Source organism: Canis lupus, chromosome 1 (genome assembly GCF_048164855.1).
Source record: "Canis lupus baileyi chromosome 1, mCanLup2.hap1, whole genome shotgun sequence".
NCBI classification, from domain to species: domain Eukaryota; kingdom Metazoa; phylum Chordata; class Mammalia; order Carnivora; family Canidae; genus Canis; species Canis lupus.
Genome location: NC_132838.1, coordinates 92,928,574 through 94,023,326, shown reverse-complemented (window position 1 = coordinate 94,023,326; position 1,094,753 = coordinate 92,928,574). Strand labels below are relative to the sequence as shown.

General features: G+C 41.1%; 6 protein-coding genes, 7 long non-coding RNA genes, 1 other non-coding gene and 1 pseudogene across 112 annotated transcripts in view; 6 read left to right on the top strand and 9 right to left on the bottom strand.

The window, feature by feature from the left end:
- The first annotated feature begins 8,991 nt into the window (after positions 1 to 8,991).
- SPATA6L (spermatogenesis associated 6 like) lies at positions 8,992 to 75,736 on the top strand. 15 transcript variants are annotated; one of them, XR_012037497.1, is made up of 15 exons: positions 8,996 to 9,183; positions 13,368 to 13,505; positions 17,054 to 17,102; positions 21,054 to 21,095; positions 32,682 to 32,806; positions 39,460 to 39,537; positions 42,429 to 42,668; positions 45,405 to 45,507; positions 48,414 to 48,448; positions 49,231 to 49,427; positions 51,043 to 51,139; positions 52,138 to 52,240; positions 56,521 to 56,681; positions 72,351 to 72,460; positions 73,419 to 75,736. XR_012037497.1 is itself a non-coding variant. In XM_072840290.1 (13 exons), the coding sequence occupies exons 1-12, from the start codon at positions 9,145 to 9,147 to the stop codon at positions 52,225 to 52,227; spliced, it is 1,230 nt and encodes a 409-aa protein (XP_072696391.1). In that variant the 5' UTR covers positions 8,995 to 9,144; the 3' UTR covers positions 52,228 to 52,240; positions 56,521 to 56,724. The 15 variants fall into 15 exon arrangements, 12 of the variants coding, with proteins under 12 accessions (XP_072696393.1, XP_072696395.1, XP_072696414.1 ...); XR_012037492.1 differs by lacking the exons at positions 72,351 to 72,460; positions 73,419 to 75,736 and adding exons at positions 57,248 to 57,335; positions 57,866 to 58,844; XR_012037488.1 differs by lacking the exons at positions 72,351 to 72,460; positions 73,419 to 75,736 and adding an exon at positions 57,248 to 58,844.
- PLPP6 (phospholipid phosphatase 6) lies at positions 10,130 to 13,027 on the bottom strand. Its single transcript, XM_072840318.1, has 2 exons — positions 11,612 to 13,027; positions 10,130 to 11,347 (listed from the first exon to the last, which is right to left on the bottom strand). Exon 1 carries the CDS (start codon positions 13,010 to 13,012, stop codon positions 12,095 to 12,097), a length of 918 nt encoding a protein of 305 aa, XP_072696419.1. The 5' UTR covers positions 13,013 to 13,027; the 3' UTR covers positions 10,130 to 11,347; positions 11,612 to 12,094.
- SLC1A1 (solute carrier family 1 member 1) lies at positions 73,605 to 153,688 on the bottom strand. The gene is made up of 12 exons (XM_072840279.1): positions 153,526 to 153,688; positions 115,306 to 115,446; positions 96,447 to 96,539; positions 94,697 to 94,811; positions 93,452 to 93,494; positions 91,963 to 92,061; positions 88,705 to 88,889; positions 87,524 to 87,631; positions 85,532 to 85,654; positions 84,925 to 85,119; positions 76,910 to 77,044; positions 73,605 to 75,762 (listed from the first exon to the last, which is right to left on the bottom strand). The coding sequence occupies exons 1-12, from the start codon at positions 153,614 to 153,616 to the stop codon at positions 75,516 to 75,518; spliced, it is 1,575 nt and encodes a 524-aa protein (XP_072696380.1). The 5' UTR covers positions 153,617 to 153,688; the 3' UTR covers positions 73,605 to 75,515.
- A 240-nt stretch (positions 153,689 to 153,928) lies between these two features.
- Positions 153,929 to 203,848, top strand: LOC140640849 (uncharacterized). The gene is made up of 3 exons (XR_012037461.1): positions 153,929 to 154,605; positions 188,947 to 189,078; positions 194,135 to 203,848. It is a non-coding gene; the product is annotated as an uncharacterized lncRNA (long non-coding RNA).
- A 23,827-nt stretch (positions 203,849 to 227,675) lies between these two features.
- GLIS3 (GLIS family zinc finger 3) lies at positions 227,676 to 780,380 on the top strand. Of its 30 annotated transcripts, XM_072840226.1 has the most exons (17): positions 227,683 to 228,913; positions 235,312 to 235,592; positions 258,737 to 258,829; positions 259,061 to 259,163; positions 271,875 to 272,043; positions 317,435 to 317,496; positions 338,108 to 338,277; positions 341,236 to 341,722; positions 472,088 to 472,295; positions 479,341 to 480,463; positions 679,479 to 679,640; positions 683,775 to 683,885; positions 714,779 to 714,923; positions 734,454 to 734,622; positions 751,802 to 751,980; positions 775,352 to 775,534; positions 776,386 to 780,380. In XM_072840226.1, the coding sequence occupies exons 8-17, from the start codon at positions 341,335 to 341,337 to the stop codon at positions 776,520 to 776,522; spliced, it is 2,805 nt and encodes a 934-aa protein (XP_072696327.1). In that variant the 5' UTR covers positions 227,683 to 228,913; positions 235,312 to 235,592; positions 258,737 to 258,829; positions 259,061 to 259,163; positions 271,875 to 272,043; positions 317,435 to 317,496; positions 338,108 to 338,277; positions 341,236 to 341,334; the 3' UTR covers positions 776,523 to 780,380. The 30 variants fall into 30 exon arrangements, with proteins under 30 accessions (XP_072696350.1, XP_072696348.1, XP_072696327.1 ...); XM_072840220.1 differs by lacking the exons at positions 235,312 to 235,592; positions 259,061 to 259,163 and adding an exon at positions 303,377 to 303,435; XM_072840224.1 differs by lacking the exon at positions 235,312 to 235,592.
- Positions 284,620 to 291,058, bottom strand: LOC140640815 (uncharacterized). Of its 2 annotated transcripts, XR_012037444.1 has the most exons (4): positions 290,211 to 291,055; positions 289,595 to 289,694; positions 286,988 to 288,564; positions 284,620 to 285,522 (listed from the first exon to the last, which is right to left on the bottom strand). It is a non-coding gene; the product is annotated as an uncharacterized lncRNA (long non-coding RNA). The 2 variants fall into 2 exon arrangements; XR_012037438.1 differs by lacking the exon at positions 284,620 to 285,522 and having other exon boundaries at positions 286,818 to 288,564; positions 290,211 to 291,058.
- LOC140621890 (uncharacterized) lies at positions 292,848 to 298,161 on the bottom strand. The gene is made up of 3 exons (XR_012021640.1): positions 298,037 to 298,161; positions 293,719 to 293,843; positions 292,848 to 293,367 (listed from the first exon to the last, which is right to left on the bottom strand). It is a non-coding gene; the product is annotated as an uncharacterized lncRNA (long non-coding RNA).
- On the bottom strand, positions 386,417 to 386,785 carry LOC140621804 (prefoldin subunit 1 pseudogene; annotated as a pseudogene).
- On the bottom strand, positions 453,381 to 458,883 carry LOC140640840 (uncharacterized). Its single transcript, XR_012037455.1, has 3 exons — positions 458,773 to 458,883; positions 454,121 to 454,247; positions 453,381 to 453,609 (listed from the first exon to the last, which is right to left on the bottom strand). It is a non-coding gene; the product is annotated as an uncharacterized lncRNA (long non-coding RNA).
- LOC140608902 (U6 spliceosomal RNA) lies at positions 511,839 to 511,944 on the bottom strand. The gene has a single exon (XR_012010904.1). It is a non-coding gene; the product is annotated as a U6 spliceosomal RNA (small nuclear RNA).
- Positions 569,475 to 587,098, top strand: LOC140640831 (uncharacterized). Its single transcript, XR_012037449.1, has 3 exons — positions 569,475 to 569,555; positions 586,221 to 586,356; positions 586,893 to 587,098. It is a non-coding gene; the product is annotated as an uncharacterized lncRNA (long non-coding RNA).
- LOC140621772 (uncharacterized) lies at positions 633,676 to 634,415 on the bottom strand. The gene is made up of 2 exons (XR_012021529.1): positions 634,168 to 634,415; positions 633,676 to 633,953 (listed from the first exon to the last, which is right to left on the bottom strand). It is a non-coding gene; the product is annotated as an uncharacterized lncRNA (long non-coding RNA).
- Positions 780,381 to 940,936: 160,556 nt separating the features above from the next.
- On the bottom strand, positions 940,937 to 997,927 carry LOC140640509 (uncharacterized). 17 transcript variants are annotated; one of them, XM_072840028.1, is made up of 8 exons: positions 995,645 to 996,444; positions 988,072 to 988,168; positions 975,088 to 975,198; positions 973,936 to 974,008; positions 969,334 to 969,449; positions 968,814 to 968,882; positions 967,731 to 967,826; positions 966,373 to 966,566 (listed from the first exon to the last, which is right to left on the bottom strand). In XM_072840028.1, exons 1-8 carry the CDS (start codon positions 995,725 to 995,727, stop codon positions 966,558 to 966,560), a joined length of 654 nt encoding a protein of 217 aa, XP_072696129.1. In that variant the 5' UTR covers positions 995,728 to 996,444; the 3' UTR covers positions 966,373 to 966,557. The 17 variants fall into 17 exon arrangements, 4 of the variants coding, with proteins under 4 accessions (XP_072696129.1, XP_072696143.1, XP_072696124.1 ...); XR_012037290.1 differs by lacking the exons at positions 966,373 to 966,566; positions 967,731 to 967,826; positions 968,814 to 968,882; positions 988,072 to 988,168 and adding exons at positions 940,937 to 941,933; positions 960,846 to 961,011; positions 971,031 to 972,109 and having other exon boundaries at positions 995,645 to 996,286; XR_012037277.1 differs by lacking the exons at positions 967,731 to 967,826; positions 968,814 to 968,882; positions 988,072 to 988,168 and adding exons at positions 971,031 to 972,109; positions 997,780 to 997,927 and having other exon boundaries at positions 995,645 to 995,883.
- On the top strand, positions 945,529 to 950,552 carry LOC140640551 (uncharacterized). The gene is made up of 3 exons (XR_012037311.1): positions 945,529 to 946,013; positions 949,661 to 949,720; positions 950,443 to 950,552. It is a non-coding gene; the product is annotated as an uncharacterized lncRNA (long non-coding RNA).
- RFX3 (regulatory factor X3) overlaps positions 997,529 to 1,094,753 on the top strand; it is a 288,425-nt gene continuing 191,200 nt past the window's right edge. For 7 of the 39 annotated variants that reach the window (XM_072839758.1, XM_072839754.1, XM_072839775.1 and 4 more), the window contains exons 1-3: positions 1,029,652 to 1,029,719; positions 1,031,020 to 1,031,077; positions 1,033,159 to 1,033,188. Coding sequence is in view for 12 of the 39 variants with exons in the window: in XM_072839780.1 (XP_072695881.1) it covers positions 1,033,793 to 1,033,799 (7 nt within the window). In the remaining 27 variants the exon portion in view is untranslated. The other 32 variants (XM_072839975.1, XM_072839876.1, XM_072839901.1 and 29 more) reach the window with 30 other exon arrangements.

Sequence of the window (1,094,753 nt, the reverse complement as noted above, 5' to 3'; positions counted from 1 at the left end):
TATGTCTGTTTGCTTCCTTATGGTGTCATGGACATGTTTCTCTAACCTCCATATTTCCTTTAAGTTAGCTCTAGAGCAATACTTCAGTAGAAGTTTCTGTGGGATGGAAATATTCCACTTGCCCTATGCAGTATGGTAGCCACTAGCCATATGTGGTTATTGAATACTTTAAATGTGACTAGTGCAAGTGAGGAACTGAATTTTATTTTTTTATTTTTATTTTTTTTTTTTATTTATTTATGATAGTCACAGAGAGAGAGAGAGAGGCAGAGACACAGACAGAGGGAGAAGCAGGCTCCATGCACTGGGAGCCTGACGTGGGATTCGATCCCGGGTCTCCAGGATCGCGCCCTGGGCCAAAGGCAGGCGCCAAACCGCTGTGCCACCCAGGGATCCCATGGAACTGAATTTTAGATTTAATTTGGTTTTAGTTAATTTAAATAGTTATATGCAGCTATCTTATTAACCAGTGCCGCTCTAATGGCTTAAATAAATTCAACTTCAACTTTCGTGGCATAAGTGTTTCATAGGTGCTTTCTATGAATCATGTAGGGAGACATGATGCCAATTTTAGTATGTTAAGATTAATCAGTGGGCTCATTAAGTTTTTAAAAAATATAAACTTCATCTTTGGGCAGTTTATGAGAATCAAGGAAAGAGCCCAGCATTGTTCATTGAGCTCTTTTATACATTCATTGTAAAAGTTAGAAAAAGTAAACTTTTCTATATATCAAACTGTGAGAAAACTAAACTGTCAAAGAATATTTCAGAGAAAGATTTTGGAGAAGGCAGATATTCAACAATTATTTCTTGGGTCTCAAGGCTGGGCCTGTGTTTTTTAAAAAATTTTATTTGACAGAATGGGAGACTGATTGAGGGGAGGACAAGCAGACCCTGTGCCAAGTGCAGAACCCAATGGAGGGCTCCACGCAGGGCCTGATCACATGACCCCCAGGTCACAACCCGAGTGGAAACCGAGAGATGCCTAACCCACTGAGCCACCCGGGAGCCCCTGGGTCTGTGCTTTAAAAGAAAAAAACCAGTGATCTGAAAATGCATCATTGCTGAAATAATCCAGATTGTTTCCTGTACTTGGATCTTTTTTTTTTTTTTTCAGGAATTTCTCACAAATGCTAATGAACAACTCATTTTGGAAACTCAATCTGCTGGTGTTATTCACATTTGCTAATGAATAATTCACTGTTTTGAAAGATTGTAGGCCTAACAAATGAGTCTGAGTCCAGGCATAAATTAATGGCCCAGAACAGGACTTCGGAGGTCTTTTTCACTTATTATTGAATATGGCTTCCCCTGGAGAGACCGTTTGCTCTAATAAGTGGGCATGAAAGTGCTGCAGAGAATAGCCCCTCTTTCTTTACCTGCTGCATTGTCAGATAACACAGGAGGCCCTTCTTTGTACTGTAAAAGGAACTGATGTCAGGGTAGAGTATAGAGGGCAGGACAGTGGTTCTAAAACCTGGTTTGACTAACTCTATCCCTTCCAGACTCTGATGGAAACCACAGCTTCTCTTCCCAGAAAAATGCACATATGTACATGCAGAAGCATTGCTTATTATTTTAGGGGCTTTAGGACCCCTGAGACAGCCAGGGGTCACAGGATAGGACACACTGTCCTGGAAGAAGAAGAGCGACCGCACTTGCAGAGGTGTTTGCATGGCAGGCAGTATGTAGAATGACGCTCCCAAAAGCTGAAGAATCCAGTTCCTGGTCTTCCTTATTTAGCCAGATTTAGCCTCTTTAGTGTTGTATGTTTCTACTTATTTTGTTTTCCTTTTTGGACTAGATAATGCAAATACTTGGCAAAAATATTTGAAAAGTACCTAACGACGTTCAATGGAAAGAAGTTTCTGGGCAGCCCCAGTGGCGCAGCGGTTTAGCGCCGCCTGCAGCCTAGGGCGTGATCCTGGAGACCTGGGATCGAGTCCCACATCGGGCTCCCTGCGTGGAGCCTGCTTCTCCCTCTGCCTGTGTCTCTGCCTCTCTCTCTCTCTCTCTCTCTCTCTCTCTCTCTGTGTGTCTCTATGAATAAATAAATAAATAATTTAAAAAAAAAAGAAAGAAAGAAGTTTCTTCTCTCTCTCTACTCTATGGCCCCTCCCCCGAGGCATCCACTATTAGCACTTTCTGGTGTATCCTTTCAGGAATATTCTAAGCATGTACACACATATCATATCCTCTGTCTCTTCCAAATAGCAGCATGCTTCACACATTTTTTTATTCCGTGTGTTTTGCCCCCCCCTTAGTCTTATTTTTTTTGTTATTTTTTTTAAATTTTTTTATTTATTTATGATAGTCACAGAGAGAGAGAGAGAGGCAGAGACACAGGCAGAGGGAGAAGCAGGCTCCATGCACCGGGAGCCCGATGTGGGATTCGATCCCAGGTCTCCAGGATCGCGCCCTGAGCCAAAGGCAGGCGCCAAACCGCTGCGCCACCCAGGGATCCCTTTTTTTGTTTTGTTTTGTTTTGTTATTTTTTAAAAATATTTTTATTTAGTTCTGTATTTCAGGGAGCATTTATTACAAGGATGTACGGCTCTGCTTTATTCTTTTCCCATGCTGCATAATGTTCCATCTTAAGGCTTAAGCATAACTGATTATGTCTGACCCTCCGTAATGAACATTTAGGTGGTTTCCAGTATCTTTTTTTTTTTAATTTTTATTTATTTATGATAGTCACAGAGAGAGAGAGAGAGGCAGAGACATAGGCAGAGGGAGAAGCAGGCTCCATGCAGGGAGCCCGACGTGGGATTCGATCCCGGGTCTCCAGGATCGCACCCTGGGCCAAAGGCAAGCGCTAAACAGCTGCGCCACCCAGGGATCCCTCAGATTTCTTTTTAAAGTAAACTCTATGCCCAATGTGGAGCTTGAACTTACAACCCCAAGATCAAGACTTGCATGCTCTACTGACTGAGCCAGTCAGGTGCTCCTGGTATCTTTTTTTTTTTTTTTTTTAAGATTTATTTATTTATTTTAGAGGTGGGGAGGGGCAGAAGGAGAGGGAGAGATGGTCTTAAGCAGACTCCGAGCTGAGCAGGGAGCCCAATGGTGGGCTCCATCTCACAATCCTAAGATCACAACCTGAGCCAAAACCAGGAGTCAGTGGCTTAACTTACCACATCACCCAGGCGTTCCTCCCCACCCCACTCCCGTGTCTTTTTTAACTACAGATAATACTGCAGCAGGTATTTTTGTGTGTCCGTGAAAGTATATCCACACACACACCCATGCTTAGCAGTGGAATTGCTGAGTCAAATGAAAAATTTTGATAGACATGAACAAATCGCTCTCTAGAGAAGTTATACGTGGTAGGCAGAATAATAGCCCCCAAAGATATCTGTGTCCTAATTCGTGGAACCAGTGAATATGTTACCTTCTATGGCAGAGGGGAATTAACATTACAGATGGAATTCAGGTTGCTAATCAGCTGACCTTAAGATAGGGAAATTATCCTGAGTTATCTGGATGGGCCAGGGTAATCACAAAGGTCCCTGAAAGTGGAAGAGAGAGCCAGAGAGATGGTGGTGTGAAAAGGACTGGCTCGGATTTGCTGGCTTTGAAGATGGAGGAAGGGAGTTTGGAGACAAGGAATGCAGGTAACCCCTAGAAGTCGAAAAAACAAGGAAATGAAAAAGGCAAGGAATGCAGGCCTGCTTCTAGCTTTGCTCTTAGCCTAGGGAGATCTGTGTTGGATTTCTGACCCACAAAACTAGTAATAATAAGTGATACATTTGTCTTGTTTTAAGCCATTAAAGTTTGTGGTAATTTGTTACAATAACTACAGAAAATTAACACATTATATGTATTTACACACTCCTACCAACAAGATGTTTCCCCTCATCCTTGACATTAGAGCCTTCATTTTTTAAAAATAATTTCCTTCATATGAATGCTCCTTCCTACATTATTTGAGGAATGCTTACAATTTAGTGTCCTCTAATTCATATTTTTGATTAAATGGAAAATTTGCAGCCATACTTATCTGACTGTTACACTTTTGTTCTCTGCTAATTAACTCTTTGGAAAAGTCCCCTTTGGGACATGGGCCATTTTCTTTGGCAGGGGCCTGGATGTGAGCAGGATGTGTTGATGCGTCATTTCTGCGGTGCTGATATCACTCTGACCGGCCTGCACCGCAAAAATCCTGTAGGAATAGAAGTTGTCCAGTAGGATTTGTTTCCTGCCACCAAGGTGGCAGCCTCAGTGAAAGTTACTTTGCAAGCTGGACCAGAGGTGTTGTGTGTGTAGAAACCTCAGGTGACCACAATGAGTGATATTAACAGAGCTTAAATAGTCCTAATCACTCATTTGATACTTCCAGGGCAGACAAGCAGTTGTAGTAGCTGTGCCTGGTCATCTCTCATTCCACATATTTAGTCTGCCCTGATGTGCTGTTGGTTTCCAAACTCAGGAGCTTCCCTGGGTGAAACCTGAAACTGGCTCCTAGATGGAGGACAGCAAGAAATAATAGAAGAAACTGGCTCCTAGATGGAGGACAGCAAGAAATAATAACCTGAAACTGGCTCCTAGATGGAGGACAGCAAGAAATAATAGAAGAAAGAGGAAGGCCACTCAAGATTAGTAGGTGGCAGGGTTTTTTGTTTTGTTTTGTTTTTTGAAGATTTTATTTATTTATTTATTTATTTGAGAGAACAAGAGAGTGAGCATGAGAGTGGGGAGAGTGGAGGAGGGAGACTGAAAATCAGGCTCTCTGTTGAGCAGGGATTCTGATGTGGGCTTGATCCCAGAACCCCAGGAACATGACCTGAGCCAAAGGCAGACACTTATCTGACCAAGCCACCCTGGCATCCCTTTAATAAGTAAGGGAACTTCCACTGGAATCTTGTCTTAGATGGCCACAAGATGAGTAGACCTCAGGCAGCGTGGGTGGCTCAGTGATTTAGCGTGATCCTGAAGACCCGGGTTGTACAGGGACACATGGGTGGCTCAGTGGTTGAGGGTCTGCCTCTGGCTCAGGGTGTGATCCCAGGATTCTGGGATTGAATCCTCCATCGAGTTCCCTGCGGGGAGCCTGCTTCTCCCTCTGCCTATGTCTCTGCCTCTCTCTGTGTCTCTCATGAATAAATAAATAAAATCTTAAAGAAAAAAAAAAAAAAAAAAGACGAGGAGACCTCTGCATCCACCCACCAGAAACTTAAAAGTTTATTTGGAGGACTTACCTGAGTTCAGTCACATATAACATCCAGATGGTCTCCACAGCATTTTGCTCTTTTAAGACTTGTGTTCTTCAAACGACTCCCTCTGTGGGAATGGTGGGTAGAATGTACATCCCAAGGACAGTGGAGGGGAGTGAGGGGCTTCTCATTGCCTTGGTCCAGCTTATGGGTCAACCAGTGGTCAAGTCCTCTTGATGACCTCCTCCAACATGTGGGAACCCCCTTACCACATACCTTGAACCATATAGACTGGCTGGACCCTCTCTGTATTTATATCCTTCAAAGATATTTATTGAGCATCTGCTATGCTAGGTGTTTAGAATACAAACTTTTAGCCATGCAGATCCTACAGTTTATGGAGATAATCAACAATCACAGGAGCTAATGTGAAACAGCTTTTGTGGCAGTTGCTACAAAGAAGAGATAGCATATATTTGTAGTCAGGGGGTTCCTCCTTGTCAGGAAGAGCATATAAAAGGCATAGGTGGGGCAGCCCGAGTGGCTCAGTGGTTTAGCGCCGGCTTCAGCCCAGGGCGTGATCCTGGAGACCAAGGATCAAGTCCCGCATCGGGCTCCCTGCATGGAGCCTGCTTCTCCCTCTGCCTGTGTCTCTGCCTCTCTCTCTCTCTCTCTCTCTCCGTGTCTTTCATGAACAAATAAATAAAATCTTTCAAAAAAGGCATAGGTGAAATATGTAGATCTGCATCCATGTTTTGTCCATACCTACACTGTATGCCACTGAAGGTAGAGGGCAAAGAGTAAGTAAAGGAAAGGACCTAGAAACATTGCATAGCTACATAGAGAAGGGTGAATAGAGAGAAAAAATGGCCATAGCATTGAAGAGAAACCAGAACAAGGCCTCTACTCTAGGAACCAAGCAAGGAGAGTGCAGTTAAAACTAGTAAGAGCACAGGATGGGACAGTGTATCTGGATGGATCGATAGGATTTCTATACCGCAGGGGCATGAGCACACCTGGATTCCAGTGTGGCTGCTTCCCTTTAGCTGTGTGGCCTTGGGGAAAAGGTTGTTTGGCCAGGTCCTGCATCTGTAAAATAGAGATGATACCTTCCTCCAAGAGTTATTGTGGAGATGAAATGAATTAGCATATGCAGTGTGTCCAGCACTTTGCATGTTCTTAGTAAAGATTGATTCCTCCCTTCATTATGTCTCTGTCCACTTATTTATTCATCCATTTTGGTTATTACTCTCCTTGATGACTTAGCATTGGTTTTCGTGACTTACCTCTGAGAGTCAACACTGGTACTGTTCCTGTATATCCCTGTGTTAGTCTGGATGCCAGCAAGCTGCTGTGAGCCAACAGATTGGTTCTCTGGATATGGCAGGGAGCCAAGCACACACCTATGTGCCTCTCGGTATGCAGACAGATGGAGCAACAGGGATGGGATAAGGACATAATATACCTTCCGTCATCATACTGAGTTTTTCTGTTCCAGGGAAAGGAACTCCAATTACCAAAGTGAATATCTAATTCTTGTCCCAGGACATCTTTGTGCACTTGCATTTCAGCCATTGCATAAACCTCCAAGAGTTTAGTAATAAATGACTCATCACAATTTAAGATTTTTTTCCAGAGACAGCGTTGGCCCTCCCAGATTTCTCAGATTGGCTAGAAGCAGCCACTCCCCCTCCCCTTTCTTTAGTTTTTGTCTATTGCATACATTGAATGGACAAAATTTTAGACAATATCCCCTACTGGTTAAGAATGTTTGCTCTGGGGATCCCTGGGTGGCGCAGTGGTTTGGCGCCTGCCTTTGGCCCAGGGCGCGATCCTGGAGATCCGGGATCGAATCCCACGTCAGGCTCCCGGTGCATGGAGCCTGCTTCTCCCTCTGCCTGTGTCTCTGCCTCTCTCTCTCTCTCTCTCTATCATAAATAAATAAATTAAAAAAAAAAAAAGAAAGAAAGAAAATGCTTCTAAAAAAAAAATAAAAAAATAAAAAAAGAATGTTTGCTCTGCCTGTCGCTTCTGATGGTTTTCACAGTGTGACCCTGGCTCTGGCAATCATTGTAACTACTCACTGGGTAATAATGTAATTCCCTGCTTGCCTAGATTAACCAAACACCAGAAAAGAGAGATGGACACCTATTTCTATTGTGGGGAAATATGTGTCCGTTCCCATATTTCTAACATGGGAAACCAAACTTTTAAATCTCAGAATTATCTTTGTATTTCTTCTTTTTTTTAATTTTTATTTATTTATGATAGTCACACAGAGAGAGAGAGAGAGAGAGAGGCAGAGACACAGGCAGAGGGAGAAGCAGGCTCCATGCACCGGGAGCCCGACATGGGATTCGATCCCGGGTCTCCAGGATCGCGCCCTGGGCCAAAGGCAGGCGCCAAACCGCTGCGCCACCCAGGGATCCCTATCTTTGTATTTCTAATTAGCACACAGTTCATTTCATATTATTGACAGGGGCCATGTTTTCCAAACCAAACATGAGGATGTAACATTTGATAAGCATGGGTGGCTCGGCGGTTTAGTGCTGGCTTCAGCCCAGAGCATGATCCTGGAGACCCGGGATCGAGTCCCACATCAGGCTCCCTGCATGGAGCCTGCTTTTCCCTCTGCCTGTGTCTCTGCCTCTCTCTCTCTCTCTCTCTCATGAATAAATAAATAAAATATTTAAAAATTTTTTGATAAGCAAGAGAATGCCTTTAGGGACAGGCTACTCTATGAATTAGAATTGTTAAGAAATTCCCGGGCTTGCATCAGAGAAGATGAATACTTGCTGTTTACTTCCACATGGATAGAACTGGAGGGTATTATGCTGAGTGAAGTAAATTAATTGGAGAAAGACAATTATATGGTCTCACTTATATGTGGAATATAATAGTGAAAGGGACCAGAAAGGAAAGGAGGGAAACTGAGTGGGGAAAAATTAGAAAGGAAGACAAACCATGAGAGACTCCTAAGTCTGGGAAACAAACAAAAGGGTTGCTGGAGGGGAGGTGGGTGGGAGGATGGGGTAAATGGATGACAGGCCCTAAGGAGGGCACTTGATGGGATGAGCACTGGGTGTTATCCTATATGTTGGCAAATTGAATTTAATTAAAAAGGTAAAATTAGAAACAAATGTTTCAAGCTTTCAGGAATATGTTAAATATGGCAGGAATATTGTTGAGAATAAAAGAAGCCAAATGTGAAATAAAAAAAAAAAAGGAAGAAAAAAATTGATTCTAGGACTTGGCCGTCACTGAGCTACTAAAAATGGGTAGCTCTTGGGATCCCTGGGTGGCGCAGCGGTTTGGCGCCTGCCTTTGGCCCAGGGCGTGATCCTGGAGACTCGGGATCGAGTCCCACGTCGGGCTCCCGGTGCATGGAGCCTGCTTCTCCCTCTGCCTGTGTCTCTGACTCTCTCTCTCTCTCGGTGTGACTATCATAAATAAATAAAAATTAAAAAAAATTTTAAAGAAATGGGTAGCTCTTAAATGATAAGGAAGCTAATGATCATATTCCCCTTTCAGAGTGGACGCTGTAATCATTTTAGCATAGTGACGGGGGCCATCCGGAGAGGTGACGGGAAAGGAAACTGGGGCCCTGCCAGCACCTGGCGATCCCCGCAGCGGGGCTGCACCGGGTCCCCCTCGCGCCCGCGCCCCGCCGGGGAAGCCCGCTCCGCCCCGACTGCGCCTGCGCCGAGCTTGGCCGGTTCCAGGTGGAAGGTTGCGCGTTTGAGTCGTCATGGCAACGCGATGCTCCCGCCTTCTGGAAGCCTGGGCTCCAGCTCCCGTAGTGTGAGACTCGTCCGGGTGGGAGGGACCAGGGCTGAGTCCCGGGGCCGGATGGGGGAAGGAGGGGGCGCGGGGCTCGGGAAGCTGCTGAGAGCACTTGCCCCAGGGATTGAGCTAAACTAAGAAAAAATCGGTCCCAGGCTCAGCACGAAAGGATCTTTTCATTCCAGTCCTTTCGCCCACGCAGGGAACGATGCCTCTGGAAGTGGTGGTGGAACTACAGATCCGGGCGGTAAGAGAAGTCTCCTCCTGGCCCCCAAATCGGACTCTTTCCCCGGGGTTCCCAAATGGTCTGGGTCGTTTTCACCACCTCCTCCCCACCTCACCGCACACACATCATTATTCTTTGGGACAGATCGTACCTCTGCGTCCCTAAGATCCTCTACATTGGTCTTCCCTGACTTCTTAGCCTTTAAACATTTATCCCCCAAGGGACTTGTTAGCTTTATCCTAAATTTTCCTGTTATTTTAGAATAACCCTGCATTATATCGAAGAAGAATTTTATTATTTTTTTCCCGGATAAAGATTTGTGAAAAAATTAAAAATAAATAAAACCTTCCTTTAAATAGCGAGGGAAAAATTCAATTTCAGCAAGTCCAGTCACTTCCTGATAACTTGCCACCTCTATGAACCAATCGAGTATTTTCTAGGTATTTCCCCTAGAGAGGGCTCTGGCTTGCTAATTCCAAAAGGGAAGTCAATCAGTCAACACCTGTTTTATAATTAACCCACTGAATCCTGTGGCCCAGTGACTGCATTGTTCCTGTTTGGGATCTGTCACTGTTATGAATTCGGCTTCTGTGTTCCAATCCTTCCATCCATAGTTGGTGACAGACTATCATGCAGCTTTGCCTCCCAGCTCTAGGGGCTTCTCTACTGGCCATGATTACCAGCACAATGTTGATAAGTTACAGCCATGGAGAACCTGGCTAGCCTCCATACAAGTGACAAGTGCTGTGGTTTCATCATATACATCGTTCTGAAAAGAAGACAAAAATTTCCTGGATTTGTCCCATTTCACCGACGGCAAGTAGGACCAGACTCTATCAAATTGTGCTACATCAAGTGCCAACTCTCAACCTTTTGTGGTCAAGGGAAGGAATTCTTGAGAAGCTGAGTGTTAAAGCAGGCTTCTTCTTCCTCAAGGCAAAAATTAGACAAGTTTTCATCTCACTCATTCAATGTTACTGGTTATTTTTATTTTAATTTTCAAAAGGCATTCCTCAGTGTACAATTGACAGTAAAATCATTTTCTACTCTATCGTAGTTAGATTGCTTCAGAAACATCAGCTGAATTGATCTGTGCTTTAAAAGCTTGCAAACTTTTAGGAATTCCAGAAGTATAATCAGGAACCAGAAGATAAAACTAATTTTGAGCCCCCAATATTCAGACTTGTGAACATGGCAGAAGGAAACATCACTGCTTTCCAAAAGATCTGGCCTGAATATTGCTGGATTAAAATAAAAGATCTAAGATTAAACAATAAAGCAAATCACTCAAAGCTTTACAGTTTGGCTGATTCAGGGAGAGAAGAGGTAGTCTGTTCAGGATGTTGTGGGAGTACAGATGATTTTGTTTGCCTTTGAGGAGTAGCTGTTCCTCTTTCAATGTGCCTCTCACACTCAGAAAATTCATACTTCTCCCCAGTCAGAGCCTATTCATCACACCATTCTATGTGACACATCCAAGGCCAAAAATCCTTTCTCTTTATAAATGTCAAAATAATTCACCACTATCTGAAAACACCAGTTCCATAGGTAATTCAAAGATTCTTATTTTCAGGCAGAACAGCATTTAAAGCACACACGCTGCTTGGTTTTCCTGCTCAAAGAATAATGAGCAGAGTCCATCTTGCATTTGGTCGTCTTTGGTCTTGTGATTTGGGGAGGTACCGTGGATAAACTGCTTTGAATGTAAAGGTCAATGTAAAGGGACATTTAGGAGTTAGTTATCCCTTGTGCCTGGTGTAACAGTGGGTTCCCCTGGTGAATTTCAAGTTAAAATTGTTATCGAAAGTATGCTATAGATAGGGAAATGGAATTCCATATGAAAAACTATACAGTGTCATCCTTGTGGTACATATGAGAAAGTTTATGCCCTTGCACTGCAAAGAATCAAGTTATTTTCCTATTACCTCAGCAGAGGAGCATTATTCTTTGTTCGGTAGAGATGATGGGCAACAGAGCCCCATCTCCTGCCATACTGGTCCACTGACACAATATGTGGTAGGCCTACCCCCCAGACGATTAGGTCCTGAAGTCCTCAGTTAGCTTTTTTTTTCTTTGTCAACAGAATTAAGCATTCGATCATAGTCCCATCCTTCCTTTTCTGTGGGCATTGTAGACATGCCCACCATTAAGTGTTTCTTCTTCAAGTAAGTTCTTGGCTTGTTCTCTGAATGCAAAAGGATAGTATTAGAGAGTAATGGGAAATAAAGATCTATTTAGAGAGTTTTTGAGGAGGTAGAGGGAAAGGAAACCAAGATATGCACTATAATCTCTTCTCACTACCCATCCCACAAAGATGGAAGAGAATATACTAAGAAAGCTTATCAAGAAAATAAGGATTAAGAAGACACCCGTGGCAGCAGATTTTCAGGAAATACATGAGAAAAAAAAAAAAAAAAACCTATGTCTTAATATACTGTTTAAAATTTACCTCAGGAAAAGAACTAGGATGAGTAGGTGGCTCATCTGCATGTATATTTACAGAATGAAGATCGTGTTGGTTTTTTTTTTCAAAGTTCACTTTACAAGTGATATGTTGACTTACAGGATTACTACAAAACACAAAGTTTACTTTTGTCAACTTTAAAAAAAAAAACAGCAGGATTATCATCACCCCAGCTTGTTTTCTTTGCAGTTGTCCTGGAGATATAAACAGTGGTTGAATGAATATATAATAGAGGGATTTCTTTTTTTTCTTTTCTTTTTTTTTTTCTTCCTGTAATATGGCTGTGGTCACAATGGCCAGGACGTTCTCCAGCCTAGCAACCCCCCAAGATGGAATGACACCTGAAATCCCAAAGGAAGCCTGAAATGTCCTTAGAGGGACAAGCAGGATTGCTGCTGGTTGACGTCGTAGGTGTCATCGCATGCGGAAACCTTCTGATCGCCTGGTGCCATAGAGGATGAGCTGGTGTCATTGTTGGTTCCACAGTAGGAAGAGGACCCGGGCGTTGTGCGGCGAAAGCCAGCAGTAGTCCACGATGCTGTACTGCGCGTAGCCCAGAAAAAAGCCAAACGCCACGTCAGTGACGTTGTGCCGCCCCAGCATCACCCTGGAGAAGCCCACGATGAAGGCCCACAGTACCACAAGCACCCGCAGCGGAATGGCCAGCACCAAGTGGTTCAAGATGAACCGAGACACCAGGGCGGCCCTGGTGGCGTGGCCCGAGGGGAAGGAGTACTTGTCCACCGACAGGGTGACGAACATGTCCATCTGATTGTGAGCGGGGCGGCGCCTGCGCACCAGCCCCTTGATCAGGGCCACCAGCAGCAGGTCCAACAGCAGGGCGAAGAGCAGGTTCGTGAGCACCTCGCGCCCGGCCCAGCTGTCGCTCCTGAGCAGGCAGTAGAGGGTCCCCAGCAGCCAGGGGATGCCGTGTCCCGAGATCTCCAGCAGCTTCATGAGGGGCCGCGCGCTACCCCAGGACGAGCGCTCCCCCGCGCACACGCCCAGCTTCTTGGACAGCCACAGGTCGATGGCCAGCAGGGAGCGCAGGGCGATGCCCAGGAAGGACGGGTTCAGGTCCATGCGGCCCTCCTCGGGCAGCGCGGCCGCGGGCGCCTGCGACGGGCCGGCCCCGGCCAGCGGGAAGGAGCCGCGCCGGTGCACCGGGCTCTCGGGCGCGCGGAGCCGGGCGCAGGCGGGGTCGGCGCCGGGCGCGCGGCTGCCGAGCAGGGACTGGAACTCGAACCTGCCGCCGCCGCCGCCGCCGCCGCCGCCGCCGCCGCCCCCGCCGCCCCCGCGGGCCGGGCTGCCGGGGCTGCTGCTGCTGCTGCTCGAGGCGGCGGCGGCCAGCGGGCGGGCGTCCGCGTTCCTCCGGGGGCTCGGCATGGCGGCGGGGGGCCCGGACCCCGGGAGCCGACCCGCCCGGCGCGCCGCTCCCGGCCCGGCAGCCTCTTCCGCTTCCGCGCTGCCATCCCGGGGGCGGGGACAGGAGCCGGCGAGAGGACGATTGTGACACCTGGCGGAGACGTGGGAGGAAACTGCGGTTGGCTCTTGGGGAAGGAGGGGACGGGGGGAGGGTGGATGGGGAGGTCCAGGGGAAGGGTCGTGGCGGGGGTGAGGGGGATGCGGGTGGGGATGGGGAATATGACGTCGTCGGGGGAGGTTAGGGAAACGGCTCCTGTGCACAAACAACCAAACAAGCCACCAAACCAAACACCTGTTCTCTCTCTTTGTTTTTAAGATTTCTTGTCCCGGGGTGTACCTTCCTGACAAGCAAGATGTATACCTTGGGGTGTACCTCCTGAATCAGTACCTGGAGACTGACTGCTTTCCCTCTGTGTTCCCTATTATGATTCAGCAGAACATGAGGTTTGAAAAGGTGATCTTGACTTTCTCACTGCCAAGTCAAGAAGTTTAAATGTTGTCCGGGGAGCATCTCCCGGTGCTTATAAAGAACACAGCTCTCGTAAAATCAGTTGGTACCTTTTCTTTAAAAATAAAATTTAAAAAAAAAAAAAAAAGGCTTGAAGGCATCTCAGCACAGCACAAAACCTGACTTGGAGGACTTGCTTTTGCATTGCAGGCCTGAGCCAAGTTCTGTCAACCTGCTGCTAAATGTCCTGGTGGATGTTTTCTATTCTTGGAATTCCCATGGCATTTTCTAACTGGAACACAGAGAGCATTTTCTGAATGTTCTTGGAGGTGTTAGAGGCAGTTGCATTACATTTATGACAGGGATTATTAGGAAATTAGTGGCCTTAGAAACAAACTTTTGTGGACTCAGAAAAATAATGAAAAAAAAAAAAAGCTATAATCAAATCAGTAAAATCCTGCATCTCAAATTCTGTAACAAAACAAACCTCTTCAGATTTATTGAATTTTCTTAGGTCATCCCTGGTTTATTTAGCTACAGTGATAAAGGCTACGTTTCATTCCAGTGAATATGAACCTGATTTTTTTTCTTTAAGATTTTATTTCTTTATTCATGAGACATACACAGAGAGAGAGGTAGAGACACAGGCAGAGGGAGAAGCAGGCTCCATGCAGGGAGCCCAACGTGGGACTCGATCCCAGGTCTCCAGGATCAGGCCCTGGGCTGAAGGCAGCGCTAAACTGCTGAGCCACCTGGGTTGCCCTGAACATGATTTTAATAGAACATTACCAACCTTCTTCCTACTTTGATTTAGAATATTAATTTCATTATTATGAATCACAGACAGTTCTTTGAAGTTTGCATCTTGGAATTTGGAGGTGGAATCAGTTTTAACCTTTGTAAGTCTAATGATTTTCCCCCAAACAATATCTCTGAGCTGCTTTTTGGAGGAGGTGTTACTAAGTATGGGAAGTCTAGATAGGGTAGAGTCTGTCACCTTTAAAGGTCTGGTTGGTGGGCAGCCCCGGTGGTGCAGTGGTTTAGTGCCACCTGCACCCCAGGGTGTGATCCTGGAGACCCGGGATCGAGTCCCACATCAGGCTCCTTGAATGGAGCCTGCTTCTCCCTCTGCCTGTGTCTCTGCCTCTCTCTCTCTCTTTCTTTCTCTCTCTCTGTGTCTCTCATGAATAAATAAAATAAAAAAAAAATAAAGGTCTGGTTGGTGTTGCTCAGAAAATGACCTATTTCCAGCTGAGACTGGGAGAGGAGATGAGGATCAATTTTCTGAAAGGCTAAGGCTGTTTGTAATATTTTTTAAAATCATAGCGGCACAGCCTTCAGCCCGGGGTGTGATCCTGGAGACCCAGGATCGAGTCCCATGTCAGGCTACCTGCATGGAGCCTGCTTCTCCCTCTGCCTGTGTCGCTGCCTCTCTCTCTCTCTGTCTCTGTCTCTCATGAATAAATAAATAAGGTCTTAAAAAAAAACAATCTGTAAAATCACAGTGGAAATTTAGATAAAGTCTACCAAACTGGTTGTATAAGAGAGGAGAGGAATAAATAGATAGTACCTTGAGACATATAGTCAGAATCCAGACAAACCTATTTCTCCTCTTTAGATATTGGTAGTGGTAGGAAGTGGGTGGTGAAAATCCAGTCTATTTTCTCCCTTAAGCATATTGTTACTAGTTTATCAGGTTTCCTTCTATAGAAGACTTTAAAAAGACTTCTCTTTTTGTAAGAAGCCCAAAGATACAAAATCATAGAAGCACAGAATGATAATTTTGTAAATGACCCTGGAGGTTATCTAGTGTAACATCTTTGATTCACAGAAAAGGGGGATCAGCCTCAAAGACATTAGACTCCAGATGCCACTTACTGCTCTGTTACAAAGCTGTGCATTTGAGCTTGCTGGTCAAACATATATCACAGACCTTTTTTTTTTTTTTTTAATAAAATGCAGTTCTTTAAAATTTTGAAATATTACCTTCATATGTGGGCTGTTTGGGTTCATAATCCGGCTTTCTCCCACTTGGCTCCAGTTTTCTTCTATTTGTTCCATTCTCTAGCTGCAAATACTTGCAGCAAGTATCAAAAACATTTTCTCCTCCTTGGCCCTTCTGTGTAACCCAGAATTGAATGTTCCGAAACATTTGGATAAATAAGAAATTACTCATCAAGAATGTATGAGACATTGTGTTTGAGCAGTTCATGTTGGTCATTTACTCTCCAGGATCATACTTGAGAAAATCCTTAGACATAGATAACATGAAAGACTGCAAGTACTGGAATGATTCAGGGGGAAAAAAACCCTCACCTACATTTGCTTGATAAATCTAAATCGGTAAGACAAAAGTAGATGACAGGGGACAGCCTCCTTTTTGTACTTAAAGCAGACTTGGCTTTGAATTAAGAGCAGATTTTAGGGCAGCCCGGGTGGCTCAGTGGTTTGGCACCGCCTTCAGCCGAGGGCCTGATCCTGGAGACCCAGGATGGAGTCCCACGTCCGGCTTCCTGCATGGAGCCTGCTTCTCCCTCTTCCTGTGTCACTGCCTCTCTTTCTCTCTGTGTCTCTCATGAATAAATAAACAAAATCTTAAAGAAAAAAGAGCAGATTTTAACCATGCTTAAATTTATTTTATTTATTAAAAGATTTTATTTATCTATTTTTGAGAGACACACAGAAGCAGAGACAAAGGCAGGGGGAGAAGCAGTCTCCCTCTGGGGAGCCTGACGTGGAACTCAGTCCCAGGACCCTGGGCTTACAACCTGAGCCAAAGGCAGAGCCTCAACCACTGAACCACCCAGATGCCCTTACCATGCTTAAATTTAAACACCATTTAAGAGCTTAAATGCCTGAAACTAAACTCTGATGAAAACTTTTGTTTGTTATAGGCTTCCAGAGTTTAGGGAGAAGGTTGTGGTATGCTTTTAATTTTAGTCCTCTCTCAGACCATTAAGCTCAAGGGCAAAATAAGCCAAATTGGCATTGGCTAGATACATATCACAACATTTGTCTTGGGCTTCATGATATACTTTAAACTTATGAGGCCCTCCCGCCCTCTAGTTATTTTGGATTCTGTAGGACTGTCACTACTAGTACATAGGTTTTCTTTTTTGTTACACATAGAATTTTTACTTGTGTTCCTTCTTAGCACAACCATTTGCTAGTCATTTATTCAGTTAACATCAGTTAATGAGTGTCTGTGGTATGCAGGATTTTTTTTTAGAGACTCAAGCAAGACGCTGAGTTTGATACCACATGTGCTTGTAGCAACAAACTTGTAGGGCTAGGTCAAGTTGATGACATTTTGAGAATGTGGTAGATTCAGCTAACTCAGGTTTTCCTTGTACTTGGTATTGTGTTCTCGTTCTATAATTACTTGTTGAATTTTTAACCATATACCTGTTAAAGATACTCCTGTTGAATTTTAAAATATTATATGGCTGGAATTGGCATGTGTTAATTATTTGGAAGAATATAATCTACAGTTTCAATAAGCATATATTAATAAATCTTTGAAAATTTATTTTCACCATTTTTTTTTCCTGCAGGTATTTGAAAATGCAACAGATCCTGGGGCTGTAGCAGACATTTTAGAAAGTAAGTACTCTCAAGACAAAACAAAACAACTATCATGTGTATGTAATTGTGTGTACAAATATAAAATTCTACTATATTCTAAGTTGTGATATTTCCATGTTTAATCCATATTTATATTCAAGAGAGTCTATATCAAATTTGAATCATGTTTTTGATTCTATTATAAACTCTTTTCTAGATAGAGATGGGATTTATTGGATGGTACACTTCTGTTTGTTTATTAATTTCTTCAAATTAAATGGTTTTTGTATTTCACACAGTTGTGTCACTATCACCGTAATTAATTTTAGAACATTTTTATCACTGCAGAATGAAACTCTAAGCCCATTCTTCCTTATCACCCCCAGCCCTAGGTAACTACTAACAAATCTTTCTCTGTAGATTTCCTTATTCTGATATTTGATATAAATGAAATTATGAACATGTGGTCCTTTGTGACTAGCTTCTTTCACTTAGCATAATGTTTTCTTTTTTTTATAATAAATTTATTTTTTATTGGTGTTCAATTTAGCATAATGTTTTCAAGATTGATCTTTGTTACAGCATGTGTCAGTATTTCATTTGTTTATATGGCCAAATAGTATTCCATTGTATGGCTATACCACATTTTGTTTATTCATTCATTGGTTGATGGACCACTGGGTTGTCTTCACATTTGGGCTATGATGAAAAATATTGCTATGAATATTTGTGTACAAGTGTTTTTGTGGACATATGTTTTTATTTCTCTTGGGTATAAACTTAGGAATAGAAGTGCTGGGTCATATGGTAATTCTTCTTACTCTCTGGAGAAACTTTACTAAAGCAGCTGGGTTCATAATCTATAATCATGTAATCATTTTACATTCTACCAGCAACATGTGAGGGTTCCATTTCTCAACATCCTGACCAACACTTATTATTACCTGTCCTTTTGATTGGTAGCCATCTTTGTGGGTTTGAAGTGAAATCTCATTGTAGTTTGATGGTGTTGAGCATTTTTTTCATGTGCTTCTTAACTGTTTTATTTGGAGAAATGTGTTTTCAGAGCTTTTGTTCATATTTTATTTGGATTATTTGGTATTTTGTTATTGAGTTGTAATATATAGTGAACTTGTAATGTATTGAATTCTTTGTGTATTGTAGATATAAGTTCCATGTCAGATGTATGATAGATCAATATTTTCTTTTTTTCTTTTTTTTTTTTTTTTTATGATAGTCACAGAGAGAGAGAGAGAGAGAGAGACAGGCAGAGACACAGGCAGAGGGAGAAGCAGGCTCCATGCACCGGGAGCCCGACGTGGGATTCGATCCCGGGTCTCCAGGATCGCGCTCTGGGCCAAAGGCAGGCGCTAAACCGCTGCGCCACCCAGGGATCCCTAGATCAATATTTTCTTCCATTCTTTGGATTATATATTCACTTTTTAAAAAAGATTTTATTTATTTATTCATGAGAGACAGAGAGAGAAAGAGAGAGAGAGAGGCAGAGACACAGGCAGAGGGAGAAGCAGGCTCCACGCAGGGAGCCCAATGTGGGACTCGATTCTGGGACTCCAGAATCATGCCCTGGGCCGAAGGCAGGCGCTAAACTGCTGAGCCACGCAGGGATCCCCTCTTTTCACTTTCTTGATGGTGTTCTTTGAAACACAAAATTTTAAAATTTCAATGAATTGTATTTTATCTGTTTTTTTTTCTTTTGTTATTTGCACTTTTTGATGTCATAACTAAGAAAGCATTACCTAATTCAAGTCACAAAGATTTATGTCTGTGTTTTCTTCTAAGAGTTTTATAATTTTAACTTTTTTTTTTTTTTTTTAAGATTTTATTTATTCATGAGAGACACAGAGAGAGAGGCAGAGACACAGGCAGAGGGAGAAGCAGGCTCCATGCTGGGAGCCCCATGTGCGACTCAATCCCAGGACTCCAGGATCACACCCTAGGCAGTAGGCAGGCGCCAAGCTGCTGAGCCACCCAGGCATCCCTATAGTTTTAACTTTTATGTTTAGGTCTATGACACATATTAAGTTGATTTTTGTAAATAACATGAAGTAGGGGTCCAACTTCATTCTTTTGTGTCTGGATATCCAGTTGTCCTGGTACCATTTGTTGATAAGAGTATGTGACCCCCATTGAATAGTCTTGGCACGTATGTTGAAAGTCAATTGAGTGTACAAAAGGAAGGGTTTTTTTGGACTCTCAATTCTATTCTCTTGATCCATATATCTATCATTATGCCAGTTCCACACAATTTTCATTACTGTAGCTTTGTAAGTAAGTTTTGAAATCAGGAAATGTGAATCCTTCACCTTAGTTCTTCTTTCCAAGACAGTTTTGCTATTTGGATTTCCTTGGCTTTCCATGTGAATTTTAGGATCAGCATGTCAGTTCTGCAAAGAAGCCAGCTAGGATGTTGATAGGTGTTGCGCTGAACCTGTATATCAACTTGGGGAGTATTTCCATCTGAATAATATTAAATCTTCCAATCCATGAACATGGGATGTGGTGAGAATTAATTGAATGTAAGGAATTTAGAGTTTGAGACAAATGAAGTGCTTAACATTACCATTGGAGTGATGGTTGGCAGAGATATATATTCCTTCTTACTACTTCGAAAACCTAAAATTACAAGCTGTCTTAGCTGTTACGTTTCTTGGCACTTAAAATATTATCTTCATACATTCATATGTTTTTCATAAGCCAACAAAGGAACAATTTTACTTTTCTTGTATATATTTCCAGCTTTTTTGAGACATAATTGTTGTATAACATTGTGAAAATATAGGGTATACAATATGTGGATTTGATACACTTATATATTGCAAAATGATAACCCCCACAGCATTAGCTAACACACTCATCACATCACAAAATACTTTCTTTTTTGTCTTGAGAACATTTAAGACCTATTCTTGGGACACCCGGGTGGCTCAGTGGTTGAGCATCTGGCTTTGGCCCAGGGTGTGATCCTGGAGTCCCCAGATCGAGTCCCACATCAGGCTCCCCGCATGGAGCCTGCTTCTCCCTCTGCCTGTGTCTCTGCCTCTCTCTCTCTCTGTGTCTTTCATGAATTAAAAAAAAAAAAAATCTACTCTCATAGCAAGTTTCAAATATATCATACAGTATTAGTAACAATAAGTGTCTTTAATTGTCACCATTATTGTCTATTTTATAATGTTTTAATTTCTAATATTTTGTTGGAATTATCTCTATTGATTTTTAATTGTTATGCCATATATGTTTGAATTACTTTAAGATTTGAATTTAAAAAAAAAAAAGATTTGAATTTTATTCTTGTCCTTATGGATTTTGTACATGACCTCACTATTTGTAAATGCATTTTGGACTCAGGAAGTATAAAAAATGCATATTTTATGTCTTAATTAATCAGAAGACATACTGTTTTAAGCACTATAACTTGTCTAGGTTAATGGACAACAGTCATATTTTGAATTATTTATTTTTATTTATTTTTTAAAGGTTTTATTTATTTATTCATGAGAGACACACACACACACACAGAGGCAGAAACACAGGCAGAGGGAGAAGCAGGCTCCATGCAGGGAGCCTGACGTGGTACTCGATTCCGGGACTCCAGAATCATGCCCTGGGCCGAAGGCAGGCACCAAATCGCTGAGCCACCCGGGCTGCCCATATTTTTAATTTTTAAAATGAGAAGTTGATTATTATGTCATTGACTTATGAATACCTTTTTAGAAGAGAAGATATTGCATCCATTTCATCAATACTTGTCAGGGCATAAAATGCTGTTTCTAAACTCAATTACTTTCACTGCATGCCCTTGAATGACTGGCTCTTGAAATACCTAAATTATTGTTGGTATGGCACTTATTATTATTATTATTATTATTATTATTATTATAAATGAGATGTTATGGTAGTCTTGAACTTAGCAATTAATGAATAACTCCAGCAATTTTCTAAGGTATTAAAATCTCATTTTTTCCCTTTTAGGCTTCCTAACCAGGTTTGAATTAATACAGCTAGTATCTCCAGGTAATGTAGCAGTAAATGCATTTCTAAATTAGCTTATTTTATTTTGAAAGGACTTTGGCATGACAGAGTGAGATTGGTATTTACAAGTTGTGCTTTCTAGAACACTTTCTTTTTCCCCCATACTGGTCTGTTGAATCCTATCCATTTCCAGAAAAGTAACTTTATGGGTTTGGTGGCAGGCAGTAAATATAACTTAAACAGGCAGTTGACTTTCCATTTTTTCATATCTTTATCTAATTATCATCAAATAATAAAATCTTGGTTCAGTTTCTTTCAAGTTGTTGCCTTTGGCCTTGTTCTCATTTATGGGGCACGTGTGTGTGTAAAACCCAAAGCTATCTTTTGTATTAGATGCTAGAGCAGGGTTGGCAAAATATAGGCCCCAGGCCACATACCACCTGCAGTTTGTTTTGTAGGACTCGTGAACTAAATTTCTACATTTAAAAAAATTGAAATTCATATCCTGTTTAATTCGTGCACTTCACTGTGGTCAAGTGTACAATTCAGTTGTTTTACTATCTTTACAAAGTTATGCAACTGTCACCACTATCTTATTCCATAACATTTTTATTATCCCAAAAAGAAACGCGTAGTCATTAGTAGTCCCTACCATTCCCTTCTCCCAAAGCCCTGGCCACTACTGATCTACGTTCTCTATTGAAGGACCTGTTCCAGACATTTAATGTAAACGGAATCAGACAGTGTGTGGCCTTTTGTTTCTGGCCTCTTTACTTTGCATATTTTCATCCACATTGTGGCAAGTATCATTATTACTTCATTCCTTTTTATTGCTGCATAATATGCTTTTATATGGATATACCATTTGTTTATCCATTTGTTGGTTGATGGACATTTGGGTTATTTTCACTTTTGGAATATTATGAATAACTGCTATCAACATTCATGTACAAGTTGTTGTGCGAGTACATGTTTTCAGTTCTCTTGAGTTTATGCCTATGAGTAGAATTTTTGTATCATATGGTACTTGTGTGTTTAACTTCTAAAAAATAATTTAATTTATTTATTTGAGAGAGAGAGAGAGAGCGAGTGAGCACACATAAGCAGGGGGAGGGAGAAGGACAAGGAGATTCCATGCTGAGACGTGGGGCTTGATCTCGTGACTCTGAGGTCATGACCTGAGCTGAAATCTAGAGTCAGACACTTCACTGACTGAGCCACCCAAGTGCACCTCTGTGTTTAATTTTTTAAGGAACTGCCAAACTGTCTTCAGTGCTTGCAGTTTTGAATGGTTGGAAAAAAAAAATTAAAACATGAGTATTTTGTGATGTGAAAATTATATAAAATTCAGATTTCAGTGTCCATAAAGTTTTATTGGAACACAGCCATACTCATTTGTTTAAATATTATCTTTGGCTGCTTTTGTTTATGCTGGAATTGAGTAGTTATGACCATATGGTTGGCAAAGCCTAAAGTACTTACTAGCTGGCCTTTTACAGAAAAAGTTATTGCTAGAATCATGGGACTTTAGGAGGAAACTTTTCTGTGGTGCCTTTGCTTTGCGTGTGTCTTTTTTTTCTGTATGTGTCTTTTTTATTTTATTTTATTTTATTTTATTTTATTTTATTTTATTTTATTTTATTTATTTATGATAGTCACAGAGAGAGAGAGAGAGAGAGGCAGAGACACAGGCAGAGGGAGAAGCAGGCTCCATGCACCGGGAGCCTGACGTGGGATTCGATCCCAGGTCTCCAGGATCGTGCCCTGGGCCAAAGGCAGGCGCCAAACCACTGCGCCACCCAGGGATCCCCTGTATGTGTCTTAAATGTCAATTTGGCTAGTTTCCTGGTGATTTTTACTCATGTATGTGTGTGTGTGTGTGTGTGTGTGAGAGAGAGAGAGAGAGAGAGAGAGAGACAGAGAATATTTAAAACTCAGAAACATGTCTAATTCTTTTCTGATCTTTGCTGTTATAGGTTTTTCCTTTTCTCTTCCCAAAATGAAAATAGCTTTACAGTTTTTACTTGTTGCAAAAAGCATCCCCAAATGATGAGAAAATCTTTATAATTTGGTGAACATGTTTCCTGATATCTCTGTGGACAGAACACCTAGATACAGAATTTCTACATAGTAGTGTTACATATACTTTCTTCTCTTTTTTGCTTCCCCCATGATATATCATTGTTGTTTTGTCTTCTTTTTTTTAAGATTTTATTTATTTGGGCAGCCCCGGTGGTGCAGCGGTTTAGCGCCGCCTGCAGCCCAGGGCGTGATCCTGGAGACCCTGGATCGAGTCCCACATCAGGCTCTGCATGGAGCCTGCTTCTCCCTCTGCCTGTTTCTCTGCTTCTCTCTCTCTCTGCATCTCTATGAATAAATTTAAAAAAAAATCTTAAAAAAAAAAAGATTTTATTTATTCATGAGAGACACACACAGAGAGGCAGAGACATAGGCAGAGGGAGAAGCAGGCTCCCTGTGGGGAGCCTGATGTGGGATTCAATCCCAGGACCGCGGGATCACGACCTGAGCTATAGGTAGACGCTCAACCACTGAGCCATCTGGGTGTCCATGTTTTGTCATTTCTAAAAGCATAGATGTACATCATTATTTTTAATGGCCATAAAGAATTTTATTAATTTACTTACGTGTTGGGACGCCGGGGTGGCTCAGTGGTTGAGTACCTCCCTTTGGCCCAGGGCGTGATCCTGGAATCCTGGGATCCCACATTGGGCTCCCTGCATGGAGCCTGCTTCTTCCTCTGCCCTGTGTCTCTGCCTCTCTCTGTCTCTTGTTAATAAATAAATAAAATCTTTAAAAAATTTACTTATGTGTTTTTATACGTCCATGAACAGTTGGGACATAATATTTGGAGTTTTGCTTTTTTCATTGTACACTGTTGTCTGTAGTTTGTCATTCCTGAATAGCTATGCATTCTTCCATAGTATTATAATTATCCTTAACTTGACATTGTTAAACATTTAGGTTTTGTTTTTTACATATTTATGAAATTATTTTTTTCTCTTGGTATATTTGTAAAGAATAGATTTACAGTATCTGTAGTTCTGATTCCCGTGATTTCAGTTACCCATGGTCCAAAAGCAGGTGATCCTCCTTCTGACATTGTCAGGAAGTCAGTAGTAGCCTAACACTGAGTCACAATTACTGACATTCATCTCACTTCATCTCACCATGTAGGCATTTTAGCAAATCACATCCTCACAAGAAGGGTCAGTATAGTACAATAAGATATTTTGCAAGAGACCACATTCCCATGACTTTTTTTTTTAAACCCAGGCTCCAGGATGGGATTTTTCTTTTTTTTTCTTTTTAGTTTTATTTATTTATTCATGAGAGACACAGAGGAAGAGAGAGAGAGGCAGAGATACAGGCAGAGGGAGAAGAAGCAGGCTCCACACAGGGAGCCCGACATGGGACATGATCCGAGGTCTCCAGGATCACGCCCTAGGCTGAAGGCGGCGCTAAACCACTGAGCCACCCAGGCTGCCCTCCCATGACTTTTATTATAGTCTGTTGTTATAGTTATTCTGTTTTATTATTAGTTATTGTTCTTAATCTCTTACTAAGCCTAATTTATTTATTTATTTATTTATTTTTTTTTAAAATTTTTTTTTTATTTATTTATGATAGTCACAGAGAGAGAGAGAGAGGCAGAGACACAGGCAGAGGGAGAAGCAAGCTCCATGCACCGGGAGCCTGATGTGGGATTCGATCCCGGGTCTCCAGGATCGCGCCCTGGGCCAAAGGCAGGCACCAAACCGCTGCGCCACCCAGGGATCCCCTAAGCCTAATTTATAAGTTAAACTTTATCATGGGTATGTATGCATAGGAAAAAAATGTAGTGCATTTAGGATTCAGTACAATTTGCTGTTTCAGGCATCCACTGAGGCCTTGGAACATAATTCACTGTGGATAAGGGGAGATGACTGTACTAGACTGAACCATCCATATCTTGTCACCTGGGAGTAAACTGATCGCCAGCAAGTTTCCATTATTGCTGTATTCAGTAGTATATGGCATGCCTCTTGCCCATATCCTAGCTAATGCTGGATATTATATTTTAATTTATTGTTTGCAAAATATATACTTTCTTTAAAATATATTTTCTGTCCCCTTCTCTTTAGATATGTTTTGTGATAACCTAAAATTTAAAATTGACTTCTTAAAAATTTCCATTTTCCCATCATGTTTCTTTCTTTTCTTTTGTATAACATGACTTTAAGTGCCCTTTGATCTATATGTTAACATTGCATTTTGGTATAAATTCTTATACTTTAAAAAAATATTTAGTTATTTGAGAGGGTGAGCAAGCAAGAGAGAGAACACGAGTGGGGAAGGAGGCAGAGGGAGAAACAAGTTCTCCACTGAGCAGGGAGCCCGATGCAGGGCTCATCCTGGGACCCCAGGATCATGACTGGAGCTGAAGGCAGACGCTTAACCAACTGAGCCACCCAGGTGTCCCTACATTAAGTATCTTAAATGATAAGAATACATTTAGTATTCAATGAAACCTAAAACACATACATATATATACATGCACACGTATATATTCATGAATGTATTATGTATATCTAGTATTTAATATATGTATATTTAGTATACAGGTTGGTTGAATATACATGTTCTGCAACTTGCTTTTTAAAATTTAACATATCTTAAATTGCCATATGTTTTTCACATGACTAGAAACCCATCTTTGAGAAGGTTGCAAGAGGAGTTCAAGGTCATGATGGAGAATGTTGAGGCTGGGTGCATACATACTGGTTAATAACTCAGAAGTTACTCAGATATAAGATGGAAGCTGTATTATACTTGTTTTCCTTTTGTCTACAGTCCTTGTATTGGAGATTGTAATTTCTAGTAGCATTAAATTAGAATTGCTCAAAATAATTTCACTCAACTTCAGATGCATTACAAAATGATCCACTAATTTGTTATTCATTTATTTATTTATATATTTATTTATTTATAGATTGTGTCTTTTTTTAAGGTTTTATTTATTTATTTATGAGAGATACAGAGAAAGAGGCAGAGATACAGGCAGAGGAAGAAGCAGGCTCCCTGCAGGAGCCTGATGCGGGACTACCCAGACCTGGGATCACGCCCTGAGCCACCCAGGTGTCCCTCCAACGTATATTTATTGAGGGTGTACTCAGAACATGCCCCACACTGTGTTGCTGGTATCACACTAGTGGTACCAGGCAGGATGGTGATGGTGAGCCATCTTGCTCTGCTGGTTCTTGATACTAGATAATTAAACAAGAATGATTTGTCTCATGTAGGGTCACATGGGCCACAGTTAGGTTTACAGGAACTAATCCTTCACTTGGCTGAAGTCCTTAACTTTTCGTTTTGCTGTAGATATTATTTTATTGTTGGATGTTTATTCACATTGCTTTCAAACACACCTAGAGTCGAAAGACATATTATGACCATTATGTTAATGATCTAAGTGCTTTAGATTTGAAGTTGTCTAATGATTTGGCTTAGAAGTGGTGGAAACTCCTCTGGTTCCTGTTTACAAAGATGGGAAAAAGCGAATGGACACAGGGGGGCAGCAGTGTAATCCTGTTTGGGAGCTTAGCATTCTCTTTTTACTGATCTCTGATAAAAACCTCTCCTTGGGGAGAAATCATGCATGTTCAGTCCAGCTGTAAAATGCTATTTTGGGGGGCACCTGTTCCTTCAATCAGAGTTGGTTTTATACTTTGTAGTGGCGTTTACTAGGCATCAGCAGTGAAAGAACTCTTGCCTCAGATAATAAGATTTTGAATTCCTACTTTGCCATGTGGCATCGTAAGTGTCATCTACTCACAGAGCCAGTTTTCTTATCTGTAAAGAAGGCATCAGATGAGACTCCATCATGGGAAGCAAGCTGTCAATTCTGATATGCTCTGTAAGTGTTAGATATTCTTTTTTTTCTTTTTAGAGATTTTATTTATTTATTCATGAGAGACACACAGAGAGAGGTAGAGACATAGGCAGAAGGAGAAGCAGACTCCTGCAGGGAGCCCGATGCAGGACTCGATCCCAGGACCCCATAATCACAACCTGAGCCGAAGGCAGACGCTCAACCACTGAGCCACCCAGGCATCCCAGAACACTGATTTCTCTCAGACATTTCACTTGGCCTATGAGAACTGCTCAGCCTATGTATATGTTTATTATTTATAACCAAGGCTCTTGCCATAGCATCCCCTAGGCATGCTGACATTTTTACACTGGGTGGCAGTTTGGACTCTAGAATGTGACCAAAGCAGAGAGATAGAATTGAAAAACATCAGCCTTTTATTTCTCTTCTCCAGTTTTAATTTCTTTATTCCTGTGATTCCAAAGATAGTAGATGAGCATGCCTCCAGTTCTCTGACTTTTATTTTTATTTTAATTCTTGCTAAATACATGAATACTGATTTAGTAGTTGACATGTTGGATGCAGTGACAAGAGCTGGCCAAAAGCCCGTGAAAGGAAAAAGGACAGGCCCAGTGTGGAGAGCATCATACCATGCATTCAGGTGTTTGCTTTCATCGGAACATGTGCTTGAAAACACAGGATTTCCAGAACCAGGTGGTGCTGGGACTTCTGCTGGGTTGGTGTCATGGAGCAGTCCTGATAATGGCACTTGCTCTGTACCTTACATATGCCATGTGCCCTCACAATAGCCCCAAGGGATAGGTACTATTATGACTTTTATGTTTTCCTGAAGAGGAAGCTGAAACTAGATTATTTATGTAATTTGCTCCTGGTCACATAGCTGGTAAATGGTGGGGCAGGGATTTGAACCAGCTCCGTCTGAACCTGGAAACAGTTCTTAACAATGGCACTATAGGCCTCAGTAGAAAGCTGTATTCCATTGCTAGTGATGGATGAGGAGATTGTCACATCCCTGCCCATTTTCTGGTTGCACCTGTGAGATCTCTGAGTGGAGGAAGTGTCTCTGGCCAGCAGGGGTGGGAGGTCATGCCTATCACAGGGAGCACTGTCAAAGGAGTACTGATGAAAATGAGGCTGGGATGAAGCAGAAGATGGATCTTAGAGCTGCACCCACCTTCCCACTGCCTCTCCACCTTCCTCTTTATCATCAATGTACATTGTAGATTTATTCATATAATTGTTTACCACTTGTGGACTGTAAGCTCCAGGAGGGCAGGAATTGTACCTATTGTATTCCCTAGAATACATTCGGTGTCTAGAACTCCTAGCACACAGAAGGTTCTCAAGGTGTATTTCTTTACTTGTTGGTTTTTTTAAAGATTTTATTTATTTTATTTTAAAAATATATTTTATTTATTTATTTGAGATAGAGCTAGTGAGAGAGCATGAGCAGGGGGAGAAGCAGGGGGAGAAGCAGGCTCCCCACTGAGCAGGGAGCCCGATGAGGGGCTTGATCCCAGGACCCTAAGATAATGAACTAAAGTGAAGGCAGACACTCAACTGACTGAGGCGCCCCTTAATGTGTATTTCTTGAACATATGAATGAAAAGGGATTGAAAAAATTGAAAGAAAAAAAAAAAAGAAAGAAAAAATTGAAAGGAGGCAGCCTGAGTGGCTCAATGGTTTAGCGCTACCTTCTGCCTGGGGCGTGATCTCGAGGCCCAGGATCGAGTCCCGTGTCAGGCTCTCTGCATGGAGCCTGCTTCTCTTTCTCTCTCTCTCAATCTCTCTCTGTTTCTCATGAGTAAATAAATAAAATCTTAAAAAAAAGAAGAAAAAAGAAAAAATTGAAAAGAAATGATTGAGAAATGAATGAACAGAGGATTTTTCTCGTTACTATTGCAAGAGATTCTGAGTCCACCCACCCCCAGTGTCAACAGGCGATAATAGCATAAAGGACAAAGAATACTGACGAGGTACAAAGACATATTCATGTCTCCCTTCTCTTATGGTGGTGGACACTGAGTCTCAAAGAGAGTAACTGATGCTACCGGAGCACCTGATGTAAGCAGGGCCATAAGTTATCTCACATCATCTGCCTGGAGGCAACTGTAGGATGCTGCACTACGCCTCTCTCCTGACTGCCACTGAAGTGCAGTTTTAAAATGTCCATCTTTGAGGGCACCTGGGTGGCTCTGTCGGTTGAGCTCCTGACTCTTGGTTTCGGCTTGGGTCGTGGTCTTGGGGTCCTGGGATTGAGCCCCACGTTGAGCCTGCGTCTGGCTCTGTGCTTGGCAGGGGGACTGTTTCTCTCCCTCTCCCTCTGCCCCTCCTTCCACTAAATAAACCCAAAAATCTTTACAGTATCCGTCTTTAGCAACATCTCAAGGGGCGTATGAGAGACGCTGGCAGAATGGCCTGTCTCCAGGCAAGGCGGCCTCCCTGGGCCCCGTGCGGCCTGTGCCCTGCACTCACACCACAGCCCGCTGGGGACCACCCTGCCCGGGATACAGTACCCAACGGAGCAGTCACTGCTTTCACCGAGCATTGACAGGAGCGGGTCACAAATCCATGTCCGAATGACAGTCCCGGTTAGTGGTACATGTTGGGTAGAAAGTTAAGTAGGGTGATGGGGTGGGGAGTTCCAGGCTCCTTTAGGTTGTTGGGGTGCCACCTTTCTGAAGAGACGACACATTTCAGCCAAGGCCCATCATTTGGTAGGAGGCAGCCAGCCACGCAGAGACCCGGGGAAGGATCATTACAGGGACAACATGGGGCAAACGTCTAAGGTAGAGGTGAGCTGGGTGTGTTTGAGGGGTAGCAGGAAGGGGAGCTGGGAGGACCACGAGTGATCCAGGAGGAGAGTGTTAACAGATCACTGCAAGGAGGCCCAATTACATGGAATCCTAAAGGCCAGGGTAAGATGCTTAGGTTTTATTCTAGCATGATAGGAAGCCCGTTGGAAGTTTCAAGGAGATGAAAGGCACAATCTGGTGTATTTATAACATCACAGTGTGGGGGATAGGTGTGTGTGCAGGAAGAATGAAAGCAGGGAGGCCAGCTTAGACGCAGTGGCAGTGCTCTGGGAGAGAGGTGACGGGGCTGGGACCAGTGCCTGTGAATGTGGGGAGAGGACACAGATTTTGGATTAATTTTGGAGTTCGAGTCAACAGAACTAGCTAATGGGTTACTATGAGGAGCAAAAGAGTGGAATCAAGGATAAAGCCTAGGGATCCCTGGGTGGCTCAGTGGTTTGGCGCCTGCCTTTGGCCCAGGGCGCGATCCTGGAGTCCCGGGATCGAGTCCCGCGTCGGGCTCCCGGCATGGAGTCTGCTTCTCCCTCTGCCTCTCTCTCTCTCTCTCTCTGTGTCTATCATAAATAAATAAATAAATCTTTAAAAAAAAAAAAAGGATAAAGCCTAGATTTTTGGCTCAAGCACGTGGTACTGGTTTTTCTGATGGGAGGAATAAGGGAGAGCTTATTTGTGGGAACAATTCAAGAGTTCTGTGTTGGACCTGTTATCTTGGTGACATAGGGAGACATCTAAGGAGAAACTGGAAAGATGAATGGGATATCAACTGGAATAGGAAGGAAGAAAGGGCATTCTAGAAGGAACAGCATGGCATGTTGTTGTAAGTATGTGGTGGAAGAGGGAAAGACATCCTCAGTCCTGTAGCTGGAGCAGGTCTGAGATGAGACGAGAGGAAAGACATGATGTAGTGATGAGAAAGAGAGAATGTGTTCTTTTTGAACTTTGATCCTTATAGAACCCAAACACTATGGAGTGGAATAAGGAGGAAGAAATTCATCTGTTGTATCTGATAATGTCAGGTGTTTCCTACCGTTGGTGGGCCAGAAATACACCCTCATCAGAATTCTTCTCCACATAGAATGGCAGTCACCAAACCATAAACCTACTTCGTTGACTACGGTTTCATCTTGGGTGGAACTCTGTGCAGGGGCCATTCTCGGTGTGCACCTCTGTGTAGCACCTGCTGTGTAGACAGGGAGGGCTCTGCTGGTTGCTTCTCCTCCCTTTGACTCTGTGACTCATGCCTCATAGACCCAAGATCTTCTTTTGGTAGTCAGTGTTTTGTAGCATCCCTTTTGCCATATGGAAGTAATATTCATAGTTAATAAAACCAGCTTACACACATCACTGCAAACAGTATATGTCAGCTGTAACAAAGGAGAAATAAAAATAAGATGGTTTTAGGGATCCCTGGGTGGCGCAGCGGTTTAGCGCCTGCCTTTGGCCCAGGGCGTGATCCTGGAGACCCGGGATCGAATCCCACGTCGGGCTCCCGGTGCATGGAGCCTGCTTCTCCCTCTGCCTGTGTCTCTGCCTCTCTCTCTCTCTCTCACTGTGTGCCTATCATAAATAAAAAATAAAAAAAAAAATTAAAAAAAAAAAAAGAAAAAAAAAAAAGATGGTTTTAAATAAAATGATAGGTATAGAATAAGGAAGTTGAGCATAAGGAAGTATTTAGATGCGGCATGATTTTCAAAATGCCAGTAGGGTCTTGGTACAGATCTGAACACAGGCAGGTACAGTTGTTCTGTGATTTACGTGGTAGCTGCATTCCTGAAAATACATTGTATTTTAAGATCATGCAAAGAAAGTGCTTTGTGTTAATTGGTGATAGTAGGTTCTAGGCTCAACCAATTATCAAATGGCTTCTTGTTTTGTAATTATATTGTAATTGTATACGTGATAGAATGTCTGTTAGGACATTAGAATGTAGTGCAGGGGCGTCTTGAGCACTGAGGGACATACTTGCACCTTTGGCTCCTGCCCATGTAATGTCCCCACACAGTTTGGAAATGCCCCTGAGGCTGGTACCAGCCCTGCAGAGAACCACAGCTTCTGTGGGCCATGGGGATGTTGGTATCCCTGCATCAGAGGACACGTTGCCCTCCAGTCTACCGTGTCAGCTCTGCATGAATGGTGCATTGTCTGCCTTGGCCTGTTCTACCCCTAGGACCTGGCTCAAGGCATGTCCTTAGAGACCATTGCTGAAGGAAAGGATAGGTGGAAGCATTGATGGATGGACAGTTAGATGGATGAAAAGAGATTTTTCTCTTTGTTTTGTGGAGAAATCCTTTAGTTTTTTTTCTCTCAGTTATGACTTGGGAAGGCTTTTAAAAATTATTCATGAGAGGGATCCCTGGGTGGCGCAGCGGTTTAGCGCCTGCCTTTGGCCCAGGGCGCGATCCTGGAGACCCGGGATCGAATCCCACATCGGGCTCCCGGTGCATGGAGCCTGCTTCTCCCTCTGCCTGTGTCTCTGCCTCTCTCTCTCTCTGTGACTATCATAAATAAATAAAAAAAATTAAAAAAAAAATTATTCATGAGGGGTGCCTGGGTGGCTCAGTGGTTGAGTGTCTGCCTTCAGCTCAGGTCATGATCCTGGGGTCCTGGGATTGAGTCTCACATCGAGCTCCCTGCTCAGCGAGGAGCTTGCTTCTCCCTGTCCCTTGCCCCTCCCTCTTCTTATGCTGTCTCTCTCACTCTGCCAAATAAATAAAATCTTTAAAAACAATCATCCACGAAGTAAACAGTAGTAGAAATCCCTTGTACTCCACCTCTTGAATAACAGGTGCTTTGATCAAAACGTCTATTTTTATCTGAGTGCCATCTCTGCTGTCACCTGTCTAAGCTTTTATTTTGTTCAACTCGAGTGTGGATTATTTTGAAAATGCAAATCAACTTCTGACTTTTCTCCCTCCCTTCCAGTGTGGGAAGAACTGGCTTGCTATGAAGACAACACACGGGACTTTCTTTTTCCTGAACCCAAGCTGACTCCTTCACTCCCTGGAATGTGCAGGGAGGTGCTCATGAAGACGTTTGCAGGTTTTCCAGTAAGTGATTCGTGCCTGCCTCAACTTCTGTTGGGAGAGGTTCTTGGGACCTGGACATTTTATTTCTTTTTTTTTTTTTTTTAACATTTTTATTTATTTATGACAGTCACAGAGAGAGAGAGAGAGAGGCAGGGACACAGGCAGAGGGAGAAGCAGGCTCCATGCACCGAGAGCCCGACGTGGGACTCGATCCCGGGTCTCCAGGACCGCGCCCTGGGCCAAAGGCAGGCGCCAAACCGCTGCGCCACCCAGGGATCCCGACATTTTATTTCTGATAGAGCTTTCCCTGGGGCCAGTTTTTACCTCATCTCAGTTAGAACCCCTGTTTTTCTGTTTGGTGGCCCCATTTAGATGCCCCATTTGAAATACCAAATTATTCCCACCACTGATAGGAGAGGTGGGGGAGGTCTTCACCTGGTCAGGCCAAATCATTGCTTTACTCACACTGTCACGTACCTATAAGGATGCTTTTCCATTTCTTCTGCATGCCAACTAACTGAAAGGTTTGATTCCAATATATTTAATCGTAGCTATTGTTTGAGAAGTAATGACGAAAGCAAAACAGAGTTGTGATAGTAGTAATACTTCCTTTCATTTATTTTGAGCTTTTGGGTTTTCATATGCTATATTATTTTCCTCATGAGAGCTATCACACCAGCCAAGGCAGGTATCACCGTCTCCACTTAATGGAAGGGAAAGTGACAGAGGTTCACAGTGATACTACTGAAGGGTCTTAAGAGACACAACAGTTATTCAGAGGGCAATCTGTTTTTTTGGGGGGGAAGGGCATTACCTGAATCCAAATTCAAAATATTTGTTTTGAAGATATCTGTAATGGTTTCCAGCTCCACAAGAGCTCTGGCAGTTTTCTTGAGCTTTATGTTACTTGGATGGCCTCTGTTGTAGGGGCACAGATTTATGAATTTACAAAGCCTATTTAGGGGCGCTTGGGTGGCTCAGTGGTTGAGCATCTGCCTTTGGGGTCCTGGGATCGAATCTCACATCGGGCTCCCCGCAGGGAGCCTGCTTCTCTGCCTCTCTCTTTGTGTCTCTCATGAATAAATAGAATCTTAAAAAAAAATAAAAAGCCTATTTAAACTCACCTTTTCTGTTACTCCCCCATGAATCGCTACTGTTATGATTTAATAAAATATTACAGCCTTCCATTTTGCTGAGAGGACTGTGCAGAATATGCCACGCACAGGACCCTTGATTCTGTGACGTTTATGATGACAGAGCTTCTAGTTCAAATACTTCAAACAGCAAACATTCATCCAAAGCTGTGCTCATCAGAATTGCTAATGACCATAACTTAAAAACCCTCTATGATCTTAGAGGGTTTGTTGAATATCACCAACACCTTTTTTTTTTTTTCCCTTGGAGATATTCTTTGTCACTTATATCCATGGTACTCATAAGAATGCTTGCCTTTATTATTTTGAGTTATTGGTATATTACTCTTCAGAAGCTGGAAGGATAAAACTAGTGAGAATCATGTGGGGGATACTCTTTATATTAACTTTGGTTTGCCTGAGTTTGTATTGAGTAAAAGCCATCTGCAAACACTGGCTGGTATCCAGCTGAGTATCAAGAAAAGGAGAAACACATGTTCTTGTCTTTTCCCAAATGTCAACTCTGTTTAACTTTATGCACATAAATAGGAAGAAGAACATATAGGAAGTTGTATTTACAGTTATTTGTAAACACAAGTGATCCTTAGAGAAAGGGCTTTACAATTGCAGAAGGATCCTCCCACATTACAGGTAAAGTATCAATGAAGTTAATGAAACTCTGAACAACTTTTAAAAAGGTAGAGGAGCTCAACATCTCTCCAATGTTCTAGAAAGCAAAATAAAACCAATTGCCACAGTTTTAATGATAACTGATATTCGTTGCATGCTCCCTTGATGCCAGATACTGTGCTGAGTTTCATACATGAATTATCTTGTTCAAGCCTTCTTCACCCTGCAATGTGACTGCTGTTCTTTAGCTTGTTTTATGGATGTAGAAGCTGGTAGAGGGAGTTTAAGAAATGTGCTTAAAGCCACAGAGCTGGTCAGTGATGGAACAGGGATTCTCATGCTGGCCTGTGGAACTTCCAAGTTTGCACCCTTGGTCACTGTGAGAGACTGCTTTGCTCATGTTTATTTCAGCCAATGTCCACTTTGTCTCTATTAATATCATAGAATGTGAGTGTGGATCATGTGTGCCAGACAGGCAAATCATTCACTTCATTTATTTTCTCTTAAGTTATTAAGTCATTAAGAATTAGATTTATTTCTTCCACTAAAATGTGACTTTTTCTTTATATTTCCATATTTCATTTTATTTCACTTGATACTTTAACAGTTTTTTCTCCCCGCCTTTCTTGCCAAGGTCAAGAATTTGTTTTGTTTTGTTTGTCTTTTTAAATTTAAATTTAAATTTTTTAAAAAACTGAGCTTTAGGCCCAACGTAGGGCTTGAACTGACAACCCCGAGATTGAGAGTCACATGCTCTACTTACTGAGCCAGCCAGGTGCCCCAAGAATTTTTTTTCACATAATTTGTTTTCTTGTTAGGTGAAGACTGAATTTGTCAAATAAGCAGAAAGAGGGGATCCTTGGGTTGCTCAGCGGTTTAGCACCTGCCTTTGGCCCAGGGCGTGATCCTGGAGTCCCGGGATCGGGTCCCATGTTGGACTCCCGGCATGGAGCCTACTTCTCCCTCCTCCTGTGTCTTTGCCTCTCTCTCTCTCTGTCTCTCTCTCTCTCTCTATCATCAGTCAATCAATCAATCTTAAAAAAAATAAGCAGAAAGAGTATTATTTCATAATCACTAACGTTTAGTTAATAATTTCACTTTTCCTTTAGTGCTGTTATTCTAGAAAAATTGCACTGTTAAATCCATTTGTTGACCTAACCATCGTCACCCTCGTCCTGTTGCTAAGGAAACTGGACAAGAGAAAGCCTGCAAATTTCAGTTCTGAGCTATTATACTAAAATCAGTATTGCTGTGGAAAAGGGAGTACATTCCTTCTTAGTGTTTGTAAGCCACTATCAGGAGGGGAGTTATTATTATTTTTTTAAGATTTTATTTATTCATGATAGACACACAGAGAGAGGCAGGGACACAGGCAGAAGGAGAAGCAGGCTCCCTGTGGGGAGCCCTATGTGGGACTCGATCCCAGGACGCTAGGATCACGCCCTGAGCCAAAGGCTCAACCACTGAGCCACCCAGGTGTCCCCCCCCCTTTTAAAATATTTTATTTAAGGAGGGGATTTATGGGAGAGGAACAAGAATGTGTTATGGAGTGTGAATTCCTTGCTGGAGAGCACCCTCCTCCTTCTCCTCCTCTTCTCCAGGCAAAGTACAGCAGGACTTTGAAGGCTGGCAAGGCAGTCAGATGTGCAGAGGTCATGTGTGGAGGATTGTCTGGACTCGGTCCCCATTTTGTCTCTCAGTGACTGTGACTTTGGGTGAATTACATAGTCTCTGTATGCCTTAGTTTCCTCAGCTGTAAAATGGACTGGTAATAGTACTCCCCCCATAGGGTCCTTGTGAGGGTTAAATCTACCTGGAATGTTTAGCATCCTACCTGGTATGTAGTCAAGTACACGATGTGAGCGGTTATCGTTTATCATACTGTCATTCAAGGGTTAACACTGCCTCCCCACAAGGTGATGAGACAATGGCACAAATCTGTGGCTCACATCTGACTTGTTCAGGCTCAGGCAGCTAGGCCACGGGGGAACCTGAGGTTTGGTACACATGCGAGGTCTCGTGATTCCACCAGTAACGCTGTGGACCTTGGAACCCACCCACCCTCCTCTTCATGTGGGCAGTCTCTTTCCTAACTGAAGGTGAGGCTGTACCGGTCCCGTCATTGTGCACTGTTTGTCAAATCCTCCCCTGGATTATCTGGCTGTGCACCAACTGGGTTCGTGTGTTTGCAAGCCCAGAATCTTGAGTCACCAGTCCAGGTCTACTGCTTGTATAGGCATACTGCATTCTAAAGGCCGAAAAAAAAAAAAAAAAAAAAGAGCTGAAGATATAGGTTGTGCCTGTAAGGACTTGTTTTGTAGACCAGATGAATGCATGCATAGGAATGAATGTGTGTAAGAAGGAAGAAATATGCAGCTAACTCCTGGCTCTACCAATTCCCAGCTGCATGGCACTGGTCAGACTAACCTCTCCAAGCCTGCTTTCTCCCATGTAAAAATGAGGACAGAATGGTGTGATGCCTGGGTTGTGTGAGGGTTATGTGCATTCACCCATGAGAGCCTCTACTAAAACCTGGCGCGTGTGGTACGGATGCAGCCACATCAGTCTCCTCCCTCTAGAGCTTCAGCGGATGCAAACCCTTCTTGGAAGTACTGGTGATATGTTATATAAGTAAATATGTGCTGGGGGAGCCTGGAGGGCATTAGGGTGAGGGCAGACTCTGAGAGATGGGTGGGGCTTGGGCAGGAAAGGAAGAAAAGGAAGGCACCCCCAGGATAAGGAATTACCTGGCCAGGTGGTGGTATCTGGGGGAGAGCAGAGCGGAGGATCATGCTTGGGGAGGGGACGTGGGGAGGTAGGGGGTGGCTGCGGGTGAGTTGATGAGGTCAGTTGGAGACACTGCAGCTCAATCAGATCCAGGTCCTGTCCCTGTTTTGCCATTTATAAGCCACGTGACCTTGGGAAAATTGCATTGTGTCTCTCTAAGCCTTAGAAAGATAATTGCATTTTTTCAATGACCATACAGTAAAATTGATTTTTTTGATATACAGTTGTATGAATTTTAACACATGTATAAATATGTGAAACCACCACCATGATCAGGGTATGGAGCTCTTCTATCAGCCGCAGATCTCTCTCCTTTTCCCCTTTGTAGGCACATCCTCCCCCTTACCCCACCCACTTGTCTGTTCTCCATCAGGGTAGTTATAGTTTTATCTTTTTCAGATCACATTAATGGAATCATATGGTCTGCAACCTTTTTAGATTTATTTATTTGAGAGAGAGAGAGAGAGACTGAGAGAGAGAAAACAAACTGGAGGCAGGGGCAGAAGCAGAGACCCCATTGAGCAGGCTGCCCAATGCAGGGCTCAATCCCAGGACCCCGGGATCATGACCTGAGCCAAAGGCAGACACTTAATCAACTGAGCCACCCAGGCACCCCAGTATGTAGCCATTTGAGACTGGCTTCTTTCACTTAGAAAAATGCCTTTGAGAGTCATCCATGTGATTGTGTGCATCAGTAGTCTGTTCCTTGTTATTGCTGACTGTAATTTTTGTGTGTGTATATGTGTATTATTCAATATGGTACCCACCAAAAATAGGAGTGTCAGTCAATGAAACAAAAGGGAAAATTTGGAAATAGATCTGGTAAACATAAATATTTGGTATAAGATACAAAGCACATTTTTCAAAGCAAGTAGGCGGGGAAGGAGAACCTCTATCTATCCCTCTTCCTAGATGATCTCACTCAATTCTGTGGTTCAGTGTTTTAAATAGAGTAGTGACTGCATGGATGTGGGAGCCAGAATGCCTGGGTTCAGTGACGAGCCCTGCCATCACTAGAGGACAGGTTACTTAAACTTTCTGTGTCTTAGCTACTTATCTACAAAGTAGAAATACTATTAGGACCCACCTCATGGGGTGGTTGTGAGGATAGGATTGGCCAAATATGCAGAGCACTTAGGTCAGGGCCTGGCACATAATACATGTTACATATTATTATGTTTATATGTTATTTTTCAGCTTTATTGATGTATAATCAACAATAAATATTGTATACATTTAAGATGTTCAACTTGATTTTTTAAAAAATATTATTTATTTATTCATTCATGAGAGACACAGAGAGAGAGAGAGGCAGAGACACAGGCAGAGGAAGAAGGAGGCTCCCTGCAGGGAGCCCGATGTGGGACACAATCCTGGGACCTCGGAATCATACCCTGAGCCAAAGGCAGATGCTCAACCGATGAGCCACCCAGGTGTCCCTCAACTTGATGTTTTGATATACAATGTGAAATAATTGCCAAAATCAAGCTAATTAAGTTATCTATCACTTTTTATTACTCGATTAGCCTTTTTACTCTGCCTTCCTTCCTTCCCTCCCTCTGTCTCTCTCTTTTTTCTTTCTTTTCTTTCTTTTTGTGGTGAGGACACTTAAGATTTACCCCATTAAAATTTTTCAAGTTGACAGTATAAGTATTATTAACTACAGTCACATTGGTGTACATCAGATAGACCTCCAGAACTTAGTCATCTTGTATAACTCACCGAAACTTTGTACCTTTGGCCAACATCTCTGCATTTCCCCCATCCTCCAGCCCCTGGCAAGCAACATTCTACTCTCTGCTTCTATGAATTTGACTATTTTAGATTCCATACATAAGTAAGACACACCATATTTGTCTGTGTCTAGCTTTTTCATTTAGCATAATGTCCTCTAGATTCTTCTGTGTTATAACAAATGGCAGGATTTCCTTCTTTTGTAAGGCTGAATAATATTCCATTGTATATATATATTTGTTAGGTATATATTTTAGGTACTATGTGTGGATTATGCAAACCACACAAAAAAGTAATGAGGCTCTAAACACACTTTCAAGTTAGATGGGATGGGAAAAGAATCTGTTTCCAATAATTTTATTTGCTTCTTCTATGCTGTTTTATTTTTAGGGCATTGCTCCCAAAATAGAATTTTCTACAAGGACAGCCATCAGAGAATGTGTGTTTCTGCAAAGAAACAGATTTCCTGTAAGTATAATCAAGAAGCCAGTGATAGAACTGTCAGAAATTTTCTCCACAGATTTGGAGAATTTCAGCCCAGACTTGGTTACCAAGTTTAGATGCAACTGGATGAATAGAACCTAGAGATTTATTGCTAGGTTTGAATTTCCATATTCAAACTACTTGTTCAGCTACATTAGAGTGTGTGTGTTTGATGTGTATTCATCATGGTATAGTTGGTGCAACAGGTGATATAAAAGCTAAAATCACAAGTTTGACATAAGTAGGTTAGTTAGCTTTCTTCTTATTGTTTCATGACTTACTCTTGATTTTATGAATAATAGTGTTCCTTCTTTCTTTTGCTGAGGTTGCAGTTCAGAGTTGTACTTGAGGGTCCTCTTTAATAATCATGAAGGGTCTTGGGGCATCCTTGAGCACCCCCTACATTTCACCATCATGTTCAGCCCTAATTTTCCCCATCACACCAATTGCTTTTTTTGTTTTACATTATTGTACATAGTGTTTAACCATTTAAAATCCTTTCTAGAACAATATGGAGGATGAATGAAGATAATTTGTAAAGCTTCTTCAGATACTTTGCTTGTCATCTCAAATCCTGCCTGGTGTCTTGGAAAATCCTTGAAAATGTAGGCTCTGGGTTAAGGGTTACTGAATGCAAAGGGTTATTTAGTCGGTGCAAGCCCATTAATCATTTGGGCATCATAACTCATATAATGGGAGGCCAGTGAATAATTTCAAGGAAGGCATTGGTTACTTTTTATTTAAAAAAATATTTTTTTATTTTTTTTATTTTATTTTTTTTTTTTTAAATATTTTTATTTTTTTATTATTTTTTTTTTTAATTTTTATTTATTTATGATAGTCACAGAGAGAGAGAGAGGCAGAGACACAGGCAGAGGGAGAAGCAGGCTCCATGCACCGGGAGCCCGACGTGGGACTCGATCCCGGGTCTCCAGGATCGCGCCCTGGGCCAAAGGCAGGCACCAAACCGCTGCGCCACCCAGGGATCCCTAAAAAAATATTTTTTTAGATTTATTTATTTATTTCACAGATTGAGAGAGAGAAAGAGAGAATGAGAGAGAGAGAGAGAGAGAGAGATTGAGCAGGAGGGGCAGAGGAAGAGGGAGAGAGAACCCATAAGCAGACTCCATGCTGAGCATGGAGCCTGACATGGGGCTCAGTCTCACGACCCTGAGATCATGACCTGAACCGAAATCAAGAGTCAGATGCTCAACAGTCTATACCACCCAGTGCCCCTGCATTGGCTGCTTTTTAGTTTTTCCCTGTTTACTCACTCTTTTCTCCGGTTTGATATGGGTGCACAGTGATTTTTCAGTCTTTCTCTTCCACTCCACCATTTTAACCTTGTTTTGGCCTCTTACCATAGGTCTTCCATTAAGTGTAAACTCTTTTTTTTTTTTTTTTTAAGATTTTATTTATTTATTTGAGAGAAAGAGCCAGAAGATCACAGAGGGAGAGGCAGAGAGAGAAGCAGACCCAGGCTTGCTATGGAGCGGAGCCCAACCTGGGGCTTGATCCCAGGACCCTGAGATCATGACCTGAGCTGAAGGCAGACATTTAATGGACTGACCTCCCCAGTGTGAGCTTTTTTTTTTTTAATTTTTATTTTATTTACTCATGAGAGATACAGAGCGAGCGAGAGAGAGAGAGGCAGAGACACAGGCAGAGGGAGAAGCAGGCTCCATGCAAGGAACCCGATGTGGGACTTGATCCTGATTCTCTAGGATCAGGCCCTGGGCTGCAGGCGGCGCTAAACCACTACGCTACTGGGGCTGCCCCTCAGTGTGAGCTTTTTAAAGTGATTGTTTTTATTGTTTTTTTCTTATAACAAAAGTATTTAGTTTAGAAAATTGGAAAATACAGATAAGCAAACAGGACAAAATAAAAATAAAAATAATCTGTCATTCTTAGTATGTAGAGATGAACATGACTCTTCTTTTGAGTGTATTCTTTGGTACCCCCCTCCAACACACACATTTATTTATTTATTTATTTACACACATTCTTTTAATGTTAAAAGATTGCGATCATGCTATACTGCATGTGGTTTTGTACCCTTCTTTATCACTTAATATGTCACGAACATGTTTTTCAGATCCTTAAGTATTCTTATGCCAGGCAATTTTTCATGGCTTCCTTGTAGGCCGTGGTATAGATATACCATGATTTGGCCCATGGCTTTCCTCTTGTTGGGCTCTTGGTTGATACCGTGGTCAGAGTCAGTCAGGAAAACAAAACAAACCTGTTCTTTTTGTAAAAAAAAAAAAAAAAAAATTAATTAGAGGCACCTGGGTGGCTCAGTGTTTGAGCATCTGCCTTTGGCTCAGGTCGTGATCCAAGGGTCCTGGGATCGAGTCCTGCTTCAGGTTCCCTGTGGGGAGCCTGCTTCTCCCTCTGCCAAGTCTCTGCTTTCTCTCTGTGTCTCTCATGAATAAATAAATAAAATAAAATCTTAAAAAAATGTTTGTAGCTATACACATACATGATCATTTCCTAATAATAAATTTCTTACTGTGAAATTGCCAGACTGGAGTGTGTGCCAGATTCATTCCCCCCGGATCAATCATCTCTTTGTGATGAGGGAGGGGTATCAGATACCTTCCAACTTTCTCCTAAGGCAAATAATTCTCACTGTTTCTGGTTGAAGTATATTATGCTAGCAAGTTATAAATACTAGTGATGTTAAGCTGAACTGTAGGAAAATTAAGGAGAGAATACACTTTGTTAAATCCAAGTTTTGTAAATCTGAGATGTTTAGTCTTCTTCCTTAGTTAAATGAAGTCCAATTAAATACAGTTATATTCTGATCGAATTTTTCTTTTCTTTCTCTGTTTTCCATTTTTAAAAGAACATTGTTTTTTTAAATTTACTTTCAGGAAGACAGACATAAGTCAAGGAGGCCTTTATCTACAACACAGGGCCCAAAACTCCCCTTAAATAATGCGAAGATGAAGCCAAAGGAGAATAATCTCAACAGACTGCCCCAAAACACGCAATCCCGTGCACCTTCTCCCTGTTCCACCAGGCGCATCTTTCAGGACCAGCCAGCTCAACAGAACCCTGGAAATAACCTCAGAATCTCTGGGGGAAGCAAGCCTCCATTTGTAGTTAGACATGTGAGCCTAAAATTATTTTTTAGAGTCTGGAGGGTGAAGGTGCGAATGAGGGTTGGATATAGGAAGGTTGGGCCATAAAAACAAGTGGGTGACATTTAAAAAAATTATTATTAAGATTTTATTTATTTATTTGACAGAGAGAGAGAGTGAGCACAAGTAAGGGCAGAGGGGGAGGGAGAAGCAGGCTGCCTACTGAGCAGGGAGCCCAACACGGGGTTCGATCCTAGGACCCCAGGATGATAACTTGAGCCAGAGGCAGATGCTTAACTGACTGAGCCATTCAGGTGCCCCCAAATGGGTGATTTTAAATAAAGAGGGAATTCAAATTGAATAATAACTATGATTAGACGAAATTTGCTTTGTAGAGTCACTGTCAGAAAAATCATACAGAGATGTCTCATGCAGAGGACTTGCTCAGTAAATGCCAGTCATCCCTATTTTTAATTTTTGAAAATTATTAATAGAGTGTGATGCCTGCCTATGACAACCTGCCGGTTTTTTTTTTTTATTGAGAAGAATCAGGAGCTGACAGGGGTAGAACACACAAAACAAAGGCTGGGGGATCCCTGGGTGGCACAGCGGTTTAGCGCCTGCCTTTGGCCCAGGGCGTGATCCTGGAGACCCGGGATCGAATCCCACGTCGGGCTCCCGGTGCATGGAGCCTGCTTCTCCCTCTGCCTATGTCTCTGCCTCTCTCTCTCTCTCTCTCTGTGACTATCATAAATAAAAAATAAATAAATAAATAAATAAAGTTATCTTAGATTTAGCCCTCAGGAAGTAGCGGGTAAATGTAATCACACTGGCCTCCTTACATTTTTTTGGCTGTGAAAGTATGGGAAGTATAGAAAAAAAATTTAAAAAATTACCTGTAAGCTTACCAGCCTAATAAAATAAATAAAAATTTTATTTAATTTAGTGCATTTTCTTTCACTTTTGACATTATTCATAAGGCTTTTCGCCCTACAAAGTTATAATTATACTGTATGTACAGACTAGTTTCTCTCTCTCTCTCTCTCTCTCTATATATATATATAGTTAATATTACATTGAAAGTATTTCCTGTATCACGTTCTGGTTAATAACCTATTCTCTAAGAGTTCTTATTGTCAAGTTGAGAACTTGGCTTAAAGCCACTGGTGGTGATGTTTGTGCATTAGATGTAAGATATGAAGCCTGGTCAGCCCTGAAGTCAGGTGCTGTTCATTGGGATGACAGTATGCAGAGCTGGTTTGTAGGTAGAACAGATGTTATTTGTCTGGAAACCGCAGAACAGCTGTTTTCCTTGTGGTGACCTGGGTAACAATGGCAAAAGTCTAACAACCAATCTTTATTTATTTTTTTTTAATTTTTATTTATTTATGATAGTCACAGAGAGAGAGAGAGAGAGAGAGAGGCAGAGACACAGGCAGAGGGAGAAGCAGGCTCCATGCACCGGGAGCCCGATGTGGGATTCGATCCTGGGTCTCCAGGATCGCACCCTGGGCCAAAGGCAGGGGCCAAACCGCTGAGCCACCCAGGGATCCCAACAACCAATCTTTAAACATAGCTTTATAAAAATATTGTTGAATCGAATTTATTGGACAGTGTGCTTTATTCCACTTGAGATAAATTTATGTGAAATATGCTGTAGTTAAGGCCCCTTGGGCTAAATAATCTTAAAATCGTGGTGGATTTCTTAGGGAATAAAACTGGCTTGATATTTATTTAACAAATTCTTGTACAGCCTCTACTATGTACCCTGCTCTTCTCTAAATGCTTTATACATATTGACTTATTTATTTAGCCAGGTTTCCTCATAGTATGTGATGTTTCTTTACATAGAAGCATTAAAATTTATTTTAAAGATTTTTATTTATTTATTCATGAGAGACACACACAGAGAGAGGCAGAGTCATAGGCAGAGGGAGAAACAGGCTTCCCACAGGGAGCCTGAAGCAGGACAATCCCAGGACCCCCGGATCGTGACTTGAGCCAAGGGCAGATGCTCAACCACTGAGCCACCCAGAGGCCCCAAAAGCATTAAAATTTAGAGGGCCTAATGTCATAAAGACTGTAAATTCTAATCAATGTATTTCTGAAAGTAGAATGAAGGGTAACATTGTAACTTGCCTTCTTGAAATTAAAAAAAAAAAGGACAGAAATAAATGAGATAAAAAAAATTCAGCAACTTGATGTCATAAATATTCTGGAGGAGTCCCCATTTCAAGTGTTCAGACCTGCTCACAGATCGTGCTGTCCCATTCAGGAAAATAAGGTCACCTTTATTAAAATCGGGCAGTTGCTACTCTTTGTTTTTTTTTAAAGTTATAGACACACAGGTTGGAAGAGAGTGTGGAAAGCTGAAATATCAGCTGGTGATAATCCCTTATCTCTAGGGAGGACCCTACTTCGGCCAGCACTCTTCACTAAGAACACGAAACTCTGTCCTGTTTTGAAGTATTTCGAAATTAACTTCACCTGCTCTTTTCTGGGCAGGATCCTGGACCTGCAGTTAGAATATAATTTGTGTCCGACATTTAGCCCATGACTTCATGTTTAAGCCTCAGTGAAATAGGGACAAAGAGCTTCCCTTATTGGGATAACCTTTAACATCCATGGAGATGGTGATTTAATTTGTTCACAACTCTTCTTCCCTGCATGACCCACCATTGCAAGGGAGGAAGGCATTACAGGTAATGAGGAGAGGGTAACACAAGCTATGGTGGATCCAAATCTTTTTTCTTTCCTTTCTTTCAGGTGGACAGTGCCAAGCCTTTTGGTGAGGATATTTCAGAGTATCACTCCCAGAAGTCTAGAAGAAAACTTAAGTTTTCAGACTTGCCTTTTCCAGGGAGAAGAGGTATTCAAGTTTCTCGTTACCCCTGTACATTCCCTGGTGGGAGCAAGTGCATCCTCCTCCTAAATCGTCTTTCATTCTGGGGCATCCTGAGCTTCTTTGGAAGCTTGAGGCCTAATGCTCCAGTCGCGTTCAGCTGTGGAGTTTGCTGGGCAGGAGGCCCTCTGGAGCAGAGCCAGATGAGAAGCTGTCCTTGTCGTGGGTCCCTTAGCTGCTGAAGGAGAGTGCTCTGAGTGTGCCATCAGGGGTGTGCTCTCTTTGCAAGTGTTTCCTGGCTGGGCTGAAAAAGCAGAGGGCAGCCTTTCCTGGTGTGAACTCCCTCAAAGGCACCACTGATAGCTAATGGAGGAGGCTTGCCATTTCTCTGGAGGGGAAAGTGGGAGATTGGTGGAGATCAGGAGGTGTAACATTTGCTCTACAAGATTCCAGGTCAGGGAGGAGGGGAGCCAATTTTACCCAAAGCGAGGCTCTGTCAGGTGAAGGCAGGGAATCCCAAATGTAGAGGTGTCAGCCCCCTTCTGCATTCTTAAACATTACTGGGGACCCCAGAGAGCTTTTGTTTATGTGGATGAGATCTGTTAATATTTAGCATATTAGAAATTAAAGCTGAGAAATTTGTAAAATGCAGGAATACATAAGTACACATCCCGTTAGCCATTCAGAGCAGTGATGTCATGACACATCATGTAGCTTTTGGAAAATGCCATTGTACAGTCATGAGAGAATGAGAAAAAGACGAGTCGTGTCTTAGTGTTATTAGAACAGTCTTGACCTGGCAGATCTGGAAGTTCTTGGTGACTCCTGGACCGAGAGGTCCCTGGACTGATCATATGTTGAGAATCACCAAGTTAATGCATCCATCCTTTGGTGGCACTGACCTTATGTACCACGTCAGCTCTGAAGATCATGGCAGCTGGCCCTTTCTTGACTCTTGGTGGAACTGGACCTAGGCAGTCCCTGACAATAGGTTCCCTATTTTAGGCTTATAGGCTTATTCTTGTAAGGGGCTACACTGTCTCTTTTGGTGACTCAAGCCATGGTGACTATTAGCCAACTAAGGACAGAGTGCAGGGTTTGAAGCAGAAAGTGCTTTATCACCTCTGACATTTAATTTAAGTCCTTTGGATTGAAAATCACCCACGTAGCCTATAAAAGCAGCACTGTCTTCCCTATTACTGTGAAATCAAGCAACGGCAAATGTCCTTTCCCAGGGAGGACACGTTGGGCTTAATGCTGGCTGGATTACGGTGGGACTCTCATACATCACATTGGTCTCGGCCTCTGTCTTTTCTTAATCCTGGTAGGTGGAGAAATGAGGCTCCAGAGAGGTTACAGAGTGTGCACAGGTCACACTCCCAGTTTTTGGCATTCCTACATTTAGAGAAGACGTTCACACCTCTGGGCTCTCAGATTCCTGGAATCTCTGTAGCTTCCAAGCCAGACCTTTGCTTAGGTCACCTGTCAGCTCATTCATCCAGGCCAAAGGTAGAATAAAGCAGTGCTTCTCGAGCTTGAATGTGCATTTGAATCACCTGAGGATCTTGTTAAACTGTAGATTCTGATTCAGCACGGCTGGGTGGGTCTGGGCTCCTTCTTTTCGTACAAGCTTCCAGGTGATGACGTGGCTGGTCCATGGACTGCACTTTGAGAAGCAAGGGAACAAGGACAAGCCAAGCCGCCTGGGAAAGCGAGTTCTCCAAACACTAGTAAGGGGGTTTCTAGGCAACAGGCAGATTTGTGGCTATAGCTGAAAAGGGCCTTAGCATTGCCAGCTCCCTGCTCAGCTGCGAGTTGGGGAGAAGAGAGCTTCTGGGACAAGACAGACAGACACACATGTGCATGCCCAGAGGATGTAGTGATTGCCAGGCTTTAAAAAGCCCTTTTCTTATCTTCCTGCCCGTGACAGGGGAATCGGCAATCTACGAAGAGCCCCTTGTCACTGCTGAAGCCCCAAGCATAGAGGGGGAGGCCACAGTGGCCTTAGGATAGCCTTGCAAATACTTATTCAAAAAGCATTTTTTTCCCCTGAATTTGGAAAAATCCAATTTAGTCTTGATTTTGCCTGTGTGTATTTAGTACTTCATTTCCTAGTCATTCTTACTGCTCTCTGGCAGTAGGTCTACTTACTTATGATTGTTTAGGATAATCATAATGATTTGCATTTTTCCTGCATTATGTTTTCCCAAGCTCTTGTCTCTTCATTGTCTCCACTTAACATTTGTGTCTACCTTGGACAAGTATGCTCTAGAGTTCCTACATGAGTAGGATTCCATGTAAGCCAAAAAATATAAGGGGAATGTCAGAGGAGGCAGGGTGTATGAAATTTTTTTAAAAGATTTTATTTTATTTAACCGAGAGAGAGAGAGAGAGAGAGAGAGAGAGAGAGAGAGGCACAGGCATAGGCAGAGGGAGAAGCAGGCTCCATTCAGGGAGCCCAACGTGGGACTTGATCCTGAGTCTCCAGGGTCATGACCTGGGCTGAAGGCGGCGCTAAACCGCTGAGCCACCTGGGCTGCCCCCAAGTGTATGAATTTTATATGAGAGCCACACGGCTTTCTATTAGGCTCTGGGCACCTGGGCCAATACACGTTTTGTTTCCAGGCTATGTAAGCATTACTGAATTCATGGCTTCACTTTAGACTCTCCTTTGCCCTTCCCACGTCCCTGTGTGCTATCATTAATAATATAACTTCACTGACCTCAGGAGGACAGAAATACTCATAGATAGGATCACTGTGACTCAAGGGACTCGTAAAAGTTGACAGTGTAACTTAAAAGGGAGCATTTAAATTCTTTAGTAATTCAGCTGTGTGTAATATTTCTGTGCTGCTGTGAAACAAATGTAACAGTAGTTTTAGGGGTAAATGGTAATAATGAGTCACTGAAACACCTCTTCCTCTTTCTTCTAGCTTCTTCTCTTGACAGCCTTGCCGTTAACGTAAAGGTAATTGTAGAAGTAGCATTTGTAAAATGATTTATTTCCAGCTCTAATGTTGGTTATTGTGCATTCCTCAATGAGTGGTGGAAGTGTATTTCTAGCAAGTGCTGCTTACAGAAATGGAATTGCTATAGTTTCACCAGAGTTTGAGAGATGCCCAAGCTCTGCTGTATGCTTTGCATTTGTTGGTTTGTTCCCCTCATGTAAGCTCTTTTCATTTGTAGAATGAATCACCACTGCATATAGCCCCAAAACCTACTTTATTGGTAGGTATTCTTATTGCTTTTTTTTTTTTCCCAGTCAATACTTTTATAATACATAGAGGTGGTACATCACTTGTTCTTTGAAGTTTGACTGGTTTGTCAAGGTGAAGGCTCAAACTTTTATGCTAAACATGAAAACAGATGGAAGCAAAGAAATAGAATATATTGTACTTTTTATGCCATGGCTTTTAAATAGTTTATTTAAAGAAATTGTATCTTTACCAAATCCAATAATCCCTTATCCTCACAAATCGAAGTTCAGGGCATGAATTAATTTGGGCTTGTTAATGTATGACAAGTGTGCAGAATTTTGGTTATCTTTCCTTGACCTTGGACTCCTGAGCATTTTGTCTCTAGCACTGCTCACTCCTGCCTCTCTTTTATTGCAGGAGCTCCCCATGGTGGGCATTTTATCAGCTTGCCCCCTTCATCATCCCATCACTCCTACCCCCGCCGCCCGCCAGCTCTAAATAAAACAAATGAGAACAAAATTACAACTAAAAAATCATACACATTGTCACCTAGGTTATCAAAGAGCCAGATGAACGGATTATTTTAAGGAAAGATTCACCATCATCTTTAGATTCAAGTAAGTTTGGAAAACCCTCGCCCAGTTACAATAACCAAGGGGATGCTGATCTTCACCCGGAAGCTTCATTGGCCACCTTCCAGCACTCCAGATCCCCAAGCCCTCTTCTGGATCAGCCCGTTTTCCGAGAAAGGTCAGCAGCAAACACCCATCTCTAAAAAAAAAAAAAAAAAAAACAAAACAAAAAACACCCATCTCATACTTACCTGGCAGGGGAGATACCATGATCACAAAAAACACCCATCTCTTTGCTTGAAGAGTGTGTTGTGGTCTAGGAGGAGTAGAGCCTGGTCACTTTGCTGCCTTAGGGATATTTAGCTGGCGATATGAAAAATGACTATACCTCTTTAAATCTTCCTGGAAGGAAGAGTTGAGACTTTTCTTTTGCCAGTGGAAAGCATATCTCAGAATGCTTATTAAAAAGAGGACAGAGGAGCACCCGGGTGGCTCAGTGGTTGAGCGTCTGCTTTTGGCTCAGGTCATGATCCCTGGGTCCTGGGATTGAGTCCTGCATCGGGCTCCCTGCAGGGAGTCTGCTTCTCCCTCTGTGTCTCTCATTAATAAATAAATAAAATCTTAAAAAAAAAAGAGGAAGACAGCTAACTTGGCATAGATGCTATTTAATTATCCATTTTTATCTTTCATAAAAAACAAAAGGAGTGAAAAAAATCACCCAAAGTCCTGCCGCCCAAAGACAAAGATTATTAACATGTAGATATGTTTTTTTCTTTTTCTAGACATGTTTTCTTGGTTTATTTATATGATTGTCACAAATAATGCCCGCCCCCCCCCCCCCCCCCCCCCCCCCCCCCGCACCGCTACAATTGCATATATGTGGTAGGCAGGCCAGAAATCAAGAGAGGGACCTTTATTTTCCAAACTATACTATCTGGTAAGATGAGCAGCTATCCACTTGGCTGGGGACTGTTCTGACTTTAGCTTTTAAAGTCCTGCATTCTGGAAAACCCTTTACTCCCAGACAAGTCAGGACAATTTGGCCTCCTTAACTCCAGGAAAATGGAACAGAAGATAATATATTTTTTGTAAGATTTTATTTATTTATTCATGAGAGACACACAGAGAGAGGCAGAGACATAGAGGGAGAAGCAGACTCCCCAGAGGGGAGCGGGACTCAATCCCTAGACCCCACCATCATGCTTTGAGCCAAAGGCAGATGCTCAACCACTGAACCCACGAAGGTACCCATGGATCAAACTTCTAAACATAGAAGCAGGATTATTTATTTATTTATTTATTTATTTATTTATTTATTTATTTACTTACTTACTTACTTACTTACTTAAGATTTTACTTATTTATCCATGAGAGACACAGAAAGAGAGAGACGAGACACAGGCAGAGGGAGGAACAGGGTCCATGCAGGGAGCCCAATGTGGGAGTCGATCTCAGGACTCCAGGATCACACCCTGAGCCGAAGGCAGATGCTTATTCGCTGAGCCATCCAGGCGTTCCCAGCAGGATCTGTTTTTTAGAGAAGTATCTGAAACAGTCAAGTGAAGAATCACTCACAGCCACATACTCAGAAACAAGCCATTCTTAATGTTTTGGCTGCTTTTATTGTTAGTGTGTCTTAGGCATAGGCATGAAGACACTGAAGCCACACTGTGTATACTCTTTTACATGTTACTGCTGCTTCTTGCTATTATAAATATCAACCCATGTGTTCTGTGCTCTAAGTGTCCTTTTTAGCAGCTGCATAATATTCTGACCTGGTTTCATATATCCAGCAGGTTCAACCCTTATTCTCAGAACACGTGGAGGAAGATCCATGAAAGGGTGTGCAGTCTCCTGACATCCCACAGAGCTCAGCAACACCTACACAAGGTAGGGCTTCTGAGAAAATGAAAGCACTGCCAACAAAATAATACGGGAACTGGGACTTACTGGGGCTGCAAGGCGACAGACATCAATCAAGTAACCATAGAGATTAATGTAAGATGGTGATGCTTCCCAGGGACAGGGGGGCACGGTGTCCTGAGGGTGTATGAAAGGGGGTATTTGATTTGGTTGGGAATCAGGGCAGGCTTCCCTGAGGAAGAGACGAGGGAGCTCTGGTCTGAGCAATGAAGTAGCAGCTGGTGCGCGGTGCAGCACGCCCAGGCAGAGGTCCTGCAGCGAGAGGGAGCAGTGTCCTAAAGACAGTCTCCCTGGCCCGAGGTGCATCTCCTTGCACCATGCACAGGAGTCCCAGTCTGGGGAAGTTGTGGCCTGTGTGAAGTCACACAGGCCACACAGGCCACACACAGGGAAGAAGAATTTAAAAGTTAGTAAGGTGTTTTGCTGCTTGATTTGTGAGGTGTAGAGAGTGTTTCTAACCCATGGGTAGATACACCCAGTACTTTGCTGTGGGTATATAGCCATCGGCCAAGTGACCTGTCACCATCTCCAAAGAATTTGAATGCAGGGTTAGCAGTGCCCCCATGTCGTTGTTGTCGTCGTCATCATCGTCAAAGGGGTCGTCTTGACTTTATTTAAACACTGGCATATGCTAGATATATAGGATGCCACTTCTAAATGAGCATTGATTTTTCACAGGCAGGGGTTGTGAATTACTTTGCTTCCTCTTGGCCAAGGCACGGGCTTTGCTTTGTTAATTTCTGAGCTTTTCAAGTCGGAATCCCCTTAAAAGGTGAAAAGAAGGAAAGGAAGGGAGGGGGAAGATCAGAAAAGAAGAGAGTACCTGTGTGCATACGCGTGTAGTAAACTGCACATATATGGCACGTGTGGAGCCTGTGGGCCTCCTAAATGCAAAACCACGCATCTGAGTAGCATTGATTTATATGACAGGAGTAACACAGTTGCTGGATTTGCTTTTGTTACAGGAATATCCTATCTCTGAAGCAAATTATATCTTTGAACAACCAAGCTACCTGCTGAAGAAATACCCAGTGCATGAACAGAGATATTTTTAAGCTGCTGTCTTATGTAAGTAAGCAGTTTAGTGCTGCTTGTTTTGATTTGCTTAAATAATTTCCTGCTGTCAATATGAAGTAACTAGAAAACGTGTTGGACAGGAGACGGGGTGGAGACCCAAGAACCATGTTTTTCTTCCCCACAGGAGAATGACAGCACATGTATCTGTGGTCTCCCAGCCCTGTCTTGGTCTCCCTCTCTCCCCACCCTCCCTTCCCTCTTCTTTGATGGTATCTGCTCTAGCTCCTTGAACACAGGCTCTTTCCTGCCACAGGGCTTTTGCACATGTCATGCTCTCTGTCTGGAATACTGCTTCCTGACCCTGCTTGGGTCACTTCTGTTTAATCGTCTGGTCTCATTCCAGGACACTTCCTTCCCCTCCAAGGCATACCTTTTTTAGTGCCCTGCCCTTTTCTTTCCAAAGCATGATACCATTTGTGGTTATATTTTTGTATGGGTTGGTTGTTTTGTAGGGGGTTGATTGCCCCTTCTATTTGAATGAAACCTTCCCAAGGCCAGGGACTATCTCACCAGTTTGTAGCCAGCTTTGGCACACGACAGTACGTGAAGTCAACTCCATATGATAGGTGTGTGCCCTGAGCAAGAACCTAACTCCCCCTGCTGCCACCCTGCTACCACCCTGGTAGCAGATGATCTTCCACTGTGGTTGGTACTCAGTAAATATATTTTTGTGAGTGAGTGTTGAATGAGGTAATGAGGCAGCTGTAGAATTCAGGTCTGTGGTCAGTAGTTGGCCATACTGTGTGGTGACATCATTCCTTAGATTCTCTCTTCTTGTCCCTTCAATTATGATAGCTCTTCCTTATTAAGTGCTTCCTGAGTTCCAGGAACTGGTGCAAACATTTAACGTGCATTAGATGAGTTAATATCTAATTCTTACAACACTCCTATAAAGTAGATTCTATCATTAGTTCCATTTCCCAGGGAAACTGAGGCATGGAGAGGCTAAGTGCCTTGTTCAAAGTCACATGGCCAGTGAATGACACAGCTAGGGATAGGAACCTGGGTGGTCTGGCTTCAGCAACCATGCTTTTATTATTTAAAATTAAAAAAAAATATTTATCTTTTAAAAAATTTGTTCATTTGAGAGAGAGAGAACAAGCAAGAGTATGAGCAGTAGGGAGAGGCAGACTCTCTGTGGAGCAGGGAGCCCAGTGGAGGATTTGATCCCAGGACCCGAGGATCATGATCTGAGCCAAAGGCAGATGCTTAACCGACTGAGCCACCCAGGTGCCCCAGCAGCCGTGCTTTTAAACCATTATATCCCACTGCCTCCCCAACCCCAGAGTGTGTGATAGGGATGCCCTGGGGAGAAAGCAGAGCCCTTTGGAATCCGAGCAGGGTCTGTGGACAGTGTCCTCGAACATCTCCCATGTGCTGCACTGTTGTATTATGCAACAACACCATCCTAGCAACATCAAAATAATTATGAATCTTTTTAAACCATAAAAGAGTGTGGGATGAAATGCTAAGTGTTCACTGCAGTCAGGCTCCTGAAAGTCTGGCTCCAGGGTCATTCATGCTTTAGGGCACAATCCACCTTGCCCCCAGGCTGGCCAGGACTCCCTGTCATCAGCACTGAGGAATGTGGAGGACGGCTCAGTAATAGCCTGTTCTGCAGGCTTCTACCTCAGAACGTTCTGCTTGGTTGATGAAAGGATGGATTCTGGGCCACTTAATCTCCAGTTGCCAAAACAGTCATCTAGGTATTTATTAGGTGGTTATATGGAACATAGCCCACATAATGACCACCACGGGAACATGGCCCACATCATTACCGAATGCTAAATTGTGTTGACTTTCAGCATGGGTGACATCAGGTTACATAAAACCAGCTGATATGTGGATGCTGATGGGAGGGGATAGAGAGAAAGGAAGAACAAAAAGGGAGTAATTTCTGTCTTTTAGAAAGTGGGTTTCCTTAGGGGTGCCTGGCTGGCTCAGTCAGTGGAGCGTGTGACTCTTGATCTCAGAGTCATGAGTTCAAGCCCCATGTTGGGGGTAGAGTTTACTTTAAAAAAAGAAGAAAATGAGTTTCCTTCATAACACAAATTCCCAACCAGTGGTTTGGAATATGCTCGTAGGCCTTCTCTGGGAAGCTCTCCATACCACCACCCCATATCAGTAATTTTTGGGTCATGCCTTCATAGTGAGGCAGGGGTGCTGGAGGGCTGTGTTAGTGAAAGTGTTCATGGTTGTAAAAAAGAAATGCAGGTGATTTTGGCTTGTCTTAAGCAAGTATGGCATTTATTAGGAGGATGCTGAGTGTCTCAGTGAATCTAGGAAATATCCAAACAAGCAAGATCAGGCCCCTAAGATGGGGTGGCTAGAGTCCCCCCCATGGGTCCGGGAGAGCCCTGGAGGGAACCATCTGCAGGAGACCCAATGGGCTCCCGCTGCTTGTCCCCAGCCTTGCTTTCCTCAAGGACTTTCTCCTGCCTGTCACTCCAGTTCTTATCTCCTTGCCTCTCTACTTCTGCTCTTTCACTGTTGATTAGCTGTTCCTCTCCTGGATCCCTAGTGATCTCCAGGACGGAGGGGAAATGAAACAGTTCACTCTTACCACAGAAGGGCCAGGGATTCTTGAACCAAAAAAAACAGTAAATCCAATTGTCTGACAAGGGAACAGGTAGAAGAATTGGGTAGGAGGGGTTGGAATACATCCATTTCTCCTTATTCGGGATGTTTTGGGACTTGGTACTTTGGTATAAACTAGATTATCCTTTGTATACTTTAAAGTGGTTAAAATCTTATCAACATAAACAAAATTTTGCGTTAAATGTGCATTTTGCCACCAAAAAAAAAAAAAATACTATAAACCACTTCCTGCCCCCTCCCTGATTAATCCTAGTTTTCTTGGAAGGCGTGATTGTCTCTGTGTCATGGCCCATGTCAGGCATGCGCTCACTGAGGCTCCATTTTCAAGGGGCCCTCCTCTGTGACACCTTCTGGTCCCTCAGGCAGACTTGGGAACTCGGCCTTCTCCCAGAGGTGCCTTCTAGCAGCCTTGTATCATAGTTGGTTTTCCTCACGACAACCCTCCCAAGAAGGGGACAGAGACTGACCACCTGGCACCAGCTCTGGCCCACCAAGGGCTCCAGCACCATGGCTGGCAGGAGCCACTTTGGCTAGGGATGCTCCCAGCCGGAGGGTGGGCAAGGAACTCAGGCCTCATGTTCTCAGACCCAGACAAGAATTGTAGCACAAAAACCTCTCTAAAATTAAAGAAGAGCGAAATGGAAAGAAACCAAGAAAGAAGCCGAAAAAGGAGAAAAACTAATTAAAATGCTGGTTTCTGCTCTGTCACAGCTCATTAGGCCTCCAGATCCTAGGACGGTGGCTGGTGTGGCTTCCAACCTCACTTGGCCCTAGGGGGCAAGCAGGAGCCCTTGTACTCCCGCTGACAGGGATCCCTTCCTCTCTGCAAAGGCAAAAGGCAAACCAGCCTCCCGAAGCCCAGCTCCAACCCTGGGGTCCCCCTCTCTCTGACTCAGTTGCCAGCTTCTGAGGGGCTTGTTGTTTGGTGGCTCATGGGGATTGATACAATGGATGATGCCACACCTTCCTTCATCCCAGGGCCTTGTCTGACAGACCACACAGATAGGGACCATGCACCCAAATCATGAGTCACAATCTTGGGTTAGTGTCCTCAATGAGCACTAGAATCACCTGGGGGGGGGGGGCTCTGAAAAATCCTGATCCCTCCCTCTGGACTGATTTAATTGGAATCCTTTTGGATGGTGCCTGGAAAAGGCATTTTTATAAATGTTCTTTGGGAGATTCTGATGCACATATAGGATTGAAAATCTTGCCATTGGCAAACCCCCCCCCCCCCATTGAGATGGGAGACTTGGAACACTCCCCAGTCCTATACTAACTCACTCTGTGCTCAAAACTACGCTCCTGTTCCATAGAATAGGACTGGGGCATGTTTAACAGTTCGGTGCAGTTTCTGTGCAGTCACTACATGCCAAGGACTGTGCTGACTCCTCAGGAGGAGGACTAAAAGGTCGATGCTCAGCTTATCATCATCCTGATGTGATGCAGAGGAGGCTGGTAACTTGCTGAGGGTTGCATAGCTGCTGCATTGAGCTACCAAACGTGGCCTCCCCCTGCCCTGGGGAGGAAGAGGGGGTCCAGACACTGAGGGATCCCAGGGAGAGCTACATGCCAAGATTGGGTTAGAATGACATCCCCTGCTTCTCCTTGGTGCTAATTGTTCGCCTTTTTCTTGGTACCACGTGTAGTGTGTGAAATTTCCAATTTCACAGGGGAATCTGAAGGAAAGCTGGAGGAACATCGTGAAGATCTCTCTCAAGGAGCCAACCCCCACATCCTTAGAGAAATGAACAACCATTTTTGTTATGTGTATCAAATCACCAGGGTCTCACCCCTTTCAAATCAAACCCTGTACTCAGTCTTTTGTGGCCAGGTAAGAGTCATTGATTAAAGTGTTTCCTATGTGGGGCTCATAATTTCTTTTCCAGCCGGAAAATTTGTGTTATTGTTTGTGTACGTGTTTGTTTTGAGCTTCACCTAGAAAATAACCAGAGTTGGGTGGCAGGTGCTTTTTCATTTAGAAAGCACCTTTCAGAATTCTAAGGAAAGTGTCAGGATCCCTTTTCAGGTGCTGCTCATTTGTGGCACTGATTGTTTAAAAAAATATTTTATTTATTTATTTGAGAGAGAGAGAGAGAAGAGAGGGCAAGTACAAGTGGGTGGAGGGGCAGAGGGAGAAGTAGATTCCCTGCTGAGGCAGAGAGCCCAATGCAGGATTTGATTCCAGGAATCTGAGATCATGACCTGAGCCCAAGGCAGATGCTTGACCGACTGAGCCACCCAGGTTCCCCACTGGATGTGTTCTTGGAAAGTTTTAACATTTTTCCTTCCTTCCTCTTCCTCTCCCTCCATCCCCCCTCCTCCTGCCCTCTTTCCCTCCCTACTTCCCTCCCTCCTTCCATCCTTCCTTTCTCAACTTACATTTTACATGAACTACAGGAAGCTGCTATTCAAAGGAATAACCTGATAAATCCTCCAGGAAAAAACTGTCAAGAAAAAAGTCAAGAAAAAATATTTTCTCTTTTTGGTAAATCTGTTTTTTTTTGTTGTTGTTGTTTGTGTTTTAGTGTTAGGCTTGAGTATTGACTCAAAGTCCCCTGAAAAGTTAGGAAGAGGGAGCCTTACATCTGGAGAATTCATATCTTGCTCTAAAGTTTCACTTTCTAGGACACATTTGTAAGAGGAGACTAGTTTCTTTGGATTGTAGTTTAATCCACTCCTGTCATCTACCCCTCCCCGCCCCCACCTTTTCTCCAGTGGTGCTTTAATATATTTATATGAGGAATAAAACCTTCCTCAAATATTTCTCTGAAAGAGGTGCTTTAATTAAATACACTCTGCAGATATGACTGCAAACCAGATTTAAAATGAGCTAGAAGGGTGCCCTGGTGAAATGCTCATGTGGACTGAGGGAGCCCGAGGAGGCTGGGCCCGGGTGATGTGGGGCTGGAGACAGGCTTGGAGCAGAGGGGCCTCAAAACGGGAGCCTTGGTCTTTCCTTCACATTACAACCTGGCTTTCCTCTACTATACCCTAAATCCCTTTTTGTTTTCACAGGATTCAGTGAGAGTCAAATTTCCTTCTTTCATTATGATCACAGGAATTGGTTCGTTAGGTAAATTCAGAAAACAACATTAATAATTAAAGGAGGAAAAAATCCTACAAAAACAATAAAACAAAGTTCATTTATTTTCTCTTCTCAGTCTTTCAGCCAAGTAAACACAACAAGCATTTCATCCACTTCTGGAAAACACAAATGCTCAATTACACTTGCTTATCTGTTCTGGGTGTGTCTGGGACTATAGTTGTCAGTTTGCTATTTTGACGACTAGTAGTCATCAAAAGTAAAAAAATACCGTGTTACATTAAGGCTGTGACACTATTCTCAGAAAAGGACCACTTAAAAAAGGACATAAATAGCTAGAAGAAACCCAGTTTTAGTGGATGGGTATCCCATACGAGTTATTGTTCAAATATATACCATGACTTCACTGTTTATTTTTGTTTTTCAATTTTTAAAAAACATTTTTATTTATTAGAGAGAGAGAGGGAGCATGAGCAGCAGGGTGGGCAGCGACCAGGGAGGAGCAGAGGGAGGAGGGAGAAGTAGCTCCCTCCTGAGCAGGAAGCTGGATATGGGACTCTATCTCAGGACCCTGGGGTGATGACCTGAGCCAAAGACAGACGTTTAACTGACTCAGCCACCCAGATGCCCCAGTTCAATTTTTATGAAATGGTTTGAGCATAACTCCTTGATTCAGTTTAGGGATAAGATCTTAAATGCCCATTCTTTTCTGTTTTTTGTTTGGCAAATCAATCTTTTTCTAACTTTCTGATTAGCTAACTCTGTTGTTTAAATTATCCTTATTTTACCTTTTTATTCCTTAAGGAATTGTTTCCATTTTGAGGAATCATATTGGGACCAAGATTGCAGTTGAGGAATTTTGCTTTTGGGGTATATAATTATGTGAATAATTTTGTGATGAATTGGGATTTCTTTGGGAAGATCTGTGTCATTAAACATGATAAAAATTCCTACCTGTCTTGCTTCAATTTATTATTCCTTTTTTGACTTTCACAGTTGCAGATCTTTCTAAACCTAGACCATATTTTCCAAGCAGGTTTGAGGGGGTCTGCGTTTGCAGAGGCTCCTGGGAAAATCTCATGGGCCCTCCATGTAAAAGTCATTGTACAAAGAGGCCATTTCCCTAAGATCACTTGACTGACCCAAAGTTACCTGAAACCTACAGACTCTGAATTATAAATAAGATTTAAAAAATGAGAGTGTACATGATATGTTTAACGTAAAAGAAGGTGGTTGATTTTAAATGCATAACTGAGAGGATTTATGAGTTATATGTGCACATTCAGCTGAGCTCCTGAATGCCTGGTCGCTCTTAACTTATGATGGCCATAACTCTACTCAATTAGTTCCATTAAAGGAGCCCTCTGGCCTCTCTGAGGGCAGCCCATGTGTGACCAGTGATCCAATGGGCACTGATGTCCTTCTCTGAATAGGTGACCCATCCTAGCACTCCTGGGGACATGCAGGTTTGGAGAGGACCCCCTCCGGGAACCTTGCTGGCAGTGAGAAGAGCTGTACCCCCAGGCTCCCTGGGTCTGCTCCCACTGACCCCTCCACGCTGGGTCTAGGGGCAGCTGGAGCTATTTCGTTCATCAGAACAAAGAGCCTGTGCTTAGTTTTACTTTCAGAGCTAGGAAATTTGGCAAAAACCGAGTCATGTCTAGGACTAGAGCTTTTCCTTGGTGCAAATGGGTCATTTTCAGGATGGGTTGTCGAAGTTTCTTCAGCAGAGTAATGAGCTCCCAGTGTGAAAGTTTCCCCTTGGGATTCTGTATCTTTTAGAGTGATCCTCCAGCATTCCTGTAAGTATGCATTTTTCTTGTCTTTATTTTAGAAGTACCCTGTAGCCCATGGTATAGTATCAATCCTCTGCATCTACCTGTAAGAATCACCTACTGGGGCTCCTTTGTTCTCTATGGTGGCCACAGCTTTGCCTCTGATAGGACAGACAATAAACATAATATATGGCTGGATTTGCTATGTCTGTGTGGGAGGGTCACACGAGGGTGAATGGTGGGGACTCTTTTCATTTCAACACCAGAAACCCCAAGGTGGCAGCACTGAACACCACCATGGCCTGCCCCACATATGGTGAAGGGCATTTGGGGGCTGCTAGACTGCTGAGTCCCCAGAAGTAGGACTTTCTTTTTCTTTTCTTTCTTTTTTTTTGGGGGGGGGGGGTAAAGATTTATTTATTTTAGAAAGAGAGAGCATGAGTGGGAGGGGCAGAGAGAGAGAGAGAGAGAATCTCAAGCAGACTCCATGCTCAGCACGGAGTCCAACTAGGGGCTTGATCTCACAATCTTGAGAACACAGCCTGAGCGCCAAAATCAAGAGTCGGATGGGGCCAGCAAGGTGCCCCCAGAATTAAGATTTTTAAGGGAAGAGGGAGAAGAGAAACCTCTGGCAAGGTAGGGAGTTTGCTCGAAGGGAAGAGAGTTGAAGGGACTCGTGTTGGGTCTGGGGCCTTTGGCTTGTGATTGGTTGGGATGCTTCTGAACCAGCCAGGCTATGTCACTGTGTGTCCTGCATGCCTTGAATGAGTGTGGAGGGCGATTTATTCTAGGTTCTTCCACAGAGGAGGCCAGGACAGGGGCAATGTTGAGGGAGAGCTACAGTCTTGGAAAGTCCAACATTGGGAGACTTGGGATCCTAAAGAAATGGAATAAAGCATTTTTCCCCTCTTCCTGCCTGCTCTCTTTCCATTTTTTCATTCCTTTGTTGACAGCCTCGGTTTACCAGCGCTATATCAAGTGCTCTGCAAGGGCATCGTAGGGAGGGCTCTGGAGTGAGAGCACCTGGATTTGAATCCTGCTTCTGCCATGAAGTGAGTGACGGGCAAAAAGTGACTTAGAATCTCTTTTTTGGGGCAGCCCCGGTGGCGCAGCTGTTTAGCGCCGCCTGCAGCCCAGGGTATGATCCTGGAGACCTGGGATCGAGTCCCGCGTCGGGCTCTCTGCATGGAGCCTGCTTCTCCTTCTGCCTGTGTCTCTGCCTCTCTCTCTCTGTGTCTCTCATGAATAAATAAATAAAATATTAAATAAAAAAGAATCTCTTTTTTGTCTTAGTGTCCAGTCTGTGTGTAATGGAGGCAGTTATAGTATCTGTTTCATAATGTTACAGTTGTGAGCAGATGAGTTAGCATATTGAAAGCCCTTTATATCAGTGCCTGGCACAAAATAAATCTCAGAAGTGCCAGCTGCTATTATTTGCATCTCATTTAATTACTTGAGGAAGGCATTTGTCCTCCCCCCAACTTTTTTTTTTTTTTTTTTTTTACTAAGGATACTGAGGCTCAGAAAAGCTAAGTAGTGTCAAAGCCAATTTCCAAACCCTAGCCTCTTTTGTCTCTAAACCGCATACTTTTTCTACCACTTCCTGCCACCCCCTTTGGTTGTCACCTGATTATCCCCGAGGCTTGTACCTACTGGATAATTCAACCTAAGGGGTTTGAAAAAAGGAACTCAGAACATTCCACTAGAGTGACAGGGCAACTAAGGTCTCTTGACAGAAGTTGGAACAAGGGTAACCACTTCTTGTTTAGGGCAACAAGAGGTGCTTTCTGCTCTGCTTTCCTGTCACTGTAATATTATGTCTGTAAATAGCATTTTTAGAAAGCTAGCTCCTTTCCCCTGCCCCCAATTAAAAATCCCTGTTTCCTTTTCCTCCTCGAACTGACACTTACTTAAATTGGTATCTTGAACTGAGAGAAATATCACACCTGTTTCAGTGGGGTGACTCACAGGGGCAGATCGTGGGTAATAGGTGTCATTGCTGCAAGTACTAGATTCACGGTGAGAAAATTCGCTATCGTGAAGGTTCACATGTCATTGCATAAGGGAATTTCAGCAGGGTGAAGGATACCATCCTTTGTTTCTTTTTTTGTTTGTTTGTTTGTTTTGGATACCATCTTTTGTTCATTGATTTGTTTGGTCTCCCAGTCCTGATGGTTCACTAAATTGATTTCACAGTCTCATATGGAATCACTCAATTTGTATTTATTAAGCTCCTTCTATGTGCTTAGTATTGTATTTTGCCGTGTGGGGCGGGGCAGGAGATAAGCTATGTAAGGAGTAGAAGATACAGCCTGTGCCCTCTCGGAGTCTCTGGACTTTACTACGGCAATGAGATGTGGCAAGTGTGACTCTCAGAGGGTGCTGCAAACTCCGATGCCTTCATGACCAGGCAGGATTCGTGACTGTCAGAAGCAGTGGGGCCTGAAATAACCATGAGTGATGGGAACTGGGTGAAATGGAGAGTACAAGTCCGCTTCCCGCAAGGTGTTCAAATTATTCAAGTTCAAATCTAAAACAACAAAAGGCTCTGTGATCTCATAAAGCTGATCTGAAGCTGAATCTTTCCTGTAGCCATGTGTTTTGACTTCTATTTAAGAATATCGAATAATGAGGGGCACCTGAGTGACTCGGTCGGGTAAACATCTGACTCTTGGTTTCCACTCAGGTGGTGATCTCTTGGGGTCGTGAGATTGAGCCCCACACCGGGCTCTGCACTCTCTCTCTCTCTGCCCTTCCCTCTGCTGTCTCTCTCAAATAAATAAAATCTTTAAAAAATATCGAAAATGATACTGAATTATTATCAATAGTTTGTGGAACTCAATCTTATTATGTTATAATCAAGCCTTAAATTAATAAGGCAAAAAAATTAATAAGGTAGTATCTGATTATGGACCAAGATACTGCTACTTCTCTGGGTTCCGTGACGTTAGAAATAATATTAGAAATGATGAGGTCTTGGGGCTGAGGGCCAAGAATATTTGACAGTAAGGAATAGGAAGACCAGGTGGAGAGGAGGTTTGGGAAAAGTGAGGAAATTGGAATCTAATGGAAGATCTATGTATGGAGAAGGAGGAAATATCCTCTAGGGATATCTTCTGAAGTGTCTTAAATATTAGGCCCCATATTTTAGACTTTGTGCTATAGACAATAAGAAGCCATTAGAGTTTGAGATGGGAAAGCAGGCTATTCATCTGATGATTATTTATTCAGGGTGGTTTGGGAGTGGGTAGAGGCTGGCAAGAGGGAGGCTATGACAAAGCCATTGAAGGAATCTGGAAATAGAATCTGGACTGGGTGGGAGGGTCATAGAGAAGAAAGGGGCCATTAACTGTCAGGGGTGGGAAGAAATAATCAAGCAGCTTATTTTAACGGTGCTTTAATGGTGCGTGGGGTGCAGGGATGGGGAGACTGGCCCCTTTAAGTCAGCTGGACTGGGCTGAGTTGCGAAGTGAAGGTGAATTATTTAATCAACAGGAATGAAGTATTGATTGAGGGAAGAATTACTCTGCCAACATAAGGACACAGTGTCCGGGATCCCTGGGTGGCGCAGCGGTTTGGCGCCTGCCTTTGGCCCAGGGCGCGATCCTGGAGACCCGGGATCGAATCCCACATCGGGCTCCCGGTGCATGGAGCCTGCTTCTCCCTCTGCCTGTGTCTCTGCCTCATTCTCTCTCTCTCTGTGACTATCACAAATAAATAAAAATTAAAAAAAAAAAAAAGGACACAGTGTCCTTTATTTTACAGATTTGCATTCTCCGTGACCTGAGTGAGATGAACCTCAGGACTAAGGATAAAAGAGGAGGCCAAGTCAAACCTTTTGGGGAGGGATTTTTTTTTTTTCATAGTGTGTTTTTGGCTGTAGGGCCAGAGCAGGGAACTTTCAGGATTACCGCAGGGTGGGATGTTCAGAGGCAGTGGATTCTCTTGGATTTAGGTGGGGGTTTTTGTTATTCTTCTGAATTTTCTTCCTACTGTGAAGGTTTCATTGTTGTAAATAGAATTTAGAGGCTTATGAAGATGTATGTTGCTTATTCAAGAAGAACATGGGGAGAGAAGACACAGGGATGCACCATGCCCAGTTCTCATGTCTGAACAGAGGCTCAGTCTTGCCTCACTTCACAAAGAGGCAGCGCTGTACTCAGGGGCTCCCACCTGCCACCAAAGTGGAGGGATTTCAATAAATGAGTAAATCTCTGTAGACCTGCCTTGCAACCTCAAACCTTTTGAGGTTAAAGAGGGAAGACACTGTTATGATATTAGGTTTCTGTGAAAATAAAGGCAATTTTGAAAACACAGTAGCCAATTAAAAAAAAAAAGATTTGATTTACTTATTTGAGAGCATGAGAGGGAGAGCTAGCAAGCAAGCACGAGGAGGGGGAGGGGAAGAGGGAGAGGAAGAAGCAGACTCCTTGCCGAGCAGGGGGCCCGACACGGGTTCGAACCCAGGCCCCCAGGATCCCGACCTGAGCTGAAGGCAGACGCTTAACCACTGAGCCACCCAGGTGCCCCCACAGTAGCCAATTTTGAGAAGAAAAACTCCGAGAGAAATTTACAAGATTGAGTTGGGACAAGTTCAATTTGAAAAGCTGCTGGAGAGGTCCAAGGGAAGTGGCAGTAGAAGTTGGGAATGTGGAGCTGACATTTGGCTGGAGGTCAGGGAAGCCACTAAGAACGGCTATAGATTTGGTGGACTCCCATCTGGGTAATTACCTGCGTAGCCCTGGTGCTTGAAGCCATAATAATGAGTTTCTGGTGGAGAGAGACCAGGAGGAGATAGAATTTGTTTGTTCAAACCACAAATGTTTGAGGGGCCGCTGTGCATTCGGCATAGGCTGAGTGGTGGGCAGGGGGAGCAGCCAGAGGAGGCTGCGGACGTGATTGCGGGATGACAGGAGGGCATCGGGCAGCCCCCCTAATGTCCTGGTACTCAAGGGGGGAGAGCGTGGTGAAAACAAGCCAACGAACAGGGACAAATAGTGCATTAAAGTATAAGCTGGCCGCTGAGAACATGCCCACTGGGTTTTCCTGTATCTGGCAGAGATACAGGCAGAGGTAGAAGCAGGCTACCCAAGCAGGGTGCTGGTTTACCTTGGGGTTCCGGGAGAGCTGTCAGGGTGCAGGCCAGGCCGCAGGGGATTGAGGTGCCAGGGGGTGGGAGGCAGGGGAGGCTGAGCACCAGGACCGCTGTGCAGTGCCCGAACTTCAGCAAGAAAGGGAAGGAGAAATTGGGTGCCCGATTTCATTCTGCTGCCTTCCCTGGTTGGAACAGGCAAGAACCCTTGGGGGGATTAGGTTTTGAACGAAAGATTTGAAAGTGATCCAAAGCAAGGATCTGAAAACACGGTATCAACTACAAGGGAGGTCAGGTGGGGTGGGCAGGGGGTGTGGGAGATCCTACAGACGCACTTTGATCTTTGCTAGATTGGGAGAATGAGGAGGGGACAGTTTGAGTAAAATTGATCCTCACAAGTAAAATGACAGATGCTTTAAAAAAAAAAAAGGAATAACTTTTAAAGAGGTGATGCTTGGGTGCTTTCATGCATTGCCTTTTTCCTTTGTAGGCATTTTTTTCCCAGCTTTATTGAGATATAATGGACAAATAAGATTGTACTATGTGATCATTCAATATGTATATACATCGTGAACAGAGTCGCACCACTGAGTTAATGAACACATCACATCCATCACCTCATATTTCCTTTCCTTTTTTTTTTTTTGTGAGAACTCATAAAGTTCTGCTCTCTTAGTAAATGTCCATTATACAGGACAGTGCTCAAGTAGTCACCATGTTGTACTTTAGATGGAAGTTTGTACCCATGTACCAACCACTGACAAACCATCATTCTACTCTGTTTCAGATTCCACATGTAAATGATACCATGCAGCATATTTTTCTTTCTCTGTCTGGCTTATTTCACAGCATAGAGCCCTCTAGGTTCATCTGTGTTACTGCAAGTGGCAGGGTTTCCTTCTTTTGGTTTTAAGATTGAATAATATTCCATTGTGTGTATATACCACGTTCATTTTACCTGTTCACCCATCCATGGACATTTAGGTGGCATTCACATCTTGGCTATTGTGAATAGTGCTGCAATGAACATGGGAGTGTAGATATCATTGAGGTGGTGATTTAATTTCCTTTGGAAATGTACCCTGAAATGGAATTGCTGGGTTGCAGGATGGTTCTACTTTTAATTTCTTATTTTTTAAAAGATTTTGTTTATTTACTCATGAGAGACACAGGTAGAGGGAAAAACAAGCTCCCTGCAGGGAGCCAGATGCAGGACTTGATCCCAGGACCCTGGGATCATGACCTGAACCGAAGGCAGACGTTCAACCACTGAGCCACCCAAGTGTCCCTTCCCAACAGCATTTATTGAGGACACCATTTTTTTTTCTCATTGTATAATCTTTGCTCCTTTGTCAGAAATTAATTGAATATATACATGGATTTATTTCTGGTCTCCTATTTGGTTTCATTGATCTGTGTGTCTGTTTTTATGCCAATTCCATACTATTTTGATTCCTATAGCTTTGTAATGTTTGAAATCAGGATGAGTGATGACTCCATCTTTATTTTTCTTTTTCAAGATTGCTTTGACTATTTGGGGGTGTTTTGTGGTTCTACACAGAAAGAGAAGATTGTTATTTCTCTCTCTAAAAAATATACCATTGGTATTTTATTGGGAATTGGGTTAAATCTATAAAAAGCTTTGGGTGTATGGATATTTTAAAAAATCTTAATTCCAATTTATCAGCCTAGAATCTTTGCATTTATTTGTGTCTCTTTCAGTTTCTTTCATCAGTGTTTTAGTTTTCAGAATATAGGTCTTATACCTCCTTGGTTAAATTTATTCCTAAGTAATTTATTCTTCTTGATGCTAGTGTAAGTAGAATTGTTTTCTTAATTTCTTTTTCTAATAATTTGCTGTTAGTGTATAGAAACTCAACTGATTTTTGTGGATTGATTTTATGTTCTATCATTTTACTGAATTTGTTTATTTTAGCTTTTTGGTGGTGTCTTTTGGGTTGTCTATGTATATAATATCATCTGTAAACAGTTAATTTTACTTCTTCCTTTCTGATTCTGATGCCTTTTCTTTCTTTTTCTGGCCTACTTGCTCTGACTAGGACTTCCTCTTTTTTTTTTTTTTAAAGACTTTATTTATTTATTCATGAGAGACACACACAGAGAGAGAGGCAGAGATACAGGCAGAGGTAGAAGCAGGCTCCACGCAGGGAGCCCAACGTGGGACTCAATCCTGAGACTCCAGGATCACGCCCTGGGCTGAAGGCGGCACTAAACTGCTGAGCCACCCAGAGATCCTCCTGACTAGGAGTTCTTATACTATGTTGAATAACTGTCTTGTTCCTTATATTAGAGGAAAAGCTTTTCACCATTGAGGATGATGTCAGCTATGGGCTTGTCATATATGGCTGTTATTATGTAGTGCTATGTTCCTTCTATATGTTGAGAGTTTATCATGAAAGGATGTTGAATTTTGTTGAATTTTTTTTTCTGCATAATGAGATGGCCATATGATTGTTATCCTTCATGTTGTTACTGTGTTTCACACTTACTGATTTGTGGATGTTGAACCATCCTTATATCTCAGGAATAAATCTCACTTGATCGTAGTTTATCAACCTTTTTAATAAATGTGCTGTTGAATTCAGTTTGTTAACATTTTGTTGAGGAGTTTTGCATTTATGTTCATCAAGGATATGGGCCTATAATCTTCTTTTCTTGTAATGTCCTTGTCTCCCTCTGATTTCAGGGTAATTCTGGCCTTGGAAAATGAATTTGAAAGTATTACCTCCTCTTCTAGTTTTAAGATTTTATTTAAAAAAAAGATTTTATTTAGTTATTGAGAGAGAGAGAGAGAGAGAGCATGTGTATGAGCAGGGGGAGGGGGAGGGTCAGAGGGAGAAGCAGACTCTCCACTGAGTAGGGAGTCCAAAGCGTGCTCAATCGCAGGACCCTGGGATCACGATCTGAGAAGACACTTAACTGACTGAGCCACCCAGGTGCCCTTCCTCTTTTATTTTTTGTAAGAGTTTGAGAAGGATTGGTATTCTTTATTTTTTTATTTTGTTTCAAGTTTTTATTTAAATTCTAGTTAGTTAACATATAGTGTAATATTAGTTTTAGGAGTGGAATTTAGTTTTAGAGTGGAATTTAGAGATTCATCACTTACTATAATACCCAGTGCTCATCACAAGTGCCCTTCCTAACCCCTATCACCCGTTTAATCCCCTCCCCTCCATCAACCCTCTGTTCTCTATATAGTTGAGTCTGTTACATGGTTTGCCTCTCTCCTTTTCCTTCTATGTTCATCTCTTGTTTCTTAAATTCCACAACGAGTGAAATCATATCGTATTTGTCTTTCTCTGACTGATTTCATTTAGCACAATACACTCTAGTTCCATCCACTTTGTTGCAAATGGCAAGATTTCATTCTTTTTTATTGGCTGAGTAATATTCCATTGTATATACACCACATCTTCTTTATCCATTCATCTGTCAGTGGACAATTAGACTCTTTCCATAGTTTGGCTATCATTGATAATGCTCTGGGATGCCTATGTCCCTTTGATCAGTATTTTTGTCACCCAAGCATCCTTTGGGTAGGACTAGTATTCTTTAAAAATCTGTTAGATTCACTAGCAAAGCTACCTAGACCTGGAATTTTCCTTGATGGGAGGTTTTTGATTATCTTTGCTTTCCATTTTCATGGGATTTTTAGGCATGTTAAAGCACACTTTGGGACGCCTGGGTGGCTCAGCAGTTGAGCATCTGCCTTCGGCCCAGGGCATGATCCTGGAGACCTGGGGTTGAGTCCCACTTCAAGCTCCCTGCATGGAGCCTGCTTCTCCCTCTGCCTGTGTCTCTGCCTCCCTCTCTGTCTCTCTCTGTGTCTCTCATGAATAAATAAATAAAGTCTTAAAAAAATAATAAAGTACCACCTCAATGGTTAGGAACACAGGCTTTAGAATCCAATTTGAGTCCCACTATGTGAACTTGGGCAAGTCACTTCATCTCTCCAAGCCATAGTTCCCTTATCTGGAGAATGGAGGGTAATGATACCTGCCTATTAGGAGTGTTGAGAAGGATAAATGCCATTAAGTATGTAGAATATTTAGGACAGCGTCATGCACACAGTTAGCACTTGGTAGGTGTTAACAATGATTATTATGTGTCTTGAAAATTTTAGGCTTCCCCAAACTTAAAGTTAGCACTCCTGGACTTCTCTGGCTCTCAGTACTTGGTGAAGAATGTTGACACTGGAGCCAAATTGCTGTGTTATCTCTCTTGTGTGATCTGGGGCAGGCGAACCTTTTGTACTAGTTTCCACATCATTAGAAAGGAGGGTAATAACAGTACCGACTTCATGATGTTGAGGTTAAATGAGTTAATATTTGTTTTTGTTTATTTAATGAGGGTTACTATTTGTTAAGTGCTAAGAACAGTGCTTGCCACACAGTCACTGCTACACAAACATTTGTCAAGTAAATAAAAATGAGCTTCCTCTCTGTTGTTGCTGTTTGTTCTTCTGGAGTCATGACATCCCATCCTTCTCTGCACTCATCCTGGCAGGGACAACTCCTCACTTAGTACCTGCAGCAGTTGGTTCAACATCTTAAAAGAAATTGGACCTGGGGGACCTGTGTGGCTCAGTCGGTTAAGCAGCTGACTCTTGGTTTCGGCTCAGGTCATGATCTCAGGGACATGGGATCAAGCCCCACGTGGGTCTGCTTCCTGTCCCTCTGGACCTCCCTCCTCAAATAAATTTAAGAAAAAAATTGGACGTTTATTTGCCTTAGAGGGTCATTTTTTTAAAAGATTTTATTTATTTATTCATTCATGAGAGACCCAAAGAGAGAGAGAGAGAGAGAGAGAGAGAGAGAGACAGAGACACAGGCAGAGAGAGAAGCAGGCTCCATGAGGGAGCCTGATGCGGGACTCGATCCTGAGGCTCCAGGATCACACCCTGGGCTGAAGGCAGGAGCTAAATCACTGAGCCACCCAGGATCCCCAAGAGGGTCATTTTTACAAAAGGTGATGATGCCCAGGAACAGGGTAGGTGGCTGTCTGCTTGGAATGGAATGGGAGCAAACTTCCTCAGTGCCAGTCTGTATCCTTGCAGCCTGAGGCTGTCTTGTTTGCTCTTCTGATTTCTCATCAGCTACAGGTGGCATGTTTTTCTGACTTAACTGGCCCCTCTTGACCCAGCAAAGAGCTTTGAGTTTGTGTGTGCTTAATGTGAAGTTGACACAGTCTTGTCTGTTTTATCCTTTCTGGCTAAATTAGGAAATGGAGGATTAGTGCATAAGCCCTGGGAATTAAAGCCATTTTGGGGTGCTGGGAAGACAAAAGCAAGTGTTGGGGAAGCATCAGCCACTGTTTCTCTTGCTAACTGGTGGTTTTTTTTTTTTTTTTTTTTAATAACAAGTATGAGCTCCACAGCTATTCTCTGAGCCTCATCAGATCCACACAGTTTCCTAAAGACCTGGAAATTTTGTTATCCACAGATTCATTCTGGAGAATCTTATTTTTTTTTCTTTTCTCCAAAGTCCTCAGTTCAGACAAATCATTCTGTGGGTCTCTAATTATTCTTGCCAAGCTAAGCAGATGACCTTGGAAATACAGGGACTCCTTAAATGAAAATTATATTTGAATACTTGGAGGAAGATCAAAATCCTCTTTATTTTATTTTTTTAAAGATTTTATGTGTTTATTCATGAGAGACACACAGAGAGAGAGGCAGAGACACAGGCAGAGGGAGAAGCAGGCTCCCTGAGGGGAAGCCTGATGTCGGACTCGATCCCAGGCCTCGGGATCACGACCTGAGCCAAAGGCAGACGCTCAACCGCTGAACCACCCAGGCGTCCCTCAAAGTTATCTTTAAAATGTACATGCCTTCGGCACTTTCTTAAGGCATGTCCATAAGATGAAGCACCCATGCAATGATGGAGTGGTGCCTTTTCTTCGGCGACTGTCCTCCTGGGACCAACCACTCAATTCATTTCAACCGGGCTTATCCTCATCTTGGAAAACATGTTTTTCTACAGGGTCCCGACAACATAAGGCAGACCTTGGCTAATACCAGATTTTCAAACTCCTCATTTTGGCTCCTGGCAGCCAGACCTTTGACTCTGGAATGCCCAGATGATGCAGGCTTGCTTTGCATTCCCTCAGATGCCCTGAAGTGCAGAAGGAGGATGTGATGTCCTCATAAGGTAGCAAATACCTTTTCTGAGTCACGGAGGCATGGTGATATCAGAGCTGGCTCCAGTCTGTCAGGAAAAGGCATCTTCTTGGAGGGAAAATGGGAGTGAGTAGATGGGAATGGTGCTGGGATTGGGATCCAAACACTACCACTCAGGAGTCTGGTGGATTCTGTATATTAGTTTCAGGATTTCTTTGCCTCCATCTTTTGATAAACGGTACTCTTGTGGGGCAAGCTTCTCTATGGGTAATAGCCTCAGGAAAAAGAAAAAAAAGCAAAATAGCTTTTGCTCTTCTGAGGCCAGAGCTTCCCAGCTCCAGTCTAGCAAGGTGCTCTAGAGATCAGTGAACTCTCTCTAGATGAGGCCTCTGCTTTCCTCCAACAAGAGTAACAAGAATAACAAAACAACAAAAGGGCTATTGATTTTATCTGGGCTCAGGAGGTTTACTAATAACTGTACTGAACCTTGTGATACTTTATAAATGGGCAGGCCAAGTGGAGATTTGTAGAGGAAACCAGAAACATCTCCATAATCCTGGAGAGACAGCCTCCAAATCACACGTGGCATTGGATTTTCCTAGTGAGACAGGAAGTGGGACATTAATTGTGGAATTAGATCTTACTGCTAACTTAGGAGTTTTGTGGTTTACTTAGCCTAGGCCACTGGGAAATGTCCCCAAGGGCCTCCCATCTGTGGTCAATAACTTCGTACACTCAGGTGCAGTCACCTAATTCAATATATACAGATCAATATGTTGTTCCCAAAGCTAATTTAACAACACTGACTTCTGGTTGTTTATCTTCTATGGCTTTCACTTAAAAAGTCTAAGATTTCAGGGGAGGGAGGCATGCTTCCCAGGATAGGGGGTATTAAGAAGCCCCATGTGGGGCCCAGAACAAAGTCTACTTCCAGCAGGTGGAGACAGTTACGTGAGATTTATGGACCAAGATGATAAACGTGAACTTCATGTCTTACCGTGATTTCAGAACATCTCAGCCTCACACATGCAGACTGAGCACTTCAAATCCTGCCATGTGTCTCAGAGCACAGAAAAGATTGTGAACACTTACCGTTGCTTAATCCGCATGTGATCTTTTACAAGACGAAATATTCTAGATCTTATTACTGTTTTTGTGAAAATGTCCCAGTTTCAGAAAGGGCTTTCCCCCTTTATATATATATTTTTGTAAATATTTTATTTACTTATTTGAGAGAGAAATACGGACAGCAGGAGAGGGAGAAGCAGACTCCCCACTGAGCAGGGAGTCTGATGTGGGGCTTGATCCAAGGACCCTGGGATCACTACCCGAGCCAAAGGTAGATGCTTAGCCAACTGAGCCACCCAGGCACCAAGCTTTTCCCTTTATAGAATGGAGTTTGCTTATTAAGTCTCAGTAGGTTGGACTTATTGTTTGCTCTAATAACCCAGGTAAGGCCAAGTGGTAAGAGCTGTAATCCTCAACTGTAATGTCAGTGGCAAGGGCCCTAAAACATCTGAACAGCTGGTAAAGCTGCATGTCTGTGGATTCTCCATGGGAGGTGAGTATATGGCATTTACTAAACATATTATGTGCTAAATGCATCACATCCATTTTCTTATTGAATACTTAAGGAAGTCTCACGAAACAAGATTTGTTATCCTCATTTCACAGGATAAGAACCAAGGCTTAGATTGATTGGCAAGAGTCCCAGAGCTGTGTGCCCACTCACTGGTTTCTATGGGCCCTTGCTGGGCAGTTAAGAGAACACGAAATATCGATCCTGTTGCATAGAATCTTCTTGGCATTCTACCAAGGCTCTGCGTGATCATTTCCTCCTTCTGTTCCAAGAAGGAAGATTCTTAACACCTGCAAAGCCAACACCATTGCTGGCTCACTGCCTGATTATAAGCCAGACACAGTTTTCTCAAGCTATCCTAAGAATGGGGTGTATTTTTAATAAATGGCCTGGTGCCCGGTGGACTCACAAAGATTTGTTGAGAAATAGTCATTTATTAGAGCTGATAACACTTCCTCTGTACATGAGTATACTTTGGGCAAGATCAAAGTCATATGAGGACCCTGCTCAGGTGTACTAACTCTCCCAAACAAATCTCTAAGTAGTTGGGCTGGGTGTTTTATCCCATGTTCCCTAAAGAGGTCACTATCCTCAATTAGTCTGGCCAGGTAGTGATCAGCTCTCTGTGAAACGGTGTCCTCTCTTGGTAGGTTAGGGAGTTGTCTATTTACGTGTTGTCTGTCATAGGCTAGTAAGTCCACCAGCAGAACCGTGTCATGACTCAGGTTCTGGGCAGGGTGTGGAATCCCTGAATATAGCATTTGTGGTTTGTAGGCACATTTCAGAGGGCAGGATTGGTTCTTCAGTGAAACCAGGGCACCATAATATGGAGATAAGACGACTTCCCAGTATAGTAACTTCTAGCCAAATTATACCTTCCCTTCCACCTCAGTGATACAATAGGGATGAACTGTTCATCACTTACGGTTCTGTATTTCAGCCTTATCATCCCCACGGATTCACATGAAGAACCGAGAAGGGTACTTTCCCCCAAGGCCTGCTTTTTCATTCTTGAGCGTAAACAGTTTTGAAAACAATCATCTGTTGACAGTCTGAATCAACTGACCACGTCTCCACCTTCCCACACCCCTTCTGAGTAAAAAGAAGAGATAAAGAACAAGGCTGGGAAGGAGGAAGGGCAGAAGTATTTATTGAGACTGAAATGGAACATCGTTCTCTTTAATGAGTTAACAGCACAGTGTGTTAAGAGGCTCGTTACAAACTCACTCCAAAATAAGGATGACCTGCAGTTCACGAACAGCTCTGCCAACTCCCGTGCCTTAGATCTGAGCAAACTGCCAAGGGGGTAGGACCTTTCAGCCCATGACAAATTATGGATTCAACTGCATCGATATTTAGATTTATTTCCACTGCACAACATCAATATTTCCCTTTGAAGACTAACATTGAATCACTGGTCCACGTTTATGATGTGTACTCGACAATCTAGGATCATTCCCTTATAGCTTTCAGGGTACAGGTAGTCAACATTGAACATTTGTTTACTTTTCCACCATCTTTGGCACAGTTTCTGGTTTTCTTAAATATAAAAAAGCACAGGTTTAAATTGGCTATACTGCAGAAACGTGACTATTTTGGATCTCCGTGTAAATACAAGTTTTTATGTTAAATGTTATTTTTAAGATGAGTGCTGAAGCACAGATTTTAATAAACTATTTCCATAAATTAGCATAAGAAGGGAAATGGATTGTAATGACCAGGGCTGAGATTACTGGACTACTAGTTGGAACCATCCTCCCTTGAGGAGGAGATGAGTTTCATACAATGGAAGAATTTCCCTGAACCACTCATAACCAAGATCTCATGTTGTGGGACTTCCTTTGCAAGAAGACACTGGCCAATGTGACTTGTTCAGTCCATCAGATCCATATTAAAATACAACTTAGCTGGTAGCTTGCCACTGTTGTTTAGGCCCTAATGGGTACAAAAGGGCAAAGTCCTGTCATTTTTAAGTGGGTCTAGTTGATCTTGGAAGAATGAAGCCTTCCAATTGGATAAAAACACATCCAGCCTTGTATGAGTGACACCTTTGTATACAATCGTATATAGAGCTGATATGGATTCCCTCATAGCAGCAGAATCTGGGGGTTGTAGATAAATGGTGATGACACCTTGGAGTATCTCCATAATGCATATCTGCTTTGAGGCTGACACACAGACGTGGAACAATCAGACAACATGATATTTCATTCTTGTGCTCCTGAGAGAGGAGTTTGGATAAGCCCCAAAGCAGATCTGGATTGAGATCATAGTTATTATTCAAGTACAAGGAAAGCTCTTTATTTCACATTGACAGTTCAATTCTGATCTCTGTCTGGCAACTTATATGAAAATAATAAATATATACATATATATATATCTAGCTCTATACTGAACACTGGGGTAGGAGTTACCAGTGTCCCAATACAGTACATTGAAAAAAGAACCTTCCCACAAAACCCCACACCCATCTTAAAACTCTGATTGCAGAATTGTGCTGGTCTGTTTTCTTTCAAAGTTGTTTCTTTGAAATTGGCTGGAGATGAGTTAAAAATGGACAATTTGGCACATTAATGGGGGGGAGGGTGTTTATATGCATTATAATCTATAAAAATGTGAGAAGTCAAAGGAAATCCATGCCAATAGAAAGCGAGTAAAAATTTGTAATCAGAGTATTTTTTTAAAAACTCAAAACACTGGACTGTGTATGAGAAAGCAATTTTTCTTCCATATCCATGTCCTAATCCAACAATTATGACTCTATTTACTTCCAAACTTTAGAATTTTTAAATTGCAGACAATCCAGCTTTCTTTTTCATGTATTTTCTTTCATGTTACCCCACCCCCAAAGCCCAGAACCCCGAGAGTGAAATCTGTGAATCCAAATATAGAAAATAATCTGGAAGTTTCTATATCAAATCCAATGTACAGTTGGCCATTAATGTTTTTCTTTTCCTTATTTAATGTTTGAATTTGCTAAGAGATGACTCTTATGGAGCTGTCCTTCATCATTCCTGGTCCTATGAAGCCAGGGACTCTAGAACTGAGAGGTCTGGGTGAACGAGATAGTGTCAGATTTGTCTACTGCGAAGCCTCCATTGACATAGGACTTCTTGGTATCTGAGTCTTCATTATCCAGTATTGTGGATTCCAAGGCAAACGGGTTCACGATATTGACTTCAGATGAAACATCCATCTGCTCCAGCTCCTTCTTAGAGAGCTTCTCCACAATGCCTGTCCCAAACGCATCACCGAGGACGTTCACCATGGTCCTGAACCGGTCCCTGGGGAAGAGAGAGGGTGAGTCTGACAGGAGGCCTCAAGTTCATTTCCATCTGCCACTGGGGAGAGAAAAGGATCTGAAGAACTCAGTTATGAATTAAGCAAATGGAGAGAATGCCATCCTCATGGTTGGACCAGAGAGGCTCTTCTCACAGGCCTGGGGGAGAAGGTGGCTCAAAGTATAGAATGAGCAAACGCGTTCCCTGGGTCTGTGCTCCCCAGAAGTCACAACGACCCTCCTGAATCCAGCCCGTCTCCCCAAATTCTGTCCTCTCCTCCCAAAGATCTGTGAATAGAGTCTTAGCAGATATTCTGGGGGAGCTGAGGGAGGGTCACAATTGAGCAAGCCTCTTACCCTAACCTCTGTCTTGGTGCATTTCTGGCCTCTCTTGGTGAAGGTGAGGGGATCCTGTGGGTGGCATATATGCCACAGGGAGTGTATGTGTGTACATCCAAGTGTTCCTGTGTGTTTGTGCATCCCTGGTGTTGTCATTTCTCTGCCACATTACATCACTGTACGGGCAAGCCAGCAGAGAGACAGCAGAGCACAGGCCCAGAAGACATGGGTCAGCTGAGGAGTAGCTTCTCTCTGTGGCGCCCTCGGCCAGCCTTAACTCCCACATGGCTTGGAGAAGACGCTGTGGCAGGAAGACATGGAGCAGAGAAGGAATCCTGGCGATACAAACTTAAGCTTGTCTTACCCCCAAGCCTTTACTTGTGCCACCACCCCTGATGATGTAGAAGATCTTGGGAAGATGGGCTGCCTTGGAACCAGGCAGTTCTAAATCTACGAGGCTGACCCAGGGCTGGGATAGGCGAGGGGAGCCTATATGGTTTGGAATGTCTGGGTCCGGCTTCTTCACCTTGCTCTTTTGTGTGTCTCTCCTCCCATACTCGACTGGTATCCTTGAGCATTATCAGGTATAATGAGCTAATGGAGATCACTGGCATTTTAAAAATCACTGCTCAAAGTTAGGAGGAGTTAATTTTTAAGCACATTATCAGATGGCCTGGTCAGAGGGAAATTAAAGCAGCAACAGATGGCTCATTAGACAATCTGAAGACAGAATGATGACAGGCTGCCGATTCTGCAGGGCTGGGAAGCCCGCCTCCTCATCCGGCCAAGGCAGTACATTTATTCCAACTCACAGGAGCCAGTCAACAGCGATGATGAGCGTGACATCCTCCGCCGGCAGACCCACAGCACTCAGCACGATCACCATGGTCACCAGGCCAGCCTGTGGCACACCAGCAGCTCCGATGCTGGCAGCCGTGGCCGTGACACTGCAGCCAAAACACACCAGTGCAAAAGGCGTTAGACACCCGTTTGTCCCTTTGGGGCCCCAGTGGCTGTTACTGGTGTGTCCCCAAATTGGCCGCTTCGAATCTGCTCTCTGCTGAGCATCAGCTCTGCCTCATTAGAGAGCTGTGGGGGACAAAGCAGGAGTCAACCTTCTTCCAGGGGGAGATGCGGCAAATCTCTCTAGTGCACGGATATGAAAAGCTGCCTGAGTGGCATTCAAAGAATAGGTAAGAGGGCTACTCAAGAGGAAGGCAAGAGTTCACCAAGTGGGGTATTCGTGGCAGGCATCAGCTGCCTATGCATGCATCCATCAACTACGATAAGTGCCAATTACCTCTCTGCCGGCTTTCCTTTCTTTCTCCCTGAGGCCATCTACTCACCCAGCCAACCATTAACTGGCATCTAACATGTGCCAGGAATTTATGTTGCCTTGAAGGATAGTCAGAGGGAGGCATACAGGTGGACGGGAAGGGTATTTCAGGTGAAGGTGAAGGAATGGGAAGGCGATCAAGCAGGTCTTATGCACTCTCTTGACATCATAAGACTCTTGGCCTCTGGGGCTGCCCTTTACAGCACAGAAAAAAGAGCAATGCCTCGGGTCTGAGGTACAAGTGTGTACCCCTGACTGCTCCAGTGGATGCACTTTCTGCAAAAGGAAGAGAGTTCTGGAGCTGGAAGAGGCAGTCAAAGGAATGTCCTTACTGTGTATTTAAAAAGATTCCTCTTGGACAGATAAAATGTGGTGCTGGGGATTCTTCTCTTTGGAATGTGGAATTTCTCATCAGCAGTATCATTCTTACTTAAATCTGGTCATTTTGGAGGAAACCCTCACCATGGCCTGAAAAGCCCCCAAATCAGAATAAATTTGAGAGGATGCCCACTCTACGTTTTGGATGCATGTTCTCATCCTGAGTCCAAGGAGGCCTCTGGGTTGAAAGGTGAAGATGTAGCAACTGTCCATTTAAACTAGAAGAATGCCTGATCCTGTCCACAAATCCATATTCTTGTGGACTCAAAGAGCCTCAGAATTCTTACGAAGCTGATTCTATTACTCATTCGTCTGCCTAATGATGTGCTGTAGATGGCGTCTGAGGACATGGTCACACCGAGGCCAGCCTTCTTTGACAAGTGTGTTTTCCTTCAGTGGCTGTGGCCACCAATTTACAGTAAATTACAGATTTCTGGGGTGTCCCGATTCCTCGAAAAGTTTCAGGCCTATGTAATCCTTTAGATCTGTTCTGACTTAAGTAATCTTTGGAAAACCTAAGTTTATTTCAATGCTGGTTGAAACAAGATTTAAACTGACTGCAACAGCAGGTTTTCTTTGCCAGACATGATTTGTGCCCATGCCCACTGATCCCTTTTGGAAGCCGCAACACATCAGGGTTAACCACATCCCTATAGCCTGTGGCTGGGCTTGAAACTCAAACCCCATTTTGTCAAAGAAAATCCTGCCCTTCAGCCTTGACCTTGCTTTCTGAACTTCAGCCATTTGACTGGCTTTGGTCTGAGCCTGGGAACTATAATTCTTCAGGTGGGGGAGAAATATGAAAACCTGTTCCTTCTACTTGAATATATTCTATTTTGTCTTTAGAGGGTTTTCACAGAAGAATACACAACAACCATTGGTAGGGAGTTATTTCTAAGCATTGAGATCTAGTTTTCAGACAGGATACTTGGCTTGGGTCCCATCCAGGCTGGCCTGGGGTGTGAACTGAAGCCAGTAGAGATTTTAGCATCAGAAAGACCTGGCTGTGCTGTTTCCAGTAGCAGCATGTCCTTAGGCAGGCTCCCTCTGAATCTCAGTTCTTCAGGTCGGATGGGGAGAATGTGTCTACTTCACAGGGCGTCACAAAGATGAAGTGAGGCAGTATATGGAGGGCATCCAGTATAGCAGCTGGACACACCAGATCCTTAAAACACTGATGTCACTTTTGCTACATCACCAGGTGCTACTCTCAGAGCTACTGCCCCCAGTATTACTACTCACTGCTACAAAACAACATACTATTGTCACGTCTTTTCCAAGCTTTTTCTAGGCCCTACATCCAGCCATCATCTTTTGTTATAAGAATATGCATCCTATTTTCAATCAGTCCTAACCTTTGATTAGTGAATATTACGATAAAACCACAAAAGGGTTTGGACTGGGTGGATGGCGCCTACGTTTCTTTGATGTCCAGGCCAAACGGACCGCAGAAGGAGATGAACTATGGGTCTCTTTAACCATCAGCCACATGAGCCATCACTGTAACTCGTGAAGGGAAAAGTCATGTTTATTATTTCATTATTCTGTCCCAGGCTGAGCCAGAAAGGATTTTAAATTTTAGGTGAATGATCACTCTGGGCCTCACAGTTGTGGTTGTTGGCTCTGGGCCAGTAGTTATTTATCAGCGAGTCTGATTTAAGGATACAGGGGTGCCTGGCGGGCTCAGTTGGTAGACAGTGCGACTCTTTATCTTTGGGGTTGTGAATTTGAGCCCATGTTGGTTGTTGAGATGACTTAAAAATAAAATCCTAAAAAGAATACACACCAGAGCATGGGGACAGTTTTGATGTGAATTATTTAGCTTCTCCACCCAAAGTTGATTTGTCTAGCAGTCAGGTTAACGACAACAACAAAAAACGGTTAGAAAGATCTAAGAAACTCATGACTAAGGGAGGGGGAGGGATTTGATCACAAAGTGGTAAATACCCAAAAGAACTGGCAGACTGGGTCCCACAGGCCAGGGCAAGGGAGGCAGCAAAGGACACTTGGAAGAACCAAAGTAACAACCGCTGGACCACAGGTGGCTGTGGGGCTTTCTTAGGAATGATTCAAGATTTCACTTTGAACATACTCGTCGCTGTTCAACCTATAGGACTTTACTCAAGCTCTTTTGGCTCAGGCTTCTTAAGCTACAGACACTTTTTATAGACCATGCAGCATAGATATAGTTTCCCAGCTGATGTGCCAATAGTCCAATTGGCACTTGTCTTCAGTTAGCTTCAAGGCAATAGCAATAAATACTTTATGATTTAGGGTTGGGGAAGACTTAAAAATATACTGTATTAGAACATTGTTAGAACTTACTTTCTGCCTGGAGTATATGCCTGTGCCAAGTACTGGGGATGTAAGAGTGAGTTAACTTGGAAAGGCCAGAGTCAACTTTGTATAGGCCTAGGGACTCAATTTAGTCCTAAACTTCCACTCTACACCGAATGAATGGTGAGTTAATCTCCGGATTAACTCTAAACCCAATCCATCCCTTCAAAGCAGCTCTGTCCAGTATAATTTTCCATGACAGAACCTAGTTCTATAATGATGGATCCTCCTATGTCTGCTTGGTCCAACCTGTGTGTGTGGCTAGTGGCTACCATCTTGAACAGTGTTGTTTCAGGGCAACAACTCTGGAAAAATTCATTAATGACGTTTTTAGCATCTACTTGAGCAGACAATCCATATGAGCAGAATTCTTTGCAGTATTGGGCTCTGTTGAGCATTTCATCCTTGGAAATCTCTCTTCTCTGAGTTTCCATGATGTGATGATTCCATAGAACTCTTCCTATGTTTCTGTTCCTTCTTGGGTCTCCCTCTTGGCTCTCTCCTCCTCTGTCTGCCTCCAATATTGGGATTTTCTAGGGCATAGTCCTTAGTCCTTTTCTATTTGCCACAAACCCATTGTCCCAGCCTTCTCATCATCTCCTGGGAACTCACTATGGACACACTGTTCTAAGAATTTTACAAGCGCTGACTTAATTACCACTACTTACATAAAATGTAGGTACTATTATTATCCTCATTTTACAGGTGAGAAAACAGAAGGGTACAGAATTCAAGTACCTTGGCCAAGGTCATGATTAATCATGGTGAAGCTAAGACTCAAACACAGATGATGGACTCCTAACCACATGCTTGATGACTGCCCTCCCGCTGATGCCTCTGACATCATATCTACACATTTTTTACTGCAGAGTTCCACCTGGATGTCCTGAAGGCATTTTAGATTTAATGTGACAAAGAGTATAAGCTCTTTATCCTCCCACCTAGGCTTGCTTTTCTCTTCCACTAGTCTCTGTTCTGATAAGCACCATGTACCAGTCCAGAACCATCCACCAATCCTGGAGGTCATCCTAACCACCCCTGTTCCTCACTCTGAATCCAACTGATGATGCCTCTTGAATTCATTAGCTCTTTTCCATCCTCAGGGACAGTGCCTTGATTGTTAGCCTTTTTTTTTTTTTTTTTAAGGATTTTTATTTATTTGAGAGACAGAGCACAATGGGAGGCAGGGGAGAGGCAGAGGGAGAAGCAGGCTCCCCGTGGAGCAGGGAGTCTGACGCGGGGCTCTATTGCAGGACCTGGGATCATGACCTGAGCCTAAGGCAGATGCTTAACTGACTGAGCCACCCAGGTGCCCCTAATATAGGCCTTTTAATTCTTTACTTGGGACTGCTACAGTAGTCTCCTAAATAGTCTTCTAGCTTACATGCCTGCCCCCATCCAGTCCATCTGCCATATTTATATTTCCATGATACCCTTTGAAAATGCAAATCTGTCCATATTATGAAAGACTGAGTTTTCAAACTCTCCCTCTTTGCCGATGACATGATACTCTACATAGAAAACCCAAAAGTCTCCACCCCAAGATTGCTAGAACTCATACAGCAATTCGGTAGTGTGGCAGGATACAAAATCAATGCCCAGAAATCAGTGGCATTTCTATACACTAACAATGAGACTGAAGAAAGAGAAATTAAGGAGTCAATCCCATTTACAATTGCACTCGGGATCCCTGGGTGGCGCAGCGGTTTGGTGCCTGCCTTTGGCCCAGGGCGCGATCCTGGAGACCCGGGATCGAATCCCACATCGGGCTCCCGGTGCATGGAGCCTGCTTCTCCCTCTGCCTGTGTCTCTGCCTCTCTCTCTCTCTCTCTCTCTGGGACTATCATAAATAAATAAAAATTAAAAAAAAATTGCACCCAAAAGCATAAGATACCTAGGAATAAACCTAACCAAAGAGGTAAAGTATCTATACCCTCAAAACTATAGAACACTTCTGAAAGAAATTAAGGAAGACACAAAGAGATGGAAAAATATTCCATGCTCATGGATTGGCAGAATTAATATTGTGAAAATGTCAATGTTACCCAGGGCAATATACACGTTTAATGCGATCCCTATCAAAATACCATGGACTTTCTTCAGAGAGTTAGAACAAATTATTTTAAGATTTGTGTGGAATCAGAAAAGACCCCGAATAGCTAGGGGAATTTTAAAAAAGAAAACCATAGCTGGGGGCATCACAATGCCAGATTTCAGGTTGTACTACAAAGCTGTGGTCATCAAGACAGTGTGGTACTGGCACAAAAACAGACACATAGATCAATGGAACAGAATAGTGAACCCAGAAGTGGACCCTGAACTTTATGGTCAACTAATATTCGATAAAGGAGGAAAGACTATCCACTGGAAGAAAGACAGTCTCTTCAATAAATGGTGCTGGGAAAATTGGACATCCACATGCAGAAGAATGAAACTAGACCACTCTCGGGATCCCTGGGTGGCGCAGCGGTTTGGCGCCTGCCTTTGGCCCGGGGCGCGATCCTGGAGACCCGGGATCGAATCCCACGTCGGGCGCCCGGTGCATGGAGCCTGCTTCTCCCTCTGCCTGTGTCTCTGCCTCTCTCTCTCTCTCTGTGACTATCATAAATAAATAAAAGTTAAAAAAAAAAAATTAAAAAAAAAAAAAAAAAGAAACTAGACCACTCTCTTGCACCATACACAAAGATAAACTCAAAATGGATGAAAGATCTAAATGTGAGACAAGATTCCATCAAAATCCTAGAGAAGAACACAGGCGACACCCTTTTTGAACTCGGCCACAGTAACTTCTTGCAAGATACATCCATGAAGGCAAAAGAAACAAAAACAAAAATGAACTATTGGGACTTCATCAAGATAAGAAGCTTTTGCACATCAAAGGATACAGTCAACAAAACTAAAAGACAACCTACAGAATGGGAGAAGAGATTTGCAAATGACATATCAGATAAAGGGCTAGTTTCCAAGATCTATACAGAACTTATTAAACTCAACACCAAAGAAACAAACAATCCAATCATGAAATGGGCAAAAGACATGAACAGAAATCTCACAGAGGAAGACATAGACATGGCCAACACGCACATGAGAAAATGCTCTGCATCACTTGCCATCAGGGAAATACACATCAAAACCACAATGAGATACCACCTCACACCAGTGAGAATGGGGAAAATTAACAAGGCAGGAAATAACAAATGTTGGAGAGGATGCGGAAAAAAGGGAACCCTCTTACACTGTTGGTGGGAATGTGAACTGGTGCAGCCACTCTGGAAAACTGTGTGGAGGTTCCTCAAAGAGTTAAAAATAGATCTGCCCTACGACCCAGCAATTGCACTGTTGGGGATTTACCCCGAAGATACAGATGCAATGAAAGGCCAGGACACCTGCACCCCGATGTTTCTAGCAGCAATGGCCACAATAGCCAAACTGTGGAAGGAGCCTCAGTGTCCATCAAAAGATGAGTGATTAAAGAAGATGTGGTTTATGTATACAATGGAATATTACTCAGCTATTAGAAATGACAAATACAGGCAGCCTGGGTGGCTCAGTGGTTTAGCACCACCTTCAGCCCAGGGCATGATCCTGGAGTCCCAGGATCAAATCCCACATCAGGCTCCCTGTGTGGAGCCTGCTTCTCCCTCTGCCTATGTCTCTGCCTCTCTCTCCTCTCTGTTTCTCTCATGAATAAATAAAATCTTTAAAAAAAAAAAAAAAAAAAAAGAAATGACAAATACCCACCATTTGCTTCAACGTGGATGGAACTGGAGGGTATTATGCTGAGTGAAGTAAGTCAGTCGGAGGACAAAAATTATATGTTCTCATTCATGTGGGGAATATAAATAATACTGAAAGGGAATATAAGGGAAGGGAGAAGAAATGTGTGGGAAATATCAGAAAGGGAGACAGAACGTAAAGACTGCTAACTCTGGGAAACGAACTAGGGGTGGTAGAAGGGGAGGAGGGCGGGGGGTGGGAGTGAATGGGTGACGGGCACTGGGGGTTATTCTGTATGTTGGTAAATTGAACACCAATAAAAAATAAATTAAAAAAAAAAAAAAAAGAAAGACTGAGCTCCTTCCATGGGCGCCTCACATGAAGCCTTTCATGAGATGATCCCTGCCTGCTTGTTCCTCTGTGTTCTCCATATTGTACTCTATGCTAGTGTGTCCAATAATGTGTCCTCTCCAACTAGGCCATGATGTTATCACGAGCCCCTGTACATGCTAGTCCTTCTATCCCAAAAGCTCTTAGGTTCCTTCTTTTCTTACTAAATTTTTATTCCTCTTCTAAGACTTAACTAAAACTTCCCCTTCTCTGGGAAGCCTCTAACTCACCTTCCCTTCCTTCTCTGGTGACTCCATATGCCCTTGAACCTCCATAATAGTTCTTATCACACTCCCCAGCATTTATTTAGTTATCTGTATCCCCCTATATCCTGGGGGCCCCCTGAAAGCAGGGGCTGGCCCTTATCTAACCCCGAGTTCTTGGCATCTGTTGTGTGCCTAGCACCCAGTGGGTGTACTGACTCAAGAATGGTGATGCCTTTGGCTATCCAGACCCTGAAGGAGAAATCCTGCATGCCATGATTCTACTTCCTGTAATAAAGTTGTGTTTAATCCTGGGAAGGGACTTTATAGACGAAGAAAATCAATCTACCAATGGACCATTCCTGATCTCCTTTCACAGGAGATCAATCTCTTACCCCCACAGGCGATTTTTAGTTGAGACAATTCCAGTAACAGAAACGAACATGAGTGTGACCCCGTGCCCTACCTGATGGTGATGATCTGCCCAATGCCCAAGTCCAGGCCATTCAACTGCGCAATGAACACAGCTGCCACAGCCTCATAGAGTGCAGTCCCGTCCATGTTGATAGTAGCTCCCACGGGCAGCACAAACCTAGTGATCCTCTTGTCCACTTGGTTCTTTTCTTCTGCACAGCGGAAAGTGACAGGCAGTGTGGCTGAACTGTGTGATAAAAAGAGAAAGGAATCCATGGTCTAGGAATGCTAGAGCTCAATCCCGGCCTGAAGAGATGCTTCTATACCAAAAACTAAACCAAGAGCCCAAAGCAGGGATTTTCTGCAGGCCCAGGAATGAGAATGTGCCGTGTCTACTGCTGCTCCAAGTTACATGGTAACCCCTACCTGGGCTGCAGGCCATGCCATGAGGGCAAGAAATACCCAGTAGGTGCAGAAATGTTTAAGGACACGGGCAGAGAATGTAGAGGTCATTCCTTGAGTTAACGGCATCTACAAACGCACAAGCTATAGCTGGGGTGTCATCAGCTGCATGTGGCTGGGACAGCTCTCGACTGCGGCCAGTGAGAGCAGACTAGGTGTGGCCCAGAGATCCTCCCAGACACCACTCTTCTATTTACCTGGAAGAGATCATGAGAGCCGTCAAGAGAGCCTGAGCCATTCCCATGGCGAATCGGAAAGGGTTCTTCCGTACAACTATGAAGTAGATCAGTGGGAGAATGATAATGGAGTGGATCGCGAGGCTGTGAATGAGAGAGAAGCAGGTTCATAGATGATACCCTCTCCTCATATTAATCCTTTTTTTTCCAAAAAGCTTTTTTTTTTTTAATTCATGATATATCACTTGATTTTCATAATGACCCAAGAGAAAATGAAAAGCAGGACAGGGACATATGTCTCCTTCATTCAACCACTGAGGATTAGGAGACTGACTCAGCAAACGAAGTATTTTGTCAAAGCAGTGAAGCCAGTAGCTGCATCCACATTTCAGAGCTCACAGAACAGGTATGTCATGCTGCCAAGCCCCTTATGTGCTATTCTTGCAATAGGTACTAACATCACTTCCTCTTGCTGCTGAATTCTTATCCCTCTTCTAAGGCTCAGCACAAGGGCCCCCTACTCCAGGAAGGCTTCCCTCACTTTCCCAGGTCAAGTGGACCCTTTCATCCATGGTAGCTCCATGGCTCCACATAAACCTCTACCATAAATTCTTACCATACACCCAGGCCCTCTGTTCCCTGGGCCACACTGCTGTCCTGCTGGATGGTGCCCATCTAAGGGCAGGCAGGATGCAGTAAGGAGGAAGTCCCTGCCCTCCTACAATCATTCTTCAGGACTGACCCTCTTTTCTTTATTATTCCTGCCTTCTGAAACGATTCCTTGTTTCATGTAGAAATACACAGGTTATGCAAAACAGGGGACTTAAAAAATGAGACCAAGCCAGCAGATGCCTCTAGGGGGCAACTTAGAGTTTACAGATCAGTTATGCAAAGCTGAAATAAGAAGAAATGGCCATTGAAAATACAGATCCTAGAGGTCCATCGTGAGGGTCTTCTAGATCCCCAGCTTGTGGCTAAGAACTATGAGAAATTTAGTTTTCTTTTAGAAACCATGGTAGGGGTCATTGAACAGAAACAAGCAGAAATGTGTTTTAGCATGATATGCCTCAGCCAAATCACTGCCTGTACACAGGTCCTGGCCTCTAGAAGGGTGGAAAGCCCTGCTTCCGTACCCTGGGGCCCTGGGATTGGACATTGGCCCTCCCATTGTAGACATCCAGGCTTCTCCTTGGCTGACAGGGCTGTGCTCTTGGTAAACACAGATTAACTCCCCAGGACACTTGGGTTCCAACAGGTGAGCTCACTGCTCAAGGTGGGTGTTTGGGGGCACTGACCTGTGGGAGTGTTGGATGTTGTTTATTCATTCCCTTGGTCCATATTTCTTAGCACATGTGATGTATCCTGCCCCTGCTGGATATCCAGGGGCACCATTCCTAACTTTTCCCACCCTGTCTCCCCTCAAGGAACCAGTAACTGGGCTTAGATAAATAGTAAATGACCTGTCCCCAGGCTGCCTCCCTGTTTTTCATAATTCCTCCCAGCCTGAAGATTTTCCCAACATCCTCTCTGACCCTCTGATGGTGCAGAGTGTGGTAGTGGTTACCAGTCCCATCAACAGGGTTGGAACCAACTGGCCACCTGCTCCTACTTGCCCAAGTCTCATTTCATTTAGGCTCTGCCTGATTTCTTTCTTGGGGTTGGGGTACTTGTGGGCTATTCTTACTAGTCTGGTGAGTTTCCATCCTTGGAGAAGTGAATGCCAAGAGAGGCCACCAGTAGGTTTTGCTCGTTTCAAAAATGATTTTAACACAACTAATAAAGGCAGCAATAAACCATGGTCCAGGCTGTTCTGCCAAGATCTGGCAATTAGCACAGTATGATCCTCCCCCAGTACAGCTGTTAAAGGGCAGCCCTCCACCCTGCTCTCTTATCTCTGAACCCCCTCTTTCTCCACACATGGGAGAAGCCGATTATAACTGAAATGCAGCTTCTCAGCAGCGATCCATTGGCTCAAACACAGTTCCTGCTTCCCCTCTCTCAAGTCTGACATACCCACTCAGGACGGTAGCCATGTAAAGGCCTAGCTTGCGGAATATTTCCCAGTCTTCAACTTCTATGATCTTCCCAGCAATCAGGAACAAAATGCCAAGTGGCATGTAACTAGAAAGCAAGCAGAGCAAAGACACTCCCATTATCAGGTGTCTTCTTGAGGTGGGACTGCTGTGCAAAAAACAAGCCAGGACATGCCCCCTGGCTCAGTATGTGCGCTCAGCTGGGAGGAGCACCTGGTACACAATAAAGCTAAGGTGCCAGCCTCAGGCCCTGGTGGACCACACTTGGCGCTTGAGGCGCCAGGGTTCAGTACCTGTGCATGTACACACATGGTTAAACAGGTGCATATCCCATGCCTTGCTCCCGGTACACATATGTCCAGTGGATGGTCCCATCTGCAGATCTCAACTTTTGCTTGACCCTCCATACATGGCCACCATGTTCTTTCTATCTCCGGTCATCTTGTTTCCCAGGTGGTAGATTCAGCAACCGAGCAATACAATTAGTAGCGGAAGTGGTCATAACAGCTCTGTTTCTGGAGTCCTAATTACATGCCTGGTATTGGGTTAAGTATTTGACATACATCATGTCCCTTAATGTACTTCTCCCAGCTCAAGGGGGAGACATTTATTATCCCCCCCCCTTTTTTTTAACAGATGATGAAGCTGAGGTTCAGCGGGAGTAAGTGGCTGAAATAATTAAACCTTTTGCGTCATTGTCATTGTCTACATTTTGGGGTAAATAATGTTGAGTCAACTCAGTATGAGATAAATGGGGGCAGAGATCACCTAGAAAAGATAGACTTTTTGATACTTCCAGGGATGGGGCAGATGTGTAGGTGGCACCGCTGGTATGCTCATCTAAGGAGAGCACTTTGTGTTCTGATGTGTAAAGAGCCCCTTTAAATCACTATTTTAAGAGTTATTTCTTAGATAAATGCTGGTTGGGGACAAGCCGATCAAGGGCTTTGGTAGAAAAGACAATGGCTGATATGCAGATTCTTGTTATTCTTGAACTAACTCCTAAGTAATATGTAGAATTACTGACTATTCTAGTGTCTCAGCATTCCATGTTTATCCTTCCTGGGGTGAGGTCAGTGGAGAAACACAGGCCTCTGTATTCTAATTTTGAGGAGACAATTGTCAGGAGAAGCAAGATGGCATTCACTGGCATCTACTCACCACATAATGATCTGAACAATTTTCATGGTTGCATCACTTAGAGCATTGAAGAAATCCACCAGAACCTGTCCTTTTTCTCCCATTTTTCCAATGACAAGTCCAAAGACGAGGCAAAAGACAATCAGGCCCAGGACATTTATGCCATCTGAATACATGCCTACGACTTTGTATTCCTTTGTTTTGTTCTGTGGATCAAAACCAAGAGAATATATTGATGCACAATTATAACTTTGTTGGAATGCAGAGGCCCTGAAATGAGAAGATTCAATAGCCAAAATAATAAACTAGTAATCTACCCATCAGAGTCAACAATACTTGGGGAGAAGAAAAAAAAAACACAACAAACAACAAACCACCTACGCATGTATCAAGTTTGTACTGCCCCCACCCTCTGCCACTGAAGTGATTTTTTTTTTCCTTTTTCTCAAAAAATCCAAACTTGAAGATGTCTTTTGAACATTTCTTATTCTGGGATATCTTGCATTTTTAACAAGAACTTTAGAATGAAGGCACTTTTCAGGGTTATTTTAACAACTTCGCTACATTTGGAGTGTGTGAAAAAGATGGGAATTAATAATGAAGGAAGAGCAAAATATTTACCATGGTGAACATTTTTAGGATATCTTACTATCTGTTTTATCCTGGTGGTGAAGAAAAGGAACATTGTTTACTGACTCTAATCTTGGATGATCAATGGGACTTTAGAGATATAAATATATTTTTTAAAGATGTTATTTATTTATTCATGAGAGACAGAGAGAGAGAGAGGCAGAGACACAGGCAGAGGGAGAAGCAGGCTCCATGCAGGGAGCCCGATGTGGGACTTGATCCCAGGACTCCAGGATCACGCCCTAAGCCAAAGGCAGGCGCTAAACAGCTGAGCCACCCAGGGATCCCCTAGAGATATAAATATTAACCAAATGCCTGCTACTATAAACCATTCCTTCACCGGATCCCGGGTAAGAACAGCAATGAAAAAAAAAAAAAAAAAAAAAAAAAAAAAAAAAAAAAAAAAAAGAACAGCAATGAGATGCTGAGAAAACTTAATCCGAGTGGGGGCAGCATGAGATTTACTGCGAGATTTCACAGGGAGATAACATAATCTCAGTGGTACAAGCCAGGTTTATAAAGTATTATAAATGGTTGATAAACTCCTGGTATGCCAGCCATTTTTTACTTATAATCTGATATGCTCAAATTCGTATTGATCAAACAGCTAGAGTGTGCTTGGTGCACTGGCTACAGTGTTAAGTCTTCAACTACAGCGAGATAGATAAGATTAACTGTAAGAAAAACAAACCAGTGATGGCGAGGTGGTGCGTAATTAACTGCGTGGCCAAGCTACAAGATGCAGGCATCAGACAGAGATGGAATTGATGGCCGTGGGGTGAGGGAGAGTTCAGCCTGAGTGGCAGGCAGCCAGGAGATGAAAGCACACTTCAGAAAAACGGTGTAAGCAGGCCAGTCATCATGCACTGGGCAGCCCCACCCTGCCTGGAGAGTCCCTACTCCCTACTCCTCCTTTATGGCCTCCAAAGGCTTAGTTTGTTTCTGTTAAATGCCCCCAGAGAATCCTGTTCCTCCCAATTGCAATGCTCACTGCTGGTCATCTGAGGGCAGAGGGCAGATCTGTCTGCACCAGTGGCATCTTGATGCCTAGCAAGCCTAGCTCATGCAGGGTGCTCACAAAAGTCTTCCCATGTGAAGGCGGGTAGAAGGAGGAACTGAGGGTCTGGATGGGATGGAGAGGGCCACTGGGAGGGGACCTGGGAAACCAGGGAAGAGCCCAGTGGCAGAGGGTCCTGAGCCAGCTTGAGGACTTACGACTTTCTGCAGTAGAAAGCAGGAGCAAACCGTGGCCTATCTCATTTGAATTTCTAAGTCTCCCAAACATTTATTATTATTTTTTCCTTAAATCTTCTCTTTCTATTTGGAGGCAGAGAATGTTCAGCATAAACCTACTATAGGACTATAAGAGGTACTATGTCAGGCCCATACGTTCTAACCTCTAATGCTGAAATTCCAATACCTCTCAAAACCCATGGATTTTAATGATGGGTATACAGCAAATTCTTGGTGGCAGGACCTATTCTGAACTGAGACCAGGCTACTTAGGGTTTATTTCTTTCATCTGGCAGGATATCCACAAGTTTGCCGCAGGACTGTCGCTGTCCTTGATCATAGAGAGTTGTTGCCAATTCCCCTTAAGTGTGTTTGCGTAACATACAGTGCCTATACCATGTGGCCCATAGAGAGTAAAAAACTCTGGACTCTGAATCACATCTGGGAAGAGAGTTTCCGATAAGGAATGTGGCCCTGCATCTCCACATTTCCATGGTCATGCAAATCTAAAGTAGTTCCCAACTCAACTCAAGGAGTGACAGAGATAATAGAGATAACAGGACTCATTCTTTTCTCTGTGTGGTTCAGTTCCTTCTCAGAATGCGTGGGAGTCAAGTTCTACAAAGTGGTCACCCACTAACACTGAGTTAGCAAATCTTGAATCCTTGTTCTCAGGGGAACTATAAGATCAGGTTCCTGGGAACTAATGTTTGCAACATTTTCATCAAATAGTTGGTATATAACTTGCTTTATGTGTGTTTCTGTTCAAAAACACATAAATATTTAATATATATTGTTGAATGATGAACAATGAACTCCCAACCAACACTTAGGCCTGAATGAAGCTTGATCTAATGCACATGTATTTTCCATCTGGCACATCACAGCCTTCCTGCCCTGAGAATAGAAGTCAGCACTGTAGCACTGTGCCTGGGTGACATTTTAAACAGTGAAATTATCACGAAAAAACACAAAAATATGAAAAATGTGGCATAAACACACCACTAAAAGGACACTTGTTTGTAACAAGAGAGCTGAAGCAAGAAGGCAGAGCCTGGGGTACCTGGCTGGCTCTGTCAGTAGAGCATGCAACTCTTGATCTCAGGATCATGAGTTCAAGCCCTATGTTGGGCATGGAGCCTACTTAAAAAAAGAAAAAAGAAAAAAGAAAAAAGAAAAAGAAAAGAAAAGAAAAGAAAAAGCAGAGCTCGGCCCTGTTCATCCTCAGCTGGGAGTGTGTGTCCTGGGTGACTTAAATTTCTCACCACTCCCTGTGTGTCTGAGAGTGATATGAGAGCATCGTGTTGACTTTGGGGTTACAAATACATTTTAGCAAGTAGTGACTGTATTTCCATCTCCTGCTTGCTCACAACTCTGCCCCTGCCTATTGGGGAAGGGGCGCAGGTGACAAGGTACCTTGGAAATGGCAGTAGTCATGATAGCGGTGACAGATGCTTCCGTCATGTTCATCCCTGGCTCACTGGGAGAACTTACTTCTTCACGCTTGGTTTTATACTGCATGTTGGAGGAAAAAAAAAAAAGACCAGAGAAATCAACAAAATAAGAGTTTTTCCAGCCTCAGAGCCTATACCACAGGGATATGTTACTTCAGCTAAAGGAGCACCACTGAAAGCTTCTGCTTCTGTCGCCTTCTCTTGGCTCTGGGTTTTCATAGTACCTCCCAAGAGACTTTAGAGGCAAAAGTGGGGCCGAGAAGTCTAAACCCTGATTCCCACAGCTGCCATTCAATGATGTCAGAATGTTTTCTTTCATAATAAGGGACAAATTAACAGAGTGATAATGGGAAAGAAAGAACAGGTTTTATTTGGAGATGCTTTAAGAGACCGTGCAGGATCCTGTCAATCGTTGTGTTTCTATCTGTCTAGTCATTTGTTAATTTTACTCTGAGAGAAACACCTCATCACTTTGATAAAGGTAGTCACCATGATTTTCGGAAACATCAAGAACTACACAGCTGTTCCAAAGTCAACAGTCCCTTTAGGGCGGGGCCATGAGTAAGATTTCTGTTGAATTCCCTTCCTTCACCTTTGTTTGGTTCTGTCCAGCTTCAGCAGAGAGCTTTAAGAAAAAGCTAGTATACCATTACAGCAGGCAAAAATATCACCCCTCAGAGGCTCTGCCAACCTCGAGAACCTGACAAATGACCACTGTGGCAGAACCGTGAAGGCATCCTTGAAATAGAAGCAGTTGTGTGCCTCCTGGAGTTTGGCAGGGAGCAACTTCATGGCATCTCTGTTGGTATACACAGAGGTCTCTGTTCACACAATTTATGTAAATGAATTCAGCAGTTTGTGATAGACTCAGCTGTCTTCAAGTGCACATATAAACAAGAGAGAAGGGCAGCAAGGAAGTGGAGTGACGAGACCATGAAGCTTTCCTAGAGGAAAAATCATGGCTTTGTTACATGGCCGGGGCTGGGTGGGTGGCGTGCCAGGAATGGGCACACACAAGGATTAAGGAAACTGGTCAGTTAATTTTCAGAATGTAAGATAAAAAGACTGAACCCCAGGACTGCTAAGCCCTCATGTGGGTTAGATATTGCTGTCCCAACATGAGCGAGGAAGGAAGGAGGAGATGGGGTTATTCCTGCAGGGTGCTGCTTCTGCAGACAGTCTAAGCTTCTTCACAAATACCATGTGGTCCTCCAAAAACAAGGAAAGGGAGCCAGCATCATATCTAATGGGGGACTTCTCCAGGGCCCAAAAGACCCAGAGACATGAAGCAGAGAAGTCACCTGAGATTGCTCTGCAGACACATTCAGAGGTACCTTTCCTGCCAGTTCGGATGGGCTCATGCCAGTTCTTGGGTCATAGCAGGACATAAAAAATCTTAATTGGTAAAGCAAAGAAGGGAGCAGCCTGAAGGCAAAAAGTCTTATTCTTACCTGCTGAAAACAGGCTTGTACAAGATTCTCAGGGAACATATTCCTGTTGGAGACATGAAAAGCAGTGTCACGTTAAGGCAAATTCTTTTTCTTTTTGGTCATACTCAATACCTTGGTGAACATGAGTAGAACATAGAACCAGTACTCTGGTTTCTCCTCTGGCCTCTCCTTTGCAAATACTTCCTTGGATTAAGATGTTTTTCCCCTGCCGACCTTCAGCCAAGTCTAGAAAGCTCTCTTAAACAGCCATGGCTTAGCTGATTCACTGAGGAACTGAAACGCTTGCTGTCCTTGGCAGGTGGACACTCACAGTCAAGGCACCTCCTTAATACCCTGTATGCTTCTGTTTTCACCGATGAGAACACAGGCCTACTGAGAGCCCACTGCATAGGTTCCCAATTTCTTTATGCCAATTATGAATATAAGCATAATTATTGAATTAAAAATTATGTGAATCAATGAAACAGGAGTATGAAACAGAAGGCGTGTTTTTTTATAAACACTAAATGCAACGCCTAGAAACTCAACCAAGACAGGTGACTAAAATTTCTGTGGTTAAATCAGGTTCAGAGGGCCCCTAAATGGGAAGAAAAACTGGCATTCAGCTTTCTTTGCAGGTCTAAGGGTTCTGTTGTTCTACTTCAAGGAAATGGAACCTGGAAACTATACAAGATGCCTTTGTAAGGGTAGCAGGTGCAAGAGAAATGCTATGAAATTATAATCGACTGACACCCTGGAAGGAAAGACCTTGGCCCTATGTCAGAAACTGGCAAAAAAAAAAAAATGCATTTAAATTTTAAATGTCAAGGTAATATAATGCATGTCTGTCATTTTTTTTTTTTTTTTACAATTCTCTATCTTAAAATTAACTGATTTTTAGCCCTGATTGCTTCCAATAAGAGGGTTTCTCCTGTACAATAAAAAAAATGTATTTCTTCAAGTGTGCTTCAGAACTGACCCCCAACCCAGCCTAGTATCTCAATGCAGTAAGTATACTTTCTGCATTTCTGTCCATTCAAAATCCAGATAGAGGAGCCTGTTCCTTCCCATCCCCTCTTGGCACCACGGTCTGGCAAGCAGGCCTGGCCATGTGATTTCAGGGTACGGGGCTAATTGAAAACACACAATGATTAAAAAACTATTAGAAGTTTCAAGATAGTGACAGCAGAGCAAGCATGGATCCCATGCGATCACAGTATTGCAGGTGGCATGCCTATGGAGCTGCCCCGCTGGCCAGACACTCACCTGATCAGATCTAACATGGCATCCACTGTACTGACTTCGGGGCTGCTGCCTGTCCTGTCAATTTCATCCACTTTCTGGGACACACCAGGCTTGATGCTCACCACCAGCACGATGCCTGCGGCCAAGGAGAGTACCACAGAGCATTAGGAACCTTCCAGAACACCCACCCCCCCAGAGCATCCTTAGAACCAGTAGACATGGTGGTACCAAGCAATACTGGAATGAGGACTCCGAGATCCAGCCAAAATGCTGAGCCTCAGCTGGGACCTCAGCAGTGGCCTTAATTATTTTTCCATTTAAATGAACCAGAAGGAACTTTTCCCATTTTTCTTTCTTTTTTTTTTTTTTTTTTAAACTAAGTTGCATTCCAGAATTGCTTCTGGAGAGATGTGCTAATGAGAATTTTCTATTTTCTTTTCCTTAGCTTATGAGATCAGCCTAGGCAGGGGTTGGCATGAGGGTGATTCCTTTTCCAACTCAGGGCACTCATTCAATATCTTTATGTAACTCTTACCCACAGATGCTGGTTATTTTCCTGAGGTGTTTCCAAAACAAGCCCTACCTTCCTTCCATACCAGAAGCCTTCAAATATCTGGAAAGCTATTATATAATCCAAAAAAGGGCTAGGTTTAAGAAAAGTAGTATTCCCTGTGACACTCAGGGGATGGAATGAGAACAAATAGACTTTAGAGGGAGAGATGGCTCTTGTATTCCTGCTGTGATGAACCGTCTCAAGGGGGAGTATCTGCGAGTGCCATTTTGGAACTTGGAACCATGGGTTCCTGTCCTTCGGGGTGTCCAAGCAGAGGTGGGAGGCTGGAGATCAAGGCATAAGAGACTCCTTGACTGGAAGGGGAATGCCAGTCCACAGGGGCAGGATGTCCAGATGCTGAGCAGGTCAGTTTTGCCAGTGAGATGAGTCAGGGGGTGATACAAGGACCATGGTGGGTGTGGTCCCCTCTTCCCTCTCAGGCTTGCAGGAGAGACACACACTGGCTTTTTCTTTCATGCCTCCCTCCCCTCAGGAACCTCATGGGGAGATGGGGCTTTGGTTTAAGACAGGGTTCAGGCCCTCCCAGGTGCCCTAACACCTGGTGCCTAACACCACTCCAACCTCACCACATCCTAACAATCCATTAAAGCAGAAGCAGCAGGATCACGCTGGCTGATTCTTCCCAGCCTCTCTGCCCACTCGGGGCATCCTTTTTAAAATGTTAGGTCACAAAGGACGGACCACACTTTCTTCACAAAAGAATGCCAAACATACAAGAGCAGCTACATTCCTTTATTAGAACTTTCTCCCCTTTTCAAGTGGAATTTATATTTGGCAAGTGCTGTGAGCTCTCAGTACCATGTGGAATTTGAAATGCACCGAAATGCTATCTTTTTGGAAATATTTCACAATTAGACTCAACTCCACTATTACAGACTAATTATTCAGTTTACAGATTATATAAGCTCTTGACTTCACTTCCTTCTACTCAGTGAGCCTGATAAAGCACAGAACTGGCAACCTCTTTCTGTGCCTTTACTAGGGACATTCATCAGCAGTGCCACAGCTGAACTTCAGTCAGTATTATATTTTCTTCATGTAAAAGGTGCCGTGTAGACTTTAAGCCCAAAAGCTTCATGTTAGTTTGACAAAACTACTTTTTGAATGGAAAAAAAAGTGCATTTAAAAAAGTCCAACTACTTTGAAAGAAAAATTCACCATTATACAGAGGAATAAGGAATCAGAAATAGATCTTACCTAGAACTACAGCAATGACAGTGGTACAGAAATAATATATGACAGCACGTAGACCAATTTTCCCGGATACACTGGAATCCAGTGCAGCAACACCTGCAAGAAGGGAGGGGGAGATGTCAAGTTACATTAATTTTTTTAAAAGATTTTATTTATTCATGAGAGACATAGAGAGAGAGGCAGAGACACAGGCAGAGGGAGAAGCAGGCTCCCTGCGGGGAGCCCAATGTGGGACTCGATCCCAGGACCTTAGGATCATGACCTGAGCCAAAGGCAGATCCTCAACCACTGAGCCACCCAGTCATCCCAAGTCACATTAATTTTTAAAAGAAGCGATTTCTAGGACTGGAGGTCATTCAATCTTCAAGATGTGAAATAAAGTGCTAAGCGCTGTCCTCTGCACCTGCTGGGCCTCACACATTTCCTCTGGATAAGATGCAACGGGCAAAGGAAGGTCTTCAAAATTGCCAACAAAGAATGCAGTCAGAAGAGAGGCAAGAGGTAATCTCTCCTCTCCGCTCACCCCACTGCCAGCCAGTGCTCTTGGGGCTGATTATGAGACAGGAGCAGCTCCCCTCCTGCATCTGCTCTAAGAACTTCGTTAAAATTTGTATGTCACATCCCCCCACAGCCTTCAAGTCAGTATCCAGAAAAACCCTTCTGGAATTCAATACCCAGAAAGTTTATCTTGAAGCATGGAGACCATTCTTTCCTCAAATAATGAACATTGTAAAACTCACCCTTGTCTCCCTTTTGCCTTTTCTGTCAGGAAGCTCAGAGTCAACCAAAAAGATAACTTTTGTGTGTGATTATGAAAGTTAATATATGTTCGTTGTAACAATTTGAAAACAGGAAAATGAAAATCACTCCATCTCATCAACTGTCATTGATATGCTGGAGAATCTTCTGTCAATATTTTTTCTTGATTTTTTTCATAAACATAGTTGAGATAATTCCATAGTTTTTAATCCTCTCTTCCTCATACTGTATCATAAGAATTTTCTTGTTACAAATTCCCCTCCCAAGGGTAATTTTAATGGCTGCATGATCTTGTCATGGGACCATACCATAATGCATTTAATCATCCACTTATTGCCAGAGCTTTGGAGATACTCAGAGCCAACTTTAATAATAAATCACAGTAATTTCATTATTTATCCTGGCTGGCACATTTTCTTCTTCTTTCCATGATTTTCAAATTGCTTCTACCTTAACAACCTTATTGTGTACGGCTCTGTGAGACAAAATATCCATTTTCAAGCGGTATGATATAAATAAAGATTTCCAATTTAAAAGACTTACAACCACACTGTTAGCAGTAGTCTCAAAAGGTCTATGGTGGTCTCTAACATGACTGAACGTCACCTGAAAAATGGAAGGGCTATCCAGAATGCCAAGGATAATTATGGAGGTGGGAGGCACACATCCCTTCTTGCTAGAAATCCTTGGCCTCCAGTAAAGATGCTTCTATAAAGGGAGCCAAATGATGCGGCTACCTGGATAGCTTCTGTGTTGGAAGACAGGGAAAGTGGAGAAGCAACCAAACCACCTTTTAGCTAACTGACATTTGAAGGTTTCAGACTGTACCCTGCCCGTTTTCCAAATGAGAACCACATATTGAGTCAAATTATCATCACAGAAAATTACTTGAAACTTCAGCACATGTGAGCTGTCCCATAACCACTGGCAAAGCCTGAAGTACCAGGCGGCAGGAAAAATGAAGAGGCTGGCATGAGGCAGCCCCAAGGAGAGGTAGTAAACCTGTAGGCTACTGGCATACACAGGTAGCTTGTGTGTTCATTCCTGACACCATAAAAGATCTATCCTTTTTTTAAAAAAGTGACTGGGGGATTATGCTTCTCACGTATCATTGTACATACTCCGTAAATCAGAGAAATCTGTAAGCAAGCTATCATCATCATGATGACAGAACAAATCATCTCTCACTGTAAACATGTCATTCATCCCAGCTGTTGATTGTTCCTCTGGAAGCTAATATTTTGACAGAAGGGGTTCTGGCCTCTTTAGCGACCACCCCACGATGCTGTAAGATCCCATTCGCCAAGGCTCGGGACAAGACTGTGCCATTACCATATGATGGGCATATTGCAACAGACACATCCTAGAATAACCCTGATGACAGATTCCATTATCTCTCTCTGGGAAAAATGCACTTTGCTGTGGTTGAGAAGACTTTCTTCTCATGGTAAGACAATTAAAAATAACAACTCTGCAAGAAACAACAATAGCAACAACAAAACATCAAGAGACAATGAAGGCCCCAACTCAGAATCTCCTATTTAGCTTTTGTCTCTTAAATGAAGAGGGGCACCGGGGTGGCTCAGTTGGTGAAGCATCTGTCTTCAACTCAGGTCATGATCCTGGGGTCCTGGGATCCAGCCCTGCACTGGGCTCCCCGCTCAGCAGGGATCTGCTTCTCCCCCTCCCTCTGCCTGCCACTCCCCCCTGTTCATGCTCTTTCTCTAATAAATAAGTAAAATCTTACAAGAGCAAACAATGCAAATATGTATGTTTGCTAACTACATATGAATATAAAATGTGGTCTAATATCCTATTTTAGAGCTCTGGCATGATTTCATGAACAATCCAAATAATTATTTATTTCACTCAAAATGAGTGATTAAAAAAAATTTCCAATTCAACAAAACTCCAGGTAACCTGTATCAGCACATGTAATCCTGGTCCAAGAGAGGATGTATATTTTCAGACATAGTGTCCTTGGGTAGATGTCTAATTTCAGTGGCTAACAGCCCTGAAGGTGCTGGCAAGTGACAGGCTTCCAGGGTAGCTGGAGACCTGTTCTCGGGTATGTGTTTTGTGCCCTCTCGGGGTTTTCTTCCAGCAGTGAAACAAATTAAATATATGTAGGTAATTGTTTCCAGCATATGTTAATATGTCTTAATTTGTCTTAATGATTTGGCCATGGGCTGATGCCTCTGCTTCTATTGCAGGACCCAGCTGGCAATAAAAGGCTTCATAATAATGAGATTCTTGGTGGAAACATCTTAAGCAAATGCATCCCCCAAAGCAGCCAGCCAGCTCCTCTCTGCTGGAGTACAGCAATTGTCTTGCAATTACTTTTGGGAAAGGCTTTATTTCCCGTTTCTCAAAACTACTTTAGTCCTACAATTCTCCTGGATAGATCAGGAATGTGTTCGAACCAATGATCGTCCTTCTCTACACTTTACCTCTAGAGTTACCCTTCTACCTCTCTAGTCATCACTGATTGGGGGGCAGAGCTGGCCCCCAAGTCCAGGTCTCAGATTAAAATGTGCTGCTGAGGACAGAGCCTCCATAGATAACAGGAACATTACTGAATTTAACTTGAAGATAAAATGCCTGTCTGGCCCTACACACCCCATCTGCCAAAAATAGCAATAATGTTGATGGTAATTATAATAAAAACAATGATGACAATAAACACTGGGTAGTGGGCAATGACTGCAGGTTATGTGTGTCACCTTCTTCCATGCTCAATGGTGAAGCTGGGATCCCAACCCAGATTCGACCCCAAAGACCAAATTCTTTTTCTTTTTTTGAGATTTTTATTTATTTATTCATGAGAGACACACAGAGAGGCAGAGACACAGGCAGAGGGAGAAGCTGGCTCCCCATGGGGAGCCCGATGTGGGACAGGACCCCAGGATCATGACCTGAGCCAAAGGCAGATGCTCAACTGCTGAGCCACCCAGGTGTCTCCAAAGGCCAAATTCTTAACCACTATATGTCCTGCTGGCTCTATCCATAAGCTACCAAATTCTAGACCAGCACTGCCTCAGAGAACTTCTGCAATGGTGGAAATGCTCTGTTTGTATTGCCTGATGTAGTAGCTACGAGCTATGTGTAGCTAATGAGCACTTGAAATGTGGCCAGTGTGACTAAGGAATTTTCATCTTGCTTAACTGTGATTGATTGCACACGTGGATAATGGCTGCCATGCTGGACAGCACACTCTTTAGACCTTACCAGGGGATCCAGCATTTAGCAGGTGCTGAGTAATTTTGAACGAACAAACTTAAGCTTAACTCCAAAGTTAGTTACTAAAGTCAGTACAACCTCTTTACCTTGCCGGCTTGGGGCCAGGGGAGACACAAGGAAGAACCATCATCTCCTAGGATGCATTTCCATCACTGCACTGACCCTAAAGCCTGAGGCTTATTCTTCTCTGTGTCCCCAGGGCATGAAATAAGGTGCTTTATGAATTTTGTACTTGATGCTTTCCCTGTGACAGAAAAAGCTGCATTTAAAAAAATAGGTAATCCCCTCCTTACAATGTGAGCCCATTTCAAAGATCCACTCATGTGTCAGTGATTAGGAACTTAGCAGGTAGTCTCCTGAGAAACCACCTGCACAGGGCAGTTTGGTTCAGTCCCCAGAGTGACCAACAATAATGCTTTTCATACATGATGTGAGAACATATTTAGCATTTTAATGTTTCTCTACCTACCTTTTTTTTCATCATTCTTTGCTCTCCCTGACCCTCCCCTAGCCTTTTAAATAAAATTTATGTACTAGACGTACACAGGTATTTTTTTACCTAAAAAGAGTACATTTCTCCTCCTTCACCCCAAATAGCCGGGATTTGCTGCCTTGGGGGGTGATATTGCTCCTGTTGAGAATGTGTGGTCTGGCTCAGTGGATGTCATGCAAATGGTACCTTAATCCAGATGCTGGACTCTGGAGACAGCACCTCTCCATCACTTCCTTAGTTACATGTAGCTCGTGGCTACTACAACGGGCAGCACAAAAAGACAACATGTCTACCAGCACCAGAAGTTCGATGAGGCAGCGCTGGTCTAGATTTGGTAGCACATGGATAGAGTCAGCAGGACATAATGGTTAAGAATATGGCCTCCATCACTTACTGGGGGGCATGGTCAAACAGCACGCTCACCTTCATTCCAAAAGGTGGGGCATCACTGTGCTTTATCCTGGGGTCTTACTCTCCATAGCTACCTGGATCCTCTGCTTTCAGGCCATGCCTCATGCCTGCTGAAGCCTGGTCACTCTCTTTGTGATCCACTCCCAGAACCCATTTCCTCTGGGTTCCTCCCTTTTTTTTTTTTTTTTTTTTTGATCCTCGAAATCAGTTTATTTATAATTTCCTTCAATTGTGGGCATCTACAAACATTTTCCATCTTAAGAAAAGTCAGAAAAAGCAACTAACAGAAAAATAAAATTGCTGAACTATAGATCTTAGAGTCATCCAAGGTACATGAACTTTTTTAAGAGACTGTGGGACACGGAATGTTAATGATCTTCATTGTCAGGGAACTTCCTAAACTTTTGTCTGAATGCCTCATGCATCACTTGAAGCTCATTTCTTCTCATTGAACATTGACAGATGAGAGGGGAATGCACACTAACCCATCATAAGGCAGGGGTGACAGGGTCTGTACAGAAACCAGAGAAAGGGGCTTAAAACCATTTATGGGGGGCACCTGGGTGGCTCAGGTCATGATCTTGGGGTCCTGGGATCCAGTCTCTCATCAGGCTCACCACAGGGAGCCGGCTTCTCCCTCTTCCTATGTCTCTGCCTCTCTCTCTCTCTGTCTCTCATGAATAAATAAAATCTTAAAAAAAAAAACATTTATAGCAATTGGACAGGGATTTTCCGTTTGTTCAATATAACCACAAAAAGTAGGGCTAACATTTTGTAGGTTTTTGTTTTTTTACATCCTTACCTTGTAATTCATTTTTACTATAGTTTACAAAGATGACTGATCTGTGACAGACTGGAAATTTAAAAAAACTAGATCTCTCCCATCCATCTAAAAAACCAGATGCTTTGCAAAGCCCTGGAGCAGAGGATGGGTACTGGGGGTTTCGGAGGTGCCAGGGGTGCCACCAGGCTGAGATGATATGGCAGACAGACAGCATGTGAACTGGGCAGAAAAAGATGAGCAGGATTCTGACAAAGAGTGTTTGCTTGACCACAGGCTCCTGAACCTTCTCCTGGGCCTGTCTATGTACTTCCTGCAAAATCCAGGTTTACCAAGAACTCTGCTAGGCTAGTTTGACCAGAACCCCCACCCTCGATATCTGGTCAGTCTCCTTGTCCTCCAGCATCCCCCCAGGTGATGTCTGGCTACCCTGGCCTGCCTCCAGAAAGAATCCTGTGGGTTCAGTTTGGTCCGAATCCCCCAGTACCCCTGATGTTCTGTTTTAGTGACTCTCCACCCACTGACCTCCACCCTGCTCCTTGAAGATCAAATCCCATGTACGATGCTGTTTTCAGAGTTGAGCCCCACCTCTCTCCCCCCGACTGGCAAATCCCACTGCAGTGGCCCCCACGCCTATCACGATGGTCCGGAATAGTCTGTCCTACCACCTTTGACAGGTGTCACTGAGTTTTTGTTTTCTTAACAAGTCCAGTTTCCCAGTGAGCCCACAATTATCCTTCAAAACCAGGGACAGTCTGGAGGCTGGGCTGTGGCCTAGAAACAGGGACACCATCCAAGATTGCCCTTGGAAGTTAGGGGCACCTGCTTGGTCTTTATTTTAAGACCACACACTTACTTTTTTACCCTGGGAAGAAGCTCTGATGAGCTGGGGTGCTGGCTCCTGGCTAGAGTAGTAATAATCTATTAGAACTTTCTATAAAAACACCACAAAGGATGTAGTTGCCATGGGCTAAACAATAGCATGTTTTAAAAATAAACACCCGAGGGCAAAAGACTCCTCCGAGAACTCTGATTAAGCTACCACCCACTGGAGAACAAAGTTTTTGTGAAAGTCTCTCTCCACCTTGTCATTAAGGTGTCAAAATTAACTCCATTATTGGAAGGTTTTTTTTTTTTTTTTCCAGTCTGACATTTGATGGTATGTCACGACTGGGAATGGACACAACATCCAAGAAACTCATTGTTGCACAGGAGTTAAAACCCTCTTATCCAGATGGTCCCTCTATCACCGTCATGGAGAAAAACAAGCATGGACTCAAATCCCAGGCTTCTCTTCTCAGACTCAGTTTCTCCATCTATACAAACACAAAGTTTCAATGCCTCTGTCTCCTACAGGGTAATTGTAAGGAGCAAAGCAAGTAATCTCGCACAGCTGCTGTGAAGATTAGAACCAGTATCTGTAACACACCGAGTACAGTGCCTAGAACTTAACTATACCAGTAAATAGCCTCATTACTGAATGAAATGATCAAATGGAAGGTACTCAGCAAATATTAATTAGCTCATTCATCCCCTCTGAATCCTTCTGTATTCCTTCATCAGATAGGTGCTAAAGAGATCCTTCTTTTTTTTTTTTTTTAAGGTTTTGTTTATTTATTTATGAGAGACACACAAAGAGAGGCAGAGACACAGGCAGAGGGAGAAGCAGGCTCCCTGTGGGGAGCCCGATGTGCGGGATTCAATTCCAGGACTCTGGATCACGACCTGAGCCAAAGGCAGATGCTCAACCACTAAGCCGCTCAGGTGCCCCTAAAGAGATCCTTTAAGAGCATCCGTCAGACCATTTCACACCCTGGTATGACCTCCAATGGCACGGATGATAAACTAGAAAATCCTCATGCTGGCTGAGGAGACCCTGATGGAAAGGTGCCTGCCTGCCCTCTTAGCCCAGGCTGTGCCACCTTCCCGCCTGGTCATCCCCCAGCCCTCACCTGAAGCAGACCCAGCTCCCTCCCAATTTGCAGGGACTCCTCTCTCTGCCCCATTGCCTTCCCTCTACTCTTCACTTGTCTACTTTCAAGACTTTTCTTGGGGCTCCTTCCCTGAGTCACCAGGCTAAACCAGGCTCCTCTGTTTCCTCACCTGGCACCCTGCTCATACATGTTTCACAAGTTGTATTAATAGGCTCATTATTTATCTCCATCTTTTGCACTAGACTGTAGCAAGCAGCATGGAGGGCAGGAGACCCAGATGTCTGCGTGTTCAGCAATGCATAGCTAGTGCCCAGCATGTAGAAGGAGCTTGATTAACATGTGTTGGTTGAATGGTTGAACACCTAGTTATTTATGGTTGCTGCCCCAGACCTGAGGGAGGCCTCAGTTTCTGGTGCCTGGACAGCAGAATGTTCCAGAACAGAACTCAAGACTGCACCAGTCCCAGGTCCTACTCTTATGATCTGTGTGATCTTGGAACAGGCCTTGGAACTGTCTCTGAGGATGGAGACTGTGTCCCACTCACCTTACTACTTCATTGGGTTGCTACAAGGATTAAATGAACAAGTTCATTCCCCAGGGAAAATAAGGCTAGATATGACCTCACCTTGTTTTCCAGGACACGAGAACATCTCTGCTTCTTGGATTAATACCCCTGGGATGTGACAGGGGAAGAAAAGAGGCAGAAGGGAGCATGCACTGTGCACTCCTCGCCCATGACATCTATTTTTCTTAGAGGCATCTATACAAAGGACTCCCTGAAAATAGGTTATATCAGCACCTTAGACTCTTCTGTGAAGTTAACAAAATACACTGGTCCTTGGGCAGAACCAACTAAAGGTCACTTTGCAGCCTCTGTCAGCAGGTCTACATTTGAAGTTCAAACATGTGTCAAGAAGCAGTGGGCCAGTCTTCTGGTCCTCAGCCATTCAGGGAGCTGTTTTCAACTTTTTTTTTTTTTTATTACCATGGATCTTGGTGGTATTTGTAGTGGGGACCAATTTTTTAGAAGACCCCATGAGCTTCTGAAGGATGCTTATGGTTCAGTAAGAGCATTAAACACATCTCAGAGGATCTAAGGAACTCAGCCATCCTCTTCAAAGTCCATACAAATGCTTTGACATCAGGACAGCTAACAGCTCAGTGAAACTTCCTTTTTTTTTTTTTTTTTTTTAAACCACAACCTAATTATTATTGGGCTTTTTGCTTCTCCTTATTCTATAAAATCAGTAGCTCAGGATTCTGGGTAGAAGCCACTTGTATGCCGGTGAACTTCACAGTTTATTACAAAGAGTAAGTCTTTTTTAATGTTTTCCTTTCTGGAATGAATGCATTGCATGTACCTGCATCTGTAGGGCTCAATTCTAATACTGGCTCTGTAGCTTCTAATGCCAAGGCAGGGACTTTTTAGAAACTTCTGACAGTATCAGGCGTACCACGACACAGTACTACTATTTTCCTATTTTACAATTGAGGACAAGTTAAGTAACTTGTCAAGGTTTCACAGCTAGCAAATGGCAGAGCCAGGATTTGAACCAGGCAGTCTGGCTCCTTGGTCTGCACACTTAACCACTTGACTCTCCTGCCTCTCTGTGACTGGTACTGACAAGGTTCTTTGCCTGACTACAACTTTGTCAGGCTCCTGGATCTTCTCCCAGGCCCATCTGTTTATTTTCCTGCAAAACCTAGTTTTCGTAAGAACTCTGCTAAGTCAGTTTAATCAGAACCTGGTATCTGATCACTCTGCATACCTAATCAGGCTCCCCATCCTCCACCTTCCCCCAGGTGATGTGTAGCCACCCTGGCCAGCCCTCAGCAAGAATCTTATAGGTTGGTTTAGCCAGAATCCCTCTCATGGTTTCTCTTATGATTTTCCATCCACTGACTCCCCTCCCCTGGCTCCTTGGCTATCAGTTCTCACTTGCTGAAGCTGTATTCAGAGTTGAGCCCCATCTCTCTCCCCCACTGCAAAATCCCATCACAACGGTCCCCATACCTATTGTGATGGTCCTGAATAAAGTCTGCGTTACCACCTTAACATGTGGCATTAAATTTTTTAACAATCCTTTCCCACCTGAAGCTCGTTCAGGGTGTTCCTTTGCAGAGAAGGGTGACCACCTGGTAGTCACTGCTGTGACTTGCTCCCCATGCCTAGACATGTCCCTGATGAAGGCACGTGCTGGCCTTTCTGTCCCCACCCCTCTCCCCTGTGTTTCTAGTACTGTGCTCAAAGTCTCACTGTCCTTGAGAGGCCATGTTATCTGCTGTTTTCTTCTGCCTAGAGTCCCTGCTTCCTTCATCTGATTCTTAGGTTTCTTTCAAGACTCCACTCCAGCGTCCCCTCTACCAGCCTCATTCCTACAAAGCACTTATCACCGCATTTTTTTTTTTTTTTGCTGGGACAGGACCTCTATATTGTATGTGCCTAGCATAGAGCCTGCGACAATGAAGATGGAATGAATGAATGAATGAGTGAGTGAGTTGTATCCCAGGTCCATGCATTTAACACACAGGAAGTTTCTTAGAGTCTCTGCATGGCATTTCATTCCTTTTTTTTTTTTTTAAATATTTATTTATTTATTATTCATGATAGAGAGAGAGAGAGAGAGAGGCAGAGACACAGGAGGAGGGAGAAGCAGGCTCCATGCCAGAAGCCCGACGCGGGACTCGATCCCAGGACTCCAGGATCGCACCCTGGGCCAAAGGCAGGCGCTAAACCACTGAGCCACCCAGGGATCCCTCCTTTTTTTTTTTTTTTTTTTTTAAGAAAAAAAATCAGGTTAACTTCTAGTTGAACAGAGCTGTGAGCCAGTGTAGTCACAGTATAGGCAGAAGAGAAAGCTTATTCATGGCTGATTCTCGGGGCCTTCCTATCTCAGTGAGACTTGGTTGCACCTCTTGCCACTTTTCATTTGATTACTGTGGCAAGTGGCATTTTCATTGTAGGAGTTCCACTCCTTACACGTTATGTGCCAGTTTCCTCTTTGGAGAAAAGGCATTGTAGATGTCGAATTATTGCATTAAGTCCTCTGGCTTCCATAACTGTGTTCTAACTCCATGCAAATTTCCTGATGACCTTAGGGAAATGTTTAATTCATGTGTGCAAAGCTGCTTAATTCATCTTATTTTCTCACTTCCCCAACAAGGCTTGGGAAGGTTAAAAGAAAAAAAGGCACTTAAATTCAGGCAGAACCCAGTGGTTACAGATGTTGTAAAGGAAGCAAGAAGCTCCTTTGTCTATATGGTTTTAGGCTACAACCCTGCTTTCCTCAGCATGGAGCTTGACGTTTATAGGCCACCTTGAAATAACAATTTTCTAGCGATTAAAGTACAAAAAAAGCACCAATCTTTCCAGAAAGCATGCATACTCCCCTGCCCCCACCAGCTGACATTGACACTAAACACTCTTTGCTCCCTAATGGCAAGGGGTATAACCAAGTGAAGTGATACATGAGTCTTCCACTCTTGTACCTTCTTGCCCACACGGGGATTCATGAATCCAACCGGCTCCCTGCGATCCATGAACAGGTGAGTGGCAGGCATCTCATCCTCTCACAAGTGCTTTTCTCTTTGTTTTCACACAGTTGGGTTAACAAATGTTGAATTCAACTGAACCGTGTTAAAAGTGGGCACATGCATGGTTCTTCCCACTGGAGGAAGGTACACAGGTACACAGCTGCTTATGAGTAAATGAATACACAGCTTAAAAAACAATGGAGCCCACACCACCAGCCCACACTATCCAAGCGTGTCATCACCTGCAAAGCCTGAATTTAAAAAACAGGCTTAGTGGTTGAGCATCTGCCTTTGGCTCAGGTCATGATCCCAGGGTCCTGGGTCATTCTCCCTCTGCCTATGTCTCTGCCTCTCTCTCTGTGTCATTCAAGAATAAATAGGTAAACTTAAAAAATGAAAAACAGGCATCTCCAAATACCTTGACTGACTTCACATATCCTGTTCCACCCTCCATCCCTCTTCCCTCTGTGCCTCTTTGGAGGCATTTACACTCATTACTTGATATGAGTAGTGATTGCTTCCTGTGATTTATTTTGCCACATGGATTCCACCTCAATGACACTGTATCTTGAGAGTTTGACTCTAGCCTTGTTCTTCATCTTGACCAGCTGCTGGCTGGCCTCCTGTTATCAAAAATAAATGCTTTATTGACACACAGCTATGCCCATCACTTACATATGGTTTATGGCTGCTTTTCTGTGACAGCCAGTTTGGAAGTCGGAAACCACTTGGTTTGAAAAGCTAAAATATTCACTATCTGGTCCTTTACAAAAATGTCTCCAGCCCCTTGCTTGTTAGAAAACCAACTTACAGGCATATTCTACAGCTGGCTGTTGTTTAATAAATACTGTTTATATCTAAGCCTCTGTAAGACTTAATTTTTTTTTTCTTGGTTAAAAAGTAGTAGAAAAATCTCTGGCCTTAGAGCTGAGATCAAGCCCTCCAAAATTGGAAATCCTAATGTAGAGGCTGGAGTGACAACCATCTAAATTTTGTAACAAGTTTGTTTGTTTCTTTGTTTTTTAAATCATTGAAAGGTAGAGTCTGACATTTATCCTTGAAGGAACTCCCCACGATTGTAAATCCAATATCCAACCAGTGCTCTTGTCAAAATAGGAAGGTCATCAATAAGCAGAATGCAAGTGTTTTCTACCAAAGTCTGTTTTTTTTTTTTTTTTTAAGATTTTATTTATTCATTCATGAGAGACACACACAGAGAGAGGCAGAGACACAGGCAGAGGGAGAAGCAGGCTCCATGCAGGGAGCCCGATGCGGGACTCAATCCTGGGACCCCAGGATCATGCCCTGGGCTGAAGGCGGTGCTAAACCATTGAGCCATCTGAGCTGCCCTTCTACCAAACTCTTATGTTTGGTACGTGACTTGCTCAGGAGGTGAAAACGGTACTAGGACCCAGGGACGCAATGGCTTGGTCTTTTTCTACCAAAGTCTTTTTTTTTTGGTTTGGTATGAATTTGGAATGTACTGCCCTGCAAACTGATGTGGCTTCTTGAGGAGCTGACATCTGCAGGAAATCCAGATTGAAGTGCCACACGAATGAGTAGGAATAAGCGTCTTGCTCCCAAGAGAGACGGTGCACATAAGAACTGGCATGGATTCAGCATAGTCCAAACTCCCAAATCCTGCAAGTTGGGTGGGAATGCCCTAATCTGTCAGGTGCTAATGGTACCTATTCTAGTGTGAGTCTCCTGATGGGGCCCCCAAGGTAAACCATCCCTTTGTGGCTGTGAGGAGGGTTGCCTCTCAAGTGGATATTCCTTGATGGCGGTCATCCCAGGAAGAGGTTGCTCTTGGGTCAGGACAGGAAGACCTGTGTGATGTGAAATTTTTTCTTTTCAAAACCTAGTGTCAGGTGGTGGGGTCTGGGATGTGGTAAGGCCTAGAATATCTTCAGGAGGAAGAATAGGCTGGAAGCTAAGCAAAAGGGGAGCCCTCTTAAGAGACCCTGGGACTCTCAGAAGACCTCATCGAGGAGCAGCTGGGTGTCACTATTGGTATTTCCCCTAATTTCACTTTCCAATCTTTCATAAAGCTTTATCCCAAGGAACAGCCTGGTCTTGGCCATGCTATAAAGAATTAGGTTCTCATTCCTATGTTAGGATAGAGGAGCAAAGGGGGAGCTCTTCAGCATCAGAGGGGTGGCGGAAGGCACAGGAGACACCAGGAAGGGGGCAGCTGTGTTTGGCAGAGCACTTCTGGCCCAGGTGGTGGGGGCAAAGAGGCTGGAGTACAGGAGTTAAGGACCTCTTCCTGCCTACAGCTGAGGTGCCATCTTGGAAAGACGGTCAGGGAAACTCTGGGAGTGGCTGTGGAGGGGCTGTTCCCTTTCCTGTGCTGGTCATAGGAGGCTCAAATCATCATCATCATTTGCGTATTAAAGAAAACGTGCTCTGAATTTAAACTCACTGGCTGGTGAAATGTGGACCAGGATTTTCCAGAGCCGCAGTTCTCATGTACCGAAGCCATTTCCCCTGCTATTCCCCTGGTGGTTTGGTACAAATACAGCTTAGAAACAAATCCAAACGTTAATAGGGCCCAAACAGTCTGCACATCATACGAGTGTGTCTCTCAGGATGTAAGTTATGGGAAGGATTCTGTTAGTGCCTACACTGCCTGTCTCTGAAAGTGCCTTGAGATTTTGTCTACCATGCCTTTGTTTTTTTTTTTAAGATTTTATTTATTTGTAGAGAGAGAGAAAGAGAGAAAAAGAGAGAGAGAGAGGCAGAGACACAGGCAGAAGGAGAAGCAGGTTTCATGCAGGGAGCCCGATGTGGGACTCGATATTGGGTCTCCAGGATCACACCCTGGGCCGAAGGCAGGAGCTAAGCCGCTGAGCCACCCAGGCATCCCTTTTTTTTCTGTTTTAACTAAATTCTAGACATTCTGTTATCTTATTCCTACATAATTCCGTATGCATTAAAAAGGACATTTTCTTACATAACTAAAAGCCATTATCACTAATAAAATTATCAACAAATTCAAATTTCCTCAATTAATGGGACATCTTACCCTCATCATCATATGAAGGTGGTTCTTTTTTTTTAAAAAAAAAAAGGGACGCCGGGGTGGCTCAGCAGTTGAGCATCTGCCTTTGGCCCAGGGCGTGATCCTGGGGTCCTGGGATCGAGTCCCACATCGGGCTTCCTGCATGGAGCCTGCTTCTCCTTTCGCCCGTGTCTCTGCCTCTCTCTCTTCTTGTCTCTCTCATGAATGAATAAATAAAACCTTAAAACAAACAAACAAACAAACCCCCAAAACACAGCTATAAATTAAGTATTTTTATGTCAGCAAAGGCTTTGATGGCAGAGGGTTCTTTTTTTTTTTTTCCCTACTTGTTAATTCACTAAGAGTTTCCTTTACGCAGAAGTACAGGCTACTAGTCATAGATCTCAATTTTTGTTTCTACCTCTAATTTATGTATCACAAGGGAATTCATTTAATTCTCCCCAGCTTTCAACATGCATCTTCCTTTGTCCTAATAAGTGTATAAGTTATTGATCTGCTGGATTTATAAAGGCTCTTGAAAAGTGAAAAATGCTCTTCTTGTGTATTTCCACAGCCACTCTGTGCTTTACCCTGCTGGCTCCGTGCTGGGTGAGGAGGCTGAGGACTACTGGGGGTTTGGGAGAGGACCACACACCAGGGAAAAGGTGATGCAGAGGTGCAGGGGCCGGGAGCAGAGCCGAGGAGGAGAGAGGCAGGGAAGCTGCCAGAGGCAGCGATGGAGGATCATAGAGCAGAATCCACCCCAGTCTCTCTCTCTCTCTCTCTCTTTTTTCTTAAAATACAGGGACCTGCCCTACAACCCAGCAATTGCACTGTTGGGGATTTACCCCAAAGATTCAGATGCAATGAAACGCCGGGACACCTGCACCCCGATGTTTCTAGCAGCAATGTCCACAATAGCCAAACTGTGGAAGGAGCCTTGGTGTCCATCGAAAGATGAATGGATAAAGAAGATGTGGTCTATGTATACAACGGAATATTACTCAGCCATTAGAAACAACAAATACCCACCATTTGCTTCAACGTGGATGGAACTGGAGGGTATTATGCTGAGTGAAGTAAGTCAATCCGAGAAGGACAGTGTATGTTCTCATTCATTTGGGGAATATAAATAATAGTGAAAGGGAATAGAAGGGAAGGGAGGAGAAATGTGTGGGAAATATCAGAAAGGGAGACAGAACATAAAGACTCCTAACTCTGGGAAATGAATTAGGGGTGGTGGAAGGGGAGGAGGGCAGGGGTGGGGGTGAATGGGTGACGGGCACTGAGGGGGCACTTGACGGCATGAGCACTGGGTGTTATTCTGTATGTTGGCAAATTGAACACCAATAAAAAATTAATCTATTAAAAAAATAATAAAATAAAATAAAATTCTAAAAAAAAAAAAAATACAGGGAGCCAGCTTCTCCGTCTGCTGTTTCTCTGCCTCTCTGTGTCTCTCATGAATAAATAAAATCTTTTAAAAAAAGAGAGAAAGGAGGGAGGAGAAAGAATTTGAAAGAGAGGAAGAGCAAGAGAGAGGAGAGAGAGAGAGAAAGAAAATACAAAACCAACAAAACAAAAATAACAAACACCTGTTTGCCTTGAAAATGTAAAGAAAGCATGGTGAGTCATGTTTTCTTACTATCTCAATCTCACATCATTAAGCAGTTTTCATCCCAACTTTTTAAAAATCCACATACATTTTGATAAATTTTGGATTGTACACAACACTGTTTTATCTTCCTATTTGATACCATGTGAGGAACATATCCATATGTCATTTAATGTTTTCAAAACAAGGTTTTTAATAGTTGCAGAGAATCATAACTTAGGGGTATAACTTACATTTAGATTGCTTATAATTTGCCACCATGATTTAAAAAAAAAATGTTACCATGAACATTCTTGTACCTAAATCTTTGAACAGATTGCTGATTATTTACGAGAAATTCTGAGAAACAGAATTACAAAGTGGAGAGACCAGGACATGTTCCAAGCTGCACCCCCCAGAAGTTTGTTCCAATTAATACAATAATCAAAAATGTATGAATGAGCCAGTTTCCCCACAATCTTGCTAATACTAGTAATATTGTTTCCCCTTTAATCTGACAATTTAAATCATGAACATGGCATCACTGTTCCCAGGCTGCTCTGTTCACGTTCCCTTAATCTTTGACTATTTTATCACTCCAGGGCAACAGTATGGATAGGGGTTCTGGTCGGTCTGTCTCTCTCTCTCTGTCTCTCTCCTGTTTAACTGCTGGGGGTTTGCTAAAGGAAAAATGTAGAAATGTCCAGACCCGTGCTACAGCCTCAGAAAGCAGCTGGGCTATGTGAGCAGAGTGCTGAGGGTTGCAAATTATTTTCCTAGATTATCTACAAGACTGAGCTAGCACGCAAAACAGCCAGACTGCAAAAATACCACTAATTATTGACTGCCAAGAGTGGTACATATTTCAATATCTGATATTATACTCGCATATCCAAACATGTATTTTTACCTTTTCTTCTAAAACCCAGTTTTGTGTACGAGTTTTGGATCTGTTGCCTAATTTGGATCAACTTTCCATACATCCCTCCCATAGAGCCAAATTCTATTTTTAGGTTTTTGAAAAGATTTTACTCATTTGAGAGAGAGAGAGAGAGAAGATGAGAGAGAGCATGCATGAGTGGAGGGAGTAGCAGGGGGAGAGGGAAAAGCAGACTCCCTGTTGAGCAGGGAAGCCTGCTGACCTGGGAATCATGACCTGAGCTGAAGGTAGATGCTTAACTGAGTGAACCACCCAGTTATCCTATCTATTTGTTTTTAAGAGAGAGAGAGGTGGGGGTAAGAGAGAGAGAGAGAGAGAGATAATCCCAAGCAGGCTCCACACTCAGCAGCACAGAGCCTGATGTAGGGCTTGATCCCTTAATCCTGAGATCAAGAGCTGAGCCAAAATCAAGAGCTGGATGTTCAACCAACTGAGTCACCCAAACACTCCCTCCACAGACTCAAGTTTTAAATGGTATTGATCAAGTGATTTATGTATCTCATGCAATTGCATGCAAATACAGAATGGTATGCAGAACTATAAACATTTGTCTTGGGAGAGAGTCTAAAGCGTTTGTTGTGTTCTCAAAGGAGCCTAAGAAAAGATTTAGTCTTGATGAGGAGAAACTTCTCAGAGGTTAAAAAGGCAACACGTATGGGGGCTAGCAGGTAATGGAAATGAGAGCAGTGGACGAGGTGTCAGGTGATAGGGAGTGGTGGGGACTGTGGTGTCCTCAAATGTATTTGCTTCAACTAAATGGAGTAGCTGTCTCTTAGCTCCAGATCACTGTTGGTCTGTGGGGACATGCGTTCAGTATTTCCTGATCTTAATTATTCTCAGAGGTACCCAGAAATCCATATGCTTACATGAAATCTTCCAAATTTCAAGTGTGTATGATGATTTAAAGTTGAATAGACTTATCTATTCAAGTAAATAATATATAGTACAAACCACTGGGCTACTGATCTGGTCCCCAGGGTCCAGGGCCTAAAAGAAGCCAGGCATTTCAAAACATAATTAAGTATGTACATAAAAATAATTAAATGCTCTTTTTAGGCTTGTAATAAGCCAAGAACACCAAGACCATTTAAGGACAAGGCTCCTAGGGGATTCTAATCTTTCTGGAGTTTGGCATTTGGAAAGTTCAATAGCCAACTCTATAGCTCCTCAAGCAATGCAGCTGCTGAGTACAGCAGAGCCTGATATCTACCTTCCCTCTCCACCGAGCCAACATCCAGTACTCTACATAGATCAGTCCCAGGTCTTTGTCATGGCAGTGGGGAAAAATGTTTAGAAAAGGACATGTCAAGAATCCTAATTGCATGATTACAGAAAACCCTGATTTTTCAAGCTGCCAACACTAGTGACTGTCAGGCCATGTTTTACTTAACACCAGAATTAAGATAGTACAAGAAAGTATGGAATGCACTGAGCAGCTTACCACACCCAGACTAATGACATTTTTGTAAGCCAAATTAATCTGTACCCCTAGAGGGGAGCTTGCTCTTTAAAGCAACAGAATGACCAAGGAGGAAAAAAGCATTTCCAAATCCAACTGGGTCACAAGTTCGGATTTTAAAATACCAGGCTTTTAAAATATGGTGCCAACCCATCATAAAATGTTTCCCACAGCGTGTGGCTCTGAGTTTCCAGGGCAGGTATGCGGAGGTGTGGATATGCAGTGGGGAAGGCAGAGAGACTCAGAGGGTGGCCGCGTAGAGAGTGGGGGGTAGCACGGCTGCAGTTGGGAAACAGATGAGTGAACTGCTCAAAACAACATCGAAACTGACAACCACATTTTGCCTGGGGACACTGGTTGACATTTCAGTGACCAAATATGTGGGCATTTCTTTTTTTTAAACGTCTGTGCCCTGGATAGAGTTTTATTTATAATATGTTTGAAAATGGCATCTTCCTCTCAAGACATCACATGGCTGGCCAAACGAAGATTCGAGCGAGAAGCGGTGGACAATGCCCTTGGCAGAGCAATGCCACTTTGTGAATAATGTAATATTTCCACTCAAGCAAAATATACACTTTCCAAGGAGTGTGTATGAGTGTGTGTGTATGTGACGCATCAAATGCATTTCAATTTTTTCCATAATTAGAAAAGAACAACTTAACAGACAACTCCTTAAATAATCACAGAGAACATCCGTTTTCTCAAGGTACCTGTAATCATGCTGGATATAATTAATGGCAAAATGATGAGTTTCAGCATCCTCATTAGGATTTCACCGGGAAAAGCAAAGTAGAATTTCTCCAGACTAGACAGCTTGCTGTATTCTCGAACCAAGACTCCTATGGCAATCCCTAAGAACGACAAAGATTGGAAAGGAGAAAAGAAAACCAGCATTGAGTTCTTCTGTATATATTTCAAAAAAATACCTCCCAATACCCCCATATTTTAATGGCAAGAAAAACAGTTTAGATGATCTTCCGTGAGTGAAAATTTTAGACTTAAAAAACAAATCACATTTTAATGAATGCAAAGTGCACATTATTCAGTTAATCTGTAAAAAGTACTCCTCATGTGAAAGGTTGTGTTTTCATTTCTTTTCTCCTTCAATTATATTTATTATAATGACAAAACATCAAAAACACTGTGAGAAGGAAAAGAAATTCATCACCCAATATAATTATTTTGTTTTACACTCCCCTTAATCTTTGTCTACCTTAGGTATTTTACATTCTATTTTTGTTTGTTTTTTAAAGTAATCTGTAACCCCAACATGGGGCTTGAACCCACCACTCTGAGATCAAGACTCTCATGCTCTTCTGACTCAGACAGCCAGGCATCTCAGGTGTTTTACATTTTATAGCTTCCATATCCATGTTCATTTTTGTCATTTTCTCATACTCTTTGCATGATAGTTTTTATTAGTACTCTGTGTTTATGCAACTTTTGTGATTTTAATAGCAACATATGTTCTCCTGGTTTGATATGTTTACATGTTGTTAAACAACTGTGTTGTCCAATGCTCTCCATCCTGCTCTGGTTGTTTCTAGATGATGATGTGTCCAAATTGGTTTGACCAAGAGGCTTTTTAAGAAGCTACTGAACCCGAGTACCTTGGACACTGAGGCTTATATTTATGTGAGTATAGGGAAATGTTCAAAATCAAGAAATGTTACACAATGGAAGCCTGAACAATGATGGAGCTCGGGGCATCAATCCCTGCATTGTCGAAAATCTGAATATAACTTTTGTCTCCCCCCAAAAATAGTGACAGCCTGCTGTTGACTGGAAGCCTTATCCATAACATAGTCAATTAACATGTATTTTGTATGTTATATGTACTGTGTACTGGATTTTTACAATAAACTAAGCTAGAGGGAAAAAATTTTTTATTTTATTTTATTTTATTTTATTTTTTATTTATGATAGGCACACAGTGAGAGAGACAGGCAGAGACACAGGCAGAGGAAGAAGCAGGCTCCGTGCACCGGGAGCCTGATGTGGGATTCGATCCTGGGTCTCCAGGATCACACCCTGGGCCAAAGGCAGGCGCTAAACCGCTGCGCCACCCAGGGATCCCGGAAAAAATGTTATTAAGAAAGTCACAGGAAGAGAAAATATATTTACAGGGCTGGATTGCATTTACTGAAAAAAATCCACGTGTACATGGACCCACGCAGTCAAATCCACGTTGTTCAAGAGTCAACTGCACGTTCTCTGAACACTTGCCTTCACAAGACATCTATATGAATTCCTTCCTTGCGCTGGCTTTGGTAACTACAAATCACAAACTTTAAATATTTCTTACTTATCCTCTTCTGAAAGGTCCCAACATTTAATTGCCTTACTCTTTCCAACTCTCACACATTGCCCCTTTGTAATACTTCTTTTTATAAATTTTTAAAAAGGTTTTATGTATTTATTTATTTATGAGAGAGAGAGAGACAGACAGACAGACAGTGCACATGAACAGGGGGAGGGGGAGAGGGAGAATCCTAAGCAGACTCTGTGCTGAGCCTCACCATCCTGAGATCATGACCTGTGCCGAAATCAAGAGTCAGATGCTTAACTGACTGAGCCACCTGGGCGCCCCTCTCTTCTTTTTTTTCTTATTTAAGTTTATTTATTTCTTTTAAGCAATCTCTCCACCCTACCTGGGGCTCGAACTCACAAGCCCGAGATCAAGAGTCACATGCTCTTCCAACTGAGCCAGCCAGGAGCCTCACTATACCTCCATGTTTTTTAAACCAAGACATAAAATGGGCTGGGATGAACCTGTACATCTTTTTTCCCCTCATCAACCTCTGAGGATGATATGTTAATTGGAGATAAAATGGCTAAACAGCAGAAACACTCAAGGAGGATATCCCTGGATCTGCTCCTTTACAAACTCAGATAATTAGTCCGTGAAAATTTACAGTTGCTTCGGCACAATTAAGAAATCTAGGGCAACAAAGAGATGTGAATTATAATCAAAACTAGAGTTTTCATTTAAATTCAGGTATACTTCCCATGTGTGTTAGTAGGCCAAATAAAGGAACCCCACAAGATACATCTGTGTAGTGACCTCATCCTTGGTTTATTTTTATTTTCCTACATGTTCTACCTTTGTCTTAATCTCTTTATTTTGGGCATGCATTTCTAAATGTATTTCTGATCAGTCATTTAAAATTACTTTTGGGAGACACCCAGGTGGCTCAGTGATTGGTTGTCTACCTTCAGCTCAGGTCGTGATCCCAGGGTCCTGGGATCGAGTCCTGCATTGTGCTCCCTGCTGGGAGCCTGCTTCTCCTTCTGCCTGTGTCTCTGTTTCTGTGTCTCTCATTACTAAATAAATAAAAACCTTAAAAAAATTAAATTACTTTTGTAACAAACATATGCACAACCATTTCTCAAATTGTAGCTAAGACAAAAGGAAAAAAAAGAGCTCTAATACCAATCCCACTTGGTTCATATTTCAAAACCTAGGGTTAGAGATTCCTGAATGGTTCAGAACGCCAAGGATTCAAAATATTTTAGGTGAATTTAAAAAGCAAGTTGTGCTTACTTCCTACTTAATAAATGCCTCTGTTCAGCTGTTCTATATGGAACATACCTACTTTATGCTGTAAGGAAACTCTGTAGTGTTCAGTGTTTTAAAAAACCAAACAAACATTCTCTCTCATACTCTTTAGGTTGCCTCAAATAAATTTTTGGCTTGTATGTCAAAGAAAGCTCTGTGTTTAAAAAGAAAGGAGATGTGTCTGTGCTCAAAAACCCACCACAAAAGCACTCTGTTGAGTAGCAAAAGAACCCCATGTGCTCCAATTTTAAGGTTTATATTACTAACAGTTAACTGTGACTCTAATCATCTCCACCCCAAATAAATGCAGGGAAATTAGAGAGAAGTGTACTTGCTATTTTTTAGTCTTTATCCAGATCATGGGTTTTTACAGGAGAAATAAAAGAGTCACCACAAAGAGTCATTTCAAAGCTATCAGAGGTGACAAGCATCATGAATAGGTTACTGTTTTTAAACTTTTTATCAAATGTGTTCTTGAAGTAACACGAATTATAATTTTTTTCTTTCCCCTCCCTTCCTTCCTTCCTTCCTTCCTTCCTTCCTTCCTTCCTTCCTTCCTGAAAGGAAAGAGAATATAAATACCAACCAAGACCTGGAGAAGCAGTTGAGAGATTTGCCCTGGGCCAGAGATGTCATCCCAGGACCTTCAAGTAAGATGTGGCTGGTGAAGAAGCACAGCCAGGAGTTATACCTTGTAAATGGGTGTGTTTTATATTGGTCTCAGAGCAGTTTGGAAAAATTGGATGCCTGATAAGAAAAATCCTTGGAAGATTTTCCAGGTCCCAAGATGAGGTCAAGATTTCACAGGGCACAATCCTTCTCTACATTTCTCCAGAGCCAGAATCTTGGACTGGAGCGGTCTCCAAAGACAAAGGCTGTTGGGAATAAGAGCCTGCCTGGAGGTACACAGTTCAGACCCATTTGGCAGGATAACTCCCAGAAGTAAGGAAGGTGAAGATCAAGAACTTCCCTGAATGGTACAGCTCTCTGGAGGCCTTTGGCAGGGCTAACAAGGAAGCCCAAAGGTAGAATTATGTAGATCTCTGTAGCCCCAGAAATCATCAGAAACTTATTCTAGGGCAGCTTTCTCTCACTCAGGCAAGAAGATCCCAAGCAGGTAATGAGGCTGGAAGAGCTCTGTGTCAGAACCACCCGCTTGAGTTCTTACTCTGCCATTTACAAGGTTTGTCACTTGGGCCGTAATTTTAACCTCTCCCATCATGGAGTGGTGGGATGGAAGGTATGGGGCAAAGGGCTTGGATGAGATGCCCTCAGGGTCCATACTAATGCCTGAGATACTATGATCATCTCTGACAGTTAATGTCCTCAGCTTTAAAATGGGCTCATAGGACCAGTTCATTGGCTCCCTAAAGAGCTGGCTGGACCTTCCCCAGTATTTATGCTAAGTATAAGTGTATCAGTAAAACAGGGAAGAAAAAACTGGGGCAGAAAACGAGATCTCAGCTGGAGATTTCAAGTTCATATTGTTTCAAACCACTGCCAGTCCAGTAGCCCTATCTTGGAAGAAATACAGTGATTTTTTTTTCACTCTAAGCTTATAAAAAATTATTGTTCAAGAAATAATTCTGGAGGGGTGCCTGGCTGGCTCAGTCAGTGGAGCATGTGACTCTTGATCTCAGGGTTTTGAGTTCAAGCCCCATAATAGGTGTAGAGATTACTTAAAAATAAAAATCTTGAGAGAATGAATTCTGGAAATCAAAATAAAAGAAAAAAGTCACGTATAATAATTTATACTGACCTATCCTCCCTCTCTGCCTCCGGTTCTATCCAGCCTGTTCTTATGTACACTTTTTTTTTTATAGTTATAAAAATTAATCCGGGGACAGTAACTGAATTGCATTTCAGAAAACAGATTTATGAAAACAGCATTGTTCCTGTTTTAGGGTATTTTCAGAAAAGAGATTAAAATCTTCTGTGTATTTTTTTTTTTTTTAATCAAAGCCCCAGAATGGTTCTCTGGTACACTGACTGATTTTGGCTTGATTGAATAAGAACTATTGGCAAAGGAAAAAATATTTTTAATTATCACTGAAATAGTTATCTAGCCATGCCATCTTGCAAGGCACCATATTAGGGAAATTAACAATATGCCTCCTGCCCTCTGGGAGCTAATCTAAGATGAACATTGATAACCAGAAAATAAAAAGTGTAGAATGAATAGTTATTAACAAATGACCATATGCATATACTGAATAGATGGGAGGATGGTTTTTCTAGCCTGTTCCTCCACTGAAATAGACCTGTTCCCCTCGTTCACGATTTTCCTCGGAGCTGAATGGCTCTAGCATTGAGAGCTCTTTGCCGGCATTTTGGCTCCAAAAAGATGCCTCTGTAAAGCTTTATTTTTAAATCCTTAAGAAATGTATTTACTGCACAAGCAGTATTATCACAGTTCTACTGGAAACAAGAAGTTCAAAAATTCACTCACAATCTCAAAGAGAAATTGTTTTCATTCTTTCCCCATATACTATTGTGGTTCATCATAATTTAAATAAAAAATTGAGAAAAATAACATAATGGTTAACAATTACTGAGTACATACTGTATGTCAGGCTCTGGGCTAAGCACTTCAGATGAAGTGTCTCTTGATATTATCTCTTGTCATTTTTAATGGCTGTTATCACTATGGGATTAGGGCAATTTTTCATTGAGATAAAATTCACAGAAGATAAAATTTATCATTTTTAAAATGTACAAACAACTCAGGGGTTTTTAGAATATTTACAACATTGTGCAACCATCACCACTATTGAATTCCAGCATATTCCCATCACAGAAAAAGAAACCCATACCCACCAGCAGCCACCCCCCAAACCTCCCTTGCCTCAGCCCCTGGCAACCACTAATCTGCTTTCTGCAGATCTGCCAATCCTAGACATTTCATCTAGATGGAGTCATACAACACGGGGCTATGATGGTTAATTAGTTGTAGGTGTTAACTGGGAGGGGCCATAGTGTCAGTTATTCAATAAAACACCAATCTGGGTGTGGCTGTGAAGGTATTCTGTAGATGTGACTAACATCTACAATAAGTTCACTTTACATTACCCTTGACAATCTAAGTGGTCTCATCCCATCAGCCTTTGAAGGCCAAGGTTTCATGCAAAAGAAGGAATTCTCCTCAGGATGGGCAGCTCCAACTTCCTGCCCAAGTTGCTGGCCTGCCCTATGGATTTCGGACTTAAATGGGACCCTCAATTGTGTGAGCCAATTCCTTAAAATAAATCTCATGTAAATTTACAGAAGAGATTCTGTTCCTCAGGAGAATCCTGACTGATACCATGGCATGTGTGTCTGGATTCCTTCACTTAGTAGGTTTTCAAAGTTAATCTGTGAAATTTGAATGGGTTTTGTCTTGTTTTGGGTATTTCTCATTTAATATATTACAGGCATGTCCTCTCATGCTACACACCTTCATCTTTTTTAAGTGCTGCATAATACTGCTTTGGATGGACACATTTCTTGACTACCACTCAACTGTTAAACATTTCAATTCTTGACAATTTTGTTGAATGTTATGGACTTTTCCTCATGACCAAAGGGGACGAGCATCAAATATGATATAAAGGCTTGAGTTATTGTGCAGTTTCAGGCTCAAGGGAAGAAAGTCCATTAAAGGCATTCTTTGTAGTATCTAAATTCAAGGAAAAGCAAAAATAAGTGCACATTTATTAAAATCCAATTATATGCCAAGTCTGGTATTGAATGCTGGAGGATCTGAGGAAGAGGAGTCGAAAAAATACAATTTTGTTCTTACTGCAATAATAAACATTTTCCTTCATGGACTGATCTGTCCCCTGTCAACAGGAAATGTGGTCTGTACTGCTTTGTCTATAGAGATGACTGTTTACACTGAATTTTTTCAGCCTAATGCCCTTTCAGCCCTTAATGCCCACCCCCTCATTTGCCCATCACCTACAATTAAGAATTCAGTCTGGCTCAGAAAGTTTTTTTTGTTTTTTTTTTAAAGATTTTATTTATTTATTCATGAGCGACACACAGAGAGAGGCAGAGACACAGGCAGAGGGAGAAGCAAGCTCCCTGCAGAGGTTGATGTGGGACTCAATCCCAAGACTTTGGGATCCCGACCTGAGCCGAAGGCAGATGCTCAAACAACCACTCAGGCATCCCAAGAAAGTTCTTTTGATGAGGATCTAACAGGTTTCTCTATATGTCCCTAGCCATTAAAATGTATAATGTTGTTATGTGTTTGAAAATTGGACTTCCGCAGTATCAGTCTGGATACAGTGTTTTGTAGCCTATCTTTTCCTTTTGAGATTTTTTTTTTCACCCTATGTTTAAGACTTACTCATATTAATATAGGTAGATCCATTATAAGTGGTGTCCAGTATTCCATACCACACTCCCTATTTTGTTTTTGTTTTCTGTATCATTAAACTCTGCTCTTACAAATGATCAAATGATCGTTCCTTCCATTTTTTTCTAGGTTTGCCCTCTTCTTTCTCTAACTGTGGGTTGATTGCTTAGCCCATTAACTTGTTTCAATATATGCATGTAAAAGTATACCTTTCCTTCTAGATTTTGTATTTGTGTTCCCTAAATTATTACATAGTATTCTCATTGTCGTTTAGTTCTAAAGGTCTTCCAACTGCTATTGTGATTTCTTCTTCAACTGCAAATTCTCTAAACCTATGCTTGTAAGTATCCAGCTACATGAGGATTTGGGGGCTTTTAACATTACTTCTTTTTATCTCTGTGATGTATTCTCACTGATTTTCTTGTACCTACTTCAGTTTACCCATGTTTCCTTCAGCTGTACTTAGAGGATGTTTCATTCATCTGCTGAGTTTCTAATTCCACTGTCTCTTAGTTTCATCTCTGGAAGTTTTATTGTATCCTTTTCAGAGTGTCCTTCTTCTATTTCCTAGTTTCTACTCACCTGTTTCACTTTGATCATTTTCCTTAAAGATTTATTTATTTATTTTAGAGACGGAGAGCACGCACGTGTGGGGTAGAGAGGTAGAGAGGGAGAGGGAGAGGGAGAGAGAGAATCCCCACCAGACTCCACACAGAGCACAGAGCCAGATACCGGGCTTGATCTCACCACCCTGAGGTCATGACCTGAGCCGAAACCAAGAGTTGGATGCTTTACTGCCTGAGCTACCCAGGCGCCCCTTTCTTTAATCATTTTAAACATACTTAGCATTCTTTTAGATTGTTGTATCATCTCCAGTTTTGGAATATGCATTGTCTTGCTTGTGGTGTATATATATTAACTGGTATCATTTCCTCGTGTGGTTTGTAATTTTTGACTGTAGATTTCTCTTTTGGAGAGGGGAGTGGCTTTCATAGAGTAGGACACCTGTTTTTCCCTGGGATTTAGGTGTTTCAAGATCACTAGGACTGTTTTTCTATTAGTTTTTCAGTGTAGGAAGTCAGCATCCCCCCCGCCCACCTCAAGTTTTTATTTAAATTCAAGTTAGTTAACATATAGTGTTGGTTTTAGGAGTAGAATTTAGTGATTCATCACTTACATATAATACCTAGTGCTCATCACAAGTGCCCTCTTTAATGCCCACCCCCCACCTCCCCTCCAGCAAACTTCAGATTGTTCTGTATGGTGGAATTCAGCATTCTGTGGTGGTGTAAATTTAGATCAAATACCCAGTTAAGTCTGCATTTTAATTTTTTATAGATGCCCCTCTTCCTTGTTACTTGTAGCCATGGGTAGATGGCAAGCTTTCTTGAGGTTTTCCTGAGTCACTGGGTAGAATTTTTCTGGTATTCTTTTCAAGGATAGGACTAAATTTTGAGAGTCTAGCTTTATGCAGAGGTCTGATTCTAGCTTCTTCACTCACACAGTCCAAACTCACATCTCTTCTCCATGTGAATATTAAAACCCGTTTCCCATCATTAAGGCCTATAATTGGGTCTAGACCTTAGCATCACTTTTTTCTTTTTTTAACACTTCTCATTTTGAGTCCCCTTTTTATTTCTGGCACATGAGGACAGACCTTCCCAAACTACTTTCCTTCCTTCCTTTTTTTCTTCTCTCCCTCTTTTATTTTTAGGTTTTTAAGTAATCTCTACATCCAATAGCGGGCTTATACTCACAACACCACGATCAAGAATCACACATGTAACCGACTGAGCCAGCCAGATGCCCCAGGACTTTCCTTGGAGTCTAGGTTTAGTGATTTAAAGAGCGGTGTTATATTTCCATGTTTGAGATGGTAGGGATCAATCCACTTGAGCTCAGCCATCAAACTACTAGATGTTACAACATCTCCAATTATTTCTTCATTTTCTTTCCAATATGTAAACTTTAGGATGGATAAGGAAGTCCATGATGATTAAAGCTAAGAGTTCCACAGTATATAGGAAAGATCTTGTTATATTAAAACATCTGCTGCTGTTCCAGGTACTCCCATGTAACCTCTTGGGATCAATTAAGCCAACAATCATTTACAGACCACCTAATTCCTACAACACATTGCCCAACAGGGAAATAGAGATGAGAGTAATGCATAATCAAGGGGCCTTTAATCTACATGATGAAATGAGGCATATTAAATCATGTGAGACACTGTAAGGGAAGAAACTAATTCAGCACCAACTTTTTAGGAGGCAGGCTCTATAGTCAGATGATCTGTGTTCAAACACTGGCCTCATCATTTTATTAGCTGTACTCTTGGGGCAAAGCATTTATCTTGATGCCTGTGCGTCCGTTTTCTCTTCTGTAACAACAGGCATAATAAAATATCAACCTCCTAGATCACTGGTAGGTTTAAAAATGAGACTATATATAAAGTGCTTAGAATCAACAGTACCTGCCTCTCATAGTAAGTACTCAGTCAATGTGAGCTATTATTATAGGCTATATCCTCTTCGTAGGTTTTCTTGGGAAATCTTTAAAACAGTTATGCTCTCAAGTGAGCCATGGTTACTGAGCTCATATCAGTAGAGTCAGAGGTTTATGGGAGAAATTCATGTAAAATATTTTCATTGTGATAAATTTACAAGCTATTCCCTTAGTCTATTACATGTATTTTGGTAGAAAAATATTTCATTTTATCCTATAAATGAAAAAAAATCCAGGGTTAAAGCAATGACACACAAAGCACCCATGAGATGTGCCAAATGTAATCTATGTCCATTTGATACCACTTGATGTCCCTGAAATAAAAGTCTCAGGATCTTGGCACCATAAGAAAAGCATTTTTAATTTCTTTCTTTTTTTTTTTTTTAAGACTTTATTTATTTATTCATGAGAGACACACACACACACACACACACACACAGAGAGGTAGAGACACAGGCAGAGGGAGAAGCAGGCTCCATGCAGGGAGCCCGACGTGGGATTCGATCCGGGTTCCCAGGATCACGCCCCGGGCTGCACCCGGCACTAAACTGCTGCGCCACCAGGGCTGCCCCATTTTTAATTTCTTTAGGTGTCTTCTGAAATATTTTTCATGGTGATTCAACAATCTAATTAAATTCTGCAAATATTTACTGTCTAAGAGATGCAGTAGTGGGAATAAAGATATAAAAATGGACAGCATAAGATCCCTCTCTCAAGAAGCTCCTAGTCTAATGAGGGCTTGTCATGGAATGCAACCTCCCTCCTTGAGAAGACTAGGAAGTGGAGAAAGCTGAGGAAGGCCCAACAGTGAATACAAATAGATAGTTATTTCTAGATTTCTATGGAATTGTTTCCAAGCCTGAGAGCACCTCAGGAAAATGCCAACCGGTTTTCATCAACCAGCAGTGAAGAGAAGCTGCAGCCAGTCCTAGGATGGCACCAACATCACATCAGGCTAAATCCAAGGAAGTCACAAGAAGAAAGAGGAAGACTGCTGAGGCAGACACAGACCGAATAACCATTTGAGGAGTGCAGCAACAGGGAGGCTGACATGAACAACAACAGGCTTCCCAAACTTCAATGTGCATATCAATCACCTAGGGATTTTGGTTTTGTTTGTTTTATTTTATTTTTATTTAAAAAAAATTTTAAGACAATTTTTTTTTTTTAGGATTTTATTTATCCATTCATTAGAGACACAGAGAGAGGCAGAGACATAGGCAGAGGGAGAAGCAGGCTCCATGCAGGGAGCCTGATGTGGGACTTGATACCAAGACTCCAGGATCACGCCCTGAGCCAAAGGCAGACGCTCAACCGCTGAGCCACCCAGGCGTCCCTGTTTGTTTGTTTTAAAATAGGCTCCATACTGGGCTTGAACTCATGACCCTGAGATCAAGACCTGAGCTGAGGTCAAGAGCTGGACTCCTTACTTGAGCCATCCAGGTGCCCTACCTGGGGATTTTGTTAAAAGACAGATTCAGCCAGTGGGATCATGTTTTGAGTAGCAAGGAGATAAGTGAGCCTGGCAAGGGCACCCTAAGATCTTGCCAGTCATGGTGACATTCACCTCGACACATCAGAAAGATATGCTGCCAGCCTCAAGCCCCAGCACAGTGAGGGGAAATGGCACAGTCAGCACGCGACCTAAGCAGAACTGCTCCCACTGCAAAGACCTTGAACACACACCTACACCTGTCCCTGCTGACTCTTAGACTGTCGCACAGAGCCACCTTCTTCAGCTGTGTTTCCCCCCTATTCCCTATTCTGCCTCAGTTCTGGGGCGCTATGTCTTCTACAAGGTGTGCAGCAATAAAGTCACAGTTGAGCCCAAAAGAGAAAGAATGGGCCTTCACCCGGCCATTATGAAATTTCCAACCAAGTCGCCTCAAATAGGCAAACTCCTCCTGACCAGAAGAAAAGTGTTGGAGTGATGGGTGACTGGAGGTGGGGACAGCTCATCCACCTCAGAATTTTTCTTTAAGAGCAAAAGACAAAAATCTTACTTTGAGGCAAAATCAAAGTTTCCATCCCACCATGGATAAAAATGCCATAAACCTTCAAGCTTCTACCACCACACATACCCTCAGGCTTCATGGCTTCTACCAGCGAAGGAGATGGGGACCTTGGCTTTCTCAAGGTGAGAAATCCCAGGCCAACAAAACGTTTCCTTTTCACTCCAAACCCCACTTTTGAATGTAAGTTCTGGTGACCTTCCAGACACTAATAATTAAATACAAATACACTAATAATTAAATACAGAATGTAAGTTCTGGTGACCTTCCAGACACTAATAATTAAATACATTTTACGGGCCTGGTAAAGACCACAATATGGCAGCAAAATACAAATCTTTCAAAGTTTTGCTTTGCAATTGATTCAAGAAAAGTAGATACACAATTCATATATTGGTAAGTGTCGAGGATCCAGAATATATACACAACTCCCACAATTCAACAATTAAATGGGCAAAGGATTTGAAGAGACATTTCTCCAAAGAAGATACATAAATGCAAAGAAGGATGTTCAATATCATTAGTCATCAGACAAATGTGAAGTGGAAGTCACACACACTCATTAGGGTGGTTCTTTAAAGAGCAAACAGAAAATGACAGGTTGGTGAAGATGTGGAGAAATTGGAATGTGAACATTCCTATGATGTTGGTGGCCATCTAACAGTGTGAACCCTGTGGAAAACCACAGTTCCTTGAGAAGTCAAACATATGTACCTTAGGACCGAACAATTCTACTCCAAAGCATATAGTCAAATTTAAAACATGCCTTCACATGAACGCTTGTACCTAAATGCTCACAGCAACATTACCCATAATAGTCAAAAAGTGAAAAATAATAAATGTCTATCAACTTATTACTGGATAGAGAAACTGTGATATATTCATATAATGGGACATTATTCAGCCATGGAGAGGAATGAAACACTGACATGGTATGGTGCGGATGAGCTTTGAAGAGTTTATGCTGAGTAAATGAAGACAGACACAAGAGGCCATATGTTACATTTATAGGATTCCCATCTATAAGAAATGCCCAGAATAAGCAAATCTATAGAGACAGGAAGCTGATTAGTGGTTAACATAAGATGAGGGTAAGAGATATAGGTATGGGGTTTCTTTTGGGTGCGTGTGTGTGATTAGAAATGCCCTGAAATTAGTTTGTGGTGATGGTTGCACAATTCAGTGAATATGTGGATTACATCTCAATTTAAAAAGAAGACAAAAACATATACACACATTCAGAAAGCTAAATTGTTTAAAAAAAAGAGAGAGAGAAAGGCGGATAATAATATTAAATGTGATTCTTTTCCACTGTGATTGGTTGACAATTTAAGGGCTTTTTCATGGGGTGGGACACAAGACAAAAATACAGGGAAATTTCTTTTTTTTTTCTTTTAATTATCATACTAACAGCATATAGACTGCCAAAAACGTGGCATTTTGTTCAAACTTCCACTTAGTAGGATATGCACGAGCTTATCAAATCTGAAGGCCTCACCATCTGGAAACAACAATTTGAAAACTCCAATGAAGCCAGACATGTTTATTAACAGCTCAAAAGAAGATGATCAATTTAAAGAAAAGTTGTGATTACAGATTGCAGCTCATAGCCCACAAAGGAGATGTTTGGGAGCTTAATTTTCAATTACAAGGTAGAAAAATCAATCAAAACAACCAACAAAAAACCAAGATTATTCTGAGAACAGTACAACCTGAAAGTCCCTGCAGGAAAAGCAAAATCAAGCCAATGGCAAAAATAAAAAAATAAAAAAATCAGCTGTCATTAATTAATGACTTGTAACCTGGCTGGATCCAACCACTTCACTAAGCTCTGTGGAGGATACACTCAGGGTCCCGATCCTCATGTGGTTTAGAGTCTAGGTAAAGACACAGGCCATATCAGATCTGGAGTTGAGTCTACTCTAAGAGTTACTAGCTGTGGGACCTGAGGAAGCTACCTCCGTAAGCCCCTTTTGACACAGCATCCTTATCAAAGAGGGATAACGGACCCTAGGATTTTCCAGGACCGTGGTGAGGGTGGAGACGGATAAGGAATGCGGAGGACTTAGCCTCGCCCCTGGCAGAAGGCCCCAGAAGTGTGATGATGAACAACAGAAGCAGCAAAAGTGGACAGAACAGAGCTTTCAAAATTAACTTCTACCCTGGTGCAAGTGAAAACCAAGCAGGAGAATGTAATAGAACAAAGAGTCAGGAATCTGGAATTTACTTCCCTTTCTACCACATACGCAGCTGTCAGGCCTTTTGTGGGGTTGCTTCATCTAAAAACTTCAAGGAAGGTACCTCAGAAATGTTGTGAGGATCAAATGAGAAAATATACATGTGAAGCACATTGATCTGAAATCGAAGACATTATTATTTTACAATGAAGTTATTTTATTGACTTGGTCCTATTTCCTTGAAGACCATCCGCTTACAGAGAGATTTAGGTGGGAGGCCTAAAGACTCAATCCCAGTGCAGGGCTGAACAGAAACTTCTGTTTAGGGCAGCCCAGGTGGCTTAGCGGTTTGGCGCCGCCTTTAGCCCAGGGCATGATCCTGGAGATCCAAGATCGAGTCCCACGTCAGGCTCCCTGCATGGAGCCTGCTTCTCCCTCTGCCTGTGTCTCTGCCTCTGTCTCTCATGAATGAATAAATAAAATCTTAAAAAAAAAAAAAAAAAGAAAATTCTGTTTAGAGCTGGCTGGGGCTCAAGTTTGATTTATTTTAGCTTTGCTCTTAATTGCCTTCAAACTAGTAAATCCTTCCACAAACACTGGTCCTAGAAACACGGTGGGATGGGGCTGAAGACCCTAAATCAGACAGATTAGGGGGACATGCCTTAAGTTGGATATTAAATCACCCAAGCTCTGCTCACTATTTATGTCCTTGCTGTGGGACAGAGGGTAAACAATGGTCTCTTATTGCCGTAGTTCTGTCATCAGTCCAGAAGGAATGATACCTGACCCAGAGTGTGGTGTAGGGATTAAATGTGATGAAGTGGAGAATGAAGAAAATCCTCTTCCTCTTCTTCCTTCTCCCTTCAGGAAGGGTGGGCCTTCCCATCACTTTGACCTCTCCCCTTGTGGGGCAAGGGGCCAACTGCTGAAAGGTGACTGGGGAAGCAGTGATCTGACATTTGTCCCTTTACCATGATGCACTTTTTTTTCTTCAAGTAGTGTTCTTATTTTCTGGCTCAGCAAGATTTCCCAAGACTCTCTTATACATTTCTTGCCCTGGAATCAACCATTTCTCCAAAGGCTCTAGATTCCTTTTCAAGGAAAAGCGTATTTAGAAACTACAGTCTTGGCATGGGGGTGCCCATTGCTAACAGGTTGTTAATGTTTCTAGGCATTTTAGTGGACAGCTCTCAGAAATACATAGTTCATAGAAAGGGAAAAATAATGAGTCCACACTGATATTTTCTATTCAAATTTTCTTATGGTAAAATATTCATAATAAATTTTATCGGTTTTAAACGATTTTTAAATGTACAGTTTTGTGGCAGTAAGTGGATCCACATTGTTCTGCAACCATTACCACCATCCATTTTCAGGGCTTTTTCATCTTCCTAAACTGAAACTCTCCCCATTAAATACTAACTCCCCACTCCTTTTTCCTCCAGCTCCTGGCAATCCCCTTTCTATATTCTGTATCTATGGATATTTATGCTTTTGTGACTGGTTTGTTTCACTTAGCATAATGTTCTCAAGGGTCATCTGTGTTGACATGAGTCAGAATTGGGTGGATGGCTCTTCCATGTCAAAGAAGCCACAGCCACTGCACTGACAAATGCACTAGAACAGGACTGGGAGCCATAGATTCTAAACAACTGAATGATGTCTACAGATGAAGAGCACAAAGACATTGAATAAAACACATATAATAGAAGAAGAACCTTTCTATCATCTGGGGAAATAACAGCATCTTGGTCACCTATCCTAAATTGAAAATGAAGAACCACTCTGCTCTTAAATACAGAGTTTAAATACACGTTAATGATTTTTCAGTTTCATCAAAGATTGCAAATGTCCAAAACTAGGGGGTCAGAGAGGTAGTGAGAGAAGCACACTTCGGGTGTGGTGACCATTACAGCTCCAGCCAAGCGCTGTCACATCAAAATGAGGGTCTAAGGTGGCCTCATCTCCTGAATTTTTAATTTATTTTTTATTTTTAAAAGATATTTATTTATTCATGATAGACACAGAGAGAGAGGCAGAAACATAGGCAGAGGGAGAAGCAGGCTCCCCCTGGGGAGCTTGATGAGGGGCTCAATCTCAGGCCCAAAGGCAGATACTCAACCACACTGAGCTACCCAGGTGCCCTTCTTCTGAATTTCTTTTTTTTTTTTTAATTATTTATTTATTTATGATAGTCACACACACACACACACACACACACACACACACACACACAGAGAGAGAGAGAGAGAGAGAGAGAGAGAGAGAGACATAGACAGAGGGAGAAGCTGGCTCCATGCACCGGGAGCCCGACGTGGGATTTGATCCTGGGTCTCCAGGATCGCGCCCTGGGCCAAAGGCAGGCGCTAAACCGCTGCGCCACCGAGGGATCCCTTCTTCTGAATTTCTTAAAGAGAAACTAAAAATCTGAGTCTTGGTGTGAAACCACTCAATTTTTAAATGTGAAGCTTAAAAACAATTGTTAAAAATCTCCCTAAAGTCACACCAAATGCCTGCACAAGCCAATTTCTTCTTGAGCTGTCATCTCTCATTCCAGTTTTCCCATTGAAAACGATATAGGGGCAGGACAGATCAGATGAGGGAGAGTCACCACGCCCAGAGGACAGCAAATATCACAGCGATGGGGACATGATCACTATGACCTCTTGAAGCCTCCTGTGGCCCTGAGTGAGTCCTACGAGCGCTCTCTGGGTGATGTCTTTGAGCAGCATCACAGGCAGTGTGGTGGGGTGAAGCCAAAAAGAGGGTGTCAGTCCTGCCCAAGAATGTCCATCCCAGTAGACAGGATAGAATGTGCACAGTGATCATAGATATGAGACTGCTATTCTGTAGGAGAGCCACCCCAAAGTTGTAGGAATTCAAGGCTACCTTGAGATAACCATTAGGCAGCATTAAGAAAAGCAGAAGTTCATCTTTGAGAATAGGAATGCAGCTGTGAGGTGCATCTTTGGGAATAGGAATTCAACAGGTAAGGATTGCTTCTGGGGACAAAGGAGAGTGAGGGAAACACCCCAAAACCAAGGGGTCAGAAGAAGAAACATTCAAGTGCCTCTGTCTGAAGCACTTTTATAATTCATTGTTTTATTTAATCTCTGACTCTAATAAGCTTTTAATTTACAGATAGAGTAAGATGAGAAAGGTCAAGAAACTTGGCCAAGGTCACATGGCTAGCCAGGAGACCCAGATATGTCTGACCCCACATTGCTGCCCCTTCACAAAGAGTTGTGTTCAGCCCACCGTCTGGCTGGTGCTCAAGGGGTGGTTTAGAGAACCCTAGAAAAAAAAATGGGACATATCATGAAATGCCCAGATTGCCCAGGAGGAGAGTGTAAAATCTTTTGGCCCTTAAGTCCCTTCCCTATCACCAAAGTCATTGTCAGGATTACATGAGCTAACCCATCTTCAACCATAAAGTAATATACATAGATTAGCTATTGAGAGAGATAACGGGCAGACACTGCACATGTTTGCATACAGGTGGCCCCAGACTGAAGATAAACCTGAGGTGTGCAGGGTGGATTAGAACCGGGAGATAAAGCAGTTGGGAGGCTGCTCCTGGGCAGGGAACAAGATGGGAGGATGGAGAAGGAGCTCCGTCAAGGAGAGGGAGGTAGCAAAGACAGGAGAGCGAGCGTCCCACATACCCGGTTTGGGCAGGGGAAGATTTGGCAAGATGGTAAGGGTGGTTCATTTCAGAGCTCGGGCTGAGGGGGAGTGTGAATCACTTTGTTAATTCATTTGTTTCCCACAGAGAAGAGGTCAAGGGAAGCCACTCTGACTCTGCCATGTACCCACTGTGAGCCTTCTCTTATTTTAACCTGCTCACTCAAATTGAACCCACCAGTCTCAGAGCTCAATCTGGGGGGAGTCAGCTGGTGTGTACTGTATTCAACTGTCTGGATGTTGAGGCCATTGAGGGAAAATTCATGCTGGTGTCTTCTGAAGGCATGCAGGGGGTGAAGCGCTCAGTTCTGAAGTCACACAGACCTGATTTGGAGCCTAGCCCTTTCACAGAACTGCAGGTCACTTCCTCTGTCCTGGTGGCAACTCACAAGAGAGGAACCAGCCTAGCCCTTGCACCAGTGTGCTTCTCTGAAAGGGTCTGGATCTGAAGGCGAATTATAGGGACATGGCTTAAATTCAGAAGGACACTCTGAGGGAAGGATGTTACTTAAGGACTTGCCAAGTACTATTTTACTTGAGGGAAGACATGTGACTGGGAGGAACATGGAGGGTCTAATTCCTTGTGCCACTCTGGAAATACACAGGACAGAAGCAACCAGAACCCCGTGCTCCCTGCGTGACTGCTTGGCCTCATGGGGAGGATGGGGGCTGTGACAATGAGCAATCTGGCTAGAGAGGATGCTTGATGTGGCCAAACAAGGGTCCAGTCTGGCTGGAAAGGCAACTCTTTGCCAAGAGGATGCTGGGGTGCTGGACCCTGGGATCATGACCTGAGCTGAAGTAGATAGATGCTTAACCACCTTACCCACCCAGGTGCCCCCATTTCAGAAATTTCAAAACACAGCTCAAGGGTGTTTGCCAAGCCTTCCCAAACTCCTCCACGATCCATGTGACATGTATGTCCTCAGGCCAGATAAACAGCACGCCCTGGCTTGCCCCAAAGATGCAGAGTTAAGAAGTTCCCTTTCTGTCCATGTCCAACAGTGCTTGGAATGATGAGATCAGATCTACTTAGTGGGAGTGAGGGCAGCATCAGGTCATAGGAAGCTTTGCTCTTCACAGGAATCACACACCATAAAGCAGAGATTCCTCATCATTAAACACAGACCTCCTTTTGCCAACATTTGACTTGTCTGCACCAATCTGACTTGAGGTTTGTGTGTGTACATAGTGTATGTATCATATGATAAAACTGACTTTTTTAGTGTCTAATCCTATTTTTTTAAGATTTTATTTATTTACTCAAGAGAGATACAGAGAGAGAGAGAGAGAGGCAGAGACACAGGCTGAGGGAGAAGCAGGCTCCATGCAGGGAGCCCGACGTGGGACTTGATCCCAGGTCTCCAGGATCAGGCCCTGGGCTGCAGGCGGCGCTAAACTGCTGAGCCACCCGGGCTGCCCTAGTCCTATGATTTTGAACATGTGTTAAGATTCTTACCACCATAATCAAAATTAGGATGTGGTTTATAGAACAGTTCTATCACCCCAAAGAACTCCCTCACACTATACTTTTACGGACACCCCCCCCCCCCAACATTTGGCAGGTACTAATCTGTTCTATATCGCTATGGTTTTGTCTTATGTTTCAGGTGGCCTTCTGAGACTGGCTTTTTCACTGAGCATAATGCCTTTGAGATTCATCTCAGTTTTGTGCATATCAATAGTATGTTCCTTTTTCTTGTGGAATACATCACACTAGTGTGCTCATCCATTTACTCATCGAAGGATATCTGAGTTGTTTTCCTGTTTTGAGGGACTATGATTAGAGCTGCTATTTATGTACCAGTCTTCGTGTGAATGTAAGCTTTTCCTTTAGGTATATACTCAGAAGTGGGATTGTTGGGTCATATGATTTGGTAAGAGTATGTTTAACTTTTTATAAGAGACCGCCATATTGTTTTTCATATCATTTCACACTCCCACCAGTCACATATGAATACCAGTGGCTCCCTATGCTCCTCAGCACTGGTTGTGGTATTTTGTATTTTAGCCATTCTAACATGTATGGAGTGACATCTTATAATTTGCATTGCCCTAATAGCTAATAATGCTGAGTATCTCTTTGTGTGATGATTTGCCATCAGTGTACCCTCTCTGGTGAAGTTCTGTTCAAATCTTTTACCCATTTTAAAAGTTGAGCTGTTTTCTTACTATTTTGAGTTTTGAAAATTCTTTATATATTCTGGATACAAGTTCAGATCTGTTGGATAGGTGATATGTAATTATTTCCTCGTAGCCTGTAGACAGTTCATTATCTTTTATTTTCCAGCTTTGCCTAGGTATAACTGACAATTAAAAACTGCGTATACTGAAGATGTACGACTTGATGATTTAAAAAAAAAATCTTCATTTATTCATGAGAGACACAGAGAGAAGGCAGAGACACAGGCAGAGGGAGAAGCAGGCTCCCCAGAGGGAGCCCGATGTGGGACTTGATCCCAGTATTCCAAGATCATGCCCTGAGGTGAAGACAGATGCTCAACCACTGAGCCACCCAGGTGTCCCACAACTTGATAATTTGATATATGTTCATTTTTATAATGGTATCTTCCATGAAACAAAAGTTTTTATTTTTTATAGAATTCAACCTAACAATTTTTTAAAAAGATTTTATTTATTTATTTATTCATAAGAGACACAGAGAGAGGCAGAGACACAGGCAGAGGGAGAAGCAGGCTCCATGCAGGGAGCCTGATGTGGGACTCGATCCCAGGACTCTGGGATCACGCCCTGGGCTGAAGGCGGCGCCAAACTGCTGAGCCACCCGGGCTGCCCAATTTTTTTTTTTTTTTTTAATTTAATGATCTGTGCTTTGGATGTCTGAGAACTCTCATCTAACTAGGTCACCAAGATTTTTCTTTTTCTAAAAATTGTACATTTTATCCTTTTTCTTTTAGATCATCCACTCTGAGTTAATCTTTGTATGAAATGTGATGTTTAGATCAAACATCAGATGCTTAAACAACTGGGTGCCTCAGTTGTTTAAGCATCTGCCTTCAGTTCAGGTCATGATCTCAGGATCTTGGAATCTAGCCCCGCCTCTGACTCCCTGCTCAGTGGGGAGTCTACTTCTCCTTCTGATCCCTCTCCCCCACCCCCCACCCCCCCACCCCGCTTGCGTTCTCTCTCTCTCTCAAAAATAAATAAAATCTTAAAAAAAAATGTGATGTTTAGATTGAGGTTCCTTTTTAATTTTGGCATATGGGTGTCCAGTTGCTCCAATACCATTTGCAGAAAAGACTATCACTTCTTCTTGGAATAGCTTTTGCACTTCTGTCAAAAACCAATCGGACATTCTTTCATGGGTCTATTTCTGGGATCTCTCTTCTGTTTCATTGATCTATGTGTCTGTCCCTTCACCAATACTACAGTGTCTTGATCACTGTTTTAAAATAGGATAGTGTGACTCTTCCAGCTTCCTTCTTCTTTTCAAAACTGTGTTAGTAGTTCCTAGTTCTCTGCTTTTCCACCTAAAGTTTAGAATTATCTTGTCTGAAGTATCTACAAAAAATACTGCTGGGATTTTGATCAGAATTACATTAAGTCTATAAAACAATCTAAGAGAATGCACATGATTACTGTGATGCATCTTCTAATCCATGAACAGGTGTGTCTCTCCGTGTACTTTAGGTCTATAATTTCTTTTGTCAGTGTTTTATAATTTTTGGCCTACAGATTCTACATGTTTTGTCAGATATACATTTAATCTTTTATTTTTTGGAGCTATTATAGATAATAGTTTTATAATTTCTATTTCCAGCTGTACATTATTAGTACATAGAAAAAATGATTTTGTTGTGTTAACTTTGTATCTTGCAAAGGTCCAAATCACTTATCAGTTTTAGGAGTTATTTCATAGATTCCTTGGTATTTCCTAAGTAGAAAATCATGTCATCTGTGAATGGGAGTTTTCCTTCTTTCTTTTCAATCTATGCCTTTTATTTCTTTTTCTTGCTCCCTGGGACTGGTTCAGCACCCAGTGAGATACTGAATACAAGTAGTGAGAGTGAACATTCTTGCCTTATTCCCGATTTTAGGGAGAAAGCGTCAGATTTTCAACATTAACTATGATATTAGCTGTAGGCTCTTTTTTTTTTAAATAATCTGAATTTTATTTATTTTTTAAAGAACTTTTTTATGATAGTCACAAACAAGAGAGAGAGGCAGAGACATAGGCAGAGGGAGAAGCAGGCTCCATGCACTGGGAGCCTGACGTGGGATTTGATCCTGGGTTTCCAGGATCGCGCCCTGGGCCAAAGGCAGGTGCCAAACCTCTGCGCCACCCAGGGATCCCAGCTGTAGGCTCTTAAAAAAAAAAAAAGAATTCTTAAGAGTTTAAAGCAAAAATTCAATTGTCACCCTCGCTTAATTATTCTTCTCCTCTCTCAGATTTTAATGTGGTTTCTGTCTAAAAGTAATCAATTTCAAGGCAGATGGTGAATATCCAAACAACTTCAAACGTTTCTATCCCATGAATTCAATAAAACTTGGCCTATGATTATGTACTAATTGCATTCAGGAAATAGCATAAGGACACAAAAGATAAAAGGCAGGGCATCTGTTGTAACTGCCACCCAATATCCATTATCCCTGCTGTCGTCAGCACACCTCCCAGGTTTTGATCCGTCTGATGTACAGTGGCACCTGTTGCTAGCTCAGAGTTGGGGACATGGTGTAAGGTGAGGGAGTGATTCTGGCCCCAATTAGGGCTGCCTGAGGTACAGGCCAAGGCACGGGAGTCTTGTTTGAACCATAGGATCAGAAAATTTTTCTCTTCTGCTGGGCATGGAACAGGGAAATGGAAACCCTTAGCTGTGCTCACAACTATCTCACCACCAATGGGAGTCTTGCCTGAGGGTGAAAACAATACAGGCATGCAGAAATTGTATGTAAACAAAGAACAGGCCAGAGGGTACTGTCTAAATCCCTGGATCCAGCTGTACCTGAAGCCATTAGGATTTCTGAGCTCTTAAATTATCTGAGCCATAAATTCTACACCTCACCCCTCACTCTTTTGGTGTAAGCCTATTTGACCTGGATTTTCTGTCACTTCCAATTAAAAGAGTCCTTAATTATAAGGTGGGGAGAGAGGGTGTCACTGGTATTCTGGGTACCTCCACCATCAATCACATTTGCCCTCTTTGCATGGACAAAAGGCTGGTGATGTGGGGGCAAGGCAGGGGAATGGTCATGCTGGTAATATAGTTACAGAGGCTCATTTCTCATAATGCCCATAAGCAGCAGTATCACTAGACATCATCAAACTTTCTTCTCTGCCATCACTCATAGACCTTGTATCTTTTCAACAGTTTTTGTGGTATAATGGTGTCCTGAGAAAAACCTCTTAGCACTCAAAGCCACATGGCTCTGTGCTGGTTATTTCCTATTTGCCTTTCAGATTTAACTTCTGTCATTTCTTGCCTGCTTTATGTTCCAGGAGGCTGGGCTCTACAAAATGTGTAACTCAGGGTTCCTTGTCCTCTGGCTTCGGCTAAGTTTAGCCAAGGAGAGGCACTAGCTACAAATCTCAAAGATGGAAAGAAAGGTTGGGGTATTTATCACCTGTGCTCCCTCCCGGCCTTGCCATGGTTCTAGGAGTGGCTGCAGTCCTGTGGCCACACAGGTCCTATCACATGGTCCCTCTGCCACAGCCCCAACCCTCACTGGACTGTCGTAATATTGCCCCCTCCCCTTGCCTGTTCAGGTATAGGGGAGCTAACAGCTTCCCACAGTTATCAGCTCTGGGTGTCTCACCATCTTTTTCTGGTTTTCTTAACCCTGCTTACCCTGGTACATGTCCCCTGATTAAATTCTGTCCAGGTAAACACTTATGAGTGAGTGGGTCCTGTGTTTTCTGATAGGTCCCTAAGCTGATATAAGCCTTCATGTCCTCACCACCCTGTGTCCTCATTTATAGTGACAACAAACTCCTTGCTATCTCTTAAAGATGCTCTTTGCTTTTGTGCCCCCCCCCCTTTTTTTGTGCATAGATTCCCCTCTAAAAAAAGAAAAAGAAAAAATAACCTTCTGCCATTCTCTTTGTCTAGTGAACTCCTACTCACCCCTCAAAATCTAGTTAAAATGTCACCTCCTGCAGAAAGCCTTTTGTGGGCTCCCTCCCCAGGTGGAATGAATCTATTCTCTGGCCCGCTTACCTTCATTTGCATCTGTTACTGCCTCTAACAGACCTCTAGTTCAGCCCCTTGCCTCATCTCGAGCTCCTGAATCATAACGACTGTATGCTCACTTCTGTACTCCCACCACCCCAGGCACTGAGCCTGATTCTCCACAGCTATTTGATCACTATGTGCTGCACTGAACTGAACCCGAATGCATAAGTGCCATACAACACATGGGCCCAGGAGGCCACCACATTTTCTACTCTTTACTCAACACTAATTACAAGACAGGAGGGAACAGCTGAGAGAGGATGCCACTGGCTGAGTGTGAAAATTGGGCCACAGGAATGTGGGTGTGAATTCAGCCACACTGTTCCAGAGCCATCCAACTCAGAGGTGCATCATACATATGGCCTCTCAGGTAACTCCTAACTTGTGGGGTTGTCTTCCTTCGACAATGGCTGTGGTAATGCACCCATGAGAATTTGGGCGTCTGGTTCCTATACCTCTGGACCTCTCCCAGGCTTCTGGGGCTCCTGGAGTCCCAAGAGCCCCATGGGTTCAAATGAGGATGAGGTCGGTTATAGGACCACCGCCCCCCCCTCCCCCCCCGCCCAGGACTCTAGTCTCTACAGGAAGCATCTGCTGGCTTGGAGGCCAGTTTATGAGTGAACCTTCAATCTAGAAACAAGCAGACACTCTCTCTCTCTCTCTCTCCCTCAAAGGTATGTCAGTCCCCAACTTGTGTGGTTGGGTTATTTCTGAGATACATATCTGTGACTTGACTTGTGGGTTCTAAAATCTCCCATTTTCAAAAAAAAAAAAAATCTCCCATTTTCTACTGTATCTAATAATCTCATGGATGATGCCACCTCTCAGCCTACTTTATGCATGCCTCTGAAATATCTTCATCTACCTTGTGGTTACATTTTATTCTCTCCCCCTCCTTGGCACCTGGGAAAATATTTGGCCTCCAAGTCACTGAAGGATCTGTGAGTCCCCTCACTTAGACTCATGGTTTGGGGAGGTCCTGGGTTCTCTGGTTGGGAGGGTCCTCTGGTTGGAACACACCTTTTCCTCAGGTTTAACACTAGATGTCTGGAAACACTACCTACCATAACCAGTTTTACAACTCTCATAAACTTTTCTTGGTTCATTACACAATTTCAGGAAGCCTTCTCCCTCTGAGTAAATGAAACCCGACCATCTTCCCTACAGCTGGTTGTAGTCAGGAGCAATTTGAGGGCAGAGAAAGAGACCTCTGGCAGAGAAAAGGCAGCCAGCTATCCTGAATTTTCTAAACCTGTCCCAAGCCTGGAATTCTCAGTCTGAGGGACCTTGCACCCAGAAGGCTAAGTCTAAGGAAGTGGATTCCCTGATTTCCCTCAGCCATTCCTCACTTCTGCTTGGAAAACTTTTGTCACCTTGAACTCTGGTCTCTAATGATTCCCAACAATGCCGCCTGGCTGCTGTTTACCTGTCTGCTCTAACTTCTGCGGAGCTGTAACCGTGAACTATCCTTCCCCACTCCCAGAAGGACCACAGAAATATTTAGTTATCTTCAAGTAAGTTAAGATGTATTTGAAGAATTTTATGGTATTTCTTAAATTAAAATGAAAGTGGTCTCCAGTGCTGAAAGGTTGGGTCAGGAATCTGTCTGTAAATACCTTGGATACTTCTTTTAATCCTCACCGGAAGAAAAAAAAAACCCACAAAGATAGCCAACTTGTTAATTACTTGTGAAAGGAAAGAATAGTCCTGTTTAGAATGTTAACCATGCTATACAGCCACTAAAAGACCAAATGCCTTTTCATAGGATGAGAGTAGGGCCCCAGGAAAACACACAAAGATGACACTGTATATACCAGTATCTCCAAGGAATAACATTGTACCCAGGACCCAGATTTCCCCATTTGCACACCCCCTTAACAATAAGAAACATTTATAAGGCACTTCACAGGTTTATAAAGTACCTGCTTATGCATTAGCCCGTTTGAGAACAATAATGGATTAGATAGAAGGTCTGGAAATAACTATAAATGCATTTAAGATGACCACCAGAGACCCAAGAAATCAAACACAATGAGTGTAATTTTTTCATAGTACTACTTAAGGGTTCTGTTTACTTTTGGAATCTGGGAATGTTTAACACTTGTGAGGCTTTTCAGCCCCCTTTGTTGGGGTTGCCCACATGGACAACAGATGTTGCCTGGGGAGTGGGAGAAGAGGCGGTAGAGGAGGAGGAAGAAAATCTAAGCAAAAACCCCACTGCTCCAAACCCACCTGCTGTGATCCACTAACCCTTTACCCTAGAGCCCAGAGCAGGATTTGCAAAGCCTCTGGAAGCCCCACGGTTCTAGATTTTAGATGCCTTAAATTCTGTTTTTCTATGGCTATCTATTTGAAATTTTAAAAAGCACCCCAACTTTACTCGAGCATTCCCACTTAAACAATAGTAGATGTGAACTTTGTTTCTCAGGGTCTGTGGCTTCTGAACTGGCAATATTTCCAACTCCTTTCCTCTTTGGAACTCAGAAACTCCTCCAAGTGACAAAACTTCAGGAGGTGTGAGAAAGGAATCAATGGAGTGGAAGCAGAAATGGAGCAGACGTGTTCCATCTCCTGGTAGACGATTAACTTTTGCCAATAAAAAAGTAAAAACCCATCTTCAGACTCTTTAATGACCAAATCTAGTGTTTATCCAAGCAGTTCAAGCTCAAGGTCTACTGGAACAGGCAGCACAGACAGGTTAATTAATTCCTTATCATAGAAATAATCTCCAGACAGGGAGAGAAATGGGCAGAATTTGAACAAGGATGTAAAAAGATTTTGGGGGGTGGCGGGGAGGAAAACCTAGAAATAAATTCACAAGCGGACATAGGTATTGCTAAATATCACATTGAAAAAAGCCCTATCATTCAAGGCTGATTTAGCTTTATGCCATGGCCCAAATCTGGGAGACCACATGGCCCAAATCTCTAATCACTCCAAAGAATTCTCTGGAGATCAGGCCCGTGCTGGTGTCGCCTTCCTGAGAAGGTCACAGGTCTTCCTCAGGGTGGAGAAACTCCCTCCAGCCTGGGAGCTTTGAGGCCATGTGGAGCTCACACTAAAATGGCTTCAGAACTGTTGTTGGCCATGCTTGCTCTTCTTCTGGGATCCCCAATGTAGAAGTAAAGTATATTTAGGATGGCTCCAGCTTGAGAAGAGCTCCCCAGGGTCTTTACTCAAAAACCCATACAACTGGGCTACCTGGGTGGCTCGGTTAGTTGGTTAAGCATCTGCCTACAGCTCAGGTCATGATCTCAGGGTCCTGGGATCGAGCCCTGCATTGGGCTCTCTACTCAGTGGGGAGTCTGCTTCTCCTTTTCCCTCTGTGCTCTCTCTCTCAAATAGATAAATGAAATCTAATTTTAAAAAATTAAAAAACAAAAAACTAAATGGCTAGTTGTAACCAAGTGAAAAATGATTTGGGGTGTCATGTACAAAGGAGGTGCAGTACTAGATGCCATGAGTACAACAGACCCATATGAGGACGCTTTTTTTTTTTTCCCATCCTCAGGAAATTAAGGTGAGATAGAGAAGTTGTGAAAACACAGCAACACATTTATTACATAGTAGTTGCACATGATACTGAAACTAGACATAAGACAGGATATGGGCCTTTGTCCTATCATTATCTTGACCTGGGCTTATGTCCCATCTTCCAGCCCAGGAATCCTACCACACCTGCTCAAGGCCATTCCTGGACACTTCCAGGAACTCTTTCTCAATTCCATCTCTCTTCTTTGAAGGCCCAATACAAGATGTAGCTTTCTTGCAGCATTTACCGCACTTGGGCTACTGTTGGGTGGCATCTGACACTCTGAGACAAAACAGATTTTCACTCTGCATCTTTTGCCAGTAACATTAATAGTTGCTCCATTTGAACTGAGCTCCTAATTGATTGCTAAATGAAAAGATGTTCCCAATCATAAACAACACTTTCCCTCTTACATGTCAGTTCCCTTTGATTGACAGTGGTTCCCTGGAGGATAGTTTTGGGGATTTTGAGGCCATAACTGAGCTCTGTGGTTAAGAGTGCAGTAATCAATCAGTGATGTCTGCTACAGGGCAGGGTCTGGGGAGGTGGTGCACATGCAGTGTAATGTGGGGATGTTAAGGTATAAATGAAAGGTGACAAGAGCACAGAGAGGGCAGATCACCTCTGGTTGCGCAGCCAGAGAAGTCTATTCAATAAAAGTGGGAATCAGGTGATCCATCTTCAAGGACGGGTAGGGTCACAGTGGGTGAAACAATGAGCAAAAGCATTCAGGCAGCAAAGTGCAACACACCAAGGGGAAGCAACCACAAGACAAGCTTGGCCAGAATATACGTTCAAATAGGAGGCTTCTGAGGGGAGAGAGGGGGAAGGCTGACCACTGGGGATGCCCCAAGGACAGGATGAAGAGGAGCCAAGAGATGGGCAAGGGATAGAGCAAGAAGGGGGAGAATAGGCTTCATTTAATCATTGTACAAGAGTGAAATCTACACGAATAATTTGAACTACCCATTAGTTGTAGCAAGGTCTGCTAGGAAGAAAGGAGCCCTGCTTAATGTTTAAGAACCTCAGTTTTATTTTTTTTTATTTTTTATTTTTTTTTTATTTATGATAGTCAGAGAGAGAGAGAGAGAGAGAGAGAGAGGCAGAGACACAGGCAGAGGGAGAAGCAGGCTCCATGCACCGGGAGCCCGACGTGGGATTCGATCCTGGGTCTCCAGGATCGCGCCCTGGGCCAAAGGCAGGCGCCAAACCGCTGCGCCACCCAGGGATCCCGAACCTCAGTTTTAGAATCAGATAGTCCTAGGTGCAAATCCCAGCTTTGACTGGGACCGCAGCCACGGGACTTAAGCCTTTTATTTTTCCTTCTCTCATCTGCAAAAGGGCAAACTTCCTACTTCATTGTACGCAGGGTCAAATGGGAAATTAAAGTGCATAAAACTCATAGTAAGCCCTCAATGAACATTAGCAAATTGTAGCTTTGGTGAATCTCAAGGAAAGTAACTTTTCAAAGGAGAAAATGTGTCTCTCTTATTGTCTCATAATTTGGGGAATCTTGCATGAAACCTGTAACGTGGTTAAGGGACTCAGAAGGCAATGAAGTATATGAAATACCCATTCTAAACAAAACCAGTTCATCTTCCAGAAGTGAGAAGAGGCTTAGAGATTAGGCTTTCTGTGATTAGGTATTTCTGGTGTTGATGCATTTCTTTTTTGTTGTTGACTTAATTCTTTATTGAATTCTAAGTAACCAGATAACTCTTGAGCAATAGAACAGTGGTAGAAAGATAATTTGATTTTACAATCTCGCTTAAGCTCTCTTCCCAAAGGGTTTCCTTCTTCGTTGAGTAAGTAAATGTAGTTTTAAAAACCTGAGAGCACTGAATCCAGTCCAGTTATAAGAATAAACATATAGCGTGGACCCTCTCTGAAGTCATTTCTGAATGGAAGTTCCAGGCCCAAAGGCCACCACCCTGCATTGACATACAAACCTCACAGAGTCACATGATGCTGGTGTAGGGACCCTTCCTGGACAACACGTGAAGATGTACTATGACAACTGTCCCATATGTGGGCACAGTTAGGGACCCTGAAACCAAGAAGGGCCAAGGGAACAAGGATCTCAGGCTGCAGGTGCAGGACCTGGTTGAAGGGTCTCACCTCAGTGCTGGCTCTGGTTCTTGTGCCTGAGAACAAGGTGCAACGTCCTCCTTGTCCTAGCTGAGTGGGGGCTGCTGCCCAGAACTCACACAACACATGGCATGAAGCATCTGCGGGCTGGGCCAAGGTCCACCCATCCCGGAAAGTGCAGGAGTATTTGCTGGAAAGGAAATATTCTACCACTGGTAATGGAACAGGCAGTTGGCAGATACTTTCTGAACGTAGGGTAGTAACATTTCTGGAAACCGAGTGAGTCACCAAAACACTTTCTTTCCATCAACAGAGGTGTTACTGTGGAGTGTACTAATTACAACAGAGCGTTCTTTGTTGCAGTTTGGACTGTTTCCACTGCAAGTGTAATGAATTACCTCCTTCTAAATCTATCCACTGAGCCAAACTATAGCTCCAAAGTGAATTATTGGCATAATAGTCACTGTCTCCAATATTCTGTGCTATTAGATGTTTAACATTCTAAATAGGAAAGGTCACTGAAAACACTTGCTACTTTAACACACTGCTGCAGGGGTGTTTAAAATGGGCCACTTGATGTCACCGAAAATGAATTCATTTTCTTCGAGAGTGCTCCAGTCCTCACAGCATACGTGACTCGAGATCTCCAGCCCCGACACAGGGGAAATCTGCACTTCTGCAGGCGAACAGAGCTTCCCTGGCACGGGGCCAGCCTGTTGCTGACTCCCCGCAGGACAGTTACTTTGAGGCTCAGCTCTGCTAAAGGTAATCACAATTCCTCACAAGTAATTAATGTGGAAAGCTTTCTCTCTCAACAAGCAAATGCTCACATAAGCACTCTAATAGCGAATTCCTAATCCCATGTATGTACACCTGGTCTGACCTGCCCAGGGTTTCTACCACCTGAGCTATCTGAGAGCTTTACCATATCCTGATCTGGCACATAGTGATTTTCAACATCATGTGTCTTCACTTGTCCTTTATCTCTTATGCTTGCTGCTCAGATTTTTGACAGGTAGATGACTTTGATTTTACGGGTTTTTTTTGTACTAAAAAACCCAACTGTCTCACATTAAGTGACATCTAACAAGATGTTGAATATCTATGAACAATCTTCTCTCTTTTTAAGAAAGATTTATTTATTTATTTGAGAGAAGAGAGTGCGTGCATGCCAATGTGGGGGAAGGGCAGAGGGAGAAGGAGAGAGAGAATCTCAAGCAGACTCCTTGCTGAGCGTGGAGCCCCATGTGGGGCTCAATCACAGGAATTCTAACCTAAGTTGAATTCAAGTTGGACACTTAACCAACAGAGCCACCCAAGTGTCTCTGATCTTGTTTTCTGACTATCAAACTAAATAGACAGACACAGACACATACCCATGCACACATACCATCTTTTCTCCTTCTCTGTACTTTAGCAATTTACCTTCAAAGTCCTCCCAATAGGGCAGCCCCGGTGGCTCAGCGGTTTAGTGCCTGCCTTCAGCCCAGGGCATGATCCTGGAGATGCGGCATCGAATCCCATGTCAGGCTCCCTGCATGGAGCCTGCTTCTCCCTCTGCCTGTGTCTCTGCCTCTCTCTCTCTGTGTCTGTCATGAATAAATAGACAAAATCTTAAAAAAAAAAAAAAAAGTCCTCCCAACAGATGGCATTAAGAACGTATATCCAACATAAGGTGTTGGGCTAACACCTTTAAAAATTTTTGAAAGATGCATTTTATACATTTGGATTCTTCTAGCTTTGTGCGGGATTTTGGTTTGATAGACTTGAGGTATATACCATGCAGAAAACAACAAAAAAATCAGAATCTTTTTAGTGAGTTCCCAAATCTGCTTGGTTCCAATTTGGTTTCAAAAATGAAAGGCATCAGGCATGGACATTCAAAGCAGAAAATTCTTTTTTCTAATTCTTTCATATGTGGATCTTGGGTCAAGCCAGCCAAAGGACCTCTTATCTAAGGTATCTAATTAAGCAGTTATGTTCAAGATATACATACACATATACAGCAAGAACACAAGTTATTAGACCTCATATTCCTGAATAATCTTGTGCTGACATGAAATACTGCCCTGGTAACAGTCCAATATACCAAATACGTTATTTACTTATTTTTCAATTTATATTGTGAAACTCAAGTTGCAGAGGTTTACAATGGACTCAACAGCATGATCATTTTGTCTTTCCCATAACGACCTTTAACACTAAGTGTCCCATGGAAGATTTCCTCTGGTTCCTGGCAATAAACTGAGGAACGAGGATGATATAATCACTGGGCAAAAGGATTAAAGCTAGAAGGAATGCAGAAATCTTCAAATCCAGGGTCAACAAGTAAGCTGCACACATGCCCCTACTCTCTGCTCCTAAGCCCTTGGCAGACATCAGTAATCAATTTCAGAACTTGTTTCCAATTCTTTCTCAACAAACATATCCCACCAGACAGTCCACTATCTCTAAAGGGAGCTGGCACGTGAATGAAATCCTTGCTCTTCTAGGTCATCCAAACCCCTCTTCTTTCTGATAAGGAAATAAAGGCCCAGAGAGTTTAAATATCAGATACGCTTTCTTAAAGAGCTCTTAAGAATAAGGCTCATTACTTTAAGGTCTCATTTCAGGTTCCAGAGTCTTCTGGGGGTAATAGGGGTGCTTTTGCCCTCAAGGGGTCTATAATCTAGTTTGAGGAAGAAAGGATGACCATGCTTAATATATATGTAGACTAAGTGTTGACCAGAGTTACTGATGCATATGGGAGAATGCTGAAGTAGGCAGAAGAGGATTTGTGGAAGACATGGAATTCAAACTAAGCCTTGGCCTCATTTATTCACTCAATAAACAACGACAATGTCTTACTCTCTGGGTCATAGATGGCTCAACAAATTAACACATGTATTGAGCCCACCACGCACTGTGACAGGTGCTGTGGGTTCAGGGGGGCCTATGGATTGGTGTTGGAGGCAAAAAAAAAAAAAGAGGGTGTATTCTAACTGCACAGTAACACATACAAGAAGATGTTCCTGCTGCACAGTGGGAGAGCACAATTGTTCTTTTCCAAGAGTGTGCCACTTCTGGGGCTCCCTCTTCTGCTAGAGATTGCCACCTCCATTCCCTACAGGAACAAACCCAGCCCATCAGCTTAACCTGCTGAGCAGCTCGAGTTAACTGTACTGTCATTTCTTTTCTACTTCTACTGAGGCTGTACAGCCGAGGCCCCTAGCTCTCCCTGCCGGACACAGACATTAAACCGCCTCGGCAGTCTGTCCACCTGCAAAACTGCCCTACCAGGATCCATTAAGCTATACACATTTGCTTCAATGATTTTTACCAAGCATAGCACTGTGTCATTGCCAACCTGACCCTCTGACCATTTCCGAACTCGTCAGCATGGCATTCTAGGCCCTTCAGGATCTGGCTCTGCCTCTTCAGCAGCCTTGCTCCTTTTGACTTTCCACGTCCCTCAATCATACCCTCTGCTGCAATCACGCCAAGCCTCTCTGATAGAAGGTAGGAAAGGCAGACTTTGAAGGTGGAAGGAAGAAATGGGCAGCTTCATGAACTAGAGTTGCATAAGGACAGGTCTCAGCCCACGGTGGAGACCAGCCTGGCTCGTGTGTCTGGCAGGTTCTGCTGGAGCAGTCTTCTTCCAACGGCGCACACTATGATTCCTGGAGTCCCAGAGGCATGCTTTTGCCCCTTCCCAGTCACAGGGGAGAAAAAGACGATACAGACCAGAGTGTAGAGGGAGAATCCTCATTCTCCACCCCAGTATGGCACTTGGCCACACTGCCGTGGTTCCCAGGAGGGTTAGCAAGGATCAGCTATGACAGGGAGCTAGGGAGCAAGATAGAGAGAAGTGGCCCAGAGGAGGCAAAGGAAAGGAACAGGAGGACCTGGTGTAGCCAGTTTTCATCTGAGTGACTGTGAGCGTTGAGTCTCAGTTCCCTTATCCACGGGCGGGCAACTTTATAGTTTCCTATATATATACACATATACACACATTCACACACATATGTATATATGTGTATATATATACATATATATGCGCCTGGGATTTCTATGGTGCTGGCTGATATATATATATGCAACATTTTATAGCTGCAAAAAGTTTTCATTGACTTTTTTCGTAAGTATTTCCTAATATTTCCTAAGGCGTGATGGAAATGAGATTTGAGAAGTATAAGAAGTCAGATGTATAGTAGGTCAAATCCACCAGCCTCCTGAACCCGGCTCTGCTTCCACCCCTGCCTCTGCCAGTCTATGTTCAAAACAGCAGCCAGGGCAAGCTGGTTAAAATACATCCAGACCACATCTGTGCTCTGCTAAGAAACTTTCAATCATTTCCCACCTCCCAGTAAAAGTCAAAGTCCTTAGGGGAGCCTCTACTCTCCCACTGCTCTGCCCCTGTGAGCTCCTGCCTCCCCTCCCTCACTCCATCCCTTGTTCTTTCTCAAACAAGCCAGGATGCTCCCCAGTCATCGGTGTGGTGCTCAGTGTTCCTCCACCTCTTTCTAGTCTCGATTCAGTGGTCACCTTCTCAGCAGGGCCTTTCCTATAGCCCTATTTAAAAGCAGACCCCTCCCTCCCAGGCCCCTCTGCTTTTTGTTGCTCTAGAACACTCTCACCATCTGACATACTCTACATTGCAGTTGACCTATTCATTCTGTTTACCTCTCTCCACTTGAACATTACATTCCATGAGGAAAGGGGTTTTGATTGTTTTGTTTACTGCCTTGTGCCCAGGCTCAGAACAGTCTCCAGTGAATGAACAAATGATTTAAATGTTGGTTACTGCAGATATATTCTAAGACTGAGCTGATTAGAGGCCCAGCAGTACCAGGCAAGGAAGTTGCCAGATCAAGCAAGCTTTATCAGTAATGATAGACATTCTGGAATGCTGCCACATACAAGTCTCTGCACAGGTGAGGGGCAGCCTGAGCTGTGGCCAGCCCCTGTCCTCAGAGGCTTCAAAGACATAAAAACAGAGGAAGAGGGCAGCCCGGGTGGCTCGGCGGTTTAGCGCCGCCTTCAGCCCAGGGCCTGATCCTGGAGTCCCGGGATGGGTCCCACAATCAGACTCCCTGCATGGAGCCTGCTTCTCCCTCTGCCTGTGTCTCTGCCTGCCTCTCTCTCTCGCTCTGTCTCTCATGAATAGATAGAAACTTAAAAAACAAAACAAAACAAAAAACGCAGAGGAAGAGAGCATATACCATGACTCTACGTAGCACTGCCAAATATATGCTGCAAGAGCTACCAGTAGGAGACACAAGGCTTGGGCAAGGGGATTACTAATATAGCGTGAAATAACTGTTCTCCATGTCAAACGATGGAATCTGAATTTATAAATGCTTGCTTCCTTACTGCTCTGAAAAAAATTATTCAGAATGAACAAGCTTGCCAGCTCTGTAACGTAAATAACATCTACTTCCTGTCCTGAAAATCCATAAGGTGGAAATCAGGCTTTTCAGATGGCTAAAATAAAGCACGTCCTGGACAGAAAGATTGAGCTCCATGCTGTGCATGGGGTGAGGATTGCATGAGCGCCTTAGCAACGTGACACACACAGTTCGTGACGTTCTTCAACTTCACAATGGTGCAAAAGTGTTACTTGTTTAGTAGAAATCAGACCTGAAATTTTGAAGTTTGATCTTTTCCTCAGCTAGTGAGACCTGGTACAATCCTCTCTTGTGACGCTGGGCATGGGAGCCACGCCACGGTTCAGTCAGCCACGCAATCACGGAGGTCAACCACCAATATACACACTCACAACCATTCTGTACCCAACAACCACTGTTCTTCACTTTCAGTACAGTGTTCAACAAATCACGTGAGATGTGCAACGCTTTATTACAAAATTGGCTTTGTGTGAAATGATTTTTGCCTGACCGCAGGCTGATGGAAACGTTCTGAGCACATCTGAGGTAGACCAGGCTAAGCCATGGTGTTCAGCAGGTCAGGTGTATTAAATGCACTTTTGAATTATGATATTTGGTATTTTCAACTTAGCACAGGCTTACTGGGACCTAATCCCATCATAAGTCAAAGGAGATGTGTACACATGATCATAATTGGGTCATTTGAATCAGAATGCTGTGACACAGGGGTTTTTTTATACATAGTGATTCTGTTTGGACAGAATTCTTGGTTGGAGTACAGAAATTCTACCCTCAGAATTTCTGCCTGTTAAATGAATTGAAAATCAGGCCATGGGGCACGAAACAAAATGCCGTATCTTTGTAAAAAAAAAAAATGAACGCTCCTTAGCTGCACTTCCCCTGACATCCTAGGTCTTGAAAAATCAGAGGCTTTAAGCTGGCTCATAAGAACCTTTGCCCCTCATTTCAATAATCAAAATATTTTAAAGTGTCAGGGCTGTTGAATTCCAGAGGGGACCGAACATTTTGATGGCTATCATCAGAAGATGATACTCTGTCAAGGTAGGTAATAAATTTAACAGTTTCTTCTTTTAAAAGGTCTAGAAAAGAAGCTGCATGAGAGTGCTTGTGATTTTCTGTATTAATAAAGACTTTTAAAATAAACTTACTATGACTTTACATATGGACTCAGCCTCACTGTTTTAAGTTAGCAGAAATTTCATTCCGGTTAAACAATTGAGCTAGCGCAGACCACACAAACCGAGGCATGTTTTCCACTCAGACCCAGTGCTCAAGAAAAAAACAAACAAACAAACAAACCGGAAGACCCCAGGGGGTGCCTGTGATGGGCACACTGGAGGTGGCTTAGGGTTGACATTTCTCAGACCAGGAATGGGAAGCCTCAGGACAGCCCTGTGTTGCTCCTGGAGGAGCAAATGTCCAGAAAGACTTCAGTGAGGCACTTGAAACTTTTATATGGTGGTTTCTTTTCTTGAGAAAAGTGTCTGAATCAAGCTCCTGTGGTTCACCCAGATTAAAACTGTTGGGAAGAGATCCCTGGGTGGCGCAGAGGTTTGGCGCCTGCCTTTGGCCCAGGGCGCGATCCTGAAGACCCAGGATCGAGTCCCACGTCAGGCTCCCGGTGCATGGAGCCTGCTTCTCCCTCTGCCTGTGTCTCTGCCTCTCTCTCTCTCTCTCTCTGTGTGTGACTATCATAAATAAATAAAAATTAAAAAAAAAAGATCACTTATTAAAAAAAAAAAAAAAACTGTTGGGAAGTGCTCTGATGCCAAAGGCCAGATTTGCAAAATGGGCATGTGATCCCTCTAGACAATGAAGCTGTATTTATGCAATAGGCTCCTAAGGCCACAGATCAACTGCCCCAAATCCTTTCCAAACCTGCCTCCCGTGAATGGGTACGCTGAACAGTGGTATTCAACACTTGATTAACAGGTGAGCATCTCTGGAGACCCCTAAGGCTAAAAAGGCAGGATTATTCCACTTTCACAAGGAATTAGGAGGGAAATGCCAGCCTTGAGTTACCCAGTAACCATCCTTAAATAGGGCTTAACAATTAATTCTGGACTCTTACCACTTGGGAAAACAAACAAGGCCATCTCATCTGTTTGGATGCAGAGACATCAAATCACTCTCTCCGTGGTGTATTATTTAAATGTAGTGGGGGCAGGATAAACTTTCCCTAAAACCCCCTAAGCCATTTGGCCCTTGGGGGAAATAGAGTTAAGCAGATAAGATAAGAAACACTTGCTTCTCTACCTCTCTCCTTTCCTCCCGCAAATGGCCTCTGCTAGAGCAATTCCAAGATGTTATTTCTTTACTAGAAACCTGACTTTATTTTAGCACAAGGTTCTGAAGGTGCAAATCTGACTCTGAGGATTCCGTTAACTTCCACAGGGTTTTTTTTTGGGGGGGGGGAGCATCAAGAGTGGGAGTAGGCAATGCCAAATATTCTGAAATTCAGAAGCATCCCTGGAGAAGAAGGAGCATGAGGTCGGGAGGCTACCAGTCCACCCCCTTTTCCACAAATCCAGCTCCTGTTTCCAAAGGGAAGATGGGGATCTCAAAGGCCTCTCACCTGCTGAGTGTCCCCACCTGTGTGAGCTCCCAGTGGAAAGGAGACCGACTCCAACCCCAAAGGGGTGCGTCTCAGAACCCAAATTGTAAGACAGGCAAATAGAAATTCATGATCTAAGTAGGAACAACTCATACCTCTGAGCAATGGCTCAGACCACCACTTAGTCCAGTAATCTGTCAGGTGTGAATCATTTAAATACACCCTTGTTTAAAAACAAGCAAATAGGACTTAAAAAAATTGTTTTCAGTAGAAAAACAACGTGGAGAGCAAGGAAGCTCAAGGAGGCTATTCTGGGAGATTACCAGGGTGGGGAAGCAAGACATCTGAGTTATGTTAGCTCTTTCCCCAATGACCTCCTGTGGGCCATTCAGTGCACACCTCCGAGTCTGGGCAAGAATTTGGCCCAGGGTGAGCGGCCAACACCCTCTTCCTCGCTCCCCTTGGGGACCTCCGGCCATCCCCGAGGCTAAGGTCCTCCTTCCAGGCCAACGGAGGACCCTAATCCACGCTGGATCCCTGTCCCGGCAGCACGGTGCTGGTGCTGGTGCTGGTGCTGCTGGTGCTGCTGGCGCTGGTGGTGCTGGTGGGAATGGGGGTAAAGCACATAGGACTGAAAACGTGATAATGAACCACGTTTGCTTCCCAAACGGGAAGAACCGAGGGCTTCCTCCCCCCTTCCAAGCCCCTCTGATCATTCGGGGGTCCCCGAGGAGCTCTGCTCCCCGCACGCACACCCCGCCGGCCGAGGGGGGCGCCCGGGTGCCCCCGCCGCGCCTCGCCCACCCGCGCACCCGCCGGCCCCGCACGCGGCCTGGGCGCCGGGAGCGCGTGAGGGCGCGCGCCGCCCCCCGCCCCCGCCCCCGCCCCCGCCCCGCGCTCACCTAGCACCACGGCGGCCACGGTGGACAGCAGCAGCCAGTTGTTCCTCAGGAAGCGCCTGCAGTCGCATCCCTTCCTCGCCGGCTTGCCCATGGCGGGCGCTGGCGCCGGGAGCCGCCGCTATTGTGCGCTGGGCTCGGCCGTGCGCGCGGGGACCGGCGGGGGCTCCGCGGCGCGGCGGGGCGGGATGCGGGCGCGCGGGGAGAGGGTGCGCGCCGGCCGCCGCGGTCGCTGTCACCGCCGCGGTCCCCGCCGCCACCTGAGACCGCGCGCCGCGCCCGCCGCCCCTCGCAGGCAGTGGCGTCGGGCGCGCCCGGCTCCTCCTGCCGCCGCCGCGCTCTGCGGAGCCGGGGCCAACCAGCGCGGACGGAGGGCGGGGCGGGGCGGGGCGGGGGGGCCGGGAGCCCGCTGCCCCGCGCCCGCCCAGTCCTCACCCGGACTCTCTCGCCTTCCTCTTCTTCTTCTTCTTCTTTTTTTTTTTTCTTTAAATCCTGCCAGACCAGCTTTTCAGATGTCGGCTTTCCTCCTCTCCGAGCCCAGGTGGGCGGAGCCACGGTGGTTTGGGCCTCTCCCCGCACACCCCCGCCCTCCCCTCCCGCACACCCCCTCCCCTCCTCGAGCCAACCCCTGGCACCGCGAAGCCCTTGCCGGTGGGGAGAGGTGAGGGACCCTGGGCTCTGTCGTGGGTGCTCTCTGCTCCCCGCAGCAGCCTCGGATTTGCCAGGCGTCTGGAGAGCTTGAAGCCCCTGGCGGGAGGGGAAGAGTGCGGGGCGGCGGGGGGACAACAGGACTCCGTGAGCTCTCGCCTGCTGCCCCCTCCCTGCCCCCACCCGGACTACTAACTCTTCTCTCTGAGTAGCGGGAGGCGAGGCACCAGTGGGATGGTCCGTGGACACAGGGCTTGCAGCGGGCCCCCTTAGAGCTTGACTGGCTCTGTGGCCGCCGAAGGCCCCCCCCCCCCCCCCAACTGTGAGATTTGGCAGAGCAATTAGGTCTGAGCACCCGGCCCAGCTGGGAGAAGGTGGGCCCGCCCCTAAGGCCAAAGGCACTGGAAAGGCAAACAGGGGAGTTGGAGAAACTGGGTAAGTGGTGCCAAATATATTCCGCGAGGCTAAGTGAATTTTCGAGTTCTCTTCTATTCTTCTACCCCATTATTTCACCGTCACTTATGCAAACTCTTTCCTTTCCTTCCCCACCTCACCACCTCTGCAGCTCCAGGCTGCCTTGCTGTCAGCTTTCCTAACATTAGGTAAGCTCTGCACCTTTTCTTTGCTATTGTGGAGGCTACTCTCTGAATGGGGAGGGTGGGGGAGCTTCCCAACTGGATTGTCTAGTGACTAAACCCCCACAATTAGAGCTTCATTCCTTTGGCTGAAATTGATGCAAGCCTTCTTCAAGAGATAATCATTCAGCTTTATGAACCACGTACACGTTAGTATGAATGACTTTGGCAGCTCCCTTCCAGAAACTAAATTTTGAGAGAGGAAGGATAGAAAGGTACCAAGGTCACTGTGTGCCTGAGCAGGAGCTGAGGAAATGTCAGAAGGAGAGAAACTATCAAGAAAGAGAGGCCAGAAATAGCCATCCCACAGTAGAAAAGCTGGAAATACTCAGGTGTCCATCATGAAAGGAATGGCAAGTATGTCATGGAACTGTCATGCAGTAGCACACTATGTAGCCTATAGAAAGGAAGTTTATGAACTTTCTAATTGCATGAGATAGCAGATGTTAATAATATTAGGAGGAAAAAAGGAAGATTGAATTGTGTATATAATTGGTCACAGGTATGTAAAGCAAACATAGACAACAAAATCATATACTTCGGAAAGAAGTCTCGGAGGACATATGCTAAAATTTTAACAATGGTGGTCTTTGGGTGATATAATAGCACGTTCAATTCTTTCTGCATTCTATCATCTTTCTGCATTTTCCTGAGTGTTTACCATAAGCATATTCATGTTCCTTACAGTTGTGGGCAGGGCTGTATTTAAGAGATAAACAGGCCCTAAAGAGAGAAAAAAAAGTGGAAGACCTAAGATGAATTTTGTACATGACAACTTTTTGAGGTAGAGTAGAATAACTACACCTGGGTTTTGTGGGTAGGATATTTAGGTTTAAATCCCAGTACCATCACTTACCAGCTAGGTAACTTTGGGCAAGTTGCTTACATTTCTTTGTGACTCAGTTTCTATATCTGTAACATGGAGGCATTAATATTATTTCTCTCATGAGGGTATTGTAAGAGTTGAATACAATATTTGTAAGAGGCTTACTGACTGGCTCACAATCAGCACCAGTACTGGTTTTACTTGGAGTCAACCTGAGCTGACATCTTTTACTCCCTCTCTCCTGTGGCCTGCCTGTCAGGAACGTACCCTGAGCTACATCAGACCCACGAGAACCCTTGCATATTTATCAACAGTAATTGCTCATATATAGCACATACTTGCTTTATGCTTATTTAAATTATGCAATTTTAAAATAGCACAATATGAAAAGACGAATAAAGCCAAAATGCATACACTCATTTTGAAATGATAAAAATCTTCTAAATTAGATATAAAAGTCAAGAATCTCAAAAGTTCAAAGCAGGTGGGCCAAGTGAATAATAAACTGCATTTATGCCATTGCTCCATGGCGGTTCCACTTTAGGCGGCCATAAAAAATAATTAATAAGCAGACACAATGCACTTACCATGTGCCAGCACCTCTCTAACCACTTTGCACATATTAACTCCTTTGATCCTCCCAACAACTGAATGTGGTAGGGATGGTGGTTACCTCAAGGGACTGTTGGAAGAATCAGATAAGATATTGTGTGTCATCATCATCTTCATCTTACAGCTGAGGAGTCTAAGGCAAACAGAAGGTCAGTAACTTCCTTCAGTTCCCTCTGTTAGTAGGAAGACAATTAAGGTGAACTAGGCGGTCTGGCTCAAGGTAAATGCACCAACTCTGTGCATGAAGCCACCACCATAGGAGGTAACAAATACAGATTTGTTACAGGGAAATTACTTGAGTTGCTTTATACAAGATCTTCAGGAGTCCATTCGTCCAAAAACAGGAGACATTAGGGTGTCCTGAAGTGCTGTGCTCAGGTGGAAGCTGCCTACATTTTATAGGGCAGTGGCTGAACTCTTGAATTCACTCTCCTTTGCTGCTACTGGCACCTAATTCTATGATTTCTTTGCCTAAGATAAGCATCACTTTGGGGAGGGACCAAAGGATGCTTAGGGAGACCCCTAGGGCTTCAGTTTTATTATTTTATTTTCATTGACTATGATAGTCATGGATGCAAGTGATCTCAAATTGGACAAAAGTTAAGAGGCATTTCCCTTGTAAAGCATTTCTTAATATATTACATTTTGCCAGTGTGGGTTCTTTTTTGTATTTTTTATTTATTTATTTTAGCATTTAAATAACCCTGGCATTCATTTCTTTTAGTGTTACTGTTCTTCTCTCCCCACTCCCACCCCCCGCCACTGCCCTTAATTGTTGACTCATGAACTCTCTTGTTAGTTATTAAAGAAAGGAGACTTTGACTTTACCATACAAGGTTACATCATCAGGTGACAGTGTGGGCTTATATATTACTTGGGACAGAAATGAAAGCATTCAGAGACAAAAAGTAAAGCATCAGCTTCTGATCAACTCCAGAAATAGTATGCTGGTTGCATCCTACCATCATAAAACATACACAGTTGGTTGCTTTGTTCTCGTGCTGTGGTGATGGGGAGAAGGAGGTCATGGGGTACCAGAGTCTCCTTCAGCATCTATAGTTGTGCAGCCATTCATGACCGATGGGTGGTAAGAAGAATGGTGTCAGCATATTCAGACATTCTTTTAGCAGTCTCTTCCTTATTTAATTCTTCTCGTGACTATACGTTAAGATGTAAAAGAACTGTAAGTAATTAAATCTTCACAATAATCCTCCAAGCAATATTTTATAAAGATGATCTGGCCCAAAGAGGCTTATTTATTGTTTAGATGTCTTTGAACTCTGAATTCAACAGAACTTTGCCCACGGGCTTTATTGCTTACTTTGACAAACTGAAGAACAATTTCATTTTATTTTAGAATATATATAACTATATATAGTTATTTGCTTCATAGAAGCTGTGTGTCCTTGAACAAGTCATTTAACCTCTCTCAACCTCATTTCCTCATCTGAAGATACCATTTGAAGTAATGAATACAAATGGCTGATGTGTATTTGAAGAATAAACAAGTTTTCAGACTCACAAGGACTCAAGGAAAGGAAAACTTAAACCATATTCGTTTGCTAGTTAAGCAAAAGTATTTTAGGATAAAACATTTTAAAATGCATAATTCTAACATTATAAGTTGTAAACTTAGAGAAAGCATGCAGAAATGGGCAGCGTCACATACTACTGGTAGACCTAAAAATGTGCTATGACTTTTCTGAGGATAATTAGCCAATTTGTAACATCTTTCAACAAAAGTGTATTCCTTAACTCCATCATTCTACCTCTACAAATTTATTCCAAAAAAGTGAGGGGAGGGGGCAGTCCATTCCAGTTCAGTTGGGAACAGTTTCACTATCTCATAAAGTGGATTGGCTAAAGATTGGTTACATGTGTAAAGATACACTGGACAATGGAACACCGTTCAGGTATTGAAGAACGTATTTCAGCAGAATGTTGAATTAGATGGGAAAATAGTAAGACATACAACTATGGTTTGAAATGATGGAAGTAAGTTATAAAACAGTGAGTCAGTTGTTTTTTATGATGAGGCTGTTGTCATTTATTATTTGTATACTGAAAATATAAAACTTAAAATATGCATATTATAATTCCAATTAAGTCTCTCTGTGTGTATAAGATAGTAATCTGAATGTTACTCTTGTGCAAACACATGTCTTTGCCCTGCTAGGCCAAGGTATTCATATGCTTGGGAGATTAGGATTTGTCACAGAAGGAATTTAAAGAAAAAAATGTACTAACATTCCACTTCTACATGAAATGCAGGATTATGTAGCAGGAAAGACTATTATCATGAGAAAGAATGTTTCATATTCCTTCATCTCCTCATTATAATATCAAATCCCAGCATGGAAGATCCATCTCTTAGGATTCTCTGTAGTGGAGGGAAGACACCCCATTACCTATAGCAGCTGTCACTCTGTTGCAGCAAGAGGTGAAGACACAGGGAAATTAGATGAAAGACTCACCACTTTCTGGTCAAGGGAATGGTGGGAAGATGAAAGAGAGATGCTGGTCCTGTTTTCTCTCTCCAGGCTTTGTCCAGGAAGGGAGTCTATGCTAGAGAATAGGAGGCGACAGCTCTGTCCCCACTGCCCATTAGGGGGCTGCCTCCCCAGCTGTCCCTTACCAACCTAGGTTACAGCCACATCAACACAAATGTGGCAGGAAGTGTAGTCAGGCAAGGAGAGGATCTGAGATTTTACTTCCCAGCCACCCTTGGCTCCTGGTGGCAGGGATGCTGAAGAGAGCCATGGGATGGTCATCACAGGATAAGGCAACTCTCAGAGTTCTGACGGTGTGTGTGTGTGTGTGTGTGTGTGTGTGTGTGTGTGAGAGAGAGAGAGAGAGAGAGAGAGAGAGACGACTCAATGCAGAGACTAACCTATTTATTACTACCAGTGGTGGAGGTGAGAGTAAGGCCGTGGTAGATGTGCCTCAGCTCAAACGAAGCCAAGAGAAAGAACAGAATATATCTTCCCAACTGCAGATTTCAACCATGAAGGGCAAATGGGACCAGGGAAAATGTTCTGGACACTAGGAGCTAAGCAAGTCCACATGTTACATTGGGTTGTTCATGTTTTAAAGTCTCTTTTATTCTGCAACAGATTCCCCCCCAACCCCCAGCCCATCATCTTATTTGTTTGTTGAAGGGACTAGGTAATTTGTCCTACAAAATTGTCCACACACTGGATTTGACTGATTGTTTTTTCATGGTGGCAATTAATTTGTGCCCCCCCCCCCACTATTCCCCCTAAGCTGGTGGTTAAATCTAGAGATTTGATAGTTAGCAATGCTAAGATTGAACGAACAGTGGATTCTGATGTCAGCCTGATTCATCTGTGATAAATTCACCATCAACCTTTTGAATATGGTTTTGGCATCTGTTAGTGATGGTTGCTTAAGATCATTTTATTTAATTTGTTCTAATTCTATCATTCCTCTGAATATATTTGCTGGAATTCTTCTATAAAAAGAATTTTTATCGCATAATTATTTGGTTACCCTGAAATAAGAGTTTGTACAGAAAAGGCAGGATCCATGATTAGCTTTTTCCCTTTATTGGTTTTCTAAATAATGAATCGGTACACTAGCAACCTCCATTGGTGACTAATGATGTTTTGTTTCCTTGTTTTTATTAGTGTTATTTTTTTATTAGTGTTATTATGAATACTACTGTTGAACACTGATGAACACTGTATTAGTGTTATTATGAATACTAGTGTTATTATGAATACTTTTATTACTGTTATTATGAAACACCACTCCATCCAAAGTGTGTAAATCCATGTGCACATAGATTTATATTTGTTGGGTAGATTTATGTGTTTCAGTCAATTATAATTATTCTTTTTCTTGCTCAAATTGTCCCATCCTTGGCTAATGGGAGTCCCTTAATTTTGGCTCCCATGTCTTTTGGCAAAACCATTTGTCTTCAAGTAGTGTTCTTATTTTCTGGCTCAGAAAGATGTCCCAAGACCCTCTTGTACATTTCTTGCTCTGGAATCAACCATTTCTCCAAAGGCTCTAGATTCCTTTTCATGGAAAATCGTATTTAGAAGCTACAGTCTTGGCATGGGGGTGCTCATTGCTACCAGGTTGTCAATGTTTCTAAACATTTAGTGGACGGCTCTCAAAAATACATAGTTCATAGAAAGGGAAAAATAATGAGTCCACACTGATATTTTCTATTCAAATTTTCTTATTGTGGTAAAATATTCATAATAAATGTTACCAGTTTTAAACAATTTTTAAATGTACAGTTTTGTGGCAGTAAGTGGATCCACATTGTTCTGCAACCATTACCACCATCTATTTTCAGGGCTTTTTCATCTTCCTAAACTGAAACTCTCCCCATTAAATACTAACTCCCCACTCCTTTTTCTCAGCTCCTGGCAATCCCCTTTCTATATTCTGTATCTATGGATATTTATGCTTTTGCGATTGGTTTGTTTCACTTAGCATAATGTTCTCAAGGGTCATCTGTGTTGACATGAGTCAGGATTCCTTCCTTTTTATAGCTGAATAGTATCCCATTGTGTGTGTGCGTGTGTGCGTGCGTATACCACATTTGTTTATCCATTCATTGATGAACACTTGGGTTGTGAATAATGCTGCTATGAAAATGGGTGTATCAATATCTGTTTGAGTCCCTGCTTTCAGTTCTTCGATGTATATACCAGAAGTAGAATTCCATGTGGAAATTCTATGTAATATTTTGAGGACCTTCCATACTGTTTTCCACTTTGGCTGCACCATTATACATTCCTACCAGCAGTGCACGACGGTTCCAGTTTCTCCACATCCTCATCAATACTTGTTCTTTTCTCTTTCTTTTAATAGTAGCCATCCTAATGTGTATGAGTCAATTCAAATTTAACACTAGAGTTTGATTAAACTTCTTTGATTTTACTCTTATATCACTTTTTTCTTTACTTTGAAAATCTTGGTTCTTAAAGACATTAAGTATTTATTTCCTAATTCTATAATGTACACATAGTAGTAAAAAATATATATATACATATCAACAGGGGCACCTGGGTGTCTCACTTGGTTAAGTGTTCGACTCTTGATTTGAGCTCAGGTCATGATCTCAGGGTCATGAGATTGAGCCCTGCATTGGGCTCCATGCTGTATGGAGTCTGCTTGAGATTCTCTCTCTCTGAAAACAAAATATGTATATGGGATGGCTGGGTGGCTTAGTGGTTGGGCGCCTGCCTTCAGCTCAGGTTGTGATCCTGGAATCTGGGATCAAGTCCCACATTGGGCTTTCTGCAAGGAACCTGCTTCTCCCTCTGCCTATGTCTCTGCCTCTCTTTCTGTGTCTCTCATGAGTAAATAAATAAATCTTAAAAAATGTATACATCAACATTACTTCTAATGGTAAGACAATTGAATGCAGCTTAATTGTTTCTTTGTGGTTCTTTTCACCCCAGAATATATCTCTCAAGTCATATATAGTCAAATTACTATGTTCAGTGGTCTCTTGAAGTAATTATTTTCCCTCTGTGGTTATGCCATCAATTTGATTTAAAGAATGTAAAACATTTACTTAGTTCAGTCAAATCTATAAAACAGCACAATCAGAGAATTCTTATTTTGCTCTTCATCTCCTCTCCCTCTCACCGTATGTGACACTTTGTAGATTTCTATTGGGTTCGTCCTTCAGTTGGTTCTTTTTAGAAAACATAAACAAAATATTTATACTTCTATTCTCTCGCCCTTTATTACACAGAGGTAACATCTTCTAAGCCCTGTTCTATGCCTCCCTTTTTTTCATTTATCCTGGTGCTCATTCAATATTATGATACAGAGATCTTGCTCATTCCTTTTAATGTTCAATATTCCTTTGTGTAGCTATTGGTATAAAGAAGTCTTCCTCATTCCTTTGAACTGCTACAGAATACTATATTGTGTGGATAGACCCATAGTTGTTTTTTTTTTTTAACAAGCTTCCCACTGATAGACATTTGGTTTGTTTCCAGTTTTTGCTATTATTAATAATATCACATTGACCTCACTCAGAAGTATGCTGGCAAGTGACCAACAAACTCTCCAGGAAAAAAAAAAAAAAAAAAAAAAAAGAAAGAAAGAAAGAAAGAAAGAAAGAAAGAAAGAAAGAAAGAAAGAAAAAGAAAAAAAGAATTCCTGAATTTTAACATTTATTGATTTACATGGTGAAAGACTCCCATCCTGGCCAATTTCAAGCTACCAACATGAAATCACGTCATGTGGAGTTAGAAAGACATGTCTAGTAACAGCATTATGAAGTACTTCTTCCATACTAGTGGAACAGATGTACAGGACCTCAAGGGCATAGATAATAATAAAAGGCTATAAAAATAATTAGGAAATAGTGAGTTTTGAGTATTTATTACCTTTCTTTTTTATATAGTTTATTTAGCTTTACATTTATATAATTTTACTTCTTTATTTTCAGAGAAAGAGAGAGAGTGCAAGTGGGGGGAGGGGCAGAAGGATTGAGAGAGAATCTTAAGCAGACCCATGTTAAGCACAGAGCCACACTCAGGGCTGGATCTCATGACCTGAGATCATGACCTGAGTCACAACCAAGAGTTGGATGCTTAACTGACTGAGCCACCAGGTACCCCTAATTTTATTTTTTAAAATGGAATTGTTTAGGGATGCTTGGGTGGCTCAGTCAAGCATCTCCACTTGACTCAAGTCAGAATCTAGGGTCCATGTTGGGCTCTCTACTCAGCTGAGAGTCTGCTGCTCCTTCTCCCTCTCCCTCTGCACCACCATCGGCTCTTCTGAGCCAGTATGAGCCATCACATTGTTAAATCCACACCTCATTTTTATACTTGAATAGAAAGTTCTGTCTGCCTAAGCTAGAGACCATCTGTTTTTCTCTCAGGAAGAGAAGTTCAAAGGTAGGCAGCCCAGTGCTTATGTTGGAGCTCCATCGTCAGTGGTATCCCATGCTCTTTCCTCTCTGCTCTGCTATCTTAGCCTTATCATCCAAAGTAGTTGATGGAGCGCCAGGTATCATGTCCATATGCCAGATAGCAGGAGAAAGGAAGTGGGGAAAGGCAGAGGGTTTACACTGCTCTATTGAATCAGTTACTTTTTAGGATATTCCTGGAGGCCCCATCTAGCACTCTGTTTACCATTTACGATATAGTACTTGGCTACCTGGTCATATCTAGCTGTAAGAAAAGCTGGGAAATGGGGACAATTGTGCAGATTGCTGCCTCAAATAAAATCAGGTTTTTCTCTCTTAATTTACTAAGTAAGAGATGAAAAGTGAATATTAGCTAGGCAACTAGCAATCTGCACTTCTATTGTAATTCTGGATTTTTCTCTTAATGTTATCAGTTTTTGCTCTCCATATATCAGAGTTGTATTATTAGATACATAAAACTTTAGATAATTTTGTGATATATTGACACTTATTTTTATGAAATATCACTCTTAATCCTTAGTAATGCTTACTCTTTAAAAGGTATCTTCTTTTCTAAAGGTTATGCTACCTTTATTTTAATTAGTATTTTCATGATATATAATTTTCTATACTTTTTTTTTGGAAGGAAGCACATTTTATTTATAAATCACTTTTACCATAACTGATATAACTGACCCATCTGATTGCCCATTGCTAGTTGGGTTCCTTCTGGAATATTGAGGTATTCCCCAGGGTTTGTGATAGCCGATAGATCCATGGTCACTGGGCAGATCAATACTGTGGAGGGGCTACTATGATGCTCTGTAGAGCTTGGCTTTGGGCTGATCCCTGGGAAGCTGGGTGAGGTGGTGGTGGAGCTGCTACTCAGTGACCTGAGCCTGCAATTCACTTTCCACAGCCTCCAGTGAGAGGTGTGTGTGTCCACAGTGGTGTGTCCACTTGCAATCTGATATTGGTGAGTTTCTTATTTATAATTAGACTTGTTCAATCTGTTAGAAGTCAACTTTATGTAAGACATGATTTTAAAGCAGCTCACAGAAAAACTGGCTGCCCAGATTTAGGAATAAATCTGGATAGTTGACAAGTTTAGCATTGTTAAAAGGAGTATGGAGGGATTGAGAAATTTTCAGAGGATGCCAGGCTATAGTCATTAAATATGCTCAGCCTTACAGATTCTTACAGAAATATGAAGAGAATATTTTTCTTTTATGAAATATTACTCTTGATCTTTAGTAATGGTTTATGTCTAAAAGTCTTCTAAAAAATAAATGTCTTCTAATACTAGTCTTCTAATAACTTTATTTTAATTAGTGTCTTCATGACAAATAATTTTCTGTATTTTTAAAACTTCTATATCCTTATTATTTAGAGTGTATCTTTTGAAAGTAGGAAACAGTTGGCTTTGATTTTCTTTTCAGTCTGCAAAGCTTAGTTCTTACATTGAGTATTTATTTATGCTTAATTCAGTTACTAATATAGTTTGAATTCTATCAAAAATATTTGTTGTACTTGTTTTATGTTTTTTTTTCTTTTATTACTTGCTTCTTTTGGGCTTAAATATTTTTTTATCATTCCAATCAACATGTTGGTTATACATTCTTTATTTGTGGAGATTACTACTACATTCATTTTTGAATTATTAGTGTCTGATATAAATTGGTACTTCTACATAATGACAGGATCTTGGAACATATGAACTCTACCTTTGATGCTTATATTGTTATACATTTTATTCTACTTACTTAATTTTTTAAAAAAGATTTTATTTTTTTATTCATGAGAGATGGAGAGAGATGCAGAGACACAGGCAGAGGGAGAAGCAGGCTTCCTGTGGGGAGGCTGATGAGAGACTCAATCCCAGGACCCCAGGATCACAACTTCGCCCAAAGGCAGATGCTCAACCACTGAGCCACCCATGTGCCCCAGAATGCATTTGTTCCTACCTCAGTCCCTATCCTGGTGCTGTGCAGACACTTCATGCGCCAGACTTGGTGCTGCTCTGCTCCTGACTGGGCTCCTGGTCCTGACTTGCTCTTCATGCCCACACACTAGCTTTGGCCCACCCGGACCTTGGAAGAGTGTTTCTTGCTTGTCTGGTAACTGTGGACAACTTATTACTTGGGCAAGCCAGAGAACTTTTTCAGCATCCAATAGACTATCACCACATCTTTTCCAACTAGGTCTGCATCCCAGCTTTGTCATGAGGGTCCTCTTCTAAGTTTGTTCATCCTTGGGCATTTTCTTCAGGGCTAGTATATTCTGTAGCATAGTCTTTATGTCTCTATAGTTACTCCTCTGTTGGAATTAGTAGTTCTTTTTTTAAAGACTTTATTTATTTATTTGTTTGTTTATTTATTTATTTTAGAGAGAGTGCGCCTTTGCATGGGTGGGGGAGGGGAAGGGTAGAGGGAGAGAGAGAATTAGATAATTTCAAGCAGACTCCATGCTGAACATGCTACAGGGCTTGATCTCACGACCCTGAGATCATGACCTGAGTCAAAACCAAGAGTCCAATGCTTAACCAACTGAGTCATCCAGGTGCCCCTGGAGTCAGTAGTTCTTTATATCAAACTTTCTCTGTTTTAGTTACTGTGTCATTTCTCTCTACTGATTGGGACTTGAATGATATAAAAATCTGCATCCACAGGATACACCCCATTCATCATGATACATTATCCTTATTGGATATTTATTATATATTATTGGTTTAAATTTGCTAACGTTTTGTTAAATTTTACATCTATGTTATGAGAGTTAATGTTCTATTATTCTAATATTCTGTTATTGGATTAAACTTGCTAATATTTTGTTAAGTTTAATATCTATGCTATGAGGGAAGCCTGGGTGGCTCAGTGGTTGAGGATCTGCCTTTGGCTTAGGTTGTGATCCTGGGGTCCTGGGATTGAGCCCCTGTCGGACCCCTGCAGGGAGCCTGCTTTTCTGTCTGCCTATGTCCCTGCCTGTCTTTGTGTATCTCTCATGAATAAATAAGATCTTTTTAAAAAATCTATGTTATGAGAGATAATGTTCTGTAATTCTGTGTAGTTTTAATGTCTTTGTCTAGTTTTAGAATCAGAATAATACCTTATAAAATGGTTTGGTGTTTCTTCTTTTTCTATTTTCTGAAAAAGTATGTGTTGGTTTGGTACTATTTCTTCCTTAGATGTCAGATGGAATTTACCAGTGAAGTGTTCTGGGCCTGGAGTTTCTTTTTGGAAGTTGTTAACTGTGAATTAAGTTTCTTTGATTGATACTGGGTTACTCAAGTTTTCTATTTCTTGTGCCAATTTTTTATAATTTGTGTCTTTCAGTGAATGTGCCCATCTCATCTAAATTGTTGGATTAGTTGGCATAAAGTTGTTCATCATAGACCCTTATATCCTTACTATTTTTTGGGTCTTAGTGATGTCCTCTCTTTCATTCCTGATTCTGGTAATTTGTCTTCATATTCTTCTGGATCAGTCTGGGTCGGAGCTTGTGAATTTTAACATTCCCCAACCCCCTGGAATCAGCTTTTGGGTTCGTTGAAAAACAGCATTGTTTTTCTGTTGAGTGGGCCTCATTTTTTGAGGTTCCTCACCTTTGTCATCTTGTACTATAAAATCCTGGCTGCTAAGGCAATTTTCTAATGATGTCACGTAGGTTTCATTTTTGTATTTTTTTTCTGGCTTTTCAAGTTATTCTCAGCAGAAGCACATGTTACTTCATTATAGCCAGAAAGAGAAGTCTGAGAGGAATAATTTTGGGTGGTTGGTATTGCAGGAAAAGCACTGATTTGGAGGCAGGATTCCTGGGTTGAAGACTTTCCCCTGTTGCTTACTAATGTTGCTAACAATGACCTTGGGCAAGTCAACTTGACTAAGCAAAGGTTTTCTTGTGTATAAAATGGAGATAGCAAGAATATCTCATGTCAAAACATTTCTGTAAGTATTAAGTAAAGTAATCAAAGTAATACTGTTTATATGAACTATGACAAATTTTGTAATATGGTGTGGCTCATAATTATTTGTACAACTGTAGATGCCTTGAAGGCAGGGACTAAATCTTTTTGCTCATGATTCTTGAACACACAGCACAATTCTTGGAATATGTTTCAGTGTTTAATAAATACTTGTTGAGCTCAACCAAAGCTATTTCACATGAATGGTTAAAATTCTCACATACCAACTCAAAGGAAATGCATACTGTATGCTCATAGTTATTGACGACATCTGAATTAATCCAGATTATGCTGAATTGTTGTTTATTATCATTACTTAGGCTAAAAATATTTACAATGCTGTATGTAAATTTCCTGTAATATTTTTATAGGATTATCCTTGTTCTGGCCACAAATGAAAAGATGTACTGAGAGATCTATGATTGGTGGGAAATCTCCAAGAATTGTCTCATAGGAGGAAGAGGTAGAAAATGCCCTGTTTCTGAGTCTGCAGATTTAAACAGAGGTTCCTAAGATATGTGTCACTGAAGCTTGTAAACTCTAATCTTGTGGCCACATTCCTTTATGGTTTATGCCAATGGGTCTGTTCAGAGGAATTAACTACCTATACTACCTACAGGTGACAGGTTTGTGCTTTACCTTAACACCGTTTCTAGGGGAGAGGAGTTTCTCTCCCCTATATGTATGCGTATCTCTCTCGTCAGTTTTAAATTCAAGTACCGAGTTCATTAGATCAGATCAGTGTTTTCCCAGCTCCTTTGTTCTATATACTGCCTTCATAATTCCTTTTCACATCTATGTACACTTACACTATTTACCTAAGATTTTCTTTGAACTCATTTTCTTTTTCCTAAATGAATGTATTTTAAAAGAAACTTAATATCAATAATTTGAAAATTGAAAATCAATACTTAAAAAGATCTTGGTAGAAAATAAAAGATAGTGAAAACCGAACAATTTTATTGAATGCTTCAGAGAGACCATTGAACCCTAGATCTCATTGAAGACTCTGAGCCCTAGGCCTCCTCTCCTTATTAAAATAAGCAATAGTGAGAGGGCTGTTAAGACCCACCTCAGCTGAGTTTTTTTCCTTGTTATAATAAAACACCTGAAAAATAATTTTTAAAAAATGAGTGATCTCTTCATTATGTGATTCCATTTCATTTAATGATTTGCAAGTCTACCACCTAAAGCCACTCCATGTCTCGCACTAAGGAATGCCTGGGTTAGATCATCTGCAAGGTGTTTTTCCGCTTTCAATATCTATGGTGTTGCAAATATTTTCTCTTCCAAATACTTGTGTATTTCCTCCCTCAATTCTCATTCATGCAGACTGTCCCTGACTTCTACATCATGTGCAAATGATTCCTTTCTACCAACGACTACCCCTGTTCTTAGTGTTGAGGATCACTGGAAAAAAAAAAAAAACTTGATAATTTTTATATAAAAGAGTGAAAATCAGGAAGTGATTGGGACAAGGTGACTCAGACAGAAGCCATTTGCCTCCTTGACCTCGTATAATTTTACCTGTTTTTCCAAGCATTTCCTTTTCACTTCTTTGCACTTCCGCTCTGAAGTTTATCTGAATTAAAAATAAGGAAAATAAGCATATTTAAAGTTAAAATAAATTAAAAAGACAGATGCCTCCAGGAGGATTAAGAGGTCATTAGTCATCTATATCTGAGTATAAATTAATCCAATCAGTTTATTTCCTTAATACCTGAGATTACCTATAATGAAGAAGAGGGAATAAAATAATCACAATGAGTAGTTTATTTTGGGAGACTAGGGGAGAATAAAAGGAAAGAGGGTTGGCTGAGATGGCATGCAGAGTGAGAAGGGAAAGAAAGGAAGATCAGAGCATCTCGAAGAAAAGTTAAGCATAATTTAAAATTTTTTCTCTCATTCCTCTCCTTATTCTATCTTAGTTTCTGTTTTAGAGACCCAGAAGTCAGATTAATATAGAATATTGTATATTTCACTTCTTAGATTAAGTCAACTTCCAAAGGTTAAGTAAGACTTCCTCCACTATAACTAAAATTGCTCCTAAGGGAAGATGTCTTCTGTTTGGTGACACATATTTGATAACCTGAGAACTGTATGTATAGTGCTCCACACACAGTGGGTGATTAAGAAATGTTATTACTTCCATCTGCCTTTGTAAATCTCCAGTAGGACAGAAAATATTAGGAAGACTGTTAGTGTGGACTTGGATTTTCCCAAGAGAACGGTTCAATTTTATATATAATATTCCTGTGCTTTTCAGGTCCTCCATTAGGTATCCCATCACTTTAAGTGATGATTTCTAAGCAGGTTCTAGGTCAGCACTTTTCAAACTATCTGTGGTGAAGACCAGGATATTATTATTATTGTTGTTGTTGTTGTTGCTATTATTCTCTGATCTGTGGCAGACCCATCTTTGTGTGTAGCTCATGCCATATGTGACTCACTACACTAGTCTGACAACATATATTAGCCTGTTACCTCACTCAACAAGACAATTTGACCAGCTTTGAGCTTCAATGTCCTAGCCATGTCAAATTGCTATAAGAGCTTCTAAATACTTATTCCTAATACTGATATATCTCACTGAAGCCTGGTGAGAAAAAATTCACAGGCTATACTTTGAGTAGACTGATCTATTAGATGTTCTCTGAGAGTTCCTTTTATGAAATGACAAGACTCTTCTAGTCCTGGGGAGTCATTTTATTGATCTAAAATAAATGCAATCTGACAGTGTGGTTCATAGACAAAAATAATCTGAGAATTACTGCTTTGTAACATGAATTTTCCAACTCTCCTGGAATACTCTTGTTGCTGTTTTCTTTTGAACTCTACCAGAAAATTAGGAGCCCAGAAAATTTGGAGGTCTTATTATATAATTCTTAAACAATTATTATATTTATAGTATATAACATAATATATAAAATAATTTATGAAGTACTTTCTGTCGGTATAAGTTATGCTGTAGTAACAAATGATCTCTGGAACCCTCGAGTTTCATACCAGTGAACTCATACCATTTATTTCTTGTTTGTGCTATCTGTCCATCACATCATAGGCAAGTTCAGCTTGGCTCCGGCTTATTAATTTTAGGACTTGTGCTGAGAGGGTAGTCCGAATCTTGACACTGCTGATCATGTTGGGAAAAGAAAAGATGGAGGCCGTGTGATGGTTCCTAAAGCCCTACCCAAAGATGGACACATTACTTTCTCTGACATTTCAATGGCTAAATTAAGTCACATGACCAAACCTGACTTCAGTGAATCAGGTGGAGGTAACCTCCCAGTAACCCTGGAAGGAGGAGCAGCAAAGAATTCAAATACTAATAACTCCTACAACATTCACTGTTAAGATTTGGGTCAGAGGTAGAAAAAGAGTATAGAGGCCTTTCAAAGTGTGGGGAATCTATTTTATAAATGAAAAACATAAAATTATTTGTTCTAGTTTCAACACCAATTTGAACACATTTTTCTCTTTTTTCCCTGGCCTTATTTGAGATGTAGCTGACGTATCACATTGTATATGTTTAAGGTGTATAACATGATGATTTGATATATGTATATATTTCAAAATGATTACTACAATAAGATTAATTAACACATCCATTACCTTACATAGTTACAATTTGTGTGTGTGTGTGTGTGTATGTGTGTGGTAAGAACTTTTCAGATTTACTCTCTGAGGGACATTCAAATATACAATATCATATTGTTAACCACCATCATCATGCTGTACATTACATCCCCTGAACACGTTCATCTTAAAACTGGAAATCTGTACCCTTTCACCACCTTCTTCCACATCCCCATCCCATCACCCCTGGCCATCACCTATCAGCTTCTGCACTGTTTCTATGTTCAGCTTTTTGTTTTTGTTTTAGATTCCACTTATAAATGAGGTTGTATAGTATTTGTCTTTCTCTGTTTGACTTAATTTTTAGCACAATGCCCTCAAGGTTCATCCATGTTGTTGCAAATGGGAGCATTTTCTTCTTCCTCATGGCTGAATAATATTCCATTATACACACGCACACTATCTCTATATATATTATATATATCACCTTTTCTTTATTTGTTCATCTGTCAGTGGACAGTTAGGTTGTTTCCATGTTTGGGCTATTGTGAATGATGCTGCAATGAACATTAGAGTATCCATTATCTCTTTCAGATAGTGATTTCTTTTTCTTTACATATTTACCCAGAAGTGGAATTGCTGGATCATAGGGTAGTTCTGTATTTAACTTTTTGGGGAATCTCCATAATCTCCATATGGTTTTCCAGAGTGGCTGCGCTAATTTACACTCCCACTCAGTGCACAAGGGTTCCCTTTCCTCCACATCTTCACCAGCATTTACCACCTCTAGTCTTTTAGATAATACTCATTCAACGGGAGTGAGGTGATACCTCATTGAGGTTTTGATTTTTATTTCTCCGATTCATGATATTGAGTACTTTTTTCATGTACCCATTGGCCATTGGAGTATCTTCTTTGGAAAAATGTCTATTCAACATCTTAGCCCATTTTAAATTGGATTATTTGTGGGGGTTTTTTTGCCACTGAGTTATATGAGTTTCTTTTTTTAAAAAAATTATTTAGCTCTAATCTTTATTATTTCCTTCCTTCTACCAGTTTTAAGTTTTGTTTGTTATTCTTTTCTAGCTCCCTTAGATGTAAGGTCGGGTTGTTTACTTGAGATTTTTCTTGCTTCTTGAGGTAATTCTGTACTGCTCTAATCTTCCCTCTTTGAAGGGCTTTTGCTGTATCCCCAAAATTTTGGACCATTGTGTTTTCATATGTGTATTTTTTAAATTTCCTCTTTGATTTCTTGGGTGACACATTCATTGTTTAGTAGCATGTTATTTAACCTCTATGTATTTGTGCTCTTTCTAGATTTTTTCTTGTGGTTGATTTCTAGTTTCATAGCATTGGAAAAGAAGCATGCTATGACTTCAGTCTTTTTTAATTTTTGAGACTGGTTTTGTGAACTAATATATGATTTATGTGATCTATTCTGGAGAATGTTCTATTTGTACTTGAGAAGAATGTGCATTTTGCTGTTTTAGGATGGAATGTTCTGAATATATCTGTTGGATCCATCTGGCCCAATGTGTCATTCAAAGCCACTCTTTCTTTGTTTGAAAAGATGATCTATCCATTGATGTGAGTGGGGTGTTAAAATCCCCTACTATTATATTACTACTGATTTCTTTCTTTATATTTGTTATTAGCTGCTTTATGTATATGAGTGATCCCACATTGGGTGCATAAATATTTATAGTTGTTATATCTTCTTGTTGGATTGTCCCTTTTTATGATTATGTATTGTCCTTCTTTGTCTCTTGGTACAGTCTTTGTTTTAAAATCCATTTTGTCTGATGTAAGTATTGCTACCCAGGCTTTCTTTTTACTTCTATTTGTGTGATAAATTCTTTTTCATCCCTTTACTTTCAATCTGCGTGTGTCTAGGTCTGAAATGAGTCTCTTCTGGGCATTGTATAGATGGGTCTTATTTTTTTTTTCATTCTGTCATTCTATGTCTTTGATTGGAGTGTTTAGTCTATTTATATTCAAAGTAATTATTGATAAGTACATACTTATTGCCATTTTGTAACTTGTTTTATGGTTGTTTTCGTAGTTCTCTGCTCCTTCTCTTGTTCTCTCATAGTTTGTTGGCTTTCTTTGGTGATAGACGTGGATTCCTTTCTCTATTTTTTGCATATATATTACCAGGTTTTGATTTGTGGTTGACATTAGATTTATATGTAACATCTTATGCATATAGCAGTCTATATTAAGTTCATGGTCACTTAAATTTGAACCCATCGTAAAAGCACTAAATTTTTACTTTGCCCTACCCTGACAGTTTAGGTATATGGTATCATACTTTATATCCTTTTATTTCATGGATCCCTTGGCTGATTTTTTTGTGTGTGTGGATATACTTACTTTTATTGCTTTTGTGCTTCCTAATTTTCTTACTACTGCTTATGATCTTTTCTTTCCACTTAAAACTCCCTTCAGCATTTCTTGTAGGGCTGACTTGGTGGTGATGAATTCCTTTAACTTTTGTTTGTCTGAGAAACTCTTCATCTCTCCTTCTATTCTGAATGATAGCCTTGCTGGATAGTGTTCTTGATTGCATTTTTTTTTTCAGCACTTTGAATATATCATGCCACTTTCTTCTGGCCTCGAGAGTTTCTGCTGAAAAATCCTCTGATAGCCTTATGGGATTTTCCTTGTAGGTAAATGTTTTCTTTTCTCTTGCTGCTTTAAAAATTCTTTATTACCACTTTTTTTTTTCCATTTTAATTACTAGTTGTGGATCTTGGTGTGGATCTTCTTGGGTTGATTTTGCTAGGGAATCTCTGTTTCCGGGATCTGGATTTCTGTTTCCTTCCCTGGATTCAGGAAGTTTTCAGCTTATTCAAATAAATTTTCTGTCCCCTTTCCATTCTTTTCTCCTTCTAGGATCCCTATAGTGCAAGTGTTATGCTTGGTGGTGTCTCTGAGTTCCCTCAATATGTTTTCATTTCTTCTTCTTCCTTTTTTTAGGTATTTTTAAAAAATATTTTGTTTATTTATTCATGAGATATATATAGAGAGGCAGAGGCATAGGCAGAGGGAGAAGCAGGGATGTAGGACTTGGTCCCAGGACCTCGGGATCACGACCTGAGCCAAAGGGAGATGCTCAACCACTGAGCCACCCAAGTGTCCCTTTTATTTTTCTTTTTCTCTCTCCTGTTCTATTTGATTCCTTTCCATTACTCTCTTTTCCAGGTTGCTGATCCGTTCTTCTGTCTCCTCAAGTCTACTATTTGTTTCCCCTAATGTTTATTTAATTTCAGTTGTTGAGTTCTTCATCCCTGACTGGTTCTATTTTATGTTTTCTATCTCTTTGTTGAGGGCCTCACTGAGCTCCCCTACTCTTCTCAACTCCAGTGAGTATTTTTATGACCATTTTTTTACATTCTCTTATCAGGCATATTACTTATCTCTGTTTTGTTTAGGTTCCTTGCTGTGATTTTTCCTGTTCTTTCATTTGGGATATAGTCCTCTGTCTCCTGTTTTGTATAACTATCTGTGTCTCTTTCTCTGTGTTAGGAAAGTTAACTATGTCTCCTGCTCTTGAAAGTTGTGGCCACTAGGGTGTGGAGTGGGAAAAAAATTTTTTTTTTTAATTTAAAGAGAAAGAAAAGAAAGCTGTGGCTTTAGGAAGAAGAGGTCCTGCAGTGCCCTATAGTGCCCTGCAGTGTAGTGTCTTCTGTTCACCAGAACCCGGCCCTTCAGAAATGTTGCATATGTGTGTTGTGTGTGCCCTCCTGTTGTGGTTGAGCTGCTTTTGCTTTCAGTCAAGTCATCTGCAATAGTTCTTTTTGCCTGTTGTGGGCAGGATTTGGTCCCTGTGTTGTTAGTGAGCCAGTCTGGGACTGCCCTGAACTTGAGTTGAGTCAGACTACGTGTTTGGTAGAGCTGTGTAGCACCAAACTTCAGGGTACTCTCCTCACTTTGCCCCCTAGGAAACTTTCATTAATGGGGCCTGCTATCAGACCAGGTATATGCCCCAGCCTGCTGCTGGGGCTCAGCTGGAGTGGTATGTGTGGTTATCTTCCCCTCTCCCTGGGGCAGGACTCACTTTGGCAGGAATCACTCTTGGGGCTGCTCACACACTGCCAGGCTTGTGACACAACTTTGGATGGCCTCTGGCCAAGGGCATGTTGGAGGGCAGGGTCCACAGGAAAACATGGGGTGGGTCACATAATGCCAACAAGGTCTGCATGGTCAGCTGCAGGAGGAGACCCATAGCTCCCAGGAAGACTCCCGTTGAGATTGGTTGAGTTAGAGGGAGCCTAGCTGTATGAGCTTCTTATATATTTGGACATTAACTTCTTATCACATATGTGATTTGTAAATATTTTCTCCCATTCTATAGGTTGCCTTTTCATTTTGTGGTTGTTTCTTTTGGTTTGTGGTCATCCTGCTTGTTTATTTTTGCTTTTGTAGTTGTGCTTTTGGTGTCATATCTATAAAATCGTTGCCAAGACCAATGTTAAGGAATTTCTGCCCCCTCCCCCCCATATTCTAATAGGAGTTTTATGGCTTCAGGTCTTACACTTAAGTCTTTAATGTATTTCAAGTTAATTTCTGTGAATGGCATAAGACAGGAGTGCATTTCCATTCTTTTGCATATAAATATCTAGTTTTCTCAACACCATTTATTGAAGAAACTGTCTTTTCTCCATTCAATATTTGGCTATTTTGTTAAATATTAGGTACTGTATACAGGTGGGTTTATTTATGGGCTCTCAATTCTGTTTCACTGATCTATCTTTGTGTTTTCTGCCAGTGCCTTACAGTTTTGGTTATTATGGTTTTGTAATATAGTTTGAAGTCAGGAAGTGTGATGTCTCCAGCTTCATTCTTCTCAGGATAGCTTTGACTATTCAGAGTCTTTTGTGGTTTCATATCAATTTTAGGATAATTTTTTCTACTTCTGTAAGAAATTTGCCTTTGAAATCTCAATAGGAATTGCATTGAATCTATAAATGGCTTTGCGAAGAATAGACATTTTAATAATATTCTTCATTTTACTCTATCTTTTAAAAAAGATTTTATTTATTTATTTGACAGGGAGAAAGCGTGAGCACACAGAAGGGGAAGCAGTAGGCAGAGGGAGAAGGAGAAGCAGGCTCCCTGCTGAGCAACAGGCCCCAGATGGGGCTGGATCCCAGGACCCCTGAGATCATGACCTGAGCCAAAGGCAGACGCTTAGCTAGCTAAGCCACCCAGGTGCCTCCATTCCACTCTGTCTTAAAGGCTCTGTGAGATTATTTCTTTAAGTGTCACAAGTGGAAAATGCATCCCCTATGTAAAAATTATAGATGTTTTATATTAAACACAGAACATCATAGCAATTTATCCATCTCTCTGGAGTATATATGGAACATATAAGTACGTATGATTATAAAGTAAACACAGAAGAAGATGAAATTTGATAGGAAACTCACTCAGCTAATTTCTGAGGTTTCAAAACTTCAGTGTCTTTTATCTTGATTTTTGTGGTTCATTTTAGAAGATGAGGTTATCACAGAAAAAGAGTCACATATTCATGTCCTGAGCCCTGTGAGAAAATTCCTTGCTTGTTAAAATAAGTTAGGACATCTACAATTCCCAGAGAAGAAGTCTGACAGGACTTAGCATTTCTTAAAAATTCTTAATTCTCTGAGGATAGGAAAGAACTTCTTCAAATCTTTCTTCAAATAGGGCTCATTTCATATCAAAGAATTAACAAGCCTCCTTAAGCACCTAACATACAGCCATGGAGTAATTAGGCTCATTTGGGGTTAGGGCTCAAGATCTCTTTTATTTTTAAAACACTTCAGATTTGAAATGCCTTGTCAGAACTAGAAAGAACAAAGACAAATCCCTGCTGCATGCAGATATGTAGAGAAAAAGATTAAAAAAAAAAAAAACTTCTTTATTTGCCTCTTTCCTTTCCTTCTTGCTAATGGTTCCTTATTTTTATTATGCTATTCCTTTAAGTTCCTCTTTGGGATTTTTTTTTCTACTTTCTGTTTTCAGAGATATTAAGAATACATCTTCCTAAGAGCTCCTGATGTTTAAACTTGGGGAAAAGAATTGTGTTCTTTTAGCCCAAATATCCACTTGTTTTAAATATATATGCCTGCAGCTTCTTCAGGGGACTAGGTGGCCAGGGAGTGTGGCCTGGAGAAGTGCCATAGCAGTGTGCACTTTCATTTGGCAACATGATGGCCATCCATCAAGTTTATAAAGAAGTTGCAGTCTGTGCATGCAGAATTCAGTCACCACATTCTCTTATTTGATCTGATTTTAACACCAGTTCTGTGAAACTGAGACTTCCAATGCCACTTTATACTTGAGGATTAAATTGCAGACTCCCATGTTTGGGAGATTCATGGTGATCTTATCCTTCTCCTCCTCCTTCCTGCATCTTTCGCCCTGTCTCCATACATACATACGTCTCAGAATGCCCGTGTTCTTATGTGACAGCCTGAGATCCCCCACTGTTGACTGGTCCACTGCTGATCCATGAAATTACTTTCCCCCATGTCATAGTTTATTGGCCTAAGAATCAGTCTTTTACCTGAACAGGTTAATCAGGGTGTATCTCTAGGTTTTTAAACACTAGAGGTGAGGCTTCAGCATCTCTCCAATGGCATAGGTTTTAGAGCATTTGTCTCTACCATTTCACTAAAAACATGCTTGTCAAGGTTACCTGTGAACCTTCTGTGGTCATAACCACTGGCACCCTTGTTTATCTTTGAACATATCAAGAGCATGTTCTCACTTCAGAGTCTTTGTGTGCACTGTTCTACCAAATATTCTTATTACTCTCTCCTTTGTTTGTTCAAATAATACCAAACATTAGAAGACTTTCCCTGGCCACGTTTATAAAATAACACACAGCACCACCATCACTACCACTTGGCACTCTCTAAGTCCTTATGCTGGTTATTTTTCTCCATAGCAGTAATGACTACCTGGTATATCATTTGTACATTTGTATAGTGTGCAACTTTCTCCGTTCCACTAGAGTATAAGATCCCTGAGGGCAGACACTTTCCTTGTCACTACTAGGCCTCTAGTACCAGAATAGTGCCAGTCGGGCTCTAGAGCGTAGCTGATTGAGGAATAAATAAACATAAGTCTAGAGCTGTAGGAGACTGCATTTCCTTGCAAGTAGAGAAAGCCAGCATAAGATAAGAGAGAACAAAGCCAGCATGCTGGGGGGAACAGAGGCCAGGTGAAGGATGAGTCCTTGTTGAGCTCAATTTCCTGATTGTTTCTGATGCTCAGGTGCATTTCTGATCTGCTGCAGCTTGATGGTCCAATCCTTCCAAAGAGTCCATGGACCTTTGCGTTTAAATAGCCTTGAGTTGGGTTTCTGCATCTACCAGGGTCCTAACGAATAGACCAAAGTCATAGATACAGAAGGAGCTATCGGCAGGGCTAGAACTCAGGTTTTGGATTTTTAATCTAGCATCATACCAGGTGTTTCTGCAGCTTAAAACTCTTATGTAATTACAGGACCCAAAAATATTCGTGTCCAAATCCACTTGAAACAAGGCCCCAGAGAGTGTCAGAGATGATGAGATCCTGCTAAACTTGCTAAATATCTGTTTTCCTCCTGCCAGAGGGTGCAATCAATATTTTCAGGATCTGGAAAGACACAACATATCATCACTGAGTGTTCCATTATCAATCATTTCATGATGATATTAAGAATAGCATTTAAAAAAATTAATTGCATAAGTGACAGGAGAAGCCCTATGGCATGATGTTGGAAGGAATGTTAGAGGCCACTTCATCCATCTAGAGAAATGATATGATTGACTTAAGATAACTTGGTTAGTGCCAAAGCTAGTTCTAGAACCCCAAAATCCTAGGCTGTTTCACTTTAAACTCAGGCTCCTTTTGCTATACAAGATGCCCAATTTTTCCTTTTCCCCTTGTCCTTTCACTCCCACTCTGGTCTCTGAGGTTATATACAGCTATGTAAACTCTATTAATAATCTCTTCATCAATAAATTGTGGATCATGCTATTTAGTTGTCTCCAGAGAGTGTGATGACACATTTTAAATGAACTCAGGGTAACCAAAGATTGTATGTTGGAAGACAATCTCACACAAGCTGTGAATGAAATATAAATCAATCCAAACTCAGCAATTTATGGACTCACCCTTGTAAAAGAATAATAACTTTCGGGATCCCTGGGTGGCACAGCGGTTTGGCGCCTGCCTTTGGCCCAGGGCACGATCCTGGAGACCCGGGATCGAATCCCACGTCGGGCTCCCGGTGCATGGAGCCTGCTTCTCCCTCTGCCTGTGTCTCTGCCTCTCTCTCTCTCTGTTACTATCATAAATAAATAAAAATTAAAAAAAAAGAATAATAACTTTAGAATATGTCCCAACATATTAAGGGTCATAATGAGTAGACAATTTTTTTATAATTCTGTTTTAGAAAGAGAAATTATCTCAGAACTAAATTCTATTTTGTATTATCTGTCTAGCAGATAAAACAGTCTGGAAAAAGGTATAAATTACCTAATGAAGTAGAAAAACACTAAATGCTTCTTAATTATTGATAGTTTTAGAAAGGTGGATGGTATAAGAATAAGGAAGAGCTATAGCAAACACTTGGGAGAAATAAAAAAATATGTATCTAAATATATGCATGGCTCTAGGTTATATGAAATCAAAATTTCTTCAAATTTGAAAATCCCACTTTAGGAGGCCAGCAAAGGAATGTATCACCTTCAACTGTATGACCTTTTTGAGTAACTCTACTCATATTGAAATCATGAGAGAGAGAATCTAAATTGGCCCAGTCTGGAATCCACTGACCACACCATCACATCCACTGATCAGAGGAGAGCAGGATATATTCCCTGCAATAGCAGAGTTGTAGTTCCCCAAAACAGAAGTAGGAAGAGCTGCATGCTGAAAAATGAGAAATAATAGGTGTCCCCTAAAGTCCTCTGGATTTGTCCCTTTGTCATTTACCCCATATTGTCATAATGTTTTGGGAAACAGCAGAGTGTAGGGCAAAATGACCTGGACTTGGATTCTGAGACTTAAATTTGACCTTCATCTCTCTATAACATTAGACAAGTCATCTCTGTATAACATTAGTCAGGTTTATAACCCTTTGGGGCCTTAGTTTTCTCATCTGTAAAATTAGAGAGCTTTAATGTGTTGTTACAAAGATTTCTTCCTGCTTCATATGGTAAGAATTTATGGCCCAAACTTGGGCGCTGTCCATGGTTCTGCCAAGTTAAAGTGAAATCTTTATAACTGTACTTCAAGGTTTTATTATGATAAATAACCCCAATTAGAGTTTATTCTGATTAAACATCAAGATTCTGATGGTGTGGATTCAAGTAGATACCCAAACTGGAGTGGGAGGGAGCTGTAGAAGAAGTCTTGGATTGGGAGTTAAGAGATGTAGTGCAATGCTCATCTCTGGCATTCATTTACTTTTCTTCAGTGAATGCACCATGATTTCCCTTTGGTTAGTCGGTCTTCTGCCATCCAATCATACAATTCTGATAGAGCCAACTTTACCCTCTATGTCCCCCCTTCATTTAGCGCACTTTGTCACAGTAAGGAATTATACAAGATCACAAGTAGGGCTGAATCAGGTGGGATCTGTAAAGAATTGGCTTTAGAGACCAGTACCAGTAAGGGAAAGTCTGCCTCCTTTTGGAGCATGAATAGGACAGAAACAAACTAAAAAATAACATAAGAGACAAATAAAGAAGGACCATGACATTGTATAGGTTTTTCTTAGGTGCTGAACAGAGGGCTGTGTTCAGGAGATTGACTGCATCCCATAATCTCCCATCAAAAGAAGAGGTAGAGGAAGATGTCCTCTATGAAGTTATCCACTGTTGAGAAAATTTCAATCTCTTCCAGCAGCTCAATAGTACTTAGGGTCAATGACTAGGATAGAAGGAGAGTAAGGTTGAGGAAGGGAGATCACTGCCCACTTTTGAGTAAGAATGAAGAGTCCAATTTAAATTCAATATTCGCCAAGATTCTGGTTGGAACAACAGACATAAAACAAGTACTTACAGTACTATGAGGTAAATACAATCAGATGTGCAAAATATTGTAAGAACATAATGGATGAACATTTTGGTAGTGTTGTGGGGAAACTGCTCAGGGATAATTTCCTGGTGGAAATAAGAGTGGAGACATTGTAAAATAAATATATGAGTTAGGAGAGTGATGCATTGCAGGCATAAGGGGCAAGGGGCAAGGGGCAGGAGCAGCAGAGTGACAATCAGTGGGTATGTTTGAAGAGTCAGTAGGTGTGTTATTGCAGTAAGCAAACTGTTTACTGCAGCTGGAACCCAAGTACAGGCAAGGACAGATAGGAGAGTGAGCTGGAGAAGGAAGCAGGGGACAGATCATGCAGGGCCTTTGATACCGTGAGAAAGAACTTGAACATTTCCCTGCAGACCAGTGGTCACACATTGGTAAACCATAGGCTAATTTTTACTCTCCAGTGTGTTGTTTGGCCTATACAACATTATTTTAAAAATTGAAATGTTTAAAGTTTAAAAAATTTTCACTTTGGTGGTGTTTTCTTTTGCTGTGCAGTAGCATTTTAGTTTCATATAGTCCCACTTGTTTATTTTTTATTTTGCTGCTTGCAGATTTAAAAATTGGGAGTCTTCACGTATCAAAAATCTGTATTTCTGGTCTCTCTAAAAAAAAAAAAAGGAAGAGAGAAGATCTAGCAATCCTGGGCCCATACTCTGATATGGTGAAAATTGCCTGGAGATAAATAATAGGTATTCTTCCTGGACAGGGCATATGCATTTCCAGCTCATCACAGTTCCCAATACTCTCCCCTGATTCCTCATTTGGCACCTAGTTCCCCTCTCTCTTTGTCTGTGTGGCCCTTGTATTAAGGAGAGTATCTGCAAAAGGACTCAGTTACCTGCATCCAGAATTTAAGTTGCCACTAGTGTGGTGTATGCTGATCAGTAGGTCATTTAGTTCTGGTGCTCAGTTTCTTCATTTCTTAAATCCAGACTAGTTAATTTCCTGCTCCATCATGCTATGATGCTTTTTTCATTAAAACAATGATAAAAATGCTCTGGTCTTATACAGTTTTCACAGATTTCATGTGCTTTCTTAATGGCCTCTATGAGATAAATACTGTGTTCTCAATTAAAGAGATGAGTAAACTGAGGTCCCGAGAGGCCAAGAAAGAAATCCTGTGCCCTTCCTTCCTTTGCTATGCAGCAATGTTATGCTTGGATTTCTCTTTTCTGATATTTCCCAGGGTTGGTGCAGCATGAGTAAAATAATGAAATGCAACCAATTAGCATATATGAGATAAAATATATAAGGTGTAATTCCAAGGCAGTGGGGCAGTTCCCATATGATAAACAAAAAATTGTACCTTTATCTTTTTTTTTTTTTAACTTCATGTGTTTTATATTTTTGCGTCTTGGGGAAAAAGGAACTGAAACTGAGCTCATAAGATTTTTACTCCCTTTTTAAAGATAATTTATTCAAGCATAAAATCTTTGAAACAATTTTGTAATCAAGTCTGAAAACAGAAAAAAAAAAGATTTTTTATAAAAAAAAGTCTGAAAACAGTTTACAATCCTCAGAGGCAGGAAATCCAGGACTAGTTAAAGTGAAAGGGTATATCTGCAGGGAATGCAGATATCACTGGTTCCATATACACCAGGGGCTTTGGCTCTTCTTACATGGTCCTCTGAAGGGAAAGGAAGCTGGACTTCTAGTGAGGCATTGACCTGCTGTCTTCACAATAACCAGCAAGATAATGGGAATACCACACTTGTGAAGTCATGTCCAGCAACCAGATGTTTTGTTTCATACAGGTGAATGTGAAGTTACTGGAAATGAGACTGCTATACGATGGAATCACTAGAAGTCTGGCTTAATGATTCACATACAACAGAAAGACCAGAGCTCAGAGCTTATCATTCCTATGCTTTCAAGAAAAGTGTGTGAACTGGAAGACAATTAAGATCATGATGCTAATCCAGATTGAAAGGATACAGGGGAAGATTAGAACATGATTCCATATCACTTCTGATGGGAGAACATTGCTTAGGTTTCTTTATTATTGTGTATGTGAAACAGAATAATTATGCTTTTGTGAATTAAACAGTCTATATTATTTTGCAGAAAAGCTTTTGTAGGCTTCAGATGCTGATTGAGGAAACGGCAAATGAGCTGAATGAAAAACCCAAGATTGCATCTCAAATAATCAGCTCCCATCGCTTCTCCTCCTCATTGCTCTAGGGATCAACCATCAGATCAAATTTCTCTTGGCCATAGTCCTATTCTTTAATCCTTCCCAACCCTCCTCCTCTGTGGCAAATCACTAGTGCCTCACACAGCTATAGGAAGTCAAGTCTCCTTGATTGTGTTGTGGAGAAGTTTGGTATAGAACCGCTCTGCAGCGAGACACTAGGCAGGGACACACAGTGGAATTGTAATGTCTATCTCAGAAGAAGTAACATAATTCTGTCTTCTTTGAGCCTAGTTCTTTGAATCTAGACTCGCTAAGCTAGTTCCTTTTCCTTGGGAAAACCAAGACCTTTCTGACAGAATTCCCAGGGCAATCCAGAGTTTAGGTCAAATCTGCTTTCTTTGCAATCACTTGACACGTAAGTATATTATTCCTTTCCCTGGACCTCACATTCACTTCCTGAACTGGCCTCCAGAAACATGTTTCACAAGTGTTTTCTCTAAGAATGTCCTCTTGATTCCCTTAATCCCAGCTTATCCTCCTTTTCAATCCTGGTTATTTTCTTCTCTGTCATTGATACCTCCAATTTTAGTGTCTTTAATAGGGTGCCACTTGTTTTTTTATTTTTATATTTATTTTTTTTGAAAAGTAGGCTCCATGCCCAAAGTGGGGCTCGAACTCAAGACCCTGAAATCAAGAGTTACATGCTTTACTGACTGAGCCAGCCAGATGCTGCCCTCCCCCTCCCCATCCCCCTCTTCTCCCCTTCCTCCTCCCCTTCCTTCTCCTCCTCCTCCTCCTTCTTCTTTTTCTTCTTTCTTCTTCTTCCTTATTCCTGGCAAGAACCTTAAGATTCCTTAAGAACACTGCATTTTCATTGTGTCTTTGTTGTTGCTTTTAACTCATGAATGGGAAATTCATTTTATGAGAGAGGAGACTTCTGGTCAAATTGGAAGAGTAAATTCATATTTTGACACACCTCTTCTGCTCCAAAATGCTGATGCAACAGATAAAATATAAAAAAAAGAAATAAAGAATATTAAATTGAGCCTTCTGTGATTACAGTTCTTATAGATTAAAATCATCAAATTTTAGAAATTTTAAATGTTCATCTTAAAATAGAAATGGACTGAAAACACAAGATAAATATCTCTGTGTATCAGAAATGGACAAACAATGTATGTGGTGAGTGAGGCTGGAGTTACAACTTTGCTGGGTCTGGAAGCAGGCAGTAGTAGCAGGATTTTGACTCTCTTGGGTAACAGCGACTTGAAAATACCTCACAGGAGTTGAAGGACTGGACACAGGATTGTTACTTGAAACCAGGTCTTGGAATGGGACTTAATATCTCATAAAAGAAGATTGGAGGAAAAATTGCTACCAATGAATGCTTAGATCCCATGCATCCTGGAACACACATGATTTGGGAGGAAAGAGGACATGGGCCTAATGCTTTGACCAGCAATGGAACCAAACTTCTGCTGACTCAGCAGCTTGATTGGCCATATCCCAGTTGTCACCCCAGGGCTTCTCCAACCTGTCCTTATGAGGCTGTGCTCTGGATTGGAGTCTGGGGCACCAAATGGAGGCAGCTTCCAAACTCCTGGAATGAGGGGTGGACAGCAAAGAGGGATAAAAGGAAAATGAAAAAACAATCTTTTCAATTTAAAACAAACCTACAGGGGTGCTTGTCTGGCTCAGTCAGTAAAGCATGTGACTCCAGATCTTGGGATTGTGAGTTCAAGCCCCATGTTGGCTGTAGAGATTACTTGAAAATAAAATCTTAAAACAAGCCTGTAATGTAATGACTACAAACGTATGAAAGAATCTAATAGTAAGAAAGACATGAATTCATTAGGGAATGAAACTAATTTATTAATTTGTTTAATGTGTTTATCTGACAAAGACTATAAACTATGCATGTTTAAGGCATTCAAGGAGAAGAAGGAAGGCATAAATTTTATTGAAAAAATAAATTACAGAACAAATGTAACAATGAAACAAATGAAATCTGAAATGAAAAAGTATGCATTAGATAGAAATCCTGGAAAACAGACACAATGAAAGTCTTTGGAATATAAAATTTCATACTTGTAGGGAGAATTAATGAATTAGAAGACAGTGTGAGAAATTCACTTGGAATGCAGCACAGTGAGACAGAGGGATAAAAAAATCAAAGTGTGTGGAAGGGCTGATACATTGAAGTTGAGAGGACTGGCATTGACCATTGTGTTACATTTTGATGGTGTGTTATGACCCCATGTATATAATTCTTAAAAGCAGGCCAGACAATGCTACATGTTTAATGAAGATCTATATATGCAGTAGGATTCTATAAAACTTGAAATGATAAACACCAAATTTCAGGTAAACTGTTGCTTCTGAAATAGGACAGGAGTCAGCATAAAAAATGTTTCACGTTGCCACCATCTCACAATCTCTTTGGCTCATTCCCCCCTCCTTAGGAAAATGAATATCCATCTTCATATTCTCAGATTTTTCTCTTGTTGATTATGGGGAGAGGGACTTTTCTGCGACATGGACAAATACAGTCTGTTATCCAGCCTTTCGTTGCTTTTAGTGATGCAGTCTTCATTACTAAAGAAGCATATTGGGGATGCCTGGGTGGCTTAGTTGGTTGAGTGACTCTTGGTTTTGTCTCAGGTCATGATCTCAGGGTCATGAGATCAAGCCCAATGTGGGTTCAAAACTCAGCAGGACCATCTGCTTGATGCTCTCCCTTATCCTCTGCCACTCCCAGCCCCACCCCTGTGTGTGTAAAAAATGAGTTCTTCTTTCTTCTTTCTTCTTTCTTCTTCTTTCTTATTCCTTGCAAGAACCTTAAGATTCTTTAAGAACACTGCATTTTCATTGTGTCTTTGTTGTTGCTTCTAACTCATGAATGGGAAATTCATTTTATGAGAGAGGAGACTTCTCTCAAATAAATAAATAATCCCCCCCAAAACCATACTAGTTGTATCTATAATTTTTTCTCTTTAAACATTATCTAAAGAAAATATGGCAAAATATTAATATTTAGTAGGGTGGTGTGCTGGGTACCTGAGCATCGGTTATTTTTGTTTCATTATTATACTTCATAATAGAATGAAAATATTTCATTTGAAAATAAATTTATAAAATAAAGAAGAATAAGAAGCCATTTAGTTAGTGTCAGTGTTTGGGGCCCTGATTCTGGAATCAGATTGCAGTCCCTGGAATCAGGGACTCAGAGGAGTCCCTCACTCCTTAAATACTAGTTATATGACTGGTCTTTCTCTCTGCTCCAGCTTCCTCATTTGTAAACTAGTTGTCATCACGAAATCTACTTCATGGAGGTACTTGAGGATTAAATGAAAAAGATTACATGCATACCCCCAGAGCTAGAAGATTTGGGCAATATAGATATGTGGAAAGAATAAAACAGCCTCATCCAAATCATACTAACGTCTTCATGGGTATACACCTGTGGTCTTTTTCCTGGATATGCATATAAATATAACCCTAATAAATCTAAGCCCCTCATGCAGCTTTGGTCTAGCTAGCAAAACCTGTATTCACAGAACTCAAATTTTTTATTGCTGCTTCTGCAAAACCATGAAAGGGTTGAAATACATTTCTCTAGTGCGGTCTCACAGCTCTGTTTCTTCCATCCCATTTCCTCGGACCCTGTGCTATTCCATATCCCCTAGAAAACTCTTCTTCTTCCTCACCTTTTCTCTTTATTGTAGCACTTTATTATGTAGATGTGTTGTCCTTCTAGATGGCCCTCCTTCTCCTTAACTCCCTCTTCAGTTCATCTCTCTGCATTATTCTGATTACACATTACAAAACTCAAAGAATTTATCTGAGAAAAACAGAACTCTTTGCTTGAGGTAAGATGTCATTGATGGAGACCATAAAGGTAGCTTGGGTATCATGGCAGCAGTGGTGTTGGGAACCTGAGCAGACAAAGACTGAATTTGCTCTGGAGGTGTACGGAGGAAGAATGTGAACATTATGATGTTATAATTTTGATTATATTTCCTATTAACATGACATCAGACTGTTTATATTAATTTGAAACCAACTTCTAAATATATACAAAAATGTCCCTTTGATATTTTTCAATAACACCATTTTCCTTGCATAGTTTCCTGTAATATAGAGTAAACAATGTTCTATGGTTATTTCCAAATTTTTAAACAATGCTTTGATGACCTCCTCATAGCTGTATGTATATTTATACCTTAATTCCTAGAAGGAGCATTGTTGAGTTCAAGAATATATCAAATACCTAAGGCTTTTTCTATAGTAGAAAAAAATATTGGGGCGCCTGTGTGGCTCAGTGAAACATCTGCCTTCAGCTCAGGTCATGATCTTGGCATTCGGGGATGGAGTCCCCGTGTCAGGCTCCCTGCTTAGCTGAGAGCCTGCTTCTCTCTGCCTGCTACTCCCCTTGCTTGTACTTTCTCTCTCTCTCTCTCTCTCTCCTTCTCACTGTCTCTGTCAAATAAATAAATAAAATCTTTAAGAAAAATTCAGCACGAGTGTTGTGAGTCACAAATAGATTTTTTTATAGTTTTTTTTTTCTTCCAAATATTCACATTTGCACTGAATATCCTTAAAATAGCTACAATCCACAGAAAGTCTGGGGGGAGATTTTTGTTACAGGCTATTGTGTCAGCCTTCTTTGCTGAGATTTAAAAATAAAAGAGCCTTTTCAGTGGCATGGCAAATCTGTCTTTAAATACTAGGTGGATGCAGGATCATATAAAACTAATATTGAAGGACTTTTTTAGGGGTATTTGGGTGGTGCTCAGTTGGTTAAGCATTTGCCTTGGCTCACGTCATGATCACAGTGTCCTGGGATCAGCCCAGCATCAAGCTTCCTGCTCAGAGAGGAGCCTGCTTCTGCCTCTCCTCCTGCCTTTTCCACCCCCCACTGCTTGTGCTCTCTCCCCGCATCTTTTATAAATAAATAAATAAATAATTTTTTTTTTTTATATAAAGAGGATGCTTTTTGAGGCTCTTGTGACAAGGGTCAGGAGACCCAGAGAAGGGAAAGGGACGTTGCCTTTACTATGTTAGAAAATATAGTCTGTGTTTCAAACAATAAATTTACAAACAGATTTTTGGAACACAAGACTTATGTGTATACTTCCTAATAATTTTCAGTGGCTTTCGATTGCCACCAAACATTCGATCTTTACATGGTATTCAAAGCCTATTTACTTCCCAGATTTATGTCTTACAGGTCCTCTTCATGACCCTGTATTACAGCCAACTGAGCCATATGCACTCACTAACCCTACATTGCTTTCCAACTGCTAATACATTTGGTCAAGTTGCTCCCCCACTTCTGTTTGTTAGAATCCTATCCTACCTTTGAGAATCAACTGTAATATTTCCTGAGTCCCCTCAATTAAATATGACCACTTACTCCTGTAAATATCAAAGGTACTTTATTCTTTATTTTTAAAATGATGGCATTTATTGAGCAACTCCTAAATAGTGACCTTTACTAAGCATTTTGCAGACACTGTAATGTAATCCTCATGACAGTTATATGGGGAGAGACATTAATTTTACATGTGGTTCTTTGCTGGAACTTGCTCTTTCTCTATCCATCTCTGAATGTAGAGAGAGAGACAGACAGACAGACAGACAAGGTCCTAGAGTAACACTAGCAAACATCACTGATAGTTACATTTATGTAAGTCATGTAAATTCTTTTTATAAATACAGAGTGAAATGTGGACATAAAATGGTTCTGCCGTTTGGATGGTGGCAGTAGGTGGTATTTATGTAAGAACTAATGACAAAAATTCATGGCTAGCAATATGTAAAATAAATTTTCTTTGCAGTAAAAAAAAAAAACAAACAAAAACAGCCTACTGCCTATTTTTGTACATGGAGTTTTATGGTGACATAGCCATGCCCATTGATGTACATTGTATGTATGTATATTGCCCATAGCTGCTTTTGTGCCACAATGGTAGAGTTGAATAGTTGTGACACAGACCATATGGCCAACCAAGCCTAAAATATTTGCTATATGGCCCTTTGCAGAAAAATATTGCCATCCCTTGGGCTAAGAGGATGGTGGGACCACATGATGGAAAGATCCTAAGTCCCTGATTGACTACTTGGAGCAGAACAGTTTGGCCCGACACCACCAATCTGAACTGACCTGTGATGGAAGTAAGAAACAATTTTTTATTCTGTTAATGCATCAAGACTTCTGGGTTGTTTGTTCCAGTAGTTGGCCTAGTCTCACTAACGTGAGAGCGACATAAACACTCTAACTATCCCAGAGAGCAGTCAAATGGTTCCTCTTCCCATGACCCAGGAATGTGGGGAGATTGTTGCTGAGTTCTTTTACTGGCTTCTGATGCCTTTTAAAAATTACAGGTGAGTATGAGAGACATTCTAGGATCTCAACTCAGCAACATGCTCCACAAACTAACTATCATGACGGCAGCTGAGAAGCTACTGATTTAATCTAGTAAATAAACAGCTTAGGAAAAAATATCCCAGGGATTGCTGAGGCATGTACTTGGCTGGTGGTCAAGCGAGAGAGGTCAAACTGGGAAAATCTGGGAAGCCCTTCTATGTGCCTGGCTTCTCCTGAGTTAGAGGAACTGGAACTAAGGAATATCCTGGCTTGATCACTGCTTCTTTTCTTGGAAGAGCAGTGTGTGACATGCTTTTATTTCTTCAGGGAAAACGCTAGGGGAAAAAGGAACTCTGAGATAAAGATAAACTTTCCTAGGAACTCTGGGATATTGAAAGTGACTACAATGTCTCAACGGAAATTTGAATTAAGTTGAGGGCCATTGACAGCTTATCTTTGGCCTGTATTTTGTTTGGAAGTCGAACAACCTAGTTGGTAATCTATACATTCTCCCACAACGGCCATTTGGGTTTCTTGCCCCATTGCCTTCCTGGGGGAGAATGAAGATGTTAATCTCCTGCAGGCTTTGTTTCTTTGCTTTAACAGAACATAGTGCTCTTGGAACAATAAAGCCAGTTACAGATTAACTGATCCTGACGTCTTAGTTTCATGGAACCATCAAAGTCCAAGTTGGATAACTATTGCTAAGATTATTTATGAGGGCCCTACCCCGTTTTCCATGCAACAGAAGTCTGTAGTGATAACCCTGCATCTTTCCTCCTGCTCCCCCCTCCATCTAGGCTGAGGATTGCAAACTGGCATCAGCAGCCCACATTCTTCCTACAGATATGTTCTGTTTGATCTGCATAGTGTCTTAAAATTAGAGTGACTTCATACAAAAGTCCAGGTCTAAATTTCTCTTAAAAGTTAGGACAGCCGAAAAATATTGAGGGCCCATGTTCCCATCCACCAACAATAATTCAGAGCTGGAATTAAATCGGATGTCCCTTCTAACTGGATGTGGTTACCAACACTCTTTCTTTCCTTTTTAAAAAGATTTTATTTATTCATGAGAGACACAGAGAGAGAGGCAGACACAGGCAGAGGGAGAAGCAGGCTCCCTGTGGGGAGCCCAATGCAGGACTTGATCCCAGGACTCTGGGATCATGCCCTGAGCCGAAGGCAGACATTCAACAGCTGAACCACCCAGGCATCCCCCAACCCTCTTTCTTATCTTAACTCTGTTGTACCTCAGTCTTTGCCTGCCTGGTTCCTGTAGACATTAGAGTTCCTGGTTCTCACTCCAGGTCTCCTTACTGTCTCTGCTTATTTCAATTTTGTTAAATAAAAAAGAAGAGTGGATGAGGATAACCTAGATAGACATCATAGATCTACCATTATGTGACTTCAGGCAAGTCATTTGATATATCTAGCTTCCTTGTTTATAAAATGCCTAAAGCAAAAAGTGGACTGTTCAGAAAATTAGCCAAGGAGATGCATGAAGAATGGGTCTTAGTTTTAGGTTTTCACTTTCTTCTGCAGGACCATTACATCTCTTTCTACCTTGGTCACCCTGCATCTAGTCTTTTCACTCTTCCATTCCATAGCTTTAAATGTTTTATGTACCCTCCAAACCCACTAAACACCTACCCTATGCCTGGTATTGGGTTGGAGACTTAGTGGTCAGTGATAATAGACTCTGTCCCTATTCTCATCAGACTTAAAGTTCTAATGGGGGAGATAGACATATCAAATAATCCACACAGATAAATGTAAAATTTTCACTGGTACAACTGCTATGAAGATGACCTTCACATTAAAAGACCATGTGATGAAGCCTTTGATGAAAGTGGAAAGGTCAGACAAGGCTCTCGAGATCTGCAGGATAAGGAGTTGTATGATTGGAGAGAGGTTTGAAGAATATTCTAGGCTGTGGAAATAACATGTGTAAAAGTTCCGTGGGGACAAGAAACAAGGAAAGGACAGGGAAGAAGAAATCCAGTGGGTCAGGTACAGAGGGAATAAAGAAGAGTGGGGGGTATGTGGCTGGAGAGGAAGGTGGATCAAATAGCACTGTGTGCTGTGCTTAGGAGCTTTATCTTTATCTTAAAAGCACTGGTAAAGCCTTGGAAAATTTTAGCAGGGGGTTTTATGGAAAGGTAAATCACTCTGTAGTGTGGAAATCAGATGGGAAGAAATAGCAGGTCAAATCCTATGAAATTTTCACTTCCAGACTTATTTTTGTCCTAGAAGATGGCTGATAGAGTTGGTGCAGGGTAAACCAGTTAGGGGACTGGGGAGAGATGGCCATGGTTTGGACTAGGATGGAGTATTGGAAATGGAGAGGTGGACAGATCTGATAGATATTTACAGAGTAAAGTCAATGAGCCTTAGTGACAGATTGGTGTAGGACATCAAGGATGACTTCCGGACATGTGTGCCCCAATGGGAAGTGATATTATATGTAAATAATTTGGTGAGCAGTCAGATTTGGTGAGCAGGGATGATCCACATGGAATTCAAAGTGCCTTTGCAACAACCAGGAGGAGATGGCCTTTGAGAGCGTTTTTACAGGTATATCTTGCCTTGGCTTTAGCTGGATTCTAGGAGGCATTGAGTAACCCTAGACTATGTTAAATTACCAGCTAGAGGTTCTACATCACAGAAGTTTTATAAGTTAAAGCCCTAAACCTATGTGTGGTGTAGACTCGAAGTTTTGATTTTCTTTTTTCTTTTTTTAAAATTTTATTTATTTATGATAGTCACAGAGAGAGAGAGAGAGAGGCAGAGACATAGGCAGAGGGAGAAGTAGGCTCCATGCACCGGGAGCCCGACATGGGATTCGATCCCGGGTCTCCAGGATCACGCCCTGGGCCAAAGGCAGGCGCCAAACCGCTGCGCCACCCAGGGATCCTGAAGTTTTGACTTTCTTAGGTGACTTTTCATACCCCCCTTAGAACCTCAGGCAGATGATGTGTTTATGAAGGAGTTCAGTTTCATTCTTTTCCTCTCTTAGGGTTAAACCTACAATTTATTTTAATTTATTATTATTTTTTTTGTAGGCTTTAGATATCTATCTCCCTTGCCCTAGAGGGCCTACAACTCTATCTGAAACTCCTCTGACCTCTTCCTGGAATAAGCTCATATTTATTTCTCTGACTTGATTTTGTGCCATTCTTGGCACCGGAGGATTTTTTCTTATCAAACTTGGCTATGTGAAAAATAAATTTGTTACATCATGTCTAGCATTTCTGTGTACAAGGAGCCTATTTGGATCAGCTCAGTGGGCTGGGTGGTCAGAAGTGATATAGTAAATATTCTATACATATTATTAGAATGGTTATATAATGAAGTATGGTGTGCTATTCTGTAATTTGACTTAAGAATGCATCTCTTGTCACAAGACAGGTAAATCCTGCAGGCCGGTTGCCATTTGACCTTGCTATTAGGCTTCAAACTCACAGAATATAAAAATGTGAGCATGACCTGAATCCTGGGCTTGAGTTTCAGTGCCAGGGCAGCTGGTTCATAGGTGCTCCAGAAAGACATTTTGATCTCCAGCCCTCATCACAAAACCTGACACCCAATGGTTGCTAAATGAATATCTGTCCAATTAAACAGGAGTTGAAAAAAAAAGTCATAATTGGAGAAGATGGGAATTCTTGGCCTATCTTTCATGATGGAATAAAATTTCTGGGGTTAGGACAGAGTTGTAATCAGAATGTTTTTTCAAGACCCAGAATGATGTGTCATCTCAAATTAGCATCCATCTCACTGTCTGTCCCCCACCCATCTATTCCTGAAATACAGATGACAATGATGCTGTTTGAAGTTCTTAGATAAAATCTTTATGGATGATTCATTTTCATTCATATAGCATCTATTGATTATTTACTATGTCCAAAGTTTTTCTTGGTAAGGTTCTATGAGGTATAAAGTGATGACTAAGACCCAGGCTCTCCCTTCAACTACTTAACAGCTTAATGATAGGGGATGGGGACAGAAGTGTACAATCCACTAGAATAAAAATACTCCTTATCAAATGCTTTCCATGTGCCAGGCACCATGCTAAGAATTTTAAATTTCATTTAAGCCTGTGAAGTGGAAACTGTTATTATGTCCATTTTGTCAACAAGGAAACAAGCATGGAAAGATTAGGAAGTGTACACAGGCTACACAGCAAGAACGAGCCAGAGCCAGAATTGAAACCTAATCATTCTGATCATAGACCTCAAGAATTCAGATATTTGGGTGTACAGAAGCCCAAATAATCCACTATGGAAGGTGATATAGGCTGTAATAGATATTCAATCTCAGGCTGACTGCACAAAGGTGGGGTTCAAGAAAAGCTTTATGGAGAAGTTATGGCATTCTGACAGATAGTGATCAGCGAAGAGCTAGGGGTAGGAAATGATCTGAACAAGGGCAGAGTTCAGAAGAAGGCACCTCAGCATGTTTGGGAAACTGTACATAGTCCAATCTGGCTGTGTGTGGGTTCCTTGTGTAAGTCAGGAAAGAAGAGTTACTTGGGAGTTAAATTTCAGTTACAGGACCTTGGAGCTGGGAGCAGGGAGGGAGTGTGCCATGTTTTTCTCACTATTGGTCATAAGTAATAGTAAAGCCAGTAGACAATTGAAGCCTCTAGAATGAATTTGGGCTACTCTGTTTCAGAGTGGTAGTGAGGACTCTATCTCAAAGAAGAAACTAGATGACTTAAGATATTTCTAAATCTTCTCTGGAGTTCAACATAAGCCTTCTTAACCTGGGGACTCCAGACTCATGGATGGGTGTGAGGGATCCGAGAGCCTTAGGGAGTTATGGGCGAAGTTGTGCATTGCATGAACATGTGTGCTTCTTTTCTAGGAGGAGGTGGTTCACAAGATTCATCTCTTGGTCTAAGGGTTCATGGTCAAAGAAATATTGCAAACCATGGTTCCAAGGAGAAAAAGCCAGCATCGATCTCAGTGGGACCTTCCTTGGAGCCAGGAACTGGAAGCAATGCCCCAGTGTGTGTCCTAAATCTTTGGGATTCAAAACTGATTTTGAGTTCCTCACTGACAAACAGAGCTTTCCACAGAAATATCAACACTGTGCCTCAGCAGAAGCCCTGCCTCAGGCAGCTTCTGCCCCAGGACTACAGGTTATCTGGGTTAGCAGGCCCAGTCCTTAGCAGAAGGATTAGGGAAGGCAGATCTCACTGTAAAAGTGTCAGTAGGAAGTGGATCACTTTTGAACTTCTGTCCCTGGAGGTTTACAAGGGTAACAGGAAGCTACAATTTCCAGGAAGATGACAGCTGTTTGGAAGCATTTCTGCCATTGCACTTTTAACCCAACCCACCAGAGTCACTCAGCATAAAACAGGCTTGACAGCAAGGCAACTTGTGGGCAAGGCCTGTGAGAAAACCCTTCATTTACTCCTGTTTGTCAAGTCTTGCCTAGCAGGCCCTGCCATCACAGACACCAGCTGAGGTGAGGTAGGAAGGCAGAAATGCCAGTGATGAAAGTGAGGTTTCCAGGCAGATCCTTTGATGCATAGAAATAGTTGTGGTGGAGGCTGGTGTGGTGGTCAGTGGCGTGTTTTGCATAATGATACTCTTTGATAAAGAGAGACGGAGTCCTGTGTGCATTAGTCAGGATTAGGACTGTCTGTGAGTAACAGAAAAATGGAAGACAACAGTGGCTTCAACATGACAGAAGTTTCTCTCTCTCACATAAACCCAATCTGGAGTCCAGCAGCCCAAGACTGGTTGGGTAACCCCGTGCTCGGCAGGGAACCAGCTTTACCCTCACTTGTTTCTCCACCAAACCCAAGGAACTACTTCGTGATCCAGGATGGCTCCCCAATCTCCAGCCTGGAGGAAGAGAAAAAGAGGAAGAAAGGAGCCCCTTTATATTAATGACACTCCCGCAGAGGCCTCATGTCACGGTTCTGTTTGCATGCTGTTTTTCAGAACATACTGATTACAGCTAATGTTGACATGGTTGGAATCTTCTAGTCTTCGGTCATCTAAGTGTCTGGTGAAACACTGGGGATCCTGTTCTATCTACATGTGGACAGCTAGAGGTCTCTCAACACTGTCCTTAGGAAAGATGGAATGTTTTGATGTTGTTTTGATAATTCCAGAGACCTTAGCAAACCTGATCTGCCTTTATTGTTTAGGTGATTTAGTTGTTCCTCCCCTGCCACGGAGAGCAGCTTCATAGAGAGAGTATCCTTAATTTTTGTTAGGAGGACATGAGAAGCAAGATGTCTTCATTTACTCATTTACTCATTCATGTAGTCACTCACTCATTCATGTGTCAGTACTGTCATGTTGGATATGGTTTGCTGTTCATCACATTTATGCTTCCTGTCCAAAGTGTAGAGTTATTTCTGGAAAGTAGTTGTCCTACTAGAGGCAAGGTTTCTCTGCCTCTACCATCGAGGTGGGCTCGTATGACCAGCTTCTGCCAATGGGATGTGAATAGAGGAGATGCGTCCCTTCTGGGAGGAGGTGCTTAAAAAATAGGCAAACTGTCTTTAACACTTATTTTCCTGTCTGCCTCTGGGGGCAGGAGACCCTGAGATCTAGCAGTTGGCAGAGACACAGGTAGAAGTTGCTTGGGCTCCAGAATCACACCAGGAAAGACTGCCCACCAAATATCCATACTGGACTATTGCATTGATGAAGGATCAACTATCAGCTAAGGCTTGGTACGAGGGTATGCAGCAGGTCACCTGCTTTCCTGTGACGGTGGTTAGCTCAGCTCCCACATCAGAACTAGATTCAAATGCCATGTGCAACACTTACTAGCTGTGAGATTGAGAGTTCAGGTAATTTCTCTTAATCTCTAATAACCTCTCTTTTCTCATTTATAAAATGTGACTTACATACTACATACAATGTGTGTGTGTGTGTGTGTGTGTGTGTGTGTGTGTGTGTGTGTGATGCTGGCACCAAGTAAATGCTTCAAATATTAATTCTTATTCTTATAATCACATACTATTGGGCTACTCCTTTTCTGTTTATTAGGGTAGCTTTTGCTCATTTGGAATAATCAAAAAGTTTCAGCTTATTTACTTAGTTCTTCTCTTGTGCCCTCAACTTGTGGGTCTCTTTCTCTCTGCTAAATGGTCATCAATGATTCTGTAGAGCAGATGTCTCCTTCCCCACCACTTTGTGGTAGGCAGAAGGCCCCTGAAGATGTCCCTGTCCTAATCTCTGGAGACTGTCAATATGCTACTTTACATGGCAGAAGGAATTTTGCAGCTGTGATTAGATTAAGGCCCTCTAGTTGGGGAGATAATCCTAGATTACCTAAGTGGGCCCAATGTAATCAGGAGTGTCTTTAAAGATGGGAGAGGGGGCAGCCCTGGTGGCACAGCGGTTTAGTGCCACCTGCAGCCCGGGGTGTGATCCTGGAGACCTGGGATGGAGTTCCACATCAGGTTCCCTGCATGGAGCCTGCTTCTCTCTCTTGCCTGTGTCTCTGCCTCTCTCTCTCTCTCTCTCTCTCTCTCTCTCTCTCTCTCTCTCTCTCTCCGTGTGTGTCTCTATGAGTAAATAAATAAAATCTTAAAAAAAAAATAAATAAAGATGGGAGAGGGAGACAGAGAACCAGAAACGGAGATAGGATGATAGATGGGTGTTGGAGTGGCTTGATTGCTGACTTGGAAGGTGAAGAGCGCAAGCCAAAGGGTGTAAGCTGCCTCTAAAGCTAGAAAAGGCAAGGAATGGGCCCTGCCCTAGAGCCTTTGGAGGGAGCACAGCCCTGCCAAAGCCCTGGTTCTAGCCTAGTGAGACACACATCAGACTTTTCTCCTACAGAACTATAAATAATAAATTTATATTGTTTGTCATTAAGTTTGTGGTAATTTGCTACAGCAGTGATTAAGTCAAATCATGGGAAGCTTGACTGGCTCAGCTCTACCTTTGGCTCAGGTTGTGATCGTGGGGTCCCAGGATAAAGTCCCACATTGGGCTGCCAGCATGGAACCTGCTTCTCCCTCTGCCTCTGTCTCTGCCTCTGTCTCCCTCTATGTGTCTCATGAATAAATAAATAAAATCTTAAAAAAAAAATCCAAATCATGTCCTTCCCCTAACATGCTGTTGCAATGTGCATGCAAAACTCTTTACTGAGGTGGGAGGAGAGATCTCAGAAATGAAGCACAGTGCCGGGATAAGAAGGGTGGAGTCACTGGCTACCACGAGCTCTCCCTGCCCCACACTCGGAAAGCTACTTCAAGGTCTGGGGCCTTGTGTGTGACCCCACCCTCCATGGATCCTCTTTAACTCCTGGCCAGACTTTCTATCTTTGTTTTGTGTCACGGATACTTCATGGTCCGCCCCTGCCCCCTCCCTGCACCACAAGCTATGAGCCTCCCAAATCCTATAGTGGGTGACCTTTAAGTAAGAGCCTGTCTCCTATTTCCCTGTTGGCAAGGCTCTGGCTTTGAACTTGAGCAATCATGGATTTCACACTTGTGATGTGAGCCCTGAGATGTTCCTGCCCCTCCCACCCCTTCCAGATAGCAACATATAAGAGCCACACTGGCACCGTTTGTTTTTTTTTAGGTGAAATTCACACATAAAATTAACCATTTTTTTTTAAGATTTTATTTATTTATTTGATAGAGTGAGCACAAGCAGGATTAGTGAAGAGGGAGAAGCTGGCTCTTTGCTGAACAGGGAGCCCGATGTGGGGGCTCTATCCCAGGACCCCTGACATCATGACCTGAGCCAAAGGCAGACGCTTAACTGACTGAGCCACCCAGGTGCCCCAAATTAACCATTTTAAAGTATATCATTTAGTGGCATTTAGTACATTTGTAATGTGTGCAACCATCACCTCTACCTACTTCTAAAACATTTTCTTCATCACCAAGATGACAAGGGATAACATGCTTGATAATAGCAAGGTGGTGGTGGAATCAGCACCTCCCACACACTTTTTCCACCTGGAGAAGATCCTAAATATGAATAATTTAGTGACACTGGGAGAATGTATTAATTCTTCAATTCCTTGGCTGAATAATATTTTATGATATGGCTAATCACATTTTGTTTATCCATTCATCTGTCCATGGATACTTGGGTCGCTTCCCCCTTTTGGCTATTGTAAATAATGCTGCTATGAACATTTGCATGTGAGTTTTGTTTAAAGACTTCTTTTCAGTTCTGCATGGACCTGTATTTTCATATCTCTTGGGTATCTTCCTAGCAGTGGAGTTACTGGGTCATCTTGATGTTTGATACCTGCTTATTTTGTTATCAAAGATAAATATCTCCAGTGTCATCTTTGTGGCAGAAACTATCAGGTACATGAAATTAGTGGTGACCTGAAATTAAGGGATATAGGCTGTGTCAGAAGCCAAGATACCTCCTGTCACCCTCTGAAATAGTAAATGGGTTAACCTGTGTGTTCATGTTCTAACTCCCTCAATGACTATGTGAGTTCTACAAGGGCAAGGATTTGCTATATTTTGTTCACTTCTGTTATCTCTAATGCCTATGACAGGGCCTGGATCAGTATATATTGAATGAACACATGAACATTTGAAGGAATAACCATCAGTGCTCTGTGATTTCATGTCCTATCTCTCCTGGAAGTCCTAACCCTTGCACTGCGTTCACATCCATGAACTATTTAAAGGGCATCTTTGTGTCCATTTTTTCTTTCAAGATTCAAGAATACCTTAGATTACAGAGTAGGTATTCTTTCCTCACTTAGATTAAGAAAATGATGATCAGAAGTATCAATTTGTGCTAACTGACTTAGCTAGGAGGTTGTGACAGAGGAAGGTAAGGGTGATGTATTATTTTCCCCGGACTATAACAAATCACCATGAATTAGGGGAGTTAACAGAGCAGAAATTTACACTCTTTTTTTTTTTTTTTTTAGGATTTTATTTATTTAAGAGAGAATGAGTTGCGGGGAGAAGCAGAGGGAGAGGGAGAAGCGGACTCCCTGCACAGCAGGGAGTCTCAATCCCAGGACCCAGGATCATATTCTGAGCTGAAGGCAGAGGCCTAACTGACTGAGCCACCCAGGAGCTCCAGAATCTTATACTCTAATCATCCTGGAGGCCAGAAGTCTGAATTGAGGTGTCAACAGAACCAAGGCTCTAGGGAGAATTCCTGCCTGCCTCTTCTATCTCCTGGTGGCCGTAGGCTTCCTTGGCCATTGCAGCATGGCTCTGATCACTGCCTATTTTTCATGTGGCCTTCTCCGTGTGTCTCTGCCTGTCCTTTTCTATCTCTTACAAGGACAGTCTTCAGTGGATTTAGTGGCTGAACTAATCTCGGATGATCTCATCTCAAGATCCTAAACTTAATTCATCTACAATGACCCTTTTTCCAAATAAGGTCACATTCTGAGGTTTGGGTAGACACATCTTTTGTAGGCCACAGGTTAGGCCATTACATATGGGCATCCCCGTTTCCTAATTGAGCTCTTTCTCCCTGGGTCTCTGATCTGTATTCCAGCCTAATTTCTAATGTGTCCATGTAACACTGGTACATGTTATGGAAAAGAGAGTTGCAGGTAAAATGAATTTGGAAAACTCTGAGTTGAACAAAGGTAGGCAGGAATTTTTTACCGCAGGACTTCTCAGACTTTTTAATATGCTAATATACATTGTAAATCTTCAGGAGAGGAAAAATATGGAGCACTGCCCAAATTCCTTTGATCTGGAAATGCTTTAAAAAGAATTAATGAAGAACAATTAATGAATTAATGAAGAACAACCAGCTTTCACAGGTTGAGGCTACCTAGAATATAGGTGGAAAGTATTGCTTCTTTCTTTGTTTTCCTCAGGGTCAGCAGGGACTCCATTCTTAAGACATGTTCCATCAGAAATGGTACAAATCACCCCAAAGAGGCTGAGGTCAAATGGCATGGAAAAGATAAAAATATATAATGTTTGGCATATTCTTTTCATTGATAAATCTCTAATTAAAAAAAGAAAAACTCAGCAAATGTCTAAATATCCCATACAATTGCTATGGTGATGGTGCCTCCCCTAATAGACCATGTTGGAAATTTGAAGATACTTGCTAGGATCATGTGCCCATTAGAAATTGACTGCCTAGTGTATGTGGACCTATTCAGTTAGAGGGCAGAGATTTATAGAGTTTTAGAGCTGCAAGAGGTCTTAGAAATATCTTTTCTAACCCAGGAATTTTACAGATATGGAAACAGAGGCCCAGAAAGACAAAATAGTACGTGGTCACACCTGCTCAGGTTCACATAGAGAACCAGTGGTAGAGCCTTCACTAACGGAGTTCAAGTTCAGGGCTTTGCTACCCCAGGCTTCTTTCTAAATAGAAGGAAAAACTCTTCTATGGATGATTGACTAGAAATCCGGGGATATTGTGCATTTTCTTATTACTGAACATTCTCCCAAAACCTTTTTGCCTCAACTATTTATTGATTTTGTCAAATATGTCAAACATTTGCTAATCCACTTATCTGTCTTCATTTAAGTGGAGTGCAAGAGACAGAATTTAATTTTTCTTTAATTATGCACCATTTTGCAGTGGGAGAGGTCTGTTGTCTGATCATTAGCCCTGTCTCACATCTGACCATGGACCAAGTGTAGATGGATATAGACTGCACAGGAAAGTGATAAGTAACATTTTATAAGAGATGTTAAACCTTCAGTGATTTCCTTCTGACATGTTAAGTGTGTGTGGTAGGATGCTGTGAACAAGAATAAGGCAACTGAAAGTTTAGAAGTGTCAGCAAAGATCGTCTGATAGAAGCAATTAGTCCACTTGTCCATAAAAGTGGTTCTATGTGCCTTTATGGCATTAATGCAATAATTCAGCCAAACTCGCATTATAGGGCACTGAGCTGAATGTTTGGTAATTTGTGATATGCTGTAGAAATTATTGTTTTTTTTTTTTAAGTAAATTCATCATATGATCTTGTTTAATAGCCACCGGGTAGGATTTTTGTTGATTTTAAGAAGCTAGTAAGTGATGTCTTAGATCAGAGCTTTGGTGTCATTTTTTCTTAGGAAAGAGTGATTCTCCTCAAGATCAAAGGCATGGGGTGGATGAGTACTTTCCCTGGGTCTACCTGGGAAAAGGTGGTTTGACTAGAACTCTTGCACTCATGAGGGAACTTTGGAAGACAAGAATGAGATGCAGCTTCAAGGCAAATCGCTTCCATTCCCTCATCCCTCCGGTGGAGAGGTCATTTCACTGCTGTCGGTCTCTGAAATCAGGGGTCTGTGGTCCGTGATATCAGCTGTTAAATATTTATGGATCCTCTCTAGGAATGAGGAGGGACCTCTGATAATAGCAGCTTATTGTCTGAAAGGCAAATAGTGATGAGCTGGTCTAGGAAAGGCTCAGGATTGCCCTGAAATTGCCTATTTCAGGATGCAGCACACATGGAGGGTCTGTACATGGCAGATACTAGGGCCCTTGATTCATATCCTGGCGGCTGCCTCTGGCCACTTGTGGCCACCTGATCCTTAGACAGCCTCCAATTTCCTCTCCTGATGCCCATGATTAGTTTCACAAGTCTCAAAGTTCGGGCATAGAGGGGAAACAATTACATTAAGAGGACTGGATCTTTGGATTCAAGGGAACTGAAAGTTTGTCTGTGTCTGTCTCCGGGCCTTTGTCTTATCTATCAGTCAGACTCTTCCTCCAAGTCTCAGTATGAATGGCACCTCCTCAGAAAGAGCCCCCCTGACCCCCTAGGTGTCCCACAATACCTCCTAGCAGTCATTCATTCTTTGACTCTTTACCCTGGGTTATCTTCTTCAGGCTCTGATCTCTAACTGAAGTCATCTTGGTTACGTATTTCCTTATGTGTGGTTGGCTCTGACTTCTCCCACTAGATTGGTAGGCATAGCCACTCTATCCCCAGTGCCCACCAAGGCCTGGCACAGGAGAGATGGGAGCAGAATCTTGGTAGATCCCATTAGACTAGATACTGGGGGATTATGTCTTCTTTTTGGAATCTCACATACCTAGACTTTTTTCTTTTTTTTAGCACTCTTAACACTTTGTAACTACATATTGGTGGGATTATTTCCTTAAGGCCTGTCTCTCTCTTGGTAGGGCAAGGATTCGTGACCATTTTGTACCTTTGTGTCAAGGTTGCTTTGGTGTCTGGTGAAGCCTTTGGATCCCTTCTCAAATAATATGTTTGATTGCATAAAGTAAACTACATAGAATTGCAAAGGAAATTGACTATACTGAAGTAAAATCATCAAAATGTTAAAATGTAAATTTGTAATATAGTTACATGTGCATCTTCATTAACACATGTAATAACAAAACTGACCAAACTTTTCTAAGTAGTGACAAGCATAATTGGTTTTTTGAGCTGTCTCTGAAAACTGTAATGTGAGATAAAAATGTCTGTCATTTTGTTGATGATAGAGGCATGGGTACTTTTAGTACTGCTCTGGTTTGTTGCCTACATGCATGATGAATCAAACAGTAAATTTCAGTTAGAGATTATGAAAATCAAAATGTAATTTTTTTCCCATCTGAGTTCACTGTCTCCCTGAAGTCTATCTATAGATTCTAGGACAGTCCATGGACCCCAGGTTAGGAATTCCTGAGCCACAATCTATCACTTAAATTTAGTTCACCATTTTTACCCTAACACTTAAGACATAGTAAGTACTTCTTACTATTTGTGGAAGGAATGAAGGAAGAATGAAGGAAGGGAGGAAGGATGAAGGAAGAAAAAACATTCTTCTTAGGGTTTAACACTGTTCTCAGAACAAGGCTGCTGAATGAATGAATGAATTCTGCATGCAAGATAGTGAGCTCGTCATTAATAAGTGAGAGTACCCTTTTCCTCCACCAGTTCTAGTGATGATTGCATCTTAGGTGAGGACCTTGTATACGACTGAAACCCATTGAGTGCCTTATCCATAGCCAACACAAAACATGTGCTTGAGTGATGCCTCTGGCTGAAGGAGACAACCCCCACACTGTAATTTATCAGGTATAATGGGTCAGTGCTTTGCCACTTCTATCAGACCAATCAGCTGACCCCTTGGGCTATCTTAGACTCTCAAGAACGCAGCTTTTGTGGGGCTCTGCCTTTTACCATGACAGCACCTCTCAGTTTCAACCAGCCCCATCATTGCACCTGCCCTTGGTGAGTTGTTTTGGACTGACCCCCTTTTCCTGCTCCACGGGAAGAGAAGGCCCCTGGGACAGCAGGCTCCCTAGGAATTTGGCTCTATCATCTGACAGATTATTTCAGGCTTTCATGAATATCAACTGGAAGGATCAGCGCTATGTGAATTTTTTTGCTCTCATGGTGCCTTACAAGTCAGCAGTTACTGACAGGACTTACATGAGAACTCAGGGCTAGCAGAGGAAAAGTTGAATTCATTATTCAGTGCCTTAGAAAAATTCCTAATATATCAGCAGTACAGATGCCAACATGCCTCTCTTGGTAGCAGACACTTCTTAAAAATGTTGGAATGCTTTCTAAGACAGTTAAGGATAAATGAATATTCATGAAGGTGCTATAAAAATGAAAGATATATTTCTTAATAGGGGAAAGACAAGTAGCTTGGGGAAATAAACAGCAACTTTGTGGCTGTAAAAACTAGATTTTCTTCCTGGGCCTGCATTATTGTAATTGCTCGGTGGAATCCATCTTTTCTTTTCTTTTCTTTCTTTTCTTTTCTTTTCTTTTCTTTTTTTTTCTTTTCTTTTCTTTTCTTTTTTCTTTTCTTTTCTTCTTTCTTCTTCTTTCTTTCTTTCTTTCTTTCTTTCTTTCTTTCTTTCTTTCTTTCTTTCTTTCTTAATTTCTTTCTTCCTTTCCTTTCCTTTCCTTTCCTTTCCTTTCCTTTCCTTTCCTTTCCTTTCCTTTCCTTTCCTTTCCTTTCCTTTCCTTTCTTTCTTTTCCATCTTTCTGTGTTATCATGGAGATCAAACAGTAAACATTCTCCACTGGTCCCCACCCACCTTACCCCCATGTTGATTGACTTGTTTCACTTGATATGAAGTGGTGACTAATTGCACCTTTCTGATCACAACACCTTACAAGTAATAGTTTGGGGCTAGAGGTGCTTGTCCAAGTATATAATCATCTAATTATCTTTCCTCTGTTGAGGTTTGTAGGGTCTGTGCTTTATCAGATAAGATAGTCATGGTAATGAAACATGAATGAAGCAATGGAAGAAAATGATGTCTCCTCTTCTTGAATTCCATAACATTCCTGGCCTACTCTGCAGATGTATTCAGTGGACCTGTGGATGCAGAATTCTCACATTGCTTCTTACCCTCCACGTGAGGTCCATGGCTTCGTATTCCATGACTTCCATGACTTCCCTAAATCTGTGATTTTCTATCTTGGTTGCCCATTAGAATCCTCAGGACCGTTTTTATTTATTTTTTTTAACCACACACACGCCTGGGCCTCCCTCCAGGAGTTTATAAAAGCTCCCCAGGTGATTGCATTGAGCAATCAGGGTTTGGGACCACTGATCTAAATTCCCACCAACTACTCTGGATGACTTCTGTTCAGATCCCCATAAATGTTCTCAGCCTCCTCTCCTTGTTCAAAAGAGATTAGCAGCTGTTCAAACCAGATTAGTACCAAACAGAGTCCTTCTGATGTAATCAGAAAGATTAAACTTTTGGGAGAGTGAGCATAAGTCTCTCATATTTGAGGCCAGAAAGCAATACTCATGAACTAATTCTTTCCAAGAAATTAAAAAATCTGGCTCAGCGGTTTAGCGCCGCCTTCAGCCCGCCTTCTTGGAAACCTGGGATCAAGTCCCACATCAGGCTCCCTGCATGGAGCCTGTTTCTCCCTCTGCCTGTGTCTCTGCCTCTCTCTCTCTCTCTCTCTCTCTCTGTGTCTCTCATAAATAAATAAATAAAATTTTAAAAAATCTTAGCCCTCAGCAATTGTGAGGATATTTTGCAACTTCCTGGGAAATTAATGACAGATTGCAAGGCCTAGGTCCTATTCCCTCCAAATTTCAGCAATTTGACCAATTTGTTCTCCACCTTCCTCCCTAACTTTGTCTTGAGTTGACTGTACTCCACACCCTGATTTCCACCACATGGGACTGCGACCTTTTCCCTGAAGAAGTCCTGAATGTTTCCACCTCTTGCCCTGGCTCACATTTCTATGTGCAGAGTCTTCCTCCTCTCTATCATTTGAAATCCTACTCATCCTTAAAGATCCAACTCAAGTTAATCCTGCTCATCCTTAAAGATCCAACTCAAATACTACCATGAAGGTCTTTCTCCTCCTAATGCCTGAATCAGTACCTTTTGCCATTTTGTTTTTATGTCACTTTGTATTTCTATTTTAGTCTTTTCCAAATTCTTATATAGTCCTTTTCAATAATTAGTTCAGAAGATATTGCAGATAGAGCAAACCCTATAACTTCCTCATTTTAACTCTCTCATTCGGGCAGTATTGTGACTTTCATAAGGTTACAGTCTACATGTCTATTTCTCCTACCTGAGTGCATACAATGAACTCAGTAGTTAAGGCCCAGTTCCCTTCTTGTAATAGCTATTTATGGGATAAAAAAAAATTCCCCGGGTGTGCTATAGCACAGTGTAAGGTTCAGTGTGGCTTATTCAAAGGACATGTGGATGTATCCAGTCCATTTGTTCAGGATGGCTCATGAGTGACTGTTCAGTCTTGGTAAAAAGATTGAGATACATAAGCCAGTGGTTTTCAGGTAGTCCATTCGTAAGGAGGCTTTGATTATCACAAAGACTAGAGGTGTTACTGGCATTTAGTGGGCATGAGGCAGGAATGCCAGATGCTTTGCCATGTATAGGAAATCCCCTACAAAAAGAGTTGTCCCTTTCAAAATACCAATTGTTCCCCACCTCCCACACCCATCCTGGCAAATTCTAACAAATCTAAATCATAAAATACTTAAACAGAAAACCAAAAAACTTTTTTTTTTTTGAAGAAAAGAGAGAAGCTCCCAAAACTCACTCTGAAATCATGTGCAAAATGTCCTGGGTGTGTTATCAGATAGGCAGAGATAACAAAATTGGATGATACCTGGCTGGTGAAACAGGAATTTTTACATTATGTAGGTGAGAATGTTACATGATGCAACCTTCTTAAAAAAATATTTTTTATTTATTTATTTTAGAGAGAATGAGAATGTGAGCCAGGGGAGGAACAAAGGGACAGAGACAATCAGACTCTGTGCTGAGCGAAGAGCCTGATCTCAAGACCCTGAGATTATGACCTGAGCCAAAATCAAGAGTCAGATACTTAACCAACTGAGCCCCCAGGCACCCCAGACACAACCTTTTTGAGGAAAACAATACTTACAGTATTTACAATGCATATTCCTTTTGACCTAGTAGTTTCACTGCCAGAAATTTATCCTGTGGTGTATATTTTTAAAGACTTTATTATTTTGAGAAAAAGAGAGAGTACAAGTTAGAGCAAGCATGGGTTGGGGGGGGGGAGACACACAGGGAGAGGGAGAAGCAGACTCCCCACTGAGCAGGGAGCCCGATGTAGGGCTCCATCCCAGGACTGAGCTGAAGGCAGACACTTAACTGACTGAGCCACCCAAGCATCCCTATCCTGTGATGTATCCACACAAAACTTCAAAGTTGCATGACCAGGAATGTTCATTACAAGATTGGTTGCCATCACAGAAAAGTGAGAACAATTTATATGTCCATCAATTGGAGCATGGTTACATAAACACTGATACATCCATATGATGGTATGTGACCAAGTGGAATGAGTGCCACAATATATTGAATAGAAAAGAGTGAAGCATGTTATGCGTGATGATCCATTTTTCTTTAGAGTGTATGACATACATTTATATGTCCATAAACACACAGGCAATCCTCCCTTTGCATGGTTCTCATATAAACAGATTTCAATTGCCATGGGTTGGCTAAATAACACATCTCAACAATGTAGTTCTAATTTTCAGTTACCAGGTATATTACCTGTGAGTCATTGAATAAAGCACAAACTTTGCTGCTACATCTTCAGCCCACAAATCACTACGTAAGTAACAGAGGCATCACCATACTCCATAAATATTCACTAAGACTTCCTTCCATGCCTATTGAGAGTCACTGCATTGTTATTCTCAAGATTGTGAATCTGAGAAACCACCAAGGAGCCGATACCAATGCAAGCACACGAAGATTTATTTGCAAACTCGAGCTTGGGTCCAAGTATACCCGACACAGCGGAGCAGGGACTTGGACCCCAAAGTGGGTTACAGCTGGGTTTTTTATAGGCTGGTCTAGGGGATTTTCAGAAGGGGTGGAGGAATTTCTCAAGTTCTGTTTACATTCTGATATGGGGCTTTCAAGGGCATTGAGCTCTGTTCTCATTCTAATATGGGACTTTCTACCACCGTCGAGGGCTCTGTTGTCTTTCTGATATGGGATTCCCTGCCGAGGACATTCTGCAGTTTTTCCTATAAAGTTCAGCTCTTATTCACAGGGGCCTAAGATGGTTGTACTTGTGCTAATGCTAAACTTGAGGTGGAATGGCCTTGATTTTTCTTGGCCTCCACATGCATATTTGTTATTCAGTTCACAAACCCATGGTGAAGCAAGTTTAGAGACTCAGGTGACATTTTACAAAAGCGAATGATCAAAAGAGGGAACCTACAACAGGGGATCCCTGGGTGGCTCAGCTGTTCAGCCCCTGCCTTTGGCCCAAGGCGTGATCCTGGAGTCCCCGGATCGAGTCCCATGTCAGGCTCCTGGCATGGAGCCTGTTTCTCCCTCTGCCTGTGTCTCTGTCTCTGTCTCTGTCTCTCTCTCTCTCTCTATGTCTATCATGAATAAATGAATAAAATCTTAAAAAAAAAAGACTAATGATAATAATGGAAGATAAAGTCGAATCTCATGAAACGGAAGCATAGAAGAAAAAGCTGACCACAGAGATGTTGACACTGCCACCACTTGAGTGACTTGGGGTAGGCAGCAGGGGGACTTTGGGAAGGCCCCTACTCACCAGGATACACAACGGACGAGGTTGTGGGAAGAAACATGAAGGTATCCTTGGGCAGTGAGACCAGCAAAGAATTTCACACGAGAGCAATTCTCAGAATTATTTCATGATGTTGAAATCACAAAGGACAAGCGTTGGAAGTGGACCCAAATTTGGAAAGGTATATGACAGTTTGACAAGGTATGGAGAAGACACTCTCTCAACATCATCAAGTTATATGACAAATAGAAGACAAACATTCTTGCCAAAGATTTTACAAAGAAATATGATACTTTAATTCTCAGTGCTTTCAATGTCTCTAAATAAAGAGCAGTTTTACTACGTTTTTTCTTCTACATTTATGATCAACAGAGAATGTCTAATGTTCTGACAAAAACCTTCAAAGATAATGAAACAGCTGGAATTTTTCTCATTATTGCTAACATCACCCTGTATGGTTTCCATGTGCGCAGTTATTTTTATGGTTCAAGACTACTGTGCAAAGCAAAGAGCACCTGTACATATATATTTTTAAATGGAAGTATATACAAAGAATTATTATAGTTATTACTTCTCAGGAGTGAGGCTGAGGGAGGGTGGTAGCAAAGGGAAATTTTTTTTAAAGGATTTTCTTTATTTATTCATGAGAGACACAGAGAGAGAGGCAGAGACATAGGCAGAGGGAGAGGCAGGCTCCCCGCGGGGACCCCAATGTGGGACTCAATCCCAGGACCCCGGATCATGCCCTGAGCTGAAAGCAGATGCTCAACCACTCAGCTACCCAGGAATCCCACAAAGGGAAATTTTATGTTCATTTTCTCCCCTTCTGAACTGTTTTTCCTTTAGAATGTATTACTTTTTGATATAAAACCTAATTAGTAAAAATAAAGATAAAGATAATTTGATAAAATATTAAAGATGTTTTGTGTATATGATTTCTGCTTCTGTTTTTTTTTTTTTTTTCCCTTGCTGAAGATCGTCTGAAGTTTCATGTGGAATTTCAAAAGAATTCATAACAACAAAAAAGGTTTAAATCCATTGGTATAGGCACCCTGGTCCCAAGCAGAAAGATTGCCAAATATGCAGTTTCTTCAGACATGGATATGATGTGAGTTATTGATTTCATTTTTCTGTGGAGAGAATTGGCCTGGAAATGAGTCCAGCTGATGGTGATGTGTAAGCACAATTTTCAGACAGATGCCCAAAACAAAATGCTTCCACCGAGTCTGGTGACTAAACACGCATCTGTTTAGAAGGCAGCAAAGTGTGACCTTGTGCACAACCTTCAAAGTTTACTGGCTAGCAAACAAAATGTGAAATACATGGGAAGGAGCCTTTGGAGAAATAATGTTGAGGTGATTTAGCCTGCCAGGACCTGTACTCAGAGAATAAAGAGTCCCACCATGACTGGGTTGAGGACTTGACCCCTGATGCAGGATGCAAACCTAAGATTTGGTTTGAATGAGTCTATGGGGGAAGGATCCTGACAGAGTCCTAAATCTACTTAAACAATAGATTTCCATCTTCTGTCACATTCCCTGAGGCCTCCTGGATAGATGGGGAGTTCCCCTAGAGGATGTAAGCTTATGTTAATCAGAAAAAGGCTCTTGGGTGAATCTTGGCATTTGCAAGAGGTGGATGGAACTAGAGGGTATTATGCTAAGTGAGATAAGTCCATCAGAGAAAGACAAATACTATATGATTTTACTTATATGTGGAATTTAAGAAACAAAACAGGTAAACATGGGGAAGAAAGGGAAAAATAAAATAAGAGGAAAACAGGGAGGCAAACCATAAGAGACTCTTAATTCTAGGAAGTAAACTGAGGATTCCCTGGAGGGGAGGGGAGGGGGTTGGAGGATGGGGTAACTGGGTGATGGGTATTAAGGAGGGCATGTGATATAATGAACACTGGGTTTTGTACGCAGTTCATGAATCACTAAATTCTACCTCTGAAACTAATAATATAGTATATGTTAATTTAACTGAATTTAAATAAAACGATTAAAAGAAATAGAAAAGGCTCTTGGACGTCTAGGGAGCGGGCAGGAATGACCAGGTAATCCTGCAGCACACAGGATACAAGCCATCAATCAGCATTTCACATGCATTATCTTATTTAACCATTAAAACCATCCTATGATTGTTTTACCACCCCTATATCCCTCATGAGAACATTAAGGTTCAACTGGGTTCAAGGGAATTAAATAAATAATTTTCCCATTACCACATCAGGGTAGGTAGGAGACTAGGAGTAGAATTCTATTTTCTGAAGCTGTGTGTATACCCACTAAGCTATGTGTTCTGAATTACTTGGAAACACCTATGAGTTGTTTTGTTGCATCTTCGTTTTATCAGAAATCTTGCTAATGCTTAGATTATCTAATCTAAAACCTGCCCAGCCCTGTTCTAGTGTTCTGAACCCTACTGACCTGGTGCTCATTATTGTGGGCATTCAAGCCTTTTGATCCTGGTTTTTACCCTGTTGTATTTTTCACATATGGCTTTGGTGGCCAGGGATCATCTTGCTTTTGCCGACTACGTTCCAACCAGTTCAGAAGAAATGTACATGAGCATTAGCCATTAGTGATTCCCCTTAAAGGATGGTATGGTTCTGGCTTTTACCGACTTGGCAAAGGCTTCTATGACTACAAGTAAGAAACGTCTGACCACAGGTCTATAAATTAAAGTGATGGCAAGTCGGGCAAAGTGGAATTCTATAACCTGGCAATACTGAGCCCAATTTGGAAAGCCAGAACCTTCATTTAGCAAAATCCAAGTTTTCAGTTGGATTAAACCTTATGGAGTCTCAATCATTGGAAAAATGAAATAATATTCTTTTGGGGTATTTAAGTAGAGGTTAAAGTGGCAGTGGAAAACATCCTAACATGTTAGAAGACTCAGGGAACATGGAGTCTCTCCTCCCTCACTTAAGGTCATGCTAGATCTGGGTGGCAATGTCCAGTATGCTATTGGTATCCTTTCCTAAAAAAGAGAGTCCTATCTTGGCCCTTTACAGAACTTTGCTTGTCAGAGGATTGAAGAGTTTGACAATATCGAGTATTCACAAACAGGGCATGTTGAAAGGGTGATTCTTTAGGGGCAGATATTGGGACTTACATAGCCTTTGAGGTAATACATACCTGGAAAATAGCCAGAGCATAAAATATGCAGGCTCAAAATGCAAGTCCAAGTCTGGTGGAAACTCCTTCACTGATAGGAATAGGGATTAAGAATGAGACCATGAGGGGCGCCTGGATAGCTCAGTGGTTGAGCATCTGTCTTTGGCTCACAGAGTGATCCTGGGGTCCTGGGATCGAGTTCCACATCAGGCTCCTCCGCCTGCAGGGAGCCTTCTTCTCCTTCTGCCTATGTCTCTGCCTCTCTCTCTCTGTCTCTCCTGAGTAAATAAATAAAATCTTAAAGAGAGAGAATTAGACCGTGATATTGGAAGAGATCAAGAAGGAGTCCAACAGACAGAATTATATTTCCCATAGTCATGCAGTCATACCAATAGTGTGGTCCAAGGAGCCAAGAACTATGCTAGGGTATAGCCATACTAGATCTCGTTTGGTCCTCACAACAACCCTGATGTGGGGTTGGGGTGTTAAATGTGTTCCAAAGGCCTCTGAGTGAGTGGGCATCAAATCCAGAATTCAAGCCCAGGTCTAATTCTAAATGGCACACTTAACATCATGATACTTTCCCTTTAATAAACCCAATAAAGCATTCTCTTTATAATGTGTTGCATTAGTTTGGGTGGTGCTAGCTGCTAAAACAGATAAACCCTAAATCTCAGTAGCTTGTCAACACAAAATTTTATTTCTTACTCATGTTAAGTCTATTTGGCAGCAAGGGACCAGCAAAGGAGGCTGTGCTCTACAAAGTTATTCAGGGATCCAGGCTTACACAGTCTCTGTCATTTTTGACCTTGCCTTCCAAGGTCACTCTGGGTGCCAAATTCAGAGGCAAATGGGAAAAGAGAGGTAGTGGGAAATCATATGATGAATTCTTACGGGCCAGGTCTGGAAGTGGCACATCCATTTTTGTCCATAATTTAGTGGTTAAGTTTAGTCGTATGGCTACATTTACCTATACGAGAGGCTGCTAGAAATGTAAACTAATCGTAGGCCCTGGAGGAAAGGAAAAGGAATTTGGTGAATAGCTAGCCTGTATCTGCTGCACTTGTGTTTTTCTATAGTTACCAGAATTTTTTAAGAAAGATTTTATTTATTTATTCACGAGAGACACAGAGAGAGGCAGAGACACGGGCAGAGGGAGAAGCAGGCTCCCTGTGGGGAGCCTGATGTAGGACTCAATCCCAGGACCCTGGGGTCATGCCCTAAGCCAAAGGCTCAACCACTGAGCCACCCAGGTGTTCCTAGTTATCAGAATTTAAGTATAAAGAGATGTTGTCACCTACTAAATACCAAATACCATGCTAGATTCTGAGAATTTAAAAATGAAAAAGATTGAATCTATATCCCCAGTCTAGTGGGCGAATAGAGAGAGGTGCACACCCAGAGTGATATGAATGGTATGCTTATGTAGATAACTGTCCTTGGCTATTTGGCTCTTAGGTTGCATTTATGTATATGGGAATATTCTCAAGTTCAGATTTACCTATTTAGCTCCTTTTGAGTTCTAGAAAAGTGCTGCAGGATCTGACCTTAGGTGCCAGTCTAAAGCAGGTTTTCCCTCTTAAAAATCTCTGATGAAAGGAACCCATCTGTAGGTTCCCCCAACACAAAAGCCACATTGTTCACTACCCACAATCCCATCTCACATTATCAAGCTGTCATCAGAATAAGCATTCCACCTCTCCAGGCCTGAAGGAGTGTTTCTTGGAAGAGTGCCACCTAACCTTTAGGCCAGCCACCAGGGTGCGTGGATGGTAGGATGAGCAAGATACTCTCAGAAAGGGTGCTGTTTAGAGACTGAGGCAATTTTGTTAGAGGATTTGACAACCTTATTTCTCGATACCCATATTAAGATTTTGGGCCACCTCTTAAAATAATTATTTTTTCTGTTTAAAGCTAATTTGGTATTAGGCCAGCTTATTTCATATACTCTAGTTAGGACCATAATGAGCCACAATATTAAATGGCATTTTTTAACAGAAAACAATTTTAGAAATCATTTCATTAGCTTTCTATGGCTTTGAGAATGCACATCAAAAGCTGATAGGAGAAAAGGACTGCAGATAAGAGAGCAAAAATCTCAGCATGAAACTGGCTGATGGTGTTTTAAGCCAATTGCCTCCCAATTATTTCTTTGGCAGCATGAGCTGTGGGTTTTTATTCTATTCTGCTTCAGAGTAGTTTAGGTAGTTTACAAAAGAGCATACAGCATCATATATCAAAAATACAGATTTTCTAAAAATGAGGCCAACTAGAAAATAAAAGTAGAATGGAAAGATGGGACCAGAGGGGAAACTGATAGGCCACTAACCCCTAAATCAGTATTGTCAACGGGAATATACCAGATATATTCTTGGGGACTATTAGTTTTCTATGAGCATTTAATACTTCCGCTTTTTGATTTTTATGGTAATTTAGAAAATAATATAAAAATACTCTGGGTCATCTCTATGATCACTCACTACCTCATATTTGGGACTGAGTTCATGTTTATAGTTGGATGGTCATGGAAATAAATGAGAAAAGCACAGAGATAGACCTTAAATGTAAATGATCTGTTTGCACCAAAGCTCTAATGTCACTATAACACATCATACAATTGACAGGTTCACAATAATTTTAACAGAGAAAAGGAGTGAGAGTATTGAGTCAGCATGCCACACACTGGAGTAACAGACACAAGGTACAGGAGAACTCTGTGAGTGAGGATCAGTTTTGACAACATAGCTTCACCTGTCATGTTTACAAATGCCAGTGAAATGAATTGTAGTTTTACTCCATTGTTTGCATTAAACTTTGTACACTTGTTGTGGTTCTTACAATTGTAGAAGGGCTATAAGTATAAATAATTTAGAACTCTTTTTAGGCTCATACACAATTTAATGAAAAACCCATGAGTTTGTGAGGATTCTGTCCCATATAAAGACTAAAGCTGGGCCCCAAATTCTGCATTCTGATCTTCCTGGTGCCTAAAATGAAAAGAAAGAGGAACCTGATAGTGAAAGATTAATCTTAAGATAAAAAATTATTGCATTTGTGCAGGGAGTGGACAAGTTTTGCTGGCAGTTAAACATGAGCAGAATTTCACCAGGAGGTACCTGTTAAAGTCATACTAAGCAGTGGGAGATCAGTATTCTTGACGACTTCCCTAATCACTGAAACAGTGTTTTTAACACTGATACTTCCATAGGATCCTTTGATGCAAGACAAAGGAGGATATATGCCAATTAACATGAATCTGTGATGGACCAAAGCAAGTATACAACTAATCCAAACAATATTACAGGTGATATATGTGCAATCCTTATGAATGTTTTTCAATCCTAGTTTCAAAATATGCATAAATTCCTTATATGAATGTGAAATCCTAATATCTTTATCATTCATTTTTACCTTTTGGTCTATAACTATAACAAAAAAAAAAAAAAAGGTTGCCTTTTCTACATGCCTCTGTGCTAAAGAGAAAAAGCAATGGCTTCTCTGGTGTTCTGCCTTCCTCTTAATATCTGAAAAAAAATTAACTTACATAGAACCCAGTACTTCAGATTTAAAATACATAGGGTTTTCAAGAAATTATTCCTATTTTTAATATGTGTGCTGTCAAAAAAGATACTGAAAATCATTTTATAGGCATATGGAGGTGGAGAAACTTTCAATAGTCATGTCTGAAATTAGAGCTAGTCAGTAATATTTTTCCAAAGAAGACATACAAATGGCTAACAAACACATGAAAAGATGCTCAACAAATACAATTCAAGGGGCAGTCCGAGGGGCTCAGAGGTTTAGCGCCACCTTCAGCCCAGGTTGTGATCCTGGGGACCCGAGATTGAGTCCTACGTCGGGCTCCCTGCAAAGAGCCTGCTTCTCCCTCTGCCTGTGTCTCTGCCTCTCTCTCTCTCTCTCTCTCTGTCTCTCATGAATAAATAAGTAAAATCTTTAAAAAAAAGTACAATTCAAAACCACGATGAGATACCTCACACCTGTCAGAATGGCTAAAATTAACAACACAGGAGACAACCAATGTTGACGAGAATGTGGACAAAGAAAAACCCTCTTACACTGTTGGTGGGAATGCAAACAGAGTGCAGCCACTCTGGAAAACAGTATGGAGTTTCCTCAAAAACCTAAAAATAGAGCTACCCTATGACCCAGCAATTGCACTGCTGGGTATTTACCCAAAGGATACAAAAACACTGATTCGAAGGGGCATGTGCATTCAGATGCTTATAGCAGTATTATCAACAATAGGCAAATCATGGAGAGAGCCCAAATATCCATTGACTGATGAATGGGTAAAGAAGATGTGGTACATACATACTTACATACACACACATGAATATTACTCAGTTATAAAAAGAATGAGATCTTGCCATTTATAGTGACATGGATGGAGCTAGAGTGTATTATGCTAAGTGAAGTAAGTCAGAGAAATACACAAGACACATACTGTATGATTTCACTCGTATGTGGAATTTAAGAAACAAAACAGATAAACATGGAGGAAGAAAGGAAAAAAAAGAGAGGGAGGCAAACCATAAGAGACTCTTAACTATGGAAAACAAACTGAAGGTTGATGGCAGGAGGTGGGCAGGGGATGGACTAAGTGAGTGATGGGTATTAGGGAGGACACTTGTGAGGAGTGCTGGGTGTTGTATGGAAGGGATGAATCACTAAATTCTCCTTCAGAGACCAAATATTACACTGTATGTTAATTAAATAGAATTTAAATAAAGGCTTGAAACAAATTAAAAAATAGAACTAGTCAGTAATAAGCCTGTTCCTTTCTTTCTTTTTTTAAGATTTTATTTATTCATTCTTGAGAGACACACAGAGAGAGAGAAGCAGAGGGAGAAAGAAGCAGGCTCCACGCAGGGAGCCCAATGTCGAACTCGATCCCAGGACTTTAGGATCATGCACTGGACTGAAGGCAGGCGCTAAACCGCTGAGCCACCCAGGGATCCCCCAATAAGCCTGTTTCTTTTTTTTTTTTTCTTTTTTTTTAATAAGCCTGTTTCTTATGTAGGCTTCTAGGTTTGTGTTATCTGTGGCCAATATTTTTTTCCTTGATAATTTTTATATTTTATAACTGATCCCCCTTTTTTCTGTGGTGTGTAGCTTATTATTTCTTCCTCTTTTGTTTTTTTTTTTTTAAAGATTTATTTATCTATTCATGAGAGACAGAAAGAGAGAGAGAGGCAGAAGGAGAAGCAGGCTCCCCAAGGGGAGCCAGATATGGGATGCGATCTCAGATCCCAGGGATCACTCCCTGAGCCCAAGGCAGCCGCTCAACTGCTGAGCTACCCAGGTGTCCCTTCCTCTTTTGTTTTAACCTATGTTTGATAATCCCCCAACGAAATGACTGCAGTGACATGCATAACTTACTGGAAATTACTAGAATCTTCAACATTTCCCCTGTTCAGTGATCTTTGGAAAATTATGCTTTGACAATAATCTTCACTGTGTATGCCCCATAAGGAGCCAGTTACACCAGTAAGTGTATTCATCTGAAAATAAATGATTAAGGGGCTTCTCATAATGAGAGGGGGACATTTAGCTGTAAGTATGTTAGTAGATAAAGTGATATTCATATCTTAATTTAGAGATGATTTGTAGGGATTTTTCAGACCTTGTGAGGTCTGAACCTACAACTCCAAGACCAAGACCTGAGCCGAGATCAAGTTAGATGCCATTGTAGGGATATCTTTGATAACATATCCAAATATATGGCATTATCAGCCATACCCCTGCCTAAGCAAACATACAGGACATCATCACAATGTCCCTATCCCTTGCCAGTCTCATATCAGATCCATCAAGCCCTACTGATGTCCTAAGTAGCTCTATCCTTTGCTTCTCCATCCTTTTTGCTCTTACCTGAGTTCAGGCCACCAGCAGCTATCATCCATATTATTTCAACTGCCTTGTCAGTTTTCTTCATCATCTTTTCAGGCTCTCCCTTCAATCTGTCACCCCATGGAAGAGGAATCTTTGTAAAACAAATGTGGTCACATCCCTTCTGTGCTAAAAAACTTCAATGACACTCCTTGTTCTCAGGATTTGGAGCAAACTCCTTATGCAGCTCCAAAGGCTGTTCATGATAGGATTCCTGCTCACCTCTGGGCCTTTTCTCATCCCATTGTCCATCCTCCCTCCTCCTTACCCAACTCAAGCCTCTCCATTCTGCTCCAGCCATACCGAATTTCCTTTTGTTCATTTGTTGAACTGGCCCCACCATCTCTTGCTTCTGACCTTCACCCTGTTTCCTCTGCTCAAAAATTCTTCTTCCCATCTTTTCCTTCAGGTTTTGGCTAGAGTGTCATGCCTCACAACAAACTGAACTTCATACCTAGTGCTGAGTTATATGCTCCTCCTGCGGGTGCTCATAACATCCTACTTTTAGCACCATAATAGCACATATCACATTGTATTGCCAATTTACTTGTCCAGGACAGCCTTCAAAGGTGGGCTGCTTGAGGAAAGGGATGAAGAAGGGAAATCACTTTATATATCTATATTTGTGTGTGTGTGTGTATATATACATAACATCTGTATAGATCCTGAGTACCAGGTAACTAATTACACCTGACACCATGGTAACAGGGAAAGAACAGACTAGGGCTTGATCCTGCCTCTGCCTCCTGACCAGCTATGAGAACATGGACAAGTTACTTGATCTTCCTGAGCCTTAGTTTCTTCATTTGTAAATGAGGATAAGATTATCTACTTTCAGGGTGGTTGTAAGACATTCAATGAAGTGATGCATACAAAAGAGCTTAGCACAATGCCTGGTACATGTTAGAGTACTTAGAACAGGGCATTGCTATTGTAAAATGTCCTGTTCTCTCCTTTGCATGAGATAAATGGATGAGGAGAGAGAGGACAATCAAAGGAATCTGAGAGCTTGAAGAAACATTTTAAAGTCCAGAGGATGGTAGTGGGTAGAGGGTGGGGCAAAGGTGTGGGTGAGGAGATTCAGATTCAGTAGATTTGGGAAGCAGCCTGAAATTCTGCATTTATAACAAACTGCCAGGTAATACTAATGCTACTCCTTCAGAGAGCATACTTAAAGTAGCAAGGGTATAGAAAATAACCACTTCTGCTAGCTTGTACTGGTGTAATGACATGGAAAAACTATTAGTTTCTTAGCAGGTGGCATGAGAATTCCTTTGGGGAAGAATGTGTATTTGGAAGAAACACTCTGATAAATCACTGGGGTTTGGCGTTGGAGGGCCGGGGGGTGGGCAGAGAGTGACTCACCAAAGCACATGTTGAAGTAATAATTGATGATCTTAAACTGCCTTCTCAGGAGGAGGGGGGGGTCTCATTAACCTCAAGGCCTTTTTGTCTGTGTGCCAGGATGGAGTGGTATCTGGGGTTGAGGGCAGGGTATAATTGCTCTGCATAGGACAAGATAGGAGCCAGGGGGAAGCACAGAGCCAAATGGGAGAATTGGAGAAACGGAGACACACTGGAGAAATGTTTATATAGATATTTGGAAGTTATTTGCTTGACAATGTGCTCATTTTCTTTCATCTCTTGCAAGGAATCATTTGGATTGATTGCCAAAGCTTTTGTGCATGTGATTTCTCTCTTTGTAGAGGAGTGGATGTGAAGAAGTGGATGAGGGGACAGCTCACAGCAGGGTCACACTAGCCTCAAGGGACCTGCTAGGTCCTCTTCAGCAGTTGCTGGGTGATGAGTAGGTAGTAGTGAGGGTGGGACATGTCCCAACTTCTGCTGTTGGGTGATATAGCTTTACTACGGTCAAAATCAGTAATTAGGGCAGCCCCAGTGGCGCAGCGGTTTAGCGCCGCCTGCAGCCAGGGGTGTGATCCTGGAGACTCGGGATCGAGTCCCACATCGGGTTCCCTGCATGGAGCCTGCTTCTCCCTCTGCCTCTGTCTCTGCCTCTCTCTCTCTCTCTGTGTCTCTATGAATAAATAAATAAATAAAAATCTTTAATAAAAAAAACAAAATCAGTAATTAAAGCAAAGAGAATAATAGATTGGCAAACACAGAAGGAACAATGACAGGGTTGAAAAGAAGCAGGATGGTTGGATGCTTTGGAAAAGGTTAACAGTGCCTGGACAGTTTACCTAGAAAAGAAGAGCAAAGCCTTTGTGATAATCAAACTTTATCAGCCATTTTCGGACTTGCTTTATTTTATAACCTCACAAAATCATAACTCAAAGAACTGGCACTAGTTTTAGAACAGAATTTTAACCTAGGGTCCAAGAAAGAGCTTGGAGGGGTGGTAGCCTCAAATCTGTTAAAATTACACACAGATGTGTGTGCACATGCATATCTTTCTAAGGAGTGGCTACCTAGTTTTCATTGACTTGAATAGCGAAGGGTCATATAGAAATGGTTAAGAATCATTGATTTCCAAATGAAAACTAGCTAGAAATCTGTCTTTGATATACTTATGAAATTTTTTTTTAAAAAGTGGGGAAAGAAAAGAGACTAGGAATGTTGTCAATAAGAAATCGAGATAATCGGTTTGATGTTACACTATCATTCACTTAAAAATAGTGAAATCTAGTCAGAGGATGAAATTTTTATATTTGCTTAGAAAAGTAAAAATGGCTTCCCTTGAACTTATTCAATAGGGAATGGTGGCCAGTTATTCTCTATCCCCATAGTAAACAAAAACAGCAACAAAAACGTGACATCGAATTGTAAAAGAACAGATTCAAGTTAGATTGGATGCTTTGTCCCCCAGGGAATATTTGGCAATGCATGGAAATCTTTTTGGTTGTCTCCCCTAGTGGGGGTGCTATTGGCATGTGGTGGGGAGAGGCACGAGAAGCTGCTAAACATTCTGCAATGTACAGGACGGCCCCCACAACTAGGGATTTTGTCCAGTCCAAAATGTCAATAGGGCTGATGTTGAGAAACCAGGAATTAGAATAAATGAAAACGTTCTGGCTATGAAAAGTACAAATAATTGAAATAGGTTAACTCAGGGATTGTAACATGTCTATGAGGCTTTTAATGATTAAGAACTTTGGGACGGGGATCCCTGGGTGGCGCAGCGGTTTGGCGCCTGCCTTTGGCCCAGGGCGCGATCCTGGAGACTCGGGATCGAATCCCACATCGGGCTTCCGGTGCATGGAGCCTGCTTCTCCCTCTGCCTGTGTCTCTGCCTCTCTCTCTGTCGCTCATGAATAAATAAATAAATAAACCTAAAAAAAAAAAAAAAAGAACTTCATCTCTACCTGGCAAAGCACCATCGTTTTCTACAGAGGTGATGGTGCAGTCTGCGGAGATGAAGCTGCTGTGAGAAAGGGGGCTAAATTTTTTTCAATTTCATCCTCACAGCTCTGGGTGTGCAGGCACTTAGTGTTTGCAGAATGAATAAAAATCTCTATGGATCTTCCCATTGCAAATGACCTGCCCCGAATTCAACTGCCTCTAGGGTCAAATGCCTTTCTCCATAGGAAGGATAATAATATTTTATGAAACTGAAATTGTAGGAAATTTTAGATAAGAAGGCAATCACTAGGTGAGGAATATAGCCTGAGTAGTGGCAAAAACCCACGGGAAACTAACAGTAGTCTCTACAAAAGTATCCTCCATCTAAGTCTGTTCAAGAACCTGCCCAAGAGCCAGTTTGCAGTGGGCTCAGCCCCTTTTGGAAGGGGAAAGATCTTCCTAGGCACAGGTCCCAAAGTGACTCATGGATTGTGTAGGAATCCTTTCCTTTTGGCTAGAGCATCTGAGCTGGGCTTGGGAGCAGACACCACCACATATCTCAAGCTGTCCTTCAGATACATAAGAAAGAACATGGATTAGAATCTCTGTAACAGTCACATGTTCACATTGAAGTATTGTAGTGAGTGAGAAAGGGGAAGTAGAAAATCATGTCAGAACCTAACAAAATAATCAGACTATACGTGCAACTCGCCTGTTTTGGAAGTCGTGTAAGTAATGACAAGTCAATGAATACATTTATATTCTACTTGTAAAATTCTGCCTTTTAAGGGAGAGGATGTGACTGGCGTTTAATAAGCTGAATTACTAGAATTTAAATTCATGGGCACAATTTGTAAATTTATGAGCATGGCCTGCATAAAACCCTCAACATTAACCTTTAGTAGGTTGGAGGCATACAATAGATGCCCGTTTTATTCTTAATGAATAATTAGAAAGTGTTTTACACTGTTACAGATATTCTCTAGAGTCATGGGCCTGAATTTTTAAATCAGCAATTAGTCATGTACTGGATATTCAGTGCAAGAATAGGACTCACAGTGTGTTTTCCCAAGCCAGGCTGATGAAGCAGCTAATTATAGTGCTAGCTATTGTGGCTATGGTCCCCAAGCTTAAAGATATTAATAATAGTTAGACATGGCTATATTTGGTAGTGTTTTGCTATCGCTATAAGATAGGAAGAACTATTTGAGTTACAATCTTTTCTCATTAGTGGTGAATGGAATGAAAAGTGTGCTTGCATTAGTCTGTACTCTGTAAAAACAAACGTAGAGTCAGATGTGCAAAATCAGATTCTCTTAGGGAAAATCAAACAAGTGTGGTGGGCTATCTTTCCTGAAGAACTTTGGTATGAGATACAAAGCTGGCCTTTTGAATGGACAGGAATTATTTCTCAGCTATATTTCATCTGAATTAAAGGTAAGTCTTTTTCCTTCCACCCACTCAGTGATTCACACAGTACCATCAAATTAAAGCTTTAAGATTATGGTTTTTCCTTTGCTTCTTGTTCAAGAACTAGAACCATAAAGACTTCTGTATTTGAAACATAGATACTGAAGCCTAACTCCATGTTTCCTGAGAGACCGAAGGCTCAGAATAGCCTCCGATTGCCCATTTAGTCTGAGTTAGGGACTCTGAAATGATAATGATTAAAAAAAATGTAATTTCCCAAAAGATAGGAAAGGGGCAAACTTCATGTTTTATGAATTCCCTGAGAAGAATCCTGAGTCTTAGGGTCAGCAGCCAAGGGCAGTCACAATAAATTCAGAAATAAGTGCAGATAAAAATAAATGCAGAGTATGGAAGAGATTTTTTAAAAATAGGGAACAATTTTCCTTGTTCACCCTCCCTTTAATTTCCACCTGCTGTCAAGTTTCCCTTGATCCTAAAATCAACCCCTCCTTTGCTTCAAAGCCTAAATATTATGTGAGATCTTTCTCTTCCTTTCAACAGTTTCTTACCTCTCATTCACTCTTCCACTCACTAAGATCTGGCTTCTGATTCTACATGAACTGCTTGTCAAGATTACCAATTACCTCCATACTTACCATCAATGAGTCTTTTTAGTCCTATGTTACTTTTCCTCTGTGCTAAATTTAAACATTGGAACATTATCCCTTGAAATTTTCTACTTGACAAATTTTCCTTCTATTTTTTTCCATCTACTTTTCTGCTTTTTACTGCCTTTCAGTCCTCCATTCCCACTTGGTGTTCCCTAGGGTTTCATCTTTGGCCTACTGCTTTTCTTGGGTCCTAACTTTACCTCCTATATATTATTTCCTTAGAGAATGTCCGTGACTCCCTATTGCACACCAGGCACTCTTCTTCCATTGTCTTGTAGTAGCTTCACTTTTCCATTATAGTCCCTAGCGTAAGCACAATTTGCCATGACATTTTTTATGTGACTTTTTTGATGGATGTCTGTCCCCTCCTCTAGATGGTTAACTCTATGAGGACAGGAGCTGTGAATATTTTGTACATCACTATATATCCAGAGTCAAGTGCAGGGCTTGGCCTTTAATGAATGCACCTGTCTCTATTACTTACCTTTATCCATCCAGACAACCAAACCAAAACACTCGTAGTCATCTTAGGAACTCTTTCACATTCATATCCAGTCAATCACATCATCTTACCTATTTACTTCTAATTCTCTCTGGCAGGTGCCCTTCCTCTCCATCCCTGTTATCACTGCCCATAAGCAGTTCTCACCATTTCTCATTGAGGCACTTCCTTTGTCACCTACCTGTACCTGCTTTTGGGCATATGCCTATCTGAGTCTGGAATGATCTATTTGAAATGCAAATCTGACTATATCATTCTCCTATGGAAAATATTTGAGTGGCTCCTCATTGCCTACAATAAAAATATCCCAAATCCCATAGTATACAATGCATAATCTTCTTTGGTCTGTCAAAGGCTAGTCTTCCCAGCTGCATCTACTACCTCTCCTTATCTTGCACTTCTTACCCTGATAACACCAAAAGTCCACCAGGTTACCCATATACCCCTGCCCCGCCTTTATTCCTGGAAGTCCAGTGACCAGTGCTACTCTTTTTCCTTAAAAGTACATTTGCACTGTTGTCATCATTACCATCCTCCTCCTTCTCATGTATGTCTGCCACCAACCCCATCTCCACCCAATTTGACTATTTTGAGAGCTGAGCCTCTCTTATTCATCTTACCTGCACCCTCCCTGACATAATAGTTGCTTAACAAATCTATGCCACCTGAACTGAATATGCTTGTAGCATAAATACACTGGGAGCTGGTAGTATGACAGTTTGATTTTGAGACTGTTTTTCGAGGTTCTGAATTATTGACTGAAGACTTCTTCCTTGTCTAAAGGAAAACAAAGACTTGCATCATGCCAGATATTTCCTGATGCCAGTTCCGGTATATATTAGCCTCTTGTTGAATGGCCAAGTTACACAATAAAATGATAACTAGTTCACTGAGTCATAATGTCATCTTGAAGTTTGTTTTTTTTTCCTGGTCACTCCTGCTATTCTCATTATTAAAACAAATTATGTTCTCTATTAACTTTCCCTTCTAAATCTAGCAAGCAGCAAACTAACGTAAAAGAAAGAAAAATTTACTTTTTGATCCTATAAATAATGCTGCATTAAACAATTTTGACATGCATCCTGATAGTAAGGTGATTTTATTGCTATCAAATTCCCCAAAGTGGGATTGCTGGATTAACAAAAATTGTCTCACCTTAAAAAACAAATTAAGCTGTAATAAAACAGAAGCAGTAATTCAGGAAGAATAGTGACCTAAAATAGTTCTGGGTTTTTTTCAGTTATTCTAGTTATTTCACTCTGGCAGGTGACATCTGTGTCCTCTGGTGTGTTTCCATTTGTCATTTTAAGACCGGTAGTATTGACTCAAGAGAATGGGGCTGCTCTGAGTGCTGCCTCCAATGACAGCAGAAATAAGTGCTTAATTCAGCCAAAACAAGAAGAAATCATAAACAATGTATCCTTCCTGCCTTAGCCTCAGTATTTCCAAGGGATGTTGCATTTGTGTGGTGATCTGCATAGGAGAAGAACACATATTTAAGGCTTGGAGCAGATAGGAAAAAGAAGCTGCAACCATGTTTTCTAGAATCAGTTCAAGGCTGTACTGAGAGAGCACTCAAGTTAGCTTTCCTTCCCCAAGAGGGGCCACAAACTAAGCCTGGGAAGAGGTAGGTTCTACCTAGACCAGCCCATCCTAAAGTCCCCTGTGGAGATTCACTTTTTGTAAGAATGATAATAGTCTCTAAGTATTGGATGTGTCTTTTCTTATGCTGAGTGGTTAACTGAAATCTCTTTTGACAATGCAAGCCTCTCTCTGGTTTTCCAGTTCTCAATGGAGATGGAGAAAAGGTATTATTTATCAAATTTCAAATAAATACTTACATATCTGGTGCAATAAACAATGTCACATTCTACCTATCCCAACACACACACACACACACACACACACACACATTTCTTACACTTTTATCAGGAAGAAACATGGCAATGTGGAACAAACTATTGGCGTACAGTGCCATTGTCTCAGATGATCCAGGCAGAGTGATTTTTCAGTTAATCAAGAAAGGCCTTAATGAAAACCAGGCAAGGAAAGAGATCTAGTGTTACTCACAAGAACAAGGTTAAAGCTATATTAAGAGAACACACTCCCTATGTAGATTAGACAGGTTAACCTTTGGAAGAAACTACTCTCATAAAGTCTGTCTTTAAAGAACATCAGAAAGCAAAGTGGAGGCAGGCCCTTTGGAGGTGAAGCACCCTCTTGGCATGTCTCTTCCACAAAAGAATGCACCCTACAGAACAGGGCTTATGGAAGTGTTGGGGGAGGGGGGGCGTCAGAAAAAGCTCCCACTGGCATCCAGCTAAAACCGGAAGTTGCAAAAGATTCCTTACTTATGAAATGGCTGGAACAAGGGCTCTATCTACATCCTGGTAGGAATAGTAGGGAATGATAGAAAGGGGAAGGAGACAGAGACAGGGAGGAGTAAGGCCCAAAGAGAGGGGAAGGCAGGAAGATAAGGAGACAGAGGAAGAGTTAGGAAGGGAATGAGCCTTCATAGAGATACTTCTTAAAAGCCCCAAACATGGTCTTGTTCTCCTTCTTGAAATATAAAAATGTTAACTTTTTTTTTAAATGCATAATTTCTGTCTCCAACTCCTTACTGCTTTGAGTCATACATGAATCTTTCAGAAAAAGAGTAATCTAAATCTCCCAGTGGAGTTCAGAGCAGGTGGGGAAGTTAGTAAAAGAAGTAGCTATGCTGTTTTATCTGATGGCACTGGTCCCAGCCCTAGGTTGGACTTCTGGGTGGGGAAGAGGCACCAGTTGAGTGTCCTTCAGCCTGAAGGAGAGAAAGGTGATTCACTGACCCCCCTTAACACCTTCCCCCCAACTCCTATCCCTGCAGGAAGCTTGCAGCCTGAGGCCAGAAAGGTTAAGTATTTCTGTGGTATAAGCACGTAAATGCTGCTAGAAGTTTTAACTTTTATCAAGCACTTAATATATACAAACACTGTCTGGGCTTAAGCCTCCACAAAACTTACTTATGCTGTTTCCTGCACTTACTGTGAATTATCAAACCCTATACATATGAATTATTGCATTCAATACATAGTATGAGTTATTGCATACCTCGGCCACATCTGCTGCTTTTTTTCTTTCAAATTTTATTCTCCATGATTTGGAATGTCTTACAGTTCTTCAAAGACACCATAATCTTTCAGACATCTATTTAGGTATGTGATCTTTTCTGCGTGAAACGTCTCTTTTCCTCTCTGCTGGAAAATGTATTTGTCCAGGATTTGGTTCATTGCAGTGCATATGTATCCAGGAAATGCTTTTGGAATGAATGAGAAAGTCTGTCTTGGGGCTACTTGGATGACTCAGTTGGTTAAACCTCTTGCCTTCCACCCAGGTCATGATACTAGGGTCCTAGGATTGAGACCTGGGTGGGGCTCCCTCCTCAACCAGGAGTCTGCTTCTCCCTTGCAACCCCCCCCCCATTGTGCATTCTCTGTTTCAAATAAAAAAAAAAATCTTAAAAAAAAAAGAGAGATACTCTGCCCCAACACCAAGTTAATCACTCCTTCCTCTGTGCTACTTTAGAACCTTCTGTGTCATTTGTGTCACTTACAGGCTATGTTGCCTATTTACCTATCTCATTTCCCTAGACAGATTCGTTTGTCACCACATCTAAAATTTATTATTCCAGTGGCACCAACACAACTGGAGATGCTCATGGGGACATTGTGTAAGTTTTTTTTTTTTTTTTTTTTTTTTCATTGTGTAAGATTTCCTGCCTTCTGGTTTCTGTTCAACGAGAAATGTCTACCTGCTTGTTCCTTCTCTGGAGGTGGGGAACATCCACTGACCCAAATCAACCTGTCAATGTATGTATGTATGTATGTATCTGACATTTGAGTTCCCTCTGACGAAATGGAAAAAAAAAAAGTGTTGGGTGTTGCATCCCTTCTCCTACCCCCATTGGTGAGGGCATTTCTGTCGCCTCTGAAATCCTGAAATCAGTATTGAAGGAAATGTCATCAAGCATTAATGAGGAGCGATGGCAGGGAGGGCGTCCCTGCATCTGCATAGTGCGGGCAGGCGTGCTGGGCGCCACGCTGTGTTCTGCCCACCGCCCTGGGGCTGCCGTGGGGAGCCCGTGGAGTACAAGCTGCTCAGGAAGCTGTTTGGGGCCAGCATGCCTTCCACCAGGCCTGTGCACCTGTGTGTCCCCGCCGCCACCCGCTGGTGCTGTGGGAGGGGTCTTCGGGCGGGATCTGCCTGGCAGTGGTCGGACATGTGGCGGGGGAAGGCATGGCTGCCCTCCCAAGGCCTCGCTAGCGAGCAGGTAGACGCGGGGCCTCCACGAGGCAGACGGGCTCCACCAGCAGGGGCTGCGTCGTCAGCGTGCTGACGTAGAGGCAGCGCGGCGTGAGATGGCCCCGGGAGGCCGTCTGCGTGCCATGTGCAGAGTGCGGCGTGCGGCGTGCGGCGTGCGGCGTGCGGCGTGCCGTCGCCGACGTTGAAGCACCTGCTCCCTCCACTCAGGCCCATTGGGGGCCGCCATTGTGCCGTCGCCAGCGACCCGGATGAGGTGCTGCGTGCGCCTGCCGAGGGAGGTTATCGCGGCCTGGCGTCAGGTCTTGTAGGCCTTGGGCGAAGCCTTCTCGCGCTCTCGGCCTGTAGCGGGCCCACCGCTTGAGCTCCTGGCTGGCAGACACCTCAAGTTTGATGTCCACGACCAGCCGTCGGGGAGGGGTGGCGCCTTCCGCGCAGTCACTTGCTCCTGGTGCGACTGGAGCTGGCCCCACACGTCGGACGCCTTGCTGACTGTCTCGAGGCACAGGACCACCGCGTTGGATTTCTTGATAGAGATGCAGATGTCTGGGCTTCCTCAGGGGTTTTCAAGCGTATCCGGGTGCAGCTCATCGGCACGCGCCAGGGTGTGCCCCGCTGAGTCCGTGATGGTGCTCTTCGTGGGGTTGCGGTGGGGCGCTAGCCGTTGGAGCCCCTTCACCAGCTTGGGCGGGGCGGCCGGGCTCTTGGCCTCCACGGGGACTGTGATGACCCGGCTGACCCTGAACTTCACTACTGGCATGCTTGAAGGAGCTCAGAGGTGGGGATGGTGCCTGTGTTCACCAGGAGCTGGTGCGTGCCCACGGGCCTCGGGGTTCCTGCAAAGGCATGTTCTCGATGGGCTCTTTGTAAGCCCAGACAAGGTTTTTTTTTTTTTTTTTAATTTTTATTTATTTATGATAGTCACAGAGAGAGAGAGAGGCAGAGACACAGGCAGAGGGAGAAGCAGGCTCCATGCACCGGGAGCCTGACGTGGGATTCGATGCCGGGTCTCCGGGATCGCGCCCTGGGCCAAAGGCAGGCGCCAAACCGCTGTGCCACCGAGGGATTCCCCCCAGACAGGTTTTTGATGGCTGGCACCATTTATGTCTATCGTTGCAGGGTCAGCGGAACAGTGCCTGAAATGTAGCAGATGCTCAACAGATTTGAATTGATTTGAACCTTTGTTCACTCATGGGCATCAGTGTGGTGTACAGTTCTCGAGTGCAGACATCTTTGTGGTGTTGGTCTTATGGATTCTCATGATGTCCTTGTCCCGCGTGGGAGTCCGCATATTGTCCGTGCCCAGGACCAAGGAGTACACTCAGCTGCTTATTTTTCATTCAGATTCTTGTCTGGAACCCTAAATTTTTTCACTCGCCCAAGATCCAAAGAGGCTTCGGGAATACAGACTCTAAAGGCCCATATCTCATATTGTTTCAGCAGCCTTTGGAAGCCCTGAACTGGCCCTGTGCACTATGGGATCTCCAGACAGGTAAGTCCTGTTCCCCAACAGCCTGTGGATTCTGGGATATAGGCCATGCGACCCACCAGCCTTTGTATGTGAAGGGAATCTATGGCTTCCTTGAAAAGAAGAGACATCGCCAGAGGAAGGCAGGATAGCACATGCATTAGAATAGATTTTGGGGAAAAAAAAAAGATTTTGGAATCATTGGTTTACTTTTTCTCCCCTCTCTGATCTTAAGTTTTATTGATCTGTCTCCACCTGATTCCTTTGCCATCTTCAATCTGCTCTTAAGACCTGTTCTTCCAGTGAGTTTTTCATTTGTTGTCTTTCTATCTTGTTAGAGAAGATTGGTGGAAAGCCCGGAATGTTTCCCAAGTGCCTTTCCCTTGGGCATGGCTCAATTTATTTATTTTTTAATTTGTTTTTTACTAAGATGTAATTGACGTATAACATTATATTAGTTTAAAAAAATAACATTATATTAATTTCAGATGTTGTACAACATTGTAATTCAATAGGTGTATGTATTGCAAAATGATTACCATAAGTCTGGTTATTATCTGTCACTATACATACTTCAAAATTTTTTTTCTTGTGATGAATGCTCTAAGATTTACTTTCTTAGCAACTTTCAAATATACAATGAAATATTATTGTCATTTTTTACAATACAGTATTTTTAAAATTATTTTTAAAATTTATTTATTCATGAGACAGAGACAGAGACGCAGAGACATAGGCAGAGGGAGAAGCAGGCTTCCTTTGGGGAGCTGGATGTAGAACTCGATCCCAGGACCCCAGGATCATGCCCTGAGCCAAGGCAGATGCTCAACCACTGAGCTACCCTGGTGCCCCACAATACAGTATTATTAACTGTAGTCATCATGCTGTACATTATATTCCCAAGCCTTATTTATTTTATAACTGGAAATTTGTACCTTTTGACCCCTGTTACCCACTTCACTCATGCCCTGGCCACCACCCCTCTGACAATCACCAGTCTGTTCTCAGTATGTATGAACTTGGTTTATTTTGTTTTGTTGTTTATTTTTTAGATTCCACATGCAAGTGAGATCATATGGTATTTGTTTTTTTCTGACTTATTTCATTTAGCATAATGCCCTCAAGATTCATCCATATTGTTGTAAATGGCAAGATTCATTTCTTTTTATGGCTGAATAATATTCCATTGTGTATATATGTATATGCAACAATTTCTTTTTATTTTTTTAATAATAAATTTATTTTTTATTGGTGTTGTTTGCCAACATACAGAATAACACCCAGTGCTCATCCCGTCAAGTGCCCCCCTCACTGCCCGTCACCCATTCACCCCCACCCCCCCCGCCCTCTTCCTCTTCCACCACCTCTAGTTTGTTTCCCAGAGTTAGGAGTCTTCATGTTCTGTTTCCCTTTCTGATATTTCCCACACATTTCTTCTCCCTTCCCTTCTATTCCCTTTCACTATTATTTATATTCCCCAAATGAATGAGACCATATAATGTTTGTCCTTCTCTGATTGACTTATTTCACTCAGCATAATACCCTCCAGTTCCATTCATGTTGAAGCAAATGGTGGGTATTTGTCATTTCTAATAGCTGAGTAATATTCCATTGTATACATAAACCACATCTTCTTTATCCATTCATCTTTTGATGGACATCGAGGCTCCTTCCACAGTTTGGCTATTGTGGGCATTGCTGCTATAAACATTGGGGTGCAGGTGTCCTGGCCTTTCATTGCATCTGTATCTTTGGGGTAAATCCCCAACAGTGCAATTGCTGGGTTGTAGGGCAGGTCTATTTTTTACTCTTTGAGGAACCTCCACACAGTTTTCCAGAGTGGCTGCACCATTTCACATTCCCACCAACAGTGTAAGAGGGTTCCCTTTTCTCCGCATCCTCTCCAACATTTGTTATTTCCTGCCTTGTTAATTTTCCCCATTCTCACTGGTGTGAGGTGGTATCTCATTGTGGTTTTGATGTGTATTTCCCTGATGGCAAGGGATGCAGAGCATTTTCTCATGTGTGTGTTGGCCATGTCTATGTCTTCCTCTGTGAGATTTCTGTTCATGTCTTTTGCCCATTTCATGATTGGATTGTTTGTTTCTTTGGTGTTGAGTTTAATAAGTTCTGTATAGATCTTGGAAACTAGCCCTTTATCTGATATGTCATTTGCAAATATCTTCTCCCATTCTGTAGGTTGTCTTTTAGTTTTGTTGACTGTATCCTTTGCTGTGCAAAAGCTTCTGATCTTGATGAAGTCCCAATAGTTCATTTTTGCTTTTGTTTCTTTTGCCTTCGTGGATGTATCTTGCAAGAAGTTACTGTGGCCGAGTTCAAAAAGGGTGTCGCCTGTGTTCTCCTCTAGGATTTTGATGGAATCTTGTCTCACATTTAGATCTTTCATCCATTTTGAGTTTATCTTTGTGTATGGTGCAAGAGAGTGGTCTAGTTTCATTCTTCTGCATGTGGATGTCCAATTTTCCCAGCACCATTTATTGAAGAGACTGTCTTTCTTCCAGTGGATAGTCTTTCCTCCTTTATCGAATATTAGTTGACCATAAAGTTGAGGGTCCACCTCTGGATTCTCTATTCTGTTCCATTGATCTATGTGTCTGTTTTTGTGCCAGTACCACACTGTCTTGATGACCACAGCTTTGTAGTACAACCTGAAATCTGGCATTGTGATGCCCCCAGCTATGGTTTTCTTTTTTAAAATTCCCCTGGCTATTCGGGGTCTTTTCTGATTCCACACAAATCTTAAAATAATTTGTTCTACCTCTCTGAAGAAAGTCCATGGTATTTTGATAGGGATTGCATTAAACGTGTATATTGCCCTGGGTAACATTGACATTTTCACAATATTAATTCTGCTAATCCATGAGCATGGAATATTTTTCCAACAATTTCTTGATCCATTCATTTATTAGTAGACTTTTGGGTTGCTTCCATATCTAGGCTATGATTAACAATGCAATGAATGTAGGGGTGCATGTATCTTTTGGAAATTGTTTTTTTGTTTTCTTGGGATGAATGCCCAGAAGTAAAATTGTTGGATCACATCATAGTTCTGTTCTTAATTTTTTGGGGAACCTCCACACTGTTTTCCATTGTGGTTGTACCAATTTGCATTTCACTAACAAGGCACAGGGTTCTCTTTTATCCACATTCTCACCAGCACTTGTTATTTCTTGGCTTTGATTCACCATTTTAACAAGTGAGAGGTGATATCTCATAGTGTTTTGATTTGCATTTCCCTAATGATTAGTGATACTGAGCATTTTTCCATATGACTGCCCATTTGGATGCCTTCTTTGCAATAATGTCTATTCAAGTCCTCTGCCCATTTTTACTTGTTTGGTTTTTTTTGTTTGTTTGTTTGTTTTTTTGGTGGTAAAGTTTATGATATTTTGGTGTTGTTTGAATATTAACGGCTTATTACATGTATGATTTGTAAATATTTTCTCCCATTCAGCAGGTTGACTTTCCATTTTGTTGATGTTTTTCCTTGCTGTGCAGAAACGTTTTTTAGTTTGATGTCTCACTTGTTTATTTTTGCTTTTGGAGTCAGATTTAAAAATTGTTACCAAGACCGATGTCAAGGAGATTACTGTCTATGTTTTCTTCTAGGATTCTTATGGCTTCAGGGGCAAGATTCAATTAATTAATTAATTAATTTCCTTCCTCCTTTCTTCCTTTCTTTCTTTCTTGATTATACTTGACAGACAGTATTATATTAGTTTCAGATGTACCACTCAGTGGTTTGACAAGTTTATACATTATGCTGTGTTTACCATAAGTATAGCTACATCTGTCCCATTACGTAGCTATTACAGTATCATTGACTATATTCTTTGTGCTCTGCTTTTTAGTCCCATAGGGCTCAACTTCTAAACTCTATCCTCTGAAGATCTTGCCAGAACTTGGTTTTGGGCATTATTAGGATAGGTCTAGAGTAAGCCTTGCTCTGGATCATGTTCTTTAGTCTCAGGCATGGCCCTTATGGTTTCACAGCTGATGCCTGGCTTTGTTGAAAGATCCACAGCCCTGGAGTATGGTCAGGAGAAGTCTTCCCAGTGGTGAGGAAACTCAGTGGTCTAAGGTAGGAAGAATAGTTAAAGATGTCAGTAGGGCAAGGGGAATAGATGACACATGGGAAGGGCTGTCACATAATAGGGAGAATGGATAATATCTTTGTGGCCTCCTGGTTAAATGTAGCATTGGTGCTTGGTTGCTAAAAGGACACAATTTTCAATTCAGAATAAAAAGTGATTTTTTTTTATTGTTAGAGTAGTATAAAAGTAAAATGTCTAGGAAAAGAGGGAGTTTGTCTTTAAAGATAACTAAATAAAGGTTAAATATAGGAAATGTTGAAGGGGTGACTGGTATCAGATAAGGACTGAGTTTAAGAACTTTTGTGGCTCCTCTCAGTATTGCATTCTATGATTCCCTGAGTTCAAATTGTTTTAGTGAAAACCCTATGTGGCACAGTAAGGGAATGCCCCTTTCTGTGTGTAACGGAAAGAGCATGGCTTATAGAAATACACCTGGGTTTGAATCCCTGATCTGTCATTTTCTAGCACAATTTCTGAGAGATAAATCTCAAGCCTCACTTTCTTCACTTTTTAAAATAAGGATGGTGTGATATTCACCTCCTAAGATCATTGTGAATATAAAGTATAGATAGAGTACCTGATACACAGTATGCTGCAGGAATACTTGTCATTATATATTGATGGTATTGTGGTTTCTATTATTAGCTTGAAATTGGGTTCAATTAGTTCTATTTCTAAGAATTTCTTTGAAAAATATTCATGGATGTACATAAAAATTTAGCCACAAAAATGTTCATTATGGCTCTATGATATATTTTTATATATATAATTTTTTATAATGGGATAATAGTCAACCACTGATAACCAAAGTTCCTTCTTAGTATGGTGATTATGGATAATCAAATTACAGAGATATCTATATATACACATTATAGGTAATAAAATTTAGGGGTTTTTTTCCTCCCTAAACTTTTCTCTGTGGATATGTATTATTATAATTAAGAGATCAATCATAATAAAACCTGTAAGAAAAAGTCGATTCCTCATCCTCAGGGATGGTTTATCATTAGTTGGTTCCTGGATGGGGAGGTAGGAAATTGACAGACAGAAAGAGAGAGAGGCAGAGACACAGGCAGAGGGAGAAGCAGGCTCCATGCAGGGAGCCCGATGTGGGACCTATCCTGGGTCCCCAGGATCACACCCCAAGCCGAAGGTGGCGCTAAACCGCTGAGCCACCGGGACTGCCCTAGGGTGGATAATCTTAAATTTTTTTGTATCCTGAAGCATTTTATATGGTCAGCGAGTGGTACAAATGGTAAGTCCTACAGGAGATTAAAAGATGGTGGAGCTCTCTGGATGGGCTTGGGAAGGAGGTGAGCCTTGAATACCAGGTCTGTAGTCCATAAAGGAATTTAACATCTGTGTGGCTTTGAAGATGCAGCTGTTGAGTAGCAGGTAGCAACTCCTATCTTTGGGCTTTTGGAAATCTCTGAAGTGTTTATTTGCAGAGGGAAGCTTAGGAGAAAATGAGTATGGGAAATGCAAGGGGTTGTAAAAACAGTCCTGCTGTCAAACTGCAACATATGATACTTTTACTGCTCTCAAGTTCACTGGGTACAATCAACTATCCCTGATATGTGCCGGGAGATTTTTATTTCGAAATTTGAAGCACTTCAAAAATATCTTATTCCATTGGTATTTTACAAGCATTTCCTAAAGGCTGAGGCATCTCCCTTTAGTTTCTGACTCTCTGCAGAGCGATATAAAATTGGAGCAGCTGAATGTTGACAGGTGATTTGAAATTGTGATGATGACAGTTATAACCCAGTGTTGTGCAACAGCATTTTAACTGAGGCTCGTTTTCCCAGTCTGGATATCAAGGATTGTAAAGTCTTTTATATGATAAGTTGGACAACAGGGTTGTGTTGGGAGTGGAGGCTGAGTGGGTGTGAGTGAGGGATGAAGGGTGGTAGGAGGAGTGCATACAAGTCTGTAGGTATTAACCAGTTGATATTGTACACTTATCGAAAAGAAGTTTATAAAAACTAGGAAAGAAATTTATAAGACCAGGAAAACAAGGGAGGAAGGAAGGAAGGAACGAAGGAAGGGCAGAGGGGGGAGGGAGGGAGGGAAGGAGGGAAGGAAACAGGATGATGGGAAAAGAGGAATAAATTACAATGTTATTGACAACCACTTGACCATGGGCAATAATAGTCCTTTTTAAAGAACACAAAGCTGATACTGACAGCCTAGAAAATTAACTCTTATCACCATATGGAGTCTTAGAAAGTTCTTTTCCAGGGATATTGAGTCTTGGCTAAATGAAGAATATTGTCTCAAAGCTCCTTTATTTTTGTCTCCTGGCAGCATTGCTGTTAACTTCTAGGAGCCCTCCATTACTAAAACCCAGAAGTCATCAAGGTCCAGCAACCTGAGTTTACCACACGTATAGGTTCCACAAAGTGGGAGGAAAACTTTTAATATCACTGACACAATCTCTGAACATAGTGCTGGGCAATAACTGGTTAACCTAAACAAGAACAGTTTCTTCAGTACTAAGTGGGGAACAGAGGACAAGCTTGATGCCCTGAAGTGAAATGATTGGCAGCCAAGGACACACACACTCCTCCAGCAGATTATTGTAAAATGTGAGTAGAAGCTGGCTGATCATTTGGAAAATGAGGGCATTTTAGGGGACATTTAGGGGATAAGTCTTGAAGGAGAGTGGTTAGGGATCTAGATGATTAGGGATTCAAGGATCACCCAGCTGATGAAGAATAAGTGTTACAGGATTGCAGGGTTCTTGTCTCATAGAGTCAGAAAATGAATCTCGCAGACACAAAAGGGTGAAGCAAAGTGAAAGTTTATTAAGTGAAGATGAGAACAGAAAGGAAAGAAAAAGGCTCTCTAGAGTAAGCAGAGTCCTGAGTGGGTTGCCACTGTGGGCTTTTACTGGCAGTCTTTTTTGAGAACTCACCAGGAAGCTTGAGGCCTTGGAATTATGGTGCTGTCTTGGTTTGAGCAAGGACTATCGATAACATTCTTAATGGTTTACTGCTTTGAGGTCTGGTTAGTTTCTGTGATTACGGTGTAGCTGCCAAAAAAAAAAATATACTCCCTAACATCCAGGGCCAGGTGGTCTGCTTTGTTCCCTTATCTCTGGTTTTGTCCACCTCAATATTTCTCCACATTTGGGATTTCTTTGAGCTTCCTCGGAGGATTTAGGGCCTACTTTCTCTTCCTGCCTATATCTTAACCCTTTCCTTACTTGTAAAGGGGGGCCCATTTCTACTACTGCAGATCTGTTTATCATTCAGTACCTCTCTTTTCATTGAAATTTAAGCCTCTGAACAATTAATATGAAGAAAGAGCTGATTATCCAGGAAATTGACTTTTCCGGAGGTAGATGCTCAAATGGGGAAGATCAGGTATAACCTAAGAAGTTCTAGAGGACATTTCAAGGCTCCTTTGGACCCATAAATCTAGAGTTCATTTCCTTTCAACCAGCTTACTGGATTCTTAATACAATTTGAGAATTAGAATTCAGAAATGTTAAAATATAGCCAGGTCTGAGTTTTATGGAAACTGCTTTCGGAAAACATGCCATTCTCAGCCTGTTAGTAATTAGAAGTAATTATTAAACAGCTTTTGGCATAGGTGAGGGTTCTATATTGCCTTAGAAGTCACATATTAAGTGGCTCATGGTATACCTTGGTTTGCTCACCTAAGAATGAGGAATAATTTAAGTCAATAACATCAAAGTAAAAGATATAAAAGGAAAATTAAATTTTCAAATAATGGCTCCAAATGTCATTAAAAACTAATGGGGTTGCAAGAGGTAAATAAAAATGCAATCTGTTTGGTGTTGAGTGTTTCTTGCAAGCTCATTAAGCATTTGTTTCTTAAGCTTGCTCTCTAGAATGTTAATGCCAGGAAGCTAATGCAGTGAGATCTGAGGTCTTGGGGGGCAAGGAGAGGCTTGCTTCTTCCCAGGAAGTCTGGCATTCTCAGAAGATGCCACTACTTCTTTTCAGAGGACCCGAGTTGTATGCATTGTTTAGATTTTGCTGTCTATTTTCTTGGTGAGGTTTACACAGTTCTTAGGGGAAAAAAACCAAAAACCAAAGAAACCTGATGGAATGTACAGAATCAGTGAGTCCAGGGAAGGTCAGATTTTGCTACGTGAGGTGCTTTTCATTGGGGCAGAAATATTAATTAGGCAGTAGTGACACCACCTGGTCTTCCTGGGAATCTTCACTCAATCAATTCATTGGAAAAATGGACATGTTTTTATTGCATGTATTTAAACTGTGTTAGGCACAGTAAATACTACATAGGAAATGGAAGGGCCCTGATCTTGAGGGGTTTATTACTTAGAAATATACAAAACATATATATGCTTTCTCTACCCAACCTCCTCCAGCCCTCACTCCAGAAATTCTGATTCAGGAGGTTAGGAGTGGGAGTGAGGTCCTGGCATCTGTACTTTTTTTTTCTTCTTCTGAGAATTCCAATGATCACTTGGGTATGGGAAGTGAATCTGGCCAACACTGACTGATAACATACCTGGAGAAATTCTTGAGAACTGAGAAAACCAAAGGACCAGAAGAATTCAGAGTAAATAAGATCAAGGTTAGCTGGGATAATCAGAGAAGCTTCCATGAGGGGGAGGTAATTGCAGATGTTTGTAGAAAAGCAGAGAGATTAAAAAATAACAACATTAATAAGGTAATAAATGCAAGGAGATACTCCAGGAGAATAAGAAGGCATTTTGTCCCCTATATGTGCTGTTTAATAATCTAATTCTCCAATTTAATTTCAGTTTCTATTCCAGGTTCTTAGGGAACCAATGAAATATTCTCTAACCTGTGCTTTCAATACCTAGTGTAATCAGATTTCCCCTGATTTTACCAAATGTCTCAGTCAGAGTATGGTCAGAGAAATAGAAACCAGTTCTGTTTCAAATAGAGGGAATTTATTTTATTTTTTAAAAATATTTTATTTATTCATGAGAGACACAGAGAGAGAGAGAGGAAGAGATACAGGCAGAGGGAGAAGCAGAGAGAGAGAGAGAGAGAGAGAGAGAGGGAGGGAGGCAGAGACACAGGCAGAGGGAGAACCAGGCTGCATGCAGGGAGCCTGATGCCAGACTCGATCCCGGAACCCTGGGATCACGCCCCGGCAGGTGCTAAACGGCTGAGCCACCCCAGCGTCCCAAATAGAGGGAATTTAATGCAAATCTTGGTTGTATGGGTGTTTGAAGAGATGGAAAAGCTAAGGAGAAAAAGCAAGGAGCTTGAGAAGGAAAAAGGAGAAAGAATAATATCTAGAGATAAATGTGTATCTGTAGTAAGCAGCTATCAATGCTAGGGATTGGGGGAATAAAGGGAAAAAAGGGTTGTTATAAAAACTCAAGAGCAAGTTTCTAGGGGTTCTATCTAGCCAATGCTAGGACTGTAGACATTGGTCTCCCTGGCCAGTACAGGGACCACCAGAGAAGAGCAGTTACAGCAGAAGCTTAGATCACTGACAGTCTGCAGCTATTTCCAGAAACACCAGCAGAAGCAATAAAATGTGAGAAAGAAATAATGTTTCTTTCTCTTGCCAGAATTGAACAGAAAACCAGTTACTGGAGGGGGGGCGGATTTTGGGGAATGTAGCTTATAGATATCAAAACCTGCCAATGCAGAATAGATGGAAGAAGGTAAGTATGGGGCTGAGGGGCGACAGATAACTGGCATACCAAGTTAAATGAGTCAAGGTATACTTCCTTCGGGAAGACAGATAAACATGCCTTGGAGGTTATGTATGATTGCCAGCCGATATTAGTATTAAAATAGGTCTAAGTCTTCTCTAACAGTCACTTGGCAGCTCAGTCCAAATAGAGAAGAATTGTGTGATTTGATGAATACTGTATGAACTTGCAGCTCTTCTCTTGGCTTTTTTTGTATTAACCTGATTTCACCCACCCATTCATCTACCCATTTACTTATCGATCAGTCTGGTTAGCGCCTATTATATGCTAGACACTGTAGTAGGTAGGCCCTGGGGATCCTAAGATAATGCCATAAAGCCCTCCATAACTAGCTTCCAAGCCTGACATGAAGTGAATAAATTTGACAGTCAAAAAAAATACTGTAAGTAGTAATCATCTCATTTATTCTTTATGCTTTTCAGAGTACTTTCTCATCTTCTAAAATTCTTTTTTTTTAAATTTTTTAAAATTTATTTATGATAGTCACACAGGGAGAGAGAGAGAGAGGCAGAGACACAGGCAGAGGGAGAAGCAGGCTCCATGCACCAGGAGCCTGACCTGGGACTCGATCCAGGGTCTCCCGGATCGCGCCCTGGGCCAAAGGCAGGCGCCAAACCGCTGTGCCACCCAGGGATCTCTCATCTTCTAAAATTCTTATAGAATATTTTAAAAAATTTCATATTGAACATATTTTTATTTCCCACCCACAAATGTTTCATGAAAATTGTATATCATTTTTAAAAAAGATTTTATTTATTTATTCATGAGAGACACAGATATAGAGGAAGAAGCAGGCTCCCCGTTGGGAGCTTGATGCAGGACTTGATCCCAGGATACGACCTGAGTTAAAGGCAGATGCTCAACCACTGAGCCTCTATATCATTTTTTTTTTTTTGTAAGGACACTGACACTTTTATTGTTAAACTCCTTTTTGACGAATTGGTTTTTTCTTCTGCCAAGGGCTGTCTCTTTTATATTTGTAGGACTCAATAGTACTACCCTTCCAAAGACTGTTCTGTGACAATTTCTATCTTCCTATGTTTTTCTTCCAAATTGTATGGCCTTTTGACTCTTGGGTTTGTCCATTTTCTTCCATCATTTTTACCAACTGGCTCTTGCCAATCAATCAGAGACACATTTTGAGAGATTAGACAGTGCTGTGGGTCCCTCTCTCCAGCTCTACTCTTGGGAAGGTCTTGGCTCTCCTGTCCCAGAAGTTTATATTGGAGCAAGTCTACTATATGCTTTCTACTAGTTTCATTTTATTTCATTGTCTTTAAAAAATCTTAACTAAAAAAAATAAAAAATCTTAACTATGTTTGTATTTTATTGATAATGACCAGTGTTTCTCAGAGTGTTTTAAATGGACCATCTATTTCTGAATCACCAACGGAGCTTATTAAATATGCAGACTCTTTGGCCAATTCTATTCCTACTGATTTATAATCTCTGATGTGTAGCCCAGAAGTACATGTTTAACAAACTCCCTGGATGACTGTGAGAGAAGACAGAAGAAGCACTGTGGATGCTGGGGTGGCTCAGTCAGTTAAGTGTCCACCTTAAGGTCAGGTCATGATCTCAGGGTCCTGGGATTGAGACTCATCATTGGGCTCCCTGCTCAGCGGGGAGTCTGTTTGTCCCTCTCCCTCTGCTTCTCTCACCCTCACCCCCACGCCTGGGCTTTTGCGCTTATCTCTCTATCTCTCTCTCAAATAAATAAATAAACTTTAAGAAAGGAGAAGAAACGACATTTTTCTTCTCACCTTCTTTGGTTCTTTTGAAAATATTATCATCTTTGGTAGAATAGTGTCTTACCAGAGTTCACAGATGGGCAGTAGTGATTTGAAGTTTGCCCCCTAATTCCTGAAATCACTTTGCTTTGAACCAGTTATAACCTTTCTTCTCTCAGTAGCATACAGCCAAGATGCTTTCTAGATACGCAATCTTGTCCCAAAATATTCCTGTGGAACAGAGCAGATATTGATGTCAGGCTTTGTTTTTTTTGTTTTTTGTTTTTTTAAAGATTTTATTTATTTATCCATGAGAGACAGAGAGAGAGAGAGAGAGAGAGAGAGAGAGAGAGGCAGAGACACAGGCAGAGGGAGGAGCAGGCTCCATGCAGGGAGCCTGACACGAGACTCAATCCCAGGTCTCCAGAATCACGCCTTGGGCTGAAGGCGGCGCTAAACCGCTGAGCCACCTGGACTGCCCTGATGTCAGGCTTTGGATGGTGGAAATGGGGCTCAGAAAGAATCAGGGACTAGTTGAAGGTCACCTAGCTAGTTAATTCTATAGCTGAGATTGGAACCCAGGCCTCCTGGGACCCCTTTACCTTGTCTTTCCTCAATTCATTCTTTCTTTCTTTCTTTCTTTCTTTCTTTCTTTCTTTCTTTCTTTCTTTCTTTCTTTCTTTCGATTGGTATTAGTGCTACAAGACATACACGTATACTTGATTCCACCCTTTGCAGTGCACCATGACATATATTTGAATATTGGCCCTTTTTCTCGTGCCTACCTTTTGCAAAAGTAGAGTGACGTCTTTCCTTCAAGAACAAAAAGATGCTTGAACATGTCTCTATTATCACCAAGGCCACTGTGAATTAACATAGTTTATTCTCTGAGTGGTGCTGACTGCAAATGGAGGGGGGGATGGCACACCCTGATGTGAAGCAAACAGTTAGGATAATTTCAAGGTCCACTGAAGTAACAGAAAGCAAGTCAGCTGCCACCATCGAGTAGAAATGAAGCAACCCAAGGTTAGCTCCCAGAACCTGAAATCTCATCAACTCAAAACAGCTTATAAGCATTTACATGTTTATTCTTCCATCTCTAGATAATTTGCACTAAAAGAAGGGATGGATGTTGTCAATCTTCCAAAATGCCTGATAATTCCAAAGTCATTTAGATTTGGCTTTGCACCATGTTTTTATGTTGAGTATTTGAATTTGGGCTTAATGTATTCTGAGAAATTACAATATTTTAAATAACGAGAATACTGCAGGGAGAACCAGGCAATAATTTCTGGCTTTCTCATTCTGCCTCTTGATTTAATACTTCTTCCTCTTTCTGGTCCATAGTAGGAGTGGTGGGTGATATGTCATTGCACCAATTAAAATTGAATCTCTGTTTTTGTTTCTGGCTTGCTCTCACATATATAATTATTATATTTATTTCATAGGATTGATGTGGGTTACTAGATAAAATGTATGATGCCCAGGTAAATTTTAATTTCAGATGAAAAACAAATAAATTTTTAGTATAAGTACATTTTAAATGTTTCAGATAAATAATGAATAACTTTTAGTATAAGTATGTTCCAAATAGTTCAGATAAACACTGAATAATTGCATTTCAGACATGTTTATACTAAAAAATTATTTAACATTTATCTGAAATTCTAATTTAATAGGCATTGTGTACTTTTATTTTCTAAACATGGCGGCTGTTTGGATTAGGAATTACATGAGATAATATGTGCACAATATCTGGCACATAGTAAATGTTCAGTAAAGATGCATTAAAAAATATGTTCATAATTGAGCTTATGTAGACCCCAACAAATAATAATAATTAGTATTTACATAATACCTTACTATTTCCAAAGCTTCCTTGTATTCATGACTATTCTGATCCTTATAATGATTCTATGGTAATGTCCATTTATCTGATGAAGAAATTAAGCCTCATAACATTAGGTTTTAGTGACTGCAGAGTAATCCACACTATGCTATTCAATCTTTTGCTTCATAGACATGTAGTTTTGAACACTGGTGTCATTTTCAGTCATTGCTACTATAAATATTATTGAAATGAACATCTAAGAGTGTAACTTTTTTTTCATCTATGTATAAGCTTTTTAGGTCAGAGACCATAACTGTTGTGTTCACTATCTCACAACCAAAAATATTGCTCAGTACATATTTCCTTAATGAATGCAGTTTCCAGATTGTTGTCAGGTTCTTCCAATGATGAAAATAGCAGTAATATTAATACCATCTTATGATGTACTAGTTGTATTCTGGGTGGCTTAAATTTACTGATATAATCTTCATACTAGTTGGTGAAATAGGTACCATTATTACCCCACTTTATGGTGAGGAATCAAAGCACAGAGAAGTCAGGCATTTTCTTGCCTAGTTGTTTGGCTAAATAAGCAGTAGGACTGGGAGACAGTTTCAGGTGACCTGGTTCACAACCTGCATTCTTGTCCATTGCATGTTCAGCCTCCAGCAGTGGAATCAATGACTCCATGAACATGCACATTTGTAAGCATCTTGATGCACATGGCCAAAATGCTTTCCAGAAAGATTGCACATGTAGACTCTTCTAGCAGGAATTCATGAATGTCTTAACACAGCCTTGAGTATTCTCATTAAAACTTTATTTTCATTATCTGATAGGAAATTTTCATATCTGATTTACTAGTTTTTAAACTGCACTTTGACTACAAAAGATTGAGCTTTCCCCCCCATATGGTTTAAGAAATTGTTTCATTTTTATTTAGGTGTATATTTACATCCATACACTTTTGCATTTTAGTGCTAAACCAATTGCATGAATTATCATTGTTGCACATGGCTTAAAAAATCAAATTTGCTTGTCTTTCAGTTTTGTATTTGGATCTTTGTCTTGTGAAGTTTAACTGTAAAGAGAGGGAAGTGTGTCAGTCTTGTTTTTTTGTGATTTCTTTTGTTGTTTTTGTACTTAGCATATTAAATTGGAAGTACTTAGCATTTTAAATTGGAAGCCATTAAATTCTAAGCCATTGCTTTTTCAAAGGCTTTATTTAAAAAAACTATCTTCAGCCTCTGAAAGTTCTCTTCAAATTCTCCTAACATTTGAGATGCTTAATACCTAAGAGATGGTCAGTTTTTCTTTCTGAAACTTTCCCTGCAGACACCTTTCCCCCCTGACTTCTGAGACAGAACTGTCCTCATTCAGGGACAATCTCTCCAGTAGTATTATGTTTGGAGATATTTTAAAAAAAATCCAGATTACTAATCCAGCTGTTCTGAATAACAGTAATAAGGCTTTATATTCTGTCTGGTACTTTAGCACACTTCAGCACTTCTCCCATATGTGACCTCAGCAACTCTATGAAGCTCCCAGCTCAGGTATTCTCTCCCTTTTTCAGATGAAGGATCAGGGATTAAGGAGTTAAGTGACCCAAGGTCACTGAAACTCATGTAGCTCTGATGGCAACCCAATTATTCTAACACCTACTCTTGAGATCTTTTCACTACTCCAAAGTTTGTTTGTTTTTAAAATGACTTACTCTTAAGCAAGCTAAATAAAATGTCATTTTCCTTTCAAGTATTGGTGTTTAGAAGGTTCTGAAATGTTGGGCTCATATCAGAATGTTATCACTTGAGGACTGGAAACTCTCTAAGCATTTGGTTTATGTGCATTTTTTAAAAAAAGCCAATAAACGGGGTAAGGAGATGGGGTGACCTGGTGATGGATATTAAGATTGGGATGTGATATGACATCACTGACCTCTACCTCTGAAATCAGCACTACACTATATGTTAATTAATTGAATTTAAATTTTAAAAAGCCAATAAACAATGATATGCATATTCTGTTACAATTGAAGCAAACCTTTTCTTAAAGAGGTGCTTGCAGTTGTACTTGATTTTTCTCATACCCTCACACACTAGAAAGCTAAGTGTCTTCTGATTATCTTTTGTATCAGCCACAAGATGGTACCCTTGCACAGCCTAGAGAGAGCCTGGGTCAGACGTGGGAGAATTCAGAGAATCCAATAGAAAGGAGATTCATCTTAGGTTAAAGGTGGCATGAGCATACAAATCTTGCCTTTATATTTTAAAATAGACCAAAAAAAATAGACCAAAGTTGTTCTCCTTCATTAAAGGTAAAAAGGAATTTGTATATCCTGTAAATTGACATGCCCCTTTTCTTTATACCCATGCTCTCACCCTAAAAAAAAGCCAAGGTTTTTTATGTTCTAGAAGAACATTTGGATCTCCTTCAAATGGAAATGTGGAATCAAGAAGGCTTGATTGAAACCCCCCTTCCCTTCAAACCTGGGAGTATTCCTTCTCCTTTAGAGAGTGCTGACTGTAGCGGTCAGAAGGGATTTGAAATTCAATTTTGCAAAATGGTAAATGACTAAGAATAGTGTGTCCTGTCAGGAGAAGATGGGATTTACCTTGGAGATCAAGCAGAGAGAGCAATCAGAATATTATTTATAATAACAAACAGTTAGAGCTATGCAGGTCTATCACACGGGAGAATGCTCAAGACAGAGTAAGTTAAGAAATGGATTTCAAAACAGTATATTCAGTTGTGTTTGCATGTGTGTATATGTTTGTGTCGATAAATAAATAACAGTGGTTCTCTCTGAAAAATGTAGCTAACTTACTTTTTTGACCTTTGAGGGTTCTCTACATTTTCTGCAATAAGCCTTTTTTGTGTATGCGATCACTCATCTAGGAGATGAGAAGGCTCTGTTGCCAACAAAGGTCTCATTTCAATCCTCACATGGGGTAGGTGTGATGCCTGGATTGACAGCCTCATCAGAATGAGGGAGGAAGAGTAAGAAAGGGATGCCATGTGTAAGCTTGGCTTGAACAGGCCCAGCTATCTTAAGGGCTTTAGGCTGGGCCTGTGTGAGATATTTTTTTAGGCACTGGTCAGTAATTGGTTGAAAGGCCTCTGTTAGCCCTAGTATTGGTTCTTTGAAAATGTACTAGGAGGTGGGAGTTTCAGGATTGCCAAAGTTGACTACCAGCACTTTCCATCTTTTTCCTTTGGAGGGATGGATAGAGTAGAAAGTGGATCATAGAGGGTTTTGTTCAAAATAGGTATTGCTTCAGAGAAGGGGAGTTGTTTTAACTCACTTTGTAGCTGTTCTTGGAGCAGAAATACTTGGCAGTTGCAGCATCTCATCAGAAATCAGTATCACTGGGGCAGGTCCTTCTCTGGACATCAGTAGAAAATTAAATAACAGAGGTATATATTTGTTTTTTTTTTTAAAGATTTTATTTATTTATTTATTCATGAGTGACAGAGAGAGAGAGAGAGGCAGAGACATAGGCAGAGGGAGAAGCAGGCTCCATGCAGGAAGCCTGATGTGGGACTTGATCCTGGGACTCTGGGACCACGCCCTGAGCCAAAGGCAGACACTCAACCTCTGAGCCACCCAGGCATCCCAGTAGAGGTATATATTTGGACAGAGATTTCACATATTACCTGAAATCACCCTTACCTGTTCATTCATTGTGAGACATGAAATGTACATGAAGTGTACATACATGATGTAAATTATTCAGTAGTTACAGTTTGGAAATCCATGTTTTTCTCCAGATAAGGAAAAATAATTTCACACTGAGTATTAGGAAGTCTTTTATAGAGGTGCCTGGGTGGTTCAGTTGGTTAAGCATCTGCCTTCAACTCAGGTCATGATCCCTGGCTCCTGGGATCAAGCCACATTGGTCTCCCTGCTCTGCAGGGAGCATGCTTTTTCCTCTCCTGCTCCCCCTACATATGTGTACTCTTTCTCTCTCTCTGTCAAATAAATAAATAAAATCATAAAAAGTCTTTTATAAACCACAGAAAGAGAATTGGTTCAGGGCTTCTACATAACATTTATATGATTCAAACTGATTATTCTTCTGAATTGAGCTGGGCCTCAGAAACCTATGCAGCTTCAACAGTTTTTCATCCTAGAGCAGTGGTTCCTAAAGGCTGATTTGTAGATAACCTGTATCAGAATCACATGGAAGAGCTTTAACCATCCCCTCTCCCCACAGTCCACTTCCAAATTCTGGTTCAGTAGGTCTTCAGTGGGCCCCGAGAATCCCAAACTCTTCAGTGACTCTGAAGTTGGAATGGACTGCTGGCCCAGACCACAGGGCATGGGAGCTGCTAACTACTCCTCTTCTGTGTTTAATGCAGCGGGCAGTCAATGACATCTGAGAATGTTGTCCTGCCTTCCCCAGGTCCCGTCATGCTAGCAAAGTCCAGTTTCATGTAAATAGCTTTTCAAAAACTTGTAAATCACAGGACCCCATGTTTTAATAGGCTTGGAATTTAGGGAACACAGAAACCACTTTTACTGAGGGTTGTGCCTAGTTCTGAGATGTGGCCTTTAATAATCCATTTCTTTCTGGTACATTTTTTGCCTTCTGCAAGCATTTATGAAGTGCTACTATTAGTAGGAGTGACTGCATGAGCTACTGAGGTGGATAGAAATATTAGCCATCATTCCTCGCCCTGAGAATTCACTGCCCATCAAAGCCTGGGGAAGGATGGTGGAGTCCTACACTGCATGGAGTGACATCTGCCAGGGTGGGTGGTGGTGGTGAGGAGTATGTGTGGAATAATGGCATGGGGATCCCTCAGGGCTTAGATGAGCTGTCAGGATTTTAGTGCTTTCCCCAATTATTGACTCAATTTTTAAGGTTCTCTAGGAAAATCATTTATTTTAGCAGGTAACGTCCCCTCCAAGCAAATACTGCTTGTAAAAAGATTTCCTGCTTTCAGTTACCAATCTGCTAAATAAGTTAAAACTAGGTTTCCTTAAAGCAACTTCCTAAAGTCTAGTAATACATGCAAACTCTGTGTGATTTTCCTTTTTTTATTGGAGGGTTACTGTACATGGGTGGCCTAGTCCATGAATGCCCCACTGTATTTCATTGAATCTTGTCTACAACCTCTAACCCTGTCTCTGAGGCAGCCTACAAAAGCAGGATGTGTCTAGTGGCTCTTGCAGTTGGTGATACACCTGCTGGAAGCCACTGGTAGACTTGCTGCCTCTTTCCTAACTAGATGTGGCTGGATCCATCCCCAAGAGGGTCCTCATCCCACCTCCATCAGCATACACTGCCTGGCGTGATGAGGTCTGCAACTCTTATTTCTCCTGGGCTGGGATGTGCCTCTCTCTCTGGATAGTGTTGGTTCATTTCTGTCAACGCTGTGTTCCTTGTGTGAAAGGCTCTGGATTGGAGAGGAAGGATCTTGTTCTGAATTCTACTACTGGAAATAACAATTTAGTCTTCAATCAGACCAAAACACAACTCATAGTAGGCACCCTAGTAAGGCTTCCCTTCTCCTTTGTAAGTGTAATTTGAGGTTAGGTGGTAATCACTATAGGAAGTGGTTCCTTTTTGCCTGTGAAGGGTCAGCTACATAATTTGTGGGGCTCAGTGCAAAGTGAGAGTGCAAGATCCATTGGTTTAAAAAGCAGGAAAATAGTGCCATGAAAGTTACTAAAATATTAACACTTTTTAATTTCTTCTGTAGTTTCTCTGGATTTGTAATGGTGTTTTATTATTTATTTATTTATTTATTTATTTATTTATTTTAACTTTTTTTAATAATAAATTGTTTTTTTATTGGTGTTCAATTTACCAACATACAGACTAACACCCAGTGCTCATCCTGTCAAGTGCCCCCCTCAGTGCCCGTCACCCATTCACCCCCACCCCCGCCCTCCTCCCCTTCCATCACCACCCCTAGTTCGTTTCCCAGGGTTAGAAGTCTTTATGTTCTGTCATGTAATGGTGTTTTAAATTTAAATTAGCTATTTAATGTCATTCTAAGCAATGAAAAATTAAAAGTTTAAATTATTAGCATGAATTTTACCATTTATTATTACATCGTATAATGCCAGTTTTAAATGTAAATATGAGAGTGTTTAACTTGTGTGCAGAATCAGTGTAGTTATATACAGTTTGTGTTTCAAAGCTCGTACATGCAATGTACTTTGTTCTTACCAGAACAGTAGCGTCACTGCACAAAGCTAATGCAGCTTAATTTACTTCTCAGTATGTGCACATTCTGCAGCATTCTCTCCTGATAAGAAAGGAGGAACTTAAAAGGAACTCAGGTTGCCCTACTTTTCCCTTTCCTTCTATAGCATCATTTTCAGCATAAGTGGTTGGCTGATCCTGGGAAGTAACATGGTTAAGAAAGAAGACAATAGAGTCCTTGGTCATTTGTATTTCTCTCTTCTTCCTACATTCAAAGTAGATTCTGGTTCAAGTGGAAAGAGTGGCCTCTCTAAGGTGTCAGTTTATTCAACTGTAGATGTAACATGCTCACCTTATACTCAGTTTGAGTCTTCCTGAACTGCTATGCATCTAGATTTACCAGAATTATGTACTCACAGGACATCACAAATGTCATGTGCAAACCCAACAGCCAGAAACAGCAGCAGACATGCATGTTGTATATGTCTCCTCCACTCATGCTTACACTGCATTGTTCCATCAGATTTCACTTACATAACAAGTTCAAAGATAAAAGTATTCTGGTTCAAAGAACTAAATGTGCGACCTAAAGCATAAAACTAGAAGAAAACATTGGCAGAAGTCTCATTGACATTGGCTTTAGAAGTATATTTATAGATCTGTCTCTGTAGGCAAGGGAAACAAAATCTAAGGTAAATTATTTGTACTTCACCAAAATTAAAAGCTTTTGCACAGTGAAGGAAACCATCAACAAAATGACGAGACAAACTAATGTATGGGAGAAGATTTTTGCAAACAATATATCCAGTAAGGGATTAATATTAATATCTAAAATATGTGAAGAACTTACATAACTCAATACCAAAGAAACAATTAAAAAGTGGGCAGAGGAACTAAATAGACATTTATTCAAAGGAGACATCCAGATGGCCAACAGACACATGAAAAGATGCTCAACTTCACTAATGCTAGGGAAATGGAAGTCAAAATCACAGTGGAGCTATCTCCTTACCCCTGTTAGAATGGCTAGTATCAAAAAGACAAGAAATAATAAGTGTTGACAAGGATATGGAGAAAAAGGACATTGTACATTGTACATTGTTGGTGAAAATGTAACTTGGTGCATCCACTGTGGAAAACAGTATGGAGGTTCCTCAAAAAATTAAGAAGTACTATCAATCTAGGAATTCTACTACTGGATTTTTACCCAAAGAAAATGAAAACACTAATTCAAAAAGATACATGCACTCCTATGTTTATTGCAGCATTATTTACAGTAGTCAAGATATGGAAGCAACCCAAGTGTCCATCTATAATTGAATGTATTCAGAAGATGTAGTATGTGTGTGTGTGTATACACACACACACACACGCACACACACAATGGAATATTACTCATAGAAAAGAATGACATCTTTCCATGATGGACCTAGAGGATATTATGCCAAGTGAAAAAAGTCAGAGAAAGACAAATACCATATGACTTCACTTATATGTGCAATGTAAAAAGCAAAATAAGCGAAAAAGGCAGAAATAGATCCATAAATATAGAAAATAAAATGATGGTTTCCTTAGGGGAGGAGATGAGAAGATGGCCAAAATGGGTGAAGTGAGGTGGGGAGTATAGGCTTCCAGTTTGGGAAGGAGTAAATTGTGGAGACAGAAGGTACAGCATAGGGGGTATAGTCAGTGGTATTGTAATAGCATTGCATGGTGATGAATGGTAGCTACACTTGTAAGTATAGTATTAAGGTATATAATTGTCAAATCACCACCTGAAGCTGATGTAATATTATGTGTCAACTGCACTTCAATAACAAAAAAGAAACTTATAAACAAATTTCAAGGTGGCAACAGCAGAGTATTAAACCAAGGCCAGGCCCTGTGGAGCATAGGCCCTCTGCAGCTGCATAGGTGCTATACTCAAGAAACTTGCGTTTATGAATTCTTTCTAGATTAATTCTTTCTATCTTGGTGGCTGACACTCTAGCCACCCTTCATAGCATAAGCAGGGTAGGTTGAATGGAAGTTCTGTAACTACATGTTCAAAATAACAGGGATCTTGCAGAAGAGGGTGGGAAACAGGCCCCAGCACCAGACCTACCCATGGACGCTGGGCAAAATAGGGACTGAAACAGACCAGGTGCAGATATGTTTGGTCTTTTTTTTAAACTTAAAAAAAAATTTGAGTTCATTTAGCCAACATATAAGTACATAGTTGCAGATGTAGCATAAATCGTTTGTGTATAACACCCAGTGCTCACATCACGTTCCCTCCTTAATGCCCATCACCCAATTACCCCATTCCCCACTCTGCCTCTCCTTCAGCAGATATGATTTTAAAACAGGTGCAGACAGGCAGAGTTGAGCATCCAGAGAAACACAGGTCAGTTCCTTCCATATTTATTGTGTAAGATACTGAAGGAGTCAGAGGCGGCCTGTACCTTCAGAGCAGAGGGTCAGGTCTTCAGGGAGACTTGAGTCAGGCAACAGATTTGAACTTCATTTTGGGAATGGGGAACCACTGAAAAGCATTAAGAGAGGTAACATGGGGTTATTTCTGTTTTTATAAAGATGACTTTGGCCACAGGGTCTTAGTGGGCATGGCAGAGATACAGCAAGGGCGGGGTCCTTTGGAAGGCTGTAACAATAGTCCAATGCAGAGTGGATCCTGATGAGAGGTCAGCAAGAAGGGCTGCATCCCAAGGGTGGCGGGCTGTCCCAACTGCAAGTTTGGGCAGGGAAAAGCATGCCAGGACTGCTCTCACTTTGTGGACTGGACTCCAGCCTTTGGATGGGGGAGTGTCTAGAGCAAACAGGCCACAGATAGCCTCAAAGGAAAGAATTAACTGATGGAGGGAGGAGAGCCCGGGGCTTTGGGCTGAAGTGGTGTTCAGTAGAAGTGGGTTGCAGCTGGGAGGACAGTCTGTGAGAGGGATTCATGAACACTTCCAGACCATGCACTCAGGCTACTTAAATGCCTTCTGTCCCAATCCATCAGGATTTGTCTTGGGCACGCACTGAGTCAGCAGGTGGAAATATTGTATTTCTTCTAATGAGGAACGGAAGAGATGCCAAGCCTGGGAACCAGGCCCGACCAGTTTATGTATGCATCTTTCTAAGAACCAAACAAATTTTATTTTTTCTTATCATAGAAATTAGAATTTTAGACAATACAGATGAATGAAATGAAAAGTCAATGCAAAGTATAATTTCTCCTGTCCTGGGTCACTATTACCATTTGGGGACATGTACTTTCAGTAATTTATCTTTGCAGTTTCTCCCTTTAATTTACAAAAATGTGTGTCTTTTATGCTGAATATACTTTGGAGGACGTAAATATTTTACCTGTTGGAGTTTCACTTATTTGTTACTCCTATATATTCATATGTGTTTATATTAAGTCCCCTTCTCTGGAAGCAGGACCAGGTCTACTTTTATTTTTCGTTTCCCCACAGCATTCTAATTCCTTCTCCAGAGTCTTGGTGAAATAAGAAGTCTTATTGACTTGAGATTAATTACCTTAGGGAATGTACATGGGGGATATGGTTGATCTCTATTTCTTAGTTGATAGAAAGCGCAATAAAGTCCTATATAAGCAACTAAAAATCTAATGAGAACCACAGAAGCACACGACCCTGGAATGGTGATGGTGATGAGATGGTAAGCCATGGCTTAACGGGAAAGGTTGGAAGAACAGGACTGCTCATCATGGAAAAGTCTAAGGAAGTAATGCTGCTTACTTGTCTGAAGACTTGTGGAAAAAAGGACACTTTTTACCGATAAAGAAGCCCATGAGAATACTAACTTTTGAATAACCACTCTGTGCTATGGCTTTGTATTTTACTTCCTATGTCTAATTTTTTTCATACTCTCTCCATTTGTCTTCTGTAACGACATGGTTCCCTTTTAGTTGATGTTTGCTTTTTGGCCATGAACATAGTTCTTTATTAGATAAACTCTCTTTAGATCTAGTTCATGTTGCCAACTTGTCAATCCCAATCTTTTGGGACTTGGATTTGTTCAGTGAGCATCTAAGCCAACTCTTCTAGTTATATGCACACTTGGTCAGCATACCATTTTATTATCCTCTATGTATAGATGAGATATAAGAACCTTAAGAAGGATTACTAGCCAAGTCCTTTTAGCTAAGGTGTATCAGAGCCTGGACTATGTCTGGGTCTTCTGATTCTCAGGCCAGTGCTGTTTTTCATGGCACCATACCCTCTCAAGACAATTTTTTCAATTTTTCTCTCTCTTTTTAAAACAAATTATTTATTTATTTATTTATTTGAGAGAGAGAGTACACAAGCAGGGTGAACAGCAGGCAGAGGGAGAGGGAGAAGCAGACTCACTACTGAGCAGGGTAGGGCTCAATGTAGGGCTCGATCCCAGGACCCTAGGATCATGACCTGAGCCAAAGGCAGACACTTAACTGACTGAGCCACCCAGGCTCCCTCAAGACAATTTTGAATTTATGGTAGAACTTATGGTTAGAAGCCTTAGACACAATGTGAAAGAGATTTTAGCTTTGAGTAATGCTTACAGAAGGAAATTGCAGCCAGTTCTTCTAGTGACTCTAGAGTTGGTGTTGTTGCTCTCATTTTATGGAAGAGAGGCCCAGGAAGGTTATTTTTAAGATCAGAGAGTAAACTGGGTTCTGTGTATCAGTTGTTACAGAGCACAGTTAGGTTTGATAGATGTCTTTTCTTCCTGAGATTCTTAAAGCATCTTTGGGAATACTTCTTTAGAAGACCTAGAAGAGTAGCTGAACAACCCATCAGGAGTTGTTGACATGGGAGGACCTCAAGGTCTGCTTCATGATACTAGAGAAATGTACAAAAACTCAAAGCTGAAACCTAATGTTCTTTCTGTTCTCTGCCTTGTGATGCACTGTTGCCTTCTGGTTGGGAAAGCTCACTAGGCAGGGCTTCTCGGGATGACTTAGTTATTTTCTTTGGAGATACTGAGAACATCAAAAGAAATCCCTTTTAAAATGGAAGAACAAAAGCACTCACCGAAAAGAAATACCACCTAAAACCTGATAGAAATGATTTAAGGATTATTCATTATTTGATAATAGTCATGCTGTATGATGCTGCATTGACATGAATAAACAAGAATTGACTGTGGTTGACTTTGGGCTGCTTAAGAGGAAGCATTACATGGTAGAAAGTTCATTAACTTTGGAATTTCACTTGGGTGTGACTTCTGGATTTGACACATTCTCCCTTGTAGCAATGGCCAAGCCACATAAACCTCTCTGAATTTTACTTTCCTCACTGTAAATTTAAGATAACAATACTTTCCTGGGTATATTAATATGTCACTTCTCTTTTCTCTTTTGGAATTTACTGCTTCAAACATATTCTCAATAAATATCTATAGTCTCTGCATTGGATGTGGAGAGTAAGGGTGTGAACAATAGGCACAGAATCTACCCTCATAGAGAACATCTTTTAATGGGGAAGAAAGATATTAAATAAGCAGTTACAATTGAGTGTAATGGGTGCCTAGGTAAGGAAACTCAGGGTGCAAAGTTCAGACTGAACAGAGAGATAGAGTCTAGGAGCTTAAGAAAGGCCTCCAGGAGGAGGTGATATTTAAGTTAAATCTGAACAGATGGAGAAGATTTAGCCAGATGAGATGGGATGAAGGTGGAGAAGGGAAGTCACAGTTATTCCTAGTAGGAGCAGTGATCAAGGGTGAAAATACTGAAGGGAGAGACTTCAAGAAATGTAAAGTGAGGGGGAGAGTGAGATTTGAGAGGTGGGCAGGAGATAGATCTTTAGGGGTTTATAAGCCATGGGTCATGATTTTGGAAGTTAATTTTAAGGGCAAAGGGGAATCATTGGACACCTTTGAGTTTGTAATTTGCAATGTAATTTTTGTCAGCAAAATTAGAGGGCTGTAAGTATTAGCTCTTTGGAAGGGAGTAAAGGCAGCTACTCAAATAGGCTGATAAGATTGCTCCAGAAAGTGCCTTCATCCTTTGTTCATGGAATTCAGGGATGTCTTTCTGCTGGAAAAGTGGCAGGACTTAGCCATTGTACTCCACCGCAAGAGGGAGCTAGTGATCTTCCATGGTCCTGTAATTTTCTGTTGGCTCATTGTCTAATGACAACATGGTAGCACTGGCAGTTGGTTCAACAGTTGGCCATTTTCCAGACACAGGGCCGTTATGGCAGTTGGTGGTTGGTAAATTCAGTCCCTGCTCTCTGTGCTCAACCATATGTCCAAACCCTACTGGCAGTCCTACTGCTGGAGCCTCCAGCCAGCTCAGAACAAAGACTTAGTCTGAAAAGGCCTCTCCCTGTCACCATCGCAATCACTTGAGCATTTATGCTCAAAACAGCTCTCTGACAGGAAAACGTTTGTGTTCCTTCGGAATGTGAAGGAAGGTTCATGGTTTTTAAAATTCATGAATTGCGTGGAATGGAACGTTCCTTCTCTGAGTACAGGAAAGAAACAGAGGGTCTGTGTCTTCATGACACCCAAACTATGGGTCATCTCAGGCAGGAAAAATCTAGTCAAACCAATTATTTGGCATGGTATAGACCCTTTCCCTGCCATCCCAAGAAAAGGTTGTATATTTTTTTCACTTTTTAGCTTGTTGCATTGGATTCACTTGAGAGTATTCAGGTTTAGGCAACCAGTTGAAGAAATTCAGTATTTCTTTTTTTCTATTTTAAATTATTTGAAGATAATTATTTGGGCTGGGTATATGATCAGAATAATCCAACTAAAAAATTCAAGTGGTTTATTTTCTTTGTTTGGCTAAATACAACATAAGGATAGGATTGAGCCTTGGGAAATTGTGAAGTTTATTTTTAACTACGCTTATCATCCTGTGTTCTCACTGGTCCCTTTGGCCTATTTCTTCATGTCTTCTGGTGCTCAGGACTCTTAGACCTAAGATCAGGCTTCAGTTCCCCACCAGAGCATTTCCTAGGACCTCTCCTGCCTACTCTGCCAGTTTTCTCTCCTACACTTTTGAATGAAACCTTAGAGCTTCTGAGTTTGAAACAAAGAAATTTGATTACATTGGTTTACTATGAGATTGTAATAGACTGTAATGTGTGAATGTAGGAGCACCCAGCACTTTCTAGCTCCTTGACTCTGGTGGAGGGTGTTGGGTGTTGCATCCTAGATGAAAATTTTGATAGCCCAAATGAATACGTGGTGGTGGCATTTTAGATATTAAAAAAAAAAAAGAAGTACAAAGTAATTTCTCCCCTATATTCTGGAAAAAAGATCCCTTAGCAGTTGGTGGAGTGGGGTGAGCTGGAGCAGGACTTCTCAGCACTGCGAGTGGGTTGATGGTCTACATTCAATGCCATTGTTGGAGTCTCAGCTTCTGTCCTTCAACGTGAACATGTCAGGGTGAAGAGATGCATCCTAGATTTTCATTACATGTGATTTGATCTATCTTATCCGCATATGGGCTTCTGCACATGCTTAAGCCATCTCTTAACTGCCTTCCCTGCCTCTACATGACACTTCACAGCATGCCAGTGGAAACCAGAACTACTGTTTAATGGTCGTGTCTGAGAGAGACCTGCACAGAGAGTCTTCCAATGAGGGAAGTTCCTCTTTTATAAAGAAATCATCTAGCAAGGACAGGGACCTTTTTTGTAAGCTAAGAATCTCTCATTTCTTTTCATTCCAAAACTTTATAGTTTTCATATTTTAAAAGCAATACATGATAACATAAAGACATAAAATATATACAGGGTATAATAGAAAATGTAAAGAAGAAGATAGAACATCCCATTTTTAGAGAATAATCAGTGTTAAATTTTAAATTATTAGCATTTTGGAACATTTGGAACTTTTCAGATATTTTTCAATGCATACACATATATTTCAAGCAGAAATGAATGAAGTTGTATTATGGTTACTATTTTGTAACCTGATTTTATTCACTTAATTACATATTTTGAGCATGTTTATACCATCATTTTCATTGGAAGCACACAATTCTTTTGCCTGAAAGTACCATCATTAACTTAAGCAATATAACCACTCTCCTATGAATGGAACTTTACACTTAAAAATGACAAATATCGCACCTGAGGTTTACCCTTTTTGAGGAAGAAATTTCTAATCTTAACTAAAAATACTGTGGTTCTCAGTTTCATTGAGACTTTCAGAATTCACTTCAGAGAGAGACCAAAGGCCGCCAAGGTTTGGAGAGGGATTGACTCCTATTTGGTTCTAGTTCTTCAGTAAACTCAAGGGTATCTTCAGATCAAATGAGAATAATCAAGTGTTTTCATGCTCACAAAGAGAGCCCTGAGACTTCTATATGGTTTTCAGCCAAGGTTCAATCTGGGAGGCAGATTTTATGACTTGACCATGTATTTTGTGTCAATTATATATGTTTTCAGTATTTAATATGCAAGTATCTTTAGGAATTCTGTCGAGCCAGGGTTACTAAAGGGGAATTTAAGCAAAGGTTTGAGGACCATGGAAACCTCTTGTAATACTGGATTGGGAGTCTTGCTCTACTTCTTTGTACCTGCTAACACTGTTGGAGCCTTTTATGCAGAATTGCCACAGGCTGTTGTTACCCAGTTTATTCACTTCACCAGCCATCCTGCTCTTGTGAGATTATTTTAGTTGGTACAGAGGGTTGATCAATGCCAGTAGCATGTTTGTATGTTTGTATTCTTAGAGTAGAAGAATTAAGTGAACTTCCTATTGATAGAGTCAAGATACAGATGAAAAACCAGTATAATTGGAAATGTTGCTGAGTACCTATTTGTCGAGGATGTGATAGAGGTGGAAAGAATCTAGTCTGGATTGACAGTGTTGCAGAAGCTTACTACTAAGGTCCCTTCCAGTATTAACAGCTTACACAGCTCACAGCTAGGAAACAGCCGTTGGACAGGACTGCTTGCTACTGCAGTATGTGGAACTTCTGCTCCAAAATCTGTATTTGACTTCTCTGCTCCCTAAATACGCTTGGGGAAGTTAAATCACTTTATTATTTATTTTATTATTACTTTTTATAAAAAGAATAGCTCCATCATTTATTTTCCAAAGTTGTCACTATTTTTTTTTTGTTTTGTTTTCAGTTGCAAATTTTACCTCATTCTCTTTTTAAGCGTGTATGTATGTGAGGGGGGCATTTGATCACAGGTTAATAAGTAGGTAAGTCTGTGGTTGGGTGGAAGCAGGTTAATTTTGATCATTTGTACTCTAAAGTTCTCTAGTTAGTTGGTGCTTAAAGCAGTCACGTTGTTCAAGACCACCTTTGGTTTATTGGTTCTTCTATTCCTGGTGGTTTTCTAGATCAAGGCTGGGTCCACCTGTCTCCTCTCTTCGCTCCTCTACTTTCCTTTTTCTTCTGCCATCTCTCTGCAGTACAGTAGTTCTCCTTTGCTACCCTCTTCTCTTCCCTCCTTTCTTCCTTTTTTTTTTTTCCTTTCTTCCTTTGACTCCTTGATAGGAGTCTCTGATCCAGTTTCTCAACAATAGATATTTTTTAGGTTTTCCCGTCATTTTCCAGCATAATAGCTCAGTTTTCTGGCAAGCTCTTTAGGTTCCACAGAATTTACTTTTTGTTTAGTGAAGTGATGTATGAAGAGCTGGACCCCTGGTTTTTTTGTGCTTTTGTGCCCATCCACCTCTTTGCTTGAGCATTACCTGAGGGCCTAACAAATGCTTTTCATCACAAGAATAACATTCAGACTTTGCCCCTGTGAAGTAAGATCCTTTTCCCATTGGAGTCCTTGAAGGTGCCAAACACATGACCATGAGCAATTTTAAGGGAAATTCATCATAAAGTGCCTTTTGGAGTGTTGTTTGAAAAATAAGCTGTTGCTATAGGATTTTAATAAAACTGGCCCCATGCCGAGATGGAAAGCGTGTGGTCATCAACTACAAAGGGAGCTTCAGCTGAGAGGGCTCATTTTGGGATGAAAATTGTCTTCCTGTTTTCTTACTACATCAATGAAACAGCAATTTCTTTTATAATTTCCAGTTGTGCACAAGCCAGTCAGCAGAAAAATGAGAGTTTGCTTTCTTTCCTAGCTGAGAGAATATTCTCTTTAAAAGAATGAAAGATAAAAAGAAGGAGGAAAGAAAAAAGGAAAAAATTCATGGCAAAAAGACATTTTAAAAAATCCTTCACAGGTTTCAGGGAAAAGAGATGGGTTTACTATACAACGAGTTGTCTTAGATCTTGTCTTAGCAGTTGCCTCTCCAGGCACATCAGGTTATTAGGGGAGATTGATGAGTACTTTTTAGGGATTCATTGTAAGTCAATGTATCCTCCTTCACTGACCATTCGTCTCTGGCTTACTGTTTTTACCAGCTACAAAGAGAATATCAGTGGATCATTGGAATTTCACCTAGATTTTTCTCATCAAACTGCCCACACATTTTATTCCTGTTGGATGGAGAGGAGGTAGGTAATATTCCTAATTTATAAAAACAAAAACTTGAAAGATTATGTGTTCTTTCCCTTGACCGTCAGGGTAAAGAGTTTCAAAATAGGCTGTAGATTTTCTACTAATACTTAATCAAATTGAGGGTTTTAAGGTATAATAAAAATCATCATGTTACTCTAAGGTCAGGAAATGTGGTTAGGAGCCTTTACTGACTTTGATGCCAAGTCTTCCCATTATGTGTTTGCAAGATCAAATCAGGACTGCTTTCAGAATGGCTTGGAGTGAATGCGGCAATCTGGAAGCTAGAGCTTCCACCAAGGATCCATGCCAGGATTGATCTTGACCCCTTAGGTGAGTCATCTAGCAAGGAATGGTTCACACACTGCAGCACTGCAAATCTCAATCTCCTTGCATATAGACCTTTGCTGCACTCTGCATAGAAGAGAAAGGGTCCAACCATCAGATTGTTTTTTAATAAGAAATGTTGTCTTAGATTGGGCTCCCTAGGAAAGGGAACATCATCTTTAAGGGAGTGAGGGAAGCAGAATTGTGCAGAAGAAGAAGTTGAACTGCCATGCAGTTGCAAGAGAGATTTCAGCCAACCCCTGGGGTTGTCAGAGGATCCTTTCTGGGGACAGGAGGGCCAGGCAGTGACATCTACTAGTCATTACATAAAGGTTAACCATGGGGAGAGAGGGGTATCACCTTGGGTGAAGCAGCTCCCTTCTTTAGAGGCCTGTTGCTGAAGAGGGACATCTGGGGGCTGTCAGTGGTCACCATGGCCAGCAGCATTATTCTCAGGAATGAGGGTTTTCTTTTGTTTTCAGTTCTAAAACAGGGCCAATGATAACGACTTCGTGGGGTTAAAATAAAGAATGAATGAGATAATCCTTGTGAAAGGCCAGAATTGACATGGTAAATGCCAAGTGCTTCATGCATGTTACTTAAATGTTAGCAATTTAATATTACTAGTAATATTTGCAGTAGCATTCTTAACCATTAGCCACATTTCTGTGAGCTATTGTGTATTTTCAGGGTGCAGATGCACATGGACTTGGGGAGAATGACAGTGTCTCTGAGATGAATCATGTTTTGCTTATAACATCCAAATGTGCTCTGTCATGTGCTCTTTCCTTGTTACTCCTCTTCACTTATGGAAGACACATTGAGACACAGGACCCTGTGATGTCACACTGTTTAAAAGCTGTGGGTGGAGGGGTGGGTTGGGCAGTCCTACGCTTAGGTGATGTCTCCAGTGTTTTGAAGCTTGCTGCCTCTTTAGGAGCAAGGCTCCTATTCATGTAAGGCAAATGAGTAAGTGTGGTAAGTTGGCAGAATGACTTTGTCAGGAAATGGAGGAATATCTTAGATGGGCTTTAATTTTTGTAATTTAAGTTTTTGCCAATTCTGGTATTCTTTTAAAATTATATATGTACGTATTTATTTTTCCAACATTTGTCTCCTCATGGAAAAAATAATAACACATCCATTGGTGCTCGCTTTTACTTAACATCAAGATTAATTATTTTTCGAGGTAAATATTGACTGAGGTGGAGACCAGGGCAGCCTGCACTTTTTATTTAGCTCAATGATTCTTGATGTTAACTTCAGCAGAAATCAATGTCTGCTTATTGTACTCCCACGGGCCGAAGCAAGCAACTCTACCTTTTAAAATAAATTTTAGTCCCAAAATTAAATGGATATCTGGGTCTTGGCATCTTATGGGTAGTGTGTACTCCTAAGTTCTTTCTGCAAAGTGTTAAATAAACCATTTATTGAGTCTATCATGTCTGTCACTGGTTAGAAGCTATTATTCTTCTGCAGATGGGAGGGAATCATATAAGGTGACAAAAGGTGAGCAGTAGCTACTCAAAGGAGTCAGCCAGAAAGATTGTAGGGCTAAATCTCAGTACAATAGAAATAACAATCAGGAATCTGTCCTGATCTATGCTGTAAAGGAAGACAAGTAGCTGTTTCTGACTGCCTTAGGCTAGTGGTTCCAAAAGCAGTTCAGGTGAATCTGCAAGGTCAAAGCAGGAAGGAAAATAGAAGCTCTGATGAGTCACATGCCAGTTCCAGCCACTCCACCAGTGGATCCAGCAGGAGGTTGTGAAGAAGCAGGTGTGTGGGGAGATTCATATGTGTGTGTCTGTGGGTGTGCACAGCTGTGGGCATTCCTGGACATTTGGGGTTTGGTAGATATTGGAACAATAGCTACAATAGCACCTGATTTGGTGAGGAGGAGCCAACTTTCAACCCCTAGAGGGCAGTAACTAGGATGACGGTCCAGAATGAGGTCTCCCGTCTCCTCTCTAAGCTGCTGTAGTCTTACCAGATGGAAATATCAAGGTTTGGACTAATGGCAGGTTTAAGGACTTAGGCGCCCAGCCATCTTTTAAACTGCAACCAGCCTGGGATTCAGAACCCTAGCTGTCCCCTGAATTGCAGCTGTCCTGGAGGGGTTTGGAACAGTGAGGGAGAGGCAATAGCAGCAGAGGGAGCTCACATTGAGTTCTGTAAGATGACTCTGGTTGTTAATGAGATTTTACATGTTATAGGGACCTTTTACACACCTTTCTCATCTGCTCTGAATAGAGGCCTTACTGTATAGGTTTGTTTATGTGAATGCCAGCCAGATGTCACCCAGCCACAGATGTATACATGCGCACATCATGTGCACATATACACACACCCATGCCCTCCCTCTGAGAGCATTTCTAGAGTGTTCACGTGTATGATAATACATTATGGCCACATGAATGTTCTGCAGAGACTGCAACATTTTTTATCTCAGTAGGTAGATTGTAAGAACTCTGAAGGCAAAGGTTTTTGTCTTTTGGTCACTAATATATCCTCAGCACCTAGAAAAGTGCTGGCACATAGTAGGTGCCTCAAAAATATTTACTGAATTAAATTCACAACAGCAACTGCAGTAACACCACCAACAACACGTGCGCTAACAAAGTGGAGAATTTCTGTAGACAGTGAGCCCTTCACCTTGGGGACGTACTTAGCACACTGCTCAGTACATAACCCTGATTTTTATTATTTTTTAAAAATATTTATTTATTAGAGAGAGAGTGAGAGCAAGAGAGCACAGAGGGAGAAGCAGACTCACTGCTGAGCAGGGAGCCTGATGTGGGGCTCAATTGCAGGACCCTGGGATCATGATCTGAGCCGTAGGCAGACGGTTAACCAACTGTGCCACTTGGGTGCCCCCAGAATCCTGAATTACTGAGTGAATGGATGGACTTTTGTATTAGTCTAGATTTTTTTAAATTACAAAAGCAATATTTGCCCATGGTAAACACATACACTAAAAAAGGGTATACAACTAAATGTGGAACTCCTTGTCACTATGACTTTCCAGCAGCAACTAGTATTAATAGTTTATATTAATCCAGAAATTTTCTTTGTGTGTATGTGAGGACATAAATGTATATGCACACACGTAGGAACATACTCTATGTTGTTCTGCCCTTGGTTTTCTTGACTTAGACATTGGTCCTTATCAGATCATATATATGGACCTCACTTTTTTTCAACAAAGGCATAATATCCATACTCTCCTATCATATAGATGTAACATAACTTATTTGATCATCCTGCAATGGTAGAAAATTTCATTGTTCTGAGTTACTTGCCATTTAAAAAAACGTAGTGGTGAATGTCTTTTTTTCATGCTTCAGGGGAGCCATTGACATAGCCTCAATGATAATGGTGCCTCTGAACCTGACAATGTACAGCATGGTGCCCCTGATCCTTACACTTAGTTCTTTGCATGCATGTCCAAGTATTTCTGTAGGATAAATTCCTAGAAGGACAAGTGCTGGATCAAAGGCTGTGCTTTTTTATTTATTTATTTATTTTTATTTATTTTATTTTTTTTATTTTTATTTTTTATTGGTGTTCAATTTACTAACATACAGAATAACCCCCAGTGCCCGTCACCCATTCACTCCCACCCCCCACCCTCCTCCCCTTCTACCACCCCTAGTTCGTTTCCCAGAGTTAGCAGTCTTTACGTTCTGTCTCCCTTTCTGATATTTCCCACACATTTCTTCCCCCTTCCCTTATATTCAAAGGCTGTGCTTAATGTAAATTTTGATATCCTGTTCCCAATATGTTGAATGATGTTAACATGAATCAATTGATGACATACTTGAAGGGGTCTATATTATATATCTTCAGAAAAAATCTATCTATATATATATACACACACACACACACATACATATTTCTGGTTCTGTGTATGTATCCATTTATACACACGTATTTGTGAATACATGTGTATATGTGTGTATGTATATACACAATATACACGGATGGAGAGATTTATTATAAGGAATTTGCTTACATGATTGTGGATGGTGAAAATTCCCAGTGCTTATAGTGGTCAAGCTAAAAACCCAGGAGAGCTGATGCTATATTTGGAGTTTGAGTCCAAAGGCCTGACAACTAGAGAACCAGAGGTATGAGTTCTAGTCCATGTCTGAGTCTGAAGGCAGGAGCTATATGTCCCAGCTTGTAGAAAGTCTGGCAGAGAAAGCAAACTCTCTTACTTTAGCCTTTTGTTCTATTCAGGCCTTCAGCAGGTTGGATGGTGCCTACCCACATTGAGGAGGGCAATCTGCTTTACTCAGTCTAGTAGTTTCAATGGTAATCTCATCCAGAAGCATACAGACATACTCAGAATAACATTTTAATCAAACATCTGAATACCCTGTGGTCCAATCTAGTTGACACATAAAACTAACCAGGATTGTTCCCTAAAGATTAAAAATGAGAAACAAATGCTATTCTATTTCTAAATGCAACTTGAGACTAAAATATGACTTTTATTTCTGTCTAATTTGCATAAGTAAATGCACTAATACTCAATGATTCATACACATTGAATTTTGTTTTCAGATTTTTATTCTTTGGGAACCATAAGACTTAATGCCAGTGAATATATTCCACCTTTTAAGGCCCTCATTAATATGTTATATAATGCCAACTGTAGCTACTGGCATAATGCTCTCCCATGAAAGTCCAATTTAACCTTCCTTTTACATATGTAATCTTGAAAACATCAGTGGGCATTTTACATCCAAAGGGCTTTGGCATCAAACCTTTAGAGATTTTCTTACTGATGTTTCTGAGCTTTTAGTTCATCAGCAAATTCCAAATTTATCCTTGATGATTTTTATTGCTGTAATAGTCATTCAATTTCATTTATAAATGAAACAAGTGGCCTTTGATCATATACTCTTTGCAAAGCCTGATGCACTCTGTTGAATCTGCCGTGTTCCCTTTGTATTATAAAAGCAGTAGCTACACTAGAGACAGCTTGACCTTACCGTGAGAAATAGCATTTTATCATGAAACTTGGCAGAGCCTTCAATTTCCTCCCATTTAATATCTGTCAGTCATTCCCATTGTCCAGGAAACATTCTCTCCACTCTCCATGTGAAAGTTGTTATCTCTGGTGGCAGATACAACTTGTCGGGGGCCAGATCATCCTCATCCCAAAGCTCAATCATGTTACATTGCTAGATCCCTGTGGAAAACCAGTCATGTTCTTTAAAGTGTGGCTGGAAAGTTAATGATGCAGTAGAAAGACACTAGATTCCTGCCCATTAGTTACTGCCCACTCCCCCTAAATTGTATGCCATTCTTTCTGAGCCTGCTGCTAGGCCCAGTGGGCATAAAATAGAGGCTGTAATGAAGGGAAGAGGTCTTGTTTATATCAGCGTTGAGCTGGAAGGATGTTAGGTTTTGTCTAATTATAACCCTTCATCATAAAGACAAGAAAACAGGCCCAAAGAAGGGAACTGAGTTGGCCAAGACCACCCAGCTCATTAGTATCTGAGCTGGGACTGGAAAGTATACTTATGTTTTTAAACTAATGTAACTGAGGTATAATTTGCATGCCATAAAATGCATGGAACTGAAGTACCAGCTCGTGCATGTTTTTTTTTTTTTTTTTTTAATTTGAGAGAGAGAGTGAGGGAGAGAGAGCACAGGCCAGGGGAGAAGCAGAGTGAAAAGCAGACTCCCCCCACTAAGCAGGGAGCTATGGCTCCATCCCAGGACCCTGGGATCACGAGCTGAGCCAAAGGCAGACACTTACTGGCTGAACCACCCAGGCGCCCCCAGCTGATGTGTTTCGACAAATGTATGTATCTATGTAACCATAGCCAACACACCAATCAAGATACAGAACATTTCATTGCCCTTAGGAATTTCCCAATACTCCTTTCTTTAAAAGTAAGTTTTTGATTCCTGATCTAGTGTTTTGCTGCCACTGACCCCTTTATCTCCTCATCATCTGAGGAAAAGAGCCCAGGGCTGGAAATAGAGTATATAGGTTCTAATTCTAGTTCTTCCTCAATTAACTGTATGATATTAGGCAAACAGTTTTACTGAGTCAATGTCTCTAGCTCTTTCACTGAGTCAATATCTCTCGTTAGGGTACACATGGAGGGTCAGATTATAAAGGTGGTGGTAAGGCTTATTTTTGGTTCTTCCTACCCTTCTGTTCTGAGAACCTTCTTACAGTTCCTGGGCTATAAAGTATCATTAGTTCTGTCTAGCTCCCACTTGATTCTGTACTTGGTTTTGAGCTAGCCTAGGTACTGTTACAAAGTATCAAGGTATTAATAACTTGGCTCTTGGAAGAGCTTGTATTTGATACTTGTAGTGACATCTGTAGTTTATTAGAATCTATACTGTATCAGGCATTAGTATTCTAGGTACATTGCCTAAATAGATGCTGCCTAATGTGAGCCCTGTAAAATTCTTGGGTTTTTCCTAAGGCCCATCTAAGACTCAAGGAGGCTAAGTATCTGATCCATGATCTTATGGCCGATAAGTAGCAGAGTTTTTATTGGGACTCAGATCTGCCCAACTCCAAAGTCGGGCCACTTTCCCCTCTGCTCCTTTGCTTCCAAGAACTCTTGGAGATGACAGTGCCTTTGCCCAAAGGAATGACTTTTTCGGTGGAATTTTAGCCTGTCTTGCTGGAGGGAGAATGACATCTGACCAGAGAGATCATGGACAACTTCTGCATCATCCCAGTGCCTGCCAGTGAAATTGTTCTGGTTCCAGGATCACAGTGAGAGAGGCCTGAGAAAACCCTGTGAATGGTGCATTGCTTTGCATGAATGCCACTGACTTAACTGTGTAGGGCAACTCTGTGCATTGGGATTTTGGCTTCAATGAGATGGGGCAGATGGGTTCTCGAGGGCAGGCAGTTATTATAGGCAATATTGACTATAAAAAGTAAGATTCCAGGCCAGAGTGTACAGCTATGTGTTAAATACAGCAAAAGGGAAAGGAACCATTACCTACTCATTCAGTAAAGTGACTCTGGCTAGGAACCTCAGGCCCACGAATAGGGTGTACTCTCATTCTTCCCACAGCATAAAGAGAGGTGTCCTGGTTGAAGGGTATTAACTGAATCTTATTCACAAAGAAAATGCTTAGGAAGTTTGGCATTTCAACTGAGGCCCTTGATTTCATTCATATACATTTGCTTGTCATTGTCTGACCTGTGAGTTTAGCAGAATACTCTTTTGGAAAGTGCTCTTAGCCAGTCCGTTTTCCTGAAGTGGCACAGTTGAGACTGTGAGAAATAAAAAAGACTCAACAGCTACAGGCGCCAAACTAAGGACAGCACATATAATTCAGAACATACTTCTCGTGCAGGAGGTAAGCAGGCTCCAGGAGAAACAGTTGAGTACTATTCTGCTGTGATGTTTAGGGGAAGGGTCTAGGTCTGTGTCAGGAACCTCCTAGACTCCATCCTACCCCAAATTAAGATGCGTTTTGGTAACTTCTTGATGTTGGAGAATCTTAGGTGAGGAATCAGAATGTAGTCCCCAGTTTTGCTGGTAACATACACACAGATAATCATGCTGCCCTTGGGCCAATACCCAGAGACAGTTCTGGAAATGCCTTAGTTCTTTCTGAGTGGGGCTGAGTCCAGAGATAAACCCTGGCCCCTGAACTTTGGAATGCTGAGGCTCAGTTAGCTTTGGTGCCAGTGAACTCTCACACCTCCTCCTCATCTTTTAAAGAAGGCTGCCTGAGGTCAGAGGCCTGAGACTTCACAAAAGCAGATCAGATAGCAAGCAGTTTCATGTGCATGAAGACAGTGGAGGCTTTGAGGGGTTGCTTGGCTACAGAAGTCTGCACCCAACCTGTGGTTTTACCTGATTGGTGGGGCACAGAAGTCTGGTCACCTTTGCCTCAACAGTATTAACCTTTAATGGCATAGGGATGTCAGAACAGGATGCTTCTCAGAGTTGGAGGAAACAGAGAGGTTGGGGCAAGTTGTGTTTGTTCATTCAGGGATCAAAGATAAAACCAAGTCTTGGTGGCCACCATACTCAGGCTGACATAACTTTCCAAAGAGCTAACTAACCTCCTGATTGAACTGGTGAAGCAACAAACCATTAAGGACTGGAGCTCTTAAGGAGTGCAGGGACCCCATATTTCAGCTCGAAGGGTTGTTACTTACACCTGCTAAATGTATAAAAAACAGAACTTGTTTTGTGTATCATGTGATATGTTCACAAAATCTAAGATTCACCAAAGAGGATTCACTTTTGACCAGTGCTTGAGAACATTAATTTATGGCCACAATTTATTCTTTCGACCATTCCACCTGAATGTTATTTTCCAGAGTCTCTTGGCATGAAGGCACCAAGGTAAGCTGAATGCCCAACACCACACCTAGCCCTTCAGGCCTGCCTTGGGCCTGGTCATCTCCCCTCTGGGTGCCTCTATCCTGATAATTTCCATATCCATTAAAGCCTGTGAGTGGTCTCCCTACACAGAGACAGCTCAACCCAGGACAGAATTCACTTTAATGGTCATCTATAAGTGGAACAGGCTACTTGGTTACCATCTGTGCTCTTTAGTACTGAGCTTGAGGAAAGGTTCTTGGGTTTACCTAGAATATGCCCCACCATCCCTCAGCCACTCATATTCCCATGCTCTCACAGGACATAAAGGACTCGTGGTGAATTGTGAACTATTTTTAATTTGGAGATTGGTGACCAAGGGATTTCACACAAAGAGCCCAGTATAAGTTTACTAGTCACAGGCAAACCTCAGGTTTTCCCCTTGTTCCTGAGCCATATCCCTGCATGACCTTGAGAAAATCAGTCAGCCACCCCAAAGAGGGCACTTCTGGGTGTTGCCTGAGCTTTACTGATGTTAGCAAAGCTCAATACAATGGCTGCATTTTTTATTTAAAGGAGGAATAGGGTGAAGTGAGACAAGCTTCTTTTATAACTACAAAGATCTCCTGTAGTTGTGAATCTGACTTCATGGACACGATAGTTCAAACTTACACTGAACACTTAACTTTATGAAAAGGAGGATATTTTACAAAATGGTCTCATTTATTTTTTAATCAAGAACAGCTATTAACCCTATGAGGATTAAATCAAACTTCTTAGATCCAAAACATAACTCAAGTAGAAGCAGTATAATTTTAATTTCTTGTCCAGATTCAGAATCCTGACTTTTTTTTTTTAAAGCAAACTGTGCATTCATTTTCTCTGAAAATGACAACTCTGTGCTCCAGATTTCTAGCTCTGAGATAAAAATGGATTCTTTGAAGAGGCTCAGAAACTAATTTTAAAAACCTAAGGCTCATCAATAAATGACAGAAGTCCTTTGGCTACCACTTTCTGCTCCCTAGTTCAAGGAACCATAATATTTTGTTCAAAACAAAATCTTTCATTATCCTTTGATGTCCATCATTAGGCAACCCAGATTACATACTTTTTGCTCTTTTCGCCTGTGAAAACTATACTGATTCTGACCAATTAAGTGGAAAGTTCAAAATCTGAATAATAAAGAATTCTCAGAGTTTCTTAGAGAAATGTATTTTTGTGTTTTTAAATGTGTATCTTAATACTTATATTAAGCACTCAAACACTAAACAATATTTTCGGAGATATGTAAGTGATTTCTCCTCACTCCCTTTCCCCCATCTTGATTTATATTTTGTTAGTTTTTACTTTTGAAATTTAAAAAGTACTGAACAGTATGAAGAATAGTAAACAACTTATATACCCACTGTCCAATAGTATTTTATTATGTTTGCTTTTGGTCTTTTTTTAAAAATTAAAATGTAAAACATTTCAGGTAAAATCGAAGTCCTTTTTGTTCCTTATTCTGTTTTGTCCCATTCCAAAGACAGTTGAGTTTAAGGTGCATTCTTAAAATATATTTCAATACTTTTAATGTGCATTCTTACATATCAAAGGACAGTATGTACTAGCATATGTGTGCGTTTTAAATGTATACGAGGGACATTTTACCCCATGTCTTTCTTTGAATATATCATATTGCATAGGTTACTTTTCTCAATCAACATTGACTTACCTGCGAAGATCTGTTAGTGAATGAGTCTTATTTATTTATGGTATATGACTTATTTGGAATTACTTGTACCATTTTAGTTTGTTTCTGTTTGCTTTTGTTTTTCGATTTTGTTTGCTACCCCCCCATCTGCCTTCAATGGAGTGCTCAAATTTTCTCTCTTTCCCCTTCTCTCCTACTTTGAAAGTTAACACATTCTATTTCTAGCCCCTTAGTACGTACCTTTAACAATATTGTTACACACAACTCATGGTATTGTAAAATAAATATATATTTTTAAAAAGATTTATTTATTTATTTATTTATTTATTTATTTATTTATTTATTTATTTATTCATGAGAGACACAGAGAGAGGCAGAGACACAGGCAGAGGGAGAAGCAGGCTCCCCGCGGGGAGCCCAATGTGGGACATGATCCCAGGACCCCAGGATCACGACCCGGGACGAAAGCCGACGCTCAACTGTTGAGCCTCCCATGTGTCCCTTAAAATAAATATTAAAGTTAATTTCTGTTATTCTAAACAGATGAGAAATTTAGCCTCGTTTTTTTCCTGTTGAAAAGAATGCTCTTTAACCTCCCGTATTACTATTGTCTGGAGTTTTAGTTCTACCTTGTTCTTAAAGAATGGTTGTAATTGTTAGTTAGCATATTCTATACCAGTTTTCTTTTTCTTTTCTTACCATTGCTCTCAAATGTCATCTTTCATTCTGACTTCCTGTTCTTTCTTGCTGGAGTCTATCTTGCATGTTGGGTTTGGGACATATAAAAAATGTACTTATATTACTTTCACTCCTACAGGATTACTTATCTGTAGGTAGGATTCTGTTGTGTCAGTTTTCTCCCTAAACAACTGTGAGGATGGAATTTTTCTCTTTTGGCATCTGTTGCTTCTGCAGCTAGTCTGCAGCCAGGCTGAATGTGGGGGTTTTCAATTTAAGATAATCTGCCTTCTTGGTTTGATTTGCAGATTTTCTTTTAATATTCTGTAGTTTCGCTATAGTGTGTTTGAAATTGTTCTTATTTATCATGCTCATGACTTTTTACTTATTTAATTCTTTTGATTCGGTAAATTCTTATCAATTGTCTTTTGCCTTTTTTCCAGATTTCTCCATTACATTTTTCTGGAATTTCAACTAAGAATATACTGAACTGTCTCCTTTCTTTCCTCCGTGTCTCTTAGCATCTTGTTCATAATATTTTTTTTTTTAAAGAGAGAAATGAGAGAGAGCAAGAGTGGAGTGGGGAGGGCCAGAGGGAAAGGGGGGAAGAGAGAGAATCTTAAGTGGGACTGTGCTGAGTGCAGAGCCCGACATGGGGCGTGATCTCATGGCCCTGAGATCCTGACCTGATCTGAAACCAAGAGTTGGATGCTTTACTGACTGAGTCACCCATGCACCCCAACATCTTATTCTTAATTTTCTTTATTGCTCCAGGCTATGTTTGCTCTTATTTTTTAAGTTCTCATTTCACTAATCCTGCTTTCAGTTTTTTTTTTTAAATGAGCATATTTTCATTTTTGGATTTTTACTCAGTTTTTTTTTTTTTTCAAATCCAGTTGTTGTTTTATAAGCTCCTATTCTTAGGTTTGGGATTTGTATTTCTTTTCTTTGTGACAAGAATACTATTTTAATAATGTTTTCAGATATTTTGTTGTCCTATCCTGAAAATCTTTTACCCTGCGCTGTAGTGTGATTGGCACGGCTTCTAGGAAAGAGGTGGGAAACACCCACTATTTTCTAAAAAAGATATTAATCAGCTTTTAGCATTGGGTTAAATTTTGTTCGATTTCCACAACAAGAAAGTAAGCTTGAAGTCCAGACCTCCTTTACATCTAGAGAAGTTATTCTAATCAGCTATAAGGTCTAAGTGGTAATCCAGAATCAGAAAGGAGGAAGTTATGTAGGGAGAGTGAAAGCCCCAAAGCTACCACTTTAAGGCATTGGGTAGAGGTGGGGCCAGCTATGGGACCAGCTAAATAGACATACAGCTTGTACAGCCGCACGGCACCATGCTTAGAAGGGCTCTGTACTTGGTTTAATGTTCCGCTGTTATCATCTTGAAGTTCCTAATAATTTTTGAACAAGGGGCCCTGATTCATTTTGCACTGGGCTCCAAAAATTATGTAGCTGGTCCTGGTACTAAGGGAAGTCCAGAGAGAGAGGAGGAGGAAGTAAAAGAAAAACTGACCTTTATTGACCCGAGGACACTGTGGGTAGACGAGGCAGGAGAGACAGTGAGGGAGACATATGGACTCCACTTCCTCTGTGGCCCAAGAGGAAGATGCCATTTGACTTAAGAGGAACACCGGAGGTGGGATCCTTATGTCTCACACTTTGGAAGGGAAAATCAGTCCTTTACCTCTAAAACTGAGATGATAAAGCCATCTGAAGGAGACTTTAAAGTTTTTTAAATGTTCAGAGATACCACATAGTAGAACTGTGAATTTACTCTCACTGTACTCAGGTGAACAGAGAAAATGTAGTTTAAAGAAATTTTCTATCATTCAAACGTCATGAGTAGTTCCCATCCATATAGAAGTTGGAAGAAAAATCTTAATTTTAAGTTGAATCCAGTAAACTTGGTCCAGTGCAATGTGTCCCTTAAAGCTTAATATTTGTCCTTGATTTAAACCTGGCTGGTTGCTCAGATTTCCACCTATTTTCCCTTTGCTGTCCCAGGTCGTGAGTGGGTATCTGGAAGGACGTAGCAAACATGGCTGTGCAGTGGGCCTTGAAGGATGGAAACCACTTCCTGAGGATGGTGAACTGGCAAGACAGGAACCTTGGTTACTGAGATGAAGATGCTGTATCAACCCTGGATGGCCTCCTTCCTCTGAACTTATTCCAGGTGAGGGAAAAATATATTTGTTTGGTTAAATGATGATTATTTTAAATGTTCTCTTATATGCAGACACACTTAACTCCAATCATTACAGCTACTTAGGCTGATTCTAAATTTTTGCTTATGTAAGTTATGCTGCACCTAGCACACTGGTCTAAACATCTCTTCATATTAGTCTGAGAAATATTAGAACATCTTAGAAGTTAAATTACCAATTAAGAGATTCATGAACAGCATTTTATTATTTTGTGAAATATCTTGCCTAACTTGGGAAGGTATTCTTTTTGAGGATCCTCCTGGGTAGTGAACAAATGGGGTGGGAATACCCATCCTGCACGTGTGGGACACTGGCTGGAGATCCAGTGCTGGGAAATGGTTGACATAACATGAGAAATGTGGATGGAAGGCAGATGTTCCATGTCAAGCTGAAACTCTATCGTTTCCTTTACTAGAATGTCTAGTGAGTCAAGGTCAATATTATAAAAGATAACCTAGTATAATAGTTGTGTGTCATGCCTGTCAGGTAGTTATTCTTAAGACTTTCATTTTAATTAAACTGTAAAGCAGTAGACCCTCCCCACCCCCCAACAAAAACGGGAGCTACTATGCTAAGTCCATTTCCTTCTGTGATTTTAGTTCACTCTGGATTATTAGGGGATTGATTTTAGTGGATTATGTAAATCAGTAGTTTTCAAAAACAGCAAAAAAGCCTATCAGTAAACTAGATTTTTTAATTTCTCCACATATTCTGATTCAGTTGGGCAGGGGTAAGCCCAGGAACATGCATTTTAACGGATACATAACTTTGAGAAGCACTCATCCAGATACTTTAAAGACGTTTTTTAGCAATTGGATGACTCTTACTGCCTCATTGCTCATCAGTCCTTTCAGAGATGCTGACCAAAGATGCTCATAGAGGTGCAACTGAGATTGGCAATTCTGGTCCTTCCCATCAAGTTGAATGGTATTTTGTGGCTCTGGATTTAAAGTAATGACCACACTAATGAATAATGGAGATGATATTTTAGGAATTATTTAATGTATTTTTTATTCCTCTTAAATCAAGATGCCATATGGCTCCACATCCTTTTAATCAATGAATCTCAGTGCTTCAGGGGCAAGGCAGTCACTAGCTAGAACACCAAAGTCATCGCTGAGCTTTGACTGTCAAATGAAGCTTTTTATGTATTGTGTCCCCAGGGAGAAAGTGCTATTGAAAGTTAGCTCCGTCAAGAGAGAAAAGGAATTTCTGAATTTCTAAAGCTCCTTTTATATATCATTTATTCCTAATCTTACTGGATTTTTAATAGAGAAAGAGATCTGTAAAATCTCTACTTGCCATATTTTCTTGAGATTTTCTTTGCAGTCATGTACATGATTGATTTTTATGTCTTTCATTCAGTGGATGTCAGGTTCTTCAGCAATTAAAACAAGTGAGTTGATTGTACTGTTCAGTCTTTCTGTGTTTATTTCTTGTCTCCTAGATCTCACTGGTTTGAAATATTCTTCTGTTGCTGTATTTTACCTCTTTTAAATTTTTGCAGAATGTACCCCAAAACTTAAAAAACAGAACAAAACAAACCCAACAGCATAATCTCTTATTCCTCCCTATCTCCAAATTCTTATTCCCTGGAGGCAACCACTCAACTCTGCTTTATCTTCTGCCATATTCCAGAATTACACATAACTTTGACTTTTAAATTTTAAATACTATCTATTGATATTTTATCTTGGAAAATGAGTTTGAGAAGTGGAGATAAATTGCTCTATGCAGTTTGCCACACTTAAAGTCTTTAAGGAAGGGGAAAATGAGGAACAGTGGCAAGTGATGAGGTAAGTGGGTGCTGGTTCCTCTTCTGCAGGTCAAAGCCCCAGTTGGTGGGGTGAGGGGTAGTGAGTATTAGAATTAATAAGATATACTCAAAAATACTTACTGAGCACCTACTGTTCCAGCAAAATGACATCATGAGCTTGCATTATTTTGAGAGAACCAGACAATAAATAATATATAAAATACATGTCCACTGGTAAAAAAAAAAAATGTATGGAGCAAAAAAAGTAAGGAGTTAGATGGCATGAAGAGGTGGGCTTGGGGGTGGGTTCATAATTTTTTTTTACTAGAATTATTATAGAGGGCCCTACTTAAAAGGCATTATCTCCATAAATACCTGGAGTGGGTGAGGGAACTGGCTAAGGGTGTTTTAATAAGCAGAATGAAGGAAGGGCAGAGGTAGGAGATGAGGTCAGTGAGGTAACAGTGGGACATGGCAGGAAATGGTGAGAGTAGTTTTTTTTAAGATTTATTTATTTATTTATTCATGAGAGACAGAGAGAGAGAGAGGCAGAGACATAGGCAGAGGGAGAAGCAGGCTCCTCACAGGGAGCCCGAATGTGGGACTTGATTCCGGATCCTGGGATCAGGGCCTGAGCCAAAGGCAGAGACGCTCAACCACTGAGCCACCCAGGCGTTCCGGTGAGAGTAGATTGTACAGGACCTTGTAAGTACTTTGGCTTTTACTCTGAGGTAGAAATTCCTGGACACTTTTGAATGGAGAAGTAACCTAATTTGACTTTGGCTTAAAGGCATCATTCTGGTTGTTGTATTGAGAATAGACTGAAGGGAAGCAAAGTGTGGAAGGAAGAGACCAGCCAGGTGACTAATGCCATGATTCATGTACAGATAAGAATTAGACCAGAGTTGGCAGTAGTGAAGAGACAGTGAGTATGAATTCTGGATATATTCTGAAGGTAGAGCCAACAAGATTGCTAATGGATGAGCTTTGACAACCTAAGAGGAAGAGAAGAGACAAGGAATTCTGGCCTGAGGAACCAGAAGGAGAAATGCTACCTGGTGTGTTGAGGAAGATTGTAGAAGGGGTGGATTTTAGGTGGAAAGATCAGAATTTAGTGTGGACAGATCAGGTTGGAGATGCCTGTTGGTTAAGCAGATGACACTGTGGACTAGCACTTGGTTATTGAAATCTAGAATATGTGGGAGAGGTTGAGACTTACAGCGAAATTTGGAATCGTTAGCAGATTTAAAGCCAGGAGACTAGATGAGGACACCGTGGGAGTGAATTTAAGGGAGAACTGAAGAAGAGGCCTAAGGACTGAGCCCTGGGTTACTTTACATTTAGAAATCAGGGAAGAGTTAATAATGAAGTTAGAAGAAGACCAGGATTTTTAGGAGCCCAAGTAAAGAAGGTAATTCAGGGAGCAAACAGTCAACTCTCCAATCCTGCTAATGTGGGAAATAGGATGAGCACTGAGAATTGGCCTCTAGGTTGGGCAATATGGAGGTCATCAGAGAACTTGAGAAGAGTAGTTTCAGTGGAATGGTGGTGGGGAGGAAGAACAGTAACCATGGAGGAAATCATACTGGTACAGAATATATAGCACGTGCCTATGGCGTCAGAGAAACCAACTGGGAAAATCTGTCCCCTCATAGGAAACACAGAAATGCTCAGGGAACTAATGGACCAGAAAATACAAAAGATCGCAAAGCAAGATTTGCAGCCAGAGGATGCCTTGAGGACAATAGACTCTAGCTGTGGGTGTTAGCACAATTCCAAGAGAATCAGGTAGGATCAGGTACCTACAGTGATCAGCAGGTTCAGGGGTCCAGGGGGTAGATCAGCCCAGTGTCTTCATGAACAATGACAACGGTATGGAGGTTACTACATGGGCCATCATTACATTCCTGTTCTACTGCCACTACAAGTACACAGAAGCTTACCCCCAGGCTCAGGAGCCATATCAGTAAGGAAAATGGGGAAGGAGGATATATTCTGAAAGATGGAGCATTTCTCTCAAAGACACAGGGGTGAGCTAAGACAATAAGAGAGTGTTTCAAAGTGGAATTAGCTAAGTTATATTTAATTGTTATGTTGAACTCTTCCCCCACCCCCCTAACTTCTATCTGTTGGCAGACTCAAAACTCAGAAAATGTCAGTTGTGTGAGCTAAAGGAAAGTGATATACTTTTTTCTCATTTGATTTGTAGTTAATAAGCTTCTACTTGGGTATAGACATTTTGGGTTATTTATGGATTTAAAACTACATGTTATTTCTGTTCCCCTGTAGTAATTAAAAGTTGTCCATATAAGAAAATATGGAAAAGTATGAAGAAGTCTGGAAAAAGAGGGAATAGATCCAGAAATCCCAGGGAAATAATTACCTCACACTAGATCAAGTCATGGAGATCTTGTGAATTCACCACTGAGCAAGAAGCAAAGCCATTTGTCACGGGCATGTATTAAATCTTGATGTCTGCTCAATCTTTGTGTCAATGTCAATGTGAGAAGTCTCCAGTCTACCACCAAAAATATGCTGTGCTGTGCTTTTCTTTCTGCCTGCCTTCCTTCTCTCTCTCTCTTTAAACAAAACTTGTTGTGGAACTTTCAGCATCCCGTGTGGGCAGACAAGGGCAATGGGAAGCTTTCTGCTTGAATTTAAGGTACCAGTGCCTGAGGTAGTGGGTCATTCAGAACCACCTTGGGCCACATTTCCATCTCTACCAAGAGCCCAGCATCTCAGAATGTTCCACCTTAGAATTGGAGCTGTTTCATGTCAGGTGACATGTGGATTTGAACAAATCTGTTACCACTGCTTTCCTCTAAAATTCAGCTCTTGAAGGTTGCTGTAAGGATCAGTGATAATGTATTTAGAGTAGCACCCATGTCTAGATGCTGAAGAACTGCTGTTATTAACAGAAACAGTGAGAATAGCATTCATCTAAGCCAGTAGTTTTCACAGATTTTCTGAAAAGTCCATGATTAAAAAAGGGAAATTTAATTTAGACCAGTGGTTTCAAACCTGGCTATGCTCAGAATATTCTCTGAGGCTTGTTAAAAACACATACCCTGGTGTCACTGCTAAACATTCTGATTCACTAACTCAGGAGTGGGAAGTGGGCACCTGCAGTTTAACAGGTTCCACAGGTGATACTGTTGCACAAACCAGTGCTTCTCAGCCCTGGCTGTGTATTAAAATAGGAAAACAACTGGGGAGCTATGAATGTTTCAGATACAGGGGCCACACTTTGGACCAACTAAATCAGAGTCTCTGGATAGGTGGGCACTAGTGTTTAAAAAACTTTCCATGGGGATGTTCATGTGCTCTTAGAAGTTTTGTACTTGGGGGGCACATGGATGGTTCAGTAGGTTAAGCAGCCAACTCTTGATTTCACCTCAGGTCAGGGTCTCAGGGTCCTGGGATCAAGCCCCATATCTTAGTGGGGAGTCTGCTTGTGAATTCTCTCTCCCTCTTCCTCTACCCCTCCCACCCCCTACTCTCTTTCTCATTAAATAAATACATAAATCTTAAAAAAAAAAAGAGGTTTTGCACTTCACTTTGTGTCAGCAGTATCTGAGCTGCTTGTCAAAAACCCCATTGCATAGGCTCTCCTGGTGCCATTCTGAGTCAGATTTCTGCTGCTTGTCAAAAACCCCATTGCATAGGCTCTCCTGGTGCCATTCTGAGTCACCTTTCGTTGGATGGAGGCCCAGGAATCTTCACCCTAGCAAATTCCACAGGCTCTTATGCATAACACTCTTAAACAGTGTTAAGGACTATAGTTCTACACCAGTAGTTCTCAAATTTGGTTGCATGTTGGAATCACAAGATAGCTTGGTCTCACCCCCCAGATATTCTGATTGAATTGGGATGAGGTTTGGTCTGCTCGTTAAAAAATTTTAAAGCTCTCTTGTTGATTTGAATACCCAACAAAACTTGAGAACCAGTGGTCCCTGGATCAGTAGCATCAACATTATCTTATGGGAACTTGTAAGAAATGCAGATTCTTGGGCCGTCTCCCATACCTGCTGAATTAGAAGCTCTGGGAGTGGAGCCCAGTAATCTGTATTTAGCAGATGCTTCTGGTGATTCTGATGCACACTAAGGTTGGAGAACCAGGGGACTAGACCTTGATTATTAGCACAAATCACTTAGCAAGGACTAATGGATCAGATTAGCTGGTTGACATTGTGATTTAAGGGGCCTGGCCCAAGGCTGGCTCAGTGCATACCTGTCCAGAGTACACATGTGCCTCTAGGTGCATGTGGGAGATGCAAGAGCTCTGAGGTCAGCCCTGCACACACTGGTGCTTCCTCAATTGATAAGCCATGCTCTATCGAAAGAGAGCCCAGCCCATCCAAGGCAACCCAGGGGCTTTTAGCAGCCATTTCAAACTTTGATGAGAGCTACCTCAAGACACTATTTGCAGTAGATTGTTAAAATTTAGATTCCTGGGCCCTACCAACAGATGTTGCTTTGGTGGATCCAGGGTGGCCACTAGGAAACAGCATTTTACGCTGGTATCTACAATGATGCTGATGTAAATGATATGTAACCAACTGAAAAATACTGGCTTAATGGGCTATTGTCCTGAACCTTGGTGAAATCAACTTATGGAACCTTCAGATTTTAGCCCTAGTTTAGATTCAGAAGGTTTGGACTCCTCCATCAATGCACGGATAGCAAAGCCAGGTGTGAAGTCACTGGCCAAGCCCAGTGTCTGGTTCCAGAGCTCAACTTCTGATGTCCGTGAGAACCTTCTTTTGTTCCGGGACTCACCAACCCCACCATTGCATTGGAGACCGGCTTTTAAATTTCTTTCTGGTACTCTCCCCCAATCACTCCTGGGCTTAGGAAATTTTGCAGTATGAAAAATCCAGTTTGCCCCTCCTGACCCTAACTCCTCATGACTGAGGCTTGTCACAAGTGGCTGAAGGCAGCAGGTTGAAGACTCCTTCCCCAGAGAAATCCAAAATGCTGCACGTATTTGGCCTCTAGGCGGTGCCAGCCTTTTGGAAAACAAGGCTGTTTATGTAACAGATTGGCAGTTTGAGCGGCTGTGTAAATGTCATTCTTTAAAAATAAAGATGAAACTCTCTGTTAACTCAAACAGGAGCAAATTAAAAAGTAGAGTGAAACATCTACTTCGTGAATACAATTCATCCGCTGTCTCTGGTACTTCAAAACGATACCTTTTCTTCAAATGATAACTGGCATCCTCCCACTGGCTTTAGCTAGGCAGTGACAAAACAACAGACCACTTCACTCACTTCAGTGAAGAAGAAAAATCCAGTCTGTTAGGATAGGCTTCATGTGACTCATACACTCAGAGACCGGATCCTTTCTATGCAACCAAACTCAGAAGCCGAATAAGCTACTGAAATATGACTGAGCTTTGGAGTTTATTCCCTGAAATGTATTGAGGAAGTATTGTATTGAGAATCTCAATTGTTTCTAGACCCAAAAGATGATTATTTTTTCTTGTGAATCACCAGGAGGGTCCTTGAAATACCAATTTTCAACCATTTTAAGGGTACATCTATAATACATAAAGCCACCTCATTTTGAGGGCTTTGTGTCTTGTTTCCTAATGCAGAATCTCAACCTTAGCTTCAAAATGGAACCACTTAGGAAGCTTTTAAAAATCCCAAGCCTGGGTGGCTCAGTGATTGAGCACTGCCTTTGGCTCTGGTCGTGATCCCTGGGTCCTGGGATCGAGTCCTGCATTGGGCTTCCCATAGGGAGGCTGCTACTCCCTCTATCTATGTCTGCCTCTTTCTTTGTGTCTCATGAATAAATAAATAAGTACAATCTTTTAAAAAAAATCTCAAGGCTCAGGCACATACTCCAAACCAATTAAGTAAGGATCTGGAGGTAGGACCCAGTCAACAGTATTTTTCAAAAGCTTGTTAGGTGATAATGTGAAGTGACCCCTTTGGTTCCTTCACTCTCTGTACCTCTTTCCTAGAATTCAGACCCTTGTCCTTGGGGCTGGCTGCAGGGACCATTGTCCAGGACTCACACTGCTTTCTCCTGATTTGTCTCTCTCTGAGTTCTGCTCATGCAGACTGATCCCCAGTGGACCCATCCTTAGTATTTTATGCCCATCATCTCAGATTTGTCTGAAATCCAATGGTGGCTACGTCTTGATCTCAAGCCTGAGGCTTCAACCATGCAGTAATTGGTGGATAGGAAAGATACCTCCTAGATTATTTAACATGTTGGTTCCAAAATACCAGCCCAGAGATGAACTCTTCTGAATAAGAATAAAATATATGCTAGACTCAACCCCCAAAAGGCCCATTAGGTAGGTCTGGAGAATGACTTAGCAAGCTGTGTTTTAATCAGCTAAACCTTCAATACCTAGGGGTAATAGAATCTCAGACGCGATATGACTTGTTCAGGGTCTCTTGGCTTGTTAGGAAAAGAGACAGGCTTAAAATTGAATGTCTTGACTTCTATGAAAAGAAGTCATGGTATGGATAAATATAATTTTTGTATTTCCAAAAAAAGAAATCCAATGAATTTTCTTTCTAACCCTTACCAGTCAGACATTAGGGAAATGACAAAGCATTCTGGAGAGTCCTATTTGTTTTCTAGCCCCTGCTTAGGCACACATTAACTCTGAGGTTTGGGGCAAGTATTTTCATCTCCCTGAGACTGTCTTCAATCTTTCAGGTAAGGTGCTGCATGTCTCATATGGTTTTGTGAAAATTGAATGATACAGTATAAAGAGCTGAGTGTAGAACCTGGCACTGAGGAAAGACTCAAAACTAGCTGCTACTGTTTCTATTATTACTGCTATTTATGTTGTTCAGCGCCTATCTGGCTTTGTGATATGAAAGAAAGAGAGCCAAAATGATTGCCCAGGAGGGATCCACCATGTTCTTTTAGTTCTGTGTTGCTGGAGACCCTCATCCAACTCAGCATGTTAGAAAAAAAAAAAAAAAAAAAGACGTGCAGGCAACTGAAGTTTTGTTAGCTGTATTTTCCTGGTTATAAATGAAATACACATCATTGCAGAAAACATTTGAAATGTTCAGAATCATTGGCAAATATTGCCTTCAGTCTTTTAAACTCAAAAGTATTACTTAAACTAAAACAATTTAGTATTTTTATTTTCAAATTAATGGTGATATAAGAACTTTTCCCTGTCATTAATCTTTTTGACTATATCACTTTAATAACTGCATGGTATCCAGTCATATGGCTGCATTTAATTAACCATTTTCTGATTTTTAGATAATTTATATTTTTTGATTTTTATAATAACACTTTGATGAATGTCCTTATAGATAAGTCTTTTAAAAAGTTTCTGATTATTTTTTCAGCACTAAATCCTACAATGAGAATTTTTGGTTAAAGGATTTATGCTTTAAAGATAGAGAACAAACCGAGGATGGGTGGGCAATGGGCTAGATGGATGATGGTCATTAATAAGGAGGGCACTTGTGATGAGCACTGGGTGTTCAGTGGAAGTGATGAACCACTGACTTCTACTCCTGGAACCAATATTGTACTGCTTGCTAACTAACTAGAATTTAAATAAAAAATTTGAAAAGAAAAGAAAAGATTTTTGCTAAGTAATTGCGAGATCATTTTTTGGGAAATTGTACCAATTTGTGCCCTGGAAGCCAGTGGCACTACCAACTTTGAGTATTTTTCTTTTCGAATTTCAGAGGTAAAAAAAAACTCATTTTAGTGCATTTGAAGATATTTACTAGTAATGCTGGATTTTTACATAGATATTAACCATTTATAGTTCGTCCCCTGAGAATTATCTGTTAACTTGGTCTGTTTTTCTCTGGGAATTTAATGTATTCCTGATCTGTTTATACAAGTATTTCTATATATAGTTGACAGATAATTTTGTAGACCTTTTTTCACAGATCTTTTAACAAATATATAGTGCAATTTGTATGTTCATCTATCTACTATCATAAGGGCTCACTCACTAAAGGAAATAATGCACACATTGTAAAGGACTTGGGATATTAACTTTGATTAGCTAGAGCTCCACGTTTCCCTTAAGTGGTAGCTTGGTGTAATGGCACATGGACCTGGGTCCAAATCCTGGCTTTGCCACTTACAGGTTTTGTGGTCTTGGTTTTCCCATCTAATCTTTCTGAGCCTCATTTTCCTCTTCCATAAAATGGAAGTTATTATATCTAGTTTGCAGGGTATGTGTGAACATTCAGAGCGGTGGTGCTTCTATAAACACCCTACTGCACATGTCACAGTTAGGCACCAGTAGTGGAAGCAATGATACCAAGGTATTGAGGGCCCTGACCTAGGACTGACACTCTGAGTATTGGTGGCCTGGTGTGGCATGGTGGCTTTGGCTCTGTGGAGCCTTGCCAGTTGCACCAGCAGTAGGGGGCTAGTGGATAACCTTGGCCACAGGGATCTCTGAAGGATACGGGGCCAAAGAGGAGGAAAGCCATGCATGCTACACGTCAATGAAAAGTACTTATTTTGAATTGAGATGATATACTGTTTGGAGGCTCCCAAAATTAGAGCAGGGAGGGGATTTTGCAGTGGGCTAAAGCCAGAGAAGTATTGTTTTCTATTCCTGTTATGACCCCACTTTGATGTCCTGCTGTGGTCTATTGATAACAAACAGATGGGGAAGTGGAGCAATGACTTGTTCAAGATCACATGGCCCATGACTTTCAGACACAGGCCTCCTGACTCACCAATTACTGCTCTTCTACATCTTGTCACCAGGGAAATTTTTCTGAGTCAGCAGATTTTTACATTAGATGTTCACAGTACTGTATTAACTCCTTGGATTTCTTGGAACTAGATACAGACATCAAGGACAGGATGAGGGAAGGATCAGTCAGTCACCTCACCATGTACCCTTACATCTGGTTCAGCGGGGGAAGGGAACTTAGGGCATTTCATCCACAGACAAGGGACCCAGGGAAAGCTTTCATGGCTCCTTCTAGGATAGGTCTAAAGAGATCATGATGTTTCTACGGTCCTGCAGGGTAGATGCCACACACAGGCTGGGTCAACACCATCCCCCAGCCCGTGGGGTACCGGCTGGGGGATGGTGCCATTGGGCCCTAGAATCATTGCATTCTGGCTCTTTGCTCTCCACACCCAAAGGCTTTGTAGATACAGGAAGCACGTGAAGTTGAGGGGACTCTTCAGAGAATTTGAGCAAAAACCTTTTGCTGAGTAGTATTGCCGGTTATTTTTATTTGCTAAATCTGGCAACCCAACGAGCAATTAAGGATTTGCTTTAACTGAATCATTTTGTTTAGCTGCCTACATTAAATTGATCCAATTCACAGGTTAGGGCTTCATTTCACTTTGTGTTATAGACTTTAATCATTGTTGTCATCATCGAGGTATTCCTTATACTTCTCATTTGTTTTAATTATGGCACTGAGATATTCAATAAAAATAGGTGGAGAGGGGTTTTTATTCTGAGAGCTATTCTCATTTTAGTTGGGGGTTGAAGGGAGCAGGCATAACTGCCCACGGCTGGCCAGGCTTTGGAAGGTCAGAAGTAGAAAAGGTCTGTGGACACCCGGTCCCTTAAACAGATGCCTTCTGTAGTGTCTTTGTACATAGGAAGGAATGCCACCTCTTGCAGAGGTGGTGGTATAAATGAGGGAGTAGGGGAATGAAAGGAGAGAGTGGGCAGGGCAGTGTGGGGACAGCATGCCGTGCCTGACCCATAGCTTACTGGGCCAGGCCAGGCTGTTTGGTGTTCACCAGGGTAACCTGTTGCCAGGAGGACGACAGTAACTTCCCCATGACAACCCTGGAGCAAGGTCCCTGGCATTGCAAACAGGGCCATGAAAGTCCGGCCCTCCAGTAGGCCTGCTGCTTAATGAGCATGCATTTGCACTGCATTCATTTCTGAAAAGGTGGAGGGGGCAGAGGGCTCTCACCAGCTTCCCAGCCTCTCCAGCCATCAGCTCCTTGACAACCCCACCTTTCCTGTCCATCTGGATACCCCAGAGCTGCCTGTTCTTATACTTGCTTGTTTTGAGCTGGTTCTGTGCTTGCTTGCTTGCTTTCTCTTTCTTTCCTCTTTTTTCTTTTCTTTTCTTAATTTGTAGAAGGTATGAATATTGTATTCAGAAGGCTCTTTTAGAAATAGAAGATTTAGAGCCTTCCTGGGACTTACCCTATACAGTCTTCAACTGTCTACCTGAATCACCTATAAAAGAATCAGTGCCCATTTCCCAAATTTTTTACTGAACCTGTATGAGATCACATTGTGAAGTTACACATTCAAAACCCCTGAATTATGAGTCATCCTAATGCTTGCCACAGGAAGAAATCACTTTTGTTTCTAACTGTTTAAGCCTGGAACTGTAAATCTAGTCTTTTCCTCTCCCTAAAAGGTCAACAGAGCAAAAATGGTAGCAGCATTCTGGGTAAGATTTAAGGAATTCAGGAAGCTCTCAAAGCAAAATGATATCCTCTGGTGTTGCCTGAAATTCTATCTTTTTTGTTATTTGGAGCTTTATAATCACAATTTCTCTTGGGAGGAAGATATTTCCGATCAGGTGTAACACCTGGAAGTGATGGGGAATCACAACAGATGAAGCAGGGAGGTTCCCCCCATCTCCTTGCATTGCAGTTTTGTCTAGAGCAGCCCTTCCCAAAGTTCTGGGTGGGGGGAAGCTAATAGCCTTTCTTGAAAAAAAAAAAAAAGCTTCCTAGCCAAGTTCATTTGGGAAGAGCAGAATTGAGAGGTCATTGAACAAGATCTTGTTCTATCACTCTCTGAGAATGTTAGAAATTTCTTGCTGTCTCTTAGATTATATATTATTTGCTGATTCTTTTTTTAAAAGAATTGTTTTATTTATTTATTTGAGAGAGTGAGAGAGAGAGAGCGTGCACACACAAGCACAAGCAGGGAGAGGGGCAGAGGGAGGAGATGTGGACTCTCCACTGAGCAGGGAGCACAACGCAGGACTCATTCCCAGGACCCTGGGACTATGACCTGAGCTGAAGGCAGACGCTTGGTTAAGCCACCCAGGCACTCCATACTTGCTGATTCTTAGGGAAATTAAAATCAATTTTTAAAAAAAGTCTTAGTTTTTTAAGTTTGTAAAATGAAAATAACAGTAACTGTTCCATGAAGTTATCCTGGGGATTGAAGGGGGCAGCCTAGGGATGAAGAAGCTGCCATAGAGCAGACAACCAGTGTCCTAAGGCCCAGTATGGAGCTGAAAAGACTTAACATTGAACCCACTTTCCTAGTGTCACAAGAGGGACTGTAAACAAAGAACAATATACTGCCCATTTCAGAAATAACGATACCACCAAATCCGTAGTGTGTGGCATCTAGTAGATGCTTGATATATTTTCTGGATGAGCACATAAACCTGCATCTATACCAGATGTAATATATATCAGTAGGGTCCACATGGGGATGATATATTTTCTGGATGAGCACATAAACCTGCATCTATACCAGATGTAATATATATCAGTAGGGTCCACATGGGGATGATTCCTGGAGTCATTATAGTGGCTCCAAGGTTATAGAAATTTCCATCTACCTCATCTAACAGTCCAGAGATGGGTGGGCTGTTTAGGGTGAGTAGAGTACTCTCTGCCTCAAGAAGTCATCCAGACACCCAGGTGGGTTGTTTTTTTCTGCTCTCTTCAACATGGGACTTCCACATCTGAGCACAAGGATGCTGCTACAGTTGTTTTTCTTTCCAGAGAGAAAGAGAGGAGGGAGGGAGGGAGGAAGACTGGAATAAATGACTTTGCTAAGAAAATCATATGGACCAGAACTTAGTCACATGACTAGGCTATGGAGTCACACAGTCAGGTACAAAGAAGACAAAGTTATTAATCTCTAGTTGAGCAGCCATGTGCTTAGCTAAACCTTGAACGGAGCTTATGTTAGTAAAAAGGAAGACAGTAATGGTGGATATTGAGGTCCAGTTAGCAATCTCTGCCACAAAGACCTGCCTTAGTTGTATTCCTAGGTCTAGGAGGGAAAGCTGCCATCAGTAAACATGGATCTTGTGGTGTTGGGTTGGAGTATTTTCTTCCATTTGGGGATTCTGCCTGGAGAGATTTAGACAAGCTGGAGCGTATTTGCAGGACTTCAACCAGGATAGTTAGGATTGAGATGGGACTCTAAAGTATACAAGAAATCCTTGGAGAAATTAGGTGTATTTAACTTGGAGAAGAGAACATTTAAGGACAACAAGATACCTGTTTTTAAAGGACTAAAAGGACATATGGCTAAAATGAACAAGTTAGGAAACAACAAATGCTGGCGAGGATGCGGAGGAAGGGGAACCCTCGTACACTTCTGGTGTGTACACTTCAGGGAAGGCAAGCTGGTGCAGCCACTCTGGTTCCTCAAGAAGTTAAAAATAGAGCTACCCCAAACCCAGCAATTCCACTACTAGGTATTTACCCAAAGAACACTAATGTTGTGATCCAAAAGGGCACCTGCACCTCAATGTTTATAGCAGCAGTTACAAAAGTCAAACTACAGGAAGAGCCCAGATGTCCATTGACAGATGAATGGACAAAGAAGATGTGGGATATATATATATATCCCGGAACATTACTCAGCCATCAAAAAGATGAAATCTTACCATTTACATCGATGAGAATAGAACTGGAGGGCATTATGCTAAGTAAAATAAGTCAATCAGAGAAGGACAATTATCATATGGTTTCACTCGTATGTGGAATTTAAGAAACAAGAGGATCGTGTGGGAAGGGAGGGAAAAATAAAGTAAGTTAAAATCAGGGAGACAAACCATAATAGACTCTTAACTCTAGGAAACAAACTGAGGGTGGCTGAAGGGGAGGTGGGTGAGGTTTGGGGTAACTGGGTGACAGGTATTAAGGAGGGCACTTGATGTAATGAGCACTGGATGTTATATGCAATGGATGAATCACTAAATTCTACATTAGAAACTAATGATAAGCTACATGTTAACTAATGGAGTTTAAATAACTTTGAAAAAAGGACATAAGGAGTTTTGAGTTGAAGAATGGCTAGGATTATTCTGTGTGACTTGAAGAGTAAAAGCCATGGGCTCACACCTCAGTACCCTAGGTGCTCTCCCTCCCACCCCCATGTACCACTCTACAATCCAGCCATCTTGAGTGTGCTTGAGCTCTGGTAATGAATCGTGTTTTTCTCTTACTTCTGGGTCTTTGTCCAGGTGTCTCCCCCACTGGAACACTCTTCCCTGGTGTCTCTTTTCTCACCCAGATCTTCAGCTGAGTATTTTCTGCTCATTCTTCAGATCTCACCTGAGACCTTTTAACTGTTAGGAAACCATGCCTCACATTCAAGTCTGTGTTCAGGTCCTGCCTTCTGGGTTCCCATTGCATCTTGCCTTCCTCATAATAACCTATCAACATTATCATAATGAGTGAGATTTATTACTGACCACTCCCACCAAAGTGCAGGTTTAGGGGATTTTTCTGCAACTGGATCACTTCTCTGGAGCCTGTCTTCTATTTGTCAAAAATCCCACCTTCTATTTCAAGGGACCAATGAGTGTCCTGAGCTTTTGAAAAGGAGAGGGGGTAAGGGAAGTTCAATGATTGGATTCAGTTCAGTAGTGGATTGAATAGTGTCCCCCCAAATTGATGTATACCTGGAAACTTGGAGTGGGATCCTCTTCGGAAATAATCCTGACAGGTATAATTAATTACATTAATATGAAGTCATACTGGATTAGATGAGTCCTAAATCTAATGGCTGGTGTCCTTACAAGAAGAGGAAAGGACATGCAAAAGATGAAGGCAGAGATTAGGGTCTCTATAGATTAGGGTTTCTCTAGAAAACTAATACAGATGGTCCAGGGAAAAGCAGACTGTCTTAAGGTGTCATGCATGTAGCAGTCAGTAGAGGGTCCTAACTGGGCAGCAATGGGAAGAACAGTTAACGGGATCCTTTGCACAAGTGATGTGCAGTGCTTGCTCAAATGGTAGCAGGTGATCTGCAGACATTGGCTTAGCTCTCTCCTAGCCCCCCTGATGCTTTTGGTGGATGATGATGAAAAGTTTCTCAGTGTTGACTCCACTTTGCCCAAAGTACCCCCTGAGTCCAGTCCCTCTTCTCAGCAAGCCCTGCTATTGCCCAGGTGTGACCCTTCTAGTTCATCCCCACCTTTCTTCCCAGCCCAGGTGGGGGTCACTTAGTTTCTCCTAGACCTGAACCTGGATCATCTTCTTTCCAGTTCACTGTCAAGATGGATTTCAAAGTGTGATCCCTGGAGCAGCAGCAACAATGTCACCCAGGAGGGTCCTAACAGTACAGATACTACTCATCCCGGACCTACGGAATCAGTAACACAGGGTGGTTGCCAGCAACCTGTGTTTTCATAGGTACTCTAGGCGATTCTGATGTGCCCTAGAGTTAGATCATTCTCCACCATACTGTCTTGGGGCCCTGACTCTTAATTTTTAAGGACCTTTTCTCTTGGCAGAATCCAGACATTTTAAGTCAAAATTATTTGTCTTTCAAAATTGCTGTTTCTGCTGTGGGCTTCAGGTGCCTGCATTGGACGTCACAAAAGTGAGTTCTAATCATTTCTATCCATTAGCATTTTTTGTCTTTCAAAATTGCTGTTTCTGCTGTGGGCTTCAGGTGCCTGCATTGGACGTCACAAAAGTGAGTTCTAATCATTTCTATCCATTAGCATTTCTGCTGGAATAGTCATCATTTTCATCAAGGATATGTGAAAACCTTTGGTTGACTTGGGGAAGGATGCTGTTCAAGGAAATTAGGGAAAGAAAAGCATGAAGATTACTATTTCAATATCATATTTCATTGCATTCATTAATTCACCTGTACCTCTGTCTAGACCGTAAACTCTTTGAGAGCAGGGTTCATTGTTGGATTAGTAGCACTTAGCTGTGGGCCTGGCCACTTGATGAAAAGATGAAAAAACTAGTAAGTTCTAGAGATCGTGAGTGGGGGCATTCCTGGAGGTGTTAAGCACAGGGTAGGTGCGGGGATATTGTAGAAGACATTCTTGTATCAGAAGGTGGTCAGATGAGACAAATTTTCAAGTTCTTTTCCACCCTGGGATGCTGTAATTCTTGTGATGGGATGCTGCAGAGAGAGAGAGAGAGAGAGAGAGAGAGAGAGAGAGAGAGAGGCTGTGCAGTACTTGGCACAGTGTTTAGCACATCTGTACTGAGAAATGCTTTCTAGCCTTTTGACTTCTTCAATGAGGGTACAGTAGGTGGGGTTATGGTAGCTCTTAGAAGTTCCCTGACACCACCTAGTTCCAGGACAAATTGTGAGGTGTTAGAAATACTCATTGGGAAGCATTTTATCATTCAGAGGTATCTTTTTTTTTTTTTAGCTGTTATATTTGTAAATTCTCTGACTTTAATATTGAAATGTTGATTACCAGAAGCAAGATGAAAAAGCAAAGACTAAGACCTTCAGTGGGAAAAAGTGGACTTCACACACATGTGCCAAAGTGCCTGGTTGATTTTGTGTGCGCCTGGAGTCAAGGACCCTTCTAGAATGTTACTTTTGGATGGGACTTCAGAGAGCTTTTGGTTTATAGTCAAGGAAACTGAGGCCTATGGAGATGGAAAACTTCTTAACCCCACATGGCTGTTCAAGCAGACAATATATCAGGGAAATGAAAAAGGCTTGGGCCATTTCTTTAAGTGTTAAAACTATAGCTTGGCAATAAGACAGGATTTGAGAATCTTATTCATCATCATAAACCTTTTGTAACAAAACACTGTTGGTGTCTTTCCAGTGTGCCCTCTGCACTCACCTCACAAGCTGTGGTTACTGGAACTGACAAGAAGCAAGCAGGGAACTCATGTTGTCATTCTGCTGCCTACAGCCCGGGAGCACTGTGTCAGACTCCTGTCCTAAAGAGTAATAATAGTGTAATAATAGTGGATGCTTACCACACAGCAGGCACTGATTTAAGGGCAATCTGTGTTTCTAACACTGTCCATTCTCACAGTACCTGTACAATAGAGACAATCATCATCATCCTTATTTCACAGATGAGGAAACCAAGGCATAGAGAGGTGAAGAACCTCATCCAAGCAGACATCACAGTGACTCTCCTGTCAGTCATTTCTTCATATACGTGGTCATATTTGGTTTTAGGAGTCAAGAGACTTCATCTTTCTTGGGGCCCAGGACTTAACTCCTCTAGATTTCCCTACTTTAGAGGCTGACGTGCTAGTGGAGTATGATTTGGGGCAGAGCCATATTTTACTTGTTCATAAACGTGAGCAATTGGGAGGCAGAATGTCAGGTGAGGGTCCCAGATTCCACTCAGTTTCTGTCTGTTTTGCTGTGGTGGTCTGAGGTGTGAACACTTTTACCTGCTGACAGTTGGTGGGTGGGATGGGTTCCTATCTGGCTTTACTCACCTGGAGCCCCAGGTAGAGCTGTGTCCAAGTCATTCTTCAGGGACCATGGTAATATCTGGGCTGCCTTGGAGTCCCTGGGGGAGGCCTGGAGAGATCTTTTGTTTTCTTGCGCTAGACTTCTCAGGCTGTAAGGGGTGAGTCAGTCTCAAGCTTCTGGTGAATTCTGTGGAACATGCCTCACTCGCACTGAAGCCCTAGAGTAGCAGCATCCACAGCTCTTCCCAGCAATGGGCCACATGACCAGAAAACCATATGTGCCCAGCTAAACGAGCATGACGTTGCTAACAGTGATGAGTGGGAAGAGATTAGACAGCCCTCCAACATGCCTCCAACATGAGTCATATGTGCATATAGGCTTTCTTCTTCCTAATTTCCTTTTGCCCAGAATTCTTCTGAAAGCCCAGGTTCATCATGTAATTTCAGTGAACTTAACTTGAACAGCTGAACAAAAACACTTGATTCCATTGGGCTTTTCGTACATTGGTCATTGATGACAGACCTCAGGTACGGTAGGAGGAAAATGATCGATGGGGGAAATTAGGCCCAGGTTAGGGACCACAGCTTGTCACATGACATTATGGTGTAACTGCTTGTGCTCAAGTCCAGGGGGCACCACTGGCATTGACTTCAAAGTGGATGGCATTCCCCCCTGCCACCGCTCCCCTCTGCCCGTAGTTGTGCAGAAAAAACCTTTTTTTTTTAAGGTTTTTAAATTTATTTTATTCATGAGAGAGACAGAGAGTGGCAGAGACACAGGCAGAGGGAGAAGCAGGCTCCATGCAGGGAACCTGACATGGACTCTATCCTGGTTCTCCAGGATCACGTCCTGGGCTGAAGGTGGCGCTAAACTGCTGAGCCACCCAGGCTGCTCCTGATCACGCCTTTAATTAGTGACTTTGAAGGCCCCATCCATCCAGCTTCACAAAATACAAAGCTCAGATATATCCTTGCTTCTCTTTTCATCCCTCATGCCTCCTGATTTGGTACCCAGTTCCAGTGTGGGTGTCTGCCTCTTCCCCCCCCCCCCCCCCCCCCGCCCGACCAATAACAAGCATTTCTCAGGCACCAGCTGGGTGTCTGTCCTTCATTTCAGCTCAATTCTAATACATCTACCAGGAGATAGAGTCAGATCCTAGAGGCTAAGGGCTCAGGCCTACTACAACACTGTCCTTCACACACATTTCAGATGCCGAAGTCCAAAGTCCAGGTTGTTAGAGCACCTGAGTGGCTCAGTCAGTTAAGCGTCTGCCTTTGGCTCAAGTCATGATCCCAGGGTCTTGGGATCAAGTCCCGCATCAGGCTGCCTGCTCAGCGGGGAGCCTGTTCCTTCCTCTCCCACTCCCTCTGCTTGTGCCCCTCAAATAAATAAATAAAATATTAAAAAAAAAAAGTCCAGGCTGTCACCTGTGCTTCTGATGAACTGGCTATAGATTGGAGGTTCCAGTGACCTACTCCTTGGATTCACTTAGCTTGCTAGAGAGGCTCAGAGAACTCAGAGAAACATTTTACTTACTAGATTCTAGGTTTATTATAAAAAGATAGAACTCAGGAACAGTCAGAGGAGATGAAGAGGGCATGGTATGGAGAAGGGGTGAAGAGCTTCCTCGTTCTCTCTGAGCAAGCCACTCTCCCCAAATCTCCACATATTTATAACCCAGAAGCTCTCTGAACCCCATCCTTTCATATTTTTATGAAGATTCATTATATAGAATTTCAGATTAGAGTTGAAAATCTTGATTCATGACCTTGGGAGAGCTATCTACCTCAAGATGCTGTCTACTTCTGGGGAGGAACCTCCCCCACCCCAGTCAATTTTAATTTAAGATCTCCAGCTGGTATGCAGTTCCAAAAGTCTGAAGGAATCCTTTTTATTTATGGGGATGTGGGCCCAAGGTTCAAGTCCCTGAGGTATGGCTGCTGTCTGGGTAGTGAGGAGAGCCTGGTATGGCTCCCTTTAAGGAACCTTAAGGGCATCTGTGTTCTTTTGAGATCCTAAGTCAGAAGGGTGGGAGAAAAGAAGGAATGTTAGTTTGGAGGGTTGTAGCCAGGTATTTGATTGAAACTAGAGGAATTCGATATCCAGTTCAGTTCATATATATATAACAAAACCTCAAAGACCATGAACAGGGGAAGAATTTGATACCTACAGGTTGTGTTACAATTTTCTACTGAAACATAATTTTTCTTCTTTTTTTTTTTTTAAATATATTTTTATTTATTCTTAAGAGACCCAGAAAGAAAGACAGAGACATAGGCAGAGGGAGAAGCAGGCTCCCTGAAGGTAGCCAGATGAGGGACTCGATCTGGGACTGAGATCACGCCCTGAGCCAAAGGCAGACGCTCAACCGCTGAGCCACCCAGGGGTCCTAATTTTTCTTCTACATTACCCATCATTTCTACATCTACTCATTTCTACTATAGATAATTACACTAAAACTAATTTATTTGCAGAATAAATCTAATTTTATTAAAGTTGGCCTGATTATTTATGTAAGTGCTGCAAGAACAGTGATTGACCATATAGGCTTTTTTTTTTAAAAGCCAGATTTAGGGATCTCTGGGTGGCGCAGCGGTTTAGCGCCTGCCTTTGGCCCAGGGCGTGATCCTGGAGACCCGGGATCGAATCCCACGTCAGGCTCCCAGTGCATGGAGCCTGCTTCTCCCTCTGCCTATGTCTCTGCCTCTCTCTCTCTCTCTCTCTCTCTCTCTGTGACTATCATAAATAAATGAAAAAAAATAAAAAAAAAATAAATAAAAAAATAAAAATAAAAAGCCAGATTTAAAAATCTGCTTTGCTGGAACTTTTCATAATGAATCTTAGATTGGACTTTTATAGGCTCTCCAGGCTAAGAAGCCAAGCCAAGAATTCATCAAACTTCACTGGTAATACCTATAGATTTGAATTCTTCTCTTCTTGAGGTCTCCAGGATATCTTGAGGTTTCTGGCCTTGCCAGGAAGTGACCTACCTTCCTCGCCTGCTAAGGCTGCCAGGAACCCCATAAGCACAGTACCCGATTGATTTTTCCAAGGAACTTATATTGGTTCCATAAAGTCAATTGTAGTATCTTAAAATTATCTGGTTACATCTGATTTTATGCATCAAATATGACATTTCAGCACAGTCTTGATCATATAGCCAATGTTTCCAATTGTGTCCTGTTGCAAAAAAAACAGATTCTTATTGAACTTATGCAAATAACTATATTGCCATGAAATAAGTATAGAGTTTCCAAATTCTGGAGGGATTGGCTAGGGAGAAAAAATAAATGTTTCATCTTTGTTTCCAGAGATACATTTTACCAAATTGCTGATAGTTTAAGAGAAAGAAGAAGATTTTCTTAACTCTAGAAAAACAAACTTTAAAGAGCCATAAAGTTTCAAACAAAAGTCATAAACATTATAAAAATTATCCTGTTCAGTCCTATGTAATTAATTCTTGTTGATCTTGATCTTTTGTTCATTTTATGAAGCCATACATTTCTGCCTTAGAGTTCTGCCAGCTCTTACCCAGTTCAGTGTTGTGATCTGAGAGTTACAAGAAACTGAACTTGTTAGAATCCTTTCCATGGGTCTTCTTGAAGATGAAACAGTTTTGCAGGAACACTTGGAAAAGCATCCTAGAATATCAGTAACTGTAAGGGACAAAGGACATAAAAATGGCCATAGTTAAAGAGCTGATGAGAGTTCATTATAATGCCATTGGCAAGAAAATGTGGTTATTTCTGTGATATACAGCATTTTAAGGTAATAACTAGAATTATAAGTGATTAACTTATATCAGAATATATATCAGATTTCTAGGAATTTTATATAATTGCTGAAACACTTATATTAATAATATATCCATACAAATATAATGTAATTATTCCTTCTTATTTGACAGTGCTTCTCATGTAATTTAGCATAGCAAGTAAGGGTAATTATCTAATTAATGTCTGTCTTTTTATGAGACAATAAATCTTTTGAAATGTTCCAGGGACCCTCTAAAAAATTCCAAACTTACAAGTCAGACTTCATTTAGAATTTGATTTTGGAAAGTTTGTCAAAAATATCATAAGGTTTTATATGCTTGGCTAATAGAATCACAGGTCACTGAAACAATACACTTAATTATCTATTTAACTAATGTGACAAAAGATTTCAAAGGCAAATACAGAATGTTACGTGGCTATGAGCAAAGCTTCACTCTTAAAATATTAAGAAGACTCGGTTTTCTTAAGTAATCAAAGACATGATGAAGATAGCACAGAGCACAGGATATTGTTTTAGGAAAACATGAAATATTTGTTTTCTAGGCATATTACTTGAAGGGAAAGGCCTGTCACAGTTTCTTATTGTCAAGAGCGGACCAAAAGTTTAGGAAAACCTTGTCCTTTGAGCAGATGAAAGAAAATTTGTAGTTTTAGATAAGTATATTATTGATGTCAAAGTTTATTTTTTAAAACTCTTGGAATAACAATTCAGTTTTAGCCAGCTTAAATACTCAAGGTAAAATTTCCTCTTGTCTCTTTTCCCCCAACTTTCTGTAATCCATTTAGTTTGTCCTTTGTTCTCCTCTTTCCCATTCTGAAGGAACCAACTTGACTTTAGGACAAAATTATTTTCATTTCTCTTAACAAAAAATGCATCTTCATACCTTGACATTTTCTTAGCCAAAAACACATCTTACTTTCCTTGTATACAGAGTTTTTCCCTTATTATTTCTAGTAGTTTCAATCATATTAATCAGAGTTCTTAACCCTTATAAACCTTAATTTCTAGTGAAAAGTTAGAAGTAAGCAATTGTGTACTGTTACACCAGCATTCTTTAGTTTGGCAAATTCATGACTATGTTCATAATTCCTAGAAGCATATGCTTTTTCATTAATACAATATTTCAGTGAAGCACAGGACATGTTTACTAACAGACCTAAATATCTTTAGTTCCTCTGTAGTAAGAAGCCAAAAGTAGATAAAAATTGCGTTCAGTAATTAATGTCTCATTATTTTATTTCCCTTGGAAATGATCTAGATACTCAGTGAATATGCATCATTTAACTTATTTGGTATAACTTTGTTTCAAGTTACTAAAAAGGTTTTGGATATTTTTAAGTAGACGTTGTGTAAAGTATCATTATTCTTGAAAATTTCCTTTGTAAACTTATATCTATTGATTTACTTGTTCTTAACAATTATGTTTAGGTCACCTATTGACACTTCATGAGACATTAAACAGCTGTCATCTTAAGTTTTCTTTCTTGCTGACAGATTTTATAACAGAGATATCATGAGCTTATTTGACTTTTGGTAAATCTAGGTAAAATAAAAGTATTATATTTAATGCTGATAACTCTAAAGATATACCTGTTTTAATTAAGCCAACAAACTTAAACTAACTTGTATTTACTGAAGATTGTCCTAGATCTTGTGACCTTGGAAAACATTTGAGTTAAGTTTATATTTCTGAGAACAGATTTCATTTATATAGTGACTTTTTTTTGTCCTTAAGCTTGTTTCTCTTTAAGCCAGTAAAATAAGGCTCTTTACAAATTAATTTTGGCAATGCCATATGGAGGTAGGACAATATCACACAATTATAATATACATACATGAATGTATATAAACATACAGATAGATACAAACAGAAAGCTTATAGCTTTTGTTTTAAAGTTCTAGCCATGAAACAGGTATCATAATTTAAAAATCACTAGTTTATAGAAACAGTTGGATCTACAATTGTGTTTCTTGAAGATGGCATGAAGTCAAGTTTGTCTGCTTAGAATGGCTTTAACATGTTTACTAATCTGTGTGGAGATCTTCCAGATTTTTAATTAACCTGTTTTCCCAATAGCCCCTTCCTCCTTTTCTTTTTCTTTCCCTTCTGATAAGTAAGAATCACCTCCCTGAAGTTTGCATTGAAGAGATGGCCCTCAGTTGTGAGAGAAGGCTGGTAGAACATTTACTTCTCAGAAGCACTGGGAAAGAATGTAGGTTCCTCTAAGGAGAACTTCTGATCCTAAATCAAGAATTTTATAATACTTGCAAGGCTTTGGAGGTAAATAGGGAAGGTTTTGGGATTGGTAAAACTGATAGGAAGGCTTTGAATTCTTTCTAGAGTGGCATTTCTGTTTTTGTAAAGACTTAATTTATAAGACAAGTACAGTTGTTTTTACTTCCTCAAAGGATTGGGATGCAACCTGAATAATATCAAGGCTGTTCCACTCATCTACCTACATTATCTTCAGTTTGCTTCTTTATATCAGGGAGAAGATCTTCAACTAAGATGAAAACCAAAGGATTCCTGTGTTCTAGATATAGTGCTATTTATCTTTGTGATGTTTTTCTTTCCCATGGTTAACACAGTTTCATTTAACTTAGGGGAGAAGGTCTTAAAACCCTTCCTATCAGGGTAGCCTGGGTGGCTCAGCGGTTTAGCGCCACCTTCAGCCCAGGGTGTGATCCTGGAGACCGGGTTCGAGTCCTGTGTTGGGCTCCCTGTGTAGAGCCTGCTTTTCCCTCTGCTTGAGTCTGTCTGTCTGTCTGTCTGTCTGTCTCTCTCTCTCTCTGTGTCTCTCACGAATAAATAAATAAAATCTTAAAAAAAACCCACCTTCCTATCAAGCTTCCAGTTTGGCTAACTTCTGATCATAGAGTTACTTTAAATTCTTTATAATCTCTTGTCAAGTTTCCTGGCAGTATTGAACCAACCCAGTGGATGCAAGAGGTATCCTCAAAGAGGTATAGAAGATACAATCCTCCCATGATCCAGAGCCACTCCCAAAAATAGCCAAAGGAAAAAAGATTTAGACAATTCCCTTGAAAGCTGGCAGCAATGAGTAAGACCCTATCCACAAATGGAGTGCAACCCATATTTTTGTATGTCCATGTTTTGGGGGTTCCCAATCTGACAGTTGCCAAGCCAACTATTAGAACACAAGGATAGGGCAGCCCGGGTGGCTCAGCGGTTTAGCGCCGCCTACAGCCCAGGGCTTGACCCTGGGGTTCCGGGATCGAGTCCCGCGTCAGGCTCCCTGCAGGGAGCCTGCTTCTCCCTCTGCCTGTATCTCTGCCTCTCTTTCTCTCTCATGAATAAATAAGTCTTAAAAAAAAACAACACAACGACAAATAAAAAGGCAGTAGCTATCCCTCGGAGAGAAAGGATCTATAACTAATGCATTCCCAAAGGGAAATTCATGAGTCACTATTCAAAGATGTTATTCTTACAAATATTTTTTTGCCTGCCAATCTGAATTCCAGAAGAAAGGAACAATGTGAAATTTTACCTTCCCCTCTTGACCAGACACAACAAACAGAGATCTGGGAGAGCTGGCTTTGGTGGGAATTCTCACCATTTGCTGGCTTTTACCAGTTTTCTCAGGATCCCATGTGCAGGCTCTGAAGCAAGTGGGGTGTCTCAGTGGGTCTCATCCTGGTCACTGGAAACTGTAGAGGAGGATAAATAAATTTCCCTCTACCTTGTATACTGACTCCTTGGCTGAGACCCCTTTTTCTCTAGGGCACCTTCTAAATGAATAGGCTTATCTAGGTTAAAAGTTCTCTACTGTGGTCATTGTAATTCAGAATTATCTTTGGTTAGGGTAACCTTTTGGTTCAGTCTTAAAACACCTGAGTCTTTACACTGGACCCAGGCTGGTTTCCAAGTTGTACCAGTCTGACCCTGGCTCCAGTCCAGTTTCTAAGTCAGGCCTGGTTTGAACTCAGACCCATTCTGACTCTGTACCCAGTCTGACTCTAGCTAGTTTCCAGAACTAGCCCAAGAAAGGAAATGCTCGAAGTCTGGAAGTTTATAGTGCAAAAACTGTGGAGCTGGCATTGAGGTACTTACCCATCACCTGCAGAGGAGCTAGAAAGCCGTGAGCCTAATGCCCAGCAGGTACCTTCCCTTGGTTGCTATTTGCTCCTTGAGGCCATGGGGATTCTCCTTTGGTTCCCTCTTATGACATCAAAACTATCAAAAGATAAACAGAAGCATATTAACAGCACCAAGCCAGAAGTAGTTAAGAGTGCTCCACCAACAGGAGCTTGGGGATGGGCTTTAATAGAGAAAAGATGGAAGAAAACTAAGGAAATTGTTGATTGGATATAGCCTAAATAAAGCCTAGTTGGCTATTTGTGGTTGATAATCCTGAGGATTTTTAATTTTGTGACCTTGAGGCATTTATAGGTTTAGATTTTGGTTTTCTTATGCAGGCAACCATGGCATTAGAGCTGCATCAGTCTAATGACCTCTTTGTTTAACTAATACAACAATCTTATTATAAATTACAATATCATAATCCTTGATTTATCTCAAATTCTAAGTCCCCCTTGGATCTGCCTACTGTCTTCATCTCCTCCAGCACTTCTCTAGGCCCCCCACTTCTATTGCCCCTCACTTAGACCACTGAAGTAGCCTCCTACTTAGTCTCTCCACATCTCTTTTGTGCCTTTTTTCCAGAATGCAGATCAATTGTGACATCCCAACCTCCTCCTACCTCCACTTCCACCTCTAGTACTACTATAATTCCTATTTGTTCTGATTCCTCTTTGCTCTTAGGACAGAGACCACAAGTTTGAACGTGGTCCCTGGCCCTGACATCTGTTCCCTGCCCACCTTTCCAGAAGCACCCTGTTTGTTCCCTTTGCTCCCTCAGCCTCACTGCTCTGTTCAGGTCCTGGAAACCCACTGTTCCTGCCTAGGATACCCTCCCTGCACCCCCATCCCCTGCTTCATAAACCTTATTCATTCCCCACTCTCAGCTCATGCACCACCTCCTCGCTTGACCTCCTTGACATGAATCACATTGTGACCTCCATTTATATAAGTGATTGTTTTCTGTCTGTCTCCTTTGTGTGACTCTAAGGTATACATCTGGCTTAGTGCTGTGCCCCCAGTGTCAGCATGGAGAACTCATTACATATTTGTTGTCGTTGAAGGAATTGCTTTGCCCTCTGGTGGGGAGGAGGGAAAACTTTGTCACTGTAAGAGCACAGGTCAGCCCACAGACACAGATCTCCCATACCCATGTCTGCCCCTACATCTTTCCACATTGAGCCCAACACCTCCCACTTTTGCAGGTGCTTCCAGCCTGAGCATATTTCCCACATCTCTCCCATTCTTTGTCCTCACTGCAATTCTAGACTCCCATTTTTTCAAAATTGTAAAATGTATATAACACAAAAATTACCATTCTAACCATTTTTAGGTGTACAGTTAAGTGGCATCAGGTACATTCACACTGTTGTGCAACCATCACCATGGTCTATCTCTAGAACTTTTTCATCATCCTAGATTGAAACTCTGTACTCATTGAACAAGAACTCCCCACTTCCTGCTCCTGCCTGGTAACCACTGTTCTCTTTACTGTCTCTATGAGTTTGACTGTTCTAGGGACCTCATATAAGTGAACTCATACAGTATGTGTCTTTTTGTGACTGGTTTATTTCACTTAGCATCATGTCTTCAAGATCCATTCCTATTGTAACAAGGGTCAGGATTTCAGAATTTCCTTCCATTCCTTCCATTTAAAGGCTGAATGATATTCTATTTTGTATACCAATGTGCTGTGAACATTGGTATACAAATATCTGTTCAACAGACTCTAGTTTTAATGATGTACTGTAATGTAATTGTAAGATCAAAGAATGCTCTCTTCCTCATCTTGTTATAATGGATTCTTGAGCTATGTGTTTAATTCCTCTTAACAAGTATCTGCTACAAGTATATTTCACTGAGCTGGCTCCAAGTTCAACATCCTTCCTCTGAGAAATTAGACAAGGACAGGGGACATCTGTGCCCGAAAGGGCTTCCACTTGGATGAGGAAACAGGTTCTAGGGACTTTTTTGGATGCTGTGTTGTGTATTCAAACTTAGTCTGAATTCAGAGAGATGGAGAAGATCAGTGTGGACCTGAGTGGCAGAGAAGTTTTAGTAGTTTCCTGTTGCTGCTGCAACAAATTACCAAACACTTACTGACTTAACACAAATTTATACTCTTCTAGTTCTGCAGACCATAGGTCTAAAATCAGTTTCACAGGGCTAAAGTCATGCTGCCAGCAGAGATGGTTCCTTGGAGGCTCTGAGGGGAGAATCGTTGCCTTGCCTTTTTTCAGGTTCTAGAGGCTGTCTGTATCCTTGGCTTGTGGCCCCCAGCTGTTTCTGCAAAGTGCATTAGTCCAGTCTTTGTTTCCATCATTGCATTGCTTTCTGCTCTGAATCTATCTTCCCCCTGCCTTCCTCTTCTAAGGGAACCATTATGACTACATCAGCCCAGCCTGGATGATCTAATGATCTAGGATAATCTCCCCACCTGAGGATCCCTAACTTAATCACACCTGCAGATCCTCTTTTGCCAGGGTAACATATTTGCAGGTTCCAGAAATTAGGACACAGATATATTTGAAAGGGGGACATTATTTAGCCCGCCCCAGAAGGCTTTCTGTGGAAGCATGTGGGCTGGCCTTAACAGGCTTTGCTGAATCTTTCTGTGTATGATTCATCAAACATGGACCCAAGGTCCATGGTGAACGTGGACCCTCCTCATTGTACCTGTTTCAGTATTGTGTATTCTTTAAGTGCCCACTAAGTGTTTCTGACCAGTGAGCAATGCCCTGATTGCTGGATGCATAGCAGCAGTGGACATCATTGGTAGGGAATGTTCCTGGGTCTTTAAAAAATCGACTCATCATCTACATTTATTGAGCACCTCTAAGTGCTAGGTGCTCTGTCAGACTTCATGGACATATAATGGACATTTAGCCCTCACACCCAGCACATATTTTTTTTTCTTTCTTTCTTTTTTTTTTTTTTATTTCTCAAGTTTAATCCCTTGAACAGGATAGGATTACTTCTATAGTTGAAAAAAAAAAAAAGACATGGTAGTTATCTAAAAAAAAAAAAAAAATACAGGAGTTGTTTCTGGTGCCAAGAGTAGGTGAATCTGAATCTCCAGTGTGCTTTGTCTGGTTTCAATGTAGATGAAGATTAGACAAGGCAGGAGAAGCGTCCTTTGTCCTGGAGGTGGTTGCAGAAACATGTGTTTTCCAGGAAAGGGATCAGTGTCAGGGAATGGAGAGCAACCAGAAGGCGAAGTATGGATGAGCTTGGTGGGATTTGGGTTTGGTAAAAATTCCTAGTAGGCACAGAATGTCCGTTGTGAGTGCTGATTTAAAGATGAACTGTATGTTGTTGCTGAAACCTTTCTTTCTTTCATGTTTGCCCAGGTGTTGTTCCCTAGCACATTTCTCAGAGTTCAGGTCACCACATTAGGGGGTTCTCTATCCTTCACTTATCAAGAACACACAAGCAGCCACAGGATAGGTCCTATTCTGGCCTCAAAAGTAAAACAAAAAGGAGAAAAAAATGTGATTGGGTTTGCTGTTTGGAAGCCCCAGACCTATGTAGCCAGAGGGCAGAGTGCACTGAGGAAGATGGGCTTTGCAACCTCACCAGCCCAGTGAAAGGATTTACCTGCTGGGTGGTGGCACACTTTATTTACTTTTTCACTGATGCCACAGTCTCTTCTGTGAAAGGGACACAAACATAGGATGTATAACATCAGGCTGCTGTCAAGGATGAAAGCATTTACCATACTATCTGGCACACAGTAAGTTCTCAATAAATGCCAGTTGCTGTTCAGTGTTATTTAAGGTTGTAGGGGATATCTTTTCACCTTCAGAGCAAGGTAAGAGAAAATGAGCAAAGTCAATCTTTTTTTTAAAGCTTGTAATAAATCACCCAAAGCTAAAACAAATCAAGTGACTTACAGAAAATGGGGTGAAACAAATCAAGAGATTTACAGAAAATGGGACTTACTGAGTCATTGGCAAGCTTCCTACTTCCTTGCATTTTCCTTTAGCAATTCGTCTGAATTCTGGAATATGTGTTCAGATTGACCTCAGTCTCTTTATGAGAAGATCTTTCAGAATCCAAATCTGCTGCCAAACTTATATGTGAAAGGAGGGAGAAAAGTCTGAAACCTCCAAGGAAGAATATTAATCATTAAAAGAATTACCATGATACAACTAACATTTGTATTGCCTCTGTAGTCGACAAAGAGCTTTGTCACCTGTTCTAGCATACAGTGCTCAAAATAATCCTGTGAGGTGTCTGTGGTGGGTGTTGTTATTAATCCTCTTTTACTAATGAAAATATGAGGTTGAAAGAAGTTAAATGAGTTGTCTCAGACAACACAGAAAACAAGTGTGAGGGTCATGCCTCCATATCCGTTAGAAAAAATCAGTGTCTGATGCTGTTAACATCACCGTGAAGTGATATAAATACGAATACACCCCTTCTCATGTAGGTGGACCCTCCTCATTGTACCTGTTTTTCACAGTGGTCACTTTTGGGTGCTGGGTGCTATTTTGGAAATGCGGCCATGCAAGCATTTTTAGGACACTTTACCAATTATGAGAGATACATACCTCTCACTTTAAAATTCCTTTCCATTGTTGATCCTAAATGCCCAGTTATTCACTAACCTTGGTTCCAAATGGCTTTTTGCTATATTCAAGGCTCAAATATACCCTTTTCAGACGTGACTTGAGATCAGTGAAGATATTCATATAAAATCCACAGGCTCTAATGGAACATCTAAAAGATGTTAACCCAGAGTTGCCTTATTGGAATATATTGGAATATGTGTCATTTCCTCTGGGGACTAGTTTGAAAAGCATCCCTTATTTGGGTGTGAAAGTTCTGGTGTGTTCATTTAAATATAAGGGTCATATTACTTCATGGTTGTGGTTTTAAGAAGTCAATAAATAACTCCTTTTCTTCCCCACCCGAGTTCAGTACCAGTTGAGAAATGAGGCAGGGAAAGCAAACAGATGGAGGTCAGAGCTTTATCACTGATAAACTGATGAGAGAACTGGCCAGAGAGGTGTGGCCATAAAGGTTGCCAACAACCCAGCCCCAAGTTAGAGCTTTGCTCACTAGTCGTAGCCACCCCGAGGGTGGAGCTTGTCTCTCTAGGTGCCAAGGGGCAGAGCAGAATGTGGGAGTCCTGCAGACAAGCAGATGAGAGCTGATGAAGGTTGGACAGTACAGAGGAGGGTTCTGAATGGAGAGATGGAGAGAGAAAGTGGAGGAGGTGGAAGGAGGAATAGAGGGGAAGGGAGTTAAGCTAGGATGTTCACATTTTACTCCTAAATTCTCTAATCTGCTAAATCATTCTTTCCCAAGGAAGAAGTGAGTAAGAGGTAGGGGCTGAAGCCAAAAGTGTTACACCGGGAAAACACAGGGTAAGTGGAAAGGGGCTTCCTATCTAGTATTTTCCAGGTATTTGTCTACTTCAATGTGACCAACATTTCCAAGAATTGGATGTGATTCCTCCTGTATAGGTAATATCTTAAGGTCATGCAATAGAAAGGATTTGAAATCAGATTTGAGTATGAAGCCCATGTACACCAAGTACACCAAGAACTTCTGATTGGGCACAGACAAGCACTGTGTAAGGTAGTGGGTAATAATGGCTAGAGACAGAAGAGATCATTCCATCTGGGAAGTCAGGGAAATATTTTGGGGCGATATAGCATTTGCAGTGGCCATTGGGTAGAAATTAAATGCCCAGAAATGAAGGACTCTCTGAGAACAAGGAATAGCATAAGCAAAGATAAGGCGATAGGAAATTATCAGGTACAGTTTAGGGAATTGAAAATAGAACAGGTGGAAGTCGCATCAGGTTGAAATGATATATTGGAGTGGGAACCCTTTTCAACACAGAAGGAGCAGAAATGGGCAAACAATCAAATGTAAGGGTTTAGGGAAAGACCAGAGTCAGATCTAATGTCAAAATCTTTAAGCTAGATAAATGAAAGAATGGTAATGGCATTAAAAATATGTGAAAGTCAGGAAGAGAGACTAGTTTTACATTTATTTATCTCTGTAATGTTTAGTTGGATATACTCTTTAGTAGAGATGAATACTTATGTTCATGATTCATACATTCATTCAGGCAATAGCTTTTATTGAGTCCTTATGATGTCCTAGGAGCTGGGGATTTGATAGCAATCAAACATAGGCATAGTGCCTGTTCCTGAGGAGCTTACAGCCAAGTGGGTGGGAGGACAGATGAAATCAGACAACCCTTGTGTGAAATCATTACTGCAGTATTGGCGACAGAGGAGACATACAGGGTGCTTTGAAGGCCTGTAATAAATCAGGGGTCCAATCTGGTTGTGAAGGTTAGGAAACATTTGATGAAGTGACACCTGAGCTGAAAGCTGAAGGATAAATAAGAATTAACTAGTCCAAGAAGACAAAGAGCAATGCAGGCAGAGGACATTCACATAATGAATATTGTATGGCAATAGCGAACAGCAAGTCTCCCTGCTACCCACAACTGCATGGGTGAATATTGGTAACATAATGGTGGGTGAAAAACAAACAGGCTCTGGAGACTATATTCTGCATGATACCTTTTTACAAAGTTTATAATATATATATATATATATATTTTAATTTTTATTTATTTATGATAGTCACACACAGAGAGAGAGAGAGAGAGAGGCAGAGACACAGGCAGAGGGAGAAGCAGGCTCCATGCACCGGGAGCCCGACGTGGGATTCGATCCCGGGTTTCCAGGATCGCACCCTGGGCCAAAGGCAGGCGCTAAACCGCTGCACCACCCAGGGATCCCTCTTTTTACAAAGTTTAAAAGAAAAACAACCCTAAACAATGGATTGCTCAGATATACAAATATATATGATAAAGCAAACAAAAAGGCAGTGAAAAGTAATCCCAAAATTTAGAGAGTAAAAATTCAGAGGAGGACCAGCAGTGGGGGATGGGGAGGGTCACAAAGGGGCACACAAGTTATTGGTAATGTTCTAGATACTAAGCTCTATAGAGCTCATTGTAATATTTTAAATACATAAATAAAGAGGGCCATGCATCAGCCAATTTAAATAGTGTGATAAACCAATAATTAAGATTAATCCAATTCTAGGCACAGGAATTATTTTTAAAGAGATTATGCTGAGTTTTAGGAGCTTAAAGTATATAAGGAGGCTGGAATAGAAAAGCACAGGGTGAAGGGGAGAGATAAGAAATGAATCGATGGCTGAGCTCCAGACCATGGAGAGCCTTGCAGGCCCTTTTAGGTGGGTTTTCCCTTTATCCAAGAGCTGTGGGAGCCATTGAAGGATTTTTAAACAGGAGACAGGCTTCAAAATTTGCTTTTTGAAAAAGGTAACTTTGCCTTCAGTGTAGTGACCAGATTGAAGAGAGGCCAGAATGAATGTGGATGAACCATTTAAGAAACATAGGCATGGTGCCTGTTTAGATGTAAGATGGTAGGAACTTAAAATAGGGTGGAGGTTTTAGTGGCAGTGGTGGTAACAATGATGGCAGTCATGGTGTTGGTGGTGGTGATGGTGATAGGGATGGTGGTGTTGATGGTAGTAGTAATGATGGTGGTGATGGTTCTGGTGGTGGTGATAGTATTGGTGATGATGATGCCTTTGGTATTGGAAATAGAGCTAAACGGCCAGATTTGAGAATATTTAGGAAGTAAAATCCATTGACTTAGGGATAGATTTGATAGATGTTTTGATGGAGAGGAAGACATCAAGGATGATTCTTAGGTTTTGGCTTGTCAGTAAAGTGGGGATGGAGCAAGAAGGAGAAATCTGTAATTCAGTTCTGGGCATGGTGAGTTAGAGATGCTTTCTTAGGTTCCACCTTTTCCTCAACTCCTTTCCAGAGATGATGTTCTCACTTTCCTCTTTACTGCCTAAATGAGAGCTCACAAACTTAAATTCTTTCTGAAGTCAGGCAGGTAATTGAAGTGAGTGAAGCTGGCAGGGAGATAGATATTCAGAATGGTGAAAACATGGTTGTGACTTGACTCAGTGCACTGAGAGGCTGAGTGTTTTTCAAGAGGAGCAAAAAAAAAATCATAGTTCTTATGTTTATTAGTGAGCAACTGCTTCAGTGCTTGAAAAAAACAAAATAAACCACACACACACACACACACACACACACACACCCAAAAAAAACCCTGTAAGGCCCAGTTCTGTGGATTAAGCAAAACTGATCTTGGGACCTATGAGTAGCCAGATTAAAATTTGGTTCTAAATCTTTCTTTAACACTAATTTATTCATCATATTATTGGTTAAGTACATTTCAATACAATAATTTGGATCAAAATATTCTGATAACATAGCATTATTAAGAGTTGCTTTTGTTTGGATTTTACCAAAATGTACTGTATATTCAGTTATAGAACATCATTTCCAGTTTTTAAAATTTTCATTTTGAAAATTTTTACATCTTCAGGAAGGTTGTACAGATAGAATGATGAAGCCTCATATACCTTCACTCAGATTTACCATTTATAAGGCATTTCTCCATATTGGAGTTCTCTTCACCCAACCAGCTGAGCCCCTCCCCTCCATTTCTGAACCATTCCAGAGTAAGTTGCAGACATCATGATCCCTAATACTTCCATATGTATCCCTGCAGTACAGTGACATTCTTTTAATAACCACAGTCATTGATCAAATTGAGGATTGATGCAATACTTATATATAATACACAGTTTATATTCAGTTTTGCAGTTCTTTTCTGACCCAGAATCCAGTTGGATCACTCATCGTATTTGGTCACCATGTATATTTAGTCTCCTGTAATCTGGAACAGTTCCTCATGTCTTTGATGACATTGACATTTTTGAAGAGCACAGGCCAACTATTTTATTGAATACCCTTTATTTTTAGTTTGCCTGATTGGTTCCTCATGGCTAGACTCAGGTTATGCATTGTTGGCAGCAGTAGTACTGTGTAAGCTTTGTGTTGCCTGTGTGTTACATTGGGAGGCACATATCACTTTGATTGTCGAGGGAAGCATGTATCTGCCAGATTTCCCCACTTACAGGAATTTAGCCCCTTTGTAATCAGCAAGTACTCTGTGGAGAGACACTTTGAGACTCTGTGAATAGTCTGTTCACCAACAGACTCTCACTGAGTAGTTCAGAATCCACTGAAAATTGCCATCTAAATATGTCATTACTATGTAGGTTGCACATCTATGATTTGAGTTATTTACATATGTATGTATGTATGTATTTAGAGAGCACACACACAAGTGAGGGGAGGGGCAGAGAGAGATTGAGAGAGAGAGAGAGAGAGAGAGAAACCTTAAGCAGACTCCTCAGTCAACCCAGAACCTGAAGTGGGGCTCAGTCTCACAACCCTGAGATCATGACCTGAGCTGAAACCAGGAGTCAGATGTTCAATGACTGAGCCACCCAGGTGCCCTACAGATCGTGATTTTTTAAAAAACCGACATTTCTCCTATGTTTATTAGTATTCCACTGTAAGAAAGAGCTTTCTCTTCCCCATTTACTTACTATTTATATCTTTCTTTATTCCAGTGGACACCTGGATTCTTTTTCTGTCCAACATCTTCTAACCTATTATTGTTGTGATGCCCAAACTGCCCACAATTGGCTAGTGGGAGCCCTTCAAGCTGCTCCTGTATTCCTTGTCATGTCCTCATCAGTTTCTGAAGATTTACTTTCTTCCACAAGATGCTTGTAGCTTACTCAGTACTTTCCCTGCCCTAGCCCTAGAATTAGCCATTTACCCAAGGACCCTGCTTCTTTTTAGTGGGGAATGTATTTAGAAACTAAAACTAAAACCATTGGTAAAATGTCATTGATTCTAGGTGCTTCCAGGGGACAGAGCTAGGAGGCATGTATTTTTAAAAATGCAAAGGTTTGGGACACCTGGGTGGCTCAACTGTTGAGCGTCTGCCTTTGGCTCAGGGCATGATCCCAGGATCCTGGGATCGAGTCCCACATTGGGCTTCCCGCAGGAAGTTTGGTTCTTCCTCTGCTTGTGTCTCTGCCTCTCTCTCTTTCGTGAATAAATTTTTTTTTTTAAATGGAAAGATTCATACTGATACTTATAAATCCAGTCAAACACTAGAGGGCCTTTCTTATTTTCCCTCATTGTATCCTTTGGTCTATCTTCCTTCTCTCACAGTGAGTACCTGGCCTGACAATATCAACATATTTGCTCATTTAAAGCATGAATTTTAAAGCAGTTTTTTAAAGAGTGTTCTTCTTTGCCTCCCTTCTCTAGCTGCTGAGCTCGTTTATTTTGATATTCTTCAGTTTCTATAGTTTTTCCTGCTTAACTTTCTCACTTATAAGCATGTTCAGGTTTCTCTAAGTATGTCTTTGCAGAGGTTTCACCTTGTAGAAGTACTATATTAATATTATTTATCATAAATCATACAAAGAACAAGTGAGTCTGGAATGGGGGTTGTTGCTAATAACTTCCATCCTCATGACAGTTTACAGTTTACCAAGGACTTCTTTACGTGTGCTACTTTATTCATCATGCTTTGAATTCCTTAGTCCCAGACAAAATGAACAGTAGATAAGTAAACCCAGGACTTCATGAATGTTTCACATAGTAGGACTTAAGTAACACCTGCTGATTTTTAAAAAGATGCATTTAGAATCTATGACTGATGAAAACATGTATCCTATAAAAGCATGGGATAATCCTCAGCAATAGATAATCTAAAATGTTTTATATTTACGTAGGCATTGTTTGCTATTATTATTTTGTAGGAATTTTCATATATTCCTCAGATTTTTTTTTTTTTTGAGAGAGAGAGAGAGAGAATGAGTGTGTAAGTACAGGGGGAGGAGCAAAGGGAGAGGGAGAGAGAGAACCTTAAACAGACTCCATGCCTAGTGTGGAGCCCCATATGTGGCTTAATCTCATGACTCTGAGATCATGACCTGAGCCTAAATCAAGAGTTGGACGCTCAACTGACTGAGTCACCCAGGCATCCCCAGATTGATATTTTTAAAGGATATCTGCTTCCTAAACATACACTGAATTACAAATGCCTTCAAAGGGGTGATTCTGAAACACAGCTACATGTGGTAGTGCTTGGAGAGATGTGACTGGGGGCTGCACCGCTTACTGATTAAATCAGACTCTTTAGAGTAGGCATCAATTCTTTTTTTTTTTTTAAGATTTTATTTAACAGAGAGGGTGTGCACGCACAAGCAGGGGAAGAAGCAGAGGGAGTGGGAGAAGCAGGCTCCTTGCTGAGCAGGGAGCCCATGCAGGGCTTGATCCCAGGAGCCTGAGATCATGACCTGAGCTGAAGGCAGACACCTAACTGACTGAGCCACCCAGGCACCCCAACATCAGTTTTTTTTAAAGCTGTACAGATTTCAGTGAGCAGCCACTATCTGGCTGAAGAAAGGCTCTGCTATTTTGGAGAGAGAGGCTTCAGTCACAGCTAAACACAAGAGAACTTGATTTGGGCCAGATTTCTGGTTTAAATACTGATACCTAAAAGTAATATAAGGATCTATTTTGAGATTTACCTAGCAGTTAAAGGCACTGAACGTATTCTTTTTTTATTAGCCAGCCATATTCTCTTTATTCTGAGAATTACATGATTTTCACATTTTAATGTTTAATGTTATCTAAAATTGAGGTATGCGTGTGTATGCATGCACACAAATGTGTACATACACATGAACATGGTCATATTCTAAAGCTGTACCTAGAGCAGAGTTCTTAAAAACTCAGTATTCATCAGGAATACCTAGAGTACTTGTTACAAGTATGGAATTGTAGGCCAGTTTGGGCCTTCTGGAAGGATCTGGGTTAGCCAGCCCAGCAAGGGATTCTGATCCACTAGGTCCCTAGACTTTGAGCAGCCATTTTCAAAGAGCCATCCCCCTCACTCCCTCCACAGCAGTGTCAGCATCACCTAGGAACTGCTTAGAAATGCTTGTTCTCAGGACTTTCCCCAGACCCACTGAGTCAGAAACTCTGGAAGTGGGGACCAGCAATCTGTATTTTCACTGGCACCCAGAAATTCTGATGCAGGATAAAGTTTAGGAACCACTGTTTTCAGAAATACTGCCAGTGCTCCCATACTTCCTTGATGATAAGAATCACCCAGCATACTTTTAAAAACACAGAATCTGGGCTCCACCCCAAATCTGTTGAATTACGGTTCCAAGGGGACAATAATTCCATGGCGACAGGTGGATAGTCTGTATTACTAATAAGTATCCAAGGCCATTCTTATCTTCAGACAAATTTGGGAAGTACTGAGAAGGGAAAGCCAAGGATGTACCAGTTCACAGTCACATTCCCTAGTTAGGGGTTGTCTCTGGGTTTTGTGTTCATTATCAGATTTAAATTTTATAACAGCCTTATGAAAGTTGATAATTCAAACTCATTTTACCGATGAAAAAACTGATGTTTGGAGAACTTAAAAAACATATCTAGGGTCAGATCGATAGTAAACCAGAGAGCAGGGACTCAAGTCACGAACTTTCTGACACCAAAGCCTTTATTGTTAAACTGTCCTAAGGTAGTTGCATGCAAATCCTCATCACTGTTATTACAATATAGTGCAGCCTTGGAGATAGATACTTGCCCAGGATCATTCCTTGTTTCAGCAGTTAAGAACCGCCAGCTGTAACCCCAGCCTGCTTTGCGGACTTTCTTCCCCACTGCTTCTCAACATGAATTGTTCCCTCCAACAAGGCCATTTCACTCCTCACCCTTGACCTCCCCTTGCTCACTCCTGCCTCTGCTGTTATACTTAATGCACCTTCACTGATGGAATCTCTTCATCATCTTGTCCCCTAGGCCTCTTACTTTCTCTTCCCTTGCTTCTCCCCCCAGAAGGACTGCTCTTTCTCTTCTGGAACAGTCCAAACCTCAGCTGTGCCTCAAGACTCTTAGTCTAGTGTTCTCTGTGGAGCCTCCCTACCCACACTGGCCTCGGTGAGCGCTCTTGTATGGGACCTACCATGGTGCATGCACACTCTCTTTGTCTGCAGCATGGAGTGCCCTGCACACGGACCTTCATCTTCCATCTACATTAAGTAACTTGAAGATGCTCCTCTGTTTCTGGCTAAGTAGTAGGAATTGCTAAAATATCTCTTGACCTACAATAAAGTCAATGCAGCTAAGATCCACAGAAAATGAAGGTGGATTTTAAAAGTAAATACAAGTTGTGGAGTTTTCTGGGAGAATCTGTGACAGACACACTGATGATCATATGAGCAATCACTAGATTTGCAAGGGTAGATGAATTTAATGACTGTCCCTTAGAGTTCAGTTTGTGGGACTCCTCCCCTCTCTTCCAAACCCAGAAAAAGCCAGGGAAATCTTACTTGGTGGGGATGGAATGACAGTGGCATGGGGGGAGCAGATGGAGGTGTAGTATATGCTTAATAAAGGGGAATACCTTTTGTAAAAAAATTTGCATTGTGGTCATTCCAGGTGATAATGTATTTTCTTTTAAAATGGAATGGATAATGCCTTTTCTGGTTTCCTTACACATGTTAGGGTATCGTAGTATTTTGGGACAACAGTTTCCCAAGAGGTAACATGAAACAAAGTCCAGCGTTCTGGAGCCTAGACCAGGAGGAACATGTCCCTGTGCCTCTGAGCTAGGGTCGGGACCAATGCTGGGGAAAGGTCGCCACCTACTGACCAGCCTTAGTCACACTTTTTCCTCCAGTTTGGTTTGGCTCAGAGGAGATGTCTAAAGAGCCTGGACCCTAGGCTCAGGAAAGTTCTCTGCCAGCACCCACCATATTTCATGGCAAAGTTCATGAGGACATAGCCACACAAAGTATAGTATTCTAAGTTTCTGTCTTCTATAAGAGTCTCTCTCATGAAAAGAGTTCTCCTTTGAGGAAACATATCAGCAGCCTTGGTGCAGAAAATGATAGAACTTGTATTTGGTTGAATGCTGCTTATATAGAAGTTATGGTTCCACCACATAGATTTCAAAGACAGCTCTGTTGTTGAGGGGTGGAGGGGGAAGTTAGGACTTAGTTCTGTTTTGGAAGCGTTAGAAGCTGTTTAAAGGTCTTCATTTCATTTAAAGATAAAACTGTATTCTCTGACACATTTGGGAATGGGGAATTTGCATCAGAAAAGTGTCATTACAGGGCGGGGGTGGGTGTGTGTGTGTGGGGGAAGCCTGGGTGGCTCAGTGGCTTAGCACAGCCTTAAGCTCAGGGAGTGATTCTGGAGGCCTGGGATCAAGTCCCAGGTCAGGCTCACTGCATGGAGTCTGCTTCTCCCTCTGCCTGTGTCTCTGCCCCTGCCCTCTTTCTCTCTCTCTCTATCTCTCATGAATAAATAAAATCTTAAAAAAAAGTGTCATTACGGGATGAGCACTGGGTATTATACTATACGTTGGCAAATTGAACTCCAATAAAAAAATATACAAAATAAAAGTGTCATTACATACATGGTAGAGTTCTGGAATGTTGACTCAAGTGAGGAGAAACTGACAAAACAGCACCAGTATCTTCTGATAAACCATTCAGCTTCCAGTCATACATCCAGGAGACAGTCCTAATCACTTGTCCTCTCAACACTCTGCTGGTTCAGTCTGAAGAGTGCACGAGAGGGGACAATATGGTTGGATAGGATTTGTTTCCTCCACCAGGAAAATGCATCTGGGACACATGATGGTAGGTGTAAGAAAGGCTACTTCCTAAATCAAGTGAGAACCAAAATTAGACTCTTTGATTTCTTTGGTGGAAGCAGTATCTGAAAGAAAAGACACTTTCATGAGTGGGTGTACAAAGGAATGGAAAAGAGTGGAAGGACTGTGAGGGAGGAGAAGTCAGTGTTTCTCCAGTAGCCAGAGAAAGACTTCACAAGCTGTGCTTTGGTGGACGGCTTTTGGGGGCTTCCCACTTTCATCCCAGCAGCACCTAATCCCTGGGGAATTCCAGCCTTCTGGATCCTGATAAAGTCACATGAAACTTAGCTCCCCATTGAGAAGCACTCTCAGGAGGGTTTTACCTAACTTGGAATGAGAGGAGGGGAGTGCTACTTAGCCCAAAGGACTAGTACCCACAGCCAACACAGGGTGCTGGGCACTGGGCTAATTGCCTTGCACAGGTCAGTTCATGGATGCTGCTACAGCCCAGTGCAGGAGGAAGAGCAGAGGCTCAGGGATGGATGATCAAGAACTTGCCTGCTGTCCCAGAGCTGGCAGTGAGAGGGCTGCATTCTGAACCCAGTTCTGCCTGAACCCAGAATCAATTATCCATGTGACATTGTAAACCTGTAATGATGGCATTTCAGAAATTGCTAGTAGGATTATTTTGGAGCTAGAGATGCTACAAAGGACCCCAAGGGCTCACGTCTTTCTTAGATATAAGAGGCTGTCCTGCACTGTGAATGACAGAGGATTCCCTTTCTCTCCTCCCCTCCCCTCTCCTCTCCAACTAAAGATTTTATAGTTTCATTAAAGTTGTAGATGACCTTAAATGGAAAAGCAATGTTTACCTGTCTGCTGACTTGAACGTATGTTTGTGTGTGTGTGTGTGTACACACATAGGCTTGTGCGTGTGTTTCTTTTGCACGGAGCAGGGATATTGAACCAAGAGTAGGGACCCAGTGCTAGAAGATGGATCCTGCATGAAGAACCCTGGACTGGGAGCCAAAGGTCCTCAGTTCTAATTCTGGCTCTGCCATTTATAGCAACAATAGCAGCAGCTAACCGTTGAGTGCTCACCATGTGCTGGGTACCATTCCAAACATTTCCTATATCTTAACTCACTTAATCCTCATGGCCATTCTATGGATGAGTATCATTCTCATTTTACTGATATGATAAGAAAATTGAGGCACACAGTGGTTAATTTTTTCCAGGTCACACCAGCTAATAAATGATAGGAAGTTGGCTTAAACTTGGGCAATCTGGCTTACTACATTAGTAATACTGTCACTCTGCTAACATCTGCAAGTTGTGTCAATTAACCTTTATGGGCTTTAGTTTTCCCTATTTATAAATTCATGTTTTTAACAAATATTGAGTCCCAAGCTTGTGTAAGACAATACAGATCAGAGATGGGAAGGACTGTGTGCACAGACTCCTTTCCACCTCCTGCCACCCCGCACTCTTAGCATGTACACACAGAGTGCAAAATGCAAAGGAGAGGGAGTCTGGGAAAGGCTGCAGGAGAAGCTGGCTTTGGAACTTGATCGAAGGCTGGATACTGGTCCAGAGACAGCATCACAGGCAGAAGTAAAGCTGAAGGCGAGTTTGGGGATGTTTACAGGAACTAGCGTGTTTTGAGTGAAGAACGGACTCTTGGGCAGGGGTCACTGCCAGAGTGAGAGCAGGAGGCTCAAGATTAAGGAGTCAGGACCAGGACCATTTGTATTTGAAGTAGTATGTACTTTACATTTGTGGAGGGCCACAGTAGAGGCAGGGAGACCAGTGAGGAGAACTGAGGGCCTCAAGTGTTTACAGAGACTGAACCATGCCCATTGCCAGAAGCTTTGGGAAGCAGGATGGTGAAGGTGAATAGGGTAGAGGAGGGGTTCAGTAGACAGAAAAACTGAGAGGGTGACAGTGGCCTGCAGTGAAGGACAGTTGAGTTACTGACTTATTCCACCTGACAGCCCTGTGGACTCTGTAGGCAGATGAGTTTGGCCAGAGTTAGAAGGTTTATATGGTTGAAGGTCAGAGTAATGATCTTTAGAGGAAGATGGTAATGATGGCGATGTGCCAGGCTTTTCCCCACCCATGTTATCTCTATAATTAGCAGAAGAGTACTGCTCGACAGGTGAGTGACTTTCATTTTAGAGGATTTTTTCTTTCCCTTGAGGGACAACAGAACAGAGTGCTGACAGGGTAGACTCTGAAGCCAGAAGACCAGGACAAGTAGGGGAGCTTCTTATTGGGCAAAGAATGTAATCTTTCTGTGCCTCAGTGTGTTGTGTGTGTGCATTACATCGGGGTAACATGGCTCCCCTCATAGGGCTGTTGTGGGGATTAAATGTATTAATGCAGATAAAGTGCGTGGCCTCGGTAAGCACATAGGAACTGTTGGCTCTTCCTACTGGTGAGTAAACTGAGCTGCTGGGCCGCAGCTAGGAGAGGCCACCCAGCTCCAAGGCCTCCTTACGTTCCTCTGTGCCATGTCTGAGCGAGAGTGGGGCCCTCCCAGAGGTGCTCAAGAAGGATGGTGGGAATAGCATGTTCAGGTGGAAGGAGGAAGAGGAGGACGAGAAGCAACCAGGAGAAATTTGGAGGAGGAACAACAATAGAGAACTTAAAAAAAAAATCTTTTCTATTTTTTCTGGCTGTTAAATTAAAATGGTCTCACTCTGAAAATTAAAACATCCTAAAACTAAATTTCTATCATCTGTGATCTAGCCATCTGCCCTATTCCATCAGCCAGCCATTGCTAGTGGACTTTGGAAAAACAAAAGCCAACAGGAAATTATAATATCATAGAAAGCGGGAGACATGACTCCAAAGAGCAGAGGTGGTTGATAGGCCAGATGCAGGAGTGTCAGGTCCCTGAGGCTTGGTGTAGGGAGGGCAGGGGGAGCACGTATCAGAGTCAGGGTGGGAGTCCCTCAGTTAGGTTTGGGGTGAATCCGGTGTAGGTCAAGGAATGGACGTACAGCTCCAGAATAAGGGGGGTGGCACAGAGAGTTGTGGGGCCAGGAAACTTTGTTTTGCTCTGGACCTCTTTGGGGGTCTGATGAACTTAAGGACCTCTTCTCAGAATAAGGTACCTAAAATAAAAGACGTGGGATTATAGCAGGTAGACATTTCTGTCCACAAACACTTTGGAATTCAGAACTCCTGTAAAGATAATTCCAGCTTTCGGATATGGCACTTCTTGAAGACTCCCTGCTTAGAAGCTGTCTAAATCCTCTAAACCTTGTGGGTATAGAAAGCTAAAAATATACCCAGAATTCCGAATGAGCCAGATCTCTAGCTTCAGACAGTGATTTTGGATAAGGGCGTATCTTTAGGTGATTTGGAGTCCCTAAAACATAGAGAAGTTATGTAAATATTAGCATCACCACCCCCGTTTACTTATTTCATAAGGGTATTGGCAGAATGAAAAGTACTTTGGAGACTTCATGTGCTGATCAAGTCCCTATAGAGTCCAAAAAAAAAAAAAAAAAAAAATCCACTGCGACCCAAGGGCAAGTAATCCTGGGTTATTGACTCATTACAGTACATTCTTGGTATGCTCCACATGCTTGCAAGGCAGCTGATGCGCTTTCCTGTGGGGCTGGATCCACTCCCCTCACCCCCACATGAGCATATATGGGGTTTAAATTTACAAATACAGTTCAGATAATCACCAGTAACCCATCTTGGACAAGGGGGAAGACAGGAAGAAGGCTGACAGCAGGCATGGCCCAGGGCAGATTTGTTGGGGTACATACACTAGAAAAAAGAGTTTTAGAGATTTTCCTTATCAGCCATTTATCAGAAATTGACTGAGCCTGCCTATGAAGTCATCATTAATATAGCAGAGGGGAAGTTGTACATCCAGTGATCCCATTTACTGTTCAATTGTGATTCTATATTTTTTCCCAGGTCACAGGAGTGCGTCTATAGGACTTTTCTGCTCCTTCCTACTAGGAGCTTTTCTGCTCCTAGATATGAAATCATCATCCCAACTACATCCATTGTTGGAAGTACTATTTTGGATTGGCCCTGTGTAATGTGAAATGAAGAGAAAAAGTGTGTAGCTGAATCCCGATATGGAAATCCAGACTTAAAAACATTCTCTGATGGTTTGGCATCCGTGGGATAAATTGGTCATAGTTTTCAACAACTCAGATCAAAGCCAAATGCTGTTTGCATTCAGACAGTGATTCAGGGACCATGTCTTATTTGGTTTCTTTGAAAATAGAGCACAGACATTTTTTCATACCTTTGAGAGAAATCTTTTGGCTGCCAAATTTGTGCCTAGTAAATGTTATTGTACCCTAATACAAAGTTTTACATCTTGTCTCAAGTGTCTTTTGCAGCCTTGCTCCACCATCCCCAAGCTGAGTGGCTGGTTGCAATGAAGGTCTCCTGATGGTAATGTGAAGAAGAAAAAAACAGGCCAACTGGTAAAGATAAAAAAGAAATGAGAGTAAATAAAACACATATGGAAGGTCTACTTTCAGAGTTAAAATGTATACCAGTGTGTATGCAAATCAGCCCTCCAAATAGAAAATCTAGGCGGGGCCCACCATAGGCATGATCATAAGTAGCCAAGTTTGCTTTCTGTGGCCTTTCATTCCCCTGACCTGGGTATTTCTCCAGCACCTCCATCCCTGTTCTTTCTTAGGCTTCTTTTCCATCCTTCTGAATCTGCTAGAGAACCAGAATTGCTCCTGTTTCAGGGCCCACTTCAGGACTCCTCCTCTTGCCTCACATTTCACTTCTACTCTCCCTACAGACTCCTGTGTCCAGTGTGCCTTTCCTCCTGAGGGCATTGCTCATCAGGGAGGAGCTCCAGGGGTAAGTGAGAATTCTTTATATGACCATTCTTTTTTTTTTTTTTTTTTTTTGAGAGAATGAACACGCACAAGCTGGGAGTAGGGGGTAGGGAGAGAGAGAGAGAATCCCAAGCAGACCTCCCGCTGAGCTCAGAGCCACCAGCGCAGAGCTCCATCTCATGACCTTGAGATCATGACCTGAGTGGAAACCAAGAGTCAGATGCTTAACTGACTGAGCCGTTCGCAGGTGCCCCTAAATGGTCGTTCTTAAATAAAAATTATTAATTCATAGCCAGTTCTTGATTTTTGATGAACAGATTATGTTTTAAAGATTATTTTCTGACTTAATTTTGTTCACTTACCAGACTTTATCAAGTGTCTCTTACATAGAGTGCAGTGGCTTTGGTGTAGTGGGCATCAGAGGAGAGCCCAGTTGTTAGTGGAGGGGGCAGAGGTCCTATACACAAAAGGTTAAAGAGCATGGCAAGATAGAGTAACAATTCAGAGATGAAGCAGGCTGGTTTTAACAAATGCTTATTTCATACACTGAATGTGGCAGACACTATTTTAAAGGCTTCCCAAATATTAACTCATTGAGTCTTCAAAGCTGTGGTCATTCCTGTTCTGCAGATGGAGAGACAGCCACAGAGAGTAACTCCCCCAGGGTTACTTGCCAATTAGTGCGGAGTCAGTACTAAATCCCAGCAGTTTGACTCCAGGGTCTGGGTCCTTAAAGCAGCTCCATGTGGCATCTCCAGCTTTAGGATGAGGACTAAGTGCAGGACACAAACAAGGATTCTGATTTGTGGAAGGGTCCATTCCAGGTGAGCTAAAGAGGGCAGAGAGGGCTATCTGACAGAGGTTCTTTACCCTGGCTACCCATTATAGTCACTGGGAAGTTTGAGAAAGTCCCAAAGACCAGATCTTATCCAGGCTGCTAAATCAGAATCTCAGGGGGGAGGCCTGGCCAGGTGTGTGAAGAGGGCCGCCAGGTAGAAGACAGCCAGCATGAGAAGCCAGTAGGGGGATGAGGCTCCAGAACTAGAGCCTCTGAGTGGACAGGAGCTCAGGAAGACAGGAGGGCGGAGGGCAAGGTGGTCAGGTGTTTCTCTCCCACCACCAGTCTCTGGGTCTTCCTCCAGCCCCGCTGCTCCCTTCTTTCTCCTCTTTTCTGGCCTCATTGTCCTTCCTTATCTTTTGTTTTCTTTTCCTTCTCTATCAACCCTTTACCTTCTTCTTTCCTGCATCCTCCTGCTGTTCTCTTATTTCCTTCTCCTGCCCACTGCTTCCTTCCATTTCCTGGCCTTTTGGCCATTTCACTTGACATTGCCCCTCCTCCCAGCAGAAGGTGGGCAGAGGCAGAGTTGTGACTTGGATGAATCTCGATGCTCATTGGCAATGCTCCTGAGGGAATTGGGGGAAGGCCTGGAACGTGTAGACCTGGCTCCCCAGTAGTGTAATTCGTGTTTGATACTAGTGAGGGCCATATTCCCTGGGGACCTAGGGTATGTGCACCTGGCTTTGAGGTTGAGAAATATGAGTTTGGAAGGTGTGTGAAAAACTGCCCTCAATATAGTGGCTTAAATAACCCAATTCACATCTCACAGTTCTGTAAGATAGAAGTCTGACATGGGTCTCACTAAGACTAAGGTCCAGTGTGAGCAGGACTGCTTCCTTTTTGGAGGTTCTAGAGAAGATTCTATTTCATTGTGTTTTTCAACTTCTAGTGTTTTCCTATGTTCTCTGGCTCCTGGCCCCATCCTCCATCCTCAGAGCCAGTAACCTGGCACCTCTCTGGCCCTACCGTGGTTGCCAAATCACTTTCTCTGAAGCTCTTCTTCTGCCACCCTCTTCCACTTTTAAGGGCTCTTGTGATTGATTCCATTGGACCTATGTGGATAATCCAGAATAATCTCTCTCTCTCTCTCTTTCTTTCAATTTATTTATTATTTATTTATTCATTCATTCATTCATTCATTCATTCATTCATGAGATTCAGAGACAGGCAGAGACATAGGCAGAGGGAGAAGCAGGCTCCCTGCAGAGAGCCTGATGTGGGACTTGATCCCAGGACCCCAGGATCACAACCTAAGCCAAAGGCAGACACTCAACCACTGAACCACCCAGGTGCCCCCAGAATCATCTTTCTATTTTAAGGTCATTTTTTTTTTTTTACCAACTTTAATTCCACCTGCACCTTAATTACCTTTAGCCACTTAACATATTCACAGATTCCAGGGATGAGGATATGGGCATTTGTAGGGGGAAGGAGGACATTATTCTCTCTGTAACAGCCTCACAGAGGAGGAGAAGTAGACAATAAGGATCATTCCATATGGACAGAAGAGCACATGCAGAGGTTTGGGGACTTTGAAGAGTATTCAAGGTAGGTTTGAGGAACCATAGTAGTGTAGTATCACTTGGTGGTGTCCTGCAACTGGTTATGACATATACCATTTATACAATAAATTTTATTCATAAATTTTACATCTAATAGTTTTAATCACATATCTGATCAAAATGTCTTCCAATAAGCAGTACTCTGTGGAGGCAGTAGAGTGTTGTGGCTGAGAGCATGTGCCCTGGAGCCATAGCTAGGTTCTAGTCCTACTTCTATCACTTATTAGATAGATATCTGTAAGGATTGAATGAGATTAAGAATCTCAAGTACCTTGCCTCAGCTGCTGGCACACAATAAATCCCTAATAAATGTGAGCTTTTCTGATTGCCATAACTAAGCTGTATCTTAAGCTTATGGCTTATAACTTGCCACTCACATTTTCTCCTTCATGTCCACTTCTTGCTGGAAGAAAAATGAAAGCAGTGGCAGGAAGAACATTTCTGACCTAGGCAGCCAGCTGAGATAGCATCATTATTATTGAGCTCAGACTGTCTGACTGCTGGTCCCTAAATTCAATCTAGAATCTAAGGACTCTCTGCTCCTGCTGCTTACGCCAATAGCCCCAAATGGTATCTATAGCTGAGTTTTAAATGACATTTGGTTACAAGACAGAAGACAGAAAAGCATGGGGATGGGGGAGGCGGTGTCCAGGCTGAACTGAGACTTTCTCAGGTAGGATTAATAACAGAAGTGAGTGGGCCTGAGCAGTGACTTCTGTACAAATATTTTTTTTTATTTCTGAAAGTCAGTTGGAAAATCTTGACTCTGTTTTATCCAGGAGTGAGATAAATTCCACTTTCAGTAGGAATTTGGGAATGCATATACTTCTATTAGGTGCTGTGTTCCAGGGCTATATTGTTAACCAGTAACTGAGAACATGTATAAATGGCCTGGATTTTCAGGACAGTTGTCTGACAACCAAATGGATAAGCTACTGTATCTGACCCCCAAAGGTTGACCAGCTGGTCTGAAAGGGGGCATTGTGTAATTACTGTGGAAGCAAAATGTCTCTTGTTTAATGTAATACTGATCAGATGATAGGAGGATCTCAAAAAGAATGTGAACCATAAATTTTTTTTTTAAAGTAACCAGGCTAAAATGATGTCACAGAAACTAAGTATCTATATTGGATGGTGAGCCCCTTTAAGTTTTTAAGTATTGCTTTTCTTTGTACCCTCCATGGTATGCTGAATGCCTTAGGTACTTCTATAAGTTGTTGTCAGCTATTTGTTTAAACAAAAATAAAAGAGATCTACTGGCTCCCGCAAATGAAATGGTCCAGAGATTGGATGGCGATCATGTGTGGTTCCGTTAGGACTCTGGGCCTGTTTTCTGCTGCCTTCTCCACCTTGCTTTCCACAAAGTTACACCTTCCTTGGCAGGCTGAGAGGAAGACGGCTTCATTTCTGTCTCTTCATAACACACAGAAGAGGCTCTTTAGAGAGAGGAGAAGACATTTTTAAAAGCTACCAAAACTTTCCTCTTATGAGAACATCTCATTGGACCAAAATGGGTCCTCTACCCATCATCAAACTAGTCCCTGTAGCCAGAGCTCTCCTCTTTACATTATATTGGTCCAAATTGGGTCATATGCCCATCAGTGAACCAATCTCTCTGGTCAGAGGAAGCCCCTGGTTGTGCATATGTGCCGGCCAGTTTTGCAATTCCCAGTCAATCCTTGCAATAACTCAGGTAGCAGCCCTGAGGTCCTCAGTGGTTCAGGAACCAGCCAGACGTCTTCCAGAAAGTGGCAGAGTTAGGATTTCTAGGTTTTCTGATTCTAGAGTCACCCTCCTTCCAATGTACTATCCTGCTTGAATGAATAAACAAATAGATATCTGGTGGAAGCAGGGCTCCCTGCATGGAAAGAAGAGTAGAATAATGGTTAATGTGGGAAATGTTTCTCTTTGAAGCCTGACCATTTCCCCAGGAGCTGGGTAATGCTGGAAAGATAACCTACTTTTCTCTGCCTTTGTTTCCTCATTTATAAAATAGAACTTGTCACCTCATTGGGATGTCGTGGGAATTAAGGGAAGTAATGCAGACAGTGAACTTGGAACACCATTCCAGCCTGAAGGGAGTCAGTGCTTTACCTAGGGCAGGTCTCCTTTGGGGACTGTTGGTCATTTGTCTGATGGACAATAAAATGGTACTCCTCCATTCTCTTACGGGGTCAAAAGGGGGATAGAAATGTTTATGGATCTGAAAACTGCCTGAGTACTTCAGCATCACGGGGCCTAAGGATTTGTAGACAATCTCCAAGTACATTCAAACCCCCTTGCAGGCAGGTCTGTTTAGAACTTGAGGTGAGTAGGGAGGAGTCTGAAGAGCCACTGGATCACTTTTTTTTTTTTTTTCAGAGCTTAATTCTGTCCACAACTTACTCATTGTTCTTGCTTATTCTGGAGCTGTCCTAATGCTGTCTTGCCTCCTTTACTTTCTCTTGTTTTTTATTATTTATTTTTTAAAAAGATTTTTACTTATGTATTTGAGGGAGAGCTCACATATGTTATGTATGTGAGGGAGGGGCAAGCAGACTCCTCACTGAGCATGGGGCTCGATCTCATTACCCCAAGATCATGACCTGACCGGAAATCAAGAGTCTGATGCTCAACCAACTGAGCCACTCAGGCACCCCAGCTTCCTCTTGTTTTGAAGAAATTCATCTTCCTTCCTGTGCCCTTGGTCCATATTTTCCCTCTTTTTTTTCTCCCCATAATTTAGTACATATGTTTTCCTGTTGTTCAGGGTGTGATGCAGATGACCTGGTGTGGTGTGGCACGAGGGAGGACTGGGGTGTCATATGGGGGAGGATCATTGGGGCAGCAGAGGAGGAGGAGGCTCACCCTCCTGATGGTAAGCATTGCTGAGACAGTTTTCTTCCCCAAGAAGGAAGAACTTTCGGTTTACAATGATGAGCCTTGGGGCACAGAAAGAGAGTGACAGGTGTTTAGACCCTTTTGGAGTATTGGAATGATTACATAGATGTGCAAAGACAGTCGTTAGTGCCATTCACCAACTCTCAAAGTGGGAAAAAATGTTCTTTCACTTCTTCATTAATTCATCCACTCATTTAGCATTAAGTACTTACTAGTGCTCAGCTGTATTGCTAGACCATGAAAGGCTCATGAACTGTAAATTCTACCAATGAGAAGGCACTGAGAGAAGGGAACTTAATGGATAGGTAGCATTATGATGAGGTAATTAATTTTATATTAGGTGGCATATAGAAGTAGCCAGTATGGATGTTAAGTGGAAAAAAAATAGTAGGAGACTGGCTGCCTGTGGAATATTGTGTATGTCTATGAACTTTTTTTTTTTTATTTTGGTAAACTCTGTGGATACACATTAATAGTATGTCAAGAAATATCCTGTCACCATTGTAGAACACAAGATGCATCTCAATTGGGTCTGTATAAAATAGGAAGAAAAATTTTACCAATTAAAATAGATGAGGCATTGCATGGAGTAAAATACTTCAGTATTGGTCAGTTGCATATTGAGTGATACATTTTAGACTCTGATTCACAGTTTCAATCTGAGAAAGGAAAATAGGTATGATGCTATGAATGTAATGAGTGTAAATAATACTTTTTAAAAATTGCATCACTGCTGTGGAAGCAGGAGAGTCTGGGCTGACTGCACTTGTGGCAAAATTAATAGAAAGATCAACTTAAATGTTTTATGAGGGTATTAAGCACTGATAACATTCCACTATTTGTACTATTCGCTTAGGAAGGTAAAATGGAAATTTTCCATCTGACACATTTATTTCCCCTCTTTAAGTTGGCAAACACTGACTTTTTCCAGTGCATTTCTCCATAACTGGACTCTTGCCAGCTCCCATGTGGTTGTGTGTGTGTGTGTGTGTGTGTGTGTGTGTGTGAATAGCTAGGCATACTATCCCTGGTGCTGTTAGTTTAACTTGTCTGCCTTTGGGGGTTAAAGCTTGTTTCTCTCTATATACATTTTACAGAAGTAGGAATCTGATCATAGTTCTTTGCAAGTTTGTAAAGGTTTGCTGGTGGATCCCTCAGACTGACACAAACAACAGTTCTCCTGTAGGGTTGCACCTAAGATGTTCCATCCCAGAGTCCGTTGTGTTCTGCTGATGTTGCTGTATGAGACTGTGCATATTCCTATTTTGTACTCTTGCTTGGTGTGAGCAGATACACAGGATCTATGCCTTTTGTGCCTTTCTGACGCTCCTTATTCCACCTGTGATGACTTTCTTGGCTTATCAATTCTATACTCCTTCTTTGAAGTCCAGCTGAAACAGCCAAGCTACTGCATGGGATGTATAGTAGGAAATGATTTTTGCCTCCTCCACACTCACCTGTGCTTATCTGACATTGATCACAAGGTGCTTGGATTTTATACACCTGCAGTGTACTTTGTACAAATTCAGAGAACATGTGGTATTATTTTAGTTTACAAGGACTTGGGGCTTCAAGACTGACAAACCTAGCTCTGCCCCTCACTCTCTATAACTTTTTACTGGGCTTCAGCTTCCTGGCTTCCATGTAGGAGACTACCAATGGCCATTTGGAAATTGCTTGGATAAGGTTCTGTATTGCAGAGCCATCATTTCTTAAGGGTTTGCTGTATCTCTGGCACTGGGCAAATTGCTTTATGTGACATCTTCCCTTGCACAATGCCTGCAAGTGTTAATTCCTTTACTCCCTGTCCTGGGACAGAGTGGGTACTCACTGAATATTTCTCTAGTGAATGAGAACTGGACTTGAGCTGGCAGCAGGGTTTTGTCTGCTGAGTTGGCTGCCCTGAGTCAGAGGCTGAGATACACACAACTGATGGCTCCAGAGAGGGAAGAGAGCAACTAGACTGCAGTTCCCACCTCTGGCTGAAAGGCTGCCAGGGTGTGATTCCTAAGCATGATGGAGAGCTTACAGGGAAGGAAGAGTGTCATTTCTGAACTACACTATTTCCTTTCCCACCATTTCTTACTCTCCCCTCCTCCATCCCTGCTGACCATTTCAGTCTAGAAGAGGTACAGATCTCATTCTGAGTCACTCCAGGATTTTATTAGGAATCCTGCATCTTTACTATATCCCATGGAACATAAGGACATTGCTGATCTACATTCCTGCCCTCCCCCCACCAAAAAAAAGTCAAGTGAAGTACTGTACGTATTTAGTCGTAAAGTATAGGAATGTTAGAGGCTCATGAAAATCCCACCTAAATAAAAAATGACTTTCCTGCTGTAGGTCTCTTCTAAGTGAAGAGAATTTTGGGGATCTCCAGGTTAATGACTCATAGCTTTCCCAGTGTTTTATTTTCCATGAGCCACTGATTAAAGTAGGGTGTAGCACAATATTTTTCTCTTCCAGCTAAGCTGTTCCTATCAAGTAGGAAGCTTAAGAAGCTTCTTCAAGCCCCTAGGATATCGTTTCATGCATGAAAACTATTGTATTTAAGATGATATTCAAGAGATGGTAGATCGGTTTTTTTGCAGCTTCCACCCACGCTTGTCTTGTTCCTGGGGAGCCCTATGTACAGCACAAGAGTCTGGATGAAGAGAATTTCCCAAAGCGCATTAAAGGGTCAGTGTTCCCATCTTGCTCTGTTCCTGAAGGCTGGAGTTAATGAGGAAGACTTTTTCTGTGAATGTCAAGCATGTTGCAATAACTAGCCACAATGGAATAGTCATAGCAACTTCTACCACTTGGTTTCTTTGTTTTTGTGATGTTGCTGCATGCTTCATTTTATGAGCCTTTTCTTGTGTGTGGTTGAGCCCATCTATTGCCATCTTGGGCTTGGATACTTGTATTTAAAAGGAGATGAAGAACAGAGAGAAACTGGAAAATTGACAATGACATATCCTAAGCACTTATAAATTTATTTCCCTCTCTCTACTTCTGCTGACAGATATTCTGATGATTAATATTCTGATGAGTTTGTGTCTTTAGCAGAGGGGAAAAATGCCTTCCTTAAAGGGAGTCTTGAAAAGCAGATCATAACAAGACATAAGGATTGTGAAAATGGGGTTTTTTTTGTATGATGTCAATATCTTGGATACAGACCCACTCTAGTAATATTCTTTCTGAAATAAGATAAATGAAAATTATCAATAATCATTTTGGTTTGGCTTTTTGGGGCAAGTCATTTGTGTACTTGAGGGCTTCTATCTTGCTCATAGGAATGCTCATTTATATTTTAGTGGAAGCCCTAGAATAGAATATAAGGATTGGTGGAATTCATTTTTTTCCTTAGAAGGAGACAGTGAGAGGGAGAGAGAATCTTAAGCAGGCTCCACAACGAGCGTGGAGATGTAGCTGCGCTAGATCTCAAGACCCTGAGATCATGACCTGTGCCAAAATCAAGAGTCAGATGCTTAACCGACTGAGCCACCCAGGCGCACCCAGAATTCTGGATGTCACCACAGAAAGGCCTAACTGGAGGGGATTTGTGTTTTATATACGTTGATTCCCAAGATGCAAGTCTGTACATATGTAGCAGTACATGTGGGGAACCACTAGTAGTTGGCCTTCTGGGGACAGTCTCTTGAGGGCTCTGACCAAGCCAAGTAGAAGGGCTGGGGTCACAGCTTAGGTGAGGATGTTGAAAAAAAATTTAAAGATTTTATTTATTTATTCATGAAACACACAGAGAGAGGCAGAGACATAGGCAGAGGGAGAAGCAGGCTCCCTATGGGGAGCCTGTTGTGGGACTGGGATCAGGGGATCACTCCTTGAGCTGATGAAGGCAGATGCTCAACCACTGTGCCACACAAGCATCCCAGGAGGTTGAATTCTTAAGGAGCAAGTATTACTGAATAGATGCTATACATGCAGAGAGTGTGCCTCCCTTCCTAACAGCCTGTTTTTAGAATTTTATATTCAGGTAACATTTCCATTTCTTCTCTGCTTATACTTAGAAGAGATGCCAGAGGCATCCTCTGTGCTTCACCTAGCCATTTTCAAAGTTATGTTCATCTAATCCTAAGTATCAGAAAGACACTTTTGCCATTTACCACTTTTTAAAAAGTTTTTCTCTCTGTATTTTACTATTGGGTATTTGTTTTCACTTGTTCTCTACTATTTGACATCAGATCCTGTCAAAACTCTGACACTTTTTCACGTTAAAAAGGCCAATTCAACAAATAAGGCCCAAGAAGAAGGCAGTGTCTCTCTGCTGTTACTCTGTTCTGGAGTTCCTAAACTCCCTGGCACACGGGAAGGAGTGCGTGCGTGAACGCGTGGAGAGGGAGACACGAGCGCGGCCATCGAATTGGTCAGCCTGGTGACCGGCGAGCCCGCCCCCACCCTCTTCCCCCTCCCCCTCCGGCGCTCACACTCAGGAAGCAGCTGGCTACAGGCCGGCCCTCGCGGCCGAACACACATCCACACTCCTCGCGGGGCCGCCTTCTCCCTCCCTCCCTCCCTCCCTCCCTCTCCTCTCCCCCTCCCACCTCCCTCCCCTTGCAGCCGCGTCCACACTGCGCCGCCCCAGCAGCCCAGAGCGCGGCGCGCAAGGGCACCAGCGCCAGGGCCGATACCGTTGCCCCTCCCCGCACGCCCGCCCTCCCGCCCGCCCGCAGCCGTCCAGGCTCGCACCAGCGCTCCCCCAACGGAACCCGCCGAAAGCAATTAGCCAGCATCCCGCACCGGCCCCCAGACGCAGGGCGAGGATGAGCGGGACAGGCGAGGCACAAAGTCGAAACTCAACTTTTTAAAAACATTTGCGCGTGTCTGTGTCTGTGTCCGTGTGGGGGGAGAATGAGCTGATGCCGAGGGTCCGGCCACCCCCTCCTGCCGCCTCCTCCCCCTGCCGCCGCTGCCCTCGCACACGCGCGCGCACACACACGGCACTTGGGCCGGGTTTCCGCGCTCCGTCCCCCGGCTTGGATGGGAGTTCTCATTTCCGAAGGAGGCAGAACCCGTGGAGCGCGCTGAAGGGCGGCCGCCGCTGTCACTCGCAGGCTGGCCGAGGAGGGGACCCGCACGCCTGGCTTTGTTGTGGAAATCCGGGTTACCTGGTAAGTGGATACCATAGGAACTTTGCTCGCAGGCGAGAGACGGGAGAAACCGGCGCTTCGGAGTGTGGGGGAGTTAACGCTCAGAGACGCAAACTAGGGGTTAGAAATAGTTTTCCACGCGGAACCCGTGGCGTTCGCGCGGGTTTAAGGATACTCGCACCCCCAGCCCGAGATTTTCTAAAAGATGTGTTTGTTGAGACAGCAACCCTGGATGAGGCATCAAGCCCTGTTGTTGTCAGTTGCCTCAGAGCACCGAGTGTAGAAGACGGAAAGGGAATCAACAAGGTATTAAAGTTTCTTTAATTAGGAAGAGTTTTTGTTTTGGGTTTTTCTTTTGGACAGCAGGGGCCAGAGGGCCACACAATCAAGGCAAGTTACAGGACCCACGGGCTTGGTCCTGCACGCCGCCCCCGAGTCCCCACTGAAGGGAAACTTTGAAGAAGTGGGCACTGATGGGGGGACGTGAGGTCCCGCGCGCGCTCACGGGTCTGTAGTTGCCTTTTCCAGTTCCACGTGTTTGTGGAACTCCGCTGAGGCCGTTTTGCACACTTGGATCTCCCCAAAGACAAGGTCCCCATTGCTCCGAAGGTTCTTGGGGTGGGGGTGGGGGGTCCGTCTCTGGGAGTTGTTCCGTGACCCGCAGCCGCCAGGTCTCTAACTATAACCTCCCACGCGGCAAAAGGCGCAGACATTCTCAGACGCTCACACTCCCCACCGGGTTCGTCACTTTGCGTTTACATTTTTAGGGGCCCGACAAAATGTCAGCACTGTTTGGAAAATGTCTCAGTCTTGGCCACTCTGTCCCGCTCACAGCACCAGTCCCTGTAAATGACGCTGTGTGTATTTTGAAGTCTGTCGGGGCCGCTCTCTGGAAAGCGTGACTGAGCAGCCGGCTCTCTCCTAGACACACACCTTGCCCCAAGCGACACTTCCAAGTTACTCACTGGAGCTGACAAGTCACCTCGGGGACGAGGAAGTTACCCAAGTGTCTGGAAAACTCGGCCCTGAGTGATTTGTCATCCTATGGATGATTCAATTAGGTACCTGGAGGGAGAAGCTTTGGGAAAGGTGGTTTCTGGCTTCGCGGGTCGCGCCCTCCACTTGTTGGGGGTGTTTGGGAGGCAAGAAGCGAAAGCAGACCCGAGGGTTAGGACGCCGGCTCGATGGCAGCTCCGGGCCGCAGCCGCCCCGGAATCCCAGCTCAGCTCGGGCCGCGAAGGGCAGCGCGCTGCTCTCCCCGCTCGGGTTTCCCAGCCGCGGGCCGGCGGCGGCGCCCTTTCGGCCCGACTTACTCGGGGCTGGGTTGCACAACAGGAAACCGGCACGAGTTTGTTTTGTTTTGCTGCGCTAGCTCGCGGACCCGGCGGAGGGTTAGGGTCAGAGGCGGCCGGCGAGTGACGGGGTCGCCCCAGCGCGCCCCAGCCGGGGCCCTGCCGCCTCCGCCCTCAGACCCGCCCCTCGCTCCGCGCGGGGGAGCCTAGTGGCTCGGGCCTCCGACCTCCGCGGGCCACGCCAGGGGGTCGGGATAAGGGCTGCCCTCCTCCCACCCTGCCCCAGTCGCGTCTCCCCGCCCGGCGGGTCCCCAGCACCTCTCGATCTCTCAGGCCCTCCTCCTGCCTGGAGAGCCCCTTCTCCCCCCCCAACCCCCGCCCCTCTGCTCTGTATTCCTCACCTCCTGCTAGGCTTCCTGGGTTTCCGCGAGGCCCTCATCTCTGGAGCATCTAAACCCGGGGCAGGGGCGGGGGGTGGAGGGTACTTCCGGAATGGCAGGGAGCAGCGTCTTTTGGGACTGGACTCTGGCGGTTGTGGCCCCTTTTACGGAGAAAAGGGCTTTGCACCGTCTCCCCATCTACTTCCAGAACCTCAGTATCTCCCCCAGAGTTTGGGCTGGGGTGGGGGGCGGGGTGCTGGAGTTTGAGGAGAGGGATGTACTGCAGCTCCCCCCAGCGGACCGATTCCCCTTAGGATCTGGGATCTGGAATCTGGGAATATCAAGTAGAGACTAAAAGCTAGAAGGACCTTGGCTATGGATCCCCTATGGATGAGGAAACCCAGATTCAGAGACTTGTAGGGTTTTGTCGAAGCCCTCATAGTCAGTTGTCACAGATGCTGGACACACAATGAAGTTCCCCAGTTTCTGGTGCAGAGAGCCTCTCTTGGCATGAAGGTGAACTCAAGACAAATGTGAAGCCTTCTTATGTCCCCACTGAAAGCTTTGATGAGTCATGATTTCTGCATTGGGAGTTAGCCAGACATCCGTTTCCCCCGTGTCACATTCTCTGTTAGACTACCCTTTTACACTAAACTGGGAAGCTTTTTTTTTTGTTGTTTTTTTTTGTGTGTGTGTGTTTTTTTTTTTTTTTTGTATAAAATTGATTTATTTGGTTTTAATCCTCCCATTCCTCCTCTTTGCCTTCCCCTAATTTTGCTTCCTTGGTGAAGTGTTGAATAAGTGCACCGGGCAAAGGTTTGTAGAAAAAGGATCTACCCATATGAAGGTTGGGGGAAAGCTTGCAGCCACGTAGAGACAGGAGTGTGCTATGACATGTTATTGTTGCAGCTGGGAGAGATCACATGTAAAGGCACTGCAGTTTTCCTGTGTTTTCACCAGTTGTCTATGGCAGCCACATCAGACCTGCCACTGCCTTTGAAAGGAAGAGTAGGGGACATTTCTTTTCCAATTCCTTTGAAAAACACTTCTTATTGGTGAATTCTTTTCCTTTGTTGCTCAGAGGAGTCAGCAATTCTTGAGTATGAGTGGTTCAGTCTAAGTGCTGCTGTAATTCCCTCTCTTCCTGGGTCACCTTGGGCCAGTTGTGAGAGGGCATCTTTTCTCTGATCCCTGCTTCTAACCAAGTTCCTTAATATGAGTGGTTTGCTAGAGCTTGAGTACATGGAGTCTGTTAATTTGCTTAGAAGTGATCTTCATTCCAAATAGGAGAAGCAACTTTTTGGGGATGGGTGGGATAAACTCCACGGTTCACCTAGTGGGTGCAGTTCCTACTGGGCCAAAATAGGATAGGGAAGGTGAAAATAGCAAACTAACGTTCTGTTCTGTACCAGCTATGTCTTCAGTCGTATGGTAGAAAGTGGTCTTTCCGTTGTTTCAAAAGAGAGCTGAGTGTTTTCAGTCTTTTTTTTTTTTTTTTTTCCCTCTGAGTGTTCTTTCTTGCTAGTAAATTAAGCCCGAGGACATTCTTTTCACTTTTGTCCCCTCTCATATTGTAGGTATTGATCTTTGGAGTTGTAATGCTAATTTGTAATTCTTCCAAGTAGAGATGAAGTACGATTTGAAGGAGATAATTCAGGAAGTGGCATCTCCTGCACATTCTCTTCCCTGGAGAAGTCATTTTTTTTGTGTTTCTGTAATTATTTTCTGTAGAGGATAATATAAAGACGGTGGAAACACAAGGTTTAACTCTAACTTTTTCACTAAGTTTGGTTGCTTCGTGGACTCAATTAGGATTAAAAATAAAATTAAAAAATAGATAAATGGCATCTAGGAAATTTGTGCAACAAAAATGTGCTGCCTTACTCATTCCTGGAGGATGAGACATACGGCAGAATCTTTAAATGACTCTAACATGTAGTTTGATAAAAAAGATGCCCCCAAGTCAGGTTCTCCATTTACTTAAGGTGGAGTTGAAACAAAACCCATGTTTTTTATTGAGTTGAAATAAAATATCCATACAGAAAAGAACATGTATCTTAAGCTTGGTGAATTTTCACTAGCTAAACCGAACTGAAAAACTGGCATCCAGATCAAGAACATTACCAACATTTCACACACTCATCATTATGTTCCCCCTCAAGAGTAACCACTGCCTTGACTTCTAACAGATACATTATTCTTGCCCGTTTTTAAAAATACCTTATGTGAGTGGAATAATTCAATATGTACTCTTGGATCTGGCTTCTTCTGCTGATGTCACAACCTTCCAGTAGTAGGTCAAATAATTTGGATTTCCCTTTAAAGATGGTGGGAATAATTGAGCTTGAGGAACTTAGTTGGTCAGGCATTACTTAATATGATAGAATTAGAACACTGACAAAACAGAAGGCATGTTTTCTATCCCACTGATGGTCTGATAGGGGACAGCAGACAAGAGTGAAAGACCAGTTCAAAGCCAGTGTGGGATGAGCAAGGAGAATGCTGAGAAGCTGAGTGCTCCAGATGCATTTGACAATCCCCTTTAGGGCCACCAACCCCCATAGCAAAAGAAGAAGTGCCTGGTCTCAGTAACAAAATGACTGTGTTTGTTTTCCAGCTTTTAGCTATGATTTTTCATTGTTCATGAGTATGCCAAGATAAAGGCCAGAATACTGTTTCTGCTTAGAAGACCGGCATAGTGTCTGGCTACTTTTTCCTGTCACAGAAAGGAATAAACGAGGGAGCATGCAACTGTGATTAAACTGGCACAGAGTGTAGGGTTTGTTATCATAGTTATACCTTATTGCACTGTTATTTATTTGGGCAATAAATGATAAATATAGGGTACAAATATGTAATTATATATTTTACTGATATCACGTTTTTCAATATTAATGAGCAGTACAAGTATAAATACAATAATGCATGCGATATATAAATGTTATATATGAATCCATATGTGTGTAATATGTGTAGTATGAAAAATACAGAGGTGTAGGTATTGTCTAAAACCATCTATGAACATATAAGCACTCATGAAAGTTCAAAGGGTAAATTAGACAAGGCCTCTAAACTTAATGTAATTAGAGTTTAGGCAGGGAGATGAACAGACAAGTAACTATAAGGTGATATAGAAAGTTATGGATGTTACAAGAGAGGTATTTTGAGTAAAATAGTTAACATTTACTGGGTCCTTGTGCCAGGCACTGTGCTGAGGAAGTAACATGATTGGTCTCATTTCATATTTTGTGATCCTATGAACTATGTATGATAGTGTAATTCTAACCATTCTGCAAATAGGTACAGATATTAAGAGAGGATCAGGGAAGGCCTACAGATTTGGGATGGACATGGAGGGTAAGTAGGATCTGGATTTGGGGAAAAAGAGGGCCAAAGAAGGGAGGAGGGGAAAGACCACCCATGTGGACTCGAGTACAACATGTAGGATGAGCAGAAACAAGGATCCAATTATGTTCCACTATGGGAACAAAATCAGGGGATTTGTCTGTAAAACTGGAATCACAAGGGCTGAGAGTGGTAGAGAGCAGACTTGAAATGAAGAAAGCTGATGGGACCATTCTCGTCTGATGTGATCTCCTCAAGGCCAAGAATGAGAACAACTGCACATTCCTTCAGGTGCAGGAAGCCCGGCTGAACTGCAGATGGGCAGATAGGGTTACAGCACCAGATCAGACCCTGTTCCAGGGGCCTTGGTAAAGAGATCAGACTTTCTTCCTTTCTTCTTCTTCTTCCAGATCAGATTTTCTGAGTATCATTTCTTCCTGAAGTTCAGAGCCAGATCCAAGAAGTTTCATTTCTAGGCCTGCTGCACACTGTATGCAGAAAACTAACCAGATGCCAGGGCTGTGTATGAATTCTTGTTATTCTTGTGTGTGAAGAAATGGATTAATGTTTTCCCAACCTTTTCAGCATGACCAGTAGTAGATTCCACTTCTTTCTGTAACTTGACTGAGTCATTCGTGTTGGTTTTTTTCTCTATCCCATTTTCTTTCTTTTCTTTTCTTTTCTTTTCTTTTCTTTTCTTTTCTTTTCTTTTCTTTCTTTCTTTCTTTCTTTCTTTCTTTCTTTCTTTCTTTCTTTCTTTCTTTTTTTCTTTTCTTTCTTTCTTCTTTCTTTCTTTTCTTTCTTTCTTCCTTCCTTTCTTTCTTTCTTTCTTTCTTTCTTTCTTTCTTTCTTTCTTTCTTTCTTTCTTTCTTTCTTTCTTTCTTTTTTTCTCTTTCTTTTTCTTTTTCTTTTTCCCTTCCTTCCTCCCTTCCCTTCAATAAATATGTTGTCATATTGGTTAAGGGCCTAGTCATTGTTGTGAATGTTCATACTTCTGCAGTGATGTCAGTGAACATAATTTAACTTGTGTAATACTTTTGTCTATCAACACTAAAAATAGTTTTATTGGTCACTTTTAGGCAATAACTACATTGAAGAAAAGAAATCAGTTTTGCATGTGATGCAGGACACTTTAATATGCTTGAATATTTGGTTTAATCTGTGATAAATTCAATTTTATTTCTAGAACCTCCCATAAATAATTATTTATTACCTGTTTGAAAGGATTGTGACCTTTAGCTTTGTAAATAGTTATTCATATGGACCAACTAGTTATTTTTACACAAAAAAATGACAAAGAATGCACTTTACATTTGCCATATTTTACTACATATGTACCTCCTTGTATGAGTGTGGAGATTTTGTTTTGTTTTTGAAAGAAAAATCTCCAGCTAGTTACTTTTCTTTTATATTTCTGAAGCGGCCTTTGTGTCTCAAACCATGGCCCTGTGGTGTTCACTCTTTGCAATTCAGGTAATTAATTCAGTGGTGACATCATAAGGAATGTGTTCATTTTTCCATTTCAAATTCCTCTTCATAGGATCTGATGGTTAACTCATATTAAGAACATATTTTGGAAAACTCAGTTCTCAAAGGCAGTTAGGCATTAATTTAAACTTGTCCCCCTTTAGCATTGTAAGAAGGAAATTCTGTTTCAGGGTAGGTCCCCCTACCTTCTGCAATGAGAAATCACTACAATTGTGGGTCATTTGGATCCTAATTTTGTTAGTTGGTTGATTTTTGGTGTTTATAGAGCATGACTGATGAAGTGATACTGAGTCAAATGCACAAAGATGGCAGTGGTAGGAGGATAGCCTTGTATTGGTGAATCCTTATGCTTTATAAAGCTAAAAATGTTGAACTTTTAGATTCTTTGCTCATTGCAACTATAATTTGATATTTCTTTTACTTTGGCTGTTCAACTCTGTCTATACCTGCAGCTTTTCTTTTTAGGTGTCTGAGCAGGCAACAATCTAAATGCTTTTTTAAGTTGCTTTTATACCTTTTTGACTGTAACTCACCATAAAGCATATTTTTCATCTTAGGCAAAATACGCTCTAAGCATTACAGATATATACAGACATGTATACCCACAAGTAACAGACACAAAACAGTACTTAACAATTAATACATTAGATGTACTCTGGTAGCTTCTATTTTGGTCTAGTCAGTTCAGTTTCATTAAAATACACTTTTTCCATTGAATAATTGATTTCAGGGCCTACCATCGTATTGCAACCAGTTTGAGAAACACTGCTTTAGAAAGAGCACTTTGTTAAAAATAGATCTAGGAACTTAGGAGCCACAGCATGGTTACTTTTCTGAACATACCTATGTTTGTATTAAAAATATTTTTGGTTCCAAGTTCATTCTTGTTTTGTGTGATTTCTTAGAATCCTAATTATTCCCCTTTCCCTTGCCATTTGTGATAGGGTCACAGATTTCTACAACTTTCTGTACTCATTGATGAGTTAATGATTGAGAACAAAGTAAATAAAACGTTTGTAGGTGATTACTACTAAAAGTAGTGACATTCAGTGAGCTGGGGGAGTATGAGAGTTACATAGATGGACTGAAGTATGGTGAACGGATTCTAATAGAGGTTACTGAATTTTTAGTATATTGCTCTTCTCCTTTGCTCTTGTTTTCTTTCCTTTGTCTATGTTTACTGTCTGCATTTGGCATGTCTTAGCCATTAATTTAAATTTAAAAGGGCACTGCTGGTTGTTTTATTCCCTACTTAGGGAAGATTATTTTCATTGAGAAAATTTTATAAAATATAAAAATAAAAAAATTAAAATGTGTATATCCCTAGATAGCTAAGGGTTTAAATCCACAGATAAGATGGTCAGGGATTCTACTAGATGGAATCCATAATGTTCATTATGTTATCTTTTCTGAGTGGGCTTTGAAAGAATGGTCTTGAATCTCTGGAGGGAATAGTAATTTGTCTTTATGTTTGTAATTGATATAACTCAGCACTAAACCTCTTTGATTTGTAAGGTTTTATCTTACTGGTGATTATATTGCTTGAATAATGTTCATACATCTTAGTGTTCAGAATAAGTATGTTAATATTTGTAGCATTATGGACATCAGACCTTGTCAGTGCTTACCTGACTCTATATTCTATACGTGGTAGCTACCAGGTATAACCTCCATAAGTTTGTTGCTCTACATCTCACTTATGTGGAAATATCCCACCCAGCCCTGTTTCTGTGTAACTTCTGTTGTAAAGTCTGTGAATCTGTCAGTCTCACTGAATAAAGTTGTGAAACCACAGAAATGATCAACTCCACTTTGTTGTGGGTTATTTTATCATAATATTGTACCCTCCCTTTCAATTTAGAGAAATGATATTGTACACATCTAATGCATTTCCTCTATAATATCCTCCAGTTTCACAGGCACATGTTTGCACTTCCCTCTTGTCAGAATTGCAGACAAGAATAATTTTGATTTATTGATTTCATCTAATATAGACATGTTTATATTGTTGCCAATAAAATGCCTTACAAGATTGGTTTTTGTTTATACAATCTTTTCTGAGGAGTCAGTCACCTGTGTTAGGACAAGGTACATTCTGCTTATTAAAATGAACTCCTGGGATCTAAGAACATTCAGCTCTATCTGTCCTTGATTGAATTGCAAAATGTGCTTCACACTGCAGCCGCGCATGAGAATAGCTTATATTATTTGTCAATAGGCTTTTCACTTCTATTATTCTTCTGGCTACAAAAGCTGTAACCAGAGAAGCGCAGGGGAATAGCTTGGGCCTATTAATGATCAAGGCAGCGATGTTGAAAAAGCAGTTAATGAAATTACACAATCATTAACCCGAAGGGGAAAAAAATAAAAAAAATCGATAAAAACCCTATTTTAGATGGCTTAGATGTATATAAAAGAAGCAGTCCAGGAACATTTTGTTTGCTGACCAGTATTTTGTGTCTCATTATCAGGTTTTTTATGCAGAGTAAGAAACACTTGTGGCATAAGGAATGGAAAATGTAACAAAGGCTAAATGTAGCCTAAGGAAATGAAATGATGTATGAAAATTAATAATTAACTGGCTCATCAGATGAATTATGACTCTAGATGAGTTTATTAATGATATTTACTAGGAAAGGGCTTTTGGCTCTAAAAGAGGCATTATGGACTCGTGTTTTTGGAATTTCCTTGAATGGATGAGTTAACGTTGCTTTTCACTTGTTGGATCTTTTAATCTATGAGACACAGTGCCTGGAGCCTTGGGTAGAAGATAGTGTCATGATTTTGTGTTTTGATCAAAGTCATAGCTTTTCCAGAAAACCAGTGAAATTATTAAATGGTTTTGTGCCTTAGTTTCCTTAGAAGTTAAGTAATTTCCTTTCTGACCTGACTTAGAGGAGTGTGTTTTAAGAGTTTGAAAGTGGTCAATGGAAAGATTTATTAACTCATGTTGACTCATTTGACAGAATGAACATTTTCATTGTTTGAATGGACAGAGCGTTAAAACTCTAAATGTATCAATATGTCAGATCCAAAGTACCCTAAATGTGTATTTCCAGATGTCCCTTTTCTTCTTCTTCTTCTTCTTCTTCTTCTTCTTCTTCTTTCTTTCTTTCTTTCTTTCTTTCTTTCTTTCTTTCTTTCTTTTTTTCTGTTGATAGCTTGGGGTAGGCAGTGAGTGGAGGGTGGAGGAGAAAGTAATTCTGGAGAACTTGAATACTTTTTTTAAGAGAGAGTGTGCCAGTGGAGAGGGGGAGGGGCAGAGGGAGAAGGAAGATCTAAAGCATACCCCACAGAACGAGAAGCACAATGTGGGGCTTGATCTCATGACCCTAAGATCATGACCTGAACAGAAATCAAGAGTTGGATGCTGAACCAACCTACCCAGGTGCCCCTTGAATAGATTTTTAAATAGAAGGATGCTCTGCCAATGGAAATCTACCAGTTAGGTTTTGATATATTGATTAGTTGTGATTTTACTTTTTGGCAAAGTGTAGGCAAATTTATTTATTTATTTTTTAAAAGACTTTATTTATTTATTCATAGAGATGCAAAGAGAATGAGAGAGAGAGGCAGAGACACAAGTAGGCTCCATGCAGAGAGCCTGATGTGGGACTCGATCCAGGGTCTCCAGATCACGCCCTGGGCTGTAGGCGGCGCTAAACCGCTGCACCACCGGGGCTGCCCAAGTGTAGGCAAATTTAGTCTTGTTATCCATTTTTCTTTTAATTTTTTTTATTTATTTATGATAGTCACAGAGAGAGAGAGAGAGGCAGAGACACAGGCAGAGGGAGAAGCAGGCTCCATGCACCGGGAACCCGATGTGGGATTCGATCCCGGGTCTCCAGGATTGCGCCCTGGGCCAAAGGCAGGTGCCAAACCGCTGCGCCACCCAGGGATCCCTTGTTATCCATTTTTCAAGGTAAGTGTTGTCTTTTAGCACACTGCTAATGTGAGAACCTCCTATCTGCTCTTGCTTTGATGGAGTGGATGAAGGTTACTATTTTTGCTTTCATGTCTACCCTGTCCTCTTGACTTAAGTGTCATAGGTATAAAATCTACATATTTATCTTTGATCATCTTAAGTGGGTATCTTTGATAATCTTCCTTATCTTAATTATCTGGAAGATTAGAATTTCAAGAGATGGCACTGATTATCATCAGCTGTTTTATAGATGGAAACTGTAAGCCAGAGAAGTTATAAATGATTTGCCAGAGGTAGAACTTAGGTGTCCTGACTTCTAGTTGAGTGCTGTTTTTACTCTGATTAAATAAGGATGTATCTTTCTTAAAAGTTAGCAGTTTATTGCTTTTTTGTTAACACGGGGATTTAGGACTATAAATGATCATATGGCCTTGCTAAAAAGTATATAAAGTACTTTAATACCAGTAGATAAAATTGATTTTTAAATTCTTGTCTCTAATGCTTGAAAGATCCATTGGCATGATTAATGTGCGAACTGGGTTATTAAGCATATTTTCACACAGAGTTTATATTATTTTGTCTTGAGGTTGGTTTTCCTAGCTTGTATGCCATCACCTTACTGGTGTTTCTTTATGGCATTCATCACTTTGCTTTCTGGCTGTTGCTTTTTTAGTAATAAAATTTAAGTGCATTTTTGTTATTGTTGTTACTTTCAATCTAAAGGTATTTAAAACAGGAGTTCAGTTTAAAAATAAAATAAAAGTCCAGCTTGACAGGCAGGTATGAATATCTGATACTTAATTAGCTTCTCAGCACATTATTTTTCTCACAAACCTAATTAATGATCTAACCTAATGCTAAGTACCTACTTATGTGTTTTTATCCAGATTTTTGATGAGAATTCCTGCTTGTATTGATCTTGCTGCCAAAAATGACTCCTTTGTTTTTAAAAACTGGAAGTGGGGCATAGTCTGTAAATCTACAGATGCTTGTCACATGGACTCATGATGGCTCATAATGCCAGTCATGTTGGATGATTCCTCATTTTCAACAAATTGCCAATACAACATATATACTTACTTCTTTTGGTTGGTGCTGAGTAAGTCCTCTCTTTTGCAGGGTTAAGAGTAGTCAGAAAATGCTATTTTATGAATGAGTGAAGAATAGATGGCCAACATCCTCTGGCAAAGCACAGAGATATGAAATGATTCTTGGTCACAGTCAACCCACGACTCAACAGACCAGATGATAATTCACTGGAGTTCTTAAATGGACACAGCTGGAAAGGCATTGGGAATTTTCCCAATGTAAAAAACCAAAATCTTACAACCCGTTTAGTACTAGGGTTTATTTCTTATTGTTCCATGAAATAACTCAAAGTGATAAAGTTTGGGTAGGCTGGCTTTCCTTGTCCGTTCTTGGGGACTGTAATGGAAGGAAGGGCAGGAGCAGGGGCTCAGAGTGTTTCTCAGGATTGAATGGTGTGGCCATATGAAATATGCTGGACTGATAGAATTCTTAATAAAGTAGAAAATTGGTAAAGGCGAGGGAAACATTCCAAATGTTATATTGTTAATAATTTTTGAAGTTTCTCAACATTTGGGCACACACTAAACTTTGCAGAGGGCAGAGTGAGTGCTTGACTTGAAAATCAAATCTTTTGATTTTCCAAAAGGATAAATGAAAAAAAAAATCTTCTTCACAGAGAGTTTTCCCTTCAATATTCTGTCCCTGATGGCTGATGGAGCCATTTATTTGAGAGTTGGTTGGAAATATTTGTCTAAGACATTGAGTGGATCCTAGAGAAAACGTAGGAATCATCCAGTAGAGAATATCTGACTACTACCACCGTGTACTCAGCCATATCTCCTATATTTGTTCAGCTTTGGCTTCTTTGCATGACAATCATATCTGTGTAAAAGAATACAGATTGTGACTATGTTTGTCATTCATTTGGAATAGTGGCACTTAGTCACCTCCTTGACTCTATACACATTTTATGAGCTTTTGGTTAAGGGAGGGAAGGGCCTTTCCTAAAGATTTGTAGCCAGAGAGTACTGACGTTATGATATACAGATGGATAATGGTGTCCTGTGGTGATACTAGTGCTGTTGGTTCTTTCTTTGTCACTTGAGGAAGGTGGCGGTGGGGTGGCAGATGAAACCATGTTTGTGGAACTATGGTTGATTTACTATGTGTGGTGTGTATGGTGAACATAATTGCCTCCTTCTTTCATTATGCTTTCCATGAAGTGTTTTGCAGAGACTTTTCCTTTTCTAGGATCTTAATAGAAGGTGAGAGTATTGTGGTGTTGATTCTTTTTCCATCCCCATAACTCAGAATCATTATGGAACCAAGACTCTGATGCTGCTGTATTTGGATATGTGGTTATATGACGTCTTTGTGAGAATCCCAAGCCCCTATTTTTATCTTACGTGAGTCTAGGGACTGTGAAAATTTTGCTCTTACAATAAAAATCAGAGAGTGGTTTAATATCCCCATAATTTCATTTAGAGGCCATATCTGCCTTTTGCTTGTTTACTGGAAACTTTGGAGCATTGGTCTCACAGCTCGCAAAGGTGATGCTTTGGATTTCCCAAGACTCACTGTAGCAAAAGTGAACTAGTATGGACAGATCTTCTAGGGAGCCAAATAAGTTTCATTTTGCAAGCTGGCACCAGTTGATCGGTTGTAGTTGCCAAGAGCACTGTATTGAGAAGGGCTCAGTGGCAAACAAAACAATACAGTGATCCATAATCCATGTCTACCATGAATGCAGGAGGGGAGAGTGCCTGCCAATGAACCATGTATTTGATGACCCTGCTTTACATAAAAGGCTGTTTTGCTAAGAGTGCTTCTTTTCTTCCTGATATGAATGCTACACAGGTTGAAAACTCACTGTGACTTAGTTTCATTTTTACTTTTAAAAATGCCTGTATTTATTTTTTTAAACAGGCTAATAACCCACACCATGGATAACTTATTGGACTTTGCCTGAAAGGAGTCATTAGTGCCATTGGATATTTGACCATCCTGGCCACAGGTTTTTTCAGAATGAATGGAAGGTCATGCAGCATGAGTCTCCACCGGACATCAGGAACCCCACAGGGGCCTGGGATGGTCAGTGGCCAACACATTCCTCCCATCCGAGCCCACTCTGGGACTCCTGGCCCCACGTCCTGTGGCAGCACAGCAAGCCCTGCCATCGGAAGCCTTGGTAACAGCCTCCATCTCAAGATGCCCTCGGGAGGAGGGATGGCTCCTCAGAGCAACATGGCCGAGAGCCCCCTCCATCTGCCCGCCTTGAGCCCCAGGAGACAAGTGCTCACCAATGGGAAGCCACGATACCAGGTCACCCAGGCTGGAGGCATGTCAGGGCCACACACTTTAAAGCCAAAGCAGCAGGAGTTTGGAAATCCTTTTCCTCCAAATCCTGGGAAAGGTAGGATTGTCTTTCTGGGATCTTTTAAAAGTGGAAACGATTTTTTTTCTCCTCTCCAGATCCTTCTCTGCCAGCAAATCTTATGGAAAAACACATGATTGAATGTAAGGGTCAAAGCTGATAGTCTCTTAATGATATGTAGCTTTCTTGGTACGGGGATGGATGTGTACTTGTGTGAGGGTAAGGAGACCACAGGGGTAAATGTGGTACCTCATGGGGCTGTGGAGCAGAGCAAAAGGTGAGACAGAAAGATCAGACATAGGGAGTGAGGGTGGGTGGTGGTGGTGGAGGGCAGGAGCCAGTTTAGGAAGCCCCTAACCTCAGGATGTACAAAGGGACTGGATTCCTTGGGCCACAGAGCAGAGGGGCGGCCAGAGCCATCATGATGTGGGTTGGGTGCTAGAAGGAAAGTTTGGAAGGAAAAGGATAAGAAGGGGGAAGGTTTAACAGCGAATAGAGTGAGGAATTCATACATAGAAATGATAAAAAATTATTCCAAGAGCAAGACTCATATAAGTTTTATAGTTTAGCTGGTGACAAGAGGGAAGGAAGCCAGAAGAGAATAATGAAACGATGTATTTTGGGGCTTGTGAAGAACTAGAAAACTTGGTTAATTTGAAGTGCAGAGAGAACGTGCTTTTAGTTCAGTAATGTTTGAATAACATGTATTTTAAATTACGGAATTGTTAAAAATATTACGGAATTGTTGGAGAATAACAAATTATTCGAATGACACACTCTGTCTATAGGAACTGATGTTGACGTAATGAGTGATGTTGCACATGAAATGTGTATTTGGGCTAGAAAAAAAGAAAGAATATATATCTCATGTGAAATATAGCTTGGTTACATAAAATAGCACAATTACATATACTGGTAGGTATTTTTAGCATTTGGTTTTAGTTGTTTGTATTAGGTGGGTACACTACCAAATAAAATTGCCAGCAGCTGGAATAGTCATTCACCCAGTTAACTCATAACTCACCCAGTTCAGGTGAATACTCATTTGTAGCAGATGAGTAACCAAAAAGTTGTTTTAGTGTCTTTGTATTCCTCTGTATGGTATAAATGGACAGGTTAAGAAAAAACCCTAAATATGTACGTAGCTTTTTTCTTATTTTGGTTTAGGTTTGACTTTAGATTGTTTTATTTCTCACACCTATTGATATTTAGAACAAGCATAGGAAAAACTTTCCCTGGGGGTGCATCCAAAATCATTCGATCCTTGTCAGGTTGCTGCGTCATAGCATGGTGAGCTACGTTCCTTGATGTCAGGCTCATGTGTTTGCATTTTTAGGTGTGGAGGCCCAGTTTTTGAATCCTGGCTGACAATATTAATGCTGATAGTACTAACAGCTTCTATTTATTATGTCATAAATAAGCCTGTATCAGGCACTGTATTGGGTGCTTCCAACACAGAATCTCAGTTATTCCTCAAAACAGCCCTAGGTTGTATGGTACTGCTGATTAAGGGGCAAGGGAACTAATGTCTAGAAAGAACAAATAACTTCAGCACTGCCATTGGTAAAGAGTTTGGGGATGTTACTTTGATGGTGACCAGAAGTGGGTATAATTATATACATAGTTTAAAAAAATTATGCTTCCAGTAAGTCAGGGATAGTGAACTCTGAGGGTTAATATATCTTGGAACTCTTGTAAAAATCAGTGCTGTCCCCTGATTCTCCTCTTCTCAACTTTCTGCCTCCTTGCTCAGCTTCTGAGCTCACAGTGCCTGTTCTGGATCTGCATGGTTGGGCCACGCATGAGCATGGATTAGGGGTCGAGGGTAACTGTATTGTTATCTCTTCTGGCCTTGTAGCTTGGATACCACTCTGGATGGTGCCAACAGTGGCTGAATGTGTCTCTTTTAGGTCTTGGTTGACAGTTCCTAAATTAAGCCAACAACAGGTTGAGAATGGTGATCTAGGACTCTTTGAACTTCATCCAATCATTTACTGATCAGATAATTATTGAGCATGTATTATAGGTGAGCCACTGTTCTGGGGATACAGTAGCTAATAAAACATAGTCCTGGCCCTCAAGGAGTTAGGAAAATTCGACAAATAAATGGGCAGTTAAGATATAGCACAGTTAGGGCTCTGGTAGGGATACACTGATGGCACTAGGGCAACATTTGGAGGTTTCCAGCCCCTGCTTGATAAGTGGATCTGGGAGGAGAGTAGGCTATCTAGGCAGACACCTGAGAGATGAGGAGCTAGCCTTACAAGCATGCAAATTGTATGTCTTGTGGAAGAGTATGTGCATGTGAGTGTGTGTGTGTGTGTGTGTGTGTGTGTGTGTGTGTGTGAGGGGGTTGTATGGAGCTTATTCTGGATAGAGGGAGAATCACCCTCAAAACCTGCCTGGGTGGCTCAGCCAGTTATATATCTACCTTTGGCTCAGATCATGATCTCAAGGTCCTGGAATCGAGTCCTACATCGGGCTCCCTGCTTGGCAGAGAGCCTGCTTCTCCCTCTCCCTCTGCTGCTCCCCCTTCTTGTGCTCTGTCTCTCTCTCTCTCTCTCTCTCTCTCTCTGCCAAATAAATAAATAAAATCTTAAAAAAAAAACCTGGAGGGGAGACATCATGTGTGTTTCATGAACTTCTGCCTGATTCCACATTGAGGGTATAGGGACTGTGGTAAGAGACAAGACTGGAGAGGACTAAGCAGAGGCCAGATAAAGGTTACAGATGAGATGCTGAGGAGTTGGGATCTATCTTGAGCACACTGGTGAGCTGTGGAGGAGTTTTAAACTTGGGGATCATGTGATAGGATGATGTGATAAACTTGAGGTTGACATCTCTCCCTGGATTTGTCATTGTTTTCTCATGCATTACTGGCCGTGTCAGGACCCAGAGGGACAGGTACCAAAGAACCTGTGACTCTGTGGCTGTATTAGTTAGGGCTCCAGAGAAACAGAACCAATAGGAAATATATCTATGCTGGAATCTATACCTGTACCTGTACCTATATCTGAATAGATTATGGAGGCTGAGAGTTTCCAAGATATGGAAGATGAGTCAGCAAGCTGAAGGCCCAGGAGAGCTTCCGGTTTAGTTCTAGTCTGAGTCTGAAGGCCTGGAACTAGGAGGGGTAATGGTATCCTCCCCCCTTTCTGAAGGATGGCAGGTTTGAGACCCAGGAAGAACCAAGGGTTCAGTTTGAGACCAAAGGCAGAAAAAAAGCCGATATCCCAGTTTGAAGGCAGTCAGGGAAGAATGCTTTCTTACTTAGCGGAAGGTCAGCTTCTTATTCTATTCAGGCCTTCAGTTCATTGGGTAAGGCCTATCTACATTAGGAAGAGCAGTCTGTTTTACTCAGTCTACTGATTTAATGTAAATCTCCTCTGAAAACACTCACAGAAACACCCAGAATGATATTTGGCCAAATGTCTGGACACCTCACGAGCTACTCAAGTTGGCATATAAAACCAACTATCACAGTGGGGTACCATTGCTTTGGGGCAAGCACAGTTTACAGGGTGGCCAAGAAAATACATTTTCTAAGCCTTGAGAGTGATTATACCATCTCTCAGGAATCCAGTGGAAGTGGGTATAGAGAATATGTCATTTAAGGATTGCCACACAGAAAATTTCTGACTTGAAAAATGGGAGAAATCTCCAGTGGGAACTTCATGAGAAATATAAATTTGATTGTAGTGTTTAAGTTACTTAATTAAGGATTGAGTTCTATTCAACTGAAAACTCAAAAAACAGTGAATTCCACATCATTGGAGCATGGTTCTCAAATAGTATACCAAGGGCATTGGAGAACCACAGCAAACTGCGGGGGAACCATGAAATATTTTTAATTTTGAAGGAAACAGAAGGATACATGGCATCCTTTGGACACCAGGCAAAGTACTAGCTTGAGGAGGTTCACAGTTTCAACATTAGACTGCACTCCATCCTTTTAGTGATGTCATATCTTTGCAAAGCTCCACTTTGCAGTAGTTGTGATGGAAAAGCTAGTACTCTGTATGCCAAAAGGTGGAAGCAGCCCAAGTGTAGGCAGATGAATGGGTAAATAATATGTGTCTTTATAGCTACTGTTGAATATTATTCAGCCTTAAAAAGGAAGGAAATTCTGACTCATGCTACAACATGGATGACCTTGAAGACATTGTGCTCAGTGAACTATGCCAGGCTCAGAAGGACAGCTATTGTATGATTCCTCTTATGCAGCATTCCTAGAAGAGTGAAGTTGTAGAGGTGAAAAGTCAAATGGTGGGTGCTGTAGACTGAGGGAGGGGAGAATGAGAAGCTAAAGTTGGGTGGGAATGGAGTTTCAGTTTGGGAAGATGGAATAGTTCTGGGGATGCATGGTGGTGACGGTTGCCGAGCAGTGTGGAGGTACTTCATATACACAGTAAAAATGGTTAAGATAGAGGACGCCTGGCTGGCTGGCAAATTTGGAGTGTGTGACTCTTGATCTCGGGGTCCTGAGTTCGAGCCCCATGTGGAGGGTAGAGATTACTTCAATAAATAAATAAACTTTAAAATAAAAAAATTGGTTAATGTGGTAAATATTATGTTACGTGTATTTTATCACAATGATAAAGACAAGCAAGTACTGAATGAAAATCATTGTGGAATGGGAGCTGAAGGGGTAGCATCCAATCTAATTCCAAGAGCTGAAGTAGTAGAGGGCACAGGTTGGAATGCACCTCCCATCAGTAATAGTGGTTATTCAAGAATGAAATAAGAATACCTTTATTCTTAATTTATGTATACTATTTTTTTTAAAACAGCTAATAGATTGTTAGTACATAAATACTATTAAGTTGTTGGCACCTAACTACTTAATAAAGGGTAGTGTTAGTTGTTCCTTTTGGCCTAGGGGCACCATGAAAAAATTAATGAGATGCTAAGAATGCCATGAACTGAGAACATTCAGAAACCTGTGTCCCAGGAGTTAATTTTTTTTTATACAAAGGGCAGCCCAGGGATGGTGATGCTGCTGATGGTTAGAACCTCAGAGGTGTCAGGTCCACAATCATGGAACTTCCCTTCATCTTTTCCCCACTCCTGCTCCTGCTCTGGAGTCTCTCTTCTGAGAAGAGTGAAGGAGGAAGGCAAGACAAAAGGCCGAAGGACGAAAGGGACAACTCCCTCCAAATTGACCCCTTTTAATCAGCTTTCCCAGGAGCCCCACTCAAGTCTCCCTGCTTAGTCCATCATACACACCTTACTTCGTAAATAAAACTCATTCTTTGTTCCTGAGTTTACCTTTCTAAAAAAGTTAGATTTTATCTTATTTTGTGTTATAGTCTATTATATTTTATTTTACTTTTTAGCATTTGCTACCTTTTTCTCTCTCAAGGAAGCTGAACCACTTACAAGTAAGTTGCAGACATTCTGACATTTCACCCCCAAATTTCTAAGCAGATGTTTTTCATGTTGTACAACCAGGATAACAGGAATCTTAACCAAGGAATGATACAACAGTAGTGCTCAGTCATATCTTAAAATTTAATACATATTTAAATTCATATTCAGATTAATTTTTATATTATTTTATATTTTACATTACTTTATCATATTATTTTCCCCCCTACTTATAACCCATATGTCCTCTGTAACTGTTCTTTTCTTTCAATTCAGGATCCAGTCAAGAATCCTTTATTACGGGGCACCTGGGTGGCTCCGTTGATTTAGTGTCAGACTCTTGATCTCAGCTCAGGTTTTGATCTAATGATTGTGAGTTTGAGCACCATGTTGGGCTCCACACTGGGCATGGGGCCTACTTAAAAGAAAAAAAGAAAAAAGAATCCTGCATTACATTTGGTTGTCATGTCTCTTTAGTCTCCTTTTTTCCTAGGGCGGCCCTCTACCCTGTCTTTTCTTGGTGTTTCATGACAAAATATGTTGATATTTTAGAGTTCAGGTTGATTATCTTGTCTCACAACTTGGTTCACCTAATCATTTCCTTATGATTAGGTTTGGGTGAAATGTTTTTAGCAGGAGTACCACATAGGTTACTTACGGCTTATATACTGGGAGCACTGGATACTCTTTTGTCCCAGTATTTGTGATGCTACTTTTGATCATCTGGCTAAGGTGGTATCAGAATCTCTGCATTGGTGGATACTTTCCCTTTCAAAATTAATACAGATATCTTTGCAAAATTATGCAGATATCTTGCTCTCCATCAATGATGCTTGTGTGAATCAGTTACTGTATTATTAACTACATAATGGTGATTTTTCTGATTCCCGTATTCCTTCTGTATTTATTATTTGGTAATCTTCTGGAAAGAAGAACTTCTGTTTCTCCTTTTTTGAGGATTTCTATAGACCTCATGTATTCTTTTTAAAAAGCCACTGTGCCATAATTCATTACTATCACTGTTCTTTTTTGATACTCACATTGTCCCACATTTGGCAGGTGGGGGTCCCTTCAGGCCAGTTCCTGTATCTTTCTGATAGGTTCCCATCAGGCACTTCCTTGCTTTCACACATAATGAGATGTTCCAGGCCTACTTGCACTTCCCTGCCCCAGACCTGGAATTGGCCTTTTCCCAAAAAGCTTGGATCTCTTTTAGTGGGAAATCTTTGGAAGACTGGAGGAAATCATGATTTTATTGACTCTGGGTGTCATTGCTTCTAGGCCCTGTGTGTGGACAGAATTAGGAAATCACTCAGAGGAAGGTAATGAGTTCTAGTTAAAATACAACGTGATGGCGTTCTTCCTCACACTTCCTCTTTGCACGTGTGTTAGTAGGATCCCTGGTTCTCAGCCAGGCCCGTATATTTGTTTATTGACTCTGTCCTACAATACGGAGTGACTTTAGCTTGACATTTCTAAGGCAGTAGAGATTAGTTATTTTATTTATTTATTTATTTATTTATTTATTTATTTATTTATTTGGAGATGATAAGATATCAGACTCTTCACTTTGTGCCTACCCTTTATCTCATTTTAGAAAAAAGAACCAAAGGGAGCCTTAATCCCCTCCCCCCCCCTTTAAAAAAGATTTTATTTATTTATTCATGAGAACCCACAGAGAGATAGAGAGGCAGAGACATAGGCAGAGGGAGAAGCAGGCTGCATGCAGGGAGCCCGATGTGGGACTTGATCCTGGGACTCCAGGATCAAGCTCTGGGCCAAAGGCAGGCCCTAAACTGCTGAGCCACCCAGGCATCCCAGAAATTAGTTTTAAAAATAATTTCTTACTACGTGTAAATTTTTCATGTACTGAGATGAGAACTTTTGTGTTTACCTGTGCTGCTGAGTGAGTGTGGAGGGCGTTCCACAGTTGGTAACTTCTTAGCCCTGCTAGGATTGGTGAGTACAGAATCTCAGTTATATTGTACTAATAATGGCATTTCTCTCTACTTCCTGTTCCACAGTTATGAATTGTAATTAGACTGGTAGAGATGCATTTTTCAAAGCATCTGGGAAATCAGTTTTATGATCCCCACGTTAAGCACATTTGACACAGCTATTTAAATATTTCAGACAATCCCACATTTGCAGCACCCGTAGGACTATATAACTGGGAAGATTTTCATTGTAAAGGTTTTTTATTTTACTTTAGGGCATCTGACATTTTTTTCTTTGGGCTCTACTGTCCTTGGAGACAAAGGGAATTAGTTATTCATTAGTGCTTGGGGGTTATTCATTATTGTTGGTCAGAAAAAGCAGAATAATATCAACAAAGGACACTAACTAATTGGGATTAAAAACCTCTTTTGTATAACTTAAGGCTGGTGTCTTTTGTAAAGACCTGGTTTAAAAAAAATAACATATTGTGTGAACCTGGGAGGTCTAGAAACTAGTGTACTTTAAATAATACATCAGGTTTTATTTTGATATTTTTTACTCTTTGTGGTTTGCTAATTCAATTGGTTTTAACTTAGAGCTTAGGTTAGAGCTTGATTCCTCAGTGGGTCAGCTAGCTTCATATTTTCCCCTCACTGCCACATTATAAATTTGAAAACCCTGCCTCTGATTTAAAATGTTACTTTCCTGTATCATTCCTTCACTTACGTTTATTTGTAGACAGACAATGAATAAAAATCTGCTAACACCAGCGAGTTAACTGGGTTGAATGTTGTCATGTCAGCACTGCAGTAAGCATAGCAATTGGGGTCTCGCACTTTTGGAGAGATGCAGTTGATAAATTAGCTAATGAAAGTTGGGGCAAAATACTTGGTTACTTTTTTTTCCACTTCTGCTTTTTAATCATTTATATTTCCTTGCACTTCTAATGTGGCTTCCTGCAGAATTAGAGCAAATAAAGTTAATATTCCATAACAGGTTCCAAAAATAACCAAACCAGTCAGAGACCAAAGGCATTATTCCAGTTGAGGTAGCCAGAATTTTCATTTTGTCTCACCAACAAGGCAGGTGAAACACAGTTGTTTACTTTTGTTTACTCTTTGGGCTCCACAGGCTACATTTTGTGTGGTTTATTGATGCAGCATGTAAATCAAATTGATGATGGATTTCCAAGTATTACTGAATGGCAGGAATGGTTTGTTCCAGTTATAAAAGTGATTTGTTAGTCTTCACAACATTCCACCTTTAAAAGAATGTATTCCATTAGGATTCCCCATCCCCTAGACGTATGTCAGATACTGTGGGACAGCATGCTGGAATGTACCATCCACTAATCACCTGTAGCATTTTCTTAAACTGTTAAATAACAGCAGCTTTGGACTCACACCGAGCTTTGTAGTTCACAAAATTGCATGTTGATGGTCTCCTATGATTTGATCAGAGGTTCCATCCCAAGAGGCTGGGCAAATGTGATTGGCCCCATTTTAGGGATTGAGAGACTGAGGCTCAGTTTGCTGGAGGTCTCATTCTCCATGTGCTGTGTGCCTTGTGGGTTGACACTGAGTGAGACTCCACAGTCTGAGAGCTCCTGTTATAGGAGTTCTGAGAAACCTTGTACCTTGTCTCCCTTAGAGTTTACAGTTGCTGCCATTCCGGAATGAGTGTGCCTGTAAAACTATCTACTGTTCAGCTGCTGTCTCTCCATCCACAGACTGAAGAAATGGGCCCTTTGCTCCTGTTTTGGAAAACTGTACTGGACAATTTCCAGTAACAGGCCTTTCTGAGCAGGTGTGGCATGTCTATCTGGGGAGGAATCAGGCTGTCTTTGTGTGAGGGCCACCCGAGTGACATCAGAATGTGCAGGAGTAACTTTGCACGTCTCTGGTCTCTGTTTATGATGTCTTTAGACCCGAGCAGGAGGATAGGATGAATGTGAATAGATTCACTATTTCTGATCCATCAAGTTTTAAGGATACAGTGGATGATGACTTGTATTTAATGCCTGTTTTTATGGCTGCCTTATTTGAATAATGAAGGAAATAGAAGGCCTTTAATTGGCTCTGACATAATAAACAAGTTAAAAAATGAGATTTGTTCTGTAGAAGCTTACTAGTCAAGGCTAGAATGAGGCCAGCAACATTAGGATCCTTGGGGAGCCAGTGAGAAATGCACAGTCTCAGGGCCACCCCAGGCTGACCTATTCAGGTCATGTTGTTTAACAAGATCCCCGGCACAAGGCCAGTTTCATGGCCATGTGAGCAGTGACTATGCTCAGAAGGAGTGCCCTGTGCTTGGGGTTTAATGCTCTGTGATTGTTGTCTTGATCTTCTTACTGATTTTATCTTCAAATCTGTGTATTGTAAGTGAAATCTGATGGGCCGCTGGAGTATGTGTTGGTTGCTTGGGGTCTCAGTTTATCTGTGATCCCCTCATCCTGCTAGGGTAGCTCCTAGCTCCTCTGTCCCAGCCCAGTATCTACTGCTGTCCTCTGCCTCTAGCGGGGACCTGGGCATGAGTGTGAGGAGGTCAGTGTTGGGTGCATGTGCTCTGTGAGTCCAATCTCATGGGAGGCTCTGGGCACCTTTGAGGGTCTGTACTTACCCTGTGAGTATCCCTGTGTGGAAGGAGCCCAGGGGTAAATAGCAAATTAAAACAAAACAAAACAAAAAACCATCATGACCCATCATGAGGGAGACCAGAGAAGAATGGAAAATGATTTTTTCCTGCTTTTTGAACAAGGGACCCAACATTTGCATTTGGATTGATCCCTGCAAATATGTAGCTGACTTTGTAAATGCAGACTGAAATTTGAGAAGCACTGGTGTCTGAGGAAGAGGGTGGACTCTGGATTCAGAAGACCCACACTCCAGTTCAAGTGTTGCTGGTATGTGATCTTCCCTGCCTTGGTTTCTTCGTGTATGAAATGGGGAGGGTGTAATGTTTTATCCCTTTTTCCAAATGGGCAGGGTCCAGGTGAAGGGGAGACCTGGCTACATGTTCTTGAGTAGGAGTGTATACAGGGTGTTTCTCATCTTTGGCTTTGGCTTCATGATGCTGATGAGCAGAGCTGAACATTATTGGTGGAGGTAGGGGGCAGGGCTCCAAATGGAAAAGAAGACTCCAAACTGGTCTTCAAATCCATGTTAGTGGGTAGAAAGTGAGGGTCAAGATGCTGAAGCAGGCAAGTTCTGGGGATCTTGGGTAGAGAGAGGGCAAGCTTCAGAGAACTTGTGAGCTAAGGCAGTGGCTTTCCAGGTGGCCACCCAGTTATGTAGCCGTGGCAGATGATGCACATGACATGGTAGAGCAGAAAATGGTGTTTGTTTTTTAAATTAGATGGCAAATGTGAGAGTACATTTTATACTGTCAAATGCCAGAGGTGTGTCAAGTACTGTTGCTCCCTGATTGTAAGTCAGCACAGTGCGGTGTGGGTCTCCATAAACCTCAGCAACTGCTGCTGAGCAGGATGGTTCTGTCCTGTTACTCCATTCATGACCTGTCCCTTGCAGTGAAGACTTACAGTGAGTCATAACTCCCAAGTCTGGGCAGTATGGAAAGCTACTTGCTCTGTAGATATGGAACCGAATGCTCTCTATTTTCAGTTTGCTTCAAAGGTAAGACAGAAAAAAATTAAATTATAATAAACCGCAGTAAACAGACATGGTTGCGAAATAACAAATTTTAAAAGCTTATCTTTCACTGAGAGATTTTACTTTAGGGTGATTGTATAATGTATTATCCAAACCAGGACACTTTCAAGAGTGAAATGGGGCCCTATTAATAATTATGCCCAGGACTATCCTGGATGAATTGAAATGTAGGGCCACCCTACATTTAGGGAAAAGTTTAATTGCATTTTGATTCAGAATCTTACCCTGCTGTTTTAAGGTAAAGTTGTCTAACTGACTTGACAATATTAGACCCATAGTTAATAGCAAAATTTTTTTCTTGGGGCCGTTGAGTGATTATTAGTATATTATTAAGTAGTATACATTTGTTCCTGGTTATTCCAGGGTTGGAAATAAACAAGCTAGCACTTTCTATTTATTACTGTTCTTAGCTTTACATAACTTATTTTAATCCTTCCAAACCTTATGAAGTATTTCCTTGAAAACGTAAGAAAAGAGAGGCTTAGAAAAAAACAAGAGCCTTGACCAACAACACGTGGGGATTTTAACCTATGTCTCATTGACTTACTTCAGAGCCCAGCATACTTCTGTAGGACATTGTTCTTTAGGACATTGTTTTGTCTTTTGGTATGGGATTTGGTGGAAAAACTAGGTTCTTGGCAGTTGAGAATGATATCCTGAGAGACACAGAGTATGGCTACCGTAATTTTTACTATGTGTGATGATGTTGTGTCTGGTATATATATATATTTTGAAAAGTACAGTGAGTTGAAGCAGAAAAAACACTGACACATTGTTGCAGGTGCTTGTGTCACTTTGTGTTAAAAGTGTCCCTCCTCACTTGCTTAAGACAGTGAGCGGCTGTGGCAGCAATCAGGTAGAGAATGTGATGTAAAAAAGAAAGATACAGTAATGGCTAACTTTGGAGCCCTTCCTCTGGGCCAGCTGCTGCATTAAACAGAGCTACTGGGCTACACAACTAGGATGCTATCTGGAAGGCCTTCCATGATGGCCCTGGAGCTCAGAATTCCCTTAATTCTCCTAACGACCCCATGTGTCTTTAGATCATGAAACTAAGGCTTAGAGAGATGAAGTAACTTGGCAGCAGTCACATGGCTAGTATGTGGTAAAGCTGGAAAGGGAATGCAGTTTCTGTCTGACCCTGGGGTCTCGTGTCTTAACGGTCCTGCTGCTGTGTTCTGTCAGAATGTGGCAGGGAGCCAAGCTAGAGATGGGGACTTTCTGCTGCAGGAGCACTGGTTCACCAAGTACCTTATTCAAGACTCTTTGGGTTGTAGGTAACAGTAACCCACTGTGCTAGTTTATGTAAAACGGAATTTGTTAAAAGGAGTCAAGAGTGTTTCATGGTGCTCCAGGACAGGATGGACAACCAGATCTTTTGAAGGACTGTAAGGACAAGATACTTTCCTATGCTTTTTCTCCATAGGCAATATGATTTTTATTTTAAAATCTTTTATTTTATTTCTGCTTTTCTGGTACACATCACTTCATTTTTCTCCCTACAAATTGCTTTTCTCTTTTTCTTAGTATCTGTATCTGTATTAGGGTTCTGTGGCGAAACAATTGGATATTTATTTATGCGCGCGCACACGTGTGTGTGTGTGTGTGTGTGTGTGTATACATATATACATATGATACTTATATAAGATTTATTATCAAGAGTTGGCTTATTTGTTTATAGGGTGGGAAATCCCAAGACCTGCAGTTGTCAAGCTGGAGACCCAGGACGGCCCATGGTTTAGTTCTATTCTGAGTCCAAAGGCCTGAGTCAGAAGAGCTGATGGTAGAAGTCCAGTGCAAAAACCGACAGGCTTGAGACCCAGAAAGAGCCGATATTTCAGTTTGACTCTGTAGGCCAGAAAAGATTGACATCCTACCTCAAGGCAGCCAGGCAGGAAAATTTCCCCTTTCTTTGAGGGGGGGGGGCGCATTTTCAGGCTTTCAACTGATTGGATGAGGTCCATCCATTCTGGGGAGGACACTCTGCTTAACTGAGTCTACCTGTTCAGAATATTAATGTCATTCAGAAACACCCTCACAGACATACCCAGAGTAATGTTTGACCAAATATCTGGATACCCTGTGGCTCAATCAAGTTGACACACAAAATTAACCATCACAGTATCCATGGCTTCAACATGGTTCTGTTCGCCAGGCCTAAGCATGTAATGTACTCAGAACTTCTGTGCTACAAGTCAACTGGGTGTAGTGTCCCTCTATCCGATTTTCACATTCTTTGGAAAGAGTCTGATTAGTCCAGTGTGTGTCAGATCCAGTTCATCCCATTAAGGTGTGAGGGTGGAACCTCATAGAATAAACATGAGTCTTACCTGCTCAGAAAAGGGCAGTATGGATTGGGTGACACCTGGGACTTAGTGCCCCATATAAAGGTGATTTTGGGGATATGTTTTAAATAACAGTGGCATTTCCAAAGTTATCCCAGAAATCATATTATTTAGCCAGTATTATTTCAAAGTATGGGAGAGAATTTTAGAAGTATGGTCACTAGCAGAAGTTAATTCTAGGAAGTTAATTTTTTAAATTTATTTACCACTGAACCATATAGATTGTGGTGCTTTGCATCAGTGTTTGAGGGGTGGCCACTACATTTTATAAGATAATTCATTTTTTTTAAGGTAATGCAGATTTTCATTTTGGGATGTGGGAATTAAGAGGGAGCATTTAGTGGATAGTCCATTAAATCTTTAGGTTTGTTTTGTATTTAGAGTTTAGTGAAGGGGAGGATTGCCAGGATTCAGGTACACAGAACTATGATTTCTGTTAGAAACCACATTGAACAACAAAGCAGTTAGAAGAGTTTTGGCTGTCAGATTTAAAGATTTTCAGCATAAAAAAAAAACTTCAGCATAGTTGTCTTCTTGTTGGATTATATAATCAAAGAGCATTTTGATTTGTTTTTTGTTTTTGCTTATTTAGAGAGAGACAGTGCGTGATGGGAGGTGGGGACGAGGGGCAGAAGTAGTGGAGAGAGAGAATCCCAAGCAGGCTGCATGCTTAGCACAGAGTCTGAAGTGGGGCTCAATCTCATGACCCTGAGATCATGACCTGAGCCAAAATCAAGAGCCGAATGCTCAACTGCCTGAGCCACCCATACACCTCAAAGAGCATTGTGATTTGAATATTCCCGGCTTTTATACCAGATTTTAATAGGAATGTATAAGACACAAAATACATAAAATTAATCAGTGAGTTATATTTTTAAAAGTTGGGGTTCATGGATTGAGTGTTAAAAACATTTTTTACGTATTTGGCTCAGTTAATTTTCCTATTGATCTAGAAAAAATTATGTACAATTATCTATTTTATTTTATAGCAGGTAGATTCTTATCTCCTAAGGCTCATATTTTCTATAATAACCATCCCTTGAGCGTGTGCTGAATATAGTGACTTGTTCATGACAAAGATGATGAAATGTCACTTCTATTATCAGATTACAAAAGCTATGACTTCTGTCTCTCTGTGAGACTCTGCTGCCTCCTTGGTTTGTGTGCTTTGATAAAGCAGGCTGCCATGTTAGAAAAGGCCCATGTGGCAATAACTAAGGGAGGGATCTGACCAGTCCTGAGCAACCAAAGGCCTTAGTCCAACAGCCTTCCAGAAAATGAATTTTGCCAACAACCACATAAGCATTAAAGCAGATCTTTCCCAGTTGAGCCTTCAGATGAAGCTCTAGCTCTAGCTGACACCTTGATGATGGTCCAGTGAGGGACCCGATCAGATGACCCACTCAGCCATGCTCACTCTTCTGACTCACAGAAACTGAGCTCAAATGGTTGACTCTTGACCAACACAGGTTTGAGTTGTGCAGGTCCATTTAAAGAATTTTTGCAGGGCAGCCCAGGTGGCTCAGCGGTTTAGTGCTGCCTTCAGCCCAGGGCTTGATCCTGGAGACCCGGGATTGAATCTCATGTCAGGCTTCCTGCATGGACCTGCTTCTCCCTCTGCCTGCTTCTCCCTCTGCCTGTGTCTCTGCCTCTCTATCTGTTTCTCGAATAAATAAATAAAATCTTTAAAAAAAATTAAGATTTTTTGCAATACAATGTTGTAAATGTATTTTCTCTTCCTTACATGTTAATGGTATGTTGTTTTCTCTAGCTTATGTTATTATAAGGACACAGTATATAGTATATATATAACATACATATATATATAATCTATCTATCTATCAATATCATACAAATGTGATTTCATCAACTGTTTTGTTATTGGTAAGGCTTTTTTTGGTCCATAGTAGGCTGATTAGTGGTTAAGTTTTGAGGGAGTCAGAAGTTAAATATGCAGATTTTTGACTGTGCAGGGCATTAACATTCCTAACCTTTGCATTGTTCAAGAGTCAACTATACATGTGTTACTTTAAGGCGCAATTTGGTGGTATTTTGTGACGGAGCAATAGATACCTAATACAGTTATAGTCTTGGCTTTTCTCTCTTTCTGGGCATACTATTTCCTAGTATGAGGCAACATCTAGGAGCAGGAGAGTAGGAACTAATCTCTGTCAAAGGCCTATGATATGCCAGACATGGTGATAGACTTTGAGATTCAGGAAAGCCAATTTGTAAAGCCCTCATGTGACTTTCACTTTGCTGATGTGAGCAACACTCAGAGAATTGAAATTATTTGCCCATGTTGACATGACTCATAAGAGGCAGAACTGGGGTTTGAATGCTGGTCTACCTTACTCTGGTGCTTGTATTCCTTCCATGCATCTGACTAACTCCAGTAAGCCATGACAAACACCAATGTGGCATTTCTGCCTAGCAAAAAGGATTACATAAAGCTCATTCATCTTTAAGCATTCATCACATACCTTCTGTGCTTCTTTCCAGGTTTCACTCTTTCTTTCTTCTCTGTAATATGTTTCTACCAGATACCTTTTTGCTGTTCTCATCTTTCTCTCCATCTATACCTGTGCTTCACAGCCCTGTTTTTTTTTTTTTAAGATTTTATTTATTCATGAGAGACACAGAGAGAGGCAGAGGCATAGGCAGAGGGAGAAGCAGACTCCCTGTGGGGACTCAATCCCAGGACCCCAGGATCACACCCTGAGCTGAAGGCAGGCACTCAGTCACTGAGCCACCCAGGTGCCCTCTGTTTTTTTTTTTTTTTTTTTTTTTTTAAGATTTATTTATCTATTTTGGAGATAGAGAAGGAGTATGAAAGGGTGAGTATGGGGAGGGGCAGAGGGAGAGAATCTCAAGCAGATTCCCCACTGAGTGTGGAGCTCAGTCCCAGGATCCTGAATTATGACCTGAGCTAAAATCATGAGTTGAATGCTTAACTGACTGAGTCACCCAGGTGCCCCAACATCCCTGTTTTTTTTTTTATTGTCCTCTTTATTATTCTCAAACAAAATTCATAGACAGTATTATTTATCTATGCATGTGATTTTAAAAAGTCAATATAATTTCATAACTGAAATACAAGGGGAAAAAAGGAACATGATTTATAACAAATATGGTTTTAAATATGAGAGTATTGGAGTATAACTATTCCAGGAGACATAAGGAAAGAGTTAGGTAAGCTTGCACCTACATGTGGATTTAGCTAAAATTCTGATGAATCAGAATTGTACTTGTAGTGATGGCTCAGATGTCTAGTTGCTTTGCTTTCAGTGATACGATTCTATGAAATGGTAGATAATACTTTATGATATTTCTATGAAAATGATCAGTTTTCCTTTGATTTGTACAATTAACTTCATTTTAGATAATTTAGCATAAAGAGGAATCGTGAAAATAAAATGGACTTAGGTTGTAAACTCAGATAATTATAAACAGGTTTTTACCTACATGAATAATCTGGTGAGATACTTGAAAATCATGTAGGATGTGAGTAATTTGTCGTGTGTAGGACTATGTGCCATCCCTGCCTTTCCCACTGAATGCCACTAACAGTGATAACCCCGAATGCCCTGGAATTTCCAAAGGTCTCACTGGGGCAGTGTCCTCCAAACCCACTGATCTAAATCAAAGTGTGCTTTCAGTAAAAGAGCTGGTCAACTGACTAAAGTATTACAACTTCCAGAGGTGTTGGTCTTTTAACTGGCCTGAAACTCTAAGACAAAGAAGGACACAGTAGAATTAGTAGGGGTAGGAAGATGGCAAGGTGAGGGGTGAAGAGGATCCCCTTTCACAACCCTTAAACTACATGGCCTAATGTCCTCTTTATATTTCTGATTCTAGCCTTTCTTTCTATATCCTTTTTCTTTAGGTTCCATATACACTTCATGACAAATTAGATGTCTTTCTAAGTCAAATTCTTTTTTAAAAATTCTGATTTTATTTTAAGTGCTTCTCTGTGTCAATCACTTGATATTTTCTGAGCATTGACTTTAACCAAGCTGTTATTGTGCTTAGCTACTAGGGGATCAAAGGTAACTGAGGTGTAGCCTGAATTCTCAGTAGATTTGTGATTGTAGCTCAATCCAACACACATTTACAGGGCAAGTCACAATTCCAGTCATGTGTACGCACAACCACATACACACACACCTAAGTATATGCTTCCAGGGAGCTCACAATCAAATGAAGAAAGAAAAGAAATTTTAAAAAGCAATAAGTTGTATAAATAACAGTTCACTAAAAATAGTAAGTGAATTTTACAGTAACATACATACATTAAGCCTGTAAAATGATATGTATTATATATGCTACTTGATGCATATTATATATCATGTACATTTATTATTATATACAATATATTGCCATTTATATGTAAAAGCTTTTATTAAATTGATAAGCAAAAGTGCCCAGAGGTAAGTTTTCCTCCACTACTCTTTTTTTTTTTTTTAATTTTTATTTATTTATGATAGTCACAGAGAGAGAGAGAGGGGCAGAGACACAGGCAGAGGGAGAAGCAGACTCCATGCACCGGGAGCCTGATGTGGGATTCAATCCTGGGTCTCCAGGATCGCGCCCTGGGCCAAAGGCAGGCGCCAAACCACTGCGCCACCCAGGGATCCCCTTCCACTACTCTTATACATTAGAAATGTAACTTCAAACATAGACACTTTTATTTTATTTTATTTTATTTTTTATATTTTAAAAGATTTTATTTATTTTATTCATGAGAGACACACACAGAGAGAAAGGGGGGGGGCAGGCAGAGACACAGGCGGAGGGAGAAGCAAGCTCCATGCAGGGAGCCTGACGTGGGACTCGAACCCGGGTCTCCAGGATCATGCCCTGGGCTGAAGGCGGTGCTAAACTGCTGAGCCACCAGAGCTGCCCAAACATAGACACTTTTAGATGGAGTCTTTTAGAGTTGGAAGCTCAGTGGGGCTGGAAGATGAAAAGAAAGAAGTTATCAGAACCCAGAAGCTGGGTGGAGGAGCTTGTGGACCTGGGACCTAGACCTTTGAGGAGGTGTTGCTCAACTGGTGTTGGTACTTTGGAGAGCTAGGATGAACTGCCTTCCAGTGGCTCTTCCAGAATCAAACCAACAAGTATGGGCTCTTACTCTCTGGGAAAGCATCATGGAGGATCCTGGAGTACAGTATACAGATGTCAAATCAATAGCAATTCTCAAAACAGAAGTCATGGATTAGATCTAAATACAGGATCTAAATAAAGGAGGATCTTCCCTGCTTTTGTTCTTGTTCTTAAATTGCCTACAATAATTGCGTGAGTTAGAGCTAGGCAATACATGAAACCATCCTATTGAATTCCTTGCAAAATGCTTGTATCAAATGAAGCTTGTATGTTTGAAACGTGTTTAGAATAAGGCTAGAGAAATAAAACAAAGTGAGACCATGTAACCTCCTTCTCATATTTCTTTATAGTCTTACTCAAATTTGGAAGAATAATGATATCTAGTACTCACATAGCACGTGGTACATATTATTTTATGTACTTGATTTCTCATTTTAAAATATATGTTAATAAGTCATATTATCTCATTTGAATTGCCGTAAAACTCAAGGTGAGTACCATCATGCGAGTTGTTACTATTATTATTCCTCCCATTTTCTGGATGAGGAAACTGAGGTATGGTTGAATAACTTTCTCAAGGTCACAGAGCTGGTAAGTGACAGAGCCAGGATATAAACCAGCCAGTTTGGCTCCAGAGCACATGCTCTTAACCACTAAGGCATATTGGCTTTGTGCCTGTTTTGAAACCTGTGTTCTTTTTTATTTATGGGTGGACGGATGGATGGATAACAAATCAATTTGTTTATTCTAGTGTAGTAGATTGTGGATTAGGAGAAGGAAGCTCAAAACCTCAGTATTTTGCCAGCTTTTCTTAGAGATTTAAGAGTCACCTTAGCAGTCTGGACTGTTTATAAAATGAAGAGGTTGAATGAAATAATTTTGCAGACTCCTTTCTAACTATCATTGTTTCTGGTTTGTAAGGATTCTGATGACCTTCCAGGAACTGGGAGCTAGAGCTGATCCCTGACTTTCAGGATGAGGTAGCAATCAGTTTCCTACCAAAGGTCAAATATAGACTTGGAAGTGGTAGTGCTAGTGATGCTATTGATGGTTAACTAGCCAGTAAGTGTCAAGGACAAAGATTAAGCACTTATTTTCTTCAGACATGTGAACACTGTGGTGTTGGCTGTTGTTTGAATCCCCCACCTTTTAAAAATTTTTTTTGCTTAATTTACATTTTTCTGCATCCAGAAATCAATCTTGCCAGGAACTTGCAAAGCACTACTTAGAAGTCATTTCATCTCTGGGGATTTAGCCAAGAGAGGATGGTCCCTTCTTCTAGCTTTCTTTGCTCCCAGGAGTTGTCTGCTTTCTCAATTTATTGATAGCCCAGTTGTAGGCTCATCTTTGATCTGAAAACTGGAAATCTGGAATCTAGAGACCAGAAAATGCCCAGGAGCTAGAAAAGTCTAGCTGAAATACTGCCAGCTTAGAAGGGTGATGAGCTTAAACACTCTCTCCTGAGGTTAAGAAGGGAACATGGGTATGGGTGGGGTGGGACAGCTTTTCTCTTATTCTCAAAGCAGTGACATTCTCTTTCATGCTCATTCTCCTATTTTCCTTCCCATTCCTCTTCTCTTACCCACATTTTCTGAGCCTTGATTTTTACGAAAGATTTGAGTCCTCAAAGCCATTGCATAAATGGGCCATCTCGTAGCACAGAGCACTTATTAGCAGTTTTATAGAATTTATGGGTTTAGAGTCAAAAGTGATTTTAAATTAGGTGCCGAGTATTGCCAAATGTCTCAATTGATGTTATTTTTGGTAAATTTAGAACAAAAGAGTAATGTTGGCTCATGTTCAGTAGTAAAGTTGAATATATACTTCATTTGTTTTCGGAAAAATTCTTTATAATCTTCAAAATGAGCATGAATTTATTTTAACATTTGTAATATTTGTAGTGAAATAACTGTGCATCATTATCATAATGGGTAATATTCATCCCATAAGCAATCAAGAACCACAGGATTGAATAGGGAAGGGGTGTGTGTGTGCATCTGCATATGCATAGGTGCATGTGTAAACAAGGGCCTGTAGGTGTGTGTGCTAGCTAGCATGAGCAGTGAGAAACAGTGGTATCTTGATAGGGGACACAGATGGGCTAATTCTAATTTCATGGCAGTAGAAGAAAGAAGCAGAGGCACCTTAATGTATCTTTGGGTTTGTGCTGCCTGTTCTTAGGTCTTGTGCTGTTTCAAAATTGAGCTGGAGGGCTCCAGAATTGAGTTGGAGGGTCCCAGAAAATGTTGTTAGAGTTGTATGGAGCCATGAGAGGGGTGCATCTGAGACACTCTATTTTGCACAATCAGTTATAGAGAGTTTAAGACAAGGAGTTGGTGTGGATCTTTCTGCACAAGCCAGGCAGCTAATTTTCCTAGTGACAGATAAAGAACCAGGTGAATGTTTTTTGCTAAAGTCTTCTGAATCCAGCCAAACTTCTGAGCTTATCACCTCTGGCGGTTCTTGTTTAAACGTGTAGTCTTTAGAAGGGGAACATTCATAGTTTGGATAATATGGGTAATGGAGTAGCGTGATGGATGTCTCATCTGATGCCTCACCATATAACACCACACCACCTGGTCTCTGTATGCACATATTTGGCCTTGGTCTGTGGGCAGTTGTTATCACTGAATTGTATTTGTGTAGAAGAGTTCTTGTGATTTAATTTAGAAATTAAGTTTTAAGCAGCACAAGTGAAAACATTTTTCACTTGTAGAATTGAAGCATTAGAGGCCATTGTGGCTCAGCCCATGCCTTTCCAGAAGTCCATATACAGAGGCTGTACATAACATAGTGTAGTGGGTAAGGGTGCAGCTCAGGAGTGCGATGGGTCTCAGATGAATCCAAACCCTCCTTCTGATCACCTCTGGGGTCTTGAACAAGTAGCTTACCTTCTCTGATGGTAAGATATTTTTTCTCACCTCACAGAAATATAAATAAATAAATAAATAAATAAATAAATAAATAAATAAATGGAGTAACATATATCCAGAATTAGGAGAATGATATTTGGTATATACAAAATGCTCATACAGTAAGTAACATAGTAGGAGGTTAAGCAAAGTAAACAACAGACTTTAAACTGGATACCCAGGTCTTTTCCCTGTCATCTCTCACAGTATATAAACTCTTTGAAGGCAGAAGATTGTTATTTCATGAAGTATTCGAGAGCATACCGAGTGCCTGCATGAACAAGACAGAATAACTGCACTCACCTTATGTTCCAGTGGGAGTAGCAGTCAACAGTTCATACCTAAGATGTATTTTCATGGGCTCTTAAGTGCTATAGAGAGAAATAAAGCAGAATAGTGGGGTTCAGAAGGAGGGGAAGAATATTTTAGAAAGACTGTCCAGAGAAGGCTTCTCTGACTTGAGTGAGGAGTAAGTCATCTGAAGATCTAAGGGAAAGTGTTCCTGGAGGAGGTAAAAGCAATAGAAGTCCTAACGTGATTCTAGTACAGCCAGATCACTTGGATCCTCATAGACTGAAGTAGAGAGTTCAGAGATTTCAAGTGTGATGGGACTTCTTAAAGGGTTTTAGGTAAAGGATTGATATTATCTAACTTACATTTTAAAAAGGAAGTTCTGGTTACTTTGTTGAGAATAGAATGAGTGGGAGGGCCAGAGTGGAAACAGGAAAACCCCCTGTTTAGTGTATTGCAGTGATCGAGATAGATGGTATAGAGGTTTAGATTCAGGATAAATTTTGAAGGTAGAGCCAACAGGACTTACTAAAGGATTAGATGTGGTGATAAGAAACAGAGGAATCAAAAGTTGTAGGGTTTGGCCTGCACATGTATTGAATGGCAGTACCATTTCCTGGGGTGGAGAAATCAGGGCTCAGGGGTAGGAGATCAGGATTTTGTTTTGAATATACTATATTTGGGATACCTATTCATCCTCAAAGTGAGGGTGTCAAGTACATAATTGGATATACATATCTGGAGCTCCAGAATGAAGTGGGAGCTGGAGTTAGAAATGTAGGAGTTAACAGTATAGTTTGATGTCAGGGGGCTGCAAGGGAACACCCAGGGAGAGAGTGAGGATGGAGAAATTGACCAAGAACTGAGCCGGAGGGCAATCAGCATTGGAGGCTAAGAAGTCGAAGAAACAGAGAAGCTGTAGCCAGAGAGGCAGGAGGAAAAGTAGGATGGAAGAGATCTGGGAAACCAAGTGAATGAAATGTTTCAGGAAAGAGGAAGTGATCCACTCAGCCACATGTTGCTAGGAGGTCAGGTAAGATGAAGCCTGAAAATTCTCTATTGATTTGGGGAAAACGGAGGTCACTTATTGCCTTTGACAAGAGGACAGAGGCCACACTGTATCTGGCTTGTTCACTGCTCTGCTTCCCATGAAATAGATAGTTCCTGGAATAAGATAGAAGCTTGAAAAACATCTGTAGAATGCTGGATGGATAAATGAATGAATTCACTTTCCTCCTTTATTTTAGTCTCAGTAAAATCTTTGCTTATTTCATTTATTTTTAAAAGTTTATTTATCTGAGAGAGAAAGTGTGAGCAAGTGGGGGGAGGGCAGAGAGAGAGAGGGAGAAGTAGGCTCCCCACCGAGGTGAGCATGGCACTTGACATGGGACTCAATCCTACGATCCTGAGATCATGACCGGATCCAAAATCAAGAGTCAGGTGCTTAACTGACTGAGCCAACCCAGGCACCCCAATCCTTGCTTATTTTAGAGTTTAGTTTTTAGTCTTAGCAGGGACAAAATCACGTGATTGTTACAACACATACACAAGGCACCTGCCTTCTGTCACCAGTCTGTAATATTGACCCAACATTCATCTCTCATGTTAATTAATAAAAATGTACAAACTACCACTTTTCTAGACAATGTCCCACATTTACTGTGGGGTCAAGTAGTTAAAGAAGAGTGATTGATGATCCATTAGCATGGCTCACCCTGCCCTGCATGTCTCTGGGTCTGCAGACTCTGTCTGAGTCACCCAGGGGTTTATCTGTTACCCAAATAGGCTGCTCTGGCTTGAATGTAGAATCCTTTCAATAGAACAGATCAGAGGTTACCACAGACCATTTCAGTCTGGGCCACATAGATCTTTTTGTTTGGTTGCTTTAGATGAAAACCAGCAAGAATGCTCTTGATTGGTTGCAGTGGAAGGGGCCTCACCTAGCAGTTTCCCAAACAGTTCTCTGAGGTACCCTGGGGCGCCACAGTGATTCACAGGGAGGCTGTGGGATGTTTTAAATTTTTTGAGGAAAACAAATAATCAACATTTGTCAGCTACCCAGTGAATTACTGGCTTCAGGTAGTTCATAGTTTCAGGATTAGATCACTGCATTCCTTTCTAATGATGTCATATCTTTGCAAAGCTGGGCTTTGGGGGTTTACTATCCTTAAAAAGCCAGTACTGTATAAAAATTAAGTGGAGCAGGAAATGGGGTGGCCAAGTTCAAACAGATTCCAAAGTTTGAGAAGCTGCGTAGTGCCAGCAGCATACATATCCCAGGAACAGCTGTGGTTAGTTAAGAATGAAATAAAAACATTGCTTTTCTATCAATTTATGTCTGTTTTTTCCAATGGCTACTAAGTTGTTAGGACAAAAACTTAAGTTGTTCCAATCTACCTATTTCACAGACTGAAGTGTTGGGTATTTATTTCCCTTGACCCAGGGGTGAAAATATGAAAATAGTATTAAAACAACAAGGTGTCCCAAACTGAGAAAATGCCGAGAAGCCCTGGGTTAGGCTCTGGCACATCTGGCAGTGGGTGGGGGAGCTGTTCTTCCTTCTCCAGCTGGGCCTGCCTGCTGATCTGCCTGTCACCTCGCTGCACGCCCCTAGTGCTCTCTCAAGCCTTCCTGTGAGTGAGTGGTTGCATTTGTCAGAATAACAGGTATTGAAGAGCATTCTTTTTTTTTTTTTTTTAAGATTTTATTTATTTATTCATGAGAGACACAGAGAGAGAGAGAGAGATGCATACAGCATTCTTATGTTGTACTGAGCTTTTGGCTCCTACTGAGGAAGGGCCCCTTTTACTTCCCACCCATGGGAGAGTGAAATCACCTCTGTTCCCTTTCCCTCTTTTCATCCTTGAACCTTGCCCCAGGGCTCCTAAAGCAGGACTACTCTGTCATGTAGTTCAGATTTAGCCTGGGTCTTTCTCTAGTCATTCGCTTCTGTTCTATTTTCCTTTCCAGGACATTGTGTTCTGAGCACTAGACAACTGGTGAACTTTTAGAATATTTATTTTGGTGGGGGGATTTAAGAGAAGAGGGTGAAAGAGATCCATCTTCTTGGGGTCATGAGTCAGTGCCATGTGCTTTAAGACTCTCTGAAAAGGGAATTATATTTAGCGAAGTTGCACATTTGTGACCATTGACAAAGATGAAAGGCTGGCTGTGAGTTACATGATGTGGCTTTGTCCGTTTTCGTTAGGGGTGTTCCAAGGCTTAGGTGCGTCCAGAGGTGTTTCCTTTATCTTTAGTTTTATGTCTTTCTTTGCTGAGTGGAGGGACCCTCTTGAGTTACTGCCCTGGGCATTGTCACTTCCTTCTTGATCCTGGCCTTCTAGTCTTAGCCTTCAGAGTTGCCCTGAGCAGTGGGAAGGGAGGTATTTTTTTTTTTTTTTTTCCACCACAGAGACATCTTTCCTCCTCTTTTCTCCATCTTCCCATCCCTACTTTCACTGACCCTTTGATTTCTATCCCAATCTGTCCTTTTGCCCTCTCTTCCTCCCCTCACTTCTTTCTTCCACTCTTTGATCCCTTTTCATTGATTTCATCACAGCAGACTCCTCAAGCCATATCTCACTCCAAGTGTCCCGAAGGGAAAGAGGTGCTCACGTTGGATTGTGAGTGTTAGCCTAGATCTAGATGGAGCACCAGAGCTTGTCATATTTTCTGTGTTGAACTTGTGGATCGGACACAGATGATCTCTATGAATGAGTGGTACCTTGGGGTGAGTTACTGAGGTTTCCTTTCCCTTACCAGTTTTCCAAAATTCCATAAAATTCAGGAAGCTTAGCCTGTGCTTGCTGCTTGGTGTACACATCTCTAGTTGTAGGACCACATTATCTCCAGAGTGGTGCAGTCCTATAGATATATTATGGTCACCACAAATATGAGCCATAGACTTCATTTAAGATATTTTTTTGTAGATGTATTTAAAAAATTAAAACATCAAATAGTTAAATTAATCTTAATAACATATTTAATTAAATATGTTAATTAAACCAAATATACTCAAACTATTATTCCAACATGTAATCATCATAAAAAGAGATTATTAATGAGATATTTTCCCTATTGAGTCTTTGAAATCCAGCATGTATTTTATACTTAAAGCACATCTTAATGTGGATAAGTCACATTTCCATTGCTCAAGAGCCACATCTGCTACTGGCTACTGTATTAGACAGTGAGGCTCCAGGTTGTAAGACATGGAGAGAAAGATTTTAGGCAATGAATGAACCAAAAGTGTTTCTTCAGCTGAATGCTGAGTGAATGCAACAAGTACTTGACTAATAAGATGGGCTTGGGAAGGGCCTACATGTTCAATGTTAGTCTTTTAATTACTTTAATCTACCTTGTCTGCTGGGGCCATAGGGGCTTGATCTGAAAGGATAGAAATCTAAGAGTCACCTGCAGTCTTTCTGTGCAACCATCCAGTTCCCCTTTTCCCTTTCTGCTTCCACCTACTGTTTAAATTTCCCTACTTCTTGGGAGTCTAGGACTTAAACAGAGAGAGAGTAGTCTTATTGGTGAAATTAGTTTAGTAGCTAAGAGGTTGGGTAGGTTTAGATTCCAAAATACATTCTCTTCCTTTTCATACCTTGGTTCACCTGGAGAAGGAGGAGATCTACTTTTGCCTTGAAATTACCAAGTGACGTTTTATTCTAGAAAAGCCCAAATCCCAGCACATGTAAGTGATGTATTTTCATGGTTTGCATGTCACAGTTGACAAGATGGTGCTGCCTATCCCCACCCCCCATCTGTGAGTAGAGACAAGTTTGAACAGGCCCTGCTTCTTTTTCCTTGGTTAAGCATTATCTTATGTTCTTTGGGTTGCTCTTGCATAACACCAATACAAGCATAAAGTGAAAGTACCCCCATTTAACTTTGATCTCAGTCTGCCCTGTGGAGGAAGGACTGGAGTGGTGGGGGTGTAGGGAGTGGCTAAGTTGTCAATAACCAGGAAATAAAATGGAAGTATGGCTTTAATGCCTCCCACGTAAATTTCCCCACCCCTAATTTCTATCTATTTTCTTTCCTATGAAGTGGGGAGTTTGGTTAGGTGAGGAATCTCGTGTTCTCCAAAAGAATGTATTCTCTGTTCTTCGTGTGCAGTGGAGAAGGTGGAGGGGGTGCTGATGGTGCTAGTGGTGAATTGAGGAATGTTGGTTCTGTAATTATCTGGCTTCTCTTAGAAATGTGCGGCCAGGGCATACATTAGCCACCCGGTGGCTCAGTGGTTTAGCGCTGCCTTCAGTCCAGGGTGTGATCCCGGAGACCCAGGATTGAGTCCCATGTCAAGCTCCCTTCATGGAGCCTGCTTCTCCCTCAGCCTGTGTCTCTGCCTCTCTCTCTCTCTTTATGAATAAATAAATAAAATCTTAAAAAAAAAAAAGTGCAGCCAGAGACCCTTGGGTCTTATGAAATCTATGGTCCTTCAGTAGTCCTTGTTTCTGGGTTTCTGTGTTTCAGACATTGTTTCAAGTGTTGCTCATCTGTGGTCTTCTAACAGAGAGATGGCAGGGTCTCTGCTGGTGAGAGGCAAAGAAGTACCTAGAATGTTTGGGGAGAGGTTATGTGGCAAAGCAGGGGATGGTTGGGAGATGGCAAACTCACAAGGGTCCATTGGTTTTTGCTGGAGTAAGTTTGTTTGCTGGATGACATCTGGGGCTTTGTGATGGTAAGCTGAAGAACTATGTTTAGTAATAGGATTGGGGAAGTACAGAGGTTGAATTATTACCGCATGTAAGGAATGTTGGAAGGTTGCTTGGATAAAAGAGAAAAGAAAGAAAAGAATCCAAGTAATGTTATACTAGGGTAGCCCAGTATTTTGTCTTCAAGTGGCTTCACATTTTTAGAATATATTTACCATTGTAGAGCGATTTTAAAAATGAACAAATAAAACCTAAAATCACCCCCAAATCCTGCCACTTAAAATCAACAGGCCTGTTTTTCTGTAGTTTCTGTGAGTTCCAAGAGGTGATTTATGAATGAACATGGTCCCCTTGGAAATGAGGTCCTTAGAAGCAAAAGGCCATCTTCTAAAGAAACAAATTCTTGAACCACCATGAATCTTCTTCTTCTTCTTCTTCTTCTTTTTTTTTTTTTTTAAAGTAAACTGTTTATTTTGGAATAATTTTAGATTTATGGAAAAGTTGCAAAGATAGAGATAAGCTCTGAAAATGGGCCTCCATCACCCACCAGCAGGCCAGGTCACTGACTAAGATTAATGGATTAATAATGAACTTTAGGGTATTTCCCAGTTGCTTCATACTGGCCAGTATTACCTAAATTACCTTATATTGCTTTTAACTAAACTCCAGACTTCATTCAGATTTCATGAGTTCATTGTGGATCATTTATTAGTTTATTGAAGTTATTTTTTAAAGTTTAATACTGTCTGTGATACTACTTTATTTATATAAGTAATGCTTATTTTTCTCTGAAAACAAAATAAATATTTTTTTCATTGTTAGAAATTAGGAAAATATTGAAACACATAAAAGATAAAATAAAATTAATTGTAGCCCCATCCCTGATCGAGTTTTGTGTTGTGTATTTATGTATGCATTAGCAAATGAGGTTTATTATGTCCAGAGTATAATTGTAAATTGTGTATTTTTCATATGATATTACCTTAGGAGAAATTTATTTAATTAAAAATTTTGACACCAAATGTGTAATTACTCATTCTTCTATTGGTAAATAGCCCTTAGGCTCTTTCTAATTTTGCCTACTGTAAATTATATTTGATGTGAAATGTGTTATGTAGATCCTTTACTGCTTCTCTGATGATGTTCTCAGGATAATTTCTAGGATTGGAATTACTGGATCAGTAGGCCTCCCTTATGTATGCTAAGTTATCATCCAGAAACATGGTACCCATTTATATTCCCAAAGTATCCACTGAGATACTCACCTTACTTCATTTGTATTAGCATTGAACATCATAATTTTTAGTCTTTCACACTTTGATAGGTAAAAATTTGGATATCTTAAGTATTCTAATTTACATTTCTCTGTTACTCAAGTTTGGCAAGATAAATATTCACCCATATTTTCTTTGCTTATATAAATTAACATCTTTAATTAAAGTTTTGAATCATCATTAATTAAATTTACATTTACTGAACAGTAGGGTATAAAGATCTAAAAAGACTTTTTTACATAGGCCATGTTCCCCAAACCTGTAATTGAATACGGCCTATCTTGCTTTCACTGAACTGTGATGTTCTTTTTTATTTTTTATAATTTTTTTTTAAATTTATTTATGATAGGCACACAGTGAGAGAGAGAGAGGCAGAGACATAGGCAGAGGGAGAAGCAGGCTCCATGCACCGGGAGCCCGATGTGGGATTCGATCCCGAGTCTCCAGGATTGCGCCCTGGGCCAAAGGCAGGCGCCAAACTGCTGCGCCACCCAGGGATCCCTGATGTTCTTTTTTTAAAGGAGTGTCTCTATCTGGGGTCACTTATCTGTTCCAGTGACTTCTCTGTATCTTTGGCCAGTGCCATTATTATTTTACCTTTAGAATTCTTTTATTAAGAGCTTGGAAAAATTCCTTATCTTTTTATTCCAAAATGTTTTAGCTTTTCCGACCATTCCAGATGAACTTTGGAACTTTTTTTTATCAATTTCCAAAGAGGAATAAATACTGTCCAGTTTCACTGTAATTGCTTTATAATTGCTAGTCTTCTCAATCAGTAAAATGGCATGTTTCTATATTTAGTCTTGTAAAAAATTTTATATTTCTCAAGGTGATTTATAATTTTCTTTAGATAGATCCTACACATTTCTTACTAAAATTACTTTATACTTTGTTGTTGTTGATGTTGTTGCTACTGTGAATGGAATTTTCATTTCTGCATATTTTGTGATTGATTTTTATTGGTAGAGCTTTATTACATAGTGCTTGGACTTTATCTTTCTTTGTACCCTTTGTGTCTAGCACATTATGTGACATGCACTAAGTGTTAAATAAATGTTTGGTGAAATGAATAATTGATTTTTATAGATTTACTTTGTTATTCAGTCACTATTGAGTTCTTACTTAATTCAGTTAGCCTTTTAGTTTGTAATCTTGGACTTTCTCAGTATACTATCATGTTCTATAAGTAATGATTACTCTGCTACTTTTGATATTTATTTATTTATAAATTTATTTATTTATGATAGACACACAGAAAGAGAGAGAGAGAGGCAGAGACACAGGCAGAGGGAGAAGCAGGCTCCATACCGGGAGCCTGATGTGGGACTCGATCCAGGGTCTCCCGGATCGAGCCCTGGGCCAAAGGCAGGCACCAAACCGCTGAGCCACCCAGGGATCCCCTACTTTTGATATTTAAATGTTTTGTTTCAGATCTTATTGAGATGTCTATATCCCCCCAGGTAATGCTGTTAGCTCTTAGAATATCCAGGCTGGAAAAAAAAAAAAAGAAAAGAATATCCATGCTGATTTGATGTGATGTGAGAGATTGTGTGTATGAAAGTATTTATATTTATATATTTATTCTTCTGTATTGTTGAATAACATTTTAATATCTTAGATTTATATTTTTAATCATGTAAATAATATATCCCTTTGTTCTTCTATTTTTTTATCATGAGGTTATTTATCCTTTTTTTGAGTTCATCTTTCCATATATTTGTCTTATTTATTTATTTTTATTTTTAATTTTTTCCTTATATTTGTTTTAAAACAGCTGCCTTTAAGTTTTAAAGATACGTCCCTTGAAATAGCTGGTTGAACTGATGATACTCTTATGGAGGGGAAAACAGCCATTGAAAGAATCCAGGCAGTCATGAGGTTTAAACTTTACAAAATGGCGGAAGGAAGCTATTTTCAGCATAGGTTGAAACACTGAATGGAGAATGTCGCCACTTCTCCCAAATGTATTGTTTTATGCTTAGGCCAAACTGTGAGCTGATTTGTTGAGGCTAAAGCTGCATTTACTTTTTTTTTTGGTGTCAGTATGTGAGTAAAGGATGTAAAAAAAACCCTGAGGGAAGGGACAGAGACTGTTTCATTGGACAGAATTCATGAAAACAAATGAAATGTAACTTATGGTTTGTGTCGGGAGCTAAATGGGATGGCACTTGACAGGGCTGCTTAATTAAGAACTCCACGTAGGTTCTACAATGGCTACATGCACTTCTCTTTTAGGAATGACAGGAGGAAAAGGGTGACACCAGGCCTTACCTTTAAGCTTAGCAAATTTAGTATCAGGTAGCTGCCTTTAGCCAGCAGCAGTTAGTGGGGATCCCTAAGTCCAGTCCAGGTTTGGAAAATACATCATTACTACAAGGGTGGCTGTGGTTTCCTCAGCAAGTATTCACAACTGAACTTGTAGCGAGAGCCATTAGAAAATCCCACAACAACCAAAAGTGGCACTTAGAGAAAAATGCATGTAAATTGTAGTCACACAGGATCCCCTGTGGAGTTGTGTGGAATTATTGTACCTTAATCAGGATCTTTTTAAAAAATATTTTTAAAAATTTATTTATTCATGAGAGACACAAAGAAAGAGGCAGAGACACAGGCAGAGGGAGAAGCAGGCTCCATTCAGGGAGCCCGACGTGGGTCCCGGATCTCCAGGATCACACCCTGGGCTGCAGGCGGCGCTAAACCGCTGCGCCACCGGGGCTGCCTAAACAGGATCTTAAGAGGCCCACTTCCTCTCTGCATTCGTGGGAACACAGTGTGGCCTGTTTCTTCCCACAGGCGGTGACTGACTTCGTGTATATTGGTTTATGTGTGCAAAAGCACTTCAAAGACTGATCAGCAAAAGCATTATTAACTATTAAAATGGAGGAAGTATTTGAAGAGAGGTTGTTACTTATTGGACTCCTATATTAAATGGGCCCCTACGTGCAGTGGGGTGTTTCCTTTTCCTATCAGATAGGGGAGGAAGAAACACAGCCAAGAATGACTTTTCCCTGATTATTCTTCATGTAGTTTGCTAATCAAACTGGAAAAAGGAAAAATAAATGCCAGAGTAAGGAATAGAAGATATGCAAATGAACAGAATGTGTGAGCCCTAACTACCTTGATAGTTGGAATTATGCATTCAGACCCACCCTACTTGGGAGTATTTTTCCAGTATTTTCTTGGACAGGTACTCTGAGGTGACTTAGAGATGAAAAGGGAGGTCTCTATCCCAGGGGCAGTCAACAAGCAGGGTACACTTAACTAACCTAAGGCAGAATTTGGTTTATGATAAAAATATCAAGTACTGTGGGAGTCCAGAGGAACTGGAGGAATGTAAGAGGTAGAGGGTTTTTGAGCTTTTCAGTCCAGAGATGTATTTGTGGAAGAAGGCCCTGCCAGGCCTGGACAACAGCAGGGGCACAACCTTGGGGGGGGGGGGGTTGTATATATGGAAATGTTCAGGCTGGGAGGCTAGACCAGGAAGGTCCTTCAGTGCAGTCTTAACTGTTGGCAGAGGTAAGTCATTGAAGGACGTCGAGGAAAGCAATACCACATTTCGAACGGTTTCTACACCACTTTGACAGCAAATGACCATGCATTTGGGGAAAGACTAACAAATGCATTTGGGTGGCATTTAGACATTACATCAATTTCCAAAACATCTCTTTCTCCGTGTCACTTAGAGTCTTACAGAGTTACTCTTTTATTTCCTCCCTTCTTCCCCTATGTATTCATCTGTTTATTCATTCACTTAGGGAAAAAATGCTCAGCATCCACTGTTATATCCTTGCATGTATGTAGCTCCGTGTACTTTTCAAGGTGCCTTTACAAAATTGTATTTACTTCCTGTAAATATACTATGAAGTTAGGGCTAATTTTATGGTTCTTCTTTTATAGATGGAAGAACCTGAAAATTGCTCCCAGTCAAAAGCTGGGAAGTGGTGAATTTAGACCAGAATTTTGGTCTTTTGATTTCTTAAACAAATGTGGCTTCCTGCTTTTGTACAACACTTAATACTGTGTGGAGTGCTAATGTTGTAGACCACATTTATTTGTACTTGAAGAGAGGTGAGGACAGTCTTTGTGGAGTCTGAGGTCACACACCTACCAAGCAGTAGAATTCCCCTCAACCAGTGTGATCTGGACTGGTAATTGTTCAGACAATTAAAAAAATTGGTTCAAGTGGGAAATCCTAAAGTTGCTATATATACCTGCCTTCCACAAATTATAGCAACTTAAAGGATTTAAATGCATATTTATTTGCCAGTCTTTTGATGTAGGACCAAGGTCTTTTTTGTGATTAAGGGTCTTCTTGGGAGTCCACTTCAATCATTTTTCTTGCATAACTCTTCTATAATTTAAAATTATTGATTTCTTTAATGTGTAGTGAGAACTTAAAAACATTTGTGAAGCGATCTTGAGTGTAGAACCATTTTAGAGTTTTCAAGCTCCCACCTAAACTCTTTTGCAGATACTTTTCCCCACACCTAATTCAGTTTTTAGAAAGCTGTCATTTTTTTTTGCTCTTTCCAATGTAGCCACATAGAATAACAACCTGCCTTCTTTTTCTACTCATTTTATGTAATCCTTAAGCAAATTATATAAATATAACAGCATACAAGTCATAAACACGTCTGTCATACATGGGTTTGAGAACAAACATAGTGACTCTAGGTAAATATCCAACTCATATTGGATGAGGTGGGGATGGAAGTAAAATGGCATATTAGAAAGTAGCCTCCTAGCCAGAGCACTTGCTGTCCCATGGGGGACAGTCTGTGTACCCCACAGAGGGAAGGGGGGACAGGAGTTGTGCCAATGAGTTGGTTAAGAGAGACTCAGGGGCAATGTAACCTATGGCAGTTTGTACCACTACAGTTCTGAGCCCAAGTGGGCTCAGGTGATCCAGACAGTCTGATGGATGGCTCAGGATGCTAGTCGGGGCTGGAAAGATGGATGACATTTAGGAAGAGGAGTTCGTGTGTGTGTGTGTGTGTGTGTGTGTGTGTGTGTGTGTGATAGAGACAAAGTAGGAAACAACCAGATGTTCTCAGCAAAGGAAAGAAGCCCACTTCCTTATAATATAAAAAAAGTGGATAATCAGACCAAATCCTCTTCTGAATTCTGCCTCATGTAGGAAATCTCAGATGGGTTTGGTGAGGATTTTGATTTGCTTCCTCATGCAGGTAAAATCGTTGTGGTAGTTAGAAACATAAACAGTTACTCAGTCTCCCACCTTCAGTGTGGACTACATTTAATGCATCCCAGGCAGATCCATCCCTATTTTAACAGAACTGCCAGGGAGGCATTTATGATTTCCCTTAGCGATCCACTCTGATGTTCTGGCCCTCTGTGATAGCCCTTCACACATTTAAAAATGATGACTAAATCTATATTCCAGTGTCTAGGTTGGATTATCCCAAAGTGATAGAATCATCATGTCGTACATTCCATATTCTAAGTTTATGAAATAGAAAGAAACATTACAAAGCATACATTTCTCATCTATAATTTCAAATCATTCATGAAGGGTGTTGGTACTGTACGCATAGATGTATGTTAGTACTGTGTGTGTGTGTGAATGCGCACATGAACATAAATATGGGTCTAAAACACAGTGTGTAAATATAATATAAACACACAAATGCACTCATATACATCCACAGACAACACAGCTTTTGAGAGACATTTGATTGGATAAAGTGCCAAAGTCAGGCTCTCAGGTGTAGCCTGGAAGTCAGAAGGTCAAGGTTCTGTCTGCTGAGATCACCTGACAGAAGGGAAAATTGATTGTTTGATACTCTTTCACCTCAGTCACTTCTGACTGATCCTTTCTGGCCACTTCCTGCTCCTTCCTATGCTTTGTACTCTGTCTTTGTACTCTGTCTTGGTTGAACAAGATCTGACTCTCATATCAGTTTGCTAAACTCCTTCTGATTATTAAATGGGCTTGCTACTAAAAATGGATTCATGTGTTGGTCTCCTTTGGGTTATTTGTTTTTAAGAAAGGACTTGTAGAGTTGGAAGGCCTTGAAGACAGAAGGTCTTGACGACTGAAGGCTGGAGTCTCTAACATTGGGCCAAGTGGCTGCAGGGCCAGTCATGGTAGTTTGTCTGCAATACACTGAAATTTTATTGGTTACATGCAAAGCAGGCTTTTCAGTATGTGTGGCTTAATGAGAGCAGTGCCATCTAATAGAAATATAACATAAGCCACACATAAAAGCTACATATGTAATTAAAATGTTTTAATAGGCTCATTAAAAAAAGTAAAAAGAAACAAGTGAGACTAACTTTAATAATATATTTTATTTAACACATCATATCTAAAATGCTATTTTAAGGATTTATTTATTTATTTATTTATTTATTTATTTATTTATTTATGAGCGATACAGAGAGAGGCAGAGACATAGGTAGAGGGAGAAGCAGGCTCCCTGCAGGAAGCCCAATGCAGAACTCAATCCCAGGACCCCGGGATCACGACCTGAGCCGAAGGCAGATGCTCAACCACTAAGCCATCCAGGCATCCCTAAAAATGCTATTTTAACATATGATCAGTGTACAAAAATTACTGAGATATTTTACTTACTTTGTGTGTTTCATCTTCAGTATTGGTATGTATTTTGTACAGTGCATCTATGGCTGGTGGCTACCCTTTTGGGTGGTACAGGTCTAGAGAGTGCCCCATTGTGAGAACAGGGAGCATGTTATCTCAAAGTGTTGGATCCCACTGGATACAGGAAGCCATTTAGATGACTGCCATTAACTAGGCAGTTCTTTGGTATGTGTTGGTCATGCCTTGTAAGTAACCGGAATCAACATTCTGTCAAGCATGGGGCTTTGGAACTCCACTGTGTGTTTGATTTCACCTCAAGGGGAGCAGATTGATTCCTATAGAGCTCTAAATAAAAAGAATTGTTCTTTAGAAAGAGAGGTGTTGAGCAACAGGTATAGGATTTCCTGGATAATGGCCAAGCCTGAGCAGATTTTCTATAGATTGTCTAGCACACATTTTTTTTTTTTTTCTTCCTGGAGATGCCCTAGAATGAGATGGTAAAAAACAGCATGTGTTTCAGTGGAGGATTAGAAAAGACACCACGTTCCTGAAACTGACCAGGTTAGAAGTTGTTTCCAGGGGTCCAGGATGGATTGGGATGTGTCCAGAGCAGCAAACTGGTTTTCCCCTATTGCTTAGACCCCTAGGGGAGCCTTGTCAGTTCCTTTGCATTACTTAAGGACCCAAAGCTGCAAGATAAATATGGTGTACTTTTACTCTAAGGCTTAGGAAAAGAGCAGAAATATTATTTTTGTATTAAAACAACTGTGGCTGTATTATGAGTATAGTACAAAATTGCATCGCATTTTAAAACATAAAACATAAGTCTTGTAAAAAAAATGACAGCAAATTGCTTCAGGACACACCATCTTTTTCCTTGGGCCTTGGGCTTAGAGCTCATTTCCCTTTGTTTGTTGGGAATACCTGTTAGCAGCTCTGCCTTTCCTGCCTATCCCACCACATATCGTCCAGTCTTGAGTTTAATGCACCGTCAGGTTCTGGAGGATGCACAAAAGGCAAGGACACCCTGATGAGGCCATAGTTACAAAAGGGGATTTTTCCAGTGGTGGAGAAATTCTTTTGAAATCAGTATTTTGAACAAAAAGGATAACAAATGCCTGGGAAGATTAATTTCAGTCAAAATTTAGTTTAAGAAACACATGCACACACACACACATACATACATACACATTCTTCACTTGAGAATAGCCAAAGTTCACGTTCCCTCCATGTCATTTTTTTTATCTTAATATTTCTCGTAGTGAAATTTGATAAGCCAGGGCTATGTTATTTAGACAGTTGTTTTATTCCTTTTAGGATTCCAACTTGTGTTTTAAATCTTTTCAAACATTTTTGCTTTACTTTGATTATAAGACTAATGCATTCTGGTTGTATGAAGAAAAGATAGTTCCCTATTAGTGTTGTGATCTTATAATCTTGTTTATTATTATTGCTATTTTTTAAAAAATTTTATTTTTAAGTTATCTCTACAACCAACATGGGGCTCAAACTCAGAACCCCAAGATCAAGGGTTGCACATTCTACCAACTGAGCCAGCTGGGTGCCCTGATGATTCCTTTTTGAAATTTTTTTTTCTTTCTGGAGGGCAAACAGTAGGAACAGAGGATAAAAGTGATGCTTCAGATGATGAAATAATCCTAAAAAAGATATGTATGTCCACCACTTACATATTATAAGTCTATCAGTTGCAATTGAATGAGCAAAAAAGGTCAAATGATTTAGCATGAAAAAAGCTAAAGTTAAAAAGAGTAATCTAGAGAATATAATGTAGGTAGGTGAGACAGGGGCTATCAGCTATCAGACTTTACTCTGGTAAAGTTCTAACGATTCAGAGTTAGGAGATGCATGATACCCTTTGCTGACACTCACAAAATCTAGTGATCACAGTGGATAATGCTCACGCCATGGTCCTCTTTTTTACTGCACCTAGGCGTAGCCTCACCATACTTTTTATTCAGCTATTGGTATAGTCAAATGGAAACCTATTTAGTATCCTGGGTATAATGTAATAAGAGAGACTGGTAATAGAAAAACCATAAAAAAACCCTTGGATCATTTTTTTGGTAATGCTCTCTGAAAAGGAGAGGATGGAACCTAATGATTATCAGGTCTCCACAGCTCCCAAAGTCCAGACCTTCTGTTCTCCTGAATTTAAGGACAGATAGCACGAGTGTAATGCTTCTCAACTTGGATGCCAGGGTCTCCACGATTGTCATGTGTTGGGATGGTTGTCCCAGATATTTTCTCGTTAATGATGAAAGTACTAGAGCTGGCTCCCAGGTCTCTAGTAATGGCACGGAGCCCATACGTGAGGCCTGCTCATGGGAGTGCAGAAGTATGAGAACTTCATCTTCCCCAGCCATGGAGGAAAAGAAGCTGTGACTCTGTGGTCAGAGAAAGCAACGGTCTAATGATTTGTTTGGGACCAGCTTACTCGTGGCAGAGAATTCACAGCCACGGCAGCTGCGGTAGTTACAGTACTTACCATGTGTCTCTCTGCTGGGCATTTCAAGACTCTGAACCCCAAGGCAAGCCTGACTCATGGAATGCTCTGGGGCACGAGTGCTGAGGGTGGAATTAAAGAAAGCCACCTCTGGAAGAAGGACGTCAAGTGGGCACACAACACGGTGGACAGGAGATGCTGACTCACAAGGAATGGCACGGGGTTAGAGCCCTCATTGAGAAAACTGTTCGTTTTCCTGTTGTCAGGAACTGAGAACACTGGTGGCACTTTTAACTTGCTGTCCATAAATGAATGGTTAAGGTTTCTTTGGTTGCTTCACAGAGGCCTTGTGAGTTTAGGTAGCCACCGTGGTTTTTTAGCACTGCAGGCTGGGGGAAGATTTGGCACTTTTCAACTTTTTTTTTTTAATTGTAAACTGGTAGATGGAGGTGTTTTTCATTTTTTTAAAAAGATATGTATGTATGTATGTATGTATGTATGTATGTATGTATGTATGTATGAGAGACACAGCAAGAAGGCAGAGACATAGGCAGAGGGAGAAGCAGGAAGCCTGATGTGGGACTCAATCCCAGAACTCTGGGATCATGCCCTAAGCCAAAGGCAGAGGCTCAACCACTAAGCCACCCAGGCGTCCCTGGAGGTGTGTTTCAGAAAGGAAGTTCCAGTTCCAGTGTTGGGGGATGATTAACACCTTCTCTCATGTGAGCAGGCTCTCTCATTCTCAAAGCAAAAGGAGGATATTCCCACGCATACTCTTATTCCCAGCAAAGTAACAGCTCTGTAGCCTTCTGCTCCAGCTCTGCTCTGGGCAGAGGCTGGGAATGGGGGAGAGATGAACACCAATTGCCTGTGAAGAGATCACTCCTGTCCTGCGGTTTTCTCAGGTTCACATTTTTTCACGTGGCCTCTTACAAAGCTCTGTGTGGACCAGCTTTGCACCAAACAGGCTGAGAAGTCCCAGTTCCTTTCACAGAAAGCGTGGCCCTGAAGGCCTGGCCCTGACATTGTGCTTGCTGCCCCGGAAGCAGGACAGGATAGCAACAGGACATGTCTGGGGAAAATTTTTCTAGAGCATTCTAAGGTACAAATTCTGAGAAAGGAGATCTGGGCAGTCACTGGTCAAAGGTAGAATAAAGAGAGTGCGTGGGAGACTTGGCCTGCCAGTGTGAAATCTGTGGGGCTGGTCCATTAACTAAAGAAGGCAGAGTTACTCAAAACCACACCATGCTATGTGAAGTGCTGGAGTAGCAGAGGACTAGAAAAGAGGAAATATGCATCCAGTGTTTCCAAAAACAAGAAGAGAGAAATGAACCTGTCACTTATTATTATCTTAATTTAATCTCAAGGGAAGCAGTGGAAAAAAAATGAAAACCAAAAGACATGTCTTCCAAGAGTATTAATCAAGTTGTGAAAATCAAGAGCTTGATAAACCATGTTTAAAAACTTACCTTTATGAAATTGAGGGTAAAAAAAGTAATAGAATTTGATAATGAAAGTACTATATTAAAATAACTGTACTTGTGGTCTAAATAATTAATCCAGGCCAATAAAGAGCCCACTTACAGGTTTTCAGCCCTACTTCAGGGCTCATTAATAGTCTGACATAGAGCTATCTTCTGGCTTTAACTTGAAACTATTTTTGTTTCGTTTTATTTTGCATACTTACTTTTAAAAATATCTGTAGTCATGGTATAGACTTAATGCTATGTTCTGATTTTTTGTCAGTTAATTTAAAGTTGCCATGAGTGGTTAGTCATGCTTCCTGTTGTCATAATTTTTATGGCTGTGTGATATTCCACCTGGAGACTATACTTCACTATGCCTGGTGTTAGATGCTTAGGTTATTACAAAAGGGCATCCTCACTAGTGCAAATAACCTGCTGCAAACCTCTTTGCATTGCACACCTTTTCCCCTTAGTTTGGACTACTTCCTTAAAATTGTTTTTAAGTAGGCTGTGTGAAGGTAATGAATGTCTTGTTGACTCTATCCTTATTGTCAAATTGCTTTCTAAAACATTTCCGCGATTTTCACATGGTGCATTAAGCATGGATGTGGCCACTTGTGCCTAATGGGGTTATACTGCGTGAGAGATTCCCTAGATTTAATGCAACTGGAAATAATTCTCACCAGAGGTGATGGTGAGTCACCTCCCAAGGGAATCCTGGTCCGAAAAAATATCTTTAATGAATTGCTATGAACAAAAGGAAGACAATCAACTGCCAGTCAGAACTTTAGATAGCCTCCAATGGAAGGATTTAATCCTTTAGTTGGCACTGTCTTATGTAAGACCTTAAACTGGGGCCCCAAAACTGAGGAGTAAATAAAATTTTAATAAATTGAATTTTTGCACCTAAAAATGCCTCACACCTCAATAATATTTGTGAGTAAATGAAATGCATGGGAAACTTGTCGTTGAAAGTAAGCCTGAAGTGATTTTTTTTTTTTTTTGATCATGTGGTGGAAATGAGACTGTTCTGCTTGAAATTTTAGATGTTTTTCCACCCAGGTTTTCTTAAAATGAGGTATGCTTCTACAGTTCACTGCTACAGCCAATATTTGCAAATACTGTAACAAAAAACTGTTTAAACACAAAAACAAATATTCAGTCTGTCACATCCCAACCCATGTGGAAAGGGAAACACTTTGTAAAAGTGGGAAATCTTAATATTATAAATTGTTCGGTTGGAGCAGGAACTGTTTAAAAACTCACAACTTTAATAAGTGAAGGAGACATGCTGATGTAAACCACAAACATGTTTAGCACATGAGATCATTCAGCCTCCTTCTCACCTTCAAAACAAAAGGTTTTCCTTTTTCTCTAGTTTTTGCTTGTCCCCCCCCCTTTCTTTTTTTTTTCTCTCTCTCTTTCTTTTATTTTTTTTGACAACCACGTCAAGTTTTCCTGGCTGCGGCCAGGGAGCAGCGCTCCAACTATTAAGCTGTGTGAGAGCGGTGAACTTGCTCAGCAAGGATCATTTGTCTCCAGTTGTCAACAAAGGTTTGTTTTACTAGGAACAATGACGGCGCAGGTTTGTGCAGAGTGTTGTGTGCAAAAGCGTTAATCAGTAAGCAGCTTGAGCCATACTCAAAATCTCTTTTACACAGTTATTTTGCTCTTTAGGGGTGATTGTTGTCTCTGTCAATTGGCACCATCTGAAAAAGAAGTTCATCAGTATGCCGGGATGCTCTCTGCAGAGAAGGCTTGACTCAGTCCTCTGTTCCTTTCTTTGGTTCTCTTTAATCAGTGTTCGCCAGCGCACAGCCCTGCCACTATTGATGTTTAAGTATAGCGAAGTGATTAAGCGATAATGATCTTGGTTTGCATCTTAGATGACAGATCGTGCCAGCTTTGGGGATACCTCAGTGCCCCGGGATGGAGTGCATTTTTCATATACTCACACACGCATTCACACACCCCTCACACTCACAGTGGACCTTGATTCCAAGGAGTACAGAAAGGACGACTGTTGGCCATTAGAAAGGGTGCTAGCCTTGAGCCAGTAGGAGTGACTGGGGGTGAATGAATTCTTCTGCTCTGTTTGGCACTTACCAAAAGGACCGAATCACTACAAGAAACATTCTGAGCTTACTCCCAGCATGGCTAAGCTGAGATCAAGTTGTTAGATACAGAGCTTGATAAAAATTTCGATTTGAGTCCTAAGCAGTGGCACATATGTGAGGCTTCTCCCTGAATGCACATTTTAGGAGACCTTCCCCAGCCCTGCTCACTCAGTGACCCCCCTCATCACATCTTTATTAAGTTCAGTGGGGTGCTACTTTCCACACCTCACTGAGGCAGACCAGGCTGACACCAGGGAGGATCTGGAGTGGCATGGTTTCCAGTCCTTCCAACTCTAGACAGTGTTGTGAGAGGCAGAGTGTAATGCCTAAAAGCTTAGACCAGAAGGTCTAAAGTCAGAGATACCAGTATTCTAATTTTGACACTGTCTCTTTATAGCCATATGACCTTGAGTAAGCCAGTTAACCTCTTAGTATTAAGAATGAGTATATAAGTAATGGGCTAATGTAATAATAACACTCACTGTATCCTGGGTACTATGCTTAAGCATGTTACATATGCTCTTTCATGTACTTGACAACAATGCGTTGGGATACATCTTCTTATATCTTGAATTTACAAATGAAGAAACGGAGACCCGAGAGGTTAAAAATCTTACTATGGGTGACATAGTTGGTATGCAGCAATCAAACAACTATATCTCTTGAGCCATATTTATTCCACTATACCATCCTGCCTCTCCTGAAACTGCATGGTATGATGTCTTGTGTACCAGAATTTCTGCTTTTGAGAGGTTGAATAAGTGAGGTTGAAAAGGTTGACCAAGGAGCTCCCTGGGTTTTAAACTTGTGTTTGCTTTTACCTCTAGTGGTTAGGGAGTGGGGGGAGGATAGAGCTATCAGAAATGGCAGTCTAACTCGTCACTGGTCAAAGTGGTCTCCAGCAGCAAGTGCTTTAGAGGTGTGAGAAATTGAAAGGATTACCAAAGGCTCAGGCATTCCATAGACAGACTTCTCTCCAGGGGGTCTGTGAAGTAATAATAGCAATGATAATGCAGGAAAACCCATGTGAAGGTCTAGGGAGTCACTTTAGTTAAAGGTCTTTGAACTTGGAGGCTGAGGGCATCACAGGATTTGTACACCTGGACTGTAACAGTCACACCAAGTCTTGGGGTGTGAGTGTTTGGAAATGCCCCTTGAAGCATACCATAAGCCCTGTGGGCTTCATTGCCCTTGAGCAGAGCTTCCCTTAGTCAAAGTTGGAGGGAGTTGGAGGTTCTGGTCGCCTCAAGATTGGCAAACCTAGGATAGCACCTGAACAGGAAGGGTCAGTCCCACTACAAAGACAAACCTTTTTGGAAGAGACCTGGCAAGTGCCTAGATCGGAGTTTTCTGTAATAATGGTGGCTAGCTGTGACTTCTGGGAGTTTGGCTGGAGATTGTCACAAAAGAAGCAGTAGTTAACCAAGAGGATCAAGGAATCCATCTCGTCTGCCAGTCTTAAAGATTGAAGGTAATTTGAGAACGCTCTCTTTGAAAAAGGGTGTCACCAATGTATTCATATCATTGGTGTCAAAATGATGTAACTGGTCGTCAGAGCTCATCCTTTTCATTAATATAGGCATTACAGTCATGTGGTGGTCTTGGGAGCAGAGTTTTGATTATTAGAGTAGAAAAGAAATTGTCCCAAACACAGAAACATTTTGCCTGCATACTGATTTCCACTAAGGTATATTAGGATTAACAGTCTTCTCTCTATGGTCACGGTGTCCGGGGTAAAAAAAAAAAATTTATTTATTTATTTATTTATTTATTTATTTATTTATTTATTTATTTATTTATATTTTTAAAAAAGATTTATTTATTTATTCATGAGAGAGAGAGAGAGAGGCAAAGACACAGGCAGAGGGAGAAGCAGGCTCCATGCTGGGAGCCCGACGTGGGACTTGATCCCAGGACTCCAGGACCGCACCCTGAGCCAAAGGCAGACGCCAAACCGGTGAGCCACCCAGGGATCCCCTCCTGGGTAATTTTAAACTGTCATTTACTAACATCTCAGTGCCAGATGTTTAAACATGACTTAGTATTTGGAAATTGTAGAAGGAAAAAAAAGAATAGAAATATAGCATAGATGGATGGTCTTCTAATTTTACATGACCTATCTCTTCCAACTTTTTCAACTTTATTGTGGTTATTTCCAGAATTAATGATGACAATGATGAATAGTAGCTGTCGTTTTATATTTTTTAGTATTTTACCTGTTGTTAGTCCTTAGGTAATGTTTACAAATTTTCTTATATTTTAACTCTTCAACAAACTAAGTTAGAGATTATTATCACTATTTTAGTTAACACATTGAGATCCAGAGAAGTTATCTAATTGTTTACAGTCACACAGCTCATGGCAGAGTGAGGACAGGAACCGTAGAAAATGTAGTGCTTAAAGTTAGACTCCTTTGTTTCATTTTTAAACAATTTTTTTTTGAAATACAAAATAGTGAATTAAAAAACAAATTTATATAAATCTTTTAAAAAAGCTAAAAAATTTAAAGAAATGTTTCTCTTGATTTCTGGTAACTAAAGAAAAAAGTATTGCTTGGGAAAATTAACTTTTGTAGACTGGAGTGAAGGGCTTTCATAGAAACAACTATAAGGCCTTCATCAGCTTTGTCGATGTCAGTGTTTTAAGCCCCATGCCTTCCATTATGTTCATTTGCAGTATATACTTTAATAGTATTTCCCATGATGGTCTGTGAGTTAGAAACACTATTTAATAGTACTTCCTGTGAGTGTCTATGAGTGATAAAATCTTGATCTTTGAATGTCTGAAAATGTCTTATTTTGCGTGATTGAATGATAGTTTAGTTGGGCATAAAATTCTAGGTTGTCAGCAATTTTACTCAATATTTTGAAGATTTTAGCATAGTTGGTCTCAGTTTTGCTTTTCAAGCTTGCTAACTATCTATCTAATTCCCTGAAGAGTTTTGCTTTATTCTGAGATTTTCTGTTTTATAACAGGGTACACAGATGTGGATTTATCTTTTTGTCCTGCTCATGTGTTCACTCTAAGAATTTTTCTCAAATTGTGGGAAATCTCTCCAAATATTCCATCTTTATGATCCTCTCCTTTTTTTTTCTGGTGTTGTTATTAGACATATAGCAGAGCCTCTTAATCTATCTAATGAATCTCCTAATTGAATCTCAATATTTTATTTTATTTTATTTTATTTTATTTTAGTTTAGTTTAGTTTAGTTTAGTTTAGTTTAGTTTTTTTTGGGGAGAACACATGCCTTTTATTGGTCTAAGGAGCATAACTAGTTAATAGGCTTGGGCAGAGCTCCCCTATTTGTCCTGGCTCCCATCTTCCCTCTCCTGGGAGTTTGTGATTCACCCCCAGGGAAGAAGAATATTCTGGACAGGGGTGGCAGACAGAGCCAGGATAAAAAATACAGAACTGGGGCCTGAAAGGGTATCATGGTGAAGTAGAAAACAGGGCTTTCTGGGTTATGGATAAAAAATCCATCAGGGCAGAAGAGAAGTTTCTCCACATTGGCCCCCCACCTGCCCTTGCCAGGAATGGGAAAGGGCAGGAAGCTTCAGCTGGATATTTCCTACTGTGCCCTTCATGCCATAAGCATCTCCCGGATGTTGTCCTCAGCTTCCTTCACACTCTGCTCCAGGTAGGATTTTTTCTGTTCTAGTTCTTTAATTTTTTCTTCTGCTATTTTCTGTTTTTCTAACAGTTGACTGTGAATTACCTCCTTGGACTGAAGAATAAACATTCTTCCTATACCTTCATACATGTTAGTCTCATCTACCAAAGTCATAATCTCTGTATCTGTAAGATGTGCATGCTTTTTCGTTCTGTTTAGCTGTTAAATATGTATATCTGCAAACTTCACCTTCTGTTGAGTATCAATAACTCTGGCTTGAAGTTCTGTGAAGGCCTTCTTCAACTCCAGATCCACAGGAGTCACCATCTTGATTCACCGGATCTCAATATTTTAAAGAAAAATATATTTTCTCCTTGTTCTTCCTTCTAGGTAAAGTAAAATTATACCTCCTAGTATTATCTTCTGATTCACTGTTCTTTTGGGGTATGTCAAGATACAGATTTTATCTTAACTTATTGAATTTTTCTAGATCAGTGAGGATGCTTTTACTATCCAGGACTTTTGTTTTTTAAAATATCTATCTGTTCTGCATTGCCTGGGTGGCTCAGTTGGTTAAATGTCCAACTCTTGGTTTTGGCTCAGGTCATGGTCTCACAGGTCATGGAATCAAGCCCTGTGTCAGGCTCCAGGCTCAGTGTGGAGTCTGCTTCAGGTTCTTTCTCCCTCTTCTTCAGCTCCTCCCTGCTTGTGCTCTCTCTCAAATAAATAAATAAATAAATAAATAAATAAATAAACACATTTATCTGTTCTTACTCTTTTTCCCCCATAAATTTTTGAGTGTTTTTCATGGTTATTGCTTCTTTATTCATCTTAATCATCCCAAGCCTATTTGTTTTAAACTTTATCTAGCTGTTCTATGAAATTAACTTTCATTTGGGTTGAATTAATAACTGGATGGTTGATTAGACTTTCTCAGAATTAGATCTTTTTGTATATTTGTAATTCTAGTTTGTGGATTCCTTTCAAATGTGAGGGATTTTTTGCTTTCTTTTGTATTGTTTCTGCCTCTCATTCTCCTTCCTTGACTAATGCTCTTGTGGTTTTGCAGTTGCCTTCACTTGGTGCTTCAGGCCCTGTCCAAAACTGAGTATTATATGGTGTTTATGCTTGCTCTGTGATGGTTTGGGAAATATCACAGATTCATACAGCAAGCAGACAGTATGACTCAATTTCTCTCCTAAGACTTCTCTCCATGAATACTTGGCTGAGGAGGGCTTCAGACAGTGAGCTGGGCCCCATCTCCCTCTAGCATGTGGTGGCTGGATCTCCCTACTTCTCAGAAGTCTAGTTCTCTCTGCCCTGTCTGCTTCTGTTTTGGGAGTCCTACATTTCTTTGATCCCAGTCTGCCTTCCATTCTTCCTTTCTTTTCTTTCTTTTTTCTCTTCTCTTCTCTTCTCTTCTCTTCTCTTCTCTTCTCTTCTCTTCTCTTCTCTTCTCTCTTTCTTTCTCTCCTACTCTCTTACCTGCACCCCCCCCCCCGTCCTCTTTCTTTTTGTTTCTTTTCCAGTCAGTGGAGATTTATCTGATAATATCTTACTGATCTTCTTGTTTAAAAATTCAATTTCAGAATGTAAACTATGTATTTTGATCAGAGACAATGTTTCATAGCTCGGACCTGCAGGGCTGAGCTGACCTGACCTGTATCATGTTCACTTTGCCAGTCTGCCGATTTTAAAGTAGTTTTCCCAGGAATGCCCAGGTACTATTGTATTGTGATTTGCCTGTCCCTTCTAACCTTTTCTGGCAGAACTGCTTCAGAAATTAAGGGCTTTACTTTCTTCCTGGTATGACTTTGATTGGGCAATATTCAGAATAAATTTCAAGACTCCACCTTCAGTGTAAATGTCAGTATTATCTCGAGTTAAGGAGAGTAGTATTAAGAAATAAGTAAGTTTATAGAAATTATTCTCCAGAACCAATTTTCAGGAGATGCGACATTTGATATGATGTGTACCCAAGTATAAACTTCCACTTAGCTCTCATGTGTTGAAATAGCTGACAAAGCTTCATGAGTTGTTAGGGTTTCCCTTATCTTTGAAATCAGAACTAGTATTGTAGTATAGACTTTATTTATATCAAAGCTTCGACAAAAGCAAATGTTAATAAAACTGCAAAATAATTTATTATTTTCACATCTTAATAAATTCAAAGAACCAGAAACTATCCCTGCTTCAGGGTACTTTTTCAGGGTGCGAAGGTGCTGCTGTACTGTCGACAGCTCCAGCTCCTCTTCCAGAAAGTCTTTTAAAGCTCATAGTAACTTAGCTGTCATGAGAGCAGTTCATGCTCTTCCACTCAGATCCTCAAGTCTGAGGACTGGTCACGGTAATCTCCCTGGGTTAGATCTCTTGAAATGCCCTCTTTACATAAAGTAACTTAATATCAACTGTTGTTTTCAGAATGATCATTTACTTATTTTCAGTTCTTTTAAAAATCTCTTGAAAAGGTAGTTTGTAGATAAAGTAAAATTTCCACATGAAGCATGTTCAGTAAAAGCACGTCTTTATCCCCACCTCTGCCTCACTCGCTCCGGCCTGTCTTAGAGACTGCTGTTCTCCTGTGCACCTGTGCTGGGGTGACCCAGGCACACACATTATGTTCCCTTTCTGTAAAACTAAATGGTCACATGTCACATGCACAGCGTTCTGAGCCTTGTCTTTACACACAACAGCCTGCTTTGGAGCTCATCCTCTATCAGTATATATAAAGCCATCTGATGATTTTTTTTTTTTACATCAAGACTGTTAACTATTACTAAAATCTTCTTGTCTGAACAAAGCATTATGTGGGAGTTGTTAATGTCCACCATGGGTTTGTTTTATTTTTGAGTAGTGTGGACTTTCTTTATTAGTGGCTCTCCCGGCAGGTGGATTTTGAACTTCACACTCGAGTCGATAACAGAGTAGAGCTTCTGTCTCTTGTCATCAGTGTTCAAGGAGCCCTTCAGTTCTGTGTTTTCAACAATAGGTGGCACCAGCAATTTCTGTATTGGGGCTGTATGTAGATGTGAAGCATCATTATTTTGACCATTTTTTATTTCATATCATTGTGTTCACAGATTATTAAGAACAAAGATTGTTTACCTGGAGGCCGAGAGGCATAGGCACATGGGGGGATTAAGAAGCACTTTGCAGAAAGGTACCTAGGGTACTGTGCTGCACTCTGCTCCTTGCCCCTGTTTGTGGCAGGCATCTGCTGAGAGCAGACATTCTGTTAACACATTTGGTCTCACTAATTATGAATGTGAGTTTGTATATGCAAAATACATCTTCATAGGTGAATTTTTTTTTCAGTTTGTTTTGATGGAAATTTGGCCCTACACACGAGAGTTCATCATGACGCTGAGGGAGTCGTGTATGCTCACCATTTCCCCTGTCCCCGTCCGAGTTTTCCTGTCTGTCTCAGGTCCTCCTGTCACTCTGTGTGCCCTGTCAGCCATGCCCAGAATGTCCCATCAGCATTTAAAACACAGCACTTAAAAATTAAATTTCTATCTTAATTCCTCAGGGAGCAGTTCCCTCTTTTTTTTTTTTCTTTTCATTGCTCTCTTAGTCTTCTCTCTACCAATTTTTCATTCAGCCTTTTGTCTTTCTGAAAATGTTCTATATTTTTGTTCCCTGGCAATATAAGGCTTTGGCCACTTAGTGACTGTGTAATCCTCCTGCCCACTCCCCTTCTGTTCTTGTTGAGAATAGGAGGAATAATCCTCCTGGTTTGAGGGTGGAGAATTGTTAGAAGGGTCCTCGATAAGGTTTTTCTAAGTTAAACATGTACTGATCACAACAAGCTCTGTGATCCAGGATGGCTGTGCCATACCTGTTGTGACATCACTGTCCCTTTGCCCATATCCCTGAGGTCCATGGGCAGCCCTGGAGGAAATGAAGGGAGGCTCCAGGATCCCAAACAGCGTGGCTTTCGGTGGGATCCGCATGGACTCTCTGTTTGTTTATTTGTTTTTTTTTTTTTTTCTTTTTCTTTCTGAAGGGAATTCAGAACTGCTTAGCCTTCACCTGGATCAGGCTTCAGTTTCATTCCATAGTGACACCTATAGTGTTCTGTCTTCCTAGAAACTTTTGATCTCGAAGAAGTCCCAGATAGGCTTGCTGTGTGACATTAGGTTAAGACTTTATAAATTCCAGAGTTCCTGAATCTTCCTTTGTCTTCTGCAATTCTTAGAGATGCTGGCTTTTTCAGATATTATTCAGGTTTTTCAGTGGCTTGTTAAAGTTCTTTTTCAGTCCATAGTGTGATATTCACATGGAAATACCAGAGCACACATTAGAATCACAAATGTTTCTGTGCCCAGAGCTTTGGGCTGATCTGCCCCATGTTTTGCCATTGCGTTAGGACAGGGATCATACCAAAGAGGCCGGTACAATCCTCAAGTCGCTGCCTCCTCCACAAATCCTGTTTTAAAATCTTCAGTAGCTCTTCCCGTCTTTCCATTTAAGACTATCATTATGTGGGTCTAACTTACTGCTTTTTTTTCTTTGTAACATAATATGACCCAGAACCATCTTTGGGAGTCCAGCAAACTCAGCCCTGTCTTTTGGGGAGCAGGAAAGATCACCTGCCTCAGAGAGAAATGCCCAAGACAGGGAGGAAGAGAAAAACAGAAGTACTTGGTGAGGTTGCCAGCTGTTGCAGAGCTCACTGCTTCCTTCTCCATCTCTCCCCATCAGCAAAGCAAAGGGACAGACTGCTGGGTTGTCCTTCTGCAGACTGCTTCCCGCACCAGGCTTCCTACTTGTGTGGTAGGACTTTTGTTTTTCTTCCAAGAATGCTCTTATTGCTTATTCTCACCAGATTTGTGTGTGTGTGTGTGTGTGTGTGTGTGTGTATCTAATATTGGCTATGCTCCTCTTAGGGATGAATAATTCTGATTCCCTTTAATATTGGGTGGGTTAATACTCTAGAAATTTACTTTGAACTAATAATAATAGCCACCATGTATTGAGGTCTTGCAATAAGCTGGACACTTTGCACTCATTGTCTTTTTAGTCCTTATCAACAACTCTATGAGATCCATACTGTTACTCCTGCCCCATTTTGTTTTAGAGGAAATCAAGGTTTAGGAAAGCTAAGTAACTTCCCTAAGGTTACACAGATAAGGAGAGGCCAGAAGTTGACTTGGCTCTCTCCTTCACACCTTGCTAACTCCACACTTTGAAGTAATGCTATAAAGTTCTGTTTAAGAAAGAAGCAGGAAGCCATAGAGTTCTCTCTTTGCCTAGCTCTGTCTTACTGTTCACTTGTCCTGAGCCACAGGCTGGTTGTGCTACAGAGTTTGAGCCTTGGCACAATACCCTTTAACCTTCTCTAGAGAAGAGGTATTATTTCTGTTTGAATTTTGTAATTTGTCTCTGTTAGTAATTTTTAAATGTATTCAACAAATATTTAGTCTGTGACTCCATGCAAAGCACTGAGCATGCATTGTTAAAAGCATATACAGGGTCTTATCTCCATAGAACTCTATAAATTAGTTGGGGACAATTCATGCTCTCTGTAAATGAAAAGCAAACAAGTAAGAGACCATCTTACTTTTGCTCCTTCTTACTGTCAAGATGTTGGAAAGCAGAATTAACTTGAGCATCTAATGCATGACCTGTTGAGAAAAGACACATATATGGATATGTTGTCTCAGAGGCAGGAATTAGTAATTTAAACCAGTATATGTTTGAAGTTGATTAAAGGAAAATAGTCAGATTCCTGAATAATGATTTAAATGTGCTGGAACATTACCCATTACCCACACATTATATAAATATATTTTAAGATCCCGGCCAATTGTTAAAACGATAGTATTTCAGGTAGGTGGCGCTAAGAGGTATTCATGCAGTCATAGAATGTTGAGTTAAAAAATATGTGACCTTCCTCATTTCCCCCAAAGAAATTAAAACTCAGAGAAATTGCATATGCAGTGTTCCCTTACTTCCCAAATTGATGACTTGTAGGATGAATAGACTCTGGTTTATTCAAGGTCCCAGGAGTTCAAGCTGTCAACATTTCACCCTCTCATACATTAGCAATGTCAATGACTTGGAAATTAATATGATTTGAACTTCATGATTCTTTCCCTTAGATGTGGTTGAAGTAGTGTGAGCTCATCATCAAGAAGCAGTTAGTTAGCTCTTCTCTCCAGCCTGCCTTGTCTAAATCTCATCTACTACTAAACGGCTCCACTAGTTCTAGTGACTCAAGAGGCAGTTTTACTCGGTGTGACTGCTTTAGCAGACCACATTAAAGCATTCGTGTTCCCTGCTAGGTTGCAGGAATGAGTTTTCTTAATGCCATCACTGAATTCCAATGGAGGAAATAAATGACTCATGCATTTTCTAATGGTTAGGAAATTTTCCAGAGTCTCGGCTGCCTCGTTTTCATCATGCCCAGGTTCCATTACTGAAGGGTAATTGATGTGATTTTGACTAGCAGGCTGATACTGCTTGGAAAACCAACTAAGTAAAATGTCTGAGTCATATATCCCAGGACAAAATTTCACAGTCAACTATGTAAGAGAGAGAATTTTGTAGTTACAGGGAAAAATGCTAGACTTGGAAGAAAAAACCCCTGTGGTCTTCATTACTCGATTAACTTTGTCCAAGTGGGCATGCTGCTTTAAACTCTCTGAGTGTGTCTTCTTTATCTGTAAACATGAAGATTGTCCTAATGGCATCCCCTGTATCCACCTCGTGTGGTTGTTTAGAAAATCACATGAGCTGAATGTGAAGGCTCACTTGAAAATTGCTGTGAAGATTTATGTAAATGTAAGGATTTAAAAATGTTGTAGTAATGATAATGAAACTCAAAGTGACAATTGTGATCCAAATCTTGGCATACAATTATGTGCAAGAGAACATTAAATGGATGCTTGGATGCTTTTATGTGTTGGTATAGTGACACTGTTCAGAGTTTGAAAAATGCAAGTCACCGAAGGAACAATTTTGCTGTTCAACAGTGACATCAGTAAATGAAAATAGCTTGAAATACCTCCTTTGTTTCAAAAATTGTTAAAGGTAGCTTTCACAGATACCAACAATAGAAAAAGAAGAAAAAAAGTTCAGTGAGGAAATGGGGAGACAGGGAAGTAGGGTGAAACAACGGGTTAAGTTAGGACCCAAAATACATCTCATGAGGCTCTGTACTATTTGTTAGAGGTGAGTCAGAGATTTGGATCAGAGTTTTCCTGCAGCCAGTGCGATGAGGGAACTATAACCAGCCATGTGAATCATGGTGCCCATAAGGCGAAAAAGAGAAGCAGGGCTATTTCTAATAACGAGACACAAGACAGTGATTTTCCCAGAGCCCTCATAAAGAGGACAGTGCGTGATGACCAACATCCTACAAAACATCTTGATGATAAACATTCATACCTTTTTTGAAATTATCATTGTGACTGCCAGATGAGAAATTGACAAGTTCATTGTTTGTTAGCAGGCTTTTCGTTACTTGGTAATAATCATGATCAAATATATGTTAGGACTAGAAATAATCTCTGAGATCACCTCCTATTGTCTTACAGGCTAAGGAACTGTGACCTGCAGGGGCTGAGTGTCAGCTAGGGGTTATGTGTGCTTTGTATCAGTACCAGGAGCTCCAAGTGAAAATAGTTTGCTCTGAGCCCATTCTGTGTGATTGTGGGAGCTTTCCTTGTCTCAGTATAAATACCACTTGGCACTTTCAACATGTTTCTAATTGTGAGTTTAGCAGTTTACTGTGGTGGTTTTTTTCTGGCTGTTTGTTGTAGAAATGTAGAAACTATTGGATTTGATGGCTCTCCTATATTGCTTATTTTGTTTTGTTCCGTTTCCACTGTAGAAGTTACCAAAAAGCCTGACAAATTGGATCAGAAATTTATAGAGAACAGGTCCCGATATGTAAAATTTCCAAAATGTGCAGTTTTACTGCCTGGAATGTCCATCCTCATAAAGCCTTCTTAGCACTATTGTCCATAACTGGAAAATATAGAAAGGCATCAATATTTTAAGCAAATTAAAATAAAACCCCAAATCTTAATTTCGGAACATAGATGGAGTTTAAAACTACTGGCTAAAAGCCTAAGGGAATTTAGGTTGGCTTCTTTAGTGAACTTACTTGCTCATGAAATAAGCATGGAAATTCATGGAAAGTTCTAATGTGGGTAGCAGTTGTTCAAGAGGTTCCTGTGGGTGTTTAGAGGCTGATGAAAACAAACTTCTTTCGTGAAGGAACCATGAGATCAACTATGGGAATACAGGGAATACTATGGGAATCTCAGATTCTAGAGAAAATAAAGGGGGCTCTCTAAGAGGATCAGTCAGTGGGCTTGAGGATTTGAGAGAAATATGAGGCAGTTTGCTTATGTTCTTGAGGGAGGTGTACTTATAAACTTTTGACCTGGGGATAGTGACTCATGGGCTATAAACCCTGGAAGCAGTGACAGTAAGAAGTCATCTGTCGTGTCTGTCTCTCCTACAAGGTTGAATGACTTTACCAAAGTCACAAAGTATGAGACTAAGGCTTGTGTTTTCTCCAGCTTTGAGATGTGTGGGTAATGCAAGGGTAGAAAGGAAGAAGAGGCAGTGCAGATGTGAAATCTCTTCTCCATCTGTCTTTTTGTTTCCTAATTGGTAAAATTAAAAATTGGGTCCAGATTATCTCAAAGCAACTTCATAAATCTGAAAAGAATTCATCTTGTGGAGTGTAGGTGTGGGAGATGTAAGTACTTTAAAAGTAATCTTTCTCTGTCTTAAAAAAAAGAAAACCCAGCCTACCTAAAAAGTGTTTCCCCCTAATTTTCTAAGGAACAGCAGTTAAAGGAGTAAAAATCTGAAAGCTCCTGAGATAAACAGAGCAGAGGCACAGTCTATTATTTCCCCTTCTGCATGGTCTAGCCTTGTGAATGAACATGTTGGCCTGAGAAATGGAATGCTACATCTTTTTCATCTTACTGACAGCAATATGAATTTGATGTCTTTTATCTCAAACATATGCACTTGCTAAGCCAATGCGTTGAAATACAAAACACATACTGCTTTTTTTTTTTTTTTTTTTTTAAACTCAAATTGCTAGCACATAGTTAAAGTATAACACATTCCCCCTGGACTTGGTACTGCCCTGACTTGGTTTGGATGATGCCTTTATATATATGTATATATATATATTTAAAGTGCTATTGTTCTTTGACCTTCACATCTTAAAACTTGCCCACTGAATTAGTAATCTGTGCAAGAGACAGTGACACTGTGACTTGAGACATTTGGCAAGCTTCAGTGCTGTGGGGTTAAGCAAAAATCTTGGCCGGGTCTGTTTATTATTGCTGTAGGTGATGAGTGTTAAGTGGTTCACAAAAGAAAAGGTTGAGTACAGGGGGAAACACTGGGCCCATTCTAAGCAACTCATCTCTGTGTGTCCGTTTTCTAGGTTGTAGGGCTTTCCAGAAGAAGTGAGTCATGAGGAGTCTGATGCAGAGAGAGATTGTTTTTTAGATCAGTGGCTCATGGGAGAAGCTGGGTAGATGGGATAGTATTTAGTGTAGGAGTGGCAATAGGAGAGAGAAGGAGGATGCTTTTGCTACAGGATCTAGAGAAGTTGTGGTCCATCACGGTTTACATGGCCAGAAAGCTTGGAACTGGTAAAGTGATATTACACACATCTTCTCACAGGCTCTGGGTGAAGAAAAGGAGGGGAAGGGAGGAGGCCCGAAGGTGGCACTGGCAGCATGCGTTAGAAACATCTGGAGGGTCCTCTGGGCCTGGGATACAGCTCCAATTCTATCCTCCCTAGAGCCAAAGTAGCTTCTTCCTCCTTCCCTGTCCGATTCTGTCCATGGGCAGATTCAATCCATGATCTGGTCCTGATATTTTCCCCAGAGCCGTATGCAAGATAGAGACTGAACTTCTGAATATATAGCATAAAGTCCTCTCCAGCTTGCCATGCAGATGGATCGCCTTTGTCCCAAAAGAGGTTTTGCATAGAAGATGCAGATGTGGTGGTCTGAGAGGCTCTGGGTTTTTGTCTGGTTTTGTCAGACTGAAGACAAGCCACAACCCAGCTCTGGTTATCAGTTCCCTTCTCTTTACAGTGGGAAATTTGCCTGGATGACTTCCGGTCCCCTTTCAAAAGCTCCTAGATGTGATTCCCAGCCTCGAGACTACTTCTTGCTTAAGGATGGATGATATTGCTTTTTCAGATGGTCTGATTGTTATCACCATGTTTGCCTTGGCTTCCTATTTTCCTTCTTTTTCTCAGTTCATGCAGTGCTTTTCTCAACTGTTTCTGCCCCTTGGTATTTCCATGTTATCTTTGCCCCTTCATCTCATGGTATAGTCACGTGTCAGCTGAAGGCAAGAATTAGATTTTCCATTCTGTGCATTGGTAGTTCTTTGTCTTCAGACATTTTTTGATATCAAAGGAGAGTTGTGGGGAAAAATCAGGTCAGGGACCTGAATTAAATCTAGGGAAGTTTCAAAGCCTCTTTCTTACCTCACTAATTGATCTTTATATTTCTATTCATCTGAGGAGAACGGGAGAAAAATTTTTTCTAGCTAATTCAAGGGCCCTGTATTATAACATCTATTTTTACATATGTTTTAGGGTTCCAAGAAAATACCAAATATTTTTTATTTTTTCCATGTTAATTATACAGTTTTGGTTAACTTTAAAAATTTTTAAACACTTTGGAACTCATAGGAAAGTTATAAGATTAATGCAAAGAATTCCCATATGCCCTTGACCCCAGTGCCCCAAATGTTAACATTTTGCTTCATTTTTACTTTATCATTCTTCTTCTTTTCTTCATAAATGTTGACTTTTGATATATATCTGTATCTTTCTATGTAGGTATGTATTTTTTTCTGGATCAATTGAAAGTAGTTATAGACGTGGACATTATTTAAACATCCTATTCTGCATCAAACTTTTACCCTCTGCTTCTAGTTACATTGATTATTTTGTAAGCCCATTGTTTCTTCTAAATTTATTAATTTAACTCATCAGTAAAAAAAGATGTATTTATAGATACAGTATATCATGGATTTTTATTTCTTCCAATATATTATAATGCATTGCTCGCAATATTTATTTTAATGTCGAAAATGTTCCTAATTTGGCCAGTGGGAGCCCTTTTAAATTGCCTCCTGAGTTCTTCTGAAATGTCCCTATTATTCTTTAAGCAATTTTTAGAATTTCAGCTATAATTAGATGTTCCAGTCTCATCTAGTACTTTCTTGTCCTAGCCCATTGTTTCTTCTATCTTCAATTCCAGTCCAACACCACAGGACTTATTCTAGTTTTATCCCTTAGCATATTTGTATCTCCTTTTCTCCAACAGTGAGAACCCTGCTTCTAGTATCTTTAGTATATTGATTTTTTTTGCCTTCAGTTTCCTGGCTTTGTGGGTCATCTCCTGGACCCTAACCTCTCTATATAACAGTCTCATGGGGCAGGTCCCCATCCTTGCCCTGCCTACCATGGGCCTCATGTGCATGCTTACTCTACTGACCAAGGACTCTCCCTTCCCTCAGCTCAGCTGTATGACTTGTGAGTTTTTTTTTTTTTTTTTTTTTTTTAAATAGCGGTGGCAGCCCGGGTGGCTCAGCGGTTTATCACCGCCTTCAGCTCAGGGCCTGATCCTGGAGTCCCTGGATCAAGTCCCATGTCGGGCTCCCTGCTTCTGCCTCTGCCTGTGTCTCTGCCTCTCTCTCTCTGTGTGTGTCTCTCATGAATAAATGGATAAAATCTTTAAAAAAATTAGTGGGGGCACCTGGGTGGCTCAGTCAGTTAAGCATCTTACTCTTGATTTAGGCTCAGGTCATGATCTCAGGATCCCGAGATTGAGCCCTGATCAGGTACTGGGCATCTGCTTAAGATTCTCTTTTCTCATTTTTTCTCTGCCCTCCCCTGCTGGCATTCTCTCTTTCTCTCTCTCGAAAACTAACAAAAAGATTTAAAAGTCAACATTTTTTTTCATTGAAAGATACTTAGATTAGGAATTTCTTGAATTAAAGTGAAATTCATAAGTGGTATTTTTTCATCTTTCTCTCTGTTCAATATGAGCAGGAGAGAAGTAACTGATTTCTAAATATTCAGATGTCATTTTGAGAGTTTTGGATTTGATCTCATTTATTGAGGGGTGGGCTTAGTGAGTTCACAATGCTTTACAATCCTTTGTGTATCTTGAGACACATAGAAAATGGTGATATTTGTACAGCACATAAAGTTAAATAGTTAAATGGATAAGATTCATAGGGAATGCAGTCAACAGATCTGGGGGCTGTGGGTGTTCATGTGCCCCTCATCTTGGTACACCCATCATCTGTGAAGGAAAGGACATATCTTTGAAAGCTCTGGCTTCGAGCATGGCACTCCTAAGCTGCTGTGATACTTATGAGGACCTAATGCTACTGTCTATAGCTTGTATACCTGATGTTGGCTGGTTGTCTGTCAGATTTGCACTAGTGGTCACAGGGGAGCCATGTGAGAGGTGGACATAGTAGATACAGAAGCTCCAAGCACTTGATCATGTTAGAGGAGGATTCATTAATCATGTCCAGTGGTGGAGGATTGCTGGAAAGAAAGAAAAAAAAAGAAATACAAGATTAAATTTAAAAATGTCTATTCCAAATTCATTCATTCAGCAGTTACTTATTGGGCTCTGCTTATGTGCCAAGCACTAAGTTAGTAAGGATACAGTGGTGACCCAATTTGCCTCTCGTGGGGCTTATATTTTAAAGGAGGAAGCAGATAATAAATAATAAGGAAGAATTAAAAAAATAAGGAAGAATTAGTTCAGATAGCTATGAGTTTTATGAAGAAAATAAAGCTATAGGGGTGTTTTAAGATGGTGGGGGGCAGGGCATGGGCTGTGTGGGTATGTTTTGATTTTTTTTTTTAAAGATTAGTTTGGCTGCTAACATGAAGCATGGATTTTAGGGGGCAGGAGTTGGTGTGGGAACCTGGGAGAAAGATGATGATGTCCAATATGTTAGCCATTAGCCATGTGTGGCAGTTTAAATTTAATTCCAAATTAATGACTATATCTGACACGTGTTGCAATGTGGATGAACCTAGGAATTTTTTTCTCACCAAAACAAGCCACACGAAGATAAATAGTGTGTGATCATTTAAATGAGGTCCCTAGAGTAGTCATATTTATAGAGATGGAAAGTAGAATGGTGGTTGCCAGGGGCTGGATGAGAGGGGATTGTTGCTTGGCAGGTAGAGTTTTAGTTTTGTGAGATTAAGATTAAGGTTGACATACAAAGAAGTGAATGTATTTAACCGTTCTCACTTATACACCTAAGAATGATTTATTTTTTATTTTTTTTTTATTTATTTTTTATTTTTTTATTTATTTATGATAGTCACAGAGAGAGAGAGAGAGAGAGGCAGAGACACAGGCAGAGGGAGAGGGAGAAGCAGGCTCCATGCACCGGGAGCCCGATGTGGGATTCGATCCCGGGTCTCCAGGATCGAGCCCTGGGCCAAAGGCAGGCGCCAAACCACTGCGCCACCCAGGGATCCCCCTAAGAATGATTTAAATGAAAATTTCATAAGTGTATTTTAACACAATTAAAAAAAAAGTTTTAAAAAAAGAGCTAGCCAACATTTTCTATGTGAGAACATGAGAGATAAGTTTGTGGGGTAAGAGAAGGATGAGAAGAGAAAAGGGCATGAAAAGAGTAGCAAGAGGGTGTGAGGCCAGGGTTGAAAGAGGGTGAGAGAGATCTAACCCAGCCTGTTCCAAGGAAATAGCATATGGGAAGGCAATTAAAAACATATATTTCTACTTCCCTCCCCCAGTAAATGAACATAGAACTAATTGTTTTCCTCAGTTGCACTGGCCCCACTTCTGGTGCTCCATAGAAAGAAACCTGTGGCTGGTGTCTACCATGTTGGAACCATTCGAGCATCACAGAAAGTTCTGTTGGACAGCTCTGGTGTAGACCATGTAGTTGCTATGGCAGTGGGGAGAAGTGGATGTATTGGGGATGGATTTGGGAAATATCACCAATAGGACTTGTCTGATAAGATATGGTGGTAGAAGGGAAGTGACGAATTAAGGATGATGTGCGGCTTTTATGCTTGAGCAGCTGGGGTAGACTATAGACCAGATTGGCTTGAAGAGAACAGAGTCCAGCACACAGATCGAGAGAGTTCTGCTTTAGGCGTATTGTACCATCTCTTCTAGTGCAGAATCTAAATAAATCTTAATGGAGGTAGAGGGAGAAGAAAAGTCCATTTTGATGAGCTTTTCAATCTCATAAAAGATGCTAAATAAGTGCCATATGTTTGTAAGTCCTCATCTTGCTTTAATTTTAAAAAGGCCATTATTGTCTGTTGGTTGTTTTATTAAATACTATTTCATGCTGCTGCAAAATTTAATTCCACAGAAATCCCTTTGTTTATTTTAATTTTGTTTGAATTGTGATTTGAAATGCCAACTGAAAGTGACCAGAAAATGGGGAGTTTGTTCTTGATTATTTGCTGAAGAGTTACTTATTAAGGGACCATCCGTATAGGACCCTAGCCCAGGCTCATGACAGGTAAATTAAACTGTAGTAGCCTTACAGTTTCTGGAGCTTAACACTTTAAAATCTATAAACAAGGCCTGTCGTCCAAAGGAGGAACCTCTGGGAGATTAGGGTTCTGCAGGTGGCCTCCTTTAGAACCACGTAGCATTTCTTAATCTCTTTCTAGAAGGGTGATACATTCAGATACCAGGAGAGTCCAAACTGTGCACTGTATGTGGGTATGGACACTGCAGATTTTCATTCTTAGGAATCTCTGCCAGTGTTGCCACTTTGTGGGAGGGAGTCATTTGCCTGCCCACATTTAGGGAGAGGGGCCCTATACTGATGGTTGTCGAGCAGGGGGGAGGCTGATCAAAGTTTTTTTTTTTTTGTGTTTGTTTTGTTTTAAATGCTGCAGTGGTTTTATGGCTGATGGCCCATGGTGTCTGGGCCAAGTGACTGAGTCACATCCACAGTCCTTGGACTTCCCTGCACATATTCTTCTGAAGGCCAAAACACTTCTTTGGCTGCTGGGTTTTGGGTTGACCACTTTTGTGCTCATGAACCAGTCACCCTGATGCCTGGTTTCACATTTCCAGACCCTGTTTAATTGTTCCATGGCAGTGGGGTCTATCACAAAGGGACTGACAAAATCAAACTGGAGTTAACTTTTTTTTTTAAGATTTTATTTATTTATTCATAGAGACAGAGAGAGAGAGAGAGAGAGAGAGAGAGGCAGGGACACAGGCGGAGGGAGAAGCAGGCTCCATGCAGGGAGCCTGACTTGGGACTCGATCCTGGGTCTCCAGGATCACGCCCTGGGCTGCAGGCGGCGCTAAACTGCTGTGCCACTGGGGCTGCTCCTGGAGTTAACTTTGGAAGTGTTCCTCTTTGTTCACTTCACTTACACATTTCCCAGTGCCAGGGCTCCTGGCAGCAGCAGCCCCCTTAGCGTGGCTCTGTTCCTCTTAGAATGCTCACTCTTTAATGGATTGAAGTCTCCATTCTCATGCTGTTGGGCAAATCAGATTGATTGCAATTTGCTATTCAGGAGAGGAGGAGTTGTGATTTTTAATAGAATGCATGTGACATTCCTTGTCTGCTTCATCTTTCTGTTGTGACAGCCCCCTCCCCCACACCCTGTTCATCAGATAAAGAATGAATATTTACAGATCCATAGCTGTCGTAAGGATAAACTTACCAGGCAAAGGTGAGGCATTCTGAAACCTGAGTCCTAGGCCACATTAGCCTTTGGGTGGGCTGTAAATCACAGAGGCATTGAGAGAGGACCCTAACCGGAGAGCCAGGTGTGCATCGTGGTGAGCTCACATGTGGCCGCTCAACACTGGCTCTCCTCTGCCTTCCTTCAGAACCTGGTGGGGTTCTCCAGGTCCAACAAGTTTGCCAATTCAATCCACATTCTCTCCCTACATGGAATTAATTTGGAACCGAGAAAGAAAAATTGCCCTGGCATCTGTCTATTCAAATAGAAAGGAAAGTCAAAGACTTAAAAAATTTTTTTTCTTTAAGCATATGTAATAAATTTATATGGACATGATTTTCTCAAACATTAGGAAGGCTGCATCTAGACCATCCCTGCAAAGAACATGGAGTCCAGCATCAAGATGAGAGTTCTCTTTGAATTTAGAATACGTTAGAACCAGATTTTTGATTTTCACTTTCTCCCATATCTATTGCTATACTACAGAACCATTTTAAGAAAAGGATTTTAAAAACGATGAAGTTTGCCTTTCTTTTAAAGGCAAGCAAATACCAACCAAGTATGTGGAACTATTGAAGAAAACAAACATTGAAAGCTGGAACATGACTCTGTAGTAACACAGTGTCACGAAGAAACTTTGAAGTGGTTCAATTATACAGACATGTTTTCAGAGTGTAGAGCTTTCAGTAGGTATTGGAAAGGGAAGCTGATGACGGGAGTATTCACTGCATTGAAACTGAATCATAGAAAGATGATTCCATGGCATAGACCCAGGTGATGGCATTATACTGAAGCTCCAGGGTTTTTGACGCTTGGAAGATAAAAGTGGAGCCTGGGAAAATCCAGGAATCTTCTCAGTAGAGTGGCAATGAGGCCAAACAGATTTTTTCCTCACCATAAGTGATAAGCCATGTGTCATCCTCCATAAAAGCTTGCTGTTGTAATTAACAAGAGAAGTGAACTCCTTACCCACCTGAAAGTGAGTGTATCTTTACCATCTGCACACATGTTTATATGTGCACACACACACACACACATATGCATGCACATATCCATATCTTTTACCTGCCCCTCACAGGCAAACATGTGACCAATGACTGTGCATGCAGTTAAGACTGGTTCTGCTTGGAGACTTTCAAAGGTGAGGTGGGAGAGTTTGCTCACAGATTTATTTGCTTGTGTATTAGTCCTCTCCTCCAAGGAGGAGGCTGGGGCTGAGCTCACTGAAGTTTTGCCTCTATGTTTATGAGGCTAAGTTTTCAATCTCTGCTCTCTTTTCTTGAATATTGGGTCATCTATTCACCAGTCAGTTACTGCTGCTATGAGGGCAGAGTCCCCATTTTTATCCTAATGACCATTTATACAAGGCTTTTCAACTACAGAATGCTGTCCTGCCCAGTTTCCCTTAACTTTCATGATGAGGAGAGGTGGGCAAGTGTTTTTAAAGTCCAGATAATCTTACTGGGGAATCTCCTCTTGGGTAGGTGACTAGTATGCATTATGTGCTGCTAACCAGCCTTATGATTTTTTTCCAGCCTACAAAATGCACTTTATATTCTGACATGTATCCCAGTAACATGATTTGTATCTCAAAGGTGTTAGGTGCTGCGGTAGTGAAGGAAGATTTCATTTTATGCACAATGTGGAATTACAAAATAACCTTGGTCTTAGGAGAGAAAACAGCATCCTTGGAGACTTTATGACCAGGGATAAAGAACTTTTAGGAAGGAGCTTACTTTCTTTCACCAAAAAAAAAAGAAAATGGTGTGATACGCTTTGCCCACATTGCCTTTTAATTTTAATTTTTAATTAATTATGTAATTAATTAAAACTGTGTGATTTCTCTTCTTCCCCTTGTGGGGGGTTTCTTTCCTGAAGCTAAGCATAGCCCCCTCACTTGGGGAGATGCTCAGTAGATGTGGGGTAGATTGAATTGCAAAACAGAAGTACATGCTACAGATGGAGATTTTGATTGGCCACTGGTTTTGACACATGTTGTGACACTAAGTAATTCAGAAGATGTTTTTCTCCACAAGTTTGCAGAAATTCCCTGCCTTCTGGGGCTAACCATTTGACACATTAATAGCTTTGAAACAGAATATGGGTCAATTTTGCCACTGCCTCCTTTCCACAAAAATGCATACTTGAAAGCTTTTATGACAAGATGATCAGAGAGCAGAATTTATTTCTGAGCAATTATCTTACTTTCTGCTAAAGTTTGTTCCATTAACTTTCATCATGAGTTTTGTTTGATATGTGCTGGGGCAGCAGAGGCTCTGCTGAATACTCTGTGAGATAGTGCCATTAAAACCGACACACTCCGGGCATCATCCTCTATCCCCTTCCCTTGGCTTTTTTTTAAAAAAATAGAACCCGTCTCTCTGAAGTTGTTCGTTTTGCTTACATGTTTATTTTTGCCTTTCCCATCGAAATAGAAGTACCACGAAAGCAGAGGATTTGATGTGTGACCCTCCCATCTAGCACAGTACCAAGCACCTTGCAGATGCTTAATAAGTGTGGTTGTTGAATGAGTGAGTTGAATGAATGAATAGAATAATTGGTGCTCTGAGCCTGTGAATATTATTCGTTCTTTCACAAATGTTTATCAAGCTCCTGTTATGTTCCCAGTGTTTCTCTATATGCCAGTTTCAGCAGGGAACAATACACAGTGCCTGTGTTTGCAGATTACAATGCCTAGTGCTGTGCTGTCCAATATGGTAGCCACATGTGGTTGTATAAATCTAAATCTAAATAAAATAGAAACTTTAGCTTCTTAGTCCTATTACCACATTTCATGTAGCTAGCAGGCACCATATTGGACAGTACAGATACAGAATATCTCTGCTTATCATAGAAAATTCTGTTGTGTAGCATGCGCTTAGTGACAAAACAGATCAGTGTATGGGCACTTGTGCTGCAGAAATGTATAATATATGCTATGTAGGGAATAAGCACATGCTTCAAAGGGAACATGTGGAAGAGGCTTGTAACCTAGGATGTGGCTGGGTTGTCAGGGATGGCTTTCTGGAGGAAGGGTTTCTAAACAAGCCATGTGAAATGAACAAGGAGGAGGCAGGCTAAGGGGGCAAAGCAGAACAAATGTCTGAATCAAAGGAAACGACTAGAAGAAAAGGGGCTAGAATAAATGCCTTAACCTGGTTAGTTCCAGGAGGACTCAATACCTTCTTCTGAGGTCTACACAGGAATGGATGGAAGATGCATGAAAATAAGCCACTTCCTGGCAGGCAGATACACTTGTCATGGCAGCTTCTGTCTCTCCTCAGGCCCAGACCACCATCAGTCTGTAACCCCTTCCTCATGAATCTTCCTGCTTCAAGTTGTGACTCCTTTCCATTTTGTTTCCACCAAACTCTGAATTTGATCCTCATCTTTACTTGCTGAAAGCACTTCATCATCTCTCTATATCACTAAACCCACACTTTTTAATATGCCTGTGAGGCCCTTTATAGTATGACCTCTTTGCCTTTCTAGAACTTCTCTTCCTTCTCTTCACCTGTCACAATATCACTGAGCAGTACCACTTCTCCAAGTGTTCCATCTCTCCTGCCCCTGGGACTTTGCACTAGCTCTTTCCTCTGCACAGAAAACTGTTCCCCTTGCCTGCCTCACCTTTGTTTTCATACTTGCTTTTCAGATGCCAGCTGAGAGTTTCTTCTCCTGATATTGTCATCAAGCTAAGGTGCCTCATCTGTGTGCCCTATCACACCTGTACATCCTCTTTTTTTTTTTTTAAGATTTATTTATTTATGATAGACATAGAGAGAGAGAGGCAGAGACACAGGAGGAGGGAGAAGCAGGCTCCATGCCAGGAGCCCAACGTGGGACTCAATCCGGGGACTCCAGGATCATGCCCTAAGCCAAAGGCAGACGCCAAACTGCTGAGCCACCCAGGGATCCCCTGTACATCCTCTTATTGTAGACCGTGTCACACTCTTATTTCGCCTGCTCATATGTCTGTAACTCTTAAGCCCTGAGACTGAGAAATACCCCATTATCTGCCTTGTTTCTGGTTTTGCCCTGAGTACCCCAGCATAGTGCCTCAGTAAACATTTGCTTACTGAATGAATGAATGGATCTGATGACCCATCTCTGTTCCCAAGGTGTGATCAGCCCCAAGTATGGTTTAGAAGTGAAGCTGTGACCCATTAGCAGAAACTCCTAAAACTCAAACGTGGTGGTGGTGGTGGTGGGGGCGGGTAGTGATGGATATCAGTCCATGAAGACAGCAGATCAGTGACCCTTGTTGTTTGTTTTATACTTAATATTTTTTATTGGAGTATAGTTTCATACATAGCTCACCCACTTGAAGCATACAGTCCAGTGATCTCCGGTAAATTTACAGAATTGTACAACCGTAATTCAGTTTGGGACATGTTTGTCATCCTAGTGATAGTCCTCATGTGCCTTTTTAGTTGCTTCTCAGTCCACTCTCAGTTCCACGCAACTGTGAGTCTGCTTTCTGCATCTGTGGATTTGCCTCTTCTGGCCATTTCATATAAATGGGATCATGTAAACTGTGGTCTTTGTGTCTGACTTCTTTCACTTAGCAAATTTTTAAAAATGTTTATTTATTTTAGAGAGAGAGAGCATGAGATAGGGAGGGGTAGAGGGAGAAGGAGAGAGAGAGAATCCCAAGCAGACTCCCTGCTGAGCACAGACCTTGCTGTCGGGCTTGATCTTATAACCCCAAGATCCTGACCTGAGCTGAACTCAAGAATCAGATGCTGAACCAAATGAGCCACCCAGGTACCCTTCACTTAGCAAATGTTTTAAAGAGTCATCCATATTATAGCAAGTACCAATATTTAATTCTTGAACTTTTTGGTGGTATTGCTCTATCTGGATGTACCACAATTTATTTATCTCTCTATCCGTTTGTAGACATTTGGGTTGTTTCTACTTTTTGGCTGTTATGATTAATGCTGCCATGGAGATTTGTGTTCAGATATTTCTGTGCATGTATACTTTAATTTCTCTTAGGAAGATATGTTGGAATGGGATTGCTGGACACAATTTCTTTAAATGTTAATTGTGGTAAAATTCACAGGACATTAAATTTATCATCTTTATTATTATTATTTCTTATTATTTTTATGTTGGCTCCATTCCCAGTGTGGAGCCCAGTGGAGGCTGGGACTCACAGCCCTGAGGTCTAGACCTAAACTGAGGTTAAGAGTTGGACACTCAACCGACTAAGCCACTATTCATGTTAATTATTTTTCAGTGTACGTGTCAAATACTTTCACATATGTTATGCAACCAATATCTAGAACTATTTTTCATCTTATAAACCTAAAACCTAATTCTACTTCCTCCCAGCCTTGGACAACCACCATTCTGTTTTCTGGCTCAGTGAGTTTGACTAATCTTGGTACTCATGTAAGTAAAATCATACAGTGTTTGTCTTTTTGTGACCGATTTACTACACTTAGCATCATGTCCTCAAGCTTTATCCATGTGTCAGAATTTCTTTTTTAAGGGTGAATAATATTTCATTGTATATATAAGAGACACATTTTTATCTATCTGTTCATCTGCAAATGGACATGGGTAACTTCCATGTTTTGTCCATTGTGAATAATGGTGCTGTGAACATGGGTATGCATGTAACTCTTTGAGATCCTCCCTTCAGTTGTGTGATTGAGATATCTATCTATCTATCTATCTATCTATCTATCTATCTATCTATCTATCTATTATCTATCTATCTATCTATCTATCTATCTATCTATCTATCTATCTATCTATCTATCTCCCCAAGTGGAGTTGCTAGATCATAGCCTAGTTCTGTGTTTAATCTTTTGAGGAACCTCCATGCTATTTTTCAGAGTGTCTGTACCAGGGCCCATTTTCTCCACATCCTTGTCAACACTTATTATTTTCTGTTAAAAGAATTTTTTTTTAAATAGAACCATCCTAATGAGGGTGATATTTAACGTTTTAAGAAATTGTCACACTGTTTTCCAAAGTTGTGCCACTATTTTACATTCCTCCAGTTAGTGAACTTTCTTCCTAAGAGCTCATTTTAACCAAGGCTACATACTCTTTTATCCCACTAGCTGGTGTTGTGAGCTGGCAGTTAGTAACATAGTGTCTCTCTCCTTAGAAAACAAGGAGTGAGTGGGATGGTAGCAGGGGTGGTGGATCTCTTTCTGAGATGAGTGCAAATGAAACCTCCTTAGGGAAACTCTGTCTTAGGAGCCTGCTGGAAAACCCACTGCCCACAGCTATCCCAATGAGAATCCACTTCATGGGTTTTATTAAGAGTAGGGCTGAAGTGGACCTTGCATTTATACAAATCACAAGGAATCCAAAAAAAATATACAGAAAGAACAGGGCACAGATTCATACACTTGGGACAATCTGAAATAGCACAGTGAACAAGTTTTTATTGAGCACTGACCACATGACTGGAATTGAGCTAGATGCTGGTGGGGCATGGATGGCATGGATGCTCAGGGAATTTAGTCTTGACTGGGGAGACCAGGTTAGCCTATAGGAAGCCATAGCCAAGCCCTATCAGACGAGGTTTGGCTAAGTAGGGAATGGTGTTTAGTGGCTTTGAAGAGAGGACTCTTTCAGAGAGCTGGAGGTGTCAGAGAAGGCTTCCTCCTGCATGAAGGAATGTAAGTGATGGGATTTACCTTGGAACACGGACTGGAGCACATTCCAGGTTGGGGGGCCAACATAAAAGAAGGCCCAGAGGTGGCCTGTGGCTTGTTGGTGAGACCTCAAGGAGGCTGCCTTGGTGAGAGCCTGGGCAAGTGAGGCCTCATCAGGACGTGCCTACAGGTGCCCTCGTTCTGGGGACTGGCAGGAGAAGGGGTGTATTTCTTTCTGTATTTGGAGGCTGTGTTATTTTCCAGGGAAGCTTGCTTATTTTTAAACTGAAGACTTAGGTTTTCTGGATTATAGAATCCCAACATAAGAAAAAAAAAATCCCCAGGGCAGCTCACTGAAGTTAGCTCTCAAAAAAAAAAAAAAAAAAAAAAAAAAAAATTCCCTGCTTAGCAGTCATAAATAGCTTGCTGGATATGAATTTAAGCAGGCCAAATTTGAAATTCTATTCTAATTCAAAGCATGTTGCACAGCCCTGTTTTCAGATTGGCAATTCAAATGCTTTCCCAGATAATACAGAAGGACGTTAAGATAAACCAAGGCCACTGCAAAATAGGAAAGGCAATTGGATGCCGAACCTCACTGATAACAAGAGGCACGGTAATCTGATGGTTACTTTCTGGTTGGGTTGTTCAAAGATCGAATGATTAACCACACCACAAATCCTTCATATATTACAAAGCTGTCATAATGGGTACTTTCTGATGTTTTCTCAAGAAGGTCTTTGGGGCTTGTGTTACTGGAATTAAGCTCATTTATTAAGGCTTGAGTTAACTAAGGTATGTATTGCTCCAAAGGAGGCTCCTTTCAGCCAGTAAATCCTTAAGGTGTGCCTGCCACCTGCCAGGCATTGTTACTTGGACTGGAGATATGAAGCTGAACAGAGCATCATCCCTATGTTCTGTGAACTACATATTCTGTCTTCATGCCACTCCGTAGACTAATATTGATAGGAAAAATTAAAGACTAAGTGATGAGATGTCTCATCTCTGTTATGCCTGTGTAGATTTCTTATTTGTAGCCTTAGCCTTAGAGCACTGGTTCTCAATCGTGAGTGAGTTTGGCCGTGCCTGGAGATGTGCTGATTGTCATGACTGGAGGGATGCTACTGGATTCTGGTGGAGAGAGGTTGAGGATGCTCTGTAACGTCTGCACTGCATAGGACTGCTCCCCACAACAATGAATTATCCAGCCCCAAATAACAGTAGTACCGAGGTTAAGAAACTCAGGTAGAGCAGAACATAAAATGATAGGAATTATACGAAGGCTTTAGCAAAGAATCTCTCTTTGACAAATGTTGTGATTAATATTGTGAAGAAAACTGAAATGGAATTAATGTGATTTTATAATGATCTAAGAGCATGGCTGGTACAATGAGCATAAAACAGACTTGTTACTGATAGAGTTTCTTTTGTGAAAAGGTCACCCATCTTGAGAGGGTCGCTTCCCACAGGGGCTCCATTGACACTTGGGGTAGGGGATTCCTTGTGTGGGGAACTCTCCTTTTGATTGTGGGATTTTTGGTATCCTTAGCCCACATCATTAATGCCAGGAACATGCCTGGGCATGATGACAAACCCAGACACCTCATGGGCTTATAAATGCCCTGAAGGGAGGGAGCACAAGCTACTGTTGGCAGCCTTCAAGAAAGAGCACTGACCTAGGGTCAGGGCATGTGGGTTGTCAGTGAACTTGGTGACCCCCATTGGAATTAATTTTACCTCTTTGAGTTGAGTGTCATCATCTATAAGATGAGGGTATTGAGTTAGATCAGAGTTTCCTAAATGGAGCCTGGATATCCATTTTAGTGTAGAAGAAAATCTTAGAACTTCTATACTTTTATCTATTTTTCATGTCCTCTTTTAAAGTGGCACTTTGTATCTAGCATGGACTGGTAACAACTATATAAAAATGAATGTACATTTAGGAAGGGCATGCTCAGTAGTATTTTACTTAAAGGGGTGTACCATCAGAGAAGTTGGGGACCCAGACCTCTTCCCATTGTGATGGTCTAAGGTATGGGAAGGAATATCATAGAAGCTAGGGGCTTTCTAATCCTGGATTCACCTCTGCCGAAGGGCACACAAGGTGATGGACATTGGTGTCATCAAGAAGCAACCACCCACAGAGGTCTGTTTCTCAGCATGTGGAGATTGGCATAGGGCTTTGGGTAAAAAAATGACACATTCCCTTGTCACAGAGAGTCAGAATTTTTAAAAACTGGCAAGCAACCAGGTTTTTCAAATTATTCTCTACACAAGTGTGGAAAATACTATTCCCTGACAGAGAATTTGATTCACACTTTACAAAGAGCATGGGGACATGGTTGGATTGCATAATCCCCACTCACAAAAGGGCCATGAGTAGAAACAGCCTCTTCCAATCCTGCCCACTCCAGCACAAGCAGAATAGCATACTTGTTTTCAGACACTCATGCTACACCATGTTGAGCAACTTAGTAGACTTTATATTCTTAAGACCACTCTTTGGGAACTGCTCAGGGGCATGGTTCTCGCGTACTCTCCTTTCCATTGACGTCAGGTTGAGGAGCAGGGAGACGTGCGCACTGAAGACCAGAAGTTGTCCATGGTCACTGCAGTCTCAAGATTTAAAATAGAAATCCTCACCATCTCCCATCTCAAGCCCCTTCATGAGCCTCTCTCCTTTTGTCATTTGTTTCGGGGGAATGTGTGCTGGTAGTCATATAAAGAAGACGTATTTTAGACATCAGCTGGTTTCTTGGATTACTTTTGTGTGGCAAGAATCTGCTTTGACAAATAAAAGCTCTTCTCCCTGGGGACTGAGCTAAAATGAAAACTGTAGGCCTGCTTAGGCCTACACTTGGCAGGCAAAGAGGTAATGTGACGTTGGTAGAATAGAAGTCCCTTTGCTATTGGTGAGCGGGATGGCTGTTGAGTCACACATGCTAACTCTGCTGTTTTAAGTGCCCTGTCATTCCCGCCAGCTTTGTTCAAGGTACATATCATATTTCTGGGGCAGTTGAGGTAGAAGTACTTCACTTTAGCCAAATAAATCAAAGTTAGAGTTCTAGAATCACTGACCTAAAAGTGATCTTAAATTATCATTCCATTTGCTTCCTCGTATCCTACCCTGCTCAGAGGCCTTGCAGCGTGGTGGTTAAGGGCACAGCTGTGGGCCAGGTCCCTCACCTAGAAGTCTGCCTCCACCTCTCAGGAGCCCTGTGGCCTTGGGCAACCTGTTTATCTCTTCTGTGCTGCTGTTTCCTCACCTGCAGTGCAGGCGTGACGAGAAAAAGAATGCTTACTTATATCATTGAATTTGCTGTGCCAATTAAATGAAACAGTATTTGTAAGGACTTTGCTATGTGTAAGGCACATTGTAATATGTTAGTTGTTATTATTAACTTTAAATAGGAAAAAAAAATCGTTAATCTTCCTTGAGTTGTTACCTGTCTCTCAATCACTTGTAAGCACTGCTTTGAGGTAAAGGCATATTGGGGGAAAAAATATACATTTTACTTCTGCAAATGTTTCATTTGCATCCTTAGAGTTTAGGTGAGGCTGGCAGAGGCCACTCCCCTCCTCACAGTGGTGGTGGGGGGCTGGGGGGTATGGCTGCAGCATGTGCTGCTCTGCATAAGGACTGAATTTGGGGTTAGATCATAAACTTAAACTGGGTTCTATCACTATGAATTGGGAAGTGTGACCAGGTGGTAGGGAACCAATGTGATGCCTTTCAGATGCCCTCTGGTCTAAGATTCTGTCATTTTCAAAGGGCAGGTTGTCGTCTTTGGCTTCCAGCTCCTCTGGATCCACAAAAAACTGCATTCTGCTTCCACAGACGTGAATGTCTAAACGAGGGTGTCAAGCAGTTGTTGTTTGTCAGTATCAAGGCTTTAGTCCCTCCCCTGTCCGCCCAGTGCAACATGCCAAGTATCTACATTGAAATGTAGAATGAATCTACACAGTGAAAACTGTGTTAATCTCTCAGTTGTACTCAGATTTGACAGGTCACATTTCAATAGACCGTTCAACTGTTCAGCTTTGTGTAAATTGACCCAGAGTTCATATCTATCAAAGATCTTCAGGCAGTTACCGCAGTTCTGCATTTTTCACAGATAGATCATTTCACTTATGGACGGTTCAAACTTCTCATTAGACCTGAGAATTTGAGGTGTGAGACCCATGGTTCTTGTAGCCCAGCAACATGCTCTGGGGGAGATGATCAGGCACTTTCTTATTCTGTTAGACCTCAAAGGTCTGGGAATATGGTGGTTTCTTTAAATGTTCACTATGTGATCATAACTTTCTTTCAGAAACAGTAATTTTTATTCATAGGAAATAAATCTCTTTTAAGGTTAGGGGATGCTAGCTGGTCTTTGTATAATGAAATTTGGTGAATGAGATCTCATTTTGTCCAGTTTTGTTGTAAATTTTTGGGAGACTCTCATTATAGCCTCCTTAAGCTTTCTTCTTTCCAGAATAAAGACTTCGATTGTTTCGAAAAATGTTTTCAATAAAAGTATAGGAAATAAAACTAATTTTCAGATTTTCTTGCACACTTTTAAGATCAGCTTTCCAGACAATTCTGTTAGAGGTTTCCTTAGGTTTAGTGACCAGAAAGCATGAAGTCTTTCCCTCCATAATTTAAAAGTGGAAGGATCTTGTACCAGTTGTTCATTTTCCCTTCTGTATCTTCAACTTTCTCTATTCTAGATCCTTACTGTTAGTTTTCAAATTAGATTCAGATATCTCACATCTTGAAACAAGCAAGGAAGCAAACAATGAGCAACAATGATAGCAATCAAACTGAAAACAATCCTCTTGTGACCACACCTCATCCTTTTTGGGGTGCTGCCTACAGTTCTCTTTTTGCTCACGTTTCTTCTAGGAGAAATCATTCACATGTAATGTGTTTGGCAGTCCATCGACATTGCTTTCCTGAGGCTGCTAGTGACTGCCTTTTATCACCTGGGCTTCCTTGTCTTGTCTTGTTGAAGCTACTCTGACTTAAAAGTAATGGGGAATTCTTGGCTTGTGTCACTGAAAATCCTGAAGTAAGTAGGACCGTAGGTGAGGCTTAATCTAGTGTCTGAAGTTTGTTTGCCAAGAACTTGGATTCTCTTCACCTCCTTGCTTTGCCTTCCATGGTTTGGCTTCATCTTTAACGTTCCTCAATGCCATTTACTCACCTTTCCACGCCCCAGCTCTTGGACTGTCCCTGGCAGGGTCTGTGAGCTGTTCCAGACCTCACATCCTCATGTTCACCCTTCCAGGAAAGACAGAAACAATACATCATCTTTCCAGGAAAGACAGAGACAATACATTTTTCTCAGCAGCCCCAGTGGATACCATGCTCTGTGTCCCATTGTCTCTGCTGGGGTTCCTGCCCATCTCCAAAACCAGTCAATCAGTCACTCTGGCCAGATGAGGATTGACAGGCCAGTTGTGGCCCATCTTTAGAGCTGTGGGTGGGATTAGTACATTCAGATCAAGTGACTAAGAGTGGGGAAAGAGTTTCTCAAGGTGAAGTTGGGGTGCTATTATAGAAAGAGAGGAGAGGGTCTTAGGCAGAAGCAGTGGTGGCCGCTGTCTTTGCAATGGTCATAACTTATTCCTTCTTTAAACTCGACTCTTTGGCTATCGGCTCCCTTCTGTTGTGGTATCTCTAACTTCCCTGGTTCTCTGTACATCTCCTGCATCTTACTTCACTTTCTTCTGGGGGTTCTTCTTAATCTGGCTTAACAAGTAAGCACTGGTTTCCTCAGGCTGCAACTCTTTCGTCTTGTTCCTTGCTCTTTGGTTAATTTATCATCTAAATATCTCAGCTTTTGCTCCCAGATTAATGGAAGGAGGCTACTACTCTTAGAAAATTGTGTCCTGAAAATGTGTCAGGTGGTTACACATACAAAAGTCAAATATACTCTAGAAGCATTGGGATATGTGTGTAAGAAAATGGTTATAGAGCCCCTAATTACCTCTTTCTTTTTAGATATTATCTTCAACTACTAGATGTTTCCCCAAATGTGTACCTGTTTTCCTTAACTTATGGTTTTTTTTCATAATGGATCATGTGTTCATCAGCATAAATCCAGTGACTATCTGGACATGCTTAATAATTTCTGACTTTAATGATGCTTATACTTATTATTATTATTGTCAGCACCTTGTCTGTCTTTCTTTGCCTTTTTTCTTTTGGTTAATAAAACAGTAAGCCTAAAATGTAATATACCCCAGTAACCAAACAATTACCTAAGCATTGTGAACATATTGCTGCTACAGCCAGAACTGAACATCTGGCTGATAAGCACTGTCACCACATGATTGCTCAGAATATTCATTCATCTGCTGAGGAAACAAAGTCCATATTTGGCATATGAAAAGTGAATTGTGGGTTTTACTGTACAGAGGTGAAATGGGTGAGGGTTTATTGCAGCCTATATTTCCAGCCTCCCGAGTGTATCTAGTTGCCTCTAAGACATCTCCACAGAAATGTCTTCAAGGGCATCTCATCTAGCCATCTGTCCTGTGTCTTCCTCCTCAGGTAGAGATACCATCTCCCTCCCCAGCTGTTCAAACAGCTGAAACCTGAAATTATCCCTGACACGACCTTTGTTTTCATCCATGCACCTTGCTGATTTGATACCCTACTCTCTCCATTCCTGTTGCCCCTTACCCTAGTTCAGCCCTGGGTCATTTTTTTTTAAAGATTTATTTATTTTATTTATGATAGACACAGAGAGAGAGAGAGAGAGAGAGAGAGAGAGAGAGAGAAAGAGGCAGAGACACAGGAGGAGGGAGAAGCAGGCTCCATGCCCGGAGCCCGATACGGGACTTGATCCCGGGACTCCAGGATCGCGCCCTGGGCCAAAGGCAGGCGCCAAACTGCTGAGCCACCCCGGGATCCCCCCAGGTCATTTTTTAACTGATCTGTTCAATCCCGGAAGCCATTGCACAGGTCTTCCTTCTTTCATCCATCTTCTGTATCAGAGGTCAGCAAACTATAACAGGCCAGATAGTAAATACTATAGACTTTGCTGGCCACATGGTCTCCATCATTACTCTGCCTTTGCGATAGCAGTCACTGATACTGTGTAAACTGATGGATATGACTGTGTTCCTACAAAACTTTATGAACACCAAAATTTGAATTTCATATAATTTTCATGTGCTACAAAATATTACTCTTGTTTTGCTTTTTAAAAAGACATTAAAAAATGTAAGAGCTATCCTTAGCTGGAAGGCCACACAGTTCTACAGGCTGTATTTGCTGACCCAAGTTCTGCAGGGTTACCAGAATGAGCTAACCAAAATATAAACCTAAACATTTCATTTGCATGCTTAAACCCATCATCAAAGGTTTGCCTACAGGGGCCAAAAAATAAGGGTTTTCTTCCTTGAAATGGTCTGTTAATTCCTTCATGATCACAGGTCCAGACTCATACTTCACCAGCGCAAGTCTCATACTGCACTCTTCAGAATATTGGTCTCCTTGCAGTTTCAGGCCCACACTGAGCTGTTTCTTTCTGGGCCTTGACCTCTCTTCTTGGACTGTCTTCCCCTTTACATTTCTTCTATTTTCCTTTTTCACAGTGCATTCAAGTTGAGTTGTTGGTTTGCCTGCTCCATTAAGAAGTTTGTTTCCTGCTGGCAGGACCATGTATTATTCTACTCTGTGTCCCCATCATCTCACTTCTAGACTGGTGCCCTACTAAAGGAGGTCCTCAGTAAATATTTGCTGAATGCATGCATGCATGCATGCTTGTATGAATGAATGGACAAATGAATAAGTGGAATGGAATAGTTAAATGAGCCAGTTGAGCTATTTTGCTAACAACCCCTGACCAAAGTGTTGGTGAGTTCACAGGTTGAAACCAGTACAGGCAGTTTTTAATATAGGAATGGGTCAGTTTCCAAAAGTTTGTTTGTAGGTTTGTTCAGAACTTGGAGTACATTTCCCCATATAAATGATGTAAATTATGCTTAAGTGTTCACCCTTGTTCACAAACGATTATTTGATGCATCATGCCTGAAATACTGTGGAATTGCATTTTGTTTTAGAATTGATATTTTTATATATTAGAAAATAAAAACTGAGGGGTCACTTTTTAAATGTCATTAAAATATTATCAGCCCATGGCTCATCTCAAGAAACTTTAAGAGGTGTTTCTTGGCATTATATAATATTTTAAATAAAACAACACTGAATGCTGGGGTACTTGGGTGGCTCAATTGATTGAGCATCAGACTTAACGATTTTAGCTCAGGTCACCATCTCCGGGTTGTGAAATCAAGCCTGAGTTGGGTTCCGGGCTGAGCTCCCAGCTCTGTGGGGAGCCTGTTTGAAGATTCTCTCCCTCTGTCCTTCCCCTTGCACTCTCTCTAAAATAAATAAATAAATCTTTTAAAAAACAACAACACTAAATGCTGGTGAAAGTTTAGTATGGATAAAGAAGGCAGATAGAGAGATTCTGGAATATTCTATGGGAAACCAAATGTTTTGAGGAGCATTATTTCTTGACTCTTTTTGTTATCACTTCAAAACCCACAGTTTTCTTTGTCATCATAAATGTTTGTTATTAGAACTTCTTTTGGGCTCATCAGAAAAGATTATGTCCATTTTTGACTTAGATGTAAATGATACCATTTTGCCATTTAAGAGGCAAAAAAAAAGCAAAAAACCCTTAACCGTTTACTTCTACCTTCTTTAGAAAAATTCATTTTTATCTCATCTTAATATTTTCTTTTGCTTTAGAATTATTGTTCTTTTTTCTTCCCGTTTCCTCCTCATTTTTCTCTGATTCATCACTATTTTTCTTGTGGTATTTAATTTCCTTGTAACTTGACCATGAGATCACCATTGTGATCAATGATTAAATGCCTAGCTTCAAGTCACTTTCATTTATTAATTGAATTGTTTATTAAATCTTTCCTCTTATGACATGTATTTATTAAAAAACATTCTAAATCTAAAGCAGAAGGCCATGTTCTGTATCAGTTAGAGGAAACAGTGTGGACAAAGGGGAGTTAGTAGGCATGAAAGGAAGTTTGAAGAGCACAACAAGGCTTGGTGTTCAGAAACTGTGAAGATGTAATAGGATATACTCACTGTAAAAAAAATCCTAACATTATAGAAAGTGTTAATGTAGAGAACCTTTCCTCCTAAACTCCCCCATTAACATGAGATATATACATCCAGATTTTTTTCATGTGTACATGAACATGTATTATTAATAATTATTCTTACCAAATTGGGATCATATCTCATCAAATCAAATCAAATATTCTTAAATGAAGATGCATCATGCATCACTATTTTATGAATCACTAAAGAAAAGAAGAAAACTTTGCCAATTTAACTTTGACACACTGTACCAGGTATGTATGTTGATTATCTTTCCATGTCTACTCTCCACTATTCTCTATCTGCTCTCTGACCTGGAAGGCTGGTCTATGTGGACTGTGTCAATTTCTGCTTGTTCTCTGTCTTCTGGTTAGGTGTGACCAGTGGAGAACCTCTACATGAGATCCATCAGAGGGAAGTAAAAGAGGGAGGAAGGATGATTTAATCACCTAGCTCTTCCCAGGGTACCTATATGTTCATCTTGATAGAAGGGTGCTTTCTTCACAAACTCTTTTAAAATTTATTAAAATTCCAATGTAATTAACATACAGTGTTATATTAGTCTTGTGTACAATATAGCGATTCAACAATCCTATACATTACTTAGTACTGATCATGGTACTTGTACTCTTAATCCCATTCCCCTACTTCACCCACTCCCCTCACCCGCATCCCCTCTGGTAACCACGACTTTGTTCTCTATAGTCAAGAGTCTGTTTTGTGTTTGTCTCTTCATTATACTCTCTGGATACATCCATTTTGTTGCAAATGGCAAGATTTCATTCTTTATGGCTGAGTAATACTCTATTACAAATATGTGTATGTATATAATATATATGTGTATATACACATATACACACATACATACATACACACCATATCTTCTTTATCCATTTGTATATCGATGGACACTTGGGTTGCTTCCATGTTTTGGCTATGGTAAATAATGCAATAAACATAGGGTGTATATATCTTTTCAAATTAGTGTTTTCATATTTTTTTAGATAAAGACCCAGCAGTGGAATTTTGGATCATACTATAATTTTATTTTTAATTTTCTTGAGGAATGTCCATGCTGTTTTCCATAGGGACTTCACCAGTTTGCATTCAAGGTGGCAAACTTTTATTTACATGATTGAGTCTTTCCTTCTTTGGTTCCATCTTTACCTTTATATTTGATTCCCTTATTAAAGCTTCCTCAAATTACCCTGTTTTGAGTATGTCATCTGTTACCTTTTGGGACTTGGACTCATATATAAGTGGTTGATTGTAAAATGCATCCTAATTTCTGAGCTTAAGCTCTTGGAATTGATGCTATTTGGCCATTTTTTTCCCCCTCACCTTAACATCTGTGTTGGTATGTTAGCATGAAGACTTGCATACAAATGTTCACAGTAGCATTATTCATAATAGCAGAAAAATAGAAACAGCCTAAATGTTCATCAGCTGGAAAATGAACAAGCAAGTATGGTATATCCATATAATGGAATACTATCCAACAATAGAAAGGAATGAATTCTGAAGCATGCTTTATCATAGATAAAACTCAAAGAAAATTATACTAAGTGTAAGAATCCAGGCACAGAAGATCACACAGTGTGATTCCAATTGTATTGAAGTGTTCAAAAAGTCAAATCAGTGGAGACAATTGATTAGTTGCTCAGGGTTGATGAAGAGAACAGGGATTAACTATATGGCACCATGGTTACTATTGGGATGATGGCAATGTTCTAATTCTAGATTATGGAGATTGTTACACAACTTGGTAAATATTTTTTACAGTATGTGAATTATACTTCAATAAAGTTGTTTTTGTACAAGTACATGTTGGATGTCCTTTTATGTCAGTAGCTGTGACTATAACTGTAACCCATATGTTCAATGCTTTTGTACATAATTTTGTTTTTCTACCATGCAATACAATACACAACCTCATTCCCTTTCCACATTCCCTGCCCCAATCCCAAATAATCTATTTGCATAAAAGCACTGAAAGTGCTATAAATCCTATCAAAGATTCTACAGGGAAGAGTTAGTATCCATAGCAGAGAGATCTAATGTCCCGAGTCTCTCCAGGTCTCATCTCCAACAAGCGGCTTCCGCATCCATGGAAAATTTCCCCTCCATGTAGTGCCAACATGGGGTGTCCTGCCCTTCCCTTTACTCCCTTCTCCTCCCCTACTTCATTGCCCTCCCTTCTCTGCCTTTCCTTCCCTCACTGTCTCAGGCAAATGAAATATAGATCATGCTTACTGCAGAATAATTCTCTTTGGGGTTGGAGTATTCTAACTAGTTGCTAAGAAAAATAGGATTATCTTTATATTATTACTTTCCTTATTCTGTTTAATTGCTACATCCATAAGATGAAATAAACTTTTTAAAATTTTTCTTTTGAACGGCTTCCTTGTGTAGTCCTGTATATTCACATGAGAATGTTAGGGATCCCTATTGTTGAATTTAGCTTAGATTTAGATTAGATAATACTTATCCACAGGGTTTACCCTGTGCCCTCCCACATTGCCAAGGATAATCAAGAATTGACTGTAATAATTTATACTTTGATTTGGAACATGTGATTAATGATATATAATATTATCTCCTGTTAATTGGTGTTTTCAATATAAATGGTCTGAGTTAAAAAGTTGTTTCCAGGGCTTATTTTATAACCAGAAGGTAAACTTTTCATTTATCCCATTGATTTCCTATAGCTATAAAAAAAAGGCATTGAAATTTGTCTTATGAATTTGAACTGCAGTTGGATTTAATGTAGCTGTGTAATTTAATTAAAATGCCTACTATGCTGGGTAAAAACAGTATATTAGAAGAATCCTTTATAGTTCTCTGCCCTCAAGGACTTGTAAGGATAATAGAAAGTCAGACATGTAAAAACCTAACCTATAAATGATCCAAAGTAAATGTCAGGAGCCTGACAAGGCAGGAAGAAATAGAAGGAACTCCCTAATCAGTTGGCATGTAAAGCTATTCTAGTTGAAAGTGATTTGGGAAGTATAATTTAAAATAATTTTTAAAGATAAATTAACATAATAAAAAAGTTAGATCTGAAAGAGACCTTTGAAATAAACCTAATCAGTGCCATTATTTTATAAATGGAGAAACTGAGGTGTACAGTGATAGAGGTGACACAGGTTGGAGTAAAGGAGCCAGGACTTGGGATGAAAATGCACAGATTTCTTTAGGACTGCAGCTTCCTCCAGTAATGTGCTAGACCATGTAAAGAAAGCTAAATTAAGTTAATGAAAATGAGGCTAATTAAGTTAATGAGAAAGATATGGAGTCTTTGCTCAGGAAATCTATCAAACCAACAGTGAGTGGCATGGTAGCATCTGGGTGTAGAAATAAGGGTTCCTGGCAGAATTCCTGAGCTATATGGTTTTAGTGTTGCTTTCATGGAACCCTGGACTGTCATCATTGAAGTAACCCCCAACACTCATTGAATTTCTCTTTAAAATTCTATGTTGAATTTAAATTTTTAAAATTTTGGTGCCAATTTGCAACTCTTATCAAAATGAGCAACCATATTAGCAAACCCCAGTCCTTAGTAGAACCCTTTTTTTCCCTCCCTATCTTCCCATTGGCATATGATAGCTCAAAACACTTAAAAGGGTAACATTTGCATCTTCACAAAGCTACACTTGCTTTATCAGTTATCTGTCATGGCATAACAAAACATTCTGATACTTGGTCACTTAATACATGTTTATTATTAATCACAATTCTGTGATTTGGCTGAGAGATTCTTCTAGGCTAGTCTGGTAAGACTTCTAGTCTTACCTATCTGGGTCCTTCACTGGGATAATTGGAATAGAATGCTGCTCACTATGGCCCTTAGACCTCAGCAACGCTAGCCCACATTCTTCATGTGGCAATAAGCCCCAGTTCTTTTTTTTTTAAATTTTTAAATTATTTTTTATTGGTGTTCAATTTGCCAACATATAGAATAACACCCAGTGCTCATCCCATCAAGTGCCCCTCAGTGCCCGTCACCCAGTCACCCTCACCCCCTGCCCACCTCCCTTTCTACCACCCCTTGTTCGTTTCCCAGAGTTAGGAGTCTCTCATGTTCTGTCTCCCTTTCTGATATTTCCCACTCATTTTTTCTCCTTTCCCCTTTATTCCCTTTCACTATTTTTTATATTCCCCAAATGAATGAGACCATATAATGTTTGTCCTTCCCCGATTGACTTATTTCACTCAGCATAATACCCTACAGTTCCATCCATGTCGAAGCAAATGGTGGGTATTTGTCATTTCTAATGGCTGAGTAATATTCCATTGCGTACATAGACCACATCTTTATCCATTCATCTTTCGATGGACACCGAGGCTCCTTCCACAGTTTGAAGCCCCAGTTCTTAACCACTTTTTAAGCCCCTGCTTGTGTCACTTTTGTGAATGTCTCATTGGCCAGAGCAAGTTGCATGGCCAAGCACAGATTCAAGGAGTACATGGACTATACTATGCCTTGGTGGGAAGAATGGCAAGATCACCTGCTTGTGCTTGGGATACCATGTGGTACTTTTTGTTTATAGAGGGAAGGAAGACTACTTGGTGGGAAATTCTCTAAATACTGGAATGAGATTCAGATGGCAGTTGGGCAAAAAGGACAAATGTTCATGACAGTGTTTTCTGGCACAGTATTGCAGTAGCAGCTTAGATGCCATGGAGCACAGTCATACTGGAGTATCTGGGTGTTATCTAAGCTCAGAGAAACTAGGAGGAGCAGGCAGGGTGTCCAGATGGTTGGAGAGAACCTCAAGATGTGGGCCTCATGGACAAAGAAGACCAGAAGAAAAACAAGTGTCCTCATGGCCTGAGTGTTGCCATGGTTAGCCCCAGTGTCTAGGAGACCGATGGAGCCTGAACTATACCCATGACAGAGCATGTTGGAATGATGCCTGTAGAGAAGAGCTATGCCTGAAGTCCTTCTCATTACCATCAGACTTAAGGATCCCCAGGATGGCTCATGGCCAAGCATCTACTCATCTTCCAACAGGACTGCCATCTTATACCTGAAGACTTTACTTGCTCACCTTCTTTACATGGAGTGGACACCCTGTTTCAACAACCAAGGATACTTTAAGTCCCCTTTTTCTCTACCTCAAAAATAGAGTGTGGCATTCTGGACAGCCAGGAAGATGGTAACATTCATGAGGTGGAAGCATCTGCACTTGGGTAAATCTGAACAAATCACTTTGGGATTTTATTCATTGGCTATTTGCTTCCCACCACCCTACCACACTAAGGCCTTGCATTTAGATAGGAGGAATATATGGCTATTGTTTTTAAGTCTACTAATGTGCCTTAGGGAAAGGAGAGTAGGACAAAGTTACCCGAGTGAGGTTTTTTCCTCTGGTAGGGCAGGAAGGGCAGATTTCTCTAATTAAAATTGGAAAGAAAAGTTTCCAGGGAAAAAGAAAGATTTCTGATGATAGGCCTGACATTTATTGAAGGCTAGCTATGCGTAATACTGGACAGTATATAGGAAAGAGTGTTTTGTTTAATCCCAAAATAACACTAAAAATTTATGTAAGGGTGTCCTCATTGTTGGTGAGGAAACTGAGGCCATGAACACCCCAGCTAAACACCCCAAGTGTACCAATTGAACTAGGGTGAAGATGAGCCTTGTGTTTTCCATCGTGACTCTCTGGGCAAGCAGGGAGGAGACATTTGGATGGGGTGGGGTTATTATTGTTGAGCTAGGACTGAGGTAGCTTTGGAGGGGGGGTCTTGCTATTTGCCCATAATTCTCCCCCATCCACACCCTCTCCTTATGTATGGCCCCTGAGGGTCCCCCATCCTGTTCCCTGTCTCCAGATTTCAGTCTCTGTTACCCACTGACCTCTGCAGCTCAGCTTGAACAGGTAACCTTTGGTAACTTAGAGCTGAAGGAATCTCTAAATCAGGTGTCTGTCAAGTGGCAAAGAGAATGTTGTTGCAGGTCCAAGAAGATGACATGGGCTCATGGAGAAATGTCAAGTTTAAATTTCAAGCCTACTTTCTCATAGAAATGCTATGACATGGGTAGTTCATTTCTATTGCTAGAAATTTATTTTAAATGATGTTTTTTAAAAAGGCTTATATTTCTTCTCTATGGGAGTTTGTATCCTAGGTTAAAAACTAGAGAGACATAACAAATAGGGTTTCCAAATAATTTATCATCCAAACTGAGCACTTTTGAGAGTGGAAGAACGTGCTATTACTAATACCCAGGACTATTCCAGATAAACAGGGATGTATAGCTACTCTACATAAAGGAATTAGGACAAAACGCCTTTGAAAGCTGGGGACTACTTGCACATATTTTATAATTTGATGACAAGTTGTTTTAGGTAGTGTCTTAATAATTTTAAAGAAAATACATGCACGTCTCCTGGGCAAACTTCTAAATAGTGAAAGGAAAAGTAACTTTTTGGCTTGCTCGTTATTAATAGCCTCTGTGCTTTCAAATTGCCAGTAAGTTTCTCTTGTCTGGTTCGCACATTTGGATTCTGTCTTTCATACTGAACATTTGCAAACCATCCAAATATAAACATCTTTAATGAAGCAGTAAGATACTGAGGTGAAACAATGTCCAAGGTGTGAATTATTGCACCATCCATAATTCAAACTGAAGTGTGACTTTTTGTGATTGCAAGAATGGCTGTTTGCCAAGTTGTATAACAAAAAACCTTGGTAATTACAGCCTTAAATAATTCATATTTTCTCTAAATGTCTATTTTTAAGTTGGTAGAAACTGTAAAATAAAAATCCAAATAGTAAAACCTCATCTTCAAATTTTTAAGTTTATTTAAATAACTAATGTTTATGCTGGATAGCCGAAAAGATGTTTGTTTCTTTTCTTAGTGACTTTTAAGAAATATTAATGGATAATGGATGGGGGTTATATAACTGAAAAATGTCTTTAGTGAAAGGCTTCTAATAAATAGTTATATGTCAGGAAGAATTCTATATACTAGAAAATGATGTGTCAGAATTTCTTTAGGAAGTTTGAGTTTATATTTTCCTGTTTTTAATCATAGTTAAGCTGTGATTCCTTTGACATGAGTTATTTGCACATACAAGTTTGGAAAACCTAAGGTATATAGAGGACAAGCTCTAGGCAAAACCATGAAATAGGTAAAATTCAACAACACTCGACAGTTATATGTTTGTTTTCAGCAACCTAAGCATTAGATGCTCCTAGCTCCAGATTTTTCTATATATATCCCCTCTGCTCCCCAACTGTTCCTTATCCCAAGTCTTTGTCTCAGGCTTCTGATCTGTACTCCACGTAAAGGCTGATGAGTGATGCTAGTTCACGATGTCTCCTATGCCATTGCCGCCACCTTCTCCTCCTCCTCCTTCTTTTTTACTTTGTAAGATATCCTTTAGAAAAGAGACTCAGTGTGAGTAATTATCTAAGGCACCATGGCAAAATCAGGTATGGGGCAGGAATTTTGGTGTCCAGGGGTGTCTTTATCAGCCACCCCTCAGATCTCCTTTCATGAATGTCTAGGCCACCTACTCACCTCTCATTAGGCAACTGACTAGATTCATTCTAGTTTGCTTGGAAATAAGAACATACCTTTAAGAATAAGAAACAGTCCCATGAAAAGATTTACTGAAATGTGGGGCTTTTGAGAAAAAACATAGTGATTTCTGGCTTCACTCAATAAATCACTGTATTTCCCTGAAGGTAGTGATAATCAATGTGCTTTGACTCTCTGCTTCAGCAGGAAGAATGGAGGAGGAAATATTTCACATTGATTTGTCTCATCCAGGATCCAAGCTGCGATGGGAGTTAGTGAATTCTGAAGAGTGGCTGATATATCTACTGGAAACTTTCAGTATTCAGAATACTCCTGTCTTTCTGTCACATAGTTTATTCAGTACTGCCCTTTTTTTTTTTTCCCTCTGTACCAGCTGCACTTTTAGAGAGAGAGAGAGAGAGAGAGAGAGAGAGAGAAAACATGAGAGGAGAGGGGCAGAGGGAGAGGGAAAAGCAGACTCCCCCCTGAACAGGGAGCCCAATGTGGGGTTCCATCCCAGGACTCTGGGATCATGACCTGAGCCAAAGGCAGATGCTTAACCAACTGAGCCACCCCGGTACCCCTGCTTGTATCTGTTTTATAAATTTAGCTGTGTGTAAAATTTCTCTTGACCATGGTTAACCAAAAATGGTGAGCTTTTGGTCTGTGTGAAGTGATTAGCTCCAAGTGTTCCAACTAGTTAATGGCAGGGATAGGTGTGAAACGTGCCTCCTGATCCTCTGGCTCTCCTGTCTTATTTTGTTAAAACTTATGAAAAGGAAACCAAGACATAAGCTGCCAACCAAGAAATAAATAGAATCATGAAGAGACCATTCATAATGAAGAAATAAGCCTTTAAAATTTTTTTAATTGAAGTGTAGTTGACATATATTAGCTTTAGGTATACAACATAGTGATTCAACAATTTATATACGTTATACATTACGAAATGCTCACCATGAAAAGTGTAGTTACCATCTGTCACCATACAAGGTTATTACAATTTTGTTGACTCTGGTCCCTGTGCTGTACTTTTCATCTCCATTGCTTACTTGATGACCAGAAGTTTGTACCTCTTGATCCCCTTCACCTATTTTTGCCCATCCCCTCAACCCTTCCCTTGGGCAACTACCTGAAAAAAATAAAAACACTAATTCAAAAAGATACATGCCCCCCCCCTCAGTGTTCATTGCAACATTATTTATAGTAGTCAAGATATGGAAACAACCTAAGTGTCCACCAATAGATGAATGGATAAGGAAGATGTGGTGTGTATAAACACAATGGAATGCCATACTGCCTCAAGAAAGAATGAGATCTTGCCATCTGCAGCAGTGTGGTTGGACCTAGAGGGTATTATGCCATGTGCAGTAAGTCAGATAGGGAAAAACAAATACCATATGATTTCATTTATATGTGCAATCTAAAAAACAAATGAACACATGAAAGAAAAACAGAAATAGACTCAAATACAAAGAACACACTTTTTCTAAACATTTTTAGAAAAAGCTCAACTTCATTGAATTTGAGAATATAAATGAGAACACTGGTGATTTTTTTTGTTTAAGTCTGTCAAATTGGCAAAGAAGATTAACAGTGGATAAGCAGAATATATTGAGATTAGAGTTCTCATCATGTGCTTTGGGGGCCATGTTTATGTAGAAAGCTTGCAAAATATTTGAGATAACATTCACCCTATCAACTGGTAAAGTCAGGTGTAGCCTAGCAGATGTGTTTAGAAGTCATATCTCTTCTGACCGGTCCATGTGTGCTTGCTAACTAGGGGATGTTCATGATGTGCAGGATTAAATGTGTTACCTGTCACTCCCCAATATAGCTCAACAGCTTCTCTTCTAGAAATCAGTGCTAAGAAAATAATTTTAAAGGTGGTAAAATAAATGTGAATAGAAATGTCTTTTTTTTTTTTGCAGTATTTTTTAGTGGAAAATCACCTCTACCCTAAATGCACAACAGTAAAGGAAAAGTTAAGCAAAGTGGTAATGTCTGTATGGTGAAGTATTAAAATTAAGTTTACAAATTTTTTTGAGAAGTATTAAAACAATTTTAATATACATTAGGTGAATAGAGCTTCATATAAAATATAGGCTGGAGTGGTTTCAAAGAATGAATAGATATATGGAGTGCCTGGGTGGCACAGTTGGTTGAGCATCTGACTCTTGGTCTCAGCTCAGGTCATGATCTCAGGGTCATGGGATTGAGCCCCACATCCAGTTTCATGCTCAATGCGGAGTCTGCTTAGGACTGTCTCTCCCTCTTCCTCTGTCCCTCCATCCCACGCTTGCATGCTCTCTTTCTCTCTCTCTCAAATAAACAGATCTTAAAAAAATATGAATAGATACAGAGATGTCTGGAGAGAATAACCTAAAATGCTATGATTATCTCTGGGCAGTGAGATCATGAGTGATTATTAATTTCTTCTTTGACTTTTAAAATATTTCCCCAATTTCCCATGTTGTGTATGTGTTACTTTCTTAAGAGGGAGAATGAATTGTTTTTTCTTTTTGATACATCCATCGAAGGTGTCACCCAAATCCAGGTCCTGGGTTATTTTCTGGTATAACCCAGGCATGATGAAAGAGCTGCTGGTCTACCTTCCACTGCGCTGTTTTGATTCTGTGACTAGAGAGATTTCTACACGTCATTTGTTGTTCATCATGCTCCTGGTTGTCTGCTGGCAGCAATTGCTCCCTGAATCTTTCAAGTTAGCGTCAAGGAACTCTGACTTTATGTGAGGGAGAGTATAATGGCAGTGTCAGGTCTCAAAGAGGATACACAAACATAAGGACGGACACTTTCTTCTAGTTCACAAAAAGGAGAAGCCCTGGGTTTCAGTCCTGGCTACCTCATTTCCTATCTATGCAACTGAGATCAAATTTGGAAACTCTCTGCACCTCGGTTTTGTTTTGTTTTGTTTTGTTTTTTTCATCTGCCAAATGAGAATGATGATACCTCCTTTATAGTGTTGTTAAAACAAGAAAAGACAGGTAATACGGATAACATAATGCATGATATTGATGTAAAAGACACTTTCAACCTGTGTTTGTTATATTGCTTCACTTCCTCTGGGCCTCTTCCCTTTATTATGGGAGTTGTTTAAGGGGAGAAGGTACCAGGGTTTTGACAATGTACTCCTTATCCGGTACAGTGGAGAGTTGGGTAGATGAGTAGATCTTTCTGGCAATTCTAAAAGAACAACAAATGGCTGTTGCTGTTTTTCAGGGGCTGTGGGCTGCTGTGGTTAAGAACCTCATGTACGTTTCCGTGTGTGTCTCAAGGAATATATAAAAATTACAGTCATTTGTCTTCAACTTTTTATTATGTTATTTGTGACTCAGAGAAGACGCCCAGCACCAAGTTCCAGAGCTGCCAAGGAGCCATTTCTTTTCTGTCTTCTCACTCCACTGCCCAGTGCCCTAAGTCTGTCTCCATTTTTGCCCTTCTAGAAAACCAGTGTCAAAATCTCATCCTCCATGTCAGAAAGAGTGACACCATTAATAAATTTTGATGTTCCCTTTCTTAGATGCATTTGCCTCTAATTAGAAGGCTTGTAGCTAAGAATATGGGGTTCTGATTGAGGAATTTTAAGGTCCAGTTAGCAAGAGAGACTTCAGATGTAGGGAGGCCATCTAGAAAGGCCTTGAAATAACTTCTGAGGAAGCCTCCTGTTTGGACTATTGACTTTTTTAAAAGAAGGAAGGAATACTGGTCTCAGAAGCCTCAGGTGGTCAGGGAGGACCATTAGTGTCGGTGGGTCATTCTCCAGGTCTCATTCCTCTGTGCTCTTGGCTTAAGTTATTTCACTTCTACAAATGTCACTGGCCATATTTGCTGTGAAGACTATCAGGTCAGGTAGAGATCCTTGCAGGCCCGAGTGCTTATGTTGGAAGAACCTAATATGAAGTCAGGTCAGATGCCAATGTATAAATAAAATTCAAATGACTCATTAAATATTGAAAAATGGAATCAATGTTTACTGCCTCCTGGAACCTAGCCTGGGTACCTGAATGAGAGGTTGGTACACACGTCTAGGGATGAAGGAACCACAGCACGGGATTTAAACACCATTAATTCCAAAGGAACAATTAATTTAAAAGGGTGCTTAATTCATGGTTTACAGACTTCGCAGCATATGCATTAAAAGGAAAGTAGTAGCAGATTTATAAAAATGTCACTTAAATAATTTATAATCTATGTACTAATCTTTTCTTGCATAATCCAATTCTTTTTTCTCTCTCTTGATCCTCACTGAGGTATTGTTTCAGAACAGAATGTGTAGTTATATACCCTATGTCTTTTAGGAATTAAATATTTTAAGTTGAAATAATTATATATATATATTTTTGCATTCCATTTTGTCCTCAGATTTTCTGGAACTCTTTTTTTTTTTTTTTAATTTTAAGTCAGTGAATTGAAAATTGTCTATTTTCCTTGGGATGTCCAAGCAATGTATTTGGGCTGAGGTTCACAGGTTGTATTTTCTAAGTAGATGCAGTACATGAGGGTGTTTCACTTCTTGATAATAAGAACTCAAATGCTTCTTATTGTAATATGAAGTAATTCATATGTTACTCTTTTATACTTTGTGTATTTGTATCTACCTTCATTTTACACGGACAAACTATTAATTGATTTTTGTTCTAGAGAGATGCCCTTGCACGAAAAGTTTTTCATAGTCTTACCTACTTATGTAGAATTTCCCCAGAGATCCAAATATATCAATATAAGTATGAGGGTTATAACTGAGAAAGAGATGTGGAAATCTGAGTGTTTTTTAAATTTATATGAGTGTTTAGGTTATTTTTCTATATGTAAATGGGTACTCAGACTAACATTTTATCTTTTGCTAAAGGCTTAAGAACATAATCATTTGAAATAAGGATCCTTCTGTATTTTCCAGTGGTGAATTTTGGGTATAGAATTTTTCAATAACATTTATTGAACATCTCACCCTTCAGGAATCACTCCTTGTGTTAAAACTGTATAGCTCCTAAATATAGTAATACACTTACCTGTAATTAGAATATCATGAACATCTGAAAGACTTTTTTTTTTTTTGAAATTTACTTATGCCCCACCTCTTTTCAAAAAGACTGTGAAGCTATTTACAAAAATAAAAGAAGACCTATATGGGATGATTCATAAATAAGAGGAGTTAGGGGCATGTTAGTAGGGAGTGGGGCTGTGACAATATAGCAATAAAATAGTAGAAAACTGAGTGCTAAGTGAGGTTTGAGCAGAATTGCTGAGGGCATTAAGGACTTAATATTCCCTGAGCCTTTTCTGGAATTTATCCACTTAAAAGAAATACTTGATTTTCCCATTCTGTTTTGGGTGATTTTTCAGTGACACCGGTTTGCTGCTCCACCTCCCATCCTTTGCCAGACTTGAAGATAAGGTAAAAATAGGAAGTGAGTTCTTGCTGATATGTAGACAGATTTAGATCGAAGGTTAGGAAAGGAGAGTCCGTGGCAGAATGTGGCCCGTGGCAGCTGTGTTCTGTTAGGCCTACGTAGTATTAAGAAAAAATAACTGAGTTAACATTCAGAAATGAGAGGATTGCATGTAAAAATTCAGACTCTCAGCTTCTCTCAGAAAGCTGAAAGAGCAACTGACCATCCAGCCTTCTCTCCTGCATGACAGCAGTCAGCCCCTGCCCTCCAGATGGATTTGTGCTCCTCTCATCTGCCTAGCCTTGGCGGGCATTTGTTAGTAAGACCCCTGACTCAGGCAGCCCTGCTTGCAGAGAGCTTGCAGTCTTTCTAACAGTGAGTGGGGGTAATTATTGCACACCTGAGCGTGTTGAACAGAGGCTTTCATATAGTGTTTGCCTTTCTAGAGATGTCCCTCACCCCTACCTGTGCGCACACAAGGCCCTTTGTACCATAGTTCATCTCAGATGACACATCCTCATTCACTATTCATTCACTCACTCACTCCTTCATTTCTCATTTATTACAAAACCTTTCTATCTTGTTCTACCGAAACTTGGGTACAGATAGTGCTATCATTGATATTTTAGAAAGTGCTTTAGAAATACTGTATTTAAGCGTTTGAGATAATGTTAGATGCTTAGACTCCACTCTGAATTCTCACTGGAAGAAACTGCTTATGTTGATTCCTCGACATGGGCACCTAATGACCTCGGTGGGCTAGAAGATCCTACACTCCTTAATAGTAAGCACCCAGCTTACTCTTAGGGATGGAATAATGAAGAGTCTGTAGATATTGAAGGTTGGAGGTGAGCCATACTCCAGAGAAGAAAGCTCATTGATATAGTAAGAAAGACAGATGCAAATACAAGATTCTTCAAATAAATAAGAAAATTATGTGGATTTATTCCAAGTTTGGATGTGATTCACTTGAGGGACACGATTTTCTTCTCAGTTCCCAGTATTTGGAGGCAGAGCTAAACTTCACTTTTCACAAACACTTAAATACAAGGTACCTAGTCTAAAGGGAGATGTATTACAAAAAAGAAATGGTCAGCAAATCTATTAATTTTTGGAATTAGCAACATTAACAAAAACTCTTTTGATCATTATTACATCAAATACAAGCAAATACACTGATTTCTCAACCTTTGGTTGTGTTTTTTCTTTTTTTCTCTTTCTTTCTTTCTTTCTTTCTTTCTTTCTTTCTTTCTTTCTTTCTTTCTTTCTTTCTTTCTTTCTTTCTTTCTTTCTTTTTTTTTTTTTTATGACATCTACAATTTTATGCCTCAGGAGCCAGCCCTTGTCAGCCAGTTGACACTGGGGCATTTGTTCTATGTGTGGTGGTGTGGTTCCACTTCCACCTGCTAAAAACCTGTGAAGTCCAGACACTGGAGACCAAATTTTAAGCTTAGTCTACATTAAAAGACAAGGAGTTTAAACCATTTTCAGATTCTTTCCATATAGACTGCTTTTGTCATAAAGCTCTGTGTCACATGGTAACTTATCCATCTATGAAAGGTCACATTGGATGATGTAAGCAGTTCTCTCAGATAGCTAAAGATGAATTTTTTAAAGGATTCAACCAGCAAGAATCTTTCCTTATTCCAGATTTTGAAGTCTGCATCTGATTTTCAAATTAAGTGAATGAGGTTTATTCTATCCATTCCCTCCTCCCTCCTTCTTTCTTTTTCTTTCTTTTTCTTTCTTTCTTTTCTTTTCTTTCTTTTCTTTCTTTCTTTCTCTCTCTCTCTCTCTCTCTTTCTTTCTTTCTTTCTTTCTTTCTTTCTTTCTTTCTTTCTTTCTTTCTTTCTTTCTTTCTTCCTCCTTTCCTTTCCTTTCCTTTCCTTTCCTTTCCTTTCCTTTCCTTTCCTTTCCTTTCCTTTCCTTTCCTTTCCTTCTTTTCTTCTTTCTTTTCTTTCTTCTCTCTCTCTCACTAAAAATGGAAGCCTAAAGAGAGAGTTTATCATTTCTTTTAAGGTGAAGAACAGGATGAGATAGACTGAATTGTAACCTAGTTTCTCTCTAAGCAGCTTCTATGGGATCATTATTACGTGGCTTGGGTATAACATATTTCATTTTTGAAGGCTTAACTTAAGCTATTCCCCAGAATCTGTTTTAGTGAATAAAAAATATTATCTCCATACTGTTTCAGTGAATATTGTACTTATATGTATATTGTTATGTCCATCCCTACAGAATTGAATTTAATAAATATCCCTTCCATGATGGAAAGTTATAGCATTTCAGGAGTGAATGCCTGGTATTCTAAATATGACTTACAGGTGATTCTAATAAAAGTGTATTCACCACATACGTGGGTGATGATAAATCTCATCCTTAGATAGAAGCTTGATTGCTCTCATATGGCTCCCTTTGTGTGATCTGTATGTGCTAAGTATCATGAACACAGTTCTAGGTACATGACTTCTTAATTAAATAATTACTAATTAACAATTCATTTTCATTTTTCTATCTCATTGTTTCTATGTGTGATCCTCAATTATGAGATATTCATGGAAGTTTTTTACTTAGTATTTATAGTAGAGGTCTTTGGAATGCTCCTGCTTATGTGAATTTAGGTAGCTATTACTAAAGCACACACCCTGAACACAAGGATTTTGGGCAGAATGCGGATATCTTTTTGAAGACTTTGCAGAGTGGGGAAAGGAGCTCCACTATATGTTTTAGTCCTGAGACTTAACTACTTTGGGTTAAGAGCAATGTGTTGACTCCACCCAATGCTCGATCTTTGGGATGTTGTATTGGGCATATGCTTGGAGAACAAGATGGGTGTGTGCTTTGGATAACTATCTCAGAGACTTTAATTCACGTTCATGGCAGAGTGGGCTAGAGGCTTCCTGTCAGGCCAGTCAGGTAGTCAGCTCATGTGCCTAAGTGGGATCCTCACGTGTGGTTTTGCAAAATGGATCCAAACATTGCAGACCTGTTAATGAATCCTGCTTCACTCATCCTAGCTAGACAAACTTTCTTGGTGCTCCTAGGAAGAGACCACCTCAGGCCTCCCTCCATGCCTCTTCAGAAAAAGAGCATAATATCCCCTCTGATATCTCCCATAATATCTCCTCTAACTTCATTGCCAATTCATATTTTTATTGATTTGAAGGTCCTGTTCAAAACTTGTGTCTTCTAAAAAGTTTTCCCACTTAGCTTTAACTCATCTTGAACACTTACCCCATTTTATCACTTTGGCCTCCTTAAAGGCAGGAATCACGTCTACTCCTGTTACTAGGTTCTCTCTGTGTTACAGGAAAATTACTCTATGTTGTTGAGGGTACTTATTATGGAACCAGAGTCATTGGAGGATAGTCCAGCTCTCTGACATTTTTGTATGAGGATACTATGTCCAAGAGAAGTTAAAGTGCTATTCTGTGAATTTACTGATTGCCAATTATACAGCCAGCATTTTATTTTATTTTATTTTATTTTATTTTATTTTATTTTATTTTATTTTATTTTATTTTATGATTTTATGATTTTATTTATTTATTTATTTATTCATGAGAGACACAGAGAGAGAGAGAGGCAGAGACATAGACAGAGGGAGAAGCAGGCTCCCTGTAGGGAATCCAATGTGGGATCATGCATGACCTGAGCCACAGGCAGATGCTCAACCACTGAGCCACCCAGGCATCCCTAGCCAGTATTTATTTTAAGTTTTATTTTTATTTTATTTTTTAAGATTTTATTTGAGAGAGAAAATGAGAGAGAGAGTGCGCATGAGCAGGAGAAGGGGCAGAGAGAGAGAGGGATAAGCAGAATCCCTGCTGAACACAGAGACTGATGTGAGGCTTGATCTCAGGACTCTGAGATCATAACCTGAGCCAAAGTCAGATGTATAAACCAGTCTGAGCCACCCAGGTACCCCAAATTTTATTTGTACTTATTTAATTTTTTGAGAGAGAGAGAGAGAGCTAGAGAGAGCAAGAGCACACAAATGGAGTGGGGGTAGAGGGAGAGGGAAAGAGAATCTTAAGCAGACTCATGCCCAGGCATGGAGCCCAATGGAGTGCTCAGTTGTACAACCCTGAGATCATGACCTAAGCTGAGATCAGGAGTCAGATGCTTAACACATTGAGCCACCCAGATGCCCCTATTTTAAATTTTATTTTATTTTTTTAAAGATTTTATTTATTTATTCATGAAAGACACACAGAGAGAGAGAGAGAGAGAGAGAGAGAGAGAGGCAGAGACATAGGCAGAGGGAGAAGCAGGCTCCAGGCAGGGAGCCTGATGTGGGACTCAATCCTGAGACTGTGGATCATGCCCTGAGCCAGGGGCAGGTGCTCAACCACTGAGCCACCCAGGCATCCCTTTAAATTTTATTTTGATATAATTTCAGATATAACGAAGATTTCAAGAGCAAAACAAAGAATTCCTTTGTACTTTTTACTTTGATATTCCAGATGTTAACTTTTCTCCATTATTCCCTCTACTTTTTTTCTGAACTATTTAGAGTAAGTTGTGGACATGGTGCCATTTTATTCTTAAATTCTTTAGTGTATAGCTCCTAAAAACAAGAAAATTGTCTATATAACCATAGAACAGTATCAAAATCAGAAAATTAGTATCAATACATACTGTTATCTAATATATAGACCTTAATGATTTCACCAATTGTGCCAGGGTCATTTGGAGCAAAGGAAAATCCTGGATCACATGTAAGTGGGAACTGTGACACTAACACCCAGACCTTTCAGCTTATTCTCTTGGTGCTTTCTGCCTCTCTACACTAAGCAACATCTTCAGATCTCACTTCTGACAACATCACAACATCATGGAGTTATCTCAAAGTCTTAATAGACTCTGATCTTTTAAAGCTGTTTAGTAATCCAGAATCTGGGGCTAGTAATGCTGTTATTTTTTTAAAAATCAGTGAATGCAAAGTAGAAATCTTGATGTCATTCTTCATGCTTTCCTTGTGTGTGCCAAGTGGTAGAAGTCTCATTTATGAGATTAAAATTCAGAGAACTGTAGACAATGTTGACAGCAGTAGAACCTTGGCGAAGAATTAACTAAGGGTTAGAGATGCCTGAAATGTGGAGATGGGACAGTCTGCTCTCTCCATCTTCCTCACTGAACATGGTGGTGATGATCTTTGACTTCAGGGGAAAGAAAATATCCAAGTGCTGAGATTTAGTTTAAATAGTTCATCACTTATAAATTAAATATTTTCCTACCTGACTACTATGATTTTCATTAATTAAATCTTTTGCTTACATACCAGTTAGAGAATCTGTATTAAATATAGTGCTGTTACAGTGATTAGGCCTAGCTGGAGACAAAGGCTTACCTCTATTTCCATGGAGCTTCTTGTTTAATTTACCAGAAGACATCCCAACATGGCCTCTAGCATTAAAGAGAACATAGTAGAGCAGAATATTCAGCTGGAAAAGGGTTTGACATTATTCAAAGGTTTGGAGGACAATCACAATACCCATAAAACCAGAAAATGATACATAAATCTTTTTTTAAAGTAAAAATGTTGGCTTATTTCTCAAAATGTTTCTGTTACTTAATATTATGAGTATCAGAGCCTTTGTTCAGCACATAATGTTCAGGGTAATTTGGTAGACAGGAACTAAAGATCCTTTAAACAACTTGCTTTTATCACAATTTAATTTTATTCCTCTATTCAGGCACAGTGACATTTATTTAGTGACTTTGTTGTGGGAACATTTCTTTGCATATAATATATAGAACTGTTCAAATGTAGTGTGTTTTGGATCACTCATTATTCATTTCTTTGGGCTTCCTTGGATGGAAAAGGAGAGTCCAGCAAACAGCTTCCAATAAAAAGTCTCTGAAAGACCTAACTTCTCTTATATATATAATTGGGAAAAAAATACCCTTAATTTTTGGATATAGAAAGTCATTTACAACAGAGAACTAGTCTGAAGCTTTGGCCAACAAGAGAGGAGACAGAGAGAGAGAGGAAGGAGAAAGACAATTGGTCTGACTTGCTTGCTATAAATTGAAACCTTTGCTATCAAGAAGGGAAGGAAAGAATCCCTCTGACCAGGCTAGTTGTGATGTTTCTACCTCATTGGAACAGATCTCAGGAGACCAGTGACTTCCTCCTATGGTTCTGGACCTCCTCGCTTTAGGCCCTTGAGATCGTGTGTTCTCAGCAGTGCCCTGGAGATCCTGACCACACTCAGTCAGTGGAGGGGAGCAGCCAGACCAAGCATGGTATCTTGAAAGAAACACTTTGAAAACAATCTAGGATTTAAAGAAGAGTATGTGAAGCACGTGGGTAGCTCAGCTGGTTAAGCGTCTGCCTTTGGCTTAGGTTATGATCCCAGGATTCTGGGATGGAGTCCCACATTGGGCTCCCTGCTCAGCAGGAAGCCTGCTTCTCCCTCTGCCTACCATTCCCACTGTTTGTGCTGTCAAATAAATAAAATCTTTAAAAAAAATAAAGAAGAGGATGCAGTAGTCACAAATGTGATATACATCATCCAATCTGTCTGTTAGAAAATAAGTATTTTTGTTGGGGTTGGAGAGAATTATTTGAAGGGCAGCCATGCAGTAAGGGGCACATGAATTTGCCTTGGGGGTCAGATAATCCTGAACCCAAATTCCAGTGCTGTCACATTTTTTGAAAAATTTTTAAAAGTTTTATTTATTTGTTTGACAGAGAGAGAGAAAGAGAGTCAGACAACACGAGTCCGGGGAGTGGCAGAGGGAGAGGGAGAAGCAGGCTTCCCATTGAGCAGTGAGCCCCACTCAGGGCTCAATCCCAGGATCCCAAGATCATGACCTGAGCCAAAGGCAGACGCTTCATCGACTGACCCCTCCACCCCCACCCCAGGCACCCCAGTGCCGCCACTTTTACCAGCAATGTGACCCTCTTGGATGCGCTTTGTTAATCTCATGGAAAATTTTGTGCACCGGGAAAATCTTACACTCATTCTGCAAGCATATGTTGGGCCCCTATTGTGTACCAGCACTCCATCAGGCACTGAGGATTCATGGATGAGTACTATGCCCCTTTCCTGGGGGAGCTCAGGATCTCTAAGACCCACAGAGTGATGAGGCTTATGTGAGAACTTTCATGAGAGCATATGACAGGATTTCCAGCACATAGTAGGGATTAGTATGTTTTCTTTTCTTGGTGTCTTTGCAGCTTTCCATGAAAATGGGGAAATCCAAATTTTCTCAAGAATTTAGCAACTGCAGTCAGTCATTCCTATTACATCCCACACAAAATCTCTTCTGAGAAAATGTCATGATTTGGATTTTGACCAGTGAGTTTCATTCTTCTGTGGAATTGTTGCTGAGCTGAGTCAGTACACAGGAGCTCCTAGTCCAGCCTGGTGTCACTGGCCACTCGTTCCCATGCGAGTCACTGCATAGTCACCTGGGGAGTCATTTCTCTCACTGGCAGGACGAGGCTTCTGGACTGAGTAGGCTGGGGTCTGGCGGTAATCGAGCCCACTTCCCATTATGCATTTAAATCAGCGCTAAATGCATATCTGTTTCTCTCATGTCCACCTTCCCAGCTGGGGCCTGAATTCTGCTGGAGTTCCCAATGAGCAGAAACACCACTTTGGTTTCAGCCTTGATTCAATTGATTTTCTCCTTCTTCTTCTCTGCTCTGGTACTGGGGAAAACAGAGGAGGGAAATGAGGAGGAGGGAGGTCTACACACCTGTCCCCTGTTTCTTGCTAAGACCCCTGATGTCTTCTGCGGGGTCAGTGTTCTCCGTGTAGCTGCTGAGCCTTGGGGTAATGTGTTGAGGCCCGGGAGGAGCCAGGGTGACGTTGTGTACAACTGAGGCTCTGGAAGGAGAAAGAACCTTCCCGAGGGTGAGCAGCAGGTTAGTAGTCATCTCAGAACTGGAACCCTGCTCTCAGAGGCAGCTGTCTTCTACTCCGCTGCTGCCCATTGATGATATGCTGTCCACATCACCTTCTAGGCAGCCAAACGGCTCGCACCTCCTTTCTGGTCAGGTTTACCTATGGATCCCCACTTTCCTCGTCCTGTGGCCTCTCTCTGCCTCATGGAGCTCCCCGCAGTGTCTCCTGAGCTGAGACTTTCCTTTCCACCCTTCAGTGCATTCAGAGCAGTTCCAGGGAAGGATCTGAGACACACTTAGTCACCCCTGACCTTATGTATCTATTCCTCCATGCTTCTTTTTTTTTTTTTTTAATTTTTATTTATTTATGATAGGCACACAGTGAGAGAGAGAGAGGCAGAGACACAGGCAGAGGGAGAAGCAGGCTCCATGCACCGGGAGCCTGACGTGGGATTCGATCCTGGGTCTCCAGGATCGCGCCCTGGGCCAAAGGCAGGCGCCAAACCGCTGCGCCACCCAGGGATCCCCCTCCATGCTTCTTAATAAGCATTAATCATGTCTGACAGTTTTTGATAATTCAGTGAGCAAGACACTGTGTCAGGTACTTGCATCGGAACAACTATGTGACGTACCGTCTTCCCTGTTTTCCTGAGGAGAAAGAGGAGCCGAGGGAAGTTCTGTGCTTTGCGGTTCCACGATTTGAAGCCAAGTGGTCTCATTGCAGAGTCTGTGCCTTTAAATACTGTGGCATATTCCCTTCCCAGCCTCTGCTCCCCTGTTCACCCCACCCCAGCCTAAACATGCTTTCTCTACCCCTTTTGCAAATTCCTTTCTGCCTATGGCCCCAAACATTGGAGACTCTCCGAGTTCCATCCCTGATTGTGTCCCTGATTGTGTCCTGTCTCCCCAGTACGTGTGAACCATGAGCAATCTCATCTGGCACCCCCAGAACCTAGTTGTAGCCTTACTTCCAGACCCTCCCCACCACTGCCTATCTAGATCTACTTGGATGCTTGCACGGGCACCTCACACACAACTTGTTCAAAACCATGGGGTACCTTGTGTGGCTGCAGTGATAGCCTTCAGGCATCAGCCTGGAGGGGGAGATGTTTTGTAGACCTTCCAGGTTCTGCTGCACAAAATTTTAGGGGTAGCTCCATGTCACAAGGTGTGGGTCCAGTGTTACAAGGTGTTTTTGAAGAACATTTACCTGTGAACCAGTAAATGCTCCTATGGAAAACGATGTGATTTTAAAAAGCAGAAGTTGATATAAATATATATATATATATATTTTTATTTTATTTTATTTTATTTTATTTTATTTTATTTTATTTTATTTTATTTTTTGCCTTGGATATTCAATTGGTGTTTATATCAAAAGGAGCTCTGCAGGGGTGATGTTGGAAATAGCTTTGTCACTGGGTTCGAGGGTCCCTCCAGCCTCTCTTACCCTGTGTCCATAGAACTTCTCACTGTGTGGATGAACATGGCCCATGGGGAATCCACGAGTTCCAGTAACCCAGTGTATCAAGCCATAGTGTGACACTGAAAGGGAAGCCAGGAACAAAATTTGGAATTAATCTCTTTCACTCCCCTTCTCCACTCCTAGCCTCCAGCTGCTCTGCTATCTTTGGTTTGAGCAGTGCTATTTTTGCCGAGATTAAGCATCTTTTTATTTCCTTTAGGTCTGGTCTGTGCCTCGCTTGGGAGTGTTCATTTCAGTTTTACTCCCTTCCTTCCCGATCCATGAATTTTTGTTCTCAAACAGCCCTCTTAACTAATACAGTATCTTTTGCTTCCCAATATTGTTTGTTCCGGCTTATAGGATGTTCTTTGCCATCTAATTTTAGATCCAACATAATGACCTCCAAGCAGCCTCTCTTTTAGAGGGATGAAAGCCATGGTTAGGATGTCACTTCCCATAAATCAGGGTTGGTGAAGATGAAGGCAGCTGGGGGAGGGGGGCAGGAACCCACAAAGTCTAACCCTTTCAAAGTCGCCTAATCCTCCCTCTCACCCCTCCTGCTTCATGCTACACTTTGGAGGGTGGATAGACCTCTTTAACAAGATGGAATGAGCTTTCACATTGTTCGCCTTTGTCACAGCAACAAAAGCCCTAGAAAATTCCAATTAATTAGCAAGCCTTGGGCTAATGAAAGAATAAAACTGAAAGAGAAACGCTCTAAGCTTTCAGAGAGGCATACGCATGTGAAGACAACGCTGATTTCAAATATTTGGGGCTGTTTGTATAATTTTCCCAGGGACTGCCTTCCCAAGACTCAAAGAGATAAGACCAGAGAGAGACAAGAGCAAGGATTTGCCGGAGTCAGGATGTAATAACATTGTTGGCTTTTCAGGACTCTAAGTGACCCACCATCATTTGAAGATGGCAGTTAAATGTGGACTCACACAACTAGGGAAATTAAAACCAGGATCAAGATCCTTTGCACATTTTGTGTTACAGTTAAACAGGGCGATTGGATCCTCATACAGTCGATTATGAAATAAGGTTGAAGTTAATTACTAGGAGGGATCAGGAAATCACTGTATCACTGTGTCCTTGAATGAAGACGTGCAACCAGTGTGGCTGCTAGAAATGTATGGTGATGAAAACACTGAAAACACTAACAAATGAGGCACTCATTTGTTAGCTTATCATTGGATGATGATTATGATGGCCATAATATCACAATAATAAGAATTGTGTAGCGATAAAGCCACAAATAGAACTGCTACCAACAACTAACCTGTACTAAACATTTACTGTGCACTCAGCACTATTCTGAGCATGTTTACTCCTCTTAACGGTCCCATTAGATACTGAATATGATATAACCCATGTCTTTATTACCTCCTTTTTACAGTCCAGAATATTGAGGCTAAGATAGGAAGTCACTGGTCCACATATATGTTACAAGCCAAGATCCAAATCCATGCAGTCTAATTCTGGTGTCCATACTTCAAACCACCACCATGCTGACCTGTCTGTGAAATATGGCATTACAGCATAGACTACTGGGCTAGATGTGGCCAGGCTGGACTGGGAGCTGAGAGTCGTCTGAGGCTCTGTTCCCAGTGTGGTCGCTAGTTATTCCTGTGATCTTGGATAAGTCATTCAGTTAGCATTTTTGGTCGTCAGTGTGTTCATCTATAAAATGAAATTATGGTATTGGTGATATATAAGGTGTCTTCCAGTTCTAATATTTTATAGATTAAGAAAATGATATGTTTCAGAAACAAGGTAAATGAAATGGTTGTTTCTGAGGGGTATGTGTGTGAGTGTGTGCAAGTGCATGTGCATGCTCCCGCTCAGATATAAAACAGGAGGCATCAACTTTGGACTCAGGCAGGTTTGTGTTCGGATCCTGACTCTGCAGTGTGATTTGGCTGATTGCTTTATCTCTGTGGACTTTAGTTTCTTCTCTTCTCTGGAGATGATACTGTGTCCAGAGTGCTGAGTGTGATGTTTGAGCATTGCTGATACTTGTTTGTCCTCGTGTAGCTGCTGTGAGAGATAGGTAGAAGATGCAGTCCTTAGGGAGCTGGTTCAGCCAGAAGGGATATTTTCATGAAGAGATGGTAGGTAGGTACTTGTGCATGATGGATCTGTTGGGAATTAACTTCAGAGGTGGGAATGCCTCACTCCTGAGACCACCAAGCTGCTGGCATTTTTCCTGTTAGGCTTCTTCATCAAATTGTGTCAGCTTCCTTTCACTGTTCTTCTATGAGTAATTAATTGTTTTGTCTGTAATGTTCTTCAGATAGCAATGTCCTTCATACTCCATGGGACAAGTGATAACTGAGAGGATGCTGGCTTAGCAATTGTACAGGGTAGTATAGTGTCCCATCTCCTCCCCCAAATTCATATCTACCTAGATCTCAGAATGTGACCTTATTTGGAAATAGGGTTTTGTAGAGGTAATCAAGTTAAAAGCTGTTGCCACATTGGATTAGGCAGGATCTAATTTGGACACGGACATGGAGGTTAGAATGCCACTGAACACAGAAGACACTCAGGGAGAACACTAAGTGATTACAAGTGCAGAGATTGTAGTGATGTGTCTACAAGCCAAGGAATGCCAGGGATTGCTGGCATCCACAGAAGCTAGGAGGAGGTGGGGAAAGATCTTCCTCCAGAGCTTTCAGAGAAAACATGGCCCTACCAACACCTAGGTTTAGGGCTTCCAGCCAAAACTGTGAAAGGATAAATTTTGTTTGTTTAAAGCCACCCAATTTGTGGCACTTTTGTTGTGGCAGCCCTGGGAAACTAATGCAGCAAGAAAGGCACCTGTTTCTAAACCATAATAATCAGAGCTAGACAAGAGGGAGATAGACAAATAGATAAAGACTAAGGGGAAAAAGAAAATACAGTGAATCCGTAAAGATTATTTGGAAGCCACTTACTGCCATCAAGATTCCTCTGCCCAGAGTAAGTAAAGCTCTTTTTACTCTTACAATACAGGTCAGAACAGGTGTCACAGAAGTGACAAAACAACAAACTTAACCCCAAAAAAAAAAAAAAAAAAAAGATTTTTAGTAGGCCATTCAAAAAATTATGGCTTTAAAAAACCAGTATATTATGACTACCCATGGAGATTCTGAGGTGTAGTCCATGCAGTGAATATTAAGAGGGGTGCCACTATGTGGTTTACCAGTGGATTTGAATATTTTTTGAAGTCACGTACATGTTTCCAGAAATTGGAAAAGGGTCATTATGTCTGAAATACTAACTTGACTATAGGATAGATTGGAAAGTACAGAGTTCCTTAGAATGAGGTGATCATTTAATAATCGGTAATGGAATAAATCTTGAAATTGTAATAAGAAAAATAAATCTTGGTTATCTAAAAGGCAAGAACTTTGCAGAAAACAACATGATAATAAGACAAAGCTGTCAAACAGGCTTAGGCTATGTGGACTCAGTTTGTTCCAGAAAAGCTCAGAGTGAAGACAGCTCGTGAATTCTGTCATCAGGCAGTGAGGCCCGTATCACATGTCACTTTGCTTTGTTTTTAACATGTGGCTCAAGCTATGCCAGACCTGCTGCTGTGTGGGAGATGTACTTTCTGACAAAATAAGGCATTTTCCTGGCATCAGGCCCCTTTGGAATTTTTACTGGTGTGCATAAATCCAGCGAGTTTGCATTTCCCACACGTATCCAATGTGGTCACACTTGGCTTTCTGGATTTGTGGTGGTCTCGAAGGCTATCAGTGCCAACATGGTCCATTCCTTATCCCCACTGGGAATTGTTGTGAAGAAATGAAATGAGGCACTCATTCATTCGTTATTCAGAAATTGTCTCCCATCTACCATGCCTGTGATGAGGAAGAAATGGAGGAGACAACATAAAGCAATTTTGGAAGGAATGAAAATGTTTTGTTGGGTAGAAATGAAAGTATTTCTAACAGGCTGTCTCCTTCTCTGTCTTCTCATCCATCATGATAATAAAGTTCACTATGGAAGTTCATTTGTATTATTTTGTGTTCAAAGAGACGATGATGATGACAGTGATGACAATATTAATGTTCACTCTTAGTTGGCTGTTACTGGCTGAAGTGAAACACCATATAAATAAACTGCTCCTAGGATGTGAGTCTGAACTCTTCTGAGCTATTTTTGAAACCCCATTGGGCTGGCCTTTTAACTCCTGGTTCTTCATTCCTGTATATTTCACCCTTGGTTACACGAGCCATCAGTAAAACTTCATGGACCTCTAGGCACAAATTTATTATCTCTGATGGAAAAATAACCAAAAGAACCTTCTCCAGCAGTAAGGGTGCACGGTATGTTATCTTTGCATAAAAAGGACAGAACGTAATCCTCCATGTTGAAAGAGTAGCTGAGAGAAAGCAGAATGTACAAAGTGAGAGAAAAATATCCTCAGTGTTTTTTTCATATGTGACCTTGGGAACTGGCTCATTCAGTTCATTCATTCAACACATGCTTGTTGACCAAGCGTCAGATACGAGACAAAGGCTCAGGTAAGACATGGGCCCTATTTTCTGGGGGCTCATAGTCTCAAGTCAGAAGATTGGTAAATCATCCCCAAATTTATCTGGTACCACACTCACCTTTGCTGAGTATATTCCAGCCAGTCTGGTTTTCGTTTCTTACCTCCAACACACCAGGCTGGACCAGCTTCCCAGTGGCTGCTTTCTTTATATCCTTTGCATCTTGGTTTATGAGCTGTGTCTTCCACAGGCCTTCCTGATGTACGTTGTCCAAAGTCACCACTTGGCCCTCATGATGCCCAGTCCCATTCTACCTGCTTACTTTCTTTCATGGCACTTCTCATTTAAAATTACCTTGTTCATTCATTCATTCATTCACTTGTTTTATTGTGCATCTCCTCACCACTAGAATGTACACTTTACGAAAAAGCAGATCTTACTTGTCTTGTTTACCATTGTATCCTTAGAAGTACATTTTTTTGAATGAATGGATGGATAACTATACTACATGATAATATGTTCTATAATGGGTGCGTTAACAAAGTGCTCTAGGAAAAGGAGGAAGCCAGTGACAACTTCCCTGACTGAGCAGGTTTGAGATACCTCTGCAGTGAAGACATGTGAGCGCGACCTGGCGGGTGGGGGAGGTGTGTTGGCAGGTGCTATTTCTGCTTAGATAGATGGGTCTCTTCCTTCATCATCCTGACCCTCTCCCAGCTGACCTCCTGGCTCTTAGCTTGCAGTGAATAGCCAAGATCGTTCACTGATAGAGCCGACTATAATACTTGACAGGATAAGCCCTCAGTTGTGACCCCTGCCTTCTTTGGATGCATAGATCAGGGAAGTGAAGAACACATGTTTCCTGAAAACTTCTCTTTCATGCATTGAAAAGTTGCTAAAAGCCTGTCTTTCCAATAAGGAGAACTTGGAATTGATGTAATGGATAAAAGGAGCTTATGAAACAGAAGTAGGCATTCTTGACAAAATAAAAATAGAAGCTTAAAAGACGCATCATTTTGGGAAAGTTAAAAAAGATTTTTTTTCCCCTACTGTAAGAAAATATGTGTGGATGAGGCATGTGTTCTAAACTATAGAATAAGATTTGCATATTACTTCAGGGTGCTGCAACCATGGCAATGCAGAGTTTTGCTGGTTCTGATAGACATACTTGCAATATATACATCCATTAACAAGATTATCACTTGAAGAGACAATTGAAAAAACTGAAAAGGTTTTTTGAGGATAAAATTTATTGATATTTAATGAAGCATGAAGCTTCTAAATGAACCATGAAAGCAATAGCTGAACTAATTAAGTGCACATAAAGGCTCCCAGAATACATACGTGATGTGGGCTGCGTGCTTATCCATCGTGCCTGGTTACACTGGCATCCTGGATAGCTCTCTCATCACATACGCTTTGTGGAAGCAACAGTAAATCCTCCTGTAATGCATGCAGTAAAGAAGGAAATAACCATTTAGATTTCCTGCAAACGCGGATGGGATGTTTAAGTCAAGCGTTGCAGGGTTTATAGGTTATAATTTAGCAGAGTAAAGACTAGTAATAACAACATATTATTTCCACACACTTGATTTAAGCCTCTTTCTATGCTGTTTCATTGAATGATAAATCGTCCCCTGGTTCTAAAAATATGCATCTTCCTCCCTCCCTTTTCCCCTCCAAAGAGAGATCAAGGATGCTAAATAACATGAGTTGAACATTTTGTTGTGCAACAGGGATTCTTGTGGGCCTTTTCCACTGCATGTGAAGACATGCCTGGTGGAGAGCAAAAGAAGGCAAAACCACTCCTGCTTTGGAGGCCATTACAGGTTGTACCAGTTGGGGAAGCAGACTACAACGACAAGGCTATTGACATTGACCTTTATCAATGGCTTTATTAGTTTCCTTTGTAGCTACTGGCTCTTCCTTTGTGGCCACAGACACATACTATCTGCCCGTTATCACAGATCTTAGTCTGTGATAATGAGCTTAGTCTGTGACAGAGCTTAGTCTGTCTTAATGAGTAGCTTATAGTTTCCTCATACACCTATCTGAAATTGACATCCTAGACCACTAAAGGAGCCTGACAAACCAGTAAGACCCATGGTAACAGTACATAGTAATGGTGGAAAGGCAGACACTGTAATAGGTGTCAGGCGGTACCTCTCAAACTCGAGCATATGTTGGTAGTTCCCAAAGGGCCTGAGAAAGCGCCAGTGGGTGCGCCCCACTCCCAGAGTTTCTGATTCCATAGGTCTGGGATGTGGCCCGAGAACCTGCATTTCTAACAAGTTCCCAGGTGATGCTGATACTGGTGGCTCAGACAGCACAGCTGGAGAACCATTGCATGGTTCCATCTGACGAGATGCAGACTGGGGTAGGGAAAGGCATTTTAAGGACACCCATCTGAGAAGTCACAACCAGGGAGGGATGTGGTTTGTCTCAGGTACCCTTGAGACTCCCATCCTTACATGTCTTTCTTTCTCTAAGATATCCAGGGCCGTTCTTATCAGATAAGGGCTTGAAACTTCACTCACATGTAGCGTGACCCTTGGCAACTTAAGGAGCTACCCTTAACAAGGACATGTGCATTTTAATGGGGCAAAATCACAGAAATTAAGCTCTGGAGAAGGTATTTCCAGTTTCTGCTAGTGGGTTTTAAGGGACATAACATTCAGGTTTGAACTTCTACCATGCAGGCCAACTACTCTATGTGTCCACGAAGCTTCCTCTGCCCCTGTACCCTCTTGAATGAGCCCACTTTTGCTTGCAGGTTCTCTAATCCCTAACACAAAGCCCTGGCAGACACCTGGCAAAGGGATATTGAATGGATGGAAGGGTATATGTGTAATGGGGACAAAAATGATTAATTGCTGGTGTGATTGATTGAGTGGTTCTCTCTCCTCTTGCTCTTTAAGGAAAATGTAGTGTTGCTTGAAAAGAAAGAAATCCTATGCTTTCCTAGGGTATCCCTACCCCACTCTACTTGAGGTTTTAATCAGCAAATAGTAGGAGAAGACGAATGGCAGTGGGTGTAGGTGAATTTGTGTTGGGAGGGAACAGTGGGAGAAAGGAGAGAAGAGGGAAAAGCCTTATTTTTTAAAAAAAGACATTTGTTTGAGACAGAGAAAGAACACAGAAGGGAGGGGCAGAGGGAGAGAGAGAATCTCAAGCAGACTCCTCACTGAGTGTGTAGCCTGATGCAGGGCTCTGTCCATGACTCTGAGATCATGACCTGAATTGAAGCCAGAAGTTGGACCCTTAACTGACTGCACCACCCAGGTGCCCCAAGAAGAACCTCATTCTTGCAGGAACCCTAGGGAGAGTTTGTTCTGTTCTCTGGGAGAGTACAAGAGTGAAGGAAGGCTTTGGGTTGCTGAAGAGTGTAAGAGTTGCCAGTCAAAGGGGATGGCAGAGAGCTCTGGCAGCAAAGGTGATGTTTACATGCATTGCCCAAGTTTGTTTCTTTGAATGGAGTACCTCATCTGAAACTGGAGTGAGAGGTCCTAGGATTTATTTGGGTTGTGAGTGATTTGGTGTTTCAACAAATACCAAATAATATATATTTTAATGTGAATAATAGAGATAAATGAATAGCACACGGTGGGAAGATGCTTAGTTGGTTGTATGATCTTGATTCATGGTCTCAAAGTGGGGGTCCCCAGACCAGCAGCAGCATCACCTGGGAAGTTACTAGAGCTGCAAGTCATCAGGCTTCCCCCTCCCCAAACTACTGATCTAGAAACTCTGAGGTGGAGCCAGTATTCTGTGTTTTCACAGGCTTTTCAGGGGATTCTGAAAACATACTCAAGTCTGAGCACCAGGGGACTAGGGAGTTGCTATTCTCATGGTCCCTCCAGTTGGGAGGAACAGTAGAGGCTCTACCTGACCAAGATCCTCTGAACTTCAGGAGGGCTTTAGGTAAAGAAGAGCAGAAGCCAGTGTTTTCCTGGTGTGAGTACAATTTTTTCCTAAATATTTCATCATTTTAAAGGCCTGTGAAGACAGAAACATTTTGAGCCTAGCAAAGAAAACAAATGGGCTGAATATTAAAAAGGGAAAGAGAAAGATTTCTAAAGCAGTCACACTGAACAGAATCTACACAATGGCCCGAGAAAGGTCATGAGCCTGAGAAAGTGACTTGCTTGTGGACGAAGTGGACCGTGGTTCAGTGGCTCTAGGTGTAATCACCCCTGATGTCACAGCATGCACAGTCATGTTCATTCTCCTGTTTTGACTTTCTAATCTTCCAGCAATAACTTAGTAACATGTGACCTTTTCAGTTTTTTATCCACCAGTACTGATATTTTTCTTTAAGTAGTATTATTTTGTTTTGTTTTCTGAGTATAAAAATAGCATGTTTATGTAGAAAAATTTTTAAATACTGAAAAAACCCCAAAGAATACAATAAAATTACCTTCCAGTATTCCCCAGACACAGAGATACCCATTGCTAATATTTTAGGAGATAAACATGTGTAACTATTTTGTAATAGATAATAGCAGTGATTAATACCTAAATAAAGTGCTGTGTTTTCTTTCTCCACATTGTTATGAATGTTCCCCCATGTGTTTCAGATTCTTTGAAAATATAATTTTTACGTACAGCAGACTTTTTTTAAATGTGTGTGGGAAGTATACTCTATTTTATCAAGTTTGGTTTCTTTTTTGTTAAAACTGTATGCTCACAAATAAATTTTACAATGTTGGTTGATGATTGGGTCAAATGAACATTTTAAATACTCTTGGTTGTATTACCAAGTTGCTCCCTAAATGGGTTAGATCACACTTTATACTCCACTCAATCTAGTAGCAGAATTTAGAGTGTCTACTTTATGTCTTATCTCCTGGGTTCTTTTGTGAACTGTTTATGTCCTTTGCCTTTCCCCTGCCATACAAATGTTTATCTTTATTATTGATTTGTAAGGCCTCTGCATATGTTAAGCCCTTAACCCTTTGTACATAGAATGCTGGCAAATTATTAGTCTTTTTGCCTTTTCATTTTGTTTTGGTGCTTTTTGAGCTAAAATATTTTTGCAGTTACATCTTTGCCTTCCAGATCCTAATATTTTTTAAAAAACCCATGTATTTTCTTTTAGTGGTTTTATTTTTAATATTCAGCTCTGAATTTCCCTGGAATTTGTTTTGGTATATTGTGGCTGATTGTGTTTTCCACTAATGGCTGAAGACATCTCTCCCATTCCATGTGTTCTTTTGTGGTGTGACTTTGCCCTGCTGCTTTCTCACAAAGTAGAGTTAATTCCTTTGCCCCATTTGAATTTGGATGAACCCAAGATTAGTTTGGCCAATAGTATATGGCAGAAGTGATGCTGTGCCTGTGCAGGAATGGTCTTTAAACAGCCTGGGAACAGCCTCTTCCACGGCAGCTGTCATGCTGTTAGGAGCCCAAGTCCTATGCCCTGGCCATGTTGAGGTGTTCCCATGGACAGTCAGCATGTGAGAAGTCTATACAGAGCCCCCTTCAGCCCTAGATGACATCTGGCCACAGGGCATGAGAGAAGCATATGCTGCTGAGCCCAGTCCACCCTAGGTAAATCATACAAGGTAATAATAAATTGTTGCTTAGAGACCATAAATTTGGGAGTGGTTTGTTATGTAGCAATACATAACCAGAAAATAGTGTGATAAGGATTTAGCTTTGATTTCCACCCCCACCCCCCAAACAGTAAATAGTTGCTCCACTACAGTTTACTGAGTACCCTCCTATCCTCCACTCCTTTGTCATACCATTGTGTGCTGATTGTCATTGTGTTTGAGGTCATGACCTTTTGCTTCTATTCTGTCTTCCGTTTTGTAGCCTTCCTTTAGTGTTCCACAATTTTCACTTTCCTAGCTCTATCATGTATTTTCTTCTTTAAAGCCTTTTGGACAGTTAGTAGAGTTTATTCTTCCAAAAGAACTTCAGAATCTGTTGTCAAGGTAGTGAATAAGGAAGGGTACATGAGCACTTCACAATCAATCATGGCTCCTGACCTGAATGATGTTGTCCACCACGGTTATTTGGAAGTGTCTGGACAGACTTTAGTTTTGGATGTCACAACTGGGGGGAGTGCTACTGGTATCTAGTGGGTGGAGGCTAGAGATGCTGCTCAGCAACCTGCAATGTCCAGCGTAGCCTCTCTGCATTGTGCATGCACACACACGCACATGCACGCACACATACAAATTATCTGGCACGAAGTGTCAGTAATGAGAGTCTGAGAAACCATGCATTAAGGTTATGAAATAGTTTAGAAGAGGCAATATACTATATTAGTATTTACACCTCGGAACATGTATATGTCTGTATTTATTCATGTCTTCAGGAAAAAAGAAGTAGTTTTCTTCATATTACATCCTATTCCTAGGTATTTTTAACCTAAAAAATTTCCCTTTACACTTTAAAACTCATAATGGAGAATATATAAGAAATCTATTGCTTTTGCCCTATTTACATTGTAACTTGTCACCGATTCTGTTGCATTGTATAGGTAGATGGAATTTCTGGAATTTAATTGGTAGAAAGTGAGGAGAGTAAACTCATCGTTTATTCAGAAAATGTTTGAGCTAGAAGGGACGTGAGAGGTTCCTTAATCCCTTGTCTTCCTTTGAGTGATGATAAATCTGAGACCTAGAAAAGTTAATTTACCTGCCTCATGTCAGAGAGTATAGGGGCCTAGAGAGAAGAGAGGCACAGAAAGCCTTTGGATGAGAGTATTGAAAATTCTCGTAGTTTACATAAAAATTGAGAACTCCACACTGGGTTTTAAAGCCTTTGGGGATGTCACAGTGTTGGCAAGGAGTTTAGGAACCTTGCCTTGTGGCCTCTTCACCCTGCCTCGTCTACAGTGTCCTGGCAACCCTTCCGTGTATTCCTCTGGGGGCAAGAGCTGTGTCTTACAGAGTGTTTCCAAGTCACTTCTGCTTGCTAGAAAGTTTTTCCTTTGGGTGAGCTATGCTCTGCCTTCTTGAGGCTAGCACACTATGGTTGAATGGTGTTGGAAGAAGTGTAGTTTTCACAGCTGCTGAGGTGGCACCTATCAGGCTTGATGGGCAGTGGGAAAAAAACTGTTACTGGTTGGCTGACTAGTTGAGATATGGGATTGGGAGAGTTTGTAGCTTCAATTTCCAGGCAGACGAGACCTGTATGAATGGGTCATCCCCTAAATACTTGTCAAATAGAGTTTTATAGAATTTTATATGATGTTTTTCAGATTTTTTTTTTTTTTTTTTTAGAGAGGCCTTAGGGGAGGAGTTTGACCCAAGGAGGACTGAGGGTCCTAACCCCAGATGCCCCTGGTCCTATCACCTTCCAGTGGTTCTCCTTGGGGATTTCAACTAGGCCTCTCCCAGCTATGGGAGGGGTATGAGCAGGTTTAACTAGGAACAGATGATTCTTGTGTTTCATTACCAGGCAAGGTTCCTGTGCCATGGGGACTCCATCCAAACTCATTGACATAATGAAGAGCCCTTTCATTATTTCAGACTCCTGAAGGCAGAATTTTTCCTCAGAACAGAGACAAAGACAGTAAGGCCACAATGCAAAGGAACTCCCTCAGTGCATGATTGCTAATTGGACAATTGTTCTGCAATTATTACTATGCTAGGACATAATCATTACCTTATAGCCTCGTTCATTGCTTGTAAACTTTCTTTGAGATGGGAATCTTAAAAAGTTACACTGTCAAGTTTGATATGTTGAAATTAGATTTTTACCTGCATTCCTTAACTAGATGCGTACTGTCCCAGAGCAGCCTGAATATTGGTTCTATGGCAGATTTACATTTGGCAGATAAACAAATGGGCACGGTTCCCACTGAAGACAGTGGGTCAGCCATGATTCTGCTAAAACCTAAGGTTTACGAGATTTAAGCAAACTCCAACTGAACCTCTTTTTTTAAACTACTGAAGGTAAACAATCTCATTTCTCTTTCTTCCTGAAAATTCATAGATTTTGTCTGATCTGGGAGTGGTGTCTTTTGTATCCTCTAAGCTTATAAACAGAAGGAAGGAGAAATCTGTCCGGGGGTGTTTTCAGACTCAATTAATGGACCGAAATGGACTTATCTTTAGGCACACTTGTAAGGTAGGGGGTCTCTGTGTCCCTCTTCACTCCTAATGCCCTCGTCTGTGCTTACTCCTTTTCTCTCCAACTATTCATCTCTTCATGAACACTCCTGTCCCAAATTCAATTCTCATTGTGTAGGAGGAGCCTGCCATCTGCCATCTTCATTCTATTTTGAAGGCGAAAGACATTTTTAACTGCTTCAGAGGTATTTGCACCATTAAGCATCATTTATAACTGACAGTCCCATGGAAGTGGTAGGATATAGTAGAAAGGGAGATTAGTTGGGCGCCTGACTACTGGGATTTTTGTACTGATTCTGCCGTTAACTAGCTGTGTGTCCCGGGGAAAGTCACTTTTATCTCTCTGGACTTGAATTTGACCAGGTTGGAAACATGATGTCTATTACTCCTTCTTGACATGTAAATTTATGAATTCAAAGCATGGTGGGAGCAAGGATGCATCTTTTCTCATGAAGAAAGTCCTTGAAATGATTTCATTATTTATTCTGGTTTAAAGTTAGCCTTTTAGATTATGAGAGATGAAAGGTTTTCATTGTGATCTGCAGGGAGGAAAGAAAATGAACACTTACTGAGCATATGGTTTTTGCCCAGCTAGGGGGCTAGATAATTTATTTTATGATCTCACCAAACGAGGCTTGACAAGGAGGTTTAGTCTACGTGGTTTGGTCAAGTTCATACAGTTGCACAGCTACAGACCAAACTTGGCTTCCTGGCCTTGTGACTTGACTCTGGCCTATCCCTTCTTGTCTCCATAGCGCTGACCACACTTACCCATACATCCACGTCTCTCTCCTCCTTATGTTACTATTTTTCCTGCAGAGTGCAGCCACATACCTGGGGATAGGTGATAGCTGATTAGACTCTGCTTTTATGTCAGTGCAGTTTTTGAAAGATAAAATCTTGTGTTACTGAGGCAGAATTTTAGACAAGACTCCATTTAAAGTTATTTGTATTGTTCTAAGGATAGGTTGATTTCTAGTAGAAAGGGTCCCTGTAAAATGTTGGACTGCGTGGGAGGTTGCTCATTCAGGGCACCTCATATTCACATCTTGTTTCACCTGACTCATTGTGTCATTGTCTTTGTGCTTGTCTGTGTGTGTGACTGTGTGCATGTGTGTGTATCTGTGCATGTACATGCATGTACACACACCTATCATGTTCTGACATCCCTATGTATATCCCGATGAATTGTGTGCACTCAAGACTGTTAAATGAATAGAAAATTAGTAAATCCTTTATGTAGTAAGGTGTGTGCAGATGAGTATTTTCATATTATGTTCCTAAAGATCACTGTCATTATCACTATCATATCCTCTTCAATGTCCCAACAGCTTTGAGATCTTACCTTATTTTATCAGACATCAGTGTGTGCCATAATTCTCTTGATCTATGTTTCAGCTGCTCCTACCAGACAGTTTAACCACTGGATGAATGGGTGAACAAAGGATGTTGATGTTATCCACCCAAAATTCCTGAAAGTAAGGAAGAAGGGTCATATGATAGACATTTAACCACTGCTATGGAGGTTAAACTAGTGTCCCCTGCTTATGTGTGCACACAACAGCATTTATGATACCTACACAGAATCAGTTATGGTATTGTTCCTGACTATTGCTTATATGTGGAAACAAAGATGTTAGAGGCTGTGGGTGCATGAATGTTCAAGTTTTGGGAGAAGGATCAGTGTCCAATTGTCCTGTCTCCTCTCCACTTCATAGTATTTCTGCAGTTATATGGAGGGTGATGGCTAAGAATGGATGAGCTCTTGGACACCCTTGTGTGACTTTGGAGTGTGACTAACTGGGTTTGACTCCTCACTTTTCTCAGGTGACTATGTTTTTTAACCTCAGATTGCTTCCTCTGTGAAATAGGATGGTAATAATCAGGATTGTTTAGTGAGGTGAGTGGGCTAACCCAGGCATAGAGCCAGACATCTGCCCCTGGTACCAAGTTAAGCCTTCCATTAATGTTCGCTGTCATGTATTTTTAATGTATAGATGTATTATTCTTATTAATAGTAGTAATAGTAGCAGCAGCAGTAAGGTTGTAAGTTCTTGGTGAGGAAATAAGACCACCATGTTGATATCTAGGTAACTCCTGCACCACTGTCGTGGTTCTTCTGAATGGCTAAGGAGAGGAGGAGGAGAGAGAAGTGTGTTAGATTCCTGTTTCCATAGGAGGCTTCACAGAAAAGGTGACAAGGCCAACAGTTTGCTGCATCCATGGGGCAGAACTGTGTGCTCAGTGAGGTGTAGTCTGTCTAGTGGGGAGTGAGAGGAGAAAACAGCTCAGGAATGGCAGGGGCAACAGAAAAGAGGCATCCCCTCTGCCACCCCATGTCTGAGCCTCCCAGCAACTGTGCTATTTTAAATAATAAAATATTGTCTTCCTTGGAGCTCTTCCCCCACCTCTAAAATGCTGCAAGTGTGTGGTGTGGGCATGACCTGTCCCCTCAGTGAGCGTCTGCCCTGTGCAGGATGCTGAGGCCTGGCGTTCTAGGGGATCAGGCACATTCTCTATCCTTGTAGACCTGCCAGTTAAGGGGGATAGGTGTAGGTAATACCCAAGGTGGAAGTGATTAGTAACACAAAAGATGCAAAAATAACAAGACCTGTGGTTTTACAGGAGAGAGAAGGCACTGTAACCTGCGGGCAGGGAGTAGGAATCTGGAAGGTTTGTTTCAAGGAGTGGGTGGCACTGGGAGCTGATCTTTGATGACAGGGAGTGTAGGGGTATGGGTGGGAGCCGGAGTGGGCAGCAATTCTGGGCTGCCTGGAGTGGGGTGAGTGTGAAGGACCTGGGGCCTCCTGTGAGTGTGGCAAGCAAAATGATACAGTCAGATCCCTCTAGGATCTGCGATAATTAGTAAGAGTTTTCCTGAACCTCTTTTCACTATAATAAGAAAGAAGGGGAGGAGGGATTGCGAGCTAAAGCACTCTCAGTGTTCAAGTTAAATGTTAACTCCTTTGTGTGGTTAACGACTAACTTACTTTTTGCAAAAGGTAAAAAGAAAGGGAGAAAACAATGCAGCAGTAACCACCTAACTTAAAAAAGAAATTCCCGTTTGCTTTTGTGGTTGATTATTTTGGAAGTAATACATATGTAGCAATTATAAAGATGTATGCAAACTTGAACAGCTGACTGCAGACTCACCTTCGCAGACTCACCTTCGTGAGTTCCCTGTGTGGCTTTTGCAGGGTTCTCAGAGACTTAGCTATTTTCGAACACATTCCTAGTTTAGCCATTAGAAAATTATGGGTTTTATTTGTATAAACTCAGCGGCTGAAATAGCACTTCCAGAAAGGTGGGTGAGCTCATCGCCGCTGTCTGAACCAGGCAAGTTAATGACCTGCCCAGCATTGTTTGTGCGGCCAGCGCTGGCTGACTTCACCAGCATTTCCACTTGAAGGGAGACATTGTTTCCTCGGCTGCATTTGTCAGATGCTTTTCTCCTTGGCACACCAGCCTTTGCTAAATGTCCTTGCTGTCCCTGACTGTGCTCACCAAGACACTGTGAAGTCAAAGAGCAGGCAGCCCTGGAAATCTTTTTTTTTTTTTTTTTTAAAGATTTTATTTATTCATTCATGAAAGACATAGAAAGAGAGAGAGAGAGAGAGAGAGAGAGAGAGAGAGGCAGAGACACAGGCAGAGGGAGAAGCAGGCTCCATGCAGGGAGCCCAATGAGGGACTCGATCCGGGGTCTCCAGGATCACACCCTGGGCTAAAGGCGGCGCTAAACTGCTGAGCCACCCGGGATGCCCCAGCCCTGGAAATCTATGCAGAGTACTCTGCACAGCGTCTGAGGCCCCCAGCCAGGACAAAGGTAGAAACACCTTTATCCCCACACCTTTACACGAACAGACACTGCCTATGGTAGGGAAGCTCCCAGTGAGAGGGCTGCTTCCTTGCAGCCTTTCTCAATGTCAGTGACCAGACAGCCTGGGAACATGAATAACTTAAGCATGAGGTGATCCTCTGAGGATTTGATCACTTTTCAGGAGGAATAATGGTAATGTATGGAGTGGAGTTTGGAGGTATGTGGAGCAAGGGGATCAGGGACTGTGGAATTTGTATTTACTGTAAGAATTTACAGTACAGAATGATGTTGAATTTTAGGAACTTAGAGTATTACCTGCATAGTGTTCAGTTTGGCCAAGGAATGAATGGCTGGAAGAGAGGAATTTCAGTGGGCTTACAAATGTGGACATCAAGTGCTGGGGCAGGTGGCTAGAAAAGTTTAAGAGACAGATGGTGGAGCACCTTTGGTATGAGATGTGTTTGACTCTGAAGATGCTCTTCTGCAGACAGCATGGAGAAAGGAAAACAATGTCGTTTTCAAAAGTCAAACTGACTGCTCTTCAGAATGACTGCCAAATAAAATCCTAGTGCATTGGCTCTGGCCTCTTTTTAAATGAGCAGTTTTTGCATTATCCTCCCCTTCTGCTGTTTCTATCTCGAGGACTGTGTAATTTTTATTATGAGGCTAATCCCTGGATTAAAGGCATAAGACATTCCATTTGTAAGTAGGAGCGTAGGTGTTTGGGGTGAATTTCTGTACTAGAGCAAAATCTAATTCACCGTTGAGGGGTTTGTAACCGCAGATGCTAATTTAGAAATCTGTTTGTTAGATTCAGGTGACTTTGATAAGACTTTTATTCTTTTCAATCTTATGCATTTGTGCACACATTCTTGGGAAGATTGCTGCGGGGTAGTGTTGCATGTCAGAGAGGAGGGAAGTTTAGTTATTAACCCCACATAGAGGGTAAAGGGGGGGCAACAGGCAGGCTTTGGAATGAGGAAAGGGCTGGGTAGAAACATTTCCAAGAGGTATTTTTGTTGTTTATACTTGTTAATTATTAATATTAATTATTGATGAAAAGAGGTCTTGAGTTACATGCCACACATTGTTTAGAAATAAGTTATCACATTTCTTATCTGGAACTATAGTAGATATTAAACTATTTCAAATAATCAATACATATTAATTTAGCAAGATTTTCCCTTTTCCTTCAATGTTACACACAAGAACATTAATTTCTGGCTCATAAAGAATTTGTTTTGTGAAAGTATGTTTTTCCCTCAGCTGTGGGTGGATTTTAACACTAAATGAGTATGTTGAGAACTTTATTTCACCAAATTAGGTCAACAATTAAAAATTACCTTTAGTATTTCACATAAGACACACAGGTAATACATAAGGCCTTATGGGTTAATGTTGCCAAATTAGTTGTGAATATTGTGCTTTGTCTCAAATATCTGTGCCTTTTTAGGGATGTATTATTCTATGATCATCTTAGTTTCTTGGAAATGAACTTTTACGGAGTGTCTGTATTTTATGGTATGTCCTATGGCTTTAAATGAAGTATATTCCATTCAAGTTTCAGTAGGCAGGTATGTATGTACAGGATTGATGATAACTCTGGGAGTCAGAGCTGATTGATGTTCGTGTGTGTGTGTGTGTGTGTGTGTGTGAGTGTGTGTGTGTGTGTGGTTTGGGTGGGGAGGGCAGGGGAGAAGAGGAGGGGGTTGAGGGAGGTGGTGGTTGAGATGGAAGGTCTCTCGACAGATTGGGAACTGATATTACTTGGAGACGTTGCTCTCAGGCTGAAAAAGTTAATGTTTATGCTTTTTAGGCATTGTGGGCTTTTTGAGTGGTAGTAGGTTCATTTTCACTTCAGTCTTAAGGACCATACGCTGGGTTTCCTATGGGCTTTACTCATTCTGATCGGTAGGCTGTACTATAACGATGATGTGCAAAAGTACCAGTCATTGACAACTCAAGGAGTCGTTTGGTTGTAGAATACAGGACACACAGTCAAAGGGTCTCTGGGGTTTGTTTTGCGTTTGCCTAGGTGGCCTCTGGGGGTAACTCCTATTGGAGTGTATTGGCAATAGGAGGAAGTGGTAGTAGTGGCTTGAAAACCTTACTTAAGGTGGAATAAGTAGGCTGAGCCTGGATCAGGTCATTCTGTCATATGAAAGACTTGGCCCACTCACCTCATCCAGAGCTTGGTGTTTGATCTCTGTAAGCAGTTGATTCACCACTTTTCAAAGCCCCAAGCTATGATCACAGATTCTCTGGGGGATCTGGGAAGATTTCCTTTACCTGTGTGAAGTTTATGGCCAGTTTAACCTTGATTTTGATGGGCTCACTTCATTTGGGGAAGAAAAATTCTGCATTTGTGAGCAGTGAAGGATACTTGCCTTTTACAAGGAAGCTGACAGCTCTTGGTTTCTCCAGAGGGGATTACTGGTGAAGACAGTTAGGAAGAGAACAAGTAACTCTTTTGAATGCACAACATATTCTTGCTTAAGCATTTCCCAGAACAATTCTAAAGAAATATAATACAGGTATGTTTTGTTATGTTCTCATTGTGAGTTATGTTTACGAGATACAAAAATAGGATTACGATCATAGAGGAGGAAGAGCTTTTTTGTACCAGTGGTTTATGTTTTATATCACATGAATTCTAACCATTTATAAAATTACCTGGTTTCTTGCCCCTACTCATGGTTGATTTTTTCTTTCTTTTTCCATCTAGAGACCTTTGAATTATTTTTATTCATAAGTGAAAAATGTATTACAGCTTTATTTCCTTTTATTAATAGTTCCTTCTTGCCCTTAACCACATCTCTGACTTTTTGGCATGTAAAGTCCAATGAGCTCATGCTTAATCATGTATAAACAACCATCTAATTATATGGTTTTGAATTTTCATTTGACCAACTAAACAAAAATGACACAGAAAAGAGAAACCTGACAGCCTCCCTGTCTTTGGATACCTGGCCTTTCTCACCCTCGCTCTCTTCACACATGTAGTAAAATGCATGTTAAAACTTATAAAAAAAAATCATTTTGCATTTGCCAAGACTCTGAGGCAAAATTGTTCTTTTCAAGGCTGCGTGTCAAAAAACAAGTCAGTTGAGCTGCATTGTATGCCTTCTTTACAAATTTCTTTCGGACTTTATTCTTTCCTCCTCGGGACGGGACGGAGGTATTACTTCAGTTCGTTGTGTTGCTGGTGTTGGATGACAGAGCAGCCAGTATTCATGGAGTAGGATTTCTCAATCTTCACCCCTCCACTGGCCTACCTGACGTACAATAACCACCGTCCCAGTCGCCATTTTTCCACCCTCCCTCAAACCATTCTGACTGACACATTTTTGAAAGAAGACAGTGGGAAAATCCTTCCAAACAAAGGTACTCACTGTGTTGAAACAGTGAAGGAAGAAGTTTTCCATTTTCTTGGTTCTAGAATTCTGAACAAGGAGCAAAATCTCTTTGGAACCTTGAGATGGTTTCACCACAGATAGCTTGGTGCGCTTGATAGAAGAAGACAAAGAAAAGATATACCTCCCTTTTATTATTCTTTTTTTTTTTTCCGGATATTTCACAAGATGAGTACCTACAAGAGTAGGTTTGGCTGACTAGTATTTAACTGCTATGAGAGAGAAGAAAGGCAAGCGGATACTCCTGAAATTTAGCAAAAGTGATTCATTTTCTCACAGATTCCTCAACCTTAAGACATAATTTGATTTCTCAAAGTCTGTGACTTTGAAACATGCATATCTCTAAGTGCTAAGTGATTTTATACACTAGATGGTATAAGTTTATTTGGAGGCAAATTATATGGACTATATTTTGAGAATTTAGAGTTAGAATGATCTTGCTAAGTTTAGTGTAAACAGTCATCCTCACTGAAAATATTTTATTTTTATTTTTATTTTTTAGAGAGTGTGTGTGCTTGTTCCAGTGGGTGAGGGGCAGAGGGAAAGAGGGAATCTTAAGCAGACTCCCCACTGAGTGCAGAGCCTGATGTGGGGCTTGATCTCATGACCCTGAGCTGCAACCAAGAGTCAGATCCTTAACTGACTGACTGAGCTACCCAGGCGCCCCCTCACTAAAAGTATTTTAGTAAATACTTTTGTAATTTACTTTACCAGTTCATGTACCAGCAATGGTTTTTAAAATTATTTCCTTTAAATCAAAACAAATGAGACTCCAAGACCCCATCTTGCTGATGAGCAGGAAATCTAACCTCAGTCATTTTCGCGTGGGTGCCTAGTCATTACTACCTTGCCAGGGTGAGACAAGACCCCAGGATCTTTGTCCAGAGCAGAACATTCCAATAGCTTTCCTGGCTCGTGGTCCACAGGTTCTTGCTGAGGTGCCTCCTGGTCAAGGCCAGAAGTCTGCTGTTCCATGCATTGCTTGGATACAGGAAACTGCTGGAGCTGGGAGCCCAGACCTAGAGTCTGGCCTTTGTACATTTGTCATGCAGCCATGGACACCCTCCCTATGCATGCATCCCTCTGCCCCACCCCCTGCCTTCCTTGACTTTGAGCTGAGCACTCTCCCCTTCTCCTGACTTCCCCCTCAGAGGCAATCTTCTCTGTCCCCATAGCTTTTGAGCACCTGGATAATCTCAGTGGATTTAGGATTTTGCACAGGTCTAGGAAAGAGGATGGAATCAAAGAGTATCTACTTTTAGCTCTCTTATAATAACCCATCTGGGACAAAGGAGCACAAATTACAAAGCATAGCTCAATAAATTTTCTTGCCATATACCTGGGCTACTAATGGGCTTTTGGAGCATGGAGTCCAGAATCTATAGCCTACAGGCAAAAAGTATCTGGCTGCTGAGGCACCTGAGTGGCTCTGGGGGACTTCTGGGTGTAGGAAGCTGGGTAATGTCTGGTTCTTAGAAGATGGGTGACTGAGTTTTTAATGTAAAAAAGTATAATCTCCATAATCATCTGTCTTTTCTCTGGGTCTGATGCTTCTGGGCATCCCATCTGGACTTGCAAACCCATGTAGCATATGTAACAGAAAATATTTATGGTAGAATATGTGTCTCTTTGGACAGTTCTGAGGAATTACTGTTTGAGGGCAAACAAAGGTAGTCTAGCACCTTTTGGTGATGCCTGTGTAAGCTTTGCCTTTTAGAACTAAGATGTTATCTCTAATAGGAAGGAGTAAATGGAATTTTTGCCTCTGAACCAGCTCTTATATGCTGAAAAAAAAAGTTCCATTGGTTTATATTGAGTAGTTTAGACTATACTCTCTTCGTGTGTGTGTGTGTGTGTGTGTGTGTGTGTGTGTGTGAGCGCGTGCGCGCGTAGGGAGTGTGGAGAGAGGAAGGCAAACTAGCAATATTCCAAGCTATTGAGTAATTCAGAGACAAGGATCTAGCAACAATTGTAGTCACCACTGGTCCATACAGTGAGGAGTCTACCTGTGGGCAGCTTTGCCATTTCCTATCGCATCTTTGCTTTTGGTTGACTTGCGGAGAGAAACATCTTAGGGAAGACATGATCTTGGTTTTTGGAGAATGGTTTGGAATCTAGTAACAGGCCCTGGAATTGGGATTTAGAATTCTGAAAGGCCCTTCCACAACCTTATATTTTGTTTCCTTTGTAAGGCCATTTGGGGTTACTCTGCATTTGCTTCTGCCTGGCCTGCCCCAGGGCCTCAGCACCGCACCCTGAGATCATCACAACATTTTCCTCGCTTGGCTTCCTGCCTTTAGTCTTTGTTCTATCTCTGTATGTGCTGGAAGTAGTTAGACTACCCCCCTTCTAGTCTCTCTCCACACCTATGCCTAAACACCTACTATAGCTTTTTTGGTGGGGGAAGTGGAGGGAGGCTGGTCTTGGATGTCCTGTATAACCTGATAATCCTTTAATATGGGAATCATTAATACTGGGAATACCTACAACTCATAGAGTGCTTCCTGTGTGCTGGATACTACGCTAAGTGTTTTACACACATTGACTTCTTAGTTCTCCAAACAGCCTTATGAAGGTCGGTACAAGTACCATGCCCATTTCCCATGTAGGAAGCAGAGGCACAGAGAGTTTAAGGAACTTTCCCAAGGTCACATAGCTGGTGAGTGAAGCCATTCTGGCCCTAGCATTTCCATCCCTGCTCCTTGCTCATGCTGCCCCCACACCACTTTGCCCTCTTTGGGCTGCCTTCTCCCCTCTAGCATCAAGAGGTTCAGATCAAATCCTACTCCTCCCCTGTATACACAGGTCTTGGTCTTGTTTGGACACTTTGTGTGCTCAGCACCATGGCTACTGAGTTTAAGATCCGGTGTGTTTCCTCATCCATGTGTTGGTTACAACTCTCCAGCTGGTCAGAAGCTCTTTGAGGACTAACCCACCAGCCAGGGGCTCCACTTGCCCTGTACAGCACCAAGCCCACAGAAGGTGCTCAATAAATGTGACCTGATCAAGGGAAACGGAGGCATGGACTACACCTCAGAATCTCCATGGGTAGTCATAATATACTGGTTTTTTAAAGCCATAATTTTTTGAATGGCCTACTAAAAATCTCATTAAAGTGTGTGCCCTCCCTTCTCTGCTCCCAGCCTTTCTTATTTATGGAAGTTCTGTCTTTATAGAGTCAGTATAACAGTTTTATCTTGAACTCCTTCATTTTCACAGATCACTCCCATGGCATAAACCTGTTAAATTAGATCATAAGCAAGCATCATCTCGCCCATCTGTGTACCTGCAGTCCCCCGGGGTACATGCTCTCGTTCAGCTTGGAGTGGGGCCACGGGAAACAAATACCTGATCAGGGAGCTCTACGTTCCCCAACTGCACCGGTACTGCTTGCTACTTCCACCTTTCAGAGTAATGCTTTGCTTATTTAACAAATATATCTCATCTCTTCCCATGGGATTTTTTGAAAATTTGTCCAGGGAAAAGCAGTAAAATGTGCTTACATTTTCTCTTTGGTTTTCTAGGCTAATTGTTGGTGAACTTTATTTAACACTCTTGCTAAACTCAGAGTCTCTATGGAGCAAAGCGGCTTTCGGTTAACTTGGCAAATCATTACAAGGGAGAACAGAAGGGTCAGCATAAGCACTCTGTACTAATTAGTTGATAATTGATGTACCATAGCTGACTGATGGGACTTTAGCATATAAACTTCAGGAATGTTGTTTAATATATCTTTACATCTTTATGAGGTGGTTCGGAGCTGTGTATTAATAACGCCTTATCAGGAGTGCCTGGTGGTAGGGAGATAGATTGAGGCTTCATGTCCAGGAATTTGGGGCACTGAGTGGTACCGAAAGGAATATGATATTTTTTAATCTCTTGGGGTATAAATACGATTCCATTTAATGCAGGGATCAGATGAAATGAGTCATGCTAGTGATTCTGTACTTGGAGGCTGACATTCCTGAATGCTGACTAAGGTTAGCAGAGTGTTGGTGTGAAAGTTATATTCTTTTAGGGTGAACTTGGTAGATACCAGCTGCACTTCAAAGAGCAACGTGGTATGAGAACTGCACAACTCATGGGAATCTCTGTTAATCTGGATTCAGATTTGGCCTACTTATTGGCTGGGACTAAGTAACTCACTTTGGACCAGAGTCATGAAAATAGTCTTTATGTGATCCCCCTGTCCTTTTAAAACTTGATCTCCTGAATCTTTATCTACCAATTATAAAACTCCAATCTTACTCTGACTTGCTCCCATAACCGTTGCCTTCTTAATTCTGTTGTTTACCAAAATGTGACCAGCTTCTGGTTCACGTGCTCCTCCAGCCTTGGTCCCTGTGTCCTCCAAATGCCTCCTGGGTGGACATGATCTCTGGTAGGACTGTTCCACTCACTACCTACAGCACAAGGTCAGTGGGCCAATTGCACCAGCACCATCTGACTTTTTTGGTTTGAGGTGGAGCCTGTAAATTTGCAGTTTCGAAAAGCTTCCCTGGTAACATTGATGTGCGTGCAACTAGGTTTGGGGCCATTGGTAAATATATATCATCCAGCTGTTCAACCAGAGTCTCCAGGGGTTTAGAGCAGCCGTTTCAGTCTGCCTCTCCTTTCTCCTGGTCAGACAGCCTCCTCCTGCAGGCAGCCCTGACTTCTCTTCTTTTCTCTCCAGTACACGCCATGCCTCCTCCTTTCTGTTTCCATGACTACATTCAGTCATCTCCTTCTCGTTCATGTGCTTGTTCTTCCTTCATGTTCTAGCTTATTTTTTTTTAATTTTATTTATTTATGATAGTCACACAGAGAGAGAGAGAGAGAGAGAGAGGCAGAGGGAGAAGCAGGCTCCATGCACCGGGAGCCCAACGTGGGATTCGATCCCGGGTCTCCAGGATCGCGCCCTGGGCTAAAGCCAGGCGCTAAACCACTGCACCACCCAGGGATCCCCATGTTCTAGCTTATTATTTTCCAAGAACTGTTTCAGTCTTGAGTGAACTTATAGGGAAATTAAAAAAATATATATATATACATACACATTCCATATTATTTCCCCCTCTGGGAGTTTCATTTTTTTATTTTTTTATTTTTTTTTCCTCTGGGAGTTTTATTATGTGCATTTGTACATTTACTTTTTAAAGATTTATTTTATTTATTTGAGAGAGAGCACATACAATCCAGGGGAGTAGCAGAGGGAGAGGCAGGCTCCCTGCTGAGCAGGGAGCCCACAGGGCTCCATCCCAGGACCCTGAGATCATGACCTGAGCAGAAGGCAGATGCTTAACCACTTAACTAAGCCACCCAGGTGCCCCCTGCATTTGCATTTTTAAAGGCTCTGGGAGTAAAGGTTCTGTACTATAAAGATATGTTTACCTTTGTTGTGTTAGGGTTTCCCAAAGCTATTTGACTATGGATCTCTCCGTGATCTTGCCTTATGTGTTACCATTGAATACTCTTGGACTCCCTGAAGGATTTTGGGAAATGCCTTTATGGTTAAAATTATTATTAGTCAATGAGTTGCCTGGAGATTTCTCCCTTCTCTGAATTCCTGTTTCTACGATTCAGCTTCATGCTTAATCCTGTACAGTCCCGTCTCATTATCTGATTGTTCCTAGGTGAGTATGTCTTGTCTCTACAGACTGTAAGCAACATGAAGGCAGGATACTATATCCAGTATTCCTTACCTCCCATAGGTTTTGTGCAATTTTGAGGATTTGTAACATTTGCTAAGTTGAAATGCTTTACCCCTGAATAGAAAAGCCAATTATGTCATTCTGATTCTCATTATTTGGTGTTCTTAGCCATTTACCCCTGCCTTAATGTATTTCAGAGTAACACACTACACACTCACATATAGTCATTAAGTTGCCACTACTGTATCTTAGCAGTGAAACGTTACCAGTTTGACAAAACACTAGATAGCAAGCTGAGTATGTTTAGTATGCAAGAATTTCTTATTTCTAGTTTTAGGGAAGCATATGAATGAAAGCTGGAGAGAATCTAAGAATAAGGTAGAATGACAATGAGAAAAGAGGGAGGCCTGAAGGCTAGGGCCCATCCAGAGAAGGACAAGTCTACTGTATGCTGAGGAGAAGGTTTTGGAAAGAGAGGTGTCAACCTATAGTCCTTGGTCACTCCAGAGGAAAGAGATGCTATAAACAATATCAGAAAATACCCGAGATAAATTCTTTAATAAAATATAATTAACACTTTCAATATATTAAGTGCTAAGCCCTAAACATATGACATATGTTAGATCTTTTAACCCTCAAAACAACTCAGTGAGGTGTGTACTAGTGTTGATCCCATTTTAGAGAGCAGGACAGTGAGGCACTGAGAGGTTGAGTAATTTGTTTAAGGCCACACGGCCAGTCCATGGTGGAGCTGGGGTGCTAACCCATGCTTATAACTACTGTGCTTATTTGCACTTGGTTGTTTTTTTTTCTTTTTTTTTTTTCTGTGCCCTACTGTGTGGTGATTTACTAACCTACCTCAGCATGAGCCTCAAAACCTTTCCTTGAAATGCATGATCCTGGAATGGAAAACAGTTGCTCTACAGGGTGTTCTTAGGATAATTGATAATATTTGAATATAAATGATATGCTACATGCCATTATTATGTCCTTGCTAAATGTTTTGAATTTAACAATTATACTGTGGTTTTACGTATTTAGGAGTGAAGGACAAAAATCTATGATTTATTCTTAAATGGTTCAACAGATTAATAATAAAAGTAAGCTTATGTAGAAAGCTGGATGGATGAAGAGGTAAATACAGTTTATTCATAGACAAAACAGAGTTTATTTTACTATTTTTACAACTTTTCTATAGTTTTCAAATGTTTTAAAATGAAAGGCTGGGAAGGAAACCCTGATCTTCAAAGGTAGTAAGGCATATATTACATTGGTAACATATTGTGGTATTGGTAGTATATGGTGGTGTATATTATATTGGCAATATATGGTGGTAAGGTATATATTAATATACACTTATCCTTTTAATCATCTTTAACAAACTGTGAGTTAGGTACTGCTACTGTCCCCATTCGAGGTAATAGGACATCACTCACATAGACTTAAAAGACCTTGTCCAGTGTCACACAGCTAGTGAGTTGGGGAGCCAGGACTCAAATCCTGATGTATATTATTATTTCTGTCTCTACAACACCCTGCATTTGTGTTAGGTTATTAGATCACGTTTGGCCTACAAAGAAAGCCATCTGGGGGATCCCTGGGTGGCGCAGCGGTTTAGCGCCTGCCTTTGGCCCAGGGTGCGATCCTGGAGACCTGGGATTGAATCCCACATCGGGCTCCCGGTGCATGGAGCCTGCTTCTCCCTCTGCCTGTGTCTCTGCCTCTCTCTCTCTCTGTGACTATATTAAAAAAAAAAAAAAAAAAAAAAGAAAGCCATCTCATATGATCCAAACTAGAAGCAGTGGTCACTTCTTTTGTAATGAAGAGTACTCATCTTTGTACTCCTTCTTGTAGCCAGAATGAGGGCTCCAGGGGGGCCAAGACTCTGTCCATCTGTCTCCAGGGACTCCCTGGCTTGTGGTTGGCACTTGGTAAGTGTCACTTAAGTGAATAGTAACAACCAAAGAAACTTTGATTAGTTCTTCCTGACTCCCTCCTATATATATATATATATATATATATATATGCCATTTCTGTCTCCCTCCATATCTGTGTCATTTTTAGAGGAACTAGTGGGTAAACACAAATCTTCTGAGGACTATAGCCTCAGCACGGGCAATTGCGACATAATCAACTCTTTGACTTCAAAAGAACCCTTTTAACTAACGAAGACATTAATTAAAAACATGCCCCTACTAGGATGATCTCTCAGTTCAGAAACTCAAAAATGCAATACATTTGCACTCCCCACCAGCACACAGTGATCTTGGCTAGAATGTATGTAGTACTCAGAAGGCCATCTACTGGCATCTTTATTTGAGCAGTAAACACATTTTTTAAAAAAACATCATGCAGCCTCTAAAAATAAGTGGTATTTCAAAACAAAAACCAGCATACAAGTGGTTGGCACATCTGGTAGACAGAAAGGCTGTATGGTTTGTTTTCAGGGAATGACAAGCCAAGCAACATTCAAACTTGGCCAGTTGAAGACTTTTCTTCTATCTGTGATGACACCTGTTTTTAAAACGTAGGCTCGAGCCTTAAAGTGGGTAGAGAATGAAATAGCATCATTCACTATCTTGATTTGTGCAAAGAATTATAAGGAACTGTTTTGCCCTTCAAGAAAGAGAGTGGACCAAAAATCAGTGAGAGGTGTGAACAGTAATAGTAAGGGTAGTGACAATAACATCTGACATCCATTGAATACCTACTATGTGCTGGAAGATGTGCAGAGTCCTTTATATATATAATTGATACTAGATGCACAACAATCTTGGGGGAGGTAGTGTTATTTTTGTTCCCATTTTACAGGTGAGAAGGATAGGGATGAGGCACACATATACTTTAGTAATTGCCCAAGTCACATGACCAGCGTGGGTGCAGGAAGTCAGCCCCAAGGCAGGCTGTCTTCAGAGCCCAGAGCACAGTGTGGTTCCAGCCAGTCTGGTGGTGTTCGTTATGTTTGGCACTATGAAAACAATATTAGAGTTGGATGGTTGTATTGAGTGCCATAGGTCTTGGTCAAAGTATCATTTGCCTCCACTTGTGAACCAAATGATACCATTTTCCAGAACATTCTCACCACTGTGCCACAAACATTACTTGTTTCCCATAAATTTACTGCTCACCCTCATGCTTCAAGGATGCCATTTATGATACCTTTCAGAAGCTGTCATTTCTCTGTGATTAGATGAGGTTTTTGGTGGCCAGTGAATTTGGGAGTGTAGCCAAAGTAGCCAAAACGATGGGGATGCCAGGAAGGGGGAGATGAATGTCTCAGTATTAGAGAGTGGGGAGATCATTTGAATGTGTGAATCCAGGGTGTAGAGTTACAAAGGCAGCCTTGACCAGTGTAAAATTCTCACCCAGGAAGATGGCTTTGTAATTATGATCCCCATGGGCTTCATCCTCAGTTCTGACCCAGTTAGCAGTACTATAGAGAAGTGTCAAGGGATTGGCTTAGTTGGAGTTTGTTTTTGAAAACTGGCACTGTTTTAAATAAAAAACCAGGAGGTTTTTTAAGCCAGGAGGTTTCAGTGGAAATAATGTGTGAGTATTAAATATTCATGTACAACTGTCTTTTATTTTCATTCATTCATTAAAATTTGTGTTCATTGAGGCATCATTGACATGTAACACTGTATTAGTTTCAGGTGTGCAGCATAGTGATTCACTGTTTATACTCACTGTGAAATGATCACCACAATAAGCCTTATATCCATCGCTACACATAGTTACACACATTATTCTCCTTGTGATGAGGACTTTTAAGATTTACTCACATAACCGCTTTCAAATAGGCAATATAGTATTATTAACTATAGTCACTTTGCTGTACATCAATGCCCAAGACTTATTTATCTTATACCTGGGAACCATAGGTTCCCCACTGCCCCTGTCCCTGGGACCACTGATCTTTTCTCTGTATCCACATTAATTCATTCTTAACTTCATTGACAGACTTTGGTGTGTACGTGTTATAGGCCCTGGGCTACATGCTGAGGAAGCAGAGCTGCCTCAAACAGGATCTTTGTCTTTAAAAGCAGTAAAATATAAAAGAGGAGGAAGTGGCAGGCATGTAAACATGACAGTTCCTTAAAGGTGCTGAAGCAGATGTGCTATGAGAGATGGTGGGAGAACAAAAAGGAGACTTGGTCACATCTGCCCAGCTGGCAACGGGGAAGGGGTAGCAGGAGAGGAGGTGACCTTTGAATTGAGAGCATGAAGACCGAGAGGTGCTTACCAGGTAGACAAATTACAGTAAGGGTGTGCCCAGCAGAGAGGAGAGCATGAACAAGACAAGGGATAAGTGAAAATTTTCAGCAACTGTATTTGTATTTATTGATTTTTAAGGTGTGCATTTTTCTACATCAGAACCTCTCTGAAATCTCGATACCATGCGCTAGTTACAGTGGTGGCGTGTGTTCTTACCGGCACATAAAATAATACTGTCCCTTAAAATATATGGCATCTTAGCTTCGATGGAAGAAAGTGTCAGTATGCTTTGTTATCAAGTGGTAGTTCTTGGTTGTGCTGTTCCAGCTGTTAATATGTATTTGTTTTAAAGTTAGATGTTAGAACCTTTTTATTGAGAGAGAACCAGGCATTAAATGACAGATGAATAGATGATATTGAATTTAATGGGAATATCTGACATCTGATGTTGCTTTTAATAGCAGTGGCTAGTGGTGATGGAACCTGTGGAGGCAATTCAGGTGTCTTAACATATTGGACCAGGGTATGAACCATCACATTGCCTTTTTCCGAGGTAAAAAAAAAGAAAAAAAAAGACTATGAAAAGCAAATGGCATGTAGCTTGTTGGAATTCATAAAGATACTAAGTTTATGATCATTGCATAAGAATGTACCCACTACTTTTGATGTCAAAATGGAGACCTGATGGTACTGTTATACGTGCGTTGAAAACGGAGAGACTATCTATGATTGGTCTTTCAAGGCACAAGAAAATACATCAGATAGAAGTGGCAGTGGGAGGGGGAGAGGGAAAGGTTCTGGTTTATGTGTCTGAAAAAAAAAATCAGGGAGAAATTTCTTTTGGAGCTAATGATCTTGGCAAGTATCCAAGAAAGAAACTAAGCATCTAGTACCTAAAGTTAAACACATAGGCACCATGAAAATACACTATAATGGAATCCATTTCTGCTCAGTCATTAAATCCCTGTGTGGCCTTGGGCAAGTGAATTACCACTGGGATTTCCCAGAGTGCTGGACTAAACAGCAGGTTCCTGCCAATTAAAAACATTGCAACTCTCTCAGCATTTTTGAGATGTGGTTTCATTGATGAGAGCATGGTGATTGCTCTAAGGTCTGTTTATTCTTCAGCTTTGTGGGCTCTTGGAAGAGAATGTTAAAGATGACAAAGTCATTTTTTGGTTATTTATTTAATTTCTGGAAAAACAAAATAGGAAATTATGTCCCCTGGGGCTAAAGGAGAGTTACTGTGATGATTTTCCACTTATTTTGATACATCAATGAGAAGTACGGGGAATTTGATGAGAAAACTTTAGAGTTTAATTTGTTAAAATCTGACATTATGCTTATTTTTGTTTGAAATGGGAACACCAGTGCACACTGAGGCTTGACCAGGTAGTTTGCAAAAAATGTTTGAAAAAAGCACATCCATGTGAAAAGAATGTCTAGAATGATTCAACCAGTATTATTATTATTTCTTATAAATGAGTCATGGCTGTGTTTGACTTTCTGGCTTATGTTTTTCACTTCTCCATAATGACACAGATTTTGGGGGGTTTCTTTTTTTCTTCCTCCTTTGGGTATGTACCACATTTTACTACATTTGAAGATTGTTACTAATGAGATGATAAATCAGTGTTGAATTTGGTTACCATGCTGCTTTTAGGATGAGTATTTTGTTAATGGCTCTTTCGTCCTGATTTTCTTTTAATTGGGTATATGTCCAATGACAATGTACTGGAATGAAGAGGAGAAATCAGGACTAGAGGGACACAGCCAGACTATATCCCTTTAAACTTTTTGGAAGGCCAGAATTGGAAGGAAGTAAATGAAGTAAGTAAGTGTTCAGCAGTGTCAACTTTCCTTGCTGGCCAATTCAATATATTAGCCATTCTAGAAGAAACTTCTAGATATAAGTAATCCCATCTACTTATCACCTTAACTCTTTAGGTAAGGAGACAATAAAATATGATTCTTAATAGCTAGGTACTTCTGCATAGAAGGAGCAAAATGTAAGCACATTTTGTATGAATGGTGATTATCGAAGTTTTTTTATTGTAGCAATGGCTTTTTCATTGGAAATACAGAAAGCTTTTGGTATCACTAATACTAAAAATGAACAAAAAGGTGATCCAAGGACTATCTTTAAAGAGGAGTCCTAATATAAGTGGGCAAGTGTGTGTATTTACTGATTTCTGATGTAAGGCACATGAAAGCTAACCTGATTCATTTGTTTTTAGGGGCTCTTGGCTTTGGGCCTCAGTGCAAGTCCATTGGAAAAGGCAGCTGCAACAATCTAGTGGTCACCAGCAGTCCCATGATGGTTCAGCGACTGGGACCCAATTCACCTCCAGCAAGCCAGGTCTCTACAGCATGCAACCAGATCAGTCCTAGCTTACAGAGGGCAATGAATGCTGCCAACCTGAATATACCTCCTTCAGATACCAGGTCTCATGTTACTTTTTTTTCCCCCTTCTTATGGTATAATCACACCCCACATGTGTTTTCCCTTCCCTGCTGAACACACACACACAGAACACACACACATACACACACTCAGTCAAGCAACTCTATCAAATTGAGCTTTGTAGGGGAATGTGTATAAAAACCATGTGTCATAATATCTTAATTGGGAAGATGGTTTAATACCTGCTGTTTTACTGTGTGAGTGTAAGTAATGCCCAGTTTGACTTTGGGGCCTTAGTGACTAAAGCCCAGAGTATAAATGTGGCAGTTCCTGGTGAAGCGGTCCTGTCATGGCTAGAGAATTGAGATGTGCCCTGTACATACATCTCTCTTCCCTGCCCGGTTTTCAGTGTATACAATTGTGGTAACCCCAGGATGCTTTCCCATCTGTTTGTCTATTCATCCATCCACCCATCCACTCGAATATTTGTTAAGTAACTACTGTCTTCATAATACAATAATTGAAGTTTAGGGAGATGGTAGAAAATGTAAAGAGAGAGGCCATGAATTTCAAGATTTTATGATATGTCTGGGAAGACACACTTTCATGCACAAATTATGTAACATTTCAACTCAATGTCTGATTAGGTGCTGGAATAAATGGGTCCAATAAATGCTGTATATCATTCCATATGGGAGAGAATTGAATAGGAAGGGGAAATCACCCTTTCAGGCAAATTTTTGTATCTCTCAAGGTTGATATTATAGAGGACATAAAACCAAAATACCATGCAATGTGTAAGGTCTGTTTCCATGTTTGAAATGAATTATTTCATCTTCTGTAAGTAGTCTTCTTGGAGAAGCACAACCCAGAGTTTTTACCTCTAAGTTCTGGCTCTGCTGTAGCTGTGATTTTGCAAAGAAATTGGCCCTCTGTTTCCTCTTCTCAGAGGATGGAAGCTGTGGAGGTGTCTCACAGGTGTGGGGTCCCATTTCTTCTCCCATCCTCCCTCCTTTTGCTCGTGTCTCCTTTGCCCTCTTGTATCTCTGCACTGTCCTCCTAGCCACTACTTGATACTCAGAAATCAGAGTTCCTGGGTCCTTTTTTTTTATGCCAGTTTTTTAGTGAGATGGAAACTTGTTTTTCACCTGAGAATTTTGTGATGGGAAGCTGCTGCTGTCATTTCCCATTGATGATTATGCCTTGAGGGACTCCTTAGACTTGCTGAGTGTTGTGTGTAAAATTAACTGTACTCAGGGGGTAGATGTCATTGGGAAGCCTTCAGCTTCCTGTCTGTGGCAAGTCCAGCCAATGCCTTGAAGGCAGAGAGTTGTAATTAATGGAGAAAGTGACGGGAGGCAGGGTGCGGGCTGCTCCAGCCGTGTACCTTATGCAGCCCCTTTCATGGGCCGGCTGGAGAAGGGTCATTATCTCAGTGTTTTCTGGCATATTTGATTCCTTCGCATAATTTTATATCCTTAAAGGACAGCATCTTAAAGATGCATTGACATGTGTTTTTGACAATGTATTCTGTGAGTCTTTCGATGGAAATAATTCTTTGGCAGGATGAGCAAAGAAGCAGGAGTTGGGAGGTGGGGTGGCTTGGTGAAGTATGGAAATTACTTTCAGCGATCTGGGAAGGTTGCATTTATTTGTGATCCTCAAATTGATTTGTGTGTTCCATCAGACGAATGGAAGGAAAGGAGGCAACATTTCAACCTGAGGGCATTTTTCTGTCTAAAGGTAAAGAGGAGATGGAGAGACAATCAACTTTGTGTGTTGTCCATTGGAGATATGCTAGGGAAAGTGGTGAGGAGAGGGTATGCACTCTTCACATGGAGTGATGGCTGTTGTATAGAAAGCTGTAAAATTTATTATTTTTTCTTGATTATTTATGTAATTATTATTCATTGTAGAAAGTATGGAAAAGCACAAAATAGTGAATGATAGTCATCCTGAACCCTACCACCCGCAGGCAACCAGGCAACCATAGGAGCAATTCTTTTTTTTTTTTCAAAGATTTTATTTATTTATTCATAGAGACAGAGAGAGAGAGAGAGAGAGAGAGAGAGAGGCAGAGACACAGGCAGAGGGAGAAGCAGGTTCCATGCAGAGAGCCTGACGTGGGACTCGATCCCGGGTCTCCAGGATCACGCCCTGGGTTGCAGGTGGCGCTAAACCGCTGTGCCACCGGGGCTACCCAGAGCAATTCTGATACATATCCTTCTCATTAGATGCAAACACATTCAAAATAAACACAGGTTTTCCCTTCTACCACATTGATCTATAATTACCTACATAATGTTATAATCACCATTTTTTAAGTTAATAGAAACACTTTCTTCTGTAGTAAAAATCTTATTCAGCATCATATAATGGCTTTTTTCTGCCCAAGATTCCATTTTATTAAAAAAAATCTATAATTTTTTATCAGTCTGTTACTGGGCATTCAGTTGGTTCCCTTTGTTTCAATATTATAAGTAATGCTTTGTTGGATCAATTCTGTGAATCTTCTGTTGTATATGTCTGGTTATTAGAATAAATCTGGTTATTAGAATAAATTCTTAGAAGTAAAATTTGCTGAGTTAAAGGAGATATGCAATTTTGAGGCTTTTGCTATGTATTTGCAAATTGCACTGTAGCAAAGGTCTACCCATTGATACACTCACCAGTAGTATGACAGTTCCTGTTTTTCTACTAAATTCCAGATATTACTATTTTGATACCTTTTGCCAGTTTAATGTACAAATTGTTATTTTATCTTAATTTGAATTTTCTTAATTATTGATAATATTTTATTTATTCATAGAGACACACAGAGAGAGAGAGAGAGAGAGAGAGAGAGAGAGAGGGGCAGAGACATAGGCAGAGGGAGAAGCAGGGCCCATGCAGGAAGCCTGATGTGGGACTTGATCCAGGGTCTCCAGGATCACACCCCAGGCTGCAGGCAGCGCTAAACTGCTGCGCCACCGGGGCTGCCCATGTATTTCTTCTTTTGACTTCCTTTAACTGTTTGTCTTCTGGAGTGCTCATTTTGGAAAAAGCACTGCTTCTTCATAGGATTCTGTTTAATCCAGTGATGTACAATGTACCCTAATGCTTCATGTTTGCCTTTATTAACTTCCGAACCATTTCTGACTAGCCCCACTTAATGATAAATGCAAACTACACCTTACCTTCTTAGAGATCCAGAAGCCATTCTTAACTTAGGCATTGCCAAAACTCTGTGTAATACAGAAGTCATTGTATATATTTACCCTAAAATGACAGGTACTGATATGATAACCTCATACAGTGGCTTCATGTACCAATGCAGCAACAGAAGGGATTGGACACTACTTGCATGGGTTTTATATATGTTAAGCTTTCCATGATTCTATTTTATGATTGAATATTCATAAACCATCTGCAGGTAATACCTCTGTCGTATAGATGATGGACCCAAGACACACAAAGTCTAAATGCTTTGCCTAGTGTCACTTAGCTTGTCAGTTACAAAGTGCAACCATCAAACTAATAATGTCATTCTGGATCTCAAAAGACACTACATTTTCTTTCCTAAACCAGACATTCATGGAGGTGATTTCTGGTGGTGGAATTTCTTAGGGTCTCCTTTTGGGTTGGAGTATGTCCACAAAGCTCAGAGGAGAGCTGAGAATAGACTCTGGACTCACTGTAAGTTCTAATATTTTACACAGCCATACTATCTTCAGATGCAGTGCTAATTCTGGGGGATTTGCCCATGCACACAGACAAGACCTTACAGATGGACCAGGACTAGTCGTTTCTGTGACATAGATAATATATATTCTCTTAAGGATCAGTTTGAGGAATTCTATGTGATCTGTCAGTTGTATGTCTTTTGAACTTGGCACTGAACCAAGCAATTCTGCTTGGTCATCATGCCCCTTATGGCACCATGACAGTCAATGAGCTCCTGCCTCACCAGCCACCTTAACCTGTTTCACTGATCGTGTCAGAGTTTTTATTGGTTGTATTTTGTTTGAGCTATTTCTCTTTCCTTTCCTATAACTCCAAATTAAACAGTCACTAGAAATAACATCCTTGGGAGCAGATGAACACAGGGAAATGGAGGTTGTCATGTCTGCTGTTTGTCTGTCTCTTTCCCAGAGGCCTGGTGTGTGCAGCAGCAGGGGCTGTAGGAGAAAGTCCTTGGGAACTTTCCGCAGTCACTCAGCAGATTGTCGCAGAAAATGTGGGTTCTAACCACAGCTTGTGTGACTTCAAGCCTATTACACCAGGTCTGTGAATCAGGCAGAGTATAATGGACCACATCTGGGGAATGGTATGGGGAGAACAACAGAGGATCTGTGTGACTCACTAGGTGACTGCTTATCCAAGGCTGCTTCGTTTCTACTTCCAGTGTTTGTTTGTGTGGTGTCAGTGGAGGGCTTCACAGAACCTTAGTTTTTATTTTCTGTAAAATAGAGGTTATTTTAAAAATCTGGTTTACTCATCTCACAGGCTGTATCAAATGTGATGATGTGCATGGAAAATGCTTTGTAAGCTGTAAGTGATGGCTATTTATCATTGTATTGATTATTCCCCTTCTTAATCAACAGTTTTTTGAAAACTTATATATCTTATACTCTGGTGGGTGCCAGAGAGATAAAAACAATTCCTTCTGTTGAAGGGCTTTGGATTTCATTGAGGAACATTATACCCACAGATGCCAATAGTGGGCAACATTTAAGGCACAGTACAGATGGTTTACACCTGCTTTGGAAAGAGGACTCTACTGAGAGCTGGTGTATTTGGGAGAAGTTTCATGGATTAGAACTTTGAAAGATGGAAAGATCTGGGGAATTGCACATGAGGGGGATTGGCAGCTAGGTAAACTTTCATTTGTTGGAAGTTTTGTTCGTATTTGGTGTTTGAGATAGAAGGGGGAAGTTCTCTGTTCATATTATTGCCATCATGAAGAGAGTATAGAATTTGCTTTCTGAAAAATGTATGGTAACCATCTTAGAAAACAGACATTCAAGGAGTTAAGGGATGTCTGTGTGGGGTTACCGTCAGATTTAAATCAAGCCATAGTTAGGTGTAATTGAGGAAAAAAGAAAACCTCTTGACAATAGAACAGATTAACGTGTAGCACTGGAGGCCACCCTCAAACTAAATAATATAATTTCATATGCAAAGTCTACGCAGGTGGGTAGAATACCTTCTGCCTGATATTTACCGCTTAAAAATCTGAAGTGCTCCAGTATGACAGTGACAGTGGCTAAGCCAGTGTACCATTTGAGAATGTTTGCTAAGCCTTTTCAACCTCCGGGTATAAAGCAAAGTCAGTTGTCTTTGCCTCATATATGACACGACTACTGATTTGGCTTGGGTCAGAAAGCAATTCCTGAATCTCCCTGGGGAAGGGACCAAAAGGCCTTTGACATCCAATCACCAGGAGCCTTCAGCTGAGCTCTGCAGGGAGGGCTGCATGCTGCGGGTGTGCTGAGAAAATAATTGAAAGTGTCCATGGGGAATTAAAAACAGATGGTTCAGAAACCACTTTGGGGCTTGCAAAAGGACTTCAGCCCAAATATAAGAATGGGGTGGCAAAAAAAAAAATCTGTGTCAAGGGCAATGGGACGTAAATTCCTGCTGTGTTTGTCATTGGTAAACATTACTTCACTCGGTGGAAGCATCACATCGATAACGGTGTTATCTATCACCTTATACTGTGCCTTTGAGAGTCAAGATGTTTTCTTGCCCATAGCTCACTTGTAGAAAAAAGTGTTCCTGGCTTCCATTTTGTGAGAAGGACAAACAGGAACAGATGGGACGAGAATGCTTCTCTTTTCCCCTCAATTCCTTTGCAACAGGTTGCTGTATAACAGCTGGAAGTAGTAAATGGGTTCATTCTGGGAAGATAGATATTCTTTTAATATTTTGTTTTGGGTTAATTTTTTTTGTCAGAAAAATCTCTGTAGAAAGCCAATGCAAGGTGCATCAGAGTAAACTGGATTTTTCTGATACACACCATGTCTGAGTCAGGAGAGACAGTGAGTGATGGCTAGCTTCATTGTGACAAATTTACATCCAAGGGATGTGGCTTTTCCTTCCAATGATTTTTTTTAAGGCAATGATGTCATAGTAAAGCAAGATAAATTTTAAAGTGGCCAGAATACATTACAAACCATTTTGATTTACAGGTAAATCTTATGACACATGGGACATGGTTTGTAAAGGGAATGAAAAAGAGATGAATCACTGCTAAAGTGAACTCCTGAAAGGGAAAGATCTGTTCTTGGTCTCAAACTGCTCTGATTCAGTAGAGGAATTCATGGAAAACCCCAATCTAGCAGGTGTCATTAAACCCTGTGTGGCCCAAATGCATTATACTAAATACAACTTGATTTCAGGCTGTCATTCCCTTCTCTATCATAGCTCTGTTTTGTATATATTTTTTAATTTTCCGGGGTGATTTGATGTTGCAACTAAGTACTGATTGAGTTACTATCAAAGAAATCTTTAGGATCCCTTATCATCAGTGAAATGAAGTTGTGAAGTTATTATTACTTTTTTCTCAAATGAAGCATAAGTTTACATTTTACTTAATAAATTTTGCTCAAAGGCTGAGGCTCTGTTTAGACTTGTATTCACTGCGATGCATATTTGTAGTATACTGTACACAGCAAGTGCTTACTAAATGCTTGCTTATTTGGTTTGCCATGACAGGCATCAATAATTATTCCCCGGTCTTTTTTTTTTTTTTTCCCCCGGTCTTTAATTCCTCCCCTTTCCTCCCACATTAAAAAAGATATTTAAAAATAAAGCAAGGACCCTTTATTATCATTATAGTATTAAGATTATTTATAACAATAGATCTTTTGTTTTATTATTCCAGTGAGCATTGGCCTCTATTGTCCTTCTTGGTAAAATGTTATTTACCTGGAACTAAAAGCCTTGGGTTTTATCTTAGCCAAAGAATGTGTGTTTAGCCGAGAATGTAATTAGGGGAAATACTTAAGGGATTGTCAATGCAATGTTCTTTTAGCTCTTAAGCAATCCATATCCTGCTAAAATGTTTGTCTTTTTTCTTTTTTTCCCTTCTGGCTGCTGTTCCAGGTCCCTTATTTCTCGTGAGTCTTTGGCGTCCACAACTTTGAGCCTGACGGATAGTCAGTCAGCCTTGAGCGTGAAACAGGAGTGGTCTCATGGCTACAGGGCTCTCCCGTCGCTGTCCTCCAGCCACAGCTCCCAGAACGGCATCGATCTAGGGGACCTCCTTAGCCTTCCTCCTGGGACAGCTGTGTCTAGCAATAGCGTCTCTAACTCGTTGCCGTCCTACCTTTTTGGCATGGAAAATAGCCACTCTCCTTACCCTAGCCCCCGGCACTCATCGGCCAGGTCCCACTCAGCCCGCTCCAAGAAGAGAGCGCTGTCCTTGTCCCCACTGTCCGATGGCATCGGGATAGACTTCAATACCATCATCCGCACCTCGCCCACGTCGTTGGTCGCCTACATCAATGGGTCGAGGGCTTCCCCGGCCAGCATGTCCCCGCAGCCCGAGGTCTATGGGCATTTCCTGGGGGTGCGGGGAAGCTGCATTCCCCAGCCGTGCTCAGTGCCGAGCAGCCAGAAGGGCCTGCGGGTGGCCGGCGGTGGCCTGGCGCTCCCAGCCTACGGAGAGGACAGTGTGCTAGAGTATGAGCGCATGCAGCAGCTGGAGCATGGGACCCTCCAGCCAGGTCTGGTCAACAACATGGTGGTGCAACATGGCCTGCCGAACCCTGATGGCCAGTCGGCCAGCCTGCTGAAGACCGAGCGCCTGGATGATTTCCCGGGCACAGCCCTGGACCTGCCCCCTGCGCCGCCCCCACTGCCTCCTCTGCCGCCGCCCCCACAGGGCCCCCCGCCACCCTACCACTCCCACCCACATCTACACCACCAAGAGCTAGTGCCCCGGGCCCAGCCGCTGGCCCTTCCCCAGGCTGCCCTGGAGGAGGACGGGGAGATGGATGATGTGGGGGGCAAACACTCCTGTCGCTGGATAGACTGCAGTGCCCTGTATGACCAGCAGGAGGAACTTGTGCGGCACATCGAGAAGGTTCACATAGACCAGCGCAAAGGAGAAGACTTCACTTGCTTCTGGGCTGGCTGTCCTCGAAGGTACAAGCCATTCAACGCCCGATATAAACTGCTGATCCACATGAGGGTCCACTCTGGGGAGAAGCCCAACAAGTGCACGGTGAGTCTCCTCCTCATGTTCGCAGGAGTTGGTTGTAGGTGCATGGACTTTTCCCAACTTGGCCGCAAATCAGGGGACATTTTCTTTTAAGGAATTCGGATACATGGGTGTCTAGGTATCCATGAAATGTGACTTCTCTTCAGTCTGAGGACAGGAAAAATTTCTTTAATTATTAGTGGCTGGGGTATCGCTCCACTTCTAGATTCTCTTCTGCGAACGTATGTGATCCATAATGTCAGGGGAGGTCCATCTGCCACACTGTCCAGAAGCTTGGCACATGCCTGCCAGGCACCAACTCAATTGCTGAAATGTGCAGGGCAGAAGAATACTCGCTGCACTACCAGCAAGCTTTAGCTTTTCTCCAAAGCAAATATTCAGTGATTTTTTTTCCTTCCCTCCAATAACTGGGCGAGTATTGGGGTTGGAGGAGGGGTGGTTCTGATATTTGGAAAGGAGCTCACACTTAGCAACTTGGCTAGTAAAAATGTTGCTGCATACACCCACACGCCTGCACACCGCACACTCTCCAGTGTTGTGTGACTAGTTAATGATTTATAGCCGGCATAAAAACACCCAGGGGATACCACGGGAGCAGGATCTCACAGGCTCTCACTGAATTTTAAGGAGAGAAAATTTTGTGGAAAAGTATAAGGAGAATGAACCAAGAAGGGATGGTGCCTTGGGTATTGAAGGAAGTGGGCCTGGTGTCTCTTTCTCCCCTGCCTCCCCTCTTCACAACATCGATTCTGGAACTATCTCTGTTTTTTGGCAAAATTTACTCTTTTTGAATAATATGACTCTTAAATGATTTTGCAATCATTTCACACCTAAAAGAAACCCTCAGGGTTTACAAGCAGGACACCACCCTTGGGATCACAGGGCAGCTTTGCACAATTTCCAACAGCTCACTTAACTCTTGGAAGAAGAAGTGCATGTATTTTATATTAGTTTAGATGGACAGGAATATTTCTTTCAATGTTAAAATCTGAGAACTATAGGTACTCCCTGGATATTGAATATGCTACAGTTCACGGGATGTGTGAAATATATAAATCATTTTTAAAGGGGACTTATTCAGATGGTGGTCCCCCGACCAGAGTCCCTTCTTACTCTATCTAGTATGTCTTGATGATAAAGAATCTGGACCATGTTATGTTTGATTATAGATTAGCCAAGTTGTCTGATTTATGTAAAAGCAAACCAAACAGGTTGATAGCTGTAATGCAAGTATTGGAAGCACTTTTTTACTATCCAATAGGTATTTTTGAAAGAGTTTTCAGAATTTCTGGTGGAACGAAATTGCATTTCTTGCCATTACCTTATGCCCCAACATTGTGATTTTTCTTAAGGAAAACCAGAAGCTGATACACTGTGAGGATGCCAGATTAGATGACTGAAGAGAATAATTACATTTCAGGCGGCAAAACCTTACGCTGTCAGTAGGATTCTACATTAAAAATGCCAGAAAGAGACAAGCAATTGAAGGCAATTCCATTTAGTCTGTTTGGAACACACCGGCCTATTACAGGCAGGAAACACGTTCAGTCTCTGAAGGAAAACAGTCCAACCTTTTAGTTCTGACTAATCCTGGCTGAAAATAGTTTGCTGGATTTGGCTTTACTGAAATAAACATAAAGGCCTGAATTATCCAAAACATATTTTTCGCATTGCAAAATTAATTTTTGTGCAATAGGATTTCCCCATTTTCCCACTGTTCCCAGACTTTTCAGTGGCATATAACTTTATAAAGTTGACTTTTGCTAAAGTACATGATGACTATTAAAAATAGAAATACTGCAGTGAAAGAATAAGCTGAGAGGTGAATATTTGCAGGCCTCTGCATGGCTTTTCATTGTATTATTCAGGATGGGTATGGGAGGTGATTTTTCTCTTCTCTCGTCTGCCTACTTCCCACTTTTGGACGGAACCTATAAAATTCAGATTGCTAGATGTAACATCATATCAGATCTAGACCCACAAAGCATTAAATGACACATGTTGTAGTGCAAATGTATTTATATGAAACAGAGTTTCTTAGGAGCTGACTAATGCTGCAGTTCTAGTCTTGGGACTGTATGTTTTTAGCAGGAAGATACCCATTTTCATGTGAAATCTACATAGTGGGAGTGTTATATCTTCTAAAACTGTTACATTGCCGCATGTCATCTGCTTGATTTGTAGGATTATAGCTAAGTGGTAGCACATAATTTTGCTGTGAAAGCTTAGTAGTCCTCTCAAGTTTTAGTCTACGAAGAGAAGACATTATACTTGACGTGGATGCACATCTGAAAAGACGCATTTTCTGCCTTTTGCAAAACCAATCTTGACACTTTTGGAATCTAGACACAAAGAATTGTTAAAACTGAAATATTTCATTTCCCGCCGTTTTGAAATCTGATGGTAGTTGATTCAAAGCTCAATCTTGTTGCCAAGTAAAATGACCACATTCATCTTTTGGAGACATGAAGTGATCTTTGGGTTTTTGTGGCTGTGTCACATGCTGCAAAGGCTTAGGGCAGCTTAAATTACAGGACCCAGTCCACTTTTGTTTTATGTATGTTTCACTGCTATTAATTTTTTGTGAACCGTTGTTAGAATTAGCCACCATTTTCACTCACTTAGCTTATTGATCCAAGAAAGATGCAATGACCCACTTGTGTTTGGTGACCATGACTACAGGCAGCACAGTGTGCTTCTGGAAGCTATGGTGGAAGAAGTATGTGAAAGGACTGCTCAGTGACAGCCTGCTTACAGTAAAAGACTAGCACTGCCATCCTCCCCGACGCCATATGCCATCTCATGCCAGGAGAGCACATCTTCAGAATCTGTGCCTATAACTTCTCAGCCTCACCCAGGATGCTGGGATTCGGATCACTCAGGATTTTAGGTGTCAGAACTGGGGGAGGATTGCTAATTTATTATTTGGTTAACTTACTGGAAGAAGAGAATGGTTTCTTTTCTCTTTTCCACCCAAACAACTCCACCCTTCTGTACATCTCATTCTTATTCTGTGGAGAGCCAAACCAGCTGCTCTTTCCAGGCCTGGCCCCGCTGACAGAGATATTCCCAGCCAGGGGCAAGGGCCTTGAGAAGTAAAGGCCTCAGCAGGCAGACAGACAGACCTCAGTTAATCAGAAACTGGGAGATATATATATATAACATTAAAAATGCCCACGTCCACTCACTGCTGTCTACTAACTAGAGCAATTTCTAGATGCCGAATCATTCTATTTAGACCTTCCTGAGCTTAGATCAACCCCAAAAGTGACGACTCTCAGAATTAACCAGAACTTTTGAGCATTCCTAGGCATAACCATGGCTGAATTCTATTATATGTTTTTCTGAGATTAAAAGAGTTCAAATACTCAAGTAAGAACAAATCACGGAGCCTCGGATTTTGTTTCTTTCTCAAACCCCTGTTTCACGATGCTAAAAGGACAGCATAAAGTATAATCCCAAATTATTGATATGCACTAGCCATCCCTAACAGTGTCCATAGTGATGGTTCCAATAGAGCGCACACTGAGAATGTTTTTACCGTAGGTCTTTTTTGCCATTAAATTGAAGAGTGTGTAACACCCGGGTAGCATTCCCAGGAAGGTGTGTTCTGAATGAGATCAAGCACACTGTGTCTGCCAGTACTTCTCATGAGAAAGCCTATCTGATGGGAGCAGAGTGAGCAGAGGGAGAGGGGTTTTGTTGCCAGCATCAGAAACATGGATGGCTCGCCTCCGTGCACAATAGAAAGCAGTTGTGTAGGGAGGTTAGGGAGTGTTAATAAGGGGATTAGGGGGAATGTGGGTCGCCACTTAAATTTTGCTTATTTTTCCTGGATGAATTTTATCCAATAGCAAAAAGGAATTTTGCAAGACTTTTACCCACCCACAGATTTTCACGAAAATGTCACTGACCAAAGACAGCTTTGAATTTTGTATGAATTGACTCATTTCTCCACAGGCATTTTGCCTGGCAAAACCCAGAGTATTTGCTTTGGCTAGAAGATTGGGCAGTTTGCTTTTTAAGTAACATTGGATTATGGAATACAAGAAAATAAATACAGAGCTGGGGCCATGTCCCCATTCCTCTTTTATGGCCTGATTTATGGGTTCATGGGCCAGCATTAGCCATGTAAGACATTTCTTGAGGAAAAGTAAATTCATTGTAAACTATGGAAGGAGTTTTTTAAGTCACAACCTTTATTTTACTATTTTGATAAGACTTGGCATTGATGTGGTGACCGCAATTATATGACCAGAAAAGACTTTAGGAAAATATTATCTAAGTGTAACTATTAGTTACCACTTCACAACCTTCAAATTGGCTACAATTAATAAATTCTCATAATGTCAAGGATTGGTGAGGATATAGAGAATAAGGAATGGTTTAACATTGCTGTTGAGAGTAAATTGGTATAACCACTTTGGAAAAAAATTTGGGAATATCTAATAAAGACGAAAATGAGCATATCCCACAAAACCATGTCTCTTTGTCTACGCTAAGGAAACTCTTGTATATAGTAACAGGGTCACTGCAAAAAAATGTTTATTGTACCTCTTTTTCAAAAAAATAAATAAATAAATAATCTAACTTTCCACAGATGAGCTAAATCTGTAAACTTTGGTTTATTTTTAATGAAATAAAGGAGTTTAAAATTAATGACTAGGTATAAATATATTTATAGATGGATAAATAGATACCAATGTGGCTGCATCTCAAAAAACAGTGTTGAATGAAAAAATTAAATGTAAAAAAGGATATATATACACACAGCATAATACAATTTATATACATCTAGACACAGACACACACTAAGCAGGATTATATAGTTGTTACAGATACATAATTACTTGGTTAAACAGTAAACTCCTGTGGGCATGATAATCAATAATCTTTGAATAGTGGATACTTCTAGAGAGGAAAGAAATGCAATGGGTATTTTGCCTTACCTTTTTTCCAAGAGTGAGAAAACTGAAACCAATGTGGCAAAATATTAATTTATTTTCATCTTGGTGGTAGTAATAGAGGTGTCACAGATATCTTAAAATATTTTCTGTGCTGTGCTGCCTCTTTGAAATATTTTATAACTGTAAGTATAGATTCTTACCTAAAATAAAAAAAGAAAATCAATGAGTATAACACTCCACTTCCCTCTCATACAAATCGTCTTTGTGTGTGTGTGTGTGTGTGTGTGTGTGTGTGTGTGTGTATGTGAGAAAGAGAAAGAGAGAGAGAGAGCAAGAGAGAGAGAGAAAACAAAGCCTAGAGAAATTAAGTGATTTTTCTTTGACTAGTAAGTTGTTTGGCTGTTCCTTACTTAGCACCTGCAAGGCAGTGGTTCTCAACCTTGGCTGACCTTGGAATTGCCTGAAAAGCTTTATAAAGGACCCATATGTGAGTCCCACCCTGAGTCTGTGATGTAAATGGTCTGGGGTGCAGCTTCTTGGGCAATTCTAATGTGAAGCTAGGGGTGAGAACCAGCGCTCTAAAGGCTTCCATGTTCTGACATTGAACTCTAAGTAAGTGAAAGCCTACTCTGTCATTTCAGTTAAGGTGTGGGGAGGCAGTGTTTTGTAGTGAGTACATCTTCATTATCTCCAATGTCCTGACAATGATTAGGGTAATTTCGTGTTCCCTTGGAATAAAATTCAGAGACAAGAAATAAGAAGATTAAATAGAGTGACTCTGGTAGTGGCAGAGGCTTTCAATTGAGTGTCCATTTCATATTCTGAGTACTCTTTCTCTACAATCTATTAATTGTCAGTTAAAGGTTGGGATGAGGCTGTGCTGAGCAATATATGTCATTGCCACATCCTTGTCTCCCCGAGTTAAAAGTGGAACTGACAAATCTGTCACATTGTTCCCATTTTTAAAGGTAATGTAGAGTGTTCTGTCTTTCGAATACAATGCAGCCTTTCTGCTTTTAATATAAAATGATCTTCAAAACATTTTTTGCTACCAGGGATATTTCTGAAGAGTTGGTAAATTACCAAAATATTGAATTTTCCCTTTTATCATATCTGCCTGATGTGATTAAATAAATAAAATTAACATTAATATCCTCTTTGTCTCTTGAGGCTGAAACACCACCAGTGAAACATCTGGTAAAGATCAGAGAGAGTGTAGCTTCCAAGTCCAATCCCATGAGGCATCAGTCTGTCAAATAGTTAATGCAAGCTCAATGATTTAAAAAAAAAATCGCAAGATTTTTTTCCCCATGATTTTACGTAAGAAAGAGATACTGGCATATTTATCTGTGTATATACATGTTCAACATACTGTAGACATATATATGTCACCATAAATTATAAACCTCTTAGTATAGGTAAATGCAAAACTGCAGAAATTCTATCAGATGGGGCATCGACCACAGTCAATAAGGCGTCTGTCAAATCAAATTTCACATCCCAAAACACAGTTTAGAAGCCTTCCATTTGGTAGTGGTTTAATTTTACTTCCCTTTAGAAGGCATTTAATCCATTTTACCTGGAGAGCTGGCCTTTTGCGAACTTTGTCCTGAAAATAAATTTGTAGCAGATTTGGGGAAACGTTTCAAAGCAAATCGTGGTTTCTGTTTCTTTGCCCTGCGATTCTAGGATTAATGAAAAGCAATGGATAATGAGAGGAATCCTAAGAGGTTAAGTATTTGGAGGCTTTATCCTCATTCATTAACTACATGATGGTTAATGTTCCTTTTAGTTCATATTTGTTTTGTGGTCTTTCTCTAATTTCATGCCCTGAAATAAGTTTTTAAAATTAGGAAGAATCATGTAAATCTCTGTATGAATGATCTGATAAGGGGAATTTGTTTCAAACCTTTTGAGGTTTGCTCACATACAGATTTTAAGGTGTGTTTTTCTTCTTTTATTCAGACCGCACCAGGATAGAACTAGTTTGGCAATTTATTAGAAATGTCTTTTGTGACCTTTGGACTATTTCTTGATTACCTTTGGTTGTGTTGACATCTTTGAGTCCAGACAGAATCTGAGTATGTGGAGTGAAAAACCAAACACATTTATTTTTCCAAAAAAAGAGGTAGTCTGATTCTCTTTGATCTTTCAGAAGTGTTTTCCTCAAGTTCTGGGTAGAATGATGTGGAAAAGAGATGTTTATTTTTCTTTCTGTGCAGATTTATTAGTTTTTGCTCCAATTACCAAGTCGGGGCTTCTAGACAATCAATAAGACAATGAATGTTACAACCTTAGGCAGCGGATGTGTGGCTGGCAAGTAAAGGACCTGGGTGGGTAGCTGGGTTTCCCATCTGCTCAGATGATGGGCAGCCTCATCCAGCAGGGACATCGGTTGGTTTAATAGGTGTCATCACTCATATAGGAGGGTGGTGTGGATAGAAATTTGGTGAGAAAACGGAATGAGACCTGTGTGTTCTTACTTTACAGCACAGTGTTTCATTTTATTTTCTTGGGCCAGAGATACTGGACTTGAATAGGGAGAATGACTAATCCTTTTGAGGAAGAATTTTGAAGAATTAAAAAAAACCCAGTTAATTGGCAACATTTTTGAGAAATAGATGACCTGGCTCTGGGCAGGCAAAGGCAATGTGTGTGAGTCATTATACCATGCTCCAAACTTGGAGTGATGGTATAATTAATTTATTATTTAAATAGGTACACTTTTGAGACTTTTGAAAGGGGTCCTGTGTTGCTGGAAGATCAGTGTTTACCAGGCTGCTCATGGGAAGACCAAGATATATAGTTTGTCTTCCCCAAATAGTGTATGCACTGATGTGTCCAATCAATGAATGCATGTTCATTCATTTATTTGGTCACTTAGTACAAGCCATGTGCCATGCCATGTCCTGGAAGCTGAGGATTAAGGAAATAAATGAGACATTTCCTTGAGGACCTTACAGTCTTCTAGAGGTGATGTGTAAATAGTTATTTACACAATCGTGAAACAAGGGCTTCAAAAGAAATCTCTGCAGATTATTTTCATGTGAAAACAAGGGAAGAAGCTTCCAACTATGTGTAGAGTCTAGGCAGGCTTCTTGTAGGAGGTGACTGCATCTTGAAAGAAGACAGCAATTCTTGCAGAGTAAAGGAAGAAGGCCAATCAAATGGAGGACCACAATGTGTGCTGACACAGTTGTGTGGAAGAGCCCGAGGAAAGAAATAATTCCCAAGTAATTTGTTGGTCTAACACTAGTTAGTAGGAGAGGCAAGGGAGACTGGAAATCTACTTTGGGCCGATAACAAAGGACCTTTACTGTCAAATAGGGATGATGTTTTTGAAACTTAGAAAGGATCACACACTTAGCTAATACAAGTACAAGTCCAGTTAATATAAAAACAGAATTTTAGGAGGCAGCGTCACTGAGGGAGCAAGTACTATGCTTTCGTGCTTGTGAAATGAAACTATGCCTTCCCCCAAACCATCTCATTGTCTCTTCAAGTTTATAGTTTAATACTTCATCAGAATGTATCTCTTGGCCGCTACCACATGAAACACAAAGTTTTCTCAGGCCAAGTGATCAGCCAGGAAAACATGTTGTAAGTGGAGACAAGCATGAAAGCATTTTCTGTGGTGAACTTTAAAGAAAATTCTCAATCTGCAAGAGACTAGAGACCAATACTATTTGATCATTTGTGTAGAATGATTAAGATGTGGACAGAGGCTGCATACATTATCCTGAGTGTGAGTAGCCTTCCATTAATTAAATATTTCCTTTCTATAATCTGCAAAGAGAGTAGAGTGCTGTTAAACAGAGCTCTGGACGAGTATTCATTATGCTGAGCCTGTCAGCCCTTTCAAGACATTCCCCTCACTGCTAAGATTGACTTTGGAATTGTATTCTGCTCAGACTGAGTTAATGCAGAACAGAAGTTTGAGATGGTCAGAGGAGTACAAATTAAATCAGTTGTCATCAAAATGGCATCCATTCTCAGTGGTGGTGGCTGGAACACTGTAGGGCTGCAGGCCTCTCTTGCGTGGGGAAGGCAGTGGAAAGAGAGGCTCATCTTTTGTTACTTGAGCTTCCTGCTCTAGTAGCACTCACCTCACCTGGGGACTGAGCCTCCCAAGGTTGGGCCATTTGCTTGTGTGACCAGATAGCACAGTGGAGTCAGGTGCCTGGAGGGTTCAAGATGGGACATCTAATTGGTCTTGCTCTCAAAACTTATGAGGCAGTGTCTCAGGCTTCTCTCTCCAGAATAATTTCTTTTCTATGTTTTAGAATGTTTATTTGGAAGCACTTTAATTTTTAAGTTGGGGCATCCCCATCCTCTGATGCGAAATGCAGCTACTTCTAAATTCTTTCTTGTGTCTTCTTCCTTTCTCCTGTTCTCAGTCATAGTTTCTAGAGTGAAAAGATCAAATGGTGCTTTGTTAACCAAGAGAATGGACTTGGGGATGGGAGACCAGTTTTAATGAAGGAAAAATGGGGATTCCTACTTGAAACAAACTTGGAAGGAAATTTGTCCTCCATTGAATTTGTGGTGACTCTACTGTTTTCTCTTCTTCCCTCAGAATTTCCACATTGCCTCAATGCCCCTCGCTTTTCTGCTTATTTTTCTCTCCACCTTTTCAAGTCTTGCTTTAGGGAAAGAACTTCAGCAAAAATAAAATTCATATGTATAAATGGTGAATGCCTAAGAAAAGACTCAGTGAGCTGGCCATCCCAGGGGTAGCTAGATTTTTACTAGGAAGGAAGCAGTAAACCATTCCCTTAAAGGAAAGCTCAGTCAGGGAAATGGGAGAGGGAAGAGACGATAGATAACTATGTTACCAACTCCAAGCTACTAGATTACTTTGATCCATGCTGTAGCCTCAGAGCAATGTGATTTATGGAGTTTGAGTTTCATGATCTGTTCCTTCTACTACAAACTCAGAAAACATGATTCCCCTTTGAGGCCTGCCTACAGCCCTGAGCTCAATGATTAGGTGAACAGATAGTAGACTTCAAATAGGTATACCTACATACTTATCTATTTTCTGTGTGTGTGTGTGTGTGTGTGTGTGTGCATGTGTGTGTGTGTGTGTTTGGATATATCTATGTCCGTATACTTGGAGTTAGGTGATGGATACATGGAGGTTCATTGTTCTGCTGTTACTACTTATATGATGATTTAAAATTCCCATAATAAAAAGCTAAGAATAAATGAAATATTTTTTGAGTTAACTTATAGGAAACAGAAGGGTGTTTGTTTTCTCTAACATCTCAGAAAATGGTGTCAACCATTTTTGGTGCCATGGATAATCTGTGTTCCTCTGATCTGAAAACAAATTAATTTTTTTCATTAATCTTTTAGGGTTCTGAAATCATTCTGCTTGGGAATGAGATGAGAGATAGCTCTTAGGCAATAGCATGACATTTGAAAAGGCAAATGCTAACGAGGAAGCGTGATTATAATATATTAAGATAACCTAACTTCTGTAACAGTCTCAGATCTCAGTGGCTTGGTATCATAAAGGTTTCTTTCTTACTTATGTTCTAATACAGCTTGTGATCATACAGCAACTCAGGATCCTTCAATCTAATGGCTCTGCAGTCTGAGTCCAGGGTGAGAGACAGGATGTTGAGGATTGTGCAGAAAGTTTTAGAAGCCTGGGTCTGAGAGTGACACATTTAACTTTTGCCTGCATCCTGTTGGCCGGAACTCAGTCACATGACCACAGCTAAATGCAAGGGAGGCTGGGAAGTGTGGTCTTTCTATGTGGCGTAAGAAGAAATTGAACACGTATTATGCATCTGCTACAGGGGACCAGAATTGCCCCTCCTGCTCACCCCTGACTTATCTTAGCTCTCCATATCCCCTTGAAAAGAAGATGTATTTCAGTTCTGATCTTTGAGCTTTCCATGAGTTGGCAACCTTGTGTCATCAAAGTGGTTTTGTTAAAGACCATTTCTTTCTTATCAGCGCTGGCTCCTGTAATTTGCTTTTCAACTTAGTAAATCTTTCTCAGCCCAACCATTTTTTTATTTACTCTCCAAGGATTCCATCACCATACAGTCACCACTGCTGGGAAAACTCTTGTTATCTCGAGTGAATTACTCAGTTTTTTCCACCTTGGCCAAATTATATGTTTTTGGTGCATAATTCCCTACTGCTCATCATCTTCCTAAGTCATGAGGATGTGTGATGTCTTCATGTCCCACAGGCACTCACCCTTGAGGGGGATCTGCTCATTATCAAGGGCAAGGTCATAAATGAATCACCAAGCGATCCACCATTGTGAACAGAAATTTGGTGTGAAGGGCTATTTTACTAAGACCCTGAAACACAATATTCCCCATCTGTTCATAAAGCAGCTTATTTGATACACACAGTGTGGTCATAAATGCTCTTTTATTCTCTGAATGCTTGCTTTTGGTCATGAACTGGCACCCACTCAAGGAAAAAATGACAATGTGCCTCTCTGGATACTTTTGGGCCATTTCCATAAATATATTCAAACAAAATGAAATTGCCTGGCTCTTTATAATACATCCTTTGGTGTGTTTAAGCTTGCAGAATTACCCCCAAGGATGACCAATTGTAAACATCATGCAATACCACAGCCCAGGTTCAAGGCCTGTCTCAGGGTTCTGCCGACCTTCACCCTTCCTAGAAACGTTTCAAGTGTTTTAGGAAAATGAAGCTAGGCAAACAAGCTTATCAGGAGCGACAATAAAAAAAAAAAATCATTGATTCTAATTAGGAGCCGTCCCCTACACAGAAACAAAGCTGCTTTTGTGTAGTGGAAAGTCTACCTGTTCTCTGAAACACATGGAGTGCTTTCCAGTGGCTTTAGATAATCAGGCTGGCCAAGTTTCAGGGCCCTGACCTTTTGGCACATCTCAAGTGATTGAGCAGCACTTGTCGAAACTTGTTGAAGGTGCTGGTGGGAGGTGTGCTGGGATACGAGTTGTTACAAAGCTGTGACCGGGAGATGGGCACTGGTTTTCTCTGAAAGCCCCAAACTGCATCACAGACTGAGCTGGGGAATATTCAGGTTCTTGGGGTGAGGATGGAGTTTTTTTGTCATGATCTCTAGTTGTCCACCATCCCTGCACGTTTAGCCACCATTCTTGAAGATTCTGGCAGCTTGTGCTGTCTGGGTCAGCTTGAGCCACTCCACCGTGGGCTCCAGCAAGGCTAGCTTTCAATTGTAACCCTGGTGTTAATACCATGTCCAGGGAATGGCGCCTTTATGATGGCACCAGTCTGGGAGGAGGCTGTATAATCTGAGAGAATCACGGAGAAATCACTCTAATTGCTTACTCTATTGAGGTAGTAAATCAAAATCAACAGCTGTGTCACTGTCGCTTTTCTTGAACTCAGAATTTCAGGAAAAAATGAATTTCACTAGACCACAGGGTCAGGAAGATAGATCTTAGTAAATCAATGGGCATTTAGTTTAAAATTAAGAGTCCATATTGACCATTTGCAGTGTCAGTGATTTATTTTCAGGGAGGAGTTTCATAAAAGGCATTTTTAGTTGCCTGATTGCGCTTTTCCTCCAAAGATTGGCTTGCTAATTACCATCAGCAAGTATTAGGGGATGACAAAAAAAAAAAAAAAAAAAAAAAAAAAAAGGCCATTGTGTTCTGCAGGAAGGATGCTGCCAATTGTCTTGACAGGCTCCTGCTGCACTTGTCAAACAGCTGTGCCTGGGAATGAAATTTTGAAGTTGGATTCTCACTTAGCCAAGATTAGAACAGGCTTAATTGAAGGTGTCTGCAATGGGGGGGGGGGCAGTAGAAAATTCTTTAAATATGGAGTTTATGCATTTCTAAAAAACCTTACACTGACCATCTCTAAAACACCTGATTTTGTTTTGCCCCTTATTTTTTACTCAGTATTATATAAATTCTATGACATTGGATAAATAAAGGAAAATTATGTTCATGTGGAAAAAATAATGTTTTTATAATTGTTTCACTTAAAGATCTTTAAGTATTTAAGTATTTAGTTTATATTTACATTTTAATGCAGGGTCATTCATCTGCTTCTATGTGCATATTCTGTGCAGTCTCTAAAAGTGATCTTCAGGTATCAAACAGAAAGAAAGGTCTCTGATGACTTTCTTTCAGTCATTCAACTACCTATGAGCAACTGTTTCATGCCAGTCACTTGTATAGGCCCTGGGGACACTCCCCATCCTCTTGGGGCTTATACTCTAGAGGGGGAGATAGTAAGTAATACGGGTATCTGGGGGGGAGAAGATTTCAGGCAGAGAGAACAGCAAGTACAAAGGTCCCGAGGCAGAAATGTTAGCCTGACACATTCTAGAAACATCAAGGAGTCCAGGGTAACTGGAGTGGAGTGAACAAGTTGGAGACAGGAGGTAAGGGAAAAAAATGGGGACTGAATTGTTAGGGTCTTGTAAGGTTGATGAAAGGATGGTTTTGAGTAGAAGAGGGACACAATCTGATTTATGTTTTAATATAGTTGTTGGGTGCTGTGTGGGGAGCATGTGAAGTGGAATGAGAACTAGAAGCAGAGGGACCAGACTTGCGTGAGTAGGGTCACTGTAGTAGCCCTCTCTCTGGTCTTCCTGCTTATGTCCAGTGGTGGAGATTGGCATTCTGGCCATCTAAAAACAGCTGGACCTGACAGGATTTCCCAATAGATTGGAAATGGAGTGGGGGAGACAGAAGGGTGAGGGGTGACCCCACGGTTTGGCTGGCATATCTAGAAGGATGTGAATTTCCTTTAATGGGGTTTGAGGTGAGTTGGGGAGGTCTGGGGAGGAAGCAGAGAGTTTGGTTTCAGAGTTGTTAATTTTAAGAGACCTGTAATGAGTCCCAAATGGAGAGTATGGAGATGAGAGACGGGTACAATTTTGGAGCCACCTGTGTACCAGTAGCATTTACGTTATGAGATGGGCTGACCAGATTTAAAGTGATATGAGAAGTAGAGTCATGAAAAAAATTGCTGTTTGTATTTCTGGGTTCCATGAGGGGTGGATAAAAGGGAAGGTGAACTCTTCTCTACCAAATACCTTGTAGCTCTATTACCCTGCTTTGTTATGTTGCCCTGACTGCCTCCCATGTACCTATAAGAATTTTGAGGGGCCATTGAAGAGAAAAAGACAGGGTTGAAGTGTTTGTTTCAAGAGGGCCTGCCATTGGCACACCTGCATCCATGCCTCCAGACCAGAAGACAGGCAGATGGGAAACAAGTTTACATTCCCAACAGTAAGTAGGCTTCTGCCATCATGGTTTTATCCTTTTGAATCAAGGGGATGTTTGTGACAGGATATGTATATTTTAGTTCATATAGAACTCAGACACTCTGAGATATGGTATTAAGTCAGTTCTGCCGCTGGGGTGACATTGAGGTGACAAGGAGTCCAGGAGCAGTCTGAATGACTCTTGATCAGTGTGTGTTGAGTGAGAACCCAAGGTTCTATCTTTTAATAAATTAATTTCTCAGTGATTCTGGTGGTATCTCGTGCTCTGGGATGCATCTCCTCAGTTGCTTGGCTCACTTCTACTTCGAGAGCCTGCTTTATGAATGTCTCTGTGTCGATAAGGAGGAGTATGAAATCACTACTGGCTGAAGGCTCTCAGGGTTCTCAAGCTCACACCCTAAATGTGTAAGTTGTGTGAAAGGCTCAGGGACTGTGTTCTCGACTGTTGAAGCCCAGTGAGTCTGAAAATAATTTCAATTTTAAGATCACACATTTATATTTCTTCTTATTATAGACGCAGCCTAATGAAATACCTTTTGTGTACCATGTGTTGGGCTTATTTACTGTGAATTATGATAGCTGGGGAACAAAACCTTACATTTTAGGTTTTGGAAAATTTTATGACGTTCATGTCGATGGCAATAAAACTTCACTGGCTCCAGTGGGATACCTCTTTTTGTTTTACTGAAGTGTTATGTCACGTCTACATCCAGAGAAGGGATAGGACCTTTTTATTCTCTTTACATTTAATTTGTTCTCTTGTTACCTCCCATCTCCCCTCCATGTTTCTGGAACTTACTCATTTCCTTTGTTTTTTCTTTCTATGCAAAGCTATTGAGGGTAACTGCAAAGAGCAAATGGAGCTGGTTAACAGTGCCTAAAAGCTGTGTGTGTATGTGTGTGTTTCCATCCAGTGACTATGAAAGAAAGCATGTTCAGTGCTTTAATACTTAAGTCTGTATTTTATGGAGTTTATATCTGTTAGAGGGGCTATCTTACATCCTCTAGCAGGGAGGTGTACTGTCCTACTAGTTAGGGCAGAGCTTCACAACCTCACACTATTGTCATTTGGGTACAGGTAATCCTTCAGGGTTGAGGGGCTGTCTTGGACATTGCAAGATGTTTAGCTGCATACCTGGCCTCTACCCACTAGATGCCAGTAGCACCCCCTCCACTCCTAATGGTGACAAAAAATGTCTCCAGGCATTTGCTCTGTATCGCCTGGGAGGGCAAAATTGTCCCTGGTTGAGTTTAGGGAAACCTGAATTTACCAGCTTTATTTATGCAGAGACAGGGCAGTTATTTTGAGATTGCAGCCAGGGCCTAAAACACAAACATTTGGCTTAAAAAAAAACTCTGAACAAAACAAAAAACCCCATGTCCGTTGGCTTTGCCAAGTGAGAGCTTATAAGAGCCTCTTCCTCTTCCCTGCCCTCATCAAGGACCCTGGACATGACCTGGGAAACTTCTGATGGCTAATTGATGAAGAAGCAATCCTCTATGTGTACAAAATTACAGTAGGAAGGGCCAAAAATGTTTCCAAGAACCTAGTTGATACTAGGATTTCCTTTGCTTGTGGAAATTGTGATACAAATGGAGGATTGGTTCCCGGCCCTAAAAGAATGTTTGTATCTAGAATTTATCCTCTTCTAATGGGGAAGCATCTAAAGTAGATAGAATGTGACCTTCTAAGCCAGAAATTTAGCCTTAGATGAGAATAATCCCTGTCAATGTTTAACTTCTCACCCGTTCAGTACTCTTAATAAAACCATAGTTTGCTGAAAATATATATAAATTTAGAGGTCCAAATTTGCAGTTCACTGTGTCTGCCCTTGGATACTCTGCTTCTTGACATTAGAATTGAAACTCATTTCACTCTTCTATTTAGAATAAGTCATAGAAAGGGCACACTTTCAGTACCCAGAATGGCATGAAATAGAATTACCCATCAACAGAAAAGGAAGTTCTCATCCAAAAATGACCCAACTTTGATAAGAAAAGCCAAAAGGAGCTTGAGATTTGTAGATCTGTGTCAAGCCAGCAGTGCTTATATGATTAAGCTTTTTATTGAAATCAGCTAATTAGAAGCAGTTTTCAAAACAAACAGCTTTCTGGCTCTTCATCAGTAAGACAGTAGGTATAATTATCGGTAGTTACAGTATTACCCTAGAAAAATATAAACACGAGACACCAATTGTTTAGCCAGCCTGTTCCACCCAGGAGACTTTTTGAGTCAAGACTTGGTTTGGAGATATTTTATACAGAAGGACTCGTGGCAATGATAATGAGACAATGGCAAATGAAAACAGCCTTATGTGGTTTATGCAGAATAAGAAAAAGCCCACTATGTTCATGACAGGATAAAATTAAGTAGGAACAGCTAGCTATATTTGATTATTTACTTTTGGATCCCAAGAGAAAAAGAGTTTTCATTGTTTGAGACAGACTATAGGGAAGCTGAATTCTATCTGAGAAGATTGTGTCATCCATTTGCTAAGTCAGGTTTACAAGCATTGTCCCACGCATAATCTTACTGGATTCTCACAGTGATCCTCGGAGGTAGAAAAGGTGATTGTGGTTTTCATTTCCATTTTAAAATGAGGGAACAGATCACATGATCTTTAAGGTTCCATAGCCAGTTAGTACTGGATTGTGAACCAGGACCCAGGTCTGTTGGACACCTAGGCCAGAGCTTTTTTCTATTCCACGACAGCCTTCCATGAGGTAATTGTGAGTTATGTCTACTCCATTCCATCCCCAGCTATTTTCTAGGGCCCTGAATCCTAGTTCCATCTCATTAGGATGGCCCCAAATCCTAGTTCCAGCTCATTAGGACTGCCATATTGCACAACACCAGGGCCACCACTCATTTTGCCTGCCCTGTGGTCTTGTACAACTAGAGGTCCCTGGAGGAGCACCAGGCATGTGGGCCATGCAGAATTCCATCCATTGGGCAGTTTCTGTTTCTGTGAGTTAAAGCTGTGCAATGATACAGTGGGTGAGGAAAATAGCTCTCTATGCCTTCAAGTTTGACAAGAATCAGTGCCCTGCATTCCCCCACCCCCAACAATATTATACCATTTAAACATTATGTAACTCTGTGATTCTACTTGTGAAAATGGCCACTCAAATCCTGCTAAATTAGAAGAAAGAGACACCATTGATTTTATTCCTTTGGTTAAAATCAGCTAATTAGACACAGAATCATCTCATCTTACTTAAGATGATGTAATTTTGCCTTTCAAATGTGGCTATTCTGGAAAAAGCACATTTTTCACTTAATAAAAAATTACGTATCTTGGATTCATGTTATCAAGAGGTATTGGCAGTGAGCTTTTAAAAAATTACTTGTTTTTCCTAATTAGGTGTCTTTTACCCTATTTTCTTGTAGACTTCCTTTAGAGTACACACACACACACACACACACACACACACACACACACACAAATACACTGTCTCACATTTTCCAGAAGTTATTTGTCCTCATTTTGTGAGTGATCAACTTTTGAGGGACCAAAATGCAGGTAAGAGGGTGAGTTTGTGACTAGGAGAGTGTGGTCTAACAGGTCAGCCCTGGCAGGGAGTGAAGCCAGTTAAGATTGGAGGAAACTGTCTTGCCAGTGTAAACTTCATTTGCTTATACTACCTCACTTGTTCTGCTTTCTCTTGTAAGAAGTCTGATGTCTGTTACTAATGTCTAACAGAAAGGTGACTAAGAGTAAGAAGGCCATGATCTTTCCTTTTTATACCATTTCATACCTTTTCAAAACATTCTTTTATAGTACGTGCCATTTTATTGTTACAAAATTCAATATGGAAGGCAGAATGGGCAGATCTCATTGTTTCTACCTTACTGGTGAGGAAACTGAGTCCCAGGGAAATTATGGGAGAGAATTGCCCAAGTTAATTAATTACACAACACAGTCTTCTATTATGCTCTAAATCTTACCATTTTCACCCAGGATAGTATTAGGAATTAGAGGGTGAAATCACATTTTAAGCAATTAAAATTCTTTATGGGGGGAGGTGAGATGAAATGCAAACATTTTAAAACATAAAGTCACATATTTCTGATTATACTTTATAATATGTAACTTAATGTGTCCTGCAAAACAGAAACCCATAGAAATTAGTTTGGGAAGGGGCATAGAGGGTCAGGCCTCTTCTCAGAGTAGGACTTTGTTATGGCTTGAATCCTGTCTCCCCCCCCCCCCCGCAAAAAAAAAAAAAAAAAGATATGCTTGTAGCATTATCCTCAGTACTCAGAGCATGACCTTGTTTGGGAATAGGACCTTTCTAGAGGTCATCAGGTTAAAAAGAGGTCATTAGGTTGGGCCCTAACTCAGTACAACTGGTGCCCTTGTAAAAAGGGGAGAGTTAGACCCAGAGGCAGACATGCACGAAAGGAAGAGGAAGTGAAGAAACAGACACAGAGAAGCCTGTGTGCAGTCAGAAGCAGAGCCAAGGAATGCCAGCAAGTCCCCAGGAGCCTTGAGAAAGTGCACACCTGACCCTCCCTCTCCGCCCCCCCCCCCCCCCCCCCCCGATCCTGATTTTGGACTTTTAGGCCCCAAGAGCTGTAAGACATTGAGTTTTTGTTACTTCAAGCCACCCAGTGTGTGGTACTTTTTACAACAGCCCTAGGAACTGATACAGACCTCCCTCCACCCCGTGCCCGCCTCCAACAAGTGCGCTACAGCTGGGGCTTTTCCTTCTTGGCGTCAGGACAACAGTGAGCCATGCTGCGGGATTTTGGACTTGATCTCGAGGTGCTGGGGAGCCTCTGGAACATGTTAAGAGGAGAAGGAACTGACCACATATGTGTTTTAAAATGTTCACTTTTGCTGCGGGGGCAAGACCATGAACCAGTAAGCAGGGTTTTATACTGAAGAGACAATGAGGGCACAGCCTAGGTGAGAAGGTGCCAAGTTCATCTTTCATTCCTGAGGTTTCTGGAATGTTCATCAGTCCAGCCTCAGCTATACATGTCTCTCACAGCCTGCAAACCAGAGCAGGGTAGAGCAGATGTCTCCTGGGGACACATCCTGGTCTGTCATGCATCAGGGCTCCGAACACACTTGTACGGTGTATCTGAGCCCATCTCATGGGAGCTTTAGGATTATCACACTCTGCCCTGGACACAGGCATCCCTCCCTTTGAGCTCAGTGAGCACATTTGTGTCATGTCTCTCGGCAATATGTGAGAGCTAACTTGGAAAGACGAATGAGTAAGCTTCTAAGGAAATGGAATCGTGAGTCTCTCTCTGTGCTTGAATTAAGATCCTTGCAATTGTTCGTCTCAGCTTTTTCATGGCCTCTTACTAGAAAGTAAAAAGGCAAAGAAGTATGATGTAACAGCAAGGGACAGGAAAGAATATTTCAATAAGTTAGAAATTGGATTAAGTCTAAACATCCTGATAGTTTTAAGGCACAGTTGTACTGTATACAGTTGGAAGCAGGAAGAGCTAGAGAGACCTGGGTTCACATCCAATTAATCTCTCAGGGTAATTTGTTTACTGGCTTCTGTCGCCAAACCTCTGAGTTGCTTTCTCCAGGGGTGAGGGTTAGTTGATGAAGCGATTTATTATGTTTCTGTTACACACCATATCGATCTTGCTCATGAAAAATGTTAACGGTGTTCCTGGTATATCATTCATCTTCCGCTCCCCCCCCCATTCATTATTCCCATCCCCCATTAGTAATTCTTGTATCACAGAGGGACATCTCATTAGGAATATTCCAAGGTCAGTGAATGGCATGGCTCTGTGTGTTGCTGCAGGATTTTTAAAAGGCAGTCATTATTCAGAATTGCAAGAGGGAATTAGCATTTGAGTAAGAAAGTGTTACAAAGTCTTGAAAATGGATTTGTTCCTTAACTTCAGTGAGAAATCAAATTCTCATAGATAGAAATTTGTTTTTATTTTCCTATTTCTCAACCGCACCAGCTCTTCCTTCTTTAATCATCCAGTGCCCTGCTGTGTAGAAGGATCTGTGGGCTTCTCAATGTGGTACTGAGATCCTGTTTTTAAAAAGTTATGAACTAAAAAAAAAAAAAAATTATGAACTTTTTCTCGTACACATAAAGCTGTAAGAATAATATAGCAAACACCCAAATAGATCAGTGGAATAGAATAGAGCCCAGAAGTGACCCACAAGTACATGGAAACTTAATTTTTCAGAATTTTATTTGTGTGTATGTGTGTGTATGTGCATGCTTGCGCATGACTGGTGAGCCTTCTTGGTACTTTGGGGTATGATGCAAATTCAGCACCATTGGGTTCTTGGGACATAATCCCAATAAACTATCCATGTTGATCGGAGTCAGGATAGAATGAAAATATCATTGAAACTGAGCAAAGTGGTTCACATAGTACAACAGGACATCACATGTCTATGGTTATTTCTCTTCTAAAATATTTTATCCTGGTTAAACCTTCAGTGTGTGATGCTGGTAGAGTCTCTGATCTCTTGCTTCAGATTATCCACTAATTTCTGAAGTACTCAGTCATAGGTCCCAGAAGAGCGAGGAAGTGGAGGTGGTCATAGGAGAAGTCACCTCCCTCCACCTGCCTTCTCAATGAAGGGCACCCAGATAAACTCTAAGAGAAGTAACGAAAACATCAGGTGGGTCCACCTTTCTGCTCTCAGCTGAGTCCCAAAGCCCAGAATTTCATGTGGGCCCATGTTTCTGCCTCTTTCTTCTCACAAGGTTGATGTCCTTTTAGTCTTGTAGGTCTTCACTCAAGCCAAGGCTCACTCATACCTTCTTACTCTTAACCCTGGAAGGATCCTTTCTGTCTGTCTGTCTATTTTTTTAAAAGTAGCCTTGATGCCCAGTGTGGAGCCCAAGGCAGGGCTTGAACTCACAACCCTGAGATTGAGACCTGAGCTGAGATCAAGAGTTGGGTGCTTAACTGACTGAGCCCCCCAGGAAACTCCCCTTTTGTCTCCTAGTTTATAGTAGAGAGAAGCTTGGTCCCAAGTGGCTCTGGATGGCAGGAAGTTATAAGAGCAGGTGCTGCTGCCCCAGCAGATTGGAGATGGGCTGTTCTCCAGACCTTTAGGTCCCTCTGAGAATAAAGATTTCTGCAAACAGAACCTCTCCATAGAGTGATGAATGACTTCTTTCAAGCTTAACTTTTCCTTTCTTTGGTCAGTTTCTCAGCTGTCTTACCCCCACTGCATCTCTGCCTCTTTCGTCCCCCTCCAGCCTTGTTCAGAGGGCCAGATCGTGGCTCTGATAGCTCCTCAACTCAGGGTGGGGAGTAGTCCCCACTCCCATCAGCCTCAGATTAAGGTTACTACACTGTAATTTTATTCATTTCTTTCTTTTTATTTTTTACAAAGGTGCTAGAAATTCTCTGAGATTTAATCAGATTTCTGATTTAGTGTTTTTCTTTCCTTAAAGAGTCCCCTCTCACCTTCCTCCTACCCCAAATGTTTATGCTTCAGGCCTCACAAAACCTGGATGTGACTCTGGCTGAGCCCTAGAGCGAACTGTGAGTGCCCTTCCTTTTCTGAACAAATTTTGTTTTCTCTACAGTACATAATTACCTTTAAAAAATAGTAGATTTTATTTTTTTAGAGCAATTTTAGGTCCACAGAAAAATTAAATGGAAAGGACAAAGAGTTCTTCTGTACACCCTGCCTCCACACACACAATCTGCCACTTGTAACTGTATGGACGCATTGTAATCTTTCTAAGTCCAGAATTTACATTATGGTTCACTCTTGGTGTTGTACATGCTGTGGACTTGGACACATGTACAATGACATGTATCCACCCTTCTCCTACCATACAAAATAGTTCCACTGCTCTGAACAGCCTGTGCTCTATTCATCTTTCCGCCCTCCAAACCCCTGGCACCTACTGATCCTATTGACTCCATAGTTTTGCCTTTTCCAGAGTGTCATAGAAGTGGGATCATACAGGACAGTTAGTAATATGCAGTTAAGGTCCCCCTATGATAGCTGCCTCCTTGCTTCCCTATCTCCCTCCTCTCCCTGTTCTTTGAAGATTTTTAAAACCATTTTTTCTTTGAAGATTTTATTTTATTTTTAAAAATATTTTATTTATTTATTTGAGAGAGAGAGAACATGAGAGAGCACAAGCAGGAGGGTGGAGCAGGCTCCCCGCTGAACAGGGAGCCCAATGCAAGGCTCAATCCCAGGACCCCGGGATCATGACCTGAGCTGAAGTCAGACACTTCACCAACTGAGCCAAACAGGTACCCCTCTTTGAAGACTTTTAAAATACTGTTCTTAAGCCAGTGGAAGCGTGAGAGGGAAGGAAGATATAGGGAGGTCAGAATTAATACTTGGGTAATTCAATGTAAAACAAAATGAAACATATTTATGCTAGATTGGACTTTGTGTCTTACTATCTACACTTCTACCTTATTCTAGTGGCAACAGTTTTAACCACTGGGTCATTCCTACAGGGTTGAGTACCCTTTGTAGCTAGATACACTTGGGTATAAATCTCAGTTATGCTCTATGCCATGACTCATTATATTTGTAAAATGAAAGTGGCCTTGTGAGAACTAAAAGATAATACATGTAAAGCCCCCAACACTTAATATAGGCTCTATGAACAATGGATTGCTTCCACTTGAGTAATGCTTGAATTTTTCCAGAGCCCACAGCAAGGCATTTTTCCCCTTAACTTTGGCCAATTGATAATATCTAGGCAATAGTTTCCTTTTTTTTTAAATTTAACTTTTTGAGCCCCTTCACCTGTTTCTTCCACACCCACCTCTAGCCTTTGGCAACCACCAATCTGTTCTCTGTATCCATGAGCTTGTTTTGGTGTTATTGTTGTTTGTTTTTTGTTTTTTTTTTTAATGAGACAGATCACATTTGTCTTTCTCTGTCTGACTTAATTCACTTAGCATGATGTCCTTAAAGTCCATCCATGTTGTTGCAAATGGGAAGATTTCATCTCTCTTTTTATAGCTGAGTAATATTCCTGTGTGTGTGTGTGTGTGTGTGAGAGAGAGAGAGAGAGAGAGAGAGAGAGAGAGACGATTTCCTTATCCATTCATCCATTGATGGACACTTAGGTTGTTTCTATATCTTAGTTGTTATAAATAATGCTGCAGTGGACGTGGGGGTGCATTTAATTCTCTGAGTTAGGGTTTTCATTTTCTTTGGGTAAATACTCAGAAGCAGAATTACTAGATTATATGGTAATTCTATTTTTAATTTTCTTTTTTTTTTTATTTTTTTTATTTTTAATTTTCTAATGAACTTCCATACTATTTTCCATATTGGCTGCACCAGTTTACACTCCTGCCAATAGCGCATAGGATTCCCTTTTCTCCACAGGCTTTGGTATTTCTTATCTTTTTTATTCTAACCATTTTAACAAGTGTGAGGTGATGTCTCATTGTGGTTTTGATTGCATTTCCCAGCTGATGAGTGATGTTGAGCATCTTTTCATGTGCCTCTTGGCCATTTGTGTGTCTTCTTTGGAAAAACATCTATTCCGATCTTCTGTCCATTTTTAATTAGATTTTTGTGGAAATTTTCTGCTGTTGAGTTGTATGCATTCTTTATATATTTTGGATATTAACTCCTTATTGGATATATCATTTGCAGATATCTTCTCCCATTCAGTAGGTTGCTTTTTCAGTTTGTGCAGAAGTTTCTTTGTTTTTGTTTTTAGTTTGATGCATTCCCACTTGTTTATTTTTGGTTTTGTTGCTTTTACTTTTGATGTCAGATTGAAAAAAATCTCATCTCCAACTCCTCTGTCAGGGAGCTTATGATCTAAGTTTTCTTCCACGAATATTCTGGTTTCAGGTTTTATGTTCATCTTTAATTTTTGATTTAGTCCTTCAGCCACTAGATGGATTTAAGTACATTAACGGCTCTCCCCCCCCATACCCCTTAACTCTGCTTTTAAAAAATTATAAATGGTGGCTTAATTAAAGAAAGGGCCATTGAGGACCTAGAGTTCTGGAGTTATTCATAGGATGAATGTGTGACTTTTGTTTTTGGTATGAGTTAACAATACAAATGACCTTTGAGTTGGAACTATTCCTGGACTAGGTATAGGAGTGATTCAGTCTATGTCTTTGTAACAAAACTGGTAGGCAAAAAAGAACCAAACACCCATATTTACCTTAGTCTAAATAGAATCAATTAACAACAAGTCATCTGGTTATTTTAGCACTAGGTAGAAACATAGATGTTAAGTCATTTATGGTGATTCAGAGAAATTTTTAATTTTAATTATCTATTTAATCCTTTGGTGAACAAACTTATCTTTACTCTTTTTCCTTATTTTCCCTTGAAAATATATTTCTCTTCCTGGTTTGCATTCAGATGCTGCATTTCCTGGTTTGATAAAATCAGTGATGTTGACTTTTTTTTCTTTAAGTTTGGGTTACCAGATGTAGAGAAAATACAGCAAAGAGCAAAGAACCTCGATTTGGGGTAAAATCCAGCAGATTTTGATTCCTTGCCCTGTCTCTTGCTGGCTCTGGAATCCGGAAAATGACTTAACTCTTCTGAGCTTCAGTTTAATAAACTGTAAAAAGTAAGATAATAGTAACTTATGAAGTTGTTGGCAGGGTTAAGAGAAGTCCAGTTGACCCTTGAACAACATGGGTTTGAACTCTGTAGCACCACTGATGTGCAGATTTTTTAGAGTCAAGTACTGTAAATATAATTTCTCTTATGATTTTCTTAATACCATTTTTTCTCTAGCCCACTTGATTGTGAGAATACACTGTATAACACATTTAACATGCAAAATATGTATCAATTGACTATGTTGTTGGTAAGGCTTCATATCAGCAATAGGCTCTTGGTAAAGTTTTGGGGGAGTCAAAAATTATACATGGGTTTGCAACCATGTGAGGTTGGTGCCTCTAGCCTCCAGCGTTGTTCAAGGATCATCTGTCATGGACAACTATGATGCCAACCAATTAATAGGAACCCGTTTCTTGCGTGTTAGTTCTGTTTTTCTTCTGTGTGGGCAGACAGAGGTTCAGCTCCGTTTAGCTGCAGTATAAATGGATCATTAAAGTGAAGCAAATTTACAGCTAGTTCGTGTTTGTCATTCATGGATGAAGGAAATCAGAGAAGTAAAGTGTCTTATCTAAGAGCATATATTATTAGGCAAAAGAGAGATTAGAGTCCCTGTGTCCACCCCTTTCTCAAACTCAGACCGTGTCCTCTTATGGTATGGCTTGACCTGTAATCCAGTAAGCCTTCCTCTTGAATTCTGTAAAACACAGCAGCCACCTAAACAAACCTCCCAATCTAGTCACCAAAGGGACAGCAGCAAATAGGATCTCTATCTCCTTGGACATCGTATTTGTTTTAACTTGTTAATTAAGATAAGGTTATACTGTGTGTAATTGTTATGTCCTGGGGTTATCATAAAACCTTTTCATTCATATCTCTCCAGAAATTTAGAAGTACTCACCGTTTGGATGTCCTTTTGATATAGCATGCAATGGCACCCACTTACCAGGTTTGTGTCCAGGGAATGACTTGTGTAAAGGGTATGTTCATTTGAATTTGGATACTTGTTGGCAGATTTCCATCACTCCATAGGTGATGGGACCAACATGCACTCTCGTTAGCCATGTATAAGAGTGCCAGTTGCTCCCACGCTGCATGAACACAGGATTTGCTAACCTGGTAGATGAAAAATGTTCATCTTCTTAAGAACTCAGTGAGCCATTGGGATTTTCTCCTTCATTCTTCAGCCTGTCTTCCCTACTGTGTTTCTTTCCTATCTCTTTCTGTCCATCACTTGGTGTTTTTGGCTGAGATTTTAGATTGTTTAAAGTCCTTTATTGGGAAGAATCCACTGAAAAGGTGACTTAGAAGGACCAGAAGTTGAGACATTGACTGGAAATTGAATTCAAACAGGATGAGAAAAACCATGAATCACTCCCAAGAATTAGTCTATAGCAAAATACTGATTCAATGCACAGTCAACCTAAAGTTCTAGGTTTTTGGAGTGGGAATTTATGAGGTAAAGCCTTAGGGATATTGCTGAATTGATGACCTCTCGTCAGTTTGTTCTGTTGTGACCAATGAATGTCTCTTTGACCTCAAATGGCCTAGAGTTCATCTGTAGGATGTTTAGCACTATCAAGTCCACTAATACCCACTGTAGTCTGGAAGAGCTGTAGGTGGACAATTCAGCCTCACTGCTGAGTTAGGAAGGAAGTTGAAGATACCTTGGCCTCCTGGAAGCTTCCTCAAGACCAACATGCAATATCCTCAAGACCAATATCCTGATTATTTACAATCCCTCATGGTACCATAGAAGGCCAAGCCCATAATAAACATTTGTTCCTTGTCAGTTTAAAACTTGCTGTAAACTAAGTGGCTTTGGATTGAAGACCAAAACCCTGTGTCCTTTTTTATATCGTTAGACCACTCTGGTGTTCCGCCTTTGGCTGGAAAACCCCTGCCAGGCCTGCAGAGGCAACACTGAGTCGGCCCTCCTCTGCCCTCCACATGCCTTTGTCCTCCCTTTGTGTGCACTTTGCAAGAACTGTCCCTGCTCATTGAAAACAGTAGGGTCAAGGTCATTGACTCTTGTCTATATTTCTTCAGCAGGAACATTCATTCATTGTTTTAACACTTTTTTAGGCAGCACAGCATAGTGATGAAGTGCACGGGTTCTGCAGCCGCACTGCCTGGTTTTAAATCATGACTCTGCTGCTCAACCTGTTGCTTACCTGCTCTGTGCTTCAGTTTTGTCATCTGTAAATGAAGATAATTAAATATACATGCATACGTACACAGGTGGGCATGGGTATGTGTAGCTTAACAAAATGTCTGCCTTATCGTAGGTTATCTGTGTGCCTATTACCTTAAATCATACTTTTTTAAAAACTACAGACACACTAAGGTTAAGTGGAAAAATGCTTACTATGTGCAACTCTTGCAAACATTTCACATATATTACTTTCACTCACAATAACTCCATAGATATTATTATCCTCTTTTTATAAATGGAAGCTAAGGCACAGAGAGGTTAAATAAATTGTTCAAGGAACTTACCTACATCAGAAAACGGCCAAGTTGGGATTTGAAGTCAGTCTCCAGAGCCTGCGGTTACAACCACTGTGCTCTGCATGAAGTTTCTCTTCACAGAAAGTATAATCCAGTGGCTCTACCAGGCCGGCAGGGGTAGTGTAGCAGCTGCCCCAGCAACAGCAGTCACAGCAAGAATCCTTGCTGAGCCATGCCCACTACTCCCTGTGTCTTATAGGAGATGAGATCCTACGATCCTACAGATGAGGAAGCTGAGGGACACAGTGGCTGAGGCAGCTGTCACAGGACTGAGCCAATGTTTGAGCCAAAACTTGCCCGATTCCAGCATCCTTGGCCTTAAAACCATTCGCATGCCTCTCTCCTGATTTCTGTGTCCTGGACCAGGTGGCCAGAGTGTGTCAGGCAGGACAGCAATATAGCTTCAGTGGACTTGGAAGCTTTCTTCTTTCCTTCCACTCTTGGGTGTTCTCACTTGATTCTACCCAATTTTTTTTTAAAGTCCCAAAGAAGGTTAAAATACAAATTCTCCTGGGACATACCACAGAAACTGTAATAAAGGCTTGTTTTGTTTTGTTTTCATTGAATGTGAGTCAGTATAATGTTCCTCAATATGAATAAGTGTAGGGGTTGTCTTAAATCAAATATTGATTAAGCCAAGACCACAGTTTTGGATCTGCTGTGGGTTGTAGGCAAGAAACCAGGAATAAGGAGAAGTGTAGTGTTTTCTAGAAGAAGGTGAGAGCCCTGGGCCTCCATAGGAGGGAGGAGGCAGCCATGTAGATCATCTGTGCCACAGCTCTGCCTCCTGCCTGTTTCTGGAAGAGGCACACTGACCTAAATGGGGTGACAATGAGAAGTTTGTATCCTGAAGCCCCTGGGAGCCCAGACAGGACACCTCCCACTGACACAGGACACAGGAGACCAAAGAGCAACATTCTTGAATCTAATACCCCGTAGGCCACAAACATGACACCTAAAGGGAGGTGCCACTTTGTCTAAGAAGAAATGTGCATCTTTTGATCACAAAAGAGTATGGATTTTTCCCTCTTCACTCCCTTATTAGTGAAGGTACCTGACAGTTTAATTTTGTGTTTTTAACATTTTTAGGTTTCGGCAATGTTCCTCTTCAATAATTCCCCAATAGTTTTGAAATAGTACTCTGTTTTCCTTTCCCTTGAATTCTTAAAGCTGAGATGGGAATACATAGTTTTGTATTATCTTTAAAATACAACCAGGCACTGGGCAGCCCTGGTGGCTCAGCGGTTTGCCATCGCCTTTAGTCCAGGGCCGATCCTGGAGACCCGGGATCGAGTCCCACATCAGCCTCCCTGCATGGAGCCTGCTTCTCCCTCTGCCTGTGTCTCTGCCTCTCTCTCTGCGTCTCTCATGAATAAGTGAATAAAATCTTAAAAAAAAAAAAGATACAAACAGGCACTGACACACATGTATACATATATTTGTTTTCTCTTAAACCTTTCATGAAGGGAAAAATATGCACTATTCAAGATTAGACTCTTCAGGCATTTTCATTTTTAATTTTGAGCTGAATGTATTAAAGTGAGCTATTTCATAGGTGATATCTGTCCCCTTTCTTTAATGGAGTGACGCATCCCCATAGAACTGTTGCATTGCACCGGTGGCAGACATGAATATTTGGTTATTAAGAGACATGAAAAACGAGCCCAGATCAAAATCTTTGGGAGCAGTCCATAAAAATAAAAGTAAAGCAAACATTTACATTTTGTTTAAAGTTAGTTGTGAGGGATAAGCCTTTCCACCAGCTTTTTTTTTCTTTTAATGTGGACATATGGATATAGATGGTTTTATCAAAATTAAGTCATTGGTAACTTCTTCTGAAGACTTGTCTATTTTATTTTCTTTCTGAGGAATGAAGACAGGCCTTTCAGGGTGAGGCCCTTTGGACTGGCAGGCTGCTGTGTGGGATTTGGCTGTGAAGTACTTGGGCTTTCTCAAAAGGAATACTAATGTATCTCTTTTGACCGTGGTTTTAAAAACATAGGACTTTATAAATATTGTGACATTTCATCGTGTTTTTTTGCATCATAGTCAAAGGCACTGTAGTTTTTCAAGGAACGCGATACAAGATTATAAGATCCTTGAGGAAAAGAACAAGTCTTTTTTATCTTTCCTCTCTGCATTGGAAACACACCCTATATATAGTTGATACTCAATATTTACTGAGGTGAATTCAATCTAAAATGCTTTCACTCAGACCCCTACTCTCCTCCCCTCTGGTAACCACCAGGTGGTTCTCTGTATTTAAGAGTCTGTTTTTTGTTTCTCTCAATTTTCCTTTGTTCATTTGTTTTGTTACTTAAATTCCACATAAGAGTGAAATCATATGGTATTTGTCTTTCACTGACTAACTTATTTCCCTGAGCATGATATGGTATAGCTCCATCCATGTCATTACAAATGGCAGGATTTCATTCTTTTTTATGGCTGAGTGATATCCTATTGTATATATTTACCACCTCTACTTTATCTATTCATGTCTCATTGGACACTTGGGCTGCTTCCATATTTTGGCTATTGTAAATAATGCTGTAGTAAACATAGGGGTGCAGGTATCTTTTTTAAAAAAAGATTTTATTTATTCATTTGAGACTTACCCGGAGAGAACAAGTTGGGGGAGCAGCAGAGAGAGGAGTAGCAGGCTCCTTGCTGAGCCAGGAGCCCAATGTGGGGCTCAATTCTAGGACCCCGGAGATCATGACCTGAGCTGAAGGCAGATGCTTAACCATCTGAGACACCCAGATACCCCGCATGTATCTTTTTGAATTAATGTTTTTGTATTTTTTGGGTAAATACCCAGTAGTGGAATGTGGTAATTCTGCTTTTAAGTTTTTGAGGATCCTCTATCCTGTTTTCCACAGTGGCTACACCAGTTTGCATTCCCACTAACAGTGCATGAAGGTTCCTTTTTTTTCCACATCTTCACCAACACCTGCTGTTTCTTGTGTTATTGATTTTAGCCATTCTGACAGGTGTGAGGTGATATCTCATTGTGGTTTTGATTTGCATTTCTCTGTGATTGTCTGTTGGCCATCTATATATGGTTTTTTTTGGAAAAATGTTCATTATGGTCCTCTGTTTTTTAATGAAATTAGTTTTTGGTGTTGTGTAAGTTCTTTATATATTTTGGATATTAATCCCAGCTCAGATAAGTAATTTGCAAATATCTTCTTCCATTCAGTAGGTTGTCTTTGTTTTGTTGATTTTTATCTTTGCTGTGTATCCTGTGAACTTTAATATCCTTTCAAATTTGGTGAAGGCATCTTGTTGAATCACTTCAGGACACACTTAAGATGGGCAAAGTAAGGAAGAATTGACCTTCTCTTTTGTTGGCCTTATTATTTCTCATTTCAGTGAGTACTAGTTGAGAATATTTCTTTTTCTTACCTTTCAACTCCCCTTTAATGAACCAACTGAATCACCAACTATTTATTAAGCATATGTTTTATGCAAATAATTGGGCTAAGGGCCTACAAAGGAAAATAAAACCTAATACTTGTTTCTAAAAGGAGGCAGGTCAATAAATTAATTATTGCAAGTGACCTGAGAAGAAGAATTTATCTATATGCCACTGACTTCTCTTTTATTATCTTCTCTTTGCCATACCCTATATCCTTACTCCCTTTGAGAAGTAGAATTCTTATAGGGCATGTGGGGAGAGGGGACATATCCAGACCTACCATGCTGTGACCAGACTTTGTCTAGCCAGTGAGCTGTGCTTCATGTGGCATTAACTAGTAGAGTTTCCTAGTGAGTGAATGTGCTGCAGGGTCTCTGTGCAGGTGATCTGAAGTTCATTGGTTGATTACAGGGCTGTAACTAACCATAACATAAAATGGACAGTGGTAAAACGGGACAAGCAGGGCCAAATAAATCTCTGGTGTGTTCAGGGGCCAGAGAGAACAAGTGTGTGTGTGTGTGTGTGTGTGTGTGTGTGTGTATTCGTGCATGTGTGTGGTGGGGGGGCAGAGAGAGAGAGAGAGGAGGAAGAAGGAGGAAGAAAGGGAAAGACTTCCTGGAGGAAATAGGCTTGGACTGTGTGACATGATTAGGACCTGCAGATCCATATCTCTTGTGTCACCTAGGCACATATGGATACTGCGTATTTCTGTATTTGGTGCTCAGTGAATATTCATCTCATATGTATGAATCCTGTGTTGTAGTAGGGTTTTTTTTTTCTTAAATTTCCTTTTGTTTTCTAACTTTCATGTGCCATCCTTTCGTGAGGGCCATGCTAATCTTCTCTCTATTGTTCCGTTTTAGCGTGTGTGCTGCCAAGGCGAGCATTGTTTTCTAACTTCTAATGTGATTGTCAGTATGACTGTCTATTCGGCTTTGTGAGGACAGAGTCCACATCCTGTGTGGGCTGTTCTTCTTCACGGTGGGGGGCTTGCCAACTGCTTCGCATGCTCTAAAGGATTTAGTTGGAGTATTTTCACCAGGAGAGTGAAGTTTTAGATCTATCTGGAAATTGCTGATTATTGTCCTGTTTTATTTATAAGGCTATCATCTCAGAATCCATTTTTCCTTTTCCTCTTTCATCTCAAAACTTTTTCTCATTTTCTACCAAACAGTGGTTCCGTAGAGTGGTAGCTGTGTGTATACTCAAGGCTCTCACGTGAAAGGACAATGCTCTTTTTGCCATGATAAGTGCAGAAGGAATAAAATATATGAATCCATAACCTAAATAAGGAATGACAACACATCAAAATATGTGATGTTTTTATAGCTATTCTAGCTCTGTATTCAGTCTGACAATAGTAAACCGAATATTTATTGTTGTTATCACTTAACAGTATTTTAGGTTTTCTCTTCTTTCCCTCCACTTAACATGGATTATTAGCTGCAAACTAGTATAACTATTGCTTTTTTTTTTCAATCTGAAAATTTGCCATGTCTTCATAGTCTGTCCAATTCAATTAAACAGTTACAAGTTGACGGCCAAGGGTGTGCAGAGCACTACATTGGAAGCTTGCAGAGTCCGTGAAGGTGAGGAGTGGAGAGTCCCTGTCTTCTCAGGACTCAACGACCCAGCGGGGAGGACATGTCCATAAATCATTCTGTTATCAGGCTGGACAGAATGCTACAACTGAAGAACAGCACAGCTCTGTGGGAGTTGAGGGAATACTCGGATAATCTACACAGAAGTTTCACCAAGTTCAAGAATTTCTTTGGTTAGTGAAGCTTTTCCACGGTGCCCAAAATCCCCACTGTGCGCAGTGCCAGGCACAGACTGTAGCGCCTCCCTAGACTGTGGGGAAAAATAGTGCACATGGGCAGTAAAAAAATCTAAAACTCACGAAAAGGATATGCAGTGGAAAGGGTGTCTGTCTTTTAACACAATCCATCACTTTTCCTCTCTGGAGACACCCACTTTTCATAATTTCCTGTGTGTGGTTAACTGTTAAAGATTTGTTGCTGACAGATTCTTTTGAAATTTCATTGACTTCAATCCAGTGTCAAAAACAGTCCACAAATGTGACAGATGCTGTGTTAAGTACCAAGACTAGGATTCTGGTCCCCTAGAGTGCACTGTCTGGTACACATAAAGATAGAAGTTGGACTATAACATGTTCAGCGATATGATGGAGATAAGGGGCAAGTGTTCTGGTAACTTAGGGAGGGGATAAATGACTTACCGCCTGAGAGTGGTGCTGGGGCAGCTTCACAGAGATCATGATCCTCCAGCTGGCACTTGGGGCTGCAGATCTCCCTGGACTGAGAGATAGGCAAGTAAATTCCTGGCCAGTAGAACCATATACTCAAAGAGAAGGCTGAAGATACAGGTTGAGTATATCAGTAGGGTTAGGATGTAGGATACGTTGTGGTAGAGATGTGTGGAGGTTGAGACCAAACTATTAGGGGCACCGAATTTCTCATCCTGCAGACTTTGGGTATCATCCCATGCAAGGGCAAAGGGAAGCAGTTGAAGGAATACAATCATAGTAGGGATATGATGCTTATCTGTCTTTCAAAAAGATAATTTTGGTGGTCCTCTGAAGGACGGAACGGACAGGGAAGGAGATAGAAGTGTGGGGATCGGTTGGGTTATAACTCCGGCTATAACCTGGCCAGGATGAAATGAGAAGGCTGCAATGCAGTGGGAATGGTGAGAAAGCAGACCTGAGTGATCTCACAGAAGGGCAAATGGCAGGCTCTGATGATGACAGGCATGGAGCAAGCATGCTCCCAGCATGGACTTGTGCACCTGCCAAGGGGCACTCATAGATGAGTTTGACACAGCCTTTGTCCTGAAGGAGCCAGCAGTCTAGTGAGAAACAGCATTCTCAGGATGCAGAGTAAGAAATGAGAAGAAAAGGCAACCCTGAGAAAACATCAGCTCTTAAATGGCAAGCATATCAAAAGCCCTCAGTGATAGAGAAAAAGTGATTGATGATGTGGTTTGGAATAGCATAGTGGGGGGACTCTGAGTGAGGAGGAAGTACTCCTAAGTGTCTGACCACAGCAACTGAGAAGTCAAGTGGAGTGGAGGCTGAGAGAAAGAGAGCTCTGGCAGTGAGAAAGTCCGTGTTGACTCCTGAGGGCAGATAGGACTGACGTGATGAGGAAGGAGAGGTTGGAGGGAGAAGAGGTGATCAGACCGGATCCATTGGCTATAGTGTGGCATCACGGGAAGAAGTAGGGCTGGGCATTCCCTCTCTCCTTCTCCCACCAGAATGCTCCTCAGGGCACTCTGCGCCCCATGGTTGGTAGATGAGAGGCCAAATGTGGGAGCAGGATGGAAGGATGGCAGTCAGGGAAGATGGTGATGGAGGCAGGGGGAGGGAGAAGGTTCTCCAGAGCCACCACAGGGTGTCCGTTCCCAGCCCAACCTGGGCTGTGTCTGTCCACTGCCTTCGCAGGCAAGCTGTTTTCTTGGTGCTGTGGAGTGTCTAATTTTATGTATAAACCCAAATGAGCTCATTTTCTCTGGGCTTTTTAATTCCCTCAGGTAAGTTTCGCATCCCTTTGCTTGTAAAACTCGACAGTCACTTTTCCTTGCAGACGCAACCAACCCTGCCTGCATCTTCTTGACCCGCGCCAATGGGGATGCAAAAGGCATCTTTGCAGAGAGTGCGCTGTTGCATAGCATAGAAGATTCCTGTGTGTCGGCTGAGATGTACAGAGTAACGGCCAAAGTCCCGACGTGCTGTTCTGGAAATGGCATCCATCTACACAAGGGGGAAGCCGGGGAGTCTGTTAGGTCACCAGAGCCCGGAGCTTGAAAAGCAGCTTTAGTGTACAGCATGCTTCTGTTGTTTATAACTTTCTGTAATGTGTGATAACAAAGAGCAGTGTGTGGTAACAAAGAACACTCTGTTACCACGAGTTATTTTAACCACCAGCTTTCGGCTGCTCAGCCTTTTTTCCCCCTTCTTCCTCACAGCTCTGTTTCTGGCTCCATGTCTTTGTCACCCACTTCCACCTCCGCCCCAGCTGCTCCTCCTCGCCTCCTCGTGTGAAGTCCTTCCCCGTGGCTGTTTCTCCTCCACCACTGAGAACCTGCTGGAGGCTTCTGGCTTTTATAGCGCTAGCAGTTTGCCACTCTTTTCCCTCTTTGTGCACGTACGTTTCTCCCGAGGGTTCTTCACGGTCAGAGAACCCTGAGATGGAGTGCATTCCAGGGGCTCTTCTCTGTTTGAGGAAAGTCTTAGAATAGAGGGAGAGAAGGTGTGCGTGTGTGTGTGTGTGTGTGTGTGTGTATGTGTATACATATATCAGACAGAGAGAGAGAGAGAAGGATAGATCAGAGGTGTGGGCGGCTTCATAGTCATTTTCTCTCTCCCAGAAGACTCCTTGTGGGGTTTTTAATGCTACTAAGCCAAAAACACAGAATAGTCATTATTAAACTGGGACTGGAAAAGTTTGTCTTGTGTTGAAAGACCTGACCTCAGACTTTGAATAGCCCCCCAGCCCCTCGGGGCTCCACCTTGACCTCATGGAGAAAGGTGGGAGATCAGATGTGACCATGGTGTAAATGATGTGAACCCAGAAGGTGCAGCAGAGGTAGTGTCTTTCTCTAGAGGTAATTTCTACACGTATTGTCTCTTATTCTGGTGTGGAGTAGCATGTGATACCAGAAGTTGTTGATGTAGGCAAATGATACAGGAGACAGGGTCTATAGTAAGCTTTACTAATCATCTTGCCCAAATTTCAAGGCTGAGAGTGAATTTACAGCTCTCCCTACACTTCCTGCAGTGGATTTTTGTTTGTTTGGCTCACATTGTAGAACACATTGAAAATTTTGCTCAAATCCTTTTACTCTTGAACCTTGTTGTACATGTCTTCAATGGTATAAATCATACCATACCAAGAAAGAGTTTTTCAAAAATCTGAAGATTTCAATTAAAACATCCCTGTGGATTGGCTCTTTGGCTTTTGAAAAGCCAATCAACATCTCCATTGCTCATTTTCTTTACCTGTAAATGGGGAGTTGAGGAACTCTGATGTCTTATCCATTTCAAATATTCATTAGTAATAGGACAGAATCAGAGCTGGAAACTAGATTTCATTTAGCGTTTCAATTCCACGTGTTTGGTAGCTGGTGCCGAGAGGGCTGTGGTAAAGATGGTAGACTGTGGGGCTCCGTTGGAAAGAGTTGGGTATTCACTAGTGAGGTCTGCCTTGTGTGCAATAATTAGGGGTGTGGCATGTGGTGTTTGTTTTGTTGTTTTGTTTTTGCCATTCCTTCTCTAACCCTACTAGGAGGGACCAGGGCAGTTGTATTTTCATTTTGTGTGCACACACACATACACACACACACACGACCATCATTTGAACCAAATTGTTGATAAAACCATCAACATGTGTTCTATTCCTTCTCCAGATCATTTAGCTTCAGCTAAATCAGATTTCTGTTCCCTGCTTCATGTCTTAAAACCAAAGGGAATAGAGAAAAGGGTTGTGTGGATGGCCCATTTTAAACACCATCACCACTTCAAGGGTGCCTGGGTAGCTCAGTTGGTTTGAGCATACGACTCTTGATCTCAGCTCAGGTCTTGATCCTCAGGAACATGAGTTTAGGCCCTGCATCGGGCTCCACATGGAGCTCCATGCCTATTTAAACAAAAATAAGGGGATCCCTGGGTGGTTCAGTGGTTTAGTGCCTGTCTTCGGCCCAGGGTGTGATCCTGGAGTCCTGGGATCGAGTTCCACATCAGGCTCCCTGCATGGAGCCTGCTTCTCCCTCTGCCTGTGTCTCTGCCTCTCTCTCTCTGTCTCTGTCTCTGTCTCTCTCATAAACAAATAAAAATAAAATCATAAAAAAATAAACATTACCACTTCAAACCCAGGTCTCCTAAAATCTTGGTCACTTGCAGAGCACAAGATACAAAATGATAGCCAGTTACCCATCTAATATAGTATAGCATTGAGTCCTGCAGTATAACTTTTTTATGATCATGGCCCTAGAATCAAAAAGGTATGGAGAATTGCACATGGGAAATTATACAAACTTTATCTTAAGTCTGTTTCAAAAGTGACTTTTTATGCTACTTTTTATAATTGCTGTAGAATGTTTGACAAAATTATGTTTTCAAAATATCCAGGTGAAGAATGGAAAGCTTAAAAACAGTGTTTTTAGAATGCTGATGGGAATGGGTGATGTTAATCAGATTTCAAGGTTCATCTTGACCTGCTGTCTCTCGGGACACTGATCAAAGTTTTGTGAATCCTTCTGATGCAGAGTTATTCATTAGAGTTCTCAGCACATAATTATGGACTGTCAGAAGATTTCGGTTTTGTGTAATAAATGAGTAGCATGCCTGCGGCTTGCTGAGGTGTTAGCTTAATAACCTCATAAGATAGGTTGTTTTTCTTCTCCCTCAAGACCTGAGCAGACTGGCTTATGTCCTGTCCCCCTCATCTCAATGGAGGTGTGCAGACTTAGATTTCTTTAAAAGTTTATTTAAAAAAAAAAAAGTTTATTTCTAAGAGGAAGAAACAAAGCTTCTTATTTTATTCCCTTTTCCTTTGTTCTTTCTTCTTTTGAATTGGAAGTGTAACGGATTTTGTTTTTATGCCTAAATCTTGGTACGGATGTATAACTTTTCCTTCTACCATGCATGGTTATATACAGTAAGATGTTAGTAAATCGGTGCTGATAAGCAGTGCCACATTTAAATTGCTGCCTGCATGATACTTTTACTTGGGGGATGCAATTATTTTGCTTGGTTTTGACAAGATGTCAACTGTGATATGCACAGAGCAGAAACATATCCTAAGACACTATAGTGCATTAGAAATCTTTCCAGAGGAAAACTCAAGTATGTGTCTGGGGCTCCCATTCCAACTCCATCCTTTGCCTTTGTATGTTTGTTTATATTTAGATTATTAGCTGATTATGAAGTGGCATTTAAGAAGCATGAATCATTCTATTTAGTGATCATAATTAACAGGGGTTTCTAGGAATATATTTCCTTCATTTTCAGTATAAAGAGATAGAGAGCAATTCATAATAAGTCATTCTACTGGCAATGGTGGTGGAGGTACTTTTTTATAATAGCTTCAAGAGGGAAATAGAGATGCCTAAATATCACAGGATTGTAGTGCACACCCACTGTGTGCTCTCACTGTTGAGAATACAGAGATGCATCAGATAGAGAGCCAGCCAGTGAAGAGTTGATAGTCTAGTTGGGGAAGTATATTAGTCCAGAGAGGCTAGTTGCTATAACAGACCCCCAAATCTCAATGAGCTTAGTTTTTCATTTCTAGTTTATTTCCATCTGGTTGGGGGCTTTCCATATGTTCCTGCGGGGACCCAGGCTCTATCTGCTTTGGCTCCATTATTCTGGAAGTGTTCTCTCCATTTAGCCGGATGGGGAGCTGAAAAAAAAGGAGATTACACATGGAAGTCTGATAACGGGAACATCCCTACCGTTCATACCTCATTGGCTAGAAAGGAGGAGGCACATGGCCAAATGTAGGTGCAAGGGAGACTGGGGAATGTAGTCTGATTTATGTAACAGCTGACATCCTCTGCCACCAGGGGCTTACTTGCTTACAGCAGTAATGTGCTGCAAAGTAGAGAGAGTTGACTGTGGTAAGGACAGAAGGGGCAAAGCCCTGCCTGGAGAAGCCTGGGAGAGAGGAACTAGATGCTTTAGAATATTTGAGAAGAAATCAAGCAGATCATGTTTATACCACTTGTGTCTGGCAATCGTGTTCCCATGCAGCATGGTGATCCTCAGTGCTGTTCTGGGATTTGAGTGTTTTGGACTGCATTGAATATGAAGCCCTCGTGTAACCCAGGCACAGCTCAGGAAACTGTGGTGGCCACTTGGTCTTGGAGCAGACTCTACCCTTATGACCAAGAGCCAGCAGGGCAAGGCTGCGAACATGTACCGCATGGTGAACACCCTACCTGTAGAAATCTGGTGGATTTGTGGGACTGCATGTGTACAGGGGCAGTGAATGGCAAACAGAACTATCTCACACTGTTATGGGGAAAGAGGTGTGAAGGGTGGATGGTGAAGTGTAAAAAAGATACAACAGAAGGTCTGTTTTGGGATGTCACTACTGGCCAGCCTTGTGCTGCATGTTCCTCACTTGATCTTTCTCAGCCTGGACATCCATAATAGATCTTTAATGCCTCTTAATTGCATCCTGTGGTGACTCCATGGGATTTCAGGTTTCAACTATGAGAGGTGTCTCATTTAGAGTCAAGATTAGAGTCAGAATTCTGAGGGGATGCCAAAAGCTCATTAATCCAGATACATAATATTTTAGTGTGATATTTAAAGTGATCAATATTAATACCCCAAAAATCCATTATGGATAAAATATAAAAATTTAAAATAGGACCAGGTCATTATTACTGGTTTTCCCTTTTGTTTCAGCTCCAGTATAGCTCAACACAGCACTGTTCACGATCTTGCCTTTATTTATAAATGCTCAAGAATGCAAGGATGTTGGAAAAATAAATGGGTAAACTAATAGATGAAGCATCTTGGAGTTGGAAGAAAGAATAGGATGGTTTGGGAATCATAGCACACAGTCACTGGCTGAATCATAAAGCCATGTTGTGTATACCCAGCATACCCAGACACATTGGGTCTTACAAGCCAGCAGATTCCTGCACAATTTTACAATGGTATTTTCCACACAGGTTGTTGTTTGTAGTCTTATGTGACTGTGCGTATTTTTCATTTTTTAGGGAGGAGAATATTCATAGTGTCCCCTCTTTTGAATAACTACCTTTTTTCTTTTTTTCTTCTCTTTTCTTTCCTTTTTAGGTGTTGTTTTTTTTTTTTTTTTTTTTGAGGCAGTGTTTATATTTGCCTATCATATTGAATTTCTCTTGTGTGTTGGGTGTTTTTAATTAACTAACTAATTAATTAATTAATTTAGAGAACAAATGAGCAAGGGAAGGGGAGCAGAGGCAGAATTTTAAGCAGACTCCACATGCAGCACAGAGCCCAACATGGGGCTCAATCTCATGACCCTGAGATCATGACCTGGCCCAAAACCAAGAGTTGGACACTTAACCAGCTGAGCCACCCAGGCACCCCACTGTGTTGGGTGTTTTTACTGACCACAGAAACCTTTTGAGGTAGTGGTTTGGTTTCTTTTTTTCCTTTTTTTTTTTTTTTTTTTTTAAGATTTATTTATTTATTCAGGAGAGACACAGAGAGAGGGACAGAGGCATTGGCAGAGGGAGAAGCAGGCTCCCTACCAGGAGCCCAATTTGGGACTTGATCTCAGAACCCCAGGATCACGACCTAAGCCAAAGGCAGATGCTCAACTGTCGAGCCACCAAGCGTCCCTTTTTTTCTGTTTTTTGTTTTATCTCTTAGAGGTGGAATGGGAGGCTGACCCTGGCTGTGAATGGTAAAGCTAGTATTTCAGCCCACTTTTCTCTGGATCACTCCAGAGCCCAGGCCCTTCCCAGCACTGAAGACAAGTGTGGGGATAAAGGTTATTTTCCTGATAGTGACCTGAACTCAGTCTCCAATGCAGAGGAACAGAGTGAGGACTTTAAGGCTGCTGGGCCTCTGCTGGTTGAAGGAACTTCCCTGGAGAGGGAAACCCCACCCATGAAACAAGTTGCTCCAGGTTTGCAGGTATTTCTGGCTTGGGTAGCTTCCCTTTTTCTCTGTCTTCATTATGGTTTGCTCTTGTTGCAGGAGTTGAGGAATGCAAGCGCAGTGCAGGCATCGAGGCAGTCAACTTCTTACTCTGGCTTTGACAAGGACTTTAAGCTGGTCAAGCTCTCTGAGCTTCGATCTTTTCTTCTGTGAAGAGGGAATAATTCTGATACTTATCACTTACCACCTTTGTTGACTGTAGTTGAGAAGATACAAAGGAAAAGTATCTGCAAGTTATAAATATCACTGATGCAAAATTTAAAGTTTGGAATTTGTTTCAAAAGCAATTTGACCCTATTTTCAGGGGATCAAAGCAGGTAAAGACAAGCTGAAACCAAACTATAGTGGAAATGGATGTGAGAAAACCATCTTACTATGAATACCTTATTTGCATTAAATTCTTTTATGTTTGAACAGTTTGAGTATCACTTTAACAATTGAAAGGCTACAGTTTTAGCAAATAGCCTGGAATTTTTTTTTATTAAGAAATGGAAGCTTAATAGATTTTGAGGGGGAAGGGGGACATTTCAAACTTCAGATTTCTCTTATTTAGAACTTACAGTGATCTCTCTGAGCTCTAAAGTAGCTAAATACACTTTTAGTAGCTTCACTGAAAGAAAGTACAGCCTGGAGCCAAGAACTTTCATGCCAAACTTTAAGCTAGAGCAGATTTTTAAAATCATGTTAGAAACCTCTGAAAGAGGCTCATAATGAAAAACGCTGACCTATTCTTAACAGCAGGAATGGCAGTTACTCAATAATGGTTTCTGCACTGTATTACCCCAGCCTGGTTGGAAAGGATCTCTTGGTTGTGGTTGAAAGACGGGGCTGTAGATGAGACAGCCAGGTGTGTATGAAGCACCTGGTGGCAGACCTCTTCTGTTTCTCTTGAACTATTATTGGGGTCATGTAAATGTCCAGAGATCCCTGGACCGTGCAAGAAGAGCTGCATAGTTACAGAATCAAAATTTGGAAAGGAACATAGGTTGTGTGGATTAGTGGTTGCCAGACTAGGATCTGTTGAACCCAGGAGTTCTACAGAAGGTTGGGGCAGGGCAGGAGGGAATAGGGCTCTATAGAAACTGCTGGCTGAGTGGGGCCATGCAACTAAGGGGTGGGATGCTCCATACTCTCACTTCAGCCAAAGCACCTCTGCTTTTATAGATTACACATTGAGTTTGGTAAAAGATTATATTTTTTAAAAGGATTGCACTAAAAAAAAAAAAAAAAAAAGGATTGCACTGACAAAAATACTCTTAAGACTACTGATCTGTCTTAACTTTCTCTCAGGTCAGGAATTCCTGGACATGAGGTTACTCCTTCTCAATTTACCAGCTGCAGTCATAGGGAACCATATCAGTCAGGGTCCACTAAAGATACCAAATCACACCAGTCATTTTAACAGAGGGAATCCATTATATAGAATTGTTAGCTAGGTATTAGAAAAATGAAAAGGTGAAGAAGGAGAGGAAGTAGCCATCACCCCTTGAGATGGGAACAAAGGGAAGAGGTCAGAGTCATCGAAACTTAGGAGCTCAGAAAAAGATCCCAGGGAACTAGGAACCAGATCTCTGAGGGAGGGACTGTGCCAATGAGGCTGCATCTGAGGGCATTGGAAAAAGAACAAAGTGAAATCACTTGCTGATACCAAGATAGAGCACTGTTCCTGGGCGATGCTGAAAGGAACAGAAAAACATGGAAGGGGCACTTGGGTGGCTCAGTGGGTTAAATGTCTGCCTTCAGCTCAAGTCATGATCCCAGGGTCCTGGGACTGACTCCCAGTTCGGGCTTCCTGCTCAGTGGGGAGTCTGCTTCTCTCTCTCTCTTCCTCTCCTTCTCAAATAAATAAATAAATAAAATCTTTAAAAAAAAAAAAAAAGAACATGGAAGGAGTCAACCTTTCTGCCTCTTTTGGCTTTCCTCTCATGCTCTCTGTGGGCAGAGGCTAACAGGAACAGCCTGGTAGTGGAGTGTGACTGCAGATCCCAGCTCTAGTGTCATAGAGTGCAGCACGGAAGCTGAGATGCAGTAGCTTAATATCCAGCACAGGGACTCTTTTCCCCCTAGGTGTCCCCTGATATTGTTGAATGTACTTTAAACGAGAAACAAAGCAGCAGACAGGAAAACAAAAATCCTTTTCCTTTTGGAGGGAATTTATCTTCCTCCCTAAGTGTGCCAGGCACACTCAGTCCCTTTAGCCTGCCTCGAGGACATGTTGAATAGACACTTTGGTTGTCATCCTCTGGACACCTTCCAGTTTGTCAGTGTCTCTTTTAAATATAGTTCTCAATTTGTTGGCATCTACTGAAAGTCTTGAGACTGTGCATAGTTTTTGTCTTAGCAGTTCCAACTCTAGGAATTTATCCTTATGAATTTTTCATGGTCTGCATAGAAATTTAGCTAAAGGGGCATTAATTTCAAAGTTGCTGATAATTTTTTAAAAATTAGGAGAAACAAATGTTCAAGAAGAGATTGGTTGTACTGTGGAGTACTCAGCAGAAAGTATAAATGATGATGAAGAAAGTTTAACAATATGAAAGAAAGTCACATTATGTTTTTAGGTAAAAGAGGCAGGTCACAAAATGGCACACACAGCATCATTACATTGCTAAACAGACATTCGCGTTAAAAAAAAAAAAACATTGGGAGGGTACTAATATCCAATTTATGATTGGTTAATTTCCGATAGAGATGCAGTGGACAGCTTGATTTTTTTCTTTCTGTTTGTTTGTATTTTAAACATATTTTATAATTAAAGTATTTTCCTTTTGTAATAAGGCAAAAAATTAATTCAGTGCTGAGAATGAATCAGATCTAATGTGTCATCTGTCATCCTCATTGTGTGTCAACTACATTTTTTCATAAATGTATCTTTTATATCTTTACTGAGAAATTGCATTGGTGGAAAGATTGCTGGAGCAACCAGGAAACTATTAGCTGCCCTCCAACTATGTGACTTTGAGCAAGTGTCTTAAACAAGAACTTAAGTTTCTGTATCTGGAAAATCCAAAAGATTGCAGTAGATGATCCTCTTAGACTGGCTTTAACTGTAGATTCTGTAGTTTGCTGAAAATGTGTCATGTCCAAATGGAGGCATAATCCCATCTACTGAGGTGTCATGGTTGCTTTGTAGATGACACAGGCTGAGACCAGGTGCCTGAAATATAACTGGGTTCAATGTTGATGATTTAAAGAAATGCCATCTAAGAAGAGGTCTTGGTACAGGGCTAGAGCCTCAAACAGCTCTTCATGGTGATGGCATTTACGAAGTAATGGAATCAGGAAAAAAAACCCACAAACAAATCTATGTTGTAATAAGGGATCACTTTATAAAATATAGAGCCACAAGAGAATATAATCCAGTTGGGTAGAACCTCCAAATCTGACAAAAGAGGGAGAGAGTTTAAAGATTGACAGCTGAAGAGAGATGGAGAACAGGGATGTGGCTAAATCTCTCAAGATTGTGGGGTTTGACAACATCAGCGTTCTAGAAAGCACTATCAGGAGGAATATATCAGTGTGTTCAGAAGTATATGAACCACAAAAGGCTAAGAAAATCAGTGTTCGGAAAAGATAACAAAATTCCTAGAATTTCTGAGACAAAGTCCAAATGATGAGGATACCAAATCATGGCTTTGGTGGGACACTATTTCAACCTGAAATCAAAGCATGGTTTGGGGACCCACTCCTTTAGAGTCTTCCTGGTTTGCAACATTGACCATCCCCAGCCTGGGTATAGCTTGACAGGTGAATTAGCAAGAAGACTCTAACGCCCTGGGGTTGAGGAGGAAGGAGGAACCAGCCAACTAGAAGGGAGGTGGAGACAGAAATGCCAGACAGATTTATGTAAATAAAACTGGTAACCTGTACCTCGGCTCTAGATTTGTATAATGGGATTCTACGAGTTACTTTTTCAGTGACTATTTTAAGCAGGTATTTCTGTCCTTAACCACATCCGACACACACATTACCAATCACTAAGCACCTCCTGTACATCAGGTGCTGCTCTGTATGCTTTGCACCTTTTCATTTATTGAAACTCCCCATTTATTCTGTAAGGCCGATGCTTATTATTATTCCCATATCAGAGAATAAGAAACTAAAGTAGAAGTTAAGTCCTTGGTGGAGCAAGGACTTGAATCTAGGCAGCCTGATGCTGTGATTTACACTCTCAGCCGAACACCATGTTGTCTTTTCCTGTAGCTGGTATGTCTTGGTCATGGTTGGGGAAGAGTGCTGTATTACCCAGTGGGGACCATCCTGAGTTTCCCCTTTGTGGCTGTGTATTGTATTTGTCCTTCTTGTCATGCCATGAGAGTCTATTAGCTCTTTAAGCCTGGGAGTGGGGATGCAGGCTCCTTTTATTAGTGAACCCCGAAGTATGGTTGCCCATGAATGCTTTAGAATGACCGGAGTGCTTACTGAAAATTCTGGGCCCCCTCCAAGATTGTCGAATCGGAAACTTGTGAGGTGAGACCTGACATTCAGGAGGTGTAACAAATTCCCAGGTGATTTGGGAATACACTGAGGTTTGAGGACCAGTGCTTTAAGCATCCTGTATTTTAGATGAATGTTACCCATCCATGCTCTCATGCAGGCCCAACTGTAGTGATCATTCTTGTAAATCATTGCAGATAAAGACAGATATCTCTGTCTCCTCTGTACTATAGAAGTCAGGTGGTAGGTATTAGAGGAACAGGTGTGCAGCACAAATGTAGTGGTTGCAAGGTTATAAAGCTGGTTTCCAATTTGAGATTGGCAGCCATTTAAAAGAGGGAGAGAGGTAGGTACTTAAGGGGCCAAATTTGAAAAAAAAAACAAAGCAATAAACACAAGCAAAGAAGGATCATAACTACATACATCACGCTCTATGACTAAAGCATATACTTTTACTTAAGAGTTATTTTACTACTAATTTGAGCTTTCAGTTCTATTTGGGGCTATAATGTGAACTATGAAATGATGAATGTGGCTTCATTAGGCTGCTTGTGTACATCACAGGATTCTCTTTTTGAGCTCACTCCACTTTTATAGAAGAAGAAAACTAAACAATCACCATACCAGCACAATAATATAACAAGAGGGGACAGTCCTGTCTAGAAAGCAAGATCTCTGTAATGTGTGAAATCTCCATAATAAGCAGGATGGCATAAAAAAAAAAGTTCATACTTGGCTAGACTTCTCAGTATATTGTAAAGAGAAAAAAAAGTTATGTATTATTTACAGTGAGTGTATTTCATACATTAGAACTAAATCTTGATAGCTCAGTAATGGCTAATTAAAATGTCCTTCTAAGTTTTATGGAAAACTCTTCCTGCTTCCTGAAAGTTAATCCATTATTGCCCAAATGTTACTGATGGATTAAAGACACTCCACTATCATGGAAGAATGGGCCCGCCATGTAACTGTACCTACTCTCCATGTGGGAACATTGCATTTGGTCCTCATGTACTTACCAACTAAAGACTTCATAGCTTGGCTCTTTTCATAACAGACCAGATGTTGCAGTGGTTGTGACTAGCACAGAGGGTCCATCTTTGAGGGATCTGAGTTGCATGTGAGCCCGTGTTCAGAAAACAGTCAAGCCTGAATATTGTGATCAAGGTGAATTCTAATAGAGAAGATGAGTAGCTTGAAAGCCTGTCCATGGAGTAAAGAAGCATGGAGAGAGGCTCAGAATGGGAAGTAAAGGATGAGGGGACTATTTACATGATGAGAGAAAGCATCCCTGCCCAGCCTTGCCTGGCCTTCTCTAGCATCTGAGAGGATGGGGTGACCTAGCTAGTGGGTAGATATTGAGCTCCATCCTTTATGTTGCAAGACCTGTTGGCTTCATTCCCTGGCCAAAGGGATGTTACCAAGGCAGGTAAATGCGACCTATTGCTTTTGCTCTTCAGGTGTGTTTCTTGATCTTGTATTACCTCTTTCTCTGGGATGGATGAGTTCATGTGGCTTTTATGAAACTCCCAGGATGACTCTTAAAAAGATATGTTTAAGAAAGAACTTTAAAAATAATAAAGCCAACTTAATAATTTTGCCAAGGAATAAAAATGCCAAATTAGAAATTCTGGATTGCAAGGTGTATGGCAAAGGGAAGAGTGAATTTTACTGGCTCTAGCTGTCCTGGGAGCAGATATGTAGTAGGAGCTTCTAAAAGGTAACCGTATTGGCAGCTGTCTCTTAAGCTTGTGGCACAGTACTGTGTTCCTTAACACTTTACAGATACACATGTACTCCTTTTAAAAGTCAAAATGTGAGGTCCAAGACAGGAAGCAAACTTTGGTAGAGACTTCAGAGTCATGGATAGATGAAAAATAGCTCATTTCAAACCCTTATTCTTAATCTTTTTTTTTTTTTTAAGATTTTATTTATTCATGAGAGACACCAGAGAGAGAGAGAGAGAGAGAGAGAGAGAGAGAGAGAGGCAGAGGGAGAAGCAGGCTCCATGCAGGGAGCCCGATGTGGGACTCAATCCCAGGTCTCCAGGATCAGGCCTTGGGCTGAAAACGGCGCTAAACCGCTGAGCCCCCCAGGCTGCCCTCAGACCCTTATTCTGAATCAATCACAGTTCACAGTGTTGGCAGAGCTAGTATGGTTTGGTTTGAGGACAGTTAATGGATACTGCTTCTGTTTCTCCTCAGACCATTTCTGGACTGTTTAACGGGTTTTTCTGCACCTTGAAGAAAAAAACTGCAAGATTTTGATTAAAGACGAGTACTTATGACTTTATTTCCTTATTCACATTGGCCCAGTGGTTACATAGATATCTGCCAGGAATATTTCCCATCACATTGTACCTTTGAAATGTACCCATAGGCGTTTGAAGCCCTTGCCTCCCTGTGATGCATTGTCTTCTGATTGAAATTCAAGGAATGCTTTGTGACAATTGCTAATTCCTGAGTGGGAGCTTTTGGTGTATTAGCAATGCTTTGAAATTGAAAGGCCTTACAGATCTCTTTGCATAATATTGGTCAAAGCATCACAAGCCAGTTTTATGGGAAGAAAAAAGATCCCAGTGGTGAAAAGAAAAAATAATGACAAAGATAGCTGTTTCTTGTGAGTGTACATGTGCATATTTCTGAGTGCTAAAGTACAGATACATAAAGCAGGGGATGTTTAGCCTAGCTGCCATGTTGTGAGGCTCTTCCCTACCTTAGCAGGGCTTCTCTGGCTGGCCCATAAAGGAACTGTGAAAAGCTTCCTAGTAAATAATTGGAGACTCACTGGCACCAGATTAATTAGTTGATTACTTCATTGTTTAAATATTTGAGTGCTTATTACTTGCTTTGGAGTACAAAAAGATTGAATATTTGGTACAGAATAAAAACTCCACCCATACTCTTTCACCTGAGTGGGTGAGCATTTGTGTACTCGTGCACGTGTGCGCGCACATACACACACGTGCTTACAAAGTTACCACCACCTCCTTTGGGGGCTTTTTTGGTCCCAAAGGGTTTAGAGAGAGTGTTGTATCTGGGGACATAGTCGTTGGTATCTGAGAGATCTTATTTAACAAACAGAATTTCCCAAGAATAGTCCTTATTTTTCAGTTTGTTCATTATTCTTCCCTGGAGCAAATCTGAACTTATCCTGAGTCATTATCCATTAAATGTTATACTCAAGAGAGAAGAATTCAGCACAGAATGGATCTGTATAGAACCTTCTTATAATGAGGGGGTTAGCTAACTGAAGAATCTGAAGCACTTTTCTCTAAAGCTGTCTCAACTATGAAATCTCAACTCAGCAGAGACAGTAAGGACAGAATTAAGATCCAATATGTAAATTGTATGTACATACAGAATACTCTGGTATACACACACACACACACACACAGATACAACATTTTGAGTCAGATATAATCACTTGAGTATCTTGATTACAGATAAATGCAGACTGGGCCAGCTGGCCAGTGGCTGAAATGGCTGCCTGTGTGCCCTGGTGCCATGTTCCCTGGGTCCCTTCCTGGATTCAGCAGGGATGTCACCCATGGTTGGAGCATGTCACCCATGGGCTTCCCCTCCCAAGTGGGAATGTTCAGAGTTCCACCGCACGCTGGAAAAGTAGTGTCCTTGGGGGTGGGTTTGTCTTTTAAAATCTACTGTGGTATTTTAGAACAATCCCCAAATCTTTCATAAAAGAGATTTGGCAAAATAGCAAAACAGCTATAAAAGGCTCTTGAGTAAATTTAATGGCTTAATTTCCCTATAAGTATGCACTGTAGACCAGAAAGCACCCCTCCACACACACTTTCATTTTAGGGCACCTCTGAAGTAGGCATACAGTGGCTAAATAAATAAATAAATAAATAAAACCAAAACCAAAAACCTTTTGATGTGCTGGGGAAAAAAATAGCTTTGTATTTGACAGATAAGTTAAAAAGAAACTTTAGGTTTTCCAGACAGTAAGTATCTGTGAAAGCCATTGTGGATGGTTAGACACTCAGGGGCTGGGCCTTCAGTGAGCTTGTAGGACCACTCACATCTAAATCTATTAATGATTTCTATATGTAAATATCTTATCTCTAATCCTGCTCTCCCCTAGGGATAACTGGAAGGTTTATGAGCCTGGGGTTTAGAATGGCTGAGGAGCTGATCCAAAAGCTTAGCTACAAGCTAGGGAGCCTCTCCAGTGGCTTTAGGTCTGGAGGCTGCAAGGGGACCCAAAGGAGCAACCTGCAAGTCTCAAAATCTGGAAGGTGAGGGTGCCAATTAATTCCTCAACCATAAAGTTTTAGAGCTGGCCGGTATCTTAGAAATCTACTCTGCTCAGCAAGTTCCTACATATCCAACAAGGCATTTTTATTGAGCCTTATCCGAGGCCCTCAAGGCTTTATAAAACTATGAGTTTTATAGTATTTCTGCTAATCCCATACATTTATTGGAACTAACTCATTGGTTGGACCTGAACAAGCCATTTATTTTTCTGGGCCTTAGTTCTCTATGAGTGAGACAAGGGGGTTGGATTATAGATGATTTCTAAAATCCCTATTTCCATGTTCTTTAATCAATGGTCAGATCTGATTTATTGGTCAAAGCTACATGGAGGAGAGAAATGGAACAGACTTATTTCTCACACATACACACAGCAAAAAACCCCAAAAACCTCTAGTCAAGAAAGAAATCACTCCTTTTGACGGCACTGTCTTTCAAGACTTCTCCATGTGACTGTTCTGCCTCCTTCCGTGGTCTCCTGGCAGCAGCTGTAAGCACATGGGAATGTCTTGATGGGACATTGGGAATGTAACAACAGATGGGAATGTCTCTTTTGAAATTCTTGTGCTTGGAGGCCAGGATTTCCTCCAGTATTTATTATTTTGTTTCTGCTTATGCAGATTAGACTTGGTCATTGTAAACAAATTGGAAAGTACAGAAAAATATAAAGGAGGAAAGATTATAAATTCACCATTCAAACACTTGAACAGTTTTTTGATATCATATTAGTCTTTTTTATTTTATATATACATATATACATATATATGTATATATATGTGTGTGTGTGTGTGTGTATATATATATATATATATATATATACACATATATGTTTCTTTGCCTTTTTTTTCTTTTGTGATCCAGAAGTTACAAATCCTATTTTTAGGTTAAGATTAATTTTATAATTAAATAGTGTACAAATTCTTCCCCAGTTGTCAAAATCATGAATACTCTGTTGATTTTCTCCACTTGTATAAGGTAAGAAATGTAGCATCTTTTGAACAACTTCCTTGCAACTGGAAATTTTGAATTTGATCATTATCATAATTTGGAAATGACCGTTTTGTTACATTTTGCATTTTTAATTCAAAAGCAATTTTAAGAATTTGTTTCATTGCTGTGCAATCTTATAAATGGCATTTAATTTTAATTATGGAACATTTAGTTTCTGAGCTCATGCTTACTACCAGCCCTTTTGTGCTAAGACTTCTCCATCCTTGAGCTCTTTGTTTCAAGTCCTTTCTTTACCAGCTGGTGGTATTTTGAACACTCTTTTCATGAAGAATATGTAGCATAATGCTTTCTGACTTCAGACACTCTGAGGATTTTTCCTGTTATCTTTACTCAACAGTGATAACTTTACAGGATACTATGATAACATCATAATCTTTTTCTTTCAAAGCTCAGTGGTTGTTGCTTCATTTTATTTCCAATTATCAATATTGTGGAGGAGAAGTCTGGGATCAATCTATCTTTGCTAGTACTTTTTATTTCTTGCTTTGATGCTTATATTGTTGGCTTTTTTCCCTCAAAATGAGACATTATTAATTTGTGTTTTCACCTGGAATCCAACCTGCTATTCTGTCTTAATTGTGACTTTAAGTTTGGCAAGTCTGTTTTCCATCTCTGTACTATTCTTTTTTTTTTTTTTAAGATTTTATTTATTTGAGGTTGTGGGGTGGGGGAGAATAAATAGGGGGTGGGGCAGAGAGAGAGAGTGACAAGCAGATTCTGCACTGAGTGGGGAGCCTGATATAGGGCTCAATCCTAGGACTTTGAGATAATCACCTGAGCCAAGGTCAGATACTCAACTGACTGAGCCACCCAGGGCCCTTCCATTTCTGTCTTGTTCTTGGCAGTTCTCTCTTCGTGCACCTTTACAGTTTCATATGGAAAGTGCCTATTTGAATCTCTGAAAAGACATATTGGAAATTCTCAAAAATATCCTTCTGGTTCTCCAAGTAAAACTATTTTGTAGGCATGCTTTGACTCTGAGCTTTCACAGCTATTTCCTTCTTTTGACAATATCGTTTTACAGCATTTTTAAAAATCTTTTCCTGTGTTCTGTGCTTTTTCCCTCATTGTTCAGTCCTATACAGGAGCTGCCATGTTTATGCAAAATAAAGTGCTGAGACAGTGCATCAGGCAGGGTTTGGCCAGGAGGCAAACCTCCCCAGGAATTTGAAGAGATATAATTTAATGTAAAGTATTACTAACCAGTTAAAGGTGATAAGTACCAAAAAAGGTAAAAGAGGTTTCTAAAGAACACATGAATAGCAAAGGCAGGGAGTGGTCCTCTCCTCCAGGGCTGAGGGGCTGGGTGAGGAGGGAGCTAGAATTTGGAAGAGGGATCCCCTATCGTCCCAGGAGGTTGAGAATTAGACCTTACTAGGAAGGCCAGGCTTGCTGCTGGCTGTGGTAGATGAGCTCACTGGGGTGCTGGCTGACCAGAGGTGTCCATATGAAGCCCCTGCCAGAAGCTGGAGTCCTGGAGAAGTTCACTGGAAAGGATGTACCAGTGGGCCTGCCACACGTGGCTGTGGCAATTCACTAAGAGCTAGAAAAGCACACCAGAACTAGGATGACAGCCCTTTTTTCACTATGTCAGTCCCTCTAGCTTTTCCTGTTGGCAAGGCCTAATATTATACCAGCTGGCAAAGGAGAAATTTACAGGGTCCAGCTCTGGTATCACAAAGCAGAGTAAAGAAAGGTAGATTGGAGTTGACAGCCAGGAAACTGGTAACTGGCACAGATGAGTTCTCTGAGGATCAGGTAAAAGAAGGGAGGCATGGTTTTAGTATTGTTTTATATTACCTGGTCAGAAATCTAGCAGCCTGGACTAGCAGGGAGAGAGCTAGAGCCATAGTGTTGGTGGCAAGAAGCTTCAACTTTGGGCTGATGAACTTCTAGTTCATTCTTCTTGGACAGCCCGGAGAGGGCTGGGATAGTGCCCTTGCTCTGCAAATGGCGCACACATCAGCATTGAGGGCAGACTGCGAGCATCCACTCCAAAGGGTTTCCCAGCCAGGAGGCCTCCCTGCCTGGATGCTTCTGAGCCCCCCACCTCCCCCTGCTGGGGGCTCAGAGAGGTTCCCAACTGCCCCACAGTTATGGGTGCTAAAGAGCTTCTGCTGGAGCCTCTTCCACTGCTGGCCTGGGAGTTGTATATATATGGTCAACCTTCCCTATAGACAAGTACTAGTTGCTCTTTTGTTAAATAGAAATGCCTTGAAATTTCTGGTGTATGAATGCTATTCCTTCTAACTTCCTTATAGGAATTAACTTTTCCCCATTTTTAATATTCTTTGGGTCACTTTAATGAGATTATGGAAGGAAGCAGAGTTTTATGTGCTTACTTAATACACTGGGAAGTCTCATTTCTAAATGTACCACAAATCTATTTTCCCAAATTTGTTTTAACTTTATATTAAAAAGTCCAGTCTTCTTAGTGTGTATTGTCTATGCTCTTTCTAATTGAATTAAGAACTGTATGATGCCATCTCAGGGCTATAAATATGCTGTATGTTTTAACTGTTTAATTTTTATGAGTGCCATCTATATATGCAGTGTAGCCAATCTAGCATCTTATTTTTTTATTTTTATTTATTTATTCATGACAGACACACAGAGGAGAGAGAGAGAGAGAGAGGGGCAGAGACACAGGCAGAGGGAGAAGCAGGCTCCCTGCAGGGAGCCCGACCTGGGACTCGATCCCGGGTCTCCAGGATCACACCCCTGGCCGAAGGCAGCGCTAAACCGCTGGGCCACTGGGACTGCCCCAATCTAGCATCTTAAATAGAACTCTTCACCTGTAATATTCTATGCTTGTCAGTTAGCTAATTAGCATCACACTGACTTGTGGATTTAGAAACATTTGGGTTCTGCTACTTCATTTTTTTCTGGCCTGTAGGAAATGTATAAGGCTAATACAGAGAGTTTTCTATTTTAGTAAGCTTGTTTACTAATTGGTAGAACATGAGATTTGTGTTACTTAATACATTAAGGCAGAGGAGTTGGGAATTTGTATAAAACAAACAAATTTGATATTAAATTTTTAAAAATGACAGAGAATTTCTCACTTTGGCTATTGTAGAGTATTGGTATGAAAAGATTCAAAAGCAGTAAAATAAAAAGTGAAGAGCTTTAAATAGCATGTGGAAATAAAACAAACATTATAATACTTAGAAAATAAGCCATTCCACTTGCCCTTGACTCCAGTGTCTCCTGATGTTTCATTTTCTGTCTGGGCCATATTGCTGGTCCAACTGCAGCCTGTGGAAAGGGATCAGCTGAGAGTCAGAGGACACCTCTGTCTCTGGGAAGGGCTGGTTTGCAAATTCCAAGTCTGGGTAGCTTCTGGGGAAAAAACAAATCCAGACTTACAAGAAGAAAGAAGAGCCAGCTCTGCATTTTGTTGGAAATAAATCCATTACCTTTTTGTAATTTCCAGAATCAAACTTTTTTCCTCTTCTAAAAAATTAGGAACAGTACCAGTTTTAATCCTCAGGTATCTCTTCTCTGCTCCCAGACACTGGATAGTGGTGCCCCACCAGTCACTTCCACAGGTGCAGCTCCCTGGGGGTTTAGGACCCTTCTGCACCGGGATAGTAGGATCCAGTTAATATGACTACATGCTCTCTTGCTTTTTTTTTCCCCCCCTTCTAAATTAGTCTTCAATTTCACAGTTTGAAACCCATTTCCCTCTCTGATGAAATGGAAATGAAACAGGAATTAAGTAGTTGCCTTTCTGCCTTTGGTTAATATTTTTTTTAATTTATTTTTTATTGGTGTTCAATTTACTAACATACAGAATAACCCCCCATGCCCGTCACCCATTCACTTTGGTTAATTTTTATACATCTCTGAGTAGAGGGTCTAGAACTGAGGGCTGGTAGGAACGGGATGAGCTAAATGGATGTGGATCTTGCATCACCCATATTATAAATCCAATAGATATATTTTCTGAAATATAAATTAGCAGCACAGAAAATACGACAGTCAAGAAAAACCTTGAACTAATATATAAATTTTATGTAAGTATTATCTCTGCTTTACTGAATAAAAGCTTTAAATTTTTGATAGTCACATCTTTCAATCACTTACACTATTTGTGGATTTTTATCTTATTTAAGAAGGCCTTCCTCATCCTAATATTAAAAGAATTCTCTGATGTGTCCTTCTACTACTTGTTTAATTTTTCTCCTTAATTTGTCTCTTTATTTTTTGTAGAATTTATTTCTGTGTATCATATATGAGGTACAAATCTATTTTTTCTTCAATAAATGTCAGTTGACTTGGCATCATTAAATAAAGTCTGTTCTTTTCCTACTGAGATAATATGCTACCTTTAGCATAAACTATATTCTGATTTTTGCTTTATTCCATTATTTGGTTTTCTCTTCTGTCTCTGTGGCTTATTTTTCAATTATTGAGTCTCTACATTTCAGAGTTTATAAGAAATGTCTTATAGCTCTAAAATATGTTTTGACATCTGGACAAGATGTTTTTTCTCCTTATTAGTCCTTCTCAAAATTTTGTTGATCTTACAGATTTTTTTTTAGCAGAGTCAATTTAATAAGTTCCATAAAAAAATCTTGTGATTTTGATAGGAATCACATTCATTTCACAGATTAATATTGAGTCTCACCATCCAGTTTGTGATATTTTGCTATTTAGGCCTTTCTTTATGTATTGCATTACATTTTTATGACTTTCTTTTGCATATTTGTTTCACTTCTATCAATAGGTTTATTACTGGATATTGGACACACACACACACATACACACACACATTCATTCTGAATACATTCACCTTCCGATTGGTTGGTTGTGAGTAGAAAATTTTTTCCTATGATGATCTTGGATCTGACCAACCCATTGCCTTATTTGCCTTAATACTTCTTTTCAGTTGATTGTCCTAGATTTTACTATGCATTCTTTTGTAATGTTTGTGCCTCCTTTGTTCTCTGGTTTAGTTGCCTTATTCAAGATCTTTGATACATTGTTGAGATCTTAGTGGTGAGATAATAGCAAATATGCTTGTCTTGCTTCTCATTTCAGTGAATATGCTTTTGCCACAATGCCGTTTTTAGAATTATTTTTTTAATCATGAACTGGGGTTGAATCTTACCTAGAGCTTTTTTAACCTCAATCAAGACAATCGTCTGGTTGGATTTCTGACTCTCTTAATGTACTGAATTACACGGCTAGGTTTCCAGATGTCTAATCATCATTCATTCCTGGAGTAAACCATTTGTGGTGGTAGGATTTGGTTTTCAATAATATTGTGCTTTCCACATGAACAGGTCAAGTATATCCCCCTCTTTCTACTATAATTTGTTACATACGTCTAAAAGTCTCTTCCACACTGTCTGAGTTATCCATTATATTGCATGTTTTATAAGAGTTTAGAATTTCAGTAAGTAGGGAATAAAGAAGAAGGAGAAGTTAGAATAAGAAATGACTGGTCTCATACATTTTGCTCCTGGGAATATGGTAAAACATACATGTCGCATTCCTAGACAGACCTAAGATGGTGTTGGCTCAGATATAATTTTTTTGTGTGTGCATTGTGTTTTCCAGAAATGGAACTCAGTTTCTTAATCATCCGTATGTTAATCTGGTGAGATAAGGATTTAAGTGACGTAAATGAGTTTATTTCCAGTGCTTAGGCAACATAACAATAAGAATTTGTGTCACTTGTACACTAGACTTACTGTACACGTGGCATTCTTAACATACGCCAGCTAAATTAATCTTCCCAGCAGTGATGGGAGCAGACAGAGGCGTTGTTGTTAACCCTGTTTTGTGGGAATGGGACAGGTCCGGAAAAGATAAATGGCACACCCGAGGTCACAGGACAAGTAAGTGAACTAGTTAAGACTACACCCCAAGTCTTCTTAATCTTAATCCAGGATTCATTCCATTCCTGTCTTGGAATTTTTAATGATGAAAAGTCGACCCACTGAGTGGCAGAAACTGGCACAAAAGCAAAACAAGTTGAGAACACATTCTTTCCCTTTCACTGCTCTCCTTCTCCGGCCAGGAGTTCCAGTATGAGGAAACTAGCGAGGACTCCTCAAGGAACACCTCCTCCAGCATCATGAAGATTTTTGTCTTTAACTGCCTTTTTTTTTTTTTGTCTCCTAAGTGAAGGTGTTCGCTAAGCCATAGGGGCCACATATCATTTGTGGCACTCCATTGGATCAAAGAACACACAGTCCTGGGCAGACAGTGTTAGCCTGGCTACTTCGTGTTGGAAGGCAAGGATGGAACTCAGCGTGCACGTTGTGGCCATGAAATCATGACAGGGAGGGGTCGTGGGACAGCCAGGGAAGTGAGGACTGGGAGGGCTCAACAGCCTTCCCCACCGCTCATGCCCCTTATCTTTACACCTGCATTCAAGCAGTTCAGCTGTCCCAGGCCGAGGTGTCTGTCTTGGGATACCCCGATCTTTGATAAACCGAAGTGAAACGTGTAGTGGCAGATTTCTAGCATAATTAGCTCTCATTTGTGGCTTTCTAGCATAATTCTTCATAGAATTGCACAAGCTTATCGAAAGAATAACATGTTGCTTTCTTCCTCTAGAAAACCATTCAAGGATATCATGATACCGGCTTTCCTTTTGATAATTCAGTTATTTTACAGACTGTCATGCAAATGTGAGGCTTCCAAAAGAACTGCTGGCATCTCATTTTTAAACTAAACGATACTGAAATATATGCTGTGTAGTTCAATCTTTACTACAATTAAACATAAGACATTAAAGGGTCCAATGAAACCATTCTGTGGCTACTTATGTGAATTGCCAAGTCTGGAATGGAAAGTCATCCTTATTTTCCATACTCTTCTTATATCGCAATGTGATATTAACAGCTGAGCAGCAGCCATCATAAAGCAGACAGACAGAAGGTGGTGTGCAAGTCTAACTGAGCTAGAAGATGGAAGCAGAAACTGTATCTGAAGCATACCAGGGGTAGGCCAAAATGTAGGGACTGTTAGGTGGGGTCTGTATTGAGAGAACCCATAGGCAGAGGTGAGGTAGGGTATAAGATCCGTATCTGTCAGCAGGTTGAGACTTTTGATTCCAGGGCAGAGGCTGGTTGACTTACAGAGGAGAAATGCTGCCTATTAGTGAGCTGGGTTGGGGGAGCACTCCCAGGTGGAAGGGCCAAGCATTAGATCTCACTGAGAGGGACCAAGGTAATAAGGAAGAGATCGGATGGGAAGAGAATCAGGAACCAGGTTTGTAGCTAAAAAGACAATGTTTGTTAAATTGGTAAGTTGAAGTGAAGACAGAAATGAGAGACCGAGTATAGGCACTTAGTCTTGGAGAGCTGAGAATGAAATAAAGTGAGATGTGTAAGTTCCATTAGCTGAGAGCTTCAGGTAGGCTGGAGTTTCCAAGCTGGCAGCCTGACGGGACATCTTCAGCAAAGTGTCTGGTGCATGCTATTGGCAGTTGTGGGGGAGGCTGGCAAATGAGCTCAAAGGAGCTGGCCAGCTTGGCCAGGAGCCTAAGGGCCTGGGGGAAGGATGCATCTAGAATTCAACATAACCTTAAGAGGAAGGTTCTGGTTCATATGTAGAAAATTACAAGAGGCCTTCACACCTACTCTAGTAATGAGAACAAGCAACAGAATCATAGATGTTTTTAAACCAGTGAGAGAGCCAAGGACACAAAGAAATATACATAAATTAAATTTCAGAAAGTGGCAAGTCCTTCCTCGGAAAGAAGAATCTCAGGGCTGCTTTCATCCCTGGCAGAGTGGTAGGAAGAGGAGGAATCTGTCACAGCCAGAGTGAAAAGAAACTAGCCCAACTTTTAGCTAACTTTGGGTGGCACGTATTGGCTGGGGTTTAGGAAGCCAAGGATTCCCCAGTCACAAGGCAAGCTAGCTCTACCCTTTGGGTCTTTGCCATGGGCCTTTTCACCAAGTGTACAGGAATTGTAGGCAGAAGGCTAAGAGGAGGGCAGAGAAGCTCTTAGAGGTTCCATTTAAGGCATGTGTGCATTTCCCCAGAGCTAGGTAATGGCCTGGTGAAGGCTCACTGGGAACAGGTCAGGAGAGCCGAGAGCAATTCTGTCATGGCATTCCAGAGTCACCATCCAAAGGTGGAGGGCATCCAGAGCAGGGCAGGAAGATATACAGGGGTACAAAAAGCCAGGAGCTGTAACTGTGAAAGAAGAGAATTTCTTAATGACCCAAAAAAATATGCCTGGCGGGATTTCAAGCTGAGAAAGACATACCCCAGTTTGGAAAACCGGGGGTTTAGCCATAAAGCAAAGGAATCTCATCAGTGCTCAGATCTCCAGTCCTGCTAAAAGAAAGGCCTAATCCCACCTCTATTAAAGCCAGGGGTGAATTTGAATCTAACTAAAGCTGCAGTAAATGTAGACCCAGATCAGCTGTGGATAACTGACTCTGTGCCCCTCTCCCCAACAGTGACCTTACCAAAGGAGTAAGTCCTTTTCTGTGCTTAAATATTATTAATTCAGTCTCTGTTGTTCTTTGATACAAAATGTTCACCACAAAATAAGTTGTGAGATCTATGAAGAAACAAGTGAATGTGATTCTTGTGCAGGAGAAGAAATAGTTGATTACAAAAGTAGACACAGAGTGGGTCCGAATTTGGAATTTATAAGGCAGGAGTTAAGTGATTATGCTAAGCATATTCAAGGATCAATGGATGACATGCGGGAGAAGGTGTGAAATTTCAGCAGAGATGGGAATTTTTTCTGGTTTTGTTTTTTGGTGGTTTTTTTTTTTTTTTTTTTTTTTTTTTTTTCAAATTGAGTCCAAAGAGTCTAGAAAGTCCAAGATCAGTAGGGAAAGAAAGACACTATTTGGAGAGGTGGGACTTCTTACATGAGAGCAAAGTCTACTTAACTGTCCCTAGTAGTAATGTGTGACTCCTAGTTGTTAATTATGAAAAACATAGAAACAAAGGAAAAGAAAGGAAAAGAAAGCAAAGCAATTTCTGGGCTGGCTGGACAAATCAGTGGTCCAAGAAGCTAGGCTCACAGCAAAATCCCGGACTCACTTCCTTTGCCCTAGGAGTAGGCATGTCTGTGATTCTGTGCAAAGCACACATCAATGTCTTTTATTCCTCAGCTTTGGAGACGTCACTCATTCAAAAGGGCAGATGCACCACAAGAAAATGTCTGAGTTCCAAAGCCCAGGATAGAGATAAAGATCAATAGATATTTTGAGAATATTATATGTTCTTTACAGCTTTTTTTTTTTTTTAACATGTAATAGAGATGAAGTTTCATAGCCAGGGGCATGCGTTTTTTGTAAGCCCATCATCAGGACCTCTTTTCTGAAGTTTTCTTGATGAAGACTCCCCCTCCTGCCCCCCACCTTTTTGTTATAGCATTAGAAGTACTGTCACATCTTTGCCAAGAAGTGTCAAAAGGTCCTTTTCGTATCATTGAAAAAGTTGAGTAAACTATTTTTTTTCCAAGCTGCATTCTTCTCTTCCCTAGGAAGTCAGTTTGACCTTTCTTTCTTTTTTTTATTTCTTTTTCAATTTTCTTTCATTTGAAGAGGAGTGAACCGGTTCACACAAGATGTGACTTTATGTTGTGCCTTTCAGTGAAGGACAAATAATGAGTCTGAAACAGACCCCAAATGCCTGCTCAACTTAAGCCTTTTCCAGGAAATGGAAAAAGTGCTTCTCTCTATTTATCTGGGATTATCCAGTTTAAAATTGGTCTTTGTCACCCATTTTTGTACTTTCCTTTTCAGCTCTTTAGAATAAAAGCATTATATCTTTATTAGATGCTTTTCTTGGGGAGGGGCCCAACCAGAGAAAATTCTGAGGGCCAGTTCTATAGTTTGCAGGGCCCATTGCAAAATAAAAATATGGAGCCCCTTGTTTAAAAATTATTAAGAATTTTAAGATGGTAACAGCAGAAGGTGAAACTAAGTGTGGAGCCCTTTTTAGGGCAGAGCCCTGTGTGACTACACAGCTTGCATGCCCTTGAAGCCAGCCCTGCAATTAGGATGATCTCAGCTTCTGGTTCCTTAGGATACTGCTGATCTTTCATAAAGCTACTTATCTAGATATTCTAGAATCATGGTGGTAAAGGAGATGAAGTTTAGGAGCTTAATTATTAAGGATATATGGTCAGAATGTGAAGCTGCGCAGGTTGTATGCTGCACAATTCAAGGGAACGCCATTCCCTTTCTGAATCATCTTAGATTTAGATGATGATTATGGTATTTTGTTTTGTTTTGTTTTTCCTGGCACGTGGCGAAAAAAGTGTCTCAAGGAAAAAGAATGTCTTTCTTCTGCTCAAGACACTATTTAGGCAAGTAGTAGCTGCTTTCACCAACTTCCTTTTCCCTATCCATTAAGACTTTTCTTTCCTGTATAGATCTAATTCGTCTTTGTGTGTGTGAGTGCCCACTTGACCTCATAGCCCTGTATCTTCCCTCCCTCCTCCCTTTCCTGTTTTCTTCCTTCCCCTCACACTCCCTCTCTCTCCAGCTTTTATTTTGCTCCCAGAAACCTGGATCTATAGAAAGTCTCCTGAGACACTGGCATTTGAATCTTAGGTTGAATTTTATTCAGTTTGTCTCTTCTTAAATCCTCAGTTCTCAGTGAGATGGAGGAGATCTTTAACCATTTAAAGGAAATCTTGTGAGCAGATGGTACCCATCTCAGCCACCCTTAGAGCTAGTAACTTAAAAAGGAGTCATATATTTGAAGCTGCATCCCTGGGGAGTTTATGCTATGACAGTGAAATAGGAAAAAAATCCCCGGGAGGACAGTCGGCTTCCCAGGCCTTCAAGGTTAGACCTGGAATACATACAGGTTCTCTGAGCTGGAGGAGATCTTGGAGATACAGTAGAGATTCTTTGCCCTTTTCAGGGCCCCGTGCTATGAGAACTGCCACTATGAGCCTCACTTGCTGCCCATCTGGTGCTCCAGGTTTCCCTCCTGAGCCAGTCTGGGGTCCGTATAATCAGGGCCAACGTAGGGGCTGGATGAAGATCGTGACAGAAGTGAACATAGCTGCTTCGGCAGGATGTAGCATTAGTGGCACCTGGTCCTCAGTCATCCTCTCACCCCTTCCCCATTCTCCTAGATGTCAGGGGAGGAGGGTTTCCTTTGCCTGCTCACTCTCTCCAGAATGTAGACTTCTCTTCCTTGGCAGTGCCCTCTGTGTTCATTTTCACCCAATTTTACCTGCAAAAGAAGTGTCCTTGAGAAGGAAGAGGAGTCCTCTGTTACAAAAGCCAGACCATCTGTGGGTCTACTTACTCCCCCCAAGAAAGCTGCAGGCTGGCTGCTGTTCTGCTGTTTAAAATCACTCAGTGCTGGAACACAAGCCGGCTTACTGTTGTTGCTCCAGAGAAAATGAAAGGTTCTCTGCATTCTGCCTCAAATCCAATCACTAGGGCCCGTCTGTGGCAATGCTAGCACTACCACTTCTCACATCTTCAGCAGGCCTCTGAACATCCCACAGAGCAACATGTCTGCTTACAATTCCATGTTGAGCTTTGTGGGAAGGTTCTGCAAGCCTTCCTCTAAGGTTTAACATTGAGCCTTCCCTGTCTTGTAATTACATATTTTAAGCGCTGGTGTATCTCAAGATTGTAAGCCCTGAGAGCCAGTTACTCTGTCTCAATCATCTTGAATCCACCCCAGACTGCCCCCGAATTTGGTGTGTGGAAGGTGCCCAGGACAGATTCAACTCTCAGATCAGGAACAGGGGTGCACAGAGGTGCCTGGGTTTCATTTTACCTGAAATTTAGAGTAATGTGAGGCCAAATTCTGCTTAGTCAGACTTGACATTTGTGGCTACATTTCTCAGAACAACTCAGCAAAGAGAACACAGAGGCCCCTGCCAAGCCTGTTGATGTCAAGGATGACAACTCCATATGCTAAGAAGCAGGAAGCCCCAGTTGTACTGTTCATTCTTGGTCTAGGACACAGAAGGAATGGAAGGGAGAAAGATGAAGCCTATCTGACATCACCTTCTTTTTCCCCCCTTCCCCACCAGACCAGGAAGAAAGGAAAATAGAATTTAAAAATTAAGGTAGCATCATCATTTTTTAAAAGCCCTAGATATTAGGGGTGCCTGGGTGGCTGAGTTGGTTGAGTGTCTGATTATTGATTTTGGCTCATGTCATGGTCCTGGGGTCCTGGGATCAGGCCCCACGTCGGGCTCTGTGCTTGGCTCAGAGTTTGCTTTTGAATCTCTCTCTCTCTCTCTCTCTCTCTGCCCCTCCCCCTGCTGGTGCATGCACATGCTCTCTCTCTATCTCTAAATAGATAAGTAAAATCTTTAAAAAAAAAAGCCATAGATACCAATGTTAGGGTGATCCTTTATAAATCCCAGAAAGATTAATCAGTAGCTCTTATGGAAACAGCCTTGGGAGCCTACCATTTGAGCCATTATGCATCTTCACTTGAAAAAAATGGAATATTGGGGTGCCTGGGTGGCTCAGTTGGTTAAGCATCTTTCTTTGGCTCAGGTCATGATCCTGGGGTCCTGGGATTGAGCCCCGAGATGGGCTCGCTGCTCAGCGGGGAGTCTTCTTCTCCCTCTGCCTCTCCCCCTGCTCCTTCTCTCTCTCTCTCTCTCTTTCAAATAAATAAGTAAAAAAAAAAAATACAAAATAGAATCTTCTAAACCCTGAAAGCCCATAGTGGTCAGGTGTGCCTAGGAGCTAGGTGTCGAAAACTGCTGGTTTTTCAGATGTTTTGGTCAAGAAAACACACACACACATCCACATACAAAACACGATTTTCAAAAAACCTACCCTGGTTTCAAAATGTCCTTGTTTGGCTCTCTGTGATGTGCTATTTATTTATTTACTCTGAGAAGCAGCACAGGTCTGTAGAGGAAATGACTAAATGAGCCAAGGTCTAGGACCAGAGAAGATTCAGTCTTCAGACTTTGAACTACCACAGAGGCAGCTCTGTCACCAACATGCCATGTGATCTGATTCAGCTGAGCTCTTGATGAGGCCTGCATTTGCCTCCTCCTTCCATAGATAGCCATCTCTGCACCTGCAGAACCCACGGTCTCTACTGTTGACTTTACTCTGGAACACTTCCGCATGTGACTTTAACCAAGGTGCTTATTGTCAGCCCTTAAACTCAGGTGGTTCCTCAGAGGATGGGAAAACAGGTTTACCCTGTGCCTTTGAGAGCCTGGAAATGTGGCAAGGCTGTGGAATTGTGGGAACATCTGCTGAGCCCCCTGCCACCACTGGTCTGTTCTGAAATGGGGCAGTGACCACAGAAGATGCAGTGGAACTGGTGTTCTGCTGGTGCCCATAGACGGGTTCCTTGCTCTGCCACCAGGGAGCTCTGTGACTGTGAGTAAGCAGTGTAACCTCTCTGAGCCCTGGTGTTTCCATCTCCTAAAGGCAGGACTCAGATCTTTAGATGGCTTTGTGCTCAAATCAAACATTTTGTCTTTGTTCCTCTTTATCTCTCATTCAAGAGGCCAGAATCTGGCCCTTGTGGAGAGGACCCAAGCTGGGTAGGAGTGAACATGTACAAGTTGAAGGATCCTGGAGATAACTTGACTTTTTGCTTTGACCTTAAGAGTAAGTGCTTGGAAGCTTCTATCTGATAAACAACAGAACAAAACAAAATGAAAGCCTGAAGCAAACCTACCTTAAGGACCTTTAGTGAGCTCCTTTGCTTTACCTCAGGAACAAAAACAACCAATTGCAGTCTTGACTGGTCTAGAAGGAAAGGCAGAGCCTTAAACGCACAATTAAAATCTAAGCAGTCTGCAGTTGGTCACCGGTGTTGTTAATGGGGTGGCCTTTGGGGCCATATTCCTTTCTCTTTTTTGGGCTTTCGAGCCTGTTGCTATCCAGACTTTTGTCTTCCTTGTGAAGAAAGAAAATTAATAGACACAGAATCTGGCCCTGTTGTAGAAATTCTTTTTAGCTCTGAGCACTATTCAGACATTTATCTACTCAAGAGAGATGTCTGCTCTGGGCCCCGGCACTGCATTGGGCACTGGGGTTAGAATGGTGAACAAGACAAGAAGCATTCTGCTCTCATGGAATTTATATCTAACAAAGGGAGGTAGGAATTAACAAGCACATGAATAGATTTCTCATTGCAGAGAATCTGAAAGTGCTATGAGGGAGGGTGAAACAGGATGGGAGCCTGGAAATGCCTGGGGATGGAGAAGAGAAGCTGTTTCAGTTTGGGTGACCATAGGGCTCTGTCCAAGGGGATATCCGGTGAGCGGAGCCTGGAGTGGATGGAGGAGCCAGCCACGATTGCTTGTTCCTGCACTGGCCACTCATGTTATTTAATAGTAGTAACAAAATAAATGCAAATGTAAGATGGAGCAGCCCTTGAGAAATACAGTTCGGTGGTTTCTCAATAAGTTAAACATAGAATTATCCAATGCCCCAGCAGTTCCACTCCTAGGTATATACCCTAAAGAATTGAAAACAAAAGCTTTATGAGTGTTCATTAACACTACTCAACAGTAACCAAAAGGTGGAAAGAATCTAAATATCAGGGTGCCTGTGTGGCTCATTCAGTGAAGCATCTGCCTTCAGCTCAGGTCATGATCCTGGGGTCTTGGGATTGATGGGCTCCCTGCTCAGCGGGGAGTCTGCTTCTCTTTCTCCCCCTCCCTGCTACTCATGTGCACATGTGCATACGTACTGTCTCCAATACATAAATAAAATCTTAGGATAAAACCACCCAAATGTCTATCAGTAGATGAATGGATAAAGCAAATGTGGTAATAAACCAAACTGGAATAGTATTCAGTTAATCCTAAAAAGGATTATTAGATGGCACCACATGGATGAACCTTGGAAACACTTGAAAGAAGCCATACACAAAAGGCCACACATTGTCTGATTCAGCTTATGTGGTATGTCCAGAAGAGGTCAGTCCACAGTGGCAGATAGTAAATTAGTGCTTGACTAGGGGCTGAGGAGAGTGGAGGATGGGAGTGCCTGCTCATGGCTGTGGGGTTTCCTTTCGGGGGAATGAAAATATTCCAGAACTAGATAGTGGTAATGATTGCACACACTGTGAATGTACTTAATACCAATAAATTGAACACTTTAAAATGGTTAAAATATTATGAGCATTTTACCATAGATAAAAAAAAAATTAAACCCATATGTGATGTTTGACATCAGTCCAGACTGAGAGACATTTTTATACACTTGAAAAACATCCTGAAAACTAATTGTATACTGTCTAGCCCTTTACTTCAGGGAGGAAAAGTTTTATTTGGTGTTTATTTAAGCCCACACCCTCTGAAATGGGGCTTTCAGGGACTTATCAAAATAGAACTGAATATAAATACAGGTGTGCAAATATGTAGGTGTGCACATCTCTCCAATGAATCCATTCTTTAAAGCTCTAAAGTATTTGCAAGTGAACAGGATGTGTTTCATACATGGACCTCCCACTGATGTATTCTCATCTCTGTTTCTGTATGTTCTGTAGAACATTCTTACCTGTGAACTTGTTGACCACTCCTGGGATCTTAGTGAAAAGAGAAGTCTCTAGGGATGAGTGGAGAGGGAGTGGTAGTCCTTATCAAGAGCACCAACCTTGGAATTAAAACAGGTGGAGATGGGGTGCCTGGTAGCTCAGTTGGTTGAGTGTCTGACTCTTGATCTCAACTCAGGTCCTGATCTCAGGGTCATGAGTTCAAGTGCTGCTTTGGGCTCCACGCTAGGCATGGAGCCTACTAAAAAAAAAAAAAAAAAAAAACAACACACACACACACACACACAGACACACAGGTAGAGAAAGTTTGGACAAGTCCCCAAAGATTATGTTGAAGACGTGACAATAGCTAGAAGTGGCACAGAGTCAGGGTGAGAATACCAGGCTGGCATCCAGAAGGCCAAGTTTTAGGGCTAACTAGTGCCCCTAGCTTGTCATTTCAATTCATCTATATCTATATCTATATCTATATCTATATCTATCTATATATCTGTATCTATTATCTGTAAAAATTAATACCTTCTTCAAGTCTATTACATAAAGTAAATACACATGGGGGAAAATAAACCCCTTTGATCAGACTTTAAAATATTAGCCACAGCAGTAGTCCCATATGTTTTATTGGGTCTGGTATGTCATCCATCTGACGTTTCTCAAAATGGGGATACATTCTGAAGCCCAGAAAAATTACTGATGATGTCTAAAAAGTTCTTAAACCTTTGGTGAGAATGATTGCTGTATTCTTTTTTAAAAAGTTATTTCTCAGGGATCCCTGGGTGGCTCAGCGGTTTGGCTCCTGCCTTCGGTTCAGGACCTGATCCTGGAGTCCCAGGATCGAGTCCCACATTGGGCTCCCTGTGTGGCGCCTGCTTCTCCCTCTGCCTATGTCTCTGCCTCTCTCTCTCTGTGTCTCTCATGAATAAATAAAATCTTTAAAAAAAAGTTATTTCTCAAGTAATATTTATTTAATGTCTTGAGTCAATATGACTCTATTCGTTCTTTGAGTGACATTGAAAAAAAATGCTTGCTAGGCTTATTTTGTTTCTTCTATCAATTGCTCTGATATACAGCTATTAGGAGGTGGATGTATTTCTAGTTATATCTTTGAAGAGGTGGATTTTGATATGTTTAGGCTTAGATATAAAGTACTCCATGAGACTAGGTTAGCAAATGTTGGGACGCCTGGGTGGCTCAGCGGTTGAGTGTCTGCCTTTAGCTTAGGGTGTGATCCTGGAGTCCTGGGATCGAGTCCCGCATCGGGCTCCCTGTAGAGAGCCTGCTTGTCCCTCTGCCTGTGTCTCTGGCCCCTCCCCCCCGCCCGTCTCTCATGAATAAATAAATAAATCTTAAAAAAAAAAAAAAGAAAATGTTGGGATTCATATAAGTTCTCTCTATCCAGCCACTTGTGTCAGCTTCCTACCCTACCCTTACTTCTGCCACAGACACTTTTCCTTCTATACTCAATGTTACAAATAAGCATTGCTATGTCTTGCTTAAGTAATGTTTGAATTCCCTTATAAACACGTGAGAGAAGAGACGCTCAGTCTGTTCTGTTTGAGGCCCATTGTCTGTTTTCATTTTGACCCAGTTTCTTTTGGGACTGGGAGTAGAGGGAAAATTTAGGCCTCACCGGAGATTATCAATGGATGCTTTCAGGCAGTTCTCTGAAACGTGTGCCTGAGTAGTAATTACTTGCCTAGGATCTCACATTCACCAGAAGGAGTTTATTGTTCTCAAACAGAAGGAAAACTAAATCTTTGTAGTTTATTGTGAAACTTTCAGCTTCCCCTAACTACAAGGACCCCAATGGTAGGTTTAGGGTTTCATCTGCAGGTGTGAAGGCTTATTCTCTTTATCCTCTCTTACATGGAGGCCCGTCTCTGATTGGGTGTAGGAGTGAGAGCCTCACCAGCCCAATAAAAGAGATGTTAGTGACTTTCAGTGGACACTAGTATTTGAAGATTGAAAAAAGTCACCACTAATGTCACCCTTTGCATCCTGCAAGAAAGGTATGAAAGTCATAAAGATGCCTGACCCACCAGAGCTTTTTCTGTATAGAGACATAATAGTCTATGATCTGAAGACATTCCTCAGAGGATTCTTATGCAGAGAACCTATTGTTAGGTGTGCATATGTGTGCTTGAAGTGGAGAGATAGGTACGAAAGAGAATGAGGGAAAGAGTCAGATTGTTAAAATGGGCTCAGCACAGGATCCTCCTACTAGTGTCACTGGGCTCTGAGCATTGGTGGCAGTCACAGTCTTGAATAGCTGGCCTGGCATGAGCACTGATAAGTCAGAATGCCAGCAACATTGCTGGAGCAGGGTCCTGGACAAGCCATTTGTGCCAGGCTTTCATTCCTTAGCAGTTGTCCTGTGGGGAAAGTGGTAGGTTGGATTCCACAGAGGAGCCCAGGTGGCCAGGCTAGTAGAAGGAGAACTTAGGTATCAGGACAGTGGTTATATACCAACCAGTGTGGTGGCATGTGAGTATTTCAACAACCAGTACATGAGCTGCTCTGGGAATTTCTCTGTATCCCAGACTTCTGAAGCAGTCCTATCAAGATGGAGCCTATCTGGCAGCTAGGGCAGCTGTTGATGGTGGTGGTGGTGGTTGTTAGATGTTTGTTTCTTGACTGGCATGCTTGTGTGAGAATTTGCTCAGACATCCTTGGTGTTTATCTGAACTAGTTAGTATCCTGCCATTTGTCCTCAGTAATAATCTCTGTGCCTGTGACATTTAGTACAGATAGAAGCCTACTGACTACACCAGGAACCCAATACTATTTGTGGCATAGCCTGCTCTGAACTCTATCTTATTACCTGTTGATGACTATTCCAAAGAATGCAGGAAAGTCACTGGTGCTCCAAAGTTGTTTTTTTTTTTTTTTAGGAAGCCTATGCTTCTATTTCCAGAAAAATGTGAAAATGTTGGAAGTAACAAAAAAGTTGTTGATGAGTACGTGTCTGAATAGGGGTACAGGCCAGGTCTCGCTGTGTGATGGGTGGCTGGAGGGATGGCTTTGGGAAGGGGTGAAATTATTGAGAAAGTTCGCAGCTAGGACATCTGATCACCATCTTTAGGTGAGGACTTCAGTGCTGGAAGAGATGCTGCCACCTTTTGATCCTCATCGTAAAAGAAGCTTTCATGTACTCCGTGAAGAGATGCTTCTCCTTCTATTAGGTCATTGCCTTCAGAGTGATTTAATAGAATTTAAAAATAAGCACACAGTTGAATAACATAATGTGGTTAAGCAAGCTGCTTCTGACGGTGCAGACCTTTCTTCTATTTGTGAGAGTGGCTTACATTATATTATGCACATACTGAGCCATGGCGTGACTACATGATAGCCCCATATAATATCAGCATTTAGGGTGGACTGTTTAAGTGGATCCACGGGGAAATATGTTTTCAGCAGGATCCCTCACAGTGCATGAGCCATCTCACAGCTGGATTTGTACCTTTACATCTTCTTCTAAATACATTTTTCTTCTCTTGATCCTCATGAATGTCATTCTGAATTTAAAAACTGTGTTTGCTTTCTGTGGTTTAGCTTAAATGTTGCATTCTACTTTAACTCTGACATGCCCTTCACAATAGAATTTGCTAGAGGGTCAGAGAGGATTTGATGCTCAAATGTTACTGCTAACCCCTCGTTTTTAGGGTTTGGCTGAATTCAATGTGAACACACAGAACTGAGGCAAATGGGACAAAGCATCTGCTTTATTTAGGTTTCTGTGGTCACAGGTGATATTGGAGAGCACAATGGGGTCCCTTCCCTCACTGCCTAAATCTTGAGTCTTACCCAGGCTTCCCTCCTGGAGACTGCTGGAAAAGTTGGAAGTAGAAAACAGACACCCTTCCTGGGTCTGCCAGATGGCAGCTCTGGTTGTGGAGGGGATGGCTGACCCTCTGGTTAACCAGCTTCTTTGGGTGTCAGATGAGCTTCAGCATCGGTCCCTCTTCTTCCCCAAGGAAAGGACCAGAATCCTTCTGTGGAAAAGCTCTCCTAAGGAGGGCCTTGGGAATCCCTTCGTGAGTGTATGAGGATGGGAAAGTAGAGTTCTGCTTGCAGCCCTCCTGTCCCAGCAGAGTTCATCTCAAAGAAGTTCACTGGCCTTGTCTAAACTACTTGGAGGTACCTTGCCACGTAATAGCAAGAGTATACAGAGAGGACCAGGATGTGGCTGTGGGGTCAGAGTGCCAGGTTCAGGCTGTCCACAATGCCTTCCCTGGCTGAGCTGGGGGACCCCTCTCCTGTGCTCTCAGGAGGTCACACTGAACCCACTCTTCTTCCACGCTGACAACATCAGATTAAAGTTCTTCCTCCCCCTAGGATGTGAGCTCCTTGAAGCCATGGATCGTGTATTAGTCGTTTTTACATCTCTTTCTCCTGGCATAGTGCCTGGAGTAGATAGTAGGACCTCAGGAAATATTTGTGAAACTGAAATGAAAGGCAAATGAAGCCCGCTGCTAGAGGTCTTTATGTGGGAGGTTTAAGGGTGTGGAGTTGAGTCTGTTTGTAGTTGAGAGCAAAGCAGATTTTAGTGAAATGACAACCAGAACTGGAATTATTAGACTAAAAAAAATACTATTTTAGAAAAGCATAGACTATTGAGATTTAAAAGGACCTTAAAGGATTACCCAGTCTACCTACCCATTCTAAAGCTGACGCTTCTCTGTAGCTTGCCTAGCAGTGGTTACTGGGCCTTTGAACACCTGCCCAGGCAACCTATTTTATTTTCACAATAAAAATATCCTCTATAGCTTAATCCTTAATTTTTCCCCTTGAAGAACCTAGACAGAGTATTGCTTCTTTTCTACATGAAAACCTTTCATTAAAAAAAAAAAAAAAAAAGAAAACCTTTCATTAATTTCAAGACAAATAGCCATGTCTCCCCACCCATGCTTGCCACGGGAACATACCTAGTTCATTCAAACATCCTGCATAAGTACAATTTAGAGTTCCTGCACAATCCTGGTAGCTGTGCTCTAAATATGTTCCAGTAAATGCAAAGTCCTCAAAAAATACATCACTAGAATTGAAAGGGATATTCCAGGTATGATCTAGCATAGAAAGGGTTTGTTACCTGATTCTAGAAACCATATGCACATTAAATGCAACTTACCTTATTAGCTCTATTGACGACCTTGACCCATCCTGAATTAAATTTGGCTGTATTTTGATGAAAATAGTACTTTTGTATGCTGTGGCTTAAGCCAGGCAGCCCTCTACTGATGTAGTTGCTTATTTGGACCCAAGTAGAGAACATTACATCTGGCTAGACCTAACCCATCTCTTATGTCTGTGAAACCTCTCTGGCTCCATACCATGCCATTCTGTGTATTTGCTACATTTTTCACCACTGTGACATCTAAAGACTAAATAAGCATATGCCTTACTGTTACTCTCTTTACTCAAGTTCATAGAAAAATGTTAGGCTGGACAGGGCAAGGACAGAGTCCTGTGGCATGCTGCTAGAAAACTCTTTTGAGGTGGATGTCACCTTTGAGAATGGCTTATGACAAGTTTTACCTCCTTACCCCATAATTTATAAGACTATCATAGAAGACCTTGTAAAATGCATTGTTGAAGTCTATATTTTGGTATAATCAAAGGGAAAAATGAGTTTAGGCAGATATGGCCAATTCTGAGTGCAATTTTGCTACCTCTTGGTGATTACAGTTTGTTTTTCTGGCTACCCATGAAAAATCCTTTTGATAAACCATTTCTGATTTTCCCCAAGATCTCCCAAGGTGACCTCTATATAATTTTTGAATCTACCTCCTTCTTCATTTTGAAAACATGAATGACATTTGCCAGTCCCCCAGCCTTTGGCACATCTTCCATTTTCCATGATTACTCAAAAATCTCTGACGGCACAAGAGCACTAACGGTCTCTACTACTGGGACTTGAATATCTAGGCTGTGATTCTGAGTCTATGTTTAATTATACCTTAAGCCTGCTGTCTCATTTTTTTCCCAGGCCTTGGCTGTTGAGACCAGAACTTACTACCTTTTCCAAGTTGTTACATTGCATGTGCGGAAGAAAAAAACCCTCAATTTTATAGCTAAAAAAAAAAAAGAACAACAACAACAACAACAACAAAAAAACAAAAAAACAGAATACTTCCATCTTCATGCATCTTGCTAGTTATATTAAATATATAAAGTCCAGTGTGTCATTGGGTTCTTTCATTTGCAAGCATGTGTCTTCAAGTAATAGAGCTTCTTATAAGGATGCGGGGGACAAGACTAGCAAAAATTATTCCTTAGAAATGTGAAATAATCTAGAAATGGCCAGGACTTGGAATTGGAAAATCTATGGCAACTCTGGGCACTGGGCAGTCCAGCAACCATGGTAGCAGCTCTATGCCAGAATAGACCCAGCTCCTTTTCTTTTCCTTTTTTCTCCCCTGCCCCTGGAGCCCAGTTCACAATTAATTAATTAATTAATTAATTCTACTCAGGTCTTTTTTGCCTTTTCTTTTACTGTTGTGATACCAAACAAGGTAGTCACTCTTCCTTGACTTCAGAATTCACATTTCCTAGTCTTTCTGACTCAGTTAAAACTCTGCCTCACTTATGGCACTTTGTGGCCTGTTTTTTTTTTTGTGTGTGTGTGTGTGTGTTTTTAAGATTTTATTTATTTATTTGAGAGAGAGAGTATGAGCAGCGGGGAGGGGCAGAAAGGAAGGGAGAAGCAGACTTCCCAATGAGTGGGAAACCTGACATGGGCCTGAATCCCAGGACCCCATGACCCAGAGGTCATGACCTGAACCCAAGTCAGACGCTTAACTGACTGATCCACCCAGGCACCCCTCTGATCTATTTCTGACCTATTCTCTTGTCTAGGGGGCACTTTTAAGATGGTGTCTGCAATAATTTAGAGATAGTTAAATAATTAAATAATTAAGTCATCTGTATTTGTCCTAGTAGAACTGAACATTTCTCAGGGCTTTGCTTTTCTTCAAACAGATATGAGAAAACTTGCTAACATCTAACTTTTTGACAATATTGTGAGCAATCACAACATAAGCCACAGTCTCGGCAGCCTGGGTGGCTCAGCGGTTTAGCGCTGCCTTCAGCCCAGGGCGTGATTCTGGAGACCTGGGATCGAGTCCCACATCAGGCTCCCTGCATGGAGCCTGCTTCTCCCTCTGCCTGTGTCTCTGCCTCTCTCTCTCTCTCTCTCTGTCTCTCATGAATAAATAAATAAAATCTTTGAAAAAAAAAAAAGCCACAGTCTCTTTCTGAGGATAACTTCACCCCATCTGGACCACCATGTTTCCCTCCACTTGACCCAGGCTCAGAATAGCTGACTGGATGACACTCATGTTGGGCTGGCCAGCAGAAAGCTCTTCCCACACAAGGATGAGATGGACCAATCAGAGTCTTTCTCTCTGAAGCATCTTAATTGAAAACAAGACTAAGGCCAGGCAAACAGGAGCAGAAGATAAAAACCCAGGGAGAAGCTATGAGAGACCAAGGAAAGACTAGGTGGTGTTTTCCTAAGGGAAAGGTTTATTTCATTCTCCCACAGTCTTTGGATAGATCTATAGAATCCTATGCATAAACACTGTATGCCCAGCTCATAGAACTTGGTACAAGGGGATGCAAAGTGGGACGTTTTGCAGGAGAGTGGGGAGCTACACACTGTTTCAAAGACTCTTACTCTTTCTTCCCCTGTAGCTCCCTTTGCCTCTTGCGTAGAACCATCCCTCCCATCCTTGCTGCTGGGCGTGCCCTGGAGGTCTCCCAGCTTCTGTGGGATTCGAAAGGGTATTGCTTTCAACCATCCCCGGCTTGCCGCCCCTCAGTGTTGGGGACACCAGGTGGCAGTGGGTGCTGGCCGGGCCTCCAGGAGCTCGATTCTGCCACTCCCACCGCTGCTTCACCTGGGAGCCCCGTCAGAGAATACAAGAGCTGGATTTTACTCAGTGATTATTACAACTGAGGAGAAGATGCCAGTGTAGAAGTAGGCTCAATTCCAAATATAAGAACATGGGAATTCAGGGCCATGGAACAGGATCCAGGGGCCAGTAGATGGAATATTGTCAGAGGAGGCACTGAGGATGGAGGGATTCTTGCTGTGGTGGGTGAGACAAGCCAAGGGGAGAGCCAGCAGGAGGCCTCATTGGGAAGAGGGCTGGGAGGAGCCCACGTGAATTTTGGTCAAGGAGAAGGTCTCTTTCTGCCGCTGACCCACTAGTTTTATATTGTGTTTCTGGAACCACAGGTGAATTGGAGCTGCATCTTGTTCACGTCTTAAATGAGGTACTCGTCTCCCTTCTGTGTTAGTTGGTTACATTCTCCTGAGGAGATGCTGTGTGGGTTCCCAGTGGCTCAAACATGGAGGGAAGACATCTTTCCCATTATTCGTTTGGGCTCCACGCACAAATCTACGGTGGCCAGGGCTTGCGGGGTGAGAAATGTTTTCCTGGGAGCAGTCTGAGTAACACAGGAAATACAGTGCTCAAGACCACACCTTCCCAGCCCTCCAGCGACCAAGGCATTGCTCGAGACCCACCTGTGGGCTTGGCAGTCTCCTTCCTTAGGATCTTCTGTGGTGCCCACCCCCACCCAACCAACCCTTCCTGCAGACTGACCGTGTGCAGCCTCAGCCTCCCACTGGCCTCAGACCAGCCACACCTGGACACCACCCGGGAGTCCACCCAAGGCACAAGCCAGGCCTGTTCCCCACCCTCCTCACCCTCCTCATACTTGGAAAAGAAGACACAAAAAACTCAGTGTACCTCACCCTGACCTTTGGCTCAAAACGAAGAAAGCTGCCTTTCTTTTCTCAACTGTCTACAGTTCATACTTTAAAAGAAATTAATTCTGACCGAATCACCCCAGGCCCCTTTCCAAAGAAGTGATGTTTTACTGAAAGTGATTGGAAAGAAAGGCACAAATGGGTGTTTATAAGAATTAAGATGCAGGAATTAACCTGGGCCCTGGGGTAGGATGGGATGGGATGGGATGGGGTGGGGTGGGTGGGAGCTGGGGGCCTGAGAGTATGGAGGACCGAAGCTGAGAGCATTGTGGCCCCGAAACTGGGAAAGAAAAGCCATTTTGGATACTTAATAGAAGAATGACCATTTCTTTTGATATTTCCAAAATTGCCACTCTTGAGGTTTTCACTGCTTTCTCATATACCACTTTTCAAGAAAGTACTAATGATTCGGCATCCTGGCACATAGCTGCATCCTCCTTATAAATGTGTACTTTCAAATCTCTACTGAAAGTCAAGAGAATTTCTTTTAGAAAAGCATTTTTTTCAGGAACACTGTATTAATTCAAGAAAATTCTCGCAGCTTTTATTGTTGCTAAAATCATATATTGTTTTTCACAGAATACCACCATTTGTTTGTATTTTCCCTACAGTTTTTGTTTTTAGTAGTTTTGTTCTGTTCTAGTGGCAGCTGAAGTGATTTTGAGTGTTTGCTGCATGATGTTAATTAACCAAATGTTTCAACCTGGAACTTTAAACACCTGGGCCGACATAAATTGCTCTGAATCAGTGTGGAAATCTTGGAACAGTGGATGTTGAAGATTTGGGGCTAAAACAGGGAGTAGATGGTGAGAGGTTTTATGCTCTACTCATTTTTTTTTTTTTTTTTTTTTTTTTTTTTTTTTTTTTTTTTTTTGAAAAGGAAAATGATTTATTTTGTTAGATGTGAGTTTATGTATAACTTCACATATTTTCTAGTGGAATGTTTTCTAAAAGAAATCTTTTTTTTTTTTTTTTTTTTTTTTATTTATTTTTTTTTTTATTGGTGTTCAATTTACTAACATACAGAATAACACCCAGTGCCCGTCACCCATTCACTCCCACCCCCCGCCCTCCTCCCCTTCTACCACCCCTAGTTCGTTTCCCAGAGTTAGCAGTCTTTATGTTCTGTCTCCCTTTCTGATATTTCCCACACATTTCTTCTCCCTTCCCTTATTTTCCCTTTCACTATTATTTATATTCCCCAAATGAATGAGAACATATAATGTTTGTCCTTCTCTGACTGACTTACTTCACTCAGCATAATACCCTCCAGTTCCATCCACGTTGAAGCAAATGGTGGGTATTTGTCATTTCTAATAGCTGAGTAATATTCCATTGTATACATAAACCACATCTTCTTTATCCATTCATCTTTCGTTGGACACCGAGGCTCCTTCCACAGTTTGGCTATCGTGGCCATTGCTGCTAGAAACATCGGGGTGCAGGTGTCCCAGCGTTTCATTGCATTTGTATCTTTGGGGTAAATCCCCAACAGTGCAATTGCTGGGTCGTAGGGCAGGTATATTTTTAACTGTTTGAGGAACCTCCACACAGTTTTCCACAGTGGCTGCACCAGTTCACATTCCCACCAACAGTGTAGGAGGGTTCCCTTTTCTCCACATCCTCTCCAACATTTGTTGTTTCCTGCCTTGTTAATTTTTCCCATTCTCACTGGTGTGAGGTGGTATCTCATTGTGGTTTTGATTTGTATTTCCCTGATGGCAAGTGATGCAGAGCATTTTCTCATGTGCATGTTGGCCATGTCTATGTCTTCTTCTGTGAGATTTCTGTTCATGTCTTTTGCCCATTTCATGATTGGATTGTTTGTTTCTTTGGTGTTGAGTTTAAAAAGTTCTTTATAGATCTTGGAAACTAGCCCTTTATCTGATATGTCATTTGCAAATATCTTCTCCCATTCTGTAGGTTGTCTTTGAGTTTTGTTGACTGTATCCTTTGCTGTGCAAAAGCTTCTTATCTTGATGAAGTCCCAATAGTTCATTTTTGCTTTTGTTTCTTTTGCCTTCGTGGATGTATCTTGCAAGAAGTTACTATGGCCGAGTTCAAAAAGGGTGTTGCCTGTGTTCTTCTCTAGGATTTTGATGGAATCTTGTCTCACATTTAGATCTTTCATCCATTTTGAGTTTATCTTTGTGTATGGTGAAAGAGAGTGGTCTAGTTTCATTCTTCTGCATGTGGATGTCCAATTTTCCCAGCACCATTTATTGAAGAGACTGTCTTTCTTCCAATGGATAGTCTTTCCTCCTTTATCGAATATTAGTTGCCCATAAAGTTCAGGGTCCACTTCTGGATTCTCTATTCTGTTCCACTGATCTATGCGTCTGTTTTTGTGCCAGTACCACACTGTCTTGATGACCACAGCTTTGTAGTACAACCTGAAATCTGGCATTGTGATGCCCCCAGATATGGTTTTCTTTTTTAAAATTCCCCTGGCTATTCGGGGTCTTTTCTGATTCCACACAAATCTTAAAATAATTTGTTCTAACTCTCTGAAGAAAGTCCATGGTATTTTGATAGGGATTGCATTAAACGTGTATATTGCCCTGGGTAACATTGACATTTTCACAATATTAATTCTGCCAATCCATGAGCATGGAATATTTTTCCATCTCTTTGTGTCTTCCTCAATTTCTTTCAGAAGTGTTCTATAGTTTTGAGGGTATAGATCCTTTACATCTTTGGTGAGGTTTATTCCTAGGTATCTTATGCTTTTGGGTGCAATTGTAAATGGGATTGACTCCTTAATTTCTCTTTCTTCAGTCTCATTGTTAGTGTATAGAAATGCCACTGACTTCTGGGCATTGATTTTGTATCCTGCCACGCTACCGAATTGCTGTATGAGTTCTAGCAATCTTGGGGTGGAGACTTTTGGGTTTTCTATGTAGAGTATCATGTCATCGGCGAAGAGGGAGAGTTTGACTTCTTCTTTGCCAATTTGAATGCCTTTAATGTCTTTTTGTTGTCTGATTGCTGAGGCTAGGACTTCCAGTACTATGTTGAATAGCAGTGGTGAGAGTGGACATCCCTGTCTTGTTCCTGATCTTAGGGGAAAGGCTCCCAGTGCTTCCCCATTGAGAATGATATTTGCTGTGGGCTTTTCATAGATGGCTTTTAAGATGTCGAGGAATGTTCCCTCTATCCCTACACTCTGAAGAGTTTTGATCAGGAATGGATGCTGTATTTTGTCAAATGCTTTCTCTGCATCCAATGAGAGGATCATATGGTTCTTGGTTTTTCTCTTGCTGATATGATGAATCACATTGATTGTTTTACGGGTGTTGAACCAGCCTTGTGTCCCAGGGATAAATCCTACTTGGTCATGGTGAATAATTTTCTTAATGTACTGTTGGATCCTATTGGCCAGTATCTTGTTGAGAATTTTTGCATCCATGTTCATCAGGGATATTGGTCTGTAATTCTCCTTTTTGGTGGGGTCTTTGTCTGGCTTTGGAATTAAGGTGATGCTGGCTTCATAGAACGAATTTGGAAGTACTCCATCTCTTTCTATCTTTCCAAACAGCTTTAGGAGAATAGGTATGATTTCTTCTTTAAACGTTTGATAAAATTCTCCTGGGAAGCCATCTGGCCCTGGACTCTTGTGTCTTGGGAGGTTTTTGATGACTGCTTCAATTTCCTCCCTGGTTATTGGCCTGTTCAGGTTTTCTATTTCTTCCTGTTCCAGTTTTGGTAGTTTGTGGCTTTCCAGGAATGCGTCCATTTCTTCTAGATTGCCTAATTTATTGGCGTATAGCTGTTCATAATATGTTTTTAAAATCGTTTGTATTTCCTTGGTGTTGGTAGTGATCTCTCCTTTCTCATTCATGATTTTATTAATTTGAGTCTTCTCTCTCTTCTTTTTAATAAGGCTGGCTAATGGTTTATCTATCTTATTAATTCTTTCAAAGAACCAACTCCTGGTTCTGTTGATCTGTTCCACGGTTCTTCTGGTCTCGATTTCGTTGAGTTCTGCTCGAATCTTTATTAGCTCCCTTCTTCTCTTGGGTGTAGGATCTATTTGCTGTTTTTTCTCTAGCTCCTTTATGTGTAAGGTTAGCTTTTGTATTTGAGTTCTTTCCAGTTTTTGAATGGATGCTTGTATTGCGATGTATTTCCCCCTTAGGACTGCTTTTGCTGCATCCCAAAGATTTTGAACGGTTGTATCTTCATTCTCATTAGTTTCCATGAATCTTTTTAATTCTTCCTTAATTTCCTGGTTGACCCTTTTATCTTTTAGCAGGATGGTCCTTAACCTCCATGTGTTTGAGGTCCTTCCAAACTTCTTGTTGTGATTTAGTTCTAATTTCAAGGCATTATGGTCCGAGAATATGCAGGGGACAATCCCAATCTTTTGGTATCGGTTCAGACCCGATTTGTGACCCAATATGTGGTCTATTCTGGAGAAAGTTCCATGTGCGCTTGAGAAGAATGTGTATTCAGTTGAGTTTGGATGTAAAGTTCTGTAGATATCTGTGAAATCCATCTGGTCCAGTGTATCATTTAAAGCTCTCGTTTCTTTGGAGATGTTTTGCTTAGAAGACCTATCAAGTATAGAAAGAGCTAGATTGAAGTCACCAAGTATAAGTGTATTATTATCTAAGTATTTCTTCACTTTGGTTAATAATTGATTTATATATTTGGCAGCTCCCACATTCGGAGCATATATATTGAGGATTGTTAAGTCCTCTTGTTGAATAGATCCTTTAAGTATGATATAGTGTCCCTCTTCATCTCTCACTACAGTCTTTGGGGTAAATTTTAGTTTATCTGATATAAGGATGGCTACCCCTGCTTTCTTTTGAGGACCATTCGAATGGTAAATGGTTCTCCAACCTTTTATTTTCAGGCTGTAGGTGTCCTTCTGTCTAAAATGAGTCTCTTGTAGACAGCAAATAGATGGGTCCTGCTTTTTTATCCAGTCTGAAACCCTGCGCCTTTTGATGGGGTCATTAAGCCCGTTCACATTCAGAGTTACTATTGAGAGATATGAGTTTAGTGTCATCATGATATCTATTCAGTCTTTGTTTTTGTGGACTGTTCCACTGAACTTCTTCTTAAAGGGGAATTTTAAGAGGCCCCCTTAAAATTTCTTGCAGAGCTGGTTTGGAGGTCACATATTCTTTTAGTTGCTGCCTGTCTTGGAAGCTCTTTATCTCTCCTTCCATTTTGAATGAGAGCCTTGCTGGATAAAGTATTCTTGGTTGCATGTTCTTTTCATTTAGGACCCTGAATATATCCTGCCAGCCCTTTCTGGCCTGCCAGGTCTCTGTGGAGAGGTCTGCTGTTACCCTAATACTCCTCCCCATAAAAGTCAGGGATTTCTTGTCTCTTGCTGCTTTAAGGATCTTCTCCTTATCTTTGGAATTTGCAAGCTTCACAATTAAATGTCGAGGTGTTGAACGGTTTTTATTGATTTTAGGGGGGGATCTCTCTATTTCCTGGATCTGAATGCCTGTTTCCCTTCCCAGATTCGGAAAGTTTTCAGCTAGAATTTGTTCAAATACATATTCTGGCCCTCTGTCCCTTTCGGCGCCCTCGGGAACCCCAATTAAACGTAGGTTTTTCTTCCTCAGGCTGTCGTTTATTTCCCTTAATCTATCTTCATGGTCTTTTAATTGTTTGTCTCTTTTTTCCTCAGTTTCCCTCTTTGCTGTCAACTTGTCTTCTAGGTCACTCACTCGTTCTTCCACCTCGTTAACCCTCGTCGTTAGGACTTCTAGTTTGGATTGCATCTCATTCAATTGGTTTTTAATTTCTGCCTGATTAGCTCTAAATTCTGCAGTCATGAAGTCTCTTGAGTCCTTTATACTTTTTTCTAGAGCCACCAGTAGCTGTATAATAGTGCTTCTGAACTGGCTTTCTGACATTGAATTGTAATCCAGATTTTGTAACTCTGTGGGAGAGAGGACTGTTTCTGATTCTTTCTTTTGAGGTGAGGTTTTCCTTCTAGTCATTTTGCTCAGTGCAGAGTGGCCAAAAGCAAGTTGTATTGGGAAAAAGAGAAAAAGAGAGGAGAGAAAGAAGGAAAGAAAAGAGAAAGAGAAAAAAAAAAAGGGAAGAAAAAGAAAAAAAAACGAAAAAAAAAAAAAAAAAAAAAAGAAGAAAAAGAGAAAGAAAAAGAAAGGAGAAAAAAAGGGGGTGGGGGAAGGAAACAAATCAAAAAGCAAAACAAAACAAAAACAAAAACAAAAACAAAAACAAAAACAAACAAACAAAAAAAGAACCACCGGGGAGTATCTTCTGATTCTGTGTTCTTTAAGTCCCTTGGCTTCTCCTGGAAGTTGTCCGTCCAGCTGGTGTTCTGGGGGAGGGGCCTGTTGTGCTGATTTTCAGGTGTTAGCAGTTGGGGGAGCTGCTGTGCCCCTGCCTGGTGCAGGGCTCAGTGGGGGTTGTTTACCCCGTGAGGCCGCAGGAGGAACAGCCCCAGTGGCGGGGCAGCTCTGGAAACCTGGATTCAGCTCCGGCAGGAACTCCGTCTGCAGGGCCTGGAGGCTCCGGGGCGGGGCCGCTGATGTGCTCAGCTGGGGCAGGAGCGTCCTCGCTGTCCTGGGCCCTCCCGGCCTCTGCCTGTCCCGGGGGAGGCGGGATCCTGGGCTGTGTCCCGGCGCCCTGTGCTCCGGAGCCTGCGCTGGTGGATTCGCGCTCCCGGGGCCGCGCAACCCCCTCCGCGGAGCTGCCGCCCGAGCCCCTCCGAGCTGCTCCTGGAACCGCGCAGCCCCCACCGCACGGAGCCTCTTCTTCTGCCCGAGCCCCTCCGAGCTGCTCCCGGGGCCCCGCAGCCCCCTCCGCGGAGCCGCCGCCCGAGCCCCTTCAGCTGCTCCGGGTCCCGCCGGGTCCCGCCGTGCGCGCTGCAGCCCTTAGGGAGCTCGGCGCACTCTCCTGGGCGCGCAGTTGCTGTTACTGTCCCGGGGAACCCGAGGGCATCCCCGCCCTCCTGGGTCCTGCTCCAACTCCCCGCGAGCCCCTTTCCGCCCGGGAAGGTCGGTGCAGCTCCTGCGTCTCCGGGACGGGGCTCTCCTGTCCTGGGGACACTCGCCCCGGCCTCAGCCCGGCTCCTCGCGGGCCCCTCCCCCTTGGAGGCCTTTGTTCCTTTATTTCTTTTTCCCCGTCTTCCTACCTTGATAGATGCGCGAACTCTTCTCACTGTAGCATTCCAGCTGGTCTCTCTTTGAATCTCAGGCCGAATTCATAGATTTTCAGGATAATTTGAAGGTTTTCTAGGTAGTTTGGTGGAGACAGGTGATTTGGAGACCCTACTCCTCCGCCATCTTGCTCCTCCCAGCTCTTTTTTTTTTTTTTTTAGACAAAATAAAAACAGACAAGTAAGTGGCAGGCTCCTTAGCCGAGTTGATTGCTCACAGCAGACATGTCCTGGACTCTCATAGCATCTGTTTGCATGTAGAAAGCTGGGGTTTGGTCCACGTCTGTCCCTGTTTCCATTTCACGTCTCTATTCTACCTACCTACCTTTGGGCTTGATAAATTTTGGATATCCAATATCTTGGATAGTTGCAAATAAAGAGTCATGGTTGTGGGAATTGCTAGGATGTCAGGTGAGATTTTGGCATCCAGATCCATCTATTTGTCCTTTCTTCCTTCTAGGGATCCTGACTGACAGCATATACAAAAAGCACCATATTCAAACAGAAAAATGAAGGACTATTTTATTAACAGTCGAATAGACACCTGATAACCTCACACAAGCACCCACACAAGAAAGGGGGCATTGGTAAGGCCAAAGGGAGTCAAAATGGGTGTGTTGTGGGACAGACCCATCCTCTCTTCTGCCCAGCCTAAGGTGAAAAAGCTAAAATGGATTGAGAAGAACAGTTCTCAACAGAGAACAGTTCTACTCCAGAACTTGGGCTGTCTTGTGCAGTGTAGGATGTTGGCAGTCTTCGTGGCCTCTCCTCACTGGACATCAGTAGTGAAATTCATCTACTGTTCTTTTGATGACCAGAAGTGTCCCAGGCATTGCCAGACCTCTCCTGGGGGTCAAACTGTCCCCAGTTGACAATTACTGCCTGTGGGGAGCAGATCCTAACTGGCCTGCGTTTCCTAGCGATAACCAGGTTATGAAGCACAACTGAGTCACGGACCCATGAGGAGAGGATCCAGAAGAAGTCTTTCTAAATTGGGAGCAGAATGTGATTGAAGCTCTTTCAGGCATTGGTTCCCAAATGTTACATATTATGAACATCTGGGAGCTTTAAAAATCCTGATACCCTGGCCATGCCCCAATGTCAAATTAATCTTGCAGGAGTGGGGGGCGTGTAGAAGCACCATCAGGATCTTTTAAAGCTTCCCAGAGATCCCAATGTGCAACCAGATTCGAGAATCAGTGCTTTAAAGTGCAGTCACTGGGACTGGATATTTGCATGTCTAAGAAGTTCCCAAATGATGATGATGCCCCTGGACCACAAAGCACCTTTGAGAGCCCTTGCTAAGGACCCTCACGTCACCCGTCCTTACCTGAGGAGCAGTGGCTCCACTGTCCCCAGTCAACAGCACTACCCAATGACAGACCCAGAGGTACTCACCCAGCATCCTTGTTTCCTCACCTGTTTGTCTTCCCATGGTGTTTTTCCATCATTCGTGACCCTGGCCCACTTCGCGAATGCTCATAATTTCCATCCAGAAATTTCACATGCTTTCCCAATCCTCATCCATTGATTCTGTCTTTCTCCATTTATAAAGCATCACAGATTTTAGGGAAATATCTTTTATTTGGTTTTATTGTTTTTAGATTTCCCCGCTTTGGTGATATGCCATCAGTGGGGATTTATTTTCACTGCAAATGTATCACATTCTAATATTTCATTATATAGATTTGGGGGGGGGTTAACTTAGAAACCCAACAACCATTTTCAAAGAGTGAATTTTTTAATTTTATGATTTGAACATGTCATTTAAAACATGATTATATTGCTCTAGAAGTTTCATTCTTTGAAGACCAAGGCCAACTCACATGTCCCTATTTATATCTCCCACTTAAAGTGATTATGCATCTGGAAATAAAGAAACTATTAGTGGATACATATTTGGTCAGTTAAGTTCCAGGGTTGTGCAGAGGGCTTTTCTGCAGGTGATCAGAGGGTGTCACTTGATTTAGCAGGAGGTCTCTGTTATCTGCTGCTTGGAATCCTGGAAGCAGGGCTGCCTGCCCTTGTCTTGCCTCTTGACACACAGATCTTCCCAAACAGTTCAGAGATGGACTGTCCTTATGTTTGCTCTCTGCCCACTGGCTTTGCAGAGTCAGCTTCTCACAGACATGCTTCTATGACGCTGGCAGAAGCTGTTTGGACAGATTTTGGAAGAAAACAAATATGTCTTTGGTGATCTAGTGGGAATGAGCCACTTAGAAGCCAAAAGTGGGCTTTAGTCCAAGCTCTGGCACTACCTGGTGGTGTGACCTTAGACAAGTCGCTTCACTTGTTTTGCCTTCACCATTCTGGTCTGGAAAGTTGAGGGCGTTAAACCTGGCAATCAGAAGCCTCCCTCTGGTGTTGCTATCCTGTGGTTGTGAGAAGTGCTGTATTCTGTAGGCAACAGACCTGTGGCAGACCGACTGCTCGAGGGAGAGAAGCATGGACTTCTTTCTGTAGTTAGTAAGTCAGGGTAATGCATTGCTTGGAGGAGGGAAAAACAGGAGTTTGGGTACCTCTCTGTTTGCCTTTCAGTGGTGAAATAATACTGTGGTGGCCAGCTAGGAAAAACTCCTTTATCTTTCAGTCAAGCCCTTGAATGCTACTCCTCAGAGCCAGTTTTTATAGATACAGAAATACCTTTCTGGGTGAGGATGCTGGACTGTCTACAGCAATAACAAGGTGGCCTGTCAAAGCCCATAGTAAGCAGGTGATGTGTAGTAAAAGCACCCTGGTTGTGAAAAGGTCCTTTAAGATGATCTTTCCTAAAATCTCCCCAAAAAGGCAGGATGAGAGTAAGGTCTGGTGCCCAGCCCAAGTTACCCTGCTTTTCCTTTTTCTGTCTTCCCCAAATTTGTAAGAGAGAAATGGCTCCCAGTGTTGTGGTGGGCTCTCTGGCCTTACCCAGCGGCTCCCAGCAAGAGAAGATGAGGGCTCATCAGGCAGCTCCTCAGCTGAGTGCGTGGGGTGCGTGGGGCTGCCCTGGAGAGCACAGGGCAGGAAGAGCAGGTGAGCAGAGTGAGGAGGGAGCCCAGGGTATTGTCTTCCTGATGTTTCTACTCATGGGGACACCTGTCTGCATCACGTTTAATGCATGCAAAGGCCGGGCCCACACCTTTAAGAAATAAGGATTAAGGAAGCTGTGCAAATGTAGACTTTGAAGAAAAAGAATGAACAAAAGAGTGCCAGGTTGTTGAATACATGTGGCTAAAGTCTGTCACAAGCCAAAGGGCTGGTTATCTTTGTAACATGCACATAGCAGTGGTTTACACAGTGGATTCCCATGCTCATTCCTAAGATAAAAACATTAGAGCAGCATGCCCAGGAAATTCTTTTTCCTTTTAATCAGGATAAAGTAGCCTATTGAGACCTGAACAAGTGTATTGGATTTCACCTTTCATCTCCCACACATCAGTCTCTTTTACAAGAGGTCATTCTCTGAAAGGTACAAGTCAGGAGTGCCTTGGCATGGAGTTCCAAAATGGCCTTTATCATCTTGATGACAATTTTTCCAATTTAGTTAACAGTTTATTTGGTTGTAAAACTACAGTGACTCATGTAATTAGAGGTTTCCTTCTGTGTCAACAAAAGAGGATTTTTGGATCTTGGTAACAAGTTGGACAACTTTTCTGCCACACTTCAAAAGAAGTAGTCAATCATGGGATAATATTTTTAGGATGTCAAAACTGGAATATGGCTGGCTGCTAATCAACCTTCAAATAAAATCCCTTGATTAATTGCAAAATGAATTATCCAAGAGTGACAAAATTTACTCGGGCCCCATTGAAGTTTTCCCAGGTCTCCTCCTCTAAGCCAGGTGAACAGGAAGAGGGAAAACATGTTCTCCTTCATTAATGTTCCACTTAAAACAAACGCACAAACAAAAACAAAAAGCTACAGAGCTCACCACGATCGGCGGGAAATCTTGTAAAAAGTTTGATCCAGTGAAGTGATTTTTTTTATCTTGCTCTTCCTGGATTTTGTGTCTTCATTGAATGTGGGCAGCTGAAAGGTGCGTATAAAATATTCCCGAGCACCAAAGTGAAATTTCTCCACAACTGTCATAGTAATAGTTCATTAAATAAATGGTTTGTTTGTTTGTTTAACTACTTGAATATCTCATGAGCATAAATGAATCACAGCAACTCTTGGAAAGGTACTGAAAATTAATCAAGTGGCCACAAGGCAGGATGAAAGTCTAAAATGTGAAATTGAAGAGAATTCCCGCTATGATTTCCTTGTCAAGGTTGTCGTCTGTTTTTCTGTTTCTGAGAAGTTTATTGTTTATCTCCTATTGCTTGGGTCCTAGGTTAAGGTAATGCCTGGCCTGGACAGTTCTGCCAGGATCCACTATGATTCTGTGTGTGTGAATGGAAGGGTAGGGGGCGGTTGCCTGTAGCAGAGTACCTGGCTTGTGAGATATTCCCATCTGGCATATTTATGAAACATGTGTAAAATGCTAGATGCCAGCTACTTTTTTAGATAAAAAATTAACTCGATCCTCATGGTAATCCCATCAGATAGGCAGGTCCTTTTATCCCATTTTGCAAACAAAAAAATTGAGCCTTGGAGAGGTTAGTAAATTGTCCAAGGTCACAACACTAGGAGGTGACAGACTGGAATTTAAACCCCAGGCTATTCAGTTCAAGGTGTCAGTCATTTCTCAAAACCTGAATTTTTATTTATACACCTGTTTGCTTGTATTTCATCTTGGTCCACGGAGGTTGAGGTAAATTAAAGGAAACATAGAATGATAAACTGAAAGTAGAGAATAAAGATGAGAGGAGATAGAAATTAGCATAGGGCAAGGCCTGAAGATAAAGAGATTTGACTTCTAGCTTCTCAGCCAGAAACAAACAAAAACAAAATGCAAAATGCAGTTAATTCTGGAATTCTTGTTGATGAGGAGAAAAAAGCCTTTAAAGGAAAATTCTCACTTGAGATTCTTTTCAGATGGTAATTCCCCATGAAAAGGGTGGTAACCATTGTGGTCATAAAGGTGACCTTGAATCTTTCTGTCTAGCAGGTGAGTCAAGCAAATCAAAACCTACAAATAAAGTAAAAGAAGTTCAGGGGCAGGCCCCAGTGGCAGGGCACGGAGGAAGACTCACAGAGGGGTGTGGGAAGACAACAGGAAACTCCACCTGAGTGAGCCTGGAAGGGTTTGATTTCAATTGGAGAAGACTGAAGAGATGGGCATGCCAGCCTCCAGGAGGGTCAGGAGCTGTGGTCAAGGTTGGAGGGCTTGTGTCTGGGATGCCATGGGGAGATAGTCATCTGGGTCAAGTAGGAGACTCATGTAGAAGGCAAGACAGGAAGGGAGGTCAGGAGGAGGCTGTGCCTTTTGGAAGTTGCCTGATTTCTGAGAAAGGACTGTGTCCTGACTTTGCTTGAGGAGACTCATTCTGTTACCTGGCTGACCACTGTGTGACAAGTGAGGGGCTAGTGGAGGGACATCAGTTAGGGCATGACTGCAACAACAGAGAAGTGGCCAGCCCCCTGCTAGGCCAGTGGCAGAGGAAATAGAAAGTAGAAAGTGGGGAGTCTGTGGGAGATAAACGTAACAGGATTTGGCCAGATGTAGAGGTTTAACTAGCAGACAGATAGGAAGTAGAACAAGAGGAAATTAGAAGGTGAATTTGAGATAGGCTGAGGTTATCCAGTTCATGGGGATCTGATTGGACTTTCTAGAGTCTTTTCTGGTTTTGCTGCTGTCTAGAACTGGTCAAGAACGTCGACTTCTGTTGACTAGATTCATGTTGAACCATGGCTCACTAGCTATATGTGATCATTCACAGGCAGTCCAATCCTTCATATTTCCATCTGCAAAATGGGGATCACATTAACCATGAACAATTGCGCTAAGGAGAACATGCACATTTGGATAGTGCTTTGCATACTGTAAAGCCCTAATAAACAGTCTCACTGAGATTATTTCTACTCCTGGTACTCTCGGGCTGGTCTTGTTCCTTCTTTGCTTTGTGCTTCTGCTTTATTGTCTCATCTACAGTTCTGTCAGAGACGTACACTTGCCAAACCACATCCAGAGCCTCAGTACCCACGGTGCCCAGGTTCCCCCAGCAGCCTTTGTACACACAGCCCCACGGTGAAGTCAGGCACCATCTTGCTGCTGCTGAATTATCTGAAGGAATGAAGGTCCCCCACTGCACCCCCAACATTTGTGTTTTGGCCCCAGTCACCAAGAGGTGAATAGGGACACTCTGAGGAACCAAGTAACATTCACGTTCTGAAGACAGGAGTCAGAACTTGGCACTGCTCAACCAAGAAGCACTCTGGCTAAAGTTTTCCTGAGGACAGAAGGGCAGACACTATTGAACGAAGGGAGTGCCAGCAATGGAGGTGCCGCTAGGCTCCCCAGATGAGTACTTGAACACTTGTGAATGTGATAGTCTGCAAAAGCAGCAGCCAGAGTGACAAGTAGTTGAAATTGTGATGTGGCCTTCTGTGAATCCCTGAGGGCAACTAACAGTAGGAAAGGGTCTCTGAAGGGTCAGTGGATTGTTATAATATTCCTAATTACCAGGTATCATGGGCTTAGCTTCTTATTGGGAAATTCTCTCCCTAATTAACATATCCCTGCTCTGAACATGCTCACAGGTCTCTGCTAATTCAAGAAACAGTGGAAAAACACACCGAGAGCTCAACTTTAATTGAAAATACAATAATTAGATTGTGGAATCCTACTCTTAATTATAGAGTCAGATTTTTCTCAGGGTCTACTCATTTCTGATATTATGCCCTGACAGAATTAATAAAGTTTCAGGGGCTCTCTTACAATTTTTTGAAAACTCCATGACTCAACATGAACCCAGAAAGGTAGATAGGATCCATGGTATTCTGGTTTTCTTGGATTCTTTGCCTGACTTGTCAGGGAATAAAACAAGTGCTTGTGTTGTCATGCACATGAATGGAGTGTCATTTCATCTGAAATAGCTGGTTTTGAAAGTTGGTCAAGTAGTATATTCAAGGAATTGACAGTTGCCAGATGCAGCACTATGCTTTGATTGGTACAGAACGGGTCCCTATGCCACCAGCAGTTCAGTTCCTACTTGAATTCTAGGAATCGCCAAGAGATTTTGATTGAGTAGGCCCAGGGTGGGTCCTGGGAGTCTCTATTCCTAGCAGGGTCCCAGATGGTGTCCACACTCTAGTTGATGGAGCACACTTTGAAGTACCCAGCTCCAATGGGACCCACCTGGGCCCTTTCCCATCTTTTTCCTTCCCTGTGGGGCAAGGAATCCACAAATCTGAGGGGATGTGCTAACTCTGTGTCCTCCTAGACTTCGTTGTAGGTACTCGTCCTAGAGTTTCCTGCTCAAATGGCACCTTCTTCTAGGATCTTCTCCAGAGTCTTGCTCTGGAGTCTTCCTCTGATTCATTCACTTGGGTGGGTGTACACAAGGTCTGCAGGGTGGCTAAGGGACAGCTGTTGTGGGTGTATGTTAGAGGCCCGTGGTAGTCTAAGATAGAATTGAGATGGAAAGAAGGAGCCAAACAGGGTGTGAGCAACTCTCCTAGCACTGCTACATTCTCATGTAGAACCCTGGGAAATTCAAGAATACTGGATTCAACCTGGATTCTAGACTCAGAGTCTTTGAGGAACTTAAAAAGTTGATGCCATTGTCAGTAGAGACAGGAGCATCTCATGAGCAGAAGTTGCCTATTTTGACTTGGTTCAGGTGAGCAGACACCTCATGGCATATGAGTCCTCTTGCCTCTGTCCTACAGATGTTTAGGGGAAGTCTCATGGAAGATGCCACATGACCCCAAAAGAATAAGATCATCTAACCTTTTCTCTTTTGATATTTTGCATATATTTATTTTCTTTAATGCACATTAGAGTTATTCAGATTTGTTAGGCTGCTATATGGTATACAGTTCTTACTTTTTTTTTTATTTTATTACTTATTTGAGAGAGAGAGTGTGTGCACAGCAGGGGGAGGGGCAGAGGGAGAGGGAGAAGCAGACTCCCCACTGAGCTGGGAGCCCGACATGGGACTTGATCCCAGGATCGTAATCTGAGCTGAAGGCAGACACATATCCAACTGAGCCACCCACTATGGTATACAGTTCTTTATCTATAGTTTGTTTTATGGGCCATTCTGCTATCTTTAAATATATTTATCAACTGAGAAGTTCTTTTAAAAATAAGATTTTAAAAAAGTTTTAAAGGTTAATGTAAAATAAAAATATTCTTGAGAGAGAAAATAAGATGATACGCTTTTACATTTTATAGCTTTAGTAGATTTCACTGCAAGCTGGTTCTTGGTGGCTAGGCTAGTGAGGACCAGATTTCTCAGCTGGGATGCAGGTTGCAGAATGGAGGGCTGACGCTCAGTGACCAGGCTGGATGGCCCTCTGCCAAACCCAGCACCACTTGCTCTGCCCTGAGCATTTGCAGGCACTGTTGAAACCCTCTTCTGAATGCGGTGTTGTAAGGGCCTCACGACCTGCAGCAGGCAGTGTGGACAGGATTGAAGGCACTCAGGATGGGGAGCTTGTCCTAGGTGTTTCTCACTCTGAGTCCTGCTGTGCTGCCTAGATCCTACCTGCTGGATATATTGCCCTTCCTGCTGAGGCTCAGAGGGCCTGCTGCGTTCTTTGGATTTTTGCTGAACTGCACCTCCTGTCTGTCTGGATTCTTGGTATCTGCCAGGCCTCTCCTGGCTAGCTGGAGTCTAGGCTCCTTGCTACCCATATATTGGAAGGAAAAATAAGGGCTTAAAAAGAATTTCAAACTTTTATGGTATTGTCAAAGAGAAAGGGTCTTTCTAGCTCATCTCCCAGTTGAACTGCTTGGTTGTTTCCTCATCATCTTATGCCTCTGAAGGTATTTCTTTCCTGGTACCTGTGAGCAGTTTCTGCCTCTCACCTCCAGCCCCATTTTGCCTGTTTTTTCTTTATTTTCTCTCTTTCTCTCTCTCTTTTTTTCCTGGATATTTTAAAAAATTGAAGTGGGATCCCTGGGTGGCTCGGCGGTTTAGCGCCTGCCTTCGGCCCAGGGCATGATCCTGGGGTTCCGGGATCGAGTCCCACATCGGGCTGCCTGCATGGGGCCTGCTTCTCCCTCTGCCTGTGTCTCTGCCTCTCTCTCTCTCTCTCTCTCTGTGTATGTCTCATGAATAAATAAATAAAATCTTTAAAAAAAATAAAATAAAAATAAAAAAATTGAAGTGAGATGCACATAATATGAAATTCATCATTCAGTGACTGCAGCACCTTTAGCTATTCTGGGCATTTCATACAAATGAAACACACAACATGTGATCTGTTGTACCTAGCTTCATTCCCCTAATGTGTGTGAGGTCCATCCATACTTGGCATGCAGCAGTCCTGCATTTCTCAGTACGGCTGAGTAATATCCCATGTTGTATGTGTGCACTTTTTTAGCCATCATCTGTTATGAATATTTGGGTTGTTCCCTTTGGCCGTTGTGAGTCGTGCTGTGGTGACCATGTGTGTTATGAGTATTTGAGTGCCTGTTTTCAGTTCTTTCGAGTATATACCAAGTAGTGGAGTTGCTGGGTCACTTGGTAAAAAAAAGTTAAAGTTTTAACTTTCTGAGGAACTGTTTTCCATAGCAATCAGCCCATTTCCCACCAGCAGTGCACGGGACAGCTGCTCCACATCCTCTCCAGCACCTGTTATTTTTCATTTGTTTAGAGCCATCCTAGTGGGTGAAGTGGTATCTCATTGTGATTTGGATTTGCATTTCCCTGCATGATGTTGAACAGCTCTGTGAGCTGTCTTGATAAGTCAATACATGATGCTACGCTATCAATGCTACGCTAGGGCACATTTTGTAGTGGAATATTTGAATGAGACAGACCGCCCCGCATGCTTTGCCTCCCTCTAGCCTCCTGCAAGCACAGTTAGCCTCTGAGTGTGAGCTACCCTAGCCTCCTGCAAGCACGGTTAGCCTCTGAGTGACTGTGAGCTATGTGAACTCTCACTGTCATACCATCAAGAATGGTAGGGGCATGGGATGCCTGGATGGTGCAGTTGGTTAAGCATTCAGCTCTTGGTTTCGGCTCAGATCATGATCTCAGGGTTATGAGTTCAAGCCCTGTATCAGGTTTGGTGCTCAGCATGGAGTCTGCTTGAGACTCTCTTTCTCCCTTTCCCTCTCTGCTCCTCCCTTTGCTTACACTCACTCTTTCTCTCTTTTAAAGAAATAAATAAAATCTTAAAATAAAAAAAAAGAATGGTAGGGGGCACTCAATTTGGTCTAGTGGGAAGAAAAAAGTTGTTGATTATTACTAATTTTAATCCCAAGAGGCAAAGAGTATTATAGTTGACCAGATGAGATTTTTAAAAATGTATTTTCCAAGGATCCCAAGGGTTTTGAAGATAGTTTTATAAAGGTATTAAGGAGTATTTTTAATGTATCAGTGAAGTTTAAGTTTTAAATGTGTTTTGGGGAAATTACTGATTTGTATTTTAAATTTTGGTGATGGCAGTCACTGTCAGAATTAAGTAATTCTTTCTTCAAAATATATTTTCTTCTTCTCCATTGTCTTGTAGTGCTATGCCTTCTCAATCTAGAACCACTCTAGAAAGCAGGTAGAATGAGTCCTACCACTAATTTTTATAAGAACATGTAAAGATTTTCTCATTTTTGTTCTATAGTGTTTGGATTAAAATGAGAGGCAGAGAAGAGAGCCCAGCACCTTAACAACATGTTACCTTTATTACTTTCATTGCTTGTTTTCAGTGTATTTATTTCTTTTTATAATGTGCTGTCCCTTTGACATAGCTCATTGGCTGCAAATCCATACAATATCCCACATTTCCGTTTGTGGTTTGTGTGTGTCAACATTATTAAAATGCTACTTGATTAGGTAGTCAATGGGCCTGGAACTCAAGAAAGAGGGTATCTTTTGGGGAGAAGTGGCTGGGACTGAGCACGAGGGGGCTCCTAGAGGCCTGGTTATGTTACTCACTGAGGTGGATGTCTGCCTGGGTTTGTCACTGTGAAAATTCATGGAGCTGGAACCTTATGATTTACACTCTTCTGTATGTTACACTTCAGTACACACTTTACTGAAAAATAAAAAGAAGGAAAAAACCCTGCTTCTTCCTCCATGTCTTATATATTCTTGATTTTAAGACAAAGGCTGCGTGATTTGAGCAAATGGGAAAATCTTAAGTCCCAAAGAAAGGAGAAGAAGGAAGTGGATGGGCTTCTTTGTTGAGTATTTCCCCTGCAGTCAAGCATTATGTTACATTTGCCTTACCTCATTTGGTCTTGTTAGCAGTCCTATGAAATGACGTAGGTTATCCCCATCTTGCAAATTTAGAAACTGAGGCCCGGAAAATTTTCAGGAATGCAGAGAAGCTCTGCTTGCTGTGTGTAATGGATTCAGGGACTGGCCCTACTGCTGTCTGGTTTCAAGTTCCTCTAGGTACACAGTGTCTATGTTACCCAGTTGATGTTCGATTACTATTTATTTAATGGAGGAATGAGTTACTTTGGGGAAGAAAAGTGCTCTGCAGCTGCCCTAGTGGTGCTGGTTTGTGCTGGTTTAGTCTGGCACGCAGGTTGCAGACAGGTTCCTGCAAATGGGGTTGACAGGACCCCTCCCCAAGCTGTGTTCCCCCTTCCTTGCTGCACTGAGCCAGTCTTCAGTTGGTTAAGGTGGAGGAGTCTTAAGAGCTATTGACAGATTGACGGCCTGTTAGCCGGAGTGTACCTCTCCTACGAGGGTCCTGCCAGGGCTGTTCTCATTTAGAGCCTGGTGTCTGAATGCCTCGTCCGCCTGGAAACTGGCAGCAGTGATGGACTGGTTGGGAGGCTGGATTGAACAGGTTCCTAGTGAGCTGTCAAATGTGGTTGCCGAGATGGTTTCAATACGAGCTTATCAGACTGTTTAAGAACAGAGAACAAGCACAGTGCATGTTATTTATGGCATTCACACTCTTGCAGCTAGAAACAAAATATAGCACGTCCCAGCCTCAGATTTAAATTAGAATATTCTGGCGTGCACAGATTAACTGAACAATAGATTCGAAAGACAAGAAAGAGCCTCACATTTAGAGGAAAGAGCATGTGCAAGAAATATGTCTGATTTTCCAGTGAGATTTGAAAATGTTTCTGTTTCAATCCTCAAATGAACTGGTTGTCCTTTACCAACTGTGGGAATGGGAAAGGCATTCTAGTATATCCATTTGTGAACTATTTTAGCAAAGCTCCTGCTGTGCACCACTGCTGAATTACCTTGTTTTCTTGTGACTTAAAGACTTGTTTGGATAGATCTTTCAAAACCATCTAAAATCTTTCTAGCAACTCTGAAAGGACTAAGGGTTGTTCAATTAAATGGATGTATCCTTTTAGCCAGGTTACTAAAATTATATCTGGTGGACTATTAACTAGCATAGCGGAGGAGCTAATTGCAGTGTAGCAAATCCAGGGTGGGTTTGTATCCAAAGGTTTAGCTGCGGTTATTGTTGAGAGAAAGATGGAGCAGGTTTGAGATTGGAAGGAGCCTCCAGGCTGACCCGTCCCCCCAGCCTGCAGGTGCCAGGCTGGTGTCACACACACTCGCATGCATCCTCACAGCCTGGAAACCCATGGTATTTGGAGTCAGACCTGGCTACCTGCTGCGTGACTTGTTACTCTTTCTCTGCTTCTCTCTGTTCATCTATAAGAATGTGATAAGACCTGTCTTAAAGGGACATTATAAGAAACAAGATACTACTTATAGTACCTGATCAATAAATGTTAATTCTACTTGCTCATTGGAATGGATGAAACACTATTGGTAAAGTGTTTTTAATACATATTTATTTTTTTAATTTTTAATTTTTTTAATTTTTATTTATTTATGATAGGCACACAGTGAGAGAAAGAGAGGCAGAGACACAGGCAGAGGGAGAAGCAGGCTCCATGCACCGGGAGCCCGATGTGGGATTCGATCCCGGGTCTCCAGGATCGCGCCCTGGGCCAAAGGCAGGCGCCAAACCGCTGTGCCACCCAGGGATCCCTTTTTAATACATATTTAAAACAAAGTTTAATAACTATGCTTAAAGAAAATAGATATTAAAATATCTTCTTGGGGGGACTCTTAGGTTTGGAAGTATATTACTCGTTACAAAATGATTTATATTTTATTGTATTATTTTAGTTGAACAACACTGGAGATATACAGATGATTTTTTTTCTCTATGTATGTGTATATGTGTGTGTACTTTTTTTGGGCCACCTTTCCAAACATTTTTTTGGAAAACGAAAGATGATGAAAAAATACAAAATACATCCATTTTGATACTTTCATTGTGCTTTTATACTTAAATGCATGCTGATAAACTGATCATATCATTGTTGCTTCATGTTAACAGAAAAAACATTCAGATAAAAAAAATAGTAATTGTGTATTTGCTAGCAAAAAAAAATAATGGACATATGCTTACAGGGCTTAATAATTGAGTGACTTACTGTTTCTCTTTTAGTAAATACTAACTGGGTAAACTCCACTTTTTTCTGGCTCTAGGGATATTGAGGGCCTCTTTGGTAAAGACTATCATGTGTATAATCGTGATGTTGGAAGAAAGCCTTTGTAGGTTGTCTTAGGCAGTTGGGCTACTAATGACAAAATGCAACAGGCTGGGTAGTTTAGAAACAACAGAAATGTGTTCCTCACAGGTCTGGAGGCTGGGAAGTCCAAAATCAAGATTTGGTGTCTGGTGTAGTCTTCTTTCTGTGTCCTCACCCAGCAGAAAGTCAAGGGAACTCTCTGGGGTCTCCTACCATGACCCTAATCCCATTGATGAAGGCTACACCCTCATGACCTGATCAATTCCTAAGAGCCCCACCTCTAAAAGTGCCATCATACGGGGGATTAGGTTTCACTGTATGAACTTTGGGAGGACACTTTTCAATCTACAGCATAGGTTAACTGCATTCTTTCTCCCAGGTTTTTATTATCTGCAATTGAATGCTCTTGGGGTCATGATTTGACCCAAAGCAGAAATTAAAGTATATTATAAAATTCACTCTTCTCTGCCATGACTTTTGTTTTCAGAAATTATTTTTAACATTTTATCCTAATTGAAATACAGAATAACCCAAGCCTTTTTCTCTATTGATTATTCCCCAAAAAGAGCTATTTCATTTTTAAAAACTCCATGCAAACAACATGATTTATATAGTCTCAGTATATTTCTCACCCTTGAATTCTTAGGAATTTTTATTTCTTTTCAAATTGGTAATAAGGCTTCCACAGGCTACCCACTCTTCTTAAAAATTGTAATGATCATGTGAAACTCATCATTAATTTTATCTTTTTATCTAGAGACAAGGCCAAAGTATTATGTATAGATAATACTTTGGGATAATAGATGGGTATAGATGCTAATACCTACTATCTAGAGACTTCATTTGTTCATCCCTGTATTTATTTATTCATTCTTCTCTTCTTCCAGCAGACATTTGTTGAGTGTGTTCTATTGTTCATCACTGTGCTTAACTAAGTGCTAGAGACTACTGCTTAACAACAGGACAGGACAGGCATGGCCATTGCCCTGTGGAACTTCCTGAACACAGGGGGAGATTCACAGGACTGCATTTGTGATATCTATAATAGACAGGAAGAAGCAATCTAATCAGGAAAGTTGGGACAGTTGTCTGGGAAACTGACCATTGAGCTAAGGTGGAAAGGAAGAATAAACATTAAGAAAATCTTGCCTGTTAATCCAAAAGCCCGACCTGCATTCTTGCCCGTTTCAATCTGTGCAGTTTCGGGGGCAGTTATAAGGGTCACCCCTCCTCCCAGGCACTCCCTGTGTCATGTGAAGCAGACTGTCATACTCTCTGAGTTCCCTACCAACTAACCTTTCTGAAAAACATTAGAAATGAGGATCCAGAGTTTCTTGGACTTCATTTAGTTCAGCCTAATTAGATTTAAGCAGTGGCCATATGGAGCAGCCCCATCTGGGTCAGCTGCCTATGCTGCCCCAAACATGAATGGGGCTGATTCAGAAATAAGTGTGTTCCTAAGTCATCCCCTAAGAAGGATGAAAGAAAAAGAAGAGAGAGAGCAAAAGAGAATAAAAGAAAGGGAAAAGGAAAGTAAAAAATTAATTATATCCACACAGCTATTATCATGACCTTCATTTTGATTTTTGACGTGCTGACAACCATATTTGCAGCTTATACAGCCATGATACTAATTAGAGTAGAAACATAGCACTTTTGATCAACTTCCTCTTTGAGAAGGTTTATTTAATTTCACTTTACAGTCTCAATCCAAACACCTATAGACAGGCTGGGAGTTGCATGGATTTGATTGGATGATAGAGTGGCCTTTTTCTGCCTCTCACTATCACATTGGGAAAAATTAACATTCACTGGGTAAGCCATGCCATAAAACTATGCTTCTCAAACCATGTGTGGAAGAGGACTAGGGTTTTTTTTTTTTTGTTTTTTTTTTAAGATTTTATTTATTCATGAAAGACACACAGAGAGAGGCAGAGACATAGGCAGAGGGAGAGCAGGCTCCCTGCACAGAGCCTGGTGCAGGACTCAATCCCAGGACCCCGAGATCATGACCTGAGCCGAAGGCAGATGCTCAACCACTGAGCCACCCAGGGGCCCCCAGACTAGGTTTTGTTTTTTTTTTTGTTTTTTTTTTTTTTTAAGCCACTGTAAATGAAACTGTCCATGACTGGTTTCACCCTAAGGTTTTGATAATATCAGACCTGGTGTGAACCCAGTTCAATGAGAATGGAGTCTACAGATCACAGCCATGTCTAACGGCTTCATAAGCTTCTAAACACACTCAATTTCTGTACCTGTCTTCTTGAGGGTCAGTAACACATAGTTTGTAAACTGGCACTGACAGTCTAATAGGCTTTAGTTCCCTTGAGACAGGAAGGAGGTGGGAGCACATTTAGGGCTGAGACTGCTTTTAGTCTCTAACCTCTTGTCGGCTGAACTCTGCCTCCTTACCTTCCTTCCCCGTATCCCTTGTCTTACAGAAAACATAAAGTTCAAAGTCAGGATTGCCCATAGCTTTCAGAGGCCACACTACCTGGATGGCCCATATAACCTACTGTGTCTCTGCACAGAGAGAGGGTCTTGGAGAAGTTCTGAGAATTACTGGAGGGCAGTACTTCACCCAGAATCCTGAGTCGTAGGCAGCCTTTGTATGTTTAGGAACAAATGCAAACATTTCCTTGGTGACACTTTTTAAGGATCTGATGGGCATGCTAGCAGGCTCTCTCTAGATTCTGCTCCCAGGATCTCTTTGGAAAGCAAGGAAAAATAGAATGGAGATATGTTTAGATTCAATGTTCTGAACAGTTGCAACGCCTAATGCTGTGTTAGGAACTGCATAGAACTTAAGCTAAAAATGAGAACTTGTTCTTGACTACCAGGAGTTTAGAATCTAAAATAAACAGCATAGCTAGCTGAAACTGCATGTCGTACCAGATACGGACTGGGCACTTTCAAAAAATTGAGTCTCTTTTTATTTTTATTTTCTTTTCTGAGTGTCTTTTTAAAAAAGATTTCATCAACTGGAGTTCAATATATAAATGGTTTATTCATAAACCTATCTACTTTATATTCAAACTTATTGAGGTACATTCTATACATAATAATAAGATATATCCTTTTAAAGAGAGAATGCAAGCTATATACACTCATGACATCATTGCCCCAAACAAGATACAGAGAGCATTCTCCTCTAACCCCTGAAAATTTCCTTGTGCCCCTTTTGTGATCCATTTTTCACTCACCTGTGATCCTAGGCAACCACTGATCTGGATTTTCTCACTGCAGATTAGTTTACATTTTCTAGGATTTTAAGTAAATGGTATCTTGTAGTGTATACACTTTTGTGTCTGGCTTCTTTCACTGCTGTAATTATCTTGAGATTCATCCATGGTGTTGTGTGTATCTATATAGTTCATTCCTTTACAATGTTGAATACTATTTCATCCTGTGGATACAACATATTTTATTTCTCCACTTTCCAGGGGACTGTTACCAGTTATTGACTATTGTGAATAACACAGCCATGAACATTTGTATACAAGGTTCAGTGTGGGGATACATTTGCATTTCTCCTGGACAAATACTTGGGAATAAAGTGTGTGGGTCATTTGGTAGGTATGTTTAACTTTTTAAGAAATCAGGACAGGGCATTTTTGCTAAATCTAGCCACCAAGGGATGCATATACATTTGCATTTTGAAAAGTTTAATTTTTCTACATAAATGCATAGTACCAGGTTGGGAGGAAGGTAAGGATATTCTGTAAAAATGCATGCTGAAATGTGTTTTTATAAAATAGACTCAGGACAGGAAAAATTTGAGATATGAATGGAGTAAGTTCTAGTCATATAGACATCAAGCCAAGTATAGGACTTGGGGCTTGAGTGCAACCATTTCCTAGCTGTGTGACTTGAACCAGTGGCTCACTGCTCTGAGGCCTCCACTTTCTTATCTTTGAAATAAGGATGACAGTAGTGGGGTGGCCTTTTAGAAGATTGCCATAGGAGTTAAATGAGAAAGACCTTGTAATCGTCTTAGCACAGTGCCAGCCATAGCTCCATCTTTGTTGTATTTAAGCAGATATCTTAAGCAAACCCTCTGAGCAGTGCCTAAGCTGCATGGGAGACCAAAAACAAAACAAAAGAAAACAAAAACAAAAACCCTGCTGTTCAACATATCTTGTTTGTGATTGGATGTATCTGATCGCTATTCTACTCTTTAGCTAAGCAGTGCACCAAAGTCACGGCTTTGAGAGCTTCAAACTGTAGACACGTGTTGTTCCAGATGAACTGAAAAGACTTAAAAGTCACTTTGTGAATTGGCCGAGTAAAGGCCAGCTGGTCACATGGTTAGTTCAGGAAGATGTACAGTTTGACAAGTGCTTCAGTAGGCTGTTTCTGACAGAAAACCGGAGGCTTCCTAGAGCCAGCTCAGGGAGTCTCTCTGCTCTTGAGTACATGTTGTTAGAGACTAAGAAACAGCCTCTTGATGTTAAATGCAGTGTTACATTATATTGATTAAAAATAGAAAGTCTAGGGGCACCCGGGTGGTGCAGGCCAACAAGTGTCCAAAACATGTTCCAGCTCAGTTCATGATGTTAGGGTCGGGAGATGGAGCACTGTGTAAGGCTCTGCACTCAGTGGGGAATCTGTTTGAGATTCTCTCCCTCTCCTTCTGCCCTTCCCACACATTCTCTCTCTCTCTCTCTCTCTCTCTCTTTCTCTCTCAAATAAATAAGGGCAGCCTGGGTGTCTCAGTGGTTTAGCGCCACCTTCGGCCCAGGGCTTGACCCTGGAGACCCGGGATCGAGTCCCATGTCGGGCTCCCTGCATGGAGCCTGCTTCTCCCTCTGCCTGTGTCTCTGCCTCTCTCTGTCTCTCTCTCTCTCTCTCTCTCTCTGTCTCTCATGAATAAATAAAGTCTTTTAAAAAAATAAATCTTTCAAAAAAAATAAGATTCTAACTGTAAAATTGAACAGGAAGTTTGACTAGGACACAGTATACGCTTGCATTTGCAAAGCACAAGATGAACAATGGGAAATCACCCAAGGTTTGAAATTACCTCTAATCAGGCAGACTTGGAGCTATGAATTGTGATAGCCACTATAGTTAGTGTAGTATTGCTGTGTAGGGGACAGAATCTTGTGTCTACCTTTTGGTGATATTATTCATTAAACTCATATTAACTCATTAACCAGGTAAGTTTGGCTAAGAGAGCTTTTGCAAAGAACAGGGAAATTTCTTATCCAGTTGCATCAAAATTACATGTAAAATCTTATAATCATTTAAAAATGAATGTGGATTAGTAACTCTGGTTTGTTCTTTGATGGTCTGCGTTATCTATTTTGAACCATTCTCCAAACTTAATCTCTATTCCTAACATAGTAAACGGTAGAGCATATTTTCTAGTGTAGAAGAGTATAGTATTCATATATTACATAAAATATAGTAATAATATAGTTTGTGTAAGTAATGGTCTCAGAAACTTCTCTGTCCTTTCAGGGACTTGTCCAAGGATTACACATGCCTGTTCCTTATACTCTTGAACACGCTCTGCACCAGATCTGTGTCTTTGTCAATCCCTGAGACCGTTGCTTTCTCTAGTGCACAGAAATCTCTGAGCTACTCTATTTTTGGCACGACAAGCAGGTGGAGGTTGATTTGTGGTACATGTTACCGTGGCTGTGATGATCAGGAGATACGTGACCATTATCATTTGCTTCTATCAAGGTGACAGCAAGAGAGAATTTGAAATGAATCCACCATGTGTACTGCTGTTAATTATTTGCTTTGTTCAGTATAGCTCGGCACTCATTCTCATGATATCCGACATTTGTAAGCTGACGCTGTGTAAATGACTGGGGAGAAGTCTAAAAAGTGTCTCATAGCTGGAAGCCCAGGCTTCCTGGAAAAGATTTAGTTTCAAGATTAAAGCCAACGTGGCAGGATCCATGTTACTAAGTACAGCTTTTTAAAAATCAGGCTTCTCTAATACAAAACAAAGGGTTAGTCTGGCATTTCTCTTGATTGCCCAGGTGTCTGGGTGTGATGTATGTAAACAGACAATGGCATACTCGGATCATGAGGGCCTTGACAGTGCCAGTCCTCGCAGGGAAGAACTGCAGCATCCTTACAGCGTTCAAGCCTCTGTGTGCCATCTTAACAATGAGCAAACAGACCTCCCTTGCTCAGCCCACACTGGCCACAGGGCGCCTAGCTCTTCCTCCTGCATGCAAGACTCACCCCTGACTTAGCGTCCTCACACTGGCTGTTCCCTCTGCCTGGAGCTCTCCACCATCTGCTGCCTCTCACCTCTTCCAAGGCTCTGCTCAGTTGTCACCTTCTTCATGAAATCTCTTCCTATCGCCTTATTTAAAATGGCAGCCTACACACTCTTCCCTGACCCCTCACTCTGCCCATCCCCCTTAACTTGCTCTACTCTTTGTCTTACATAGCTCTTACCAACTTACAGCATCTGTAGAATGCACTCCTTTATTATTTATTATTATGTCTCCTGCTCATTGTTGGCCTTTGCTCCCCAGCCCCCTCCCTGAGGTCAGAGTTCTTTGCTGTTATTGGTCACTGATGTGTCCAAGTGGCATCTAACAGGCACTCAGTAAATGTTTGCTAAGTGAACAAATTCGTGTTATGAGCACAGGGAAAAATAATATGGCGGGTGGTAAGGTTGCCAGACTCAGACTGTGTGATGTAATCCGAGAGATCCGCACACAGGGCCTGTTTCGGTCTCGTTCTTTGCTAGATGTGTGATATCAGGCAAATGATGGAACCTTCTGGGTTACCCTGAGGATGCTTCTGAGAGACAAGAAGTCACAAATACGAAAGCACTGTTCAGACATGCTGTTGAAACTTTGATCCTTTGTTACTGAGTTGTAGCCTTCCAAGGAGCTCAGATTATTTATATCTTCACCAAATTCTTATACTCCATCCTTCATGCTGCATTAAAGGAATGGAACTAGCACTTTTGTTAGCTGCCCACCAAAGGACACCATGCAGGAGGCTTTATCCTCTGCTGTGAGAAGTAACTGCTCTTGCCTCACTCTGTACTCAGGCCTTGAGACCCACAGGGGCTCAACACAGGAAGTAGAGCATGCCAGAATGTGAACAGCCCATGTCACCTAGGGATGCTTCATGCTTGTTCCTCTAAGGGAGAAGGCTTGATTCTTCCTTTCTCTGGGAACACAGACCTCATTAGCTTACTGCCACATGTAGCCCGTCCCTCTGTCACAGGGATGCCCAAGGGGATGCTCAGCCTCATCAGTGGGGAGCTCTTGCCATGTGTGCCCACCTGCCTCCCCGGGGATCCAGCCTCACTGCCACAGCTGCCAGTGAGGGGACTGTCAGATCCCAGAGCTGAGGCCAGAGATGATATGAAAACTACTCTTTAAGCCCTAAGTCCCAGTCAAGATCCCAGTTAAAGCTAGGAGCCTGTGAAGCCCCCTACCTTTTAGTCCGTTGTAATTTAATTTAAAGATGATCAACTATAACTGAGAAAGAACATCCCAGATGTTTTAATTCATGAAAAACACCCCATAGGAGGTGATTCACCTTTTCTCCATCCTTAGGGACTTCTCTTTCAGCTGTGGGTTGGCAGAAAGCCTGCTCCAGAGGGAGCAAGGAAGGAGGGTAGGGAGCACGGCCTGGAGCCAGTCTGTACACCTCATCCCCACTTGCCCTTTCTCTGATCAGCATCCCTCCCCGCACCCTGACAAGACCTGACAGGGGCCACCAGCAAGTAGCCAGTTGATATCCATTCTGTTCCTCCCTTTGTCCCTCCCTTGCTCCCTGTCAGGATATACTTGAACACAGTGATTGCCTTCTAGGAAGAGTTTCGCTTCTCTTTCAATCCACACATCCAGAAATCATGTGTTTGTGAAGAAGCTGCAGCACTGACCTGTAACCGTGTTTCACTATTGGAGGCAGGTTCCCAGGGGTGAGGGCTGCACCCGGCAAGGCCTGGCCCCACGGTTGGTGGGCAGCAGCTGCATTAGAAAAGATATTACTTGCCCTCAGTTTGGTCAGCACACCTCAGTCTGCTGCTCATGTTCCAGCCCCATGTGGACCAGACCAACCTTCACAGCTGAATTTTCTTCATCGGCCTTAGCACCCACCTGAAATGTTGACAAAAGGACAGCACTTGGTGGCCCTGTACTTTAAGGAGGGGCTATTCCTCTTGCTCATTCCCAGCTTCTCCACTGACTCCCTCTGTCAGGCTGTTCATTCTGAGGGTTCTGTCTTTGCTCATGACACTTCCCCTACTGGGAATCTCCACACATTTTGGAGCTGGGGATCTGAACCCTAGCCCACCTTCACAGACTCTGGGAAACCTTTGGGGGGACCACCTCTGCCAGAGATTTCTCCTTTCTCCCAGCGCTTGGCCTCACTGTTTCTGTCCCTCATATCACATTTACCTATTAATGGTTGTGTGTGTGTGTGTGCATGTGCACGACTGCCCCATCCTGAAGGCTAGAACAGTGCACTGCCTCACAGTGTGCAGCATCCAGGCCATATTGTCGGTTGGTGTAGGAAGTGCGGGATGCTTGCTTCTTTGTGCTGCAGCACGAAGGCGGGTCAAGGCCTAGTTAAACAACTTTTTGAACTACTTATAGTTACTCCGCTAGACCAAATTGGCATATCTTTCTTTCCAAGCAAACTTCTAGCCGCTGTGCAGAGACGAGCCTTAGGCCAGGCGCTCATAACCGTCCTCGGCCAACATCTGAGCAGTGGTGCAGTGGGAAGAAGACTGAAGCAACTTAGTGGTTTTCTGAAAAATTTTTTAGCAAAGAAGAAAGGCCAAGCTGACTGTTTCATAAGCACTCAGGGCCAGATGACAGGCGCATGAGGGCTGATTGAATGCTTGTTCCTCGACATTGAAAGCGTTTTGCAATGTGATTGTTCGATTTGTGGATCGGGTGTCAGAAAATCTCCTGGGCTGCGCTGCCCAAGAGGGAGGGCCTCAGCAGTTCTTGTGCTGGCTAAGTGTTTGTGTTCACTTTAGTTATCATCTGATCGTGGGCCAGCTGGTAATGGGATTGTAGTGGCCTTGCACAACAATGGAGTCCTCTAAGGGCTGAGACAACATTACAGAAATGGTGAGTGGCAGAACCCTTAGATGTCTCATTTAATGCCGGGTGATTGAGTGCATCCATGTGGAGGAGGTTTTTCAAGTCGGCATCAGAGCAGAGCAATTGCAGGGAAACATCAGAGCCTCCCCGAATAAGATGGGTTGGGTGGGCAAAGGCAATTATTGCAAACAAGCTCAGAAATCTCGAGGCAGGGGAGCTGTATTGTCTCCCAGTGTTGGGAAGCCCCACTGTCACCTCACATGGAGTCTTGTAAGTCCCCCCGCCCCCCGCCCCTGTGGCATTTCTGGCCTGATGTATTATGCCGAAGCTCATTCAGGCCCTTTGTTCTGTTTAGGAGCATATAATTCTTCTTACTTATTTAGTGTGAAGTGGAAATGAGAAAGTAAAGGAACCACAAAACGTAAGGCCCCACTGTCGAAAGACAGGGGACAGTTTGGCCAGGAGCTCTTTTTTCAGAAACAATGGGAATTCCAGTAGTTTCTGATTCTTCCTGACTTCATGGTTGACGCCATATAAACTAGCTTCAGATGCGTGAAGCTTTTTGTTGGACGACAGTGCTATGTGACCATTGACTTTCTGGGTGAGGGGTGGCTGGGGTCAGCCAGTCATTCACTGCACTCAATTTACTTTGAATGTAATGAACTTCAAGTGGAAAATATGACCAATCTCTGAATTAGCATTTGGTTCCTTAACCAGGGAAGAAATGTTCTGTGCAGGAAGGTTGTAATTGAACCATGCATTTAATAGCCTACCGCAAAACCACCTTTGAATTTGATAGGCATGTATAATTGGGACAGAATTTATCAGCTGTACAGTATTTACCAAATTCCTATTTATCAGAGCCAGATTGGTTATGCCAGTTCTTGTGGAGAGAAGCCTTCCTTATTGTTGTTGAACTTCTTTGTAGATGGGGAAAAAAACAGCCACAAAGTAACTTTATCTCTAGGGTAGGCGACAATGGAAAGAGGGCATTTTTGGCTTCACAGAAGGTGAAATATTTCAGATAGAACATCGTAATATTTCTAGGATGGACATGTGTAGTCCAGTGCATATGGCAAATAAGAGTTTCCTTTGTCTTTTTTAGGCTCTAAGTATTTTGTGGTTAACATCTGATTGACATAACTTGATAGGACAATGACATTCTCTTGCTTTTTTATGAGTTTCCAGGAAAGACAGTATGGTGAGCAAAATATTGATGTAAAGGTTGCAGTCTTTATCTGGAATAATCTCCTCCCATTCTACTCCTCATCCCCTCAAAAACCCCTTTTGTCACTTGTCTGCACACACATGCTTCTATGGCATGGTGAGCTAACTCTAATCTGTCCTTTAGATTTCCTCTACAGTGTCACTTCCAGGGGACATTTGCCTAATTTCCAGAGTCTTCATTCTGTGCTCTGATCACTGGACCCTGGGTTTCTCTCTGTAGCTTTTAACAGAATTATTACTGTGTCCTGGGATACTGGGAATAAAAGTTACTACACTCATCAAAACAGGAAATATAGAAGGAAAAATGGAGTCTGCTATGAAAGTGCTTTCTCAACTGGTAGGCTCTTAAGGTCTGTCACTTAGAGTCTTTACGGTCTCATCTTCTGTGAAATATGTGCACTTGTGTTTGGAGGGTTGAGGACATCACAGGCCACCAGAGGACCCAGAACAGTTGACAGGCATCACGACACTGTGGACCAGGCTGTCACAGAGAGTTGACGATGCCCAAAGCACAGCCACATTTTTCCTCTATTCCTATACAGGAACCTGGGGCCAAGATCCTACATGTGAACAAGTAGTGCAAGAAAACAAAGTACAGGAGAAATGGTGGCTGAGACCCACTAGGTTCCCACATTTCCTGACAGCTCATAAGGGGATGCAGTAATTTCCACAAAAAAAGTAAGGAGGAATATTTTTGCACAATAGTTAAAAAATATATATCTTACCATTCTCAAGAAATTGTATATCTAAATAGAAGTATCAAGAAAAGTTTATATGTTCAGTTCCTTTAGAGAATTATTGCAGAGTTAGGAATTATTAGATTTTATTTCTGCCCAGGTGAAAGAGTAAATACAGTATTACCAAAAGGAATTTGGTTGGTGTAGATTTCTAGTGCGTATATTTGGTGTCCATAATGTGCATTGGCTTCTCTCTACAGTGTTCTAGTAACTATTAGCCGTTGCTGTGTTTGCTCATGAGGCATCTCTCGGTGGTCCCACGCGCCGGGGCCAGAGAGACCAGGGTTGGGGAAAACACGCTGAGCCCTCAGCGGGTTTACAGCTTATGGAGTAGGTAGGATAGTGGTTTAGCCCCTGTACTTAAGACATTGCTTCCGAGGGCACACATAAAGGTTAGGAGGGGTTTTGTCGTGTGTTTCAAATGTTGTGGGTTTTTTTTTTCTTTTTTTCATTCTCCTGATGATGTTTGTTTTACAGGCGGCAGGCTTTCTGCAAATGGAAGGAAAAAAAATCTTCATGCCTCTAATACTTGCCTCTCTCCTGTCACCTTTCCGACTTCTGCTGCCAAAAGTAATCATTTTTAATGAGAATTCTCTACCATAAAAATCTGACTTTTGAAAGCAGTGCTGGAAAGAGAGACCAATCTCTTGGCGGGTGTGTCAAAACAATAAAAAAAAAGTGTTCAGAGCAGATATGCCCAGTTTCCTGTGAGTATCTTGAGTTTTCTGAAAGTCCTAGCAGATGAAAAGTGAAGTATGGGGAACAAGGTATCTGGCCCACTCATACCGAACTCACCAGATGAAAGTAATTTGCCAAAAATCAATTAGAAAATAATGACCATATGGCAACTCCCTTGTAATCCGAGGGACTGCCTGGACAGGTGACGCAGTCTGGGAGCAGCTCGGCATGTTATTCACCAGGGAGATGGGATGTCAGGTTTTTGGCTCCCTCCCCTGCTTGGGCAGCTGTATATTCTAGACACCTTGGGAGTGGGCTTCCTGTCACACCTGGGAGTCAGGGGGCACTTTGTGCTACACAACCTAGCATCTGCTCACTAAAGCCTTGCTCATAGGACCAAAGGTCCTCATGGGCCACCAAATGCCACATGCCTCTCACTTAGACACGTCACTGTATTTTCCTGGTCTTCGGACCTTCTGTTTTCATCTGCTGTTTGTGAAATCCTTAAGGACAGGAAACCTGCTTCCTAATGAGTCCCTTCTCTCCCTGGGCCAGGCACAGTGCATTTTGCAAAACAGTTCAAGTCAGCAGTTGCTTGCTACCTTCTCAGGCCCTGGGAATACTACTAATTTAGTGCTTTGTGTGCACAGGCCAGCTAGATATATTAGGATTCTTCTCTTACTACAAGATATACAAACAAGATCTTTCAGAGCCTTAGAATTCTGCAGGTAGGGGAAGAAGTGTGAACAAGTGGTAAACCATGGGCACACCCCTTCTCCACACACCTGGCCATCTCGAAAAGCTCCACTTTTTACCTGTTTTATATTTGGGAATTTTCTTTGGAGATAAAGGTTCTGTTGTAGGTAGATAGATACATACATACACAATAGTCCCAATGGTAGTATCTTTAGTATCTTTTTTTTTTTTTTTTAACTTTCTTACATAGGCTCCATGCCCAGTGTGGAGCCCAAAGCAGGGCTTGAACTTATGACCCTGAAATCAAGATGGGAGCTTGTATCAAGAGTCAGACACATAACCAACTGAGCTACCCAGGCGCCCTGGGATTTTCGTACCTTGATCAAGTCAATGGGTTCATAAGTTAGAGTTTAGTCTGGAAAAAGGGACGGGCTCTAGATATTTTAAGCAGGAAGGGGTTTAATACAGGAAGTTATATATGCCTTACTCATGGGACAGGCTGGTGGAGGATGGGTAGGAAAAACTACATCTGGCTTTCAAAGATGAGGAGCCTACAGAACTCAAAAGAAACAGCCATGGATTACCTCAAGGGATTTGCAGGAGATCTGGAAGCTGAGGCTCACCTCTGTCCTGTTCCCATATATGGCTCTGTTGACCTATCCTAGAGTGGAATCATGGCTTCTCTTTCACGTTTGTTCTCCAAATTGCACACAGAGGTCTCTTGAGGGCAGACTCTAAGCTAGAGCACTGGTAGCAGGGATTCTGGAAGAATGAAGTATTTCCTGGGCTTCTCTGTAGGAGAGGAATACATACTATGGACCAGATATTACTCTGAGAGTTATTCCTGGAAGAAATAAATGAACTTTGGGGCCACCTTATAAAGATGGGTTCAGTTATTCCCTCCTATTTTACAGCTGAGGATATAAGCACAAAAATGGAATGATATGGCCTAAATTGTCTGTCTTGGAAGTGACAGAGTTGGGATTCAGTTGACCCAAGGAGTGTGGGGCCTGCCTCTGTGCCCTTGAGCTGATATCAGTGGGTTCTCATTTGGGAGTTATGCTGGAGACGTGTCTGGAGAGATTTTTGATTGCCACTGCTAGCGGTGGGGTTGCTCTTGGAAGAGAGTGGGAAGGGCACAGGGCAGCCCCCAACAACAATTACCCAACCCGAAATATCAGCAGTTCTGGGGTTGAGAACACCTTCTCTACACTCTGCCGAGCTGGTAGGCAGAGGAAACCTTGAGAACAGAAGGTGTTTCTTGTGTTACTTAGGGCCTGCTAATTGAGAGCTTTCTTTGTGTCCTGTTCCCAGGGTCAGAGCACCAGCCCCCCTTCTCTCCCCCTCCCCCAGCTCTACAAGGAACTTCTTTTCCCTTTGCAGTGGGGGACTGGTGGACCTGGCCTAGGTTAGGGAATGGGAAGCCCCTCCAGTTCCTGAGATTGCCAGATCCCTTAGTGTCTGGCCCATGCTTCTGGAGGTGCCCGGTGTGTTTTTTCACATGCAACGCTTTGCCTCTTCCCTTCTCCTCCTCACTGTGTCCAGAGCTGCCAGACCTTTGCCAAATATAACACAGACCTGCCGAGAGCATTTGAACAGACTTTGGCTCCACCCATTGCTCCAGAAACCCAGCTAGCATAAGCGTGCTCCTGCCCCTTCCCACAAAGGGCCAGCATGAATCTGATCCACTTCTGCTCTCTGCTGGGAAGCTTCCAGAGGGTGGCAGGACGCACGGCCTGGACCTTGGGGCTGCACCTTGCTGACTGGCAAGGACACCACCTATCTTCTTGAGCGGCAGCTGGCACCTGTCACATGTGTCTTGGTGGCATCTCGGTTGGAAGTGAGGAGTGATCTGTGCCAGCTGGCTTGTCAGCTGTCACAATAAACAATGAGCATGAGCCACCTTGTGTCTGCGGCACAGCTGAGGGGCTGTCTTTGCGCACGGGCTGTGCGAGGGAGGTGGGCAGCCTCCTCATGCTCCATATGAGCAATTTCCATTCTGTTGTTTTCTCTCACACATGGTGTTCAGGAACGGCTCTGGAAGGAGTGGGGTGGGGGGAGAGAGAGGGAGAGATGGATTGACTCAGTGTTTTAACTTAGATTCTCTGAGATTCATCTAGAGATTCCTCCATTGTCTTGTGAGTAACAGGAATGCCACCTGTCATCTCAGGATGCCAAGCCATGGAGACTGTGACGCTGCAGTGGTGAACACACCTGGTTGCAAGTTATGACTCTGAGGGGTCAAATGCATGATCATGGTGGCATCATTTCCCTTCTTACCACCATTCCCTCATCTGTAAAATGTAGATACTGTCATCTGGAAAGCTTCTTCCAGCTCTAAATGTCAGTGCTTTTAGAGTTCAATTCATAGCATTGATGCTGGGGCTAGAAGCTTCCAGACCTTCAGCCCATGGCCCTTTTGACTATGTCACAGAATCTGGCATAAGCAAACCTGTGGAGCACATCCTCTGTGAATTTCTCACTGTCTAGATGGAAAGATGAATGCGGAGTGCTCTGAGAATAACCTCTGGCCACACGAATTATCTGGCCATCTCTGTGTTAAGAGATGTCAAGTTGGGAACCCTGGGTGGCGCAGCGGTTTAGCGCCTGCCTTTGGCCCAGGGCACGATCCTGGAGACCCGGGATCGAATCCCACGTCGAGCTCCCGGTGCATGGAGCCTGCTTCTCCCTCTGCCTGTCTCTCTCTCTCTCTCTCTCTCTCTGATGACTATCATAAATAAATTAAAAAAAAAAAAGATGTCAAGTTAAGGATGAGGGAGCATCTGAAGGTGCTCTAACCCACACACAGATTTCTACTATACACCCTGTTCCTTTTATCTGGGCGGTTTTATTGGAGGGCTGGGTTTTGAACATGCCCTGGGAGCATTTTGGACAGCTTCTGTCGTCCTCTTCACCTAGGAATAGAATGAGGGCAGGGAAGAGTTCTGCCTACTGTGGCCAGTATGACAGCTCATTTTGGAGGCTGGTCGCACCTTCTAAGCCTGCCTGAAGTGCTGAACTTGTCCTGGCCCAGCAGTTCGAAGATACTAAACAAATATCCGTGTAGGGCCTGCAGTGAGCCAAGCATGATGCTTTGTGTTGGACCTACGGAAATGACCCTAAGCATCTTGTGGCACGCCCTTCTGAGCCACATACAAACTGGGCCAGGCCCCTCCTCAGACGCTCGCAGGCCTTTTATTGTCAATGGACTTTTCTAAAGATGGGGGGAGTTTGTTAGAGTTAAGTTTAAGTAGAATTTAAGCAACTGCAGAACTAGGGACTTTCTTTGGGCAAGTGGAAGCCAAGGTGGAGAAGGAGGATGGACAAGCAGCCCTGGTGTGCACAGAGCACACTGACCAAGACTGATCTTCACTCCCAGTGCATACACCACCTCACAGAAGGCTGGCGTGACATCTCAGGGACACAGGAGGTAGGCGACTGCCCTGAGGAAGTCTCATTGCTACCCAGGTCTCAATCCTCCAAAGCAAGAGGACACATAGATGCTTCTTGATTTACATGCTATAAATATACTTTCTTTTTAATTACATATGTGTGTGTTATCTTTCTTTTCTGTCTTACATGTGTATGTGGGCCCATCCATGCATGCGTGCAGGATTTGAATATATTATCAATTTTTCATAGTACCTGAAATCCTACCACTAGATATTCATTTTTTAGGCCTTTTCTTTAAGTTGTCAGTGAGTCCCCATTGAAATCCCAACCATCCCTGGGATTGGTAGCATCACACTTCTTTTTGAACCGCTAACTGAGCAGGGATCGAAATGTCTGTTAGCACTGGCCGAGGGCTGAGAGGATGGCATCCAGAGATGGCTGCAGCTGGCATCAGGACAAGGAAGGTGCCCCTGAACCAGGCAGAGGGAAAAAGACACCAGGGGTGTGGGATCTTATTTCTCACGTTAGCCTGGGGGGGAGATGGCTGCAGCTGGCATCAGGACGAGGGAGGTACCCTTGAACCAGGCAGAGGAAAAGGACACCAGGGGTGTGGGACCTTATTTCTCACGTTAGCCTGGGGGTGCCAGGGGTGCACCATCCAAAGCTTAGATCTTGGCTGTTCTCTCCAGGTGGGGCTTTTTACTACTATGCACCCTAATCCCAGATGCCTTTGGGGGCCCCTGAGGCAGGGCAGCACCCATCAGGCTCAGACAGGGCTGAACTAAGCAGTGCAAGACTCTGTTGGGGGCTCAGATTGACAGCTAGTTTCCTGAGCTGTTCTCCCAGTAGTGCTTTCCTCTAGGAAATTGAGTCAGACTCTTGGTCACAATGCTTGTTCCACATAAACAAAAACTTCCAAATGAGTCCCAGGAATACTTCAGGTTACCAGTGTTCATCATTTCATTTTGGCCAACAATAAGGTATCTTGATGACATTGGGCCTCGGCTGTAATATTCTCCTCTTCCCGAGGCAGCTTGATCCAGAAGGACTTTCTGAAGTATCTGTCACTTCCTAGTGTTTCCCTGGGTCAAGGAGTACCATTGGGAGTTTTTGATAGATTTTCCATTTATTCCGATACCCTTTTCTTTGCCATCACTGAAATCAGAACCTTCCCAGAAATGTTGAGCTTTAGAAGAAAGAGCATGAGTTTTAGAACCAGCCCACCTGGGTATTAAATCCTGGTTCTGTCACTGTCCTGCTTAATGTGAATAAGTCTTTGCCACCCTCCATGTTTTCATGGGCAGTGTAAAATTGGTGACTCTTCATTCACAGGATTGGTCTGAGTACCCGTTTGATGGTCAAGGAGCATGTTGATTGTCCATCCTTTTCCCACTCCTCATCCACGGTCGCTCTAGGTCCCCATCTGTTCCTCATCTCAGAAGTATGCTCAAGGCATGACCTGAATTCAGAAATGACACAATCTTTTATGTTCTGGCCTACAGCTAAGTTATATTCACATCGACTCTTTTGGCCCTTTGCTCTATTTCCAAAATTTCCATGTGAACAGTTAAATGTGATTTAGAAATCCTCCAATTTTCTTGAATCATATAACTAACTTAGTTAAAAACCAGTGCTCAGAATTATCTGTAAAAGGAGCTTTCATGCAGTTTACCTGTCAGGCAAGGAGGGTGAAAGAGAGAATTCACAGCAAAAGGCCTTACAGTATAGATCCAGGCAGGAGAATATGCATTATCCCAGATTATTTTGGCAGCTTTTGTGGAAAGTCTTTTGGAAGCAGGGAAGAAAGGAAGGTAGCTCACATGTTTTCTTCCCGTAGTAGCTGGGAATTGAGCAGTGAAGCAGCAAGCAAGACAGATCCGTGTGAGTGTGGAGAGATTATATGTCCGTGTCCACATACATCCTTTAATCTTTGTATGTCTCACATTTCTGCTCAGCCTGAAGCTCTTCAGACCACAGTAGTACTATACTAATTCATCAAATGGCTAACAGACAACTGAATGGAGGAAAAATCCCAGATTGGAGCCTCAGATAGAATTGGTTGCCTGACACATGTATGTTCTTCTCTTCTGGACAAGAAGTTCATTCAGATATTTCAGTATCTTCAGTGACAGTATCACTCTCTTTTATGTGGACATACCACTGTGAATTCAGCCATCCTCCTCTTGCCATGTATTAAGGGTTACGATTGTTTTGCTCTTACAGTGTTTGACTGAAAATCATAATAATAGCAGCTAACATCTATACGGCACTTAATACTTGCTGACCAAAGGCAAGTATAATTAATCTGCCGATATAATTAATTTAATTTTTCCAACAAGTCCGTGAGGTGGGACTTGGCCCCACATTATTGATGAGCAAACTGAGGAATAGAGATCCAAGAAGCCCAGGATGGTAGAAGCAGGAAGAAATAGAATTTGAACTCATGCGGTTTGCTCCTAAGGCCATGCTCTTAGTTGCTCTCTCTTATTATTGGTGGGTATATCTATCTACGAACCACAAGACCTACTTCTATTGTATAACAGCAGGTTAAATTCTTCACAGTGATATTGTTATGTAAAGGGTGAGTGTGTTTCAAATTTGACCTGCCCCAGTCTGACCCCCCAAAATAGAATGCGCCAATTTACTCCCTTAAGGCAGTTATTTTGAGACATATTTTGCAGTGCTAGGTGCACAGAGAATACCGAATGCAGAAGTGACACAAAAACATATGAAGGTGTGAGCTGAAGTTTGAATGTTTCCAATGACAGTTCAGAGTAGACCGGAGAATTCACCGCTGGGAGCGTTGTGATTCAGAGGGCTAATCCACAGCCTGGAAATGGAGGACCTGTGAATTTTGATTCTACTTTGACTTTGCTGTAATTCTTTGGGAGGGTTACCTTACTTCATTTATTCATTCAGCCTCAGTTGAAATTTGTGTCATCATAGATACAGTACATGAGAGAGCCAGAACTCAAATCTAAGTGTATTCAAAAATCCATATTCTAAGTCTCATAGAATGAGGTTGCTGATCAGTATCTCACAGGGTCATGGCAAGGATTGAAGGAATTAACGTGTAAGGATCACACAGTATCTGCTCAGTACGGTAGTCTCCATCTCTTTCAAATGCTCTCTGAAACCCCACAGCCCTTCAGCTCCCTTTTGCTCCCCTGAACCAAGACACCTGCACAATGGACTGCTGCCCTGGATGTGTTCAGGGACACAGAACTTCCTCAAACTATACTTTTCCTGTAGACCAGCATTTCCAGTCTCTTCCAAACTATTGCATGTCATGTTCACCCTACGGATTTGTCTGATTCTCCTTTAATCCTTCAGCTACTGAATGAATTTGTTACTAGCTGTTAACTCAATGCTTTGTCTCCAAAGGCATTTTTGGAGTCTGTGGAGAAATTTGAGTAATTCAGATATTAAAGTCCTTCCACTACTCTGTCATTTCCATCCTATTATATCTTCACTCGAAACAGCCCGGCTCTGTTAACTGATCAAAATGTCAAGGTCTTTTGTTTCCCACCTTGGTAGTGTCTTCAATCCTTCAATAAAAGGGAGATTTTTGTTGGTTTTTTATTTAATTTAATTATATTAGTTCAACATACTACTTTAGAAACATTATATTAGTTTTAAGTGTACAACATAGTGATTCTACAATTCTGTATATTATACAGTGCTCATAGTGAGAAGTGGAGTCACCATCTGTCACCATATAAAGTTATTGCAGTATTATTGAATCTAGTCCCTGTGCTGTACTTTTCATCCCCATGACTTATTTATCTTACAACTGGAATTTTGTACCTCTTAATACCCTTCACCTATTTTACTCATCCTCCCATCCCCTCGCCTCTGGCAACCACCAGTTCTTTGTGAGTCTATTTTATTGTTTTTTTTTTTTCATTCTGTTTTTTAGATTCCATATAAATGAAATCATATGCCATTTATCTTTTTCTGACTGACTTATTTCACTTAGCATAATGCTCTCTAGGTCCATCCATGTTGTTGCAAATGACAAGATCTCATTCTTTTTATGGTTGAATAATAGTCTACTGTATACATACTACATCTTCTTTATCCATTCATCTATCAACGGACGCTTGGGCTGCTTCCACATCTTGCTATTGCAAATAATGCTGCAATAAACATAGGGGTGCATATCTCTTTTCAAATTAGTTTTTTCATCTTCTTTGGGTAAATATCCAGTGGTGGAATTGCTGGATTGGATGATATTTTTATTTTTAATTTTTGGAGGAACCACCATGTTGTTTTCCATTATGACTTTGCCAGTTTACATTCTCACCAACAGTGTAGGAGGGTTCTCTTTTCTCCATATCCTCACTAACACTTATTTCTTATCTTTTTGATACTAGCCATTCTGACTGGTGTGAGATAGTCTCTTGTGGTTTTGATATGCATTTCCCTGATGATTAGTGACGTTGAACATCTTTTCATGTTTCTGTTGGCCATCCGTGTATCTTTAGTAAAAATGTCTATTCAGGTCTACTGCCCATTTTTAAGTGGATTATTTGGAAACTTTTTTTATTGTTATTGTACAAGTTCTTTATATATTCTGGATGTTAACCACTTATTGGATATATTGTTTGCAAAAATTTTCTCCCATTCAGTAAGTTGTCTCTTTGTTTTGTTGATGGTTTCCTTTACTGTGCAAAAGTTATTTTTATATAATCCCAATAGTTTATTTTCCTTTTGTTCCCTTTGCTTACAGAAACATATATAGAAAAATATTGCTAAGGCTAGTGTCTGAGAGTTTACTGCCTATGTTTTCTTTTAGAAATTTTATGATATTAGGTCACACATTTAGGTCTTTAATTCATTTTGAGTTCATTTTTGTGTATGATATAAAAAAAGTGGTCCAGTTTCATTCGTTTGCAGGTAACTGTCCAGTTTTCCCAATACTATTTAGATGGTCTTTTCCCCTTTGCACATTTTTGCCTTCTTTGTCATAGATTAATTAACTATATAAGCATAGGTTTATTTCTGGGCATTTTTTCCATTCTATTGATCTGTGTGTGTGTGTGTGTGTGTGTATTTTTTTCCAGTACCATACTGTTTTGATGACTGTAGCTTTGTAATGTAGTTTGAAATCTGGGATTATGACACCTCCATCTTTGTTCTTTCTCAAGATTGCTTTGGTTATTGTGGTCTTTTGGGATATTTTGGTAGAGATTGCATTGACTCAATAGCTTGCTTTGAGTTATGTAGACATTTTCACAATATTAATTTTTCCAATCTATGAGCATGGAAAAGGGAGGTTTTTTTGCCCATGTTTTTTAATCTATTTCATTACCCCCCAAAACTTGTAATTCCTCTTTTACATTCCATAACATATATTTATTTGTTAATGGTCTGTTACTCAACAAGAATCTGAACTCCACAAGGACAAGAACTGGGATTTCTCCTTGTCTCTGTTTCTAGTCCTGTGCCTGCCTTTGAATAGGCCGTCTACATATGTTGTAACCTCAGCCTCTAAATGTTTTGATATCCTCGGACACCACCATAGTAATTAGTCATTATAAGTAGAGTTTTAATGACAAGGCTCATTTTAGATCTCTGCCTTAGCCACAAAAGATTTACCAAAGAATCTTAACAGATGTCAAATTTTATAAGATAGACTGTGATATGAGCACCAAAGAAACAATTTTAGAAATCTGCTGGAGTAGTTCCATTCCCAGAAGTAGCTTCGATCTCTTTGACATTGATTTCCTCTAGATAGTTCACTGTAATCCAGATCATTGCTCTAGGACTTTCATGTTATATGTAGTGTCCAGAACATTTTATCTCCTTTGTAATGCTTTGCGTTGATGTGGTGGTGACGTTTGCAGAATGGCGATGGAGTGACTTAGAGATGTTGCATGCATGTCAGAAGGAGGATGGAGTGCTTGAAAGACTCAGCTTGACACTGCGGGCTCTTCCATGTATATTTATATCAGGCAATGCTGTGAGGCTGAGGTGAGGAAGGTGGATGTTTCTTTTCTCCAGCATTTCTTTCTTGATGTGCAGCTGGAGAGCAGTCACTAAAGTTTACGTTTGAGTTGCTTCCTTCTTTCCTTCCCTCCTCTGTCTCCCTCCTTGCACCCTTTATCCCATTCTCTCCTTCTCTCTCTTATTTCCTTTATATTTTTCTTTTGATTCATAGCAATGCATAAAACTATATGCGAAGGAGGATTCTGTTACATTTCCTAAAGCCTCAGTGGTCTGGTTGCTTGTGGTTCAAGGGGCTACTGGAGAAAGGTCATGTGTTCTTTGGGTATGGTTTCAGCTGCAGCATCAGACCACACTGCAGTGACTTCAAAAAACAGGAGCTTCACAGGACCGGAAGCTTCCAGGGATAAGCAGTTGGCTCCATGACTCAGCAATATCAGAGCCTGTCTTTGTCATTCTCTTGGCCTTCTGCTCATGATAGCAAGACAGCAACCACTTGTCTAACCACCACTATTCATTTTCAAGGTAGGAAGAAGGAAATGGTCACACTGGTCACATTTCCCCCCCTTTTTAGGAAAGCAAACATTTTCCTCAAACATTCTCTTTCTCCCGGCAAACATCCATAGATGCCTCATTTTCCAGAACTGGGTCATATTGCCATCCTTCTGCAAGAAGGTTTGGGGAAGAGTGTATGACTTTCTAACCACCGCAGTATAAGGCAGCAAGGGAGTGAAGTACTGAAGCGAAGTACTTCAGGTCAACTAACCAGCAGTGTCTGCCACAGCCAACAAAGAACACATTAGTCTAGATCACTCCAGAGTATAAAGGGATGGCCAGTGACGCATGAAGATCGTTTCAGAAATGAGAGAATTGAGTATTTGCAGGGCGCAGAACAATGCTGGGGCAAGATAATGCATATAGGAATAATGTCTAAAATGAGTAGATTAATTTTCTGTCACTGCTGTAACATTTATCACAAACTTAATCACTTCAAACAATACAGATTCATCAGGTTATATTTCTGGAGATCAGAAATCCAAAAGGAATTTTAGTAGATTTACGAGGTGAAAGTCAGCATGACCTGTTCATTCTGGGAGCTTTCTGCCCTTTTCAGCTTTATAGAGGTTACTGGCATTCCCTGGCTTGTGGTGCCTTCCTCATATTCCCCCAGGCTCTTGCTTGTGCTGTCATATCACCTACTACTACTAATGCACATCCTCCTGAGTTTCTGATAGAAGGACGACAAATGTGATTTTTACTAGCCCTGCCTAGAGAATCCAAGATCATCTCTCCATCTCAAGACTCTGAATTTAATCAACTTGCCAAGTTCCTTTGACCATGTAATATAATATATAACAAGTTCTGGGGATAGAACATGGACATGGATAGAAGGGCCAGTATTCAGCCTGCCACAGTGGGATTGGCAAGGACCACCTGGGGAGGCCACAAGAAGATGTCCATGGGAATATGGTAGTACATCTGTCCACTGGAGAATGGAGGCCAGTGCAGAGACAATAAAGTTGCATCTGAATGGCATAGCTGTGATATACAGATGACCCTTACTTGCTTTTCTGTGTGGTTTGTTGAAAGCTAGTATCTAAGAAATGCATCATTTTAAGTATTTCTTGGCATATAATATTCGTAAGTGGCAGATCTGAAGCCTGCTTACATGGATGTCTAGAGCTATTGAGAAATTTTTTAAAAAATGCTTGATTTGAACTCTTTTTTGGGAATTTTTTCATTTTAAAGAAAGTGAACAGCAAGTAAACATGTTTACAAACAGAGCTTCACATGGGAGAGATCAAAAAGGAATACTTTCATTAATACTTTCTACTTCCAAGGGGTGGGGCAAGATGACAGAGGAGTAGGGTCCCCAAGTCACCTGTCCCCACCAACTTACCTAGATAACTTTCAAATCATCCTGAAAACCTTCGAATTCGACCTGAGATTTAAAGAGAGAACAGCTGGAACGCTACCGAGAGAAGAGTTTACGCTTCTAACAAGTACAACTCGTTTTTAGCCACTCTGCACTGAGCAAAATGACTTGAAAGAAAAACTCACCACAAAAGAAAGAATCAGAAACAGTACTCTCTGCATAGAGTTACAGAATTTGGATTACAATTCGATGTCAGAAAGCCAATTCAGAAGCACAATTATAAAGCTACTGGTGGCTCTGGAAAAAAAGCATAAAAGATTCAAGGGACTTCAGGACTGCAGAATTTAGATCTAATCAGGCCGAAATTAAAAATCAATTAAATGAGATGCAATCCAAACTGGAGGTCCTAACGAAGAGGGTTAATGAGGTAGAAAAAAGAGTGAGTTACATAGAAGACAAGTTGATGGCAAGGAAGGACGCTGAGGAAAAAAGAGAAAAACAATTACAAGACCATGAGGAAAAGTTAAGGGAAATAAATGACAGCCTCAGAAGGAAAAATCTATGTTTAATTGGGGTTCCAGAGGGTGCCGAGAGGGACAGAGGACCAGAAAGCATATTTGAGCAAATCATAGCTGAGAACTTCCCTAATTTGGGGAGGGAAACAGGCATTCAGATCCAGGAGATAGAGAGATCCCCCCTCTAAAATCAATAAAAACCATTCAACACCTCATTTAATGGTGAAACTTGCAAATTCCAAAGATAGAGAAAATCCTTAAAGTAGCAAGAGACAAGAGATCCCTAACTTATATGGGGAGAAATATTAGATTAATAGCAGACCTCTCTACAGAGATCTAGCAGGCCAGAAAGGGCTGGCAGGATATATTCAGGGTCCTAAATGAGAAGAACATGTAGCCAAGAATACTTTATCCAGCAAGGCTCTCATTTAGAATAGAAGGAGAGATAAAGAGCTTCCAAGATCGGCAGAAACTGAAAGAATATGTGACCACTAAACCAGCTCTGCAAGAAGTATTAAGGGGGACTCTGTAAAAGAAAGAGGACGCCCAAAGAAATAATCCACAAACAAGGACTGAATAGGTATTATGATGACACTAAATTCATATCTTTCAATAGTAACTCTGAATGTGAATAGGCTTAATGATCCCATCAAAAGACGCAGGATTTCAGACTGGATAAAAAAGCAAGACCCATCTATTTGCTGTCTACAAGAGACTCATTTTAGACCTAAGGACACCTCCAGCCGAAAATGAAAGGTTGGAGAACCATTTACCATTCAAATGGTCCTCAAAAGAAAGCAGGGGTAGCAATCCTTATATCAGATAAATTAAAGTTTATCCCAAAGACTGTAATAAGAGATGAAGAGGGACACTATATCATACTTAAAGGATCTATCCAACAAGAGGACCTAACAATCATGAATATTTATGCCTGTAATGTGGGAGCTGCCATATACAATCAATTAATAACCAAAGTAAAGACATACTTAGATAATAATACAGTAATACTGGGAGACTTCAACACGGCACTTTCTGCAAATGACAGATATTCTAAGCACAACATCTCCAAAGAAACAAGAGCTTTAAGTGATACACTGGACCAGATGGATTTCACAGATATTTACAGAACTTTACATCCAAATACAACTGAATACACATTCTTCTCAAGTGCACATGGAACATTCTCCAGAATAGACCACATACTGGGTCATAAATCAGGTCTCAACCGATACCAAAATATTGGGATTGTCCTGTACATATTTTCAGACTATAATGCTTTGAAACTTGAACTCAATCACAAGAAAAATTTGGAAGAAATTCAAACATATGGAGGTTAAAGAGCATCCAGCTAAAAGAAGAAAGGGTCAACCAGGAAATTAGAGAAGAATTAAAAAGATTCATGGAAACTATGAGAATGAAGATACAACTGTTCAAAATCTTTGGGATACAGCAAAAACAGTCCTAAGAGGGAAATTCATCGCAATACAAGCATCCCTCAAAAAATTGGAAAAAGCTCAAATACACAAGCTAACCTTGCACCTAAAGGAACTGGAGAAAGAACAGCAAATAAAACCTACACCAAGCAGAAGAAGAGAGTTAATAAAGATTCGAGCAGAACTCAATGAAATAAAGACCAGAAGAACTGTAGAACAGATCAACAAAACCAGGAGTTGGTTCTTTGAAAGAATGAGATAGATAAACCATTAGGAAGCCTTATTAAAAACAAAAAAGACTCAAATTAATAAAATCATGAATGAAAAAGGAGAGATCACAACCAATACCAAGGAAATACAAACGATTTTAAAAACATATTATGAGTAGCTCTACACCAATAAATTAGGCAATCTAGAAGAAATGGACACATTTCTGAAAAAACACAAACTACCAAAACTGGAACAGGGAGAAATAGAAATAGAAAACCTGAACAGGCCAATAGCCAGGGAGGAAATTGAAGCAGTCATCAAAAACCTCCCAAGACACAAAAGTCCAGGCCCAGATGGCTTCCCAGGGGATTTCTATCAAATATTTAAAGAAGAAACAATACTATTCTACTAAAGCTGTTCCAAAAGATAGAAAGGGATGGAATACTTCCAAACTCGTTTTATGAGGCCAGCATCACCTTAATTCCAAAACCAGACAAAGACCCCAGCAAAAAGGAGAATTACAGACCAATATCCCTGATGAACACAGATGCAAAAATTCTCAACAAGATACTAGCCAATAGGATCCAACAGTACATTAAGAAGATTATTCACCATGACCGAGTGGGATTTATCCCCGGGATGCAAGGCTGGTTTAACACTGGTAAAGCAATCAACGTGATAGATCATATCAACAAGAGAAAAAACAAGAACCATATGATCCTCTCAATAGATGTAGAGAAAGCATTTGACAAAATATAGCATCCATTCCTGATCAAAACTCTTCAGAGTGTAGGGATAGAGGGAACATTCCTCAGCATCTGAAAAGCCCACAGCAAATATCATTCTCAATAGGGAAACACTGGGAGCGTTTCCCCTAAGATCAGGAACACGACAGGGATGTCCACTCTCACCACTGCTATTCAACATAGTACTAGAAGTCCTAGCCTCAGCAATCAGGCAACAAAAAGAAATAAAAGGCATTCAGATTGGCACAGAAGAAGTCAAACTCTCCCTCTTTGCAGATGACATGATACAGTACATAGAAAACCCAAAAGACTCCACCGCAAGATTGCTAGAACTCATAGCAATTTGGCAGTGTGGCAGGATACAAAATCAATGCCCAGAAATCAGTGGCATTTCTATACACTAACAATGAGACTGAAGAAAGAGAAATTAAGGAGTCAATCCCATTTACGATTGCACCCAAAAGCATAAGATACCTAGGAATAAACCTAACCACAGAGGTAAAGGATCTATACCCTAAAAACCACAGAACACTTGTGAAAGAAATTGAGGAAGACAAAGAAATGGAAAAATATTCCATGCTCATGGATTGGAAGAATTAATACGGTGAAAATGTCAATGCTACCCAGGGCAATTTACACATTTAATGCAATCTGTATCAAAATACCATGGACTTTCTTCAGAGAGTTGTAACAAATAATGTTAAGATTTGTGTGGAATCAGAAAAGACCCCAAATAGCCAGGGGAATATTGAAAAAGAAAACCAGAGCCAGGGGCATCACAATGGCAGATTTCAGGTTGTACTACAAATCTGTGATCATCAAGACAATATGGTACTGGCACAAAAACAGACACATAGAACAATGGAACAGAATAGAGAATCCAGAAACAGTTGACCATAGAGTTGAGGGCCTAATATTTGACAAAGCAGGAAAGACTATCCACTGGAAAAAGGACAGTCTCTTCAATAAATGGTGCTGGGAAAATTGGACATCCACATGCAGAAGAATGAAACTAGACCATTCTCTTACACCATACACAAAGATAAACTCAAAATGGATGAAAGATCTAAATGTGAGACAAGAATCCATCAAAATCCTAGAGGAGAACATAGGCAACACCCTTTCTGAACTTGGCCACAGCAACTTCTTGCAAGATACATCTATGAAGGCCAGGGAAACAAAGGCAAAAATGAACTATTGGGACTTCATCAAGATAAAAAGCTTCTGCACAGCAAAAGAAACAGTCAAAAAAACTAAAAGACAACCTACAGAATGGGAGAAGATATTTGCAGATGACATATCAGATAAAGGGCTAGTATCCAAGATCTATAAAGAGCTTATTAAACTCAACAGCAAAGAAACAAACAATCCAACCATGGAATGGGCAAAAGACATGAACAAAAATTGCACCAAAGAATACATAGACATGGCCAACAAGCACATGAGAAAATGCTCCGCATCCCTTGCCATCAGGGAAATACAAATCAAAACCACAATGAGATACCACCTCACACCAGTGAGAATGGGGAAAATGAACAAGACAGGAAACAACAAATGTTCGAGAGGATGTGGAAAAAGGGGGACCCTCTTGCACTGTTGGTGGACATGTGAACTGGTACAGCCACTCTGGAAAATGTTGTGGAGGTTCCTCAAAGAGTTAAAAATAGAGCTACCCTACGACCCAGCAATTGCATTGCTGGGAATTTACCCCAAAGATACAGATGCAGTGAAATGGCAGGACACCTGCACCCCAATGTTTATAGCAGCAATGTCCACAATAGCCAAACTGTGGAAGGAGCCTCGGTGTCCATAGAAAGATGAATGAATAAAGAAGCTGTGGTCTATATACACAATGGAATATTACTCAGCCACTAGAAACCACAAATACCCACCATGTGCTTCAACGTGGATAGAACTGAAAGGTATTTTGCTGAGTGAAGTAAGTCAATAGGCGAAGGACAAACATTATATGGTCTCATTCATTTGGGGAATATAAAAAATAGTGAAAGGGAATAAAGGGGAAAGGAGAGAAAATGAGTGGGAAATATCAGTGAGGGTGATAGCACATGAGAGACTCCTAACTCTGGGAAACGCACAAGAGGTGATGGAAAGGGAGGTGGGCAGGGGGAGTGGGGTGACTGGGTGATGGGCACTCGGGGGCACTTGACGGATGAGTACTGGGTGTTATGCTATATGTTGGTAAATCGAACTCCAATAAAAAAATATACAAAAAAAAACCTTTCTACTTCCACACACAGTTGTATTATTGCTTGGGATTGTGTTGTATAATGAATCTGGGTTTTAATTGGTTGGTTGAATTTAACCTCTTCTAAAAGTTTCATAAGAACAATTAAAATACCTCCATCTAGATACATATTTGGTGGGAGTTTTCTTAGATAAACTTTAGTTTTTGACAGATAGCCTTAAACTTTTAGCCTTAAAAAGTCATAAATAAAAGTCACTAAAATCATGATTTATTGTCAGAAGGCTTTATTTGTTGAAATAGGAAAATAACAGTTCTTATTTGTCCCTTCATTTGTTCATTCACTGATTCCTTCATTGATTTCGTCAGACATAATTGATTAATCCACAACATGCTTGGCATTGCAATGAGCATAAAGAATACAGACATGAGTATAACTAAATTTTAAGCTTTCTGAGGGTAGGAAATGGGAACTGCTCTTGATAAATTCAGTATCTGGCACAATCATGACATAAAATTAACACTCAGGAAATGTGGGTTGAAGATCTGAAAAGCAAGTGAGGTGGGACATATAAATAGATTAATTGAAATATAGCTTTGTGAAAGCAAAGAAGAAAATATCCATCAGGATTTTCAGATAAGGGGCACCTAAGTGGCTCAGTCTGTTAAGTGTATGCCTTCAGCTCAGGTCATGATCTTAGAGTTCTGCGATCGAGTTCCATGTTGGACTCCCTGTTCAGTGGGGAGCCTGCTTGTCCCTCTCTCTCTGCTCCTCCTCCTCCTTGTGTTCTCTCGTTCACTCTCTCCTCCTCTCTCTCAAATAAATAAATAAAATCTTAAAAAAAAATTTCAGAGAAGACTCTTTTTTTTTTTTTAATTTATGATAGTCACAGAGAGAGAGAGAGAGAGAGAGAGGCAGAGACACAGGCAGAGGGAGAAGCAGGCTCCATGCACCGGGAGCCCGATGTGGGATTCGATCCCGGGTCTCCAGGATCGCGCCCTGGGCCAAAGGCAGGCGCCAAACCGCTGCGCCACCCAGGGATCCCAAGAGAAGACTCTTTTAAGAATCTGACATTTGCTGAATTTGAAAGTATGGGATTGGCGAAGTTGACACGGGATGAGCACCTGCCAGGCAGAGGAAATGCAGGTGCATAGCTTAGGTGTATATGTGGGGTGCTGATAATACAGGGTGTCACTAGGATATAGGCAAGTTGAGATGAGGGCTAATGAGAGAGAATGGTGGGGGATGAGGCTGCAGAGGTAATTGGAGGCCTAGTGGGGAAGAGCATATAGTTTTCCCTGCTAGGAAGTTGGATTTTATCCTGTAGGCAACAGGAAGCAACTAGAAGCTTTTAGGTAAAGGACCAAGAAAATAATCTTTTCTTTCTTTTTATTAAACTTTTTGGAATTTTGAAATTATCTTATCTACCAGAGAGTGAATATAACATACATGTATATTTTCAATTAAAATGATAATAAAATGGTTAACCTGCAGCATATGAGACAGATGATTATCTATGTCTTAGAATCTTCCCATGTCTCCTTCACCCTCTCTCCCTATCAGGGGAGATTATTGTTTTAATATTGTATTAATATTTATCTTGCTTTTCCTTAAAGTTTTACCATATGTAATGTATCCCTAAAAATATACTGTTTGGTTTTGTCTGCCTTTAAAGTGTGTATAATAGAACCACACTGAATGCTTTCTTTTATGACTTTCTTTATGACCCCATGTTGTTTTCAATATTTATCCATGTTGATCTGTGGACCTATGGATCATTAATCTTCTATGCAATAGTTATTAAATGATTATACCAGCTTCAGTTATCCTGCCTACTATCCTGGCTATTTGGATTATATCAAGTTTTTTATTATTATGGACAGTGCTATTTTAATTATTCTTATACTTGTATACTGAAGGCCTGTGCATGAGAATTTCTCTGAGAGAAAAATCACAGAGTCATAGCGGATTTGTGTTTAGTTTTTTAATTGCCTTTTTAATCTATGCCCATGTGTTGGTAATAAAATATTCTCTCACTAGAATTATAATTTGCATTTTTCCACATGCTACTGAGGCTCAGCCTCTCTTCATATGTTCATTGGCTGTTTATATTTCTTCTGTGAAATACAAGTCTTTCTATTTTATTTTTTTAAATATTTATTTATTTATTCATGAGAGAGACAGAGAGTGAGACCGAGGCACAGGCAGAGGGAGAAGCAGGCTTCTTGCAGGGAGCCCGATGTGGGACTCAATCCTGGACCCCGGGATCATGACCTGAGCAAAAGGCAGATGCTCAACCACCGAGCCACCGAGGCATCCCACTTTCTGTCTATTTTAAATAGGTTATTTTTCCTTTACTTACTGATTTATAGGAGTCCTCCATTTATTCTGAATACTATCCTTTGGTGATTATTAGCTAGTTTGTGACTTGGATTTTTGTTCACTTTAACATCTTTTGATGAACATTCTTTAATTTTAAGTTAAGCATCAATTTTTTTCATTGTGGATTGTGTTTTTCATGTTTTATCTATGGCACCTTTCCTACCTAATGATCTTCAAAATAATGTCCTATATTTTTGCCTAAAGGTGTCAACCTGTTGTCTTTCACTTTTAAGTTCTTGATTTATTTGAAAAAAAAATTTTTAATGGTGGGGGTTGGAAGCTTTATTTTTTCTCCCCTCTGGATGATCAGGTGTTCTGGCAGCATTTTTTAACAATCCATATTTTCCCTACTCTGTAATGTATCAGATTTCCATATCTGAATGGGTCTGTTTATGGGATTTCTGTTCTTTCCCATTGGTCTGTTTTCCTGTCCTATGCTTAAATACTAAATTACATAATGACTAAGTCTTGTTATTTGATGGAACAAGAACCCACAGCCTAGTTTTTCTTTAATCCTGTCTTGGCCTCTCTTTCTGGCCTGTTTGCTCCTCTGTATACATTTCAGAATAATCTCATCAGCATCCTTGAAAAATCCTATTTAGGTTTTGATTAAAATCTCATTGAATACATAACTCAATTAGAGAATCCTTGACATGTTTACAGTGGTGAGTCTTCTTATTCCTATATATGCTTCATCTCTCAATTTATTCATAGCTTCTTTAAGGTCTTTCTGTAAGTTTTATATTTTTTCTTTTAACCTAAAAATCTCAAATGGTATACCATATATTTTTTGGTTTTGGTTTTATAAATGATAACTTTTAACAAATTTACCTTTTAAATTCTTGAGTGCTTAGAAATGCATCCTTTCTTAAGAAAACATTCTGCTGGATAGTCAAGAAGAACAAGAATTCTCACTCATTATTAATGAGAATGCAGAATGACTACAACCTCCATGATGGAGTACTCCATGATGTTTAACAAACCTACATATTTTTTTTACCCTTGACCTAACAATTGCACTTCTGAAAATTAACTTTTGTGAAATACCTCTATAAATATGAAGCAACATATAGTTATTTGTTGCAGTATTCTTTGCAATGGCAAAATATTAGAAATTCAAAAGTTTAACTATAGAAACTGGTTAAATAACCATGGCCCATGCACACAATTGAATACTATAAAGGTCCAAAATCATGAGAAATACTTCTATAAACTGATATGGTCTGATATCCAGGATACATTTTAAGTAAAAAAAAAAAGCAAGTTACAAAAGAATGTGTATTGTATGCCCCCCTTTATTTCAGAAAGAAAGGGAAGTAAGTTTATGTATGTGTGCATGTGTGTAGGTGTGGGTGTGTATATACTTAATTTTGTAAAAAGAAATATAGGAAGGATAAATGAAAAAGTAATGACAATGGTTAACAAGATGGGCTAGGAAATAATTGACTTGCAGGTGATCAGGATTGGAGTATACCTATTTAGGTAGTTTTGACCTTTGAACTATATGCCTCTTTTACCTAATAAAAGTAAAATTGAAACCATAAAGGATGAAAAAGTACCAAATCTTAAAATTGAACAGAAACAAAAAGTAAAGAATCCTAACTAAGTATCAAATAGATAACATAAACAAATAATTAGTTTATACTCTTTTAGAATAGTACTTGAAATATATGTATTCTTATGAAATATGTATGAAGGACAAAGTACTGCAAAGAGATCTTAAACCCTATTAAGTAGGTTTATTCTTAGTGATAATATTTGTATTGTAATTATGAAAATATATACATTGTAGGGTTAAGTAGATAAATAATAAATATAAGTAAATATATTTTAAAATACAAAAAGATAATATATATTTTATATATAATTATAAATCACAATATTTTTACTGTAAGAGAAAAGAGGCATAATTATACAATAAAAGAAGGTCAGAAAAAAACCTCTGTGATAGTAAATGTGAATTGGTTCTATCAGATGAACTCATGACTTAAAATAATACATTTCTTAGCCCTGTGCTTTGAAAGGGCATGGAAAGTGATAGCTCATTAGCAATAAGCACACTCAGCAAACAGGCTTATAAGTTTCTAGCATCATTCTTCACTAAAGGGAAACAGAAGTGACTAATTACAGATCTGGAACACACAAAGACCAAAGTGAACCTGGATCATGTTTTTTAGGCTAGAAAGCAAGGAACTGCTCAAAGAGTCTTTGGGGATCATGTTAAAAAATCACAGGCACTGGCTTAAAGGAATTTCCACAGGCATTTGGGACAATTTAAGCACCAAAAGGAACAATGACAACAATGGATTATTGCATAATTATAAAAAGAGAATATATGAAGCTTCTCTCAACTCCCAATTAATTCCAGTAATTTGTAGATTCTTTGGGGGTTTCAATGTGTAAGATTATATAATCTATACATGATGATTATTAGGTCTTCTTTTCTAGTCCCGGTACATTTCATTTCTTTTCTTTGTCTGATTGTATAGACTAGAACCTTTGGTGTAATACTGACTAGAAATGCCTCTAGCATATGCCTCTTCTGTTTCCACTAAGGTCATATTTGAAAATATTACACAATTGAGTATATTTTTAACAGGTTATCAGGCTCTTTTATCTGCTCAGTTTGCTAAGAATTTTTATCCTGAATAATTACTGCTTTTTATCCAACATTTTTTTTCTGTAGAGATAGTTATATGATTTTTTCCTTAATCTCAGTGACATGATCAACAAAATTTACATTCCTAGAAAAAAAAATGTTGAGTTTGATCATGATGTGTTATATCCTTTATATATCAAATAAGTTAGTTTGCCAAAGATTTTTGGCACTTATGTTAATGAGAATCATCTAAAACTTTTATTTCTTGTGCTAGGCTTGTCTCATTTCTATTCTCTGATAGAGTCTTTGGAAATTGGAACCTTTATGGTTCCCAAATGTTAGTAGAACTCAACTGTTAAGTCATCTAGACCAGGAAGCAGAAAGATTTTAAATTTATGGTTCAGTTATTTAATGGCCGTAGTATTGTTTAGGATTTCTATTTCTTCTTATGTATGTTTTGGTAATTTATGTTATTCTAGACACTTGTCTTTTTCATCTTGATTTATAAATTTATTGACATAAAATATCTTTTTTATCTCTGTTGCATCTGTAATTATGTCACCTTTTCATTCCTATTATTGTTAATTTATGTCATCTTTCTCTACCCCACATTAATCTTCCAGAGATTTGTCTATTTTATTATTCATCTAAAATTTTTTATTCATTTATCCTCTATTTTGTGTTTTTGTTTTATATTTTATTAATTTATTTTCTTATCCATGTTATTTTTTCCTTCTATTGCTTTGGGCTAATTCTGCAAGGTCCCACCCCCACCCCCACCCCCGCTAAATCTTAATAATTTCTTATTCGCTAACATAAGCACAGCAGATTATGAATGTTCTTTGAAGAACTGCTTTAGCCATATCCCACAGATTTCAACATTATAATGTGCATATTTACCTCAACAGATAGTAAAGCCAGTCAGTATCTGTACCATTTTTCCAAACAGCACTTTAACTCCATTCACTCCCCACCAGAATTTTATGCCATCCTCCAGAATTTATTGATTTTTTCAATATTTTAATCCCTAAATTAAATCTTACTGTTATATTGCTGGTCAAGATTTGTATTACCCATATTTTTTGTATTTTCTTTGTTCCTCAATCTTTCTTGTTATCAGAACTTAATCTGAGTTTGGAGCACCTGGGTGGCTCAGTTGGTTAAGCATCTGACTCTTGGTTTTGGCTCAAGTCATGATCTCAGGGTCATGGGATCAAGTTCTGCATGGGACTCTGCATTAGCGCAGAGTCTGCTTGAGATTCTCTCTCTCCCTGTGCCTCTCCCTCTGCTTAGTGCTCTATAAATAAATAAATAAATAAATAAATAAATAAATAAATAAAATCTTTAATTAAAAAAAATAACTCAATCCAAGATAATTTTTATTTTTTCCTTAAGGTCATCTTTTAGAAGTTCTTTTAGAGAATCTCTCAGCTTGTTGTCTTTTTGGAAACATTCTTTTTAAAGATTTTATTTATTTATATGAGAGGGAGAGAGAGAGGATGAACTGGAGGGAAGGGCTGAGGGAGAAGCAGACTCCCCACTGAGCATAGAGCCCAATGCGAGGCTCAATCTGAGGACCCTGGGATCATGAGCTGAGCTGAAGGCAGACACTTCACTGACTGAGCCACCCAGGTGCCCTTTCTAAAAGCATTTTTATCTCATCTCTGTTTTTAAAAGATCTTTTCTCCTTGTATGCAATTTTAGATTGATATTTACTTCTCACAGCAGCATTTTAGAGATACTGTTCTCTGCCTGGCTTCCACTGTTGCTGTTGGGTCTCACTGCCATTCCTTTGTAAGTTATCTGACTTTCCTTTCAACTACTTTTTAAGATCTCCTCCTTGTCTTTGATGTTTCCGTGTAATGTACCTAGGAATGAATTTGTTTTTATTTGTCCCACTTAGAAATCATTGTGGTTTCTAAAACTTAGCATTTTGTCTTTTTCAATTCAGGATAGTTGTGTTTTTTGTTTTGTTTTGTTTTGTTTTATTTTAAATATCGCCTTTCCCACATCACTGTGCTATCACCTTCTGGAACTCTGATTAGAAGTCTTTTTATTATATGTTTTCTTTTTACCTTCTTTTAAACTTTCATAATTTTTTTTTTATCACATTGACTATCTGCCTATCCCACCTAACTTATACACATCCATTTTCCAGGTTATTAAGTCTTTCTTCAGCCATGTATTCTCTGCTGTTTAATTCACACATTAAATTTTTATTTTTATTCATTGTATATGTAATCTTCAGAAGAAGGTTCTTTTTATTTTTTAAAACTGCTACTCAATTTTTAAAAATTTCTTGTCTGCTTGGAATATGTTATTTTTCTCTTTTATTTCTTAAAATATTTTAGTAATACTTATAGACATGATATTTCAATACTTACATGGCTGACAGTCTTTTAAGGTCTTGTTCTGTAGTGTGTAGTTTTTGCTATTACTCAGTGGTAACTTTCTACTGTGGGCTCACACTCTTAAGAAACTTCATCTTTGGGATTCTTTCAGGCCTAGGTTGAAAATACATTGCTTCAGGGAGAGTTTGCCTTTGTTGCTTCTAGAATCTCAGAGACTCTGTCATCTGTCTCTCACTTTAACTGAAAATAGCAGCTTTGGGGTGTTTTGGTGCATACAAGTAACATGAATTCAGGATCCAAATACAGGGTTTGGGGTTAGAAATTCTTAAGGCTATCTTTTTTCCACTCTTCTTTATCAAGAGATAAGACATCTTTGTCTAATGTCCCACTCTGTAGGGCAGATTTATTTATATATATTTTCCCTTATTCATTTGCTGACCTTGTTGCCACTCAGAAGCCTCTGCTTTATGAATGAATCTCTCTCTGAACTTAAATCCAAATCTGGATCCGTGCTCTGTTGTTTTTCCCACCTGGCCCTTTAGAAGCCAAGCTCTAGGGTGCCTGGGATTAGTAGAATATCCCCAGTTCTTGCTTACCCTTGGGTGCTAGTGCGTGCATGCACGCGTGTGTGTTTCTAGCTTTTAAAATATTCCCTTACTCTGTTGCCAGGTCAGACGTGCATTCAAAAAGATATTCTTTAAAAGTTTTTAACCAGCATTTTTAGAAGTGCTGCATCAGAAGTAATTTCTCCAAACATCTTATTTGCCATGTTGCTGGGAACAGTAAAAAAACAGTAAATAAAGAGCGATTTTTCTTTTAGGAAGACAATGTAGGTGACAAGGTTGAGCTTTGGATGACATCAGGAAGAGGTCAGACACAGGGAGACAGTTTTTGCTCTGATGGTTTATTCACACAGTAATTATAAATCCAGTGTAAATACTTAGAGCTCATTACACAGGCAAAACATGTAAAACAACTCAAAATGAAGATGTTTAATACTTGTTAGTTGGGGAAATAGTTGATTACTCTTTGTGGTATTTTAAACTAGGTTTGTGAGTCAGAGTATATTTTCACAGCCTAACCTTAAGGAAGAGATATACTTGCCAAATCTTGAGTGAGAAAAATGAATCCCAAATTGAGGTGTAGGTGTCAAAACTGTAGTCTCTCCTGCCAGCATTACTTATTTGCCAAGCACTTTTCAACATAAGGAGGGCACCTGAGCACATGCCAGGCCATGGATTGTGCTGTGAAGTATCAACTTAAGCAGCTTTTTATTTCTCGATGGGAGGATAAAAAAGAGATGAGCCTACAATGAGAACCCTTTCTCTGTGTCCATTTCATCAGATCCAGCAGGTGCTTCTCCAGAAGGTGTGGTCCAAACCATGGAACTTGTCAGAAATGCAAATTCTCAGATCCACGTCAAGCCCTTCTCAGTTAGAAGTCCTAGAAGGGGGGCCCAGAAATTGATCTTTTAACAAACCTTTCAGATGATTCTGATGTATACTAGAATCAGAGAAGTGCTGCTCCTAGAAGGCTGCTTGAAACAGAAAGAAGTGATTATTCAGAAAACAATTCATTTTCCATTGGATTCTCTAGTGTCAAAATACTTTCAAAATGTGGCAAAGCAAATTGTTCATACAGACAAAGAAATTTGAGAATGAGCTATGTATCCAATGGTACCAGACTAGGAAAATGAATTGTAGTATAACCATCTGATGAAAGTATATAACCATCAAAGCCTTTTAAGAATATTTAATAATAAGGAAAGTGCTTATAATACATTTAAATATATGTTTGCATATATGTGCAAGCATACATTCTGATGATGACAAATATCAACATTCATTGTGATCCCAGGAATTCCTTAGTTATCCTTGTAATTAAATGCAAACAATGTTGGTTCTCCAAGGACAGTGAGATTATGGGATATTTTTACATATACCTGTGATAACACATATACACTTGTACTCTCATGCATTTCTCAATTCTCTATGATAGACACATATGTAATAAAATACTAGAAGGAAATAAGTGATTTTTTTAAAGTCATAGTAGAATTGCATTGAATTGCAGGTTTCAGAAAATTAAAGATGACACCTGCCTCCCCAACTTTCTGCAGAACAGTTGGGGGGAAAAAGTAGTACAAAGAGATCCTGATCTGACAGATGGTATGAGGCCATGGCAGAGTCCGGTGCATTGTCAATGGGCTTTACTCTGGAGATATTTTCAGGCCAGTTCGTGACATTGTTGACTGGTCGTAAATCCAGAAAGTTTGGGAACTGGAATGAGAACACAGGAAATGCAAAAACCTCCTTCCCCACGATTCTATAGCTCAGAAAATCCCCAACATCTGGCTCACGTGTGAAGCCCGGAAAGCTACGATTTACACTGGCAGCCAGCCTTACTGAGAGCCTTAGCCGGTTGGCTCCATGTCACAGAGGGAAAACACTCTGCAAGGATTTGCTGAGGATTTTATTCCCAAGTGGAAAATCTTCACACACATCCAATTAAACTAAAGACAATTTTGTATGGCACCTCCTAGGGGATGAAGGTGTTTGACCTTATCAGAATTTGTCAAAGTAGAGATTATTGGATATCACACAGTCTGGTCTTTTGTTTTACAACTGGCTAAATTAAAACTAGAATAATATTTGGAGAGTGGGAATTCTTTTACAAAAACAGCAAATCCACTGTTAACTTTTTTAACTTTATTATGGAAATTCACAAAAATTGTCAAAAGTAGAATAGTTATAATAAATATGCCCGTCAGCCAGTTTTAGTACCAAAAGTACATTGAGCTTCTGGGTTAAGAATCATATCAACTCTCTCCCATAAATGAGCATGTCTTCCTTTACTTTGTGACAGGTTTGATTTACAGCCTATATACATTCATTGTTTATCCCATGAGTAAAGGAACCTGTACAGTTTCCTCGAACACTTTCCAGAAGAACCTTTCACAAGGAGAAACATTTCTTTGTTGTCCCCTTTCTCAGAGAAGCACCTAGCATTAAGATAAACAATTAATTTTCACTAATCCCTTTCCTTTGGTTCTGCACTTTTATATTTTGAATAGCTGAAAACAAAAGTCACTTTTCTCAAAAAAAACAGAACAAAACAAAACAAAAACCTACTTCTGGAAAACATGTGCGTGTGTGTTTGTGTGTGTGTTTGTGTGCTCAATCTTAAGCATTAGTCCAGGCACCATATAAGAATAAAGTAAATGCCATTATTCTTGTCCTCTGAATGTCCACATTCCAACATCACTTAGTTGTGGCTGCGATATAAACAGACAAAGCTGCCCTCAAGCAAGGTTGTTAGTAGGGAGTCCTATTGTCTCACTGACTTTGCACTATAAAATCTGATTTCAGTTCCTCTGAAAGTAATTGGCCTTAAGATACAATAAAATTTCAATTAAAAATTCAAACCCACTTGAAGTCATGACAAACTGTATAATAATAAAATATTGTCCACTCCCAAGTTAAGCCACAGTTAAAGTACAAAAATATAATTAAATTAAAACAAAAATGAAAGTATTGATAATTGTATCCATCATCATGTAGAGGATGACAAATGAAGATATACCAAGTGGAGTGATGAAACTCCAGGACTTGTGTGATTTTCCTGTGTTCCCAGCATATTAAACCTTCCAACGAAATCATAACTTCAGCTCTTACAGCCGGGTTTTCTAATTACATGAATCACTTTGTTTTTACCTCTGCTCTCCTTTGCATTTACTAATCGGCCTGCAGATTTGAGCCTAATGACATCTGCTGAAACTTTTTTTTTTTTTGCATCTTCACTAAAGAGGCTTTGCAGGGGGGTAGTGGGGATGATAAAAGTAAAAGTAAAATGGACACCTATTGTCATGGTGGCCACTGGTACACCAGTTGGTACACTGACCTCCAGGGCATCTCAGTCAATTTTTAAGTTTTAAGAGGGACACAACTTCCTGTTGCGAGACCTTTGACATGATGCTCCTGTCTCTTAACACCCTCTCTGCACAAGTGGGGCTGGAGCTGGGTGCTTCTGCTCATCTGCAAGGAGCTACTTGTGCGTGAGAGCTAGCCAGGGTACAGATATGGTGAAACTCTTGTTAAATTCCAGAGCCTTCACTTTTCTACTTCAGAAACATTAGAGTGGTTCCCTGCCAGATGAAACAGTTTCACTCTGACATTCTGTACTTTTAAGAACCCCTTTGTTAGTTAGGTCTTTTCTTTTTATAAATTTTGGAGCATGCCTAATATAAAGGATGAACTTTGGTTGTGTGTGTATGTGTGTGTGTGTGTGTGTGTGTGTCTGTGTGTGTGTGTGTGTGTGTGTGTGTAAGGAATGGGGTGTGTTCAGTTCTTGAATTTGTATGAAATTTAGGCATAAAATGTAATATATGTTTAAATATTAAACATGATATGATTGGATATTTGAAAACTAATTTTTACTTTAGGACAGCTTTAGGTCATTACATCAAGTGTTTCTTTACAGATAAGTAAATATTGTTAAACTGTCTATGCTACCCAAAGCAATCTATATACATTCAGTACAATCCCTATCAAAATACCACCAGCATTTTTTCAAAGATCTGGGGAGCAAACAATAAAATTTGTATTAAACCAGAAAAGACCATGAATAGCCAAAATAATATTGAAAAAGAAAACCAAAGCTGGAGGCATTACAATTCTGCACTTCAAGCCTTATCACAAAGTTATAATCATCAAGATAATATGGTATTGGCACAAAAAACAGACACATAGATCAATGGAACAGAATAGAGAACCCAGAAATGGACCCTTAACTCCATGGTCAACTAATCTTCAACAAAGCAGGAAAGAATATCCAATGGCAAAAAGCCTCTTCAACAAATGGTGTTGGAAAAATTGGACAGCCCATAACAGAAGAATGAAACTGGACCTCTTTCTTATACCATACACAAAAATAAACCAAAAATGGATGAAAGACCTAAATGTGATACAGCAAACCATTAAAATCCTAGAGGAGAACATAAGCAGCAACCTATATGACCTCAGCAACAACTACTTCTTGCTAGACATATCTCCAGAGGCAAGGGAAACAAAAGCAAAAATGAATTACTGGGACTTCATCAGGATAAAAAGCCTTTGCATAGCAAAAGAAATCAACAAAACTAAAAGGCAACCTATGAAATGGGAGAAGATATTTGCAAATGACATATCAGATAAAGGGCTAGTATCCAAACTCAACACCCAAAAAACAAAAAGTCCAGTCAAGAAGTGGGTAGAAGACATGAACAAATTTCTCCAAAGTAGATCTACAAATAGCTAACAGACATATAAAGTGTTCAGCATCACTTGACATTAGGAAAATACAAATCAGAACCACCATGAGATACCACCTCACACTAGTCAGAATGGCTAAAATGAACAACTCAGGAAACAACAGATGTTGGCAATGATGCTGAGAAAGGTTCTCACTGTTGGTGAGAATGCAAACTGGAGCAGCCACTCTGAAAAACAGTATGGAAGTTCCTCAAAAAGTTAAAAATAGAGCTACCCAGTGATCCAGCAATTGCATTACTAGGTATTTATCCAAAAGATACAAAAATAGTGATTTGAAGGGACACGTGCACCCCAATGTTTATAGCAGCAATGTTGACAATAGCAAACTATGGAAAGAGCCCAGATGTTCATCAACAGATGAATGGATAAGGATGTGAGATACACACTCACACACAGGAATATTATTAGCCATTAAAAAGAATGACATCTTGCCATTTACAATAACATGGATGGAACTAGAGGGTATTATGCTGAGTGAAATAAGTCAGAGAAAGACAAATACCATAGGATTTCACTCATATGTGGACTTTAAGAACAAAACAGATGAAGACAGGGGAAGGGAAGGAAAAATAAAATAAGAAAAACAGAGAAGGAAGCAAACCATAAGACACTCTGAGCTCTCGGAAACACACTGAGGATTGCTGGAGAGGAGGTGGGGGATGGGATCACTGGGTGATAGGCATTAAGGAGGGCACTTGCTGTCATGAGCACTGGGTGTTACATGCAACTGATGAATCACTAAATTCTACCTCTGAAACTAATAATACACTAGTATCAAGATACTAAATATTCCCCATACCACAAGGATCTCTCCTGTTTTCTTTTTATCATCATCTCCACTTGTCTCCCACCCTCCCCATCCCTGACTCTTCTAGCAACCATTAATCTGTCCTCTATTGCTAAATTTTTTTTTTTTGGTTCAAAAGTGTTACATAAATAGAATCACATGCTCTTGTACCCTCTTTGGATTGGCCTTTTTCATTTTAATTCACTAAAAATTCAGTTTGTTCCTTCAGTTCAAAATTCGCCCAGTTTGTTGTGTGTATCAATATTTTATTCCTTTTTATTGCTGCGTAATATTGCTTGGTATGTTTATTTCACATTATTCCACACTTGGTTTAACCATTTACCTGGTGAAGGACATCTCAGTTGAGTCCCGTGTGAGGCTTTTAGAAATGAAACTGCTATGAACACAGGTTTTTGTATGGATATAAGTTCTCATTTCTCTGGATAAATGTCCACTGTTGGGTTTTCTCAGTCATCTAGTACTTTAAAAAAATTTTTTTAAGTAATCTCTACACCCAGTGAGGCTAAAACTCATGATCCTGAGATTCAGGAGTCAGATGCTCTACCTACTAAATCAGCCAGGCACCCCTTATGCTTAGTTTTGTAACAAACTAGCAGACTCTTTTCCATAGTAGCCATACCACTTGACATTCCTACAAGCAGTGTAAGAGTGAGTCAGTTTCTCCACATCCCTATCAGCATTTGGTGTTGTCACTATTTTTTATTCTTAACTGTTCTGAGAGGCAAGTAGTGCTATCTCCTGGTTTTGATTTGCATTTTCCTGATGGCTAATGATGTTGAAATCTTTTCATGTGTTTCCTTGTCATCTATACATCCTCTTCTGTGAAATGTCTGTACGTGTCTCTTCTTATTTTCTAATCGGATTGTTTTTATTACCTTGAATTATGAGGAATTTTTAAAAATATATATAATATATACACTAGTCCCTTGTTGCATATGTGTTTGCAAACATTTCCTGAAGCATAGCTCGTTGCTCCTTCTTCTTCCCTTGGGCTTCCATGGAGCAAAGGCTTTTAATTTTGATGAGGACAAATTTATCAGTATTTCTTTTTAGGGATTGTGCTTTTGGTGCTAAGTCTAAGGACTGTTGGCCTAATTCTAGACACCAAGGATTTTTTTTCCTATTTTTTCCTAAGATTTTTATAGTTTTATGTTCATGCCTATAATCCATTTTGACTTCATTTTTGTATAAGATATGAGGCTTAGGTCAAGACTCATTTTTATCTATAGACATCCATTTATCTATGGTGTTCCAGCACCATTTGTTGAAAAGGCTGTCCTTCCTCCAGTGGACTATCTTTGCACCTTTGTCAAATATCCATTGAACATGTGTATGGGCCAGCTTCTGGGTTCTCTGTTCTGCACAGCTAATCAGTAGCACACTATCCTCAGTAAGCCTTCCTAGCAAAGTGGGTGACTCTTCTCACTCCATTCTTCTTTGTCAAGACCATTTTAGCTGTTCTAAGACCTGTGCCTGCCTTATAGATTTTGAACAATGTCTGGAAACCTCATTTCCAATTAAATCTTTTACCTCCCCTACTTTGAAACATCATTATCTTGAATATCAGACAATGCTGTAATTTTGGCCCCAATCATCAAATGTTATTTATAAAATCTATGATCAAATGATAATCTATTGCATGGAGCACTATTTATGGGTTTTTTTTTTTTAATCTTCTTTCTTCCTGATGTCCCAGGATTCTTTGACCATCTTCTTTCAGTTTGAAGAACTTTATTTAGCTAATCTTTCTTTTTTTTTAAGATTTTTATTTAATTTATTTGAGAGAGGGAGAGTGGGAGAAGCAGACTCCCTGCAATTTGAGAACCTGGAATCATGACCTGAGCTGAAGGCAGACACTTAACTGACTGAGCCACCCAGGTGCCCCTCTTTAGCTAATCTTTACAGGTAGCTTTGCTAGCATCAAATTCTTTGTTTTTCTTCGTCTGAGAATATTTTTGTTTTCCCTGCACTCCTAAAAGATAGTTTCTGTGGATATAGAACTCTCAGTTGACAATCCTTTCCTTTTAGCACGTTCCATTTTGTTCTATCCTCCATGGTTATAGACAAAAAAATCTACCATCATTTGAATTGGTATTCATATGTAAATAGTATATCCTTTTCTCTCTGGCTGCTTTTGAGATTTTTTTCCCCTTATTTTTAAAATTATAATCATGATATGTCTTACTGTGGATTTTTCTGGGTTCATCTTGTTTGCACCCACTGAGTTCTTTGGATCTATGGGTTTGTGTCTTTTGCCAAACTTGGGAAGTTTTCAGCCATTGTTTCTTTATATACTCTTTCAGCCCTACTCTCTTTCTTCTCTCCTTCTGAGACTCTGAGGATGCGAATGCTAGCCTTTTGTTATTTCCCCACAGGCCCCAGAGGCTCTGTGAATTATTTTTTCAGTATGTTTTTTCTTTTTGTTGAAATTGAGTGAATGCTTTTGTTCTGTCCTCAAGTTCACCAATTCTGTCCTTGCTTGTCTCTACGATTGACAATATCCAGTTGAGTTTTAAAATTTCTTTTACTTTGTATTTCAGTTCTATAATTTCCATTTGGTTCTTCTTTGTACCTTCTATTTCTTTCTTGAGATTTTTCTTTTTTTTCACTTACTTCAAGAAGATTATTAAGTGTTTTTTTTTTTAAGATTTTATTTATTTACTCATGAGAGACAGAGAGAGAGAGAGGCAGAGACATAGGCAGAGGGAGAAGCAGGCTCCATGCAGGGAGCCCCATGTGTGACTCCCAGATTCTAGGATCACACCCTTAGCCGAAGGCAGACGCTTAACCAGTGAGCCACCCAGGCGTCCCATCTCAAGTGTTTTTATGAAAGCCACCTGAACATCCTTTTCAGAGAATTCCAACATCTGATTTATCTGCTTCATTTTAGTATTGATATTAGTTGATCGTCTCTTTCATTCAGGTTAGAATTTTCTTGGTTCTTGGTTGATGGGTGGTTTTTTTTATTATATCCTGGATATTTTGTTTTTTATGTTTGGAAATTCCAGATTCTATTTCAATTTTTTTTTTTTTTAATTTTAGTAGGCCGTCACCCTGTTTAGGTTTAGTATAGGGGTCTTTGACTACTGACATGCCTGTGATTCCAATGGCAGTTTAATCTGCAGAGCCTTTGTGGTGCTGTTTTGGTTGGCTTGGTTTGTCTGGTGCCTCTGGGGATTCCAGGATCCCTGCTGATGCTGCCTAGGGGGGCAGAAGAGGTTCCACCACTGGATGTCTCTCAGTAGGGGAGGGCTGTGGCAAGTTTCCCCTGTTAGTTTTCCCACATTCAGGAGGAGAGGGTTAGGCTGGTGTGACAAAAAGTATTCCCAGATTGGGTCACAGTCTATATCTGGATTCCTTTTATTGGTTTTACTTGACCATATGATTGTCCAGTTTAAAATATATAAATAGTCTCTTTCTTAAAGATTTTTCTTTTCCTGTTCCTTTTTTATAAATGCCTGGTATCAGATTCTTTATGCATTTCTTGGCCTCATGCCATCCTCCCTTACTGGGGCAGAAGTTCCATTTAAGTCAGTGTTATATTGAGTCCAGTAAGTGGCATAAGGCTTATTGGGCCTTGGCCAGGTTCATTTGTGATAATCTGCTAACCTGGCCCCCTGTGCTTTGGTTGTGTATCTGATGTGGGATCTGGTTGTGTTCTCTTACCCCCGTGCCCTTCTGCCTTCTCTCCTCTGCCCCCTCTCCCAGGCCATGGTGCAGCTGCAGTGAGCTGTATGGCCAACCCATTTGTATGACCTCATGTGAACAAGTGATCTACCAGTTTGAAGCTCCTTCCTCATCTTTGCAAGTGGCATTCCCTTGTTTACCAGTCACCACATTTTATTGAACACCAGGCCTGATCTCAAGACTTAACATTTCATTGGGAAATCAGTCCTGTGCCTCAAAATGTAGCTATCTTTGAGGAATGGTTTATGTTAATTGGGAACTCGATGGTATATATGGCACTGGGGATGAAAAATCAGAGGGTAGATTAATAGTAAGATATTCCTAATTATACACAAGTTTCCAGTAAAACTAAGAGATCATAAAGGAAGTAGGGAAAGGAGGTGGTGATGGAAATCTGTGAACAGTTTATTATCACACAAGGAAGCTCTGGTCCACAATTAAAGTTCGATTTGTGTAACCATCAAAGCTCCAGAGCAGATCATCTGCAGCAATACCCATAGCTTCCATTCTCCAGCCTTCACCAGCTCCTGAGCTTCATGGACTGTGGACAAAGCCCAGGTAGCCCTGTCTGCTTTTAGGAGGTACTAGCGAAAGGCACGATCTCTTGTCAAGTCTAGCACAGCCTGCACCATCGAAGTGTAAAACACTCCTGCTCCCTGGACTCTGTGGCTCCAAGGTATTGAGGATTTGTTTGGTAGTTTTAATTTTCTATAAATTATTCTTTAATTTAACTAAAGAAGACTTCGTTTTCCTCCAGGGAAGTCATTCTCGACAGTTCTGCACTTAATTTATTTTAATTATCATGACTCGTTTATTTCTCTTCTTTTTCTCTGCAAATGAATTTATAATTGATGTGGGTAGAACAAGTGGTGCAGTTTATAGTTTAGTAACATTATAAAGTTTTCATTTAAATTGGGAATGGCAAAAACCACTAAGAGACATTAAGAAATACTTTTTATGGAATTAGATTGCTGTACCACTCAGTTGTTTGGGTTTGTACTCAGTATCCCTAACACAGATGACCTCTGCTTCTGTGGAGCATTGCCTATCAATTATCCCTTCCTTTGCTGGAGTAATTTTAGATTCCTTACAGGAAATCAAACCTTGCTTTCATTGCTAAAATGTTTTATTACTTGAAAAACCTCTTGCTATTGTTAGGTGACACATTTCATTAAAAAAAAATAATGGACCTAATAGTAGCTGCTGTACATCCACACAATCTGTGGTAGAAGATGGTATTCTAGAGAAGAACATATATCTCGCTCTTGGCCACAAATACTCATGTACCGGAAACCAGTGCCTTGCAATGAACAAATCCTAAAATTACAGAATTTACTTAATCACAGAAAAATCATAATCCTTTTTTATTTTTTATTTTTTTGAGAGGCAGAGAGAGAGAGAGAGAGCAAGGGCTGAGGGAGAGGGGGAGAGAGAGAGAATCTCAAACAGGCTCCATGACCAATGCAGAGCCTGACGCGGGGCTCGATCCCACAACCCTGAGATCATGACCTGAGCCAAAGTCAAGAATCAGACACTGAATTGACTGAACCATCCAGGTGCCCCAGAAAAATCATATCTAATTTTGACTGACCTGGTGAAAATTTTTCTGTGTATATAAATACAGGGACAGAGATTATACCAAGGACAAGAAAACATTGTTTCCTGGCCAAGAGGGCCCCACTCATGGCCTTTCACCTTGACTTTCATTTCTTCTAATTCAGGCAAATTTGGATTCTGTACTACTCCTGCTGATATTTAAGAGCCAGTGACCCTGTGGTGACTTAGGCCTTGATTGTCTTACCTTCTTTCTGGCTAGCTGCTGGAAGGCTTCTCTAAATGATTAGAAAAATAAAGGAGGTTAAGACGCAAGCCATTTTTTTTTTTTCTGAGAAGTCTCAGTAAAGACGAGTTTAAAACTGTCCATTGGCTAAATATGTCCTTGGATATAGATTTTCTTTGCCAGGCTTGGTTTTTCTGACTGACCAGAAGTCAAAAGAGTCTTCTGTATTTATTGGTTTGCACTTACTTAGATATTACATTTACGGAGCATCTTTTCCTGTGTTCATCAAGGGCCCCAGCTTTTATCAATATGAAAAGAAGATAAAAAAAGAAACTTCTTTGTTTTCTGTCATTGCAAAACATTTGATCTTTAGAGTTGGGAATGGCTGGAGCTATAACAAGCTGCATGGAGCCCACAAGTAAGCATGACTTTACTAGGGTAGGGGACTTCGAGGGGGAGATGGAGTCTCCATGCCAAGATCACCCTGGGCAGGGGCTATATTTAATACAAAGGAGGGAAAAAAGAGCCAAAAAGAGGCAATGTAGTCAGATGATTTCTTTTTTTAATTTATGCAGCTGTATAGGGGTAAAAATGAAGTAAAGTTACCCCATGCTGGTAGAGGAAGGGCAAATCATGGGAAAGAGTACATTGGAATGTCATGTTCTTTTCTGTTCTCTGCATTAGCAAGTAAATACAATAGCACTCTGTGGAAACAACAAAAGAATTAAAATGTGCCATTCTGAAAGGCATAATAAAATCAGACAGGCCAATCCAAGATTTTTTTTTTTTAAGTGTAAGCAATTACTTTGCAGGTGGAATAAGATTAAGGCAGTTCCATGATTCCCTCTCTCTGTGGTAGACATGCAGAGCCCAGAGTCTGCCAGAGATCTCTAGAAACTTTTGACATCACTCTCAGGGCTTTGAATGTCCTTCTCTGAAAGAAACTTGCCAGCAAGTGGTTGATCATTCACCCAGAGGCTGTAGTCTTCTGGACCTGCCTGGTAAAGTGATATGATAGATGTCTCAGGACAACGCTGAACTTATTGTGATGCCTTCCACAGCCTCAGAAAACCAGACGGGCCCATCACAGCCCCATGGCGGTCACTGTTCTTGGGTTGGACCTAAGTTTGTTAAACACAGTGAATAGCAAGATTCTCTATGGGGCCTCTTGGAAAACCTTCAAAAAATGTGACTTGCTAGCAAGTCTGTATTCATGTCCCTCCATCTGTCCATCTGCCCAATCATCCAGTCCATGAGTCTTGAATTCCTCATTTGTTCGTGTTGTTGGGAAGATACACCAACTATGAAGTCACCAAATGGAGTCACAGGCAGCCTTGAATTTTAGCATCCGTCACCTACACAGCAGTGCTGTGTTAATTACCTAAGAGAGTCAGGCCCTCCCTGCAAGTGCTCCGTGCAACTGTTAGAATTAACTGGTAATGAGATGCATTTTCACGAGAACATGTGAGGTCCGTTTCTACATTTCTCCTGATTTTCAGAATAATAGATATTCTCACAAACTGACAAATCGATAAGTGGTATGCCTCCAAAGCAGCCCTAGAATGGATGTGCTTCCTTTCATGCACCTTGAGAAACAGAGCTGCACCCAGGCCCAGGACAGATGCATCCCCCTGGCATCACTGCACTCTGTCCGCCACTTGAAGGTGAGCCTGGGCGAACCATCATGTTTTCAGACTTTGACCTGTTGATTCCTTGCTCCTCATTTCACTGCAGTTTCACCTCTGGGGTTAGACTCTGAGCCTGCTACTCCCTGTCTAGGTAACCAGTGCTCTTCCTCTTACCTTCCCTGTCCAGTCCCCTAACCAGTAACCCTGCACACCGGCCACTGGTCTCCCTGATGGACATACACTGACTGTGCATAGTGTTCCAGGTGTTGTTTCAAATGCTTGCATTTTAATCTTTTTCTTTCAAGTGGGGATAAACATCAGGGCCTGGGGGACGTGAAGAGAGGACTTCCTGCCAGAAATAATTTGCCTGTTTTCTCTGCAGAGGATCCAGCAAGTGTCCTATGGTCTAGGGATTCACCGTCCTATGTTACATGCTCAGCTTGTGTGTCCTGTTCCCCTTCTGCAGTGAGGTCATGTCTCACCTCCCTCCACCCTTCTCCAGGAGTCACCTTCCCCAGTGGAAGTGAACTTTCTCCTCTGTTCCCTGTCCTAACAAATTGTTCCAGGTCCTCTCAATCCCAACTCCTCTGTGACCCTTTTGGTTTCCTGTCATCTCCTTTCTCTCAATGTCTTACTGCCTTAACTTAAAATCCCCACATTCTTAACATTTAATTCTTCTCTCCATGTTTCATATTCTGTAATTCTGTCTCCTTAACAACAGGATAGGTAGAGAATAGGAAGGAGGTGGTTCTTCTTTAAGATGGCTCAAGCGGTGGCTCTACTGTGCCTGGTAGCAGGCACTCGCTGGTACTGATTAATCCAAGTGCTGACTCAGTGGCTGTGGAACCCAGTTCATGCCTCCCAAGGGCCTCCTATTGATGAGGAAGACATGCTAAAGTGGTCCCTTCTCCCTCATCTCTCTGGGGGCCCTGGAGAGAATGAGGGAGAGTTGCTTTTAGGTCATAATGAAGAAAGGAATTCTTGCACCCCACTTGAAATTCAAGAGATTTAGGATTAGTTATGGATCAGACCGTACTCACCAAAGTCAATTTTGAGCCCTTTAAAGCATGAAAATTCCTAATGTGACATAGCCTTAAGCCAGGTAACTTTTAATAAGATACACCTGGGCCAGTCATTTTCTGTCTCTTGTAGCTCTGTTCTCTCGAGATCTTCCTTCTTTCCATAATATTTAAGCACATTGTATGTGTGTCCACAGGTACTCATTCTATAATGTTTTAGATTCATCTTGCCTACTAAACTATAAATTCAGTGAGGGTCATGACCATGTTGTCCCTGATGCTAATCACGGCTCTTCCCGTGAAGGCAGGAGTATTTAGAGTTTGGTGCCTCTGGTGTCATTAACTCTGCTGATTTTGTATTCAGCATGCCAGCAAGGTAAGTGTGCAGACTATACTTCTCAACCTTGGGCCACAGTGGGTTCCTTGCCTGGAGCTAATGATATCCCATCCGTGGGGCAGGACAGATGAAAGATGAGGACAGAGGTGGTACAGGAGTTGGAGGTAAGGAAAGCAAGGACTATTTTGCAGACTTTCACCTCCCTACCCCCCGATAGTTATGGAAAGCCCACTGTGTGTCAGGACCTCTGCCAGTAACTGGGAATAGCACCACTGGAACCAGCAGATCCAACCTCTCTGCCCCCATGGAGCTCGCAGCTCCCTGAGAGAAACTGATAATACACCATTATCTACCTAGACCCGGGGGGGGGGGGCTCCTGCCCCCAGAAATTCTCTGAGATTCATCGTGATTCAGCTGGCCTGAAACGAATCTGAAATGCTTTTTCTCGGCATCATTGAGAAAAACCATACTCACGACAGAAAGAATTTTCCAGCACCGGGAACCAATGGCATATTTATAGGCTTTTTTATGTCAACTTGTCAAGCAGCATGTGTAGCATAGCCTGCTCCTGAGCAGCATCTCATGCTCATGGCAGGCTGTGGCGGCCCTGATGCCAGACAGAGGGAACCTGGGGCCCTGGGCCGCCATGGGCCGTGGTTAGCACACGCATCCCTGGGCACCACAGGGCAGTAGTGGCCCTGAGTCGCTGGAGTTCGGAGGTGCTTCTCTGGCTGGCTGGAGTCATGTGTAAACCTCCCGACCTGGGAGCTGGATGCTGGGAACTGCTTGGGAAGCTTACTTCTGTGGCTTCCTTTGTGTGTGTGTGTGTTTTTTTTTTTTTTTTGAATGTTGATGATGACGCATGATTCTTCAGAGCCTTCCTACACCTCCGGCAGTAGGTTGTTAGAATTGTTTTGCCTAACGGCATGTCCGTGCGAACCCTCGGGAGTGCAGGGGTGCTTGCTGAGCTGGGGTGCTGCATGGTACAGACATGCGTGCATCAGCTGGGTGAAGGCCTGTTCTGCTGCAGAGAAGGGCGCTGCGCACAATGGAAACCACAAATACGATAGTAAAATGAAGACTGCAAAGAAAAGATCCACACGAAGCGCTCACTGGGCCAAGGTGTTCAGTCAGATGAGATTCCACTGCTGACGGACGTGAATCAGAAGGCCGTTCACTTTTGCACACAGCTGCACATAGAGCTCCAGGAGGAAACGATGTCTGGCTCTTGATGAAGAGTCATAGATGCCCCCACGCCCATCCTAGGCCTGATCCTGGTTTTCTGGGTGCAGACAGGGACGTGTCCTCAAGCGGCCGCATTGTGGTAGCCTGGGACCTCTCATGCAGAGGAGCGGGGCTTTCTCTGGGCTTTTCTCAGGGAGTATCTAAAACTGGTTCCAGCATAGCTGCCTTGAAAGGGGCTCACCCTTCAAACCATAACCCACCTGAGACCCAAAATGAAGAGGGAGTGACCCTCTCGGGGAGGAGAGTAGGAGAGGCTTTGCTGCACAGAGGCCGGCCACCAGAGCTGATGTGGGAGGTGTTGAAAACCTCAGTGGGGATGGGAGGTGGGAACAGAGCCAAGGGGTGCCGGGAAGAGGTCTTGGTCAGAAGCCTCCTCACCAAGGGAAGGAGACCCTCCTCCAGGGAGAGGCGGCATGCCCCCTGCAGGGTTCAGGTAGTGAGAGGGCAGCGGGAGAGGTCATTGGTCACCTGCACACCCTGGGACCTGCACTCTGGAGCCCTTCCTCCTGAGCTCCAGGGCTGACGAGGAGAGAATTCATTTAAAGTTTATTATGCAGCTGGTGCAGTGCTAAACATCCCACTGGTGCTATTTCCTGACTCCTTACTTCACAGCACTGTAATGCTGGAATGTGTAATGTACTCCCATCATCTCCATTTTGCAGATGAAGAAACTGAGGCCTGAGGAGCAAGGTGGTGGACCCGGGGCCTCGCCCCTGGTGCTAGGTTCTAGGGCCTACCCTCTTTGCCCCTACACCTGTTGCCCCATAGATGCATTTCTTGGTCTTCCCAGAGGCAGATAGAGAAGAAGAAGGCCTCAGCAGGGCCTCCTGGTCTCCTGGTCGCATCTCTCCCTTCCCCTCTGTTCTCATACCTCATGAACGACATCACCCCTTTCTTAGTTAGCAGACCTAGAGGACATGAAGGGTCCTGAGCCTCCATCCTGCTTCTCCCTCCTGTGCATCATCAGGCAGTCATCAACTGACATATCCCACTCCTGAGAACCAGCCCCGCCCCTCAGAGCATCCGTCTGTCCCTCACATGTTCTGTGTGTTGTCTGAGTCACCTATCTCTTTCTTCTCTCTTGCACTGTAAGCTCCTTAAAGGAGGGGCAGTGTTGTAGGCATCTCTCTGTGCCTTTATGGCCTCTGCAGCCACTGTGTCTTAGCAACAGTAGAAGCATAAAATTACTTGCTGATTGATTTAGTCGAGAGGGCTTGTAACTATTTTAGGAGACTCTAATTGTATTTTACTTTGTGTTTATTTTTTAGGTAGTCCAGACTGGGAATGTAGTTGGGAGGGGACCAAGGGTGTGCTGTAGAATGGCTCGCAGGTTTTGTATGAGTTCTGAGTAGAAAACCATACGTGAAATCGATGGGTTGGGCACAGAGTCAAGGATTAGTTTCTAGACCTTCTCAAAAGGGCTGATTTCTATTGGAAGGTCTTGGAAACAACATTTGGACTTCATATGTGGCCCAGGTCTTCGGCAGTTTCAAGGTCCAGTGTGGAGTATGTAGCTGTGCGAACCTCCAAAGCCAACCTTCCCCCATAGACAAGAGTGAGGAGAACCAACTTCAGGGGATGAGTTGGATTATCAGACATTCCCCAAAAGAGAATCTGCTCCTCCCTGCCACGTACATTGTTCATCCACTTTGCATTTTAAAATTACATGTGACATAGTCTGGGTTTTTAATTGAGAAGGGAAATGAATTTCAAGTTAAATTACTTGAAAATTTGCAGACATTATTCTCATAATGAAATAGCCTCATTTTATTTATAAGTGAAATTTTAATTTTCTCCACTTCTCTCTCTTGAATTTAGTGATCATTTTCAATCTGGATTCATCTGACCCCTATTTTTGCCTTCCCTGTCATATTTGGAAACTCCCACTTTGGTGCCCTTTCCTGGAGTCCAGCATTCTGCTCCATTGTTAGAACTGTGGCTAAGGCACGGGGTTCCACTGAAGACTGTTCATGCTGTAAAAACTCAATTAATTTGGATTCTGTTGTTTTAGACTTAATGACAGTTTAGGCCTGGCCAGTGCAATTGGCATTGAATACAATGTTCGGCCTTTTTATATACAAAATCGTCTTTTTTCCACTAATTTTTGGAATGATAGAGCTGGAGAAACCACAAGGGATTGTCATAGATGTCTCATGACGGGTGAGGGAACCAAGGTAGAGAGAAGGGAAGAACCACCTGAGAACAACCAAGCCCTGGTCCTCTACCTTCCGATTACCATGTACAGGAGATATCTTCTAAAAATTCATAAATAGCCTGCCCTTTGGACCCTATCCTGATACACACAAGGCTTCCTGATCACCACCACCTTCTCTGCCCCTACCTCATCTCACATTATTCTAACAGTGAAGTTATCTTCATATCCTTAGACGCCAGTGGGGCTTTAATCCAGAAATAATTTTAGAGCCTTCACTGTGCTAGAAATGCAGCTTCTCACATCCTGCTTTTCTCCAAAAACAACCCCAAAGTGAAGAAGCCTTGTGTGGTCCCCTCCCCTCAGAGCTGATGCTGTGGCTTGTAACCAGAGCTGGCTCCTCCCTCTGCCAGCAGGCCCTTAATGGAGACACCAGCCTCTTAAGCTAGCCCCCAGGCTGAGCATCTCACAAGCTCCCATGAAGTCTGGCAAGCTCAAAGAATTGACTGTGAACAGCTGCTGCCCTGTAGGCTGTTTCCAACGTAAGCCCTGTCCCAGAAATTTGTAAAAGCAGTAGGTAAGGTCAAAGGGACTTAACATCTGTCTCCAGAAGCTCCAAAAGAGTGGTGTGCATCCTTTGGGGATGGTTAGCTTTGAGACTCATGAAGGCAATGGACCACTCCTCCCATCCCAGCTCTAAATACAAATGTGTACTCCTCACAGCTTTGCATGGTATTTCAGGGGATCTGTGGATTCTCAGAGTCCCATGCATGGAATGTACCAACCAGTTGCCTTAACCTAGAGAGTTCAAACTTATGATAAGTACAATGTAAATTTGTAGAGTGTCAAATGGTTAGTGACATCTAGTATAGCATTTGATCCCAAATAAACTTATATGGTAGGTAAGTTTCTCCGATTCCATAGATGTAAAATAATCGATGATAAAAAAGTATTACTTATTTTTGCTACATTTATCATTCACAGTGTGCCAGCTACCATTTTAGCACTTTGGAAGTAGGAACTATTATTAACCCCAGTTCAAAGGTCAGCAAACAAAGGCAGAATCAATGGGAGGCTTGAGGACCGTTCGTGGGCTTCAGTGGAATCCAAGGCACCTTTCAGAGTTTGTTAATAAGTCCTAATTTTGGTCAGCACACTTTCTCTATGACATTCTCCAACCAGTTCTTTAACAACTGAATTATTTACTCAAAGTTCAGTGCCCAGGGAAGATATATTCAATATTGGCCCAACTTTTTAGTAGGTAACAGGTGCAACCCCTGGCTGAACTGGTCCCTGTGGCTTATATGGATCATTCTATACCTCATACTCACCAAGAACAAATTCTCCCAAAAGACAGTGGGTGAATTAGGAAGGGAGCATAAATATCGGGCAAGTAAAAATGTTAAATGGATTGATGATCTGTTACTATCCCTCCCAACCATAGGCTGTTGTGACTTGGTGATTCTGTGCCATCTTTTGGTTGAATGATTACAAGTTAATGGTGATTGAATTCATGTCAAATGTCCAGTGCCAGCAACTGGGAGGACCCAGATGCTAGGTCCACACTTGGGGCCCTGAGAGCCCACCACATGAATGAAGGTAGGAAGAAAAGCCTGTTTTCCTTAAGAAAAAAAAAAAAAAGGTAGTTGAGCTAACCACCACATTAATGGAAGCTATTTCATGGGAAAAGAATTTTATGTGTGAGGTAGTGGGCCATAGTAAAAACTTTATTTTATTTTTAATTAGATGCTGTTTTTTCAGATACCTTTGGGCCATACTAATGTGTGAAGAGTAAATTCGGAACTTGTTGGGTTTTTATAGGAATTTATTGTGTAAGAGTGGCTCCCTGCTCCACTGTAGTTTTTCCTAACACCCGATCACTCTAGCCATAACCAGCACATGCAGGACTGAGTGTTTTATCCCACCTGTTCACGTATTTCAGTCCAGATCCAATGTTTGTGTGGGAAGGTCGTGCATACAGACTGCCCCCACATGTACATTCTCTCACGTGTCCCCCCCACCCCGCTCCCCGTAGGGCTTCACAGAGAACATCACCCTGAGTCGCCGCCTCAGCTAGGCTGCATAGTGAGGGTGTCCCTGGTCATGGGGAGCTGGACGTGGTACGACAGAATAGCAAGATCATGCGTTCTGAAGCCAGACATACGCCGTGCAACAAAAACTCTTCATTTTAAAAAATTCTTCCTTCTCTCTGCGTTTCATATTGAACATTCTCTTTTGCTTTGTCTTCACCCTCACTAAGGTTTGCTTCTGCAATGTCAGATCTGTTATTAATCCCTTCCAATGACTTTCTTATTAGACATTGCAGTTTTCATCTCCAGAGGTTTGATTTCTAAAATCTCTTCCATATCCTTTCCTACTCTTTCAATGTAAGGAATACAGTGAGAACAACTATTTTAATGGTTTTTCCTGCTACCTCTAACGTCTGTGTCAGTTATCAATCCATCAAAACCAGATTGATTTTTTTTTTCTTTTCCAAATAGTGGGTCACTTTTTCCTGCTTCTCTGCATGCCTGGTAGTTTTCTAGGTGCCAAGCAATCTGAGTTTTGCCTTGTTGGGTGCTTCATATTTTTGCATTCCTGTGAATATTCTTGAGCTTTGCTCTGGGAAATAATTAAGTTCCCTGAAAACAGTTTGACTCTTCAGGTCTTGCTTTGGTAGGCAGCTCTGGAGCAGTGCGCAGTCGATGGCTAACTATTCTGTGCCACTGGGGCACAGCCGTCCTGAGCAATCTACCCTGTGCCCCGTGAACTCTGGATTTTTCTGTTCTGATTTGTGGGAGTATCAAGGGTGCTCCCTGAGTGCTCAACATTGTTCCCTCTAGACCTTCGGTGTTTTCCGGGGAGTTATTCAAATGTATGTGCTTCCTTATTAGTTCTCTGCAGAATATTTGAGGGGGCCCCCTGCAAATCTTCTCTTTCTGAGTGGTTCTCTTCTCTGTAGATTTCTCTACTCTGTCCTGGAAACTCCAGCTGCCTTGGTATCCCCTGGCTTTATTTTCTCAAGTTAAGAAGTCTGCTGCCTTCTTCCTGGGTCCTTCTTCCCTATGCTGCCACCAAGGCTTAAGTAAGCTGGGCCACTAGTAGGCCTCACCTCACTTGTTCTTTATCTTGGGAACCCCTGTCTTTTATTGCCTGATGTCCAATACCAGTGTTGTTTTATATATTTTATCTGAGAGGTGTGCGTGTATGTGTGAGAATGTGTGTGTGTGTGTGTGTGTGTGTTGGGTCAGAGGGTAAATCTGGTCTCTGTTACTCCATCTTGACTATGCTAGGAGGTGAGACAAGTGTGGAGACAGTACCACTCACGGATTTTATAGTCTCCTTTCATCTTAGTTACTGATTCCATCCAGTGACTTTCTTAATGCAGTAGTGGCTAGCATGTTTGGGCTGCTCGTTTATTCACTTTCCCACAAATACTCATTGAGCATCTACTAGATGCCATCTGCTCTGCAAGGCACCCACAGTATAAACAGTGATGTGATGGGGCCTGTCTCAGACGAAGCATCCTGTGGTCATTGATTAAAAAATTTCCCCTGGAATACTTGTAAGCCAGTTTCTTGGATGTAGCCACAGGCCTTCTTGAGTGGTAAAAACAGGCTCTTAAAGGAGGAAGTAAGAGAATATTTGAATAGCAAGTCTTTTGGACAATTTATGGGAAATAGTAGGTCCTCAGTATGTATGTATTATTTGGATAGATGAATGAATGAAGAAAACTTATTTGCAAATTTAATAATCATATTGATGATTTTAGGACTTGAAGGGATTTGAAAATACCTTTCCATCTGACTGGCCTAGCAGTTTAATTGGAATCATGTATTTGCACCATCGATAATGCTCCAGGCACTGTTCTTGGCACCAGGGCCATGGTCGTGAGTGAGACGTGGTTCCCATCCTCAGAGCTTATGGTTGAGAGTTGTGTGAAATACTGGCTATGTCAGAGCACCCAGGAGGGCACAGACTCACTGGGTCTGGAAGCGCTTCCAGGAGGAAGTGATGGCTAAGTTGCATCTGAGAACACGTGATAGCTTTGGGGAAGAAGCAGATTGTGAATGCAATTCTTCCAAGGCCTAAGATACAGCCATGGGGCCTAGAGTCAGACTCTGACATCCAAGGTTCACTTGTGTTCTAACTAATAAGTCTAGTATAAAACTGGGTGGGCCGTGGAGGTGAAATCACCTTCTAGTTATGTACAGTGCAATATCCTGGCAATGCCTGGTTCAAATGAAAAGTCCTAAAGCTCTGTTGTCTTTAATATAGAATTTACTTAAAATAGTATCCCAGCAGAGGGTGAGCACAGAGAGGGCTCAGGTCTTAAATGCTTGTTTAATTGCATCAAGGCCATAAACCCTGAGAAGTGACCAGGAGAGAAGTTTGGGAATGTGCTGCCCCCCTCTCTCAGTTCTGGGCTCAGTCTGGGCTGCTGCCGAGGTCATCTTTCTTCACTTGGTCCAGCTCTGCAACAGAGGAGCCTTCAGCTGGGCAGAGCAGCAGAGAGCTCACACACATGCTGAGCAGGAGGGCTGTAGAGAGGGATCAGTGTAGTAAATACAGAGTGCTCATTGAAATGCCAAGTGTCACTACTTTGGCATTTAATTATCTGACTTGCTGGCAGCTGGAAGCAGGGAAGTAAGCAGAAAAAAAAGAAGAAAAGGCAAGTGAAGAACAGAAGGCAGAACTGGACAGTGATCTGATGTAGACAGTTGGGCCAGGAGCACATCCTTAGAAAACACTCACCTTGTATTGATTGTTAGAATTACCTAGTTCTTGAGAAGAAATCTCAATTAAAAGGCCTTCTCAGTTTTAAAAAAAAATCATTGCTTGGAATATACAGAGGCACAACCAGTGAACTGTAAAAGTGAAAACTGTTCCAGGTTATGTTCGGCAAGGGGTGCCCAAGGTGTCTAAACACACAGCACAGTCATGGGGAAAGACCCTCCCACAAAGCAGTGCCTGTGCTGTGGGAGCTGTGTCACAATGGAATCCAGGAGGCTTGACAGCCTGCTGGAGTGGAGAGGTGTGGGCTCTCGAGGTAGCAGACCAGGATTCTAATACCCCACTCTACCTAAGCTCAAGGCCCTCCCTACCCCACCCCCACCTCTGACATTCCTTTCCCCTTACTCTATCTTATTTTTTCTCCATAGTAGTTACCTTACCTGCCGTACTGTATGTTGACCTGTTTGGCTATTGGTCTGCCCCTCCCCAACTGGACTACCTGTCACATGAGAGCAGGGACTTTATCCGTTGTATTCTGTACTATATCCCTAGTAAAGAGGTATCCCTAGTACCTGGAACAAAGTAGGCAATCCATAATTACCTTTTATAATTAATGGTGCAGGAGTAGTTGCCAATATTGACACATATCATTGCTTTACTCCTCTAGGTTTGGGGAAGAACAAGTGAGGTTAGTGTTGTGCTGGGTGAAGTATGGAATGGTGTGAGAACACAAAGGAAGTTCTCTGACTCAGACAGGCGAGGTCCAGGAGGGCTTCCTGGAGAAGGAAGCATGAGCACTTAAGAAATTGAGGCACGTAAAGGATAAGTGACTGACCCGAGGTCAGATAGACTGAAAAGTGGCAGAGCTGATACAGAGCAATGAAATGGCACTGCCACAAAGGCCTTGGTCTCCATTCTAAACATGTGATATTTAGATATGGCAGAGTCAGCATCAGGACTTCACTCATGACTGGGGGTCAGTACAGCTGTGCCTGCATCACTGAGGACTGGTGAGAAAGAATGACCTCAGGGAGTGGGTCCAAGGAATGCTCACATTATTCTGGAGAGTGATAAACTGCATTGTTGAGGAAGTGAGATGAACTTAGGGATTTGTATAATGCTATGAAAGTGATAGTGGAAGGTTTGAGGTTTTGCCAGGATCTGATCCCAGAGAAGGTGCTTCTAAAGCTAGTATTTCACGGCTAGGCATTAAAACGGGGGCTATCTTATCTGCAACAACATGGATGGAGCTAGAGAGAATTATGCTAAGTGAAATCAGCCAGTCAGTGAAAGACAAACGTCATATGATTGCACTCATGTGTGGAATTTAAGAAACAAAACAAATGAGTAAAGAGCAGAGAGAGAGAGAGAAGTAAACCAAGAAATAATCTTAGCTATAGAGAACTGAGGGTTACCAGCAGAAGGAAAGGGTGGGGGAGGGGGGAATTATGCGATTCAGATGAAGAAGAGCATTTGTGATGAGCACTGGGTGTTGTATGGAAATACTGAATCACTAACTTGTACACCTGAAACTAATATTACACTGTACATTAACTAGAGTCTAAGTAAAAACTTAAAAAAAAAGTTACAAAACTGTTCATAAAATGAATGAATGAATAAATAAAATGATGGCTATCTTAGACTTAAAAAAAACTTAAAAAAAAAACTTTTTAATGTGGATACTTTGACCTCAGAATTCCAATTCTAAGAATTTATCCTAATTTATCCTAACATAATAATTAAATTATATGTATATGCATAGTATATGTTTATAATAAAGATGGAACATATTCATGTACTCTGTATTAATATAAATATATATTCTGATATTATAAATAATTGGAGATGACCTAAATGTCCAATGAGAGGGGCCTGAATAAATAAGATGGGTAATCCATAATAGAATATTATGCACTTGTTAAAAATGATGTTTGGAGATAGACTTATTGACATGGAAAGATAATCACCATAAGTTGTTAAGCAAAAAACCTTACAGTATACATAGCCCGATTTTATTTCCTAAAGAAAAGTGGATGTATGTATATACACCTGTATATATATAACATGTATATATTTCCATGGGATAAAGTACAGAAAGATACATGTCACTCTATTATTTATTTATGCAATCAATATGTTGTTAGTGGCTAATAAGAATCAGTGGAAAGAGATACAGTGACAATTACATGCACCTCCCTCCAACTCCTTGAAGAAGACACCAGGCCCTTTGGCAGCAGCTGTTCCCTCTGAGGCTTCCGCCCTCCCCTCAGGCTGAGGAGTGCTCTTCTCAGGAGGGCTTCCACCCTGTTCCCAGGGCAAGTCCTCCCCCACGCACTCCTCTGAGCTTTTCATGGGAAAAGCTGGTCTGTCTGTACTCAACCAAGACTGCTATTCATCTCTCAGGTTTAGACCAGTGGAGGGTGCACCCAGCGGCGTCAACTGGCCTTTTGCTGTCATGAAATATTACTGTTTTACACTCACAAATAAAAGTTAGCAGCATTTCATTGCTGTGCGGTGTGAAATTAGACCTCCTAACCAGCTGGATGCAACAGCCTGGCTCAGAAATGGTGGTGACTGCTAGTGTTCGTGGTTCAATTCAATTAGGCATATTTTTTCCTCCTCTCTGGTGAAAGGGGTAGTCAAGATGAATGCCTCGCAAACTTCTGAAATATGTACTTGTATAAAAGAACTATTAAAGTAGAGTAACATCTCTATGATCTTTGAACTGAGCCGTCATTCTGCCATTATTGATGTAGCTGCTTTAAGCCGTCTAATTAAAATCGGAGTGACAGATTTGTTATTGAAAATCTGAAACCCAGCTCACATCCCGTACAGCACATCTGAGCGGGGTATATATCTGCTGTTTTGATGGGCTCTCAAAATTGCTAAGCTGTGCCGGGTGCCAAAAGGAATTCAATAAATCTTTTATTTTCTTACCGAGCTACTCTCATTAGTCTTTTCAATAATAGCACTAGTGGGTATCAACTTCACTTCTCCAAAATAAATTAAGTGTGTCCATTAGGCTTGTAATTATAGCATCAGATATGAGTTTGTTCTGCTACAAAGAGATGGCCAGGCTGATAGAGCCAAGAGCTCTCCTCTCCGCCCTTAATGTTTCAAACATGGCTTTGTGCATAAAACGTGGATCTCATATCTGGGTTGGGGACATGTGGCCTATCAAGGTTTTGTCATCCAAACTGACAGTCTCTCTCCCCTCTTGGTTCTGAGCGCAAGGTATCCAGTGGTGTGAATTCTGACCAAAAGCTGGTTACAGCAAGCAGCCCGCAGTTCAGAGCCTGCAAAACACACCGCAGAAGCCTCGGAGTAGGAGAACATGACAGAAGGCTGCGTTATCTGAAAATTTAGCTAATTTTTTTTTTTAAACTAGCAGGAGCCATCTGTCATGGTTATCCACATTCAACGGCTAGATTGAACGGAAGGCATTGCTGAGCGATTAAGCAAATTCTCTCAAAATATTTTCATACCTTTCCCTCTTGTCAGAAGCTTTTTTTTTTCCTTCACCAAAGATGTCATCCAAGTGTTGTGGGGTTTTTTTTGTGTGTGTTTGGGGGCGTTGGTTGTTTTTTGTTTTGTGTTTTGTTTTTTGAGTTTCTTTTATGCCACGGGGAAACCTTGTTATTCTGTTGGTATTAAAGAACAGGGCGGGATGCAAGCAGATGAGTGTGTGCTGTACAAAGTTGGTTCTGGGCTTCTGGGTCATTGACCCAGAGTAATTCCCAGGCCTGACTGAGATGCCTGGGTGTTCTAACAATCCATAAGAGATTTCTTCAGAGGTTGGCAGAGGGGATCATTTTAGCAGAGCCTTGCAACCCCCATCCATCGTGCCCAGAAAAGCAGGCAGCAAATACTGGGCAGAAAAAATGAGCAAGGGGTCAGAAGCCTGTATATCCTGCAAGAATCTACCACTGTTTTCTTGTCATTCATTATTTTCCCACTTCCTTTCCGAATCTGGAAGAGAAGTTTCTGTTATTTCCTGTGTCATGAATAGTCACGTAGATCTTAGAAGCTCTGTCCTCTTGAAGTGTGGAAATACGAAGTTTGAAAAGATATTTATATCTTCTAAAATATGTGTGCAAGGTAACCCCCTCCTCCCTTCTCACCTCCTCACTTCATTATTAAAACAGAAGAATTCACGTGTGGATGTGAAGGCAACTGGGTGTCATTTCCCTTTAAATAGTATAGAACATATGGGGGCAGGATTGCATTTGTCACAAATTGTCAAAATATTTTTTTTTAAGAAACCAAAATCTTCTAGGGATGGTTCCAAATGTGCCTGATTTCCCTGAGCAGTGAGCAGCGCGACCTTTACATTAGCAGATATATTTATAAATACACATATGGCCCGTCGGGACCTGATTGGCTACTGATCCGCTGAGCCAGCGACACAATTATGATGTATCACCTACATGCGGTTTAGTTGTGTGTTTTATTCTTAAAGTTACTAATCTACTTTAGCAGTTCCCACATACAGTCACCTAATTTATCTGTGCTCATTGACAGCTGCAATTTGTTGATGCAGGCTGTGGAAACAGAGAGGTTTGGAGGGTCTTGATGTTTTTTCTGGGATCATCACATCACTATAGCTTTGTCTCCTTTTGAATCCATAAGATTTGTCAAGATGGACAAGAACCAGGGCCATAAAAGCCAAGTGAGTTGATTTGGAAGAGTGTAGGTAAAAACCTGAAATGTAAAAAAAAACAAAAACAAAAAAACCTGAAATGTTACTTAGATTCTAGTTTATTTTAGGCACTTGGAGAATGTTTAAACACCTGTAAAATGCTTTGAGATTTTCAAAAAAGAGATGCCATGCCCCAGGGATGCCTGGAATGTCTGCTTTTGGCTCAGGTCATGATCTAAGCCTGCTTCTCCCTCTGCATGTGTCTCTGCCTCTCTCTGTGTCTCTCATGAATAAATAACTAAAGTCTTAAAAAAAAAAAAAAAAAGGATGCCCTGGAGATGCAAAAACAAAACAGAATGTCCCACCTGGAGGTCAGCTAGGTTCCAGAAAGTACCAAAGGTTGATGGTATTCCAAAATGTCAAGTGTCCCAAGGTTATCTTAACATTGCAGTAAGGACTCTGATGGAACAGGGTCCTGAAATTGTTAGGGGTATTTTTTAGGTTTCCAGTCTTTTAAAACTGAATGCCCTCTTTTGAAGAGCGTAAAACCCATTCCAGCCCTCCCCTCCCTTGCACTTGTTTTGTGCTTCCCTCCTCTGACTGTTCTCTCCCTCTCCTGTTGAGAATCTGCTTGGCAGCTGGGTTAGAACAGGCTTATCTTCACCAGCCAAGAAGATTTTGTAGAGCTGGACTCGCCAAGGTTTGTGTTACAAGCATGAAAGTGATCTCTCTGAATTCAGAATGTAAGATTATAATATCTAATGCCCTCTTTCAAGCGACACTGCAACCCCAGGACATTCTAACCTTCCCTGCACCTCCACCCACTGCAGCTGAGGATCCCTGATTCAGGAGGCTTTGCTCTTCCTCCTTTCTCATCCTCTATGTGCCTTGTCATGTTTTCTGCCTGCCACCTCCTCTTTCCCTTTCTTCTCTTCCTTTTTCATGTTAACATTTCTGGGTGCTTTTTTGATTCCTGAATATTCACCTTTCTCTAGATGATGACATTAAAAGACATTTCCCCCTACACTAAAACGATGAAATTGCCTGAGTCAACTGTATACTTTTGCAACTGGGTTCATTTCTTTTTCAGTTTCACAGGCTCTGTGAATTGTGTAAATAGGGACCTTAATTTCCCTTCAGCTGCAATCTATAGTCTTTAACACTTCAAGGTGGAAGAAACATAGGAACACCGTTCTTTTAAACATGTAGTAGTTTCATTGTGAATTGCCCACATGTTCTCTGCCCTCTGAAAGATAGAGCCAGTGCTTTCTCTGAAGACACAAGTGGAGCTGCCGGACTTTTAGGAAGGAGGCCACATGTGTCCGTAGGGAGGTTTCCTAGCCCTACTGAGTGCCTCAGCTGCATTAAAATCACTAAGAAAGAAAAGTGTCAAATGGAGCAGAGATTCTTTATGGAAGTAACTACTTTTTCATGCATGTAGACAAGGTAATCCAGAAGCTTCAACTGAATAGAAGCAGCACCCCTCTGTTGGCTGGCTATGCATCAGAAGGAAAGTTTGGATCCAGAAATGAATTAGTAAAGAAGAAAAAAGGTGAAATTAAACCATGGTCCCTTCATATTCATCAGTTTGTTGAGTGCAGTAGAAATCATTCATTAATTTTTTCAAACCCAGTTCTTGACCTTCCACTGTATGTAATTCATAAAATTTCATGTCGAGAAAGAAAGAAAAAAAAAAGGTGTAAATCCAGAACTCTTTAGTCTGTTTTCATGTATGGCAGGGAAGGTCTTGAAGAGCTTTACACATCTCACTTGCAAAACAAAGTAGAAATGAGTGAGAATTTGTACCATATGTCCACTTATTTTTCGCACTTACAGGAATCACAAGTGATCTGAGTTCATAAAATGTTGATTTTTATAAGAAGCTTCTTTTCTGTTAAGAAATCTCACCTAGAGGTCCATGAGGCTGGGGACGGATTATAATCAAAATCCTCATTAGCTTTCAATAGGGAAGTAAACATGTAAAAGTTTAAAAAATAAATTAAAAAATAGAATATTAAAAACTCCCCCTTCTTTATGACATAGTTGAAATAGTGTATATTTTTGAAGCTGTTCTTCCCTAACTCTCATTTTATTTTTTAACTATTATGTGCAGGTCACCTTTTTTTTTCTAAGATTTTATTTATTTATTCTTGAGAGACACGGTGGGGGAGGGGCAGAGACACAGGCAGAGGGAGAAGCAGGCTCCATGCAGGGAGCCCAGTGTGGGACTCAATCCCGGGACTCCAGGATCACACCCTGGGCCAAAGGCAGGCGCTAAATTGCTGAGCCACCCAGGGATCCCTGGAGGTCACCTTCTTGTTTTGATACTCTTACATTATCAGAGATATTTATTGCTAGATACAATTTACCTCTCATTTTAAAATTTCCCAACAGTTTTATGTAAAAATTGTCCCTTTAGTAAAGTATCATCATAAGAGGAATAGGTGAGGATTAGCATGGTCAATAAGAACAGGTGTAAATTAATTTGCATAATAAAAAACCTGGCCTTGCCCAGTGAGAGATCCCCTTTGCCTTTGGGTTCTGGGAGGTAATATATGTCATACTTGATAGAAGTGTCTTTTTTAGAGTGGTAGGTGGCCACATTGGACCTTATGGTAGACTAGCCATGCCAGGAAGACCAACCATGCAATTCAGGACAAGGGCTTTGGGTCTTGTGATATCCATAAGCCTGGTGGCTGAGATCAATCATGAGAACAGCCAATCAATCATGCCTACAGAATGGAGCCCCAGTAAAAACTCTGGACACCAAAGCTCAGGTGACCAAGATGGTGATATTCCAACACGGATTGTGTTGTATCAACGCAGGAAGGGTAATGCATGTATTCTGAGAACAGCAGAAGTTTTCGTATTTGGAACCCTCTCAGGCTCTTCCCTATATCTGTCTTTCCCTTGGATGATTTTCATCTGTATTCATTCTCTTAATGATCCATAACCATGAGTATATTAGCTTTCAGTGAGTTCTCTGGGTCCATCCAGCAAATTATCAAACCTGGGGATGGTTCTTGAGAACACTCTAAACTTACAGATAGTATCAGAATCACTTCTTGTGGAGGACTATGCTCTCAAACTTTGCAGTTTAGTTAATGTGCATTTACTGTCAGAAGCAGGAATTCTCCAGAACAACCCTGACTTACTGAAGCATGTGTCTTGGGAAGAATTATAATAATACAAAATCAGAATCTGCTTTTCTAGGAGTGAAATCTCTCTTAAATCATTTTTTAAAGATTTATTTATTTATTTATTTATTTATTTGAGAGAGAGCATGTGCGGGAGGTAGAGTACAGGGAGAAAAAGTCTCAAACAGACCCCGCACTAGGCATGGAGCCCAATGGTGGGCTCCATCTCATGACCCTGAGATCACGACCCTGAAATCACAACCTGATTTAAAACCAAGAGTCGGACACTTAACCAACTGTGCCACCCAGGCGCCCCTCACTTAAGTCATTTTTGAAACAAGTTGAGTAATAAATAAATACAAATATGCTTACCAATTCTAGGAAAGTATAAGGGAGAAGCTAAACTCACAGGTGAGAAGAATATTCTAATAGTAATATAACCTTAAGTCCTAAGGTCTCCTTCCCTGCCATGTTTCATGTTATTCAACAAAGGAAGAATGCTTAAAGGTAGCTCATCTGCTACGTGACTAACCCCATGATAATATCCATGAGGTATCAGATAGGAAAACTTTAGTCCAGAGACTAGAAATAAAGACACTAGAAGGATAAAATAGTAAACTGCAATGTTCATATCTTTTTAAGAGACTGATTCAGACAACTCCTGTTGAAAAGATAATTTTGTGATCGTTTTAATTTTTAAAACTTAATTTTAAATAAAACCTGTTTAGAAAATCCCACGACAATTTGCTAAATTTGATAATAGCATTGTAGTTATGTAACAAAATATGTATATAATTTTAAGATGCACACTGAATTATGTGGGAGTGAAATGGCAAGTTATATGGGATTTACAGTAAAACATATTAGAAATACAAAGAGGTAGATGAAACATATGTGGAAAATTTTAATAATTGTTGGGTGAAGGCAATTGGGGGTTCATCACCCTGTTCTTTCTACCTTCATCTAAGTTTTTCATAATAAATTCTTTTCAAGTATTTTTTTAAAAATCAGAAATCAGGTGGAAATCTGCTGGCCCCAAATACTGAGAAAGAAGCTCTGATTTCTTGGGGAGCCACCAGAGTTATCTGTAACATGGCCTGAAGAAGCTAATGTTCCCTCCAGAATTGAGCAGCTATATTCTGTGCCTCTTGTCCACAGGGTCCAGACATAACCAATAACAAGGGTGTAGAATGAGGGAAGTTCCATTAGAGGATTAGAGAATTGGGGTGGTTTGTTATAGGCACAAATTTCATCCTAAAACAGGGAACAATCTTAAGCCCTCAAAGCCATGGTGGGGACAGGGGAGAAAATGGAGCTGTATCCAGTTTCATCCTTCCCAAATCAGGCACTACTCCTCAAAACCAATTTCTTGTTTGCTTTCTCTCTCCCTTCCTCCCTCCTCCTTTCCTTTCTTTCTCTTTCTTTCTTTCTTTCTTTCTTTCTTTCTTTCTTTCTTTCTTTCTTTCTTTCTTTCTTTCTTCTTTCTTTCTCTTTCTTTCCATCCCTCCCTTCTTTCCTTCCTTTCACAACTAATGTGCTAGTCCAATGTTCCATAAGTGAACACCCCTCTCACTCTAGTCTAGATAGAAAAGCAAGTGGAAATATGAAATGTTACCCCCCTACACTGTACTACATGAAACTTAAGTGCCCTAATACATCTCTGCTGTACCACAGACAGCAGGAAGCAGGAGTGTGCCTACTTCTTAAGTGTGTTCCTGGCTGCAAACAGGTGCCACTCCAAACAGTGGAATCCTCTGCCCCCTGTGCTGTCTTCAGTGGCCAACACCGACCTGAACGAGGAGGGTGAGGTGTGTATGCATCAGCTTATCTCCTTCCAACTCTGGGAAGGCAGCAAAATTCAAAAATGCAGTGTGATTTAACTGCTGGAGCTAAATAGTCAAATACAAGACAATCCTTTTCGAAGAACTGTTATTACAGGCTGAAATGTAAATACACCACATAGGAAAGTTGCAGTGGGCCCATCAGATAACTGTATGTCTACCACGTTCCTGTGTGTACTGAAAATTAATTTATTGTGTTTAGACCCAGCTTTGTATCCTGGCTGTCGTGGTGCCCATAGGATCCAGGCATGTTGGTTGTGTCTGCGTCTTAATTGTGTGATAGATCTCTTTTTATTCCCCTTCCTCTCTTCTTCTCACAAACCTGTTATTAGTCTCCCCAAATGGCTTATTTAGAATCATCTCATTTCGGAGGAATGCTATTTTTAGGTGCAAATGATGACTGCATAGAAATCGGATAATGACTCCTTTTTTAAGTGCTAGGTCAATTTTATTGTGAACCACTCTTGCTTTGTGTCAATGGCACCATTAAAACACAAAATGGGATTCAGCCTCAAACTCCTTCTGAGGTAGGTGACATCAGACAGGAAATGCTTAGTGTGGAGCGAAAATGTCCTCATTTTAAGAGGAGTAACACGGCTCCTTTGCCATGCCGCTATTCTTCAGTGAGGATGAAAACCAGAAGGCTTCCCTCCTCTCTCCATTTTTTTTTTTTAAATTTTACTGCAAAACACCAAGGCCATACGGCAAGGCAAATACAGCCAACTTTGATCTCTGAACCTACTTTGAATTCATGCTTGTCTTCCCTTCAATCCTTCTTTCATTGCTGGCGCTGCGGTAGAGCAGTTGCTCCTAAGTGTTCTCAGACGTTCAAAAAAAGGTGTACTGAGGAGAGTAGGGATTTTATGTGCATTTCCGTGATGAAGGCAGTCTCATTCTCTGCTCCTATAAATAACCTTGGAAAACCATGCTCTAGGATAGAGGTTTCTCAACCTCAGGACTGCTGACATTTTGGGTTGGTTAATTCTTAGGTTGGGAGTCCTGTCCTGTGCGTTACCAGCATCCCTAGCTTCTTCCCACTGGGTGCTGGCTGTGTCCCCACTGCCTCCCATATCCACACAGACTCTCTTGTGACAACTTAAAAATGTCTCCAGACATTGACAGGTGTTTCCTCGGAAGTCAAATGGCCCCCGGTTAAGAATCATTGCTCTGCGCTAGAATACTGGTGGTCTCTTATTGCTAAATTTTGAAAGAAAATGGCTATGGCAGGCTTTAAGGTTGATCAAATTGTGATTTCTTCTCCAAATAATGCATTTGTTTTCCCAAGTTGACTAGGAAAGGGAATAATTTGCATTTTGGACTCCATGTTCCATAAATTAGCAGAATTTTCTGTCAAAGAAGAATCAAAACTATCTTCTCGTAATATAAGGACTAGAAAATCAAATTACCTTTGCATTTTTCACCACTAAAATATCTTATTTATAATCATTTTAGTCCCAAATCTTTACCAGCATCAGTGAAACAGCAAAGGTCTTATTTACTCTCTGCTTTAGGAAATCTCTGAGCTTAGGTAAAAGGATCTGTGCCAGATACTTGGCGGTTATATATGTGTATCAGCTCTGAAAGCCACCCTTAATAATTGTTTTCAAATTACCTTATGTGCCAACTTTTTGCAGTTAAGCAGAGAGGAAGGCTGAACCCGAATTGCCGACTTCCTGATTGAGAGTGAGGGTGTGTCGGTGCAGTGCACGTTATTCACGTGGAAGACAAACCTACTCTACAATTCTAAATAAAATATTCCATCATAGGTAGCATTTATCCACCAAGTCCTAAGGCATGTCTTGAAACAGGAAATAACAGAGTCAATGTTAAGCCCCTCGCCCAGATTCCTTCTCTGAAAGTGGACTCTAAAAATATCTCTTCTCAAATTTTACTCAATTTCTGGAGAGAGAGGGGCTCATTGCCTGACTTTCCAGTTGTGATGAGTGACTCTGAAAACAACCATTCAAGCTTCTAACAAAGCAGACATGGAACTTAAAAACAAAGGGCCCAAGTTATTTTGGTTAATTCATACACAGCAAGCTCAGGAGTCTTTCACAGTCATTCTGTTTGGTTGGGAAGAAGAGCTCTCCAGAGTCAAAGAGCTGTCCTGGCCTTCCAGGAGCTTCAGCACAGCTAAAAAGCACCATTGGCTTTAAGCACCAATCACATAAATGCTCAATAGGTCTTGAGATCCCTGCTTTCATGGCATTGATTCTGATTGCCTATATCGATTCCGATCAAGTCAACAAATCACTGTGCATCTGGTATGTTCAAGACCCAAAGAAGATGTACTTTGGGTGGAAACAGTGAGCATTGATAAATCCTTTTCCCAGACCTGTTCTTTGGAGATATTTCTTATCCAGTGTATAGAGTATGCAGAGTCTGCTCACTTTTGAACTTCTGTATTTCTAACCTGAATGTGGATTCTAAGCAACCTTTTATTCAAAGAAAGAATAACAGATTGAACAAGAGATTGATATTCCAGCCTTCTGAGTCTTCACTTTGTGCTGACAAATTAATCGTCTGTTTTACTTTCTTTGAACAGTGAGGCTCTGTTCAGCTTGCCGGGTCACATGCATTTCTTTGCTCTATATCTTGGTGACAAAGGGAGCCTAGGGGTAAAAATGAACCCAGAGATGAGTCAAAAGTTTGGCTTGAGTTGTGTGACTCAAACATGAACAAGTCATTGGTCTTGACAGCCTGTCCTGTGACACAATGGAAAAGACCTGTGGCAAGCCATGTTGATGGAGCCCTAACACATTTTCCAAGGATGTTTTGTCTCTAGACTCTGTAGAGTCATTTTTAAATTTGCTCACTCACTCGCATTTAAATTTTACCCAGACAGCCCAGTCTAAATCCCAGTGGAAGGAATAACTGCTTCAATACACCAAACATATTTGGTAATTCAGACTTTCTTCCCTGAAATTAAATATTCAGTTTCTCTTACAAACCAGGATGAAATGTTCTATTTCTTGGTCTAGGTGGTGGTTACATGAGTGTGTTCAATTCACAATAACTAATCGAGCTGTACACATGCCATTTATGTGGTTTTTTTCTGGATATAATACTTAAAAGCTTTATTTTAAAAAGAATAATGATGAAATTGACAGGAATAACAAGAATCATAAAAGGAGGAAAAAACTTACCCGTGGGAAAAAATAGAACCACGGCACTTTGGTGAGACTTCCACGTGCATTTGTGGAGTTTCATCAAACATCTTTGCAAATGTACCTATGAAGCATTTATATAGGAGACTTATCACACAAATATGTGTTTTTCATATATGCATATAGTCACAGTTTCATTTTGTGAGGCTGAAAATGGTATTTCCTTTTTAAAAAATTTTTTTTGTTGTTCTACTGATAAGTTTTCTGTCCTAATGAATTAGACAGCAAGGAGTAGTATTGAGACTAGTGCTGTTGGACTGTCTCTCATTCCATCAGCGTCCCAGAGTGAGTCTAAGCATTGACCCTATTCCCCTGCCCCACTCACTTAGGAAAACTTAGAGAGCCAATGAAGGTGAGGCTTTGTCCCAAACATCGGGCTACTCCTGTGGCCTGATAAAATCATAGTGTTGACATCTTCATTCCCTTACACCAACACTGTGAATTTGAAATCCAGTTCTGAAACCTAAGTTCTAACCCAGGGGTCTCCATAATCCACATAATATTTTAGCTCATCCATTTGGTAAAACCATATTAATTTATATTTATGGTGGAGAGGGAGGGAGGAAGGGAGAAGGAAGCTAATCTTTTTTTTTATTTTTATTTATTTATGATAGTCACACAGAGAGAGAGAGAGAGGCAGAGACACAGGCAGAGGGAGAAGCAGGCTCCATGCACCGGGAGCCCGATGTGGGATTCGATCCCGGGTCTCCAGGATCGCGCCCTGGGCCAAAGGCAGGCACTAAACCGTTGCACCCCCCCCAGGGATCCCAGAAGCTAATCTTAAAAATAGAAAACATAACTGTGCCTTTCAAAGATAGCATTTATGGCATTTTTCTTTTCAAACAGGAAAACAGTGTTTGATCATAACAATGGAGAAAGTGACTTCCTCATCTCCTGCCCCCCAGTAACACTTGCCCTTTAAGTAGTAAGTGTTAACAGTTTGCTGTGTGTCTCTCTGTACATTCTTGGTGGTTATAGAAACATACAAACATGCACATATATGACTGTTTTCTTTTTTTATTATAAAAATAGGATCATACCATATTCATTTCTCAGCACATTGCTTTTCTCTTTCAGCAGTATGTTATGGACACTTCTTCTCTTCCATTCATGTAGCCTGTTTTTCTGCCCCTATAACACATCAAGGAATAAACACACTGGTACATTTATTCTTAAATACTAATATTGGTATTTCAGTAGCGTAGAGCACTTTTAAAGAAAAGACTTGAACTATTTTTAGATGTATTCTGGTAACTGAAGGGAGTTAGCCAGGTGCCGGCAGACAGAGATCTGTACCAGGCATCTTTGCTAAATGCCCAAGAAGAATTGCACATATTGTATAAATTGTGTACCAGGGCACCAGAGTGGCTCAGTTGGTTGAGCATCTGACTCTTGATTTCAGCTCAGGTCATGATCTCAGGATCCTGGGATTGAGCCCTCCATCGGGCTCTGTGCTCAGTGTGTAGCCTTCTGGGGATTCTCTCTCTTCTATCTGCCCCTACCCCCTCACTTTTTCTCAGATAAATAAATAAAATCTTTTTAAAAATCGTGTACCTGATTGAAGTCTTCAAGATGTCAATTTTTTTTTTTTTTTTTTTTTTGCAGAAAGTAGATTAGAGGTTTCCTCAGGGTAGAGAGTAGAAACAAAGACTAACCATACATGGGCCCTGAGAACCTCACTGGGATGGGAACAGTGTTCTAAAACTGGATTATGGTGAGCTGCACAACTCAGAAATTTTACTATATTTCATATACCAGCAACTTTGAAAATGGGTGAATTTTATGGTAGTAAGTTATACCCCAGTAAAGTTGTTTAAAGGGGTAAATTTTGGGGCAGCCCGGGTGGCTCAGTGGTTTAGCGCCTGCCTTCAGCCCAGGGCGTGATCCTGGAGACCTGGGATCGAGTCCCACATGGGGCTCCCTGCGTGAAGCCTGCTTCTCCCTCTGCCTGTGTCTCTGCCTCTCTCTCTCTCTCTCTGTCTCATGAGTAAATAAATAAAGTCTTTAAAAAAAGGGGGGGGGTAAATTTTTAAAGTAGTTCATGGAACATTTTTTCCCTATATCATCATTTAGAATTATCTGAGAAAAAAGTTTTGCTTCAATAAAGCCAATTTCAGTCCACTAGTACCTGCTTAGTTTATTACCACCCCAGAATTTTTGGAATTTGCTTGATAAATGTTTTTCTGCATTTAATTGAATAAACTTTTTGCTCCTGTCAATTACAAGAGTCATTTCCCAGGGTGGCATTGAAGATAGTTGTGATCTTATTTAGATACTGGTGAATTTTTTCAGTCCTGATAAGGCTTTCACTTAACTATTATACACTAAGCACCAACTGTGTGCCAGGGACTGCTCAAGTCATCCAGGATATATATGTGTCCAAGATATATATGTGTCAAAATTCCCTGCCCTCTTGGAGCTAATACTCTAGCTTAAAGTCTAAGAAAGGAGAAAAGGCCACAAGTTCATATTTGAAGCAGGGCTTCCCAAATAAATTACCTGCATTTCTCTTAATGTGCGGATTCTGGTTCCATAGGGATGGGGTCAGGAATTCTGAATTTTTACCAAGCAGTCAGGTGATGCTGATGCTGCTGGTCTGAAGACCACATTTTGAGGAAGAAGGCTTTAACATACAATGCCGAGTATGTACATAGCGGTCACGGCTGTATGAGGTTGTGATGTATTTCCTACTGTGTTCTCCTCAATACCCTCCATTTCCTGCACAGATGGGAGTGGGAGTGTTGGTAGCCAATAGCTCTTGGTTATTATCTGGTACCTATCTGGTACCTCCTTAGCCTGTCCTTTGCTGGAGGAGAGCTGTGTTGCCCACTGCAAAGGATAGAAGCATAGGTGGTCTTGGAAGTAGCATCTTCTGGCTACCCCTTTCCACTGCACTGGCTTTCCCATCTGCATGTTTGGTCTGGAGGTTAGGAAGCTTGAATTTTTCTACATATTTTTTTAAAGATTTTATTTATTCATGAGAGAGACAGAGAGAGAGAGAGAAAGAGAGAGAGAGGCAGAGACATAGGCAGAGAGAGAAGCAGGCTCCTCGCAAGGAGCCCAGTGTGGGATTCAGTGCAAGGACCCCAGGATCACACTCTAAGCCGAAGGCAGGCACTCAACCACTGAGCCACCCAGGCATCCCTGTACATAGTTTTTATAGCTCTTGTCTAGACTCTTGATGATTAAAACATAGCATAAGAGCAAAAGTTACAAACTAATGGGTTATAGCGATTGAATTAGGAAAGGAAATTAATATATGTTTTTTATTGAAGTATAGTTGGCATACAATGCTATATTAATTTCAGGTATACAATATAGTGATTTGACAATTCTGTATGTTATGCTATGCTCATCACAATAAGTGTCATTACTTTCTGTGACTATACAACATTATTACCATATTATTGACTGTGTTCCCTATGCTGTACTTTTTTAATCCCTGTGACTTATTTATTTTATAACTGCTGGTTTGTATCTCTGAACACTCTTCACCTGTATCACCCAGCCACCTGTCCCCTCACCTCTTCCAATTACCAGTTTGTTTTCTGTATTTATGATTCCATTTCTGGTGTTTATTCATTTTGTTTTTAGAATCCACATAAAAGTGAAATCATCTGGTTATTTTTCTTCCTCTGTTTGACTTATTTCACTTAGCATGGTACCCTCTAGGCCCATCCATGTTGTCACAAGATTTTATTCCTTTTTTAGAGCAGAGAAAGATTCTGGTGTGTGTGTGTATGTGTCTGTGTATATGTTCATATGTGTATATACACCATATCTTCTTTATTCATCTATCAGTGGACATTTGGGTTTCTTCCATATCTTCACTACTGTAAATAATGCTATAATAAACATAGGACTTTATCGTTTTGAATTAGTGTCCTTGTTTCCTTTGGTTAAATACCCAATAGTGGAATTATTGGATCATATGATGTTTCTGTTTTTAATTTTTTGAGGAACCTCCACACTGTTTTCCACAATGGCTGCACCAGTTTGCATTCCCATCAACAGTGCATGAGGGTTTCTTTTTCTCCACATTCTTGCAAACACTTATTTCATGTCTTTTTGATTCGCCATTCTTACAGGTGTCAGGTGATATCTCATTGTGGTTTTGATTTGCATTTCCCTGGCTGTTGAGTGATGTTGAGTGTCTTTTCATGTATCTATTGGTTATCTGTATATCTTCTTTGGGAAAATATCCATTCAGGCCTTCTGCCCATTTTTAATTGGATTATTTGGTTTCTTAGTGTTAAGTGTAGAAACTCTTTACATATTGTGGATATTAGCATCTTATCAATTATATAATTTGTAAATGTCTTCTCCCATTCAGTAGTTAGCCTTTCTATTTTGCTGATGGTTTCATTTGCTGTGCTAAAACTTTTTTATTTTGGTGTAGTCTCAATAGTTTATTTTTTGCTTTTGTTGCCCTTGCCTGAAAGGACATATCTAGAAAAATACTGCTAAGGCCAATGTCCAAAGATTGTTACTTGTGTTTCCTTTTAGGAGTTTTATGGTGTTAGGTCTCACACTTAATCCATTTTGACTTTATTTTTGTGTGTAGTGTTAAGAAAGCGGTCCAGTTTCATTCTTTTGCATATAGCTGTCCAGTTTTCCCAACACTATTTGTTGAAGAGACTTTTTTTCCCCACTGTATAGTCTTACCTCCTTTGTTGTACATTAATTGACCATATGAGTTTATTTATGGGCTGTCTGTCCTCTTCTGTTGATCTGTATGTCTGTTTTTGTGCCAGTACCATACTCTTTTGATCACTACAGCTTTGTGGTATATCATGAAATCTGAGATTGTTATACCTCCAAGTTTGTTCTTCTTTCTCAAGATTGCTCTGGCTGCTCAGGGTCTTTTGTGGTTCTATACACATTTTAGGATTATTCTAGTTTTGTGAAAAATATTATTGGTATTTTGATAAGGATCTATTGAATCTGTTGAATACTTTGGGTAGTATAGACATTTTCACAGTACTAGTTCTCCAGTCTATGAGTATGGTGTATGTTTCCATTTGTTTGTGTAATATTCAGTTTCTTTCATCAGTGTTTTATAATTTTCAGAGTATAGGTCTTTTACCTCCTTGGTTGGAGTTATTTATTCCTAGGTATTTTATTCTTTTTGGTGCAGTTTTAAGTGGAATTTTCTTAATTTCTCTTTCTGTTACTGTATTGTTAATGTATAGAAATGCAATAGATTTCCATATATTAATTTTGTATCCTGCAAATTTACTGAATTCATTTATTCTAATAGTTTTTGGTGGAATCTTTAGGATTTCTATATTATCATCTGCAAATAGTGACAGTTCACTATTTCCTTACCAATTTGGATGCCTTCTTTTTCCATGTGTGATAGCTGTGGCTACGATTTCTGGTACTGTGTTGAATAAAAGTGATGAGAGTAGACCTCCTCATCTTATTCCTGATCTTAGAGGAAAAGGTTCCAGTTTTTCATCATTGAGTATAATATTAGCTGTGAATTTTTCATATATGGCCTTTATTGTGTTAAGATGTGAGGAAACTAATTTTTTTTAGTGTATACTATTTACCATTTAGCATTCTGTGATGCTTAAAACTTAGGAAGGATTTATTATTATCTTCCATTTCAACTGTGAAAACTGTTGCCCTCAGGGTATTTTGCTGATTTTTAAAAAATTTGTTTAAGATCACATGAGATGCAGTTAGCAGGACTAAGATTAGAGGAACAGAATTATTTGTATCTGACTTCTAAATGGGAACAAAGCCCTGAGCCTTACTACCCTCCTGGAGAGTTCTTAGTTGAGGAAAATTTCTGGTTTCTTAAGATCTCCAACAATTGTTAAAACTTTTAAAGTTGAAGGACCATAATTTCCTTAAAAATATGACTTCACCCTCATAACCTGCTACCACCCTGAAATTCTGAAAATACCAGGGCCTTGACATTGTCTATTATAAATCATTTCACCTGATAACCTTTTGTGGAGACAAAATATGAAAAGATGCTGTTCTTGTCTCTTGTTCTTTTCAGATATCCCAACCTGACAGGCAAGGTATGTTCTAGACATGGGCAACTTTGGAAATGTAGAAACATCATCTGTTGAAGAAAAATTGATCCTTGTTAGATGCCTGATAATATTTTTGGCTAGTCATCTTTGGAACATCAGATTTAATTAAACATAGTCACTAATTAAAGTACAGAACATGTAAGTGAATTCCTGGGGAATTAGAAAAGGAAAATTTCAGATAATAAGCAGAATTCTCTTCCTATGTTCTCCCTGGGTTTGGGTGATTTTTCTTTTCTTTCTTTTTTCTTTCTTTCTTTCTTTCTTTCTTTCTTTCTTTCTTTCTTTTTTGTTAATTTCTGACCTTTTGTCAAATGCAGTGCAAAGAAAATGTAATTAATGCAAGTGTGTTTTGTACGCCCAGTAATAGATTTTTTCATTGAAACATAAGCTTTATATGATGCTTCTGTTATTACTGGCCATCAGGTGAAAATTAAATGAGCTTGCTCTGAGCTTCAGATTTATCTTTCTGTCTACAAAAGGCTATATGAGAGTCTGAGGAGATACGCAGCTTTTACTGATGATTCTGTAAATTAGTCCCATCAATCTGTGGTAAACACAATACATCCTCTCCTTGGAGCTAATGGCTGGAGCCGGCAGTAATACTTTGTGGCCCAACAGCCTCTCTGGGCCTTCTGCTTAGAAAACACTTCCAGCTACCAGAAACTTCTACCAGTTAGTGCACTGATGCCATTGTTGACTTAAGACGAGATGAGCCTGGCGGCCTGATGCAGTCCATGCACCTGCACAGATTGAAAAGGCTGCCCAGATTACCAGTGGGCTATCATGTGCGGCTCATCACAGCTTCATGGCGATAGGATTCAAAAATGAAACCGAAACAGACTTCTAGGATACAGAAGGCTCTGCCATGCACTATCTCCAAAGGACGTGTGCTTTTCTGCTCTGTCCTGCAAACATTGTCCTTGGTTGTCTCCCCAAAGGACAGTCACCATCCAGCCAAGCCTCACTACCATATCCTCAATCCAAGCTGCCAGAGATACCACTCTTTGCTTTCCTTGTGTTTCTGAAGCTGAGCCACAAAGCAGAGCTTGGCTCTTACGTGGATAGCCCTTCTGCCCTAGGGATGTGGAGCCTAGGACCGAGGAGAAAGCCCCCTCTAGTAGGCAGTCGGTGTTCCTCATATTCGATATCTGTATGGGAGGGTGGTCCCAAGCACAGAGCTGCCTTTAACTCCGGCTGAGTCACCGAGGACTGGGAGATGGGATCGTACTTGGCCGACCACCAGAAGTCTCTGGTTTCCTGCGATAACTCTGGCTTCATGGGGGTACGGAGTCTGACCTCACATCTTCTGAGGCCCAGTGGCCCCAGCTCAGGCTCCAGCAGGGCCAGCAGTGTTGTGGGAACAGTCCTCGCCCCACTGTTCTCGCACTCCCAGCTGCCAGTTTTGTGCACGGCTCCAGAAGTGCAGGGGATGTGTGAACGTGTCAAATTAATGAAAAACAAAGTTAAACATTTCAGAACCTGCAAAAGGGTTCAATTCCAGAAATGAGCAAAGGTTTGGGAAGAGCCTTATTTTTTTTAGCGAGGTTTATTCATCCTCCATAGACACAAAAATAAGTCTTTCAAAGAACATGAATATTTGAGGCATTTGGCAACATGCAGACTCTGGCAACCTCTCCTTATTTATACCATGTAATTATGTTCGCCTTTCTATGTGTGTCCTTTTCATTATTGACCCTAACATGGTCTTTTGTGAAATTCCAGTTATTGATTAGCCCTAGCACCTCTAAAATGCAGCTTTTTATATACATCAATAAATCTCTCTCTCTCTCTCTCTCTCTCTCTGTCTTTCTCCCTTTCTTAAATCACAGCAGATCTTGTTGGACATTTGGGGAGAAAACAACTTAAAATTCACATCCAGATCTTGGCTGCCAATTCAGGACTTTGTGACTCTGAGATTTGCCAAGTTTTTAGCTTACTCCTCGCTGAAAATGCAGAGTCTGGGGGTGGGGGATCCCTGTCGCTAGAGTGAAAATGGAGTGACATCATTAGAGCTCAGCTAAATCAGTGGTGCCCGTGAGATTCTGGCCTTCGTGGCTCCCTCCACCCCTGTTTCTGTCATCTCTTCCCTCTTTGCTGCTCCTCAGCAGGTCCTCAACCTGAGAGCAAACAAAAAAACTGCCCAGAGGCATGACATCAGTGCCCAGCTATGAACCCATCCAATTTGTTTAAATAAATATAAATAAACAACCAAAAACTTGGCCTTGTTTCAAGACCTCTAATCCCTTTGCCAGTTGTACCCTTACAGTGTTCATTTTCATCAGGGGACTGGCATCCATTTTAAAAGGATGGAATTAATATTTCTTGTGTTTCGGAGAAGAAACTAATGAGGCCTGAGTGGGAGCATCAGGTATCTGCAGCTCCCCTTTGTCATTGACAAAAGTTATCCTTGTGTCTGTTCCATGGTGCGACCAAGAAAATTTAGCTGCAGCCAGTTATTCTAAGCTCAGTTATACTTAGGGTTGAATCTCCTTAAGGAGAGAAGACAGAGGTTCTTGGACAATGCTCTTTACATATTGCACACTTACATGGAGATTCATTGAGATCGTCACCTACCTGGGAAGGTTACTCTGGCTCACGTATTAAATGGTGTCCTCAAGCCAGAAAGAATTAATGCAGTTCTCATGCCGCCAGCTCTGCAGTCACTGCAGATCTCCTTGTGTGGTTTTGAAATTAATAAACTTGTTCTTACCTTTGTGTGATTGTGCAGAGATTTGAATGTAGCCCCACTAAACCTGCCAACTCTGGCAAATGGTTCGTAACTAGTCTCAATATGGGTGAGCCCACCAAGTACCGCTTCAGAACAGAACACTATTTCCTCACGGCGAGTCTCCTTCTTTCTGTTGAATGTTGGCAACCTTGATTTTGGAATATTTTTGCATTTACAATCAAGAAACTTTCAAAGAATGTTATTCTGACTGGCTTATTAGGGAGCCATGATTTATGGCGTGTTTAATTCCACCTGACTTCCGTCGGGTGGTTGCATGGAGAGGACATGGAATATGTTCGGGTTTTGTTCAAGCCCAAGAATAGCATATTTTTGGTCACATATCAGATTCAAGCCTGTATTCCAAACATTTATTGATTTTACTTGTTTATTTATATATATAGATACGGATTTCATAACACCAAAGTGATTAATACGTGGACTTTGAGACCTGGCCACTTATGGGATAGTTTCCACATTTTTCTGGGGTCAAAAGGCCATTCGAGCCATGCAGTAAGAACACAGTGAGTTCTGATGAACCATTTACTTTCTTGTAATGCAAGAGCCTGTTTAGGGCGATCCTTGTGCTGCTGTCAGAGCAATGAGGGTCAGCAGTTGTGGTGACAAATTAGTTTTGACAAGCTTAATGACCCCAAAGAAGAAAAGTCTGTGGCTCTGATAGCAACTGGGGAATAATTGGTGAGCTCAGCCAAATGGGGAATGTGTTAAAATTCCCCAATTCTCTATGGCAGACCAATTACACCATTCAGCAAAGGGGTGGAAGGTTGCCATCCACTTCTCCAGCCTTACAAAAGCATCAGCAGGCTATATTTCAATCAATTGAATTTGGTTTGGCGGGACATCAGGACATTGAAAGAAACAACTGGATCTTTCAACCTACGTTCGTACAAAAAACTTGGGCAAAGAGCAAAATGAGAATTTTTGTCAGGCACCAGTAGGTGCACCACAGGCTAGCTTTGCTCTCCTGCATCTGCCCAGAGTGGGTAGGCCGCGTAAACAAGCATAGGTTCGGTACAGGGCATGATACCAGACTATCCGTCACAGCCCACCCAAACACAATCTTTTCATTAACTTATGCAACAAGAAATTTATTGTGACCTATACCATGTGTTGGGGCCAATCTGGGAGTCAGGGAATAAGATGAACAAAGCAAGAAAAGACCTCTGCCTGCACGGAGACTACATTCTAATGGGTATGTAGGTGCAGGGTTAGAAAAATAAACCAACCGTATGATTCCGCAAGATGGCGGCAAGCACTATGGAGGAAATAATGTAGGGACCATGGCAGACATATTCGTTTGCTAGGGGTTCCATAGCAAAGTGCCACCAACTGAAGGGCTCTGATAACAGAAATTTGTGTCTCATGTTTCTGGAGGCTACAAGACTGAAATCAAGGCATCAGTAGGGCTAATTCCTTCTGAGAGCATGGGGGAAGAATTTGTTCCTGGCTTCTCATCTTGACTTATAGATGGCTATTCTCTCCCTGTCTTTTCACTTTGTCTTCCCTCCATGTGAGTCTCTATGTCGAAATTCCCCTTTTCTATGAGGAGGCCAGTTATAGTGAATGACTGCCCGCACCCCTCACCCCCTGCCCCAGTGATCTCATGTTGATTTGATTACCTCTGTAAAGACCCCGTCTTCAGATGAAGTCACATTCTGAGCAATGGAGGGGTCAGGATCCCAACATGGAATTTTGAGGGCCGTGCAATTAAATTCATTGCATCAGATAAACCACTGAAGAGAAAGTGGTCAGGGAACATCCTAGAGCAAGTGATAGTAGAGTCTAGACCTGAGGAGAAGAAACCACTCCTGAGAAGAGGTGGAGGCCAGAGTTTGGGCAGAAGAAATGGCACGGGAAAGCCTTGGGGCGGAAAGGGCCTTTTGTGTCTTGGGGAGAGCAGCTACTTGTGAGGATGGTAGGCCCTGACGAGTCAGCCCCCAGATCGCACGGCCTTACTGGCCAGCCGACTGTGGAGAGGAATTGAATCTTATTGTGAGGATGGTAGGAAGCCGGTGGAGCTTTTTAGTCAGAAGAAGACACATGTTCTGCTTTTCATTTATAGAGTGCCTACTGCAAACAAAGCAATGTACCCCATGCAGAGTAGGGCCCACAGCTTTCCTGCAGGTTTTACCACAGCCTGTCCTGGCCCTCCTGCTCTGTTTGGAACTGGCATGGATTCTTGCTGCTCTCTCGTGGCCAGCTCCCACAGAACGTTGTCTGTTTTCCCACCTCTAGGCCTTTACCAGAGATCTTTCATCTGCCTAGATCTCCCGAAGTGCCTCCCATGCACGCTGAATGCTTATTCATACCCTGACACCTCTCTCCAAACTTACTTCCTGGGTGCTGTCATCCCTCACTCACACAGCCCGTGTCTCTCTTTAACCATATGCCGTCTGGTTGCATCTGTTTGCTTATGTGCCGGGCGAGCTCTCCGAGGGCAGGGACCCCAGCCGCATTCACCATCATGCTCCGAGAGCCTACAGTACCCAGCCCCGAGCCTGAGCCCCACCTTGCTCATGAAAGAGTGACTGAATCACATGGAGGCCAGGGCCCTGCTCATAAGCAGAGAAGCCTAAGAACTCCTAGGCTAGTGGAATGGGATGGAAAGACTGAGGGGCTCTCTGTAGGCACATCTGTGCCAGACAGACTCACACCCCAGCCAGCATTACTTCTGGGCATTGCTGCTTCACTTCTTGGAGCCTCCTTTCGTTCACTAGTACAATGAGCCCAAGGATTCATGACTTTTTAAAACAGAATTAATTTAGGAAACTTCTGTGACTGCATCTGGCCCATGGCCTGGCACAAACTAGTTCTCTTCCCCTCATCTTCAGAAAGCCTTCTTGGTATTTATTACCTGTGGAGGAAAGCACAGGGAGGCTTACAGAAACACTGAACTGGGCATTGTTCACTTGAGGGCTTGGTGGCTGTATACCACAGATATTTACCTGCAAAAGATGTTTTCGGGGGACCAAGGATGGAAGGCTGTGTCGTGACAACATTTGGTGGGAAATCAGAGATTTGGAGGAGTAAAGTAGTCTCAGCTTTCCATGACCGATCAGCTCTTTATGAAGAACTTCAGGAGAATCACATTTACTGCCACAGAATATTACAGCACTGAAGGTCCAACTCATTAGCCATGACGATCCCTTTGTTTGGAGTTTCATTTTCCAGTCCCCAGTGGCTGCCTTTATGACATGCACATTCCAGGCAGAACATTGTGCACCGTCTTATAGCACCCAGAGTGCAAATCCTTGCATGGACCAGAGCAGGCAACATAAATGCTTAATTTTTAAGACTAAAGGAAACCGAAGAAGGAGAGATCCTTTATGCACCTGAGTTGAACTAGGGATGAGCATTAAAGAAAAGAAAGTCCACTAAGAGGTCTGTTGGTGCTGAGATTTCTTGGTCTGTTTTCCAGAATTGTGATATACACACACAAATACACCAAGACATACACATATATGTGCCTAATTGCAAGGTTTTAAGTATGGCTTCTATTTAAAATCACTGTTCTCCTGTGTATGTTGCCTCTGAGGTGAGGATCCAATTTTCTATATCAGTGCTGCCCTGGTGGTAGACCCTTAGGATGGAGGCTGGATCAGTCTCTTGGTTGACACGTCTGCAGTACGCAGATTCCATCTGGAGGTTCATCTTGAACTCCCTATAGCTTGGTCCTTTGTTCTGCGTGCAAACAGTGTCAGTGCCCACCTCGATAGCAATTTTTATAGTCTTCTTTTAAATGTGCTAATTATGAAGGTGAAAGCAAAGATATTAATTGGCTAGGCCACCAAACTGGAGAAGTGTGATTCAGTCCAAATACATCGACTACCACATAAACAAGAACAGGTTTGATGTGTAGGCAGTGTAAAATACTCCCAGGCAAGGACTCCAAACCCACTGCTTGATAATGATTTTATCCTGCTTTTCCATGTGAGACCCCTAGGCCACACCTTCAAAGAGAGAACAGATACACAGATAAGGAGCCACTTTGAGATTTTCTTCCCATTCCGCAGCACGGTGGGAGGCAGGTGGCTTAGGGGCCTGGAAAAGATTTTTCAGGTTTTAGCTCCAACTGTGTATGCCGTGCTGTGAGTTCCAGGGCAGGTTCTCAGGATGGAGTTTTTAGATGATTCGCCAGGGAAGATGCAGGGGCTTTAATCAGCTCGTGCCTGTATGTGTAGATTGTTTTGTTATTGATGTGCCTGAGAGGTGAGGCAGAAATATTCCCCTTTTTGGGGGGAGCTCTTGCCGTTTCAGTGATGCTGCGGAAGAAAAAGCCAGCCAAACATTAAATGTCCAGGGCGGTTAAAGCATGGTCAGCCCTCTTCTGTGCAAGGCTGTTTCTGTAATGGAATTACTCTTTAGGGGTTTATTCAGAGTTGGCTGAAGGAAGAAGCCAGTTTGTAATGAAAGGAGCAGAAAATATAACTGGTCCATGGCATCAAAAAAGAAAGAAAGAAACAAAAAATTTCCACGTCATGTCTTTTGGTACCCTAAAGCTCGAAGTTAGATCCAGTGTGTTGAGTTACTTAAGAATGGGCTGAGAATCAGAATGATGTCTCCAAGCCCTCTGGCTTTCTGGGAAAGGGCTTTATTTGATGAGCCAAAAATATTCCACTCAAGGGTTGGGTCTCCACAGAATTAGACAAAGGGCATCAAAGCCTGTTCCATGGTGATCTGAAGGCTTCTGTCCAGGACATTTCTGTTGATTTGGATACCAACTATAGTCTCAAACCCAGGGCACTTGCTTGTAACATTTTAATAGTTAGCCTGGATTTTTGGCAAGCTTTTGTTTAGTTTATTTTTCTCTAAGCTCGAGACCTAAGGAATTGAAATTTGAGAGCATTGTTGTGTCTTGGAACTTAAAAATAAAAATTTTTAAAGCTATTGGAGGTGATTTTTTTCTTTCAAGTGCCGCACTGAAAAATAGAATTTAACTTTTGTAAATGACTGTTGGGTAATGTCACCACAAGATTCCCCCCCCCCCCATGGACAGTGTAAGCAGGTGGTTTGACTAGGGTTAAAGAAGTCTTTTCCTTTTTCTTGTTCTTTGTTTGTCTGTTTGTTGTTGTTTTGCTAAGTCCAGAGAACATAGATTGTAGTAGGAAATTTTCATGAGGGGAGCACACCATGGAATGGCCCTAGCCACTGGTATGTGTGTTTGTACTACTGCATTCAAGTATTTCCTCTTTTCCATCGCTGCACTTGGATTTCTCTTTGCTGATTATATTGACCCCTTCCTTTCCCTAGTTTTCCCTTAAAAAAAAAAAAAAAGTAAGCCTTATACTGAAGGTGGGACTTGAACTCATGACCCTGAGATCGAGAGTCACCTGACTAAGCCAGCCAGGTGCCCCTAGGCTTTGTTTACTTATACTCTACCTCTTAACTAACTGAACTCGACATGGGGATTTTTGAAGAACTAGACCTATTTATTATTCAGTCACCAGGTGACCAGTTTGTCCTGAAATAAAATTTATCAGTTATTTTTTCGTATGGCTTTTGAATCCCCGAATGCTGGCAGACGAAATGAGATCTGAGTTGAGTGTGTCAGTCCTCGCGACCATGTTGAGTAAGAATCTGTTCTGAGATCCCAGAAGCATCTTGGATATTTCCTGTTCTTTAATCTAATGCCAAACATAGCCACTGCTCCTGAGCCCCCTTCCATTGCTGGGATGCTTTTAAGTTCGTAAAATACTGTGTATATGTTATCTCTTTGAGCTTCAGGCCTGTCTCAGTGGCCGAAACTGCTTCTCGGGCACCGTGACACTTCTATCCCTGTGTCTTCCATGGAATGCAAGCACAGAGATTTTATTGACAAACTTTGGTTGAACTGCCTGCCTTTCCCTTTTCTTTTCTTTTTTTTCTTTTCTTTTTTTTCTTTTCTTTTCTTTTCTTTTCTTTTCTTTTCTTTTCTTTTCTTTTCTTTTCTTTTCTTTTCTCTTAAGCACAAAATGACCTTCAGCTTTCATGTTAAATCCTGAGAGAGACAGGCAGAGCACCACATGTCTCCCTGAATGTCGTGATCCAGGGTGGAAAGAACTGACTCCCACTCATGGTGCTCCCTCACTGCCCCGCTGACAGGCCGTGGTTTCCGAGTCATCCCTCCATGTATGGTTCCACTTCCCGGGTCATTTTCATCTGATGCAGCTGCTGGCTTCAGATATTTGGGCTCTGTCCACCCCCCCCCCCCCAAGCCTGTCCCCTTGTCCCCTACAAGCCCTGAATTCTTTTGCTTTTGCACAACTTCTGCTCACCAGGTGGGTCCTTTTGAGCTTATACATCTCTCTTTTATTTATTTATTTATTTTCACCCACAGGCTTATTCCATGTGCACCATTGTTTGGATTGTCATGAATTTTGGATTTAATTCCAGAGAGTCTAAGGCATGTTTTCAGCTGAACAAACCAAATGAAGTAAAAAAGCTTCATCCTCCTTTTACTTTATTCTCATTACCCATCCCAGTGGGGAGGATGAGTAAAGAATGCATCCTCTAGATCCTGAAAGAATTTCTGATATTCATTCTTTCTCCATAAGATACAGAGCTTAATCCTTTCTTTAGACATTTTCTTTTTTTTCTAAATAAACAGGGCCTAATTGGAAAAAGCTGAGAGAGCGAAGCAGAAAAGAATAGAAAACATTTACTGAGCTTGGAAGTGCATATTGAATACTGCACGAAATTTGCATATGGATTACTCGGTGAAAAAATAGAAACATTCTCAGCCCATTAGTTACTGTGATGGACTCCCACTGACTAAAATCCAAGTACTTTTGCCTTGTTTTCTCCAACTGTTCTTTTCTGTAATCATTTCTCTTTAACCACAGGGCAGCTATTCTGTTACTGCACTTTGTACTGGGGAAAAGAAAAAATAAGGAACATAGCTGTGCCTAGAATATGAGCAGGCTACCTCTGGTTTAATCCTGGAACATTAATTGTACCATTATTTCTATGTTTCAGGAGAGTTGCTCCTTTATCAGATGGCACTTCTGAGTCATATTTTCAGCTCTATAGTTTTGTTAAGTGACATCCCTTAGATCCCTCCTTGGTGCCTCAGTTTCTTCAAATGTAAAATGGAGGGTAATGGTTAGCAACACTAATGGAGATGGGGGGGCAGCAAGAATCAATGAATATTTATAAAAGTAAATTGAGTCCCTGGAATATCAGATCCCACAGAATTTCAAAGCATAATTAAGGTAGGGAGAACAGATTACTGTTAAATGTATGTGTGAAACACATTTTACATTTCCTTCCAACAAAGACAGAATTTAATTTACTCCAAGTGAGGAGGAAAAAAAAAGGAAAAAATGGTATTGTGAATTAGGATTCTAAATTTGGATTTTGATATGTTGATTGGTATATTACAGACATAAAGTCACATGTTGTCTTTTTCAGCAAATGCATGTGTGCCTGTGTGTATGTGTGTGTGTGTGTGTGTGTGTGTGTGTGTGTGTGTGTTGGAGGTGGAGGAGGCATATACATAATGAACAAATTTAATTACCATTGGCAGTACTCTTCCAGGAGAGCCACATCAAGTACCAGCAGAAGAATTGTTATCAAAAATGTATTAAAAACTATTTACCTTTAATCCATAGAAAAATAGTTAGATATGGATCAGCTCTTTGTGGTATGAAGCAAGACCATATTTACAAAGAGACATTCAGATATTGCCTGCAGAACACATCTACATTGTATGTCATTGTTTGAGGAAACAACCCCAACTGTCACTTTATGAAGAATCATTGAATATTAATAGATGTAGAAGTGGGTATAAAAGATCAAAATATCAATATCCACAGTCCATTTCAGGCTTTCACAATGGCTTGGAAACTTGGAAAAAGGATCTGTGTGACACTGATCACAGAAATGGAAAGAAATCCTAATAAAGAGGACCCTCTGTGTTTTATAAACACCTAAATGCTGCATCTGCACTAATTTCTCTAAAGAACGACAGATATTCTTGAAATATTTTATTATAAAGAATGCCCTATAGAAAATCCAGGTTCATTTTTATTTTCTGGCCAAATTCCCTTGACACAAGTGAAATGTTCACTGGCATAATAAAGACATGGCTAAATTTTCTTGTGAGATGCAGAATTCACCAGAGAATATATGTAGTACAGATCCCAAGTCCCAGAGAGAACCAAGGCATGGTGATCCTTCTTCCCTTCCAAGAAGACATCTGTGTGAATATCTAAACCAGGAACCACTCAGACGAAGATCACAATGGTGGGGCTTTTCAATGCAAAATAAGTAAGATTCACGTGGAGGAAAAGCTGTGTTTGGATTGTCAGTTTGGCCTCCTGGGACCTTACCATATAAAGCGTGGCTTGAGGACCAGCAGTATCAAGGATGTCTTGGGAGTTGTTTTTGGGAAAGTAGACTCTCAGGCCCCAGTCTAGACTTACCCAACAAGGGCTGGCATGATAATGAATTCCTCAGGAGATTTGTGTGCATAGTAAAGTCTGAGAAACATTGTCCTAGATACCACTTGGCATATATGATTACTTTAGGTCTTATGCATTGTCTCCACATAATTACTCGATAACTTTAGATAATTAATTTTTGATCGTTCACCAAATGATAATAGAGAGTAGCTTTGACAGGTGCATAATCCAACCTAATGTTACCTGTCAGTCCCAGATTTTGTCGTTTTCATTCATGAAGGGCCTGGCAAATTCCAGGCACCATGCTAGGCTCTGGAAGCAGAGAGAGGACAAGATAAATGCAGAACTCAGGAGATAGCCATTGCACAGATAATTACTGAAAATCTTATTTAACGGCATATAAGTAAATAATGATGAAAGATAGAGTGTGCAAAGAAAGTTCAAATTGGGTGAACCCAGTTGGGTCCAGAGGATCTGAAAGTGCTATGAGAGCCCCTACAGAGGGATGCCCTTTCCAGGCTCTGCTGCCAGTGGGCCTTGATACAGTGGACCCGAGACGGGCAGAAGAGCTGTGAGGCCCACCACTACCTCCCAGCAGTCAGGTGGCCGGTAGAGAAGGAAGCCAGTGCTGTTAAGCTAACTTCTTTCCCCTTGAATAAACATTTTTATTGGCCATATGATTTTATTTTTTGAGGTGCCAAAAGCTTATATGGTTTGCTCAAATTAGAAAAATAATAAATACCACAAGTTCAGAGAGCATGCAAGCAAGAGCTCTAAATAGGGCAGGAGTTACAGATCTGCCTTGTTGATTGTCCCTCTCCAGACTTTGTCCCCCTGGGTGGACCTGTCCTCTCGCCATCATGGTCATCTCAGTGTGCCCAGCACTGTCATCCTGTGTCCTCCCATGTCTTATAATGGCACCTGCTGACTTTCAGTTGTCCAGAAGGACAAAGTTGCTGGGTCACGCTGCTTCCTCTCCTTCCTTTCTCTTCCCTGTCCAGGTTGTTTTTCCAACTCATTCATTTCAAGTTCGAATTTGATTTGCATATCTAAACTGCTAATTATGCCAATTACTTCCAAGGCTTCTGTGTTCTAAAAAGAAGTCTGAAACTGACCCCTTTCATTAAAGTCAGTGTCAGTTTGTCCTGAAATTGGGAGCTATGGAGACAAATAATTTTTTTTCTCTTTTTCTTCTTCTTTTTTTTTAATCTTATAAATATATCTTTTAAAGGCCAGCTGCCAACGACTGTATTTTTCAGGTCCCAAATGCTCATGTTTCTGGTCATGTTTTCCTGTAGTACAGCATACATTCTTTAACTAAATACTACTTTTGAAAGATCAAAAGGAGTGCTCCGTGCTTTCATTTTGTTCTTGGCTGTAGCTTGTGGATGTCTATTTTTTTTTCTTCTTAATTTACGAAAAGCTTTCTTTCCTACAGAAGAAAAAGAAGTGGCTCTGTGGATCATAAAGAGATCATTAGCGTTTACTAATACAGTCTGTTCTTAAGTTGCTTTACCACCATGTCTTTTCAGTATTATTTACTGAGCAGCTGAAATAATTGGGCTTTGAATTTTTAGATTACTATAAAGCAAGACCTATTGTCACTTATTGCTGGGTATAATTGCACCATATGTATTTAGCGAAGCTATTTATTCATCTCCCTGGTGAATAACTTTGTCAAAATGAGTTGAGATATTTCTGTGTATGCAGTTGGAATCTAGAAAACATTTGCATTTCATATAGCACTTAGAAATTATAGAGGGCTTCACAAATATTTTTTTTTTCTCCAGACCTGAGGGTCTGTTAAGTTCTACTTATCTTTTATTATTCCCCATTGTTTGTTAGAACAAGCACTGTTCTTTAGGAGTATACAGTTTTTCTGAGTAGATTTTAAGCCCTAGAAACAGTTTTAAAAAGAGAAAAGGAGGGAGAGAGGGAGAGAAAAACCACATTATAATGTAAATTATTTGCATTTTAATATAGAATCGCTAATTTGTCCATTATTCCACAAATCTGCATTGAGAGCTTACTGGGCACAGTAGCACACCTCTTGAAGAGGCCCGGCCTCGCGCCTGTCCTTAAGGAGCTCACATTCCATGAGGATGTTTCTATTAAGAGGAAGAGTAAACCTAAGTTTGAAGACAGAAAATGCTTTCCTGAAAAAGGGATATTTCAGCTAAGCTGTAAAAGATGAGTAGGATTTAAGCAAGCAAATAGGAAGAAAGCATTTTCTTAGGCAAAGGAAATAGCATGTGCAAAAGACTTGAGGTGAGAAAGGTCATGGCATCTTTGAGAAACTGAAAGACCAGTGTGTTTGGAGCAAAAGGGAAGGAGGAAAGGAGGGTGTAGCAAAGAAGATGAGGTTGGGGAGCAGGCAGGAGCCAGATCAAGCGAGACTTTGTAAGCCATGACCAGGCTTAGGTCCTTATCTGAAACCTGCGGACAACTGTCGAAGAATGTACCCACAGGAGAGTGACATGATCTGACTTCCAGTGTTCCAAAGATGACTCTGGTGGCACTGGGGAGACAAGATGACAGGTGGGGACAAGAGTGGGCAGGGGGACCTGCGAGAAGTCTATTAAAGTAGACCAAGTGGGAGAGGGTGGGAAGAGCAGGGAGGTCAGATGTGGATGGAGAGAAATAGGCATGTTTGAGAGATATCCTTATGGGGACTTGTAGAGTAGACGTGGGCATGGGGAAGAGGATTCCATCCAAACCCTGGGCCTGTGCTGCTGGGTGAAGAGGCAGCAGGGAGTGAAGACGCTGTTTTGGGAAAAAGGTCACTGTTAAGTATTGGAATATTTACTTTGAGGTATCTGTGAACCATCTGTACAGAGATGCCGAACAGGCAGTAGGCCTGGAGCTCGGAGGAAGAGGTGAAAGACAAGTTTAACAGTTGTTAGCCATGTGCCTTCTGATGTGATGCAGGTTGGAGTCTTCTATCCCATGAAGTAAAGTAGGAAAATGAACTGTTTTCTCTTTCTCAAGGAATTTTGCTTCAGATGGAGTTAGAAGTGCTACAACAAATATGTGTCACCATTGATAAATTGATAGCAAATATGGGGGGCCCCTTTATTTGAGGAAGTGAGGAAGCATTCATACTGCAAGGTATTTAGTTGTTTACAACCTTTTTTTTTTTTTTTTGGTTGTTTACAACCTTGAGGTCCTTCTAGAATACTCAGGTTGACTGTTTCATGCCAGGCCTCACAAAAGGAGATTAGAACTAAGAACATAAGGCTTACAGTGCTTTTTAGTCATCACTAATGGCTTCACTCTATGCTCAGACTTTTCTCAGAACGATTGGTATAATTTAGAATGGTTGACTCTATTTATGACAATAAATTTAAGCTACTAATGTTTTTCACTTTGTAAAGAAACAAAAGAAAAAATGTGTTTGAGTTCCATCCAAGACATGTTTCTTTCTTTATCTCTGTGACCTTTTGAGAAGTAGCATTCCCTTGGAGTTGCATGGAGGGAAATCTTGGTTGAATAATTGAACCAGAAGGCCATGATCTAGTTGCAGTTCTGCCACTTACCAGCTGTGTAACTTTGGCAAGTCTCAGAACCTATCAAGGCCCTAATTCCCCTGTGAAATAAGGAGAAAATACTAGAAAATTTGGGGAGACTGTGTAGCTCAGACTGTTAAGCTTCCAATTCTTGATCCTCGCTCAGGTCATGATCTTGGGGTTCTGGAATTAAGCCCCATATTGGACTCAGTGCTCAGCACCAAGTCTGCTTAAGATTCTCTCTCTCTCCCTCAGCTCCCCTCCCCACAAAAAGAAAGAAAAAAATTTGAATACATTAAAGATTATAGAAATAATGGCTAATTTTTTTTTGAGAATTTATTGTGTGCCAAGTACTTTCATGTTGGGATTATTGGCTCTATAAGATGACTAAGGAGGTAACATAAAGGAAGAAATATGTCTTAGAAGCAACATTTTACTCATTTTAAGAATTTCTTTAGAGAATAAGAAACAATAGAAGTTTAAGTTCAATGAAAAGGCTAGCTATTCTGAATAATAGATCAATATTCTCATCAAATTAAAACATCTGAGATGAGCCACATCTACCCCAAACCTGACAGTCTTTAGGTAGAATTTTATGTAGACCTATCGTTCTTGTGATCAGTGGAGTCAAGTTCCAAAGACAGAGGGTAGAAGTTGCATTAGGTAGAAGAATCAAGGGAATTGAGATGATGATTCTAAGCCAAAGTGTTTTCTTAAGAACTATAGGGATCTCAAATTTCACGTATGCATATGGTGACTGACTATCCTGTGGGTTGCAAAACCCAGTCTTGGAAAGTGTTAATGGATTTAGTGACAGTTCCTTGCCCATGAGTGAACCATGGGATAAGAGGAAGAAGAGGCAAGGTGTGAGAGTGGTTTTCTCAAACAACCAAGAAGGGAAAGGGCCCGGAGATGAAATAGGCAGTTGACAGAACAAGGAAGGAGAGCAAGCAGAAGGAACGGAAGGTCCTCTGAGCACCTGCTGTGTGCTGCAGGTGTGTGCCAGGAAGGCCATGTGGAGCAGCTCAGCTGTGAAGAAAGGAAAACCTGAGGCGATGCATTTTGGAAGCAAGCGAGGGAGTGGCTTTGATGAGGCAGAGTGGGCTGTCAGAGGGGACAGTCAGTCCTAGGACTGTGGAGCTGCCATGAGCGTCATGCTGAGCTCACACCTTTGTGATGGCTGCTAGGGCTAATGCAAAGTTTGAGTTCCATTATTTTCATATCTGCTGCTTTTTTTAAGCAGCCAGACACAGATGACTTTTAGCAAGTACAGAATTTATATTTAAGCAGTGCATAATGAAAATCGACGGCTTCTTGTTGAGAAAAGCACAGTGTCAGGAAAATATCCCTATCCCCGTCTTTCCCCTGTCACAGTGGTGGAAATTTTACATTTGAAAGTGAAAAGGCTTAAGATATAATTTTTTAATCCCATCTTTCCTGCCCACTTGCATCTCTTCCAAAGCTTGTCAGGGCCAGATCTAGAATAGTAAGAGCCATTAAAAATTTGGCATCTTGCACTCTGTTTTTTGGAATAAACTCAGTGTGGGCCAATTTATGGTAAATTATTCTCTTCGTGTGTGAATTTCCTTTTCTCTCTTGGCAAATTCATGCTTGCCTCTACACCCCTGCACACAGATCTTAAACACACACATTTATTACAGAATCTGTGTGGGTTCTGTGTGTAAGTGTTAAAGTGTGTGCCCATGGCTGTACCCACAAGTGCATATGCACATATTTGCACCTATGTGCTTATATGATAGCAAATTGACTTAAACAGTTTGTCTTGGAGGTTTGTGTTGCTGTATGTATGTTAGCATACATTCTGTTGCAACCCGCAAACAGTTTCTCAGTCAAAAGATGACAGAATTCAGCAATCATTTTGGGAAACACCATAGTAAATAAATATATTGCTTAGCTCTGTTAAACCAAGCATGCCAATTCTTAATCAAACCGAAGGCAAGCATGGCATTTCTCATCTTTGCAATCAAAGACCAGTCCTGTAGCCAGTCCTGTAGCCAGTCCACTGCCACAGGGGGAGGCAGAGCCAAGGCCTTGCTGCAGCCCCCATCCTCTGAGCACAGAAAGCTCCCAAGCTAGGTGTGCTTGTAACGTGGGATCATATGGGATGATGGTGTCTGCCTCCCATCCAAAGAGTATGGCTATAGGAGGGTGGATAGAGGAATGGCATAAGAATTGTTTGATCTGCTCTTCTGGGGATATTTGACTCGGGGCAGCTTAGGGCAAGGTCCCAAAGGGCTTTTTTCTTTGCATGAGAGGCTCTGATGAGAGGCTCTTTCCTGGCATATTGGAGCGCATATTAGCTCAGCTTTTAAAGGGCAATTTAAAACAGTTTCTTTTCCTTTATGTATGAAGAAGGCCCACATTTATGTGCCTTGAATTATTGCGAATAACACGTTCCCAATGGGTCTGTGTATGTTTAGCTCAAGTTTGGAAGAGGGTGTGGTAGGAAAACTGCTTGTTCCATTCACCAGCATTGCTACATATTTCTCAGAACACCAATAAAGAGGTCAATGCATCGCGTCGCAAAAAAAAAAAAAAGAAGAAAAAAAAAAAGAAAAAGAAAAAACCACAACCATACGCTGGTACTACTATTGTTTCCCCATCTTGGTTAGATATTAAAATAATAAAATATATATTTTACAGTAGTTCTATAGAACATTCAAATCTAGCAAAACCCATAAATACATTTTTATAGCTTTTGCAATGTTGACCATTTGATGTCATCGCGAGTACTAACTGGCCTGACCTAATTAAAAGACCTTAATGAGCTTACTACACAAGGAAGTCTAGGAAATCAATATGTTTTTTTACAAAGAGTTCATTCTGTCCATTTCGCTTAGCATTTATTTAGCAAATAATCTGCAGCCACTTGAGTATATGCCAAGCACTGTACCCAGTGCTGGTAATAAAAAGATTAATAAGACTCAGTCCCTTGTCCTCATAAAGCTCACAGCCTAGTGGGGGAAACAAACAATCCAATTAGTGTACCTCTGTGTGTTAGCAAGGCAGTGGGCAAGGCGTGGTCGGTGTGTGGGAAGTGACCTATTGTGCCTTGGTAAAAGCATAAAGGAAGGCGTCACAGAGGAGGTGACACCAAGCTAAGGGGTCAGTAGTACGTCACTGGGCACAGGGAATAGCATATGCAGAGGCAGAGGCAAAAAGGAGTTTGCTGCTTAATTAGGGAACTGCAGCTGGACTGGCCTGTGGCCCTGGGGGGTGGGGGGGGGGGGGAAGGAGAGGTGGGAGGACCGGGAGGAGCAGGCCTGACCACGGATGCACTAGAGCCTTCCTTCCACCTGCAGTCTTCTGTTTCTGTTTTCCCCTTCTCCTTTCTTTTGCTTACTTTGTTGGCTTTTACTTTATCCCCCATCCGTCTTGAAAGGCCTGAAACTTGAGAGACCTCTTAGAAAAACTAGAGCTTTAGGGAATGTTTCTGACCTTTAAAAACCAAAACCAAATAAAACACATGAAAAATAATGCCTAAAATCCAAAGGCTGATTGCTCCAACTGCTGTCAACTTCCTCACTTTAGTATATAGAAAATAATTCAAGGGTGTTTGGGTCAGATTCCAAATGTATTCTGCTATCTTTCTCTCTCCTGGAATGTTCTGTGAATGCAAAGAAAGTAGGATGGGACCTGATGGGGTCGTGGGGGTCTTTTTGTTTTTGTTTTAAATCACCCACAGAGCCTAATCAAATGCTGAAGGTGTAAGAAACTCCACTTTCCCCGGTCCATTTGTAGCAGGGACGTGGTCAATTGGTGTATAGACCGGGACTGAACAAATTAGAATATTTGTCTTCTTTTTCTTTTTTTTTTTAATATTTTATTTATTTATTCATGAGAGACACAGAGAGGGAGAGGCAGAGACACAGGCAGAGGGAGAAGCAGGCTCTATGCAGGGAGCCCGACGTGGGACTCAATCCCTGGTCTCCAGGATCACGCCCTGGGCCGAAGGCAGTGCTAAAGCGCTGAGCCACCCAGGCTGCCCAACATTTGTCTTCTTTAATACAGAGCAGCAAAACATCTGAAAATTGCTTTTATGTGTCTTCTTTATATGTAGTTCGTAGAAGTATGGTACTTACATAGGCACATTTATATGGAATTATGTATGACCTGCCATGATCAGAAACACAGATACAAAGAAAATTAAGGAATTTGATTTCTTTTAGGTATATTTATGCAGGACCAATGACAGGCCTTAAATACATTTGCTCTACGAATATGTAATCAGACTGCATTTACTGAGCTCTGACGGTGAACCTCTGGAATATACATGCTCTAGTGGATATGTATTTGCAGATTGCATGAAATCGATGGTAATAATAGCAGAATCAGGCAACTTACTTATTGTTATGTTTAAACAACCTTTTTCATTATTTGCCCACTCACAGAATAATTATTTGCTTGAGATTATAGTTTTCCGGCATTGTATTGACACAACATGAATAATATATGATACCTTATATTTGTTGACTAGCTGGAGAGAGCCATATGATCTGACTTAAATACCAGTGTTTCACTGTGGGGTATTGGCTTTCCAGTTGTAAATACAGTGCCCACAATGAAGTTCCATTTATCCCCAGCAAGTTTCAACTGTTATAAACCAGACACTTGATAATTTCCATAAAAATTTAATATGGTTCAAATGTTGGCACAAAACTCACATATTTCTCTCTACATCGTCATGTGGCTTCTCAAAAACACTGTTTTCCATTCTGTTTTTTTTTTTTTAAATTGTGCCCTCATTTACTTTGTCACTTTGTGTAGAGCAAGGACTCATTTGCGTATCAGCCACTAACCCATAACCCACAACGTTAAAAAGCAACGAATGGTCTTAAGCTGGTAGGAAATACATACATACTGACTAGTTAGGTAAACTTTGTTTTATATAGAGCTCTTAATTAAAAGTTAGAAGGACGACAAGCCAGGAAGTCGCATTTATGAGCTATTTAATAGATTCATGGTGTACACCAGAATAACAGGGAAAAACATAGTAACTGGGATCTCTTTATTATGGGCTAGGGAAACATTACAGAAAGGGTTTTATATTAATTCTACAAAATGTTTAGTGGTTCCAGAAGATCTGGGTAAATGAATACAGTAGGCCACTTCAGAACACCAGGTGAGTGGCACGCAGGCTGACTCATAAGCCCCAGGGTCACAGCCTCTTGTCCCCTCGACCTGCTCCACCAGCCAAACAGGCTGGGGAACTTTGAAAGCTGTCATAGGAAATGCAAGTGCAAATCTATGTAGATATTTGCAATCTTTGGAAAATCGGTCCAGAGGGGGCCCTGATTTCTCTGCAGTTAAAGGAAGTCTCAAGTTAATCAGGGGTAACCATACCAAGACCTAAAATAATTTCCTACTGAGGCCACTTTTCCTCTGTGTAGAACTTTTGAAATATTATAATCCGATATTACCTTTTAGCAACCAAAAGGAAACATAGAAATCCCTTTTCTCTCAGTCTGCTGTTCGGATAAGAAGGTGGTTAGGCTGAAAACATGAGTAAAGTCACAAAGTAAGTGCACACGGAGATCCGTTCATTACCCTCACTGCAGGATGAACCATCAGAATGAGACCCAGAAAGGAAGGAATTCCATAGCCACTCAGTGTAATGAATTCATGAACCAGATACTTTTGAAAAGCCTCAAAACATTTGAATTATTTTCTTTTTCTCCCTTTATGTAACACTTTCTACAAACTGACATGGTAGATGTTACGCGTTTACGCGAGCATGCACTACCACTGAGAATGCACTGGGATTGGAAATCACAGGATGGCACAGGGCGAGCCAGCTGTCTAAATGTGGATGAAGACTGGAGGATTAATGGAATCAGGTGGCCCCGTGGGCCTCCACAGTCTTTCTCTTTTGCATCTCTGTCCTTTTTTTTTTTCAACTTTTCTTCTACTTTTTCCCCCCAGACAGCACTTTCTGTCATCTTCCCAGCCTACGTTTTAAAATTAGATTTTACTCTTCCACACTTTGAAGGATGAAGCTGCCATAGTTTGCCAAAAGCAATCCCTTTCTTTATTTCTTGATTCTTGCTCTAGTCCTTTGTTTATTTTCTCTCTTCCTTAAAAAACAAAACAAAAAAAAAACATTAAACTGTGTATTGTCAACCTAAGATTAGTTTAATGATCCCTAGAATTTTACTTCTCAAAGGATAATCTTTGAACACTCAACATTTAGAAGTGTAGCCAAGGAGACTCTTAGGAATGCACCACGTCTGGCCTCACTCCACACCTACTGAATCAGAATCTGCATTTTAACAAGAGGCCCAGGCAACTCATTGACACCTTGAGCTGGGGAGCACTGTCCCAGCAGGAAAATTGGCTGAATATTAGAGGTGGATTTCTCACCTCCTCTCAAGTGTGTGAGATGGCTCCGGCCTTCAGCTCCCGGCTGTCTCCCTCACTTGCACCTTTGGCAGGTATCCCTGTGGTTCAAGAGGACTTGAACTCTTGGTCTTATGGTGGAAGTAACCTTGACTATATCCACGGCATTAGAAATATTTGCTGGCCTTTCCACCAGTGCTTTTCACCTCCCATTGTCTTTGAGCTGTAAGCAGAAGATGTATGCCAGCAATAATTCATCGGTCCGTCCCCAGAGCTGCAGGCAGACTGCACCGCAACCACCGCTAATGGGATTAATTGGTCTTGACCGATGAAATTGTGAAAGTATGTACCTCCAAGGGTCATAAACACTGAGCCTTAATTGAAATCAAACGTATATTTTTAAAAAGCATGTCCAGCATCCTAGACTCCTTTCTGTTTGGGTTTTGTTGACATGAGTGATGGTACAGAAACCTGATCAGGAAAGGTTTGCTGTTATTACTGCTTTGAACATGAAGTATGCTTCTCAGTACGTTAAGTAGCTGATTAGGGGAAGGAGCAATATTCTACTTGATTATTGGTTACACATATGGAATAAATCCTATTTTAATGGTGTCTAATGAGCCTTTCATTTTCAGAACCTTACACAAAAGCCTCTAATAGAAAGGGAAAGTAATATTTCAAAGGTCATCTTAATAGCACTTAATGTCAACAATCTGTAATCAAGCCAATATATATGGATGGTGATTACAGTCCAGTTGTGATCCTTTAAATATGAAATAATCTCCTAAATTAGCAAAATGGCGTAAGCTAAGGTTCTCTGGGTTTGAGGCAATTTATACTTTTTAATTAAAATTTGTTACTTGCAAACAGCCTCGGAGTTAGAGATCATTCTCAGAGTGAGGCTTCATGCAATGCAAACCCCCGAGATTTAAAGTTCTGTTACCTACAGAATTGTTTCATGCATTATTCTGTGTGTTCTGTAAAGTTACTGAAATGTGCAAATGGAAAGCTATGTGCTTTTTTCTCAACAGGGGAATGTAATGGGCATTAGAAATGTGGAATGTGGGGATGCCTGGGTGGCTCAGCAGTTGAGCATCTGCCTTCAGCCCAGGGCATGATCCTGGAGTCTTGGGATCGAGTCCCACATCTGGCTCCCTGCATGGAGCCTGCTGCTTTCTTTACCTGTGTGTCTACCTCTCTCTCTCTGTCTGTGTGTCTTTCATGAATAAATAAAGTCTTAAAAAAAATGCAGATGCGTTGCCGGTCAGGAGGCCACTGAGGGAGCTTGTAGGCAATACCTCTTTCAGAACCATGTATCTGCTGGGCAGCAGATTAAAAAGTCAGGAATTTTAAAGAATCTCTGATATGAGATTGGCATTCTGAAACTTTGCGCCATTTGCTGCAGGAATAGAGATAACTCAGCTTTACCCCGCATCAGGAAATGTTCCTTTTTCAGGCCAAGGCTGCTGCTGGTTCACATAGCTCTTGTCGCAGTTAGAAGTGGGTGAATACTGCAAGGAGATTTTTCAAAGCAAATCAGCAGTGGTTACAGTACAAGTGGCATTCACAGATAAAACATGAGAATCTCCTGGAGGGCTTGTCAACACCCAGTTGGCTGGACCCCCACCCCTGGGGTTCTCTTGTACATCTGGGTAGGGCCAGGGATTCATATTTCTGACAGATGCCCAGGGCCCTCAGCTGCTGCTGGGTCCTGCAGCACCTCGTTGAGAAGCCCTGCTATAGGTTTATCAGTATGGACACTGCCCAGCCCTACAACTTACCTTATGGCCATCTTCCCATGAGCTTCATTGAGCTTCATTCATCTTCTTCTCCCAGGGCCTAGCACACATTGTGCCATGCTCAGAGGGTTTACCCAATATGTGCTGGGGACAAAAAAAAAATGTTATTTACAGGAGATTACTAGTATATATCAGACCCCTGCCCACCACCACTCCCTGTCACATCACTGTCCTGTGTTTGCCTTTCTTTGGCATTCTGTGTTTCCTCCTCCTGCTGCCCCCTTGGATTCTGAGAGTTTGTTTTTTCTCTTGTCTTTTTCCATATGACCTGTGTTTGAACCACAGGCAACCTCAGCCTGCTGGTTTAACTCCACTTGCCCTTGGTGCCTGGTTCTACAGACAGTGTGAAAAGGTAAGGACCTGAGAGTAGCCTCTTGGTCAAGTTTTGTATAAGGCTTGGTTGGTGACGGTGGCATAAGCAGTCAGGTGACACTTAGGACTTTGGACCTCAGGGTGGACCTTGCACGGTGGAAACCTTGATGAGAAAGCCTTTGGCTAAACCCAAGGAAACACTCTTTCTGTGGTCCTTGCTTTCCTAGGTTTAGATGTTCATTCGCAAGGCGAAACTCACTCATTAAAGATTTGGAAAACATGAAAAAAACATAATATAGAAAAAGGCATCCATTTACCCAGACGCCCAAAGCATCCAGTTTTGGAGTATTTTGTAACAGCCTTTTATACTTCTATCTAAATGTTAGTTTATTTTTAATGCATTTGCATTTAACTGAATTTATAAATCTAGGGGTAAAATTGCCCTGAGGGAAAGGAAATTCTTGTGTTGAATTACAGGGTTATTCCCATAATGAATGATAATGATTCATTACACAATTGTTTGCTTTCAAGTTTAAGCCAGACACCATTAGAAAAATGAACAGCACCTCCTTCCTCTTCTTGCAGAATTGTTGGTGTGCAGAGTTCAATCAGGTGTGGTGCTCTCTAGACCGCCCTGATGCGTTGGGTGCAAGGCCTCCCAGGGAGCCATGTATCAGTTCCTCAGTGCTTGACTTTCCTGGTTTGGGGTTCTTGATTTCAAGAGCATTTCTTCAACAAGAGTGAGTGGGCAATATATATTATGAGCCCCCAAGTCCAAGAAATTGCCTTTCTCTTGCCTTTATTCTGGCAACCCCATGGGGTCAAACATGATGCTTCACTCTTAATCTCTCCCCCTGAAAATACTCTAGTGCTACTGCAAGTGCTGACAGACACTGTCACCTTCCAGCCTTTTATGCTGCAGATGAGATGCGTGACATCAGCTGGATTTTCATGATTTTTACAGATAATCTCTTGGTTATCGTTTTCAGTCCGGCTGCTCATATTTTCCTCCTATCTTTGCTATTTAAGAGCAGTCAGGATGTTCTGGGATATAGTTCACTTTTCACTCATTTACATGGGATGCAGCAAGCCTTTTCGTCTTTGATCAGTTTCTGTTAATAGTAATAATAGCAATTAATTGACTTTAACTGGACATTTAACAGGAGAGAGCATGGAAACACCAGTCTAGTGTCCAGCTTATGTCTGATCAAGTGGACAGTTTGAATTAGTTCTAGGACATGTCTAGGATACCTCTAGTCCCTCTGTGGTCAATCCAGGGGGTCTTGTTTGTCTGATGCTCACTGAAACCTCATTTGTCTGTTCTAAAGTAGTTCTCCGTCCCCATGCATGTTGGTTCCTAGACAATGCAACTTTCTCTCTGATCAGTGTTTGGGACGACTGGTACAAGGGAGTGGAGGCCAGGGCCTCCCCAGGTCTGTGTGTGTACCCTGGAGCTTGCCTTGGCACAACATCCATCCTACAAAAGAGCCTTGCTAGGAACCAGACTACAGGCTTAAGGGATCCAAAACCACAAGCTCATTTCTGACCTAAGTGTGGCCCAGCAGGTGACTGTCAAATCAACTAAGTTCCAGCAGTTTGCTCCAAGTGGTCATTCAGAAAGAACCTTAAAAACACAGGTTTGGTCAGCAGAGTCTTCTTAGCCATGAATTGGGGGATAACATTGAGCCCCTTTAATTCTCAAATTTGAGACCCCCTCCAACATCTGCAGAAACAAGGCCACTTAACCTCTCTTTCCCTTGAATGGTATGTCATTATATGCCTTTCACTCTGTTGAAAAAGTAGTGGCTCTGTCAGCAATCATGTTCTGTTCAGGCTAAATTTATTTTTATGTGAAATAGAAATCAGGAAAACACCAAAATTATTTTAAGCAAAATATCAAAATTGAAATAAACCAACATATGTCTGTGAAACATGTATAACTCTCAATCAAAAATAAGTGCAACTTTCATAAATTTCTTAAAATACTCTAGCATGCAAATCTGGATGACTTAAATAGACGGAGTTATGACATGGTTGGTTATTCTTTCTCCTTGGTCCATCCATTCTTTAAACCTGGCCAGCTCTGGACTACTCCTTCATGAACGGTGTACTCTATCCTCCATCATCTACTCTAATAATCGCTAGAACTGAGAATTTCATAAAATGTCTTGTAGTAAGGTTAAATAATACTGCTGATTTTGAATGGAAACCATTTTGAATTTACCTTCTTTACTTCTACTCTGTTCTACCCAGCCATCCCTCACCCCTCACCTCAGGCCCTACATTACTCTCTTAAGAAGTGAGGGTTTTTAAAAAATTGCTTTAAACTCCATGTCCATATTTCTAAGTTTCCTTTGCAGTGGGAACTCAAATGGGGTTAAAATTGTTAAAGTGACATCAGTATTTGGGGCGCTTACTACCAAAGAGAGAGTCACAAGTTAAATGCCCATCTCACATTTATGCCTCATTTACAGGCTTCCTATAACACATTTTCTTTATTAGATTGTCACTTACAGGATTGGAATCACTGTGCACCTCTAATATAGTAGCTGATATTTTACCCACAGAAGATACATAGTAAATAGTCTCATCAATAAATATTATTGACAAACCCAGAAAGCATTTCTTGAAACCTTCAGCCTTTCATTTTCAATTCTTCTCTTCATGAAGGAGGTAACAACATTTCTTAGAAAAACAAAAATAGATACAACTATCACTTCATTTGGAAAATGTTCTCAGCACTACACAAATTGTGTTCCAGGAGATTTTTTAAAAGCACATTTAAAACGTATCTCATTAGGCTTGGCTTCACTGTGTACGCTAACAGAGTCGCTCTTTGGGGAATTGAAAAACTCCTTGAGATTATTTAGGAAGTTTATGATTGTGACAACCCCACAGACACATGGCTTTTGCATCCTGGACCCTTGGATCTTCAGCTCACCTTTATTCTCATACATCACATTGAATTTTTTTTTTTTTTTTTGCTAGTTTATTAGTTGTAAAAAGTTTCTTCCTTCCTGATTCCTTCCATTTAGTCCAATTTGGAAATGGAAAAGTGTGTTAATTTTTTAATAAATCTTTAAGACACGCATTACTGTATTTTTATTAACTGAGCCAGATGGCTCATAGCAAATTTTCTCTGACATAAGTAATCACAGAAATCAGTTTGAGACCCAGATTTGGTATGGAAAGTGGCGTCTATATTAGTGGAAAAATGTGGTTCACATAAATATGTGGATATTTTTAGAAGTCATATTTGTTACTGTTTGGATTTCATTTTATTTTTTGTTTTTTGTTTTAGGCCAAATACACACCGAGGACATGTTTTTTTCCCGTCCCCCAAACCCAAACATTCAAGCTCCTTCTCAACAACCCAAAACTGTTTTCTTTTTTGCAGTTTGAAGGTTGCAAGAAGGCCTTTTCAAGGCTTGAGAATCTCAAGATTCACTTGCGGAGTCACACGGGTGAGAAGCCATACTTGTGCCAACATCCAGGCTGTCAGAAGGCATTCAGTAACTCCAGCGACCGCGCCAAGCACCAGAGGACGCATCTAGACACTGTAAGAATGGCCGGAGATTCCCAGCTTCCAGCCCCAGGCCCTGGTGTGAGAAAGTGCCCATTTGATAGTGGCATGCTGAAGTGTTTGCTTTATGTCTACAGGTTATAGGGACAATGCTAAAGGCAGCAGTGGAATCTTTGTGGAGAGGTCCAGAAGGGGCCCTGTTGGGCTCTCTCTTCATTTTTCTGTAGTGACAAGCTATCCTAAATATTACAACTGCCTGAAAGACAAAGGGGTTCCTTGATCACCTCTGTGTACAAAGCAGAGGCAGTTCAGGTGTTGTCACATAGTAGATTTCAGTACACAGGATGACTACCAGGCATAAGGCATAAAAATAAATTATTCAAATATCAAGATATGCTGAAATAGATAATATATATTATTGCTAGAATTGGAAAGTCGTTGTCTGTTATTGTTTTTTCTTTACCCTTGTTCTTCTTTTTTTGACATAAGAACTTTGAGACTGGCATGGTTACCCAGTGTGAATCTGGCCTTTTGCTTTAGAAACCACCTGGCATTTTCACCTTCAGGCGATCTAAGAAGACTCAGCAAATCTTATGCCAGGGTTCAGTTTTATCATGCTTCCTGTGTGTTAACAGCCGCATATCCATTGGCATAACCCTTATGAGAACAACTGATTTTCATCGTTGAAAATCACCTTAACTCTTTTAGTGCTGTAACATTTTGCTTCTTTTCTAAGACTTTTTTATTTTCTGTTATGTTGATCATCCTTCTTTGCATCTCTCAAGTTCTGATGCCATTTGCCTTACAGGAGGCCAGGTAGACTATGTGCAATTTCACTTCTTTTAACAAAGCCATCAGGATAAATGTATTATACACATCACAGATCTCTTATCCCACATTCTTGCAAATAATGTATTCATGACAGTACTTTCTCAGTGTTAACATTCCGATGTCTATTATTAAACTACACCAGAATTTGAATTTTGAAAAGATACTGTTATTTCTACACACCTTCTCATACATATTTAAGATTCTTCTGATGTTATAGTTGACATATTTATTAAATTTTATATTAGTCTCTATTAGTCATATTGATAGAAGTCATTTTAGCTATATGTCACATAACCTTTCTAAACAGAATTATTTCCTAACATACGTGTGATGGTTTGCCTCATAAATAGCTGAAATATAATTAGAGCTATATGAGCATAGGATAGCCCCTTTCTGCTCTAGGTGAATTGAATTCAGTGATTTTAGGACCAACAGAATAGAATATGTAATGAATAAATTTGGTGAATAGCAGGATTTTTTAAAAGGTAGAAATAGGAAAAAAAAAGAATAAATTATGTTAAAATGTCCTATTTTGTATGTCTAAAATGGTCTTGGTAGAATCTAATAAATTTTCCAATTTGTCATTAAACTTTATCATGGAAGAATGAACATTCACGAGACAAGATTGTCTTGAGAAATTGCCTCTACTCTAGCTGGTTATCTGTAGTTTGAAAGAACTATTGTGAGCCTAAGTGTTATGGTTCTACAATACCCTTCTTGGAGCTAATTTTAGCTAATCAGACTACGAGCATTTTCTAAAATCATTTTGGAATTTAAAAAAAAATAACTTTTTAAAACTTTTGAGGAAAGCTACCACAGATAATAATTTCATGATTCAGTTCAATGCCAGTAGCTTTTAAAACCTAGCTATTTAAAAAAAAAAACAAAACACTATTAAATCTTTTTAAAACCATCATTCTTCTTCAAGATGCAAACCAACAGTCCTGTTTAAATTTTTATTGTATTAAATGATTTGGTAAGCTCTTTTAAAATCATGTAAAAATTAAACATTTGTTTTAAAAAGCAAATGGTCGCTGCTTGAAAAATGTATATTTAAATGTAGGCCCTCTTTTCCTTTCATTAAGCACTCCTTATGCTAGTGTTGTCAGAATTTTGGATAAAGTATCTTTCTTCAACTCAATGGATTCTTTACTTATAGGAAAATGATTTTTTTTTCTATAAGGCTTACCGAGTTCATAATTCAAACCCTGAAAAGTTTTATTAACTTGTTTCTCTATTAGCGTCTTAATATCTAAACAGGGGGAATGATTTTATGGTACACGTGGAAAATAGAGTTTGATAAAGTGCAGCATGCTGTTTAAAGCTTAGGTCATCTGAGGTACAATGAGCAGTGCACTAGTAGCACTGGGACCAGACCACTGCTGTTTTGGCATTCTGATCCCAGGTGGCTAACAGCAGGGGAGAGAGGGTAACCCCCACCCCCCCTGAAGTGGAGAGTAGCCAAGCCTTCTTTGAGAACTCAAAAACAAATATAAAATCACATTACCCATTTCTTGTCTTTTCAACCCAAATACTACCGGCCATGGTAATAATAATGGTATTGATTTATATAACATGCTAATATTCCTGAAGTTTTTTTTTTTTTTTTACATGCCACAGTGCTCAGATGTGAGTTTATGTGGTTGCAACATGACTGCAATAAAGATACTATCGAGTTGCTGCCCCGAAGCCAGGGTAGGATAGGAAAGGCTGTGCAGGAAAGCCACGCAAATCCAGAAGATTCACAGGTGAACAGAAACCTTCGTTTACCCAATGGAAACTCATTGGTGAGTGGCTTTAACCCATATCGGCTGACCCTTTGCAAAAACAGTTATTGAGAGCCTGGTTCAGCCACTATCCCCTCCCTGTCTGATTTCTCACATGTAACTCAGTGCCGAACGCACTGTGAAACTGTGAGACCTGATGGGGGATTTAGTCAATCAGTCAAGGAACAGACACATTGCACTTAGAATTCGTATTGCGAGAGCTCAACTAAATTATATATTCATGACTTTACCTTGTGGTTGGAATCAAAAATGGCAAAAACAAAAAAGCGAATCATAAATGTGGCTTCAGGCAGGGCAAATAATATAATCCACATATGTGTTGGCCCACAAGATGACAAGCATACACATGAAAACAGGAATAAATAGAGGAAAAAAATCAGGTTTTTTTTTTCTGGCTTTTTATTTTGTTTTGATTTGATATATATATTTTGTTGTTATTTTTAATGGAATAGCCATTTCCCAGAACAAGAATCCTATTCTAGAGGCAGAGTTTCACTTCTCCTCCTTACATTTCAAATCATGTAGGCACAACTGTAATCAATCTCACCTACTGAGGTCCTAAGTACATGAGTGACTGGAAGCTGTGACTTATGAACACAGTCTATCTTGTGATTTTTTATTTTAGTTCTTAGATTAAACAGAAAGATTTGCTTTATTTCATAGCTCAAAAGCCATCCTCTAGACTCCACCTGAGGCCCTGCAGCTCACATCTCTCAGGAGCATGAGGGCATTGAATTAGCCAAAACTTGTGTTCTCATTACACCCAGCCAAGGGCCCAGGCTGAGCACTGGGACTCCTCTACACCTGCAATCCTATAATAATATTTCTCTGGCTGAGTTTTCATGTGTCTGTTGTTTGGGGAAAAAAAACCTATTGCCTCTCACTCACTTTCTACTAATATTCCCCTTTTAATTCTCATTCTCTCTTTCTGAATCAGGTTTCCTCTGAAACATTCCCAGTCTTTTCTGGACTTTTCTGCAGCTTCTCTCTACCTGAACTCTTAAAGAATGTGTTTCCTAGTTTCTGACAATACCAAAGATTGTTTTCAGGGGAACATAACTGTAAGTATTACTAGAGATGCTTACTAATAATTTCCACATCCAAAAATGTCACGAGAGAGGCACCTTGGTGGCTCAGTGGTTGAATGGCTGCCTTGGCTCAGGGCATGGTCCTGAGGTCCTGGGATTGAGTCCCACATCGGGCCTGCTTCTCCCTCTGCCTATGTCTGCCTCTCTCTCTGTGTCTCTCGTGAATGAATAAATAAAATCTTTAAAAACACACACACACACAAATGCCATGAGAGGTTCTGTGGGAGGAGTGCACCTCTAAAGGCTGTCTCCTTGTTTCTCAAAAATTTAGTCCCCTTTGCCTTGATGCAAACTTTCAGGGCTTTCTAATTAAAATGCACAAGTAATCCCCAGCATTTTCACCTCAGCCAGTTGGTAAGAATTCCTGCTCTGAAGTCAGTAATCTGAGTAAATTTCCCTCAGTTACTTTTATGATTTAACTACAGCTGGTTGTTTGTGTTTTTTTTTCTTTCTTTCTTATTTAGAAACCTTATGCTTGTCAAATTCCAGGATGCACCAAACGCTACACAGACCCAAGTTCCCTACGAAAGCATGTGAAGGCACATTCTTCCAAAGATCAACAGGCAAGGAAAAAGGTAATTTTAAAAAAGAATTTATCCAGCCAGGAAAGGCACATTTAAATGACTCTTGCAGTACTGGGACCTTGTGCTGGACATTGAAAGTCTTCAACTTGTTACATGCTCTTTGGGAAGGGACATCTTCCATGAAGTAATAGCAATGTTATAAACAGATATGCAATTCTGGGGAGGGCTCGTATAACAAGAATCAGAGAAAATTAGCAAAAGGCACTAAACCAGAGAATAACAAAAGGCTTTTATGGAAATTAAGTCCACATAGTTAAAGGAAATTGAATTGGGAAAAATAGCACAACAAAAACCCTTTCTGGAGATAAGTGCTTCTCCATGAAATATCAATTGGCTGAAACCATTTTCATTCTTATGGAGAGGGTAGGTGTATCTCTAGGATAAGTATAGAGTATCCCTCCCTTTAAGCTGAAAGAAAGAAAGAAAGAAAGAAAGAAAGAAAGAAAGAAAGAAAGAAAGAAAGAAAGAAAGAAAGAAAGAAAGAAAACACGTTTCTTAATAGGTACCATGTATGGAAATCTGAGAAAGGAATTGAACTTAAAATTACTTTGACATCACTGAGGAATTAATGCATCTTTAAAGTATATAGAATGCATAGTGTCTTGGATTTGGAAGAAATGCTAAAGGTCAACCAGCCTACCCACTTGACTCTCTCAAACTCATAAGATCTCTAACAGGTGTCTGGTCACGTTGTGCTTCAACACCTTGAGATATGAGGAGCTTACTACCTTTCAAGGCATTTCCCAATAAGTGAGTTTATGAGTTTTTGGACCAACAAGTACCTTCTGACCATGGCAGAAAAACACTGAGTTAACCTTAGCTTTTTGAGTGTTCCAATGCGTTAAGATAGTACTACTGATTCATTTAAGGGCCCTTCGTAATAAATGTAAGGGAATTTAAGATTCAATTTATTTCAAGTGATTTAACCCAATGATGTGATTGAACCCCATGGCCATGGTTTTCAGGTCACTAGCACTTCTAGTTAACTAGAATTGTGCATTCTTTCATGGTTTATAGGGATTTAACACTTTCATGTTGGGAAATGCTGTGTAGTCTTTTTTTCCTACTTGAGCTTTTTCTTCCTTGTGAGTTGTTAGCACAAAGCCAGTTGAGGGCTCATATGTGGAAAGAGTTTGTCCTCTTCCCTGAGAATTAGAAAAATGCCCAGTTGGAAGGATTTGATAGATACTCTTAATTGCATACAAACCCACTCTTGTAAGTCAATTGTTAAAATCATTTTTTTCTCTATAAATATAATTAAGCCTCTTTTATTGGAATACAGTAAACTGATAACAGATGATCATTATCAACAGATGATAACAGATGATCAGTCAACATGGACTAAATATATTCCTGTATTGTAGAAGAGCAAAGGAACTGCTAAGTGAATTAATAATATAAATAAAGTTGTAAAGAGGATACTTAATACTTTTTAAATAACACCAATGTTGCATACTGTTCTCTGTGTCAGAAGAACCACGGCCTAATGGCTTTTGTCATTATCTATGTGTGTATCTTGTGAATTTGAAGTGATAAGTTGTCTTTGTTAAACAAAGACACAACAGAAACCTTCTTGGGAGTTGTCTCTCCTAAATCTGACCATTAACCCCCTACATTGTCTTAAATGTATGAAGTTTTACCATAATAGCAAACCTATCATAAGACTGGAGAACAACTTCCCTGAGAATAACAGCTACCATGGACATGAGAGAACACAAGTCCTGCATCCAGACAAATAAGCACTAATTCGTTATTCCACTTCAGAAGGTAACCTAGGTTGACAGTAGGTATGGAAACATAATGAGATATTTTCAGGAATTATTAATTAATTGGTTTCTGTTGTTCAAATGCAGTGTGTCTCAGTCTCTATATAAAACAGGAATAGTTTTGATTGTGTGAAAGATTCCTGAAGCATTAATTTAAAAAAAGGAAAATCAGACCCCAAGACTACAAAATAGAAATTTCTAGACAATTTGCAGATAGCCCTCAACTATCAGTCTAGGTTACAAGGATATACTTTCGAAGAGCAGTATTAAAACCCAGTGTCAAATATTGCAATACTCCTTTGATTTTGTCTTCTGTAAAATGAGGTACCATGTCTGTAGTGATTCAGCTTTGGATGAGCTCCCGGTTTCTTGCAAGTGAGTGAGCTGTATGTGGCTGCCTTTTATTGTCCAGACCTTAGGGACAAGGTTACTGTGTTTTTACTCTCCAAATTTTCACCCATCTTTTTAATCTGAAGATTTTAAGAATCTGTTATGAATCAGTGATAAATTAATCTGTGGAAATTAAAACGATGAAAGTTGCCCCATCCAATAAAAAGGAGAAATGCCACTCCCGGGAGCAGCAATGTGAATAAACCCAAATGAAATCAGCCAATCCACGTTTTCAGATCTTGTACCGGTGTCCCAGCGTGTGATATTTACACGGTACAATGTTGTTACTAGACCTTGAGATTCTAATTGCTAACTCACATCAGGACTTGGTATTTGAAATATTTCCTGGCAGCAATAATAAAAAAAAAGAAGAAGAAGAAGAAGTAAGAAACAATAAACCTTTTAAGGCAGAATTAAGATTATTTACGACTTTAATTAAAAATTGAAAGTTGGCATCATTTCAAAAAAGGCTTTACAAAAATGTGAATTCATCAAAAATAACCATAAAAATTCCAAGGTGATAAAGGCACAGTAGAGTCATGGTCCCAGCCCTAGGGAATTGTTTTGTTGAAAAGAATAAAACCCTTTCCTGTCACACCCTGTTAGTCATGGACTCGTTTAATATACCCTGCCTGCCTGCTTTCTTCTAATCTTTTTAACCTCCCCCTAGACACTAAATGACATTATTTTGGTCTTAACATTGCTGGCTTTACGAGGCCCCACTTTGAAATCTGGGCTGGAGACAAGGCCCCCTGAGCCGTGGAGACTGCTATTTATCAGGAGAGGCAGAGTCTTCCAGAGTGATGCCCTGGCCATGGGCATATGAACCCTCCCCACACCTGTTGGATCCTACTGAAAACCCAAGGACCTGAAAGCTAAGCTAAATGTTGTTCAGGCTACGAAAAGAAAAAGGAAGAAAGGGGACGGCTCTTCTGCAGAGGAATGAAGAAAGTAACTTTTCTCTCACCTCGTGTGTGCACACCCACATTTTCCGTCAGCTGACGTGCAGACTTCTTCCACTGGATGCGCCTTACAGATCTTGAGTCCATTAAAGAGAGGGTTACGCAGATAAGTGAGTCGTGAGATACTCTGGTCACCCACTCTGGTCTCCAGTGAGAATAGAATTTAGTCCGCAGAGCAAAAGGCAAAATCTGTCCTTCAATTCTCTCTGATAATGAGTGGTGAAATACGAGAAAACTAAGGCAATAAGCCACTTGAAATTTTCCTCAAGGCTGTGAGCTTTATCAGAATTTTTCACTTGCACCTTGCAAGTGCCCATAAGCAGCGAGGAGGGGGTTCCCTTCCATTCTGGCTCATTATCGACATGGACTTTTTTAAGTGAATGCAAAAGAAGGCCGGGCCCAAAGTTAGAGATGACACGTGTCTTCCCTCCATTTCACAGCTCCATGAAGGTGCCAGACTCTGGCTGTGACTCGTGAAAAGTTCGGTTCATGTTCACCTCTGACCCACCCTGGTTGATGACTTTCATGTTCACAACCTTAACACAGACTATGATAAACTCCACGCAGTGTTTGAAACGTGTGCGAATGCCACATGCACTTCTTTTTCCCACTTAGAGGCCAGTTCTGTGGAACTCTCTGGCCAAGACAGAGTGGTTCACATAACGCACTTCTCATCTGCTTAGAACTGGCAGTTCTGTGGAATCTGTTCAGAGCCGCCACCACCCCATCCATACCCAGAACTATAAACAATTTCATGAAATACCAAAGAGCTCACCTTCCTTTGTGGCTTCATTAAAATCTTCAAAAGTTACGTGGAAAATAAATCTGTTTCCCCTACGTGGAGGCACAGATTAAAGGAGCTGCTGAGGCTCTCAATTTTCTCCCATTTTCCTGTTATCATCTATGTGGCAGAGGGTGTGCACATGGGGGCACACGGTCAGAGACTTTCCCAGATTGTGACTTTCCTTTTTTGTTGTCATGATTCCTCCCTCCCTTCCACTCTCTTCTCCCCCTACTCTTCTCTTACTCTGACTTTTTTTTTTTAAAGATATTATTCATTTATTCATGAGAGACACAGAGAGGCAGAGACACAGGCAGAGAGGGAGAAGCAGGCTCCTCACAGGGAGCCAGACATGGAACTCGATCCCTAGACTAGAATCACATTCTGAGCTGAAGGCAGATCAACCACTGAGCCATCCAGGCATCCCTCTCACCCTGACTCTTAATGGAATGTCAGTCATGGGCACATATCATGGATATAGGATTTCCGGATGAATTAGTCCTGTCTTCCTCTCACATGTAATAAATCATATGGGAAATCATATTGGAAGAGTGATGCTTGTATGTTGTTAAAATGGCACTAAAATAGTGATTGTTTTTTAAAGTGAGTCATTCACTAACTTCTATACTTTAATGATTGTTGGTGGCAAACTGCTTCTCTCTCTTCTCAAAACGATGGTGGGACATACTATCCTACCTGAATGTCCTGATGCCTCAATTGAGGGTAACTGATTGTGAGAAAGGCACTGGATATGCTTTTATAAGGCAAATAATTGTGGCCCAAAATAGTGATGTTAATTAATTAAAGTTAAGTGATAAAAACAAGTTATCTTGGGCAGCCCGGGTGGCTCAGCGGTTTAGCACCGCCTTCAGCCCAGGCCTGATCCTGGAGACCCGGAATCGAGTCCCACGTTGGGCTCCCTGCATGGAACCTGCTTCTCCCTCTGCTTGTGACTCTGCCTCTTTCTCTCTCTCTCTCTGTCATGAATAAATAAATAAAATTTTAAAAAATCATCTTAAGTTTAACCCTCGAGTCATAGCACCAATTTAAAGTTGAGACTAGCTGCGTGGAGGCTTCTGATTTAGGGAGGCTCAGTGATTCCAGCTCTGCCTTTTTTTTTTTTTTTTTAAGATCTTACTTACTTATTTGACAGAGAGAGAGCACAAGCAGGGGGAACAGCAGAGGGAGAGGGAGAAGCAGGCTCCCCGCTGAGCAGGGAGCCCGATGCGGGGCTCAATCCCAGGATCCTGGAATCATGACCTGAGCCAAAGGCAGATGCTTAACCGACCCAGCCACCCATGTGCCCCCCAGCTCTTCTTTTGTGAGTATTGTGCTACCATGTGGTACTGTTATGAAGGACTTGAGAATCCCTGTGGGGTGTGGGAAGTGGAAGGGTGGGGCCAGTTGTCTATAAAGTAAGTAGTTAGTGAGGAAAAGCTACTCTTTCTGGAGAGATCAGAAAGCTGTCTTCATCCTTGAAAATATAAAGAAAATTAATACTAGTGTCTCTGGGCCTAGAGGCCCAGGGTCTTTTTATAGGTCTTAAAGCACTTGACCCAAAGTGTGTTCTTTGCAACACATTCCTCAGGATGTTATTAGCTATTACTTTAAAAACTGCTTGTCATTGTCCTATATATTTGGGAAATGCAGAACTGAATAATATTCAAGGTTTTCTTCTTGCAAGAGTTTTCAGAGCCAGGGGTATATGATACTGCAAAAGAAAGGGAACATGAAACATTGCTGAGAACTACTCAGCCAACAAAATCATCTTTTTCCTCTAGAGCATCTCATCAAACTAGTCTTCTAGTAAATTACTTGTGATATAATATCAAATAATTTATTTCATCTAACAAATATTTATTAAGCACCTGCTGGGAGCCAGGCACAGGGTTAGACCCAAACACACAAGTAGTTACAAGACAGACGCATATTCTCTACCTTCACAGAGCCATGTTGTCCTAATGAAACCCAATGACAATAAAAAAGTCAACAGAAAATAAGTAGCATAAATGCAGGCAAGGAAACAGTGCGGGGTGCGGGGGTTGATACGGAGGTTACAGAGAAGACCCGCTGAGGGGGGACGGTCAGGGGCACATTTGAATAACCACTTTGGAAATGAGAAAAATCAATTGGCTGTGCAATTTTAAAAAGCCCTGTTTAAGTCAAAATACTATACCTTCCTGGGGCACCTGGCTGGCTCTGTTGGTAGAGCAGGAACTCTCAATCTCAGGGTCATGAGCCTGAGCCTCACGTTGGGCATAGGGCCTCCTTAAAAAAATGCTGTACTTTCCTGTTTGAACTTCTTCTGGAAGAACCTGGTACTAGTGAGGGCATAGCAACAGATGTCAGGATCTTCTTAGCTTGTTATATATACTTGCATTTTCTGCTGCATGTCCTTACTCTCAGTGGTATTACAGGGCCTGGGTGAAAGGCATAGCTTTCATCTCCCACCTTAGAAAATGACTCCCACCAGCCAGCATTTGCGCTTCACTTAGCCATCAGCATAGGTAGCATCACTGAAGCCCTGCAGCTGCTCTGAGAATTTGGAAACAAGGAAGATCTGAACTTGGCTTTCTGAAGATTACATGCCAAAAAAAGACACATGGACTCATGTGCTTTCAGTGCAGTAGGAGAAATGCTACGATAGTCTCACAGACAATGCTTCTGGAACATGGCGTCTGAGGGTTTCTTTGTAAATGATAGACATTCTTAAGGAGTGAAGTCTTAGGTTCCATGGTCAGAAAGAAAAGATCTGTGGGCTTTTATATAGTCCTCGATTACTTTATAATACTATGTCATACCTGGGAAACTAGTTTTATTTTTATTCTTCCTGAAAATTCTGATTTAGGGCAAATAATGGGGGTGTTTGGCACAGCTCTGGCCAACCATGTAAGGAATGAGGACCCTCTGGCAGGTACTTTAATAAGCAATTGAGGCTGTACAGTGCCTAGCACAGCTCCCTTATGGAAATAGTTCCTAGGTAATTGCTTTTTTGATTGATTGACAGAAGCCTTCTAAGCTTCTCATTCCCTTTCTCTTATTAGATTCTGTGAATTCTTGATGAAAATGGTTTTGGAATAAAAGCATTTAGCTCAGACTCTCTGCTGCCAAATATATGTCCTAAAATATCATGACACAGCTCACCACAGATCTTCTTGGGCTCCGCTCTTCATCTCATATCCCTTGAGCAATCACTGCTCCCTCTGCTTGTTCTGTCGTCCTCCCTTTTCAGCTTCAGTTGAGCTTTGTCTTTGATATCCATGGGCACTATTTTCCTATTTTGTTTGTATCCTGACTCTCTGAGCTGTGAAGATTTATTTTCAGGGTGACTTCACACAAGGGCTCGGATAAGCCTAATGTAAAAACTTTTCATGGTGGATACTGGGCAGGTGGCTGTGTCTTCGAGCAATGTTTGGATTGGATGTAGGGAGGTATGAGCCTCTCTTAAGCAGGGCCATGAATTGCTTTGTGACTTAGCTTAAGTTACAGGCCCCTGGTTTGACCATATCCTGTCTTCACAGCTAGCTTGAAAGCCAGACGCAGAGCCTCAGAGGTGAAAGGGGACGACCTATTCAGCAGAAGACATTGTTCTGTCACAAGCCTGCAATCCAAGGCAGTATATTGTAAATAACAATGAAACAACTGCATTTGCAAATACTTTCCTTCCACAAGAACTGAATATTCTTGCAGGGTCACCTTTCAGTGATTACCCTAGCCACTCTTTCTGGGTCATGTGGATGCTTGGATGATGGTGCAAGAAAGATCCAAATAAAGGAAAGGAAGCTGAGACCCAAACCAGAGGGAATTAGAAACAAACTTGAACCTATGATATTTGGTTCTATTCAGGGGTTATTAACCTGGGCTCCACAGACTATAAGGGGGAGCTTCATGGCTGGATGGGTTTCAGGAAACTCATGAAATCCCAGAAATTATATGAAAAATGTATTTTCTAGGTAGAGGCTCTAGAGATTTCACTGACCCTCCAAAATTAAGAGCCTCTGATAACAAAAATAAAAAACCCAAAAAACAAAAAGAAAACAAAACAAACATCACAACAGGACACAAGGAAACTGTAGCAGATGCTATATGTATCCATATGTATCTTGACTATGGTCATCATATCATAGTGTGTGCATATGTCCAAATCAAATTGTATACATTAAATATGTGCAGGTCTTTGTATATCAACTACAACTCAATAAAAAAGAGAAAAAATTTAAGAAAGAAGAAAAGAGGGATCCCCGGGTGGCTCAGCGGTTTAGTGCCTGCCTTTGGCCCAAGGCGTGACCCTGGAGTCCCGGGATCGAGTCCCACGTCGGGATCTCTGCATGGAGCCTGCTTCTCCCTCTGCCTGTGTCTCTGCCTCTCTCTCTCTCTCTCTCTCTCTCTCTCTCTGTCTCTCATGAATAAATAAATAAAAATCTTAAAAAAAAAAAAAAAAGAAAGACTATCTGAGCCAAAAGAAATACAGGACTCTTCGTGACTATTTCACCTGGCTTTCACTACAATACTTGAAAAGACTCTGCCCCAGTAAGAAGAATCTATGCTTCACGTGCCCTGAAGGATTGCTTCCTACTTACCTACATCTACTGCGTATCTGATATTTTGCTAAGTGCTTGGTACCTGTAAAAAAATGGTAAGATACACTACTTTCCCTTGAGGCAATCAGAGATGTCAAAGCTGGATTTTGACAAGGGTGGGCTGGTTGTACAGATGGTGCCTGGCAATGTGGAATAGGAATAGACTGGAAGCAGTTGCACTGCTTAGAAGGATGTGCACTTTGACAGAATGTAATGGAGGCCTGGATGAGGGTTAGCGGGTAGTTGGGATAAAAGTGAGTGAGTGGGAAGCAATGATGGATTGAATGCCAGGGGTAAGGAGAAAGGAAGAGTCAAGATGGTGCCAGAATTCCTAGCTTCAGGACTGGGTGAGCAGTCCCTGGGCAGAGTGTATTTTTCCTGCTCAGTAGGCCTGTCAGTTGATTGGATCAGGCCTACTCAGATTATCCAGGATAATCTCCTTTCCTTAAAAAAATCACCTGATAGTAGACACTAATCACTTGATCTAGGTCTAAAAAATACCTTCACAGCAATACCTAAATTAGGTCTTATTGTATAAGTGGGGACTAGAAGCTAGCCAGGTGGATACAGACAAATAACTGTCACACTCACAAACCGGAATGCTTTATATCCAGATTCAAATGAGGTTACTTTTTTTGAAGGTTGACACTAACCACATGAAAACTGGGTAAGGCGCACCACAAAGTGTGATTTATATTAATGCAAGCTGGTTGCTCACTAGGAAAACAGAAGGAAGTTCATTATTGGGTAGACCTGGTCCTACCCCTTTGTATTATACCTTTGACTGTTCAAAGCAAATATGTTCATGCCAACTAATTTACAGACCCTGCTAAGAGAGTAAAAGAGGATTCTACTTCAGGCAAATAAGCAGATACTTTTTACAAACATTTTGCATTATGTATCCAAATTTACAGGATCATATAAGTTTATCATAATATATTAACTTTTACTTTAGTCATTATTGTCCTAATTTTATATCATACAGTGTACATTAATACAGTGTGTTTCTGTCATACTAAATGAAATAGTGACCTAAAAACACAGCATGCTGCCTGCCACATTATACATATCCAATAAAGGTTAGATATTACTACAAGAATTACATCATGTTATATATTAGGAGTTTCTAAGAGGGATGCCTGGGTGGCTCAGTTGGTTAAGTGGCCAACCCTTGGTCTTGGCTTAGGTCATGATCTCCAGGTCCTGGGATCGAGCTCTGCATCACCAGGGAGTCTACTTGAGGATTCTCTCTCCCTCTGCCCCTCCCTGCCCTCAAATAAATAAATTTTAAAAAAGAATTTCTGAGGGAGAAGATAGGTAATTTGAAATTTTAGAAATTTTAAGTTTTCTCTACTGTAGACTCCTCCATTAATTTATTTTTCCCTCAAAGAGATTTTAGCTGTTTAAAAACAATTCATAGAAACTGAGATCATGACATTATTATAAGTTGTTTATATTATCTACCTTGCTTTTTCCTCACATAAGAAACACATTGTAGTCACATGTTCATGTTTCAAAATCTTGACCAGACAAGCTGACTGTCCTGATGTCGATTTTTACCCAGAGAATTAGTATCTCTGGGTTGGAAATTCCTACCGTTTGTCAGTCTGCCCACAGATACCATTACACAAGTGAGAAATGGAGGGTTAGAGACCTCATACTGAGGAGTTTTGCTTTCATGCCTATTTTAGATCTTGGTTGTTCCCTGACAGAAGACTCCTCATGTTTCCTTATTCTTATAATGATTTACCATTTTATTTCCTCTCGTGTGAGTTATCTGCGCATTTCTCCTGCCTATCTACAGACTTCTAAGTCCTGGATCTGGATTCGAAGGCTGAGACCCTACCAGGTTCAGTGAATGAGTTCCTTTACATCTCTGAGCTTCAGGCTCTCCTTTGTGAATTGGAGATAGTAGCAGCAAAGCTTGTAGGTTTGTTGTCGTTATTAGTCAGAAAACACAAGCACAGGGCTTGTTGTAGTCCTTCGTGGAGACAGAGAGCAACCCTTGGAGGTGGGAGCTGTGGCCATGGGGGTGGGAGTTAATTTTAAAAGGTGTTAGGGTGCAGAGGAAACTGGCCTGCCATCCCCCATTGCTGGGGGAAACCGGCTTTAAGGAGCAGTGACAAGAAATGAAAGTCGGAAAACGGGGAGAATTCTCAAAGCAGAACAGAGACTTTTCCTGCCCTGCCTGGTTTAGTTGCATTCTGGCATGAGAAGTTAGGGAACTTGACAAGTTGATGCTTGAGCCTTCTGCCAGGCTCCACCTGACTGGTTTATCAAGTGGAGTCCAGTCTCTGTAACTCAGATGTTTTAATGGTCATCGTCATCATAATGATAATAAAAAAGGGTCTTATTTTGCCACCTCTAATGCTTTGACATTTCAGAGCCATTTTGTATACATTATCCCATTTTATTCTTTTGGCCTTTAGAATCAGGATACGTTTTTTATTACTACTTGTACTGTCTTTAGTTTGTTTCTGAGAAATGAGAAAGTGTAGAAGGAGAGAGGGAGCCAAGTATGATGCCGAAAGGTGGTATGCTGTCTTTCTACAAGTCAAAAGACCTACAGACATGCGCACCCAAGTTAGTTAATATGGCCCTAATGCAAAGCTGTCTGTTAAGTTTTGACATACTGTTTGCAATCTTGGCATTCCACAGAATGTTTTTGGCAAAAGATTATTCTCTCACCCAACAATCCAGAGCCCTCTTTATAAACTCTAGCAAAGTGTCATGTGACATCTTAAATGCTCACTGTTTCCGCTGTTTGTCAAGTACAGATGAACTCTTGAGTTAACTGTTAAGAGAACTGCACTCTGTAGGACTGCTCTTTTAACTGGAATAGAAGGATGTTCTCCCCGAGTGGCTTTTCGGGATGGTACGCGCTACACTGTCACTCCACGGGGCCAGCTGCGGGCACAGCTGTGGTCCATCAGAATTATAAGTGTCTTTAAATGTAATCACATCCTCCAGCATGAGGAATCACAGTTAGAAAGTCCCAAAAGATGTTCATAAAGCCTCTTCATGAAATCTGAAGCTTTCTGACAATGAAGACCAATCTCTTTTTTTTTGTTATTTAATAAACTTAATATGCCTAAACATTCCTTTAAAAAAAAAGCCCCAAAACTTACCTTCCTGGAACACCCACACGTGAGCCCTAGTCTATCTTCTGAAGGTGCTTGTTTTCCATTAACGACCTCACTGATGTCTGGAGAGATTCTGCATTAATATCTCTAGTTCCCTTCAATTTTTTCTTATTACCCACCTTCCAGATTTTTTAGCATATGGATCTCATTCCTCTCTATTCTTTCCATTTTGTTTATGCCACAGAATGGTGTCAGCTAGGGTCACATGAGACCTTCAGTGTCATTTATTGACCATTGAGGCAAGCATTGAGGCTGAGAAAATTGACAAGGGAACTGATGTTAACAGGCCTTCTATGCCACACTAAGATATTTAAACATAGACTGGTGGTCAGATCCATGATTTAGAAAGATAATTATGGTGGTAATGTGGGGGATGAATCAGGAATTTAGGGTGAAAGGAGACAAGGCAATTAGGTTGGCATATTTCCATTAATCGATATTCTTTAGATATAGTGGCTCCTCCAATTATGACTGCATCCAGCTGGGCTGTCATCAGTTCCAGGATTCTCAGTCTTGTCCAAAATGCTATCATGAGAGACTTTGTTAAATATCCTGTTGAATTTTAGGCTCATTATATGTGCAGCTTTCACATAATGGCATCAAAAAAGGAAATAAAGATTGTCTGGTTGTTTCAATGATCCCTATCCTGGCCACTATTGACATCCTTCCTTCTGAACTGCTCACCAACCAAAAATTCTTTCTAGAATCTTTCCAAACATGAACTTAAAAAAAAAAAAAAGATTTTATTTATTTATTCATGAAAGACACAAAAAGAGAGAGAGGCAGGAGACATAGGCAGAGGGAAAAGCAGGCTCCATGCAGGAAGTCCGATGTGGGACTCGATCCCAGGACTCCGAGAACACACCCTGAGCCAAAGGCAGACGCTCAACCACTGAGCCACTCAGTCGTCCCATCCAAGCATGAACTTTAAGTGTTCTAGATATCAGTGGCATTTCTGGGTTGTTTATTTATTTATTTACTTACTTACTTATTTTTGTCTTGTTGAAATTTGAGGTGTGGATTTCTCTTTCTCCATTTTCTGGACCTTATTTCTTGGTAATTTCTCAAAGCATACTTTTAAAACCATAATCACAAGTGTTTTGGTAGCAGAATTTCCATAATCTTAGAACTTTTCATTACCTAGATGAGATCTTTCTACTTTCTTCCATGTGTGAAGCTTTACTGCCCTCCTGCCCCCACTCCCAGTAGTTATTTTTCTAATATTTCTCATTTGGCACTCTCACCTATGGGAAGTATAAAAGCCAGGTAGTAGCAGAGTTGTGATAGACTTTATCACAGTGGCCTAACACTAGTGCATCTCTTTCCATAAAGTTTTCTATCTTGTAAACATATGATGGGGCTCCTCTGTTTTTATTCTTTTTACTCAGGAGTGTATAGTAACAATCACTGCCTTAAAGAGTTTTCCTTACTTGGTATTTGCAAGGACATCAGTGGACTCTTGAAAAAGCCCTTCCGGTCAGTAGGAAAAACACAGGTAAAGAGGAGGTAGCACATGTCAGACAAGAAGCTCTGTATCACAATAGTGCTTTGGGCTAACCTAGCACACACCACTGGCAATAGGAATTTGGGTAATATTTGCCAACTGTCAACTTTGAATAAATTGCATTTTGGGATAGTAGTGCAAAGGACATCCTTGGCATTTCCACATCTGTACATGAGCAAATACAAAAATCAGATTTCATTTCTGTGTACTGGGAATAGCAGTCAAGGATGATCTGTTCTCCTACACTTCCTTTGCTAAGATAATCTTGCTCTTTTATATGGAAAACTAATGTAAAAGTTCCCCAATTTCGGATCATAAAGGCTCAGACGTATTAGGGCTCTCTGAATCATGGCATAAACGAGCAGGAGAACTTAATGCTTTGTACACCCCCCCTCTGTGTCACCCCGATTATGAGCCCCTTCCCCTATCAGGATGTTAAGATTGAAATTGACCAGAGACCTTAATAGTATAAAACACTCAAAACTCAGTACTAGTTTTAGCTTTTCGACCGTCAGCAATATCAAGAGGTGGCAAACTGTAGTAAGACATTCAATAATGGGGGTACCTGAGTGGTGCAGTCAGTTTAAGTATCAGACTCTTGGTTTTGGCTCAGGTCATGATTTTCAGGGTTATGAGATCGTGCCCCGTATCGGACTCTGCTGGGTGTGGAGTCTGCCTGAGATTCTCTCTCTCCCTCTTCCTTTACCCCTCCCCTTGTTTGCTTGCTCTCTCTCTCTCTCTCTCTCAAATAAATAAATAAATCCTTAAAAAAAAAAAAACACGCGGGGGCGCCTGGGTGGCTCAGTCGGTTGAGCCTCAGACTCTTGATTTCTACTCAGGTTGTAATTCCCGGGTTGTGGGATGGAGACCCACATTGGACTCTGTGTTGAGCCTAAAGCCTGCTTGGGATTCTTTCTCCCTCCCCCCAACCCATGCTGTTCGCTCTCTCTCAAGAAATAAAAAATGAAAACCATGCAGTAATGACATAATAGTTACACATTTTTGTTTTCTTCCCTTATTAAATAAGAGTTTAAAGGAAATGGTAAAAGAAATAGTAACTGCCAAACATGAATGTAGCATGGTTTGCTGGACATGTTTACGGCTGTTCACCTCTTGAATCTTCACAGGGTTCCATAATTGTTGCAGTCCCAGTAGAGAGACAAGAGACCTAAGGTTCAAAGCTAAATGACTTTACGGACCACACAGAGTCGGCAATAGAACTATATTCCAGTTGAGATTTTCTGACTCTACCTCCAATGCTCCTTTGACTCTACTGTTTTTGCTGTGGGCTGTGTGAGTTTCCACCATGGGAAACTTTGTAACTTGTCAACAAATTGTTGTGAGGATCCATTTTGGAAGCTCTAGAGCATCTTTCGATTAGAAGATGGTAGCATGGCCCCCAACTGAGACAGCGCCCCCCCATGTTTGGCAGTATCTGCTTCAAAATTCTCCAACTTTCCTTTTGGGCCAGCAGCAACATCCAGGTGGTCAGCCCTGAGCCCACACTGGTACTTAAAGGGGTGCAAGCCCCCATTTCTCTCTTTCAGGACTCTCTCCCACCCTCTACCCCATGTGCAGGATCACCGAGGTACCCTAATGAGCCCTAAAACACCTGACTATGGGATCATTCCAGAGCCCCATAGGCAGGCCTGAATTCTAGGAGAGCGCTCTGGTGAGCAGATGGCCAGTATACCATCTCTTTCCCTGCATCACTTGAGATTGCACCCTAAGTGTGACGTGGACATATTGACTTGGGGGTGACTCAAATTGATTATATGGACAGGAACCCTGCAAAAATATTTGGTCCAGTGCTCTGCACATCTAGAGATGGTTCTGTAGGTGGCAGGAACTATGAAGGGTCTGAGATTTGACCCTAGGTACAAGCTAACAAGTTAGCCTGCTACAGTTTAACGGATGCTGGTAGAAGACAAAAGGAGTGCTTATAACTCATGGCAATAGCAGTGGCCAGAGTATTATCATTTTCTTGTGCCCATTTCTCAAGGTGCCACAAATAGAGCCAGGCAACATTTGCACACTCAGTGGATTGTTGTTATGAAAGGGAAATTCTGAGTGGAGGGAACCTAAATCATTTATAATGGATAAAAGCATGCCTGACTTTTTGCTTGGGAGGGAGAGACTATCCCAGTCAGTTTTCCAGAGCTGTTTAGTAAATAAACATCCTTTGAAAGATAGTCCAGAAAGGCAGTCAGTGCTTCTTCTCCCAAGACCTGGATAACCCGAGAGATTCATGGAGAAATGCCTCTCACCTATTCCTGTTGCCTCCTCTTGATTGCAAATGTGCAAGAGCAGCAGAACAGTTACCCCAGCCTGCCCTAGCATGGCCCTAAATCTTCATGATTATTTCTAAATAAAAGTGGTTTCTAAAAGAAAAGACTGGGACACCTGGGGGGCTCAGTTGATTGAGACCTTTGGTCAGATCATGATCTCAGAGCCGTGGGATCAAGCCCTTATTCAACCGGGAGTCTGCTTCTCCCCCTGCCCTCCCCCCTGCTCATGATCTTTGACTCATTCTCTCAAATAAACAGATACAATCTTTAAAGAAAAATAAAGAAAAGAAAAGACTGAAGACAGGAAAGAAGGAACAGAAAGACATATTGGGAAAGACATGATTCTGTACCTTGCAGGCCTGCCTATAACTCTGGCCATTTCCACCCAAGTTTGTTTCAGATTCTATAGTCCTGTCATTGGGCAGCACTATTTATCTCATGGGTTGATTTGGGAACTGCTCACTTGTACTTAAATTATCCCTACCACTAGGCTGTGCATTACAGTGCTTAGAAGCGTCGCCATTAAAATGGTTCTTTCCAGTCAGACGATTGTCTCCATAAGATCCCGATATAATTTTGTTCTGTTATATGGCAGTCCATCCATTCCCGTTAATATATCGATATGGCTTGAATCACAGGTTTTCAAGTAGCATCTATGTCTGTCCTCTGTGGATCATGGATCAGAGGAAGTGAGAAATTATGAGGATATTTGGACCTTGAGTAGGTAGTTTCAGTGGGGTCTCTGGGGGATTAAGGAACAGTTGAAACTACCAGATGTCAAGGCAGAGAAAAATCAAGCATCGGGAAAAATAAAATGGATAAGGTGGTGTATTCAAACTGCATATTCCACAGTTTATCCGGGAGCCTATACTGCTATTGGACTTTTAAGAACAGTCTTACTATCCCATCTCCTTAGTTTTCCTTGGCTTTTTAAAGGAATGTCAGCAGTATATTCTAAAATGAATGTCAAGGGAGTGTTTTTAAAGGAGCAACTCAAACGCAGTTGTGTTTGCTCACTTGTCACTGTCACCTTCCCTCCTCAACTCCCAGCTCTGCCTCGGCTGTGTGTACTGTCCATGCAGACGTCTTCAGCCCTGGCAGCACATGCTGCTTGTGACTGTCACCCCTTTGGCCACACTCCTTTGTAAGATGTTGCCACCACGAGCACCAGTGATTTGGCTCCGAAGCAGTGATATTTACGCTGCTCTGCCTAACTGAACTTCGCGGTGATTAAAAGCCTCAGTTTTTCATTTCCTGGCTGGTATTTGCAATGTGGAATTGCAACACTGCACTTACGTGCATTTTTGCCTTTAAAATGTTCTGTGGTGTTGCAACATTTGAGAAATTCCCAGGGATCCTTCGACTTCCTACACACTGGTTTGTAGAGTCAGGACTGACTCACCACATCAGAGTCACCTTCTTGCGCCCCTGCCGCTGAATTCTGATTTCGCACCTCACATCTTTAGCTGGTCCCTGAGCTGTCTCCCAGCTCCAGCTTCACTCTTGAGGACACCAGTACAAAGACAAAGAAAAAAGATTTTTAAAAAATGGTAGCTTCTTCTTTCAAGAGCAATTGAACTTAAACTACTCTCTCTATTGTTTTCCGAGAAGTCTCATTTAAAATATTTTACTAATGCAAAGACGTGCGCATTCAGGGCTAAGGACCAGTGAGCAGTAGCCATAGCAACCAGGAAGCCATTCTGGGAGGAGAAAAAAAAATGCAGTAAAGAGTAAGTGTTTTAATCCTCAACTTTAATCCCTTTACTTCCTGTTCTCGAAATGAAATATAAATCAGGCACCATGCAGTGCTGCGATTTTTCTCTGAAAGGGATGTTGGCAAAAGAGGATTAGGAATGGACAGACGAGTTTAAGAAATTTAATCACACAATTTGTTGTCAAACTTTTGAGACCACGAGTGACCAGTTCCTTTGAGTGGCATCAATGAGAACCAACAAAACATACTTTGAAACTGATTAGAGGGTTGGCCCAGGGGCACAGCCCTGTTTGCTCTTCCTGTTGCATCATTTTAGCCCATAGTCATGCCATGAGAGACCAAGGGATTGGCTTAGTCCCCAGGGGGAGGTTGAGGACCAAGGGGTGTCTAGTTAGTCAAATAGAGATATTCTTTTGATCTTAGAAATACTCAGGGGAAAAATGAAGTCACCAGTATCTCGTATACTACCTTCCCTTGATGTTTGATTGATTACAAGGACGTGTGCTTGCCATCGTCGACAGACTCTTGGATTTCTGCTGAACAGCCCAGGCTTTAGTTTCTGTGAACAGTAAAATAAAAATTCTCAGAAGGATAGGTAAGTATTATTTCTGAATGTCTCCACTTTTTGTTTCTAAGATTTTCTTTTACATGGACTACCACTGACTTGTTAATTTATTGAAAATAAAATTCCTAATTTTCTTTCTTTCAAATCAGACCAAAGCGATGCCTCCCAACACTGGCTTAAAATGTTGGTTGTTGGCCTCTACAGCACATCTGTTCATCCGGTTCTACTTGGGAGGATTATTGGGGGTGACAGGAAGACATGTTTTTTATGGCACTTTTCCTTCCCTCAGCATATATATGAGTATTTCTTTGATAAATTTAGTTCTAGTGGACTGAAAGTTACCGGCACACAGGGCTGTTTGCAGAGATCTGAAGTAGCTACAACTTGGGCTAGCTTCCTGCAGTGTCAGAATGTGAAATTACTTCCAAGAATTGCATCTTCCCAAGGGGGCGCTAATAATGAAGATAGACAAGTGACAGGAGGTCTAGAGCATATGAGGATGGAGTTAGACACAGTGACCACTGAGTTTGAAGTTCCTCCTAGACCTCGAGAACAGAAGTATACATGGTAAGGCCTGCAGATGGCAGGACATCTGGGGAAGAGAAATAGCATCACACTCTCAACTAAGGACAGGGTGCAACATTGGCAACACCTGTTTCTGCTTCCTCGTCTTGAGCTGGTGTTCTTTCTCCCCATTTGATCAGAACCAGCAGGACTAATGTCGTCTAGGACAGAGCACCTGAGATGTGACTTGTGCAGGCCATGCTCATCATCCTCCCATGCTTCCCTTGGACTTTTGGCTTTCTAGTCTGGATTTCCGGGACAGGGTTGACTTTTTGAGAGGAGATTGGAGTTCATTGCAGGGAGTGGATGTTAAGAAAAATAAAGTATTATCTGTGTCCAAAGGAAGAACCATAGATTCTGAACATGGAAATCGCTTTGGCAGAGGTTGTGGAGACTATAGGAAGTCTCCAAAGGAGTCCAGTTGCTGTACTGAGCTTCACCCAAAAAAAACTTCTCTGAACCAGGCCTCCTTCTGATTGACTAAAGAGAAGGGCTTCATTTCACCCAAGGATCCAAAGATCATATGATTCATATATCACCCTGAGGCAGAGATACAGTCCTCCGACTAGAGAGGGCAATTACTTTCATAAATGCTTCTCTGAATTGACAGAAATAGCACCACAGGCAAGCTCTTACAGTGGTGGCATTACCCCAGGGGGAAGAAGGCTCTGGGGAATATCAGGCTGTGTGAAGCAGTGATGGGGGAACTGGGCTCACAGCTGGTCATCTGGTCACCAGGTGTCAGAGGATAGAAGTTCTTGTCTTGGCCATGTAGGTTGTCACAAAGGGGGCGAGAGGGTGCCATTTTGGGACCACTTGTCTCAAAATTTCTGTGTTCTGCTTACCAAATATATGTTAGACATTGAATCTTTAAAAGCAAGGTAGAAAATTGGATGTGTTCCCAGCCCTTCCAGATGAATGAGAGATAGGAAATATAAATGTAACAAATTAGCATTTCCTATTGGAAGGATTGCTCATTTGCACATTCCAAGAGGCAATATATAAATATGAATAGTATTATCTAGTGAGACTTGGCATGAACAGAGACTGAGTATTATAAGGAAATAAACTTCCCAAGTGTCCATTTTTTAAACTTCTGTTAAGATTTCACTTGGCTAGCTCCTATCTTATTGTTAGTAGATGATCTCGGCGTGCTTACACTGCCTCTCTCCTCTTCCTCTCATATTGCGTGAAGACGTGATTTTATCTGTCTTTGGGGGCTGCTCTTAAGGATAAGCATGGATTAATGAGTCCTTAGCAACTATTGATTCATTTTTTATTCATTCACTGTTCACGCATTTCCCCAAACATTTATGGAGGACCTTTCATGTGAAAAGAAGCACTGTTTTAGCTTATATGATCAAACAGACATGGTTTCTGTTTACAAGGAGCTTTTTTGTCTTCTGTGACACACACACACACACACAGAATTTATAAATAAGTACTATACAGCATAGAAAACCACAAGTCCCCTCAGGGTGATAGAAATTGCCATTGCCAGCTTAAAAGGAAGGAGTGACTTTGGGGAACTTCAGGGAAGAGGTGACATTGAATGGGGCCTGAGAAAGTGTGTAGAATGTGTTGCAGATATGCAGAGCCTGGAGGAAAGAGGACTCTGAGTGCAGAAGTCTGGTGGCCAGAAGTGCAGCAAGAGACGTGAACGAGCAGTATGGAGGAGGGTGTCTGAGCTCTGTGTGGCTTGGAGGCATGGTCCACGTGGCCACACATGATGACATGCCAGCCTGGTAGGTGGCCAGGAGCTGAGGCTGTGGTTGATGCTTGGTGGAGAATCACTAGAGGGCTTTGCAGGTGGGGAAGTGGCCTTGTTGGGGAAGTGGTCTTGTCAGCAGTGTGCTTTGGAGAGATTAAACTGAGCTCAGAGCCTGGGCATGGGGTGCATGGGAGAGCAGAGAGCAAGTGCTCTCCATTGAAATGCTGGCCTTCAACTTCTACAAGGAGGCATTTTAAAAATTGTCCAAACACTTGTGCGTGTTAAAATCAGCCTTAAATCTTTTTCAGATAATCCGTTTTAATTAAATGAAAGGGAGGGGAAAAATGAGTTCTGCTGTGAGTGTCTCCCCACATTTGCTACACTACAGCACAGGCTGGGCTGCAGTCAGAAATCAGTTCAAAGGGAGACAATAAGGATCTGGTAAGATGGACAGGGGAAGTAATTGCTAGATAGCTGGCTGCTTTAATTAAACTTTGAGAATACTTGAATAGAAAGAAAAATGCTACACTTGACTGGATGGGCTAGAATGTGTGTGGTCACATTAGCACACTGAGCCACAGTCAGGAGGGATTCATGAAGCTGTGATAGAAATCAGCCCTTCGGGATCCCTGGGTGGCGCAGTGGTTTGGCGCCTGCCTTTGGCCCAGGGCGCGGTCCTGGAGACCCGGGATCGAATCCCACATCGGGCTCCCGGTGCATGGAGCCTGCTTCTCCCTCTGCCTGTGTCTCTGCCTCTCTCTCTCTCTCACTGTGTGCCTATCATAAATAAATAAAACTTAAAAAAAAAAAAAAAAAAGAAATCAGCCCTTCACTGTGCCTTGAGTCTTCACAACCATCATATCCCACCCCAGAGGGTGAAGGAGGATGTTTTTCTGTGGCAACATGGAATGCCTTATTAATATTTCTCTAACTGTCTGAAACATGCAGTCCACCCTTCAATTTCATGTTCTGCTTTTGCGATGCTCCTCCAGATATAGTTTGACTTTACCTTTGGCTGTGGCCATTGGTGTATTGTTTTTCACTCAGGAAAACAAAAAAAACAAAAACAAAACAAAAACCCGTAGGAGTCTTGGTGTTAGTTTTAGAATACTATTGACTTAGGGAGAAAATGGTGTTTTTAACAAATGTAGCAATACAGAAAATCCAAAGCTGCATGCCTTTCTGATTTCAACATCCTCTCAAAATTCAACCCCAATTCTGTCCAGGATGCTAGATAGTAACTGGGGTAAGTGGGACATGGAAATGAAGTACTAGCATCCCCCAAGTGTTTTTAAAATGTTTTGTGGTTGGCTTTAATTCCTAATATATTTTGGACTTTTCTAAGAGAATGAGAGCTAGCTACATTCTTCTGAGATAGAATATTTTCAGGGTGATACTCATGTGCAAAAACTATGCTAACATCTTGATCCAGATACCGTTTGGCCCCAGACTCTGTCTTCTGAGGATAAACAAGGCCCCAGGGGGTTCTAACAGGTATCCCTTCTAACAACCATAATCGTTTCTACTGGGAAAAAGAAAATTCACCAAACAAGCCACTTTTCTCAGGTCCCCTCACGTAGTATTGTAATAACTCCATAGAGTTGTTGTTATTACCCCCATGCTGTAGAGGATGCTACTGAAGCTTTTCCAGGTTAAAAATTGTGCCAAAGACCACCTATTAGTAAGTGGCAGAACTGAAATTTGAATCTGTGAATTTGAGTTTGATCCACTTGCCCCCAAAGTTCTCATTCTTTTTCCTTTGTCATATTGCCACACTATGGTATGCAAAAGGAAGAAGTTGATAGAAATACTTAACAGATAGGAGAAAAAGAAAATCAAAATACATATTCTACAGTATTACAGAGCTTCCACAGTGAATATTAATGAAAAAAAAGTAATGGTAGAAATGGTAGTTGACATTTATCTAATGCTGTACACCATGCATTAGTGAAATACTTATCTCATGTTATCTCATGTTCTCTACCACTAACAGCAGTCTTGGAAATTAGGGGGCATTATCCACGAGAAAACTGAGCTAAAGAGATGTTAACAACTAGTTCATTGTCCAGCATTTCATAAGTAAGGACATGAAAGCTGAAATCCAGGTATCCTGGGTCCAGAGCCTACACGCTTATCTTTCATGATCTGTATCACGGATAAACTGGTGTTTAAGTGGTTGTTAACGGCTTAATGTCAGATTGTGCTGTTTTATGGAGGGAACTCACTCTCTGGCAGAGATTGAACATCACCTCTGGTGCCAGAGAATATTTTGATCAAATTTGCAAGTGGCACTGAAGAGGGAAATAAAGTAGCCAGCTGAGTGATAGGGTCAAATGATATGCAGCCCAGGTATTCTGTACTGCCCAATGACAACAGCTTGAATGAGTTAGCTTCTGGGGGGCTCCATCGGTTACACCTCTGCCTTCAGCTCAGGTCCTGGGATAGACCAGTGTTGGGCTTCCTGCTCAGCGGGAACCTGCTCTCCCTCTGCCTCTGCCGGCTGCTCATCCTGCTTGTGCTCTGTCTCTCTCTTGGTCAAATAAATAAATAAAAATCTTTTAAAAGAAAAAAAGGGGGTCCCTGGGTGGCTCAGCGATTTAGCGCCTGCCTTTGGCCCAGGGCGCAATCCTGGAGTCCCGGGATCGAGTCCCGCGTCAGGCTCCCGGCATGGAGCCTGCTTCTCCCTCCTCCTGTGTCTCTGACTCTCTCTCTCTCTCTCTCTCTCTGTCTATCATGAATAAATAAACAAATAAATCATTAAAAGAAAAGAAAAGAAAAAAAAGAAAAGAAAAGAAAAGAAAAAAGAAAAAAAGAGTTAGCTTCTGAATATAAAGGGCCATCAGAAATACAGAGCTTCCCACGTGAAAAAAGACCTCAGGAGTTTCCTTAATGGTGAGTTTTATCTGAGCCACCCTTTCAACTCCACAAGGACATGGAACAAAGTTATCTTGTACACTGCTTTATCTCCTAGGCCTCACGGAGTTTTGGACACATGGTAATGGCTCAGTAATGAAAGAAAGAAAGAAGAAAGAAAGAAAGAAAGAAAGAAAGAAAGAAAGAAAGAAAGAAAGAAAGAAAGAAAGAAAGAAAGAAAGAAAGAAAGAAAGAAAGAAAGAGAAAGAAAGAAAGAAAGAAAGAAAGAAAGAAAGAAAGAAAGAAAGAAAAAGAAAAAGAAAGAAAGAAGAAAAGAAAAAATGTTAACATGGATTTTAAAAAGCTCTGGGTTCTTTCAGGCTGCATCAATAGAAGTAGAGAGTTGAGAACAAGGGATGTGTTTCTCCTGGTCATATGCTAGTTTGGTCCATCAGTACTTAGGATATCATTTACACATTTGCACATCTAGTGAGGTCGAGCGCAATTGGAGGGGCATGTGAAATAATACACTAAATGAGAGAGCTGGGTCTGACACTTTGGGTAAGTGACTTCTGTGTGTCAGGCATTACTGAGTGCTTTCTAAATCTCTGGTATTTCTCAGAACAACCAAGATAGCTTAGTGCTATGATCCTGATTTTACAGAAGGGAAGCTACACTCAGGCCAGTGAATATACCTGCCCAGGATCATGCAGTCACCGAACCACAGCCTCTTAAACTAAAACACCCAAACTCCTCTTGCTTAACTATTCTATTCTCTGTATAAAATCCATAGATGTTCAGCCTGGACAGAAAAACTGTTGTAGGGAAGCGCTGACAAACTAAACCACGGCCCCTCTCAGGGCTGAAATTCTGTGATACCACAGCATTTTGAGACTTCTCAAATATTACGAGAGCCATAAAGTAGACCGTGATCAGAGTTACTCTACGTGGTCTGCAGGAGGAAGGGAGAGAGAAGCCCCGGAGCATGGAAATCATGGGCAGGCAGATCAGAGCTCAGCTTGGGGCAGAACTCTCTAACAATCGACAAATTTAACAATGGTGGGCACCAAATTGTAGGGAAATAAGTTGTCAAAGGCATTTAAACAAAGGCTAAGCTGCCGCCAGGATATATAGTAACACCAGGCAGTTCAACACCACATTTAAATTTAAATTAATTAAAATTCAATTAAATAACATTAAAATTAGGTTCCTCGGTGGCACTAGCCACATTTCAAGTACTATTAATCACATGTGACTAGTGGCTGCTGATTGGTACAGAGCAGAACTTCCATCAGGTAAGAAGGTTTGTTGGGTAGCCCTGCCATAGAGTGGCACATAGGAAGACTGGACTCTAATTCCTTTTTAATTTGGAATTCTGCTTGTGTGAACATTCCCCTCAATCACCGTATTTGACTGAATACCAGCAGTTTTGTAGTATCTATTATACTAGAATGAAAGTTTCATGTCTCTTACTAGATACACCCCAGCATGTGCATCTACTCAAATATTTTGGCATGTTCATTAATCGGCTATGGGTAAAATTTTTGGCTTTTGGAGTCATTGCTATCCCCTATTACAGGAATTCAAGTGCCAAATTGGCCAGTACCTTATGTTCATTCCCAAAGAGGTTTCTTCCAGTTCTATTTTTCTAAGTCTTCATTATCATTTCTTTTCCTTTTTGTAAATTGGTCACTCCCGAAGGAAATGAATTTGATAGCAGATTGTTGGAGATTAATTACCTATGATATGCCAAAGCCACTTCGTAAATGTCAGTGCTGAGGAATCCCCTAGAGAGAGAATTTTTAGATTCAACTATAAATTAATTGTAATTAATAGAATAGGTTAATTCATTGTAATTATTTTTAAGGCTTTCGGCAATGAGTCAATTCCCCAAGATCCACATTGCTCAAAGTGTCATGGAGAATGCTTGATGAGAATGTTCTGGTACTAAAAACCTTAACCCTCTGGAAAAAAAAAAAAATCCTACTTGTCTTTCCTTCTGGCTGAGTTTCTTCAGAAACATATTTTGGTGGCATTTGATTTCTGGAGAACAAAGAAATCCCTATAAGGTGGAGCATAAACATTCACAGCCCAGATAGACTCTGCTCATTGGAGAAAGGAAAAACAAAAGGCTTTTTGATTGTGCCTCGTTTTCTTTGGAAGTATGTCTCACTTCAGACTAACAGAATGCCTTTGCTCTTGGAAGAAAATGTAATGGAACTGAAAATTGAAGAATCTGGGCCTTTTTCCCTTCTCTAATTATTTCCACTTGACTCACTTAATCTTGGACGATTATTCAATCATATCTGAAATGAGAAAATGACGGGAGTAGAGTTTCCGTCTCTTGTTTCGAGAGCTTATAAACATTAACAGAATAGTCTTGAACAAAAAACAAATACAAATCACAATTGACGGTGCCTTGTTTTTATATATTAGGAAAAATCCCTGCATTGTTGGGAAAGCATCTCAAGTTTCCAAATGTAGGAACCTTGTCGAGCCTTGATGGGTGATTTCATTATCAACATTGAAAAAACTATCATTTGGAACAACTATTTTATAATGGGAGATTGTACAGAAGCTAAGGAGCCAATTTATTTACTTGCACCTGGACAGGCTGAGAAACTAAGCCCTGAAACAGGTCCTTGAAGACCCGGATCATTAACAGTCCCAAGACTCACGTATTGGTGTTGGAGACTCAGAGATGTCTCCTTTCTTCCTGGCATGTCCACAAGCCGTTCAATGTTCATTGACAGAGGGATGCTTGTAGCCCTAAAAATTGCCAAGAGCTAGTTCGGGACTCCATATGTTGTCATACTTCCTGACAATCAGAATCGTCTCAAGTTGAAGTTCACTGCCAAGATGAAGAAGTGAGATCTGGGAGAGGAATGAGGGGAGAGGAAGAAGCTAGACAGGAGGGACCCCGTAGAGGGTTTGGAGCATGATGCACATCTCAGAGCTTGTCCTGCTTAGAGACCAAGGAGCACAAGTTAGTGGTTCATGTGTGTTTGATGTGGGGAGTAGTCTGCCTGCCATTGGCCATCAAGGATCCAGAAGCCAGGGGATGGGCACACCAAGGCTGGGCGAGGGTGTTGGAGCTAACGGAAGGGATCGGAGGGGATCTGGGAAGAACAGCAGCGGCCTTTCAGCTAGTTCCAATCTGTATTTTTTCAAAATCTCCATCAGCAGGGGTAATTAAAACATGGCTACATTGTAGTTTTTCGACACATCCACATACCCTAGAGATTGTAAACTCCATCAGGTAAAGCGTTGTGTCTCATTCTTACTAATCTGGGTGCTGAGTGGTTTACCCCCACGCTGGCCCCACCCTGCCAGAGGCTGCAGAGTTTGGAAAGTTCAGAGAGCATTTGGTCAGCCAGGTCCTCATGGGCTTGATAACAGTTGTGCAGACAAAACTCCAAACAAGGGGATCCCTGGGTGGCGCAGCAGTTTGGCGCCTGCCTTTGGCCCAGGGCGCGATCCTGGAGACCCAGGATCGAATCCCACGTCGGGCTCCCAGTGCATGGAGTCTGCTTCTCCCTCTGCCTGTGCCTCTGCCTCTCTCTCTCTCTCTCTCTCTCTCTCTCTGTGACTATCATAAATAAATAAATAAATAAATAAATAAATAAATAAATAAATAAATAAACAAACAAACAAACAAAACTCCAAACAAGAAACAAAGCCCCAAACACAGGTCCAATCACAGGATTGCTGAAAGCAGATTCTGCAGCAGTCCCTACACCACAGATTGGGCCAGCCTGGTCAGAAAGGGTTTTACTCAGGAGGCAAGCCAAAAACTGGGTCTTGGAGAAGCAACATTGGCAGAAGAAAGGCCATTCCCGCAGGAGGAGTGAGCAGCCATGATAAATGGAATGTTTGTGGATAGCTAGACAGTGCTCTATGTACTTCCCTCCTTCTAGAATCCTCTTCTCCTTGATATACACTTAGCTAATTCCCCCAACTCCTTCTAATCTTCACTCGAATATATCTTTCCAATAAGGCCACGGTTCTCCCCAGCATTCCTAGTCCAGCTACCCTTTCTCTTTCTCTATTTTCTATAGCAATGACCGCCTTCTGTGAAATTTGCTTATCTGGTTAGATTGTTTGCTGTTCACTGCCCCTAGAATGTGAGCTTCTCAGAGTGAATCTTAATCTGCTCTGATGGCTGATGTATGTCAAGCCACTAGAACAGTGCCTGGCATATGGTTGAGGCTCAAGAAATATTTTTTCAGTGAATGAATGAGGATAAAGAAAGGCAGTGCTACTCTGGAACTAATGGGGTTTGGTTAGGGCAGCAGAATTGAACACTCCAGGGGCACCATTCACCATGCATGTATGTCAGGGTCCCTGGCGTTGTGTGACACAGCAGCCAGCCCTTTAAAATAGATGAATTGATGATTAGTGGGTTCAAATGTCACTTCTTTCTGTAAAGACCAATAATGTTTTCATAAAGGGCAAATTCTTTTCTATCTCCTAAGGGTGAGTGATTAGATGGCATTGAAAAAAATTTCAAACTCTTTTTATTCCCCTGAAAGAAGACAGAAATCCAAATTGTTTTTAAGACACAAATCTCACGTAACCATTTCTTGTTATGAGATCTGAAAGGAGACATAATAAGACCTGGTTACGTGAGGTTCATGTCTTAAAGACAATTTGGTTTTTACAATTTCTTATTTCTACAATTCATTTCCTATTCCCATAACCAGAAAGATCTCAGCCCTCCTCATCAGGATTCGTAGAGACCAGTGGCTCTGAAAGTGTCCCTAGACCAACAGCGTCATCATCACCTGGAACTTGTTAAAAATACACCCCAGACCTAGTGAGTTAGCAGCTCTGCAGCAGTGCCCACAGGTGATTCTGATGCATGCCCAGATTGGAGAACCATAGTTAGAGATCATCCCCCATTGGAAAATTTCTTTCCATCTTCTTTACATTCCTAGCAGCTAAGAGGATGTTGAAACATACATTATGTAATTTGTTTTATATAAATAGTTGGGTTTCTTACTCCCAGTATGAAACTATTATATGGAAGGACATCTCTCTCAGGAGATCCTGCTATATCCTTCTGCCTCACCCTTTTAGATAATTCCTGGACAGGAGAATGTTTAAGAGCCTTAAATGATCTGGAAGGCCCTTTCTTGGTCTAATAATCTGGGAGGGAGAGGATAATACTAAACTTACACATTATTACGCATTTCTCTGCATATGGCCTGCCTTTGGAAGTTATGCATAAGTTCCTCAAGGCTTGTTTGATTTAAGAAGCGCTTTCTAGAACCATGCCTAATCCCAGAGAAAACCAAATTAACACTCCCCACAAAGTTGTTTGGAATCACACTCTTAGGAACCATGAATATTTGTTGAAGCTAAGAAGAGTTTGCCTGTCTTTGACTCTGGGAGTGTCCGTGGCCATAAAATTCCTTGGAAAGACCACATCGGTACTGATAACTGTAAAACCCTAGAGTAATAGAAAGCAGAGAGACATTCATGTCTAAGCTTGGTAGAACATATGGGCCCCAGATCACATTGTAACGATGAAAATAAATTAAAAGTGATCACCAGAACTCATTCTAAGCCTTGATTTTTTTCCAGTTTTTCTTACGCGGCATGTGTTAGGTTAGTACCAAAATAACAAACATACCTTCCAAAAGCCCTGAGAGGGTCCATTAATTCAGACAGTCTTGGTCAGAGATTGCAATGTCGCAAAGCTGAGGAGATTATAATATAATTATGTCTGGTTCACTATATGTGTTAAATGCCTTTTCTCTATACTTAGGGTCACTATGCCATTTTCATATTCTTGGACTAAGATCTGGATATATATTCGCTGCTTTACGAAGCTTGTTGAGGTCCAAGAAATGCTAAAGTTACAGAGTAGTAACTTAACGATGTTTTGTAGGTGTTTCTTATTTTCTTTCTGATGAAGGTATGGGTCACAGTTAAAGTCACACAGTTCATAGTGTGCTACTAGCAGTTAACTTCTGGCTCTCCACAGAAAAAGGCCCAGTTTGTAGCATTTGCCAATTTCCATGATGTAAATATTCTCATCATGACCAATTTCAAGCTTTCATTTAGACATTCATTGCATGGAAAATTTGGGAATGATACACACGAACTGCACTCTGAGATTGGTGTAAGCCAGCTCCAATGCATCATTGAGATGTAGAAGATTTGGAAGGCAGAGGAACGGATTTAAAAAAAACAAACCCAGAGAAAATGAATTAATAATATTGCAGCTGGGGGAAAAATCAGTTTTAATATTGGATTTTATAATACATTCTTACAGTATTTTGTCTGTTTTACATAATAATCATTTTGTGTTCTGCTTTTATCTTCATGGACTTCAGTTTAACGGTTGCATAATATTCCATCAAATTGATTTAAGATCATTTATTAGCCCTAGTTGGGGACATTTAACATTCCCTAATTATGGATCTGTATTATTAGAACATCAGGTACAAATCTTCCTTCACCTCTCTGGCCATTTCCTTAAGACAGATTCTCAGATCAGGTGACTTCAGTTATTGATCTTGAGAAAGTATTCCAGATACATTCTAGAAAGTTTGTGGCCGCGTATATTCCCACCAGAAACTTGTATGAATGCCTCTCTCACTGCACCTTGACTACCACCATTTTTTTTTCCTTAAAGGTTTTGTTAGTTTGATAAGTTTTAAAAAAAGTTTTGATATTACATTTCCTCACAAGTGTGCTGAACATCGTTTATTCTCATTTTTCCATTTCTCCTTTTTAAAATGTTATTCTTCACATTGAGGGTAGTACAGTGAGGCAGTCCCACCTCTGTCAGTAGGTAATTTCTGGACTAGAGAATGTATAAGAGCCTCAGTGATCTGGCAGGCCGTTTCCTGGTTCTAATGAACAGAACAGCCATTTCCAGGCTCTTTTCAGAGCCCACTCCAAGAGGCTTCCCCAGGCCCTCTGTCTGAGGTCACTTTCTGTCCTGTTCGCACCATCTCTCTTCTCTGCATCCCTCTTCCCCACAGTATTAGCCATCGCTGACACCGAGTGTTGGAGGTATTCCCTGTCTGCTTCCCCTCTAGGCTAGAAGTTCTGTACAACCGCGTATTCCTAGAGCCCAGAGGAGCATCTGACGCTCCATAAATACTTGTCAGGTGAGTCAGTATACTGCAGCCCTGTATAAAGGCTTAGTTTTGTCTTGAGAAAAGCAAAATCAATTCATATGTTCTCTGTAAACACTGAAGATGCTAACTATTTGCTGTATCTGCCACAAATAATGTTCTGTATTTTTAAGATATTGTGTAAGAAGCAGAAGCTTTATGTACTTTTCTGTAAACCTCCCATTGTGATCTTTCCCCATTCAAATTCCACTCAGAATTCTTTTTCATAAGGAGATCAGATAACTTTTTGTGTATTCTTTATTCTTACATTTTTGGAGCTTGATTTTTTTTATATGTAGCTAACATAAAGAATTATTTTCTTATTGTGATAAGATGAAGATCTAAATTAAGTTGGGTTGTTTTTTTTTTTCAAGAAACTTACTGTTGGGTTTTTTTTTTGACTGCTAATGACACATTTTGCTTTTAATCATGCTCCATAATATTTAAAAGTTTAACCTATGTATTATTTTCCCCTCATGTACAATCTATAGGCACCAGATCACAATGGATATTTCTGTTATCTCCAAGATACTTTCCTGATCGTATCTCTGTATTTTAAAAGCACCTTCCAATCTGGACCAAATGTACTTGAGTTTGTTTTTGTTATCACTACAAGTTCTGATAAGATATAGAGCAAATAAAAGGAAGTATAATAGGAAGCTGGGTTCCCAGAAGTAGAAACATCAAAGCCCAAAGTCAAATCTGCCTTGAGCTCCTTTTTCTGGAATCACCTGCCAGGTGTTACCAGGATTGGAGAAATCACCATCTTATTGACTCTCTGTTAAGCCCAATGCCTGACCCACCAGTTGTTGCTTAGTAAATACTTGTGAATTGAATTGCATGGAACCTTAGGGCATGATGTCTTTCCCCAGGGAAGTACTCCAAGGGACAGCTTTCCTTTCTCATGTATCGTCTGTTTTCTCCTTTTCTTAGTTGCGGTCCAGTGCAGAGCTCCATCCTGACCTGCTCACAGACTGCCTCAGCGTGCAGCCCCTGCAGTCGGCCACCTCCCCACGCGATGCTGCTGCTGATGGGGCGGTGGGGCGCTCCCCCGGGCCGGGGCCTGACCTCTACCCAGGTAACAACAGCAGAGGCCACGTCCACTGTCCTCCTCTAGGCCCCTTGCTCTGGTTGAAGGGAACTCACATGAGCAGACTTCTCCTAAGATCATGTTTACTTTCTCGATGAGCTATAACTTGCTCCCTCCACACTTCCCATCTGACTCCTGAGCTGAGTTGGCAGCGAACTGTTTTTTCTCATAAAGAAACACAGTAAAATAATGGATTAACTATCTTAGTTCTGGACTTCTGCCAAAAGTCCAGTGCACCCGCTCTCTCAGATATCTTAAATTTATTAACTTGATTTAGACCCAAAGGAAATGTTTCCCCCTTACGCAAGTAACAGGCTGCGTGTGGATTTCTTAATGGAACAGTCATTGTCATGTTTGCATTTCAAAAGGAAACCCCAGGTCTCTAAGAAAAATCTCAAATCAGTAAGCCACCTTTTCAGAATGGTTTGTCAGCCACTGGGGTGGGGGGGATGGAAGGGCAATCTAAGACCAGCGTCCTTCTGCCTGGGTTTTAAGAATAGGTGACTCTCCAGTTGGGAACTTTCATATATGTAATGAAGAATAGGAAAGGATTAATATGCAATAAGGAAGTTTTTTTTTTTTTCATTTACTTTGTTAGCCTGGATTTTTGTGCATTTTCCCTTCTCTGTAATGATTATGTACTTGTGCAAACATAGTTGGTTGTCATCCTCACATATGGAAAGCTCTTATTGTCATGCTATGAATATGAAAGCAAAAGTCCCACCAGCTCTACACACCAGACAATGGAGATTTTCTATTATCTGGTGATTGCAAGTCCCACTGCCACCCCTATCTGATTCCAGAGCCAGGTTTTGGCAGCAAACTGGTTTTTTTTTTTCTTTTTAAAAGTACTAATAAGCCATAAAGAATTAAGAACTCACTGGTGCATAACACTAGAATAGGAAAAGCCGTGCTTGTATAACTTCTTTAACTCGACAGTTCTCAGCTGATCCAAATGCAGGGGAAAGAGCATTAAGCAAATATTTTGAGGGGGTCTGTTCTCAAGACACCCTTAATGTTGTCCCACCAGTGGGGGCCCTTTATCAGTTGCTTTGGGTACTTTCTCTTAGAGACAACAAAGCCTCTGCCTTTTGAGACCCCAGGAGATCTGCAAGGCAGACCAAATCTTTCAGAAGCTTCAGGTACAGGTACATATTCACACATGAAACATACCAAAGCACAATGTTATCAACTCACATAAATATTGTGTATTAGATATATACATGAAAAAGCGTGACTCGCTTTTGTTTGCACATATGTCTGCTTGATTTGCCAAATATTTGATATATGAACATTTATTCTAGCACATTAACAATCAGCTTACAACAGCCTATACAGCATTTCCCTGGTTCTTCTGTCCAGAAATCCATGATCTTACTGAAGACCTGGTACCCGAAAGTTAAGAGTCAAAACTAACCAGAATCTATTGAAAAGCGGCCCAACGTCTAATATAAGTGGTTTTGGGTAATGGGCTAGACTTACTACATCTACACTTGGAAATGGGTTTGGGAGGCCATGATATCTCTATCTGTGGAAAACATTAGTACCTTAGCTGTGTGCCGCATATAGTGTATGGCTCACTCTCAAAACCTAGGAGTCACATTTGTCTTGGTGTGTGTTTCGTATGTCTGGTAGTGTTGTTAAGGCTATTTAAGAGGTTTATGTTGAACCAGCTCTGTCACTCCAGACAGATCCCTTTTTTTTTTGTTTATGACACTTTTCTGTATTTGGTCTTCCAAACAATTATGGGCTCTTACTCTGAACCTCCAGCTGTGGCAGGCGAGCTGCCATGGGGCAAGGATCCTAAGTTGTCACAGTGTCAACAGAACATCTTCACATTGACTTGAATTTTCTGTGACTTTGAAAACATTTGAAACAGGCAGGTGGTCACGCTGTTGAATTGTATTCTTCGAATTTTATTTCTTGAGTCAGAGCATAAGTGTGAAAGTTTATACTCCTTAACTTCTTTCTTCATTCTCATCTCCCTCGGGTCCTATTTTACTTTCTTTGTTCTTGCCTTTTTGAAAAATTGATTAGGTCTTCTGTTTTGCTGAATATACCACAAAACCCAGGACAGAACAAAATAGAAGGAAAAACTATAAAACAAATTTCAAACCTTCCTGCTAAAGTTCTAGAAATGCATAGGCCAGGAGTGCATGTTTATACCAGTTTCAAACCTGTACTAAATATCTATGGAAAGAAGCCAAACAGTGAAAAATGCCAAAGGAAAATGAAGCTGTTCATCAATTAGTTAAATGTAAACTCTGAAGTGTTCAGGCAATTTGACAAAGATTAAGACTTGGCTAAATGGTAAAAGTACTTGGAACCATTCCTTTTACGTTCTGCCACACAAAGTTGAGAAAATATTTGTTTAATGATTGTCAAGCACTTACACTTCGAAGTGTTAGCCAGTGGATTCATCATAAAAATATTTTGATGGAAACCTGGTGAGTACATATGGATGTAGGACCAGAAGCAGGTTAGAAACGGGCACCAGGATTCTTTAGAAGCCCACGATTGAGAAGGAGGAGGAGTTTGAAGAAGTCACGGTTTTGAAATGGAAATTTTTTAGCAGATTAATAAACAACAATTTGTGAGATTCCAAGAGAGGCATAGTTTGAGAACATTAGGAAGAACAGGCAAGGTGGCGGTTCTGACACATCCAAATCTTACAGGTCTCTGAATATGCTGGCTTCCCTTCTTGAGATAGTTTTCAGCTGATGAGACAGAATTTGATTGGAAAGAGTTGCCAGAAAAGACTTTTATTTCTGTGGAAGGAAATAGTGCTTCAGGTTCAAGCAGCTAAAACATCACTCGAGGCCACGCTGAGGACTACTTTAAATTGAGGTATTTACTTGCCTACTATTCTGAAAATCCCAGGGCTCCCCAGACCCAATCCTGAGCTATTTTGAGAACAATTTTGTGACCTAATGGAAAAGCCAGGACAATGATGAGCAGTTCTCAAGGACGGCTCACTTGCATTTTCTGCCCTTTTGTTCAGGAGTTCTGGACCTTAGATATCTGGATAATGCTCCAGATTAGCCTATAAATTTAGGTGGTTTATCTCATAATCTGAGGGAGAAGTATTTCATGACCAGTAGATCAAGGTGTGAATGCCACCTTGGAGGCTTCATGCCCGTGAAGGTCTTGTCAGCTTCCTCGATGAACACATGAAGCGGATGGGCATACAATTAGTGAGTGTGCAATCTGTGAGAATCTATTCACTAACAAAGAATGCTGATGGAAGACCATCTGTCCCACAGGTGGTCAGAAAACTTAAGGCTCCCTTCAAACCAAAACCACACCACAGACTCAGTAAACCATGATCTTTGCAAATGGCCTCAGCCATGAATGTATCACAGAGGCCAGTGTAGTTGAGATGTCCGAGGCCCCAGAAACCACCCATTGAGTGAGAAGCTGATGCACTTAGAACAAGGAAATAATGCAAGAATGGGGGAATTTTATTGGTACCACTTCTTTTGAGTTATAAAATAATGTCATGTTTTAGAAACTTGCAAGTTCTATTCAATTGTTTTAATTTAGAATGTTATGTCAGATTTTCCAGGAGGAAATAGAAGTGCGATGCTCAGAGATTATAGGGAATTGTAGAAAGACAACGAAGACTTCTTTTAGGGTAGGAATTTTTGAAGTCATATATTGTCATTCTCTTGCTTCACCCTCATTACTGGGAAATGAAGCATTCTCTCTCACAATAGCATCATATTTTGTAATAAATAGCACCATATTAAATCCATGCAAGATTTAACATCATGAAATAGTTAATGTTGCATTTTAAAGTCATTTATGGTATATGTTTTAATACATTTTCTATATTCATAAGTTGAATATATTGCTATCTTGGGGCAGCTTGCAGAGTTGTAGGGGTTAGAATTAATTTTACATAAAAGTGCCTCATGCACACTGGGTGTTATACTATATGTTAGCAAATTGAAATTAAATTTTTTTAAAAGTGCCTCATACAGTCAACTCTCAAACAGTGGTTAACTTGGGGACTTTATCAGAAGGTTCTAAATTGACATACAAATTTCCCAGTAAATTAAACTTTGTAGAATTATGAAGATCAAACAGCATGATCTATATAATAGCAGGCATAGAGCATTATAAAAAATGCATTAGATTATACATGATCTTCAAAAGCAGTGGTTTGCTTAGAATTCACCAGAGGTGAAAAAGGGCCAGAAATTCCAAGGGACTTGGAACTGATGGTAGCCAGAAGGAGGTAGACGCTGGGCTTACAGAATTGATTTACAGGGAAGCATTGGCAGCGTCTTTCCCATGTCTCTTCTGACATTGCCCCGAACTGCTTGTCAGAATCTTGTATTGTTCTTTACATCCCTTACATCTGTGGTTCATCCACCAAGTTGGATTAGAAAATTGGCAGTGGGGGATGCTGGGGTGGCTCAGTTAGTTAAGTGTCTGACTATTGGTTTCAGCTCAGATCATGATCTCAGGGTCCTAGGATGGAGCCCTGAGTCACGCTTCCTGCATAGAGTGGAGTCTGCTTGTCCCTCTCTCTCTCTGTTCTTCCCCCTGTTATTGCACTGTCTCTCTCTCTCTCTCTCTCTCTTTCTCAAAAATAAATAGAATCTTTAAAAAAAAAAGAAAGAAAGAAAGAGAAAGAAAGAAAGAAAGAAAGAAAGAAAGAAAGAAAGAAAGAAAGAAAGAAAGAAAGAAAGAATCAATAAGGGCAGGAGCAAGCTCCACTCTTCTCCATTGCAGGTATTGATAGCTTTAGCCTACAGAATTTGCCTTCCCCGGCCCTGAGCCAATCCATTCGTGTGCATCAGATCACCTGGAAAAACTGTGATAATACAGATTGCTGAGCCCCACTCCCAGAATTTCTGATTCAGTACATCTGAGTTAGTCCCAAGAATTTGAATTTCTGCCAGGGATTTTTAACAAATTCTCAAGCGACACTGGGTGCTGCTGGTCTAGGAAATACACTTTGAAAACTACTGCTCTGGATCAAAAAATGTGGGAATGTTCTAGCAAAACATGATCTCAGTTTTGACAGGTGGGAGTTACAATGAGAACTGCCTGTATTTAGTTAAATGGGGCAAGGTGGAGAGAACCTTTCTCAATGTGTAGACAGTATATCAAATCACCACGATGTACACTTGGAAATATCTTACTATCTTATATGTCAGTTATACCTCAATTAAGGTGACATTTAAAAAAATTGTAATTGGAAAATTGAAGCAAAATTTACACATGAAAACCATGTGATGGAAATCTGTCCACAAAAGACAATTTAATGTTATAGCCGCTATGCCATATATTTACGATGATAAATAGAATCATGTTGCTCTGGTACTTATAATTAAATACTTACAAAGATAATAAAACAGAATCAAATAGTGGGGGAAAAATTACCCTGTAGTATATATTTCTGTTTCTCATTACAGAAAACCTATCAATGGATATTAAGCTCATCATCCCCTACCACTGTTATAATGGCATTACTCATATTTTGATAAAGAGTGAGATCTTGTAACTATCCAACTGAAGAAAATTAAAATTCTGATTCCCAGCCAGCCAGGGCACATTTGTATGTATGCAGCTAATGTTAATGACTTTATATGTTTGCAAGCTGCTTAATTTGGTGCTTCAATTTCCCATATCCACTTACTCTCTTGTATTCGTGTTAGTTTTTCATGCAAGATTAAGCTGAATTATTCAGTTTTATAATATGTACAGGTTTTTGCTGTAAAAATATTTTTTGTGGTTGAGCAAAAATAGTTCCACACCTCGTAGAGGAGAGGAAAGTAGTGAAGCCGAGTTAGTTGTAGCTTTATTCCCATGGAGCTAAGTCTTGGTTGTCTTTATACTGTTATTTCTGCTGTTCTCATTTTATGTTATTCTGCTGTCATTCAAACGGGTGTGAGAAAGAAAGGTTGAATTTACTTCAATGTGTACCCACAAGCCGGTCTTGGGAAACAGATGGCAAGCCAGGGAATCCAGGATAGGATTTCTGGAATGAGGAGCTAATAGTTTTGCAATTAGGAAGTTATGGGGCAAACTTCTGAGTTCAAGGTCCTGACCTTCTGCCTCAACTGAATTTCTCTTCCACGGAGAGGGTGAAGTAGGTAGGTGTGTCTCTTTCATGTGAAAAATAAAGGGAAAAGGAAATTGGGCATTTTCAGGGTGCTTGTCACGCACACAGTGAAAGTTCTTTTTTTTTTTTTTTTTTTTTTGACACTTGTCTTAGCACTGAAGATAGAGGTGAATAGTGTAGAACCTGCCTGAAAGTGAAGGACATTACTGAATTAGCTGGACTATTACCTGTCGTGTTTTACTGCTAAAAATAAGAAGAAAGCATCTTGCAGGCACTGAATAAAGAGGATGTTGTGGAGATGACTTGGTCCATGTGATCGAAGACTGGCTTTTATTATATCTTCCTTGGTACCACCAGAGAGCGGTCTGCCCCGTCAGGTGCCCTGGCCATGGCTCACAGCATCAAGGCCACCCTAACAGCTGGTACTGGCTCTACACAAGTTCAGCTTTCTCCTCAGCATCTTTTTTCTTTTTAAGATTTTTATTTATTTGAGAGAGAGCAAGCGAGCTAGAGCACAGGCAGGGGGAGCAGTAGAGGGAGAGGGAGAAGCAGACTCTGCACTGAGCAGGAATCCTGATGTGGGGCTCCATCCCAGGACCCTGAGATCATAAGCTGAGCCAAAGGCAGATGCTTCACCGACTGAGCCACCCAGATGCCCCCCTCCTTAGCATCTTAACTTGGTTTTCCTAGTAAGTGTCGAGGCTCTGCTATTTCTTTTTTTTTTTTTTTTAATTTTTATTTATTTATGATAGTCACAGAGAGAGAGAGAGGCAGAGACACAGGCAGAGGGAGAAGCAGGCTTCATGCACCGGGAGCCTGATGTGGGATTCGATCCTGGGTCTCCAGGATCACGCCCTGGGCCAAAGGCAGGCGCCAAACCGCTGCACCACCCAGGGATCCCGGCTCTGCTATTTCTAATTGCTTCCTTGGCTTACTCTTCATCTCCAGCCCTGGTCTCTCTCAGTGAGGCTAGCTGCTCATGTCTGGCTTCTGCTCTGTGCAGCAGCTCTGTTAACACCTACTCACACTCCAAGGGATTGTGGATTTATAATCTTCACTGCAGCCATCCCCTGGGGATTCTATGAAAGCTCTATTTCTACCTTCTGGATGGGGAGGGGGGCTGCAGAAAGTGAACTGTCTGTTCACTATGCAGAGAAAAGGAAAACTCTGATCAGCGCGCATAGGAACTTGCTCCTCAGACTGACCCACGGGGATGTTTGTCTCCTTTTCTGAAAAACTGTAATGTGTCAGCTGCCCTTGAAGATGTGGTATGGTTCGTAAAGTAATGATCTAAGGTCCATAGTTGTGAATTACTGAAGCAGTTTGGGGTCATACCTGTACAAACATAAGGATGGGCAATATTTAGTATTCTCTTTCCTAAGTTTATATTATTGGCTGTGGTTTGTTTTTTTGTTTTTGTTTTTTTTGGGGGGGGGGGTGGCTGTGTTTTATACAATACCTCTGACCATCAGTGTAGCCAGTCTGTGCCCAAGTGGAACATTAATAAGTGGGATTGTTGCTGCTTCTCCAACTCAATTTCATTTCTCTCTCACTGAGGCCAGTTGCTGGATTAAATGACATAGAGCGCTTGCGATAGTCCTTAGCACTTAGCAAGTGTTCATCATCTATTGGTTATAGTTGTTGCTTTTATCCAAATACTAGGAAAATGTATGGAACAGTTTTGTGAAGCAGAGAGGGAACAGGTGCCTAAAATTATCCATCATGCTCATTTAAGAAATAGGGAAATTATGGAAGCCTGAACGAATGGGGTATTTGGTCAGCATATTAGTAGTTCATCTAGCATTTTTAAGTCAAGGGAATGTCCTGTAGGTCTCTAAAGAAAAACAAATTGGAATCAGAAGCCCATCACCTTTAGGGGGTGGTAGTGCCCCTAAAATCACAATGTCAAACTGTGTCTTATAAGGAGTGGTTTTTTAAATTCAAAACTAGCATGTTTTCTGTTTGTTTTTGCTTTTTAGAGATAGTGTGCAATGACAGGAAGGACGTGGAGCTAGATCTGAGCTCCAGTCCTGGCTCTCCACTCTGGGGAGGTTATTTGTCTTCCTTTATAAATCGGTGGGGAGAATAGCGGCACTTGAAGACTGATAGGGGAATTAAGGGAGGTCACACAAAAGAGTTTGCAACTGGCAGATGCTCAGTCAGTGCTCCTTTCTCTGTTCTTTACTCTTTGCTTAAATGTTTAGAGAATTACCCCAATTACCAAGTCCATGTTTGTGATGGATCCTGGAACCCCTTCTTGCCATTCATTTTAGTGCTGGGTGCTGACCCTTCGAGGTCAAAAATCACTATCCTGAAATGAACTGTTCCTTCTGAGAAACATTCAAGTCAAAGATGCAAACTCAGAACTCCCCTATTCTAAGACCCATTTTCAGATCTGTAACTTAGATTTACAGTTTGTTATTGTTGCCATGAAGAGGAGGAGTACACACATGCTGGTCATACAGAGTGCCAAGGTGTTTGGGTGAAAAAAGAGTTTAGTCAGCAGAGAATTGATAAGGATGAGGTAGGGAGAGGAAGGGAGAAAAGTAGGATTCATGGCCTCAGCCAACACAGTTTACACCCTCACCGTGTTGGCCCTGTTGGGGCATAGCCTTTCCCTCCTGACATCATCTCATAGGTAGGCTCTCCAGGTTATAAGATTTATCTCAAAATATACTCTAAGGTGTCTAGAAAACTATTCTTGACTCTTTGCTTACCTCAAATGTAGTTTCTACAACTCAGAAATATTTCCATAGTCCATAGATGGCTCCGTATTTCCATAGATGGTTCTTAGTAGTTCACTTGTAACAGATAACTTATTAAACCATGGGCTGCATGTGGCCTGCCTGCCTCTTGTTTTTGCATGGCCTGAGAACAAAGGATGTTCTTAAGATTTTTACATGTAAAATGTAAAAAAGACTGTTAGCTTTTAGGTGAGAACAGTGGCTCAAAGAATTGAGGACATTGCCTCTTGCTAGCAATGCCTAAAATATTTAGTTTCTGGCCCTTTACAGAACAGGTTTGCCAACTGCTGCTTTTTACCTATATCTGGGACATTGATTAACTACAAGGTGAAACCAAGGAAGCTTGTAGCTTCCATGTGTTTGATAACATTTTGTTTTAACAGTCTGGCAATACAGGGATGCCTGGGCGGCTCAGTCAGTTGAGCATCCAATTCTTGATTTCGGCTCGGGTCATGATCTTGGGGTTTGGGATTGAGCCCTGTGTCGGGCTCCGTGCTAGGCAGGGATTCTGCTTGAGATTCTGCCTCTCCTCTCCTTTTGCCCCTAATCCAAAAAAAAAAAAAAAAATCTTAAAAAAAAATACAAGTCTGCCAATACATATAGGTTCTTTGGTCACCATGGGTTTTTAGATTTAGCAAATACCTCAGTAGTCTTCTAGCCCATGGGTTCACAAAGATTTTTATGAGGCCTAGTATTTGAGACAGGCCACAGCAGAGCTATTTCAGTTGAAGGGATCCAGACCACTTACACTGCCTGTGGCCCACCACTCTTGTCCTCTCTCACGTAATTGATGGAAGTCCAAATGTAGTGACTCTCAACTGGAATTACCACTGTTGAAGTCTTCACATTGTAAGCAGGTGTCCCCAGAGGCAGCGTTGTGCCATGGTGGGAGATAAGCCCTCATTGATATGGTTGCCCCTTAGGAAGAAGCTGCCAGAAAACTGGCAGGACTTAGTTCTGGTTATGATGAGCCCAGGACTGACAGGGATAGCACAGAGAGCAGTCACAGTTTAATTCTACTAAGGTCTATATTTTCCTAAAAAGAGAAGAGGCTTAAATCCTTGTATATCAAAGATTATGTTTTCTAAGATTTGGGCTTCTTGCAGACAAACACATTAATGCCCAGAAGAAAAGGAAAATTTTAAAAGATTGAGCTTAGGAAGGAAATGCTAAAATATACTTTCTACCCAACAATAAGGATGCTTGAAATTCATATAACAGAAGGACGAACCTTCAATCTCACAGGTAGAGAAAATCTTTCGAACTCCTTAAGAAAGGTTATAAATAGGCATGATTTGTGATAACATGTGAATGACTTATCAGAGTCTGTCTTCCTGAGAGGAAAGTAGGAAGTAACACTGAGCACCTGAAGGCAGAGTAGGAAAAGCATCCACTTTGTGAGGAAAATATAGAAAGAGGGGAAGGGGATTCTCTGGAGTCACAAGACCGCCTTCACCATCTGTGCAGCTTTGCTCAGAGTTAGAGGTCACTGCAGACTTTGGTTTCCCGCTATAGCACAATTCCCCAAAAGGGCTATTGTGACTCCATTTTACTCAGCAAGGGAAAAGGGAGAGGTCTCTTGAGAGAGCTCAGAGTTGGTAAGTCAGCTGTTGAGTTGGCTAGAAGAATATTGCATTAAATTTGGATTGGCTCTATGGGTTCCAAATTTGTTGCCAAGAAGGCTTCTCTGTGAAATGATTTCAGAAATCGCATGGCAGGGTCACCTGGTTGGCTCAGTGGGTAGAGCATGAAGCTCTCCATCCCTCAGTCATGAGTTCAAGCCCCATGTTGGGCGAGGAGCCTACTTAAAAGAAAAAAAAAAGAAGAAGAAGAAATCACATGGAAGTAGAGCAGGTGGGGTTGTCTTGGTAGCATCTGAAAGGGAGGAAACGTCTTTTGTAATCACCAATCACCGGTATACAGGTAGGAAGTAGCTAACGGATGAATATGGTGATCCAGAGAACCCAGTATTTTTACTAAAACTGGTTTTTGTGGCCAAATCAGACTTTATTCCAAAAATGGGGATGAGGTACATTTCTATAAGAACTTCCAGGAATGGTTGTCCATCCCTGCACCATCATTCATCTTTCTGCTCTCCTACCCTGTTCAGAATGGGGGATAATGCAACACACAGTGGTAGTACTCGGTTTCCGACAAGGGACACTTTGTTCGTATTATTTTACTGACTTGCTTTGGAACCAACTGTGAGTGAATAAGTGGGTTAGGAGGTGAAGGGAAGAAAAAATAAGGTATGAGATTTGAGGTGAGATAAGTCATGCATTGTCTGGAAAGACCGGAGAGGGGCTGCCTGAATTCTTGGCCCCAGAGAAGTTGAGAGAGCTTCCAGATGATGCCATTCTACTTGTAACAAAATATCTTTATTCTGAAATGCAAATGTTTCAGGGGCTTTTTCCTACAGGCAGTTAATTACACCTGGTATTTCAGAATGTTTGATGCTAACCTTTGGCATCTACGTGGATGACATCAGCCATTATCTGCTAGTTGTATCATAGTGTATTCCAGAAAAGCATGCAAGCATGTGGCTTCTTCCAAATACTAATAACTTCTTCCCTGGCTGTAAATCCAGCTGCATGATGTGGAAATGTAATTGGGCAGCCTACATGGAAGTTTGGAGCTCATGTGGGAATATCTATTTGTAAGAGAACCTGAATATTCATGTAACTGTCCAGACATCAATAAATTCTCATTTTACCTTATTTATTTCTGTTCCCCAGTGAACAGCAGTGCTCTTAAGCTCAAAGTTAATAGGCATGTTCTTCAGAGATGTACCCTCTCTTACCTTAATAGAACGTCTTTCTAACACATTTGTTCATCGGTTGCCAGGTAGCTCTCCCATCAGGTGACACGAGTATGTTTGCTTTGTCTTAGGGCACAGGTGACAGTTACCATTGTTTGCCATCAATTAGCTTGGGGTAGCATGTCAAGGATGTACGGATGGTGTCATTTTATTCTGACAGCCACCCGAGCCGGTTGAGAAGGGATTGTTTCATTATCCTCTTATCAGTACTTCTGGATAATCCACACTGCAAAGAGGGAGAGGAAAAAAAGGCAGGAAGAATAGAATTTTAGGGATTGGCAATATTAAAATTATTCATGCCTCCAGGAGGAGAGAAAGATTAGAAGGATGACTCTGGGAACCCTTCAGAAGCCCCTCCCTTTCCTAATGCTAGCTAGAATGTGGAATGCTGCCCCTGATGGGAGGGAGGCCTGGGGGGCAGGGAAGAGGGAGATGCAGGGAGGGGGGGTGCAGGGACAGAGAAGGGGGTATGCAGGGAGGGGGCAGGGGGTGCAGGAACAGGGGTGAGGGGGGATGCAGGGAGGGGTGCGGGTAAGGGGGGATGCCCACAGGATCCTGGAAAGGTAGAGAAAGGGAACAGAGCCCTTGTACCCAGGGGCGACCAGGCCAGGAGTAATTGCAGCATCTCTATGCTTCCAGGGGATGGGGCTTTCTCCCCACTGGACACTTCTGCCTGGTTCCTGAATTTGGGTCCTGAAAGCATATTCCACTGAGCTAGGGTGCAATTAAATTGTTCCATGGTGAAACACAAAGAACCACAGAAAGTGTTGGGGCCCAGATTTTCACTTTTGGGGAGCAAATCTCCCGTCACCCCCCAGTGTTGGCCACATCCTTCAGGGAAGTGTTTTTTGAATTCTGAAAATTAACCACGGCTGCATCTTTATGCTCTTGGAGAAACAAATAAAGCGAAGTGCTGAAAATGTAAAAATACTTCAAGATAAACTGAGCTTCAAGAGGGACAATTGTGTTGACATTCTAGTAACAGCCCGTTTTCACTCCTTAACGAAGCGTAGTCGTGCATGAAAATGACTTTGTTGTTTTTTAAACTGAAACGCTGTATGGGTTGTAACTCAGAGGTGTGTATCCCCCCCCTTCCCTGCCATGTAAAATAAAGGACAACATTTTAACTCTGCGAGGATTCTATCACAGACCCTCAACACTTCATAGCAACCTGCATTAGAAGAATTGAACCAGCGATGCTTATTATCAGAGAGCGTGATGTATATACTCTTTTTGCTTCCCCAGTCCACAGTTTATAAACATCTCTAGGTCAGAGGCTATAATTGATGGGAGACTGACAATTTTGGAGCAACATATACCTTTGTTTTCTATCCTGTTGATAGGAATAATTATAATAAAACAAATAAGCAAAGAATAATGACTGTGGTTTCTCTAGCACTAAAACGTGGTTCAGGCACCGTGCTAAGTGTTTTTATAAATTATATGATCCTCCTCGTCATACTGTGAGGTATTCTCATTATTTAAGATGAGGAAACTAAGCTGAAGCCAAGTGATTTGCCCCAGATGCATTGCTGGTAATTGGTAAAGCTCAGATTCAAACTCACATCCATCTGACTCCTATTGTGCACGCTTTGTTCACTGAATGACCACCTGACACTGTCTCTCTCTCCAGTGTCCAATTTCCAGTGAGGCCAGAGCAGTTATCATTCCCATTGCAGTTCAGCTATTTCTTGACTCTTTTCCAGGTTCAGATCTCTCCTGGGGGACACGGGGGCATGGAGTGGGAGGCAGACACAAGGTTGACCTCATCATTCCCATTCACAGGGAAATAAAATTCTTTCCAGTTATCTCTGTGAAAGCCAAGTGTAACTCAGTTCCATTGCTTCACCGAACCCTCTGTGCCCAGACCCAGAAGTACTGCCAGAGAGATGACTGGTCAGCCCATAGATCCCCTTGCGCACCAGCTACTAAGAGCGTTACCTGCCATTTCTCAGGGTCCCAGCATTATCCTAGCACTCACTGTAAGTGAATCCCCAGTCCATGGGTAACTCTCCTTCCCCCTTTCCTGTAAGAGCAGGCCCACTACAATGGCAATGGCTTCTTAAGGAATCATAAATGACCCCAAGTGCACGTTTACAGCGCAAGCTCAGACACAACAGATCTACACGGTGGATCTGTGCTCTGTGCATGATTGACTGAGGTGGTGACCTTTCAGCCCACCACATCGTAGTCACTTGTAGTAACAGGTGCATATATCTGATTGCTCATGAATAATCCATCCCTGCCTTCCTTCTTTCCTGCCAGTAGATCAATATGTCCCTGACAAGCATCTGAAATCTTTATTTGGGAAAAAAGCACATTTCCTCCCAGCTGTTTGTTTTCCAAACCAAATAATTTAGTTAACTTGTTGCCTGAGTTAATTTTCAGAGCTGGAAAATTTCTCTCAGCCATGCTGAGGTCACTTCAGTGCTTTTAGAATGGGCAGAAACAGAAATGGGAATGTACTTTTGGCATTCTAACCAGTATTTTGGTGGCTGCAGCTGGAGCCATGTGCATTGTGCGTGTGAGGGGGGAATGCCTAGTGACTCCAGTCTTTGCAAATGGAGGGTGCAGTATCAACACTCTTAAGGCCTTCTCTTGAATCTATCCTGTGTCTGAGAGGCAGTGTAGCCTTCTGGTTAGGCACATGTGATCTGAAATCCATCTTCCTGGGCTTGGATTCCAGCTCCACTACTTACCAACCACGTGCCCTAGGCCAGGTACTCTCATCAGGAACTCAGTGAAGCCTCAAATTCCTCATCAGTAAACCGTGGAAAGGTTTGCGAAGTACTCAATAAATGTTAACTTGGTTCAGAGGTCTAGAGCAGCAGGGAGACGAAACACAGCTGAGATGATCTAGCTTCTCCTGCTAGATCCTCAGATCAGCAACCTCAGCATCCCAGAGGACTTGGGGAAGTTTGATAGAAGTTCAGAACCTCAGCACTCCCTGCCCCTAAGACCTAGTGAATCAGAATCAGTACTTGTCCCTGGTGATCTGTTTGCAAGGTAAAGCCTGAAAAACAGGACTCTAAGTGCCCATACTGCTTTGTACAGGAATATGCCCTCCAATTGGCTATTTTAATATACCTCACCTGACGAGGGAGGTCCTCCTCCCTTTCCTCTAAAATGATAAGAACACAGCCAAGGAGTGCCCATGGTAGCCTTCTCTGGCCTTGGGAAAGGGCCTGAAATAAGTAGGCCTCACTACGGGAACACTCCTTGCCTGCCTCCATTCACGTAGTGAATACATGACAGCTAAAGTATCCCCGGGGGTGCCCTGTCTATATCCACAGAAATATAGATTGATTGTTTTCATTTGGACAGAGAGAGCGCTGTTTATTAACCCAGATTAACCTGAGCTAGTTAAAGGCTCAAGCCTAGAATGCCCTGGTCCCAATAGCTGGCGAGATGGCCTCTGGGGAGTACATAGATCAACATATGCTGCTTTGTTAGAATTATGAAGCCCAGCTGAGTTCCTCGAGCCTCTGTCCGCAGGAGACTAGTGGGGGAACTGTGGTAAGCTGTGCTCCAGAGAAAAAACCCAAAGTGGCAGAGAGGCCAGCTCCTGCTTCTCTGCTGAAGGCAAGGCTCACAAATCCAGCTCAGGACCAGGCTTTTATTTCCTTGGGGAGTCCACCATCCCTTAATCACAAAAGCACTAAGAATTTCCAGTATGTTCTACTGCCATGCCTAACCACTTGTTTTCACTGCCAGTCATCAGTGCCATCTGGGGGGCACCTAGAAGCTCTCTTCTAGCCTTGAATGAGGCACTCACCCAAGAGGTGACACCAGACAATGAAGGCCACCCCCATGGGCAGCCTGCATGCACCATTTGATTTGATCACAACAATTTTGTTAATATTGCTCTGGTTCTAGAGGGATCAGTTCTTTTCCTTGTACTTTGACTGACAGGTCTCGTAGCATGCCCCTTTGGTTGAGTGTGTATGGAATGAAATGTTTCCTTTTGTGAATGACCTGACCATTGCACTCTAATGTGGAGGTTTTCTTCTGGAGGTTAAAGTTGGCAAAGCTCAAGTGTTTGTCAGGAAACATGTATTGTGTTGGGCACTCAGTGTGAAGCCAGCAGATATTCAACTTCAAACATTAAGAGGGACCAGCACCAGCCTCATAGAAGGCAAGGACTGGAAAATTGTGTTTGGATGAATGAATGAATGAATGAATGAATGAATGAATATTCTTAAACTACACTAAGATGGAATCCTGGATGTATGACTGATACAGGTGGAACTTTCCTAAAAGTCAGTGTAAATAGGAGAGTATTTCCTGTGCCACAGGAGCAATCCCTGAGAAATGTGGGTCTCAGGTATAAGCCAAGAGCAATCCTGCAAAGCCCAAGTTCTCTCATCCCAGAGTTTTGTCCATTATCTCGGAAGGGTATGTGAAATGGGGTTGGATGAATGTTGTGAAGCCATGCTCTGTTTGTATTTCCTCTAAATCTTGGTTATTATAGTGGCTCCAAGCAATGGTCTTGCCCAGGACTACATGTAAAGTGCCATTCATAGACACTGAACTATCAGCTTCTGCTAGATTATGTCACCAGGAGAGATTTTTGTCTGACACTTCTCAACCCATCTGTTAGGAAATAACGCCAGTCATTTTGGGCTTTGTTTTGCACACAGGTTATTTCTTACAACCGAAGTAAGAAACTATACTGTAGACTTTACAAATTCAGACTTTAAATTGCACCCAACACATTCCCTTTCTTATTCTCCTGGGGTCCCAGGCAAAGGGTCGCTGCCTGTTTCAGTACCATTCCCCAGCTTTAGCAGTGGAAGAAAGTGCTGTTGATGTGTTTGACTGTTGGTCAGTCAGCCCTTGACCTTAGCACAGCTGGAGGGCAGGTTTCTGAGACCCTCGGCCCTGTATCGTACACCTCAAGCCCCACCTCATACGTTCTTCACCACCTAGTCCTACAGGCAGCCATTGCTATGGTAACCATTTGTACCAAATGTAACTTGGAAGCACCTCCCCTCAAATGTACCATGAATATCTGGCTTTCTGTCTCTAGGCTGCTCCAATGCAGCCAATGGTGTTGGACATCTATGAGAACTTTAGCCACTCTGGTATACACATGCCTATTTACCTGAGAAAAGTAACACCCTAGGTAAGGCAACCTTCCTCCTGACCAATAAAAACAGGATTTGGTAGATAAATGTTTCTTTCTGTTCTTGTCCTACCTACCCATTGAGCCCAATATGGACTCCACTGACATTTAGACTGTGTTCATCCTTATTTACTTGAACAAACATGAATGATGCCATTGGAGATAGTAGGCTCCAAGGGTGTCTTCTTCCCTAGTCTATCCCAGGACTTCACTCAGTGTCTGCCACACCATACGTACTCCATAGATATGTGTGGAATAGTTGGCTACTGAGAGAGCAATCAGAGGAACACAGGTGACTGCATACAGAGCAAAAGTATTAAAATAAGTAGAGGAAGGTAGAAGATGTTACAGTCAAAAGCACAGTAGCATCAGTTGCCATGATGTGGTTGAGGTGTGACCAATTGTCTGATTTGGCCAGAGCTTAGGGCACAGTTTAGGGCAATGGATAAGACAGTATGTTGAAGCAGTTAGAACACCACTTGATGATGTCTACCAGCAGGTCTCAGTATTTTGGTAAATTGACGTCTGGAGCCTGTTCCCCTCACTAAACTGTAGTCTCCTCAAGGGCAGGGACCCTCATGCAGTAGAGGGGCTAGCATGTGGTAAGTACTTAATAAATACTGGATTAAAAAATAATGGTTGGAGGACAGGTGGATGGATGAATGGATAGATGGACACACAGTTGGTCCTGGCTGTTAAATGGGAGAGGGAGAGGCCCTTATGAGGACTACCTTTCAGTGTGTAGCAGGCTGCAAACAATACCAAATTTCCCAACCCATTATTTCTTTGTGGCTTATGCAAAAATGTAGCTGATAGAGCTAATGGAGACTGCTGGGAAGCACCACATTTTCTATTGAACCATAGCATAGAGCATAGAGCGCACACCCCAAGAGTCCCTGTTGCCCACGGGGTTGGAAACGGCAGGGGCTGCATCCCTTGTGATGAACATGTTACACATACATACAAAACCACCTCCAGGGGATAGTGAGTGATGGGCATATTCAGCAACTGTGACAGAATAAATAGGAGAGTTCACATTGCTACACTCCAGCAGGAAAAAAAAAAAAATAGCTGTGTTTCCACAGTGTCTCTGTGACCTCTTATTATTCCATTAGTTTTTGGAATAGTGTATAAAACATCAAGCTCCATGCTGACAAACACCAGCATTGAAACTATTGCCACAGTCAATCCAAACAGCCTTCTCCCCTGGGTAAAATTATTATTTGGAATACAAGCAGAATTGTGGTTGCCTGAGCGAGCAGAGCGTAAATGAGGGTAGTGATTCATAAGGTGACTCTAGCGAGTTTGCAAACGTGCAACTTTTCTGGAGGCTGCCACACAACCGGAGCCCTGCAGTGCCTTTTTGAGCGAGTAAGCACTTTCTAGTCTTCCTACCTTTTCGGGTCTTGGAGGGCTGTGGAGGATGCAGGCTTCTGAGGACAAGAGTTAACCTGACACAGTGCTGACTTACCAGAAATAAACCTTTCACATCAGATCACACCCTTGTCAGTCGCTTTTGAGCGGGAAGATGGTAATTCCGCTTCCTCACATGTTCCTTTAAGTACTTGAACTCTCATTCCATTGGATTAAGCTTTTGGGGGCTGGGTCATCTGGGGTGTTCATTCTCTCCCGGAGAGGTTGGAGGAAAGTGGTACTGGTCTAAAAGTAGCGCTCCCTGAACTTTTAAACCTTCACATCGCTTTGATTTTGTGGCTGCTGCTTCTTAATCCTGAACCTGATTTCTTTTATTTTTTATTTTTTTAGAACCATTTATTCTTTGACATCAGTAGAGTAAGTTCAGAAAGAGCAGAGATGGGTATAAAGCTCAGCACAGCTTTGTGTAGAGAAGGAAGTTGAAGAGAGTCAGCGTAATGATGCTGGTATGATTGCAGCATAATGAGATGTCTGCTGAGTAGGTCCCAGACACTGAGAGCCTCTCTGATAGTGATACTCTAAAAGTGACAAGCCTCGTCTCTTTTGTGACATCGTACCAATTAGCTGATCTAAATGGGCACATATTTAAGTTTGAGGTCACGTGTCACGTACAGTTCTCAAAGGCTAGGCTGCCCCTCCGAATGAGGCTGTAACTCAGTCTCTGTGTCGTAATAGACAAGTCGAGGCCTGGGTGCGGGGGGGTTCTGGAGCTGTGTTTGAAGCCCCTTTTCATGTTTTGTGGTGCCGGGCATGGACTCCTCGCTGATGGAGACTAAGTGTCCATCTATCACACCATCAGGGAAATGCCTGGGTTCAGTTAGACTCTGAGGTTAAGAGGGTATCCGATCCTGCCCTTGTGCTTAGGACCAGGAGAACCTCCTTACCCCGATTTAGGGGTGACAGAGAGAGAGCCAGCCTGACCTGCGGAGACTCGCTGCAGCCACAAGAAGAGGCACACGGCCTGTGTTCTGCCCCTTGGGGTCAGCAGACCAAATATTCTCTTACCTCTTGTCCTCTGTGACGGAACAGTGCTTGTACAGAGACCTTTGCCCAGAGGCAGACATTACAGGATTGACTACTTGTTCAGTGTCCAGACAGGGAATGAGCCAAACCTGAGCACAGTAGGAGTGAGTAGTGGGAAAGGTATGTTAGCCAGGGATCCTGTTCCCCCTGAAATCAAAAGCTGTGTATATCCAGTAAAGAAAGCACTGTTCCCTGAAAGCCACCGAGAGAAGGACAAATGAGCCCCTAAGCCATGCTCTCTAGCAGCCTTCAGTGTGTAAAGCACATGTGGTTTGATGCTTGTTCTCCTTGATTCCAGCTTCCATCTTCTCCAGCAATCACTCAAGCCGAAGCGGAACAGCTGCTGGGGCCGTGCCACCCCCACATACTGTCGGTCACCCTTCTCCGGGACAGAATGTGCAGGGGAGCCCTCACACCCCTGTCTCCCAGCTACCTCCACTCACAGCTGTGGATGCAGGAGCCGAGAGGTAAGGCCATCTGTCTCCCTTCTAACAGGCCCAGAAGTTCTTTGACACTGCTGAATTTTATTAATAATCCATCGGTGGGTCGAGGGATCCAAAGGTGAAATATTGAAAGTGCACGTGCAGAGCATGTGTATCAAATATCCCAGGATCTGTTTTAGTTTCTGTGGGATATGGAGGTGTGTGTGTGTGGGGTAGGGTCACCAGCTAAAGCGTCTGCTGGGAAAATGCATCCGAATGTGCATCTTCTCCACCTTCCCTCAGTCTGTATCAGGGACTCAGCAGTGTCCCCACAGGTGGAAAAGCTCTCCAGATGCAAGATGGTGCCCTCCACTCATAGATTAACATTAGCTTGAGAGTATAGCATCAAAGGATTCAGGATTTTGTAGGGGAGACCAGCAAGGGGCTGTTCACTGAGTGCTCTCTGTTGATACCACTCTCATAAAGAGTTTTGGGGAGAAAAGTTTTAAATTTTGACATTTCAGTCTGTCTTTGGACTGCCCAACCTTCTAGTGCGGTGGACAGCACATGGCTCCCTTTATTATCCTCCCCACGTGTCAGCAGGCTTGAACTGACTGTAGGGCTTGTACCAGACACCCACAGAGGAATAAAGTCCCTGTGGGGAGCCCTGAGCAATCCTAGAGTCTCAGGACAAAATAATGGGTTGAATGGGCAGCAGAAGTGAAAGTTTTTCAATCTTGAATTTTCAACCAGTAATCTGTGGTTTCATTGGAGTTGGCCTGGCCTGTGAGTTTTTAAATATGTGTTTTTAAATTTAATATAAACCAATATATATTTTTTATTTATTCCTACTTTTCACTTATTACTAATATATCTGTTCATTTAATAAATCTATCAAGTACTCTGGGTTGGACACTGTTCCGGATGCTGTAGATGCCGAGATTGTTAAAACATGATGCTGCCCTTAGGATTTAGTGGGTGAGGAAAGACACATAAACAAAGTATAGTAATTCTATTTGGATAAATGATGTAATCATAATCAAGATGCCACAGGAGCCAAGAGAGAACGTCCCTAATTCTGTCTCAGGGAGGGAGGGGAAGAAAGCGTTATCTAGATTTAGAAGGAAGATTAAGACTTTCTTAATGGATAAATGGGGAGCAGCATCAAGGCTCACCAGAGGAACACATATAAGACATGAGAGGGACAAGGACACACACACCTTACTTATAAGGTCCCAGTAAGTTCAGGGGACATCATCCAGAGCAGACAGGACTGATGAAGTCAGGTCAGAGTGGGCTGGCCTGTGTAGAACCATACATTTCATGCCAAGGGGTTTACCTCTTACTAAAAGTGAAGAACCATTATAGCCCATTTATGAGGAGAGACTCATCAGATTGTCATTATAATGAAGGAACTCAGGTGACAAGGTGGCAGAGTCATTGAGGTTGGGAACAGGGACAGGAGGTAGGGAAAATAAGAAAGAGGTTATTGTAGGAGTCCTTATGAGTAGTATGAGGACTTGAATTAAGGTGAAGTGGTAAGGATGGAGATTTTATTCAAGGGCCATTATTTATGAGAATTGCTAATTATACATAAATGGAATAAAAAGGAAGGGCCAAATTCACCTGTGAGTTACACCTCTAGGTACAAATGGAAAGGTATGTCATTAACACAGGAGAAGGGAGTGTTTTTCTAGTAGGGGGAGGAGTGGGAGAGGAAGAATAGGTAATAAATGGACTTTAGGGTTGGAGTTTTAGGTGGCTGTAAAATGTCCGTGTGGATGTGTCTAATAGTCAATCAGATATATGGATCAGAAGATGTTAGACTTCTCTTAACTGTTCTGCTATGTAGTCAAGTGCAAACAGCTCCCAGCCTCCCCACCCAGGCTGCTGACAGAGCCGTGCAGGTAGTAACCATCTCTTAAGTTCATGGACACTGGGGATGGACAGTCCTGCCAGGTATCTGATGTATTTCTAAAGGTTAAGATGAGCTTATTCTCTTCAGCATTTTGTTAACTTTCCAGTTGGGTCTTAAGTGATATTAGCCATGGGTTCCTCATCCTCTCATTTTCTTCTGCCTGGCCAAGAATCATACTCCACAAGGTCATGAAGCTAAGAAACCATCACTTGAGTCCTCTTCTTCGTCCCATCTTCTTATCAATATTCTGCTTACAAGAATACAAGAGACAAGCAATCTGTGTGTCTTCTTTCTGCACACAGCTTCTAAAACAAGAAAGATAGAAAAAAGATTTTAGCCCTGACTGGAGTTAACAACAACCAAACACCTGATGTTTGAAGCCCACCTCCAAAGGTGGCTGATTGTTTTAATGTGTCGCTTAGGTGCTCCTGCTGCTTGGGTTTCTTTGTTTGTTTTTAACATTTCATATTAGTTTATAATTTTATTTTTTTTCAATTTCCTCTTTTGAAAGCTTGTAACATATAAAACAACTACAAGAAAAAAAAAATAAAAATAAAACAACTACAAGAATAGTCCAGTGAACACCTATACACCCTGCATCCACATTCACCCACTGTTGATATTTTGCAGCCTTCTTTCTGTCTCTCGTCTCTTTCTTTCTCTGACTTGAGAGATCCTTTGTTTGCCTGTTTGCCTATTGTCTTCAAACCCTCTGAGAGAGAGTTGTGAATATCACTGAGCTTTAACCCTAATTACTTCGGGAAAGATCTCCTAAGAAGGACATCCTCCTGCATAATCACAATGTAATTATCTCGCTCTGGAAATTTAACATCAATAAGCATTATCTAACATGCAGTCAATACTGAAATTTCCTCGATTGTATAAATAACGTTCTTTATAGCCAGTTTTTTTTTCTATCCTTTCTTTTGATCCACGATTTAATAAGATCACAGTTCTCATTTCTTGTTAATCTTCTTGAATCTAATGAAGTTCCCCAGTTTTTAAAAAGTTACCATCATCATCATCATCGTCTTTCATGACATTGACGATTTCTGAAGACTCAGGACATTTATTTTGCAGAATGCTCCAGAGTTGGGACTCACCTGCTCTTTTCCTCTTCAGCAGACACATTCCTTCTCATCAAGAGCACCACATAGGGAATGTGGTACTCCTTCACTCTTTTGAACCTCTGTTTGCACCCCATCGGGAATTAAGATTAAGTGAACCATAGCAGGTGAGGCACCCAGCATGTGGCATAGTGTGAAGACAGGCAAGCTTGGCATGGCTGGGAGATTGAGGTTTAGAAGCCGGGGGGTTGTTAAGTAATGACAGTGGTTGATAATGTCATCATGGAAGGTAAAAAGGAGAGGCAGGGGAAGAAGGTAACAGTACTTTATATGGCTGGGTGATGAAGCAGACCTTCTTACACCTGTGGCTCTGCCTTGTGCTCTCCTCTTCCCAGTGGATATGTGGCTCATTCCTTTGCCAGGCCAACTGGACTGGGCAAGGAGATGGAGGGTTATCTCTTCCGATCAGGTTTGGGGAGGAGGGTGACATGAAACAGCTTTGAATTATGCACTGTGTTTGCATTAGTGTGCAGCATAAAAACACTACGAGGAAATGTGCTTACCTTCCGCTTTTGGTTTATATATCTTTGCCTCTGTTTGCCTGGGAAATCCCCCAGTAAAAACTCCAGCAGTTTTCTTAACGGAAATAGGTTTATCACACTTTGCGATTTTTAGTGGGAAACGCATTTTTTCCTGCTTTGTGAGCACTGATTCATCATTTACTTGGCTTTAGCTTGTTAATAAAATGGGCTGAGTCACTGTCAGAAGTCAGGAAAGGTCCACCACATCTATCCAGTTAGCATCAGGTTTTTTGATCTTTGCCATCATAAAATCAAGTAAATGCAAGTTCTCTCAACTTGATGAGGCTCCATTTTTATTTTGAAATATTATCTGAATGACACATCGTTTCAATGATTTATGTAGTACCACCACATCACCTAATGTTGATTTAAACTTATTATGGGAAGTAGTGTTTTACTGTGTCATGTTGAATGAGCCAGCGGTACTTTATGACAGTGGCTTCCCATAATAGGAACCCAGCATCTTTGGAAATGTCAGTTCATTGGGTTTCATAGTATGTCTGTTAGAGCAGAAAAAACAAACATACTGACATGAATCCCTTTTTGAAATGGAGAAATCTTACAGTCCCAAGAAAAGTCCACTGGATCTATGTTGCTCACCTTGTCCAAGAACGCATCAGCAGCCTCTCTCCATCCCATAGAAGTCCACAGACATGCTGTGCTCTGGAGTATATGCGACAGAGCTCAGGGAGCTTGTGGATTGGCCACCTGCAGTGATTTGTGAAGGGCTTCCAGGAGACCCATCTCTGAGCCACAGGACGCTGAAAACAGGGACTGGATGTAGCCTTCTCAAGACATACACAATCTGGGACAGGAATCCACAGCAGAGAATGTTAGGGACTATCGTTTCTGAGAAAGCAGTCAAAAAACCTTCACTAAAAAGGAATGTTAGTTTCTGGAGTCTGTATCAAGTATTGGGAAACTGTTTTTATCCATATCAGATGTGACATTGCTAGGATTCTAGGATTGTGTGTGTGTGTGTGTGTGTGTGTGTGTGTGTGCACATGCATGCATGTGTACAGTCTTTCTGTGCCTTTGGGTAACCAGAGCTGGTCTTCACTGATAGCATTTTCTAATTTAGCACTGGAAGCATGTTGCAGCTTTTCTGGATACTGAAGGGTTAAGGATAGCAACTGTTTTCTATTTAACTTCCTTGAGATTCTTTACTGTTCTCCAACTCTTGTCAAACCAGCCTGCTCACTGACTTGGTCTGTTTGTTTCTGCATCTTATTTCAGGATCTGTTCTACCTAGAAAGACAATAAGGACCTTCCATTATTGTTCTGTTCTTGGCTAAACGTTGACCAGCTTGGAGCCTGGGTTAACTCTACCCGGAAAGCTCACAGAGACTCGTTTAGTCTCTTGGTTCCTATCCTCTGTTTTATTTATTTATCATTTCCCAGATGTTATCTTGCTAACTGAATTACTAGTTTTCTGAGGGCAGGAACCTAAAATTTCCTTCTAACCTCCGAATGCCCTTGTGGTGTTTCATAGAGATGATGGCCGACAGACAGTCTTAATGTAGGCTGTTATGAAGGGATGTCAGAAGAGGCTGTGGAAGCACACAAGAATGACCCTAAAATGGGGGAGGGTGGGAGAAATAGAAGAAGAAACATCTGTCTGAAATCTGAAAGTCTGTAAGACCAGGCTAAGGACCATGGGTATGCTCAAAAGCTGAGGTGGGAATGCTGTAGGCCAGAGCTTCATGTGTGAATGGGGAAGGGCCTCATCAGCTGCATCCAGGAAATTGAGCTTTCTCTTGAGGACAGGGATTTGTGTATTTGCCCAGGAAGGGTACCCTGGTGACCCTGGCATACATTCCAAAGGCCTCCCTATCCTGTTATCCACCCAGCAAGAGTTCAGAACATATTCTACACCAAACAGAAGAAGAAATGACGTCTGTCTGGTCCTCAGGAGACAAAGGCCAGACCAGCGAGGCAGTGCAGATTTTATATTACTTTCTTTTTTTAATACAATTTGAAATGACAGTTTTGCCCCTTAAAACTCCAAGTTTGTATTTTATGTAGTCATGACCTATATTAAAGGATTTTGAAGAGTCACTGAGTGGCAACAAAAAAAAAAAAAAAAAAAAAGTAATCTCTGTGTTAGATGCACCGTGATGAGCGTCTGGAAGTGAGAGCTCTGATATCATCAGGAACTTGGCCTCACTCATCTTATTTCAAAGAAAACTTGGGTGTTATTGTGAGGTATCCACATTGCCATGTGTCATAATGTCGACTTACCCAGTGAGCGCAGCTCTAAGAGCATCCCTGACATGTGTCACAGATACTTTCCCGTGTGGATAGATACTGACTTACAGGGCAACTAGGGCCCCAAAATAAAGCTTGTCAATCTTGATCATCAAAATAACTGAGAAAGCCAGAGCTGAAAAACAAGCCTAGCTTCAGATAGCCATTTCTTCAGCCTGCATGCTGGCATCTGCATCATCCTATCAGGCCGTTGACTTCATGCTCACCCAGTGCCATGTGATCATGAGCATCATTCTTTTTCTTGGGGCTGCAGTGTTTTCTCTCCAGAAAACAGTTATCCTCACCCAGTATCGCATGAAGGGTTCGGTTTCTCTGTAGGAAAGTGACTTCTGCAGATATTCAGGGTTGAGGGAAGTGGTGTTCAAAATCTACCTGCAATACACATATGCGCATACACATTTTATTTGCAAATCCCTGAAATGTGATGAACATTGTTTCCAATGTCTATGCTGCGAGCAGAGAAGAGGCAGAAAATCCCAATGTCCCAGCCTTGAAAATAGAGATTAGAACATTGGGTCTTAGATTGGAAATGCTTGGGGTCTTTATTCTATTTTTTTCCCTTTATGTCTATGGGTAGTTTCTGATACTTCTCCAAGTTTATTCCAGGGCAGAATAGCCTGCAAGTCTTTAAGCTTCTTCAAAGCTGACCCATGACCACAGCCATGCTTCATCCTCTATGGCAGGTATCAGATCGGTTATTGGCCTGTGGAATGAAGCTACCCATAGAGATATTCACCTTACTAAATATGCTCCCCTTAAATATGTTCCCCTGGTCTACTCCTCTTAGCACAAATACAGGGAAATTGATGATATTTTCTCCTTTCTTCTTATTTCCCTAGCGATTGTGAATGACTCTTTTGGGAAAAACAACAACAACAGAAAGACATTGCTGAACTGGCTTTTCTAGTCTTCTCTGATTTGTCTCTGATCTGTCTCTAATTTAAATGTCTGTGTTGTCTGCAAAATTTTTATGAGCATAATTTTCGGAGTCCAGTCTATTTCTTGATAATGGAGGACAATAATGAGCCAAGCCCATGTGGTTATCTTAACTTACCACTAAGAAGTTAAAAAGCCTACTCAACTCTGATGCCTCCTCTTCTCAAGCACTCTCTCATCTAATTAATCTGTAAGTCCTGTTAGCTCTACCTTCAAACACAATCAGCTTCGTTCCTCCAACCGAGTTCACTGAGTTCACAGCTGTTCCCTCCCATCTCAATTACAGCAGGCCCCTGACTGTCCCCAGACTGTCACCCTGTTAGCACACTCCAGGCCTCACAAGAGGGGCCCTTTTAAAATGTAAATGGAGTCTCTGAGGATTTCCTGCTCACATCCCTCCCCTGCCATGCTTGGAGTCAAATCCAGACTCCTCTTTGTAGGTGACAAAGCCCTCTACGGTCTTGCCTTAGTCACATTCCTTTACCACTGCTCCTCCTGCTTATTCGGCTCTGGCCACACTGGTTTTCTTACTATTCCTGGAAAACACCAACTCATCTTGCCTTGGGGCCTTTGTATGCGCTACTCCTGAAACCTGAAAGGCACCATCACTAGAACTGTACTTGACTCATGCCTTCATTTCTCAGGTCTGCTCACATGTAACCTCTTCGGAGAGGCCTTTCTTGACCACTTCCCCTAAACCTTCCACCCCCAACCTCACTCTCCTTGCTAACTCTGCTCTGTTTCTCTTCATAGATTTAGCCGTCCCCGAGATTATGCTGTCTGCTGATTTGCTTACAACCCACTAGAACCGGAGCTCCCAGAGGGGAGACAATGTCATGCTTACAGCTCTTAACCCCCTCAGTGCTTGGGCATCCTGTGGAATGAACAGGTGTGAATAGAAGGGAGTAATATAGGAAAGATGTTGGGGTTTCAAAGCCAGCAACCAAGAAAGAATTCTTTAGATGTCTTTGATGCAAAAAGGTGAATTTATTAAATTCACGGGGACAGGACTTGTGGGCAGAAAGAGCTGCATGGGGATCATGAGGAGTGTCCCCCCCACCCCCCATTATATACTTTAAAGTTGAGAGGGGGTTAAGGAGAGCGTAAGTCTCTAAGGAATTTTGGAAGCAAGGTTTCCAGGGCCTTGAGGGGCCTGGCTATTGTTGGGAAATGTCATTTGTTACCGTCTAATAAAACCTGAGTTGTGAGACCCTTTAGATGTACATCGGTGGGTCGTATGCTTGGGAGATGATTGCCAACACTTATCTTGAGGGGTTTACAGATAAAGGGAATTTGTAAAGGAATTTTATATGTGAAAGTAGACTCTAGGATCCTGGGGATCCAGCTAACGTTGCTTTTTGCCTTCAGCAGAATATCAACATCGAGGCAGCTGAGTCCCTAGAGGAAGGTCACTCTGCCTGTTTCAAGGACTTGACATTGGGCTGTAGGGAGTAAGAAAATTTAATAATTTCTCCTCTGCCTTTGTTTCCACATCAGGGAGGACTACAACTATGATTCCTTTATGGTTTCTGGGAAGAGTAACAGTAACCCTGAGCAGGTGACTGCAGCTCTTCTCTCTGTCTGCACATTGTCCTCTGCATCACCTCAGAGCAAAGCAAGAGACGCTGATGTGAGCGTATGCATGTCACTCCACCAGACAAACAGCTTGACTCATGGTTCAAATATTCCTTCACATCAGATTGTTTTCCATGTATTTTTAATTTTGAAGTGCTCTGGTTTTTCATTTTAAAGAGGTCTCATTCATTTCACCCCTGAATGCCAAATCAGCCATCTTTATTTTGTTCCCACATTCCAAACAAATCTACCTCATGCGAAGCCCAAGATGATGTTTTTTTAGTCCCCTTGGATTTTCAGTCAGGAAAGTGAGTCATGACAATAACAAGGAAGGCTTGAGGTAAAATAGAATTCCTTTTCTTGCAACCTCTACTTTAGTGTGTTAGCATGAAGCAGCGTGGAGCTCAAACTAAGCCATTATGTTATTCAGATATATCAGGGTATTCCTTTCCTAGGCTTTCTCCAAAACAGCACCTCATATGGAGGCAGAATTCCCAAAGTGAAAGCCTGTAAGCCTTTCTAGTGTGACCTGGAAATCAACTTTATCTCCTGGATGGGAGGCAGTTGGGGGATTGGCTCTGAAGGAACTGTATATCTTTTTGCAAGTGGAAAAACTGCCTGTTGGTGGTGAGGAGACCATGAGGGTGAGCCGAAACCACGAGACAGAGGTTTTTTGCTTCCTTTTCTGAAACATGGTCTTTGGTTGCTTTTTTGTTTAGTTGCAGGGAGAAACAGTTTTCTAGGATTTAATCATCTTCCCAAGAGTCAATAATTGGAATCTTGAATTAGATTGAATGAATCTTGAATTAATTCTCTTGAATTAGATGGTCTCTCTTCAGAAAAAGAAACTGTGGTCTCTGGGCAAATATAGTATCCAGCTGGGTATTAGCTCCAATTGGGCAAAGGTACCATCTACCTGGACACAAAAAGAGGCACCGAGTTAGGAGCTAAGTCTGTGGAGCCTGGGGTCTGTTCAACAGAATAATTCCTCAATAGCAACGACCAACATTTATTAAATACTTTCTTTGTGTAGGACTGGATGAGTGAGGAATACAAAATGGTAGCAAACATCCAAGTATTTGATGATCTTTTCATCTATAAGAGCTAAGAGCCCTTCTCTGATTGTGAATTTTTAAAGATTTTGTTTTTATTTATTCATGAGAGACACAGAAAGAGAGAGACCGAGACATAGGAAGAGGAAGACACAGGCTCCCTGTGGGGAGCCCAATGCAGGGCTCGATCTCAGGACCCTAGGATCACAGCCTGAACTGAAGGCAGATGCTCAATCACTGAGCCACCCAGGTGCCCGATTGTTAATTTTTAATAGATGTAGTCTCCCCCAGTTTATTTCTCTAACCAAATGTGGAGCCTTGTATTCAAGGGAAGGTATAGAAAACTCCTTTGTGGTCACTACAGTAGTAACCTGACATCCTGAAGAGTAAAAAATCACACATAAACAGCACATGTTATTACTGACCGAACCATCACCCAGCTAATTTCTTTCAAATTTATGGATGATATTGACTTTTAAGGTCTCATTTGGCAGTGACTTTCAAAGGCACCTGGCCATACATGGCAGGAGTACTGCATCTGAAGTTAATTCTAAAAGTTCTTCTGGTGTTTTCAAGAGACTCGTGTTCACAATTTGAGACCATGGGAAAGACATGGAAGGGGCCATTTTTTTCCTATACCTGTGCCTCCCTTTCTCATGTTGAGACAAAAACAACACTCTTCCCCCTCATTTCCCGGCTGGCTTTCTTGTTACACTCACTCCTGAGTGTTTTCCTTTCATGTGATCCACTCCATTGCAAAGCAGACTGAACTCCATGCCTAACATGCCATGCTGAACAAGAGGAAGAGTCTTCTCTTTGCCACAGGACCCTGAGTTAATCCCCTTGCTTTGACCTGCTCAGAGCTGCCCAGAGGATGAGCTCGCTCCAAAAGGTTTTCTTTTTTATGGCAGAATTTTTAACATCAAATGTCTAAGACCACTCTGGATAAATTCTCTTCTGGTTGGTGAATTTTTTTTTTTTTTTTTTTTTTGTAAAGAGAATCTGGCAGAATCCAACGTTTCTTCCCTTTCTCCCCATCACATCGGATTCTGAAATAGACAAACAACAGAGTCACAGCCAATTCTTCAGTCAAGATATTCCAAAAAATCCTAGCTCTTGGTTAAATGTGTCCTGCATAATTCATTTCCCTGACATATCCTGAGTGTCCTCTTCCCCTCCCTTTTCATTTTCACAGCGAGGGAGAGATTGTGGTGCCCTCCGCCCCATTTCGGTCTCTATCAGAAAAAAAATACCCTCCTCTGCCTTGGGCATTGATGGCTTCGTTTTCTGGACTTAGGACCAACCCCCACCAACCAAGTGCAAGAAGTGTCCTCCAGAACACGCTATCCTGTTTCCCACAAATGCTCTCATCAAAATCTACATGTGAGCCTTCTGTAAAAATCCTTGGTGATCATTTCACCTACAGCCAGTTCACAGCCCTCATTCTGTCATGGTCTGTGGAGGCTCAGGCAATCATGTTTGAGTCTTGGTCTTACCCAATGTGATAAATTATTTGCAGTTAATATTGACCTAGCCTCTCGTGAGGAGAATGAAACACTAAGCCCTTGCAGGAGATGGATTCAGCTCTTTGAGTAGTTTGGAACAGAATCCTCGGACGGACCTACAGCTCTTGGCGGGCTTTAGTCCTGCCCAGATGGACAGTGTTGCAATTACCCACACTTCCCAGCGGCTGTTTCTTCATTACTGAAAGCTGGTCTTGATTGTCTCAGAAGCAGAATTCAATTTGCAGTTCCCCCAGTAACGTGCTGTGATTCATTCGGGGACAAATCTGGATTGAACTGAATCCAAGTGTCTCTTTTGTGAGACAGAAGGGAAGTATAAGTAGATACTATAGTCACCCAGATGAGTCAGCCAGGAATTCATGAAGTGATTCATAAATCGTTATAAAGACCACTAAAGTCTACTAAAATGGAGTGCTGTCTGGCTATACAAAGTGGGGTATTATCATTGGGGGGTTTTTTTTAGATGTTAAATCAGATGTGAAATCCTTAAAACTGTGCTTTTCTTTTTAGGTTTTGAAAAGGATTCCTTTTTTCCTCCTCTGTAGTTGGCCAACGGCTAAAGCCACTTTTTATTGATTAGTTTTCACAGATGAATTTAAAAACCACCACAATTCATTGGGGGATAAAAAAATGCCTTCCCAAATCCACCATGGACCAGTTTGTATCCATTATTTCTACTCCCTAGCAGCAAATCAATAATATTTTTCATGTGAATACAATGAAACAAGCTGTTCTGATGCATTCTTCCTTCTTTGGGAGGTCTGCAACCCCTGTGGAAGAGAGAGGGGGAGAAGAGACCGGTCCAAAGCACATATCAACTGACATTTAATCTACTTGATCATGGAAATCCCTCTTTTCAAAGTATTAACCCCCAAAGCAATGCTTAAGCACACAGCCCCAAGTTGCTTGCTAGAACTGTTTGCAAATGCAGCACAAATGAAGAAAAGTAAGACACATTTATGACATGCTTAACCTGCAAAATGGTCTATTAGCAAATACTGTTTGAAGAAATACAGTTGTTAATTGACATAGAAATACCTTGGACTTACAGACAGGAGACAGAGCATTATTTGAAAGGAGTTAGCCAGCTGGAAAGACTAAAGGTATAAGCCTGCTTAGGCACAAAGAACTCTAGTGCAGAAGTGAACAAGTTCACCAAAGCAAACTGGGAAGCTGATTGCTAGGTCTCCTCAAGGCAGTGGATCATTCACACACCCTTCCCCTGCCAGCTGGCAATAGGGTTCCAAATCTCAGATGCTCACAGGAGCACATGAGGGATGCTCCCTCATCCTCCCCTCCACCTTGCCTGGAGCCTCCACTAGAGAGCATCTTACCTTCCTGGGATAAAGTGGCATTGGAGAACTAGCTGTGTGACTGGGCACATCATTTCATGCCTCTGGGCCTGCCTCATCTCATCCAAATAAGGCTACCCCATTACCTTTCAGCTAGAACATAATAATGATTGTATGAATTTGTGAACTCAGGATACTCTGGGGGGAAGACCAGTGCCGAGAAATGGGATTCTTACACAAGGCCATGACTATGTGCTCTTAGAATTGGAAAATTAGCCAGAGGAGTAAATACCTTGCTTTCTCTGAACCTTAGTTTCCGTATCTGAATGGCCAAGAGAGAAAAGAGTCCTAAGATGTTTTATTTTAAGAACTCTATAGAAATTCAAATGCAGTGCTGGAGTTACAATCTTACAGAGCTCTCAAGCACTGTATACATGTTAATGTCAGGGATACCTTAGGTATACGTTCCATTCAGGGCGATCACTCCATAGACATGTGCTGATCATCTGGAAGATGTCAGACTTTGTCTAAAGTACTTGGAAATCTCTGACTTCCCAATTTAAAATTGTTCATAATCCACCCCCACCCCTTACCTCCCATTATTGATTTTTCTCCGTAGTACTCATTTCCTCAGTACAACATATAGTTTGCTTATTTCACTTTGTTCATTGCCTGCCTCTCCTCCCCAGAATGTAAGTTCCACAGAAGCAGGGATGTATGTCATGTGTTGCTCTGTCCCTAGTGATGGGAACAGGGCCACACACTGGGTCAGTGCTCAATAAATATCTCTTGAATGAATAAATGAATATGTTATCTCAGATTTTATGATCCCCAGTAGGCATTGAGATTATCTTTATTTTATACTTGAAATTGAGGCTGGGAAATGTCAGGAAATTTATTCGGGATTATCTAGCTAGTAGGGACAGAGCCGGAATCCAAGCCCAGTGGGTGTTCATTGATATCCATCTCCTCTTGCCATTTGTAATTTTACTGCATTATGAACCTCACCAGTTCTGTATGTCTCAATCGAGATCTACTGTCCTGTGAAATAATCTAAGACTGTTTCTGAGTACTACATTTACAGGAAACATGACCTCCTTGCTTCTGGCCTACCTCACTGCAAGGTTGGAAAGCTCAGTGTGAGCTGAAGGTGAAAGTGGGGCCACAGAAGAGGAGTGAAACTGACTAAATCCCCCTAAATAATCAGACATTTTCTAAGGTCTATATATATAGATATATATTTACAGAAGCTTTTTTAAGTTGTGTGAGTTTTTTTCAGAAGATATTTTTTTTTTATGAGTCCTTTAAAACCTGTTTCCTCCCTGTTTTGTCTTTATTTTGTTTTTTTGTTCTGTTTTTTGGGTTTTTTGGCAGGAGGTTGGAGGAGAGGTACAAACCATTCAACCGTGGCTCATGCTGAGGTTATAAACTCCTCCACTAAAGGAGTACAAAAGGTTGACTGACTCAGTTCTCTGGTTAGCTTTTGTGTGAAGTGTTTCTGGTAAGCAGTGATTTCTTTCTTTCTTTTTCTTTCTTTCTTTCTTTCTTTCTTTCTTTCTTTCTTTCTTTCTTTCTTTCATTTCTAGCCCATTGTGTGCATATTTATATTAACAACCTTCTATTGTTTCAAAGAAGAGACTGGTAAGCTACATTGAATGAAATCTGTGAAATGTCAACTGCAGATCAGTAGCTGGGGGACAGAGTTGGACCTAGGAAGACTTCAGACATTCTGTCTTCTGGCTTCTGGACACTGCCGTAACTCAGAATGAATTAGAGTGACGTCACCTTGCCTTGACGTCATGGGTGATGAGCTATTCCGTGGGAGAAAAATTGTAAATCACTGCAACTTAGACTCCACATCACAATTGTTTATTTTAGCATCAAATGTTTTTAATTCACCCTCTTTGGATTAAAAAAAAAAAAAAACCTCTCTGTTTTAGGCAGAATATTCGGACTCTATTCATTTTGGTATGTGTATGTGTATGCCTGTTAAAAACAAGGTTGGAAAATCAGTGAGGATACTAAGAAAATAGGATTCAGTAACAGTAAGAACATCGTTTGGCTTAATGAGCTTCTGTGTAAGTGTGTATGTTCCTGGTTCTTTGCTTGCTTCTGGAGTACATGGCTTCAAACCACTCAAGTTTCTTGAGTCCTTTTGGCTTTTTTATAAAATGTTTCTGGCATCTGCCTTGTTACGAGTTGTCAGTGACTGTTTTGGATGATGGCAGGGCCTTTCCTCTAACAGGGAGCCTCCCTCGCTTCTGCACTCCTCTCCTACCCCCTCACCTCTTATTTTAATTTGCTAATTCTATTCTACTATGACCTGGTTAACATGTAACCAGGTTTATAGAAGATAAATTTAAATTAGATTGTGAGAGATTTTTCAATAAAATACTATGTACCATTTGTCAGCCATAACAAAATTAAATCTAAGTGCTGTACTTGAAAATCAGTCACATTTCTACATTCATTTCTTGTGGTGGGCTTTTTAGCACTGAGTTCTTACTTATTTCCTTATTGCTGGCAATTGTTAGATAATTATAATCACATCTTGTCACTTTTCATCTTTTCTCTATATGTGTAAAAGTTAAAATTTTTGTATGTGTTTTCCTTTCCAAATCAAGGCCTTTTTTAAGTGTACATTTATCTCATCTAGAATATGTATGTTTAAGTTTTTATTAGTACTTTATATGAAGTGACACACTGTATTTTAAAATTACATTAACTTTATACCATATAATCTTACTTATTTGAGTAACATGGAGAAAAATCCAGTCTGAATTAGCAAAAAGCAAAATGTGGAGTCAGTTGAATGGTCAGTAGGTATAGTTTACTCCCCTCCAGATCTCTGAGATAAGCATTACTAATCCCTTGGTGTGATACCACCACCTATTTTTTCCTTTGCTCACCATTACTACATTACATAATATGTCATAGCCAAGAGGGCACAGCCAGCAATTGGAACTTGTGTGAATGAATAGATAACAATGATTTATAATTACCATGTAATTATATGCTCTTTAGATAGATACGTAGATATACAATTTAAATGTAACTATATAATCTGTATCTAGATGGAGAGTCTCTTGTATGGAATTTACATTCTAGATGACTCCTAAATGAAGTCTGTCCTTTAAGGTAGTTGAGAAATCTCCCCTTTATAGCTAGTAATCATGGTTCACTCTATAACCAGATCACCCCAAATTACAAAGAGATAAAATTTTATATTGCTGATTTTATATTTGCCTCCTTCCCCTCCCCATCTACCTTTTCTATCTTTGTTAATCAAACCCTCTTTTATGAGTCAGACTCACTTGCCTGGGGGTGAGGGATTGTAAAAATAGAATCCATCTCCTCCATCAAGCTGACCACATCAGGATCAGGCTTGTACATACTGTGACTGGCCCCAACTTCACATCTCCGCCCTGTCAGTCCTCAATAGCCAGGAAAAGTGGCAGAAGTACCAGAGAAAAGACCAGAAAACCATCAAGAGTGTGCTGGCGTCTTTTATTCCCAGATGAAGAAATATAATCAGGAAGCAAGTCAAAGGCTCTTGCTGCTTTGCCCAAACCCAGAATTGAGATGCCATGACATAGATTGTTTCCAATTCAAGTCCTCCCCATTTTCCCTGGGGGTCTCCTGCCCACAGGGCTCTGGGATGGTGTGGTTGTGTGGACTCATAGCCCAAAAGCCTGCAATCCCACAATTCTTCAGCTCCCTCCCATGACCTCAGAGAGAATTGCCAGCCACATCAGGGACATGTTCCCCAAGAAAATAGCCTCCATATGAGGAATCCTGGCACTTGAGTTTTTACTAGATGTTCTCAGGGTAGTGCCAGGGTTCATTTGCGATGTGTTCTCTCAGGCCGTTGAGCACATCTTCCAGGCTAATTCCAATTAAGATGATACACTTGGAAAATATATATTTGCCCGGCCCAGGGTACTCAATTACTGTTCTCTCGCAGCAAAGTGAAAAGATGCATCCTAATGCAGCCAGTTTGTTTCGGCCTCCTCTGGATACCTCTCTTCTCAACTTCCTGGGCCTTTTTGTGGAGACCAAACAATTCATTGCTGATACAGTTTGCTCCCCAATTATTTTGTCAACTTCATTTCACAGCTCTGACAGGTTCCCTGTGCCAGCACCCTACTGACCTGGCCATCATGTAGACACTGGTAAACTTGAACACCATTCTCATAACAACACCCTAGAAAGTGCTAGAAAGTCATTTTAGACCCAGGGAGTCAGACCCTGCTAATTGCCCTTCACAATCAGAAGACTGGTGGACAGTTATCAATTTGGTGTCTCAGGTTAGTTGGTCAAGTCACATTCTATCTGCACGTCCCTCCTCCAAAACTGCCGGTAGCTTTACTGTGATTAGCACACGTGGCTGCAAAAGATATCCCACATTGCGCTGTTCTTGGGCTCTGGGCAGTGTTCTTTGCCAAGCACAGAGCCCATGCAGATAGGTTCTGGATCTCAAACCACAGTTGACCTTTGAGGTTTAGCTTCACTCATTCTTGGCAAAAGAAACTGTATTGTTTAAAGGGAACAGGATGAGAGAGGCTTATGATAAAGACTTGTAACACTTCTTGGACCTCAGATATGTCTCACAGAACAAAATGTTTATGAGCTAAGTGTAAATGAATCAGAAACATAAGGATCACATTTCCCCTAAAATGCAAACGAATTTAAAAATTAGCAGAAAAAGGGGCCTGGCAAAAGATGTGCTTTGCATTTCACCAAACCCAGAATATTTGAAATGCATTTTAAGAGGCTTGACAAACCCAAACTGTGACTATATTTTCCCTTCCTTGACCTCGCCTCATCCCCTCAGTTTCTCACTTGAGAAGCCAGTGGTTAAAAGTGGGAGAAAGTCTTCAGCACTTCCCTTTGAGAGCTTCTTGTCATGCTCTTATCCAGCCAGGGTGCAAATCAGAATTTGGCAATTTGAGTGTGTCTCTGCTCCTGCTTCTTCGTGCCCCTCACGCTTCCTTTTGTGATCATGTTCCTAGGTTTGCACCTTCTGTTCCATCTCCTCACCACATCAGCCCCCGGAGGGTTCCAGCTCCTTCTTCAGTAATGCAGAGAACACAGCCTCCCCACACCCAGCAGCCTGCGGGCGGGCCACACCTGAAGTCTTACCAGCCGGAAACAAACTCTTCCTTTCAACCAAACGGAATCCATGTCCACGGTAAGTGGGGAGCCAACAGCCCCCTTGAGTCTCAACAAGTGATACTGTGCCATCGTTACCAGTGCTGGGTTCCTTCGATTCGGGCACACACCAAGCTTTGGCTTTTATGACTTTCCTCTAAAATGTCACACTTCATCCTCCAAGCATTTTGTCTGCAAATGTTTTCCTGGAACTTGCTAGGCACGAGGATTGCTCATCAATGGCTCCTTAGGATAAGGAGCAAATTGATCTAATATTTTTCAAATAGGTGATACAGTGCTGGGAGCGCAAAAGGAGGCACAGGGAGATCTTCTAAATGAGTTGCACTTATTGACAGCTTTGGTTGGACTAGTTTGCAGGGTGGTGTCATACAGCATACAGTAGATTTCATATGAAATCTCATAGCATTTTCCTGGTGTTGGCCCTAAGCTGGTATAACTTATGACACCCCAGAGCAGTCAGCCCAAGATGATGGTCTGTTTACTGGCCAGTGATTTAACACCTCACAGATAGGCCCTAACAACAGTATCTTGTTTCCTAAACAATAAATAGTCACTTAAAGCAGAACCACAGGAGTGCTTTTGCCCAGGCATACTCCTTCTTCCACAGATCCCATATCCCCAGAAGCTCTTCGTCTTTCAAGGCCCAGGTGATATGACACCTCCTTGCTGAAGCCTCCCTTCGTGTTCTAGCTGGATTGCATCTCTCCTGGCTCCAGGTGCATATCACCTGCATCACTCAGATAGCACTCTTCTCTCTCTACCTTGTTAAGTTACTTCTTAGTGAGGAACATTTGCCTTTCTATTAATGTATAAGCTTCTTTCTGAGGTCAGAATTTTCTGACCCATTGTTCTTTTTCTTGGAGAACTTAGCACAGTTCTCTACATGCTGTGAAGACACACAGATGCTTGGCAAATGCAGAGAGAAAAAACAGGAGGAAAGGAAAAGCAAGAGAAATCATGATGGTATTCAAAATGTGAAGATTTGTGGTTGAACTTAGAACATACATGGAGAACCAAGTTTGGCTGAATTTCTTTTTTTTATTTACACCAATTTTGCTGACTCAGGCAGATATCTTTGTGAACATTCATAGAAAGTTGAATTGAGTTGTCAAATCACATAGGCTCAGACTATATGTAGTCTTTAACTTGCTGGCGGTGAAGGAGATACTGTCCATTTAAACGAGAGTTTCAGCTCCTGAAAAATAGGACTCTCCTCCATCTGCCTCTTGCTAATTCCTGAGTTTGTTCCACGTGAGTTGTTATTTGATGTTACTGAGTGGTGTCCCCAAATCTTAATCAGGGTTTCAGCTGAGTGTGAATAAGCATGACTGACTTCCCAAGATGGCAGAATCAGGGAGTGTTGTGGAGTGACGTGTATGTGAGGACATCCCAATAGGGGTCTGGACAGCCAGAGAGGAGGACAGAGTAGTGAGCTATGGGGAGGGAAAGACGTTAAGAAGCCCAGGCCACTGGCTCCATCCATCTCCTCTCTTGCTGAGAGCCATCACACAAACCCTCATCTCCTGACAGAACCTGGGCTTCCACCATTGTTTGGGCCTATGGTAATTTTTATCCTTTTCCATCGGGTAACCTTTTTCTTAAGTTTTAGTTGTGTATTTATTCAACCAAGAAATATTTCTTGAGTATCAACTGTGCACAAAGCAATGCATGTGTGAGAAAGGAGATCTCTGCAGGAGATCTCCTCACCCAGACAAAAAGCTTGTCCAATATAGGGGAGATCCAGGTCCCCTGTGTTGGGAAGCCACCTTTACTGCAGGCAGGAGGTAGACAATGTGGGCTTTTAGGGATACAGAGTAGGGCACTGATCCTACCACACATGACTTTAACCCTTCACATTTTAACATGGTGGAGGTCTGAACATGCATCAGTCAGTGGCATCATATGATTGGCAATGATTTTTCTCTCTAATGCTATAAAAAATAATGGAGCATTTCAGGCAATGGTTTCATAGGTCCAATGAAAGGCCATATAACACACTTAGATTACAATGTGAAACATTTTAAAAATTCAAAAATTAATCTACATGTAGCCAAAAAAAATGGAAGGAAATATTCCAAAACATTAACAATTTTGTTTTGTTTTTAATCATAATGGGAAGGATAATGGATAATTTGTTTTCTTTTTTTTCTGCTTTCTGAAGAAATTTTTCAAGAGATTTTGGAATTAGACCAATTCGATTACAAATGCCAATCCACTCAACTGTGTGACTCTGAACAACTTCTGAGGGGTCTCACCCACCTTCTCTCATCAGTGGTTACAAAGAGGCCACAAGAAAAGCACCTGACGCAGAGTAGGAGCTTAATTAATTTAATGCTTTTATTTCTTCTCCCTCCCTTTTCTTTATTGGACTCTTTGAGAATAGGAATAATGTCTCTAGCCTTAGGGCACATATAATTCTTGGTGCAAAGTAGGCATTTAATAAATATTTACTGAATAAACGATTGACACACTCTCATTTAACGAATGCAAAATGAAACCAGACAACACAGAAAATGAGATCCACCTTATCATTTTGTACCACATCCTGGCAAAAGACTCTTCTCCCATATTTCTCTTTTTTAGTTGAATAATGAGTACATTGTCAACTTGAAACCATTGAGTTGCTTTTTTATTTTAACTTTTACTTCAATTGTTAAAAATTCCCCTGGCCAATGAGAAACTGCCAACAGCAACCTAAAAATAAATACATATGACAAGGCTTTCTGGAAGAGATCAGGATAGAGTTATGCAAATTGGGAAACATAACTTTCTTTTAGAAGATGGGCAAGGAGCTGCTGTGATGGGCTCACAGAGGGAATGTCCAGGCTTTAGCCACTGGGCCACTGCTAAGAATGAAGGAGTGGGCATCCAGTTGCAGCCTTACTTCATCCTCCAAGCATTTTGTCTGCAAATGTTTTCCTGGAACTTGCTAGGCACGAGGATTGCTCATCAATGGCTCCTTAGGATAAGGAGCAAATTGATCTAATATTTTTCAAATAGGTGATACAGTGCTGGGAGCGCAAAAGGAGGCACAGGGAGATCTTCTAAATGAGTTGCAATTATTGACAGCTTTGGTTGGACTAGTTTGCAGGGTGGTGTCATACAGCATCTTGGTACCAGGGAACTTCATCCCCTCATAAAACTAGATTTTTAAAACCCCAAGCACAGTGTCAGCGTGCAGATATGAGAGCCACAATGAGTGAGTGTTCTGTTTTTCAAGAAGTTCATGGCTTTCATAAGTGCCGTCACCCCCATCCTCTGTATTCCCTGCGGTACGTAGAGGTCAGAGAAAAATGTCATCAGTGTATTTTTAGAGATAAGAACTAGAACACAGAAGAAAACAAAATGTCTAGGCATCTCTGCCTTCCTGGCCAAGCACACAGGCATCTTTAACAAGAGGTCCACATTTCCAAGCCACGTTCTCCATCTGTGTGTTTCTGAGTCAAAGGCCCACCAAAATAAATATGTATTTACATCTTTCCATGGGGAAATATACTTGTATGTAGATGCTGTTTCCTTACACAGAGCTATGCAAGTTAGAATTCAAAGGGTTTTGGTCTTACAGATGAGGAAGAAAATGATGTCCCATTGGGCTTTGCTCATGCCATGTTAACTGATACAGAGCTTAGACTTTGTGGGCTGTGTGTGTACGTGTGTGTGTGTGTGTGTGTGTATTGGTTTATTTGCTATCAAACTATGCTTGACAGACAATGTTATGTTTCAGGTGTACAACATAGTGGTTTGACAAGTCTGCGCTTCCCCACGATCAGTATAGTCACCATCTGTCGCCATACATTATTGCAGTATTAATGAGTGTTTCATAAAAGGCACACTTTGAAAAGATTAATAGTACTGCTTGTTCGATTCCCTCACCCAGCAAATGACCCAGGACTAGAGCTCAGCTTTGTTGATTCTGCATCGACTTCATCCATTTATGTCACCTTCATTAGTAAGGTAGATGAGGTGTCATTCCTTTTAACGTTTGAATGTTGGTAGCATTTACAGGTCTCTGTTTGGGTGGCATCTCCAAGGCAACTTTTAAGTACATTTTAGTCTTTTATTTTAGATGTAAACATAGGAACAACTCTTTCCAATCATGTAAGCTTGTTCTGCAGTCTTTTCTTTCTCTTTAGGACTATTCTCTTGCCCGGGCAAGCTTCAGAATCTTGCCTGGATTAGTTGCCTGAGAGTTGATATTTGTACATTTTGTTATGGTACTAATGGATAATTTCTTTTTAAATGCCCTATTCATTCTGGGCTCTTAGAATGCCATGGGAATTCCTAAAACAGCATTTTCACAACCTTCCTGCTTCTGGACCCATCAAGGAGAGGCCAAGTTCAATTCAGCAAGTGTTTGTTGGTCCCTGTGCCAGGCAAACATGAATGCCATTTAATCAATGGGGTGACACATGCAGTAATAATAATAATAATAATAATAATAATAATAATATCAAGGCACCTGATTTATTCAGAAGAAGGTGTCATAGAAGTGTTTCTAGAGATGACTCTTGAATCGGGTTTTGAAGATAAATAGAGGAGGCTGGGAACCAGCAAGCCCAGCTCATAGAAGGATTTGAGGCTATTATGAGTATAATGCCACTGAGTGGAGAAGGCAGCCTGATATTTTAGGAAAGTAATCCACGGCATGTGTAGGGAACAGAATTGGAGAAGTGGGAATGTAGCACCCTAACTGCTTGGATTATATTGCACCGCACCAGTACAGCACCCAAACAACAAGACTGAATAGTCCAGTTCACTCAGATGCCACTGATAAGTTAGAAGAATGGTGTCAAAAGAATGCAGAATTGTGTGCATTCACCGGCAGTCTTTTCTAGGCAAGGGGAACTAGAATAGCAAAAGAAGGAAATAAAACAAGCTTTCAGCCCTGCTGCTGCACAGGCAGAAGTTCCTCTAGCCCCTATAATACAGTCGGAAATGAGCCAGCCCCTAAGGTCGCCTTCCCCGGAGAGGCAAGCACCTGGCCTCGCATGGCCCTAGGCTGGCAGATCAGTCTTTCCCATACGCTGGTTCTAGCACCTGTTGTCTCATTCCTGCAAGCCAACTTTTCCAGTCAATACTTTTGAGCATTTCTGAACCACCAAGGAGCCTCTAGCTGCATAGAACTGGCTGCCCAGTTTCCCTCTTGATTATGTTGTTCCTGCTATAGTTAGAAGGTTGCATAGATTTTGAGTGGTCTGTCCCAATCCCAAATTTCCCCAAAGAGCCTGTTATCTGCAGTCCACATTGTACAGAGCACAAGATGTTTCCAGATTTGTTTCTCATGTTAGAACAGCACTCCCAGTGTATGGCTTTGCTCTCCCTCTATTACAAGACACCTGGTAGTAGACAGTGCTTGGGGGGAACAGCCCATGGAGCCCACGGTGCGCCAGCCCCTGCCAGCTTCCCACTTTGCCATATGTAACAAGCGGCTTCCATCCTCCTGTTGATAATATAGATGCTGACATTCTCCATATCCCATCCCAGTTTTCGGTCATGGAGGAGGGAGGAGAATGAAGTACAGGCAGACCCCAAACTTTGGCACAGGCTACCGTCACTTGCGAGGGAGTCTGGGAAGGAGGATATTTCAGTGCATTGCTAGGCTTAACAAAATTGCGATGCTGTCAATAACATTTATTGGAGAGGCACACAACACAGGGCCTGCCAAACAGTCTCCGAACTAGTTTTCTGATCTGCAAAATGGAACTCTCAGATCCTTCACACTGATTACCTCTCGGAAATCAGTGGTAGAGGCTTTCTGGAGGGTTCTGCCCTTGTTCTGCACCTCTCCTGCAGCCTCTTAGGTTGCTATGCTTTTCACCCCTTGCTCTTATCATTACCTTCGGGAGAAGCCAGTTACTAACATAGATTTCCATCATACATGATCCAGTCATTAGATTTCATTAGAACACCATGGAGCTGCATCCCAGCCTGGGCAGTCTGATAGCAAGACAGTGGCAGTGCAGAGGGGGAGCCTTTTCTCATGATTTAGAGCTGTCCTGCCCCAGTCCCTGTAGAAGCTGGCCCCTGTCAGCTCGTCAGCTCGCAGACAGTGGTGGCATTTTCTCACCTCAATAAGGTATGGTAAGCTTGACAGCCCAGTTCACATTGACGTCTCAGGAAACAAAAGGTTTCCAGCCACCAGCCAGCCTCCAGGAACAAAATACTTTGTAAAGGGCTTGTCCTACCAAACAGCCAAACTATCTTTCAAGCCTAAGGAATCTCAGAGCATTAATATTTAAATGGTGAGGTGGCCCTTACAAGTTTAACTTCTTCCTCTGAGTTCCTGTTTATTTACAGTGATTGTGTAATGGTACTTTCCAGAAGAGTCCTATGGGTTACAGCCATGACTGATGTCATTTGTGGGGGTTTATGTTAAATGTTTAAAGGTTATTTTTTTTAAAGGCAAATTGTAGAGACAATAAACACACCCCGTCCCACAGGAAATGTAGTCACATCTGCATACGTGAAGTTGTGAAATGAAGTAGTTAAGTCTAGAAATTGTATTGCTTAGGATTTAAGCATGTGTCACAAATTCCCCTTGAGATCTCAGGAAGACAAATAAGATTGATTATAAATCAGAGCATAATCGTCTTCACTGAGAAAGTTGTGACATACTCATGAGGAGAATGAGCCAGTGAGCGCACTTCATGTTCTCCCAGTGTTCGCAGAAGCAGTCCCAATCAGGACTAATTTTTGGTATCAGCCATGATGTTATTAATGCTTATATAGTACTAGGGATTGATGATTAGATCCAGAGAAATTCTTAATTACTCTTATACACTTAATTACTACGAAATTACCCCAAGAGCAGTTTTATATAACTAGTACTTGATGAATTCTGACAGTGTGCTAATTCTATTAAACAAAAGTTAAATTTAGGTGTGTATAGGGGGTGTAGTTGGCATCTCAGCATGTTGGGCTTTGTGGGAGGGGTGTAAAATGGTCATCTTCATCAGAAGAGCTGTTTAAATGATTAGTTATGGAAACGACTGAACTGTGAATAATCTACGTATGTAATTAAGTATATACCCACACACACACAGACTAAACCCATATAACCATAAGGATATTAACATGATTGGATCAACTAACCATCGCGAAAAAGTTTCCTGGGGACAGGAACTATATCCTCTTACAATGTTTTGCACAAAGTAAGTGCTTCAATAAAAGTTTGTGGAAGAAATGTGAATGAATAAAAGGATGATGGGGGGGGGGGGGTTGCTTATGCCTTACTAGGCTGATCCATAGAGCCAGCCCTTGGTAAAACCATGATTAGGAGTCAAGTTTCCAGGGCTCCTCTTTTCTCTGGGCACTTGCTCCTTTTTCTCTGTCCCTCTCATTATATATCCAGTGTTTACCCAACTGCCTGGGACCTCTCCCCAGAGGAAAGAGGATGATCTAATGATTCTCTTACACATTAAGGTTAAAGTTAATACAGTAAGTATTCCTTCCCATGGGTCTTTGCACACCTGGGACTGAATGTTTAATAGTGAACCACGAAGCAGTGGCAGCCTTCTGCAGCAATGGCAGCCCCGAGGAAGAGGTGTCTGAGACATTCCGATAGATAAAAGTCTCTTGTTTCTGAAAGTTTCCAAAACATTGTTTTCAGTTTTCAAAGCATTCATATCCACTAGCTTACATAATTGGTTATATTATCTCAGAAGAGATTACCAGAAGAGGAAATTGTGACGTGCCCAGATGATACAGGGAGATAAATAATGAATTATAGAAAGAAAGAAAAAAAAAAGTAGGGGCACCTGAGTGGCTCAGTCACTTAACATGTCCATCTCTTGATTTCAGCTCAGGTCATGGTCTTAGGGTCGTGATATCAATCCCCATGACAGCTCTGTGCTGGATGTGGAACCTGCTTAAGATTCTCTTTCTCTCTCTCTACTTCTCTCCCTCTCTCTCTACCCCTCACCCCCAACAAAAAGAGAAGAACAAAGTAGATAAAAAGACTTTAGAGTCAGGCAGATCTGAATTGGAATCCTGTGGCCAATCATGCAATGCCCTGAATCTCAGTTTCCTGGCTTGTAATATGGGATGTAGTGAAACCACTCTTTCAGAGTTGATATAAAAATGAGAAAAAAATGCATAGCTCATGGTAGATGCTGAGTTAATTAGAGCTGTTTGTTGTTGTTGTTACTTTTCTTCTGTGTTCCAGATGCCAGTTGCTCTGGATATATCTGCTTGTGTTGTTTTAAATCTTCACAATAACATAAGTAAAAATACCAACATACTGTTGCCTTCCAGGCGAGGCTGCAAGATACAGCACCTTGCCCCAGGTCATACATCTAGGACATGTCAGAGCTAATTTGAGGAAGACTCTGACCCCAATCCCACACTCATTGTCCTTCGTGATGGCAGATGTAGGTATAGTATACGGAAGTTTTGAGTTGCTTGGGAATTCTCTCTGTGTGATGTTTAAGTGTGGAACCATTAACGATGAGGTCCCCTCCAGGGCTAAAATTCTGCAGGCAGTACAGGGACTGTGGTTGGTAGAAAGTAGTTTCCCACTGGCCACTTGGTGTTGTGTCTTCTTTGCCAGGCAGTGCAGTGAATACTTATGGTGCCCTTTCTCATTAATCTCATAACAACACAATAAAGAAGGTATTGTTTGCTCCCATTTCACAGATGAAAGATCTAAATCACTGAAATGTTAAGTGACTTGCTCTAGGTTTCCTACTCGTGAAATGGTGGGGCTGGAAAATATACCCAGGACCATCTAACAACAGAGTCTGTGCTCTCAAGCAGTGACATGTCACTATAGAGAAGGGAGCATTCACTCTCTCATTGTCCCCATGGGATTCCCACACGGGTGTGTGTGTGTGTGTGTGTGTGTGTGAGATAGTCTCACACATGCCATGTTTGCCTCTCAAGTACATGCATGCTGGGGTAACTGTTAGAAGCATGATTACTAAATCAACAAACCAGGGTTATTGGACTGTTTGCACAGTCCTTAAAATACAATTTGAAAATTCTTAGTGAATTTTTTTTTAATTTACCTATTTTTTAAATTAAAAGTGCTTAGTGTACTTAAGCTTATGAAGAGTTGAAATTATTTTCAGCACTAGTGAAACATAATGACCATGAAGTCTATTAATGACTTTTTAGGTGTTTATAGAAATGAAATGTATGTGTTGTATGTGTGCTTACATACACTCACATGTATATACATGTGTACACACATGCTCTGTTATAAAGATGGACTCACATTCTGCGTTTTATTTTATGACTTACCTTTTTTTAAAACTTAAAAATATATATGAATCTGCTTTCTAGGTAAAGGTATATAGATCAACTTCTTTAAAAAAATTGTGTAGTAGTTGCAGGAACCTGTCATTTTTTTTAATCATTCCCCTACTGATTTTTTTTTTGCTTTTATTAACAATGCTATATTAAATCTCTTATGCACATACAAGTGTTTACATGAACACTCACACACATATGTATCTCTTTGCATACTTTCTTCAGGAATTATTTATGGAAGAAAAATTGCCAGATTGATGGATATGCACATTTTAAAGTTAGGTACATACTGCCATAGGTCCCTGGACAAAGACTATGCCAGTGTAGACTCCGCAAAAATGCACTAGACACATTTCCCCATCCCAGATGTCATCAGTCATTTTAATTCTTGCCAACGTGTGCAGCAAAATTATTTTGCCTTTGCCTTTGGTTAGTATTGTGATTCAGCATCTTTTCATATTCTTATTGAGCTCCAAAGGTAGTTTCATTATAACAGGAATGCAGTGGCTGTCACTGCTACTTGGGTGGTTATATTACTTATGAAGCTGTTTGCTCCTTCTCTCACCCTACCAGGCAGGCTGTGTTGCTTGCAGCCTGATACTTTGTTTTCCTCATTGGAACCCAAAAATGTATCGAAGAAAAGGAAAATAGCCAGAAAATTTCCATTTCATTGACTATTGTGACTTCTCTGTCAGTTAACTTAAAAACATTTATAGAAAAAGTGATGAACATTCTTACAGATTTAGCGCTTTTTCATTCTTTGGGGGAATTAATGACATTTTTTTCCAGAAGCAAATGTTCTGTCTTATATCTGAAACTCATGAAGTTTAGCCTCTAATGAATGGAGCTCTTAAAATCAAGTTAAATATTTTCTTATAATTCTATTTTACAGGCTGCTTAGTTGGACTCTTCAGGGCTGAACATATTAATGGCAATCTGTGTCTTGTGATTCTTGTATTTTTAGTTGGAATTTTCCTTGTAAACATGATAAGCAGTTGATGGCTTAGAAGAAAAAATGTGAATAGCTGTGGGTGCAGTTTTCTTAAAATAAAGGAGGGAAAAACCCCACATCAGGAACATTTGGGTGACTGGTAGTGAGAGTACTGTGTTAACAAAGCAAAACAACACTGAAACACCAGAACTACCTTGATCTGTGCTCATTCAGATCATCTGAGCTCAGACCAGGTTGCAGAACAATCCTAGTTTCCCTAGAATTTCTAGTTGATTTACTTACAGTGTGAATGTCCTCTCTGATTACAGAAAATTTCCCTCTCCAACCAGATTGTTCTGACCAAACCCTCCATTTCATTCTCTTGCAAGGTCTTTAAGAACTAGACCTTATAAGATGCGGCCATGAAGTAAAAACATTCAGGCATTTTTCTAGATCATTCAAGTATAACAACAAGCCCTCCCTCTCCCCCATATTCCTCCACCAAATCTAGCCTCGTATCACACATTGCTGAACACAACTTATTCTTCAAGTTCATAAATTTTCTCATCATAACGGCAAAATGATTCCAGAGATCTGAATTAGCAAAGTCTTTACCGAAGGTCTTTTGCATCTTTGGATCTGGGCTGGTACAGCATTTTTGTCAATACCAGTGAGGTCAATGAGAGTATCTACATTTATATTGCAATGTATGTTTTATAAATTACTCTTAGGTACAAAAATTTTATCAGCACCGGGTAACTATAATGGAACTGACCAGTAAGCTATTTGTTAGATAGAAACCTGAATTCTCATTATAACTTTATGAAGACAGTAGGAAATCTATTTCTGCCCCTATTTAGAGATGAAATTCAAGAGTAGTTGATCAAGTTCCTTGACCTCGGAATGGTTTCCTCAAAGAGCACAGGGCATTCTGTGGGTGGATCAGGTTACCTAATTCTTCTGCCCACTCTTTTTTCTCTTCAGGCGCAGTAGCCTCTCTAGCACCCAGCAGAGAAGGGTGGCTTGGAGCAACACAACTCTCCAGGTCACCTGGACCAGGCCGATCATATCTTCATCATCTTTGTTCCTCCTTTAAAAAAAGTAAAATTCCGGGATCCCTGGGTGGTGCAGTGGTTTAGCGCCTGCCTTTGGCCCAGGGCGCGATCCTGGAGACCCAGGATCGAATCCCACGTCAGGCTCCAGGTGCATGGAGCCTGCTTCTCCCTCTGCCTCTGCCTCTGCCTCTCTCTCTCTCTGTGACTATCATAAATAAATAAAAATTAAAAAAAAAAAAAGTAAAATTCCATGTTAGAATAAGAAGTCACACAGACAGGCTATAATATAGAAGTTTATAGATCAGAATCTTTTTTTTTCTAAATTTTATTGATTTATTATTTATTTTAGATCAGATTCTTTGAGCATAGTTGTGATCCCTCTCACTATTTGTATTTTCACCGAAGGCTCTAGCTGTTGAGTGTCATTCACTCATTCATTTATTCATTCTCAAATACTCAGCTTCTCTATGTGCCAGGTTCTGTTTGAGGTGCTAAAGCTAAAACTTCCAGTAGAGGAAGCAGGCTTATACCTACGGGGTGAATTTGGCAAGTAAGACCTTTGAAGTCAACAGTAAGAGAATAGTCTTCTTGGTCCATGTGTAGGCGGGGAATCATACCATCTATTTATCCCTTGTAGCACTTGGCAAATTTTTAGATGCTTAATATATACTTAAAATTCAGGATTTTAGTGTGCAGTAGAATGAGATTAAGCAGGAAAGGAAGGACCCTATAGACTATATACAGCCATCAGAGCACAGACCCCCAGGTGGCTAAGAGTGGGCCCTGTCTCACACTTGTGCCCATGGTTTGAGTAATCTCCTGCTGAACCCCTGCCTCAGAGCAAAGCAACCCCTGTTGCTGCATACTATTAGGCCTCTTGCAAATCTACTGTCTAGAATGTTAAGTTGAGATGAAATCTGGGCTTGAAGCAAAACAGTATAGAAATATATATAAGTGGGTTAGAGATAGCAGAGTGGACATTACACTTACAAAACATTAAGAATGTCACTGGATTCCAGGATCTATGTCACCCTCTTCTATCAACTGCCAGGAAATTTGTTCACTCTTAGATCTGAGTGCTAGGAAATTGTATAATCACAGACTTGGATTCAAACAAGCAAGCAGTCACCTAGTTAGTAGACTGGATATATTTCAGGAATCTGGTTACAGCTAGACAACAGAAGTCCATGTCACAAGATGGTCCTTACTACTATGAAGCCCATTAGTAAGACCAAGACTTCTGAGTCACTCAAGTGAGATCCCATGATTTCACCTTGACCAAGACCTTCAGTGTGCAGGAAGGGCATTGGGGTAGGGAGGGAGGCCATCTTAATCCATATCTGCTGAGAGTGTAAGCCAGTCAGTGAGAGCAGTCATCATTTCTGTACTGCTGAGAGTCCTCAGAGTTCATCAAAAAGGACAGGGGACCAGCTGATGAGAAGAGATGCCCATCAGAAGCACTCTCTTCCTCTATTTCAAATGAAATCAGAGCTGTTCTGTGTTTTCCTATCTGTATTTCATTTGGAAAACTTGCTGAAGATTAAAAATCATCTAAAAGATGTTCTCAGAACCTCTCACTCTTTAGTGTAAGAAATACCTTGTTAAACATGAAGATTTCCAGACCATTGACCCAGACATTCTGATTCACTCAGTCTGCCCAAAGCTGAGCTGGAACTGATGCTGTGGCATCTTCTTTAAGAGCCACGGACCTAGACCCCAATTGTGGGGCTCAGTGCCCCCTTTGCCATGCTTCTCCAATCAGGGGTAATCCAAAGGAAGCAATTGGCCAATGGTGGAGAATGTAAATACTTTCCCACTTCCTTCTTCCTTTACTTCCTGGGGAAGTCCTCTAAATATCGCACAACCTAAAAACCAGAATGGCTCTCATAGAGCCCGGTGGGGGCAGGGGGACTACAGCTCTTCTTTGTCTGAAATCCTCTTCTCTGCCAGACTTTTCTTACAGCAGAGCTTGCTTGGAAGGCCAGGGGCACACAGTATTAAGTCTTCATTCCTTGCCATTCTTTCCTTGTTCTGCTTCAGGCTCAAGTACCCCTGAGTCAGTGGCTTGTAAGCTCTAGGGGGCAGAGCTCTCCTCAACCAGGGTAGATACACCTTTGTATTCAGGGAAGGTAGGAGCACCAGGCTTATAATAAGCCAGTAGGAGCTAGAATTTGCACTGGGTTTTACTGTTTGCCAAACATTTCCACACTTACTATTTCATGTGATCCTTATTCAGAAGGAGTGCATACGCTAGCAACAGGGTGGAACCCGCCCATAGAGAAACTCCCAACTCATTCTTACCAACCTCAACCAGTGGCCACTTATGTATGCTGTCACTTTACGCGACTATCAGACACAGCATGGCCAGATCCCAAACCCCCGTTTGGGGCCTCACATGTATCCAGGATGTTGGAGTCACGGGCAGGTGTTGGGATATGGTTGGCAATTCATGTTCAACTGGGCACTGAATCACATCCATGTGTTCCCTCTGCTTCTTTCCCTTCCCACCGTGAGGATTATGCTGCCACGTGAGTATTATTATCCCCCTTTTATAAATAGGACTCACAGGCTCAGAGAGGCTGTGGTTTCCTCAGGGCCTCACAGCCAGTACATGGCAAAGCCAGGCTGTCAGAGCCATTTCAGACTCTTCGGGTCTTCCAGTTTTGAAAGTCTTTATTTTATGTCATTTCCAAGTGTTTCATTATCACCATCAGGATTCACTAAACCATCTTACTATAACTGCAGATACCCACACATGACAGTTACTGAGACACATTGCGATTAGTTTACCTTGGCAGCTTATCACTTTGAGAATTTGGAAGCCATAGGCCACCATGTGTTAGAGGTTTGGGTGGGTTGAGGATATTTAAATGAAAATGGATTACATGTCCGAACCAGGAGTGTTCGGCACCTGCCTTCCTTCTCACTCTACCCTGTTGCATTTCCCGTTTGTCCCTGTCAGTAGCCCGGAAACGATTCTGAGGGCAAGAATGGGACTCATGGTAACAAACACTGCTAGCAGCTTCTATAGACTGTCGAGGTGCTATGAGGGGTGCAAGTGGAGGGAAGCACTCAGAGTGTCCCGAGCGTGTCTTATTGCAGCCCCCCAACTGGCAGCAGAAGCCACAGATGAAAATGGTGTCCCTTCTTGGGTCCAGGTTGGCTTTTCTAACTAGAAGGCCTCATGCTGAGGCCCATCTGACTGAGGACAAGGAGACCAGGCAGTTGCTCCGGTGGTCAATTTCTGGACCATTGTCACAGGGCTCCTTCAACAGGAATGTGTCCAAATGGAATTGTAAGGGTTATTATTTCCATTATTTTCCTCTTTCTTAGTACAGTAGATGCTTAAATGTCAGTCGTAAATAGCTCGAGTGCTGTGCAAGCTGGTTCAGTTCTCAGCCCAAAGAAAAATCTGTCTTCCTCACACAGTCTGTGAGCCATTCCTGCAGCTTCCCCATTTATAGACTCTGTATTAAAATGAAGAGTCCATTTCTTCACCACTTCCAGGGCGTAGACTTAGTAGAGTTCTGGCTAGATGAAGACCTGAATGATGTTGATGGCCATGGCTGGGAGCCAAAAAATGACAACCAGATTGTAGAGATTCCACTTTTAAGAGCAGTACCATTTTAAACTCAAGGGTGGTGGGTAATGAGAGAAAAAATTGCTAAAGAATTGCTTATACATTTTAAAGAATCTAGAAATACTTCTGAGCTTATTTCATGGCAATAATAATCACTTCTATTTACTAAGGGCCTACTACATGCCAGGGAATGCAATATGTACTTATATAAACATTCTCCTATATAATGCTTTCCACAACCCTATAAAATAGGTATTATTTTAAAAGAGAATGACTCTGAAGGAGGAAAATGGTTTACCCAAATTGGATAAATTAACACAGTTGGTTAATGGGGAGCATCCAGGATTCAAACCCAGATCCAAGTTATGCATGCAATGGATAGAAATGAAATAGTGACTAAATCCAAAAATTGGCCAAAAGAAATTTCTGAAATGTCTGTTTCTACTTTTGAGGGTTTTCAGAATTTTTTAGTGGTTAGGTGATTTTATTGATTTTTATTAATTCAATGTCTTGCTCCCTGATGAAAGTGTTTATACATTATGAAATATTGGTCCAGTGTGAGTGAATTGTCTCTGATCTTGGCAGTAAGGGACCTCAATAAAAATGGCAAGATTCTCTTAAAATTTTGTCCATGAGCTCAAGCCCTAGTAGTCTGAATGAACTATGTCACCAAACAGACGACGTTTGAGTCCTAGTTCTGAAACTCCATAGCTCTGAGGATTTGAGTAAGTTATTTTTACTTCCCTACTTCTTTGTCTATGAATTGGGGACAATGCTGCATAGCTCAAATGTTGTCGTAAGGATGAAGATTTTCTATATGAAACACGTAGGACAGTGCCTGCCTTAGAGCAAATAAATATTCGTTCCTTTCCTTCCTTCTGACAATTCCCTGAGCAGTTGGCAAAACACTAACCAAAGTGTTCTACAAAAATACCAGAGCAGAGCAAGAGAGAAAGTGCTGAACTGAGTAGGAACATATATAGTGACTGTTTTAGTTCCGCTACCCATTTGTGTTAAGATAAAGGCTAGATCTATGAATGATTCCAAATATCTGGACATTTGGAAATATTAAAACGGTTGCATGAATTTCCCACTTTTCTCTTATTTGCATGGTATCATATAAGTAAAGTGCTGGTTATAAAGGCAGGGAATACAGCAGCTCCTGTGCTTCTATCACATCTCTGCGATGGGAATATTTGTTTGAATCACCCGCTTACAAGATAGGACTATCAGATGGCCATCTGAGAAGGAATGCACAAGTTTTCTCATACTAAGGCACCATGTGAGTAGTAAGCATGGGACTCCCTGGGCCCTTCTCTGAGTAAGGCTGGGGTGTATAAAATCAGGCGGGGAGCCAACAGGAATAGAGTCCTGTATCTACTCTGTATGTCCCTGTCCCTGGGCTCCCTGATTTGAACCCTCCCATTCCTCACCAGGGTCCGTCCGTCCCTGCCCCTACCCATGCAGCAGTTAGAAGACTGAGGCCAAAAACAAAACAAAACAAAACAAAAAAACCCTACCTTTCCTCAAGTAACCTGCAAAATTATAGTCTCTGCAGAAAAATAATTAGGGTCACAAAGCTCATAAATACATATCCTTCCTTCCACTTGGCTAGCAAACAACTGTACCACCAAAAAGCTGAGGCACTGCCAGCTTTCCCCGTGTCTCTGATACCTTCTTGTCCTCCTCCGGAGCATGAACCCATCAAGCCACTGGCAGAAATGGACTCTGTCGGGGCTGGTCCTCCACAGAGCTGCGGGACGGACGGCCCCCTGATTGTGCCTGCCACCACCAGCCAGGGCCCCACAGAGGGAACCGCTTTCAGCACCCAGCCTTCTTTCTCCTCTGTTGCCTTTCCCTCTTCCTACTTGCACATTCTGGAGAAAAGAGTACTTTATATCTCCCTTCAAGAATATGTTCTCTATGTTGTCATATATAGTGTGGAACCAAACATATTACTTGGTTTCTCCTGTGTGTTTATCTTTCTCACTAAAACATAAACTCCAAGGAGGCACATGGTCTGCCTTATTCCCCGTTGTGACGCCAGTAGTCCGGTGCTTAGTAAAGAGTCTTTGAGTGAATAAAGGTGTAAAACCGGAAATGCTTGTGCTTGGAGAAGAAAAAGAAAAAGTAGCATTTAGAGAGCGCCAACTGCGTGCCAGGCACATGCTCAGCACTCCACCAGGGCCTTTTCTCTCAATCCTCTGAGACCTGCACACTTGTCAAGTAGATGCTGTGAACCCCCTCAGTTTATGAAAATAGACCAACAGGCACAGACACACGCAGCAGCCAGTGTTCCTTCTAAAGGGTCCAGCGAGCAGCCGGCTTCACTGCAGTGGCAGTGGCCAACCATGGCAGTGCTTGGCCTGATCCCTGAAATGACATCCCCAGGTCACGCAGAAGCTGAAGGCTTTTTCCCATCCCTAGCTATTGGGGGGGTTGGGAAGTGATTGCTGTTGGGTGTTTTTTCCAGGAAGAGTCACAAAGGTTTCTGCTGAGCCTGCCCAGAGACACTTGGCTGAGGAAGTAGTCCCAGGGGACCACACTGTGGCCCGGGAGGGGCTCCCCCTGCGTGCTGCCTCTTTACATTGTCCCCGTGCTCGTGCTCAGGGAGGGGTCAGTCTTTGATTCTGCACACTGTCCGTCCAGCACTTTTCCTGGTGCCCGGCATTTGGTGGTGGTTCCCAGCCTCACGTTAAAGGAAAAGGAGAGTTAAACAATTTGCAAAAGCCATCTGCTACATGAACAACCTACTAAGTACATAGCTCCCAACACGGTGCCTTGATGAGAGGTGCGGGCTGATGCTGTTCATCCCTATCCATGAGGGCCCACAGTTGGGTCGAGCCTCTGTGTTGAACCTTACTCCACCACCACGTGGTAGGGGCCCCTGGGGACGGGCCTGTGCTTGTTGCCACTCCCAGCGGGCACCAAGAGCCAGTATCGAAACTGTGCAACACGTTTCCTTTTCTTTCTCCTACTTCTAGAAGAGAATGTGGCTCACTCCTCCAGGAGAGCTGGAATGCTCTGGAAGTTTAGCTTCAAACAGTCACTCATCAGCCCCCTGGAGGGTTACAAGTTGGGTGACCATTGTTCACTTACCGATGTATGTGTATTCTGGTTTTTTTTCCACAAAGATTGCAATGGTAGATTTTTCAGGAAAAGACAGATGTAGTAAAGAGTCTAATATATTTCCTATCTTGGAGGCCATGGGTCTAAGAATCATTGTCTGGCTTTTGTTTAAACCTCGGGTAGTGGGTTCTGTGTTTTTCCTTCAGGAATTTAACCAGAAACATTTCTGAAACAAGGTGTGCTCTAAACACTGAGAAGGCACAGATTTTCCGAGAGCTACACTGTCCAGGATAAGAGCCATGAGCGACATGTGCCTATTTAAATTTTAATTAATTAAAATTAAATAAAGTTAAAGGGCCAGTTCCTCTGTCGGACTAGCTCTACCTCAAGTGCCTGGCAACCATATGCAGCGACTGTACCGGACAGCGAGATATTGGTAGAAATAGATCATTTCCGTCATGGAAGAGAGTTCTGTTGTATGGTGCTGCCCTAGATGACACCCTTCTGTTAACATAGTTAGTTGTGTAATTCCTCTCTTGTCTGACTCTCCCCACTCCCCTTCCACTTTGGGAGGAAAACCCACACCCAGCTTCATGGGCCTGCTTTGTCATCATTAGCAGCAGGAGTGACCTGGACTCCTGATCGAACGTAGACCCCATGTGACAAAGTGAAGGGGAAGGTGTTTTTAGGAATGATGTTTAAGGAATGTGTGAAGCACATAGAGAATATTACAGGGGAAAACAGAAGATAAAGCAATGTATATAACAAACATTACAGTTTTGTGTAATACATCTGGCCATATCTAAATGTAGAAATAAAACTTTCTTCTTTCTTTGTTTATACTCTTCTACATGTTCTGGTTGGTACAATTAATTCCAAATATATATACATATATTTTATAATTAGGAAGACAGGTGTATTTTTAGAAGGGAAAAAACTTCTCAAAATTGACAAGAAGAGGAATGATTCTCCTTGAACTTCAGGAACTGCAATGTGGGTAGATCAAGCTTATCTGGAGATTCCACCCCTGCCATTTTTGGAGGCAAAGTAACGTGTTAAATGGAGTAGGGGTGATTTTATAATTGAAGGTGACAGCCAACATTTATTGCCAACATGAATGTCCGTGTGTGTTCTTACGCTGTTATAACTGTGTGTGCTCTTGCTCCAACAGCATTAGCAATCCTCAAGGACGAGGCATGATCTTCTGTTTCCTTGGGTTTTCCCACAGCACCTGATGACCATCATTGACTATCTGACTGACACATTAGCCGACCTTGCCCTCAAGCTTATGTTTTATGCCCATTAAATGTGTTAACATCTTGCCTCACTTTGCTTTTGGTCTGAGGAGTACTGTGCTCCATCCACATTCACTGCATGAAATCCCACAGCTGGAATACAGGAGCCGCTCATCAGAAGACGAGTTAGGCTTCCTCAGGGCTTGTGTGTGTGGCGAGACCCTAAAGGATTTCTTAAACCCTTCGTTAGTTTTATGGAACTAGCACCGGGAAGAGGGCATGGTAAGGCTCTTTGATTTGCCTGACCACAGCCATCCACGCCAGTGTACTTGGCATCTCTGGTGACTGGCTTCTTGGAGCGAGGGATTTCATAAAGAGGATTTTCTTTCCCCGAGTTGGCTGTGAGAGCCATCAGACATGCTTGCGGGACCGTTCTGGTTTCAGCTGTTCGTCGTGTCAGCCAAGACACCCACAGGCATGAATTAGAGTCCACTGTGCCTTCTCACTGTAACCCAGGCGGCCGGGGGCGGGGGGCGGGGGATCTGGGGGCTGTAACCCAGTATGCTGGATTTAAAAGTTCATGTCGCCGGGTGTGTTTCACTGCATCACAGGCCCTTTTAAACTCACATGTCGCAACACTCAGTTGTAGGGGGAAGCCGTGTAACAATTCTGCTCTTTTAGAAGCATGAGAGAAGATATGGAAGAGAGAGAATCGGTTTTCATAAAGGCCAGAGGTCTCTATCCGTGAACCTGACCTACCTGCGTGTTTAATGTCCCTATTCAGGGAGTTGCAAGAGTTTAGCAAGAGATGTCTTCTGCTCTTGGAAGGGAAACCGTTTCCTGAGGAATGCTATCAGGGAATTTACAGGTGACCGATTTGAGCAGAGCCAGCAGAGTGATATAAATAGCAAATATGGTCTGTTCTCCTCCATGAGGAGACATTACATCCTAAAAAACCCACCCATGGTGGTTCAGGATCATGTTTTCCTCCTGATATATGTGCCTGGTCACCAGGTATCCAAAGTCAAGATCAGTCCAGGGAACCTCCCAAACCACAAGCTGCTCATCCCTCAGACTTCCTTCAAACCCCTCAAACTTGTTGCTGTTTTGAGCCTGCACTGGGCTGAGTGAAGAAATCGAGATATGTGTCGATTAGTGGAGGATCTAAGGACCAATATGGACAAGATGTATACAGCTCAGGTCCCTATGGGGACATGAATGTTCCAGAGGACTTTGCCTGGGGAGCAGATGTGCTCCATCCATATGCCTGCTGCTGTATCCATTCTTATATTTGATTATTATTGAAAGACTTACTTGTTACCCTTTTGAAAATTTTATTTCTCTTAATAACTAGGGTTTTGTTTTAATTTTTTGAGGATTGGGTGGTTATAAAATCATTTCACTTTTAATTTTACTTATTTAACAAACCTATATAAAATAAAATATACAAGTATTAATTATATAATTGTATTATCAAATTATATTCTATAATATGTAAATATTAACTCATTTAATCTTTATAATAACTCAGTGAGGTGTAGGTACTACTTTTAACCTCATTTTGAGTTTAGAAAACAGACACTGGGAGGCTAAGTAATTCACTAACATTACACAGTGTGTGAGTGGTTAAGCTAGGTCTTGAATCCAGGAAGTCTGGCTCCAGCATACTTGCTCTTCCCCACTATTAAAATTCAGAAAAATATAAAGCCAAAAATGCCAGCCCAAAAGGCAAAGGTTGCCTTGCCAGGGCACCTGGGTGGCTCAGTCGGTTAAGCATCCAAGTCTTGATCTCAGCCCAGCCCATGATCTCAGGGTCCTGAGACTGAGCCCCGCACAGACTCTGTGCTCACTGCGGAGCCTCTCCCTCCTGTCCCTCCCCACCATTCATGTGCTCTCTCTTCCTCTCTTTCTCTCTCTCTTAAAAAAAAAAAGAAGAAGAAGAAGAAATGGTGCGTTGCCATCTATGCTACTGGCACATGAGTGTGCCCAGTCTCCATATTCAGTTTTGTAACTTGCTTTTGTTTCCTTCTGAACCTTATATAATGGTCTTTCCATGTTGTTAAAACTCCTTGTAGATATTGTTTTAATGCCTACTTAATATATTCATCATGTAAATGTACCCCTCTTTGCTTAATCATTCCCTTATAGTTGCCTGTTGGGCCGTTGGGGTTTCTGTTCTAATAGCTAGCCCTGTAATCACTACCTCTATGCAGAATTGCTTCTGTTCTTTGGAATAGACTTAGAATACCTCCTTAGAAGTAAAATCCCCAAGTCCTGGTGTATGAATATGGACACTTTTAGGGTTCTAGATACAGATAGTCCAATGGTTTTCCAAGAAGTTTGCACTCTCACAGAGTCTACAACACTGGACAGAAACAACTTTGTCATTCTCACACCAGCACAGAGAATGGTTTCTAGAAATCTTTGCTAATGTGATGGGTAGAATATGATATTTTATTATAGTCATGATTCTATTTCTTTGTTGGCTAGAGGACTGAGTTTGTCCATATTCGTTGATCAGTTATCTGAGTCTCCAGGTGGTTTGGTTGGGTCCTTTGCCCATCTCTCTGCCAAGATCATACACAGAAGCCTTTAGAGATCAAACAAAGAAGGGTTAATGGTTTCCCATTCTTTGTTCTCCTGCCTTGACGTGTTATCCCCCCGGGTATTTTCCTAGTCTGTACTGCTATACGTGCTTTTAATCCCTCCCCACAAACCTTATGGGCATTTTCCCCCAAAATTCTATATAAAGTATACTACTATCTACTTTTAAATGATATTATTTCATTTTCTGTGAGTGTTCCTGATGCATAAATCTGCATTGGTCCTTATTTCTTGGATCACAAGCTCCTAGAGGGCCAGACTGTGTTTTTAGGAGCAGTTCTGCACGTGTTCTTGGTGATGTTGCCAGCAATCACAGAACAGGCCTCCTGGCCAAGGGTGGTGTGAGCATTTACACTGGCTACCTTGAGAATACTAACCAGAAATGAGAAGGGTCATGAGCATAGTTGGCTGGATGTGCCAGTGTGCCCTGGTTGTACTTGAAGAGAGTCAAAAAGAACCTGAATAACACCTCCCTTACCTGTTGATCATTAAGAAACGGAGCAGTTCTAGTGGAAGAAGGCATACAGGACTAGGGCCCGTGGATTAGCCCTGTGTTCTCCATCATCTAATAGGAACCCCGAGGCATGTTCTCTGTTAATCCCTTGTGTTTTTTTCCTACTAGAGTAGTGATAGCAATAATAACCGAGGTTTATAAAGCACCTTAAAATGTTACACATGGTCTTTCTTACCCCTTCATCTTCACAATAGCCAGTGAAACCGACAGTCACATTTTGCAGTTGAGCAAACAGACACAGTGAACAGCAACTCTCCCTTCAATAAAGTATCAAGTGAAGATTTCATTATTAGGTTTTTAAAAGCCTATTATACTGCAGGCAAACAATCCGTTGACTTAGATGTATCATGAGGCCAGGAGGAAGAAGGAAAAGGTAAGGTATCTTGGGAGGTGTGGAGGATCATGGGGCAGGACCACAGACACTCCCTAGAAACCTCTGTTACACAAGAAAAAAGCATTGAAAGAGATCAATGAAACAAGAGCAGCAGAATGTTGATGATTATCTTCAAATATTAAGCGATCTTTCCCCATATTCATTACAGGATATCTTCACTTCTAATTGTCCCATTTACGGCAAAAATCAGCAGTGATGATACAGCACATCCCATCCTGTAGGATACTTCATGTGCCTATTCAAAATGATGATATAAATGTGTATGAACTTACCTGTTAGAAGGACAGATGGTTGGATAGATCTATGTTGCTTTTTTTTTTTTTTAAGTGGGCCTTGATAAGAGCATGCTTCAGGTTTTACCAAATGTAAAAAGCAGGGTAGAATTTAAGATAAAGGAAGTGAAGATATACTCAGAACCCGGTGAGAGGGATGGGGTAGGCATGTTCGCCAAAGGTCAGGCCTGCAGTCTCCAGGACTCTTCAGAGCATGGAGGGAAGGTAAGAAGCCCTTCAGCTTCCTGTACTGGAGCAGGAGATAAAAATGTCATGAGCCAACAAGCTCTGACAGCCCCTGAAGGTACAAGAGCTTCTGCTCCAGTAGTGCATTTCAGATGCTCGCTCAGATTTTACAGGGGGGCTTCAGAGTTAAAGGCATTTTGTTGTTTGCAGCCAGGCTGAGCGCGGGTCTGGCTGTGTCGGGGTGATATTGCTATGTGGGAGTTGGGCTCTGCAAGAGCTCACTGCCTTGCTTGCATTTCAGGATTTTACGGGCAGCTGCAGACCTTCTGCCCCCCGCAGTACCCCGACTCCCAGAGAACCGTGCTGCCCAGCAGCTCCTGTGGCGCTGTACCTTCCTTCGAGGACTGCCTGGCCCCCACACCCATGGGTCAGGCTGGCTTTGATGTGTTCCACAGAGCCTTCTCAGCCCACTCGGGCATTGCAGGTATGTTGTTGTCTGTGACTTAGAAACTCCTGCACACTAGCAGGTGAGACCAGGTGGGTTTCCTGTGCCCGGCCTGGACTAGGCATGAGCCCGCACATGGCCACATCCAATCTTGTTGAATCTACCCCTGAAATGGCTCTCCTCCTCATGCTTCTCTCCAGCCCCACTCCAACCACCCTGGCTCAGGGACCTTAGTATCTCTCCCAGACTATGGCAACAGCCACAGCCTTCCAGCAAGTTCCCTGAGTTGACTCTGTCTTTAAAATTCTGCCTTCCATACCGCCACGAACATTGCCTTCCAAAAATGAAGGTTTAAATAAACCCCTTTCTTCCTTGGATACTCTATATTCTAGTCTCCAGTTGCCTAAAGAATGAAGTCTACTTCCAACGAGGCATCCAAAGCTCCCAGGAGGTAGGCCTGATCAGACTGACCAGACTCTCTCCCTTACACATGTCCCTACATGTGTTCCACCTGAACTTGGCCAGAGCACTTGGCCCCACAGCCTTTCCCTCCCTGTCTTTGCACTCTGTTTCCTCCTTCTAGAATGTTCTTTCCTTACCTCTCCATCTGAGAATCTCATCTTTATGACTCAACTTTAATATCATCTCCTTTTTGAGGCCATCCTTGGCCTTGCCCAGAGCACTTTGCGTTTACTTCTACTCAGCCTGTATTATGTGCCAAGACTTATTTTAGCCATCTGCCTGCAAGTTCACCTCCTCCCCCCATTAAGGTCCCTGAGGACAGAGGCTACCTAAGGGCCTAGCCCATGACCCCACTCAGTGTTTGCTGAGTGCACGCACCATGGATGTGGCCAGGCAGGAGCGTTAACCTCATGTTCTTTCTCTTCCAGTGTATGATTTACCTTCAGGGTCCTCAAGCCTCTTCGGGGAGTCTCTTCGTGGCGGGCCTGAGGATGCCACATTCTTGCAGATCAGTGCCATGGACCGCTGTCCTAGCCAGCTCTCCTCTGTCTATACCGAAGGCTAAAGGCTCCCAGGGCCTCCACTCCCACTGGCCTCCAGAACCTTTTCATTGCTTGCCATCTTTTTTTTTTCATATTCTCATAGACTGAGGAAAGGATGTCAGCCTCTTCACTGGAACCCACAAGGTCACCGATGTGTCTTTGGAAGGTGGGACTGGTCAGAGCTGGGCTCTGCAGGAATATTTGCAGTTGCTCCTCTTTCTCTCTGGGTTTCCTGGTGACTAGCAGGACTGACTGTCTTTTCAAAGGGAATTTAAGAGTCACTCTGCCAGATACCTGTTACTTCCAGCTGTCACTTCTTCCTCAAAGGACACCAGTGAAATGATGCGCATATGAAAACACAGTTTGTGGATCACCCTTGCACAAAACTCCAAACAGGGAAGGACTACCCAGATTGCCAGAAGCACAGGGCAATGCCTCACCGCTGCTCATCCTCCCCGCTGGCTCATGTGAAACCAGGCAACCAGGGAAACCTACTCCCAAAGTACAGAGTGGGCTTGGAGAAGCCTGGGTTCCTGGCACCGACCCCGGCCTGACACCCCAGTGAGCCGGCTGCCTCTCTCCTCTTACTATCCCCATGCTAACCGAATGCTTTTCAGTATTTCTCCAAAAGCAGGATCAGAAGGTTCTGTCAAGCACAGTCCCTTGAAAGGCACTACAACTTGTTTTATATCCCAGCAACATATCTTAGTTCTTTTATTTTAAAGACTTGTTATTTACATCTACTTTTAAAGGAAAAAAAATATTTAGAGGTCTGTGTTTTGGATGGAAATAATTATTTTAATCACCCCCGTTATATCCCTTCTCCCCCAGCTATAGCTGTGCTGGGCCCCACCTCACAGCATCAGTGAGCCACCCCTACAAGGGTAGTTTCCCATCTAGCAAAAGCCACCTGCGGGATATGAGGTGGGCCCAGCCCCTTGCCAGTGCTGTAGCAGGAACCCTGGAGGGTTGACTATTCCGTGACTCCACCTCAAAGACCTTGGACAACTGCAAAGATCGCTGGACTGGTTGACCCATGGCCTCCACGTGGGTGCTTTGCCCAGGGTCATTCTGGTGTGAGAACAGGGACCCACGGAGCTGAGATCCTGGTTGTCTCAGAAAAACAAACTAGAGGTGCCCCATGTCCAGTTATTTTGCACAGCTTCCGCTTACCTCCTTTGGGATATCTACTCACCCATCCATCTGTCCCTCCCCCATGCCCTCCTCTCCCTCCTCCTCATTATGCTCCCCTGCTTCTTGTCTGCGTTCACACACACCCATCTGCCCTTACCCACCTGACGGGCACTCTGAGCAAGCTCTGCCCAGAGGCAGGTAGAGGGGAAGTCCAGGGAAGGTAGGCAGAAGTTAACTTTTCCTGAAACTCTCATTTGAGGGCCTGGGATTCTTACAGCGCTCTTGGTCGTTTGTTAGCAACCCTGAATAGGAAGCCACTTTCTGTGATGCGTTTACAAAGCTTATTAAAAAGATCTCAAACCCATGCATAGGCCCTAAAAAGTAGCCAAACCCCAAAGACACGTGTAAACTCTGACTTTCCAGAACGGTCCCATGTCACAGTTTCCTTTCTCTTGTAAAGTGAAACAGTGCTACTTGTCCAGCCGAGATCATTATGGTCTCCAACAGGCTTTACCCAGCAGGGTGTCAGACTTGGGATCCGGGGCCAGTTTGTACCCCGACAGACCGGTCCTAGCAGTCGGGCTGCACGGTGGCTCGCTAGCAGCTCGATGGGGACTTGATCCCAATGTGCCCTAGAGTGGGAAGACCAAAGAGCCAAGTGTGGGGCCTGCTTTTACAGTGCTCGAGGCCAGGCTGGTTTCTCTGACGCGTGAGCTCTGAGCTGAGGACAGCCACTGTGCAGACATCCAGGGCTGCCAGAGAGCTAAGTTACTAACTTTACAGAAGTCCACTTTGTTTTACGAAAGAAGGCTCCTCAGGCCTCCCTGCCGGGTGAGCCCTCAGACTGCAAGTCAGATGCCACCCTCCTTGCCGGCTTTGTGGGTCATGTCCCCGGGCCTAAACCGGGACACATGCGTGCTAACTCTGCCATCCCTCGTGTGTCCTTGGTCACACTTGGGAAAGGAAGGTAAGCTCTGCTATCTTTAGACAATGTGTCCATTCTTAAATACTGGAGCCTTTGTAGGGACCTCAGAACAGGCTTCATTTGTGTGAGGAGGAAGGAAAAGACGAAAAGCAAGGTTGTTATTGCAGTGATGTCAGCCCTGCCGTGTGGCTTGATATAATGAAAGTGGGCAGCGGGGGAGGAGGAGGACAAAGGCAGAGGCTGGGCCTCAGAAACTATGGATGTCATCTTCCTCTTTGGCTGGAGGAGATGCGCCTGCGCCAGTGTCGGGTCAAACCCAGGCCTCGAGGTGGCCCTGCCCCTCTCTTGCCTCACTGCTGCTCTCAGGGTGTTGGGGCGCAGCCGGAACAGAGGCCAGCCCCTGAAGGGCACTGGTGGCAGTTGAGGGAGCGGCTAGTGCAGCCCGCAAGCTCCGGTGTCCCCTCTTAGCTGTGGAGCATCCTGGTGGCTCCAGGTTTGAGCCTAGGCCCTCAGGGTGTGACACGTTCCAGTTCCTTGTAAACTGCACATGCTGTTCTCAGATTCCAGAACCTCACCTGACCTCCAGGTTCGTCCCTGGCTTTCTTTCTCACCTTGCACGAGATTCACAGATGTGTTCCTCGTTACATTTGTGGCAGTGAAAGTAGAAACTTCCAAAAATTCATTCCTTTCCGTTTCCTGGCCATTTTCAAAGTCTCGATATGTAACCAACCACTTTCATAAACAGCAGAGATTGTCCTTCCCCTCTTTTGAAACAAAACAAAACAAAAAAGCTGGTGCTTGTGAAAATACACACAGCTCAAAGCCAATTATCCTATTACATTGAAAAAAAAAATCAATCTGCCTACATTTCATTGGCTGCATTGTCCTAATTCCCTAAAGGGACTGCCTCAAAATGTCAGTTATAAGTTAGCATCTGATCAGCTGTTAAATATTAAAGTATGTCCTAGTCCCATGAAGTGTCTCCCTCTACAACTCCCATCTCCCCAAGATTGCATCGGGGATTCTAAAGTGGACAGAGGCCATTCAGCGGACCCACTGATAGAACGGAGTGTTGGTGGTGGTCTGTTGTTTTTAAATTACCCGCTGTCAGGCACATTAGTAAGTTAGAGCAGAAGTAAATGTTCAGCTCCCCTGCCCAAGAGCCTTGACTGTCCATTCGCCTCGAAGTATTGGGAATAGCAACTGTAAATGTCCAATTTAATTATTTGGTATTTTATTTGACTGTTTGACCGTGACGTTTTCTAGCAGCATTTTGTAATGGCACTTTTTGTTGGTGGTGTGAGATTTCTGCAGTTACTTTTTATTTTCCTATTCTTTTCTTTTTTTCCTTTTCTTTTTTTTTTTTTTTTGCAATGGATAAAGAAAAAAAAAAGCCAGTCATTGGAGAAATGGCGAATGTAAAAAAGAAGAGATTTATTTTGTACAGACAGCAGAGCATCCTGTGTAATGTTGCTGACATAAAGCACTTTGGGGGGAAGAGTGGAAATCTGGTTTCCATAAATCACATGGACTCTTGTACATAGTTATATACACTCACGTAGAGAAATGAACTGTATGTCATACTGGATATGGGGCCGATTTTACTTTAGGGGCACATCTGGTGCTTATTGTCATAAATCTTTTAAAGAATTAGGTACACTTTTTTTCTATTAATATGTATAGTTTTGTGATTTGTCACAGTTATGTTTCGTATAATCATAAGTTATTTTGTCTTGTTTCATGAAGTCCTTTTTTTTATGTCAAAAGTAAAATGAAGGGATTGTGCACTTGGTACAGAATAAAACTGGAACTGGAGAAAACACCGACCTGCCTGAAATCCTCCTTCAGCCAGCCAGGGCCTCCTGAAGCACAGTGGTAACAACTGGGGGTTGGAGGGGTTGTTTGTTTGTTTGTTTTACTATTTTGTTTTGTTTTACCATAAGCCTCCTTCCCATTGGGGATGGTAATTATAATTAAAAGCAGATGGGGGTGGGGGAGGGCGAGTCTAAGGCGGACTTTAAAATGCCGCATTGCTTTGGGCCAGAGCTGCAGCCTGGATTTAATTATAGATATGAGGACAAAATGGCAGTAAAAATGAATGTGTCCCTGAATCCTTTACATGTTGGGAGTGTCCATAAATAAAACATGAAGTTTTATTTCATCAGATTTAATTAAAGCTTTTATACATGTTTTATTGGTTATTCTATTAATCCGCTTCACAAACTGGATAAATGTGTGCTAGGGTTTGGGGCTTATTTGTGCCTTTTCAATGCAATGCTACATCATGCTTCAGAAATGCCTCGAAGTGCTCGGTCCTTCAGGTGAGGGGGTTACAGCATGCTGGCCATCAGGGATTGGACCTTCTCTGGCCTGCTTTCCTAAAACCCTGCAGAAAAAGACACAAGTGTCTGCTTCCCATGAGCCGATACCTCAACCTTTGAAGTCCTCTGATTGCCCAAAGGAGAAAGGGGTGGTTAGCCGTGCACCCTGCAGGCTTTGGCAGGCTGCCTGACCCATTGGCTGTGATGAGCTTCCCTCCTCGGCTACTATTACAGGAGCTGGAGCCGTTAGGTAGGGAGAGAGGGTGGTCAGGACATTCTCACACCTGGCTGACCTGGAGCCACGCGCTTGAACCTAAAAGAGACCCCATTCCAATCAAGGATCCTTCTTGGAAAATTGACTGTTTTCTTGCAACAATTTTCCAGACTTCAGATACAAAGCAGAAGAGATGATGTCTTGCGTGCACCTTGTCTAGCTCTTCAGGGAACCAGGGAGGGGCAGGCAGCAGACCCCTGTGGTTCAGGTTTTGAAAATGAAAATGGTGCTTACTGACAAGACTTGGAGAGCTTCCCTGCTCCTTAAATAAGGATGCTGCTAGTGGGAGTGCGATCTGGCCCAGGGTCTTTGGAGAAGAGTTTGGCATTAACTGGTAGAATTGAAGATACACATTATTCACGATCCACCAATTCCACTTAGAGAGAGGCTCTTACATAGGTCAACAACAGCTCAGATGCAAGATGCTCACAGCAGTGCTATTCACAATGACCCTGAATTGGAAATGTCCCCACTGTCTATCAACAGCACGAAGATGAAGAGATGAATTTTGCTAAAGTAATAGAGTGAAAGGCCAGGCAGCAAAGGCAGTTGCAGACCTGCAGCCACATGCACAAACTCAGAGCTGAGCCTCACAAAATATGTTGAGAGAAAGAAGCGAGACACAGAAACAAACGAATGGGGTTCTTCTATTTATATACGGTTCGAGAGCAAGCATAATTCACTTACAGAGCTTAGGCAGTAGAAGGACAAAGAACAACAAGGAAGATATCACAGGGGTCCAGGTGCTGGATGTCCAGGATGGAAGGACACACAGACGACTTCTGGGATTCTGACCAGCAGTGTTTCATTTCGTGAGCCACTTGTTAGGGAGAGAGGGTGATCAGGACATTCTCACACCTGGCTGACCTGGAGCCACGCTAATTATAAAGCCACTTCTAATTATAAAGAAGAACAGGTGTCTTCTTTATAATTAACTGTGCATATATATTTTATAGTCATTAGTTCAAATGGCAATGAATGCCAGGTCTTCCATCCCCCACTCCAGGAGGATCCACACTTTTTTCTGCAAACAGCCAGGCCGGCCACGTTGTAGGCTTTGAGGGCCATATGGCCTCAGTCTCATGGACTCAATCCTGTGGCTCGAAAGCAGCCAGACAACACGCAAATGAATGGGTGTGGCACCATTCTAATAAAACTGTATTTGTGGGCACAAGTTTGAATTTCACACAACTTTCAGATGTCATGAAATATTTTTCTTCTCTTGATTTATTTCAACTATTTAAAAATGTAAAAAATGAAAAACATTCTTAACTCACAGGCTGTAAAGAAACAGAGACAGAAGGCAGTGGGCAGGATTTGTCCCGTGGGCCACTTTCTGCTGACCCTAAGTGGACAGAAGGCGCATCCTCCAGCATCCCTGTAAACATTCATGCGGAGAAAACTGCAATTAAGACCCTCTGCTGATCCTTCCACTACCTCGGGTCCTGTTCCTAGAGGAGATTCATGAGTTCTATTGATTAAGCTTCTCTTTGCTTAGATTCTGGGTCCTGCTCCCCGGGATACAGATGAATGCTCAGAGCCTGGAGTACCATTCGACTTTATCTCTGGATTTGAAGTTTTTAATAAAAGGAACTGGGCATACAGAAGTCTGTGGGAATTGGAAAGCGAGCACCCATTCTTTCCAAGCTAACCAAATATTTGCTGGACCTTGGTAGTCATAGCCAACCTTTCTGTCTGAAATGCTGAGAGGTTATAAGCAACGGGAGACTTCATTTTTCTCAGGCTGCAGCTCTTATGAGAAGCCGGAGCTGCCTCTCAAAACCGGCAGGGTCCCCAGGGAGAGGGGAGTCGGGATTTTATGTTCAAAGACTCCGCCAGGAGATGGTGGGAGCACTCTCCCTGCATGGGGGCCCTGCCAGTGCTAAGGGCCCCTCCAAGCAGCAGGGAGGCACCTGCTCTGGCCCCTGGTTCCCTATACGCCTCCCTCCCTAATCCTCAAACGTTAGGGTTCTTAGCCGTGACTCTGCTGCCTCTCGGTTACTTGCTCTTAGAATGAGACCAAACTCCTACGGGCACAAGACTCTGCCACTCCTTTTGTCTCTAGCTCATAATAAAATCGACAGTTTCAAAAATACAGTTCCTCACGGTCGTTTGCTTAAATATGAGTGTGGACTAATCCCTCTTCAGCAGATCTCCCGGGTTGGCTCCATGTGCTTGGGCTTCTGCGCTGTGTACGGTTCTGCTAAAGTTTCTTGGGCAAAATAATCTGAACTCAACTTTATAAAGAGAAGTTTAGCGAAAAGAAAACTTACAGAACATCTATTCCAACCTCATCTTTTACAGAAGAGGAAATAAGCTGTTTCACTCATTCATGCATGCACGCGCTCCTTCCTTTGTTCATTTGTTCGCTCATTCAGCATTTACTGTGTATGAGAGGCAGAGGCAGAAGTGGCTCTTACCCTCACAGAGCTAACAACAGGGGCATTTCAACAATCATCTGCCCAAGAACATTGCCTGGGGTGCTTGTTAAAAATGCATACCCCAGAGCTACTGAATTGTGATATTTAGGGTAAGCTGGAGGCATCTGAATTTTTAATAAGCTCTCCAATGATGGTTTATGCAAACTAAGTGTGACTCTGGCCCCTTGATATAGTGGAGGAGGCAGTCATTTAACTGGACAACACAGTTTCGTAAGGGCTGAGTAGGAGAGGGGCTTTTAATCCCACTTGGGGACACCGGAGAGCAGGGCCAGAGTTTCCTGAGAGAAGGGGTAGGTGTCTGAGCTAGTCCTGAAGGCCAGTTTAATCTCCAAGAGGCAAAGAGGCAGAGGAAAGGTGGAGCAGTCAGAGAGCAGGGCAGGTGCAGAGCCTCAGGAGAAGGAAGTTAACATGCCAAGGTGGCGCGGTAGCCTATCTGGGGAGTTGGGGAGGACCTTGTCTTGGGGCTATGAGTGATTCCGCACTGGACCCAAGCCCCAGCTCTTCCTCTGTCAGCCTGCTGAGCTCAGAGAACTGTTTCCCAAACCAGCAGAGGATGGTATGGTTACCAGGTACTCTCAAAGGAAGCATTCCACTGCCTTGATTAGGTCGGAGAATGGTGGATCTAAATCACCTAGATTCTTTACTTCAGGATCTGTCACAGCCTTTACCCTGTTAAGTGCATTGTGACTCTTTAAGAAAGTTTGGAGATGTGGGATGCCTGGGTGGCTCAGTGGTTGAGCATCTGCCTTTGGCTCAGGTCATGATCCTGGGGTCCTGGGATCGAGTCCTGCATTGGGTTCCCCTTAGGGAGTCTGCTTCTCCCTCTGCCTATGTCTCTGCCTCTTTCTGTGTGTGTCTCATGAATAAATAAATAAAATATTTTTTTAAAAAAGATTTGAAAATGAAGTCTATTGAGCATGGAACCCTTTTTTTCCAAAAAGTACCTGTTAGCATTGCAGAAAACAGTTTGGCAGGCCCTCAAAACTTAAAAATACAACTACCATATGATCCAGAAATTCCACTCTTATACTCAAAAAAATTGAAAACAGACTAAAAATGGGTATTTATACACCAATGTTCCTAGCAGTGTTATTCATAGTAGCTAGAACGCAGAAACAACACAAATACCCATCAACTAATAAATGGATAAACAAGGTGTGGTCTGTCCATACAATGGAATATTCTTCAGCCTTAGGAGGGCAATTCTGACATGACGCGGAATTCCATACCACGTGGGTGGACCTTGAAATCATTATGGTCCATAAAACAAGCCAGACCCACAAGGACAAATATGGTACAATTCCCGGTGCATGAGGGACCTAGAATAGGCCAATTCATAGAGACAGAAGGTAGGAAAGAGGTGAGCAAAGACTGGAGAAAGGGAATAAGGTCTTATTTAATGGGTGCAGAGTTTCTGTTTGAGATGATGAAAATCCCGTATGATGACAGTTGCACAACGTTGTGAATGTACTTTTTAAGTACAGTTGGCACACGGTATTGTATCAGTTTCAGGCATATAGCAGTGACCTGACAACCCTATAGATTATGTGATGCTCAAGTGTTGGCGGCCACCTGTCACCATACAGTGCTGCTACTGTACCACACACCATGTTCCCTGTGCTGTGCCTTTCATCCCCGTGATTTATTCACCCCACAACTGGAAGCCTGGATCCCCCACTCTCTTTCCCCCATTTTGCTCATCCCCCATTGCCTCCCCACTCTGGCAGCCACCAGCCACCAGTCTGTTCTCTAGATTTATGAGCTGGTTTCTGTTTTTTGTTTGTTCACTTGTTACGTTTTTTAGATTCCACATGTACGTGAAGTCAAATAGCATTTGTCTTTTCCTGTCTGACTTACTTAACATAACAGCCTCTAGTTCCATCCATGTTGTTACAAATAGCAAGATCCCATTCTTTTTTGTGCCTCAATAATATTCCATTGCATTTATATATACACCACATCTTTATCCATTCATTTGTTGATGGACACTCGGGTTGCTTCCACAGCTTGACTATTGGAAATAGTGCTGCAGTAAACATAGGGTACATAGATATTTTCAAATGAGTATTTTTATTTTGGGGGCTTGGGGTGGGCAAATACCCAGTACTGAAACTACTAGATCATATGGTGGTTCTATTTTTATTTTTATTGAGGTTCTATTTATCTTATATGAGGTTCTATTTTTATTTTTATTTTTTTTTGAGGAATCTCCATACCGTTTTCCACAGTGGCTATACCAATTTACATTCCCACTAACAGTGCACGAGGGATCCCTTTGCTCCACATCCTTGCCAGTGCTAAACTCATTTTTTAGTTTAGCCATTCTGACAGGTGTCAGGTGATAGCTCATTGTGGTTTTGATTTGCATTTCCTTGATGATGAGTGATGCTGAACATCTTTTCATGTGTCTGTTGGCCATCTGTGTGTCTTTTTTGGAGAAAAATGTCTATTTAGGTCCTCTGATCATTTTTTATTCAGATTATTTATTCTTTTGGTGTTGAGCAGTTCTTTATATAATCTTGGATGTTAACTCCTTACCGGATATATCATTTGTGAATACCTTCTCCCATTTGGTAGGTTGCCTTTTCGTTGTGTTGATGGTTTCCTTCACTGTGCAAGAGCTTTTGATTGGGTGTAGTCCCAATAGTTTATTTTTGCTTTTCTTTCCTTTGCATGAGGAAACATAGCTAGAAAAAGTTTCTGTGGCTAATGTCAAAGACGTTACTGCCTGTGTTTCTTCTAGTTTTATTGTTTCAGGTCTCACGTTTAGGTCTTCAATCCATTTTTAATTTATTTCTGTATATAGTGTGAGAGCAAATGTACTCAATGTCAACTAAACCCACCTAAAAATGGTTGATGGTAAATTTTATGTGACGTATATTTTAGCAAACTAAAGAAAGATAATGAAAACAGAGCACCTAAGAGGGTGCCTGACACCTAAAAGACAATTTAAAAAGTATGCACCTTGTTGGGTAAGTGTTCTTTAGGACAAATGTTGGGAACCCCTGACAGGTGACCTTCAGAAAACAAAAAAGGAAGAGAAGCTGAAGGGAAGAGGGGAAGGTGGTTCTGAGCACCAAGCACTGAGCCTGACCTAAATTCTCAGTGGCTGAGTCAGAGAGCGAGAGGAAGAAGGAAGGAGCCTGGATGTTAGTGTAGCTGAAGTTAGAGGTATCAAGTGTACTAGAGGATCCATCCATACGAGCTGTACTAGCACAGACCCAGCCAATCCCAGTGTGAGCAGAGGCAGAGATCTGGACTTCATTCATTCATTTGTTTACTGAGCTCCATACCCAGCACTGTGTGCCAGTGACTACTCGAGGCACTGAGGATAATGCAGAAGAGAAAACACAACAGTCATCCCTGTCCCCATGGTGTATAGTCTAGCAGGCTGGTGTTTCATTGTGGTGGTCTGTGAAGCCTGAGGCTCTGAGTATCGAGCATCAGGCCCTCCAAGAAGCAGATGCTGAGCTAGAGTCAGAGTGCAACAAGTTTAGTGGAGAGTCCACCTGAGAAAGGAAAGGGCCACAAGCAGGGTTAGGCAGGGGTGCCATCAGACTGAGATGCCAACCAGATGGAGGCTTTGCAGGTGCTCTGGAACAAAGAAGGCTCTGACCCAGTGGAGGAGTTCCTTAAGGGGGCGGGGGGGGGGGGCTGAATCAGCGAAGTCATCCTACCACTCCCTTGTGGAAGCCTACCCTGAGAAGACTGTGTCTTGGCTGCCCTCTTAGTCATTCTTGGCCGAGATCCCCCCAGAGAACCTCGAAGCTGACACAGACTCTGAAGAAGTTAATGCTGCCAGCCCGGCACACAGCCTGCAGCGGGGCCTGCGAGCAGGGTACTCCTGTGCCGGCCACACAGGGCACTGGGGGAAACACGGGTCCCCATCATTAGGTTTCCCAGTTTGCCATGAAGAGGGTACTGGGCATGTGCACTCACATACAGTTTTGAAAATGGACTTTCTACTCTGTCCTTCCCCTGCTAGCTTGCACTCTCTCTCTCTCTCTCTCTCTCTCTCTCTCACACACACACACACATACGCAGAGTCACTGGGATTTCAGGATCTCCAGTATGTTCTCAAGGCTACCCTACTCCTCCCTGGGGAGTGGTGAGCAATTTTGAGGAGGGCGGGGAGGTGAATGACCTATTGCCTTTTCTCTCATCCTGGGAGGGCATCGAGCAAGGTCCCAGCCTCTGGTGTCAGAAACACTTTGTTCTCTGCCCCTTACACACTTTGCGGTGTCGGAAGTGAGTTCCTAAAGGATCCTGCTCTGAGCCCGTTTCTTCTTCTCCAGCAGAAATACTCCCGCTCATCTTACGGGCAGAGAGGCAAATGCGTAGGTTACCTGGCTCAGCCCCAGCCACGTATAAAGTCTTTGCTGAAGAGCGTTGCCTTCCCCTGAAAATCACCGCTGGTGCGGCCAGAGCCGAGGGGGCACTTGTGACAATCCCGCAGCACAGCCCGTGGTTCTGAGATCAGCACCTGGCAGCCCGGAGGGAAGGAGCGAGGCTGCAGTAAAAGCAAGTCCTAAAATCCTCTGGATGCCGCTGCCTGCAGAGGTCTGTCTTTACCTTAAGCTCAGGGCAACCTGTCCTACACGCAGATGCCTCTTTGGCATCTTCCTGGGACCGTTAGAAAAGGTGAGAGTTGTCTGTAAAAGCCAACGAGAGGATCTCCTGTACCAGCCCCAGGCTTGGGCGGCTCCTTGCCACGCCTGCCCCACAGAGCGAGGAGCCCACGCAACCCCCCAAAGCCTGCTCACACCCCACTTACAGATCCATTCCAGGTACCTGTAACCTCCGAATCCCTCGTCTGGGTGGCCCCATGCGGTTCCTAGGGCCACATGGGTTTTTTCTCAAATCCACCCTCCCAAGCGTGGCCCGGGTCCCTGGAGCACACATCTCCAGGCCTGAGGGGGTGGCCCAAGAGTGGCTATTGGTGGGACTGTGGGTGAACCTGGACATGGGACAGGGTGGAGCTAGACTTCCGTGAGCAGGAGCCGTCTCGTGGCTGAGGATGGAAGCAAGGGTTTGAAGAGCAGGGGAGCGGGTCTCGGGCAGGAGGCCGGGGACTGGTCTTCCTGGTGCCACCCAAGTTCTGGCCAAGAGATCCACGGCCTCTGGACATGTTAAAGCAAACCTGCCCCCCCCCCCCCCCCGCTTGTGATGGAAGTGCACTTGGTTAAGGAGAGACTCTACTACATTAATGGTTTTTCCAGCCTGCTTTGGGACTTGTAAATATTTAGATCTCTGAGTCTGTGGGCCTCCACCTGCAGTCTCGTCGTGGGTCCAGTACATGTTAGAGGCAGGCCTGGGGGATTCTCAGAGCTAGGAGGCCACAGAGCCACACGGCGTCAGGAGAGAAGGGGCACAGTGGACAGGCTTGGCCTCTGAAGCTCCCCTTAGGGCCCTAGAAATCCCCTGACAGTTGTCAGACAGCAAATGGTGAATGATAACAAACATTTGTTGTAGCCTGAGACTTCAAAACAAAACGATGCATTATTCTTTCTTTCTTTCTTTCTTTCTTTCTTTCTTTCTTTCTTTCTTTCTTTCTTTCTTTCTTCTTTTTTTTAAGATTTTTATTTATTTATTCATGAGAGAGAGAGGCAGAGACACAGGCAGAAGGAGAAGCAGGCTCCATGCAGGAAGCCCAATGCGGGACTCGATCCTGAGACTTCAGGATCACACCCTGAGCTGAAGGCAGGCGCCTAACCGCAGAGCCACCCAGGCGTCCCTGCACCGTTATTTCTAACCCTAGAGCCTCCCTCCCGGGGAGCACATGCGGCCTGTCTCTCTGGTTCAATCCCTTGTGCTGCCCGGCCATGGCATGACCCCTTCTAGCAGAGTCACCTCAGAATGCCCCCTCACCTTCCTGTACATCTGCGTGGCACATGGGGACGTCTGTGAGCCCGGCCACACAGCTGGGGCTTCCCTCATCAACCCCAGAGTCATCTCCTCTCTCACCCTGGCAGGCGCCCTGCGCTCGCCCCTGCTTTGACTTTCAAAAGGCCAAGTCCCTGTCCCCAGAAAGCCTTTGTGTGTGAGGCCGAGGGCCCGTGAGGGAAGAACCTCCTTTGTGCTCTAGCCCCCGTGGCTGACCACGACCTCCAGGACTCGCTCCCTGACTGCCATGTAGTGCAGACGCCTGTGACAATATCACAGGGGACCCAGGATGCAGCGTCGATGGCCTGTCCCAGCCCAAGAACAGGAAACCTGGGCTCTTCTGTTGGCTCCGAGGTCACTTTTCCTTGGCCCCGACCCTTTCCAGGGCTTCAGCCCTCATGGGAGCTAGACTTCCCTGTGTTGAGCTGTCAGTGGGCAAACTTGCTCACGGCCCCCAGCAGAGCCCAGCTGCTATCGGAGGTCCCGGGCCTTGCTCCATTCTCTTTGGGGTCGACTGCCCAGATCGGCACTGCTTCAGCCATCCAGACTGGACCCTGGTGGAGGCTGCGTGGTGAGCTGCGAAGAACATTGGCCTGGCGGCCGTAGGCCAGGCTCTAGTTGGGTGACTATGGCCAGGTCACTTCTGACTACAGCTCGAGCCTGAGAGTCAGATGGCCTGGGAATCCACTCCATCTTCACCACCTCAGCACATCACTTGACCACTCTGATCTCAGTTTCTCCATCTATTTAATAAGGATGATATGCGAATGACGGGGTTCTGGGGGGACTTAGGCGCTGGTCACCGGCAGGTCCTTAATAAATGTTGGGTTTCCCTTCCCCAGCTATAAAATTCAAGGAGTCGAAGCAGATGATTTGCACAGCTCGGATAAGCTTTTGTGCTGTCACTTGGCTTCCTTTCTTAGCACTTTCTCCAGGATGCATGACTGACACCCCTCTTGGGTCACCTCCCTCATCAACCCAGCTGTGTTCATTGGAAAGTTTGCTCTGAAGCTGTTGTCCCTCACCTTCCCAGACCATGAAGGACTTTGCATCCAGTCAGTCCACTTGGCAATTAGGACTATTAGTGATTCACCAAGAAGACAGATCCAGGAAGGGACCTGTAACAAGATGGCCTGTGCTGCCTGAGAGGAGATCCAAGCAAGTTCTGGAGAAGGACATGACATCCCAAAGCCTGGGAGCCACCAGGATCATGCAGGCATGACAGGCTGCAGCTGCACCGAGCAAGCAACATGAGACACCCTCTCTGTGCCCTTCTTTCTCCAGGCTGCAACCCCAGGACTGGCACAGGGAGCAGAGTTGGGGGTGCGGGGTGTGAAAGCCCAGCTTCGGAGGGGCCCAGAGCAACCCCACCTGGCCAGAGGGAAAGCCCCGACCCTTTGGTCTGTAAAGTAGCAAAACCAACCTGAGTTTGCTTAAGCAGTGAAAGGGAAGTTATTGAAAAAACACAGGTACAAGTGTAAGGAGATACCTGAGTGGAGCTGAGACACTAACCCAGCTCTGGCCTCTCTCTCTCTCTCTCTCTCTCTCTCTCTCTCCCTCTTTTCATCTCTCCTCACTTTGGCCTGGCTGTTCTGTTCTTCTATGTATTCAGCCTCCTCTGCTCCTCTGATCCACATAGCTAGCATATGATGCCCACCCCACATTCCGAGGCTTATGCTTCACCAGCATAAAGAAAGAAAAAAGAGTACGTCAGCCAGTCAGTCTCTCTCTACATATAGATAAGTGGATAAATATAGATGGGTATGTATGTGTAGATACAGACATATGGATACACATCCTATCAATCTGGACTTGAAATCTACAGAGAAGGGCTTCTGAGGTCCCCATCTTGGCCCAGGTACCCACCCCTAGTGGGATCACTGACTCCTAGCACTTGATACATTCCTGAACTGGGTTCCCCAGATGAGTGAGGGGTCATAAAGGGGACGGTCTCTGTGATCCTGGCATATGCTCTGAAAGGTCCACAGAAGCCTAACGAGTGGGGCCTCTCTGAAGGCCAGAATCATGACGGTAACATCAGAAGGAAACCCCGGCCCCAGGATTGTCTATACCAGTGATTCATGGATATTGGACCTTAGCCAACAGGACACTTATCAGAACCCTGACCTTACTGTCAGGCGTTTCTACTTTTTCCAGTAGTTCCTCAAGGCTCAGTTCTCCCCTTCAGAAATGAATCAAACTGCTGTAAGAAGGAAGGGTAGGGGCTGAGAGCTTGGAAAGGGCAAGAAATTTGCTCCTGGCCATTGAGCTGCCCACCTTTTCTATGCATTTGCCATTGTAAATACAGTCCAGAGTGCAAGCATCCGTGGACCAGGGAAGAAGCAGTAGAGGCTGCTGCCCCCTGATTATTTCCTCATTAGTGGGATTAGAGGTGGTTTGGCAAGTCCATTCCACTGATAGGGGAGTGTCTGAAAGAAAAACAACACACAATAGACGAGTGAGGGCCAACTAGACTCCCTGCTCACTACACTGTGTTCAGCAACGGAAGCTTTTCTCTACTCCTCTGAGACAAGTCAGGTGCCCCTTTGACAAATGTCCCCCTCCTTGTACACTGGCTTTATCATAGCCATTTGGAAGTTGGTAACGTGATTGTGTGTGTGTGTGTGTGTGTGTGTGTGTGTGTGTAGTCAGGGGAGAAGTTTCAGGGGGAAAATCTTTTTTTTTTTTATTGATTTACTTCTCAAAATGTGTGTGGTGCACATATGTGATGGGGGAGGAAAGCAAGTAAATGCAATCTGGGTACCTCTCTTCACTATTACGCTTACACACATGATACACACATTACGAGGGAATGTGCTCAGGCACCTTGTGTGTACCTGAAGCCCGAAGCCGAGAGTTGAGGACCCCGTAGAGTCTGAACGATGTAACACAGTGATTGGCAGACTTTCGTGCGTATTTGGGTTATTTGAAGATCCCGAGGAAACACGCATTCTTAGTCAGTGGGCTTGGGCAAGGGCCTGAGTTTCTGCATTTCTAACCAGCTCCCAGGTGACGCTACTGCTGCTGAACCAGGACCACACTTTGAGAACCAAATGCAGAGACAAAGATGGGCACCTGAATAAAGATGCAGACATCGCCATACAGACCAGCCCGCGTAGACGTAAAGGCGCTGGCCACACTCACACACGGGCTGTTCCCCCGCACATCCTGGCTAAGGTCATCACTTGCTTCTCAGTAAGGAGAAAGCAAAGACTTGAATATTCCCCCGTTATATTTCATGCCACCTGCCCATTCCGCTATGCCCTGTATTGCCGAGGAGTTCAGAATTTTCTGAAGTCTTGGTTAAAACTCTCAGCAATCAATTGCAAATCTCTATATTTCTGCTTGCACACACAATGGACTCTGTTTAGCAATTTGCAAAAGCTATATTCTTGTGTGCATGTACAAAAAGCTCTTCTCCAAAAGGAAGACCAGCTCTACTTAATGGGACATTAGCCAATTTCTGACATATTGCAAAGCTTCTTTCTTCCCGTCTTCCAATATCCATTATCCCTAATAGTCTCAGCATGCAGGGTCCATTTCATGTGATTGGTGGACAACACATCTCTGTGGTTTTCTTCCTGTTTTACACAAATTGCTGCCCTGTATGCACCAAGAAACAAGGAGACAAGGACGCTATGGTAGCTCCATTCCAAAGTTGGCCTCTGTTCTGAAGTCTTCCCACAACATATGTGCCCTCCCCAACCCAGGCTACCATTTCTGAAGAATTAATTACCCCATGTCACCATAGGTCTTGAGGCATGTCCCCTGAAGGACCCATCGGAGTTTATTATAGGTATTTACTAATGTCTCCCCTACTCCACTATCTCGTAACCTCCTTGGAGAGAGAGTTTATGACTTATTTATTTCCTGAGCACAGCAGAGTGTTTGACACAGAAAAGTTAGTTGTTCAGTAGACCTTGTTGAAGTGGATTAAATTGAAAGGTCAGTGAAAGAGTTGTTTCTGAGTTCTTCGGATGAAGTAGGACTTATGGCTTCTGGAGGAAGAATGCGGCAGGGCCAGAGATCTAGAATGCAGAGCTGTGGGGAAGAACCACCTGGGCAGGGGCTGCAGACAGCTCTGTCTGGCGGGTGTGTGTACAATGTGGGAGCACATCAAGGGAGAAGGGGAGGTAAGCAGGAGACACATCCTCGGGGCTGTGGACTCAATAGTCTAGAATATGTCCTATGGGATCTGGGGAAGCAAAAAACCATTTTAAGCTGGTGACATGATCCTATTTGGCTCAGAGACAGAACCCTGGCAGCAAAATAAAGGACAGATTGGAGCAGATTGAGACCAGAGGCAGGGATTTCACCATCAAGACCTAGGTCCTTGGGAGGGTTGGGAGGACATTGTGCAAAAGGACTTGAGGCAGGTGTGCAAATGAGCCTGCACCTCTGGTACCATCCAAGGGCTGCCCGAAGGTATTGGGTAATTTCTGTGGGACTTCAAGAACCCGTTGGATTATGCTTGAAAGACAACCCAAATGGGCCTCTCTTCCCAAGATAATGTGAAATTTCTTTTGTGTCAAGAGCCCATACATTTGTTGAAGATGCTGGGGGTGGCCAAAATGAATTTCCCATCAGCCTACTTGACTTCACTTCCTGCCTTTCCTGAAATATATGGAGAGAGAAAGCATGAGACCCCCCACCGGGCTCTGCGTTTGTGCGCATCTGCCGCCCAATTGACAGCTTGTGAAGGAGGTGTTAATTAGTTGGCAGAAGCACCTGAACAGAGCCCTGGGTTGGCTGAGGGGGTGGGCAGGTCTCGGGCATTTCCTTAGTCACACAGGCAGGAAACAAGAAGACCGGAAACTCTCATTGCTGCCCAACATGGCAACCTCCAGGCCACGCGAGTGGTACAGTTATCGGAGGTACCTCTCTTCTCCAAAAAGGGAGCCTATTTCTGGATTCCTGTGATTAATGTCAAACGCTTATAAGGATTCAAGTTTTACCTTCTGGTACCACTCTGAATTTTAAAGACCTGTCAGAGCAACAGGGGGAGAGTGTTTGGCTCTTGAGTAAAATTAACATGGTGGAAGGACCACCCTGAACTCCTGGGGTGGGGGGGAGGCAGAAAGCCCGTCCTCCCGAGAAAGGGCAGTGATGGGGGGTCGGGAGAGTCTTGGAGGTGCAGGGTGGAGAAGGGAAGTCACGAATCCAGGTGCAGCGGAGAGGACTTGTCATTGCGGTCAGATTTTTTTTTTTTTTTTTTTTTATGTAAGTCACAGAGAGAGAGAGAGAGGCAGAGACACAGGCAGAGGGAGAAGGAGGCTCCTGCTGAGCCCGACACTGGACTCGATCCCAGGACCCAGGGATCACAACCTGAGCCAAAGGCAGACGCTCAACTGCTGAGCCACCCAGGTGTCCAAATGGCCAGTTTTTAAAAAGCTGGCTGAGTTGAATGAAGGAGGTGATTCCCGCAGCCCTTTGCTGGGGGTAGTGTAAGGCTGAGTAAAGACCAGCTCAAGCACTTTGTATGCCCATGGAACTCATCAAATCTCTGTCACTCCAAGTGACCAAGTGGCTGAAGAAACCAAATGGAGACCATGGGCGGGCACAGCTGGGCTGCGGAGAAGGCAGTAAGCTGCCCCAGGACATAGATGGTGGGATCCTAGTTGAGCCTCGGGTTCCCGACTGCTGCTCCCGCTCCATCCCGGCGCTGTACTGTTGTCTGAAGGTCGTCCGCGCCCTGGGGGCAGGACCCCCGAGGCCCACACAGCGCAGCCACCGCATGGATGCGGAAGGGCAGCCGCTGGAGAAGCAGGCCACCGCCAGCACACAGGGCAGGTCCGCGCGTCTTGTGCCCCAGCGACCCCGCGACCCCCACAGAGCTGCGGAAGCACACACGTGCCGTGGTGGGCGCTATGGCATGCGTGGTACGACCGTGGCAGAGGACGTGGCCTCACAGGGCTCAGCCCGCCTTGATGAGCGCTATCCGGAGAGACCACTCACTTTCCACCTGGGGGCGCCCCCCCCCAAGCCCCGCCGAACGCAGCTGGCTCCGAGGGCAGAAACCAAGCTTCCAGCGCCCTGGGCGGGCACTCTCCCGGGCTGCAGCCCCCCAGGCACCTGAACGAAGCGGGGAGAGGCCCCCTTATCCTTCCCCCCCCCCTCGCCCGCTGCACCTGGCTCCCTAATGAAGCCGAGGGATCCAAGCAGAGACAGGAGGACAAACGAGGGCCGGCGTGTCTGGAAGATCGGAGCACCCCAGGCCCCCCGCTGCTTCCCTCGGCAAATCCTTTTTTTTTTTTTTTTTTTTTAAGATTTTATTTATTCATGAGAGACGCAGAGACAGGCAGAGGGAGAAGCAGGCTCCATGCAGGGAGCCCGACGCGGGACTCGATCCCGGGACCCCAGAACCGCGCCCTGGGCTGCAGGCGGCGCCGACCCGCTGAGCCACCCGGGCGGAGCACAAGGTGTCTTCCGGGCACACACGCTGGGAGAGCGATCCGGATCCGGATCCGGGAGGTGTGTAATCAGGAGAATTAGCAGGGCTGCGGGGCCGGCCTCCCTGGGGAATCAGCCCCGGGCACCGGGCGGGGGGCCGCCTCTCGGGCCTTCCTGACCTGGGGTCACCCGGGCTCAGGCTCCGCGGGGAGGCCCTGCGGCAGGTCAGAGCTCTGCTTCCCCGGGCACCTTCCCCCCAGCTCCGCCCCCCTGCTCGGCGGCGTGGCGCCAGGTGGACCCTCGGTAACCTTCACTCGGTCACTGGGAGGGGTGGGGGGTGAAATGAGCTCGTGAAGGAAATCCACGAGCTTCGTGTCCCTCCTAATCTGAGCGGTGAGGGTGTTGGCCGAGGCGGGAAGGCCACTTCAGCCACGAATGAGGCCTTGGCTTGTTTTTAAGATTTTATTTATTTGAGAGAGAGAGAGTTGGAGAGAGAGCACGAGTGGGAGCAGGGGCAGAGGGAGGAGCAGACTCCCCGCTGAGCAGGGATTCCCCCCTCGGGGCTCTATCCCAGGACCCTGGAATCATGACCTGAGCCAAAGGCAGATGCCCGCCCAACCAACCGAGCCACCCGGGTGCCCCTCCAATGAGGCCTTTCTAGTTGTCCTGTACTAGCCCCAAATAGCCCATAAAACCCAGCAAAGGGAAACCAGGGTGATACTTCCACTGCCTGAGGGTTTATTAGGTGTTAATAAGATACAGTGAAGCTACAGCCTGCTATAGTCTATGTGGACAAGATACGTACTGGACATGGACAGGGTTGCTTCGATTCAAGGATCCACTACTTACTATCAATGTGACCTGAAGAAAGCCATTTGATCTGAGTCTTGGTTTTCTGGTCTGCAAAGTGGACCTACTTATACAGGCTTGTAGGAATTAATAAGATCACATCCTTGGATGGCTCTAGCGGACAACCTAAGGCAGCAAGCTAATACACTCATTTACTCAAACATATGCTTTGGAATCGGTTTATCTTGGAAAGCTCACCAGGGCACGTTATTGCTCAAAGTTAGACATTTCAGGGGTGCCTGGGTGGCTCAGTGGTTGAGCGTCTGCCTTCATCTCAGGTCATGATCTCAGGGTCCTGGGATTGAACCCCACCTCGGGCTCCCTGTTCAGTGGGGAGTCTGCTTCCCCCTCTCCCTCTGCCTCTGCCCCAACACCCCACTCCTGCTCTCTCTCAAATAATCTTTTTTTTTTTTTTTTTAAGTGAGACATTCCAAACCTGGGAGATTTAGGGGGATTTTTTTAATGGCCAAGGTAGGTATTTGGCAATGCCTACTTTTAAAGATTTTCAAATTGAAATTATTATGACTAGGCTCCAAGGTGTCAAACTTTGAGGCTATTCATTTATTTTTTGGAATATTCCAAATTAGAGGTTTCTTCCCCCGTTCTTTTTTTCTTAATTGTAGTAAAACATATATAACATAAAATTTACCCCTGAAATCATATTCAAGGGTTTGGTTTTGTGGCATCAAGCACGTTTGCATTGTCGTGAAACCATCACCCCCACGCATCTCCAGAACTCTTCCTCTGAGACTGTCTGCATCCAACACTAACTCCCCTTCCCCCCTCCTCCAGTCCCTGCCAACCACCCTCCTGCTTTCTGACTTTATGAATTTGACTACTCTGGGAACCTTCTATAACAGGAAACACAATATTTGTCTTTTGGGGACTGGTTTATTTATTTTTTAAGGTTTTATTTATTTATTCATGAGAGGCAGAGACAAAGGCAGAGGGAGAAGCAGGCTCCTTGCTGAGCAGGGAGCCTGATTCGGGACTCGATCCCAGGACCCCAGGATCATGACCTGAGCCGACGGCAGGCGCTCAACCACTGAGCCACCCAGGCGTCCCAGGACTGGTTTATTTCACCCAGCGTGATGTCTTCACGGTTCCTCCATGTCAGAGCAGGAATCAGAATTTCCTTAGGCTGAATCACATTCCATTGTCTGGATAAACCACATTTTGTTCATTCATCTGTGGAGGGACACTTGGGCTGTATACACCTTTTGGCTGTTGTGAATAGTGCTGCTGGGAACCTGGCCGTGAACCTCATTTATTTTTAAGAAAAAGATTTGACCGTGTCATAGATACTTCTTTGATCACCTCTGATAACAGCTGTAACAGCTGGTTTGGTTTTCCCTCCAAACATATCATGTTGGATTCTCAACATCTCAAAAAAAAAAAAAAAAAAAAAGTTAGCTGTAAGCCCACTTCAGCCCACTGCTGAAATATATGAATTTATAATCAACCAAAAAACACTGAGTGGCTGTAGCCCCCATACGTGTCAAAGTCTAATCTGAAATTTGATGCAGTTCAGTTCCCTTCCAAAGATTAGTTGAGAAACACAGCTTGTTACAGGAGAGCTGCTTGAAACTTTACTCTTACAAAATCCATTCCTTTTTTTTTTTTTAATTTTTTTTTTATTTATTTATGATAGTCACACACAGAGAGAGAGGCAGAGACACAGGCAGAGACACAGGCAGAGGGAGAAGCAGGCCCCATGCACCGGGAGCCCGACGTGGGACTCGATCCCGGGTCTCCAGGATCGCGCCCTGGGCCAAAGGCAGGCGCCAAACTGCTGCGCCACCCAGGGATCCCACAAAATCCATTCCTAAACTAAGCCAGACCCCGTCCCAGGACCCGTATTGTGCAAGCATCCGTGGAAGTGATTCCTCTGAATTATGCTTTGGTAAAAGGGCTTCTGTTTTTCATGTCTGTGGTTTTATAAAACTGTATTGTTTACTGTGTGGATATCATACAGGCTTTTATTCCCTTTTTCAGACCACGCTCTCTTTAGAAGAACCCACTGAGAAATTGTTCTCAGGTGTTAGTATCAGTTAGGCCTTCCTGGAGCTACTGGTTTTTTGGTTTTTGTCTTCTGATGACCACAGAATTGTGTAACAAACTGTGCTTCTGTCGTTGCTTTGGCTATTAGGAAGCTTAAATCCAAATCTGCTACCCACCTGTAACAAAAAGCACAGACATAGAGAACATGGGTTTTGTGTGTTAAAGTCACTCTGGCTTTGTCCTACACTTAACCATAATTTTCTCTTTGCCAGGATTTCCTTACTTATTCCTTGTTGCTGTTGTGTTTGTGTAAATTACCAAGGGTGGAGGGGGGGAGGAGTCATATTTGAAAATGAGAATTTATCATTCCAAATTCTTGGCTGCAAACAACAGAAATCGATTCTATAATGAGTCTCATCAAAAATTAATTGATTCAACAAGGAATTCATGGGAAGGCCATTAGCCTAGCTCACCGAATTACTGGGGAGGTTGCAGAACGCGGCCCAGAAAACAGGCAAAATCCCAGAGGAGCAGGGCGATGGGCACTGCAGGTGCAGGGAGAGCAGGTAAGATGCTGCTGGGTGGTAGTGGGGGGATCTTTGTAGGGAGAAGATGGGAAGTGAAGGAGAGGAAGGGGAGAGCTGGAGAGAGCAGAGGAGAAGAGAATGAACGAACCCATCCAGGGTCACCTGGTGGCTCGGTCGGTTAGGTGTCTGCTTTCCGCTGGGGTTGTGATCCCGGGGTCCTGGGATGGAGCCCCAAGTCGGACTCTCTGCTCAGCAGGGGGGTCTGCTACTCCCTTGCCCTCTGCCTGTCACTCTCCCTGCTTGTGCTTTCTCTCTCTCTCTCTCAAATAAATGAAATCTAAAAAAAAAAAAGAAAAGAAAAAAAAAGAAAAGAGAGAGAGAGAGTTCTGCCCAAGCTTCAATGTGCCCAAGCACATTCAACCCCACTGCTCCCCCCGGGGGAAAGTCAGCCCTGGGGCATCATCCTCACCCTAAGACTGTGCCCTCAAGCCCTTTGTCCCTTCCACAGCCACGCACACACTTCATTATCTGCGGGTCAGGCCTCACTGAAGATTTTGCACAAGCCAAACGAAGGATCTCCCCATCCCCCCCTAAAACCCACCGTGTCTGCTCCACCTCCGTGTTTTCCCGACCATGTGCCTGAGAAGTGCTCCTCCTTCTCCTTCTGACCCCCGGCAGTGCTCCCTCCCAAACTCTGCTTCCTACTTTGCAAACCCAGAGGGCTCTGGTGAGTCGAACCCCACGAACCCCACGCCTTAGGATGCACCATATCAACGATCCATTGCCACCTGAGCCAATCCACCCCCTACACACCGACACCAAGTGGCTTATGGAATACTCTCGGACTCCACAGAGGCCTTTGGAAGAAGTCAGGTCAGTACAGACTCCTCCATCCCATTACCCATCTAGAGCTTCACCTCACGCAGTGGCCGCGGACGCCACTCTGCAGCAGTTCAGTCTGGAAGAGACTCATCTAGAGCCGTAAGGTCTAAAAAGCTTCAGATACACCCAGGGTCTGACTCAAGTGTAGTCCTGGAAGTGCTGTATTAGCAGAGCTAAGCTTTAGATCCCACCGCCTTCCTACCGTGTGCAGTCCGAAGAGAGCTCGTCATCCCACTGGGATATGCAGCGTGCAGAGAGGAACCAGGCCGAGTTGGTCAGCCCCGTTCACCAGCCAGAGTCTCCTGACCAGAGGACTAGAAGATGCCCTCCGTTCTGCGGGCGAGTACCCAATATCCTCTCCCGGAGGGGGCATGACTGCATTAAATCTGTACAGCTCGATGTTACCACTTCCAATTCCACACTCACCAACTGACGTTCAGATTACAGCTCAATTTCCCATGCAGATTTTCACTTCAGGGAAATGATTGAATGGGTGCCCCCCTTGCCTGTTTCTAAATCTTGCTAAATGACCACATTGGTATGAGGGCAATAAACCCTTTTGTGAGTTTGTAAGTTCAGTCTCTGTGAGATAATCCCCACAGCCCACTTAACTGGGATTGCACTGAGCCAACCACATTTTTCCATCTATAATGCTGAGCGTCCCACCATGATGCTCAAGGCCACCCACCCACTTACTACTCCTATCCCATGAGGTCTATAGAACTTGCCAACAAAATTGAATTTACATAAAATATTTTTTTAAAAGTTGCTGACAGATTTTTGAGTAATGACAATGCCAATGCTTACTACCATTTATCTAGCACTTGCTCTATGATAGACACTATTCTACATATCCTTTTGTAAGAAAAAAAAAATGAAAAGAAAAGGAAAAAGAAAAAATCTAATCCTCCCAACAATCCCTATGAGGTGGTACTACAATCATCCCCATTTTACAGATGGGGAAACTGAGGCACAAAGACGTGAAGGGGCCTGCCCCCCAGGTAGAGTCAGGATTCAATCCCAGGCAGTCTGGCTCCTAAGCTTGCACTCTTAGACTGTTACGCTGTAGTGCCTTCAAGGATTGATGACATTTCTATCTGCTCTGCAATGCTTATATTTTGGACCGACTACAAATAGCACATCTGGAAATTTTGGGGAGGAAGTTATTGGATAGAAGCTATGTCTAGTGGCTTAGAGTGCCTTGATGTTGGAAAGCAAAACACAACAAAATGGGGAAGGACAAAAACCCAACATGTGTGGTACATGCGAGGTGATTCTGCAAACAGCCCCAAAGTCATGTCTCCAGTGTGGGAACTGACCAAGGAGACTTAGCCAGAAATCCACGTGGAGATTGAAGGATCATTCCAGGAGAAATACTCCCTAGTTGGCTCAAATGATCTTTCTAGGGGCACCTGGGTGGCTTAGTGGTTGAACATCTGCCCTTGGCTCAGGGCGTGATCCCAGGGTCCTGGGGTCGAGTCCCATGTCTGGCTCTCCACAGGGAGCCTGCTTCTCCCTCTGCCTGTGTGTCTCTCATGAATAAATAAATAAAAGATTTTGAAAAAATCTTCTTTCTAGATTTCTGCCTCCACACATTCAGTGCTTCACCAGTGATTTGTGAATCACGGACAGACACCACACATGTTCTGGGGGGTGGGGAGAGTGAGCTACCAGCATCAAGCCTCCAACAAAAGGAAAGAAGACAACATGGTGGCCCTTCAGCCAGGGTTCCCTTCCTCAGCTGTCCTGTGGTCAGTATGACAGGCATTCTGACTGTTAGGGAGCAACATTGCTCCCTTTGACTCATCAGCAGGATTTACAGCCCCAACTGGAGTGCTATTGGTTCACCGTACAGGTTCTTCCCTTGCTTGCCTATGGCAAAAGCCTGAGCATCTTCAAGGAATTTCAGAGTTGGAGCGTGGTGGATTCCCACCATCATGCCCACAGCCGGAGTCCAGGACAAAGGCAAATCAGGGGGAAGCCTGGGTTAGGATGTTCCCATCAAGACTGAGGTCATTTCTCTCAAAGGAACCTGACAAAAGCCAAACCATTCAACTAGAGTTTCTCCTCTGGCATCATCCAAAGTCAACTCCGTCCACACTGGCTGAGAAAGCACTAAAGCCACGTCCATGCTCATTTCCACAAAGCTGTGCCACCTTTCAGTGTTTGCACATTTAGTTGTACCGTTTATGGTATTGGAATATAGGATTCCAATAGCTGGACGCCGGGTTCCTCAATGCTAAACTGTTAGTAATATTTACCATTAAAATAGAAAACAAGCATTTCACAAGGTAACCTGCCGCTGCCTGTCTTTGCCTGACAAGAGAGCCAGTGCCACCCTGAGCCTGGCCCCGGTCTCTGCCTCCCTGACTTCTCTTATCCAACCTCCCAGTAGCAGCCAGCCTCACGGGTACCCTGCACTGGCCTTGGTCCTCTGCCTGACCGTCTCTGGGCCTGCAGGATCCTGTCCTGATCTGACTCTTTGTTCCCAAATCTCCAGCTACCCAGAACCCTCTCATGATCCGTGGCCTCCCTCAACTGTACCCAGGGACCCATCCCCTCCTGCCTCAGTGCTGCTGACCCAGCCTCTCCCAGAAAACCGAGCTCCTGGTCCTTTATCCTCTTCCACTGACCATGTTTTTTGAAGAACTCATAATTTTCACCCTGATATCTCAGTCTTAGAGGCATCCATGCCCTTGAGCACAGACAAGCTCCCATCTTCCACCTTAGGAATGGCTGAGACACTTAGTGTCTAATCAGTTAGCTCAATTAATGCATTTATCAAACGTTTTGTTATTTACCAAATAATACGTACTTAAAGTAAAAACTCCAAAAATTGCAAAAATATACAACAGAAGTGAAGGTTGCCATTATTACACCCATAGGGACAACCACAGTTAACATGCTATACATGGAGAGTTGTATGTATATAATCGGAGATTCTGGAAACAGTAGTGGAGTTATATTCTACATAGCATTTTGGAACATCCTGAACATCTTTTTCAATCAGCTCATATAAATCTACCTAATTTTTAAAAAGACTAACATTGATTTTGATTTGGCAAGTGATGTGGAGCATTTTTTCATGTGCTTGTTGGCCATGTGTATGTCTTCTTTGGAGAAATGTCTGTTCATGTCTTCTGCCCATTTCATGATTGGATTGTTTGTTTCTTGGGTATAGAGTTTGATAAGTTCTTTATAGATCTTGGATACTAGCCCTTTATCTGATAGGTCATCTGCAAATATCTTCTCCCATTCTGTAGGTTGTCTTTTAGTTTTGTTGACTGTTCTTTTGCTGTGGAGAAGCTTTTTTTACCTTGATGAAGTCCCAACAGTTCATTTCTGCTTTTGTTTCTCTTGCCTTCATATCTACATATGTATCTTCATAGATACATAGATGTATCTTGCAAGAAGGTGCTGTGGCCAAGTTCACTGGATGTTATACGTATGTTGGCAAATTGAATTTAAATACAAAAATGTAATAAAAAAAGAGACTACACAATATTCCATTTTGGAAATATACCACAATTTATTAATAAATACCTGATGATGGGCACCTGGTTTGTTTTCAATTACTGTGCTGTAACAATGCACAGTGAATATTCTTGGATGTTAGTCTTCGCTGACTTGCGTGCTTCTGTAGAGCTTAGACTTTGGGACACGGCAAGTGACCTCAGAGCCTTGGTTGCTTTCTCTATAACATGAGGGTAACTGCAGAAGGTTGTGAATTAGATGAGATAATTAACCCTGAGGTTATAAGTCGCTCTAGCTGCCCAGTGCCTGAAGCTCTAAGTTGTAAATTCTCTACTTTATGAGTGTTGGTAGAGGACGAAGACTTCCTTCCATCAGAAGTACCCCAAAATGCCAGATATGCACCTTCCCAGACCCCTTTGTAGCCACGCAGTCACATGACCCGGGCTCCGCCAATCAGCACCCTCCCAGTCTACTTTGACTTGGGAGCTAGCGACACCACAGCCAAGATCAGGGAGCAGATGCACAGTCTCTCTTTGGCCATGGCTGGAACAGTGAAAGCAAGATAGTTCTCAGCAGAGAAACAGCAAGGGTTGTAAGCTGTGAGTTTGGTGTGTGGTGACTGTGAGCAGTAGAGACTTCATCAGAATAGCTTGGATGTATTTGGACATTGTTTCTGGCAGCTTAACCTCAAGCTTCATTCTTCAGACATCCCGACAACTCTGAATTACTCAAAATCCTATGAATAAAGTCATTTTCTGGTTAAATTAGCCAGGAACATTTTCTGTTGCCTGTAATTAGGAACATTGTCTACTACATATGCATAGCTGTAAAACACCATATGAAGATAAGTGACATAGCAGATGTTCCTGCTTGCCTCTCCAACAACCAGCCCTCCTTCTTCCTTGCTAACAGGGTGGACATTTGACCCAGTTTCAGCTAAGGTAGCAGAAAGCATAGGTATCTTCAAACTTTTGGGAAAGAGTGTTCATTCCTTCCTAATCAGGAAGACATGTGTGAAGAGAAAACCTTTGGATCACTGCCCCTCCCCCCACCCTTGCCCCATTTCCTTCTTGGGATGCTGTCATGTGAGATGTGAGAATGAGTGGCTCAGAGACCTGGCAGCCACTTTCTGACCCTGAGGAGAGACGTTGCCAACACAACTGGTGGGGATGAATGACCTGGCTCAAGAATGTAAAGAGCCTTGGGCCTCAATGACACTACTGAATTTCCAAAACAAACTTGGATTGCTTACTTCCAGACTACCTGCTAAATGAAAAAAATTAATCGTGATTTAAGGTGTTACATTTCAAGTATTCCGTTACTTGAAGGTGAACACACCCTCACTGATACAACTTGACTATCTTTATAGCAGCCCTGAGAGGCCAGGCTGAGGATTTTGATGTATCAGGAACTCAACTATCTGACCCTATTTCCAGTTGCAAAAGTATCCTGAATTATTGATGACATCTAGATATTTTTAATCTAAAGAAAACTTCCGGATAGTTTGGTCTGTTAGTGTTGGAAGGCTAGTCTCACTGGTGTGCCCTTTGGGAGACTATTAAATTATCACAAACTGGCATAGATCAAAGTAACCATCTATACCCTGGAGCTTAGCCTCATAGGGTATCCTGGTACAGGGCTATATGGTACTCAGAGTCTCTCGATAAATCTGTGGCTGACTTCCAGGTCTTAGGCTCACATCTTATGTCTGTCATCTCTAGTCTAGACTGCTGATCCCAGAGAATACACAAGATGTGCACACAGCTGTCCCACTGCACATTATTCTTCAGTCTTTTACATTTATCGTCTCATCTTGACCTCCAAAAAACTTGACAAGGTAGGTATTATTTTTCCATTTCTCAACCAAGGAAAATAATATTTGAAGAGATGAAATAATATGTACTAATCACATAGCTGGTGAGTTATGGAGAAGTAATTCAAATTCATGCTTTTCCTCTCCCTCAGTGGTTCTCATTCGCTGCCCCTGGAATATCCTGGGGAGCTTTAAAAAATACTGATGCCTGCGTCCCAGCCCCAAAGATTCTGATGTAAAGGATCTGGAGTGAAGTTTAAACACAGGGATTTTTTTTTTTTAATTTATTCATGAGGGACACAGAAAGAGACAGACAGAGAGACAGAGAGGCAGAGACACAGGCAGGGGGAGAAGCAGGCTCCACGCAGGGAGCTCGATGTGGGACTCAATCCCGGGACTCCAGAATCAGGCCCTGGGCTGAAGGCGGCGCTAAACCGCTGAGCCACTGGGGCTGCCCAACACAGGGATTTTTAAACCAGTTTTATTGAGGCCTAATTTACATAGTGTGAAATTTACCCATTCCAATTGTTTATAAATTCAATTACTTAAGAAATATAGAATTGTGTGGCCATAGCACGATCCAGTTTTAGAACATTTCTTTTTTATTACATTTTTAATTTAAATTCAATTTGCCAACATATAATACAATACCCGTTCCTCATCCCATCAAGTGCTATCCTCAGTGCCTGTCACCCAGTTACCACACCCCTCCACCCACCTAGAACATTTCCATCATTCCCAAAAGTTCCCTCCTACCAATTTTCATTCAGTTCTTGCTCCTACCTGTGGACCCAGATGGCCACTAATCTACTTTCCCTATCAATTTATCCTTTGCGGACACCCATCTAAACAGAATCAGAATCATGTGTAGTCTCCTGCATCTGGCTTCTTTTACATCTCTTCATAGTGTTGAGGCTCATTCATGTTACAGTATGTTCTTTTTTTATTGATGAACATTATTCCACTGTATGGACATAAAACAGTTTATCTTTCCGCAGTTGATGGACATTTGGGTTGTTTCCAGTTTGGGGCTATTAGGAGTAATGTTGCTATGAACATTTGCATACATACCTTCATGTGGAAATGTGCTTACATGTTTCTTAGATATATTTCTACAAATATATAGAGCAGAATTGCTGAATCATATGATAGGTTTATGTTTAATTTTTTTTTAGAACCTACCAATCTACACCCCAACGTGTATTATTTTACATTCTCAATACCAAGGATCGAGGCTCCCATCTTCTCCACATCCTTACCATCAGATAGTGGTGTCAATGTCTTTAATTGTTAATTTGTGTTACCCCGATGACTAATAATATTGAATATCTTTTCAAGTGCTTATCACCTATTTATATATCTTTTTTGATGAAATCTCTATTCAAATTTTTTGCCCATTTTTTCATCAAATTTTTTGATTGTCTTCTGTTGACTTGTAAGCGTTCTTTATGTGTTCTAGAAATAAGCCTTTTGACATACATATAATTTGCAAATATCGCCTCCCAGGGTTTTCATTCATATTTTAATTTTTAGGAAGGACAAAATATCAATTTTCCATCTTACATATTATACTTTTTTGTCATGTCTAAAGTCTTTTTTGGCCAACTCAAGTCATGAAGGCTTTCTCCTGTCTTCTTCAACAAATGTTATAGTTTTACCTCTTACATTTAGGTCAATGATCCGTTTCGAATTCCTATTTGTGTATGGTGTGGGGTTTTGCTTATGAGTATCTAATTGTTTCAGCACCATTTGTTGAAAAGATTATCCTTTCTCCTTTGAATTGTCTTGGCATTTTGGTCAAACAGGCACTGGAATTTTAAAAGCTCCCCTGGTACAAAATTGAGATCCAAGCTGCCTAAAGCTGCTGGCACCACTAGGTCTTTTCTGCCCTTCCATATTAGACAAAGATCTCAATGTGCTCTAAAATCCAGAACACGTTCCCAGCCTGATGAGAATCTGTGCCTTTTCCCTGGAATTTTTGCAAATGCTGTCACTGTCGAGCTGGACAGAAACCATCAGAGGGAACAGATTATACAAAAGTGATCTTAAGCCTAGAAATAACCACAACCTACACTTATACAACTGTTCTATTATACCCTGCATGAGTCACACCTAGGTCTGCTTTTCCCATTAGATTGTGGGCTGTTCAAAGGCAAGGATTGTGTTTTAATAATAAAAATGGCATTAACAGCCACCGTTCTGAGCACCTGCTGTGTTCCAGTGCTTTGCTCTGCACTTCAGAGATATTATCCCATGCAATCATTTTCTGAGATTCCTGGGTTATGGTTCACAGAGGTTAAATAACTTGCCCAAGGTCACGCAACCAGTTAACGGCAGAGCCAAGATTCATGTCATGGAGAGTCTTTCTCTAAAACCACAAAAAATAACCAAGCAGGTGTTACTAGGTGGCCCAGTCGCTCCCAGGGACTCTGAGTTCTCTGACCTGCTGCAGACCCATGACACAATTGCAGCGTGCAAAGCGAATATGTTGTCACAAGCGGTGAGCGGGCGAGGCCGTGGAAAACCCTGGGCCCGCGTGGGAAGGTCCCTCCGCGAGGTGGCCCTCCCGGGCTGAGGTGGCCCTCCCGGGCTTGGTTTTTCTTTTCTATTGTGATGACAATTTGGAATCCTTACCCCACTGCGGAGAGTGGTGGTTCATTTCACATCTCACACGGCTGGTTTGCTGCGCTTTTGACAGTTTTCCCCCCGACTCTTGACAATTGGCAGTATTGATCTGTACCCTGGAATGACAGGGATTACACTGAGGCTTTGGAGAGCCGCGCGTTCCCTGGCACCTGCCACCCACAACCGTGGGACAATTGTCTGGATTTTTCAGTCACTGCTTTAACAGCCTCTTCATTTTATTTTTACTTTTATTTTTAATTTCTTTTTATTGGAGTTCAATTTGCCAACATAGAGCATAACACCCAGTCTCTTCATTTTAAAAGATGCTGCCAGCCAACCCCTGACACTTGCAGGTGAGGCCGGCCAAGCTCAGCAAGAGGCCCCCCTGCTGCCCTCTGTCTGCTGGGGGAGCAAGCTGGTGGAGCGGGGTGGGGTGGGGTGAAGGGGTGTGGGGGGTGTGTGGGGGGGTGGCTGCCTGCCGCAGGGCTGGCCCAGAAGAAGGGGAGTGAGCCCCCACCTGTGCCCGAGTGGCTGCTGCTGCTCTGCCTAGTAACCGGCCCAGCCCGCCTGACCTGCCTGTGCGGCCCTCAGCCCAGCTCAGCCCAGCTCGGCCCAGGGGCTTTTGGGGGCTCAGCGGTTTAGCACCGCCTTCAGCCCAGGGCATGATCCTGGAGACTCGGGATCGAGTCCCACCTCGGGCTCCCTGTGTGGAGCCTGCTTCTCCCTCTGCCTGTGTCTCTGCCTCTCTCTCTCTCTCATGAGTAAATAAATAAAATCTTAAAAAAAAGAAAGAAAGAAAGAAAGAAAGAAAGAAAGAAAGAAAGAAAGAAAGAAAGAAAGAAAGAAAGAAAGAAATGGCCTGTGTTAGAAGGCGGCCCCCACCGATTTAATTAAAAAGCAATTCAACATCCGTTTGTTATTGGATGTAGCAGGCAGGGGCACTCCCAGGTCGGGGTGCAGGAGGGTCTCTGTGTTTCTCTTCTTTGTGTTTCTCTGAAACGGATTTGTTGCAACGTGTTCGTGAATTTACAAGTCACAGTGAACACTTGCTACTTAGAAGTCTCCAAGGCTGCTGAGTAGGTAATGCCCGGGCACCCGGGCACCCGGCACCTGTGGGTGGGCCTGGTGCCCTGGACCCTATGCCTGAAAACTGGGACAAGGCCTGGCCCTCCTGTTGACCCCCAATCCTTAGGGTTTTATGTGGAGGAATGGAAGAAGCACCTTCCAGATAGAAACCTGGGTTCCAACCCCAGCCCTGCTACCCTTTGGCTGTGTTACTTTGGTCAAACTGAGGTCTCTAAGCCTTAGTATCTGTATTTGAAATTAGGACCAGCTCTCTATTTCCCAAGTCTTGTCCTAGGTCATGCAAACCTGTACTGTTCTCCCACTAAACTGGGCTTAATGGTCAGCCGAGTTAGGGAGACTTCTTTGGGAGTCCATCTTGCCCCCTGGGAACCTCCTGGGCTCCCTTTAAAGCCCTCCCCTAAACTTTGATTCCCCATAAAGCTGATCTATCATCTCCAGAAGAATCCGTCCATTTCTCCCTTCTTCCCCTACATCACAGCTGCAAGTTCTTCCCCGCTCCTGGCACTCATCCCATGGAACCTGATTTATTTTCTCGTGTCTATCCAGCAACCTGAACTCTGAAGGGTTACAGCCTTGTCCTTATCTTTGCTTACCCAAGTCTAACACAGGCGTGACGCATGGTTGGTGCAACAGAAATGTTGATGTTAATAACTAGCAATCGGTATTGGATGGCGGGGTATGCGTTTATACTTTGCTGCGCTCCTGGAACCATTCTGGTCGGTTCTCTCTTACTGGGGAAGCAACTTCTCCCAGACCCAATTATGTAACCCTGGTGAGGCCGCCAGTTGTGGCACTCGGCTCCTTGCCCACGGGAATAGCCGTGATGTGAATCAGCGTGGCCAACCTTCTACTTTATCAGCTCTTCCCAGTGATGAGATAAAGGGGGGTGCTGAGGCCTGCGACCCAAGGAGGCCCATCATAGGTCTGCTCTGGGATTCATTTCACCATTTTTCGCAGGACCTGTGTCAGATTTTGTTTTTCTGTTGATGAATACTTTTTAACCACGTAGCCCACGTCCACATGGAGTCACCCACATTAACACACCCTGTGACAGCACTAGGGCACCGGAATTCAGGAAGAGGACTGTGATGTTCATGTTTATGCCTCCACAGGTCGTGGCCCAAACAAATGTGACGTTGACTTCTGCATGTCACTGACCTCATCAGGAACCCTTCTATAACTTCCTGCCTGATCTCTCTGTGGCCTTTGAGTTCTTGGACTATTACCTCCTCCTTGGAGCTCCTTCCTGCTCTGCTTTCTGGGAGCTGGCCCCCTGGGGGTGTTCTCCTACTCACAGGGCACTGCTCTCTCCCCTCCTCTGTGGAGTCCTTTTTCTGTGGTGTTTGTCCTCAAGCAAAGAGAGAGAGGAGTGTCTTACCTTTTAGGTCACAGATATTGGAGGACATTGGTGGCCATCATCTATCATCTGTGGGAATGTGTTTTTAGTGAACGAGGATGGAGTAGGGAAGAGAGATGGTGGGAGAGAAGGCCTACAAGTGGGTGTTGACAGTAGCCAGCATCCGAAATCCAGCAATTTCTCTCCCCCTGGTCCTGTTAGCCTCCAGAGTCTTTCTAACACAACCCTTAATATGTAAGTGGGCCTGGGTTCCCATTAAATGTAATCTAATGCAACAAAAACACGACTCCAGCCCCTCCTTAGCTCCTCTCATCCTGGGAACATGATGATTGTAATGGCGTAGCAGAACAAAAGAAAGACAAAGCCCAGAGTCTCAAAGCGGGAGGGGGGGTGGTTCCAGGGCCCAGGAATGGTTTCTCCTGACCTCCAACACAGGAAACTAGCACATTCTGCAATAATTCTTTGTTCCTGGATAGACTTTTAAAAATCCATCTCCTCCTTGCCTCCAGCATAGCCCTCTGAGAAACCTGCAATCCTTCAGAAGGATTCCTATATTTGGATGCTGACTCAACCAAAAAAAATTTTTTTTCCCCCTCAATGAATTTAATTCTGCAGGCCACACCGGTAACTGACAGTGTTCAAGATTGGGAGCACTGTAAGTGAAGACAGCAAGTTGCCTGCTGTTATTTTCTGCTTTGTTCTAGTTTAATTGCTTTTGTACATGTGCCTATTACACGAAGAACTAAATGAAAACTCCACAGGACTGAAATGTAGCACTTAGAATAGCATTGTGTCCCCTCAGAATCTCCCTGTCGACTCTGCAGCGAGGCAGGTGTTTTTCAGCACAAGGAAAGATTTTTTTTTTTTTAATTATTGTAGATCTGTGGGAGAATGATGGCTACAATTTTGCCTGGCCTCCACCACTCCCTCTGGCAAATTCTTCCATGGAAATGACAGCTTCCCACCATAAAGCCCACCACTTCATGCTCGATGGTGGCAAAGGAGATAAAAATGGAGTGACAGTTCCCGAGGTAAAAGGTGTCATTTTCTCAGCAGAATTGAGGTGGGTTTGCATAACAGGAAGCTTTGATAATCAATATAGGGCTGTGCTATTTTTAAATCGTCACAAACTTTTCTCAGTGTTCAAGTGGTAATGGCCGTTATGGTTCATATATTGCGGATCCATCCCCCCCTTGCCCTTCTTTTTCTGTATTCTGGAACACAGGAAGGGGGTGACCCTATGGTCTATCACCTAAGCAGCTATGAGAGCACACTTCCCAAAGAGTTTGACCAGCGGGAGGGACTGGCTCTCGTTCATTTTGTCACCATGATCTAAGAGATCCATTTGAGAACGGAGCACATAGAGAAGAAGCAGAGGACAGCAGTATTGAGAAAAACTCATTTGAACTTCTGGATCAGGCCATGCCTGAAATCAGCCATCTTTAGGCTTGTCTTTTTTTTTTTTTTTTTTTTTTAAGATTTATTTATTTATTCATGAGAATCACAGAGAGAGAGGCAGAGACACAGGCAGAGGGAGAAGCAGGCTCCCTGCAGGGAGCCCAATGCAGAACTCAATCCCAGGACCCTGGGATCATGACTTGAGCCAAAGTAAGTTTTTCATTTATAAGGGCCAATATATATATGCTCCCTATTTGTTGTTGTTGTTGTTGTTACTTACAACTTAAAGGATCCAAACAAATGCTGATCACTTCCCTGGGTTCTCCTCTATGGAGAAGGATCTTTCAAGGACCCAAGAGGAACATGAACTACATCTGTCTTCACTTCCAGGCCCAGCCCTCCTTTCCCAGCTGGTCCCGTGGCTGCTCTTTGACCTCATAGCTGTGCCAACTCTGCGAACACCACGTGGGTTCAGTTCTAAAACAACTGTTGTTTGTTTCTCCTTCAAAGAGCAATCAAAGTAGAAAGCACAGAACGGAGGTTGTCAAGGTGTGTGATCCCAGAGCCAGCAGCATCATCCCCACCTGGGAGCTTGTCAGAATGCAGATTTGCAAGCCCCACCCAGATCCCTGGAATCAGAAATTCTAGGAGGTTGGGCCCAGAGAGAACCGTATTTTAACCAGCCCTGCAGGAGATCCAGATGCAAGCTGAAGCCTGAGAACAGCTGGCATAGATGATGTTCCAGGTTGCTGTGGACATGATCGCGTTCACGACGAGGAGATTCGAAAAAGCAAAGTTAGACCAGGATGGTGTCTTACCAGAAATGTTTTGTGACACAGAACGTACACATCTCAGATGGTATAGTATGTCACAGATGACGTTTGTCGAGTGTGGAGACCAAAACAGGGTTAGGACGTAAGGAACCCCTGTGCTGTTTTGCACACCAATACAAGTGAGCTGGGGAGGGGGAGGGGAAAGCAGAGAGATTTGGATGTTTCTTCTGTGGAGGAAACGACTCTATAAAGGAGCTATTTTATAAGAAAATAAATTTCTCCGAAGATCACATTTTGGTATCGTCTCTGGCATCTTCAGTGTTTGGAAAGTTTGGAAGGTAATCATTTGCTTTCTATGCAAAGGAAGTTTAGTTTCTGTTGTAACAGCAGCTCATCTGGCCACATCCTGCCTGTGATTTGGGAGCAACCAGGAGGAAAGCCCTTCTCTCTCCTGATCCCTGAAAGTGCCTGCAGCTTTACTCACCTAATGCATCGCTGCAACTAGAAGGTGTGGTTCACTTCTGAACAAAGCATTCGATGGAGTCCACGTATTTTAGCAAAGCTTCCCTCCCCTGGCATCTAGCCAAGCGTGCACGCTGAGAGTGAGCATTGGGCTGAGTGCAACGTGCCTCAGGGTGAGGACTGTGCACCATTTCTCTGCACCTGCCTCCTCCCCATCCAGGCTGCTTTCTCCATAGGATTGCGGTGCAGGGACATTCCCTCCATACTGGGGAGCAGACCCCAGGGCTGACCACCCAGGGCACAGTGTTACCTCGGAGCACGGGGAGACAGCTAATCTGTTCCCAAACCCCGACAGCAGGTGGTGGCGGCAAGACCAGGTCCAGGTGGACAATTCCAGGGGCATCCGGGCAGCACTGCCTACTTCTGAGGTTCCTTCTTGCAAATTTGGCCTCGCCTCTCAGGTCTGAAACCTTATAGGAAATAAAGGGTTTCCACGAGGTGCTCATAAAGCAGCACTTGTTGACTGGGCCCCCTTCTGAACGGCATCTGGGAGTGACTAACGTTTCATCCTGTCAGGTGTGCTGTCCCCATCCATCTCCTAGTCTCTCCCCTGTTGCCAGATAATTAGTCGGTATTCAATAATGCTGCCTTTGTTAAATGCCTGCAGAATGAGCTAAGGCTCTAGGACGAAGGCCAATGCCCACACACACACGCACACACACAGGTGCACGCGCAAACATACGCAGGATGGCTTCTTGGCCATTGAATTTCATTCGTTTATTTTTTAAAAACTGCAGCGACAAAACGAAGCAAGAGGAGCTTGCTTTATTCTTTCCTGCAGCAGCTGCCACGCTGCCCCACATCAGCATGGGAAATCTGTGTAAATCTGTTCAAAGTCTGTGTAGCATCCTGCCCGTCGGGGCCATTCTTCGTGAAGGCTTCCACTGGCTTTCCATCCCCCTCCCGTGTGGCAGCAAGAGCCCAGGACTCGCCACTGAGCAGACCCAAGTCCACACGTTGGCTCTTCCACGGATTTGAATAATAGGCCAAATCCCTGCCCCCTGCCATTCCATAAGTATTTATTGAGCACCTACTAAGTGCCTGGCATGATCTGACTGCTTGGAACCTGTCAGTGAAACACACAAGGATGTCTGCCGTCAGGGAGCTTATTTCTGGCAAGAAATGAGAAACAATAAACAGAATGAATAAGGAAATAAGTACTATGATAGAAAGTGTTCGTGGCTGTGAGAAAAAGCACAGATCGGGTCAAGGCGGGTAGACTCACTGCACGATGCAGTATCAGGTACAAAATTCAATAAGGAAATGAGCACAACTTTCAAGAGCAAAGACCTGAAGATAAGGGACTCAGATGGGGGGATACCGGCAGGAAGAGTGTCCCAGGCAGAGGGCGCAGTTAGAGCAAAGGTCCTGAGGCAGGAGCACATGTGTGACTTGGAGGAAGAGGAAAGAAGCCGAGTGGTTGGAATAGATTGAGCCACGAGGGGAGAAGTCAGACAGGAGGTTGGGGGTAACAGGAGGATGGGATTAGCTTGGGTGCGAGAGACAGACGGTACGGTGCTGGCTTTACCTTAGTGACCCCGGGAGCCCCTGCCTGAAGTTAAGCAGAGGCGTTAGGTGACCAACCTGGATTCTAGATTAGTCGTCCAGGCTGCTGAAGGGAGGACCATCCACAGGGGACGCCAGGCCGGGCCAGGGGTGGTCACCCTCCACTGTCTTCTAGAACACCCCTTTCCCCTCCCTCTGCCTACACACCAAACACCACCGCCTAGTCAAGCTCTCTTCAACTCCACCAGCATTCTCCTTCTCGCACCGTGTTCCTGCCGAGGAGCAAACCCCTGTATCTGGCTTTACCGCCCCCACATCACAAAGCAGAGATGATATTTAAAATATTTAGCAGTGGGTATGGCCCCGATGCTGACTTGTCATGTCAGACCCCAGCCACGCCAGCCTGTGCATGACAACCAGATGCTGGCCTTCCCATTTGGTGTCCCCTCTCGGCATTCTGAGGTGGCCCAGGCTGGACGGCCACTACTGACTTACCTCCCCACCCCCAAAGGGTGTCTGACCTCTCACCTCTCTTTAGATATTTTCTGAATAAATAGTCACTGGGAGAAGAGAAGCCAAGGTCCCAGCCTCCTCTGAAATGCGGGGACACATTTGTCAGCCCTGGGTGCCTGGATCAAAGGCCTCTCCTCCCGCCCTTCTCCTGGCTGTAGGAAGGCCACGTCCCAGGCCTCTCCCCTTCCTCTTGCCTGACACTCTGTTTCAGTAAAGGACACTCATATTGGAGCTAAAGGTGTCTCCCCCAAAGCAAGTTTTCACAAGCAATGAAGCCAAAACCCACAACATCCTCCTCTGCCATCCGTTCCAGAGAGTACACTTGGCCCTGGAGGCAGAGTGGGGCCCACATCTGGGGGGATGGAGGTGGTTTGGATTTACTGCTTCCAGCTCCGCTCAGGCTTTGGCAACTTCCGCTACCCCGCTTTTCCTCGCTTGTACACTCACCTTTTCTAGCCCGAACTTAAAAGTGAGTTTTAGAAATTTATTCCCTCTTCGTCAGGAAAAACAATCTCCAAATTGGCCAAAGTAAATTGGCTGGCCATTTAAATAAATGATTATTTTTCCTAAGTGGCCTCTCATACCTAGCCAATGTCCATGATTTTAGCCAAAAAATAAATAGAGGGAAAGTGAGAAAAATTAGATTAAAGAGGGTTGGACAATCTACATAGAATTCCCCCAAAGTTCAGGCTGGAAGAGGCCCTGGAGATGAGCTACCTAGAGGTTTCTCAAACGGTGTTCCAAGGAGCTCATCAGGGGGAGTGGAAGGAGCAAGAGAAGAGCAGGTGGGACCTCAGGCCTCCCATCACCTCTCCAGCCAGCTTCGCTAGAGCTCTGTGTGTTTTGCAGGACAGTTTTCTTAAATAGAGAGCTTTGGGTTAGAAGTGCTTTCAAATTACCATTCTAAGCCCAGTCAGCACATTTTACCAATGAAGAGATGAAGGTTGAGAAATAGGACACCCTGCCTGGGCTCTCAGAGTGAATCGGTGTTGGGGTTGGACCACCATTTCCTGGCTTCTAATTCAGATACATCTCCCTTCGGTCCTAGCTGGCTCACAGCATCCTGTTGGTTGTGGTCACTAGGCTGAGACTCTGCATCCCCAGTTACAGGTGCCTGAAGGGTGGTGCACTCCCAGAACCTATGGTTGCCAGTTCTGGGGATGGGTAAGGATCCAAGCAGGACCCACCAGAGTCCTCTCTTGAGAAAGAAAACGACTCTCTTTAGTCGGAGGGCATTAAAATCCATGGAACCAGGAGCTGTTGGAGGCCTTGTCACCATCATGGGGAAGAGTTTGTCTGAGAAAGAAACCAAAGCAAAGCAGAGCAGTGAAGAGAGATACCTGAAGCATTATTTGAACCCAGGCCCAGCTGTGTCTAAAGTTTGAGTGACCTCTGTGCTTTCCAGTCATGTGAGCCAGTAATTTGTTGTTGTTTAAATTAATTTGATTAGGTTTCTATTTCTTGTTACAGTGTGTCCTGACATGTGTCCAAAAGTAAGTTTTATTTATAGAACACTTTATACTATATCAAATCCTTTCCATTACCCCAGGTCACAGCAGTGGATGTAGCCATATATCCTCATTCCAGAACGGCATCACCTCCCTGCTGGCCAGAAGCTGGCCACAAGGACCCAGGAAACTCAGAATGTCACAACATGTCAGAGAGACTTAGACGCTCCACCAGGTATTCTTTGAGAGCCCCCTAAGTGCAATTCCAACTTCTTACCCCCTTGACGTGATCCCGCAGTCTAACCAGCAGGAAGGTAGAGCAGGACAAGTATTGGTTTTGGAGGTACTGGACTTGAGATTGGGTTTGATATCTTGCCTCTGGGCACCACTCTCACCCCAAAGGGAAGAATGCACATGTATCAGTCGAAGTCTACTCAGCAAAACAGGAACAGCTTCAAGGATTGATAAGAGTAGACTTATTGGAGGAATTGGTTATGTAGGTGATGGAGGAACAGAGGAGCCAAATGAGGTGATGAGGGAACCCAGAGATGAGCAACGTCAGGAGCCACGTTCACCCCTTGGACTGGAAGGATAAAAGGGGGGAGGTAGTAACCCTAGGGCCCAGCAGCCAAAGTTACCTGATCAAAGGTAGACCCATAGTGGGCGTGTCCAGGGGGAATAGAGACAAAGAGGAGACTGGCTTCCACTGGAGCCTTGGGGATGTCGACAGAAAGCAAGCAAGGGAAGTAGGAAGGCACTGGCTTCTTTCTTTTCCCCACCTTCAGTCAGGCAAGAGCCAGAACGCATTCACCACGATGCATCATAGGTAGAAATACATGGGTGGAGATAGGATGAAAGCCCTGGATTTATCTGCTGCTTTCCACGATGTGGAGGTAGAAACGTTGTTTCAGGCGACCCAGAGAAGTGCTTGATTTGGAGGCTTCCTCAGGTTCTGCTGATCTGGGGAGAGGAGGGTTGTGCTCTCTTTGTTTCCATTACTTTCACAGTGAGCGGAGGCTTGCTCCTGAATCACACCAGCCGTGTGTGGAAACAAATAGTGGGTTTTTTGGAGCAACCACATCTCAGAAGCAACGGACCGAGGCTTTCGTCCGTCTCCTGCCGTGGTCTGGGTGGGCAGGGTCCTGGTGGTTTTCATTAAGCCAGTTGAAGGAACAAACGTTATCTGTCAGCCCACCCATTCCTTGAAACTGCCTGGTTCTGAGCCTGCTAAGAGAAAGACAGGTCATTCACGGAAACCAACTCCATTGGCAAATTCTGAAAAAGAGGACAAAACTTCTGAAGCTCTGGTCATCTTCTACTCCTTGTTTTATTTCCCTGTGGGAGGTGCCAAGCCAAGAAAACTGGAAGGTCATTGAGCAAAGTTACTCATTTATTGGTCTTTTGTTTGGTCCAGCCCCAATTTGTTACAGTCTGCTTCTCTGCAGCATCAGTCTGACAAGGAAATAGTGCCTCATCCTTGTTGATAATGGGAGGGTCTGCAGTTCATCAAGTGGAAAATTGGGATTTAATGGGAAATGAGTCTTAGGGCAGAATTGAGACATCTTCGGGTGTTTTATGGGTTATAAAGTGTTGTGTGACTTCTAACAGCTTCATTATGGTGCTATTCACTCGCCAAACATTTGTTGGGTAATCTGCGTATCTTCTTAGGTTTTTCCTGAGGAAACAAAACTGATGAGGGCAAGAGTGTGAAGAGCTTTCTCTAAGCTCTTTCAGCATTTCCTCTTTTCAAGAGACCACTAAAGCCTAAGCAACTTTTTAGAATTGCCAATTTTTAGGTGAAGGGGGAGATGTTTTACTAATTCAGCCCCACAGGAGGCCGACGTTACAAGGTGGAAAGAATGGGGATCTGGAGACAGAATCAGAGTTGGGTCTTGACTCTATCATGTACTGGCTGCTTGGGTATGGGGAACACTATCCTTTCTGAATCTCAGTTTTCCCATCAAAAGAATGGATATTGCAATGCCCATCATGCAAGGGAAGAATCAAAGATAAATCACTAACATATTAACACTCTATTGGGCACATAGCAAGTGTTCACATAATTGTATTGTGATGTGCGTGATACCCTCAGACACGTCTCTTTGCCAGAGCAAGCCCACATTATTCATCTATGCCCTGATAGCTTTGTCCTTTTATTCCCTTTGCTCCTTTCACTTTGGCTGGTGAGGCACACATGTGTCCTTTTTGATAATACTCCCTAGCTCTGGACATTTTGTGATCTTCTTCCACCCATCTCTCACCGCAAACTAACTTACACCATTGTGCTCCTCTGGGTTTATGGAAACACACTTGGTATAGCGACTGACACAGAGTAAGTCCTCAACAAATACTTGTTAAATGAATGAACAAGTGACCTGGCTGATCTGACAAATGAAATCATGGGGATGCATGCAAATTTGTCACCAATCCTAAATATCTTGCGCATATTTTAAGAGGGGACTTCTGAAGCAATCGCAAATAACCCAAAGGAGGATTGCTAATCCAAGAATCCTGGGGGTTCTCATGCTGGAATGTGGGGATAGTGAATGGGGGAAGTTCCGTGGAATGTTCCTCAAATCCTACCCTGGACTCCACTCTGATACCCTCTGTGAGGCATCACTCTTTGCAGTTATCATAGGAAGTTTAGAATTAGGTGTTTGGGTGATTCTTGGATAATTTCTAGGAATGGCTTATATGCCCTTTAATGCATTGTGTGAAAATTGTTTCTAATGCCTGAGAATCTCACTGCTAACATATACCTACAATAGGACACACACTGCTACAAATTATTTGGGGAATAGTGGTGATGGATATGCACAGGCGTCCTCATAATGGCAGGACACCAGGCCAAAGCCTGGACTATAGACTGTGTCCATGTAACACTTAGGCTCCTGTGACCGAATGTCTTCATTTGGCCTCACCAACACCGGGCTCTAAATAAGAAGGCTATCCAACCACAGACTAGGCACAAATAATGAGAGTTCCCACACTTGTCCTAAACCTCTCTTCTAGAAGAAAATAAACTGTTGATTATTTGGTATTTCTGACAATGTTGACAATGTTGAATTTGGGAAATATTCTTTTTTGCATTAATTTCTAAGTTCTACATACTTTTACATGTATTTTGCCCCCACAAAAAAAATAAATGAAGCGGTTTTGTTGGTTTTTCTTCCCTTGTACCCCCCCCCCCCACAACACACACAACTCATGTTTTTTGCTTTTCTCCACCCTGCTCTCTGCTTGGAGGAGGATGGGGCTGACTCTCTAGATGCATCACCCAGGTGCCTTTGGATGTAGCTCCTAGTTGGGTTCAGCCAAGGGAAAGCACCAGCAAGAGCTTGGAGGATAGAGGAAAGGGAAGTCCGGGTACTTCTTCCCCTGCTTCGTTTCTGAAGTCTGCTTTGTTCTGGTGCTAACTGCATCTCTACAGCATCACCTCTTGTCAGGAAGCTTTATAGCTCCAGTTCTTGCAGGTTCTGGGAATGGTTTTCTCCACTTGCCCCTTTAGGACTAGGTGGTAATGGCTTCTCACTGTTGCTAATTTCTATGTGCCCCAACACTCCCTGTTGTTTCCTTAATCCTCCTCATACTTGTGTAAAGACTCTAGTAATTAATTGTCTTCAAAATCTAAGCTTAGTGCACTTTTTGTTTCTTGTTGGATTCCACATCATATAGGCAATCATGACATTAAAGTATCATTCCCAAGGTGGCTTATGGAAGAATACACAATTTATAATGTAGAGGAGCCAGGAATGGGCCTCAAAATTTGAAACTCTACAGTCTCATCATGTTACATCATGGAGAATAGAAAATGTCTTGGAATAACAATGCCCTCTTGTGTCCTTTGCTATTTCTTAGAAAGCTCCTCAACCTCACAGTGTTGTACCAAGACTAATTATATTTATAAAAATTCATCAGTATACATATTGATTGCCTACTTTGAGGAAGATCTTAGAAATTCGAGACAAGTGAGACCTGGCTCCTGTCTTTGAGGAAATTTGTCATTCTGGGAGATGAAGACAGACTAAATCAATGAATCCTTGGATTGATTCTTGAGGAACAATGGGTGTGTTCTCCAAATAGATAGGAGTCAGAGAGAATTCTATGCAGAGGGAGCAATTTAACAATGGTTGAAAAGGGAGAAATAACTCATTGTTCAGAGAACTTCAAAATGCCTATTGTGCCTAAAATACAAAAGGAAAGGAGAAAGAAAAGCGGCAAGACCAAAGGTTTGGTTCACAAGAGTCAAGAAGGGGCTAGAGCATAGACAGCCTTGTGTTCCATGCCTTCATATTTAGGGTCGAAAACCCATTGAAGGCTTTAAAATTGGGGAATTTCATGATTAGATTAATAACATTTTAGAGTGATCTGACATCATCATAAAAGACAGATAAGACGGGGCCATAACTAGAGACTTGAAGATCAATGAGTATTAGAAGAGTATTCCATTTTTCCTAGACTTAAAAGGCTGGAGGAAGCTGGTAGCTGAGTAGGTGGAAATGGAAACAAATCCAAGAGATGGCAAATGTAGCAGGGTGTCATCAAGAGACAAAACCACACAGAAATTTGAACAGGAAAAGTTTAATATAAAGAATAATTATCTAGGGGTGCCTGGCTGACTCAATTGGTAGAGTATGCAACTCTTGTGCTTAGCGTAGTGAGTCTGAACCATGTTGGGGGTAAAGTTTACTAAAAAATAAATAAATAAATAGATAACTATATAAAGTACCCTTTAATAATGAATAAAATTAGCTAGTTTTAAAAAAGAATTATTATCTATAAATAGAGATTGCATTAATGGGCTATTGGCTAGCCTAAAAATAAGGAGAACTCTAAAGAATGGAGAAATAGCAGATATAAGGAACAGCCACACACCCACAGGACTGAGATAAAATGCCTGAGAAAGAGGAAAAACAGATCTGGTTGACAAATCAAAATTGCAACTAAAAAAAAGTTAACAAAATAGACCACAAGCTAACTTGACCAAGGAAAGAAAGAGTAAGGGGCACCTGGGTGGCTCAGTCAGTTAAGCATCTGCCTTTGGCTCAGGTCATGATCTTGGGGTCCTGGGATCCAGCCCTATGTTGGGTTCCCTCCTCAGAATGGAGTCTGCTTTTCCCTTTCTTTCTGTGTGCTCTCCTCTCAAATAAATAAATAAATAAATAAATAAATAAATAAATAAATAAAATCTTTAAAAGAAAGAGTAAGTACAAACTACAAATTAAAATGATGAGGGAGGATATAATCATCGAAGCAGAAAAAAATAAAAACAATGATGAGAAATTACTTGATAGTTCTCTACACAATTAAATTTGAAAACCTAGATGAAATGGATAATTTCTTAAGGAAATTCAGAATACTCAAATTGGATGCCCATTGGAGTTAAAAAGTTTAAATGTACTAATTTCTACCAGAGAAATAGCACTTGTAAGAAATTAACCCATACCAAAAATGTCACCATGTCCAGTTGGATTCACAGTGATTTCTACCAAATCTTCAAAGACCAGATTGTCCCAATGTTCCATGCATTATTCTAGAATATTGAAAAGATAGAAGGAATTCCTAAGAAAGTACATCATTATATATAAGCTAAAGACTATAAAAAGAAAGAAAACTACATTCCAATATCACTCATAAGTATTAACGCAGAAATTCTAAACAAACAAAATCCCAATCTAGATGGGATTGAAGAAAATTTATTGAATGGAGTCTTTATAGGGGCATGGGGAAAATTAAAGGAATAAATAAACACATCATTAGCAAACATAATCCAATACCACATTAAATATAATGATGTAAATGACCAAGTAGGATAAATTCCACAAATGCACTATTTCTGTAGATGCTGAGAAGGCCTTTGACTAAGTTCATCACCCTTCATGATGAAAGCACTCTCAGAAATGGGAATTGAGGGCTACCTTCTCAACATTATAAAATACACATACCTTAGTCCTACAGCTAATATTTTATTTAATGAGGGAATACTGGAGGTATTTTCATTAAGATTGGGAACAAGGCAAGAGTCAAACATCACACTAAGTGAGATTGTTAGCTAATGCAATTGGGCATGAGATGCCAATCAGAGGCATAGGATGGGAAAAGAAGTAAAGCTACCTCTATTCAAAGACAATTTGATAGTATACTTTGAAAAACCCAGAGAATCAATGATAAAGCTAACTTAAACAATAAGAGAATTCAGCAAAGTAGCAGGATATAAAGATTAAATGCTTGGGGGGGGCGGTGGTTGGCTGGCTCTGTTGGTAGAGTGTGTAACTCTTGGTCCCTTTGTTGTGAGTTCACACCTCACGTTGGGCGTAGAACTGACTTTATAAATAAATACATAAACAAAAAAAGGCAAACTGCCTTTAAAAAGAAAAGATAAAGATTAAATGTTCAGCATTATGTTTGACCAGAAATGGGCAAAATCTATATGAGGACAGTTTTGAAACAGTCCTGAAAGACACAAAGTCAGATTGAATGATTAGAAATCTATTCCCTGTCCTTGGCTAGGATATCAACATTAAAAAGATGTCAGTTCCCCCTAAGTTAATTTATAAATTCTATTAAACTCCTATAGAAATACCAAGAAGCTATTTTACAGACAAGTTGATACTGAAGCTCATATGGAGAAACAAACATGCAAGAATCACTAAAGACCACTGAAGAAGAACACCCACAAGGGAGGACTGGCACTACAAGACATTAATGTGTAATGTAAGGCTCCTTATTGAAACTAGTGTGGTGGGACACATGGATAGGCAAATACCATAGACCAGTGAGACAGAATAGAAAGTTCTGAATTGGGCCCAAATACATACAGAATTTCTCTGTACTCTATTTGATATTCTTCTGTAAGCCTACAGATAGTTCAAAATACAAAATAAAAACCATACAAACACCATTAGTCATTAGATAAATGAAAATCAAACCCACAACAAAATATCATTTCCCACTAGGAAGGCAACAATCAAAAAAGACGGAAAAATAGCCAGTGTCAGGAGGAAGGGGAGTAATTGGAATTCCCATCCATTACCAGTGGGAAAACTGCTGGGAAAACAGTTTGGCAGTTCCTCAGAAAAGTTAAACATAGAATTACTCTATGATTCCAGCAATTCCACCCCTAGGTCTATATCTAAGAGAATCAAAAACAAATGTTCACACAAATACTTGAACGTGAATGCTTATAGCAGCATTGCTCGTAATACCCCCAAAGCAGACACAACCCAAATGTCCGTCAACTGCATAAACAAAAATGTAGACAAACAAAATGTGGTGTATCCATACAATGAAATATTATTCGGCCAAATAAAAAGGAAATGAGTTTCTGATTACATGTTACAGCATGTGTTAAACTTGAACAAGTGCTAAACGACAGAAGCCACACCCAAGCAAGGTAACATATTGTGTGAATAGGGCAAATATATTGAGATAGAAAGTAGATTAGTGGTGGTCAGGGCTTGGGGGAACCCGGGGGGGGGTGGCAATTGGGATTGTTAACAGTCATGGGGTTCTTTTAGAAGTAATGGAAATGACTTGGAATTATATAATGATAATAGTTGTATAGCATTGTGAGTATGCTGAAAAATCATACTGTAGGACTTTAAAATGGTAAATTTTATTTTATGTCCACTTTATCTCAATAAGGAAGATTAACTTAGAAACCTCCATACACTGAGGGGTGCCTGGGTGGCTCAGTTAGTTGAGCATCCGACTCTTGATTTTGGCTCAGATCATGGTCTCGGGGTCATGAGATCAAGCCCCACATCTGGCTCTGTGCTGAGCGTGAGGTCTGCTTGAGATTCTCTTCCTCCCAATCTCTCTCTCTCTCTCTCTCTCTGCCCTTCCCCCACTGCCACTTGCGCGTGTGCACTCTCAATAAATAAATAAATACCTCCGTACACTAAAATTTAAACACACACACATATATACACACACACACACAAACCCCCTTCATACAAACCAGAAACATGATGACATCAAGGAAACGAAAAATATTTAAAAGGGCAAGGTCCATTTGCACAGAACAGGCAATGCAGGCTGAATCCAGAAAAGAAAGGGGATTATAATCTGACCCGTGCCACAGTCTAGCCTGTTGGCTTCTCACCTTCACATGTGTGCTCTTCCCACACCTGTGCGCTTTGAAAACAGAAAGTTCTACACAAATACGATTTCACAGGATCAGCCTACCTCCTTGTATCATTTCCCCTATATTTTCTCTCTGAAAACAACTCCATTTGAATTCCAGATTCTTTTGGATCCCAAAGTGTGGCTTTCCATCACTGCCACCATATAAGAGGAAAGGAATGAAGATTATATGGGGCTCTTCTATCTTTAGTGAAGCTAAAGTCAAATAGAAGAATGAAACCACATGAGATAGGTAGTATGGGGGAGATAGCCAGAGAAATCCCCGAATTTTTTTCTATATTTAACTCTCCTGGCTTTCAATTTTCCTGGGCTCTGAGTAAAAAGAGAAAGTAGAAATAAGAGGGCTGCTTATTTCTCTCATGTTTTTTGTTTGTTTGTTTTGACTTTTTTGGTTTGTTTGTTTTTTCTTATTTCTCATCTCTACATACTAAGCCTTTTTGGGCAAAACCAGACTGTGGAGAAGTGGCAGGAAACCCAGAGTGGTGCTTTAGATGGAAATTTCTAGAATGGATTTTTTTTTTAAGATTTTATTTATTTATTCATGAGAGACACACAGAGAGAGACAGAGACATAGGCAGAGGAAGAAGCAGGAAGAATGTGGAACTCAATCCCAGGACCCCCAGCTCCATACCCTGGGGGTTCGAGCTCCACTTTGGGTATAGGGATTACAATGAATGAATGAATGAATGAATGAATGAAAAATAATTTTTACAATTCAGTTGATTTGGGCCACAAACTTCCTGGGTAACTGAGGACATTATAAAAATTCATATACAAAATTGTGTACATACATATCATATTTAAGAACACTAGAAATGTTGATTTGACTCTATAGTCCTTATCTTAAAAATAAAGCATGTAACTGAGCTACTTTTTTTCCCTATCTCTCTCTCTCCGTGAAAACACATATTCAAAGATGGTATTCTGTTTCATTCTGGAAGCATTATTGGGGCTTGGTTTTAAGAGAATCTTGCTCTGGCATCCTTGAACGTGCCACCGTTTGGCTTCCACTGGCCCAAATCCATGGATTACGAGGCCCCTCTGGGAGTTAGTGGGGCAAGTGCTGGGGCGTGAGGGACATAGAGACGCAATATCCGATTCCCACCATCCAAGCCCCTGGTCCAGACTCTGTCTCACCAGCTTGCTGATTAAGCGTGCCCCATCACCTACTCTTTCTTTACGTTTGATGGAGTCCCACTGAACGGAAAAAATAGCCAACACAGCACAAGAAGCAAATTTGGCAGAGCCCTTCAATTAGAAGGTAATGATTAAATCCATTTGGTATTCTCTCTTTGTGCCATAATGACATTATTTATAAGGAATTCTTTTGGTGGTAATGTGACTGCCTTTTACACTTCCAGCAACATTTCTCAGCCATTATCACTAAATAATCTTGAGTTCTTGCAAATCCCTGAGCAAAGGCTTCTTATAAAAGAACTTAAAAAGGAATAAATCCTCTGAGATATTACAGGATTCTCGCTGTGTGCCTCCCACAGACTTGCATGGGAATCGCTCGGCTTAAACCCTGTATATTGCTTTGAAGATCCAATCCATGTTCCTGTAATTCAGGCATAAAAAAAGAAGAGGAAGAAGACAGCCATAAATATTTGTAATGGGGCTAACATCTGCATAGGTTTGTGATGTTTTGAGTAGGATAATGGAGGGGAGAGTAAAAGTCTGATGTTTACATGCAGCCTTTTTTTTTTTTTTTTGCGGAGGTGGGGTGCAGATTTCAATCTATCTCTTAGGTGCAAGGGATTAGAATTTTAGAGAACTCAGATAGGGTAAGAGTGGAGGACTGAGGTGGATGTGGAAGTAATAAGGCAAGAAATCAACTAATTTTTTGACACCTACCTTTTCTTATCAAGAAACCACTTTTATATTTGCCCATAGGAGCCTCTGAAGTATAGGGTTTTTCCTCCCTTAGAGGGCAGGTGTGAACATCAGCTTTCCACTGCTTTCTGCAGCTGCCAGAGATTTTAGCTTCCCAAGGTAGGGCCATGCTACTGACAGATGAGTGACATCCATGATTGCAGAGTTCCTATTTTTAATCAGACTTGCAGGAAATTGCAGGCATCTCTGTTGTATTTATTTGGTTTTTAAAATGTTTCCTGCATGAGCTCCTTTTTTCAGCAAATGCACTGTAGAAGACGTTACCTGCATACTCCCAAAAATTACTCTGTTGGGTGGTAGGTTCCCCTTTTTTATGGACTGGAACACAGGCCTTGAATCTTTAAAGTCCTGAGTCTCTCACTATCATTTTCTACATGTAGGTTTTGTTCCCCCTTTATTTTAGGAGTCACAGAAATAGTCTAATAAGTGGATTTTTACTGGGTACATGTTGAAGAGTATCAGAGTTTTCTGCTACAGCACCATGTGGTCAGAAAGAAGCAAGGTCATTTCCTCCTCATTCCATCATGCTGGGTAAATTCTCACAATACCAAGTCACCACATGAAGGATCAAGGTCAACGTTTTTAATTACTGTATTTTATCAAATCTACAAGGCTGCTAGGAGAGAAAAGAAAGCTGCCAATTAACTCTGACACACTATGAATTGAATGACTGATTTCAGAGATGTTCAGTGTAACAAAAACATGTATCTTCAAATTGATAAAAAATAGTGATTAGTTCCATTTTTTTTTTTCCTGAGCACTTTGTGTGCCAGCCTCTTTGGATGCTATGGCTGAAGTGTGGAACATGGCTGTGGTATCAGGGAGTTTATGGTTCCTTTGGGGAATTAAGATTATCACCTGTGGAACCAAAAGACCAAGAGCCATCTGAGCATAATGAGCAGGGCTGAATGCCATGAAGAGGGATGTGGGAAGAAAATCCTATAGGAATGGTTTAGAAGGACAATGAAAGTGGAGTCTTAAAGACTTGGGCAAAGGAAAGCATTCTAGGGAAAGGCAAAGGCTTTCCTATTTGCAGAAATGATAGGCAATTGTGTCAGAGGTCAGGCTCTAGGAGCCAAATGGCCTGGATTCAGATCCCAGTCCAGCCATTTATGGGCTGTATGGCTTTGGCCCATTCACTTTAACCTCTTCCTGCTTCAATTGAAGGGAACTAAATGTGTTACTGCGATTAGAACATTAATTAACATACACACACACACACACAATCTGTAGGAACTAACTCAGAAGAACAATAATGATGGTGTGTAAAGGCTTGAGTTGGCTAGACCAAGAAGAGAGAGGTAAAGAGCCGAGAGGAGGGGATGGCTGCAGGATGCAGGGGTGAAGTCGCAGTCTTTACTACTCCTTAGGCACAGCAATCTAGCAAAGTACCAGGGCCTTTGCACGAGCTAGTTCCCTGGTCTAGAATACTCTTTCTCCAACTAGCCATCTGCCTTGTTCCTTTATATTTCCCTTTGGCTTTTGCTAAAGTGTAATATCAGCAGAGAACTCTTTTCTAACTACCTTAAATAAAATGATACCACCAACTCTGCTCTATCATTTTCATCTCTCTTACTATACTTTTCTTAAAAAGCTCTACTACCTGCGTTTAAATGTATATTTATTTGATTAAGGGCATGTGTGTGTGTGTGTGTGTGTGTGTGTGTGTGTGTGTAGTATCATTCTCTGGCAACCATGATGAGACTTGTAAGAGAACAGGGTTCAGACAGGTAAAAATAATAGGAAAGAACAAGTCTTCAAGGCTAGAAGGCTTGGACACATCTGCACTGAAGCTGATCAGAATATGCCTCCCCAAGATATACCACTTTTGCATAAGGATTATTTTGAGTTGAAGACGATTAAGAAACAAACACAGGAATGGGGCGCCTGGGTGGCTCAGTCGGTTGGGCATCCAACTCTTGATTTCAGCTCAGGTCCTGATCTCAGCGTTGTGAGATGGAGCCCCATGTCAGGCTCCATGCTGGGCGTGGAGCCTGCTTGGGATCCTCTCTCTCCCTGTGCACCCCCCTCTTCCTAAAAAAATAACGAAAATTTTAAAAAATTAAAAATAAAAAGAAGTGCATGTAGGAAGAGCCCTCTGCCCTCCTATCTGCTGAAAACATGGTTTTCCCCTGAGAAGGTCTTCCTTCTCCCCTCTCCCCTACCAGGAGGAAAACAACCCTGATCACTAGGGACAGAAAGTCACCCCTGGGCTGGGTGGGCACAAACAAGCCTTACAAAAATAATCCTTTTCTTCCATTAGTTCTCACCATATATTTACCCTCTCAAAATTTACCATCCATAGAAACCCCAATCTATTTTCCTTTGATTTGTCACTTATCTGAAATTTAGCACCCTTTGTTAAAATGGCCTATAAGCTCCCCAAAAGCTAAACTGCTTTTGCAGATTTTTACTTCTTTTCTGTGAGGCTCCCTGTGTGCATATGAAATGACCTTTTTCTGTTACCCTGTCAGTTTAATTGACATGCCCTAGCAACTTACCTAAGAGGGTAAAGGAAAAGGTTTTTTTTCCCCTCCCCTATAACATAGATAGCATCCATGGATGCTACTGCCCAGGATATATAATCTACATTTTAAAAACACAGCAATAACAATAACAAAACTATAGATCCCCCTTGAAGACAGGGACTATGTCAATTTTCTGTAATCTCTGTACCTGCTCACTTCCTATTCTATGAGGGAAGGAAGAAGAAGCATCTTCCTGGATAGAGATGCTTTCTTTGGAGAATGATACATTCTCCTGACCCATAAACTAAAACCTGTGACTCAGAGAGCTTAGGATCATGCACTGTGGTTGGCTGAATAATGGCCCCACAGATATCCAGGTCCTAATCTCTGGAACCTGTCAATGTTACCTCATATGGCAAAAGGAACTGAGCAGATGTGAGCAAATTATGGATTTTAAAATAAGATTATCTTGGATTATTTACAGTAGGCCCTAAAAATAATCACAAGTGTCCTTTTAAGAAGGAGGCAGAGGGAGATTTCACCTCCAAGCAAGATCCTGCTCTGCTGGCTTTGGAGATGAGGGAGAGACTAACAAAGCAAATAGTGCAGCTCTAGAAAAAGGAATGAAGGCAAAGAAATGAATTCTCCCCTAGAGCCTCCAAAGGAGGTGTGGCCCTTGACTTCAGCCCAGTGAAACTGATTTCAGACTTCTGACATCCACAACTATAGAGAATAACCGTGTGTTGCCTTGAGCCACCAGATTGGTGGAAATTTGTTACAGCAGCCATAAGAAACTGATACACTCATCATGGTGTCTTTGTGATGCTTTTCATACATCATACTCTCCATGCCATTCATTCAGGGCAATCGCAGGTCAAAACAATTCCAGCAGAATCTTGGGTGGTTTCCAATTTTGTTTAGCCCCAGGATGGAACTTCTTTTACACTACACTCCATCGAAATGTTAAGTCACTGGCTGTAAATCATGGTTCTCATTGTTTTTCAACTTGTCCTTCTAGAGTAGGACAAAAGGCAGTATGGAAACCAAGGAGAATTCTCTGAGAACCTACCGTGTGCTGTATTTGAGGCATAAAGGATCTTTTGACCATTTAGTCTAATTTTTTTTCATACTAGTAAGGAAACTGGTATATAGAAGAACTCATGAAAAATATATGAAGGAACTTTGAAAACCAAATAACCTACATATAAAAAGTATTTTTATTGCCTAACACTGTGTTGGGCCCATGTACAGGTTCAATAAATATGGTATTTAAATGACATAGACCTTGTTTTTAAAGAGTTTACAATCTAAGGAAAAATATTTAGATGGGAAAGACAAATAGATTTTCTAGATAATAAAATATATTATAAAACTCTATTAAAAACTGTGATCCAGTGTAGGAATAGACAGAAATCTAGAATGTCCTAAAACTCTAAGAAGAGTTACAGGGGCGCTGGAGTGGCCCAGTTGGTTGAGCATCACATCTGACTCTTGATTTCAGCTCAGGTCATGATTTCAGGGTCCCAGATTTGAGCCCAGAGTGGGCCCTACGCTCAGTGGGGAGTCTGCTTGAGATTCTTTCCTTCTCCCTCTGTTCCTCCCCGACTCACTCTCTCTCAAATAAATAAATCTTTTTTAAAAAAGAATTTACTTTATAATAGAAGGGGCATTTCAAATATATTTGTGGAGAAAGAATAGATTATTAAACAAATAATGACGATAAAATCAGCTAACATTTTGGGGGGGGGTGGCTTGATCCCCTACCTTATACCAAAAGAAAGCTAAGTTATAAATGGAAAACACATGATATAATAAATCAATGGGAAAACGTACACGATATTCATTTTATTTTCCTGTGAAAGACATTTTTAAAAACATGTCAGTTTTAAGTTTATGCCAGCAAAATGGCCTAGACTTAAAATTTTTAATTTGACAAAAACTTTAAATTCATATTCCAAAAATATAAAAATTCCAAAGATAAAGAATCTGGGAAATAATTAGAGAGTGTGAAAGTATTTAGCTTCAAGAGGCTCATTACAATGTATACTCTGTGTGTGTGTGTGTGTGTGTGTGTGTGTGTGTGTGTGTGTTTGAGTAAAAGTTTGGAAAACCCAATATATTAATAGTAGTTATGTTCTGTTAGTAGTATTTCAGTAGAGTGTGTATATCTATCTAGAGATAGAAAGATGATAGAAGAGATCGATCGATCCATAGATAGATGATAGATAATTCACTTGTTTATTTGGTAATTTTATTCCTAGTAAATTACCACTCTGTTCTCTCATTCAATTTTCGGAGTAACAAATACATCTATTAACATGGATCAAGATTACAAGGTTTAGTATCAAAACAGAGTAGAATAAACTCTCAAGGGGAGCAGAAACACTGCATTTCCCTACCCATTCACCAGTTTATTGTGAGGGATTCATTATTATTTCAGAGGGAGAAAACTTTGAATGACTATACAACTGCAGATAGATTATCCTTTACTTCATTTAGTCTACAAAATAAATCTCAAACTTTAGTGTGTCTAATGTAAGTAAATTCTACTTGGAGTGACCTAGAGGATTTTTAATGCTGACTTTAGAGACAAGCCTTATATAAATGCGGCTCCACAGTGTAGGTGAGTTTTTTATTTTTATTTAACATATTTCAGTATGGAAAAGAGCCTACATTGCTTTTCTTTTTCTCTTGTGTACAGCATTAGGAAACCATAACCCACTTGGTTCTGAGAGGGGACAACACTCCTCATAAACAGCCTACAGATATTCCTCAGAAGGGTAGAGAGATTAGGAGAGCAGAGGAGACACAGCTTTCCTGTTGCTCATGATTCTCTCTGAAGATTTCATGATGGTACAATAATCTGTTTCTCTGCTCTGGATGTGAGGTGAGAATGGGGAAATGGAAGTTGGGGCCAGAGGGAGCAAGCAGGAAAGTCACCTGACAGAGTACCATAATTCCAGGAGTTGATTGTGCAAAGGTAGCCAAAAAAATATGAAAAAATAAAAAGATAGGAGCCTAGCTGACTTAGAGATGGGCCACTTGGAGAGATAATACTCTAAAGCTGGGGAGAGCCTAATGTTCACTTGCCAACAGCTCAGACCCAAAAAGCAAGAATCTTCGATTGCCAGAATATGGGGCCAAAGGCAGTAGGTTCCCCAGCAGGTGCTGGTGCTGGTGCTGGTGGGAAGTTGGTCTGCACTGGGCTCACCAGTTGCCTGAGCATCAGGACTTGTGCCCGTCTGTGTCCGTTAGTCTAGACTGGGTCCTTGTCATACTACTTGGTAGGGATACCCACTCCTTATAGTGTCACAAGAAATTGTGTCTGGGGGTAGGGGATGAGAATGAATTGGATCCCTACATGGATGGTGATGAGGGCACCAAACTGAATAGTTGGAAATGTCTAGGCTGGGATATGATTAATAATGCCCCTGACATAAGCCTTTTCCAACTTGCCTGAAAAATTAAATACAAAAAACCTTACACGATGGAATAAAATCACAGGGCAAAATATCTGTAGATTTAATTATATATACCTAAAACCACCACAACAAAACAAGTTATACTTTCCAAAACAGTATAAACCAGATAAAAAAGAAAGTAATATGGTGAGGGGAATGTTTGCAACCACTGAACCTCCCTTCCCCCCAAATGGCAGTAGTGTCTGCTGTGATCCAAAACTGACCACACGATGTGGGTGGGAGAAATCATTTTGTTTAGGTTAATTGCTTGAGGATTAACCTGCATTAAAAAAAAACTTTTTATTTAAATTCAATTTAAGTAACATATACTGTATTCTTAGTTTTAGAGGTAGAATTCAGTCATTCACCAGTTGCATACAACACCTAGTACTCATCATATCATGTGCCTTCCTTAATGCCCATCACCCAGTGACCCCATCCCCCCACCCATCTCTCTGCCAGCCATCCTCAGTTTTTTTTCCCTAGAGTTAAGAGTCTCTTATGGTTTGCCTTCCTCTCTGATTTTGTCTTGTTTTATTTTTCCCTGCCTTCCCCATGTTCATCTGTTTTGTTTCTTAAATTCCACATATGAGTGAAATCATACGGTATTTGTTTTTCTCTGATTGACTTACTTCACTTAACATAATACCCTCTAGTTCCATCCATGTTATTGCAAATGGCAAGAATTCATTGTTTCTGATGACTGAGTAATATTCATATCCCACATCTTCTTTATCCGTTCATCGGTCGTTGGACATTTGGGCTCTTTCCATATTTGGGCTATTGTGTACATTGCTGCTGTAAACATCGGGGTGCATGTGCCCCTTTTAATCAGTTTGTACCCTTTGGATAAATACCTAGTAGTGCAATTTGCTGGGTTGTAGGGTAGGTAGCTCTATTTTTTAACTCTCTGAGGAACCTCCGCACTGTTTTCCAGAGTGGCTGCACAAGTTTGCATTCCCACCAATAGTGTAGGAGGGTTCTCCTTTCTCCACATCCTCGCCAACATCTATTATATTCTGAGTTGTTCATTTTAGCCATTCTAACTGGTGTGAGGTCAGAATAACTTGCATTTTATGAATACGTGAATTCAGGGGGTTGACAACTGGGAGTGCTGGCAGAGTTTCGCCCATCCCAGTGGAAGATAGACCAGCATACAGCCTGGTGGAGCTCTGATCTTACTGGGCCGTACATCAGAACTCACTGGCTCACACAGAGGGGACTTGTTATTGACATAAACTAGATTGGGGGTTTTGTTTTCTGAAACCGTCTGTGAAGTTCATAATGGAATGAGTTACTATATTCACATTTGGGACTTCTTCAATTTTTATTTAGGCATATTTTGAAACTTCTGGTGAGGTACCAACAAACTAGATGAACACAATCTGAAATAGGAAAGAATAAATACTGTGGAAGAGAAGTATAACACAGTATTATCTGCTTATCTGTGTAGTAATGAGTGATTTTTTAAAATTCTCATATGTGCTGTTTTCTTATATTTTTCTAATTCTTCAATGTGCACACATTTTTTATAATACGAGCAAACAAATCAAGAACCATTTTAAATGCGACTAACCCACAGTGCTGACATGCATCTCTATTCTTCCCATAATAATACCTGTCATCAGTTAAAGATTGTTACGCTATCCTGACTAAACTGTACCTATTTGTCCAATGAGAGATATTGTTTATTGGAAAATCATTGTATCTATTCTGTGATACAATCTGAAAAGCGTAAGCTTCATACACTCCCACCCTTTTACATTCTCCCTCATCACATTCCTTCTAAGTAGGGTAATGACCCTACTTAATTTTCTGATGTTAATTTTCATACCACCAGGTTGTGCTGAATTTACCTAAGACAGGAGAACAAAATGAGTAAAGAGGAAATGAAGAAAAAGTGAAGCAATTAAAAAGTCTTTTTAAAAAATCACAAACCAATCTTGAGCTCCTTTGAGGGCTACTGAATTGATGCTATTATCTCCCTTTTATTTTTTACTTTTACTTTTTTTTTTAAAGATTGTATTTTTTTATTCATGAGAGACACAGAGAGAAGGCAGAGACACAGGCAGAGGGAGAAGCAGGCTCCATGCAGGGAGCCAGATGTGGAACTCGATCCCAGGACTTAGGATCATAACCTGAGCCAAAGGCAGATGCTCAACCACTGAACCACCCAGGTGCCCCTATTATCTCCCTTTTAATAGAATAAATGGGAGGAGAAGCTTCCAGTCTCTGGCTACCTGAAAGACTGTGGATTGTGCCTGTCCTAAAGTTGTGACGATGGGAGCTCCACTCCATTTCTTTCTATTTTGTTTCCAGGAAGTGCATTTGTACCAGATAACTCTAGCATAACAAAGGTTACCCTAAAAGCTGGTCAATAATTTATATGAAAGAATTTGTGGAATTTTGTTGTTCCTTGATTTTCTTGTTGAAAGGGAGAACAAGCAAAAGCCCTAAAAGCATTTTGAAATGAATGTTACAGCAGGTTTCAACTTTCAAAACAACCACCACATAATCTTGTGCGTTATAGGGCGATGTGTCGTGTGGTTTGGTCTGTGGCAAAGTTGTCAGAAGTCACTAGCCTGTGGCTTCATTGTTCTCTGCTAAAGAGGAACAGAAAGAATGAAATGAGCTGTGTGTGTGTGTGTGTGTGTGTGTGTGTGTGTGTGTGTATCTGTTTAAATTTTCTTGCTTGTTTTCACAGTTGATTTCCAGTCAGTGTAGTCATCCAACTTGGCCACAACCCATCCTTGTTTCTAGAAATGGGGTTAGCCCTCTCAAGGGTTTGCCATAAAATATAATGCAGCACATCTTTTGCTAGGCCTCTCTGGGTTGTTGTTATGAATAAATTCTTGCACATTTTATTCAGAGCTTTCTGATTTTCAGAGTGATTTTAGGGCTTCTATCTCACTAAGATGAGATAATAAGGACATAAACTATTATACCTTCATCCCCCTTCCCTACTCTACCCCCCATTTAACAAGTGGAAAAAAAAACAAAAGTTCTAGAACTTCTATAGGGTATTATTGGTTTGAGGGTCTTCTGGCAAATCCCCCTTCCTTTAATATCCTAGCATGCCTTCTGGGGGAGGGGGCACACTGTCACCCAGATCCTCCTTGTCCCTACCATGGCACAGTTTTGGGCACATGGCGTAGGCTGACCCAATAGGATTATCAGTCCTGGGACTTTGTATCTTGAGTGTTACCCAAAGACAAGGGAACAAGAGATATCAAATATTCCCAATTTCTGTCCTCTCATTCTCTTTCTTTCTCCCTCTCTCTGGGTTTCTTTCATTTAACTTAAAAAAATATTTATAATGAAATTTAATTGACACACAGAGAAGAGCTATATTTAAAGTTTCACCAAGCATTTTTAAATGAACATGTATAACCACCATCTGAGTCAAGAAATAGTCCTTTGTCAACACCCCCAAGTTCCGGTTATACCCCATCCTGACTGCAATTCTCTCCTTCCCCAGGGTAAGAAGTAGCCTGATATCTATAGTAATACTCTCTTGCTAATCTTTAATGTATCACCCAAAGATGAATCTATTAACATATAGTTTCATTTTACAAGTTTTTAAATTTTGAAATGAAATCACACAGTATGTATTTATTTATAACTGGCTTCTTTCACTCAGCATTTCACCTGCATGGTTGGGTGAAACTATAGTTCATTTATTGTCATTGCTGTGTAGTATTACATTGTGTGACTATAACACACTATGATCATTTTTTGTACTGCTGAAGGCTATCTGGGATGTTTAGGTTACTGCAAACAATGCAGGTATGCATAGTCTTGTGCACTCTATCCTGATACACACAAGCTCAGATCAAGCTAGGGTATCAGTGACTGGCAGTGGAATCAACAGATTCTAAGTGTTTTTTTATCTTCATCCTTTCTACATAAAGCCAAAGAGTCTTCCAAAGTGGTGGTTCCAATTTACACTACTACCAGTAACAAATTATCTTCCCATCATGGTACATCCTCACCAACACTTGGACTCACCAGATTTTAAAAAATGGATTTATCAAATGATTTCCACAATTTTCATTGTTCTGCCTTGGATAAAAATGAACCAGAATATTTTCCTCAAAGCCTTATGAGTGGCAGGGTAGTATAGTGGTAGGAGTGCAGACTTTGGATTCAGCTCATGTGAAAGTTACTTAACCTTTCTGTGCTTCATTGTTTTTCTTTTTTTGAAAAAAAAGATTTATTATTTATTTTGGCAGGGGGGTGGGGAGAGAGCGTGAGTAGGAGGAGGGGCAGAGAGAGGGAGAATCTCAAGCAGATGCCACGCTGAGTGTGGAGCTGGATTGGGGCTCAGTCTCACAACCCATGAGATCATGGCCTGACCAAAACCAAGAGTCAGACGCTTAACCAACTGGCCCATTTGGGTGCCCCTCTGTGCTCCATTTTTCAGGTCTGTCAAATTGGGTGATAATAATGCTCAACCTCATCCAATTATTGTAATGATTAAGTGACTTAATAAACATAAGGCCTTTAGAGTAGTACATGGCACATAATGAGTCCTGTATGTGCTCGTCATTGTTAGTATGAGAAAAGCAAAAGAATGTCTGGGATCAGGTATTGCTCAAGAGGAGATTGCTTAGAATCAGACCCATAAATACAGAGAACTCATTGATGGTTGTCGTGGGGGAGAGAGTGGGAGCAATGGGCAAAATGGGTGAAGGGGCGTGAGTGGGAGATACAGCTTCCAGTTGTGAATGAATAAGTCACAAGTGTAAAATGTACAGCATAGGGAATATAGTCAGTGACACTGCAATAGCATTGTGTGGTGACACATGGCAGCTGCATTGTGGTGAGCACAGCATAACCCATAGACTTGTCAAATCACTATGTTGCACACTCCAAACTAATGTTACATCATGTGTCAACTGTACTCAAATTTAAAATTTTAAAAAGAATAAAATGCTTATATGTTGGAAGAAAATCAGGATTATCAAATTGTTCATTGATTTATCAAGTCAACCAACATTCAAAGGACTATGAGATCTGGAAGGAAGGGAAACAAGGTTTCGAGTGTCGAGTATGTGTTGCTCCAAGGCACCTTCATCCTGGCCAGCTCTCTGGCCTGCAAGGCTGGGAAAGGATGGAGCAGATGGAGGGAGGCAGAGGCCACCCAGTGTTCAGTGTAGCTTATGGTATCTGCTGCGATGGGACTGGATGCAGGGTTCCCTTTGGGGTCCTCCTCTTCCAGGGGCTGCTGTTGTTTGGAGTGGTGGACCTGGTCTTCAGTGGCACTCAGCTGGGTTTTCAATAGACCTTGCATCTCTCTTCTTATGAAATTATAACTCTTTAGAGATTAACTAGAGAACGAAGAGAAGCCCCTAGGTCTTAGTCAAAAACAGGTATCCTATATCATGCACACTGAAAGAAAAGAACATTTTACTCACTTGGAAAGAAACAAAGACCTTTTGCCCCAACATTTAGTAGTTGACACCAACAACAAGGGAGGGGCTCTGATCCCTGGCCATCGTGATGTCCAGGTGTACAACATAGTGATTCATCGTTTCTGTGCATCACCATGACAAACCTAGCTCCCATTTGTCACCACACAGAGTTGCTACTATGATTAACTACATTCCTTATGCTGTACATTGTATCCCCATTAAATGAGCTACTACTTCTAAGATACTTAGAACAGTCTGACCATTTTTAATCCAATAAATATTACTATAGTTGAATATATATATATGCTTAAAACTGCTAAAAATAGATTGCAGTTATATAGAAATCTATGCAACTCTTAAAGTATTCTTATGGCATTGTGCTTTTCCTGCATATTTAAAAAATACAAACTTAGACATATGAGGGCCCCCTGGGTGGTGCAGTCAGTTAAATGACTCTTGGTTTCAGCTCAGGCTGTGATCTCAGGGTTGTGAGATGGAGGCCCACGTTAGGCGCCATGCTCAGCATGGAGTCTGCTTGAGACTCCCTCTCCTTCTCCCTCTGCCTCTCCTGCTCATGCTATCTCTTCTGTCTCTCTCTCTCTCTCTCTAAAAAAAAAAAAAAAAGAAATCTTTCCTTATTTCTTGGTTATTGAATATTATTCAGTTAGATGAAAGTGTGCCTATAGATTGGATAGACCAATTAAAACTTTGGTACTGGGAATTTGGGGCATATGGCTAGATTGTCAGATGTCATAATGGCATTTTTTTTTGTCTATAAAATGCAATGAAATTATACCGAGAAAAATTGAAATGCTTTCCCTTATGATCTACTATTTAAGATTAAAGTAATTTGTAAAGCTATTACCTGGCTTTTATCATCAGTGTCTTTCACAAAGGCCATTTTTCTACAAAGAAACAAAGTTTTAATAGCCACTTTATCCAAGTGACTGTGTGAAATAAAACTCCAAATTACTAGGTGTTAGAACTTTGGGGTACCTTGCCAATGCATTAGCAGGTCTCTTCACTAATGTCCCCAATTAATGAATACTCTTCAGTTCCTCTGAAAGTTATATTGACTGCCTGGGGTTCGCGGGGCTGTGGCCAGGCAGCTCTCTCATGGTTCTGTGTACCTCACACCTGGCTGAGTGTTTTGTTTAGTTTGCGTATTTCCAGAATTATTTGTGGCATTTGTATCTTTACTATAATCATGAGGTTCAATCTGATGTTTTGTAAACATGAAATATGATTTTGTTGTTGTTTTTCAAAGTACACATTAGAGGCTTTGTAAAGACTTAATAACACTAAGTTATTGAGAGAGAGAGAGAGAGAGAGAGAGAGAGAGAGAGAGAGAGATGGTTTCTTCTCTCAATTTAAGGAGAAAGGTGGATACACAGACAAGCAACATCAAACACGACCTGGTCGGGGCCATCATGGTTGATGCAGACAGAGGAGGAAACTGTTATACTTGAGAATGGTACATTGGAGCAAAGCAGGCTTCATGTTGGTAGTAGCCATTGAGATAGGCTTCACAGCTTGAATAGGAGTTGGACAAATGGAAATATGGGAGAAAGAATATTCCAAATAGAGATAAAAGTCTGAGGAGAAAATAACAGAAGTGTGAGAGTCAAGAGGCTATTTGAAGGACTCAGGTTGGTAGAAGATACTTAAAATATATATATATATGTTTTTAAGATTTTATTTATTTATTTATTTATTTATTTATTTATTTATTTATTTATTTATTTATTTAACAGTGTGAGAGAGAGAATAAGCAGGTGGATCGACAGGCAGAGGGAGAGGGAGGAGCAGACTCCCCACTGAGCAGGGAGCCAGATGCAGGACTCGATCCTAGGACCCCAGGATCATGACCTAAGCTGAAGGCAGACACTTCACCAAGTGAGCCACCCAGGTGCCCTGAACTTAAAATATTTTTGAAGAAAATTCAAAAGTGGCAGAAAGTCAGATTAGAGTCAGATTGTCAAGGGCTTTGAGGTAATGCGAAAAAGTTTAGAGCTCATTCTTGAGCTGATAAGAAGTCATTCTAGGTTTTAACCAGAGAAGTGACTAGAACTTCAAAGTCGTAACAGGCTGTGACTAGGGATCAGCTGGGAATGGGAAGAGAGAAAAATAGGGATCCAGGCATGTGGAAGCCTTACCAGAGGATTGGGACCAGGTGAGCTTCCTCTGAGCTAGGCCCATTATTCAGATGAGGCTCAGATGTGGTCCAAAGGCCACAGTAGCAGCTCTAGATCTCTTCTTCAAAGCCACCAGAACAGAGTGTCTCTGTCCCCACAGCCACACTGCTACTAGAAAAAGTAAAAGAAAAGTAAATAGCTGAGGGACAGTGAGAATGACAGCCTGCCCATTTGCGACGGGCAGATCCTTTAGATTAGACGAGAAGTTGCAGAAAAAATTAAATGGACAGAAGGGGATGGCTAGGAAATCTGGTCGGATTTGACAGTTGATGTGATATGTGGGGAATGGGGAGGGAGGAAAGGAGGAAGCAGAGACGATTTGGGAGGTGGGGGCCTGAACATTTGGGAGGATGGTGATGTCATCTACGGAGATAAGAAACACAGGCGGAGGAACAGGTTTGGGGCCAGATGAGTTTCGTTTGGGACCTGCGGAGCTCGCCATCCTGGCAGGCTCCCTCTGAAGAAAGGTTGACCAGGCAGATGGGAGAGCGGGTCTGTAGGAGGCACAATACCCTGCACACAGCTTCCTCATAAATGTTTATTAAATACGAAATAAACAAAGCTGAAACCAGTTTCCATGTTAGCATTCCCACAGTGCTATTTACTGGTTGGGTCCTTGCCGAAGTGAGGCTCGAATATATCCAACTTAAAAATAATTGCTTACCACTTCTGTGCCCTCCCATATGTTTCTCCTTCCAGTTACTAGTACAATTAAAAATAATAATAATAATTAAGATTTGGAGCGGGGGGGGGGGAGAAAAAGCACCAAACACACTCTCATCCTTGCCCTCATATTGTTAGTTACTAGAGAAGGATGATTTTGTAAACAGCGTTTTCAATGGTGGGCATTAATGTACAGATTGGCAAGGGTCTTGAACTTGGCCTTGAGGTGAACATTTTTTTTTCCTGCCTCTTTGTACTATGGCTACTATAACCCTAGGTCTTCTATTCTTTTAGTTCAGGCTGCTTAAAAAAAAATGGCCTATAAACAACAGAAATTTACTTCTCACAGCTCTGTAGGCTGGAAGCTCCAGATCTGGGTTCTGGTGAGAACCCTTTCCTAAGTTGCAGACTTCTTGTATCCTCACATGGCAGGAAGAGAGAGCTAGCTCTCTGGCCTCTTCTTGTCAAGGGTACTTAGTCCCATTCCTGAGGGCTCTACCCTCATGAGCTAATTACCTCCCCCCCAAAACCCCACCCCACCCCCAAATACCATTACCCTGGGATGAGGGTTTCCACATACAGGTTTGAGGGGAACATAAATATTCAGTCCCTGACACATACCTCAAAGATTTTGTCTTGTCAGAATGTGTGAGATCATAGTTTCCCATTTGGGGTTCCAGAAATATGTATAATGTATGTGTGACTGTCCAAATACAGGAAGGTAGCCTGACTTCCTTTCTCTTGCCCTCAGGTCACACTCCCAGGTTGGGGTTGTGAAAGCATCTCCCACATAAGGGCGGTGGGAGGTACAGGCTTCCAGTTATAGGACAAATAAGTCACAGAACGAAAGGTACAGCACAGGGAATAGAGTCAACGGTATTATAATCAGATTGCATGGTGACAGGTGGTAGCCACACTTGGGGCGAGCACAGCTTAACATGTAGACTCATCCAATCGCCGTGTTGTACACCTGCAACTAACATAAGGTTCTGTGTCAACTGTACCTCCCTTACGAAAGAAGCAGCATCTCCAATGAAAAACTCACTGCAATTTGGAGGTAGTGCGGGCTGGCAAATTCCATTCTCAGACCGCGTTCCACAGATTCATGCCCTCCTGCCCCACTTGCTCCTCTTGTCGGCTTATCGGTGTGTTTATCCCTCGCCCTGAAGTATCAACATCTCAGAAGGCTGTCTGAGCTTTGCTCCCTGGGGGCTCTCTTTAAGTCTTTGCCCCTAGTCGTGTCTCAAACGAAGCACATGTAGAATATGCTGGTGAAAAGCAGCTGTTGATCTCGTCAGGTCCTCTGTGAGATCACCACGTTGAATGCTTATCTTGCTTCTGTTTGTCTTGTGTAGTGGGGCGGCGGCTTTGCCCAGACCAGTTAGAAGCTGAGATGATTTACAAGGTAGGGATAAACAATGTCACACATTTCTCCAAGAGTCAGAGAACCAAAGACTGACTCCGATGTGCTTTTTCTCAGCTGAACTCTGTTTGAAAGATTCTCCGCTAGCATTTCCTTTTAAGTCTGTTAAGAAAGAGTTTCTCTTTCACCCCTAACCCTACGTGTCCCAGCCAGGTGCCCAGAGCACCACAACAGGGGAATCTCTGACTCACCCTCGCAAAAAGTGAAGCTGCATAATAGGATATGTTCTCTGACTAATTTCTTCTTCTCAACACATGTTGACTCATTAGAAGTTGGGAGAAGAAATTTAGCAAAAGTCATTGGATTTTATAGCTTCCTTTGCAAAAAAAAAAATTTTTTTTTTCTTTATGACAAATTAATTGAATACTCAATACCATATAATTCCACACACATTTTAAGAGTACCTACTAGGAAAAAGGCATTGGAAAGTGCTTTCTTTGGAAGTCATAAAAATTAATAAAACTAGGGGGAAGAAATCTTTGTAGCATGTTTTTATGGCTGCAAATAAAGTAACTTGGTAAGGTTGAGGGGGAGTCTTTGAAGAGAAATAGAGGTTAGATCTCAACTCAGGGGAAGACTTGAAAATGAACATGGGAGCACCATGTGGCAGGAATTTCTCTCAACAGGTGTGGAATAGGTCTTTGCCCCTCAATGGTTTTGTTCAGATCGCTGCAGAAGGGAGGCATTCTTCAACTCAAAGAAGTGTCTGGTCATTTGAGCCCTTTCCTTGTATTCTTAACTTGTTGTTTTGTTGCATTTTGCTTCCAAGACAGGACATGTGCTCCCAGGGATGGGGTTGGGGGTGGGGTGAGGTCAGGGTGTAGAAAATTTTCCCCGAGGGTCCACTCATCCCTGCAAGGTACGACTCAAATTCTACTTCTGCGAATCCTGCTCAAAGTCCCCCGGTAGTCTCTTCTTCCTCTTCAGGTGTTCCGTGAGGTTTCTTCCTTAATGTTTATTTCCATATAATAGACTATCCCTGAGATGGTGATTTAAAGCAAAAACTTTTCACTGCTTGTTATTCTGTTGGTCTGGAATTTTAGCAGCGCTCAGCAGAGATGGCCCATCTCTGCTCTGTGTGGTGTTAGCTGGGGAAGACCCAAAGGCTTCCTACCATGTCTGGTACCTCAGCTGGAGTGGCTGGGATATCAGGAGGACGGCCCAGTCTCACTTTCCAGAAGGATAGTGGAACTTCTTTTCAGAGTAGCTCCCTCCAAAAGAGTGAAAATGGGAGCTTTCAGGTATCTGAAAGCCTAGGTCCTGAACTGACATAGTGGCACCTCTACTCTATGGCCTAGACCAAAACAAAACTCAGAGGGCAGCCTAAATAGGATGTGTTCCTAAGATAGATTCCAGGGAGGGGAGATATGCTTCCCCTCTTGGTGGGAGAGGTGGCATGCCCAGAAAGGGAGGAATGAACAGGTGGCAGCATCTTTACAGATAGTCAGCGTCCACCTCTTGTGCTCCATACGGGACCCTTGGTCCCAGTCTCCTGTTATTTATCTGCCTACCTGTAATTGTGTGAGTTTCTCAAAAGGTAAAGCCATGCTCATACCCATTGTTGTGTCCTTCCCACAGTCAGGGCTCAAAGACGATTTAGATAAACCGAATAGATTTGTGAAAGGCCTGGGACGCAGTCGGGAAATAATCTTGGACGGACTGAATCAGCCCTGAAATCAGACGATGTGGCTTTGACTCCCAAATTTCACATTTTCCACAAGCCCTGCATGTGGCCTTTATTCTTTACTTCTGTTTCCTCAAGTGTAAACCGAGCTGATAGTTGACAGTCCGCAGATCAAGAGCGAACCAGCAATTGTTGGTGGAAGTGCCCTTCTGAGCCCATGGGCCGGGTTTGGGAAACGAGTCTCATTCTTGACTTTGGGTTTCAGGCCTCTTCGCTCTCCTCAAATGTTCGGACGCATTTTGACATCCTGACACATCTGAGGGAAAGAGGTTGCTTGGGAAGTGGTTAGAAGTAGAATAATGTTTTAAACACAGCCCAGGATAGAACGGTGTTAGAATAAATGCCATAATTGGCACTTAGCAGAGCTGCTGACAAAAGACACCCCTGCATTCTCATTAAAGCCCCAGGCACAAATGCACATGTGGATATCAAATCAAAGATCCAGCTGTGCCAGTGGCCACTGTTCTCAGGATTACCTCTCATACCCACAGCTGACTTATCTTTCAGAAAACTGCCTGTGATCTGCCCAGAGATTACTCTCGCAGACCACAATAACCAACGGACACACACTAGAGGACAGAAGCAAGCAAGGAGATGTCTAATGGAACAGCCTTGACATCATAAAGAGCGGAGAACCATCTATCCCCAGCTAATTCTACCTCAGGCAGTCTCTTGTGCAAAACCAAGGACGAACAGCAATCATCCACAGTTCTTACTATACTAGTCCTCAACCTCCTCGGTCCTGGCTCTGTTTTTATAAAGCTTACATTTCGTATTGCCTTTTCATTATCCTGAAATTAAATTTGTAAGTAAAATAGCTTACCTACAAGCACAATTTCAAAAACATCAATACAATGCTCTAACTTCATCTAAAGGGCAATGATAAGAGAAGTAATTTCTTCTTACATTATAGCCTGTAATACGTGTTTTGACATGCAAATACCTAGGTACAATGACACTTAAGAGAACCCCGAAGTAGTCAAATGCGTGCACCTGCTTACAATTCATAAGTTTTAAATTAAAATAATATTCAACTAGTCTTGTCCTACTTGAACTTTTTCACATTTTAAAATAAAGGTTATGTAAATACATATATGTGTGTCTGTATATATATAGAGAGAGACTCATATGTGTGTATATGTGTGTATAAATCGTTGTGGATACTGCAGTTACAAGCACAAACTAAAATACATGCATGGGATTTGTGACCACAAGTGGTATCAGTGATAGGAATTTCAAAATGGCACCGATCCTTGGAAAAGTTTTGAACAAAACTAAATTCTGTATTTCCTCAATTGACACGGTAATTTTCATCTGGAAAACTCAGCACACATTCCAGCCATGCAAGACTAGTTGATGTTTATATGCTAACCCAAGTAAGGATCTACACTCCGATTATTATAAACAAGTTTTTCACTTACACAAATGTCTGGCTTCTTGAATTGAAAAGTCTGTGATGAGAAAATTCAGCGGAGGCAGAACAGTTGTTCATTGTATAGGACTGTTTGCAGCACATCTCAAGACAAATGGCATCTCTGATCCCGGCCAACTGAATGCTGCTCAAATCAGAGGTCTCCAAAATCACTGTGATAAAACAAGGCCCCTGAAAATTTCCCAGCCCACCCCTCACAGTGCTGGATTCCACCAGTTTTGTGCAGTAATTTACAAAATGGCTCTTTCCAGTGATAGCGTTTTACTGGGTCATCACAATAACGGATACTGTTATTTGCATTTTTGCCCATAAGGAAATAGGCCCATCGATGTTCAGTGACTCACATATATCATAATTAATGATGTTGATGCATATCTTCTTGTACTTGGTTTACGATGTTGCCCCCATGCTTATGTTTACACCCAAACCAAGGCTTGTCGCCATCAGCCTGGTCATCTTTGCAGACTGTGTTCGGGGCTTGGGGAAGCAGCGCTGCCACAAGAAGGATTTACTGACACACAGCAGAGGGACATAGTTTCCGTGTCCCACTAGGACTTCTGGCTTTTCTTCATTTATTTTTCATCCAGTCCCTTCAGTTTTGCTTACCTGCTAGAAACAGTTGTGGATGCTCTGACCTAAGGGTGTGGTTTAAGGGGGAACAAAATGACAATGATTCCAAGATGCCTTGAGCTAATCAAATGAATTACATGATCTGATGCAGACTAAGTGCTTTGGAACAGTCTATAAAATTAGCTTCATAATTGTTAGCTATTACTACTGAAACATTTTGGGGGAGGAAATGGGTTTATGATCATGGTAGCAGAGGAGGTGGTGACTGGCTTTCTCAGGTGATTATCAACCTCTTTGTTTTGATCACCTAGTACTTGCAAGGCTTCATACTAGGGCATGCTTTGAGTTAGGACATGGTCATTGCCCCGAAGGACCAAGAATTCTTAGTTCTGCTGTGGGGAGGAAAAATGAACAACACATATGTGAGAAGTAGAAAGAGGGAGAAATACAGTATCATAAGGCATTAGGACTTCCACCTTTCAGTAATAGCAGGGATCAAAACAAGGGGAAATTGCATTCATCTAGAAATCAAGAAAAGTTGGGGTTGAATGATGATAAGTCAACAGTGAAACTAGAGCAGAGGCCAAAACGGTGAAGGATCTTTGGAAGAAAGTACCATGTCAACCAAACCAACAGGCAGGTTTGGAAATGTGTTCACAGAACTGGAACTTGGTAGAGCAGCTTCCCCAAAGCCGCTACATGAGCATCACCTGAGGCACTTTTAAAAAAGAACCTGATTCCTAAGCCCTAGCCCCACCCTACTAAATAAGAACCTCCAAGGATGAGTCTAGAAACTTGTATTCTTTTGTAAACTTCTGAAACTCTGATGATCAGCTTGTTGTGGACCAGCTCAGTGGTTCTCAGAATGTGGCCCGCAGACCAGCAGCACCCTCAACTGTGTAAGAAATCCAGATTCTCAGGCCTCCTGAGCCAGAGGCTCTGAATTGTAACAAGCCCTGCAGGTGATACTGAGGCACCTACAGGTAGAGGGCAAAGAAGAAAAACATACCACGCTGTCAATTTCTTTTTTTTTTTTTTTTTTATTGGGTGAAGCAGATAGAGCCCTTTCCAGATTTTTCTTGGAGGCAGGCATAGCATTTCAAGGTATGTTCTGACATAACCAGACTTTTTTTTTCCAGTTTTACTGAGAGATAATTGACATGTAGCGTTGTATTAATCCAAGGTCAATGTTTTGACAGTAAGGAGTTAACGAATGTATGGGTGGGAAGAAAGTGGAGATGTGGGCTCCACCTGTGGAGTGGAATGTTTTTGGGGAGTGTGGGCTCCGGAATCTCAGTAGTAAAAAATAGGGGAAAAATAAGGTGGAATCTTTCTTCTTCCTTCAAATTATAATAGTGACAAGCACAATGGCATCAACCATGTCAGTGACTTCTAACATATTTTTCTCGACATCTCATAACAGCCTGAGAGGTGGGCTCAAGTATGTGTTCTACCCATGGGAAAACACTCTCGGAGATTTTAAATGATTTGCCCAAGGTCACACGGTTAATAAGTAGCCGAGCTGAGATTTGAACCCAAGGATTTCTCACACCACACCACGCAGCTTCTCTCCCGATCTTTCTCCAGGCAGACAGTAGAACTGGCAGGGGATTTACAGACAATCTCCCACTTCCCTACTGAGGTCAAAGGCCCAGAAATGTACACTTGACTCACCCCGGGCAGGTCAGTGGTGGCCGAGGTGGGGGGCTCGGAGCCGGATGGGGGCCAGCCCAAGGCTTTTTGCAACATGAGGGTCCTTCCCAAGCTGCTGGGATACTTGTTACATAATGTTTAAATTTATGTAGGAATGTGACTAATCCACATTTTTGGGTATTTGATCAGATGTAGAATATAAATGAGGAAAGCACTTAATTGAAAAACTCAAGCAATGGGAGGGCCGGAGAAGGCTGAGGTAACAGAACAACAATGAAATGCAGGCTGTATGGATGTTTTTAGAGTTATGGGTATGAACTTGTTTACTACATCTGCTGAGATCAATTCCATATTACAGCTAAACAATTGCAGAGCTTCATGGCATTCATGTGTGATTGAGTCGAGGATTTGGTAATTACTCATCTTTCCAACTGATAGCTTCATCTGTGAATCAAGAAAAAATGAAATGTTTGTTGTATTCCTACCTGCCTCCAAACAACTGCTTGTGTTGTTCAGCAAAGCGCAGTGATCAAAACGGGCTGCTCATCATTTCAGATTTCCTCTTTTAAAAAGTCATTATTTAAAATTTATTCTTGCCACAGAAAAGATAGCAATGAGTCTAATTTTCCTTTCTTAAGAAACACCTGTCGTTTGAAGAAGTTCAAAGACTGAAAAAGGAAAATACATATTTTAAATACATATTTTAATCATAATTTGGTGTCCTCTCAATTATAATTATCTCAGAGCTCTGGTTTAAAAATGTAAAACATTCAGCTAATATAGGTGAAACAGATCTTTAAATGATGTTACTGATTCTTTTGTTTAATATATTATTATTCCAAATGATTCTAAATGTCAGACAATGATCATCCAAACTTAAAAATGTGATGTCTAGGTTGCTGCTTTTGACCTGAAATTTCAAAAGGCTAACAAATTAGAATAATCTGATTGTTGAAACAGATATACAGATTCCAGGTTGAAGTCCTTAGGTAGCTAAGAACTTGGCTGCTGTGATTTAACCATGTTCATGACAGCAGCTGACTCTCTTGGTAGCCTGTACACTGTCTATTGCTGCATACCACCTCCTTGCTTTGCTCTCCTCCTCCAGTAAGAACCTCATTAAAAAAAAAAAAAAGAAAAGATTTATTTATTTGAGAGAAAGAGAGAAAGTGGGAGGAAAAGCAGAGAAAGAGAGAACTCTTGTCAAGCGGACTCCAAGCTGAGCATGGAGCCCAACACAGGCCTCGATCTCACAACCCTGAGATTGGACCTGGGCCGAAACCAAGAGTCAGAGGCTTACCCTACTATGCCACCCAGGTGCCCCAAGAACCTCATTTTTATTCCAGTATGCTCCCTCCTCGGTATGGCCATAGGGCAGGGAGTGGGTCTGGGTTGGGTTCACCCAATCATATTGGTCCCATTCAACTTACTCACAATGGGCTGAAGACTTGGTCAGGTGATGGAATTCTGGCCTTCGCAACATGAGGGCAAGTGTGTCGGGAAGACTTTTAGAAATGCTATCTGTCTCCACTCTTTGAAAAAGAAAGGAAGATGTGGCTTACTTTCTGCCTCTGGATGTTAGGGCCCTGAGGAGAAGGATCGAGACATAAGAAAATGACAGGGAATCAGAACCTGGCCCCGATCCTGCTGCACCTGAAGACAACTCTGTGTACTCCCTGCTCAGTGAGGAAATGAGTTTCTTTATTTTCCAAAACAGTAGCCCTCACACTTGAACACTCCACAGAATTGCCACGGATTGTTGGGCCCCATCCTAGGGTTTTGGATTCCAGGTGCCCAGGGTACGAGTGAGAATCTGCATTTCTAATTTCTAACAAGGTCCCAGGTTCTGCCCATACCGTGGGTCCATGGATTGTATTTTGATCATCGTGGCTCTAAAAAGTCAATTTCAGCAAGAGTTTCAATTAGTTGCAGCTAAAAACATCCTAATTTATAGGCATAGGTGCTGAGGAACATAGGAAGCTATAAAAGCCTCCTGGCTTCCAATCTCTAAGCCTGATTTGTGTGAAGCTACCCAGAAAGAAACCTCCTATCCTGCCTGTTCCTTCCATCAACAAAGGGAATCTGTAAAAGCAAGTTGATCAAAATCTTAAAATATAAGGGGTTTCTAGACTAAAGAGCCCGGGCCTTTAGACAAGTCCCGAACTTAGAACAACTCAGTGCTGTGTGAATTTATAAATAACTTAGATTTGCTAAGTTTTCTGATTTGTAAATGGGAATCAAGACTTTTTGCTGCAGGCTGTGAGCATTACATGAGACAGCAGGCGAAATGCTTTTAGCCTAGCACCTGATACATGCTAGATTCTCTCTCTCTGTATATATATGTATGTCTACATATGTAATGTTTCCTAATTGACTTCCTAACTGAAGTACAAACATCGAATAAAAAAAAATAGAAAGTCCTCATTATCCACAACTCTGTTATCTACAACCCGGTGTTTCCCAGATTATCTATGGAAACAAGAGTCTTCATAATGTAAAAATATTTACCAATGAATTGCCCACTTAGAATTTTAACACTCACTCAGACATCTCTCCCCGCTAAAGGGTAGTGTCTATTTCTACCCATCCAACCCGATATTGGTAGATGACTCTTCACCAGATTGTAAATTGTGAATATCTGCTGATAAAAATCAGCTGTAAATTGAGGTTGCAGATCTCGCAACTGGAACAAGATTTCGTGAAGTTAATTAAAGTGATGTTGAAAAAGTAATCATGTCACACTCAAAGTCCCTGACAAATGAGAGTCTGGCAGAAGGCAACCAGTGAAAATTTCAAAGTGAACATCTGGAATTTTGATGCAAGAGAGCCTCTTTAAGAGAATGGCTTGAATATCAGGTTTAAGGGGAGCTCTTGGTAAAAGCGACATTTTCACACAGGGATTCCCTCCAAGATCATGTAGAAAAGATAAATGGAAACAAAGAATGCTCCATTGTTAGATCAAATTATTTTCTCATTAAGATGACATCAGATGAAATAATCAGCCTTTACTCCACTTTTGGAAAAAGAAATGGACAATTGATATTACAATCTAAATCTTGCTAAATATAAAGATAAATACATTTTCAGAATTTTTGTATCATTTTTCAAGGTAAAATTGCATTTGAACAACCCCCCGCCATTTACTTTGAAAATCTGGATCTCTAGTATAAGTGAATTCACTTTAAAATATTGAGGAAAACAAAAATCAAGACAATAATGTTGTGTTGTTTCTTATAATACCTAAACTCTCCTCAGGAAAAACTGACAACTGCTTTCTGATAGCTACTCTTTTCCCACAGTTACAGAAGCCTGGGCCAGTGCTGTCCAGATAAATGTTTTCCTGCCTTCTTTGAATCTATATCTGGTGGATGAGATGTAGTGAAAATGTTTTGTGAGTGTTCCGGTAAAGCTGCATAAAAAGCAAGAGGTGTACTTTTTTTTCTTTTCTTCCTCCTTTCAGCTGTCTGGGATGAGGGCAGGAGCTACAGCAGCCATTTGGGGCCATGAAGCAATGGCACATACTGCAGCTGGTGGGATAGAAAGCTAGACATCTGGGTCGCTGACATGACCACAGAGCTTCCATATCAGTCTTATGTCTATTTTTGAATTTCTTTATATGATGGACATATAGTTATTCCATTAAGACTATTTCACCTGGGGTTTTTCTGATATGTGCATCAGAATTATATCTAATATACCTTGTAATATTTGTTGGAAATCTAATATTGATTCTGGAAGTGTGATTTTACTCATCGCTTTAGACTATAATGATATGGGGTATGGATCAGCAATGTGTGGAGAGGCAGGGAGAAAAAAAGCCTCAGGTTCAATGTTAGGTAAAATTAAAGGCAAAGTAGTCATATTTAGTTGTTTCCTATCTGAGTTAGCTCTGAGTAGAAATGTACTCAGTAGGCTGCGTTTGTAGGTTACTCACATCTGATGTTGTTATGTTGAGTCTACAGTGTTTGAGCAAGAAGAGCCTTTGTGATGAGCTCCATTTATTTCAGGAGGCCCCCCATATGACATCCCCATGAAATGGTGCCCCTGTGGAAGCACTCTGGTAAGAGAGCCCCAGAGGCATAAGGCAGCCTGTGCAATTGATGGGAAGGACTCCCTCTGTTAATTTTGGACCTGCCTATTCAGAGCATCTCCCTACTAGGTTATGGTTCTGCAAAGCCTCCGACCTTCCTCTTTGTAGCCCTTTGGGTTGGGAAAGAAAGTTAAGATATTGCCTTAACGTCTTCCCAGTGTTAGGCTAAACAGCCCAGGTTCTTCTGATTACTCTTCTTTTGAGGTACTTCTAGCCTCTCACCCTCCTTCCTGTTTGCTCATTGATGCATCCTGAACTGTCAGCAGTCCTCTTTGCAGAAACCCATTTCATCATGCTGTGCCTTACCAGAAACAGAGAGTCATCATCTGCTATAATTACACTTGTTATAGTTGGTGGTTACAATGCAGCCTTTTCTTCACAAAACAGAAGCATACAAGGTTCTCTTCATCTTGCCTTAAAGCCCCTTAAAACGTTGAATCACAGGGCACCTGGGTGGCTCAGCAGTTGAGCATCTGCCTTCAGCTCAGGGTGTGATCCCCAGGTCCTGGGATCAAGCCCTGCATTGGGCTCCCCAAGGGAAGCCTGCTTCTGTCTCTGTGTCTCTCATGAATAAATAGGTGAAATCTTTAAAAACAAACAAACAAACAAAAAGCCCATTGAATCTCTATCAGATAAGAGGCAGGGAAACACCCTCCAAAATGAGAACAAACAAGAGAATGGACTTTTGAAATGAGATAGACATGTGGGTTTTAAAAATAGATCACATGCTCCATTCTGCCTGTGACCTGTTGGGCCCAATAACATGCTTGTTGACTGATTAATAATTTTCTGGGGGTGGAGAAAAGGGAGCATAACTAGTGTATCTGAGGATAAGGAAATCAACCATCATCAGAGGACATAATGAAGAAACAAATAAGAAAAATTGGACTAAGCCAGTATTTCTTATTCCTCCTGAAACACACACACACACACACACACACACACACACACACACACACACAGCTGGTAAAGCCTTTTGTGCTAGCAGTTTTTTTCCATTGTCTTAATATAAGAAGCCATGGGCAGCTCGGGCTGTCTTATCTTTTTCACAGATACCTGGCTCCCCTTGGTCCTGGGATTAAATCCCTTGATCACTGTCTTAGCCTTCAGCCATCAGATCCCCATCGACAGTATAAATGTCACTTTGAAATAACTGTCCCTGCTATTTAGTTTGAGGATGCTTGAAAAAGTAGTACTTTTGCAGGAGCTGATGTTGAGTTATATGATTCCACATAAAATAGCACAGGGGCTGGTGGACAAGTCCTGCTCCTTAAGGACTTTCAAGTTAATCTCTTAAGCTAGACTTTGTGCCAAGAGAAAATAAAAGAGCAACCGGTCTTCCCTTGGGACCCTTCCCTCCCCATCCTGCTTCTTCATGATCATAACTCCATGTTCGGTCAGGAAATTAATATGTCATAAGTGGTGGTTTTGTAACTTGAAAACCAGGCACTGTGCTGTTGTACATTTTGCCAAAATGTGTGTTGCGGATGGGCGTGAAGATGTCCAAAGCTTCGGGATTCTCAGTGGGCTGTGCCGAACCAGGTTCCCTCACTTTGTATCAGCTCTCAGATCTCTCCCTGACAAGACTTAGCAAGTCATTTTCTTTTGTTGACACCACTGTGGTCCCCGTGTGTCCCATAGTCTTTTTATTTCATCATTGACAAGCCCATGAGAAGACGGCTGGCAGCTCTGGGAGTCGAGAGCCCATGTACTACCTCAAGGCCTGGGTCTCCTCCGAGTGCTCAGAGCTGGCGTCATCAACCATGCCATCCATCATGCTCGACCCCCTCTCCTTCGTTCCATGGTCTTGATTGTCTCATTAAACACTCTTACTCTGTTAGATATTTTAAATTGTAAGTCCTCTCCACATTTTAGTTGGAAAGAGGCAGAAGGCAACAGGATGAAGTGAATGGCTCCATTTTTGTCACCAGATGGCTTGATGTGGTATTTATTCACCTTCTCTGAGGCTTAGTTTGCAAACAAGTGAGAGAAAAGGATTGGATGAGATTTTGAGGTCACCTCAGGCCCTCCACATTAAACAGTTGGGTGACTTTTGACCGTAATAGTGCATTTAAAATAGAGCGTGAAGGGAATACAGATCAAACATTCCCACTTGAATAACGAGGCTGTTTTTCTGCCTGTTTGGAGGCAGGAGGAAGGGTATGTGCAGCCACCATTGATTCTTAAGTAGGAGCAATGCAGTCCTGGGCGAGAATTCTCTAAGCTGAATCCACTCCTCATTGTGGTAGAAGCCTGTCTCACTTTTGAGCTCTTACATGATGTACTTTGGTTTATTCAGAGGGCACAGGTAAAGAAAGAATCAAACTGGCTTCGTGCTAAAGACATTTAAGGGTGTCCTCACAGAAAAACTGAGATAAGGAGTTTGAGGGGCTTATAAGGAGGCCTTGAATGCAGGCATCATCAGGACCATGAAGACCTGTGGGACTCTTGTCTCTCATTCCAGAGCCACAATCTTTCTCTGAAGACTTCCATTAGTTACTTGTTCACGGGGCAAAAAAAGTCCCAGGGAATCATGTTAACGTGTTCTTCTGTTGACCCATTCTGGCCCTCTAGGAACCTAGTTCCTAAGTGAAATTGAACAAGCGGGAGTCATGACTCATCGCCTTCTAAACACACAATGTAGTTCATGGATCTAGAAAACAGTAGTTGGGCAATCCTTACATTTTCTGACTTTGAAAAATGGAAGCAATGATTATTTTTTAAAAAGAAAGAATCAGATCCCACGTTTCCTCTTTCTCTTTTTTAATATGTTGGTTCTGTTAGAAAAGGCATTTCCATCCTGGGTCTCACCTATTTTCCTGCTGTAAGGTGTTGGGTAGAGGTCTATAAAGAGGCTCCGATGGGAGCTGAGGAGTGGGGGAGGGTCCGGGGTGGTGGGGAGACAGAAGAGCAAACTGCATTTCCTGATCTACGACTCTAAAGATTTCAGGGCCTCCCGAGTGTACAGTGTACATGTAAGAATCAACAAGTAGACAAAGAAAATCCAGACCTTCGATGACCCCTGGTGAATAAACTAAGCACTGCATGGAAATGCAGCTAGAACGGCAGACTCGCTTTGCAGGCGAGCCCCCTGGATCGCTCCTCTCTGGCAAGTAAGGCAAAGGGTTTCTCCGCCCCAAGGGCCTGTTTCACTTACATTAGACATGCATTCGAGACTTGCCACACCTATGCCCCTCTCACCACACCTGACAATGGTGATCTCTGCCCGTAGACTAAGAAATGTGTGTGCATCTGCTTCATGTCTGTGCTATGACCCTTTAGACGCCAACCGGTCTTATTTATGGAATTCAGGAAATAAGCTTCTGTAACTTTGTTTTACTCTAAGTGTGGGTTTTATATTGTTTTATGGGAGAGTTGTGGAGAATAAACCAACCATTTTAGGTAACCCAAATTTAAAACCAGAGTTTAGAGGCACATCACTTAAGTTTGTTGGATCCTGAATACCGGCTGAAATACTCTTCTGTGCAGAAAAAAAAAAAAAAAATTCTGCATTTTTGTTAACAGCTGTGGGTGACCAGCATGTGGTACGGGTGAGCCAGAAAGCAAGGCTGCATTTTGTCGAGCTTGCAGGAGAGAAAAGAAATTTGTTACTGTAAGAGATAAGGGGGTTGGGGAGAGCAAGTGTTTTTGGTGCAAGCCTAGATATCCCGTTAGAAATGTGGTGACGCCAAGAGGCTATTTGTACTCAACCAGGGGGGATCCCTCCTAACCGTTATCATCAGGTAAAATATTCAACAGTTTATACTGTTAATACAAATTAGCTTGTCCTGTGTGAACCATATCCATTGGCTTTTAAGTTTTTGTTGGGTGAACCCGAGATATTGTTGACATCTCCAAGATTGGTATACACGGAGCATTGAATTGTTGATTTTATTTCCTCTTTTTTTTTTAATATTTATTTATTTATTTATTTATTTATTTATTTATTTATTTATTTATGATAGTCACAGAGAGAGAAAGAGAGAGAGGCAGAGACATAGGCAGAGGGAGAAGCAGGCTCCATGCACCGGGAGCCCGACGTGGGACTCGATCCCGGATCTCCAGGATCGCGCCCTGGGCCAAAGGCAGGCGCCAAACCACTGCGCCACCCAGGGATCCCTTATTTCCTCTTTCTTCCCCCTTTTGAATCACTGCAGACTAGATAATGCATTTATTTCTTTAAAAAAAAATCAACTAAATGAGGATTTTTAAATAAGAAGTCTATATTCCAAACGTTCACTTCAAGCCTTGTGGGTAGCCAACCTTACCTCTTCACTGGGATTGTAGGAGCAATCATCGAAAACTATGGGATCTTTCCTATAGCCGTCTGAGGTAGTCCTCACCTTCTGGAGGAGGCTGGCACTTAGAGAATTTCATCAACTTGCCAGACATCTAAAATTTCAAAGGTGGAAAGATTCTCAGAAGTCACCAAGTGTAGTCCTCTGCCACCTGCTCCATTTGCAAACGAGCAAATTGAAACCTGGAAGTGGGTGACATTTCTGATGCAGAGACAGGCACAGGGATCTTTTGCCCCCAGCCCATCCTCCCATGCTTTGTGTCACTTTGCCTTCCTCAGGGCAGGCTGAACATGCTGTGTCTTTGCAAGGAGGACCACATCACCTGTGGGAATAGGAGACAAAAATTAAATTAAAATTAAAAGTGAGTGTGGGGAGGGAATATGATGAAGCATTAATAAGAATTGGAGAAACAGCCCAATTTGGAGATATATTTTTTTATCATTCTTCTAGTATATTTTTCAGATGAGAGAAAATGTCTTCATCTCAAAATCAATGTTTATTATTTCATTATGTTTTGATGAGGAGTTTTATTACATAGATAACATTATAATTCAAAAGGTTTGTCATAAAACAATTTTGGGTATGATTGTGGTATATGTTAGACTGTATGGATGAAGGAGAGAAAACATGGGTTTATATGTTACATGTCTCAATAGTTTAACAGGTTTCCTGAAACGTTTTATCCCAATGTGATGCATTCTGAAATCTTTGCATCATATACTTGAAGTCTGCTCAACCCTCATGTTTATATGAAGTTCGTATTTTGATTGAATGAATGTGGCATTAAAAAGGCTCTCCCTGGGGTGCCTGAGTGGCTCAGGTGGTTAAGCATCTGCCTTCGACTCAGGTCATGATCTCAGGGTCCGGGGATCAAGACCCACATCACGCTCCCTGCTCGTCTGCTTCTCCCTCTCCCTCTGCTGCTCCCCCTGTTTGTGCTCTCTCTCCCTGTCAAATAAATAAGTAAAAAATCTTAAAAAAAAAAAAAAAAAGCTCTCCCTGCATATGTCAACAGGCCACTGAATCAGAAAAGTAGCTTTGCATAAAACATTGGAAAATACGGCCAAAATGCCTTCAAACTAAAGGTCATGCATGCTAAGTCCCAAATATAGCGTGAGTCCAGCCACCCAGACTCAAGGAATCCTTCCTTTAAAAGATCTGCTGGACACAATATGAGGTTCTTAGTCATCGAGTGTTGATAATCCCAGAGGCTCAGGTATGTCATAAAACCCCTTGTAGCTATCAGCTTGTGTCCCATTTCTCAATCCCTTGAACCAACACAGATTTCTTACCAGAGGCAGCAAAGCTTACTGGGGAGAGCGTTGGGCACCTGAAGACTTGACTTTGTGTCCAAACTCCGCTCTGTCTAGTTGTGCAACCTTGGGTAGATTATTTAACCTCATAAACTCAACAGGGGGGCTAAGGAAGATTGGTTCTGTCCTATTTTGTGGCTCCAGCCTGTGGTTGTTCCGGGTCCGGTTGTAGGACAATGATGGGGGAGCCCCAGCTCGGGAATGTGAGCTAGACCTCGCTGCAGAGCCCACTATAATGTCGAAGCAAGAGCATCTCCACGGGGGTGGCCAAGCATCCCCTGGACTGGGTGGGACCCGTGTTCAGTGACCCATTGTGTACCACTTGCTGAAACCTGGCACCTAGAGACTGAAGGACTTTCAAGTCTTTCCTTTGTCTAAAAAATGCCTTTGAGGTGCTTGGACATTATGTGTGGGTATGTGGCGCGGCAAGGGGCTTGGGTACGCATCAAATGACTGATCCTAGATTTTCTTCTTAAAAGGGCAGCTTTGGGGGTCGAAGCATTGATGTGGAGAAATAATGCTAACTTGAGCAGATTAGCAGAGGCTTAGACTTCTTGCATATTGTACTGCTAATGAAAGTTAATAATTTTACTGACAATCCAATAAATTTGAAAACAAGCTCTTCTCACATTAAAACAAACACCCAAACAAGCAAAACCTGACACAGAGAAAAAACCTGACACAGAGAAAGGTGACATGAGGACTGCATGGGAATCTGGGTTGGGAGGCTCCTTTTCCTATTTCACGCATATCACACGTCCCTTCCCCTCTCCGAATGCCCGCTTAATTCCATGACAGCTTTTGCTAGTTCATGTGCGTTCTGCGGGTGAAGCCAGAAAAGAGGTCGCAAAATTTGGGTTTAACCACAAATGCAAGTAGATAAAAGGTATTATTCCTGATGTGATAAAAGATTCTAGAACCACACAAATGGGAGAAAACACTCATCAGGTGTCCAGCAAATATTTATTCAGTGTTACCTCAAATTTCCTACAATGAAGTCCATGCAGTCTGCTGGATCCCCTTTCACCAGCCATTTGAGCTCTGGCAATTCAGAATTAATGATCTTTGTTTTATGCTGTTTCATACCTGTATTCCTTGACATGAACTCCTATCCATCCTTCAAGACCTGGCTCAAATGCCTTTTGTCACCTGCCTTTGCCTAAGGAGGCTTGATTAATCGCCATGTTTCCTGCATATGCCACGTTGCATTCTAATTATTTGTAAACAGATTTTTTTTTATAACCATCCAGACTGTAAATTCCAAAGGGCAGTCATGATGTTATTTGTTGTTCAGTGCCAGTTCTGGGAACACAAGAGATTTGTAAGCCCCCTCCCCCTCTTTTTTTTTTAATGAATAAGTGAACATTTGCATGCATAAATCCTAAGCATATGTCAAAAGGGTGGTAGATTGAGCTACAAAAATGAAGAGATGGCCTTTATCCTCAAAGAGATTATAATCATGGGGAGGAAACAAATATGTTAACCTTACCTCCACTCTAAGACAGGTTTCTAAGGATTGTACCAGAGATGGGAAGTACAATGGCAACATGTGTGCCTAGCAGTAAAATAAAACTTTTGTTGAAAGAATAATGAAGGGAATAAATATTTACTGAATTAATAACAAAAGAAAGAAAACAATGATGAGAGTTATGATAAGAGAACAAGGCTGGTGGAGGAGATAGTATTTATGCTAGAGTTTAAAAGGTGAGCAGTGGTAGAGATGGAAAAGGCTGCATGGTTGCATGGGTGAAAGCAGAGCCACGACCACATGATTCGTTGGAGGAATGACAGGCGATCCAGTTTGGATGGAACATAGTGAATACAGGAAAGGATGTGAGAAATCTGACAGTCTGTCTACATTGGGAGCACTATGAAAGCCTTGGAGTTTATAGAGGTAGTAATGGGGAGCTATTGAAGATTTCAGAGGAGGTGAGTGAGGTGGTATATTAGTACATGCCTTGTGTGAGGATTAAATGAGATTATATACAGAAAATGCTTGGAACAGTGATCAATAGACATTCAGGACTCAGTGTGAGTTATTATAGTTGGATATTATCTGGAAGAAGAAATAAGGGAGGAAGAGATTGAAATCAAGGCCAAAATCAAGATACAGCAATTATTTAGATAAAAGATAACCAAGTCCCAAATTTAGAAAGAAACACTAGACATGAAAATGATGATATTCAAATGACATTTTAAAGGTAAAATGGAAATAAGTTCATCACCAGTTGGTGAGCCAAGAGGAGTCAAGTGTGTAGGGGAAGAGCTATGTTACAGAAATAATGAAACCAGAGGAAAGGGGTGAGGGACACTGGAAGGCAGGTTATGGTATGTGTTCTGTATATTGAGTTTGCTGGATCCTTGGGACTCAAAGATATCTACAAACCTGTTAGCTCTGTGGATCTGAGGTCTAATAAGGAAGTGTAAACAAGCAACATGAATTTGTGGATCATCAGCACAGATATGATGGTTGTCACAATGCAAATGATTTTAAATGACCCCCTCACCCCCTCCAAAAAAGAAAGTGTAGAGAAAGAAGCATAATGAGCACAGAACAATTGTGACTGCTGATTTTTACTAGGGGTTCACTTAAGGCCTAATAAATGTGACTTTCGATGTATCTTCCTCACCAGTCATGCTGTTTTGAGTGCCAATGCTGTTGAGTGTGGGAGAAACAGGACACGGGGCACAGCAACATAAATATGTTGATACATACATATGAGACAATATAACTCATAATAACCTTCTTATCACACACACAAAAACACAAGTGCTTGATTTTTTTTTAAGATTTTATTTATTCATGAGAGATAGAGTGATGTAGAGACATAGGCAGAGGGAGAAGGAGGCTCCCTGCAGGTAGCCCGATGCCCAGGACCCCAGGATCATGACCTGAATTGAAGGCAAATGCTCCACTGCTGAGGCACCCAGGTGCCCCTACAGGTGCTTTAAAAGTGTACTACTGGCATCATCATTGATGTGCATCAAATTAGGGAAGTGCTTCCTCTTTGCAAGCAAGCTTTATTTTGGCTGTCCTTTGATCTGCCATGGTGTGGAGAGCCCCCTTTGTCTACATGCTCCATGGCTCTCACTGTAAGACAGTCCGTTGGGAAAGGCTCTGGTAAGACTTGACAATTCTATAGCTCTCTGCAGCTCATAAAACTCTCACAGGATTCTCTCACAACTTCGTGAGGCAGGCTGTCACTATTCCCATTTTAAAGATACAAAAATTGAGTTCAAGGTGTGCCATAACTCAGTGATGACATGGAGAGGAAGCGTCTGTGTCACTGGAATTTTATAAACCAGAACGTGACCACAGGCTGTGGGGTGGTCATGTCCCTCAGTCTGGGGGGAACACATGGTCGTTGGTGGTTCCTGTCTCTTTCATTTTCTTCTTCATTCCTCATCCTCCATTTCCAATCCTTTTATTATCACAAAATACCTACTCTTGTGTATATGTAACCTAATGCTGAGTGAAAAAAGTAAAAACTGGAATGAGATGTATGAAATAATAATATGTATATTCATTTTTAATACATCCACAGAAACATTCTATGTATTATTTATGGATAAGTTTATATGCATATAGGGTGGGGGTAGGGACAAAAATATAAAACCCCTTTTTCTCCTAGGAAGCTTCTGGGAATTTCATTTTCCAGAACAGAAATCTTAAGGTGTAGAGGGCATGGGCTGTCAGACTTCAGCGTGAATCAGAAGCTCCCGAGGGCTTGTGAAAATGCAGATGGCTGGGTCCCACACCAGAGGTTCTGATTAAGTAAATCTAACGGTGGAATCTGGTAGTTTGCATTTCTAACAAGTTCCCAGGTTCTGCTGTGGCTGCTGACCTGGGACCTAGTTACAGGGAATGGGGAAAGCCTAGGGCAAGGCATGCAATCCGGGTGTATTTTCACCATACGCACCCCCAGCCAGACTTTTCATCACCCCACAGCCCCGGCTTCCATTTCAAGTACCTTTCTGTTTTGTTTTTATTTTCTTCTCTATTGTTAGTTTATTTCCTTCAATTTCTATTTCCTTCCTCCAGCTCTGCCTGTAGTTTGGTGATGCGGATGATGAAGAAGTGATAGTCACTCTTGTGTAGAGCTTTGGCTCTGCCACTTACCAATTAAAATCTGAGCAAGTTACTTAATTCCCAGTGCATTAGTATCCTCATATCTCAGGACAAGAAACAAAACCAAAAACAAACCTGCTAAATTATCTTGCACTTTATTCAATAATTTTATTTGTGGGAATATTGGTATTGCAATTTGAACTATTACATAAATATAATAGGATAAAGCAAATAATTTATTAAGAGGAAAGATGTTCTAAATAAGAGAAAACAAGTATAAAATCATGTAAGTTAAGCAAAAACTCTAAATTATTTAGTGAGAATTGAAAATATCATTATTAATCCATGTTATTTAAAAAAATCCATTTCCTAGACCTGACCACTGAGAGGGCCTAGATTAGAAGCAATGACATCACAGCAGTAATAAGCATCCCTGGTGACTACATTTTGGTTTCTAAATACTATTTCCTACTAAAAGGAATCAGAGCTCCTTTAAGAACCATGTGATGTCTGGTCTGTGGCAGTGATTGAACGCGGTGAGCCTCAAAGCTATGAAGTATTTAAAGATTAACGGAATAATGTCAGAAGGAGCCAGATTTAAGGGGCTCCCATAGGCCAAATTGGGGACAATTAGAACATCAGAAAGAATAATAATCAATGGTCTATTATAGAAATTTAAATACGGATTAGATATTAGGAAATTATATTTTTAGGTGTGCTAATGGTCTCAGGTTATGCAGGGAATTTAGAAATGGATGCTAACATATTTATGGGTGATGTGTTACAATGTCTATAATTTTTGAGTACCTTGGCCAAAAGTCATCTAGGTAGATAAAACAAATATGCCCACTGTTTAAAATTGTGATCATGGATAGTGAGTAATCTGGGTGTTCATTATTCTAATTTTCTGTATATTTGAGATTTTTTTACAATGTAAAAAATTTCGAACGTAAAAATATTTTTAGTTTATATTATAGATGTGACATATATTTTAATGTGTGTGCGTGTATGTGTGCACGGCACCTTCCACAACTTTTAGATGTTTAAAAATATTAGTTCCCTTCCTTAGACTAAAAAAAGCAGAAGGAAAAAAACAACCCTTGCCTTGGCTCAGCTTAAATTCTTTTTTTAGAATGAAGCGAAGTTTAAACAAACACACACATAAATAAATAAACAAGCAAACAAACTTCTCACCCCACACTCCCTACCACCCTATTCCTCTAATTGATTTACTTGGCTTCCCTTTGTTGTATCAACAGAGAGAGCCTTGAGCTTTTCATTCATTCTGGATACTGCCAAAGATTTTTTGCACTTATTCAAATCATAAGGTCAGAAAGAGAGAAAGTGGGAGAGAGAGCATGCTATGGGAAGACAGATGGAGTGGGGAGGAGGTATGAGACAGATGGGTCTCTTTCAGAACAAGCCATGTAGCCATAATAATAAAACTGTAAACACAATTCGAGGAGAATGGTTAAAATACTAAGAGCTTGACTGCCCAACTTGCTAGAAATACAACCAGAGGTGACCTGTGCTCACCCTAACCTGCCTAAAATCAGAAGAGAGTTTCTCTCCTCTTAATGGAAGGCCGCCATGGCATATGTGTATATAAAGGCAGGCCAAGATCATTCAAGTATTAATTCCCATCTAGGTCAAGGAATACATAATCAGTTACTCATTCAACAGATATTTATTAAGCTTCTACCACATGCCAAGCTCTTTTCTAGCAGCTTGGGATAGATTAGAGAACAAAACACACCAAAATCCCTGCCCTTGTGGACAGACAATAAACAATAAATAAATAAACTAAATGAGGCACGGGTTGCATTTCAAAATAGGAAGGTCAGGAGGCCCTGGGTGGCTCAGTCAGTTAAGCATCTGACTCTTGATTTCAGCTCAAGTCATGATCTCGGGGTTGTGAGATCCAGCCCTGCATCAGGCCCTGCACTGGGCATGGATCCTGTTTAAGATTCTCTCTCATTCTCTCTCTCTCTCTCTCTCTCTCTCTCTCTCTCTCTCACTCTCTCTCTTCCCCTCTGGTCCTCCCTCTGAAAAAAATAAAATAGCAAGGTCAGGATGGGCCTCACCGAGACTGCAACATCTGAGCAAAGACTTAGAGAAGGTGAAAGAGTCAACTGCCCTTCTGACTGTGGGAAGAAATATACTGGCAAAAGGAGTAGCAAGTACAAAGGCCCTGTGGCAGCAATGTACCTGGCAAGTCCCAGGAATGGAACAGAGACCAGGGGCACTGGGAAGAGTGAGAATAAGGAAAGTGGCAGGACAAGAGGTCACAGGTGACAGTGACCAGGTCACCAAGGGCCCTGAATACACTAAAGAATGTGGATTTTGTTCCAAGTGAAATGGGAGCCGAAGCAAGGCTTTGAGTAGAGGAGCGACACGATCTAGCTTTTATCTTTCGAGAATGGCTCTGGCAGCTGTGTTGCAAACAGACCGAGAGAGGCAAAGGTTGAAGCAGAGGGAACTGGTTAAGGAGCCGCGTCGGTAATCAGGTAAATGTCTATGGTTGCCTGGACCGAGGTGAAAGCAGTGGAGTGTGGCAGTACGTGTAATTGAATCAGGTGCTTGCGGCGTAGGGAAGCAGAAGGCAACACATTTAGGTCCCTAATTCTCAGTATCAAATAACAGCACCTTTATTTTTGCTACCTTTTCATCTAGAGATAAACCTCACCCCACCTTTAAACGCAAGGCGCGAACTCACTCATCCACCTGGCTTCAGGGTTCCGGGGCCCAGGTAATGGGAAGCACCTTCAGGGCTGACGGGGGCAGAGGGGGAGCAAGAGTGTGTAACGGGGCCCCAGGACGCAGACGAGCTGCCAGGGCCTGCTGTATCGCGTGTCAATACTAATTTTGTTTCAGACCTTTTAGACAGTCTGCTCTTGCCAGGCTGCCAGGAAGAATATGGTTTTTGTCGATTTTTTGCCAGAACCAGATCCACTCTCTGGGGGATGCTCCATGGGGCTCTTTAATGACAGTTCCTTAAAACATGCTAGACATCCTTCCTGTTGCTGAAGGAAAATAACGGAGTGAGATGCTAAGTCTGGAGTCTCTTGACATGATTCAAGAACAGAGCTTAGAGAATCAAGAGGCCGGAGTGAATCATGTCCGGGCTGTGAGGGGATCTTTGCAGCCCCCCAAACCACAAGGCTAGCCGGGAGAACCTGGGGTTGCAGGTGTAACAAGGTATAAATGACACTCAGTAAACCACATATGCTGTGTACATTCTGGAAAGCTCTGACCTATGTATATGTCATGGTCAAGACGAGGAACAGATCCAGCATCCCCCACAGTTCCCTCATGCTCCTGTGTGACCCCTTCCTTTCCACTATTACTTGATCTGATTCCAGTTCGTAGAGACTGATCTGAATTATCTGCAGATGCCCAGAGGGCTTTCTCTGGAGCTTTCTGGGGACTCTGTTCCGGAAAACTCTAGTCACCAAGGTCTCCTTGGATTCTTAACTGAAAGAACGAGTCTCCTGGGCTCCACCCGGGTTCTGGCTCCCTGCCTGGGAGCCTGGAAATTCTCTCAAGGCACTCAGTGGCTGGAACCCTCCTTAATATTACAAACTGGAATTAAAGCAGTTAGGCTCAGCTGATGTAAGTCACCTCTTTTAAAATGCAGATACCCTGGGGCACCTGGCTGGCTGGCTCAGTTGGTTAAGCATCCGCTCAGGTCATGTCAGGATCCCGGGGTCCTAGGATAGAGCTGTGTCCATCGGGCTCTGCTCAGCAGGGAGCCTGCTTCTCCCTCTGCCTCTGCCTGCTGCTCCACCTGCTTGTGCTCTCTTTCTCTCTCTCTCTCAAATAAATAAATAAAATCTTAAAAATAAAATAATAAAATGCAAACGCCCTGGGGTGTCAAGTCTTCTGCTCCTAACAGCTTCATTGCTTCCCGCTATTGGGGGCCTATTGCTGTGCACCAGGCACTTTGTGGGACCACTTCACATCCATTAACTCATTTCACCCTCGTATTGATCCAAGGAGCTCACATTGAACTTCAGCAGACTGGCAGAAACTAGGACTCGCCCAGGTCCCGACTCTTGAGGGGATTAGAATCCAGATTTCAATACCACCGGCCTCTTGGAATTCCCAGTGTGATCCATGGAGGCAGTAACTGCGGAATCTCAGGCTCTACCCCAGACCCACTCAATCCAAATCCGCATTACAGCAAGGCCCCCTGTGATTTGTATGGGCACAGTTGGCTCCACTCCATGCTCAACTGGTTGAGGGAAGAACGTAAAGGGGGTTGGGACTTCGGGCAGGCCCCCCAGTCTGGGGGACTGGAACACTGTCAAGGCTCAGGCAAGGGTGGGGTGCCATAGGGATGATCTGAGCAACCAGAAGTGGAGAGACATATAATGTGCCAAGTACTTGCTATGTGCCCGGGACTGTTCTGAAGGGCCTTATGGTACTGAGTGATTAATCCTCCCTACAAATCTGTGTGTCCTCACTTTATAGATGAGGAAACTGGACTTCGGAGAGCTTACATAGCTCACCCAATTTATCAGTGGTGAAATTGTGCTGTGACCTCAGGTAGTGTGGCTCCAGAGCACCCTCCCACAGAGAGAGCATCGTGACCCAGGGCAGAGGGCAGAGGAGGAGAGGTACAAGAGACAAGCACTTGCTGTCCTGACAGAGGCAAAGCTGTGCATGGTAATAGCACCCAGGGTGTGCTAGGACCTTTGAGATAGTTAGAGAAGTCTTTTTTTTTTTTTTTTTGCAGAGCTGAAATGCAACACAATGTATGTGCAGGTGAGCATAATTAAATGGTGCTGAAGATTTCTTGTCTGTTGGAGTAAATGATGAAGGAATAGAGAGTAAGAGTTTTGGATGTACAATCCTCTGCTAATTCTGTGGCATGCAGAAAGAAGACAACATACTCAGGCTATTTCTGTGTAGCGTAAAGCAAAGAGATAAAAATATGAAGCTGCTGGCCTTCATTAAAAGGATAAAGGGTTGCTGATTGGTATTTCCTTTTAGGTTTTATAGAAGCTTTAAATTTAAAAGGACACTGCAGCTTGCTGACACCGGTGAGGCGTTTTGCCTTATGTCGAGTGGCTTAATTGTGCTCATGCTTACTTGTTAGGTTTACTGAGATATATTTAGAGATAATCTATAGGCCCTCCTCCTAGAGGAAAAAAAAATATGAAAGCGCAAATCAGCGGGCGTTGGGGGCACAATTCAAGGCCCGTGTCTTTTATTGTGCACTGCTTCAGTTAATTAGCTTTCTAATTATGATTTATTTAAAATTGTTATTTTAAATCCATTCTCAGGCTGTGCTGAGGTGACATATTACTTTAGAAATAGTGGAGATTTGCCTTTCACTCTGAGAGTTATGCTGTTCAGAAAACCATTATTGCTGTGCCTTCCTTTCCTGCACCAAGCCTGGTTCTTTCCGATGTCCCACATCACCCACAGAACTTGCCATCAGCCAGAAAACACCACCAAACCGGCCCCATACTCAGAAATGGTTCATCTCACTTGACTCTCCACCTTATTTTATTCTTTTACTTGGTTTTTGCTCTTTTCTAAAAAAAAAAAATACAAATTTTTTCCTTTTCCACTTGCAGTTCATTATGCTTTGATCCAAGGATGCTCAGAGTCCTACAGCATGTCACCTTGACCTAGCCTCCTAGGATCTTCCAATAACCCCATGGATTAGACACCCTGCTCCCCTGAAAGCAGAATGTTGGAACCAACCTGCTGGTCAAGTGCCCTGGTGGGGTGCATTTGGAACCCACAGATGAGAGACCAATCCATCCCAAGTCTGGGTAAAATTGCAATGGGAACAGGCTTGCCTTCCACTACTATCATTCTTGCTGAGTTCATCTTCTCTTTGCTCTCTCCCTCTCTCCCTTGTAACTAGAAGTGTCGATGTTGTCATGCACCATTATTTTCTTCAGAACACTTCTGATCTGAGTCCCATTCTCAGTGATCCAGATGACAGATGTCTGGTCCAATATACCTGAGCATAGATTTCTTTAAAAGATACTCGTGGATTATGCTTTCCGGCTTGAAACTGGTATAGGAGTCTTAATAAGCCACCTGAATGAGATCTTCTAACTCCCACACTGAAGGTGTCTTAATACCTTCCAGGATCAAGGCAGGATATAAGTAAATGCAACAGGAAATAACAGCAAGAGCAGTAATACCTTTTGTGTTGGAAGGTCTACACTGCGGCACAGGCTGTGACCCACCTTCAGATTGTCCTCCAATCCCTTTTTCCTGGGAGCAAAGCTACTAAGCTGCTGACTGCTTTGCCCAGCACTCTGTGCAGTCACCCATGATCATGTGACTAGGTCTGGAACAATAGAATATTTGAGGATATGTTATGTTCAACTACTGTGTCACTTGCAAATTAAGATAAGCTTCTGGCTCTGGACTTTGTCCCTGTCTGCCCCTTCCTATGGCCAGAATTTGGGTAAGACAGCAACCTAGCTTTGCCTACCCAGATGCAGACCCCACCCAGGGAGATGGCAGAGGGCCAAGATGGAAAGAACTCAGGTCCCTGAATGATATCCTTAGAGCAGAACTGCCCCACCGGCCTCTACAGGCTGGATTATTACATGAGAAATACATTTCTATCTTGTTTAAGTCATTGTCTTTGGTTTCTTTTGTTACAGCAGCCTAACACCTGCCCTAACTAACACATGAAACTATAGGGAGTTGGGGGGGGGGTGGTTCTGAATTGTTACTGTGAGAAAATTAGGGCTTGGATACCTGTGTTGTGGCTATTTGGCCTTTTGGAAAAGTTCTAAGTCTCCGTCCTCTCTAGGAAGATAAACTGATTTATGGATGGGGGTCTTTTCTACCTCAAGGCTGTGGTTTGCAGTTTCCATGTTCATCGGAATCACCTGCAGGGCTTCTCAAAACACAAATTGCTGGGCAACACTCCCTGAGTTTCTGATTCAGACATTGGGGGAGGACCCAAGAATCTGCATTTCTTTTTTTTTAATTTTTAATTTAAATTCATATTTGTCAACATGTAGTATAACACCCAGTGCTCATCCCATCAAGTGCCCTCCATAGGGCCCATCAGCCAGTTAAAGATTCTGCATTTCTAACGAACTCCCAGGTGATGCTAATGCTACTGGTCTGGGGACCACTCTGAGATCCCCTGAGTACTCCTTAGCCCAGAAGCACTGTGGATTTGTAGCGCCCAGTAGCAATCCTTGACCAACAAGGGATGCTGTTGGTCGATATGACCCCTCCCCCCAGCCCTGAGCAGGATAGTACTGAGGCAGGTTCTCTGTAATGTGTTAGGGGATCCTGGGAAGTCAAGACTTGAATCCCATAATGAACTTAATGCTCCCTGTATTGACTTTTCCTCCTTCCTGGCCTCATGTTCCCTACTCCTGCATTCCTCCTTCCCCAAACACCTCCAAATGAACTACCTACGCCCAAGTCTTCCAACCGGGATCTGACTGGGGGATCTAACCAGAGTCGTCTCTCTACTTGCCTGTTGTCTGGACACTCGTATATCCTAGTAAAACTCCAGGTCAGATAGAGTCTCCTGGTGGGATTGGCCAACACTGCAGGTGAAGTGTTTCTTATTATTCAAGGGCCCGGACCCCATTTAGCAGGAACAAGGGAGAGGTAGGAAGGTATAGCTCTTCAAAGCATGAGCACTGGAGCCACACTGCCTCATTCAAACCTCAGATTTGCCATCACTGGCTGAGATGTTGGGCAAATCATTGTGACTTTATGCCCTAGTTTCCTTATCTATAAAAGAAGAGTAATATTAGTTCCCACCGTATAAGATTTGGGAGATGATTAAATGAGTTAACACATAAAAAAGTTCTTAGAATAGCACATACACAGAGTAAGCTCAACAAATGTTAGCGTTTTATCCCATTCCTGGGGCTGGGACTCCAGAACAATGCGGGAGGAGGCTTCTAATCCTCTCCAACCCTGATGTACCTTCTTCTCATGTCAGGAACAGAACAGCCATGTCTCTGCCGCTCTTGATACAGCAGACAGCTGGCAGAGAGCTATGTGTTCTCTAATTGTTTAGTGCTTTCTGGAAAGTGAAATGACTCTCTCTTGTCCTTCTGTTAGCCTGTTTTCCTTGTTGATTTTGGTAAATCACCAGTTGAAAATTTTTTAAAAGGGATGAATACAATAAAGTCATAGAAGCTTTCTGATATAGTTTCTGCTGGTAACAATTAGCGTGTGCTAAGAAATTAAAAATCCTATTACAAAATACTTTTAATATAAATAGTGCATCCTCTGCAGGAAAAAAAAATTTGAGGAAAAAAGATATAAAGATGAACCATAAGAAATTCTATTTCTCCCTAAGGTTTTGCATATTGCCTTATATGGCTTTCTTTGTATGTGTGTGTGAAAGATAGATGATGATGATGATGATAGATAGATAGATAGATAGATAGATAGATAGATAGATGATAGGTAGGTAGATAGATAGATAGATAGATAGATGATAGAAAAATGAGATTGTACAATACACGTTGCTTTATAACATTTTCCACTAACTATAACATGAACGGCATTCCGTATCTTAAAATATTCTCCCACAACATTATTGATTTCCTCTAATTTTATTCTCAGAAGATGAGTTATCTTGAGATCAAAAGGGTACCTTACTATCTAACTCGTGTCTTTGAAAAGAGAGATAAATAAGAGATAAAGAAAGAAATCTATAGATAAATGTTCATACAAAGCTTAAAAGGATTAGCTGAAAACAGCCAATAGGGAAATGCTTCCCACATAATTTTTTTTTGAGTGGAACTGGGATCAGTTTTTCCCAAACTGCTAAAAGATAGCATTCAAAGATTTTTTTTATTCCCTCTCTCAGCCCCTGTCTCCCCATGGGAAGGGTTACCAAAGACGAGTTAAGAAAGACAGTTTATCAGCATTAGCAGGGAGAGTTATCAACTAGGTTAGATGGAGCATGAACTGAATTGTAAGCTATGCAATAATTCTGATTTCAATTGTGGAGGGGCAGAGACGAATCAAAACTAGAGGATGAGCCAGAAGTTTGTTCCTTAATTTAAAGTCCATGAATGTGGGCTAGTTAACGGGGGACATTCCTTTGTGGAACTACAGAGGGGAGGGGGTTATTTTTGCCTTTTTCGGGGACATGATAATAGTGGACGCAAGAAATTTACAGACTCTTCCCCTACTCTCAGATAATAGGGACACACTGTTCCACCTCCCACCCAAGACAGGGAAACTGCCTCTATTCTTTCATGTACTGTGGAAAATCAAGTGACAACATACCACCAGCCCCCAGCAGTGTAACCCCAAATTGATTTCTAACATTTATAATTAATTCCTCAGTCAAGAAAATGTACAAAGTCTGCTAACATATTATACTAAGGTTTTAATGGAAAAGAATTAGGGATAAAAATACATTAAAAGATTCTAAGGCTATCTTTGAGTGGTAGCTACCACTAAACTAATTCAAAACTTATTTAACCATAAGTAGTTCTTTGAAGAATTTGGAAAGAATGAAAGACCCCATTCATGTAAAATCTTTTTCATGGTGTTCCAGTTGGCAAGTAAGCACGAATGCATACCAGGAGAGGTCAAGGTGATTTGGAGGGAATGGTGTCCTCCCTCCTCATTCAGGGAAACAGTCTGGTTGTAGAAATGTCAAGGGGAAAAATGAAACAGGCAGAGGGATCTGGGATCAGGTGATTGGGGGCAGGGGCAATAGAACTTTGAGACAAAGAATTTGACTTGCGTGTGAAAACAATTGGAGATGTCACTGGTGTGACGACACAATCCAAGTGGTAGGAAAGATGGGAAATCTTCTTTCAACATGCTTTGATTATATAGGATATAGAAGCAGAATGTGAGCAGAGAGGATGAAAGAATTTGATGTGCTTGTTGATAAGTGGAAAGGGGGAAAGGGGAAAAGTACTCTAGTTAGACACGAAAATAAGACCCTGGCCATGCTAAGGATCCAGGTACGTGAAGGAAGCAACAGAAGGGTAAGAGACAGTGGTGAGCATCTTTGATTTGTGCCTGGAAGGAGAATTATATACCCTTAGAACTGAAAGGAGAAGAAAGAGGAAAGCCCTTAGAACTATATTAATCTACATAACAGGAAATGAAGAAAAGACGCCAGACCTTCAGTAAGCTGGGGAACTTAAGTCACAGTCACTGTGGTGGTAAAATTATACTCACCACTAAATGGACAGACAAAAACTATACATATAAGTATAATTTTATCCTGGGAAAAGCAGAGGAACAGACGGAAGCAGTGATACAAACCTCTTTACACTAATTTCTTTCTTTTCTCACATACACACACACACACACACACACACACACACACACACAAGAGTAGAGGAGAGAAAACTAGACTCCTTGATCGTTAATGGTAGGTCAGCACGGAAGCTCAACTATTAGAGATCCATCCTGGGAACGTAGGCGTCAGGTTGTGAACTGGATCAGTTCACACATCTTTTGTCCAAGCAACTGTTGGATAAAAGAGGGTGAACCTACAGACACTAGAGCCGGAAGTGGACTTTAGTGAAAGCAAGTATCTTTGCATTTTACAAGTGTTTGAATTTCTCACTTCTTAAATTTTGCCTAGGAGAGACACATTTGCCAAACCCTTTCATGTGCTAACATCTGAAAACAAAGCAAGCCTTAAAAAGGCAAACAAAAGCTTTGCTTAGGCAAAATAGCAAGAACAGCCTTGAAAACAGACACAGGAACAGAACCCATAGTATGAATGTAGGCTTATTTTTTCTTTCCTGCTGTTTGATTTGTATATAAACGATAGTGCACGACTTATCCGATCCCTCTCTGGCCTGTAAAGGCAATTTCCTTTTGATATTTCTGTTTATTATTATTTTCTTCTCTAGAGGAAGTGAACTGTTATGGCTTCTGACAAGATGTAAATGGAGGCCATTTTCAAGTTTACAAATCACTGTATGATTGACTCACACTGCATTGGAGGATTTTGAAGCAGCATTGAACAGCATCAGTCTTTTAGCTCTTTTGGCATTAGGAGCTACCTGGAGGGAAGAATTTAAAAATTCTTATTGTTTCACCCTTCACAATAATCATAAAATTATTAATTCATTCTTACGTAGAGGGATATGATCATCAGGCCATTTCACCATATTATCACCCCTGAGATCACAACTAATTTTCATGGAAGGACCATTAGGTAGATGGCATTGATTATTTACTTTGATCGACTATTGAAAAACTCAGATGAGATCTACCAAACTGTTCTGAATTGACCACTCAATTGAGATAGGACAACTTAATTAAATTCAAAACATAGACAATTGCCCAAATCATTAAGAAGGGATGATTTAAGTGGAATTGAATTGACAGCTGGTTCAGCCGAATTTTCAAAAATGAGTCATGTGGGGTGGTATCTCCTAGCCATGGAGAGGAGCCTATTACAACTTCGGGAAGTGGTCAACTTAGCCGAGCCAAGGCTGGCATTTCTCTTTGCTCCATGATGGGAGTCATAAGCAAAGAGACTCTGAGCTGGGATTTGAACACAATGAGGAACATGACCCAGTGGGTATGGGAGGCTGGGATGGGGTTCTAGGTGTCCAGAACAGGAAGAAAGGGGATGGTGTGGGAAAGAGGAAGAAATGAGGCAGTTGTTTTCTTTGCCATGGATGCCCACCTCCCATCTTCTCACCTCATTTCTCTGTCCGGCTGATCTGTCTACTTGCTTAGTCTTGAAGTGGGAGAGCTTGGTTCTTGTCTCACAGGTGGAAGAATGAATCTTGCAGACAAAGGAGAATGAGTAAAGCAATAGAAGTTTATTAAGCAAGGATACAGAGGAAGCTCTCAGGAGTGAGAGGGGTCCCGACAGAGTTGCCACTGGGGGCTTGTAGGGTTGGTCTTTATTGAAAGCCAACCAGGGAACCTAAATCCTTTTATCATCTCTACTGATGGCACCATTAAGGACTAGTGATAACACATTCAATGGCTTACTTCTTTCTTAGGGCCTGATAATTCTTTGTTGGGCACAAGTAGTTGTAATAACAGGATCCCACCTCTGACACCTAGAACAGGATGGTCTAATTTATTTCTTTGTCTCTGGTTTCCTTTCATCTCCTCATTTTTGGGATTTTTGTGACCCTGATCCCATAGCCTCCCACCTATCTTTACCTACCTAGCCCCACCTGTCCCTTACTCAATATTTGGCTAATCCATTACCTCTATGGGACATTCTTCCTGGTCCTTTGTTTCCATGTTCTAACCCTGTAATCTCACAGCACCTTGGCCTTTTATGTTCATTATGACCATTGTCTTTCTTTTCTGCCTGCTCTACCAAATTGTTTGTTTTTTCGGTCATTCATTCTATAAACTCATAATGTGAATAATTGGCTCTAAGCATGGTTCTAGGTGCTGGGCTTACATGAACAAACCAACCAACCCATGTTCCTGAAGCTTATAGTTCTAGTGGGAGGGAGAAAATAAAGTGAGCAAACAATAAAATAATTGCAAACTGCAATGATGTACTTGGATAAGGGAGTCAGATAAAGGCTTCCCAAGGATCTGGCAATGAAGCTGACACTTGGAACCTGCACAGGAGAGTGGGTGGATGGGGGCTGGGCAGATGAAAGAGGGTGGATGGGGGTGGGCTGGAGGATTCTGGGATGCAGGGATAGTAAATATAAAGAGCTTAAGGGAGGGAAGGCTGAATGGTATTTCAGTCATTCACTCTATAAAATATTTGGGGATGGGAAATAAAGGATGATTCCTAGGATTCTATGTAGGGAATTAGACTACTTACTAAGATGGGGAAGACTGGTGTGATGGATGCTGTGGGGGTGCCTCTCAGGGAACTGCAGAATTCTAGCCTTCATTCCCCCAGATGCTAAAGGCTTACAGCTTTATTGCTGTCTGGGACTTGCCCTAACCCAAGATAACCCCTTCCTCAGGCACGACCCACTGCCAATGACTGGTTGATGCAAGGGTACAAAGGTTTAGCCCCCTTCTCTCTAATTGGGGCATCTCTACAGGCCCCTCTCAGCTCTGGAGCTCCCTATAGAATTGGCTGCGGTCATCATTGCAACTCCTAAACATGTCGACTTCCCCCTTACCCATTCCTACCCCTGTGATTGCCTCACAGGCATTGGTCTCGAGAATATTCCCTGATAAACCTCCTGCATGTAGATCTTCACTTCAGAGTCTGTTCTTCTGAAAAGCCAACCTAAGGCAACTAGGGAGGATCAGGTTTGGGGTGGGAAACCAGGTGTTCCATTTTAGAGATATCAAATTTGAGATGCTTTTGAGACATCCAAGTTGGAGTTTAAGTATACAATTCAGAACTCAGAAGACACGTCCAGCTGGAGATACAAATTTTGAAGTCATTTGCATATGAGGCATTGAAGCCATGAAAATATGCGACAGTAACAAGACTGGCACTGTCAAATATGGTAGCCACCAGCCACATGTGGCTAGTAAGCACTTGAAATGTGGTTTGTGCAAATGAGGAACTGGACCTATAATTTTCAGTAATTTAAATACAAAAGATGATGCTTGGTTCAACTATAGGCAACTTTCTAAACACGTTGGAAATAACTTAGATATGTGAATCTATCTTGCTGTAAATTTTGTGAAATCTAAATACAAGTATTTTCATTAAAAATTCAGCATCAAAATCAGGATGTACCAGGTATAAGATACACACAGATGTTTAAGGATTTATACAAAAAATGTAAAATATTGCCCTGACAATTTACATATTGATTACATGTTGAATTAACAATGTTTTGGTTATAGTGGGTTAAAAAAGTTGTTAGAATTAATTTCACCTTTTTGTTTTCAATTTTTTTTAGTGTGGCTGCTAGAAAATCTAGACTCACGTCTGTGGTTGGCATTATATTTCTGTTGGACAGTGCTGCACTAGAGCGTCTACACAGAGATGAGAGAGTGGCTGGGCTAAGATTGAATAGAGGACAAAATGCCAGCAAAAGGGACAGAAAAAATAGCTGGGGAGGAAGAAGGAAATCAAGAAGGGTGGGTGTGGTGTTTGGGGATGACTGGAGTGTCTCCAGGAGGAGTCATCCTCTGTGTGGACCACTACTGAGAACAGACAGTGTCTGCTGGGTCACTTGGAGGAGGATCTGGTGTATATCCGAATCCCCAGTACTTTGGCATACAAAAAACACTGAGTAAATGCTTGTTTACTGAATTCTTGAATGAACTCGTGAAGTGAGATGAAATGGGCCTGATTCTCTGTTTCTAATTCAGAAAGAGAACAGCAAGGGTAAAAATCTAAACGTTTGGTTCCTCCATCTTTTGTACATAAGGCAGTTCTTTAGACTCAATTCAAAAAATTATATATAAGGGGAAAAAAAACCTATAACTTTGTGAGGTGATGGATGTTAATTAAACTTACTAGGGTGATTATTGCCTCATAGATGCATCATCACGATGTTGTACACCTGAAACTAACACAATGCTTTGTGTCAATTATATCTCAATAAAACCAGAAAACAATTGTATAAATTATTTTCTGAGAAATAGCTCCGTGAAGGAATTTATTTTATTTTTAAAGATGTATTTATTTGAGAGAGAGAGAGAGAGAGAAAGCTTGCATGTGAATGCATGGGAGCAGGGAGAGGGGTGGAGGTGGAGGGACAGAGAATCTCAAGCAGGCACCACACTGAGCACCGAGCCTGAGGTACGATTTGATCTCATGACCCTGAGATCCTGACCTAAGCAGAAACCAAGACTGAGCCACCCAGGCACCTCTCTGTGAAAGAATTTATGAGGATGCTTTGAGCAAAAGGATGAGCTCAGTAAAGTTATTAACCCCTTTGAGCTTTAGTCCTCTTTGAAATTGAGGAATAATGTCTGTATTGTGGAATGTTCATGAAGACTGATTTCACGATTGCAAAGTACCTGATGCCTAGAACAGAGCAAATGCTTGTCAAATGGAACGTCTGTTGCTGTCATTGTTAATATTATTATTTTAGTGTCACGTTCAAGTTTGGTTCCCAGATGGAGGAGTTAATTTTACTCTGTGTGCTTGGCCCAAGGTCAGCCATTTCACAGTGCTTATTAATGAGCACAGCAGCAGGGGGATAGAGAAAAAGAATAGGCCAGAGATGGCAAATAAATGGCTCATGGAACCCATGCTCATTTGTCCTACACCCATAGCAGACATAAGTAATCCATCGTGGTGCTCTTTCCCACTGGGCCAGAGCACAGCCTCAGAATCTTTCCCAGCACACGGTTCCAGGCGGCTCCCCACCCGGTGACTCAGAGTGAGCACGTGCAGTGAAACCTACTTGGTAAGATAGAGGTAGCTCAAATTGGAATAGCACTCGGAGGGAAAAGTGGGCTGAAGGATATTATTTTTTAAAAAGATAAGACAATGGTTTTGAAAAAAAACTGAGTTGATTAATGCAAAGAGCCAAGTTTGTTCTGGCAAGAGATTCAAATATTATCAAAACGTCCTCTTTTTCAAAGCATCGTTCTGTCATAGTAAAGGAAAATGTTGAAGGTAGTTTAGGGAAAAAGACAATTTAGCAAACCATATGCTGAACACAGTGTTTTTAGTCACAGCCACTGAATAATCAGGAAGACATCATGTCCTGCCTCTGAGTCCTTCACCTTGCTCCTCTAAATGGAAACACGAGTGCCTGAGGATATTTGAGGCATGACAAACATTGGAGCGAGTGCTGATGTAAAGCCCTGTAAAGAATTTCCATGGCTGATCATATAACAGATGGCTCCCTACAAGAATCATTTTAATATTAAACAGACAATTCGGGCCTATGAAAAATTCTGCCATAAATCTGTAATTGAAAATACTAAAAAAAAAAAAAAATGTCCATTCAAACAGACTGTAAATTTTTACAACCGGACTATGGAGATTTAAAGATCTTACGCATTTTGGAGCTTATGCCAAAAGTGAGGATGCCCTTTTATTTTTTCAAGAGGGGATTTAAAATCAAATGGAAGGTCTATAGACTTGAAGATAAACTGTCTTATCGAGAAAGAAGAAACGTCTGTGTGTGTTACTTTGCTTAATTGATCTTGTCATCTGTTCATTTGCACTGAGCACCTTCTGCAAGCCTGGCCTGACCCAAGTGCATCCACCCCGTGTGTATTTCTAGAGCTTCTCACCCAGTGTGGACCCCACACGTGGCCACTTTTGAGGACACTCTTTCTGGCACTCTGGAACCTCTGACTCTCTTGCTCTCCCACCACTCCTGGAACTCTGGCAAGGGACCCTGAGGGTCAAGGTGTATGAGGTCCTTACATTGTGGATGCTGAGATTTTCATTCAATGGGTAGATATGACTTAGCTCAGCCGTCTTTGTTACTGTTATGGATTTGTCATTGCCACCCAGTACACCTGCCACAGATTCTTAGCCCTCAGTGAGCTCTGGCCCCACCATTCGCCCATCTGCTTTCTTGGGAGAAAAGGGAGAAGCCACTTACCCAGCCTCCCACTGCTAGACGGTGCGGTTACATGACACCTAGTCCCACGGCCCTTTCATGTCTTTTTTTTTTTTTTTAAGATTTTTATTTATTTATTCATGAGAGACACAGAGTGAGAGAGGGAGAGGCAGAGACACAGGAAGAGGGAGAAGCAGGCTCCATGCAGGGAGCCTGACGTGGCACTCGATCCCGGGTCTCCAGGATCAGGCCCTGGGCTGAAGGCCACGGCGGCGCTAAACCGCTGAGCCACCCAGGCTGCCCCCCTTCGTGTCTTTAGGATGCTTCTAGCTCCTCACTTCAGGGCACCGGGTAGCCGCACTAACCTCTGTAGATTCCATCTTCTTTTAAAACAGAACTCCTGTAGTTTAAGAGACAATTTTAGGAGGCATATGAAGGCACTTTTTAAAAGTTTAAATATTTGTATATGTGTCATAATACAATTTTTAGAGAAAAAAATTAAGTCATCAAAACCATAGTTTCATGGATTCTTTATTGTGGGGGGGAAGGCTGAGGAAAAACAGGGTCCATTTAAAATTGATTTTGAAGACCCCCAAGCAAGGTGAAGGGAGGAGACAGGAAATGAGGACACCAGATGCCAACCTGAGGCTGACTGTGTGGAATCAAAGGATACTTGATGGGCCAAATAAAGAAAGATCAAGGCAATCATCTGGGCGCCACATGCACATGTCATCAGTAAATATAAGATTTCCTCTCCTTCTCAGTCTTTCTTTCTCTCAATCTCCGTCTCCCTCTCTCGCTTCCTCAGCCCATGGACTCTGTCTTCTTCCACCTAGATGTGGTAAGACATAACTCTGCCCGATTCCACACTGTTGAGGTCGGTGGCCTTCTCCTGTACCTTGATATCAACAGAATTACTTTGAGTTTGTGAGTCAACTGGTGTCATCTTCCCTCTGGTACTCTAATCCTTCACAGAGTGGCAGCTAGGATTGGTGATCCTTGTCATTGATGGCTTCCCTTTTGTTTAAGAACAGCAGGAAATGGGGAGCCTGGGTGGCTCTTTGGCTCAGATCATGATCCTGGAGTCCTGGGATGGAGCCCCGCATCCAGCTCCCTGCTCAGTGAAGAGTCTCCCTCTGCCCCTCCCCTGATCCTGCTCTCTCCCAATCCCTATCTCACTCTCTCTCATTCTCTTTCAAATATATAAAATCTTGTTTTTAAAAAAAAGAACAGTGGGAAGCATCAGTGCATTTGGGGAGTGGTCACCCCCCTTTTACTTCTCTTAAAGGAAGTCATTTATTCCCTCCATTACCATTTTAGGAAACTCCCATGTCAGGAAATTTCTTGGCCCAGATAGCTTCTGGACATAAACGGTTCCTTCTGGAGATGGTGAATAGCTCCACAGTCCTGAACAGGAGAGGGGAGCTGGGTTAAATTCTCAAGTAATAAAGCCCCTATAATTTTTAATTTTATAAATACATAGCCTTACCTGATGGCAAGACTTGCTCCAGGCCCTTCCCAAATATTAACTAATTTATTTTACTCTCCCTAATAAGTCTACAGCTAGGTATACATACATCCCTGTTTTGCAGATTGGGAAGCTGAGGCTCAGAAAAAGTAATGTACCTGTGAGTCCACAACCAGTGAATGGAAACTTGAACCAGAGTTCCATGTTCTTCACCAATATCTTAGATTAAAACCTGTTATTTAAAAAAATAAGAAGCCCTTTCATGCAGATCTATCTGAACCCTAAAATATGAGGTGGGAGAATTAAAAATAATATCTCGGGTGCCTGGGGGGCTCAATCGGTTAAGTGTCTGCCTTTGGCTCAAGTCATGATCTCAGGGTCCTGGGATCAAGTTCCGCAATGGGTCTCTCCAAAATGAATAAATAAATAAAATATTTAAAAAAAAAAAAACACAATATCTTTACACCATGCGGTCCTCAACAAAACACACACACACACACACACACACACACACACACGATATTTAAATGTATTAGGAGTAGGAGGGTCCCTACCCTATTCCTTGCTTAAGAACAAAACTTTACTGGTGGATCCCAGACAACTCACCAGGTAATTAGAGTAAATGGAGGAGGAATGGTACTGAGCCTATAAAATGCTTGTGTGGGACACACAACTGAACATCTTTTCTAGTTAGCCCCCAGCCCTACACTGGGGCAAATCCGTTTATTTTGTACCCCCTACAGCAGCAGCATACCTCATAAACTATCCTTCCTATCAGAAGCTGATGGCAAAAATACTTGGTGGTGAGGTCACAAAGTTTGACCCGCCCTACTGCTGAGAATAGGCTAGTTTCTTTATTTTGTCTAGTTACCTGTGCCTCCTCTTGAAGGTCAGTATAAATTAACTGGTTAGTAGGCATATAAATTAATCTGATCTAGAATCAATTTAGTCCAATCTAATCATTTATGGTCTCTTGCAATAAAATGTCATCTCTCTAAGGGGGGGAGGGGAATGTCCTCAAAGAGCCTACCTTTTCTCTTGTTCCTTTCTCCGAAATTACATCCATGTGTTTAGGGGCCTAGGAGCTGGTGTGTCTTCATTGGTGTGAGGTTGGTTAGGGAAGAGATACTTGTTGCTTTTTGGTGTGTGCTGGCTGGAATCCACTGAGACTGAGAGGACCGTTCTTTGGCTGCACGTATAATCCTTGCCCTACTGTCTTCAGTGCTGCATTCTGTGGCTAGTTGGACTTGGGATCCATTCTTTTGACTCAAGAGATGCTCTGTGGTATTTGGCACCTCCTCACCTCCTCACCTGCAGCTCCAAATCCCTTGAGGCCTTAGGGGCTCATCCTTTGTCATCTGGCTCATCCTTTGACTTGGCAGGTCACCGCCAGCACCTCACTCAGCCGTGGTCGACCCTTTGGAATGCCCACTGGCTTCAACTGGCTAACTGTACCACGTATGAAGTAAGAACAGCTTGGAAATGCTAACCACAGGTGTTCCTGTCTCTGGTCATTTGTCATGTTTCTCAGCTTTACCTTCAGATCTGTCATCACTGAGTTAGTGCATTTCCCTCACCTTTCAGCCTACGCCCAGAGAGGACGAAACCAGGTATCCATGTCTGGTCACAACACTCCCTCTTCCTGTCTCCTTTCCTTCCCTGTCTTCTTGACTATTTTCAGGGATCAGACAGGTGGATTTTTCAATTAATTTTATGTCATATCATTTTTTTTTTCTGACTGCAGATCAGACCTAAAGATGTACTTGGCCTTGAGATGCTAAATGGGGCACATGGGAACTTGGAAAAAAAATTCTTTCTCAGGAGAATAGCCTGACTCAAAGGGCATTGTCTTGTTGTACCATCTAATTTCCAATGTCGAGAGCTGAATATTACCTCTTCTTTTTCTTTGCATACTTTCTGCTTTAATTTCTAATCTCTTCTCAGACAGATGGGTACCTGGGGCAGATTAGGGCAAAGGTCTCCACTCAGAAGGGCAAAAGAGAAAACCACATGAATGTTTAAAATTATTTCTCATGGAAAAACTGCATTCCCCATGACTCACTCTGTTTTAGGAGCATACAAGAACTGTGGTATCTTGTTAGAACATGAGTCTCTCTCCCCGGCAGAAGGCTGGTGTCGGGTCCATACACTTCCACTTTGTTTCACTTGCCAATCTCATATATGCCTCCAGCAGGGTTGTAATAGCACACATTCTGTAGGCCATTGACTGTACCTATAGTAAACTTAAAAATTGGCACCAATTGTATTGCTTAGGAATTGCATTTGATTATAACAGAAATCCAAAAATAATGGCCTAAAACAAATTAGCTGTTTTATTTTTCTCACTTAATGAAGGTGTGCTCCTAGCCTCTCCTGGGGTTAGACAGGAGCATATGAATAATTCTGACCAATAGACTGGATGCAGAGGTGAAGTGTTCATTTTTTGGCTGAAACACAGAAAAGCAGTCATGTCGCCGGAGGAGCCTGTGTATTCTAGATCATATAGCTGCAAGATTGGTGGAATCACTGCATCTGGGTCCCTGAGGGATACATGGGTCAGAGCTGCCCCAGGAACTTGCAGGGGACATGAAGTGAAAAATTAACTCTTGTTGTGTTAACCTCCACTATTTTGGGGTTAAAGTGTTACTAGAGCATTATGTACTCTAACCTGACTGATATCAATGGGAAGGGCAAAGGACCAAAGGCACAGGTCAGTTGTCTCCTGCCCATTTGTAAGGAGATTTTATTAAGTCTCATTCAGTGTCGTCACTCACTTATATCCTTTTTTAAAAAAAAAATATTTTTAAAAAATATATTTATTCATGAGAGACACACAGAGAGAAGCAGAGACATAGGCAGAGGGAGAAGCAGGCTCCCTGCAAGAAGCCCGATGAGGGACTCAATCCCAGGACCCTGGGATCACAACCTGAGCCAAAGGCAGATGGTCAACCACTGGGCCATCCAGGCACCCTCACTTACTTATATCCTATTAGCTGGAATGATAGGGCCGCCCCATCTCCATGGAAGACCAAGAAATGTCATTTCCTAACTTGATATATGTTTCGTTTAATAAAATCAGATTTTGTTAGTAAGGGAAAATAGGAGGAGAGCTATGGGGTAGGCAGTTGTCTACCACAGTCTGTCCCCCTGGTTACGTATCATTCAGATGGTGGAAATTTCCAGCAGTGTGGAAGGAAGACTTGTACCAGCTCATAAAAACCAGTTGTTAAATTTCAGGAATTTTATGAGTTCATGATTAGATATAGCTATTATTAAGAAGGAAATTATAGGGGTGCCTAGGTGGCTCATTCAGTTAAGCATCCCACTCTTGATCTCAGCTCGTCTTTTTTTTTTTTTTTTTTTTTTTCGGCTCAAGTCTTGATCTCAGGGTCATGAGTTCAAGCCCCATGTTGGGCTCTATGCTGGTCATGGAGCTGGAGCCTACTTAAAAAAAAAAAAAGCCAAAAATGAAAAGAATGGCATTATATAAACTTGCAATTAAATAAACTATACTTAAAAAAAGGTGTTCATCACTTCCTAATTATTTTTCTACATTTCACTATTATCTGTGCTCTTGTAGTTTATATCTATCATATCTATATGGTAGAGATACTTTAAAATGGTAGGTGCTAGCACATGTGTTCCTAACTCTGTCCTCAGGAACATCACATTGTTATCTCAAAAATCAGCCACACTGGTAATATTTACACCATGGAAATCAGCATATACCATAAATCAGTGTTTGATTTATTGTTTTGTTGACTGTTTAGGCTTAAGAATGATGACGAAAATGTTACTAATGCAAATTAAACTTAAAACCATGCTGTGATCATAGCCCTTGCATTGTAAATAACAAAATATTGAGGAAATATTCTAGTATTTGAGAGTTGCTCTTCTTATTGATGAACAAGTGGAATTCTGACATTTATCTTCCCCAGTGCATTTTCATTTTACTCGTTAGCATAAACATGTCAACCAACATTCATATTGGAACAACACTCACTTGTCAATTGCTTTGTCATAAAAAGCATTCTGTGAGAATTAATTAACTATAAGGAATTTACAATAGAGTGTTAGTGGTAGTAGTAAATTATTGCTACAAATCCTTTATATCAGTAAAGTTTATAATAAACTTTTGTATCTATGTAAATATATTCACCCTACCCAGCTGGTCGTTAAACATTCATCAACACATCAGTTTCTTTCCAGAAAAAGAACATCCTGAGATAGATAACCATGAAGTCCCTGACATTTCTTGCATCCAGCTCAAAATGTAGGCTCTTTGGGTGAAATGCAGTCTTTCCATCAGATACAGATGGAAAGCTACTGGGCTATTTGGTTTGTTATAGGTCTACTGCTGCATAAATCAAAGGATGAGTGGAGTGCCCTTATGCAATAGTGAAAAAAGGAACAGGATAGCTACCATAATGACCTCCTATACAGAAAGAAGAAGATAGGAAACACATAACCATCCACTATCTGTAGCAATTAAGCAATTCTACTTGACAGGAAGAGCAAAGACTCTGTCTTGGCTCCTTGGTTGGCCAATCTAGCTGAACCTGGTTATTCTCTCTGGGAAGATCTCCATTTTCCTAATTCCTCTGCTTCCTCCCACTGATGTAGCTTAGTAAAGATGCCCTGCCTGGGGCTACAGAGCTCTCAAATCCAAATTCCTCTTGGTGTAATTTCTTTCTTTCTTTTCTTTTTTTAAAAGTAGGCTTCACACCCAACATGGGGCTTGAACTCATGACCCTGAGATCAAGAATCACCTGCTTTACCGACTGAGCCAGCCAGATGCCCCTCTTCTTAGAGTAATTTTAGGGACTAAGGCTCCTTTACTAAACATAGACTGTTTCAGGCCAGTCTTGGAGGGTGGGAAGTCCTTTGGAAATGAAATGCCCTCTATATTTAGTATAGTTTTGCTCTGTTTGCTTCCGGTAAAGTCCAAGTTTAAGAAATAATAGCCAAAGGTCTTGTCCAGATGTATTTTAAGCCTAAGGAATCACTTTTTTTTTAAAGATTTTATTTATTCATGAGAGAGACACAGAGAGAGAGAGAGAGACAGAGACACAGGCTCCACGCAGACAGCCCGATGTGGGACTCCATCCAGGGTTTCCAGGATCATGCCCTGGGCTGCAGGCGGCGCTAAACCACTGCGCCACCAGGGCTGCCCATGAGGAATCACTTTTAATTACAAGTCTCTCTGCTTTACCCATCTCCTTTGTCTTAGACTCCATGACTACTGCCTTGAGGCAGAGTCAACAGGCCCCTGTGGGAAGGCAACAACCTTGATCCCATTGATAGTGATAGGCTTTGCTCCCTTCCCCAGTGGGCACCAGTATTTAGACTGTCGTCCATGCATCACTATTTATAACTGCTTCAAGTTCGAAGAACAAAAGCGGTTGGCTTTGGGACTCCCTTCACCATAACTTGTAGACCACAGACAGAGAAAGATTCCCTTGGAAAAATAATGTTTCCTTCCTTCTCTGCTTACAGCCTGAGTAGCTCTAGTCTGATGACATCTCTTCAGTAGGATTTTGCTAGAAGTGGTGGAAAGAGTACATGCCAATATATAAAATGTTTGCTACCATTTCTCATAATCATGTAGCCTCAGTTGGCCATTGCCTGCATTCCAACTAGAGTAGGCAACAATTTTATCAAATGTTTTGCTGCTACAGAACAAGGATCACCAACCTTACAGCTTCAGGCGTCCAAGTCTTTACTGATCAAAGCCCCATTTCTCCCACCAAGTCAATCCCATATTTTACATTTGCTTAAAACCTCCCTCTTTAAATACCAAATTCTTGGGTACTTATTTATCACCAGTTAGAAATTATACACTGCTCTGAATCATAAGAAAATTGAAAACATTTGTGATTTGAGAAGTGAATTTGTGATGAAATGAGAAGCCTAGATGTAGGTAGCATAGGGCTAATATGACAGCTTCATCATCATGCCAGGTGGCTGCCCCACATTCAACATTTTATCCATCAACCAGGAGTGGAGAGGCAGAGGACAAAGGATTGATCTAGGCCCCATTAAGGGGCTTTACTAGAAGCCCCTTGTTTGAAATAATAGTAATAACAATAAATAGTAACAAATAGTAATTTCTGGTAAAAATGGATCAAGGTATCACCACAAATGGAAATCTAACAAAGCCATACTCAGACATATGAAGTTAAATTTTTTTCTATAACTATAAACATCTTTTTACTGTAACTGCAATAATTTCCAGAGAAACTCTCAGATTCAGTTGTCAAGGGTAACACTAATGTCAAATTTGGACATTGGTAACCACAGTAAAACTTTTGGGAGAAAGATTATAAAAAACAAAATTATCTATTGATGGTTGGATAAGAGATCTGCCTCATCTTTACGGTTCTATAGCAATCTCTGCCTTTTATAAATTCAAGAGGACTTCTCAACTGGGATGTGGTAATTTCATTTTCTCTAAAATATCAATGTAATCACATAAAAGGGAAAAAGGCCCCGGGAGAAGTTCCCTTGCTATTAGCAGTAACATACATAAAACTCTTCCCAGAAAAGGGCTGTTAATCATGTAATTGGAAAGGGCCCTACGAAATCATTTATGCCATCTTGGACAGATAAATGAGCATCCTAACCTTAAAAATATATCCAAGGAAGAAGATTTAAACTCTTCTTTTGTTGGCTTAATTATGCTGGGCATTGCCTTGGAGCCTTGGTAAAAGGCCCTGGTGATTCCAGTTCTTCCAACAGATATTTATTGAGCATCTACTGTGTGCATAACACTGTAGGTGAAACAAGGAAATATGAAACACGGTCTTTGGCAGCAAAGAAGTTATAATCTACTTACAGAGATAAAAAACATGGAAGTGGAAGAATTTCCCATGGTATGAAATGGCTTTAAAAGGATTTCTGGAGGAAGGGGGGAACCTTTTGGGTTTTGATAAGAGAATATTCCCATATATCCAGTTTTTATCCAATTATCCCTGTTCTTCATTCCTGACACCTCGTTCCCTCTGCCTCTATTCTACCCGCTTTCTTGCCTTAGTTGAAGCTTTCATCATTTTCCACCTACACTATTACAAGGGACTTTGAATTTGCCCAGTTACAACCACCAGTGTCTTTAACAATTTCCACTCAGTGCTGTGAGAGAATGATCTTTAGTATACAGGCCTAATGGTTTTTTCCAGGGCTGGCATTACGGTGAGGTGAATGAAGCACTCGCCTTGGGTGCAAAATATAAGGGGCTGCCAGAAAATTCAGTCATCAAGATAACCAATGTTTTAATGAAAAACATTTTAAGCAATAATGAATGCAAATAATCCATAATGAACACAATGTCAAAATATTAAATAAAAGCAGGATCTGATTGTGCCGTGCTAGGCCATACTGGATTCCGAGGCTAACGTAAAAATGTGTGCCCCTAGATGCTTGTTTTTTCGTATTTTGTTTTGTTTTTATGTATTTTTAAATGGCTGCTTTCTAGACCATTCAGATAGATTCAGAAAAATACTGACAAGTTGAATAGCAGGTGTAATAAAACTCACGACATTATTTTAAGTTTACATACTTTAATTGTACCCCCCTACATAATTTATTGTAATTTTATTATCTTGGCTTTGATAAATACAAACTCACCAATTCAACAATATTTTCAAAATCTATTTCCTGCCTCGATGCCTTTGTTCCTACTACTGTTTTCATGTGGAATGCTCTTGTCCAAATGTATACCAGATAAATGGGTATAGATTTTCCAGAGATAAGCTTTTCCTGAACCACCCGCTCCTGCTCCCTCTCCTTAGACAGAATTAACCACTCTTCCTTTGTGCTTTTCACTGTAGCCAGTGAGAACCTCTGTCAAAACACCTGGGGCATTTCGGGTGTATGTATTTTACTGTTTGTCTTCCACTAGAATGCAGCAAGGATTGCTCTTACACATCACTGAATTGTCAGTGTCCACTACAAGAGCTGGGACTCTGTGGGTACTGAATATTAGTTGAATGGCTGAATTAATGAACAACTGCAAAAATGAGTTAAGCATATTAGAAGAAAAGTCCATAGAAAAGCTTTGTTGGAGAGTTATGAGATACTTTAGACAAAGCTAAACATTTATGTTCAAACAGCAAAAATACATAAATAATTACTGCAAAACATCCAATTTAGTGGATTAATTAGTTGCTTAGCTGAATTGTACTTAAAATTGTATGGTTGACTGACATTTTAGCAAGCCCAATCTGTTGGTCCTCTGTTGAAGGGAGAACTTTGGGCGGGGAGACAAAATAAAAATGCAGTGATAGTTTGTTGTGATGTGACAGTGGCCTTTAAGAGGTGATGGAAAAGGACAAAGCAGAGTCTGGATGGAAGAGTTATAGAGAAGTATTCCATTGCATTTGATAACTAAGAGGTAGGATGCCAAATGCAGTCTTTCTGAAACTCTGCATGGCTGAAGTTTCAGATATAGTTCAATATTAAGATCCTTGTCATTATCCATGTCTGTTATATCCATTAAGCACACAGGAGACCAAACCAGCATCCACGAGTTTTCCACAGGCCTGTTAAAATGTTTGAGATGTTACCGTCTCCCACCCCTAAAACATCATTCACTCCAAAACAAGAAAATTGCAATATTGAAATTAGCAAGTGTTTAATTAAGCCTCTGTAACAATATGAAATAGCAAAAATGTTTTATTGGCTCCACAATATGCGAGGAAGATAGTAGTATTGAAACAAACAGGTGTTTAATTAAATACCTCTAAGTTGTGGCAGTAGGTCAACTAGTTGAGGGCAACTCAACTCTGGTCTTCTATATGTGCATTACATTTAATGCAGAATGTGAGTGCATTTTAATATACATAATAAAAGGCAGGCAGCCTCCAAAAGTAAGGGTTCATAGAGCCTGGGAATGATGAAAACAACCTTATGTACGTGCTCAGTTGTAGTTCACGTCATGCTGACCATTATCTCTGCACCTCACCGGTGAACTCTGAAGGGTGAGTCAAGATCCATAGGATACGACTACAGCTGCAGTGGTTTCTAAGCATCTGAGCCGGAATCTTAAATGAGAACTTGTCATGAAATTCTACATTCTTTAGTTGATCTATTTTTTCAGTTAACATTGTGTTAGTTTTATTAAAAAAAAAAAAAGAAGTTTAAAGGACACATTTTAACTAACACTAATGCTACTGAAGATATATAGTCACGTAGCAAATATTTCTCCGTAATTGGTGGTTATCCATATGGGATGATGACCTGATTATACCTACAAATGCTTATGAAATGTACTTTGGTTTTACCCCACCATTGCATGGGGAAGTTCTTTGGAGTGCAAGGGATAGCAGGTACACCTAGGTTGAATTTAGTCACTGAATTCTAGAATGGTCTGTAGGATCAATAACTAAGAACATTATTAGCCTGTTCGTCAACTGTCTTGCAGCTATCTTGCAACTATGGATAGTTCTTTCAACTATCCATAAGTTGCTACATTTGTGCCATTTTTAAAAGCCTGTTGTTCTTAGGGACTCCGTGTAACGAACTGGTTTACTGAGCGGAGCCCTTATCTATAGTTGATCTCTCACTATGGCAGTGTATATAGGGGGTAGGGTACAAGTATGAGCAGCAGGGTCTCATTGATGAACAGGCCTGGCTCCTACCTGCAGTTACCTTAGCAGGTGTAATTGTTACAGAGAATGCCAAAGGGACTTGCATTATAATTCTATTGCTGTGGACCAATGCCCACGTTTTTCTGCAGAAACTAGAGGCACAGCTAGAAATGACTACTCACCATTTTCCAGATAAGTAAATTGTCTTTCAGTAACTTGATCTGGCCACCAAGGGAAATGGAAGTTTAATTCATAGGAGAGGGAGAAAATTGCTGTTATCCCTGCCTTGGAGCAGATTCATGAGGGTTCGATTCTGGAAAGAATAAAATTTGGAACCTGAACCATTTTATTTTGTTTTTTCTCTGCTTTGTCAATTGACTCGGAGTTATTCCTGGACATTAGATCACTGAGAATACTCATTTGCTCGATTTATTTTATGCTTCTCCTTCCATTTCTCTTCAGTTCCTTCTAATGGTTGTTTGACAGAGACTATCCGTATCCACAAACCCCTGAATTCTGCTAATCATGAGGTTTTATTTCCTCTCCCTCTTACAGATCAAACAATCAAGGCACAGTGATTTCCCCAGGGCCACACAGTCCTTGGGTGCTAAAGCTTTCATGAGATGTTGCATTTCACCTTTCTGGCCGCAGGATTTTTTTCTACCCGGGGCTCAAAGGACCCTTGGCTATTTCTTCTGTTTCTCAATTCAAATTCTGAAAAGGCCAAACAGAACTGCTAATGTTCACAATTCAACAAAAACATCTGTTATAGGCAGTTGCTGACTGATTATAATATTCGTCTTCTCTGCCAGTTCTAAATTGGACCTGAGAGAATTTCCACATTTGCTGGTAAACTCTTAAATGCTCCATACTGGAGCATTTTCCTGAGAGGAGAAATAGCTCACATATCTCTTCTTAACACCTATGAAGAAAATTGCCCCCAAATGGTAAACTGTGACTTCTTGTGGGAGGGAAAAAGCGGAATCTTTCTTGATTTGCCTGAGAAGCTAACAACTCCTTCTCCCACCCAAATCTAGCAACTGAGTCTACCTGGATCCGCATAGTGTGCCTCCCTGCCCTGGGATGGGCGAACCGAATGAATGCGTACCTAACGTCAGCCACTCCACTGGTGCACGGAATCCACTCTTGTTCTTCTGCTTGCAGAATCTGCTTCTGCTGCTAATCCTTTCACATTGCCAATTTTTTCTCTCTCCTACATCCTTCACATTAGCATACATAGATGCTATAATATCTCCCATTAAAAAAAAATCAGCCCTTTCCTTATTTCATATCCCCTCTAGCCCTGTCCCATTTTTCTGCTGGCTCCTTTATTGTGAAATTTCTCGAAAGGGTTGGCTGTGCTTCCTGTTTTCAGGCCTTCTCCCTTGATCTCTCCCCTGCCCACACCAACCAGACTGCCATCACTACAATTCCGCTGAAACCAGTCTCCTGGAGGTCACAGTGACGAGGGTGACCATATGTTCTTGTTTGCCCAGGACGGTCCCAGTTTACATGTGTTGTGTTGGCAGAATTATTAATAACTTTAAAAAGTCATGGTTTGGACAGAAATTGCATGGGCTATAAATCATCTTCCCAATGACCTCCATCTTGCAAACTTTCCCGGTCATTTCTCGCTACTTTATTTCTCAACATCCCAGCAGTCCTTCTCATTGACCTCTAAATGTGGGCATAGTGCCAGGCTTTCAAATCACCTGTCCTCACTCCTCTTGTTGCTTCTTGCTCCATATTCTCCCCATAAGTCATCTCATACAGTCCCAGGGCTTTGAGCCCTATCTATATTTTGATGGCGTGCACATTTCTACCTGTTTGGGACCATCTTCCCTGAACTCCAAACCCACCTTCGCTGCCCATTTGGTAGTTCCACCTGTTTGTCTACTATGCAACTCAAATTTAACATGGCCCGAACAGAACTTTTAATTCTCTCCCATCCTGTTCTTCCCTTAGGGCTCTCGGTGAATCACATCACCATTGTCTCAGCTCCTGGAGTAAAAAAAAAAAAAAATCTATACTTCATCCTCTTCTTACTTTCCTTTCTCCATAACCTGTATCCAATCTTCAGCAAATTGTACTACTGCCTATTTCAAAACCTGTCATCATCCTCACCACTTACCATCCTCCTAGTCTGAGTCACCCTCTGTCCTCACCAGGACCACCGGTGGGTTTGCTTTGACTCCTGCTCCTGCACTGAGCAGTTACAGGTATATTTTCCCAATGCATATCAGGTTATGTTCCTCTTCAGCTCAGACCTTCTATAGGCTTTCTAGAGGGCAATGAGGATAAAAATCTAGATTTCTGTCCATTGCTTAGAGGGTCCTGGTTTCCTCCATTTCTCTGAGCTCATTTGTTAGCACTCTGTCCCTTTCTTTCTCTGTTCTATCCACCAGAATGAACTTTGTGCTATAATTCAAACATGCCCTGCTTCTTCCTGCCTCAGGACCTTTGCCCTTGTAGTTCCCCCACCTGGAAGCTCTTCCTCTGTGCCTTTTCATGGCTTTACTCTCTTACTTCATCAGGTTTAACACCCCCCCCCCAACTAAGATAGCACCCCTATTGCTCTGTATCCCTTATACTGCTTCATTTTTCTTTCTGGCACTTACCACTACTCAAAATTGTAGTGCCTTTGGGTATGTTTATTGTCTGCCCCCTCCATAATAATATAAGTTCAGAAAACAAAGATCTTGTGTGTCTTTTTTGTCCCTAAATCCATAGTGTCTAGTTTAATATCATCATATAGTAGGTGGTCAATTAACATGTACTGAAGAAATGAATGAATCACAGTTTTAAACCAAGTGAATTCAGAATTCTGAGCACTCCTAATCTTATCAAATATCTGTTCCCCTCTGCATTTGTTGAATATTTCTTTTATTATCTGCATTTTCAAAGACCTGTCTAGTTGAGGTATACTCCCATAGCCTGTAAACTCCCAAAAGGCAGCAGTTGAGGAGCTAATTAATCTAATTTAGCCTCCAAAGAGCTACACATCACTGTGCCTAAATTTTTTGTGTCCCTCTTAAGACAACCATGTTGAGCCAAAAAGACAATCGTGGATGTTCCAGCTGTAAACAGCCCTACACTTTCTTTCTTGCTAATTTCTTACTCAGTATCCACATATGTTTTAATTTGGCTTCACATCTGACTCCAAACCTACTTTTGGGAATGGGTTGGGGTGCAGGAGAGCTTAAGAGATCCATATATAATTCTCCCAATTTTCAAGAGAAACGAAAACATACTCAAACTGTCAGAAGAAAGAAGAGTCAGAAGTGCATAGCAAATCAGTTATTCATGTAAAATGTGAAAAAATAGAAATTACAGTCTTTCACCAGTAAAAATATGTATCATAACTCCATCTATGCACTCAGTACCTCCTTGTCACCTTCAATGTTGTCATGTGACTCTGTCTCCCACTAGTCTGGGTACTCAGGAGCCCCTTGTGATTCTCCAGCGTGTCTTGGTCTCTTTGTCATTTATACCCACATATTCTCATTGGGAAAGCCCAAACCCCACCAATGGCCCGTTAGCTGGCATTTCAGCTGGGACAGACAAAGCCCTTGGTTGTTTGTGGGGAGGGTTCTGGGTTTTAAAGTGCTTTATAATATGGTAGGTACTGCAAGCTCTCTAAATTGCAGCATAAATAAGGTTTGTGATGACGGAATGTTTTGTCACAAAGACATCAATTCCACTGAAGAAGTCATAGGTATCAGAACTCACCTGGCCTGGATACAATTTCCTGCAAGACTGCCACCACTTGTACTGTTTTACACTCCCTGAAAGAATTTCTATTAATTTGACTTCCCAATTATTCTGATACCAGAAAAAAAAGGGTCTCCACTGGGTTCTCCCCCAAAGTAAATTAATAACTTATCATTTTATCTTAACCTTTCAAATACTAATTTCTTTTAATTCAGTAATTTTGCTTTATTTCCTATGGAAAGAATCAGCAATATAATTTAAAAACTTTGTATGTTTATGATGACACTATTTATAATGGTGAAAAATTTGGAGTGACAAGTATTATATGTTTAAGAGTGGTCTGGTAAATGGTGCAGCCACTGTGGAAGATAGTATGGAGGTTCCTCAAAAAATTAAAATTAGAACTACCCTATGATCCAGTCAGTAATTGCATTGCGGGGTATTTACCCAAAAGATAAAAAAACACTAATTCAAAGGGATGCATGCACTCCTATGTTTATTGCAGCATTATTTACAATAGCCAAGTTATGGAAGCAGCCCAAGTGTCCATCCACAGATGAATGGATAAAGAAGATGTAGTAAATATATACAATGGAGTATTACTCAGCCATCAAAAAGAATGGAATCTTGACATTTGCATTAATGTGGATAGAGCTAGAAAGTATAATGCTAAGCAAATTAAGTCAGTCAAAGAAATACAAAAAACCCTATGATCTCACTCATATGTGGAATTTAAGAAACAAAGCAAACAGACAAAGAAACAAAAAAGAGATGAAGAGAGAAACAAACCAAGAAATAGACTCTCAACTATAGAGAACAAACATGGCTATCAGACGGGAGGTGGGTGGGGTAGGGTTGGGGAAATTGGTGATGGGGATTAAAGAGTGCACTTATCATGATAAAAAAAAATTAAATAATTTTTTAGAAAAGGACAGTGGTCTGGTAAAATACTTGATAAATTCTTGTGTATGCCATCATTAAAAAACATTTTGAATGTCTACATAATGATATTTGAAAATGCTCACAATATGAAAAAAGTTAGATACAAAGCTCTGCTTAATATGATCCCGTGTGTGTGTGTGTGTGTGTGTGTGTGTAAAATACCTTAAAGGAAGATGCCCAAATGTTAATGGCTGCATCAAGTGATAATTAAAAAGATTATTTTTATTCTACTTACTATTCTTTTTTCTATCTTATGTATTTTGTGGTAATTTCTAAATTTTGCATGAGCATATAATACTTTTTAAGTCAGAAAACTCTACATAAATTTACATCTGTTTATATGGTATTTCAGTCAAATATGATGTTTTTTTCTGAGACACATCACATCACATCTCCACATCTTTCCCCAAAGAGTAAGTTTACTCTTCAGAGGTCACCAAGTTCTAGTTACACAAATCACTAAGGATGGAGTGTCTAAAAATATGCAATTTAAAAAATGTAGTTTAACTAAAGATATAAATGCCACCGTGTAGGAAATTGTAAGAATGTTCATCCTTAAATGCGATCACAGTAATGACATGATGCAATTAAAATTCTTATTCAAGATCCAAATGCTCAGGTGCCTGTTACTCATCAGGTGCTTGAGGAGTTAATTTCCAGAGGTTTGAGTAAGTCACACAAATTGTGACATATCTATTCTCCTACCTCCCCAGCTCTGAAAATATCCAGAATATGCTTTAAGAGCTGTGCAAAAAATGGCAAACCCCCATACAGATAAAAGATCAAGGGAGGGAATGGGAGATGAAGCAGCAGACGAGATAACAGACAAGATAATTACAGAGTTTTAAAAGCCTTGGATTTATTTTTAAGATGTAAGAGCTCTATTTAGAAAAGCCCATAGCTAACTTTATGTGAATCTTGAATGAATTGTTCTGAAACATGTAAATAGTCATGCCATGGAGGAAAGTATGCTTTGTTTTCTGGGCAATGTCTACCTGGCTAGCCCCAGAGCTAAGGTGGCCTGGTAACATTCTGTCCTTTGCACACGCAGTGAAGGCCACTGACCTCCTCACTGGTGGATCGGGGCCTGGAATTTGGTGGGACCTCACTCTGCTTTCCCCTCATGGCCCACAGGATAACATCACTGCTTGCAGAAGAAGCAGGGAGCTCCTTTCTGCCTCTCTCTCACTATTTCCCAAGAGAGAAAAAGTAACTTAGCTCAGTCATGGGGTGAAGAAAAGATGACACTTTTTTTTTTTTTTTTTTTGAGTTGGCCTATTCTCAGGCAGGACTTGCTCTTCTCTCAGAATCTCCCATTGGCCACAAAGAGCATTCTCTCTGTGGCTGTGCTCTGGCCCACAGCTGGGAGGCTTGTGGTCTTCTGTTCGTGCTAGGAGGTTCGAAGGGCAACTCATGGCCTACACAGAAGGTCTACCAAATATTAAAAGATGATCTCTTGGTCCCTGTCTGACTCCACTGTGGTTCCAAATTCTTTTTTTTTTTTTTTAAGATTTTATTTATTGACTTATGAGAGACATAGACATAGGCAGAAGGAGAAGCAGGCTCCCTGTGGGGAGCCCAATGTGGAACTCTATCCCAGGACACCGGGATCACGACCTGAGCCAAAGGCAGATGCTCAACCACTGAGCCGCCCAGGTGCCCCTGGTTCCAAATTCTGAGAAGGAAAAGGGTTTAATTGTTGCTTCAAAGAATCCCAGAAAGCTGCATTTCATTGAGTGATCTTAAATGTATACTTACCTGCCTGTCCACGTGATGTCAGGAGGGATCGCTCATATAAGCAGAAATAGAAGGCTGAATATTGCCAATATTGCCAATCGTGAGAAGGCTGAGGTTCAGGCCGCAGAGCATACTCTAATTGGTGCAGTCTAATTGATGAAATCTACCAGTGTGATTTATGGGAGGGGAAGCAAAATCTCAGCATTCTTGGGATGAATGAGTTGATTATCACTGGATTAGAGGAAGCATTTTGACTTTTTGGATAAGAGAACAAATTAGAAATTTATTTTGGAGCATCAATTATTTATAAGGAATTTTAATCTGGTTCAATTCAGGATCCAAACCTATGGGTAAGGATATCATGCTCAAAATGTAATACATCCTTTCCAGGCAAAAAACTATGTTAGAGCCGCAGTCCTTGACTCTGGAAAGAAGTAGTCCCTTAAGTGTAGGTAACATTGCCTACCCTTGAAACTAAACAGAGTGTATAATGTTAGTCCTGGTCCTCCAAGAAAGAGATGCTAAGATAGGGTTAAATAGGCAAAGGTGTCCTCTGGGAAACTGCCTGTTGGAGGGAGCTAGAGAGGTTACAGGTCCTCAGACCCAAAGTAAGTCTGACTCTGAGTGGAGGAGAGAGAAAGGAAAGAAGCATCCCCACCACAATGAGGGGGGTTGGGAGTCCTGGAGCTGTCAGGAAATCCCTGGGTCTCCCAGGCATGGGCCTGACTTTGTGTCTCTGCCCCCCTGAGACCCTGGCTGAGAGCAGTGTGGGAAGCATGGCCTTGGCCCCATCACAAAGGTGGCCCTGGGCTTTGGAGTGTCCCAGCCAGAGCCCTCAGTTTGCTCCCTATCATTGGGGGTCTGTGAGGCCCATTACTGTGGTCACCAGACCAAGGATTTGGCAATCAAGAGGAATAAGGCTAACTTGTTTTCAAAGCTGTCTTCCCACGGTCATTGGCTAAGATTGTCCTCCCATCCCCAGCAAAATGTTGCTTTCACTAACTAGGGAAGAGCAGCAGATTGATTAAGAAATTCATTGTTTTAAGCATGTCATGCACACAACTGAAAAACATTCAGAGGAAAACCACTTGCCAATGACGACAAGCTCAAGGGGTATTCAGAATTTTTTTTAAAAGATTGTATTTATTCATGAGAGACACAGAGACATAGGCAGAGGGAGAAGCAGGCTCCCTGTGGGGAGACGGATGTGGGACTCCCATCCTAGGACCCCGGGGTCATGACCTGAGCCAAAGGCAGATGATCAACCACTGAGCCACCGAAGTGCCCTGGGTATTCAGAATTTGGCAAGAATCATTCACTTGTGGCCTCCAGGGTGAGACATGGCATGCAGCATTCCACACTGTTCTTTCACCAAAGAACATGTTTATTCCAAATACTAGGTCCCTGGTACCTGCTAGTGTCTGAGTTCCCGATGTGTGGAGTGCGTGTTAGTGTGTGTGTGCAAGAGAGATGCGTGGTCTCGAGCTGAGGAGAGAAGCAGAGAGCACGCTGAGGTCCCGAGAGCCCAAACACATGTCAGTAATCAGTCAATAACTAGCTGGCACATGTGGAGCTAAATTTAAACATATGTTTTTGGTTTAAAAAAACCTTGTTCTGACTGCCAAAGGAAGAGAGGATCTTAAATTTTTCTTTTAACCATCCTGAATTTATAATAGGGTGGTCTCATGAAGCAAAACATAATAAAATGCATTTATCGGAAACACATTTATGTTTGTACCAGAGGAACAGGGTCATAATAATTTATCTAGAAGGTTTATGGTAGGTTATGCTAGGCATTTATTTTCCAAAGCTTTTGCATATTTCACATAGGCCTGCGTAATGTAATTTTTACAACCGGTTCCTCAGATGAATCATGTTTACTATCCCTGGGACCTTTCCTCATCTTAGTACACCGGGGTGAGATGATGTTTCTTTGTTGTAAAGTAAGAGCCTGACATGGCTTGTAGGATCCAATCTCGTCAGATTGGTTGGCTTCCCTGTGCCATGGGATTCAGCATAAATTCCCTCTCAAGCAGATAACGCCAGCCATGTAGTCCTCTCCACACAGATTGGCTTAACTTTGTGCTTCACCAAGGCCAAGAGAGCAGGTTTGGCTTTCAGAACTCTTGCCCTTCATTCAACAGCTCTGAGCCATGCCCTGACCTTATGCCCTTGACTTTAGTTGATGGGAATTTTTGAAAAAGTAGCTATTGTGGAACTTGATGCTTCATGATGCAGGGATATGGTTGAGACTATTGTTGAGACTATTGTCTGTTATATTAAAATATCCCCTCCTCTGGGGGGAATTTCTTACTTGTCTCAATCCTTGGAAAGGCTATGTTTCTCTGAGGCACCTGATCAATATTTCCCATGCAGGCACTTTCGATCTTGATTCTGAGCACGATTTCCTCTTTGCATTAGCCGCTAAGAAGCTCAGCGGCAGATCTACAATTGGTCTTTAACCATTATGCAGCCCTCACAATGCACCCCTCTGTGTCCTAAAATTTGCCTCAGTTTGCTATACTCTTCTATCTTTACTTTAGTTTTTTTTTATTGAGGCATAATTCACATAGAACAATGGCATTAGCTTCAGGTGTACAACATACTGATTTGAAATTACCTTTACTTTCTTGTCATCTGATTGTATTGGTTTTTTTCTGTTTGGTTGGTTGGCTGGTTTGGGTTTTTTTGTTTGTTTGTTTGTTTGTATCCCACAGCAATTAGCTTTTGGAAAAAAATGTGGTGCAAGTAAAGTAAAACAAATATATAAATTTCCTGGAGTTCTGTAGTGAACCCAAAACCAATCCGATTCATTCCAGATCTGCAAGAACCTTTCTTCACTTTTTCTGGTGATCTCTAGGGCTGCAAACGGTATGGTAGCTTGTTCCCTGTAAGAAGGCAGTAATCCCAACATGGGGCATCCTGTCAGAGAAGACATCTCTGGTTTACTGAAAGGAGAATGTTAGCTGCTCCTGACAATAGGTATTTTTGCGTGCATAGCAGTAGTAGAGGTTTCCAGATCCACCAGGAGATAAACAAAGAAAATGGGAACATTGTCACCTGATTGCTTCTTCTGCCATTTTTACTGGTCTTCCAGAGCTGAGTCGTGTTGACAAGTTCAATTCTCTCCAAAAGCACACCTCTCATCCTTGCGTGGCTGCTCACGGGGGTACCTGAGTGTGGCACAGACTTTTACTTCTGAACGGTAACCCTCTTCATTGCCCTTCCCAGCTGGGCTTTTCTTCCTTGGTTTTCTGCTGTTCCTCACAGCCTTCACACTGAGCAGAGTAACATCTGATGCTCTTGTTATACAGCTTTTTTGCCTTTTTTTTTTTTTTTTGGAGAGGCCATTACAAATTTACAGATAAAAATAACAATATGAGTGATGTATTGTGCAAATCTTTTAAAAAGCCTACACAAACAGCAGAAAGAAATCAATTAGAATTGCCATGGCAACTACCAACAATTTTCATATGCAAGAATGAAATAAAATAAGAAAAGTAGCAAAATAAAGAAAGCATAAACCAATTGAAATACCATCGAGTGTTTATGAAGTAAGTACTATAGAGCGAAGCCTCGGGAAAATAGATTTCATTAAGGTAAATGAAATTGAGTTTAACTCTTGATTACACATGAGCTAGGTATATATGGTGGAATAAACGATTATTGATGGATGCTTGATGTAATTTTTCAGTGAAAAGTATTTTTGGACAACAAGTTTAGACAGATTGGGAAAGTACATTAAAATGTATAAAATGCAATTTTAAATAATATTTTTTCTAGGGGAAGATTTCTTTACTTCTAAGAATATTTAAACCCCGTACATTCAATTTGATAGTTCAAGGTAAAATAAAGAAGTGGGACTTGGTATATCATAGAAGTAACTGATGAAAATCAGAAAAGAGCCCAGAATTTTAGAATTTGGAAAATCTGGGTTTCTGTCCTTGCCCCCGAGAGTGAGAATTTGCAACCTGGCCTGCATATAAAAATAACCTGGACTATCCTAGCCATGTATCCAAACATTACCATGTCTGAAACCCATCCCACAGCTGTTAAATTAGAACCCCATGGGACACCTGGGTGGCTCAGTGGTTGAACATCTGCCTTTGGTTCAGGGCATGATCCTGGAGTCCTGGGATTGAGTCCTGCATCACGCTCCCAACAGGGAGCCTGCTTCTCCCTCTTCCTATGTCTCTGCCTCTCTCTGTGTGTCTCTAATGAGTAAATAAAATCTCAAAAAAAAAAAAAAAAAAGAACCCTTGAGGGTGTAACATGGGCGTTCATATTTTCTAATGCTTCCACACTCAATTGTACATGCAGCCAGCGTTGAGAGTCAGGAGTGGGTCCCTTCACTCCTCAGCTTGCTGACTTACACTCCTTACCCCCTACTGTATTAATGTATTACCGTATTACCGTATTACCATATTATTGAGACGTTCAGAATGTCCTCCTCGCAGCATCTGTGTGTGGTGGGCAGCATGATTTCCCCTCCTCACAGGTGTCTGTCTCCTGATCCCTGGAACCTGTGACTATGTTAGGTTAACGGCAAAAGGGAATTACAGTTGCAAATAGAATTAAGGTAGTGAATCAGCTGACTTTGAGATAAGGACATTACCCAGGTGAGCCCAATATGATCTCAGGGGTCCTTACAAGTGGAGGAGGGAGGCAGAGCAAAGAGAATCAAAGAGTTATCAGTGGGGGAAGGACTCAGGCTGACTCGCAAGAGTGAAGGAGTCACCAGCCGAAGAACGTGGACAGCTTTTAGATGCTGGGGAATGTGAATAAATGGATTCTCGCCCAGAGCATCCAGAAGGGAGACAGCTCTGAACACCTGGATTTTAGCCCAGTGAGACCCATTTTGGACTCTAAACCTCCAGAACCATAAGATAAGCAATTTGTCTTATTTTAAGCTACTGAATTTATGGCAATGGGATGCAGCAGCAATAGAAAATAATACATCCTGCCTCCATAAATTATCCAAAAAGAAAAAGAAATCCCAAGCTGTAGTGCTAAACACTACAACTTCTACACTTGAGATGCGTCTCGCTCTGCTGCCGTCACATTGCTACTGTGAACTTCCCCCTTTGCAGCCGGTCCCACAGGAGATCGCAGTTCATTCTGAGATGCTGCCTCACTGTCCAGATTCCTGTTCGGCTTCTTGTGATCTTGTGAAATGCAGCTCGTGGGGCGCCTGGGTGGCTCAGCTGGTTAAGCATCTGACTCTTGATTTCAGCTCAGGTCATGATCTCAGGGTCGTGGGATTGAACCCCACGGTGGGCTCCACACTGGGTGGGGAGTCTCCTTGTCCCTCTCCCTGTGCTCCTCCCCGCACTGGTGCTCACTAGCTCTCTCTGTCTCAAATAAATAAATAAAATCTTAAAAAAGGAAAAATATAGTTCTTCCATTTTGGTCTTGTCCAAAAGTTCCCTACAGTTTTTACCCAGCTTGGTTGCTTTATTATCCTCAGCTTTGCCATTGATATCTTTACCTTTCAGGAATCTACACCCTCAGGGGGTAGATAACTGTCCCTTCTTTAACCTGAAAACCTACCCAGACTGATTAAGCCTCCTTTTGGGGGACGAAAAACTAATTGCAAGGTGCATGGGACCTCATTTTCCTCCTTTCCTCCATAAGAAAAAAAAAAAAGACACTTTGATATGTCCCAGCCTCTACTTCAGTGATTCCATGCCTCATCTCTCTCTCTCCCTCCCCCCCCCCCCCCCCCCGCCCGCGGCTGGACATGAGTTCCAAAATTGGTTTTCTGGTAGGCTCCTCTGCCCTATAAGCGTAAGAAACACAAATGAATTGACCTCCAGCAGGACATCCTGTTATATGGCATCTGCCACTGTAACCTCAGGATAACACAGACTCACAGTGCGATGTAGCTGGAGGTGAACGTCTTTGGGGTTCTCCTATGATCTTTCAGATGCTAGAGCAACGTTTATATATCTGACAGTTTGGGGTGAGTTAGAGAGTTGGCATAAGAAGTGTCAAAATTTAAGAAAGACCTCATCTCGCAGACATTATCCAGCAACTAACGCTGCCATCCCCACTTGGACGTAATAGGCTCACGTGTGTGACGGCAATCTTGCCTTTTATTTAGTCACTGGCCCGGGGTCCAGCGCCATCCAGGCTGCCATTCAAATGCTATGAGGGAAGAACTTGGTAGTAAGTGTTAATGGTGATGGGAAAAATTATACCTCAAAATCCACTCCTCCTGCCAATTTGTTTCTCTCTGAAAAGAAAGCCTCAGCAGTAATTGTACTTCTGCCCTAACACAGGGATGATTGCGTTTTCAAGGATAATGATGCTATTTTATGGTTGTTCCTACTTGGAATAAAGCATAATTGGTATGGAATCCTTGAACACTCCCGTGTGAAAATACCAGGGTGGCTGTGTCAATCTACTGGGTATGGAGCGATAAGTCCTAGGGAAGAAAAATGGGGAAGACGGGTGAGCAAAATTATAAGGGAGGCTGGTGGAGTGTAAACTGGTGAAAGCCTGACATTTTTGTTTAGATTGTTTCCCTTTCAAGTTTCAGAGTTAGAGATTTTGTTATGGGTGGAATCAGTAGGGGGTAATGGTATGTAAATTACATCTCAGTGGAGCTGTTAATTAAGAAAAAGAGGTGGGATCCCACTTCTGCTCTAGATCCAGTGTCTTCTGTGGGTTAGGAGGTGTCCTGGAATCTCCATACAATTCTCAGGAGAAAGAGGTGGCTTTCGTGGGAGTATGGAAGTGGATATCCTCTATTCGGCATCATTCCTGTCACTTCAGGCAAGTGACATGCACTGCTGTTTAATTCACTTTCTCCTAGAACAGGCAAAGCTTATTCAACTTCATGCAAAGTGTTTACCAATGCAAGAATTGGCTTTACATGTGATTATTTTCAAGTCCCCGATGGGCTCTGCTTAGAACGCAAGGTTACGAAGGAAAGCATTTTATTTTGATTTTCTCTTCAATGTTGAGGGGGTTAATACAAAAGCAAACATTGTAACGTAAAGATAAATTAGGATCCTGAGTTTCTTTGTGAGGCTAACAGAAAACGGAATACTTGTGGGAAAAATTAGAGGAGTAGGTTATAAGCTCCAGAGTGCTCTAAATGAATAAATGGTGTGCTGGGAGTATGTAGACACATAGGCGTGCTGGAAGGTTCAACATATGTTCTGTATAATAATTGGCAAATATAAGATTCTAACAACAACAAAACAATTCAAGGAGAAGTGATACAAGTGTGTTTTATGGGAGTTAGCAGATTAAAAACATAAGGTTTAAGGGTTTGGGTTTTTTATTTTTCATTGTTTAAATGTTGACAGAAAGGAAACACATTGCAGCGATTTTGGTGCAAAAATCTGGGGGTGTGGGTTAGTTCTACCTAAGCTGGCTTTTTGAGCTTTTGAACCTTGGACAACTTACTTTACGTGTCTAAATCCCAGTTTCTTTATGAGTAAGAAGGGATGACCTTGCTGCTGCAAGATTAACGTGGTGACCTATCTTTGGGTACTGTTTTATTTTGTTTCTGGAGGATTGAATCAAAGGGCAAATATATAATCATACTTAATGTACATTTTTTCAATTTATTTATTTCTTAGAGAGAAAGAGCACATGGGCAGGGGAGGGGGCAGAAGAAGAGGCAGAGAATCCCAAGCAGGCTCCACACCTAGCACAAAGCTCAACTCAGGTCCGATCTCACAACCCTGAGATCATGACCTGAGCCGAAGTTAAGAATCGGAGGCTCAACCAACTGAGCCACCAGGTGCCCCATAATGTACTTTTATAGAACTTTGTGAACAGAAGGAGACATTTTAGAAGTCTCTCCTTTTTTATAGCTTGAAAGGGAATTTATGTATTGCACATAATACAAATATGTTTCTGTTATTTTTCTCATGAAGAAGTAAAAGCTTCTTTTTTGACACATCAAAAAAACATACCCCGAGTGATGAATGTGGAGAAACAATACTCCTTGCACATAGTCAGTGCTCATTAAATGTTACCTTCCTCCCTTACCCTCAATAATCTCCTTATGCCTAATAACAACTGAAGGTTTGTCTTTGGGGAAAATAAAAGAAAGAATCATAAAAGTTGAATGTGCAGGAAATATAAAAGATGGTAAGAGTTGCCTTATTGCATTTACTGACATGGCAGGTCAGTTAACCAAGCCAACCACAAACTAGTTTTTCTCAATATTCTTCTCTCTTAGCTAATATGTGTATGTGGAGACACACATCCCAGGAATGGAAATAGGACCAAATTAAATGCATTTAAAACTAACGTGAAGTGGCTTTTCACTCAAGAAAAAGCAAAATGAGTAAAACCCAGAAGCAGTGGCTCTTGAAGTGTGAAACATAAAATCAATAGAATGGTCTCAAACAGCATTTAAAAAGAGTAGAATGGAACATTTCTGAGTGTATAAAATGTAGTGAAGTTAGGGTTTATTCCATAAAACTTTTATTTCAAACCGGTAGACTCACACACACAATGCGTATGTGTGTATCAGGTCACAGTGTAAAATATATTTCTTACTGGGGGTTGAGATTTTAAAAATTTTAAAAGCTACTGCTCAAAAGAGAACGAAATCACTACGTTCCTTTTCAATATGTTAGATTCTCTCTTGGCCTTGTTGGGAGATAGTGTCATTGCTTCTAGGGAAGGTAGACTTTTATCTAAATATTCTTGTCCTTGAGTCATGTCCAGACTATTCATATATTTTTCAGATCATGATGTACCTTTATCAATACTTCCATACTTCATCAGGAGAGAGCTGCAAGAATCATTGTCCTCTTGAAGGAAAAAAAATTATGAAAGCAAATGAAATTTTCATTTTTCTTTCAATCCCTGATAGTTCCTCTGAAAAATAGTACCCAAAATATTAAGAGATGAAGAATACAGAATGGACTCATTCTGCTTTTTTCTAAAGAATATCTTCCTAAACAGTCCCAAAGCCATAGATTGGAGAAAGTTTTTAAATGTATTGATAGATGTAAGATAACAAAGGAATTGGTCTCTGAAAGAGATTGGTCGGGGGTGGGGGGCGGCGGCGGAGGGGGTGGAAAGAAACCCTGGCCCCCATAGGGGCACTAACACTTGATGAGCCCTCACACTGGGTCCAAACAGTCCATCGGGTGCTTTTTAACAGCTTTCCCCTTTGATCCTTAAACAAATGCAGGTAACATATGTTCCCATTTTACAGTCGAGACAAATGAGGCTCTTACTAGTTAAGTCACTAGTCCAATGCAGCCATGATTCTTTCTTTTAAAGATTTATCTATTTATTTATTTATTCATGAGTGACACAGACCTGTAATTTGCTTGAGTTTTTTTTTTTTTTTAAGATTTATTTATTTATTCATGGGAGATCTGGAGAGAGGCAGAGACATAGCTGAAGGCAGATGCTCAACCTCTGAGCTACCCAGGTGCCCCTGCAGCCTCAATTCTAACCCAGACCTGCCTGTTGAACTCCCAACCTGAACCATATCCGGCCCACCCTTTCCCTGTGACACCTGCTCTTTTCTGTTCTGCTTCTTGCTTTTCTCCCTGTGCCCCATAGAAAACCCTTCTGCCACTCCTGTTAGGGCTTTCTGCTTTTCCCTCATCAAGACCTATTCTCTATACTAAGTCTTTTCTACCAAAATGCCAGTAACTGTGGTTTTCCTCACGTTATAATAAGGTTCAAAGCTTAAACTAAAGAAACCCTTCCAAGGTGGAATTTCAGACATGGTGGCAAAGGCCAGAGAGACTTGAGGGGTGAGGAATAGAGGAGGAGTAAAGGGAGATGCTTTATGATGTTTCTGTACCTTCCAGTAAGATACTGTCTGATATTATCTTTAATAGCTAGTTCTTTCAAGAGGGTAGAGAGTTGCCTGACCTCTAACCCTATTTAGGGTCCGCCTGACTTTTCCATGAACTTTGCCTTCCACCTGTTTGCTTATAGCCTGAGGCTTTCTTGTTTAAAACTCAAGCAAATTGGGATGCCTGGGTGGCTCAGTGGTTGAGTGTCTGCCTTTGGCTCAGGTCGTGTTCCGGGGGTCCTGGGATCAAGTCCCATATTGGGATCCCCACAGAGAGCCTGCTTCTCCCTCTGCCTATATCTCTCTCTCTCTCTTTCCACGTCTCCCGTGAATAAATAAATAAATGTTAAAAAAAAATACCCAAGCAAATTATAGGTCAGCAGGCCACCAAGAAATTTTTTAAACAATCACTTTGGCAGAGACCTCATGTTCTTTTGACTCCATACCACACCTCTCCCCCCAATTAACCCACATACAGAAAATTGACACCTAAAATTAGGAATGGGTGGAAAGAAGTAACCGTTGTCTGTCCCCCAACAGTGCATGGTTTCCTTGTCAAGTTGATGTCCGGTTCTCATGTTCCCAGGCCAGAGGACTTTGAGAAGCCCTGTTCTATCCATCAATAAAGATGCTGGGAGTCCCCTACAGTCTTACTGATCCTGGTTCAGGACAATAGGGAAGGCATCCTCAGACAGCATATTGCCCCCAGAGAGCTAGCAAGGGATTAAGCGCGGACATAGCAGATTCCCATTCACCTAAAATAAAGACAGTATTGGTGTCAGAATAGAATCTGCGTGCAGGTGCATAATGTCTCCACTAATGCGAAGGTGTGAAGATATTCTCCTATTTTATCATCTGATAAGTGTTCTTGCCTTGCCTTTCACAATTAAGTCTATAATCCATCTATAACTGTTAAGTTATGTTGTGCCATAGGGCTAAAATTTCATTCCTTTTTCCATTAAAATAGCTAATCATCGTAATTCCATTTTTCTTTTTTTTTTTTAAGATTTTATTTATTTGAGAGAGTAGGAGAAAGAATGTGTGCGCGTGCACACACGGAGGCAGAGAGAGAATCAGACTCCCTACTAAACAGGGAGCCCAACTAGGGGCTCGATCCCAGGACTCTGAGATCCTGACCTGAGCCAAAGGCAGACACTCAACCAACTGCACCACCCAGGTGCTCCTAGTTCCATTTTTAAAAAAAACCTATTGTTTCCCTCTTTCCTGTACTGCTGCATTTGTCATAGTTTTGGTGTCCCGGTATGGGTAGGTCTCTTTGGTTGGTTAATGGAATTGGATAAATGGATTCGAATTTTATTTTAGAATGCAGAAGGCTAAAATTAGCCAAGATCTTCTTGACGATGAGGAACAAATTGGGAGAACCGATTCCACCTGATACCAGGTGAGTGTGGTAGCAGTGTATGGATAGACAGGTAGAGCCAGAGCAGGACAGGGAGGACAGTCTTGTGGGATTTTTTTTTTAAAGATTTTACTTATTTATTCATGAGAGACAGAGAGAGAAAGAGAGAGAGAGAGAGAATGAGAGAGAGAGAGAGAGGCAGAGACACAGGCAGAGGGAGAAGCAGGCTCCATGCAGGGAGCCTGACCTGGGACTTGATCCTGGGTCTCCAGGATCAGGCCCTGGGCTGAAGGCGGCGCTAAATCGCTGAGCCACCTGGGCTGCCCGTCTCCTGGGATTTTGATTGAGATACACTGAATCTATATATCAACCTTGGAAGAATGCATTTTTACAGTATTTAGTTTCCAATCCATGTTCATAGGGTACTTCTCCATTTATTAGGTCTCCCTAAATGTCTCTTGATAAGCTTTTATAGTTCTTTTTGGAAGGGCCTTAGACATTTCTTATTTGGATATCTTATATATATGTTCTATTATTGATGACACAGAAAATATTGATTTTTGTGTATTGAATTTTAGCCTGCGAAGTTGTAAACTCAATTATGAATTTGAATAATTTGTAGTGATTTTTTTCTACATATACAGTTATATATTCTTCAAATAATAAGAGCTTTCCTACTACTTTCCTGATCTTTATTTCCTTTTCTTGCCTTGCTCTACCTGTCAGTAGTGTTAAAAGGCATAATGTTGAAAGATAATATCTTTCTTCTGTTACTTTGTCCCAATCTTGGAGGAAAACTTTCAACCTTTTTAACAATATTTGTTAGAAGATTTTTTTTTATGTAGATCTCTTACAACAGCATAAGAAAGGTCCCTTTTTAACTTTTTTACATGTCTTTATTATGAATGGCTGTTGAATTCAATGACCTTGTGCTTTATATTCCTGGGGAAATATAACTTGGTCATATGCTTGCTTATATTTTATGGAGGAATTTTGCATCTATATTCATGAGGGAGAATGCTGGTAGCTTTCCCTTCTCTTACTGCGCTTGTCAGGTTTTGGTATCAAGGTTATGCCAGTATCATAAAGTCAAGTTTGGGACTGCACCATATTTTTAATTCTCTGGAAGAGTGATTTAAGCCTGTAATAATTTCTCCCATAAGTGTTCAATAGAACTCACCACTGAAACAATCTGGGTAGACCTACAATTTTGTTTGTGGGAAAGATTTTAACTGGTAAGTCAATTTTATAGGATTGTTCACAGTATCGATCTCTTGAATGGTAAGTTAAATTTGCCTAGGAGTTTCTCTATCTCATCTAAATTTTTTAATGCGTTGACATAAAGTGATTCACAGCAGCCGCTTACAATCTTCGTAAAGTCTATCGAATCGGTGGTGATATCCCCATTTTAATTCCTGGCATTGGTTAATGTGCCTTCTCTCTTCCTGCCTAAAGCAATCCCTTCAGGGTCTTATCTCTTTTATCAACTTGTTCAAAGAATCAAATTGTAGCTTTATTGATCCTCAGTATTGAACGTTTCTCTATTATCTCTTTCTAATTTCTGTGGGTTTAATTTGCTGTTCTTTAATAATTTCTTCAAATAGACACATAGATCACTGCTGGTTTAGCCTTCTTTTCTGACATATTCATTGAAGGCTATAAATTTCCTCGTAAGTACTGCATTAGCTAGCTGTTCTTCAAGTTTTGATTTATTGTATTTTCATCAGTGCTCAATACAAATGATTTTTAACCTCCATTGTGATTGTTCTTTTACCTGATAATTATTTAGAAGATTTCTTATGGGAATGTTCTGCCCATTTTTATTCATATCTATTATAGTTTCATTGTATTAGGAGATACATTTTAATACATCATTGAGAATTTTATGGCTGTGTTTATCTTAAAAAGAATGTGTACTTTGAAGTTGTGTCTATTAGGTCAATTTTATTGAACATATTGTTTAAATCTCATATTCCTTTTTTTGCTTTGTTCTGTCAGTTACTGAAAGAGATTAATTTTTTCTCACTTTTGTCTATTTTTTTTTCGTTAGGTCAATTCTTGCTTCATGCATTTTTAGGGCATGTTATTAGTCACATTCAAATTTTAAATGATTTCTTTATGGAGTAGGACATTTTATCATTAAACAGAAATACCATTTCTCTGTAGAGACTATGCTGCAGCTTTTCATCTTTGAGATTACTCTGTTATTAATATAGCTGCAGTTGAATTCTTGGAGTTAGTATTTACGTGATTTTTCTTTTTCCTTTCACTCTCAAGCTTTCTGTATCCTTATATTTTTAAATATGTCTTTGTAAACAGTGTATAATTGGGTTTTCTTTTGTTTTACATGCAATCTGCACATCCCTTCTTCAAACTGAATATTTGGTTCTTTTATGTTCAATGTAATTACTGATATGTGTGAGTTAAATCTGTAGTCTTATTTTGTGTGACTTATCCCAACTGTTCTACTTAGATTGCCCTTTGTAACATTCTAAATTTTTTTTGTCTCTACTAGCTTCCAAGTTGTACTCTTACTGCACTTTTTGAAGTAGTTTAATTACAAATAGCAACTTATTTTCTTATGATATCAAACTTTAATGTTAATTAAAATATCATTCTGTTGCTTTCTGCTTCCTTTGTTACTCCAGAAAAGTGAATGCTGAGTCTAAATGTCCTTCTTTTGAAATGGTTCTTTTTTCCTCAGGCTGTTTTAAAGATTTTATTTTTTGCCTGTGTCTCTAGGTGCAGGTTTATTTAATCTATATAGGGTTCATTGGGATTCTTGAAACTCTGTATGGATGGCTTTATTGCTTTTGAAAAATACAGAGCTATTCTTTCTTCAAATTTTACTTCCATCCCCTTCTCTTACTTCACCTTTTTTAGACTAAAATTTCTCACTGATATTCCATATACCTCTTACTCTCTCTTTTAGAATTATCTTCTTTTTGTCTCTTTGTGCTACATTCTGGATATTTTCTTCTTTGTAGTTTTAAGCTTGGGGTTTTGTTTTTGTTTTTTAATGCACTACATTGCATTTTAGAGCTTCCAGTTCACTTCTGATATATTGAGGCTTTGACTATTTTTTCATAAATGTAGCAAGCATGGTGATTTTATGAATCATATCTGATAACTCAAGTTTGGGGTTCTCTTTCTACTGTTTATCTTTCTTCTGTTACTCCACATTGCATCCCCTAGTCTCATAAACCTGGTTACTTTTTGTGCATGTTCGAGAGTATATTTTACAAATTATTTGAAGGAAAATGCGAGGTCTGGCATGGTGATATCTTCCTTCTGAGAAGATACTCATTAGCTTGTGCAAATAGTACTAAGGTTATCATTCCGGGAATATCTTAATATAATGTGTTTGAGTTGCTCGCATCATTAAATAAGGCACACCTGACTGCAAATCCAGACAAAGGCTGGTTTACTTGCAGTTTCTCCTCATGTTGAGGGTATGGTTTCCAGATTTTCAACTCAAAGCGGGCTTGATTTATTAAATCACTACTCCTGGAGTGCACAGGTGGCTCAGTTGGTTAAGTTTCTGACTCTTGGTTTTGACTCAGATCATGATCTCAGGGTGATGATGTCATGATCATGAGATCAAGCCCGGCATCCAGCTTCACACTAAGCGCAGAGTGTGCTTAGGATTCTCTCTCTCCCCCTCTACCCCTCCCCATGCTCTCTCTAAATAAATAAATTATATATATATATTCCATACTCTTGGCAGGCTGCAGTCTTACTTCTGTTTGTACAGCCTTGGAATGTCACCAAAATGGTGGTTCAGCTCTGCAGCTGCTTCCCTAACCTTGGCAAAAGCCCTCAGGTAAAAAACCATGTAGAGGACTGGGTGTCTCTCTAGTTTCTTGTCTTCTTTTACATCTTAACCCCAAGTCTCCTTCCTGTCTTGCAAGCCTTTGATGCTTTTGAGGAGCTGCTTTTTGTATTTCATCCAACTTTTTTAGTTGTTCCTCAGCATGAGGAAAAATACCTAGTTAGGAATTACAGGAAATCAACATGGTATTATAAGGAGATACATGATTTTGATAGACTATTTAGAGATAAACAGGTAAGTCATCAAAATAGCTAAAAAGTACAGGGTTGGATTACCCTAGTATTTCCCTTTGGAGGAGTGGTGAAGATGAGACAGTGGGAAGATGTCTGTTAATTTCACAACACACCCCCTCCATTCTAGCCGAGTTCTTTAAAAAAAAAAAAATTATTTCAGTGAGTGAGAGAGACACATGAGCAAGGGTGAGAGGCAGAGGCAGAAGCAGGTTCCCCACTGAGCAGGGAGCCCAATGCAGGGCTTGATCCCAGGACCCTGAGATCATGACTTGAGCAGAAGGCAGATGCTTAACCAACTGAGTCACCCAGGCACCCCTCTAGCTGAGTTTTTAATCATGTATATCTATGGCACAGGCCACTCAATGTCCCCAGTATTGATTCTACCTCCTTCTTTTAGTAATAGAGGACCACATAGCTATAGATTACATTGTCTAACCTCTTGGAAAGATGGTCCAGCTATATAGTGGCTCAATTTAGGCCAATGAATATGAGTTTTATTTTGTTTTTTAGAGAGGGAGAGAGAGAGAAAGAGAGTGTAAGTGGGGAGGTGGGGAGGGGTAGAGGGAGAGAGAGAGAATTTTTTAAAGATTTTATTTATTTATTTGAGAGAGAGCGTGCAAGTGAGAGAAAGCATGAGCTGGGGGAAGAGGGAGAGAAAGAAGCAGGCTCCCCACTGAGCAGGGAGCCCAATGAAGGGCTTGATCCCAAGACCCCAAGACCATAACCTGAGCCAAAGGCAGGCACTTAATTAACTGAGCCACCCAGGTGCCCCATGAGAGAGAGCATCTTAAGCAGGCTTCACTTCCTGCATGGAACCTGACGTAGGGCTCGGTCTCACCACCCTAAGATCATGACCTGAGCCAAAATCAAGAGTTGGACACTTAACCAATGGAGCCACCCTGGTGCCTCTGTATGTGAGTATTAATGATGTGCGAGACCTCACTGAGCTCTTCTGTAAAGATGAAACCACTTCCCCTGGACGTTACCTTTTCCTTTCTTCTGGAATTTAGACATCCAGATGAAATAGCTTCAAGCACAGATGTGGATAACACCCCAGGAGATGGTAGGACAAGGCACAAGTAACCCAGGGTCATGGATGTGCCCTGGACAGCACGCATTCCTCTGAGCTGTTACATGAGAGAGAAAAACACATGTCTACCCTATATTTAAGCCATTATATTTGGGGTTTCTTGGTTACAGCAGTTCAGCTACATCCTAACTAAAATGATATGGAAAATATTTGAGCAAAAATGTTAAGCTAAAGTATTTTGTAAAAAGAATAATAATGTCAGGAAATAGGAGTCTGATCTCTGAGCAATGGCAATTTTAAGAGAAAATGATTTCTATAACAGAATTCCTCATGGGAATCCAGAAGGGTATACAGCTCTATGCATTCACCTGAAAACAAAGGGGTAGCCTTTGGAATCACACAGAAAACAGAATGGACAGAGTGAAAAGTCACCAAGCTGTGTTGAGAGTAGCAGCAAGATGTGCAGCTCTGATGGGGAGCTCGTGGTTAATGACAGGACTTCTGTTGATTGACATCAATCATTATGAGTGATGAGAGTCTGACTGCCTGTGATCTGCTTCCTCTGTAAGGAATTTACACAGATCCTAATCTGTCGACAGAACATTTACAGAGTATGCCCTACCAACAGCGGAGGTTCCCGAGCAATTTCTATGCGCCAAATACTGTGCTGCGTAGGTACTTCATGTGCACCCTCCCATTTAATCCTCAGAACACTACAAGGTAGGCATCTCTGGTGTCCCCACTTACAAAGGCTCAGAAAGGTCAGTGCAGGCCCACAATCACACGCCTGGTATGCACCAGAGTTGTCACTCAAACTCTGGGTGTTGGCCAAAGTCCTTAGATTCAACAACCATACAAGATGGTCACCGTCAAATAGTTTTGGGGACTCTAGAGAGCTAATAATATCCTATATGGGAGGAAGACACTGTGAAAGAGAGGAGGAGGGTCAGAGGACCAGAGTATGGTTGTGGAGCAGAGCCACTAGGGCTGGTGGCAGCAAGTGTGCCCGTGGCAGAACACAGGACGGTTTCCACCTGGTGTCTGTCCTGAGCCCATCTTAACAGAGATCCACCAAATGTAACTGGGGATGGAGGAGAATGTCACAAGCAGGGCAGCCAGAATTTTCCCTGGAAATGGTGGTGCTTACAGTCAAAATGCCAGCTGAGCGCAGCCGCAGCAGCAGCAGCAGCATTGGCAATGGTGGCAGAGTCGAGCGATGTGACAGTTAAGGCCTGATGGAGCAGGAGGAGTAATGTAAGAGCTAGAGAAAGAAATGGGCCAGAGGCTGGATGGCAGGCACTTTAGGGAACAGTGGGATGAGAGAGTCTGGGGAGGACAGAGCAGGCTGGCAGCCTTCTGCCATCCTCAGAGGGACATAAATAATGATAGCAATGAAAACAGCAGCTGGCGGAGGGGCTGGAGAGGCACCCAGAGAGCAAAGAAGGCTTGGCAGGAGCTGGGCATTTTACCACCTGGGGAAAGCTCTGTGTGTCTTCTTGTCCTCTTGTGGGGCTTAAGGAATAATCAGACTCTCCAGAGATGCTTCCGCTTGAGGGTCTCTTGGACTCTCACTGTATATGGAGTGAAGGCGGGACTGAGGTCCTCCGGGGGGAGGGGGGGCGGGGAGGGGGCTCGTTGTAAATAGGACTTGGGCATATGTTAAAATTTTCACTTTAGGCAATTAAATGCTGCCTCCTATGCAGGCTAATGGTTATGATGAACCACTAAGATTATCTGGAGAGGATCTGAAAGAATAGGATCCATAGCCAGGCTCCACTCCTGAGTTGTTCTGTGGCTTGAAGCAGCTTCCTTATCTCTGAGACCAAAATGTTGGGCTAGGGATGCCTGGGTGGCTCAGTGGTTGAACGTCTGCCTTCAGCCCAGGGCGTGGGATCTAATTGCGATCGTTTGAGAACCATTGCACAGGTGTCCTAAAAGCAGGGGCTATGACTTATGAACCCAAGTTTAGTGCTCCATAAATAACTATCACCCAATGCGTATGTGCTGAATTGATTAACCAATACATGCCCTGGATAGCAGAGCCAGGGACTGTCCTCAATCAGGTTAAAAAGCTGGTTTAATTTTATTGGTCCTTCCTCCCAGGATGGCCATCCCCACAGTCATTCCTAAGTGGCTTTCTCTTTCTCTTCTTCCCTTATCTTGGGTTTATGCCATGTCCCAACTCTCAAATACCTACGGCTAAAGCCATCATGAGATGTTAACCACTAAGGAATATCTTTACTTTTCAGATCCCACTAAACCCTCCCTCCTCCCTCCCCCTTCAAGTACATGGAGGCAACCGGAAACATTGGGGCTCTGGAGTCTGAGAGCCAGTTTGGAATCAGCCCAGTTCACTCTTTCATAAATGGTGTGTTAGTCCCTAACCTTCAATTTAAAGGTTAAGATTGAGATAATACCTCTTCACCTGTCAGATTAAGATAATACCTCCCTCTGCACACTATAGTGATGATAAGTTAGCAAAGTTTGCACACAGATCATTTATACACACACACTCTACTGGTATTATTATGATGCTTGCAATAGTAAAATTTGGATTACCTTCAAACCTAGTCATGTGGAAATAGCCAAGGAAGAAAAGTTTTGGTGAACCCAAAGGTATTTCTTTTTTTTTTTCAAGACTTCATTTACTTGACAGAGAGCATAAGTAAGGGGAGCAGCAGAGGGAGGGAGAAGCAGACTCCTCTCTGAGCAGGAAGCCCAATGCTGGGCTTGATCCCAGAACCCCAAGATCATGACCTGAACTGAAGGCAGACACTTGACTGAGTTACCCACGCGCCACCCCTCCAAAGGTATTCACCAATACAGGGGTGCCTGGGTGGCGTAGGAGTTGGGTGTTGACTCTTGGTTTTAACTCAGGTCATGATCTCAGGTTCATGGAATCAAAGACCATGTCAGGCTCTGCTCAATGTGAAGTCTACTTGCTCCTCTCCTTTCTGTTCCTCCCCTCATGTTCTCTCTCTTTCTCTCTCTCTCTCTCCAATCTTAAACAAAAACAAAAACAAACCCTCTCTCACCAAGATACATAAATTTCTCATGCTTCCTTCCTTCATGGTCTCATGCTAGCATCCTCTATTTCTTTTTCTATCTTCCTTCCAAACAGTGGTTCAGTGTTTGGAAATCCTGCCTTAAAAAAAAAACAAAACCCACTTCACAGGACTTGGAGACACAAAGACAGGTCATTGGGTCAGGGGCTTTCTTTTCCACTTCTGTGTGAGGTTGGGTCTTGACCTCACAGTCAGAAATGTAGGTAGGGGCCTGAAGCACATGTGGGCAGAGCACATGGTCCTCGGTCTTCCCTTCTCCTGATGAAGCCTTGAGTTCTAGAATCCAAAGTTCAAGGCTAGAAGACCTCTCCCATGGTGGCAATGACTAGGTTGTGGCTAGAACACTTCATTAGTTACTCTGCAGGACAGATGAGTTTAGGGGTACCTGCCTCCATCCTGCCTTCCATCAACTACTTTCCAGGTAATAAATGAAGATTTGATGGATCATTATTTTAAAGTTTCTAGTCACTGCCATACATGTGTACCCTGGCTTCTCCCACCTCAAACATTTCCCCTGCCATCAACATCGACAAGAAGAAATTCTACTTTTTTGAATTTGTAGTAAACTAACCTTAATAAAACAATTTAAAGAAAAAAATATATATATACACCTGTGTATACATGTTCTCGTGTATCCAAAAACAGCATTTTGAGTCCTTTGGAGGAACATTACTTAATTACTTAGGAGAAGATAAACTCCATACCATTCACGGAGAATTTACACCTTCTGGTATATTCTTATTGTCTGAAAAAAATTTCTGGATTCACTTCTCTGTTCTATTCTTTGGCATACGTGGAGGTGATGTTTCAGAGGAGTTACACAACATCCAAGGCCGGACAGGGCAATTCTCATGGAATATTGTTGGTTTCCCTCCGTGATGAATCCAGTAACTCTACTCCTAGATCCATGCCAAAATTATAGTTTTCAGAAACTTCAGCAAAAGGATTTAAACAGTTCTGTGCCTTGCCACCAAAATGTGTGTTCATCTCTCTACACCTCCACACCTGGCAGTGTTTCAGCCCAACATTTGCTACAGTATTTTGAGTTCATCTTGTTTATTTTCTGCTTTATTTTTTCTCCTGATGTACATTTTATGTGCAAAGCCAAAGTCACCATTTCTCACGTACACTGCCACTGTTCAGCCCTGCTTTTAGACCGCACGCTTCTTAATTAAAATGCACAGAAAAGCAACACGGACTACCTCGTTCAGAATTTTCACTTCGGACATCAGCTTTTGTAGCTCATGTCCCAGAGAGCGTTCGTTACATTTCAGATTTGTAGCACAAAATTGCAGAGTGATGTGCCCAAAGTGTGTATTTGATGGGAAGTACTGTGTCTTGGAAAATTATATCTCAGGATATTGATGGGATGTCAGCAGCATGATAGGGAGTGAACACCTCTTGGTGGACTGGTAGAGACACTGTGTGACAGTGTACGAGAATTCTCGAATTTGAAGTGAGCTGGTCTGGATGAGTGGTCTAGATTAACAGTCTCAAAGTGGAGTCGCGTAGCCAGGTGCATCAGCATCGCCTGGAAACTTGTTAGAAATGCAGAGTCTTGGGCTCTTCACTAAACTTCCTGAATCAGAGACTTGGGGGGAGTAGGGTGAGCAGTCTAATGAGTCTCCCAAGTCTCCCACCCCGTGGTTCAGATGCGCGCTACCGTGTGAACATGAGTGGCTTAGCTTGAAACCACAGCTCAGCTTCTGCCTGGCTTTGTGGCCTTGGAGAGGATCCTCTCTGACCAGGGCTTTCCCACACCACCGTTTCTCCATTGCCCTTTCCTTGTGCTCTGTTTAGAGGCCGGCAGGCAGCACTGTTGGCAAAATGGATGTCCAACTGGCCACAGGTAGGCCAGACGCCTCTTCTTACAGATGCCCCAACATTCACAAGGGATTCTCTTGGCTCTCCCTGGGTCTGGGGTTCATTGTTGTGTGGGTTCTCCAAAGTGGCTCTTCCCAGTAAGCCTGTACAGGGAGTGGCTGGGCCCCCAAACTGGAGGTCCTCCTGACAGAGAATGCAAAACTCCTAGGACCCTTTGTGCTCAACTCTGGGCCCACACTACAATTCCAGAACCACAGGAAAAGCTTCCTCTTGCTGTTCTGTTATGTTTATAAATACGTATAATTATACACTGTATACGCTCTCCATTTCATAGACTTACCGTGGGGGTCAAACGAGAAGCTGGTTGTGAAGGCACTTTGAAAGCTGTAGAGCACTACACAAATGCTGGGTTTTGTCGTTATCTAATACTCTTGAGAAATTTTTCTGTTCCTCTTTCTCCATCCTTTGTAATTCTAGTCTCAATAGAGAAAATGAGGCCTCTTCACTTCCCCACAAGTATTTAATTGTCAAGCCGCATACTTGCACGTCTGTCATAGGGAGCTGTGGCAGTCGGGCCTCTTTTGGTGTGAACAACAGAAACCCATCACCAAGTCACGTAATCCAGAAACAGGATTCGCAGGGAGACGACAGGGTAGCCCACAGGAACAAAGGAGGGGCTGTAGGAACCAGGGCCTCGCAGATGAAAATAAGAGTTGACCCTGCTGAGACTCTTCCCTCCCACTCAGGCTCTTGTCTCCATCAGCCTTGACTTAGCATTGAGGACCGGCTTGTTTTTCCCACATCAGCCAGGTTGTTGCCAGATTTGGGAGAGGATATGGCTACCAGCAGCTGCAGCTTAGCATCTCCCTCCCACTGTTCCTGTGTGGATCCCAGAGAAGAACCCTGACTGGACTAGGAGGAGGGAGGACCACCCCTCAAGAACAGGGAGGTGGCGACTCATGTGGCACATAGTGTGCTACCAGCAGAAGAGTCATGGGAAGACCAAAAAACCAGCTAACTCAGGCCTCCATAGGGATCATGTGTTAGAGGGCCTAGGGGATACGTCAGTATGTATACCTTTGTTACTTCCAGTGGTTCATGTGAGTGCAGAAAAGTACTTAGAATATTCACAGAAGAATACGGTAAGGGGCACCTGGGTGGCTCAGTGGTTGAGCGTCTGCCTTTGGTTCAGGTCATGATCCTGGGTCCTGGGATCGAGTCCCACATCAGGCTCCCAATAGGGAGCCTACTTCTCCCTTGGCCTCTGTGTCTCTGCCTCTCTCACAAATAAATACATAAAATCTTTAAAAAAAAAATAGTGTAAAGATGTCTTTCTAAGCACAAAACCCAAGCCATAAATAAAGGGTTCATTTTTTTTTTTTAAGTTGAATCCAAGAAGTAACTTGCTTATCATCTGTTAATGAATGAAATCTCAATGAGAAATGAAAGCCATGGCCCTGAGATTGTCAGGAACCAGATGTGCCTGCCCTCAAGGATCCCACTGTCCACGTTGCTAGGTGACTGAGCAGCTCTGTAACGCATTCCGTGGTCCTCAGGGCAATTTTCACCAAGGAAAAGACAAGTGAATGGCTTACGGTTGTACATGGGTATTCTCTAGAAGTAAAACTTCTCTCAGAAATGCAGACAACATATGCTCGAAGCACGTCTATGCTATTAAAAATGCTTGTGTTTTCACCAGGATCTGATCTTTATGCCTTAGATTGAAACCACCTGCATTTCTTCTGCACTATCTGCAACAAGAGACTAGAGCTCCTTAGGACAGCACACACGTGGACCAGCAGTGTCGTGTAAATTTATGGCTGAGAGACGCAGGGTTTGAAAAGTCAAGTATTCCCTAAGAGCCATGGTGGCAACAACTTATGAATTTATATGTTGTTACAGATTAAAGTAATTACTTATACTGGCTCACAGAAGCCAGATATAATCCCCACTCTTAAGACAAGCTATAGATTGCAATTTCATCTTGAAAGCCCTGGTTGGACTGATACATCTTATCAATAATTTTGAAAACTATATTTCCACTGAGAAATTATAAAAGAAATAACTGCCATTCAACTTCTTTATGCTTTGCATTCTTTCAGAGTCGGCAAACATAAAAAAGTCAGCAGGTGGAGCTCCTATTCCCTTGGCAGGCCTGATAGAAGTCCTTCTCTTGAAAGAACATTCAATTATAGACTGTCTCTCTGGCAGCCCGTTCTAGGCTCCCTACAGACAGGTATCAGAATAATACATGAAAATGCAAGACAGAAACATTACAGTGTGCTGTCATAGGTCAGGAAGGGGAAGAGAGAAAGAAGAGCTAGAGATCTTTTATTTCTTATTAATTTTTTTTTTGCCATTTCCCCCATTTTACATTTCTTTTCAATTAACAAAGAAAGTGCCATCTTTCAGGAATGAGACCTGGCAGGATGTGCTAATTCATTTGTTCTCTGGGTACACTCTGCACCAGTTCTCTCTCTTGCTCATGTTCTGTCGGCTTTCACAATGTGGAACTTCTCTACCACTGAGTTTAGCCTTCGATTGGTCCAGAGCAATGGTAGCAACAGGAGACTGAAAAAAAAAATGTGTTAAACCACAAAGTGCCCTGGACTCCGCTTCTAAATTTCTTTGGGGGCATTCTGCTGGCAAGCAAATTCACACACACACACACACACACACACACACACAAGTATCTTTTCTGCTAGCCCCGAAGTCCGAGAACTTCTCTAAATTTTTCATAAGGGTGTGTGCTTGCCATTTTGCAGCTAGCAATTATAATAAAAATTCTTTTTCATTCACTCCATTTCATATGCACATAATTCCTGCAGTGTGAAACCTACTTAATGTCTTGTTCAATTTGCCGTTTCCAAAGAAGGAGTGAGAAACGGGGTGATCCAATACATTTCTTATAAGGACCTGGCACATGGTATCATGTGATGGCAGATGGCATGTGAAAGTCTTTGTGGGAAATATGGGCCCTGTTAAGTAGGCTGGGAACGTGTAAGGCTGTGCGTGTCTCCTCGGAGTGTCATTCAGTCACCCTGGCATCTGCAAGAGAGTAAACCGCATCCCGTTCGCTTTCATAATGAACACTAACGTGAGTGACCTCGGGAAAGTCATGGAGCTACAGGTACACGCGGCCTGTTGCCATGTGGTCAGATGCACGGACCAGAGCAGAACACAGTCGCTCGGCAGGGGCCCTGGGCTTGCACAGGGCCCTCCAGGGTTTGGAACTTATCAGGCTGTGCTGTAGGAAGCCGCAAACAAATGAAATCCCCCCAGTGGGGGGCAGGGGGTGCACAGAGGTTCCCAGTTTGGTACCCAAATCCCTTTGTGTCTCCCACCATGTCGGGGAGAGAAAGGAGAGGGCACTCTGCCCGTCCAGAGGGGTCTCCTCTGCCGAGGACTCCCAACATTTTGCACATTCTGAGAATTTCATGGCTCTTCTCTTGATTCACACCGAGGAGGAGCTAAATTTTGCTCTGCAATACACATCCAAGGCAGCATGCTAATGAGAATTATTATTAAGCGTTGTAGAGTTGGCACCAGCCTCTTGCAATCTGCTCAGTGGCAGAAGCAGGAAGGGCAGAGGCAGAGAGTCAGAAAAGCAGCTTTACTGAATGCTCTTCTGGACCTGATTCGTTTTGGTCACTTTGAACACCAGGCAAAGCCAAGTATCACTGCGAGGTTTCTCAGGGGTGCCATCCCATTTCCCCGCTGCAAAAGAGTCTTCCGGCTTTTACTGCTGCTTTTAAAACATTCCCGGTCTAGAAATCAGGGGTTCTGTTTAGTCAATTACCAGGGTACCCAAAAGGCCACGTGGCTGCACATTTCAGGATCCTTTTGTTGGTTGGTTTTAGCACCCCATCCGATCATCTTACTCTCAGAATAGGAAGTATGTTTTAGGACGTTTTCTGGCAGAACTTTTGGGGTGAGCTGTGCCATTTTGGTCCGATGGGGGAGATTGGACCACCAATCGGTGTTCCACAGAGGGACTTGAAATTTGAGCTACTGTGAATGGTCCTCCACTAGGTGGACCAAACCCTCTTTGTGATGCTAGAGCACGACACAGATGACTTGGAAATGAACCACAAGACGTGAAAGGTCATTTCACATTTGCATTGATTCGTATTGTTCTGTATTATTAAAGCCACTTTATCAGACAGGCTTTGGCTGGAACATTCTGACATGAGGTTATCCGAAGACTCAGAGGCATCTGTTATATGCACGTCCCTGTCTCCCTTGAGTACTAGACGTTTGGATGTGCCTTCAACACTTCAAACACAGTGAATTCTAAACTGTATTCACCGTCTCTGCAGCAACCCCCAACATAACCTCCCTCACCGTGTTCTAGATGCTGTATCCACCAAGAGACTTGGACATCAGCTGTGGCCTCTCAGTTTCCTTCAACTTGCAGTAATCCCCAGATCCTCTGGCCTGCTGCCTGTTCTCCTTCCTCCATTGCCATGGCCCCTGCTTAGGGGGTTCTAGAACCTCATTTTCAGTCTGGACTGGAGTGATGGCCCCCTCTCACGTCTCACATGACAAACCATCCTCCTCCCTGTGACCAAAGTGATTTTCAAGACCCCAGTCCTGAGCATATTATTTCTTGCCTTGAAGGTGACACCCCCCCTCCCCACCTTACCCATTCTCTTAGCCCAGCATCAAGCCTCTCTGCAGTCTGGCACCAACTGGCTCGGGCTCAGTTCTGGCCATGCCCCCAGGGTGCACCTCACAGCACTGAACACTGCAGCCATTCTGAGGTGCTTGTATCTCTACAGAGAGGTCACACTCACAAAATCAGGCTTTTTCGTGTATCTGTGTCTGTGTTCCAGGAGCTGTTTCTGTCCCAGCTACCTGAGCTTCCATTTGTTAGCCAACCACCCTCAACTCAAAAATGCCCTCAACCTTCATTTCTTCTATAAAGACTTTTCAAATCCTCAAATCTCTCTGCCCTTACCCCTGCCACCCCAGGCTTTAGCTTTCCCTTCTTTCTGTGCCTGTGTGTGTCTATATATATATATAGTATAGATGCTATACATATGTATACATATATATGTCCTTTTTATGTGATTGATTATTAAAACATTGTCCTATACCCCCTACACTATTTCTCTTGATGTTCCTGCATTAGAATTTGATCCACATTCACATATTTGAATCTATCTCATATCTCTTTCTTTTTTTTACAAGCTCCTCCTTGATCTTCCAAGACTGGACAGGGAGTGGGGGGCCCTCTGTGACTAGGGCTACTTGCTATGACATCCTGTAATCACATATTGTCTAGGTTTTTATTTTCTTCAACTGGAAACAATAAAACCCCGAAGTAACATCGGCTTAAAGAAGGTAGTTTTTTGCTTGTCTTTTTTATACTGACGTCTGGAAGGAGGCAGGCCAGGGTTGGTATGGTGTCTGTTCTCCATAATGTCCTTAGAGATGTGACGTCTTCTAACCTGCTCCACCACATGGGACCTTTCTGCTGAAAGGCACCTTTGTTCGGGGTGCCAACTTCAGCCAAAGCACCATACCTACATTCTAGCAAGCTCTCATTTCTTTTAAGGGCTGCATGGTATTGCACTGAATGGATAGATAATAAGTTACTTATAGGCTATTGATAGACATTTACCACCTCTATTCTAAGGCCATCTGTTGAGAAGCCAATTTTTCATTTTAAGACCAGACGATCTTCTTTCAGTATCTGGGCAGATTTCACACTGAACATCAAGATAGTGCACATGAAAATCAGGTCCACATTAATAATATTAATTGTCAATATTGAATACATTATTTATGTGAATTATTTCATTGAGTACAGTAATCCTCTGAGTTGGTTATTATTCCTACTTTACACATGAAGAAACAGTGTTAGGGAGGTGAATGGATACACTCAAAACAACCCAACTCTTAGATGTGGAATTTGTATTTTTTTTTCAGGTTATTTTGGCTTTATTAAGAGAAATATGCTTTTACTGTTGCAAGAACATGATTCTCATTTTGCTAAACAACCTTTACTTAATATTCATTAAATTAACCCATTTTTTCTTTAAAAATTAAAAGAAAACTTTATATCATTCCCACTAATAGAAATTTAGAGCTGTTTGCCATAAATGCAGGTAAGAGTAAAAATAAATACGAAACTACTCAAATTTAAAATTTTCAAAGATATCACTTAATTACATGTACATAAGATGTATAGCACATTTTAGGAAACATTGAATCACAAGATGAACTCAATATCAAAACTCTACAATTTTTTTTTAGTATATTCTATCTGAAGCCAAATATTACATCGGTATTACATTAAGATACATGCTTATTAGCTATACTATTAGTACACTGAGTAAAAACATTTCTCTTTTATTATTTTTATTTTTTAAATTTTATTTTTTAGAATATTTATTTCGAGAGTATGAGTGCAGGGAGGGGTAGAGGGAGGAGGAGAAAGAGAATCCCGAACAGAATCCACACTGAGCACAGTGCCTAACAGGGGCCTCATCCCACAACCCTGAGATTATGACCCCACAGGAAATCAAGAATGGGATATCCAACCAACTGAGCCAACCAGGTGGCCCTAAAGACATTTCTGCTTAACCAATCTAGAGATGAGATGAGATGAATGAATGTAATGGCAAATAGCATCCATTCCATTCTTGCCAAACCAGCATTTCCTCCAGCAGGTCCTCAAGGCTTCTCAGGTGTCTTTTCATGGGCTGTAGAGAACCTGAGAGCATGCTGTATAGGAAAGAATCAGGAATAATGCAAAAATAGGAAGGAGATAGTGGTTTTGGAGAGGAAACTCCAGAAATACGTGAAGCCTGGAGTTAGCAGTAATTTACAGAAGACACAGGAAAAATGATGACATTCTGGACTTTGTAATCATACTTTTAAAGATGTGGTCCTGTGCTGAGCTTTGAGGGAGCAAACTATAGGTGAAGACAGCCCACGCTGCTGTGTCTTATGGTAGTGTTTCTCATGGTCGTTACCGTGGGTACCTACTGAAAATTCCTTTCCTGGCCCAACCCCAAGCACTCTGAATCAGAATCTGTATTGATGGAATCAGAGATCAGCCTTCTGTAAAGATGCCCCCCTCCCCACAAAAGGCATCTGTGCACATTCTGTTTGTCATTTTCATATAGAATCCACTTTAAGAATATCTGTTATTAGAAAACAAATCCAGTTTCTAAAGCCAATAACATAATGTGATTATTTTTAAAAATATTTTTGTTATTGCATTTGAGTTATATTCTTCTTTATCTGCTCCTGCGTTAGTGGGCAAAATGAACAGACATTAAGAAATTAGGAAACTTTACAAATTTAAATGATCACGATTTAGGAACCAATTGAACACCATTCTCTAATCACCTACTACATTATGTATGAGTCACCACACCAGAGGGACTTACTGGCATATGAACTTATGGGGACTTGATATGGCACAGTGACAGTTCCCACAACTTCACTCTCCTCATTTCTCTCAGCAACACCACCCTATATTTTTAGCTGAGAACATAGTATTCCATTTTCTGGTCCATGTTGCACCTAGTATAGTGATGTGCCTAGATTCAGGCTAGTAAGATGTAGGTAGAAGTGGTGTGTTTAATTTCTAGAAGTTTCTTAAAGGAGGGGGGCATTCCCTTCTCCTTCCTTTTGTGCATTCCTGCTATTCTGCAGATAGGCTTGACGGCTATAGACATCTTGAACCTCAAGGCAGTCTTGGGAATGGAGGTTGTGTGTAGCAGAGCAACAAAATAGAAGTCACTGTCACTATAGAGCACATAAGTAGCCCTGAATCCCTTACTTCCAGATGCTGAGAGAAAAGAACTTCAAACTTGCTGGCACCACTATTATGGGGGGCTTTCTGTCACTTACAACAGAACCAAAGCTTAACTAATAGAGATAGTGTTTGCTTAGTTTGGAGGCAAGATGCTAGAAGCATGAATTTTCTTGCTTGAGTCTTTGTTTTTAGTGAAATCTAGAGCTAAATAGGTAGGCCCCCCTATCCTGGAGAAGGATGGTTAATCACAAATGTTAAGAATCATGGGCTGGGGGGCACCTTAGTGGCTCAGTGGTTGAACATCTGCCTTTGGAGCCTGCTTCTCCCTCTATGTCTCTGCCTGTCTCTGTGTGTCTCTCATGAATAAATAAATAAAATCTTAAAAAAAGAATAATGGGATAATTATATAAAATGATAGAGGTGTTGAGGATCCCTATGGTAGCAATCATAGTACAATGTATAAATGTGTCAAATTAACAAATTGTACACTTTAAGTTTAGATAATGTCATGTGTCAAATATATCTAATTTAAAAAGAAGAAAAATAGTATGTTAGGCCTTCCTTTTGTCTTTTTTTTTTTTTTTTAAAGTAAGCTCTATGGCCAACATGGGACTTGAACTGAAAACCCCAAGATCAAGAGTTGTATGTGTTACCAACGAGCCAGCCAGGTGCTTCCTCTTCCTGTTGTCTCTTCCTAAGGTTGTACTGTGATTATTGATAGAGGTCATTAAGGAATTCAATCTATTGTCTCTCAAGCCAAGTTGCTCGGTTGGTTAAGCATTGAACTCTTGGTTTTGGCTCAGGTCCTGATCTCATGGGTCATGAGATCAAGCCCTGTGTCAGGCTCTGCACTCAGCAGGAGTCTGCTTGTATCTTCTCTCCCTCTGCCCCTCCCCCACTCAGTACGCAGGTATGCTCTCTCTCTCTCTCTCTCTCTCCCCCCCCTTTTCAAATAAATGAGTAAATCTTAAAAACAAAAACCTTATAGCTTTTTCTTTTCTTTGAAAAGCTTCCTCAAATTGACATGGTGTTTTTTTAATTTGCTCTTTAGTGTTGTTCTAAGTAAAGAGGAATTAAAATTTTAAATTATTAGCATGAATTTTACTATTCTTTTTATTGTGTCATACCAGTTTGATATGCAAATATAAGAGTATTGAACTTGTATGCAGAATCATTGAATTTACACAATTCATATCTCATAGCTCATATTTGCATATGGGTTTTGTTCTTACAAGAACAGTGGAATCACTGCAAAGAGCTATTGTTTTTAGTTATCTGTTGATCTGTGCACAACCTACCAACACTTTGTACCTTAGGGTAATGATGAGTAAGGAAGGACTGACTGGCATCCTTTTTAGCGTAAGCAATTAGCTAATACAGGGATGTAATATGAGAAGGAAAGGATATGATACTGGGTAGTTTCTTAAAATGCCATTTCCTTCTTTCTACATTTGAAGCAAATTCTGGCTCGAAGGGAAAGCCTGGTCTTTTGTGGCTGTGAGAGCCTTTGCTTACTCAGACATGGATGTAACAAGCTAACCATGTTCTTGCTTTGAATCTCAGCAAATCCCGGGATCCCTGGGTGGCGCAGCGGTTTGGCGCCTGCCTTTGGCCCAGGGCGCGATCCTGGAGACCCGGGATCGAATCCCACATCGGGCTCCCGGTGCATGGAGCCTGCTTCTCCCTCTGCCTGTGTCTCTGCCTGTCTCTCTCTCTCTCTGTGACTATCATAAATACATAAAATAAATAAATAAATAAATAAAAATGAATCTCAGCAAATCCCCACTCACTGCAGATCCAGAGGAATTATGTACTCATGAGGCACCCTGAACATCCTGAACAGGCATCCTAGACATGAGTGGGGTGGCAGAGAGTGGTGGCACGCATATGTGTGGCCATACTGCTAACATTTCCTCTGCCCGTGTTTCATCATCACCTCACTTACCCAACACAAGTGTTGACTGAATGAAGCTTACATGGGTTGTACATCCATGAAGCCAGCCTTCTAGAGCAATGAGCAAGACTAGAGGTCATAGGCATTCTCTCTGGCTTACCTGTTCTCTTACACAGCCTACTAGAAAGCTTCTGCAGATTTAAGCTTCATGAAGAGGATATTCCTCTTGTGAGCCTTCCCCTGCCTATCTTATAGATAGCCCCTTGCCTTTCTCTCTCTTTGTTCAAACCTCCCTGTAGGACAATCTTGATGTTCTTTAGTGATGCGACCTCTCTCCCTAGGGAATTCTGAAGGAAATGGGTCCCGCTCTTTGCCAGGACTTATGGAATCTCTATCTGTTCATTCAAGCAACAGTGTGGGAGTTGTTGGGAGGTCGACAAACGCTCATCCTGCAGGCAAGGATGAAGATGCTCCAAGTTGAACTCAGTTTCCCCATCATAGCTGCAGATACTTTTCCTACCATGTCACCCAGGAAAAGTTAGCGCAACAACAATGCAAGCATTTCATTGTTTTCTGAGACAATATTGTCTGTAGTCATATTGAGGAAATGTGCTTTTATTTAATGGTTTTGAACTTAGGCATTTCTTGACACTGGACTGCTTTACTAGAAGAACCACAGTGGCTGAAAATGGCCCTCTTGCAATGAAAAGGCAGAGCTGATCCTGGGTCCTTCTTTGACAAACTTGCAGGTCTTCCTTCCCCTCTGCCACTTGACACTGGGCTGCAAGCACATTTCTCTTCTGATTGGGCATCTGAGAGTCAGCAAACTCAGGCTGCCATTATCTGATAATAGCTTAATGAATCCCACTTCTAGAATTTGCATCTTAATAGGAGACTTTTCTAAGTACCAGAAGAGGAGGGAGGAGAAGGAGGAGGAGGAGGAGGAGGAAAATTGGTTCTAATACCCAGAATTTCACATGTATCAGAGAGTGCAAAGGCAACACATTACTCTTGCTGGTTCTGAAGTTTGTGTACCTAGGGGAAACTTCTTATGTGAAGAAAATTGAACAGAGGGTGACATAATCCAGGCTTTGCTGAACTCTTTTGACAAACACTTAACTAATTCACAATTGTGTTTCATCAACACAAAAACATTGCACAACCACTTTGGCTCACTTGAATAAGAGGAAGAAGCTTGGATGCAGTCCATATCCTAACACGATATTGAGAATGATACAACGGTAGTAAGGTCAGGAAGGTCAAAAATTATGGGATAAACCATGGACCATTTCCTTCAGATTGTTTTAGATGTTAAAGATAAAACCCATAGGTAGAATTAAAGAAGGTTAGAATAAGATGCTAGAAAAATGCTGACATTTCAATCTCACCTTTAAATAACATCTTCTAATGAATCCTCATCACCTAACAGGGAAGGACATCTCTCAATGCCGTCTGGTTCCTGTCCAGCCTTCCTTTTTCCCCACTCCCTGCCTCACACTGTTTTCTCCAATTCCATTAATTGTTTATGATTTTCCTTTGTGCACTGCTGTGTCTTCACTTCATGCCTTTGATCCCACTGTGTTCTATCACTGAGCATCCTCACCTCCTCCCCCATCTGCCTCTACCTGGCTGATGGCCACCCATCCTTCAGCATGGAGTGCAAATATCATCATCTCCAAGAAAACTTGTCCATTCTTGTTTCTAGATTTAAGGGGGGACTTAGGTTATCTCTTCTATGTGATTTCAAAATACCTCGTTCCCATTTCCACGGGACTGTACCAAATCCCTTCTAAAAATTCCTTTGTGCTGGATATACGCATAGTCTATGTACTACTTTGCTGTGAACTTCTTGAAAGCCAGGACCAAGTCTTTTATTCTTTTTCTTTTTAAATTCCCAACAGCATGATCAGCAGTCAAATGTTCACTGAATGAATGGATGAATGATTCATGGGCTCTGATGACCCAAGAAGGAAACTGTGACTCAGAGAGGCAAAATGGCTTTCCTGACTTTTCCCCACAAACAGCTTAGAATTCCCTAATAATAAGAAATGATTAAGGCACATAGGCATGTTTTCATTTTAAGAAAATTAAGAAGGGGCTTGCTGAATTTATGCCACTCTGCTCTTCAAGGAGAAAATGATGAATTTATCATACTTAGCATTAGATTTCCACTTGGTAAATTTATTTCTAAGATTAAAGATATAAACAAGCTCATTAAAAAGTGTCAAAAATGTGTCAAACATCAAATGGCTATTATATTACAACATCCTAAAGTCTGGATTATTGTATACAGATTACATCTTCATTTTTAAAAATTCTGTGCTCTAAAAATTAAGGGGAAATTACTGCTTAGGTTTTCCCAAACTGCACACATTTTGAAAGTGTTCAGAGCCACTTGGGAATTTTAAAACCTGGTGGAGATAAGATATATAACAATATTGTTATTTCTGCGCAGAATTACTATTCTTTCAGCAAAGGGGAAAAGCAGATGGGAAAAGGTATGCTTTTCCTTCATAATTGTTTATAAGCCAAGTTTTAAGAAAAACTAATTTTCCAAAAACAAAATAATACCCTGTTTCATCCAACCTCCAGTTTTTAAAAATTACTTCTTGTAATCCCAACACTGATTCCCCTTCTACCAAGAATTCCAGTTTTTGTTCATTCATCTGCAGCTCCCTTACCTGAAGCCACGTATTTCAGAAGTGATCCCACTCCTTTGTTAATGACCGGCTCAGGAACAGGGGCTAAGACACAGTACTGGCCAGTGAGGTCAAGGGGAACTTTTTGGGAATTTCTGAAAAATGTTTTCTTACCTTAAAACGATAAAGATTGGAAGGAGTGATGCACAAGTTTTAAAACTGGGATGACCATATCGTGAAGGCAATAGACAGAGGAGGACAGAACCCAAAGAACCACCTCTGGGACAGAAAGCTAATCCTGCCAACTTAACCAACCCTGAAATCCGCTCTATTTCTGGAACTCCAGTTACCAATGACATGAATCAATACATTTCATTATTATTTAAATCACTTGAATTTCTGTAATTTGCAGTGGGAAGAATCCTAATTAAATATATAGCAAAATTAGCAATTTCATTTAGGTCAGTAGAATAATGTGAACTCCAAGAGAATGTTTTAATTCAACTTCTCTCTGTTTTTCTGTTCTTTGGGCTAATTGTTTAGGGTTTCCAGGGGCATGAATTATTTTAAAACTTAAGAGTTCCTGTCATTTTACCTCTCACACAGATGACCATAATTTTATACTGTATCTTAATGGATGCTCTCAAAATTTTTGAGATTTTGCCTCCCAGATCTTGAAGTCTCCTGATTTTGCTAGCTAAAAACCAGCATATGAGTATGTTACCTCCACAAAGAGCAAATTGTGTGGCATGAAAGAGCTCAGAGAGCTCAATCATCCAGGTGACTCATTAAATTCTGGGTATTCTCATGGGGCAGCTGGGTGACTCAGTTGATTAAGTGTCTTACCCTTGATTTCAAGCTCAGGTTGTGTTCACAGGGCATGAGATTGAGCCCCACATTGGGCTTCATACTTAGTACAGAGTTCACTTGAGATTCCCTCTCCCTCTGCCCTGCCCCTTGTGCACTTGCTGTATCTCTCTCTCTCTCTCTCAAATAAATAAAATCTTTAAAAAAAAATTCTAGGTAGTCTCCTAAAAGTCAATGCACATGAAAGTCCCCTAAATTCTTTACCTTAAAGACCTGGGGTTACTCAATTCAAAAGGGTGCTTTCTGGACCCTGCTGATCCTAAACATTCAAAGGATTCAATGTTGGTGAGTTAATAAAGGAATTCACAGTATAAGGAAAACAGAAATACAGGGGGGTATACTTAACACCATATGAAGAAAATTACTTATTTGATTGTATTTTTTTATTATAAGATTTTTTCACTAGATCAAATGCATCACTTTTGATCAAAATAATTTTGAAATATTGGAGAGAGTTTAAATGATCCTTAGCAACCTTCATGCTAAGATTTTATAAACCACAATAATAATTATTATAATTGGTCATATTTATGTATTTGTTATATATTATGAACCAGGCACTATTCTCAACTCTTTTGTTATGCTATCTCATTTAGCCCCCTTAACACCCCTGTGAAACAGGTTCTGGTATTTCTTTTACTTTACAGATGAGAAAACAAAGGCTTAGTGAGTTTTTTTAAAGATTTTATTTATTTATTTGACAGAGAGAGAGTGCACAAGCAGGGAAAGGGGCAGAGGATACAGGGCTCAATCCCAGGGCCCTGGGATCATGGCCTGAGCTGAAGGCAGATGCTTAACCGATTGAGCCACCCAGGCATCTCAGGATTTTAGTTTCCTTAACTGCCCTGCAGTCTCTGACACCCCCCATTAACTTGTGTTCTAAATAGTCTACATACTATTTATATAGTCAACAGTGTGATTGAGTTTCCATAAAGGCAATGTAGTCTTCAACTGCCTCAATAGTAGTGGTCAAATCAGAGGTTCCACCTTGTACCACTAAGATTACATCTGAGCCATATTGCCAAATGATGAATATCTTACATGAAGATAGTAATAAAAAAGAGGCGTTCAGCCAGGGGAGGATGACCAATATGGAAGGATCCGGAAAAAAATCTCATATGGATTGAGGAAGTTATTTAGCCAAGTTGACCATAAATGTTTTTAAATATTTTATTATTATAGAAAGGATATACAGTATTTATTGTAGAAAAATAGAAAAGAAAAAGAAAAGAATGTCTCATCCCACCATTTAGTGATTGACACTGTTAACACCTTAGTGCATATCTTTGAAATATATATGTCCCTTATGTCTCTTTTAATCTAGAATAGCCCCTTTTCAATGACAGTTGAAGATGAAAGGCCAGTTGACTTCCAGAATGTTCCACCTTTTTGAATTTCTCTTGTTATGTCCTCTTTTGGTTTATCCCCTGTTCAAGTGATTTTAAATGGATAGAGTCAAATGAAACACCATGGCCACACTACCATAGGTGATGTTGTATACTTCATACTTTGTATCACATCAGAAGACACATAACTTCTAGTTCAACTACCATTTATCTGCTAAAATTGACCTTCACCAGAGTGATTGCTGTCTGAACCCTCTTTGTGGAATTTTATTTAACCTCTTGTGATTAGAAATTACTCTGTAGTATTAATTTGATGCCAAATAAATGTCCAAGTTTCCATCAACCATTTACCTAAGTATTTTAACCTTGACCAACTTTGTCTGTGTTGATGTTAACTGAAGTTTTTAAAATGATGCTTGCCCTAATTCTGTTATTCCTTTTACTTTTATTAGTTGGCATTTAAAGTAGAGCTTCCCTTCATCTACTGGTCTGGGCCTCAGTTACCATCTTTTATTGACAAGAAGTTGCCTAAATGATGTCTATGAAATGTTACACCCTAGAAGTGTACAAAGGAACATATAAAGTAATTGGATATGTTTATAATGCCTGAAAAAAAAGTAAGTAGCTGTCTCTAGATATTTAAATCTGGCCCTCCGGGAAAGAAAGTACATCTACTACACATTGATCTGGAGGGAAGTTTTGGAAACTAACTCTACACAGGGAATAACTTTCTTATAATTAAAGATGCCCACTAACAGAAAGGTTTTCCTCATAAAAAGTACGAAGTAGTTCTCTCTGGAAATATTCAGAGGGTGAACCTATCATGGTGGCTAGTCCTTAAAACTGTCCTCCTCAGTAAAATTATTAGAAGAACACATAAAGATGTTCAGCAGAGTGGGAAATCCAGTAGAATCAGTGCCTAATCTTATACCAACACCCTAGAAACCATACTTGTTAATCAATAAAATCCTAATAAAGCTGAATAATGTGACCAAATGTCAGAGTTACAAACTGAGTGGGTGTCTCTAGCATCTCATTATTCATTCTGGGGGTGACAGATGTAGCTGCCAGGGAAATGGAGAAATGAATGTGGGTCTGACTTAGACAGAAGTGAGGGTTTTAGGACTTCTCAGTGAATGGCGGACCATAGCTTCTTCCCTCCATCCAGGGATAGTTTATATCCCCTACTTGAGTGGACTGAATCCTAGGATAGCATATTTAACTATTAGAAGAGTTCTGATAAAGATTGTATATTCCCACCTTATTGCTGAATGCTCTCCCTGCTTCCCATAATCTACCTTTCTATCCAAGTACATAACCCTATTCCTTTAAGGTTGCAGAAAATAGTCCTCAACTGAAAACATTCTTGGATGCGGTGGGGAGATAAGCCACATATTATGTGCAGTATATCAGAGCAAATAGAATGACTGTCCTGAAAATCTTGAAGTCCTAGTTCATGCCCATAGTCACAAACCTGATTAGTAACAACCCCCAGCTCTAGACCAGAACACACGTTCTATGTTCAAATACTGATGATATTGACAACTTGGACTCAGTCCAAAGTGACTTTCACTTTGTAAATTATCAAACCAGCAAAATTATATAAGATCAAGTATAAAATTATATGCGATGAAGAATACGAATGGGTAAACATGCTTTTCTAGTACTATCTGCTTTTATGAGGGGACATTAGAAGTTTAGTGGTTACTATGGCCCAAAATGAAACATAAAATCTTCGTGGCTGCTGGACACAGACCCCATCAGTTGCTGTCTTTTATACTGCTTGGGCTGGTGTTTTCATATAAGAAAAATTGGTGCTGTGCCAAAGCCTTTGTTTCCATATCATTGCTCTTACTGTATCATTGAACCTACTTGAGTTTTCCATAAAGTCTGGCATGGCCTACCACACTGGCCCAAGAGAGAAAAGAGAACTCTATTCAGAAGAAAACATGACTCAGTGGACCAAGAAAAAGATTGGTTATCATTACTAGTGGGTAGGTTGAGTGTAACTTAAAATGGGTGGGCACAGAATATATATCCTTTTACTTTTGTATTTTGTTTGCTTTTTCTCCATGTGCTTAAGGAGAGCTAGACAAGGTCTGCCTCCCTGGTTATCTGCTTCTCTCTTGTCCTTTTTCTAGCCAGCTATGTAGTTAGTGATCCTTGTACCTCTCAGATCTGCATCAGGGTAGCAACTGATTGTCATTTGATTCCCATTTTCCTATGGATCTTTGTTGTTAAAGATGCATCATGAACGCTTGAGGATCACTAGCAGGAAGGAGTTAAGCATTCTAGAATCATAGCATTATTGCTGTCAAACTGGCCACAAATACTACCTTAATTCCTATAGATGTTTTTAATTCTTTCTCATTGTTGAATATATTTGTATGCCCTATAATAGGCCATTTCAGCGTGTACTTTCCTAATTAGTTTGCCTTACTCCATGATGGATTTGTATGTATTTGTATAATACACGAGTACCCAAACTTTTTCATCAAAAGTCATAATACCTCCTACCTGAAAGTTGGTGCAAACTTCACAGGAAAAAGGCACAGTCCTCCAGGAGGATGCCCTCCCTTTAAACTCTAGCCATGAACTTGGGATTCCTCAAAACATCCTCACTTCTGACCAGCTGGTTACAAAGTCAGGGATTCCTGCTATCCCCTTCATTTTGATAATTCCTTAGAATGACTCAGAATTCAGGAAAGCGGTATACTTAGGATTACAATTTTTTGATAGCAAAAACAAACAAAAACCACCACCACCACCAAAACCAAATCAAAGCCAGCCAAATGGAGAAATGAAGAGGTCAAGTCAAGGTCTGGGAGGGTTCCAAACATGAAACTTCCATCAGCCTCAGGGACATATCCTCCCAGGTGATCTGTTTGTAACAATATGCCAACCATCTGACTAGTGCCAACCATCTGAGCTTTTGGTGTCCCGGGCTGATATTGAGCTTGATCACATACTGCTTATGTGGCTGACTGTTAAGCTCCAGCCACTCCTAAAGGTTCTGGTTAATACTTTCAGTCTCTAGTTCTTCCAGAATTTTGAACTGATAGGGCAAGTTCCACTACCCCTATCATCCATCACATTGTTGAAATATTTAGAGGCAAAAGCTCCCAGGCAAACAAATACTCCTATCAAGCAAAATATTCCAGGGCCTAGAGATCTCCCGGTAGCCAGGGCAAAGGCCAGAACTCTCTTTGAATAAAGCGAATTCTTTACTACCCACGTCCCAGTCCCATTACAGAGGATATGGGTCAGCATGTATCTGAACAATGTATCCCTTAACCCTGTCTAGGATTTTTTAAGTCACTCAATGCTAAATAAATGATTTTAAAGTTTTAGTAGTACATGAGTCAAAGTATACCATACATTTCTACATGACAAAGAATGTGCCTTTATTTGATTTAGAAATAAATAAAGGAGGATGGTAGGCTGCTTGTGTTGGCAGTAAATATCCCCAAATTATAGTAAAGCAGAAAGAGCAAATCAGAGAACAAAAGTAAAAATGCAAGTACAACATCTATATTTAAATTAAGTGATAAAGTATTCCTGTGAACCTAAAATCTGACAACTGGTGACAAAGAACTCACAGCTTTAGATCCATCAGCATCTGTGAAGAATGAAATGAGAAAGCTGAAGGCAGGAAGGCAAAAAGGTGTCTCTGAGAACAGGAGAACCCAAAAATCACCTATAGGTACTCGCTAGAAGGTTCTAGGAGGCAATCTGAGAACAGAATCTGAAACAACAATTTTTGGAGTTCAATGTCCTGAGATGGGTAAGGGAGTCACTGTAAGCTCTAAAATGTTAGAATCCTATGGCCCCAGGAAAGCTCAAAACCACAAGACATAAGCTTATAGGGACATAGTCACATGTAGGAGAAACTTCTTGGAATTGAATCTAAATTGAGCAAGACAGGGACAGTGAGAAAAAAGGAAGAGAAAAAGCCCAGATAAAAGCAGAAAGAAAGACAAGAGGCAGCAGACTTTAGAAAGTAAGTGGGGCAATTAAAAAGGGAACAATTAATACATAAAAATGAGGGACACCTGGATGGCTCAGCAGTTGAGCATCTGCCTTTGGCTCAGGTCGTGATCCCACATCGGGTTCCCTGCAGGGAGCCTGCTTCTCCCTTTGCTTATGTCTCTGCCTCTCTCTGTCTTTCATGAATAAATAAATACAATATTTTTTAAATACATAAAAATGAGCAAATTCAATCCAGCCAATGATAAAAGGGATAACCGTGACTAAATGGGATGTTCCCCCATAGGCAATGGCTGGTTTACCATTCCAGTTTATCAGTGGTTTTCTCCACTAATAGAAAAAGGAGAAAAACTATATGATCATCTAGATCAGAGATTGGCAAACATTTCTTAAAGAGTCAGACTCATAATATTTTAAGCTTGAAGAATATACAGACCTCTGTTGCAACTACTCAGTGCTGCCATTGTAGTACGAGAGAAGTTACAGACAATACACAAATGAATAGGCGTAGCTGTGTTCCAACAAAACTTTTCTTTTTTAGAGGCAATCGGCTTTTGGTTTGCTGACCCTGATCTAGACAGAAATACGATACAATATTTAAAAAATAAATCTTGGCAAACTGAGAATAAGAGAATCTTACTTAATGTGATTTTTAAAATCTATAAAAAACCTGTAACTTACATGATACTCATGAAATACTGAAAACTTTTCCTGTGAAATTGGGAACAAGATAAGGACGCCTGCTACCACCATGTCTATTCAACATTATACCAGAGCTCCTAGCCAGGCAAGTGAGTGGGGGGAAAGAAGATGTAAAAAGGATGGAAAGAAAGAAATCTATCATTATTTGCAAATAATATGATCGTGTATCTAGCAAAATCTAGAAGCATCTAAATTATCAATAAATTTAATAAGAATGCTGAATTCCAGGTCAATATTCAAATTTCAATTGTTTTTCTGTATACCAGCCACAGAAAGAGAGAAAGTAAAAATTTTTAAGTATATAATTTATAGTAGATAAAAAATATCCAATACCCAGGAATAAATCTAATGAAAAGTACAAAAATAGTGACACTAAAAAATGCACAACATTTTTTAAAAAGTAAATGAGACCTAAATAAATGATACCTAATATACTCATGGGTCAGAAGACTGTCTTCTAAAGTAGTCCATTGGGGCACCTGGGTGGCTCAGTGGTTGAGTGTCTGCCTTTGGCTCAGGTCATGATCCTGGGGTCCTGTCATTGAATCCCTGTCGTAAGTTCCCCTGCAGGGAGCCTGCTTCTCCCTCTGCCTGTGTCTCTGCCTCTCTCTGTGTCTGTCATGAATAAATAAATAAAATCTTAAAAAAAAAAATAAAGTGGTCCATTATCCCCAAATTAATCTCTGTATGCAATTCAATCCAATAAAAATGTCAGCAGGTTATTATTGTTTTCAAACCATTGAAAAGATAATTCTAAAGTTGTTATGGAAATGCTCTGAACCAAAAGAAGAAAAAAAAAGCTAAGACAATCTTTAAAAAGGAGAAACCTTGAGGGCTTACACTATAGATGCCAATATCTATTATAAAGCTACAGTGACTAAAATTGTGGTATTTGAATAAGCAGAAAAACTACAGAAAAGAGGAAAGAGTTAAGTGTCTGACTCTTGACTTGAGTTCGAGTCATGATTTCCAGGTTGTGAGATCAAGCCTGGCATCCGGCTCCACATACGGTGGGCAGTCTGCTTGAGATCCTCTCTCTCCCTCTTCCTCATCCCCTTCCTCCCCCAACTAAAATCAATAAATAAATCTTTAAATATGTTTGAAATTTTCTGAAATATAAAATTAAAAGGTGAACAGGAGACAAAATAATAATATGCATCTTATTTACAGATAGGGAGTATATAAATAGGAGAAGAGTGCCCCAAAGGAAAGGAAAGAAGTGAGGCATGGAGCCACTGTTTTGTTATAAAATTTTAGTACTGTTTGATTTCATAAACTCTGCATGTATTACTTTAATAAATTAAATGATTTAAATGTCAAAAAAAGTTTTTAAATAGTTGCAAGGAAAGGAGATGAAGAAGTCCTATAATTTTAATCTCAAATGATAAAATCATGTTGGATTTATATTACTTGAGGGAATTGGAATAAAAGAACAGAAATTAGAATTAGGGGGCCTGATATCCTATAATGTTATACAAAATGTAACATTTAGGAACTGAAAGAAAAGGAAAGAAAATCAATAAAGAGCAGTAACTCTGTGCTGAGGAATACACTGGCAACAGGAATTTTGAGACAGAAATTGCATGTAACTTCATTTTGTAAAAATATATTTTAACAAGGTAGTAAGTCAAGTCTAATTTTTCAAGCTTATTTGACTAAATAAGTTTGACCACATTATCGTGGTCAAATAAGCTTGAGAGACATCCCACTGAATCCCATTCCAGGGATAATACTTTGGCAAAATCTGAGCTAAGGACCATTAATAAGCAAAGCAGACACTTACCTAAGGTAGCAATCCCCTAGGACCCAAGTAATTAATTAATAATTAATTCCTATCACTCCTCCCAGCCAAGTAGGATTCCTGGGCCTCCTGGCAAACTCAACAATTGGGCTACTCAACTCCTAATCACTTGCCCACTTCTGCAAAACATTTTCTCTCCTAGGACTGTTGTAGCTTGTGGTGGCCATGTGACTTGCTTTTCACCAGTGACACAAAAGCAACAAAGAAAGATTCTGCATTCCTGGTGAGAGGGGCAGATACTTTCCGATCCCAGAGAGGTTCAGAACAGTTAAGCAATGTATTTTAAAAATCTTATTTTTTTAGACTGAAAAAAAAAGTCTTATTGAGTTTGATCTCTTTTGGTGGGATATTGTTGTAGAAGCAATAGTGCATGTTATTGATCTATTTAAATCTATATAAAGCCAATATTTAAATCTATATATCCACTTTTAGTGTTCGATTGTACTTAGTATATAACTGTGCATGGACAACTACAAAAGTGCAAACACTTTTCCATTCAGAAACTTGCTCAAGAAGCTGTTATACTCAGTGCCATAACTATTCTAATACTAAACCCAATACACCATTTACGTATAGCACTATCTTTAGAATAGCGGCTCTCCTCAATAGCGCATGATCTGAATGATCTGATAGCACAATAGGTTCAATAATTATCCATTCAACCACAGAAATGCTTGTCTAGGAAATTGAATCACCTCAATTATCCAGTTTGGGGATTCATAATGAAATATCGAATAGGTTTTATCTAAATATGTTTACTATTTTCTTCTAGCAAATGTGCCTCTAAATGATATAATTTGTCTAGATAGTAAACATGATTTAGTAGAAGAAGCATAATTCTTGGAATCAGAACTAGTTTCCAGCCTTAGCTATGCCGCTCACCAGATGTGGGATTTGGATAAATTACTTTACCTCCTTGAGGTCTTTTCATCTATAAAATGGGGACATATGAATACACCTTATAAAAGTGGTTTAAATAATCTATGTAGAATGTAATCAATAAATGTTAATTCCTTTCTTGCTTTCATAAAATCCATCTCAAAGGTCACTATCATTAAGATGCTGAGAATCCAAAGCAGTAAGGAGCACCACATCATTTATTTTAGCCGTTTAAAGCAATTGATCTGTTTTTTTTTTTTTTTTTCAAATTTGTCTAGCAAAAACAATGTATCACATACAGCAGGGCTCTAAATCTACTGGCAAGAGCTCCAGGTAAATTCAGGGAATGGACCATTTTACATATGCCTTCCCACTGATAATGAGCCTGATAAAACCAAAAGGGAAGCAAATGTTTAAAAATGAAAGGTTCAGTTTAGGGAAGGATTGGAAGAGGGAGTTTATATGAATGTAATTACAAACCATTGGGTGATATACAATCTTGTACCACAAGCAACTAGGAGGGGAGGAAGGCATGTCGTATGCTGGTAAGAGGGGCATGAAAAGATATGGATGTGTGCCATCATTTGCCTTTGATTCTTCTGTTGGATGAAAAATAAATCATTTTCCCTTGACCAAATGAATATAGTGATGACCCAGGAGATTTTCATGACCTTATGGAGAATAAAAATCAGTTTTTCTCCACGGATTGGGTGGTTGCACTTCTCCTGGGGGTTTGATCAGACCCTCCACTGTGGTCGTCATCATTCTAATGCTTCAGCTCCCCCTGAGAACCATGAGTGGCAGGGAAAAGAGTTCTTGAGGGGAGTTAGGTAAACCAGAGGAAAAGTTGAGATTCACTGAGAATTATTTCAGCTGAGTGTGATATGGGGCAAATCCATTGGTAACTTTACTGGCAGCAATCTACAGGAACCTTTTTTTTTTCTCTCCTGCTGAAAATGTTCTATAAATCTAACAATAAATAGTATGTACCTCCTTTCAGTCAGAAACATGCACTCCCGATGAGTCAGGTTCTTCTCAGAAAATATAACCTCTGCTTGCTAGCCTCAGTGAAAAGCTCAGCTGGAAATAGTGATATTCAGAATAGATAACCTAAAATGGTAATTCCCCAGAACCAATCTGCAGGAAGATGCTGGGCTGAATGGGTGATGGTCACTTGGGGAGCTTATTAAACATATATCTTCCCAAACATTAGCCCACGGATTTTGGTTCTATGGGCCTATGGGAGGGCCCCAGAACATGTATTTTTAAAAACTTTCCAGGTAGACTAAACTCATGGCACATACGTATAATATCATACAATGTATTTGCAAAAAAAGGATGAGCAACTTTATGTACGGATACAGGCCAATCTTTAAGATATTTTAAGTGAAAAATGCAAGAGAGTGTATCATTTGCTACCAGTGCTGTTAAAAAGATGAATATGGGATCCCTGGGTGGCGCAGCGGTTTGGCGCCTGCCTTTGGCCCAGGGCGCGATCCTGGAGACCCGGGATCGAATCCCACATCGGGCTCCCGGTGCATGGAGCCTGCTTCTCCCTCGGCCTATGTCTCTGCCTCTCTCTCTCTCTCTCTCTCTCTCTGTGACTATCATAAATAAATAAAAATTGAAAAAAATATTTAAAAAAAAGATGAATATACATATTTGCTTATATATGCATGAAAAATCTCTGGAAAGTTACACAAAAAGCTGATAAAATTGGTTTTACCTCTATAGCAAAGAACTGGGTGGTTGGCAGATAGGAGTGGGAGAGAGGTTTTATTACAGCATAACCTTTTGTATCTTCTGAAATTTGAGCCAAGTAAAAATATTATGAATTCAGAAATGACTGAAAATATTATTTCTATAATACTCATGATGAAATGCAGCTTATAAATAACTTTCCAAGTAAGTCTGATGTTCAGCTAGGATTTTATCTACTGGCCAGGAAATATATAACATGCAACATATTGACGTAATAGTACATACATAGTATGTAACATAGCCACATCTCCAAGAGATTAAAGTTTTCTTCTTCTATGATGATAGGACACCAGAAGCTAGACACAGGGTAGTTACATTAATGTGAATGCTACATTCCCGAAACCTTACTTACTTCCAATCTAGAGAGTTCAAGACTAAGTTTCAATAGATCTGATAAAGAATGCTGGGTCTGTTCACCAGCTAATTTGCCACCTGCTAAAGAAAATAGCAAAAATACAGTTTATAATGTATTCAGCCAGTCAGCTTTGAATTTTGTAATTCATTATTTTTTATAATTGGAAGAGACATAAATTACTTCGAAATATATACATAGAGGCTTTATTAATGTTTTATAACCACACCATTTCAAATTAGTGAGTTCAAAATCATATTAAATGCAGCCACATTGCTCTTGAACTACATTAGATTATCCTCCTTAAAAAAGTGTTTCACAGAAAATTTATTTTGATGGGATTCATTTGATTTTTATTTAGACTTGATCAAGGAACACCCACTTGAAACTTTCTGCATTTTCTGCGAAACTTTTTTTTTTATCTCTTTTTTTTAAATTTATTTTTTATTGGTGTTCAATTTACTAACATACAGAATAACCCCCAGTGCCCGTCACCCATTCACTCCCACCCCCCGCCCTCCTCCCCTTCTACCACCCCTAGTTCGTTTCCCAGAGTTAGCAGTCTTTACGTTCTGTCTCCCTTTCTGATATTTCCCACACATTTCTTCTCCCTTCCCTTATATTCCCTTTCACTATTATTTATATTCCCCAAATGAATGAGAACATATAATGTTTGTCCTTCTCCGACTGACTTACTTCACTCAGCATAATACCCTCCAGTTCCATCCACGTTGAAGCAAATGGTGGGTATTTGTCATTTCTAATAGCTGAGTAATATTCCATTGTATACATAAACCACATCTTCTTTATCCATTCATCTTTCATTGGACACCGAGGCTCCTTCCACAGTTTGGCTATCGTGGCCATTGCTGCTATAAACATCGGGGTGCAGGTGTCCCGGCGTTTCATTGCATTTGTATCTTTGGGGTAAATCCCCAACAGTGCAATTGCTGGGTCGTAGGGCAGGTATATTTTTAACTGTTTGAGGAACCTCCACACAGTTTTCCAGAGTGGCTGCACCAGTTCACATTCCCACCAACAGTGTAAGAGGGTTCCCTTTTCTCCGCATCCCCTCCAACATTTGTTGTTTCCTGCCTTGTTAAGTTGCCCCATTCTCACCGGTGTGAGGTGGTATCTCATTGTGGTTTTGATTTGTATTTCCCTGATGGCAAGTGATGCAGAGCATTTTCTCATATGCATGTTGGCCATGTCTATGTCTTCCTCTGTGAGATTTCTCTTCATGTCTTTTGCCCATTTCATGATTGGATTGTTTGTTTCTTTGGTGTTGAGTTTAAGAAGTTCTTTATAGATCTTGGAAACTAGCCCTTTATCTGATATGTCATTTGCAAATATCTTCTCCCATTCTGGAGGTTGTCTTTGAGTTTTGTTGACTGTATCCTTTGCTGTGCAAAAGCTTCTTATCTTGATGAAGTCCCAATAGTTCATTTTTGCTTTTGTTTCTTTTGCCTTCGTGGATGTATCTTGCAAGAAGAGTCCAGGGCCAGATGGCTTCCCAGGGGAATTTTATCAAACGTTTAAGGAAGAAACCATACCTATTCTCCTAAAGCTGTTTGGAAAGATAGAAAGAGATGGAGTACTTCCAAATTCGTTCTATGAGGCCAGCATCACCTTAATTCCAAAACCAGACAAAGACCCCACCAAAAAGGAGAATTACAGACCAATATCCCTGATGAACATGGATGCAAAAATTCTCAACAAGATACTGGCCAATAGGATCCAACAGTACATTAAGAAAATTATTCACCATGACCAAGTAGGATTTATCCCTGGGACACAAGGCTGGTTCAACACCCGTAAAACAATCAATGTGATTCATCATATCAGCAAGAGAAAAACCAAGAACCATATGATCCTCTCATTGGATGCAGAGAAAGCATTTGACAAAATACAGCATCCATTCCTGATCAAAACTCTTCAGAGTGTAGGGATAGAGGGAACATTCCTCGACATCTTAAAAGCCATCTATGAAAAGCCCACAGCAAATATCATTCTCAATGGGGAAGCACTGGGAGCCTTTCCCCTAAGATCAGGAACAAGACAGGGATGTCCACTCTCACCACTGCTGTTCAACATAGTCCTGGAAGTCCTAGCCTCAGCAATCAGACAACAAAAAGACATTAAAGGCATTCAAATTGGCAAAGAAGAAGTCAAACTCTCCCTCTTCGCCGATGACATGATACTCTACATAGAAAACCCAAAAGTCTCCACCCCAAGATTGCTAGAACTCATACAGCAATTCGGTAGCGTGGCAGGATACAAAATCAATGCCCAGAAATCAGTGGCATTTCTATACACTAACAATGAGACTGAAGAAAGAGAAATTAAGGAGTCAATCCCATTTACAATTGCACCCAAAAGCATAAGATACCTAGGAATAAACCTAACCAAAGATGTAAAGGATCTATACCCTCAAAACCATAGAACACTTCTGAAAGAAATTGAGGAAGACACAAAGAGATGGAAAAATATTCCATGCTCATGGATTGGCAGAATTAATATTGTGAAAATGTCAATGTTACCCAGGGCAATATACACGTTTAATGCAATCCCTATCAAAATACCATGGACTTTCTTCAGAGAGTTAGAACAAATTATTTTAAGATTTGTGTGGAATCGGAAAAGACCCCGAATAGCCAGGGGAATTATAAAAAAGAAAACCATATCTGGGGGCATCACAATGCCAGATTTCAGGTTGTACTACAAAGCTGTGGTCATCAAGACAGTGTGGTACTGGCACAAAAACAGACACATAGATCAATGGAAAAGAATAGAGAATCCAGAAGTGGACCCTGAACTTTATGGGCAACTAATATTCGATAAAGGAGGAAAGACTATCCATTGGAAGAAAGACAGTCTCTTCAATAAATGGCGCTGGGAAAATTGGACATCCACATGCAGAAGAATGAAACTAGACCACTCTCTTTCACCATACACAAAGATAAACTCAAAATGGATGAAAGATCTAAATGTGAGACAAGATTCCATCAAAATCCTAGAGAAGAACACAGGCAACACCCTTTTTGAACTCGGCCATAGTAACTTCTTGCAAGATACATCTGCGAAACTTTAAAGACATTGTGACCATAATGCTCCTTGATGCCAGTTGAACAAATCATAATTCCCCCACTTAAATTTTTATACCAGAAAAATGGTTTTAAGAACTGTATGTCCCCTTTTATTAGGTGAGAACTGATGCCAAGAACCTGGGGTTGAACTTGATGGTCAACCATGGTATATAGCGAATTTCCTAACAAATTTTGGGATGACCCAGCCTTGGGAGAGGAGAAAAGAAAAGCAAGTATCACCTGTTTATAAAATTAAAGTAGTAATTGTTTTTAAAGCAAGCAAAATAACCTTGCACTGGCTAACACTTTTTGCAGTTTCTGGTTTTCATTAAAATTTGGCTTGCTATGCAAGGTAAAGTAACTGAGGGAATAATAATGAGGTTCTTTTCTTTAAGGGGATCTTGGGGATAAACAAGCCAATGAGAAAAGCTCCCACTTTTGAGGTAGTGATTCTGGAGTGAGTTGGCTAATGAATGCACTCCTAAAATGACTAGCCAGGAACAGTGAGGGAAATGCCCTAAGAGCTGAGTGTCAGTCTTGAAGAAAAAACAGTATGTTTGACTCATCCTTAGCATATGGATGGTGCCTTGGGAACCAGTCAAATTCTTTTTACTTTCTCTAGTCTTTCCCTTGCTTAGAACCTGCACAGACCCATCGAAAAGACTAATCTGTATCTAGCGGAATATTCAGACCATAAGAGAAACCTGCTTGAACCAAGGATAGAAAAATAATGTGGCTTATAGCCGCTGAACGTGAAATGGTACAACCGCTTTAGAAAAAACAGCCTGGCAGTTCCTCCAAAGATTACGTATAGAGTGACCATGGGACCCAGAAATTACACTTCTATGTGTTAGGTTCCTGTTTGTCAGCCTCACCTGGTAACTTCAATCAGTCCAGTGGATGAATTAGAGAAGAAATTGTTTCCCATTCTTAAATCAAGAGTCATGTGGGATAGATAGTCATTATCTTGTTTCTCATCTCTATTAACTTCTGATACACGCATCTCTATTTTATATATATATATATTACATGCTCAAGTTTTTTACTTTATCTGCTTAAAAATAAACATGTCTGGGATCCCTAAGTGGCGCAGTGGTTTAGCGCCTGCCTTTGGCCCAGGGCGCGATCTTGGAGACCCGGGATCGAATCCCATGTCAGGCTCCCGGTGCATGGAGCCTGCTTCTCCCTCTGCCTATGTCTCTGCCTCTCTCTCTCTCTCTCTTTGTGACTATCATAAATAAATAAAAATTAAAAAAAATAAAAATAAATAAATAAATAAATAAATAAATATGTCTTAAAATAAACATCTTATATTGATTATTAAAAATATAGAAAAACATCTTGAGCCTAGTACCCAAAGATAGCTACTGTTAATATTTTGCTTCTGCATGCTTCTTCTCAGGATGTATTTACATATATTTATACACATTTGTTTTATAAAAGTGAGAGAAAATATTTTACAACTATCCGAATCCAATTAATTTCCCCAATTTCATGACATTATCTACTATAATAATATTCTCATGATTAGAGATATTATCTCACATGGATCTGCCATTTGCTTTTTAAATTAGCTGTCCCTGAGAAACAGATTCTAAGAAAGAGATTTGTGTTGTGTGCAGCAATTTCATTGGTGAGTACCCTTGGGATGAGCCCTTAAATAATCTGGTAAAGGACGTAGGTTTCAGGCAAGTGAGAAGCAGAACTACAATGAAGTTGCCTGGGAGCTCTGGAGCTGGGATGACCCTTCAGAGCTGTCCCTCCTTAAGGCAAGCTGAGTCCTTGAACCCCATTATCAGACATATCTGAATGAGAACTGTGCCCCAGGAATAGGTGTGAACCTTGGGCAAGGCAGCTCTCTTAGCTAGGGTGATTCACAGGTAAAAGTTCAACTGAAAGCCATTAGTTGTCAATATTACCAGTAACAGAGGTAATGAACTCCTTAGTCCTGAACAAGGAATCTGGAAGACATATAGTAGTACTTACTACAGTGGATCTCCTGTGCCACCTGAATTCATTTATATATTTTATTAAGTTTTTACTGTATCCTGACTTCACTATTTATTCTAGATTTTTCTCACTCTTGGCCAACATTCCTGCTGATTTAAGTGGCATAAATGATTGGGTAACCCACACCCTCATCTCTTATGGATCTGAGCCCCTGGGCACCATGACTTTTTTTAGTCCTTGGCTGTTACACTCATCCAATTATTGTCAAAACTGGGCAATGGAGTATACTGAAAGATTCCCCAGGAGATGGCCTGGATACCATACATACTCTTCCTGACCTCACTATGAAGCAGTAGCCCTGCCTCCCCCGGATGCTCACCAATGTCAGGATGGTCAAGCACCCATGTCAGGATGGTGACTCCTTTCCCTCTACAGTACGTTCTTTGCTTTCTTCTTGTCATGAGGACCCTGAAGTGACAGCAGTAGTTTTAACTAAAAGTCTAATGGGACTCTTGTTGTATCTTTTGATAGAACATTTTCCCCGGTGGAGGGCAGAACATGGAGACCTACATTGTCGAGAGTCATAGTGATGGGAAGCATGAATTCTACAAGTTGGTAACTTGGAGGGATGGTGAACAAAGAGACCCCTACTTCCTTCTCCTGGGTCCCAGACCCGTATATGCTACCTACTGGGGACATGGCATCATATAGTAGTCATTGGTCTAGGATGTCACTTTGTCTTAGAGAATAAGTCTCCCTATTCTTGTAGAGTCTCAGATGCAAGCTGGTGCCTCAGTTACACTTTCAAAAGGTGCTTCTATCATTCTATTAGACTGGCGACTTATGGGTGGTGTAGTATGTGATCAAACCAGTGGATCTCACAGTCATGTGGGATATCTCCTTTATTGTCAATGGATGGGGGGGGGGCTCTTAATCCTATTCAAAGTTGTGCAAGATTCTATGTCAGCAGATCAAATACTCTGTAAGTCCTTAAATTGTGGTATTTTCTGAGATCCTGTGGATTGAAGAGACAAACCCATACCTAGAATATCTGTTAATTCCAGCCAAGATGGATTTATGCTCCTTGCAGAATGAAAGGAGTTTAGAGTGGTTAGTTTATCACCAATTAGCTGGTTGGTGTTGTTGAAGGTTATGCCATATCAGGACTTAGCATTGTTTTCTATTGCAGGGAGGTGGGGTATTTGGCACTAGCAGTAGCAAGATTAGCCTTGGTGAGTGGGAGCTATGCTGGGCCTGTGCATAGCCTCCATCCCTGCTGCTGTGACTTCTCTGTTTATGTGACCATCATGTCAGCACTGAAATGGTTAATAACAGAGGCTCGCTGATGGCAACTGGCCATGCCATTCCATATTTTTCATTGTTGAGTACTTCTTCTACAAAGAATGATGAAGAAGAGCAGGATGCTCTCCAGAGGGCATTTTTATACATGGTACAAAGATCTTCACACTTGGGCTTATTCCTATAGGCCCACCCACATAAATCTTCCCTGATGCCCTTGTCACCAGTATGCTAATTTCTCTTTTTCTAGGTCCCTGAACAATCAGCTAAATCATTTCCCTCTGTTCATGAATTAGTGTATAGTGTCATTTTGGTCCATCATTCTTTCCATGCAAGGTGGATGGCCAGATGCAACGCCTGAAGCTCTGCCCATTGTGAGGATTTCCCATCCTAGTTTTCTTTCAGAGACACCCTTGAGTGAAGCAATAGTGCAACAGCACTCCATATCAGGGTGACCCATCTGTGAACCATCTGTTGGGCATTTCCCTCCTCAGTAAGCTAATCATCAGAGACCCATCATGTGGCCATAGATTTCTGCTGAGGAAAGATGCCAATCCAGCTTAATTGTGCCCTCCATTCTGCTAATGCTTGATTCTGGATTTACCACTTCCACCTTATAATGGATTGTTGCTGAGTCCATCTGACCCTATGACTTGACAGTTCCCAGAGAAGGACTCAGCTAAGAGCCATCCACTGCCAATAATCCAGCAGTTGGAGGAATGAATGCCTTAGCTCATGCCTGGAAAAAAAAAAAAGAACAGTAATTTCTCTGCAGCTGAGAATTTCAGGTGTTCTTTGTTTTTTTTGTTTGCTTTTTATTTGGTTATTTTAACATAACTTTGAAAGTTCTTATTGTGAGCAGAGAGTTTATAAAAATTAAAGAGATAAAAACTAAAAATGGAGAAGTAATGAGATGATGAGACATGAAACTAGGGGGCTCGGGTTCTAGCCCTCACTTTGCTATTATCTTTGAGTTTCGTATTTGACTGGTCATTTCACTTTTCAGAGCCTTAATTGCCTTATCTACATTATGAGACAGTTGAATGAGATCAATTTTTCCCAATCTAGAGTCCACTGAGAAAGTAATAAAAATTCAAGAGCTATTTCCAGTATTTTATAAAGTCTAATGAAAATAATTTATCTATTCTTGATAAGGTTGCAGAGGGATCAGGTGGGGGACACTGAACTGACAATTTAGGCAAGCAAGAGAGCACTATCAGATAAATACTGTAGAATAAAAGAATCCTAGAACATCATTATATGATAGGCCTTTCCAAGGTCATCTGGTCCAACTCACAAACAGGTGCACAAATGCCCTCATTATAATAATGAACCTTTCCTTGAGCTCTTCAGTGTCATGAGTAGGCCTGTCCAGTTTCAGAGGGCTCTACAAAGACACTGTCTAGATGCATTCTCCTGTCAGTTGTTGCTCTACTCCTTTCCTCACCCCACATCCTCTCCTCAGTTTATTCTAGTTGAGTTTCAGCACCCACCATTCAATGAAACTGCCAAATCCGGGGGTCTCTGTTTTATTCAGGGGCATTCAACACAATTGGTCATTCCCTCCTTGAAACGATTTCTTTTCTTGGCTTCCTGGTTATCATCTCTCCTGCCTTTCCTCCTAACTCACTGGTTGAACCTTCTCACTCTTGTATTCTGGCTCTTCCTCTTCATCTACCCAATCTCTAAATCTTGGAGTCCCCACTGGCCCAATAACTCGGCCCTATTCTCATGATTTCAGGTAGTTTAAGGCTTTCCAAATCAGTATCCTCCATTTGTCACCACTTCTCTGAAACTTAGATTCAAATATCTGAATTCATACTTGACAGCTCTTCTTGAATGACTAATGGGCATTTAAGACTTAATTTTTCCATGAGAAAACTTCCCTAAATTAGCAAATACGTGAAAGTGGTACCATAGCTACTAGATTTCTTAGGCCAAAAACTTAGAATACATCCCTAATTTAGCTCTCTCTTTCTTCCTCCTATGTAACCCCACATTCTATCATTTCTAACTCCAAAAAACTACCCCAAATCTGAATATTTCTCTTTACGTCCATTATCCTCTCTCACACTAAGTCATGTCCATGTCTTTGCCTGAACTATTGCTACAACCTGCCAAGTGATCTCCTTGCTTGCTCTCTTGCTTTCTGTAACCTAATCTCCATATAATAGCAAGATTGATTTGTGTAAATATAATCAAATCATGTCATTATTCCTCTGCTTAAAATCCCCCAAATGCCTGGCTTACCTTGTCCTACCATGCCATAAATGATCTGGACTCTGCATCTCTGGACTTCCCATAAATATTATCCACCCTGTCCACAGCCTTTCAGCCAAATCAGCCTTCTCTCTCACTTTAGAATCTTTGTACTAGCTATTCCCTTCTCTTAGAATTATGTCTTTTTCTTGATCCTCATCATCATGGATGCTTATTGTCATTCATGTCTCAGTTGAGATGTCCATTCCTTAGAGAGGCCTCCCTGGCCACTCAATCAAAGTAACCATCTAGTCTTGTCCTACTTTTATGCCCTATTCAGTTCTCTTCTAACACATTTTATGATGTCCCCTTCCTGGACTTCTTTCTGCCTATTGATTGTGTCTTCTGACTAGAATGTGAGTTCTATGAGAGCAGCAGCATTGTCTACTTTGTTTTTGTTCTTTTTGGGGGGCTTGGAAAAAAGCGTGGCACTTAGTAGATGATCAATAAAAATTTGCTAAAGGAATGAAGTTATCAGGAGACTCTGGGACCCAGAGAATCTAGCCTAATATTGCTAACTGCCATCTTACTCTTTCTTTGTCAAATAAAAAGCTCTTATTTCTCAAACTTGTCATTTTGGGGAAGAATTTTTAGAGCAACAAACACAATAGACATGAAATGCCAATTGCCCAGAGATGTAATAAAAGTTATTTCATGATAGAAGTATTTTCATTGTATATACATATTTTCCTTATTTCAGATAATCCACAGGACTATAATTTATTCTGATGGGCCACCTCTGCTTGGAGTAAAGTGAGAGGTAAATTTCATAGTAATTTCGATAGAATCCTCGCAACAGGTTTTATTTTCTTGGTTTTTCATGCAATCGTTTGATCTTGCTGGGTTAAGGGATCACACCAGATATTTTTAAATATCCTAACTTTAGTAATTATAATGCAGTTTAGTAATTATAATGCAGTTTTCTACAGCCATATTTACTCCATGATAAACACAAGCAAACTCAATTCTCAAACCTGACCTGATCATTCTTTTCTTCCCTATCATTCCCTTTCTCGATTGAACTGCCATCAAAAGTTTGATCGTTTATGTTATTCAATAAGAGGAAAATTTCTCTTGTGCTTTATTAGTAACTAAAATGTATCGAGTACTTAACATGTACCAGCCAGTATTCTCTGTGTTTTATGTAGCCTGATGCGTGTAATCTTCATGATGCGTGTACTATTATTTTGACCATTATACAGATGGGAAAACCGTAGAACACAGCAGTTAAGTAACTTGAGTAAGGTTAAGCAGCTAGTCAGTGGTGAAGCTGGGCTATATACCCAGGCCAGTCTAATGCTAGCACCACTACAGTACTATATAAAGTGGCATCTCTGATTTTCCATTTGTTCTTATAACCTGTTATTACTCTAGTCACTTTTATAGCTTGCTAAATAGTGACTACTGTCTTATCTAGGAAAAACATCCGATTTCTTTAAGAGTTCCTCATACTAATTGATTCCAAATCTCTCCATCACCCAGGTCACCTGTGGAAAGACAGAAGTATCTATGCATTCTCTGAAAGGGTCAGAACTAAGCATTAGTCCATGTGCGGTTTAGCTGTGTATATACAGAGATCAGTTTCATATGAATATAATATATATAATTTAATATAATTTATATTATGTATGTAATTTAATATAATTTTATTAGTATAGTATCAATTCATCTTAGTTTATTTGGTAACCACATCATCCTCTCGACCCCTATGTCTATGAAATATAATCTTCACAGGCTCCTGGGAGCTGCTATATATACTTCCCAGAACACCTATCAGGAATCAAATAAAAAGAAAGCTTCTGTGGAGCTGCCATAATCTGAAAATGGGCTTCCCTTAACATCAAGGGACACATACATGTTCAAGCCTAAAATCCTTTAAAATAGTACACGCATGAAAATATTTTTAAAAAACCAACTGAAAACATTTTAATTTTTTAAACATTAAAATAATAGGGTGCTTGGGTGGTTCAGTTGGTGAAGCGTCTGCCTTCAGCTTAGGTTATGATATCTGGGTCCTGGGATTGAGCCCCACATTGGGCTCCCTGTTCAGTGGAGAGACTGCTTCTCCCTCTCCCTCTGAATTTCCCCCACTCATGTACTCTCTCTCTCTCTCTCTCTCAAAAATAAATGAAATCTCTAAAAAAAATAAAATTAAAATAATAAAATAAACCAAGATTTCCAAAAGCAAAAGCTTTGCTTACAGTACAGGGAAGGAGAACATGAAAGTTCTTAGCACCCGGGAGCCTTCTGCCATACATAGAGGAGGGAAAATGGAGGTACACCTGGGTGGCTCAGTGGTTGAGCACCTGCCTTTGACTCCAGGGCATGATCCCGAGATCCTGGGATCAAGTCCCACACAATCAGGCTCCCTATAGGGACCCTGCTTCTCCCTCTGCCTATGTCTCTGCCTCTCTCTGTGTGTCTCTCATGAATAAATAAAATCCTTAAAAAAAAAAAGAGGGAAAAGAGAGTATACATAAAAAAAGAAAGAGCATGAAGGAGCTTGATTTCTCTCTCTCTCCTGCTTTAAATTCTCACCATTGCTAAGCTTCCTCTGCTTATTCTCTAGTATTTTCTCCTGTGTTACTCTCTGGCCTGAACCCTTAGCACTATTTTTTCTACCTGCGTGATCTTGGAGCCTTTCAATAGTCAGTTCAGTGATATAGTCTAAAGATTCCTTATTTGACTTTTGGCCTTGGTAAAATGCTTTACCTTAGGGCTGTACTACCACCGAGTTTGTCCTTGGCCACACAAAAAGGCGTCGTTCATGAACAATTGTTAGCTCCTTTTTTTTTTCTATGTGACATTGTACAGATTTTGAGAAACCTAAGTGTTAGATTTTGCAATTATTTCTTTATACCGCCTCTTGTTCTATTCAACTTGTGCTGAGATCTTTGGCGAATCCAGTTCCATTGTCGGTTACTAGTCAGCCAGATTTCGGGCCGTCACCATATTTGATAATTTGCCATCTACTCATTTAGCCAAATTGTTCATGAAAATGTTAACCCACAATAGGTTAAGACCCTGGGGTAGGATCACTGGGGATTTCTTTTTCAGCAAACAATGACACATTACTCAATACTTTTTGAAAATGGCCACTCCATCATTTATGGACCACCCCAAGTATTCCGCAAGCTGGCTCGTCTTTGTCTATCTTGTGGCCATGGACATAATCTGGGTGTGCCATTTCAATAGCATACTTGGGGTATACCAGTCCTGTATGCTTCGGTGGCATTAGAGAGCAGAGATTAAGACTATGATTTCTACAATGTGCCAACCTATGCTTAAATGCATGTTCACCTGTTTTAGCTGTGTGGGATGGGGCTAGTTACTACTGTAAACCTCTGGTACCTCATCTACAAAATAGGTAGTACTTAAGTCAAATGAGAAAAAAATGCGTATAAAGCACTTAACCTAGAGGCTAACATCAAATAAGTGCTAAAGAATATTAGCTCTTCTTAACAGTCGTAGTTTACCTACCCAAAAAGAAAATGAGGTTAGTCTGGCACAGCTTAATCTTAATGAGCCCAGGCTGGGTCTTAGTGAATACCGTTTCCCTTTGTAAGAATTTACATGCTCTGATCTTAGACTATTTGAAAACCCATCCATTTTAATAATCCATTCTGTAATTTTGCACAGGGATTAATGTCAGGCTCACTGCTCCATAATTGCAGAATTTACTATTTCCTTCCATTGAACATTTATGCTGCATTTGTTTCTCTCCAGTTCTGTGACACTCTTCCCACTGTCCTCTTCTCCATCATCCCTCAGAGAGAACAGTCACTTGGTTCAGAAGATCCATGCCCTGTCCTCCCCAGTCCTCTCCTGAAGTTCATCTCAGCAAGGGCACTGGATGTTCTCTATCTTCCCACCCATCTTTGACATCTGCCCACTTCAACTGGCTTGTTCTCCTCTCTCTGGTCTGAAGAGCATTGTCTCTGACGCAGAAGACAGGCAGAACAGGAACAGAGTGGTCCTGCTTCTTTTTTGTCGTCTGTTATCACCATCTGTCTCAAGCAGAGGGCCTACCCCTTCCTGTTTGTTCTCTTGCTTGTTAGTGTAACTTTCAAAATTCCCCTCTCTTTGCCTTATTATTTTGTACAAACTTCGGTTATCTATTCCTCTTCTTGCTTTTTGTCTTTTCAAAATAGAAGCTCAGACATTTCCAGTTTTAAATGACATTTGAAGCAGCTTCTCCAAGTTTCTGCCTACCATATTTTTTAAGACTCAAAGTGAAAGCAAGCGCTCGTATGCAGTATGTGACTCTGGAGAAGTTTAAGGGACTACTGCTTTAAAATTACCTGCCAGCTGTGTCTCAGCTTTAAGTGAATTCAGAAAGTCAATTAGGAAGCATGTGTGAGGTGAGGAGGTGATAGGGACTAAGGTTGTAACTATGGAGATGGTCGTAAGTGGGCAGACTCAGGATGTATTGAAAGGAGCACCAACAGTCCTCACTGATGAATTGGAATCTAAGTGTTTATCATGAAGGAAGGAAAAAATCAAGGATTCCAAAAGCTATAAATTTTTATTTGTTTGCTTGAGCAATTAGGTAGATGGTAAATATATTTGGTGAGAAGTGGAAGACTTTGGGGCAGCAAATCGGGAAGGGATATTAATCATTCTGCTCGACTGCATTTAAGTTTTCTATTAGACGTCTAAATTGAAATGTCAAGTAGAATATAGGAGTTTGGAGTTCCAAAGAGAGGTCTAGGCTAGAGATATAAATTTGAGTCGTCTGCTAAAGATGGTATTTTAAAGCCCTGGGACTACTGAAATTACCCAGATGAGATCACAGAGGTGGAAGGAGAGTCAAAGAGAGAGTCCTGGGTCACCAAAACATTTAGAGGTCTGGGCGAAGAAGTATAGAGGGTTTGAGATGAAGCAGCCAGAAATGAGAGAACACCACGTGAGGAATGGACACCAAGTGAGGAATATGTATCAATAAGGAGGGAATAGCGCATGGTGTCAAAATGTTAAGAGCTCCAGTAGGATGATCTCAGAGAAGTGAACATTAGCTTTAGCCAGATGAGGTCATTGGTGAGATAAGGCCCATTTTATTAGAGAAGTCAAGAGAAATACCCAGTTAGGGTGATTTGAGGAGAAAATGGGAGCCAAGGTAGTGGAGGCAGTGAATATATAGACAATGCTTTATTTTTCTACAGAGGCAAAGTGAAAAATAGGTATTAGCTGGGACAGGATGTGGGGTCAAAGGAAAAGTTTTGTTGGCTTGCTTTGTTTGTTTGTTTGTTCCAATGGGCCATCTTAAAGAATGCTTTAGTTTGGATGGGAGGGTTCCAGGAGAAATTAATGCAGTCAAGAAAGAACAAAAATGGCAGTAAAAATTCCTCTTTTTGATTTTTTAAAGGAGAAGTTGAGCTAAGACAGGAGCAGTGAATTTTCTTTTTTAAGTACAAGGGAGGCCAATATGTGTGTATAGTTACAAGTAGAGTGTTGGGCTCTCTGAGTGAAGGATGAGGCAGTTCTTATTAGAGTAGAACTATTTTTGTATTAAATATGCTGAGGGGATCCCTGGATGGTGCAGCGGTTTGGCGCCTGCCTTTGGCCCAGGGTGCGATCCTGGAGACCAGGGATCGAATCCCACATCGGGCTCCTGGTGCATGGAGCCTGCTTCTCCCTCTGCCATGTCTCTGCCTCTCTCTCTCTCTCTCTGTGACTATCATAAATAAATAAAAAAATAAAATTTAAAAAATAAATAAATAAATAAAAATAAATATGCTGAGAAGTTATTCACTTAGTACTAGGGAGAGGAAGGGGATGTTGGTGATTTGAAATCACCTGCTGAAATAGTGGGAAAGTAGATTCCCCAGAAAATTGGGATAGGTTTGTCATTGTCAAGTATGATAATGGATTTGAAATGACTTTGGTCAATAGGGCTGTGATGTTCTCTAGTTATATTGAAATCTTGTGAACAAATGTGAAGAAAAAAAATTTTCTGGCTATGTACAAAAGTAAAGGAGATAGGCAAGTAATTAATGACAATTGCAAAGGAATAATTATAATGCTAGACAATGGAATATAGGCTTGGTAACACAAGAAGTGAAGGAATTGAGAATGGTCTGGTCTGTATTTTCTTTGCTTGCTTTGGGCTTAGTTTGCTCTTTTTCTGGTATATTCTTGAGATAGGAATTTATAATACTGGTTTGAGTCCTTTCCTCTTTTCTAATGTAAGCATTTAGTGCAATAAACATCCCTCTCAGCACTGCTTTAGCTGCATCCCATGTATTTTAATATAATGTATTTTCAGTGTCATTTACTTCTATGTATTTTAAAACTTTCTTGGAGACTTTTCTTTGATACATTATTTAGAATTGTGTTGCTAAATTTCCAAGTGTTTGGAGATTTTCCTCCTGTCTGTCTGTTATTAGTTGATTTCATTATGGTCAGAGAACCTATTTTGCATGGTTTCAATTATTTTAAACATATTAAAGTTTGTTTTATGGCCTAAGATATGATATACTTGGTAAATGTTTTCTGGATGCATAAAAAATGCCTATTCTGCTCTTATTGGGTAGTGTTCTGTGTATCAATTTTTTGTTGGTTATGTTGTCATGTTTTTCAGATCTTCTATGTCCTTGATTACCTGTCTATTAATTCTATTGCTTGATAAGAGGGAGTTTTAAAAACCAAACAATAATTGTGAATTTGCCTATTTTACTTTTTAGCTATAGTGATTTCTGCCGCTTGTGTTATTGAGGCTCCGGTGTTTGGTGAAAACACATTAGGATTGTTTTGTCTTTCTGGTGGGTCAATCCTCTTATCACTATGTAATGTGCCTTTGTCTCTAATGATACTCCTTGTTCTGAAGTCTACTTTATCTAATAGTAATATAACCACTCCTGCTTTTTAAAAAATTAGTATTTGCGTGGTCTGTTTATCCATCCTCTCACTTCCAGCCCATGTTGTTGAATTTTAAGTGAGTTTCTTGTAAACAGCATATAGTTGGCTTGTGTTTTTTGATGTACTTTTAATTTTTGTATTTAGACCATTTATATTTAAAGGGAATTATTAATATATTAGAACTTAAGTCTACCTTTTATTAATTTCCTCTGGTTCCTGATCCTCTGTCTCTCTTTTCCTGGCTTCCTAAACATTTTTTAGCCTTCTATCTTGATTTATGTATACTGTTTTTTCCCAGTATATCTGTTTGTATAGTTTTCATAGAGGTTGTTCTGGATGTTATAAAATATATGTATGACATACAACATTTTACTGGTATCAACATTTTATTACTTTAAGTGAAATGTGGAATCCTTTCTTCCATTCAGTTCCCTTTACCTTCCTCACTTCTGCACAGCATTGTCTTGAGTATAGGAGAGGGTCACAGTTTGTTTTAATCATCAAATATGACTTACGAAACTCTTGAGGAGAAGGACAATCTATGGCATGTATTCATATTTCTGATCTTTCCATTGGTTTTTCTTTTTAATCCCTGATGCTCAAAATGGATTCTTTTATTACTTTCTTTATTTTTGAATAAAATTCTTTAGTGATCTTGAAGGGTAGGTGTGCTAGCAACAAATTCTTTGTTTTCCTTCATCTGGCAAGGTTTTTATTGCATCTTCATTCCTAAGGGATAATTTTGCCGGTTGTAAAATTTGATATTTACAACTGTTTTCTTTCAGCACTTGAAAAATGTTGTGGCACATCCTTCTGGCTACCATGGTTTCAGATAAGAAATCCACTGATATTCAGAGTGATGCTCCCTGTAGCTAAACTGTTAGTTCTCTCTGTTTGCTTTCCAGATTTTTTCCATGTCTTTAGTTTTCACAAATATAATATTATGGCTTGGCATGGAGTTCTTTGAATTTATCATATTTGGAGTTTGCTCAGTTTCTTAATTCTATAGTTTAAGGGCTTTCCCCCCACTCCTTTTTTGCTATTTTTTTTCAAACCAAGTTTGGAAAGTTCTCAACCACTATTTCTTCAGCCCACTGTCTTCTCTCCAATCTAAGATTCCAATAACAGAGTTGCTGGATTTTCATTTGTTTATTATTGCTCCATTTTCTCAGAGTCTCTGTTCACTTTTTTTTTGGTCTATTTTTTCTCTACTGTTCAAATTAGGTAAATTCTGTTGATCTGTCCTCAAGTTCACTAATTCTGTCTCTGCCATTTCTACTCTACTATTGAGCCATCAAGCAAATTTTTATTTCTACTGTGGTATTTTCAGTCCTGTATTTTCTACATCATTCTTTTTGTAATGGCTGTTTTTCTCCTGTGATTTTTTAATTATTTCACTTGTTTCAACAGAATTCGTAATTGCTTACTGAAGTATTAATATGGCTGCTTTAAAATCCCTCTTGGATGGGGCACCTGGCTTGCTCAGTCAGTAGAGCACGCAACTCTTAATCTCAGGGTTCTGAGTTCAAGCCCACACTGGACATTGAGCTAACTTAAAAAAAATCCTTGCTGGGTAATTCCAATATTTAATGTATCTTGGTTATTGTCCTTTTTCATCTGAGTTGTGATCTTCCTGGTTCTTGGTAAATAACTGATGATTTTTTAAAAATTATATGCTGGACACTTTGGCTATTATTTTAGAAGAATCTGGGTCCTCTTTAAAGGTTGTATTTTAGCAACCAATTATTCTATGGTGGTGCTAGTGACAATTTAATTCTCAGAGCTCTTGTACTATTTTCATCTGCTTGTTTTATCTTACACTAGTGGGGTTCCCAAAGGTCCAGGATGGTGCCACCTAAAGGGATGGAAAAAGTTTCCCTAGGCCAGGCTGTTTGGTGCCTCTCTGCATAGAGAAGAGACTCTCTGACCCATGGGGAAAAGCTTCCTGAGCCAGGCAGCCAGTTGTGGCAGGATTCCCCTTCCTGGTGCTACCCAACCACCTGATTTTCTAGGTAAATGGCATAAACTTCAACAAGGCAATGTCTTTACACAAGGGATTCACTTGTGTTATTGCAACTGGAAACCTGGAAATCATATATGATTCTTGTGAAGTAGAAGGGAATTTACCAAGAATGAATAAAGCTTAGGTTAGAGTATCCTTCTTTTGTAGGAGCCTTTTCCAAGACCCTAGGACCTAAATGTGTTTACATGTCACATATTCATGTATATTTGCCAAAGTAGCTTATTTTAACTACAATTAATTACAATGCTTTTTTTTTTCTCTGACTTCCTCTTTATCACATTCCCTCATGTTGCTGCCATAAGCACTTTTGAGATCTGGCTATGAAGAAATTGTTTTATGAATATATTTAGATTGGATTCAGTGAGATAACCTTCTTTGATCCAGAGACACTCCTACATGTGTTGAGTTCTTGCTAGATGTTCTCACATGGGGGAGCTTTAGGAAAGTTCCTAACCACTGCCCATGCTGACTTAGCCAGCTTTGTGTCACTAAGGTTTAGGACCTATGGTTATCTTGCATTATGAGCATGACCTATCTCACTGAGATGGGAAGAGGAGGAGAGGAAAAACTATAGAGAGGATAAATAATATTTGAAATTTGGGGAACCAGAAGTTAGGCCGTAAAAAATTTTTCCAATCATCAGGTATGTAATATCTAGTGTTTACCTAGCTAAACATTAGAGCATCCACTTACCTAAATATTGGAACATTTGATACATAAAATTGCCTTGTCAAAACAGAAGTTATCCTTTGCCACAAATACTCAATAATGCAACATATTCCATTATAAACAATCCATATTTTGTTTAGATGAAAATTGCATGAAATAGAATTTCCCAGAATTTTTTATATAGACTGCAAGGTTAAAGCTGTACTCCAAATAGTAAGTATAGCTATATGTGACATCAGGTGTTTCATATATTCCAGTTCTCAATAATAAGACCAAAGTTGATCAATCATACTACAACAAAGACTGAATTATTTTCCTTTTCTTTATCTACAAAATAATCTGATAAAAGCATTATCATAGAAAAGGCAATATCAAAGAGTTTACTGCCAAAATGTTCCTAGCAGTTGATTGATTAAAAATAGTATGTCTTTTTTATTTTTTGGATTTAGTAATGTTTATAGTATTTGGCAGCTTTTTAAAATTTGTAATTTGTTGTGGCTTCTTTTCTCATTCTAAAGAAATACTCACTTTTGTATCTAATTTACTGTGAGTAATTTTATATTTCTTTTCTTAAGAGTGATCTCACACAACTTGAATCTCATTTGACTCTTTTCCTACTTTCAGAGCCATATCCAGTCTATCTAGGAATTCTGTTATTGCCACCTTAACATAGTAGTAAGAACTTTTTTTCTCAATCCCCACTGCCACCACCAATGTGACTACTCTTTCCTCCCATCTGGACAATGGCAACAGCTTCATTTTCCTTGGGCAGAAACCTCTTAATCTCATGTAACCAAATCTACCATTTTTTGGTATGTTTTCTAGACTTGACTGTCTTGCTTTCTCTCCATCCCAAGGTTTAAAAAAAGTCTCTTAATTTTTCTTCTGATATTTTTGTCTTGTAATTTTTTTACACTTCTATCTTTAGCCATTGTAGGAGACTTTTATATTCCTTCAGATATCATTTAACAGAGAAAAACATTTTTTCTATGAAATAAAAATGTCAGCATTATAATTTACTATGTTCATTTTAGATTTCATTTTATATCAATTAACTATTGTCTATTATTGTGTTACCATGTAGTGCTTTGATTACAGTAGATTTATAGTACTTTTAATATCTGATAGAGGAAGTCCACCTTTAATGTCATTTTTTAAAATGGAAAATTATTATACATTCATTTTCTATGTGATTTTTAAACTTATTTTGACCAGCTAGAAAAAATACTGTGTTATCATTCTGATCAGAACTGCAATAAACTTAATGTATTAATGTAGGAAGGACTGTCTCTCCAATTTCAGACCTTGTTTTATGTCCTTCAATAAAATGTTATCATTTGCTTCATTTAGATCCAATCCCTGTCTTCCTAGATTTATTTTGGGTAATTCATTTTTTATAGTGCTTATAAATGGATTATTTCCTATTTTAACTTCTAATTGCATAATATTGGGAGAAAGAAAAGCTATCAATTTTGTATGTGGCCAGCCACATTAATAAATCTTCTTACTAGTACTAATAGATATTTAGCAGGATATCTTGTATGTTCTAAGTACATTAATCATACCAACTGGAAATGAAGATAGTATTATCTTTCCATTCTCCATATTAAACTGTTCTTTTATTTTTCTAGCCTTATCTATCTTCAAAATATGTTGAAGAATAGTGATAATAGCAGAAATCCCTGTCTTGTTACTGATTTTAATTTGAAACTGTTTGTTGTATATAATGTAGTTGTTGGGTTTAGGTAGAGATTTTTTTTTCTTAAATCTTGTTTAAGTATTGCTGTGGGTGGAATTATGTCACTCCAAAATTCACACATGGAAGCCCTAGCTCCCTATGTGATGCAGATTGGATCTTTAAAGAGGTGATCAAGCTGAAATGAGGTGATGGATGGAGAACTAGGGCTCTCATGAAGACAGGAAGAGATACCAAAGCTCACACTCTTTCCACCACATGAGGACACAGCAAGACGCGAGCTATCTGCAAATCAGAAAGAGATCTCCCCAGAATCTAACCAGGCTCGTACCCCGATCTCAGACTTCCATTCTCCAAGAGAGCTTCCTCTTTTCTCTCCCAAATGAGAATTTATCAGTGTAGAGGCAACCGTATAAAGCTGTAAATTGTGACAAACAGTCATACCGTTGTCTTCCAGCCCTGCAGTTCTCAACTGCACTAATTTTGTCCATCAGGGGACATTTAGCAGTATCTAGAGACATTTTGGGATGTTGTAACTGGGGGACAGGGTTGTGTGCTATGGGTGTCAAGAAGATAAAGGCCAAGAATGCTGTGAAGTTTTCTACAATTGATGAACAGCTCCCCACAACAAAGACTTACCTGGTCCAGTATGTCAGTAGGGGTCACCTGGGTGGCTCCATGGTTGAGCATCTGCTTTTAGCTCAGGTTGTGATCCGGGGTCCCAGGATCAAGGCCCGTGTCGGGCTCCCAGCATGGAGCCTGCTTCTCCCTCTGCCTGTGTCTCTGCCTCTCTGTCTCTCTATGTCTATCATAAATAAAGAAATAAAATCTTTTAAAAAAAATGTCCATAGTGCCAAGGTCAAGAAACTCTGCCTGGCCAAGTCCCTGAAATCTCCTGTCTCCTAGAGGGAAGAAAAGGAAGATGGTATCCCAAAACTAAGTATGAAATACCCCATCCTGGAGACGCCTGCTCCATGAGCTGGCCAGGCCAGGATGAGTGAAGGGCTGGTCCTCAGAGCATACAGATTTGGTGGAGCAGGACTGCTCATTTGGATAGTCCTTAAAGTAGAAGTACGTAGTAGGTCTTGGTCTTGGGTCACATAACGAATGGTGCTGAAGGTGTCCACACCTCTTCTCTCTGGCAAGTGTCCTCAGAACATGGGCTGGGCAAGTCAAGAAACTGGTTGAGCCCCTAGGATAATCTTTTAAAAATTGAAGTTAAATCATATCACTGTTCTGCTTAAAGGTCTACTCAATAAATAAAGTAAAATTTGAACTCTTTACTATGTTTACAAGACCCCCTCTGATCTGTTGTAATTCTTTCCTGTGGCCCTCTTTTCTTTACCATTTCATTTCAGACACATTCAGGAACTTCCAGTTCCTCAAAGGAGCTCTTTCCTCAGGGTCCTTTTTATGGGCTCTCCACCTTGCACAGAAAGTTCTCCATCCCCTCCACATTTCACATCGTTTGCTCCTTTTCTTGCTTCAGAATTTGGTTTTTAAATCTACTACCACACAGGCATTCCCTGGCCACCCTATCCAAATGTATTTCTGCCAAAAACAATACCCACCCTGTTACTTACCGCAGGCAGGGATTTTCTTTTTGGGTGGTCACAATGGCTGAGTGAGTGGTCAGCAGCCACTCAAATGTATTTTTCTCCTAAGGGAAAACTCAGAAAATACTGGGTTTGTCACTAAGAGAATTATCTCTCCCCTCTCCTCCTTAGTTTGGTTTTGGAACCCTACGGTTTTAACAGAATTCCAAATTAGTTTTCTAAAGAAAAATCCTGTCCCTGAGAACTTCTCAATTCCTTTAAGATTGCATACAAATGCCAGGAATACTTTAGAACTGTTAGCCATATAGGAATTAATATGTATATAAGAACACTGGTGTTAAGAAAAGGGAGAAGGGAAAAATTATATTTTTGATCAAGGTATCAACTACTTAAAGTCTCTCCAAATGGCTTGCCGAGAAATACTATTTGGCAAGACATTTCTCAATCTGGCTTATGTTGCCTGTTGTAATTTTATTAAGCCCAGTATGTTAACATTTTTTGAACATATTCCCAAAGATATTTAATGATAGATAACTCTTTTAAAAAAATCAATCAATAAAGTAAACATGTAGCATAAACTGGCCATTGAAGGCATGCTAGAAATTGGAATAAGAAAAGCAACACTGTGAACAATGAAGAAATAAACCCTTGTGTCTTTACTAATGAAGTAAAGGGATGACAAGGGGTGATAATTGCTTTGAAGAAGACTTCTTTTACCAATTTTAACAGGAAAGTATTATCAAATGCCATGATTGTGACTGTCTCTCCCCCTAACTTAAACTTTTTGAAAATAGAACCCACCCTGGATATCAGAATTTTAAAGATAAATGTCAAGACCCAAATTAAATAAGTGAATGTAAGAAAGGTCCATTCAGGAGTCATATTTATGGACATGACTTATTCGTATACATAGCACTTTCTGGCATCTACCAGCTACTTGTTAGAGTGTTAAGGTTTTATGGGTGTGAGCGCTCAAGACTTTGAATGTGGACTCCTTTTATTGTCACCTCAGATCAGGTGATACTTTTGCTTTTAAAATGATGAAATTAGGCCCTCAGTGAAATTGAGGGAAGAGCCATCCTGCAGCAGATGCTCTCCGGCTAACTCAGAATCATTCATGAGAGTTGTCAATTTGTTCTTCCAAAAATATCAGTAAGAAGAGAAGAAAGCAAATGTTTTTGCTATCAAGGCATAGACATTTGGTCAGAGCAATAAAATTGCCTCAAATGCCAATAAATAATAAGGAAAATGTGGAATGAGTAACTTCCAAAGTTATGGAAATAATTTGACTGTGTCTTACTATATGATAAAAATTGACACGATTCCTAAGTACCCACAGATGGAAACTCTACTTGAACAAGACGTTAGAGCAGAGTCATGATTGTGGGCCTTATTATAATCATGGCGTCGCCAGGAATTTTGTCTGTTTCAAAACAATTATGTACATATATAAAATGTGTATACATGTGTGCTTAATTCTCTAGTGGTGGTGATTAGTTTGCTTTAAGCCAATACAAATTCTCATATAGCAAATGTTACATTCTTAAAAGATACTTAAAAGAATAGGGCCTCAAGTGAATCCATGTGTATAACCACTTCTAATCTGTTCATAGTTAACAGGCCTATCAGTAAAGGGATTAAAACCCACATTTTAAACTCAAGTAACATTACAATATCAAATAGACATTCACGGTCTGCTTCTGCCACACAAATTAACCCTTAATTTCTTTGGCTCAAAATGGAAATTAGTAACATTAAAGAAGATATGGGTAGATCTTTTTTTTTTTTTTTTTTTTTTTTTAATTTTTTTTTTTATTTATTTATGCTAGGCACACAGTGAGAGAGAGAGAGGCAGAGACACAGGCAGAGGGAGAAGCAGGCTCCATGCACCGGGAGCCCGACGTGGGATTCGATCCCGGGTCTCCAGGATCGCGCCCTGGGCCAAAGGCAGGCGCCAAACCGCTGCGCCACCCAGGGATCCCGAAGATATGGGTAGAAACCCCACAGCAGAGAGATTTAATATTCCTTTATATACAACCGAATCAGTTTGAAAAGCATTATGATAAACTGGTTCAGATAGGATTGGAAAGCAAGGAAGAAAAAAAGAGGGAAAAAGTTCTGTAGCCTAATGCAATGTGACGGAAAGGTGGGAACTTCAGTCTGGCAGACCTGGGTTTGAATCACAGCTCCTTAATTATGAGCTATGGGCATCGAGCGAGGTCCTTAATCATTGGGGGTTTCCTGCTTTGTGAAGTTGGGATAATGAAACATCACAGGGATATGAGTTTAAGGACGTAATGAATACAGAATGCTAGTGCAGTAGACGTTTGGTAAATGAGAGAGATTCTTATTTATTGAGTGCCTTCTACCTCCGAGGTGCTTTAGATATGTTGTCTCGTTTAAACCTTGAAATCTGATTCCTTAGCTTTGCTATAAATTGGAAATACGTGGAGAGACTTAGAAATTATTGATGTCTAGCTCCTACCCCCAAAATTCTGGGGCGTGATCTGCGGTTTGAGATATTAAAAAGCTCACCTGACGATTCCAATATGCAACAGTTTAAGCATCACTGCCTTATGACAATGCAGTGAGCTAAGTATTAGCATACCCATTTCAGAGTGAAGAAAATAGAATTAGGAGATTGATTTACTCTAGATTACATGGTTAATGTTTAACCATGAGGCTATGGGGAAAACAGTCTTGATGTATTATTTTGTAATAATGCTAGGTCACCAAAATAAAGAGTTTAAAAATAGTATGTAGAGTTCAATGTTAATTTCTTTTTACTCAAAAAGCTAATCTTGTAGGGGCGCCTGGGTGGCTCAGTCGGTTCAGAGTCCAAGTCTTGATTTCGGCTCAGATCATGATCTTAGGTTTGTGAGATAGAGCCCCACGTCCAACTCCTTGCCAGGCATGGAGCCTGATTATAATTCTCTTTCTCCCTCTGCCCCTCTCCTGGCTCTCTCTCTCTCTTTAAAAAAAAAAAAAAAAGTATATAAAAAGACTAGAAATATATCTACCAAATATATTTGTCAAAAATATTTTGAGGGTAGGATGAAGACTAAGTTTGGTTTGGTTATGTTTTGTTCTAAAGATTTATTTATTTGAGAGAGAGAGGGAACAGGGGCAGGAAAGGGAAGAGCAGAGGAAGAGAGTCCTTTTTTTTTTAAATGCTGATTTTTAAAAAAGATTTTATTTATTCATGAGAGACAGAGAGAGAGAGGCAGAGACATAGACAGAGGGAGAAGCAGGCTCCCTGTGGGGAGCCCAATGCGGGTCTCGATCCCAGGACCCCCAGATCACGACTTGAGCCAAAGTCAGACACTCAACCACTGGTACCCCAGGAAGAGAATCCTTAAGCAGACTCCCTGCTGAGCTCGGAGCCCAATGGAGGGTTCGACCCCAGGACCTTGAGATTCTGACTAAGCCCAAATCAAGAGTTCAATGCTTAACTGACTAAACCATCCAGGGCCCCTTGTTTTGTTTTTTTGCACTGTGATGATTTTCACAAATGTTCAACAAAGAATATATTTTACCCATTTGAGGGGGGAAAAAAGCACAAATGTTATTTCTTTAAGAATCAGAAAACTAAAGAATGAGTGGGTTTTAAGTTCAACTCAAAGTATCTGGAGAACATTTCAATGACAATATATCCAAGAGGCAGAAGGATGCATACTGTAAACACCTGGACTCAAGGTGTGGACTGGTTATCTAGTTCTCCTCTTGGAAACATCCTCCAAGAGGCCCACCCTTACCGTGAGCCTTCCATCACTGTAAGGTAGTAACAAGTTAAAAGACTTTCTTACCAGTCTGACATCAGGATTTGTATCGTCTTCTTTTTTTTTTTTTTAATTTTTTCTTTTCTTTGTTCAGAGCGGGGGTGAGGGACAGAGGAAGAGAGAGAGAGAGTCATCATCAGACTCCACACCCAGTACCGGGCTTGATCTCACAAACCCTGAGATCATGACCTGAGGTGAAATCAGGAGTCAGATCAGATGCTTAGCTAACTGCACCACCCAAGTGCCCCTGTTTTCTTCTTTTAATTTCCTCTGCTGTCATCTTAGCGTAGCCCTGAAACTCATGGCTTGAAGATTTCTGTAGCCTTTTAACTGGTCTCTCTCATTCCAATCTATCTGTATTTCAATATATTCTGTATACCTCTGCAGTAGTACTTGCAAAGCTTCAGTAAGCCTTCTTCTTAAAACCATGGTATTTTCCAATTGTCTACTGAATGAAAATCAAATTTCTTAGGCAAGCATTTAAGACTCTCCATAATATGACCCCTTGCTGTTGTTTATTTTCCACTCTACTCTCCTGTCAAACCTGATTCTTTGCTCAAATACACCACTTACTTGTACACTTCAGGCCTTTTATGTACGCCTCCTCCTCTGCTCCAGATGTTCTCATGTATTTGCACCTTTTCAAATTCTGCCCATTCTTTGAAACTCCGCTCCCATGCTATGTCCTTCATAAAAGCCTCCTCCTTTATTCCTGTCGGAAGTGACTACAACTCCATGCAAATATTACACTGACAGGTAGCACTCATGGGACATTATCCCCCACCTGGAATGTGGCTGATGATTTACAAATCACAACAGATACTCACTTAATTCTTTTTTAAAAATTCTTTATTTAAATTCAATTTGGGGGCACCTCAGTGGGTCAGTCAGTTAAGCATCTGCCTTCAGCGTAAATCATGATGCTGGGTTCCTGGGATAGAGCCCCTGGTTGGGCTCCCTGCTCAGCAGAGAATCTGCTTCTCCCTCTCCCTCTGCTGCATCCCCTGCTTGTGCTTTCAGTCTCTCTGTCAAATAAATAAATAAAATCTTTTTTTTTAATTCAATTAAGTTAACATATACAATATTATTAGTTTCAGGGGTAGAATGCAGCGATTCATCAGTTGCATACAACCCCAGTTGCTCATGACATCACGTGCCCTCCTTAATGCCTGTCACCCAGTGACCTCATCCCTCCTCCCCACTCCCCTCCAGCCACCCTCAGTTTGTTCCCTAGAATTAAGAGTCTCTTATGGTTTGCTTCCCTCTGATTTTGTCTTGCTTTATTTTTTCCTCCCTTCTCCTATGTTCATTTGTCTTGTTGCTAAAACTCCACATATGAAGGAAATCACATGCTATTTGTCTTTCTCTGATGGACTTAATTTCGCTTCGCATAATAACCTCTAGTTCCATCCGTATCGTTGCGAATGGCAAGATTTCATTCTTTTTGATGGCTGTGTAATAGATACTCATTTATTTCTCACAAACAATCCGTGAATGTAGATACTAGATTTTTTTAAATTGAGAGAACGTGTGGCCTGGTACCATATGACCAGTAAGGGACATAGTCTAGGTGCAGATCCATTGCTTTTCAGGACAGAGATACAAATCCTGAGAGCATCTTTTGTATTTTGGAAAGTTGTGGTAAAATACACACCACATCTTAACCATTTTTAGGCATAAAGTTCAGTGGCACTAGATATGTTGATATTTTTGCACAACTATCACCACCATCCATTTCTAGAACTTTTTTCATCTTGCAAAACTGAAACTATGTATCCATTCCCTCCACCCTCCAGCCCCTGGCAACTACCGCTCCACCTTCTGTCTCTATGAATTTGATCACTCTGGGTACTTCATGGAAGTGGGATCATACAGTATCTGTGGGGTTTTCTGTGATTGGTTTATTTCACTCAGCATATGTCTTTAAGGTTCATCCATGTTGGAACATGTGCCAGGATTACTTCCTTTCGAAGGCTGAGTATTACTCCCTTGTATGTATAGACCACATTTTGTTTAGCCATTCATCTGTCAGTGGACATTTGGCCTGCTCCCATCTTTTGGCTACTGTGGATAATCTGTTATGGATATGATTGTATAAATATCCACTGGAATCCTCTTGCAATTCTTCTGGGTACATGCCCAGAGGTGGGGAACCGCCATACTATTCCAGAGTGGCCACACCACTTTACCTTCCCTCCAGCAGCACACAAGTGTTCCATTTTATCCACATCCTCACCAAGACTTGTTATTTCCTTTTTGGGATTTTGTTTTTGGCAGCAGCCATCCTAATGGGTACAAAGTAGATCTTTTGCATCTTGAGGATGGAAAACAGGAGTTACAAACTCAAACATCCATGGGGACCAGTGAGGTCTCAAAACACAAGTAAGGTAGGCCCATTAAGATGCTAAGTAGCACCACTCAAGACTCTCAGTTCAAGACGCAGTGGTAGCGTGGCATTTGGAAAGCCCATGGTTTCTTAATTGCCGCAGTCATGAATCAGCGCAGTGCGTTAGAGCTCTGGCAGGCAGACCTTTGTGATATCTTCTGGTTTTTAAGCATTGAAAATGCATTTAAATTTAAAACCTTTTGCAAGCCAATCCCGGCCCCTGGGATCATGCCCTGAGCCGAAGGCAGACGCTCAACTGCTAAGCCACCCAGGCGTCCTTGTGGGGAGCCTGCTGCTCCCTCTGCCTGTATCTCTGCCTCGCTCTCTTTCTGTGTGTCTCTCATGAATAAATAAATAAAATGTTAAAAAAAAAAAAAACCCTCTGCAAGCCAATATTCTGAGGCAACGAGGTTTGGATGAATATAGGATCTCTGGTGTGAATAGAAGCCTTCCCACTTTTGAGGTGGGAATCACACTAGGAGGCGAGACAGCAGGAATTCCCAGTCCATGCTGGAGTGTGGGTGCAGAAACCCAGTGCCTAGAAGGTGGCTGATCTGGCAACGGAGAGTTGATGGCTAACAGCTCCGATACATTGGGCTCTTGCTTCTCAGGGTCTAGAGGGATCACACTGGACATTTACCTTCTCCCCCAAACCTTGAAAAGCATGCCTGCACCTCATTTCTGTGCTTTAGACACAACCACTGGTCAAGGTTGTTATACCTGTTCTTGCTGCAATGCCCTTCTGCACTAGGAGACAGAGCTGGGGCAAACTGAAATTCTCTCTCAAGATATAAAGAAACATATGTGACCCTTGGAAACACATCAGAAAGGAGGTTGGGTAATGGGTGTGTACATGGGGACCATGAGAATGTTCTCTCATACTTGCCTCTGGAGAAGGACTGTATCCTATTAGTAACACCCAGGACTGTGTAGAGCAGGGGTTGGCAAACTCTGTCTGCAAAGGGCCAAATGGCAAATATCTTAGGCTCTGTGGGCCACTTAAAAAGACTGTCACATATTCTTCTCTGTCCTTATTTTTTCTTTGCTTTTGACAATCCCTTAAAAATACAGATAACCTTTCTCAGCTTTCTGGCCTGGAGCCAGATTTGGGCCACGGGCTGTGGTGGGCGAACCCCTAGTGTCAGAGGTAGTTGCCGCTACCTTGTGGGCACCTTGCCTTTCTAGTAGTTGTTAAGAGCCATTCAGGGAAGAAATGATTCCCTGTATTCACTGCAGTTTCTGGCAGAGTGCCCAGTAAACAGACAAGCTCAACAAATATTGGTAAGTAAAGAAATTCATGCTTAAGAAGGGAGTCTTCAAATATTCTAGGCAAGAGCTAACCTTCTTAAAGTTTCCTCTAAAAACACAGTGTTAGTAATTCATCAGAAAGAGATGGTGCAACTCACCATTTTATGGCCTGATGGGATGGGATGGGAGGAGCAAGCCTGCCTTTCTGGATGAGAGCCAAAAGGGGCAGGGTGTTTTCTTCTTCTCTGTGTAAGAGGTGATGGTAATGGCACCTCTATTTCATGGAAAGAACAAAGATGATAAGCATAAAAACCCAGTAGGAACACCACAGATCTGAGATGTTTTCACATCCCAAATTTAGGGCGGACACAACCATTGCACAAAGCTTGACTTTTGTAAGAATGTATATTGTGAAATGTCTACTTTAAAGGGGATTTTATAATGTTCTTAGGTTTCCAATATAAAATGTATACTCCAGTAATGGTTGGAGGGCAGAATTTTATCTCTAGATCAGTAAAATTACTTCCACCTAATAAATTTCCTTATTTGGCTTATGCTTGCAGTGCCCCGTGCCGCCTCTTGGCACTCTGTAAAATGGGGATGTTAACATTCTCAGGTCTCTAGGATACCAGTGTTTATACCAATCAGGGGAGAGTATGTGTTGGCACAGTAGACAGCTCTGAATGTGATATGAGGGGCCCCCGAAGAGTGTCTAACCTCAAAATATTTCATTATTAGCACTCAAGAGTGACATCAGAACTGTAAAAAAAAAAAATCCTTTGGGATAAAGCACAAAATCTACCAGAGTATCCTGTTAAAATGGAACACCTTGGAAGAAGCAATGACACACTAATTAGCTCATTATCACTAATTATGTACCCAAGAGAAATCCATTTCTCAGGCCGCTAACGCTTCACTGGGCAGCAGAGGGGAAGGATTCGATAGTAAAAGAATTATGGGGCCCCACAACCTGTTGTGGAAGTCAGTCTGGGTAGGGATGACATGAGGACCCTAGGAAGTGAAGGGAGATTGTGGGTGGGGAAGAACAGAAAAGAAAAACATGCTGGGAAAACACAGGGCATATGAAATATATGGCTACTTCTTTCATAAAGTTAACCTGACTCATTAAAGAGGCTAGAAATTTAAGAAATGCAAATAAACTAGTTTCTTAATAGATCCTTACGGGCTATAAGAACCCATTATCAATGTTGCAGTATTTCAGGTATTATTGAAATTGAGGGGGGAAGAAACCAACATGTTCCAAGAATATATTATGTGCTCACTCATTATTCAGTTACCTCATTTCATCCTTACAACCACTCTGTGAAAGAGGCACTAATCCCCTCATTCTACAGATGAAACACTTAAGGTCAAATACCCCATATGACTTGTACAAAGTGTAAAGTTTAGAGCTTACTAGTACTTGCTGCGAAGTCCTATGCTGGCGATTTAAATGCATCTCTTATTTAAACACCAAAGCAGCCCCTGAAGTAAACATTAGTAGTTGGGTTTGTTTGTTTGTTTGTTTTAATTTTATGGATCAGTAATTTGATGCTCAGCCGGTTAATCAATTTGCTCGAGATAAGTGAGGGTAGGGCACCTGGGTGGTTCAGTCGGTTGAGCATCCAACTCTTGGTTTTGGCTTAGGTCATGATGTTATGGGTGATGAGATAGAGTTCCCAGTCCATTCTGCACTTAGCTTGAAATTCTCTTCCTCTGCCCCTCCCCCCATCTGCACTTGCACATGTGCATATGCTCACTCTCTCTCAAATAAATAAAACTTTTTAAAAAAAAAAGATAAGCGAGGGTGCTGGGATTCACATACACACACAGAATTAAAGGTCTGAGTCCTTACCTGGTGGATTACATTGCCTTCAGGATGAGAAGTCCTTCCTTGTCTTCAGACCTTTGAGCACCTTCCCATCTTGCTATACTGCCTTGCAAAATGTTATATAATGTAAGCCATGTAAAGAATGAAAATGTAACAAGCTCTCTCCCTTAGATTGCCAGTTTCTCCTTCTCCTTCATTTCCTCCTCCATCTTCTTCTCAGGACCTAACTGTCTTTAGAGATATAGGACCTCCTTTCCAATTAGGGGTGGGTAGTAAGAGACAGAAGGGACCATACCAAATCATGTGAATTAAAATCTCTTAGATCCATTTCAGGTTGAGTATTAATTTAGAGCAAAGTTCAAATCCCTATAGGTCTCTTTCCTCTCTCTATTTCCAAAGATGAAGTATGTGTTCAAGAAGGAAGCAACTCCTTCCCCATGGTATTAAGAGGCTTTAGGAGCCTAGGTGTGTATTTTGCCTGCCTTGTCTTTTGTTTTGTCCTTGATGACATTTGTCCCACTTGACAATGAGGTACCACATTGGCACCTCCTATTAAAACCTGTGAGCTTTTATGTATACAATGGAATATTCCTCAGCCATTAGAAAAGACAAATACCCACCATTTGCTTCAACGTGGATGGAACTGGAGGGTATTATGCTGAGTGAAGTAAGTCCACTGGAGAAGGACAAACATTGTATGTTCTCATTCATTTGGGGAATATAAATAATAGTGAAAGGGAATATAAGGGAAGGGAGAAGAAATGTGTGGGAAATATCAGAAAGGGAGACAGAACATAAAGACTCCTAACTCTGGGAAACGAACTAGGGGTGGTGGAAGGGGAGGAGGGTGGGGGGTGGGGGTGAATGGGTGATGGGCACTGAGGGGGGCACTTGACGGGATGAGCACTGGGTGTTATTCTGTATGTTGGTAAATTGAACACCAATAAAAAATAAATTTATTATAAAAAAATAAAATCAAATCTGTGAGCTGTTCTTCTTTGGTGCTGGCTTCATCTGTCTTCACCCAATCTGGTTCCTGTCCACGAACGATGGTGTACAGCAATTGGTTCTATCATGGGGCACAGCGGATGGGCATCAGGCACCTGCTGGACACATACCACCATAGCCTCCAGGCATAAGGGGTCTTCAAAGGTGCTGTCCTTGTATTCCCTTATCCCTGCTGGTAGCTTTCTCTAGAGTTTCTGCATGAGGTCCCCTTTCCCTGCTGGAAACTTTTTGGGTCAGGGTTCATAGGAATGATAGGCACCAGTGAGCTGAGCCTTGGGTATATACTTATGTGACCTTCTTAAGGCAAATGGAGATTTAGAATTCCCTGCCAAACCAACACTGGCTTCAGTACAAACTTGGGGATGATCTCCAGATTGACTATGCCATCTGCCATTCCTAACTGGTTGGGGGAGGAGAGGAAAGACTACATGTCAGATGCTGTGTCTCTCCAAAAAGTCATAAAACATACCTGTATGAATTGAAAACTTAGGCCTATACAGAATCCTGCACACCAATGTTTATAGCAGCTTTATTAATAATTGCCTCAACTTAGAAGCAAACAAGATGTCCTTCTATAGGTGGATGGGTCACACACTGGTCCACCCATACAATGAAATATTATTTATTGATAACAAAAGGAGCTTTCAAGCTATGAAAAAATAGGAGGAATCTTCTTAAAAAATACTTTATTTATTTATTTATTTGAGAGAGAGAGATAGTGAGAGAGAGCATGAGCGGGGGGTGGGGGGGGGGGGGAGAAGGGAAGCAGGCTCCCTGCTTAGCAGGGAGCCTGACCTGGGATCATGACCTGAGCCAAAGGACCCAAACGACCAAGCCACCCAGGTGCCCCAGACAGGAGGAATCTTAAGTACAAATTAGTAAAAAAAGAAGCCAGTCTGAAAAGACTACCTAGTATCAGATTCCAACTATATAACATTCTAGAAAAGGCAAGAATATGGAGACAGTAAAAAGTATCAGTGGTTTCCAAGGACTCAAGGAAAGGGAGAGATGAAGGTAGAATGCAGGATTTTAAGGGCAGTGAAACTATTCTATATGATGTGGTAATGCTGGATGTAAGTCATTAAACATTTGTCAAAACCTATTGCAAGTTCAACACAAAGAGTGAGCCCTAATGTACACAATGGACTTTAGTTAATATGTGCCAATACTGGCTCATCAATTGTAATAAATGTACCATAACAACGAAAGATGTTAATAATAGGGAAAACTGTAGGGTAGGGTAAGAAGATATGAGAACTGTGCTTTCTACTCCATTTTTCTATAAACCTAAAACTGCTTTAAAACCTATTAACTGGGATCCCTGGGTGGCACAGCAGTTTGGCGCCTGCCTTTGGCCCAGGGCGCGATCCTGGAGACCCGGGATCGAATCCCATGTCGGGCTCCCGGTGCATGGAGCCTGCTTCTCCCTCTGCCTGTGTCTCTGCCTCTCTCTCTCTCTCTCTGTGTGTGTGACTATCATAAATAAATAAATTTTAAAAAATAGTTAAAAAAAACCCTAAACCTATTAACTTTTAGGACGCCTGGGTGGCTCAGCCGTTGAGCATCTGCCTTTGGCTCAGGGTGTGATCCCGTGATAGAGTCCCAGATACGGCTCCCTGCATGGAGCCCGCTTCTCCCTCTGCCTAGGGCTCTGCCTCTCTCTTTCTCTCTTTCTGTCTCTCTCATGAATAAGTAAGTAGTAAGTAAATTAATTAATTAATTAATTAAAATTTTAAAAATAAAATTAACTTTTATTTTAAAAAGGCATGGAACAAACTTCCATTGGGGCCCCCTTTAGCATATATTTTTTTATTCATACCACCCCTTTCCCAGGCTTCAGTCTTGAAGGTAACAACCACTATGCCTGATCTGCCTTTTCCAGTCCTATCTCCAGAAACCTGAAGGACTATCTCTTACTTACCCCTACTGGCTTTCAGAAACTTAACCTTATGCCTTCCTCCTTCCTGGGGAGATATCTGCTCCCTTCTCTCTTCCTACAGGAGACAAAGGTGCAAGGCAACAATGAAAGGAAACATCCTATCAATAAGGAAGCTGTATAAGAAAGTATATTGCAAATCTTATTCCTAAATATACAAGTAGAACAAAATATTTGTAACATAGGGCAGGAGCAAATAGTATACCTCTAAACACAATCATAAACTTTGATTTTCTAACACTTGTGAGATATAAGATATGTACAAAAAAGTACATTAAGGCATATAAGTACAGTTTGATGAATAATTATAAAGCAAACTACTATGTAGCCACCAACTGGATAAATAAATATTTCCACCCTTGTCAAAGTCCCCACTTCTACCTCATGTGCCTCTCCTTGATCATAGCTATCTTCCTGCCCCTGGAAGAAAGCAATAATCTGATTTTTTGATAATCAGTTCTTTGGTTTTTTAATAATTATAAAATTTTAAAGTCAAGAATGACCTATCCACAATCTTGTCCCATGTATATTCCAGATTCAAACTTTAATGCCAAGACAAATAATATATTTCCAAAAGTCACACAAACTGGTGGTAGAGGATCAGAAACCAATTCTTTTGACCTCCAGTGCTCTTTGGTGTATGTCATTCATGTTTTAGGAACAAACAGCAGAGGATGGGAGGGGCAGTGTGTGTTGGGGTACCTAGTAGTGATATTAATAGCTATACTTTACCATGTGCTCACTATGTGCCTTACAACAACCCATGTAGGCTATGCTAGATGCTATCATCACTATTATTTTTGTTATTGATAGAAAATTGGTAAGGAAATTGAGACTTGGAAATAGTTAAGTTGTCAAAAGTCAGACGATTAGTATGCAGAAAATCTGGATTCTAACTTAGCCCCCTCCTTGATCCAGAACTTGGGCTCTTGCACACCTCGTTTTTATTTAAAACAATTATTATCTTATTATTGTAAAAGTAATACATTATTACAGTTGAAAAAAGTCCCAGAGTTGTGAGTCAGGAATGTATTTGTCTACAATAGCAGGAAGACCTCACAAATGGTGTAGAGAGAGGTTGATCTGATTCACACAGAAGACTGGGGAGGGGCAGGTAGGTAGAACAAGGCTACTCACTGCAGCTCTGTGGTAGCACTGGGGGCCCAAGCGTTTTTCATTTTCCTGTTCCACCATCCTTAGTACATAGATCTTTGTCCTCAGTGTTGTCATGAAAGCAGAAAGGAGTTCCTTAATTTAAAAAAAAAAAAAAAAAGACAGCTTTCCATGAAACCCTTAACTTCTGTCTCACTGTCCGGAGTTGTGTCACATGGTCCGCTTAAGAGCAAAGGAGCCTGGAGAAGTATATTTAGAAAAGCACACTGTCATCCGGACCAAATTGGAATCCTGCTATTAAGGGTGAAGGTGGAATGGATCCGGGGAAGTCAACTAGCATCATCCTCCACAAACATCATAAAAGGTTTCCAGGTGAAACATAAAGAAAGGTCTTTCTACTACTTCTGGCTAGCATCTTCCTCCCATGCAAGAACTGCAATTCCTGTTTGAGTCAAATTCAGAGGACAGAGTGGGCATGGATGGAAGGAAAAAATGGAACACCTTTAGTGATGCAAAAAAAAACCACACCAAAAAAAAAAAAAAAACAAAAACCCCACATGTAGGGAGGGGATAGAGAGAGAGAGAGAGAGAGAGAGAATGAATCTGAGCATGAAAGATGAGGGGCGTAAGGTGTGAATTGACAATGGGCCTTACGGCGAGGCAGAGGAGTTGAGCTGCTATATTATTTTTTTTAAGATTTTATTTATTTATTCATGAGAGACTGAGAGAGAGAGAGAGAGAGACAGAGACACAGGCAGAAGGAGAAGCAGGCTCCATGCAGGGAGCCCAACATGGGACTTGATCCTGGGTCTCCAGGATCAGGCCCTGGACTGAAGGCGGCGCTAAACCGCTGAGCCACCCGGACTGCCCTGCTATATTAAAAGACCAAGTAAGCCACTGCAGATTTTGAGGAGAAGAGTGAAATGTTTCTATAACAAGAAAAATACACGTTAGTTGTCATACTGAGATTCTTAATCTCCTTCCAAGTTGAGTCAATACAGTTATCAACACTTTGCTGCTTACCACCTCCAGAGCAACATGCCAGAGAATATGAATAGATCACTGGAGCATGATTCACCATTAATTAACAGTATTATTCTTGTTAGTGATTTATAAAAGACAAAGGAACAATTACTGTTTAACCGTAAATCTGTGTAGATATGAATGTCCCTGGATTTCTAAGTTGGTTCTGCTTTTAGGGTCCTCTGAAAAGCCATATGAATATGATTTAAGCTTTAAAATGATCTGCTAATTCCATTCAGGTGCATTGTAAAATTCATTGGAAAATACTTCCTTTCTTACCGCTTCAATGCTTCAGAGAATATCAATTGTATATTTTTTAATTGTTTGAACTGTAAATTTTAGAAGTGGTAAAAAGGGGACTTTCTGCAGATGCTGTAACAAAAGAGTTTGCACTATTTTAATGAAATATTTTGAGACAGTGCTTAGTGCTGTTGGGAGATTGCAGTACCCAAAGTCCAAAAATTCTTCAGAAAGGCAGGAACTTGTTTTTTCTAATTCGTAAGCAATCTGAGCTTTTAAAGGAATCTCCTGTTATGATATTTAAGGAAGTAACTTTTCTGTGATTCTGCCTACATGTGTCTCCTCCTGTAACAACATGGGTTTGATGGACTGACTGTATTTTGGAACCACCTTAACATATGAAACATCTTAATTTGAAGACAGATTTTTTTCTATAGTTTTTCATTTGTTTTTGGTTTTTTTGCAAGATGAAAATTTATTTGTGGAAATGTGTTCTCTCCTGGCTTTCTTTATGTTTCCATAATAATTTTGAGTGTGAAAGTTGATTTTCATCTACACATTTCACTTATTTTTACCAATCTCATATTGTTTACCATAAAAAGAGTCATTTCTCAAATGTATTTGTCTATCTCACTGATTCTTATTGCTGAATTTTGATAGCAGCTGATCATACAGATAGCAGTAAGGTCAGTTTGTATCCACCAATGCGTAGTACATCTGATTTTAACTTTGAACTATGTGCATAAAATTGTAAATGATATTTTAATGGAAATTAAATTCATTTAAGAAAACACATTTTGGGGGCACCTGGGAGGCTCAGTGGTTGAGCGTCTCTCTTTGGTTGGGGTCATGATCCTGGGGTCCTGGGATTGAGTCCCGCATCGGGCTCCCTCAGGAAGTCTGCGTCTCCCTCTTCCTATGTCTCTGCCTCTCTCTCTCTCTCTCTCTGTGTCTCTCATAAATAAATAAATAAACAAATAAATAAATAAATAAAATCTTTAAAAAAAGAAAACTTTTTTTGCTACTATAAAATTACTATAATAGTAGCCATTTATATTTTAAAATATGCATAGGGGGATATCTGATAAGATCTTGGTGGGAAAAAATACAATATTCCCAAATAAAAATAAAACCTAAAAAAAAAAAACCCCACATAAAATAAAAGCTAGAGTTCCAGAGTAGGAACTCAGTGAGAGCCCTTTGGAACAGAGAACTGGACTACATGGTCCTGCTCTGTCTAGATTTGTTTTTTCACTAATGTCAGTCACTAATTAATGCTGCTACCACCAAAAATCTAGTCTCAGACATGAACTGTTCCTCCTTAACAGTCTGGCCCAAAGTTGACCTGTGGTCCTTCCTTTAATATCAGGAAACAGAGTCAAGACTGAGAAATTCAAAAAATTTGTTATTAAAAATTGAAGGAGGGGTACTTGAGTGGCTCAATCAAGCAGCCAACTTGATTTCAGCTCAGGTCAAAATCTCAAGGTCCTGGGATGGAGCCCCATGTTGGGGTTCCTGCTCGGCTGGGAATCAGCCTGAGATTCTCTCTTCCTCTGCCCTCCACCCCATTCTTACTTATACTCTCTCTCCCTCAAATAAATAAATCTTTTTAAAAGATTGAAGAAAAGCAAATTGAAAATGAAAAGATCTAAGAAAACTCTTCCTCTAGGTTTGTAGACCCATTGAAATTCTGGGGAAGCCTAGTTAGGTAGGGTAAAGCTAGTTGCTGCATCAGGCAAACTATAACATCTCAGGATTTTGACACAATATATGACTATTTCTTGCTCAACCAAGGCTCTTTCAATTTACACCTCAGCCATCTTGCACACATATTCCAAGGGCTCAGTGTCTGGCTATATCATGCAGATGAGGAAAAGATTTGGAGACTTAACCCTGTGTGCTGGAGGCTATGGGGGATAGCGATGGGCCATGGAGCAGTTGCTCTGATGGAAAGTGCTGGAGACAAAGGCAGGAGCTCCAAGGCTGCCCTCTATTCTTGCAGGTAAAAAAAGTTTACCTACCTTCACACGTTGGAACCTACCAAGGTGTCCTAGTGAAATCTATGGCCTTGACTGAACAGCTTATAGTGTCTTCCTCTCCCTTCTTCTAATAGAAGCGCTGTAATGAGCTCGCAAAAAGGTTAAGCCATTTCTCTGCTTTGTTTTTCCACTGCAAAGTTGTTTGGGTGAGTGCAGATTTTGTCAGTCTGCATGCCCTGTTCTTCATATTTAAAAAGGAAAAAAAATACTGACTGATCTGGGTGGGATTAAATCTGGAAACAAATGAGATAAAATTTCTTCATGCTCCTTCTGACCATTTTTAAGCATAGTAAAATCACTTTGCTGTCCCTTGAGGTGTCAGTGGAAAAACAGGCAGGGTGTGGAAGTGCTTCCAAGCTGCTTTCTTGCATGTAGATATGCTTCTTACTCCATTCCTCTGGGGCTCGGGGCACCTGTCTGAATAAGACTAATGACTAATTTTCTCAAGCCTGGTTGGAACTGGACAATGTATATCCTTCCCAGGTATTTTTAGGTTTTTCCCCCCTCCATTTTTTCCTTCCCTTAGAAGCCTGAGAAGTACTTACTTCTGGCTAAAATAAAAATCCTAAAACTTACAATTTGAAACAATTAGTTGAAAACATCTTTGATCAAACCATGGGTATTCTGAGTCTGATACAGTCACTCAGGAATTAAAGTCAAAGGGGTCAACCGTTAGATTCCACTGAAACCCCAAAACACAAAAGTTAGAAGAAGGATAAGACATAATAGTTCACGAAGGTCAAGCTGGATACAAAATAAGAATGAGTTAGGAAAAACATCTGACTTAACTATACTATATATGAGCAATTACCTTGAAATCTGTGGTATGATAGTGATAGTGATTACCTGAAGCAAACATAGTTAATTGCATAAAGTATAAAGACAAAGAAAAATGATATTTTATCCATATCTAATTCTAAGTGTGAGAATATTCTCATTCTAGATGACTGACTCCAGATTTTTATTAAAGAAATATCCTCAAAGGACAAAAGAATAGCACAACAGTCCAGATTTAGTTGACATGAATTTTTTTTTGGCTCAATACCCCATGTCCTTAATTAAGCTCTCTAGTGATTTAATGGACAGTAAAGATTAATTAATTAAACGAATGCCTATTGAAATTCTACTTTTGTCATAGGTATTTGACCCTTGATTTTTTTGGAGCTTTTCAACCACTATGAGACACAGATAAATAAAAGATGATATTAGAAAGGAGTAAGGCCATGACAGTGTAAATATACATGCACATGAAGAGGCATCACAAATCAGTCTGGGGAATTGGTGAAGACCAATGGTGGTTGACAAGCTGAAACTCTAGAGTCAGACTGGCTGGGTTTAATTCCCTACTGTATAATGAATGTGATTGTTGTATGACCTTGTGCACATTGGATCATCCCTCTAAACATCAGTTCCTTAATCTGAAAAAATTAAGAAAATAGAAGCCCCTTTGTTAAGGAGGTTTAAGTGAGATTATATATTAAAGCATAGTGCCTCTGGATGGCAAATGCTCAACTTATGTTGGCTATTACTATTGACAGAAGAGGTGATGCTTGACAGGCCTTCGTAAATGAGTAGTAGGAGTTTAAGAACAGGGCAGTGGAAGACAGCCTCTCAGGGAGAAACCATGACCTGGGATATAGACACAAGCACACAAAACAGTAACATTCCTGGATAAAAACAAATGGTTTGTACCTATTCTACTTGAATAGAATGGATGTCCTCACAGTTGGCATGTGAATATAACATAAAAGGCTTGCTACAAATATTTGTGATCCACCTCTGGAATTCCTTCGGAAAGATCCTTCCAGCACTGGTTGGTTTGGTTTCTGCTCTTCATCTAACCCTCAGGTTTGGATTGTTCCTGCAGACCTCATCGAGTGCTCCAGAGGACACAGCTCTTGGTATTTTCCCACTGGCTTCAGGAACTATAACCACATCTGAGATACACTTCACCACTGAACTCCCATCACCCTCCTGGGTACTCTCTAGCTTAGCCTGTCACTGATCCTATACCACCAGACAGCGGGGAAGACTGGCCCATTTTCTAGAGAGATAGGCCCATGCCAAATCATAATGAGCATTGTGTGTTCCACTTAGGAATCTGCATAATACCCTAAAAACTCTGAAGAACCACTGAAGAAGTTTACATAGAGGAAAGATATAATCAGATGTCTATTTTAAGATCATTCTAGGGGCACCTGGGTGGCTTGGTCAATTAAGCCTCTGACTTTGGCTCAGGTCATGATCTCAAAGTCCTGAAATCAAGTCCTGTATCAGGAGTCTGCTTGTCCCTCTGCCCCTCCCTGGGCTCATGCTCTCTCTCTCTCTCTCTCTCTCTCTCTCTCTCTCAGATAAATAAATAAAATATTTTTAAAAAGATCATTCAGTAGCAGCTTCTACATCAGATAAAAGAAAATCCATTGGGAGAGTCTGTTCAAGTAATCCCAGGGAGATGATACTGTTCTAAGACAATGGCAGTGGGGAAGAAGGAAAAACAGAGAGTATAAAGAGATAAAGGGTGAAGGAAACAATGTTCTGAATGGACTCTGTGACTCACTGGCTATAGGAGGTAAGTAATAGGAATCTAAGATGACTACCAGATTTCTAGTTCAGGCAACTGGAAGGGTGGTGTTGCCATTCATCAAGAAAAGAATACAGGATAAAAAATTAAACTTGAGGATAAAAATAATAAGGTCAGATGTTGGATATTTTGAGTTGAAAGCATTTGTGGGACTCTAAGTAGAGATGCTTATTAGCAGAGAAGTCTGGGCTCCTTGAATATTCAGATTTTTAAATGAACGTATGGAAAGGGACGTGCTTTACAAAGATGATGATTCTTGTTTTCAGGTGAGGTATATACTATTACAAACAAGTAATTGTTCTGTTCTAAAAATTTGTGTCTGGTGGTTAGAGATGTATGATGGAATCCTGGAGCACCTTATTATCATTAGAGTGACTGATTGAATCAGACCAATGTTTCAGCAATCATATTCTTTACCTTTTGCTATATTAATAGGCATTTCTTTTAAAGCATTTTTGAAAAATCTGGATTCATCATTAATTTAGGAGGGCCTACTCATTTATTTGGGAAAAAAATTATTTGTGTTTAGTCAACTTATACGATCATCAGTATCCTGGAGGGGCAGCATGGTGAATGTAGGTCCTTGGCAGGGTGTGTATTCTGTCTCTGTAACACTGGAGAAATTATGACCTAGGAAAAATTATTTAAGCTCTCCATGCCTCATTTTCTCAATAATCAAAAATAGTAAATATAATAGTACCTATCTCTTAGGGTTGTTGTGAGGAGGAATGAATACACAGCTCAGTTATGGCAAAAGGAGAATCCCCAGTAAATATTAGCTATCATTATTATCCAAAATAATACAGCAAAACCCATTGGAAAGCATCTCTTCTCTCTACTGCATTGTTTTAGTGTCACTTAGGGTAAAATCATGTTGTGAACATAGGCATAAAACATTGCAAATTATATGCTGCATTGATTTTTTTTTTTTTAACTGAGGCGCCTGGTGGCCCAGCCAGTTAAGGGGTCTGCCAGGGTGCTGGGATCAAGTGCCATATTGTGCTCCCTGCTCTTGGGGAGCCTGCTTCTCCCTTTCCCTCTGCCTGTTGCTTCCCCTGCTTTAGAGTAGAACATTCCTTGAAATTTAAAACTTGCTAATCCTTTATAGATCATTATAGATCAAACACTGAAGCTCAGAGAAATAAAGTGATTTCTTCAAAACAACACTGTAATAAAGCTAGTTCTATAACCCAAATTCAAGGTAAGTTGGGTAAACTCTTGGGATGCTATTGCCAGGAGAAAGTTGCCCAAATAATATGCAACTTTCTTTTCTTTTTTTTTTTTTTTTTTTTCAACTTTCTTAATAGGAAGTGCAAGAGATTTTCAATCATTTTGGAGGTCACTGGGGGGAAGTTTAGGGTGGTCTGACACTAGTATCCCATTAATGTGAAAAGGAAGGTGTGTTAGGATGAGGAGGATAAGGACTCTTCTTCCTTTAAAAGTGACCATCTGCAGGCTTCAGAACTGGAAAAGGCAGAAAAAAAAAACTCCAATTATATAGCTTCCAAGTACATTTAAAAACCCACTTACAATTCATTAAGTTCCAGACCCATGAAGGAAAAATGCTACAGCACAAACAGAAATTAGAAATCAAGAGCCTTTTTATATACTCTGTGGAAGAAATTAATAAGACCAATACATCAGTTTGTGGGGAATTATAAAATTAAAAGGATTCTAAACTATGAACATTAAGGAACAACATTTCTAAGGAGCAAAGTATTGAGTTTTGTGGCTTTTTAAAAAAATTATATTTCTAATTTTCTTTTTTTGTATTTTATTTCTACAACCTTTCTAGGTTTTGACAAACTCACTATTGCTAATCGTCAAAGTGGTACTTAACTGTGTTCTCCCTTTTTTCATACAAATAAAAGTATATGAAGTGAGTTTTAAAATTTTTTTTGAGGAAACACAAAGTTTTACAATATTTTTCTAAGTCTTAAAATTTCAGATTTGTGGAGTGCCTGGGTGGCTCAGCTGGTTAAGCATCTGCCTTTGGCTCAGGTCATGATCCTGGGGTCCTGAGATTAAGCCCCACATCAGGCTCCCTGCTGGGCAGGGAGTCTACTTCCCCCTCTCCACCCCTTGTTTTCTCATGTTCTCTCTCTCTCTCAAATCAATAAATAAAACCTTTTAAAAAATTTCAGATTTGAATCTAGAAAAAAAAAATTTAAACAGTGGGATACAAATTACATTAGCAAACACAAAAACATCCTAACTAAATTCAAATTCATTTTCATCAGCCTTAAGTCCAAGATATCCAATGATATTTATCGTACATTGGTTTTCTCTGGATTAGCAGATGGTTAGGGCTAAGAGTGAGGGGAGCTACTCTTCCTTCTTTTGTTCATAAATTCATCACTATCCAATAACCACAGGGAAAAAGGATTCAGAGACTAAGATGAGCTGAAAAGTATATAAAATATTAAAATGAAACCATACTCATCAATAATCACTGAAAATAATGATTACATAAATAAAAATGAAGATTTTACTTGACACCACAAAAGATTTTATATGATAATTTCTTTTGTCCAAGACCCCTGGCCCTCTATGTCTTCTTTGTCCTCTCTCTGTTTGTTTTCTTCTACCTAATTCACATTTTCATTGAGGGTGTAGCCTTGAGGTCTTGGTTTCACGGAGGGGTTTCAGATTATAATTCTCATCTCATGAGGTCCGAGGCTTTGTCTCCAGTCTCCAAGTGGCCATTAAATTGAAATTCTAGCTTACTAAGGAATGGTAGGTTTCTCTTTTCAACATTGGTTTACTTCTTTTTGACTGGGGCTTTTGTTCTTTCCTCAGTCTAAGAATTTCCCTTACTTTCTGGCCAGCTCAGCAATGCATTTAATAAGCTGTTTTAAAATACTTTATCCAGAGTTTTTTAGGTGTTTAAGGATGTTTATTCAGCTTACTTGCCCCACTATACAATCAAACAATGGGAGAAAAAAATAGGCATAAATCTAGACAATGTAAAAGTGTAATGTAAATTTGAAAAATAAATAAAATCTGGCTCGGAGTCTGCCTGGGAATCTCTTCCTCTCCCTCTGCCTCTCCTGATTGTTCTCTCTCTAAAATAAATAAATAACTCTTAAAAAGAAACAAAAGTTGTGAATCTCCACCCTTATCTCACATCCTATACAAAAACTAATTCGAAATTTGAGACAGAGCACATGAGAGAGAGAGTGAGAGAGAGAGGGTGAGCAGGAGCAGGAGCTAAGGGTGAGGGAGAAGCAGACTCCCCACTGAGCAGGAAGCCCGATGAGACTCCATTCCAGGTCCCTGAAATCATGACCTGAGCCCAAGGCAGATGCTTAACCGGCTGAGCCACCCAGGCACCCCTGGAAAAAAACACTGTTAACAACTTTTATCTTTAGTTCCTCTGGTAGTTCAAATTTAAATAGCATCTATTGATATTCTACAATGAAAGATGAAAATTTTACCCTATTTTCTCTTTCTTCATCCTTTTTTTCTCCCTAACTCCAATTTTTCATGCCCTGGGAGAAATACTTGATATATATATATATATATATATATATATATATATATATATATATATATCTTACATCTAAACTGTGTTAAGAACTCTTATAACTCAGTAAGAAAAGAAGCAACTCAAAAGTAGACAAAACATCAACAGTCTTTTACAAAGAGGATACACAGATAGGCAGTAAGCACATGCAAAGATGCTCAACACGAGTAGTCACTAGGGAAAAACAAATTAAAACCACAATGAAATTATTACTACATATCCATTAGAATAACTCAAATTGAAAAGATATTTTAATCCTTGCTAAAAGGGTTGGTAAGGGTGCGGAGCAACTAGAACCTTCACACATTGCTGCTGTGCATACAAAATGATAAAGGCACTCTGGAAAGCATTCCAGCAATTTCTTATAAAGTAAAAACATACACTTATCATGACACAGAAATTTCACTTCTAGGTATCTACTGGAGTGAAAGGAAAACATCTGTCCGCAAGAACACTTATATACACTCATAGAAGCATTATTCATAATGACAAAAATCAGAAAATGAATTGTAAATATGTCCATACAATAGAACACTACTCAGCAGTAAAAATAAATGAATTACTGATACACACAAAACATGGATGAATCTCAGAAATATCCTGACAAGTAAAAGAAGCCAGACCAAAAAGAAAAAAAAAGAACTCCAAAACTTTAAATATTGTATGTTTCCATTTATATGATATTCATTCTAGCAAAGGGAAAATATAGTGACAGCAGATCAAAGGTTTTCCTGGGGTTCGGTATAGGGGGTGAGAGAAGATTGATTGCAAAGAACCACAAGGGAACTTTTGATGGTGATAGAAACGTTCAATAGCTTGATTATGATCGTGGTCAAATGACTGCATGTGTTGCTAAAATGTACCTAATTGTATGCTTAATATGGTTGAATTTTATTCTATGTGAATTATACCTCAATAAAGCTGTTTTAGAAAAGGAACATGCATTTATTTCTGCCCTAAGATGGCATAATACTGAGTATGAATGTACCTTATAAATGTCTCTGTTAGCTGGAAAAATTGGTTAGAAGGAGGAGAAATTAAAAACCGCAGTAGGTACAGGGGTAGATTCATTTCAAAATCCCGTCCTAATAAAGCTATTCTTGAGGATCAGTACTATCTATAGCCTGAAAGCAAATTGTGTAAGAGACATCATAGGTCCTTTGCCTTCTGTGTTCTGCCTTCAGAACTTCTTACTGCAAGTGGATAAATGGTTCTCTTATTTATTGCATTATTTCTTTATGGAATTACAGTGTGTTAATATCCTCTGAGTAGATCCAATGGCCTTTCTGAAGCCTTTTATGTGGCCAGATGGGAAGGGAATAGAACAATCTCCACTGGTCCAGTTTTTTTCTCTTTCCAAACATTAAAAAAAATCAAGATGCCCTTAAAATCCTTTTTTCTCCAGTTTCTCTAAGAGCGAGGTTAACAAAGCCCAGTAACACTCTTAGAGCTCTCCTGCTGCTACAGGGAGTGCAACAGAGGCTGTCACCATAAGGATTGACTCCTGGCTGAGAGCTGAGTCTTTCTCAAGAGGAATCTGACAATTAAGTGCAGAAGTTGCCCCTGGATCGCACCAAAGATTATCCCAGCTGGGGTTCTGGAAAGGGCTCCAGCGGAATATGGCCAAGGGGAAGCTCCTTTTGTGGCACAGATCTGAAACACCTTCTTGCCCTATGGGGCTGATCACAGCCCGATAACTACAAAGCAAATGCATCTTAGACTTATAGAGCTTTATGAGAGGCCAAAGTAAAGTTTTTTTTTTTTTTTTTTTTTTTAAATTAAGTTTAGAAAGAGGCACGATTTGGGTCAACAAAATGGTGGCAGAGTTGAGGCTAAATTAAGCAGTGAAAATAAGATTATAGATGTGTGCACAAAACTTTGCCAAAGTGTTGCATTTCATTTGCTCTCCCTCCTTTGAAAGACCTTGTAGCACTGTTGTAAAATCAAATACGATTCTCTTCTTTTAGGCTATAGTTTTCAAAAATAACCATGTTACCCATCAACGGGACTGTTGGGTGGAAGACCAGTCTAGAGAAGACGGCTCAACACAAGTGACCAGATTCTTAGTCTGATTTAAACCCTGAACTCTACAACTGTGTTGTTTAGGGAAAAGTATGTAATCTCTGTCTGTTTCCTTATGGAGGATAATCATAGTACCTACATAAAGAATTGTTAACAGGATTAATTAAAATAATACATGTTAAAAGCTGAGAATAGTACCTAGCACCTGGAAGATGCTCGTATTAATTAGGATTCATTTCAACTGGGAGACTGAAAACAAGGTGGCTGTGATTTTTTTTTCCTCCTGTGAAACACAGATAATACAGGGCAGTATAGTGGTCTCACAATCAGTAGGGACTTAGTTTCCCATTCTGTTATGGTTAGGTGCTTGGCTTGGTCCAAATTTGTGGCCCCCTAAACTAGGGGACCTGAGCAGCAGGATGGAAAAGGGGATGAAAGGAAAAAGAAGCAAAGCAAAGCAAGGTAAAGATTTCTTAGAAAGGGTCCTAGGAACAGTTCTGCTTACATCCCACTGACCAGAACGAGTCCTCATCTAGCTTCAAGTGAGGCTGGAAAAGGAGGTCTGAAAGGTCATTTTATGGAAAGCGTCCAGCAAAAACAGAATTTTTGTTAGGATAGGGGAAGGGGAAAAGATAACTAACAGTCTGTCCGGTGCTTCATAAATGCTAGCAATGATTATTACTTTGTTAACCAGAAAGCTCCCAGCTCAGTCTCCAGACCAGAGTTCTTCCAGCTTGTGTGGTTTCTCTATGGGTGTCTCTACCTGAATGGGCCATTGAAATTTGCATTTTCCCATTCTCTTTTCACCTTTCTAATGTTCTGCTCAGAGTAAGTGTAATACTGTCCTTTTCTTATATTTATGCTACACTCATAATCTTGAGATTATTTTCTAATTTATTCCTTGTCTTTCTTTTTCAACGAGTCTGTTACATAGTGAATTAATTATCTTCCCCCACCTTGCATTTCAATATTTGAACTCCTGACTCCTAGTACCTCAGAATGCTGTATTTGGGGACAGGCTCTTTCATTAAAATGAGTTCATTTGGGCAAGCCCTAATCCGATACGACTGGTGTCCCTATAAAGACAGGTTTAGGACATAAACACACACAGAAGGAAGACTCCATGAGGACACAAGGAGGAGGTGGCCACCATCTACAAGCCAAGGAGAGGCCTCAGAAGAAACCAATCCTGCTGACACCTCGAGCTTGAACTTCTAACCTCCAGAATTTTGAGAAAATAAGTTTCTGTTACAGGCAATCAGTCTGTGTGTTATGGTGGCCCTCACAGAGGAATACATAGCTGTGATCTCATTTCGTGGCATGAAAGTCCCAGGAGAAAATAGATCACACACAAGAAAGAGGGCAACTTTGAAGAGATTTGAAGTACAGAGGGCTTGGTGGGTGTAGGGGGGCCAACCAGATTATGCATCAACCTAGAGACCACTCAGGCTGTTTTCACCCCTAAACCCAAAGGTACAAGGGGAAGAAGGCTTTATCAGAATCTTCAGTAGAGGGATGCAGCTATTTTGAAGCAACATTGTAGGGAGGGAAGCAGGGTAATAATATCAAGACCTTACCGTCCTCCTCCCTGATTCTAATCTCTGGCCATTGGTACCCACTCGTGGAAACCAGAAAGCATGGAATCCAATGAGGTGGTCTATGAAGGTCAGCCTTCTAGAAAGGAGGATAAAGAAGAGTAGAGAATGAATGAATCTGGAGGAATAAAAGATACCTAGTACCAAGAGGAACATTGACTTTAGTTTTTGGTATCTTGCTTACTTCTTCATTCCCTATCTGCTCTGTTTGGCACCCCCTGCCCCCCCAAAGTGCCTGGGGTAATCCCTGAAGCATACATAGGATACCATCAATAAGTACTTGGGAACTGAGTATTTTTCATGCTCAGTAACTTTCATATATTGTCAGTTTTTCCCTTCTACCAGTTGTCAGAAGCTATCTCCCATTATTCTTAGTTACAGCATTAATGCAAGCCTTAACTACAATTTACCTCTAAAACTATGACCTCCCTCATAGTTTCTTCTTGGTCCATTCTCCACAATGAAAAAAGGCAAGCAGAGCAAATCAACTCACAAGCCATAATACTTAAAAAAAATCCTAAGTTCATATTTTCTGGTTCCATTTTTTTCCTTCTCTCACCTGTATATTGATTCATTTTTGTTGGCATCAGATTAAGAGTGTTTGCAGGGTTGAGTTTGCATTGACTTCTTTTCCAAAAGTGTTAGAACTCCCAGCCTACCTTGCCTGTTTCTGCCTGGTAAGTATTGTATCCTTTGAGGTCTACAATACACTTTTAGGATGTTTCTTTCTCAGAGATGGTTGCCCAATATAGTAGTGTGATTTTTTTTTCAGGAAATGCTAATAAGCAATAATGTTTTGATTATACAACTAAGTTGACTTAAAAACATTCTTATGAGAATTTTTATTGGGATACTTTCCTAGTTTACAGAGAAACGGAGTCTGCCTCAGCAGTGTGAATGTCTACTCAGATAAAGCTCCATTTCAGATCTGTTTATTTATGCATCATTCAGTTCTGGCATCTCTATAGCTGGTTCCTTAGAAGCTGATGTATTTTCTGGCTTTTCCAGAAACACAGTGCTTTGTATTACATCATTGGGTCACTGAATCAGTACTGACTTGAAAGAAAATGACATGGTTATTTTATGCAATTTTACTTTTTATCTTTTTGATTTAATTTCAGGAAGAATTTAATCTTAAAAAAATTATTCACTTTCAAAAATAGGCATGTTTAGCCTTATGAAAAATCCCTTGTCAGATTTTTATATATAGTTTTAAATTATTCACATTCATATTTCTTGTCTTTCATCAATCTTCAACCAAATTGGTGTTCTTCCTTTAAGGGTTAGTTCTTGTGGGTGAAGAATGATATCACATTTAACAAGAAGTCTATAATTATTGTGTCACACATTTGAAGCTACAAATAGGGTATCCTGGCAATGTAAATCCAACTGTCTTGATTTTTATGTGTAACTTTATAATGAAGTAAAGAGTGTAGTGGCAAGTTAGGGTACTGAGTTCAAATACATTTAAGTCATCTCAAAATAATTTTTCTATTTCTCAATTACATTAGTTTTTTCTCATCTTTATGAAACCAGTATTTGAAGTTTACTGTATTTTTGTTATCTCAGTGGGTTTCCATATTTTTTGGTTAATTAACACTCCCTCCACTTCTCATAGGAAGAAGAATAAATTAAGAGATGAATTGTGGGGGATCCCTGGGTGGCTCAGCAGTTTGGTGCCTGCCTTCGGCCCAGGGCGTGATCCTGGGGTCCTGGGATTGAGTCTCACATCAGGCTCCCTGTAAGGAGCCTGCTTCTCTCTCTCTGCCTGTGTCTCTGCCTCTCTCTCTGTGTATCTCTCATGAATAGATAAATAAAATCTTTTTTTTTTTTAAAAAGAGATGAATTGTTTTAAATTCAGTTTTCCTGCTATATTTCAGGGCCATGTTCAGGAGTCATATATTTTTCAAGCTTCTCTGAAAATGCTGGTGATCTTAAAAAAAGGTTGACGTCAAAATATAAAAATAAAGCTTCAGATCAAGATAAGCAAATACTTAATTAGATGTCTACAAACTTACCATTATGTTGTTTGTACCTCAGTTCTTAGTTATGTATATTTTATGTGGTATATGAGTGCATTTTACTATGTTTGGTATGATGTGGGGCTGGAGGTGTCCAAAACCAAATTCTAGTAAGTACTTCTCTGATCTAGGAGTCTTAAAAATGACTTTAATCTCTTTTATGGGAGAAAATTCTAGATAAAATTTCAAACAGTGCTTGGAGGCAAGTTTTTTAAACATTCCACAGTGCAATGTATATTTTTGTGTTTCCTGTCTCTCAAAATGAAAATGTTTCTAAGCAAAACAAAATATTTGGAAAAAATATTATGCACATAAATTCTCTTTTTAAAACAAAACAAAACAGCATTGAGGGGTGCCTGGGTGGCTCAGTCGGTGAAGTGTCTGCCTTCAGCTCAGGCCATGATCCCAGAGTCCTGGAAGCAAGCCTGGCATGATGCTCCCTGCTCAGCTGGGAGCCTGCTTCTCCCTCTCCTCCCCACTGGTGCTCTCTCTCACTATCTCTGTCTCTTTCAAATAAATACATAAGATCTCTAAAAAGAAAGGAAAGAAGAAAGAAAGAAAGAAAGAAAGAAAGAAAGAAAGAAAGAAAGAAAGAAAGAAAGAAAGAGAAAGAAGAAAGGAAGGAAGGAAGGAAGGAAGGAAGGAAGGAAGGAAGGAAGGAAAGAAGGAGGAAGGAAGGAAGGAAGGAAGAAAGAAAGGAAGGAAACTTTTTTAAAAAAAGAAAAGAGGCATCAAGGGGGGCACCTGGGTGACTCAGAGGTAGAGTGTGTCTGCCTTTGGCTTAGGGCATAATCCTGGGGTCCTGCAGGGAGCCTGTGTCTCTGCCTCTCTCTCTCTGTCTCTCATGAATAAATAAATATTAAAAAATAACAAAAAATGGCATCAAGAGACACATTAATGTAATTAGAATAAGTGATCTAGTTTTTCCTTATTTAGTGGCTGAGGTAAGTTGGTAAAAAGTATTTACAAGGGTGAAAAAAATTCAGTTATATGCTTTAACTGTTGGCATAAGCATTAAAAAAACTATTTAAATGTAGGCTTTATGAGGTATTGTGATGTTGGTGGGGGGAGGGTGAGATACTTGACATGTTCCAGGGGGAAGATACTTTTAGTATATTTAAATAGGAATAATGGCCCTACAGGAACTTGGGAGATGTTTTTTTTTTTTTTTTCCAGACTGTAACTTACATTAAAGAGAGAAAAAAAAATAATAAAGGGAGAGAAAGAACCAACTTAAAAAGCATTTCTTTGTTAGTTAAAGAGTGGATCGAATAAAGTCACATTTTTGATAAAGAACTTTTGATAATAATTGAGTAAAAATAAAATACTTGTCAGCATACATTGGTGACAGTAATTGCTGATGAAGTTATAAGAATCTCTAACACAGTTCAAATTCATTATCTTGTAAAAATATACCTATGGTTTGTAAAATTAAGAAATGTTGGTAGAAGTATATATTAAATTTAGTATTTACTCCACCAAAAATTTTTCTTAATTCACAGAAGTCTTACAAGAACATATGTTTATTCCCCTGTGTGCCATGTCTGAAAATCCATGAAAACTAGAGTTTTAGAATTGAGATCATTCACCATTTAGTCCTTGATTTACAAACCTTTTCTTGCACCTCCAGCAGCAGCGAGTCTTAATTGTTACTTAGAGAGTTTATATGACTTTCCCAACCTGGTCATAGAGTTAGCATTAAAATCTCTCAAATACTCCTAGTGTTACCTCAGAATAAGATTATATGATACCCAACACTTTTAAGATATTTCCATTCCAACAGGGAAATAGGAAAAAAAAATCTCTTTAATCATTTGGCATTCACTTAAGCCCTCAAAAGCAATTCCTTTGGTTTCTAGATGTATTCAGGATTGTAACGTGGCAGATCTTGTTTCTTTGAGCGGCAAATCAACATTATCTACCGTATGGTCACATTTAACACATTTTTGAGAATTTGCCAAGGATAATTTTACTATCTATTACTTATCCTTTTCTCTGCAGTGTTAAATAAAATGTTAAGGAAAAAGTGGGTTCAGCTGGGTAGGTAATAAGTACATCTATTAGTGATTTCCGGGGTTTGGGGGCAGGTATTATTGACATATAATGCATATATAATGTGCACTTATACAGTTTTGACAATTGTAACTACACATGGAAATACTACTGAACACAAAATCTAGAACAGCACTCTAATAGAAATTCTGCAAGGGAAATGTTCTGTAGCTGTATGGTCCAATTTGATAGCCACTAGTCAAATGTGGCTACAGAACACTTAAGATGCCGCCAGTGTGAGGGACACTTGGATGCCTCAGTTGCTTAAGTGTCTGACTCTTGATTTTGGGTCAGGTCACAATTTCAGAATTGTGAGATCAATCTCTGTTGGGTTCTGCACTGGGTATGGAGTCTGTGTAAGATTCTCTCTCTTCCTCTGCCTGCCCTCCCCCCAAAATAAAGTTTGAGCAATGTCGCCAGTGTGACTGCCGAACTGAATTTCAAACTTTAATTTTTATTAATTGACAATTAGATTTTTCATAGCCATATGAGGCTAGTCACTACCAAGTTGGACAGTACAGAATTCTATCACTTTAGATTGTTCTCCTATGCACTGCACTGTTCTAGTCCATCCCATCTCATCATCTTGCCATCACTAAGGAATACTAAATACAGATTCGTTTTTCCCTGTCTTGGATTTTTTGTAAGTGGATTCATACAGTATGTCCTCTTTATGCTTGACTTCTTTTGATAATTATCATCCACGTTGTTTTATGTATTATTAGCCAGTTCCTTTTAATGACTCAGTAGTATTTCATTGTATGAAGGTATCACAACTTGTTTTTCCATCCTCTTATAGACATTGGGCTGTTTTCAATTATATTTATTTTTTAAAAAGTATGTATGTATTTGATTGATTGATTGAGCATTGAGTGGGGAGAGGGGCAGAGGGAGGGAGAGACCATCTCCAGTAGACTCCATGCTGAGCACCGAGTCCCACACTGGGCTCAAAATCACAACCCTGAGATCATGACCTGAGCTGAAATCAAGAGTTGGATGCTTAACTTAGCCACCCAGGACCCCTCCAATTATTTGATTTTCATGTTGCAAATATTGTATTTGACATTCTGCATCCCTTTTTGAAGAGAAAAAGCTGTATGTGTGTATTTTGGTCTTGAGAAAAGTTAGTCAACGTGGGATTCTATTCTATTATCATCTTTCTGTGCCAGGGTAAAAATTCAATTCCTTTTTATTTATAAGGATGGACATACTTCAGGATTGCTGAGTAAACATCTGGTTTGTATTACTTAAAACACAATTGGAAAGACCAATCCACCAGAAGAAAAAAATATCGCAATGTTTTTATTTTTAATTGGTTGCTATGTTTTTAAAACCAAAATATATTTTGGGTGAGGATGGGTAGATTTGGGGTTTCTCCAGAGAATAGTGGCAAATTATGTATAGTTTTGAGTTACCTTGGCCTTTACCAGTCCCTATCATGTTTTTTAAAAATATTTATTTGAGAGAGAGAGAGAGAGAGAAAGAGCGCATATGGGGGGAAGTAGCAGAGGAAGACGGAGAAGCAGACTCCCCATTGAGCAGGGAGACAATGCTGGGCTGGATCCCAGGATCCCAAGATCATGACCCAACTGAGCCACCCAGGTGCCCCTCTATCATTTTTGATAATTTATTTATCTTCAGAACTTCAGATCTAGTAAAGGCAATTGATAATCTAGTAGTCTAATTCCTCAGTGCACTGCATATCATAAGTACTCAATAAATACTGGTTGAAATGAAACTCTTCACATATGAGAATTATGACTTTAGGTATCCTTTAACCAAAGAAAATCACATATTATAATCAAATGAAAAGTCTGAAACAGGAGTGGTTTCTGCTTCATACAAGGCTTCACCACAAATTCAGTGGTAAGCTGTGACAAACCAATGTGTTAATTTTCAAAACTCTCATACAGTTTTTCAGAGGTAAACCTGTCCCCATCAGTATTTTATCTTTTCATAGGCAGCTTTTCCTTTTACAAGCATTAATGTTAATTTATTAGTTCTTGAATATGCAGCAGATATCAATAGGAGGAAATAACCTAATGACAATATCGAAGAGGAAATTTACCCTTAAGAATGATTTATAATGTATTCATACATAATCGGGGCTTCATATTTTTCAAGTGATGCAGATACAAACATGTTAAATGATGTCTCTGCCAGTCAGTCCAAACTGAGAGCAGAAACAATCCAAGTTCAGAGGACACAGCATTCTAAATTCACAGATACCGACTTTGAGCATTTTACAGACAAGAACTATGTCTGGCCCATTGTAGGTACTCAACAAATAATCATTGCATTGACAGTTTACTGCATTTGTCCGGAAATGTAAAGTATTTTTTGGTTAGGTGTCTTTTCTTATTGAGCCTCGTGTGTATTGCTTGTAACAGGTGATAAATGCTAGACACTGCCAGGTCGGTTCTGTGACTCATGTAATTTATTTCTGAAATATATGTACAACATATGTGAAATTGCATCTGTGTTGAAAAATGACCAAAAAGCAGATCCTATCAGAACTGACTAGAGGTAAAGGCATTTCTGGATCCCTTCATAATTAGTTACCACATAAAACAATACATATACAGTCCAGCATGTTTCTGGATTTAGAGCTTGAATTGGTGGCTTGGTTATTTGAGTCAGTGTGGTGGTAACACTGAAAATTTTCCTTTTCTTTTCTTTTTTTTTCTTAAGATTTTATTTATTCATGAGAGACACAGAGGGAAAGGCAGAGAGAGACCCAGGCAGAGGGAGAAGCCGGCTCCCTACAGGGAGCCAGATGCGGGACTCATCCTAGGACCCCAGGATCATGCTCTGAGCCAAAGGCAGATGCTCAACCACTGAGCCACCCAGGCGCCCCTGAAAATGTCTTATTACAATAACCTCATGATGGTGTTAGAAGTCCTACCATCAATTCTCCTAAAACAGGAAAAAAAAAAAACATTCTAAAAATCCCAACGTTTTAAGAATTCAAGAAATTTGTCTATTCCTTTTCAGGAAAAGGCCAAATCAAGAAGTAGGTAAAAAAAAAAAAAAAAAGTCTCTAAGCAGCTTATAAACCTAATGTTACAATGTCCTCACATAAAGGTCATACACTACAGTTTTTCTAAGAGTTCCTCAAAAGTACCTATTTATACTCTTGGGACACAGTTGTGCACAAGCTTCATTATGTGGTTTTCTTGCCTGCAGATTGAAAGCGGTCAATTAAAAGGGTGGGGAGGACCTGAGAGCTGTGCTCCCTGACAGCAGTTGAGAAGCACGAGCTGACAGCCAGGGAAGGGACAGACAAAACTGTAGCAAGCAATGCAGCTTAAAAAAAAAAAAAAAAAAAAAAAAAAAAGGCAAAGCTATTCAGTGCTTGCTGTGTGGTGCGAGCGAGCAAACTGCCCTGCGCAGCAACACGAGAATAGAAGACTTACATCTGTCAGTGCAATGAAATGAATATTCATACTGATTCCCAGTTTTCACGCAGCTGGAACGCATACCTTATCTTCCACGTGCATGTGTCCAAACTACTATTATTCCCCATCTGGAGACTTCGAAGGACTGTTGGTCTCCGCATTGTCATTTGCCTTATAGCCTAAAAGGGTCCCGGTGGGTCACGAAACCTTCGCGCTTCGGCACTGTGCTCACCACCGCTCACCGATTCCGTGGACGACCCAGTAGGGTGAACCTCCGTGGAGGCGGTATCCGACCCCCGACGGCAACATTCACTTTCTTCAACCTATTGTTTAAACAGTGGCTTCCTAAAATACCCTGCTCGGAAAATTCCGCGACCCAGAGCCGTAAAATAACACCGCTATTAAGACTCTGTGCCCGGTTCCCCTCAGAGAGGAGCCTGCGTCGTACCTAACCGTGGTGCGGGGCGGATTAGAGGAGATGATGTGTGTGGGACACTGAGCGCGAAGAGCTCGGTAATGGTCGCTGTCATGATTTTAGTCCTGGGAATTTATGTCGGCCCAAATCCCTAACTTTGCGGGCGCAAAAATTAAGCCTCCCGCGAACTGGCCTCCTTAGGCTTCTAACGTTATTGTCTCGGGTAAGCGGCTTCGCCGGCGGTGCTGGGGGCCGGGCTGCGGCGGGCTCGGGGCGGGCTCGGGGCGGACCGCGACGCGGGGACCGCGGGAGTCGGCAGCGCTGGCGCGGGGAGCCGGCGGCGAGCGAGCACACCCGTCGCCGAGGAGGCCGTTCGTCCACGCGGCCGCAAACACGAGACCCCAGGCCGCGCGGGTGCTCCTCGGGGCCCACGGCGAGGCAGGTGTCGGACGCCGCTCCCGCCGACTTGGAAGAGGGGACAGCGCCTGACTTCGGGGCGGGCGGGGCGGGCGGGGGGCCGCGAGCCGGCCCAGGTGGGAGTCGCCGCACCCCCAGCGCCCGCCGCCAGCGCACCGCAGGGCACCGGCCCTTCCTCCCGCGGGCACGGGGAGAGCCGCGGCCCTCGGCGCGCGCCGGACCCCCCCGCCCCCGGCCCCGGCCCCGCGCGGCCCGGGGCTCGCCGGCCCCTAAGATGGCGGCCGAGACGCTCGCTCGCTCGCTCGCTCGCACGCCGCCCGCGCTGCTCGGGGCCGGGGGCCGCAGGGGGCGGGAGCCGCGGGCCGGGCGGCGGGCGCAGGCGGGCGCAGGCGGGCGCGGGCGGCTCGGACTCCCCAGTCCGCCGCGGGCCCCACAGCTTCGCAGCGCCCCGAACACGCTGGAAGCCAGGAGGCGGATGCAACTGGGAACACCTCCACCTCCGGCGCTTCAGAAACGAAGGAGAAAAAAAAGGAAAAAAAAAAAAAAAAAAAAAAAAGCCAGGAAAATGGGGAAAAAAAAAAAAAAAAAAAGGCGAGAGAACGGCGGCACATCCGGGACTCTCCACCCGCCCCGCCCCGGAAATGACGTCTCAGGCCGGGAACGGGGGAGGAGACCGCTCTTCAAAGTGGATTCCTTGCCCGCCGCAGCTGGTCTCCCCACAAAGTGTCAGGAATCGCCCTCCACGCCCCCCCCCCCTCCCCGGTGCCTCGCTACCCTGTCGCGGCTCTGGGGCTTCTCTGCACAAAGCTGGCTGCTGGGACCGGCGGCCGTCGCCTCGCAGACAGTACCCCTGGCACCCCCATCCACCCCCCGGGTCCCCCCGCTGCCTCGTCGGCGCGTGCAGTAAGCGTCCCTCCGAGGGGACTGTGGGGTGACTCGCCCCCGGCCGGCCCGCGCGCAGCTCGCCGGCGTCCTTCCTCGGAACCCCGCCTCGCACTCCCCGTGCCCCCCCGCGGCCCCCCCTCCGCTGCGCCGGCCGAGGCCCGGGGCTGTCCGTCACGGTGCTGAGCCCGCCCCTTCCGGCGGCTCGCCGGGCCCGCCTCCTCCCCTCTTCCCTCCCCACCCCTCCCCGTGCGAGTGTCTCCCTCTCCCTCTCGCTCCCTCTCTCTCTCCCTCTCTCTCTCTTTTGTGAGTTATAGCAACCGTTGCCTTGTGAATCAAGCGCCATAGTCACCGTAGTCCTGGCGACTGTTACCCATCAACAACAACTACTCCTCTCCTCCTCCTCCTCCTCTTCCTCCTCCTCCTCCCCACCACCACCATCTCCATCACCCACCAACAACACCACAATAATCCACAGCCAAGGTGAATATTCTTCGGTCTCTACCTGTGTGTGGGAGCGTGTGGCGGCGTGTGGACGCGTGTGTCCGTGCGTGTGTGTGTGTGTGTGTGTGTCCGTGTGCGCGAGCCGAGCGTGGCTGTGCGGGGGTCTCACTCCTGACACCGGGGGCCGCCGCCGCCGCCGCCGCCGCCGCGCCGCCGCCGCCGCCGCCGCCGCCGAGGGGCTCGGAGCCCGGAGCCCGGAGCCCGGAGCCCGGACCCGGAGCCCCGGCGTGTTTACAATGGACCGAGCGCGCCGCGGCGGGCTCGGGGGTGTGGGCGCCGCGCAGCCCCGGCGGCCCTGGGCGGCCGCCGCGCTTCAGGGATGGAGCGGGAGCGCCGGGGGCTGCGAGCCGAGCGGGAGAGGGAGCCACGCGTCCCCGCCGCCGATGGGGGAGCTCTCCCCTAGGTCTGCCTCCGAGGAGGAGGGTCAGGTGAAGCGGCCAGCCTGGCTTTCTTTCTTCCTTTTAATTTCCTTCTTTTCCGAAGCTGCTGGTTTCCTGCTTCTCCCCAAACCGAAATAGCAGCGGGTGTCGGGGGCGGCCGGGGGAGAAGGGGGGGCGGCGCAGGGGGGGGCCCAAGAGGTGGTGGTGTTTTGTTGTTGTTGTTGTTCACTTGTGGGGCCTTGTGAGGGGTTTTGTTATTTTTATCCTCGTACAACGGTGAACTTTTTTTCCCCCACCGCCTAATTTCTTCCTTGTTGCCCCTCTTTGCCTGGTGCTCAAAGGGGCTCCCCTGCTTTTTGGCCATCATCAGCTGCACGGTTTCTGTTTTTTTTTTTTTTTTTGTTTTTCTTTTAAAACTGTGTTTTCTTTGTGCTGCAAACAGTCTTAATATCCATTCAGCACTCTTCCCTCCTCGTCCCCCCCCTTCTCTCCCCCCCCCCCCCCCACACCCCTTGCACACACATTGAAACCAGGGGCCTCTGCGCTGGGCTCTTTGCTGCACTGGGAAAGATATATTTTTTTTTTTAAACAAGTCTCTCTTCTGCCTTTCTCTCTTTTTGGGGTGTGTGTGTGTGTGTGTGTGTGCGCGCGCGGCGCGTGTGTGCTTGTGATTTAAACCAGATGCAGGGCATCTGTGATACTTGGGTTAGTAGTTATTGACAGTGCTTTATCTTTCATGTGCAGATGGGAGGGGTAGTAGTGAGGTTCCATTTCACTTTGATGAACCTCCTTCCCCACCGTGGAGTGTTAACAATTTTCATTGTGGTTAGGAGACTCTGTGTGTGAGAAAACAGGGAAAGGACCTAAGGAAGCTTTGTGAGAACTCAGTGTACAATGTTATTTTGTGACAGTTGTAAGACTTTAAAGAGTTTTTTTTTTTTTTCCTTTCCCTCCTCCTCCTCCTCCTTCATCTTCTCTGTTCCTTTTCCTTTGAGAGTTGAAATTGAAGTCAAGTTGTTCATAAAGAATGTATGAAGCTTCTCAACTTGAAACGTGTGTATATTTCACTTTCTTTGTGGTTGTTAAGATTCAGGCATGTGTGTACTTAACATACTCTTTTTTGTTTACTTTCGAGTTTTCTTTGGACAGTCACTTAAACCTGCTGATGAGAGAGAACTTTTTTTTTTTTCTTCTTTCAAGTCTGTCTTTTAAAAATCTATTTTTCTCTCTAGATTTGAATACTTATCAGTCCTCAAGTAGTAGGGCTCTTGGCTAGAGGTAACCCAATTTTACAGATCCTGTAAATTTGTTCATTTTTCAGCCTAACGTTTAATTAGTAGATTATTGGTAAAGAGTTTGATAATGAATGTGTGCTAAAACAGATATAACGTGCTATTATATTTGCACATATTGAAGTTTCCAATTTGGAATTTTAAAATACGTATTTAAACAGTCTTCTTTCTCACAGCAAACACGTATCGATTTACCTAACAGAGCAGCCTGCGAATAATGTGACAGTATTAATTATTCTTGAGATTGTCAGTGAGCAGGCTGGGTAATTGTAACGCTATTAAAGCTAATATTTTGTAAAGTAAGAGTTGGGGTTTTCAAAAAACTTTTCCTCTTTTGATTCATTTCCTTGTGATTGCTGTTTTAACTGGGGGTGGAAGAAATCTTTCTCAGACCACTCAGATTTCTTTATATTTATTTCCCAACCTGGGTTCCATGCAAATCCCTAATACTAACTTGTATTTTTTTTTTTTTTTTTTCTGTTCAGATGAGTGTCAAATGCCTGAACACTTTTGGATGGTGAAGCTCCTGGGTCCTATAAACTCTCTCTGAAGTTAATAGGAGTTTTACTGTCTTAAGACAGTTTCAGACCTTATGCCACTTTCATAATAGGTTTTCAGCTGAGTAGATTATATGCTATAATGTTATGGATTAATATTTTTATTTGCAGTGTCCAAGAACTTTTTTGTGGCATTTTACTTGTTACAGTTATCTCAAGTTTTCTGTAGTTTAGAATTTTCATTCACAAGTTGATTTGAGAGGAGAACTTAAATTGAATTCTATTACCCATTTTTAAAAGCACAGAGGTGATATGAAAGTTGCCATTAGAAATGCTTTGGACTCAAATATGTCAGCATTACTTATATGAATTGAGTAAATAGTCACCAGAAATACTAACATAATGATGAGTTTTAAAATTTAACACGGGGATGAATACTTAGTTAGCATTTAGTTTCTTCATCCTGTGATCTTTTTCCTAGGAAGGACTATATTATGTATTGGCATTCACCTATGTTCTCAGCTTTTAGACTAATTAAAATCTGTGAAAGTGACCATGCTTTAAAATGAAAAGTATTAAGTAGGAGTTACTTATAACTAGTTTTGAATAGCTAAATATCTGTGATTCATTGTATGTCATAATGCCTATCTCAGTCTTTTGAGATTGTTTTGCCTGTGAATTTCATTAAATGGAGTAGGCATATTTATGTAGTACATTTACATGCATAATATAGTAAACTAAAATGCATTCCTAAAGTGCATCTTTCTACAATGTTTTCGTTATATGTGGTAGTTATGCCTAATTTAAAAAATAACGTTATTTCTCTAGTATTCAGATAATCTTGTACTCAGGTACTCAAAAGGTTTATACAGTATAAATTTAACGTGTTTTAACCGTAAACAAATATTTTGTGTCCTAAACAAATTCAATGTGGTAAATGTTTTACCAGTTAAAAAAATGAATGAATCAGTAGTCTAGATTCAGTGTATTATGTAAATGATGTTACTTATTGGTAACATTGTTTATTCTTGAGAAAGCTGATGTTGTGAGTGCTTTTCTCTAAACTTCCGACTGTGGAGTATGCTTTTGCTGTTCAAATTTTAAGGTGTAAAAGAGTGTGTGTGTGTGTGTGTGTGTGTATGTGTGTGTGTGTGTGCGCCTTAAAAGGGTGAATGTAGCATCATGTGTATGAGAAGAGTTAAAAAAAAAAAAAAATCTTTCCTGAACAGGCTAATGGGAATGTTACTTTGTTCTTGTTATGTATAGTGAGACTGTGTTACAAGAAATGAGAATACAAAAGTAAGCTTTTAAAATTGTGAAGAGTCTTCAAGGAAGTAAACCTTTAAATTAAAAAGAGTCTACTAGTTGTTTGTGTGTTTGCTTTTATGCTGAGCATTAGACAAAAATGCTCTGCATCCAATTACTTAAAAAAACCAACTTAGTTTCCCTGATGGAATCATTTGTTGTTAACTGTTCGGTATAGATTCCCAGTGGCCATGGACAAACAAGATTTTAAATTCCTCTCTGTTCACAGGTGCATAGTGTTCCTCTATTTTGGAAATCCAAGATTAAGTGGATTTGACTAAATCTAGCTTGTTAGGGGACAGATGGCTGCTTTAAACAGGTGTCACTTTCATTTCTAGTGCATTGTGTTGGGACTTCCAGTGGTTCACAAAAGGGCTGTTTGAAGCAGGTGGCATCCTTTGCTTTTGTCCTTAGTAAAATATACTTTTGGAGTTAATTATTTTCCTAGGAAGTTCTTTTTTTTTTTTTTTTTTTTTTAAAGTAGAAGGTTGAACTATTCAAATTAAGATTCATAATTTAATTAACATGACTTATTTCTGGTTATCACTCTGTTTTCAAGCTGTAAAAGTTGCAAATCCTTTCACAAAACACTTACAAAGTCTTAAAAGTAGTGGTAAATTCCCTTTGATCCAGAAAAAGTACTTAGGAGCACTTTATACAATCAATCAAAATGATTTGAAGCAAAAAGCCAAGGAATATTTAAATAAAGTGAAATTTGGTTAACATAACAACTTAACCTTTTAAAGAATTTTTTGACAGCATTATTTTAATTTGAATGATAAGTGTTAGAAACCAGTATTGTTTTTGTTTGTTCATCATTTTAAATATTTTCAAACTAAAACATTTTCCTAACCTATTTTGATCGTTACTATAACATTTCTAGTGGTCTTTTTAAATGAAAATTGTTTTTAAGCATTAATGTTTATAAATATGTATTGGAGTAAATAAAGGAGTGTCAACCTATTGATTTCTAAGGTTCATTTTTACTTTGATTCTATCCCCTTTTTGTGGGAATTTTATACATCTTATAACAGATGCACCAGAGGGTGCTGTGCTGTTTGCAACATGAGATTATCATCACTAAAAATGTGAACTGATTAGAACTTTTATTTAAAGAAAAAAATTTAATTATATATGCATTCAAGCGTATAATAGCCTTATTTCTATTGAGTTTAAATTTAATATGCTGTCTTAATTGGCAGTTTTGTACCAAAGCCTTTCTCTGTCCTTGTATAATATATATTAGCACAACATAAAATAATATCAAGATTGATATCTTTGGCATGGTTTGGATCTCAGCATTAGTCCTTTAGATATATACATTGATCATCTTTCTATGTAGGTATGTCAATCTCTGCCTCCAAAATTTAGGTTAACCTGAGAATCATGCTATTTTGACAGTATGGCTCTGTACTCTATAAATTGGGTATTGTTGGCACATATTGATATATTGCATGTTCTTAAAATATTTTTATATGGCATAATATGCTTTTATAGTATGATTTTTAAAAACTACCTAAAAAATATAAGTGGTAATAATGGTTGTCAGGCTAATTAAATCAACAACAATAATAATAGTTAAAAATTGTCTGGAGAATTCAGTCCCCACTTGATGCTTCTGGAGTAGTCTTATTTGAATATTTAATTTGGCTCTATTATCTGAAAAGTTTTAGATTCTTTGCCTTACTCTGTGCCATAGACTTTAAACCAGAAGTGTTGGTTACTGTTTTCTGTATCTGAATGTTTGTTTAGTGTGTGTGTGTGTTTTTTTGTTTTTTTTTAGGGCAACTATTGAATCCAATCTCTTGGGCTCTTTTTGCATCTTACCTCTTTTAGCATTTTATACTGTAAAAGACAAATACCGAACCAGCAGTAGTCATTGTCTTTCTCAAGTAAGCTTAGGAAGATATATGTTTTTTCTCCAGATAACTGATTTATGGATTGATTTATCTATACTGTTATCCTACATTAAACTACAGTCAGCAAAATGTGAAATTTTTTTAAAATACCTTTATAAGACGTGTTGGAATGTCACAGGATTAGAAACATCGTAGAGAATAACTTTTTAAACCCTAGTTTTGTTAAAATTGGCTAGGCATTTTTCTTTTACATTGTAGTCTTAAGAGTTTACTGGTTAGTTTCTGCCAGTAAGATTTTTAAAGTGTGTTTTATGAGATTGTTTCAGAAGTTTCATAGTTCGTTTTTTTTTAAGATTTTATTTATTTAATCATGAGAGACACAGAGAGAGACAGAGATATAGGCAGAGGGAGAAGCAGGCTCCCCATGGGGAGCCTGGTGTGGGACTCCATCCCAGGACTCTGGGATCACACCCTGAGCCAAAAGGCAGATGCTCAACCACTGAGCTACCCAGGTACCCCCTGAAATTTTATATTTTATATCAAGGTACAGGATGTACTTAATGAAAACAAATCAGTTAAAAATAGAAATCTATATAGAGTACCAAATACGTATATGTTTTGTTCTTTAAATGGAGTGATGGGATAAGGATAAGTGTATTGGTTAAGAACACCGGCTTTAGGGTAGATTTCAGACGATCTTTTTAGCTGAGGGACCTTGTATAAGTTATTGAACTCAGTTTTCTCATCTGAAAAGTAGGATCCATTGTTGCCTGCCTTACAGGGTTTTGTGAAGATTGATGATAATTCATGTAATGTGCTTTGCTCAGTATTTGGTACAGAATATATGCTCAATGCATATGTTGATTCTTACTATAAGGGAATACTTTTCAAATCTTTTTGCCATCTAAGAGTTCTTTTAACATGTTCCTGATCATCTCAGCGGGCCCTAAGTTTTGAAAGATTTTCTACACTCAGTAAATAACTATTCTCTCCTCTCCCACCTTTAAAAATAAATCAAAGACAGGAAGCTGCCAACCACAGGTTTGGATTACTATTTGATAACCTGTCTTGTTATTAGACTGAATTAGTAGCATGTTAGCCCAAAGCTTTTTTAGTTTTACTCTGCTGCCTTGTTATAATGGCATCCTCTTACTGCATTTGGACAAATCTCCCAGTCCAGGGATCTCAGACTGAGAGCTAATAATGCAACATTTCATAAACTCTTACAATTCCCATTGTCCATTTTGTTGTCCAATTTATATTTTCCTTTTTACATCGGTTATCCATGAATTCATTTGAAAACATTTTGTGCCCTTTTTATAGACTTATAAAGTTATATAAAATGTAGTCATTAATATATAATGACAATAAATAGCTGTATAAAGATGAGTTCATCGAGGAATTATTCTGCAATTTTATAACGTACTGCTTGGAATTGTTATCTTACTAAGGGTAGAAAAATGTGTGAGGTCACCACTTATATACCTGTAGCAATAAGTAATTTTGGAATAATTTGCCAACCCCAGTCTTGAGGTATAAAGTAATCTTAGAATGTTGTGCAGTAAAACGTAATGTGAAATTATAGAGGAAAAATGTCATCTTTAGTGCTCTTTCTTTGGCTCTCAACGATGTTGAAAGAAACAGTTGGCTGCTCTGCTGTCTCTAATGTTGCTATCTAGTAATTTGCTATATATCTTTTTTCCTAAGCATTTTGACTGAGACTGATTCCCCCCCCACCCCATTTTAGAGTGATTTAGATTAGATAGTCCTGATCTTTCTCAAACTGGAGATGTGATTTATACATCCCAGTGGAAAGCTGACTCAATCCTGCATGTCATCTTGTTTTGCTGAAGCATTTGTGTAATGCACAAGTTTTCTGCTTGCCTTCCTCATCTTACCTGTCCTCCTCCCTCCTCCTGCTAAGTAATTATATTACTCCTTTTACATTGGTTTTATAGACAATTAGCCCCAATATATGAAGCAGGCAGACTCTCAGCTCAGCCATCTCCTCTGCTGCTTTTTTTCCAGTGATGTTCACACACGTTTTAAGAGGAACTTTTGGGTAAAAGCCAGGGAACGTGACTTAGATGGCAAGGTTATACCGTCATTATTTTCTTACAGGTTCTATCTGACTGCCCTCCTGAACAAATACATATCCTTGTTCCACTAATGATGTAACCTGAGCATGATTTTGCTTCAGGAGGCTCCCATCCTTGTTCTGGCTATGCACTTGGGCTCTGGCTAAGTGCTTTAGTTTAAATCTCTAGTTTAACCCCAAAATATTATGTTTGCACATCACATATGTTTGCCCATTGCTGACTCTTAATCCCTAGATACTCCTTTCTCACTACTTTTGTTAGAAGCTGTAATATCCAGTCAGTACTGCTTGCCTTTGCTTTGCCCAGTCAGGACTACCAGAGGTTCTTGATCCTTCCTATTGAGGCAGAAATGGGGAAGAGCTAGTAGGCGCTGAGCCCAGGAAAAGAGTGAGGTGGCTAGCCTGAAAATGAAAGTGCATCAGCTGGCAAGAGGAGACAGATGCGGGGAGGAATAATGTGGACGGAGAGAGGAGAGAGGGGGATGACCCTCAGAAACAAAGGGTGTTCAAAAGTGCTGGCCAAAGGTCGGGACAGAGGTGAGAACACAGGTCTGTTCTGGGACTTGTAGTACCAGTAACTCTAAAACCTGAGTCTGCTTGTTTCAGCCCTCCAGATCTCAGTTTCTCCATTTGTGAAATGAAACAGGGCTATGTGATCTCTTAAGCCCTCTGATCACTAATAGTGGAGGATTCCATGGCAGGATTGGCCCTGGGAAAAGGGAGACATGATGGTAACAGGGAGCCAGGAATTGGTGTTTCCTTGACCGATGGACTGAGAGGCTGGTATTTTGCTTGCCTCTTCTTTCTTCTGCTCAGAACAACAGAGAAGGAAAACCCAGAGCCTGGGTCTTGTGTAATGGCCATACCTCCGGCGCAGTGTCAGAAGGTTCCACCATTTCAGTGCCCCCCCCCCCCCCCCCCCCCCAGGGAGCTGTGGCCAAGTGCCCTGGTTTGCTCACCCACATAGGAATGAGCTGAGTCTCACAGCTTGAGCTCCTGCCGAGCCAGCTCCTCTATGTCTGTGTGCCAGACAAGTGTCTGACAGTTGGGGCTCCTGCCTGTTGCTCACCATTGAGATATTTAAAATGGGACATAATTTTCCAACTCTGTGGATAGGCATTTTGATGGAGGGAGAGAGAGGGAGGGAGGAGATGATAGTGTGAGCTCTCTCATCAGAAGCCATAATAAAATTCAGGTTTCTGTTTATCTCATTTTTCAGCATTTCTCCCCCAGTTATTATAGCCTTGACTTTTTCTTCTCTTCATGCTATTCAGCTGCTTTTGAAAAGAACTAAAGTCCTGTCAAGGAGTCTGGGCAAGTGCCTTTGGATTACTTTGGGGCCCTGCTCTGGGAAGCATTCCCCTCATCTGTGCTCGTATTCTTTTCTGTTTTTCCATTGGTGATACTTACTACACCCTCCCCCCCCCCCCGAATATTGTTTATACTTCAATAAGCATTCTTTTTATTCAGGTTTGGTGGCAGAAAAAATAATTGTGTCTTTTGATCAAGTATGCCCTTTCACAAAATTTTACCTTAATGTCAATGTGGCAGCTAGGCCTGAAGGTTTAAGAGCATTGCAGACTGCAGAAGGAAGCATATTTTGCATTAGTTCAAGCTAAGTCGTGAGTTCTGCTGTATCTCACCTCTTTTACCAATTTCATAAGTGTATGAAAGATTAATAGATTGTAATTATTGTTGCTTTTAAAACTATTTTGAACATTTGTTTTTTTTATTGATTTGTGTATACATATTCAAGTGTCTGAGCCATGTCCAGATTCCAACTCTTGATAGCATTTTACAGTTTCAAATGTAATCGCTATCATTCTTAAACTGTATCTGGCCACCTTTAGTCTCAGTCAACAGTTTATTTTAATAATGCAGAACCATTTTAGAAAGTTGTTGCTTGTCGCTTGTGTCTTCCTTCCATGCTTTAGTTGTGGGGCGGTGGGTGAGGGAGATTACTGGAGAGAGGCAGGAAGAAGAGATACATGTAGAAATCATCCTGCCCTCTTTGTTAAATAGCAGTGCGTTGCATACTTACACAGTTCTTTTTCCTGGACTGTGAAGTTTTGGTGGGAGTGGGGTTTGAGGTGGAAACTGGGGACATGGGCAGGGGGAGACAAGTGTCTCAGGTCATCCAGTGTTTCTTCCAGTTTTCTTTGCTTTCCAGCTGTTGTGTTATACAGACTACATGTACTTTTGTGAGGACAATTCCTTTATATTTATCAGTGATCCTTTTCTTCTTAAAGACTGCCTCTATGTGTATATGTCTGTCCCTGAGTACATCAGTGAGTGTGCAATAATGTCCTTCTAAGGAGCCTGTGTTGTGATTTGGTCGTGTGTGTGTGTGTGTGTGTGTATATGTATATATATATATATATATATATATATATATATATATAATTTTTTTTTTTTTTTTAGAAAGGTAGAAATAAAAGAGAGGGGTATTGAGAAAGTCTAGTTTGTGTGCCAAATAATGGAAATGACATCTCAGTTCCACCTCTCTATATTTTGCTTTGGTAGATTGTTTTGTGAATGTATTTTTTGCAGTAGAATCTAGGTTTTTCTTCCCCCTCCTCCTGTGTAGGCTGACATTTTAAAGAACCAAAGAGTATAATCCGTCACATCAGGCTTTTTTGTTGATTGGCACCTGATTATGTCTGATGACAGTCTTGGAGATGAGTTTTAATGAAGTGTCAGTGTAAAGGTCATTAATGGAAAACACATGACAAGATACTATACTAGTGGTCTTAGAATCACCTTTACCATCTTAAATGTACAGTATGTGTTTCGATGTGCCATAATGAAACCCAACAGGAAAAACTAATACACAGACACCAGATAAAGTTAGATTCTTTGCTTTATAACAACCTCATATTGCATGTTCTAAAGGACACTTTAAAACATTTTGTTTAAAAAGTCATTTTGTATTTTTAGAGTGTACCTCTATTAAGAAAAACAGAATTTAGCTTATGTATTGTGTTTTCTGTATGTTTGTGTGTGTAGATCTTGACAAAGTCATTTTAATGTGTTTTGTTTGGTGTCTTAGACTTCTGTCAGTACGACTTTTGCTCACTAGTTTTTGCATTGTACCTATGTTGTAACAGTATTAGGAACTACTATTGCTGTTTTCTTGAGGCAAAGAAAATCGAGGGAGCTGTTTGACTTCAGTTCTTTGAATGACCTTTGGTTTGGGGAACAAGTTTTAATAGTGCTTCACACTTCACGGTGATTTTTAGAGGCTACTTTTAGTTAACAAAGGTCATAAATGCTGAAATTGAATTAATTATAGTTAAAGACAAAAATTGTAATTCATTCCAATTATAGTAGATTAAGATATTATGCTGCTGGATCAACATTTGATCTGTTCCTTTATTTTTAGAAGTCTGCCGAGTTTTGAAATTTAAAACCTTTTAAATAATGTTGAATGAGTAGAGCTCTATAATAGATGTGGATTTATATTTCAGCAAAGGTTTGAGAGCCATATGGCTTGGAAGTGAGGTGGGATTTTGTTTCTGAAATTGGTAGGTGATGCATTTTAATATTTTGATTGGGTTAGACTTGCTCGAGCATTTATTAATGATAGAAATGCAAATGACCGTGGACTGGAGATGTAGATCAGGGTATTGGTGAGAGGAGGTCATTGTAGCAACCCTGAAACTTCACTCACCTCCAGTCCTGTTGCCCTTGATAAACTTTGAGATAAAAGGTTCTTTCTTCAATAATATAAGTTTCTTATTCTGTTGTGTTTTTGTTAATTTTCTTTGCCGTCTGGAAGTTCCCAATCCCACAGCACAGTCTTGTGTGATTCATTATATGTGGGCTTTGGAAGTTTACCTTTTTGGTAAAGGTAGTTTCCAGTTTACCTTTTTGGTATACAAACTTTAGAAAGAATGCCAAGAGATGAACCTCATGCCCAGAACAACACCTTGATCTGAAGGAATGGGGTAAGAATGTGGGTAAATTGAGGCAGGATCATATAACTGGAAAACGTGAGAGCATGAACCATGATTAGTGTCATATGGAGAAAGAGGGGTCATTTTAAGGGCTGTGTAAGAAACCCAGTTTGCCAATTTCCGCATATCAAGTATTATTACCATTACTCCTATTCATGCTACTTCTAGTATTTGATTCAAAAGCGTGCTAGCAGAGGCCTCAGGTAATTGGGTACATTTGTCTGTAAGCTTGTATTTCTATGTTGTTCCCCGTTAGCTTTATTTTTGGATGAGGAATTAAAGGATGTATATCAATTTATATTTAGTGCCAGTACTATTTTGATTAATTTAGGAATCCTGAAGACTCAGAGTTCCATTGGGTCTTGGGAGTATTTTGAAAGAAAAGAGAGAAATATGGTATTAGACCAAAATTACATATTCTTAGCCATGTGAGCATATTTCTTAAGGTTTCAAGTTGTAGAAGGCTACAAAAGTGACAGAGATGGTATTTGGGAATCAAAGCAGACAAAAAGAGTAGAAAGATATTGAAAATGAAGTTAGAGGAAATTAGTGGAGAATTTTAAATTAGACATACAAATAAAGTGGATAAATCAAAGTTTGGTTGGCGAGATAATTTGTTGGATGAACGGTCATTGTTTTTGCCTGATTGTGATTTGGACTGATAGAAGATGCTTGTATTTTGTTGAAAATATAATACTTTGTTGAAAATATTTATGGTAAGGCTGTGGAGCTTTGACTATTATTGCTTTGACTATTATTTTTACTTAATGTTGTATATAGAAAATCATAATGTTGCATCGGAGTTTCCTTGTAGTTAATTTTATTACTACAAAGTGATAATAGTATATGAAATCTATAAAATTAATATATTCAATAGGGCTTTCATTGGCTTATCTGGTATCTAAAGCAGTTTATACTTGGGAAGCCAATTTATAGTGGAAAACTGTATACCATAAATGTATGTATTCTTTTAAAACTTCCTTATTTTGGAATTTTTAAAACTTACATTGAAGTGGAGAGAACAGTATAATGAACCCCCATGTACCCAACACACGTTTTTAACAATTATTACCTTCTATTGTTCTTACAGCCTTATAATTTGAAACTTTGTTGAAATAAGGTTGATCCTTCCTTATTCTGTGTTTCTCTGAAAAAAATTTAAATTTAAAGACTCAATGTCGACTTGAAGCAATGCTTACAAAAAAAAAAAACAATGCTTACATTCTGTTTAAGACAGAATCATTGAGAGTGATTGATCTTTATCAACCCTCATGTCGTTTCTTCTCAGCATAACATTTCTAAATCAGGAAGTTCTCAGTTATTTGTCAAGTGTTTTGCTTAATAATTCCAGGCTCTGCTACTTGAAATCTGACCTATCATTATAAAAAGGGAGTAAGCACAAGGCCAGCAGCGCATGTTTGCTGGACATAGGAAGACAGCTGTGTGAGATACACCTCTCAGAGGTGAAATGGTGTTAATCTTCTGTACATCATCCTTGTAACCTGTGTGTAGGTAGATTTGGATGAACTGTTAGAGCCATTTTGTAAGTCGATCAAGGAAAAGGACCAACTCCTAAGATTTTCCCTTCAAAGTTAGCTGCTCAGTTATGGAACATATGGAATATAAAGGAAGAGACATCCAGTGGTGAGAGCTAATATACTGATAACTTAGACCACCAGTGAAAGCAGTTTAATATCTTCTGATTCACTACCTCAGGGGATGAGGAAGGTTCTTTAATTTTTTTATTTAACTGAAGTCAGGTATGAAAGAAGCTTATTTTTGAATTCTAGAGTCTATAGCAAAAAAAAAAAAAAAAAAGAAAAAGAAAAAAAAGAAATCCATTATTCATGTTGGAAATTATTCTGTAATGAGCAGACTAATATGTATAACAAACAATGATTAATGGCATTTTAATAAACAACACAAAATGTAGACCTAAATCTCTTTATTTGAAAGCTGATGTTTTCTCGTTTAAATTTAATTAAATGAATAAGGCATGAAGAAGTAAATTCATTACATTAAATAAGGCCTGCAGTTTTTTTTTGTTATATAACTTTAATTGCTAAACTTCTCTCTGATCCAGAAGGTTCCATAGAGGGGAGCCTGGGTGGCTCAGTCAGTTAAGCATGCAACTCTTGATTTTGGGTCAGGTCATGGAGTCAGGGTCCTGAGATCCAGCCCTGAGGTTGGGCTCTGCTCTGGGAGTGGAGCCTGCTTAAGATTCTCTTTCCCTCTTCCCTCTCTTAAAAAAGAAAAAAAAGTTTCCATAGAAATGTAGATAATTTAATAAAATATATTGACAGGCTTTTAAAATATTACCATACTACAAGTGATTACTAGCCAGACAGAATGGTAAAGTGATACAAAATGACCAAAGTGATGCACTAATTTAACGATTCTTTTTTTTTTTTAATGATTCTTATCCCATACCTAAACTACCATTTCTTTTCTCAAAGGGGTATAGTTCATTTTTTCTGCCATTAAGAAATATCTATGTTATAGATTCTAATAGCATCTAAATTATTAGATTCTCATATATTTAAGCTTTCCAAAAGTAGATAGGAGATGTGACATATATAAGAGAATGCCGGTACAAAGCTTCATCAGCCAGTGTTTGAACAATACATGAATGTAACCCTGCAAAACAAATGATGGAATTAATTTCATTCATACTTACACAGAAGATTTTATTAAGAATTTAATGCAGCATCAGTGTAAACGTTATTTGTCATAACGTTTTCTGTGCTTTTAAAATCAGTATAATTTTATTTCACTTTTTATTATTTTACATTCAATACAGCGTCAGTAAAAGCACTGGTAATTTTATTCTAGTCTTTAAAAGTTTTTTAAAAAAATTTTACTCCATTAATGTCATGCGACGTAAACTTAAAAACAAGCCATTTTCAATGTGAAAAATGTAATGTTGGTACACTTCCTCTATATTGGAGTAACTCCCCAATAGCAGATAACTTAATATTCTAATTTGAAAAAATACCGTGTACAGAGAAGCTTTATCCAGGAATTGTTATTTCAGAACCTGACCCCTTTTACAGAGCAGCTAAGCTTTTGGGTCTGGAGCCAGAACCTCAGAGGCCCTATGATAAATGTCTTCCTCCCCCAGGGGCTTGACTTCAGCCTCTCCCTGCTTCTACTTAACAGTTCTACGGCCTTTTTCCTCTGCTGCTTTACTATGTCAGGCTCTGCACAGCTGACCAAAGGGGGCATCCTGGGTGCTAGAGTAGAGATTAAAGAGGTGAAAAAGTCTGTCACTGGAGTTACACATGCTTCCAAATGGCACAAATATGTGGGATTCCAGTAGACATAATTAGGATGTTTTATTTTAGAATCGGAATTTTTAAGTTGGAACAGACTTTGGAGGTTATGTAGGCCAATCCTCCCCATCCCCCTCATGCTTATTATTATTATTATTTTTTTTAGAAAAAGCAAATTAAAGTTTTATAGTTCTGTAAGGTTTGAATAAATATCTTAATTTTTTATTGTTTCCAACTGAAAGTTTTGGCATACAGATCATTCTTTAATTGCTTTTAGAATGATAGAGAAATCAAATTCTAAAATATTTTTCCAAGTCATAAATAGGCTATATATTAAAGGAAGATACTATATTTGCTGGATTTTCAGAAACAGAATGTTATGTTTTTATCCCCATCTTTTGGGTTTCTCCTGACAGGGTATTAGTGATGTTATATCTGTAATCAATGTATTCGTGTAAATAATTCTGACAATGGGCATGTGCCTCTTAACTTTTTTTGATGAGGGTAGGGGTGGTACTAATCATTCTAAAGATCATTGTAAAAATCCGGTGAGTTATTACTTTTCGAAGCTGGAACACTTGTTTCTGTAGGTCACTCATACAGAACAGAAGTAAAACGTTGGCAGCTGATGTAGATGGTACAAGCTGAGACTTGCCCGGCTAGGGTTTAAAGGTGTTGCAGTAAGAGAACCAACAATGAGAATGTGAAGGGACTGCCCTTTATCCCATAGCAACCAGAAGCGGTACCAGCAGTCATGCTATTGTGTGATTTATTTCCTTAATCTGAATTTTTGGAAGGATATGTTGTTTACTGCTTACTAGTAGGAGACTGGAAGGAATAAGTAATTAACCAGAATTTGTCTTATTTTAATATGTGTGTGAGATGTAAGTAAATCTGTGAGGTCACACTTGAACTTAGTTTTGGTATCCTATTTTGTAATAAAGATGCACAGTCTGAGCACTAACCCTGTTGATTGTTTGAAATCATCTAAGAGAGACCAAGAAAATGGCAAATAACTGAACTTTCTAGCAGTAATGTGATGCTCTTACCAGCCTCATTTGTGGTACCAAACCTGAAAGGATACATTCATATCAAACAGCAGTAAGTTTCCTATAGGGGAAAACCATTTGTCATTTGCTCTTAACAAGGTAAGTCCCCATGGACGAGCCTTTCTTGTAAAACTGTTCCCTTTGGATTTATGTTCACCTTCAATAAAAAGGAGATATGATAAACAAAGGTATGATGAAATATTAGTTAGCTCTTACATTTTTGCTTAGAAGTTCCTCATTCTTAGTCTTTATATATATATATATTTTAATTTAATGCTCTGGTTTTATCTGAATTGAGAGACTCAGAATATAATACAATGCATTAAATTGAATGTGCTGTTAGGTGAAGAAAAGGTCTTTTTGAGGGTGGGGTGGGAAGGTTAGTGGAGATCTAAATAATTTACTTGTGGAGTTAACTGTATTCCTGATCTGCCCACGTACCTACTGGCTGGAAGGAAAAATACAAATATTAAGATGAAATTAAAGTGTAATTCAGATGAAAAGAGAGTGGTAGATTCTTGAAAATCTTAAACTGAGATTTGAGTATAGAGATTCAGTTACTGTAGCACCTAAATACTAGGTTGCTTTATTTGTTGGATATAGAGAGGAAGAATCTAAAACATAGAATATATTCTTAATATTTTATGAATTTATAATCTGGATAAAATTTTACTGAAAGTGTTTCTAAACATGGATTAATGGAATCCTCTAAAAAAGAAAGTACTTGGGATGTTTTCCAGTAGCCCCGAGTTTTATGTTTCTTCAGATCAGTATCTTTTAGGATTCCTCGTTGCCTACTCTGCAGCATCGTTTAAGAAATTATTCACGGAGTGCCATAAACCTACGATAGTGCTGTAGGAAGCTTACTGCCTGGTGTACATTTTCAGACTTAACACTCACCACTCTGCTCTTCAGCTTCTCTTTTCTGGCCCAGTCTGGCATATGGTGTTGGCGTAATTGGCTAAGAACATGAACTTCAGAATGAACAGTCCTGGGTTTGAATTTCAGCTCTGCTACTGATCAGTAGTTTAACCTTAGGCAGATTACTTAAAATCTGTGAAAGAGGGCTAATAAAATTTATCTTAAAAGATTGTTGTAAAGATTACATCAGAGGACTTAGGCAGGCAGCGCTGTGTGTGACACGTCAGTGCTCAGTAAATGGCGGTTGCTGTTACTCCCCTAGGGTCATTTCTCTGTAATTTATTTTTTGTCCCTTACTCTGTTTAGAATATGCTTCCCACCCTACGTGAATTCATCTTTCCCACATTAGAGTGGTTCCTAACTTGATGAGTTCATTTTTTTTTTTTTTTAATTTCACGTCTAATGGATGTCTCACCCTGCTGCTGTTTGGGAATTGTGATTTAGGTTTTTGTTAATATTTATCTTTCCAAATTGTTGGGAAGCTTCCTGAAGGAAGAAGACTACATGGTAGTTTCTTTAATTCAGCAGAAAACCCAGTGTCCTTTTCCTAGTAGAAGTCATCAGTGAGTAATACTAAGCCTCAGATTATCTTCATTTCTAATCAAATTATAGAAAACAGAGTTAACCATTTACTGATTTTTGTCTATCCCTGATTTTATAATGACCAGAGCAATGCATTTTTTTTTAAATTCCAAATGGATTTTAGTTTCTGTTTTTTAGAAATGGATTTAATGGCATAAATTCATGAATTTTGGATATTTCTTCAAACACAGCATCATTGTTTAGTAACTTTTGGCTAACCTTAAGGCTCTTTTTCTCTTACCTTTCCAAATGACATTTTGTTAATTAACTCTGTGAATATATATGAATTTCATATTTGTATGAGTGTGTATATATGAAATTTAGTTGTGCCTGGGATTTCTTTAGTGTCTGATAAAACTAATTTCTTAGTTTGGGAAGTTGGTGAGTAATGTGTAGGATCCAGTACCTTCTTCCTTTTTTCTGGTTGTGACAGGGTATGGGAATTCCTAGTGCTGCTTATTATGGGAGAAACATGGTGAAGGGCATTATGAGCACTTTACTTTTTGGGGGGCTACTTTGAATGCCCCAAATCTCTTGAGTTTCACCATTTGCTACCTAACTTCACTGTTCTGTTTTGATGTCAAAAGTGCATAATCGGGACTGGAGTTCCAAGCTCACCCCAAGGCAGCTGGTGGTATCAGAATGGAATTATTCCAATAGTGAGATCTGTGGTTGTGTTTGTGATATTCCACTAAGGGTTGCACTATTAAAAGGTCAGGTTATGGGATCTCTGGGTGATTTAGCGCCTGCCTTCGGCCCAGGGCATGGTCCTGGAGTCCCAGGATCGAGTCCCACATCGGGCTCCCTGCATGGAGCCTGCTTCTACCTCTGCCTGTGTCTCTGCCTCTCTCTCTGTGTCTCTCATGAATAAATAAATAAAATCTTAAAAAAAAGAAAGGTCAGGTTATTTGCTTTAATGTCTAATACAGACTCTTTCCCCTGGCAAATCTTTGTTTTTAAATATAAACTGTCATTTACAGATCTGTTTAGTTCTCTTTTTAATTTGTGTATTTCACTTGATAAGTTTGGAGAATTCACTGCCAGTTGTGAAGTCATCTCACCCTCTCTTCAGACTCAAGGGGTTCCCTTCAATTGCTAGAACCAGTTTGGGTGTACAAGCTCCTTTACACTTTATGTTTTTGTCCATTTATTTATTGGGCAAATATTGGCACATACAGTATAGGCCAAGCAGTGAACTGCTGTGGAGGATACAGCAGTAAACAAAACTGATCAGCTCTCTGCCCTTGAGGGGCTTGCATTCACATAGTGGGATGAGGGAGAGGGAACATAAATGAGTATCATACTAGATGGTTGTAAATGCTATGGAGAAAAAGAAAGAAAAGAAGGGGGGATGTTAGGGTAGGTGATGAGGGAGTTGCAATTTTAAATAGGAAGCTTGGGAAGACCTTACAGAGAACAAAATCTGACAGAAATAGATTTTGTGTATTTCTTCAAATAGAGCTTTATACATTTATAATATTGATGCCTTCATTGATGCTTGCTTTCCTTTTGTAGCAGAGTCCTAATTGCTTATATCTGTACTTGTGTAGGATTTTCTGCTTCTCTTTTTGCCTTTTATCATTTTTATATGTATTTCCTAGAATACATATACTTTTCAGTTCTGCATTCTTTTGAGATATATTGACTAAAACTGGTTTTCTAGAAGGAAACAAGCAGATTAAGAGATTTTCAAAAACTACATTTAGTTTGGTTTAGTGTTTTTCTTGAGAGGGGATGGATTTGACCTGCTTCCAAGTTAGTCTCTCTCTCTCTTTTTTTTTTTTTAAAGATTTTATTTATTTATTCATGAGAGACAGGGAGAAGGAGGCAGAGGAAGAGGCAGTCTCCCTGCGGGGCTGGGATCATGACCCGAGCCAAAGGCAGATGCTCAACCCACTGAGCCACCCAGGTGTCCCTAGAGTCTTCTGAGACACCTGTAACTATCACCTAAATATGTCCTAAAGAATCGGGAAGAATTGATATGTGAACCATTAAAAGTAAAAATTACAATTAATAGGCAAATAGAAATTAGAATTATCTAGGCGGCTGGTGTTGCTTTTACCCTCAGTTTGCCTGTGTGGCTAATTTAAACTGGAGAAAGAATCTGCATATGAAGGTTTCTGTGAACAGATGCTCGACAGTGTCTCTGAAGATGTGAAACTAGCATGTCACTGTTTGTACGGCAAAGCTATATATCATTATCTAGTCATCTTTAATCATGGATTTATGAATTGAATTTATTTGTAAAATTCCTTATATGCAAAAAGACATAAATGAGAGGTTATTTAGATAAATAAAAGTTACTAATGGAAGCAAGTTGTCTAGAATTCTGTTATTTTGACAAATAGATTGTCATGCTGATATTTTTAGAATGAGATTTTTCAGTGTACTAATGTCAAAATCATATTTTCCATTTCAGTTCAGTGTCACATATTCAGCATTATGTGCCTGTCATCCATTATGAAATGTACAGTTTGACAGTATTTGAGGCTATTGTACTGTATTGGAATACTTCAAAAATGGTACAAAATATGTAATATAATGTAATATAAAGATGTTTTTAACATATTTAAGCAGAAATTGTGGTGGAACCTTAAACAAACAAACAAACTGTTTGAACTTACATAATTATATATATAATACTTATTTCTAATCCTAGTTCCTGTCATTAAAGGCTGGTTAAATAATTATACTTGCAGATATAACTAGACATGAGGGTCTGAAGTGAGTCAGATGTGCCCACATTTTAGCAACCCATAGGCCAGAGTTTGTTGACCTTGAGTGCCTGGTATTTCTACCATTAAAAATATAAATATATAAAAAATTAGAGAAGCTAAATTTAGTATCATCACTTGTCTGTACTGCCCCCATGTCTATGAAAAAATGTGTGAGCTATAAAAGGTTTTAAAGATCAAGTCTACTGTCCAAACCCCTCCCTACTTTTTTATTAAGGAAAAAGGTAAACATATACAAACAGAAAAATTTGATGAAATAACAAAATGAAGTCTCATGTATCCATCAGTCTGCTTTGATAGTAAATGACTCATGGGTAGTTATTGCTTCAGCAATACCTCATTACTCCCCCAGCTATGTTAGTATTTTCCTCACTTTTTACCTTGAAGAAAAACACATTGCAGAGGGAGACAGGCTGGTGCTCACATCGCAAGTCTACTGCTCTGCTTTGCTACGTTGTGTCATCCTGCCCTGTGGATGGAGGGATGGATGAACACAGAAGCACAAAAAGAATAAAGCTTACTTTCCAGACAAGTATCATTTAAAGTTCTGATTTGTGGCCTTTTACATTTCCGGTCTCAGCTTTTGGGTTGGAATTAAATCTAAATCTTCTGAATTTAGTGTAGACCTCACAAAGACAATTTGCTAGGGCTCTGTGAGAGAGTAACATTTATCTCTTTATGAAGATAGTTTAGTTTCTTTTTTTTTAAAGACTTTATTCATGAGAGACAACAGAAAAAGAGAGAGAGAGAGAGAGAGAGAGAGGCAGAGACGTAGACAGAGGGAGAAGCAGGCTCCCTGTGGGGAGCCTGATGTGGGACTGGATCCCAGGACCCCGGGATCATGACCTCAACCACTGAGCCACTCAAGTGCCCCCAGAAGGTTCTTTCTAATAACACTTCCACAATGGGATATCCATTCTCATTTTTAAAATTTTATTCTTTATTTAGCTTCATTGCCTTTTAGTTAATAGTGCCTGGCAGGATTCTAAGTATTTGGTATCCAGTTTAGAACTTTGATTCTTTCAGAGCAGATTGTTTCAGTATGATTTAACTACAGATAACTAGTAGCTGGCCAAGTAGTAAGTAGCTGCTTTAAAAATGCACACATTTGCTCAATACATACCCTGTGAACAATACTCATAAGTAGAATCCAGTTTTAGTAACTTTGTTAATTACTGTGTATGTGTGTGTACTTGTAGTGGGTGTGTGTTTTCATGTTCTTGTTTGGGAAAATCCATTTTTCCTACTTTTAGAAAGGTTTTCATGTATTAGGTACTGCGGCTTTAGAAGTAAGTTAAAACTTTCTTATCCTAAATGAGAATTGGAAAATATTTAAACGACTTCATTGTAAAACTGAGTCTTCAAGTTAACTAATCAGTTGGTTTTTACATCATAGATGTTACTGATAATTGCTGCATTTGAGAATGTTTTCTGTGTTGCATGCACATCTTACGAATTAAGGATGGATCAAGGAAGATAACGTTATTCAATATAAAAGTCTCATGTTTGTTCTTTCTTTTTTTCCCACATGTGTGAAATGAGTCCCATTTTTCTCCCTGCACATTTTCTTTCAATGATCTCTTTCTAACACATTCTTCTCTCTCATCCTTACTCTCCCTTTCCTCCCATTTGCTCTGTTCTGCTCTGTTTGGCTTTACTTAGAGGCTGTTTCAGTTCTCAACCTTGTTAGCCAACCCTTTCTCTTAATGCCCCAGTCTCTGTTCCTCGGTCAGATGCTGTCTTTCCACCCCTTGGTCACGTCGGTCCTCCTTTATTACTGGATTCTTTGTCTTTCTTTTTTGGATAGTTGTTCTGCATTCCTCTGTTTGTTGTTTCTGAGTACTTTAGAAAAAAATAATTAAATTCCTTTACTCTGCTTTTTGTGGTGTGTAATGAGAAGAAATAGAAACAACTCTTGAAGGACAAGTGGCTCTTTAAAAAAGAATATGGTTAGTGCAGTCGACAGATTATTTTAAAAAGTGCTCCCAGTTCAGAGTAGTTAGATAGAGGGGCTAGATATTGCGACAGGTATAGAGAAGACGTTGCCTGGCTTTTTAAAAAAAATTATTTTTAACTTGCCAAAGTTGCAGGCAGTGTTCGTATAGCCAAAGTGTCCTTAGAAACTTGGATAAATTTTCATAGGTAAGGCGATTATTGTAAAATCATACATTATTTTTATTTATCTTTATGGTCTTTGGTATTTTATAGCTTCATCTATTTTCGTCTTCAAATACTTTCTGGAAAAGGCCTATCAAATATTAGTATATAAAAGTGAATACAGTTTTTTTCTCTTGAAGTAGAGAGAAGCTTTCTCTTGTACTCTGCCCACTTTTCAAAGATTTTATTTATTTATTCATAGAGACAGAGAGAGGGAGAGGCAGAGACACAGGCAGAGGAAGAAGCATCTGCCCACTTTTCAAATTATTTTTTCACACAATTGGGTGGTGGTATTTTATTGATAGACTCTGCTATCTTTTTTCTTCTCATCTACATTCAAGTAATGCCATCTAATTGTAGTGAATTTCTGTGAATAACTTCTTGTTAATCTGCCAAGTTCTAGAATGTACATATGATAGAATAGATATGGAATTAATATGGAATTATTACTGACCAAAAGGGGTGAAAGAAAAAACAAAAAAATTACGTGTTTTTTAATAATAAAATGAAATTTGGAATTTCTTCAGTTTCTCACTGTTTTTTTTTCTGTTACTGTTGTATTTATTTTTTTGTGGCCCGGGGATGTGGGGAGAATGCCATTTAGTATTGTTGACTTCAATACATCTGGATTGCTAAGTTTATTTTTCTATTATTGGAGTTTATGTAAGTCACACACACACACACACACACACACACACACACACGTTTTTTAAAATCAAAGTTGAAGTTCCTTAGTACGGCTTTTTTTTCTCCCCTGAAACTTTCTCCGTTCATTTATATCCATTATAACCTTTTAGGGGACTATATGGAAATAAAAACTTGGGGATGGTAGGTGGTATAATTGAAATGTAGATCATAATCTGTTCTTTGTTTGTTTTACCAAATTAGTTAGGGATTCTGAGGATACATTTTGAATATTTGTGTATGTTTAGCATTTTGTTCCTTTGTCAGAAATCTCTCAGTGTGACTTGTTTTTAATAGGATGTGTCTTGAATTGTGGGCCAATCACTCTTGAAAAGTATTAAGCCCTTTAAGCACACTGGTCAGACTCCTAGAGGGAAGCCTACAGGTTTATTAGCACTCCTTAGCCTGAAAGCACAGCATATCCTTGTATGTTGCACAGCAACAGACTCCTAGCAACCCTAATAGATTGAATTTCTAAGAGTGACCGGGCCGGATGTAATAATAAAGCAAGAGGTACAAACAGTTGTCATGGTTTTCTTTTCACAGTAAGCTAGTTTGATTTGGGGAAGCGTACCCTTTCAAAAATGGGCAAACTTCATATAAAACTACTACTGTTTGTGCAGAGGACTTCTGATATTAAAATAGCAATAATAGTACCAAGTTTAAAACGGTACTGTTTGCAAAAAATAGTATGCTTAATAAGAAGGTAAAAGGATTATCATGTAAAGAGGTTTTCAGGGAATTATTTTTTTTAAAGACTTTTTAGCGATAGACTTAAAATTGAGCTATGGTAGAATAGTTAGGATGAATGTGCTTTTTTTAAAAAAAAAAAAAATCATGTTCGTGTTTCCTCTCTCTGAGATCTGCTGTTTTAGTTTTGCAGCAACTCTTTGTTTTTGTTTGCAACTTAGGTGCATATGCATATAAAACTGAAACTCATGGTAATTTACAGTTTATTTTAAAAAACACTATTTGAACACTGTATAAACAATGTTTTTTGAAACTGAACTAATAACTGATGAAGCAGAGGATATTGAAGAGGAATAAAGTAGTAAAATGTGCAGTCCTCCACAGTGACAGTAAAAGTGTCTGTGATATTCCTAAAGGTGTAATATTGTGCTATAACTTTGTCAACATTTCTCCTGTGTATTCTTTAGTATGTGTTTGCTTATGCAGCCATGAAAAAGAGATTAATTTGGGTGCATTCATAACCTGAAACAGGATGCCTCCATCAAAAGAAACAGATCCTCATGTAGCTGCTGGAGTTGGGAGTGTGGAGCTACAGCCTTTGACAGCAATAAGCTGTAAATATACACACATGCTAATACCCTTGATTTGTTCATCTTTTGTGTCAGCATTTGGGAAAGATTGTTAAAGTGGCAGTTATAGTAAAGACTGGCAATTACAGTAAAGAGCAGAAATTAGGTATTTGTGACCTATTATATTTCATTAAAAGACTTCCTTATTAAAATGGCACCGCTTACGCTGATTACTTGACAGCTGCCCTAAACAGATTAGAAAATACACAGCTTCAGCTAAAGGTAAAAACCTCTTAAGCAAGCACATGGCATAGAACAAGTACATGGTATACAAACTATTTTTTTTAACAATAAATTTGCTTTAGGTATAGATGTTTATCAGTGATGAAGTGGCGTGTTCTTTTGCATTTCTATAATAATAGCTTACCAGCAGTGGTATTTTCCCATTTACGATATTTTACTACCCCTAATATTATACCTAATATAAAACCTAATATTATACTAGCTTTCTTACTAGATGACCTTCTTATGTGGCATCATAGATCCAGGGATCAGTTTGGCATCACCAGAGCGGCTTATTTCTAATCGATGAATTATTATTATTCTGATCCAATGTAAATACTTCCTTTACCAGGCAGAACTCAAACTTTTGGAAGTTTTAGCACTAGATTTTTAATTTCTGAAATGTTTTTAATGTTCTTCATCCTCTAACATGCCAATAGAGCCACCATAAGTTTAACACTTGAATTTAGGCATCACTTTCACAGGATTGAATTGTTTGGTTTTCTAGAGAAAAAATTATGATTGTGGCTATTATTCATCTTTCTGAAATTTTACTGCTGCTTTATTTTGTGTTTTACATAGTAACCATGTGACACTTTGTAGTACCATCCTATTAGTGATTCTGAATTAGAGTTTAGTAGTTAAGTAGCTGACCTGCTACACATTCTAACCATTAATGACTTTGTCCCTGATCTTCTACCTTGTGAAGCCTGGATATGCACTGTAGTTCTGTCTGTGAGCGTGAGATCCCAGCTCACTCTTAAAGACTCAACACAGGTTCAATATGAAGCAGATTTGTGGGAAGATTACCTTTCTCACCTAATCTTGAATATAGATGTTTGTCGGGACTGTCACAATATTAGTAGAAGGTGGTTGTAGTACTTGCATGGAACTGTAAAATTTCCCCAAAGACCCAAACTATAGTATGTGAGACAATCATATGCTTATTCCACCTACACAGATACCCAATGACTGATATGTGTTGTGTGAGGACTATCAGCTTGAAAAATTGTTAAGAAAAGGTGTGTGTCCTAGTCTTTTGAGTAGGAAAGACCTGAGTTCAAGTTCTGATGTTGTCATTTGATAGCTAATTATCCTTAAACTTAGTTCTTAACTACTAGGATCTCAGACTTTTTATATAAATATGGGGATATTATCTATTCAGTTGGGTTATAATGAAAAAGTGAAAGCTAAAATGAGATAAGTATGTCTGGAGAAGTTGGCAAAACGGTCCAGAATTAGCACTCAAACTGTGGTAGCTGGTATTGTCATTAGCTTAGCTCACTCTTTGTGGTAGGGTGTGAAGAAGGTTTTACAGAAGAAGGTGGCTGCTGAAAATAGTCACATGAAACCGGGTATAATTAGAAACAAAATTGTTTTCAAAGAGAGATATTAGGCACCATATATTTTGTTAAGTCATTGTCAGTGTTGGTCAGTGGGTGGGAATGTTTTAAGCTTTTATAAAGTGACCCCTCTTCACAGAATCAGTTCTTGGGGCAGGATCTTTAAAGATTGCAAGAGCAACAAATGATAGGAACAGTACGCCGATGGATGAAATAACTTATTCCCTGCACAAATGGTAGAATTTAAAGACTAGAGCAAATGTATTTATTTTAGTGAGTATGTAGAACAAGCCTTACATCATTCTAAACATTTAGCCTGTCTTCAAATTCTTCTTCCATGTAAAGAATTTTAAGAGAAGAAGTGAGTAAAGTGCCCAGTCCTGTGTTAATACTTTACATTGTTGATACAGGAGAACTGAAAATGAGTATAAGTACCTGCTGCTAAGTAGTAAGGCAACAGCAGAGTCACATAAAAACCTGATTACCTTTGCTACTTTGTGGCCTCCCCCTAAAAAATGTTCAACATGCTCACCGTTGATTTATGAAATAGAGCTTACATTTTAATGTATTCTGTTGTTGCTAAAGGGACCATAAGGCATTTAATTTAATGAGAAGATAATATTTTCAAAAGAATTGAAGTGGTTTGAAATTGAATGGTTTGAAGTAGCTAGTGGAATTAAACTGGTTTAGGCAATGGCTATCCTGTTTCAATTCTTTGAAGAAGGTAATTTCAGCCTAAGATTAAGGAGAGGAGGAGGTACAGAACGTGCTTAATGCTTAATGTTGCCTTGATATTTTAAGAGGGAGAATACCAGACTACAGTGATACTTAGAGCCAGGGAAAAATAGCACTTAATGTCACGCAGATACAGTCTTTCAGATAAAACCACTAGCTGTTAACCAGTAGTTCTGCTAATTTTAAATCCATGATTTTCCCCCCCGAGTATGATTTATGTGCTTACGTTGTTAAACTGTTTAATGATACCAGTTTTGAAGAATTAAATATTGCTAAAAACATTAAATTGGGAAGTTTTAAATTTCAGAATCAAATGAAATAGAATTCTGTTCTGATAGAAGCCATTGTTTGACATCAGTGAATATGTGACTCTGACTTATCATCTTGTACATAAGGTTCAATTGTCCACTTGTAAAAATATAGAACATAATTGTACCTTTTATGTTTAACTGAATATTATGTCCAGCTCAGTGAAGATTCATACATTAGCTTCATAAATATTCTTTCTGCATAGAATTTTTTCTCCTACAAATGAAGAAATTTTCATTTGATCTTTTTCACGTCTTTTTCTTCCTTGATAATCTTACCACCTTGAGTTGTTGAATTGAGGAGCTATAGTATGTGTACATATATATATACACATGTAAATATATACACACATGCATATGAAATAGCATAAACTTGCTTTTCACTGCAGTCTAGAGTTAGAATTATTCACATTGAGATAATTGCTGGGTGAGAAAAAAAAACAAAAAACAAAACTACGACACTAGTCCAAACTCAGACTATTAGTGAGGCCTTCTCACAGTAAAGTGTTTTATGCAAACTGTATATGGTACATGAACACTGCTCAGAGTATGAATGGAGCACACCTAGGGACACCAGCCCCAGGAGGTCCTTCCTTTTAAACGAAATGTCTTTGTGAGACTGCATTTTCTTAACACATTCAACCGAAACAGCAGATTGACTGCAGAAGTGGATGTGAGTAGCCAGTTGTCCTCTATGAAGGAAGACATTCAAAGACGTTTATTGAAATGTAAAACAGAGCTACTCTTCTCATTAAGTCTATTTTCTTTTGGAAAATTTAGATATACTTCATAAAAATAAGTTTGTTAGGATATAATGGTTTTATCATAATTTTTAAATTAATAGTTACTACCTTTCCCTATTTTATTTTCTAGTATGATGACTGAGTAGATAATTAGTGACTGAAGCTTATTATTACCAGCTCGAGAGGGAGTCAACGTTGCTCATCTCTTAACACCACATTCAGATGTCACATTGTTAGCTTGAGACTAGCCATGTTGGGTGTATTTACACTATGGAAATGAGCAGAAACTATAAATCTGGCTTTTTTTAAGGGGTGTGTGTGGAAGGAGAACTGACAAACATTTACCCGTGCCCAAGTAGATATGATACACAGAAACCAAAGTTCTTTGGGGTTCTCAAAAGATTTAAGATCTAAGTGAGTTCCAGGGTCAAAAATTCTGCTTATCATAAAAGAGCTGCTGGTAATTACTATGCAAACTTAGCACCAAAACCCATGCTAATATACGATCGAAGCAGGTTTTCAGCCAGGTGCTGTGGCTTCTTTAGAGGCACTTTACCAGCCTCTCCTATGCTGCTTTCCAACAAGATTAACTCTATGAAGGGATTTGAAGCCAAAAGATATGTCTTATCCTTTGTGGTTCCTCCCTTCTCATCCCCACTGTGCTTAGCACACGGTTTAGTTACTTTTTAATAAAGACCGTCAGTACTTTGGTGGTTCACAAAAATGGGGATTCACAGAAACTGGTCTGGAGTAATTTTAGAGAAGTCTTCAGGAAGGAGGGAAGACATGAGATGGATCTTGAAGGTTGCTTGGGTGTATTGGCTGTGAGAAAGGAGTCAAGCATGTGCTAGAGGTAGAGGCAGGTATGATTTTGGTGTGAAGAGTTTCTAGGGAAATAATGAAGCAGATGGAGTGGAAAGGAAAATCAGGCTAAGAATTTAGAACTTAATTGGACAGAGTATAACTGGACAGTGTTTATTTTTAAAGTAGATCACTGTGAAGGTAAAAATGGTGCTTTAGGGAAATGAATCTGGCAGATCTGTGTAGACGAGCAGGGAGTGGGTCTGAAGCCAGGTAAACATCTCATAACCATCTAAAAGGAAGTACAGAATGAAGAAAATGGGCTTTTAATTCAGAAAGACCTTGGTTAGAATCCTTCTTCTGCCACCCTGTTACTTTCAATTCATTAAGATCTAGATAACTAGCCGGGGTGGGATAGGGGGTTGATTGTAGGTATGAAAGAGTTTGTTATAGATTAGATGCCCCTACTATGCTAGGCTCTTCAGTGAGAGATACTATTCATGATCCTTTTACTACTACTACTTCTGCACTACTGTTATAAGGATTGATGTTTGATAGGTTATAATGAAGATTGGAGATGGGGACTTTTCAGTGGAAATAGGTTGTGGAAACCTGTCCCATTCCTAACACGGGTGTAAGAATAAAATGGAAGCTCACTTGTTAGAACATACTTCAATGTTGCAGATCGGCTATATTAAGTAAAATATGCTCTTACCTCCTAATTTGACCAATACAACTTTATAAGGAGATGGATGACCATTTGGAATTCTCAGATTTTTTAGGAGCTCTGTTCTAGAACTTAGTGGCAAAGGGAGAACTGGTCTTCTGTCACTTTGTCTTGTCCTGTAGTCTGCCTCCTTTCCCCTATCTCTTAGGCTCCTTGTGGTAGCATGTCCTCCTTGCAAGCTATTTCTTGATCACCTCTTGGGCCTGGAGGTGGGTATGCCTGCATCTCCATCTGTCATGGGGTTGATTGTCTAGAGCTCTGCAAGGGAATTCAAGTCCTAGTAATTTGCCTAGGTAGAGTCCAGAGGAGGCAGAGAGGATGGCCCTGGGCCGAGCAGATTTCTCATGTTATGCGGAAGTATCTGGCCAGAGGTAAAAGTGCAAAGCCAGGGCACTGGCCCCCTTAGCCTGAATCTTAGGGTAGTGCTGGACTGGATTATCTGACATGAATGATAGATCAGCAGGATGTGTTTACTAATTAGTTGTGGGGCATGAGAAAATGAGAGTAAGAAAGGTGAGATTACTGGGTTGCAGGAAAGGTATAAAGGACAGTAAGTAGGAGCAGATGAGATGGGGCCTGGGTGCAAAGTAACTGGCTGACCATTGTATCCTGCAGAACCTTATCAGCTTCTAGCATGTCACCAGGTTGCGTGGTAACGACTCAATAAATGTTGAAGGGCAAGATGAAGTTATTTGAATAGCTGTGTGAGAAGTAAGACATAGAATATAGAAAGAAATAAGGAAGATAAGTTCTTGTGGGGCCAGTGTTAGAGCTTTGAGGGAGGAAGCATCTTGCTGTGATTGGCATAGTAGTGGGTGAGCTACTTATGTGTCAGGACCATGTGCATCTAATATTTGTATGGGTGGGACCTAGCATAGCTGCAGTTCTTTTTAAAATGAATAATGGGGGGAATCCCTGGGTGGCTCAGCGTTTTGGCGCCTGCCTTTGGCCCAGGGCACGATCCTGGAGTCCCGGGATCGAGTCCCGTGTCGGGTTCCCGGCATGGAGCCTGCTTCTCCCTCCTCCTGTGTCTCTGCCCCCCCCTGTCTATCATGAATAAATAAATAAATAAGTCTTTTAAAAAATGAATAATGGAATAACATATGAGAACAGGCTTTAAGAAACAAATTGGAGGGGGCGCCTGGGTGACTCAGTTAAGTGTCTGTCTTTAGCTCAGGTCATGATCCCAGGGTCCTGGAATTGAGCCCCACTTTGGGCTCCCGGCTCTGCCTCTCCTCACCTGCACCTGCTCATGCTCTCTGTTGCTCTCTCTCTCTCTCAGATAAAGAAATAATAAATAAATAAAATCTTAAAAAAAGAAACAAATTGGATTTTAAGTTTAAAAGTGCTCAGTGGCAAACACAAATTTGCATCATCAGTGAACTGTGATGATGGCTGAAGAACTTGTGATTATTTGAGAAAGGAAAAGATCCTGAGCACTTATGTTCCTATCAGATGAGGGGGTGAAAGGTGTTCAAAGAGGACATTCTGCTTGCCACCTGTTTGAAGAGGAGTAGAGGACACAGATGACTGTAGATGAGCTTGAATTTTCTAACTTGATACTTACTTAACAAGTTAGGTATCAGGGAGGGTCATTGGAGAAGAAAAAAAATTAAAGGAGCCAGTAGAGTTATTGTAGAAACATCTAATTGTACGTACATAGAACTCAGTCTCCTTGTGTTCAAAGTTGTTATGTTTAGTCACTTAGTTTATAATATCTGTGTGTAATACGTCATCTGAGAAAATATCCTGTATTTCATAATGACAATAAAGTAACAGGAATAGCTGATAATAGGGTTAAAATTGCCAAGTTCTTTTTGAGAACTCTGGTGTGTTAATTAGTGTAGATTATTGCACTTTTGCTGTATCTGACTCATAATCGACTAAATACACAGCAAACACCTGTGATTATTTTCGTGATCCTTGTCTTGTTCAAGTAACCCTAAATATGTGTATTTAGACTGTTGCCTGTTCATATAGACTCAGCTGTGCCTGTTTTCTGTGTTAGTTTTCTAGGTTTAATGGACCAACATAAAAATTTATGGCAACTGTCACTTAATGTCATCTTTACCCTTAAAGAAAAAAAGAAAACAAACAAAACTAGATCATGCCAGGCAGCTATGATGTTGTTTATGGTTGACTACGTGATCAGATATACTCTTTACTAAATTGATCTCTGATACCATGGGTCAAATTTAGAGCAAAAAAGGTATGAACATATATAATAAGCAAATACACTTAAGTACATGTTTGTATTTCAGTGTTACCCTAAAGTTACTTTATTAGCAAATCATTAGTTTAAAAGTTTTCTTGCCTGTTCTCTCCTGAGCTAAAGATTTTAAAAAATTTTCATAAACTGAATAATCATGTGTTTCTTAATCTCTTCAGCTTTGTGACCTGTTTATCCATTTTTTTGCTTGTTTTTTTTTAAATGTTAATTATTTTGAAGGAATGAACAGAGGTATGTTAGCTGCTAATCCATTCTTACTTTTGCTTTCTTCCTACAATAAGTTAGCAAGCTGATTCTCAATCTGTTTGGTCTCTTTGCCTCACAATTTAGAAGTACAGATTGTTTCAAAGAGTCCTCCTCTCCATTTTTTCTCCCTCACTTATATTTTTCCTGATTATTAGAATAATGTGTTTATTCTTAGAAAAATAAAAGTTCTCTCTCCTTGCCTGTCAAGTCAAAACAATTTCTTTTTTGGCTAAATAGGGAACTGAAAAACATAGATTATAGCCATGCAAAGAAATACTTCAAAAATAATTCAGTTATATGGCAATTACTATTTATCCACAGACTCAGTAATTTGAAGTAATTACATGACTTGTAGATAGCAAAGAATTTATTTTTAATGTTAATCTAATTCTCTTTGCTTTTAATATTTTAGGCCCCTTGATCATTCTGGCATTTTATGATAGAGAATACATTGAGTTTGGCTCATGGAAAGAATATGAGGTAATTGATCACACGTTGCCTATAAATTATGAACTATAGGTATACAAAGCAGAGTATTGTAATGTATCTAATATGGGGTCTCATGTCCCAACCTTTTTCAAGAGCTGTTTTTCTATATAAGATTTTAGGATAGGTTATTTTTCTCTCTTGGTGGCTGGCTATAGTTAATGTGGTGAGGAACTTTATTTTCTTTCATTGCTTGTATATGTTTAAGACAAAACTGTTCCTTCACATTGTTACCTGGTTATTCTTTATTTATTTATTTATTTATTTATTTACTTACTTATTTATTTGTTTGTTTGTTTGTTAGTTAGTTAGTTAGTTAGCTCACTCTTTCCCCGATGTGGGGCTTGATTGAACTCATGACTCCGAGTCCCACACTGTGCCCACCGAGTCACCTGAGTGCCCTGGTTGCAGTTATTTTTAAATGCTTTGTATAGCTTAGCTTTCTGTGGGGCTATGGAAGGCACAAAAGAACCCCTCTCACTTTCCTACCTCCTCAGCCTGCCCCAAGTGGGATTAAAGGCATGTTGTATTAGAAATGTACGATAACACACACAGTTTATTGGGAAATGGTAAGGAAGGACATCGAAGCTCTGGCAATATGAAATTCTAGGTGCTGCTCAGGGTGGTTTACTGAGAGCACAAATATGAGACTGTTCGTTTTTTTCCCACTCTTTTGTTACCCATGTGTCACCCTGTATGGCGTCTGGGTTTTTGCATTCTTTTTTTTTTTTTTTTTTGGTTTTTGCATTCTTAAATGGCAGTCAACTGAAGTGCAACTAAATGCCACATGCATTTCCATAGTTGTTTCATAGATTAACAAATATCAAGCCTGTATCAAAGCAAATTCAAATTAAAGATGGTAAAATATAACAGCTATTATGAAACACAGCCTGTGACATGGTGGCATGTGGGTCAGTAGATGTGGGCTAACATGGCTAACATGCTGCTGATGTCATAATTCTTCTACTCAATAATGGGTTGGTTATGTAGGAAGGTGCAGGGGTTGGTATGCGAACTTCCGCTTCTGCTACAACAGTACTTTAAAGAGAGGCCTTCCATTGGCATTCAGAAAGGTGAAAAGAGCAGGGGTAGGGGTCAGGTGAGTGGTGGGGACGGACATCAGAGGGATAGCATGGAGTCTGAGTATGTACATGTAAGCCATTTGTCATCATTGGTCTTTGAGATTATGTTTGCACCCAAATTACTTCCTTAAATTTCCACTTAGTTGAAATGCAATTGCCAGCGCATTCAATATGATAAAACATTGCTATTTTAATATTTCTTCAATCTTCAGCTTCTGTGGGAAGATAATCACACAATCTACTGGTTAAGAGAACCAGGATTCAAGAGAAGTAAGCTGGAGCTGTATCCTTCTTCTCAATCCTGTGGTTTTAAAAAGCTTTCTACAGGGTGCATCAGAAATTCTCCTATACATTTTCCAATTTTTTTTATGGATATAAGGTTGCAAGAAAAATGAATTGGATAGTTTTCTGTCTTAAGGCCTTCATAAAATGATATAACAAAAAATTGTACATTTGTGTGTAGGAGTTACAATTCAAGAGCTATTATAAGCTCTGCCACAGTTAGTGTATTTAAAGAGTACCTACTTTCTCAAATAGTATCTTTAGAGAAGTCTTTACAACTTTATCATAAATCTCAAGCTATTTGAGTTATTTGTATTAAATAACTGAATTTGATATTTTTCCTTACTATTCAGTTTTCATGATTGTGGACATCTGATATGGTCATTAATATCATACCTAATAATTGTGAAAACTAGTATGGGCCTGGAGAAAAGAGTTTTCCAAAGTATACTTGTACTAAAAGTGCTTACAAATAAGGTTTATTAAAACAGCTTAGAGGACATTTAAAATAACTAATAGGTGTGTCAGTGGAGTCCTTCCCTTGGAAAGTAGTGGGAGATGAATTTACCTTGAGTTATCCTGAGAAGCAGTGGAGAACAATTCTATGTGAGTCTGTTCTTCCCAGTTTTTTTCCTTTTAATCCAATTTTTGGACCTCCTTTCACTTTGGTAGACCTGAACGTCTTTATTTTATGTGAAACAAGGAAGTTGCCTTGGGAATGGGGTGTAGTAGGAAGGAAAAATAATTGTTTTTACATATAACATAGATTATAAGACAGTGATTATAATATACTTCACATTTACATAGTAGATCACACCTTACAAACTTGGTTTGTGTGTTTAGCATTTTATTTAGCCTTTCTCAGCTGGTCAGTTGTCGTAGGGAGTAGGGGTTTCTCCATGTTTTGCATAGGGCAACGAGGACTGAGAGAGGTTAAGAAATACCTTTGAAGCTCAGAGCTTGGTAGATGGATGATCTAGCATGTGAACTCAGATCTTGTGACTCTTCCTCTAGGATTCTTATCCACTGTATTAGTAATTTTCAAATTATATTTTCCGATCAAAAGTTTTCAGGAGCCACCCTTGGGGATGTTGGTGGCTGGAAGATCAGGTTCATTTGAAGACAGGGCTTCAGAGCCACTGCTCTATACTGCTTCCTTTTGTGCACGGACTATAAATTAGAGCAGCAAATTATACCTCTTGTTTTGTTCTTACATTCTGCTAGAAGCCATGATCAAGGTCATATACTTGTTTTCCTATTGGCATTGTGAGTGTAGAAACAGGAATTAGACCCTAGGCATTTTCCTTGACTTCTGTTCCTCTTCTACCAGCATTTACTGAATTAACACAGTACATAGGATACACTTTTTACCAGGGCCAATGATGATTGCTTCTAAAATAGTATAGTTTTAACAATATAAAATTTTATAAAGACTAAAATATGAACTGTCCATATTAAATATGTTTTGTCTTGGCCACAAAGTGACAGTAATAAGCATTATCATTTTTTATACAATTTAAAATATTGAATGTACTTCATAATCCCAAGTCTGGTAGTTAAGTACATTGGTTCTTAAAAGTGATTTCTGTAAGCCTTTGTGTAAAGCCTTGAAAATTCTAGGATGGATTAGCATTTATAATGGTAGTAATGTTAATAGTGTCAAAAGTGTCAAAGTATGGTTCCTTCGCCATATAGAATTCTAGAGCCTTCAATGATAATAGATTCCAAAGTATGTTTTTACCTTACTGAAGTATGCATTTAAGCCTTATTGTATTGTGAGAATCTATGAAATTAACTTATGTGCAAATAGAAGAGAAATCCCTTCAGTGGTCCAACTGAAATGTTATGAAATTTAGTAATGGTTAAAAGTTAATAACAAATTCAAGAAGAGAGTAATGTTTAGACTCAAATCATAGCATTCTACAAATTGAGTATGTGTTAACAGTTTTGTGGTTTGAAAAATGAGCGTGACTCTGGAGTATTCTTTTTTTTTAAACTTAGGTCATTGAACTCTTAGAGTGCTAAACTAAACACTTTAAACTAATAATGTTCCATTATTTTCTCCATAGCTCATTATGGACAAGAGAACAACTGGAGAGGTATTGGAAAGGGCAGCAGAAAGGGCATTGACAGGAGTGAGGAAAGATTCAAGTCTTGGAAGTTACTTGTTTAGTTTACGGAAAGAAGGAGGAGAAAGACCTTAAAATCTGTTTTCGAACTTCTTTGTACTTTATTTTCTTTGGTTACAAACTTTCAGCTGAAAATAATAAAGCATCTAAATGACAGGTATAATAGAGCCTGAAGTTACGGCCTTGAAAGTCAGACCTAAGTAGAATGAGCTTAGGTTATAGAAGAGATGATTTTAATTTGTCATGAAGAAGACACTCCCTAAAAGGTCATTAAATTCTGAAGTGGCAGTAGAGGGACATTTGGAGGTCATACCCCATAAAAATGCTTATGGCCAGAATGGTTATTCAACCAAATATATATTTTAGCCTTAAAATCTTTACCAACCGGAAAATTCTTTGATTTTAATTGTGCTGCTGAGAAGAAACAATGCAATATGTATATAAATATGCTCATAAACTAAAGATGATGCATGTAATTTATGGAAATCCCCTTATTTTTTCAGAGACAAATGAAGATAAAATTCTAAGTACATGTTCAGTTTGGGATCATAGGAACAACTAAAATGCCCATACTATGAGAGGTAATATAAATCCCATATTATTATGTGCCCTTAAAAGATAATTGATAAAAAATACAAAGGAAGGCAACAATTAAGAATGTGAGAAAGGTGCCGTATCCTCTGGCAGGTGGTCTAGTGCACATAGCCCATGGGTTTTGAGGGAGTCAGACCTGAGTTTGAATCATGGTTCACTCACGTAGCAATTCAGTGTTCTTATTAATAGGAGGAGAATAACTGTTGCCTTGTAGATTGTGAAAATAAATTAGAGATACATGCAAAGTATACAATCCAGTACTTGGTCCTGAGCAGAGCTTAACAAGTGATAGTTCTCTTCATTCTCCCTGTTAAGTCTTATAGTTTTTCTAGGAGTTTGAGTCAGGAAAACCAATATAACAGAGAGGATAAAGAGGTAAATTGAACTTTGGTCATTTTGGGGATAGGGTTCATTCAATATACTTTTTCCATTTACTATTTAACTTCTCAAATTTTGCTATAGTCCTTCTATGCTCAGCAAGAATTTCACTGTTTTTGTTTTTTACATTAAGGAGAAACCAGTTTTGATCCTACCTGGAGCGAAATCTTCAATATCAGCCCCATTTTCAGGAAGAAAACTGTTCAGTTATGAGTAGGAAACTGCCTGTGAAGCAGAAATTAAGCATCTTTAGATCTTAACTCCTAGAGAAACTCCCTATTATAGAAAGGAAGTAAATGTTTACTTAAGAGTTCAGTGTGACAGATGCATTATTTTCTTGCAATTTGTGGGCAGTATACTGTCATTTTGTTTTATTTTAATTAGTGTAATTGTCTTAAATTCCCTTCTGACCTGGGCTTACCCCTATCCTACCTCCTCCCACCCCTAGCTAACACAAGTCAGCTAAATCCCTTAGCTAGCTTGCAGGATCTTTTATCTCATAGAATAACTAGTTAGCGTTTTGTAACAGTCACCAATGTTAAGTGCTACCTATGTGTCAGGCACTGGGGTAAGTACCTTCTACTTACAAGAACTTCACTATCACATTATCTCTTCACAGGAAGTAGGTACTACAGATCCATGATCCCTTACATATGTCTGGATTTCAGAAGGGTCTGAAAATCGCCAGTTTGCCAGTTTGTAGCAAAGCTAATTTAGCTGTAGAATCTGAACGGGATGATATAAGGCTACTTGAGTCTTTGTTTATCCCACAAATTGACCAATCATCCATTTAGCTACAGAAATGTTAATGTGTATGATTGTGTGTTGCTCCCCCAGGTACACCTGGGGTGTTACATATATGTGGTATTACTTGCCAAAATTACAAAAACATTTTTTTGAGTCATGTAACATATCTGGCCCAGGGTCTTAGGATAGGGAGTTCTGTTTCATTGTACCATTTTGTAGATGAGCATTTAGAATGTAGTAAGTAAATTGCCAAGGTTTGGATGGTATGTTAAGATGTTAAGGAAATTACTCAGGTAATGCATGGTAGAGCCAAATTTAAATGTAACAGCCTTACTCTTAAACCATGTGCTGTTTTACTGCTCACTTGCCAAGGCAAGATTGAGCTTAGTTGGCGCCAGTACATCTGTCTTGAGTTGACACAATTGCACATCTTTGCCAACAGAGGAAGACTTATATCTGGATGTCTGTGATGGAAGATAATCCTCTTATGATTTGTATTTGGGTGTGGACTGGTATGCTTTTCTACATATTTTGGGTATAGATATGTCTCTTCATAGAATTTCCCTAAGTATAGTGGAGCACAGCTGCAAAGAAGGTCTGTGGTCAAGGTGGGAAACTGGTTCCTCCCTTGTCACTGCTCATTATTTTACATTATTTGTATCTCACTCAGTGCTGGAAATGGCTTGTTTTGACTGCACTCAGCACATAATTATTTAGTGCCTTCTGTGTAGTAGGCTAGAAATAGAACATTGAATGAGAAGATCATGGTCCCTCATGAGGACAATATTGTCCATGTAGATGGGGCAGTTCTTGGTGGGGTACTCTGTGTTATAGCATGTGTTAGTGTCTGTGGGCCAAAATGGCCATCCCTGATCATTGTGACAACCAAGATGGCCCCAAAGGTTTCCAAAGATCACAGGTGGAGCACAGGGTAGAGGTGTATCTGGATGGCATTTGGACTCTTAGCCCTGAGGATACCAGCTGCCTACTTACCCATCTCCTATCCAACTTATTGAATAGTTGATTTTAAGCATTTGTTTTTTTCTAGAATGCTGGCTTCATGCAAAGTAAACAGAATTGAGAGATCTATAAAGCAAATCACTAAACTGCTGACACTTCGGCACAATGGCCAGACTGAAAAGCAAGATTAGTTGTGGATAATCTTACCCATGGCTAATTGAGAATTCTCATTATACTGTGTAAATAAAGAACATAAGTTAATAAGCAACCAAGTTAACATACCATGTGATGCTGGATTTCTTTGTAGAATCAAATCAAGCCAGGACTTTGCATATGCAAGTTATTTCTCAGATGTGTACTATAGCATGCTTGTGTTAGGTGTATTGTGTCATGTTTAAACATTCCTGCTTCACTTTCTTTTTTAAGTGACATTTAAAAAAGAGATTGCAATAATAATTTATGAGTGGAAACAGTCCTATGAAGAATTTATGATTTTTGATTTGTCATTTGAAGGAGGAAGAAATGTAAATTTTTATTCAGTATCCATATCAACTGCTTTTTAATCAGTATTTTATAGTAAAGATAATAGTATTTGGAAGTTAATAGAACCTCATGCTTATGATAGTTGAGATTATTTTAAATGAAAATTGTTGTGTTAATGATGACAAAAATTGTACATGCTTAATGTAAAACATTAAAAAAATACAGAAAGGTACAGAGGAAAGTAAAAAAAAAAATCACCATTCTGTTCAAGATGACATCACATCTGCTCACAAGAATACTGTCCGCTCTTCTCAGGATTTGTCTCTTAGTGAGTGCTTTGGTTGGTGCTCACTCTGGCAATCTGGGGGGTACTTCTGCTCACACATATGTACTCTCTCTCCCCTTCAAACACAAAAATATGTGCACTTCTCTTAAAAACTGGGTTATACAATTTGTTTTTTTTAATTTTTTTATTTTTAGCTTTGACACTCATACTGACATTGTTTTTTCATGGCAAATAACATATTAGTACCATGAAAGTATTTATTTAAACAATTATGTAGCTAATATTTAAGTGGCATTCTATAGTTTGGTGTTACAGTTATTGTGTATACATCTTTGTGCAACATTCAATTTCCTTTATATATGAGTTGTTAGGAATAGAATTACTGAGGAGAAGGCTGGGTATATCTTTTTTTTTTTTTTTTTTTTTAACTAGCAGACTGCTTTCTAGAAAGCTCATGGCATTTTATATTCTCAAGAATAGTGCTGGGTGTTTTTTGTTTGTTTTTAAGAATAGTGTTTTATTTATTTGAGAGAGTGTGAGAGAGCATGTGTGCAAGTATGCATGTGAGCAGGGAAGGAGAGGGACAAAGGGAGAGGGAAAGAAAGAGAGCGAGAGCGAGAGCGACCTAAGCAGACTGGGAGCTGAGTGCTGAGCCTGACCAGGGGGTGGCAGTGGGATGGGGGCCAATCTCATGATGGTGATCATGACCTGAGCTTAAATCAAGAGTCAGATGCTTAAGGGACTGAACCACTCAGGCACCTCAAGAATAGTGTTTTAATGTTTTGTTTCTTTGCATGTTGTCTGACACTGAGTATAATCATTGTAATTTTTTTTTGTATTTTTGCCAATCCTATAGTTTAAAAGAATGCCTCACTTGGATTTGTGTTCCTTTGATTATTCGTGACAATATTTTTTAAAAGTATATTCACTAGTCATTTGCATTTTTTTCTGTGGATTGTCCATTTGTATTGTTAGTCCATTTTCCTGTTGAGCATTGTCCTTTCTTCCTTTTTAAAATTTTAAGATTTGTTCATAATATAAGGATATGAATTTTTTTGTCATTCATACTGTCCATATTTTACCATTTAAAAACATTTGCTGTTTTGGGGGGCTTTTGGGACATTTTGGCATGTAAATGTGTCACTTTTTTTTTTCCATTTGGTACTCCCACATTATGATATGACTATTATAATGCATGACATCTCAGTAGATGTTTAAAAATTAGATGTTTAAAAAAAGGAAGGTACTTTTCAGATGGGAAACCATTTTGCAGGTGAGGAAGGCAATGGATTGCTTATGTTAATTTAGATATGTTTGTTGTGATTACATTTTCAGTAGCTGTATATAAAAATAGAGATTATGAGAGGGAGATACTTTGAGATAGTTGAAAGACTCATTTTAAGCCAGATAGCCCTGACTTTGTTTTTAATTTAGACAAGTATTTATCATATACCTATTATACTTTAAACATTCATAATAGATTTTTCCACTTAGTAGTTGTGAAGCTATGGGTATGTTTGTACTAAAATTCTTGACTCACTTTATTTATTTGTAAAAGAGGGATGATACCTACCTTGTTGACTTATTATAAGGGTTAGTTACAGTTTACCTAGCAAGACCTGACATATAATTAGGCAACAATAAATCATAGTATTGGTTTCATTATTCTTCATAGTAAAAGAGTGTAATGTACTTTTAGCCCATTATGATGTATACTATCATTGCTGTGGTAGTGATTTCACATATGAGTAATTAACTATGACTGTTATAACTTTATTAATAGAGAAAATGGAGCCTAGCTAGGTTGGCTACCCTTAGGATCCTGTCAGATGAATAATATATTTATTAGCATTTTAGTTTTCAAAGTTTCTTCTCATTTTTTGTCTTACTTGTTCTGTATAGTCTTACGATAGGATGGGCAGGGACCATGTAATTTTTCAGTTTATAATCGAGGAGCTGAGGCTTTGAGAGAATAATTGAGTTGTCCCAAGTCATGTGGCTTATAAGTAATTAATTAGGTTTATATTTTTTTTCTACCCATTATTAAGAATCTCAGTGAACCCAGATTGACTCTCATTGTGGTAAGGAACAGAGAACGAACCTGACTATAACTGCCCTGTCTTCATGTAGCTTTAGCCATTTTATAGTTTCTTGTGGTTGCTCCTATTCCAGTCCTTTGGATGTTGGTCCTAATGTTGTAGATGTCTATTGCATTGATGGTGGTTGCAGTGAACCTCACCTCTGGATATTTGCACACTTGCAAAATCCCTTCCTTTCAACTTGGAGTGAACCTGCAGCTTACTTTAACCAAAAGAATGTGACAGAATTGAAGCTTTTCCTGATCTGGACATAAACCTTCAGAAGGCTGTGTAGCTTTTGCATTTGGGTTTTTGGGACACCTGAACCATCGTGTTAGATATTTGGTTACTATCCTAGAGAGACTATGTGGAAGGTAGGCTACATGGAGAGAGAGAGGCCTGGAGATGACATGGAGAGAGAAGCCCAGTTCCCTTCTGCCAGCTGGAAGCAGTGCTGTGAATGAGTGATCACCGGCAAGATGAGCAGAAGAACTGCCTTGTTGAGCCCAACCCAAATTGCAGAATTATAAGCAAGTAAAATGGTGTTTTGTTTGTTTGTTTGTTTGTTTGTTTTGTTTTTAGCAGTAGGTTTTGGGGATGGTTTTTTTTTTTTTTAATTTTTATTTATTTATGATAGTCACAGAGAGAGAAAGAGAGAGAGGCAGAGACATAGGCAGAGGGAGAAGCAGGCTCCATGCACCGGGAGCCCGATGTGGGATTCGATCCTGGGTCTCCAGGATCGCGCCCTGGGCCAAAGGCAGGCGCCAAACCGCTGCGCCACCCAGGGATCCCTGGGGGTGGTTTGTTAAACAGCAATAAGAAAAACAAAAGAAGGGGCACCTTGCTGACTTAGTAGAGTCTGTGACTCTTGATCTTGGGGTTGCAAATTTGAGCCTCATGTTGGGTGCAGAGATTACATAAAGAAAAGAAAAAAAAAAGTGTTCTTGAAAATAAAAGTTTTTGCTAAAGGATGTTTACTTTTCTTGACCTGTTGTGGTGGTGTTGGGCTTTCCCTGGCTTGCCAGTATCAGACAGTGTTAGAGATAATAGTGATAAATAACTTCCTTTAACTTAATGACATGGGCCTAGCTGATACTTGGTGATTCTCAGGCAAACCTGCTTTCTATTTGATGAATTCCTAGAGAAATTTCAGGAGATAAGGTTGCTTCCTGTGTTCAGGTCTCTGAGTCCTCTTTGCTGTTGCATGTCCTTCTCCCACTCTCTCTGGTGCTTTTGATTCTTGTTAGAACTGAATTGGATTTGGCCTAAGTCAGCCAAGCAAGACAAGGGTAAATAGCCTTTCTTCCTCCCTTGAACTTGTTCCTGTTCTCCAGAAAAGACCTCGGAGGCCTTTTGGGGCTGAGAGGGGCCAAGACCAGCAGCCACCTTTATTTTTCATCCTGCACATACCACTTAACTGGAGAGATAATACACAGTGAGATGCTGCTTATGCAGTTTATGTTTCCCTCTCAAACATCAGTTTGTTTCCTATTTATTGCAATATACATTTTCCCCCATAAGTTTCCGTTAGATAAAAGAATCAATCATCTAAAGATGTCTACTTAAACAATTTTTTAAACACTTTTTTTTTTGTTAAAATGCTTTTTTGTCTTAAAAACTACATAAAGATAGGTTTAAAGTAATGCAGAGCTTGATTGGACTTCCAGATTAGCAGAGTGAGGGCCTCAGAGCACTTGCTCTTCCTCTACAACAGCAAAAAACATGGGCAAAAAAATTAAAATCAACTATTTCAGAATTCTGGTAATTAACCGAAGTCAGCAAATGAACTGAAAATCATCTGTCTGAGAGAATAAAAAAACAACTGAAACCTGGAAGACAGTGGGGTCTGTGACATTTTAGCTTGTGGATGCTTCCATCTTCCCTCCCTCTCCAGCTTGGTGGTATAGCAAAAGCTGGCAGCATTGCCCTCAACTGAGAGAGATCTGACCACTTCTGGAGACCCATTAAAAGTACTGTCCCCAGAGCACAGTTAATATTTTGTCCAAACTTGTGGCTCCCTGGGAGAACTGTTCTCAGAGAGTGGTTGGCTATTTGATTTGACTCAGAGCTCTGCTCAGTTGGGGGAAGAAAAAGCCCCCAGGGCTTTGCTGAAACAACAGCGAATGTTGGCAGCATCTCCACTGCTTGAGGCTTTTTATTTCAGTTGAGGCAAACCAGAGCCTGGCCAGAAATTCAAAAGGAAATCCTGGAGAATTAGCCAACCATAGGGAACTCTGAAAAATCCCATCATATTCCTGGATATCTAAAAGGCTGTGCTATGTTCAAGGGTGTGCACATTTCTAGGAAAGACCTGGAAGAGTGGAGGATCCTCTCTGGTCTTGAGGCTCTACAGAAGGAAGCAGAAGGAGAAGCTAGGACTGTCTCATATGCTGCCTATGGTCTGAAGGTGTGACTTGTCACAAAGATACCTTTGGCAAAGGGTAGAAGACATTCAGGCAAGACATTTAAGAAAATCTTCTGACTAACCATTGGCTGACCACTAAATTACATGGATATAGGTGTGACACGTAGGAAGCCATGCTTAAAAATAAAAACAAGAACTTAAAAAAATCTAGCAGAAAGCTCCATTGCCACACATTGCAAGGAATAAGAGAGTCCACAGAATTAGTTCATTAAACTGCTATACAAGTAGCATCCAACAGAAGAACGATAACAAAACAAGTGATCAAAAATCTTGGCAGTGTGAGGATTCTGGTGCCAGAGTTGTTACAATATATTATCTAAAATAACCAGATTTTAACTTAAAAAATTGAGATACATGTAAGAAATGGGAAAATGTCATACATAGGAAAAAAGAAACCCAAAGCAAAAGCCAGTCATTAGAAAAATGTCCCTGTGGGAACCCAGATATGGACTTCATAAACACATACTTTCAGCTATTATAACTATATTGAATGAACTAAATGAAACCATATCTGAAGAATTAGAGGAAAGTCTGAGAATGGTATCTTACCAAAGAGAGTATCAGTAAACCTAGAAATTACTTAAGAAGAACCATATGGAAATTCTGGAGTTTAAAAGTATGATAGCTGAAATGAAAAATTCACTAGAGGATCAGTAGCAGGTATGAGCAGAAGAAAGAATTAGTCACCTTAAAGGTAGCTCAATAGAGATTATCCAGTTTGAGGAGTAGAATGAAATAAAAATGAACAGATCTTCAGGAGACCCTGTGGGTCACCATACAGTACCACTGTATGCATAATGGGAGGCCCAGAAGGAGAAAAACAAAAGAAAGAGGCAGAAAGAATATATAAAGAATTAATGGCAAAAAACTTTCCAAACTTGCTGAAAAATATTAATCTGCACATGAAAGAAACTCTCCAAACCCAAAGTGATCCACACTTAGACACATCGTAGTTACATTTACAAAAGTGAAAGACAAAGAGAAATCTTGAAAGCAGCAAGAGAAAAGGAACTTGTCATAAAAGGGATCCTCAGTAAGATGAATAACTGACTTCTTACCGGAAACCATGGAGGCTAGAAGACATTTTCAAAGTGTCGAAAGGAAAAAAAGACTCAATTAGGAATTCTGTGTCTGGCTAACGTCTCCTTCAAAGATGGCAGGAGAAATGGAGACATTAACTAAACCAAGCCAACCAACCACCACCAACAAAAAACAACAAAGCTAATCAAACAAAACAAAAACCTGGAGAATTTGTTGTGCTAGCAGAACTGCCCTACAATAAATAGTAAGGAGAGTTTCCCCTTTGGGTTGAAATAAAAGGACAGTGAACTGTAATCCACATAAAGTAAACAGCAGTGACAAAGGTAACTGCATAGTAATTATGAAAGACATACATATGAAGAGACACATAAATACATTTGTCTTTATATATTTTTTTTCTCCTGTTTTGAAAGACAACTGCCGAAGGCAATAATAACAAACCTATTGACGGGCTTATAATATATAAAGAGGTAGTTTGTTTGACAATAATAGTAAAAAGGGAAAGAAATGGAAGTATATTAGAGGAAAGTTTTAAATTATTATTGAAATGAAGTTAGTGTTAATCCAAATTAGAATGTTTTACGTTAAAATCATGTGTATAATTTCCAGGGCAATCACTAAGAAAATGACTCAAAAAAGATAGTGGAAAAAAGAACAAGGGAATGCAAAAGGCATGCTAGGAAATTTGTTTAACACAAAAGAAGGTGGGAATTGGGAGAGAGATTTACAGAGCTCTAATATCATCTTGTAGAATGGAGGTTATAATGTAACTTCAATGTTAAATAAGATATTTGTAGAATCTTTAAGGAAATGTTACCAACAGAGCATATTGGTTCATGGATCCTTCTATGGGGCTTGATTTTGTGGTACTACCACATACTTATCAATAGATTTTTAAAATATGGTACAAGGAAAATGCACTAAAGTGAAGACAGTGTGAAGTGATTCAATTAACCCTTGGTTCTGAGGTTGCAGCGATGTTTCCTTGGAGATGAAACAGCAATAAATGGAAGTGAGAGATCCCCTTTATTTTGTTCCTGAAAGCTTGGGTATGGAAAATTGTGTCCTCTTCCTTCCTCTAAATGTGGAAATGAAAAGATGAGCAAAGGGCTCCGGAGAGCAGAGTAGATGCTGGGAAAAATTCATCTGGAGATAAATGCACATAGGAAAGCACTGTTGAATGGAGAAATGTTCTGGGAAGAGTATTTCAGAAGGCTTGAGAGGTATTTTCTATTTGCATTTTCTGCATATTGTTAATTTTGTTCTCTATGGGTGCACTGCTCAGTAGAGAACCCATCTCATCACAAGGATTGTTCATTGCTGTGTAGAGCTGCCACAATGATAATGTATTACATATGCCTTCAGAAAATAGAACCGATGTTTAGCTTTATGGTATGAAGACAGTTTAATTATATCAAACAATACATGTAATTTCCTTATTATAGGAAAAGTGATGAAATTGAATTTTCTTACTGCTGATTTAAGCAATCATTTAAAAATGAAATTCTCAATCTGTTTTCAGTCCCAGCACAGTTGAAAAATATAGCACAGTTGCATCTGTAATGATGGCTCACTCAACTGGGAACATCTCTCTGGGTGAGAATAAGTAATATTTTTAAAGACCTCCAAGTAATTCCAATGTGGCATACCTCCTTTCCATTACAAATAACACATTTAAATCATAGATTCCTAGACTCTTAAAGAAATTAGTGCTACTAAAAGATTACAGTGATTAAAAATGAATCTACTCTTGTGAGACTCTTTGGTTTTCTTTTTTTTTTTTCTCTTTGGTTTTCTTAAGCAAGTTATGTTGAACATTTCTGTTATTTTTTTTTGTAGTACCTTTCTGAGACATTTTTATTCCGAGTTTTTAAAAAGCATATTAACCATTTTTAAGCGTGCAGGTCAATAGTGTTAACTATATGCACATTGTTGTACAACCGATCTCTAGAATTTTTCATCTTGGAAAACTGAAACTCTATACCCATTGAAGAATAACTCCCCCTTTTTTCTCTTCCCCTCAGCTTCTGATACCACCAGTCTACTTTGTTTCTTTGAGTTTGACAACTTTAGGTATCTTATATATGTGAAATGATGCAGTATTTGTGTTTTTGTGACTGTCTTTTTTCACTTAGGATACTCAGGGTTTATCCATGTTTTAGCATTTGATGGGATTTCTTTCTTTTTTAAGACTGAATAATGTTCCCTTGTATATGTATACCACATTTCTTTATGCATTCATCCATTGATGGATATTTAGGTTGCTTCCACCTCTTGGCTATTGTGGCTAATGCTGCAGTGAACATAAGGGTGCAAGTATCTCTTTGAGATCTTGTTTTCAACATCCTTGGATCTGGATCCAGAAGTATAATTGCTTGATTGTATATATGCTAAGTCTATTTTTAATTTTTGTGAGGAATGTCCATACTGTTTTTTCATAATAGCTACATCATTTTACACTTCCTACAAATAGGATACAGGCATTTCAATTTCTCCACATCCTAGCCAACACTTGTTATTTTGTTTGTGTATTTTTGTCCTTTCCTTTCCTTTCCTTTCCTTTCCTTTCCTTTCCTTTCCTTTCCTTTCCTTTCCTTTCCTTTCCTTTCCTTTCCTTTCCTTTCCTTTCCTTTCCTTTCCTTTCCTTTCCTTTCCTTCTTCCTTCTCTCCCTCCCTCCTTTCCTTCCTTCCTTCCTTCCTTCCTTCCTTCCTTCCTTCCTTCCTTCCTTCCTTCCTTCCTTCCTTCCTTCCAACAGTGGCCATTCTTATCATTCCTAGGTTTTTACTGCTAGTCCTCTTCTGGAATTCATGTGATATCACATGAACATATTGCCACCTTATAAGACACAGTGAAGTTGCTTTTTTTTTTTTTTTCTTTACCTCTAGTTTCTAAAATGATAAACTTGCTTTAAAGGCAAGTTTAGGGATTATTGTCACTGGACAGGCTCTGCTCTTATTCTCAAGAAGTCCATAAATGTTACATCTGTAGATGCATTACTTCAATGTGTAACTAATGTGCTTTTCTGACTCTGAACATTGGTTGTCTCAATTTCACTTGCCCTGTTGCATCTGCTTGTGAATCTGTCATCCATTCTCCACAGATTTCTTGCCTAAGTGGGGTTGTATTACCAAAAGCTTTGATTCAGTGCTGGTAGACCAGCTACCTTCCAGTGCCCTATATTTGATGATCCTGCTTAGACATTTAATAGGAAGTACAGATTATAGATGGTGTCTGTGATGATGTTCAAGGAAACAGATATAATGCTTATTATAATCCATCTAGTCCTCACAGCTGTGTAAGTTTTTCTTTCTTCTTTTTCTTTTTATTTTTTTAAAGATTTATTTTTATTTACTTATATTAGACAGAGAGAGAGAGAGAGAGAGGCAGAGGGATAAGCAGGCTCCATGCCGGGAGCCCGATGCGGGACTCGATCCCGGGACTCCAGGATCGTGCCCTGGGCCAAAGGCAGGCATGAAACCGCTGAGCCACCCAGGGATCCCTCTTTTTTCTTTTTAAAGATTTTATTTATTTATTCATGAGAGACACAGAGAGAGGCAGAGACACAGGTAGAGGGAGAAGCAGGCTCCCTGAAAGGAGCCTGATGTGGGACTCAATCCCAAATCCCGGGATCACACCCTGAGCCAAAGGTAGACGCTCAACCACTGAGCCACCCAGGCATCCCAACAGCTGTGTTAAGTTTGAGTGTTTTATATTTTACAGATGTTTAGATTGATTAGGATTCAGTGTTGTTTCTAACCTGCCTTTGATGCTTCCAAAGACTATACTGAGGTGTTGTAAGATTGAGGATAATACACATAAATCTTGATGCTGCCACCTGGCTGAATTACACCTTTGTATATGTTTCTTATCCTCTCTGAGTCAGAAATCTCCTCTGCAAATTAGATAGTGATACTTAACCTTTTATCTTAAAAATGTTCACCTTAAAAATAAAATCATCATGGGTTTATTTGGGAATAGCAGAGAATTGCAATCTGGGAGGTACAAGCTATGGCAAAACCATTGGAAAGTCTGGAGAACAGAGGAAAGATAGTTCTTTCATAGAAGGAAGAGGCCTTTGGGATAATGGCTTCTATTGGCTGGATTGTGAGTGTGTCTCATTGGCTCCACTGTTGCTAAGGCAGAAAGAAACCTTCCTCCTGCCGAAAAAGTGAAATAGAAAGGTCTGCTGTTTTCCTACTGGATTTGCAATTGAAGAGGAATGGTAGGGCTCCATAGCTACCCCCTGCTGATCTCTCAACTTCTTTCTAAATGAGGTTTCCTTTTAATTTTCACAAAGGACTCATTAGTACTATGGGCTTGTATTTTTAGGAAGTCATAACCAAGGAGGCTATCATGTTAGCATTTCCCTCTTATAGTGAAGGTGAAAGCATTTTTGTACTCTAGTGGTAACTAAGTGGCCCATATCTGACAGATAGTCTTTTGAGGAGTTTGCTTTTCACAGTTTGTCCATTAATTCACAATATCATTTAAAACAATAGGTCATAAAAAATGATGTGTACATCCATTAACATTCTATTTTAACTTAAAACTTGTAAATGGACTGCCCTTCAGTTAGGAACAAGGCCTTTTCTTGTAGTGTTGGTTTGCTGATTGGAACAAGTCTTTCATTAATCTACATTCATAACAGATCATTTCCAGTTAGCACATTGTTTCTTTAATGCATATTTAAAATTTAGACAATTGAAAAGCAGTGATTCTCAGTGTGGTTCCCAGCCCAGCAGCATCTGCCCCACACAGGTGCAGATTCTTTGGTTTCCCTCCATACCCACTGAATATGTGGGAGTGAGGCTAAGAGAGTGAGGCTAAGTAATCTGTTTTCATAAGGTCTCCACACTAAAGTTTCAGAACCACCATTCTATATTTTAGATTTCCCTCATTTCTCTATTTCTTTTTTTTTTTTTTAAGATTTTATTTATCCACTCATGAGAGAGACACAGAGAGAGAGAGAGGCAGAGACACAGGCAGAGGGAGAAGCAGGCTCCATGCAGGGAGCCCGATGTGGGACTCGATCCAGGGTCTCCAGGATCATGCCCCGGGCTGCAGGCGGCGCTAAACCGCTGTGCCACCGGGGCTGCCCTTCTCTATTTCTTTTACACATTTTAACAGCAATGTTTGTAGTGACTTGCCTTTAAATCTTTCCTAAGCTTTTGATTTCGTTTTTGAAGATAGAATACTGTTTATTTTACTTTTGTGGCTGATTTAATATTTAATTAGATTAGCTAATTACACTAACAATAAAACTCCCCTAATCAGGTTTCGGAACAAGAACTACTGGTGTTGGAAGTACATACGACTCACTCCTGGGAACCAAACTATGAAGGGCACTCCACAGCATAGTCTGTAGGCTGTGAGTTTTCAGCATACCCTGGGCATCTGTCATTGTGGCTGGGGAGGAAGGGGAGAGTGTGGTTTCCTGTAGCAGGTTGGGAAAAGGAAAATTGATCAAGAGAGCTTCTCATATAATATTTTTCTATGTAGGCTTATAGATTTCTCTGATTTGTTTATCTTTTACTTTTACCCTTTACTCCATGTGCATGTTTTAGACTTTTATTGGTTTGTAACAAGTCTTCTTTGCTAGACCTTGGGGCTTGAAATTTGCTTTTGAAAACTCCCACATGTTTTAGGTCAATATTATGGAGAAACGAGAGAACGCACTCAGTGGTTCATCATGAAGATGTGTGCCTACTATTGTTGACAACCAAATGGGAAACTGCATAGCAGCTAATACCCGAGGAGCAAACAGATGGATATGTTCTTTCCTAGCCTGATACTATAGCTTTTCATCCAGCTTAGAGTGCATATTTTAATTTTGGGGAAGCCAGTCATATGTGGGAATGATTCCATTCAACGCATCATGATGGCCATTTGTACCAAAGTGCAAGGGAAGTATTTGCTCACCATGGAGATACTTCAGGGATTATATAAACCAATCTGGAATTGGGTCTGGTGAATTGAAAACATTGCTCTTTGGCAACATGCTGGATGGAATTTTGATTGAGTTGCTTTTTTAAAATGTATGCTTTAATTATTTGCTAATCTCAGAAAGGAGCCAAGCCTAAATAGTCTGTCTAAATCAACTATGGATCATCTTGTTACAGCAGTAGTTGGGTCATAGTATGGCTATGAAGTATGTTAATAGTAAAGTACCTAATGCAAAGAGAATAACTATTGTGTAACCACATCAGGATACTCTACCAGGTGGCCAGTTCCAGTAAAGCTCAGTGCTGGCAGCCCCACGGAAGATGTTCAGATATGGATTTGATATTGGTTAGCATTCGTTGTGCAGGGACACAGCAGTCCAGTAGTTCCACTGAGAAGGTAGTAGCAGCTATAAACTTGATTTTAAGAAGTAATGAATGTTGCTTCCACGGTTAAGATAGAGTGAAGTCTTTGTTAGGATTAGGCACTAAATCCACATATTTGATATGCGTAGCATAAATTGAGTCTATTTAAATTCCACTTTGCTGTCTAGAGAAGCATTTATAAAAGTAATGAAAATTTTAGTTTCATACAAACCCAAAGAAAAATGAGAACAAAAAATCACACAGAAAATAATTATTGAATAAATTTTTATTATTTTTTATTGAATAAATTTTGAATGGTAACTACAAGGTAATAATAGATATGTTATGTCATGCTGCCATTATATAACATCCCTCTGTAGTGTTATTATCTAGAATTTATAGATGGGAAAAGTGGATTAAGAAAGCTGATGACGGGATCCCTGGGTGGCGCAGTGGTTTAGCGCCTGCCTTTGGCTCAGGGCGCGATCCTGGAGACCCGGGATCGAATCCCACATCGGGCTCCCGGTGCATGGAGCCTGCTTCTCCCTCTGCCTATGTCTCTGCCTCTCTCTCTCTCTCTCTGTGTGTGTGACTATCATAAATAAATAAATAAATAAAAGAAAGAAAGAAAGCTGATGACTTGCCCAAGGTCATTTGACTGGTGGGTGGTGGAGCTGGGATTTGAACTGTGGTCTGATTAATACTAAAGCCCAGGCTTTTTAAATAATACTTTACACCTTAATATCCGGTGCTTTAATATTCCTGGCCTGCTTTCAAAAACTTTTCCTGTCAATTCCAGAGATAACATTCAATAACTTGACAACAGTGACCTTTCTAAACAAATAAAGAGTGTTACAGAACCAGATGGCCCAAGATTATATTTTATTTTTCTGGCTCAAAATAAATTGCTTGCTCTAAGGCTGATAAAGTCTAAAAAAGACCCTCTGTGTCCCAGGACTTCATCAGGCCACATGGCCAGCCAGTGCCCTTTATCATGAGCCAGTCACAAGTACAGAGCCTTATGTCTTTATACTATAATTTAGATTAGGGCCCTAATGAAAGGGCAAGAAGCTGCTTGGCTAAATGAGATCACTCTGGCCTTCGGTAATGGCAGTGCATTTGGGTAGAGAGATCCTGAGGAATTAAAGACAGAGACAGTACCACTATCTGTCCTATTAAGAGAAGCTCCCAAATTAGGCATCTTTTCTTCTGGTGGGATTCAAATAGAATTTTTCTAATAATTAGAAATCTTAATCTTGATCATTCAAAGTCCAAGTGGAGATCTTTTTGACAATCTTAGGCAAATATGTTAGAAAATAAAAATTCCGTCCTGGAAATATAAGTTACTGTATCACACATAAAGCCTTCATGAGCTCAATTCTGCGCTTTGAAGTTCGGGTTTAGAGAGACCAGGTTACACAGGACAGGCATAGAAATGTTTCAAGGATGTTTCAAAGAGCCAACTTATAATTGACAATGAAGTAGAGTAACAGAAGAAACAGTGGGCTGGGAGTCAAGAGACCTGTGTTTAAGACTTGGCTTTGCCGTACTCTGTAAGAGTGATTTAAGTTCTCTGGCTCTCAGTTTTCTCATTTGTAAAATGAGGCCAAAATTGTATTACTTGCCTTATTTCATTACAGGGTTGTTCTGAGAACCAAATGAGAGAGCATGTGACGAAGTCACGGTGACGTACAAGTGGATGTTGTGGTTATGGTGGCATCTAGTACATAATGACAGCTGTCCTGAGTGTGAGCAGGACAGACCTGTATTTGGAATTGATCTGCGATTGAGTAGTTTGGTGATTTGGGAATTATAATGTTATCTTGAACAGACCAGAAAACTAGAAAAGATATAGCCAAGGGCTTCTTATCTGTTCCCAAATATTTTAACAAGATAAATAAACCAAAGAATATTAGAATGTTAGTGCTAGAAGGACCCTTAAAGGTCATCTATCTTACCCTCCTTATTTTAAGACAGAGGTCTACCTCCTAATCATATTTTTGTCATTTCTGCCATGTTTATGTGCATACGGAATAATACTGGTACCAGCATCATTAATTGTAAAGACATAGCTGGAGGTTTTATATTAATAATAGTAGTAATAAAGATGATTGCCCCTAGAATAGAGGAACTCCGGCTAGATGTAAGGAGAAGATTGTTAGATCTACTGATGCTCCTGCGTGGGCTAGGTTGCCGGCTAGTGGGGGGTATTCAGTTCATCCTGTTCCTGCACCTGCTTCTACCATAGAGGATGCTAGCAATAGGAGAAAAGATGGGGGGAGCAGTCAGAAACTTATGTTATTTATTCGGGGGAATGCCATGTCTGGGGTGCCAATTATTAGTGGATCCAGTCAATTTCCAAATCCTCCAATTATAATGGGTGTAACCATAAAGAAAATTATTATGAAAGCATGGGCAGTTACAATTACATTGTAAATCTGGTCATCTCCTAATAAGGTACCAGGTTGGCCTAGTTGGGCTCGAATTAGGAGGCTTAAGGCAGTGCCTACTATACCGGCTCATGCTCCAAATAGTAAATATAAAGTACCAATGTCTTTGTGGTTAGTGGAAAATAATCATCGGTTAATGAACATAGGTAAAATGGCTGATAAAACCATCTCTCAATCTTGATACAGTTTTCTAAAAATGTAAAGCCAGAGAAGAATTCTGCTTGGAGGTAGTATCATGTTGTGAAAAGAGCCTGGGCTTTGTTGTCAAAAGCTAAGATGGAATCTTGATTCTGTCATTTACTAGTTTTGGGACAGTGGGAAATGTACTTAGTGTTTGGCATGGTGTACCTACTTATTTACCTACTGTGAAAGCCATGTCTGTATCTACACCTTAGCCATTTTCACATGTGGTTCTTGGGATCTGAGATGAGCTGGCTTTTTGTATCAATTATACTAATGATTCTTGATCTTTTCTCCCTGTCTCCAACAAACTGTGATCCTTAAGATTGCAAGGAGGAGTTATGGCAAATCAGAATCATGGAGTTGTATCAGGTATAGTTAGAAAAGGTTTCCCTTTGATGCTAGTTTAGGGACTTACATATGGAGCTATTTTTTTTTAAAACTATAATTGTGTTGGGCCATTTGTCAAATTGTTGTCTTACATTATTGAGTTTCAATTTATTTGCGTTGGTTTTGCCTATATTAGGGGTTACATGTGTTTAAAATGCATTGGAAAGTCAAATGGGCAGGTTTTTCAATATGAAATTGTAAAATACTATGAAGTATACTCCTTCATAGTGAGAAGGTCTCTTCTAAAGAAAATAGCAGAAAATAATGTTTTATCCCTGAAAACTCAGTAAGAACAAACGCAGAGGATATTTGCAGTCCTAATCAAGAGTAATGACCTTTGTGTACTTTTATAAGCACAATGTTAAGAGATTATTCTATAGTTTATATATTGATGACAATAGGTTTGTTTTTCTTTGACTTGTTAAGAATATTCTTTTAATTCTTACTTGATATCCTGGGATACGCAGGTTGATCCTTAACTCTGAAAAGGGAAAATTCAAAATCAATTGCTTATTGCTTCTAGATTCTTTTTTTTTTTTTTACTTAAGATTATTTGTTTATTTGGCAGAGATATAGAGAGAGCCAGAGAGCGCTAACAGGGGGAGGAGCAGAGGGAAGAGGGGAGAAGCAGACATCCCCTGTGCAGAGAACCCTATGCGAGGCTCGATCCCAGGACCCTGGGATTGTGACCTGAACTGAAGGCAGATGCTTAATTGACTGAGCCACCCAGGTGCCCCTGCTTCTAGATTCTAATGGGACTGGACTGGAGAAAGGAAGCTCGGTAAATAAAGGGAATGATAAACCAGAAGCCCATGATTCAGTGTGAATTTTCTGTCACTTATCAGCATTTCAACTATGGACCGTGTTTCTCTTTCTCTCTCTTAATTAATTAAATAAACGGACAGAATTTCTTCCTTGATCACCTGTGACATAATTTCATTGTACCCAGTAGTGTGTGGGCTCTTATGAAGTTGGATTTTCTTAATATGAATTTGTGTGGAGAGGCATTACCTCTGTCGAAATTTTGGCTATATTAATTAGAGAACGGATATTAACAAAAAACTGGCAGTTAATTTTTGGGAATATTAAATTGGTGAAAAGGGATACAAATGTGTAGCTTTACATTTCCTCAACCTGTTTTTACATTGCCCTTCAGAATGTTTAGTATTTTGTAATGAAATTATGCTTTTGGGCAAAAGGAAAACAATCGGGCAAAAATATGAGAAATGTTTTCGGTTGTCCAAGGCTAATGTTGATTTAAATAGGTCTGGGTCTTCATGGTTGACAGCTACAGATAATTAGCTTTTTCTTCCTTAACAAAGAAAGCAAATGGAGCTGCAAGACATTCATTGCCTTCTCTGTCATCATAATAATAATGTATGTATTTAACTTCTCCAGTTCCTTAAATTGATTTAGTGCTAAGCTGCCTACATTACATGTAATAGGAGTGACAGGTGGAAGCTGCAGCACATATTTGCGTGGCAAACGCGAGCAGTGATTGACAGCAAAGTTCCTCTCTACAAGAAATAGCAGTGTTTGGAGCTCAAAAAGGGCCAGATACATAATTCTTAAAATTGTTGAGCAGATTCACCAAATGAATTTTAAAAAGTGATTGCCACTTGGTGCATTCGAGTGTTTATGCTCGTGGCTTTGGGTCAGGGACACAGACAGAATTTCACCTGATTGATGAATAGAAGGGAATTCTTATTAAGCACATTAATATTTGCTTAATTTAAGATTGATACTTCCAAATTGTAGATCACATTACGACTTTGTACACAGTAGCTGAAAATCTCCCTTCAGCTGTAACTGATTCACCTTATTTGGAAAAGCCAAATAATACATCAATTCAAATGAGAATTTAAAGACTAGAAATGAGGTGTCGATCCTTAAGTGAAAAATACCCGTTTTCACGTCTCTGAAGTTTTATCTCTGGAAAGGTATTCCTAAAAGGCTTGATGGTTTCTTTTGGTCAGAGAGTGGCAAAGTGTGATCGTCTTTCAAAAGTGCTCAAAATACCCTGCATTTCCTTTGTTTCTGTGACACATGCCCAACAGCTATGGTTGAAAAGACTCTTGGTGATTGCTGTTGAATAATGCTCTGTGATGAGCTCCGAATGCTGGTCTTCATATCATACCAGGGAAATGCTTTTTCTTTTGGTGACACCTCCTTCTGTGTCTGTGGGGTAGAAGGGGGAGCCTTACATGTCCTTGTACATTGGCAGCCTCTACTGGCCGTTGCAAAGAGCAACACTGACCTCTGGTTTTTTTTCACTGGAGCCTGGATTTGATTTTATTTGGGCTCAGCTCTCACTTCCTTGGTCCTAACTCTCTTTGTTATCCCCTTTTAAAGACTACTTTATCTGTTGGATATTGATTTATAGTTATTAAGTAGCTATTAAGCTACTAGTCTAATGTCTTTGCCAATTAACTAATATAGATGAATAGAATTCATTAGAATCTTGGGAGAAGTTAAAAATGTAACCTTGCCCTGAGAAATAATTTCTGTCTAAGAGGTAGGATAGATTTAATCGTTTTATAGATTTTAAAATACTTTCTTAGTTGCATACCTTTGGGCATTTGCTTGTGATTGGCAAATAACCTCAATCCCCTGAAAGAAAGACTTGACTCAATGATAGATTTAATTAAACAGGTATTTATTAATTCTTTAGAATTAGGTGTACCAACTATCTTAGAGGTTTCTAGAAAGTGGGTTTAAACTCTTATTGGGCTTTATGAATATGGGTACCTCTGGGGGTTGATAGATGGTCTAGATTTTTTAAGTATACACAATTAAAAATATCTGTAAATAAGATATCCCGTGGCAGTAAACCTTAGGTTATTTTGGTTTGAGGAGTTGAGACTCATGTAATATTTGAACTAATATCTTTGTGTTTGGGCATCATTTGGCCACAGTAGTTAATTACCATGACAAAATAGTTCCATCTGTTGACATTTCAATTTTAGCAGTGGCTCTACTGGTCTCCTAGTTATCTTTGAGTCTCTTGGCATTTTCAAACAAGACACCTAGTTGAATCTTTTGTACAGTTCCATGAATGATGACTTTCATTCCTATTGTTTCTACTGTCCCTGGATTATAATAAGGCAGGACTAGTTACATCTCCTTGCTTCCTTGAATTAGAAATTCAAGGGATGCCTGGGTGGCTCAGCGGTTGAGCATCTGCCTTTGGCTCGGGCGTGATCCTAGAGTTCTGGGATGGAGTCCCACATGGGGCTCCCTGCATGGAGCCTGCTTCTCCCTCTGTGTCTCTGCCTCTCTCTCTGTGTCTCTCATGAATAAATAAATAAAATCTTAAAAAAAAAGAATTAGAAATTCAACCCATATAACATTACCATATGTGTTTGGCTAAAACATTGCTTATATCAAATCAGACTTTTGTTTATTTTATTTTTTTAAGTGGGCTCCATGCCCAACGTAGGGCTCTAACCCACAACCCTGAGATTAAGAGTCACATCCTCTATTGACTGAGCTAGCCAGGTGCCCCTCACATCACACTTAAGAAAAAAAAGATTTATTGTTTTCTTGAATAGAGGAGCTGAGTTGTATAGAGGATAGAAAAAAGAAAAGAAGTGGGCTTTTTTTTTTTTTTTTTGCCCTGACCCTGGCTCTGGCTCTGGCTGTATGATCTTAAGCATAAAAATACTTTGCTAGGCCTCTGTTTCTCCATTCAATTAAATCATTTGTTGTGAAGATTGGTTGAGATAATGAATGTGAAATTGCCATTACTTTCATTGTGACAGGGTAAAAAGACCAAATTCCTAAATCTAGAATTTCTTCCCAAACAGCTCCATTTCTATACTCTGCCTGGCATGTCATAGGTGTTCTTGGATAATTGAATCCTATCTTTCCCAGCCTTATCTTGTACTTCTCTCTAATCTTCCAATTCAGGTAAGTAGTCTCTACTTTCTCCATTGAAAATGTTGTTCACATAGTTCAAGCTCTGTCTGTCTCACGCTCTGTCATTTTTTTTTCAAACTCTTTGTTCAGGAATGGTCAGGTCTCTCACATCTCATTCTATCCACTTTGCTTTCTTTTCAGCTATAGCGATCTTTACTACTCATCACCCTACTTTGGTATATTTAATATCTTAATTATTAATAAAAGTGTCCTGTGTGTCTGCCTTTTCTTACCCCATGTATTGTAAGCTTCTGGAATATGGGAATAATAGCTTTGATTTTATATTACTCTTTAAGGATATTATTTTTTAAAGATTTTTATTTATTGAGAGAGAGAAAGAGCATGAGCAGGGGATAGGAGCAGAGGGGGAGAGAGAAGCAGACTCCCTGCCAAGTAGGGCGCCCAAAGTGAGTCTTTTTTTTTTAAGATTATATTTATTTATTCATGAGAGAGTAAAACAGGGACACACAGAAGCAGAGACACAGGCAGAGGGAGAAGCAGGCTCTGTGCGGGGAACCTAATGTGGGGCTTGATCCCAGGACCATGGGATCATGCCCTGAGCCAAAGGCAGATGCTCAACCACTGAACCACTCAGGCATCCCCCCCCGTTTTTTTTTTTTTTTTAATACTTTGTTTAGCTCGGTGTGAGTCTTAATCCCAAGACCCTGGGATCATGAACTGAGCCAAAGATAGACGCTTTACCAACTGAGCCACTCAGGCACCCCTCTTTAAGGATATTTTAATGTGACTTGTAATATATCCAAGTTGACATATTGATAAGTAATGGTTTACATTGTATTTGCCGGGATTTAAAAGTTTAGAACAAGGATTGGCGGTTGTTAGGCATGGAATACGTGATTCTGACAGACCACTGATACTCTGATTTATAGGGTAAAGTCTGGAGAGACCGCAGGGCTTTGGGGAAGATCTCCCTCTGGAAAAGTGTGACCGATATGTTATTATCAGTTAAAGAGTCTTCTACTTTAATAAAGCATCCTTTAAAATATAGATACCTTAGTAAGCAAATCCTCATATTGTAGTATAGTTTCCTTGTGAGTATAAATGAAATAAAAGGGTATAGAAATTGTAGGATTGAGGGAGAGACTGGCTTTTCCACTGATACCTTTTTTGATTTTTTTTTTGGTTTGTCTTTTTTTTATTTTTATTTTTTTGCATTGACATTTTTTATATATTCAAATCAAACAAAGTGCCATTCTTTCTTGGATAGGTAAGTTAGTTATTAGAAATTTCTACCAGTGTGCATCTTCAGTATATGTTTGCTATATTTTTTAACTGGCTTTATGGATGTGCAGTTTGCATTCAATATAATTCCCCAACTAAAGTGTACAGTTTGATGAGTTTTGGCAATTGTATTCAGTCCTGTAACCACTGTCACAATCAAGAAACACGACATTTTCATCACTGCAAAAGACTTGTTCCTTTTCTTTTGTAATTGATCCTCTACTCCATCCCCTGGCCTCTGGTGACCACAGATATGTGTTATGTCCATTATTGTCTTGCCTTTTCTAGGATTTCCTATACATGGAATCACATAGTATATAGGTTCTGTACTGCCTTTAGATTGTACCTAAATTTATATTGTACATGAAGCATGCAGTTTATATCTTTTCATTCCTGAGTGGTGTTTCACTGTGTAGCTACCACACTTTTTTTTTTCATTCTGTTCACTAATTGATGGGTATTTGGATTGTCTGTGGTTTCTGGCTATTTGGAAGAAAGCTGTTATGTATGTTTAGTACAAGTGTTTTGGCATATGTTTTATTTCACTCAGGTAAGTGAATAATTGACTGTGGAGTCATATGATAAGGGTATGTTTAATTTTTAAGTAGTTGGTAGTCTGTTTTCCAACATAGCTGTGCCATTTTGCATCCCTGTTGGTTGGATGTAAGTGTTCCAGCTGTTCTGTGTCCTTGAAGCACGTGGGATTGACAGTGCTTTTAATTTTAGCTATCATTCCATGACTAAGTAGCGGTAACTCATTGTAGTTTTAATTTGTATTTCTCTAAAATGACTAATGATGTTGAGCTTCTTGTCATGTGCTTATTGGTCATTTGAATATTGTTTTTGTTAATGTCCAAACCATTTACCTATTTTTTAAAAATCATATTTTTTATCTCCTTATTTATTTCTTTTTAGATATTTAGATATCCTGGGTACAAATCCTTTATCAGAATTATGCTTTGCAAACTTTTTCCCCGCCATCTGTGGGTTTGCACTTTTGTTTTCTTGAATTTGTCCTTTCAAAGAACAAAAGTCTCATAAGGATAAAGTTTATCACTTTTCTTCTTGGGTTTTTTTTTTTTTTTTGTGGAAGATGAAAAATTTTTGTCTAACAATGTCACTTAAATCGCCTCATGTTATCTTCTAGGAGTTTGTAATCTTCTTTTAGAGCTATAATACCTTTTGAGTTAATTTTTATATATGGTGTGAGATAAGTTTCATATCTTTCCATATGAATATCCAGTTTTACCCCCACCATTTGTTGAAAAGACTATAATTTCTTCATTGAGTTACCTTGACAGCTTTATTGAAAACCAATTGACCATGTAAGTATGGGTGTATTTCTGTTCCAATTTTATTTTAAGATTCATTATTTATTTGAGAGACAGAGTGTGTGCAAGCAAGAGGGAGGTTGTGGCAGGAGAGGGAGAGAGAGACTCTTTTTTTAAAAATTTTATTTTAAAGATTGTATTTATTTATTTATTTATGAGAGAGAGAGAGAGAGAGAGAGAGAGAGAGAGAGATACAAGCAGAGGGAGAAGCAGGCTCCATGCAGAGAGCCTGATGTGGGACTCGATCCTGGGGAGTCCAGGATCACGCCCTGGGCCAAAGGCAGGCGCTAAACCGCTGAGCCACCCAGGGATCTTGAGAGAGAGACTCTCAAGGAGATCCCATGTTGAGTGTAGAACCCTATATGAGGCTTGATCTCATGACCCTGAGATCATGACCTAAGCCAAAATCAAGAGTCGGACTCTTAACCAACTGTGCCACCCATGTGCCCCACCAGTTTTTTAAATTACTGTCTTTATGTTAGTTCCCTACTTTCTTGATTACTGTAGCCTTACATAGTCTTAAAATTAGGTAATCTATAATTTCTTTCACCTTGTCTTGCATTTCAAAGTTATTGTGGTTATTTTTACATCCTTTGCATTTGCATATTTTGCTTGTCAAAATCCACAAAAAACCCTAAATTTTCATTGCAATTGTGTTGACTCTATAAATCAACTTCACAAAAATTCATATTTTAGTTATATTGGGTATTATGATCATAAACATGATATATCTATTTATTTAGGTCTTCTTTAATTTCTCTTCCTTATGTTTCCAATTTCTTTCATACAGTTTTTGTTAAGTTTACCACCAGCTATATCATATATTTGATACTATTGTAAATAATTTATGCTGTAAATTTCAATAGTATTGAAATACAGTATGGCTGGTATGAAAATATATTTGACTTTTTTTATATGTTGACCTTATAACCTTGTAATGTTACTAAATGTACTTATTCCTAACAGCTTTTTTTAAAAAAAATACCTTAGGATTTTCTGCATAGATAATCATGATGTCTGCAAATAAAGATGGTTTTACTTCCTCTTTTCTGATTTGTCTGCCCTTTATTCATCTTTCTTGCCTTATTGCATTGATTAGGACCTACAGTATTGGATCGAAACATTAAGAGAGGATATCCTGGTCCTCTTCCTGATCTTAGAATAAAACTTTGTCTTTCACCATTAAGTATACCGTTAGCTGTAGCTTCTTTGTAGATGCCCTTTCTTAGGTTGAGGAAGTTCATTTCTACTGCCAGTTTGCTGGGATTTTTTATTTATGAGTGAGTGTTAAATTGAGATGATCCTATGCTTTTTCTCTTAGTCTGTTAACTTGGTAAATTACCGCGATTGATATTCTAATGATAAAGCAATTTTGAATTCTGGAATGTCTCATTTTGCCATGATTCATTGCATTTTCTTTTTTTTTACATGTCACTAGGTTTGATTTGTTAGCATTTTGTTACAGGTATTTTTGCATCTGTTTTTCTGAGGAATATTGGTAGTAAAATTTTCTTGTTTTTGTCATTTAAAAAACATCAAGGTAATCTTGCCTCATAAAATGAGTTAGGGAATGTTTCCTTATCTCTTATTTTTGCCTTAGAATTTGGGAAATACTGATATTCACTGTTATTCTGATGACCTAACTCTTGAAATAAGAAATATTTAATGTAGGGGCACCTGGGTGGCTTGGCGGTTGAGTATCTGCCTTTGGCTCAGGTCCTGATCCCGGGGTCCTGGGATCAAGTTCCACATTGGGCTCCCTGCAGGGAACCTGCTTCTCTCTCTGCCAGTGTTTCTGCCCCTCTCTCCCTGTTTCTCATGAATTAAAAAAAAAAAAAATTAATGTAGGATAAAGGGCATGTTCTTCCTTTCAGATATTCTCCAAATGGTTATTTGCAGCTAAAACCAAAATAGCAGTATATTCATACAGGTGTTTGTAAAACTTGATGTGCAAATTAAAAATTTAATAACTTTGGATATGATTTTAATATTCCTAAACAATATATATGAGATATGGTAGTGCATTTCACAGAGATGTTAATACTTCCATTTATTTTTGTTTATAAAATATTTTGGAAAATCCCTTGTAGATTCTCATTAAGTCATGCTTTGTTTATATTTCAGCTCCTTAACAGACTTGTCAGTGGTAATTGTTATGTTACAGTGTGAATTTAAAAAAAAAAACAAAACTTTGATCTAGTAGAATATTGTTCTAATTGTACTTCAGCAAGAACCTATTCCTTGAAAGTGCAGTAGTTCTTAAGTCATACCTTTTCAGATGAGAAAACTGGTAGATATATTCTAGTTATTTAGTCATCACTTTTATTGACTTTGCTGAATGGCTTTTTCCATGTTGGTGTTAAAACTATTCTGTCTTCATCCAAAGCATGTTCTTTGAACTTTAGGATCAGAATGACAAATGCTTTTATTGAATAACACAGTATCTGTTAAAATTGTTTCCAAGGGTTGAGAAATTAAATTGAGTGAATGAAAATGACGAACTAGAATGTTTAATAAAGAAACACAAAACTCAATTTATGTTTTCATGCCATGGAAATAGTTTGTTCTTCTCTTATGGACTTTCAAGAATACTAAAATATGAACTTTGCTATAAGATTTAAAGACATTTGCTACATATGTCAGACTGTAAGTACCCTTAAACCCCACTTAGGAGAAACTTTATGCCCTGTAAATCACCTAGCATATTCTTGATTTTGTAAATATTTACAGTGTTCCATAGAATAATGAGATTTTAAAACTACCAGAAAAGTTTAAATTATATGAAGTAGAATTTCATAAGGTGCTTAAATAGATCCTTTTTTATGTTTCCTCTCATAACAATCATGAACTTGAAATTTCTCTCCTGTGTAAATTTGCTAAATGCTTACCTTGTAGTAATACCACCTACGTGATGATTTAAGATACAAGAATCAGTAGCTATAAACTAAATCATTAAGCCTATTGTTGATAACTTTGCATGATTATATTTTATGCAGTATCTCGCCTCATGAGTTGTATTTACATTTATTTACTGTAGGGAGTGACATAAGTGAAGTTACAAATGACTCTGTTGAAGGCAGCAGTGAGACTATTACTATAACATATATTTAAATGGATATTAGTGAAAGTAAGAAAATAAGAAAAAAAAGGTAAGTCTCAGGGATGGATGTCAGAATTCACTGGAAAATGTCAGATTTTGTAGATTACAATGATCTGTCATTGTACAAGAGAAATCATTTTGTTGGAACCATTAACTACATTTCACTGCATCAGAGTGAGAATATAGTAGAAGCATTGGAAGGCATTGTAGTTCTCTGTTGCACATATAGTAAAAATATGTTGCTGGTTAGGAAATTGGTTAAGGGATACCTAAGTATCTTCATTTCTCCCTAGTAGAAACAGGAGTTTGTATATTTGGAAATGGCAACAAAATGGTGAGCAGCCTCTTGGAGCTTTTTTGGGTAGTGGACTAGCTCCTAATATATTGTAATATAATATATTGTAATAATATTAGTGATGTACTGTTTGAGGGCTTTTTTTTTTTTTTTTTTTTTGCCTCTAATAATCCTCTTAAACTTGGGAGGATGAGAGGTAAGGTACTAGCTCTGTGAAATCCTGCTAGAGAGTATTGTTAACCATGTTGTATATCATTTGCACGTATCACTTAAAATTTTTAAAATATATTTTTTTATTCTGGTTGCATTTTGGTCAGCTTTTTGCATCCAAATGAAAAACCGTGTCTTCACAATTGAGGAAGATCCAGTAAGGGTGCCAGCTTTATGGCTTTAAGTTCTTTATTCTCAAAATTTAATCAGTAGGCTCTCTTCCTGGAACTTCCCAGGTGTGTTTTTCACTTTTCACAGATGTGATTGGGTTAGAAATCATTCCTGTTTATCTGAATGAGAACCCTTTGGTAACATGCCTTTGATTCTAAGATAAGTGGATGAAATGTGTTGCATAAATCATGTCACAGCAAACAATTGTCACCTGGCACTAGAGCTTGATGAAATTTAAAAATGTTGGCGTATTGCCTGCAGTGTTCAGTTACAGTTCTATAGAAAGTCTGTCTGTACAGATGAAGCAGTTCTTGGTAATGCAAGATTCATCTCTCAAGTGATAGGGCTTGTATGAGTTTATTACAGGGATCCCTGCTTTGAGCTCCCAAGATGTACTCAGTGAGGCTTTGTTTTAATTTCTCCTTGCTTCTGGCACATTTATAAGAAAATGGAATAGACCTTCAGCTTGCAAAACCCTTAGTATTTATTTAGTCCAGCATCTATTGCAGCACAGGAATGTTTTCAAAATTATTCCTAAAAGATAGTAGCCCAAATTTGGGCCTTAAGATACTGCTGTTATTATAGTGGTTTATTCCCTGACGAACCTCATCTTCACCTGGACCTGTTACCAAACATTCTGCATCCATCATCACATATTGTCTGTTTACCAATACCTAGCCTTTCCTTAAAGAATGCTAAAGATCTACTCAGCATGTGCAGAAAAAGGATAACGAATCTATGCTCTTTGACTCTAGAAGAAACTATAGCTAAAGGGCTTTTACTTCATACTGGGCAAAATTTTCTAAATACCACCCACATTTGGTTTTGCCATTCCCAGATTTGAAAACTTATGTCACTTATAGGAAAACTATAAGTTTTTTTGATGTCTTTGGACTTCAAACAAATGCATGTACACTTAAAAAAAAAAAGAAAAAAGCCCATCTCCCATCCCCATTACACTGTTTGTTTCCCATCTCCCATCCTCATTACATTCTCTCTCCATAGATAACGATTTTCATGTTTTTTAAATCTGAATCCCATTCTTTGAATATGTCTTGTTAAACACTTAGATTTATTGTATATGCATGCAAACACTGGGTATGCATGCATTTTAACTCTGCATTACTGGTTATGCTCTAGACATTATTTAGTTGGTCTTCACTGTTTTAAAGATCTGCATGTCATCAGGTGTACATCTTGGTTTCTTCTAACTACTGCCTGGTATTCTGTAGAACATATCTGCTTCATTTTATTTATCTTTTGTGTTGGACAACTCGATTACAGGGCCTTTTCATAATTGACTCCATGTTTTGGGGCTATCTCTTGTACTCCACACAACTTAAATTCCAGCTACATCAATCACTGTTATATGAAGACAGTATACTTTTTATATTTCTGTGGTTTTGTGCATATTTCCAGTCTTTTAATGACCACTTCCTTACTCTGTAGGACTCAATCCTAGCTTTTCCTTGGTGAAGATTTGAAGACTTCAGCATTTTTTTCATCTTAGCTATGTAGAAGTCTGTATTTCTGCCTAAAAGTCTATCCCCCGCCCCGGAATTTTTGAAGGCAGGTACCAAATCTTAAGTATTTTTGTATCCTTTGCTTTAGTGTGGTGAATCGCTTATATTTGGCAAGCAATAAAACCCTTACTGAATAAATGAAGTGTGTGTAGGTTCTCTAAAGTGAAATACTGCCAATATGAGCACATGATTCTCATACGTAAGGATAGGTTAGAACACAAGTACTAAAGTAGTATTAGGGAGAGGACTGTTCAGGAGGCTGAATCTTAAAATGAGTTGAGGCTTCTGAAGATGCTAAGGACCACAACATGTTATGTTCAAACCATGAAGTTAAAAGCAAGAAAAAGCATAAATTGCTGCTTGGGACAGATGGTGTAATACTGGATATTGGAACAAAGGCAGATTTGGGGAACTCCTGGGTTGGTTTCCACTTCTCTATTGAAAGAAAATGCTATTCAAATTCAGTGAAGGAGACTAATGATGGTAGCAGGGGGATTCAAATTCAAGGAAGGTGGGACACTGGGGAGAAAACACTTTGATGCTTTCTACCAGTTAATGCCTTGAGATTGAATGTCCTGCAGAAATGAATGGTTCAGTCATCTTTCAACAGTTATGATCAGTACCAGAGGTGCCAAAAGACTATGATGCAGATACTGTTTTTATTTGCAAAAAAGAAGGGTAAAAGTAGAATTCTGCAACTGTAAGATTATGGGTTTCATATCTATCCTTAGACAATTCTTTACTTGATTATTAAACACTTTGTTGAAGACTTACGTAGAAAGAGGCAATCCTCTGGAGATCACGTGGGTTGACTTGGAATGTGTCATGTTAAGTTTGTGTAGCTTTTTTACTGTCTAGGTGGAGTAAGTTGATTTTGCAAGGCTTCAGACAGTGTCTCGTGATAGTGTTTAGGAGGTAGAAGGTCAAATTAGGGGCTGTTTTATGAGGACAGGCAGATTCATAGATGGTTGAAAAAATTTGATGAATGGATTGATGTCAGCTAGGAGAGAGGTATTTCTAGTGCCATGATATGGCTGTTTCTTTCACTTTGTCCTATTAATCATTTTTATCACCAATTTCGATGAAATGGTTCCATCACATTTGCATATCAGATAAAGCTGGGAGTGAAAGCTAATAGTTTGGGTGAGGGAATCAGGACTGAAAAAAAGCTTGGCCATCTGAAATGACTAACTGAAACTGAAATGGCCTATAACAGTGTTTAATGTAAAACTCTGCATGTGGGTTTGTCAAATTATCACACTAGTCGAGAATTTTAAGAGCATTTCATATGAAGAAGACCTGACAATTTGTGATATAACCATTACTGCCATGTTCCAGGTATAGACTTGTTTTTATACAAGTGCAGTGTCTGGAATGGAGAAGGTACAGTCTCTGCTGGTGAGAAAATACCATTATATTCATTTATAGCTTACAGGTTTTAGGAAGTACCTGGCTGCTTTGTCGTAAAAGGACTGTTTCAAAGAATCAGCATGGTTTCCTTATTAAAACTTAACTTTTGTGTCTATGTGTGTAGAGTGAGGAATCATCAGAATAATAGGTATTTTCAAATATTTAAAAGCCAAAAGAAGAGTTTGCCTGAGTTCCATATTTGTTTAGCTTTTAAAAGAAAGTGGCTAGTACCTACTGTGGGGCTGGAAATTGTGCCAGGCATCCGAGATAGAGAAGTGACTTGGAACAGAAAGTGACCTCATCTTTACACTCTGCATCACTGACAGTCTGGGGGAAAAGTCGGACATTAACTAAATGGTGACACAAGGAAATGTAAATTGCAGCTATGTATGGTTACAGCAATGAGGTAGAGGTGCTGACACCCTGAGCGTGTATAGTCGGGACACTTGCTTTGGTCAGTAAGCTTGCTGCTTGCTTGAGGAAGTGAGGCTGGAGGTGAGAAAGCATGTACATGAGCCAGATGAAAGGATGATTGGGATCCAGAACAAAGGAGCCTGTCCAGTGCACAGAGAATACACACCAAACCAGAAAGTGAAGAAAGGTTCCAGACACTCAGCCTTTGAAAACTGGTAAGAAGTTTATTCTGTGTCTAGAAACAGTGAAAAGCATTTGCTAGTGTTTTCTAGAAGACTGATTTAAATTTGGGATGGCACCTGTGGCTGCCATGTGGGGAGATGACAGGCTTGGGGCCAGAGAGGATGTGATAAACCACCTGAAGAAGGATTGCAGACCATGGATGTGGAGTTGTGCTGCAGGAATCCGGAATCAGGAGCTGCCCTAGAAAGGGAGTCCAGCTGTGGGGTGGGGGTGGGGTGGGGAGCACACTCCATTTGGGGATAGAAGGTGTGGGTACACATCCCGGTTTTGCCACTTGCTAGTTTGGTGGCCTGTCCCTGAAGTAACTGCAACTTTTTGCTTACAGGTCATGTCAGGAGTAGATGATTCTTGTGAATGACTTACAAACTGTGAAATGTTACATAAAATGGAAGAATCGAGAAAAAAAAAATCAACAATGGCCATTGTCGGACTGGGAGATCTAGTAATGGAATGGAGGGGTTTTTTTTTTTTTTGAAGATTTTATTTATTTATTCGTGAGAGACACAGAGAGAGGCAGAGACACAGGCAGAGGGAGAAGCAGGGTCCCACAGGGAGCCTGATGCAGAACTTGATCCCAGAACTTCGACCTGAGCCGAAGGCAGATGCTCAACCACTGAGCCACCCAGGTGTCCCTGGAATGGAGTTTCTTAAGTGTTTTCTAGTCTATTTGGAAATATTTAGGATTTTCATCATTGTTGGGACCCCTGGCTTCTGACTTGATTTCCACTCAGGTCATGATCTCAGGGTTGTGAGATCAAGTCCCAGATGGGACTCTGTGCTCAGTAGGGAGTCTGTTGGAGAGTCTGTCTCTCTCTGCCCCTCCCCCTACTCATTCTCACACACTCTCTCTCTCAAATAAATCTTTAAAGACAAGATTTTTATCATTATAACTTCAGATCCCTGTTCCTCTTCCCAGTTGTCTTGGGGCATTCCCTAACAGGCACAGTCTGAAAATTTATAATGACTCCATACTTTTCAACTTTCTGGTAGCAGTCAAGTTGCTTGGTGTGATTTTTAGATCGGATATACATGAGATGTTTTTGTCATGTGTGACCTCAAAAGCAAGAAGTGGCTTTAATGAATCTTGTGGCAAAACCCTAAAGCAAAAACTTATTAGAAAGCATAAAAATTTTTCAAAAATATCTTTTGGTAAGGTAGTGCTTTCATATCTTAAATTATACTCAAGTCCACAGACATACATGTATATTTCCGCCCTGGAGTGTTGCCTGTGTATACGTGCGTGTGTGTGTGTGTGTGTGTGTGTATGTCCATGCAAAATACACAAAAGATCTTGTGAATGGAAATATACTGTTCGTTTTTGAAGTGCTTGAGTTGAAAACCCACAATAAAATCAGGATAAAATATGTAGCTATTTTTTAGACAGCTAGGTAGGGAATAATATTTCTAATAACTCATCAAAGGGAATATGCTTTGGTTGCATGTTATTTATTCATGTTATTTATGCACGCAAAGTCTACTTGAGAAATATTTAATGAATACCTAAAATCTTAGTTTATATGCATCGCTCTCACCTGCATTTTATTAAGGTTATTTACATATGTTACCACTAATCTCAGAAATCTGTGTCTTGGTAAAATATGACATGCCTTTGTGCAGTAAACTAAGGCAAAAGGCCAGGATGCGAATATAACTTAAAATTTTAAACTTATGCAATCTTCTGACAACTTCAGCTGTAGCATTCTACACATTTAATCAAGTGTTAAATGTTACTGTCTTTGAGTATTTTGTTGCTTTGATGGTTATAAGAATTACTCAATTCTAAATATATTACCAGTAGCGTACTATTCTTGCATGTTTCTTATGAGTTGAGAAGTTTGTGTGTAAGAGAGGGAAATGCTGTTCATTTTATTTAACACATTTTCTTTAGGGAACTAGGAATAATTGCTGAAAACCAACTGCATTTTAGAGGTTTTGAACTTTGAAAGTTGCTTCTAGATCCATAACTGAGTAGAAGACACATCTGAGTGAGAAATCAGATCTTCCCAGTCTTCCATTGATACCTATAATGACAGTAATAGATGGACCAGGCACTATGCTGAGGATTTTACACATATTTCCTTAATCTTTCCAACACCCATGTGAAGCGTGGGTGTCGTTATTCCAGTGTTATAGAAGCTGGTCTTTGGTGAGGTTCACTCACGGGGCCTGGGTTCCATTCCAAGTCACTTCTGATTCTAAGGCTGCTATGCTATTTTGAAACAGCTAATTTGCTACAAAAGAAGTTGATTGAAATCATTTTAGACTAATCTCCTGGAGCCATGCTTCTTGCCTTTGCTATGGTACTATATTAAAAGGATATAACACACAGATAGCTAACACGAAGATAGAAATAAGTAAATGATAGCAGTCCCTGAGTAATAGATTGCTTGTTGTTGCCTTTGTCATAAGTTTTTAAATAGCTAATGCATACACATAGTAAAAAATAACTCAGGTAGCTCAAGAGTATATACAGTGCAAATCATATCTCCCTCCCACTCTAGCCTCCTGCTCTCCCACAAAGAATCAACCACTGTGTCTAATTTCTAGTTATTCTTCCAGAGATAGAGTTAGCATGAATTGATTTTTGGAAGAAAAAAATGACATTTGATCATCGTGCCTAAAGAAACAAACTAGAAGCTGCCAGGGCTGGCCCCTGGGGTGGATGTCAGAGGGGGCCCGAGCTGGAGAAAGCAGAACTGAATGCAGATGGGGCACTCTGATGAGGCTGTGGCCAGGCCAGCACATAGCTCTCTCCCCATGGTAGTCACACAGCCCTGCAAGCAGGTTGGCCCCATTTTATAGATGAGGAGATTGGTTATTTCCATCCCACTAATAGTTGCATGTAGAGCAGTACTCACAATGCAGGGTGGTGTCTCTCATCTTTCTGTTTTACTGCAGTGCAAGTGACCTCTGGATTTGAGAGTGTTGTGAGCGATTGTACAATTGAAGTGGTCTCTAATTGAGTTTCTACAGGTGAGCTAGATAGCAAACTTCAGAAAGCCGACGGCAATAGCAGATTTTTCTTAACCTTTACATTTTTAATTTTAGAATGGATGCAAATTTACAGAAAGCTTACAAAGATCGTACAGAGAGCTCCTGCATACCTCACACCCAGTTTCCCATATCATCAACAGGTTTCACCATGATAAGGTTACTCTTTATTCCCCCTTTCCAGACTGTACTCTTTGGAGGAAACCAGTATGCGCAGCTCACATGTAAGGAGTGGGGAGTCATGTTCCACTCCCTTGAGGGTGGAGTATCTTCATAAATTATTTGTGATACTTCTGCATGTTACTTGTTTCTACTCTCCTGTTTAATCAGTCATTTATTAATAAAGTATGGATTTGTGGATATTCATTTTATATTTTGGTTCTAGTGCAATACCATTTTATTTTATTGTTCAAAATTGTTCCAGCTTTGGTCATTGGGAGCTTTTTAATTAGCCCCAGTGTCCTTTGACATGCCCTCATTGTGGGTTTTTGTTTTTGTTTTGAGTACTTCTTTAGTGTCTGGTACTTTAGGATGCATTAGATTCACCCCCGTATTTTCTGCTCCACTCTTAGAAACATTTCTCCAAAGAGTGTTGGTTCCTTTTATTGGAAAATGGTCTCAGAAACCAAGATCTGGTGCCAGTTGTAGTAGCTCTTTTAAAATCGGATATTTAGTAGAAAAGGTTTTAGCCGTTGTTTCATGAGTGTTGAATTAATTTTTTTTGCAATAACTTATATTGCTGGAGTATAAAATTTACCTGAATTGAATAGAATGAGCTTGAGAATTTTTAAGTAAAATTCTAAGAAGTAATTATTTTATTACTCTTTCCTGTTACTTTAAAAAAGCCACCTGTCCTTCATGGCATTTTATCCTTGACCAGAACCTGAGGCGGAACTTCAAAACATGGTAATTCGAAGCAGGTTGGGATTAATTCGAGGATAGTGGAAAGACTTTGTACTACATTAGGAAAATTAGCAAGCATGGAGTCTATGGAAAGACATGTAATTTATATTTATGTAAAGAATAGTACTTTATTTTGTATCACTAAGCTTTTTAAATTTGTGTATCCAACAGGGGATTGGGAGAGAATATTAAGGGAAAGCAAAACAAAACAAAAACAAAAATCAAACAAAACCCAACAACAACAACAACAACAACAACAAAAAATGACTTGAGTATAGTGAAAATATCTGGACAGTGGCACTAACTGATTTGTGTTATTTCAGAGGAATATTCCTTATTAGAGATCTGGCGTAACTCTAGAATTGAGATTTTCTTAATCTGAGGTTTTTGCTGATAGGTCAGACAACTCTTTTTGAGGGGTTTGAAAGGGATTTGTAGGTATATATTTGCAATTTTAGTAGTATTGATGAACATTTCTTGAATGCTTATTTCTTAGTTTCATGTTTTGCCTGCAAGCATTCCCTTTTACTCTTCAGCGTCTCCCATTTTAATAAGAAAGGTAAACTGTTACAGCTTATCAAGCATCCGGGTCAGAAGAATCACAGGCTCTGATAGACACATGCATAAAATGTATGTTGATTGTAAAAAACCAAATCCTCTTCTGAGAATTAACTGGGTGTGTGTATGTGTGTGTGTGTATGTGTATGTTGCTGGGCTATCGATATCCCTGTTTGTCCTCATCTATTATATTTTAATTTTTCTCTTAGTTTAATTGTAAAGAAGTCTTCTAAATCAGTGTAAATAGAATATCCTCAAATTCAATGCCTAGTATGCAATTGCAATTAGTAACCAGCACAGCACTAATGAGGAAAAGAACCAGGCAGGTGAAAAACTGAAGCAAAGGTAAATGAAGCAGCCTCTGATGAATAAGCAAACGTAACTCAGGGCACAGGAAAACTGAGTGTGTCGGAGATGCCCAGGGAGCCCTAAAATGAAAATAGCTGGAAAGCCCTGAGAGGGATGAAGCCGAGTGTAGAGATGGGGAAATCGTGAAAGAAAGGTTCTGGGTGAGGGTCGCTGGTACATCCTGAGGTTGGCAAAGATTGCCAGGGTGCATGTGAGAAGCTGAGCATCTTCTCCAGGGTTCTAGGTAGAGGTGATAAATCCCGTACCTGAAGAGCCTGGAAACAGTAACCCAGTACATGATGGAGGGAAACAAGTGTGTTGAGTGTACGCCTGTGTGCAAGGTATACCATGGCATTTAATTTTTAGATCGGCTCTTTCCTGTTTCATGTCACTTAATTTTTACATCCACTCTTTGGGGGAGAGCGTTATTAGTTACAGTATTACAGGGCTTGATCCCAGGACCCTGAGATCATGACTGGAGCCAAAGGCAGATGCTTCACAGATGTTGAACCACCCAGGTGCCCCCCTCCATTGGAATTTTAATTTCAAAGCAGTTGGTTGGGGGGCTTGGATCCAGATAGATTGAAACCAGTGCAGTGTAGCATACATAGGTGCAGACTTCTTAGGGCCTGGGACAACTAACAATACTTTTATGAACTTTTTGGGTCGAATTGGTTAAGAGAAGTTTGATATGGCGGCTATTAGGTTTAGATAGTTTGGAGTTGCTAACAAATGAGAGTTATGGCAGGCTGCTTTAGAATGGACTGAAAAGTCATGGACACCGCTGATGTAGCACGTGGGTTTGGCAATGGACTGAAATGTGGAGGTGAGGTCTTTATTGTTCCACATTCCCCTTGAACTTGTCAGGATTCTTGTCAACTAGATTTCTGACTCTTCTTTTTTGGGGAGAATGAATTTTAGGGAGGCTATTCTCAGATTCTGGCAAACTGGTTGTTAGTACATTAGTCCATTTGTGAAAAGAAAGTAACAAAACCCATGAGTTGTAAGGATGTATTATTTTTAAAATGGTATGTTTATGTTTACCGAATAAATCTCAAGAGCAAATTAATTATATGTCTGTAGTTCTTGAAGTTAAGTAGGCTAAGTGGGGAAAAAGCATGATTTAATCTTGCTTTATTGCTGGCCAAATCTCTAGGCTGGCCATTTTTTTCCTTTTAATAAAAATGCTTGTGATTCCTTGTCTTCCCATTAGCTCATAGTTGAGAGCTCTGTTAAGTTGTCTGTGAGACAGCGTGTATTAGGCTTGCCTGATTAAAATTGTTCATGAGAGATCAAGCAGACAAGGGACTTTTAGCATAATTAAAAAAGCACTGCTAGCCTTTAAAGATGAGATTTCAGAGATTTTCGAATTTATATCCACCTGTAGGGAAGTGTGTTTATGTAATTAGATTCTGGTTCTCTCATGAACCCTTCTTACTTAATTCACACATGGTGTCCTTTCCTTTTATAGAATATCATCTTCTTATGCAGGAGACAAGAAATGTTGAGAGGAGCCAGAACTTGAATGAAATGAAACATTTCCCTTGAAAGATCACAATGTGATAAGTTATACAATCACTTACTTCCTTATGTTAAGCTGTTTATTTATGAAAGGAAACGCAGGAGCAAAGTTGGATAGTACAGGGGAAAAAAATAAAAACAAATTGCATATCCTGTGTTCTCAGGCTGATTTGAGAAAAATTACGCCAACTTTTGGAATATAGTCTCGTATATTGGTTAACGGACATCTCAATCCAAAGTTGTTGTTCCAAAATTTTTTTCTTTTCATATTGCAGTCCCAAACTTTCTAGTGCTGGGCTCTGAAATCATTCAGCTCTTATTCTTGTTTTACTATCCTGTTTCAGAGATAAAAAACAAAAAGATGATTACACTTAATGTGGTTTAATATGGCTTCTTCATTGTCCTTTTAAAGGAAAGTCCATTGCTGTGCACTGTTTAGTATTCCTTGAGCACTTCACTTTTTTTTTTTTTTTTAAATGTGTTTCTAAAAAACATTTCCCCTTCCCCCTCTAAAATACATTTTGGTTCTTTGGGAAGGAACCCTTTCTAGCATAAACTGAAATGTTATTGTTATAATGAGGCAGCATTTTAGAAGAAAATCACCAAGGTGTGAACTATTTTTTTTTAATCTACATGTATAAGGCATTAATTTCACAGACTAAGGGCTTCTGAACATGTGAACATTTTCTTTAAGGAAGGCATTTTCCTCAACGAGTAAGTAATGCTTTGTTTTCACCCAGAAGATTGCTTTAGAACATTTCTCATGTAATTAAAATAATTTTTCCATTAGCAGAGAGTAGTTCTCAAACCTTCTTGACTTTTTTTTAGTTCTATTTTATTTTGCATTTTTATAAAAAGAATTTGTTCTAGCTTGATTTTAAAATTAAATAGCAGTGTGCCGAAGGAACCCAAATTATTTTCATGTCAGCTCTGGGCAAGAGAAATAAGATGATAAAAGAACCCACCCCCACCCAAACCAGAAGGTATCATAAATTATCCCAGTTGTGCAGTTATGTATTAAGACTAATTTCTAGGAACCCAAAGGAAATACATCGGCCAGGTATGAGAATGCTTTAATTTAAAATCATAAAGAATCAAGAAAGAAAGGAGCCTGAAATTTTAAATGGTGCGATTTTTTTTTTTTTTTAATGTCTCATGTTATCTGCAAGGAGGAGAGCACTAAACAGGGTTACATCTTGAAATGGTAAAATCTGTCAATAGTTTTGTTTGTGGGAGGAGGTCACAAAAAGGTTATTCTCTGGCTTTCTTCTTCTTGACAAGTAATCAGAGTAGTTCACAGATTTCCTGGTTTCCAACCATTTTATAATCTGTAGAATTAATTTTTGCATCAAATTATATATCACCTTTATTTTTGATTAAACAAACTATTTTAATAGGACTCCACAATCAAGCTAGCTATTAGTTGCTTTAATTAAGACATAATTTCAGTTGAAATCATATAGAATTAACAAGGGGCAGTATATGTGATAATTGTAGCAATGGATATATCTCTGTCATAGGCATTATGATTTCTTTTATATACCAAAAAAAGGGGAAAACCCTTAAGTTGTCTTTATTCTTGTTTAATTTCAGATAGTGGTTTTTAGATCCATTTAATTGCTTATTCATCCACCTGTCCATCATCCATCCATTTATTCAGTAAACATTTATTGAACCTTTCCTGTTGGGCTTGGGTACTGGTGATACAGAAATGAGTAACTCTTTGAGGATATTTTTTTTTTTTTGCATGAAACAAATTAACAAATAATTATCTGTATGAATAGAGTGATATGCAGTAAAAGGAGGTAGATCTGGAATGTCCGAAAACTGACATTCAGGGGAGACAAGATTTAAACTGAGTCTGGAGGGTTGAAAATTCAGGCAAAAAATCAGAGGAAGGACACACAGAAAAGTTAGAAGAACGAGTACAAATGCATTGCAGTTTTAGAAGACTTGTGAATATTTTGGCATATCTGGAACAGACAGGAGAAATACTCAGAAATGATAATGGGAAAGAGAGCAGGTATATCTCCTGTCACCATCTTTTTTTTTTTTTTAAGACTTTATTTATTTATTCATGAGAGACACAGAGATAGAGGCAGAGACATAGGCAGAGAGAGAAGAGAGAAGTAGGCTCCCTGTGAGGATCCTGATGTGAAGTTGGTCCCAGGACCCCAGGATCATGACCTGAGGTGCAGAGAGGCACTCAACCACTGAGCCACCCAGGCATCCCATCCTGTCACGATCCTGATGAGTTCAGACTTGTAAGGCTCTGAAGGAAATGAAGTTGGGTAACATGAGAAAGTTTGTATTTCAGAAAAATAAAATGGGCAGGATTATGGAAAATATTTAGAGAGGGAAGAAAGAAACTGCATGCAGTGTTCATCAGATGGCCCCTGTATTCTTAGTGAGGTAGGAGGCAATCTCCTATCCTTAGGTTTTGGGGGTCAGACAGACTGAATTTCAGATCCTGAAACTGAGGATTCTCTTAACTTCCTCAGCCTAAGATTTTCCATTTGTAAAATGGGGATAATAGCTATCTTGCAGTGTCAGAAAGTTTGTGTTCCAAATGCTTAGCTTGAATTTCTAGGCCTATGATATGTATATTCAAGAAATAGTGACTATTAATTGTTACTGACCTCTAAGTGCTCTGAATTACAAAGCAAACATTACAGGTGCTCCTTTCTCTCAAGAAATTTATAATAGTTTTACTAAATGCAAGAACAAAAAGGACAAACATACATTTTAGAAACCGTGTTTGACTCTGAAGCTTTCTTTACTGCTTGCCCTATGTGAAAGCCCACTTGAAGATTGACATTTGCATTCCTTAACCTTGCTCATGAGGTCCTAAATACTTTATATCCTTCAAAACATTTGGTGCTGATGGCTTTATGGTCTGATGAATATGATTAAGTAAATTTCTCCTCAAATGGAAGCCACATGCTTTCTCTCCTACCTAGTGCATTTAAAGGTCAAGAAATACGGTCTCGTGTCTCCAGTGAGAATTTCTCCTCATACTTGGGTTAAGTTCCTGCTTGAACTCTTGTGACTGTTGAGAGTCCTTTCCCTTACCAAGTAGTCCATTTTATGTTTGCATAACTCTGGTTGTCAGAATACTCTTCATGTGTAGCTGATACACCTGCTTTTTTATTTCCGACTCTATGGGCGCTAGTTTCCTCCTGAAGCCACATACACCGTCTGATCCATCTTTCATTGGCTGTACTATCAGCTGTTTGCCAAAAGCCATCACTTTTTGTTTCAGGCTTTTCATTTCCAGGCTTAGTGCATTGTTAGATTTTCCAGGTTTTGTGATGGTTGGTTAAAAACAAACAAACAAACAAACCCCAATTTTGCCGAGGTATATTTGACATAAAATAAATGGCATATATTTAAAGTATACAATTAGGTATTTGTGAAACATTTACTGCAGTCAAAATGGTGAATATGCTGTCACTCCAAGAGTTTCCTTGTGTCTCTTTATAGTCTCTTGCTTCTACTTCCTGCCCCTTCAACTCAGATCCCATCGCTCCCCATTCCTGCAATCACTTAAGTGATTTTAGTCACTGTAAATTAGTTTACATTTCCTAGAAGTTTATATAAATGAAATCAGTATGCCTTTTGTCTAGCTTCTTTCACTCAGCATGGTTATTTTGACATTCATCCATATTGTTGCATATAACAAGAGTTCATTTGTTTTTATTGATGAGTAAGTAGTATCCTATCTTGTGGGTAGACCACAGTTCGTTTATCCATTCACCTCTCGAAGGACAAATGAGTTACTTCCAGTTATTATTATGATTAGGCAGCTGTAAGCATCGGTGTGCAAGACTTTGTGTGGACATCTGCTTCTTTTGTTGGGATGTGGGTGGTAAATAGCACGTGAATGGTTGGTCATATAGTGGGTATATGTTTAAGTTTTTAAGAAACACCCAAACTGTTTTTCAAACTGGTTGCACCACTTTGCATTCCCCACCAGCATTGTATGAGAGTTCCAGTTCCTCTGTGTCCTTCCAACACTTGATATGCTCAGTCTTTTTTACATTTTAATTGTCATCATGGTTTCTCTCTGTAGCATTAACTTGTGTCTTCCCAGGGTTAATGATTTTGAGCATCTATTCAATGTGCTGATCCACCAGCTTTTTTGTCTTCTTTGGTATCAGTTCAAATCTCTTGCCCACTTTTAATTATTTTTTAATGTTACTGAATTTTGAGAGTTCATTATGGGTACACGTTCTTTATTTTCTCCTAGTCAGCTTGTCTTTTTATTTCAGTAAGAGTATCTCAAAGAGCAGAAGTTTTTAATTTTGATGAAGTCCCATTTACTAATTTTATCTTTTATGGATTGTGTGTGTTATTGGCATCATATGCAAAAACTTTGCCTCACTTGAGGTCCAAAAGATTTTCTCATATATTTTTTTCAAAGAGCTGTATGGTTTTTTTGCATTTAAGTCTGTAATCCGTTTTTGCAATAAACTTTTTACTTTGGAATAATTTTAGGCTTGGAGGAAAGTTACGAAGGTAGTACAGAGAGTGCTGGTATACCCCTCATCTACTTCTATTACTAACATCTTACATAACCACAGTAGATTTGTCAAAACCAAACAATCAGCTTGGTACTTTACTATTAACTACACTTCAAACTTTATTTGGATTTTATCATTTTTTTCCTACTGTGTATCTGTTTTCTCTTCTAGAATTCAATCCAGGATTTGACATTGTGTGTCATCCTTATGTCTCCTGAGTCTTTTCTGATCCTTGACAGTTTCTTAGTCTCTCTTTGTTTATTAATGACCTTGACAGTTTTGAGCACTACTGGCCATTTTGTAGAATGCGCTGCAATTTGGATTCATCTGATTTTTCTTTTCATTTGGGTGGTGCTGAGATATAACTTACAAAAAGTTCAGGAGATCGAGGAATGAGTTAAATCCATTTTAAGGAAACCGTCAAATCCAGCAGGTGGCTCATTCTAACAAGACAAGTGGCCTGGTCTCTTCAGTGTGTCAATGTCATTAAAAAAAAAAGAAAAAGAAAAAAAAAAAAAAAACTAAGGAAAGGTGATGAGAATGTTTTAGAGCAAAAGTAATTAAAAGAAGAATTAAGAACCAAATCCAATTAGGGAACCTTGACTGGATCCTGGTTTGGAAAAAAAAAGCCAGCTGCAAAAGACATTTAAAAAAAAAAGATTTTATTTATTTATTTGAGAGAGAGAGAGAGAAAGAAAGAGAGAGAGAAAGAGAAGAATGAGAAGCCAACTCCCAGCTGAGCAGGGAGCACAACATGGGGCTCAACCCAGGTGCCCCTGCAAAAGACATTTTGGGGACAATTGGGAAAAATTGAGTATTAGACGTTGTTAGATAATTACTATTTGATTTTTTGGTGTAATATTGTTATTGTGATTTTGTGGGTGGTCACCATTTTTAGGAACTTCATTCTGAAGTATTAGGAACATATCTGATGTTTTTCTCTTGATTAGACTTCTTTGGGAGAAGTGTCCTTATCACATCGTATCAGGGGCAGATGAATACTGTCATGCTGTCAACATGTTTTATCACTGGTGTTGTTTAACCTTGATTACCTGACCAAGATAATGTTTGCCAGTTTTCTCTACTCTAATCTTTTTTCACTTTTTCCACGCTCAATTATTGGGGAGTATGTTATTAAGTATAGTCCATGCTCAGGCGAGGTGGGAGGAAGAATTATACCCTAACTCCTATAGATGGGTATCCACATAAACTACTTGGACTTTTTCTGTAAGATGATTATGCAAATGGTATTTAATTTTTCTCTTTTCTCCCCTGTTTATTTCTTCAATCATTTATTATGTCAGTATGGATTCATGTATTTATTTTATACTTTGGGTTGTAATCTAGTACTTCATTATTTATTTTGTTGCTTGTCTTACTTTAGCACTGGTCATTGGGAGCTCTCTTAGGTTGGTTCCTATGTCCCTTTGACTTGACTTTCTTCCCTCCCCATTCATTTCTCCCAGCACTGCCTTCTTTTCTGACAGTACAAGATGCCTAAGGCTCATCTAATGTTTTCAGTGCCTTGGCCCTGGAATCAGCCATTTCTCAAAGGAGCCCTAGTTCCTTTTGTGGTGGTATGTTATTTAGAAACCAAGATCTGGGCACTGGGTTTGCTTGTTGCTGTTATCGGAGTGTCACTAGATATAGATTGTCTCAGCAGGCAGAGCAAGGAAGTCTATGTATGTGTGCTAATCTTTGTATATACACACCTATACTTCTACATCTTACCATTTGTATATCTGTATTAAGCGAACTGTGAGTTCATACTGATGTCTCTGACGCTAATCCAGTACTATGTGGTTCATTCCTTATCCATGATACTCCTCTCCTAATGGCTCCCACCATCCATTCACTTATTTGTTCACTCCCAGTATACATTCAAAGCAGTTTCAGAGTTGTTAACCTGTGCCCCGCAATCCGTTTTGAATTAATTTTTGTATATGGTGTGAGAGATGGATCAAAGTTCATTTTCTAAAAATATGAGTATCCTATTCTTTGAGCAATATCTGTTTAAAAGGTTGTCCTTTCTTCACAGTTGTCTTTGCATCTTTGTTGTGTGGGTCAGTTTTAGAACTTTGTATAGCATTCTAGTGGTATATTTGTCTTTCCTCCAATAACATATTGTCTTGATTATTGTAGATTGATGAATGTAGATCTCAAAATCAGATAGTGTTGTTAACCCTCCTCTTTTCTTCTTTTTCAAAGTTATTTTTGCTGTTCTATGTCCTTTGCATTTCATATGAATTTTAGAGTCCACTTGTCAAGTTCTTCTAAAAAAAAAAAAAAAACCATTGGGATATGGATTTAAGTTACATTGAATCTTTAGAACAATTTGGGAAGAATTGACATTTATACAATATTGAGTCATGTAATCCATGAAAAGTAATACCTCTCTATTTATTTATGTCTTTAATTTCTCTCAGAAAGGTCTTGCAGTTTTCACTGTCCACATCTTACACTACTTTTGTGAGATTTATCCCTAACTATTTTGTATGTATTGATACTGTTGTTAATGGTATTGTTTTCTAATTGTAACTTCCAGCGTGTAGTTGTTAGTAATAGACATAGAGTTGTTTTTTGAATATTGATTTTGTATCATGCACCTTATTAAATTTACTAGTTCTTACAGCTATTTTATAGCGTCTCTCTAGTTTTCTACATAGAAGATCATGTTTGTAGATAAAGAAAATTTTACTTTTTCCTTTAAAATCTGGATACAGTTTTCTAAAATCTGGGTGACTCAGTTAAGCATCTGACTCTTGATTTTGGCTCAGGTCATGAGATAGAGCCCCACATTGGGCTCTGCACTCAGTGGGGTGCCTGCTTGAGACTCTGTCCCCCCCACCCCCCGTCTCTCCCCCCAGTTGCTCTCTTGCTTTCTCTCAAACAAACAAATAAATAAATCTTTAAAACCTGGATACATTTTATTTCTTTTACTTGCCTGATTGTACTGGCTGGAACCTCTAGCACAGTGTGGAATAAAGGTGATGAGAACTACTGTTTTTGTTTTGTTTTTAATCATGGGGGAGAAATATTCAGGATTTCACCATTAAGTATTATGTAAATGCTAGGTTTTTCATAGATGTTCTTTTATTGCTACTTTTCTAAGAATTTTCATCAGAAATGGATGTTGGGTTTTATCAAATACTTATTTTGGTGTCTATTTAGATTATGAGGTCTTCTTGTTTTGATTTCTTACATGGTAAATTACATCTAACCCAGCCTTGAAACCCTAAACTAGTTTTGAAATCCTGAGATTGAACCCACTTGCTCTTGATATGTTATCTTTTGTGGATATCGTTGGATTTGGCATTTTAGAATTTATGTATTTATGCTTATAGGGATATGGTCTGTAATTTCTGTTTCTTCGATATCTCTTCTATTGTTTTATCAGCATGATTCTAGTTTCATAGTATTCATTGGAAAGTAAATTATGTCTTTTAATTTCTGATCAGCCTATCTAGAGATTTATCAATTTTATTGACCATTTCAAAAAATGAGTTTTGCATTCACTGATGTTTCCCATTTTACTGTCCTCTGTTACTGAATTCTACTATGATCTTTAAAAAAGAATTCTATCACAGTAAGTATTCTTACTCCTCTTCGTCTGTTTCACTCATTCACCCACCCGCCTCCCCTCTGACAACCACCAGTTCTCTGTATTTGAGTGTTTTTGTATGTCTCTTTTTTATTTGTTCATTTTTGTTTCTTAAATTCCATATATAGGTGAAATTATATTGTATATGTCTTTGTCTGACTTATTTTACTTAACATTATACCCTCTAGATCCATTCATGTTGTTGCAAATGGCAAGATCTCATTCTTTTTTTTACGTGTGAGTAATAATCCATTGTCTATATATACCACATCTTTATCCATTCATTATCAGCAGACACTTGGGTTGCTTCCCTATTTTGGCTGTTAGAAATAATGTTGGGATAAACATAGGGGTGCTATATCTTTTTGAATTAGTGTTTTCATGTCCTTTGGGTAAATACCCAGTAGTGGAATTACTAGATCATATGGTAATTCTATTTTTAGTTTTTTTTCTCTGTAATTACCTTTTTATTATTTTTTTTAATAAATTAATTTTTTATTGGTGTTCAATTTACCAACATACAGAATAACACCCAGTGCTCATCCCATCAAGTGCCCCCCTCAGTGCCCGTCACCCATTCACCCCCACCCCCTGCCCTCCTTCCCTTCCACCACCCCTAGTTCGTTTCCCAGAGTTAGGAGTCTTTATGTTCTGTCTGCCTTTCTGATATTTCCCACACATTTCTTCTCCCTTCCCTTATATTCCCTTTCACTATTATTTATATTCCCCAAATGAATGAGAACACTGTTTGTCCTTCTCCGATTGACTTACTTCACTCAGCAAAATACCCTCCAGTTCCATCCATGTTGAAGCAAATGGTGGGTATTTGTCGTTTCTAATGGCTGAGTAATATTCCATTGTATACATAAACCACATCTTCTTTATCCATTCATCTTTCGATGGACACCGAGGCTCCTTCCACAGTTTGGCTATTGTGGACATTGCTGCTATAAACATTGGGGTGCAGGTGTTCCGGCGTTTCATTGCATCTGAATCTTTGGGGTAAATCCCCAACAGTGCAATTGCTGGGTCGTAGGGCAGGTCTATTTTTAACTCTTTGAGGAACCTCCACACAGTTTTCCAGAGTGGCTGCACCAGTTCACATTCCCACCAACAGTGTAAGAGGGTTCCCCTTTCTCCACATCCTCTCCAACATTTGTGGTTTCCTGCCTTGTTAATTTTCCCCATTCTCACTGGTGTGAGGTGGTATCTCATTGTGGTTTTGATTTGTATTTCCCTGATGGCAAGTGATGCAGAGCATTTTCTCATGTGCATGTTGGCCATGTCTGTGTCTTCCTCTGTGAGATTTCTCTTCATGTCTTTTGCCCATTTCGTGATTGGATTGTTTGTTTCTTTGGTGTTGAGTTTAAGAAGTTCTTTATAGATCTTGGAAACTAGCCCTTTATCTGATATGTCATTTGCAAATATCTTCTCCCATTCTGTAGGTTGTCCTTGAGTTTTGTTGACTGTATCCTTTGCTGTGCAAAAGCTTCTTATCTTTTTTTTTTTTTTTTCAAAAGCTTCTTATCTTGATGAAGTCCCAAGAGTTCATTTTTGCTTTTGTTTCTTTTGCCTTCGTGGATGTATCTTGCAAGAAGTTACTGTGGCTGAGTTCAAAAAGGGTGTTGCCTGTGTTCTCCTCTAGGATTTTGATGGAATCTTGTCTCACATTTAGATCTTTCATCCATTTTGAGTTTATCTTTGTGTCTGGTGCAAGAGAGTGGTCTAGTTTCATTCTTCTGCATGTGGATGTCCAATTTTCCCAGCACCATTTATTGAAGAGACTGTCTTTCTTCCAATGGATAGTCTTTCCTCCTTTATCGAATATTAGTTGACCATAAAGTTCAGGGTCCACTTCTGGGTTCTCTATTCTGTTCCATTAATCTATGTGTCTGTTTTTGTGCCAGTACCACACTGTCTTGATGACCACAGCTTTGTAGTACAACCTGAAATCTGGCATTGTGATGCCCCCAGCTATGGTTTTCTTTTTTAAAATTCCCCTGGCTATTCAGGGTCTTTTCTGATTCCACACAAATCTTAAAATAATTTGTTCTAACTCTCTGAAGAAAGTCCATGGTATTTTGATAGGGATTGCATTAAACGTGTAAATTGCCCTGGGTAACATTGACATTTTCACAATATTAATTCTGCCAATCCATGAGCATGGAATATTTTTCCATCTCTTTGTGTCTTCCTCAATTTCTTTCAGAAGTGTTCTATAGTTTTTAGGGTATAGATCCTTTACCTCCTTGGTTAGGTTTATTCCTAGGTATCTTATGCTTTTGGGGTGCAATTGTAAATGGGATTGACTCCTTAATTTCTCTTTCTTCAGTCTCATTGTTAGTGTATAGAAATGCCACTGATTTCTGGGCATTGATTTTGTATCCTGCCACGCTACCAAATTGCTGTATGAGTTCTAGCAATCTTGGGGTGGAGGCTTTTGGGTTTTCTATGTAGAGTATCATGTCATCGGCGAAGAGGGAGAGTTTGACTTCTTCTTTGCCAATCTGAATGCCTTTAATGTCTTTTTGTTGTCTGATTGCTGAGGCTAGGACTTCCAGTACTATGTTAAATAGCAGTGGTGAGAGTGGACATCCCTGTCTTGTTCCTGATCTTAGGGGGAAGGCTCCCAGTGCTTCCCCATTGAGAATGATATTTGCTGTGGGCTTTTCATAGATGGCTTTTAAGATGTTGAGGAATGTTCCCTCTATCCCTACACTCTGAAGAGTTTTGATCAGGAATGGATGCTGTATTTTGTCAAATGCTTTCTCTGCATCTAATGAGAGGATCATATGGTTCTTGGTTTTTCTCTTGCTGATATGATAAATCACATTGATTGTTTTACGAGTGTTGAACCAGCCTTGTGTCCCAGGGATAAATCCTACTTGGTCATGGTGAATAATTTTCTTAATGTATTGTTGGATCCTATTGGCTAGTATCTTGTTGAGAATTTTTGCATCCATGTTCATCAGGGATATTGGTCTGTAATTCTCCTTTTTGGTGGGGTCTTTGTCTGGTTTTGGAATTAAGGTGATGCTGGCCTCATAGAACGAATTTGGAAGTACTCCATCTCTTTCTATCTTTCCAAACAGCTTTAGTAGAATAGGTATGATTTCTTCTTTAAACGTTTGATAGAATTCCCCTGGGAAGCCATCTGGCCCTGGACTCTTGTGTCTTGGGAGGTTTTTGATGACTGCTTCAATTTCCCCCCTGGTTATTGGCCTGTTCAGGTTTTCTATTTCTTCCTGTTCCAGTTTTGGTAGTTTGTGGCTTTCCAGGAATGCGTCCATTTCTTCTAGATTGCCTAATTTATTGCCGTATAGCTGTTCATAATATGTTTTTAAAATCGTTTGTATTTCCTTGGTGTTGGTAGTGATCTCTCCTTTCTCATTCATGATTTTATTAATTTGAGTCTTCTTTCTCTTCTTTTTAATAAGGTTGGCTAATGGTTTATCTATCTTATTAATTCTTTCAAAGAACCAACTCCTGGTTCTGTTGATCTGTTCCACAGTTCTTCTGGTCTCGATTTCGTTGAGTTCTGCTCGAATTTTAATTACCTCTCTCCTTCTGTTGGGTGTAGGATCTATCTGCTGTTTTTTCTCTAGCTCCTTTAGGTGCGAGGTTAGCTTTTGTATTTGAGTTCTTTCCAGTTTTTGAATGGATGCTTGTATTGCGATGTATTTCCCCCTTAGGACTGCTTTTGCTGCATCCCAAAGATTTTGAACGGTTGTATCTTCATTCTCATTAGTTTCCATGAATCTTTTTAATTCTTCCTTAATTTCCTGGTTGACCCTTACATCTTTTAGCAGGATGGTACTTAACCTCCACGTGTTTGAGGTCCTTCCAAACTTCTTGTTGTGATTTAGTTCTAATTTCAAGGCATTATGGTCTGAGAATATGCAGGGGACGATCCCAATCTTTTGGTATCGGTTCAGACCCAATTTGTGACCCAGTATGTGGTCTCTTCTGGAGAAAGTTCCATGTGCGCTTGAGAAGAATGTGTATTCAGTTGAGTTTGGATGTAAAGTTCTGTAGATATCTGTGAAATCCATCTGGTCCAGTGTATCATTTAAAGCTCTCGTTTCTTTGGAGATGTTGTGCTTAGAAGACCTATCGAGGGTAGAAAGAGATAGATTGAAGTCACCAAGTATAAGTGTATTATTATCTAAGTATTTCTTCACTTTGGTTATTAATTGGTTTAAATATTTGGCAGCTCCCACATTCGGGGCATATATATTGAGGATTGTTAAGTCCTCTTGTTGGATAGATCCTTTAAGTATGATACAGTGTCCCTCTTCATCTCTCACTACAGTCTTCGGGGTAAATTTTAGTTTATCTGATATAAGGATGGCTACCCCTGCTTTCTTTTGAGGACCATTCGAATGGTAAATGGTTCTCCAACCTTTTATTTTCAGGCTGTAGGTGTCCTTCTGTCTAAAATGAGTCTCTTGTAGACAGCAAATAGATGGGTCCTGCTTTTTTATCCAGTCTGAAACCCTGCGCCTTTTGATGGGGTCATTAAGCCCCTTCACGTTCCGAGTTACTATTGACAGATATGAGTTTAGTGTCATCATGATATCTATTCAGTCCTTGTTTTTGTGGATTGTTGCACTGAACTTCTTCTTAAAGGGGAATTTTAAGAATTCCCCTTAAAATTTCTTGCAGAGCTGGTTTGGAGGTCACATATTCTTTCAGTTCGTGCCTGTCTTGTAAGCTCTTTATCTCTCCTTCCATTTTGAATGAGAGCTTTGCTGGATAAAGTATTCTTGGTTGCATGTTCTTCTCATTTAGGACCCTGAATATATCCTGCCAGCCCTTTCTGGCCTGCCAGGTCTCTGTGGAGAGGTCTGCTGTTACCCTAATATTCCTCCCCATAAAAGTCAGGGATTTCTTGTCTCTTGCTGCTTTAAGGATCTTCTCTTTATCTTTGGAATTTATTTTTAGTTTTTTGAGGAACCTTACTGTTTCACATAGTGGCTTGCACTAATTTGAATTCCCACCACTAGTGTATGAGGATTCTTTTTTCATATCCTCGCCAATATTTGTTATTTCTTCTCTTTCATTCTAGCCACTCTGATAGGTGTTAAGGTGATATCTCATTACGGTTTTGATTTGCATTTACCTATTGATTAGTGATGTTGAGCATCTTTTCATGTGTCTGTTGATCATCTGTATGTCTTCTTTGGAAAAAGATCTATTCAGGTCCTCTGCCCATTTTTAATCAGATTATTTGGGGGTTTTTGGTGTTGAGTGCCTAAGTTCTTCATACATTTTTTGATATTAAGTTATCCAAATGATAATGACATTAATGACATATTAATATCATTTGCAAATATCGTCTATTTAGTGGATTGCCTTATCTTGTTGACAGTTTCTTTTGCTGTGGAAAATCTTTTTATTTTAGTCTAGTCCTAATAGTTTATTTTTGCTTTTGTTTTCCTTACCTGAGGAGACATATTTAGGAAAATGTTGCCAAAGCCCATGTCCAAGAAGTTACTGCCTGTGTTTTATTTCAGGAGTTTTATGATTTCAGGTCTCATGTTTAAGTCTTTAATCCATTTTGAATTTATTTTTATATATGGTGTAAGAAAATGGTTCAGTTCATTTTATATGTAGTTGCCCAGTTTTTGCAGCACCAATTATTCAGGAGACTGTCTTTTCCTTGTTATATATTCTTGCCTCCTTTGTCATAGATTAGATAATTATATAAGCATGGGTTTATTTCTGGGTTCTCCATTCTGTTCTGGTATTTGTCTATGTTTGTGCCAATACCATACTCTTAATTACTACAGCTTTGTGCAGTACAATACATTGCACAAGAAAGAAAGCAATCTTCTTTCTCAAGATTGCTCTGGCTATACAGGGTCTTCTGTGACTCCATACAAAGTTTAGGACTATTTGTTCAAGTTTTGTGGAAAATGCTATTGGTATTTTGATAAAGATTGCATTAAATCTGTAGATTGTTTTGGGTAGTATGGAATTTTTGACAATATTGCTTCTTCCAGTCCATGAGCATGGAGTATCTTTCCATTTGTGTCATCTTCAGTTTCTTTTTTGAATGTTTTATTGTCTTCAGGTCTTTCATCTCCTTGGCTAAGTTTATTCCTAGATATTTTATTATTTTGGGTGCAATTATAAATGGGATCGTTTTCTTAATTTCTCTTTCTGCTACTTCAAAGATGCAACAGATTTTTGTGCATTAATTTTGTATCTTGTAACATTACTGAATTCATTTATCAGCTCTGGTAGTTTTTTGGTGGAGTCTTCAAGATTTTCTATATATAGTATCGTGTCATATTTAAATAATGAAAGATCAGGAAAAAGATAAGGATATCTACTTTCATCACTTTATACAACACAGTGCTGGAAGTTGTAGCTGCAACAATCAGACAAGAAAAAGAAATAAAAATCATCCAAATTGATAAGAAGTTACAAAACTTTCACTATTTGAATTCTTTTATGATCTTTATTATTTCCTCCCTTCTACTTTGGACTTAATTTGTTCTTTTTTTTCTGGTTTTATGATGTAAAAGCAGAGACCATTAAGTTGAAGCCTGTCTTCTTTTCTACTATGGATGTTTTTAACTATAGATTTCTAAGTACTACTGCTTTAGTGTCATCCTTTAAATTTTGATATGGTATGTTTTCATTTTCATTCAGTTTAAAATACTTTTTAACCCCACTTTTGGTTTATTCTTTGATCCTTTCATTATTTAGAAGTGTATTATTTTGTTCTTTTCAGGACTGTCCAGAGATCTTTGTTATTATTTTCTAATTTATTTCATTTGTGAGCAGAGAACATGGAACAAATCTTGACTTCTTTTTCATTTGTGGCTTGGTTTATGGTCAAGATATTGTATACCCTGGTTTCTGTCAATTTTTGCCTCATGTATTTTCTTTTTAAAGAATTTATTTTTTTATTCATGAGACACACAGAAGGAGAGGCAGATGCATGGGCAGAGGGAGAGGAGGCTCCCTGTGGGGGAGCCTGATGTGAGACTTGATCCCAAGACCCTGGGATCACAACCTAAGCCAAAGGCAGATGCTCAATCACTGAGCCACCCAAGCCTTCCTGCTTCATGTATTTTGAAGCTCGATTATTAGGTACATACATTTGGGATTATTACATTCTCTTAATGAATTAAGTACTTTATCATTATGAAATTATCCTCTGTGTTCCTGGTAATAATTCTATTCTGAAATTAATTTCTTTCTGATATTAGTATAGCCACTGTAGGTTTCGTTTGCTAGTTAGTATGGAATGTCTTTTTTCCTTTTGTTTTAACCTATTTATTTATTTATTTATTTACTTATTTATTTAAAGATTTTATTTATTTATACCTGACAGATACACAGAAAGAGAGAGAGACAGAGACACAGGCAGAGGGAGAAGCAGGGAGCCCATGCAGGTAGCCCAACATGGGACTTGATCCCAGGTCTCCAGGATCATGCCCCAGGCTGAAGGTGACGCTAAACTGCTGAGCCACCGGGGCTGCCTTATTTTAACCTATTTATGTCTATAGTTTAGTTACATTTATTAAAGACACCATATTTTTGGATCTTGCTTTTTTAGGAGTTTGATAATATCTGCCTTTTAATTGGAGTATTTGACTCATTTACATTTAGTATGATTGTTGATCTGGTTTAAGTCTGTCATCTTGCTTTTTGGTCTTTGTCTCATCTGTTCTTTGTCCCTCCCCCCTTTTTAAAGATTTATTTATTTATTTATGAGAGAGAGAGAGAGACAGCACACATGAGCATGCTGGGGGTGGGCGGGAGGCAGATGGAGAGGAAGAGAGAATCTCCAGCAGGCTCCCTGCTGAGTGCAGAGCCCTATGTGGAATTTGATCCCAGGACTCCCAGATCCTGACTGGAGCTGAAATCAAGAATCAGACGGTTGACCAGCAGAGTCACCCAGGCACCCCTCTTTGTTCCCTTTTTATCTTCTTTTCCCTCCTCCTTCTGTTTGTTTGTTTGTTTTTTTGTATACTGCTTCTCTCATGGTTTTTAGACTCTTTAAGCATTCTGGTTGTCATCTGGGTTAGCTTCAATCTATTTAAAAGTAAATATACACTTACTACGTCAGCCTCTCAAATCCCGAGTTTCTAATGTCTTCTAAGAGTTTTTGACTAGAGATTAATTGATTTTAAAGATTTTATTTATTCATGAGAGACACAGAGAAAGAGAGGCAGAGACATAACATAGGCAGAGAGAGAAGCAGGATCCCTGCAGGGAGCCCAAAGTGGGACTCAATCCCAGAACCCCAGGATCACTATCTGAGCTGGAGGCAGATGCTCAAGGACTGAGCCACCCAGGTGCCCCTGGCTAGAGATTTATAAAGGTTATTTTACTATCCTAAAAAAATTACTTCTAATTTTATATTTTCCACAGTACTTAAATGTTAATATAGTTGAATATGGTGTTAAATGACTTTAAAAAAAAAAAAAAAAGACTTTTTTGGGGGATCACCTATTAGCTTCTGTGCTCTTCTCACTCCTTTATGCAAGACTCTGTGAGAAGATGACACACTCCCAGTAAGCCTGGAGGTGCTTACTTATATGGAGAGCATCTCAGAGACGGCAGCTTGCATTCCTAGGTTTATCAGTGTTTATCTGTCTTGATTCAGGGTGTTTTCTTCCATTTATTTAGCGAGAAAGGCAAAAGAAGAGAGAGAAATCATTAGTTGTTTTTCTTTAGAATAAATCCATTTCTCTTCTACCCATTCTTTACCAAATAAACAGATTGGTGGATTATGTTTTTCAAAAAGTGAAAACATTTTTCTATTCAGGTTTTTTTTTTCTTTTTCCTTATTCAGCCTTATTTGTTTATTATTATTATTTAAAGATTTTATTTATTCACGAGAGAGACACAGAGAGAGGCAGAGATATAGGTAGAGGGAGAAGCAGGCTCTCCATTGAGATCCTGATGTATGACTTGATCCCAAGACCCCAGGATCATGACCTGAGCCAAAGACAGATGCTCAACCACTGAGCCACCCAGGTTCTTCCCCTATTCAGTTTTAAAGAAGTGTATCCAAAATGCCATCCATGTGGAGAGGGGGCATTCCAGGTTTTGTAATCCCTGTAGAAAAGGAAATGACACGAATAAGGGAAAAAGGAGAGATGTGGTTAGGTTTGAGTAATGCTATGGTTATTTTATCACATTTGGAAATGGGCAAATCATTACTCCTCTGTCTTGATTCCTAGGAAGTGGTGAGTTATGAGCTCTATATGTGGGCTCCCTACAGGCCTATACTTGATCTAGCTCCATTCACCCTGGCCTGGCCCTGAGGAAAAAGAACTCCAAATTCCTCCTTTCTTGAAGTTGCCTTGTTCCTAGAGGATTTCCTTGAAGCAGCTTTGTCACTGGAGGATTTTTGTCAAAGTAGCTCTAATTTCTAGAAGATATGTAAATCAGAGTATTCTTATTCATTCTTTATTTTAAGTCTGGCTCTTAAAATTTCAAAGAAGCAGAATGTGGTACATCCCTATTAAATGCAGGTGCTTTCTGCCCTGTTTACTTCAGACAGTTGAGTGTCTATAGTGGTTTGGGCTGATGGTTTATAAGCTGATGAATGGATGCCAAAAACTAAATGTCTCTTGAGTACAGTGGAGCCTATAGTCTAGTCTCCATGAATATTAGGGCAGTGTGCCAACTTGAGCTGGCTTAATTCTGCAAGCAGGAGCCCTTTGCAGAAGGATTCATGGTAATTAACCAATTCAAAGTGCAATATTTTCCTTTCATTAATTTGGCAGAAAACAACTAAATATCTACAGCAAGAATGTTTTTGACATTTTCATTTGCCTGCTTGGAAAATAATGGATACTTTAAATTGTGCTATAAAAGAAAACTGCTAGGATTTTGTCGTTTCCATTTTAACTTCCTAACAGAAATGTGGATTGCTCAATTAGAAAATATTTTTTAAAAAACTAAGAAAGAGATGGGAGGCATGGGTTAAATAGGTGATGGCGTTTAAGGAGTGCACTTACTGTGATGAGCACCCTGTGGTATATGGAAGTGTTCAATCACTATACTGTATGCCTGAAACTAGTATTATACTGTATGTTAACTAACTGGAGTTAAAATAAAAAAATTAAAAATTAAGTAGGAGTAGTTGGCTGCAGGCGTAACCAGAATTGATTCATATTTTTAGGTGGTTGCTTGTGGGAGGTTCTTAGGGAGTTTATTGGCTCAAACCCATTGCTTTTTTACATCTTCTTTCTTAATGTCTGACTAGTAGAATTCCAGTTGGATGTGATGATTTCCTATCCTTCCTCCCTGCTCAAGTTTTTTTTTTTTCTAATTCAAATATTGCTTGGCATTTCTGTCTCCTTTTTCTTTTGGGTTAAAGAAATATTTGTTGTCACAGTCAGCTCATTGCAATAATTGTTAATTTTTTCCTCTAAAAGTGTTTTAGGACCAGTCACCCAGAATTAAGTATTTTGAAAAATTTTGGAACCAAAGGCTCAATGATGGCAAATGTTTTCCTGGAACAATTAATAGAATTATTTGTTTTTTTAAGGATATATCAGTCTTCGGGATCCCTGGGTGGCACAGTGGTTTAGCGCCTGCCTTTGGCCCGGGGCGTGATCCTGGAGACCCAGGATCGAATCTCATGTCGGGCTCCCGGTGCATGGAGCCTGCTTCTCCCTCTGCCTGTGTCTCTGCCTCTCTCTCTCTCTGTGACTATCATAAATAAATAAAAATTTTTAAAAAAAGGATATATCAGTCTTCATATTAGTGCTATTATCTGTTGATAACATTTATTCTTTCACTAAAGATAAGTTTATTAATACTCATACCTTTGACTACTAGGCTCTGGTTATAAAAAATTTGATTCCTCAATTTTAGATTTTTCCCTTTGTGCTATTTTGACACATGTGCTATTATGTATATTTTTGTTTTTATGCAGTCTTTATAAGCTGGATATATTTAGTTAGAAAGATAGTTTTATTTTTAATATTCTTTTAGTTTTAAGTATTGGAAACCCATTTCAATCTATCTAAGACAGAAATATGAAAGGTTATTGGAGTAACTCCTGCAATCCCAAAGAACAGCTTGGCCTCATGAGCAACAGAAATATGCCATTAGGAACCTAGATAGTACACTCCTCATCTTTTCTATTTGCTTCTATCTGCATGTCTCTCTCTTCTTCATACTCTATAAATTTAATTTCAGATGCACATGACCAAATATAGTCACCCATCACCACCCTTTAGAGGGACCAGCCTAGATAGAGATCCCCGTTCCAAAAATCCAAGGAGCAAGAAAATCCAAGGACCAGCTTGGATTAGGTGTCCATTGTTGATCTAATTAGCTATTGCTGAGAGGGTAGCATAAAGTACACTCTGGCCCCATTCACATGAAAGGCAGCCTTTTTACTTTAAGAGCTGCATTCTAAACATTGGACAACAAAATAAATTCTCTGTGAACATAAATAATCATCTGTCCTTTCAATCTCTAAATATTTTTTTGCCCATTTGGGTAAGAAACTGTGCTATTTAGGGATTCAGTGGTTAATGAAATAAATGTAGATCTTGACCATGAGAAACTTACATTCTAGTAGCGGAAATGGCAGCAGACAAGTAATGATTATAAAATGTGATAAGTGCTTTGAAGAAGATACACAGGACTGAAATAGAGGTTTGGAGCCAATGGAGAAGTGGCAGGGAGAGGAAGGACATTTTCTTTTTGCCTTCTTTCCCAAAGAGATGACTTTTATGTTTAGACTTGATGGATTGGGGAGGATGTTTCTACCAGGGAAAGTTGTATGAACAAAGGTATTGGAGTATAAGGAAGGTTGAATCCTGAAGAAAAGAAAAGGTGACCATGTGGGTGAAATCTAGAAGAGTTTGAAATGAATTTGTCAGTAACAACTAGCTGTTGTATCATCTATATGGACCAAGACTGTGATTTAGTGATTTAGCTCAGTAACATTTATTAGGAAATCTGCCACGTTAAAGAGACTGTTAGATCTGGTAGGCTTAAAAGCTAGGATGAACATGATACAAACTGGATGACACAGCAAAGGATGACACATAACAAGGATATGAGGCAGAGCATAACATTCTATTAGAAGCATATTCTTTGTTTATTCATATGTTCCTTAAACATTTGCTTTATTATGTGTTGGGTACTGTTCTAGGTACTGAGACTTTACACAGTAGATAATTAGATGCCTTCTTATAGAGCTTATCGGAACGTTGGTACTCAAAAATATGATCCTTTGACTAGTATCATCATCAGTGGACTAGAAGAATGTTAGAAATGCAGAATCTCACACATTACACAGACTTACTGAATAAGAATCTACATTAAGATCCCATGTGACTAGTATGTGTAGTAAAGATTGAGAAGCACAGTTCTAGAGCAGGGACTGGCAAACTCCAGCCTTCAGGCGAAATTCAGCTGATAGCCTGTTTTTGTAAAGTTTTATTGGCACAGCAATATCTGGATGTTTATGTATTTTCTGTGGCTGCTTTCATACTTCAGTGACATATTTGGGTAGTTGCAAGAGAGACTAGATGGATCTACAAAGCTTCAACTACTGTTTGGTCCTTTAGAGACTAAATGTGGTGCTCTTTTTTTCTAGACTGTCAACAATTTGCCTAGAATGAACAACAGAGATGCAATTTTACTTGTTTGTGATAAGTTTATGAAAAAGATAGTATTTGAATTCTTTTGAAAAGCAGTAGTTCAACACATTTTAAGCCTGTAATCCGTACTCCAAATAGCCTATGTTGAAGTCTGATATGTAAAGAGTATTTAAAAATTCAAAAGACTGATCAGACTTTGTGATTTATACCATTATGAAAAATGGAGAATAGGCCTAGGAAATTTAAGAATGTTGGTGTCATGGTGACATAATAAAAATAATAACAATTTAGTTTTTAAAAACATAAGGTTCCTTAGTTTAAAAACAAAATTTATGAAGTGCTTTTGAAGCACAATTGTTTATATGATGCTACTGGTATTTCAGAGATTGCCAAGTCGTGTATGTTCATATGTCCACCTTATTTATAAGAAAACTGAAATTATTAAAAAAGTCAAGTTTTTAGCCAGTGAGTATACCAGTGGTGGAGCTGGAACCTAGGGTCTGGATCTTCTTAGGAATTAATTGAACTTCACTGAAGCAAAGGGATCTAAGATTCAATGTTTTAGTTCCTTGTATGTTATCCATCTTTCATGCCAAGCTTTCGTCCATAGCACTCTGCTTTTATATATTCTAAGTGTTAGATTACTTGTAAATTTCCTTTGAATATTGTTGAAAACATCATTTTATTCTCTTAAATACCATTTTCTTTATTGAAAATTATGTTGGTTACTCCAGAAAGATAGATTATTTCTATTGTTATAAGATAGTCATGATTCGAATACCAAAGATCACTTGGTTGGACAACCATCAGTGATGAAGAGAACCTTAAAGAGTGAGCTAAACTGGTGGCCAAAGTCAGCTACAGTGTGGGGCTTCGTGGATTCTCAATGTGATTTTTTTTTTTTTTGTATATTTTTTTGTTGGAGTTCGATTTGCCAACATATAGTATAACACCCTGTGCTCATTATCTTAGCTTTGCAAATGGGCTATGGGTTGACAGAACTGCTGAGATGAGAATTTGTGACTTCATGGGCTGCTTCAAGGAGATTGAGGGCTTTAAAATAGGAAGAGACACCCAAGTCCATGTCTCTGTTGTACAAAGCACATGTAAAGCAGATGTAAAACAGCCATGAAAGATACATGGTAATTTAGAAGAGACCATGGAGATATCTAGCTATCCAGAGTACTATCTGGCCCCCAGATTATCCCATTACTTTGCAAGTGAATCAGTCAGGCAAACCGAAAAGATCTGAGGCAAATGGTTTAAGGAGGAGATTAGCATGACTAGGAATTTAAAGGGAAGAATGCTTGGGTGCTTCATACTCAAAAATCAGATGAGTCTGTGGAGAGATTGAGGTTCTCAGCAGGTCTGAGCTCCATGTTGGCCCTGGCTTTCTGATGAGAGACAGTTTCCTGAGTGTGTCACAAGGATATGGAGTCTAAACAGGAGCAGTGGTGCCTTGAGCTGAGAAGGCAGAGGTCAAAGTTTTGGGCTTTTGAGGCAGCTGGGATCTGGAGCAGGGCACCAAAAGGGAGAAAGCTGTACAGAAATGGGGTCCAGAATTCTAAATGTGGGCTTCTCATGAATCCCTGGCTAAGATGTGGACTACATATAGGCTGAATGAGCCTGTGAGCTTAAAAAGGACTGAAGAGGGCAAAGACATATTAAAGATTACTGGTAGACATCAATGCTCTGTCCCAGGCAAATAGATGTTACTAACATCTTAGACATCTACCTGTGAACCAAAAAGTCCACACTTTAGGAGGAAGGACTGCATCCTGGAGTAAGGCTTACTCTACATCCACCTTAACAAGTTAAAACAAGATCTCAGAGGGAAGACAAAGATAGAAGTTTGGTCTGGCCAAAGTAGAGGAGCTTGTGAAACCTCTTGAGCTTTCCTGAAAATCATCCCAAAAAGACATAAATTCAGGATGCTCAGCCAGTAATTATATTGCCTGAAGAAAAAAGTTACCATTCTTCGGAGGAACATAGAATCAAAATCCAGGTTCTCTACATTCATTACATTTATATATAATTGGAAGTCACCAGGAGCACAGTGACTTCCATTATTTCATTCTGGCTTCCTGGTATGGGTTTCATTCTGGTATTCCTGTCTCAGTTCTGATATGGCTTCTAGTAGCTCCCAAGTCTTACAGTTTCCATGTTTATGTCCATTGGGAAAAATATTATTTGTTTCAGTATTTCTAACAAAAATCCTGATATTCATTCTGATTCAACCAGTATAGGTCATATTTCCACCTCAGAACTAATTCCTGTGGCCATAATGGTAGAAAGTCCTAATTGTTGTATGTATACTGG

What these genes read in the sequence shown, in the direction of transcription:
- SLC1A1 (XM_072840279.1), bottom strand. Translation starts at nt 153,616, where the DNA reads ATGGGCAAGCCGGCGAGGAAGGGATGCGACTGCAGGCGCTTCCTGAGG. An exon ending in GCCATGTTAGATCTGATCAG is followed by an intron (nt 93,495 to 94,696) that starts GTGAGTGTCTGG and finishes TGTCTCCAACAG; the next exon opens with GAATATGTTCCCTGAGAATC. An exon ending in ATCGCTGTTGACTGGCTCCT is followed by an intron (nt 75,763 to 76,909) that starts GTGAGTTGGAAT and finishes TCTCTTCCCCAG; the next exon opens with GGACCGGTTCAGGACCATGG.
- PLPP6 (XM_072840318.1), bottom strand. Translation starts at nt 13,012, where the DNA reads ATGCCGAGCCCCCGGAGGAACGCGGACGCCCGCCCGCTGGCCGCCGCC.
- GLIS3 (XM_072840236.1), top strand. Translation starts at nt 341,335, where the DNA reads ATGAATGGAAGGTCATGCAGCATGAGTCTCCACCGGACATCAGGAACC. An exon ending in AGAAGCCCAACAAGTGCACG is followed by an intron (nt 480,464 to 679,478) that starts GTGAGTCTCCTC and finishes TCTTTTTTGCAG; the next exon opens with TTTGAAGGTTGCAAGAAGGC. An exon ending in AAACGGAATCCATGTCCACG is followed by an intron (nt 751,981 to 775,351) that starts GTAAGTGGGGAG and finishes CTTGCATTTCAG; the next exon opens with GATTTTACGGGCAGCTGCAG.
- SPATA6L (XM_072840287.1), top strand. Translation starts at nt 9,145, where the DNA reads ATGCCTCTGGAAGTGGTGGTGGAACTACAGATCCGGGCG. An exon ending in GCCTTGCCGTTAACGTAAAG is followed by an intron (nt 48,449 to 49,230) that starts GTAATTGTAGAA and finishes ATTGTCACCTAG; the next exon opens with GTTATCAAAGAGCCAGATGA. An exon ending in CTCAGCAACACCTACACAAG is followed by an intron (nt 51,140 to 52,137) that starts GTAGGGCTTCTG and finishes CTTTTGTTACAG; the next exon opens with GAATATCCTATCTCTGAAGC.
- LOC140640509 (XM_072840023.1), bottom strand. Translation starts at nt 995,727, where the DNA reads ATGACAATGCGGAGACCAACAGTCCTTCGAAGTCTCCAGATGGGGAAT. An exon ending in ACATGCACGTGGAAGATAAG is followed by an intron (nt 988,169 to 995,644) that starts GTATGCGTTCCA and finishes CCTCCTTTCTAG; the next exon opens with AAGGCTGACCTTCATAGACC. An exon ending in AGTGCTACCACAGAGCTGCA is followed by an intron (nt 974,009 to 975,087) that starts GTGAGTAGCCTT and finishes TGTCTCCTGTAG; the next exon opens with GAAGAGAGAAGGGAGCAGAT.